This window comes from Dermacentor variabilis, chromosome 6, assembly GCF_050947875.1.
Source record: "Dermacentor variabilis isolate Ectoservices chromosome 6, ASM5094787v1, whole genome shotgun sequence".
NCBI lineage: Eukaryota > Metazoa > Arthropoda > Arachnida > Ixodida > Ixodidae > Dermacentor > Dermacentor variabilis.
The window spans coordinates 193104045-194141318 of NC_134573.1; the positions used below are offsets into that span (position 1 = coordinate 193104045).

General features: G+C 46.2%; 9 protein-coding genes, 5 long non-coding RNA genes and 2 pseudogenes across 30 annotated transcripts; 8 read left to right on the forward strand and 8 right to left on the reverse strand.

The window, feature by feature from the left end:
• The first annotated feature begins 1205 nt into the window (after positions 1–1205).
• Positions 1206–196273, forward strand: jar (Myosin heavy chain 95F jaguar). Of its 5 annotated transcripts, none has more exons than XM_075697233.1 (27): positions 1206–1352; positions 5426–5563; positions 13402–13471; positions 19258–19331; positions 19714–19843; positions 53414–53578; positions 60655–60752; positions 69204–69368; positions 72800–72965; positions 73382–73625; positions 79776–79933; positions 83470–83561; positions 90728–90800; positions 90863–91086; positions 93316–93613; positions 113932–114062; positions 117675–117882; positions 121743–121833; positions 129490–129640; positions 140006–140223; positions 141566–141635; positions 151064–151113; positions 151222–151329; positions 151399–151487; positions 151986–152123; positions 179458–179646; positions 195118–196273. In XM_075697233.1, exons 1-27 carry the CDS (start codon positions 1236–1238, stop codon positions 195267–195269), a joined length of 3807 nt encoding a protein of 1268 aa, XP_075553348.1. In that variant the 5' UTR covers positions 1206–1235; the 3' UTR covers positions 195270–196273. The 5 variants fall into 5 exon arrangements, with proteins under 5 accessions (XP_075553348.1, XP_075553351.1, XP_075553347.1 ...); XM_075697232.1 differs by having other exon boundaries at positions 1227–1352; positions 5405–5563; XM_075697234.1 differs by lacking the exon at positions 1206–1352 and adding an exon at positions 1719–1781.
• On the forward strand, positions 187629–189855 carry LOC142586018 (uncharacterized; annotated as a pseudogene).
• A 23519-nt stretch (positions 196274–219792) lies between the features above and the next one.
• LOC142586019 (translation machinery-associated protein 7 homolog) lies at positions 219793–235013 on the reverse strand. 2 transcript variants are annotated; one of them, XM_075697238.1, is made up of 4 exons: positions 234793–235000; positions 234655–234710; positions 232807–232894; positions 219793–219897 (listed from the first exon to the last, which is right to left on the reverse strand). In XM_075697238.1, exons 1-4 carry the CDS (start codon positions 234806–234808, stop codon positions 219863–219865), a joined length of 195 nt encoding a protein of 64 aa, XP_075553353.1. In that variant the 5' UTR covers positions 234809–235000; the 3' UTR covers positions 219793–219862. The 2 variants fall into 2 exon arrangements, with proteins under 2 accessions (XP_075553353.1, XP_075553352.1); XM_075697237.1 differs by lacking the exon at positions 219793–219897 and adding an exon at positions 220663–220727 and having other exon boundaries at positions 234793–235013.
• A 2471-nt stretch (positions 235014–237484) lies between these two features.
• On the forward strand, positions 237485–241550 carry LOC142586020 (uncharacterized). Its single transcript, XR_012829176.1, has 4 exons — positions 237485–238018; positions 238145–238393; positions 239161–240072; positions 240139–241550. It is a non-coding gene; the product is annotated as an uncharacterized LOC142586020 (long non-coding RNA).
• Positions 241551–261605: 20055 nt separating this feature from the next.
• On the forward strand, positions 261606–726987 carry obe (activating signal cointegrator 1 complex subunit obelus). Of its 6 annotated transcripts, none has more exons than XM_075697239.1 (38): positions 261606–261779; positions 262223–262361; positions 262436–262551; positions 292361–292917; positions 296291–296473; positions 297255–297388; positions 299945–300092; positions 315221–315346; positions 345585–345782; positions 378404–378544; positions 380305–380469; positions 412060–412308; positions 422001–422135; positions 423005–423196; positions 435762–435986; positions 450707–450826; positions 456922–457176; positions 484262–484438; positions 498111–498336; positions 502838–503088; positions 522496–522664; positions 524428–524648; positions 525009–525261; positions 551868–552013; positions 558470–558590; positions 561011–561153; positions 565219–565356; positions 585089–585209; positions 599524–599656; positions 613075–613200; positions 635612–635723; positions 645246–645436; positions 662561–662729; positions 665145–665296; positions 673123–673231; positions 693858–693966; positions 703271–703524; positions 726739–726987. In XM_075697239.1, exons 2-38 carry the CDS (start codon positions 262225–262227, stop codon positions 726868–726870), a joined length of 6534 nt encoding a protein of 2177 aa, XP_075553354.1. In that variant the 5' UTR covers positions 261606–261779; positions 262223–262224; the 3' UTR covers positions 726871–726987. The 6 variants fall into 6 exon arrangements, with proteins under 6 accessions (XP_075553354.1, XP_075553357.1, XP_075553356.1 ...); XM_075697240.1 differs by lacking the exon at positions 261606–261779 and adding an exon at positions 261831–261849; XM_075697242.1 differs by lacking the exons at positions 665145–665296; positions 726739–726987 and having other exon boundaries at positions 703271–703435.
• On the reverse strand, positions 444978–448871 carry LOC142584532 (uncharacterized; annotated as a pseudogene).
• Positions 726988–764057: 37070 nt separating the features above from the next.
• Positions 764058–766918, reverse strand: LOC142586030 (uncharacterized). Its single transcript, XR_012829178.1, has 3 exons — positions 766183–766918; positions 764498–764572; positions 764058–764439 (listed from the first exon to the last, which is right to left on the reverse strand). It is a non-coding gene; the product is annotated as an uncharacterized LOC142586030 (long non-coding RNA).
• A 9858-nt stretch (positions 766919–776776) lies between these two features.
• LOC142586023 (uncharacterized) lies at positions 776777–780884 on the forward strand. Its single transcript, XR_012829177.1, has 4 exons — positions 776777–777006; positions 778540–778789; positions 779561–780473; positions 780532–780884. It is a non-coding gene; the product is annotated as an uncharacterized LOC142586023 (long non-coding RNA).
• Positions 780885–785458: 4574 nt separating this feature from the next.
• bonsai (28S ribosomal protein S15, mitochondrial) lies at positions 785459–790430 on the forward strand. The gene is made up of 6 exons (XM_075697247.1): positions 785459–785855; positions 785921–785999; positions 786349–786397; positions 786479–786563; positions 786623–786681; positions 789981–790430. The coding sequence occupies exons 1-6, from the start codon at positions 785570–785572 to the stop codon at positions 790371–790373; spliced, it is 951 nt and encodes a 316-aa protein (XP_075553362.1). The 5' UTR covers positions 785459–785569; the 3' UTR covers positions 790374–790430.
• Positions 790431–794926: 4496 nt separating this feature from the next.
• Positions 794927–809715, reverse strand: Dlish (Dachs ligand with SH3s). The gene is made up of 3 exons (XM_075697246.1): positions 809312–809715; positions 800299–801030; positions 794927–795454 (listed from the first exon to the last, which is right to left on the reverse strand). The coding sequence occupies exons 1-3, from the start codon at positions 809358–809360 to the stop codon at positions 795141–795143; spliced, it is 1095 nt and encodes a 364-aa protein (XP_075553361.1). The 5' UTR covers positions 809361–809715; the 3' UTR covers positions 794927–795140.
• A 143-nt stretch (positions 809716–809858) lies between these two features.
• On the forward strand, positions 809859–837120 carry Fdx2 (Adrenodoxin-like protein 2, mitochondrial Ferredoxin 2). Its single transcript, XM_075697248.1, has 4 exons — positions 809859–810199; positions 810518–810630; positions 833188–833320; positions 836940–837120. The coding sequence occupies exons 1-4, from the start codon at positions 810003–810005 to the stop codon at positions 837037–837039; spliced, it is 543 nt and encodes a 180-aa protein (XP_075553363.1). The 5' UTR covers positions 809859–810002; the 3' UTR covers positions 837040–837120.
• Positions 837121–837357: 237 nt separating this feature from the next.
• On the reverse strand, positions 837358–896275 carry akirin. 4 transcript variants are annotated; one of them, XM_075697250.1, is made up of 6 exons: positions 896126–896275; positions 895503–895605; positions 895138–895379; positions 894138–894374; positions 851580–851651; positions 837358–838566 (listed from the first exon to the last, which is right to left on the reverse strand). In XM_075697250.1, exons 3-6 carry the CDS (start codon positions 895313–895315, stop codon positions 838556–838558), a joined length of 498 nt encoding a protein of 165 aa, XP_075553365.1. In that variant the 5' UTR covers positions 895316–895379; positions 895503–895605; positions 896126–896275; the 3' UTR covers positions 837358–838555. The 4 variants fall into 4 exon arrangements, with proteins under 4 accessions (XP_075553365.1, XP_075553368.1, XP_075553364.1 ...); XM_075697253.1 differs by lacking the exon at positions 895503–895605 and having other exon boundaries at positions 896126–896271; XM_075697249.1 differs by lacking the exon at positions 896126–896275 and having other exon boundaries at positions 895503–895876.
• Positions 896276–920149: 23874 nt separating this feature from the next.
• LOC142586028 (sequestosome-1-like) lies at positions 920150–965100 on the reverse strand. Its single transcript, XM_075697255.1, has 7 exons — positions 964938–965100; positions 945237–945393; positions 942171–942517; positions 935385–935586; positions 928796–929079; positions 925522–925669; positions 920150–921476 (listed from the first exon to the last, which is right to left on the reverse strand). The coding sequence occupies exons 1-7, from the start codon at positions 964992–964994 to the stop codon at positions 921346–921348; spliced, it is 1326 nt and encodes a 441-aa protein (XP_075553370.1). The 5' UTR covers positions 964995–965100; the 3' UTR covers positions 920150–921345.
• Positions 965101–980327: 15227 nt separating this feature from the next.
• On the reverse strand, positions 980328–983179 carry LOC142586031 (uncharacterized). The gene is made up of 3 exons (XR_012829179.1): positions 982810–983179; positions 980749–981659; positions 980328–980680 (listed from the first exon to the last, which is right to left on the reverse strand). It is a non-coding gene; the product is annotated as an uncharacterized LOC142586031 (long non-coding RNA).
• Positions 983180–1006692: 23513 nt separating this feature from the next.
• Positions 1006693–1010062, reverse strand: LOC142586029 (uncharacterized). Of its 3 annotated transcripts, none has more exons than XM_075697258.1 (2): positions 1009972–1010062; positions 1006693–1008967 (listed from the first exon to the last, which is right to left on the reverse strand). In XM_075697258.1, exon 2 carries the CDS (start codon positions 1008941–1008943, stop codon positions 1008263–1008265), a length of 681 nt encoding a protein of 226 aa, XP_075553373.1. In that variant the 5' UTR covers positions 1008944–1008967; positions 1009972–1010062; the 3' UTR covers positions 1006693–1008262. The 3 variants fall into 3 exon arrangements, with proteins under 3 accessions (XP_075553373.1, XP_075553371.1, XP_075553372.1); XM_075697256.1 differs by lacking the exon at positions 1009972–1010062 and adding an exon at positions 1009662–1009884; XM_075697257.1 differs by lacking the exon at positions 1009972–1010062 and adding an exon at positions 1009682–1009883.
• Positions 1010063–1010329: 267 nt separating this feature from the next.
• On the forward strand, positions 1010330–1020657 carry LOC142584474 (uncharacterized). Of its 2 annotated transcripts, none has more exons than XR_012828800.1 (3): positions 1010330–1010468; positions 1011390–1011525; positions 1020401–1020657. It is a non-coding gene; the product is annotated as an uncharacterized LOC142584474 (long non-coding RNA). The 2 variants fall into 2 exon arrangements; XR_012828801.1 differs by lacking the exon at positions 1020401–1020657 and adding an exon at positions 1017905–1017968.
• Positions 1020658–1037274: the final 16617 nt, after the last annotated feature.

Here is a 1037274-nt window from a genome sequence, read left to right on the forward strand (position 1 = left end):
GCAAAACATTGTGCGCGGACATGCATCCAGACGCGCAGTCGGTCGCTGCAAACCCCTGCGATCGCTGCATTGAGGCTTCATTCTGTTATGCCCCATTTGGTTATACAGACAGCTCACTATAAGAACATATTTCGCATAGTTTACTTACAGAGTTTGCCTACCTTTCACGCAACAAGCCGGTTCGGGAGACTCCATTGCGGCGACCGCGCGTAGTGGCGTTCACTTGCGTATTCGCTAAAGAGATAGCGTCTGTAAACGATTATGTGCTTTCAGTTTACCCAAGACTATTATATCGACAGTCAAAAACTTCCCTCGTTTTGAGAGTACCTACATAAATGTCCAGGAGGGCTGCCGTGTTGTGTTATTATTGAGCGCCGTAAGCGAAACTTATGAGGAGCGCGCCGCGTGATCCCTCATACTACGCAAGGGAGGCGCTTCCGACGGATGGCGACTAGAGTAACTCCTCGCCCCCAATACGTCGTATCCTTAGATTTACCTAGAAGTACACTCGTCATAAACATCTCTTCGCGCCGCGCAGTTAATGAACCTAGTTTATTTCACTATAATATTGTTTTCTTTGATCATTGTCCCTGATCAATATTCCACCAACAAGAAAAGGACGTCAGATGATACGATATCAATAACGTTCTCTTACGTAGCTTCATGTTGCAGATAGGCGGCCTCTGTGGCAAAAGTTAGGTTTTACATTTAGAAAACAATGTTAAAAACAGCAATTCACCTGGCTAAAACTACAATTGGTACCAGATGACAACAGTCGCGGGCGCACCAATTCAAGTGAAGCCATAAAAAAATTTACTGCACATACTTTTTGCAAGAAAAGCTGGTCGTCCATCAGCGTCCTCGCAACGAACGCGCGCTCGCTAGCAGACGACGCAGTAGCGAACGACAGCAAAATTGTGGACGTCGTGCTGTATAATATATATATACGTGGCAAAAATTTGTTAATCAAAATTTGCAGCGGAAATAAAGCACTATTGTAAGAGCTCACGCGCGCAATCGGTCTCAGGGCCCGCTGCGAAATTACGTCGAATATGCCACGAAGCGCGTCTCCACACCTATCCAGTTAATAGAGGGACCTTATATTTAATTCGCTCGCAGCGCCCTCGCAAACTTTTTCCACACGCGGCGCCTCAGCGAGAGAGCGGCGTTTTCCACTGGACCATACTTTAGCTAGTAAACTCTAGCCCACAGCAAGCAAGTTGGTTTTTCATTCTATGCGTCAAGCCCAATCCACGCGAGCGCTTGTCCGTACGTCCATTTGTTGTTCGTCTGCCTTCGGCAGCAATCGTTCATCAGTTGTGGCCGCTGTGGCTTCTGCGACTAGCGCTGTGGTGAGTAAATATATATGAAACTTTCATTCTTGAGCTTCTTTCGTGCTTAATGTTTGCGGATATGGCATTGCCTTTTTCCTTTTTTTTTTTGTATCCGGTTACGGTTTGCACCGTTGGCCTTCCTACGTGCGGTCGCCTAAATAACGAGAAAAAAAGAATAGCAAGAAGTTAACTGTTGCCATTTAACAAACCATTTTCGCATTAGTATTTGTGATTCACTCGTAGAACTCTGTGCAGAGTGTATCAGTTGGTAGCGTAGGTGAAGGAACAACTAAATCGAGCAGCGTGCTACACGCTACTGCACGATGCCATGTCTCCAATGGTGCGGGCATATTTTTGTCGCTGCTAAAACAAGAAATGCTGAACGGCGTTTAGCAAGAGATGTCCCGGGCATTTGAAAAGGGAGTGATGGGAACGGATCGCCCCGGGGTTGGTATATTGCACACTTGCGTAAAAGCGAGGCTGACATACTCCCGCACGCTACAGGTGGAAGCGTGTTTGGGCTGGGGTGGCTTGACGGAGCGCTCCGTTGACGCGTTCTGCAGGTGCTAATGCTCTGTGGCGCAGTGCCGTGGCCTTCTGTTATTGTAGCTAGCACATTCGTGCATGTGTTTATTTCGCCGAAGAAGCCTAGACTAGCGGCGTTACAGACGCCCCGCGGATTTTCGTTTCCTTCGTGTCTATGATGTAGCGTCACGCATGGAAGGCACGCGCATTCTGCGAACGGCGACGGGTAGCAGACAAAGCTGCGTGGCTGAGTAGTGAACGGCACGATTCATTCGAGTCCGTTTACTGTCGTCGCGGCGAAGGGGCTGCTCTTTATGTGGTAATACCCATGGTCTGTGATCCGGGCGACGTGCCATTCGCCGCCAGCTATATCACTTCCGACTTGCGATCATTATTAAAGATCGGGAGCAAGGTTGCGCGTGTCGGGAAAGAAGTTCGCGGCGGGGCTTTTCTGCAGCGGGGATCTTCTACTTAATCCACACCGCCGCGCAGTTGAGCGCGCGTTTACGTTGCGAGACGCTTGTTTAGACCACAGGGGGTCAACAACGTTTGTGCGACTAGCACCCATATGTTAGCGCGTCTCGAAACACTCGAACGGCCATGTAATGCTGTCTTTGCGTCACTGCTACTGATAGTAACTGCGTAAGCAAAGATAGCCGCCTGAAAACTTGTCGAGCGGTACCGCCTGCTCGGTAGTCGCCCAAAACAAGCGGAGTAAGTGTATTTGTTCCAAATTTGTCGTTTCAGTCAAAACAACAATTGTACATTGCTGTTTCATACGTTTTTTTGGAAGACAACGGCAGTTGATTAAAAAAGAAGGAAAATGTAGAAAACCAGTTTTGAGATGTTGCCTTTAGTTGAAGCAGTGACGTTGCACTTGGAGTTCAGTATTATGTCCTGAATTACTTTAACGGAGCATGTGTAACTCTTTCTGTGCCATTTTTCTTTTTTTTTTTTTAGGGAGGGGGTAGAATAGCACCAAAATTTCTAAGATTTCTTTATTACTGATTCATTGTGAATGGCTTTCATTATTTCATTTCTTATTTTCTGCATGTTACTCAATTCTTTGATGTTAGTGAGTTGCATATAACTATGGCCACACAAACAGGGAATATAATGAAGCTCGATATTTTTCAATTGTCAATCACATGCTATTGTGGTCCTCCATGCATTCCATTATTCTTGCCACTGTGAGGAAGGGAAATTACTGGGGTGCTGACAGCAAAGCGTTTTTGCCAAGCTGTGTCAACTGGATAGAGACCGCCAGAGGCCCAAACTCTTCCCTGCAATCATCAGCACTAAGTTGCAGCTCCAAACACAACTCCTTGCAGCTTTCCAGGACTTAATTGTTTACTTGCAAGGTGAAGAAACGTCCAAATAGACCACGATTCTGGCATTGAAAAAGGCGGCCATCATTGCTACAGCCACCTAACTTTACTCTGTCATTTAAAACCGAGGGGACCCAGATATTCGCTGTGTTTCCACCAACTGCAACTGCAAAAAGATAACTTTCCTAGAAAGCTGGCTCCATATAGAAGCACAGAATTTGTATCAAAACGATAAAACGACTTCCACTCACCTGTGGCACTTGGTAAAGGAAAGGAAATCTCTATAGACCATGAGAAATGTGACATCACTAGCATGTATTGAAGAAAACGTCTCGACGTCCTTGGCACGGAAAGGGTTAATGTTCTGGGCTATGCTTGTGTGTTTTGACATCAACATAATTTTCTCAATTCATTCATGTTGTATGTGAATGTAACCCACATTTTTCATGCACATGCGGGCCTGTTGCTGCTAGTGACCTTTCTTATGACTGAAAGTCATCAGCTAAAGTTCTGTGCAGTGGTCCATGTGCATTGGGGGTTTCCTTTGTTGCACAGAACTCATAGTATATTGGGTCACAGATGAATGTTGAGAAGCATTTCGCACCTGAATTCAGATATAATCTTAATGCATTAAATTTGATGTTGGATCTCCATTCTCCACACTTGTTCCTGGAGGCACACTCTTTTTGATCACTATACCGATGTCACCCCAAACATGTTTGAAGTTCCCAGTGTAGAGTCGCCTTGTAAGTTCCTTGTTCAATGCTGCATTCCAGTGGGAGTGGAATGCACTTGCGTACCGGGCATTTGGTGCACCAGTTCAAAGAGCTACAGGTGGTCATAGTTCATGGGGATGCTACAGCACCCGCTTGTGTTTGGCTTCACGTCAAGCTCCATGGATAGAATAATCACATTTTAGTGGTAATTATTAATGGAGAGCGCCTTTTGGAACTTGGTATTGCTGCAGCAAAAGCATCCGCAATAGCTCACCATCATTTGGCACAGTGTTTCTTTAACAGCTTGCAGAGGGTATAAAATTATTATGTAAGGTTTGGAACCGCTTGATACTTCAGATAAACTGTCCACAGCTGCAGACAGGCTGCACCCATTTGGGCGTGTCTGTTTCCTATGGGCCAAGAAATGTTTTTTATTGCTGAAGTGAAAACACTTTCACAGCTGCTATTTCAGCATGTCGTCTTTGTTGGGCAGGGCTTCCTGTGGGAGTGTTTTGAATGCAATAATGTCCTGGAAAAGAAAGTTTTGAATCATCCCTCAGCATGAAAAGATGAAGTTACCCTGTTCTCAGAAACTGGAATTGAAACTGAAGTGAACCGGTAGTTAAGGCAGTCCTTATTCCTAGAAAGTGGCAGTGGAACATCAACAAAACAATCGCACAAGTTTTTTTCTGGTCCTTTATATTTAAGTGATAGCACATTGGCTTGTTGACAGGAAATGAAAGAAAGACTGAAGTTGTAAGGTATCCCGCATTGGCACTGCCCAAGTTCCACCAACGGAGCAAGTGATGCAAGCCACAATCTTGTAGCACCAAACGGAGAAAATAAAACCAACTGTGGCATCAGGGTGTGACCTCTGCACAATAGTAAGACACATCGGAAAGCATGCGATATTAGCTGGGCATGTCCAGTCTACATTTTTAATTTAGTACATGGAAATTACATGTGTCGGTCTTCAGCCTGCGGGAACATTGTACCGCTGCTTAGCTTTCAAGGTTAAAGGGTTCGTTTCCTGTGAATAAGAAGAATTGTAGTTTGTTGTCGTCAAGCATCAGTCTCGCCTCCATTACAGATCTTGCTAAAGAAAAAATTGTCATCCACCCACCAAAGCGTTGCACAGAGCGACAAAGGAAACCTCTACAGATTTCTAAGAAACAAATCTTTGCCATTAAAAGAAAAATTTGTCTGTCTGGGGAATCAAACTGTTCTATGGTTTGATTATAAGTAAAACTTTGAAAATTCTAATTTATAAAATTGGAGGCCTTTTTTATCTTTCTCTCTCTCTCTCTCTTTCTGTCTTTTTTTTTTCTAAGAAAGCACATGTAAAATCTGTTGTATGAAAATATGCAAAAATATGTTGCAACATTTTGTTATCTTTTAATCTGTACAGCAACCATTTCTCTCATTTCTTGAGTGCATGTAGTTTGTCCAGCGGCTTGCATCTCATCACTTACAAATCGTCGTGGTTTCAAAGTTTGCGAAGCTGCTTTCTTTTGGCATACAGCTGCCACCTGTGGGCACCATGCTGGCTGTGGATTCTGGCCTGGTGTGGGCCCCTGATGAGCAGGAGGGCTTCAAGCTGGGACGGATCGTCGACATTGGCGGCGAAACAGTCACAGTCCTTCTTAATGGTGGCACTCAGGTGAGCATGCACTTTCAGCGACTTCTGTGGCTTACCACAATGGGAATGTAGTACTCAATATGAAGAGATTCAGCAAAGCTAGGCAAGCAGTTTGACAAAATGTAATTCAAAAGTGCACTTTTTTGTGTGTGTGTGGCTGAGCATTTTTTCCTGGGAGACCAAACAACTTGGATTTGGCATATTAGCAATCCTAAAGCTCATCCTGGTAAAGGTATGCCTGCGAGACCAGCTTTTCTGTCTTTCGCCAGTAGTCTGTGTTTATATCGGTTTCATTCTGTGTGCTGTCATGATATTTCTCATTTAATCATTGCTGCTGGTAATGTTTCGGTCTCTGCACACCAGCCCAGCATTCCTTTGAGTGTTGCAGGGCACACTTGAGCAGAAGCTTTAGCTCCCAAGGCAACTCAGATGCTGCCTATTAAAATGCATGTAGAATGCAGAAATGCTTTTATGAGGCAACCTCTGGACAGATTTGAATAAAATTTGTTGCACTTAAGAAAGAATGTTAAGTTCTAGTGACTGTAGAAAACAGAATTGTGATTTAGACCTTGGATAGTTTTAAAAATATTTGTATAAAAAAGTATAGAAGCATAAGGTTTACAAATCCGTAACCTTGTACCAAAAAGCAGGTGTCACAGTTCCGTCAGCTGTATCCGTTAGAGCATCTGAAGCAGACTAATTTGACGTACAGTTAAACCTTGATATAACAAAGTAGGAAAATTAGCACTTTGCTTTGTTATATCGAAATTTCGTTGCATTGAAATTAGACCTTTTTTGCAAATAAGTACAGTCGCCAATCGATTTTTCTTACACTCAAAGGGGCTGCAGAATTTTCCGAATAATCGGGCAATGTAAAAAAGCTAATTTAAATGTGGAAACAATTAATTTTGATAAATTTGAGAGTCCGCAACAAATAGTACGGTTTCATGCCACGTTGGCGATATGTTCATATCAGCAGTACGAATTAAGCGAAGCCAACCATGCTTTCGCATGCACTTTCACCCCCACGGTTGATAGCATCGCCCGCACTGGGTTGATGCTATCATGGAAAGTGCCGGTAGCGGGGAGTGAATGCTTCGTCTGCCTCTTGCTCAACAGGTCACCGAAACACCAGACTACGCAACCTTTCACACTAAATGCGTGGGAGGACAGCTTACATGATGCCACGCCGTCTCAGTACACCCACTATTTGGACATGTGGCATATTAGCTCTAAAGCAAGGTGCGCGGCTGTGTATGTGCTCAGCCGCGCTTACAGCCATATGCAGTCACGGCCGAAAAGTGCGCTGGAAATCGCGATATGCACCAACTTTCCCTGCCCCCACCCCTCGGCCCGCACCCCACTCCTCGTGTGCGCTTGATCACATTAGAGAGTTTTCGAATAAGGGCCCCAAACGTTTTGGGCCCCATCAAAATAGTGTCGGAAGCCGCTGCGCATGCGCAAGACCCAAACTGTGTTTTGGTTTTGCATCGGGCACGCTATTTCACTGATTTAGCAGAAGCCCCAAACGCTGCCCCAAAAGCTTTGCGTCAACATGCAGGGTGGCACCCATCAAAGCGAAGGCTCTAACCAAGCGCCAAACTGGGCTCGATTCGTGCTAATGCGTGAAGTTCGCAAGCTAGGCGAAGTGACTGCGATCCTCGCTTTCTTTCCACTAGCGTGCGTTATGAAGATTGATTCATTAGATGCCGCTGATTCCAAATTCGATTGTTGATTTCATGGCTTGTAGGCTCAACATGGCTTAACTTGGCTGGTGAAGGCACGTAAATTTGGTTACTCAAAACTAACCGCAAGTAATTGCTTTCTCCCAATAGAATAACTTCTAAGTTGTGATTAAATGCAGAAACACGTATGTCAAAATTACTCTTCTTATTATAAAATGGTATATCTTATTTTCACATATATACGGTAATAGCTTTTTTTTGACACTGTAATGGCGCTGCAAGTGCAAGGCGCTATCCGCAAACGCAGAGCCCTATTCTAAAACTCATCACTCATTCGTGCCACACGCTAACACCCGCAAAGCTCCTTAGGGCCCCAAACTTTTGGTGCCCCTATTCTGAAACTCTCTATTACCGCAATCTCCATCCTCTCTTTCCCTTTGCTCACGCGGGGATGTGGCACTCGTGCACGAAGCCATCATCTTTCTTTCTCGCATTGCACACTTTCACTCTCACCTAAAGCATAAAGTGCGCGGGGCATGATGGGATCTTGCCACACTTGCACATTACATGGAACATGATGCAGCTTCACTTCAGGAGTTCCTCCTGGCGCGCCGTGCAATTTGATAGGTGCATTTGCATGCAGCTGATTGTAATTCAACCATTTGATCATCTGCATCTGCAGAAGTTTCTATTTCTTGTCTTGGCATTCCTTTGCTGCGGAAGCAAAATTTCGTTATATTGAAATTGCATACATTGACACTTCATTATATTGAGGTTCTAATTACATGGTGTTCTGTAGAGAAGAGGTTATGAAAAGTTAATATAGAGAATTTCGTTATATTGCACTTCTTTATATCGAGGTTTAAGTGTATCAATTTATGCTTACATTAATTTGCTACAATGTTGCAAGAGCAGTTGACCAGAAGGCCTATGGCAGTCTGGTGGAAAAGATTCATTCTGAACCTGGAACACCTGTGCTGCCCTTGTGCTTGGTATGGTGGCTGTGTCACTCTGCTGCTGAACATGGTGTCATAGATTCAGTTCGTGACTGCAAAGATAGCATTTTAGAGGGGGGAAGAATACAAAAAAATGCTTTTGTACCGAGCTTTAATTGCATGCTAAAAGAATCCCAGGTGGTTGAAATTGATCGAGAGTCTCAGCCTGCAAGTTGATTTGCACCAAAGAACATAAAATTAAGCATATTAGTAAATCATACTTCCGCAGTAGCAAACTGGCCACTCCTACCATGAGTGGAGGCTCGGTAAGACACAACAATGATACAGGTGGTGACACCATCCTTGTAGGTTCCCTGAAACAAACTTCATCGTACTGCTGTCCAGACATAGAGAGCATCTTTCACAATGCTGTTCTCACGTGAGTCTTACGTCAGCATGCCTTACTAAAAGACCTACAAGTGGTTAAATGGGCACTGCAAAAGATTCGCAGTCCTTAGTAAATGCTGCCATGAACATACAAACTTATTCCGCCGCTTGCAGCAGGAAGCTCACCACCTCATGAGTTGCTTTATCTTTCTACTATGGCTTTCCAATCCCCTCTATTATGCCTCGCCTATGACATTGTAGACCTGCCGAACAACCCATAGACATCACTCATTGCATGATTGTTCATAATCATAAGTCTAGAGCAAAAGCTTGAGCACAGGCACACCCCTCCATCTTCTAGCAAATGGTCTTTCACTGTTCCTTTGTCGTTCTTGGGCACTTTTGTCAGATGCCATTCCCTTAGGGTTACCATAAGTGTGCCACAAAGGAAAGATGTAATAGGTGGGCCATTGCTATCATAGGAGGAATGAGGAACATAAACATTTTTATAGCTATATTATTACTTAGTTTTTTTCAAAAATTTCTGTGAGCATATCAATTGGAAGGCATTGCACTCACTCCAACCTGTTCTCAGTTTTGCTCACTAAAAGATGTCATGGAGCACTATGTTGCAAGGCTCCTTTAAAGAGCAACTTCCAGCTATTTTTTGTACCATATCAATGTAATGACAAATTTATGTTCCTGGGACACCTGCTGTCACGTGTCTGACAATTTCTCCACAAATTCAAAAACACTTTTAAGTAAGCAAGAAAGGGCTAAAACTAAATCTTGCCATGCAGTTGAGCGAACCCGTTCATATGATATAAACAGGGGCACGCCAGCATGGCGAACGAAAGCACCAAAGCGCAGACGCTCCGCTGATGCGTGACTGCACTAGACCATAGTCTTCGAGTGACAAATGTCAGCTGCACCAGCTTTTCAGAGCTGTAAAACAGTGACAGCTGTGATTCCAACGAATTTAATAGCCATGGATTGCCATCATTTGCATTTGGCCCACCACCACAAGAACCAATCCCTAGTACAACACTCATCACGCTGGAACATGAAGACCGAGGGTAACCTTAACAATAATTTGATATGTGCTGCTTGCTATTTTAGACGTTTTGCCCTTTCTCAAGGATGTTTCGCATGCTGACTATAAGAGGTCATGGAGCACTGCTTTCTTCACTTTTATGTCGATTTATAAATCGTACGATTCTCCCAGAAGAACGCTGCTGATATTCCAAAGTACCGACCAGTGCATTTGCTTACATCGGCATGGTACAGTGGCCGCTGATCATTCGCTTGATGTATAGTGCATGCTGTGTATCAGTGGCATCAAATAATCTCAGAGCATAGCCAAACACATAAATTTTGTGCGTGTAAACATTGTCACATCCTCTGAGCCAAATGACAGTGTTTTTTTTTTTTTCTTCTACTCCTCGTCGGCACAGGCATAGAGGGTGGAGTTGGCGCAGTTTCAACAAGTAAATCGTCACCTGAACTGTGTCGATATTCAACACATAAATGAACACATGCTGGATGTGCAAAGCCAACACTGTAGGGCTCACACGGGAATGCTTAGAGTGGCTTGCCAAAGTTCACTTGTCTTACGTTTTGGACATGGTTGGTGCTGGGTTAACTACTTCAGCTTCGTTTTCAAGGAGGTGTTGGCAAAATGGCTGATGACCATGTCATGTCGATGCCAACAAGTATTGCTATTTCCTCTAAACTCTGCAGTCAGATTAGCATGCAGTTGTGGAAGCAGAGTCCAAATTATTGAATGGTGTGCCTTAATCTGTCCGAAATTTCAGTCATCCTTACACATTAAAGGAACACTAAAGGTAAATAATAAGTCAAGTTAAAGTGATAGATTAGGGCTTGAGAACCTCTAAGCCGTCAATGTTATTGCGAACGCAGCCTTTGTAATCAAGAAATTGAGCTAAATGCAGGACACGATTAGAGACTCCCCCGGGACATTCAAGTATTTGCCCAATGACGAAAGCACTCTTCATTTATATTTTGTCACTGGTGCTTAACCACTCGTTATAAAAACATCATTGGATTGCATTATAAGACGAAAGAAAATGCTACTTGTCCAGTTCTATTTAATTTTTAGAAAAAACTCTTTGGCCTTACCCTTGACGACGACGCAGGCAATCGGACGGTTTAGTTATCGCTCTACTCTGCACTGCCCGTGCTTTTGCGTTTCATTAGTTTCGTTATTGCGTAGTGCTGCACTGGTTTTTCTAGCTCGTGAAACTCGCATTAACTGCCAGTAGCGGAGAATCCCACTTCCATGTGGTGTCATAGGATGCTCGAACGGTCCATGCCACTTGACCAAAAGCAGCTGCAGTGGCTAATCCACCATGCTTTGTCTTGGCTCAGTTTCCCCGTGGCAGCACATTTGCATTTTGTGCAAAGAACTAGCGCCATCTGTCGGGTGCCATTTTACTAGTGTGCTAGAATGGAGGAATGGGTCCAGGGGACACCTTGGCAAGCGCTGAGGGTGATGCAAAAGATGCTGAAATTGCGGCGACACTGCCGTCACTTTGTCCTGAAGCTTCGGCTGTTTTGGCAGCACCCATTGGCTGAGGCGAGTATGCGGGTTGAGTAGCTGTTGCTGCTCAGTGCACTGTGGTTCTTGCGTTGTTTGCATAATTTTTGTCTCTTTTTCCATTTTGTTGACTACAGGTTGGTGGGGAATACAATCATGGTTTCTGGCACCAAGTATCAAAACTATATGCAGCAGATTGAAGTGGCTTTCAAAGCTCCATGCAGCTGCGATAGGGTCTCCGATGCGACAATGGTCTGGCTGGCACGGGGCCGCTCATTTGGGCGAAGGAGACGGTGGCGCCACCAACTTTTCCATAGAAAAGCCTCAGTGGGGAGCCTGTGCTGGACTCGCTCCCCCCATGTAGTACACTAGTTTTACTCACCAACGGCAGCAGTGGGTGGTGATGGCGTATGCAACATTGCCACTCCCTGGTTGGGTGGCGGGAGATTTGAATTGCGATAAAGGTATTCGGAATCTTCATATGCAATTTTCTCATAAACTAAGTCGTAAACTAATACATGGTATTTGCCTTAAATGTCCCTTTAACTTCATGGGCCAGTAATGGTGCTGTGAAGTAGTCTGATCGAGCTTGTCTGAATTATTGGTGTCCGAATGATCAGTTGGGGTCAGTTGTTAAAGGGACACTAAAGGCAAGTATAAAGTCAAGCTAAAGTGACAGATTAGTGCTTGGGAATCTGTAAGGTGTCAATATTATTGTGAACAAGGCCTTGGTAATAGAGAAACTGAGGTACATGCAGGACATGATTAGAGACTTCCCCGGGACGTTCAAGCACTTGCCCGATGACAAAAGCACTCCTCAGTTAAATTCTGTCGCTAGTACTCAACCCCTCGTTGCAAAAACATCATTGTATTGTATTAGAAGACAAAATAAAATGCTACTTATCCAGTTCTATTTCATTTTTAGAAAAAAGAACTAATTGAAATTACTTTTGACAACGACACGGGAGGTCAAAAGGTTTCATTTTCGCTCGACTCTGCGCCGCGTACGCATTCGCGTTTCAGCAGTTTTGTTATCGCATAGTGCTGCGCTGGTTTTGCTGGCTCGCGAAACTCGCACGAACTGCAAGTAGCAGAGAATTCAACTTCTGTGTGATGCCACGGGATGCCCGAACGGTCTACGCTACTTGACCAAAAAGCAGCTGCAGCGGCAAATCCACCGATCTGTCTTGGCTCGGTGCCACTGTCTGTCGGGCGCTGTTTTACTCACTGATGGTAGCAAAGGGCGGTGATGGCTTATGCAATGTCGCCACTTCCCCAGTTGTGTGGCGGGAGATCTGAATTTCGAAAAAGGTATTCGGATCCTTCAGATGCAATTTTCTCATAAACTAAGCCTTTTCTTGGCACAAAACAAGCATTGCGAGGTTTCTGGAATGGTATTTAGACAGTCCATGTCGACTTCTTATTTGTCTTTAGTGTCCCTTTAATCAGCCAGTCGGTGAGCAGAGGCTTCAGCATTACGAGAAAAAGCAGACCCTTGAATAGCTCCTGTTGTCTAAAACAATGCTTGAGCATTACCAGGGGTTGATTAAAGCTTGCCTTACTTGGGATAACTTTCACAACATTGAGTCTGGACAGGCATTTCTGGCTAATGCTAACTCTAGCCTTACTGAAAACATGGCTAAGCTGGCAGCTGTCAATTATAAAAAAATTTTAAGATGTAAAAGGCAACCTCTGAGAAGATTCATTGAATTTGGAATAAACATGTTGCGGCATGCTTCGTGAACAGGCTTGTTTTCTTCAACTAAGTTAAAGGGATATTCTTATTTAGGTTTCCCTTTGTTGTATTTAGAGGCAGAGCAACATTGTTTTACGGCAAGCAAATACTTTCTGGAATGAAACTTGTCATTGTGAAGTGTTCTAAAGTGCCTTGGAAATGTCCTGCAGTTGGCATTTATTTGCTCCATAGTACTCCGAAATCTGTCTTTAATGTGTTCTAATCTGCTCCAAAATTTGTTCCAAATCTAAGTTCGTCAGTGGTACCACTGATATACTAGGTATTATTTAAAGAAAGAGTATTGCACCATGGCAGTTGGTTTAATACTTCCTTTAGTCCCCTTGATCCACCTGGTGGACCTTGCTCTGTCAGGGCCTTGGTGAATGGTTGGTGCTGAATTTCATGTAGCCCAGCCTTAACATTCATCAAATTGAAAGGAATATTGAAAAAAGTGAATGACAAATATTTGGTTCACAAATCTAGCCATTGAGGAATTGTTGTGATCCTTAAGGCAGTATGACTATGCAGGAGATATATGTTTGCTATTTCTTCATTTTCAGCTTATTACAGCACCATATAGAAGTGTCCATGCTGCTGAAGAGGACCCAAATAAGGATGTTGATGACAACTGTATGTTGGCCACTGTTATTTTTTTTTTCCTTTCCTCACCTCTCCTTTTTCTATTTTTATATAAGACGAATAAATAAACACTTGGTGCAACAACCCTCAGGTGTCCCAGCTATGAAGGATTAGCCATTCTTGTGACATGAAATTTGTGAATTGCATTGCCATGACCGGCCTTCATTATAGTACATACTAGTAGGTTGCTGAAAATGCTGAAATCGCCATAAATGTCTACAAGGTGTCTCTACGGCAGCTGAGATGTGAGGGTCATAAGGCAAGCGTCTGTGCAAGCTTTACTTTTGAATTTGAACTTTCTCCCACTCCAGTCTGTTACCTTTGGCCGCAAACAAGCACTGGGCCCATGCAGGCACCACAAAAAAATTTCAAATACAGTAATCGCTCGTTATAACGAAGTCAGGGGGACAGTGAAAAAATTTTTTATAAGTAGTAATTCGATATAAGCGGCCATTTGAGAAAAGCTAAAGCAGTCGAGCTTTAATTGCACGACAACTGTGATGAAGTCAAAATAGAATGTATTCAGTGAAGAAAAACTTTATTCAGGTGCAAGAAAGGCAGTGAGCTTTGGCTGTTCTTACCAGATGCGAGCAACCCCTGCTCTAACTTGACCAAGCATTGCACGAAGCTGTGGTCGCCGCTCATGCATTCAACATTATTTTGCAGCAGGCGTAGGTACTCCAGCGTCTGCACTATAGTCGGCACTTCACATTGCTCTTCGTCTGCCGGCTCTTCGTCCTCCTCGGGAGCCACCAACAGTGTCAAATCAGTATCTCCACATCCATCGCTGGGGCGACCACGGGAGCAGCAGCTTCAGCCAACGCGAATGTCTCAAAGTCGCCTTCTACCTCTTGGCCAGCAATTTTATCAACAGCCTCATACAGATCGCTGCAAAACCAGTCATCATCAGGCTGGTCATTGTCTGGGCCACTGACAATGGCATGGGAAAAGCTGGCGTGCACAAAGCAGTTGGTGACCTTCGAAGGTGCTAGTTCTTTCCATGAAAAGTTCAGCAAATGGATTGCACCAAGCAAATAAATGTTGTACTTCCTGCTGGCGGCATACGCTGTGAGCATGCACTGCAAAAAGGCCTTGTGGTACAACTTCCGGGTAGTCTCAATGACGCCCTGATCCATCGTTTGCAGTACTGCGGTTATGTTTGCAGGCAAAGATTTCCCGGTGGTCGCCTTGAGGTTGTCTATGTTCTCATGGCTCAGACAATTGTCAATTATAAAAAGCACTTCCGATTCTTTGCGTCGAACCGTCTATCCAGAAGACACACGTAGTCTTCAAAATATAGCAGCAGTCATCCATGCTCGTTTGTTATTTCTGTAGATGCATTCCTTGGGAATAGTTACATTTCGGAAGCACCGCGGCTTCTCTGCCTTCCCCAGTATCAACAAGGAAAGCTTGTCCTCGCCTGTTGCATTGGTACCAAACAGTACCATGACACACTCCTTGCTCTGTTTTCCTCTGGATGAGGATCCACCAGCGGTAGTGAATGTTCGGTAGCATCTTGTAGAAAAATGCAGCCTCATCTAGGTTGTAGATGTCTTTATCTTCATACTTTTCAAGTAGAGCTTGGAGCCAATGTTGGTGCCAAATGTCTATAGTGTCACGGTTCGCGGCTGCGCTTTCACCAACAATAGACTTCGAAGTCACGCCATGTCGTTGCTTGAACCACTCAAGCCAGCCATTGCTGCACTTGAAATCTTTGTGGCCCATTTGGAGGGTGAGAACTTCAGCCTTTGCAGTAAGTGCAGGCCCGTGTATGGGGAGATTTGCACTCCGGCCATGCTTCAGCCACTGTAGAAGTGCGCCTTCCACTTCAGGGTGTTTCGAATTGCGATTCCTCTTTCTCTTCACCGAGAAGTTCTTTTCGAAGCCATCCAGCACAGCTTCCTTGTTTTTCAATACAGTTGATAAAGTAGACGGCGGTATGCTGAATTCTTTCACGATGTTAATTTTCTGCCAACCTCCTTTTTCCACCTCTTTTATCATCAGAACTTTCCGCTCGAAAGTCTGACACTTTCGCTTGAAGTCTGACGGAGCCATTTATCACTGTAGACCACAAAAGCACACGCAATGCACGCCTAACAAAGCACCCTGAATAACACACGATCACATGGCCTGCAGCACGGATCCAAATGCACGCACAATTGGCACCAAAGTGACTGAATGCGGTGCACGATGCAGAAGGCAGAAGCTTCAAAATGTCATTGGGGCATCTCGCTTTCCTCGTCAGTGCATGCTGGTGATGGTGATGGTGACGGTTGCAATGGCGGGCCTGGCATCTGCTTCACGTATAGCGGAAGGAAAGCGATCGGAGTTGTGGAGACCAACAAGCAGGAACCGCAGAAGGGCATCCTTTGGTGGAAGATTATGCTCGGGAGGACAGGCCGGAAGAAGGCAGCTTTGGAGGAGCAGCGACATCAAAATTGGCAGCGAGGAGGCGAGAAGTTGACGTGAAGACGAATGAGGAGTGACTGACATCCAAGCGGCTTATAGACTGGCGAGCGAATGGGGAGGGGAAGGCAGTGGCCACCTTATAGGGGAAGTGCTGATCTCACAAAAGACTACAAGAGTATCGCACTGGAAAGTGCCGCAAATGCTGTGGCTCGAGTCTGAGGTTGCGTTTGTTGTCCTCAAAAAACTATTAGCCGCTCATTGTGGGTACACAGTGCGATCATGACAACTGAACGATTTTGCAGTAAGGGCTTTGCATAATCACTGGGCAATTTTTTCCCGAGGCATGCAGCCGTGAAGTTTGAAAAACTAGAGTTTTTCATTGCACCGTTGTCAATGACACTGCACTAATTCTGCGGTTGAAGTGTCAGTGTTTTCGCACTGTCGCGTCCGCACCATTGACAAACGTCTCGGAACAAAATTCAGTGACCCTACCACACATGTAGACCGTTTGTCTAAAGTCAGATGGCGCAAATCGAGCATGACCAGCTCAAGAAAATCGCCAGGGAAACACCAGCTTGTGTTGATGCGCCATGTCGACAACCTTATTCGCCGCTGGCGATGCTTGGATTTTTTGTTTTTGGCAAGTTGTCGGTTGATTTGCACCATCAAAAGTGCAGTGAAGTTAGGAGCGTTGTTTTATTGTGATGCAGGCCGATTATGGCATGCGGCGAGCAAATTTCTAGACCGGCTTCCCCAAAGTCGTCTTCCCGATTTGGTAACGTAGCTCCTCGCATCGAACATGACGCTTATAATCGGAGGGACACTTCTTTTGTGCTTTTCGGCACGTTTCAGCGCCAGAAGTGCTCTTTAGAGCAGTAAAACTTTGCTCTTCGATCGCACCCCATGGAATGCTACGGTGCAAGTCTGCCCATGGTCTTTTGGCCACTCGACATCCAAAAGACCGTAATTTTCTGGCATAGCAAAGCGTCAGGAAAACTTTATTTTTGTGTAGATTCTGTCCCGGGGGACACCAGCAATGTAATTGCGACAGAGATTAACGGTTTGGGCGCGCTGCACCATGGAATTTGACAGCTTCAGTTCACTCCGCAGTAAACAGCTGGGAGTGCGCGGATTCGCTTGGTACCCATTACTAGGCGGTCATGGGTCAAGGGTTTGGTCATTTTGTGGCCTGTTCTGTACCTGCATGAGCCTTATTCATTGGCGGTATTAATTTGGCACTGCATGTGAGAAGGGTCACCGCCGCCAAGTGGAGGCATCGCCACTGCTCGCCACTTCACTCTAAGCAGGTCAAGCTATTCGTGCGCTTCAAATAATGCAGCTTAAAATGCATGCATTTGAGTCAGGACTCGAATAAATTTCGAATAAAGCAATATTTCGAGTAAAGCGATTTCGTTATAACGAGAGATTACTTTTATTTTAGAGGCAGACTTAGTGAAAGAGTGCAAGACTTTGGCTCCACTGATTTTCCAAGATGTTGCCTGTTGAGTTGTAAAGCTACCCTGCCTGGTGACTTGATGGTGCCAGTGCATGAAACAGAAGTTTCAGGTATGGCTGAGTGTTCATGACTAAGTTTATGCAACAGTGGATATTTTAAGTGGTCAGTGTACAGCTATGCAACTTGCGTTTGGTGTTTCTCACTGAAGCCTGGCTTCTAAGGTGGTTAGTACAGTCAACTTCTATTAATTGCACCTTAATGGGACCAATATAGTTAATTGAAATATGTGCACTTTGAAATAAAAGAATGTTCAGGAAAAAATAACCAAGCACACTACCGCTTCAATTTGCAGTGTTTATCTGATTCCATTACACTCCTGTAGCTAACACACACCCAGCCTTTAATTCATAGCAGAAGAAAATGTGCACCGAAATCTGGGCACACCTGATTAGATTTTATTAAAAATAGCATGGGGGGGGGCCTGTGATTTTGGCAATCATAAATAAGATGAAGCTTGCAGAGTTTACTTTCACAGAATCAAATTTTATGTGGGACATAATGGTCAATCTGTAGAGCATGTGTCATTCCCCCCCCCCCCCCCCCCCCCCGTGCGGTTCATTGTATTTGATACTCCACATTTCTCAAACCCGCTGGTACAATTGCAAGTGAGACGGTGGCACATGCCTAGACTTGCTTCATCATCAATTCCTCCTGCAACTCACGCAGGACTCTGAAGCGCAGAAAGCTGAGTATTTGTTAGTTGCCACTGGCTTAGCAAAATAATAATTTAAAATTTTCTGCTTAATTAGGCCACGAAAGCAACATATATTGTTGCCATCCTTGCAAAAGCTTGTTCTACAGCCATTGTGTGGTGACAAGGGCAATAACACAGGCTCTGAGGGTAAGCTGTTGATAGCACTGTGAATGCAGTTTGTTTCATATCCTATTGTAACACACAGGCAATCCTTGGATCAGTTTTCTTGGAAAGAATGTGCACATTTGATGAGCTGCCGTTTTTGCTTAAGCTCAGCCAACAGTCAGAAAAAAAAAGATTGCCATTTTTGGTGGCAGACGGCATGTTTTCGATGCACTCGCTTTCCCCCTAAAGCAGAGACTGCACGTATGCTTGCGGATGCGTGCAAGCTCGCATCTACGTGTCTTGCGCCTGCTGCAACCTTGTGAGAAGCGTTTGCATCCACAGGAGACGTGCGCTCACAGGGCTCACTAATAGATGCCTTGGCAGATGCCATTTCTTACTTTGTTATTGACAGTGTTTCAGTATGCTTCAATATCTATAATCATAATTGTTACACATTTAGAGCCGGTAGATCACCGCAAAAAGGAAAGAAAAAGCACTTCCTTTCATGATATAAATCTGGCTCACTGAGAGTTGGTTGTACCACGTCGTAGCTACGCAGCCAGGAACGCCGGCACGCGGCAGCCCAAGCGCGCAATAACCGAGAGGAGCTGTTTACTGTGATGGTGTTGCATTTCACTGTGTGCGCGAGCTGTGCTGTGCCGTCTGTGTATGCGTGGGTGCGCCGAGGCAAGCTTGCGCGCATCCGCAAATGTATGTGTGTGCTTAATGACGCCAAGAAAAGAATGTATGACCATTGTTGGTCAGGATCAAATTAAATGAAAAAATTTAATCAAGCTGGAGTCAAATTAACAAGAGTCTACTGTATTTATATAGAGCTCCTCAGTTGCCTAATTTCTTCTCACATGCCATTATTCTGGTGCAACAAATATTCTGTAGTTAATCATTGAAATCTTTAATTGAACAATGTTTGATCAAAAGTTGGTAATCAAATGGCATGCTTCAGTTATGAAGTAGCAAGGCCTATGGCTTGAAATTCAGCATTGTGAGTCTTCGCACTAATTTTAGAATATCTGCACATTTTCTTTCATCCAGGTGCTCTGATCTACTTGAATGAGGCCACCCTGTTCAACAACATCAAAGTTCGTTACAACAAAGATAAAATTTATGCAAGTATCTGCATCTTCTTCTATTTAAATACCATGTTCACTCTTAACGAGCTGTCATTAGCAAGGTACACCCAGCTTGCATAGTAGAAAAGAGATAAAGGCAGAATTGTTGTGTGCACACTTTGTTTCTGTTTGCATGAGTTTTTTACAGCATGGTGCATTTGTGCATGAGAATAGTGCATGTCTGCGTTGGTTTAGTACAAGTGGGGTAAATTAACACTAAGGAACATGAGTACCTAAGAATCTTGTCTGGTATGTCTTTGTCTTGTTATGCAGCCGCACCCTCCTCAAACTTGCTGCTTTCTCATTAACATTCCTGCTGTATGTGTGATGGCTGGCAAATGTAGGTGGCAGTTTTCTCATAGGGTGCCTTGCTCCACAGACGTATGTGGCCAACATCCTGATTGCCGTGAACCCATACTTTGAGATGCCCCGGTTGTACTCGTCAGAGACAATTGGGAAGTATCAAGGAAAGTCCCTCGGTGTGCTGCCTCCCCATGTGTTTGCTATTGGTGAGTTAGACTTCTGTTGTGTACTACTTGCCTGTCAATCATGCTGGAGGATTAGTTGTTTTACATGTGAATTGCATCTTGTGTGCAATCAAATTTGAAGCCTATTTATTTAGTAAAATGGGCTGCTGGGCTAGTTGGCACATGTTCATAGCTGAAAATCAAGCACGGGACAAAGGAGACCACTAGACAGCTGCTCAACTCGCAGCTAGTTTAGTTTTCTGGAAAACATCCATATACAGTCTGTTAATTTGACCCTGACGAGACCAATGAAAACCATCTAATTATCTGGCAGGTCGAATTAAACAAGATGTAGGAAGAAAGTTGGTTTTGCCCGAAAGGTGAAGCATCGATTGCTATAGAAGATTATTGTACAGCTATATGAAGTAAGGATAGTAGTTTTATCGGCCGTATAAACTTATAAACATAGGCATACTAACTAAATTAACAAGCATGGTGTCACATAAACGTAAACATAAACAAATCTTACTCGATCACTTCAGAAACTGGCTGTCAAAATGCTGGCATGAGGAAACGCGGGAGCAGCAGCAAGCAAAGTGATATTCGTGCTGTCTATCGCTTCAACGCGAAGTGAGTGCCGAGAACACACAGCAGGCACAAAGGTACGAGCCGCAGATGCACCTAGACTGTACCCCCAATGCAGACCACTCTCAAGATGTGGCTGCGCGGCCGTGCGCAGCCACCACATGTGCACTTGCAGTCGGAGTATAGTGCCGCTCCCCTCCCTCTCGTCCCCCCAGTGCCTCGCAATTTTGGGGGCCTCGCGTGCGATGGAAGAGTGTGTGCTTCCTGCTCGCTTTATTCTCTTTAGCGCGGGTGAGATTGAGCAGCGATCATCAGCTCCCCTCACATGCTTTCACTTGCACATACAGCGTAGGGCTTTAGGCGACGGTTGTCACCCTTGGACTTTGTAGGGAACCTTATGCTAATGGCATCACCATTGGCAAAAATGCGCTTGGGAGTGTCCATATAATTGCTATCACAATAAAACACCAAAACACACCGCTGATTCATTTGGCTGTATTTGCCTGATACTAACGTGCCCTCGAATCAAATGCACGCCCACTTTCTGTGTGACCAAAGTAGAAAACTAATGTAGAAATGTCATTAAAGCTCCTAAACAAAGTAGGCATCTAACGCACACCCGATCTTTTAGCAAGAAAAATGGACAAGTGCCTAATATGTTGCACAATAGCAGCTGGTTTCTTTAATGTTAGCTTTGCCACAGTACAATAAAGTTATGCGGTAGAGCATACGAACATCGCAAAGGCAGTTTTGTGCGATCCTGCCGTCATCAGGAAGCCAGGGCAGAAAAGCCATGGCAGAAATACAGCACACAAATTACGTCATCTTCACCTAAGTAGGAAAAGAAATGGCCACGGTGAGAATTCGATTCTCTGCCCTATTGCCACTGTTACCGCTCCATAGCTGAACGCGCTAACAACTGCGCCACCATTGCTTTGTGCCACCATTGCAACAGGCTACAGTGATGAGTATCCTCGAGGCTGTGCATGGTTGGGCTTTGCCTGGCGGGCAAGTCACTAAATTGCGCATGATTAGAGTGGCACCACTGTCGGAGCTATGGAGTCTTCATCATCCGAAGTTGAAATGCTCATGTCTACATCATCAGGCAAGATAGCAAAGTGTGGCCGGAGGCGCTCATTCACTGCCAATGAAGTGTGAGACCGCAGATGCCGGAGCCCATGGACCACGCCAACGAATAAGATGCAATGCGCTTCAGGTACCCATTGGACAACGACAACGCCATCCCCTAGAGTGTGAAGTGCAGTTCACTTACAAACCCGATGAAGAAATGCAGTGTCAACACGATGGTGCCACTCGGCAAAGTGGTGTCATCGTGCTGAAAAGAGGTGTCATCAAGAAAGAACACTTATTGAAATGTGTGTGAAACACTACCTTGATGAGAACTCCACAAATAAAACTCGGCTGAGAGATTGCAATATGGCCGCTTTGTTGTCTTGCATTGTTGTGACGTTACAAGCAGCAACATTACTCTTGGACACATAACGCAGCAGTACTAAATTCAGTGACTAACTTAGTGACACACTCCGTGACAAGTAACGCTCGTGCATTTGCACATCATAAAAATTGTTTAGGTGTCCCCGTATTTTTGTTTGGTGTCGTATCAGATTTCACTGTGCAAGTAAAATTAGGCGCAATTTTCCTGGGGGAAAAAAATAAGAGGCACGCATTAGAATCTGGTAAGTACTGTATTCGGACATTGTGAGCTACAGTTATCATGTGAAAATCTTCCTAGGGCAGGATGAAAATAGGCATTTTTGACGGGGCAGATTACGTGTGTGCAATGCATTCACTGTTGCCTAAGCTCTGCCAAGACAGATGCTGCCACCAAAGGGGTCGCTATTTAGGTCACCACAGGGGTCACCATAGGGGTCAGGCGCGTGCATGCTGACTGATCAACTAAATCCAAAGGTGGTCTTGAGATGGGTTGCTCGAAACTATAGCTAGACACCGATGTGTGTCTACAAATGGCGTCGGGAACGAGAGGCTGCCGTACGGTGTATTGCAAAGATGGCTGGTTGCAAACTATTTCCATACACTTGCTTTCATTTGCGAGGCGGTTTGTCGGCTTTGTAAGTGTTGCATGGCTCCTGCGAATACATCCGAGTCGATTCAGCACCAAACCGTAACTTTAGTTGCAGACGCCCAATGGAACAGTGCTGATAAGGCCTAATGGCCTAGGCAGTGTTCACCACAAGTTTGCTGCTGGCCAATCTAGTAACGGGTGACAAGCCATTGTGGAATGCTTGCAGCTAATACATTCGAATCTCGTTAATTTGAACACGCTTAATTCAAACTTCTGGTTTATTCGAACTGACGCCATGGTCCCGTCAAAGTTATGTGTATTCCAATGGGCAAAAATGGCCAGTAATTCGAATGTGCATGCATTTGTGACGGTTGATTCGGACACACCGCGCTCTGACAATGCTTTCAGTAGCACACCAAATCACATGGCAGCGCCTCTGACCAGCATTGCTCTGACCCCGCCATAGAGGAAAGGCTTAGGAGAAACCCCTCAACGTGACATATGCGCGGGGAACTGGTATCATGCGGACCCGCCCAATAGCTCTATTCGTACTGGCATCTGGTTCAGCCGGACTGCTTGTTTCGCACTATTGTCTGCTTGTGACAGCTCTCACTTGCGCTCGTTTTTTTAGTGACGCGTCTAAACTGAGACGTCCCGATGGAAATGTTGTTGGAGACAGTGCACCACATCCGATTCTGTACTACAAGACAGACCCTGAATACAAGGACGTGAAAGCGACACTGAGTACTTCATTCTCTTTGTCTTTTGAACGTGGCGACGCCACAACAGGGGGCACACACCAACATGATTATGATCAGCAGCAACAACTTCGTCATCATGGTCAGACATGACTCGCATTAACCCTTTCAGAGTCAGTGATGTAAATATACAGCGCTGTGAACAAGTCCAAAATGGTCGATGCCGTATATTTACAGTGCCGTCTGTACATTTAAAACGCGCCGATTTCATAACTTTTTCTTTCTTGGCATGTGCTGCCACCATGTGGGAATACATGGAATTTTTTTCTCGCGCCTCCCTCTTTTGGTTTTCGTTGCATGGTTTGTTTTAGAGCTAGTTTGCTCCAGCGCATCTACACTTTTAGAAAAATGTACACCCTTTGGGGTTTATCTTGTCCCACAACAATAATCGTCATCCGTCTTGCCCGCGTTTCCTTTCTCTAACGCGGCGAGCCCGGTACTTCCCAGTCACGAACGGCGCCTCGTTATCAGTGTGACGCAGCATTCTCGACAGGAAAGTAGCGAGCGCCGAGTTTTCAGGAAAAGAAACGCAGGCAAGGCAGATGACGATTATTGTTGTGGGACAAATTTACACCCCAAAGGGTGCAACCGTTTTAAGAGTGTATATACTACTGCTCGCGCATTTTCGCACGGGCGGTGGTTTGGGTTTAGTTCCGCGGGGGGTTTTGGGGGCTTCTTGCACTCGCAAAACTGATGGCTATCTCATTACTAATCGCTCAAAGGGCGGCCGCCTGTTTCTCGCTCATTTAGTGGTGCTCACAGGGGTGAGCATAGGAAGGATGCTGCCGTACGTGCGTTTGCTTTTCCTTTCTTTTTTTCTTGGAGACTTGGAAAACTAATCGCCTCTGGTTGGCGATAAGATGAAGATTAGTGGAAGTTTGTCGCACGTTTTGCTTTTTTGACGGACACACAACCAGACAGTTTTCTTGAGTGCGCCCACCTACGCAGTTTGATTACGCTATGGACGTAAATATTAGTGTAAGAGCAAGAACATTTGACACTTGCGAAGTATTCTTGTTTGCGCATTTTCTAAGCTTTGAACTATGTGTATTAGAATGCATCAAATTTTTAATTCTTATAAGTTTATTTCCTCTTTTTTATTGTTGTTTATGAGTAAGCAGTGCATATATACCAACGCAAAATATTTTTTTCTCACTTTACGGTCACCCTAGAAAAATTGCGGTACATTTTTTTTCGAGATAGGTCCCTCCGAAAAATTGGGATCTGCAATAAAAAAAATCGACCCTGGGTGGTTGCATGTGGCGAGAAAAATCTACCCTGAAAGGGTTAAGAGCGCAGGCCGAAGAAGGTAAACACAGCACCAATCTGTCAGCAGACGAAGGAAAAAACATGTGAGCATGCAGCGGGAAGCAGCAGCGGAGGCCCAGTCCTGGCCTAGGCAACTCCGCTAATTCGGTGGCAGAGCTAATTAGTACCATCGAAGAAGCTGGCAGGAAAGCAAATGCGCTTCCTCTCAATTCTCTTGTAACTCCCTCCTCTTCGATGGTCGCCGTGTGCGCCTGGCGCCAACTTAGCCTGCTCCTTGAAGTTTCGTTTTCTGCCGTTATCGGGAAGCGAGCATTGGCTGGCATGGGCAGTTTCGTGGTCCTTGCTCACTGTGGTGCTTGTGCACCGTGATAGTTCACGCCTTGCCCCGCTCGTGCATCATGCTATAGTGTACGAATATTTCGAAAACAAGTCCTTGTTTTAATTCGAACGTCTTTTAATCCGAACAAATTTTCGGGCCCCTTTGAGTTCAAATTATCGAGATTCAACTGTATGTTTGTGCTGGTGGCTCATCAGCTGTGTTCAGTCCCGAGGTCACACGTGCAGGTTAGATTGACGGCTGCTGAAGCAGCGTGAAGTTCGTTGCTGCATATTTAACACGATCCGCATGCCTATCGGCAGCTAGTCGGGCCTATCTTCATACATGCCTTCTTACATTTACGTAAAACCTGCTCCTATTGTTGCCATTCCCGCTGTCTGCGTCGCATCATTATTTAAGTCGCTCCTGCTGACCCGGATGAAACTTGCACTGACAAAGGCGGTCGACGCGCCGTTGTGCAAACTGCTACATTCGGGCTCTGTGTGTGCGTTCCCCACATCGGGCTGATGTCAGGGAGCGCTCACAGTAACAGTGCACTACCGCATCAGCTGGGCGGCCCGTCCGCAGCGTGCATGGTGCTTCATTTCCACTGAAAATGAAGAGGAACGCTCGCTTGGGTAGCATTGAGCACGAGGGGCTCCGCGGCGCACTCGACATGTGACACTGTGCAGGTCTCCATATTGAATATTTGAAAAATGAAATTGTAGATACAGTCGACTCTCGTTACAATGGGCCCTAATAATCCGACAAAAAAATGCCCGTTTTATCCAAAGTCCGTAATATCCGAAACGCCTCACTTCCGAAACTTTGGTCGCGATGTGCGTGTCACGAATTTCGGCGCTCCAGAAATGGACAGAGACACAATTCAAATATGTTAAAGTAACATTTATCTCAAAGAAAAAGATTACAAAAGAAAAATAAAACAGCAAACTTCCCTGACACACTATAAACACTATACACACACGAGACTCCAAAAATTAGCTACACACATAAAAAAGAAAACAAGCCCTCAACTACTTGTTGTTCCTCCGCTTGACTAACCAACCCGACGTCACGAGCAAACGAACGTTCTGACCGTTGCCAGTCGTGTTGGACTTTGGCCCAGCACGGCAAAGGACATTGGCCTGTGTGGTTCCAATGCAGCGTGGGCATTGACCTCCAACAAGAGCGATGAGATTGTAGTCTTCCGCAGAGACCCGCATGGCACTGGACGTGGTCTGGGCCAGTGTGGCCAGGTGATTGCCTTCGTGGCACGGGACAGCAACCGGTTACGGCAGCCTGGAGTTGGACCGGGACCACAGAACACAGCTATGGCGACGCAGTCAAGGCTCAGGAGCTGGAGCTATCGCCGGCCAAATCACGAACGTCCCCTCTCCGGTCCGTGGTCCCCGAAGCTGCTGCCTCCTGTCTCCAGAACACAGCTGGAGATGCCACTGTCTTGCTTCTCAACCGCATCAGCCATGCCAGCTCATCTCCACCTGCGCCTCATTTTTCTTAATTTCTTCTTCTTACGCGCTTCACGTGCTCTTTGCCTGTGGGTCCCTTCTCCGTTTCGTCAACCGCCATCTTTTTCACATTGCCATGCAGGTCTTGCCAGTGACTCATGACATAGGCCCCCATTTCAAAAGTTTTTTGCACAAAAAAACTGCTCATCGCACGCTTGTCACACCAGGTTCAAAATGTCCCTAGTCCACTGTCCTTACATCACCTCATGACACCAAATGATTAATCTCGTTACTACACTTAAACATACCTCTCTGCACAGCAAAATACAATTTACGCTGCTTTTTATCTTGTTAATTAACATCCGAACCTAACTAGCTCTACTCAAAAAATCTGCACTCATGTTTTCTCTCCCTTTAATATATTCGACATGAAAACAGTACTTTTGCTAAGCGAGGCTCCACCTCGTTACTCTTCCATTTGTTAACTTAGCCTTACTCAAGAATTACGGTGGCTGGTGGTCTGTTTGTATTCTGAAACACTTGCCAAACAGGTAAATATGGAACCTTTTGACAGCCCATACCAGTGCCAGGCATTCTTTTCCCACTGTAGAATGATTTCTCTCCGCATCATTGAGCCTCTTGCTGGCATAAAATAGTCTATGTAAAACCCTGTACTTTTGTTGAAGAGCACCGCTCCCAATGCCTTGTCGGACGCATCAGTGTGCAACACGAACTTATCCTCCATATTTGGGGCTAACAAGATTGGTTGTTCCGCCATTTTTTCCTATAATGCTTCGAAGGCATTACTGTGTGATGAGCTCCATTTCACCGCATTACTAGGGCCTTTCTTCGTAAGTTCTACTAATGGCGCAGCTATATTAGCGTAATGAGGTATAATGTCTCTTTAGAATCCCGTCAGCCTTAAGAATGATTGAACCTCCTTGGTTTTTGGTTGCCCCTCCACTTGAATTTTTTCTAAAATGTCTTTAGCAGCAATTCTGCCCATGCTTAACTTATGTCCTAGGAAAGAAACTCAGGGTGTCTACCAACCAGGAAAACCAGGAATTCTCAGGGATTTTGAGCAGTCTGGAAAAACTCAGGGAATTTGTGCCTCTATCAGGGAAAATTAGCTGTAATTTTATTGAAAGGGTTGGAAGTCGCGGTAATGCTGGCTCGAGTAACCGACAGGAATCCTTATGAATCGTCTTTGACGCCCTGTCGTCGGCTGGAGGTGTTGCCAGTGTACATTCAACGACCGACTTTCCAGATTCCCGATAATTTGGACGGCTTCGCGGCGCCCCCACGTACACCATAGAGTCAATGTATCAGAATGTCTGAAATTCCTGACGCAAGAACTCTTCGCCGTCTGATTTTCCTGACGTTTTGCCGTGACCGCAGGTGCGAAACGGCATTAATCAAAGCCACCACCACTGCCATTTTGATTACCTCGCCGCCTCGAACCGGCGCTCTCGCATGCAGATCCGCTGGCAGCCGTAGCCACCACTGCGGCAACGCTTGGCCTAGCTGCTTCGACGTAAGCAATGAAGCTTCTTGCCGTTGGGTGCCGTGATTTTTATTGAAAGAAATCGCTGCTGTCAGCAATGGCAGGGACTCCGCCTTTGTGATCCTCGCGATTGGCTTAGAAGCTTGGAAAGCATGGTGCATTGTATAATGCTGGTTCTCAAAAGTCAGCTTCGCTTCTGTACAGAAATGTTACTTGGTGAAGCATACCCAAAAGTATTGCAGTGAAGCATAACAAGCCTGGGAAAGGGCAATTGCCACTGGGCACACTATGTATTCCTTAATTATAAACGCGTGCACCCGGTATTCCCTGTCACAGTACGAGCACCGATATGCCTAATACGTGTAGCGACAGGCCTTCAGAGTGTTTTCGAATGTGCCTGTGGTGGTTTGAGCCCTTAAGGGCAGTAAATGACACGCATTTATTTTTTCCAACTGCCCGATTTTACGGACGTTCTCGCGCCCCCTAGGGAGTTCGAAAAATCGGACGTGGACTGTGCAACTGACCAAGAAGATGCTTCAAATGGTCCGTGGGACGAACGAGTAGCGGAAGGAGGACAAGAACAGAAAGGACCTACGCATTGAGGAATGAATGGGAAAGGAAGCGAGCTGCTGCCGTTTTGAAGGAGCTTGAATTCAAAAAACAAAGTGTTGACTGATGCCGAGATGCAGGTCCAAACCAAAATAAGCTCTTTAAAGCAATGAAACACAACACTGAGGTGTCGTGCGCGGGCTGAGAGTGTGTCAGGACAGTTGGGGTTGACTTACGAGCTGTTGAGAGAGAATCTCAATTGTGACAAAGTTCGGGCCTCATACCACTGAGCTTGCTATCTGTTGATAGAAATAGCTCATATCCGAAAATATTTGCTTCTGTATGCATCTCCTTTTTGTTTGTATTTGAGAATGTCTGACTCAATTTACAATTTTTTTTGGAAACATGTTATTTGCTTTGCATTTTACTAACCCCTCCGTTCTGGTCTTTTTTTGAATAACATAAACACTACTCCTCAGTATTCAAGTTAGATTAAGGTTTTTTTTTTTATTTTTTCATATGCTTACTAAGAGTGACAGCATCGGGCGAAATGTTTTCAGCCAGTCTTGACATAAAACATAGTTCTGCATCACTCAGGGAATCTTGCAAAGGCACTCAGGGAAAACCTGGAGAAGTCAGGGAATTTGGAAATGTCAACTTGGTAGACACCCTGAAACTGCTTGGAAGGCAAATTCACATTTCGTTGGCTTAACAGCTAACTTCACTTCTTGGATCCTTCGAAATAGCTCTTCTAATGTTTTTAAGTGCTCCTCCCACGGGTCAGTTGCAACGAGACTATCATCAATGTAGTGCTCTACATTTTGTATTCCATGCTAGACTCGTCTCATCAGTTTTGTGAATACTGCTGCAGCTGTTTTTAACCCAAAAGGCATGTACTTTGTGGGGTCTTTCACACCCGTGCTCTTGGGACAAAGGAACGACAACACAGTAGTGCAAACAATCACAAGGGCATTTATTGCACCTTTCATAGATCAATGCCTGCTAGCCGAGTTGCTATCCACAAAACATGCCGATGGGCGCGCGACAAATCTAGAAGTCCGACTTACCGCGACCGCATAGCGAGTGAATATGTTCGCCCCATGCTGGATCCCAACGCCTGGTCGTCACTGTCACGCGAATGGTGGCGCATTCCAAGGCGGCCACGCGAGGCGGTCTCGCAGAAGCATGGGTCGGCGGCGCGCGGGATGTCCACGTTGTTCGCCGACCCGCCGGGGAAGAGAGCCTGTTCTCCCCTGCGCCCCCAAGTAACCCTGCCATGAGGCGGCGTCAGCAGCGCAACACTCGCGCCATCTCTCGCACTGCGCCCAACCACATCGACCGCCGCAGGCATCACGCAGGCCACGCGGCGAAGCCGAATTACAGGAGACGCGCCATGCGGGAAAAACATATCAGGGGACGCGCGAGAGTCGCGCATCCCCACAACTTAAAGTGGAAAAGTCTGCTAGAACACGAAAATGCTGTTTTCTTCTTGGATGATGCTTCCATGGGGATGTGCCAGTAGCCTTTCGCCAAGTCCAGCTTTGAATAAAACTTCTTGTCTGCGACAATCGCGAAGACAACATCAATCCTCAGTATAGGCTCGGCATCCGCCTTCAGGACGTTGTTCAAAAGTCTGAAATCCATACAGACTCTGTTTGAACCATCGGCCTTCTTGACCACGACTAAGGGTGTGCTGTATGATGAGTTACTCCGAGTTACTCCTTTCTATTATTCCCTGATGCAGCATTTCGTCCACTCCTTTCTCTATCGGTTCTTGCTCCGCCAGCAGTAGAGGGTACTGCTTCACGTGTACTGGTGCCTCAGTCATGCACTGCAGTTTGCATTGCACTAATTCTGTACTTCCTGGAAGGCCTGAAAACAAATTGCTGCACTTGTACAGTAGAATCAAAGTTCTGCATCCTGTTTTTCCAAAAGGGATAGGTTAATTACTACATTTTCTACACTCATACTCTCTTTAGAGCTGTACGTGGGCATTTCTGCTGCACCAGTTTCATCGGTCACGACCATGCAAGCTATTGTGGAATCTTCTTTTGTCTCTTTCTCCTCGTACTTTCACATATTCATGTGAGATACCTTCTTATGAGACTCTGTATGAGGAGTTCATAATCAACATCATTCTCCTTTTGAGTCGCCAGAAAAGGTCCCTTCCACTGCATCAGTAGCTTGTTGCTATCACTGGGAAGGAGGACCAGAGCCTTGTCTCCTGGCGTCAGGCCTTGGTTCACTGTCCTCCGGAAGTAGTACTTCTTGTGTCGGTGTTTTGCCTGCTTCAAGTTCTGGTGCGCCACTCTACATGTTCCTTCTAATCTTTCCTTCAACTCCAATACGTATGTACATGTGGTCTTTAGCTCCCTCCTGATTTCTTCATTTGCCCATAATTCCTTGAGAATCACCAGTGGTCCTCTCACTGTTTTTTTTATGCATTTCAAATGGCAAGAATCCGATGCTTGCCTGTGGTACCTCCCGGTAGGCGAAAAGGAGAGCCGGCAGGTACCTGTCCCAGTCTTTGGGCCTCTCTTGGCACATTCTCCTGATCATAGTTTTAATCGTACCATTGAATCTTTCGACCAGCCCATTAGACATTGGGTGATATGGCCTCAATCTCTGCTCAATGGACATTAACCTGTTGACTTCCTCAATCAATTCTGACATAAAGTTTGATCCTCAGTCACTCAACGCTTCCTTTGGGATCCCGTACAGAGCAAACATCTCAAGGAGAGCTTCTGCCACTTGTATAGCTTCAAGTAGACTTCAAGTAGAGTTAGATGAATGCGCGATTTTGTACAGGCATAAGAATGAAGATATGCGTCTTATGGTAGAGGCATGGCATATCTACAATGGTGGAAGTGCATGCGTGAGTCAGCCTTCGATTACTTTACATAAGGAAGAGAGTAAGTGCCTTAACAGTTATCTCTCACGTAGACCAGCACGTGTACCCGACTGACACGTGGTGTTACCATTCCTGAGCATGCGCACATGAGTTTTGTGGCTTCTTTCTTTTTCCGCCTCAGTGCTCCCTTCAGTTGATAGTCGGCGTTCCTGTTGTCCACTTCTCTACTCTTGTGTCCTGTCTGCACGCCTCACTTCTTTTTTGCGTAGTGATTCCCAACCACTGAATTGCAGGTACCTTCAGGGCTGCCATGGATGCCTTGCTGTGGGTTTGGGCTCTGGTCCGTACAGCCGACGATATAACTGGATGGCATACCCCAGTTGCCGCTTCTCGTGAATTATTGGTGTACAGCTGTTGCTTGCTCACTTTTTGACGTGGTTGTTCACAGTCATTACTCTTACTGCGATAGCTGTACTTCTCTTCCATCTCCAATCGGGATCATCCACTCTCCGTACTCTAGATACATTTCCTAGAATTAGATCGTATAATGGCTCTTCGGGGCATTTTGCCTTAAGCCACCCTCTATAATACGGCGTGGAAACTTAGATACAGGCTTCAGCTAGGTACCTCACTGTGTTGTCAGCCAAGGTAACTTGCGTTAGCGCTCCTGTCAGATCTTCATCATGTACCAGGCTCCTCTCTACTAAAACTGTATGTGTGCCACTATCTCTTAGCGCCGTTACCCGTTGTCCATGAACCTCTCCTTCTATGACAGGTAGAGCTTGTTCAATTCCATTCAATTTATTTTCAACACCACAATGTTGAGGACCGCGAACAAAAAGCCTTTTATGGCTTGACAATGTCCGCAGCCCCTTTTAACAAGCAGTGACTGAGCATAGGGTTACGTGTTATACATTAAGCTAGAATTACCTAAGTCCCAATAACACGAGTGACAGACATTTGACATGTGTAAAATGAATTCAAGTGAAACAGAATGTATATGCAGTACATATAGCACTCACGTACAATCGAAACCGAAATAATTAACGCTAATTACTAATGCACATTATACATATATGAAATCAACAAATGTATCACACAAAACATACTGCAATGCACAATTCGGCAAATACACTGTTACATTTTGCGGAAACAATGAAAAGACAAGGAAAAAAAAGCACAATAATGAAACTTACAGAGTGTTGATTTTATTTAGACAAGATGGTAATGTAAAGCGCAACATTTGGTATGTGTAATTAGTCCTTGCCCGTGGCATCTCCCAGAGTTCGCAACTACGCGTATTTAGCTTCCCATCTCTACGTTTTAAGTTCGATATAGTATTTAACGTGTTATTATTTCTTTTAATACCTGTCTTATATCGGTGAATTAGTGTTTGTTCATAAATATCAGGCATAGGAAGTAAATTCAGTTTTTTGAAAAGTGGGCGCGTATGTGTGTCGTGGGGAACATCCAGAATACTACGGACGGCCTTTTTTTGTATTCTGTGCAATGTGGTGATATTAGAAAGTGTCGTAGTACCCCAAACAAGATGGCAATAGTGAATTTGGCTGAGAAGCAAGGATTTGTATAGAAGTTTGATGCTTTTAGGGAGAGAATATCTTAACCTGCATAAAATTCCACTAACACGGGATATTTTCGCAGCGACTAAATCCACATGCAAATTCCACGACATATGTTGTCCAAATACAACCCCAAGACATTTAACAGTAGGCACAATTGGAATAATAGAATTATTAAGTTGTAATATTAGGTCTGTAGCGACATTACGATTTCTCGGTCTGAACAGAACAGCTGTTGTTTTCTTAATATTTATACTAAGTGAATTTGCAGTAGACCACGAGGACAGTTTTGCTAGTGCTTCATTTGCGATACTGATAGCCTCTGTGGAATTCGGTGCGGTAACCAGAATAGTTGTGTCGTCCGCGTACATAATAAATTTGTAATAACATTATTATCTATAGTAAACAAGTCATTGATATAAATACAAAAAAGCAGGGGCCCCAGAATACTTCCTCGGGGCACTCCCGCGTGAACTGGCTTTAAATTCGACACATATCGTTCTATGATCACTTGTTGCATACGGTGTTGCAGATACGACTGTATTAATTCAAGAAATACGCCACGAAATCCATAATGTTCAAGTTTGTTGAGTAGTGTGGGATGATTTATACAATCAAACCCCTTCGAATAATCAACAAGGATGCCCAGAGTACATAATTGCTGTTCAAACGACTGCAATATAATTTCCTTTTGAGTAAGTAAGGCAGTTTCTGTCGACTGCCCTTTTACAAAGCCATACTGCATACCAGTTATAAGGTCGTGTTTGATCAGAAACGATGTCATGCGGGCATGTACTAGTTTTTCTATACCTTTAGAAAAAATGGGCAACACAGATATTGGACGGTAGTTTGTCAGCTCGTTTTTATCACCACCTTTGTACAAAACTACTACCTTCGCAACCTGAAGTCTTTTCGGGAACGAGCCCCTGGAAAATATCAAGTTGAATGTGTGTACTAATGCAGGTAGAATCAAGTCCAGGACATGCTTAATTGGCATGATCTTGAATCCTTCGACGTCACAACATCTGCTGTTTTTGATAGACATAAAGTAGTAAATACCTCATTTTCCGTAGTAGGCGCTAAAAATGCAGATTGTTTAGTCCTGCAGTGAAGATAACTCAAAGAATTAGGATCATGAGTACTGTTTACTAAGGTTGTGAAATAGTTATTTAATGTCTTTGCAAGCGTCTCATTTGATAAAACTTTATCACCTAGTGTAATTTCTGTTATAGTCGTGTTCTTGTCTCCTTGCCCATGAAAGCCATTAATACGCTTCCAGATAACATCAGATTTCTTTAGTACGTCATTATTGAACAAATTATTCAAATACTGTCTCTTCTCTCTACGCAAAAGACTATTTGCTTTGTACCTTTGTACCTTAAAATCATGCAAAGCTTTTTCAGTGCTGGTGTCAATAAAAGTTTTGTAGAGGCGGTTTTTGGCACGAATTTCACGGATACAGTTTTTATTTATCCATGGTTTTTTGGCTTTACGTGCTGGTTTAACTACTTTGTATTTGAAGCATTTATCATAGCTATCCTTAAACCTAGCGCAAAAGTATTCATAAGCAGTTTCTGAATCACTGGCACGCATCAGTTCTGACCAACCTATTAGCGATGTTGCCTCACGAAAATACTTCAGGCTTTGCATATTGACATCACGAACCATTTGTGGTAAACAGTGTTTGGATGTTGAAGGTGAACACTGCGTCATCAAAAGAAATATTGGAAGGTGATCACTTATATGGGCATTCACAACACCAGATAAAATGTTAGAATGGTGGATGTTGGTTATGAAGACGTCAAATAATGTCGATGTATCTGTTTAAATATGAGTCAGACTATTTATAACATTTTCAAAACCATTTGATTCGATTGTCTTCCTAAGTTCTTCTCGAGAAGTAGAAGCCTTTAAAAAATCAATGTTTAGGTCACCTGCCAGAATTAACTTGTAACCATTATCAGTCACCCAGCACAAGCATTTTTCCATAAAAGACGGAAAGTTCTGCGTGCTCGATCCTGGTGGTCGATATAGGACGCAGAAAACATTATCATTGCACTGAACAGTAAACACTTCATAATCCAATGTAACAAGAGAAAAAGATGCAACAATGTTGCAACGGAGTGTGCTTTTTGCCATTAACAGAATGCCACCTCCTCTTCGACATGATTGATTCATAAAAAATGTTGTGTAGCCGGGCAGCTTAAGAACTTCTGATTCACATTGATACTATGTTTCTGTTACCATTAATATGTCAGGAGCAAAGCCAAACGTAGCGATAAGTGCAAAAATCTGTTCCTCTTTATTTCAGGCAGACTGCGCATTAAGATGGATAAAAGATAGGCAGTCCTTATTTTCGGCATACAAACTGCCAACTTCATGCGGCGCAAAATATGATGCGTGCGTAGCGCTTCCAGACATGATGTCATCATTATAGCCATGAAACCTTGGTTAGTCAATTTTTTCTAGATCAGAGACATGCATTATTTGCAGTGACCGGGAGGATTCACTTTTCCTAGCGAAAATCCTGCCATCCTGCGTCCAAGCGAAATGCCAATTCTTTTCCCTTTTTCGTGCGATCGTCATGCCCAAAAGCTTTTTCAATTCAGAGCACAGATGTTCATTGACAAACACAGCACAAGACTGTGTGCAGCCAAGATCAGTGGCTGATAGTCGCTTCTTTCGAGTTTTGTTGAGGACTGCGTCGCGTTTTGAACGGCTGCAGAACTGTACCACAATGTTAGACTGCCCAGAATCCCTCATTGGAACTCTGTGACAGATCTCAACGTCATTTTCACTAATAGGCTCACCTACAACTTCTCCGACTTTTTTCAGAATGGCAGAAAGGTTCTCGCCCTGTGAAGTTGGAACACCTTTGATTTCCAGATTCTTATTTCTTGAATATTGGTCTAGTTGTACAATTCTAAGCTCAGCTTCCAGTACACGCTTCTTCAGTAGTGTGCACTCTGAAGTGAGGCAAGCGTTCTCAGCCCTGATTTCAGCGTTTTTTTTTCTGAATATCTTTCATGGTGGTATACATTTCCTCAAAACATTTGTTCATATGATCCAGGCTATTCTTAATCTCTCTATTTTCCTTCCTAAATTCTCTCTCCAGAGATGTGCGCATATCACGAATTTCTTGTTTCAAATCCTTCAGCATTTTTTGTTCTTCAGGGGACATTGCAGCAAAAACAGACACAGAAAAAAATGACTTTGGCAGTAGCAACAGCAGCAAAAAAGCAACGTGAATAATTCAGTCGCACATAGTGCCTAACCTGCGAGGCATAGAAGAAGAGACACAGCGTAAGCCGTGCTGTCCCACTGCTGCCGCCACTGCCAAGTGAAGCGTCCCAGTGCTTGCGTCGGGTTTATGTAGAGCTGGCACTGTGGTATGGTGATGATGTAGACCGTGACGTAAAAGTGGGCTCGTGGCTTGTCACGGGATGATCATGGGCGGCCGATACATTGATGGGGCCGGCGGACGATAGGCAATCTGCGAGGCATAGAGGAAGAGACACAGCGTAAGCCGTGCTGTCCTGCTGCTGCCGCCGCTGCCAAGTCTTTGGGTCTCCTTCCTTCCGCATTTCCTTCGGTATGTGATGGCTCTCTTGAGCCTGCTTCACCTCTGCACAGTTCGGTTGCGAGTCGGCTTCTCCACGCTTCCCTATTAAGCAGGCTGTTTTTTGTGATGTGCCAGACCTACTCATTCACACGGTGTCCCTTTCTATTGCGTAATTGACGCACTATTTGTTGGTGGGAGCGGCTGTTCCCTACGTGACAGTTAATGGTGCGGTGCCCAGTGCGATTACAGAGGAAACATCTTAACTGGCGTGGGTGCATGGTCTCCTGAGGCTCGTATTTTGCCTTGTCTATTTTCTCTCTGGCTAGGTCCTTCTTCACTCTTCTTAGGTTTCTCAGCCCCTGTGCCTCCAAAAATTGATCAGCATGTTCGGCTAGATCGTTGAGCGAATCCAACTTTCTCTCCTTTAGGAAGACATCCACATTATGGCTGCAGCAAGCTAAGAATTGCTAACTGACCATGCAATCATGAACCCCTGCATAAGTCTTCGCGACATCGGCCATTTCTACCCACAGGTCAAAATAATTTGACAGGTGGCATGCAAATTGCTTTCCCGTTTCTGCGCCTTCCAGTTAGCAGTTTCGGAATCGCTCGCGAAAACCTTACGCTGTTAGTTGGAATCTTTGTAGTAGTGCCTTCTTAACCTTGTCATAGTCCATGGAGTCGGAGGCAGTCATCTTCCCAAAGACGCTCAGTGCCTCGCCTACCAGGCAAAGACAGCGCTGTGGCCCATTCGCTCCAGTCCCAGCCTTGTCCGAGGGCTATCCTGTCAAAGTGGTGCAAATATGCATCCAAGTCATCACGCTTTTCATCGAATGGTGCCTTTAGCTTACGGGGGCAGATTTTGTTGGCTTTTGGAGACTGCAAGCCGGAGGACACTGAACCCAAACTCTTCGTCATCACAGTGACCCTCTGTTGCTTGTGCCAATCTCAGTTTGAGTTCTAAAATTTCCTTCTCCCTAGCATGCACTTCCCGTACTTCTGGACGTTTGGTCTCGCATTATTTTTGGAGGATCTCTCACTGTTTCTCAATAAATCTCGGGGCTTCATCCTTTGAAATATCCAGCTCTTTCACTAAGGTTAGAGTTGTCCCAATTCATTTCCGGATCACAAAATATTCATGACAGGGCAAGAAAAATCAATCCTGGCAGGCTTGCCAATTGTCATGAATTTCAGCGCTCCAGTAATGGAAAGAGACACAATTCAAATATGTTAAAGACCATTTATCTCAAAGAAAAAAATAATGAAAGAAAAAAAATAAACAGCAAACTAGCCCGACACACTGTACACTGTACATACACAAGACACTCCAAAAACTAGCTATACACATAAACAAACAAACCCTCAACTTCATATTGTTCCTCCGCTTGACTAACCAACGCGACGTAACGAGCAAATGATCGTTCTGACCGTTGCCAGTTGTGTCGGACTCCGGCCCAGCGTATTTTTGAGCCCCTCGTATTGCAAAAATAACCTAAATAAAAATGAGGGAAACCCGCACCACCAAGGTATAGCAGGTTTAAGCCAATCAAAATTAAATGAAGAGGAGTAGAGACCCAAAATGTAATTTGAGGTAAAGCCAATTGTTTAAAAAAAAAAAAAAGAGGTAAACCAATACAAGATGTATATGTTTACAAGTAGGGGACAGGAATGAACGGCAGAATACTTGTCTGCATTGGCTTGTGGCATGTGACGTCTCGTTTCGTCCAATTCTTTATTAGGTCACTGTGTAGGAAGAAAAAGAAGGGAAAAGAAAGAAGAATTAGGACGGCAGAAGAGGGTAGGGTTAGAGTAGGCCTGCAGGTCCAGCAGGATTCCGGACGAGTGGAGCAGAGCTTCCGGTAGACCGGACTGCACAGGCCTGGAGACTTATTGGCATGTAGTAGGTTCGTCTAGACTTTCTGTACATGTGACCGGAGGGTTCCGGCAGGGGTGACTTTACGTCAGGTATCAGAAGGATAGTGCACTCCACTGGACTGCAGCTCGACTGAAGATCTGCAAGAGAGCTGAAAATGTTGGCAAGCATGTTCAGTAGGTGTAGCTAGGGCACAGATAGGGAATGGAGGAAAAGCTAAAGGGCCAAATCGGGAAAGCAGCCATTCCGTCTATAGTGTCCCCGGAGACAAGCTCCACCTTAGTTGGCATAACTAAGGACACTATAAGGCGAAGGACAAGGTGTGAGGAATATAGAATGGGAACAGGGAAAGAGGAGAGGGAAAGGAAACCGATGAAGAAAAAAGGTATGATTGTAGAAAAAAATTAGGAGGAGTCCGGGAAAGTGAACGATGAGATGATTCGATAAAGACGAATGAGAAGTGCCCGCTTTCTTTGATCGGTGAGAAGGGAGAGGTAAAGATCAGGTGTTAAGGTAGTGGGGTTATTCTCTTTAAGGAGATTAGCAATGTGAGATGTAAGAGGACAATCATTGAAATAATGGAGCAGGTCTTTACAAGGATTGCCACAGGCACAGTTACTGTGAGATAAAAGATGAAATGGGAAATAATAGAAAGGGAAGCAGCCATGAGCGGTGATGAGGTGAACAATGGGTCTTTTCGGTGGGAAGAAAGGGGGAATGCGAGTGACGTTTTTTATCCACTGAAAAGTCCAGTGTCGCTGTTCTCTCGCGTCCAGTGAGCATTCCACTGGGCGAAGGAACAAGCACGCATCTTTGATTTTATGGATGAGGGAGCGACAAGGAGAAATCGAGAAACGCCATGGGAGGCGGCGGAGTTAGCGAGGAAGTCCGCCATCTCGTTTCCTTCGATGCCCTGATGTGCCGGTACATGGAAAAGAGAGACCCGTCGCCGGGTAGAGATGAACTGAAGGAGCTGCTTTATTTCCCTGACAGAGGTATTGGTTGTCGTGAAAGTGTTCAATGCAGTGAGCATGGACAAGCAATCAGTATAAATGTGTAGAGGGATGAAATGGGGCAAAGTCCGTATATAGGCTAGTGCCTCCAGTAAAGCAACTGTTTCGGTAGCATAAGATGAAGTGGCACCAAAAAGTTTAAATTTTCCAACTTTAGTGATGTGGCCTGTTGGACTATAAGGTATGAAAGCGGCTCCTGCAGACTGGGAAGTGTAGGAGCCGTCGGTATACAGGTGGTAGGCCGGCATAGTGGTAACAGAGGGTACTTCTTGAAGTCAAAGGCGGTAATGGGAAAAACGAGATTTAAGGCTTGGATGACAGTCCCAAGGATTTATAGGGTAGTGAACAAGCGACGGATGGTAGGAGTCAGGACCATAAAAGGTAAGGGCTTTGAGTACAAATAAAGAGAAGTATGCGTTTAGGCGGTCTAGTTCAATGTGGAGCGGTGGTGTGTCAGCCAGAACCTGAAGCGACGAGGTACGCGTCGTACGAAAAGCACCGGTGATTGGAAGAAGGGTACGTTGGATAGAGGAAATTTTAATTTTAGACTGTGAAGTAGGAAAGGTTGGCCACCAGACAGGAGAAGCATATGTGATGGACGGAAGTAAGACCTGATTATAGAGGAGACGGAGAGCGGATAGGGGCATCGAATAATGCATGCGAAGGAACAGGAGAAGACAGGAAGAGAGAAGGTCTGCTTTTGTACGGAGATATGTTAAATGAGCGTTAAAGGTGGGATGGGTGTCAAAGATGATGCCAAGAATTTTAATATTCGACTGAAATTTGAGGGGAAAGCCGTTAAACCGAACTATGGGGAGACGGGTGCGTGAAGAGGAAGCAGAGTGGCTATTGGGGAAGTATAGAAAGGAGGATTTGTCGGTACTAACTGCGAGTTTGGTGCGCTGTGCCCAGGTCGAGATAAGGTTAAGAGTGAGAGCTACCTTGGATTCTAAAGCACGACGATTGTCTGCAGAGAGCACTATGACAGTGTCATCTGCATAAGCCTGCGCAACCACGTCCGGGGGAAAAGGGAGGTCGAGCAATCCGTAGATGACAATGTTCCACAGCAGCGGACTGAGTGGGGACCCTTGAGGGCTGCCCAGAGTAGGCGTAGCAGACACCTGACCTGCCTGCGATCGGAAGGTGATCTGTCGGTGTTCTAAGAAAGATTTTAGAAGGTGGTAGAGGTTGGAAGGGCAATTGTGTGAGCGTAAAAAGTGGAGGACGACAGGGTGCCAAACGCTATCGAAAGCGCCTTTAAAGTCTAAGCAGATGAGAATTGCGTGTTGTTTCCGGTCTTTGTAGGTGTTTAGAGTTTGTCTGAGACGGTACAAAGCGGTGGATGCACTCTTCCCATGTGTAAAACCGAATTGACGCGGATGAAGTAAGTTATTGGAGTGGAGAAAAAAGTAGAGCCGGGAATTTTACTAAACAAAGAATTCATAACAATAGGGCGGTAGGATGAAGGAGAGTCGGGAGGGCGATTGGGTTTAGCAATAAAAATAACATGCCCTTTACGTCAATGATCTGGGAAGTAGGATAGATTGAGACAATGGTTAAAAATAAAGAGGAAAAAGGACGGGTGATAGGAAAAAAGCGTCTTGAGCATGGGAAAAGTGAGTCCGTCTAGACCTGGGGCGGCGTTGGTGTTGCCTGAATTGAGGGCATGTTCAATCTCTGCAATAGTGAAAGGGAGGTCAATAGTTTTGGAGGAATAAGGCGTGGCAGTTATTTGACGCAGGCGCACGTGGTTGTCATTATCTGTTGAGGGAGAGTCTCGAGTCACGTGAACATTAAGGAGGACATCGGGCCGACTCAAGCACGCTGCATGTGGAACGACCATCGGGTAAAAGAAGGGAGGGGAGCTGGTTGGTATGGGAGAGTTTGTCAAAGCAGATGCGGAAAGGAAGGCCGAAAAGATTGCGTTTGCAAAGGTCGGAGCAAATAGATTTGGAGGCGGCAGATTTGGCCTGGTCAATGTGCATTTTATATTCGGCATGGGCATCATAGTACTGAGCCTTAAACGACTGTCGAAGGAACGGGTCAGTGGTGCGTTGGAAGCGCCGACGGAGAGCACGGATGCGTTTGCGTTCAATAGTAAGGTCGGGAGTCCACCATGAATTAGTCGGAGAGGGGCGCGGCTTTATCCAACGAGAATGGAGATGACGAAGCTTGTCGAAGAGAATGTAGAACTTCGTCAAAACCAAATCAACTGCGTTCGGTGATAGTAAAGTTGTCTGTTGGACCAACGAAAACCATGGAGAGGTGACGAGCGACTGTAAAGGTTGAGAGGTAGTCGATTTTGTTAATCGTTTATGGCGGGGTCTGATATGGCTAAAAAAAGGAAAATAAGATATATTTGTGGTAGGATAACGTTTCGGATTCGTCGACGAACCAGCTGTAGCCGCATGCGGCGAGAGGAACCGATGCAAAGGAAACATCAATTGAAAGGTGGGATTGAAAGGTAGGCGGCGAACGAGGGTCATTTAATGATTTTAAGTTGTTGGCAGCTGCAAATTGTGTGAGCTGCGCACCCCTGATGTCGCCTTCCACTGGGCCCCACAGTAAGTGTTTCGCATTGAAATTACCCGCCATCACCAGAAATGGTTGAGTAAGAGGACAGGTGAGCTTGTAGGGCGTCAAAAAGAGGTTCCAGTGGTTCGTGAGGGGGAGCGTAAACGGCGAGGATGACGAAAGAGACTGAAGGGGCAACACAAGAGACTATGACATAGAGAGGATGGGCATGGATTAGGAAGAGATCATAGGTATGGTTAGGTGCTAAAAGAGCCAGACGGGGAATTACTGGTGAAGCGAAGGTGATGTGCATGTGAGGTAGGTGCGGAAGAGAGTTACCTCGTGTATAAGGTTCAGAAATAATGATGAAATCAATGTGGTGCTGCTGGATAAAGTCCGACAACAGCAGTGTCAGTTGTCGGGAGTGCGCCAGATTAGCCTGTAAAAATTTAATGGGTGTGGAATGGGCCATGGTTGAGAGTAGAAGAGAAAGGGGAAAAGAACGTTAAGATGAGTGTAGGAGCGCAGGTGTCAGAAATAAAGGAAGGCAAAAAGCGCTTAGTAAAGAGGAGGCAGGAGGTAACAGGTAAAAGGAGAAAATGAAGGAAAGAGAGATAGAAGATAGGAAGGAAGCAAATAGAGAGAATGAGACCACTAGAAGGAAGCGAGGGACATGGTGAGCAACCAAATGGGAACAAGGATTGAGGAGGATAGAGGGGCGTATGCACCCGCCCTGTGGGGAAAGGGGCTGCATAGTGGCAAACCGACACTAGTGGCAAGTCCAAAAGCCGAGGGATAGTGAGGATACAAGTGTATCTGATAGCAGGAAATATAGATGGGAAGAGCCACCGCGCAGCCCCCAAGGGACAAGAGTAGGTGGTGCGTGATATCTTAGCCATAGTCCGTGCGCATGCGCATACGTGCTATGCGTTAAAGCAAAACTGGGCAAGTCGCATCGCCCGTGGGATGCGACGACACCCTAGCTACCCGCCGGCACTCGGCGCACGACACCGCAGCGTCCCCGATACGGACCGAGCACGTTTCTGCTAAATGCGACTCTGCACATTTCGTGCACACCATGCGCGAGGGGTCCGACTTATGCGGGCAGGCGCGTTTGGAGTGCCCGTATGTCGAGCAGTAGGTGCAGGTGGGGACATGCAAATCTTCCCGCACCGTCGCCGAAGTCCATCCTATGATCAAACGCCCGAGGGCTGTAAGGGAACGGAAGGACGCTGCATCGACGGCAAGGACATGGGGGACGTTTCCGGAGCGTTCGCGGTAAGAGACTCTTACTTTACAGGAATCAGGATCTAATTGTATTGATGGGTTGCATGTATTGATAGCGGCAAGGAGGCCATGAGCTGGTACGTCGGGATCAATGCCTGATATCCGAATATGGGGTTGTCGTTTTTGGGCCACCTTGATGGAAATCGCTGTACGCGTTATCGGGTTCCTTTCAATTGCAGCCTTGAGATGTTCGAAAGAGTGACGCTCATTAGTAAAGATTGTGATGCCGTGTCGTGTACGGCGCATCGAGACGTCGCTGATTCCCTCCGTTATCGGGTCTATGTTTGCCTTCAGAAGGGCTACGACATCGCGTGCCGGCGAGGCGGAAGGAGCGATAGGGGTGAGGAACAGGATAAATTCGTGCTCTCGCCTGATTGCATCGGGCCGTGGAGGAAGTACCAGCGGGTCCGGGTCCGTTTGTAGAACCTCTGCAGGGGTCCTGATTGGGGGCAGCCGGGCCGTGGGCGGAGCAGCCTGCATACCAAGATGCGCCGCAGCCGCGTATGTCCTGGGCTGACAAGGAGGAGGCGGTGGAGCCGCCAGCGTATCGCCAGCAAGGCGCCTCGCCTGCTGCAGCTGGTCCCGCAACACTTCAACGCCCTGCCTGATGGCCCGCCTGATGACCAGCCTGATGGGCAGCAATCGCACGAACGTCAAACACTCCTGTAATATCTCGTTAAGCCAGGATACAATTTGCGAGCGTTGAGCATTCGGTACTTTTGAGGAGGCATGGAAGATCAAGTCTGTTATTTGTTTTTGCTTCTCTACTATGCGGTGAATGGAGGCGGTAATCCGTTGCTCGGAATCCAGTGGAACAGTGGAAACCGAGTTGCCGTAAACGGAAGCAGGGGAACTGAGTGCAGCAACAACAGGAGGTAAAATCCCGGTAGCGGGGCTGCCCCTTGCGGGCGGATCGCGTTCCCCTCCAGGTAACTCGGCTTCGCGAAGCACCGCGTCCCCTTCATCATAAAAGACTGACACATTTGAGCCGTCCGAGCGAGGAGTTTTGACACCACTAGGGGAGTCTCGCCCGGACGTCTGCTCGTCCTGAGGTACCTCAGGCTTAGGCATGGCCGCGTACATAGGCGGCCATGGCCATCGGCCGGCCGGCTCACGGTATTAGATGGTCGAAAAAAGCAAAAGGAGCGTACAAAAGCCCCAATCGCACGACGGAGCGAGTCCTGACAGATATAAAAGGATCTTCAAAGCAAGATTGGGTTGGTAAGGTCGAAAAAACCGTACCTTTTCCGAGAAAACGCGGGAGCCGAGAGAGCCACAGACCCGTACCCACTGCACGGCGTGTTTGGCCCAGCGTGCCAAAGGATGTTGGCCTCCAATGAGAGCGATGATGTTGTAGTCTTCCGCAGAGACCCACCTGCGTGGCACTGGACGCAGTCTGGGCCAGTCAGCTGTTGTGCCGCTGACATGGCCAGGCGATTGCCTTCGTGGCACAGGACAGCAACCGATTATGTCAGCGTGGAGTTAGACCGGGGCCACAGAACACAGCTACGGCGATGCAGTCAAGGCTCAGGAGCTGGAGTTGCGCTGGCCAAATCACGAACGTCCTCTCTCCGGTCCGTGGTCCCCGAAGCTGCTGCCTCCTGTCTCCAGAGCACAGCTGGAGATGCCACTGTCTTGCTTCTTGACCACGTCAGCAATGCCAGCTCACATCTGCCTGCGTCTCCTTTTTCTTAATTTCTTCTTCTTTCATGCTTCACATGCTTCTCGCCTGTGTGTCCCTGCTCTGTTTCGTTGACCGGCGCCTTCGTCTTCTTCACATTGTCATACAGGTCTTGCCGGTGACTCATGACAGTGCAACAAAGTTATTGCAAAGATTGAATGAGTAACGTCTAAAGTAAAAAACAAAAAAAAAGTCCCAATTTCACCCGAGAGGCGAAGCATCAGTTGCTATAGCAAATTAGTAGACAGCTATGCAACGTAAGGATAGTAGTTTTATCGGCCGTATAAAGTTGTAAACAATCGCTTACTAACTAAATTAACAAGCCCGGTGTCACACATGCGCAGGTAAACGTGAACACATCTTTTCTGGGACTGCATCCTTCCATTCATCACGTTCGCGTACAACACTGCGATCCAGGCCACTACGAGATTTTCACCTTTCTTCCTCCTGTATGGCTGTGAGCCAACGCATACCATCGACATGCTCCTTCCATACCATCCTGACGCCTCCGAGTGTTTACCTGTGTCTGACGTCGCCCGACAAGCCGAAGGATGCCGCCAGCTAGCACGCTCCTTTACGGCAGAGCAACAGCAGCGCCATAAAGAAAACCGCACCGACTCACTTCCAAACACCACCTACACTCCAGGCGCTCTTGTGTGGCTGTCTGTGCCTTTCCAAATGGCGGTGCTTTCCTCGAAACTCATCCCAAAATTCGAAGGGCCTTACCGAGTCTTGGAGCGAACATTCCCTAATCAATTTTCTTATTGAGCCGCTGTCACCACCTGATGACTTGCGGAGGTGTGGACGTGACATTGTCCACGTCTCGCGTCTCAAGCCCTACCACAACCCTCTGCCTCCCGATTCTTAAGATGCCAGGATGGCTCTTTTTGTCCGGGGAGAGATTGTGAAGAAGATGCGTCTCGCGGCACAGCCACATCGCCAACGCGTAGCTCGGCTCGGCTTGCACTGTTGATTGCTGGCGTCTTTTTGGACAGTGCTTCGGGCTGTCTCGCCGCTCCCGGTCGCAGTGCCCTTGCATAAGGAGCCGCAAATAAACCTCTTCTCAGAAGATAGTGTTACCACTTGCACGCCCTCTTAAAAGAGGTTCTTGCAGCTCCTGGAAGTCGGATTCCAATCAAAGAGGGCATGCACCGCGCTGTAGCAACAAAACTACAACCAAGTATGAAGGAAGTGCTTGACGACTTCAGTCCTTCGTTCGCAACAGTTCCTGAGTGTACCACCCTTCCTCAGCACTGCATACCATATTTACACGATTGTAAGTCGACTCGAATGTAAGTCGACCCCCCCATATCGCTTGACCGAAAAAAAATAAAAACCGAGGGCGCGTTCGATAACGAAAATTTATTAGTATGTCATTGGACTACTCGTCTTCACTAGTGCTGCCATCGTCATCGTTGCTGCGGTCCCACAGCGCGTCGTGGTTCAGCGAAATTTCAAATTTGGCAAACGACCGCACCAGGACATTTTGCAGAACAGCAGCCCACGCCAAATGCACCCAACCACACGCAGCCGTCAGGGAGGCTCTTTTGACAGGTCCGGTTGGCGTAATTTCGCAGTCTTCTGCCGCCAGCCACTCGTACTCACGGCGGAGCAGAACCTTAAAATTAAGGCGGAGGTCCGGGCTTATTTCATGACCACGTCGCACTTCACTGGCAAGGACCGATCATGCATTTCAGCGACGTACGCCGCAAGCTTAGCCTACAGCTCCGGAAAGCGTCCATACTTCGGCACGTGGGAAATTTCTCACTTGCCGTCACATAGGTGAAAATTTTGCTTCGCTGCAGTCGCCACTCTCGCACCACCCGTTTAGAAACATCGAAATTGCGGCCCTCTGCGCAGTGATTTGTTTCTTCGGCGTAAAGGATGGCAGCCCTCTTGAACGCTGCTGTGAACGAGTGCCGAAAGATTAGTGGGCCTGCAGCACTCATGACGACTGGGGAAGCGTAGAAGTAGCACGTAGCCGAAGTGGAGCGCGTCAAGAAGTTAGTCAAACCAATACCAATGCCTTTAAACAGAGAAAGAAACCCGCGAGCGGTGTCTGCTCTTCCATGAACTACCGATACTCCCCGCAAGCGCCGCCGTTCTGAGGGTGCCGCCGCAAATGGGAACAGCGGCGCTTTTATCAACTATCGACACCCCCCCATGAGTATTGCATGCACTGTAAGACTCTCAAAAATGTTGAAAAACCCTTCCGAAAAGCGAACAAACACGCGGGATAGCGAAAAGATACGGGTAGGGCCATAGAGCAAACATAATAAAATTGTAACTACGTTGTAGCTCTCGTTGGTATGGCTTTTTTTTTTTGGCGGGGCCATGTTTTGGTTTCGATTGTAAGTCGACCCCCCCAACTTCAGACTTTCAAATTTTAAAAAAGGGGTCGACTTACAATCGTGTAAATACGGTAGACACAGGGTATAGTGTGCCTGTGGGATGCAAGCTCCATCCAGTGAATGCTAAGAAGCAGAAAATTAGTGAAGGTGTGCTACAAGACCTCCTAGAGCAGGGTCTTATAAGGGGAAGCAGCAGCCCTTGGGCTGGCGTCCCATTGCTCGTCGCAAGGACGTTGGCAGGCTACCGGCTAGAGGTAGGCTACCAACCATTGATTGCAGTTACCAAGGTACCTGCCTACCCTATGCCTCTGAACAGACTGGCTGCTAGCACAACTTGGCCGAGCTCAGTGGTTCTCTAGGTTCGATCTCTCCCATTGGTTTTCCCAGATTCCTGTTTGCGATGCCAACATTAGGGAAACAGCCTTCATCTGCCATCGGTGTAGGTTTGAATTCGTCAGGGTACCCTATGGGGCGGCAGGTGGCCCGGCAACTTTTCAAACCTTGATAGATTGTGTGCTACAGGGAACCAATCACCATTTCGCTATGACATTTTTAGATGTTCTAGTCTACTCGGCGATGCTTGAGAGTCTCATTGAGCAGGTGAGGGAAGTACTGCAATGTATTGAATGTGCTGGCCTTCCGATTAACCTGGACAAAATACAGGTGTGTCGTCAGTCGCTTAAGTTCTTGGGCCACATTATGTCACCTGGGCAGTGCAGACCAGATGTATAAAAGGTGCACTCAGTGCTAGATCACCCAAGACTCGGCACAATTAAGCAGTTGCATGCCTTCCTGGGGCATGCTCGTAATTATGGAAACTTCATCCCGCACTTCTCATTGACAGTGCATCCACTCACAGACCTTTTGAAGAATGAGCTATGGCAGTGGGTAGAAAGTGAAGAGCAGGCTTTCACTGCACTCAAGCGCTCCTTAACACAATTAGCAAGCCCGGTGTCACACGTGTGCAGGTAAACGTAAACACATCTTTTCATTTCATTACCTTAAAGACCTGCGAAGGTGTGGGAGCAAACATTCAGATGACTGATAGTGTTCAATACAATGAAAAGTATTAAAAAAATTATCTCGCTCAATGGCCACGGAAAGTTGCGGTCAAAACGTTAGAGTGTAGAAGCGCGGTTGCAGCAGCGAGCGAATTGGCCTTTGAGCTGTCTCTCACTTTAGCACGAATTAAATGCCAAAAGCAAAGTGCATATATGAAGGTACCACCGGCACTGGGCACACTTTGTCCACATCGCAGATTGCTTTCAAAATATGGCGCCCACGCGGCCAGGCCGTAAGCAGCAACCGCCGGACTAGAACTGCCTAAAGCCCCTTAAACTTCATAAAGTATTGACACTCTCCTCCTCTGCCTTCGCTCCTCCTCATTTCTCCCCCACTTTCATGCCCCCTCCTCAACCATGGCACCACCTACACTGTTCGAGCGTAGCAGATGACCTTTCGCAGAACGAATGCACTTATGTCAAGGCAGTGCGCTTTAAGCGATCGTGTTAGCTTTGTAGCTCTGAGTAACTTCGTGTACAGCATAGAATTTCTGTATGGACGGTTATACAAATTCGGTGATGGCAGCTGTTTTTTTCTTGTTTTGACAACTATTCTTTAAAAAGGTGTCTGAACGAGTGCTAACACTGTGCCATGACGACTCCGAATGTATCTTGTGCGCTACAGTCAGGTCTGCAACATTTGTGAAGTGCATGTCGCAAGATCTCGTTGTGAATGGTTGTAAATAACGCATGTACGATCGAATGCCAACATCCTGGCCTCCTGTAAGCCCTCAGTAGCCTAAATAAACCGCGCCGTCCTTACCATGCGAGTTCGCAGTGCATATCAGCTATGACGTACAACAGCCGACAGAGGGAACAGATGAATGCTGCTCTAAATGTTCGAAAGAGTATTACAAGCTACACTGCCACCAACGTGCATGCATGCCAACCTTCTATGCACGCGCAAATGCTGGTGCTATTATGCTTCTCGTGCCTCAAAGTCGACAGAAATGCGTACGGCCTATCATCAAGCCGGGATTCAGCGTATATAGAAAATTAAATCAGTTTTATAGTATTCGTTCACGAAGTGGGAATGCGATAACAGTACTTCATTCAGGCTGAAACTGCATTATTTTTTCAGGTTAGTGACTTGTCACGAATAACATATCGTCGTGCATTAATTCGTCTGTTGACGAAGTGACGTACTTGTTGCAAACCGAATTGCACTAAGGCGCATGCATTGAGGATGGTTGCGCTCGCTCCGAAATGACATTTGCGAGATATGAATTTAGTGAAGTGATGACCATACAAGGAATTGCCACGCTATGGTGTGGCTGAAATCGCGGTAAGTGAAATGATGCAGTCGTTCATATTGAGGCACCATTTGCTCTCTCATTACGTGTGTTTCAGAGACATATCGGTTGAATGCGCTAATAGTTGAATGAACGAGTAAGCGAACGACTAAACGAACAAGCGAACGACGACTAAACCAACCAGTGAACGAGCAGGCTACCGCACATTTTCTTTGCGAGTGCTCCACCACAGCATCTTAACTTAAACACACTTTAAAGCTGACATTAATTAACACGTACGTCTCAAGGACTTGTGATGCTGTCGTCCAGCGACGAATGCGGTTTCAAGAGAGCACGCACACTTTTCCTTTGTATCGCAAATCCACGGGGCAACCGCCAATGACGAGCACGAACAAAAGAAGCAATCAAAGCTATTCGCTCTAAAGAAGGCTAGTTATTAACCACAAAATGCAGACAATTGCTTTCTCTAAGATGAGTTTTCACACTCGATTCTGAAATTTTGTCAAGAAGAATGCGCTGAATACTAAAGGTTTCATAATTGTGTTTTCGCATGCACCTTCGTGTGCCCGCGAATTCAAGCCTGTTGGCGTACAGTACAATTAAGCGCACCCAATACGACTACGTACTGTTTGAATAAATAAAGTACAAGTTGCATAGGGATCATGTTAAAGCGTGCAGAGAAATGGCAACATCCTCAGTGAGCTGTGCAATATCTACTATATTATGGCCCGCTACAAATTACGCAACCCTGACTCATACTATACTATGGCAGACTTGCAACTACCTCGTATAGTCGTGTGGAGAATGTTGGTATGAAGTTCTCCCTCTCGATTCGATTAATCCACGTCTTTCTTCTTAACCCGCAAGCAGTTATCGGATGGTATCAAGAAGAACTTCTTGCCTTTGCTGAAACTATTTTAGCATGCGAAGGCACAGCATGTTATGGTAATGGAAACTGCCGTAAAGTGACGTCGCACTTGCCACAAACTTAGTTCAAGGCGTTCGCAAAACAAAACAGCACAGAAAAGCAACAGTGCCAACATGCGCTCCTCACCAGTCTGTAGATGCTTCTCAAGCGAAAATGGCGCCAAAACGTGGCTATAAACAAACGAAGCCGGCGCGAAAAGGAGGCGGCATTCTTCAATGCGTGGCGCTACTTTATGAAGTTTAAGGGGCTTTACAACTGCCCTCCCTCCCCCCCTTCCGTGCCTCACGTGCGAAAGAAGACTGTGCGCTGCCGCCCCGCCTTCCTCCCTCGTGTGTGCAATATTGAGCCGCGATCGTCAGCTGACCCACACAAGTCAGTTGCCAGCCTGTGTAGACACGGCAAAAGTCTGTTTTATATGCCCAATTTTGACTAAAATTGCCGCTAATTTTGTCTGCTGTAGCCGATAGTCCGTTGTAGTGTGGTGGGTTAAAAGCAAACTTTGTTGCATTAATAAGATAGGTAGAGCAAACTAAGGTTGAAATATGGTCTGTTATATCCGAAAGTCTGTTGTACGCGGGTCCGTTGTAACGAGCGTAGACTGTATTTGATTCGCAAATTGAATTATTCGAGCTTTCACTAGTCGACTCGATTAGGTGATATTCGAGTATTCAGATACCCCTACGTATTACATAGCAAATCATTATTGAAATGTGGTATGCCTCCAACAGTTAACTTGCTGTTGTGTCCCTGCTTTCTCCTTGTACAGTGGAATGTTGTTAATTTGAACCTGCTTAATTCAAACTTGCGGTTTATTGGAACTGACGCTGGGGTCCTGTAAAAGTTACGTCTATTTTGGTGGGTGAAAACACCCAGTAATTCAAAAGCATGAATGTTTGCAAAGGTCAATGCAGATATACCGTGCCACCAACCATGCTCTCTGCAGCACACCCAATCGGGAGGCGGCGCCTCTGACCCTGCGGTGCAGCCGCGCATCTGCTGCTGCTCCCATCTCCCATTGCAAGTGCCGTATTTTGGCTCGTACATGTATAACCCACTCCACAATATTCTAAAGAAAATGAAACGGAAGTGGGTTATACACTAATTTCGCCATGAGGTGTGGCTTCACAGCAGAGAAATTTTTGCCTTAAGGTGTGGCTGAACGGCAGCACACGCCGCACTGCCATGAAGCTTTGGAGCTCGTGTGTTAGCTCACTGCACATGCGCCACCTAACGAGTCCCCCATTCAATGAGCTTCCTTTAATTCGAACTCTCTTTGATTCAGATGAATTTTTGAGCCCCTTTTAGTCCAAATTATCTAGATTTGGCTGTATTTTGATTTTGTAGAAGAGTGCCATGCATGAGCATTTATTTACCTTTTAGCTACTGCAGCTTTATTTGTGGGAAGAATTAGCCTTCTAAGGAGCAACATTCAATTTAAGCCCAGGATAGTAAAATCATCAAAAGGGCTTTCTTTGTGTGTGTGTGTGTGTGTGTGTGTGTGTGTGTGTGTGTGTGTGTGTGTGTGTGTGTGTGTGTGTGTGTGTGTGTGTGTGTGCGCGTGCGTGCGTGCGTGCGTGCAAATATTCAGTTTAAAGGGACACTAAAATGAAACAATAAATCAGTTTAGACTAATGAAGCATTGTTTGAGAACCCTGCATGCAGTCATTTAAAAAAATAGTTTGATTATTAGATGAGAAAATGAAGGTCTAAGTATCGGTATTTGAATTTCGCGCTGAAACCCCAGCGCCGGTACGTCAGCGTGACGTCAGGGATCCCAAAGAATGTTTTTGCATTTGGGCTGCGTTGGCTGAACAAAGGTTCCTGACACTTGCCATGTTTAATATTTTGTTCCTTTAGAACACAGTGTAATCAATCTGTACCGCTATATATAATTAGTAGGCCCTAGAACATGCCATCAAAACCCAAGATGTCACAGCCCCCAGGCACCACCCATATTTCGTTCTTGCGTTTTTTCTGGCTTACCAAACGTCTTATCGTTGTAAGAGTGATGTTTTTGGTGTTGTAGAATGGTAATTTACTGATTCAGAACAAATCATTTTTCACTTTAGTGTCCCTTTAATAATTGAATTATAGATTTAGGTGCACGTTAAAGAACCTCATGTGGTCGAAATTTCCAGAGTCCTCCACTACTGCGTGCCTCATAATCAGGAAGTGGTTTTGGCACGTAAAACCCCATAAATTTTTTCAAATAATTGAATTACATATTATATGCTAACTATTCACATATGGAAGGGAACAATTTGGTATATTTGAATCATCAAACTAACCAAACATCCTGCAACAACCTACTGTGAAAGTCTTGCTACTGTTCTCTGTCTGCTAAACAAAGTATCACAAATTATCAGAAGTGAAACAACAAAAGTTTTCGAAGCAGTGCAGATACAAAATGGGTAACACAAGCTTTGTTTTCGGCTTGTGGTGGAAGCACACATGACAACCGTGGTTTTTGCTTGTAGTCTGTCACTTAGTGTTTTTGGAAGTCTAGCCACGTAGCAGTATTATGTTCTCCTTTACAAACAGTGACGTTTTAGTTTCATTGGGCCCGTTTACGTGTGTTTAGGGTACACTAGTCCTTCAGCAGCCTTTTCTTTTTCCACAGACAACCATTTATTTAAAATTTTTGGAAAGGTAGTCATGTAGCGACCATTAATTCTTCCATATCGTTTGTAACCAGACTCTAATATGTTGACAGGCTACTTGTGCAGTTTTTAATGACAATTAATGATCTTGTCTATAAAACTGATACTTTGTTCCTTATAATAGCTGTCTTTTTGCACTAGCCAGTACGGATGTGGTACCCAATTACACCAATATAAATATTTATGCTATAAATACATGCGTCTTCGTTTGGTTATTCCATATTCGATTCAATATTTGATACTTACTAGTATTCATATTCAATTTATATTTGAAAAAGTTTATATTTGTCCATACTTCTAATTTGTGTTGGTAACTGCGTGCATCATTTAATAAGTCTCCTTTATGACAGGCACACTTGTAACTGTCTTTAAGCGAACAAGTGTTGTGCTCCCATTGTTCCTTGTTTCACCTTTCCATACAGTTGTTGCCAGTGAAATGAACAACCAGAACATTGCTTGTGCAGAGTTATCTCATCATTGATACTGCCACGGCATTATTGCTTGCAGCGGACAAAGCCTTCCGAGACATGAAGGTGCTCAAGCAAAGCCAGTCCATCATTGTGAGCGGAGAGTCCGGAGCCGGGAAGACAGAGTCAACCAAGTACATTTTGCGCTACCTCTGTGAATCGTGGGGGAGTCACGCAGGACCTATTGAGCAGCGAATCCTCGAAGGTCAGCCAACCACATTAAGATTACTTAATTACGACATTACTTAACTAGAAAGTGAGTGGCACAAGAACTCCGATGTAACAGCTAATGTGGGGAAAGAGGTCACAGTAAGCAGGCGAATGCATCTCGCTTGCTTGGTGCTGCAGCCGACATTTGATTAGACCCATGATCAGGTTTATGTTAACTGCTCCCCAAGAATGAAGTTCTTCAGCTTTGTGACACAACCATGCGTATGAGACCAGGGCCACTATTTTGTAGCGATGCCTTATGCCTTATTCTATGTTATTCTTATCATCCACCACACACGGCCGCCTGATCCCATTGATAATGTGGGCAGACCGTCACTCTGACCACTGGCCAAGCGCAAAAAGCCTGAAAAGGCATAGAATCGGAAAAGGTATCGCTACAAAATAACGGCCCAGTGGGAACACTGGATTCACTGTGTATGTCTTGTGAAGTAAGTCATTGTGAGCATATTTATGAGTTGCATACAGAAGTTCTAGTTCACGCACTACTTTTGCACTCCATGCACTTTTATGTATCTCTTTTACAGTGCTGATGGAATTAAATGGCAGCTAGCATAGTAGATGAGTCTCCAGGTACATTTCGTTCAGAGTAAATTGAGCGACTCTGCTTCTCCCTCGTACATGCTGGCTGTTTTTTTGCCAGCGTACTGCGAAACTTCAGTGATAGCTGAGGTCAAGAACTCTTGCTGTCAGGGGTCAGCCCTTCAATTAACAATTAGTGCTGGGTAAAAAAAAAGACAGCAGACTTGTGCAACTCTGCAGAATCACAGCCCAATTTCTAGCAAAGCTGTTTATTTTGAGCAGTCACATTAAGGAATTAAGGTACCTGTATTTAAGCCACACACCTTAAAAGATTGCCAGCGTGTAGTATTTTTGGGCACTTGCTTCAGAAATTTTAGCAAAAACTGTACTTCACCTACTTTAACGTTGCATGCATATCAGCCGTAATGTTTCCTTAATTTTCATGAAATTTGATCTTGGTTGCTCTTATAGTTCTTCTAGCACAGCTATCTAAATTCTACATGACTTAGAATGCTCTTATAATACCCTGGAACGCTTGCATAAGTAATTTACTGCTAAGGTCGTAATTGACCCATACACTTTGAAGTTTGCCTATACATGGTGAGGGGAGGGGCAGCATAAGCATGCCGAGAGCTTCAAGTGAGGCGAGGCAAGGTAAGGCACAGTTCTCAAAGGGCGCGTGCGCAGTTGACTGTAGTTGCCAGAGGAAGGACCAGGTGGCATGAGGGCAGCATCGAGAGAGGAAGGAAGATGCAGGTGGCGCGCAGTGTGCATGGTGTGGTGTGTACAGATGGACAGCATGTAGACAGCGTGGGGAAAGAGTCGCAGAGTGCAGTAATAAAGTGAATGTTTGCAACAAACGGGTTGGCCTGTTGTCATTTGTAACAAGTTGGAGCTCATCCAGGATCGACATGGATATGGAGGCTATGAACGTGCCTGAAGAGTTGCTGCAGCATATGCAGGTGCAGACCAACGGCTACGCCATGCACCATGCAATGTGAGCAAATCACGGCAGCAGTTTTGAAAAAGGCTAATGGCAGTCGAAGCAGTGCCGGCAGGTTCTGTAACACCAGTGGTGGCAGTTCAACAGCAGCAGTGGCGATTCAACCATCAAGTGACGCCGCTCTGCATCCCACTGGAAGTCAGCTCCCTAAATACAGCAGATTTGACAACATCCAGTCTCCCGAGGAGTTTTTGGACCAGCTAGAAATGTTTTGTTTGGTCAACAATGTCGCTGCTGACAAATGATTTACCCACTGCCCGCTGCTTTGGAGTACAGGGCAAAGTTGTGGTGGCGCTTCGTGACCATGTTTGGGTTGTGGAAGGAACTTACGGCGGCTTTCATTGTGGAATTCTCTTCTATTGATGTGGAGTGCCCCTTGAAACAAGAACTCAAGCTTCGCACACAGAGCCCAAAAGAAAATTTAGAAGAATTTATTCACACAATTGCGGCCTGTTGGGCCGGATCGGCGGCGAAGTGTCGGAATCGGAAAAGGTTGACTGCATGTTGCGGCAAACGCAACTGCAACTCCAAGACTTGGTAAAGGGCAAACACTTTGCCAACCTCACGGAGTTGGTTAAGGCAGCTGATGGCCTCATAGAGCGTACTTGGAGGCAGTTGCAGTACAAGCTGCCACCACCTCCGACAGACCAAGTGGTGAGGGGCCTTGCCTTGCAGTCAGCTGTGAACACAACTGGCCTGTCCGGAACACAGCCCAGAGTGTTGATGGCTGCGGCTGTCATGCCGTTTCAGTCTCTGCGGGTGGCATCCTACTGGCCGTTGCATCCCACGGTGATACAGCCATCCTACCCTCTAGACCAGCTGCATCAACTGACCTCTCGTGCTATAAGGCCACCTCTCACAGCACCATCATAGGGATGTGAAAAGTGTGACTCTATGGGATTTACCTGCTGTGTTGGCATACTGGTCCGCCCCGTTACTACGAATGCAACAGAATCGGACAGTGTCCTGGAAACAGGAGGCGGTAGGTGCCACCCCGGCGAGCGTCTACGTGACTGCGCTGCAGGTAGCAGTTTCAGCTGGCAGGAAGGAGCCCCTCCTTGAGGTGCAGATTGGGAACACTACGTTCCAAGCCCTGCTATTTATTTCGCGCGCCGGATTTACGAGAAACTTCAATGTAAATTACTAACATACTCTGCAGGGCTTGGAAACCCAAATTAACAAAAAAGTAAATGCTATGAGAATTAATGCTGCAGTACAGGTACCAATCATGCTTTATTCAAATGAACCTTTACGGCATTCCACTGCCCACTGCCGTGATTCCTACCAGCCAGCGCGAACTTGAAAAAAGTCTAAGTTTCTTTTGGACTTAGTTTGATCCGTGAACCAAGAGCTTTCACTCGAGTTGGGCAACGTCCAAAAGGAGGCCCTCTGCAGCTTCACGGGAACAGATGAAGTTCCGGATGTCGTCTATGTGCTGTAGCACCTCGGCGAACATGGTAGGCACAGGCACGGCATCTGTGGCGTCGTCGTTGTCCTCGTCTGATGTCGCAGCGGTGTCGGCACTAGGCAAAGCCTCCTCGATGGCGTCATCCAGCGACACCTCGCCGCAGATCACAACGTTGTCGTCGGCCTCCACGTACTTGGCAAAGGTCGTAGTGAGGTTTAAACCCTCAAAATTGTCATCGGCGAAGCCTGCATCAGCCTTGAGTGGCATCGAGGTTGCTGCGTCTCCAGCAGAGGAGGCAGTCTCTTGCTTAAAGCCACAGTGCTTGAACGAGTTAGTGATTGTGCTTCGCAACACTGCGTTCCACGAACTGGCAATAAAATGCATGGCGTTGAGCACAGTGATCTTTTTTTCCGACTCGTTGCGCTCCATAGCCGCCAGCCGACGCTGCACTAACCGCTTCCGGTACCCTTGCTTGACACACTCAATGATGCCGGTATAGAGCGGCTGCAGCCAGCTTGTGCAGTTGGGCAGAAAAAAAAAAAACCTTTATGTTCCTCAGGCATGACGTTTTGGGTGGGTGGCATGGTGCGTTGTCCACAAAAAGCAATATTTTCCTCGCCTTAGCACCCATTTTGTTATCCAGCTGCTGCAAAAAATTGCTGAAGAGCGAAGACGTCATCCACGGCTTTTCGTTGAAGTTGTAGCTGCACGGCAGCGTCTTCAAGTTCTTAAAGCACCGTGGCTTTGCAAACTTTCCAACGACGAGCACGGGCAGCCTCTCAGAACCGTCCTCGTTAGCACAGAATAGTGCTGTCACACGCTCTTTACTATGCTTGCCACCATGACAGCTGTCACCCTTAAACGCAAGGGTTTGCTCGGGCTGCATATGGTAAAAAAATATTGCACTCATTGGTATTGAAAACGTCGCAGGGCTTGTATGCAGCAATCATCTCCGGCAGCGACTCCATCCACTCGTTCACCGTCGAAACGTCCACGGAAGTGCTTTCTCTGCAGGAGCGGCTGTACACAATACTGTTTCGTTTTTTAAAGTGATCCAGCCACCCGTTCGATGCCTGAAAGTCGTCGATTCCCAAGTGCAATGCCACAAGGTCCGCCTTTTCTTTTAGAATGGCGCCGTCAACGTTGATCGCAGAGCTCCGTGCTTTATGCAGCCACTTGACGAGAATGTTTTCTAACTTCTGATGCTGTCCTTCTTTTGCCACTATCCGCTAGAGCCCGAACTTGTTGGCATTCTGCAATATCACCACTTTGTTTGCCAGGATCGTCTTAAGCGAAGATTCGGGTATCTTAAGGTCCCGGGCAATGCTGGCTTTCGTGGCTCCATGCCACTTTTCCGCTTCCTCGATAATATTCCGCTTATCGCCGAGTGACAGAACTGTCCGCTTTCGGGACATCGTGCAACGTGTTGCTCCACACAACTCAAAACCTCTGCTGAACGCTGGTTGCTAGGATTACGATGAAGAACACGTGCGATAAACCTAGGCCTCTCCGCACTACCTTGTTGGAGGTCTGCTGCTGGGAAACTGGAAGGGCAGTAACACTTCCCCAATGCGTCGTGAGGCAACGCCACCGAGAAAAGTGGGAGAAAGTGATTGTGGAGAAGAAAAGGCGCTACTATTTCAGCACAGCGGATGAACATCGCAGGCGGCTGCTGGTGGGGGAAAGAGAAACGAACGATGAGATGAGGCAGGGAAGAAAGCTGCGTCGGAGCGAACCGGTCGTGCGGTGTCAAGCGCTCCACATGCGGAAAGACGGAGGGAGGAAGGATACCTGCGGCACTTTTCTTTCGTCTGCCGTTCCGTCCCGCGCTTCGTGAGGGTCGTCGTATAACGCGGGTCAGGCGTAAAATTTTGTCGGATAACCGGGGTTTTTAATGCATTGCTTCTGTGGGGACTTCGCCGGGACTGTACTAATCTGTCTTAAAACCCGGGTCGTCGCAAAACCGGGGGACGTATAACCAGGGTTCCACTGTATACCCAACAGGTAATGCAGCCTTTCACACCATATTGAGCCAAGCCCCCCTTTATCACTTCTGCTGAAGTGGTGCATGCGGCAGTGCCACCTGCAGTCCATTTCTCGTCTGATGCGATAGACGACACCGTGGTTTCTGAGCAGCACTACTCCACACACGGCTATATACAGTGACCCTCTGCAGAACATGAGCAAGACAAATGTGTGGCACAGCAATCGTCCATTCTGCTACCACTGTGGTGAAGCTGGTTTTCTTTACCGTGACTGTACATTTCGCCAAATTGGTCTCTGCTGCTTTCATTCGAACGTGCATTGCCCATGCTATGGCAAGCGCACTCTGTAAGTCAAACGTGTCTGGCAGGACACCATCACTCTGCAGTTCCACAGCAACGGCAGTCACGATTACCATCTCCTAGGCGCTTTGTGTCCCCTAGCCTCAAGAGTACCTCCTTTAATTCTATTGCCTGTAACGGCACCAGCTTGTCTCGGGGAAACTGAGAAAAGCAACCATTTCAGGTGAGGCCGCTGTCCTTCAAACTGCAAATTTTCTTCCTCGATGCAACATGTAACCGACGAGTAACCTTCATTTGATATTTTATTTTATTGATTACTTCTAACTATATGTAATTTAATTAACTGTAGTATATATTTTATATGGTTAACTTATCTTTCCTCGTCTTTCATTTCTTTCCTTTAGAAATTTTAGTTCTTGTTTGTGCAGTATACTTTATTTGCGACTTTCACACTTTATATTGTAGACACGTGTTGTTCCTAATTACTTGCTATGTTAATCTCACTTACTTTGTTGTCTTTGTTATGGTGCCAGTAGTGCGTTAGTTACTATATTGTTTATTACACATAGGAAATTCCCCTGGCAGTTTTGTAACTGTGGGTCCTCCTCCTGAACTGATGCTGAACAAATTTTAAAAGAATTTAGAAAAATGTGGTATAAATTAACTGTAGAAGCTGGTTGTGGTTAAAACTGTTTCCTAAAGTGCACACTTTTACTGTACAGTTTCAGCTACTTGTTGGAAAATGCCTTCCATTTGTTTGTGATGGCTTTGTCAGTGAATTCTGATTACAAAAGCTAAAATTGCTGTGATATGTGTACAGTTATCTTATGTACTGCCCCCGTAGTTTAGCAGAAGCATAGCTCATACTAACTGTTGCAATGGCATTGATTGCAGCACCACTTAGCAATTGAATTACTTGCGCTCATTGCATCTGCTTGCCACAAACTTTGCTGCTCATACATACAACACATGTTGGATGCAAGCACTATCGTTTGCTCTGTAATCGGCAAAAAACTTAAAATGCACACAGATTTTAATTGTAACATTGTACACCTCCAAGTTTACATTTGCCTGTCAGGCGCATTTCCCCTTAAAGACACTCTTTGCCTTTCTAAAAACCGGTCTGTTTTATTCACAGCCATTGCACACGAGCCCTTTCCATATGATACCAGCAAAGCTAAGTGCATTTGTAGCGCCTGGTGTAAAGCTGAAGCGACTGTTTGTGGCATTTGTGCTCAGGGTCACCACATCCCCTGTGGGCATTGCATGTTACCTATACTGGTGTTATCAGTGCAAAATGTAGACGAGACACGAGACGAGAAGACGACACCACAAGTGCTGTGGTGTAGTCTTCTCGTCTCATGTCTCGTCTACGTTTTGCGCTGTTAACACTAGGATGGAAAACCAACAAGCTCAAGCTGCTATTCTAGCGAAATGTTACCTATAGCCGTGCAGATTGTGTTGCTTCTATTGTATATGCTTCTGTTTTTTATTATTTTTTTAGTCTAGCCTAGTATATTGTCAAATTCTTTCACATCTGCCTTTTGTTGCTGCAGTGACCTGATGCAAGACCAGCTGCAACAAGCAGTTGACATTCTTTTTATGTAGTTCTCATCAAAGCTGTTGTCCTTATCAGCAAAGCTGTTGCTGTTATGCAAGCAAACAATGTCTGTGGCATCGCTTTGTGATCGAGTAGCTCTTACTGATAAATGCTTTCATCCCATAAAACTTGCATGTAATTGTCAAAAATTGATCTGTGTGACTGTGCTTTACATGCTAGAGCAAATCGATTTTGAATCCATCAAAAAATGTTTATTAAGATTTTTTTTTTTCAGCGAACCCTGTGCTTGAAGCATTTGGAAATGCTAAGACAATGAGGAACAACAACAGCAGTCGCTTTGGGAAATTTATTGAGATCCATTTCAACAACAAAGTAGGTTCATGCACCTTGTTTTTCTACAGCTATTCAGGCTTCAGTCTTAACTATTGTGGCATGGTTGCAGTGTTGATGACATAAAGTTCCATTTTTAAAATTGCAAGAAACCAGTGGCGAACTATGAGCAAATAGAATAAGAGAGGAACCAACAGGCTGTATTTTTTGTTGGTTATAACGATAAGAAGCCAGAGAAGGCACAGGAGAAGTGAACTGTTATACTTGACTGAAATGTAGAAACCATAAGGAAAAGTGGAATAAAAGTGGACAGAGACATCTTGTCTCATGCACGAGCTGAACCCAGATCTTCCCCATTGTGCGTGTGGTGTTTTGCCGTTTAAGGAGCCGTCCTCCTGTCAACTCTTTTGTGGATTTGGGCACATGTACAAGATAGTCCTGCAAGTGCCAGCCAGCATCCCTCACACCCATGGCGGCAGAAGTGCCGCTAAGCGAGGGTCTCGACATTAGCAACCGTGAGTCCACGAGGTAGCATACGAGGGTTTATTGGTCAGTTGCCTGCTCCCACACAATGTGAAACCTGTGCTTGAATAGACATCCCACATCCACCACCATGGCCATGAGTGGTGTTCTACCTGCCATGGTTGCTTGGTGGCTATGGTGTTGCGCTGCTGAGCACGAGGCTTGGCTGGGATCTAGTCCCAGCCACGTCGGCCGCATTTCGATGGGGTCGAAATGTGAGAACAACTGTTTACTTAGATTTAGATGCACATTAAATAACCCCTAGTGGTCCAAATTATTCTGGAGTTCTCCACTACAGTGTGCCTCATAATCAAATTGTGCTTTTGGCACATAAAACACCATATTTTTTTTTTTTAAGTGAGTGGTGTTGGCTAACACTCCCGGAGCCAGGTGAAGTACACGTAAATACCAAAAAATATAAATGAAGGGTTAGCCAAGCCTAATTGGTAATGCACTGCAGGCATAGTGCAGATGTGGCTTTGGCTCCCAGGTGTAACAAGATGTCTCTGTCAATTTTTATTTTTCTTAATATTGTTACAGGGATGTTGGGAGTATATAAAGAGTGTATTTACAATATGTATACAGAATGAGTCACAGTAGCTAATATGGCTGACCACCAACAACACGCATCAGCCAGCGACCTGCGATCTTCTTCTTCCTCTCTCTTCTTTCATCCTTCCGTAACAGGACCCCTAGGTGGTGAAGCGCCATCTCGGCGCATAATAGGCGAAGAATTGCGAGCGAAGTATGGCTTCAGTTGTGAAACGCGCACAACGTCAACAGGCATTGGACTTGAGGATGCATCAAATTGTAGCAGCGAAATCTCGTAATTTATGCCGTTAACTTGACGTAGGGCTTCATAAGGCCCTGTGTAGCAAGAGAGAAGCTTCTGGGAGAGGCCAACCCGACGACATGGTGACCAAAGGAGCACCCAAGCACCAGGCGTGGACTTAACATTGCGATGAGACCGGTCATAACGCTCTTTTTGATTATGCTGCGAGGCTAATAAACGAGATCGGGCAACTTGACGTGCCAGGTGAGCGCAACCGATGACTTCATGAGCTTGCTCAGTTGCAACACGTGGCACAGAAGGGAGGATGGTGTCAAACCACCATGTGGGGTCGCGACCATACAAAAGATAAAAGGGTGAATATCCTGCGGTGTCATGTCGGGAGGAGTTATACGTGAATGTCACGTAGGCCAGCGTGGCGTTCCAGTCATGGTGATCGTTGGAAACGTACACCGACAGCATCTCTGTGAGTGTTCGATTGAGACATTCCGTTAGATTGTTCATTTGTGGGTGGTAGGTGGTAAACAGCTTGTGCTCACTGGCACAAGAGCAAAGGAGTTCGTCCACAACGGGAGAGGCAGTCAGCGTCCTTGTGAAGGCATCCAGTCATGTAATTGATAACAAACGAAAACTTCTGGAGCCACAAAGCCCAGCGACTGAGCCGTCCTGTCAGGCCCCGGAAGGAAGACAGCCAGCAGAGTGCATGGTAGTCTGTAACGACCGAAAACGAGCGGCTGTACAAATATGGCCGGAACTTGGCAACAGCCCAAACTAAAGCCACGCACTCCCGCTTGGTGATGGAGTAATTTCTCTCAACAGGTGACAGCAGGCTGCTGGCGTAAGCTATCACACACTTGGTACCATTCTGCTGTTGGGCGAGAACAGCGCTGATGCCATGGCCACTTGCGCCAGTGTGGACTTCGGTGGGTGCAGATGAATCAAAGTGGGCAAGTATGGGAGGGGTGGTCAGAAATCCGATGAGAGCGGCGAAAGCGTTTGCCCATGAGAACGGCTTGTTCTTCTTTAGAAGATCTCTCAAACGCCGAGCAACGTCGGTGAAGTTTTTGATGAAACGGCGAAACCTCTCCGTTCGAAGTGGTTAAGTGCCGTACCTCTGCCACAGCGCGTTTGCAAAGAGCCAAAAAATCGCATCGTGTGCTCGCTGCACTTTCGTCCAGAGGATTACGAGTACAACGCCGACTTACTGAAGTTGTGTGGAGTGCCTTTCAGAGAAATGCTTCCCTGTAGCGCTGTTCCGTCGGTCTTGCTTGCTTTCTCCAAAGCGCAAGAACTGCAGGTTGAAGCCGGGGCGGTGAGTACGCATTTGGTTTTCACGAAAGAAAAACTACAAATGTACCAATATGCACAGCCATGACATACAGTTGAACAACGCCGGCAGAGCGAGCCCTCAGCAGCAAGTCACGTTCATCAGTGCTTAAATAGCTAAAGTCAAGCCCAGCATCGCGAGCCAATGTGTCGTTGTCAGGGTCGTCCATTGCAATGAGCGTCAAAGTTGGCGTCATAAAATAAAGAACCAGCTTATCGTCGCGCACTTTCCTTTCTGCTAGCCACCATAGTTCCGCGTTCACGCTGCTGTTGGCTCTGTCTTGGCTCTGCTTCAGGCTGCGCGTTTGCGTTTTGCGCAGAAAAGCCGTAGTGCCGTCTGCGGGCACCGGTTTACTTACCGACGGCGCAACGTCACTATGAGACCGTGACGTCACCACCCCTCGATCTGAGGGCCGGCGATTTGAACTGTGCTAGAGGTGCGCAGATGCTTCAGAATGCATTTTCTCTTAAAATAAGTCTTTTTCACATGAAACAAGCGTTTCAAGGTTTCTGGGATGGTACTTCAGCAGTCCACGTTGACTTAATATTAACCTTTAGAGTCCCTTTAAACGTCCACGTAAGCTAGCACTCAACACAGAAACGTGGGCTCCAGTGTCGACTAGTGCTTGGACAAGTACGCTGTCTATTTTAACGTTAATTACACTTCTTTTTGTGGGCACAGACAGAGAATTTGCTGCCGTAGTAGGCAATGCAGCAATATTTTCCTACTTCAATGACGCTCGCCAGGCACACATTCACATCTGTCCTCTGCTTAGGACTGTTTAAGCACATTGACAAGCAAATGGGCCACGCAGGAGTGTCTGTGTCAGCAGGCGCTTAGGTTGTTGTGACACCACGTACTTGAGCACATGGGGGCTGGACCCTCGTGTGTGTAGCTATGTGTGGCTGAGCCGTGTCCAGGGGAAAGGGGATCCAAGGGTTGAACTGATGCTGAGTGTTTGGACATTGGTAGTTGCCTTTTCCTGTCCTTGTCTTCAATCTTCGTCTTTCTCTCTCACTTTGAATCTTTCCTCTCTTCTTCTCACTTCCTGTTTCCGATTATCCGGGAAGCAAGGGCTAAATTTGTGTGACATAGGCTACCCTTGGTTATTCATATTTGGTTATGCAGTAAAAGATCGTTAATTCACAACTTGTTAATTCGAAATTTTGGATAACTTGAAGTAGCTGCCGAGGTCCGTCCAACAACGTATAGAAAGCAATATGCAACGCATCCCGCTAATTCACACTAAAATCCGCACCACCACAAACTCCGCGCCATTGTGGATAGGGAGAGTGCTAATGCGCGGGAGCACGTTGGCGACGCTGGCTTCGCCGCGCAGCTTTGCTCTTTCCATTTGCGGCCCTTTGTTTAGGCCTGAGTGGAGAGAGACTCATTTGTGCCTGACCAGGCATGGCCAATGCCTCTGTTGCAGGTCGGTTCTCTCCCTCTCTAAAGACCATCAAGATAAAAACGCAGACATGGTGCTGCGTGGTATTTCTTTTTTTTCTTTTGTTGTTGTTGTTGTTGTTGTTGTCATGTTGCATCTTGGAGGCTATGCTCTTTCTGTACAAGATGTTCTGCTGAAAAGCAGCACCAGAGGTAATGTCTAAAACATGGCGGGCGTGACATCAGCGCTCACAGTACCAAAAAGTAACCTTTGAGATTTGTGGCTATTACTCAAAGGAAAACATCATTGGGATACGTGTTTGGACGCATCTGTGTCGCAGAGGCGTGTTTATACTGCGACGTTTTCGGCGCACCTCGCTTGTGGCCAGTCACGCTACGCCGCTTACACTATGTCTTCCTGTATAGGTTGATGAGGCCTTGGTTGACAGTTTTTTTTTTTTTTACATAGAGAAAAGCTCGAAATGGAAAGATCAACTTTCCAAAAAATTGCTTCTTTTGATTCGCCACTCTGCTGGGGTAGGATAGCAGGGAAAAATGCATGACGTTGAGGTCAGAAAGATATTGAAGCATTCATTGACACGTTGGCTGTCGTTGGAAAAGCGTTTGAAGAAGCTGCTCGACCAGTGGAAACCGCTACTCAGCTTTTCTTTATCTGAAACAAAGCAGTGCAACAAGCAGAGCTTCTTTTTGAAGTCATACCAAATTGCGAAGACTTGCACTGCACTGACCCCAAAGTCTGCTACACATCTTCACAAGACTGCTGCAGGCCTAGGGAAAGAAAGCACCAACGGCGATGAACTCTCGCTAAAGAGGAAAGGAGCTCATTCTGGACCTCAAGCAAAAAAACTGAAACTTCACACCAAGGATTCTGGGGAAGCCAGCCATGTGACCTGTGAGGAGTGCCTGTTTTATTTTTTGTCGTCGGAGCTAAACAGGGCATGCTGTCTTTTCTTCAAAATGTTATGCCACTTTTTGAGAAAGCAAACTGCCTTCTTCAGGCACAGGCTCCTCAGATTCATGTACTGAGGGGCCTCTTGAACCGCCTTTTCAAGCATCTCTTGACTACATTTGTGCACCCAGCTGTTGTCAAGGCATGTCATTCATTGTTGGAAGTTGACTAGAGAGCTGCAGAGAACCAGAAAGGTGATCAAGGCATGTCATCCATTGTTGGAAGTTGACGAGGGGGCTGCAGAGAACCAGAAAGGTGATGAAGACATAGTCATTGGCAGCACAACCTACTCTGTGGTTGAGACACTGAGCTGCATTGAGAGAGAGCAGTTCTCAGCTGTACATCTGTACTTAATGGCAGCATGCGATTACATTAGCCATAAATTCCTTCTAGAAGATGTCAATCTCAAGATGGCTGAAGTTACTCAAGTACAAGCTCTGGAAACTGCTTCGTTCAACAGCGTACGTCATTTTATTATGGTGTTCCCTGCTATCCTACCCCAGGAGAGTGGCGAATCAAAAGAAGCTATCGATGCACTTGAAGTCGAGTTTGCCAACTTGCAAGCATGTCAGGTTCCAGCCAACATATTGAAAGAGCCAAGGTGCGACGTGCAGTGGTCGCAATTAGGAAGCATTCGAAGTGTCAACGGATCGCTCAGGTTCCATAGAATTTCAATGGTTATGCTGGGTGTTCTCTCCAGTCCTTGCAGCAACGCTGAATGTGAGAGAATATTCAGCACTGAGAACAAAACTCGTATGGAGATTCGCTCATCTGTGTGTGAGAAAACACTCGAAAGTCTGCTTATGGTCAAGGGGCACCAGAGTGGTACTTGCTTTGAGCAAATCTACACGTTGAAGTTTCTGAAGCGGACAAAGTTGGCAACAGCAAATTCATTGCAAAAATAAATTGTGCCCCAATGGAGTTTTCGGTCTTTGCTCTCCAAGACACGGATTTCACTTGTGGTTGTGAAAATGTGAGTGAGCTTGTTGCAAAAGGTAAATCCCTTTAAAAAAAAAAAGTGCTGCCACGCACCTCCCCTGCCGCGATAGTTTTACGAATTCCCAAATCTTCAGGTTGGCAGGCATGTGCTAAGATAGTGACAAATTGTGCAGTAGAATTCGACTATATCGAACTAGTTTACATCTAATAGTATATATAAGTAATAGTACAGTGAAAGCTCATTAATTCGAACTTCAATAATACGAATTTATGGATAATTCGAACTGTACGATTTGATCCAGCCAAGCTCCACAGAACTCTATGTATAAAAAAGCATGTTAATTCGAACGCGAGAAGGTTCTGCCAAGGATAATTCGAACTACGCACCACCGTGCCGGCGGCTTGGCGCCTGGCACACGGCCAGAGAAACGCGCCTACTGCCTACACACAAGGCTGCATCGCCTCCGGAACGGAAAGAACGGCGAGAGAAGGCAAAATCGGGAAAATCTAATCGGCGCGGAATCAGCCAGAAGGCAGCGGCAGCTGCCTCCTCTCCATTCTACATGACCTCCAAAACTTCTTGCCCGTCGCAAATCTTGGAGGGTTTGCAAATCTTGTGTAGCAGCTAATGTTGCACGGCAGATAGTGTGGCAAGCACCAAAACACCGCGAATCAAAGAACGTCGCAGCTGCGCTTACAATCAAGAAACGACGAATCGGGGCCTGCGCCACCTTCACATGTTCAGCGTCTTTGTCTCTGCAGTCTTCATCGGTTGTGCACGTCTGTTTTCAGCTTAGGATGTACCGGCCGTCGTGATTCTTTATGATGGTGTTAAGCCTTGGCTAACATTCGTTTCGGTGGACATCGGGTGTGTGGCACAGTCGGACCCAGAGCTGTGAATTGAAGATGGCGTGTGCCCGCAGCACACACCATCACTTTCTGACATGCCCTACTGCTTCCAAATCGCAGTGTACTGTTGTTCTCCTTCACTTTCGTTAGTTCGAACTTTCATTAATTCGAACTGAAACGGCTTCCCCTTGCGGTTCGAATTAACGAGCTTTTACTGTATATAAGTATATATAGCAAAAGTTACGCTTACATCGAACAAAAATAGCAACGGCTCCCAATATATTGAACATCAAGCTGCGCAAAATTGCCCACAGTTGGCTTTCCCTCGCGGTGGCAGAGAAACCTGCCGACCATGGAGTGCTGCCGAAACATCCCAAAAGTAGTTTAGCCCAGCAGCATGGCTATATCCACCCGCTCTCCCTACCGTGACTGCGCCGTGTCGGGCGAGTCAGCAATATCCCCCCCTGCAAAAAATGATCCTGGCCAACCCGCAGCGCTTGCTTGCTCAGATAGCCAATCAGGGGCTCTTGTGCCCTCCTCGTGCAAGATTGTGCAATTCCAAGTTACCTCGCTGCTTTTCTTGTTCATTGTGTTTGCGCCTTGTGGGCCTTCTTCCACAGTGTTGCCGGGTTGGCCAGCGCAAAGTGGCAGAATGCCTTTCGCCGTGTAGTACGAAGTCTGATGTCGCTGCAACATACAAGTAAGGTGCACTATCAGCACAATCTTGAAGAATAAGGGGGAGATGAGGGCTAAAGCAGACAAACGGCCTGGTGCCCGTGGCGCCCGACACGTAAGCACAGCCAAAGACATCGAGGTGGCCATGTACAAGTGGTTCATCTGAAACTGCTTCAGATGTGCCAGCTTCCGCATGCCCGTTGATGATTCTGAAAATGCTTCTGAGTGTGACGAAGCCATTGACGAATCAGCAGTTGACAAGTTTGCGAGTGCGGATGATGGTGTTATGATGATTGGAGAGCCTGAAAACAAAGGCTACATTGCTGACATCATACCGAGCACAAGTGGAAGCGGGCACAATGAGGAAAGTACAATGATCCTTTGCCCACATCCTCAGAGGTGATTGGTGCACTCGCGCTAGTCTGGTGCTTCTGCTCGAATGTGGAAGGTTGCAGCCTCAGCTGATCTGACTCTTTAGACAATGTGGAAAAGTGCGTGCTGTTGCAGGTAGCGAAGTTGTCCAAGCCAAAGAAGATACAGGACTATGTCATGCGACACTAAGCTAGTTTCATCAATAAAGTGCTTTTATAAATGGTATGTGCTTTTATGGCATCTGATTCTTTAGTGGGCTTATATCAAATTATGCCCTATACCGTATTGATAGGCGTTTTTGTGAGTTCAATATAACCGGGTTCGGCTGTATGTGTAAATTTAAAGCCCCCGATTACTTAGTAGAAGGTGATGTGATACTAGTCGCATTCCAGTAAGGATTCAACTTCCTTTAAAATTAGCCTGATAAGACACATGATTCCAGCTGCATGACATCGGGTTTTCAACTAATAGTTGCTCCTAGATTTAATAAGGAAAGGAACTGCAAATGTAATTGGCAGAAAATCGGTAGGCAAGTGTCAATGGCCTCAGCTATTGTTCCACATTTCCCACATAGCAGCGTGGCAGACCATGACAGTTGTTGAAAGAAAGCATGTCACTGCGTATTGCGGTCTCAGGTGTTGTCTCGTACCATTCTTATTGCAGTGCAGTGTAGTGGGTGGCTTCATCTCGCACTACCTGCTGGAGAAGTCTCGCATCTGTGGCCAGAATAAAGGTGAACGAAACTACCACATCTTCTACCAACTCTGCGCTGGTGCACCCAACGAGCTCAGGCAGCAACTCCGAATCACCAGCCCGGATGACTTCCATGTGAGCACTTGCCAAAGAACCATTGTCGCTCACTCCAACTTCCTCAGCTCAGGCTAGACCATTCCTGCGGAACTTCTTAATTTGTGCAAGGCACATTGCACATGTGGCCGGCCTTGATTTAGGGTTCAAAACATATGCCTCATTCAGATGTCCCAGTTCCTGCTACACAGGTGTATCTGCACAAGCACTGCCAATGGGTCTCTCCTTCCTCCTCTGCCCTATTGTTTCTCTCTGTGCGTTCACCATGTGGAGACACACAGCATAGGCACTGAAACTCTGCTAGTTGCTCTGTTGCTGATAACCAGCGCAAGCAACGTTCTTACTCCAGCTGGCGCAAGGCTCACCTAGCAGTCTAAGATCGCTGCAGTTGTTGCCATGCTGCATGTACAGTGTGTGGTGGTGCCAAGAGCTTAACCCTTCTTTGTCCTTTCTTCCCTAATATAGTTGCATAACAAAAGCAAGTGGTGAGGTGCGTTCAATCTTGAAGCAAGTTTCAGAATTGACGACCCAAAACTTCGGGTTCGCAAGGTGCATTGGGTGCGCTGGACTCCTGCCCTCTCCCCTAATGCACTCGTGTCCTCTTTAAGCCGACCTGTGGCTGCGCATGACTGTCTGCACGGTTGGGCGCGTATGCGAGTGCATATGTGGGTGCCTAGTATCTCCGGCGGGGGCAAAGACTAAGGATTAGCCGAGATGGTTGGTGCATTGATGCTTGCTGTGTTCCCGTGCACCTAATGTTGGAGGTCGTGTGATCTCAAATTCAAGAAATGCAGGCAAGTTGAATGGACCTGCTGTAGCTTGCAGTGCTCATGGCGTAACGCGGAGTGAGCGAAGTGCCGGTAGAAGCGTACTGCAGGCAGTTAGTTATAGGCGACAACCCAAACAGGTCACTGTTCCCTGCAGAATTGAAAGCAGCCCACAGTGTTGCCACATTGGCTCAACAGGCTATGTGCCTAATTTGTGCGTCGCTTGCATGGGTGTGGGCACAAAGACAGCATGCTACACAGATGCTCTCACGAAATGCACACGTTGGTACCAACAGACAGCTGGTAGCAGTGGTGGTCCAACTGCGCCATTTGTGCCATTTTGCTACTATTCGAATTTCCTGCTTCTGGCTGCGCCCACTCAAGTGGTATTTGCGCCAACTGCGCAAAAGTGCATTATTTTCGCGTTTTTACGGCAATGCAATGTTTTCAGTAGAGTTATGCACCTACAGTCAACGACCGATTTTCCGGGCACCCGATAATTTGGACGCCTCCGCAGCACTGCCATGCTACCCCATAGAGTTAATATAGGAACATCTGAAATTTCGGACGCAAAAACCCTTCGCCTTCCGATCTTGTGGACCTTTTTTCACGACCGCAGGTCTGAAATGGCATTGATCAAAGCCACCACCGCTGCTGGCAGCTGTAGCCACCACCACAGAAATGCTAGGCCTAGCTACTTCGATGTTCGTTACCAAGCTTCTTGCCGTTAGGCGCCGTGTTTTTCATTGAAAGAATTCACTGCTGTCAGCAATGACGCCTACTCCGCTGCCTTCGTAATCCTCGCCAATGACTTTGAAGCTCGGAAAGCACGACATGCTGCATAATGCCGGTTTCTGAAACTCAGCTTCACCTCAATATAGCAGTGTTACACAGTGAAGCATAAGTGAAGTATTGCGGTGAAGCATACCAAAAGTTAGAAGAGGCAATTGTGGCAGGACACAGTATGTCCATGATAGATTGTATAAGCGCGACTGAACGAGGGCGTAGAAAGAAACAGATACACAGAGACTTTCTACATCCTCGTTCAGTCACGCTTATACACTCTATCATGGATTCTAACCAACTAGCTCGCCAACATGTTTTAACACAGTATGTATTCCTTAATTATACACGCATGCACCTGCTGTCTCCTGTCGCAGCACGAGAACTGATACGCCTAATAATTGTATTGGCAGGCCTTCAGAGCTATTTCAGACGTGCCTGTGGCATTTTGAGCTCTTGGGGGCAGGAAATAGTAGTGCTTTGAAAGCTCGATCAGTTATTGGCGACAAAAGTTACGGTTTTACACTGAATCAACTTAGTATCTATTTGCAGAGGCCACGCAACACACGAAAGCCGACAAACTGCCTTTAAACGAAAGTGAGTGTACAGGATGGTAGAAACGTTGTTCTCGACCGCCATCACAATCTTTGCAATGCACCATATGGAAGCATCTCATCTTGGCACCATTCATAGATGCATAGTCTCTTGTTGAGCTTCTAGCACTGTTATTGGGTGTAATACACATTTTATCTTGGGTGACCCATCTGTCATTTGGAATGCACATAAGACATGTGCCATCACTTTTTGTCTTGTGCCTCATGGCGTGAATTGTTCTAGCACATTTGTAATTTTATGCCTTTCTTGCACCCAGGTGCATATCTTTGTTCTCGTTAAGCTACAAAATTCTTTACATAATTAAGTTCCTTGCCTACCCAAATAAAAACGTTGGCAACATACCTCCATGCATGGTATACCATCCGTGGGAAGGCAAGCTTAATTGGTTGCTGTTGGCTTTGTGTCTTGTGTCACTCTTGAACAGCACTTATTGATTGCACAGTAATAACAAGCTTCGCCAAATGGCTGCTGTACTACTCCAAGTGTTCCAAAAGACCAATTTTTCTGCCCCGAAACTGCTTCAAACTGCTCCTACACTCTCGTTCTGTAGTGAAGCTGCTCCTAAACTGCTCCAGAACGACATTTTTCCTGCTCCAAAAATTGCTCCAAATCCTAAACTGGCTGGACCACCACTGCTGGTAGGCTCAGTGGGCTGCACACAAATTGCACAGGATGATCGGAGCCATGCAGCAGCGGCCACCACGTTTCAAAGAAGCGGTGCCACTTCTCATTCACTCGCATACACGTATTGAGGGAAGTTCGATGTGTCAGTACATTGTCTGCTCTTCCACTGGGCTTCTTACCAAACTTTGAAGTGCTCCCTGGTATCACCTGTGCTCTATCACATGGTCATCTGAAAGAGCCGAAATTGCCTTTCATTGCTTTGGAAAAAATAAACTTCCTAGTGCATGCCTTTCATGGCTTTGGAAAAATAAACTTCTTAGTGCATATTTTAGGTGACGGTTACAGTCACTTTGCTTTTTTTTTTTCATTCGTAGCAATGCATGTAAAGAGATGCAAATTAATACTTGCCACTTATTGCTTACTGCCATTTAGTGCATAGCTTTACCACGTTCCTGCCAGGTACATATTAATTAGGTTCCACTGTAAATGGTTTATTGGCCACTCAGAAAGGCATATTGCCTCATAGCATGCAACCCGGGATGAGCTGGGGAACCATCTTGTAAATAGCAAAAAGAAAAAAAAACGAGAAGGAAGAGGTATTTGAACAGCAGTCAATTTTTAGAAAAATGTTGTTGAGCACTATTTTTTTTTGCGCTGTTTCAGTACTTACGCCATGGATGCACCCAATACTTTTGCTCTTCGGAGTCTGAGAGACTGCTGAAAAACAACTCCCGTTCCAAGGAGCACCAAAGCAAAGGACCACTGCGCGACCCAGTTATTGATGATGCCAAGGACTTCTCAAACCTTGATCGGGCCCTCCAGCTTATGGGTATGTGTACCATCTTGTAAGCGCAGTGCAGCACGAAACATTGGAGAATGAAAGGAATGCAGCACTGGCTATCAGCTCAACTTCATTTGGAGAAACGCGCTTCTCTGGCTGTGCATGCTCTTAAAAATAATTACGATCAACGTGATAATATATGCACAAGCAAGAAAACCTTAATCTGAGTCTATCGCAAGGCAAGAAGAGGTGGCAGAACAGAGATTAGTGGACAACACGTGACCCCCAAATAGCACAGGGGTAAAAGCTACGAACTCTCTCATCTTCCTCTTCTATTGAGAGTTGTGTTCCATTCTGCATTTTGTGTGCCACTTGTTCAGTAAGCCAATAACTCATTGCTGTGGCACTCCAATTCTAGCTGCAGCAGCTACATTTCGAACCCCACCTGGTTGCCTGACACGCAGGTCTGACTGACGAAGAGAGACTCAGCATCTATGTGGCAGTGGCAGCCGTGCTGCACCTGGGCAATGTGACCTTTGAGGAGAGCCCCGACGACAGCCGGGGGGGTAGCCAGGTGACAGCAGAGTCAGAGCAGTCGCTGCGGGTTGCTGCAGCACTGATGGGCGTCGACCCGGATGAGCTGCGCCAGAGTTTGCTGAGTCGTGTCATGCAGACCAGCAAAGGCGGCCTCAAAGGCACCGTCTACATGTGAGTGGCTTAGACTTCACTGTTCTGATGAGTATACACTATTGAAGCAATCTTGGCAACGCTGCAGGGCTGGTAGTTGGCACAGTTTTTTATTAACAGCATTTAAGGCTCGTTCCTGCACTAGCAATATTTGTGTCGCAAATTTGTAGCAGCAAAGTGCAGCTTCATTAAGCAGACAACGCATAGACCTGGTGGCTTGCAGTTAAGACACAAATCCAGGACGATGGCCTTGATCTGCCATGGATGCGCCCTAATCTTGGAGGTCATGCCAAGAAGCCGCACAGGTTCTCAACATTCTGGCTACAGCCACCCTATTATAGCTTCTGCATCATTTTCATAGAGGCAGTGTTTTCCCACTTTAAATGTGACATTTGTTTAATATTTTTGTGACGCGTGCACCAGTATTTCAGACGTAAAATTTTTTGCTGAGGTTATATTATGTCTATGCTATCTGGCACTAGGTCATGGCGGCCGCATTTTGATGGGGAAAAAATGCAAAAACACCTGTGTACTTAGATTTAGGTGCACGTTAAAGGACCCCTCACCAGGCCCCATATCAAATTTTGGTTAAACACTGAAAGTTGTATGTGTCCTGTAGGGAGCATTCTGCCGCCAAAATGTTTCAAATCGGCTCATTAATAGCCGAGATAAATATTTCAGTGCTGCAAACCTGTGAGTTCAGGAGGCGAGCTCCACTGCGTAGCGAGACACTCTCTCCACCTGCCCTATCTATCTCCTCAAGCGAAATTCCTTCCCTGCGTTCTCCCATACCGAATCTCGAGGATCGCATGATGTATACATCAAAGGCCCCACCTGCATATTTTTTTCGCCTCTTTTTTTTTTTTTCTTTTTTTTCAGCGCTGTGCACGAGCTGTTGTGGTTGTGTGGTTTCGTGCAGTGCATGATTTTGCGCACTGTGCGCAAGGACACATGACTAGCGGTATAATTCAGTGCTACACGAATACTGAGGCAGAACAAGCGGATCGCAGAGCATGATCATGTGCTGGAACACGATAGAACATGACATAGTTTCGGTACCTGCGCACGTGACTGCATGACCGTGCGAACAAGCAGACAAAGCAGAAGTACTTTCTTTTTTTTTTTTTTTTTTTCAGTGCAAAGTAAAACAAAAAACACGTGGACATTCAGTTTGTGTGTTTTATTATTTCTCTAAACTCCAATTCATCAATTCAAGCAACATATCACACAAATAACAGATGGTGCCTTAAATAATTCTCGAACTCGTACGTCACCGTCTGTCTTGGAGCGCAATGGCTGCGAGGAGAAGGAAAACGGCGTTCGGATTGAAATTCCAGACCTTTCCACGGCGCGCATTGTATGCTCTGCGCTTGTCAGCTCAAAATGGCCAGACCTGGTGAAGGGCCCTTTAAAGAACCACAGGGGGCCCAAATTTCCAGAGTCCCCTACTACGGTGCGCCTTGTAATCAGAAAGTGGTTTTGGCGTGTAAAACACAATAATTTAATTTTTTTTTAATCTGGCACTAGGCTTTTTATGAGTACAAAACTTTGTTGTGCTTGACCTTTAAAGAGGTCTCTTATTGTGTATGAATGAATTGCGCATTCGAAGATGAGGACGAAGGTAAACAGGACAACTCATTTTTACCTCGGCCCTTGTCCTAAAATCTGTGCTCATAGCTTTCATTGCACTATGAACCAGCTAGCCGAGTGATTCTCAAATGGGTCAGCGAAACCATTTTTGGGGGCCCTCGATACCCACTGCAAGCCTTGAGGCATTCTGGTTGGGGACTGCAGAAATGAGATGGCTGTAAAGTCTTTGTTGCAGTTTTCTACAACACATGCATGTGAGCATGCTTTTCCCAGGCTTGCACACTTGAAAACCAAATACAAAAACAGGTTGAATGTTCTGCACATATTCAACTCTTCTTAAAGGGACACTAAAGGCAAGTACTAACTTGACATGGACTGTTTAAATGCCACTCCAGAAATCTCGCAATACTTGTTTTGTTCCAAGAAGAGACTTAGTTTACAAGCAAATTGCATCTGGAGGGTCCACATACCTGTATCACACTTCAAATCTCCCGTCACCCAACCGGGGGAGCGGTGACGTGTGTGCCATCATTGCCCCTTGCGGCCGGCGGTGAGTAAGACGACGCCTGAAATACAGTGCTACACCTCTTTTACGCAAAGTGCGAGCGCCCGGCCACGGAGAAACCGAGCCACAACAGACTGGTAGATTCGCCGCTGCAGCTGCTTTTGATCAATTGGTGTGAACTGCTTGGGCATCCCGCGACATCACATGGAAGTGGAATTTTCTGCTACTTGCAGTTTGCACGATTTGAGCGAGCCAGCAAAACCAGTGCAGCACTACGCGATAACGAAACCACTGAAACGTGAAAGCATGGGCTGCGCAGAATCGAGTGAAAATGAAACCTGTCAAGCGCCCGCGTCGTTGTCAAGGGTAATGTCAATGAGTACTTTTTTCTAAAAATGAGATTGAACTGGGCAGGCAACATTTTCTTCGTGCTATATAATGCAATACAAGTATGTTTATGTAAAGAGTGGTTTAGTACTAGTGACAGAATCTAAATGAGCAGTGCCTTCATCATTGGGCAAATACTTTAATGTACCGGTGGAGTCTCTAATCGTATCTGGAATTTACCTCAATTTCTCTATTCGCGATAATATTGACGCTTTAGAGATTCTCGAGAACTAATGTCACTTTAGCTTGACTTAATATTTGCCTTTAGTGTCCCTTTAAGCATGATGTTGCACCACGTGTTGACAAGCTGTCCAGGTTGAATTGACGTGGCACTTTTGTTTGACCATTCTTTGCCAGGTAGCAATAAAAGACACCTGTTTCATGCCGCATGTTGTGTTAATTTATACCTGTCACTGCAAGGGGTCCCCCATCACTTCCACCGGTCCACAAGGGATCTCAGACAGATCCATGGCTGAGAACCACTGAGCTTACCCAACGATGAGTAATCCTGCATTGCTTGCAAGAATGCTAGCTCCTAAAATTCTACGAAGCCCAGACTTGTGTACAATTCGTCTCTGCGAAGTGCGACATTTTTAGATTATGCTGTGAAAATTTAAATGTCTGTGTCTGTAAATTTTCGCAGTACATCCGAAAAATGCAATTTCTCCAGAGTGCTTGGAAATGGCACATTATTCAGTATGTCAACCATTTTATCATACAGTAAAATCTCATTAATTCAACATGCGTTAATTCAGAAAATCAGATCATTCAGACTCGTCCTCTGGTCCCGGAAGGCGTATGGGTTTATAACGCAATGAAACTCTAACTCGGACTTATTTTGCCGCACATCGGTTAGTTCAGACAACACTTACGTTCGGCAAGGACGGAGTGCTGGAAATGTGCGATGCAAAGGAGCAAAAGTGGCGTTAGCGTCCAACTGAGGTGAAGCGGCGGAGTTCGCGTCGCCACAGTCATCAGTGGAAATCTTATGTGAATGACAGCAATGCCATAACGCTTCGTGCCTATTTGCGCCTCTAAAGCCTTTGTGGAAATCTTATGTGAATGACAACAATGCCATAACGCTTCGTGCCTACTTGCGCCTCTAAAGCCTTTGTTGTTGCGTTTATTGCCATACATAGCACCGCATTGGCCGCGTGCCTTCATGACTGCATAATCGCTATCCATGATTGCACCGATAGTGGCCATGGTTTCATCTGCAGCGGTTACAACGGCAGTTGTTTCACTTTGACTCTGTGTGCGCGTCGGCCGCGGGTCTTCATGACTACGCATTCGCCGACCATGATTGCGGCAAACAGTATTGTTTTCTTTGGTGCAAAGCTGTCGAATATGAAGAGCACTGTCTACATTGCAATGTGTGGCGACCTGGCGACAAAATAATCGGGGTGTGTATGCAGTAGTGAAAAAGCATGTCTCAGATGAGGGCTCGTGCTGCAGCCACGCTGTGAAGGAAGTTGCGAGGCCTTCGCCGCTGCGAGTGCTAATCAGCCACAAACTTAAGAGAGTTGCAGCTTCCACATTACTCTTGTGCAATATTTAGACAGGATTTGCTGATTCATTCAGTAAATATAGATGTGTTGACGTAGTAAGCATTTGTTTACTGTTTTCTTGATACCCTCGATGATTCAACATTTGGTTATTTTGAAAATTTCTTTTGGTCCCGTGAAATCTGAATTAAATAGGTTTCACTGCATTGAATTTACAATTGAAGACCAGTTCCTTGGCTCAGTGGGGGATGGCTTAGCTTAAAGCATAGCATAGCCTTTGGCACATGCCAAAGAAAACTCGAATTCAAGTTTGATAGCCCAATGCATCTTATCACTCCTTGCATTTTTATGGAGGCACTGGCAGCATGTCTAAAAAAAGTAAACATATCTGTTCTTTTACTCATAACAGTATGCTGTAAGGCCTCAGAAATTTCCATTGTCGTCCATCATTGGCACCAATAATGGTGCCATGAAAATGTCCAAGAACTTGCAGCTCAACTTACGACTTACAACCTCAATGGTATAGTCTGACAAGTTAAAATGCGTTACTGTTCTTTTGGATGGAATGTTGAAGACACTGCTTCTGCTGTTTATTGCAGACATCAGTTTGAAATAGCCAAGTTTGATGTGAGCATGTTCAGCACCATTATTGGCTGGTCCTTGTTTGTTTCTGAATGTAGTTTGCATGCATTTGTGTGGCTGCACTGTAGTCATCAACCGATTACTTATTCAGACACTGATTATTCGGACATGCTTGATTATTCGGACAGCCCCGCGGCACCGCCACCAGCCCCATAGACATTTAATGTATAAGGACGACCGAAATTTCGCACATCTTACAATGTGTTGTGTAATAATTTGGACTCTGACTGCACGACCGTGCACTATTGTGGCCACTGAGTCGAGCAGAAATAGTGATATTTTTGTTTTGAGACATTGCCGGCATGGTCGTTGGTATGTTGCTGATGATTCGTGAAACCTAAGCTAGCAAAGCCTAGTCGATCTAGTAGTCTGATGAGAATTTAGTGCATGCATTGACTGGTACATTAGTCTATCTGTAGACAGCATGACAACGGCACACAATTTTGTAGAGACTCCTTCCGCTCAATTCTTACCATCCACTGTTCATGGCCAGCTGACCCCATTGACAATGCGTGAGGAGCGCCACTCTGACTGCTGATGAAAAGCGAAAAGCGCGATAAGAAATAGCTTAAAAGACATTGCTAGAAAATCACAGCCACAAAATCTCTAGGCAAGCATATGTTTGGGCAGCAACACGCATCAACAAACTTGCGCTGTATTCATGGATGATCACTTTCAAAAGGTACTTTTATTTTCACGACATTTCGCATAACTAGCACGGGATGCATCGAAGGGCGGCTGCGCACAGTGATAAGATAGCATGCTTGGCACCGTGCCAGGAATGCCGTCACTCCTAGACGCCGATGCGTCTTGCGGCATAATCATACGAAATTGAAGGTGCATATCTCCAAAAATGACAATCTGAGAATACAGCACACCTTTTTTGGCCACTGTTGGAATGAAGTCACTTATATCTGGGCGAATTTGTTATTTCAGACTCTTGGTTATTCGGATGTTTTGGCGGTCCTCGTCGAGTCCAAATTATCGGTTGGCGACTACTGTAAAAGTGCAACATTGTCTTGTTTGCATTTTTGTAATGGTAAAATTCCTTGTTGATTGCTGCCTTGAGAGTGGTTTCAGTAACCCCAGTGTTAGTATCTGTGCTGGACAACCAAATCATATTTTGTACCTTTATGTCATGGCAAACATTGTTGAGCCCTTGCCTTCCTGGCATGATAATTGCTATGTGCATGTGTGATATACAGCATGTTTGACGAAAGGACAAGCACAGCACTGAACAAACACATCTAGTCCTTTGTCCATAGCTGCTGTATAACATACGTAATCATTTCAAATGACCTAGCCTGCGAGCACTTGCATATGCTATGTGCAATTTTGTTCCTCCAGATATACATAGCCTCTTCGATATTTTAGAGTGTTTGCTTGCTAATGGACAGTTTTTGACTTGTCTGCACCACAAGGCTGCATGCTTCACTCTGTGTGGTGTGCATGCATGCAAAGGGTCTTGTTGCTGTGTGCAAATGCCATGATTGTGACTGATGCAAGTTGTCGCATGTCTGCTGGTGTGATTCCCCACCCCAGGGTGCCCCTGAAGGCCTACGAAGCAAACAATGCACGTGATGCCTTGGCCAAGGCTGTCTACTCTAAGCTGTTTGACTTCATTGTACAGCGCATAAACCAGAGCATTCCATTCAGTTCATCGTCCCACTACATTGGTGTGCTTGACATTGCTGGATTCGGTAGGCATTTTTTGTTTTCCTAATGTTTGATTTTGTTTTGCTTTTTTCGTTTATTTACCATGTGCAGCAAAAATAGCTTTAACTAAAACTCCAGGAGGAGGGTAAAAAATGTATGTATTTTTTTCTCTTCCCCCCCCCCCCCGCCCTTCCCCCACCTTCCTTTTCAGTACACTAAGCCGTAAAAGTAGGAAAAAAAGTGTCTTTCTTTCTTCTTATCTCATAATGGCACCCTGTAACATGAAGAGGTCTGAAGGACTGAGGCTACAAAGCAAAAGGTCGGAACAAATTTAGAAAAATAAGGGCCCATACTTTACCATTTTCTGTTAGCATAAAGCAATAGTCAAGGTGTCCCAAAATTATTGAATTTATTTTTTGGATTGTGCAATTGATGATTTGCTTGCACACATTGGGCTTATGTTCTGAAAGTAGCAGGCCTCAACAATCTCTTGCGTGCGCATGACCACGCGCCACCTAGAAAATGCACTGCGGTTAAAAGCAAAGGAGCATCTGCAAGAGGTTTTGCCCTAAGATGTTTACTCTGTAGCAGTGCTTCCAAGCCTAGATAAGTTTCCCTAGATGTAGGAATCTTATGCTTTGTATAGGTTCGGAAAGGAAGAAATTTGTCCAAATATGTTTGTGCAAATGGTTGTGTTGGGGTTTTTGCTTCTGTGTGAAATGTTTTTAGTATACTATTACTCCAGCATCTGTTTGCCATATGTATTAACATGTGTGAACTTATATTATGCCTGCTCCCTTCTGTAATGCCATATTGACCTTGAAGGTATGGAAATAAGTCAGTTTGGTTTACAACTTGCAGGCATTTATATAATGTGTGTTGATGAGCTAGTTGGTACATTACTTGGAAAATTGAACCGCACTAATTACAGGACTTAACAGAAACAACATGGGGTGTTATTTTGTGCCTTCTTCTTAGTCCCATGTTTAGTGCAGCTTGTTTTTCTTATAAAAGCAGCAACATTTATGAACCCATAGTGAATCACGTGACCCATTATGAACCACCAAGTATGCATGTGTGAGAGATGTATTTTCCAACCACAATGCTCTCGTTCACAGACTAGTAGAACAATGTATTGTTCCCATTCAACAGCTTCACCTTTACCACTGTAAACCCCTCTGCCCTTTTAGAGTTCCACGGTAGCAAAGGCTCTTGAATGGCGACAGCGCATTCCATTTCGATGGCTAAGTGTGGAGTAGGGAACCATGATGATAATAAATTTTTCCACCTTTTGTTTGACACCACTGTGTGGATGCTGCAGATCGTCTGCATTCGCGTAGTACTTCCCCACCCAGCTGTGTTTGTTGTGGCTGTGTCACATCTTCCTTGCCCCCCATCTTGCATCCTGTTGTGCGCAACTCAGCTTTGCCGGTGCATGTGCTTCCTTGCTGGCTATCTTCTTTAGCTGGTGCGTTAGGCCATGTACACGAGGCACAACGGCGACCTTCTTCCTTTTCTGTAGAATGTTTGCTTCTTGTTGAACCTTGCTGTTCAAGAGTCTCATATTCTTTAGCAACCCTTCAACGACCGCTGTAAGCAGGTCTCTGGGATAGCGAGCATTGTTGAGCTTGTTACCTGGTGCATGAAGCTCTCTTCCATTACGTGATGACACAACTTCTTTAGTGCGGCCTATAGCACTGTGGTCACGATAGCTCGTTTTACATTCTTGGAATGGTCAGAAATGTATGGCAGGAACCAGGTGCAAGGGTGGGTTTTCTACTTCCAGCATGTGCACTGCTTTTCGAAGGTGATGACCAAATCAGGAAACCTAATTCCTTTTCTTTCTGGCATTTCAAAGGTGAACTTTAAATCTAGACGTGCTTCATGAAAAGGGGTCAGAACACCTTCCCTACATTTGTTCAGCTCTAGCTTGTCGGCTGTACTGCAAAACGCAAGAAAATCATCCATTGCTAGAACGTGGTTGTCTTTTAAGGCATCCTTAATGAGCCCGCTGCTGTGAGGAAAAGATCACACAAGTACTGTGCGACTTGCGCTACTGTGCGATTAGGGGCGGGCGAGAGGGGCAGGTGAGCATGTGTCTCCTCCTCTAGTTCGGCTGTGGTTGCACATGGCCTGTGCGCACGACTGAGTACATACACGGCCTGTCTTAGAGGTACATAGGTTGGAAGAGCCAAGATGGCCGTGACTTCGTGTACGCCGTCTTCCCACGCATTTAGTTCTGAAGGTTATGTCCTCGAGTTTCAGAGGATGGACAGAAGTAGACACAAACAGCACCGTGTGTGTCTACTTCTGTTCTTCCTGTTTACTCCGCACTGTACCCAAATATGTGTGTGTGTGTGTGTGCGTGCGTGCGTGCGTGCGTGCGTGCGTGCGTGCGTGTGTGTGTGTGTGTGTGTGTGTGTGTGTGTGTGTGTGTGTGTGTGTGTGTGTGTGTGTGTGTGTGTGTGTGTGTGTCAGTGACTGTACTTGTATACATAAAATGTCGCTTTTTTTTATATGATGTGAAGTGCCAATATTAGCAACTTCACTATATCGAGGTTTAACTGTGAAACTTCACGCAGGAGGCTATGTTAGCAAAATAACTTGCACTGCAACATCATTTCAACTTGAGTGCATTATATTAAATATTCTAAAGTGAGCTTAGAAGTAAATTTAAGATATAAATTAGGAGTCTATTTGCATAACAAAAAACAAATTATTTTTACAGAAGCCATTTGACAAGCTGAACAGTCGTACCTTACAAAGGTGTAGGGAAATTATTTATTTAAGTGAGGGGAAAGCTAAAGTTGGCTTTGGATGTTTGCAGCACTGCAAAGTAGTCGGGGTGCATAACATTAAACCTTATTTGCATGGAAACAGCACCCCTCGTGTCTGTACGAATTGGTATGAATGACCAGGACATGCAGCAGAAGTTCTTTCTGACATGCATAAGCCTTGATAGACAAACCCCTGGAGTGGCCTGATAGCTAGCTACGGTAATTTCAATGTCCTTTATGTGCATTTTGTGGCTTGGACAGTAATTTAGCAACAATGGTTAACCGTGCATTACCAGGATAAAATATGCACTGCATATCAAGTGGCGAATTGCAGAATGTGCAAGAAAATTGGTGTGAGACCAATTTGCTGACCTGCTGTAGTAATTCTGCATTCCACCAGAGCTGAACTGCACTAGTGTTCAACACTTGCAAACTTCCCTACATGAATTATTTACTAAAATAGTTCACCGAAAGTGATTTGCAAAGTGCAGGTGGATGCACGAGAAAAAATTGCTTCGTGAACCTGACAGTAGCGTAAAGGCACATGGAAAACCTAAATGTTCACAGTTGAGAAAAAAAAAAGGCAGCAAATAGCCTTCCTTTGTGGCACTGTGCTATAGTCAGCTGGTTTGTTACATGTCCTTTCAGAACATGACTGTGGTGACAATTTAATTTGTTGTAATAATACATGTGCAGGTTGGATAGCCATTCACTAAACGATACCTATAAGGCTTTCATAATTTTCACCTTTCTTTGTTGCATTCGAGCAGCTTTAATATCATGTGGCCCGTTTCTGTTTACAGAGTACTTCCAGGTGAACAGCTTTGAACAATTTTGTATCAACTACTGTAATGAGAAGCTGCAGCAGTTCTTCAATGAAAGGATTCTCAAAGAGGTGACTGGCCCTTCTCTGCTGACTGTATGTTGGAATGCAGTGGCTTGTGTGATATTTACGTGGGCACTTCTATTAGTTATTGCCCTGTAATTAAGTTCTTAACTCTTCAGAAATTATATTGCTTGTATTTATTAATGCTGCCATTCCCCCTTTGGGCATTTCATCAGGGTTGTGCACAAAATGTGTGAAATAGACAGACAAAAAGTTGTAACAAGCCTGCAATGCATAGCATCATAGATGCAATATTAAAGTAGAATGAGACTATTTACTGACCAGCAGCTTATGTACGAACCATTAGGTATGCTTATACATTACCGTATTTTTCCACATTTAACCTGCCACCGTGTATAACCTGCATCCTCAAATACAACAGCCCAGAAAGAAAGAAAAAAGGAATCCACATGTATAACCCATGGAACTAACTGCATACAACAACGCTCAAATCTTTGCATAAACAGTCTCCATTCGCAGATGCACAGCTCATCCACATCATATCTTCAGCCAGCTGCTCTGTTACCCCCTCCCCATTTGGCAATGCTGACAAAGCTGTATCCACATGATGGATGGGATTGCGGACGAATCGGTCATGTGACATGTGATATGAGTCTGATCATTTCGGAGCTAGCATTGACACTACGGAGGACACTGTAGACAGAGCAGCCCTCGCTAAGTCAACAGCAATGGAACAAATGCGACTGATTAAAAAAAAAAAAACTTCCATGGTGTCTCTGGCTCTCCCTCCCACATATGAAGTGCTTCATGCAGACCAAGGGAGCGCCACTGGCACGTGCGAGTTAGGATCACGTCGTGCAATCCGCAAGCTCTAATCGCGATTTGCTCCATCATGTGAATACAGCTTTGTCTTTAGCTTCTGCTGTGTTAAGGTGCGTCCTCAGTTGCAGAAATAAGCGCAAGCAAGGCGGCAGGCTTAAAAACGCGTGCCGTGTTTCGAAGGTCACACCACTGCACGCATTCGTGGTTGTGGAGAGCAGCGGGCAGGCGAGAGTTCTCGCCCTCTCTCGAGATGCCTCGGGAATGACAGCACGGGAATGAAGCTTGCTGAGAAAACACGGCGCGCGCGCCAGTCGGGTTCGCCGGTGAGAGCATTGGCCCCATCGACCACGTGACGACTCGGGTGACGTGCTCACTCGAGTTTGCGGAAACGCAGCACTGCAAAAAAATGGGTTCAGGACCCATCCTCGCGCGGCAGAGAATTCTTGCCGCGAAAGTGCCTTTCGTGGTGCGCCTTCGTAAGCATGTTGCTTAGCGCGTGCTTATTTCTGCAAGAGATTATGTACCTTTAGGACGGCCATATAGCATAGTTCTTCGTGATCCAAGTTCTGATTTGCCGGCGTTGCGTGCACTGTTTACTATTAAATGCCAAGTGGCTGCCCGTAAAGAAGAGGAGAATGGGCGACCAAGGAGAGCAGAAGGAAGCTTCAATGCACAGGGGTGGGGCTCCCTAGGAGATAATGAAACTAGGAATAGCAGGAAAACCTTGTCTTGAGATGTGACTTCATGGCAGCATAACTTCACCTTGAGGTGAAGCCACGCTGCCGAAGAAGCTACACCTTGAGGCAAAATTTGCATATAGCTCTCACCCCGACTTTGCTGGATCACTTCGATATACCACTTCTGGCTACCATCGGGCTGCCAGAGCCAGCCAGAGCACCTTCATTTTTCTCGGGTTGCTCTGCCCACTGTGCGACGCACTTCCGCCGCACGTTCGTTTTGCTCGGGCCGGACGGTTCTATCTACCCGCCGGCTGCCAGAACTAGCCGGAACAATTTTGGTATGGCTGCTCTCTGGAAGTTTTTCTGGCTAGCAGATGACAAAAAGAACCAATGAGCGCTCGCCGCCATCTTTGTGGGGACTTGACGGATTGCAACTCAGGCGCTTGAGAATTTTTACCTCGCTCATGTTGAATTCCAATGGCGGAGTCGGAGCAAGTTTTTCTGCTCGTTGCGGAGCAAGCTTGTTCCTATGACAGAGTGAGGGCGGGAGTAAGGTGTTCCAATGAGAGAGTCGGAGGGGATTGAGAGCGGGAGTCACTCCGTGGAGCAGAAAAAGGTGCTCCGCCAAAATCGGCGGAGTGGACCGGAAATTTGCGTGACGTATTTCCTTTACTACGTTTGTCTGCTGGGAGGCGCCACTGGTCACGACTCGCGAGGAAGCAAAAGCTGCTGCACGCTTGACGAGATATCCATTCCGCACTTAAAAAAAAAAAAAACAGGTGAACGGCGCTGAAGAGACAAGTGACCGGTGCGGCGGTGTGGGAGCAAACAGCGGAAGGAAATGACAACACGCAAGGCATCCTAGGTAACTCAGAGATAGAAGTTCCGCTTCCGCCTTGCTCCGGCGGCGCAGGTTGTGTTCCACTCGTGGATTTGGAGGCGTTGCTCTACGCCAGAGTCGAGTGCTCGCTCGTGGAGTCTGTCGGCTGCTCCGACTCCACCATTGGAATTCAACATCAGTCAACTGGCTACAGTCATCATCGGATTCCATTACTTCTGGCGTTATCTTCTAAGCTTCTAAAGCACCTTGCGAGGCATTATCTTCTAAGCTTCTAAAGGCCTTGCGAGGCGGTGCGATACGAGCACGAGGACTGGAAATAGTGATACAAGGACCGGAACTAGCTGGCAGCTGTCCTCCAGAACTACGAAAATCGAAGAGGCCCACTGTTAAATTTTACTATTCTTGGTACGAGTTATACATGCAAAATATGCAGTATTAGCTACAGCGGGTGACAAAAAGACAAAGGACAAGAACAAAGTGAACACCCAGAGCACTGTGTGTGTTCACTTTGTTTGTCTTTCTGTTGCGCTGTAGTTCTTGCATATATACAGACCAGCTACTCTGGGTTTGTGTCGTTGCAATGGAATGATGCTGGCGTCTGTCATTGTTAGGTTAAAGTGTGGCACGGGCCTTGTTTTGCCATTATAGCAAGAGATAGTGCAACCATTTCAACTCCACAAATTCCAATTTCCAATTCCAACCAGCTCTCTCATATTATTGTGCACAGGGAATGTGCACAGCGAGCTCTCTGGCTCCTCCTGTACCGCCACCGCCAGCATGTGCATTGAGCAAGGCCATTGGAGCTCAGCAGAGAGAGTGCGCAGCATGGAGACGCGGCGATGTTTCCAAGGCACGCTTCCTGGGGAAAGGAAGAGAGAGTGAGGTTCGGCACGCTTGCTGCCAGAGAGGGCTCAAAAAAACGAAGCATAGCTAAGCGGCAATAGCGCCCACAGCACCTTAGACGGCATATTCCGCCGATCTTTTTCCCCGCTCTCTTCTTTCTTTTCCCTTTGTCGTTGCTTCGCAGCCCCGTTGACTGCTGCTCGGACTGCTCCATCTGCGCATCGCGCATTTTCTTCTGTGTACCTGTTTCAACGTGCCGTGTGTAGCATGTATGATTGCGGTCACCTGGCGACCTATGGCATCCGCAGACATAAAAAAGAGGAAGAATCTGGACTTTGCAAGAAAGTTTGAGGTAATTCGGCATGTCGAGAACAGAGAAAAGTCCTCCGTGGTAGACGCATTCGGCATTCAGCGGTGTACTTTAAGTACGTTGTTAAAAAACAAGCAGGACATTGAGCTTAAAGCAGGTAAGGAAAGTCGCTCGGGAGTGTGTCGTGTGCGCCCTGCTGCTTTTGACAAAGTGGAGAAGGCACTCTATACGTGGTTTCTTGAAATCCGAGTGAAAAATATTCCCGTGGATGGCCCGATGTTAATCGAAAAGGCCAAATGGTTTGCTACGGCTCTTGGCGAAGAGAACTTTTGCGGTAGCACTGGGTGGCTGCAACGGTGTAAAAACCGCCACAGCATTGTAGGAAAGGCCATTTCAGGCGAAAGTGGGGCTGTCAGCAGCCAGGAGATGCAGCAGTGGCTTTGTGAGGAGTGGCCAAAGATCACTGCGAAGTTTTCGCCTGCAGAAATCTTCAATGCAGACGAAACTGGTCTCTTTTGGAAAATGTTGCCAAATAGGACGCTCGCTCTTCGTGGAACCTCATGTCACGGCGGTAAAATGAGCAAAGTGCGTGTGTCAGTGCTGCTAGCAGCCAACCTGGATGGCTCGAGCAAGCTACGGCCATTCGTGATCGGGAAGAGCAAGTCACCGCGCTGCTTCAAGAACTGTAAACAGCTTTTCGTCCGCTACGGCTGTAATAGGAAGGCCTGGTTGACACGACAACTTTTTGTTGAATGGCTGCAGGCTTGGGACGCTGAGTTGGGCAAGTCAGGCGGCCGAGTTTGCCTTCTGGTAGACAACTGTTCGGCCCATCAAACGACTTGCAAGCTGCAGCGCATCGAACTGGAGCCCCTCGACCAGGGTATCATAAAGGCATTCAAGGTAGGCTATCGGAAACGACTTATTCAACGACTCCTCGTAAACCTCCGCATGGGAACCGATCTCAAGATTGACCTGCTCGGCACGATCCAAATGATTACCGGCGCTTGGGGCGACGTGAAGCAGGCCACAGTAGCCAACTGTTTCGGCAAGGCAGGCCTTGAAGTGGCCGGAGATGAATTTCCAGAAGCTTTAGATGACGATGAGTGCTTGGAGGTCGCGTTTCGCGACTTGTCCAATTTTCCCGGCGCCGTCCCATCCGAAGTGACTGTTGATGACTTCATTAACGCTGACAGCGAAGTTCAAGCGGTAGCCGATCTCGCTGATGATGACATTGTGACCGGAATAGCTGGTGTTCAAGACGGCGATTCCAGTGATGACGAGGGCAACTGTGTTTTCGAAGAAATGCGTCCATGCACAGCCACTGAACTGGCGTCAGCATTCAGCCTGATTCGGCGCTGTTGCGGCGAAATGGAAGGCACTGGGCTCTCGCACTTGGACAGTCTCGAGAAGATTGAGTCTAGTGTTTTCAACTTCATTTCCCAGCAGCCCAAAATTAGTGATTTTTGTTCAGTGAAATAAGGCGCCTTCATATTATGTGCACATGCTATGCGATTCGCGGCTGTTCCAGTCGGTAAGTCACAATTTGTTATGATCGCGAGTGCTTTTTTTGGCCTATATCTGTATATAGAATTTTTGCTATATCGAACTATTTCCCGATCCCCGTCGAATTCTATATATCCAGGTTCAACTGTATATAATGCAATAGGAGCTATGGTATTCACACTAAAAATCTCTGGGTATTAACACCACTGCTGACGTAAGGTCAAGTTAACAAACGTGTAAAAAAGATTACCATTTGCTTACTTTGTGCTCCTATTTATCAATGTGTAGTATACTTGTGGTGCTTGTCCACCTGAACTTGTCACAGTAATAAAATTCCTAAGGAATTGTGTTTGCAGAACCTAAATTTGAAACTCTGCATTATTGACTTGCATGTCAAGATTCAGCATATTGGGTTGCTTGTTTGGACCACTGTGCTCATGAAAGAAAGAGCGCAGCTTGGTCTTCACCTGCAATTAGCACACTTGATTCAAAACACAAAGCTGCCATACTTGGTTGTAAATAGGACATAAAATTTATCAGATAATGAGCTTTCTTATTCGCAGTGGTGATTTCTTCATTGCTTTCAAGTCGGCAACTTGCACCTCTTGCGTGGAAGTGCATTTCTGTTGCTCTGGCAAAATTCAGCCCTTGTAGTTATTAAGTACCAGCCCGTTTAGCACCTCTAAAAAAGATCTCTGAAATGTGGCCTCCTTTCAGAGCAGTTGGAACGTAGGAAGATATTTACAAATACGCCACACTTGGCCAAGAGGCAACAGCCCGTGCTTGGCTCTAATCGTTGTCGTCTTCGTATTCACACTACTGGCCTCTTTGTCATTGTAAATACTTGTGTGTAACACTACCCCAGCGGCTAAAGCGCCGTCCTGGAGCAACTTAAGGCAGGGCTCATAGCACCCTAGCACAAAAACGTCACGTTTTTGTGCTTTTTGTTTTTGTCACTTTTTGTGACCACGTGAAAGAGCTTTTAATTACTTTTTGGAGCTGAATTAGAATTATTTTAAAATGTTTGCAGCTTCCAATACCTCGTTGTGGGTGCCCTTCGCATACAGAAGCAGCATATAGCGGGCTTTTTATAGCCTCACAATTTGGTGTCTCAACCCCTTTAACATTGAAATGAAAGACAGCATGAAGGTCAATTCATTTCGATGCTGCTGCGGCACTTATCTTGCTTAATTTGCTATCGCAATCGATGCTTCACCTTTCGAGCGAAACAGCTACTTTTCTTCTTCTTACTTTTGAGGTTCATCACTCACTCTTTGCAATAGAGTTGTTAGACATTGCGACAAAAGTTTCGAAAGTGAGGCGTTTCAGATATTATGGACTTTGGATAAAACTGACTTTTCCTCGGATTATCAGAGTCCGTTGTAATGAGAGTCGGCTGTATCACTTTGGATTATATATGACCATTCTTCTCGCTTAGTTTGGTCTACCCATATTATTTATTCAGTGAATTCCACTTCTAACGAACCCAGTTGTTGGCTACAGTGCACGAAAGCTTGGGGAAATCTTGCACAAAAGCTTGAGCAAATCTCGTCTAGGTGATACATATTTAATATACTGTGCTTCGATGATGCGTGCGCTAGTGCAGTGCATACAACTGCTTCCAGGGACTTGCGGAATCTGCAAAAATGCACTTTTTCTTACGGAATGAACACAACAGTGGCAAACTTTCCAACTGCATGCCAACTATATATCGTGAGAAATGCTGTAATGGTGGATTGCAGATTAATTTTGACCACCTGGGGTTCTTTAATGTGTACCTAAATCTTAATACCTGAACGTTTATGCATTCCCCCTATGAAATGCAGCTGGTGCAGCCTCCTGCTTAGCAGCGCAATGCCATAGCCCCTGGTCGACTGCGGCAGGTCATTACATGAGCTTGTCATTGATTATCAAATATTCTCTTTAGTAGGTTGGCACAAATAACATGTTACAGGAAAAATAGATTCCTTATCTCTACTTTGCTGTCTTGAAAAATGTGACATCTTTGTAGAAAGACTGGGTATTTGCGCACATGCTCGTAGAGGAACCTGTTCTGGGGAACACAAGTCAGTGTGAACTATGTATGGAGCTGCTGCATTGTGCTGTGGATATCTCAAGTACTATCGTGGCCCATTATCTTCATAATGAAGTGAATTTCACTCTTTTGGTTCATTTTTCACTACTTGTTACATTGTGCGCCACCAAACCATTTCAGGAGCAAGCGTTGTATGAAAGAGAAGGCCTCGCTGTGAAAAAGATAGAGTATGTGGACAACCAAGACTGCATTGGTGAGTGCTCCTTCTTGTGGTGGCGTCAGCTGTGGGCAATGTGTGAGGGCACCACATTGCAGACCTGCTGGAGGGAAAGGGCACGGGGATCTTTGACCTGCTCGATGAGGAGAGCAAGCTTCCTCGTTCGAGCCACACCCACTTCACCTCTGTGCTGCACAGCACACACCCCAGGCACTTCCGCCTGGCTGTGCCCCGAAAGTCCAAGCTCAGGGACCACCGAGAGATCACCGACGACGAAGGATTCCTCGTCAGGCACTTTGCTGGAGCTGTCTGTTACGAAACGGTACGTAGACTCCTGCCTTCTTCATCAGTTGCATAGCACCTTGTCCGGTGTTCAGTGTTGCATGAGAAGAACCAGGGGAATGGGCAGGCTTCAAGTACAGTCGAACCCACTTATAACGGTACCCCATCATGTACACCGATGCACCATCAACTTTTGTATCTATTCTATGGTGGAATAAAGCGCTTGCTTTACCGGTTATAACATTTAAATATGTCTACCAGGGTGGCCATGCTGAAAGGAAAAAGGCAGCAAAATTCTTTAAAAAAAGAATGCGAGCTGCCGCACCTGCCTGCATGCTGCACACCTTCATTGCATCGCCGGCTTCCCGCACCTCCCTTCTAGCCCTCGGACGTCAGCGCAGTTGACACGTGTATCGAATGGGTGGAAGAGAGACGAGCGTGTCGCCCACCGTGGTGTTGGACTGCTAAGCACAAGGCCGCATTTTGATGGGGGCAAAATCTGAAAACACCCTTGTGCTTAAATTTAGGTGCACGTTAATGAACCCCACATGGTCCAAATTAGCGGAGTCTCCCACTACGGCGTGCCTCATAATCAGATCGGGGTTTTGGCACATAAAACCCCACAATCTAATTTTTAGAGATGGGCGCATGAGGCCGGTGATCCATGGGGCGATTTGGTGAAGCCATGCTGTGTGAGATCTGTGCCAGATGCACGGCACAACAGCATGTGTGGCGAAGGTTCAGAGTATGAGGGTAGCCTCTCGCTTTCTTCCTTTCTTTTTCAAGGATATTGCCTTTTCTTTTTCTCTCTCTCTCTTTTGGCGTTAGCACCCAGTAGCCAGGTTGCTATAGCTAATAATGCAGCACAGGATGTAGCAAGCAGTTTATTTCACCATAGAACATGCACAAACATCTGGGTATTGTTAGACCTGCCAACACTATAAGTGGATTTGACTGTATTTCTTGCTGTCCAACAGATAACCCAGTTATAACCAGTTAGTACAACTCAGTTATAACAATTATCAGTTATAACTACGGTTCCTTCTTGGCACTTGAGTATTGTTATGAGGGGATCTGACTGTATGCCCTACTCTATAGTGCTAAGTTCACACTGAAGCCATAGGCAAAATGGAATTGAAAGTGCCTTTTAAGGCATTCTTTGTGAAAATAATGTGTTGCAAAGCAAGCGAAGACATGTTGTGTTGATGTTCTTGTTCTTCATTAGCATTCTGTTGTTTTCCCATTATATCGGTTGCATTAATGATTAGAACAAGATAGGTGGTAAAATTGAAAAAAAAAATAATTGGCAGATTTCAGCAGTAGGATGCCACAGTAGAAGCCTCATCTTCTCAAGAACAACTTTCTTGTGTGCATGACACATCATTTTCGTCTGCTGCAGCAGTACTGCTTGTTGCGGCCTCCGAGGTACATGCGCAAATGCCACCACTCTGATAGTCTGTGTAGGGTGCAAAATACTAAGTGCAATGCTACATAGTACATAGCTTAGTGGTTAGGGCATTCAACTTCCAACTGCACATTGCCACAGGAGCACAAGTTTGAATCCCACTGCCAACTTCACTTTACGGCCTGGGTGAACCTAAGGTGGTTGTCCAGCACTGACAGCTGTTAGTGGTAGCCTAACACAAAGGCAGGATGGAAGACCTCTGCTACAGTAAAACATCTGTGCACTGCAATTTTATGATAAACAATTGCCTGTGTGACATCAGTTTGCGATTTGGCATCAGATCACTCGTTCCATAGGAAAACTGGCTTTTATTTTTTTTATTCATTTTTTTATGCTTATGATGCACATCCTGAAATTGAAGGGTATTTTCATGACTGAGTTCTGACTGCACAGCCTACCACTTCAGACTAAAAATGCACACTGGACTGACTGTATGCATGCTCGAAGCAAATGGTATAGTTCGGCAGGAGTGCTGTGCTATTTGTCACAAGCACATGTTGGCGCTGTGAGCACAATGCATTTGTGACCTATAATTTGCATGACACTATCATAAGCAGACACTTTCCGCGGAACTTGCATTATAAATTGCACATTTTCACTTTTTTTCATGCTATATGCAACAGCACTGCAAGGCAGTGCAAAATTTGAGTCTCTTCCACAGACCACACGATTATCTTGAAACATATGGCATGAATTTGTATGCCATAGTTTTGTGCACACAAGCACGTGTCTTGTGCAGCAAGGCAGCTTGTTGATCACACCTGCTGTAGTGAGTGTAGTGCTTAACTCTTGTCGCTTGTGCAGGCCAAGTTCGTGGAGAAAAACAACGACGCACTGCATGCATCCCTGGAAGGGCTGGTGCAGGAGACCAAGAACGGCTTCCTGCGGGGCCTGTTTGACGTTGGCGACAGCAGGCAGTCACTGTCCAAGGGCAAGCTGAGCTTCATCAGCGTGGGCAGCAAGTTCCGCAGCCAGCTGCAAGCGCTCATGCACAAGCTGCAGCAGACGGGCACCCATTTTGTGCGCTGCATCAAGCCCAACCTGCGCATGGTGGACCACTGTTTTGAGGGTGGCCAGATTCTCTCGCAGATCAAGTGTTCAGGTACGTTGCCTTGTTGCTATTAGCGCAGTTGCTGGCCACGCACACTATTGAGCCACATTTTGACGCTGCTGTGTTTGTGGGTAATAAGCCATCGTCCTAATTTAGAGAAACATTTTTCTGCACAGCATATTTGTCTACGTAATGAGCGCAACAGTGCTTATTAAAATGAGTCCTTAGCGCATATAGCACACTGGAGCCTGTCTGTACAGTAAAACCTCGTTAAACCGTAGTTTCGTTTTAAAAGTATTGATGCAACAGCGTTAAGGAGCTCGTGTCGCAAGAAAGTCGGTGTCGGCGGCGTTGGCCGTGAGCGAAAAAACCCCGAAGGCAATTCATAAATAAAAACAACTTGCAAGATGGGCTGGTTGGGAATCGAACCAGGGTCTACGGAGTGTGAGGCGGAGACGCTACCACTCAGCCATGAGTTCGATCGTTCAAAGTGGGACAAAAACGCTTCTAGCGAATGCGGTGTTGACTTGCAAACGTGCCGTAGAAAGTTACACTGCTGTGTATATCGGTAATTACGAGCATGTAAATTACAGAAGTCGCAGTTAAACGCGTAGCAAAGTACGTTTCCGCTACATTTCTTCTGCGCTTTCCACACACGCAGAGCCATCTTACGGCAAACACAGAAGACCCCCTCCTCGCAATGTATGGCGCTGCCCCAACAGGTGGCGCGCCACGCGCGCATTGGGGCTGTGCGGAGACCGGTGCGAGGCGCGTCGCCGCCTGGTTGTCCGTGCCGATCACGACGTTCCGAGACACCGAGTTCGTTCTTTGGTTCGTTCCGCTTGCTCAGGCGCACGTTTCGTTGTCGCGCCAAACGCTGCGTTGCTCGACGCTCACCACGTGATTGGTGGGTGAGAAATCCGATGCGGGGCACCTCGTAAGTGATCGCTGCGCCGTAGCGCATTGTCTTACACCCCTTGACGGGCCGACGGGAACGCTGTCGCACTCCACTCTTGAAGGCGAAGCTTAAGTGTCCTCCAATTTTTAAAGTCATATCCCCAACTCGGTGCCCATTGAACATAATGTGTTTTGTATCTGCATAAACCATACCAGCTTATTGCTTATGCATCGGTTAAAACGTAGCATTTCCACTTTCCATCGCGCAAACACAGTGGTGCGTCGTCTCCACCGGGTGGCCCGGCAGAAAAACAAGACTCAGAGATCGGAACAATGGCCTGTAAGTGTCCTGTGCATTTGCTCGTGAAGCCACATCAACATCATTTCGACGTCGCGCCAGAGAGCGTTGTGGCGTCGTGCTAGCAAGGACTCGCGTCATGCCGAAGCTCGGATAAAAAAGACTCCGGGTACTCAGCATAGCAGAAAAATTAGGCATCGTCCATACTATCGAATGTGACACGAAGAAGTAGGCGCTGGCACACGACAGGGATCTGCTGTTGACTACAGTGTGTGGCATTTGGAATGTGAAGAAGTTGCTAGGCAGCGGTGCTGTGGCCGCGAGGAGATGTCGGCTACGAGGTTTGACTTTTCGTCGTCGTTGCCTCTGTTGTTGCTGAAGTGTCGATAGCAGCAGTGATGAGGATGACACGGAAAGAGACAGCATGGGCGATTCAGGCCCGACATGGCAGAAGCTGCGCGTTACGTCAGCCTCATGAATGCAATCGTCGCGACGAGAACAGGGGTGCGATAACATAACTCTATTCCAAACTAAAGGTATTCCAAACTCCGACACCGGGCAATGAAAAAGGCGCCCCAGGACTTCTGCAGCAGTACTGTGTGCGTGCACAGAGAATATGTAACGCCAACGAGGAATCTGCCTTGCGAGTGTTTGTCGAGAAGAAGGGGGCTGGCTGAAAAGCTGGCACGCAGCTTCAGTAAGTTCGAGGCCGCTGTCGTCGTGCTAGGCTGCTGTGGCATCAAACGAAAATAGCACTTTTGTCGCGCGAAGTGAATAAATATTGCATGTTTCTTTCCCCTTTCATCGCACTCTCTCTGAGTTCTGTTTTCGACCGGTAAGTGGGCAATCTCATGCTATTTTGGTTAAACAGTACTACCGTTTAGTACATACTTTTTCTGAGGTCCGGCCAACTACAGTTTAACGAGGTTTCACTGTAGCACATGATTTCATCACAAGAGCCATGTGTACATTTTTCATCATGTAAACACAAATTGTACAGTACACTAACAGGGTGTATACCAACCAGGAAAGCCAGGAAAACCGGGAATTATCAGGGATTTTGAGTAGTCTGTAATAACTCAGGGAAAACTCAGGGAACTTGTGCCTCTATCAGGGAAAATTAGCTGTATTATAATTGAAAGGGTCCGAAGTCGCGGTAATGTTGGCTCGAGTAACAGACAGGAATCTTAATGAATCATCTTTGACGCCCTGTCGTCGGCTGGAGGAGTTGCCAGTGTGCAGTCAACGACCTACTTTGTGGATTCCCGATAATTTGGACGGCTTCGCGGCGCCCCCACGTACACCATAGAGTCAATGTATCAGAATGTCTGAAATTCCTGACGCAAGAACTCTTCGCCGTCTGATTTTCCTGACGTTTTGCCGTGACCGCAGGTGCGAAACGGCATTAATCAAAGCCACCACCACTGCCATTTTGATTACCTCGCCGCCTCGAACCGGCGCTCTCACATGCAGATCCGCTGGCAGCCGTAGCCACCACTGCGGCAACGCTTGGCCTAGCTGCTTCGACGTAAGCAATGAAGCTTCTTGCCGTTGGGTGCCGTGATTTTTATTGAAAGAAATCGCTGCTGTCAGCAATGGCAGGGACTCCGCCTTTGTGATCCTCGCGATTGGCTTAGAAGCTTGGAAAGCATGGTGCATTGTATAATGCTGGTTCTCAAAAGTCAGCTTCGCTTCTGTACAGAAATGTTACTTGGTGAAGCATACCCAAAAGTATTGCAGTGAAGCATAACAAGCCTGGGAAAGGGCAATTGCCACTGGGCACACTATGTATTCCTTAATTATAAACGCGTGCACCCGGTATTCCCTGTCACAGTACGAGCACCGATATGCCTAATACGTGTAGCGACAGGCCTTCAGAGTGTTTTCGAATGTGCCTGTGGTGGTTTGAGCCCTTAAGGGCAGTAAATGACACGCATTTATTTTTTCCAACTGCCCGATTTTACGGACGTTCTCGCGCCCCCTAGGGAGTTCGAAAAATCGGACGTGGACTGTGCAACTGACCAAGAAGATGCTTCAAATGGTCCGTGGGACGAACGAGTAGCGGAAGGAGGACAAGAACAGAAAGGACCTACGCATTGAGGAATGAATGGGAAAGGAAGCGAGCTGCTGCCGTTTTGAAGGAGCTTGAATTCAAAAAACAAAGTGTTGACTGATGCCGAGATGCAGGTCCAAACCAAAATAAGCTCTTTAAAGCAATGAAACACAACACTGAGGTGTCGTGCGCGGGCTGAGAGTGTGTCAGGACAGTTGGGGTTGACTTACGAGCTGTTGAAAGAGAATCTTAATTGTGACAAAGTTCGGGCCTCATACACTGAGCTTGCTATCAGTTGATAGAAATAGCTCATATTCAAAAATACTTGCTTCTGTATGCATCTCCTTTTTATTCGTATTTGAGAATAATGCCAGACTCCATTCGCAATTTTTTTCGGAGACATTTTATTTGCTGTGCATTTTACTAACCTCTCCAATCTATTCACTTTTCGAATAACATAAACACTACTCCTTAGTAATCAAATTGGAGTAAGTTGTTTTTTTTTTAAATTTTTTTATATGATTACTAGAGAGGGACAGCATCGGGCGATATGGCTTCAGCCCGTCATCACATAAAACATAGTTCTGCATCACTCGGGGAATATTGCAAAGGCACTCAGGGAAAGCCTGGAAAACTCAGGGAATTTGGAAATGTCAACTTGGTAGACACCCTGAAACTGCTTGGAAGGCAAATTCACATTTCGTTGGCTTTACGGTTAACTTCGCTCCTTGGATCCTTCAAAATAGCTCTCCTAATGTATTTAAGTGCTCCTCCCACGGGGTCAGTTGCAAGCAGACTATCATCAATGTAGTGCTCTACATTTTGCATTCCATGCAAGACTGGTCTCATCAGTTTTGTGAATACTGCTGCAGCTGTTTTTAACCCAAAAGGCATGTACTTAAAGTGGAAAAGTCTGCTAGAACACGAAAATGCTGTTTTCTCCTTGGATTATGCTTCCATGGGGATGTGCCAGTAGCCTTTCGCCAAGTCTAGCTTTGAATAAAACTTCTTGCCTGCGACAATCGCGAAGACATCAATCCTCGGTATAGGCTCGGCATCTGCCTTCAGGACGTTGTTCAAAAGTGTGAAATCCACACAGACTCTGTTTGAACCATCGGCCTTCTTGACCATGACTAAGGGTGTGCTGTATGCTGAGTTACTTTGAGTTACTCCTTTCTATTATTCCCTGACTCAGCATTTCGTCCACTCCTTTCTCTATCAGTTCTTGCTCCGCCAGCAGTAGAGGGTACTGCTTCACATGTACTGGTGCCTCAGTCATGCACTGCAGTTTGCATTGCACTAATTCTGTGAGCTTGCCACCCTGCCTAGCAAAATAGTTGGCAAGAGCTATAGTTATACTCTAGCTCTCTCAACACTGCCTGAAAGGGGTTCTAGACAGGCAAGTTGCTTTCATAGGGATAAAGGGGGGGGGGGGGTGCCAGCGATGCTATGCGTTGGCCTAACGTGCACCACGGTTAATACAAGCCTGCCTGTCAGGTACAACCTCAAGGAAACAATTGACGACAACCTCATCTACATTCGGAAAGCATATACAGTCAACTCTTGTTACAGTTAAAACAGACCCTGATAATCCGACAGAATATGTCCATTTTATCCGAAGTCTGTAATATCCGAAATGCCTCACTTCCGAAACTTTGGTCGCGATGTGTAACAAAGTTAATGGAAAGAGTGAGTGACAAACGTCCAAAGTAAAAAAACAAGCAAAAGAATGTCGCAGTTTCACCCGAAAGGCGAAGCAACGATTGCGATAGCAAATTAGTAGATAGCTATGCAAAGTAGGAATAGTAGCTTTATCGGCCGTATATAGTTGTAAATATTCACTTACTAACTAAATTAACAAACATGGTGTCGTGCACGCACAGGTAAATATGAACACATCTTGCTTGATGACTGTGGAAAGTAGCTATCAAAACTTAAGAGTGAGGAAGCGCAGCAGCAGCAGCGAGCGAATTGACCATTGCATTGTTTCTTGCTTCAACGCAAACTAAACGTCGAAAGCACAGCGCATATGAAGCTACCGGCACTTGGCACATGTGCTTTGGCCACATCGCAGTTTTCTTTGAAGATGAGGCTTGTACTAAGGGGGGGGGAGGGGGGGCACGCACTTTGTCCACATTGCAGATTGCTTTCAAGATACGGCACCCGCGCGAGCGAACACTTTGTCCACATCGTAGATCGCTTTCAAGATATGGCGGCCGCGCCGTAAGCAGCAGCCTCCGGAGTAGAACCTCCTCTCCCTGTGTGCCTTGCATGCGAAAGAAGACGGTGCGCTTGCCCCGGCTTCCTTTCTCGTGCGCAATATTGAGTTGCGATCGTCGGCTTACCCTCGCAAGTCCGTTGTCAGCCTGTGTCAGCATGACAAAAGTCCATTTTATACACCAGGTTTTGACAAACGTTGCCGCTATTTTCGTCCGCTGTGGCTGATAGTCCGTTCTAGCGTGGTTTGTTAAAAACAACCTCCGTTGCATTAATAAAATAGGTAGAACAAACTACGCATAAAATATGGTCCGTTATATCCAAAAGTCTGTTGTAACGAGCGTAGACTGTGTGGCCAGTCCTTGAGCGTAGTATAGCCAGTACTTGAGAAAGCCAGCTAGCTACATATCGCTGAGGGTTTCCTTGAAGAGACTAATGCGCTACATAAAGAGGGGCTTGTAGCAAGCATGTGATGACCCCTCGGGCATAATCTTCATTGGCCCGCCAGGCTTGGTAGGCAACATTGGTCACCGCACCGCAGTAAACACCGACGAGCACAGCTTTTTGGCGGTCAGTCATCGTTCATCACCACCACGCTGCGGAGCATCCGTCTAACGGAGGATGCCTCGAGCCCTTCCTTGTTCACGAACCCGGGCGGATCGTGACACTGGCGACAAGTAGCCACGGACTGTCCCACGCCACCGCTAGTGGCACAACACCGCCCCCCGTTGCTGCCGCCATGCCGCTGTACGGAAGGCTTGAGCCGTTCGAGGGAGATGGGTCCGCCTGGCCAGTTTACGAGGAACAAGTCCACTTGTTCTTCCGGGCAAACGACACACCCGAGGCCAAACAGCGAAACATTTTCCTGGCCAGCTGCAGGACCCGCGTCTTCAGTCTTCTGCTCGACCTTCTCAAACCAGCCACGGCGCATGTTAAGACGCTGGGCGAGCTGCTCGCCATATGGCGCTCGCATTTCAACCCAGCACCGTCCACACTAATGGAGTGTTTCCACTTCAACAATCGGAGCCGCCGGGAAGGAGAGACTCTCAGGCAGTTCGCTGCTGCGCTAAGAGGGTTAGCGAGTGCCTGCGTTTTCGGGGACCAATTGGACTCGCTGCTCTGGGACCGTTTTGTGTGTGGCATGAACAACCCTGCCATGCAGATGCAACTCCTGGAGCTTCCCTACCCCTCGCTGGATGACGCCGTGAATGCAGCGCTGGCTATGGAAGCTGCCGCCAAAGACACCGGAGAGATTGCCGGTGCGACTGGCTCACCGTCGGCGGAAGCGGCGGTCAAGAAGTTTGGCGACAAAGGGCAGTACCTGCGGTCGCTGTGGTGGTGCCCATTCCCCCTCACAGTGCCAGTTCTCTCAAGCACAATGCTTCACGTGCGGGAAATCTGGGCACCTGGCACGGGTATGCCGAAGGGGGAGGACGAAAAACGGACAGCAGCAGCAGCCTGGTTCAAGCCCAGGTACCACACAAGCCCGCGGCCAGGGTAGCCGTCGCAAGGGTACGCGGCGGGGGCTTGCAGCAACAGGCTCAAGTTCTTCCACAGCCAGGCTCCATGTCGTGGCCGAGGACCCGCCGATTTTCGACATGTGGCACATGGGCCTTGTACCATCGTCTGTGCCACCGTACATGCTGACCGTCAAAATCTGCGGGCACCCCGTTTCCATGGAGCTGGACACGGGCCAGCGTGTCGGTCATGGCCGGGAAACTATTCAGGTGTACTTTCCCTGGTGTGTCCGTCTAGGCTTCGGGCGTGATGCTACGCAACTACTCTGGGCAGCTTTCCAAGGTCTGGGGTCAGACACAGGTCTGCGTTCGCTGTGGTGACAGGGAGGCAACCCTTCCCCTTTACTTAACCAAGTTGTCATCGCTTTGCTGGGCCAAAACTGGATTCATGCACTGGGCGTTCGTCTGCCAGAGTACCAAAAAGCCAGCCTGCATGTGGTGAAAGACGTTCCCAGCCTACTGACCGAGTTCAAGTCCATGTTCCAACCAGGGGTGGGCACATTCGCAGGCACAACGGCTGGCATCTATGTATCTGAGGGAGCCCGGCCTCCTTTTTTCAAGCCTCGACCACTGCCGTTCGCCCTGAAGGACAGGGTAACCCAGGAGCTGCAATGGTTACAGCGAGAGGGCATCTTGGTGCCCGTCAAGACTTCTGAATGGGCCGCTCCCATCGTACCAGTCCTCAAGCGAGATGGCAGTGTCAGGATCTGCAGGGATTTCAAGGTTACCACCAACCCCATCGCTACCGTCGAGAAGTACCCGCTGCCCCGGATTGAAGATCTCTGGTCAGCGTTGTCTGGTGGACAGAAGTTTACCTAGCTCGACCACAGAGACGCTTACCAGCAGCTGGTGCTCCAGGATGCCTCCCAGAACTATGTGACAATATCGACAATTTTGGGGCTCTTCCAGTACACGCGCTTACCGTTTGGCGTGGCCTCAGCCCCAGCCATATTTCAGAGGGAAATGGACAACCTCTTCAGGGGCATGAGGCACGTGGCGGTGTATTTGGAGGACATCCTGGTTACTGGCAGCGATGACGGGGACCACCTGCAGAACCTACACGACGTCCTGGCACGGCTGCAGAACGCCGGCCTTAAGCTCAAGCTGGAAAAGTGCATTTTCCTGGCCCCCAGTGTTGAGTACTTGGGACATGTCATTTCCCAGGCTGGCCTTGCACCGGCTCCCCACAAAGTTGATGCTGTGCTTAAGGTGCCTAAGCCCCAGAACAAGGAGCTTCACAGCTACCTCGGCCTCATCAACTTCTACAGGAGTTTCCTGCCGAACCTGTCGGAGCATCTACAGCCACTCTATCTTCTGCTTCGAGATGGTCAGCAATGGGTCTGGAAGAACGACCAGGACCAGGCCTTTTTTTTTTATTATTATGGGGTTTTACGTGCCAAAACCACTTTCTGATTACAGTAAAAGCTCGTTAATTCGAACTCGTGGGGGACTGAAAAATTGTTCGAATTAAGCGGAGTTTGAATTAACGAGCGGGCGGCAAAAAAAAAAAAAGATGGCCATTGCATTTGGCTGCTAGGGCCGAAGCCAAAATAGCCATATCTGGGATCGTCACCGAGGAATACGCACTACTACTCTTTGAGGTCGGCGATTGCGGGTATTAAAATCATGCGAGTCCAAACACCAAAGGAAATAAAGATATCCAATCAATTTATGCGCCTGGAACTAATGATAAATGTACCCACGTGAGCGTCAGGCTTAATGATGAAATATGACACTATTTATGCTTCAAAAACATGTTTATTAACAAAAGAATAATGATCGAAGCATATCAACATGAAAAATAATCGGTGATTTGCATTTGTTTGCGCTTTCTTCGCCGCAACTCGAGAAGCATTGTCTGCAACTTGCCCAACATCTCCAGCGCAGCATCCGAATTCTTATCGGTTGAGAAATAGCGCGCAGCCAGATCTCATAGTCTCATCAGCACAGTCGATGAGACGTCAGCGGCGAGATACCACACAAACGAGCAAGCTCATGCAAAATGCGACAAGGAAAGACTACTCGTGCATTCCACTGATCGCAGCCGCCGCAGCGCAACGAAAACCTCAAACGGCTTGCTCCGGAGCATCGGTGGCGGCGGCGCCCGCGCGTCAGAGAAAACCTGCTACGGCATGCGCCGGAGAGTGGTGTGCAGCGAGCGATGAGCAAGCGCGGCTTCAGCCGCTTATCTGCTTTTTCTGCCAGTGTCCGCTGCGGCGTACGCGGTTGTTGCGACGTGCGTCTTTTCTTTTCTTTCTTTCCTCTTATCTTTGAACTCTCCTCTATCTGCACGCGGCAGCGGTGATGGCTCGGCCTGAGCCAATCGGCAGGCCCGTGCACTTTCCTTTTCATCCTTCCCTCAGTCGCAACAACAACAACGCCGGAGGCTCCAGGAAGGAAATTGGCGGCTCGCCTCGTGCGTGCAAAAATGCGCGCTGGCTTATTTATTCTCGTCGCTGTGCATATTAAAAAAAAAAAATTTCAATGCATTGTACTCGTTACGAGGCGACTTCTATTTACGAGAAGCAATGCCGGCTGCCGGCTCCTAGTTCGAATTAACCGACGTGAGTACCGGTACGTTCGAATTATCGGGCGTTCCGGCCCATTGATATACATAGGGCTTTGCAGGGACCCGGGCATCAGTTCGAATTAACCGGCGGTTCGAATTAAGCGATTTCGAATGAACGAGCTTTTACTGTATGAGGCACGCCGTAGTGGAAGACTCCGGAAATTTTGACCACCTAGGGTTCTTTAACGTGCACCTAAATATAAGTACACGGGTGTTTTCGCATTTCGCCCCCATCGAAATGTGGCCGCCGTGGTCGGGATTCGATCCCGCGACCTCGTACTCAGAAGTCCAACACCATAGCTACTGAGCAACCACGGCGGGTCAGGACCAGGCCTTCCAGCGCAGCAAGGAGCTAATCACCAAGGCTCCAGTGCTGGTACACTTGGATCCTGCCAAGCCTGTCGTCCTGACCGTAGATACGTCGCCGTATAGCGTGGGAGCCGTCCTGGCGCACCGGGACAGAGATGGCCAGCAACGCCCTGTGTCGTTTGCTTCTCATCGGCTTCATGCTGCAGAGCAATGTTACAGCCAGCTGGACAAGGGAAGTTTGGCCCGTATGTTTGGTGTCAAACACTTCTACCAGTATCTGTGGGGCCGGAAGTTCGAGGCGGTCACGAACTACAAGCTGCTGTTGGGGCGTTCTAGGGCCTGACAAGGCAGTTCCCGTGCAGGCATCACCTAGAGTGGTACGCTGGGCCTTGAGGCTGGCAGCTTACAGTTACGAGCTGGTTTACTGTCCGGGAAAGGACCTGGGACCTGCTGATGCCCTGAGCTGCCTGCCCCTGCCAGAGGTGCCGGATGCTCTTCCGGAACCTGCTGAAGTGTTCATGCTGGAGCACACATACCCGTAGGTTCTCTCCAGATCTGCGGTATCTCAAGCGACCAGCCGGGACCCAGTCCTGTCTCAGGTGGTCAAGGCGGTGTCCTGTGGGGAGCAATTGGTTCAGCAAGCCTATAGCCTGTGGGGTTTCCACTCTGCATGCGGCTAGGGCTGAAGGCAAGCTCCGGATCTAGCCCACGCAGTCACTTCGTGGTACTCCCGACCCGTAGCGCGGGAATCGCGGCTACGCCAGGTTCGAACGAATAAGGCAACCAGCGGCGTCAACGGTAATAACGTTTATTGCTATTAGCAATAATGAACACTCGCAGAGGGACGTCCTCTCAGTAATACTAGTAGATAGGCTTGCCTCGTTGTCTGGGTGGGTCAGACAAACGAGGTCACTCACAGGATGCGGCAGGTGCTTTTGTCCAGGCGGTCCAGGTGTCAGCGTCCCAAGAGAGAGCGTCTCCCCCGGTGGCGCGCTTTTATGCCTTTTTACATTTTTGCGAGGGGAAGTCCTCGCTCGCCGGATAAGCAGAGTATTGACGACGAGCCGTTGTTCCAGTCTTCAAGCAACCACACAGACTACGACGGGAATGTGGCGTGAACGATTCAACGTGTTTGCATGCGGTGTGTGCATTGACCAAAGACTTGCGAGGGCCAGTGCGGTGTGCTGTGAGTCGTTGATGATGCGGACGACCATTCCCTTCATAACGGGCGTTGACGGGGTTCCCGGATCCGGCCAGTCATGCTGCTTATCGCAATTTCGTTCCGTGCAGTGGACTAATCCAATTTTCTGAAGCAGGAAACAAGACACGGCTGTGCGAACTGCCTGCAGTTCTCGCGGGTACAACTGACGCACCGGCAGCGCTACGCTGGCCTTGCAGCCACATGAACCACTACCCGGCGCCCAGCAAGCGACCGCCCGGCTTGTGCAGCCGACACCTGGGGCGCGGCACGGAGAGTCGCCTTCGAGCCGGGACTACGATCTGCCTCGCAAGCCCGAGCAGTGCCACTGACTGGGCACCTTCGAGTCGGCATCAAGTATCTACCACCTGAGGGCTACAGCAACGAAAGCCCGACGCTCAAAGCCGGCGTGTGCAACGCTGCCTTGATTGCCAACCTTGGCAGGAACTTTAGCAAACGGGCGCCCGAACCCTTCGGGCATACCTAGGTGCCAGCATCAACGTATGGGGGGCTTCTTAAGGGGAGGAGGATGTGGGGAGCACCCGCCTCCATTTCCTCCCGCGTACCCGCGTCGTCCCGTTCGCACGTGGCCGACGGGTCGGGCCGGCGTAGACAAGGGAGAGAGGCACTACGCGCCCTCCCTTTCACCGTCGCTCTTGTGACGCGCGTACCCCTCTCCCCCCCACGCGGTTCACACTAAAGGGAAACGTATCCGGCGGGCGAGGAGGACTTCCCCTCGCAAAAAGGTAAAAAGGCATAAAAGCGCGCCACCGGGGGAGACGCTCCCTCTTGGGACGCCGACACCTGGACCGCCTGGACGAAAGCACCTGCCGCATCCCGTGAGTGACCTCGTTTGTCCGACCCACCCAGACAACAAGGCAAGCCTATTTACTACTATTACTGAGAGGACGTCCCTCTGCAAGTGTTCATTATTGCTAATAGCAATAAACGTTATTACCGTTGACGCCGCTGGTTGCCTTATTCGTTCGAACCCGGCGTAGCCGCGATTCCCACGCTACGGGTGGGGAGTACCACGAAGCGACTGCGTGGGGCTAGATTTGGAGCTTGCCTTCTGCCCTAGCCGCATGCAGAGTGGAAACCCCACAAGCCACAAGGCCGCTGAGCTGAGCTTGCATCAGGGCTGCCTACTATGCGGTTCTAGGGTGGCGATCCCACAAAGTCTCCGGTCCAAGGTCCTGCAGTAGCTGCACGCGGGTCATCCTGGCATGGAAAAAACCAAGATGGTGACCCACTCTCCTGTTTGGTGGCCTGGCCTGGACCAGGAGAATCAGCGGACCTCACGTCATGTGGAAATCACCCCCTGGCCATTCCCACAGAGACCCTGGTCCCACCTACATGTGGATTTTGGGGGACCGTTCAAGGGCCATTACTTCCTGGTAGTGGTGGACACCTTTTTAAAGTGGGTGGAGGTTCTACCTGTCACCACTCCATCAGCAGGCGCAACTATTGTGGCGCTATGACAGGTCTTTGCGGCCCAGGGGTTGCCAGACGTCATCGTGTCTGACAATGGTCCTGCTTTCGCCAGCACAGAGCAAATGCAATCCGCTGGATGATGGTTCTGCCGTACCACCCTGCTTTAAACGGTGCAACTGAGCGGGTGGTGCAAACCATCAAGGACAAGCTCAAGAAGAGCCAGACTGGGGTTTTCCGCACGCAGATTGCCCGTATACTGTTCCAGTACCTGACCACGCCCCACGATGTCACTGGCTGTGCCCCCTGTGAGCTCCTGCTGGGTCGGATGGTCAAGACACCCTTGGACGTCTTGCATCCGGACTTCCGATCCACAGTGCTCCTGAAGCAGCAGCAGCTGGCTGCTGACCAATGGTGCCGTCCCGGGCCTTTGCCAGAGTCCGGAGCTCCAGTTTTTGCCAGGAACTTTCGTCCTGGCCCACTCTGGTCTGCTGGACAGGTGGTGTCTCCTGCCAGCGCCTCATCGCTGCTCGTCCGCATGCCAGACAGGACCGTGTGGCACAGACACGCCGACCATGTTAGGCCTCGCCTTGGGACCTGGCCGGCACCCTCGACTGCCATTTGAGAGTTGCAGCCCGCAGGAAGACTTGCGGCAGCACCAGTCGCTTTCATCGGAACACCGCCCACCTTGGAGGCGGCAAGCATTGCCAGTGGTGCGGCGCCCGTTGGGCCGGTGTCGAGCCCGTCACCACTCACAAGGCCGACCACTGCGGACCCTCCGGATAGAGCGAGGCTGTCTCAGGCAGCAACCGGCCCGTCAGCACCGGTGCCCAGGCGGAGTACTCGACGGCAGAGGCCACCGGATCATTACTCGCCTGGGTAGCAGGCACCGTCGACCCGGCTAGGACGGAGGCAGAGCCTCGTACATTCAACTTAGAAGTATTTTTGTTGGCGACAAACAAACTGGGGGTAAGGGAGTGTAGCAAGCATGTGACGCCCCCTTGGGCATAATCTTCATTGGCCCGCCAGGCTCGGTGGCCTGCCAGGCTGGGTAGGCAACATTAGTCACCGCACCGCAATAAACGCCAACGAGCACAGCTGCTCGGCAGTCAGTCATCGTTCATCACTACCGCGCTGCGAAGCGTCCGTCCAACGGAGGGTGCCTTGAGCCCTCCCTTGTTCATGAACCCGGGCGGATCGTGACAGGGCTTCTGACTTACCAGCTGCCACAGCAGAAGCATGGTTGACCAACCATCTATGGGAAAATGGGAACGGTGGCGGTGGAGTCTTCTGCACTCGCTGCTTACTGGCAACCAAAGAGACTTGGGCGACCTTGGCAAGGACTCACATGAGTCGGCCAGTGGCGCTGATTGCGCTTGCGCTCCTATGCAAACCCTGCGTGAAGGACGTTTTCCCCCTCTCCCCAAACCTGCTTGACGTGCCCGCCTGACGTTTGCCACATGGGAGACCTCCTTGGTACAGAGATTCCCCCGCTCTTCAAAAACTCTCTGAATTCGTTATGCAAAGAAACGATTTCTCATTGAGAGAAAGCAGGCCAAATGCTCCCCAACCATGGCACTGATTTACTGACATTTTCATACATTTGCTTCCTTTCTATGCAAGAACCTACGACAAACTTATCTGGGGGCACTTTTTGTTAACTTTGTAATGCCATTGAATCCTCTTGCTCTTTCCCAGGACACCCATAGCTCTGTTAACCTGAGACTCTACTGGTGAGAAGTTCTTCGCAAAGACACCATTTCATGAGGAAAACAAAGACAATTCACGCTTAAATATCCTTGAGACAAAGTTAGTCTTGCCTTCCAAGTACAGTCGAACCTTGATATATCGAACGGTGCGGTGATCGCGAAATAGTTTGATATAGCGAGAATTCAATGTATAATATCCCATAAAAGAGGGATCAAAAGCTTCTGCAAATCATTCAGTGAACCAAGGGCGTGATCGGGGATTGTTGTTCAGAGCATGCAGTCGATTGCGCCGTATGCAATTAGCGTAGGCTGCGCCAACTTCGTCAGCCGCGCAAAGTCAGCGCGGTCTTGGCCAATCACACGCGGCACAACCGAACGCGCGCTCTGAACAATCCCCGATCACACCCCAATCGTGGTGCAGTAAATACTCGCTCGAAGCTTCACAGAAAGTATTTATTTGGCTGAAAGTACTGCAGCAGTTTAGCCTGCTTCTTATTGCAGCCACGTGCTTAAACACAGAGTCCTCAACATAGTCTAAACGATCCACAAGCGATAGGCCGGTGCACTCTATTGCGCGACAGTAGCTGCGTAAAAGGGCCGAGGCAGGTACAGCCTCAGTTGAAGTCTGGAGCGGGGCAACATCAGCAGTTGCGGGATCAACCTCAGCAGCGTCTTCGTTTGGCCGCTACTTTTGCTGTAATCTCCATGTCCGTAAATTGAAGTATCGAAGGCGTCTGAGTGAGCCCAGTGAGCCCGCGCTGTCGTGCGTCTTTGTGGATGCAAACCATCAGTTTTCGCGAGGCGTGGTGGGCGCAAAGTGCGGCACAGAGGAGGAGTCAGTGTGGCAAATGCAGTGCGTCGTTTATGTTGTCGAACTTGGTCGAACTAGCCATGCCACCATGTGTGTATGCCACTACGTTCAAATGGCGCCTGCAGCACGATCGATGTGTGCAGCTATAGTGCGCAGCAGTTGGGAAGGCCCATCGCACCACCACTATCATCGAGGGTGTTGCGGGAAAGCTCACAGCTTGTCAACAGAGCACATGTGGTCTGGGTTGGCAGAGTTCGATATACTCATTTTACGTCCGACTCCGTTCAAAATAAAAAATTAAAAATGCATGCAATTTTCCAGGTGATATAGAAAGTCTTCGATATACACAATAATTCAATATAGCCATGTCCGATATGTCGAGGTTTGACTGTGCTCGTGTCATGCCATGCACATTAAGGAGTTTTCGAATAGGGGCTGCAAAGGTTCTGTGGCAGCAAAAAAAAAATATATATATATATATAGCGTCAGCGCCACTGCACATGCGCGAGACGCAAATATGGTTTTGCGTTTGCATCGGTGAGGCCATTTCACAGACAAAACTTTCCGGAGAGGTTGCGCTGAAGTGAACACGTTGCATTCCGACGACCAGTCCCCACAGTGATGGCGGCAAGTGACCATTGTTTCTTTTTTTCACCTGCTAGCCATAAAACATCCAAAACTCTGTGAGGCAAACATTCACTCGGCCAGAGAAAACCAAACGCGCAGCGAAGTGCGTCACGTGGTGGCCAGAACAGCACGAGAAAAACGGATGCGCTCTGGCTGGCTCTGGCAGCCCCCGAGTAGGGTAGCAAGAACAAAAAAATTGAAGAGGCTTAATGTGTCCTCGTGAATAGAAGTCAAAGTAGAAAAAATAAATACGAATGTAGTTACCTTTGCTGCCTTTAGTGCCTTGACATAGATGCTTTGGCATAGGTAAAAAAAAAAAATTTTTTTTTTTCTGTGACATGACGATACAAATGAACCACCACAATGCTTCGTCTCATCGGACCTCACTACTTGCTTTGTGAACTTGTCTGATAGTGTGTTGATTTGGCTTGTTTCGTTGTATGTTCCAATGTATGACTTTAGAGAAGTCATGCACCTTTGGCTACAAATGCTTATAACAACATTAAACCCACAAAGCTCTGGAATTTAAAATCTAGAGCACAACTTTAGATATGTCAATGCACTTTTCACATCACAATTTTATGGGAACTTTATACCGATAAACTTTCGGAATTGATATCCATGTGCACTGAAGATTTCGCGGCCTCTGCAAGATGCCGCAGCATGCCCGTTCGACATCAAAACGCCCTTGAAACTCTCTGCTTTGATGGGGTTCCTCGCGTTATGCGACTCCCGGTGCATGGGCGTTACTGCGAAATCCAGCCCAAATTGGCAAAGTTCGCCATGAAATGTCTTTTCAAGTGTAAAAAAGACATTGTAGACAAAATCCAGAATGATTTGCTTGGGTTAAAGATTATCTCTCTTCCAGGTATCAGTTCACCACTGTTAATAGCCATAATTCATCCTTCAGCATCCCATGGGAGTATGCTTGGCCTTTTGCTTTTTCTAATATTTATTAATGATTTACCTAACTCCATTTCTTCCCAAATCAGACTTTTCGCTGACAATTGCGTAATTTACCGCAAAATTCATTCTAACAATGATCACTTAGCCCTACAATATGACCTCGATCCAGTAACAGCATGGTGCTCTGCCTGGCTCAACTGCAACTTAAACCTTTCGAAAACAAAATTTACCGTATTTATACAATTGTAAGTCAACTCCCCCATATCCCATGAAATGAAAAAAAAGAAAGAAGAGCATACCCGGGGCACATTTGATAACCCAAATTTATTAGTAACTGACATGGTCACTGGACTACTCGTCTTAACTAGTGCTGCCATCGTCATTGCTGCTACGGTCCCACAGTGCGTCGTCGTCCAGTGAAATTCCACATTTGGCAAGCGACCGCACCACGACATCTTGTGGAATAGCAGCCCACGCCGAATGCACCCAACCACACGCAGCCGTCAGGGAGGCTCTTTTGACAGGTCCGGTTGGCGTAAGTTCACAGTCTTCTGCCGCTAGCCACTCGTACTCACAGCGGAGCATGTCCTTAAAAGGCGAAGAACCGGGCTTGTTTCATGACCATGTCATACTTTACTGGCAGGGACCGATCACGCATTTTAGTGACGTACGCCGCAAGCTTAGTCTACAGCTCCGTAAAGCGTCCAGACTTCGGCACGTGGGAAATTCCTCACTTGCCATCACAAGTGAAAGTTTCACTTTGCTGCAGTCGCCACTCTCACACCACCTGTTCAGAAACATCGAACTTACGGCCCGCTGCGCAGTGATTTGTTTCTTCGGCGTAAAGGATGGCAGCCCTCTTGAACGCTGCTGTGAATGATTGCCGAATGATTAATGGGCCTGGAGCACTCATGATGACTGAAGAAGCATGAAAGTAGCACGTAGCCAGCAGTCAAGTCGAACACGTCAAACCAATGCCTTTGGTCAAACCAAACTTTTGAGAAAAACCCATGGAAAAACCCGTGAGCAGTGTCTGCTCTTCCATGAACTACCGATACTCCCTGCAAGCACCGCCGTTCTGAGGGTGCCGCCGCGAAGGGAACAGCGGCGCTTCCATCAACTATCGACACCCCTTCCCCCCATGAGTGTTGTGTGCACTGTAAAACTCAAAAATGTTGAAAAACCCTTCCGAAAAGTGAACAAACGCACTTGGACGGCGAAAAGCTATGGGTAGGGCCATAGAGCAAGCATAATATTGTAACTCTGTTGTAGCTCCCGTTGGTCTCGCTTTTTTGGTGGTGCCATGTTTTGGTTTCGATTGTAAGTCGACCCCCCCCCCCCCCCACTTCAGATTTTCAAATTTAGAAAAGTGGGTCGATTTACAATCGTGTAAATACGGTATGTCTTTTACTAACCGTCAGTCTCAAACCAAAACCGCGCATACCTTAAATAATGCTACAGTCGAATTGGTAACTACATATAAGTACCCGGGTCTTCACGTTCATTCAGACCTAACATGGAACCACCATATTAACCTAAGCATTATCTGTTATTAGGTCTCCTAAAACATAACTTTGAAGCAGGCTCCCTCTCACATCTGATTATGGGCCTTCTTTACACTAATTAGACTTTGGCTATTTGGGACCCTCATCAAGCATATTTAATAAATAACATTGAATCATTACAGAACCGCACAGATCTGCAAGAACTATGTCAACACCGAAAAGCTGCACATTTATCACTTTTTCATAAGCTGTATCATCGTTCAACACTTCATAATGAGTTTTTTCATTTGCCGTCTTCCATCTTTGACCTGCGCGACCATCTGTTTAAAGTTCAGCACTTGTCATGTCGCACATTCTTTCATACCACGCACCATAGCTGACTGGAATGCTCTGCCTCCATGTGTTGCTCTTGCCACTGATCCTGATAAGTTTTGCAGTCTGTTGTCTGCCGTAACTACTGCTTAACAGGATGCGTATGTACACATGTCATTATTGTTCCTCTATAGTGAGGTCAATGCATTCTCATCAGAACTCAAATGCATTCAGAGTGGGCAGTTTTTGTCCAGTGGTATGGCCAGTTGTCTAAGCATGACAATGTTTTCATTCAGTATTCATCTGGTGCCCAACTTGTGGAGCATTATTAGATGGCTTGTAGGTTGTTCATTGTTACAGGGGAACAGCACAGAAATTCTACAGGTATAAAGAGAAGCACAAGATTGTGCAGATCCCATGCACTGTGGGAATCGAAGCTGTACGAAGCAGTTTGCAGATACCTGGCTATCCATCATTGTTTGAGGTTCCACAAACCGTTGCCAGGTGAACCAACGGGTTTGTATGAATTGAGTAGCTGTGTGTGGGGCCTTCTAGCGTACGTGCATGTGACAACAGCAGCATGACTACCATGTAGAAGACAATCGTATGGCAGCAAAGGCACACCTACGCCGGCTGTTCGACATGAGCTTATGACATGACAATTGTTGAGTTCTACATGGGTAGAATGCCTGGGGTGCATTTGGCAGGCATTCTCAGATCATGAACAGCGGGTTGCCATTATCCCTCAAGAGAAAAGTGTATAACAGCTGTGTCTTACCAGTACTCACCTACGGGGAAGAAACCTGGAGGCTTACGAAAGGGGTTCTACTTAAATTGAGGGCGATGCAACAAGCTATGGAAAGAAGAATGATGGGTGTAATGTTAAGAGAATAAGAAGAGAGCAGATTGGGTGAGGGAACAAACGCGAGTTAATGGCATCTTAGTTGAAATTAAGAAAAAGAAATGGGGGCATGGGCAGGGCGTGTAATCAGGAGGGAAGATAACCGATGGTCATTAAGGGTTACAGACTGTATTGCAAGAGAAGGGAAGCGTAGCAGGCGGCGGCAGAAAGTTAGGTAGGTCGATGAGGTTAAGAAGTTTGCAGGGACAACATGGCCACAATTACGACATGATCGGGGTAGTTGTAGAAGTATGGGAGAGGCCTTTGCCTTGTAGTGGGCGTAGCCAGGCTGATGATGATGATGGCATGGGAAGTGGACAAGCATACTCAAGAGAAACAGATTGTGATGTCATTAGCAACTATGTGTTATACAACCTTACATACCTATGGCTATGTCATGTGGTGTATGTTAAAACTATGATGGCATTTGAACTCCAGCAAAGAAATGCTAAAACAGAAACTTGGGCAATCATGAACTTGCCTAAACTGCTACAAGGAAAGTGGGCCAGTCCCAGAGATAGTGCAGTCTAACACGGCGCCTCAAAATGCAAGCTGTCACAAAAAAGAAAAAAAAAAGGCAGGAAAGCAGTCCATGCACTGAGTGTTGCAAAGAGCTGGCTACCTTTGGAGTGAGAGGAGTATGCATGCGATTGTGACCTAGTGGATAGAGCACCGGGCTGCTGTGCTCTACGGCAGAAGTACAATTCCACCACCAGTCGCACTTTTTTTATTATTATTAAAGGAAGGCGAGACTGGAACCTACCTACCACAAAGTGCCAGGAATGAGGCAAAGAGTGCATCGCATTAAAAAAAAAAAGGCAGACATGGCACTACTTTCAACAAAATGTTTATTTTGCCGACAATCACGTTTTTATACTGATCACTGCAGGTAAACAAGAATGCCATGCTTAGATAATGCTTATTGTGTTTTTCAAAATAAACATTTTGTTGAAAGTACAGGGCTGTGTTTGTCTTTTTTTGTGCCTCTCTTTGTCAGATTTTTGCTCTGTTCCCCTGTGACCCAACTTGTGCATTGAAATCCTTAGCTTGTGTGACTGTGTAGTGTAGGTGTGAGACCTTCTCGGGGGGTATTTGCTGTCAACTCGCAGGCATGACTTCTGTCCTTGAGCTGATGCAGCAGGGCTACCCATCCAGGGCACCTTTTTCTGACCTCTACAACATGTACAAGCAGTACCTGCCTCCTGAGCTTGCTCGACTTGACCCCCGGCTTTTTTGCAAGGTATGCACTGGCACATCTCCAGAGCAACATTATTTAGATTATGTTTGGTGATCTGAGCAAAAAAACATTACAGGTGATATCTCGCAAATGAGAAGACATTTGACCCCTCCTTAAACAAAATGCTGCCACTTTTTTGCCATATTAGAGTGATAGTTCTTATAGATGCCTCTGTACTTTGTCACATGTACAAACCAGTTCAACTGGTGTAAATCTGCAGACATAATTACAAATAAGCATAATTTGCCACATCGTGGGCTGCCTTTTGTGACATCAGCGGTGGGAACAGCAGCCCTAATTACAGTGTTTTGGAACAGTGTATTAAACTGCAGTAAATCATAAATGTTGTGTCACATGACTCTCCGTGTAATCTGCGGATCCCACGTGCCATGGGAACAGGTTTAGGCAAAGCGTTAATTGGTGTTTGTGAGGAACAGTGTTCCTGCTTAATGACCATTTGCAAGTAGAGACATTTCACTGGGAACCGCCTCGTTCACCACAAACTCGCAGCGCTCGACCATGCACATGCCACACATGACTACGATGGAATGACCGCAATGGCGTGAAGATGAATATACGATGAACAGGCAACCATGACTATGAAATGACAACACTAGAATCTGCGACAAAATGAGAATGTGGTGCCAATGCTGTATTGATGCTGATGGTACGTCGACATTGGTGTGACAACGCGAATGACAGAGCTGGAATGACGACGGCGTGGTGATAGTGGGATGATGCTAAAATGACATGAGTTGCATGACAATGGCGTGATGGCAGTGGAATGATAAATGTGGAATGATGAGGCATGACAGCATTCGGATTATGACAGTGGTGTCTCTGTAACAAAATGATGATGTAACAGTCATGACGGTGTGACGGCCACAGTTGTGGCCACAGCAATAGTCGCAGCAGTTGCAGCAACAGAGTGAAAAAGGTGGAAGGATGACGATGAGATGACAACAAAGGAATGACCACACTGGCATGAAGGCGATGAAATTGTGGGAGGCGGCACAAAGAGGTAACCGCTGTAGCCATGATTTATTCGGGCCGGCCAGCCATGGTGCAGCGGGACCTCAAAAGCGACCGACGCCACGACCACTCAAGTCGAGTGTGCTAGCATGTTCTATTTCTCGCGCTACCCGCCTTTTTCCTCTTTGCCGGGTTTGGAGGCAATAGTGGTGCTGCTACAGGGCCCCCTCCTATTGCAATGTGCGATTGAAATAAGATCCAGTGGTCCAGGTAAAGGAGTCCAGCTAAAGTGTGCAGATGGTGTCATTGTTGGTAGTGTTGGGTTCACACAATCTGGGAGAGATGCATCGGGCAGCACCGGCAGCATAGGTTGTGAGCGAGGTGCAGCCACAGTGATGCTGTAGTGCGAAATCGCGACCTTCCGCAGGTTTTCATAGATGCCTGGGCCTCTAGAATTTGCAGCTCCAAAAGTAGACCATTTGGCAGCTCTGCACATGCATGGAGATAGCGCGTGTGGATCACTCGTGTGGATGTAGGAGTGATCCTCGAGCAGAAGAAACCAGATGGCAGAGCTGCTCCTGCAAAACTTTGATGGGCTATGCATATGCGGAAGGTGTGAGCACAGAACATCAGGAGGCTCGCCTGCTGCTGCTTGCGGTGAAATCTCAAATGCCGATAGCATCAGGGTTGCGGTGGTCAGTCAAGGCACCGCAAAGGTTCTGCTTGTGGCATCGCCGTGCCTGCAAGAGCAAAATTTGCACTTGGTGGAGCCGGTGGCAGAGCCTCTGAATCAGTGATGAGTGAGGTGCCCTTGAAGGGAAAGTGAATAGCTTGCAGGAATGTCCAAGGAAGGAGAGCGACGGGCCATAGGGTAGCAGAAAGCGCTTGCGTTGGGCCCAGTGAATTCCTTGGAAAGAGTCGTCGCGCAGCATCCTTTGAGCTGAGGAGGAGGCTCACGAACTGAGTAGAGGTCTGATGCTGAAGCTGGCGCATGGTGACGATTGGCACGGGTGGACACAAGCGATGTGGGACGTCAAGACGTGTCAAGATGCGGAGAAGGAAGTGGCTGTCCACCTGGACAAACCAGACGCCCGGCATGTCGATGTAGAATTCCCGGACACCCTACAACTCCGGGTCGTCCGCCAGACTGAGTGAGGCCATTTCACTCGCCTTGGTCACTTTGGTAGGGTCGGTGCACTGATGCTGCCATGGCTGGGCTCGGCCATCTGGGTCTTAGTGGTAGGCAACGTGAAGAGGTAGCCGCCATGGCCACAGTTTATTTAGGCCAGCCAGCCATGGTGCAGTGGGATCTCGGGAACAGCTGACACCACGGCCACTCAGTGCGAGCGCACTAGTGTGTTCTATTTCTCGCGCTACTCGCACATGAGCCGTCTTCTTCTACGCCGCCTTTGGAGGCAATAGTCGCACCGCTACAAAATGACATGTTGGTTTTAAAGCTCGTGTCCGCACTTACATGCACTATCCGCTGCTGCAGGCTGCCTCGATTCCCGCTGTATTTGGTGTTTGTTTGCACTATGTCCAGTACTGGCCAACTGTGCATGACTGTAGCCAGCAGGAAACACAGTGGTACTACAACAACAGCATGGAGACAACATTGCATTCAGTATTTCCCGCACATTTAGCATGACAGCAGCCACCAGCAGTGGTAAAGTTGGAGGAAGAGACAAAGCAAAGCTTCGCGTTAAAATTGATAAAAGATTATGCAAGCCAAATTAGAGAAAGAGCCATTTGTACTAGTAGAATAAACTTGGGAGCATCGAGTTCGTAAAGGCTGCTTACTTGCTACACACAGCACAAAAAAAATGAAAATTCAAGGCAAGGTAAAGACAGAACAAGCACTTACTTCAAGCTGAATTGAAGGTTTTTATCACCCTGATGCCTTTGTCTGCACATGTGCATGTTAGGTCCCTCTTCTGTTTTTTTTTTTTCATTATTTTCTATAATAGATTTCAGTTTGAAATTCACACTCATGCTGTCTTTATCTTGCCTTGTGTCTTCGAGTTACCGATATATGCATGTATGATCATAATGTATATTTGATTTAACAAGTATATTTTCATGTGTGGTGCAACTTCGTTATGGCGAGGTTCGACCGTACCAAGAACCTTTGCTTTTGGATCGAGAAATCGTCCACAACAAGCTGGGTTCACCATTTATATAATTCAGCGACTAGATTTATGATAGTGGAAATTTGGGCGTATTGGTTCATGATCTTCCATTTGTATGGCACACACGGAATTGCCACAAGAAAGGACAAGACCACACACAAAGCACATTTTGTGCTGTCTTGTCCTTCTCTTTGTGTGTCGTTCCATCTGCACTATACAAATCATAGATCTATGAGCTCACTCAGTCATTTCCATGGGATCAAGTATACGTAATCAAGGTACGGTCACATTCGATAAGCGCTGCAACACGATGTCCATAGTCGACGGGCCCCCAATTCGGCACACAGCACTGACATACGAAAATTTAGTATAATAAATACCAGTAATTAGAACGGTGTATAGTAACTTTAAATTTTTCGTGTGTCAGGACAGTCATACAGTCTAGGAGCCCGTTCGTATTGAACACATACTCATGCTTTCGGTCTTGTCTGTTCCTTCTCTTCTTTCCCACTAGGCCTTGTTCAAAGCCTTGGGTCTAAATGAGAAGGACTTCAAGTTTGGCCTGACGAAAGTGTTCTTCCGGCCTGGGAAATTTGCCGAATTTGACCAAATTATGAAGTCTGACCCAGAGAACCTCGCCCAGCTCGTCCGCAAAGTGCAGAAATGGCTGCTTGCTTCACGGTGGAAGAAGGCCCAGTGGTGTGCGCTGGCTGCCATCAAACGTGAGCAGGCAATTTCAATTTCTAGCCCATGCTTCTCACAAGCTCATATAACAATATGCAAGCAGGCATCATTCTACCACTGCCTGAGGAAATTGGACAAACCTTGGTAACAAGGAAACCATCCTAGTTTTCACATGATCGAACCTTGTATTGGTACGTCAGTGTAGTGTCAGGATATCAAACTATTTTGACTTGTTTGTGCTGTGTTATGCAAAAAAACTTCTCAGACCTGGCTCGGTTGAGTCCGATTCCTGTAGAATACACTGTATTAATTCTCATGCATCAATGAGCAGTTACCTTGTACCGAGCAGATGCTGTCAAAATTAATGATGCCACAGGGTTAGTCACTAGTCTGGGAACTTTAGGTTTTTGTTTTAACATTTCTGGCTTACCAAGCCTCTTTTCCTTCTGGTAAAACTGGGCTTTTATTCTTTTCTTTTTTCTTTTTTTTATCATTTTGAGGATCCAGCTTTTAGCAAACTTTTGTAACCAGTTTGCTAGATATGTCAGTCTGCTTAGCTTCAAAAGATTTCAGAGGGACATGTGAGAGAAGGCCGCATTCTCCGATCAAACGCTTGTAACGCCAAGGTACGTTAGGCGTTGTGCCACCTGCCTCACACTTAAAGAACAAAGCCCTACACATTGTTTCCAACAAGTTTGAATACTAAAAAAAAGTAATAATAAAATTGTGCATGCTGTATCAATTCCAATTCCCAAATTTGTGATTTCTGCAATACAAGCTGTTTCAGTGTGAGAACAAAAGAGGAAGCTTTAGCATTCCAAGAGGCTTCCATTTATAAATACATGAGAACAGAGAAATTCTTTTGCTTGGCATCCACTGCACCGATTTAGGTGAGAGAGGTGTGTTGCATTATTAGAAAAAAATTACCATCGGGGAGGGCAAGCAACTGAACAGGAAATAACGCAAGACAACCAAAGACATGAGTGAGCAGTGGCAGCGCCCCAACAGAGACCGCCTGTTCCAACTTACGGGATTGCTTTTGTGCCTCTCGACGTCTCTTAAGAATTTTAAGGCTGCCAACTATATAAAGCAGATATTTCATTTACAACAGCAAAATTTTTGCAAAAATGTTTTACAACATAGTAACGCTTCTTCCCTCGAATATGGGAGGTGGTGGGTTCGAACACCTTGCGGTGTATATTGTGAACCCACTACCGGTGAAACCGTGATTACGTGCAGCTGTACTTGGCGTCTCTGCGTCGCACGGCGAACTAGCCCAGGAGGTAGTTGAGATGATACAACGGAGTGGTTCAGTTTTGAGTGTAACTCAGCAATGAAAGGTAATATCACAAGCTGCACCTATTATGAGCTGAGAAAATACCTTTTAAAATTGAATACCTTTTACTTATAACACAATACCTTTTACTTCCCTGAAAAGCTCAAATCGCCACAGGCACATCCGAAATGGCTCTGAAGGCCTGCCAGTATGCTTATTATGCATATCAGGTATGTGTTGCGCAAGAGTGGCCCCTTCCACTTTTGGTATGCTTCACCGAAAAACATTGCATATGTTTGACTGTGTAATGCTACTGTGTTGCGGCAAAGCTGACATTTTGGAAGTGGCATTATGCTACGTCATTTAGATACGTTGTACTCTCTGCTCTTAGAAGCCATCTGTGTAGGTGACAGGCGAGCGTAGTGGTTCTCGTTTCTGACATTCAGTGAATTCTTTCAGTGAAGAGCATGACATTGAAGCAGCTAGGCCTAGTGTTGCCACAGTGGTGGCTATGGCTGCCAGTAGATCGGCATGTGAGAACACTGGTTCAAGGCCGTGAGATAAACAAAATGACAGCAGTGGTAGCTTCTATTAATGCTATTCCAGATCTGCGATCATGACAAGAAGTTTAGAAATTTGGATGACAAAGGGTCAAAAATTTCAAACGGTCCTAAGCATCGGCTCTGTGGAGCACACGGCGGTGCTGTGAAGGCATCCGAATTATACGGCATGTCCGAATATCGGGTGTCCAAAAAATCTGGCGTTAACCGTATTTGAATGGGAAAATCAGTCAGGTCTGAGGTAAAGCTTCGTATTAAAGTCGGCAAAGGACACTCAGTGAGTATATGAGCAGATACAAAGATCTTTTCTCATAGTGGACGCTCGTACCCCTTGTGGGGTCCTCTCTCACCCGTACTCTTGGGACAAAGAAACGACAGTACAGTAGTGCAAACAATCACAAGGGCATTTATTGCACCTTTCATAGATCAGTGCCTGCTAGCCGAGCTGCTATCCACAAAACATGCCGATGGGCGCGCGACAAATCTAGAAGTCTGACTCACCGCGACCGGAAGCGAGCGAATATGTTCGCCCCATGCTGGATCCCAAGGCCTGGTCGTTCGCGTGTATGGTCACGCGAATCGTGGCGCGTTCGAGGGCGGCCACGCGAGGCGGTCTTGCAGAAGCATGGGTCGGCGCGCACGCGGGACACGTCCCCGCCGCGCGCCGACCCGCCGGGCAAGAGGGTCGCCGCACGTGCGGCACTGCCGTCCCGCTTCCTGTCTCGAACCCAACAGCCCGAGCGCCTTGTCTCCCGACGCCCGAGTAACCCCGCAGCGGTGCGACGCTCGCGCCATCTCTCGCACCGCGCTTGTACCACCCGACCGCCGCGGGCGCCAGGCCACGCGGCGGGCGAAGCCGCCCTGCAGGAGACGAGCCATGCGGGAAAACTAGATCTCAGGGGAGGCGTGAGAGTCACGCATCCCCACACCCTTTGCACCTAAATTTATTCCTGTGGTGGTGCAAAACTAATGCTGGAGGTTGTAACCTCATATGCACATGAATGCATTTTAAAGTTTCTTTTCCAGGCAATGCGCGCGCTTGTGCGCATGCATTGGCAATAAGAGGTGAATTTCACATCCTTATTTAGCATCGGTTACACTCGTGGAGGAAGGAAAGCGTAGGAGACGCCCTGGCCAGCACGGACGTGTTGGAGAAAGTGTGGCGGAAGTCACATGCTGTTTTTCGCAGAGGAGCACTGAGACTGGTGCCCCAAACATCAGCGTTGCCATATCAATCGTGCTCCTAAAGCTCTCGCTGCTGCTCTAGGCCTCCGGAAAGTGATAAGTTTTTCCGGTCCATGTCTTTCTCACAGCATATTCTCTTCGCGAGACAACCTGACTTTGGAGCGTGGTGTGTAAGCTTAAAAGATGTGTTTTGGGTCTGTGAGTGTGAGTGTCAGTAAGCAACGGACACACTCAACTAATCACGGCACGGGTCTTCGTTGTGTTCTTCGACGTGCCACGGAAAAGCACAGGAGCGCACTTGCTTCACTAAAACTGTTAAAGAAGTCTTGGAGGCTTTGTCCTAGCACGCCTCGGCAGCCCACACTTCCGGCGGCTTGTAGCAATGCAATTTCAAAGGTCATGCTTATCTGCTCGAGTGAGCTGATTGGAGGCGCTAAGAGAGATGGCACACCAACATGGCTGCATTTCTGGCTTCAAAAACATGACGTCAGGGCCTCTCCTATTTTGGTTATTTCCTTCATGGTTTAACTTTCTACTTTAATAATTAGCAAAATAACCTTTGTTAATCATTTGATTGCACATATTGAAAAAAAAATGTTAATTCTATTTCATTGCTTACGAACCAAGGAGGATACTCGTAGTCATCAATGAAATAACATGTGCATTGCCCATGAGCAGTACAGACTACTACGTGTATTGAGGTTCTAAATACTTGGTGTTCTATGGACAAGAGGTTATGAAAAGTTAAATGCTATGTTATACTGAGAATTTCGATATATTGAATTTCGTTATATCGAGGTTTAACTGTAACATATGGGCATTTCACAGGCCTGAAGGAATTCTTAAAGCAATCAAGACCTTTGTTTTCATATTCCAGTGAAGAATAAGATCATCTTTCGACGTGAGAACCTTCTGGTGATTCAGAAGACGGTGAAGATGCATTTGGTTAAACGAAAGTACCGGCCAAGGCAAGTTTACTCATCTGTGTTCTCTCGTTTCTACCATTTAATGTTTTGTTGTTCTATACATGCTTTTTCTAAAGCTCTGCAAAAGATTCCTTTTATAGTAAAGGCCACTTATATGTATAGATATTACAACGCACTTGTTTTTTTATCCATAATTAGTAAGCAGACCACTCAAGCAAAGCCAATGTTGCCAATCAAAACCTCACTTGTACGAGAGGTTAGCAAAAAGTTCAATGTTCTTATCATTGCCAAAAAATAAATACATGAAAAAAATTATTTTTACTTTGTAACTAAGACTTCTCTTCGTAGACACCATTCATATTCACACATTTCTCTCACCATTTTTTTAAATCCTCTGCAGGCCATTGCTGTAATTCTCAGATTGTATGGAATATCGCTGCTCGACCTCTTTAGTTTTGTCTGTATCATGCAATTGCCGGCGTTGCATTGGATTTTTTTTTCTTTCCTGAAATGGGAAAAGTCACTCGGTGTGAGATAAGGAGATAAAGGCAATATTTCGCAACCTCATTGTTTTGCTTCCACAGCAACTGCTTACACAGCCGCGGTGGCCGCATTTCAGTGGAGGCGAAATGCACAAACGCCCATGTCTCGTGCATTGGGGGCACGTTGAAGATCCCCAGGTGGTCAAAATTAATTCAGGGTCCCCCAATGCGGCATGCCTTATAATCAAATCGAGGTTTTGGCTCATAAAACCCCAGAATTCATTAATTCAGCTTGCAGTGAGCATGTGGGTGCATTGTCATTGAGGAACCGGGCAGCTTTGAAGAGCTTACCGCAGTGTTATTGCTTCAGAGCATGTAGTACATAATTTGTTCAGTAATAAGCAGTAATTGCTGTTGCGAGTAAAAGTTTTATTAAAGGGGCCCTGAAACACATTTTAAATATTGTGGGGTCTCAACCACACTTGTGGGACAAAGGAACGACAACACAGTAATTCAAACAATCAAAAGGGAATTTATTGCACCTTCTATGCACCAGTGCCTGCCAGCTGAATGACTACCAATAGAACATGCCGACCAGCGCTGATAAATCAAGGAAGTTGGGCTCACTCTGACAGCATATCAAGCAAATATGTTCGCCCCATGCAGGACACAGACGAACAGTCATGCAAACAGTGACATGTTCGAATAATCGGTCCATCCCGGTGCCCCGTTGCAGAGCCTTTCTCGATACGGTCCCACGAAGCATGCTGACCGGCGTTGTGGGGGCGATCGACCCTCTCACGTCCCCTGATATTGTTTTCCCTGCATGGCTCTAGCCTTTCCTGCAATCCGCCTTGTTTGCATACCTAAGCACCAGTGGCGGTCAGCGTGCTTGCAGACTAGTATGAGAAACGGTGCGAGTGTTGCGCTGCTAACGCCACCTAACGGCAGGGTCGGCGATCAGCATGGACATTTCACGTGCTCACCCACTGTTCACGGGACCGTCCTATGAAAGGCTTAGGAGCAAGACACCAGAATGGAGAAACACGATCATTCGAACGCGCCACTGTACACATGACCGTACACACAAATGATTAGGCGTTGGTGCCCAGCATATGGGCAAACATATTCGCTCGCTATCCAGTTACGGTGAGCTGGACTTCCTCAATTTGTCATGTGCCTATTGGCATGTTCTACGGGTATTAATTCGGCTAGCAGACATTAGTCTATGAAAGGTGCAATAAAAGCCCTTGTAATTGTTTGCGCCACTCTGTTGTCATTCTTTTGTCCTAAAAACACATGTGAGACCCCGCAGCGTGCCAGGCACATGCACATGCTGCTGACCCCAAGCAAAAAATCAGGCTTGTTCCCATTGCGCCCAAGTATCCAAGCCATCAAGTGGAACTAGCATCGGAACACTAGCAGCATCTCTCGCACTACACTGAAATTACACTGACTGCTGGTGGCGCACAGCTACGTGGGGAAGCCAGATTACAGGAGATACGAGAGCCATTCAGGGAAAACAATGGGAGGCTCAAGAGAGTTGAGCATCCCCACCAGACTTTCGAACTGAAACTCTTTCGGATTTGGTTCAGCTTCTGGTTCATGCTTTCTGGTTTGATTCAGGTTTAGCTCTGGAGTGAAAATTATAATGGTTTGAACTGGTTCAGAACTTCCCAAACTGGGAAATCCAAGTTCAGACAGTTTCAAAGAAAAAAAAAGCATTTGCATGCCTGCGGTTTTTGAGAGAATGCACAGTATTGTGGAGAGAAAAGTTTGTTTCAGGTAATGTAGAACTGCTGTGAACCGTTTTGTTTTGCACAGGCATTATTTATGAGAAAATAATAATAATCATAATAGACTTCATGGCACCCTGTGTGGCATCCAGTATGTTAGCCTTCCTACCTCCCCCAAATTTCATCCTTCTTTGGTTTCTTAAAGGGGCACTAACAAGAAACAGTAAATCAGTTCAAACAAACAAAGTACCCCTCCAAAACTCTTTATTTTTGTAACTTTCGTGGTAAAAGGCCAAATAATTAGTGAAAATGAAGGTAAACTTCCACTGATCGAATTTCACATGGTGACTCCAGCATAGGTACATCAGTGTGACGTCGCAGATTTCAACAGCCTTTTGTGGATTTGGGCCGCCCATTGTGCCTCAGTGCTTGTGCAGGAACATTCAAGATAGTGTCAACAACAGCCTTTTGCTTTTCCGTGTTTTTTGGCTTACCAAGTCTCTTCCCATGGTAAGAGTGGGTCATTTTTGGTAGATGTAGAAGGGGATTTTACTAATACAACCTAAAAGCTTTTTTACTTTGATGTTCCTTTAAAGGAGGACTGAGAGAATGCTAGTGTGTCACTTTCTTCTTGCTTTGTTATGTTGAATTCCAATGGCGGAGTCGGAGCAAGTTTTTCTGCTCGTTTCGGAGCAAGTTCGTTCCAATGACGGAGTGAGAGCGGGATTAAGGTGTTCCAATGAGAGAGTCGGAGTGGATTCAGAGCGGGAGTCATTCCGTGGAGCAGAAAAAGATGCTCCGCCAAAATCGGCGGAGCGGACCAGAACTCTGCGTGACATATTTCCTTTACCAAGTTTGTCTGCTGGGAGGCGCCACCGGTCACGACTCACGAGGAAGCAAAAGCTGCTGCACGCTTGGCGAGATATCTATTCTGCACGTAAAAAAAAACGACAGGTGAACGGCGCTGAAGAGACAAGTGACCGGTGTGGCGGTGGTGGGAGCAAACAGCGGAAGGAAGTGACAACACGCAAGGTATCCTGGGTAACTCGGTGATACAAGTTCCGTTTCCGCCTTGCTCCGGCGGCGCAGGTTGTGTTCCACTTGCGGATTTGGAGGTGTTGCTCTGCGCCAGAGTCGCGTGCTCGCTCGTGGAGTCCGTTGGCTGCTCCGACTCCGCCATTGGAATTCAACATTAGTTGCTGGTTCTATAATCACGATATGAGATATTCCTCGAATTTTCAACCAGTCACATAAATCCAAAACACATGCCAAATAGAGCACAGTATTTTTGCCTCTGGTTTGCTTGCTAGGGTTCCTCTAGACCCCATGAAAATTGGGGTGGGGTGGTCTCGTATCACTAATGCACAAGTCAGTGCAGTGGTCATAGCCACATTGAAAGCTTTGAAAAGAGAGAGGAGGTCAGAACACTGCACGTTTTCAGAGAAGCAATTGCAGAAGACCAAGCCTATTATCCCACTTTGAATAGAAGCGCACAGTGAAATAGAAAGGAATGGCCCGTGCAGCATGTGTCCGGCTTTCAGTTATATGTTCATTATGTGACTTGCAGCTGCTACACCAGAATTACTGATGCAGGCTTCAGCGGATTATACCACCTGACCACTATCTGCAATTTTTGTGACTTGTAGAGAAGCCCTTGTAAGCAATCCCTGAGCCAAGAAGCCATGCTCCATTTGGCGTGTGTTTTGAATAGGTCACATTAAAATAGGATATAATTAGTGATTTCTGATTTCTTGCACATTCGAGGATTTCTGGCGCCCTACTGTAGTTGCGGGGTCATCAGCTATCTAATGACGCTAAATAACCTAGACAAAAAAAAAATTTGTCAGTACTCGGCTACATAGACCTGCAGAAAATGAAGTAATATACCTCATCTAATGCTTAACTTCTCATGGATTTTGTTTAATTTTTGTAAATATACAAGAAGACACCCAGTTATAAGAGAACATGTAAGATCATTTCTCAGTAGTGAGAAGTCTTAACACAATTTTACAACTACTTCCTGCACCATCATAACAGTGTTACATGGAAGCACAGTAGGGAAACTACTTACAGGGTGTATCTACAAGTATAGTAAGCACTGGCCAACATGGAAGCCAGCCAACATCAAGCAAGGCACGTCTTCGTCATTTGATTGGGCAGTGGCAACTTATGGGTACGTCTCACGAAATCCAGCGGTCGACATCATCTTTGAGCAGCACGTAGCATGGCCCCCGGTGGCAAAAGCACTGGCTTGGCAGCACTGAGGACCCATAGCAGAGGAAGAGTATTAATGCTTGAGTCTCGAAACATGGACAATGTAACTATACAACAGAACAGAAGATCTAGTGTGACTGGCAGCCACAATCTCATATGTGAGATCAGTCACTTGTCGAAGGAAGCGATATGGGCCTGTGTAGTGAGGAAGGAGCTTTTCAGAAAGCCCCACATGTCTGGAGGGGGACCAAAGTAGCACGGGGGCACCCGGAGCAAAGCATTCGTCGTGTTGTCGCTGGTCTCTCCGGCTACAACTGCGCATGTGGAGGCTGCGCGTGGTCGCGTGGCCATATCTTGACAGTGATCTGCGTCGGGGGCAGAGTCTAGTTGCATCGGCGGCTTGTAGCTTTGTGTGTGCTGTGTATTCTCGGCACTCACTCTGCACTGAAGCAATAGACAGCATGAAATGTCACGAATGTCAATTTGCTCGCTGCTGTGGCCGCGTTTCCTCACGCCACCATTTTGACAGTGCTGTCCGTAGTCATCAGGTGTGATGTGTTCATGTTTGCTGTGTGCACTGACACCGTGCTTAGTATTTTAGTTAGCAAGCAAATGTTTACGAGTTTATATGGCTGATAAAAGTACTGTCCTTACTTCATACGGCTGTCTGCTAATTTGCTATCGCAATCAATGCTTCGCCATTCGGGCAAAACTGCATCTTTCTTTCTTTCTTCTTCTTTTTCTTTCGTGTTACATCTTAGAGGCTATGCTCTTTATCTACAAGGTGTTCTGCCGAGAAGCACCACCAGGTAATGTCTAACACGGCAGCCGGGACATTTATCGGTGCTCGGAGTACCAAAAAGCACAGCCTTTGCATTTGTGGCTATTACTCTAAGGAAAGCATCGCTGGGATACGTGTTTGAATGCCACCTATGCGTATAGTGGAATTCAGCAGAGTGCAGGCGGTGCATTTACGAAAGTACAACGGAGACCAACGTCGCAGCAGGTTGTGATGCGTTTCGAGAGTGCATTTTAGAGCGCAGCTCTAGTTCCTGCGGCGAGCGTCGGCACGCATCGCATGCGGCCAGTCACGCTACGGCACTTGCACTGCGCCAGCCAAAATGCCGTCCTCTCTAGACTTCGACGTGCGTGCCTTCGGCTATTCTCTTGAGAGCATGTGCAGAACAATCCCCAACCCGCGCGCCACTTTACTTTGAATGGCTGCCTGCGACCGTTGCAAAGTGGCGTGGGCACCTTTCTTTTTCCGTGTCATGCAGTGGGTCGGCGCTGTCGGCGCAACAAACGCATGGATTGAGCAGGGGCCATATCAATATCGGGCACATTGGGCCACATGAGCCACGTCCAGTTACGTTGGCTGTGCCAATGCTTCGAACTATAGACGTTCTCGCCAACGTGACGTAGCATGTGCGCGCTCACGCTCCGTCGGACTATATATGTGCCTTAACCGATTTTTTTATCTGACTTTCATTAGTTCTAATTTTGTGTAATCTGAATTTTCTTAGCATCCCAGTAGAATTCGAATCAACGAGCTTTTACTGTAGTAATTGTCAGAAGGCGTATTGAACAGAAGGCAGGGGAAGCATCATTATATATCTGTTAATGGTGTACATTATTTTGGCATCCTTTCTCGGCTCTCTCCTTCCTGAAGAACAAAAAGCTGCAAAATAGAGCACTCGGTTTCTTTTTTCCAATGCAAATAAAAACATGTAAGCAAAAATGAACATGTAGGAACACAGCAGCCAACAAAACATCTGAAGACCTGTCCGGGTATGTCACAGAAATCAGGGATGTCAGAGTTTAAATTATCGCAAGTCAGCTATTTGAAAATTGTTTAACTAGACTTCAAACATCACTTACAGCGCATACAAGGACAACGGACCAAAAGAATTACGAAGACCTTGGTCCCTTGTCCTTGTGTGCGCTGTAAGGGATGTTTGAAACAATGGAATACCAACCAGCTCGTACCCAAACCTTGCTTGAGTTTAACTAGAATTTTGTGTGCTGTGTGTTACACGCCCAGGCTATGTATAGTGAAGACTTGTTCTTGGCATTTCTTAGGTAGACTTGAGAATGTTCTATTGGGAGTAGTTCGTGGAAGTAAACGGCTGAACCACAGGCTTTTCACTCGGCAAAGCATGGCTCTTTTCAGTGCTTTTCTCACTGTGTGCAGCCTCAACAAGAACACCTAGAATCCACAGGTCATTGGGAAAGCATTTGCATGCATCATTAGCATCACTGTTTGCTGACTGTGATAGTTTCAAACCATTTGGGTTGCCATAACGCTTCCTTTGTCACCACCTGCCACAGCGGCTCAGATACTGTGGTGTTTCCTGCTATGGCAAGGTCACGGGCTCTATTCTTTGCCGTGGTGGTTTCCATTTCACTGGGGACGGAATGCACAAGCACATTCATGTATACTGAGGAGGCTTTCGACACTCTCGTGCCCTTTTTGGCATTTCCTGACATTCGGTTTCCCTGCATGGCACACACGCAGTGGTGTGAGTTGGTGCCATAGTCGTGCTGCACTGCGAGATGGCACGAGTGTTTCAAGCCGAGCACCACCTGAAGGCATGAGTAATATGTGCATGAAAGGAACCTGCTTTTTTCTGTTAGGCTGAGGGACAGTGGCACGCACAAACTAACAGCACATTTCCCAGGGGGCTCTGTGGAACTAACACCTAGAAGGCTTGCCATTCGGCTGTGGAGTGCAGTACTGGCAGTCATTTGCAGCGCTGCACCCGTGAATTAGGCATCATTGTCAGGCATGTGCAACTATTCCCTCGATAACCTTGCATGGCAAGTCGAACATCGAAATACTTGAGAGTGTCTCATTGAGGAACCATTTCTTGTATGTATTTTGGCTAGCTGATATTTTTGTACAGAAGCAATAAATGCCCTCTTTGTGTTTGCGCTACAGTGTTGTTGCTGCCTTTTTTACCGAGAACACTTCAGACCCCACAGTACATAAATATAAGTGTGAGTCAAAGAGCCCCAGCTGGTTGAATTGATCCAGAGCCCCACACTATGTCTCCCATAGCCCGGGTATTGCTTTGGTACATTAAAACCCACAAATCTGATTTGATTTCTGCATCCTGGAGCTTCCAGGCTTTCTTGGCTCTTCTGGCCAATGTGATTGGTGACTCATTGTACAAATCTATTTAGCGGCCCTGGTAACTCATTTCTAGTGCTGCTACAGGTGTTTTGTTGGTCTGGAATGGACACCACCATGTTCATACTGTCTGCAGGTACCGGTGCATGATGAAGCTTAGAGCCCTCTTCCAGCAGGTGCTGCAGATGTCAAGCCTTGCAGCTCAGCTCAAGAAAGATGGTCAGCAAAGCAGAGCAGAGATCCAAGCCTTGGAAGCCAAGATCAGTGGCACCATGAAACGGATCAAGGTATGCTGGCTGTGTGTTTTCTGATGAGAACACCATACTACCATAAAATCCCGAGCAAGCGCACCCCGTGTTGTTTGCAGGGGGGCCCTTACTTGGTCGCAGACTGAAATTCAAGGGCTGTCGGCCCTGGATCCAGCAGCCAGTGTACTAAACCTATACCATCTCCCAGCGATCGCAGGCTCGCCTGGTTTGCTCGTTCGCTTCTGTCAGCCTCGATAAAATCAAATGTATTGCCATTTAAGCTCAACACAATAGTGTACACATTGGGCTGACCAACATAGGCACTTTATTATGAGCTGGATGTGGTCGGGTCGCAGGCACCACTGGTCTCCAATTCGACGACCCAGTGAGCTAATTTTGCCAGCACCTAGTCATCGGCTGTTGTCAATGGAGCTGACACTACAAACGTGACCTTGCTGAAACACGCCAATGCTGCTCGCATAGTCGTGTTTATATTGGCATCTTTTGTTTAAAATGAGAGATCTGTGCAAACACGTTTGTTTTCACTTTATTTGCGACGTCATTCCAAGCGCCCATGCAGGGGCTCCAGTTCTGGGCAGAGCAACATGTCGCTCGCTCATTCGTATCATGTGTCACAAATTGTATGTGGCAAGTCGGACTCTGTTTGACCAAAATGGCAACTGGCGAAGGCTATGGCGTGGCTATGGCTATGCAGATACCTGGCTACAGTGAACTGTTGGGCCGCGGCAGAAGTGCGGCTAAACACTAAATTTCATTCTCAATAAATTGTCATTTTATGTCATTTAATACGCAATTTTGTAATAAGTTGACAAGAAAAACTAGCCAAGGGGTCCAGTGAAAAGGCACGAAGCGGTGAACAGGGTGAAGATGGGGAACTGCAGTAGGTGGGAAACGATCCCACGTGAAGGTTGTGAGATCGTTCCCCACCTGCAGCAAGTTGTTTTTCATCCACTTTCATTTCCATTAATTTATCATTTCTTTATTTCGTTTATTAAACACAAGTAATTTCCCCTATGTTGTCCTTGGTGTCGGTGTTTGTTGGCTTTTTATGATATTCGTTATGCATAGAATTTTGTTATATTGAAGTTTGTTATATTGAGGTTTAACTGTATATGTATGTCTGGTTCACAGTTGCCATTGTTTAAGTGGTTCGGCCACTTGTATTGGCACGTTAGAAAGTGGAACAACACGGCTCACATGTGCAGATATACCGTATTTACTCGATTCTAACGCGCCCTCGATTGTAATGTGCACTGTTGTCGTGACCTTAAAGAAAGAAAAAGTCCTTTGCAGTACCGCACAACTCATTCTTTGACACAGAAATACAACTTTCGCTCATTTGAAAAAACAAAGATTGCTCCAATTGCACTAAAGTTTCGCTCGAAAGGTGAAGCATCGATTTCAATAGCAAATTAGTAGACAGCTATACGAAAAGTAAGGTTAGTAGTTTTATCGGCCGTATGAACTTTTAAACATTCGCTTACAAACTAAATTAACAAGCATGGTGCCATGCACACACAAACAAGCATGAACACGTCTCACTCGGGGACCATGGAAACTTTTTATCAAAACGCTGGAGTGATGAAGGAGCAGCAGGAGCAGCAGGAGCGAGCAAATTGACCTTTGTGCAGCCTCTCGCTTCAACACGAACTAAGCAACGAGAACACAGCACAGTATGCCTAGATGTGTAGGCTTATTGCCATTGCAAATCGCTTTCAAGATAGGGGCTGCACAGCCATCGGAGTAGAACACCTCTCGTGTTTGCACCAGTCGCAGACGCTTTAGGGAACTCCGAACGCCCGTAATGCACCCGATTTACGTCCATCTTCACACACGTGATCACTTTCCTTTTAATTGTGGCATCGTGATCAACTCGGCACTTCCATGCTGATAGAGCAAACGCAGAAAACAGGAAGACGGACGGTGGACTAACCTAAGCCATGGCCTACAGCAGCTAGGCTCGATGCGCGTACGAGGTGGCCATTTTGAAATGCTGATGGCAATATGGTAATGCGATTTAGAGTCGTACTCGATTCTAATGCGCATGCAATTTTGGGCCCGTTTTATCGAAAGAAAAATGCGCGCTAGATTCGAGTAAATATGGTATATATGTTGCTACATTCTAAGGTCGTGTCACATCAGCAATGTCCTGTTTTCCCAGTATTTGAAACTAACAATGATCTGTGGCTGCAGATGTCTTTGTAAACAAATGCCCCGCTTTGGTAAATCCGACGCGGAAGGCTGCGCTCAGAGGCTTCTTGAATGTTCAAAATCACTAAAGAATGTGTAAAACAGATACAAAAAGCGAGCTGCAAGTGCAGATATCAGCAGCCGCGTCACACACAGAACTGGACATGCCTTTATCGGCCGCAGTGTTAGCACAAAAACGTGCTCAGACCTTCTCCCCAAGTAGTCTGTGAGTGCTACATGGCTTTTAGGAATGACATGCGGCCCCTTCATTAGCAATAAATTGTGATCCATGAAACACACAGCCGATCCACATTCAACATGGGTTTAAATACACAAATGAACAGGCAAAAGGCCCAGCACCCTTTCAAAACGTTTCCAGCAGAGTGCGCCAGAAGGCAGCACAGGAAAATTAAAAAGGCGGATTGCTAGGAAACTGAGGTGTGAAGTAGCTTAGGATAATAGCGCACTGTGGGTCTTATTTTTATTACCTTTCTGTAAATCGGGGCGCATCAACTTGGTGTATGATTCAGCAGAAAGCAGTGAAAAATGCAGCAGTTTTCTGCAGGTATACAGTTAAACCACAATATAACAAAGTAACTAAAGTTGGCAATTTGCTTCGCTCTATTGAAATTTTGTTACGATGGAAATTCAAAATTTCAAGCAAGTAAGTACATTTGCATATAGATCTTTCTTACATTGAGGGGGCCACAAGATTTTCTTAATTATCAGGCAATCGGAAAAGGCAAATTTTCATAAGAAAAAAAATGCATTTTGTTGAATACAAGTCGGCGATGAAAGATACGGTCTCATGCTGTGTCGACGATATGTTCACATTGGCAGTACAAAGTGAAGCCAGCCGTACTTTCGTGTTCTCCTTTCCCCCATTTCTCGCCCACAGTGATATGACGCCTTCATGAAAAGTAATGGCAGCGGGGAGCGAATGCCTCGTCTGCCTCTCGCTTCAATGCATCTCCGAAACTCGAATTTACATAACCTCCAGTACTGAAGACAATTACTCTTTGCACACGCGGCAGATGATATCAGGACGCGCACGCTCAGTCGTGGTACCACCAGCTCGATTCCCTTCTGCCCTTTATTTCCTCTTGCCCTGTGGAAAAGCAGCGCTTGTCAAGTCATCGCCCTTCTTGGCTCGCCTTTGCAAACTTTCAGCATACTGACACGTGTACTTGTTTGTCTTTATCAGGCGACACATTTCACCGCCTAACAAATGTTATCGCACAGTGCAGGACGCGCCTGCATGTATTGGAAGTTTCTGGAATGTTATGAATGCTTCCATCCGCTGTCTGTGACTGAACCTTGTGTAATCTGATCACATGTGTACGCGACGCGAATAATGTAGAACTTTGTGGAAGGCGCGCGGATCCCAGCGATTACTCTGGAACATTCGACGAGTGATGTATAAAAGCCGACACGCTTGACCCGCTGATGAGATTTTCGACGATCGCCGCTGTCGCCGTTCTTTGAGTGTAGCCTGTTTTATTGGGCAAACTTGTGCCCTCAAAATCAGGCTACACATGTACACATGTCAATACTGTGTGTGCGTGGGGCACGATGGGATATTATCACACTTGTACTTTTTACAGAACATGACACTGCTCCTTGGCAGTAGCTCCTGGTGCCGCTGCATGTGATTTGAGAGGTGCATTCACAAGCAGCCGTTTGTAGTTCAATGATTTGACCATCTGCATCTGCTAACTTTCCACTTATTGCCTTGGTGTTCCTTTGTTGCGCCAGTGAAATTTCGATATATTGAAATCCTTCATTATATTGAGGTCCTAAATACATAATGTTCTATGGACAAAAAGTTATAAATGCAGTAGACTCCCTCGAAGGGACCATGAAAATTTGTTATCAGTAGTTCGTCTTATCAGAAGGATAATTGGCAACATGACCAGATGCATTGAAATATCTTCCTTCAAAATAGTAAACGAAGTAGACTTGAAATGGTGGAAAATAACATAGAAAGCATTTATTTAGCTCTGCTTAATAAAAAACTGTTTTCAAGTGGTACTCTTGCTTGGTTTCACGCAATCCGTGATGGATGTTTGACACTTCTTTGTAAATCGCAAACCGCCAGAAACAATGCCATCTCACCTAATGACCTTAAATGATTGTTCTTTTGTGCCTTGGTGTTGCCGAAAAAAGTCCCCTAGTTAAAGAAGGCATCTGAAACCTCGCAGGTCATCGGTGCAGGCTCCAAGCTAATGAAATTACAAAGGAGCGTGTTGAGTGCGCGGCAAAGCAATGCCACTTAGGGGAAAGTCTAGGCAACGTTGAGCATAGTGGGGAATGAGAAATGAGGCAAAGCGTCGCGAAGGAGGAAGGTAGGCAGAGGTGCGCTGGATTTGGCCTCCTCTGGCGGTTGCTAGAGGTTTTGTTTGCGATATGGACTTACCGGGTTCGTCTCGTGATAACATCGTCCTTGCGTGCCGCACACCGTGTGTGTGAAGCAATAAAACTACAGACACCGACCAAAAGAAGTACTAAAAATTTATTAAATCTAGACGTTTCGGCTTCCCTACGGAAGCCTTGTTCACAGTGGGATGAAGGAAAGTTCACAGAAGCTTATGTTGTGGGGATGCGCGACCCTCGCGCCTCCCCTGATGTTTTTCCCACATAGCTCGTCTCCTGTATTCCGGCTTCACCGCGTGGCCTGCGTGATGCCTGCAGCGGTCGGTGTGGTTGGGGCGCAGTGCAAGAGATGACGCGAGTGTTGCGCTGCTAACGCCGCCGACAGGCGAGGTTACTTGGGCGCCGGGAGACAAGGCGCTTCCTCTTTCCCGGCGGATCGGCTAACAGCGAGGACGTCCCGCGCGCGCACGCCGACCCATGCTTCTGCGAGACCGCCTCGCGTGGCCTGCCTTCGAACGCGCCACCGTTGGCGTGACAGTACACACGAACGACCAGGCGTTGGGATCCAGCATGGCGCGAACATATTCGCTCGTTTTCCAGTCGCGGTGAGTCGGACTTCTAGATTTGTCACGCGCCCATCGGCATGTTTTGTGGATAGCAACTCGGCTAGCTATCTATGAAAGGTGCAATAAATGCCCTTGTGATTGTTTGCACTACTGTGTTGTCGTTCCTTTGTCCCAAGAGCACGGGTGAGAGACCCCACATCTGGCTGCCCAACGTGGGGCTCTTGGGACATCGGATGATAGATTTAACAGTTTGCTTCGTTCGAGATCTTTGTTTGAACCGAAGCGTAGGCCTAGCGTGAATTTTGATCGCTAGCGTCGGCGGCGTGCTTTCTTGAGCGAGGTGATGGTGGCTGTAGTGTGTTTGAACATGTCAACATGCTAAGCCTTTTCGCAAGTGTTTTTTTTTAATGACATTCGTCAGTACGAGAGCCACGTGGTCTGCATTCTGGGAGAGCGAGGCTGAGCGCCCGCGGAGCAGTGGCAAGCCTGAAGCGAGTGAGTACGGAAGCCTCGTGGGTGGTCCGAATTTCTTATGTAAATAGCTTCTTCTATCTCTTTGACTCGGATGAAGTCGCGGCTCTGGGAGCCGGGTGGCCGCGGGCCACGGGTGCCACTACGGGCTGACTGGTATTGCGGCCTGGCACCGGGCGCTCCGACACCGTCTGGGACGGTGGGCGCCGTCAACTCGGATGCTGCGTGCACCGAGCGGAGTAGGACCACCTCACAGATCTAACGTCTCCTAGCGGCTGCCTGTTTTGCGCCCATTTTGGGTGCCGGTTGTTGTCAGGGTAGCGACGCTTTAGGCCTAAGGCTTTACGAAGCTGCCTGTCGCACGTGGAGGGACACAACCTGGTGGAACGTGGCGTTGAGGTGTTGCAATTTGCTTCCCTCATTCTATTTAGCCTCGCACGAATTGAAATTACTCGTTCGACTCAAGGAAGCGAGCTTCGTTCACGTGAACTTCGCATCTGAGTAGCTGCCCGATCTTTTGCTAGCCGAGTTGAACATCGTACCACGTGGGCGATGCGCATGCAGAATTCCTCTCCCTTGCACTACTTTAGTGTTTGCCGAGTGTGTTGAGTGTACGCAGCGTGATTGGAGTCACCCCTGGCTTGCTGTCACCTGCACATCATCTGCGCTGCTGCCCCGGACTACGATCGAGCCACCCTGGGCGATGGTGATGCTGTGGCCAGTTCGGCGCGGCGACTTCGGCGGCCTCCTGTATCCAGCTCGCAACCCTCGGCGGCGGACAAAAGAGCCGGCGGTCACCGACAGCTACGGCGGCTCTTGCCAGCAGGGCGCGTCAGCGCGAGCGACGCTTGCTCGTACTGACTACTGCGTCGTCATCTCTGGAGTCCTGGCCTGGGATCGTTCCGTCGAGTCGCAAAGCTGCTGCTGTGACCGGCGGACGCCAGCGGTGTACCCAAGGACAGTCGACTCGCATGTTATGGACAGCGTGTAGACATTTCTTCTGCGCGACCACTGTTGCATGTACTATCTTGTTCGCGAAGCATGGGTTAATGTTAGACCATGTCACATGTTTCGCCGGAATAAGAAGTGATTTAAGGTTGGGGGGATGTGGGGATGCGCGACCCTCGCGCCTCCCCTGATGTTTTTCCCGCATAGCGCGTCTCCTGTATTCCGGCTTTGCCGCGTGGCCTGCGTGATGCCCGCAGCGGTCGATGTGGTTGGGGCGCAGTGCGAGAGATGGCGCGAGTGTTGCGCTGCTAACGCCGCCGACAGGCGAGGTTACTTGGGCGCCGGGAGACAAGGCGCTTCCTCTTTCCCGGCGGATCGGCTAACAGCGAGGACGTCCCGCGCGCGCACGCCGACCCATGCTTCTGCGAGACCGCCTCGCGTGGCCTGCCTTCGAACGCGCCACCGTTGGCGTGACCGTACACGTGACCGTACACGCGAGTAACCCCGCAGCGTCGCGCCGCTGCGGGGTTACTCGGGCGTTGGGAGACAAGGCGCTCGGGCTGTTGGGTTCGAGACAGGAAGCGGGACGGCCGTGCCGCACGTGCAGCGACCCTCTTGCCCGGCGGGTCGGCGCGCGGCGGGGACGTGTCCCACGTGCGCGCCGACCCATGCTTCTGCGAGACCGCCTCGCGTGGCCGCCCTCGAACGCGCCACGATTCACGTGACCATACACGCGAACGACCAGGCCTTGGGATCCAGCATGGGGCGAACATATTCGCTTGTTTTCCGGTCGCGGTGAGTCGGACTTCTAGATTTGTCACGCGCCCATCGGCATGTTTTGTGGATAGCAACTCGGCTAGCAGGCATTGATCTATGAAAGGTGCCATAAATGCCCTTGTGATTGTTTGCACTACTGTGTTGTCATTCCTTTGTCCCAAGAGTACAGGTGTGAAGAGAACCCCACAATGTATACTTCAGAACTTGATGTAAGCAACACATGTATGACGGGGGGAGGGTTTCCTCATTTCGATTGAGCGTGTGACATGTTTTTTGTATCTCCAGCGATTCCAGATACAGCTGCGATTTTAGGTTTCTTTTTTTACCAATAACTCTCGAGCGATCCCAGTCAATCTTGTGGCCCATTGCATCCGTGTGCTTGGCAAAGGCATTCGAAACTGTACGTTTCTTTTCGACGTCTTTCTTATGCTGCCTCAGACTCTGTTTGAAGTTGCCCGATTCACCGATGTATGCGAAGTCGCAATCTGCGCAGGGTATCTTATAGACTACGCCAGGAAACGACTCTCTCAGAAGCCTGTCCTTACCGCCCACGAGTGCTTGCCTCAGCTTACACACAGGCACGTCCGCCACCTCAACGTCATAACTGCGCAGAATGCGAGAGAAGGTTTCGCTTGTCCCTGGAACGTAGGACATGGCAGCACGCTTTCTTGGTCAGGGATTAGCCGTGTGTGTGAGGGATAGCGTACAACGGTGAGCTAATGATGGCGGCACAATCCCGCAAATGCAAAGGGAGAATGGGGGGAAGGAAGAAGCGCGCAGTCTTCTGTCGTTTGCATGGCACTGGGGAGGGAGGGGGTGTTGTCATTTGGCCATGTGCGGTCACGCAGGCTTTATATCTTGAATGCGATCTGCTTTGGGGGTACAGTCTAGGTGGGCCGATGGCTTGTAGTTTTGCGTGCAGTGTGTTCTCGCCACTCAGTTTGCGTAGAAGCAATAGACAACGCAAAGGTCACTTCACTCACTGCTGCTGCCATGATGCCTCACGCCAGCATTTTGACAGCGAGCGTCCGCAGTCATCGAGTGTGATGTGTTCATGTTTGCCTATGCGCGCTGACGCCATGCTTGTTAATTTAGTTAGTAGCCTAAGTGAATGGTCACAAGTGGGCGTTCTACTCCAGCGGCTTCTGTGTATGGCGCAGCCATGCAAACACTGTCTCGAATATGATCTGCGATGCGGACAGTCTAGGCACACTGAGGGTCGATAGCTTCGTGTGCGCTGTAGCACCCATACGCTTGCGTGTCACCTGCATTCACGAAGTGAAACATCACTGCCTAATTTTTTTCATGCTCTTGTTTTCGCCTCTTTCCATGGGCGATGTTCACTGAAGGCCTCCAGTAGGGTGCCTTGATGTGCGCACCCCCAGGCGCGCTGCATCGAGGCACCCTAGCCTCCATGATCGGTAGTGGTCACTTCAAATGTTCGTCTTAATCGAAGAGCACGTCTGAGGCAGTTTATCTTAAGCAGATTTTTTTTACATTGGGTCTATGGAAAACCAAAGAAACTTTCCCATGTTGTTCGTTATATGCGAGAATTCAGCTTAACAGAGTTTGTCTTAACGAGAGTTCACTGTAGTTAAGTACTTTGTTATATCGACAACAGTGCTACAGTGAAATCTCGATATAACGGACTTCAGGGGACCGCAGTAAATTGGTTGTTATTCTGAAAGATCATTATAGTGAAAGCCCCAAAATTAACCATTCCACCCATCAACCCACCAGTTCATAAGTTGTCACTATATGAGCTATCCATGAAAACATCGCTGCTGGCTCTCGGCACATGCTGTTACTGTTTTCCATAGATTCTGTCACCACGCACCACCAAGCACCGTATAATACTAGTGATGTTTGCAATACCGACGCTGATGCCGAGAAAACTGCCAACAAAAAGGTAGCTTCATGTTCACCTTCAAAGTGCAATGTTTGCTTTTTGTTTGTTTTTCACATTTCTTGCCGTGGACACTGCAACTGTCTCACTCGAGGCAGACACCTGAACTTTGTCAAAGTGCAAGCGCATGCAAACGACACCATCTGGAAAGTGCAAATTATGACTGTGTGGCATCACCATGTGTACAGAGGTTACGTTTCACTGCAGGTGTAGCTAGTACGGCCGCAGAAAGAAGGGTGAAAGGAGGAAGAGACGCACTGCCACTGCTAGGCGACACTTTTCTGGATGGAGCATGCACTCACGTAACCTGATGTGTCGTCTCCTCCGCTCGCCCGCAGTATTTTTTTTCCTGGGGACAGTCTAAGGTTTTCTGAACCCATAGGGAACCCATGTGCCGTGACGTCCGCTCTCTGCGCCTTGTGGTCTGCTAGCCTACTGTTTCGGATGCCATAAAGGATACATGGAAATCTAAGAATCCCGACATTTCGAAATATTCGTTCGTAGTGCTGAGGCGTTAACATCATAGGGAAACTGAATAATGAGCGTTATTCTGAAAAGTACGGTTTTATGAAGTTCGTAGTACTGAAATATTTTTACATTTGAAACTATAATAAGCCAGCAGGGGATTTCTGAAAAGTTCATTAACCTGAAAAGTTTGTTAATGTGGTGTCCATGGTAACGAGGTTTCACTCTATTGAAGTTCGTTATAGTGAAGTTTAACTATATCGAGAATCATGCATATTAGTTATATTGTCACTCTGCTCTCTATTCTTTCTTTATGATTTGAGATTTGTATAGAGTAATCGCATAGGTATTTCTTATTTGAACGATGCTCTGCTGCCAGATTGGGCTACTACTGTAGGGGTTTCTGCGTCGCTATATTTTTGTAAATAGCTCTGTTAACTTACAGCATCGTGGCCTTCCCCCCCATTCCCTCAGCCATGACATGTGTGCATGCAAGTCTGAAATTGACAAAGATAAAACAAATCTGCATCTTTTGGTTAAAGGAGGTGTGCATTCATTATGCAACGTGAAAACTGCCTTCTTTCCCCTTAAATTTGACAGCACTTGATAAAACTGACTGAAGTCAGTGGCTGTCTTGGACACGACGCTGTACCAACGAAAAGTAGTAAATGGGTTTGCTGATTGCAGGATGGCTACCTATACACGGAGGACATGGAGAAGGAGCAGAATGCCTTGATCACTGCAGCTACGCAGCTGATGAATGCACTGAACCAGCGCATCCAGCTGCAGAAGGTGGCCGAAGAGCAAGAGCACATGCGCCGTGTGCAGGAGGAAATGGAGCATGCACGCAAACGCAGGGAGGAAGAGGAACGACTGAAAAGGGAGGAAGAGGAGAACAGGCAGAGGTGGGGGCATACACTGATTAAGCGTTGAAAAGGCGTTTGGAGGTGGAGGCTCTGTGGAGGTCTCAAGAGGGGGCTAAATGTGCTGATGCCTTCCATGTTTCGTTGAGCTTGAACTGCATCGTTTCGACACCCAGCTCTCGTACCATGACAGAAAAGTGCATCCTTTCTGCCTTTCTCATCGTTTTGTTTTTCTGCCCTTTCATTATTATCCAGTTATCCTCGAACTTGAGGTGGGCAATTGATTTTGACCTACAATTTATACATTTTCACTTTCATTTCATCGCCAGCCTGACAGAGCCAGCAAATGAATAACCATGGCACTGATTGTGCAGATTGCTCTTTTACCTTTTCGCTGTGCATGCATGGTTATGAGTAAACCATTATTTGGGAAAGAATACGGTCAATGTCCGATTTTACGGGTACCTGAGGGACCACAAGAACATGTGAAAAATTGGGCAGTCCGAAAACCAAGTGTATGCTTTTTACTGCTCTGAAGGGCACAAATTTCTATGTCCACTTCCAAAACAGCTCTCAAAGTCTCCTAGTGCACTTCATAGGTGTCTTGTGCTAGTACTGTGACAGGAGGTGGTGGGTACGTGCGTGTTTAAGAAAGACATACTATATCCGGCGACAGTGGCCCCCTCCCATTCTCAGTTTGCTTTATCGCAGTACATTGCATATGCTTGATCGCGTAACACTGCTGTATTGCGACGAATCTGATTTTTGGGAACCAGCATTAGGCATAATTTTTTAGTCTTGTTGTGCTTTTCGTGCTTCGCAGCTGTCGGCAAGGATGACGAAGGTGGTGTCAGCATCACCTCATTGCTGACTGTGGCGAATCCTTTCAATGAAACACACGGCACCGAACAAAGGAAGCTTCGTAGCGAATGTTGAAGCAGCTAGGCCTAATGTTGCAGAGCATGTGACAGTACAAAATGATCATGTACCAGACACCATGTGACCAAACATGAATGGCTACAGTGGAAGCCGTGGTTATGGCTGGCTACAGCTGCCAACAGATCGGCATAAGAAAATGCTGGTTTGAGGCTGCGAGGTTATGAAAATGGCAGCAGTGGTGGCTTTGATTAATGCCGTTTTGAACCTATGGCCACAGCAAATAATAAGAAAGGTCGAACGGCAAAGGGTTTGTGTCTGAAATTTCAGACGTCCTTATACATTGGCTCTATGGGGTACGTGGCAGTGCCACGAAGGCATCCAAATTATTAGGCATGTCCAAAAATATTGGTTGTTGAGTGTACTATGAAAAGTTTACTAGGCGGCTGGTGCTTGCAGCATTATCATTGACACTTCACTGCAATTAATTTTGTTTTTGTCTGTATAGAAAAATTCAGATGGAAGCTGCCCGCAAGGCTGAGGAGAAGTCAAAGCAGCTAGAAGATGCCAAAGTAGCGGTAAGCACTTTGTAAGCACTCTCAATGCTTGGATGCTGGACACCATGGTCACCATAGCAAACATGGCCACTATGTTTTGGACACCACCTAAGCTGAATGGCATTATCGTCAATCAAATGAAACATTGAATATTCACATTAACTTATGGAATAAAGATATGACAGCAGTGCCCTATAGTACAGTTTCTCACTTGCAAAAAGAAGCAATGTTGTCATTGCCTTTTACCACGCAAATGTCTCTAGGACACATTGTGGGCAACCTTGAAAATGAGAAAAGGATTCAGTGCTTAATCAAAAATTAGGAAATTATGAATGCCAGTTGTTTCATTCACTGTGGTGCACAGAACTGCACCCCACTTAAGCTGTTGCAGTTTAATGACTGCTTGCTCAGACTTCACATATTCAGGGGCAAATATGCAAAGCTACTTCTTCACAGAGACGGTTCTACCAAGGTGACTGGTCATTGTTGTGTGTTGCCTAGTCTTGTATCATGAAGCAAGGTTTGAAACACTTACCCAAATATATTGAGAAACATCTGGAATGTGTCATTCTGTTTTTCTGTCATTACAGATGTTGTGTGTCCAGACCTGCTTTTACAGTCTGCGAGTAGGCTTTGTTGAAAAGTGGTGCTGCCTTCATGCAACCAAACAAAATGCCATGGTCACATGTTTCCTAATGACATGCTCATGCATGAGTGGTGCATGCAAGTCACTGCATCTGTGCTGTGCGAATATTTCTAAATGACATGGGTGTGCCATACTGTGAACATGTGCCAGCGTCGCCTCTTCTACATTTCATAAAACCTTGCTCATTTGCCACCAAATATGTATGATTTTTTTCAATTTTTGTGACGTGGTTACCATCATTGTCACTGTAGCTAGCATCAGTACATTGCTAATCAAAGCATTCACATATTAGGAAACTAAATATTTTCAGACACCCTAATTGAGCACCTGAAGTCTAGTTGCCCCTTGACAATAGCCTTCCCATGACACTGCAAGAAACAGTGTGTGCTGCTAACCCAAAGTGGTGCTGGGTCCCTGCCTCGGTTTCCTTTTAAACCTTGTTTTTGATTCAGCTCTGGTCATTCAGTCTCATCTTGCCCCCACTATTTCTTCCTTCTCTTCTTTACCCTGTCGGGTATTTAGTTGCACCTATCCTATTCATTCTCTTTTACTCATGAGTTAGCTTTTCTAAACATGGTGTTTGACCATACACACATACCGTACTTACCCTATTCTTATGTGCCCCCTAATCCAACTTGAATCCAGTTCTTACGGGCCTTGATTGAAGTAATAAAACGAAAGTGTGTCTGAATGTAAGATGCACCTGAATGTAAGACGCGGCCGACTTTTAAAATAAAGATACTATAGCATGTCCCCACATTCGTAACCAGAAGAAAGGAGATGTGCTGAATATACCCTTACAGAAGAGAAACATTTTCTTTAATGAACTTTTATAATGAAGACGACACGTAATTCTTACCATTTGCTCTTCGTTGGCCACAGATACCATGCTACAGGGATCTGCGTTTTCAAGTGATCATTTTTAGAGATGCTACTACAGTCAAACCCGGCTATATCGAACTAGCAAAAATACGCCTATCATTTCGATATAGAGCATAATTTGATGTAAGCCTGCTAAATAATTGGATGTCATAAAAGCACATACCATTTATAAAATCACTTTATTGATGAAACTCGCTCTTAGTTTCGCATGAAATAGTCCTGCATTTTCTTCTGCTTGGGCAATTTCGCTGCCTGCAGCGCACGCACTTCCCCACATTGTCTAAGGAGTCGGAGCCGCTGAGGCCGCAACCTTCCGCATTTGCGCAGAAGCACTGGACTAGTGCGAGTGCACCAATCACTTCGGAGGATGTGGGCAAAGAACCACATCCAACAGGATTCCTGGCACTGTGAGCTTGGCACAGCACCAGTTACGCCAGCCCATCTGGTGCCAAGTCACACGAAATCTCTCAATAGTTGTGGTATCTCCGAAAGTTACTGGCAAGAAATACCACTCGAGATTTCAGTCGAGCACAGAGTCAACTGACACGCACAAACTTTCACGAAATCATACTCTGTCTGCATTTTATAATGGCAGTCACGCTACATCTGACGTCTCTGACCGTAGGCTGTGGTCAATACCACGAATGCGGTTTTGGTTTTGTATCTGATAGTAACGCGCAGGCAATTTTCGAACCCATTTTTCTCAGAAAAAAAGCTTTAGATTCGGGTGAATGCGGTGTGCAGTAAAGCACCTCTACAACAAAAGGACCTGTATAAGGAAAGAATAATTTTGTCCCGGGTCTATTGAGAGCGGTGCTGTGCATGACCTTTGCAACGACGTGACTTGTATAATGAATTATTTTGGAGGCCCCAAGCACTTCGTTATGAAGGTGTTCAACCGTAGGTGATTAAGAAGTGTGAAGATCCAACATGTTTGAATAATGTTATCCAGTATGTTCGGATGGATGATGTGTTAGGTTTGCATGCAGCAGTCAGAAAGAAACTTGCATGACGTAAATTCTTAGATCCGTTGTTTTCCTAGGTGCTCACTATTCATAAGTAAAGGCATCTCTTTTCACGAATCACTTAGTGCACTAAAGCACACCACACACATTGTTGCTTCTGAATTCTCTTTTATTTATTTTATATATATATATATATATATATATATTTTGCATGCAGACAAAATGTCTTGTGCAGACAGAGCAGCCTACAAGCTGTCAAATTTCATGCCGTCATTATGGTGTCCGACAGTGCTGCACAATGTTTCTCTCACTCGCTATTCAGCTGCACAAGCATCTCTATAACTTCGGTGCAACTGGTATTCAAACTGTATCAGTAATCTTCTGGCTCTTTCACAGATCCATAACATGTACAATGAAAATACTGGGTGGTAAGAGGTTACTTCCCTAGCAAAAAAGTCAATAGAAATTAAGGCAGAAAAAAAAAAACGAAGCATTTCTGTAAAGTAGAGATGACACGAATGTGTGGGGAAACCTTTTATTTATTAAGTGCTGTTCTTAACTCTTTCCGTACTGTGTCCATTGTGCATTGTTAGCCCGCTAACAAGGGTTTGAGAGGCCACTTTAGAGACCTTCCACCCCACTCATGGACACACTGCGCTATAGGACGTGAAGGAGGAGAACTATGTCTTTTATTTTCTAAGCAGTTTGCCCTTTTCCAGCAAGGCGGTGATTTTTGAAAGGGCTCTGGAGTTTTGTGATCATGAAAGTAGGAAGCAAGAATGGCTTGCCGCTATCGAATGTTTGAAACACCGCTTTCGAGACCTACCGCGCTGCTCATGCATGCTCCGCCATCAGACGTGAAGTAGAACTATATTTTTGTTTTCGAAGCAGTTCAATTTTTTTCCTAGAGGCGGTGATTTTTGAACACGCTCCAAAATTTCTCGTTCGTCAAAGCAAGAAGCACAAATGGCTGCCTCTGGGAGCGTCGTGCGCGCTTCAAGGGATCGCAGATCTCGTGACTCTGCTGCGTCTGCGCCTTAGACGCTGAGAGTGACGCTGATACAAACCAGCCCGGCATGTTCAGCTGTAGTGCTTGCAGTTAAATTTTTGTAGTGGAATACCTGTTCAATGAAAAATTAAGGTTTTTTTTTTTTTTCGGAGATAGTGCCTATTAGACAGCGTTACATTTGGATATCTCATATTTTTTTTTTTTACATTTCTTAGTAGATACAAGCGGGACTTTACAAACTTTGTTCAATGTTATACCACAATCTTTATGACATATATCTGGTTAATAAAACATTCATGCGTGAAAAATGCATTGATTCTGCTTTTTGGTTATGTGTTGCATAAAATATTCGGCGTAGTAGTTCCGCCAGAAAAAAAGTTCTGTTGCAACATACCGAAAACGCCTATTTCCCTCATGGTAGGGAAAGAGTTAAGTACTTTCTTTGATGCTTCTTCAGCCGCAGGGATGCTATTCATTATATATACATTTACACGATTGTAAGTCGACCCATATCGCTTGACCGAAAGAAAAAAGAAAAAAAAACCCGAGGGCGCATTCGATAACGAAAATTTATTTGTAGCTGACATGGTCACTGTACGACTCGTCTTCACTAGTGCTGCCATCGTCATCGTTGCTGCAGTCCCACAGCGCGTCGTGGTCCAGTGAAATTTCAAATTTGGCAAACGACCGCACCAGGACATCTTGCAGAACAGCAGCCCATGCCAAATGCACCCAACCACACGCAGCCGTCAGGGAGGCTCTTTTGACAGGTCCGGTTGGCGTAATTTCGCAGTCTTCTGCCGCCAGCCACTCGTTGTACTCACAGCGGAGCAGAACCTTAAAATTTAGGCGAAGGTCCGGGCTTGTTTCAAGACCACATCGCACTTCAATGGCAGGGACCGATCACGCATTTCAGCGACGTACGCCGCAAGCTTAGCCTACAGCTCCGGAAAGCGTCCAGACTTCGGCACGTGGGAAATTTCTCACTTGCCGCCACAGGGTGAAAATTTCGCTTCGCTGCAGTCGCCACTCTCGCACCACCCGTTTAGAAACATCGAAATTGCGGCCCGCTGCGCAGTGATTTGTTTCTTCGGCGTAAAGGATGGCAGCCCTCTTGAACGCTGCTGTGAACAAGTGCCGAACGATTAGTGGGCCTTCAGCACTCATGACGACTGGGGAAGCATAGAAGTAGTACGTAGCCGGCAGTCAAGTGGAGCGCGTCAAAAAGTTGGTCAAACCGGTACCAATGCCTTTAAACAGAGAAAGAGAGAACCCGCGAGCGTTGTCTGCTCTTCCATGAACTACCGATCACGACCTACTGGAACTCCAGACCTGCACAGATATCGGGCTTCTATGGGAGCAGCTTGCACCCACTTTCGTTCAACCGACGGCCGTAGGTGGCGCTCTTATAACCTGTTCGTCTGCTACGCGGTGGGCGGCTGTGCGGCGTTGTAATTAGTACGGCAGCTGTTGTGTTGTGACGAACTGCTTGTCTAGTTGATGATTTTTGCTAACACAGTGACAGTGATGCCACAAGGCTTTGATCGGTCACTTGGCTCGAAAAGTTGACTGCCTGAACCTAAAAAATGTCGGAGTGTGTAGTCCGCAGCTCTCTAAAATAGCGTTAAGTAGCCGCTTCTTTTGCCTTTTTCAAGCAGATTATTATAAATCACATTGTGTATAGAGTTCGCAACGTACACAACAGTTTCATTGTACACGTTGTAAAATTCGCTTCTGCGTTCTTCAGAAATTTGAAACCACCGTGATGTTCGACGACAGAATGATTACCACTCATTTTAACTCTTAAAAGTTGTCTGTGTATGCATCGTGAGTTCAAAAAGTGAATTACGCACACAGCTTCACTGCGTACGTATCTTAAGCACCACCGTTATGCTGCCGCCATACCACGCAGAAAAGATAGCTTTACAGTTTGAAAAGAGTTCCGTGACACGATTTAAGGCCTGCAGTGCAGCACGTTTTAAAGCACTGGGATCGCTTAATTTTTTGCAATCTTTCTACTGAGCTAGACATCCAATGATATTAAAAACAAGATGTGCTCACCTTCCTTTAAAACAAAATCGATCAGCCTATTGCACATATCGGGCGGAGGACTTACTCGTGAATACTTTTACTATACTTTTACCAGATCATCTGCCTTTCACTACGGCACACAGCAGTAAATCCTAATGTCATCTACGACATTAGGCTATCTGTAATCAACTAAAAAAAGCTATATTATCCTATGAATGTTTTTAAACAATTTTTCCAGTCTCTTACGGAGGCTAGGAAAGGGAAATTTATGCCGTCGATCTAGCATTGCAGCTGCCACCTATGCTCGTTGTTTACATTTCTTGCACCGCTTCTCCTCTTCTAGTTTCACTATTCAAACGCAAAGCATTCGCTAATATGTTTTCTTTTGTATATTTGTGAATTTATTCATTTACCGTCAATACAAGCGCTTTGTGCCTGCCGAAGTGGCAAGACAAACGCTGAACAGATCGCAGAAGCAGACAACAGGGAACAGGTTATAACTAGCGCCACTGTGCTCGTACATTCTTTCCCTAGCGGCAAAAGGGGCGAACTAGACCAGGCGTGCTGGAGGAGGGAGATCTGTGCAGGTCTGGAGTTCAGTAGGTCGTGCTACCGATACTCCCCGCAAGCGCCGCCGTTCTGAGGGTGCCGCCGCAAATGGGAACAGCGGCGCTTCCATCAACTATCGACACCCCCCCATGAGTGTTGCATGCACTGTAAGACTCTCAAAAATGTTGAAAAACCCTTCCGAAAAGCGAACAAACACGCGGGATAGCGAAAAGATACGGGTAGGGCCATAGAGCAAACATAAAATTGTAACTACGTTGTAGCTCTCGTTGGTATCGCTTTTTTTGGCGAGGCCATGTTTTGGTTTCGATTGTAAGTCAACCCCCCAACTTCAGACTTTCAAATTTTAAAGAAGGGGTCGACTTACAATCATGTAAATACGGTAGGTCTATCCATACTGAAGTGCAATATGTACTTGCAAGTGGCTAGATCGACCCCTCTGGTGAACACGTTGTTCATGACACTGCCACATTGCATTGTGGGCACTCAGTATGTGATGTTTAGGGTGACACCAAACACTTCCTCCGTGTAATGGGGCAAGCACTGGTTTGCTGGGTTCGATCTCTTACTACTTCGTTCGAAAGAGCTTAGGCAAGTGCAATTTCGTCACGCGTGGCTGCACAGAACACCCAAGAACAATGGAGCTGTCTCATGATGAACTAACATGATGACCATCATATGGCTGCACTGGAGTGACTGCACTGAAGGGCGATTCCACGAGAGATCAAACATTCATGTTTGCTTGATATTTTTGTCTTGTCTGTTTCTTTATGTTATGTAGGTATATTCATACTGCGTGAAACCGAAAAGTTTTTTTCCTGAAAGCGTTCCCAGCAAGACAAAAAAATATATTCTCGAAGGTGACGGCACGAGCGTCCTCCTATTGCTTACCACAATATTTTCCGATTTCATGGCTAAATTACATGCAAACTATAAACGTTGTGTCAAAAGGCTTTTTTGCTCATTTTGATATGGTTAACAGTAAATTAGTTCCACGTGTTTTATTATGCTGTCCACAAACGAAAAGAAATGTAAAAAAATTCCAAACATGACCCAAATCATAAAATTTTTTTTACTTTGATGCGTCTTGGCATGTTTTCTGTTTCACACAGAAACTTGAAAGAAGTGGCAAACATAGAAAATTTACTTTACAACATTTATGCAAAGTATTGTCTTCCTTCATGAAACACATGTAGAGTATTGTCTTCCTACATGAAAGTGAAAGAAAATAGTTTATTTAAATAAACAATTTTTTTTCGAAAGCTGATTTTGAAAAAATAAAATAAACACCGGTTCCAATTTATGAAAAAAATTTTGGATGGAAGTCCACTTATCTCAGGGAAAACATGGGCGTGGTGACATGTTTCTTCATTTGTTTTATTCGTAAAATATAACAGGCCCATGTTGAGCATGCTGGCTTCAGTACCTTTGCCGGTTGTCCATCAGTTTGCACTGTATGAAAATCTAGTTTTAATTTCTTTGCTGCTTCAGAACTTTACTCTGACAGCTTGTTTTCAAAAATGAAGCCAGCCACGCTTTCGCATGCACTTCACCCCCGCAGCTGATAGCGTCACCTGCACTGGGACAACGCTATCACGAAAAGTGCCAATAGCAGGGAGCGAATATTTTGTCTGCCTCTTGCTCCGAGTTGCCAAAACCTGAGATTACGCAACCTCCAATACTAAACGTGCAGTAAGACAGCTTACATTATGCCACGAAGTCTTGGCACATGCCCACTCTTTGTATACGCAGCAGATTACTTCTAAAGAAAGGTGCGCGACTGCATGTGCGCTCAGCCACACCCATGCGCGACCACAGCCGAGACGCGCAACAGAAATGCAGACCGAGAGGTCGCTTCCCTCCCCCTCTTTCTTTTCGCTTGTGTGGGAAGGTAGCACTCGTAAAGCCACCATCTTTCTTGTCTCGCCCTCACACACTTCAACTCTCACCTAAAGCACAGGGTGTGCGGGGTGCGATAGGACCTCGTCGCACTGGAGCTTCATGCGGAGCACGATGCGGGGCCACTTTGGCCGTCGCTCTTGTTGAGCCGCAGTTTAGAGGTGCGTTTGCAAGAAGTCGCTTGTAGTTCCATCGTCTAACCATCTGCGTCAGTGGAAGTTTCCATTTATTGCCTTGGCATTCCTTTGCGGCAGCAGTGAAATTTCGTTGTATTGAAATCACATGCGAGCTCACTTCGTTACATTGGGATTCTAAGTACATGGTGTTCTATGGACAAGAGGTTATGAAAAGTTAAGTACTTCGTTTATCAAGAATTTTGGTATATTGAAGTTAGTTATATTGAGGTTTAACTGTATTTGTAGTACTCAGGCATTTTTAACATGACTCAGAAACTAAATAATGATCGTTATTCTGAAATTTTTGGTATTCTGAAGTTCATAGTACTGATATTTTTACATTAAGACCATAAGAAGTCAACTGGGAATTTCTTAAAATTTTTTTAATCTTAATTTTTTTTATGTAGTGTTCTTAGTAACAAGATTTCAGTGTACATTGGTATGATGACAGCATGATGACAATGGTATGGCAACAAAAGGATGACTGACGAAGGTGGAATCGTGATGACAGTACTGTCGCTACAACAAAGTGACAACGATGGAATGACCATGTACGGTCATGCGATGTCGATAATGGTGTGACAACAATGGAATAATGCGATGGTGTGATGATGATATGACAACACGGTGACAGTAATAGAGCAAAAGCAGCGGAAAGTTGACGATAACATGGCAAGGAAAGAATGAACACACAATGTCATGAAGGCAATGAAATGATGACAGCATGACGACGACGGCGTGCTGGTATCGGCGCTTACATGCATCACCTGCCGCCACAGGTCTCCTTAATTCATCCTTTATCAGGTGTTTGTTTGCACTTTGTCTGGTACCGGCTAAACAAACATGGCTTAGTGTTCCTACAGGGCCCAGATGTTTGAGGGGGATGTGCTCTGCCTCTGTCTGAGGCTTCTTAGCGATACTGAGCAGCTTTGCAAGTGACGTAATTCAAACTCGGTAGTAGGTGTAGGCCCAGTATATGGCACAGGGCATAGGGGCATGAGCACAGCAATGGCCAGCATCTTCTTGCAAGGCCACGCCCTGGTACCTGATGCGGTTTTGAATGTATAATTGTAAATGTTGCCTGAAAAACAGGTATTTGTATCCAACTACCATCTTGCTGGTCATGCACAGTGGGAACAGTACACGATGGGGGCATAACCACTAGTGTTCTTGCCCCTCCTTTAACAAGAATTGTGTTGGCGTCCATATATTGTCAATGCAGGCTTGCTTGTTGGTACATGCCTAAGTTTTTTGCTTTGTGATCTTCTTTCCAGCAAGCATTGCAAGAGAAGCTCTTTCTCGAACAGAAGGAAGACCACATTAGGTGTGTGCAGCCGTTCAGTATTTACCTCTTGGCTGCTTTTCTGTGGCCCAAAGAGCTTTCGGCTGTGAGCTTGGTTGCACAAATATGTGCTCCTTCCTCTACGTGCAGGAATCAACAAATTGAGCAAGAGTCACGTGACCATGAGCTTGCCCTTCGGCTTGCGCAGGAGAACAACAGTGTAGTTGAAGATATGGGAACTCCAGTGTTGCCAGTCAGGTACGCATCACTAGCAAGCTTTCTCTTTGCACACGTTTCTTGTCTTATACCTGTCACTTTGGTTGGCAGGTCACAGGTGAGGGCCAAATCAGAGGGCAAGTTTGACTTATCAAAGTGGAAGTATTCTGAGCTGAGGGATGTTATCAACACATCCTGTGGTGAGTACAAGATAGTATATCTTCGTGTTCACGAATCACCGTTGCTTGTAGTGTATTGAATTTTACATATTTATATGAGGAAATCACTTTTCAGACGTTAACTAGTGCAAAAAAGCACATCAAAATTGGGCAGCGTCATTTCTGAAATTTGTGACATGGCCACATATGTGGGCCTTGGGAAGCTGTGCCAGTAGATATTACTTTTGAGCTGCTCATATTATTCGCTACTCTGAGGTTGAGCATTTGAAATAATAATCAAATCATTTTGCCAGTTAATATCTATGCACATTCAATAATCAAATATATGTGCTCTCCTAGTATTGACTATTTAGAGTCTGCAATCTCCAGCAGACTGCACAATGCCATGTTACTATGCTATGTCAGGGAATAATAACTATTACTTGTGCCTTATTTTTAATCCTCATCTTTATTTGATAATTACCCAAAATGTGCAGATGTATTGTAGTCAATAATAAACAAACAGGGTAACCTTTTTAGATCTGGAGCTCCTGGCAGCATGTCGTGAAGAGTTCCACAGGAGGCTTAAAGTGTACCATGCCTGGAAGAGCAAAAATACAAAGAAGGGTGGTGGCGAGACCTTACAGAGTCGAGTTCCCGTTTCACTACAGAATGGAGGTATGTATGTTCTCCAAACCAGTTTCCAGGTTTTCTCACATGGAGACCACAGAACTCAAGGTACATGCTTGCGATCTCACGCACACACAAAAGCACTTAGGTATGTGTGCCACCATGCAATAATGGATGCCATGGTGCTGCCATTATACTCCTTGCCACAAAGGCAGCACATTTGTAGGCATGAATTTTCCCTACACCATAATATGCATAGAAAAAAGTGCAAATGCCTACAAGATACAACGAATGTGATTTTAACCAATAAGGGTGGTGCACTTAATAACAGCCTGCTTATGTATCTCAATCTGTGGTCACTGTGAGATAAAACCCAAACTTCCTGTGAAGCAAAGGTCCTAAATCTAAAGGTTTCCTATTTTGATCATGTCATGCGGGCTGCCAATTCAATGGAATGTATATTAATGTGAGCTAAAGTGGAAGGTAAGAGAAAGCTGGGTCACCAGTGCATGAGATGGTTAGATGGGATTCTTGCATCCTTAGCGAAGTGCCCCAGTGGGCTTAAAGAACTTGTGTTTAGCAGATCTCACTGGCATTCATATATTTGTAGTGTTACCAAGAGTCGACAGCGACTCGACTGCAAACGACAACTGGTCACATGGGACTACAAAGCTGGTACCAAAGTTTCACCATAGAGTGTCACAAGATGCACTTCTCGCAACTGCCCCGCAGGGGCACCTGCGTCAGCAGGCGTTTGGTGTGTTGTGACACCACGCACCCGAGCACACGAGGGTTGGACCCTCCCGCGCGTAGTCGTGCGTGGCTTTTTCCGTGTCTGAGGAAAGGGGGATCCTGGGGGATGAGCCGATGCTGGGTGTTTGGACCTTTAAGGCCTCCCAGCGGAGGCAACACTCCTCTTCGGCCTCGGCTTCACATAGACGGCACCCCCAGACTGACCTACCTGGAGGAAATCGGCAGTCGCCTTTTCCTGTCCTCCTCTCCAAGCTTCGTCTTTCTCTCCCACTTTTCCATCTTTCCTGTCTTCTCTTCACTTCTTATTACTTCCGTATTTCCTGGCGGCAAGGGTTAACCGTGTGTAATATATCCTGTCTTGGGTATATATATATTAGGTTATAGCGGCGATGCATGGCTGGTGTCTGCAGGTATTATTCCCAACCTAGTAGCGTCCCCTAGTTGGGCTCGGTGGTGGGTGGCTACCATCGCCGCCGAATTTTCGAGTGTTTACATGGCAAACGCTTTTCCCCCCCTCCAAGATCGCCCTCAAAAACGAGGGCGCACCGAAGCAACATTTCAGTTCCTATTAAAACCAAACCATGACACCTTCCCAAAGTTCCATGTCCTTCACAGTGAAGGCAACACAACTATTAGAAAACTATCACCTTTCATAGTATCCAAATGCCTATCAAAGACGATCGGATCAGGCTACAAAGCATCAAAGATGGCAAGTGGAGACCTCCTCTTTGAACTGACAAAGAAAGAACAAGTCGAAAAAATCAGTGAACTCAAAAGCATCGGTGACATTAATGTCGCAATTTCCCCACATCGCTCGCTCAACACCAGCAGAGGAGTAATATCAGAAGATTTCTTGAACCTCAGTGACGAAGAGCTCCTTGAGGGATTCCAGGAGCAACATGTAATCAAGGTACAAAGGATAACACTTCGACGAAACGACCAACAGATCCCCCCAAAACACGTAATACTTACATTTGGCTCCAGTACTGTGTCAAGTTCACTCGACGCAGGGTACCTGAAAATCAACGTCCGACCATACACACCGAACCCGAGGCGGTGCTTCAAGTGCCAGAGGTTCGGACATGCATCACAATCATGCAGAGGAAAGGAAACATGCGCAAAGTGTAGTGCCAACAACCATCCATCTGACAACTGCAATGCTCCCTTGCCCTTGCAATGTGTCAATTGCAAGGGCGATCATCCAGCTTACTCACGGGGCTGCCCTTGCTGGAAAAGAGAAAAAGAAATAATTGCAATAACTGTAAAAGAAAAGATTTCATTCCATGAAGCGAGGAAAAGGCTAGCGCACTTACCTCAAGTAAGCCATGCCCGTGTGACGCGGCAGGGGGCAGCGCCACACCGGTCTCAGGAATCCACAGGGTCCACATCTGGTACTCCTGAAGAAACCCCAACCACCCCCTTGGTGGCTGCAGCCAGTGCTGCTCCATCAGCAACAAATACGGGCCCGCAGACAACAGTGCCGCAGTGCCCGAAGTTGAAGCGTACCCCACGGCCTGAGACGCGCGTCTCGGCGCCTGGCTCTCGATCGTCCAGTGCCTCGGAAAAGGTGATGGAGTTCGATTCAAAAACCCCGGCGTCATTGACGCCAAAAGACCCGCGCTCCTTGGAGCGCTCACAGAAGGAGAAACATATTATAACTCCTGTGAGAAAGGGAAAGGTAACTTGAACGGTTACCGCCCTTCATAAGAGTAATCAGCTTTTAAATACAGGTCACCTACAATTTGTAAGCTCACACACATAAGTAATTTTTTTCCCAATTCCAATAATATGGCTTTTATCATTCATTGGAACTGCAGAGGCCTAAGTCACAATCTAGGTGACATCAAAGACATCATAAATAAGTTATCACCAGTAGCATTCTGCCTTCACGACACGAACCTGGGACCCAAACATACACATTTTCTTAAAGGTTCTACTGTCGTAAGAAAGGACCGCGAGCACTCCAGCCGTCTGTCAGGAGGTGTCGCTATTATCGCCCAAGGCGGCATCTCCGCACGGAACGTTTCATTAAATGCTCCATACGAGGCAGTAGCTGTCACCATTCTATCCTTTAAGACTGTCACCATTTGTTCGTTGTACATCCCTCCCCATAGCCATTTCAAAACTCGAGACCAGGAAAATTTAATTGGCCAGCTGCCGGAGCCTTTTGTTTTAGTTGGAGATTTTAATGCTCGTTGCACTCTTTGGGGCAGCGATAAGAAGGACCAAAGAGGACAGACAACTTATAGAAGATTTTATTTTGACAAATAACATTTGTCTTTTGAATTCAGGTGCGCCAACTCATTTTTCACCGAGTTCACGTAATTTTAGCTGCCTCGATTTAGCATTTTGCTCTCCGGACATTTTTACTGATATTAAATGGGATGTACTCGAGACTTCATATGGCAGTGATCATCTACCTGCCATAATCAACCTCACCTCAACGCTACCCATTATATCCTACAAACCACGTCAATGGAAGTTACAAATGGCAGACTGGGCTGTTTTTACAGAAAGTGCCAGGCTGGAGGAGCTTACTTTAACAGTCTTAAGCATTGATGAAATTAATGAAAAATTTACTAACTGTATTATTTCTGCAGCTGAAAAGGCCATTCCACAACCTTCTGGCGTTGTTCGGAAAAAGCTAAATCCTTGGTGGACACATGAGTGCACCATAGCAAGAAAGCTGCAAAATAAGGCCTGGGGAATCTTACGCAGGTACCCAACACATAACAACTTTCTAAATTTTAAACAAGCCAAATCGAAAGCTCGATACATTCGGAGACAGGCGGAAAAGTTGTCTTGGCAGAAATATACATCTACAATTAATAGCACCGTCACATCCAAAAGGATGTGGGAACAGGTCAGGAAGTTTAAGGGGGACTACTCATCATACACGATACTCATACTTACACCTTCAGGCACTCAGACAACACTACAAGAATAAGTGAATATACTTGGGGAACATTTCTATAACATCTCTAGCTCGGCTAATTATTCAAACACGTTCTTAAAATGCAAACTGTCAGCAGAAAAGGAGAAGCTACCAACTGCTTGTATGTCAAGGGATGAATACAACTCCCCATTCACGGTACAAGAACTTGACAGGGTTCTCTGTGCTGGCAAGAAAACTGCAGTAGGTCCTGACCAGATTCATTATTCCATGCTTGCACACCTGTCCCAAGCATCCGTGGATGCTCTCCTTAAATTTTTTAACAAAGTATTTGATTCCGGAAGCATGCCAAAAAGTTGGAAAAACGCAATAGTTGTGCCTTTCTTAAAAACAGGTAAATCCCCCACATCCCCAAGCAGCTTTCAACCCATTGCCCTGACAAGCTGTTTGGCGAAAACATATGAAAGTATCGTAAATGCCAGATTAACTTTCACGCTTCATATACGGAACTCCATTGATTCTCATCAGTGCGGCTATAAAAAAGGGTGTTCAACGACAGACCACCTTGTCCGACTTGAACACGATATACGTGAGGCATTCGTACACAAACAGCACTGCCTGGCAGTGTTCTTCGATTTAGAAAAAGCGTATGACACCACGTGGAGATTTGGGATCTTACGTGACCTCGCTGCGTTAGGAATCCACGGCAAAATGCTAAACTGTCTCGTTGATTTTATGTCCAACAGAGCATTCCAAATCCATCTAGGCAATGTTCTCTCGCGCACATTTATCCAGGAAAACGGCATGCCACAAGGTTGCGTACTAAGCACAACACTCTTTATAGTAAAAATGAACTCTGTTAGCAAAGTCATTCCCCCCTCTGTTATGCACTCCATATACGTTGATGATCTGCAAATAGCGTGCCGCGCCTCAAATTTACAAACATGTGAAAGGCAGCTCCAGATAAAAATTAATAAACTAATGGAGTGGGCTGAGAAAAATGGCTTTCGCTTCTCTACTCAAAAAACTGTTACAGTGCTATTCTCGCAAAAACGAGGGTTGTACTTAGACCCGAATTTAAAATTGAATGATGTCGCGCTGCCGGTAAAACAAGAATATAAATTCTTGGGAGTAATCTTTGACAAAAAACTAAACTTTCTATCCCACATTAAAACACTAAAGATTAAGGCAAATAAAGCATTGAATATCCTCAAAGTTTTATCTCATAAGCACTGGGGTTCCGACCGAACCTGTCTTTTACGTATTTACCGGTCTCTTGTGCGTAGCCTTTTAGACTACGGCTCCGTGGTTTACAGCTCAGCCAGACAGTCCTATATCCAATGACTTGATCCAGTACATAACCTTAGATTGCGACTGGCAAGTGGTGCCTACAGAACGTCACCTACTCAAAGTTTATACGTTGAATGTAATGAACCCTCATTACAGCAGCGCAGAGCATTACTCACATTCTCTTACATACTCAGAATTCAGTCATCACCACAACACATATGCTACAACATCGTCACACAGTGCAACTCACGCTTACACTACACAAATAAACCGAACGTGATTAGGCCGCTTGTCCTGCGGTATGAGCAATACTGTCGGGATTATGACATTCCCCACGAAGTCCTCCAGGTTGCCAAGAAACCACAACGGTTGGCCCCATGGTACGATTTGACACAGTTGTGCGACTGGACATTAACACATTTAAAGAAAAGAGACACTCCACACGAACACATTATACAAGAATTCCGTGCTCTTCAGGACAAATATCAAAATCACGTGGAATTATACACTGATGGCTCCAAAACGAAAGAACACGTGGGTGTGGGGGTCGTAACGGAAAATTGGGAGAAAAGTATTCGATTGCCACAACATGCCTCTGTTTTCGCTATATGGGTCGTTGTTAAAAGGTTATCGCTGATAAACAAAAAAATGCAGTCATATACACAGATTCTTTAAGCACACTGAAGGCTCTACATCTGAAATATGAGTGTGAACCCCTGATTGGAGACATTTTAAACATAGTGGCTTTTAACGAATACGGGAGGTCAATTCGTTTCTGCTGGGTCCCAAGCCATGTTGGGATACCGGGTAACGAACCAGCTGATAGATATGCATTGATGGCAGCGCACAAAGACATTACAAACACAACACTCCCGTATAAAGATAGCATCTGTGCAATTATAAAAGCCTTAACGGTAAAATGGCAATGCAAATGGGACCGTTGTGCCGACAAGCTACATCTCACGAAACCCATAGTTGGCGAGTGGAAGTCATGCTATCATCAGGAGCGGTTCATCGAAGTAGTTTTATGCCGACTACGCATTGGGCACACACACCTCACACACAATTACTTACTTACGAAAGAAGACACACCGACATGCGAGAAATGTCAACAGCCACTAACAGTTATGGACATATTACTCACATGTACGCAGATTGAAACACACAGACGAACACTTTTGCACAAATTATATCAACTACACATACCTTTACACCCTTCTCTAATTTTAGGTGATGATCCGCTAGTCCCATTATGTGACGTCCGTAAATTTCTAGACAACACTGGATTTTTACCTAAAATATAGATTATTAACACAGCCTTTTCCTTCATAAACTGGATTTTAAAACACCTCGTGTTTGGCGCAGCATAGCCTTAGCCGCTTTTGCACCATTAAACGCCCATTTAACTATTAATTAACTTCTCGCAACTGTGTCAATTTATGATTATAATTAATATTTAAACCATCACCAGTATGTTACATTTTTTCGCTATAAATTATGGTCTCCTTATATCCACCAAAATCTTGACATGTTGTGGGTGGGCTATCAGTCCCTTTAGTTGACAAGCTCTAGGATATCTTCATCCACTCATCTTTATGCCTTACGATACCATAATCTTTTTTCTTCCGCTTAATTTTATTTCTCCTCCTTGCACAGAGTAGCATGTGCATAATTCATCAGTTATGTCTTTCTCCAATTAGACTCGGCATTCATGTGCCATGAAAGGTAATTAGTGATCAGAGTACCAAGGTGGTGCCAAAGTCTCGAGGCCAACTCTGCTTTCAAGAAAAGTTTATCTACATTTAAGCACTATCCCCTGCATTCACAGTAGCACAGCATTCTTGCTACTTCTGGAATGTGTTCTGGAGGTCTCCTTTCCAAAGTGTGTTGAGCCCATGTGCATTTCGCACTGTACTTTAGAATGGAAGTGGGAAGAGAGTGAAGTCAGCAGGAGCCAGATCTCATGAGTATGGTGGGTATGAAAGAGAGACCATCTTGTTTCCAGTGAGAAACTTGTGCGTAAGGAAAGCTCTGTGACAGGATGCACTGTCATTGCACAACATTCAATCTCTTATGCACAAGTCGGGCCTGTAGGTTTATGCCTCAGGAGCAAAGGAGAGAGACAGCTGGCCCAACGTTGAGTGGGTGGGGACATTTCATTTATAATACCCCTCAGGGCCAAGGGCATTACAGAGGGAGAGTGGTAAATACAAAAAGAAGACAGACAGTTGGTTACATGAGTGTTTAAATGGCACCTGTATATACAATATTAGCTAAGGCTTCACGGAACTGTTCATAATTAATAAGGCCTACAACTTTGGTGGGAAGATGGTTCCAGTCACGCGAGGTTCGCGGTAGGAGTGGTTGTGAAAAACTTTTAGTGTTGCATGACAAAATACCGACTTTGTACTGATGATCAATGCGACAGGATACATAAATTGGATGGGGGATGAGGTGATCTCGTAGAGTATGGTGATGGTACAACTTGTGGAAGAGGGCAATACGAGACACTTTTCTGCGAGATGCCAGCGACGGGAGCCAAAGATTAGATTTCATGTTAGTTATACTCGCTGTGCGGTTGTAGTCGGCAAGAGTAAAATGTACAGAGTTATTTTGAACCATCTCGAGGTCAATGATTAGGTTTTCATGAGCAGGGTCCCATACCGGAGTCGCATATTCAAGTTTGGGTCGTATTAATGTTTTATATAACAAAAGTTTCAAATTAGTAGGTACGTTGAAAAAGTTGCGACGTAGGTAGCCAAGCATGCGATTAGCATTTTTGATTATGTTCTCAGTATGAAGAGACCAGTTTAGGTTAGAAGTGATGTAAACACCAAGATATTTATATGAAGAAACTGATTCCAACGACATGTTGTTAATGTAGTACAACAGTATTGTAGATGTTTTCCTAGAAACATGCATGACTTCGCATTTGTTAACATTGAGCTCCATTAACCATTCATTGCACCAGTTCCCTATAATGGTAAGGTCTGACTGAAGTAATTCAATATTGTTAGCATTGGTAACTTCTCTGAAAATGACTCAATCATCAGCGAATAGATGGATATGGGAGTTGATAAGCGAGGGAAGATTATTAATGTAAATTAGGAACAGTAGGTGTCCAAGGACGGAACCCTGTGGAACACCTGAACGGACCTCTGTAAAACCGGAGTTAATGCTGTTAGCACAAACAAATTGCGAGCAGTTGAGAAGAAAACACTCAATCCATTCCAAAAGGCTACCGTCTATGTTAAGTTGTTTTAGTTTACAAAGTAATAGTTTGTGACGCACCTTGTCGAATGCTTTTGAAAAATCTAAGAATATACAATCAGCTAGTGATGATTTGTATATAGTGTGAAGAATATGGTTTAGTGCATGTGTAAATGATATTAATTGGGTTTCACAGGAGTAAGATTTCTGAAAACAGTGCTGTGCTGACGTAAAAAATGAGTTCAATTCAAGGAAATGAACCAGGTTAGTCAAAATATGTTCAAGCATTTTACAGCATGTACTGGTGAGAGAGATGGGACAATAATTATGAGGGGATCCTTTGCTGCCGGATTTATACACTGGAATCACTTTGCCTATTTTCCACTCATTAGGTAGCGTACAATGGTCAAGGGATTGCTGGAAAAGTTTGGATAGTATAATGGAAGAATAATATGAAGTGTCTTTTTTTTTAATTTCGAGTTACTAATACAATCGTATCTGGGAGCAGAAGGAATGCATAGTCCATCAATAAGCTTAACGACACCGGATGGAGCAACAATTATGGAGGGCATGGTAACATAGTTACGGTGCTGTGTACTTGGCATATGTGTGCTGGATGTGGCTGTGAAATTTTCTGAAAATGTATGGTTTAGTATGGTGGCAGAAAGGTCGGAAGGAATTGGAACACCGGAAGAGTCGGGTTAAGGCAAGGCTGTTGTCAGTCGAAGGAATAATTGCATGCCAAAATTTTTTAGCATTAGTGGTTAGCATTGAAGGGAAAACCTGTGATTCGAAGTGCTTTTTGGCGTCTTTGAGAATTTGAACATATGCATTCGACGCCGCAGTATACGATGCCCAGCGTTCAATTGTAGGTGAAAGCTTTGCAATGCAGTAGAGACACTTCTTTTTATTTGATGAACGCTTAATGTAATTATTGTACCAGGGAGAGTTTGTGCGAGTTGTAATGGTGCATTGAGGAATGTACTGTTCAGCTAGATGGTTGACCATAGCTGTGAACACGTTCCAATTAGTTTGTGCACTACGGTGTTCAAAGCCATTAAGGAAAGCGCCAATAAACGAAAATAGTCCATTATTTATGGCCTGATAATTTGCTCTGTAATTGCATATTGCACTCCCCAAGAAGCTGTCGCATTCGGCGTAGCAGTTGGGAGGGGCGCCGGTCACCAAGGTCCTCCTCAGTAAGGAGCTTCTAGAGGCAGATGCGTTCCGATGGCATGAATCTCTCCAGCACCTTGGTCTTGAGGTGCTGATATGGTGTAGCACCTGTGGAGGCGGCGAGAATGTCCGAGAGCTTGCTGAGAATATCGGATGAAGAACTGAGGCGACATGGTAGTAGCACGTCGTTTCAGAGGTGATGCAGTAAAGGCAGAATTGCGCCTCGATCTGGTAAAACCAAACTTGCGGGTCCTGGGGCCAGAAGGGTGGGAGGCAAAGCTGCAGCAGTGAGACATCCTGTGGGCGAGCCCTGTTCTGTGGAGGGTTGGTCAGATCAGTCATTGTGTTCGTCCTGGGTCACCACTTGTAGGCTCGTGCCTCATGAGCAAAGGAAACAGACGGCTGACCCGAACCAACGGCAGACTAAAACCGCGAGCCGTGGCTTCACTGTCTTTATTTTCTTTCTCATTTGGGCACGTGCTATCCGGGTTCTAAGCGCCGCTCAAGGGAGGGCACGACAGGCCAATTTGGCGGAATTTGCTCCCCCAGACACACTCAAATGCAGTAAAACTACCTCTTGATGGTCTGGTCATTTGGCACAAATTCCTGATGCACAATGCTGCTATTGTAGAAAAAGACAAGTAATGCAAAAGGATAGAAAGTTGGGCGAGTTGGTACGGTAACATGATCTTGGATTGTAGTGCGAAGTGGCATGGACACAGACCAGAAGCAGTTGTTAGTTGAGAGTTGGTGCTCGTCCTGTCTGTTTCTAGTCTGTGTCCGTGTCACTTTGCGCTACAATCCAAGATCATAGAGAAAGACCATAAGCACACACTTTGTTGAGCTGTGGACTTTCCTCACCTGTTTCACTCTGAGAAATGATGGGTTCATCCACTGCAAAGACTGTTGCTTTGTTTCGTACCCGTGCGCTCAAGTTATGTCGTTAGTAATGATCCTCAACATGAGCAAAGCTGACAGTATTCTAGGCAGACTTTGGCGTGGTGTTCCTCTTGCTCATGAATCAGCAGCTCACTCTTGGCAGCAACACGCTACATGTTCAAATTCCATGTTAGGATTGACCACACGAATCCATACACGATACCGAAAATGGCAACAATGTACTGGGTTGTTCTTTGGCTGTCCACATGCACAAAGTGCCACATTGTTTCAACATTTTTGGGGCTTGAGCTTGTTGGTCTTCCTAATCGCTACGCCGGTTTCCAGTACATTCTTCTATCCTTGACTTGCGTGTCACGCAAAGCCCCCCACTTGAGTCATAGCTGCGTAACAAACATCTGTGATAGATTTGCTAAGTTTCATGCGGAACTTGACATTTGTTCTGTGTTCGAGCTTGCAATCTCTGATAAGGTCACAGACAGAGATTGTCGGACTGGCAGCAGTTACTGAACTCCTAATTCAAACTGGACGATTTCCTGCACTGCTCCGGCGTATCGGGGTTGGTGCTACCTGCAACTGTGTACGTTGTAAAATTAGTCACAGAACTTTTTGACACCACCTCATACTTGCAAGAGTTTATTGGGCACCAGGTAGCAGCACTGTAAAAAAAAATGTACAGTAAAACCTTGTTAATTCGAAGTCATCGGGACTGCAAGAAATTTTCGAATTAAGCTGCTTTTCAAATTAACCGAAAACACAAAGAAATGCAACCCAGGCAAAAAATTTTGTTGCAGGAATGCGCTACCTTTATTCGGCGATCTTTGGATTACCTAAAGTAATCAGACATGCTGGTTTGCCGCATCCTGTAGTTCAAGGCTCCAAGGCTCATGTTTTCTAGTTGGCCAACTACATGCAGCATTTGAGAATTTCCACCGTGGCACTCAACAAAACTGCAGATAATGTTCAGCGATCTGATAAGTTCCCAGAGAATGGGTGCTTGGGAGGGCTCGTTAGCATCATCGTCGTTGCTGTCATCGCACATAGTCGCATCAGCGGTAGCATCACTCTCCAAGTCTGAGTAGCACGTTTGTTGATCATTTTCAAAGTTCCAATACTCGGCAAAGCCGATTGCACCGGATTCCCTATCCTCTGCGCAGAGTGCATTGATGCGGTCGCAATACTCGGCTCCTTCTTCATCAAGTGCACATGAATAGTCAGCATCAGCATAGACGGTGCTTTCATTCGACAAGGCAGCGTGTTCAAAACACCGCATGATCAAAGTGGGTTCCACTTGTTTCCATGCACACACAGTATGACATATGGCCCCGAGGAGGTCGATGGAGTGGGTACTCCTTGCCGTTGTCGTAGCAAAGGAGCATGCGCTTCAGCAGGATGTGGCGGTAAATCTTCCTCGTGTGGAGAATGACGCCTTGGTCCATTGGTTGCGAGATCGATGTGGTGTTCGGATGAAGAAATACCATCCTGATAGCTTTCAGGTGCGAGATGTTACCATGCGCCGGGCAATTATCAACAATGAAGAGTACATTCCTGCCTGTGGCCGCAAACTTGCGGTCAAGCTGCCAAACGTAATCTTCAGATATTGCACCTGTGACCCAGGCTTTCTTATTATGCCGGTAGGTAAGCTCATCCTTTGGCGGCAGCCATGCATTTTTAACCCTTTCGCTGTCACGGACATACCGGTATGTCATCGCGCTTCCCCCCCACAGTGTCACTGACGTGCCGGTACGTTCTCTATCGTGCATTCAAAATTGCGCACCTGAGCACAAAGCTGGCACACCTGGATTGGCCACGCCATCTGTTGACTCTTTCTACAAGATCGTATATTCGCCTCGACCTGTGTTAATCTGTGTATTGAAGAATACGGTGCGACTGCCACTCCCCACTTTCTCTTTGCTGAGTGGCGCAGTGGCTCCGCGTTCGCTGGATCATGCGTCGCGCGTGTGTGGTTATGGGTTCAAGGGTTGTTCTGCCATCTCCGCTGGTTTGAAGGTTTTTATTTTTCTTCTGTTGGTGTGCCTGTTACGGCGCGTCAAGTTCAGGCGCACGTGCCGTTGCCTCTCCGAAAAGAGTGACTCGATTGCTGCTTTCGCTCTCTTGCCGCACCCTCGCTTCCGGCTTGCAGCAGTAAATGTAAAGCCCTTCGAACTTTGTTTAGCCTTTTTCCATCTCCTTCTGTATTCTTGATCATGCAACGTCCCATTTATCTCCGTTGTGCGGGCAACTGAAAGCGCATCCTCCCTGCGCGCGGTTACTTTCGGATGGCTCAGCGTGCGGGACCTTCGTCTGCTCATTGGAGCGGTGGCTCAATTCCGATTCAGAATACGAGCCGAGCTCGGATTCGGACTCGGACAGAGTCGCATGCGAGGAAGAGGGTTCCGCATCGTCAGATTCGGATGTTGAACAGATTTTATAGTCAGGCTGATGATGATGATGATGATGTTTACTAACAACAGCTGCAGAACACTGAAATGTGCATATTGCATTGACTATGTTATTTGTATACCAATCATAATCAAAAATAAATTGCTATGTTCATTCCCTGTTATGCTCGTTCCCTGAAACCAAGCCGACACTGGGGGTGCGTCACGGCCAGAAAGGTCCGACAGCGAAAGGGTTAAAGCAGTGAGGCTTCCCACTCTTTCAAACTACAAGTGGCGGCAGCTTATGTTTACTGCACATGTTCGCGCCAAACAGAACGGTAATTCTTTCCTTGCCCTGCTTTTGACCCTTGACTGTGGTCTCCTTCGCTGCGAACATTTTTGTGGGCAGCACTTTGTAAAACAGGGCTGCTTCTTCAAGGTTGTACACGTGTGTTTCTTCCAGTCGTCGGCGACACTCGCATTTGCGCTGCCGCTCTCACAACAAACGGCTACAAAGGTCAAATTATTGCACTCTTTAAAATGGCTGAACCATCCATTGCTACACTTGAACTCTTTGTGCCCAAGTTGTAGAGACAAGTCATTGGCCTTGTCCAGCAGTATTGTTCCATTGACGGGAAGGTAGACTGCGTTTGCTTTCTGCTGCCAGCGATGTAAAGCTGATTCCACATCTTGGTACGTGGGAGCCCGTACTCGCGACCGCTTCGAAGATTGTCTTGCTATAGGCCTCCAGTACCTTCGACTTGTTCTTCAATATTGTGGACAACGTCAAGAGGGGCACGCTGTGCCTTTCAGCCAACTCAGTCTTGGAACACGTGTTCTTACCCGCTTCTTGGATCAAGCAGAACTTCTGCTGCAGCGTTAAAGTCTTATACTTTGGCATCTTCACTCACTGGCACTTCTACACAGTTCAGAAAAAAAAAAACACGCTAGCTGCAACACCCCTAACCACTGCACACAAAGAAACGATGCAGACCGCCGTTGCGCGCACACACGTCGCCACAGGCGCGGAGAGAGGATGGGCGAACGGCAGCCAGTGACAGCGGCACGGAACAGGCGCTGATGCTGCGACCGCTGTGACTGCAAGGAGCATGCGGAGTGGGGGATGAGAGCACATGACAAAAACCGGTTTGCCCGCTGCGTTGCAGTAAAGCATGTCTTCTCCTCTGCAGGCGCGCGTTTCAGCGGTGCGCGGGGCGTACCATGGACTGATGCTAGCAGTATTACGGGTCAGGTACTTCGTCTATAAATAATCGCAATTGCTATGTGGCGTCGCCTCGTGGCTCTGAACGGACGTCATTTCGTGTGGTTCGTGGTGAAATGGGGATCGGGGATTGCTGCATAGCACCCCAAATCTTTGAATTAACTGGGTTGGCCTAGGCCGCCGGTTCGAATTATTCAGTCAAATTTACATTGGAATATATGGGACTGCAGAAAACCTTCGAATTAACCTAGTTCGAATAAACAAGGTTTTACTGTATGTCCACACACTAGTAATGCAAATGTGATGTGATATGTGCAATAATTTACTTATTTTGATGTATGATGCACATAATAAATGGGGGCAGGGAAGATGAGTGGGACAGATATTACGCTGTGTGTGTCCCATCATTCTATTCTTCTGTCCACATCTATTTTAAGTGCATCATATGCCTTATCATGCTCAGCTAACTTACTCATCCAGCCATCTGTGTTACTGTATTTACTCGCATAATAAATGTATTCGCGCAGTGAACACACCCCCTACTTTTCCAGTTAAAAAGTGTGTTTGTTCTTTTCCTTGTGTAATGGTCGCAGGAGGCACAATACAATTTGGTGTCCGTTACAGCGTCCAACGCGCGGGAACAGCAGCCAGATCCAAGGCATTTCGCCGTGCCATAGCGCCAGATCGGATGCCCAGTGCACGTCAAAAGTAGGAGACACGGTATGATACGGCAGCTAGATCTGAGGTGTTTTGCTGTGCCTTAGCGCCCGATTGGACAGCCTTACATGCGACAAAAGTATGAGGGAGACACAAAATACAATTCTGCATTCCAATACGGCAATCTCACATGCCGAAACAGCAGCTGGATCCGAGGCGTACTGCCATGCTGTAGTGTCAGCTCAGACGCCCGGCATGCAGCAGAAGTTGGAGACACGGCATGCATGGCAATGTGCCTCGGATGCTGCTGCCAGTCTGGTACGTCGAAATCTTGCACACCGAATCTTGCTCTCAGTCAGTCTCTTACATTTTAGAGGTGGCTACAGGAAAGAAAAAAAAATCTGCGGCACCATGGACTCGAGCACATGGGGATGGACCCTCCCGCGTATAGCTGTGTCTGGGGAAAGGGGGATCCTGGGGATTGAGCTGATGCGAGGTGTTCAAACCTTTAAGTTCGGACCCTGTGGAGGCAACACAACTCTTTGGCCTCTGCTTCACATAGACGGCCCATCTGGAGGAAATCGCCAGTCACCTTTTCCTGTCCCCCTCTCCACACTTTTTCTTTCTCTTTCACTGTATATTCTTTCCTGTCTATTCTCTTTCCTCACTTCCAAATTCCTTGGCAGCAAGGGTTAACCTTGTGTGCCTAACCAGTCTTGGTTGTACTACATTTGGTTATGGCAGCGATGTACAGCTGGCGTTGGCAGGGCTTCCCTTGCAGTTTCTCCTGTAATGTCCCCACATTGGGTTCCTTGGTGGGTGGGTGGCATCGCTGCCGAAAACCCCATCTGTAAAAACGAGTATGCACCGAAGATGTCTTCCAGTTTGTTGCACGCCGAATACAGAACTTTCCTCAATTTTATGTAATTCATTCTGAAAAACCAGACGAACCGAGACATTCAAAGTCTCTAACAAAAGTTTTCAGTCCAGGTTATAAGGTGATGAGGATGGCAAGCGGTGATCTCCTCTTGGAGCTCCACAATCAGAAACAATATGACAAACTGCCCAAATACAGTCGACTCCCGTTAATACGAAGTTCATGGGGACTGCAAAAAACTTCGAATTAAACGGACTTCCATTTAAGCACAAAACACAAGAACAGCACTTTATTTGTAGCAAAAGCCAGTATTTTCTCTAAGAAAAATAGTTGGTCATCTTGCTCTGCTTCTTGCCGAATCGCGCTGCTGAAAGCAAGTTCTGCAGGCTGTAGATGTGGCGGAACGCTTCTTCCACGTTACCTCCAACGGCAAAGAAGCGCTCTGCGAGAGCAAGGCCCGCTGCTACATCGGCAGCCTTAGGTTGCGGCTTGCCTTCAACATCATCGTCGCTTCCTGGGGCCGAATAATCTCCACAATTTCGTTACCCGTCAGCGCACTGCACGTTTCAACCGCCTTGTCTACAGCGACATAATCTTCAAAATTGACGTCCCCGAGAGCATAACCAAAATCAGTGCCGTCAAGCTCGCTTGTTGACGCTTCCTCCGCTGAAATTGCAGAGGCATCCTCCGAAGAAGCTGCCACAAAACCGCAAGCCCTGAAGCAGTTTGCGATTGTTTCTTGCTTCAAACGATCCCATGCTCGCGCTAACATGTGGATGGCACTGAGCAGGCTCACCTCGTATTTTGCGGAGTTATCCATACTTAAAATCATGCACTTGAGGAGGTGCCGCCTGTACAGGACCTTAACATTCTTGATGATGCCTTGGTCCATTGGCTGCAAAACAGCCGTTGTGTTTGCAGACAAAAATGCGAGGCGTATTGCACTCAAGGCTGGCACATTCGCGTGAGCACTGCAGTGATCGTCAAGGAATAACACCTTGCGGTTTGAAGAAGCAAACTTGTGGTCCAATTTGCTTATCCAGCTCTTGAAGATTTTGACCGTCATCCACACTTTTTTGTTCGCCTCATAGTCCACAGGCAGTGTCTTTACACCTTTAAAACATCTTGGCTTGGCGGCTTTCCCGATCACAAGTAAGCAACATCGTTCCGTGCCAGTCATGTTTGCCGCGATCAGCATCGACACTCTCTCCTTGCTGCGTTTGCCCCCAGCACAATCGTCGTCCTTGAATGTCAGGGTCTTCTCTGGTAGAAGCCGATAGAAGAGTGCAGTCTCATCTCCATTGAAGATGTCTTCCGGTCTGTATTCGCCGAGATATTCACGCAGCTTTCCGTCCTTCCACGTGGCGCATGTTTCCTGGTTAACGGACGCTTTTTCACCACACACGCTCTTAAAGACCAGGTCATGGCTATCTTTAAAGCACGTCAGCCATCCATCTGACGAAACGAAGTCATCGATCCCCAACATTAGAGTGTTTTAGTTTAGGGGACGCAAGGCGTTGGGGCCCCTAGCGCTTGGGTGCGTTTGCATACACAAGCGGAAACACGTTATAGGTTAGCGGCCCCAAACACAAGCCGCAGTGAGGTCGCATGCGCTCGCAGCGCCATCAACGTCTGATCCTTGCTGCGTTATCATTTTTTAAAACATGAAATCAAGTATATGAAGTAAAGCACATAAAACTATTCTTATTAAAAGCAGTTAATAGAGAGGTTTGGAGTGTCCGGTATTCGGGTGAACGCAGGCTGGGGCGTTGGGGCGGAGCCATAAACGGGAGCAGTCTGCATGGTGCAGTCACCTGGTGGCGCAAAGCTCAAACAGACAAAAACAGCGAATATTGCAGTAACCAAGTGTATTTTACTTTGCTGTGGGTATAAATTTTTGGCAGCAACACAATTACACCGGTGCCGAAAATTTACACCAGCAGCAAAGTAGAATAGACTTGGTTACAGCAATATTAGCTGCTTTTGTCCGTTTGAGCTTTGCGCCGCCTGGTGGATACACCATGCAGGCCGCTCCTGTTTATGGCTCCTCCCCAACGCTCCAACTGCGTTTATCCGATTACCGGACATGCTAAACCTCTCTAATATATATAAAAACGACGTCTGTCGACACTTGGCGAAAGATTTATTAGATTATCTACCCACTAGCTACTCGTAAGTTCTCCTACACCGTGAGAGTCACGTGGGTAATGTGACCACTTACAGGCCGCAATGTTTTCGGCCGGCCAAGCAACCCAGGGATGCAAGGAGACGTAGCAGTCTGCGCGTGCGCAGTACCATCACCCCTAGTTCTTGCGCACGCAAGCCGCTTGCGTCCCCTAAACTAAAACTCTCTATTGCTGCAAGCGTTCGGGCTTTCATCGCAACGATGTCTCCGCCTGGAGGAAGTGCGTTGCTCCTGGCCTCACTAATCCAAACCAGCAGAGCCTTCTCCAACTCTGGGTAAGCGCCGGTGCGCATTCGCTTCCAAGACGTCTTGAACTTGTCATTCTCAAATGCATCCATTAATGTGCGCTTGTTCTTGATGTAGTTTGAGAGCGTGTTCGGCTTGATCCCGTACTTCTGCGCTATGCCTTGTTTGGCGGCACCTCCCTTCTCAACTTCCTTCAAAACCTCGACTTTCGTTGCCAGGTCGAGCGTGCGATAAAAGCCACAGTTTGCCATGGATATCAACTGTGTGACTAGGTAAAGTCTGAAGTGTAGGATCACCCGTGGAACAACCTAGCCAACGAGCTACCCGCACAAAGGCGCTCGGCAAACACACGCCTCGACAGGATGCATTGCCTCGACATACACTGTGCACGCTGCAAGCCTAATCTCGCACAATCTCGCCACTGCCAGTATGCAGCGCTGCGTGCACCTATGGCACCTGCATGGCCTCCGCAATCAGCTCCGGTCACGCGCGGCAGCCACGCGTGGCGTTCGGCGGGAGCCACTTCGTCTCCCGCCGGAGTTGATCGCGGAGGCCACGGCAACCGTAGCAATGAATAATGGCGCCGCTTCAAGAAGGACGGCATTGCGGGCGGCTGCAGTGGGGATGACACTAACGCGGAGCACGGAGCTGTTGCAGCACTTGAAAAATTTCACATTCTACCAAAGAATGACGGTCACCTCGAGGATCCCAGCTGAAAATTAACTTTTAATTAAACAATATTACTGGATGAGGACTTCGAATTATCGAGCGATTTCTTCCATAGAATTACATGCAAAACTGACGGGACCAGCACTTCACTTCTAATTAACCGAAACTTCCAATTAAGCGGCTTTGAATTATCGAGAGTCGACTGTAGTGTCGTTTGGGGACGCCTGGGTAACAATGGCCCCACACCATACTATGAACACCACATGTGGCATTATCTCATATGATCTGCTGGAGCTGACTGAGGCTGAGCTCTTGGAGGGCTTCAGTGAGCAGAATGTCTTCAATGTGAAACGAATTAAAGTATGACGGCAAAGAAATCCAGACCAAGCACCTTATACTTACTTTCAGCTCAAGCGTTCTGCCCGAGTCTATTGAGGCCGGGTATATCAAACTTCCTTTTAGGCCCTACGTGCAAAATCCTCTGAGATGCTTTAAGTGCCAAAGGTTTGGCCACAGTTCACAAAACTGTCGAGGCCAACAATGAGTATACCTCCGAAGCATGCAACAACCCTCCACGCTGTATCAACCATGACGGGGAGCACATCGCTTACTCACGGTTGTGTCTATCCTGGAAAAATGAAATTGAAATAGTTACAATGAAAGTGAAGAAAAACATAGTTCAAGGAGGCATGCAGGTAGGTAGCATACATGCCAAAGAACAGCATTGCTGAAGTGGTGCGTCGGGGAGCGCTGCCACAACGGCTTCTGGCGGCTGTCCATTCCACACACAGCGAGCCAGCAACGACACCATCCGCTCCCTAGGCGGCTGCAGCCAGCGCTGCTCCACCGTCCCTGAAGGAGCCATCCACCACTGGGCTGGTGGCTTTCAGAGTCTCATCTCTTGAGGCAAAGCCTGCAAGGTGAACAAACAGATCAAAAGAGTGGATGTCCAGCGCCCTTGAAGAGGCGATGGACACATCTTCTTGCCAGACGGTGCAGCAAGCACCAAAGGAGCGGCGGGAATCTCTCAACCACTCTAAAAAAAGAGAGAAATCTCGTATCACAGGGCCCAAAGAGGGTGTAAGTTGGAGGTAGTTCCCACCGCTGTCAACCAGATGTAAGATTTGGAGTCGGGCTTGTAGGACGATCGTAGGAACTTGGGGCGACAGGACTAGGCGAGCAGGGTTTATTTGCAGTATTTACATTTGAACATGGGATACATTTACACAGTCTATGCGTGACTCCCAAATAGAGCCCGCAAGATGAACATACAGCACACAGCTTACGAGCACACAGCTCACGAGTACATTTCAAGCACAGAGCACGATGACGAGCACGACACTACCAGCCGACAACAGCCGCTTATAAGTACTCCGCTCGACGTCATAGTTCGACGCCATTGTAGATGACCCGCCCTTTTGGAGGAGGCGGGCTCTCGACTTGGAAGAGGGGGGCTCACACACACGTGCCGCACAGGTTTCAGTGCTCTCTCCGAGGGCCGGCGACCTTTGCAGCGCAGTCGTTGTGGTATCCATTGTCTTGCGTCCCCGTTGTCAGCTGGTCACGCCCAACCCCAGCCGGCGCCTCTAAATTCCAGAGCGGACGTAGTCTGCAGTTTTTCAAAGGGAGTTCACGGTTGGTTAGCGCTGTCCTCATTGGTTCTCTGAAGGGCGCCCCCACCCCTGATCAATCGACGCACCTGCAGCGGGCTGAAATAGCTGCAGGCCGATCCTAACAAGGGCTCTGTAGTTTCACTCAGCTTTCATATATAGGACACACAGCACGATCCTCTTAGGCAATATGGACACAGATATTGCAGTGGAATGTCAGGGGACTTTCTATGCAATCTAGATAATGTAAAGAACTTCTTTATAAACTAAGTCTAAAGGGCTGTGTCTCCAGGAAACACACTTAAAACCTATACAGACAAACTTGCTTACACAATATGCCATTTTTTAGGAAGACCGCGGCGACGCTTACGCCTCATCGGGCGGTGTGGCGATAATAGTAGATAAAAGTGTTGCCTACATGCAATTACAACTCTGAACATCCCTTGAAGCAGTTGCCGTCCGAGCACTGCTGTTCAATAAGCTGGTGACTATTACTTCCGTTTACGTCCCTCCCTGCTACCAACTCCACAGAACAGAATTTCAGTACCTTATCAGTGAACTTCCTGAACTTTGCCTACTAGTAGGAGATCTAAATGCCCATAGCACCCTGTGGGGAGACTCACGTTGTCATACGATGGGTCACCTAATAGAAAATTTCCTTTTTTTCCACAAGTGCATGCCTCCTTAATAAGAAAGAGTCAACATTCTATACAGGGTGACCGGGAAAACAGGGAATTCTCAGGGATTTTTAGTAGTCTGGAAAAACTCAGAGAATTTGTCTCTCTATCAGGGAAAATTACCTGTAATTTTATTGAAAGGGCCGAAAGTCGCGGTAATGCTGGCTCGAGTAACAGACAGGGATCGTAACGAATCGACTTTGACGCCCTGTCGTCGACTGGAGGAGTTGCCAGTGTAGAGCCAACGACTGACTTTCCGGATTCCCGATAATTTGGACGGCTTCGCGGCACCACCACGTACCCCATAGAGTCAATGTATCAGAACGTTTGAAATTCCGGACGCAGAACTTTTTCGTCCGATTTTCCGGACGTTCTGCATGACCGCAGGTCCGAAACGGCATTAATCAAAGCCACCACCGCTGCCATTTTGATTACCTCGCCGCCTCGAACCGGCGCTATCGCACGCAGATCCGTTGGCAGCTGTAGCCACCACTGCGGCAACGCTACGCCTAGCTGCTTCGATGTTCGCTATTAAGCTTCTTGCCGTTCGGTGCCGTGTTTCTTCATTTCTCCGCTGTCGGCAATAATTTTGGCTTCGAAGCTTGGAAAGCACGGCGCATTCCATAATGCGGGTTCCTGAAAGTTAGTTTCGCCTCAGTACAGTTGTGTGACGCGGTGAAGCATTAGCAAAAGTATTGCGGTGAAGCTTAACAAGCGTAGGAAGGGGAAATTGTCACGGGACACATTCCTTATTAGTATTCCTTAATTTCACACGCGTGCACCCGCCCTCTCCTGTCACAGTAGGAGCACCGCTATGGCTAATAAGTGTACTGACAGGCATTCAGAGCTTTTTCAGACGTGCCTGTGTCGATTTTAGCCCTTAAGAGCAGTAAAAGACATGCATTTATTTTTTGGGACTGCGTGATTTTTCTGAAGTTTTCGTGGCCACTAGGGGGTCCGAAAAATTGGACGTTGACTGTAAACTGACCAAGAGTATGCTTCAAATGTTCCGTAGTAGGAGCACGAGAACAGAAAGGACCAACGCATTGAGGAATGAACAGGGAATGAAGTATGCGAGCGCTTCTTTGAAGGACCCTGAGTTCAAAAAACACTCTTGGCTGACACCGAGATGCAGGTGTCGCGCATACAAACCAAAATAAAATATTTAAGCAGTGAAGCACAACACTGAGGCGTCGTGCGCGGGCTGAGAGTATGTTAGGACAGTTGAGGTTGACTTACGAGCTGTTGAGAGAGGCTCTCAATTGACACAATTCGGGCCTCATACCACTGAGCTTGCTATCAGTTGGTATAAATAGCTCATATTCGAAAATATTTGCTTCTGTATGCATCTCCTTTTTATTTGTATTTGAAAATGTCTGACTCGATTTGCAATTTCTTTCGAAGACATTTTATCTGCTGTGCATTTTACTAACTCCCTCCCTTCTATTCTTTTTTTTTTTTTGAATAACAAACACTACTCCTTAGTATTCAAATTGGATTAAGTCGCTTTTTTTAAGTTTTCATATGCTTACTAAACAGTGACAGCATCGGGCGATATGGTTCCAGCCCGTCTTGACATAAAACATAGTTCCGCATCACTCAGGGAACTTGGAAAGTCAACTTGGTAGACACCCTGCCAGGGTGTCTACCAACCGGGAAAACCGGGAATTCTCAGGGGTTTTGGATAGTCTAGAAATACTAAGGGAAAACTCTGGGAATTTATGCTTCTGTCAGGGAAAATTACCGGTAATTTTATTAAAGGGAACGAAAGTCGCAGTTATGCTTGCTCGAGTAACAGAGAGGGATCGTAACGCATCGTCTTTGACGCCATGTCGTCTGATGGAGGAGTCAATTGCCAGTGTACATACAGTCAACGACCGACTTTCCGGGCGCCCGATCATTCACACTGCTTCGCGGCACCACCGCGTACCCCATAGAGTCGGCGTATAAGAACGTCTTAAATTTCGGAGGCAAGAATCCTTCGCCGTCCGATTTGCCGTACTTTTTGCCGTGACCGCAGGTCCGAAAGGCATTAAGCAAAGCCACCACCGCCGCCGTTTTGATTACTTCGCCATCTTGAAACGGCGCTCTCGCACGCAGATCCGCTGGCAGCCGTAGCCACCACCGTGGCAAACGCTAGGCCTAGTTGCTTCGAGGTTCGCTATTAAGCTTCTTGCCGTTCATCCCCGTGTTTTTCATTGAAAGAATTCGCCACTGTCAGCAATGGCACCGACTCCGCCTTTGTGGTCCTCGCGATTGGCTTCGAACCTCGGATAGCACGGTGCGTTGCATAATACCGGCCACAGGACGCAGTATGTATTCTTCAATTATACATGCGTGTACCCACCATCTCGTGGCATAGTACGAGCACCGATATGCCTAATGAGTGTACTGGCAGGCCTCTTCGGATGTGCCTGTGGCGATTTGAGCCCTGAATGGCAGTAAAATACATGCATTCATTTTTTCGAACTGCCCGATCTTTCAGACATTTTCGCGGGCCCTGGGGAGTCCAAAAAATCGGACGTTGACTGTACAACTGACCAAGAAGATGATTTAAATGGTCTGTGGGACGAATATGCGGTGGAACGAGGGCGAGAACAAAGTACAATCGCATTGAGGAATGATAGGGAAAGCAACTGTGAAGAAGCTTGAGCTCAAAAAGCAAAGTATTGGCTGACGCCGAGATGCAGGTGACCCTTATCTAACCAAAATAAACTTTTTAAAGCAGTGAAATGCAACACTGAGGCGTTATGCATGGGCTGAATGTCAGGACAGTTGAGGTTGACTTACCAGCTGCTGAGAGAGAATCTCCCTTGTGACAAAGTTCAGGCCTCATACCAATGAGCTTGATATCAGTTGACAGAAATAGCTCATGTGCCCTTCAGTCACAGCATCCACATTTGTGGACGAGACTTATTTTTGCCATTTCTGTGCTGTGATAGCAAGGAATAGAACACAAATATTAAGCATAGGGTAAACTAAACATTCTGATAACCTAAATTACTTTCATTTTACTTCTGAGGAATATGTATCGTTACAGAGTACCGCTTTGGTGAAGGCATTACTGGATTTTACGTGACGTTTGACATGGGGCATGTCGGTAGCAACCTCGGAATACTTGTTTTCTTTCTTGAAATGCTTGAGGCCAATGAATAACTTTTGCATGTAATTCGAGCGGGGGATTTAATGATTTTTATGAAGAAACATGACACGACTGACTTTACAATATTTAAATATTTAGTTACTCTGTAATTATGATGTCTCATCATAAAATGCTGAAAGAGTCATTATACCATCCTGATTTACTTTCAGCGGAGTTTCAAGCACCAGCTATGTTTCACACACGTATAGACAGTCGATCATAATTCGTGACTGAAAGGGATGTTCGAAAATATTTTTTTCTGTATGCATCTCCTCTTTATTCGTATTTGAAAATGTTCGACTCAATTTGCAATGAGTTTTACCATTTTTTTTCGAAGGTATTTTATTCAATGTGAATTTTGCTAATCCCTCCCTTCTGATTTCTTTTTGAATAAAATAAACACTACTCCTTACTATTCAAACTGGATTAAGTTGTTTTCTTTGTTTTTTAGCTGCTTACTAGAAAGTGACAGCATCGAGCGACATGCTGTCAGGTGGTTGTACCATAAAACAAAGTTCTGTGTCAATCAGCGAATTTCAGGGAATCAAGGAAGACACAAATGGAACTTCATTTGGATGGAGTCGGCTGACAGGAGGCCGGGGACATTTCTTCCGGCTCCGACACAATTCGCAAGTTGTGACATAACAACGCACAGAGTTGTAGAGACCTGGCCAGAAGAACCGGCATCATACGCGGTTGTATGTATGCAAAACTCCAAGGAGTCCTGCCATCGGTGCATCGTGAAGTTGTTCGAGAACGATGGATCGCAGATGACGAGGAAGGACTAGGAGCAACTCGGGGCCGTCAGGGTTTATATTGCGGCGATAGAGAATGCCATCTTGCAGCACGAACATGCGGCACGTGCCGTCGATGCTGCCAGATTGCGTCGCATTGTTGTTCAGCGCGCATGTCGGTCATGTCAGTCAAAGCTGTCACGCAGGTCACCGGATCATACGCAACAGGATCAGGAGGATCCACAGGATGATGCAAGAGGCAGTCAGTGTCCTTGTGCAGACATCCAGACTTACAGTTGACAACGAATGAAAATTCCTGGAGCCGCAAAGCCCAGCAACCAAGCCGTCCTGTGGGGTCCCGGAGGGAAGACAGCCAACTGAGGGCGTGGTGGTTTGTAATGACCGAAAACGTGGGGCCGTACAAATATGGCCGGAACTTGGCGACAGCCCAAACTAAAGCCAAGCACTCCCACTCGGTGATGGAGTAATTTCTTTCAGCAGGTGACAGCAGGCGGCTGGCGTAAGTTATCACGCACTCGTTACCATTCTGCTGTTGGGCAATAAGAGCGCCGATGCCGTGGTTGCTTGCGTCAGTGTGGACTTCGGTCGGTGCAGATGGATCAAAGTGGGCAAGTATGGGAGGGGTGGTCAGAAACCCGATGAGAGTGGCGAGCGTATGTGCTTGCTCAGGGCCCCACGAGAACGGTGTGTTCTTCTCTAGAAGATCTGTCAAAAGCCGAGCAACGTCTGCGTAGTTTTTGACGAAACTGCGAAAGTAAGAACACAGGCCGAGAAAGCAGCACACATCAGAAGCAGAACGTGGCACAGGGAAACTGCGTACAGCGCGAACTTTTCCGAATATGGTTGGACACCGGATGCGTCAACGAGGTGTCCCAACGCGGTAATCGGTCGATGCCCGAATTGACACTTCAAGGAGTTCAGTTGGAGGCCGCATTTTCAGATGACCACAAGAATGGCAGCAAGTCGAGTAAGGTGGCTGCAGAATGTGGGAGAAACAACGTCATCAAGGTAGCAGAGACAGGTGGTCCGTTTGTAGCCTCACTGAAGAGAGTCCATCATATGTTCAAATGTCACATGAGCATTTGCATATGCGAAACAGCATGACTTTGAACTGATATAAGCCATTCAGCATGATGAAGGCTATCTTCTCGCAGTCCATTTCATCAACTGAAATCTGCCAGTAGCCGGATCGAAGATCGATGGACGAGAAGTATTTAGCTCCGTGCAGGCAATCCAAGGCTTCATCAATGCATGGTAGTGGGTAGACGTCTTTTCGGGTGATCTTGTTTAAATGGCGATAATCGATGCAAAAACAGCAGGTACCATCTTTTTTTTTTTTTTTTTCACAAGGACTACAGGCGAAGCCCAAGGGTTGGCTGATGGTTCTATGACTCTTTGCGGAGCATTTTGTCCACTTCTGATTGGATGACTCTACATTCAGCATGCGATACACAATAGGGACACCGACGAATAGGATTCGTGTCTCCAGTGTTGATACGGTGGTGAACAACAGATGTTTGTCCTAAAGGCTTGACGCCGAAATCAAAGGTGTCAAGGTACGATTCGAGGAGGAGACGTATGTCCGTGGCCTGTGCAGAAGTGAGGTCAGGTGCAATCATCTTCGCCAAGTCATCCGTTAGGGAACCAGAGCTGTGAGCTGCAATTGGTGCTAAGAAACTGTTCTCGGCATTCAGACTTTCAGTGTCAAATTGGGAAGTATTAGAAATGCTTGCCAAGACCATGCCGGCTAGAAGCACTTGAAGGCACAGGCTGAAATTCAGAAGCGGAAGAATGACGTTGTTATTAGTGATCGTCACCAGCGTAGGCGGAAGAGCAATGTTCTGGTTCAAAAGCACGTCGATGATGGGGCGAAGGACATACTCACCGTCGGGAATCTGTGGCTATGCGGTCAAAGCGACGTAAGTGATTGCCTCGGGTGACGGACGCACATCTTGAAGCGAACACAAGTGCGGCGTAGCGGTGCTCTGAGCATCGGCGACTTCAGGCAGTTCCAACTGAAGAACGCCGGTTGCGCAGTCGATGAGAGCGGAATGATGGGGCAAAAAGTCTAATCCAAGGGTAATGTCGTGAGGGCAGTTGTCTATGACAGCAAAGAGAACAGAAGTAGAGCGGCTGGCTATACTTATTCGCGCAGTACGCATTCCAAGTACAACCAGCACGCCGCCGTCGGCCACACAAAGCACTCGGGCAGCTGCAGGAGTGAGGACCTTCTTTACACGTCTACGTAGGCTAGCACTCATCACAGATACGTGGGCTCCAGTGTCAACGAGTTCTTGGACAGGTACGCATCTATTTTAACGTCATGGCAGCAGTTATCATAGATTTGATGTCTTGTGCTTAATGACAGTATGTTGCAATCTTAACCCGGAATAGTAGTTGTCGAAATTGGCCTAATTTGTGTCCCATGAGTGACTGGTCTCGCACTTTGTTTATCAAAAAAGAGGGGAAGAAATGTTGGTGCAGCAGTTGTCAGACACCCTTGTATCCTGACAATACCAAGGGGCAACAGGAAGGTTTCAAAGTGGTGAGTAGAGCCCTTTATTGAAACATTGTTCCCTCATTTGCCCATTGTTGATCCTTGTATCGTTCAGTGGCTGCTCAGGACATGTCTTCAATTCGACATTGTTGCAAAACTGCTGGCAACTTGTGCTCGACGTTTTAAAGCTGCTTGCGTTTGAAAATCATCTCTGGGTAACTTGACTGCCATTCTTTTGGTTGCAGGTGCACACTCCATCTCTCCAGGACCCCGTGGGGATGTTTCCAGTGAGGAGAATCGTCAGCGCTACTTCCGCATTCCGTTCCGTAAAGATGGAAGCAGCAGTGGCCTCTGGTTTGCTCACTTTGATGGGCAATACATTGCTCGGCAGATGGAGCTGCACCCTGGCAGGCCCCCCGTTCTGCTGATAGCAGGTAAGATACTTTTTTTTTATTTTTTCACCACACACTTTCTTGTCATGTGTCCTTATTTTGCTGAGGGAAAAAAACTTTGAAAACCACAAAATCACAGTGCGTTCATTAATTCTGGTCCATAGAAGAAAGAAAATACAGAGGATTCTCGGCCTAGTCACTTTCATTTGGAAATCGAACTTGCAGCACTCCTTTTCCATGCTGGTCTTTCCTGACAACCGCATTCATGCCATCATATAAGAGCAACAGACGCTGAAACCAAGAAAAGCAAAAGAAAAATTGACTTCTTTTATGCATTACAGGAGAAGAGATCTCAAAATGAAATTAAACAGCATGCAATAATAAATGGCTGTGCACTTATAAACTTGAAAGCATATCTAACATCAGCAAAAGTATAATAATAATAGTAATAATAGTAATCAGCTTATTTAGTTCAGATTATATTACATGTGGCGCACTTTTTTTGCAGAAACTTATCGTTATATTAATGACTTCCCATATGGCTCGGTACTTGTAGATTACCTACATATTTACAGTGAAACCTCGTTATACCATAGTTGGCCGCAGCTCGGAAAAAGTACATACTAAACGGTAGTATGTTTAACCGAAATAGCATGAAATCGCCCACTTACCTGTCGAAAACAGAACTCAGAGAGAGTGCGATGAACGGGGGAAAAAACATGCAATATTTATTCACTTCGCGCGACAAAAATGTTATTTTTGCTTGATGCCGCGGCGGCCTCAAACTTACGGAAGCTGTGTGCCAGCTTTTCAGCCAGCCCCCTCTTCTCGGCAAACATTTGCATGGCAGATTCCTCGTTGGTGTTACGTATTCTCTGTGCACGTGCGGAGTAGTGCTGCAGAAGTCCCGGGGCGCCTTTTCCATTGCTGGGTGCCGGAGTTTGGAATACTTTTCGTTTGGAATAGAGCTGCGTTATCGTGCCCCTGTTCTCGGCGCGACGATTGCATTCATGAGGCTGACGTAACGCGCAGCTTCTGCCACTGTCAGGCCTGAATCGCCTGTGCTGTCGCTTTCCATGTCGTCTTCATCACTGTCACTATCCGACACTTCGGCAACAACAGAGGCAACGATGGCGAAAAGTCAAACCTTGTAGCCAACATCTCTTCGCGATTGCAGCAGTGCTGCCGAGCAACTTCCTCGCATTCCAAATGCCACACACCGTAGTCAACAACAGATCCCTGTCGCGTGCCAGGGCAGACTTCTTCGTGTCACGTTCGATAGCACGGACAATGTCTAATTTTTCTTGTATGCTGAGCAGCACCTAGCGTCTTTTTTATCCGAGCTTCGGCATGACGTAAGTCCTTGCTTGCCCGACGCCACAACGCTCTCTGGGCACACGATCTGGCACGGCGGTGGAATGATGTTGATGTGGCTTCAGGTGCAAACACACAGTGCACTTGGAGGCCGTTGTTTCGATCTCTGAAGCTTGTTGTTCTGCCGGGCCGCTCTATGGAGACTACGCACCAGCATGTTTGTGCGACGAAAAGTGTAAACGCTACGTTTTAACACGCAATAAGCCGGTACGATTTATGCGGATACAAAACACATTATGTTCAATGGCCGCTGAGTCGGGGATTTGACTTTAATACTTTTAAAACGAAACTGCTGTTTAAGCGGGTACAGTTTAACAAGGTTTTACTGTATTTGAGATTCTCATTGAGCTTTAAGTGTCAGCATGTAGATTGTTCATTAGAAGACAAATAGGGGCGTGCAAATACTCTAAACTTTTGAATACTAAATCGAATTCAGTAGAGCCTTGTTGATACAATCCCGTCTCATACGATTTCCTGGCGCCAACGTTTGTGATTGAGAATGTGAAAAATTACCCAATACAGTTCGGCTTCTTTTTCAATGGTAGATATGTTCCCGCAAAGCACAATCTTTTGGCATCAGTGTTCAGTGCATCACCAAACTGTAATTGTATCATATGTTTTGTGGCCTTTAAATCCCATGGGAACAAGAAAAAGCACGATGCATGCACGATTGAGAGCTGTAGGTGCCTACCATTGCAGCTTCCCTGCATTATTCGCCCGCCTCTGTCACATGAAAATGCCAGCACGCATGCACTTTCCTCATTCAGCATGAGCAAATCTCGCACGTCACATTCACAGCTATCGCCAACATCCCCATTGCGATAAGAATCTTCAACTGTTTCACAATGTGTGTTGCATAGTGTCATGTGAAGTCATACGATCACACCTGATATGAATTTTGGAATGATATGAATTTTTAAAAGGCCTAGCCCAATTCCATTAGCTTACAACGTGCTAAATTTGTAATGTTGCAAACTGCTTTTCGCAGCAGATTATACGAACCGTTAAGTCGAGAAATTCCAGATAGCCAGGCAGATATAGAAATGTCAGCCTTGGAACACACGAAGTGGTGGTGCCAAAGTGTGCACAAAACAAGTGTGCCTGTAATTCAAATTCATGTCAGCCAGGAGCACTCCCTGCGTGCCACATGGCTGCAGTAACAAATTGCGACAATAGTTATTTCCGCCCTTGTAGCTTGTATTTCAGCGTGAAGAAATACAGCGCTGCGGCCATCTTAATTTCCAATCTTTCATATTTACGACGATACCAAGATAGCGGCATTGCATCAACGGAAAACCATGCTCGCGCCATCAGCAATGCGATAACGCCTTCCAAAGCCCGATTTTCTTCCCCATTTTCAAGCCACATTTCACCATGAGATGCTTCCCCGTTTTCAAGCCACATTTCACCATGAGATGAAGTAAGGCCTTAGAATTGTGAAGAAGAAAATGGATTACAAGATGTGAAATTTTCATGATGTTGGCCATTTCATTGCTGCATCGCACCTTAATTTCCTGATTTTGCTATTTTGGGTCACACAAATTTCAGTTGATATGAATTTTTGCGTCATTCCAACAGATTCGTATCATCTAGATTCTTCCAGCGTAATAGGAGACAACCCAAACATGCCGCCATTCCTTGCTGTAGGCGGCGCTAATCATTGTCATGTTTCATTCTGGCAGCATCATATTGCCACATCCTATATGGTCGCCGCGGGTATGTGCCAGGCGATGAAAACGACGCTGAAGAAGCGCGTGAGTAGAAAAACAGAGACGACGACGTCGCGTTGACTGCTCGGATAAAGTGCTTTTACAAGTCCTCGACACCGGCTTTCCCATCTCCTACTAGGCTGTGACACTGGTGGAGGTGCGGGGTAGGATTGCCTCATGCTCGGCACCCCTTCGCGGAGCCATACATCGAACGCGGAATCACCTGCGTTCGGCGAAACTCCTGTTCACCGGTACAGTTGCCACCTGCTAGGCCTGATGCCCGAGTTCAACCCTTTGCAGGACCCTACAGGATAGCGTCTACCTACTTCCGCCATGGCTACTGCAACTTCATCGCAGGTGACGCTACAGAATCCTAAGATCACAAAGAAAGACGTTTATCCGCTGCCGCGTATTGGCAATTCACTGGACAGGCTATGAAACGCACATTACTTTTCGTCGATGGACTTGAAAAGCGGCTACTGGCAAATAGAAGTTGATGAGAGGGACCGTGAGAAGACCACTTTTGTGACGCCCAACGGACTTTACGCATTTCAAGTGCTCCCCTTCGGTTTGTGTTCTGCGCCAGCAACAGTTCAACGATTAATGGACACCATACTCTCAGGCCTCAAATGGCAAACCTGTCTGGTGTACCTCGACGACGTGATTGTTTTCTCCGTCACGTTTGAGGAACACTTACGGAGACTAAAGACGGTCTTTGAAGCAATACGCTCAGTTGGTCTAACTTTAAAACCTGAAAAGTGCCATTTTGGTTTTGAAGAACTTCAATTTCTCGGTCACGTTGTCAGTCGTGAAAGTGTCCGACCTGACCCTGATAAAATCTCTGCCGTTGCTAATTTTCCAACGCCATCAGATAAAAAGGCCGTGCGATGTTTTCTGGGCCTTTGCGCCTACTACCGATGTTTTATTGTGGAATTTTCGCGCATCGCATGGCCATTAACGCATCTAACCAGAGAAGATGTCCCCTTCGTGTGGGGGGAAGACCAGCAACGGGCATTTCACGACCTACGGCAATGGCTGCAGACGCCTCCCGTGCTCGCACACTTTGATGACGACGCTCCTACGATTCTTCATACCGACGCTAGTAACCTCGGCCTCAGCACAGTGCTTGTACAGGGGCAGGACGGCACCGAAAGAGTGATTGCTTACGCCAGCAGGACGCTATCGAGGACAGTAGCAAACTACTCCACTACAGAAAAAGAATGTGTCGCACTGGTGTGGGCCATCCTGAAATTTCTGCCATATTTGTATGGTCGGTGTTTCACCGTTGTCAGTGATCATCATGCACTTTGCTGGCTGACTAATTTAAAAGATCCAGCTGGTCAGCTTGCGCACTGGAGTCTTCGGCTCCAAGTGTTCGACTTCACGGTTGTCTACAAATCAGGGAAACGACACACCGAAGCCGACTGCCTTTCTCGGTCTCCTGTTGAGACTGCAGTGCACAATGATGATGACGCGGCTTTTCTAGGCGTGCTAGATACTGTCGTCATTTCATGCCACCAACGCGAGGACGCAGAACTGGTTCCTCTTTTCGATTACTTAGAGCGAAAGACAAGCAGTGTGCCGAGGTTATTCGCGAGAGAGCTGCGTTCGTTTTGCTGGCACCAGGACGTTCTCTATAAAAAGCACTTTTCACCTAGTGGCAGCAGCTACCTACTCGTCATTTCCGCATCTCCTCGCGACATGCCTGTCATAACGAGCCGACCACTGGTCACTTGGGCTACACCCGCACATTGGCGAGAATTAGGCTAAAGTACTATTGGCCGACACTTGCGTCGATCGTGAAACGTTACATACAGACATGCCTGGATTGGCAGCGCCACAGAGCCCTACCCGGCAAGCCAGCTGGACTGCTGCATCCTGTTCAAATGCCGCAAGCGCCGTTCGAACAAATTGGCATAGACCTTTTAGGCCCGTTTCCACTGTCTACAGCCGGAAATAACTGGATAATCGTCGTCACAAATTATCTTACTCGATACGCCGAAACAGGTGCTATCCAACGTGGAACAGCAGCCGAAGCAGCGCGATTTTTCATCGAAGCCGTCGTCCTAAAGCATGGCGCTCCCGCAGTGATCATAACAGACAGGATCTGCATTCACGGCTGCGCTTCTGGACACTGTTTTGCGACGACCGTATTTACACGATTGTAAGTCGACTCGAATGTAAGTCGAACCCCCACATATCGCTTGACCGGAAAAAAAAAAAAAGATAAGAGAGCATATTCGAGGGCGCATTCGATAGCGAAAATTTATTAATAGCTGACATGGTCACTGGACTACTCGTCTTCACTAGTGCTGCCATCGTCATCGTTGCTGCGGTCCCACAGCGCGTCGTGGTCCAGCGAAATTTCAAATTTGGCAAACGACCGCACCAGGACATCTTGCAGAACAGCAGCCCACGCCAAATGCACCCAACCACACGCAGCCATCAGGGAGGCTCTTTTGACAGGTCCGGTTGGCGTAAGTTGGCAGTCTTCTGCCGCCAGCCACTCGTACTCACGGCGGAGCAGCACCTTAAAATTAAGGCGGAGGTCCGGGCTTATTTCATGACCACGTCGCACTTCACTGGCAGGGACCGATCACGCATTTCAGCGACGTACGCCGCAAGCTTAGCCTACAGCTCCGGAAAGCGTCCAGACTTCGGCACGTGGGAAATTTCTCACTTGCCGCCACAGGGTGAAAATTTCGCTTCGCTGCAGTCGCCACTCTCGCACCACCCGTTTAGAAACATCGAAATTGCGGCCCGCTGCGCAGTCACTTGTTTCTTCGGCGTAAAGGATGGCAGCCCTCTTGAACGCTGCTGTGAACGAGTGCCGAACGATTAGTGGGCCTGGAGCACTCATGACTGGAGAAGCATAGAAGTAGCACGTAGCCGGCAGTCAAGTGGAACACGTCAAACCAATACCAATGCCTTTAAACAGAGAAAGAGAAACTCGCGAGCGGTGTCTGCTCTTCCATGAACTACCGATACTCCCCGCAAGCACCGCCGTTCTGAGGGTGCCGCCGTAAATGAGAACAGCGGCGCTTCCATCAACTATCGACACTCCCCCATGAGTGTTGCATGCACTGTAAGACTCTCAAAAATGTTGAAAAACCCTTCCGAAAAGCGAACAAACACGCGGGATAGCGAAAAGATATGGGTAGGGCCATAGAGCAAACATAAAATTGTAACTACATTGTAGCTCCAGTTGGTATCGCTTTTTTTGGTGGGGCCATGTTTTGGTTTCGATTGTAAGTTGACCCCCCAATTTCAGACTTTCAAATTTAAAAAAAGGGCTCGACTTACAATCGTGTAAATACGGTAAGTGGTACCACTCACAGAAAGGCCACGGCTTATCATCCCCAAACCAATGGGCTGACAGAACGCTTGAATAAGACTCTGGCAGACATGATAACTATGTACATCGACGTCGACCACAAGAACTGGGACGAGATTTTACCATATGTTATATTTGCGTATAACACGGCTCGTCAAGAGACAACACGCATGACGCCTTTCAACCTCGTTTACGGCTGGGAAGTGACAACCATGTTGGACACAATGCTGCCACATGAGTGTGGTGACGACGAGACCGGTGCCGAGGAGTTCACGCAACGCGCAGAGGAAGCCAGGCAGCTTGCGCATTTCCGAATCCAAGAACAACAGGGATACGATGCCCAACACTACAATCTTCGGCACAGACCTGTCACATACAACATTGGTGACCAGGTGTGGGTCTGGACTCCGATTCGTCGGCGGGGGCTGTCTGAGAAGCTCCTGCGAAGATACTTCGGCCCGTATACAGTTCTGCGCCACATCAGCAATGTGAATTATGAAGTTGTCCCCGACAGCTATAACTGCTCCAAACGCTGGCGGCATCTGCCCGAGGTTGCGCACGTGCTTCGTATGAAGCCTCATGACCTCAACTTTCCACTGTCCATGCACAGCCTTCAGAGGTTAGTGCATCGGGACGATGCCTTTTATTCAAAGGAGGGGCAAATGCCACATCCTATATGGTCGCCGTGGGTATGTGCCAGGCGATGAAAACGACGCTGAAGAAGCGCGTGAGTAGAAAAACAGAGACGACAACGACGTCGCGTTGACTGCTCGGATAAAGTGCTTTTACACGTCCTCGACACCGGCTTCCCCGTCTCCTACTAGGCTGTGACAATATTTCAATGTTGCCCACCAGCTCGATTTCATTTTAGTTTCCCATCGCCATCTTAAATTCTAGGAGCACAAACGTAAATTCAATAAAGCCACAAAAACAATAATACAAACATCGAAGGAATGGTCATGTACAAAGCAACAACTGAAAAGACACTAAAAAAACAGGTTTTTGCATAATTAGTTGCAAATATGGGTGGTTAGTAACTCTCGAAATTTCGAAGGGTTTCGCTCTACAACAACGGATTCCGGGAGCGAGTTCCATTATTCTGTTGCAACAGGAAGGAAGGATTAAGGGGGGACGCAACCTTTGAAAACCGAAAAATTGTGAAAAAGTAGATTTTTGGAAAAGTAGATACTCCGGTTGCATGTGTTATAAACTACCTTTTCTGTAATTATCAATGTCTAATTCGTCGTAAAGATATTGGAAAATTAAGTATATAACAAGCCGTGAGCTGGAGCAAGCGCGGAAAGTGCCCCAACTACGCGCGCCCGCCATTCCTCTCCCGCTAAACCGAGCACCGCCATTTTGGTCTTGTTTTGTTTGTGAATTCTTATGTTTCTCTTTGCTGCTGGCGGTGGCGGCGGCGGCAGCGTGCTCGAGGCGTGGCTAGCTTTTGATTGGGGACCTCGCGGCAGCTTTCGAGTTACCCGCATCTGAAATCCGAGGCTACAATTGGACCAAGCGCGCGCTCCTCGAGAACGCGGGGGAATGGGCGGCTGCTATTGGCTGCTGCATGCACTGATGCAATGGTCTTCGCCGGCTGCCCCCTGAGCGTTGTCTGCTGTGACTTCTTTCTCTCCTTTATGCGGCGTGTTCGCCTTTCGCCATTTTTTCTATCGCCGTCTTTACAGTCTGGCGCCGTGCCCCTTGAACAGTTTCGTGCAGCCGATGCCTGCGTGGTCGGTCACGATGCCTACGACGAAATTCAAGACGCGACACGCATCCGGTGCATGGAAGCATTCTGTGAGGTCCATCCGCATGGCGAAGTGCACTGCCGACGACTGCACCGACGCTTCCAGCGTCCTAGGACCTGCTACAACGGTACAAGACGAATGCGTCGCTGCATCCAGCAACATATTACCTTCTGTTTCATCGGCGCAAGAATGTGCGGTTTCAAGTGCGCCTGGTGACCCGAGCCCATCAACATCAGCGAAGGCGGCCTTCAGCTCCAATCCCACATCTCCTCCTAAGGGCAAGAACGCGTCGTCCACCGTTCGCGTGGAAACACATTTCTTGACACCCGAGGAGATAAGAGGCAGCGGAGGCACAACGTGCTGCCGTTCAGGATCAACTTGGCGCCATGCCAGCCACACACAGAAAGTTTCAAGCCATGACGCCCGATCCCAGACCCGCCAGCACTAAAACTGAAGGCAGGAAATTTTGCCTTGTGCAAATGGACGTGCTGGGCGACCTGCTCTCCAGTACCTTGTGCCAGCATTGCCTTGCAAGTGGGCTGAAAATTCAAGAAGGCACCAAACTTGGACTGGCAACAAAACTTGAGTTGATGTACCCACATTGTGGGATTGTTGCTAGTGCGTGGAATTCTGCGCGTCAGAACGAAGGACAGGCTTTTGAAGTCAATATTCAAGCAATTATGGTGATGAAACAAATAGGGAAGGGCCAGACAGCACTCAATGACTTCTGGGCAGCAATGAACTTGTTGCACAGAGGTCTTTACCATCGGACATTTCAAAAGCACTTGAAGAATACCTTCAGGGACCCGGAGGCTAAGTGCGTGAAAAATTTCTACGCCGAATCTGCAAATGTGGTAAAAGAAGCCTACAAGCAGATGGACCCAGGCTTTTCCAGGGACATTACTGTCATGTATGATTGGACCTGGCACAACCATGGTCACACGTCCCACATTGGAGTTGGGGCGATCATTGAATACCACACGGGCCTCATCTTGGATGCTGTAGTCCTATCAAACCAGTGCCTTGGTTGTCAGATAGGGCCGAAACCTGGGGACTTGGACTACTTAAGCTGGCATGAGAGTCATGTATGCCAAAAAAACACTGAAGCAAAATCCGGGAGGATGGAGGTGGAGGCAGCCCTGATTCTCTTTGCACGTTCTGTCAGCAAACACAACCTCCGTTATGTAACACTTGTGTCTGACGGTGACAGTGCCACTTTCTCTGCCCTTGTAAAAGAGAATGTTTATAGCCTTGTTCCCGTCGTAAAAGAAGACTGCCTGAACCACGTCCAAAAATGGATGGGGACTGCTCTGCGCAATCTTGTGCAGAAAAGTGAGAAGCCATTAGGAGGTAAGGGCAGGCTTACAAAGGCTCTCATTGACAAATTAACAGGCTACTTTGGCTGGGCCCTCAGGAACAATTCTAATGATGTGGCTGCCATGCAGCGTGCAGTGATGGCATCATACCACCACGTCACTTCAACTGAAGCAGCGCCTCATCATGAACTTTGTCCTAAGGGTGCCAACTCATGGTGCTGGCATAAGGCTGCTGCGGCAAAAGGAGCAGCCCAGCCGAAACATACGTACAATCTTCCAGGCTACGTTGCTGAGGCTATGCTGCGTATATACGAGCGCCTCTCGCAGGATTCTCTGCTCCGACGCTGCCTGGGAGCGAAGACCCAAAACGCATCTGAGTCTTTTCCCTCAGTCCTGTGGTCTCTGATGCCCAAGGAGCAACAAGCATATTTAATTGCTGTGGAGACAGCACTGCATGAAGCAGTGCTAAGGTATAATGCTGGATGCTGCTGGACCACAAAAGAAGTCTCTGTGTCGGTGGGGCTCACACCTGGCTACCTAGCCATCCAGCGAGCAGCTGAGAGAGATGCCCTGCGCATGGCCAAGGCTGAGAAACTGAATGAAGCGAAAACTCAGAGGCGGCAAAATAAGAAAGGGGACAGAGACAGCTCCAACTATTCAGCAGGATCGTTTTAGACCCTGAAATGTCGCCAAATTTCGAGGGCCATTTTCTTGGAATTATTTTTTTTCTTGTATGGCTGCTCATCCCAGCATATCTCAGAAACCACTCATCGGATCCTGTACATAAATAAATTTTTGAGGGCAAGAAAAGCCTATTTACTGAAGATATTGTGTTTGGAATTGTTGATAAATAAAATTTGGTTAATTAGTGCATGTCTAATTAGTAATTAAATTCAGTGCTGTGCTAAAATTTTTTACCAAAGAAATGTAGAAGAAGGACCTTGTTGCCTGAGGTGCCCATCCAGGAATTATCATAATTAATTTCACAGTGCCAGCACATCTTGCAAATTCTCCTGGCCTGTCCCGAAGAAGCCATGTAGGCTACCTTGATATACTCCTGTAACATGAGAACCAGTGGGGACAACTCAATGAAACTTGGTAATTCTTCAGATGTTCATGCTGTGAGACTACCCGGAAAATTTCATCATGATATCTAAAGAAAAAAAAATGTTGGTGTTCTCTCAATCTTTTAAGGCAGTTTTCTAAGAATCGATTTTTTGCCTGGTGTGGCTGCTAGGGAAAGCCGTATCTTGGTAACCACTTATCAGAATTTCATGGGGTTTCTTTTATGCCATACCTGAATAAATTTCTGAGGGCAAGACAAGCCCGTTTTTTTTTTTAAGATATTGTCTCTGGAATTTGTAATAAACAATTAAAATTTAGTTGATGCAGGCCTAATTAGTAACACTAAATTCAGGGCTGTGCTAAAATTTTTTAGCAAGGAAATTTCGAAAAAGGGCCTTGTCTTGCCCTGGGGTACCTATCCAGGAATGACTATGCTGAATTTCACAGTGTCAGCACATTTTGCAAATTCTCCAGGCATGTCCCAAGGAACCCATGTAAACCACCTTGATATACTCCTGTAACTTGAGAACCAGTGAGCAGAGCTCCATGAAACCTTGTAGTTCTTCAAGTGTTTGTACTACAAGCTTACCCTGAAAATTTCATCGAGATATCTCAAGAAATAAAAAAGTTGAAGCTCAAGGGTAGCCTCCCCCCTTAAAGAATTGAATAGACGATGTGATGAGCGCACGGGTGGAAATAAAAGCGAGGAACAAAAGTCAAAAACATTATAGTACAATTTATGGAATAGGCAGAGTTGCAAAATTATACGCCTTGATGCTAAAAGGGGTAGACCAATAGATAACTTCAAATTAGTAACGCTGATAGTGTTGTCATAATTCGACAAGATAAAACGGGAGGCACGATTTTGAGTAGCTTCTAAAGTGTCAATCAAGTACTTTTGATGCGGATTCCAAATTGTAGATGCACATTCTAATTTGGTATGGATGAAAATTTCATATGCTAGTTTACGAGTCGACGGAGGAGACAAGGGTAGGGATCTTTTAATATAGTTAAGGGATCTTGAGGCATCGGCTGTTAATTGTAGAACGTGGTTCGGCCAATTTAGTTTATTAGCGATGATAATGCCAAGGTAGCGATAACTGTCGACCTCAGATAAATTCACAGAGCCTAAAGAGTATGGAAATTTGCATATAGAGCATTTACATGATACATGCATTAACTTGCACTTGGAGACATTTAGTTTCATCATCCAGCGTGAGCACCACTTGTCAATAGAATTTAGGTCATTTTGCAGAATTGATTAATCAGCGTTAGTAGTGACACGACGGTAAATAACACAGTCATCGGCGAATAGACGTATTGTAGATGATATGTCTGTTGGGAGATCATTAACGTATATTAGAAAAAGGAGTGGGCCGAGGACGGATCCCTGCGGTACACCCGATATTACTTTGGTCGTATCTGAACAGCGACCACCAACACAGGTGAACTGGAAGCGATCTGTCAGGAAGCAGATCCATGATAGGACTAGTGGGTCGAGGTGAAGGCATGAAAGTTTGGACACTAGTCGATGAGGGATGCGATCGAAAGCCTTTGAAAAATCTTAAGAAATTACGTCATTTTGGAATGAAGAATCTATGTTTAGGTGGAGATCTGTGGTGAATTCAAAAAGTTGTGTTTCGCATGATAAGCCCGGACGAAAGCCATGTTGTTTGCTAAAGAAAAAAGAATTTCTGTCGAGCTGGGATGCTATATGGGAATATATGATATGTTCTAAAAGTTTACAGGCAATACATGTAAGTGAGATCGGGCGATAATTGGACGGGTCGGAGCGCTTACCAGATTTAAAGACGGGGGTTACTTTGCTTAGTTTCCAGTCTTTAGGCATAGTACCCTCACTTATAGACTGGGTAAAAATGATTTGTAATATCTGGCTAGTAATGACGTTAGTGGCTTTTAGTATCTTCACCGGTATGTTGTCAGGTCCGGGGGAGCTAGACATTTGAAGTTTATTGATTAGGCTCACGATACCTTCAGCAGTTACATCAATAGGAGGCATTTCAGTGCCACAAAATCTTCGTAAAACAGGAATGTTGGTGGACGATTCACAAGTGAAGACGGAAGAGAAGTATGAATTTAAGACGTCAGAACGCTTTTTAACTGGAACATGAGACCCATCAGGATTAGTTGTGGTAATGTTATGCGACTGATTTCTACTTGGTGCAAGTATTTTCCAAAATTTTTTTGGGGGGTACACGAATGATATTGAGAAGATCCTGGCGATAACATTTTTTCTTAGAAAGCTTTAGAAAGCTGTTGTACTCGTGCAAGCAGGTGAAATATTTCTTCCATTCCAGGGCAGAACCACATTTTTTTGCCACTCTGAAAAGGCGCTTTTTCTTTTGTGCTAGTTTTTGTAGTTGGTTTGTGTACCAAGGCTTTCCCATGACACCACGAATGCAAACAAAGAGTACGTAAAATTAAACTGAGTAGCTTTTGCTTATACAGCAGCCACTTTCCGTCAACAGGCCTTTCGAAGGCAGTTTCTTTGAGGTATTCAAAAAAGTATTTAGTTCATTGTTAATTTTGGAAAAGTCAGCTTTATTGTAGTCCCATGTTAAATTTATTAAATGCTGTTTGATTGGAACATAGATATTCAAATTGGAAAGGACAATACTGTGATCGCTCAGCCCATTGACACATGCTAACGACTGAATGTATTCGGGTTGAGAAGTGAGGACCAGGTCAAGGGTGTTTGAGCCACGTGTAGGAAAGTTTACTGTTTGTGTAAGGTTCAAGGAAATCTTTTGACTGGCGGGATGATGCTGTTAGATTGTCCCATTTGATGTCAGGAAAGGTAAAATCACCACAAATAATATAGTTAGCTCATGGGAATTGAGAGGTTGCATCTAAAATGACAGTGTTAAGTTCGTCGATAAAGGAACAAGATATGAGCATGCATGTGCATGTAGGCATGGATATGTGCACACAAATAATTTCATGAGTACAATTGTTCGGGAGCTGGTAACAAGGAATGCTGTTTTTCGTGAAGACAAGAACACCACCACCCCTTCGTTCCTTCCTATCACTTCTGAAAACAGTGTAGGGGGAATCTGCATGCAGTAGCTCAGTGCTATCTATGTCAGGGGTTAACCAAGACTCAGTGAAAGTGGCCATGTCTGTGTTATTGTCGTCGAGAAGGGTTTCAACGGTATCTTTTTTTGCAACGATGCTGCAACGATTTGCGCAACACTCCGCATTATGCAGATGTCAACTACAGTTGTCTCCTAAATTTTTGAGTGACTTTTGGTCGCAGTTTTTTCCAGTTACTTTTTTTTTTCCCTGCCGTATTTGATTAAGTCCTTAAAGGGACTGACAACTGGCCAGAATGTGTTGGGAGACGTCAATGGAAATGAAATTACCAAGATTTATAGTCATAGAATTCAGTGTGCTGTTCACGCTTTAAGTAGAAATTATAATTTTAAATCGGCAAAGAAAGCCTCAAAAACCTGTAAGTGGTGAGACCTGGCGGTGAAATCTTGATACTTCAGATGTATTCTATGTGATTACTGTACGTAAGTCTACTGTTACTAAGTACAGCAGAATTATTGCTTAAAATTGCAGTTGGTATATTATTAGACACTTGTGCTTTATTCTGTGCTGCAGAAAGCAAAAGCACACACATGGCTACAAACAACGCAATGAACTGTATATCACTTGTACAAGCACCGTTTCGTTTTCAATTCGATTGCTTTTGTTTTGACTGGTTAAATACCAAAGCAGTTGGACAGCAAACCACGAAAACGCGTAGCTATTATCGCAGAAATACTTTAACACTTCCGAAAACAAGAATCACAGTAAGATTGACTTGATAAACAAAATAATACTTTCTCTCAGCTACAACTGCACTTGTCATCTGCCTACAACTAATGCCGGCATATAATTGCTATCACGCTCCCCTATTGCCGTTTTCAGCATGCTTCCAGTGAATGACTACATCCTCACTGCAGATCGAAAAACTCTGATAAAAATTGTTCCATGGCGTTTTCTGCATTAGCACTTCATGGTTAGACACTCAGACCGGTAAGCTTTCCATCGCATTAAATAAGATAAGTACCATGAAACTTGGTTGTCAGTTCTTTTAAATTGGTACCACACACACTCGAATATAACACAAGGGTCGACTTTCCAGTCACGTAAAATAAAGATGAAACTGCAAATGTAATGCGAGATGGACAGGAAAAATAGTACCTTTATTCAAGAAATCACAATTGGGAAACTTATTATTCAGTTATTATCATCTTCTAAGGTGGAGCTGAATTTCCATGGGCAGTATTCTTGGGTGATCCCTTTCAGAGATAGTTTCACCTCTGCGAAATTTCGCATGACTCAGCATTGAAAGCGTCCCTGACAAGTGTTTTTAGCACTGTGCAAAGCTCGCTATCAGTGCAAGATATTTTAGATTGTTCTGTGAATCTGACGTTTGTAGGCCTGACAAGGCATTTAGATATTGGCACCCATCCTGCCATTTTGAACGACAAGATGGGTGCCAGTGGATTGTTTTGTCTTAGACTGGTTTGACCAGAGTAATCGGAGTGCATCGCATCAGCTAACATTTTCTTTGCATTTGTGTTCCCATTCAATAAACTAGAGGCCCTCAAAGGATGCATGCAGTAGCATTGCACGGAGTGTATGCATTTAATGTTTGTAAGGCACAAAGTGCTCTTCTAAATCTGTCTATTGTAGGTACGGAAGTTCTGGCACAATTGCCTGAAACAATTATCCACGAGCCCGACATGACCACAACATGGTTAAGGGAACAGCTTCGACCCATGCTTCTTTGTCTGTTTTTCTTTTCATTGCAACCCATGCTTCTGCCTACTTTTTTGCACAGTGACTGGCAAATATGACAGGTGTGCACTCGTGAATGGCGAGAAGGCACCGCAAGTAGCCACCGAATTCAGTCCTCCACAGGTGGAGCCCTCACCCCAATTCTCTCTATCCAGGGCGTGACGACATGCAAATGTGCGAGCTCAAGCTTGAAGAGACTGGCCTGGCTCGTAAGCGAGGGGCCGAGATTCTGGAGCACGAGTTTGATGCTGAGTGGGCAAAGTATGGCGGGCCAGTGTACATTCCACTGTCCACACGGCAGAAGTAGAGGCCACAAGGACAAGCTTGGTGGCAGCTTTGTTGGTGGGGGGCTGTAGTTTGAGAGAACATGTATTTGTATGTAGCAGTAGATCAAAGATGTTATTTATATTCCTGAAGGTTTTTTTTTTTTGTGTGTGTGTGTGATCTCATGCCCTCTGTGCTGACTTTCCCTGGTAGAACAGCATTTCTTGGCTAGTTTGGGAGCAGCTAGTAGGAGATTTTTGCAGGACTACAGAAAGAATAACCACACCATGGAGAGTGTTGAGCCATAATGTTTAGTACAGCCTTCCAACATTGTGGGCAGTTTTGTTTTTATTATTGGAAAAAGAAAAGCAGTGCTTTACTACCTGTAAACGTGTATTTTCATACCTCTATGATAAGTGTTCTTTCTTTTCTTCTTCTGAGCCTATATGAGTGCATAACCTTTCTTTTCTTGTGTGGGTTGTTTTTATTCACTAGATAAACAATAATTGTTGACTAGACACAATTTACAGGGTAGCCTTACCTTTCTAGAGCTGCGGAGGCTTTTAACACTGCCTTTTCTTGGTTTTGCCAGTAGCTTACTTTACACCTAACACCATGAATGTGCTCCGTTAACCTCAGTGCTTTAAAAAGTTGTTAATTCGTATGCTCAAGTTTAAGCTTGGCAGTTAGTTGCAACAAGTTTGCGAGATTCTGAATCTCTGCGCTGTGCCCTCTCATTTCCCAGTGCAATTTATTTTTGTAGGTCGTCTTTTGTAGGGAAATGTATGCACTTTTGTGCACATGCTCTTGTTATACTCAGTTGTGGTGGTGGTCCCCTTTGTTTCCCCACATTTATTGTCCTGAGTGATTACTTAATGCTTCAATACTGTCTGCCATTGCTGTTGCCTGTATACCTTGTGTACTGATGAATATCTTGTCCCATAAGACCTGCCATCACCGAGTGGAAGAGATGTACAAAGTATGTGCTTCCTCAGTCAACATGAATGCGCTTCGAGCATGGCCAAAATAAAGAACTGTGAGATGGCATGTTCTGTTTGGGTGGACTTTCTTTCAGAGCTAGCTTGGCAAGGCAGCACAGCTGAACTTTGGTGTAACCTCTCTTGTTTTCTTTCCCTCAATTTTAGCATTATGTGTATACTTCACTGCAATTAAGTGAAGTAATTTGTGTTGCAAATTTCTTGAATTGAAAAAGTTTCCTCTTGTGCGCATGTACCAGCATCTTCACAACAAGCAAAGAATTAGACTTGATCACGTGCTTGTGCCTTTTCACAAACAAATATTTCTGGCAAGCGGCTGTTGTTCAAAATGCGCCACCCAGCAGGAAACCTCTGCACATTGCATCGCCTTTGTTCCCCATGTTCGTGATGCTTGGCAACCTTAATACTGGAAAAAGGTTTGTTTTGTGACAAAACCTTAAAACCTGGTTATAAAATTGAAGAGGAGCCAATGAGGCAAAATTTATGGCATTCAACTTGCAGCGAGCAAACTTTTCAGCCTTGCTGCAGGTACCTTCTTTCATTACCTCTTAAAGGGACACTAAAGGTTACTATTAAGTCAACGTGGACTGTTGAAATACCATCACAGAAACCTCGAAACGCTTGTTTCGTGCCAAGGAGAGACTTATTTTAAGAGAAAATGCGTTCTGAAGCGTCCGCGTATTTGTAGCGCAGTTCAAATCGCCCGCCCTCCGATCGAGGAGTACTGACATCATGGTCTCATAGTGACGTTGCGCCATCGGTGAGTAGAACGGCGTCCGCAGACGGCGCTACGGCTTTTCTGCGCAAAACGCGAACGCGCGGCCAGAAACAGAGCCAAGACAGAGCCGACAGCAGAGCGGAAGCGGGAGTATGGTGGCTAGCGGAAGGAGAAACGAATTACGTCCCACATTACGTCCCACGGCACACGGAGAGTCCGTTTTCGTTAAACTATAGGCTGCGGCGAGCTCGCAGCGTGGTCGGCGTGGTCTATGAGAAGCGACGAGCCTTTTCGCACTCGCAACAGGGCATAAAAATGTGCGAATCAACGCAAAACTCTGCCTAGAAACGTGCTTCGCCACAGCCAGGGCTCAATACGACCCAAGCTGGCACGACCCAGATGTCGTCTCCCGCACCGCCACCAGGCGCCGCTACTATACCTCAAACTCCAGCGCAAGACGCCCATAAGCTGGTAATTCATTCTATGACGCAAACTTCGACGCTCGTCGCAATGGACCCTGACACCGACAGATTGGCTCGCGATGGTGGGCTCAACTTCAGCGATTTGAGCACCGACGAGCGCGACCTGCTGCTGAGGGCTCGCACTGCCGGCGTCGTTGCGTACTACGACGGCGGCCTCGACACCGGCTCTCCGGAGCGGGAAAGCAACGAGGGCTTCCCACGACATCACATGGACGTGGCATTCTCGCTGCTTGTTCCAAATGAAAGTTTCGCGAGCCAGCAGAACCCTCACAGCAAGACGCGATAACGAAACTACTGAAACTCCAAAGCGTGCGCGGTGCAGAGTCGAGCGCGCAGAGTCGAGCGAAAACGAAACCTTTCGAACACCCATATTACTGAAGGGTAACGTCAAAATGTTATTTTTTCTTAGAATCGAATAGACGTAGACAAGTAGCATTTTTTTCCGTCTTATAATCGAATGAAATGATATTTTTAATACGAGTAGTTGAGTATTAGTAACACAAGTTATGAGGAGTCCTTTCGTCATCGGGTTAGTACCGGAATGTCGCTGGGGGGTCTCAAATCGTGTCATACATTTACCTCAATTTCTCGGTTACTAAAGCTCTGTTCGCGATTATATTGACGCCTTAGACGTTCTAGAACATTGCTCTACCACTTTAACTTGAGTTTCTGGTAACCTTTAGTGTCCCTTTAACACCACCATACAGAGGCCTTTTCGTTTTGTTACCACCAACAGCCACTGCATTATCACTGCAGGTGTACTATCAGGTAAAATATGAGCTGCAATGCGGTAGTTGTGGTTGAGCAACACACTCAAGAAAAAAGTCGAAATGGTTTCGCCATTTCAGCGATGTGCATACCCACATTCCATCATCTGCTTTCTTCGCAGAGCAATAATACATTAGCCCATCGTGCAGCTATTACTTCATCGTGAAAAAAAAAAAGCAGTTACGCAGTTTGTGGAATGTCAAATGTGCCCTTGGGACAAAGGAATGACAATGCAGTAGTGCAAACAATCAAACGGGCATTTATTGCGCCTTACATACGCCAAAGCCATTTAGCCAAATTGCTGCCAATAGAACACGCCGATGGGCGCTGACGAATCGAGGCAGTCTGGCTCACCGCGACAGGATATATCAAGCAAATATGTTCACCCCCACACTGGACGCCAACGCTAATCGTTCACATGTACAGTCACACGAAGGGTGGCATGTTCGAACGATTGTGTTCATCCCTCCCGTTGCCCCGCTCCAAAACCTCTCGTGAGATGGTCCTACAGAGCATGCCGGCAGGCGTACAGCAAGTCCGCGCGCTCAGCCCACACCAAACCAGACTAAGAGGCTAATCCTTTTGCACCCCAGTAACCCCACTCTCGTTCTTTTAGAATGTGAATCATTATGTCTGTGTGTTGGTCTTCCAAAATTTGTAGCAAATATTTTTTATCATGAAACTAGCCTGCCTTCTCTTCAAACTCGATTTCGGATATTGACAGTCCAAACATCACTGAATCTGCTTCTCTCCAGATACGATCCTCCTCTGTGTTCATTCGAGAGCTGACTGCATTCTTTGCAAATCAATGGTCTCGACTGCATCGTCCCCAAGTCATTTTTCTGCAGAAGCTATTAGAACCATTACAAGTATCAATCCGTGATGTGGTTTTCTCAAATTTACCTACTGTAACAGTAAGTGTTGAATTGATAAAGTATTTCCTAATAACGCTAAGCTTCTGCCTATCAAATACCTAAAAGGTTTATTAGATGACCACCTTGAGAACCTCCCTATAAATAAAGTAGTAGCCACAGATTTATCTGTCGGTGAAGAGAAGGCAGGAGTGGGCATTTTTTTCACCATCGTTAAATTAGTCTTTCTCTCTTCGACTGCCCAATTTTAGACCATTATTTCAGGCAGAGTTATTGGCTATCATTCTAGCTCTACAAAAACATCCCTCATCTTATTCCATTGTAATCATAACCGACTCCTTATCCATTTGTTCTGCTCTATCAATGCCAGATTCAACACACCCCTTTGGCCTCGGCTTCACGTAGACGGCGTCGCCGGACTGACCCACCCGGGGGAAATCGGTAGTTGCCTTTTCCTGTCTCTTTCTCCCTCCAACCTTCGTCTTTCTCTCACTTTCCATCTTTCCTGTCTTCTTCTCATTTCTTTATTACTTCTGAGCTTCCTGGCAGCAAGGGTTAACCTTGTGTGAGTTGCCAACCTTGGTTATGTCATATTTGGTTATAGTATCAACGTACAGCTGGCGTTTACAGGCCCTGTTTTTGCAGGCCCTGCAGCGTCCCCTTGTTGGACTCCATGGTGGGTGGCTAGCGTTGCTGCCGAAAACTACACGACTACACATAGCTACTTCATTCCCTCCACTACCTGATTGACCTCAGAAAAGATGGAGCACCAAAGATGTTTTCCAATTTTTCGGACGCCAAGTCCACACCTTCCTTCGTTTTCATGTAGTACACTCCGAAAAACCAGTCAAACAAGTGCCAACCGTCTCACCATTCCTTGTTTCAAAGTCATTAACTGAAATTTTTGGTCCAGGATATAAGGCATCGAGGATGGCAAGCGGTGATCTCTTCTTGGAGCTCCGCGATCAGAACCAGTATGAGAAACTTCCAAAACTAGTGTCATTTGGGGAAACCGAAGTAATCGTAACCCCGCACCGTACTATGAATACCACCCGTGGCGTAGTTTCAGATGATTACCTTTTGGAGTTATCTGAAGCGGAACTCTTGGAGGGCTTCAGTGAACAGAATGTGATCAATGTTAAAAGAATTAAGATGAGGCGAGATGGCAAAGAAATCCATACCAAGCACTTGATAATTACCTTCGGTTCAAGTATCCTGCCTGAGTCAGTCAAGGCAGGGTATATTAAGCTCCACGTTTGGCCATACATGACAAATCCCCTGAGATGTTTCAAATGCCAACGTTTCAGCCACAGTTCGCAGAGCTGCTGAGGCCGCCAAACCTGTGCGAAATGCAGTGCCCATGAACACACCTCTGAAGACGAGCAATAAAAACAGCGCTAAACGACAGAACGAGTGAAGGGACACAGACAACAGCGCTGACTAACAACCAAAGTGTCTTTATTCTTTCAGTCAGCATATATATGCTCTGCCGCTATCTGAAGCCACAGAATCAACAGAATTTGGGCATGCGCAGGGGGATTGCAATTGATGCGATAGGAAGGCAATCTCCTTCGGAAGGAGAGAAATGGAGGGAAGGCTTACACATGCTTCGCCACTAACGTGAATGTGGAAAGCTTCGGAAATAAGGCGTGCGCGGTCATCGCGGTATTTTGACAGGTAGGTCACACCTTCGAAAGATGGCTTGCAGCCGCATTCATTGCAATGCAGTGACAACTGACTATCTTTTGCCCGTTTTTGAAATTTGTTTGAGTGCTCGCGCATGCGGTCATTGATGCACCGCCCCGTTTTGGCCGATATAAAAACGCTTGCACGAAAGGGGGATCTTATACACCACACAGTCACAACAGTTACCAACAAACCTCTGTCTGTGCTGCTTTTTACAACTTACAGAGCAAGAACAGATGAAGCTGACAGATGCATCAGAGAAGATGTTGACTGCCTGCCCCAGCAGGTTAAGAAAGGCAACACAGTTTGGCTCCGCACAGCAGTGACCGTCCTTCGGAATGCGGGGCTCAAGCTGCTCCTATCCGACAAAGTTTTGTCGTGATGCCTGGTGGCCTGTGCAAGAGCAAAGCAGATTCGGCCATTCTAGGCAACTTCAAGGAAGTGCATGGAGTGGCTCCTGCGAAGGTCAAAACAAAGGCTGTTCAGCTCTGCGAAAAAGCCGGACTCTCCAAGCTGGCCTCCTCCATAAAGGCCTGCAATGGAACCAGTCTTTCTGTGTTTTTCAACGCCAAGACGCACAAGGAACTGTGCCCTTTTCGGGCCATTGTTTCTGAGCGCGGAACCTGGCAAGAACAATTGGGAGTGTTCCTGCAAAGGTTTTTGTGCCTCCTCGACATCGATGACCCCTTTCTCATAAAGACGCCAGGTACTGTCTCCACCTTCCTCCGTGAGGAATGTCCAAAGGCTGTCCGAGCCTTTTCCGTGGACATCAAGGACTTGTATTACTCCTTGCCTCAAGAAGATGTATGCATTGAAGTCGGCCATTGCATTGACAAATATGGTGTTCTTAGATATCAGAATGCATGTGGTATCAACGTCAACAAGTTTTTAGAGCTTTTAAGGTTTTATATGCTTTCCACTTTCGTTTCAATGGACGATAAGCTTTTTATACAGAAGAAAGGTGTGTGCATCGGTTCATGTATAGCCCCTGTTCTTAGTGACATTTTATTAGCCAGCTATGACTGCAATCTTGTAACTAAGCTCAGCCAGACAAGCACTGTAAAAGTCATGCGATACGTCGATGACTTTCTAATTTTTTAGAATACTAACACCACTGACGCGCAGCCTGCTGCTGCTATAATATTTGATTTGTTCCGCACAGTTCTAGATTCATTTGGATTGACCACGGAGCATCCGTCAGACAACAAGCTTCGTTTCTTAGACTTGGAGCTAACATGCTTAAGCAATCATGTATGTTGGGGTTACGCTCCTCGGTCTCATAAGAGCCTTCTCCCATTTTCATCCACGCACTCAAAGATAGTCAAGCGCGGTATAGCAAGATCCTGCATGAAGGCGGCCCTCATCCGGTCTTGTGACCACCAAGTGGATGTAAGCTTCGAAAAGCAAGTAGCCAGGCTGAAGCTCGCAGGTTTCCCAGTACCGCTTTTGACCAGCATCACTGAAAGCCTCACAACGAACCTTAAAGGAAAGCAGTCGGCAGCTGCTCTAGGTATCTGAGAATCGCTCACGGCAAATGGTTGCGGTTATACCATATGTGCACCAAGTTGCGCACAATCTCAAAAAGGTTGTCAGCAGGGCAGGCGTCAGGTTGCTGTTCACTGCCAAAAATAAGTTAGGTAGCCTGTGCCACCAAGTCAATCGGGTAAGCAAGAACAACAAAAAAAAGTTGTAAAAAAAAAGTTGTAAAAAAAAGTTGTAAAAAGCAGCACAGACAGAGGTTTGTTGGTGACTGTTGTGACTGTGTGGTGTTAAGATCCCCCTTTCGTGCAAGCATTTTTATATCAGCCTAACGGGGCGGTGCATCAATGACCGCATGCGCGAGCACTCAAACAAATTTCAAAAACGAGCAAAAGATAGTCAGTTGTCACTGCATTGCAATGAATGTAGCTGCAAGCCATCTTTCGAAGGTGTGACCTACCTGTCAAAATACCGCAATGACCGCGCACGCCTTATTTCAGAAGCTTTCCACATTCACGTTAGCGGCGAAGCATGTGTAAGCCTTCCCTCCACTTCTCTCCTTCCGAAGGAAATTGCCTACCTATCGCATTAATTGCAATCCCCCTGCGCATGCCCAAATTCTGTTGATTCTGTGGCTTCAGATAGCGGCGGAGCATATATATGCTGACTGAAAGAATAAAGACACTTTGGTTGTTAGTCAGCGCTGTTGTCTGTGTCCCTTCACTCATCCTGTCGTTTAGCGCTGTTTTTATTGCTCGTAATCATGAACCAACCAGCCCAAATGTGTACTCTTCTTCCACCTCTGAAGCTTGTGAGAACTCTCTCCATTGTGTAAACTGTGATGGGGAGCGTGCCGCGTACTCGCGGTCGTGCCCATCCTGGAAAAAAGAAAAGGAAATTGTCACAGTCAAAGTAAAAGAAAACATGTCTTTCAAGGAGGCACGTAGGCGGGTGTCATACCTGCCTAAGAGCAGCTCTGCCGGTGTGGCGCGTCAGGAGGTAGCACCAAAACGGCTTCCGACGGCTGTCCGACCCACAAGCAGTGAGTCGGCAATTAGGCCACCTACCCCCGCGGCGGTTGCAGCTAGCGCTGCTCCGTCACCCCAGAAGAAGGGGCCATCCACCTCCGAGCAGGTGGCCTCAAAGGCCTTGTCCAATGTGCTGAGGCCTTCACGTCAAACAAAGCGCTTGGAACAGCTTGTGTGAAGCACCTCGCAAGAGGCGATGGACACAACCACTAGCAAGACGGCCCCACAAGCGCCTAAGGAGTGGCGAGGCTCTCTCGATAGCTCCAAAAAAGACAAAACTCTCGTCAGGACGCCTGCAAAGGGCCCGTAAGCTAATCCTCATCACTTAATCACACAGCAATAAACACAAGTAGCATAATGAATACACAAATACTACAATGGAATGTTAGAGGACTTCTGCATAACCTCGACGACATTAGAGAACTCACACCATCTTCCGCAAGGACCGTAATGAGGCTAACACGTTGGGCGGCGGTGTAGCAATCCTTGCAGACAAGTCTGTAGCTTGTCGCCACGTAGCCTTACAGACACCCCTTGAGGCAGTGGCAATTAGAGGGGTTCTTTTCAATAAGTTGGTAATTGTCTGTACCATATATATATCCCCAATCTACCACCTGCAAAAAGACGATCTCTATAACCTGATAAATCAGCTCCGGGAACCCTACATACTTGTGGGCAATTTTAACGCCCACAACACGTGGGGAGACGCACATTGCGACGCAAGAGGCCGGCTTACTGAAAATTTTATTCTGACCTCTAGTCCCTGCCTATTTAATAAAAAGGAACCAACATATTACAGCCTTCAACACGATTTATATTCATCCATAGACCTAGCAATAGGCTCTGCTTCCCTTCTGCCTCATCTGGAATGGAATGTAATCAATAATCCTTTTGGAAGTGACCACTTTCCTATAACTATATACTTAATAACGCAGCATGACAACCCTCCCCGTCTTCCCATTTGGAAATTGGCTTTGGCTAACTGGGAGCATTTTAAGGAATCAACTCATTTATCACCCGATTTTATAAACAATTTTAGCATAGATGATGCTGTCGAATAACTTACCACTTTTATTATTGATGCTGCTGAAAAGTTTATCCTGCAAACAAATGGTGCTTCACATAAAAGACGTGTTCCCTGGTGGAATGAAAACTAGAGATGCACGAAAGAGGCAGAATAAGGCATGGGGCATATTGCGCAGATCGCCCAATACAGAAAATCTCATTGAATTTAAACACATAAAATCGCAGGGAAGGTGAATACGACATCAGGCTAAGAGAGAAAGCTGGGCGAGGTTCCTTCCAGGTATAACTTCATACACACAGGAGGCAAAAGTTTGCAATGGCGTAAGGAAGGTAAAAGGGCAGCAAATAAATCCGTTGCCTCTGGTGAACGAACAAGGGAATACCTTATAACAGGCAGACACCCTAGGGGAGCAACTTTGAGCGTGTGTCAAGCTCAATCCACTACTCAAAATCCTTCATGAAGTACAGACAAATAGAAGAACATAAGGTATTTGAGCGGAAATCCACACAAAACGCACCATATAACCATCCTTTCTGCATTGCCGAGCTGAGAGCTGCCTTGATCGTATGCAACAGCTCTGCACCGGGACCTGATAGAATAATGTACGACATGATTAAGAACGCACACACTGACACTCATCTGTCAATACTTGCACTTTTCAACACTATTTGGGCTGCTGGATATCTTCCACCTGCATGGAAAGAAGCGATCGTGGTCCCCGTTTTGAAGCAAGGTAACGATCCTTCGTCAGCGGCAAGCTACCGCCCGATAGCTCTCACGAGTTGCCTTTGTAAGCTGTTTGAGAAAATGATTAACCAGCAACTCATGCATATCCTTGAAATGAACAAAATACTTGATCCCTACCAGTGTGGCTTCAGAGACGGTCGGGCCACAACCGACCATCTCGTGTGCATTGAGGGGAATATTCGTGACACGTTTGTACACTAACAGAGCAGGCGACTCATGGACTGTACAGTTCTAAAAAACATTTCAGTTGGATGTTTTCACTGGGAAGGGTGGAAGAAGCGATTATACGAAGCTTAATTGTGAAGAGATGTCAAAATATGCAATTTTTGTAGCTATTGTCGATTCATCTAAGAATAATTAAGGCTGCATGCCAATCAATGTAAATCATAAAATGGAGCATTTCTGCTGTCGACGTGGATTTGACTGGGAAGAACTAGAGTTAGATCAAATTCTTTCAATTTTTGCTCAATGAACTAATGACATTCAATAATCAAGCAGTTAAGAATCAATAAATTCATGGTATATCATGAGTGTTTTTTCAAGCGCCTTCTCCTGTGAAGCATATCTACGATTTTTGTGCAAAGCTCCCTGGAAAACGTATTGACTGTGTATGTACACATGCACATATCGAACTCCGTGCACATATAGACGTGATGCTTTGACGATAAATATTTATTAAAATTCAAATTATTTATTTCTGCCTTGTAAATGTACAGATAGCGAAGGCACAGAAAAAGCTGTCAGATACAGATTGACAAAGCCGCAGCCCCCTTTCGCTTGGCAGAGACTTTACAGCGAGACTTTTAAAACAAAGATAATTGCACACGGTAATAACAGTTATACAATAATGAGCAAGTACAAAAGGAAGCAAACCAAGATTATACAATATTTAGACAATACTCCCAAAAAAGAAAACAGCACATACATGCTAACGTACATAGCACCCAAAGTACTGTTCGACACATTGAAGAGGTCCAAATTATTGTATGCATAAGCTATACACATATTCGTATAGAGCTACCAATTCCTGCAAAATATAGAACGCATATTTTCATTACACACATGCACGTGTACAACACACACACCAAAAGGAAATGGCGACGCGCTCACAGGAGGCGCCTGAAAAAAAAAAAGTGTGGGGAACTGGGGTTGTCTTGTGCGGTAGTATCTCCCTCTTCCAGATGGAATGAAGAGGTTCTTGGAAAGCAGGGATGGGCGATTCTCTCCGTCAACCTCAGCTCCCACCAGCGAGGACGGGGCGAGGAAGCGAAGCGGGACTTTCTTTGCTATCTATTTTTTCTTCGTCAGGCGCAACGCCGCCTCTGCTCGCAAGGGCACAGGCGAGTTCCCGCCAAATGGCGTGGAGGCGCAAGCAGGGGCGCAAGTTGCCGCCAAATGGTAGCTCTGGATGCCAGCTTATTCCGCATCTCTTGGTAGACTAGTTGGTGCATTTATGTTATCATGGACTGCGCATATAAACGCAAACTACACAAAAGTGACATGGACAAGAACAGCGCAAGCCCTTTCCATGCAGTGGAGCCGCCATGTCTCGCCATTCAAGATATGCGTACTCGTAAGTGGCATTTTAATTTCATGGTGCGTAATGCGTGACAGTCTTTTTCAAGTGAACAAAACTAGCTTTGTATTGCATAAATGGTTTTGCAACGTATGATGAGCTCCTTGTTTTTTTTTTCTGACAGGAAGGAAAAAAAAGAGGCTTTATATGAGAACGGATCAAGCGTTCGAGAGTTGGGACAGGGAAATGTGAGACGTACTTTCATGTATATACTTCTAATATTATTTTTTCGTCTTGTAAGAGTGACGTATTTTCCTTAATTTTTCTCTAGGAAACACTGGGACAACACTGCTTAAATTGAAGCACAGTGTGCGAATGACCTGCTACGCTCGGAACGGTTATCACCATTCGGGAAGAAATCAGGTAAGATTCTTGTCTGGTTGTCATTGCGGAAAAGTCATAATTAATTGGAAGTTGCTTTCGTTCCTTCCCACAGATGAAAAAAGCAAAACTGTAAATGCCCAGTACTGTACAACATACGTCTGGTGCATTGCAGGTAAGAATGGATTGTGTGTGGCACTTCTCCGCATGTGGACTAGAGCAGATCTAGGAACATCAGACAAAAAGATACGTACGTGAAACCCTGTGGACAGCCCATATGTAAGTTGTTCCTCAATTTTTCTGTTGTCGTATTTTCGTAGTTTACGTGTAATACTTTGTCAATTTGTCTCGTGGCAGTCTGCGTGCTATTTTGTTTGTGCAACAATGTGTTGTATTCATTTATTGCGCTGCCTGGATGTTTTTGTTTTTCTGCAACGATATTCTGAGCCAAGTCAGTAAATCTATCCTTCCTGTCCTCATGTTTCCTTGGGCGGCTCTAAAGCGTGGATCACATCGCAGAAGTTGAACGCACTAATTTTCACGGAAAGTGCACAGTATATGTTCATTACACGCATGTGCAACAACAAAATAATTATTTTGTCTGTGGTTGTGTCAGGATCGGGATTTCTTGCACACGACTGTGAAAAAAGTCCACTATAAATCATCTGCATGGTTCACAGAGTTATTCATTACTACGTTTGTTCGTTTGTTTGTTTTTATGAGCGCTGTAACTATCCAAGCTTCACTCTCGACGGTGACAGAGAAATGTCGGATACTGTACCATTCAGAGCCAAGACCATGGGAACGGCTGAAGAAGAGCCTCCCAGGCAGTATGCAAAACTCTCACAGCAGACTAGCAGTGTCCTTAAGCTGTATCATACTATTTCAGGGAACAAAGACTACCTGCAAATTGTTAACACTGCTGCACGAAAAAATGAATGTATTTTATGATGGCAAAATAAATACCTAAAAAGAGAAAACATTGCGTTCACGTGTTTCTTTTGTTGCGTGTTGTGTATTTACACTAACGAGTACAGAGAATTAGGGGCATTTAATTATGTTTCACCTGTGAATTACGCACATATCGCGTATATTAATTATCAGCGCAAGTTAAATGCCTCTAATAAACTGTATATTGTTGACCTGAAAACGCAACACGCAGCAAAAAAAAAAAGGAAGCTGATGTGTTTTTTAATATTAAAAAATAATTTTAAAAAGCAATCTGCGCCCAACCGATAGCCAATGGCAAACCGGTGCTTATGAAATGTTGGGTCGTAGACGGCCCACGTGCAGTGTGCACTCAGCCACGTCGGCTGCAGTGCTCGGGCCTAAGTCACTTGCCGATGGTTAGACGTGAGGCCAGTGTCGATCCCCTATACCAGCCCTCCATCGGGCGCCGAGGTCAATCCAACCGTTTTGCAGTCGGCCAGAGACGTCGGGCCGATTTTGTAACGAGGATTTTCTGTTGCTTGGGTAAATGTCCAGGAGGGCTGCCGCGTGGTGTTTTTATTGAGCCCGTAAGCGAAACCTATGAGGAGCGCACCACGTGATCCCTCATACTACGCAAGGAAGGCGCTTCTGACAGATGGCAACTTCATAACTCCTCGTCGCCAATATCGGGCCGACCCGCTGCGGAGGTGAAGCAGGCTTTAAGCGCTCTGCCAACTTGCAAGAATAAGTTTAATATCTTAAGTCCAAATACAACTCGTATCAGATACTGAGCGGATAAGAACAGATCCACACTTTGACCCATGCCGGCCATGTCTACGTTCGCACCGCCCTCTCTTTGTTGGTGTTCCAAGCGTCTGCAAAACCCGCTGCAGTTACTTAGTGGCTATGGTGTTGGGCTGCTAAGCACGAGGTAGCGGGATTGAATCCCGGCCACGGCAGCCGCACTTCGATGGAGGCGAAATGCGAAAACACCCTTGTACTTGTATTTAGGTGCACGTTAAAGAGGTGGTCCAAATTTCCGGAGTCCCCCACTACGGCGTGCCTTATAACCAGATCGTGATTTTGGCAGGTAAAACCCCATAATTAATTTTAAACGCTTGCGTATCTCCTTTCCTTTCCATCTGCTCTCTCCCTTGGTGACGGTCCCGTAAGGGTACTGCCTGCCAGGACCGCGAGGCAGAAAGAAGTGCAGACCGTCCAAGTGGCCCCGATCCCGCAAACTTGGAACGTTTCACTGCGGAGCGACGGCCAGGTTTCATAAGGAGCTTGTGGGGAACCAATTTTGTGTGGCCTGTGTTGTGTGTGACTGCTTGTGGTTTTCGAGTGACCTCACAACTATTACTGCATTGTGGGACGTACGTCGACCAACACACGATCGCCTTCGCTACGGTGAAGTGCGTGTCTGTTCTACTTGCAGGGATACGTTAGTAAAAGGTGTCGTGTTGCATTTTGCAACAATACATGGGTATGTATACCCCCGGTACCTCATCATCTTCCGAGACTCAACATCGTGGAGGAGCGACTAGTCACGCCTCGCCCACCATTTATGTGCATACGGCGTTTGACGCACAGCAATGGACAGTTTGTCATTAAGGGGCCCACATACACAGTTTCGCTAGTCATCAACCTTCACAGAGTGGAATAGCACTGAATCTTATTTCGTTGTTTCCATTGCGATGGCTGTCGACAGCAGGACGGACACACACTAAAAGGCCTGCTTTGAGCGTTTATCTGCTGCTGTGGTGCAACGCTTTTGTGTGCTCTCCAGGGATTACTGAACAGTACGTACAGCAATTTGTGCAAGCCACGGGCCACCAGCAGCTTTGCTGAATATTCCAACATTTCTTTAAAAAAGTTAATTTCAAGATTTATGCATGCTAAATGTGTTAATTTCAACCAAATGTGGTAAACATGTTCAGATGAGTGCAAAAAGCAACTTCTTCGGATTTATACAATGTCTAGTAGTTCTTAAGCAATGTTAAGAATTGTTAATTTCTGGCTCAATAAAGGAAATGTTAATTGGGACTGATTTTTCTTGCTATTGTACAGCTGCTAAGTGCAAATTTTGCATTGTGGCCAATATGTCATACGACCCTCTATAAGAGCATATTGTTTCAAAGTTAGACACTTGTAGGCAAACAGCAAGAGCATTGGGTAGTTTAGATACAAATTTGTAAACCGAAAATGGAACGTTATAGTTAAATTCTGGCTCCCCAATCCGTTATATGACAGTTCTGGCTCCCCAATCCCCGAAACCGAAGTCGCTGAAGCTTTAAACACTACATTCTGTTCTGGTTTTACTAATGGCTACCCTGAAATTCTTCCCATATTACCACCTTCAACTTATCCTTCTATGGCAAACATTACTTTTAATGTGAACGGAATTATTAAAATCGATTCCTTAAAAAATTTGTCCTTGTGTGGTACTGATGGTATTAACTCTAAGGTTTTAAAAAGCACTAAGCACATTAGCAGTCTTTTTCTAATGCTAATATTTCAACAGTCTCTCACAACGGGATCAGTCCCCACTGACTGGAAAAGTGGTAAAATAATTCCCATCTTTGAAAAAGGCGACCGTACAAATCCTAGCAACTACCGTCCAATTTCTATCACCAGTGTTTGCTCGAAACTGATGGAGCACGTTATACATTCCCACATTGCCACTTTCCTGTCATCTCAATTTCTTTTATCTTGATCAGCACGGATTTCGCAAAGCTCATTCTTGCGACAGACAACTTGCTCTGTTCCTACACGATTTGCATTCTCATCTTGATCGCAACATCCCCACTGACGCTCTCTTTCTGGACTTCGAAAAAGCCTTCAATAAAGTGTCACATATTCTCCTGCATAAATTCTTTAATTGGATCCATTAATTTCTAACCGAGCGCCTTCAGTTTGTTTCCGCTAACTCGATCTCCTCAATCCTATCTCCTGTACTATTTGGTGTGCCCCAAGGCTCTGTCCTTGGGCCTCTCGTCTTTCTAATATATTGTCACGGTCGGTAATGTGGGAAGAAGACGATGATGGTGGCCTTGGAGACGACGAAGAAGAGTTAAGTTTTTATTGCTTCTCTACGCTTGTTGGCTCAGCCATTAAAAGCCATCTGTAAATAGACGCACGCTTCTTCCTTCCCGTAACATCATACAGTATTGACCTTCCACTTGACTTATCATCCAACATACGCCTTTTTGCGGACAATTGCGCTTTATACCGACAAATAACAAATGATTTAGACTGCTTTGCTCTTCAGGAAGACGTCCTCCAAATCCAGGCATGTTGTAGCAAATGGTGCATGTCCCTCAATGTCAGTAAGTGTTCACAGTAAGTCAAACATTTAAATACCTAGGAGCACAGCCACTAGACGTTGTGCTAAATAAGCCGTTTAAAGATAGAGTGTGCGAACTCTATAATGAATGGATGCTGGGCGATAACCCGACTACCCCCACCGGCCGCCTGCGACGTCCACCGCTTGCGACTGTTTGTTGCTGGGTGTCGTCGGCGTGGAAATCTCTCCCCGAAGAGATGGTGCGCAAGTCTTTCAGAAAATGCTGCATAAGCAACGCGCTGGACGGCACAGAGGACGATGCTCTATGGGACGTGGGCAGCGAGAAGCACTCGACATCGGACTCTAGTAGTAGCGCTTGCGCACTTTGTGTCCTTCTGTGTACTGCACACCCGGCCAATTTTTAACAGCATCGCGCGACCATCGACCCGCGTGTTTGTCAGCACCTTATCACGGCACGGAGCGACGAAATAGCGAAAGTAAGCGCATGTATGTGTACACATGCGCGTATCTCGTTTGTTTCGCCGCTCAGCGCCGTTAAATAAGGTGCTGACAAGCACGCGGGTCGATGGTCGCGCGATGCTGTTAAAAACTTAGCCAGGTGCACATGCGAGCAGCATTTAAATAAATACTGTCATCATTGTGCAACCGGCTGAGTTGCATTTGTTTCAAGGTAAGGGTGTCTTTCAGTACTTTTGCCATTGAAAATATTTTTTTCATTTTTAGGATTGGGGTTAGTTGGGGGGTCGACCTATAGTCCGGTTTTTACGGTAGAATATGCTTCTGCTATTTACGACAACCATCAGGTTAACATGATTCACACTACTGAATCGGTTCAGAACCGAGCTGCCAGATTTGTTCAATCTGACTACTCCTATAATACAAGTGTTTCAGCCTTAAAATCCAGGTTGTGTCTTCTCTCACTCACCTCCCACTGCAAAACTGCTCGTCTCCATTTATTTTTTAGGTTCTTTCATTTACAAGCCACAGGTAACCAAATCCATTCCAGCCCATAGTTCTACCAACCACATGCATCCTAATGCTGTCTCCACCACGCGCCCGTTCCACTACGTATCGCCATTCTTTTTTTCTACACACAGCCCGTGAATGGAATACCCTTCCTTCTGATATCGCCTTCATCACTGACATTTCTCGTTTTAAAGCTGCCATCTAAGACCATCTTTCAAGTCACATTACTTAACCTGACCCACTGTTTTTTTTCACTATGTGCCCACCCCTCATGTGATGTCCTGTTCAGGGACTTTTGAGGTATAATAAATAAAATAGACGTCATTTGTTGTTTGTCATTCTATCATTAGTATGCTGTTGTCATTCAACTGTGATTATGCAATCTTTGACGTGGAATCGTCATCTCATTTTCACGTTGTCTTTATACCATTGGCATAAATTAAGAATCAACATCTCATTGTCGTCGCCGCCGCCGTTATAAGCCTTTGTCCATCGATATCATTCTTTCTTCCTCATTCCATTGTCACTGTGTCAGCGTCATACAGTCATCGTCACCTCCATGCTCATGGGCGACCTTGGAAAGCGAGTGCCATAGCAAAACGGGATGATATCAGAGTACGTGACGTATAGCCAAATCAACGAACGTCTCGGAATTACCACTACGCATTAAATAAACAGGGCTTCAGGAATATGGTTTGTCGCTACATTGCTCGACTGCTATTCGCATTACCATCAACAGTCGTCATAAGATGAGTTCTGCCGTATTTTTCTTTCTTCACCCAGCCAGAGGAGTGGTTCGACCGCTTAGAATAGAACAAACCTCATCAAAATCAGCACAGTGGTTGCTGAGCAAAATTATTTCACTGTTTACATTTAAGAGGTTGTCTCCTTTTGCTCGTGGAGGGTGTATGCATGAATGAATGAATGAATGTGTGTGGTTTAGTGGCGCAAGGGCCAGATATGGCCAAAGAGCGCCAAGACAGTGTTAGTGACTTCGCGGTGGAATGATGAGTTCTGTGACGAAGATGTGACTTGGCTGTAAAGTGCCCTAAAATAGTCGCTGTAAAGTGCGTAAAGTCTACGTGGTATAAAATTATGGCGATGACTTGTGACGAATACTATGAAGATTAAAATCCATAGTAGAAGAATGATGCAAAATATAATATATATAAGATCGTAAAATTACATGGAGCACTGCTGCCTCGCCAGAGCCCTTGAAACACAAGGGCCTAGAGGCATGTGCTATACTAAACAGCTATCGCAGCGGCATCCTCTGAAGAGAGGACCCGCTACGAACATGTGGGGCTAAAAACATGCAAGACAACATCTTTCAGAAAACTTAGGACTGCGTTGGTGTCAAATAAAGGTTCTGGGCCGAGTAGCATTACGGGATGTAGGGGGATATGTGCTGCCGGTATGCTAGGGAAAAATGTTTCCTTCTTTCAGATTCGGCTGCCCGACACTCCACGAGGACGTGGAGGACGGTCAGCCTCTCCCCGCATCTACCACAGGTTGGAGGATCATTTCCAGTGAGCAGAAAGTTATGCGTGCCAAACGTGTGTCCTATTCTGAGGCGACAGAATAGGACATCTGTTCGCCGTGATTTTGTTACGGAGGGCCAAGAAACTAACTGTGGCTTTATTACGTGCAGTTTATTATTTACTTCTGCGTCCCACATACGTTGCCAGTGGTTTCGCAGTTTTCTTCTTAAGAAAGGCTTCAGGTCTGTGACAGGGACCAAAGCAGTAGGACTAACTGCATGCAATGAAATGGATGTGGCCATCTGGTCCGCTAGTACGTTTCCCTCAATGCCCCTATGCCCAGGCACCCAGCATACAATCACATGTTGGTTGGATATATATGCTTTACACAGTACGGAGTAGAGTTCGTTAATTACCGGATTTTTGTGGTTACAGAATGACATCAAGGCCTTCACAACACTAAGGGAGTCCGTATATATAATTGATTTCTGGAGGTTTGATTTCTTTATATGCTTTACAGCCGACAAGAGTGCGTAGGCCTCAGCCGTAAAGATACTGGTTTCCGGATGTAGTACGTCGGATTCCGAGAAGGATGGACCGACGGCTGCATAGGACACCCCGTCGCGTGACTTCGATGCATCTGTGTAGAACTCCGTGCAGGAATATTTGTACTGGAGTTCCCGGAAATGCATTTGGATTTCTATCTCAGGAGCATGCTTTGTCACTTGCACAAAAGATATATCGCATTGTATGAGCTACCACTCCCAAGGAGGTAGCAGCTTCGCTGGATGCATTAGGCGGAGCTCGAGGAGTGGGACATGCATTTGATCACTAAGCTCCCTCACACGCAGCGAGAAAGGCTGTCTTACGGAGGGACGATTATGAAAGAGTGTAGCGTATGTCATATCGTTAACGGTATTGAAACATGGATGTTGAGGGTTTGAGTGGACTTTCAGGAAATATGTTTGGCTGATGTATGTTCTCTGCAGATGTAGTGACCACTCATTTGATTCTGCATATAAACTTTCGATGGGACTTGTTCTGAAAGCTCCAGTGGCCAGTCGGATTCCTAGATGGTGGACCGGATCTAGCATCTTTAGCGCGCTCGGGGCTGCAGAATGATAGATCACGGCACCATAGTCCAACCGTGATCGAATGAGGCTCTTGTAAAGGTTCATTAAACATTTCCTGTCGCTGCCCCATGTTGTGTGGGATAGCACTTTAAGTAAGTTCATTGTTTTTAAGCATTTGACCTTGAGGTACTTTATGTGTGGTTTTCATTGTTTTTAAGCATTTGACCTTGAGGTACTTTATGTGTGGAATAAAGGTTAATTTCGAATCAAGTATGATGCCTAAGAACTTGTGTTCTTTGTTCACAGGAATTTGCTGGCCATACATTACGATACTGGGTTCTGCAGTAAGCCCTCTCTTTCTTGTGAAAAGCACACAAGAACTTTCGTTGGGGTTAACTTTAAATCCGTTTTCTTCTGCCCATTTGGACACTTTGTTCAAGTCCTGTTGAACTTGCCTCTCACATACAGTAAGGTTGCAGGATTTGAAACCTATCTGTATGTCGTCTACGTAAACAGAATAAAAAATGGCTGGCGGTAATGAAGCACGAAGGGTGTTCATTTTCACGATGAAGAGAGTGCAGCTGAGTACACCTCCTTGAGGTACACCAGTTTCCTGTATAAAAGGTCGCGACAATACATTGCCGACTTTCACGCAGAATGTACGGTCGGACAAATAGCTTTCTATTAGCACGAGCATATTGCCACGGTGCCAATTCCCGACAAGTTTCTCAAGATTCCATAGCGCCACGTAGTGTCGTACGCCTTCTCCATATCGAGGAATACGGATAGGAAATATTGTTTATGTAGAAAGGCGTCGCGAATGTTTCCCTCAATGCGCACAAGGTGATCGGTTGTGGACCGCCCTTCTCTGAAGCCACACTGAAAGGGATCGAGGATATTGTTGAGTTCAAGGAAATGTACTAGTCTGCGGTTAACCATTTTTTCAAAAAGCTTACAAAGACAATTTGTAAGAGCTATCGGACGGTAGCTTGCCGCCAAGGAAGGGTCTTTACCGTGCTTAAGAACAGGGACCACAATCGCTTCTTTCCATGTGGATGGGAGGTATCCCGTAGCCCAAATAACGTTGAAGAGCGTGAGTAGTGTAAGTTTGGTGTCAGTGTGTAAGTTTCTGATCATTTCGTACATGACTCTATCAGGTCCCGGTGCAGAGCTTTTGCATGTGGTCAAAGCAGCTCTCAACTCTGCAATACTGAACGGCCGGTTATAAGGTTCATCTTGTCTGGATTGTTGTATTATTGGCTTACATTCTTCTATTTGTTTATATTTCAAAAATGATTGCGAATAGTGGTTTGAACTCGACACGCTCTCAAAGTGTTCTCCAAGTGTGTCCGCCTGATCTTTCAGTGTTTCACCTTGTGTGTTCACCAAAGGGAGTGAATATGTTTGTCGCCCTTTTATCCTATTGACCCTGTTCCAACCCGCCGTGGTTGCTCAGTGGCTATGGTGTTGGGCTGCTGAGCACGAGGTCGCGGGATCGAATCCCGGCCACGGCGGCCGCATTTCGATGGGGGCGAAATGCGAAAACACCCGTGTGCTTAGATTTAGGTGCACGTTAAAGAACCCCAGGTGGTCGAAATTTCCGGAGTCCTCCACTACGGCGTGCCTCATAATCAGAAAGTGGTTTTGGCACAAAAAACCCCAAATATTATATTATTATATACCCTGTTCCAGACTTTGGTCTCATCTGTATAGGAGTTGATACCAGATAAAAACTTCTGCCAACTCTCTCTTCTGGCTTGTCGGCGGGTTCGCCTGCCTTGGGATTTTACTTTTTTAAAATTGATAAGACTCTCCGCAGTGGGGGAGGCGCGTAGCATCCCCCACGCTTTGTTCTGTTTCCTACGAGCAATCCTACAATCGTCGTTCCACCACGGGACACGCCGTTTGCATGCCAATCCATTTACTTGTGATATACATTTAGTTGCGGCATCTATTATGAAGGCTGTAAAATATTCCACGGCAGCATCAATTCCTAACGAGGACATGTCATCCCATGATATACTGGTTAAGTTTTGGAATTTCTCCCAGTCTGCTGTCTCAGTCTTCCACCTAGGAGCCTGTGGTGGATATTCGTCTTCTTTAAGTGTTCTTAATAGTACGGGGAAGTGGTCGCTTCCGTAGGGATCGCTGGTAACTTCCCATTCTAGTTCAGGCAGTATGGACGGAGAAACTATGCTCAGATCAATTGAAGAAAAAGTATTGTTTGCAAGACAGTAATATGTGGGTTTCTTCTTATTGAGAAGGCACGCACCAGAAGAGAAAAGGAACTGTTCAATAAGACGACCTCGCGAATCTATACGAGAGTCGCCGCACAGAGAGCTGTGCGCATTGAAATCGCCAAGAACAACGTAAGGTTCTGGCAATTGATCAATAAAGGATTGGAATTCGTGCTTCGTTAATTTGTAATGTGGGGGTATGTAAAGAGAGCTAATGGTGATGAGTTTGTTTAGGAGTACAGCTCGAACCGCCACTGCTTCGAGAGGCGTTTGTAGCTGTAAAAGTTGACATGCAATGCTCTTATGGATAGCAATGGCAACACCGCCCGATGATGCGACAGCACCATCGCGATCTTTGCGAAATGTTATATACTGTCGGAGAAAGTTTGTGTGTTTGGGTTTTAAGTTTGTTTCTTGTAAACACAGCACTTTGGGATTGTGTTTGTGGATTAGTTCTTGAACATCATCAAGGTTTCTAAGGAGACCTCTGACGTTCCACTGAATTATCTGTGTATCCATATTGGAGGTCAATAGGTGCTGTGTTTACGGAAACGGAAGAGATGCCTTAGATTACAGAGCCCTTTCGAGGCCCTGTAACAGGGGTTTTGCTCTTTCTGAAGCGTTCGAGCGAGTGTCGACGCTCCTTCGGCGCTAGGTGCGCCTTGCGGATAGGTGTTGTGTCCATTGCCTCTAGTGAGGCGCCGGACACGTGCTCTTGCGAGCGAGAAGTTACCAGGGAAGATCCCGCCTTGGAGGGCAAGACCCCTGTGCCCACCAGCCCGGAGGTCGATGGGGCTCCCTGAGGGATTTGGCTGCGCCGACTGTTGCCAGCGCTGGAAAGGGCCGGGGAGGTTGGGGCAGCCTCGGCTGCGCCCACCTTCGGGGTCGATGGCCCCGTTTGCTGAGTAGGCGGAGCAGCGCTAGCTGCAACCGCCGCGGGGGCAGATGGCGTAACTGCCGACTCACTGCCTGTGGGTCGGACAGCCACCGGAGGCCGCTGTGACGCTGCCCCCTGACGCGCCACTTCGGCAAAGCTTTTCTTTGGCAGGTACACTACCCGCCTGCGTGCCTCTTTGAAGGATATATTCTCTTTTACTTTGATCGTTACTATTTCTTTTTCCTTCTTCCATGAGGGGCACGACCGCGAGTACGCGGCGTGATCCCCGTCACAGTTTACACAGTGGAAAGCGTTCTCACAAGCTTCAGAGGTGTGTTCTTGCGCACTACATTTAGCACAAGTCTGGCGGCCTCGGCAGCTCTGCGAGCTGTGACCGAAGCGCTGGCATTTGAAACAACGGAGTGGGTTTGGCACGTACGGCCTAACACGGAGCTTGATGTACCCGGCCTCGATTGACTCGGGCAAGATACTTGATCCAAAAGTAATTATTAGGTGCTTCGTCTGGATCTCTTTACCATCCCGCCTCATCTTAATTCTTCTGACGTTGATCACATTTTGTTCGCTGAAGCCCTCCAGGAGCTCCGCCTCAGTCAGGTCAATCAAATCATCATCTGACACAACACCACGGGTGGTGTTCATTGTACGGTGTGAGGTTACTGTTATGGGGGTCTCCCCAAATGACACTAGTTTCTGTATATTCTCATATTGTTTCAGATCGCGGAGCTCCAAGAGGAGGTCACCGCTTCCCATTCTCGACACCTTGTAACCTGGACCAAAAACATCAGTCAAGGACTTTGAGACAAGGAATGGGGAAATGTTTCGAACTGCTTTGTTTGGCTTTTCAGAGTGGATAACGTGGAAGCGCGGGAAATTCTGGATTTGGTGTCCAAAAAACTTGAAGACATCTTCGGTGCGCCCTCGTTTCTGAGGGCGATCAACAAGGGAGGGGAAAGAAGTTTCCATGAAAATATGTGTACATTCGGCAACAGCGCCGACCGCCCACCACGGAGCCCAACGAGGGGACGCGGCAGAGCTTGCATACAAGTCTGCACGACGCCAGTCGTACGCCGTCACTATAACCGAATATGGTTTACCCAAGGTTGGATAGCCACACAGGGTTAACCCTTGCCGCCAAGGAGAAAGGAAGTAAATAGAAGAGAGAAGAAGACAGGAAAGATGTAAAGTGAGAGACAAAGACGAAGGTTTGAGAAGAGAGAGACAGGAAAAGGCGACTACCGGTTTCCCCCGGGTGGGTCAGTCCGGGGGTGCCGTCTACGTGAAGCAGAGGCCAAAGAGGTGTGTTGCCGCCGCCGAGGGGCCGTAAAGGTCCAAACACCCGGCATTGGCTCAACCTCCAGGATACCCTTTTCCCCGGACACGGCTAAGCCACGCACGGCTACACGCGGGAGGGTCCAACCCCCATGTGCTCGGGTACGTGGTGTCGCAACACACCAAACGCCTGCTGACGCAGACGCCCCTGCGGGGAGGGTGTATGCAGTTCACTGCATACATGGGCTGCTATATGTATGATGAGTGCATTGCAGCTTTTGCAGAAAACATTCAACGAGTTTTAAAACTCTTCCGATGCCCTTTAAAGTATTACAGCAACATTTCATTTGACTGGTTGAAAATGAAAGTGCCCTACAGGAAGAGAAAACTTTTTTTATTGCATGGGGTGGAACGAGAAAGTGATGCTAAACATTTTTCTTTGCACAGACTGTCGGGCGACACCACTACACATTGGCTCCCTACCACAAAGATGCTAACTGAACTGGATTGACTTGACTCTTGGCATAAGCCTCCATGGTTGGGCATACACATAAAATTCACTAGGCTGAGCCAAAAGCAAAATTCAGTTTTTCTTTCTTTAGCTCTACAGGAAACTTTAGGGCTTTGAAGGCCTTGAAAATGGCTTACATGACCACACTCCAATGGCAATTATATTTCCCAACAAAAATAAAGTACCAATGGACACATGTCAGAAATTTTATTAAGTGTTGCACAATAATAAGTTGCCAGAATCCAGCAGGACTGATTGTGTGTCATTTCTTTCCAGACTTCTTGATGCCTCCAGACACTGAAAAGACAATCAGGGTTTCAGTTCGTGTTCGACCCACCTATATAGACAATGAAGCTTTGTGTAGGCTACTCCCAAGTTCCATTAGCTGGTTTTATGGTCAACAGATTTTCTAAAATTCTTGTTTTTCAGGTAGTGTTGAGCTGAAAAACTAAACTGGTTTGGTTTGGGTTCAAAATGGTCAGGTTTCGTTGTTCCAGTAACAGCATGGAGCAATAAGCCTTTCCTTAGAACAGTAACACACTTCAGTCAAATTCCACACCAAACACTTATGGTACTCCTAAAAAAAAAATTGTTTGATTTGAATTGGAAGCCCCATGTTTATAATGTTGCTCAGAAAACTATGTGTGGAAAATTGTGGAGCAATTCCATCATTTGAAAGAACTAGTGCGGTAGTGCTTATCAAGCCAGAAGCCAATCACCTGTAAAGGTCATGCCGGCGCAAAATTTACGGTATCACGTAGCAAAATGGCTTAATAAAGCAAGTGCCAAGCTGAGGGCCCCATGACAACATTGATATCAAGGAGCATATCCACTTGTGAACAATCAACTTACTGACTGAGACAGCTTATAATTAAGGCTCTGGAAAGGGCCACATCCGTACTACATTAAACATAATTTTAGCATTTCCTTCACAAAAAATGTGGCCAATATGACTCACTAAAAAATCTGTACCTATAATAGATTTGTGTGCAGGCTTTTACACCAAATTAAGCTGCTAAATACCTGTTCGAAAATTGCAAACAGGAGCGCTGGTGGTGCCAAATGGTGATTCTGTGCTCAAACATTTCCTGGCCCTCTTATTGCACTCTGTAGCGGTGTACTCTCATCTGCCGAAGTAAAAACTTTCTACTTACTATACTTCTCTTGCAAGAACCATTGCAAAACAGATAACATTCCAGCACTTTTGGTTTATATACAGTGTCACCAACAGCACTGCCTGTTCATGTTTCTATTCCAATATGGCAAGCCAAAATGCACCTGACTGGCTAAATCTTTATAAATGTGTTTCTCTTAGGAGTGGATTACCCTGTACAGACTCATGCTGAACAACGCTGGATCACTGAGCGATGGGGTTTTATTAGGACCACCAGGTTCTTCATACACAGTACATAGAAAATAAATTTTCATCGCAGTAATGCAATCAAACCCACTTAAAACAATACCAACTATACCATTGGAGATACATCAATGGGCAGCTGCAGCATCACCACTGCTTTGTTAGTTCTACAGTAAAGTGGCACATTACAATGCTGCCTCAGTTATAACAATGAGATATGATGAGTGCTAGTCAACACTAAGCAGAAGTGGAAGAAAGTCCAAGTGACACTTGAAACCCAATGGCTCTGCGCTGCAACTATGAGCGGCACACGTCATGCCGTTAATTATCTTGTACTATGACCTTCAACATCTGCCCCATTAGAACAAGTAATCAACTGCTCCTAACGCAGCAGACAGGTCAAAGATTAAGCGGGAACTCCAATACAGACTATTCGTCTCAACCCGTTTCCAGCATATTTGGTCAAACGAACCATGTTGCTTTTTTTATGCTGTAGGTGCACATGCAATCCAGTAGCCACTGTGACATTTTAGTTGCTGTGTCTTTTGCCTGTCTGCGATGGCGGACCCTCCAGTGTCACTTCCACCAGGAGTCAACAAAAACAATACGCACAGTAATATCTCTGAAGTGCAGCATCGTGAAGGATCACAAGAATGGCAAGAACATGCACGAGTTAGTGGAGAACTGTGGCTGAGCGCCTAAAGAAGTCAGTTTCAAGAGGGACGGACATGGTTACAGAAAGCAGTAATAGCAAAAAAAAGAGTAGTGGCTATTACATACATTCATTCAGTGTTGCACAGGCTTAAAAAAGTTGCAAGTAGATATGATGTTAATGTTGCTTTCACTGCTCCCAAAAAGCTAGGTAAGATATGCGCTGCCGTACAGAGGAAAAAGGAGCAGGTAAAAGGCAAAAAAAGAACAGATATTTGTCCAGAGAAGCACAATAAGAACAACAGTTTTACTGATCACTGTCATATGGGTGTGGTTTATAAAATTCCCCTTAGCTGTGGCCAGTTCTACGTAGGGCAAATGAGACGGTGTATCAATCAGAGGCTAATGGAACATAAAAGGTCATTAACCAGTGGATCGCCTTCTAATCTTTCCTTACATTGCCAAGATTGTAACTGCATGCCAGAGTTAGGTTAATGCACAATATTGTACAGGAATAAGAATGAAGATACACGTATCATGGTAGACGCATGGCTTATCTATAATGGCGGAAGTGCGTGCGTGAGTCAGCCTTCGATTACTTTACATAAGGAAGAGATTAAGTGCCTGAACAGTTATCTCTCACGTAGACCGCACATGTACCCGACTGACACGTGGCATTCCTGAGCTTGCACAGATTAATTTTGTGTTTCTTTTTTCGCCTCAGTGCTCCCTTCAGTTGACAGTCGGCGTTCGTGTTGTCCACTTCTCTACTCTTGTGTCTTGTCTACACGCCTCACCTCTTTTTTGCATAATGACTCCTGCGGTTCTTGAACCCCTGTGCTGAACTTGCCAGCCAATTTTGGCAGAAAGGCAAAACATTTTCCATTCCTGCTTCACGGCACTGATTTACAGATAAGCAATGGCTGGATTAAGAGGTTTACAGAGTGGTACATGACTGGGCTATTGCTGAAACGTGGAGCTTTGATCCTCAGTCAACAGTGACGTGTCAGCAATGGCCTTCAGTATGCCGATGATGCTATAAAGACTTTCAAGTCTATGACACATGAGGGAATTGTGGCCAGAGTGGCCAACAGGGCGAATGGTGAAAGTAATCTTATCTGAAGAAGCCTCACTCACAAAAGTTTCTCCTGGGGCGGTATCATGCAAGCACCTGTTTCAAGATGTTCGCTTTGCCTCCCGCATCACCGAGTAGGCAATGTTCAATTTGAGCTCCTGTCTTTTTATGCTCATGGCCGCTTAAAAATGTGCAGCACTGGCAAATCACGAGTGCAGGAGAACATTTGGAAAGTGAGATGCTTCCGATATCCTGCCCCAGGACTTAGTTCTTGCTCAAGACCTTCCTCTTCACTATGCGGAACATTTAGATCTGTTTCAGAAACATCTGCGTAAATTGTGTGCATGAAGCATGCAAGGTTGAGCAGTAACGGATTTTGTTTTGTGAGGCACTAAAAACTTGGTGGTGGAACAGCCATTTGATCTTTTAGCACAGGCAGAGATCTGACTTGTGCAGTGACAAGCACTTTTGGTGCAGTGTGTATCATAAATCTATATACCTGATGGTATGGTCTGAATTTTAACTGAAATAATAAATACAGTGGGGGTTACTTAATGTGCATCAATCTAAAAATTGTCAGAAGTTTCATTAATACTTCATAAAATGACTTTCCCTGAGTGTACATAGTGTAACAAAGCCGCTTTGACGATTTAGATTTGCAACAGGCATTGTGCATACAGTTTGCTTCGAGCAAGCAAGATCAAAAATGTTCACCAACTAGAGCATGCCAGCAAGACCATGTCCTGGGATGTGTGCGACTAAACCGAGTTACAGTGAAGACATCCACAGGTTTCTTCCAACGTGTGCAATCTGTCTTGTATAACTGTGCCATAAAACACGTGAAAGCTGTTTAATTTACAACCACAAAATTTTCGCTAATCTGACATACTGAGGCATGAAGTAAAAAAAAAAAAAAAACAAAGGAGAAAGGAGACGGAGCGCCAAGCTTGCAACTAACTTTATTTGAGGAGGACAAGAAGGGGGTTAACCGAGGGGCCTGATTTTTTTTTATTAATCATACCATAAAAAGCCAACAAACAATGACACCAAGGACAACACGGGAAATTACTTGCACTTACAAATTGAAATAAAGAAATTATAAATTAATGGAATTGAAAGTGGATGAAAAAACAACTTGCCGCAGGTGGGGAACGATCCCACATCCTTCACATTTCGCGTGTGATGCTCTACGAATTGAGCTGTTGCGGCGCCGTCTTCCCATCCACTTTCTGGGGTACTTATGTTTCCTACTAGAGCCCTGGGAGTGTCAGCCAGCGCCACCACTCACAAACCTTGGCAGCGGATGTGGAACATCTTTCCTGCCGCAGGCGTCACGAGTCACACGTCCCAGGGTTCTAGTAGGAAACAAATACCCAAGAAAGTGGATGGGGAAATGTTGCCGCAGTAGCTCAATTGGTAGAGCATTGCACGCATAATGCTACGGACTTGGCGGACGTCATTTTCATGAATGAAGTTCAGTTGTTAGTCCAGCCACGTTCCTGTCGCTTTGTCTATGTCTTTTCATCAATTTTTTTCTATAATGCGAAGACATGGGATCGTTCCCCACCTGCAGCAAGTTGTTTTTTCATCCATTTTCATTTCCATTCATTTCTAATTTCTTTACTTCATTTAATAAGTACAAGTAATTTCCCCTGTGTTGTCCTTGGTGTCTTTGTTTGTTGGCTTCTTATGATACAATTTATTTGAGGAGGCAAGACCCAATATGTAACAACATTGCAAGCCGTTGCCCACTAGGAAGGACACCTTGCTCGTCTGTGGATGTTGCGTGGTTCAGTCCCCACTGCCATACACCCACTGGTTCACAAGACAGGTACTAGTGACCCCCCAGGCAGGTGTCTGGCTTTCCATGGGTGCATTACTTGGCAGAGGATCATTCAGACCGCAGTGCTTGCTGTACAAGAACCAAGACAAACGAAACACCAAAGTACTTCAAAAAAAAGGAGTCTGGCACTCCGATGCCACCAAAATCCCAATAGGTGGGTTTCCTTCCAATCGTGTGAAACTCCCGTAGTTGCTGAGCACCAGGTCAGGAATACGCTTGTACCTATTTTACCAGTGGGTACTTGGCAGCAGTGCTGGTCTGCCTCCCACAGCAGTTGCGGATGATCGACTATTTCCTCAAAGCTGTGGTGAGGACAAGCAATGCCCAGAGACCCTAGCAAATCTCTATAGGGCGCCCTTTCAAGATGAAAACCCATATAAACAATAGAATGCCAGGTCGTGGCAAATCTCTACCCAATAGAAAAAAAAAAACGGTGGGTTTCTGGTGACACTGGCATTCGAATCCAGCGCCTTGAGCATACACGGTGAACGCTCTACCATTTAACCACCGCTGAGGTTATGAAATGGTAGAGCATCTACTAGCCCTCCTGACATGCTGTCTTCATTCACTGGCCCCTCTTTGTCCAGAGCGCAATTGCAAGCGCCCAACATGCGACATCAGAGCCAGACCACTTTAGATGCCAGCATTAATATGCTTGCTGGCCTCCCTTTGTGCTGAGCACCATTCACTGTGCCATGTGCAGTGTTGGAGCCCCTGCTCTGCTGGATCATTCGCGGGCCTTTCCCTGCACCAAGCACAACACAGTGGCCAATATACTGTAGAGCAGTGACCCCATACCAGTGCTAGAGTAAACACGCTCAGTGGCCTCTCCTTGTCTTGAGCACCTTTCTCAGATGAATGTACTGTGTCTTAGCCTCCCCGCTCTGGCATGGCCGCGAGCTTGCTCGCTGGCCTCTCCGTCCTGAGCGCAGTTCAATGTCCGGTGTGCTAAAGCTGCGCCTCGGTATAGGTGCAAAACCACTCGCTGGCCTCTCCTTGTTCCGAGCAGCACTGGTAGAGAATGTAGAGCACAAGCCACTCTGCTCAGCCGGTAATGTTGTTGTGCTTTCCCAACTACCGCTTGCCTCATGCGCAGCTGAGCAACAATTTTGCTACAAATTAACCACCATGCTCCACTGTCAATTCACTTGCCACTCGTGTGAGGCCTCATGTGCCTGTTGGAGCAGTAACGCCATTCTAAATGGCAGCAGTCTGCCATTTACTGGCTCTTTGGGATTGGGTGTGCACTGGGAGAATCAACTGCCAGTTGGTCCTTCTTTTTGCTATTTGGAAGTTTGCTCCGGCAAAGGAGTGCCCTTTGTTGAGGAGACATACAATCCAGCTTAAGCACTTGTGCGAGCCATCAGGCCACCTCGCGTGCTGGCCGTTGACACCTCTCTACGAGAAAGGGAGTTCAAACGTGGTGCCTGATACACTGTCGCCTGCCCCTGTTTCGGCATCTGACCCTTTTGTCCGCTACTACTGTGAGCGTTCGCATCCAAGTAGAGACTGAAGCCTCAGTCTCCAATGGCTTGAAAAGCACGAACCCCATGCACTCAGTGGAGACTGAATCCTCTGTGTCCAACGGCTCAAAAGGCACGAACTTCATGCGTTCACAGAGACTGGAGCCTTTGTTTCCAATGACTAAAATAGTGCCAATTTCCACTAAACAGAGGACAGAGGCTGTGACTTTGATGGCTCAAACAGTGCGATCCCCAATACTGAAGTGATCCCCGGATCGCCAGCCTTGGGCGAGGACATGTACCTAGTGAACTCCATTACCTCCGCTGGCACAGTTTTCAGCAGGCAGGAGCTTAAGGCACAGCAGAGAGATCCATTTTATCGAGAAATCATTGGCAGGCTCAAGGAGGCGAGCTCCCAAGAAGAGCAGAGCGACAATGTCGTCGGGTGCATACGGACAGCTGATATTGCTGTTGGCGCCAAGTGTGACGCAGCTAGTACTGTTGCGGGCACACTGGATATGTATCTGCTTGACACTGACATAGTCCTTCTGTGCTATATTTCATCTGAGGATGCTCACCGGGGGGAGTCTATCAAGGTGGTGATACCCCACAGACTAAGGAAAGCCACCCTGAGCCATTTCCAAGAATCACGGTTGGCTGGACATGCAAGTGGCCTTAAGGCTTTCCAAAAGTTGTGCCATCCTGCTACCTGGCCAGGCATGAAGTGGAACGCCCATCAATACACCCGCTTGTGCCAACGCATGAAGCCTCGTGCAGGCAAACGCTTAGGATCATGTATCCAAGCGACAGCCAGCTACCCTGGCAAGTCGTGGCCTGCGACATTATGGGACCCTTTCCCAGAAGCTGACAAAGCTATGTTTTTCTCCTGGCTATCACAATTCACTTTACGAAATTGGTTAACTTCTTTCCCTTCGGAAGTTAATGGCATGCACGATCTGGGACAAGCTGACTCAGGTCTTTACCTGCTTCGGCTTTTCGGTAGAGCTGACTGCGGACGTGTCATATTTCACAGCCAAGGTGTTTGTGGATGCATATGCTGCCTTTGGCATTAAGCACTGCAAAACAACCATGTGTCACCCAGCCAATTAACAGGAACCTCAAGCCTTTACTCGCAACCTCTGCTCGGCAACACAGCGATTGGGATGTCTTTTTTAATAAGATAAGCTTCTCCTTGTGGCCCACAGTGACCGAGCACACATCCTCTTTCCTCAACTTTGGAAGAGAGCTGCGAAACACAATGGCCTGCACTCTACGGACTAGCAGCAGGGCATGTGCCATGAAAGCCAGCCTTTCCAGCTATGCAGCGGAACTGTGCTCACAGATGGAGGTGGCCCTTCACTTGGCCCGTTTCAATCTGGCAAAAGCACGAGCCGGACAGAATGCTCAGTATGACCGGTCACATCAGGATGTGCACTACATTGTTGGCGATGTTGTCAGAAATAACCATGTCTTGAGTGATGCTGCCAAAGGCACCTTTGCCTCCCCACTGGCCAAATGGTTGGGTCCGTAACCAGTGGAGACCAAAATGTCCCCTGTGGTATACAAGCTGGCTGACTCCTGAGAGAAACTAGTCCTAGCCAGGAGCAGTGAATGGGGAGAGCGGAAAGCAATCAACAAATGGCAGGCAAACTGTCACACAACTAGACCCAGGCCAAGTCACTGGTACAGTTCGTGGAAGCGCACCTAGGCAGCCTTTCTCCCATTAGCTGGTAGCTAGACTTCGTGCCCTACCACGCCTGTGAATGGAGAAATGCTACTACGGTGCAAGGGCACAGACTGAAGCAGTGACAGGTGTTTTTGGCCTAATATACCCTCTCGTGCAGACCTCTCTTAAGATGCACCAAGTCAGCTTTCTCCTACTAGCAAGTAGCTGAATTTTATTCCCTACCATGCCGGTGAACAGACAAATGCAGCTACGGCATGAGGGCATACATTGAGACAGTGACAGGCCCTTGTGGCCTAGTATACACTCTTGTGTGTTAACCAAGCTCTATAGCCTGGCAAATGCCCTTTCTTGGGCAATGTAATACCCCTTATGTAATACCCCATCACAGGGTCTTTAAGGAATAAAAATGAAACGAAATTAAATGGGCTGAGCGGGCATCTTTCTTGGCAAGCTAGCTATGCCAAGGGCCTTCTAGTCCTTACCCCTGCAACGTCCAGTCTTCTCCCTGCATCTGGTTCTACCGTGCTGCCAGTCTGTCGCTGACCACAAGGCCTGCTGTCCCTGGTCCTGCTGCAGCGACTGACTCCTGCCTTGGGGCCCACGAACTCATGCCAGCCTTGCCTCCTGCTTCCTAGGCTGTTGCTAAAAGCGGCAGATCCTCCCAATGAGGCTCTGGCCACTGGCTGGGGGTGGTCACTCGGTCCACCACTGCTAACTGGCTACCCATCATCCTGCCCAGCCATTCCAGTCAGCACACAAACCTGAGAGCCCTGTGACTTTTGTAGTGGCTGCTGTGCCAAAATGGCAGCCATGCCTTGTACATTCCTGGCATCTCTGCCTTGTCCATCTCAAGTTGCCGACTCTTCCTCTTGGCAGTGGGCCATTCCTGGTGGATGGGGCTTTTGTGATCAAGGCAGGCCCCTGGCTTCGCATCAAGAGAAGCAACATGTTCGCCTCCTCAACTTTTTTTCTGACCTGGCCCCGATGACTCCCTCTTTGACTTTCCCTTTGGCTTAGCCCTTTTTGATGAGTCAACCTTGCCATTTGGCCTAGGTCAGCCTCCTTTGCAGGCTGGTCTCGGTATTTAGGAGGGGGGAATGTGGGAATCAAGGAGCCTTCCTGCACTTCATCACCCAGCTTGCACATCATGCATAGCTCCATTAAGGTCCTTAGAAATAAAGATGAAGCAGAACCCATCTCACGGTGACTGTCAACAGCAATGTGTGCGCATAGAATCAAGATAGCGACAACGTATTGCCATCACTGAAGTGAGTTGTGCATGAGGCATGTACTGCAGCAAGCCTCCTCTTTTGCACTTCCCTAAGAGCACTCGGCTCAATCGGGCGCTGCCCCCGTAAAGCCTATGCGTGGCTTCCGAAATGCACGGTGCACCGACGCGTGTCAACGCTGAGAAACACATCATGAGGCATCCAGGTTCTTCTCTTTCGCTTCTTTCTGGACATACTGCGCCAGAAAGGCAATAAGATTTATTTTTGATAGATACAGAGAGCACGATTCGCCATCCTTATTGATGCAGAAGTACAATGTACCGACTCTCGAGGTTCGCCGGAAAATTAGTCGTCTTGGCTTTCTTCACAATTGTCTTGCAGCGAAAACTAAATTAATACTTCCCAATTGCATAAGACCTTTAACTACAAGGACAAGTAGACAGCCATGAATACTCTTTATCGCCAATTTTCGCTAGAACCAACGCACACAAGTACACTTTTTTCCCGCGAACAGTGTACGAATGGAATTCCTTGCCCCGACAGATTTTTGAATCCGCCAACTTTATGAAGGCACTCAAGTCACATATTGCAAACTCCGATGGATGAACATTGCTACGGTCTTCGTGTTCTGTTGATTTTTGTTGTTGTTGATCTTCGTTACATTGTATGTATCCTTTGTAGCCCCTCCTGCTAGGGCCAAATTACTGGCCTGCAGTATTGTGTAAATAAATAAATAAAAATAAAAATATAATGGCAAGTCTGTGCGTGACCTCCAACATGAGAAGGGCGGTGCACAGACACCTGCAAATGCTGAGAATTGTTCCTTAGCTTGCCGCGCACTCAGTGGCACATACTCAGTGACCCAAATCGGCTTCATTGAAGAGCAGCAAATAGGCAGCTGGATTAATGACGCAGCTCGCAGAAGCACTGGAATTAAGGGCATTCATTGAAAAGTGGTACCTACTCAGTGCATTTCTGGCATAGCCTTATGCGTCAGGTCGCTGTCCTTGAGGAATTCTTGTGACGTGCATTCAACTCCGCTCCACATCAGAGAAATTAAAGGGATCTTTTTCATTATTATAGAGTGGCACATTTCCAAGGGCACATACTTAGTTACCCATGTTGGTATAAAATATGTTCATTAAGAGTGGCACAAGCATATACTGGCATATACAGTCAAATCTCGTTACTACAAACCCTACATTATCGAATTTCTCAAATTTACGAATATTTTAAAGATCCCCACCAGATTGACTATATTTTCAATGTAAAAATATTTCGTAACCATGAATTTCAATACAGCACTTATTTCAGAATAACGCACATAGTTTATTTTCACCTTTATAACCGAGGAACATCAGTATTATGAATTCGGTTAAAAGTAACAGCGCCGCAACCGCAAGTGCAGTAGCTATCATCATCACCACGTCGAGTGCCAACTGCCTCACCACAAACTTCACCAAGAACTTCACGACAAAGGTTTGGCGATGTTCGCGCAAGATTTAACGATGAATGCAGCTAGCGACGGCGCCAAGAAGCGAAAGCAGTTTTCACTACAAGACAAATTGGGCGTCTTGCAGGAAAATCCAGGGAAAAAGCACATTGACGTGTGCAGACCGCGTGGCATTGCTCCATCGACCATCGCGACCATTTTGAAAGACTGAGACAAGATTGTCAAGCTTCACCAGGAATCACAACTTGCTCCTACAAGGAAACGGCTGCGAGTGGGAAACTTTCAAAATGTGGACCATGCTGTTCTCACGTGGTTCAAAGATGCCAGACTGCAAAATGTTCCCGTGTCTGGCCCAATGCTCCAAGAAAAAGCTAGCGAATTTGCAGATGCATTTGAAATAACTGGGTTCGATGCCAGTGCAGGTTGGCTTCCTCATATCCGCCAAAGGAACGGAATAATTGGGCAGGTTGTCTCACGAGAGGAAAGGGCTGCTGAGAAAGAAGGCGCAGATTCCTGTTGCAATGATTGTTTCTAGACATGGCTGAATCGTACTCTGAAGACAATATTTTCAATGCTGACGAGACCACATGTTCTTATCAGCTCGTGCCAGACCGGACGATGCACTTCAAAGGGCAGCAGTGCAAAGGAGGGAAGAAGTCGCATCTTTGCGTGACAGTCTTGCTCTGCTGCAATGCAACAGGCCCGAAGAAAATTAAGCCGCTCGTCATCGGCAAGTACGTGAAGCCTCGCTGCAGGAAAAACGTGTTTTTCTAAGACTACAAACGACTACCATGCCAACAAATGAGCCTGGATGACCACAGAACTCTTTTCTGAGTGGCTCATTGAACTCGACGACCAAATGAGGAGGGATGACCGAAGAATTCTACTGGTTCTGCTTAGGTTCTGCTTGATGCAAACATATATCACCAGATAGAAGGCAATGGGCAGTCCTGTTTCTGTAATCGTGGCTGATCTGTTAATGAAACACATGGAAATGGCTGTGATGACGTCCTTGCCCTTCCCTGTCAAAATGTACTGTCACTATGCAGATGACACTTTTGTCATTGTCAAAAAGAAAAACCTGCATGCCATGTATGAGGTGTTTAATGCCATCCATCATGCCATTCAATTTACATGCAAGATGGAGAATAGTGGCAGCTTAGCCTTTCTAGATGTGCTCGTACATCGGACCAAAGGAGGCTCAGTGGAGACAGCCATATATCGCAAATCTTGCGATAGCGGGAGTGTGCCGAGTTTTGACTCTCACCAGCCTACTGAGCACAAACACGCTGCGGTACGTATGCTCCTGTCTTGTACTGATGCACTGTCGTCAACACAGGCATTGAGGGAGCAAGAATTAACTAATGTTGCCGCTCTTTTGTATAAACGGAGTTACCCGCAGTGCTTTGTCAATGATACGCGACGCCGCATGCAGAGACCCCGTGAGAGCAAGGCCGAAAGGCCGGCTTCCTTTGTGTGACTTCGAATTTGCAAGACTCCCGCAGCACCAGCTTGCTTCTTGCACCCTGTACCCATCACTCAGAGCGATACTCTAATCTGCCAGTTGCCCCGCTCTCTACAGCTACTACAGTCCCACTCACCCACAGATTGACGCTTGGTCAAGGCCTTGCACATTGGTTATTCTACTAAAACCTCGGTATATAGTACTACAGCCCATGAGACAGGTGCAAGCATAACTCGGGGCTAACTTCCACGCAGAAAAATTTTGACCTGGCCTCCTCTCTTTTCCTCCTTCCTGCCCTGATGGATCACTTCCTAGGGGTGCAAGCTTTTTATCATTATTTGATTTAAATAAATATTTTAACAACACTTTGGGGACATCACAAACAAACATCAAATGTCTTCTCTGGCATGCTTGAAACACTGAATGACAATAAAAATTAATTTCTAGGGCCAATGGAGGGAGCAATGATTACATGCAGCATGCATGACATAGGTATTCACTGATCTCACTGCAATTAAAGGCTAGCACTCCACATGACCTTCAGACCTTATTGCTTGACACAACTGCTCTCAGATCCTAGGCATAGTGCACCTGGCTTCTTCCACAAGTGCGAATTAATTTCAGTGATGACAGACATTGGGCTGGCTCCACTTTCTACTACTAAACAATAATACTTCGCATTACGTAGCGCTCAAGTGTAGTTGTGGCTGCCAAACTTTTGTCACAATCTACTGATACTATAATTAGCCAGTTCACTTAGCTAAGGTTTGCCTTCTGGAAGATGACTGCAATGCCTCCAACATCGCACATGTCACTATTCATGGTTTATTCTATGTTTTAAAGATGACTTTCAAGACGCACCGCAACTTATGGAGAAAGTGACAGGCGTGGGCATGAACTTGAGAGGCTAAGAAAAGCCGCAAAATTGCGAGCCATAAAGTACATAAGCAAAAACTGCAGCTGGTTGAAAGAAGAAAACGTACCAAGGGGCCCCTTTCCAGCAGCCTTTGCCGCTGCCTCCTTCAGCGCCTTCTGTTGCTCTTTTTGCTTTTGCTTGAACTCCAGGTCATTCTATGGGAAAAAGAAAACAGCATGCAGCGCATTCTGTGAAGCATAGTGTACAAACAGAAAGGCGTCAAAGAGCACATTGCGTGTCATGTGCATCGTCGATCACATTTGAAGCCCTGCATCCATTACAATATTTTTGCATGGAGGTACAATGTGCGCACAGTGTGTAAATGAAGCATCGGTTAAAGGTTGCAAGGTATCCCACACACTTAATCACATCAGCTTGTGAAAAGCTCACGTGAATTGTAAAGAAAGAGCTGTACAGGCACCGCTGTTCAGTGAAGACAGAGGGGTACAGGAAATGGGCAGTTGTTCCCTATGTACATAAAATGTTGCATTGCTTTCAAAAATGTGCGTTTGGTATTCTGGTTATATTTTCTGCAGCCTACAGACTCAGCTGTGTCTGTTCCACTGTGGAGAGAAGGGCACTAGGCACATCAGCAGCTACACTCTAAAAACAGTTACACCCTTTGGGGTGTACATTTGCCTAACAGCATCTGTCTTGCCCGCATTTTCTTTCTTTAACGCTCTGAGCCTGGTACTTCCAAGTCACGTACCGCATGCGCGTTATCAGCACGACAGAGCATTCTCGACAGAAAAGTAACGAGCACAGTGTTTTCAAGAAAGGAAATGCAGGCAAGACTGATGACGATTATTGCACTCTAAAGAAAGTTTACACCCTCTGGGTCGTATCTTTCCACACAACGATAATCATCATCTGTCTTGCCCACATTTCCTTTCTTTAGCGCTGTGAGCCCGGTACTTCCTAGTCACAAACGGCTTGCGCATTATCAGCTTGGCACAGCATTCTTGACAGGAAAGTAGCAAGCGCCAAGTTTTCAAGAGAGGAAACGCAAGCAAGGCAGATGACGATTATTGTTGAGTGGCAAATATACACCCCAAAGGGTGTAAACTTTTTTTTTTAGAGTGTGGAGGAAAATGCCACCAGAAGCATGTAAATTGTTTTGTTGAGTATTTCAGGCGTGGTTTCCCCTTGCTGTGGGTATGTTAATATTCGCCGCAGAGAACATCGAAATTTCTTAAAGTGCCGTTCTCTCATCTTGCGTCACACTGCCAATCATCCTGCCAGTGTAGACACCTGTTCAACTGCATAACCATATTGTTCCCGCACCCTGACAAGGCCACTAGAGAAATCTGAGGCGCATCATATCACCAAGAATGCCACACTATGCAAAAGTCAGTCATCGCTGTTACTACATGATAGTGATTTTTAACTTCACTGATCATCGATATCACGTGCATTTTGTGCTTAGTTTATTTCTTGGAAGCTATTTCTTGACATGCGCGATGTATGTGTATATATATATTTATGTGCGTGTCTCTCGCCCTTACTACGCTAAATTTCTTACGCGACTGAAGTCAAAATATAAATATTGATGTAGAAATGATACAAATGGCAAATTTCCGAAGATACCTATTAGTGAATAAAATGAATGGTTTATAAAATAAAATAAAATTGGAAGTATTAAAATGAGTTTGAACACTTTCAGCAATGCCGAGGTTTCAATTTCTGAAAATTACCAGGTTAAACCCTTTGTGCCAAGGAACTCGTCGCACATGGCAATGCAAACGTTTCTGTGGCTCAAGACCAATGCAAAGGCCTTGAATGAAAGAACAGCCGAATGTCACTGAATACACAAAACGCATAAACTTTTTTTTTTTTTTGTTCTTCCCGAGTCATAAACAGACAGCAGGTGAGACAGAAATGCTCAATGGATTCAGGCTCATTGCAGATACCATACCTCGTCCAATTCTTTCTGTTCCTTTTTTGCTGTTTTCAAGGGTTTTTTCTTGCCGCCTGAAATTTCGAATTTTTGATGAGTTTACACAGCAATCACTTTAATCAATCACAGGAAACATTTTGCAACGAAAGCGCTCACCTTCCCGGCCAGACATGATCGGCAACGTGTGGCAACGAAAAGAAGCTGTGTATACGCCGATGAAGCGTTCTTTCAGTCAGACCGTGTCGCACTACAGTCAGGCACTACAGGCCACGACTTGATGCAACCAGCGCAAATTTCAGCGATCGCCACAGAGGGCGAAAAATCAATATGAATTACATGGATATAGTGACATGAATCATGAAACATGAAAGAAAAGTAGGGAAACAAAAAAAGCGGAGATGTACACAAGCACAGTTCGAAATAGGGGATCAGAAAATTTGAGTGTGATAGTTTATAGAGTTTTTTTTTTTATTGTTTAACTTAAGACAGTGTATAATACATCGAGTTTCTCACTACATTACCTAGAGGGAAATCTGGCGCTGCTGCGCTGTGGTATGCATGGGAATGCCGGTATATTGTGACTTCGGATTGGCATCGTTATCGTAGAGACAGGACACCTTGAAGAGGCGCTTGGCAAATACTATAGAGGCTAGAAGGCTAGCCTCTATACAAATACCGTTCCGTCTGTCACGATGATTCATTTTCTACTAGAACAGCACGTGAAAAGCTGTTTTAGCTTTATTATTACGCGAAAACATGTTTTGTTTAACTATGAGAACTTGTTTTTGCGTGTACGCTTATATGTTACGTAAGAAGTATCAGCGGGCCGCTAAAGTTGGAGGACAGACGACAAGGTTCCCGCTCGCTTTGAAACAGTTTGTCGTCTGTTCTTGCTTTTCTTCGCTTGGTCATGCATCGTGGGTGAGTAAAGATGTAATATGCGTGAATGGAAACATTTTATGAAGATTTTACTTTGAGAACGCGTTATTTGTGTAGCCATATCCACGTTTTAGACGAAGCCTCTTACAACACTAGCCAACGCGAGCCTTGCAGACACATATACTATAGAGGCTAGAAGGTTATCCTAGTGTCATGAAGGCGCGTGCCGACGTGAAATACTTTGCTATGCTCCGGCAGATGGCGCCAGCGCTCGCTGGCGGGTTGCTCTTGCGGGCTCCCGCGCGCTTTGCAGCGGGCGCTCGCAAGTGACCGGCGCCTTCCGCCGATTTGCAAGTTCAGAAAACAGGCACGCAATAATCTATGAGGGCTAGTCAACCTTACCATATTGGCCAGTACGCTTATCGTGACGAGCGGTGAAATAAAACTTCGTTTTGGGCTAGTTCGCCCATAGCTGGTTATGATGGCAGCGTAAGAGATGAAGACACACAGAAACTAGACGGTGCACTCGTCATGTGTTTCTATGTGCCTTGTCTACGTCCCTGTTGTGCTGCCATTTTAACCAGAGTGACGAAAGCTACGCAAGCGGCCGTAATAAAATGGGGTTGGTATATTTTTTTTTCTACGGGATATGCGACACTAATCAGCCCACAAGCGTGGAGAGAAAATGGAATGCATTCCGTTTTTCTCGTGCATATAGTTTATTGCAGCTTTACAAGATTGCACACTATGGTCCGCAAAAACGCTGTATGGGGAGCGCTCTCAAAACCTATGTTACAAGTTCTTTTTTTTTTATTGCACAACGAAGGTATGTACAAAAGCAGGGAGCATTTTCGCGACTGTCATTCTACTGGCATCGCCTCATTTTCAGGAGCTTCTGTTTTTCTCTTTGAGTGCTCCGTTCCATGCTCTTTGCTTTTGCAAAGAAGTGCAGCCTCGTCAGTGCATAGAACTTTATTATGTTTGTTGTCAAACACCGCCCATGCTCACTGCAACCCACTTCTTTAAGCTTCGCTCCCTGAAGGAAATGCAAAAAGCAGACCATGCTTTCAGCATGAAGCTTATTCCTGCTGAAATACACAGTAAATGTGTCCTCAACTTTACAAACAAGCTCCTCAACAGCTTTGGAAGGGAAGATCAAGCCCCCATGATCAAACTGCCTGGTTAGTATAGAATTTACATCAGAATCTGCTTGTAGGGGCAAAATACAAAGGCAAGAGGCACACTCTGGGCATGGAAATTTTTTAAAGACTTTCTGACAACATAGCCGGCTATATAATATACTAATCTACTGTCACTGTGCTTTTCGACACAGTTGTCATGATCAAACTGCTTGCCTTGTGTTTTCAACACAGATTCTGCACACTCCAAATTGCCATCAGCTCATCAATAATTTCTGTTAGGTGGTCAGCCTTTCGTTTTCCAACATCACTCTTTCGTTTTCCAACATCACTCTTTCGTTTTCCAACGTCTCTCTTGATGTTCCTTGCCCATGCCTTCAAGCGAACAGGGTCGGATGGAGCGCGGAACAACGACACCTTTTCTATAGACGACTTGTAACCGCCCTTACAAAGGGGAACAAAACATGTCCTCTCTTTTTTTGAGGGCATTATCACAGAAGTTCAACGTCGCATCGCACCGAGCCGTGGCACTACGTACGGTCTCAACGAAAATAAAGGCTGCAACAAAGTGAACTACGTCGGTACACGTGCTACCCAAAACTGACGACGACTTGTGTCTGCATTCCTTCGGCTGGCGTCGGTAACCCGCCACAGGAGCGCAGCGCCCTCTTCGAACTACCCCACCAACCATCCAAACTGGTTTCTCCGGCGCTTCGGGAAAGGGCGCCCGCTCCCGACACTAGGATAACCTTCTAGCCTCTATACATATACCGTCATTCCCATGGCGGCACGGTGCCCCCTTAAGAAACTCCCATAGACGGTGGCGCCAGATTACCCTCTAGGTGTTATAGTGAGAAACTCCATGCTATGGGCCATAGAGTTTCTCACGCCAATTGCTCACGCGTTGGGCCGCATAGAGTTGGTAAAACAACTCTAGAGGAAAAGCTGGGCCGGAAAAGCGGGAACCTCTAGGGCGCCGCCCTGTTGCTACTGGTCAATGTGGCCAGCGCAATTACTATTGAAAGGGCTGAAAACAAGTACAGGTCACCTTACGCTTTGTCATCTAAAAACGCATACCTGATGGCTTTACGAAGGTGGTGCGTTAATATTAAGTTTACAGAAAGCGATCGCTAAGTCCGTGACTCATGTAAATCACGATGTACGCATTCATGCAATAATGGATGACGCGAATTTCGGTTTCGAATCTGTTTTTTGGATGCGTAGTAGTTTTTTGGACGCGTCGTAAAGTTTAGGGGTTTAGGTTTGACATGCGATCGCGCGTCGACATCGGACGCTATGCTATAGCACGCTCGTGCCTTATGTGCCACCGAAGCCCCGAAGTGCTCTGGCATATACCTTCACATGTAAGTAAACGAATGTATCTCCTTGTTGAGAATATCACGCGAGTAGGCAGCTCTTATGGTGCATCACAATCGTTTGAGAAGCGTCACAGTATTTTTCTACATGCGGAGCGGTGTTTTTATTTGCAGGTTTCCCTTCAGTAGGAAATTGCTGGACAGGCCGACCAGCGCACCGGAATTGTACTGGCGAAGCCACAAGCAACTTAAGAATCCGTTTAATTGTTGCACTTTGAACAATCATGCTTCTACAAAGGCCGCAGCAGAAAAACAGCCTGATGCCGAGTATTTCTGTGCCACGAAGTAATCAAGAGGCGAGTGCCTAAGGCGGACGAAATCGAGTGCATCGAGACTTAGAACGACAGAAAGCTGAGCTATTTGGTAAGGATTCATTATGCAAAACAGAGGTGAGGCGTGCAGACAGGACGCAAGAGTAGAGAAGTGGGCAGCGCTCCTGTTGTTTGCTTGTAAATACTCCACTATTGTGTCGTGTCTGCACGCCTCACCTCAGTTTTACATAACGAATGCATCAACCTACATTGTAATAGCGTAGGCGTTTTATTAACTGTGCAATATTTTCAACACTTCCTTGCATGCCATTTCATGTGGAATATCTTTTCTGGTCACAAATTTGTGCTGCGAATCTATTTGCATGATCGCCTGTGGGACCGTTCACTTGCACTTGATGCTGAATCTTTTACATGCATCCATAAACTGCAGATATGCACATCAGATCCCTGCGAGCATTTTCAAAATTCAATTATTTTAGACAACAGGCACATATGCAATACTGACATAATCCCGAATACCACTAAGCGGCTGGGACACATTTTTGTTGACCATACTTGCAGGTAAAATAAGTAGATCATGTGGACAGCTCCAGCTCATTTTCCTTAAATCAGTGTGTGCAAGGGGTATGCAAAAATATTTTTTTTTCTCGCGCACCGATTATTTTGCTGTATAAGCAAGAGAACCCACCTAGTTAGTGTAACATATCTTGTACATCACACTAATATGTGCTTTAATTTACCAAGTGAGATGCGTTACTTCTTATGGCTCATTCTGTCGTATCACACTGCAAGCTGCATTGATCAATCTTCAATTGGATTTTGCAAATGTTTAATGAAACTTGTTTCCCTTTTATGCAGATATGCAATGGCAAGCCCTTCCGTGTGTTCCAAAGGTAAAACTTAAGCTCTAAATTAAAGAAGACATTTCTAGTCAGAAACAAGCAATAATGGTGAATGTAGAGTATCAGAAGCTCAAGGTACAGAAATTATGAGATGTGTCGAATGATATTAAGAAAAGAGTCGTATTTGAAAATGCAAGACTCTTTAGTGGAGGTCAAGCAAGTCAATATAGGTAGAATACTCTGCAAAATATGCGAGTGAGGGGATGTCAAACAAAGGGTCAGGAAATATGTTGTTTTTCTGCAAAACAAAAGCTGATTGCCATTACATAAGTCACTTTAGCATCATGAGACTGCCGCGTGACAAATTCAGAAATAAACCAAAAAACAAGACATGCAAAAATAAAAAACAATTTAATGATGCTCTCTCCACACTGGGATAAATAAAAACAAACACATCACATCTAATGTGGACATATCAGACGCCTTGTGAAATACTAAAGGAAAAATTCAGTTTCGAGCTATGGCACTTGCCGCATAGATGTGGGGGGCCTTGCACTAATAGTGATAGTTGCCACTGCATTTAGAAATTGAAAGCATGTATGCAGACAAGAATGATTCTTTATATCTTTGGCTACCACTTCAAATGCCTGCACCAAGTGTTACAATGCTGCACGCAGCCATACTAAGGATCTCGCAGCAACACCTGCAGGTAAAAAGCAGAAGCAGTCAAAGTGCTGGTGTGTACTGGACACTATGTTTGAAAACTTTAGGCAAGAAGAGTGCAAGAAGGAGACATAACAACTGCATTTATTTCCATAATTCCCCATTTGAATTACCTTTTCTTTTTGCTTAGACAATGCCTACACCTAGCCACAGCAGCTCCCTCATGCAGACTCCGCAAGCCAAGAGGATGTGGAGGCAAATGCAGGTGAGGCAAGAATCAATAGCACCGGTATCGACATTCATCTAATTTCTTTCTTTTTCTTTCGCTTAGGCAGCCAGCACACCTCGAACAGCCACCTTGACTGCGGGTGTGTCACCCTAGTCGCCAAGGAAACATTTGAGGGAAAGCGACAGGCAATTTGAACAGCCACTTCTCCATGTAAATGATACTCTTTCGGATGACTCCTACGCCTTGCCACGCCAGCACACTTGTGCACAAAGATGCCGCAGAGGCACGTGCAGGTCAGAGGCAAGAAGCAGTGGCACTGGTGTCGACACTCACCAAATTTCCTTTTCTTACACTGAGGCAGCCAGCACACCTCGAACAGCCACCTTGACTGCGGGTGTTTCAGTATATTCCTGTTGTACATATGCTCATAATAAACTTCAGTAAACTTGAACTTGATAATAAACTTGAAGGCAAATGGGACATTGATGCATTGTTTTTTTGATCATTTATTGTACACATACAATATATGTTATACTTTGCAGTGCTACAGAGCGTATTTTGAAGCTTCCCCCTATATTTTGCACCTTTAATTACGTGTGTGTTGTGTGGGCCTCAATGCATTTCATGTTGTAGCAGCTGCTTTGTCTGTGTATCGCACATTGGCTTAAGCTCATGATATCCACATACTTTTCTCACATATACAAAAAGTTATATGTAGTCCTCAGTGTTACAACAAAAAATGCAAGTAAACAATCTGATCGTGGAATTGTGTTTATTACAGTGATTCCTATGAAAGTTACTGTCAAGTTGACAACTTGAACTGGTCAATCCGTCCATAGCCTCCTCTATTTTTCAAGAACTGGTCAATCCTTCCATAGCCTCCTCTATTTTCAAAAATAAAGGAGGCTATGATCCGTCATGGCAAGGAATTGTATGTATACATAAAGAAAGGGGGTTATGTGTGTGTGTGTGTGTGTGTAGTGGGGGGTATAGGATTAGGGCGGTACGAAAAGATTTACCAACACCGTCCTCTTGACCCATTCCGTTAAGGTACCGTAACAAAGCGTATTATGCATAAAGTTCATACAACCAACTCTGATATTACAACACACGCCAGGCGACGCGAGCTACATTTGCCATGACGCATTCGCGACTGCACCGGATGCCCTCCATATTATTCTCGTTAATCTTGCTCACTGCACCGAGGCAAAAGAAAGATCATGGGCGCAGATGCCTTTAAAGTATCTCGACCTTGCGAAGAGAATTACGGAACGCCAACCAGGAATCTGACCACAGCTTCGAGCTCGTAACCTCGTCGAGTGACACTCCTGCAACAGACGTGACCGCTAAAAACCGCATACCGCCGGAAACTTCAACAGGATCATCCCTCGGTTGCATAACCGCCCCCTGTACGGCAAACATGGACTACACCCACACCGTCCCGCAACATAGAATAAAGAACCAACTTATAAAGCCCAAACACACGGCTGCACGCAGATATCCCGACACTACAAGCGAGACGCCATGCTGCTACGCTGCTACGGTTGCCGGATTAAAACTGACTACTGTCACCAAGTCTAGCAAGCGTCTCAGGAGCTGGCAACCTCGGCGCGTAGCACCATGGCGGCGCTCATGCGGTTCCCGATATCCATAGAGTTTCTCACTACATTACCTAGAGGGAAATCTGGCGCTGCTGCGCTGTGGTAAGCATGGGAATGCTGGTATGTTGTGGATTCGGATTGGCATCGTTCTCGTAGAGACAGGACACCTTGAAGACGCGCTTGGCAAGTACCGTTCCGTCTGTCACCATGATTCATTTTCTACTAGAACAGCACGTGAAAAGCTGTTTTAGCTTTATTATTACGCGAAAACATGTTTTGTTTAACTATGAGAAGTTGTTATTGTGTGTACGACTACATGTTACGTAAAAAGTATCAGCGGGCCGCTAAAGTTGGAGGACAGACGACAAGGTTCGCGCTCGCTTTCAAACAGTTGGTCGTCTATTCTTGCTTTTCTTCGCTTCGTCATGCGCTGTGGGTGAGTAAAGATGTAATATGCGTGAATGGAAACATTTTATGAAGATTTTACTTTGAGAACGCGTTATTTGCGTAGCCATATCCACGTTTTAGACGAAGCCTCTTACAACACCAGCCAACACGAGCCTCGCAGACACATATTGGCCTCGAGCTCCACCACTGGAAAAGCTGGCGCCACCGTCGGCGTGACGTGCTAGGAGGGATCACGTGGACATAGCGGCCGCGTCGGCTGCTTCGGGAGCGCCGAAGCGAGTTGAAAACGAGAGTTTAAATTCCCTCGTACGCAGCAGTCCTCATTTAGTGGCGAGATTTCCCCGCTTCGAGTGTCTCCTTTACAACTCTTGAAAGCACTGCAGTAGGTAGTGGCTGTCTTTGAAGGCGCGCAACATGGTAGGCTACTGCTCGGTGCCGCAGTGCCGGACGTACGTAACGGAGGCCGATGATAGCCTTCTTCACACGTAGGCGCAGGACAAGAAGCCGTGTGAAGCTTGGCTCGCGAACCATAAAACCGGCAAACATTCATCGGCTACAACTCGAGTATCCAGCAAGCACAGACGCGAGGAAGATTTCTGCTACGGCGCCCGGTCTGCGATGTTCTGAAAACGCGCACTGAGACGCTCGCCCGAGTCCGCTGCCCGACTAATGTCATGACGGTTTGGTCTATGAACTTGTCGATGCTATAGAAACTGGCAAGTTCAGTGGAGTGGAAAGGCAGCGCTAAGAAGCACATTTAAAAAAAGCATGGCATATGGTCATGTTTGTGTTATGAATTAGTGCACTGGATTACAAAAAAGGAGCAGCGGGAAATCGCACGCTGAGAACACCGACAAGCATACAGTGTGACGCAACTCTAGAAATAATATTGCAAGGTAAAAGAATTTAGAAGAAAAAGAAGATTGAATCGTCACGACGGCACATCACAGTCCCCGTAGGCGTCGAAGTCTCTACAATGAAATTATTTTTTGAACAGCTCTGATAGCGCCCACGCAACAATGGTTGCTTGTATACTGTCAAATGCTCATATTCTGCGGCCTAAAGCTCATGGCACACTGCGAAAACGGGCACGCGGCGAAAGCGAAACAGTGCGCGGACAAGCTTGCAGACGCGCAGTCGGTCGCTGCGAATCTGTGCGATCGCTGCATTGAGGCTTCATTCTATTACGCTCCATTTAGTTATACAAACACTATAAGAACATATTTCACGTAGTTTGCTCTCAGCGTTTACCTACCTTTCACGCAAGAAGCCGGTTCAGGAGACTCCATCGCGGCGACCGCGCGCAGTGGCGTTCACTGTACGTATTCGGTAAAGAGATAGCGTCTGTAAACGATTGTGCTCTTTCAGTTTGCCCAAGATTATTATTTAGACAGTAAAAAGCTTCTCTCGTTTCGAAAGTACTTACAGAAATGTCCGGAAGAGCTCGCGCGTGGTGTTTTCAGTGAGCGCTGACAGCAAAACATATGAGGAGCGCGCCACGTGATCCCTCATAATACGCCAGCGAGCCGCTTCCGATAGATGGCGACTCCGTAACTCCTCGCCGCCAATACCGTCATTCCCATGACGGCACGGTGCCCCCTTAAGAAACTCCCATAGACGGTGGCGCCAGATTACCCTCTAAGTGTTATAGTGAGAAACTCTATGGGAAACTCTATGGGCCCATGCATTGATATCGGCATAGAGTTTCTCACTATAACACCTAGAGTAGGGTGGCTAGAAGGGGAGGTGTGAATACCGGCGGCGCAAACATGACCCCACAGCGCACCGATGCCGCGGGGCGGCGCTGTAGACCAAGGCGGGGTAAGCACGCAGCCGAAATTAAAGCCGAAATTAGCGCCTCGCCAGCCTCGCGTCGGCTGCGTGTCTATCACCCAAATGAAAGTGAGCCCGTTTCGGGTATCGCGCGCTTTCTGCGAGCGTCAAAGAATGAAGCTTTATCATGAAAACAATGTTATGTCAGCCCACATCATTACTCCTGTGAATTTTACGGGCCCGATGCACACTGTATCGAGATTCAAACGCGTTTTGTCTGTGCGCATTTCGTGAGACGGCTTTGGGTGTTAGGGGCTAGTGGAGGGCTTCGAAAAAATTTCGACCACTTCGGTTTCTTTGACGCGGAGTGATATCATACGTACGGCACACGGGCGCCTTGCATATCGCCTCCCTGAAAATGCGACCGGCGTCCTCGAGATCAGCAGTCAATCGCCCTATGCGTGCCGTAGGACCTGTAAACTGCAGACATTACCTGATAACGTCTGGACGTATTTACAAACAACTTTTTGTCTGCGCTTGCAGACCTGTAGCATGTCATTTTGACGCTCATATAAGCAATTTACTATGATTGCAGAGAGTGAAGCAACAGATCTGGTCATGAAATCGTTTATTTACCAGTGAGGAAAAAATGTACAACACACAAGGTTTCAGTGTTTTCCGTTTCTTCTCACTGCTCTGCTCATCGACACCTTTAAGCAAAAAGTGAATCATTGTGAGGCAATAAAAACGTATAGCTGAGGCTGTCAGGGTAGCAGAATGGTCTAGTCAGCCAACGTTTGGTATTTCACCAATTGACTGCAAAATCTCGGCCACAGCACGCAAGCGTGTTACACTGAATAAACAAGTAAGTTTGTTTTCAAGGGCGTAGTCCAGCTTATGGCCACGTTGCAAGTGCTAGGCGGCGCCCTGTCTTCCCGACCCCTAGCGCCATCTGACGAATAGTTGCGCGAATGTGGTAGGATTACTCACGGCGTCAGCAGCCCGCGCTGCGTGTTTGTCGTCCTGTCAAACGGTAGCGATGGCGCGAAACAGCGTGCCGATATTGATTTTAACCGGGTTTCGGGAATTACAAGATCTTCATAGCTTTTTTCGTGAAAAGAATTTAGAGAAAGGAAGTCGTCCATTTGAAGTGAGGCACGTCTACGACGTGAGGGAAGTGTTGAACTCGCGCTGATCGGAAGTGACTGCTAGGTTTATTCCGCAAACGAAAAATAATGCACCAGCGAGATGCGTGAAGCTCAGCGTAAGTTACTTCGTTATCTACGGTGTGGACGCGTGAAATTATAGGCGACATTGATTCTTGTAGATCGGCGACAGCAGACAAATCCTAGCGGGGAGCTGCGATAGCCGTGCTGGCATCTCAGGGAAGTGCAAGGACGCCGCGGTAGTTTCCCTGTACATCATCATCATCATCATCAGCCTGGTTACGCCCACTGCAGGGCAAAGGCCTCTCCCATACTTCTCCAACAACCCCGGTCATGTACTAATTGTGGCCATGCCGTCCCTGCAAACTTCTTAATCTCATCCGCCCACCTATCTTTCTGCCGCCCCCTGCTACGCTTCCCTTCCCTTGGGATCCAGTCCGTAACCCTTAATGACCATCGGTTATCTTCCCTCCTCATTACATGTCCTGCCCATGCCCATTTCTTTTTCTTGATTTCAACTAAGATGTCATTAACTCGCGTTTGTTCCCTCACCCAATCTGCTCTTTTCTTATCCCTTAACGTTACACCTATCATTCTTCTTTCCATAGCTCGTTGTGTCGTCCTCAATTTGAGTAGAACCCTTTTCGTAAGCCTCCAGGTTTCTGCCCCGTAGGTGAGTACTGGTAAGACACAGCTATTATATACTTTTCTCTTGAGGGATAACGGCAACCTGCTGTTCATGATTTGGGAATGCCTGCCAAACGCACTCCAGCCCATTTTTATTCTTCTGATTATTTCCGTCTCATGATCCGGGTCCGCCGTCACTACCTGCCCTAAGTAGATGTATTCCCTTACGACTTCCAGTGCCTCGCTGCCTATTGTAAATTGCTGTTCTCTCCCGAGACTGTTAAGCATTACTTTAGTTTTCTGCATATTAATTTTTAGACCCACTCTTCTGCTTTGCCTCTCCAGGTCAGTGAGCATGCATTGCAATCGGTCCCCTGAGTTACTAAGCAAGGCAATATCATCAGCGAATCGCAAGTTACTAAGGTATTCTCCATTAACTTTTATCCCCAATTCTTCCCAATCCAAGTCTCTGAATACCTCCTGTAAACACGCTGTGAATAGCATTGGAGATATCGTATCTCCCTGCCTGACGCCTTTCTTTATTGAGATTTTGTTGCTTGCTTTATGGAGGACTACGGTGGCTGTGGAGCCGCTATAGATATCTTCCAGTATTTTTACATATGGCTCATCTACACCCTGATTCCGTAATGCCTCCATGACTGCTGAGGTTTCGACTGAATCAAACGCTTTCTCGTAATCAATGAAAGCTATATATAAGGGTTGGTTATATTCTGCACATTTCTCTATCACTATCTCTATCTCTATCACTATCATTTCTCTATCCCTGTACATACAGGACGGCAAATACGAATCCAAAACAACTCATCCAAGAACGTGGGGCGTACGAACGACTCGTAAGACCTACCAGAGGTATTCTAACGTTGCTCTCCCCAAACACAAAAAAGGGGATGAACTTACCAGGTGCGTTAGACTACGCTGGGAAAATATTTTCGCCCAAGTTACTGGAAGTGCGATTCTGTTATGTTGCGATTTTTCAGTGCGTGCAAAGGAGGTTCCAATAAACCACGTTGTCAAAAATTTTGGTGATCTCAACTGCCCCTTCGTTGATATGCTGGGCGCAGAAGGGTGTATGCCAGCTCCTCCCCTCCTCAAATCTCCCCAACCCCTCCTCAAATCTCTCAGCAAGCCCTAGCGCTGTTTGAATGGGATAGGATTGGGAAAGAGTTCCACAGCTTTACTGCGGTACAGTGTGGGAACAAACTACTTTGTTTGCTGCATATCCTGGTACGCACTGCAGGCAGTGGCGTAGCAACGGGGGGGGGCAGGGAGGGGGGTCATATACGTCTGGAGACACACGTAAGTTGTTGATATCCTCGCCTTCCTCGAATAAACCCGGGGGAGGAGGGGGGGGGACAGAAGACCTATGGGCCCCGGGTGCCAGATGACCTACCTAGCTACGCCACTGGCTGCAGGTGTCCCGTTGCTGCCATCATTGCTGTAAAAGCAAAGAATTCAGCGTTATAACGCACTTGGCATAACGCCGGAACATAAAACAGCTTATGCCGTCGGACGAGCGCTATCCAGTGTTGACGCCGTTCTGCTTCATACGGTCGGCTTGGAAACCTGTAAAACTTTGTTCCTCGTGAGTTGGTGTACGTGCTGTTGCAGCCCACTACTCAACAGCTCGGGTTGCACTTCGGCATTGCTCAGAAAAGGCAACAGCTACGCGCGAAACAGTGCACATACAGGCTTTCCGAACGCAAGCGGGCCGGTCGTATCCTGCCGGTTCCGCGCTCGCCGCCGCGAGGGGCGCCCTAGTAGGCGCGGGAACTACGTTCGCAACCTGCCTATAGAACGATTCTGAGGGATATAAAAGGCCCCCAAGGTCCCCTTCTTTGGATGCCTCTGATGGAAGCTCTCTGCAGGGGGATATTGCCTTTATCACTAAGACATATGCTGCTTCGCAGTCTTCACAATGAGTGGGCAAAACACGCCTTCTCGCCACATAACCTGCAAAGTAATAAGCTAGCCGTGCGTCGCTGCGGTGCTCAACATAACTTTGGTGGTCCACAGCATCTCGCCTTCGAATGATGGAATGTGGCGAGGAACACTCCAAAATAGGCGACGAGACCAACTGCACAGCGGAGGCGCAGGCCAGCGCGGGAGTACCACGCCGTAATACCACGCCGCGAGCAGCAGCGCCACGTTCCCCCTGGTGGCATCGGTGCGCAAGGGGGTCACGCGCGCCCGAAGGAAAGAGCCGCCGGTATTCACACCTCCCCTTCTAGCCACCCTACCTAGAGGGTAATCTGGCGCCACCGTCTATGGGAGTTTCTTAAGGGGGCACCATGCCGCCATGGGAATGACGGTATATGTGTCTGCGAGCATAGAGTTTCTCACTACATTGCCTAGAGGGAAATCTGGCGCTGCTGCGCTGTGGTATGCATGGGAATGCCGGTATATTGCGACTTCGGATTAGCATCGTTCTCGTAGAGACAGGACAGCTTGAAGACGCGCTTGGCAAATATCGTTCCGTCTGTCACAATGATTCACTTTCTACTAAAACAGCACGTGAAAAGCTGTTTTAGCTTTATTATTACGCAAAAACATGTTTTGTTTAACTATGAGAACTTGTTATTGTGTGTACGACTACATGTTACGTAAAAAGTATCAGCGTGCCGCTAAAGTTGGAGGACAGGCGACAAGGTTCGCGCTCGCTTTGAAACAGTTGGCCGTCTGTTCTTGCTTTTCTTCGCTTCGTCATGCATTGTGGGTGAGTAAAGATGTAATATGTGTGAATGGAAGCCTTTTATGAAGATTTTACTTTGAGAGCGCGTTATTTGCGTAGCCATAGCCACGTTTTAGACGAAGCCTTTTACAACACCAGCCAACACGAGCCTCGCAGACACATATACCGTCATTCCCATGACGGCACGGTGCCCCCTTAAGAAATTCCCATAGACGGTGGCGCCAGATTACCCTCTAGGTGTTATAGTGAGAAACTCTATTAGGGTGGCCCTAACTCTATGTCTGCGAGGCTCGTGTTGGCTGGTGTTGTAAGAGGCTTCGTCTAAAACGTGGATATGGCTGTGCAAATAACGCATTCTCAAAATAAAATCTTCATAAAATGTTTCCATTCACGCATATTACATCTTTACTCACCCACAATGCATGACCAAGCGAAGATAAGCAAGAACAGACGACAAACTGTTTCAAAGCGAGCGGGAACCTTGTCGTCTGTCCTCCAACTTTAGCGGCCCGCTGATACTTCTTACGTAACATATAAGCGTACACGCAAAAACAAGTTCTCATAGTTAAATAAAACATGTTTTCGCGTAATAATAAAGCTAAAACAGCTTTTCACGTGCTGTTCTAGTAGAAAATGAATCATTGTGACAGACGGAACGGTACTTGCCAAGCGCGTCTTCAAGGTGTCCTGTCTATCCGAGAACGATGCCAATCCGAAGTCACAATATACCGGCATTCCCATGCATGGATGGATGGATGTTATGAGCGTCCCCTTTGGAACGGGGCGGTGGCTTGCGCCACCAAGCTCTTGCTACTATGCTGCCTAATATCCTACCTAGATTCACCAATGAAAAAAAAACCACTATGAACTACCACGTCCAAATTTTCTGATACCCTATTGCGAACTGTGCTTTTGTACGTCTCCGTCTTTTGTAGTTTCCCTACTTTTCTTCCACCAATCCTCCAATCGCCTCTTACTGATGTCTATTGCGGACCTGTTTGCTTTACCATTGCTCCCGCTGAACCCAAGGGCTTCAAGGAGGCCAGTGGTGCCTAAATCGACCGCTGGATAGATGTCTTTACATTCTAATAAAATATGCTCCGTCGTTTCCCTAGCTTTACCGCAGCAAGCACATGCTTCTTCTTCCTTCTTATATCTCGCTTTATAGGTGCGTGTTCTAAGGCATCCCGATCTCGCTTCGAAAAGCAATGAGCTTCCCTTTGAGTTATCATAAATGGTTTCTTTCCTAATTTCGTTTTTTCCCCTTAAGTAGTTACTCATGGCAGGTTTCTTTTCCATTGCCGCCACCCATGAGATTAATTCAGCCTCTCTGACTTTCCGCTTGACCTTCTTTGTTGCTGTGTTGCCCACCCCACAGGCCGCATACTTGCTGGTAAGCTTCCTAGTTCTCTTCCTCCACTGTGAATCAATGTTTTGCCTGTACAGATACCTGAACACTCTCCCAGCCCATTTACTTTCCTCCATATTCCTCAGCCGTTCTTCATACTCAATTTTACTGCGAGCCTCCCTCACTTCAAAACCAGTCCAGCCCATATCCCCTTGCACAGCTTCATTTGTAGTCTTCCCGTGAGCGCCCAATGCGAGGCGACCCACTGACCTTTGGTTCCCGTCGAGGCCTGATTGTACCCCTGATTTAAAGCAAACAACCGCATTTCCAAAAGTAAGTCCTGGAACCATCACCCCCTTCCACATACCTCGGAGGACCTCGCACCTATTGTATCCCCACAGCGCTCTGTGCTTCATTATGGCTGCACTTCTCTTCCCCTTGACTGTTATGGTTTTTTCCTGTGTTTCCATATATCCGTTGCCTTCGTTTATCCATATACCAAGGTATTTATATTCTGTTACCCGAGGTATTTCTTGGCCCTGTATCTCCACTGTCTGTTCACTGTTTTCATTGAATACAATAACACCTGATTTTCTAACACTAAACTTCAAACCTAAATTGTTGCCTTCCTGTCCACAGATATTAGCCAGACGTTGCAAATCACTTTGCTTGTTTGCGAGCAACACAACGTCGTCCGCATAAAATAAACCTGGGAGTTGCTGCTCTATTACTGTACCTGCCTGTTTGTATGAGAGATTAAACCCGATATTACTTCCTTCTAGCGCCCTCTCCATCCTCACCATGTACATCATAAACAGCAGCGGGGATAAAGGGCACCCCTGCCTCAGTCCCTTGTTGATATGAACTTTCTCCGCGCTCCTCATCCCCTCCCATTCAACGCAAACAGTATTTTCTAGGTAAATCTCTCTCAAAAGCTGTATAAAATCGTTACCTAAGCCTTCCCCTTCCAGAATATCCCACAAAATGCTGCGGTCTACGTTGTCGTATGCTCCTGTAATGTCCAAAAAGGCCACATACAACGGTCTGCTTTCTGCTTTTGATATTTCAATACACTGAGTAAGAACAAACAAGTTATCATCCAAACGCCTACCTATTCTAAAGCCATTCTGAAGCTCTCCCAAAATGCCATTATTTTCTGCCCATGCTTGAAGCTTTAATTTGATTGCCTGCATTGCTAGCCTGTATATTACCGATGTAATGGTCAACGGTCTATACGAGTGAATTCTGTCTTTCTCCCCCTTACCTTTATAAATTAAATTCATTCTACTTTGTCGCCAACTGTCTGGTATTCGTCTATCTTTTAAAGTTTTTTCAACTGCTTTCACGAGAGCTTCCTTACTTTTTGGTCCCAGTTCATTTATCAGCCTAACGGGAACCTCGTCTAGCCCTGTGGCTGTGCGCTTAGGAATTTTCTCTTCCGCTTTCTTCCAGTTTAAATTTGTAAGCACTAGCTCCTTTCCCCCTTGGGTCTCTTTCATGCTCTTTTTTTCTTCAAATACAACCTTGTCCTTGCCTTGGAAAGATTCGGCTGTTACTTTTTGGATGTAATTTATTGCTGCTTCTCCTTCCAGTCTGTTTTCATCTTCGTCTAGGATATGTTGTTGTATTGTTGTTGCCTTCCTGCCTAATAATTTTATGTGATTCCAAAATATTCTAGGTGCGGCCTTCTTTTTCTCACGTATTTCTGACAACCAACGTTCACTTTCACCTTTTAATTTTGCTTGCACCAGTATTTGAACCATAGACTTTTTCTCCCGGTATATTTCCCATTTACTGGTTACTTCATCCTGTGGCAACTGCGCCTTCTTTGCCTGCCTGTGCTCTCGAGATGCTTTCTGTCGTTCGGCGATGGCTTCTCGTATCTCCTTGTTCCACCAGCTTTTCGGTTTCTTTTTTCCTTTCCAACGAACATGTTGTTTCTCTTTCCGTGTTTCTGTCGTTATTACACTTAGAAGCTCACCATATTCCCACCCCTTACTTGGCGACTTGCCAATTTCTTCCTCCACTCTAGTGACTATATTTGCTATTTGTTCAGCGTTCAAATTTGGACTGGCCATTTTGCTTTCGTTGCTCTCTTTCCCAACTACATATCCCATTTTCAAAATGATGCGTTTATGGTCACTCCCTATGCTGCTAAACCCTTCCTCATCGATGACCATTTCTCTCAACTTATCATGAATTCCTTCTGTCATCAGACAGTAATCAATGGTCGATTGCCGGTTTCCCACTTCCCACGTGATCTGTCCTTCACACTTAGGCCCTGTATTCCCGATCACGAGGTTATGTTGCTCGCAAAGGTCTAGCATTGACTTCCCGTTATTGTCGGTATAGCCATCTAAATCCTGTATGTGGGCATTCATGTCACCTAATAGGACTATTTCAGCACCATTCCCGAAACCCCTAATATCAGCGCTTATGCATTCCACTAACTCTTTATTCTTCTCTGTGCAATTTATTCCGGTCCACAAATACGCAACTCCAAGCCAAGTTTCTTTCCCACTCATTGTACCTGATAACCAAAGATGCTCTTGACATTGTGAATTTACTCTTTTCCATTTGGCTCCCTGATGGATGAGCATTCCGACTCCCCCTCCCTTTCTTTCCGACTTAGTTCTGTTGCACCCTTCCCATACATAATTCTCAATAACTGGCGGCTCTTCTGAGTCTCTAAGGTGCGTTTCTGTAACCGCATACACCCCTATTTGTTCTCTATGTAACTGCTCCTCAATCTCTGCCCACTTTTCCTTTCTTCTGCCGCCCTGCATGTTTATGTAGCCTATTGCATGGCGAGCTCTTGTTCTTGCTTTCCTCCTTTTCCTGTTATCGACGGCGATGCTCTTCTGATGTTCCCCTAGGGGACCTTCTTTATTACTACCTACTCTGACCTCCTGAGCGCCCGCGGGCCCCCTAAAAAAGCAACAGCGCGACCCCCAAGTCGCCAGCCCACTTCTCGTGCTAGCCTGTAATTGAAGTGGATCCCATCTCGTTTAAAACCACCACAACTTCTCACTTCCCTGTTTACTTCGACAACCTCGAAGCCTTTCTCTCGGCTCATTTCCCATATTGCCTCATTGGCAGCCATTACGGCTCTTTGTACGTGACTGTCACGCACAGGCACCTCCGGCACCGTGCAAACCACGATCTGCACCTGAGGGGATAGCTCGCGCAAGTCGTCCACCCCCTTCGCCAAGCGCTGGGCTAGTCCTGGCCCTTTCCTGTTCAGGACGTCATTTAGCCCACCTGCTACTACGACAAGGTTGCGCACGTGGGCATTTTCCGTGAGCTTTTCTTTTGCTCGCTCCATGACAGAACCCAGTGTCTGCCCTGGAAATGTCCCTACCGCCACTCTTTTGTCGCCTTTCACCCTCTCCACAATTGCTTTTGAGCACCCAGCCATGTTTGAGTCGCCAGCGATAATCACCCTTTCACTCTCTCCTACCTCTCCCTGCTTCCCGGCTTCCTGTGGCTGCAGCGTCGCCTCACTCGGGGCGTGTTGCGCTGCTTCGCTATAGCTACGCCGATTCACCGGCGGCGAGCTGGCGACCGCTTGCTTTGGCTCCCTGCCTCCCACTTCGCCCTCGCTTTGGTGTCCTGACCCGACATTATCCACTGCCCGAGTCTCAAGAGCGTCGAGCCGCCTTTGCAGTTCGGCGCTCCTTTCTTTCGCCTCCCCAAGCTCGGCCACAGTCCTCACCAACTGCGCGGCCTGCACCGCTTCCACCTTGACCAACTCGGTGACTTTCTCCTGCAAAGCTACCCGCTTCTCCCGCTCCTCCCTCAGGTCTGCTTTCAGCTCTTCGAACTTGGCTGTCCAATTTCCTTCCAGTTTTTGGACTGCTTCCCTGACCCCTTCGCACAGCCTGCACGTAAAGCTAGATTCCTCCGCGTCTGCTAAGCTCTGGAAACTGGTCTCGTCGAGGGAGCACCAGCGCAGGCACTCGTCGCACTGCACTTGCTCCGCGTCCCCCGCGGCCTTCCCTTTCTTCGGTTTCATCGCTAGGCCTACGTCCTTAGGCTCAGCGAGCACGTCCGCCAAATCACTCACGCAAACCCGACCTCGACCGCTATCCCAAACAAAAACAAAGAATTATCACTCCCTACTCCATGTAAGAATCCGAACAGCTAGCTGAAAGAAATACCCCCTAGGCCTAACGGGGGAGCCGCCAGACCTAGACAAAGCCTGTACGTTTCCTACTCCTACCAAAAATTCAAAATTTGCGCCCCTACTCCATGCAAAATAAAACACTTCAAAACACTAGCTAATAAAGATAAAAGAGCACTTAGCTACGAACGAAGTCGTTGAAGCCTCGTCCACAGGAGCGTCCGCGTCTTGCTTCCGCGTCCGTCTTCTGGCGCTGCATACCACAGCGCAGCAGCGCCAGATTTCCCTCTAGGTAATGTAGTGAGAAACTCTATGGAGAGTTTCCTACAAGAATTACTAGAGGGAACTCTGGCGCTAGTGTCTACGGGAGCTGCAATGGAAGCGGTTGTCCCAGCATGGGAATTATGGGAAGTACATGGATTTGCCTAAACTTCGTCCTTTTGGCTTAAAACGCGGCTTTGTGACTTCGTAAGCTCGTCATTTTCAACAGTGTATTGCGTAATAAATAATTAAATAAACATCATTAAAATTGCCCGACGGCAGGATTGGAACATAGGGACTATAGCACAGAAGACTGACATTGAAACCATTAAGCCACGGACGCATGTATCAACAAGCGAATGAAACGCCCTTATGAATTTAGCACAGGCATGCCAGTGCCTTGAGACGCTTGGCGCGTTTCCATTTGGCCACCTGGACAAGCTCAATCGTTGCACAATTAATAGCAATTGTACGCGTTCCCGGCGTCTTCTGCACTTCGAAGAATATAGATTGCGCTGAAACATACGACAATAAGATTTATACAGCGTAATATACAAAGCCACAAGAACGTCAGAATCCACAAGCACGAAGATCAGACAAATCCATGTACTTGCCCTCATTCCCATGGTAGGACAACGACTGCAGCGCCAGAGTTCTCTCTAGTAATTTTTTGTAGGAAACTCTATGCATGGGCCCATAGAGTTTCTCACTATAACACCTAGAGGGTAATCTGGCGCCACCGTCTATGGGAGTTTCTTAAGGGGGCATCGTGCCGTCATGGGAATGATGGTATATGTGTCTGCGAGGCTCGTGTTGGCTGGTATTGTAAGAGGCTTCGTCTAAAACGTGGATATGGCTGCGCAAATAACGCGTTCTCAAAGTAAAATCTTCATAAAATGTTTCCATTCACGCATATTACATCTTTACTCACCCACGATGCATGACCAAGCGAAGAAAAGCAACAACAGACGACCAACTGTTGCAAAGCGAGCGCGAACCTTGTCGTCTGTTCTCCAACTTTAGCGGCCCGCTGATCCTTTTTACGTAACATGTAGTCGTACACACAATAACAAGTTCTCATAGTTAAACAAAACATGTTTTCGCATAATAATAAAGCTAAAACAGCTTTTCACGTGCTGTTCTAGCAGAAAATGAATCATTGTGACAGACGGAACGGTACTTGCCATAGAGTTTCTCACTATAACACCTAGAGGGTAATCTGGCGCCACCGTCTATGGGAGTTTCTTAAGGGGGCACCGTGCCGTCATGGGAATGACGGTATATGTATTGGCCTCGAGCTCCACCACTGGAAAAGCTGGCGCCACCGTCGGCGTGACGTGATAGGAGGGATCACGTGGACATAGCGGCCGCGTCGGCTGCTTCGGGCGCGCCGAAGCGAGCTGAAAACGAGAGGTTAAATTCCCTCGTGCGCTGCGGTCCTCATTTAGTGGCGAGATTTTCCCGCTTCGAGGGTCTCCTTAACAACGCTTGGAAGCACTACAATAGGTAGTGGCTGCCTTTGAAGGCGTACAACATGGTAGGCTACCGCTCGGTGCCGCAATGCCGGACGCACGCAACGGAGCACGGTGTCAGCCATAGTCAGTATAGTAACTCTATGGTGTCAGCCTTATTCACACGTAGCCGCAGGACAAGAAGCTGTGTGAAGCTCGGCTCGCGAAACATAAAACCGGCAGTCATCGGCTACAACTCGGTATGCAGCAAGCACAGACGCGAGGAAGATTTCTGCTACGGCGCCCGGTCTGCGATGTTCTGAAAACGCGCACTGAGACGCTCGCCCGAGTCCGCTGCCCGACTAATGTCATGACGGTTTGGTCTATGAACTTGTCGATGCTATAGAAACTGGCAAGTTCAGTGGAGTGGAAAGGCAGCGCTAAGAAGCACATTTAAAAAAAGCATGGTATATGGTCATGTTTGTGAATTACGAATTAATGCACTGGATTACAAAAAAGGAGCAGCGGGGAATTGCACGCTGAGAACACGGATAAACATACAGTGCGCAACTCGAGAAATAGTATTGAAAGGTCAAAGAATTTAGAAGAAAAAAAAGATTGAATCGTCACGACGGCACATCACAGTCCCCGTATAGGCGTCGAAGTCTCTACAATGAAGTTATTTTTGAACAGCTCTGATAGCACCCACGCAACAATGGTTGCTTGTATACTGTCAGATGCTCATACTCTGCGGCCTAATGCTCATGGCACGGTGCGAAAACGCGCGCGCGGAGAAAGCGAAACAGTGCGCGGACAATTAAGCATGCAGACGCGCAGTCGGTCGCTGCGAATCTGCGCGGTCGCTGCATTGATGCTTCATTCTATTACGCTCCATTTAGTTATACAAACACTATAAGAACATATTTCAGATAGTTTGCTCTGAGCGTTTACCTACCTTTCACGCAAGAAGCCGGTTCGGGAGACTCCATCGCGGCGACCGCGCGCAGTGGCGTTCACTGTACGTATTCGGTAAAGAGATAGCGTCTGTAAACGATTGTGTGCTTTCAGTTTGCCCAAGATTATTATTTAGACAGTAAGAAGCTTCTCTCGTTTCGAAAGTACTTACAGAAATGTCCGGGAGAGCTCGCGCGTGGTGTTTTCAGTGAGCGCTGACAGCAAAACCTATGAGGAGCGCGCCACGTGATCCCTCATACTACGCCAGCGAGGCGCTTCCGATAGATGGCGACTCCGTAACTCCTCGCCGCCAGCTAGAAGGTTTTCCTAGTGTCGTGAACGGCCGCCATTTCAAGGGGCCCCTGTGAAACCAGTTTGGATGCACTGCGTAGGTGGCGCTGCAGCTACCAGGCGAGCGGCTTTGGCCGCGCTGTTCTAGGCGCGCCGTTCGCCCAGCCAGTTGGCAAGTGCGCGCGGACTGGGATTTGTTCGTGATTTGTTTGTGCCTCTCGATGCACGTGTGATAATGCCGACAAAAAAGGTCGCACGTGTTTCGTGCCGCTCTGCAAAGGTGGCTACAAGTCGTCGAAAGAAAAAGTGTCGTTCCACACCCTGTCCGACCCTCATCGTTTGCAAGAATGGGCTCGAAACATAAAGCGAGATGACAAGGCTATCGACGAAACCTGTGTCGTGTGCTCAAGGCATTTCGACGAACGCTACGTTCAAAGGACGAGATAAACTGCTACTTTGTCCCGGCTGTTAGATTGAGCCTCTCTCACCTGGCTAGCATACACAGTATATGGAAAAGCGTACTTCTCGAAACCCTGCACGGTGACGACGTCCGATATGAAATACTTGCCTGATGCAAATACTCCAGAAAGCTTATCTTGAACCAGTTCAGCAGGCAGCATAAGAAACGACTAGCGACTTTAAAACAAATAAATGCAAGGAAGCGAAAATCCCTCGACTTATTCCGGCCAAAAAAAAAAAAAAAAAAGAACTTTCAACAAGACCGTCAAAGACCTCCGGGCACTCACGCAGTCCATCCCAACTATTGTGCCGGGGGAGAAAATCGGAGGCCTTCCTCCAAAGCAGCGCCTTGTTGTGAAGGCATGTTTCGAGGCAGCTTCCAGAAAGTCAACCCGGGGCATGCGGTTCGATCAGCTGTGGGTGTTGGAATGTATCCTCATGCGGATGAGGAGCCCGCAGCTCCTCATCCGCATTTGCAAAGGGCAGCGTCAGAAACATCGAAACGACAGAACGGTTTGTAAAACTAATGGAAAGACTAATTTTTATAATGTCGTCTAGAATCCCATCAAAAGGCCTTCGTGCTGATTCAAGAAGTGCACAGTTTTTGAATGAGTTTATTGTTTTTCTCAATGAATGGGAGGAATATGCTGCACAGCATGGTGGCGGCTTTTTAAGTGCAGGAACGGCTCTCAATTGGGCTGCGTGTAACGCTGCAAAGCACACTGCCGCTTGTAAAATACCTGACCACGTCCCTGCAATACAAGTACTTGTTGACCGCAAACCTAAGTCAAGACAGGATGGAGAATGTATTTGGTATTGCGTGCCAGCTGCTTCGGTTGCAATGATCATCCAATAGTGGGGCAGTTTTTGATAATTATCAACAACCTGGCTTTCGGCAGCCTCGCAAAGCCTCCAAAAGGGTCAAAAGTGCCTGCAGAAGTAGTGACTGCCCTCTTGCAACTATCTTATCTCCCCAAAGAAAAAAATGCGCGAGTAACTGAACTTGTCGATAATTTACGTACTGGATGGCGGAAACTTGGCTTCTGCTGCATGCAGAAGCCAAGGCTGCATGCTCGAGGAGCGCAGCAGCCTGAGCGATCCTCAGGGCTGTGTAGACAAAAAAAAAAAAAAGTGACAGCAGACTAATTTTTTTTTATGTAGCTGGGTATGTTGTCAGAAAAATCCTTAAAAGATTTCCTTGCCCTGAATGTGCAACTTGTTTCAGCACTTTGTCTTTGCAAGCCGAGTCAAACAACAATGCCTCGCTTACTCGAAATTTTGACCATGGAGGCTTAGTTTATCCATCAAGGCCAATTGAACAACTCATAGCAAAGCTTGAGGACGCATTTACGGTGTTTTTCAGTCGCAATAAGCTACACGCAGATAGCATGGTCAGCTTTCTGCATTTTCTTCAGGGACGTGAGCTTCGAAGAGCATGGACTTCGAATTACGGCAGAAGTGATGAAGTTTTACGCCTTGACTAGGATGCATTTTGTTGTAAAGTCAGTAAACAAAGAGCGCAGCGATAAAAAAGAAGCTGCTGAAAATGAGGCGCTGTCGGTAGCCTCGCACAGGGCACTTCGCACAAGGCATTAGTATATTGTTGACATGGAACCTTGTGTAATAAAGACATTCCACCCTGCAATTTGTCCCTCTTCATTTTGTCGTTTCGGTATCATGTACAAGATGTGTTTTTACGCTTCTTTACGGCGCAGTAGGTCGGGCCCGACGAGACGCTTGCATTTGCTCCTGCCGCGGCACGCTGTCGGTGTTACAGCTAGTCCGTGTCGAATCTAAATGACAAGAGAACCTGTGCCAGAGTTTGCACTGTCTTTAGCACTTTAATGCCTTGTCAAGGCATTGACAGCAGCACACACACGATCAACCGACTGAACCAGAGAGCACTACCCCCATGAAGGCCTCTTGCGCCCGCGGGTAGCGCCATCTGCCCTGCGCATAGCAAGTTATTTCAGCTGCGCCGGCTCGGTCGTGGCACTAGGAAAAACTTCTGGCCTCTATAGACCGTTTTTTCGTAGGCGCCGCCATATTGCGAACGCAGTGGCGCCGCCTATGAGCAGCGCCATACTGGCTTGGGTGAAAGCGGTCTTTTGCATGGCAGGTATACGCTTGGCGGCAGTTTCTGGCGTCTTTTTTCGCGGTCGTGCAGTCTGTTTAGTATGACGTGCGTCTTCTACGTAGTAAACGGTTCTGTGAGACGTGCTGAAGTGGTTTAAGGCATCATGGCCGGAATTTTCTCTGGCGTTGAGGTGGACAGAACACGCAACGCGATGTGTGCGCGCATATTCGAGTCTGCAATCAGCCTCGGAGATGAATTGTGTATTTATGAATGTTCCAGTCACTAATGTGACCTTATTGCAGTATTATCCTCTATTTCTAAGCTGCGGAAACATACGCGACGATCATAACAGCGTGATCGTGGGTACCGTTCTGCCACGATAGGAGCTGTGATGTTATACTTTGGCAAGCGTTCAAACTCTTCGCTGCAGGTTACATTGCGTGACTACTTGGTTCGATGGGTGAGGTTTCCGCACCTGAATAAAATAGTTTTGGCAAGTGATAGGAGCATACCTTACAGTCTGAATTACGCTTGTCCAGCAAAGGGACTGTTTACGAACTGCGCGAGCGTCCTAAGCAGTGGTAAGTGCTGGATTACATATATCTTTGTTCTATATACCGCATGGTCCAAGCATACCGCATCAGCGGTTATATATTTATAAACGTTGTGCGGCGTGACCATGCGAGGCCCTATTGCGGCGTTAGCCCGTTTTCTCTTGCTTTTTCGAGAAAGAGGATTATAACCGAATTTCTTTTTCGGTTGTGTTTGTTCCGTTCACTACGACGCACTCACACGCATTACGGAAATTTTGTCCTCAAAAATAGGCATCGCATTCTTTTAATGCAATCCTTCATATATTATGGCTGTATGCCGGCAAAAAAGGCAATGCCGAAGCGCACAGCTTACATATGTACCGTGCTGGTTCACAAACCGCAGTGATCGCTGTGTCGAGCAGCGCCATCGACCTCATGCAGGAAGGCTAGCGTAGACATATGGTAATTTGAAGCCTACTAGACTTGAAATGCGCGAGAACGATGCCGGTGCATCACAAATATTTGATTGCGCCTGCCGCTTAGATGTTTCGTGGTTGCCTTAGGTTGGCCGTGCACGAGCACGCGCTCTTATGTTTATGCTTTGCTCCCTATGCCAAGCGATCAGATATTGAGCAGATTTACCATTTCATGCTGCTAATACAGAGACACCGGGTTTCTTTGTTGAATTAAAACCGATATAAGTAAAATAGTTCACAACACATACACACACCGCGACTGATAATGTGCGTACACCGCGGCTTATAAGACGCGTCACATTTCTGCGCTCCCAAAAGATATTTCCGCCTACTGTAGTTACCGATGCACCGAAAGGCTTCCCTGACGACCTTATATGAACGGACACGGCGTAAATTTCACAAAATACCATCTAAAACATCTAAAAATCGTTCCGCAGCACGCGACGGCAATACTTTCAAGCAGCGCCGCGCCGGATCGCCCAAGCCAGAGAGGAGGAAAGGCTCTCCGCGCGCCCTATCCTCCTCGCCCGATGAAACGGTCTATAGATGTGTCTGCGAGGCTCGTGTTGGCTGGTGTTGTAAGAGGCTTCGTCTAAAACGTGGATATGGCTATGCAAATAATGCGTTCTCAAAATAAAATCTTCATAAAATGTTTCTATTCACCCATATTACATCTTTACTCACCCACAATGCATGACCAAGCGAAGAAAAGCAAGAACAGACGACCAACTGTTTCAAAGCGAGCGCAAACCTTGTCGTCTGTCCTCCATCTTTAGCGGCCCGCTAAAGTTGGAGTTGAAGTTACTTTTTACGTAACATGTAGTCGTACACACAATAACAAGTTCTCATAGTTAAACAAAACATGTTTTCGCGTAATAATAAAGCTAAAACAGCTTTTTACGTGCTGTTTTAGTAGAAAATAAATTATTGTGACAGACGGAACGGTACTTGCCAAGCGCGTCTTCAAGGTGTCCTGCCTCTACGAGAACGATGCCAATCCGAAGTCACAACATACCGGCATTCCTATGCATACCACAGTGCAGGAGCGCCAGATTTCCCTCTAGGTAATGTAGTGAGAAACTCTATGGTACTTGCCAAGCGCGTCTTCAAGGTGTCCTGTCTCTACGGGAACGATGCCAATCCGAATCCACAATATACCGGCATTCCCATGCATACCACAGCGCAGCAGCGCCAGATTTCCCTCTAGGTAATGTAGTGAGAAACTCTATGCATGGGCCCTATGTGTAGCTTGTCCTCTAGAGTCAGTACAGTGACTCTATGTTGGGCCGCTTAGATCATCATCATCATCACGATCGTGGCGCGACGTGACTGTAGAGTTGATTTGTCGTGGTACACGAAGTTCTGTGGTTCATAGCATAGAGTATAGCATAGAGTTTCATAGTTACACGAAGGAGTGCATCACTTTCTTTTGTGGCGGTGTTGCCTTCAATGGTCATGAAGCACGATCGCCTGTTTTACTTTGCGGTAAGTGATGCTGAGAGCACTTCCGCATCTGTTGCAGAGCGTTTACGGCGTTTACAAGTGTGTTACCGAGGTAGATGCCATGTGGTGAACTGTTTTTCTGCTAATGCTACTCATTACACCAAATGTGATTGGATTTCTCAATATTTAGAACATAGCAGGGCAAGCGCTTTAGTGTTCAAGTTCGGTGAAAAAGTCGTTGATGAGAACCGCATGCGTTTGGTGTTTTAAACAGTGTAAAATTTAGGGATGTTTTCCTATCTGCGCGTGGACCTCGGATCTGTGGGCAGAACTAAAAAAATGAACTAAGTACTCCAATTTGCGTAACATTTCATTTTAGCTTGACACACCAGGCTTGTCTGTAATGGCACTCGGAAGTAAACTTAACGAATTCACTTGTCGCCATGAAACGAAACTACTGATCACTGAATTTTAATCTCCCGCAGGAATGAATCACTTGGTGCAACCACACTTTACTGAGACACTTCGAACGTTCTCTGGTGTCGCGGCAAACGAAGAATGTTTTGAGGAAGCATGTGATGCAATCGCCCAGAAGAAACGTTCACAGTGCGAAAAGCGTCTCAAGTAAGGTTTCTTAAGTCGCATGAGCGCTCGTCGTTTCGTGCAAGATGTTTGATTTTAATGTTTCTTGTTTACAGGAAAAGTACCGCAGTGTGGAATTATGTTCGGCATACGGTGCTGTCTGTGAAGGAACCGTCGGACATCGATGTTGTTGTTGCCTTGCGCGAGCTACTTCGGTATGCGCAGGAATTCTGTGAGTACATAGTCTTGAGGCTTGCTCGCTACTAGTGCGCCATTGTCCTCTTTAGGTGGGAATGACCTGTACGCTTTGAACAGTGTTGATCATTAGAACACAAAAACTGAATTATATATATATATATATATATATATATATATATATATATATATATATATATATATATATATATATATATATTCGCACCATTGAGCAGCTTTGTTGAGAAGTCATTTATCGTTTAATTATTTGTTTTCGTTCACACCAGAAACACTGCTCTGACATGTATTGTAGGAGAGTTGCACAGGAAATTCAGATAACCTTACCATTAGAAGCACTTTGCCATGTGCAAGTGAGTACATTTGAGGACTTCTCCAATATTGGAAGCTTTTTGTTCCTTAATGCTCTTTAACCGTTCATTGAATTGTAGCGCCCTCCCTTGGGTGGCACCTAGAACACGGATAGTGCGTACCCGCATGAGAAGACAATAAAGATGGCACCTGGCTGTGGCACATGAAACCGCGACTCTCGGTTCTATTCTGGCATCGATTTGGGTCAGCTGTTTTTCCTTCGTTCCTGAGGCATAAGCCTACAAGTGATGACCTACAACGAACACAATGATGACTGATCTGCCTGAACCCTCCATGGAACAGGACTCATGCCCGCAGGACGTCTCATCGCTGCAGCTTCGCCTCCCACCCTTCTGGCGCCTGAACTCGCAAGTTGAGGCACAATTCTGCCTCTACCGCATCACCTCGGAAACGACACGCTACTACCACGTCGCCTCAGTCCTTCCCCCTGATGTTGCCAGCGAGCTCTTGGATGTTCCGTCTGCCCTCACTGGCGCTGCACCATATCAGCACTTCAAGACTAAGGCACTGGAGAGATTCATACCATCAGAACGCACCCGCCTCCAGCAGCTCCTTACCAAGGAGGACTTTGGCGACCGGCGCCCCTCCCAACTGCTGCGCCGAATGTGACAGCTTCTCGGGGAGCTCGTCTATCAGGTTCATGAGGCGACCTCCCCGTCCGTCACTGCGGTGTTACTGCCTACAGACTCGCCGATTTCACGCATTGAGACCTGCATCGATGAGCTCGCTGCCTCAATTGCCACACTCCAGAGGACCCATTCGCCTCGTCTTGGTCATCACGCTCTTTCGCACACATGTCAAGCTCAGAGTTCCAGCCCTCTGCGTTTCCGACACCGAGCCACAGAGTGCACACTTCCCTGTTTGTGGCCGGGAAATGCCCGCCGGGATCACTGACGACGGCGTGGAGTCTTGCTTGTCATCCCAGCTGCCTTTTTATGGTAACCGACAAGTTCTCCAGGGCAGTTGCTTCGTGCTGCCAACGCCTCGTCTGTAGCGATACACAGACTCCGATCTCTCACCTTCGACTTTGGCCTTCGCTGCACTTTTTGATGGGTCTTTGTCATCGCAGACGTGGTTTACCCGATCATTGGCACGGACTTTGTCTCATACTTCGACTTAAACGTCAGTGTGCGACATCTTCGCACGCTGGAGTCCTGTCCGGCCTTGCTCCCATGGGCATCCTCACGCTGATACCTTCCTCTCCGCTCGAAAAGAACATGGCGGATTTTCCGGAGTTAACAAAGTCATGCAACCTCACTCAGCCGCTTAAACATACGATGACACACTAGATCGTCACCCGTGGTCTACCAGCAGCCGCTCCACCATGCCGCTTGTTTGGGGACCGTCTAGCTATCACCAAATGGAAGTTTGACCACATGCACAGCTCACCATCATATGCCAGTAGTCCAGTGCGTGGGCTTCTCCACTGCAACTGGTGCCCAAGCGTGATCCCGATGACTGGTGTCCCTGTGGAGACTATCGAGGGTTGAACGCCAAGACTGTCCATGAAAGCCATCCACTGTCTCACATTGAAGACTTTACATCACGCCTTGACGGTGGCACCATTTTCAGCAAAGTGGACCTGGTTAAGGCATACCACCAAATTCCCATCGAACCCGTTGACATACCTAAGAAGGCCATCATGATGCCTTTTGGACTCCGCAGTTCGACTCAAACCTTCTAGTGGTTTGTTGCTGAGGTTACGTGGGCCTCCCTACTGTGTTCTTATACCTTGATGATGTCCTTATGGCCAGCCCAATGCCCGAAGACCATAAGCACCATCTACGTGCTTTGTTCCAACATCTACAGCAGTATGGCCTGGTTGTGAATGCCTCCAAGTGTATTTTTGGTGCATCTGAGCTCGAGTTTTTGGGCCACGACATATCATACGAGAGTATACGCCCTTCCCATCCGACATCAAGACCATCCAGGATTATCCCCAGCTTACAACATTGCGCCAGTTGCGCTAATTCCTGGGGCTTGCGAATTTTTCCAGGCACTTTATACCTCACTGTGCAGAGCTGCTTCTCCCGCTCACTGAACTCCTTTGATCAACTGCCGGCCTGTTTTCTGCCATTTCGCGACTGCTGCCAAGCAAGCAGTCGCGAACGCAATGCTTCTTATCCATCTGTGCAGCAACGCCCCTACTTGGTTGATGGTGGATGCCTCCAGTGTGGCCGTCGAAGCCGTGTTACAGCAGCACGTTAACTCTGAGTGGAGACCTTCATCTTTTTACTTTTGGAAGCTACTACCTGCTGAGATCCGCTACAGTGTCTTCAGCCGAGAGCTACTAGCCATCTACACTGCGGTGCAGCACTTTCTGTGTTTTCTGGAAGGGTGCCAGTTTTACGTGCTGATTGATCGTAAGCCACTGGTATATGTTTTCCGCACCAACTCATTGAAGTACGTGTCACGAGAACTCCGCCAACTCGCTTATATTGTGGAATTTACAACCAACATCAGGTGTAGCGCCCTCCCTTGGACGGCGCCTAGAACCTGGATAGTGTGTGCCCGCATTAGAAGAAAATAAAAACGGCACCTGGCCGTGGCACACGAAACCACGGCTCACGGTTCTATTTTGGCATTGATTTGGGCCAGCTGTCTCCTTCCTTCACTCCTGAGGCATAAGCCTACAATACAATTTTGATGAGCCCATTTACATGCCTATAAATGCTTTGCAGCTTGTAGTTCCCAAACTGTAAAAAAAAGAAGGTGCCACTAGTTCAGATACCATTGCTTGTCTTTTGAGTGCATGTGAACACCTGAGTAATTGCATAATGCAATGAAATTCTTTCGATAACAATATAAAGAATAGGTGAATATAGTGCATGAGTATCTCGCAGTATGGCATGGTACACCAAAGCATCATCTGTGGCAAAACATTCTATTGGATGGAGCACCAACAATTGAAAAAGCAAGTTCATTTGCTGCATAGCCACAGCACTTCAATTGGTGCAGTTTTTAATGAGTCTGAAAGCCAAATTAAGTGGTTATCCACTATAGGTAGATTGGTCTTACTAAAGTTAACTACTTAGCTTCTGAAAACATTTGGCTCCATTGTAAATGTGTTGCAAGCATGTGCAAGTTGAATGATGTGATGGGCTTCCATTTATTTTTATGTTACGGCACTGCTATGTTGCTTCCTAACGAAAATTTAGGCTCTGACATGCTCATTGTAATTATATTCCATCTCACAAGTCGTTGCAGTATTGCCAAAGATACGAGGTGTACGCAAGTAATATTTTTAACAAAACAAAAGTTATGGTCACTGAGCAATTAAAAATATTACACGTTTCGAAACCCGTATGGGTTCCTTGTTCACAGTGTCGCAGACAAGGCATCGTGGTCAGTTTATATGAGTATCATGTGACTTAGAGTGTGAAAGGAAACTTGGGGCAAGGTACCATCGGTTCTGTTTATAGTGTTTTCTGTCACTTGTATATACAAAGGTTGGAGCAGCACCCTTGTGGTCACATTCTTTCCAGATGATTGAGGCATTGTGCCATTTTGTCTTGTGATTGTACTTGTGCACGTGTTCCTCCAGTTCGTTCGACAAGTGACAATTTTTCCTCAACATCATGTTTATGTTCTTTCAATCGCCATGGGAAATTTCCAGTTTTGCCAATGTCATCTCAAGCTATTCTGTATACCACTCCTGGGAATTTGTCATCTGCTTCGCTGTCTTTCATGTTAACGACTTGGTTCCGTAGCTTGGTTGCTGGCACATGTGCAGCATGCAAGTCATATTTTGAAAAGATGCCGGACAACACTTCGCTTATGCAAGGCACATATGGGATGCGTGTGTATTTCCGCAAAACTCTCTTTTTTTGGGGACTTGAGGTTCAGCGCAAGCTTTTGAACCTTGGTGATCAAAGCAGCAGGTTAATTGTTTGCAGATAGTTCCCAGTGTATAATTTGTAGCCCCTGTTGCCTTGCTTCTTGACTGTTTTAAGAGTAAGAAACCGCCACAACAAACAGGTGGGAGGGTAGGTAGGTGAATGGCTTCACAGTCCACGCAGAAACAGAAATATAGGAATGTTAGGGGCTGTCGCACCATTCAACAACTCGGTGAATGTTGAAGAGTGTGACAGTGACTAACGAAAAATAATTTTAAGAGGGAGAAGAGGGTAATAGATATAAGGAGGCGAGGGGAGGGGGTGCATAAAATGCGCCAAAAACCAAGTTAGCGGATAATTATGAACATAGGTTGGGGGGGTTCCACTCAGCGTGCGGCTAAGGCGAGCTCCAGATCTAGTCCCACACAGTCGCTCTGTGGTACTCCCCAACCCATAGTGTGGGAATTGCGGCTATGTCGGGTTCGAACGAATGAGGCAACCAGCGGCGTCAGCTGTAATGACTTTTATTGCTACCAGCAAAGAACACTGGCAGAGGGAAGCCCTCTCTGTAATAAGTAATAATAGGCTGGCCTTGTTGCCCTGGATAGTCAGGCAAACGAGGTCACTCGCGCGTTTCGACAGGTACTCCAGTCCGGCAGGTTAGGGCTCCGGTGTCCCGAGAGAGAGGGCCTCCCCGGTGGCGCTGTTTAGTATCTTTTTACCTTTGTGAGGGGAATGTTTTCCTCGCCCATCAGATATCTTCCCGTGAGTCGGGGACAAAGGGTGCGCGTGTCGCGAGAGTGAGGGAGAAGCGGAAGAGGGTGTAGCGCGCCTCTCCCTTATCTACATCGGCTCTCGACGTGACCGTGACGATGCGGGGGAAGATGGGCGCGTGTGCACCCCACAAGGAAAAGCATCTCGTCAGTGCCCGATCGCTCAACACCAGACGGCCGTCACCACTTGCATACCTGAGACTCATCTACCCCGTCGTAACACATGTTGCTTGCTGCGGAGAGCCCTTCTTAAGTAAATGTCCTGGCAATATTCAGAATAAAACGGTGTCAGGAGACACGACGCTTTCAAATTGCTCTGAGCTACTGGCCCTTATTTTACTGCGAGCTATGGATACCATAATTTTCACAAAGGCTTCTAAACAGAGGAAGCTGCCCTGCTTCGGACTGTCTGCCTCATCAATTCCCGAGTGTGATCAAATAACATTATGCGTCGCGTGGTGACTACAATACCATGATCACATCATCATCAGCCTGGTTACGCCCACTGCAGGGCAAAGGCCTCTCCTTCTCCAACAAGCCCGGTCATGTACTAATTGTGGCCATGTCGTCCCTGCAAACTTCCTAATCTCATCCGCCCACCTAACTTTCTTCCGCCCCCCTGCTACGCTTCCCTTCCCTTGGAATCCAGTCCGTAACCCTTAATGACCATCGGTTATCTTCCCTCCTCATTACATGTCCTGCCCATGCCCATTTCTTTTTCTTGACTTCAACTAAGATGTCATTAACTCGCGTTTGTTCCCTCACCCAATCTGCTCTTTTCTTATCTCTTAACGTTACACCCATCATTCTTCTTTCCATAGCTCGTAGCGTCATCCTAAATTTAAGTAGAACCCTTTTCGTAAGCCTCAAGGTTTCTGCCCCGTAGGTGAATACTGGTAAGACACAGCTATTATACACTTTTCTCTTGAGGGATAATGGCAACCTGCTGTTCATGATCTGAGAATGCCTGCCAAACGCACCCCAGCCCATTCTTATTCTTCTGATTATTTCCGTCTCATGATCCGGATCCGCCGTCACTACCTGCCCTAAGTAGATGTATTCCCTTACCACTTCCAGTGCCTCGCTACCTATTGTAAATTGCTGTTCTCTTCCGAGACTGTTAAACATTAATATAGATTTCTGCAGATTAATTTTTAGACCCACTCTCCTGCTTTGCCTCGCCAGGTCAGTGAGCATGCATTGCAATTGGTCCCCTGAGTTACTAAGCAAGGCAATACCATCAGCGAATTGCAAGTTACTAAGGTATTCTCCATTAACTTTTATCCCCTAGTCTTCCCAATCCAGGTCCCTGAATACCTCCTGTAAACACGCTGTGAATAGCATTGGAGAGATCGTATCTCCCTGCCTGACGCCTTTCTTTATTGGGATTTTGTTGCTTTCTTTGTGGAGGACTACGGTGGCTGTGGAGCCGCTATAGATATCTTCCAGTATTTTTACATATGGCTCATCTACACCCTGATTCCGTAATGCCTCCATGACTGCTGAGGTTTCGACTGAATCAAACACTTTCTCGTAATCAATGAAAGCTATATATAAGGGTTGGTTATATTCCGCGCATTTCTCTATCACCTGATTGACAGTGTGAATATGGTCTATTGTTGAGTAGCCTTTACGGAATCTTGCCTGGTCCTTTGCTTGACAGAAGTCTAAGGTGTTCCTGATTCTATTTGTGATTACCTTAGTAAATAGTTTGTAGGCAACTGACAGCAAACTGATTGGTCTATAATTTTTTAAGTCTTTGGCGTCCCCTTTCTTATGGATTAGGATTATGTTAGCGTTCTTCCAAGATTCGGGTACGCTCGAGGTCATGAGGCATTGAAAATGTATACAGGGTGGCCAGTTTCTCTAGAACAATCTGCCCACCATCCTTCAACAAATCTGTTACCTGATCCTACCAGCTGCCTTCCCCCATTTGCATAGCTCGCAAGGCTTTCTTTACTTCTTCCGGCGTTACCATGATCACAAGTTACTTCGAAACATCTCTTCAAACAAGCCGTACAGCACATCACCGAAAGTGAGTGAAACTTGCATCATGTGATAGTATTGAAGTTCTAGTGCAAAGCTTTGCTCCTGTATTCAGAAAGTGCAGTTGAGTGACTTGCAAAATAGTGCCCGCCCTCTTCCGTACGTAGCCGTGGGCCTAGCATTCACTAGAAGATCTGACTGGAAAACAACGGTGAACTCCACTGTTACCTGGACTGCAACAAGTTTGGCCTGCAAGCAAGAAGGCACATGATAGTGCGCTGTTTTGTGTTTGTTTGACCCCGCTTTTAGCACTGTTCATTTTTCCAAATCATGTACGTACCAGCTAGGTCATCGACACACATTAATAAATGCATCAATTCGTAAAAAAAAAAATTTAGTTTTGTTTAGTATAATTATTTTGAAAAATAGCATAAGGATGATGGCATAATTTGATGCGAAGTGGCTGCATGCCTTAGCTATGAAATGCTTTTTTCCAAAGTTACGGATAGTGTTGTTTCGGCAATGCAAAAAACGTGCATCCTCATTGTTAAAGCATTCTTGTCTGGAGAGTGCTAAAAGTTTGTCTCGCAAAGGCACTTTTAGCAGTCCCCAGACAAGAATATATATATATATATATATAAATTGTAGTGGGTATTATGCATGTGACGCTTTGTGCACTGCCACCGCTGCGGTGCGAGACCCGAGCTCAGGCTGCTGATGCGAAGGGCTAGGACTTGTGATCAAGAGCTACTTGCGATCCCTTGAACGAGCTGCAATAATCCCCCTTTCAATATATATATATATATATATATATATATATATATAGAGAGAGAGAGAGAGAGAGAGAGAGAGAGAGAGAGAGGTGAAGGGGGGGAGTGGTGGTAGTTGTCCACAGAGAACCCTGCCCTCCCCGAAATAAATTTCTGGCTACACCACTGCAGTAGGCGCACCTTCAGTACATGGGGCTTTGACTTTATGCTTGCTTTGGTGGACTATCTGTCTCCCTATACATTCAGCACTTAGAGAGGCACTGAAAGCACAACCAACAGGATTGCATGCATGTGAGCTCTGTCATTACAGGCTACACAGTTCTGAAGTGATAAAAACTATCAGCTTCTATGGAAAAAACAAGGAGGAAGGGGGGTCGTGTGATATCCTGTTTCGGCTTACAGTTTCGCTTTCGAATCGTTACGTCGGGGCGGTACTCAGTGCGAAACTCTGTAAGTACACCTGCTGCGTTTCCCCTGGCTGGAATAAAGTCAGTCTGGCCGCCCTGTCGAAGAGCACTACAGGGGGGTTGCAAGTGATCAGGTATTACCTCCAGGATGTACCTCTGACAGCAGGATGGATACGAACCGACAAGAAGTATTATTGACATGTTATGAAGCCTGGAAGCCGGCAACACCCATGTGACAGCACTGATAGGTGTCCATACAGTTCTTGCCAACAACCTTCCTTCCTTCCTTGTTACCTGCCTTTTTTTCTTGAAGGCGACAGCTAGCACTTTTTGCTCTAACGAGCGAATGTGGCGGAAGGCCTCCTCTTTGCCTTCTTCAAAACTGAAGAAGAGACGGGCAGCATTCAATCCAGCCATGACCTCCGCAGCGGAGGGGCGCACTGGCGCTTCGTCTTCCTCCTCCTTGTCGTCACTGGCAGCGACAGGTTCACTGCTTCTGAACTGAGAAATTATGTCCTCATCTGCCAGCGCCCCACACCCCACTGCACTCTCGTCCACGTCGACATAGTCAGCAAATGAGATTTGCAAAGCCCCCGAGATTTGCGACGGGCAAGAAGTCTCGGGGGCCAACGTAGAACAGAGAGGAGGCAGCCGCCGCTGCCTTCTGTCCGACCCCACGCTGGTTAGATTTTTCCAGATTTTGCCTTCTCTCGCCGTTCTCTCCGTTCCGGAGGCGACGCAGCCTTGTGTGTAGGCAGTAGGCACGTTTCTCTGGCCGTGTGCCAGGCGCCAAGCCGCCGGCACGGTGGCGCCTAGTTCGAATTATCCGTGGCAGAACCTTCTCACGTTCGAATTAACGGGCTTTTTTATGCATAGACTTCTGTGGAGCTTGGCCGGACCAAATCGTACAGTTCTAATTATCCATAAATTCAAATTATTGAAGTTTGAATTAACGAGCTTTCACTGTACATGTTTACAGATGAAAATAAGCACTGTTAACTGATTGTGGACATTTCATGTCCACAATTGTATATACAGATCCTCCTGTATACAGACAATATACTGATCCTTGTCTGTATATTGTCTTTTACCTATTCATTGTATTTAAAGAAAAATAAACTGAAAAGGCCCTAAATGTGTGAAAATCACACAAGTTCTTTTACATTGATTTAATTACATCGTTGCTAGACATAAAGACATTTGTGGAGCCATGAATAATGATAAATGTTTGTTGCTGCCTCATGTGATGACAAAAAAGCAGCATTGACGAAACCTTTCCAGTAGGAGCATAAAAGCCAATGGCTCTGATTCTGCCTTCCTGAGTTCTATGCACCAGAGCCAAGGCTACGCGACCAATGAGCGCAGATTCCTGTGGAGCGAGTTGTACTGCCACAGTTTGGAACCTACTGGATGACTAAATGGCCTTGACAAGTGGTCTTGTCGGCACGTGTTTGCTTGGAAGCTCCTCTGCAGATCGCACGGCAGTTGATTGTGCGATTTCACTTCATTCTTCAAACGGACCTTGAACCACTCTTTGTCAAAGTCATTTGAACTTATTATAGACTATTTCAGAAATAATTATGTAAAAAGTACATCTATGCGTTCAGAAGAAGCGGGGATATTGGCAATCAAAGGCCCCCGCATATTACCATTTGCTGTGCTCTTGTTCCTTCTTCAATGCCTTGGACTGCAAAGGCTACGGTGGAGTGGGACATGCCTACGACGCTCCGCCTACAGAATGTCACCATGGTGCACAGCTCAAACTTGAGTGGGGATGTTCATGTAGACCCCACTACTTCCAATTTCAGTGCCTACGATGCGCCAAACGCAGCTGTCCTCAGCGAGCCGTAGTGCGCTCAACCAGCTGACTTGTTACGGCACCCTGTGGCGACCGCAGTATCTACGCTACGTAGCTAACAGATTGCAGCTACATGCAACTGTAATGCATATGTGCAGTGTTTCTTTTTGTGCACAACAGTGCCTGAGTGTGCGCTTGTGCTCATACAGGGTTCATTATCAGGGTGTCTATCAACTGGGAAAACCGGGAAAACTGGGAATTCTCAGGGATTTTCAATAGTCTAAAAAAACTCAGGGAAAACTCGGGGAATTTGTGCTTCTATCAGGGAAAATAAGCTGTAATTTCATTGAAAGGGAAAGAAAGTCCCGGTAAAGCTGGCTTGAGTAGGAGGAGTTGCCAGTGTTTAGTCAACGACCGACTTTCCGGACTCCAGATAATTCGGACGGCTTCGCGGCACCACCACGTACCCCATAGAGCCTATGTATAATGTCTGAAATTTCGGAAGCAAGAACCCTTCGCCATCCGATTTTCCAGACTTTCAGCCGTCATGGCAGGTCCGAAACGGCATTAATAAAACCACCACCACCGCCACCGTTTTGATTACCTCGTCGCTCCTCGAACGCTCTCGCACGCAAATCCGCTGGCAGCCGTAGCCACCACCGCAGCAACGCTAGGCCTAGCTGCTTCTGCGTTCGCTATTAAGCTTCTTGGCATTCTGTGCCGTGTTTTTCACTGAAAGAATTCGTCGCTATCAGTAATGGCACTGACTCCGCCTTTGTGGTCCTCGATATTGGCTTCGAAGCTCGGAAAGCACGAAGAGTTGCATAATGCCGGTTGCCAAAAGTCAGCTTCGCCTCACTACATCAGTATTACGCGGTGAAGCTCAACAAGCGTGGGAAAGGACAATCTTCGCGGGACACGCGGGCACCCGCTGCCTTTGTCACAGGATGAGCACCGATGTGCCTAATAAGTGTACTGGCAGGCCCTCAGGGCTTTGTCTGATGTTCTGCGGCAGTAAAAGACATGCTGTGGCATACCAACTATTTCTAGAGTGTGTGCGTGTTTGTGTGTGTGTGTGTGGGGGGGAACCGCAGACGGTCTGACCTTTCATTATCTCTCTCTCTCTATGTGTGTGCATATATATATATATATATATATATATATATATATATATATATATATATATATATATATATATATATATATATATATATATACAATAAGTGAAATAGCCTGGAAATGCTTCTCTCATAAGTATATTTAACCGACAGGGACTTATTTATCAATCACACATGGTGAACCATGGGGGCCCGAAAAATGAGCTGAATTTGCATTTATCTCTTGCAACTATACAACATCTCAAGATGATACAGGGGTAAAAGGCAATGAGTGCACCCACAGTGGCCTCGGATCGCGCCCAGTAGCAGCAGTACAGCATACATAAAAAGGCACATTTGCTACAAATAATTTAAATAATTCAACAAAGAATTGTACTTGCTGTCTAAGTCTACAAGATAAATGTATCGCTAGTTTAGGTAAAAGTACTATCGAGATTATAGGTGACGACATACAATCAACATAAATTACTTGCAGTATTCACACATTAAAGAAGTGGACTCTCCATCTCGGCCGTGCGACAGTGGATGCGACCGGACCTGTTAAGAACCACCACTACAACTGCTGAGGAGGGTGCGCAATGCTTTAGTGCTTTATAATGCCTCCCCTACCCTTCCCACACACTCAATTTCTACTAGATTTGATATCTATTGAGTTCACAGTTATTTCAGGGCAATGCGATAGATTCTTTGTTCGCAAAACACATTCATAAAGCTCCGAATAGCTTACATGCATAATATACTAAAAATATCACAATTCGTTCTCTATCTTCGAAGTTTGCTTTCATATTGGTGATAATGCGCCCTTTATTTTCACCAAATATAAACAAAATGTATTGTTTAGTTCATGGAGGACATCGCTGAAACAAGGACGGAAGGTGTTATGACACAGGAAAATAAGGAAAGAAAAACGACGGCTTATTATTACTTACGCTTTTAACCGGACCAGGAACGTAAAAATTTTGTCACACATTGCAGTTACAATGGCCCCCCTCCACTTTCCACAAAATATGAGCCTGTTGTAAACTACAGCTATGTCAGGACACCGAGAAGCATTGTTGATAGCGGCCATATCACACAGTCTAATGCATGAATAAGAAAATCTTTACAAAAGCTGTATTTGATCCAACCACTTCACGCAGGAAGTTTCCATTGGGCACCACCAATTTTCGCTAAATTTGGTCTTGGCGGCTTTTATGGTGCTGCCAGAACAGCGGGCTCAATTCTTCCGCTCTCGCTATAGAAGTGCTCAGACACGCTGGAGTGCTTGCATACGTAATTTATTACGAAAGCCATCTATTTTGAACTTCACCTCCACATCACCCATTAATTTGTCCTTACAGTCACCAAACCTAACGAAGCTGCCTTCTTTAGTTCAGTGAGGATACCAGCCGAAACTAATATATCACGCATGACAAAGTAAGTACAAAAAAATTAGAGTTCAATGATTATTCGTAATGCTTCTCAATAACCCAGAAATAATAAAACTATGCAACACATTCCACTTGAAATGCTGCCTATTCCTTCAAAGTATAAAGTATCTTAAACTCTCTTGAGACAACAGCAGTAGCGTGATAATTTCGAACACTTGTTCTCAATTTTTTTATGCTGTATTTGATGAACATGCATTTACTATCGCACATAAACTTGGCGTATTGCTCCTCTTATGTTCGTACAATTTCATCTTAGTTGTTATTGTAATTATGCAAGCGTAGCAGTCTAAGTCTTACACTGCTCGTAAAACAGACTAATAAGGCTATGGACCGCTTGCATACCTATTCTATTTGAAAATGTACATTTAACACACCCATTTGGAGCATTGCCTGCACCTTATCCGTACCATGCCCCTAATTTCCCCTAGAAATAAACAAGATGCCTTGTTTAGCTCACCAAGAACACCGGAGAAACAAACTGCGAATCTCGTAATATCCCCTTCGGTCATGGCATAAGATTTGTGAATGTAACTTATTTTTGCCATTACAGTGTAGTGGTTACAAGGAATAGCTAGTGAACATTAGGCTTTGAGTAAATTGCACATTCTGCTTTCTTAAGGTACACCCATTCCATTTCTCAGTGAAATGTATCCCTTCAAACGACAGCTTTCACGAAGGCATTGCCCTCTTTGACATCCCTTCAAAGAGGGTAATGCCTTCGTGAAAGCAAAGTGGGGGTTTCGGTAGTAATCGCAAAAAATTATTTCTTCCCTTATTGTAATGCTTGGGCCCAATAATTAACCTTTGCAAGTAATTTGAGTGGATGGTTCAATATATTTATTGAAGAAACGTAGCACGACTCACGTGACAATTAATGAATATTCATCATCATCATCATCATCATCATCATCATCATCAGCCTAGTTACGCCCACTGCAGGGCAAAGGCCTCTCCCATACTTCTCCAACTACCCCGGTCATGTACTAATTGTGGCCATGTTGTCCCTGCAAACGTCAATGTCATCCGCCCACCCAACTTTCTGCCGCCCCCTGCTACGCTTCTCTTCCCTTGGAATCCAGTCCGTAACCCTTAATGACCATCGGTTATGTTCCCTCCTCATTATATGTCCGGCCCATGCCCATTTCTTTTTCTTGATTTCAACTAAGATGTCATTTACCCGCGTTTGTTCCCTCACCCAATCTGCTCTTTTCTTATCCCTTAATGTTACACTCATCATTCTTCTTTCCATAGCTCGTTGCATCGTCCTCAATTTCAGCAGAACCCTTTTTGTAAGCCTCCAGGTTTCTGCCCCATATGTGAGTACTGGTAACACACAGCTGTTATACACTTTCCTTTTGAGGGATAGTGGCAACCTGCTGTTCATGATTTGAGAATGCTTGCCAAACGCACCCCAGCCCATTCTTATTCTTCTGGTTATTTCAGTCTCATGATCCGGATCCGTGGTCACTACCTGCCCTAAGTAGATGTATTCCCTTACCACTTCCAGTGCTTCGCTACCTATCGTAAACTGCTGTTCTCTTCCGAGACTGTTAAACATTACTTTAGTTTTCTGCAGGTTAATTTTCAGACCCACTCTCCTGCTTTGCCTCGCCAGGTCAGTGAGCATGCATTGCAATTGGTCCCCTGAGTTACTAAGAAAGGCAATACCATCAGCGAATCGCAAGTTACTAAGGTATTCTCCATTAACTTTTATCCCCTAGTCTTCCCAATCCAGGTCCCTGAATACCTCCTGTAAACACGCTGTGAATAGCATTGGAGAGATCGTATCTCCCTGCCTGACGCCTTTCTTTACTGGGATTTTGTTGCTTTCTTTGTGGAGGACTACGGTGGCTGTGGAGCCGCTATAGATATCTTCCAGTATATTTACATATGGCTCATCTACACCCTGATTCCGTAATGCCTCCATGACTGCTGAGGTTTCGACTGAATCAAACGCTTTCTCGTAATCAATGAAAGCTATATATAAGGGTTGGTTATATTCTGCACATTTCTCTATCACTTGATTGATAGTGTGAATGTGGTCTATTGTTGAGTAGCCTTTACGGAATCCTGCCTGGTCCTTTGGTTGACAGAAGTCTAAGGTGTTCCTGATTCTATTTGCGATTACCTTAGTAAATACTTTGTAGGCAAAGGACAGTAAGCTGATCGGTCTATAATTTTTCAAGTCTTTGGCGTCCCCTTTCTTATGGATTAGGATTATGTTAGCGTTCTTCCAAGATTCCGGTATGTTCGAGGTCATGAGGCATTGTGTATATAGGGCGGCCAATCTTTCTAAGACAGTGTTCCCACCATCCTTCAATAAATCTGCTGTTACCTGATCCTCCCCAGCTGCCTTCCCCCTTTGCATAGCTCCTAAGGCTTTCTTTACTTCTTCTGGCGTTACCTGTGGGATTTCGAATTCCTCTAGGCTATTCTCTCTTCCGCTATCGTCGTGGGTGCCACTGGTACTGTATAAATCTCTATAGAACTCCTCAGCCACTTGAACTATCTCATCCATATTAGTAACGATATTGCTGGCTTTGTCTCTTAACGCACACATCTGATTCTTACCTATTCCTAGTTTCTTCTTCACTGCTTTTAGGCTTCCTCCGTTCCTGAGAGCATGTTCAATTCTATCCATATTATAGTTCCTTGTGTCCGCTGTCTTACGCTTGTTGATTAACTTAGAAAGTTCTGCCAGTTCTATTCTAGCTGTAGGGTTAGAGGCTTTCATACATTGGCGTTTCTTGATCAGATCTTTCGTCTCCTGCGATAGCTTACTGGTTTCCTGTCTAACGGCGTTACCACTGACTTCTATTGCGCACTCCTTAATGATGCCCATAAGATTGTCGTTCATTGCTTCAACACTAAGGTCCTCTTCCTGATTTAAAGCCGAATACCTGTTCTGTAGCTTGATCCGGAATTCCTCTAGTTTCCCTCTTACCGCTAACTCATTGATTGGCTTCTTGTGTACCAGTTTCTTCCGTTCCCTCCTACAGTCAAGGCTAATTCGAGTTCTTACCATCCTATGGTCACTGCAGCGTACCTTGTCGTGCATGTCTACATCTTGTATGATGCCAGGGTTCGCGCAGAGTATGAAGTCGATTTCATTTCTAGTCTCACCATTCGGGCTCCTCCACGTCCACTTTTGGCTAACCCGCTTGCGGAAAAAGGTATTCATTATCCGCATATTATTCTGTTCTGCAAACTCTACTAATAACTCTCCTCTGCTATTCCTAGAGCCTATGCCATATTCCCCCACTGACTTGTCTCCAGCCTGCTTCTTGCCTGCCCTGGCATTGGAAGTCGCCCATCAGTATAGTGTATTTTGTTTTGACTTTACCCATCGCCGATTCCACGTCTTCATAAAAGCTTTCGACTTCCTGGTCATCATGACTGCATGTAGGGGCATAGACTTGTACCACCTTCAATTTGTACCTCTTAGTAAGTTTCACAACAAGACCTGCCACCCTCTCATTAATGCTATAGAATTCCTGTATGTTACCAGCTATTTCCTTATTAATCAGGAATCTGACTCCTACTTCTCGTCTCTCCGCTAAGCCCCGGTAGCACAGTACGTGCCCGCTTTTTAGCACTGTATATGCTTCTAACCTCACTGAGCCCTACTATATCCCATTTACTACCCTCTAATTCCTCCAATAACACTGCTAGACTCGCCTCACTAGATAACATTCTAACGTTAAACGTTGCCAGGTTCAGACTCCAATGGCGGCCTGTCCGGAGCCAGGTATTCTTAGCACCCTCTGCTGCGTCACAGATCTGACCACCGCCGTGGTCAGTTGCTTCGCGGCTGCTGGGGACTGAGGGCCGGGGTTTGATTGTTGTATTCATATAGGAGGTTGTGGCCAAGTACTGCACCAGGGTGGCTAATCCTGCTCTGGTGAGAGAGTGCGTTACCGGTTCTGGTCACCGGGATCAGGCCGCACTCCAGGCCTGTTTGTGCAATTTTCTCAACACACGTTTTTTTTTTGTATTTTCCGGCGGAGAATTGCGCGGCACCGGGATTTGAACCACGGTCATCTTGCACGGGAGGCGGATACTCTACCGTCCCCGCAGGAGTTAAGTTAAAAAATTAAATTATGGGGTTTTACGTGACAAAACCACTTTCTGATTATGAGGCATGCCGTAGTGGAGGACTCCGGAAATTTCGACCACCTGGGGTTCTTTAACGTGCACCTAATTCTAAGTACATGGGTGTTTTCGCATTTCGCCCCCATCGAAATGCGGCCGCCGTTGCCGGGATCCGATCCCGCGACCTCGTGCTCAGCAGTCTAACACCATAGCCGCTGAGCAACCACGGCGGGTCCCGCAGGAGTTGTACGCCTCATTTAACCTGCAGGGGTGCCTTATTTGATCAGTCAAGGTAGACCAATCTGAGCTCGGTTATACCGCATGGATGGCATTCGGCCAGAGAACCTGCACATCTGTGGCCATACATAATTGAGGATATATATAATTTTTTTTAGGAGGGTTCCCATACAGTGATAAAATAAAGGAAAATACATTTAAAGAAAAGAAGAAAGAAAAGGGGAAAAAAGGAAGAGAACAGGTGATTTGAACTCGTGACCCTTCGATGTTGCCCGGAAAGATAGCTTAGTCGGTTGGTTCGTCAGGCCCCATGTTACTTTGAAGCGCCATACCTCCTGCTCTGAGCCTCATACTTACGTAGAAAGGGACTGATGTTGTCCGCGATAGTCGATTTTTGCTGATTCCGAGTGGTTGGAAGGCATACTGTCTTGGAAAAGTGGCCGCCCGTGGATAAGAGCGAACTCGAGCGGCTTTAGAGACTAGGAAAAGCTTGATCACGTGCTCGGCAAGCGCGTGATCGAATGTGCGCGTTGTTGCTTTGTCTCTGCGTGTAGTAGTTAAGAGAGCTAGCTTAAGGGAGGAGAAGGAAGAAAAGGAAAGTCTGAAGCAAAAATTGCAGCGCCGTGGTTTTAAAGCGCACCCGTGGTAGAGAAACGGAAGGCGATGATACGAACACGACAAACTGCCTTAAAATATTTAGACTTGAGGAAAAGCTTCGTTAACAAACGCTAACATGGCAATCTGCACTCGAATGAATATTAGTTACTATATATTTATGATGGGTCACTATAAAATTCAGAGGCATTCTCCCGCCTTGACTTGCCTTCTATATGGAGCCTCCAGCAAATAGCTAATCTTCGAAAATATTTGCTTCTGTATGCATCTCATTTTTATTTGTATTTCAGAATGTCTCACTATGAGTTTTACGCATTTTTTCCAATATATATATATTTTTTTTGCTGTGCATTTTACTAACTCCTCCTTTCTGTTTTCTTTTTGAATAAAATAAACACTACCCCTTATACTATTCAAGCTGGATTAAGTCGTTTTCTTTTAAAATTTTTTAGCATGCTTACTAGAGAGTGACACCATCGGGCGACATGGTGTCAGCCTGTCTCTTGACATAAAACAAAGTTCTGTGTCACTCAGGGAATTTGGCAAAGGCTCTCAGGGAAAACCTGGACAACTCAGGGAATTTGGAAATGTCAACTTGGTAGACACCCTGATTATGAAAGTAGCGTACATTTTTTGGGAAAAATAGATTTATTGACCGGACCTGTTCAAATGGTTAAAATTCATAAAAATACTCTCCCTCTGCATCAATACACTTGTGGAGACATGTCTGCCACACTTGAAAGGCACCCTGAAAGATCTTGACAGGAATGTCTCGGGAACGCTGTAACATGCTTTTGGACGTTTTCCACTGGCTGCCAATGCTTTCCTTTCAGCGCTCTCATCAGTCGGGGAAACAAAAGAAAGTCGCACTGAGCCAAGTCGGGACTGTAAGGGGGATGGGAGACCACGGGGGTGTTGATCCGGGCCAAGAAGTTGGTAATGATGGGCGTGCGGGGTCATTGTCATGGTGGAGCTTGACCGTGTCTTTGATGTCTGCCCTCACGCGCACGACCTGGCGTTTCAATGTCTTGAGCACCTCCAGGTAAAAGGCTGAGTTTATAGTTTCTCCATGAACTCAAAAGGGACGATTCCTTGGGCGTCAAAGAAGACAGTGAGCATCGTTTTGATGCGACATTTGCTCATTTGTGCTTTCTTGGGGCGGGGGGATGATTTTGTGTGCCACTTGCTGCTCTGCCTTTACAATTCTGGGTCGTACTCAAACATCCAGGATTCGTCTCCGGTTACGACAGAGTTAAGAAAGTCCGGCTCATTTTGAATCAAATCCATCAATTCTTGACAGCGCAAAACTTGAAGTTGTTTCTGATCTTCTGTTATCACTTTCAGCACAAGCTTCCTGCAGATCTTGTGCATTTGTAGATCCTTGGTCACTATACCATGTACTGCAAATGTGGACATGTGTAGGGTGTCAGCAATTTGTTGGATGCTGAATCGACGGTCGGAACGTAAAACTTCGCACACATGATTCACGTTTTCGTCAGTTCTGGTTGTTGTTAAGTGTCCAGAACGAGGTTTGTCGGCGACCTCCTCCCGGTCCTCCTTAAACAACTTGTGCCACCTCCCTGACTGTGACCTTGAAATGCCTCTTGAGGCATCTGGAATGTTTCGGTTGCATTCTTTCCAAGCTTCACACAAAACTTGATAGCGTATCGCTGTTCAAGCAAATGCTCCATCGCGCCATGTTATCCGCTCACACTGCTCGGAGTAAACTGGTGACCAGCTGCATTGGCAGAGCAAAACCCTTGCCACATTTCCTGACCGGTTTTACCGCACTGCTATGGGTAGTCGCATCATAATAAAATCATGCACATTACTTTCATAATGGACCCTGTATGCTCCAATCTGGCTGTGTTACTGTTATGTTTTGCGCCAGGCATGCCGAAAAGGATCAGACAAGTTCTGGGTGAACGACGTTTATTAACTCATGCTTGTGGGTTGAGGCTCGGCAAGAAAGAGAGGGCCGCTAGCAAGGGGCACCCTGCTTTTAACACTTAGTGGCGCATGCGCACTTCGCAGAGTGCTCTTATCAAGATGAGCACCAGCCGACACAACAGTTACGTGGTGCAGATTGACTTTGTCCTGCAACAGCTTGACTGATGGATAGTAGCCATATCCAACTTGTGCATATTGAAGTGTTATCAATAAGTCTGCCAAGGTGTCTAACCAGGGGCAGCCAGGAGTCAGATTCTGGAAGTGTGCGTGTGGTCTGCCCTTAAGTTTTGCGTGGTTTGAGGCTAGTTGAGTGTTCAAAACTAGTCAAAATTAGCAACACCCGGCAGCTACAACACCGATAAGCAGGGTGGATGGATGGATAGAAAAACTTTATTGAGGTTCATTAGGTCGCCCTAGTTTCCTAGCCCGAAGCAGGCCACTCCCATGTCAGGACCAAAAGGCCAAGCCTTTCGGCCGCTTCGCGGATCCGTTGGACTGCCCATAGCTGTTTGTTGAATGTGAGACTGTGTAGAGCTGTGTCCCACCGCACCTCAGTGTTGTCCTTGTTGCTGCGTAGTGTGGAGCAATGCCAGAGCATATGACTAAGATCTATGGTGTTGTTACATTTAACGCATGTTGCAGGCGAAGTGAACTCCGAATAGAGCTTGTTTATTAAAAGCGAGTTTGGATAGGTTCTTGTTTGCAAGAGCCTTAGCGTAACGGCCTGATCTCTATTTAGTTTACTGTGCGGAGAGCGGAAGACCCTGCGTCCTAGGTAGAAGTGCTTGGTTAGCTCGTTGTACGTGAGGAGATGGTCCCTGCAATCTGGAAGCTCGGCATCTTCTGGCCTTGTGGCTGCACGGTTGGCAAGTCCTCGTGCAGCATTGTGGGCAAATTTGTTGAGGTTGACAGGAGCACCGATAATTTCTCCCATATGAGCAGGAAACCAAATGATCGTGTGAGGTTTGACAATCTTTCCATCGAGAATTGCCAGGGCTTGTCTAGAGATGACTCCTTTGGCAAATGCTCAGACGGCTGCACTAGAATCGCTGAGGATCCTGGATCTCTTTGGGTTTAAAAGTGCCAATGTGATGGCTACCTGTTCTGTGAATTCTGGTTGTGTGGGGTACGTGGAAGCCGAGTTGACTATTTCACCTTTGCCGTTTAGAAGGACCACTGTGAAGGCTCGTCTATTTGACATGAAAGCCGTGTCAATGAATAAGCATTCTTCAGCCTGATTTTTAGCTTTCTCTAATTGGGCTCTGGCTCTGGCTTGCCTACTGCCCTGATTATGAATGTGGTGAACATTGCTTGCAACAGGCATGACTATGATATTGTTCCGCAGATATTTGGGAATTTCTCTATGGTTATTATGTATTGCTGTAATTGGTGTACCAATCCGTTTGAGGATGTGTCTTCCTGATCGCGTTATGGAGAGTCGAATGAACTGGGCTCTTTCTTGTGCCATGGTTATTTCCACCAGTGTATTTGTTGTGCAGCTCTAGTTGCATGAGTCTTTCAGTTTCCATGTACATAGGTAGCCCAGGAGCTACCTTGATTACTTTCCTTAACAATGCATTAAGTTTGTCTCTTTTGGATTTCTGCCACTCGTGCATGGCTGCTATGTAGGCGAAGTGACATAGCACAAAGGTGTGAACTAGTCTGGCGATGTCTTCTCCAAGTTCAGTTACTCTTTTGATGAGCCTGATTGCATTGTCCACTTTCTTAGCGATGCATAGAATTGTTTGATTATTGGACCCATTGGATGCTATCATTAAGCCCAGGTCCACCCTTCGGATGACGCTTTCACTCCTGGTATGGTGCGTCATGTCGTTCTCCCCAGGAGGAAGCCATCCTCTGGGTTTGCGGCCTTGTCTCTTAGGTCGGTATAGTAGGAGCTCCGATTTCTTGGGTGAGCATCGGAGTCCCATTAGGATTAGGTACTCTTCGATGATGTTTATGGCGTCTTGTAATCTTTGTTCTAGTTCTCCATCGCTGCCTCCAGTACACCATATCGTGATGTCGTCCGCATAAGTGGTGTATTGTATGCCTTCGAGTCCTCTGGCGAGACCTATCATGGAGATATTGAAAAGGGTGGGCGAGATGAACGCTCGTTGGGTTGCGCCTCGTTTACCTAGCTTCATCGCATGTGATATTAGGTCCTCAGCCTTGAATGTGGCCATCCTTCCACTGAGAAAGGCTTCGACATATTGATGAAAGTGACTATCCAGACCGAGGTTTGGAATGGATTTCAGTATAAACGTATGGAGGATATTATCAAAGGCTTTCTTCATGTCTAGTCCCAGTATTGCTCTCGTGTCCCTAGTCTTGTGGCTGATTATTTGATTGTTGAGTAGCAGCATGGCATCTTGCGTAGATAGACCAGGCCTGAAGCCAATGATTGTGTGAGAGTAAACATCGTGCTCTTCCAGGTACCGAGATAATAGATTCAGTATTGCATGTTCAGCAACCTTTCCCACGCACGGTAGGAGTGCGGTCGGTCGTAGATTCTCGAGGCCAGGGGGCTTGCCCGGTTTTGGGGTTAAAATGGTGTGGGCAGTCTTCCATTCACCAGGAACGTCACCGCTCCTCATTAATTAGTTGTGTCAAGTTCTCTATGGAGTCATCATCCAAATTGCGGAGCATCTTGTTTGTTATCCTGTCGGAACCAGGGGCATATCTTCCATTGAGGTCGTGTAAAGCTGCCCTGACCTCTCCTACTGTGAACTCAGCATCTAAAGTTGAGTTGCTTGATCCCGTCTATTCCAGTCGAGGAGGGGGTGGCTGCTGTGTGTCCTCGACGGATAGGTACCTATTCACTAGCTGTGCAGTAACTTCTGACTTGGATGAGTCATTCTGTGCCACCTGCAGGATTTTACTTCACATGTTGTGTTGACTTGATTTTGTGTTCGTTTCGTCTACTAGGTGGTTCAGTAGATTTCAGGTTTTTTTTTTCTCATTCGGCCATTTATAGAGTTGCGAACCTCATCCCACTGTTGCTTAGAGAGGGTTTTGCGGTGCTCTTCTATAGCTCAGTTGGTTTCAGCAATTTTCTTTCTCAGCCTACGGTTTAGTCTCTGAGCCTTCCATAGGTTAAGTAGGGATTGTTTAGCTACTATGAGGTGCACCAATCGGCTGTCCATCTTGTTGATAGGGAGATCCGTTAGCACCTCTTTGGTTGTGGTGCCGATGTCCCTCTTCAGTTGTACGGTACATTGTTCCAAGCTTAGGTTGACTTCTTCAATCACCTTTCTCTTTCTGATTTTACGGCGTTTGTCCCAGTCTACTATGTGAAATTTCTCTTCTACCTAATCCGTAAGTTTATTGTTAATTCATTATGGTCACTGCCCAAGTTTTGGTGCAAGGTAGCCTAGGTGGATTCCGAAGCGTTGCGAACAAAAGTGAACTCTGGAGTCGTGTCTCAACATGTTGATGTGCTGCATCTAGTTGGGAATGCTGGGTCCGTGATGAACGTTAACTCTAGATCTATTGCTTCGCGCCATGGACTCTTCCATTTGTTCATATTGTAGAGGTAACGCCATGCGGGGTAGCGGGTGTTAAAGTCTCCGTCAGCGATTAGCGGTGAGTCTCGAGCTAGTTTGATTGTTTTGGTAAGTGGGGACTTGACTGTTTTCTTTAGATCCTTAGGGCTGCTGTAGACATTAGGAATAAGGATGCTGTCCTGATTGCCAATTGAAGAGTTTGGAATGATTTCTGTCATGATGTATTCCATCTTTTTACCGCTTATCCTTAGATTGTGGCTATGTGCATAGCCCTGTTACTAACTAGGGTTGCAATTCCCCTCCCCCTGTCATTGATCTTCATCTCTGAGCGATACCCGGGCAAAGTGACATTGGGGGTGGGCGTTTCTTGGAGTAGGACAACATGCGGTTTCTCAGGGTTGGATAGAATAAATTGCTGCAGGGGCACCTTTTTATGTTGGTAGCCCCTGCAGTTCCATTGCTACATTTTGAATTGACTAGTTTCTGTAGCCATCTTGCTTTGGCTTGGGTGTATTGTTTAGTGTAGTGAAACTGTCAAACTTTGTGCATTGTACGAGAGGTTTAGGGGCCTTGGGATCTAGAGCTGGGACCACCGTATTGTTAAGATATGCTTTGATCTTGAATATCTTATTAGTGCCTGACTGGAATTGCATCAGCCTTTCAGGTGCTCAGTGATTGACTTTTTGCTCAGTGACTTGACATTGTCACTGAGCATTGTGAGCATTTCTGTGATTTCAGATTTCGCCCTGGTAGATGCTTGTTCACATGTTGTTATGGCCCGCTTCTTCGGCATGGGTGTCTCCTTATCCCTCTCCCTTTTTGGTAACGTCCATGGGTCAAGAGACTTCCGATTGCTTGCTAGCACTGCTAGTAGAGGGTGGTTGATTTCTCGCAGCCATCTGAGAGCTTCTTCTAATTTCTGTCATTTCCTTAATGAGCTTATCTATCATGGTTCTTAGCTTATCATTTTCTTCTTCTAGTTGCGCTATCCTATCATTTCCTACTTTGTTATGCTCATACTCTGGCGTTCGCTCGTGCATTACCTGTGTTCCCTGAGCTCCTCCTCGGACTCGATTGGCCCAGGTTGATTGCCGTTGACGAATGAATGAAACCATGTTTATTCCACATGAAATGTGTCGAAGACGCTGCGGTGGAAAGAGGAGGGGTGTTGTTGGAAAAGGGGAAGGGTAAGGCTGCCTCCGTTTTATTGATGAACGTCCTGGAGGCAGCTAAGTGGGGGCGGCATGACGCTTGTGGCTGTCGCGGAGCCGATCGCCGACGGGTGCTGCTGCAGGGTCCTGAAGGAACAGCAACAGTGCTCGCCAGAGCTCGATGGCATGGTCCGGAGACGTGGTATCCGGGCAAGCCCAAGTCCGGAGAGAAGAAGGCCAGGGTCCCCGCTGTATGGTGGCCAGGGCACGAAGCCTTGGTGGGATGTAGAGGGGGCACTCCCAACAAAGGTGGTTTAGATCAGCACGACATGTGCACATGGAGCAGAACCCACTTACGGGTGGTGGTGTGCCACCCTTGTGGAAACGGTTCAACAAGTGAGGAGTAAGGAGGGTGCTTGTCTGGATTCTCCGAAGCAAGACTGACTCTCGCCGTGTGAATACCTTCGGTGGAAGTGACATAGAGAGTGGATTGCCCACTGCTGCGAGGTAGGCGGCACGTCGTTGTTTGGTCGCATGCTTGTCTGCCATTGGGTCTGCTACCTCAGGTGTGGTAGCTAAGAGAGGATAAGGATTATCGGAGGCTCTGGCTAGCGCGGTAGAGAGATGAGCGCGTGCCAGTCTATGAGCCTTCTCGTTTCCGGGGATACCGCAGTGCGCGCAGGGACCCAGTGAATGGTGACATCATGACCGCATTCGCGGAGCAGGCGTGCCTGGTGCCGGATGTTCTGCAGTACGGGATCTGTGTAAATAATATTAGCACATGCCCGATGGGCAGCCTGGGAATCTGTGTACACATGATGGTGAACAGGGTCAGTTTGAGATGAAGTTGCGAGGGCCCACTCCAAATAATCTAGGATGGTCATTAGCTCAGCGCGGGTGCTGGACATTGCTTCTGCTGATATATGATGGTGACGGTTCTGATTTTCATTTGTCTGGGCGTACCACGCAGTCGCATAACAGGTGTTACTAACGTCGTCTGCAGGCAGTGCAGCGTCCGTGTATACGATGTGTTCAGTCAAGGAGAGTGAACTCGTAGCCTTAGCATGCCTCTTGGCATATGCAAGGCGCCGCATTCGCTGAGTAGGGCCCATATTGAGAGGAAGTGGGGTCTGAAGGTCCTCCAGATGAATTGAAGCACACCTACGCCTCGTTGGAGAAGGGGCGTCCCCTAGCTTTGGATCGGCTCCTGGATCTTGAGCGGCTTCTGATTCTGGAATGACTCCTGGAATGGGAGCGACACTTGGATCGAGGGTGTCTATCCGCCGCTGTTTTCAAGTTGATGGGTGGGCTGCCAATTTGTTGTACTCTTGTTTCCTCATTGGCTCATTCCCTTCTTAGCCTTCTGACCACGTATGGTATCTGGAAACGTTGCTTGCAGGCTTCATCAGCCGTCAGGTTTGGTGCTCTGCATGGTCCACATTTCGGTGAGCATTGGTGTGACTCCTCTCGGTTGGTTGTACCACATCCTCTGCATGTTGATTCTTTGTGGGTCGGACACACATCCGCTCGATGGCCCAGCTTGCCACATGCGTAGCAAACGTCTACTTGCTTGCGTTAGAAAAAGGATCTCACCAGGGTCGGGACGTACCTTACGATGTTTGTTACTTTACATTTGGTACTTTAGTTTGGTGCGCTGTTGCTTTGCATATGGTGCCGAGTTACGCAAAATCTTGCAAAAGTGATCATATCTTGGAAAGCAATTGACCGAAAGTACTGCTCCACGGCAGTGCTGCCACTGCTGATCGATCAGGGTGTCTACCAACTGGGAAAACCGAGAATTCTCAGTGATTTTGAGTAGTCTTGAAAAGCTCAGGGAAAACTTGGGGAATTTGTGCCTCTATCAGGGAAAATTGGGCTGTAATTTTATTGAAAGGATCGAAAGTCGCGGTATTGCTGGCTCGAGTAACAGACAAGAATTGTAATGAATCGTCTTTGACGTCCTGTCCTCGGCTGGAGAGTTGCCAGTGTACAGTCAATGACCGACTTTCCATATTCCCGATAATTTGGATGGCTTCGCGGCACCACCACGTACCCCATAGAGTCAATGTATCAGAACGTCTGAAATTTCAGACGCAAGAACTTTACGCTGTCCGATTTTCCGGACGTTTTGCCGTGACTGCAGGTCCGAAACGGCATTAATCAAAGCCACCACTGCTGCCATTTTGATTACCTCGCCGCCTTGAACCGGTAGTCTCGCTTGCAGATCCGCTGGCAGCCATGGGCATCTTGCGCTGGAGTTTGAGGTATAGTAGCGGCGCCTGGTGGCAGCGCGCAAAGCGTTATCTGGGTAGTATCAGCTTGAGTAGTATTGAACCCTGGCTGTGGCGAAGCACGTTTCTAGCCCGACTTTTGCATCGATTCGCACTTTTTTCTGCGCTGTTGCAAGTGCGAAAAGGCTCATCACTTCTCACAGACCACGCCGACCACAGTGCGAGCTAGCCGCAGCCTATAGTTTAACGAAAACAGACTCTCCGTGAGACGTAATTCTGGAAGCAGAAGGAATCTCCTACGCCGATCCAGAGAGACCTAGCTCAGCTTTGAAAAAGCGTCTCCGTCGTTACTGCTGCATCATGGACTGCCATGAACAAGAAGGCCTGAATCCCAGCATCAGATTCTTATCCTTTGCACGTATGGTCACGCAAACGATGGCGTGTTCGAACGATCGTGTTCGTCCATTCCGGGGTAGGCCTCGCTAGACGATCTCGCAGAAGCGTGGATCGGCGCACGCCAGAATGTCTGCGCCGCTTGTCGACCCCGAGCCAAACAGAAAGAGCCTACTCCCTGTCGCGCCCGACCAATCCCACTGACTCTCTCGTGCCATCGCTCTCTCGCACTACACTTGCGCCATCTCTCGCAATGCGCTTCAACCAGACCGACTGCTGTCGCCACCAAGCCATGCGGAGAAGCCGGATTACAGAAGACGGGAGCTATGCGAGAAAACAGCATATCAGGGGACGCGTGAGTTGCGCATCCCCATACACTTTAGATCTAGTCTGTCTTCTCTTTACTTCATTTTACTTTCAATCTTCCAGACAGCAAGGGCTAACCTGGTGTAATTCATCCAACCTTAGGTCTACTATATTAGGTTATAGCAGTGATTTATAGCTGGCGTCAGCGAGCGTTACTCAAACCTTGCATTACAAACCTTGCAAGGTCGAAGTACTCCCCAAGATCTTCAAAGCCGTTGCTAAACTTTCAATCCAGGCATTCCAAAGTAGTAAAAAACGGAATTGCCATGTCGTGCCTTAAGTCTTCCCTCACCAAATCCTGCATGCACAAAATGAGCACCAGTTTTAATGCGCAGGTCCAGCGCCTATTAGAAGCAGGTTATCCTAGTGTAGCAGTGGCCACTGTGGCTGAGCGCCTAAAGAAGTCGGTTTCGAGAGGGACGGACGTGATTACAGAAAGTAGTAATAGCAAAAAAAGAGTAGTGGTTATTCCGTATATTCATTCAGTGTCGCACAGGCTTAAAAAAGTTGCAAGTAGATATGATGTTAATGTTGCTTCCACTGTTCCCAATAAGCTAGGTAAGATAAGCGCTGCCGTATACAGAATAAAAAGGAGTGGGTAAAAGGAAAAAAACGAAGATATTTGTCCAGTGAAGCACAATAAGAACAACAGTTTTACTGACTGTCGTATGGGTGTGGTTTATAAAATTCCCCTTAGCTGTGGCCAGTTCTACGTAGGGCAAACGGAGCGGTGTATCAATCAGAGGCTAATGGAACATAAAAGGTCGTTAACCGGTGGATCGCCTTCTAATCATTCGCTACATTGCCGAGATTGTAACTGCACGCCTGAGTTAGACGAATGCGTGATATTGTACAGGCATAAGAATGAAGATATGCGTCTTATGGTAGAGTCATGGCATATCTATAATGGTGGAAGTGCGTGCGTGAGTCAGCCTTCGATTACTTAACATAAGGAAGAGATTAAGTGCCTTAACAGTTATCTCTCACGTAGACCGGCACATGTACCCGACTGACACGTGGTGTTACCATTCCTGAGCATGCGCAGATGAGTTTTGTGTCTTCTTTCTTTTTTTGCCTCAGTGCTCCCTTCAGTTGATAGTCGGCGTTCGTGTTGTCCACTTCTCTACTCTTGTGTCCTGTCTGCACGTCTCACTTCTTTTTTGCATAATGAATCCTTACCAACTAGCTCAGCTTTCTGTCGTTCTTAGTGAACGCATTGCAGCTAGCCCGTGTTCGCTCCGTCTCTCCGTCATATGCTTGGGTGGCAGCTCAAAACCGATATGTGTCCGAACTGCAGGCCGTTGATGTAAGAATGCATTGGTTGAGTAATAGGCACACGTACATTATACACACATACAATGGCTTATTTCTCTCATGATCGCGACCAATGTTGTTTTTCGTGTGAAACTTTTCGCTGGTAACAGGTGGCATGCATTTTCATATGCCAGCCGTGTCCCCAGCTCCTTAGGGTCAAAATGAGAAGCACCATCAGCCATGACAAACTTTCTGAAATCGAAGCCCAAGCAGGTCGGTACGAAATTTTATGCGCATGAGACGTACCCAATATCCTGCTTTTTCATGTCTTGTGAAGTGGTGACACAACGCCAACTCAGTGTCGCCGGTGGGGGCATGATTGCTGCGAGCAGGGATTCTGGAGCTATCACTTTCGAGGATACAATCAGTTACGCACAATTTCGCGTCTTGTCATCTGCCGTGTCGGAGGCCATCTGTTGCACTGCGCAAGGCGAGGTTGGCCCAGTGCGCGTCCTGCGCCGAGTCGCGCGAAATTGCGTGAAAGTGATCGTATCCCTGAATGCAACTATATATTTTCAAGCTGGCAACGCATAAATGGGCAGACTACGCCGAGCGCGCGCCGGACTCACTGAGCACTGCCATGCTGGTAGCATGTTTACATTCGGCCAGCTGTCCCGGCGTTCGATTTTGCAAACTTCAGGCAGGTTCAGGTTGTCTTGGGATACCAGCCCACGTGACTTCCTATCAGGACTGTAACTAGCTGGCTGTCAGCGTGCTGCCACAACTCCGAAAATCGAAGAGGCCCAGTGTCAGTGCTCTGCTGACAAACGAGACTGCCTGTCTGTCTTGAAGGACAGCCATTCCGAGTCTAAGTTCACTTGAACCCCATTGGATTTCCAACTGCTTTCGTGAGTTGCGGTAGGCCAGAACTGAAACTCTTATCGCAACATTTTTTGCCTTCTTGCGGCTTTTTCCAATGGCATAGTGTATCCTTCACAGTGAGGTTCCTCACTTTGTGTGTCCTTGATTTTATTTGCAGTTCCATCGTTTAAAAAAATATGCTTTATACATACTGTATGTTGTAAATTGCGCTTTCTTTTGTTGGCTTAATATATTTCGCTTTCTTTGGCTCAAAACTTTGTGACCTTTTGTGGTCACGAGCATTTGTTGCAGTAGCACTGAAGCTTGTGCTAGTTGGTGCATGCTTAATCTAGATACTGTGATGCAAAAAAGATGACATGAAGATGCATGGTGCTTGTGGTGTACATTTCGTGTGTTTTCGTGTCCACATCTTTTGCACCATAGCTTCTAGATTAGCCACAAGCATTTATCTATTTTGTGGTTGTTTCCAATTGGGTACTATTTCCCATGTTTTGAATGCCATGTAGAAAGATCAGTTGTGTGAACAAATTCATGTTGACTGATTTATGCACTGAAAAACACACTATTTCTGGACGGGGGGGGGGGGGGGGATTCGCGAAAGCATTAAAATTAGAATGTTGAAACAGTTTTTAACTATTTACACTGCTAATGACTGTTCCTGCAGCTGGTGGTGACTGCCTTGAAGAAGTTCTGCACGCTGCAGCACTGCAACTGCTGGAAATATTTGAAGGTGACCATTGCCAGAGCCATGTTACCGAGCATCAACGTCAGCAGCTCAAAAGGGCCTTTGGCAGCTTCTCTGCTGAACTGGCAAACAAGGCCTGCCTCTTAGTCCACAAAATCTTCTCTTGGCTGCCGCCAGAAACGAGGCAGCTGCTGCTTGAACAGAAATACAGCCTGGAAGACTCATTCCCCGAGGCTGCTGAGTTTGCCCGTCGCATCAAAGTAGGCAGCTTTCAGCCATTTGTGGACGATGAGGTTGATGCGTGCTCCGAGGACGAACTGTTTGTCAAAGACCAGGCCTGCCTGGACATAAGTTATAAGGACCCCGTTGTGACGGAGAGCAAGCCAAAGAGCCGCTATGATGGCCACTGGCTGAGGGCTCAAGTGCAGGCAGCACTGTTGAAAGGCAATAATTTGGGTCTCTCTGTGGAGGAATTGGTCAACATAGTAGCCCCAATGCTCGACTCGCACCGTACCGACAAGGAACTCGAAGGAGAGGTAAGTCATTTGTCAGACTGTTGCATTCGTATATTTCTTGTCCACTTTTGGCAAGTTTCTCACCCTTTTTTCTTCACTGTTTTTGCACCAGGTTGTGTGCATACCTAGAGAAGACAGTTGGGCTAGTTAGTGCGAAGAACACAAGAAGCACACAGGACAGAACATACAGCACAACTAGCATTCTGTCCTGTGTGCTTCTTACTGTCGTTCATTGTCTTTTTCGTGCTAGTTAATGATGTCTGAAGCTGTGTGCATAGATTTGCCTTGGCACTATTTGGTGGGCTGCTGCCTCGAATTCCACCTAACGTTCTATCGTGGTGTCGAACCCATTTCAAGCTGGAAGCATTTTCTTACCTGTACAATGCTGTAGCAACATAAAGCAGTTTTTCCTGTAGTATTAGTGTGCACATTTCCAGTACAATCGACTGCCATTAATTCAACCCTGACAGTACCAGACGCTGATTCATTTGGCAATATTTGCCCGATTCTGACATGCTCCCTCATCAGACACCGGCCCATTTTCTGTGTGTTTAAAGCAGAAAAGTAATTTCGAAATTACATTAAAGCTCCTAAATAAAGTGGTAACCTTTTGCACACCTGATTTTTTAGCAAGAAAAATATAGCAGGCCTAATATCTGATTGGACTGTGCAGACAATTTTCAGACCAGTTGGGTGAATATCATAATTATTCATTGTGTGCTGCCGTTCTCTCTTGAGAATCTTCTTAGAGCAAGCTGAAAATAGCTGTTTTCGACTGGAGATGACGTATTTTCAGTGCACTCCTGGGGTGCTATACTGGACCTTGGTGAATTCTGCCATCTTTTGAGCTCTGATTGGCTCAAAATGCTGTCACTGCAAAATCGGACAATATGATGGAATTTGCCGATGTCAAGTATAGCACCTTTTCTCTCCTAAGCTCTGCCGAGACAGACGTTGCCACTAAAAGATTTGCTACTGAGGTCACCATAGAGGTCAGGCGTGTGTGCTGACCAGTCAAGTTCGAATTGCCCAGCTAAGGCCGATTTTAGGACTAAAATAACTAAAGTTTGGGCTCCTGGAAATGTATGGGCACAGGCCGGGACCTTCGGTCAGGATTGAATTAACCAAAAGCTCGAATTAACCATAATTGAATAAACAGATGTCTACTGTGTTAGTTGCCAATAAAATTTAAGAAATTTGGTGCCATCTCAATTTGTAGATGGCACCTTGGACAGCTACATTTTGACAGTATAAAGCAAACATGTTCTAAATGTACCCAAGTATGCAGCCACAAGCAAGTAGTACAAACTGTAGGCTAATGGCTGGCAATGCCACTGTCACTCTATATGGAGCTGAATGGTAAGTAGGAGGAAGGGCAAATGAGCTGAAAGAACTGATGGTTCATGTTCACATAGTGCTGTAGAATATCAGCTCTCCATGGTCAACATAGTAGCCCCCATGCTGGACTTGCACCATAGGAACTGAAAGGAGAGCTTGCACCTTGACCTGGCCCAGCGTTATACTTTGGCCATGCCACCAATTTACATAGCATGAGATCTGTTCGAAAATCATGCAGTGCATTATTTAAAATGTCATTTCATGAATTTACATGTACATCAGTGTGATCACCTTAAATGTAATCACTGTTGAATACACTGGTTTCACCTCTCCTTCCATTGCAGGAAGCACCCTTAACAGTAATCTCTTATTAAGTGCTTCAGCAGAGAGGTCACTTCTTTTTAAAATTTTTGTGACACCTCCGAAATGCTGGCTCCACAGCAGCAGTTTGCATTTGAGGGGGGGGGGGGGGAGGGCATTGCATGGGAAGAGTGTTCGAGCAAAGTTATGGGATTGTGTGCACCATGCACTATCAATGCAGAGTGTGCAAGGGCATTGTCTTGGCGCCAAATCCAGTGCCCTTTTTCGAGAAATGTGGTCACCTGGGACAAGCCTAATTTTTCAAACACTTCAAAGCATTGGTGTAAGAAGATGCATAATAATTTATCACTTTCATTTGAGGTTTTCTAATCAACAAAAGATGGTTTTCATTGAAACATTTGCTCAGAAGTGAGCAGTCCTGTTACCAACTTTACATAAACCTTTTCTTATTTCCAAATTTTGCCTTCACAATTGTATGAATAAATTACCTTCCTAAACCAAATGCCTTTAATATAAACCAAGTGCTTCTGATAAGTCTTTCGGTGGTCAGTGAATGTGAGAGAATGCACATGATCAATGATCAATGCTTGCACCTTCACGCGAAGAAGAAGAACATCCTGATTTTGCATCGTTGTGGGGTATTCTCGGCCGTCCCGAACATGCCGAACCAACTTGAAGACAGTTCTTTTCATTCAGCGTGCCCTTTCCATTGGCCTATCGTGACATCTGAAATTTCTGCCCCATTCTTACTCAGTTTTACAAGAAATGGGGCACTGATCCTTTAACCTATCTTTTGAAATGGCCAAATGGGCTGCACAAATACGCATGAATTCAGGCTTCTCATACAGCAGTCTAGCTCCTACTGGAAGTCAACAGGGTACTCTCAAGAGGGGCAAGTGTGAGAGCAGTACTCCCACACCCTATCCCATTTCTTTCCTGACTCTGTGTGCACTTTTGGGACAGACCTTGTGTATGTTAGCTGATGTTTGAGTGAACAAATATTGAGGTAAGATGAGGATATCTCTTTTGTGTGTGAAGCTTATTGTGGGAGTAGGCACTTGTGTCAGAAGTAGGAGTGGTGCTTGCTACATGCATGTTTGAAAGCTTTGTATACATCTGCACAATCACTTGCAGCCAAGGAAGTCTGTGAGGTGATGCATGCCTTTATGATTGAAATGCATCAGGGTACACTGAATTCAAGGACGTGCTTCACAACATTGCTGCTGACCGGCAAGCACACAGCCAACCCAATGCATATCCTCCCTACACATGAAAAAGTCTTTCTGGCAAGACTTGTGTGCTCATGTCTCTCCTGATCCCTCCCCCATCACTTTACTGTAGTGGCGGCAGCTGTGCTTAGAAGTTGCAGGTGGCCCTTACACCGGCTGTCAGCTGTACTTGGAACTGGCTGTACTTTCCGCTGGACTCAACATTGTCCCCCTTCCAGTGATGAAAGTAGATGCTGGCCACCTAGTATGGACTTGTCTAGCATTACAAGTGGCACATTTTTGTCTCCTCCAGCCAGCTGTCCTACTCTAACATGGCACGTCTAGCCATGATTGTGGGGTACACGACATCACATACTACAAAACAGTCCTTGAATTTATACAAAACGCCTATGACACCTACCAAACATTGTTCCTTATGCAAAGCCATCACCAAAAGATTGGGCATGTGACAGTGGTCAATTTCTATTTAGAATTTGTTCCTGTTGGTGGCTGTTTTCATTTTTCAGATGTATGAAATTTTCGGTGCCGAGTTTCTTGGTGTGATTCATAATATCCTCGACCATCGTAAAGAGCTTGTGAAGGCCATGAATGCTGATGCATTAAACATGGCAGAACCTTTCCCTGATGTTGTGCCTGTCTTCAAGAACCAGCCTGCAAAGCCCACATACGGTTGCCAAGTCACTATTCAGGTAAAAAACACAAAAGTGCACTGCTTACATTTTTCTGCATTATCCAATGCATCACTCTATTACTCTTGGAGCTGAGACAACATATTTTTTTGCTTGCGAGTGTCACAAACCATGCTTTCTTTTGTAGGTCAGAAAGAACACTGCTGTTTAACCCTTTCAGGTGCTAACTGATTCTGTTGATTTAAAACTTACTTCAACCGCATTTCCTACATGTTAAGAATCATAAAAAGTACAGCTGCAAAATAGATTAAGAATTTTCAATACTTTAGTCTGTTTTGTCATGCTTAGACACTGTAGACTCCACGTGAAAACTCATACAGGAACATCAAGTATGAGAACATCAATTATTTCATGTCTAGCAGGCTTGAAAAGCGCCTAACCAGTCACGTGAAAATTGTGCCTGGTGCAACGAATTGTGAAAAACAATGATGGAAGTAAACCCGCTGCATACGACATACTCACATTGAGTAAAAATACCCAACCGTCTACATTCCCACTCATTTTACTAAAGCTTCTTGCACATGTTATTCATACTTGCATCACAGTTCCAATCAGAAGTGTTTTCAGATCTATGTGACACATTTTAAATGCCATTGCTTTCATCAGTGCCATTGCTGTTGATGCATAACCTTGGCGTACTCAATTGTGTACACAGTGCCTGAAAGGGTTAAAGTGTTTATTGCTCTGTAAGTAATGTCAGCAGCAGATCTTCATTAAGAGTACACTTCTGAAATTTTCTTGCCCTGACTGTTTTGCAACATAGTTTTGTTGTCCATTTCAGTCGGAACAAGAGAAGAGTCTCATGAAAAAAATTCAGAAAGAGGAAAAAAGGATTGGACGTGATCGTACGAAGAACAACACCAAGGAGCAAGATGATGACATGCAGTTGAATGTTGAATTTCTTCGTAGGCAAAAGCAAGTACAGTTATACTTCAATTTAATGAACTTTAATGTAACGAAATTCTCGATATAACGAAGTATTTACCTTTTCACATCCTCTTGTCCATAGAACACCATGTATTTAGAACCTCAATAGAACAAAGTGTGTTTGTATATTAAATTTCGCTTCTGCTGCAAAGGAATGCCGAGACAATAAATAGAAACGTCCAAGTACGCCGATTGAGTTACAAGCAGCTGCTTGCAAACACACCTCTCAAACTGCACGCAGCGCGACAAGAGCGACTGCCACAGTGGAGCTGCATCATGTTCCGTACACAGTTCAAGTGCGATAAGATCCTATCGTGGCCTATGCACTTTGTGCTTTAGGTGGGAGTGAAAGTTTTCTTTCAGCTGTGTCTTTTTTCACAATTTCATTAACTCGTCTCATTCAAAGCACGAAGTCCTGTGAAAAGCAGGGCTGGCCTCTTTGATTTCATTAAAGCCTTTCTCTCTCATCTACCTTGCCTTCTGCCTTTCTGCTGTGTTTTCTATCCTTGCTTCTAGTGTCGTTTCCACAATGTGGTTAACTAACTTGCACAAAAGAAAGTTCTATCAGCTGAATAGCAACCAATTCATTTTAAGTTCTGAGAAGGAGTAGTAAATGTTATGTGTACATGTAAGCCAGTGCAAAAACCATGTGAAGCTGCTGTTTCTACTTTTGTCCTTTGCAAACAAGCTAAAAAGCAAATGATGCATAGCATTGTAATAGGCACAGGGTTCTCTCTTGTGATCCGGCATGTGCTGTAGCATTCCAATCACGAGAGCTCTACCAAACCAGTCATCAAGATACAATAGTCTTATCTATACCGAAAATGGTGTTTTAGAAGCACAATTTTTTGAGTGGGACTATTTCTTTAGTCGTGGAGGCAATTGGCTGTTGCACTTCGGTCATCTGGGTGGGGCCTCTCCTGTCTTCTAAAGTTGTATAATGACTATAGGTGTTGCTTTGGTATGTAATACTCTACTAGTACAAAAAAAAAAAAAAATGTTTCTCTGTAGAACAACAGTTATGCACCACTAGCATCTGTACCAAGAATTGCTTCCACAATCATTCACCCTTGTCATTTACATGTGGCAGTATTCTAAATGCAAAGGAATATTAGCCATGTCTAACATCTTCGCAGCAACAATAACAGCACACCTGTCCCAGCACAGTTGTTGCAAGATTGCACACGCAGCCAAGTCCGTGCTGATATTGTTCGTTGTAGCACAGTCATACGGGCTGGGGCCATTTTGGTAGTTCCCACCATGTACCAGTTTTCTTCCACACATGTAATCCAACAATTCAGCTGCTATGATGGCACAGCAGAGTTTGAAGACATTGCTCACAGCAGTATGGCACCATCTGGACCAAAGTGACCTTGTCTTTCATTCATGTGTGTGGAGCGTCATGAAAAAGCACACATAATAGCAAGGTAGCCATTGTTGCATCATTTCTATCAATAAGACAAAAATATAGTGAATTCAAGCACTGGAATGCTCTAGGCAATTGTACAAAGCCACATGTGACAAAGAGAGTCCCGCCTGTTGGCACCCCCCGGTGATGGAAAAAATAAAAATAAATGTGGAGACAGGGAGTTGGAGGAGGTAGTGAGGGCATCATGAGGCATCCTCCTGTTGAGTGGTAGCACTAGTATATTATGTCTGCCATGGAAGCACCGGAGCAACTGGAGCCAGGTGTTATTGTGCAATACATGAACACGCTAAGTCATGTTCAAATAAATGTACAACCTGATATGCAGGTATGGAGTCCCTGGTCATGTTCATGGTATCCACCTTGGTGATGCCATTTTGTGGTGGTACTTCTTAGCATACGCAGTAGCCTGAACATCGAACATGATCACGTTTAGACCATTCATTTCGTGCGAATCCCGTTTCACCAGAAGTTCTTTTCTGGACATTATCAAAGTCCACTGTTTATTGTGAAGTTTGGTAGTGGCGGCATTTTTAGCCAATCAGAGAGGCCGTTGCAGCCTTCTGGGCCTTTCTGATTGGTTCAAAATGCCGTCGTTAAAAATGTGATAATATGTCAAAAGTCAGCAATGTCCAGACTAGTACCACAGATGTTTCTGGCCATATTCTTGTGTTACTTATGAAGCCAGAAAGTTTTGATTCAACAAAATTATTTGTTTGGCTTTAACAGCATTAAGATTTGCTGAAAGCCTTGACCAACAATTTTACATTAGTTAATGATGCTGCTTGGTGTGTGCTTACACTGCATTAACAGTGGCTGTGGCACCAGTGCTGTAAGTTGTGCATCAACCAAGGAAGGCTTTGAGACAGTAATTATGTGCACATAGCTGATGATAACCACTGTGACATGTAAGAAAATTGATTGCATAAAGAAAGGCAAATTCTATGAGATTGTACACAAGGACGTTGCATGGGAATGTTAGACACCTTTTCCCCTTTCAGAGCACAGGGTAAATAAGATTGGTTTTAATTACGTCTTTTTTTATTTTTAACGCACTGGTAGTGTGATTAGGGCCTGGTCTGAACTGTGAGCGTTTTCTTTCACTGACTATTTTGCAGGCATGCTGAACTGAATGCCGAACTTATGACTGCCAAGGCTACACCATTGCTTGCTAGGAGACCACAAGCACATATAGAGAGATATCCCAATGTTTACGACTCCTTTGCTGAGGCCAAAAAGTCAGCTGCCTTCATAGCAGGAGCCAAGGTTGGATTTTCTTTTTACCATTGATGGTGAAGACCTTCAACTAGTGATTGTATCTTAGTGTTTTGCAGTAAAAGCTCATTAATTCATACCTTGCGGGACAAACAACAAATCGTCAGATTATAGAACTATAAAAAAAAGACTGAAAAGTGTTTGCCATACCAAATTTATTTGGTGAAAAACAAGCAATGCTTGTTTGCTTTCTTGATTAAAAGGACACTAAAGCGAAACAACAAATCAGTTTAGACTAATAAAGCATTGTTTGAGAGCACTGCAGGCAGTCATATCAAAATAATAGTTTGATTACTAGATGAGAAAATAAAGGTCGAAGTATCAGTATTTGAATTTCGCGCTGAAACCCCAACGCTGGTACATCAGTGTGACGTCAGGGATTCCAAAGTATGTTTTCGCATTTGGGCTGCGTTGGCTGAGTAAAGATTCCTGAAACTTGCCATTAATATTTGGTTATTTCGATAAGGGCGAAATGCGAAAACACCTGTGTACTTAGATTTAGGTGCACGTTAAAGAACCTCAGGTGGTCGAAATTTCCGGAGTCCTCCACTACAGCGTGCCTCATAATCAGAAAGTGGTTTTGGCACGTAAAACCCCATATTTAAATTAATTAATTGGTTCTCTTAGAACACAATGTAGTCTGTCTGTACCGCTATATAATTAAGTAGGCCCTAGAAGATGCCATCAAAATCTATGACGTCACAGCGACCAGGTGCGGGAGCTTCAAGGAGGCGTCGCCACCCATCTTTCGTTCTTGTGCTTTTTCTGGCTTACCAAGTGTCTTATTGTAGTAAGAGAGGTGTTTTTGGTGTCCTAGAGAGGGAATTTACTGATGCAGAAGAAATAATTTTCCTCTTTAGTGTCCCTTTAACCTCGCATTGCGGAAGCAGTATTTATATTATGTGCTTTCACTCTTCTTTCTGATGCATGCATTGCCGGGAATACTATACAGTCGACTTCTGTTAACTTGATCTTGATGGGTGAAAAAAAAATGATATTATCCAGTGTGCCGAATGAAAGGAACACGCATAATGCAGTCAACTTCTGCTTTTTTGGACTCCCTAGGGGCCGCGAGAATGTCCGAAAAATCGATGAGTCTGAAAAAATGAAGGCATGCGCTTTACTGCCCCCAAGGGCTGAAATCAGCAGGCATGACTGAATTAATAATGTGGAAGCTTGGGCGAGTTGGTGATTCAATATCGACATGTTTGTACAGCGCAAAAGACGAGGACTGAAGGAAGAACACAACACAGGCGCTGACTTCAACTGATCTTTATTTGCGAAATTGCCAGAACTATATACATGAGCAAAGTAATTGAAAAACAACTTTTGCATTGAGTCGCATGTGAAACCCTTATTTCATCACAGCCAGATACAGTGAAACCTCGTTAAACCGTAGTCGGCCGGAGCTCGGAAAAAGTACGTACTAAACGGTAGTACTGTTTAAGCGAAATAGCATGAGATCGCCCACTTACCTGTCGAAAACCGAACTCAGAGAGAGTGCAATGAAAGGAGAAAAAACATGCAGTATTTATTCACTTCGCGAGACGTAAGTGTTATTTTCGTTTGATGTCGCGGCGGCCTAGCACGACGACAGCGGCCTCAAACTTACTGAAGCTGCGTGCCAGCTTCTGAGCCGGCCCCCCTCCTCTCGGCAAACACTCGCACGGCAGATTCCTCGTTGGCGTTATGATTCTCCGTGCACGCGCGCAGTAGTGCTGCATAAGTCCCGGGGCGCCTTTTTCATTGCCGGGTGCCGGAGTTCGGAAAACTTTTTGTTTGGAATAGTTACGTTATCGCGCCCCTGTTTTCCTTGCGACGATCGCATTCATGAGGCTGACGTAACGCGCAGCTTCTGCCACTGTTGGGCCTGAATAGCCCGTGCTGTCGCTTTCCGTGTCGTCCTCATCACTGTCGCTAGTTGACACTTAGGCAACAACAGCGGCAACGATGGTGAAAAGTCGAACCTCGTAGCCGACATCTCTTCGCGGTCGCAGCAGCGCTGCCGAGCAACTTCGCATTCCAAATGCCACACACTGTAGTCAACAGCAGATCCATGTCGCGGGCCAGCGCCGACTTCTTCGTGTCACGTTCGGTAGCACGGACGATGTCTAACTTTTCTTCTATGCTGAGCACCCGGCGTCTTTTTTATCCTAGCTTCGGCATGACACGAGTCCTCGCTTGCACGACGCTACAACGCTCTCTGGCACGGCGTCCATGCGGCGTCGAAATGATGTTGATGTTGATGCGGCTTCACGTGCAAACGCACTGGGCGCTTGGAGGCCGTTGTACCGATTTCTGAGGCTTGTTGTTCTGCCGGGCCGCCCAATGGAGACGACGCACTGCCGTGTTTGCGCGACGAAAAGTGGAAACACTACGTTTTAACCGATGCGTACGCAATAAGCTGGTACGGTTTATGCGGATACAAAATACATTATGTTCAATGGCCGCTGAGTCGGGGAATTGACTTTACTACTTTTAAACCGAAACTACTGTTTAAGCGGGTACGGTTTAACGAGGTTTTACTGTACTTGATTTTGTTTTTTGTGAGGCCCATAGACGGCATGCTGATGCAAAGGTCGCTCAGCCACTGTATCTTGTCAGCCTCTATGATATCACGTGTAAGCTGTTCTCGGTGTTTGGAAATTATGACGCAGTTTTCAAATTCAGGGTCACAATGGCAGTCTTTACAGCGCAAGGTCATCTAGGCATTGTAGAAATGAGTATTATTCAATGCTTGACCCTTGCTGTACTTCCCACGCTTCGAAGCCATCCGCAAGGATGACGTAGGTGGAGTTGGCACCATATCTGGCAGTGGCGAATTTGTTCAAGTAAAACACAGCACCGAGCAGCAGCATGCCTGGCAGCGAACGCCGAAGCAGCTAGGCTTAGCGTCATCGTGGCGGCTATGGCTGCCAGTGGATCAGAGTGTGACGGGGCGAGAGTGCTGGTTTAACGCTGCGGGATAATCAAAATGGTGGTGGTGGTGGCAGGTTTGATTAATGCAGTTTCGAAACTGCAGTCATGGTAAAAAGTCCTGGAAAATCGGAAGGCAAAAGGTTTCAGCATCCCAAATTTTAGACGTCCTTATGCATAACCTCTATGGTGTTTGTGGCAGTGCTGCGAAGGCATCAGAATTATTGGGCCTGTTTGAAAAATTGTTCATTGACTCTAAATGTGTGAGCACACCCCGGCTTCCTTTAATAGTACAGTGAAGCTTTGACATAACGAAACTCGATTTAACGGAATTTGCAATGCAACAAGCAATTTTCATTTCCCGATCTTAGTTCCCTCGAAAACATGTATTTTTTTCTCTCCATATAATGAAGTAATTTGATAACACTGTTTCTACTTAACAAAGTTTCTGGTCATTTCAAACATGTACTTGGAGTTTGTATGGCTGGTAAATCCATCAGAAAACTAAAAATGTCAGCCAAGGCAAAAGTTATTTGCTTTATTTGCAAGCATCCTACTACATGCAAAGCTTGAATGGAAAAAATGCCATCAAAGTGCATGCGCTGGGATGCTGTATGCACGAAACACTGGTGCATGCAATTCGGCCGTGTCAGCGGGCACCCCTTTGTGAGGCTGCGCAGGGCCCCTTCCTGCTTTTGGCCCCAAGTCCAACGCTCCTCTTTCCTCAAGAGCTTTGTCAAAGACGGTTGCACTGCCATGCAGTCTGAAATGAATTGGCGATAAAAATTCACCAATCCCAAAAAGCTTCTCAGTTTGCCGATATCTTTCGGTGATGGGTACTGCAGCGTAGCCTCGATCTTATTGTCACTCAACAGAATTCAGCCGTTTTCCAGCATGTATCCCAATAAGATTATTCTGGTCGCAGCTATATGAGCTTTGTTTGGGCTCAACGTGATACCCGCAGACCTCAGCCTATCAAGGACGTCTCTCTTGCGATGCAAGTACTTCTAAAATGTTTTCGAATAAGACACTATGTCGTACACATATGCTCTCGCATATCTGTACGACATAGTGGACATGGTAGTAGTAGTACATAGTTCATACAATAGTAGTAGTACATAGTAGATATGTTGTCACTTCGCATCTTCTAGAACTTAGTCCGTCAATCTCTGATAAGTAGCAGGAGCTCCGACCAAGCCAAAAGACAATCTCTTGAATTGAAAGAGCACCCTGGTGACAAGTGAACGCTGCTTTCTCTTTATTGCGCCCATCCATATTTCGACCTGAAAGTATCTGCGACTAGCATAGTGTGTCATAAAGTGCTTTGCCCCACCTAGGCTAGACACTAAAGAGGAAATGGAGGGTCCTTCTTTGTAACCCCATTTAGCCTGTGGTAGTGTACACAAAGGCGATAAGTACCATCTTTCCTCGGGACTAGAACTATTGGGAAGCCTCATGCGTTGTTCGAACTTTCCACAATGCCTGTGTCGATGAGTTCGTCTAAGGCGCTGTCCAGTGCCCTCCGCATATCTAAGCTTATTGGCTGAGGGTTACATTTCCATGGTGAAGCCTTGAGTTTTCTTTCTGTTTTTCTCTCTGGTTCTTTCTTTCTTCTTTTTTTTCAAGCTGAAGGTAGTACTCTCGAATTCACCTCCTCCAGTACTCTACATCTCCAAGCTTGGAGCGGCGCCTGGCACTGGCAAAAACGCCGAGAACCAGTGGGGCTAAACTGATCCAATCAGGAAGGCTCACTAAACTTCATCAAAGACACTCCCTTACCAGAACAGGCATTGGCCTCCCTGATGCAGTATTTGGCCACTACCTCCCTCATGACTCCTACAATTAACCCATGAGCCTCAGTCTCCAGCAGCTGCGGAGCACCTGAACAAGGCGGCAGTCTGTGTAAAGCGTATACAGTGAAACCTCGTTAAACTGTAGTTGGCCGGAGCTCGAAAAAAGTACGTACTAAATGGTCGTACGGTTTAACCGAATTAGCATGAGATCGCCTGCTTACCTGTTGAAAGCGGAACTCAGAGAGAGTGCGATGAAGGGGCAAAAAACGTGCAGTATTTATTCACTTCGCACAACAAAAGTGTTATTTTTGTTTGATGCCGTGGCGGCCTAGCACGACGACAGCGGCCTAAGACTTGCTGAAGCTGCGTGCCAGCTTTTCAGCCAGCCCTCTCTTCTTGGCAAACACTGGCATAGCAGATTACTCATTGGTGTTACGTATTCTCCGTGCACGCGCACAGTAGTGCTGCAGAAGTCCTGGGGCACCTTTTTCATTGCTGGGTGCTGTTCTTGTCGCGACGATTGCATAAATGAGGCTGACATAACGCGCAGCTTCTGCCACTGCCAGGCCTAAATCGCCCATGCTGTCGCTTTCCGTGCCGTCCTCATCACTGTCGCTAGTCGACTCTTCGGCAACAACAGAGGCAACGATGGCAAAAAGTTGAACCTCGTAGCCAACATCTCTTCGCAGTCGCAGCACCGCTGCCGGGCAACTTCTTCGCATTCCAAGTGTCACACACCGTAGTCAACAGCAGATCCCTGTCGCGTGCCAGCGCCGACTTCTCCGTGTCATGTTTGATAGCACAGACGATGTCTAATTTTTCTTCTATGCTGAGCACTCGACGTCTTTTTTTTTTTTATCCGAGCTTCGGCATGACGCGAGTCCTCGCTTGCACGACGCCACAACGCTCTCTGGCATCTCTCTGGCATGGTGCCGAAATGATGTTGATGTTGATGTGGCTTCATGTGCAAACGCGCAGGGCGCTTGGAGGCCGTTGTTCCGATCTCTGAGGCTTGTTCTGCCGGGCCGCGCGATGGGCGTCTTGCGCTGGAGTTTGAGGTATAGTAGCGGCGCCTGGTGGCAGCGTGGGAAACGACATCTGGGTCGTACCAGCTTGGGTCGTATCGAGCCCTGGCTGTGGCGAAGCGCGTTTCTAGGCCTAGTTTTGCGTTGATTCACACTTTTTTCTGCCCTGTTGCGTGTACGAAAAGGCTCGTCACTTCTCACAGACCATGCCGACCACGCTGCGACCTCGCCGCAGCCTATAGTTTAACGAAAGCGGACTCTCCGTGTGCCGTGGGACGTACTGCTGGGAGCAGAAGGAATCGGTGACGCCGATCCGGAGATACCTAGCCCAGCCTCGAAAAGGCGTCACCGTCATTACTTCTGCGTCTTGGGCTGCCGTGAACAAGAAGGCCTGAATCCCAACATCAGATTCTACCATTTTTCTTCAAGGCCTCACGAAGTGGAGCGTCAGGCGCGCTGCTTAGCTGCAGTTCGTCGCGCTGAGTAAGCGAAACTTCGCGCCATGCTGACTGATTCGCCTGTCTTGAAGCTTGCTTGATTATCTGCATTCAAAATTTCGGTCTTTTGCACCTACAGTCTCGACAGCAGACCGACATAGCAGCAGGCATGGCTGGCAATTCACGACTTGAGACTTGGCCACAGCGACAATTAACAATTCGACCGATGCGAAGTGGTGAAGTGACCAGGTGTGTGCAAATGACCACAAATGGCTGGCCGATTCGGTGACAATTCACTACCCCACTAAGAGTAGCACCGGTTAGATAGTTAAATGTGCTCATACTTGACCTCAAGCCAGCATGTTGAGGCAGCGCAGCAAGGTAGTATTGATTACAGCAGATCGATGTTCGAGCGCTGTCAGTAAAAGCTACATGAAGCGAGCAGCGCACCAGCTCGCGCTGCAGCGCAATTCGCACGTACGTGCAAGCTCATATGCATTGCATTGGCTATTACCAGTTACTAAAAGGGACAGATGGCCGCTACTACAACGCAGGCATAACTACTTGTTTAGCGGCATGCAGTCAACAAAGATTGCAGGAGGCCCGCCTTTTCGCGGCATGTCGACAGACCGCTGCCGTCGCGGCGCGTACTGTCGTGTGCTCGAGCAGTTCCGTACACATGATGTCTCCTTATCGCTGCTGTGGATTCATTTATAGCAAGCATTTCATCGCGTTTGTACGCCTTAATCTAGCAGCGTGCAAACCTTACCTGAAGTTTCACTTCGTACGCAACTCGCTTCACTTGCGATTGACACCGCGCTAAAACTTTGCCGCTTAATTCTTGAACGGAGTACATGTATTTGGCATTGCATAATTTCTTGCCTTTACGCAGCGTGCCACCCTTGAAAAAATCTTCGGCGCCCGATATTCACTGCAGGCCATGATACAACACAACCGAAAGTGGCGGGTCCATATTGTGAACGTGCTTTCCGAAGCAGACGACCGAGCTTGGTACGACCCATTTTAGGACAGAGGGCGCTTTTTAGCACTTTTTTGGCAGCGCCCCCTGGGCAATGCAAGAGCTCCATGGAGGCTACGCGCCGCCGTGTTTGCGCGACAAAAAGTGGAAACGCTAAGTTTTAACCGATGCGTGCGCAATAAGCTGGTATGGTTTATGCGGGTACAAAACACATTATGTTCAATGGCCACTGAGTCGGGGATTTGACTTTACTACTTTTAAAACGAAACTACTGTTTAAGCGGGTACGGTTTAACGAGGTTTTACTGTATATCTAACCAGCATGTCATCATGTGCTGGGTGCCTTGGCCATAGGGCCATTGAGGGCAATTTCTGGCGGACGAGATGGCCACATCAATTGTTTCACAAGCTATTAATCCTACTGCTGCTGTCCCTGCAACAGATCTGAGGGCTTTTTTATGAAGAAAACTGTGAAACCACTGGCGACGCTTGTGGTACATGGAAACAAACAATAAGCTGCACATAATAAAGTCACAAATAGGTTTCTGGCTCTCTGCAATGAAATCATGCCGAACAGATTTCCTATTCTGTCATCTCAGAATAGGACACTATTCTACTCACTGTACTCTACTCTATTCAATTTTCTACTTAATGGAAATGAACTTCCTACCTGCGGAGAGGCTGACCGTCCTCCACGTCCTCCTGGAGTGTCGGGAAGCTGAATCTGATAAAGACATTTTCCCCAAACATACCGGCAGCATATTATTTCATTTCATTTCATTTTACTACCTTCAAAGCCCCATAGGGGCATTACATAAGGGGTGGGAATACATATATTTATTATACATCATTTTAAGAATAACAGAGCATAAGTTAGAATAACAGAGCATAAGTTACAACACACGTGAAAATTAAGTACATAATTCCATCTGGTACACACATAGATAGCATATCCCGTACATTTTTTTATTCCAAAAAATGGTCTGTCAGTCTTTGCATGAATGTAGGTGCACAGGTTATGGTGCGATTTGGTGCGATTTGATCCTAAGAACTGGAGGAAGGCCAACGTTATACTAATCCACAAAAAGAGAGACGTTAAAAAATTGAGAAATTATAGGCCCATTAGCTTATTTTCAGTATTGTATAAAGTATTCCCCAAGATAACTTCCAATAGAGTAAGGGTAACACTTGACTTCAGTCAGCCAAGGGAACAGGCTGGCTTCAGGAAGAGTGCTGTACTGTGAATTGCATCCATGTAATCAATCAGGTAATCGAGAAATTTGCAGAGTACAATCAGCCTCTCTATATGGTTTTCACAGATTACGAAAAGGCATTTGATTCAGTAGAGATGCCAGTAATCATAGAGGCATTAAGTAATCAAGTAGTGGAGGAGGCTTACGTAAACATCTTGGAAAATATCTAAAGATTCCACAGCTACCTTAATCCTCTACAAGAAAAGTAGAAAGATACCAGAAAGAAAGGGGTCAGACAAGGAGACACAGTCTCTCCAATGCTGTTCACTGCATGCTTGGAAGAAGTATTCAAGCTGCGTATTAAATTGGGACGGTTTACATGTAAGGATCAACGGCGAATATCTCGGCAACCTTTGGTTTGCAGATGATATTGTCGTGTTCAGCAACACTAGGGACAAGCTGCAACAAATAATTGAGGGCTTTAACAGGGAGAGTGTAAGTGGGGTTGAAGATTAATATGCTGAAAACAAAGATAATGATCAATAACCTGACAAGAGAACAAGAGTACAGGATTGCCAATCAGCCTCTAGTGTTTGCGAAGGAATATGTTTACCTAGTTCAATTACTCGCAGGCGACCCTGATTATGAGAAGGAAATTTACAGAAGAGTAAAAATGGGTTGGTGCACATACGGCAGACATTGTCAGATCCTGACTGGAAGCTTACCATTGTCATTAAAAAGGAAGGTGTACAATCAGTGCATTTTACTGGGGCTAGCATATGGGGCAGAAATTTGTAGTCTGACAAGGAAGCTCGCAAACAAGTTAAGGACCGCGCAAAGAGCTGTGGAACGAAGAATAGTAGGCCTATTGTTAAGAGACGGCAAGAGAGCGGTGAGGACCAGAGAGCAAACGGGGATAGCTGATACAGTTGAACCCACTTATAACGATATTGGTTTTAACAGTTTATTGGTTATAACAGTGAGAAGCTGTTGCATCATTGACGTTTGTGTTTTCCATGGTGAAAGAACCCGCTTACTACAATGCCCCTGTGCCGCATTATCGGTTATAACGATGAAATCTGCCTGCTGGGTGTCCGAGCCGAAATGTAGTGAAATGCGAAACCCTTGAAAAGAAAAAAAGGCAAAAAAACAAGAAATTCGAGCTGCTGCACAATGGGCTACTGTTCCAACAGCCGCCGCGCACTTGTTTTCCAGCCGCCTCCATGCGGCTCTCTCCCGTTGCCCTTCCACCCCTCCGAACGCGAATGGGCTACTCCCACAGCTCTACTACGCCCTGCCCTCCGAAACACGAATGGACTGTGCCAACTGCGCCACAGAAAGATTGCTCGCATGTTGCTCGCTGGCTCCTCATTTAGCGCAGTTCTGCGAACAGCTTGATCGCTTGCATTCATCTTTGTTCGTTGCGTCGAAGTCGTTCCTGCCAATGCAGTTTGTCAGCTTCGCTTGACTCGCTGTCGAAATGGAAGATGGCTAATCCGCCCGCTGATCATCGGCAATGCATGACATTGCCAGTGAAAAAAATGTGCACGGCTATAGATTTAGAAACTGAGTGCTTCGAACCGATGAGAGGATTGTTGCAAACGTGCTTGCATCAGGTAGCAACGATGACGACAGCAGCGATGATGCGGTAGGGCAGGATGCTTCAATGTTGCCCTCACAGGAGGCCCGGCAGATGATTCAGTCCCTCTGGGGCTTCGTTTTCGCAAGAAACCTTCCGCTGCACTACGCGGAGCACTTGGATGCCTTGGAGAAGGATGTCGGCAAGCTTCGCGTAAAGCATGCATGGCTGACGGATGTGCGGTTTTCTTGTGCAAGCCAGTGAGAGGTACATGGCGAGATGCTTCATCATCATCATCAGCCTGGTTATGCCCACTGGAGGGCAAAGGCCTCTCCCGTACTTCTCCAACAAGCCCGGTCATGTACTAATTGTGGCCATGTCGTCCCCGCAAACTTCCTAATCTCATCCGCCCACCTAACTTTCTGCCACCCCCTGCTACGCTTCCCTTCCCTTGGAATCCAGTCTGTAACCCTTAATGACCATCGGTTATCTTCCCTCCTCATTACATGTCCTGCCCATGCCCGTTTCTTTTTCTTGATTTCAACTAAGATGTCATTAACAAGCGTTTGTTCTTTCACCCAATCTGCTCTTTTCTTATCTCTTAACGTTACACCCATCATTCTTCTTTCCATAGCTCATTGCGTCGTCCTAAATTTAAGTAGAACCCTTTTCGTAAGCCTCCAGGTTTCTGCCCTGTAGGTGCATACTGGTAAGACACAGCTATTATACACTTTTCTCTTGAGGGATAATGGCAACCTGCTGTTCATGATGTGAGAATGCCTGCCAAATGCACCCCAGCCCATTCTTATTCTTCTGATTATTTCCGTCTCATGATCCGGATCTGCCATCACTACCTGCCCTAAGTAGATGTATTCCCTTACCACTTCCAGTGCCTCGCTACCTATGGAGCGAGGCACTGGAATGAGATGCAAGATGCTTGTGATGATCTTTCCTCAGCGTTTCTTCTGGATTTCTCAAGCTGACAGGCTGCCGTGGTAGCCTTCTCGCAATTTTTAAAAGGCCCCTTTTGGGGCCACCAAAGCGATGCCTCGGCGGTGCTCGCATGTCGCTTGCCACCTGTGACACCTCTTTGCAGTTGTTATAGCAGTGCCATTCTTTAACGCCGACAGCCAGGGCTTGTTACACATGATCAGAGTGCCCAGGAAGCAGTTAAACAAGTGTACACCATTGGGCAGCTGGGTGGTGGGAGGTAGTGGGGAGGGGCACTGGCCTCCCTGCCTGCATAGTTTTCTCACATCAGCTCTGCCATCCCCCTATTTTGATTTTTTCGTGCAACCCGGTTATAACAATTATCGGTTATAACAATGGAATTTTCGTGGCATTTGAATATTGTTATAAGTGGTTTCAGCTGTATTCTAATTGACACTAAGAGAAAGAAACGGGGCTGGGCAGGTCATGTAATGCATAGGTTAGATAACCGGTTGACCATTAGGGTTATACAATGGGTGCCAAGAGAAGGGAAATGCAGTCGAGAATGTCACAAGCCTAGGTGGGGTGATGAAATTAAGAAATTCGCAGACACAAGTTGGAATTGTAGGTGCAGGACGGAGGTAATTGGAGATTGCAGGAAGAGGCCTTTGTCCTTTGCAGTGGACTTAAAATAGGCTGCTGCTGCTGCCGCCGCCGCTGTTGCCTATTCTGTGCTTGACTAGCATAGTGCGGCCTTAGGCAGTCAGTGAAAATTGCGTCATAATTCATACAACATTGATGACAGTTGGGCTCTTTATTTCTGGCATGCTGTTGGCCTCTGACAAAGGCAGGTGTGGTGCCTGTCCCAGAGCTGCGACACGCTGTTCCGTTACTGTCGCTCTGTTTCTCTCTTCGCCTTCAGCGGTTACTGTTTGCTCACTGGGCTGTGGCTCTGTGTGGCTCACTTGCACTGCATGTGGAGACTGCCGTGTCTCCGCTGCCGCAGGTGATTTTGCGAAAAGCTTCAAAGCACCTGTTCCATTCTCTCGGTAACCTCCATTGCCAATGTATGTTGCAATACTTGACTTGGCAAGAAAGTCTCGACAGAAAATAGCAGGCACCGATAGACTATAGACGAGGCACTGTCGCCTGCTGCATCTCTCTTAACGGATCACTAGCCTAGCTGCACTGCTCGATTGTGCTGTGCCGAAAGCAAGGCAGAAAGTGGTGTCATCTTTCAAACGGATATTGTTCTCGCAGAGATGATGCAACACCTTGTCACCAAATAGGAGCACTTGCCCCAGTACCCAGTAATGCAGCAAACTTCTTTTGGGATATGGTTAGCTCAATGAATGGCGATGAATGGCGGGACAAGCCATAGGTGCAAGTAACCTGATAGTACTCGTGTTTGAGATCGTTGCACAGGGTCTAAATTGGATCCCGGGCAGCCTCATTCGTTTCCCAAACTACGCGTTCGCCCTTGGCTTGGCGAGTGGCCGCAGTCACGTATGATGTACTCCAGTCCACCGCACCAGTAGTAACGGCCACCGAAGCCTCAATGGCCTGGGTGCCCGTTGCTGCAATTAGCAGGCTGTAGCTTCCTGACTCTTTGGTTAGTGTGTGCTGCTCATCTGGTCTCGCATCGGCCTCGCATTCCTGCCATGGCACACTGCGTGCAGCGTTAGCTTGTACTGTTCTCAGAGCGTAGGTGTACGGGTTCAAGGCCCGGTTTGATAAATTCCCAATCACGTTTGACCTGCTTGTCAGCGAACATTGCCGACACGTCGACTCTAGACGAATGTGAAGCAACCAAATCACTGTTCTATGCACAGTAAGGCTCGAGTGAGCACCGAATGTGGAGGCGGTTGGTACGCTTGCGCCACAAGGATGTCTACCTTGATGCACTTTGTCTTAGCATTGGGTTCACCTAGGTCTCTGAGCCTACATCCCCTGAAGTAGGCCACGAAAGTTGGGTGCACTTGAAGTGTGACGTGCTTGACTTTCTCTGCGTCAGCTAGAGGGTTCGTGAGATGATATAGTTCGTCCATCACTCAAACCTACACCAGCAAGGACTCGTCCAGATGCTGGCTACGCTTCCCCAACTCTCCTGAAATGCCACTCAAAGTTGATCAGATGAAATTCACCGCTGAAGTTTGTACGAAGCTCCCCTACTATGCAGGCTCAGTGTCTGGCCAGCCAGAGCCATCAAGCCGTTTGCTTTTTTAGTGAAACAGGGACAATACGTGCAAGATGTTCGGCATCTGAAAGCCCAGCCGCTTACTGGTATTGTAGCCGACGATTGAGGTACTTGTTTGCCCTATAGTGATATCGTGATACCCACTGTAGGTAGGAATGTCAATCTTAACTTGCAGCCACTCACTGTGTGATGGGGCCTGCATTGTGTTCTGCAGAATGGCAGCTAAGCTCTGCATGATTTGCACAACGTTCTGCAACATTGTCTCGCTTGACGACAGACGGCACTTGACGGCAGCGACGAGGTGACCAATGTGGTTTGCCCCATCTCGGGCCTAACCCCTACCAATGTGGCATTTCTGTAATCCCCACAGTTCCATGTGAAACATCCCAAATCAAAGCTGCTGGCTTGTCCGGAAGTTGCTGTCACGTTGGCAATAGGTCTCTCGATTTTGTGCCGCTATATTTGACAACATGAACAAATTTGGGAAGTCTGGGAAGCCGAATTTGATCCACGTTGCTAGCACCAAATGTGGGCGCATGCACTGAGCATGGCTAGGGCCAAAGTCAAGCTCGTGATCTAGGCACACACTGTCTATCCGTGGTACTCCCCAACCCATAGTGCATGTAATCACAGCTACGTTGGGTTTGGGCAAATAAGGCGACCAGCTATATCAACTCTAACAATGTTTATTGCTGCGAGCAATAAGTGGCACTTGCATAAGGAAAGTCCACTCTGTAATAGGTAATAAATTGGCTTGCCTCGTTGCGTGTGATAGTCAGGCAATGAGTTCACTCACGAGTTGCAGGAGGTATCCCTGAGGTCATCGATCAGGTTTCAGGTTGGGAGCGTCAGAGAGAGTGTCTTCCCCGGTGACGCTTTTATACCTTTTTACCTTTGAAAGAGGAATGTCCTCGCACGTCGGATACCTTTTTCTTTTCCAGCTAGTCAGGGGAGAGGGAGAGGGGGGGGCTGCTCCGTCTGCGCTGTCATTCTCTGTCATGTGAATGCTAGCTGTGAAGGGATTCGATTCACGTCACATGCCACCCGACTGATTTGTCTGTGATCATGTCTGTTGCGTGAATCCAGCTTTATTAGCATTGCCGAAGAGGGCGGGTCGGGGATGGAGTTGCTGGCCAAGGATATGACATGGATGAGTCATGCATTCACGAATAGCGACTGCTTTTGATAAGATTTGAGCATTGTTGTATTCAGTTATTTCTTCAAGTCATACGCGCGGATTTAAAATTTTGGGGGGTGGGGGGTGCTATTATAACTTGAGGTGCGACTTATACGTGAAAAAATGCGGTATTTGCCTTTAGTGTGTTGAAATTAATTAAAGGTAGGAATTAACTGGAATGGCGGCCGCATTTCGATGGGGGGGAAATGCGAAAACACCCGTGTACTTAGATTTAGGTGCCCGTTAAAGAACCCCAGGTGGTCCAAATTATTCTGGAATCCCTCATTATGGCGTGCCTTATAATAAGATTGTGGTTTTGGCATGTAAAACCCCATAATATTTATTTAACTGGATTTGAATTAACGGAAATCTGCTGTGACTTAACGGTTCTAGAACTTCAAGGGCAGCTGCAGTATCTCTTAAAATGTGATTTGCTACTGCTTGAGGTCATGACTGATTTATTATTGACGGTATTTGTGTGTCAGGATTTTTGTTTTAGATTGCACTGCATTGGCAGTTTTCATTCTTGCAGTGTCAAAACATTGTTGATCACATTATCAACACATGTTAGCACACCTCCCGTCATCATTGAAACACGGCATATGATGTGCTGTGTGCAATTACATTGAGTGAATTGATGTGTACATAATTGGTATTGAAATAATTCAGTACGTCATGCATCTCTGTATGTTAAAGGACCATTTCAAATGCAGGATTGTCATGTATTTTTAAATAATTCAGTGCCAGGTTAATGAGGTTACACATTGTTAGTAGTAGTAGTTTACATCTTTTTTATTTGCATGACACATTGTGCCATTCTGCCCTGCCCAGCAGTGGTTTCAGACACTTCAGAGGACCTGACAGAATGCCTTTTTGACTTCTTCCTTGCAACAGATGACCCTGCCCACTGACTGTAAGATTACGTCTACTGGAAAATATGAAGAAGTATCCATACCACTTAGCAAGCCCCCGCCTCCAAACGTTGGCAACAACTTGGTTGAAATAGCGAACTTGGATGAGGTATGCTTGTGACGGGAGGCCTGACATGGAGCTTTTAAGCCCAAGTTTTCCTTGTGGTTCAAATTTTTTTAGCATGATGATATTATATGCCACATATCAGAACCGCAGACTTCCTTAAAGGGGCCCTAAAACACTTTTTGAACATAGTAAGAAAACATTGCCAGTCTGTAAAAGGCACTCCTGTGAACATGTGAGTCGAATAAATATTATTTCATTGCATGCAGCAGGGAATTTAAAACCGTGAGTCAAAACCAGGGTAGAATTACTTGCTGTTGTCGTCATGCAGCGTCATCACAAGCAGCGAAGCCCAACAACAGCTATTGGTTAATTTAGTGTTTGTGAGAACATTCGTATTAGTACTGTTATTGCAATTTTTGAGTTAAATTAATGAAACGTATATATGTCTGCAATCTCAAAAAGACAAAAAAATTATCTTTGCACTGCTGGTCTACACATGACGGTTCCACATAGCTGCATCTGCTGCGTGTGGCCTCCAAGATAACAGCGGTGTGCTGCATAGCGTAGTCTACTGTGGCCGCCACTGGGTGCCGTGACAAGCCCTCTCGCCGCCAAGACACACAACTTTTGTGCGAGGCTTTGTTCCCTTGGTTTCTCCTCTGTTTACCAGCACAATACTACGTCTAACTCCGCTTATTTTTGAAACATTCATAAAATTTTCGCAGTAGGAGATTCGCAGGGTGACATATTTTAATAGTGAGGTTTTCCCATGAATAATTATGAAACTGTTTTAGGGGCCCTTTGAGGGATCAGATCAGCGAAAGAAGTCAATTTCAGTGTCCGTGCTGCCTAATCTGCAGTACATGCAAACAATTTATCTGAAAATACTCCCAAAGTGCCTGAAAAATTATTTTGTCAGTCTGGATGGTGAGAAAGGAGCTCAAAATCATATACAGTAAAACTTGTTCATTCGACCGTAATGAATTCGAAAAATCTGATAATTCTGCCTCGTCAAGCAAATGCATTAATTGCATCAAAATCTTGTTAATTTGTATGTATTTGACATCACAATGGTTAATTCGGGCAACTCTCGGAGCTTTACAAGCACGGAGCGTGGAACGCCGTAAATGTATGACGCAAGGAAGCAAAAGTGAAAGTGATGCTAGTATTCAGCTGAAACAAAGTGGCAGAGTTCGGATTGCCATCATCATCAGCAGAAATGGTATGGGAATGGCAGGAACGCCGGAATGCTTAGTGCCTGTTTCTGCTTTTATAGCCTTTATCATTCCATTTGCCACCGCCCATGACACCGCACTGTCCCCCTGTGCCTTTGATTTCGTCCATAGTGACCATGGTTTTGTCCGCAGCAGTTGTGACAAACTATAATTTCATTTTGACTCGGCACACACATTGGCCGCGTACCTTCAGAACTGTATGGTTGTCGTCTATGTTGCCCCATTAGCAACCACGGTTTCGTCCGCAGCGGGTGTGGTAAGCAGTAGTTTTCTTTTGACACAATGCAATGTTCACGTAATGTCACAGACAGCCTATAGCGCGTCGCTGTGAGAGCACATATTCAAGCTGGGACACGCTGCTAGGAAAAGTCCCGGCAGCTATGCTACCTGCTCTCACGATAACCAATGCACCAACTCGTGAGAGCTGAGGCAGTCTGCTTCGGTTTGGGCCTCCGATAAGTGTGGCTTGGCGTGGTACGACGTTGCGGGAGCTCTAGGCACCCGTATTTCGGCTTTGCATCCTGAAAGGATCAACACAACGTACGTGCTTCCCACATGGGCAAAGGCACTGTGCGCGAGCGCAAGTCCTAGACACAAAGGTGTCGGCGGACGAGAGGAAGCATGTACACACTGTGGGTATGCGCAACTCTCGCGGATCCCCAGATATCTTGTTTTCCCCCATCTCCTGCAATCTCGCTTCACTGCGTGGCCTGCGTGACGCCCGCGGTGGTCGATGTGGTTGAAGCGCAGCGCAAGAGATGGGGCAAGTGTTGCGCTGCTACCGGGGGGAACCCCTCTTGGGGTTCGGGACAGCAAGCAGTTCGGACGTGCCGTGCCGCGCGTGCACCGACCCATGCTTTTGCGAGACCGTCTCGCGTGGCCGCCTTGGAACGCGCCACCGTTCGCGTGACTGTACGCGCGAACGACCAGGTGTTGAGATCCAGCATTGGGCGAACATATTCGCTCGCTATCCGGTCGTGGTGAGTCAGACTTATAGATTTGTCGCGCGCCCATCGGCATGTTTTGTGGATAGCAACTCGGCTAGCAGGCATTGATCTACGAAAGGTGCAATAAATGCCCTTGTGATTGTTTGCGTTACTGTGTTGTCGTTCCTTTGTCCCAAGAGTACGGGGGAGGAGAACCCACAACACATACCCAGCGATGTCCCAGAGGTAAGGGAAATGCTCCCGCTGAGAGCCGCTGACAGCCGGCTACGTCATGATGTCAGCGCCACCGCCGACAACTGGTCGCAATTGGGAAGGGGTGAGCCGTAGGAATGGCAGAATAGGCGAATGCCCGCGCAGTGGTGCTGGCGCATTCCTCAGTCCCCACAGTGTTTTGCCCCTTTAATGCATTAGCATTCTTTGGGCACTGCACGCTTTTCCCGGGGGCTATCCATATATCTATATATTTTTTGTATATTTGTATCAAACTGTTTTCCTTCCTACCTGGGTATGTGCTGCTTTTCAATGAATGTCTTTCATGCCAATGCTTTAGTGAGCTATGCCATGAATGCACTAGGTATGTGCTGCTCTTCAATGAACCTCTTGCCAACTTGGATTACTGAGTATGGGTCAAGCGAGGGAACAGTCTTCAGCGTTCACAGGCACCGACCACGCTTCTTGTCTTGGAGGCCAAATGTGGATTTCATGGCAGTGCTGCTAGATGGTGCAGTATTTACAGAAAGAAGTGCAATAGAGTAGCCCGGTTGCTACATGATGCGTTTCTCAGGCGCCATGCATTTCGCAGGCCACGTGCAGGCTTCGTGGTTGCGGCACCAGCTGGCGCGGAGTGTTCTTAGGGAAGCGCGAAAGAGGAGTCCCACTGCAGTACACGCCTCGTACATACCTCGTTTCAATGTTGGCAATACATTGTGTTGCTATATTGTTACATTGAAGAAGTCCTAATAAAGATGTATTTGCTATATTTACAAGAGAGACAACGATGCATAACCAAAATGGCTGTCGAGACCGATTCCACCTCTACACGTCAAATTGTCTTCTTCTTACTGACACCACTCTTAGTTGCACCGTAACATAACCCCCATCTGTAAAGGCGACGTCTTGATGCTGACTATAAGGGAGGTGAACTTGCGACAAAGGCTTCAGCCGAGACACGTGCACAACATCCGTGGGGACACGCGAGTTTAGCGGAGCGATCTCGTGGTTCACATTGCCAAGCTGACGCAATATTGTGTATGGCCCTATGCAACGCGGCAGCAGCTTCTCAGACAAGCCGACGCGGCGACATGGTGTCCATAGGAGGACAATGGAACCAGGAGGAAATAGAATGTCCCGATGTCAGCTGTCATACTGGATCTTCTATGCGGCCTGAGACTCGGTGAACAGGGAGCCAGCAATCTGGCGTTCCATGCGAGCTGCCAATCTGTCGTGCCGTGTAAGCCAAGGCGAAGAAGTTCTGAGCATATTCAGTGGGAGTGTTCGTTGAGGAAGGAAGCAGTGTGTCAAAGGGCAAAGAAGGGTGGCATCCAAACAGAAGGTAAAAGGGCGAAAATCCAGCGGTCTCATGACGGGATGTATTATAGGCAAAGATCATGAAGGGTAACATGCTTTCCCAATCACTGTGGTTGTCATAAATGTATATAGACAGCATTTCTGACAGTGTACGATTGAGCCGTTCCGTCAGTCCGTTTGTCTGTGGGTGGTAGGTGGTGGAAAGCTTGTGCTCGCCAGAATAGGAGCCAAGTAGGTCTTCAAGTTCTCTCGACAAGAAAGTGCGGCCATGATCAGTGAGGAGCTGGCGGGCTGTGCCGTGATAGAGGGTGACGTCATGTAAAAGGAAATAGGCCACCTGAGTTGCACAGCTTGCGTGCCAGTGAAGCTCGCATCATCACGTACTGGGTCGCATAATTAGTTGCGGCAATGACCCACTTATTGCCAGATTTGGACTTCAGAAAAGAGCTGAGAAGATCAAGACTGACACGAAAGAATGGTTTTGAGGGCACATCGATGGTGTGAAGGCGTACAGCGAACTGCACAGCAGGTTTTTTGAGGCATTGACACAGCGCACAGGCTGCAACGTAGCAGTGCACAGAGCGGTACAGGCCTTGCCAGTAGAAGCGGCACTATACGCGGTCATAAGTACGTGAAATGCTGAGGTGGCCTGCAGTAAGAGCGTCGTGTAACTGCTCAAGAACTGATGTCTGCAGATGGCATGTTACGAGTAAAAATTCTGCTACTTCAGGGCGTAAGCTGCGACGGTAGAGAACGTTGTCGCAGAGCAGGAGCATGCGCAGCATGGGCTCAATGTACAGAATTGAGATAATCGATCAGAACACGTAAGCAGTCATCATGCCATTGTTCAATGCGGATGTGGTGCAGATCGGAAATGGCCAGGACGCAAGAGTCAGTGTCATGCGCATCATATTCAGGGCGGTCGACAGGATGATGAGAGAGGCAGTCAGCATCCTTGTGCAAATGGCCTGACTTGTATAAAACAGCAAATGAGTATTCTTGGAGCCGTAGTGCCCATCTACCCAATCGTCCAGTGGGGTCTTTGAGTGAGGAGAGCCAGCACAAGGCATAGTGATTGGTAACCACAGAAAATGTGCAGCTGTGCAAGTAAGGGTGGAATTTGGCAGTTGCCCAAACTACGGTAACACCGGGCACTACTGTTTGGTAATTGAAAAATTCCGCTCGCCGGGTGACAGGAGGCGAATGGCGTATGCAATTACACGCTCCGAGTTATGCTGCCATTGAATGGGTACAGCCCCATTTCCATGGCCGCTGGCATCCATGTGAAGTTCTGTGGTGGCAGATGGATGATAATGAGCCAGCAGTGGGTAGCCGTGAGCAAGCATACGAGGGAGGAGTAGGCTTTGTTTTGAGCAAGGCCCCATGTGAAAACAACCTTCTTAAGTAAGTCAGTGAGTGGGTGAGCGGTTTCGGTGAGCTTGAGATAAAATGAGGGAAATACAAGCATCGTCCAACAAATCTTCTTAGGTCTGCGGTGGAAGACTGAACAGGAAAGTTCTGGACAGTGCATATCTTGTCAAGGTCAGGTTGAGCGCCAGCGGCTCTTGATTGAGATGGCCAAGAATGGTAATTTGACGGCATCCAAAATGGCACTCGGGTGAGTTCAATTGCAGGCCGGCACTTCGGAACACAGGAAGAATAGCCAATAGATGCGTTAGTTGACTCATGAAAGTTGGTGAAAAGACTATGGCATTGTCTAAATAACAGACATGTGGACCATTTATAGCCATAAAGTAAGGAGTCCATCATTCTTTCGAAGGTTGCCGGGGGCATTGCAAAGGCCGAACGGCATAACCTTGAATTAGTAGAGGCCATCGGGTGTTACGAAGGCAGTTTTCTCACAGCCCATGTCATCTACTGAGATTTGCCAATAGCTTAATCGGAGGTCTATCGAGAAAAAGTACTTGGCTCCATGCAAGCAGTCCACGGTGTCATCAATATGCGGCAAGCAGTGGCGTAGCCAGATATTTTGTTTCCAAAGGGGGGGGGGGGGGGGGCTACGTTGCAGCTTGCCCTCCTCCTTATAGAAATTTATGATGGATCGAATACATGAACAATAACTGCATTGCCATTGATAAAGATGCTGCAAATGAATTATTGAATGCTACACACTGTCAAGACAAGTAAAATATGTATTTTTTCATAAAAGAATATACTAGTATGTCCCAAAAATTGTGCCCGAAATAACTGATATCATTGCTTCCATGTTCTTTGTCTATTTAATAAGTAAAGACATCACATAAACTTTAGAACTATATCAGTTCGAAACCAGCAAAGCAGTGCATGCTGCCTATTTGAAAAATGTAAAGGCCGTGAAATGAACAAGTTGAAGATAAATATGTTAATGAAACTTTGTCAGTCACTAACCTTGTTTACGTTTTTGTACATATGCAACAGCCAGAGAAAAAGCTCAATGACGCTGTCATTTGTTCCAATGTATTGTGCAGGAGCAGCTGTCACCTGTCGTGTATTGTAATTACACTGAAATTATAGTTGCAACAGAGAGCACATATAGAAAGCAGGAGTTCTGCAAAATATACGAGGGTGAGTCAGATGAAAGTGGGCCAATCCGAATATATGACAAACTGGGTACTTTATTTAAAGGTAGTCTCCACGAGCATTTAGAAATTTGTCCGACTGACTAACGAGTTGCGTGATTCCTGTCTTATAAAATTTCTTGGGTTGCTACTTCAAAAAGTCTGTAACTGAATCTTTCACGTCGTTGTCCAACACGAATCTGGTTCCCTTGAGCTGTTTTTTCAATTGCCGCAAAAGGAGGAAGTCGCAAGGTAACAGGTCTGGGCTGTATGGCGGATGTTGCAGCGTTTCCCACATGAACTTTGCCAGTTTTGTGTAACGACATCGGTGACGTTGGGACGGGCATTGTCAAGAAGCAAGATGACCCCATTCGTCAATTTTCCATCTCATTTGTTCTTGATTACGACACGCAGCTGATCTGGCATTTCACAATATCGGAAATGATTGATACAATCGAACCTGGCTATATCGAACTTGAAAAAAAAACGCCTATCAGTTCGATATAGAGCATAATTCAATATAAGCCTGCTAAATAATTGGATGTCATAAAAGCACATACCATATATGAAATCACTTTATTGATGAAACTAGCTTAGTTTCGCATGAAATAGTCCTGCATTTTCTTCTGCTTGGGCAATTTGGCTACTTGCGATGCACACACTTCTCCACATTGTCTAAGGAGTCTGTGCAGCTGAGGGCGCAATCTTCTGCATTTGCGTAGAAGCACCAGACTAGTGCGAGTGCACCTATCACTTTGGAAAATGTGGGCAAAGGACCGTCGTTGCGTCCCTCATTGTGTCCACTTTCACTTGTGCTCGGTACGATGTCGGCAATGTAGTCTTCGTTTTCGAGCACTCCCGTGGTCGCGGCACCATCATTTGCACTCACAATCTCATCCACCGTTGATTCGTGAACAGCTTGCAGAAATTCTGGCAGCTCGCTCCAAACTTCGCCAACACCGGTAACAGCTTCGTCGCCTTCATCAAAATTTAGTCATCACCAAGCACGCGGAAGCCGGCATGGCTGAAGCAATTTCAGATGAACCACTCGTAAACGGCCGTGCGTACACGTCGGGTGCCACGTGCACTGGGTCGTGAGTTTGCCCACTTTAGCCCTAATCTCCCCCTTATTCTTCAACATCGCGCTGAGAGTGCTCCTCAGAATCCGCGTTCCACCTGATTTATGATTTCGAACTTCACAACAAAAGGCGAATTCTGCCGCTCCATCATGGCAACACAGCGGGAGAAGGCCCACGAGGCGCACACACAATGAACCAGAAAAGCAGCAAGACAAGTCACACTTTCGCCATCTTGCACGATGAGGGCACAAGAGTTTCTGATTGGCTGTCTGAGCAAGCGCTGCGGGCGGGCCAGAATGATTTTTTGCAGGGGGGTGTCGACATCTCGTCTGAGGCAGCGCGGTCACGGTAGGGAAAGCGGTTTGACGGAGCCGCGCCGCCGGGCTTCCCCGCCACTGCGAGGGAAAGCCAACTTCTTGGCGCACTTTTCCGCCGCTTGACGTTCGATATATCGGCAGTTGCTGCTATTTTCGTTCGATGTAAGCGTAATTTTTGCTATATATACTCATTGTAAAGGCCCATCCACGTTACCGGCACTGCAACTCGCCGCACGCCGTTTGCCGTTTGCGGACTGCCGTTCGACGGTGGTTTTGCTAGTGAACGGCAAGATTTCTTTGCCATATAGAGGATTGCTTCGAGACCCATTTGTGCGGCAGCCGTACAGCGAAGTGGCCAATCAGCGACCGACTCTGACACCGACGGCAGCCTCACCGCAGCTTATCGGTTGGAGGCGCTGGTATCGTCGCTAGGCCTTCTCCTCTTCACTTCAAAGCTAAAGCTGACGGTGCTTCGGAATTAATCACCGATGCTTACAAGCCGCAATATTTTCTTACCGATGTAGTCGCTCTTCGCAAGAATAATACATAAAGAAGAAAATGCGCTAATATTAGCGGCACCGCCGCCGGCTGCGATGCGAGCACAGCTGAGCCGGTCGTCTGCCGCCGGTAGCCGCACACTGCAGCCGAGCTCGACAAGTATCTGAGCTCTCGTTCGTCATTAACGTTTGACAGTGGATATTGTGTTTCATAAAATGTAGAATTTGTGCGTCACTTTATCTGGCGGAAATTATTTTGCTTGGAGCAGAAGCAAAATATGTTTGCGACGTCGGAGGCACACATCTTCGCGGTCGTCGATTGGCCTGTCGTTCATGCAGCGGGCGGTGCTCCAGTTGAACTGCTGTCTATTTTGGACACCTCTCGCGCGGCAGACGTTCTACGACACCGGAGACTGGTTCGCCATTACGGCATGTTTGCCGCTAGGTTGGACGTGCCTTAACTATACCGTGTCCAGAAATTGTTCGATATATAGAATAATTCGATGTAAACGAGTTCGATATAGTCGAGTTCGATTGTAGTCTCTCCAGGTTTAGCAAATTCTATCAGTAATGAATCCTGACGATCGAAAAAAAAAGCCAGCAGCTTTCCGGCGGAAATGACAGCCTTTGCTTTCTTTGTGGGTGGTGAATTCGAATGTTTCCACTGTAAGCCTTGCCATCGTGTTTCAGGCTCATAATAGTGGCACCATGATTCGTCCCCGGTTACAATTGCAGACAAGAAATCGTCACCCTTAATGTGATACCGGATCACATGAGTCAAGGCAGTGCTGAACACCTCAGCCTTCTGGCGGTGGTTCAAAATCTTGGACATCCATTGCGCACACAAGAGCCGATAACTGAGATGCTCATGAATTATGGTGTGACCCGAACCATGAGTGATGTTCACACACTCTGGCAGTTCATCGATGCTTATCCTCCATTCTTGTCTAATCAGCTCATCAACCTTTGCATTGCATTGGCGGTGATTGCACATTGGCTTTGGCCCGGTCTTGGATCGTCCTTGCAACTTTCATGCCCTTTAAACTGTTTCCTACAATGCTTCACAGTGGCCAATGAAATGCAGTGTTCAAAGTACACGGCAGCCACACGGTGACAAATTTCTTTTTGAGAAACACCTTCAACTGTCAAAAACCTCACGACACCACGCTGTTCAACTTATGGAGCGCAGTCATGTCCAATGCAGTGTATGAGAGCATTAAAGAACAGTTATCTTCACACCTGCGTGTAACTTTTGTAAATGAAAGATGCATGTGTGCTACTTGCATGCCTCGCAGATGATCAACAGAACCATTATTGCGCTGGGTTGGTTAGCTCACTTTCATTTGACTCGCCCTCGTACATTAGAAATGCGAAGATACAGTGGAATATACAAATGCGAAGATGCAGCTACATTGTACTAGAAGGGGGCAGTGGGCTTACTCAGCGGCTCTTCTGATGCAGTTAGCATTGCATCCTAGAGGTGGCGCCAGAGACAACTTCAATGGAAGCTTTGCTTTCAGAAGTAGAGTGACCCCAGCAGAAACTTTCATTTTCCTTGTGCTGCTGTTGATTTCAGTTCGAAGCAGTTCACACACTTATTTGCTTTTGATATCGGTACACTTTACATTCCTTACATGTCTTTAGCAAGCACTATATTTGTTTAGGCCACATGATATTTGCTAGAACAGTACCTTGCGGAAAAGGACAACGCCAATTTTTCGCCGATTTGCTGCCTATCCTAACTGCTAGACTTTATGCAAATAAGTCGTCGCCGACGGATTTTGCTTGTGAGGAAGGGGCCTTAAAAAAATAATTCGAAAAACAATCTTGTTAAATTCGACCGAATTCGGCCGAAAATATAGTTTCATGTGGTGTCGACCTAACCTAAAATGATTTTGTATCAAGATTATGATCGGTAGTCCACCAATGAATTAGTCAGAAAACAGTGCGCACATACTTCCTAGCCAAGGTAAGAAATTGCAGGTAGACTAGCCAGATTAGTGCCTCTGCTTAGTCAAAATAAAGTTGTATGGTTTAAATATTTCCATGTTTCACTTTAGTTGTTTCACGTGTGACAGTAGCCTTCTGCATTCATTATTAGCCATCATTATGCAGTTTCACTTTTGTTTTGCTTATGTATAGCAATATAAGGGTTTTGTCGATGTCCCGAGATGGCTCGATCACTGCAAAGCATACTCATCCCTTGCATGCACTGTGCTACAAAAAGGAAAAAAAATTCATGTAGAGATGCCCCTGGTGGGCGTGTCCAAGTACGTGCACAAGCATTGTGCCACATGCTCACCTCCACGCAGCCTGGTGTCATTGTTGATGTTATGGAACTTGATCCGACCAGTATAAACCCTTATCAACCCTCATCGATCGTCCGCTTATCATGTTCTATAGCGAACGTAATAAGGTAAGCTTAATTAAGGAGAGCTCATTACCGCAGTGTAAATTAAGGTTAAGGTAAATAGTCATATTTAATTAAGTTGTAGTTTATTAAGGCACTCGAACCCTCGATTTTGGTGAGAGAACAGCACAGCACATTCAGCTTAACACCTTTGGTGTTAAGCTGAATTAGGGTTCGTTTAGCGAAGCTGATGCAAAACCACCACTACATTTGCTGAGCGTGGCATGCAGTGTTTTATTGATCGTTCGGGTGCTTGTTTTGAGCTTGTTCTTTATTGAAACACATGCAGTTGTGTGTGCTGTATGACTGATTTCAATGAATGTACCGTACTTACAGGCTTAATGATCGCACTTTTTTTATAAAAAAATTGATGCACATTCAGGGGTGCGATCATTACGCAGGTTAAATTTCCCTCTAAAAGAAACATTTTCTTTTTTAATCCCGCATTTGTTGCGGGTAACAAGCAGGCGGCTGCCGGTGACAGTGTGGAACACCGAAACGAAAATTGCGGCTGGCAGAGCAAGCCGAACGCTCCGAATGCGATTGTTTTTCTTTTCGTGAGTACATTACGCGCATTGAAACAGTTTCTTCCATGTCAGTAATTAATAATATTGTTAATATCGGCAAGTTTGCGACAATAACGTAGCCATGTCCACTTTGAGTGTACAGATGGGCGCGCTTAGGTGCCAGGGACATAGAAACAGATGGCAGGTGTGCTGCGGAAACTGTGGCATTTGTCTTCACTGCAATCCTAATGTGGCACGTTTCTGCTAAGGGTGGGCGAATATCTTAGCTGCATTACAAGCGTCAACGTACGAATGGGGTAGACTTCTAGCGTATCAGTGTAAACGTGGCCACTATCATTGCCGCTCACAATTTGTTGTGTGCCCACGAGTGCAGACGAGAAGAATAGAAGGCCACCCTTTATGTTTTTGTTGTTGACCAAAAAGCCTTACGAAGCCTTCAAATAATATTGCTGAGGCAAGTTTACTTGTAGTTTTCTTTTTCATTGAAGTGTGGAAAGTGATCAAAGGAATAAAAAGGGGCATCTGCTTAATAATGCTTGGTGCGTGCAGACCATTTCGTAGGTCTTCAATAGTCGTTCGCGTAGCATTCGACAGCTGCTTAGTGCGACCATCATTAGCTAGACTTGGCACATGACATATCACGGCGACAAGTTGAGGGTGCGATCACTACACGGGAAAAAAAAAAAAATCGAATTTTGACGACAAAATTCAGGGGTACGATCATTATGCGAGTGCCATCAGTATGCGAGTAAATACGGTATATGCATTGTTCGCTTCACTTTGCTGAGTGTTTGTAGTCTCTGCCTTGCGTGGATATGAGCCATTGCATTTTTTGCTTGCTTACGGGGATATGAGCCATTAATGGGGTATGAGCCATTTATTGTCTTAGGTGATGGACAAGTTTCTTGTTGGGTAGGCATAGAAATGCTTACGCGTTTAAAACACATGCAACAACGTCCACAGCAAACCGACGCAGCTCAGCAACTTGGGTTATTACGCTTGGATGTAACTCGGGCCGCTGTGCCGTTCCTCCCATGTTCCATTGAATCCAGCGGCAGCACAGCCACTCGGGCTATCAGAGAAGCACATATTGTCGACGTTCGTGGAGCCGCCGTGTTGCATTGCATCCGCCGGCGAGTAAGCCCCCTGCCCCCTTCCAGTACACTGTAATACAGCTTCATAAAGTGCAAAAAAGTGTCACTGGAAACAAAGTTCCCTGCAGATATACACAAAACCTCGCAGTAATAGTCTCCAATAAATCTACATATCTAAGAAAAAGTCGCTGTATATAATGCGTCAAACAAGGCAAATAATCATGTTGCGCAATCACAGATTCACGGAATCATAAGGCCCGCCGCCACTCCGTCCAATCCCCCTGATGTATTATGCACGACAGAAGACGGTGCACATCCTCCCAGCTTTTCTCGGTTGTGCACACAAGACTGAGCCACCATCGTTGGCTCATCCATGCCACTCCCCACCCCCCCTACACTTTCACTCGCACACACAGCATGCGGTGCGTGGTCATGATATTATCGCCCTTGGACTTCATACAGAACATAACGGCGACGGCAGGAATGCGCCTGGAGTGTCCATATAATTGCTATCGCAATAATAAAATAAGAGTATCTGGCAACTGAAACTTCCCGTGGCCCATTACTTTCCACAAAGAAAGAAGTAACGAAATTGAACTTTCACCATGCGACAATTCACTGCGCCGCCACAATGTCTTTCTTTTTCTTTTGCGGGGCAGGGGTGCCGAAATGAAAAAAAAAAATGCAATGGAAAACGTGTTGGGCCACAATCAAATGCCTACTTTCGGCACCTAATGTGGCTACCGAAGGAACATCGAAGAAAACGCGAGACGCTTGGTCCACAGAGAATGATACGCATACTGCTTGGTATCCTACACCGGTAAGACAAGACTTACCGGAGAGGTTGCGCTCAAGCAAACGCATTGCAATCCGTCGAGTCCCCGCAGCAATGGCAGCGAATGACCATTGTTTAGAAAGTGTCCAAAACTCTGCCGGGCGGAAATCCACTAGGCCAGAGAAAAATGAATGCGCACCAAAGTGTGGCCGCGCAGTGGTCGGGGCAACACGAAAAAAGCACATGCGCTCTGGCTGGCTCTGGCCGCCCACGGGTAGCGAAAACAAGAAAATTGATGAAGCTCAATGTGTTCTTGCGAATAAGTCAAAGTAGAAAAATAAATAAGAACATAGTTACTTTTCCTGGCTTTAGTGTTTTGACATAGATGCTTTGACGCAGGGGAAAAATATTTTATCTTTTTCTGTGACATGACGGCACAAATGAACCACCACAGCACTTCGTCTCATTGGACCTCGCTGCGTTTTTTGTCAACTTGTCCGATAGTGTGTTGATTTGGCTTGTCTCGTATGTTTGGATGTACAACTTTAGAAAAAGTCAATACACCTTTGGAATCAAATGTTTATAACAACATTAAACCCACAAAGTTCTGGAATTCAAAATCTAAAGCACGACTTTGGAAGTGTCAAGGCACCTTTCGCATCAATAGTTTATGTGATGTTTATACTCATAAAATTTTGGAATTGAAATCCATGCGCTCCACAGATTCTGCGGCCTCCGCGAGATGCTGTGACGAACCCGCTCGCCATCAAATTTCCCTTGAAACTTTGTGCTCAGATGGGGCTCCATGCGTTATGTGACTTGCGGTGCATAGGCGTTGCCGTGAAATCCAGCCCAAGTTCGCGCCAAAATGTCTTTTCGAGCGTGAAAAAGACTATGTAGAGAAAAATGGAGAATGATTTCAGATGCCAGGGGTTGTTTTGGATGGTAATGTGTGGACAGTACAAGAAAAGTTTTGGGGGGGGGGGGTAGGGGTGCTGAAGCCCCATTGACCCCCCCCCTCCCCCCGGCTACGACCCTTGCGGGAAGGAATAGAAATCCTTGCATGTGATTTTGTTGAGGTGTCTGTAACCCACACAAAAGCACCGACTGCCATCCTTCTTCTTGACTCCCCACGGACACTTGTCGTTCAGCATATTGGATACCGGCGGCGTATCGGATTGGCGTCTCCGGTGTAAATACAGTGGGTGACCACCAATGTCTGGGCTAAAGGGTGGCCTTCAAGTTCAAAAATGTTGCGATAAGTTTCTAAGAGGGGGCAGAGGTCAGCAGCTTGCGCCGGAAGAAGATCAGGTGCAATCATCTTGCTAAGTTCGTCTGTGAGAGTCAGTGAATCAGAGATTCCTCCTGCAGAGGGTGATGGAATTTCGGCATCAAGAGCAGATATCTTGTAATCGTTCACAGGCGAAATGTCGGCCAAAGACATGCCTTGAGGAAGAATTTTAATCAAGCAGTTAAATTTAAGGAGAGGGAGCGAAGTCTGATTGCCTGTGACAGTGATCATGGTATGGGGAATGGCCAAATTTCTTTCATGCAGTATGTCAGCGGTGGGACATAGTACATAGATGTCAGAAACAGATGGGTACGATAGCAGAGTGACATACATAGTGGCTTGAGGTGACATGTGGATGTCTTCGGGAGAGCATAACTGTGGTTGTGTGACTGGTGGACTAAAGCAGCCGTAGGGCAGTTCAGGCTGAATGACACTAGACACGCAATCAAAGAGGGCTGAGTGGCACGATTAAATGTCTAAGCCGAGTATGATGTCTTAAGGGCATTGTTCCAAAACACCAAACAGAACAGTCATTAGGCGCCCCGCGATGGCAATGCAAGCGGTGCACATACCGAGCATGGTAGGCATTCCTCTGTCAGCGAAGTGGAAGGTGCGTGATGCAGCGGGTGTGGGAACTTTGTTCAGGTATCGGCGCAATCGGGCACCCATCACGGATACGTGTGTGCCAGTGTCAATGAGTGCGGAGACATTGACACTATCGACTAAAACGTCCATCAAGTTCTGTTTGGTCAGCAAAGTGATCAGAGTGTTTTGTGGTCGAGTTGTCAATGCAGCGTCACCTCCAGGAGCGGTATGCATCACTTAGTTTTCCAGAGATGGGTTTCAGGTTGCATCGGGGATGGTGGGCGACGATCCTGCGGCGATAGGAACGATGGTCGACGAGCTGGAGGCGAATGGGACTGGCAACATCGGAATGATGATGAGGGCCTGTTACAAGAAGCATGAGCGTCATTGTTTGGCTATTGCAGTGTGAATGGAGGCTGGTAATGACGCTCGCTCTGTTCAGGGTGATAATAACTGGTGAAAGGCGGTTGCAGAGGGGAGGAGACAGTACAGTTGTTACAATGCCGAGCAGCGTGACCGAAATGCCGGCAGGAAAAACAGATTGTCTGATCGTCTGCTATTCACCATTTGGCTGTATTTCAGCAGCGTGCAGGATACCGCGGACCACTCGATAAACCTGGAGCATGAGACCATGGTGAAGCGGCTATGGCATATGCAGAATGAACTCCAAGATTAGCAAGTCTTTCTCTGGCTATTGCCTGTACAAGTAGTCCTGCAGGCAAGTTGTTTGGCTCACTGGAGTGGGAAAGAAGGGCTGCAGGAGCCATGGCTTCAAGTTCCTGCTGCACTACAGTCGCAGACCAATAAATTGGATGCTTCCGATAATCTGGACATGCTCGCTAATTCGGACATCCTCACGGTACCGCCAAGGGCCCTGTAGACCTAATGGGTAAATACGACCGCAAGCTCTACATTCCATTATCGGGACTCTATACGTGGCTGTAGCGTATGCTAACTCTGCCTCCATTATCTCCTCTGGCAACCTCGACGAGATACCAACTATGGCCTGAGATTACAAGCTAGATGGTAGCCTCTGAAGCTTAGGGTTGGTCGCTGCTCTACGCCTCAGAGATTTAAGTGCTAATGCCAATCTTGGAGGCTTTGCTTGAATTGTGAGCTTGCATCAGCATCGCAATCATCGTAGTCTATTCCGGCACCCCTGTGCATGGCCCACTATCGCAATTCTGTTTGTTGAGTTTGCCTTCCGGACAGCGCTCTGCTGGCTCCAAAAAGTCTTTCTCGTGAAGTTATTGACAGGCCAGGTCAATTGGCACCAACGGTGCACTCGCAGTCCGAATTAGCCTGACTCCGCAACTGAAGAGGCTGAACTGCTGCCTACCACAATGAGCTCAAATGTGGGCATCATTGATAACCTGTTAGGTTGTGGTGTGCCGATTCCTGCCGCCATTACATTTGAAGACTTTGCAGACTTCGACAGGCGGTTTCGTCATGTGTTGAACAGAACGATGACGAAATAATTGAACAGGTTCTCCCACCGTCAAACAGTGACTCTGACTCTGATGATGATGTGCTGTGTACTCCGGAGCCTTCACATGCAGATTTGACTCAAGCCTTTGCAGTCATTGCGTCGGCGTACAGCGCAACTCAAAACTGGCAGAAATACAGGCCCATTTTGTTACGCGTAAGTGGAAGGGCATGCAGCAACACATCAACCAGTTGTTCCTTGCACAGGTGCCTTAGAATGTAAATAAAGCGATCTTTTTTGGATACATTGGTGTTTTTGGACATTAGATAGTTTGGACTTAATTACGTTCCCCGTAGAGTCTAAATTGTTGGTCGTCGACTGTATCTGTGTCAGGTCACCTGATGGTGATGGCCACTGTACTCCTAGCCTTTCGTCACAAGAAGATGTCGCATTTGTGTTTGGCAGACGCAGGAACGGCATTGCAATGCGGCGGCTCTTGGCCTGCTTAAAGCGTTGACACTCTTTTATGATGTCCTGTACTCTCACAATTTTTGCACATGAGCAGGTTAAAAGCATCATCAGTGATGCCCTTCAGTACATGCCCAACCTTGTCTGACTCAGCCATATCGCTGTCGGCCTTACGGCACAAAGCGAGCACGTCCTGGATGTAAGAGACATATGATTCTGTGGACGTTTGGGTGTGGGTCGCTAGTTCTCTCTTAGCGGTGCTGTTCCGCCTGAGGGGGTGGCTGAAAAGTCCCTCAGCTTCTGTTTGCATGTGCCCCAGTCGTTAAGCTTTTCCTCGTGGCTGTCATACCACACCTTTGCCGTGCCTTGTAGGTGGAAGACCAAGTTAGCCAACATAGTCGTCAGATACCATATGTTGTGGGCACTTATATGCTCATATGTGGTGATCCAGTCTTCCACGTCGAGGTGGTTTTTTCATTTATTTATTTATTCATACTGCAGGCCAACATACTGGCCCATGCAGGAGGGGTAATACAGTTGACAAGGTAATAACAATGTAACAAAGATAATAAAAAAAATGTATATATAAACAGTGCATGAAAATGATGCATCCCATAGCCACGTTACAAAAATCACAATGCTTCCCTTAGCACAGTAACTACAACAAAATAATCGCACATTTGAATTTATATGTGGATCAAAACGCTGTGCCAAACAACAATCGGACACTAAACATAACTAAATACAGGAAATTTCACATATGAAAACGAGAAAAATAGTGAAAAAAATTGTGTTTATGTTTGTGTTATCTTATGTGAAAAATAGTTTTCGAACGCATTTGTGAAGTTCCCCGATTGAAGTACTTCAACAGGGAGAGAATTCCATTCGTTTATAGTACGCGGATAAAAACTATTCATGTGAGATTTTGTTTTAGCAAATAATGGCGTAAGGGAAAAGTTGTGTCTATGTCTTGTTTTTCGTGCATTAAGAGGCGTTACATATTGAGGTATTTGAAGCCCGATTTTTTCATTTATGATGTTATGTAAAAACTGGAGACGACTAACTTTACGCCTGTGTTCTAGTGAAGAGATTTTATTCCTAAGCATTAGCAAGGACGGGAAATCCTCTCTTTTATATTTTCCAAAGATAAATCTAACGGGCTTCCTTTGTACACGTTCCAAATTCATGATCTCCTTTTTGGTATGAGGATCCCATACAACCGCTGCGTATTCAAGTTTCGATCGCACGAATGTGTTGTATGCTAAAATTCTTGTGTTTACCGGTGCCTTTTTAAGTTTCCTTTTCAAGAACCATAATTTCCGTAACGCTGCTGAACATGTAAGGGAAATATGGTCTGACCAGGAGAATCTGTTAGTGAATGTGACGCCTAGGTATTTGTATTGTTCAACTTCAGCTATTTTTGTGTCATTTAGATATAGGCAAATATACTAGGTTCCTTTTTCCTTGTTACTCGCAGCAAGACTGTTTTATGTACATTTAATGCCATTCCCCAAAGTTTGCACCAATGGAAATTGCCATGACCGATTTCTGCAAGCATGCGTGATCGTTTCGTGAAGCGATTTTTTTAAATATGACACAGTCATCCGCAAATAGATTGACATGCACATCATCGGGGATTGCATCTATTATATCATTAATATAGATAAAAAATAAAAGGGGTCCTAATACGCTGCCTTGCGGTACGCCTGAAGTTACCTGACGGACACTTGAGGAACATTTATTAATTTCTACGAACTGCTGCCTGTGTCGGAGATAGGCTTGGATCCATGATATAATATTTAATGGAAGACCAATGCACTCAAGCTTGTAGATTAATTTTCCGTGGGGTACCTTATCGAACGCTTTGCTAAAATCTAAAAAGAGCATGTCAACTTGTCCAGATGAGTCAAGTACTTCAGAGATTTCATGAACGACTGACACAAGCTGAGTTGAAGTCGATAATCCCTTTCTGAACCCATGCTGTAGTAGGGATAGGACATTGTGATCTGTCAAATACTGACGAATAAAGCCTGCAACAATGTGCTCTAATAATTTGCTGCATGTGCTTGTAATGGAAACAGGACGATAATTTGACACTGTGAGGTGATCGCCCTTTTTATGAATTGGGACAACTCTTGCCTTATGCCAATCTGATGGTATCCTTGCTAAATGTAAGGATAATTTCAAAAAATCTGTTAAGAATACACATATCTGTTCCGCATACCTTCATAAAAATGCATTCGGAAGCTTGTCAGGGCCTACAGATTTCCTAACGTTGATATTAAGGAGCATTTCCAAGACACCTTCTCGGGAAATCGTTATATCATGCAAGACAGACCTATTTGTATTGGACCGTTCGAAATCATCTAGGTCCGAGAATACACTGCCGAAGTAAGCATTAAAATGCTCAGCAATTATGTGGGCGTCTTCAATAATTTTATCATTAATGTTCATGTTATATTCTGCCTCTTTTGACTGACTTAAATAGCGCCAAAACTTTTGTGGAGCATTTGAAATGAAATCAGCAAGACTATGACTGAAGAATCTTTCTCGCGCAGCTTCCACTTTTCCCAATAATTCATTTTTTAATTGTGTGACTTGCGAACTCCTTGTTTTTTTATGTTTTCGTTTCATTCTTTTCAGCTTCCACCTAGTTTGGATGATATCTCTGTTGATCCAAGGGTTTGATGGATGTTTCTTGACCTCCTTCAATAGAACAAATCTTTCAATACAATAAGTAACAGTCTCCCTGAACCTTTGCCATGAAAGCTCGACATCATCCTGGACAATGTTAAGGTGCAAGTCCAAGTAATCAATAATCGATTCTTCATCTGCTTTAGCATAATCCCTAATCTGCATGTCTTTTCGGGGTAGTCTGACATTATTCATGGTCATCGATGACGAAAAAGAAATCAGTTTGTGGTCGGAAATGCCAGTTTCAATTTCGACGGTTCCTTCACCAAAAACTTCGCTCAGGAATAAGAGGTCAAGAATATTCCCTCCCCGAGTACATACACTGACAACCTGCTGAAGACTGAAAGTTAGCATGATATCAATGAGTAAGTCAGAGGAAAGACTGCGTCCATAGCTCCAATTTTGCCATTCTGTTTGTGGGAGATTAAAATCACCAGTAATTATTAAGTTTTTTCCTCTATATTTCAAAAGGTGATTGTATAACTGCTGCATAAAGTGATCATCAGCATTTGGTGTCCGATACACAGAACATAATATGAATGGCACACCCCAAACGGAGACACTCAAAAACAAACTTTCATGATTATCTATCTGATCTAATTCCCTTACAACAACACTCTTCTTTGCAATAACTGCGACACCACCACCTCGGGAGGACCTATCTTTTCTAAACAGCTGGTGGTTTGGCGAAACGAGTTCATCATCATGTACCCCGTCGTGCAAGCAAGTTTCTGATATAACACGCACATGAGGATCGTATACTAGTAAAATATCTTGCAGTTTCTCTATTTTGTTGACTATACTTTGGGCATTTAGTGAAAGCAGCCGAAACTGCTTCGACTGTGACTGCTAGTTGGTGTGGTTTGGTCGCAATTCTGCGCTCTCTTTTTTTCTTTGCAATGAGCTTCCGTGTGGGCTGTACGTCATCCCAAAAGAACAAGTCGTCATCAATGCGAATCTTATCATGAATAAGCCTAACTTTTCTTCCGTTGTCTGTTTCTTCTTTTGCACTGCTCCAAAGCAGATGGCGCTTGCGCAGCGTGTCTGCACAATAATCGTTTTGCAACGATATGCCTGTTCCCTTCAGTTTGCGTGCGTTTTTCAAGAGCGCTTGTTTTTCAGAATAATCCTGTAAGAATGCAATGACTGGCCTTCGTGTCGGTGCGTTCCCAAGTCTGTGAATTCGCGCCACAGATGTACAGTTTATTCCTAACTTATCTTGAAAGACATCCCGGACAACCTTATTCCGCAGTACCGCTTCTGTTTCATTCGGATCCTCAGAAATTCCAAAAACTACCAAATTTGAACGGCGGCTGCGGTTTTCCAAATCAATAAGTTTTTCTTGTTGTGTTTTAAGTATTTCCTGTACTGCAGTCACAGTCGCATTTGCTTCTTCGTTCTCGTGGTTTTTTGCTTTTAATTCAATCATACTGCCTTCCAAGTTGTTTAAACGCTTTTCAAAACCATGTATCGCTTTCTCCGTTGACTCAAGGCATTCTTTCAAGGAAGCAATGTCTTCTCTAATTGCCTGTTGGCCACTTATTAATGACTGGAACATTTCCTCGACGGTTGGACCCGGGTTCTCTTCTATATCGCCACTTACTAAGAGCTTGCAAGAATTCAAACATTCATATGCAATACTCATACATACAAGTGGGCATGGCAGTACAATCAGAAATCTGTCATCACTGCATATTGTATTATTGTAAATAACCTGTACAAGAAGAATGAGACGCATAGTCAGCGATGTGCGCCTTGTGCTTTCGCCGTGCCCACTGGCAAGTCCATCGTTTGGTGCTGCCTTTATAGGAGTTGAATCCGCTGACGTCAGGAACCCGTGACCTGTAATCGCTGCATCATCCGTGTATGAAGGGACGCATGCAGCTTCACCGTCGATGTCGCATGTTGTCTCTGTTGTACACGGCTTGACTGAAGGCGCAGTAAAGGAGCTGGCGGATGACAGGAACAAAGCCTGTACAAGAAGAACGAGACGCATAGTCAGCGATGTGCGCCTTGCGTTTTCGCGGTGCCCACTCTCGGTGCTGCAGAACGTTCCTGGATTCCTCGGCTGAGCCAGCACAACCGTCGGGGTTGTAGGCGATTATGTGGGCCGTGCCATAACGGGTCCTGTTCCATCTGTCATGTTGTCCAGTCCGAGGTGACGACCACTGCGGAGCTCCATTGTTGTTTCTTGTGGGTACTCAGTACCCCTGCCAATTTGTTACATTGCAGAAGTCGCATATGAAGATATATTTAAAATATTTACGAGAGAGACAACGATGGATAAGCAAGAGGGCTGTCGAAACCGATTCTACCTGTACATGTCAAATCGTCTTCTGACTGGCGCCACTCTTGGTTGCGCTGTAACAATATTGATACAATGCTAACGCATAACCGTCTCAGCAGTCATTGTGAGATATGTTCTGCCACAATTTTTTTTATTACTGCCTTCGATGGCAACGTAGGAAAAGCCAAAACATCAAAATCTCAGGGACCAGTTTGATGAAGGTAGCAGTGCATACACCTGTCCTATTGTGTTGTGTGCTAGCATGTGGAGTGATGCTCTCTTATGGGCTCTTGATATAGCCGCTGGTGCACTCGCGCTCCTGGTGGACTGCTCGCCTGTTTCGGAAGCTGCATTGAGCCATCATCACTTGCTTTTGTTGACCACACTGTGGTTGTAAGCAACAGCTCTATGCTCATTAAAAAAAAAAAAAAGGTTGAAGTCGCATGCATACAGAAAGCAAAGCACAAGGCTTCTACCACGCGAACTGACTTTCACAATTTTACAACCATCCCCATTTGCAATCCCCATTTGCTCTCTGATCCACACCGCTCTCTTCCTGTCTCTTAGCGTTATGCTTAACATTTTTCATTCCATCGCTCTTCGGCAGTCCTTAACTTGTTATCGAGCTTCTTTGTTAATCTACAAGTTTCTGCTCCATATGTTAGTACTGGTAGAAGGCAGTGATTGTACTTTTTTCTTTTCAACGGCAGTGGTAAGCTCCCAGTCAGGATTTGGTAATGCTTGCTATAAGCACTGAAACCCATTTTTATTCTTCTGTAAATTTCCATCTCATGATCAGAGTCCCCTGTGAGTAATTGACCTAGGTAAGCATACCCCTGTACACAGTATACCTTGTTGTAATCACTGCACCCTAGTTGAAGCTCCAGAGCAACCTCCACTATGCCTGTTATCCCGGCTCCAACTTCATTGCAATGGCTATCCATCAAATGGCCACACCCGTAGTGAAGAAATCTGTGTGAGCAGGGCGTTATTGCTTTAATATTGTTATGAGCCAATTGTGCTCCGGATGTATAAGAGGATGCTGGAGTGTAGAGCGGACAAGAGGAGGATGAAGTATGGTCTATCGTCCGCCATCTTTGTTGTTGCTGCCCCATTTTTAGTCTCTTTGTACATAGCGTAAACAAACCCCCTTTTCTGTAGATCTCCTCATAACATTTTGGTGGAGTTGCGGGGTACATCACGATCCCATCATGGAACTTTGCAGCGCACATCTTGTGGGCCACTCGACCATGTTGACTGAGAGGCCCACTGATTCAGCTTCAGCTACCACAACACCGATTATCTTGACCCAACTCCGAGATCTTGGCTCCTTCTCCGGCACTGACACCATGGACGTTGAAGACTGGTTAATGGAATACAAATGAGCCAGCAAGAACAGCCAGTGACATGCATCGCGATGCAGTGCACGCCTGCTATGGCCTAGCTAGAATGCACAAAGTGTTACATGAAAAAGCAACCATCTATTGTCAGGTAACATACATCAGCGATGGTGCAGCGAGCTATATTAAAGGTGCCAATACACTTCGACGTGACCCGGTGTGCGCGCGCGCGGTGGTTGCGCTACGTCATGCCAGGTCGGCTACACCGCGTCAGGCGTAAATCCGTCCCCCTACAGTACAACGCCGCGCACCCGCCGCAGCTGGAGTAGCGCATGCGCAGAACACCGTGCCGCTTCGTGCCGCCTGTCGTGGAACATCAAAACAAATCTTTTCGCATGCTTTCTCTGTCGGTAGCGATTGCCACCGCGGACTGGACTGTTGCTCAGCGATGGCACGGACGCAGACACATTCCGCAAAACGAAACATTATTCTCGCTTTGTTGGTACGTCGTCTGCGTCGCACCAACAAACACAGACATAACATACATAACACATAACATAACACAGACATAACACAGACACGTAGCCATTGCCACTCATTTTCATAGCTTCAGTAGCTTTCAGTTCACGAGTGTAATGGTCCCTCAGCCGCTTCCATAGTTTCAGGCAGTCTTCGACTGAAACAGGGAAAACAAGACAAACAGGCACTGCGTGCATAGCATGTCCGGAGACGTATACACACACGTGCGTAGCATTGATGCTCCTGTTGAGAGGCCGGAGTGCATGCATATCTGCTCCCACGTGTTCTTTTCCCGCTCCGCATCCCACTAGTCCATTCTTTTGGTGTCGTAGACACAAGGGTGTTGCTGGACGGCGTCCAGAAACCTTTTGATTTCGGAGTCGCACATGTCAGGCACGCTTTCATGCGAAGAGGTCATCTCGTTCTGGCTCAGCCCGCCGTGTAGCGAGTCTCTACCTTGACGAGAGAGCGTGCTAGGTGCTAACTTGCTCGGCGGGGTCGGCGCGAAATGCAGTCGGTTGCATTCGGCGCTGGACGACGTCCGAGCGCGCTGAATGCCTCCGTTCGCGTCGGCGCCAGATGCCGCCGGACTGTAGAGGGTCGTGTTTTCGCCAACATAACGTCGCCATGACGAGCACGCACGCGCGCGCGCTTTCCTTCGGAGTGTATTGCCCCCTTAAGAATAGGATGCTAACAGTATGAGTTGTGCCACTCCAAGTATAAGTCCGCGAGGTGGATATTTTCTGCTGCCAGGCTTGGGAAGAATCCCTGTGACGATGTGGGTGGACTCTTTAAGTACCAAGCTTCCCTGCACAACCTGAGGTCTGAAAGCACTGCCTCCATTCAGTCGGCACATGAGATGGTCTCCCAAGTTAGCTGCAACCTCAAGAATGTGGCCCTGATCATGCGTCTGCTACAGCCACCGAGGAGCATTGTCAACAGAAGTTGTTGGAATGGAAGTTGATGCCGTGTGTGCCGGGAATTCACTCATGGCATATGTGGATATGTGCCTGCGATCAGTCAAGCAGACGTGCGCTGTCCATTGTGAAAACTGCCACTAGCCAACAGACGGTGATTAAACCCTTTTAAGTACTAACTGCAGAGGACACGCAATTAATTTGTTTAAGCACCACAAGTTGTGTCAAGTTTGTTCTCCCGCATCCCAGAAAACACATTCTCTGTTGTTGCCACAATAAAAAACCCAGGTAAACCTTCCTTCATTTGTGGCAACCGTTGCCTTTTCTTTTTTTAAAAGAGAGTAAATGTTAACAAACTGGAACGAGTCATTGCGGCACTAAAGCCAGCAAACACTGCCTATTTTAGCCCATTTTGTGAATAAAGCAAATGAGGAAACATATTATCGCACGCACGTTGCCCGACATAAGCAGACTTCCTTGTTAAATTTTTTTCAAAAATTGGAAACGGAGTTTTCTTTATTTTACCTTTCTTAAATCAGTTCTTTTTTTGGAAAAGCTTGTTTATTAAACTATATTTTTCTTCTCTTGTGTTTCATGTAGGAAGATAATATATTGCATAAATGTTGCAAAGAGAACATTGTATGTTTGACAGTTTTTTTCAAGTTTCTGTGTGAAATAGATAATGCACCAATATGCATCAAAGTTACAAAATTTTGATGATTTGTGTCATATTTAGGATTTTTTTACATTGTTTTTGTTTGTATACAGCATGAGAAATGCTTGGAACTAATTTACTGTGAAACTTTGAAGCATATTAAAATGGGCAGAAAGGTTTCTCAACATGTCTTTAATTTGCATTTGTGGGGATGCGCGACTCTCGTGCTTTCCCTGATATGTTTTTCCCGCATAGCACGTCTCCTGTAATCCCGCTTCACAGCGTGGCCTGGCGCTCACGGCGGTCGGAGTGGTTGAAGCGCAGTGCGAGAGATGGCGCGAGTGTTGCGCTGCGGCGGGGTTACCTGGGCGCAAGGGAGAACACGCTCTCTCTTTGGCGGGGGTACCGCAAGCAGCTCGGATGTGCCGAGCGTGCGCCGATCCATGCTTCTGTGAGACCGTCTCGCATGGCCACCTTTGAACGTGCCACCGTTCGTGTGACCATACACGCGAATGACGAGGCGTTGGGATCCAGCATGGGGCGAACATATTCGCTCGCTATCCGGTCGCAGTGAGTCGGACTTCTAGATTTGTCGCGCGGCCATCGACATGTTTTGTGGATAGCAACTCGGCTAGCAGTCATTGATCTATGAAAGGTGCAATAAATGCCCTTGTGATTGTTTGCACTACTGTGTTGTCGTTTCTTTGTCCCAAGACATGGGTGAGAGAAACCCACACATTTAGTTCGGCCATGATATCGGAAAATATTGCGGTTAGCAATAGGAGGAAGGTCGTGCTGCCACCTTCAAATATTTCTTTTGGCTTCTTGGCAACGATTTTCGAGAATAGGATTTTCGGTTCAGTGCAGTTTGAATGTTCCTACATGACATAAAATAAACAGACAAAACAAAAATATCAAGTGAACATGCATGTTTGACTTCTTGTGGAATCACCTCCTATATGACCAATGTAAAATGGTGACCGAAGTTTTGGACGCTGCAGGTATATGGTGTCTCGCTCTATTTTATGGCAGTAGCAATTATATGGACACAATAAGTGAATTTCTGCCTTTGCCATGATGTTCCATTAAAGTCCAAGTGGGATAACATTGTTGCTGTGCACTGTATGCTCTAGGTGCAAGTGAAAGCTTGTGGGGTTGAGCCGAGAGAGATGGTGGCTTGATGTGGCAGTGTCTTCTCGCGCTCGCAAAAAAGAAAGGTGGGGAGGGTGCATGGGATTTCTCATGCACGATGGGGGGGAGGGGAGGGGGAGGAGCGGTGGAAGATGTGCACTTGCTAGGAGGCCGGGGGAAGGGAACAAGTTAGTGCGCATCTCTTCTTCTACTCCAGCTGTAGTGGCCGCGCGCATTCTATCATGAAGGTAATTTTCGCTGGTTTTAAAGGCTAGCCAACCTGAGATAGCTGATGGCTTCATGTGCGCTGTGTTCTCGCACGCCTAGTTCACATTGAAGTGAGAGGCAGCACGAAGGGAAATTTGCTCGCCCCTGCTGCCTCTCTTGATCACGCCAGCGCTCTGACAGCAACTGATCTTCCAGCCGGCCCTGAGCTGGTGGCAGTCCTTGTGACGATGGCCGGTCCGCAGGTTGGCCTTCATCGAAAGACAGTTTTTCCCGCAAAACCTGGGCTTCACTTCTATGTGAGAGCGAGGCTTCTCCACAAAGCCATCGCTGAGGAGTGCGTGAAGCTACGGTTGGCCTGTCCCGGCCATCACATCAGAAGATATGCTGAAACTTTCTTGACTTCACCAAGTCACACTGGGCCTGGAGAGCTTTTGGCAGCTTTTCATGCACAAAACTACAGCATGTAAATAGCTGCATAATATAAGTCTTAAGTTTTTCTGTCCACAACGTGCATGGTACGGTAAAAGAGGAGGAGATCTTTAAAGAACTTAATAAGACTGTGTTCGCATACAGCTTGTAGTGGGGCTAGCTAAATTCTGTCACAATTGATAAGAAAAGCATATCAAGATGTAAAGATAAAACCTTATTTCAAATCACAACAGTTGCTGAAGTTGGCATGAAAGTGAATGTTCTTGCATTGCATGATTTACGAGCCTGCCTTCTGTGGAAAAGACGTGGGCATGTATTGTTGTCTGAAACGTGTTGTTTCAGCTGCTAATGTTATGAAGTCACATGCTAATGTTATCGATTGACAGGTAATCCCTTGAATTTTTGAAGGCGATGGAATCTTGAAATTTGTAAATGTGGCGTATTGCATAGCAGTTCAATGGCTTAGCTGCAGCAAAGTTTATATGGTATTTTGAACCTTAGGGCAGAAATAAAGAGTTCTTTAGGCAGAAGGAGCACCCTGAGCCACTACTGTCCAGTTACGAGTGGCTCTAGAGATTCCTCTTTTGTGTCAACTTAAAGGACAATATCAATAAGCTTAGCAGGAAGCTGGAAGAAGCAGCACACCTTGTTCATTACCTGTACATAGAGATAAAAGACTTAGGGCAGAGCTTCAGTTTATTGAGAAGTAAGTGCAAAATTGAAAGTGGGAGCATTTCTGCTGCTGCTCAACGATTAGTGGAGAGGCTAAATATGGACATTTACTTCCCTATTTGTGGCAAGAATCCTAGATAATCTGCACACAATTTTGTGAGCAATTTTCTGTCTTTAATGCTAGGACCACAAATGTTCCAAATTCAAATTAGCTCTGATGTCGATGCATTGCCAGGTTTCTTTCAATTACAAGTAATTAAAAGGTTAAAGTGCAGTGATATGACATCTTCAAGGATGAGTGCAAAGAAGAAAATCTGATCCATATCTTCAATTTACTAGGCTATGAACCGTTCCCAAACTTAAAGCGATTTGCCAATGAGTACATGCCAGTTTTTGGCCCCATGTGTACCTTTGTGAGCAAACTGTCTCCAAAATTAAAAATGAGGAGTAGAAAAACTGGGCTAGTATATCTGACAAACACCTAAGTTCTGTGTTCATTATTGGCCCATCAGGCCTGCTGCCACAGTAGCCTGAAATAATAAAGTCCAAGCGTCGGAGCCACCATTCACGTTTGCCCCTGTATTACGTCTTCTTGGCGGCGGGACGCAATACCCATGCATTCTAAATAGTACATTCTATTTAGTTCTCTGTGTGGCATTTTGCTGTCATGCCATGCTTCCCCATTTGTAAATATGTCAATATTGCAAATAAGTTAATATGCTAATTTGAATGTGAATATTTTCTTCTCTTATGAATTATTTATGCAAGAATGTTACTCCACAATATCTTAAAAGCATTATTAACACATCTTACATTTTTCTTAATCAGCTTCTTCTTTACTATTTTGCAATTTGTATCTGCTCTAATTTGTGCTATTCTGAGTACAGTGTCACATATTGTTATGTTGTAGTGACGGTGAAGAACATGGCAGTGAAAACTGTAAATCACGAAAATAACTCTTTATTGGGTGAACCTGTGCCCAGGAAAGCAAGCAACAGTCAAGCACAACAGTAGCAGCCAGCACAGTTGGCAATCGGCGACATCTGATCAGCAGGTCAAGCGCGTCGGCCCCCACACATAATTTGCCTCCAGTGCACTTGTCGGTACCTGCATTCCATCCAGATAGTTCTACACAATTCGCATAGTGCATACAATCGTATTGCGCAAGGTTCGGTGACAACGGACAATGGATAGAACCATCGATAACATTTGAGAAACTTCCTATACATAGCCTGCATTGAGCGATAACGTTTAGCATTTGTTAGCTGGGGAAAAGTGGTCACCGGACAGTGATAAACAAGTACATGTGTCAGTGGGCCCTCCTTAAAAAGCATCGTCCAACTTCTGCAAACAAACACAAGTGAAAAACAAAAGTACCTATAGTAAAGAAAAACAGCAACAAAAAAAAAACAAAGTCCCGAAGTTCATCAGCAGGCGTAGAGAGGCTTAAGATGCACTACATGGACAACTTCACATCTTGCACGACATCCTGCACGAAATGTCGTCTGGCACGACCTCATAGTCCAGTGCGCCAATATGTCAGATGATCTTTAAGGTCCGAAATAGCGTCGTAAAAGTTTCTTACTAAGTCCTCGTCGGCGTATTGGGGTCCTAACATTGTAGCCAGGCTGGTGCTGCACGTAGTGTTGTTGAAGATTGTAATGCTGGCTGTCTGTCCTTTGCTGGTTCTTGATGCGGACGCGGGTGTTGGTGATTGTGCTGGAGCCTTCGGGAGGTTGTGTGGGGGCTGATGTGCTTGACCCACTGATCAAATTTTTGACGATCACCGACTGCTCACTGCTGTCCTTGTGCTTGGCTGTTGCTTGTATTTCCTGGGCACAGGTTCGCCCAATATGGAGTTAATTTCGTGACTCACAGTTTTTGCTATTGTGTTCTTTATTATCACTACCCCACACCTTCATTGGATATCATGTAGTGTCACACGGTAGCAGCTGTAGTGCACATTATGTTACACTGTAGTTAATGCGTTCGCCCCATGCAGGACACCAACGCGTAATCATGTCTGTGTAGAGTCATGTGAACGGTGATGCATTCAAGCAATTGTGTCCAGCCCAGTGCCTCACTTCTAAGTCTTTTGCGAAATGTTGCTGCGAAGCGTGCTGATGGGTGTGCAACACATTTGCACGTGCTGCCAACCCCAAGCCAAGGAGAAGGTAGCTCGTTCCCATTGCACCCGAGTATCCACGCCGTCAGATGGCAATAGCACTGAAACACTAGTGCCATCTCTATACTATTCGGCGATTACACCGACTACCAGCGGGGTGCATGGCTATATGGCAAAGCCGGATTACAGGAGACATGAAAATCATACGAGAAAAACAACATCAGGGGGTGTGAGAGAGTTGAGCGTCCCCACAATGTGTGATGCACCTGTCTTATCAAAAAACTAGCCCGCAGAATTATGGGGTTTTACAGTATTTTGCAACATATTTATATACAGCTAAGAATGGAAGAGGTGTGTTCCACACACCTCTCACTGCCAGGATGTGCCTCAGATTGACATTGTTGGGATTGTGCTGGGCTGCTGTTTTTAACTCTGTTCGTCTTGCTGTTCGCAAGTAACATCAGAAAAAGCTATTGGTTTATTCACAGCCAGACAGTGGACACCTACAAAATGCATGCAGGAAGTGTAATTAGTCATTTCTTTGCAGGTCTGCCAGGCAGGTTTCAGAGGTGTCAAAAAGTTGAACAGGATACAGTCCATTGTGTTTGACACTGTCTACAACACCAACGAGAACTTGCTCATCTGTGCACCTACTGGTGCTGGCAAGACCAACGTGGCCATGCTTGCCATTCTCCATGAGGTGAAGCAGCACATCAATGGGAGAACACTTAGTGCAAATTTCAAGGTACACACTACTTCTGCCTGATCCAATTGTGCCTCTTGCTATTTGCTTTATTCATTTTTTTTGTTCACCGAGATTGTTAAAAGACCCAAATTACCCAACGTGGTTGCTGAGTGGCTATGGTGTTGGGCTGCTAAGCATGAGGTCGCGGGATCGAATCCCGGCCACGGCGGTCGCATTTCGATGGGGCGAAATGCGAAAACACCCGTGTCTTAGATTTAGGTGCATGTTAAAGAACCCCAGGTGGTCGAAATTCCCAGAGTCTCCCACTACGGCGTGCCTTATAATCAGAATGTGGTTTTGGCACGTAAAACCCCATAATGTTTTAATACACCCAAATTATCCGGCGCTTAATGTTATGCACATTCTTGCTTTTATGCCGATATTCTTGGGGGCCTAAATTTCAGTAAAATAACTATATTGTTGCGTAAGACAGACGACCACAAAAGCAATAACCCAGTGGCTCTCAAACCCCCCCGGCTTTCCAAAGGTGCCGTGGAACCCTTCCTCTCTTGCATTTTACCACTATGCACAGACTCATTATAAGGGCTCTTTAAAGCAACAGAGAAAAAATAAGTGTGTGGAGGGGGGGTGGGTAGGTTCTTGCTGCACGCTCAATACTGTGATACTGTAGCACTGAAATGCAATATGTCTTGAGGGAAGGGAGGCAACGGACCTTCTGGATTTGCCTAACAGAAATAGCATGCTGAAGGGGTTAAACTGCCAATATTGTTATCCGTAGCAACTAGAGTTGACCAGGCAGATGCTTCTGAATTTGGTAGCAACTTTCGGCTTGCGTAACTTTAGAGTTGATTTTCACTCACCTGCTAGAAACTGCGCCCATGAGCGAGCATTGAATGCTCTCAGGGTGGCCGTCGTAGGCCCGCATGTTGCTCCTTGATAAGTCTTGCACACCACTGCTGAGTGGGTCTCTTGCCTATTGCAGACTACTTAAGTGCAGATGTGGCAAATAATGGCTTCGTTTAATCCAAAATGCAATGCAATGTTTCTTCTCTGAATTGATATATTGTGTAAGGGAATGGGGAAAAGCGGGATGCGGTCGGATCCATTTGGCCACTTGCGGAACTCACTGGTGCTGTTCGCGGAGTGAAACCCAGTTTGAGAATTCCTGCAGCAAGGGAATACACATAGATGGCACAGCACTGGTCCTGTCCACTGGAATATCCCGAGAGATAGCCTGCCTAAAACGTAACTCAAATTGAATAACAAGGGGGAGTGGGTTAACTTTCCTTGTGCAATCAAGAAAAGCTGAAAAAAGAAAATTGAAACCTAAAGTTGTGAAGATCTGTTTATATGCCCTTGTTCAGTGTTCCTCAAAACCTTCGCTAGAACAGTTACTATCACTGTCGTATAAAATGTTGACTTTGTCATGTGCATGGTCAGACGAGGCCGGCAGGGAAGCGGAAGAGGGAACCACTGATGGCAGTCTCTCTTAGAGCTCATCGTCTTTGGTCCATTAAGGGTGGTAGATACTTCACAGCACTTGAACAATCGGGCTGCAATTTCAGCAGAGTTTCGCAGGTTGAGTTCCATTAGCTCACTTGCTTGCGGTCCACGCCTAATTGATCGGCGTCTTGCTCACATTGGTGCCAGTTTTCCAGTGTCATTGGAGCACCTCCACTTTCTTTTCAGTTGTGAAGCTTTGTTGCAACCTGATGTCCTTGCTGCCCCATGACAAAAAACAAATTGACCAAGTTTTACATGTTTGGGGATTGCTGAATGTTGTTCACTTATTTCCCGAGGTACCTAGCTTCTGCCAGTGTCACTATTGCAGCAAATGGGAATGAGCCAAAGATGAGTGACCTTCCCAGTCAGCCTTGTTCCTTAATTCCAGTAGTAGCTAACTGACCCCATTGTTTCTGTGGTCACCATTGGTGGTGGAGGTAGTGGTGGTGCCACTACCTTAAGGAATACATGCTGTGTCCAGAGAAAAGAGAAAAAAAAAACTTTATTGCTCAGTTAATCGGAGTTATGGCAGTTCTGGGTGGGGCCGTCAGTCCAGGGCTCCACTGGCTCTTGCGGCTCACTGAGCTTGGTCCAGGAGGGCCAACTGGCTCCCCTGATCCTCGCTTGCGAGTAGTGCCTCCCACTGCCGTAAGAAGTCTGTGATGCTTAGAAAAGGTGAATTGACGTCGCTTGGCCGAGCCGTACATTCCCACATTATGTGGGCCAGCGTGGGTTTTGCGTCGCACCACGGGCAGGTGATGGTGTAATATGTCGGGTGCTTCTTGTGTAAGAGGTTTAGGTGAGGGTATGAATTGGTTTGTATGCGACGCCAGTCTTGGGCTTGTCTTCTATTTAGTTTGCAGTGCAGAGGGCCATAGGTCCATCTCTCCCTCCTCTGATTCTCCAATATGTCGCGCACTGCAGACAGTGGTTCCTCTAGGGTTCTGGCCGCTGCTCGGTCGTCCAGAGACGTATCCCCCTTCCAGACTTAGTATGCTTCACCGCAATATAGCGCTTATTCTTCACCACGTAACACTGCTGTATTGCTGCGAAACTGACTGATGGGAACCGGCATAATACAATGCGCAACCCCTTGGTGTGCTCACCGTGCTTCAAAGCCATTAGCGAGGATGACAAAGACGGAGTTGGGGATATTGCTTACAGTGGCGATTCTCTCCATAAAAAAATTCGCTAACGAATACGATAGTCTCTAATGCAAAACTTGAATGCAGCTTATATGTGTTTTCAGTTCGCATGTCAATATTCTGTATTATGATTATATAGGCACACGGTTTATATTAGGAAGAGAATGCTGTGAGTAGCATGCTTTCTTTCCATACAGACGACGTGCGCTACTCATGCTTTCACTGTACCCTCCTCCTTCACTTTCCTCCTCGCATGCTCTTTCATTTCACACTGCACTCTGTGTTCACTTTCTTCTTTTGCTCTCCATGTTAGCTCAGAATGGAATGCAGGAACGGGCACCTAGGAGCTGCACTCTAAAACATGATACCAAACAGCAGGAAACTTGGTAGCAAATGTCGAAGCAGCTAGGCCTAGCATCGCCATGGTGGCGGCTAGGCTGCGAGCGAATTGGCTCGCGAGGGCACTGGTTCTAATTCTTTGCTTGATGGGCTGTTCCAGCATGCTTGCCTGCATTGCTGCCGATAGTGTTGCAGCTTCTTCTTGCCATATAATGTTAACTGTTAGGGTTAAGTGATGTCAAAATTGTGCCCTTTGTAAAAGGTGCCATGTGAAATCTCTTGTCATGGTAAACGTGGCTACAGGGTTGCTATCCTGGGTGGGCCTATGATTTATGCCTGTGCCGATTTAGGCTCATACCCAGAATGTTGGCCTTGTGCATTGGCATATTGATGTCTATGTTTCTGCTTTGCAGCAGCTAGTCAAGGTGCGAAGGGCTTCTGTTCGAAGACACCTTCTCTGCATTCATAGTAGCTCTGCTAACTTCACCCACCGATTTATTTGTCATAGCATTCTTTTCTATTCTGTCCATCTTCACTCCATTGCAGACTGGTCTCTCGTTGTCACCTCATTGTTTCATTCCTTTGAGGGTTACACTTTTTTATTGCAGATTTAAACTCTTCAGAGTAACTTATTTCGATCAAACACAATTGAAACTTTTTTTTTAAGTGACACTAAAGCGAGAAAACCTATTTAATGCCTGCAGTTTTATTCACAGTTTGTTGTTGAATACATGGGTAAACTAGCATAATTAATTGTTTTACATGTAATAAAATTCACGCTACTTATTATTGTTTTAAATAGGCTTGACATAACTTGGTATCGTATTTTTTAACATTTCATTCTACAGTCAAACTTCTATATATAGAACACGAATATATCTAATTATTGCGTATCTTGAACACTTTCTATATCACCTAAAAAACTCATGCATATTTTATTTTTTATTTCGAACGGGGTCAGACGTAAAATGTATATATAAATCTGCCACCCCGGACCATGTGCATTCTTTGACAGGCGGTAAGGTTTCCCACAACACCCTCGAAAATCATTATTACTTACAGCGTGCACTAAAGACATGGACGAAAAAAAGAGATGAAACATAAGCGCTGTTTCTCTTCTTCGTCCGTGTTTTTAGTGCGCACTGTAATAATAATGCTTAAACGAATGTACACCCTTTGCCACACAACAATATTCATAATCTGTGTTGTTTGTGTTTCCTTTTCTGAAAACTCTGCGCGTGCTACTTTCCTGTTGAGGATGCACTGTCATGCTGATAACATGCATGCTGTTTGTGACTTGGAAGTACCGGGCTTGCAGGGTAAAAAAAAAGGAAATACGGACAAGACAGATGACAATTATTGTTGTGTGGTGAGATACGACCTGAAGCATGTAATTGTGCTTAATATTGTAGCTGCACAAATTGATCGCGCCGAGGGCGCCATTTGAATGTAGCGGCATATGCACGCGGCGGCTTTGACAATGTCAATTCGACAACGTCACGGTGCATTGCGTGCCGCGCTCTGCGAGGACTGGCGGTTTGCATCCACAAACACTCAAGACAGCTCGCGCTCACTAGGCTCACTTAAAGATGCCTTGGCAGACGCCACTCAATACTTTGTTATTGACAGTGTTTCAAAGTGCTTTGATTCATGGACGTGGAGATCGCAGCAGAAGTAGCGGCCAAACGAAGACGCTGCCGAAGTTGATCTTCCAAGCACTGATGTTGCCCCGCTTATGACTTCAAGTGGGGCTGTAATTGCTTTGGCCCCTTTGATAGAGGGCACTGGCCTATTGCTTGTGGATAGTTTAGACTATGTTGAGGACACCATGTTTAAGCATGCGGCTTCCAATAATCAGTAGGCTACACTGCTGCTGCACTTTCAGCGAAATAAATAAATAATTTGTGTGAAGCTTTAACTCTTTCCTTACCACGGCACAAGGCATCGTTCACTGGTAAATGAAGTTTTTGAGTGCGCATTAAAAAAAAACCACTATGCCCCTAGACCTGTGGTGCCATCTCGGTGATTGTATACAAAGTAGAGTTTCCGTTTCTGCATGGTTCACATTTTTGCCGCACGGCGGCGATTTTTAAAGGGCGCGCGAGCTCAAAGGTTGATGAGCTTGAGCGGCACGATGGCATCAACATCCGGAACCCTGCGCGCTTGAAAGATCGCAGTTTCGCGTGATCCCAACAATCCGGTAAGGGTCTTTTGGACTCATCAAGCACAGATGACTCGGACATCAATGTCACGTCGTTGGAGTTCAGCTCAGATGTGGAAGATGCTGCCGATCAGCCGGGAACATCAGCTGCTACCCGCAGGTAAGTTTTGGATTCGCCGTCCGCTTTGCTTATGGATATCTAGAGCTGGTTCAATTGCCGTGTTGGTGTCCAAACTATTATTTTCTTTATTTATAGAGTGTCCACTTCATTTGGGCAAGAAGTGCTTCCACCAGCTCAAAGAAGTGTGGAGTTTCGACCCCAGAGAGATCCAGGCATTGACTTCGGGATGATGCTCCGTAGCAGTCCGAAGCAGCTGTCGCGAGCGCTCGATGTTTTTCGCCTTTTCTTTACGGCTGAGGTCATTCACGCTATTTGTGCAAATACCAACAAGTATGCATGGATGCACATAATCGAGAAACCGACCTACAGCAAGAAGGATGGTTCTTGGAAAGAGGTAACCCCAGCGGAAATGGTGAAGTTCATTGCCCTACTGTTATGCATAGGAGTACTGGAACTGCCGCGGCTGCATTTGTATTGGAGTACATCAAAATTGTTCTCCGGGCTTCTCCTTCCAAACATTATGTCAAGGCGACAATTCACCGGGCTCCTGGCCATGCTGCATATTTCTGACCCAGATACCAACAACGGCGCTGCCGCACAGAAGCTAGACAAGGTGTCCTGGCTTCTTCAGCACACGAACGACTGCTCCGCGTCATTGTTCCAGCCTTATCGTGAAATTTCAGTGGATGAAAGAATGGTAAAATCCAAAGCACGGTCTGGAATTCGGCAATACATTAGAGACAAAGTTGTGAAACGGGGCTAGAAATTAAGGGTTCTTGCGGACCAGAAAGCCGGCTACACCATCCAGTTCATAGTATATACAGGGAAGCGTGAAAAACCTTGTGCCAATGGGCTGGCCTTTGATGTGGTCACTAAGCTTTGCGACAAGTACCTTGATCGTGGGTACATTATCTATATGGACAACTTCCACACTTCGACCTCTCTTCCTGTGAACCTCTTGGAACGCAAGACACTAGCGTGTGGCACAACACGAAAAGATCGCCGAGGATTCCCCACAGAACTGTAAGGCGTCACTTGGGAGAGGAGAGCTAAAAGAGGAGACATCCGCTCGCTGAGAGACAAGGGAGTATTGTATCTTCAATGGAAAGATCGACGTGTTGTGCATATGGTTAGCACTGCACACACAGCTAACTCGCACGTGCTTGCCAAACGGTGAGAAAAGAAGGACGGAAAGTGGCAACAAATCACCATAAAAAAGCCACAGCTCGTTGACAAATATAACGCCGGAATGCTTGGAGTCGATAAATCGAACCAGCTGATTGCCACATGCTTGAGGAAATGCGTCCGCTGGTGGAAAACGTTATTGTTCTACTGCATCGACATCGCAGCTGTGAACAGCTATATTATTTTTCAAGCATATCGCACGCAGCATCCCCAAGCATCTAAGCTTTCTAGGCCTTCTCGATTTGACCAGCTGGCCTTCAGGACAGCGCTGATTGGACAGCTCCTAGAACTAGAGGACACAGCACCAGTTCCTGTCCCTCCCTCGCCAGCTGCACCACGCACAGCTGTACAGCACAAGCCTGAAAGAAAGGACGTCCGCCGAAACTGTAGGAAGTGCTATGAAGAAAAGAAAGTTCAACACAAGACCAATGTGTTCTGTCGCACATGCAATGTGCATTTGTGCTTCACAACGAGAAACTGTTTCAGCGACTGGCACACCAATCTGGCTAAATGAAACATTTGTGGCTCCAAAAGTTATCGAGCTACAACTTTCAATTTTGCTGTGATATTCTGCTAAGGAGTGTTAACTATTTTGTATCTGTTATAAGCTTTATAGAATTTCTTGCTCTGAAAATATAAGCTAATCATTAAACATGTTTGCGGTGAATTTCATTAATTATTTGTGTTTGCAAATTTTTATTACGCATTTTGTTATAACTGCTTTTTTTTCTAAATGTGCTTTTGCAATGTGCATTTAGTACACGCATTTTGGTATATAATATTGTGCTATAAGTTAACCTTTTCCTTGAAAAAAAAAAATCGTAAGTAGGACCAATCAGGAACTTGAATATTTCACTATGCGTCTTGTAATTTTTCGTAACACAAAGATTACTTAATGTATGGGTATAATTTTTTAAAGAAATGTTGCCTAGTGATATACCCACAATTTGTATATTTTTAAGTTTCGCTAAAAATTCTTTTGCCAGAGATATTACACCTTACTCAAAAATTTTTTGAAATTTTCTTGTTTTTTTGTTGAATTTTTTATGTAAGTAAATTTTTTTATAATTTTAAAAATAAGTACTATTTGAAAGCATGATCATTTACCTTCACTTTTATGTACTGCATGACACTGTAAACTTACAAAAATTCCTAACTAAACCATTCAAAAACAGCCAATTTCCCTGTGGTAAGGAAAGAGTTAAGTGAGTATTTACAGCGCCACTATTGAGGCATGATTGGTGATCATTGTTTGGAGCACGCGTTTGGTTGTGCCGCATGCAATTGGCCTAGGCCGCGCCGACTTTGTGCGGCGGACAAAGTCGGCGCAGCCTAGGCTAATTGTGTGTGGAGCAATCGACCGCACACTCATAGCTGACGAAGACAATGCGGCCTCCACCATTTGTGCACGGCGCAACCGAACACTCGTTCCAAACAACGATCCCAGATTGTGCCCTTGATTCATTAGTTAATTTGCAGAAATTTTACAGTGGAGCTGTTAGAACCTCGCTGGGTCTCTCTTGACGTCCGCAGCTTTGCCGAGTTGGAGGAGAAGGAGCTAAGAATGAAAGCAGAGTATAAAAATGACATCGCACAGCATAGCGACACGATGAGGGTGGGTAGAGCCTAGCGGGGGAGAAGGCGCGGCGCGACGGGGACACAGGTTTTGTGGCGTCATTGCTTTCAGATGAAAACCCGCATGCTCGCTTTGGCGGTCCTCTTTTTCTCAGTGGAAAAAAAAATATTATGCGTGGCTGTGCTATCGCAAACACCAGAGACCGGTGGAGCTGGGGGAAGCCCAGCAAAAGTTAGACTAAGTGTGTGGTTTGGCACTGCATTACTGGCCTTCCCCCAGCTCCAGTGGTCACTGGTGTTTGCGATAGCAGAGCCACGCATAGCTTCTTCCATGTTTTTTACGTTATATTATATATCGAATTCTGGTAACTATTTCACGATCACTGTGCTGTTCAATATATCGAGGTTCGACTGTATTTCCTATTTTCGTCATCATCTGTTGCATTCTCGGTGCAGTCCCGGCAGGGACAGTAATGTGGTGGCGTTTGAGCCACGTCTGACCAAGTACCAGAAGAATGAAAAATGAAGTACATCATTAGAGAATATGGCCCAGGGACACGAGGTCTGAGAAAAAGCGAGGCATACTATGTGTATGCCTGCAGGTATCCATCAGAAAAATGAAGCGAGTATGAAGCTTGCAGTAATCATTTGCTTTATCCCTAAACTAGATTTTAGCAGTCCTTACATGCCTGTCTAAAAGAGACACAGCAGTGTTGTCGGCTTGCTAGTGCCCACCTGTAAAGAAAGTAATATTGAAGGTATTTTAATGAATAAATGAATAATTGCGCACCTATGGGAGAGCCATGGGGGCGAGCTTCTCGCTGCAGCCTCTTGAGTGATAAGAAACGAGCTAGAAATCAGTTCTCTGATTCACGTACAGTAAAACCTTATTATAATAATGTTAAAGGGGGTTGTAATTGCTTCATTATAACCATTAGTTCGTTATAGCCACTATCCATTTCTACCCATAATCGGCAAGCAAGAGAGGGTGTACAACCACCGAATCTCACAGCAGCCCGCCATGTGAAAAAAAAAAAAGAAGAGAAAAAACAGCCTTCACACGGAAAAAAACCAAGCGAAAAAAGAAAGAACTGCAAGGAGTTGCTACTCTATTCACGCCAAACGGCTCATCACTGATTGATCAACAGCACACCAGCTGGCGGCTCACTTTGCAGAAAGGAAGTCCTTGATAAATTTTTGCCGTGAATGATAACTTTTTCAGCCGAAGCTGCTATTTCGAGTCCATCCTCGCCACCGTCGTAAGCACCAAAGAAGCGGCATAGCAAGTCTGCGGCATCTAGCGCTTGTGCGGACGTCAGTACATTCGCCAACATTAGGCTCTGGGCTGTCGTCGACACATTCGTCACTGTTGTCCTTAGACGCCCCCGTCACCGTGCGCACAAATTCCACCTCCGTTAGTGCTCCGGTCGTCACCGCAATAGCATCGACACTGACGTACGTGCCGAAGGTGTTGCAGTCGGGCACAACGGTGGTGTCAAAGAGAGCGTCCCACGACACTAGGGTTTGGTCGCCCGCGGCACCCTCGTTGGTGGCAGTGCCGAGCTCTTCGCTGTAACTGCCGCTGCAGATGCCAGATGAGGCATGGAGGAAGCAATTGACAATCATGGTTGCCGGTACAGCCATCCAAGCAGCCTGTAACATTTCGATCACCATGTATAAGTCGATTGAGGTCTTGCGCTTCGTGCTCACATTGAGCAGAATTCGGTCAATCGCATGCTTGCGGTACCCCGACTTAACGTTCATGATAACCCCTTGGTCGAAGGGTTGCACAACTGTAGTCAAGTTTGGTGCCAAGATGCATAGCTCGATGTTCTTGAGCAGAGTGTGGTGGGCCGCGCAGTTGTCCAGTACGACGCATATCTTCCGGTTCAGCTTGCCCAGTCCCACTCCCGCAGCCATTGTGCGAAAATTTATCTCATCATCCAAGCATTGCGGTTCGACACCTGACTCGCTTGAAGCTTTTGTTTGCCTTTAAAGCATCGTGGTCATATGGTTTTGCCGACCACAAGGGCTGGTACCTTTTCTGACCCATTCATGTTGACACAAAGCAACATGGTCACGTGAACCTTGCTCTGCTTACTGCCTTGGCAGCATTAACCTTTGAGGGCCAAGGTTTCGTGTGGCAGCATCTGGTAGAACAGGGCGGTCTCATCCGCGTTGAACAAATCCTTGGCACTGTTTTCTTGCAGCTGTCCAACGTTTGTCTCCACCCACGCCACTGTAGCTTCGCGGTTGACAGACTGCACTTTCCCACTGACGGCCCTGCCGACGATGTCGTGGCGCTCCTTGAATAGATGCAGCCAGCCAACACTTGCCACAAAATCGTTGTGCCCCATGATACATGTGAAGTCTCTCGCTTTCTGCTGCAACAGTGCCCCACTCACAGGAGTGCCGCATGCTCTTGCGTCCAAAAACCACTTGAAAACCGCCTTCTCTACAGCTTCAATGGTGGGGACTCGCAGCTTCCTTCTATCGCCTTTTACGCTTTGTGTGACAGCACCGGTGACAGCTTCTTTGCTGCTCAAAATTGTAGACAGCGTGCTCAACGCTAAGCGGAAATCTTCAGCCACTTTTTTCTTCTTCACGCCAGACTCGGCTGCTTTCAGCATAGCCGCCTTCTGCTCGACTGATATCGTTTTGTGCTTCCATTTGCCGTTGCCGTTGTCCATCTCCTTTCTGGTGGCGGGAACTCACACGAATGAACTGATAGAAATGCTGATATCCGTTATGCGCACACAGGCAATGACAAGCAACAGCAAAACAGCAGTCAGTGCTGCCCCATGCGCATAGCGGAAGAGTGGGCGAGTCCACGGGAATGGGGGAGGCCAGGAGACGCGCACGTCGCGCGCTATAAGACATTGACATGATTGGTACCAAAATGGTCATTAAATGCTTGTGGAAAAAAAAAAAAAAGATTTGTTAGACCCATTGTGAGGAAATTTTAGTTTCGTTAGAACGAGGTTTTCAGTACATGGGCATCTACTAAAATTTCGAGGGGAATTACGATTGCTTCTTTATTTCCATTAGTTCGTTATATCCTATTTTGTTATAATTACGTTTTACTGTAACTCGAAACGACATGTACAAGAGTGCCAAATGTGAAGTGGCCAAGTGGAGGGCATGGGCAAACTTGGGCGAGAGCATGTGGCAGTAAAATATGCAAAGAGAGAGTCTGCCGTCGGGGCAACCAACATGGAATGACGATGAAGATTAGTTTTGGCGGAAGCTGAGGGGCAGCAGCACAGTAAGAATTTTCTCTAAATGTTACGGAACGTTGCGGCACCTCCGGAGCGACGCTGGCCGGCATTTTGTTCAGAAAAGGTGTGTTTTTTCAAACATTCGGTCGCCACCATGCATGTACTGCCAGGAACACATGAGACTTGTTTCCACTACTGTACATGTACAGCAGTGACTCTCAAAGAGTTCAAGGTGGTCCAAAAGGCTTGTTCTGGATGAGGAGATAGCACACAGGAGCTTCGAACAAGCCAGAGCAGCAGATGGAAATTACCCTAATGATTTGGTCGAATATACGATGTTGGTCGTATTGCATAAAAGATAGAGTAGAGGAAGCACACGTCATTATCTTGGCAAACATCTTGGCATTATATTGGCAAAGACTCTGCAGCTACCGCAATCCTCTACAATAAAAACAGTACAATACAGACCAAGAAAAGGGAGAGGTCATGCAAGAAGACAATCTGTCCAGTGCTATCCACTGCATGCTTAGAAGTATTTAAGCTATTAGAATGGGAAAGAGAGAACCAATGGCGACTATCTCAGCAACCTACTGGTTGCAGATTATCTTGTTTTGTTCATCAACGGTGTGGATGAATTGCAATAAATGAGTGAAGACCTTAGCCGAAAAAGATTGAAGACAAAGGTAATATACAATACCCTGACAAGAGAACAAGAATTCATTATTAGTAGTCAGACTCTAGAATATGTGCAAGAGTATGCTTACCTAGGTCAGTTATTCACAGGTGACTCTGATCCTGAGAATGGAATGGGCAGTATAGAAATGGGTTGGAGTGCATACACTTGGCATTAACCAAATCCTAACTGGGAGCTTACTGCTGTTGTTGAAAAGAAAAGTGTACAACCACAGCACTCTACCAGTGTTAACATATGGGGCAGAAACTTGGAGGCTTACAAAGAAGCTCGAGAAAAAGTGAACGAATGCACATTTAGCGATGGAATGAAAAATGTTAGGCTTAACATTTAAGAGACAGGAGGATGGCAGTGTGAGCTAAAGAGGAAATGGGACTCACCAATATTCTAATTAACATTAAGAGGAAAACTGGAGCTGGGCAGGCTACGTAATGTATAGGACGATAACTGGTGGTCTATAAGAGTTAAAGAATGGGTGCCAAGAGAAGGGAAGTGCAGTCGAGGCCAGCAGAGAATTAGGTGTTGTGATGAAATCAAGGAATGTTCAAGCATAAAGGCATAACTTGGAATTATCTTGCGCTAGACAGTGTTAGCTGGAGGTCGCCAGAAGATACCCTCATCCTGCAATGGAGATAAAAATAGACTGATAATGATGACAAATTTCTCTTGCTCAAGCCAGCAATTTCAGACTCTTTCATGATGGCCATGTCACGTAGCAACATTTTGCTTTTAGGGTTATGGTGTTGGTCACATGACAGGTGTAGCTTTATGATCCCATTGTTCATTGTCCACATGATGTGGGCGTATGGCATGAGAGGATCTGCCCCGCAGATACGTCTGCGTCAGCAGGCGTTTGGTGTGTTGCGACATGACGCACCTGAGCACACGAGGGTTAGACTCTCTCGCGTCTAACCATGCATGGATTAGCCTTGTCCGGGGAAAAGGGGATTCTGATGGTTGAACCGATGCTAAGTGTTTGGACCTTGAATGCCTCTCAGCAGAGGGAACACACCCTTTTGGCCTCGGCATCACATAGATGGCACTCCCGGACTGACCCACCCGGGGAAAATTGGCAGTTGCCTTTTTCAACCTTCTCCAACCTCTCTCTCCAACTTTTCGCTTACTTACAGGATTGTAAGTGAGCCTTTCGCTCTCACTTACAATCTTTCCTGTCTTCTCTTCACTTCTTTTTACTTCCAATCTTACCGGCAGCAAGGGTTAACCTTGTGTGGAACAATCAACCATGGCTGTACATATTAGGTTAAAGCGGAAACGTACAGTTGGTGCCTGCAGGACTTGTTTTTTATAAGACCTGCAGCGTCCCCTTGTTGAGCTCCACGGTTGACGGCTAGCGTTACTGCCGAAAACTGCAAATTTTTTATGGGTATTTATTTCCTTTCCCCAAAAAATTATGGGGTTTTACGTGCCAAAACGACTTTCTGATTATGAGGCACGCCGTAGTGGAGGACTCCGGAAATTTCGACCACCTGGGGTTCTTTAATGTGCACCTAAATCTAAGTACACGGGTGTTTTCACATTTCACCCCCATCGAAATGCGGCCGCCATGGCCAGGATTCGATCCCACAACCTTGTGCTCAGCAGCCTAACACCATAGCCACTGAGCAACCACGACAGGTATTTCCTTTCCCAAGCTCCCTGATCACCCTCAGAAATGAAGGTGCATTAAATAAGTATTTAAATTTTTTGGCCGTAACACAGAAAAATTCCTCTGCTACCAAATAATTCACTCTGAGAAACCAGGAAAGAGAATGAGAATGATCTCTCCTTTCCTTATTCCCAAATGTCTAACTTAAACCATTAGCCCAGGCTATAACGTATCGAGACTGGCAAGTGGCGACCTCTTCTTGAAATTGCATGACAAAAAGCAGTATGAAAGACTACGTAAACTAGTGTCTTTCAAAGACATGCCAGTTTCAGTGAACCCTACACTGCTGCATGAACACCATCCGCGGTGTGATTTCCGATGATGACTTGATGGAGCTAAATGAGACAACTTCTGGAATAATGAAAAGAACAAAATGTTATCAATGCAAAACAAATCAAAATAAGGTGTGACGGGAAAGGAATTGACACTAAGCACCTAATTCTCACATTCGGTTCCAGTGTGCTACCAGAAACCATCGAAACAGGTTGCGTTAAAATTCGAGTAAGGCTATACATACATCCCCAACCCTCTTTGTTGCTTCAAATGCCAAAGATTTGGCCACAGTTCCCAGAACTGCCGAAGCCGACTGACATGTGCAATATGCAGTGCACACGAACACCTAGCTGAATCCTGCAAAAACGCTCTGCACTGTGTAAACTGTGATGGGGAGCATGCTGCATACTCGCGGTCCTGCCAACCTGGCAAAGGGAGAAAGAAATTGTGGCAATTAAGATAAAAGACTCTCTCATTCACAGAGACAGGTGTCGTATCTGTCAAAGAACAGCTTTGCCTAAGTGGTGTGTCGCTGGACAGCGTCACGACGGCTTCCGGAGGCTGTCCAGCCCACACACAGTGAGCCGGCGGCATCGCAGTCGACCCCTTTGGCGGCTGCAGCTAGTTCTGTTCCGCCGCCCAGCAGAAGGAACCATCCACCTCCGGGCTGGTGGCCTCAAAGCTCTCGTCTGACATGTCGAGGCCTTCATGTCAAACACAGCGCTCACAAGATCACGTGTCTGTCGGTCATATCTTAAAATATGTCCGTTGTAATGATTGTAGACTATTACGAGACCTGTCGCAGATGGGCATTCAAGGAAATATGCTTAACACTGTAGAAAGCTGTCTGTCCAACTGCATTTTACAAGTCAGAATCAGAAATGTATTGTCCCGTGCATTAACACAGGAAACTGCAGTACTTCAAGGAGGCGTGCTCAGCTGCACGCTCTTCGTTATTAAGATGACCTCACTTCGTGCAATGACCTATTCTGTCTGTGTAGACAATGTACAATTAGGCTTCAAATCTTGTAACCTCGCATTTTGTGAATAACAAGTACAGCAAGGCCTTAACAAAGTGTCTAAATTAGCAGGAGAAAACAGATTTCAACTTTCCTGTGTTCTTTTCACAAGAAAGTGAAGAATAGTTTCAGATCCCAGTATCAAATACCTGTGAACAAGGGGCACACGTTTTTAGGCATCGTGCTTGATGCGAAATTGACCTTCGTTCCACATATCAAATACCTCAAGGCGAAATGCCTAGAAACAATGAACTTACTGAAAATTCTGTTTCATATAACATGGGGAGGGGATTACAACGAAGGCGCCAAATAAAACAATGGATGAAGGAAGGCGACACGGGACAACCACGTAGGCACACTAAAAACTGAGCGTTTTATTTCTTGACACAGGAAAAAATAGCTGCTTCCAAGGATCAAAACAACAAGAAGCAGTGCCATCATCTGCATCACACAACGAAAACACGATACAGAACAGCTTCTAAGTGCCGCTCCCAAGATACGCCAGTTCCTTTGTCGATAAACTGAGGCTTCACTGATACAATCATCACCACGCTTCTTGATCTCAAGTGCTTCCAATATCTCGCTTCTCAGTTGATCATCAGCTCTGTTCAAAACGCAGGTTCTATTAAAATCTGGAATGCACTTATGAGCCTTACAATGAGCAATAATATGACCGGAGAGCTGGTTTTCCATCTTATGTTGATGCTCATACCATCTGTCATTCAGACATCTGCTCGTTTGGCCTACATATGATGAACCACATGACAAGGGAACCGAATAAATTACTTTCTTTACACATCCGACATGCTTCTGCGAATGTTTTTTTGTGCACACCTGTTTATTTTCCCGATGTCCTGCATTCACCTTGGCACATATCAAACCAAGACGTTTCGGAATGTAAAATAAAACCCGAACACCAGCTTGTTTGCCTACTCTTTTCAGATTGTGAAATATGCCATGAACATATGGAATGATAGCACACCTAGTTCCAGAAGGGCCCGCTTGACCGTGGTCTACAATGTTAGGCTCCTTGAGCTGCCTGAGCATTTTTTCTGCAACAGATATGATCACATGGTGAGGATAACGGGCCCCTTTGAGGCGGCTGATCTGACAATGAAAGCTGCTTTGCAGCCGATGCACACAAGACTTGTTAAGTGCGTTGGTTAGCCATGATCGAATGATGCCTCTTTTTATTACTTTTGAGTGAGCTGGATTGTAGGAGAGCATGGGCTTGGTGGCCCTTTGCTTGAACCACCAGCACACAAGACACGAGGAGAAAGGGATTTCCAAATCTAAAAATCTTAAACAGTTATCCGCCAGAAGCTTGTGAGTCAGGGTTAGAGGATGCAAGGCTGTTTTAAACTCTGACAGTACTAATGATGACTGGGTCTCCAATTCTGGACTGTCACACTCTAAGAACACTAAAAGATCATCCACAAATCTAAGGATCTGCATCATATTTGTCCCTGATAAGCACTGCTTTAACAGGTTGTGTTTTGAAGCTAAAAAGATGTCACTTAAAACAGGGACTATACTTAAACCTATACACACACCATCTTTCTGTAGAAAGATGTCGTCATTCTATTTTATGTGCGTGGACTTCAGGTACAAGGACAGCAGTTCCAAAAAAGGAACCTACTACTATGCCAGAGGCATTATGGAAAGCAACTGCTCCAAATTTATCAATACAGTGAGTGATGCATTCCATCAGTTGCTTTTGTGGTATCTTGTAACACAAGTCTTTTATGTCAACAGAGAAGGCGGATAGCATTTTGTTTTCATTCTGTGCGATATATTTTACGACGCATTCAGAATTCTTCACGTGAAATCGGTGATAAGAAGTCCTTATTAAACCTCTACAAGAGCCTTGTTCGATCACGTTTAGTTTACACTTTTTTAGTATATCGCTCTTATCATGTGGCTGCGTGGGCCCTATCTTGAAAGGGATCTGCGATGAGGACAGAGCGCGCCAAATGCTGATAGCTTCATGTGTGCCGTGCTCACGCCGCTTAGTTCGTGCTGAAATGAGAGGCAGCACGAAGGTAAATTCACGTGATGCTACTGTCCCACTTTGTCACGCCAGCGTTTTGAAAGCGTGCGCACGTGGTCATATAGTGACATGTGTTCATGTTTGCTTTTGTGCGCGTGACACCATGCTTGTTAATTTACTTTGTAAGCGAATGTTATAAGTTTATATGGCCAATAAAACTACTATCCTTACTTCGTTTAGCTGTCTAATAAATAGCTGTTGCACTCGATGCTTAACTGCGGCTTTTTTGTGTGGGTTCTATTGCATTGTCATAAACATGAAGGCGGTTTCGTTTTTGTTGTGATTCTAGTTGTGTTGTAGGCCCTAATCATTCAGCACCTCTACTATATTGTTACGCAAGGATGAAAGAAGAGAGGACGAAGAAGGGGATTGGAGACTCTGGCTGCTGCGTGTTGTTGTTGGTCAGCCATCTTAACTACTCTGACTCAGCCTGTATATAATTGTAAATATAGTCTTTCTATACTCGCAATATCCCCACGACATATTGGTGGGAGGTGCAGGGTACCACGGCTGGAAACGGGAGCTCGGCAGTGGACATCACATCACCATCCGCACCATGAATGACGGTGCACATGCGGGATAAATGTCGTTGCCGCCTCCAACGTCACCGTCGCCAGCTACGTTGCTGTCACCTTCGCTTGTGGTTGTGCAACCCAAGGATCCTGGAACTTTCTGCAGGACCGATGGTGCCAACTTTGAAGAGTGGGTGGCTATGCACGAACGCGTGAGTGGAATCAACAGATGGGACCCAACGCTAATGCTAGCTAATCTGTTGTTCTACCTAAGAGGCACAGCAAGGGTGTGGTACGAAAACCACGAAGAGGAGCTAACCAGCTAAGACCAATGCAAAGAGAACTTGGCAGAGTTGTTTGGCAAACCAGCCGGCCGTAAAATTGCTGCAAAGCAGGAAGTGGCCTCCCATGCCCAATCTCCCACGGAGTCCTATGTCTTGTACATCCAGGACGTACTGGCACTTTGTCATAAAGCCGATCACGACATGACAGAAGCTGAGAAGGTCGGGCATGTGCTTAAGGTCATTGCTGACGTTGCCTTTAATCTGCTCATGTGCAAAAGCTGCTCTACAGTTGATGCTATCATTAAAGAGTGCCGACAATTTGAGCAGGCTAAAAGCTGATGTGTCTTGCACCCATTCACCAGACTTCCCAATACTGCCACAACGTCAACCTGTGAATATCAACCCGCACAGCAGCATGCACCGCCATCAGAGGACGTGGTGCGAAATCGACGTGAACTGGATGGGATGGCGCCCGCAGCTTTCTGTTCGCGTAACCCTGATGCTACCACTTTTTCAGTTCCACTCATTCAAGCCATTGTTCGCCAGGAACTTGAGAACATTGGTTTACACTCTGTCTGTGCTGTTGCCAATCTCAGAGCTAACGAACGCCCTTCTACGATTTTCAGTCCACCCCGATGCTTCCCTCCATGTTATCGCAACCCGACTGAGTGGAGAACTGCGGACGACCAGCCGATATGTTTCACCTGTCGCTGCATTGGTCATGTCGCCCGATACTGTCGCAACTCGTAGCCCTCAACACCTTGCAGGCCAACCAACCTCGGCCGTTTTGATGGAAATGCCCGCAATGTTTCGCCCACAGCTGAGTCCAACAGCGCCGACAACTCTGCTATGAACAGGTGGTAAAGTCGCTCACCATCGTCGCATGGACTCCAGTCTCGTGTCACCCATCTTCCGTCCACTGTGGCTTTTGACCGCACCCTTATGGAAAACTAAAAAATGCAGCTCTTGGAGGTGGTGCTGCATTCCCTACTATACGGCAGCAAATCCTCTGTCTGTGCCCACAAGGAGAAGTGTAATTGACGTTAAAATAGACGGCGTACCTGTCCAAGCACTCGTCAACACTGGAGCCCACGTATCTGTGATGAGTGCTAGCCTACATAGACGTTTAAACAAGGTCCTCAACCCAGCATCTGCCCGAGTGCTTCGTGTGGCCGACGGCGGCGTGCTGGTTCTTGGAATGTGTACTGCGGGTTTAAGTATAGCTGGCCGCCCTAATTCTGTTCCCTTTGCTGTGATCAACAACTGCCCTCACGACGTTATCCTTGGATTGGACTTTTTATCCACTCATTCTGCTCTCATCGACTGCGTGACCGGCGTTCTTCAGTTGAAAGTGCCTCAACTCGTCGATGCTCCTAGCACCTCCCCACTGCACTTGTGCTCCCTTCACGATGTGCATCTGTCACCCGAGGCAGTTACTTACGTCACTTTGACCACCCAGCCACAGGTTCCTGACGGTGAATATGTGCTTCAACCCATCATTGACGTGCTTTTGAACCGGAACGTTGCTGTTCCGCATACGCTGGTCACGGTTACTAATGACGACATCGTTCTACCGCTTCTGAATTTCAGCCTGTGCCCTCAAGTGATTCCGGCCGGCATGTTCTTGGCCAGTGTTTCTAGTGGTTCTGAATTTGACATTGAGAGTCTGAATGCCGAGAGTGGTATGTTGGCACCAATGGCAGCCTCACAGCTCTGGTTCCTTAATGGATGCCTTCGCGAAAATGATTGCACCAGACCTCACCTCTGCACAGGCCTCGGACATACGTCACCTGCTTGAATCGTACAGTGACATCTTTGATTTCCGCGACAGGCCTTTAAGCCAAACATCTGTTGTTCTTCACCGTATAAACACTAGAGACACGAATCCTGTTCGTCGGCGTCCCTATCGGGTATCGCATGCTGAACGTGGAGTCATCCGATCAAAAGTGGACAAAACGCTCCACAAAGGGGTCATCGAGCCATCAGCCAGCCCTTGGGCTTCGCTTGACGTCCTCGTGAAAAAGAAAGATGGTACCTGGCGTTTTTGCGTCGATGATCGCCACTTAAACAAGATCACGCGAGAAGACGTCTACCCACTACCACGCATCGATGACACCTTGGATTCCTTGCATGGAGCTAAATACTTCTCGTCCATCAATCTTCGATCCGGCTGCTGGCAGATTTCATTTGATAAAATGGACTGCGAGAAGACAGCCTTCATCACGCCAATTGGCTTATATCAGTTCAAACTCATGGCCTTTGGCCTATGCAATGCTCCTGCGACATTTCAATGTATGATGGACTGTCTTCTGCGAGGCTACAAATGGGCCATCTGTCTTTGTTACCTTGATGACTTTATTGTTTTTTCTCCCACGTTCGGCACCCACCTTACCCGACTGACTGCAATTCTTGTGGTCTTCCGAAAAGCCGGCCTTCAACTGAACTCCACAAAGTCTCGATTCGGGTGCCGTCAGATTACCGTGTTGGGACACCTCGTTGACGCATCTAGTGTCCAACCAAATCCGGAAAAAGTTCGCGCTATACGCAGTTTCCCTGTGCCACACTTCTGACGTGCGCTGCTTCATCGGCCTGTGTTCTTACTTTTGCCGTTTCGTCAAAAACTTCCCCGACATTGCTCAGCCTTTGACATATCTTCTAAAGAAGAACACGCCATTCTCATGGGGCCCGGAGCAGGCTCACGTGTTCGCCACTCTCATCAGATTTCTGACCACCCCTCCCATACTTGCCCACTTTGATCCATCTGCACCGACCGAAGTCCACACTGATGCAACTGGCCATGGCATCGGTGCTGTTCTCACCCAACAACATAATGGTACCGAGTGCGTGATAGCTTACGCCAGCTGCCTGCTGTCACCTGCTGAAAGAAATTGAATTTCGAGAGACTTGAATTTCGAAAGAGGTATTCGTACCCTTTAGATACAATTTCCTTGTAAGCTTAGTTGTTTCTTGGCACAAAACAAGCGTTGGGAGGTTTCTGAAATGGTATATAAACAGTCCACGCCGACTTAGTGTTTGCCTTTAGTGTCCCTTTAATAGCTTGAACACGTCTTCCAAGCACGCAGTGAATAGCATTAGAGAGATTGTGTCTTGTCCAACCCCTTTCGTTATAGGTATCTTCCTGCTTTTCTTGTGTAGAATTAAGGTAACTGTGGAACCTCTGTAGATATTTTCCAAGATATTTACGTAAGCGGTCTGTATTCCTTGATTACGTAATGCCTGTATGACTGCTGGTATCTCTACTGAATCAAATGCCTTTTCGTAATCTATGAAAGCCATATAGAGAGGCTTATTGTACTCTGTGGATTTCTCGATAACCTGATTAATGACATGGATGTGATCCATTGTAGAGTATCCCTTCCTGAAGCCAGCCTGTTCCCTTGGTTGACTAAAGTCCATTGTTGCCCTTATTCTATTGGAGATTAATTTGGTAAATATATTATATAATACTGGGAGTAAGCTAATCAGCCTTTAATTTTTCAATTCTTTAACATCTCCCTATTTGTGGATTAGTATAATGTTTGCATTCTTCCAGTTTTCTGGGCCCTGGCAGTCGATAGACACTTCATTAAACAGCCGCAACTTTTCCAAGCATTATGTCTCCTCTTTCTTTGATTTAATCGACTGTTATTCCATCTTCTCCTGCAGCTCTTCCTCATTTCATGTCTTGCAAGACCCTTCTGACCTCATTGCTGGTTATAGGAGGATTTTCTGTATTCTAAGCTGCACAGTCTTCTCAGATAATGGGGCACAGTTCATGTCCCTCGAATTCCAGGGTTTTCTGAGTGCAAATTTGATCCGTCTGCTTACATAGGCACCCTTCCACCCTACCATGAATGGAAAAGCTGAGAGAGAATGGTGCAAATGACCAAAGAAACCCTGTCTTGAATCATCTCATCCACGGGAACTGGGAAAAGCAACTGGTTGGTTTCATGCTACAGCAGCACATTACCCCGCCCACAGTCACAGGTCGTTTGCCTGCCAAACTTTTAATGGGCCGTCGGTTGTGAACTATGCTGGACCAGCTGCATCTGGACAGGGCTCCGGACAGGTCATCCCAGCTGACAGCACCTGTGCCCACCGCACAGACGTTCCAGCCAGAAGATCTTGTCTTCACACACAAATATAGTTGGGGCCCCTTATGGATTGCAGCAATTATCTCGAAAGCCACGGGGCCGGTGTCATTTGAGGTTGTGTTACCAGTCGGCCGAGTACTTTGCCGCTATATGGACCAGCTCCAGCTTCAGATTGGCGCGGCAACCACGACACCGGAACCGGTGATTTCAGAACGGCAACTAGAGAGTGAGCCTGCTGTGTTCCCTGCAGTCAATGGATAGAGCAGCAGAACTTACGAAAACAGTGAAGTTGTAAAGCAGCAACCTGCAAAAGTTAAACTTCCATCTGCACATCAACCAGTGTTGACCGAAGACATCGGAGAACCGGGGACGGAATCGTGGGAGCAGTCGTCCACTATCGATCAGCTGTGCTTGCGTTGTTCAAAGCAAGTTTGTAATGTTCTGTGAAATTTGATAGACTATGTTTTAGCACTAGCGGATCATTAATAATGTTCTGTCTAAGGTGGAGGGGTGCTATGTTTGCATGCTACAGCCGCTTGCATGCTGTTACTGCAGTTTTATGATGTTGCCAACTTTGCTTGGTTCTGACGATGGATGTCACAGAAGTGAATAAAGAGCTGCCACAGAAAGCGGCTGCTCCTTCATCAGTTAAGTCAAACTACATGTCAGTGTGTCGTTGCTTCCGTGATACAGCTGTAGGACTAAAAAAATTTTTGTCAACCTTATTGCACGTACAGACTGGTGGCTCCTGGTACCGATAGTGTTGGTTGTCGTCAGCCCCCCCTTTCCCCACTCAACACTCTTGCCATCCCTACTTTGCCCAGTACAGAGTTGGCAACGCTACTGCCACCCACTATGAAACCAATGTACAACAGCAGTCGAAACTTCTGCCTTCATTATATGAAGATTTCCTGAATAAACTCCATATATATTTCCATTTGTCTCCGTTACAGTTCATTCTATTTGCAAATCTAGGGTGCATGTTCACAGTGACCACAAAGGCTAATTTTAACGACTTTTTTCAATGAACAGTCCACATCTTGAGAAAGAAAATGTAGAGTATTTTTCACAACATTCGTGTATTTTTTAGTTTCGACTTAAGGATTTATTAAATATTAAGGTTAGTAGCATTTGATATGTTGTACTGATGGTGTTAGTTATCAAGGTAATTGTTATACTGACTTTATAGCACTAAAAGGGTAAATCATGAGTGACGCGTCATTATATGTTTTTTTTGTAAGTGCATTGCATTGTGTCAGTGTTTTCATCATCATCAGCAGCATATTTTATCTCCACTGCAGGATGAAGGCTTCTGCCCGCGATCTCCAAATACCCCTGTCCCGGGCCAGCTAATTCCAACTAGCACATGCAAATTTCCTAATTTCGTCGCACCACCTAGTCTTCTGTCGTCGTCTACTGCGCTTCCCTTTCTTTGATACCCATTCTGTCATCCTAGTGGTCCAACGGTTATTGACTCTACGCATTACATGACCAGCCCAGCACCATTTTTTTCTCTTCATGTCAATTAGAATGTTGTCTATACCCGTTCGCTGTCTGATCCATACCGCTCTCTTTCTGTCTCTTAAAGTTATGCCTAGCATTCTTCGTTCCATCGCTCTTTTGCACAGTCCTTAACTTGTTCTCAAGCTTCTTTGTCAGTCTTCAAGTCTCTGCCCAATATGTCATCACTGGTAAAATGCACTGATTGTAGACCTTCCTTTTCAATGATAACGGTAAGCTTCCAGTCAGGAATTCACGATGTCTGCCGTATGTGATCCAACCCCTTTTTATTCTTCTGTGAATTTCTTTCTCATGGTCAGGGTTTCATGTGATTAGTTGACCTAGGTAAATGTACTCCTTCACAGACTCTAGAGGCTGGCTTGCGATCTTAAACTCTTGCTCCCTTGCCCGATGATTTAGCATTATCTTTATCTTCTGCATATTAATCTTCAACCCCACTTTTACATTCTCCCAGTTAAGGTCCTCAATCATTTGTTGTAACTCGTCCGCAGTGCTGCTAAATAGAATGTCATCGGCAAACCGAAGGTTGCTGAGGTATTCGCCGTCGATTCTTACTCCTAAGCCTTCCCAGTTTAATAGCTTGAATACTTCTTCCAAGCACGCAGTGAATAGGATTGGAGAGATTGTGTCTCCTTGTCTGACCCCTTTCTTTATATGTATCTTCCTACTTGTGTAGAATTAAGGTGGCTGTGGAATCTCTGTAGATATTTTCCAGGGTATTTACGTAAGCAGTCTGTACTTCTTGATTACGCAATACGTCTATGACTGCTGGTATCTCTACTGAATCAAATGCTTTTTCGTAATCTATGAAAGCCATATAGAGAGGCTTATTGTACTCTGCGGATTTCTCGGTAGCCTGATTAATGACATGGATGTGATCCATTGTCGAGAATCCCTTCCTAAAGCCAGCCTGTTCCCTTGGTTGACTGAAGTGCATTGTTGCTCATATTCTATTGAAGATTATTTTGGTAAATATTTTATATTATACTGGAAGTAAACTAATAGGCTTAACATTTTTCAGTTCTTTAATGTCTCCCTTTCTGTGGATTATTATAATTTTGCATTCTTCCAGTTTTCTGGGACCCTTGCAGTTGATAGACATTTTGTATAAAGAGCCGCCAGTTTTTCAAGCATTATGTCTCCTCCATCTTTGATTAAATTGACTGTTATTCCATCTTCTCCTGCTGCTTTTCCCCGTTTCATGTCTTGCAAGGTCCTTCTGACCTCATCTCTAGCTATAGGAGGAGTTTCTGTATCCTGTTCATTATTGTTCCGAATGGAGTTCTCCAGAGTCCTCTGGGTACTGTGCAGGTCAGTATAGAATTATTCCGCTGCATTTATTATACCTTCAAGACTGCTGACGATATTACCCTGCTTATCTTTCAGTGCATACATCTTGGTTTGTCCTATGCCAAGTTCCTTCTCACTGATTTCAGGCTGCGTCCATATTTTTTTGGCTTCCTTATTCTTTCTCACGTTATAATTTCGTATATCACATATTTTCACCATTTTGATCAGTTTTGACAGTTCCGCAAATTCTATCTTATCTCTTGAGTTGGACACTTTCATTCTTTGTTGTTTTTTTAGGCCTTTTGTTATTTGGGAGAGTTTGCCTAGTGGTGTCCTTGGTGCCTTGCCTCCCACTTCAGTGGCTGCCTCTGAAGTCAGCCTCGTTACGGTTTCATTCATTAGCTCTATGTCAGCATCATCATCTCTCGGTTCTAAGGTTGCAAATTTGTTTGCAAGTACCAGCCTTAATTTGTCTGCTTTTACCCTTACTGCCTCTAAGTTGACCTGTTTCTTCTTGACCAATTTTACTCTTTCTCTTTTCCAATTGAGGTGAATCCTAGCCCTCGCTAACCGATGATCACTGCACTTTATCCTACCTATCACTTCTACATCCTGCACTATGCTGGGATGGGCAGAAAGTATGAAATCAATTTCATTCCTTCTTTCACCATTAGGGCTTTTCCCGGTCCACTTTCTATTGCTACGCTTCCTGTAAAAAGTGTTCATTATTCTCAGCTTATTCCTTTCTGCGAATTCTACCAGCATCTCTCCCCTAGCATTCCTAGAATCGACACCGTAGTTGCCAATTGCTTTTTCACCAGCCTGTTTTTTCCCCACTGTTGTATTGAAGTCACCCATTACTATTGTATACCGAGTTTGCACACTTCTCATCGCAAATTCAACATCTTCATAAAACTGGTGTACTTCCTCATTGTCGTGGCTGGATGTTGGAGTGTACGCTTGTACTACCTTTAATCTATACTTATTAAGCTTGATTACGACTATGCCTACCCTCTCATTAATGCTGTAGAATTCATCAATGTTGCCCGCTATGTCCTTATGGATTAAGAATCCTACTCCGTATTGCTTCTGATCAGGGAGACCTCTATAGTAGAGGACATGGCTGTTATTCAGCAACATATACGCCTCGCCAGTTCTAATTTCACTAAGGCCGATGATATCCCAAACAATGTCTGATAGTTCCTTGAGCAGTACTGCTAAGCTAGCCTCACTGGACAGAGTTCGGCAATTAAAGATTGACAGGTTCAGTTTCCATTGGCAGGTTCACTTTCCATTGGCAGGTTTAGTTTCCATGTACGATTGTTCTGATGTGCTGGAAATCTGTGTGTTAACATTACAGCTAGGTGTTGTTGCTACATGCTTTTCCTTCTTCTTTGAGTGAATATTGTAAATAACAACCTTCCCCTCATTTCACTCTGTTCCATTTGTGCGGAAATTTCGCATCCTGAAAGAAAGCCCGATCAGTGTTTTAAGAGGTGCCATACAAGAGTCGTTTAAAGCGTGTGGGAACTGCTCAACTCACTCGCATTTCCTGATGTTCTTCTCCCCTGCACGACGTATGTGTATCCTGAGGTTCAGCTTGCCTGCTTGACAGGTGACGGCAGGAGCTAGTGTTGTAGTCGCATGGTTATGTGACAGATGGTGTGAGTGCTGCACTGTTTACACTATCTGATGGTATGGATAGCTTGGTTGCAACACTATGTTGCGTTTTCCTCTAGGGCTATGAGGCCTGTACCATGTACCAGAAGTAATCAGTGATTGCTGCTAATCAAAGCCTCAATAATAGCCAGTTGTTGCATTTGCATGGGACACATATTAATATTATCTATTTAGGGGATGCGTGACTCTCATGCGTCCCTTGGTATGTTGTTTTCCTGCATAGCTCCCGTCTCCTGTAATCCGGCTTTGCCGCGTGGCTTGGTACCAGCGGCAGTTGGTCTGCTTGAAGCGCAGTACGAGAGATGGCGCGAGCGTTGCTCTGCTAATGCCACCTAACGGCGAGGTTACAAGGGCGCAAAAAAGAGAAGGCTCTTCCTCTTTGGCTCGGGGTCAGCAAGCGGCGTGGACGTTCTGCGCGTGTGCCGATCCATGCTTCTGCGAGACCGTCTTGCAGAGCCTACCCTGGAATGGACAACACGATAGTTCGAATGCGCCGCCGTTTGCATGACCGTATACGCGAACGACCAGGCATTGGTGTCCAGCATGGGGCGGACATATTTGCTCGTTATCCGGTCGCGGTGAGTCAAACTTCCGTGATTTGTAGCGCGCCCATCGGCATGTTTTGTGGATAGCAACTCGGCTAGCCGGCATTAGCCTTTGAAAGGTGCAGTAAATGCCCTTGTGATTGTTTGCGCTACTGTGTTGTCGTTCCTTTGTCCCAAGAGAATGGGTGAAGACCCCACATCTGGCTGCCCAACGTGGACCTCTTGGGGCATCGGATGATAGTTTTAACAGTTTTGCTTTGTTCAAGACCTTTGTTTGAACTGAAGCATAGACCTTGTGTGGATTTTGATCGCTAACGTCAGCGGCGTACTTTCTTGAGCGAGGTGATGGTGGCTGTAGTGTTTTTGAACTTTTCAACATGCTAAGCCTTTTTGCAAGTTTTTTTAATCACATTCGTCGGTACGAGAGCCAAATGGTCTACATCCTGGGAGAGTGAGGCTTAGTGCCCGCTGAGCATTGGCAAGTGAGTACGGAAGCGAGTGAGTACGGAAGCCTCATGGGTGGTCCGAATTTCTTCTGTAAATAGCTTTTTCTATCTCTTTGACTTTGATAAAGTCACGGATCTGGGAGCCGGGTGGTCGCGGGCCACGAGTGCCGCTACGGGCTTAGTATTGCTGCCTGGCACCGCACGGTTCGACACCGTCAGTAATGGTGAGCGCTGTCAAATCGGATGCTGTGTGCGCCGAGCGGGGTAGGACCACCTAACAGAGCTGCCGTCTCCTCGCGGCTGCCTGTTTTCACCCATTTTGGGTGTTGTTTTTTGGATGCCGGTTGTTGTCAGGGTAGCGACGCTTTCGGCCTAAGGCTTTACGAAGCTGCCGGTCGCACGTGGAGGGACACAGCCTGGTAGACCGTGGCGTTGCGGTGTTGCACTTTGCTTCCCTCATTCTAGTTAGCCTCACACAAATTGAGATTACTCTTCCGACTCAAGGAAGCGAGCTTCGTTCACATGAACTTAGCGCCTGAGTAGCCACCTGATCTTTTACTAGCTGAGTTGAACATCGTACCACTTGGGCGATGCGCATGCAGAATTCCTCTCCCTTGCGCTGCTTTAGTGTTTGCAGAGTGCGTTGAGTGTATGCAGCGTGAGTGGAGTCACCCCTGGTTTGCTGTCACCTATGCATCATCTGTGCTGCTGCCCCAGACTACAATCGAGCCACCCCGGGCAATGGTGATGCTGTGGCCAGTTCGGCACGGCGACTTCGGCCGCCACCTGTATCCAGCTCGCAACCCTCGGCGGCGGAGAAAAGAGCCGGCGGTCACGAACAGCTACTGCGGCTCTCGCCAGCAGGACGCATCGGCGTGAGCAACGCTTGCGTGTAGCGACTACTGCGTCGCCGTTTCCGGAGTCCTGGGCTAGAATCGTGCTGTCGAGTCTGCAGAGCTGCAACTGTGACCAGTGGACGCCAGCGGTGTACTCCAAGGACAATGTCGGCTCGCATGTTAAGGACAGCATGTGGACATTTCCTCGGCGCGGCCACATTTGCATGTACTACCTTGTTCGTGAAGCACGTATTGATGTCAGTCCATGTGACATGTTTCGCTGGAATATGTAGTGACTTAAGGTTAGGGGATGTGGGGGTGTGCCTCTCACGCGTCCCCTGATATGTTGTTTTTTTGCATAGCTCCCGTTTTCTGTAATCTGGCTTCACCGCGTGTCTTGGCACCAGCGGCAGTCGGTCTGGTTAAAGTGCAGTACGAGAGATGGCGCGAGTTTTTTTCTGCTAATGCCACCTAACGGTGGGGTTACTTGGGCGCAAAAAGAGGGGGTTCTTCCTCTTTGGCTCGGGCTCAACACACGTCGCGGACGTTCTACATGTGTGCCGATCCATGCTTCTGCGAGACCGTCTCGCGGAGCCTACCCTGGAATGGACGAACACGATTGTTCGAACCTGCCACCGTTCGCGTGACCGTACGCACGAACGACCAGGTGTTGGTGTCCAGCATGGGGTGAACATATTTGCTCATTATCCGGTCACAGTGAGTCGGACTTAAGCGATTTGTCACGCGCCCATCGGCATGTTTTGTGGATCGCAACTCGGCTAGCAGGCATTAGTCTATGAAAGCAATAAATTTTCTTGTGATTAGTTGCAGTACTGTGTTGTTGTTCCTTTGTCCCAAGAGCATGCATGAGAACCCCACAGTATTTATGTTGATGCCATGTACTATTATTCTATACTGATTAGTTATGTCAACTTTTACGATTTTAGCATAAAATGACAAACTTTCAAACTTGTTTGCAATTGTTGTATTAACACCAATGATTTCAAAATTTCTAGTTTGCTTTAGCTTAAAGGCAAAACTGGATTTTAAAAGAATACAAATACCGTATTTACTCGCATAATGATCGCACTCGCGTAATGATCGCACCCCTGAGTTTTGTCGTCAAAATTCGATTTTTTTATTTCCTGTGTAATGATCGCACCCCGACCTTGCCGCAGCGATATGTCGTGTGCCAAGTCTAGCTAATACTGATCGCGCTTACCATCTGTCGAATGCTACGCGAACGACTCTTATAGACAAGCCAAGCGGTCTGCGCGCACCAAACATTCTTGAGTAGATGCCTCATTTCATTACTTTCATCACTTTTCGCACTTCCATGACAAAAAGAGGTACAACCAAATTTGCCTTTATTATTTGTAGGCTTCATAATGGTTTTGGTCAACAACAACATAAAGGGTGCCTTTCGACTCTTCTCGTCTGCACTCGTGGGCACGCAACAAATTGTGAGAGGCAACGATAGTAGCCAAGCTAACACTGATATGTTAGAAGTGTACCCTATTCATACGCCGACACTTGTAACACAGCTAAGATATTCGCCCACCCTTAGCGGAAACGTGCCGTATTAGGATAGTAGCGATGCCGCAGTTTCCACAGCATGCCGGCCATGCGTTTCTATCTCACTGGCAGCTAAGCGCGCCCATCTGTTTCTGTCCCCTCAAAGTGGACATGGCTACGTTATTGCCGCAAACTTGCCGATATTAATGATATTATTCATCACTGATACGGAAGAAACTGTTTCAATGCACGTAATGTACTCACGACAAGAAAAAAAAAAAACGCGTTCGGCTTGCTCCATAGAGTTTCTCACTATAACACCTAGAGGGTAATCTGGCGCCACCGTCTATGGGAGTTTCTCAAGGGGGCACCGTGCCGTCATGGGAATGACGGTATATGTGTCTGCGAGGCTCGTGTTGGCTGGTATTGTAAGAGGCTTCGTCTAAAACGCGGATGTGGCTATGTAAATAACGCATTCTCAAAGTAAAATCTTCATAAAATGTTTCCATTCACGCATATTACATCTTTACTCACCCACAATGCATGACCAAGTGAAGAAAAGCAAGAACAGATGACCAACTATTTCAAAGCGAGCGCGAACCTTGACGTCTGTCTTCCAACTTTAGTGGCCCGCTGACACTTTTTACGTGACATGTAGTTGTACACGCAATAACAAGTTCTAATAGTTAAAGGGACACTAAAGGTTACCAGAAAGTCAAGTTAAAGTGATAAAGCAATGCTCTAGAACATCTAAGGCGTCAATATAATCGTGAACAGAGCTTTAGTAACCGAGAAATTGAGGTAAATGCACGACGCGATTTGAGACCCCCCAGCGACATTCTGGTACTAGCCCGATGACGAAAGCACTCCTCATCATAATTTATGTCACTAGTACTCAACTACTCGTATTAAAAAGATCATTTCATTAGATTATAAGACTGAAGAAAATGCTACTTGTCTACTTCTATTCGATTCTAAGAAAAAAATAACATTTTGACGTTACCCTTGAGTAGTATGGGTGATCGAAAGGTTTCGTTTTCGCTCGACTCTGCGCGCTCGACTTCGCGCGGCGTGCGCTTTGGTGTTTCAGTTCTTTCTTTATCGCGTCGTGCTGCGGCGGTCCTGCTGGCTCGCGAAATTTGCATTCGGAACAAGCAGCGAGAATTCCACGTCCATGTGATGTCGTGGGATGCACGAACGGTCCGCGGAACTTGGCCAGGGCCAGTTGCAGCGGCGAATCCAACGTTACTTATCACTGTGTGCCAACGAGTGAACCTCTCCGTTCGAAGTGGTTAAGAGCCGTACCTCTGCCACAGTGCGCTGGCAAAGAGCCGAAAAATCACGTAGTGTGCTCGCTGCACTTTCGTCCAGAGGATTACGAGTTCAACGCCGACTTACTGAAGTCGCGTGAAGTGTCTTTCAAAGCAGGCCGTCGTCATAGTAGTACGCAACGACGCCGGCAGCGCAAGCCCTCAGCAGCAGGTCCCGTTCATCAGTGCTTAAATCGCTGAACTCGAGCCCAGCATCGCGAGCCAATGTGTCGTTGTCAGGGTCATCCATTGCAACGAGCGTCGAAGTTGGCGTCATAAAATAAAAAACCAGCTTATCGTCGTGCGCTTTGCCTTCCGCTAGCCACCACAGTTCCGCTTTCGCGCTGCTGTCGGCTTTGTCTTGGCTATGTTTCTGGCCGTGCGTTTGCGTTTTGTGCAGAAAAGCCGTAGCGCCGTCTGCGGGCTCGCCGTTTTACTCACCGACGGCGCAACGTCACTATGAGACCATGACCTCGATACTCCTCGATCGGAGGGTGGGTGATTTGAACTGTGCTAGAAGTACGCGGACGCTTCAGAACGCATTTTCTCTTAAAATAAGTCCCTTCTTCACACGAAACAAGCGTTTTGAGGTTCCTGGGATGGTATTTTAACAGTCCACGTTGACTTAATAATAACCTTTTGTGTCCCTTTAAACAAAACATGTTATCGCTTAATAATAAAGCTAAAACAGCTTTTCATGTGCTGTTTTAGTAGAAAATGGATCATTGTGACAGATGGAACGGTACTTGCCAAGTGCGTCTTCAAGGTGTCCTGTCTCTATGAGAACGATGCCAATCCGAAGTCACAATATACCGGCATTCCCATGCATACCACAGCGCAGCAGTGCCAGATTTCCCTCTAGGTAATGTGTGAGAAACTGTATGGCGTGCTCCGCCGGCCACCATCTTTGTTTTGGTGTCCCACACCTGCGTCCCGCAGCAAACGTGGGACGAAAAAAATTTTTTTTTCGCGGGAAATCTCACTCTCCTAATGATCACACCCCTGAAATTGCATCAATTTTTCTGACAAAAAAGTGCGATCATTATGTGAGTAAAAACGGTACATTTGATGACCGATTTTCCAGACTGTGATTTTTTTCTCACCTTTTCGATTGCTCTTGCCCATCTGCAACACCCCCACCGCCCTCTCTGTAGAGTCAATGTATAAGATACGCTGACTTATTGACCTATGGACGTATATTGACATATATTGTAATCGCTGTTGTGTGAATATGTTATTTATAGTATTTCTTTTTATTTGTGTTACAAATCTTTCTTGTTGTGACTATAGCGCAGGGTGTATGTTTTCAGAGTCCCTACAAAAAATGCAGTCATTATCTGAAGTAATTTTTATTATTTTTCCAATGTTAAGGTTGGCAGGACTGGCTTTGGATTTATTTTAATATGTGCGTAAACTAAAGTGAACAAGTGCTTTGCACTGGCTGGTAGTTATAGACATGCGACCTCATGCTAAGTGACTGAATGCCATAGCCACTGTGGCTTCGCGACCACCCAGACTGCTTCAGCTTTAGTTGCCACACACAATGCCCTGGTGGCTTAAATGGTGGCTTAAATGTGAAGAATGGCCATTTTTGAAGCAGTGGTGGACAAAGATGTCTTTGCAAGCTGGTTGAGGAATTCATTGGCTTGGTTTCAGGTACAGTATTAGTATTTTTTTCCAGGTTGTCTACGTGGCTCCTATGAAGGCCCTTGCCGCTGAGATGGTTCGCAACTTTGGCAAGCGACTTGAGTCTCTAGGTGTCGTTGTTCGAGAATTGACTGGTGACATGCAGCTAAGCAAGGCTGAAATAATGAAGACACACGTACGTATGTTTTTGTGAAGTTCATTTTGCTTTTTAGGCCTTTCTTGGAATTTGTGGTGGCCATAAATTGGACAAAAATGTCACCTGAACAAAGTTCTAGTTTTATAGAGAAGGAAGTTTGGCTGGTTTCTTGCATATGTCCTGATAGAGACCCTTGTGGCCGTTAAATGCAAGATTTTCTGTTGGTAGTCTGACAAGCGCAAGAGCAGACAACAGCAAAGCAGATTTTTTAGTGTCATTTACCATTGCCATTTACCATTACCGCTGCTAGTATTGGTTAGACCTTATTCACAGCGGGTACTCGTTGCACAAATCACCAGGCTAACTGGCTCAAGCATAATCACTACAGTTCCTCTGGGAGGTTGCGTGTCTTAGTCACTGCAAATTTCACTGCAAGAGCTAGGCTTGTCTGCTTCATGGTAGCGCTGCTGCATAGTCTGGCTCACAGAGTAAGATTTTATAGAGTGCCGACTCTGCCGATAAAAGTCTGTCCTTGCTGCTTACTGAAAACCCATCGCTGAGAGTGTGAGAAGCAGTTATTTGTGCAAGTGCCGTTGGCCTAGTGCCAATCTCGTCATCTGCTTCATCCAAGTGTTTGTGCTCTGCTGTTCCATTCTAAGACAGTGCTCCTGCTGTAGAGGTGCCCAACATTTATGTGCTGTGCAGCAGAGTTTCCTTGGGATGTTTATTGTAGGACACAACAGCTTGCTAGGCTCTTGGAAATGTGCAACATGTTGGATGGTTTGGTCAAATGTATTATGTTGTTTAGTATTCTCTTCACTTGGAAGTCTCTGTATTTGGAATGAACAAATGCACACTTGAAAACATGTACAATCGATAGTTCTGGTGAGCGAGTCTCATTACGTTTCATATGGCTATAGCCAATACAAGCTACAGAAATTGTGTACAGCCACCAACCGGTTTTTCAAACCTGCATTGCTCGTATGATCCATAATATGTACCGTTATTCCGAACACTCTCACATTCCACTCTGTTGTTGTCTGGTCTCACTGGCCAATAGGGCTGCAGCTACGGCTGTTCTGATGGACTCCAGTGCCAACATCTCCAGAATTGCGCAACATGCCTAATTATTTCAACATATCTGCAGTTTCTCTGCCTTGTAAGTTATACTACTACTGAAATTTGAGGCACTACACGCTATCTCACTCAATTTCTTTGACATGATCCACATTCATGATGTCGGAGAAGCACCAGCCATGAAGAAAGTTGGTACCATTAGGTTGTTCCCCGTACTCTAGCGTTCGTTGGGAAGGTGCTTTCTCAGATTTCCTAGAGCTGCATATGTGCTGCGAATAGATCTCTGTTGACGCAACACCAAATTCTAAATTTGGTCGCAGTCGCCTGTTGAAGCAGCAGTGGTTAGGTGTGCAAAAATATTTTTGCAAGTTAGTTTGCCCTTAGACATAAAAACTTTTGCTACTCGGGATTGTGAAGTCTCTTCTGCTGCATAAAGTAAAAGAAAAGTGTTGCAGAAACCATTGATGATAATTTAAAAGTATTCAAATACCTTATGCAGACTGCATAAATCAAATCAATCCTTACTCTTGTGTTCTAGTGCATTGTGAGCATTCTTTCTTTTTCACATTTATGTTTTATAAGTTGCATGTTACTCCCATGAGGCCTACTCTCATTTCAAAAATATGCAAAGTACCTTGCGTGACTCTGCAGTCAGCTTGCAAGCTGGCCTTAGTTTCTATTGAAGCACACCATTTAGTAGCAGGGGATGTTTATTGCTCCAGATGCTGGTGACAACACCTGAGAAGTGGGATGTGGTCACACGAAAGTCCACTGGAGACATTGCGCTCAACCAGATTGTCAAGCTGCTAATTTTGGATGAAGTCCATCTGCTTCATGGAGACCGAGGCCCTGTCCTTGAAGCACTTGTTGCACGGACATTGAGACAGGTGGGCACTGCTGAAGTGGTGTAAGCATGCATTGAGGGCACTCACTTGGCAGTGTAACAACTTCATACTCTTGGACCAGTTGGTGAAGCATACTTTTAAAGGTGAAGGGGCCAAAAAAACGATATCGTCTCTCTAGCCCTCGTTTTGGTTTGCTGCACTTCACCTTTCTAATTATGATAACTTTGACTTTGCGTGCTACTGTGTTCAAGGACTGTCACAAAAAGAATCCTCTTTTGCCTAAATGCTTTTCACTCACCAAAAGGTGTCGCGTAGCTTGTGAAGTGATGCATGCGGAATACATTAACAGTGTGTGTGCTATTACAGTTTTGGGACAGCTCAGTGGAAGTCTATGTAAACTTGAGTTTATGTAAAGTGTGTGTAAACTTGAGGCTGTGCAAATGGAAAAATGCAGCAATGCCACCGTTGTCATTGCTTGGTTCTTCTATTGCCTTTTCAGTCATTCGCTTGATATTACATTAAACTGCCTGTATGTGGCATGCACACATCTCCATTTTCTTTTTACACTTTCTCTTAATGTAAATGAGTGAGAAGAATAAGGGCAATAGAGCGGCTCCATTCTTAACCTTTTAGAGGATGATTTTTTTGAATAAATGCGGCCTCTCATGGCTGACCTTTTTTATTGCAGGTTTAAAAAGTGCAGAGAAATATAAAATGAAATATTTGAAGTTTTAACATTTAAGTATAAAAACTTTTTTGTGTGTGTACAGTATACAGTAAAAACTCCATGTAAAGTAAATATGAAATTTGGTTGGTCATGCCTTATTTGAATGAAGTATTCTGGTACAGTCACTGACCAAATCATTCAGACTTGACGGGGACCGCCAAACATCCGAATTATTGGAAGTCTGAAATACTGATCTACCCGAAAAGTGACTTTATTTCACAAGTGGACAAAAAAGGTGTGCCATATTCTCGAATCGTCACTTTCAGAGATACAGTAAACCCTCGTTAACTCGAAGTAGTAAAATCCTGGAAAGATTTCTAGATAAGCGGAGTTTGGAGTTAAGCAAAATGCCGAAAATTTCAGTCACCGGGTCACTGAAAGAGCCAGCAACAACCAGCACTGCTAACAAAACGCTCCACAGCGCGAGGGGAGCTTCTGCAATAAATGCAGAATTCCCAGGAAAAACTGAATTTTATTATTTTGGAAAGAAGAACTGGGTGATGCTTGCCTGCTTTGCATTGGCATTCGGCGCGAGAAAAGCATCCTCGAGCTGCTGAACACACCGCATGAGCCGTTGTTCGTCGCCGCTGCATTCAACTTTGTTGCGGAGCAGGCATAGCAAGTTTCTTGTTTTTGCAGTTGTCGGCACTTCTCTAGGTTGTTCTTCATCAGCATAGTCGCCATCGTTCTCTGCCATTTCAACAATGTCGACACCAGACAACATTGCGGTAACGGGCACGTCCAACTCGTAAAGCGCGTACTCTTCAAAAGTGATTTCGTCGTCTTTGGCATCGCTGGCTCAGCCGGTAGCTTTGCGAACTTCATTGCAAAGTTCATCAAAATCACTTTACTCGTCAGTGTCTGGCTCCAGCGATTTCTCGGCGTGCAAAAATCCTGCGTGCGCGAAACAATTAGCAATCATCAATGGAAGTACTTGTCGCCAGGCTTCGGCGATCAGGTGGACTGCACCCAGCAAATCTATTTCATACTTCTTGCCATTGTCGCAAGAACACAAAATTCGGTGCAGGAGGCTCTTCCTGTAGAACTTGCAAGCAACTTCAATGACTCCTTGGTCCATCGGCTGGAGCACGGACGTCATATTAGCAGGCAGGAACTCCAGCGTGACTGCCTCCAAGTTGTTGATTTTTCTGTGGCCGGGGCAGTTGTCCACAACAAACAACACTTTCCGGGCGTTCCTAGCCATTTTGCGGTCAAGAGCACGTACAGGGTCGTCCACTCTGCGGGCAAACACGACTCACCGTGGCTGTGCTCCGTGGGGCACCAGTGTGTCCGGCTCGGCGGCGCATCGAAGCAAAGCGGTGCAGGCACACACGGACCTAGAGGAGGTGCTTCACGTCGTCTGCTACAGCGCTGGAGCACACCGCTCTGGCTTTGCTGTAAGGTATACTTCGCTAGACCCAGGTGACCGAGCGCCCAAGGCGGCATTGCGGGGCGCCTTCCCGCAATGCCTTGTGCGCTTAGAGAGTGATTATTCAATCATGCATCATCATGTTTGCCATCAATTTTACCATTAAGGAGGGCAATAATATTACTTCGACAGCAACTCAGAAGTGACATCCGCTGCTTCAAGACTCTCTTATTGATGCGTTAATGTCGCTGGTAGGGGTGCATGGAGCTCTTTACGTGTCGTAGGAAAGTGCTCTCCCCGGCATAGGAACGGATTTGGCGGCAATTTTACTTCCCTTTTTCATCTTTCAAGATCCTATAAAAAAATAAAATGCATTTTTGTTGTCACAATTTGGGTAAAATCACCGAAACGGTGCCTGTCCTTTGACGGCTACCTGGCGCGAGAAGTTTGATTAGGTGGAGTAAAACATTTGGCGCCAATGTTTTTTTGTGTGTGTGTGTGTATCCTTAGAGTCAATCCACGCAACATGCGAATGCTGTTTCTGTAAATTTTTAATAGATGCTATGAGTAAAAAAATCTATAATTGATGTGTCAGTTTTCGAACATACATTAAGTTGTGTTCAGTGACATATTGTTACATTGCAGAAGTCACATATAAATGTGTGTTCACAATATTTACGAGAGAGACAACGATTCATAAACAAGATGTCTGTCGAGAACGATTTCAACTCTACAAGTCAAATCGTCTGACTGGCGTCACTCTTGGTTACGCCGTAACAGCTTATTAACAAAAACATTTCTGCCAAGTTGGACATGGAAGAAAACGTTGACGAAAACATGTGGCGAAGTTCTCCGTAGACGGGTGAAATATTTCAGCCCTAAAACTAACTGAGTGAAGTCACCATCTCTCTTGACTCGAAGAGGATACGTGTAAGGGTGTCGTGCACCTCAAGAAAAGCATGGAGGATTGAAAAGAAATGTCGAAACCAAAGGTAAAATAAGGAGAGGAGCAGTGGAGCTAGTGCAAGTCCTTCGTACAGATTTGTGAGCGTTCTGGTCTATAAGTGCGTCTTCTTTTATTGCTGTCTTGTGCACCCAGACAGCTACTTTGCAGAGCAGTTTCTTCTTCAGACTCTAGTCTGTTCAGTACTGAGTCGCTTCTCCACCAGCATCGGTTATGGCTCACATTCGGCTTGGCATGGAGCTGTATTGGGAACGGAAAAAACTTGTGTTCGACCTAAGCTTCCCCCACTTCTCTTCCACAACCGTCCAAAGCGCGTCCGCTGAGAATGCGTGGAGTTGTCAGTTTGCCATAGAAAACATCATTCGGCCCCAAACATTCTCGATGACGTTGATGTCGGGTGATTGTGGTGGCCACTCGAGCACTGCCGCGTCACGGTCGTCCAGGTAGGCACGGACCTTTCTTGCTTTGTGAATTGGCAAGTTGTGCTGAGAAATAAATTCATTGTCCGGGAATGGTCGACCGACAAGGTACGGCAGCAGCACATCATCCAGTATGGAGCAGTACAAGTCCGCATTGAAGCAGCCTTGGATTCGAACAAGGGGCCCAAGGCCTTCGGCTGTTATGACGCCCCAGACACTCACAGCAGAGCGGCCGCCGGCTGCGACCCGCTGGATGAACTCTGGCATATATCTAAGAAAAATTATTACCTTCTTTGAATGAGCATATCCAAACTCAAGGCTATGAAGAACGAACACACACTTCTGACCTTTCATAGTGCTTTGGTGGGCCCTAACAAGCTATGCATTACCTCATCCGCACAATCAAATGAACGGCGGCCGCTGCATTTCCTGTGTAATATTCCACTTATCACGTAATGCGATATGAGATGAATAAACAAAGACCGTACATGTGATTTCATTTATGATCACAGATTACAATGTGGCTTACTAGTTCGCGGGATTTACTGCTAGCCGTGCGGGCCACGTTAGGATAGAGGCGAAATGTAAAGGCGCCCTTGATTTGTGCGATATCAGTACACGTTAATGATTGCCCAGACGGCCTAGATTCTTACTGAGGCCTCTGTGCTGGCGTTCCTCGTAGTCGATGTCACATAAAGACGTTAAACCTAGAATGGCAGTACCAACACAGATAATGATGTGTGCCCAGCTTCAGCCAAATATTTATGGTTTGTGGGGTTTAACATCCCAAAGCGACTCGTGCTATGAGAGATGCCGTAGTGGAGAGTTCCGGAAAATTTCGACCACCTGGGGTTCTTTAACGTGCACTGACACCGCATACGGGCCTCTAGCATTTTGCCTCCAATGAAGTGCGACCGCCGCAATCGAACCCACGTCTTTCAGGGCAGCAGCCGAGCACCGTAACTACTGATACACCGCGGCGGCCTTTTAGGCAAACATTTGTTCATGTGTGCCTCCTGGTGTGTCCAGTACGGCGCTAGTAAATCAGATACTTTCTTTGGTTTACCACTTCGAAAAAAAGATTGGAAGAAAGCAAATACGAAATACACAAACGCATCATCTCGGCTGAAACCCCAAAACTCTTATGGTACCAGCACGGTTCAACAGATCCCATTTATCCGTCTGTGAAGACGACTTTTTTCCATTTGTCTTCAGTCCACTGTTCATGCTGCAGGGCAAAATCTAATCGCTTCTTTTTGTTGGCCGCACTCACTATTGGCTTTTGCGCCGCTGTTCTGCTCTTGAGGCCTGCCACGTAGAGGCAACACTTCATTGTCGTGTCAGAGACGTCACCCAGCCTGAGACTGTTCCTAATTTCTCGAACGGTGGAAGTCGGGTTTGCAACGGCCGCCGGAACAATGGTCATGTCTTCAGCTTCAGTGGTCACTCTTTGTCGGGCTTTACGGGGAACATCCTCAATTATTCCATCCTTCTTGTAAGCCTGGACAATTCTATTCAGTTTTCAGTGGTCTTTTTGTCATCTCTGATGTAACGTGTTGCGAATAGTTTTGTAGGCACAGATCTACAATGTGTCGTCTTTCTTTTTCTGGTACCCGCAACATGGCTAGTTTCCGAAAGTGCACCGGAGAAATGAAATTATCCTGCACTGTTACAGCATTTTTATCGCCGAAGTGCCATGGCAACCAGCAACCGAACAAAATACAATTCATTGTGCAAGTCGACAGAAATATGTTTAATGACTCGTCAAATTGAAAAACGCCTCTGGTGTCTTTTGATTTGATGAGTCATCCCAGAATCTTTAACTCGTGAGCAGCCAGTCACTCACTTGAGTAGCCGCTGGCTGCACCGCATCAGCATATTAAGCTAAAATGGGGTAGCATGACCTAAGCAAAAAAAAAGGACTCGGCGGTAGATGGGGCTGACGCCCATGATCAGTTAAAGAGTAGACTGGCCTGACCACAGCAATATGGCTTGGGCCGGGCTTGGCTTTTGCAAATGGCCAGCCTGTTTGCCGACCACCGGCATGCTGTCAGCAGACGACACTGGCCCGGCCTCATGGCCGCTGGTTTAATTATCGTGACCACGTTCGTCCAACACATGGACCGGCCACTTCCCCACTACGGCAACAGCATCGCTTGTTCACGGCAAGTGTTCCTGTGCCGTATTCATATTTGGGTTTTAGTCACTCAGCCTAGCCCCCCCCCCCCCCCTTACCCCATAAAAAAATAAGGGAGAAATCAATTCCTCCTACTCTCCAAATTTATCCGATGCCAACCTCTACGGCGTAACGCAGAGGCCATGTGTCGCTTAAGCACATATACTGCACAATTAACAAATTATTATATGCTAGTGAGAATATGCATATGACCCATACCGAGGAAGTACTGAACTGAAATAGAAGCGAATTACTACTTCATTACCCAGCAAGATGTAAAGATGTAATTTAAGCTAGAAAACAAACATGTAGGTTATAGATTTTCCATTCCAATTCAATATGGACAGAAACAGCATTCATATGTGGCGTGCATTGACTCCAAGGAGAAAAAAAAAACAACCAAAAAAGCGTTGGCACCACATGCTTTACTCCACCTAATCAATGTAATCAAATAATTGACCGACAGTTCCTCTAAATGAGAATGCGACTTCTCGCGCCAGGTAGCCGTCAGAGGACCAGCACCGCTTCGGTGATTTTACCCGAACTATGGTAACAAAAATGAATTTTATTTTTCTATAGGATCTCGAAAGATGAAAAGGGGGAGTAAAATTGCTGCCAAATTAGTTCCTATGTGGGGGAGAGCATTTTCCTACATTGCTTAAAGCGCTCTATGCACCCCTAACAGCGACATTAACGCATCAATAAGAGAGTCGCGAAGCAGCGGATGTCACTTCTGAGTTGCTGTCGAAGTAATATTATTGCCCTCCTTAATGGTAAAATTGATGGCAAACATGATGACGCATGATTGAACAATCGCTCTCTAACTTTCTGTGAAATTTATTGCGGGTATCGGTCGTTTTCTTAGGTCGATTAAGCCAATTCGTTCTAGTGTCAAGACATGCACGAAACGGCGCGCTAGGCTCATCACGTGATGACTCCAACCAAGAAGAGCGCGCCTAATAGGTTTCTCGATATGCACTACACCAAATGCTGTGAGAGTAAAATAAATTGGCCCCAACTTAATAAAGAGCGTGAAAAATGACTCTATTTTTACCCTCATCACTTATGAAAAGAATGCAAAGTGATTTATGTGGTGAGAAGCTTTTTTCTGTTCGTGCACATTGCCTAAGCGGGCTGTTCACAAGCAGTAGACAAAACCAGCTGGAAAATGCTCCAGCGAGTGAGGCGCGCCTTCCAACAACGCCGCCTCGGGCCCTCGGTCACCTAGGTCTAGAGAAGTGTACCTTACAGCAAAACCAGAGTGGTGCGCTTCAGTGCTGTAGCAGACTATGTGAAGCGCCTCCCCTGAGTCTGTGTGCGCCTGCACTGTTTCGCTTCGATGTGCCGCCACGCCGTATGTGCTGGCGCCCCACTGAGCGCGGCCAAGGTGAGCCGTGTTCACCCTAAGAGTTGATGACCCTGTTCATACTCTTCAAAGAGCGCTGCAATCATCCAGGCCGTTTTATTGGTGCGGTAAGTCGCATCTCTCGGGAGCCGTGCATTTCGGAAGCACCTTGGATTGTGCGACTTACTGATAACAAGCAGCGGCAGTTTTTCATCGCCGGTGGAGTTGGCTCCGAAAAGTATTGTCACTCGGTCTTTGCACTGCTTAGCGCCAGAGCACGCTTCTCCCTTTGGTGTGTATGTGCGGCTAGGCAGCATCTTATAGAACAGTGCTGCTTCGTCGAGTCTGAAAAATGTCCTTGCCTGCGTAAGCCTTTTGCAACTCAGTGAAGGCGGTGGTTGCGCCAGATGTCTGCAGCCCCTTCATCAACAGTGCCGCTTTCGCCGTGGATAGGCTTCGAGGCCATATTATTTCTCTTTTTATATCGTTCAAACCAGCAATTCCTGCAATTGAAGTCTGTGTGGCTCATCTGCAGCGCCAGAGCGTCTGCCTTCTCCATCATCATTTAGGTTGTCGGGAAGATTGGCTGCCCTGACATTCTGGCGCCACAGCATGAGTGCTGCTTCGACGACCAGGAATTTCGAGGCCCGAATCCGCTTCCGCTTGCTGGAAATGCTTTGCTCGAAGCCATCCAAGACCTTTTGCCGGTTTTTTAGAACTGTCGAAAGCGTCGACAAGGGGATGCCGAATTCTTTGGCTATGCTGATTTTGGACCTTCCTGCTTTCTCCACTTCTTTATTATTGCACGACTTCTTTTCTCCAATGTCAGAGATTTACACTGCTTGGGGCGGGACATCGTCGTTGTCCATTGACCACACCACACACTCAAACAACAAAAAAATTGCAGTCAGCACGTCGGGCGCATAGCGCCACAAAACAGGGAACAGTTCGAGTTAATGAGGGTTTACTGTACCTTCAATTTCTTGTTACTGTAGCACAAGATGCATCGGTGTCCAAGAGTGACAGCATTCTTGGCAAGGTGACTAGCGCAAGATGCACTGGTGTCTGCAAGTGGCATCCTTTTTTAGCACAGTGCCAAGCATGTTATCACAATCTGAAATGCTGTCATCCGTTGACATCTACGGTGCGAGTAACACTTAAATAAAAGTATCCTTCGAAAGGGATCGTTCAAGGGCACGGCCCAAGTTTGTCCATGTGTATTGCTGTGCGCACACCCGCTTCCCCTTGGCCTGGACCTCCCGTGGCCGCGATTTTCTAGCAATGCCATTTATGCTTATCTTTTTCATGCCTTGCCAGTCGTCAGAGTGATGGCTTCAATGGGATCGGCCGTACATGAACAGCGGATTATGTGAGTGGCTTAGAATCGAGCGGAAGGCATCACTGCAAAATCTGAAGCAGCAGAAGCTTGATGTGGGCAAGTTGGTTCTGCATACTTGAGGAAAAGAGTGCTACGAAGACGCGGACTAAAAGAGGACGACGGACAAGGCGGTTGTATGACAAACAAGTGCCTTGTCCATCGTACATGTTCCTCTTTTAGTCCGCATCTTCGTAGCGCTCTTTTCTTAAAGTATGCTGCAAAATCATGGCCCGTTTCTCAACCGTTATGCTGTCGCTACAGGTAGACAAAAGTACAGTCAATGCATGCTTTGAAATGTCATCGGCAACTGCTAGATCGACTAGGCTTCGCTAGTTTAGGTTCTGCGGAGTGCCGGCAACATGGACGACAACTGTGCTGTCCCGTGTCCATTTCAAGTTTCCCGCCCGGGCGCCGCCTTCGTCTGCGAACATTGGACTCCTCTCCCCTCCCTTCTTCTTCCTTCTCCCCGTGCGCCGTCACTCTCGTTTCCTCCCTCTCGGATTGCATTGTTTACGCGACCGGCGCCTCTTTTGTTCTTTCGCGCTGCACGACTGTGGCAGCACCGCGTTTTTACGAGTATGTAAATGCACAGGATAAAGTTTTAATTTCTTGGTGTTTGCGACTCGTTAACTATCTGAGGAGTGGCCGCAGCCCCAACGCGTGCCACGGATTCAGAACAGTAAAAACGCGATGAACGCCGAGTCGGCATCCCACGCGCGTCTCCAAAGCGCCTAGGCTTAGGCGGCTCGGCTCGCTGGCTCCGCGCTGCGAAGCTCCGTTTTCGCCTCGCAGCCACACACGGCATGGCGTCGCAAGACCGCAAGTCGCCCGCTGCTCAAGTGAGTCCGGACCAATCTCGTCTCGCATGCTCTGAGAAAATGGCAAGCTCTGTGCAGTCACGGCATTCGTCGCGCTCAGCCCGTTCGGAGCGTTCGACCGCCTCGACAACGCCAAGCATGCTCGCCGCCAGAGCAAGAGCGGAGGCCGCCGCGGCGCGAGTGCAGGCTTCTCTTATGAAGAAAGAAGCCGCGGTGAAACTGGAAAAGGCCAAACTCGAAGAACAAGAGAAAAATGCGGCCGCGGAGATCGAACGCAAGAAAGTCGAGCTAGACACCGAGTTACATGTGTTGCAGTTGGATAGAGAAGCGGCCGCCGCGGAAGCACAAGCAGAGATCCTGGAGGCTGCCGTAGATCAGCACGGCGGGGAGCATCACATCTGTCGGACTGTGGAGGAGGCATCCGAAGACCGCGCTCAACGTACCTTTGACTACGTGCTTGACCAGGCTCACGTGCGCATTGGCCCGCGCCAGCAATCGCAGCGGCATGACGGCGGAGAGCATTACGTCTTTCAGAACGTTGATGAAGCAGCTGAAGACCACGCTCCATGCACTCCTAGCGCTCACAACCAAGGAATCGCCCAGAACGTTGCTCGTCAGCAGGGAGATGAAGCTAACGCCCCAGAACTGACCGCCATGGCAAAGTATCTGATTCGACGCGACCTTGTGAGTACTTCACTTACGAAGTTTGACGACTGCCCTGAGAACTACCGGGCGTGGAAATCTACATTCAAGGGAATGACACGGACTCTCGAGGTTACGGCAAGCGAAGAACTTGATCTTCTCGTGAAATGGCTTGGTGCCGAGTCGTCGAGCTATGCAAAGCGGCTGCGTTCCGTGCACGTCGACTGCCCCGAAGCCGGGTTAGATGTAGTTTGGGAAAGACTTGAGGAATGCTATGGTCGTCCGGAAATTATAGAAGAGGCCATCTTCAGGAGAATCGCAAGTTTCCCCAGACTGTCCGACAAGGACACCGAGAAACTGAGAGAGCTGGGAGACCTGCTTCTTGAAGTTGAGGCTGCAAAATGTGACCCTCAGCTGACTGGGCTTTCCTATCTGGACACGGCAAGAGGGGTAAACCCCATCGTAGAAAAACTGCCGCAGCGCTTGCAAGACATGTGGATAGCGAAAGGATCGAAGTACAAACGAGATCATCGGGTCGCCTTTCCCCCTTTTTCGTTCTTTGCCAGCTTTATCAGGGACCAAGCGAAAACGAGAAATGATCCTAGCTTCAAACTCAACACTGCAAGTGGCACCCCTTCAAGGCTCCCAAGAGCAGACAGATGGGCTGCGAATGACGGCACGAGAAGAACGCCCATCTCAGTGCAACTGACGGACGTGGAAGCAAGCACCGACCATCCGCCCTCAAACGCACCAAAGTGGCATGATACAACCAAGTATTGTCCTCTGCACAGGAAGCCTCACCCCCTCCGGAAGTGTCGTACTTTCCGAGAAAAACCGCTGGATGAACGAAAATCTCTGCTGAAAAGTTATGGAATATGCTTCAGGTGCTGCGCTTCAACAGACCACTTTGCAAGAGACTGTAAAACAGTTCTCAAATGTGACGATTGTGGTAGCGAGAGGCATGCCACAGCACTTCATGCCGGAAATGTCAACCATAAGTCTCCTGCAGCTCATCACGACTCTGTGAGCAACCTCAAAACAAACGTCCTTGAAAATGGACGTCCCTCCATTTTCGAGCCATGCCAGAATCATTTTCTTGCCAAGGAGAAGCTCGCTGACACGCAAGGGTCGACAAACTGCTTCCAACCAGCTCAGAACGCTGCTAGGAAAGACCGCTGTGGCGATGGGGTCGCTGAAACGCTGTTCCACACAACGAAGGATGACAACAGACCTTCCCTTTCCGTCGAGGACAGGAAGTTCTTGAAGCTGATGGATGACGAGTTCTCAAGGGACGAATCCAACAGTTGGGTAGCACCTCTTCCATTTCGTTGTCCAAGACCTTGGCTTCCGAATAACAAGTGCTTGGCCGAGTCACGCCTCACTGCTGTCCAACGGACCTTGAAGAGAAAGCCGGAACTGAGGGAACAATTCGCGAGCTTCATGGAGAAGATGTTCAAGAACGGCCACGCCGAGGAAGCTCCACCGGTTCGAGAGGGAGAAGAGTGTTGGTACCTCCCCATCTTTGGTGTTTGCCACCCACGAAAGCCTGGGGAAACACGAGTCGTGTTCGACTCCAGTGCACAGTTTAAGGGCCTGTCTCTAAACAGTGTGCTGCTTACCGGTCCAGACATGATCAACAGCCTGCTTGGGGTGCTCATCCGATTCCGGAAAGAGCCAGTGGCCATTACTGTGGACATTAAGCACATGTTCTACTGCTTCCTGGTACGAGACGACCACCGAAATTATCTGAGATTTCTGTGGTTCCGCAACAACAACATCTACAGTGACGTGGTAGAGTACCGAATGAAGGTACATGTGTTTGGAAACAGCCCTTCACCAGCAGTTGCAACGTACGGGCTGCGGAGAACAGCACGAGAAGGAGAGGAAAAATTTGGCAGCGACGTCAGGCAGTTCATTGAGAGGGATTTCTATGTCGACGATGGGTTGAAGTCTCTCTACAACGACGAGGACGCCATCAGCCTAATACGCCGCACGCAACAGATGTTGGCCGCATCGAACCTTAAGCTCCATAAGATAGCCTCTAACTGCCCTACAGTGTTGGAAGCATTTCCAGAAGAAGACCGTGCCAACGATTTGAAGGATCTTGACTTGAGCAATGGCTCACAGCCGATCCAACGCAGTCTGGGAGTTTCTTGGAATCTGAAGAAGGATGTCTTCACATTTACGACTCCATTCCAAGAAAAGCCATTCACTCGGCGCGGTGTCTTGTCAGTGGTAAATAGCCTGTACGACCCACTTGGGTTTGTTGCTCCAGTCATCGTTCAAGGAAAGTCCCTCCTCCGAGAGCTAGTCGCTCTGACATGCGACTGGGACTGCCCACTTCCTGACGAAAAGAGAGCCGCCTGGGAGGTGTGGAAAGACTCCTTGCAAGTACTCGAGCAGCTGGACATACCTCGCACCTATGCCCCTGCCTCACTCACTACCGCACAGTGGAAGGAACTGCACATATTCTCCGACGCATCAACGAAAGCTGTGGCTGCAGTGGCGTACCTCAGAGTGACATATCCAGATGGTGCGTGTCATGTCGGGTTCGTCATAGGAAAGGCTAAGCTAGCACCGCATCCGGAACACACCATCCCAAGGCTTGAACTGTGCGGCGCAGTCTTGGCAGTGGAGCTAGCAGAACTCATCAGTCGTGAAATAGATATGGAACTTGATGCTGTAAACTTCTATACTGACAGCAAGGTCGTCCTAGGCTACATACATAATGAGACGCGAAGGTTTTTTGTGTATGTCAGTAACAGGGTGGAACGCATAAGGAGCTCTACACGGCCAGACCAATGGCACTACGTTCCTTCTGACATGAACCCTGCGGATCTAGGAACCAGGTCTGTGCCAGCGGCCCAGATGGCAGGATCGACCTGGCTGACAGGCCCGGACTTTTTGTATCGTCAAGAACACTGCTCGCAGGTATTGAAGGGCAAGTTCGACTTGGTCGATGCGGACTCCGACACGGAGGTGCGGCCCCAGGCAAATGTTCTCGCAACCAGTGTGGACGTGAAACAACTCGGCAGCAAGCGGTTCGAGCGCTTCTCAAGTTGGATTACGCTGACTCGCGCAGTTGGAACGCTCGTACGGCTAGTGGACAAAATTCGGGGCACTTCTGAAAACGTGTCAAACTGCCCGCGTAACAGCTCATCTCACCAAGTGCGACCTTCTGCAGAACACCTAGCCCGAGCAAAGGCAGCCATTATTCTATCTGTCCAGAAGGAAGCCTTTTCAGAGGAGTTCAAAAGCTTGCAACGAGGAAAGCGACTACCGAAGTCAAGCCCTCTGTGGAGACTGGATCCATGGGTTGATTCCGACGGTCTTTTGAGAATCGGTGGCCGACTGGGCAGGGCCAACCATTTCGACCAGCAAGAGCAGAAGCCCATCATCATGCCAGGGCGACACCATGTCACCACCCTGGTTGTGCGGCATTATCACGAACAGGTCAAACATCAAGGACGCCACTTCACTGAGGGAGCAGTCAGGGCAGCTGGGTTCTGGATCGTCGGAGCTAAGCGTAGCATCGCCTCATATATACACATTTGTGTTACATGTCGCAAGCTCAGAGGAAGGCAGCTACAGCAGATGATGGCAGACCTGCCCGCAGAAAGACTAAACACCGAGCCACCTTTCACTTATGTCGGACTAGATGTATTTGGCCCGTGGCAAGTCACGTCTCGTCGCACCAGAGGCGGTGAGGCCAACAGTAAATGGTGGGCCGTACTCTTCACTTGCATGAGTATCCGTGCTGTTCATATTGAAGTAATCGAGAGCATGGATACCTCAAGTTTTATTAATGCGCTCCGCAGATTCTTTGCCATAAGGGGTCCGGCAAAGCAACTGAGGTCTGATTGCGGGACAAATTTTGTTGGAGCATGCACCGAACTAAAGGTGAGCACCACTGGCCCAGACCACGAGAAGCTAGGAACATTCCTGTCAGACCATGGATGCACTTGGGTGTTCAATCCCCCTCATGCTTCTCACATGGGAGGAGTGTGGGAAAGGATGATAGGAGTCACACGGCGAATTTTGGACTCCATGCTTCTTGAGAATACCTCTCGTCGCCTTACTCACGAAGTCTTGGTAACCCTCTTGGCAGAAGTCTCAGGGATCATAAATTCACGACCCCTCGTTCCTGTCTCAACGGACCCCGAGTGCTGGGAAGTGCTGACTCCGGCAACGCTTCTGACCCAGAAGGTCGGCGGCAACACAGTGCCACCAGTCTTTAATGACAAAGATATATATCGGCGACAGTGGCGGCAGGTTCAGTGGCTGGCCGACGTCTTTTGGTGCCGCTGGCGACGCGAGTTCCTTACCACCCTGCAGAGTCGTCGCAAGTGGCAGACCCCAACGCGGAGTCTCAAGGCAGGTGACCTCGTCCTCCTGAGAGACAGCCAGGTTCACCGCAACGAGTGGCCCATGGGACTCATTGTGAACGTTATCGCGAGTGCGGACGGCAAGGTGCGAAAGGTGGAAATCAAGACGGCAACACGGGGAGTGATCAAGACGTTTCTCCGTCCTGTGACCGAGACAGTCCTGCTTATTCCGTGTGAGGACTGAAAACATCATATAGTGGTTATATGTATAACCAGACGGGGAGTGTGCTGTCCCGTGTCCATTTCAAGTTTCCCGCCCGGGCGCCGCCTTCGTCTGCGAACATTGGACTCCTCTCCCCTCCCTTCTTCTTCCTTCTCCCCGTGCGCCGTCACTCTCGTTTCCTCCCTCTCGGATTGCATTGTTTACGCGACCGGCGCCTCTTTTGTTCTTTCGCGCTGCACGACTGTGGCAGCACCGCGTTTTTACGAGTATGTAAATGCACAGGATAAAGTTTTAATTTCTTGGTGTTTGCGACTCGTTAACTATCTGAGGAGTGGCCGCAGCCCCAACGCGTGCCACGGATTCAGAACAACAACCATGCGGGCGAAGTCTCAAGATGCAAATATTGTTATTCTGCTTTACTTGGTGGCCATATTAGCACATAGTCGTGCAGTTGGGGCCCAAATTATCGCACAACTTGCTGTAACGTGTCTGTAATCTTGGTTGTCCTTATACATCAAGTTTATGGGCTAGTGGTGGTGCCGCAGGATACGAAATCTGATACGGTATCAGTTACAGTGAAGCAAATTTTTGTTTGCACTTGCCTTAAAACATATTCTCTGGTAGCGAAAATCTCCAATACAATCACCAAGCAATTTTTCTGGCGTCTGATTTTTTTGGACCTGCATGATTCCTGTGGCACCGGCACCTACCCCTAGCAACAATGTGTAACGGCAATAACCAAAATTTCGGATGCCACACAGTGTGTTGGGAATGAAGGGCGTGTGTGATTCCACAAACATGGCGACCTTGTACAACGTAGCCTCAATATTGACTAGGCACAAAACCGTGACTTTGTTTGCCTGCACCCGACGAAGTGGTGCTGGTTAGGCCTAGCAGCATCAGCATTTTGGCCAGTGGAGGGACTGGTGATAAGCCATCACGAAAAGCTTGCTGCTAGTACTTTCAGGTTTGTAGACCTTGTCAGCAATCGAGTGTGAAATCAGACACGTGGGCTATAGACTAATGGTTCTAGTAGCAACGCTTGGGTTGGTTGGACTGCAGTCGACAAGCCAACTGGTTGATGTATTCATAGCGTCCCCTTGTGCGCGCACGATGGATGGTCTCTGGGGCGCTTGCTTATTTGCAGAGCAGGCTTGTTTTGTGGCCTTTGTCTCTGCCTGGTGGTTCCGTTGCCAATTTTGCTTCTAAACTGGTGGTGCAGAGGGCACCATCACTAGCCAGTCTGCCTAAAAGGGGACCTTTGGCGACACAGGGCCATTAAATAGTGCATCAACTATTACTGCTTGACTTTTAGCGAGGGAAGACAGGCATCATCTGAAAACTGAAAGCTGCACCCACAATATCAAACCCGCATATTTGCTGAATTAGCCGGCCCTAGCAGCACTGTTCCCGAGCAGTCTGTGCAATTACCGTATTTACTCTAATCTAGGCCGACCCCGATTCTAAGCCGACCCCCGAATGTCCGAAGCCAGAAAAATTAAAAAACTTACCTCGAATGTAGGCCGAACAAAAAGTGAGGGCAGTGTTCACAAAATGAAAACAGCATTTATTTAATGTGAACATGCCATGCTCGACGTCATCATCGCTGCCAGCCTCGTACGCTTGCAGACACGTGCAAGCTCACACCTGCGCCCCCACGCATGCATAGAGAGTGCTGCACGGCTCGTACGTTTCGAAACGCAGCGCAATCTCGGTGAATAACTCCTCTCTGTTATCGCCCGCTTATCTTCCTTATCGCTGTTGTGGCAAACGGAAAAAGCATCTCCCGTTGACCGCTCCAACGATGAATGTTTTTCTCGTCGATGCTGAAGTCCCATCCGGCTTGAACGTTTGACGGTGCCTCTGGAGTTAGCACAACATTTCGACTGAAAGCGGCACTACAGTGGCATCGCCTGTTTGGTGCAATTACTATAATAGAGAGCTTTAGCTTGTCCGGTATTCTGGTAAAACGCAGGCGGATGGGGTGCATTGGGTCTTTGGGGTGTTGGGGCGGAGGTGTAAATGTGAGCGGTCTGCATGGTGCAGCCACCTGGTGGCACAGTGCTCAAACAGACAGAACCATCTAATATGCAGTAACCAAGTGTATTTTACTTTGTTGCATTGCGGGTGTAAATTATTGACAGCAACACGATTATGCCAGTGCCGAAAATTTACACCAGCAGCAAAGAAGAATACGCTCGGTTAATGCAATATTAGCTGCTTCTGTCTGTTTGAGCATTGCGCCACCAGGTGGCTGCACCATGCAGACCGCTCACGTTTATGCCTCCGCCCCAAAGCCCCGTCCACCTGTGTTTTACCGGAATACCGGACAAGCTACACCTCTCTAATGCCGTGCCGCATGTTGATACGACGCAGGTCGAAACGGCAACATCAATCGTGTACTTCAGTTGGCTACTGGCATGGCTAGTAGCGGCTGCGATACTGACTTTTCTAAATGGCGCTAGCTATGCACCACATTTATTATTTTCAATGACAAACTGGCGCATTTTGTAAAATTCTCGAATCTATGCCGACCCTAGAGTTTGGCATATGATTATTTCAAGAAAAAAAAACTATCTGCCTAGATTCGAATAAATACGGTAACAGCCACCAGAATGGTAATGATGCTAGAGGCTCAAGGAGATCCGTCAGACTTACCGAATCGTTGAACATATAGGAGAACGGAATGGTCAGCCTTCCCGGTACGAATTGGCAAGACCTCCAGCGTTCACATGATCTCTGCAGCCAAGGACGACCGCAGCATTTCTGCGGCTGCTTGACGCCTTTCCTCGTCAGTGCTTTGCAGCACAGAACTTTGAAGTGGGTGTCCGATATGCCTATAATGCTGCTTTTACTGAGGCAATGGATGACAGAAAGAGTGAGAAAAAAAAACAGATGAATTTGGCACTCAGGGAGAGAGGCATGGCTCGGTTAACACAGAGTGTCTGCAGCAACCCCCATCTCAGCGACGCAGCAGCTCGTATCTTGGGCAATGAGAGGCTGATTAAGCCCCTGGCCCCACGTTGGGCGCTAATTTGCGGTCTGACGCTACACTAAAGGTGCGCAAGCTCTGATATCGTGCTTGCCGGACAACCACTGCAGGTTCGAGCACTCCGACCCGCCATGCATACAGGGCGCTGTGTCCGCACCTGCTCCGGCTCACTCCATGTGCACTAGTGTGCGCCCTGCCAGCCCCAGCTAGGGGAAGGCAAGACCACACACGCAGCAAAGGAGACCCTAGGCAAAACTCTCCGGAAAAAACAATGAACATTTATTTGGCTGGTCTTCGATACAAGCATAAGTTTAAACAAGATATCCCAATCTAAATCTAATTGCTACACAATAAATGGCCAAATGGTTGCCGGTGGCTGCTAGCGGTGCACTATGACAGAGACAACCAAGAAAAAAGAACCCAGCAGAGAGAGGCCGTCTATCCTTAAGCCAGCACCCGCCATCGTGCATCCCCACAGTAGAAAAAATGGAAAAAGAAAGAAAGAGAAGAACAGACGGGGGCATGATCAGAAGGCGCTGCCTCGGGACATTGAGACGACGGAAGAGTGCGTGTGCCCCCTGAGGCCGGGACCCCGACAAGCTGCAGTAGCCATCGGTTGGTGGCAGACAAAGGGGAGTGCCGCCGACAGAGAGAAACACGTTTGCACCTTCCAACGCCTCAATGTGGTCTTCTCAGACCCCACCTTGCGTGCACATACCCAGAGTGCATGAAAGCAGGGCCCGAATCGCGCCAAAAAGTTGGCCAGTGGGCGGCGGGATGACAGCCGAGTGACAGCATTTTATCACCTGCTTCCATCTTCTCCAGACAGGGAGGAAATAGACATAGAGCTCTCTGAAAGACAACACAATGAAACAGTGTCGCACTACCATTGTGAGCACTCGAAACTCCACAGTGGCTACTTAAAATTTGGTTTTCTGACTTTATATAGTTTCTTCATGTTAGAGCTTTTTGTGTGTGCATGTGATTGCGAACCAAGATTTTGTTGGAACTGTGGAGATGGGTTGCGATGACACTTGCTCGCACGGTGATTCGAGCCAGGGAGAGAGAAGCATGGTTTGCACAGGAAATTAGCTCCGGTGCGCTAGCCATGTCCACCGTGTTGCCGTTACAGCGGCTGTTCCTGGAGATTGAGCAAAGCACAACGCGCAAGCTTGGGGGTGAGGCACGGGAAGGCACCTCGATCCCCGCATTCCCCCCTCCTAAAGACCGAGGCCAGCCTGCAAAGCCAGCTGACTGAAGCCAAGTGGCAAGGTTAACTCAGCCGAGGTAGGCTAAGCCCCTAGGGCAATGTCCAAGAGGGTGCCGCAGTCGTCATCAGAACCAGGTCAGGGAAAGGTGCCACAGTACAAAGAGGCGAAGATGTCTGTGGTGTTTCGGCCCTAACCGGACGCGAGTGCAGCCGGCCAGCGGACAGGAAGGAACTGAGCCTGACTCCGATCCCGGCACGATAACAACAACAACAACCTTTATTTCGTGCAAGCAGCATATCTATATAGCAAGCACTCATGTGATAAGTGACGTCACGGACAGACAACATTTCAGACATCAGGGCGAGAGCGCCCGATAAAGCAGACACATGACACGTGGCACGGGCAATATCACGCCATCAGCACAATGTCGCTTCTGTTGATGCGAAGCCGGTGGGGGGGAGGGGGGGAGGCAGCCTTGGTCACAGAAGTTCCACACCCCTGGAAGGACCCACAGCCAGGAGGAAGGGTTGCCAGCCGAGGAAGGATGGGGTGGGGCAGCACCGTGGGTCAGTCATTTACGCTTGAGGTCTGCCGGACTGGAGCTGCCAGGGATGCGTGAGGTGTGGCTGCCATTTTGGTGCAGCACTCACCACAAAAGTCACTGGGCTCCCCGGGTTGCATGCTGACAGGAACGGCAGACTGGGATGACTGGCAGCCAGGCTATAGCAGCAGCAGCTGGAGTAACCGCCCTCGGCCAGAGGCTAGCGCTTGACTGGGTGCACCAGCCGCAGTGAGCGGTGTCCTAGGTAACAGGAGGCAAGGCTGGCACAAGTTCGTGGCCCTCCAAGGTAGGAGTCTGTAACAGTGCCAGGACCAGGGACAGCGGCCTTGTGGTCTGCAAGACTGGCGGCACAGTGAGACAAGGCGCAGGCAGAAGACTCGACGACGCTGGGGAAAGGATAGGAAAGCCTTCTGGCATAGCCGGCTTGCCAAAAAAGTGCCCGTCCAGTTGATTGCCCAAGAAGGGGTGTTCGTCAGGCTGAGGCTTGGGCAACACATAAGAGGAAATACCGTATTTGCTCGAATCTAACGCGCACCTTTTTTCTGATAAAACGGGTCCAAAAATTGCAGGCACGTTAGAATCGAGTACGACCCTAAAGCTGCGTTACCATATTGCCATTGGCATTATAAAAATTGCCGCCTTGTACGCACTTCTAGCCTAGCTGCCGTAGCTTCCTCCATGTGCATACCTCCATGTTGTACGTGTAACCAGGCGCTAGTGTAACCTAGTCCACCGCCTGTCTTCCCGTTTTCTGCGTTTATTCAATCAGCATGGAAGTGCGAACATCAAAGACACGCCGAGTCCACCATGATGCCGCATTTAAAAGGAAAGTTATTGTGTGCGCAGAGACAGACGGAAATCGGGCTGCATCACGGGCGTTTGGAGTTCCCGAAACTTGCATGCGGGACTGATGCAAATAGAAGGAGAATATTTTCGCCAGCAAAGCAACAAGGAAGGGCTTCAGTGGACCGAAGCAGGGCCGCTTTGCCAAAATAGAAGAGCTGCTCGCGGAATATGTGCAAGAGCAGCGAGTGGCACAGTTGCCTGTGACGACCGATCTGCTCAGCCCTACAGAAAGGGCTAATGCGGAGTGACTTCAAAGTGAGCAGGTGCTGGCTATCAAATTTTATGAAAAGAAAAGGCTTTTTTCTTCGAAGACAAACAGGGATATGCCAAAAATTGCCCAAAGAATGTGAAGAGAAATTGCACAGTTTTCAGTGGTACGTGTTGAACTTGTGCCATAGAAATGCCTACCACTACGAACAGATTGGACATGCCGATCAGACGCCGCTCTACTTTGACATGCCTGCCACCACAACCATTAAAAAGAAGGGGGCGAAGCAAGTGCATGTTTTGTCTTCCAGTGACGAAAAAACTAGACACCACAATGCTTTGTTGAACTGCGGATGGGCACAAGCTGCCCTTGTATCTTATCTTCAGGCAGAAGATGCTCCCGAAAGGAATTGTGTTTCCGAGTGGTGTGATTGTGTGCACAAGTGACAAAGCTTGGATGACCACGGAGTTGGTCGCTGACTGTATTGATAATGTTTGGCAGAAGAGACCCGGCGGCAGTTTGGGTCTGCGTGGGACACTTGTGCTTGACACGTTCAGGTGCTACCTTGACCAGCACATCAAGGACAAGCTGGCTGCATGCAACACTGACCTTGTCCTGATACCCGGCGGCATGGCACCGCAGCTCCAGCCGCTCGATGTTTGTTTAAACCCAGTCAAAGATAGAATTCGGGCGCTCTACACCGAATGGCTTGTCAGTGGCTGCCATGAATTCACACCCACCAATAAAACGAAGCGTGCCTCGCTGCAGGACTTTGCTGGATGGGTGAAAGATGCATGGTGCACGATCCCGTCTGCCACGGTCAACAAGGCCTTTAAAAAGTGCAGGATTTCGAATGCCATGGATGGCACCGAGGATGAAATGCTTTGGTCTGTTGATAGCGATAAGGAGTTGTCTGATAGCGACAACGAGTGATATCTATTGCCCCACGCGACTCGTACCGGCACAGTGAAAATCTTGGAGAGAAAGTACGCCGCTTCCATTTGTGTTTTTATTCATAGCAACTTTAGTGTATTGGGAGTAAGTCTGATTCTTTCCAAATGAGAGAAAATTGTATTTCTGTATGAAAGCACAAGGTGCGCAGTACTGTGCTCTTTTTTTTTTTTTTTTGGCTACCTTTCAGCAGAGCTTTACTTTCAGCGAAGTGGGTCAGGTAATTCGTCGCCACGACGATCCACTTATTTCTGGATGTTGACGTCGGAAACGGTCCCAACAAATCCATCCCGATCTGCTGAAAAGGTCGGCAAGAAGGCTTGATCGGCTGTAGTACTCCCGCTGGCCTTGTCGGTGGTGTCTTGCGTCGCTTACAGTCTCGGCATGTTTTGATGTAAAGGGCGACATTGGTGGTCAGGCGCAGCCAGTAATACCTTTCCTGTATCCTCAATAGCGTCCGGGAGAATCCGAGGTGCCCAGCAGTCGGATTGTCATGTAGGGCGTGCAGTACTTCTGGCCACAGTGCTGACGGAACAATCAGAAGCTAGTCGGCACAGACTGATGAGAACTTCTTCTTCATGAGTACATTGTTTCGAAGCGTGAACGAAAACAATCCGCACCTAAATGGCCTAGGGATAACGATGGTCATCATCATCATTATCGGCCTGGCTACGCCCACTGCAGGGCAAAGGCCTCTCCCATACTTCTCCAACTACCCCAGTCATGTGCTAATTGTGGCCATGTTGTCCCTGTAAATTTCTTAATCTCATCCGCCCACCTGACTTTTTGCTGCCATCTGCTACACTTCCCTGCTCTTGGAATCCAGTCCGTAACCCTTACTGACCATCGGTTATCTTCCCTTCTCATTACATGCCCTGCTGATGCCCATTTATTTTTCTTGATTTCAACTAAGATGTCATTAACTCGCGTTCGTTCCCTCACCCAATCTCCTCTCTTCTTATCCCTTAACGTTACACCCATCATTCTTCTTTCCATAGCTTGTTGTGTCGTCCTCAATTTAAGTAGAACCCTTTTCGTAAGCCTTCAGGTTTCTGCCCCCTAGGTGAGTACTGGTAAGACACAGCTGTTATACACTTTCTCTTGAGGGATAATGGCAACCGGCTGTTTATGATCTCAGAATGCCTGCCAAGTGCACCCCAGCCTATTTTTATTCTTCAGATTATTTCAGTCTCATGATCCGGACCCGCGGTCACTACCTTCCCTAAGTAGATATATTCCCTTATCACTTCCAGTGCCTCGGTACCTATCGTAAACTGCGGTTCTCTTTCGAGACTGTTAAACATTACTTTAGTTTTCTGCAGATTAATTTTTAGACCCATCCTTCTACTTTGCCTGTCCAAGTCATTGAGCATGCATTGCAATCGGTCCCCTGAGTTACTAAATAAGGCAATATCATCAGCGAATCACAAGTTACTAAGGTATTCTCCATTAACTCTTAACCCCAATTCTTCCCAATCCAGGTTTCTGAATACCTCCTGGTAAAACGCTGTGAATAGCATTGGAGAGATCGTATCTCCCTGCCTGACGTCTTTCTTTATTATGATTTTGTTGCTTTCTTTATGGAAAACTACGGTGGCTGTGGAGCCGCAATAGATATCTTTCAGTATCTTTACATACGGCTCGTCTACACCCTGATTCCGTAATGCCTCCATGACTGCAGAGGTTTTGACTGACTGAAACGCTTTCTCGTAATCAATGAAAGCTATATATAAGGGTTGGTTATATTTCGCACATTTCTCTGTCACCTGATTGATAGTGTGAATATGGTATATTGTTGAGTAGCCTTTACGGAATCCTGCCTGGTCCTTTGGTTGACAGAAGCCTAAGGTGTTCTTGATTCTATTTGCGATTACCATAGTAAATATATGTAGACAACGGACAGTAAGCTGATCGGTCTATAATTTTTCAAGTCTTTGGCGTCCCCTTTCTTATGGATTAGGATTATTTTGGCATTCTTCCAAGATTCTGGTACGCTTGAGGTCATGAGGCATTGCGTATACAGGGTGGCCAATTTTTCTAGAACAATCTGCCCACCATCCTTCAACAAATCTGCTGTTACCTGATCCTCCCCAGCTTCCTTTCGATTTTACATAGCTGTGGTTGTATAGTTGACTACGGTCTTCCTGGTAGTATCAGGCTAAAGTCCGTGCTCTGAGGGCAGTCCTTGTAGTCTGCAGCTAGCACGCTGCTCTTGGGCGATGTTGGTCTTGTCCTCAGGCTTCGGGCTTGGATTGTGGCTTTGCGGGGGTGTTCGGTACATCAACGCACTAGCACCTCCACCAGATGTGATGTGGTAGTGACGGTGAAGAAAGCAGCTAAACTGGGAATGACCAAACTAGCGTTTTATTGGGCAAACTTGTGCCCTCAGAAGCAGGCTACACTCAAAGAACGGCGACAGCGGCGAACGCAGTCGGCGATCGGCGAAAATTTGATCAGTGGTTAAAGCGCATCACCTTTTATACATCAGTCATCGGAAGTTCCAGAGTAATCGCAGGTGCACATGTGTCTTACGGAAAGTTCTACACCATTCGTGTCGCGCATACATGAAATCAAATTACACAAGGTTCGGTGACAACAGACAGCGGATAGAACCATTGACAACATTTGAGAAACTTCTGATACATGCAGGTGCGTCCTGCGCCGTGCGATAACTTTGTTAGGCGGTGAAACATAGTCACTTGATAAAGATAAACACATGTCAATATTGTCAGTAGCTTTCACTATTTGTTTTCTATATTAAGGGGTCACTAAAGTTGTGTTCTGGCCAGTACCAGTTCACTGTTGTGTTTTCAGTCTTGACCAGTGATTTATTGTAATTCTTGAAATGTGCAAGAAACATGGTAGGGCATTGCTGTCACATGCAATATGAAAGCAGGCTATACACAAACCATTAAAATACTAAGCCTATGTAACTAGACATTCAGAGACTGGTAGTCTCAAGCAACAACGAGCTAATCACAGTAGTGGGTACTAACGCTTGATGCTAGGCATGCAAAGATGTTCTACTTTTTAGTAAAAGGATTGGCCCTATGCTAGCCTTGAAAGTTAAATAACTCATAATTTCACTCCATTTTGCCCCCAGCATGAACACTTTGTGACAATAACAAGCACAGGTGTAATGCTCATGCTTCATTCGCCCACTCTGTGCTATTTTAAATACACATTGCTCGCATGAGATAAGCTTAAGGTTGCACAACTTGGAGCTTTGTTTAGCTGCTGTGCGCTTTGCGGCACACAAAATCTGACCGTTTTCAGCTAAATCGGAATTTCAGAAAATGTTAGGCAAACCTTCCCAGTCATGTTGAACTGAATATTCCGAACACTATGTAGAAACGGGTACTTATAGTTTTATTTAGCAACACCTGACAGGCACGAAAGGTAATGCACCCTCAATGTGTATGTCGAAAATCTTTAAGGTCAAATGTTTTAGCCTTGGAGTCGCAGCTGGAATATAGATGGGGTGACCCTGTGGTGGCAGCCAAGATACTTTTTCATGCTTGCGGTCTGTAGCTTCACATTGATCATGCCCTCCGTAAGCTTGTGCCAGAAATAGAAGCAGAGTATGTATCAGAAATGTTGAGAACATAGTTAAAGGCAAATAACGCTAACATAAAGCACAATAAGCAAAGTGATTAGAATATTGACAGCCAAGTGTGAAATGCATGATAAAGTACCTTGGTTGGTTCGTGCACTTGCTGCAGCACCTTTACTGGAGAATTCTTTCTTGCTGCTGTTGACAAAGTTTAAGCTTTGCATACACGTGATGTGCGTTGCCAGCTTGCGGATTGCTAGGATGCAAAGGTACTCATTGATTACTGAAAGAAAATAGCGGAGACCTCAGTCAGACAGGATCACTGCAGGCATCACAGCAATAGAGTAGTCTGATGCTGCAAATATTCTAATCTACTCCAAGAATAAGTGCCCACAGTTGCCCTTTTGAGGATAAATAATCGAAAGTAAGAAGCAAGCTGACGATAGGAAACATAGTTATGTCAGCATGCACACAAGAAATTTTGTAGTTAAATGTTTGCCGAGCACTTGTCTGGTGAGGAAACATACTGCGGCAAAAAACGTACACTTGCCAAAGATAACACAAACATTTTTTCTTTTACGCGCTGTTGCAATGAGTATTAGGAACCCAGTGTCAATTTTCTAAGCTGTTTTGTACGTTAGATTCCGCCTGACTGCTGAAGCAAAGACTCGCCGGTATGCCTTTCTGCAAAGTTGACGAATTACAGTTCAGATCCACATGCGTTGCAGACTGTGTCCCGCACCGCTGAAAATCTCTACTTCTCCACTCCCGAACGCATCACTTAGAGCAAGCAAAATAATGTGTGAAATCATTGTGCAAAAGACTGGTTTTAGCTCATGAACCGAGAAGTCGTTAACCAAGAAGCCGCGTGGCGAACCATTCAAATTTTTAACCGCGAGGACATAGGTCATGTGGGAGGTTGATAATGCTGCATGGTATTTTTTATTTATGATCGGTAAACAACAGACTTGGTACTCAGTAGTACCGTATGGAAATAAGAATAATTTCACACCCTTTGTCACGCAAGGAAAACACCATGATAAGCGTTTGAGAAAGTTTGTTGGTTAAAATTGCACTTATTAAGGTGCCTCTAGATGAAGATAGTGTGGTTACAAGGGAATAATTTGAAGTGGAAGCACTATGTTTGTTTTCTTAGCAACGCCACGGTCGATATTTTCGCCCTCTGCAGCCATTTGTCGAACTTCAGAGTGTGCAGTGCCTGGGCCTGTGAGCATCTGTCGCATCGATGAAGCACTCAGCAGAAGAGGACTCTGGTGAAGAGGGTACTCAGGGATCGCCACTAGGGAGGCTAATCAGGGAATGTCCCGCTGATGTATTCTCGCTCGGTGACTTAACCAGAGGTAGCAGCATGACTTATGCGAAAAATTACCTCCAACGCTGTCCGCCGTGTTGCCACTTGGGCATTGGTTTCTGGATATTGAGCTAAGCACAACACGCGAGCTGGGGGATGAGGCACGGGGAGGCACCTCGATCCCCACAGGTCACATTTAGGAAATTTTAGAGCAAAAAAATTTTCTCAGCAGTGAACGTCATTCGAAAGAGTTAAAAAGGCAGCTCCTGTTTACCATCTGCGCTGATCATGGTCAACCAATGCTGCACCTACGATAACTAAGCCCAAGATGTTGAGTCACGTGATCGCACTGATTGGCCTTCATGAGCTTACAATAACACACAAAACAACTTGCCATAAAGATGAGAGAACCCTTTTGCTTACTGGACGAAATGCGGAAAAAAAAGAAAACTTTCTAAGCAATAGAAGATTGGCATGAAGCCCAGTATGGTGCACTATTAAACTGAATACCTCATTGGTATTCAAGACAACATAACTGCAACATTTCATCAGCTTCAAGAGGGAACAATCACTTTATTTTATGCAATAGACATTCTATTAGAAAAGAAAAGCCTTTTGCCAGACATATGCGAATCTTAACAACTGATACATTAAAGCCAGCAAAGCTGTATAAGCAATGTGTAAAGAGCAAGGCGTAATAGTAAACCAAGACAGAAGAAGAACACAAAGGACAGGACCGGCGCCACTCGAGACTGGCAAGCTGAGACGGCGATCAAGTTGACGTGCAAAATGGCAGGATTGGTGCGAAAGCTTCATTGAAAGAATGGCCTAATGTAGAAGATATATGCTCAAGTAAAACTCTTGCTTGGGCTAGTTGGTTCATGCTTGAATGTGTAAAGAGTAAGGCGCAATAGACCATCACAGAAGAAGAACACAAACGACAGGACCGGCGCCACTCGAGACTGGCAGGCTGAGACGGCGATCAATTTGACGCACAAAATGACAGGATTGGTGCGAAAGCTTCGTTGAAAGAAAGGGCCCAATGTAGAAGAAATATGCTCAAGTAAAACTCTTGCTTGGGCCAGTTGATTCGCAAAATAGCAGGATCTTGCCATTTTATCCTGCCATTTGTGCGTCAACTTGATCGCCGTCTCAGCTTGCCAGCCTCGAGTGGCGCTGGTCCTGTCGTTTGTGTTCTCCTTCTGTCCTGGTCTATTGCACCTTACTCTTTACACATTCAAGCATGAACCAACTAGCCCAAGCAAGACTTTTACCTGTATAAGGAAGTTCTCACATTCTTCGTAAGTAAAGTGGAATCTCGATAGTGTGTTCCCCGATGTTGCGATGTCCCATGTTTTACAACAAATTAGTTCAGTCACGGAGAACTACCCATAGAGACAGTGCATTGAAAACCTCAATTATGCGACCCAAGATTGCGCACGTCCCATCTTATACCATGACCTGCGCGAAATAGTGAGCCCAATGGTGGACGCGTGAGAAGTGGTGCAAGCTTCCAGCAGCTCCCTTGCATCCCCGTTTTCGGGAAGGGGAGAACACCCCTTCGCACGTGGAAAAGTCCGACTTGTTTCCGGGCTTCCTACTGGCCACCTTTTTCATTTCCTCACATTTGCTGCCCTCAGACTGTTCATTTGTCTTCTTCCACTTCACATCGCTCAACTGCAGCCCGCCTACATTGCTATCTCATGGTGCCTTCTCTCTCGGTGTATGAATACATGTGTTCATGTGCACAGTTTAGAGCTTTGTATATGTGCAGACACATGACTGCTCATGCCTCTGTCGTTAGGTTTCCGTTTTCGCGCGGTTTATTATGTATACGCCTCGTGCACCGCCTATAGAGGCGCCACTGAAAGCCACCTGGCGGATGCTTTCAACAGTACACGCGGGAGCAGTAGCAGACGACAACCCTTTGCAGCAAGGATGGCTGAAGTTCGCGGCTGCGATTTCTCCTTTGTTCGGGTGCCAGGCTGCTGCTTCCGCTGTGACAGCTGTACTGAAGATGCCCTCTGTGCGAGCGGGTATGAACACGATGTCACCGGTGTTTGGACAACATGGTCCTCATACGTGCAAGGTGTGTCCCGCAGACAAACGCCATGAACCCCATTTACATGACGTGGAGCTCATGTTCACTAGCCGATAAATTTTGTTGAGTGATCCGATTTCTCAATGGTTTTTTTTATTCTACCCTTACCGCAATGCTGCTTCTGTGCCTGAATAATAAGCACCCGTTGTTAGTGCAGACTTATATCAAACAAATCTGCACGGTGCAATCTCTGCATATGCCGTTGTGATTTTTCTGCCGATGAATACATGTGACATCGCCGAATAAGTGCAGTCGAAGTCGCCTCAAGAAGAGTAATTGCCAATTTATTGATGGAAACGCGTACACTAGCCAACGAAGTCGCCAAACACAGGGGTTAATAAAAGCGTGTGTTAGTGCTGTACCGCCGATGCAATTCTGCTGCATACGCCGATGAACTACCGTTCCCGCTGCAGTTTGTGCAATTTTAAATTCCCCAAGGGAGCTGCTTGGAAACGTACAAAGCTAAAGACTGACTAACTTTTCAGTACTTTTTTATATTACTAGAGAGAGGTGCCACATGATATATTTAAAGGCAGAGCAGCGCCAGTCAAAGTAGATGAGCGCTGGCGGCAAGGCCCGGTTTAGTCGTCTGCAGCGTAAGTATAAGAAAGAATTCAGTTGTGTACAAAACTCACATGCAAGAAGGGACTACATTGTGAAACAAACAAATCACTCGGCGTTTTAAGTTTGCTCAGGCAGCATCGAGGTGTGATGACTTCCCAAACGGGACGCAAACTTTTCAGCGAGAAATGGAACAAAAATACCATATGCAGCAGCTATTAGCAATTCTCGCTCTGAACTACCTATTTTCTAAACACATTTCCAAAAACGCAAATAATATCTAAGATGCCGTCGGGCGAAAAGAATAAAGCTGTTAAAGAAGCACTTCCTTGGTATCATTCCGACAAGACACAGTGTGATTTATACCTTTTACAAGCAAGGCAGGGTGAAAACTTCGCAGCTCAAAAGAATCGACAAGAGTTATGCATGGAGCAACTAGCAACAATTAAACATGTGCAAAGCCACGCATAAAATAGATGTAAAAACATGAAGTGCGCGACAGCTGGTGCTAGGATTTACCGCGCCGCATGAAACCAACCATTTCAGTTCTTGCAAACTTCAGTAGCTTTAACATACAACGCAATGCGCTCGTGCAGTCGTGCTGCCTAGCTAGCGCAACGCGGTAAAGGAGCAGAAAACAATATAAGCGGCAAACAGCATTCCGAACTTTAGTGAAATGCCTTTAAACCTCATGCTGCACTGCAGACGAACTTCGTTGCTCACGCGTCTAACTATGATCGAGGGGAAAAAAACACCGAGGAGACAAAGGAAAGGATGAGAACAAGAAATTTGCCTTCGAAGCGACGATCCATTGTTGCTACCGTTGCTCCCGCTGATGAGGCTTTGCCGGGAATGATTAGAACCGTATCCCCGGCACGTTTTCACCGGTATTTGAGCCCCCCACCCTGCAACAATTCTTCTTCGACATTCCCTGAAGCTTTGGCCACCCCACACGTGCGAATAGTGTTGCCTATCTTGCTCTGAAAACGTGAATAAGACAGAGAAGCATGATAAACGACACAACAAACTACGGCGTGCGCCAGGCTCCTCTCCCGCGTGTTTTGCGCAAGGCCGCCACCAGTGGCGCGTCCGTCGGCGTGCACGGCGCCTATACCGAGACTGCTGGCTGCCACCTGGGATGAGGACAAGACCACAGATGCTTTTGTGCTTGTGCCTATGTTTGTGCATGTGCTGCAAAGCATCAACAACATCCATTCATTTTTCTGTGCTGGCGACGCCAGCACAAAGGAGGTCACGTAGGAGGTGAGGTCACCAAGGAGGTGACCTCCTTGCGGACATTGCTGTGCTTGGAAGACAGCTCTTGCTGTGTAGCGCAAAGGAATTCTTCAAGAAATTAACAGATTTTTTAAAAGTCTGTAAATGAGAAAAGATTCTAGAATGCTGGTGGGCATGTGTCACCTTACATGGTATGTCAAATCTCTCAATAAAATGTGATTGAGAGATACAATGCAGTATTTTTTTTTGCACTAACTCTTTTGACAGTGTTAGTTTGCAAATCCTGCAAAGTATTAGCCTATAGCTTAAATTGTAGCTCCTCGCAACCATTTCACGCGACGCCATTTATTATAGACAGATTTTGTTGGTTGGATTATGTGATGTTATTAGACAGTTTTAGTATAGCGTAAGATGCTTGCGTTAGCGTTAGCGTGCGACGCAACGCTAACGCAAAGAAAGACTGCACTGCGTGGCACAAGGTAGTGTTTTAGAATAGCGGAACAGAGAAAAGCGTTAACGTTAACGCAAACAAATACACCGCCATCTAGATGTAAAAACACAAAGTACTGGAAAGCCAAATCCATACAAAATGCCGAGCTTATCCAGTGCCGAATCCGCAAGTGTGTCCCTAAGTCAAGCTTATCGAAAGCCACAGTCGATGCGTTAATTACGCATGTAGGTGTTTGGTTTGAGTGTTGTTTTGTCGAGAGTCGCGAAACGCACCGATTATTCTTAGCATGCCGCGATCGTGTGTTCTGTGGGACCCATATTACGTGTCCTTTTTAAGTTGGGACGACATCGACGCCCTCGTGCTTCGGGAACGAGAGCGCCCGCGCAGGTTCTACGTGTCCTCAAGATCCACTCAACATCGAAGCTATGCCGGAGGGGACGTTTCGCCGGCAATTTCGCTTCCAGAAATCCGATTTCCCACTTCTTTCCACTTTTTTGCAACGGACGCCCATCTTGACGTCCGTCCGAATGAGTTCAAGGCGAAAACCTCCTTCAGGGGGTTCATATCGTCGTCGTCGGTAAAACGCACACGCATTGTGACCACAGCACCGACCACACTACTGTGTTTTGCCGCGGAAAACGTGACAGGCATCGGCTTGACATGCGGCTTTACACCAAGCGAACGAGCGAAATACACTTGGGCGCCATCTCGAGGCGGATACAGCAAACATGAGCAAACATTAGCAACCCCTCTCGTTAAGCCTACTGCGCCACTAATCGAGAACGTATATCGTAAACAACGCCCATTTGTCACCTGTGCGCCACTGTCGAAGCATCATCACACAAATCTAAAGCAAACACGAGCATTAGGGGGGAACGAATGAGCCGAACAGTGCAGGCCGACGACTCGATAGATCCGAAGCGGGCCGCTCTCACTTCGACTGGCGCCACCATCTTGCCGTACGTAAGGCTCCCCTTGCGTGCGTTAGCGTTCAACGCTAAATCCTGAAAATAGCGTACGTACGTAAGAGCTTCAGCAGCATTTACGTACAGCGCATGCGCAGTGTGGTGCACGCAACGCTAACGCTAACTCTTTGCGTTTGCTGCTTTATGCTATACTAAAACTCTCTATTGTGTGGTCCCAAGAAAGTCATGCGAACTGAGTTCCTTGGTAGTCATTTTGCGTTCGGTATGAGGCATCACTGTTTTAGTTGGTTGTGTGCATATCAACTTTCTTGCTTATGCACTTTTTCTTTCCTTTAGGTGGAATCGTCCCAGACCATGATACGCATTGTCGGGCTATCAGCAACACTGCCCAACTATGAAGACGTGGCCCACTTTTTGCGTGTGAACCCCCGGCAAGGGCTGTTCTACTTTGACAACAGATTTCGGCCTGTTCCACTGGGTCAGACTTTTGTTGGTGTGAAAGCAACATCACCTTTACAGCAACTCACTGACATGGATGAAGTCTGCTTTGAGAAGGTCTACTCTGTTGTCCAGAGGGGCTACCAGGCAAGTACAATCTAGGGTGAGCGCAGACAGAGCATTAAACAAAGGTGACTACCCTAGCTCTTTTGAGGTACAGTTAAACCTAGATATAACGAACTTCAATATAGTGATATCCTCTATATAATGAAGTATTTAACTTTTCATAACCTCTTGTCCATAAAACACCATGTATTTAGAACCTCAATATAATGAAGTGTGTTTGTATGTGATTTCAATATAACAAGAGTTCACTTCTGCCGAAAAGGAATGCCGAGACAATAAATGGAAATATCTGCTTACGCAGATGGTCAAATGATTGAATTACAAGCTGCTGCTTGCAAACGCACCTCTTAAATCGCGCGCCGCGCGACAGGAGCAACCGTAGAAGTGGAGCCACATCATGTTCCATATAAAGTCCGAATTTGATAAGATCCTATCGTGCACTGTGTGCTTTAGGTGTGTGTGAAAGTGTGCGAGGGTGAGAGAAGAAAGATGGTGGCTTCATGAGTGCCGCCTTCCCGTGCAAGCAGAGGGAAAGAGGGGAGGGAGCGAGCTCGGTGTTGCGATCGAGCACGCGTGAGAGGGCAGGGATGCGGAGGGGGGGGGGGGGGTAAGTTTGTGCGCGTCTCGGCTGTGGCTGCACATGGCTGTAAGCGCGGCTGAGCGCATACGCAGCCACGTGCCCTGCTTTAGAGGTAATCTGCTGCATGTGCAAAGAGTGGGCGACTTCAGACAGTATGGCTCAATGTAAGCTGTTGTAGTACACTACTACGTGCCAGAATGGTCCGGTCACAAAAGACGACGACAACATGCCCAACGTGCTGACCGTGTGCGAGCAGTGGAATCGGCAGAATCAGGCTTCCGCCTCATTGAGCAGGCTCGGCTAAAATATAATTTGTGGACACCAGTCACCAGCATCTGTCTGGTTTCTTTTCACCCACAAATTGGTGACTCCGGCCTTAGCGTCATCGCTCTCAGCTCTGGGTGCCTCAGCTGCTTCGCTGGGCCTACCACCATAACGAACTTGAGCCCCCCTGTCCTTGCAGTCGGCCTTCTATCCAGTCAGCCATGGCCTTGTATTCTCCTGATCAAGTACTGCCGTCAGCATCACTACCCCGTGATCCCAAGGTCTGTACTCTCAAGCTCCCAGAGTTCTGGTCGTCGGACTCGGAACTTTTCTTCATTACCATCGAATACTTGTTTCGTCATCACCGCTTCAATTTGCAGTTGACCATGTTCAACCATGTCATTGGAGCGCATCCACCTAGTACTGCTGCGATTGTTTGCGATGTTCTATGCTCCCCGCCTGACGACTGCCCCCTATGAACACCTTAAGGCGATCCTCATCCAGCGCACCATTGAAACGGAGCAGCATCGATTACAGCAACTTCTTACATTGGAGGAGCTTGGCGACCGCGAGCCTACCGACCTATTGCGTTGCATGTAAGCCTTGGCTGGAGACCTGGCTTCTTCAACTGACAGCACACTTCTCCGGGAACTTTTCTTGCAGCTCCTTCCACTGCAGGGGCGCTTGATCCTGACCATGTCCTCATTCTCAACGTTGGAATCTCTGGCTGTTGTATTTCGGCGGAAGCCGCAGAGGAACCACGAAGACAATCATGGCCACAACGGAACTAGCCCCTCTTTATTCAGAGGCATGTATATATACAGGTGACAACACTGGCGCCACTGGTGGCGTGTAAGGGCAATCAGAAACTGAAACTGATATACTACATATTCCCCTCCTTACAAGAACAAGGTTAGTATTGTTATACAGGTATACAGTATTTACAATTACAAATATGTTCAACCATACATGGCATGTTCTCATCACTATGATACTGTATGGGATAACTATACAGCATGGCCTAAAACAAGCAACGAAAAAAAAAAAAAAGAACAACAGATAATTGCTTGCAGAGACACGCAACCATTTGCACACAGTTCATGCAGCACTCAAGTTCTCTGACACTGCACCCGTCTGCACCTAGCACACAAGCTACATGTGGTCCCGGTATCGATCTGGAGGCCTTCTGTTCCTCGGTGGTAGGACCCGACGTTGAAGCACACGGTCATCCGACACAGCTGGTGCTGGAGCTCGTAGCGTGGGTGTAACTGGTGAGGCTTCGGGTCGAGCTGTTGAGGCGTAATCGTTGGGTTGCTGAGATGCCAATGATGGAGTCACAGGCTCAAAAACGGCATTATGCTGCAGATTCCATGTGGCTGAAGTTGCAGGTACCCTGGATAGCTTCCAGGTTCCAGGTTCGTCCATCATCAAGCCGAAACGTTGATGGACCTTGCTGATGGATTACCTTCCTTGGGTGGCTAAACGTGAGGTCTCCCTTAACCGATAATCCAGGTTTTCTAACGTAAGCACCAACAGATACTGTTGTCTTCTTCGCGGCCCTGCGATGGTCTGTGTACTCTTTGCTGTAGTCTTGCTTACTCTTAATTCGTTGGCGCAGACTATGATGTTCAGAAACAGGATCGCTGAAGAAAGATGGTGACAGGTGAGCCACAACGTCAAGGCGTGTTCTCGGTCGCCTTCCGTGTAGGAGAACAGACGGTGCAACTCCCGTAGGGGCATGTGGCGTGCAGCGATATATGCCCAAATACTCGGTTACTGCTTGGCAAAGCCGACACTGTTCCAGCATAGCAACCTGCACAAAATTCTTGAAGACCCGGTTAAACCGCTCAACAAGTCCGTTCGCTTGAGGGTAGTAAACAGAAGAGTGCACAAGGCGGATGGCGCGATCTTTGAGGAACTCAATGAACTCCCTAGATGAAAACTGGGGCCCGTTGTCTGAGACCACCACGTCCGGTTAGCTTTCACGGGAGAACATGTGAAGCAAGAAGTTTATGACAGTGCGGGGCGATAGTTCACTGCAGAATTGAACATCTGGTCATTTGGAAAAATAGTCGATGAACGTAGTGGCGTATATACAGTCATGGTGGGGCTCTCTCTATAGGGCCGACGATGTCAACAGCAAGCTTCTGCCATGGACGCTCTGGCAGGGGTACTGCCTGCAAGGGGGTAGCAGCAGTCTTGGTACTTTTGTCAGCCATCTGGCATATGCTGCAGTTCTGGATGGAAAGCTCCACTTGCCTGTCCATGCCTGGCCACCAGAACCGTTCTCGCATCCGAGCTTTTGTTCGAACTATACCAGGGTGAGCTTCATGGGCAGCACCGATTACCTGCGGTGTGAGGGACAAGGGAACGACGATTCATTCACCCTGCAGGATCAGGTTGTCAACAACAGACAATTCTTCACGTACCAAGAACAAAGGCTGAAGTTCGGCCGAGAGCGTCTTATGTGCTGGCCAAGATGTGGCGACATAGATCTTGACTTGTTCTAACATGCAGTCTTCACGAAGGGCCTGTTGAAACTGCTCTGGTGAGGCACGGTAACTCAATAAAGGACACAACTTCATCAAATGAGACATTTTCCTGCGGAGACGGAACTGGAAGGCGGGAAAGGGCATCCGTCACCTGGTTTTCAGACCCCTTTCGATACTCGACTGTATAATTGTAGCGAAGCAGCCGTTCTGACCAGCGTGCAATGTGAAGGGGGTGGTGCCCAGTGCCTTGAGGAGAGAGCAGCGAGACCAAAGCTTGGTGGTCTGTGCGCAACGTGATATGCCATCCCCACAAGTATGTATGCCAATGCTCACAAGCCCAAAAACACGCCAGCGCTTCACGCTCTCCAACTCCATATTTCTTCTCTGCAGGTGACAGTGTGCGTGAAGCGAAGGCAACAGTTCGCAACATGTGGCCATCAACCTGCTGCAGAACAGCGCCCAGTTCGCAGTCGGACGCATCAGTGAACACTACATCCGGAAGGGAGGCATGAAACATGTACAGAACTTTGCTAGAAGAGAGCAGAAACTTCACCTGGGCGAAACTGGCGTCTACAGCATCATTCCATATGAATGGCTGGTTCTTCAGGAGAAGAGCTCGCATTGGCTCTACTGCGTCAGCAAGCCTGGGAATGAACTTGGCATAATACTCTATCAGTCCGAGGAAAGAGTGCAGACTAGTACTATCAGTGGGCACCGGGGTATTTATAATGGAAACAATTTTCTCTGGCAAAGCAGAGATGCATTGCGGTGTGATCCTGTGTCCCAAGAAGGAAAGTTCCTGTACGCCAAATACGCACTTGTCATTCAACTTGAGCCCTGCTTCCTTAGTTCCGCCCAGTGAAAGATATCGCCGCCGCACGCGCATGTGGTAACAATCTTTATGCGAGTCCATAAACAAGAACGGCACCGCGAGTGACGCTGCTGCGCCGCCGTGAGAGCGCCACATGCAGGGCAAAATTCAACTAGCGGGTGGACGCGATTTGTGGACGCGACCTACTTTTGCCATTTCTGTACAATGGTAGCAAGGAATAGGCCACAAACATTAAGCTTAGGGCAAATTGAACATTCGATAACGTTAATTACTTCCGTTTTGCTTCTGAGTGATATGTATCGTTACAGAAGTATCGCTTTGTGGGAGGCATTATACCATATTTTACGTGATGCTTTTTTCATGGGGCATGTCATTAGCAACCTTAAAACATATATACTGTGACACACTGATGAAGAAGATGTTTCCATCTTGGTCGGAAGAAAACGACGCTCTGGACTGCGCGCATGGTCTACCATCTTGTCAGCTGCTACAATTACTGTAAATATCCCGTAAATATATGTCTGACTGCTTTACAATATTTTTCCATTCTTGAAATGCTTGCGGCCAATGGATAACTTGTGCATGTAATTTGAGGGGGATTTAATGTTTTTTTTTATGAAGAAACACAGCATGACTGACTTTACAATATAAAAATTTTTACTTACTCTAATTATGGTGACTCATAATAAAATGCTCAGAGTCATTCTACCACCTTGATTTGCTTTCAGTGGAGTCTCAAGCACCACCTATGTTTCATACATGTATCGACACACTCGACAGTTTGTCATAATTTCTGACTAAAGGAAATATTCGAAAACTTTTGTTTTTGCATGCATCTTCTTTTTATTCGTATTTGAGAATGTTCGACTCGATTTGCAATGAGTTTTACATTTTTTTCAAAGATATTTTATTCGCTGTGCATTTTACTAACACCTCCCTTCTGATTTCTTCTTGAATAAAATAAATGCTACTCCTTACTATTCAAACTCAATATAAGTCATTTTTTTTGTTTTTTTAGCATGCTTACTAGAGAGTGACAGCATCAGGTGACATGGTGTCAGCCTGTCTTGATGCAAAACGAAATTCTGTATCACTCAGTTAATTTTGCAAAGGCACTCAGGGAAAAGCTGAAAAACTCAGGGAATTTGGAAATGTCAACTTGTTAGACACCCTGTTAACCCTTTAAGGGTCAGAGGCGTAAATATACAGCATGCGAACAAGTGTCAGATGGTCGATGCCTTATATTTACAATGCTGTCTGTATGTTTGAAGAATGCACCAATTTTTCAGCTCTCTGCTTCCCAGCAAGTACTGCCACTGTGTGTGGATACAAGCATTTTTTTTTTTTTTTTCACTCCATAGTTGCTTTGTTTGAATTCCATGGCTTGTTTATGCCTCCACTTCAGCAACCGTGGATGCAAGGCGCTTTTCATTTGTCGCACTTGAAAACGCTGTTGTCTGTTTGGTTTCTAACCTCTCTGAGTGTCACCGCTAGATGCATACTTGTTTATTGCTCACAGGGGTGCAATTACATCTGCTCCCAGGTGTGTTCTGGTATATACAAACGATGCTGCCATGCCTGCGTTCCTTTTTTCGAGATTCGCAAGAAGTGATTGCGCCTTGTTGGCGATAGGACAAAGGATTGCTGCAAGTTTCTGACTCCTTTGGTTTTTCTGACGAATGCACAACCATCAAGTTTTATTGCGGGTGCTCACATACACTGTTGGATTAGGCTATGGACGGGCGCACCGGTCGCTCTTCTGCAAGTGAGTCGAGTGGCGATTCCTCTGATGCGAACTACTATCAAAGTGCCGAATCAGAATATCTCCATTCCAGTCTATCTACTTCCTTATTCATATTCTAAGTATATATGCGAGCCCATCTGTATTCATAAACAATGCATGTTTACCTAAGGAAAACATTTCTGTCACTTTATGGTCACTGAAAAAAATTCTGATAAATTTTTTTTTCAATATAGATCACTCTTAAGATTTTAAATCTGTAAAAAAAAAAGAAAAAAAAAACAATCGACCATAGGAGGGTCGCATTTTGTGTCAGAGATTTATCCTCAAAGAATGAGAAGTTGTGGGGTCTCAAGTGTGCTCTTGGAAGGATTGATAACAGAGCAAAGGAAACAAATCAAAGGTGCTGTAAGGAAGAAGAAGTGCGCCGTGCAGAGCTCTGCATCCAGATTACCAGCGCTACTGAAGTGGGGCTTGGGCTAGATGCTGTTCCTGGTGCGATTGGCTATGCCTACACTGTTGCGTCTTCCTGTCGGCATCCTTCGTGTTGTTCACAGCCATGTCGGACTTTGCCATAATTGGTGGAGGCTTGCTGGGTCTCCTGTAATCCTGGAATTGCACAGCTGGACTCTCCCTGCCATCATGACCACCGAAAGCACCACGAGCTTACCACCACCTGCTCCCCAGTCCTCCGTATCCCCCGGCACACTCCGTCAGCGGAACCCTCTCATCTTCAGCGGCACTGACGACCATGACGTTAATGACTTGCTCTCATCATACAAACGCGTCAGTCTGAACAACAAATGGGATGACATTGCGAAATTGACCACCGTCCCTTTTTACCTCACTGGAATTGCCCACTTGTGGTTTCGGAACCACGAAAGCGAAGTCCCAAGCTGGACGGTGTTCAAGACAAAGTTCAGTGAAGTCTTTGGCTGCCCTGCTGTTCAAAAGCTTCGTACTGAACAGTGTCTGCAGTCACACTCTCAGCAGCCTGGTGAAACCTTTACCAGCTACGTCGAAGATGTCATCGATCTCTGTAAACGCGTCGATGCATCCATGACTGAGGGCAATAAAATCAAGCATATAATGAAGGGTATCGTCGAGGACGCATTTCAGATGCTCATTTCAAAGAGCCCCTCTACTGTTGCCCAAGTTATTGAACTGTGCCAAAGCTATGACAACCTCCGTCGTCAATGCCTCCGCACCCGCCATCTTGTTCCCCATCAGGAATTGTTGTCCAGCTTGACCTTTCCTTTTCGAGATTCCACCCTCTTCTCGAAGATCAAGGCTTTCGTCTGAGAAGAAGTTGCTCGCCAGCTCTCCCTCATCTCCAACCCGCCGGAGTCAGGTTCATCCCTTAGTCCGACCCTACAACACGTTATAGAAGAACAAGTATCCGAGGTCCTTTTTCTGGAACGGGCGCCTCAACTCACCGCCCTATTGACTTATGCCGACGCCGTCGCATGACCACAACCACCGCCCTTCCAGGCTCCGCCTCCGATGCCCAGCCCTGTTTTTATCTCCACGCCGCCACGACCTCCAGTTCATCGAGTATTAATCCCTGGCGCACAGCAGACAATCGGCCCATCTGCTATTCGTGCGGTATTCTTGGACACGTTGCACGCCTACGCCACCGCCGTCCACTTCATCCACGTGATGACCTGCGCACAGCCGCATACGACCATCTTACGCTCAAGACCACGACTTACCCCTTCCGCCCAAGCCTTCACCCAGTTTCTGACCGCCGTTCTCCTCTCCTCGTCGTCACTCGCTCTCCCCAATGCGTCGACGTCCCTCTATCACTGACACAAGAAACTAAGTGGCGCAGTTCCTGAGGCAAGAACTGTGTCATCGCTGCAATGCTCAAGCCCTCTTCTTTCGCCGCCCAACGTTATTGATGTCGCTGTTGAAGGTGTCTCTGCGCTTGCCCTTATTGACACAGGTGCCGTCATATCTGTGATTGCCGAAAAACTATGCCGCTCAATACGAAAAGTCACGACGCCTTTCCTCGATCCTTTACTCCGCCCAGCCACAACACAGAACATCCAGCCGGTGGCTGCATGCACCGCCAGACTTGAAATTCAAGGAGTGCTCTACACAGTTGAGTTCGACGTCCTTTCTTACTGTTCCCATGATATTATTTTAGGTTGGGATTTTCTCTCCCATCAGCAAGCTGTCATTGATTGCTCCCGTGCTGAAGTCGCCTTCTCTTTGCTTGGCAATGCCAACCTAATGACGTTTCACTTTCCTGCACTAAGTTGTCCCTCACTGACGACATCCAAATACCTCCGCACGCATCCGTTCTGGCACCTGTATCCTGTTCCGTTGCCTCCGACTCTACCGTACTCTTCACACCTTCCACTGCTTTCGTTCATCGCCATCTCTCACCACTCCCAACTGCGCTGCTTGGCCTTCAAGCTGGTGCGACTCACCTTTCTGTATACAACCACTTCCCATTCCCGATTACACTGCTTCGTGGTGAATATCTTGGCACTGTGGAGCCTTACGACATCATTACCACGTTGGAACTTCCTATTGGATCGTCAGAGGTCAACACCCTCTACTGTAGTCCCGTAACTGCTACATCGCCTGAAGACGTTTTCAGCCACGTCATCGACAACACCCTAAACCCCCAAGCAATGCCATGACCTTCTCCATCTCCTTGAGTAATTTATTGCGCATTCTATACAATAAGTAAGTTAGGCAAATTACAGCAAATGGAACATGCTGATCAGCGCAGATGAATTGAGAAAGTCCGGCTCACATCGCAAGGATATTGAGCATGTGTTTTCTCCGGTCAAAACACCAGCACCTAAGTAATTTATGTGTGCAGTTAAGGGCACAGAGGCACATTCGAACAGTGACGTTCGTCCATCCCGGTGTCACGCTCTGAAGCCTTGTGCAGGATGATCCCGCAAAGCATGCTGGCGCAGACAGCCATCCGTGTGCAGTGCCAACTTCAAGCCAAAGAGAAGGTGGCTAGTTCCTTTTGTGCCCGAGTATCCTCTCCGTCAGGTGCTGTGATCAATGCAACACCCTTTCCATGTTTCATACAACTGTGCAACTATCAATTTTTCTCGCAGCACATGCTATGTGTGGAAGTCGGATTCGAGAAGATGCGAGAGTCATGCAAGGAAAACAACATCGGGGGGGCGAGAGAGAGAGTCGAGCGGTCACGAAATCAGCTGTATCAGCTGTACACACACACACACACACACACACACACACACACACACGCACGCACGCACGCACGCACGCACGCACGCACGCACGCACGCACGCACGCACGCACGCACGCACGCACGCACGCACGCACGCACGCACGCACGCACGCACGCACGCACGCACGCACGCACGCACGCACGCACGCACGCACGCACGCACACACACACACACACACACACACACACACACACCACTGCTTCCTGTGGTGCTAACATCAGCAAAGCCAGGTAAAGCTAGGTAAAGCCACACATAAAGCTAATTAATAGTTTGAATAAGCAGAAAACCTTGTTCAAATGAAGTGGCTTCAAAATTCTTTGAAAACATTGTAGGCCAATGTGTTTTAATTAGCTGAAATGATTAAAAATTCACTGTGCTATATGGTAGATGCACAACAAATGGAGCTCTCCTTTCATTCAAGGTATGCCTTGTTGCCTAGCAGTGGCACCTGTTTTTGTCCTTTAGTTATGTGTATTCAATGTGCTTCGTGCTCAAATTCAGGAGCCCATTTCTGCAAATTCTGTTAGGTTAAAAGTTGTGCAAGGCAAGCAAGTAATGTGTTCGTGTTGTCCCTTTCAGGTCATGGTGTTTGTTCACTCTCGAAACTCTACTGTGAAGACTGCCCGGACCCTCAGAGACATGGCCCAGCAGCAAGGAAAGCTTCCTAAGTTCCAAGTCCAGCAAAGTTCTCAGTATGTGGGGGCAGAGAAGCAAGTGAGTGGATCACGTGACACACTAGTGCAGCTTAACAGAGGGCTTTTGCTTTGCCACAACAAAAAAAAACCAATATTATGTTACACTTCTATTAGATAAGCAAATGTTGTAGTCTCATTTTCCCACATAGTTTCATAGGGCATCTAAGCTGTATACGAAACCCATAATGGCTTTGTGCTGCCTTAAGGCAAATTCTGGCTTTCGAGAACTTCCTTGTTCTTTTAGATTTCAGCAGAACTCATTTGCTTATTCTTAGCTTCAGCATCTTGCATGACTGCATACACAAGTGGCTGTAACTTGCTTTTTTGAGAGAATTTGTCATGTCAGAAAGGTGTCATGTACTGCTGCTGCTAAGTGTGCCATTCGTTAAAAAGAAACACCCATGTGATATCAGTGCTGCGTACCATATTAACAGCACTAAAAAGATGGAATGAAGGGTGCTAGTACTGTGTACATCCTGTATTATGTACCGTCTCTGTGGAACTGAGAATGTGTTCTACAATTGTATTTAGATATATTTAATTGGAGAACCATGGGTGGTCTAAATTATTTATCTTTCTCACCCTCCATGGTGGCTTAGCAGCTATGGTGTTGCACTGCTAAGCACGAGTTCGCGGGATCAAATCCTGGCCACCACGGCCGCGTTTTGATGGGGGCGAAATGGAAAAATGCCCGTGTTCCGTGCATTAGGACACTTTAAAGATCCCCCGGTGGTCAAAATTAATCTGGAGTCTCCCACTACGGCTTGCCTCATAATCAAATCTCAGTTTTGTCACGTAAAACCCCAGAATTTAGTTCAATTCAAATTATTTATCTGGAGCACTTGAGGCTTCTGCATGCTTAAATGCTTTCTACTGTCTCTGTTTCAGATGGGCAACTCTCGGAATAGCGCCTTGAGGGACCTATTTCCCTATGGCTTTTCTGTACACCATGCAGGCATGCTGCGTAGTGATCGAAACCTTGTTGAAAAGCTATTCAGTGAAGGCCTCATTAATGTCCTTGTGTGCACCTCTACACTTGCTTGGGGTGTAAACTTGCCTGCTCACGCTGTTGTCATCAAGGCAAGTTCATTTTGATGGCTTTTTGTGCAGTTTTGGAATCTGACCAGCATTTCTTCGGCTACACTGTCAGATTCTTCCTCTCGCATATAGTTAAGGCCAATCTACGCGTACGCATGCCGGCGCTCGAAAGCTCGCACCGGCGTGCATATGCGTGCGTGCCTAAGCGTGCACAGCTGGTGCAGGGCAAATTGTATGCGTTGAAGCACAGCATGAGCACGGATATCTGCTCCACACAGATCAGATATCGAGCTCTGGGTGCCTCTCATTTCTACATGCCTGGCTATGCAGCTACGGCAAGGTACAATCAACACTCGGTGAGGCAGATTTATGTCATGTGAGAATGTGCTTTTTCTTTACTTTTTGCACTTATCTGATGGCTTTAAATGTTTTCTTAAATTGCATTTATTGATATTTCGGCATATTAAAGCGCTGTCAATAACAAAGTACGAGACGGTGTCAGTCAAAGTGCCTACCAATTAGCCAAGTGCTTTTGTAGATGCAAATTGCCATTCCTTGCGAGGTGCAGCATACGCTAGGCGCACTGGCGAGAGCTTTCATATGCCGGCCCGAGTACACGCAGTTTGGCCTTTACTGGCCTGCACGTTGTGCAGCACAATCTATTATGTGCACAAGGTATTTGAGAACGCAGCTCCTGTGGGACATAAACACAAGTGCTCACATTCTTCTCGTATACACGCACAACATCATCTTCATCAGTCTTGCTCACATACTTAACAAGGCTACATTCAGCTGAGCATAGAGTTCCCCATTCCTATCTCCTTAGCCAGTGACCACAGCGGTGTACAGATTGTCACTTCCATGGTGCACGTGATGCACTGTCCGTGCTTTCCTCTGTTGTGCCGATTAGCCTTACAATAACCCACCTGCTGTAAAGATAGGAAAGCCCTGGAAAGCAAGACTTTCTGTGCAATAAAAGATTACCATAAAATGCAGGTCCTCAATAAACTGAGAACCGTATTCATATTGTTACGGTGCAACCAGGAGTGGCGCCAGTCAGAATTACGAAGGAACAGCGCCAACGAAGACGATCACAAGTGGGGAGAACGACACAGGACAAGCGCCGTTCTCCCCACTTGTGATCGTCTTCGTTGGCGCTGTTCCTTCGTAATTCAAGTATGCACCATCTAGCCCAAATGAATGTTGTCCTGAGTGCCAGTCAGAAGAAGACGATTTGACATGTAGAGGTGGAATCGGTCTCAACAACCATCTTGTTTATGCATCGTTTTCTCTCTCATAAATATTGTAAATACAGTTAAACCTGGATATAACGAAATTGACGAATGATCGAAAATTTTCGTTACGAAGAGGTTTTCGTTATACAGTAGAACCCCGCTGTTACGTTCCTCACTGCTGCGTTTTTCCCGGCTGCTACGTCGTTTTCATCCGGTCCCGGCATAGCTTCCATAGGATCCAATGTATAAGGAACCCCGCTGTTAAATAGTAGCTTTGAAAACGTTCCCACATGATACGTCGCAACTTAGCACCCCGAACCCACCTGGGCTAAAGTAGGCAACGCGCTCCAACCGCCATTTTGGCTTTTGACGAGTTTTGGCCAGGCTTGGCCGGGCTTGGCTATAGAACTGGCAACAAGAAGCCGCACGCCAGTTCGAGAGGCCACGACTAAGTGGCCATTCGTGAAAAATGCTCTCACTATCATCACTGTGATTACGGTCACCGCGTGGTTTTTGGACGAGTCGACTCACGGAGGAAGGAAACTCGGGAGAGGCGGAGAGGCCCACACGTCACTCTTTGTGAAGCTAAAGTGAAGCCGGAAGTTGGCGTTGCTCCGCCTATCGGGCCAGCTCTCCTTTCTTGTTTACGTTTCTCACGAAACCACGCCGCGCCGCGCGCAACTGGACTGCTCGGACGCGCGCGCTCCGCAGCAATACTAAACAATCGTTAGCACGTTAGCATGACTACGCCAAATAGGGCACAATTTCCTGCGGATGTTCCTTTGTCCGTTGCCATTGCCGTGGCGCGGTGACGACGAGGAGCACGAGCCGCATGATGCCGGGGAGTTGCCAAATCCTAGCTTTGGAGAAGCCGTCGTGGCTCTGGACCTCCTCCGCAGGTACGTCGCACCTCACAGCGACGCTGACAGCAATGCGGCCTTCAAGGCTATTGAGAAACGTGTGGTGGTTTCTAGCGAGCGAAAGAAACGGCAAGCCACCATTCTGGAATTTTTGAACTCCTAAGCGCACTCTGTGGAAATAAATTGTCTATAGTTGAAGCTGCACTTTTTTCATTCATTTTCGGAGCTTTCCTCACTGTTGCGTTTGCCCGGCTGTCACGTTTTTTTTCCCCGGTCCGGTGAAAAACGTATGAACGGGGTTCCACTGTATGCAGTTGCAGCATTGAAATCCAAAACAGAAAAGCACTAATAAACAAAGGGGGAACTGGAGGTACTCGCCCGAAACGCATTTATTTAGCACCAAAAGATAGTTATTTTACTCTGTTGCTTGTTTATGAGGGACGGCAACACTGAACGCTCGTAAGACATCAAGGTATACAATTCTCTTCCATCATTGTCTAGCAAGCCTGCGGCACGGAAGGCAAAGCACATGATGAATTGACCTCCAAAGATCCGTCATCGTCACTTTGATATCTGATACTTTCCACCAGCACCTCATTAGAGATCTCTTCCGTAGTGACAGTGTAGGATTTGGAGGACGTTCCCACCGCTGGCATACAGTTGTAAGATTTGTCGGACGATCTCGCCGCTGCCACCATTTGTAAGGGTTGAAGGTCGTAGAGAGGAATTTGGGAGGAGCTAGGCGTACAGGGTTTATTTAAAGTATTTACATTTTAAACAGGAGATACATCGACAGTGTAGAGTGACTCCCAAATGGAGCACGCAAAACGAGGCATACAACATACGAGCACGAGGCTCCAAACACACCCAGCACACTGCTGGTCGAGCACGATGACGAGCACGCAGCTCACAAGAATGATGACGAGCACACACTAGCAGCCGACAACAGCTGCTTATAAACACTCCATTGGTCCCTAGTTCCCTAGGTGAGGGAAACGGCAGTTCACCGCCAATTCGCAGCGTCAAACATCAACGTAGTCGACCCGCCGGTTGCCCATTATCTTGAGTCTTAAAAGGCACGTTGGTTCCCCGAGCTGACCCCCGCAGCGTGGCCGCCGGTTGTCCATTGTCCTGCACCTCTAAATTCCAGAGCTGCCTTTCTCCTGTAGTTGCCACGAGTGTCAGCAGACTGCGACCAATCCTGGGGCCCGTGGCAAACTTACTGCAAAGCACCCTTTTGTTAGGGAAGCTCTTCTTGCTGCAGAGAGAGACCATGAAGACCCGGCAAATCAACCAACAATACGTTGGGCGCCAAACGTGGCCCGCCCTGCTGCCGTCGCCGATTCCCCGCACGAGGCGCGTGGTGGATTAACGCTGCTGTAGTCTCCAGTTCTCCGAAGGATGTTCATGGTCGGTTAGCGCTGTCGTCCTCGTCTCTGAAGGGCGCCCCCACCGCGGGTCGATCGAAGCACGTGCAGCGGGCTGAAATAGCTTTGCAGAGCAGTACCCCTGCAGGCCGATCCTAACAACAGCGCAATCGTCCGCATACAAAAAAAAATCACAAAGCTGCACGTCGTCCGGGGCTGCTCCATTCATGTACACTGAAACCCAAGCTTTGGGGAGATCTGGAGGGCCTGAAAGCTCTTTCTATCCACTGTCAGTTTCTGCATTATCATCATCAGCAGCATCAACCTGTTTTATGTCCACTGCAGGACGAAAGCCTCTCCCGCAATCTCCAATTACCCCTGTCCCGTGCCAACCGACTCCAACTAGCACCCGCAAATTTCCTAATTTCGTCGCACCACGTAGTCTTCTATTGTCCTCTACTGAGCTTCCTTTCTCTTGGTACCCATTCTGTCACCCTAATGGTCCAACGGTTATCTACTCTACTCATTACATGACCTGCCCAGTGCCATTTTTTTCTCTTCATGCCAAGTAGAATGTCGTCTATACCCATTTGCTCTATGATCCAAACCACTCTCTTTCTGTTTCTTAAAGTTATGCCTAGCATTCTTCGTTCCATCGCTCTTTGCGCAGTCCTTAACTTGTTCTCAAGTTTATTTGTCAGTCTCCAAGTCTTTGCCCCATATGTCATCACCGGTAAAGTGCACTGATTATACACCTTCCTTTTAAATGATTATGGTAAGCTTACAGTCAGGAGCTCACGATGTCTGCCGTATGCGATCCAACCCATTTTTATTCTTCTGTGAATTTCCTTCTCATAGTCAGGGTTCCATGTGATTAGTTGACCTAGGTAAACATACTCCTTCACAGACTCCAGAGGCTCACTGGTGATCCTGAATTCTTGTTCCCTTGCCCAGTTATTCATCATTATCTTTGTCTTCTGTATCTTAATCTTCAGCCCCACTCTTACACTCTCTCTGTCAAGGTCCTCAATCACTTGTTGTAACTCGTCCGCAATGTTGCTGAATAGAAGAATGTCATCGGCAAATGGAAGGTTGCTGAGATATTCGCCGTTGATCCTAACTCCTAAACCTTCCCAGTTTCATTGCTTGAATACTTCTTCCAAGCACGCAGTGAATAGCATTAGAGAAATTGTGTCTCCTTGTGTCTGACTCCTTTCTTTATAACTATCTGCCTACTTTTCTTGTGTACAATTAAGGTGGCTGCGGAATCTCTGTAGATATTTTCCAAGGTATTTACGTATGCAGTATGTACTCCTTGTTTACGCAGTGCCTCTATGACTGCTGGTATCTCTACTGAATCAAATGCTTTTTCGTAATATATGAAAGCCATATAGAGAGGTTTATTGTACCCTGCAGATTTCTCAATAAGCTGATTAATGACATGGATGTGATCCATCGTAGAGAATTCCTTCCTGAAGCCCGCCTGTTCCCTTGGTTGACTAAAGTGCTGTGTTGCCCTTATCCTACTGGAGATTATTTCGGTAAATATTTTGTATAATACTGGGAGTAAGCTAATAGGCCTATATTTTTTCAGTCCTTTAATATCTCCCTTTTTGTGGATTAGTATAATGTTTGCATCCTTCCAGTTTTCTGGGACCATTGCAGTCGATAGACACTTCGTATAGACAGCCAGCAGTTTTCCAAACATTATGTCTCCTCCATCTTTGATTAAATTGACTGTTATTCCACCTTCTCCTGCCGCTTTTCCTTGTTTCATGTCTTGCAAGGCTCTTCTCACCTCATCTCTGGTTATAGGAGGAGCTTCTGTATCCTCTTCATTAACATTTCAAATAGAGTTCTCTTTAGTCCTCTGGGCACTGTACAGGCCAGCATAGAATTCTTCCACTGCATTTATTATACCTCTGAGATTGCTGATGATGTTACCCTGCTTATCTTTCAGTGCATTCATCTTGGTTTGTCCTATGCCAAGTTCCTTCTCACTGATTTCAGGCTGCGTCCATTTCTTATGGCTTCCTCAGTCTTTCTCACTATAATTTCCGAACATCACTTATTTTCGCATTGCTGATCAGTTTTGACAGTTCCGCAAATTCTATCATATCTCTTGAGTTGGGCACTTTCATTCTTTGTCGTTTCTTTATTAGGTCCTTTGTTATTTAGGAGAGCTTGCCTACTGGTGTCCTTGATGCCTTGCCTCCCACTACAGTTACTGCCTCTGAAGCCAGCCTCGTTACGATTTCATTCATTACCTCTATGTGATCGTCATCATCTCTGTGTTCTAATACTGCAAATTTGTTTGCAAGTACCAGCCTAAATTTGTCTGCTTTTACCCTCACTGCCTCTAAGTTGACCTGTTTCTTCTTGACCAATTTTACTCTTTTTTTTCAAATTGAGGTGAATCCTAGCCCTCGCTAACTGATGATCACTGCACTTTACCCTACCTATCACTTCTACATCCTGCACTATGCTGGGATCGGCAGAAAGTATGAAATCAATTTCATTCCTTCTTTCACCATCAGGGCTTTTCCCGGTCCACTTTCTATTGCTACGCTTCCTGTAAAAGGTGTTCATTATTCTCAGCTTGTTCCTTTCTGCGAATTCTACCAGCACCTCTCCTCTAGCGTTTCTAGAATCGACGCCGTAGTTGCCAATTGCCTGTTCACCCGCCTGCTTTTTCCCCACTTTTGCATTGAAGTCACCCATTTTGCAGTCCGCAGCCTGAACATCTTTTGTGATTCGGGCCTTGATGAAGCAGTTCACAATAGTGAATACTTTGTTTAGCGCAAAACAACAGACACAAGAAAGACGACCAGTACAAGGCGCTACTCTCAACTGACATCATTTTATTGCGTCACTCCTTTATAGACAGCTCAGACCAGAAGAACATGCACAGTGAGCACCGTGTGGTGGAGCCACCAACATCCGATCCCTAGAGCGCACTCATGCGACAGAATCCAAAAAACCAAATTCAGCGCTGTACAATGTTAAGAAGGCACACTAATGCACTGTGACCCCAATGACTGAATGAAAAATGCTTCCGATAGCTCTCGGGCGGTGGTGTCACGGCTCTTTTTCAAAGTCATGGTGTCACGAAACATGGGTTTGCACTTGCATATTTTACAATGCTGAGCCAAATGTGAACCTGTGCCTGTTGGTATGGAGCTATCTAGGGATGGTAAACTCCAGTTTTTAGATTTGCAGCTATCCTTACAAACAGGCCACGCCTGTTGGATGTACTCGCCACGTGCACGTAAGGAACCTTTACCTTACGCGTCTGCGCACTCAAAGACTGTGAAACGCGCCATTGCTTTGATGTGTTTAGAATCTTCATTAATGAAATCTTTTCATCACTCTGCGAACCCGAGTTTCATTGCACAGTTAAATAGGCTGCAGGCTGCTGGTTACCCAAGTGTGGTGGTGACATCAGTCTCGGAGGTATTGCTTCATAAACTGAAAGGGAAGCGGCACAAAAGTAACTGCATCACACAAAAGAAGAGGCCTGAAGCTGTGCCGTATTGCCACAGAGTGACTCACAATCTAAAGAATGTCGCCACTAGATACCAAATTCCGGTAGTGTTTTCCGCTCCTCAGAAACTGTCAGTGTTGTGCAGCGGTACTTCTAAAACAAGTAAAAAACCAGATTGTGAAAAGAACCATGCGAAGTTTGTAGATTGCAGCGTCAGTGTGGTTTATAAGATTCCCTTGTCATGTGGCAAAGTGTATGTAGGGCAGTCAGGCCGCTGTGTTAACGAGCGCCTTAGAGAACATGAGCGATCCATACCAACAGGCACAGGTTCACATTTGGCTCAGCATTGTAAAATATGCAAGTGCAAACCCATGTTTCGTGACACCACGATTTTGAAAAAAAGCCGTGACACTACCACCCGAGAGCTATCGGAAGCATTTTTCATTCAGTCATAGGGGTCACAGTGCATTAGTGGGCCTTCCTTAACATTGTACAGTGCTGAATTTGGTTTTTTGGATTCTGTCGCATGAGTGCGCTCTAGGGATCAGATGTTGGTGGCTCCACCACACGGTGCCCACTGTGCATGTTCCTCTGGTTTGAGCTGTCTATAAAGGAGTGACGCAATAAAATGATGTCAGTTGAGAGTAGCGCCTTGTACTGGGTCGTCTTTCTTGTGTCCGTTGTTTTGCACTAAACAAAGTATTCATGGATTCGCACCAACTAGCCCGCCAATGCATTGTGCTGAACTATTTTTCACAATAGTGTCTGCACTTGTTTGCCTCCAGGATGCTTCAAGCATCTCGACTGCTTGAAAAATGTCCGCCTTTGTATCCCGCTGAAGACTAATGTTCAGAAGCAGCCTTTCGATTAATCTACGGCAGTAGGAACGCTTGACAATCTTAATAATTCCTCTGTCAAGGTGCTCAATGAGTGACATACAGTTCGCGGGTAAAAACTGCAGTTCAACGTTACACAGCTTGAGGCTTTCAACATAGTGCACTGTACAGTTGTATACGAATAGACAAATTATGCAGCCTTGTTTCTTGATATCTTTGTCGAACTCTCTCAACCAGTCACTAAATAAGCCCCGTGTCAACCATACTTTTGCATTTGTTATGTATTGCACGGGCATTCTGTGTGTCCCTTTAAAGCATCTGGGTCGGGTGCTTTTGCCGATAACCAGTGGGACTTGCTTGTCGCTTCTGTCTAAATTTACGCAGAGCAAAACAGTAAAGCAACGTTTACTCTGCTTGCCACCGTGGCACGTCTTCTTTTAGCATTAGGCTGCGGTTTGGGAGCAACTCAAAAAAAGGGGCTGTGTTGTCAGCGTTATATGTATCACACACGTCATAATGCTTCAAAATGCCTGGTAGCTTGTGCTCAATCCAAGAAGTGGCATCATCGCTGTCCACAGAGGAGGACTCACCGCTAATTATTTTGCCGACGATTCCATACCTGCTTTTGAAGCTTTGAAGCCACCCGTTACTGGCTTTTAAATCATTGCAGGCCAAATACAAGCGTGATCCCTTGCTTTTTGCTTCAAAACAGCGCTGCTGATGGGAAAATTTCGTGCTCTCATGTCCTTGAACCAAGTAAACACCGCTTTGTCGACCTTGACGTATGTTGATGGCTTCAGCTTCTTTTTCTTGAAGTCGGTACCTGACTCTACTGCACTCTACTGACTCTTCGCCGTGCTCTCTCATGGGTTGCAGAAACAAGCGTCTTTCCCTTCTTTATTTAGATCACTATCATCAAGAATCACGTTGCCGGCTGGCTCAAGGGACGCAGGGGGTGCCTCAATGTGCATGTAGACACACGCAGACAAGCGTCCTCCTTCCCTACTCTCTGCACCAACGGTACTCTGCAAAAGCCCCGCTGTTGCTGGGACTACTATGTGCACACCAAGTACAATGACACCTCTTGACACTCCGTCATTGGCGAGCCAACTGCAGGAGATGCATGTGGCTGCTGCTCCCACTAAAATAACAAGATTTGGGGCAAGATCCACTAGATGGTTGGTGAAGGGAATTCGTTACTTCCAGGGTGTCTCCTGCCGCCACTTCATTACATAGAGGTCACAAATACATGTGCTTCTATAGAGCGACAGGGGGGAATAGAGAAACTTCGGAATATCGAGGAATTCGTCATATGGAGGTTCATTATAGGCAGGTTTAACTGTACATTCTTATGTGACTTCTGCAATGTAACAATATTCAGTGCAACATAACATCAATAATTCTTTATCTTCAAAGGGAAAATAGAGCTTCATTCTCTCGTCGCGTGAGAGTTACGCAGACCCTTGCGTCTACACGAGGCACGAGCGCTGGTACGCTCTGGCACGGGCTAGCGTTCTGAAAGGAGATTAAAAAGAATGCTACGCTAAGAGATCGAGTCTCGGTTTTTCCTCTCTTGCGAGAGCCCAAGACTTTACCGGTCTACGTGGCCGCTCGTTGCCACAGTTTGGTGACCGCCATCTTCCCTCGACGCGACGACGCGAGGGAAGATGGGCACGTGTGCTCCCCACAAATTGGAGGATGTCGTTGTGACCCCATATGGTACGTCCATCGTCTGCGACACTTCTACTGACACACCTAGACCATACATTCCGGCATCCCTTTGCTGACATCTATTCGAAACCGTGTACAACCTGTCGCATCCTGGCATACTCGCGACACAGAAGCTTCTGTCTAGTCGTTTCGTTTGGCCTTGGCTAAACGCGCAAGTTTGCGATTGGATTCGCTGCTGTTTGTCATGTCAATGCTCTAAGATCCAGTGTCACCCATTCCGCCTGCCAAGTCTTCCACCGGATGCTCCTTTTGACACCCTACACCTAGTCCTCGTCGGCCCTCTCCCACCTTCGAAAGGTTACTGCTACATACTGACATGCATCAACCGCTATACACGGTGGCCAGAAGCTACACCTATATCTGACATTTCAGTGCCCATTGTTGCAGCAGCTTTCGTGTCTACATGGATGGCACGGTTCGGCGACCCATCCACAATAGTTGCCGATCGCGGTCGGCAGTTTGACTCAGTACTCTTCAACGAACTAATCAAACAACTCGGAACGACACATTTTCGCATGACTACTTACCACCTGTAGTCCAATGGACCAGTTGAACGTTTTCACCGGCATCTCAAGGCCTCCATTATGGCACATGAATCACCGGAGCAGTGGGTTCTACATTTGCCTCTCCTCTTGGCATCAGAGCTGCACTCAAGAGCGACCTACGTTGCTCCTGTGCTGAGCTAGTCTACGGCACTCACCTACGCCTTCTGTGCGATTTTTTCGTCGTCACCACCAAAATACCTATGCCATCAGCTGCCGACTACGTTGCCGAACTGCAAGCTTTCTTCAGCCAGATACGCCCCTTGCCTACACGTTCACAAGAAGCAAGGTCTCCGTACGTTTCTCCCGCACTCACCTGTGCTACCCACGTTTTCGTGCGTAACTATGTCGTGTGGAAGCCTTTGCAGCCACAGTACTCCGGCCATATGGTATTCTCAAGCGTCGTCCGACAACTTTTGTCGTGATTGTCAACTGCCGATCAGACACAGTTGCTCTGGGACATCTCAAACCCACCTATATCAAAGCACCCGCGCCATCGTCTCCACCAATATGTGACGCAACCTTGCTGCATCCTTTCACGCCGCCTCCGTACGTGACACCCAAGACCAACGCCAAGACACGCCGTGTCACATGGACTTTCCATCGTTCTTTGAATTTTCCTCCTCTCTAGGGGGTGGGCCCTCTGTAGCGGCAGCAGCATCGGCATCAGATGAGAGTCATGCATATGCTCGTGTCTACACGAGGCATGGGCGGCTGGCATGCTCCGGCATGGGCTAGCGTTCCGAAAGGAGATTTTAAAAAATGCTACGCTAAGAGATTGAGTGTCGGTTTTTCCTCTCCTGCGAGAGCCCGAGACTTTACCGGTCTACGTGGTCGCTCGCCGCCGCCATTCTATTTGACATACTATTGATAAAGGATGTTATCCAAACCTCCATATGCTAGAACTTAGCTGCAATCGGTGTTGGCATACTGATTTGGAGTTCCTTTTAATAAAAATTGAGCATACTGTACATCTTCATTCCTAGGTACTCAAGTTACAGATTCTAGCTTTGCAACATTCTTGTTATGCAATGCTAGCAAACTCCCGAGTATGTACAGTGCAGTATTTTCTTGCCTTTGGTTTTGAAGCATTAAAGGGGCACTGAACAAAAATGTGAAAAAAAAATGAGGAAAACATCAAAATTTGGCTCGGGAGATGTGACTGTTCTGATATATGGTGTTTATTTCACATATTTCTTAACGGATGGCTGTACTTATGGAGGATTGTGAGTGCCCGGCGGCTCCACGCTGGCATGCGTGGGGCTGCGCACCGACCACCGTGATGTCATGGGTGCCGGCTCTAAGCAGCAGCAGCATGCATTGTTGCAACAAGGCGTTGAATTTGTTTCAAAATTGTTCGCATGTAAGTTTCGGAACACTGTACAGAAACAGGGCGACAATTTGAAATTGTTGACAATATTCTCTCGCCGATACAGGCAGTCGACCATTGTACAATAGTGAGTGTACGCACAGAACACCTGTGGCATTTGTTTGACGTCTGCTCCAGTTCACCTTCTACTTGTACCAGCACTATGGTGCATCCGTTGTGGGTGCAATATGAAGCTTTTACGTAACGTTACGCAGAATTTTCATAACCAGATGGAAATTATTGAAGGACCCTACTACTACGATGCCATAGTGCTCTCTCGCTGACATACTGCAGCTCTTCAGCAAAGTAAGCCTCATCTGGTAGTCACTGCCCTCGAAGCGTTTGGAGCACAGAAAGTCCTGCTTTGACGGTACCCACGTTGGCTGCGATGGGTGCGCAGTGCTAATCCATATCCTTCGAAGATTTGGCTCTGCCGTAAAGGTATGACATGACTTGTCTCGCCCAACGATACTTTTCTCACACCCTTGCGTGCAGCAGCATAGAGACATTCTCCTGCGTTTTGCCACGTGCTTCACTGATCACATTACAAACTAGCAAACAACACAGACGACAATTTTCAAGACTTGGACACAATTTCCGCTTGTGGAAAAAGTATGCGGCTGCGAGCGATTGCGCAGTTGAGAGGTCGTTTGCTGCCGTTTGGCTCTGTCCATGTGGGTGGACAGACGCGGGCAATGGCTGGCACGCCGGTAATTGGAACAGATATCACAGACATGTCACTTCCTCTAGTTAATGGTACGGCCGCTAGATGCGTTATTTTGCGAAAAATGCATTAAATTCCTTCTTTTCCGCTAGTTTCTGCCTGAAAACGAGGTTGTGTCAGCCATTTTCACCACCCAATCTTTCATTTGGGCTAAAAATCTCAGCAGCAAAGGATTTCTTTAGTATCCCTTTAATGTTTGATAAATTTTCTGAAATGTCATATTTGATTTGATATTCGTTTATGTTTTTGATTTAATGTAATATTCGATTCTAAATCTGCTATTGAGCATTCTTACAGCCCTGGTTTCAGCCACTGCAACCCTGTGGTTGTGTTGAAGGGTTAAAAAAACTAAAACCTGTTGTACACTCTATCTGTGGCCATTAAGGCTTCACAATTTGCTGCTGTTGCCTGTGCTGCAGGGCAGTGATAGCAATGCCAAGTACTTGCTTCTGCTGACAGGGGACAGACATCTATGACTCCAAGCACGGCACCTTTGTGGACCTGGACATCCTGGATGTGATGCAGATATTCGGCCGTGCAGGCCGACCCCAATTTGACAAGGAGGGCCACGGAACCATCATTACGACACATGCAAAACTCAACAAGTACCTGTCACTACTCACCTGCCAGTTCCCGATAGAAAGCAACTTCCACCAAAACCTGGTGGATAATCTCAATGCAGAGGTAATCAGTATTTGTGCATGTCGGGTTACATAAAAAAAAACAGATTCTTCTGCTAAAGCATGCTGTGCGCTAGGAAAATTTTTTTCTGTCTTTGTTTCTTTTTTTCTCTTAACTTTCACATTTTCAGCATATTTCAGAATGATTTTTTCTTCCTCTCTTCACATATGTACGTTTTCTTGGCACAGCATTGTCAGGCATCCAGGACTCAAAAGTTTGGGAACCCTTTTTCGGGACTTTAAAGCAGTGAAGTGATCTTGCAGAAGCAGTGCTCATATAATGACTTTCGCCAGAAGGTATGCAAGGTCTACTTGCAAAATTTCACCTCGACAAGTCTTGTCATTTACCTGTGATGATTGCTTGAAAATTGCATGTAAATGGCAGTACTGTGACCAGCTCGGGGTTCGAGAATTTGCAGGGTGGCTGTACTAGTATGTTGGACGTTGTTCTTCTTAGTTATTCTTAGTTATTCGAGAGCTAGACTTATTTTTCATTCAACCTTAAAACAAAAACTAAAATTTCAAACAAGAGCAGATCAGTTTTCTTTTGTGAATTAGAATTTCAAAGAAAGTGTACTTGGTTATTGTAAATTTCTGCAGTATTCCTATTATGATAAGGACTATGGCCTCTCCGCGCCCTTTCTTTACAAATGTGCAATTGTTCTAATCATTAACATAATATATATCTAGTGGTGTTGAGGTGATGTAATCATGGAGCATCTCTGTTAAATGTACCAGCTATGATTCTCAGTGAATGTTCCCAAAGTGTGTCAACATACATTGCCAAGAAGCAGGGTGCCAGGTAATATTGATTATCACTTTATGGTTATATTGCGCTCAGTTTTACACAGACGATATTGACATGTGTACTTATCTTTATCAGGCAGCCACGTTTCGCCGCCTAACAAATGTAATCGCACAGCGTGGGACGCGCCTGCATGTATCCGAAGTTTCTGGAAAGTTATCGATGCTTCTATCCGCTGTCTGTTGTCGCCGAACCTTATGTTATCTGATTTCATCACCTGACGCGAATAGCGTAGAACTTTGTGGAAGGCACGCGCAGTGGCGTAGCTAGGTCGTCTGGCAACCGGGGCCCATAGGTCTTCTGTCACCCCCCCCCCTCCTCCCCCGATGTAGTAGAAGAAGGCGAGGATATCGACAGTTTCTGGGTTTCAGCACCAGTACAGCCGCCTTGGATACCGCGCACGCTCCCCGGGTCCCCCTCTCCTCCACTTTCTTTCCCAGAGATCACGAATGCAGCAAATATACACGCTGTTTTTCCTGCGCCAAATAACAAAGGGTGCTGCACTGATAACGTGTGATAAGCCCGTGTGCACATCTTCTGTCAGACTGTAAGGCTTGGCAGCCAATACAAATGCGGCATCGTGGAAAACATGACTCACGTCACAAGTAACAAAAAATATCTTTATAATAAAGCTTTAATTCCCAATTTTAGCGGCAATATTACATTTGCAAAGTTGAAGCCCGACATTCATATCTTGCCCAACAACAACTTCACAAAAATCGTCGTAGGTACTATGGCACGCAGTATTTTGTCTGTGGGCAGCCCTGAACGAAAACGAAAATTAAATTATTTGTCAGCGACGCTGATCTCCCCACCCTATTAGAAAAGGCTACCTGCCTCCCCGCTGCGCGGGCGCCAATGCTATGACAATTACGAGTTCTCTTCATTCTGATCAATAAAGCCTTGTTTTCATTTACAAACGTGATTATCTGAGCTGCGGTACCACCGCAAGATTGGGAACAGAATAGAGCACGCTTCGCGTCGATTCTTGGCGTCACCATAAAAAAAGAAAGAAAAGGCCGCAATCAAGCTCGTGCCAGCGAAAGCTTGCACTACTGTTGGTCTGCACTCACAATGGAGAGGATTAAGGGATCAACGTCACTTGTCCTCTATTTCATATTTCTTTCGCTGCTGCCATATACTGGGCGCCGCTCGCAGTGCCAAAGTACTGTAGGTTGTAGCACCCAAAGCAATTTTGTTTAAAGAGTTTTTGTTGGGTTAATAATTTGACTTTGAGTCCTCAATTCTCGAATTGAAGTGCTTCCTCTATAAGTACTAATTACGGGATTATTAAGGATATGGTTATTACTTATCTGCTATATTTTTCGCGCTACCGAGTTCCTAGTAATCACAAAAAGACACAACTTCATAAAATCTCGATCGGGAAATAGCCTTACAAAATTCACTTTTCTTTTTTTATAAAATTCTGTGCAGCTGATACAGACACTGTACTTGTGACATGAAGTCGCACAACAACAACAGTTTTCTGAAACTTTCGAGGGTAAGAAGGAAAGCATGAAACGTAACGGCAGGTTTTGCAGCGGCTTCTCGGAGCGAGGGGGAGAGGGGAAGTAAAAGCGAGCCGGACATCGCGGTGGGCCCGCGAATACAGCCTGTCGAGTCATACGCCGCCAAACTCTTCGGCCGAACCGAGTCTGAAGGCGATCCAGAGAATCCCATTCACGACTTTTGACGGCCCCACTTATGCAACGTCGCTCTCAATGAACGCTTCACCGTAAACGCGAGCGCTGGGCGCGCTGGTTGAACGCCCTCTTGCTGCTGTCTTTGTTCGTCTTCGCTGCGCGTTCTGAACGGAAGAGGGACCCAAGAGCCCCAACGCCTTACAACGCCTCACTGTATGTTTAGCGACTCCTGCTCCCAGCATGAACGCACAGCACGAGTGCACCCCACGTGAAACGTTCCGCTAAGGCGAGTAGTTTAGCGACCATTTCGCGAATTAAATTTTTTAGCCCGCACATTCGTGCAATTATTTCGTGGGATGTCGATAGAGCTGCAGTCGACAATTCTGCGGCGCAACGCATCGGGTGCATGAGCTCGGGCTACTGGATACCAGAGCATTCTTTGCAATTTACCCCAGTCAAGTCGGCGGAAAGAGGAGTCTTCAGGCGTCAATGACACCCCCCCTCCCCCCCACTGGCCCCTTGCACCCGGGGCCCACGGACCCCCGGCCCCCCCTGTTGCTACGCCACTGGGCACGCGGGTCCGAACGATTAGTCTGGAACATTCGACGACTGCTGTATAAAAGCCGACGCGCTTGACCCGCTGATAAGATTTCCGACGATCGCCGACCGTGTTCGCCGCTATCGTTGTGCTATAAGTGTAGCCTGTTTTTGTGGGCACAGGTTCGCCCAATAAAAGCTAGTTTTGTATTCCACCGTATTGCTGCTTGTGTAGGAGCTTGTGCGTTCATGTACCGAACGCCCCCGCAAAGCCGCGATCGAAGCCCAAGGACAGAACCAACATCGCCCAAGACCAGCGTGCTAGCTGCAGACTGCAAGGACTGCCCCCAGAGCACGGACTACTACCTGAGACGACAAAGAAGATCGTGGTCAAGACAACCCCAATGGCTGCCCCAGCGTCCCCCGTTATCCTACAACAACCTCGGGACCCACCAACCTTCCATGGAGCAGCGACTGAAGACCCGGAATCATGGCTGGAGACCTACGAACGAATCGCGACATTCAACAACTGGGACTCCGACAACAAGCTGCGGCTTGTCTACTTCGCCTTAGAAGACGCCGCCAGAACTTGGTTTGAGAACAGGGAATCGACCTTGACAACGTGGGACCTGTTCCGTAGCGGCTTCCTGCGCACCTTTACAAGCGTCATGCGCAAGAAAAGGGCTGAAGCTATGCTGGACGCCCTAGTGCAGCTACCAAACGAGAACGTTGCCATCTTTACAAAAGAAATGAGCCGTTTGTTCCACCACGCCGACCGGGATATGGCCGAGGAGAAAAAAAGTCCGCCTACTGATGCGTGGTGTAAAGGAGGAACTTTTCGCCGGAATGGTAAGAAGCCCACCGAAGACCGTCGAAGAGTTTCTTCGTGAGGCGACGAACATTGAGAAGACACTCGAGATATGAAACCGGCAATTCGATCGCTGTACGAACTCTACAAACTACGCCGGGGTTCAATCACTGGCCTCCGACGACCTGCGCGAAGCTTTCAGGGCAGTCGTACAAGAGGAGCTTCAGAAGATCTTCCCGTTGTCGCAGCCTCAAGTGGCCTCGATCGCTGACATCGTCAAAGACGAGGTTCAGCGGTCGCTTGGAGTTCCGGAGGTGCAACCACGATCACCGCAACCTCAGCCGGAACCGAAGACCTACGCCGCCGTCGCCCGCCGTCAAGGTCCCCCTCCGCGACAACGCCAGGGCCCTCTAACGCCGCAATTCCATCGTCCGCCGCCGCCAGCACGCCCACCTGTCGCCCAGCGCAGCTACGCGAGGAAGACGGACATTTGGCGAGCCCCCGACCACCGCCCACTCTGCTACCACTGCGGCGAAGCCGGCCATGTGTACCGCCGATGCCCATACCGCGACCTGGGATTGCGAGGGTTCGCCGTCGATGCACCGCGCCCTCGGGAAGGTGAACGCCCTCGTGACATCACCGACTACCTCGCCGCTACTCAGTGGGGCCCTTGACAGCCGTCCCGTTCGCTGTCACCAGGCCGCTACCTGTCGCCGCAGCGCCGACCATACACTGGCCCAGCCTGGGGCCGGTCAGCGAGCCCATATCCGGAAAACTAAAAGCAGCAACTGATGGAGGTGCGGTTGCTGTTCGTCGAACATATGAAGATCCTCCGCCGCAGACGAAGATGACGAAGAGACCACCTCGACGACATAACAACACGTCGCCGTCCCGACGAAGTCAGGAAGCTAAGACTGCACCCACGAAAGACAACTTCACCACGCGACGTTCCAGCTTCAGTTCAGCACGACGTAGCCGTGATCCGACGCCAAGACCTAACTGCAACGGCAGACAAAGAACCACTGACCTCGACGTGCTTCTCGACGGCCATGCAGTTACCGCCTTAGTAGACACAGGGGCTGATTACTCCGTCATGAGCGGACACATCGCCGCCCAGTTGAAGAAAGTTAAGACTACGTGGGAAGGCCCTCAAATTCGGACCGCTGGAGGACACCTCATAACGCCGACTGGAATGTGCACGGCAAGAATTACCATTCATGACTGGACTTACCCTGCCACCTTCGTTATCCTCCAACAGTGTTCACGAGACGTCATTCTCGGTATGGACTTCCTGGATCAGCACGGCGCAATCATCAACCGGAAGTCGAAGTCAATAACGCTGTCGGAAGATAAAGCGATGCCGCCGGAGAGCCCTCGTAGTCACTACGCCTTTAGTGTGCTCGAAGATCAAGTGAGCATCCCGCCTCGCTCCAGCATTGTTATTTCGGTCGGCACCGAAACACCCGCTGACGTAGAAGGTGTCATCGAAGGCGATCAACGTCTACTGCTAGACCGTGAAATTTGCGTCGCAAGAGGGATCGCTCGACTGCATGGAGGGAAAACCGAAGTGTTGCTGACAAACTTCAGCCGGGAGTTCAATCACATCAACAAGGGCACGATGATCGCGTACATCGAGGAAATTCTGGAAACCAGTAACGCGTTTGCCCTCTAGGATTCCGCCGCATCTATCCCGACGACCATGGTTCCCGAACCAGACTACGACATTAATCCAAGTCTCCCCGTGATTAAGCAACAGCAGCTGAGAAGTCTGCTCCGATGATACAAAGGCTGCTTTTCGACGTCATCGAGGATTCGACGAACACCAGTCGCCAAGCATCGCATAATCACCGAGGAGTGCGCTCGACCGCTCCGCCAAAGCCCTTACCGAGTTTCGCCGCGAGGATGTAAAGCTATAAGAGAACAAGTCGACGAAATGCTGCGCGACGACATCATCCAGCCGTCGAAGAGCCCGTGGGCATCCCCTGTTGTCCTGGTGAAGAAAAAGGACGGAACCCTACATTTCTGCGTCGATTATCGTCGTCTGAACAAGATCACGAAGAAGGACGTATACCCCCTCCCACGGATAGACGACTTATTAGATCAGCTCTGCAACGCTAAATACTTCTCGTCGATGGACCTGAAGTCTGGCTATTGGCAAATAGAAGTCGACGAAAGAGATAGCGAAAAGACTGCCTTCATCACCCCAGACGGCCTCTACGAGTTCATGGTTATGCCATTTGGACTGTGCTCGGCACCTGCAACGTTCCAACATATGATGGACACGGTTTTAGCAGGATTGAAGTGGCAGACCTGTCTCGTTTACTTGGATGACGTCGTTGTCTTCGCCGGAAATTTTGACGATCACCTTAAGTGGCTTGCAACAGTACTAGAGGCCATCAAGTCATCAGGGCTTACTCTGAAGCCAGAAAAGTGCCGCTTCGCTTACGATGAGCTTCTGTTCCTAGGCCACGTCATCAGCAAGTCTGGAGTTCGCCTCGACCCGCAGAAAACAGCTGCCATTGCGAAGTTCCCGCAGCCCATCGACAAGAAGGCAGTGCGTAGATTTCTTGGCATGTGTGCCTACTACAGGCGATTTGTCAACGACTTTTCACGCATCGCCGAGCCGCTGACAAAGCTAACTAAATGTGACGTCGAGTTCAAATGGGAAACGCCGCAGGCCGACGCATTTCAAGAACTCAAACGACGCATGCAGTCGCCGCCCGTACTTGCGCACTTCGACGAGCACGGCGATACCGAAATACACACTGACGCCAGTAGCCTAGGCCTCGGTGCCGTCCTAGTCCAGAGAAAAGATGGACATGAACACGTGATAGCTTACGCTAGCCGGTCGTTGTCAAAAGCGGAAGGCAATTATTCTGCAACTGAAAAGGTATGCCTCGCCATCGTTTGGGCTATAGCGAAATTTCGCCCTTACCTCTATGGCAGGTTATTCAAAGTGGTCAGCGACCATCACGCGTTGTGTTGGCTAGCTAACTTAAAGGACCCTTCAGGACGGCTGGCACGGTGGAGCCTCAGACTACAAGAATACGACATCACTGTAACATACAAGTCCGGACGAAAACACTCAGATGCCGATTGCCTATCACGCGCCCCCATTGACCCGCCACCGCTAGATGACGAGGATGACGACGCCTTCCTTGGCATAATAAGCGCGGAAGACTTCGCCGAACAACAACGAGGGGACCCGGAGCTAAAAGCCCTAGTCGAGTATTTGGAAGGGCACACCGACGTTGTCCCTAGGCCATTTAAGCATGGATTATCTTCGTTCACGCTTCAAAACAACCTACTCGTGAAGAAGAACTTCTCACCAGTCCGCGCCAACTACCTTCTTGTTGTTCCGTCGGCGCTGCGTCCAGAAGTACTGCACGCCCTACATGACGATCCGACCGCTGGGCACCTCGGTTTCTCCCGGACGCTATCGAGGATACAAGAAAGGTATTATTGGCCGCACCTAACCGCCGATGTCGCCCGTTACGTCAAGACATGCTGAGACTGTCAGTGACGCAAGACACCACCGACAAGGCCAGCGGGATTACTACAGCCCATCAACCCTCCTTACCGACCGTTTCAGCAGATCGGGATGGACTTGTTGGGACCGTTTCTGACATCAACTTCCGGAAATAAGTGGATCGTCTTGGCGACGGACTATCCCACCCGCTTCGCTGAAACTAAAGCTCTACCGAAAGGCAGCGCAGCCGAAGAGGCGAAATTTTTCGTCGAGAACATCCTGCTGCGACATGGTGCTCCAGAAGTCGTCATCACCGACAGAGGAACGGCTTTTACAGCACAGCTCACGCAAGCCATTCTGCAATACAGCCAGACAAGTCACAGGAGGACAACTGCCTACCATCCGCAGACGAATGCTCTCATGGAGCGCCTGAACAAGACCCTCGCTGACATGCTAGCAATGTACGTCGACGTCGAGCACAAGACGTGGGATGCGGTCCTACCGTACGTAACATTCGCTTACAACACGGCGGTGCAAGAAACAACACAGATCACGCCATTTAAGCTGGTTTACGGCAGGAAACCGACGACGACGCTCCACGCCATTCTGCTGCATGTCACTGACGAGGAAAATCTTGACGTCGCTACTTATCTCCAGCGCGCCGAAGAAGCCCGACAGCTCGCCCGCCTGCGAATCAAGAACCAGCAGAGGAACGACAGCCGACACTACAACCTTCGACGACGTTTCGTCGAGTACCAGCCCGGTGGCCATGTTTGGGTTTGGACCCCTATACGCCGACGAGGACTGACCAAGAAGCTTTTTCGTCGCTGTTTCGGACCGTACAAGATCGTCGGACGTATTGGCGCACTGGACTATGAGGTCGTGCCAGACGGCATTTCGCTATCACAGCGGCGCCGCTCACGACCTAAAATAGTCCACGTTGTGCGACTCAAGCCGTACTACCAGCGTTAATGAACTTTGGGGGGCTTCGCGTAACTGACCTTTGCACTTTGTTTCTTTTCGTTGTTTTGTTAAGATAAGTGTCCTTTTGTGTTTCGTTCTCTTATATTTGTAGCATCGGGACAATCCTTATTAAGAGGGGGGTTTGACACGTGTACTTATCTTTATCGGGCAACCACTTTTGCCGCCTAACAAATGTAATCGCACAGCGTGGGACGCGCCTGCATGTATCCATGCATGTAGTTTCAGGAAAGTTATCGATGCTTCTATCCGCTGCCTGTTGTCGCCGAACCTTATGTTATCTGATTTCATCACCTGACGAGACTGGTGTAGAACTTTGTGGAAGGCACGCGGGTCCGAACGATTAGTCTGGAACATTCGATGACTGCTCTATAAAAGCCAACGCGCTTGACCCGCTGATCAGATTTCCGACAATCGCCGACCATGTTCGCCACTATCGTTGTGCTATAAGTGTAGCCTGTTTTTGTGGGCACAGGTTCGCCCAATAAAAGCTAGTTTTGTATTCCACCGTATTGCTGCTTTCTTCACCGTCACTACCACGTGACAATATTAACTGTGAAGTGACCACGTACTCCCAAGAAGATCAACCGAGCAAAGACCGTTTCTTACGGGTATCACATGCAATGTATAGCACACAGCAAGAAAGAGGGGAAGGGACAAATAGAGAGTAAGGGAGGAAAGTGATTACAGCAGGTGCGCCCAGCTTCATAAGCACGTGCGGTGCCATGACAATACAACAGTCTCCCCTTCTCTTAGGGAGAGAACCTGTTAGGGGGACGTCTCGAACGGGTTGACCTTCGTAGTTCCAGGGTTGTGGTCTCATCCGTCGTATTCGCACTAGCGGTCTTGTCGACGGCTCTGTCGCCTCTGGCTGAGAGACGCGACTGCACTTGCTCAGAGTCCTGCACCGCCACCCGCGGTTGCACTTGGTCCAAGTGTCGTCGCATTAGTTCACCCTCCGGTCCCTCGGCAGTCACCATACGAGACCCCTCTGTTGTTTGGACACGTGCTTGAGTCCATGGGTCTCCAAGGCAACCGTAGTTTCGCAACCAAACTGGTTTATCCTTCTGCAAGAAATAATTGGCAAAAGGGTAACTGTAATGCTCTGTTTCTGACGGCAACAAGGTATCTAATCGGGAGCGTAGCTCACGCCCCATCAGCAGCATAGCCGGCGTTTTTCCGCCCGACAGCGGCGTTCGTCGGTAATTGTGCAAGATCCTGGCCAGCCGTGTTTGCATTGATCCTTGCCTGTTTTTCTGCAGGCTTTGTTTTATGGTACTCACCGCTCGTTCCGCCAACCCATTCGATTGAGGGTGGTATGGTGCAGTGCGCATGTGCTTTATTTATTCCATTCACCGTAGTGAAAATCTGGAATTGCCGGCTTGCAAACTGCGGCCCATTATCTGTGACGATTGTGCACGGCAACCCAAAAGTGCTAAAGAGGGTGCGCAGGGCATCTATGGTCGTCCCAGTTGTGGAAGTTCGCAAAGGCACAGCTTCCATCCACTTACTGTGGGAATCGACCACAATTAATAGCATGTAGCCATCCACCGGACCCGTAAAATCAAGGTGCAGATGAGACCACGGCTGCCTGGTTTCCGGCCATGGGACTGGTACCTGGCGTGGAGGCATCGGTGCAGCCTGAACACATAAGTGGCACGTCTTACCGAGCTGCTCAATCTGTTTATCAATGCCGGGATACCAAAGCAGCAAGCGAGCTAGTCTCTTCATCGCGGTGATTCCTTGATGTGTCTCATGAATCAGCTGCAACACTGCGTTCCTGGCTGCTTTAGGCACGACGACTCGGTGGCCCCAGAACACCAGGCCTTCTCTCATAGTTAGCTCGTCCCTCCGGACTAGGTACGGCTTCAGAGTGACTTGTTTCACGTCTAAATGCCGAGGCCAGCCTTCCTGCACCCACTTGCGCACCACAAGTAACTCCTCATCTTTGGCCAAATAGCAGGCCAGTTGCTTTGCTGACAGCACTCTACTGTCCAAACAGGCAGTGAAAAGTACGTACTCACAGTCATCAGTGCCGTCCTCGTCTCCGCACACATCCTTGGAAGGCGCTGCCCGTGGCAGGCGGCTGAGTTCACCCAGCCGGAACATTCGCCTTGCCGTCCTTGAACTTTACGATGTAGGAGTAGGTGCTCAACTGGAGGGCCCACCGTTGTATGCGGGCGGCCACCATGGCTGGAACCGGCTTATCTGAATTGAAAATACTGACTAATGGCTTGTGATCAGTCAGAAGTGTGAATTTCCTACCCAACAAATATGCCCGGAATTTCGCCACTCCAAGCACTAATGCCAGGGCTTCCTTTTCAAGCTGCGAATACTTCCGCTCTGCGTCTGTGAGTATGCGGGAGCGGAAGCCAATGGGTTGCCTCATCCCCTCAGCTGTGCCGGGAGAAAGGACGGCTCCAATGCCGACTGATGAAGCGTCACATTCTAGTACCAACGGTTTGTCCGGGTCGTAATTGGCAAGAAATTCTGCTTTACTTATCAGTGCTTTGACCTTTTGGAACGCCTGCTGCTGAGCAATGCCCCACTTCCACTCCGTCCTGGCGCACAATAGTTCGTACAGAGGTGCAAGGATCGTGGCTGTCTGTGGTAGAAACTTTTGGTAATAGGTGACCAGACCCAAAAATGACCTTAACTCGGGCGCTCCCTAGGGTGTGCCGACGTCCAGAATAGCCTCAAGATTTTCTCTTTTGGCATGCAAGCCCTTATCGTTAATTTTGTAACCCAAAAAATCAACCTCATTCTCACGAAATCTTGACTTCTCCCGATTCAGCCGCACCCCGAACTCGTGGAACCTTCCCAGAACTCGGCGTAAGGTGGCGGCATTATTCCACTTTTCCGCAATGATTACGTCGTCCAAGTAGACCTCCGGGCAGTCCTTGCAAAATTGTTTCCATGCATTGCTGAAATAGCGCTGGCGCAGAGGCTACTCCAAACAGAAGGCGTGTGAAACAAAAAAGGCCCTTCTGTGTATTCATCGTCGTGAGCAGTTGCGATTCTTCGTCTAACGCAATTTGATTGTTGGCGTCCCGGAAATCGATAGTTGTAAAAACTTCACCGCCGTTTAACGTCGCCATGATGTCGTCTATGCGCGGGAGAGTATACTGGATCGTATGCCAGGCTTGGTTGACAGTAGTTTTGAAATCGCCGCATAGGCGAATGTTTTCGTTACGCTTTACCACCGCCACCACAGGTGCCGCCCACTCCGAGTGTGCGACCGGGGCAAGAATTCCATTTTCAACTAACCGATCAATTTTGGCCTCCACTTTCCAGCGCAACGCGTACTGCACCGGCCACGCCTTACAGAACCGAGGAACAGCGTCATCCCGCAATGGCAAACGGGCGGGCGGTCCCTTTATGAGCCCTAATTCGGGTCGAAACACGTCGGAAAATTCTTCTAACAAGACTTGAACGCCACTGCCAACTTCACGAACGGCTGCACTCTCACTTTCCTGCGTTGCGCTGAGCACCGGCTCCCCAAGAAGGCCCAGCGCTGTCATGACATCCCGGCCACACAGGTTCGGCCCGGAACAACTCAGCACCGCTAATGTGGCTTTCGTAGTCTTCAAACCCAAAGAAACGTCGACCTGTAACTGGCCACGCACCGGCAGTGGTCCAAAGAAGCATGACAACTTGAGTGACGATTCTTGCAGTTTCGGCCAGGCATCTTGATGCTGTACGTAGGTGGGCCAAGTGATGATAGAAACTGGGGACCCTGTGTCCAGCTGCATCTTGATTGCTATTCCATTCCAAAGTAGAGTGCACATTATTGCCTTTACGGTGTGAATGTTTCCAACGAAATTATCTGCCGTTTCAATGAGGAACAGAGCTGATCCCGGATCGTTGCAGTTTCCTGCTGACGGATGCATGGCATTAATTTGCTGGTGTGGCCACGTAAACGGTTCCTTCGTTCTGCTGTCTGCTTGTCCAGGACACATCTTGCGAACATGACCGCACTGCTGGCACCGGTAGCACTTTGCCGAGCGGAACCGGCAGCTTCTGGGGTCATGCCCTGTTTTTCCACACCTGAAGCATGGTGGCCGACTTTCACATCGTGCATACATGTTTCTTCACATGTGTACGCCTTCGTCTTCAGGCGCAGTCTTCAACGTCTTCATGTTTTCTTCCGCCATTTCCACTGCTAAGACGATTTCCTCTGCTTCGCTTTTTGTTAAGGATGCCTTCGAAAGCAGTTGACGACATACCGAGTTGTCTCGCAAGCCACAAACTATACGGTCTCGGAGCATCCTGTCAAGTGAAGTGCCGAAGTTGCAGATATCCACCAATTGCCGAATGGCTGCAAGAAAATCTCTGACTGGCTCTCCTGGCATCTGGCTGCGTGAGAAAAATTTGTAGGATTGGGCTATTTCATTCGGGCTGGGCAAAAAATGCTTCTGCAGTATGTCGAGTGCTTCATTGTACGACAGCTTGTTCACCTTTGTTGGCGCGCAGCATCCACTAACGACGGCCACCGTGTGAGTGCTCAGCCCTGCTACGAGCAATGCTCGCTTCTTCTTTTCTTTTGTGATGCCGTTGCCTTCGAAGAAAGCTTTTAGCCGCACTAGATATGCCGGCCAGTGGTCCGTAGCTTCCTCGAACTGCGGTGAGCTTGCGTATCCGGCCATGGCTACCGGGGTGTTGCTGGTGGGGTGGCATGCTCATCCCATCCTCGTCGCCACTGAAGTGACCACGTACTCCCAAGAAGATCAACCGAGCAAAGAACGTTTATTACGGGTATCGCGTGCAATATATAACACACAGCAAGAAAGAGGGAAAGGGACAAATAGAGAGTAAGGGAAGAAAGTGATTACAGCAGGTGTGCCCAGCTTCATAGGCACGTGCGGTGCCATGACAATACAACAAAATGAAGGACAGGACGTGGACGGACGTAGCGCAAATTTGTTGCGCTACGTCCGTCCACGTCCTGTCCTTCACTTAATATCGTCTGTGTAAAACTGAGCGCAATATAACCATGAACGTTCACCAACTAGCCCCCTTCATTGCTTTACTAAAATAAGTATCACTTAACTGATTTTCGTGGATTAATGCCAATGAGATTATGGAATTCACAAATACTTTGTTCAACATTCAGTTGAAGCTGATGCAAAAACGTGTGAGCACACGCATGCACACCCTGCGAAGGGAATAATACATAAATACAATTAAACCTTAATTAATGAACTTCAATATAACGAAATTCTCAATATAATGAAATATTTAACTTTTTATAACTTCTTGTCTGTAGAACAGTATGTATTTTGAACCCCAGCAAAGTGGAGTGTGTTTATACATGATTTCAATATAATGAAATTTCAGTGCTGCTGCGAAGGAATACCGAGGCAATAAATGGAAACTGCTGTGGGCGCAGATGGTCAGATTGTTGAATTAAATGCGGTTGCTTGTGAAAGCACCTCTGAAATAGTGCGTGTGCAACAGAGAATGGCCGGTGGGTGAAATAGCGAGCGGGCGGGCGGGCAGGCGGGCAGGCGGGCAGGCAGGCGGGCAGGCTGGCAGGCAGGTAGGCAGGCAGGCAGTAAGAATTATACTATCTGCTACAGGCGATTTTTAAAAATTCTGTAAAACTTAAATATGATCATCCTGTACAGTATACTGTAGTGCAGCAAAGGGATGAGGCACTGTGAACTCAATCATAAGCTGAGGGCTAGCTTCTGAGTTTAGTGAGTTGTAGGTGCCATAATCGTAAATAGTGTAGTCTGTGTGAACGTCCAAAATTAAATTTGAACTGTGCGCCACGATGACGTTCAGTAGGCAGAGCATTGTGGGCACCACTCGCTCCGTCGTAGCCTTTACACTTTAAGGCATTAAAAAAGGACCGCACCGTAAAGGGGATCAAAGCCTATCTTTCATAGCCAATAACTCCGTTTCTGCTGAATGCATTGAAGTACTTTTTGCTGCATAGTATTTCTGAAATAGTCTATCTTAACTTGAAATGCATTTTTTGGCTTCAATAAAAAAGTGGTTCATAGACCTTATCCAGGATTAGCTCTAGCATCTAGCAATTAGTGTATGCAGACCTCAGTCCTACATTTATTTAAGGCCTTGCTTAATTCTAGCACCTTTCATGTCATTCTCGAGGCAAAATTGTGCTGGAAGAGCGGTACAGTAGACTTCCCCTAATTTGGTACCGGGTAATTCAATTTTTCAGTTAATTCAATCCTGAAAGAAGGTCTCGTCCGGTGCCCATGCATTTCGATGGGCCCAAACTTTTGTCATTTCGATCATAAAATTATTAATTCAAACATGACCGGTTAGCATGCACATGTCTGACTCCTATGACAAAATTCTATCAAATTTGTCAGTCTTGTTAGGGCCGAATGTGCGGTAATGGACTGTATACCATAATTGTACAGAAAAAGCTGTGGTCCCACGGAAATGACTTGCAGACACAGATAGTAAAAAAAGTAAGTCAGTGATAAAATAAAATGCTGTTTCATTGCAGGTCTCACTGGGCACAGTTTCAAGTGTCAGTGAAGCTGTCGAGTGGCTCAGCTATACTTACCTCTTCGTGCGCATGCGAAGAAATCCTTTGGTCTATGGACTCAAGTGCACTGCATTGATGGTATGTTGTCGAGCTGTTTCTAGCCTACCCGCCTTCTGTGTTCGCAACTTGTGTCTTGGGAAAGTTAGCTCGATAAGGAGGATAGAGGTAGTGAGCTTTTCACAACTAAAGAAAGCGAAAGAGTTGGGGGGAGACAATGTAATTTTCTCTGATAGATTACTGCTTTAGGCCTCTGTCTGGAATTTTCATATTTGATTTACTATTTGTGGAACAAATTAAGGTTAAAGTTGCGTTATGAATCTCATTTCAAAGCAGCGGTACTGATACAGGGTGTCTAGTGACCTGAAAAACGTTAGAAAAGGAAATTTTGAGCTCCTGGAAAAGTTGTGGCATTGCCAAAGAATTTCTCACTTTAATGAGTAACGTCAGGAAAAATGAATGATTAAACTGCCCATGTCGGCAATTCTTGTAGGTTGGTTACCCTGCAAAGCTATTAAGCTTTTCGTAATGCTGCAAGTCAGCCTTTCTGAACAATAATTCGGTTTTCAATCGCCATAATAAAGGAATTGATTCATAAATTACATGCAGGACTTGATGAGTGCACCCTTCACTCCTGCATGTGCTTGGCAAGATCTTGTGCCGCAGTTCTGTTGTTTGTGCCAGGGCTTGCTGTACGGGATGCATCTTGTATGTTCAGTGAAGCAATCTGACAGCTGCAATGGTGAACATGGTGTAGGCCGTAGGGCCCACGGCGATGAGTCAAACGTTACAGTTCACAACGAAGCAGTTTTCTTTTTTTTCATTTTTTTTTTTCAGGTGGAGTTGATGCCACGTAGCAGCTGCACTGTAGACAATAAAACTACACTGTTATTATGTACAGTTCTTATCAATGTAACAAATTCAGTGGGTTGTCCTGTCGCACCACTTGGGGGCAACAACTTGCAGAGACCGAAGATCAAGGAAGGAGCTGGATGTACCTAAAGTGCAGGGCTGCTGTGACTGTTGTACCAATGCACTTTGTTAAAGTGTTAAACCCAATTGTAATAATGTGTCTTCATTGACAGAATGAGCGTGATTTATTTGGATGAAATTGGAAATGTTGGCAACTACTGTGTTGCCAGTTTCGATGATCAGAGGATGATAACTTGAGGTCATCATGCGGCATAAACCGAATCTCCCACGATGAAGGGAGCTTCTCCTGCGTAGCTGAAGGACGTCTATTGAATAAACGCCCACATACAGCATAAATTTCTTATATAAGTGTGCATTGCACACGTAATGAGAAGGCTGGGATCGTTCCCCACCTGTGGCAAGTTGTTTTTTCAACCACCTTCATTGCCATTAATTTATCATTTCTTTAATTCAGTTAGTAAGTACAAGTAATCTCCCCTATGTTGCCCTTGGTGTCTTTGTTTGTTGGCTTCTCATGATGTTGTTATGGTGGATATGTTACGGCCAGTAATAAAAATTGGGCCTCTCGGTTAACGTCCTTTCTTCTCGTTCATTATATAAGTGTTGGAGAATGTGATAGGAAGTATGTGACATTACACTACAGTGGAAGCTGTCTGTCTAACGTACCAATTGCCTCTATATGCAGGCGTGCATTGCTCTGAAGATGTACTGCTTATCAAAGACAGGCGGTATCAGGGAATCAATTTTGCAACTCTTTTTCTTGTTTAAAAAGTGACAACCCGCTTTTATCTAACTATTGCCAATATTAATTAATAAATTCTGTAACTCTGCTTCAAAAAGAGATATTGCAATTCTATAAACTGTATCTGTTACAGCATCTCAAGCAGACAAATTTGATGTATGAGATTACAGCTTCCATTGCATTGTTAAAATGCTTACGAGAATTATGCAAAAGCCCTACTCACACAGAGGTACATGTGAGAGCGGTGTTTAATGCATGAATTTTGTCGACTTTAGATGTCTTATAGGTGCAGGTTACAGAGCTGAAAACATCGTACTAGAAGTTTTATAATTTGCGATTTTCAATAATTCTCTCAAATTTAATACCTTAAAGGAAGAGTTGCTTTTCTTGTCAGTGGAAGAGTTGGTCAGTAAATTACTGTATTTACTCACATAATGATTGCACTTTATTGTCAGCAAAATTGACACAAATTCAGGGGATTATGCAGGTTAAATTTCCCACGAAAAGAAAAAAATTTTTCATCCTGCGTTTGCTGCGGAATGCAGGTGTACCATATGGGTGTCCCGCGTTGGTGCGGGACACCAAAACAAAAATGACGGCCGGTGGAGCAAGCCGAATGCGCCGAATGCAATCTTTTTCTTCTTGTGAGTAGGTTACATGCATTGAAACAGTTTCTTCCGTATCAGTAATGAATAATATTGTTACGGTGAAGAGAAGGAAGAAGTTGAATTGGACTAGAGGAAGACGGAGTGTGGCAGTTGCCTGAACGCCATATACACCAGTTGTAAATATACATGATTTTACACTCATGGGCCTGCTTTCTTCCTGCAACAATATCGTTAATATCGGCAAGTTTGCGGCAATAACGTAGCCATGTCCACTTTGAAGGGACAGAAACGGAGATGGGCGCGCTTAGCTGCCAGTGAGATGGAAACGCATGGCCGGCATGCTGCGGAAACTGCGGCATCGCTACTATCCTAATACGGCACGTTTCCGCTAAGGGTGGGCGAATATCTTAGCTGTGTTACAAGTGTCGGCGTATGAATAGGGTACACTTCTAACATATCAGTGTTAGCTTGGCTACTATCGTTGCCTCTCACAATTTGTTGCGTGCCCACGAGTGCAGATGAGAAGAGTCGAAAGGCACCCTTTATGTTGTTGTTGACCAAAACCATTATGAAGCCTACAAATAATAAAGGCAAGTTTGGTTGTACCTCTATTTGTCATGGAAGTGCGGAAAGTGATGAAAGTAATGAAGTGAGGCATCTACTTAAGAATGTTTGGTGCGTACAGACCGCTTGGTTTGTCTTGAAGAGTCGTTCACGTAGCATTCGACAGATGGTAAGCACGATCATTATTAGCTAGTCTTGGCACACGACATATCACTGCGGCAAGTTCGGGGTACGATCGTTACATGGGAGATGAAAAATATTGAATTTTGACGACAAAATTCAGGCATGCGATCATTACACAAGTGTGATCATTATGCGAGTAAATACGGTATAACTTTTTCTCCGAAATGCAACAAACCTAGTCAAGCTGTTCTTAATGCAGCTTTTTTTTTTTTTTCTCGTTCCAACCACTTATGTGAAACTCCACGTATGTGGATAAATAAATGAACTTGAATCTAATTTAATTCAGTGCATTTGATGGTGAGCCAAACGATTTCTCTGTTCCCATGTATTTAAGTAGGGGCCCCACAAGGTAAAGCTTCCTCTTAAGAATAATATAGCTTACGTAATTATCTTGGAAAGTATTTTGGAAAATATCTACAAAGATTCCACAGCTGCCCTAATTCTTAACAAGAAAAGTAGGAAGATACCTATAATGAAAGGGGCCAGACAAGGAGACACAATCTTTCCAGTGCTATTCACTGCGTGCTTGGAAGAAGTATTCAAGCTATTAAATTGGACCGCTTAGGAGTAATGATCGACGGCGACTATCTCAGCAACCTTCGGTTTACAGATGACATTGTCTTGTTCAGCAATGCTGGGGATGAGTTATAACGAATGATTGAGGACTTTAACAGATTGAGTGCAAGAGTGGGGTTGAAGGTTAATATGCAGAAAACAAAGATAATGATCAATAGACTGGCAAGGGAACAAGATTTCATTATTGCCAGTGAGCCTCTAGAGTTTGCAAAGGAATACGTTTACCTAGGTCAATTGCTCACAAGGGACCCTGATCATAAAAAGGAAATTTGCAGAATGATAAAATTGGGTTGGAGTGCATACGGCCGGCATACTCGGACCCTTACTGGAAGCTTACCATCATCACTAAAAAGAAAGGTGTACAATCAGTGCATTCTACTGGTGCTAACATATGGGACAAAAACTTGGAGACTGACTACGAAGCTCAAAAAGATGAGGACCACACAAAGAGCGATGGGACGAAGAATGATAGGTGTAACTTTAAGAGACAGGAAGAGAGTGGTGTGGTTCAGAGAGCAAATGGGCATAGCCGATATTATAATTGACATTATGAGAAAGAAATGGAGCTGGGGCAGGTAATGTAATGCGTAGGTTAGATAACCGGTGTACCATTAGGGTTACAGAATGGGTGCCAAGAGAAGGGAAACACAGTCAAGGAGAGCAAAAGACTTGGTGGGGTGATGAAATTAAGAAATTCGCAGGTGCAAGTTGTAATCGGTTGGTGCAGGACGGGGTAAGTGGAGATTGGAGGAAGAGGTCTTCGTACTGCAGTGGACTTAAAGTAGGTTGATGATGAGTAGGTGCCTGTGTCCAGCGACATTGTAGACTGAATTGATTAGGATCTTCACTGCGCTATGATGTTTCGTGTAGATCCACGCCTATTCTGCACAGTCTGTTGACTTGCGTCTGTTAACTTGTTTAGTGTTTTTTATTGTGTCTGTAAATGTAGAACCTCTGCCTTGAAGAATACATCAGGTATAGGAATAAAACAAATAAATAAAAATGCAGTGTACTGGAACACACTGAGTGAGTTGACATGCAGTGTAATTAATTACTGATGATTTACATTCTGGAAACAATATGCTATTTCTTTTTTATGAGAGTCTCTATAAAACCTTGTTTAAAATCTGCTAAAGCCCTCTTGTAGATTACATGAATGGCCATTTCTTTGAAACTCATATGCAGTCCATGGCCGTTACAATGGACTTTCGTATGTAACGGATGATTCTTCTCGCATAGTTTTATCTGCCTATATTATCAATGCAATAAATTCTGCTTTTAATGGACCTAGCTACGATAAACTGTTGGGTACAAGGGACAAATTTTTGGCAAATTTTGTCGAGATGTGTAAATACAATGTACTTTGCTGCAGTGAAGCATCTGTGCAGGAATGCACTGCACACAACTATTTCCAGCCACTCGCGGAATGTGTGAAAGAGGACGTTTTCTTAAGGAATGAACACACTTGTGGCAAGCTACCCACAGTGACATGCAGTGCAACATCCAACAGACAGTTTTTGGGTCAATGAAGCAAGTGGCTTACCGTTTCCCACTGCTGTTGGCTCAGTGATGACCAGGTGTCGAAGGTTCCTCCAGGCCTAATCAGTTTAGCTTCAAAGCTGTATCATACGAAACTTCAAAAACACCCACCTACAGTCACAAAATGCATCATTTTGATAACACTTTATTTATTGATTCACACAAAAAAAGATGATAGGCTGCTATTCACAGCGTCTAAGAGTGGAAAGCATGTGATGTGGTGGTCGAACTATCTCACAGGTGGTGCAGCGGCGGCTGCCAAACATGGGTTCCGAGTTGAACTTGCCTCGTACCGCAGCTCTCGTTCGTGCTATAAGTTGTACAGTGGTCATTGCTGGTAGTGAAAGATAAAATTAAAACAATTTATTGTACCGACCACTGTTTTGTGTCAAAAACTGTAGCTGATGTTTGTATGACTGGCGACAGCGATGGATTCAGGCCAAGCGGTTTGCACGGTGGGGAGCTTGTCAGCTGACTCCCCGCCGTTGTGCTTTCTGTTAATGTTGCAGTTGTGCTAGTGTAAATGGGCTCTAATGTGGGGAAACTACCATTTCTCCATGATGAGCATCTGGAAAACTGCAAACAGCGAGGTGGCGTGCCGTGTTGTACGATTACTGTGTAAGCCCATTTATCTGTTGTTTATTTTAATTTTGGTGTTTCATCGCTTTTGCAATTTCCTTTAGGATAAACAGTGGTATATGTGAAGTTCTGCCATTTTACTACATATCGTGGTCCCAATTTCGGATAGAAACGGACTTTGGATATAACGTACCTTTTTCACTGTAATATTATGGTCCTTTATGATTCCTTCCTAAATACACAATTCTATTGAACAACATTCAGAAGTAATAAAAAACGATGTACTATTTCATGAATCTGCTAAGATAATGTTCATGTGAAGGCTGGGTATCTGCTAAAAGCACATTTTTGCTGCAAAACAAGCCAAATATTAGGTGGATGTTTACAGTAAGTACACTTGCCTGAGATGAACAAGTGAAACTGCAGCGCATTTGTGCTACACTGTTGTGCAGGATGATCCAACGCTGTCCAACTATCGGCGGGAGCTGGTTATCCATGCTGCCAAGGAGCTGGACAAGGCACGCATGATCCGCTTTGAGCCACGCTCAGAGAGTCTGGACTCGACCAACCTGGGTCGCACAGCCAGCCACTTCTATATCAAGCATGCTACCATGGAGCGCTTCAATGAGCTGATGGAGCGCCGCACGCTCACTGAGGCCGACGTCCTGGCTGCTGTATCCAAGGCGCAGGAGTTCGACCAGCTGCAGGTGTGAGATTCCTGCCAAATGTTATTGCACTTCATACCTCTCTCGACACTCTTGTTTTGTCTGCTCCAGAGAACAAAGACAACGGCAAAAGCATTGGGCAACACAGAACGCAGTGGCTACAGAATTCTGAGTTCTAGGTTCAGTTAATGGCTGTAGCAGGTTGGATTTGTTAAAGCCATATAACCATATCTAACCCAAAGCCCCCCACTGTAATGTATCTCACATGCAGATTTTGCATGTAATACCAATCATCTGCTGCATATGCTTATACAGTCGAGTTCACTTTTAATGACCCCATCGATAACAAGTGTTGGTTATAACAACCAGGTTTCAGTAATTAATAATTATCCCAATTGAGGGCTCCATCCAATGAAATCGGTGCATATATAACTACGGCTTTTTGATGAATTGTAAAATGCCACATCCCATATGGTCACTGCGGGTATGTGCCAGGCGATGAGAACAACGCTGAAGTAGCGCGCGAGTGGAAAAACAGAGACGACAACGACGTCGCGTTGACTGCTCTGATAAAGTGCTTCCATACGTCCTCTACGCCGGCTTTCCCGTCTTCTACTAGGCTGCGACAATATAACAGCGAATGCTCCAATACCGCTAGCAAGGGAAAAAACAAACACATGAAAAAGAAAAAAAAAAAGATTGCGAAATAGACTTCTCGGGTGCCTCTGCAGAGCACATGTAAAAAATCTGGTACTCTGTACCTGAGATGCAGCTGCAGTGAGGTAGTATGTGAAACGTCTTGTGCGTGCTGCGGAGTGTGTATAGGTACTAGGATACAGAAATGACATGACCAAATACACAATTTGTTATCGATTAAGACCGTTTGGAACCGTGCTGCAGCCAACTCCCAGCGCGTGCACGCATAACCTGCCCTGGCTGGGGTCCCTCACTATGGCATTTTGGTGTTCACCAGTGCTCCTGGTGGATGCTGGTGGGCTGGCCTTGTCGTCTACCTCCATTGCAGCTGCAGACCCCTCTACTCGTGTCATTCTTGACGTGCCCTACGCTGCTAAGCCCGCTGCACTCTTAGATGGGTTGGGCCTCATTCTCCTGTCCTTGTGCTCCCTATGGAGGTGAACACATTCCACTGTGATCAAAGAGGTTGGGTGTCCCTCTTGTCTTGTGCCCAAATCGCTTCATGCCATTTCTGGACCCTATTTGTTGAATACGAGGGCATCGTAACCATGCAACCATCAAATTTCTGCAAGAAGTTGCACTCTTGTAAGCCTTATAACTCCTGATGAGCACAGGTTTGAGTTTCGTGGATTGTACCTACTATGGCTCTCAAATGCGACCAGTCCAGCATAGATTGACGAATGTACTGCCAAGCTACACCTCTGTGAATGGTGCGTTTGATGCTAAACTTATCTCTGATTGCGTCAGGCATGGTGCAATGATATCATCTTTAAAAGCAGCTGCGTCCGTGTCTGGTCGTTCCTTCTGTGTCTGTGCTCCATAAAAGCAGTTGCGTTCACGTCTAGTCGTTCCTTCTGTGTCTGTGTTCCATAAAAAGCAGTTGCGTCCATGTCTAGTTGTTCCTTTTGTGTTCGCGTTCCATAAGCAGTTGCGTCCACATCTAGTCGTTCCTTTTGTGTCCATGTTCCATAGGCAGTTGCGTCCACGTGTGGTCGTTCTTTTTGTGTCCGTGTTCCATAAAAAGCAGTTGCATCCACTTCTAGTTGTTCCTTCTGTGTTCCATAAGCAGTTGTGTCCACGTCTAGTTGTTCCTTCTGTGTCCATGTTCCATAAAAAGCAGTTGTGTCCACGTCCAGTTCCTTCTGTGTCCGTGTTCTGTAAAAAGCAGTTGCCTCTACGTCTAGTTGTTTCTTCTGTGTCCAACCCGCCGTGGTTGCTCAGTGGCTATGGTGTTGGGCTGCTGAGCACGAGGTCGCGGGATCGAATCCCGGCCACGGCGGCCGCATTTCGATGGGGGCGAAATGCGAAAACACCCGTGTGCTTAGATTTAGGTGCACGTTAAAGAACCCCAGGTGGTCAAAATTTCCGGAGTCCTCCACTACGGCATGCCTCATAATCAGAAAGTGGTTTTGGCACGTAAAACCCCAAATATTATTATTATTATTCTTCTGTGTCCGTGTTCCATGACCAGTTGTGTCCACATCTAGTCATTCCTTCTGTGTTCATGTTCCATAAGCAGTTCTGTCCACGTGTAGTCGTTCCTCCTGTGTCTGTGTTCCATAAGCAGTTGCATCCACTTCTAGTTGTTCCTTCTGTGTCCGTGTTCCATAAAAGGCAGTTGCGTCCATGTCCAGTTGTTCCTTCTGTGTTCCATAAGCAGTTGCGTCTACGTCCAGGCGTTCCTTCTGTGTCCGTGTTCCATAAGCAGTTGCGTCCACATGTAGTTGTTCCTTCTGTGTCCGTGTTCCATAAGTTCTGCTGCTACAATCCTCGAAGATATAATCTGTGCATGCAACTGATGCGTGATCAAGTAATGACTTCTTTCCTCTACAGAACGATGCCACAGTAAGGCGTGTGGTTGGTACAGTTGCAAAGATCTATCATATAAGCGATAATGCTATAATATGTTTAATTGTGATAGCAATTACAGTTAAACCTCAGTGTAATGAACTAGGTAAAATTGGCAATTTGCTTCGTTATATCGAAATTTCGTTGTATTGAAGTTCAACCTTTTGTGCAAATAAGTACAGTCGCCGATCGATTTTTCTGCATGAATAGGTGCCGCAGAATTTTTTCACTTATCAGGCAGTCGGAGAAAACAACTCATTTTGATGAATTCGAGAGTTGACGATAAATGACACGGTTTCATGCCATGTTGACGATACCTTCACATAGGTGGTACGAATTAAGCGAAGCCAGCCACGCTTCCGCGGGCACTCTGCCCCCGCGGCTGATAGTGTCACGCGCACTTGAATGATGCTATCATGAAAAGCGCAGGCAGTGGGCAGCGAATGCTTTGTCTGCCTCTCGCTCCAGTGGGTCACTGAATTACGCAGCCTTCAATACTAAACGCACGGGAAGACAGCTTACACGATGCCACATGTCTCGGCAAGGCCACGCTTTGCACATGCGGCAGATTACCTCTAAAGCAGCGTGTGTGGCTGTGTGTGCTGAGCCACGCTTACAGCCATGCGCAGCCACGGCCGAGACGCGTGCCAGAGACTGCAACGTGCACCAACTTGCCACCCCTGCACTGCCCTCGTGCACTTTTGATTGTGTTACCACGAGCTTGCTCCCCTCCTTCTCTTTCTCTTTGCTCCTCGCACACTTTCACACGCACATAAAGCACAGAGTGTGCGAGGCATGGTAGGATCTTATCGCATTTGGACTTTAAATGGATACGATGCAGCTTCACTTCGGCCGTTGCTCTTGTCACACCGCACATGATTCGAGAGGTGGGTTTGCAAGCAGCCACACCTAATTCAATCATTTGACACCTCTTTTCTATTATCTTTTACTCCCATTATCCCCTTTCCCCAGCACAGGGTAGCCAGCCGGTCTGAGAACTGGCTAACCTCCCTGTCTTTCCCGCTCTTCCTGCTTCCTTCCTTCCTTCTGACCATCTACATCCGCGGAAGTTTCCATTTTTGTCTTGGCATTCCTTTGCTGCGAAAGTAAAATTTCTTTATATTGAAATCATATACAAACACACTTTGTTATATTGAGGTTCTAATTGTGTGGTGTTCTATGGATAAGAGGTTATGAAAAGTTAAATACTTCATTATATCGAAAATGTTATTATATTGAAGTTTGTTATATTGAGGCTTAGCTGTATATGGACACTTGAGGCGCATTTCTGCCATCGCTGAGATGTTCCGTATAAAATCGTCGCCGCGCACCACTTGCTGTATGTGCGAGTGAAAGTGTGCGAGGGTTAACCGCTGAATGCGGCTCAATCTCACGCGCGCTAGTGAGGAAGGCGGGCCGGTAGCGCGCGCTGTCCTATGGTGCGTAAGGCATGGGGATCAGGCAAGGGATGGGGGGGAGGGTGGGCTTTCTTCTGTGGCTTATGGCGCAGTCATGTGGGTGCCGTATCTTGAAAGTGATCTGCGACGTAGCCGAATTGCGTGCCCGTGCAGGCCTCATCTTCAAAGTATCTGTGATGTTTGCAGTGTGTGCATAGGGCCAGTTGCTTCGTGTGCGTTGTGCTTTTGATGTTTCGTTTGCATTGAAGCGAGAGAAGCACAAAGGTCAATTTGATCGTTGCAGCTGCTGCGATTCCTCATTCCAGCATTCTGACAGTGAGTTTCTGCGCTCATCAAGCTAGATGTGTTCATGTTTACCTGTGCATGCACAACACAGTGCTTGTTAATTAAGTTAAAAACATGTTGGTGGGTTAGTTGGTTTGAATCCGTGATAGAATATGTAAGCGCGACTAAATGAGGACGTAGAAAGAAACAAACACCCAGGGACAACGCTGTCTCTGTGTGCCTGTTTCTTTCTATGTCCTCATTCAGTCATGCTTACACATTATATCACTGTTCATTTAATTTGTAAGCGAACGTTTAAAAGTTTACACGGCCAATAAAACTACTATCCTTACTTCATATAGCTAGCTATCTACTAATGCTATCGCAATTGGTGCTTCGCCTTTCGGGCATCACTGTGACCCTTTTTTTTTTTAACGTTGGCTTCAGCAAGTGACCCCCTATGCTGACCGAACTGAAACATGTTTCATGTCCAAATGGGAGTGGATCTGAAAAAGCACAAAGAAAGAAATACATTCAGCATTGGATTGGAAAAAGCAAAGAGAAAGAAAAATGGTCAGCATTGCATGTGAGTTGCACCTTTACCCACTCATGAGGGAAAATGAGGAGAGTCAATCCACACGGGGTTGATGACACCTGTGCTGAAAAAAGTTCAGGTGGTGCTGGTGCAAGCTGAGCTCCATCCTAACCACTAAGTAAGGCAGCAAAAAAAAAAAAAGGAAATGAAATGGGCAACCATTATAGTAATAAAGGTGTGGTTTTTCAACTGCTGTGCCCAGCTATGCACATTGTCATTGCTTTACACAGGGTTGAAAGGCAAGTCCAGATATGGCAAACTACTGATATAACGGGCACTTTTTATGTAATTATTGCATTCATTATATCTATACATAGAAGTGGATGTTTACAATACGGTCTATTGTAAATAAAGGGAACACCAAATTAGTATGCCGGCACTGATTACAGCTAAGTTCACATACGAAGGCCTGGAAAATTTGTTTAAATATTTGTTGAATGTTGTGGGGATGCGCGACTCTCAAGTGTCCCCTGATATGTTGTTTTCCTGCATAGCTTCCGTCCCCTGTAATCCGGCTTCGCCACGTGGCTTGGTGCCAGCGACAGTCGGTCTGGTTGATGCGCATTGCGAGAGATGGCACGAGTGTGGCTCTGCTAACACCACCTAACAGCGGGGTTACTCAATTGGGCGCAGAAAGGAGAAGGCTCTTCCTCTTTGGCTCTGGGTCGGCAAGCGGCGTGGACGTTTCGCGCGTGCGCCGATCCATGTTTCTGTGAGACCGTCTCGCGAAGCCTACCCTGGAATGGACGAACACGATCGTTCGAACGCGCCACCGTTCGCGTGACCGTACATGCGAATGACCAGGTGTTGATGTCCAGCATGGGGCGAACATGCTCGCTATGTGGTCGCGGTGAGTCGGACTTCCGTGATTTGTCACGCACCCATCGTCATGTTTTTTGGATAGCAACTCGGCTAGCAGGCATTAATCTTATGAAATGTGCAATAAATTTTCTTCTGATTGTTTGCACTACTGTTTTTTTGTTCCTTTGTCCCAAAAACACAGGTGAGAACTCCACAATGTCTAACACTTCAAGTCAAGCACTTCTTTTCTCTCTGAAGGTAAAGAAATCTTGAAAATTATCCTGTATACTGATTACGGTTTCTATTTAAGAGTGAAGTACGCTGCATTCATAGCAATCTTCCATTGCCTAGGAAGTACCGTATTTACTCGCAAATGATCATACTCACGTAATGATTGCACCTCTGAATTTTGGCATCAAAATTTGTTTTTTTTTCTTTCCCAAGTAATGATCGCACCCCGAACTTTTTGCAGCGATATGTTGTGTGCCAAGTCTAGCTAATGATGATCGCACTTACCATCTGTCCAATGCTGTCAAATGCTACGCGAACGACTCTTGAAGACATACCAAGCGGTCTGCACGCACCAAACATTCTTAAGCAGATGCCCCATTTCATTCCTTTCATCACTTTCCACACTTCCATGAAAAAAGAAAAGCTACAACCAAACTTGCCTCGGCTTTATTACTTGTAGGCTTCATAATGGTTTTCGCAAGCAACAAAAAAGGCGCCTTTCGATTCTTCTCGTAGGCACTCGTGGGCACGCAACAAATCGCGAGCGGCAACTATAGTGGCCACGTTTACACTAATACGTTTGAAGTGTGCCCTGTTCATATGCCGATGCTTGTAATACAGCTAAGATATTCGCCCACCCTTAGCGAAAACGTGCCGTATTAGGATAGCAGTGAAGAGAAATGCCGCAGTTTCCGCAGCATGCCCGCCATATGTTTCTATGTCACTGGCAGCTACGCGCGCCCATCTCTGTTTCTGTCCCCTGAAAGTGGACATGGCTATAGTATTGTCACAAACTTGCTGATATTAACGATATTATTCATTACTGATACTATTCATTACTGATACGGAAGAAACTGTCAATGCGCATAATGTATTATGAGAAGAACAAAAATCGCATTCGGAGCATTCGGAAGAAACTTTCAATGTGCATAATGTATCACGAGAAGAAAAAAAATTGCATTCGGCGCATCCGGCTTGCTCCGCCGGCCGCCATATTTGTTTTTGCAGCCACCTGCTAGTAGCCCTGTTCTCATCCCGCAGCAAACGCGGCATGAAAAAAACAATTATTCATGGGAAATTTAACCCATGTTATGATTGCACCCCTGAATTTGCATCAGTTTTTTTACAAAAAAGTGAGATCATTTTACAAGTAAATATGGTATTGCTTTCCGTTGTTCCATTAGTAAACCAGAGGTCTTCCTGTCTATATGACAGATGTGTTCTGTGGATTATTCTTAGCTTATTAAGACCATTCAACGCAAGAGACGAAAGTGCAGATGGCGCATCATGTCAGTTGAGATCACCAAGTGTAGTGCATCTTTTCACTCTCAAGTTCTGCATTGTGTTTGCTACGTGTCAAGTCTTCTAAAATCATATACAGTCGACTCCCTTTAAATGGAACCTCAAGGGACCACGGAGATTGGTTTCGTATATAAGGAGTTCAATCAGGAGTTTATCAGGAGATGAAGCTGAATGCAATTGCATAAATACAAAACCAACCAACCATGAGGATGGTGTGCTGTTTAAGAGGCAGTTCTGTTTAAGGGATTTCCATTTATCGAGATTCTTTTGTAGGTTATGGCTAGTTCGTTCTCCATCCTGCATATGCCCACACTCTCTGTGTGAATGTGTGTGCAGCAGAATGGTCTGCCCCCTTGACATGTGACGTTTTTGCGCCTGTTGTATAAATCTGAAGTTAGCTTTGCAACGGGTTGCTGGAATCTGCATGGAGAGACTGATGCGCATCCGTGAACGGCATCAGAAGTGGGAGGCTGTGGCAACACAGCAACAACAGAAAGCAGGAGACATGCTGCATCAGATACATTTGTTAGTTCTGTACCTAGCTGTACCCACGATCTTGCATATGGCAGCTTGCCAGTTTTGCATGCGTGATTTTTCTGGCTTGCTTTTCAGACATCCATGCAGAACTGCCACTCTCCATGAAGCTAGCGTAGTAACAGATTTTTCAGACTTCAGCAGGAAGCTTTATGTTCCAAAGTTGGTGGTATTCAGGTTGCCTCCCATACCCTTGCTTTTGTTGGCAACAGATTTTCACAGCATTTAAAATGCTATTCGGCTGCTGCAAGTAGGTGTGCATAGACTTAGCACCATACTGTATTTTCGGTTGCAGACACCCAGTTAGTTAGGCCTAACAGCCTACGGGGTCTCACACGTGCTCTGGGGACAAAGGTGTGACAACGCAGAGGTGCAGACAATGACAAGGATATTTATTGTGCCTTTTATACACCAATCTACAGCCAGCCGAATTATTACCCACAGAAAATGCCGACGGGTGCGTGACAAATTGAGGATGTCCGACTCAACGCGACCGGATAGCCAGCGAATATGTTCACGCCATGCTAGACACCAATGCCTAATCGTTCGTGTGTACGGTCACGTGAACGGTGGCATGTACGAACGATCATGTTCGTCCATTCTGGCGTTGTGCTCCTAAGCCTTTTCTGGGACAGTGCCATGAAGCATGGATCGGCACATACGCAGAGCGTCTGCGCACCGACCACCGCTCCGACCACACCGACCACCGCCGATGCTGAGCTACTGGGAGAAGCCTTATTACAGAAGATGCGAGAGCCATGAGATGAAAACAGCAGGGGGGGACGCGTGAGAGTCGCACATTCTCACGTCCCCCCAACTTGAATCACTACATACTCTGCCGAAACATGCCACACAGTCTAACATATATGCGTGCTTCGCAAACAAGAGGTAGTACAGTGGACTCTCTTAAAACGGAACTTCAGGGGACTAGGGAAATTGCTTCCATTTATCAGGAGTTCCATTTACTGAGAGACAAAGCTGAATACAATTCCATAAATACAAAACCAACCAACCATGAGGATGGTGTTCTGTTTAAAAAGAAGTTCTGCCGTTTAAGCCATTTCCGTTTATTGAGATTCCACTGTACATGCGGCAGTGGCCGCACCGAGGAAATGTCCATGCACTGTCCATGACATGCACGTCAACAATGTCTCTGGAGTAACCCCTGGTGTCCGTTGGTCACAGCAGCAGCTCTGCAGATTCGATGGCATGACTCCAGGCCAGGATCCTGGAAACGGTGACATACTAGTTGGCACGAGCAAGTGTTGTTCTCGCTGACGAGCCCTGCTGGCAAGGGCCGCAGTAGCGATTAGTGACTACTGGCTCTTGTCCCGGCCGCAGAAATGATGTGAACGGTGGCGCATTTGAAGAATTGTGTTTGTCTATACCGGTGTCCGGCTCCTAAGCATTTCCTGGGATGGTCCTGTGAAGCGGGTCGGCGCACAAGCGGGTCCGCACTGCTCGCTGACCCCAAGAGGAAGAGCCTACTCCCAGTCGTGTCCAAATAAACCCGCCATTAGGTGGCATTCGCAGCGCAACATTCACGCCATCTCTCGTAATATGCTGCAACCACACTGACCACTGCCAGTGCTTAGCTATGGGGAGAAGCCGGATACACGAGACATGAGAGCCATACGGGGAAAACATCAAGGGACGTGTGAGAGTCTCACATCCCCACATCCCCACCAGTTTAAAGTCACTGCATACTCTGCCGGAACATATCACACAGTCTAAAATCAATGCGGACTTCGCAAATGAGAGGTAGTACATGTGGCATTGGCCGCACCAAGGAAATGTCCACGTGTTGACCATAACATGCGCTCTGAAAATGTGTCTTGGGTACACCGCTGGCGTTCATAGGTCAAAGCAGCAGCTCTGCAGACTCGACAGCACGACTCCAGGCCAGGATCCCAAAAACGGCGACATTGTAGGTGGCAAGAGCAAGCGTCGCTCACACCAACACACCTTGCTGGCGAGAGCCGCAGTAGCCATTGGTGACTGCCGGCTCTGTTCGCAGCTGATTAGGGTTTTGAGCAAGACACAGGCATCTCCATTGCCTGGGCTGGCTCGATCGTAGTCCGGGGCAGCAGCGCAAATGATGTGCATGTGACAGCAAACCAGGGATGACTCCGCTCAGGCTGTGTGCTAAACGCACCTGACAAACACTGAAGTAGTGCTAGGGAGAGCCATCGTGCATGCACATTGCCCACGTGGTATGATATGTTCAATTCGGCTAGCAAAAGATCAGGCAGCTACTCGGATGCTAAGTTCACATGAACAAAGCTCGCTCTCTTGAGTCGAATGAGTCATTTCAATTCTACGAGGCCAACTAGATTTAGGGAAAAAAAGTGCGACACCTCAATGCCGCAGTCTAATAGGCTGTTTCTCTCCATGCGCAACAGGCAGCTTCGTAAAGTCTTCGGCCTAATGAGTTGCTACCCTGACAACAACTGGCATCCAAAAGCACCGAAAATGGGTGCAAAACAGGCAGCCATGAAGAGATGTCAGCTTTATGAGATGGTCCTACCCCACTCAATGCACACAACACCCGAGTTGGCGGCGCCCACTGTCCCAGATGGTGTTGGAGTGCCCGGTGCGAGGCTGCAATACCAGAGAGCCTGTGCACCAATGACCCGTGGCCACCCGGCTCCTAGAGCTGCGGCTTCCAGAGCCAGAGATAGAAGAAGCTACAGTAACACCCCATTAATTCGAAGAAGTAAAACCCTGAAAAAATTTCGAGATAAGCAAAGTTGCAAAAATTACAGTGAAAAGATGAGTTCTTTATAAAAAATTTACCCCTGCTGACAAGCTTTTCAACAAGAGCTTCTAAACTGGCTCTTCGTATAGGTTTCATAAAAAAATAAAAACATACTAGAGATATCAACCAGCTCCATTTCTCGGCACTGCCATTTTATTCGGTACATAAAGCTGCACAAGGCTGAAGCATGTTTCTTGCCTTGGCTGATGTCGGCGCCTCTTGAGGTCTTTTGTCGTCGTCACCTTCACCGTCCCCTCCGCTTGTAGCCCCCTCCGCTTCTAGCCATCCGAGCGATTTTGGCTACAGTAAATTCACCCGGTACATCCTGCCAGAATAGCGCATACTCGTGAATGCTCACGTCGCTTTCTGTGGCACCGTTCACAATAAGTCCATGCTGCGTGTGTTGCGTACAAAAGCGATGTGAGCATTCACGAGTGCGGGCTATGCGGGCAGGATTCATCGGAACACACATGGCACATACCTTCTTATTCTACGTTGCATATAACAAAAAAATATCTTCCACATGTGTTGTGTAGAAAATATTATAATGGAAATCAAACCTCTGATGGTAAATCACGTGCGTTGCATAAAGCGAACAAAGCTAACTGCATCAGGCGTGCTATATTGTTGGGCCTGCTTCTGTGCACGTCTCCCATCACATGGCATGCTAAATGGTTGCTTGACAAAGTTGTAATGCCGCTAGGCTCCGACTTGACATTCGAGGAAAACGTCCACTTTGTGGTAGACGTGGCAGCTTCGCACGAAATTTGTTGAATGTTTTGGCGGCAGAGTGCTTGTTCCACTCTCTGAGAAAATTTCGAGATATCCGCAATTTGGGGAAAAGTACTTTGAGATAAAGGGCAATAAATACTGTGGGGGTTCCACTCTGCGTGCGGCTAGGGCTGAAGGCGAGCTCCGAATCTAGCTCCACGCAGTCGCGTTGTGGTACTCCCAACCCGTAGCGCGGGAATCGCGGCTACGCCGGATTCGAACGAATAAGGCAACCAGGGGCGTCAACGGTAATAACGTTTATTGCTATTAGCAATAACGAACACTCGCAGAGGGACGTCCTCTCAGTAATAGTAATAAATAGGCTTGCCTCATTGGCTGGGTGGGTCAGGCAAACGAGATCACTCACGGGTTGCGGCAGGTGCTTTCGTCAAGGCGGTCCAGGTGTCCGGCGTCCCAAGAGAGAGAGTCTCTTCCGGTGGCGCGCTTTTATGCCTTTTTACCTTTTTGCGAGGGAAAGTCCTCCTCACCCGCCGGATACGTTTCCCTTTCCCGTGAGCCGCTTGGGGGGGGGGAGAGGGGTACGCGTGTCACAAGAGCGACGGAGAAAGAGAGGGCGCATAGTGCCTCTCTCCTTTGTCTACGCCGGCTCAACCCGTCCGCCACGTGCGAACGGGACGACGTGAGTACACGGGAGGAAATGGGGGCAGGTGCTCCCCACAATACATGGCACATATGGGAAGTAGTTCGGAGTCGTGGAAAATTTCAGCTTAGCCAATTTTTCAAGATATGCGAGTTCGAGTTGACGAGGTATTACTGTGCTTACATAAGAAACTCGGACTACCCACGAGGCTTCCGTACTCACTCGCTTCAGGCTTGTCAGGGCTCCATGGGCACTAAGCCTCGCTCTCCCAGGATGCAAACCATGTGGCTCTTGTACCTACAAATCCTCTTCAAAAACACTTGCGAAAAGGCTTAGCCTGTTGAAAAGTTCAAGCGTTCTACAGCAACCATTGCATGTTGCTGACGCTAGCAATCAAAATCCGTGATAGGCCTTTGCTTTGGTTTAAACAAAGGTTGTCTTGAACTGACCAAAACTGTCAAAACGTATCGTCCGGTGTTCCAAGAGCTCCACATTGGGCAGCCATATATGAGGGGCCTCACACGTGCTCTTGGGAAAAAGGAGCTACAACACAGTAGTGCAGACAAGGGCATTTATTGCATCCTTTGTACAACAATCAACAGCCAGCCGAATTATTACCCACAGAACATGCCAATGAGTGCACGACAAATCGAGGATCTCTGGCTCACCGCGACTGGATAGCGAGTGAATGTGCTCGCCCCCATGCTGGACACCAGTGCCTAATCGTTCGCCTGTACGGTCACGCCAATAGGGGCATGTTCGAATGATTGGGTTCATCCATCCTGGTGTGGTGCTCCTAAGCCTTTTCTGGGACGGTCCCATGAAGAATGGATCGGCACATATGCGGAGGGTCCGCGCCGCTCGCCAACCCCAGGCCAAAGGGGAAGAGCCTACTCCCTGTCCCGCTTGAGTAACCCCACCGTTAGGTTGCGTTAGCAGTGAAACATGTGTGCCATCTAATTAATTAATTAATTATGACTTCGTTACAGGCCTCGTATGAGGCATTTGGTAAAGGTGGTGTCACAGGAGGACTAAAAGAGTGTATATAAGGGGTATAAATCAAAGCATAATATACATTCATTAAATTATTTTTTTGTTTCCGCAAGCAAGGAGGTACATGGTTCCTGGTGTAAAAACAAGGGGGAAAAAGCTGCAGAGAAAGGAGCTTGACTGGCACCTGGTTCCGTTTACAACGGCAGCAGCAGGGCAGGTGGGAAACGTGTAGTCGTACATGACTAATACACAGTAAGCTCACATAATATGCTGCAACCACAGCGACTGCCGCTGGTGCTTAGCTACGGGGAGAAGCCGGATTACAAGAGACGTGAGCCATGCGGGGAGAACATCAGGGGATACGTGGGAGTCGCGCATCCCCAGAATCTTAGGCAGTAAGGGTGTAGAAAAAGTTCACCGTCAGCCTGCATGGTAGTGGGCCATGTGCTGTTACAGAAAGTTTGTCACTGATACGGTCACATCAGAGAATTATCGATAATCAGTAGAGGTGGGTGAATACTGAGCTCAGTAAAATCTTGTTACTTCGACCGTTGTTAATTAGGAAACTCGGACTCGTACTCTGGTCGCAGCATGTGCATGCATTGTGTGATGCAATCAAACTCTCCTTAATTCAGACGTATTTGGTTGCACATCGGTAAATTCGGACAACTCTCGGAGTTCGACGAGTGTGAAGCGCCGCAAATGTGCAAAGCAAAAGAGTAAAATTGCTGTTGGTGTCCTGTTGAAACGAAGCGGTGCAGTCTGTATCACCATAGTCATCAGTGGAATCGTACGTGAGTGACAGTGACACCGGCACACTTCGTGCCTATTTATGCCTTTAAAGCCTTTATTTTTGCATTTACCGCCATGCATATCACTGCATTGACCACATGCCTTCATAACTGCATAGTCACCAACCATGATCGTGTCGATAGTGATCGCAATGTCATCCGCAGCGGTTGCAGCGAAGTATCGTTTTGTTTTGACTGGGCGCACACATTGGTGTACTGGAATAGGACGGTGTGTCATCTTGCAGCGGAAACATGGCTCTTCTTGTGAAGACAGCCTAGGGTGCTGGAGCACTCTGGTTTACTGCAGCTTCATCTGTCGCTGCAGCAGGGAGTCATTGCTGGAAAGCAGAGCTGTGAGGTCCAACACAGGGCCTCTGGGATCAATGGTTATGGTTGTCGCAGATGTCATGCATGTCGCTGTGGAATTCGCCGATTGCTTGCTGCAGTTATTCCTGCCACATTCGCACATTCTTTATGTGCATGTAAGCGCTGGATGTGTAAATGTTTTTGTGCATCGTGGTTCCTGCACAACGATTAGAACAACTCGAGGCTTTTTCGAATTGGGCACATTGTGAACATTGCCTGTATCCTTTTCCTTTGGCACCCTTTTGCGGCGTGAAATGTCAAAACGATAGTGGCAGCATTCCTAACAGCGCAGTATATTTTTTTATTCAGTCAAACCTGGAGACTGCTTTTTTGGCTGATGCAGCATGAAAAGTACCGTGCAACCTACCTGGCACAGTGCAGGTGCTCCTTTCGGGCTTTCCCATCCTTGTGTTTGTCGAAACACTTTCATAACAAAAACGCGGGCATGCTTACCGAACGGAACGAGCGAACGCGTGTACTGAGCAAATGATCAGGAACACTGCATGATCTGTGATTGGAAACGTGCAAGCTTAAACGGTGTAATTGATGCGTTCTAGCAGTTTGTCTTACTTACTTTGGCAAATAATATTAATTTCAATTGTATTTTGAGAGTGTTTAGTTTATAATTGCAGAAAGTTTCATACAACCTATTTAAAGGGACACTGAAGCGACACAATAAAGCATTGTTTGAGAGCCTTGCAGGCAGTCATTTCAAAATAGTAGTTTGATTATTAGATGAGAAAATGAAGCTCGAAGTATCAGTATTTGAATTTTGCGCCGAAACCCCGATGCCTGTACGTCATTGTGATGTCAAGGATCTCAAAGTATGTTTCCACATCTGGCTGCATTGGCTGAGTAAAGGTTTCCGAAACTTGCCATGTTTAATATTTGGTTCCTTTAGAACACAGTGTAGTCAATCTGCACTGCTATATAATTAAGTAGGCCCTAGAAGATGCCATCAAAATCCATGATGTCATAGAGACCAGGTACGGGAACTTTAAGGAGGCTTCGCCACCCGTCTTTTGTTCTTGCGCTTTTTCTGGCTTACCAAGCGTCTTATCGTGGTAAGAGTGGTATTTTTGATGTTGTAGAAAGGTAATTTACTGATGCAGAAGAAATTATTTTTTTTCTTTAGTGTGCCTTTGAGAGGGGGGTTGAGGGTCATGAAAACTTTTTTTTATTTTTCAACATATCTTGGGGGGGGGGGGCTTAAATTTTGTGTGCAGATTTATTGTAGAATGCTGATTTCAAATATCTCACTGTGAAGAAAAGATATGACAGAATACAATAGTCCTGATTAGGTCATTTCTTAAGGGTATTTGTAGTAATTTCTCATTAAAATAAAGTGTTTTTAAGAATTTGCAGACATTTCCAAAGACCCACTGCACATCCTAAAGCTAAGCAAATACTAATAAAGTAATTGTGCTTACCACAAATAAATACCAAAGTTGGGAAGAAAGAACAATTTGGCAGCAATTAGCCTACATTTGATCTAATTAATGATCTACTATCACATTTAAGAAAAAACGGAAACCTTTAGGATGTAGCTGTGATATTACAAAAAAAATGATACCTGGTTCTCTGAGATCAGTTGATGCAAACATTATCAAAACTTCCGTAAGGCAAAAGCACTTGACGAAAAAATGAAAGTTGAGAAAATTGCACTTCAAGTTTTGCTGCCACTACCTCTTTTGTCTATTAAACATATGGAAAACCTATAGACTCTAGCATGTTGCCCAGGTGTTGCTGAGCACAAGAACACCAAATTTACTGAAATCGATTCGTGAAAACGTTATCAAACCTTTCATAAGGCAAAGGCACTTAAAGAAAAAGCACATCCAGAAAGCCACTTTCAAGCACTTTCAAGCGTTGTCTCTTAAACATAATTGCTGCTTAAACAGAACACCAGCCTCATGATTGGTAGGTTTTGTGTTCATGCAATGCTCTTGAAACATGAAACTTTCAGGACACATCTAAGCTTGTGTGCTGCTTACAAATATGCAATTAAGTTTTTTTTTAAAGTCAATTTAAAAAGTTGTTACAACTTTTTTTTTAATTTGGCATGAGACTTGCAAAAGATGTACTGCACAGCATAGCTAAAAGTATGCAGGTATGTTCCTGGATGTTCAAATACTGCATGTTAGTACTTAATTGTTTGTATCTGTACTTTAGCCAAAGTTATAAAATTCCAAAGTTGCATGCAGCTTTACAAATGTGAATTCTTGTTGGCGATTTCTACAGGATTTCAATATATTTCAGTATCCTAAGACACAATATCATAGTTTCTGTGCACTCTCTGACTCACCTGCATTCAGGGAAAAGAAAGAATGACGATAACTGATTGAATAGAAGGGACATAGTTCTGATCCCAAAATTTGAGACATTAAAGAAGCTACACTTAAGAAAAAAAAAACTAGGAAAAATATAAATTTCAAGCTTCAAACTGGGAAATAATAATTACAATATAATTAAAAACGCAAAATTCTTCCGCTGATGTACACATTAGGTGCGCTTATGGCTCCTAACAGAATCTGGAATGCACCAGCACGAACCCGCGTACATGTGAGAGGCACGTGAATAGGCATTGGCACATTGTCTGTGGTCTCGAAAGTAGACATACATGCAGGGATAGAGTGCAATGGTTAGCTTCGCAGGCTGTGTTATTGCCGATGCAGTATGAGATTGCGTGACACAGTGACTTATCTTCGGCGCGATCTTGTTGGCTCGTCTGAACCTTGAGATAACTGCTTCCTCTTTCTTGCTGTAGGAAGGAGAGATGGCTTGCTCCTCGCTTTTTGGGGACGCGTGTTCGGTTTACAAGTTTTTTTTAGAGAGGGTTGATTTGTCGCTTACGTTCACGTTACGATGCACAAAGAAACGGCATATCATCGGTTTTCGAAGCGACCCACTGCCATGCCTAGTAGACGAACTTCAAACAACAGCCAATCAGAAGCCGCCTCTCAGCATATGGACGCACTGAGCCAGTAGGAGGGCTGTATGCATCCCAAGCTTCGTCAGACTGGCCCCTGATTGTTTTACATTCACGCTTTTTCTATGCGGCCACTGTTGGCGAGGATGCGAGGAACTGAAAGGCAGAACTTTACGCTTTCGAACGATACCAAGATGGCTGCGTTCAGCGGCGGGAAAGACAAGAAATACCTCCATGAACTCCGGTGTTTCGGCGCGATTTTGGGGTCGTTTTTCGCTGTCCGCACTGACAAAATAACTTCTGGGGGGCACTTAGGGTGCATTTCAGGGCAAATCGTTTTGATACGATGTAGATTAGGCATTACAGATGCCGAAACAAGTACTAGTTTTGAAAAATATATATTTTTTTTTTCGCGATTTTTGGTTTTTAAGACCTGCGTCCTCCCTTAAATTTCGTGCGCTAGGCACACTGGTCTATCGCGGTGTAGTCTGATGGTGTCATTGCAAAAGTGACCATGGTTCCCCCATTGTATTGTGATACGGACAACACATTGCCCCATTCCAGCACATTATGTGCACGCATCGGCTGCATACCTTAAAAACAATGCAGTTGCCATCCATCATTGCGTCAGTAGTGACCATATGGTGACCATGGTTTCATCCGCAGTTGTTGCAGCGAACAGTAGTTTCGTTTTGACTTGCTGGGTGTGATGGCCACGTGTCTTCAGAACTGCTAGATTGCCGTTCATGGTTCCGTTGACAGCGGCTGTGGTTTCGTCTGCAGCTATTGTGGCAAGCAGTAGTTTAGTTTTGATTCAGTACAAATCTGTCGAGGATGAAGAGCATTGGCTACATTGCGATAGAAGGACGATCTGTTCGTGAACAGTTCACTGGCAAAAAAAATAATCAGGATAGATGTGCAACAGCTGCAGTGTGCATTAGTGCACCGAAAAAAAAAAAAACATATATATGCAGGTAACCCTCGTTATAACGATCTTCAATACCGTTAAAGCTCAATATAACGAATTTCAATACAGTCTACGCTCGTCACAACGAACCTACGTACAAGACTTTCGGATGTAACAGACCATATTTCAGCCTTAGTTTGTCCTGCCTATTTTATTAAGGCAATGAAGTTCGCTTTTAATGGACCGCGCTACAACAAGCTGTTGGCTACAGCGGACGAAATTAGGGACAATTTTTGTCAAACTTGGGCGTATAAAACAAACTTTCGCCGTGCCGACACGGTCTGACAGCTTGACTTCTGAGAGTCAGCTGACAGTCGCAGCTCAATATCATGCGCGCGAGAAAGGAAGGCAGCGCGGAAATGCACCATCTTTCATCGCGCGCGAGGCAAGGGAGGGGGAGAAGGCGAGAGGGGGTTTCTATGTGGCTGCTGCTGATTACAGCGCGGTCTTGAAAGTGATCTGTGATGCAGACAAAGTACTCGCCGCATGGTTGCCATATCTTGAAAGTGATCTGCAATGTGGAGTGCGCCCACTGCCGGTAGCTTCGTATGCGCTGTGCTTTCAACGTTTAGTTTGTGTTGACGAGAAACAGCACGAAGGTCAATTCGATTGCTGGTGCTGCACGCTTATCTTGCTTAATTTGTTATCACAACCGATGCTTTGCCTTTCGGGCAAAACTGCTACTTTTATTTGCTTTTTTACTTTGAATCTTTGTCACTCACTCTTTGCAATAATGTTAGACATCACAACAAAAGTTTTGAAAGTGGGCCGTTTTGGATATTATGGACTTGGGATAAAACTGACTTTTTTTGTTGGATTATCAGGGTGCGTTGTAATGAGAGTCGACTGTATAACGAAATTTTTCATATAATGAACTATTGACGTTTTCATGACCTCTTGTCCATAGAACACTGTATTTCGAACCTCAATATAGCAAAGTCTGTTTGTATGCGATTTCAATATAATGAAATTTCACTGCCGCCACAAACGAATGCTGAGACAATAAATGGAAACTTGCACTGGTGCAAATGGTCAAAAGATTGAATTACAAGCAGCTGCTTTTCAAACGCACCTCTCAAATTGCACGCAGCGTGACAAGAGCGACTGCCGAAGTGGAGCCGCATTATGTTCCTTTGTGGGGATGCGGAGAGGGGGTTAACCGAGGGTCCCGATTTTTATTAGTCATATCATAAGAAGCCAAAAAACACCGACACCAAGGACAACATAGGGGAAATTACTCGTGCTTAATAAATGAAATAAAGGAATGACAAATTAATGGAAATTAAAGTGGATGAAAGAACAACTTACCGCAGGTGGGAACCGAACCCACAACCTTCGCATTTCGCGTGCAATGCTCTACCAATTGAGCTACTGCGGTGCTGTTTCCCCATCCACTTTTTTGGGTATTTATGTGTCCTACTAGAACCCTGGGAGTGTTAGCCAGCGCCACCACTCACATACGTTGGTGGCGGACGTGGAACATCCTTTTTGCCGCAGGCGTCACGAGAACGTGATCTTTTGGGGGGGGGGGGGGGAGAGAAGGCAACTGGTCAATAACCCCACACATGCTACCTGAAGGCATCAATTTTGCCGGATTCGAGACCCTTGTTATGTAATAAACGAGGAGAGGGGGTTAACCGAGGGTCCCGATTTTTATTAGTCATATCATAAGAAACCAACAAACACTGACACCAAGGACAACATAGGGGAAATTACTTGTGCTTAATAAATGAAATAAAGAAATGATAAATTAATGGAAATTAATGTGGATGAAAGAACAACTTGCCTCAGGTGGAAACTGAACCCACAACCTTCGCATTTCACCACCTTTTTGGGTGAAGGCAACGACCAGTTTCCTTCATCCCCCGCTCCCCCCAAAAAAATATCACATTCTCGTAACGCCTGCGGCAAAAAGGACCTTCCACGTCCGCCGCCAAGGTATGTGAGTGGTGGCGCTGGCTAACACTCCCATTGTTCTACTAGGACACATAAGTACCCAAAAAAGTGCATGGGGAAACAGCACCGCGGTAGCTCAATTGGTAGAGCATCGCACGCGAAATGCGAAGGTTGTGGGTTCGGTTACCACCTGAGGCAAGTTGTTTTTTCATCCACTTTAATTTCTATTAATTTATCGTTTCCTTATTTGATTTATTAAACACAAGTAATTTCCCCTATGTTTTCCTTGGTGTCAGTGTTTGTTGGCTTCTTATGATATGACTAATAAAAATCGGGACCCTCGGTTAACCCCTCTCCTCGTTTATTACATAACAAGGGTCTCGAATCCGCCAAAATTGATGCCTTCAGGTAGCATGTGTGGGGTTATTGACCAGTTGCCTTCACTCCCCCCCCCGAAAAAACGATCACGTTCTCGTGATGCCTGCTGCAAAAAGGACGTTCCACGTCTGCCGCCAAGCTATGTGAGTGGTGGCGCTGGCTAACACTCCCAGGGTTCTACTAGGACACCTAAATACCCAAAAAAGTGGATGGGGAAACAGCGCCGTGGTAGCTCAATTTTTAGAGCATCACACGCTAAATGCCAAGGTTGCGGGTTCGGTTCCCACCTGCGGCAAGTTGTTTTTTCATCTACTTTAATTTCCATTAATTTATCATTTATTCATTTCATTTATTAAGCACAAGTAATTTCCCCTGTGTTGTCCTTGGTGTCATTGTTTGTTGGCTTCTTATGATTTGTGGGGATGCGCGATTCTCTTGCGGCCCCTGATAGGTTGTTTTCCCTGCGTGTCTCGCATCTCCTGTAATCCGACTTCTCTGTGTAGCTTAGTGCCGACAGCGGTCGGTCTGGTTGCAGCGTTTTACAAGAGATGGCGCGAGTGTGCTGCTGCTAGCGCTGCCTTATGGCGGGGTTGTTTGAGCGTGACAGAGAGTAGGCTCTTCCTCTATGGCTCAGTATCAGCAAGTGATGCGGACGTTCAACGCGTGCACCGATCCAGGCTTCTGCAAGACCGTCTCGCGAGGCCTACACTGGGATGGACGAACGTGATCGTTCGAATGTGCCACCGTTCGTGTGACCGTATGCACGAACGACCAGGTGTTCGTGTCCAGCATGGGGTGAACATATTCGTTTGCTATCCGGTCGTGTTGAATCGGACGTCCTAGATTTGTTGCGCGCCCATTGGCATGTTCTATTGATAATAATTTGGCTGGCCATAGAATGGAGTATAAAAGGTACAGTAAATGCCCTTGTGATTGTCTGCACTACTGTGTTGTCGTTCCTTTGTCCCAAGAGCGCGGGTGAGACCCCACACCGTTTAAAGTCCAAGTGCGATAAGATCCTTTTGTGCCCCACACACTGTGTGCTTTAGGTGCAAGTGTAACTGTGTGAGGGTGAGACAAGAAAGATGGGGCCTTCACAAGTGCCACCTTCCTGCACGAGCAAAGGCAAAGAGGGGGAGGGGAGCGAAATGTGGTAACGTGACCAAGCGCCCGCCAGGGGGGGTGGGTAAGGTGGCGTGCGTCTCAGCTGGGGCTACCCATAGCTATAGCTATAGGGGCTTGTTGGTACGGCATATCTTGCCGATATGCATGTCTGTATATCTATAACACTGTGTGTGTCAGATGGGCCTTTCTGTTGTCCTTGTTCAGCTTGTGCTACAACAAAATAAGATATGTACATGACTGTAAGAATGGCTGAGTGCATATGCGCACCCCGCTTTAGAGGTAATCTGCCGCGTGTATTAAAAGTGGGCGTGCTCAAACGGCATGGCATCATGCAAGCGGCCTTCCTGCACATTTAGTATTGGAGGTTGTGTAATCTCAAGTTTTGGTTACCTGTTGGAGGGAGAAGCAGATGAAGCATTCGCTCCCCAGTGCAGGTGACGCTATCGGCGATGTCAGGGCGACAAAATTGGCCCTGATGAAATCTTGCGAGTATTTGGTGAAACAAAGCATTTCTACCCAGATGGACTGCTTGAGAGGAGCTGGTTTTCCAGATTAGTGCATCCCGTTGGTTTGTGAAAAGAATCGCCGAGAAATAAAAATGGCACAGAGCAAAACACGAGGGTGTGGGTGATGAGGTCGAGTGTAGGGCAAAAAAGTTAGTGGTTGTTCCCTACCTGCATAACACTTAACATCGCTTGAAGAAAGTAGTATCCAGGTATGGTGTGCGTGTAGTCTTTTCAGCCCAAAACAAATTGGGAAAGATATGCCCAGCAGTGCAAAGGTTAACAAAAGAAAAAAGTGCAACCAAGGATGGCTGAGGCTTCAAACATAGGAAGAAGTTTGTTCAATGCAAAAAAGATGTTGTACAGTCGAACCCGGCTATATCGAACTTCCAAAAGAACGCCTATCAATTCGATATAAGCTTCCTAAAAAAATTGGACATCATAAAAGCACATGCCATTTATAAAACCACATTATTGATGAAACTAGCTTAGTTTCGCATCAAGTAGTCCTGTATTTTCTTCTGCTTGGGCAATTTCGCTGCCTGCGACGCACGCACTTCTCCACATTGTCTAAAATGTCAGAGCGACTGAGGCCGCAACCTTCCGTATTCGCACAGAAGCACCGGACTAGTGCGAGTGCACCAGTCACCTCGGAGGATGTGGGCAATGGACGATCGTTGCTTTCCACATTGTGCCCACTTTCACTTGTACTCGGTACGATGTCAGCAATGTAGTCTACGTTTTCAGGCTCTCCCATGGCCGCGACACCATCATTTGCACTCACAAACTCGTCGACCGTTGACTCGTCAACAGCTTCTGGAAATTCTGACAGCTCACTCCAAACATCGGCAACACCGTCATGGGCTTCGTCGCACTCATCAGAATTTAGTCATCACCGGGCACGCGGAAGCCAGCATGTCTGAAGCAATCTCGGATTAATCACTTGTACACGGCTGTGCGTACGTGTCAGGCGCCACGGGCACCGGGTCGCGAGTTTGTCCGCTTTAGCCCTAATCTCCCCCTTATTCAAGATCATGCTGAGAGTGCTCCTCGGAACCTTGCACGCTGTGGGGACATCCAACTTCTCTCCGCGTTCGACCAGGTTTATGATTTCAAGCTTCACGGCGAAGAGCAAATTGTGCCGCTTCATCACAGCAACACTGTGGAAGAAGGCCCTCAAGGCGCAAGAACAATGAACCAGAAAAGCAGCGAGACAGCCTGCACTTGCGTCATCTTGCATGACGAGGGCGCAAGAGCCTCTGATTGGCTGTCTGAGCAAGCGCTGCGAGCGGGCCAGAATCGTCTTTTTTTTCACGGGGGTGTCGGCGGCTCACCCGACGTAGCGTGGTCATGGTAGGGAGAGTGGTTGGATAGAGCCGCACCGCTGAATTTCTCCGTCGCGAGGGAAAGCCAACTTCTGGGAGCACTTTTGCACTGCTTGTCGTTCAATATATCGGCAGTCGCTGCTATATTTGTTCGATTTAATAGAAATTTTTGCTATATATACTCATTGTAAAGGCCCATCCACGTTACCAGCATGGCAACTTGCCCCATGCCATTTGCCGTTCGCGGACCGCCATTCGACAGTGGTTTTGCTAGCGAATGGCAAGATTTCTTTGCCATAGAGAGGATGGCTTCGAGACCCATTTGTGCAGCAGCCGTACAGCAAAGTGGCCAATCAGCGACTGACTCTGACACCGACGGCAGCCTCACCGCGGCTTATCGGTCGGCAGCGCCGATATCGTCGCTAGGCCTCCTCCTCTTCACTTCAAATCTAAAGCTGACGGCGCTTCGGAATCGATCACCGTCTTCAAGCCGCAATATTTTCTTACCGATGTTGTTGCTCTTCGCAATAATAATCCATAAAGAAGAAAATGCGCTAATATTAGCGGCACCGCCGCCGGCTGCAATGCGAGCACAGCCGAGCCAGTCGTCTGCCGTCGGCAGCCGCACACTGCAGCTGAGCTTGACAAGTATCTGAGCTCTCATTTTCCTATATATAGTTTTTCCTGTATATACTCATTGTAACTATACCGTGTTCAGAAATTCTTCGATATACAGAGTAATTCTATATAAACGGGTTCGATATAACTAATATGTAACTTTGTCAAAGGTGTATCTGTTCATTTCGTTTATTATTTTGGGGGGGGAAGTTTTGTAAGGTGCATAAAATCCAAACCGATTCGCGTCCCTGCTGAAATGTCTGCTGCTGTTCATTTACTTGCTTTTGTTGTCATACTGTATCCTTGTATGTGTTTGTATTTTCCACTCCTGTAAAGGCCCTTCATGGGCTGACAGTATTATTAAATAAATAATAAATAAATAAATAGATATAGTCGGGTTCAACTGTATACAGTATTCCTTTCAAATGTGGAAAGGAATACGTCGGCCAGAAGGGCCAGTGCCTGAATGTTCGCCTTCGCGAACATCAAAGTTCTCTGAAAGGGGCACTGTATTTGCATCTAGCGATGCATGTAGCGAATTCACTTGCGAACCAAAATTTGATGACACGATTATCATTGACACACACGCAAAGCGATCCATAAGAGGGATCATTGAAGCCTATCGCATTAAGAAGGGTGGGGATGGCTGTGTTAGCCAGTCATCTATTCTGCTTTCGAACTCCGAAGTCGCCTTTTTGGATAAAAAATGACAAGGGCCTTCGTGTCTTATGTTTAAAAGGGGGTTATACATGTACGTGCTTTGGTTGTGATTGAAGGCACTCGTGTTTGGTCTTGATATCTCACGTTACATTCTGGTTTTCAACTATAGTGGCTTCATGGTGATGCACATTCATTCTGTATATAAGAACTCCTTTCCTAAATAAAATTTCCATTGTTTGCAGCACTTTCTCCTGTGTTCTTCCTAAGTCTCCTTTTTAGCAGCGCTTTTCCATCGTGAAACCGTATCATTCAACACTGACTCCCACATTCATAAAAATGAATTGCTTTCTAATTCAAATTTGCTTTTTTTAAATTGCCAGATAATTTGAAAAAGTACTCACCTACTGGGCAGAAACCTGGAGGCTTACGAAAAGGGTTCTACTTAAATTGAGGACGACGCAACGAGCTATGGAAAGAAGAATGGTGGGTGTAACGTTAAGGGATAAGAATAGAGCAGATTGGGTGAGGGAACAACACGAGTTAATGACATCTTAGTTGAAATCAAGAAAAAGAAATGGGCATGGGCAGGACATGTAATGAGAAGGGAAGATAACCGATGGTCATTAAGGGTTACGGACTGGATTCCAAGGGAAGGGAAGCATAGCAGGGGCCGGCAGAAAGTTAGGTGGACGGATGAGATTAAGAAGTTTGCAGGGACGACATGGCCACAATTAGTACATGACCGGGGTTGTTGGAGAAGTATGGGAGAGGCCTTTGCCCTGCAGTGGGCGTAACCAGGCTGATGATGATGATGATGAATTTGGAATATTCTGCAGCCTGTTTCATTGTGAGAAAAATTGATCAACACCTGTACTTATTTGTATAAAAGGTCAAATTTCAATACAACAAAGAAATTGACAAGTTTACCCACTTCGTTCATATGGAGGTTTTATATATATATATATATATATATATATATATATATATATATATATATTCTGGGGTTTTATGTGGCAGGACCACAATATGACTATGGGCACGCTGTGGTGAGGACCTTTGGCATAATTTTGACCATCTCGGGTTCTTTGACACACACCGAAATCTAAGTACATGGGCATTTGCACATTTCGCCCCCATCAGGATGTGGTCACCGCAGCTGGGATAGAACCTATGACATAGAAATCACGAGCACAAGGTCATAGTGACTGGGTAGTGCTGGGTGACTAGTGCATTTGTAGGTGAAAACAAAAGATAGAAAACAGTTGCTTTTTTTTTTTTTTGCTCTCGCAATCATGAAAATATTGATGCGCATTGAATTTCAAAACTGGTGAGCATTGAAAGTTTGAAAGTTTAGTTAACATAAATAAGGTATACAATTAGAAAGTACGCACTTTTGGGACCCAACACATTTGTAAAAGGAATAGTGAATACTATATACCGTAAGGCCCATAAGGGCGGCTTCTTTTTCTTTCTTCAGATTTGAGGGCCCATTTCTTGGGTGTGGCTCATAGAGGCACTGTGCAAAAAGGCATTTTTTCAGAATAAAAATGACATACCAGTTAGCAAATGAAGTGCGTATTTTGCAGATTGTGTCTCAATCGTCGTCACTTGCCAAGTCTTCTGAGTCTGCGCTGGTCCTGTGCTCCACTGCTCGCTCATCGCATAAGTAGTCATCTTCAATGCTGTCCAAGCTGTTTGAGATCTGGTCACATTGAAACTGTGGGATACGATGACCGCAGATGAAGAGTTCGACAAAGACAGCATTCAGCCAAGCTGAGTCGTGAGTGATGCCCTCTTGAGCCACCCAGTCAGCATCTGCTCATGGCTACCATACACCATCCATTCTGCATACAGCCTTCGGAGTTCAACCTCAAAACTGACTTATGCTTTCCCCAGTGGTTGCAGCATGCCGGTGAATCCATCTGGAATAAAGGCTGTGTCTGTGCGGATAGGCACGGCTGTTCCTTAACTTTATCCCTCAAGTGAGTACGAAAGCTGTCCAAGACGAGTCCATGTGGTGACAGGCAGCCATAAAAGCCAAAGATGGTGATGCTTGTGCCCTATAGCCAATTCGAATAGCACGGGATTGTGGAGAAAGGAAAAAAGCTGAAGCCGTGTTCTCATGCGCCATCTCAGGTGCATTGGCAATGCCTGGAAGTGCACACATGCGTTTTGGAAATTATTTGTTGTGTGGATTGTTAGAGGGTGGGTGCGGCCATTACGTGGAGGCTTTTTTTATTTTCTTTGAATATCTTCTTTGACAAAACCATACACGGGTGTGGCCCTTCCATGCGAGTATTTGGGAAATACAGTATCTAGCACTTTCATGCCACCAACAGTGTACCACTTGGCAAGAGTTCTTCTGAATAAAGGACTCATAATAAAGATGTGAGATTGTGTGCATTGGGACTGACTGAAAGCAAGTAATACTTGCTCCACTCAACGACATGGTGGCCAGGCAAGTGAGGCACAGCCATGCAGAATACGAGTTGAGAATGAACGTTGAAGGCTTGATAAGAGCTTGACTCCTAATTTCACATAGCTGTTGTGATGTAGCACATCATGATACAATTTTTGTGTGAGAGCTCTACTAAAAAGTAGGTTTCGTATCCAGTTCATTACATAAATTGCTTTCCCTCTAAATTGAACCTCGTCGACATTGTCTGTCCAATGGATTGAAACAACTGCGAAAAGGATGTTTTCCAGACTAGTCTATTGTAGCACTTCTCCAGGTTACTTACTTTGTGTCTCTTTCAGGTGCGAGAGGATGAGCTTCACGAGCTTGACTTCCTCATGGATGGTGGCTGCAGAGTGAATGTCGCAGGGGGCAGTGAAAACGCTTACGGGAAAGTGAACATCCTGTTGCAGAACTACATCTCTCGCTGCCCAGTCGAGACCTTCTCCCTGGTTTCTGACCAGGCCTACATTGTGCAGGTGGGCTCCTCTGGCTTTCTTTCATTCTAGTTTGAGTTGTGTTGGTCTGTAGGCCTGTGATAACTTGCACCAGCAAATGATGATATATAGAGCAGTTCTAAGGCTAGAACTGATATGTCTAGCTGGGGCAAGATTCTGGTGCATCCTAAGTGACTTGGTACAGAGCACTGAACTTGCAATTGAATTTTTTTGCAACTAAATTTTGTATGTAGATGAGGCAAGCTCAAGTTTCTGCCTGATTCACGAGGGCCAGTCGCTCACATGGCAGATGGATACGAATCTAAATAAAGCAGAACCTTGTTCTTCAGTTTCGGGAAAAGAGAAAAAAAATATACTAACTGGGAAAATGTACGATCTGAAGTTACTCAAAAATATCGCAAACTCGATTGTAGCAAAAATCAATGTAATGTGAATCGTTACAGCATGTGACGCCGATGCACACTGCGCGGTGGGGCCCAAATGCCTCAAACTGGTGGGGGACACTGGGATACAATGCCACGGGAACGAGACCTGATGCTCACTTGTTGTGCCGCCTGTAGAAGGGAAAGCTAGAACGGCGGCATGTTTGGGTTATCACCTATTACGGGGAGACGTGGGTTCCAAAACCGATTTTGTTAATTTTGGTGTGAATTTGATGATATTTAACAGTATTGTTCAGTTTTTCTGCGGATTACAAATATCTAATTAGATTTTGTATATCTGCATTAGAACAAATGACACAAAGTTTTTAGTACAGAAATTCAGTCGGTTTCTTACGGGACTTTTCAAAAACCTCACTTCGTCGAAAGCGAAAACAAAGTATATATCGAGAATGCCAGAGAGTAGATCTTGCTGGTGGTGGTATTTTTATTTTTCTCAGTGCACTGAAAATGCGAAAAAACGCAATGTAAGCTCGACTTTAATATTTTTGCTCATTCGTATTTGTAATCAGTGGCAATTATAATTTAACAGTCAACTTTAGAAATAAATACATAGCATCACCAGCTAGATCAATTCGATACGAATATATTGTTACCAAATATTTTGCTCATACTTAGAAAGAACATACAAAGATTCTCCATAAGGCAGTGTGCAATGTCGAAAAAAATGAAACTGAGAAAAAAGAATCTGAACTTTCAGTTCACTGTAACTTTTATTGGTTTTAGCAATATGGCAATATGAATTGCATTACCATCTAGCCCTGTCCTTCAGCAAGAAGTTCATGACATATATGTGGCCACTGTGGAAAAATAACACTGAAATATTTGTTGCGACATCATGCATAGTCGAAAGCAATGTAAGAAAGCTGGCACTACCCACTTCACATTTCTCTTTTAGATCCTTGTTGAACAGGAGGCACACAAATCTCATCATTTATTAATAAAGTCTAGCAGAGTTCATGGCCACAACAAAAATGTACTTTGCAGAAAGTTTATGGCTGCAACAAAATATCTGGATCAAATCCCAGCGGTGGCAGCCACATTTCGATGGAGGCAAAATGCAAAAAGTTAATGTACTTGTTTTGTGCACACCAGGTGGTCAAAATTCATCCAGAATCATATTGTGGTTCTGGCACATAAAATCCTAGAATTCAAATTAACAAAAATATATATATTGCGCATTCATGCAATTGTGCATTCAGCACAAGTCACACCTAGACCTATAGTAGCCCAGGACTGTAGGCAGAGTCTGTTGCTGGCTTGTGCCTTTTGGCAAGCTTGATTATCACTGCATTTCCATTCGTCTGATCCATATTGGGCATGTGAAGCGTCCGATGAGCCTTTTCAAGGCTCCATTTACGCATGCCACAGGGGTTGCACAAGCTTCACTGATTTTCCCAGAATAGCAGAGGCCGAGCCTGCTCTCCTGGAGCAGCATCTTCGCTCATGCCAGGCTTTTCATATGCTTTGAGCTAAATAAACATCCTTCTGCAAAAACATGCAAAAATCTGTAGATGGGAGTCGCGGAGCTAGCGAAACGGAAGCAAAGCAGGTGTGTTTGACGTACCTTTCGACACAGCGGTATTATAATTATAATCTCAGGTGCCCTCCTGAAGCAGTACTTGTTTTAAAAAAAAAGTTAGCGTTGCAACGACAGAAGCAGTCAGCAACGAAAAAGATCACCCTGCACCTTTTACAACACCAGTCAGAACCTTCCGAGAGCCCGTACCGCTCGGCGGGGTCCTTTGAAAACATCACCGCTTTCTAGCCGCACCTGGGACAGAGCACGATTCCAAGGAACTACGACGGATAAACCATGTTTACAAATTCAGTGCCACTGTAGTTGACCTCCTCTTTCGTGTCGACAACCAGCAGCTCGAACTTTTGCTCCGTTGCAGACTGCGACGCCAGGCACATTTTCGCGCGATTGTTGCATGCTCGCTACTTTCTTCAGTCGTGAAAGAAACAGTGTCTACACGATCTGTGCTAACACGCGAGGTGTGGACGGATGAAGTGTTGATGCTAGACGTGCCGGGTTGGAGCTCAGAACTCGATCTGGCAGAATCTATGGGAAGACTAGCAACCAGCAACTCCGGGAGTATGACAGGCCTAACCGCCTTCCGTCGCGCATTCCACAGCCTCTTGACACATAGTAGCCTTGAGACGACGATCTCCTCCAGCCATTTGGGCAGCGAAATGGACACCTTATCAAACGTTGTCATGAAGCGAGCCGCTGAACAAACGTAGACAGCGTAGAGAGCATAGACAGCGGCGCAATGAAACCAGAGATAAATAAACGAAGCAAAACGCGAGAGTGGTCGAGTGCGCGCCAAACAGTGTCTGACCAATAAGAGCAAGACATGCAGGGTGTGCGTACTTTGGCCAATCAGTGGCATGAACGCATCCTTCAGAAATGACGCAATAGCGTCGGTTTCCCTCCACCGACGCCGTCTTGAACTGGCACAGAATGTGCAGAAAGAAAACACCTGCGAAACAAATGCAAGATGGCGGCCGCTGGCCACTGCATTCGCTCACAGGGGAGACGTTGGCCATAGCACTCGCTTTCAACCACATCGTCGGTCACATGAAAAGATCACCAAAACACGACCACGTCATCATTACAGACTCACAAGACGCATGTCGAGCCTACCTCAGGGGTCATATACCTCAGGAAGCCAATTGCGCTATCACCAGCACACGTAAGCTCCCCGCCATACCAGATCCCACAGTACCACGCATCAGGCTAATTTGGACACCTGCTCATGCCTCACTGTCGGGCAATGACCGCGCTCATGCGGCTGCCCGAGAGCTAACCTGCCGGGCACCTGGCAGTGAGGCGAGCAACCCATATCAAACCTCCCAGAATTTGCCCAACACATACCGGGACACTCTAGACTTTTACAGGCTAGGGCGCTTGCAATATCACCCTCCTCCCAAATCCTTCTCCCGGGATGAAGCCGTATCCCTGAGACGGCTTCAAACCAACTCATATCCGAACCTCCTCTTTCTCAACAAGCTCTCCCCAACCTTATACACCACCACCTGCCCAGGGTACGGTGCACCACCGACGACGTTCCACGTCACAACTGAGTGCCAAAAACCACCTAAGGATATCCCTCTTCTACAATCCCCCCAGCCAACATATGCGTAGTGGGAGGCGATCCTCCGTCGCTCCGAGCCTCAGGTCTGGCTGGCCCTGATACGACGAGCACGAGCGGTAGCGACAGCCATTGGGGCCCTGGACTGAGGGCCCCAGCCACATAAATCCTTTCACTTTATAATAAAGTTTCTTCTCTCTCTCTCTTTGCATCAGGAGTCTGTTGCGGTGGTCGGCCATATTGGATGTGTTGATCGAAGTGCTTTTAGTTGTGAATAATTGGTGTCAAAATATTTTCGGCAGTTTTAAAAGTACTCGCAAAAGTTCTTAAATGTGTTTAATAGGCGCAATATTTTTTTGAACTTCACAAATTTTGTTCCAGGTTGTCATTGCTATCATTCACGAGTGTCAATATATTTTACTGTTTAGCACTACAAGAGACCGAATGGCATTCGATTCGAATGACATTAAATCTTCCCGTGCGACAAGGGCATAAGTGCATGCCGGTAATTTCGTGTGACTTGGACAGGTGAAGGCCGAGGAAAAGCTGCAGGTGTCTATTCCTCTTGATTGCGCACGCCTCATACGTTTTCTTGTTCACACATGGCCTAGTGGCCCGAAAGCATATCATATGATCACAGTTTCATATTGTATCCTATTCTCAATATAACAAAGTATATAATTTTTCATGATATTTTGTGCATAGAGTACCATGTATTTAGAACCTCAGCATAACAAAGACACCTCAACATTTCAATACAGTCGAACCCGACTATATCGAACCCGTTTACATCGAATTATTCTATATATCGAACAATTTCTGGACACGAAATAGTTACAATGAGTATATGTTGCAAAAATTACGCTTACATCGAACAAAAATAGCAGCGACACCCGATATATCGAAGTTAAGCGGCGGAAAGTGCCCCCGGAAGTTGGCTTTCCCTCGCGGTGGTGGAGAAAACCGGCTGCGCGGCTCCATCCAACCGCTCTCCCTACCGTGACCGCGCCCGACCGCGCTGCTTCGGACGAGCCGTCGGCACCCCCCCCCCCCCCCCCTGCAAAAAATGATCCTGGCCCGCCCACAGCGCTTGCTCAGACAGCCAATCAGATTTTCTTGTGCCCTCTACATGCAAGATGGCGAAAGTGCGACCTGTCTCGCTGTTTTTGTGTGCGCCTTGTAGGCCTTCTCTCGCAGTGTTGCCGTGATGAAGCGGAAGAATTTGCCTTTCGTCGTGAAGATCGGAATCATAAATCGTGTCGAACGCGGTGAGAAGTCGGATGACCCCGCAGAGCACAAGATTCCGAGGAGCACTCTCGGCACGATCTTGAAGAATAAGGGGGAGATTAGGGCTAAAGCGTCCAAACTCGCGACCCGGTGCCCATGGCGCCCGACCCGTACGCACGGCCGTGTACGAGTGGTTAATCTGAAATTGCTTCAGCCGGGCCGACTTCCGCGTGCTCAGTGATGACCGTAAATTCTGATGAATGCGACGAAGCCGTTGCCAGTGTTGCCGAAGTTTGGAGCGAACTGTCAGAATTTCCGGAAGCTGTTGACGAATCAACGGTGGATGAGTTTGTGAGCGCAAATGATGTGTCGCGACCACGGGAGAGCCCGAAAACGAAGACTACATTGCCAACATCGTACCGAGCACAAGTGAAAGTGGGCACAAGGAGGAAAGCAACGACGGTCCTTGGCCCACATCCTCCGAAGTGATTGGTGCGCTCGCACTAGTCCGGTGCTTCTGCGCGAATACGGAAAGTTGCGGCCTCAGCTGCTCCGACTCCTTAATGTGGAAAAGTGCGTGCGTCGCAGGCAGCGAAATTGCCAAAGCAGAAGAAAATGCAGGACTATTTCGTGCGAAACTAAGCTAGTTTAATCAATAAAGTGATTTTATAAATGGTATGTGCTTTTATGACATCCAATTATTTAGCAGGCTTATATCGAATTATGCTCTATATCGAACTGATAGACGTTTTTTTGCGAGTTCGATATAGCCGGGTTCGACTGTATAAAAGAATTTCACTGCCACCACAAAGGTATGTCGAGACCATAAATGGAAACTTCCACGGTCAGATGGTAAATGATTGTATTACAAGTGGCTGCTTGCAAACGCACCTCTCAAATGACATGCCACGCAACAAGAGCTACTGCTGAAGTGAAGCCGCATCATTTTCTGTGTAAAGTCCAAGTGCGATAAGATCCTATCGGGACCCACGCACTGTGTGCTTTAGGTGCGAGTGAAAGTGTGCGAGGGTGAGAGAAGAAAGATGGTGGCTTCTCGAGTGTCGCCTTCCTACATGAGCAAAGGGAAAGAAGGGGAGGGGAGTGAGCTCCTGGTAATGCGACCAAGTGTGCAAGAGGGGGCGGGGGGGGGGGGGGGGGGGGGAGGGAGATGGAGTGGGGTGTGCGTCTCTCGATATCTGGCACCCGCCGTGGCTGTGCATGGCAGTAAGTGCGACTGAGCGCATATGCAGCCACGCACCCTGCTTTAGGGGTAATCTGCCACGTGTTAAAAGAGTGAGCGTGGTGCCGAGGCGAGGCGGCGTCTCACCATGTAAGCTGTGTTACCCTACATTTGGTATTGGAGGTTGTGTAATCTCAAGTTTCGGTGTCCCGATAGAGCAAGACGCGAACGAAATACAGTCGAACCCACCTTTAGCAATATTCAAATGCCACGAAGATTCCATTGTTATAACTGATAATTGTTAAAACCGGGTTGCATGAAAAAATCAAAATAGGGGATCGCAGAGCTGATCTTGGCAGACTATAATGGCAGGGAGGCCAGTGCCCCTCCCCACTATATCCCAACCACCTTCCTCCATCCGGCTGCTGATTGTGCTCACTCATTTAACTGCTTCCTGGGAGCTCCGATCACGTGTAACAAGCTGTGACTGTCGGCATTAAAGAATGGCACTGCTATAGCTGCAAAGAAGGGTCACGGGTGGCAAGCGATATGCGAGCACAGCCGAGGCTGCGCTTTGGTGGGCACAAAAGGGTCCTTTTAAAAAATGCGAGGAGGTACCGCAGCAGCCTGTCAGTTTGAGAAATCCAGACGAAATGCTGAGGTGAGATCGCCACCCTATGTCCGTCAGCCTTGCCGACATTCTTCTCCAAGGTATCCAAGCACTCCATATAGTGCCCCGGAAAGTTCCTCGCGAAAACGAAGCCCGAGGGACAGAATCATCTGCTGGGCCTCCTGTGAAGACAATGTTGAGGCAGCCTGCCCTACCGCATCATCGCTGCCGTCATTTCTGTCGCTATCCGATGCAAGCACGTTCGCGACGATTGCCTCATCAGTTAGAAGCACTTAGTACTTAGTTTCCAAATCTATAGCCTAGCGCTTTCTTTTCACCGGCAACGTCGTGCATTGCCAGTTATCAGTGGGAGGGTCAGTCATCTTCCATCTTGGTGGCGAGTCAAAAGAGGCTGAGAAACCACGTGGCCAGGAACGATATTGATGCAAAAGAACGAACATGGGACTGTTTGCAGAACTGTGCTAAATGAGGAGCCAGTAAGCAACATGCGAGCAGCGCAGTTGGCGTGGTCCAGTCGTGTTTCGGAGGGTGCCGTGGCATAGAGATATAGGCGCAGCCCATTTTTGTTCGGAGGGGTGAAAGGGTGACGGGAGAGAGGCGCGCAAAGAAGGCTGGAAAATGAGCGCGCGGCAGCCGTTCGAGCAGCGGGCCATCGTGCAGCGGCTCGAATTTCTCGTTTCCTTTTCTTTTTTTCAGGATTTCGCATTTCACTACCTTTCAGCTCGGACACCGAGCAGCCACACTTCATTCTTATAACCGATGATGTGGCATCGGGGCATTGTAGTAAACGAGTTATTTCACCATGCAAAACATACAAAAGTTGACGCTGCAGCAGCTTCTCATGGTTATAACCGATATATTGCTAAAACCGATATCGTTATAAGTGGGTTCAACTGTATTTGCTCACCGCTGCCAGTGCTTTTTCTGATAGCGTTATCCGAGTGCGGGTGACGCTATCAGCAATGGGGCTGGAGTGCATGTGAAAGTGTGGCTGGCTTCCCTTAATTTGTACCGCTGATGTGAAGATATTGTTCAGGGTGTCTACCAACTGGGAAAACCGGAAAAACTGTGAATTCTCAGGGATTTTGAATAGTCTGGAAATACTCGGGGAAAACTCGGGGAATTTGTGCTTCTATCAGAGAAAATTAGCTGTATTTTTATTGAAAGCGAATGAAAGTCGGGGTAGTGCTGACATTAGTAACAGAGGCATCGTAACAAAACATATTTTGATGCCGTGTAGTTGGCTAGAGGAGTTTCCAGTGCGCAATCAACGACCGACTTTTCGGACGCCCGATAATTGAGACAGCTTTGCAGTGTCACTATGTACCCCATAGAGTCAATGTATAAGAACATCTGAAATTTCGGACGCAAGAATGCTTCGCTATCCAACTTTCCGGACTTTTTGCCGTGACCGCAGGTCTGAAACAGCATTAATCAAAGCCTCCATTGCCGCCATTTTGATTACCTCGCCGCCTTGAACCGGCGCTCTCGGACAAGATCTGCTGGCAGCCGTAGCCACTAACCCGGCAAGGGCTAGGTCGGTGCTTCGACGTTCGCTGTTAAGCTTCTTGCTGTTCAGTGCCATGTTTTTCATTAAAAGAATTTGTTGCTGTCAGCAACAGCACCGACTCCGCCTTTGTGGTTCTCGCGATTGGCTTCAAAGCTCGGAAAGCACAGCACATTGCAGAATGCCATGTCTCGAAAGTCAGCTTTGCCTCAGTGCAGCAATGTCACGTACTGAAACATATGCGAAAGTATTGCATTGAAGCATAATAAGCGTGGGAAGGCGCAATTGTCACGGGACACAGCATGTATACCTTGATTGTAGACGCGTCTACTCGCCATCTCCTGTCACAGTACGAGCACCGATATGCCTAATAAGTGTACTGGCAGGTCTTTTCGGATGTGCCTGTGGCGCTTTGAGCCCTTAAGGGCAGTAAAAGTCACGCGTGCATTTTTTCGAACTGCTTGATTTTTCTGACGTATTCGCGGCCCCTAGGGAGTCTGAAAAATCGGACTTTGACTGTAAAACTGATCAAGAGGATCCTTCAAATGGCCTGTTGGATGAACGCGCGGTGGAAGGAGGACGTGAACAGAAAGGACTTATGCATTGAGGAATGAATGGGAAAGGAAGCGTGCCGCTGCTGCTTTCAAGGAATTTGAGTGTTGACTGACGCCGAAATGCAGGTGTCCCTCATTCAAAGCAAAATAAACTCTTTAAAGCAGTGAAACGCAACACTGAGGCATTGTGCGTTGGATGAGAGTATCTCAGGACAGTTGAGGTTGACCCACCAGTTGTTGAGAGAGAATATCACTTGCGACAAAGTTCGAGCCTCATACCAATGATCTTGCTATCAGTTGATAGAAATAGCTCACATCCCCTTAGGTCACGCTGTCCAAATTTGTGGATGTGGCTTATTTTTGCCATTTCTGTGCAGTGATAGCAAGGAATAGAGCACAAACATTAGGCTTATTGAACATTCTGATTCTAATAACCCAAATTAATTCCATTTTACTTTAAAGCGATATGTATCATTACAGAGTACTGCTTTGATGAAGGCACTACAGTGTTTTACATGACGTTTGACGTGGAGCATGTTGGTATCAACCTCGAAATATTTTTTTTTTCTTTCTTGACATGCTTGAACCCAATGAATAACTTGTGCATGTAATTCGAGCAGGGTATTTAATCATTGTTATGAAGAAATGTAGTATGGCTGACTTTAAATTATTCAAATATTTAGTTACTCTGTAATTACAATGACTCATAATAAAATGCTATAAAAGTCATTTTGCTCCTTTCAGTAGAGTCTCAAGCAACATCTATGTTTCATGCATGTATCAACAGCCATTCATAATTCGTTACTGAAGGGGATATTCGAAAATATTTATTTCTACATGGATCTCCTTTTTATTCATATTTGATAATGTTGAATTTGATCAGAAGTGAGTCTTACTAACTTTTTTAAAGGTATATTTTTCGCTGTGCACTTTACTAACCCCTCCCTTGTGATTTCTTTCTGAATAAAATAAATGCTACTCCTTACCATTCAAACTGGATTAAGTCATTTTGTCTATCTTTTAGCATGATTACTAGAGAGTGACAGCATCAGGCAACAAGGTGTCAGCCTGACTTGACATAAAACAAGGTTCTGTGTCAGTCAAGGAATCTTGCAAAGCCACTCAGAGAAAACCTGGAAGACTCAGGGAATTTGGAAATGTAAACTTGGCAGACACCCTGATTGTTGACATGGCATGAAACCGTATAGAATAGCTGTCAGTTGGGTGTGTTGGTAAACATTCATGATGGAAAAGCGCTGCTAAAATGGAGACCTAGGAAGAACACAAGACAAAGCACTACTAGCAACTGGAAATTTTATTTAGAAAAGGAGTTCTTGTATACAGAATGAATATACAGTCGCTGATTGTTTACTTGGGCCTCACGGGGACTGCAGAAATGTCCGAATAAACAGGTGTCCGAAAAGCAGATCAAGAAAAAAAAAGAAAGAAATCCTTTATTTCCACGTACTTATTCAGGCTTGGCAGTAGGCTTGAAGAAATCATGAATGCGCCATTGCATGCTGTTCCGTTTACTGTGCGACCTTGCAAAGGGTCGCACAGTCACTGCTTGTGCACGCTGCGCATGTGGCGGCTGAGTATCACATGGTGCGCCATCCTCCGACTCAGAGTCATTGTCCAGCGGTGCAGCAGAAGCCTGACGAATGATCTCACCGTCGTCGAGTTCTGTGCATGTCAGTACAGCAGTTTCAGCACCTGTGACACTGTCAAATGAGATGGTGTCCAGAATCGCAATGCAGCCATTGCGCAGGTCTCGGCAGAACATTTTTGGTGTCAGTAGGGAGCACATCGGGAGGCGACAAATCCTAGGCCTCCTGGAACTCTCTTGCTGGCATTCCCTAGCGCAGTCTGCGCGGGCACTGTTGGCGCCATTAGACGCTTGACACGATGTTTCCGTATGCCGCATTGGATAACCGCAAAGAACCTGCAACCGTTTTCTTTGCAACCGCAAAGAAAACAGTTGCAAAACTGTGAACGTCGAAACTAACTTTTTATTGGGCCCACAAAAGCAAGTTACACTCAAAGCACAACGATAGTGGCTGATGGAGTCGGCGATTGTCAAAATCTGATTTGGGGGGCAAGTGTGTCAGCTTTTACAGCGAAGTTGTATATGGCTAGCCAATTTGTCTGTCCGTCTGCCTCTCACCTGTATGCCAAAAGTTGCACTGGTGCAACCCTGTGTGCATGCACGAAAAAAAGAGAAAGAGAAGCGTGCGACTGGCTGCGCCAGTAGTGACGTCGTTGCTCACCGTTGCAGCCGAGCACGTGCGCAGCAGTTTCTCTGCGGCTCCGAAATGGGTAGGCCACGCATCATACGTATTCCTGAAGAGCAGGCAGCTTTCGATCGGCAATGCTTCGAGCAGAACTGGGAATGGACTCGTCTATGCAGTGGCGGTACTGCGGCCCGGGCACAAAAACAGGCTCGTGCAGCCGAGCACGAGCAGCAACTGTGTACCGAGGACCCGACAGCCTACCAAGCTATCGTTTAATGAACCATCGGGATTAACCCAGTGATAAACACCGGGGCTACACTTTTCAGCTTCGCTGGTTAACCATCTGTACAAAGTGCTTGGGCGGTCATTTATTTTTGAATTAGCTCTGGAAGAATTATAGAGAAATATATTTGCGGCACAATCACAGGTTATTTTTGCGTTTCCTCCTTTTCTGTTTTACCAAGTTAAAAATTATGACGTTTTACATGCCAAAACCACTATCTGAGTGTGAGGCACGCATAGTGGGGGACACCGGAAATTTGGACCACCTGGAGTTCTTTAATGTGCACCTAAATCTAAGTACATGGGTGTTCTCGCATTTCGCCCCCATCGATATGTGGCCACAATGGCCGGGACTCGTTCCCGTGACCTCGTGCTTAGCTGTCCAACACCATAGCCTCTATGCAACCACGGTGGGTTCTACCAAGTTAAGTGCCAAAATGGACTTGCGTTGTTATTTGGGAAGTTGCCTAACGATGTGTGGCCACCAGTCCCGTATAACCACGTAGCGCATAGGATGCTGCGGTTCCAGATGTACTGTGGCTACCGCGGAAAGTTAAAAAAACACCCACATAGGCATGGCAGAGAAATGGCTACGTCAGGCGGCTCTAGCCATAACTTTAGAAGCGTCATTCAGAACACACGGAATCATTCTCCACTACCGGAGGCATTTTCTCTACTTCCCTTTTAAATAAAAAGATGTTGATCCATAAACATTTTCATAAAAAATGGCTAAATTGTTAATTTTTGCTTTTCATTCCTGTTTGGCTGTTTCCTCAGCTCTTTCCCTTAGTAGATGGCTTGGTTTCTCAACTCCTTGCGGCTCTTGTTTCCAGTTGCCAATTTTTCACAAAAAGGGCTGTACAATTATGGAAAAACCAGACGAGGTAACGGTTGACATATTGCTTATGGGTTTAACATTTATTGCAGGGTTTAATGATGGACGCTCTTTCACATTATTTTATTTTCCACCTTATCTAACCCATATCACAGGTATATGGTTCTGAGGATCTGCCAGCATCGTGGCAAGCCGTCACTAGAGGAAATAATAAAGCAGAAGGCAAAGTTAAATGTAACTGGCATTTTCTCTGGCTCCACGAGCACACAGACCAGCTCACTGCGAAATGAATGCCTTTCCTGGACCCTGGATCAGATTAAACAAAGAAGGTTGAACTAAAGAAGCAGCGGTGATGCGCGGGACCATTGCAATAGATGGTGACAACTGAATGCATCTCGAGCTAATCACGCGGGCACCACATCAATGAGAAAACTGGCTTTCACACTGCAGGAGATGCCGATAAGTACAGTCATCCACAAGGAGAGAAAAAGGTTGCAAAATGTAAATTGCCAAACAGCTGTCGAGTCTTAAAATTGATTTGGCGGTGCTTTAGAAATGTGTGTGAGGGGTGGTGGCATTGGGGGCGGGGGGGAGGCCCTTAGGCCCTCCCCCCTCCCTGGGTACGTGCCTGCTATACGACCTCCTGTTATCGCCATTTTCTAAGTGCTGAGATGGACATATTGGCTCATCTCAGTGTGATATAACGCTTCTCATATGCATAAACCTGCATGTTTTGCAGCGTTTCGCCATCTCGGGTGAGTGCTGAGCAGTTTCCACTGTAGCCTAAGCAAACAGCGAGCGATGGCTGTGTGTGTGCTGATGTAAACAAATGCACTGTTCTGGTACGTACTATAGTTTTGTAGAAACACTCTCGTTGCATTGTTGCCCCTAGAGCTATGGCCACTACTGTCGAAACTGCACTATAAGAGCAGTTTTTACTGTCCTATTGGATACGTTCAGTGCAGGTCTAACAGTGGCAGATGCATGACCTAGAGGCTATGCTAGGGTTAACATCTGCTGAGCGAAATGAACACCTGGTCAAACATGATTTAGGCCAGCTGAGTGCTCAAATTCGCGCATTTCAACTTCCGAAGCACATTGGGATTCATATTGAGCCTGACCAAATATAAATGCAAGCTCAGTCATTGTGGCTATGGCATTACAGTGTGCTAACGTTCATTCATTTGTTCAGCGGCCATCATATGGTGATTGGCTTTGTTGCCAAAGCACCATGAAAAGCCATAGCTGCACTGCAGTGACTCGTGTTTTTTGGTCACCATGCACTCATCAGCATCGTGTCCTGCCCAAAAAGCGCCCATTGACACAAAAGGAAAATTTAAAGAATTGCTGATAACTGCACCAAGATATTTCAGGTCGCTTCATGTAGTGTGCCTCTCTGCATCCCTGTGCCTCAAAGTCATACATATTGATTCTTGAGGTGCTAGCTACGGTGGCGCAACAGTGCAATGCAAAAAGTGGATTGTGCCATTTGTGCACTTGCCTGTAAAATCTATTTGCTAGAGCTAAAGTGCAGACAATGTGGAGACCTGTAAGCCTCCACAGTGTACCTTTGAAAGGACAAATGGGACCAACATGTGCGGCTGCTGTAAGGGATGGTGCCTGAAATCACTCATTGGCCCCTACGCATCGTGTTTGTGACTGGCGTTTTTGAATGACACCTTCTTCTCTGGTGCCATTTCCTTTGCAGAATGCCACACGGATTCTTCGTGCCCTCTTTGACATGGTGCTAAGGGCTGGTGGGGCCATTATGGCAGGCCGCATGCTGACCCTGTGCAAGGTTGTTGAGCGACAGACCTGGCACTTTGAGACCCCGCTGAAACAGTTCTCGGAGCTCAGCTGCAGTGTGCTGAGAAACCTTGAGGAGAAAGACATGAGCCTGGAGCAAATAAAGGACCTCAGCGGCAAGGACATTGGTGAGGGTTCAAGGCTGCACTTGTGTGTTGTGTGTCTGACGGAAAGTTGGAAACTTGCTAGTATAAATGGGGAATGAACTGCTAAAACAAAGCTGTTTCTTGAGCACCTTTGCCTATTGCTTCCATGAGTCTGATACTCCCAAGCTAGGTGATGAAGACGTTATTTATTAAAGCAGAATTTTCGTTGCCTCTTTTCCTGAGTTTTGCTTGTTGTCGAGCTTTGCTTGTTGTTTGTTGGTATGTCATCCCAAGTAGGTTGTGTACATAGTCCAGAATTATTTGCTGACAAACTAGTGCCCATGAGCACACTTTTGTTCTGCCAAATAACACACGCACACATGCACACACACACATGCACACACACACATGCACGCACGCACGCACACGCACGCACACAGGCACAGTAATCCCTCGTTCTACCGAAATCACTTTATTCAAAATTTCTTTCGGTCCCAACCCAAATGCATACATTTTATGCCACATTACTCTAAGCACATAAAGAGCTTGACCCGCTTAAAGTGAGGTGGCGAGCGAAGGCATCGCCGTCGATGGCAACCCTTTTGTGCATGCATAGTCACATTAATACCGTCGACGAATTAGTCTCATGCAGCCACAGAACAGGCCATAAAAGTACCAAACCCACAACTGATGACCACCTAGTAATGGGTACCAAGCAAGTGCCGAGTGCTCTCAGCTGTTTACTGTGGAGCGAACGGAAGCTGTCGAATTTCATGGTGCAGTGCACCCAAACCATTAATCTCGGTCGTAATCGCATCGCTGGTGTCCCCCATGATAGAATCCACATGAGAATAAAGTTTTCCTGACACTTTGTGATTCCAGAAAACCGCGGTCTCTTGGGTGCCGAAAAGTGGCCAAAACACCGCGGGCAGCACCGTAGCAGTCCATGGGGTGTGCTCGATTAGCAAAGTTTTGCTGCTTTAAAGAGCACTTCTGGCGCTGAAACGTAACAAAAAGCACAAAAGAAGTGTCCCTCCGATTATAAGTGCCATGTTCAATGCGAGGAGCTACATGAACAAACTGGGAAGATGACTTCAGGGAAGCTGGTCTAGAAATTTGCTCGCCACTCGCCGCTCGCCATAATCTGCCTACATCACAATAAAACACTGTCCGTAGCTTCGTTGCACTTTTGATGGTGTAAATCGACCGATGACTTGCCGAAAATACGAAAAATCCAAGCGTCACCAGCGGCAAGTCAGGTTGTCAACAAGGCGGGTCAACGCAAGCATCTGTTTCTCCAGCAATTTTCTCGAGCCGGTCATGCTCGATTCGTGCTATCTGACTTTAGACAAACGGTCAAAATGCGTCAGAGCAACAGGACGATTCCCTTCGTATGTTTGTTCTCCAGGATGGGACCTTATACCGACACAATATGAATCCACATGGTGCTGAACTGCTTCTCGTCGTTCCCCAGCATCTGCGCTCTTCAGTTCTCTCTCAGTTACATGATGTGCTCACCACTGGTCATTTGGGTGTCTCCCGTATGTACGACCATGTGTGCTGGCGATTTCTCTGACCTGGGCTAATCGCTCTCTTAGAAGTTACATCGCTGCCTGCAAACTGTGCCAACGTCGCAAGAAGCCTTCATTGTCTCCCGCTGGGCACATTCAGCCTATAGATATCCCCAGTGAGCCATTTTACCGCGTTGGGCTGGAGCTCCTTGGCCCATTTCCAACTTCATCCTCGGGTAACAAGTGGGTGGCCGTTGTGGTGGACCACACCACGCCTTACGCCATAATGCGGGCCCTCCCTACGAGCTGCGCAACTGATGTGGCTGATTTTCTCCTTCATGAGGTGATCCTGCCTCATGGTGCCCCACGTCAGCTATTCATTGATAGGGGCCACTGTTTTCTTTCTAAGGTTGTCAACGACCTTCCTCGCTCTTGCTCCATGTCCCACAAGTTCACGACGGTCCACCACCCACAAACGGACTTACCGAGCGTCTCAACCGTACAATCATGGACATGCTTTCCATGTACGTGTCCGATTATCACCAGGATTGGGACTGCACCTTACCCTTCGTAATGTCTGCGTACAATTGCTCGCGTCACGATAATACTGGTTATTCTCCATTCTATCTACTATATGGCCGTGACCCACTCCTGCTTCTTGACTCGCTGCTCTCTTCCGATGCCACCACTACCACGTTCTGTGCTCACGACGCCATTGTTCGCGCGGCCACAGCATGTCGCATTGCCCGTGACCGTCTTCTGGCGTTTCAGACTAGCCAAAAGCACCGTTACGACAGTCGTTGTCTGGACGTTCATTTCAGCCCTGGATCACTTGTCCTGCTTTAGTTACCGTATTTACACGATTGTAAGTCGACTCGAATGTAAGTCGACCCCCCCATATCGTGTGACAGGAAAAAAAAAAAAGGAGCATACCCGAGGGCTCATTCGATAACGAAAATTTATTAGTAGCTGACATGGTCAAAGTTCTGTCATAACATACCGAAAACGCCTATTTCCCTCATGGTAGGGAAAGAGCTAAGTACTTTCTTTGATGCTTCTTCAGCCGCAGGGATGCTATTCATTATATATACCGTATTTACACGATTGTAAGTCGACCCCCCCATATCGCTTGACCGGAAAAAAAAAAGAAAAAAAAACTCGAGGGCGCATTCGATAACGAAAATTTATTTGTAGCTGACATGGTCACTGTACGACTTGTCTTCACTAGTGCTGCCATTGTCATCGTTGCTGTGGTCCCACAGCGCGTCGTCGTCCAGCGAAATTTCACATTTGGCAAACGACCGCACCACGACATCTTGTCGAACAGCAGCCCACGCCGAATGCACCCAACCACGTGCAGCCGTCAGGGAGACTCTTTTGACAGGTCCGGTTGGCGTAATTTCGCGGTCTTCTGCCGCCAGCCACTCGGTGTACTCACGGCGGAGCAGGGCCTTAAAAGGCGAAGGTCCGGGCTTGCTTCATGAACATGTCGCACTTCACTGGCAGCGACCGATCACGCACTTCAGCGACATACGCTGCAAGTTAGCCTACAGCTCCAGAAAGCGTCCAGACTTCGGCACGTGGGAAGCTTCTCACTTGCTGTCACAGGTGAAAATTTCGCTTCGCTGCAGTCGCCACTCTCGCACCACCCGTTCAGAAACATTGAAATTGCAGCCCGCTGCGCAGTGATTTGTTTCTTCGGCGTAAAGGATGGCAGCCCTCTTGAACGCTGCTTTGAATGAGTGCCGAACGATTAGTGGGCCTGGAGCACTCATGACAACTGGGGAAGCATGGAAGTAGCCGGCAGTCAAGTGGAATGCGTCAAACCAATGTCAATGACTTTCAACAGAGAAAGAGAAACCCGCGAGCGGTGTCTGCTCTTCCATGAACTACCGATACTCCCCGCAAGCGCCGCTGTTCTGAGGGTGCCGCCGGAAATGGGAACAGCGGCGCTTCCATCAACTATCGACACCCTCCCCATGAGTGCTGTGTGCACTGTAAAACTCTCAAAAATGTTGAAAAACCCTTTCGAAAAGTGAACAAACACACGGGATAGCGAAAAAATACGGGTAGGGCCATAGAGGAAACATAAAATTGTAACTACGTTGTAGCTCCAGTTGGTCTCGCTTTTTTGGCGGGGCCATGTTTTGGTTTCGATTGTAAGTCGACCCCCCAACTTCAGACTTTCAAATTTTAAAAAAGTGGTCGACTTACAATAGTGTAAATATGGTACCCTCCTGTCACATTGGCCTGTGCAAAAAACTGCTGCCGCGATAAATCGGGCCATACCGAGTTCTTCGCCAAGTCACCAGCCTCACACAAGAGATATCACCTGTGACTTGACGTCTTCTACCCAACCAAGAACTGATATTCTGCACGTTTCGCGACTAAAGCCCTATAACTCGCACACTGAGTCGACATCCTAGGAAGCATCGAGACGATGCTTCTGCCGCTGAGGGTTAATGTCACGTACAATTTTGTGCCATTGTGGACAAGAGGATGTTGGAAGGTGAAGAGGAGGTTGAAGTGTCTTGAGGATCGGTAGATGGTGTTGCCCTGCCTACTGAGCTACAACCTTGTAACTGTATATATTGTAAATACATATATTTTCACCCCGTAACAATATTTTGAAGCACATGCAAAGAAAAATTTGCTTTACTATAACTGATACTGTGTTGGATCCCACATTTTCATTTCAGTATAGCAGGAGAATACTCCATGACCAACCAAATTTTATATTTGCTTCTTTATATCTGATAATTCATTGTACCCATTTTTGTTATATGAACTTTATCTACCTAATGGCAACCATGGCAGTTGCATCTGACAAGTTCACAAGTGTGTGTGTGTATGTTCCTTCATTTTGTTTTAGTTATGTAATTGCTGTTAAGAGCATCAGCAGTGCCGTCAAGGGGTAAACAGGTGCAGCTCGAAAAGAGCTGTGAGCAATTTGTTTTGTCTATTACTATGACCACTTGTGAGTGCCTTCTAGCTTTCTACAGCTAAGACAGTTTTTATTTCTCCTGGGACAGGCATGATGGTGCACAATATACGGGCTGGGGCAACAGTGGAGCTGTTGGCCAGGCAGATACCGCAGATTGTAGTGGTGCCCAGGATCCAGCCAATCACACGCACAGTGCTGAAGGTCCAGCTGGACATCACTCCTGACTTTCGATGGTGCGACCGATACCACAAAGGGGCAGAGGCCTTCTGGATCTGGGTGGAGGACCCAAACTCTGACGAGATCTACCACTATGAATATTTCATTCTCACGAAACACCAGGTATGCTGCAAACAGTAAATCTTGGGGCACGTATGGGATCATTTTGGGAATGTGAAAGCTGCATGAGCAGTCAAACTTCAATTTAACAAAGCAGTACCTGTAGCCAAAATATTGTGCGGTTGAAAATTATGTACTTTAGGTTTGCATATTTTAGCACTTTAAATAATTATCACATACACCCAACATATTGTAAATGACCTCATTGAAATAAGGGGAAGCACGGGGAAGGAAAGAGATGTAAATTCAAGACGGTGAGCAATGCAAGAACAAGGTAAAAGCGGGAGCCAACATTTCAACAAGTGGACTTGTCTTTTTCCGCCTTGAAAAAGACGAGTCCACTTGTAGAAACGTTCACTCCTGCTTTTACCTTGTTCTCGTTGTGCTCATCCTTATTGAAATAAGTAGTTTTCCAACCCCATCATAAGTTGCCACGTGGTGTAATTGTCAAATGCATTGGTCATTCATGATTACTCATAGTCATCAGGTTGGCCAGTTCTTAACAGCTTGAAGGCAAGTTATGTAGTTAAACCTCGATATAACTAAACTTCAATATGAAGTATTTACCTTTTAATAACTTCATGATCATAGAATACCATATATTTAAGACTTCAATATGATGTGTGTTTATACACTATTTCAGTATGACGGAATTTCACTGCCGCTGTGCAGGAATATCAAAATAATATGGAAACTTCTTCGCACACAAATGGTTGAAGTACGAGTGGCTGCTTGCGAATGCAACTCTCAGATCACATGCCGCACGACCAAGATCAACCGACCCCCGAAGCAGAGCAGTGTCATGTTCCGTAATCAAGCACGTGTGAGGTGGGGGTTGGCATGCATCTCCTTTTCTACCACAGCCATCATGGCTGCACATGGTCACCAGTGTGCGGCTGGGCTTGCACACGCAGCCCGTGCGCCCAAGGGGGGATCCGACGCACGTGCGAAGAATGCCAAGATTGCTTGGAGTCGTGTACTGCCCCTGTGTCTAGTACCGGGCAGTTGCGTAATCTCAAGTTTTGCGGAAGCACTGACGCAAGAGGCAGATGACCTTCTGTGCTGCCGGCGCTTGGCACCGCTGTCCCACTGCTGGTGACGCTATGAGCCATTGGGGCAGAGTGAATGCGAAAGTGTGGCTGGATGTGCTTTGTACCACCGATGTGAAGATATCATTGACATGGCATACGTATCTTTCGTTGCCAACTCTCAAATTGAACAAAGTTATTTTTTCTCATTCATGTTTACTTTTTTTGATTGCCCAATAATTAGGAAAATTTTTCATCCGAAAGAAAAAGAAACATTGGCAATTGTACTTATTTGCATAAAAGGTTGTATTTCAATATAAAAAAATTTGATGCAATAACACCTTGTTTTTACAAACACCACATTAACGAACTTTTCAGATTAACAAAGTTTTCAGAAATCCCCAGCCGACTTATGGTTCCAGTGCAAAAATATTTCAGTTCTATGAACTTCAGAATACCGAACATTTCAGAATAATGATCATTATTCAATTTCCGTGTCATGTTAACAACGCCTCAGTACTACGAACTGCTATTCAGAAATCTGGAGGTTCCTCGATTTCCGCGTATCTTCCATGGCAGCCAGAACAGTAGGCTAGCAGACAACGAGGCACAGAAAGTGGACGTCGTGGTGCCCAAGTTAGAAAAACCTGAATGGCAGAGGAGCAGGAGAGAATGTCTTTTTTAATCCAATTCGGAGGCAATGACGCATCAGGTTTTGCGAATGCATGCGCCGCCCAACAATGTCTCTTCCTTCTTTTGCCCTTCTTCCTGCGCATGCCTCTTTCTTTCTCACTTCTTTCTGCGGGCATACTAGCTACGCGTGCAGAGAAATGTAACCTCTGTACTCGCATGCCACACGGGCGCATTTTGCACTTTCCAGATGGTGTCGTTTAGAGCGCTTGCACTTTGGAATAGTTCAGGTGTCTGCCTCGAATGAGGCAGTTGCGGTGTCCATGGCAAGGAATTTGAAAACAAACGAACAAGAAACATTGCACTTTGGAGGCGACATGGAGCTTCCTTCTTGTCAGTTTTCTCAGCGTCTGCATTCTGCACGTCACTCACGGTGCTTCGGCGGTGCGTGGTGGTGGAATCTATGGCAACAACCATCTATGGCAAGTAACACCACGGGCCGAAAGCCTACAGCAACGTTTTTGTGGATAGCTAAAATGGTGACAACTTATGAACCGATAGGTCGATGGGTGGAGTGGTTACTTTTGGGCTTTCCACTATAATGATCTTTCAGAATAACAAACAATTTTCGGTGGTCCCGCGTGATTCATTATATTGAGATTTGACTGCATAATGAAAGAAATTACCACTTTTACTGACTTCATTACGCCGTCGTTTAACTGTACTTTAGAGGTTGGCCGGATAACAAAAGCTCCAGCTCTACTTCGACAGAAACCAACGGTAAAAACCTGAGCGCTCGGCCTACTTTACTCTTAATCGCCATTTGCAGTTCTAGGGGCGCACACCTACTAATTCGCCTTTTTCATTTTCCTGTGCTGCCCTCTGCCGCACGCCGCTGAAAATGTTTTGGAAAGGTCCCAGGGCTTTTGCCGGTTGATTTGTGTACCTGTCCCCACATTGAGTGCACGTTGGTTGTGCATTTCGCGGATCACGAATTCCACAAAATGGAGTATGACGTATATTTCATATACTCCAACTAGCCTCGTCAACAATTGTCGAGCTAGCAGCGATTAATGTTACAGACTTGACTGCTAGAGGTGCTGGCTGCAACCAAAGAATGGCTCTCCAAGTATACCACTCATCTGTACTCATCAGCTGATTCGTCGCCACCTACTCAAGCAGCATCCATACCAGCACGACGCAAATGGAACGTTCCCGTCCCGTGTTCGCGGTCGAGGCGTGCCTCGTGCTAGAGCACAATTACTCAAGCTGAGGGTTGGCTGCGTGAAGGTGTACGAACCTTTATACAGACAAGGACATTTGTATTCGCAGATGCCTCCACCTCCGAAAGGTATCAACACACGTGTATTCCCCATTTACCTCACAATCCCTGACTTACACAAAATATGCCTGCTCCGGCAATATTCCAGCAATATTCCAACTGGCTCAGTGGGACATGTTCGGAAGTTTTCTAGATTATCTTCAAGTATTCACAGATGCATCTGTACACAGCGACGGTCAAGGCGCCTCTGCGGCTTTTTTCTGTCCTTTGATTTAAGTACGACGTATATTTCATATACTCCATCTAGCCTCGTCAACAATTGCCGAGCTAGCAGCGATTAATGTTGCACTTAAATACATTCAAGAGGAGTCAACTACACCGAAGATTGCCATCTTTACGGACTCCCATGTGCCCTTAGCAGGTTACAAAGCAGTGAGAGTGATTGTCCACTTGTGCGCAGCATTACTGACTCTGCGAGCTAAATTTCATCACATGAGGTATCTCTCGTTGCTCAATGGATACCTTCACACGTAGGAATCGCCGGAAATGAAGAGGCTGATCGAATCGCTTCAACTTGCGCTCATAACAACTGTGGCTGCCCAGAAATTTTGTGCAAGCTTGAGGACGCTCGTCTGCTGAGTCGTCGCCACCTACTCAAGCAACATCCATACCAGCGCTACGCAAATGGAACATTCCCGCCTCGTGTCCGCGGTCGAGGCTTGCCTCGTCGTGCTAGAGCACAACTACTCAAGCTGAGGGTTGGCTGCGTGAACGTGCACGAACGTTTGTACAGACAAGGACGTGTGGCAATTTCATCGTGTACGTCTTGTGGCTGCTGCAAGACACTTCAGCACCTTATATTTGAGTGTCCCGCTTTCAGTGCGCAGCGCATGTCGCTAGTGAGAGACTATCATCTCCTTAGCCTGCGGTGTACGACACTCTATGAATGTTTGTACCCCAGGTGTTGTGTGTCTAAACGTGACCAGGCTCATCACGCTCTACTTACTTTTCTAGAGTTAACTAAGGCTCACGTTTGTAGCGTCAAAACTATTCTTTTCAACATCCTGTAGTAGTGTGACCTTCAGTGACCGGCCCTACTGTGTGTGATCTGTACTGTATTCTACTTTATTCTTTAGATTTGTCCTGTTGCTCTTCCTTTCCTCTTTTCTCCCCTCCTTCCTATCTTCCATTCCTGTGTTGCTGTTACCTCCCCTTCTGAAGAGTAGGCAGGCATTGTGCCCCTTCCAGTAGAAGTTGCCAGCCTGCTCCTCACTTTCCCTTTCCTGTTAATTGTCTGTACGTGTTCAAAACAGCATGTCATTCCTGGAAGTCATGTGGCACTCGGTGACTACGGAGCGACCAGGCCTGAGCACGCTGTTCTGCAAACGGTGTGGCCGATAAAGGCACGCTGAGTTCCGCCAGGCGACACGGCTGCGTTGGAATTTGTCACTGATTTCTGCACTTGGACATAGCTTTTTGTATTATTCTTGCACATTATTTAGACATTTTGCATATTCAAAAAGTCTTCGAGCGCAGCCTTGCGTCGGATTTATCAGAATGGTGCACTTGTTTACATTGACATCTACAGCCGCAGATCATTGTTACCATCAAATATTGTGAAGAAGGCGCATCGCTGATATGAAATAGTGTCAAAACGTAGCAAAACATGCATATCTGCGCATATGTGCCATGTTGTTACACCCTGAGACGAGTCGATATGAGCGGCCGAACCACTTAAACCACGGCAAATGTGATCCAGGTACATATATTACGGGCTGTTAATTAACTCATTCTCACTTTTCTTTAACTCCATCATACTTACAATTTTAGCCTGCCGTAGAGCATTATTAGAGAAAACTGTGCTCGCATAAGTGCTCATTTGTAGGCCGTGCTGTTCTCTCACTAAAACGCGCGGACGCCATTGCTCACACAGTGTGTGTATAACTGAGCTAGGCAGTTGTTTATGCTGCTGTATACACAGTCTCTTCTTTGCCGCTTGACGCAGAGCCAAACAGTGCATCTCTGAAATTGACAAATGTGTCGGCAAAGCAACACCCATATGCCCATATACGTAGTGAATGCGGCTAACAGCGTACAGGTACGGTGACGTACACATGTTGGGACAGCGCTGTGTCGCCGCTTACCGCTTATTGTGTACGCGCCTTGCGAAGTGAAGTGTAGTTGATTTCAAATCGCTAAGGCCAGAACTGAACTATAAAAGCAGCTTCGTTCGACCTAACTGCTTACTTACATTTCTGTTCAGGTCCGCCGGTAGCGGGTGCACGAACTCGACGGTGCCAGGTTAACCTTCGCTGAACAAAATCGACATTGGCTCAAACTTCATGGGCACGGCTTGAAAGGGTTAAAGCTTGTGCATTTCAACTTGGCAGGCGTGTTTGAATCATTTTGAGCACGATTTTGAGATTTTGAGACGCTGTCGCTATTGTGTTGTCGGTTCGATGGCCAATCGCGCGGGGTTCGGTTGAACGATGGTTGGCACGCTGATTTTGCTGGTGCCGTCGACAAGAAAGCCCGTCGCAGTACAACTCGCGCTTGTCGGTTGCGTAGTTGTGGACCTGGTATGATAAAAAGGTTTCAATGACGCACAATAGTCGGTCAGTCATTGGAGTGAGCGTCTTCTCGGTCTCGTATCAACCCAGTGTTGCCGCGCCTTACAGTTACATACAGTCAGGCACGCTGCCACCACTAGCAAGTATGGACCAACGCTGCAAGAAGGCTTCGTTAGCAACATGATGTACTTAAGTGTCGTCCAAGTGTAAAGCATGGGTTTTTCGCTGAATTTGCTAGCTATCAACAAAAGGCGGCAACTACCTGGCTCACGGTGCAGTCCAGACAACTCGGATGATGTCCCGGCCGCTTTCTCTTTTAAAGTGGCGTTGCAGTCCACGCTATGCACGTTTCCGGCACCCCATCGACATGGAGCTACCAGTAGAATTTCAACGCGGTACACGGCACGACTGTTTGCAGCAGCGCCCGTGCGAGTGATGTTTTTTTTTTTTTTTTTTTTTTCGGGGACTTCCCAGCGCGGTGCTACCTTTCAAAACGTTTCACGACTAATACGCTAGTGCAGGGCCTATGCGCTGTCGCGCCATGAAAGAGGCGGATTGTCAGGTTTCCTTGCGACTTTTTTTTAGACGGACTGTCCAACTTTTCTGCAACAAAATCTAAGATCTTAATTGCGCCACTATGTTAAGCCCTGCCTTTACAACCTCGCAGTCAAGCTCAGTACAATTCCATGCTTATCAACAGTTCTCCAAGTCGCACAAGTGTGTCTGCCCATGTAAAGCACATATATTGCTTAGAGGGGCAGATTGAAGAAGTCTGTAAGTAACCCAAAATGACAGAGCTTTTGTTTCTCACATGGGCTCAGCGTACGCAACGTTGTGGTACTTGATATCCACCTCCATCGATAGCCTTTGAAGCACATCACACCCTTGTATCGTAGAACCCAAGCAGCACACATTAGAGTATACACAAGACACAAAGTATTTCATGCCAAGAAGTGGTATTCGAATAGATTTATGGCAAACGACTAATGTTTCTTACGTGAGTGCCTGGAAGGAAAATGAAGACTATGTTAAATAATGTACAGTCAGTGAACAACCAGCCATGGCTTCAACTCACAGCACTCATTAGGCAGAGAGATCCAATAGTTATGGTTCCACAAGAGGCAGCACGGTACACCGCCATCTGTAACTTGAGTGTGCGCCTCGACCATCCTCTTAGTGCCTTTTTATATGTTTGTGGGAGTTTGAACAGTAAACGGGACCTCGTGAAGGTGTGCTGGAGGGAACAGAACCAGAGACGCTACAGAAATGGCAAAGAGAGCATATGTGTTTTCCCTTTCGTGGTCCACCTTGCAGCTATTGAGTTGTATTTCTCTTAATAAACCTAGTTAACAAAAGTCTTGTAGTGACTATTGATTGGTTGATCAGCGAGCTACATTATCAACACTAGGGGCCTGTGAATACTGAATAGTAGATTTCGACTTCAATATCTAATCAAATAAAAAAAAGCAGAATATTGAATTGAATATTGAATATCAGAAAATTGAACACAAACTTTTGTGCTTCCAAATTTCGTGCAAGAAATACAGTTCTGCACATGCTCTGGAAGCTGATCACATTAGTTAACAAGAATCTTGCAAACTCTCAGTACCTTAGGTACGTATGAATTGAGATGCATAGTATGCTGTACTCTTACTAAAGAGAACACCAAATTATCTAGTATGCTAGCATTGAAAATTCAGTTCATATACGAAGGTCTGGAAAATATTTTTTGTTCATAGAATGTCTGCCTATAGTGTTATGCTGCGGAGCACGTGGTCGCAGGATCGAATTCTTGCCACGGCGGCCGCATTCCGATGGGGGCAAAATGCAAAAACACTCGTGTACTTTAGATTTAGATGCACGTTACAGAACCCCAGGTGGTCGAAATTACTGGAGTCCTCCACTACGGCGTGCCTCGTAATCAGAAAGGGGTTTTAGCACGTAAAACCCCATAATTTAATTTAATAGAATGTCTGTCAAATAGAATTAAGTGATGAGGGGTTCATATGGTGGTGCTTCATAGCAATCTTCTACTGCTTAGAAAGTATTGCTTGTAATAAAACTGCACTTATAACGGCTAATCATGACATTGCATCCACATCCTTCATAGAAGCTCCCGGGCAATGAGCTACTTTAAAATCAGATTGCTGAAGTTCACCCACCCAACTGTCCTTTCAGTTTGTCCATCATCAATATGCAAGTTAGTGCAGTTCTTCGTGATCTGTGTATAGCTTGAACTTTGCACCTTCCAACTATGAATGGAAGTGGCGGGCGGCTTTTAAAACAGTGAGAGCTTCTTTTTCTGTAGTCGTACAATTCAGTTTTGTTGTATGTGTAGCTATAGTATCCAACCACACGGGGATGTTGGTTTGGTAGTTGTGATACAAGACTCCTCCCGTTCCATAGTGAGATGCATCGGCATTCAATTCCAAGGGCAGCGCAAAGTCTGGTAAGCAAAAGGCACGATCAGAAGAAATTATTCAGACCAATTCTTGGCAGGCATCATCACATTCTTCTATCCAACAAAAGGGAACATCCTTCTGAGTCAATCTTGTCAGACAGCGACATTTCAGAGCATAATCTTGATTGAAAGCTCTGAAATTGCTTGCCAATTCGTACGGCTTTGCTAGTTTTGCTGTGCGAGCTACTGATTCTGCTTTCGTATTCTTCATTTGTTCTGTCCAAGACTCTGCCAAGAAATGTCACATTAGTTTTGAAGAACTCACTCTTCTTGAAATTAACATTTAGCTTAGCAGGTAATGCTCCCAGGATATGCGGCAGATGTTCTTCATACAACTTATCACTTTTAGAGTATATTACAATGTCATCTAGGTAGACATTGCAGAACCGTGCAATATAGGGATTCAAAACTTTGTTCATCATGTTTTGGAACCAACTAGGTGAGTTTTTCCATCTAAGGGGAAGGCAATGGTATTCGTATATGTCAAATGAAGTCATAAATGCCATGTATTGCTTGGTGTCTTCTTGTAGTGGCACCTGCCAGAAGCCCTTGCACAGGTGTATGCGAGAAAAGCAGGTGGCCTCTGGTTTCATCAATGATGGTGTCAATCCTCGGCATTGGAAAAGGAATCAAGAGGGTTTGGTTATTTACTGCTCTGTAATCCATACATAGCTGCCAGCTGCCGTCTTCCTTTGGAGCAATGGTGATAGGTGAAGCAAAGGGACACACCGATGGGTGAATTACATTGGCATCTAACATCTTTTGAAGCTCTTCTTTTAGCCACGTCTTCTTTTCTCTCATCAAGTTGTTTGATTTTTTTCTCACAACTGTTTTGTCGGACAAGTGAAACAGAGTTTCGAACTTTGTTGTTGCCGGTGGATAACCTCCCAAGCATACCAGTTCGAGTTAGAGTTGAGAAATTACACTTTCTTCAGCTTCCTTAGGCAGTCTTTTTGTTCCAACTCTGTTTGGTCATATTCTTGATAAAGAGACACCTTATCGTCCCAATAAATATTCAGTCTCAACAAGTTCATGTCCAGAAGAGATAGGGTAAAGTTGTACTCCACAGTATCTAAAACTGTCGACTGCGTCAAATAGTAATAAAACTGCACTTAGTAGCTGCACAACGCAGACTCAATTTTGTTCAGTCGCACTTCCGTATTGTCTTTTCTCCCCCTGCCCTTTATCTTGTTTCAACTTCTGTCTGCAGGCCCTCATAGGATTTCTTCATTGCTTTCCCAGCGTGTCTACCAACCGGGAAAACCGAGGAAACCGGGAATTCTCAGGGATTTTGAGTAGTCTGGAAAAAGTCAGGGAATACTCAGGGAATTTGGGCCTCTATCAGGGAAAATTAGCGGCACTTTTATTGAAAGGGTCGAAAGTCGCGGTAATGCTGGCTCGAGTAACAGACAGGAATCGTAATGAATCGTCTTTGACGCCCTGTCGTCGGCTGAAGAAGTTGCCAGTGTACAGTCAATGACCGACTTTCCGGATTCCCGATAATTTGGACGGCTTCGCGACACCGCCACGTATCCCATAGGGTCAACGTATCAGAACGTGTGACATTTCCGACGCAAGAACTCTTCGCCGTCCGATTTTCCGGACGTTTTGCCGTGACCGCAGGTCCGAAATGGCAATAATCAAAGGCACCACCGCTGCCATTTTGATTACTTCGCCACCTCGAACCGGCACTCTCGCACGCAGATCCGCTGGCAGCCGTTGCCGCCACTGCGGCAACGCTAGACCTAGCTGCTTCGACGTTCGCCATGAAGCTTCTTGCCGTTGGATGCCGAGTTTTTTAGTGAAAGAATTAGCTGCTGTCAGCAATGGCATGGACTCCGCCTTTGTGGTCCTCGCGATTGGCTTAGAAACTTGGAAAACATTATGCGTTGCATAATGCCGGTTCCTGGAAGTCAGCTTCACCTCCTTACAGAAATGTTACTTGGTGAAGCATACGTAAAAGTATTGCAGTGAAGCATAACAAGCGTGGGAAGGGGCTATTGCCACGGAACACAGTATGTATTCCTTAATTATACACGCCTGCACCCGGTATTTCCTGTCACAGTACGTGCACCGATATGCCTAATATGTGTACTGACAGGCCTTCAGAGCGTTTTCGAACGTGCCTGTGGCGGTTTGAGCCCCTAAAGGCACTAAATGACATGCATTTATTTTTTTTCCAACTGGCCGATTTTTCGGTTGTTTTCGCGGCCCTTAGGGAGTTCGAAAAATTGGCCGTAGACTGTCTTTGGGACGAACGAGTGGCGGAAGGAAAACAAGAATAGACATGACCTACGCATTGAGGAATAAACAGGAAAGGAAGCTTGCTGCCGCCGTTTTGAAGGAGCTTGAACTCAAAAAACAAAGTTTTGGCTGATCCCGAGATGCAGGTGTCCCTCATCCAAACCAAAATAAACTCTTTAAAGCAGTGAAACACAACACTCAGGAGTCGTGCGCGGGCTGAGAGTATGTCAGGACAGTTGAGGTTGACTTACGAGCTGTTGAGAGAGAATCTCAATTGTGACAGAGTTCGGGCCTCATACCACTGAGCTTGCTATCACTTGATAGAAATAGCTCATATTCGAAAATATTTGCTTCTATATCCATCTCCTTTTTATTCGTATTTGAGAATGTCCGACTCCATTTGCAATTTTTTTCGAAGACACTTTATTTGCTGTGCATTTTACTAACCCCTGCCTTCTATTCTCTTTTTGAATAACACAAACACTACTCCTTAGTATTCAAATTGGATTAAGGCGCTTCTTTATTTTTTTCATGTGCTTGCTAGAGAGTGACAGCATCAGGCGATATGGTTTCAGCTAGTCTTGCCATAAAACATAGTTCTGCATCACTCAGGGAAATTCGCAATGGCACCCAGGGAAAACCTGGAAAACTCAAGTAATTTGGAAATGTCAACTTGGTAGACACCCTGTTTCCAGTGTTTTTCCACAAAACAGGCGGAGGAGTTTTTCTATCTTTATGACTGGTGGTCAAGGTTAAGCACATCGGATGTACAAGCTGCGCTCGACTACTTCACCAAGGACAAACATGGGTGCTCTCGGCAAAGACCGAACAAGAAGCACGTTATGTCAGTCATCACGAATGGCCGGAGAGTACGTCTCAAAGGACTTTATGACACATTCCATCCACGAGACGTTCCAGATGTTTAAAGCAGCTCAACCCGAAGGGCCATTGCCCGGTCAAAGTTTTATAGCCTGCATCCAAAATGGGGGCTGCTCGCACCACAAGAGGTTTGCGTTTGCATTTGTTGCGCAAATGCCAACCTTTGTGTCTCCGCACTTGAAAATGTAACCTGCATAAAAATTTCCTTGGAAGGCATGAAAGCACTGTGCTTTTGCAGCTCCCCAACCACAGATTGTATGTTAGGCGAGTGCGAGCGCTGCCCATGGAGTGAAAGCCTCACTTTGGCGAGTGTCGAAATTGTCGACGAGGACGAGGTCACATTTGCTGTTTGGGAAAGGGGTGACTTGATCGAAAAGACGTCGTCTCCAACCCTTTTTGTGAAAGAGCTCGGCAACTGGGGGACCAAATAGTATCCTCACAAATACATACACTGCACTCCAGGCAAAGAAGTGCGAGCAGCGCGGAAGGATTGTTCTGCATTTTGATCTTGTGGAAAACTGGACTGTGCTTCTCTCAAATGAAACAGTCGTACCATTCACACACGAAACACACAATTTGGCTGCCACAAGCGATGACATATGTCACGATGCAGCGCACGCCTGCTACGGCCTAGCTAGACCACATGAAGTGTTACATTAAAAAGCACCCATCTATTGTCAGGTAACTCACGTCAGCAATGGTGCAGCAAGCCATGTTAAATATAGGTTCTGACGGTATGAGTTGTGCCACTCCAAGTATACGTCCGCGAGGTGGATATTTTCTGCTATCGGGCAGGGGAAGAATCCCTGTGACGATGTGTGTGGACTGCTTAAGCACCAAGCTTCCCGGCACAACCTGAGGTCTCTAAGTGCTGCCTTTGGCACATGAGATGGTCTCTCAACTTAGCGGCCACATCGAGAATGTGGCCCTGCTTCATGCGCCTGCTGCAGCCATCAAGGAGTATCGTCAGCAGAAGTCATAGAATGGAAGTCAATGCCTTGTGTGCTGGGAATTCACTCATGGCATGTGTGGATGTGTGCTCGCGATCAGTTGACCATATGTGCACTGTCTATTGTGAGAACTACCACTAGCCAGCTGACTTTGATTAAACCCTTTTAAATACTAACTGCAAAGCACACGCAATAAATTAGTTCAAGCACCACAAGTAGTGTCGTGTTTTTTCTCTCTTTCATCCCAGAAAACAAAGCATAAAACATGTTCTCTGCTTTTGCCGCAATAAAAAAACCAAGTAAACCTTCCTTTGATTGTGGCAACCGTTGCCTTTTCTTTTTTTTAAAGCAAGTAAATATTAACAAACTGGAACAAGTCATCGTGGCACTAAAGCCAGCATGCTCAACATGGGTCGCTTTTGCCTGTTATGTTTTGTGAATGAAGCAAATGAGGAAACATATTAAAGCACCTATTTTTTCCCCACCATAAACGGGCTTCTACCAAAATTTTTTCAAAAATTGGATCGGAGTTCTTTTATTCTATTTTTTAAAATTAGATTTTCTTTAAAAACTTCTTTATTTAACTTTTTTTCTTGTCTAGTGTTTCATGTAGGAAGATAATATTTTGCATAAATGTTGCAAAGGGGATATTCTATGTTACACTTTTTCAAATTTCTGTGTGTAATAGAAAACAAGCCAAGATGCGTCAAAGTTAAAAAAAAATTTCTGATTGGGGCCATGTTTGGAATTTTTTACATTTTTTGCTTTTGTGGACAACATAAGAAAATGCATGGAACTAATTTACTGTTAAGCATATTAACATGAGCAAAAAAGTTTTATAACACGTTTTTATTTTGAATTTAATTCGGCCGTGGAATCTGAAAATGTTGTGGTAAGCAATAGGATGCTCGCGCCGCCACCTTCAAATGTTTTTTTGGCTTGGTGGGTACGTCTTTCAGGAATAAAATTTTTGGTTCCATGTAGTTTGAATATTTCTACATGACATAAAAAAAACAGACAAAACAAAAATATCAAGTTTAGGCATTGTTAAGTCGCCTGCTAGCAAAAAATACCAGGTGGATTGTCGTGTGCCACTGATCTTGGGGGCATGCAGATCAGCACAATGCGTTGACGGGTTAGTTGGTGTGCCTTGTCTTGTCTTCTTTCTTGTGTACATTGTTTTGCGCTAAACAAAGTAATTAGGGCATGCAGATGTTACGAGAGATGGGGTTGGGAGACGCAGAGCAGCACCGCAAACAGATTTTAATTACACTCTACCCCAGGCTCAAAATAAAACTTACTCAAACTAAGACACAATGAAGAAATACTAACACTTATGCAACCTACTTAATAATCACTAAACATGTCCTTATTACCAGCTACATTGGTCCTTGACGTTTGCTACGCGAAAGTCAAGCCATTCTAGCCTATGGTTGCGACACTACTAGAAAAGACCGTTCTTACCGAGTTTTGTCGTCGCACATATCTTCCGAGTCCAAAGTGTGTCGGATTCTCATCATAGTCGGTGCTCTGACCGACTCCGTAAATGCTTTCCAGTCACTCCAGGAAGAGGATTCTTCCTGGAGTGCCCGGCACTGCCGTGAGAAGTTGCAGCAGGTCCAAGAAGCCTCGCTCGAATGTCGCCGAGGTCAACGGCCACATCCTGGACCGCTAGCATCACGGACTTGTCCGAACATCCATGGCGCCTGTCGCCAGTGTGATGCTGACGCTACAACCTTCTTGTCCCAGAGCCACGTCAATCATCCCAGCTTGGCACCGCTTCTCCCTCTATCATAGCTCGGGTCACGCGCGTCGAGGGCTCGTGCCGATCGGACCGATATGTGCACATTGTCCTCTTCTTCCTTTCTGCGCTGCATGCCTCTTACATATAACAGCTCGCACCATCACCTTCAAATATTTTTTTTGGCTTGCTGGGAACGCCTTTCAGGAATAAAATTTTCGGTTCCGTGCAGTTTGAATATTCCTACATATAAAAAAAACAGACAGAACCATAATATCAAGTGGACATGCATGTTTGATCTCTCGTGGAATCACCCTACTCGGTTAGCCCTAGCACAGTGGGCGTACATACTCGATCGGTGTTCCCATGAGCCTTTGCCCGTAAGAGCTGCGACTGTTGCTCTGTGGTGCATCTTCTACATAACTGGCACCCAACTTGAGGCTGCCACTCAGGCAGATCAGGTCGCATCCCAGTGACGTATGCTTGTGCGATTACTCGTTGCCAGGAGGGCAAAGCAAGGCTTGCGCTAGAAATGAGTTCCAGCTTGCTAGTCCTCTCCACCATGTTGCCGACATTTCTCAGAGATTGAGCAAAGCACAGTGTGCGAGCTTGGGGACGAGGCGTGGGAAGGCACCTCAATCACCACGCCTTTCATGAACCACTGGGGCAGGCACCGCATTAGACATGATGCGCACATAGTAAGTGGGGTACTTCCGCAGTTATTGCAATTTTGAAGGAATGAAAGACAATTTCCAGAATGTAATTCAGATGCTGTGAGGCAGAGGAAAGTACTAGTACTCTCTGCCAAGTCTAAAATATTACCTGCATTGGAATGGCAAAGTGAGTACAGGCATGTCTCGTAACCATTTAGACTAACAAGGAGGTCAGCTCGTCAAACGCAAACTTGCAAAAAAGACACGACGAGACCAGTTTGTCCCGAACTTTTTTGCTTTTCATGCCGGCCTGAAGACAGTTAGAGCTGCAGCAGAACTGATAGTTGGACGAGTTGGTACGAATTCTTAGCAAAATATTTAGCGCGCACAATAGACAAGGACACCGGCTTCCGTTGACCTGTGGCAACATGTACATAGTACAAACCGGTCGGTGCATAAACGCCCGTCTAAAAGAACATGAACGTTCTCTCGGTAAAGAAAACCATTCGCACTTGTCAAACCACTGTAATATATGTCATTGTGATCCGGTATTTTTTAACACTGACATTTTGTTTTCAGATAAAAACAAACACAGGAAATCACAGAAGCATTTCATATCAAAAAGTGCGCTGAAAAATGCATAAGCCAACCATCAGTCACAATCACTGAAAATGAATTTGCTTTTTTAAATACTGGATGAACCTTCTTAATCTGTTTTTAATCTGTTTCTGTTTTACTGACCACTCTTGTTGCACATGCTCAGCGCTGATAGCTGGGGTATATATGTGTTCTGTATCTTTCCGAAAATAATATAGTTGTGAGTAAGCGCTCGTGTGACCCCTTCACTGTGTCCTTGTGTATTGTGCGCGCTAAATATTTTACTATGAACAATTAGAGCTCCTTAGTCGCTCTGCACTTCTTCCAGATGACATGCTTCATTTTGTGCTTGTTGTAAATAACATTAGATGGTGCAAGAAACTGTTAAAGAGTGAAGATGGGAGCATAGACTCACACCTGGAGATTTTTCTAAACCATGAAAAGTCCTGGAAATATTAACTGTAGTAATGCTCAGCTTGCACTTCGTCTGTCGAAAAAATCTGCTTAACGGTAACCCACAAAACACACCTGCCATAAAGATAAGGAAACACTTCTGTGCTTTTGAGAAAAGCTGGAAAGCAAGAACTTGCTATGCCATAAGAGATTGCCATTAAACACAGGCCCACTATTAAACTGAATATCTTATTGGTACTCATTACAACATAACATCACTACTTCATCTACAGAGGGAAAGATGCACTTGATTCTATTCAACAAACAGTCTGCTAATAAAAAGAAAGTACTTTCCAGACCTTCAATAAGACCACTTATAACATAACTACTTATAGTGCGGGACCGAATGTAGTGCAGTCTTTCTTGGCTCCTGTTTACCCTCTCATAAAACTCCATATATATGCATACCTCTTATAGTGCAGATACAAAATACAGGTTATAATGTGACTACCGGAAAATCCTGCAGACGAGCGAGATAGCAAGAGCGCTTCTCAACCAGGTGTGCCGGCCAAGAGGAGAGCGGCCATGGGGAGTGCAGAGAGGGATAGGCACAGCAAGCAAACAAGGAATGGAAAAGGCAGTAGCGAGTTGCACGAGCGGGTTGCCTAGGCCGCCTAGGCGATGGGAGAAGCCTTTGCTCCGGCGTCTTGTCAACAGTGCGCACTCCACACCGAATGAGAGTAAAGCCCAAGATCAAGGGGCTCTAAATGCATGTGCTTTGTCACTCTTTGGCTCCTCGGTTTGTGTGTGGAAAGTAAATACAGTGTTGTAATACTCCAGTAGGGCAGAAAAAACATTTTCTGAATTTTGCTGTATGTTGTGCTTTTTTTAATATAATACCTATTCGAAATATGAATTCATCATGAAGTGCAGATATCATGCTACTGTCAGTGACTTTGCGATGCTGTCAGTTCATGTTGTGCATCGCAAATTCTGTTTGGAGCTTTTACGCCATGTCTACACCTGAGCTTTCACTGTTCATGCCAGTACACGCACATACAAACTTGGTAGGTGTTCGCAGTAGTTGCTGCAGCTGATTGCCCACAAACCTCTTCAAACACACTGTCCCTTAGTTCAATCCGTGAGCTTGATCACTATTTAAAGCTTATGCTTAACGAAAGTCTGGAGGCACAAATTTCTGCACTTTAAGCAGTACCACACTATAACCAAAACAACATTTTTCAAAGGCTGTGCACGTACAAGACATATAGACCAAGCAGCTGCATGTGTCCGGGAATCGAAGCATACGACCGAGATGTGCCCTCACTTTTGTTGGCGAGGTGGTTCCTTCATTTCCAACACCCATACAGCCACTGTGAAGCAGTTTGTTGAGTCCACACCGAACTGCAACTTTGGTCGCTGACTTCCGGCGAGATCACGCTGGTTTGCCCTAGTAGGCCGGGGTGTGTTGGCATGCTGTAGCGGAAAGCTTGCCCTTTATATAAGTTCGTACCCATAGACAAATAGATGGTGATCTGGCAAGAGACACGTGCACATGTTGCTTTTTTCCGTGTGATGGCAGCGCGCGTGGAGCAGAGGGTTTCCAGGCAATCAGCCGGCAACTATCCCAAACGCAAAGAGCAATAGTTTTTAAAGGTACATACTGGTAGGAACGTCGTAAGCTCATGTGTGGGCAACATTCTGAACTGATGAATTTGCAAAACACAGTTTAGTTTTTAAAGGTACATACTGGTAGGAACGTCGTAAGCTCATGTGTGGGCAACATTCTGAACTGATGAATTTGCAAAACACAGTTTAAACTGACAGCACCACGAATGTCTCACATGCGATATCTGCGCTTCGTGACAATGCGCATGGCGATAGGTGAACGCGAACAGGTGAACGGGTGTGAAACACACTCACGGCCTCGACCAATTTTTCTGCAGTGATGGAGTTGTGAAAAACAATGAATTGATTTTGCCATCAAAATTCGTTTTTCAAATTGCCCGTTAGTAAAGAGATTTTTTTCAAGTGCATCCGTGTCTGAAAAATAAGTTGGCAGCTGAATTTACTTTCCACATACAAACTGAAGAGCCAAAGAGTGACAATGTACCGAGGGTGACGGCCACATCCTGGACCTCCAGTTCACGGTGGACTGCTCACTGCTGACAAGCTGCGGGAGCAAAAGGCCTCCACTGCCTAGGCAACTCCCGCGTGTCCGCTGACCCAGCATGCTGCTGTCGCATTGTCTTTTTCCCTCTCCGTTCCTTGTACGTACGCTCCCTCCTCTTCCGCATCGCCTTTATCGCTCTCCTCTCGGCTGGCGCACCTCATTGAGAAGTGCGCTTGTGGCCTCACTTGTCCGCGGTATTTCCTGGCAACCGAATTATAACTGGTATTTCGTCTTGTGCAACTGCACTATAAGCAATATGCATGTACATTTAGTTCTACTATGGGAAGATAAACAGGAGTCTGAATTATATCCGGTCCTGCTCCGTAAACTATTACGAGTTGCGGTAACTGTAATCATCTACGGGTATGCACACAGCAAGGGCGAGCTTTCTGATACGACATGCCACCTGACACCCCCGCAAGGTAGGCCTAACAGCACTGCCTCATCGGTAACCAGCGACCACAGTTGCAGTTTGGTGCATAGCCAACGAAACGTGTTTTAGTGGCTGTGCGGCATTTGGAAAGCAGAGGAAGCACCTTAACAACGAAAATAAGTGTTTGGGTGGCACATGCAACACACGAAAGGCAGCAACTTGGATCGCTTTCGCCATGTTTTTGACATCGGGCATACGGATCAGTCTGAGAAATTGAACGAGGCTGCGTACGGTGTGCAAAATTTCAGTTGCTGTTCTACATTAGTGTTCTGCATTAGTTCTGTGGAGTTGGTGGTGGTGCTGTAGCGTATTCCAAACAATCGAGCAGGTCTGAAAAATTGGTCGCCGTCTTGCTTTCATTTAAGTACGTTTCTCTCTCTCTTTTTTTTTCTGTGTTGCTTTGTTTGCTGTATGCGAAAACTGCGGGTCTTGAGATGTTAACCTTTCAATGTTTGTAAATTTAAACAGACGTAAACATCCTAGTCGCATGCTTCACTTCTCTTATAAGCATGGATGCTTGATCTACATGTTTTGCATATTTGCTGCCTTTGAAAAATCTTATTTTGGTTATAGTGCACTGCTGTTCATAATACGGATATTCGTGACTTCAGCAACTTACAAGCGGTGTGTGCTGTACTAGAATTGAACTGTAATCAGTGCTGGCATACTAATTTGTCATTTCCTTTAATAAGAGCGGATTATACCGTATATCATGAATTCTAGATGCCAGAGTTACTGATAGCTTTATGCATACTTGCCATACAATGCTAGGGGACTCTCGAGTATGGGCAGCACCATGTTTTCTTACGCAAAATTTGTCAGCATTAAATTTTGTGATAAATTTTCTGATATTCGATATTCAGCTTTTTTTGCTTAATTTGAATAAATCTTTTATTCGAAATCTACTATTCAGTATTCGCTCACCCCTGCCAATTAACACTACATGCAAATGCCTACATAGGATAAGCGCAGGCAGTGTGCGCACGAGACATCCCAAGTCAGTCTGCTCTGCATCGACTGCATCATCTGAGCAGCTAGGAGCTGTCCTTTTGCAGCAGTCATGAAAGCCGGCTACCTCTTATTGCTCCTCAGGCAAGGATATCATAGGGGGGCTGGGCAGCTTTTCAAGTAGACACCACATTCAACAAATGGAAAAGTCAGGATAAGCAGCAGGGTGAATTTCTCTCACTGTAGGATGTTATCTGTTTGTGGCTGCAATAATCTTTGTGTGTATGGTTCAGGACCAGTGTGTTGTGAGGGCAGTAGCCAAAGAAAGCATGGCTGCCATCCATGAAATGTGCTTTGCAAAATGTGCTGCCCTTTTTTCCAAATTCCACTAACACTTCTTATCCCTGCTGTGATCGTGTCGTGGGCAGGTGATCAAGCGGGAGAGCCAAAATGTGGTGTTCACCATTCCCATCTCGGAGCCGCTGCCACCACAGTACCTGGTGCGTGTGGACTCAGACTACTGGCTTGGCTCCAACCAGACCATCCCACTCACTTTCCAGCACCTCATCCTGCCCGAACGACACCCACCACACACTGGTGCGTATCCCTTTCCGGTCGTTAGCCATTACCTGTGACAAAATAAGGGAGGGGGGGGGGGTGTACAGTGTTCTCATTGTTGCTAAACCTTGCTTCATTTGTGACTGGGTTGCAGCGACAGAGGGAGCCATATGCATTCACTAAATATGCTACTTATGAATCTTAGCCCTTCTATTCTTTAACTCTTTGGTTACGCAAGAAAATGGACTTTCCTTTATAGGTCTCAGAAAAAAAATTGTTTACCTCTACAAATAATATTCGAGCACACATTGCAGCATAGCATATTGTACACAATGAAATACTCTTTCCGAAAAGATATGTTGCAGAACAGAAAAATTTATTAGGTAACATAAAAGCTCCAGAAAGCGCCAGTTTTGCTGCTAGTTGATAAAAACAACAAGATAATATGAAATCTACAAAAACATAAATATCAAAAGAAATTCAGAATGTACATTTTAAATATAAATAACCGAGGAACAGTGTCTGAAAAATGCTCAGTACATCATTATTCTTCGGATACAAAAAAAGAAACCAAGACCAGGAGCTGCTTTATCGCTCATGCCATGCAGTGAAGCTGTTCCTGGTTTTTTGTGAAGCATAGGTGTGCTCTGCATTTTTCCTACAAGACGTCTGGTTTTTGTTCAACTTTGCGGTCCTCGTAACACATTTCGCAGTTTCGCCTTTTTGGCATTTTCTGAGGACGGTCTGATGAGAGGTCCAAGGAATATACTTCACCATTTTGTCTGGAGTCATGCACCTCTTTCCAGGACTGATAGCTCTCCTCATAGCTGGGCAACTACAGGATTGTGCATCCAAGCATATCTGTTTCCATTTTCGCAGATTGTCTTTATGACCTCCGCAGTGAAGAAGAAGACTAGAAAAAAATCCCATGTTGTTGTAAACTCTCTTGCGCTGCTCTGTAGCACTGGACCGAGATGTCCTATGGGCAGCCTTCTTGGCGTGAATGGAAGTTTCTTTTCTGCTTATGGCAGCACTTCATCACCAAGCGAAGTATAAACCCTGAAGATAATCAGTAGAGCTCTCAGGTCGTGCAAAAAAGATCGGCATATAAGTGTGCACACGAGGCAAAAGACCGCTGAACACCGTAAATGAAACTCGCCAGCTCCGGATGTCCCAGGCTTACTCAAAACATCGCCTCGGAGCTTGAATCTGCGCACGTTAGGAGTTGCAAACTTCCATTTGGCAGTTAGTGCATAGTTACGCCGCGTTTCCGCCAGGTACAAACTACACAAACAGCAAATGTTTGTGTTGGCTTGCCACTTGGTTAATAACAACAACACCCGTACCTGGTGGCCATTGTCGGTAATGAGGGGGGACCACTCTCATAACCAAGTAATAGATGTAACAAGGTAAGCGTGGCTCCCCCTTCGTCTTCATTATAGCAAGAATTTAGTGAACCAGCTACAGTTGTCACATGGTACCGCATACATTTTATTTCATTGTTCCTGCTTGGAGAAGGGCTATGCTTTATTTGCCACACTGTTTTGCTATTGTCAAGGGACACCAAGCTTTCTTTGGCGTCGTAGTGTCATGGCTGTGGGATTAATAATTGAGGTAATTGCTGAATGTCTCAAGCATTTCGTTGAAAAGAATGCCTTAGTTTTATTTTCGTTTTATTTGTGATGCATCTGTTAAGAAGGAAATCCTCACATTTGTCTTTTTTTGCCTGCTTGGGGAGCAAAATGTTCTCAGAGAGCAAGTGTGCTGCTTTTCCGCATTGCTGTCACTATGGCCTCGTGCAGAGCTGCTTGACCTGCAGCCACTGCCTGTTTCCGCCCTGTGCAACACAACGTACGAGCTACTGTACCGGTTCAGCCACTTCAACCCGATCCAGACCCAGATATTCCATACGCTATACCATGCGGACCACAACGTGCTCCTGGGCGCTCCTACAGGCTCGGGGAAGACCATTGCAGCCGAGATTGCCATGTTTCGTGTCTTCAACATCAGTCCAGAATCCAAGGTCCTTCTTTTCTTGTCTCTTTCTGCGTAGAATGCATGTGAGCCCAGCTAAAGAAAAGCCTATGAATGCCACCTCTGAAGCTTGCATGTAGTTCCGTAACGAGCGTTGCCACTTTTTTTTCCACATTTTTGTATGACAATTCTGTGTGGGGTCTTATGTGCTCGTATTCTTGCTCTTCAATTGAAACGTCTACAGGAATATGCATAGAGAATCCAGACACAACGCTGTCTGACTGTGCCTTTCTTTCGACTGTCCTGTCATACTGTAGGCTCGCTTCTTCCTTGAGTGACTAGCTGCTGTAAGTAGGGCAAAGACAAAGCAGGGTCAGTGTGAAAAGGGTCAGTTGTGTCTGTCTTGCAGATTGTGTATATCGCTCCTCTGAAGGCATTGGTCAGGGAGAGGATTGAAGACTGGAAGGTTCGGTTCGAAGAGAAGATGGGGAAGCATGTGGCAGAGCTGACTGGCGATGTGACCCCAGATTTCCGTGTCATCACCAGTGCCGACGTCATTGTTACTACACCGGAAAAGTGGGATGGAATCAGCAGGAGCTGGCACACGAGGGGCTACGTCAAGCAGGTGTCCCTCATAATCATCGATGAGATCCATTTGCTGGGTAGGTGGCACACATTTTTCATTGGAATGGAGCAGCTGAGGCTGAAAAGTTTCTGTGCCTGCATGAAGCAAATGATGTGTGATGTAAAAAGCAGCATTGCGATACTTTACACAGCTAAGACCATCTTAGTACTAAACATCACTTATTTATAAAAATGTGACCCACACTGCTCTTAACCATGTTACATAGAGTCGAGGAGTAGCGACTGTGAAGAAGCAGGAATACTAGGAAAGATTAAATAGAACAATCAAATTTTAAGAGGCGGGAAGGCGGGGGGGGTATCGTGCCCTAAAAATAAAAAAATAAAAATTGTGCCTTCAAAGCAAAGCATCGCTTAAAGATGACTACGACTGCAAGAAGCAGTGTCGTCATTTGTACAGTCAAGTGGCACAGCCCGTGCCCATTGGCTCACCGTCATACCTTCTAGAGCAGTCGATGGCACACAAGTCAGATTTATATGTACTGCAGGGTTTGCAACATGATTACAATCAGAATCGGACTATGGTAGGACTGTCTTGCTATCGAAGTGACAGCATTCCATATGCTTTAGAGCAGCTAGTGTGCTTTTCAAGATAATGATAACAGTGATATATATACACTGGTGACTGTTAAAAGCGGCCTAAAGTTGGGGGGTCTCAAAGGTGCTCCTGGGATAAAGTAATGACAATGCAGTAGTGCAAACAATCACAAGGGCACTTATTGCGGCTTTTATACACCAAACTAGCCAGCTGAATTCCTAATCAAGAAAGTTTGACTCACTGCAACAGGATATCGAGTGAATATGTTCGCCCCATGCCAGGCACCAATGCCTAATTGTTTGTGTGTACAATCACGCAAACAGTGGCACATTCCGAAGGCTTTCTAGGGACAGTTCCGCAGAATTGTGCCGGCCAGCATACGAGACGTCCACACACTGTATACCCCAAGCCAATAAGAAAGAGGCTACTCTTACAAGGTTCGTGAAAAAATTGTTGATTAAGTGGGTGAACTGAAATTCCAGAACTTAGTATGCATGAACTGCGACAATTTTTTAACCTTTTTAGAATTTTACTTGGATTCGACTGCCATTAGTCACAACAGCTGTTATTACATTCAATGCACAGGAATCTGTATTGGTTCGTCGATAGCCCCAATATTATGTGATAATTTTTTTTAACATCCTTTGACAGCCGCGTTAATGGGGAACTAACTAGAAAATCAATTACTCATGTATTTAGGTATGTTGATGACTATCTAATAGTGCTTAACAATTCATCAGTCCGGTGTCTTGACGATGCTGTAGCAGATTGTTTAAAAATGTTCACCAAATTTTCACAGGGGCTCAAGTTTATTTTTGAACTGCCCATTGACAACTGTATTCAGTTTCTAGATCTTAAAATTTTATTTTCCTCAGATGACCACGTATGCTGGAGATACAATCCAAGATCAAAGAAAAGTGTTTTGCTTTCTGATAGCGCACATTCAAAATTGATAGAGGGGCATAGCCACCACATGCATTCAGTCTGCTTTCCAAAAGTCATGTGTTCACCAAATTGAGCATAGTATGTCTAGTCAAGTAGACAGATTGAAACTTGCTGGATTTCCAGTGTCTGTCAATTCACCAGTCTGTGAAACATTGCTTCAAAAATTAAAACAGGGAAGAAAGTGCACAACTAAAGATCACGACAAAAAATCTGTACATGTAATCCCATACCTCCATAAAGCTTCACATAATTTGAAAAATATGGCAAACCGACACAATGTCAATCTAGTTTTTTCAGCGCCTTGTAAATTGTCAGCAGCGTGTAACCTTCAAAATAAGAAGCACCAGAAACGCATGCAATGTCGCACTAATCACCGGACCTATTACACCGAACGCACTTCAGATGTTGTGTATCAAATACCCTTAGATTGTGGACGCATTTATATTGGACAAACCAGCTGGTGCTTCAATGACGGGGCTAGACAGCACAACAATGATGTCAGAAAAGGATACGGTAGTCACTTGGCTGAGCACTGCAAAAAGTGCACATGCACACCCATGTTTGGCGACACAACCTTCCTGAGTAAAAAAAAACAAAAACACAAGAACAGAAAAAGAAATAGGTGAGGCATATTTTATAAGGAAAGAAGGCGACAAGTGCGTCAGCTGTACGTCTTTGATTTTGCAAGAAAAAAGAAGTGACGTTTCTGTCGAGATATCTAGACACTTGAACTTATTGACCATACAATCATGTGTATGATAGGATTCATTTCAATCTTTGTGTATATGATAATGGAGTGCATGATGTACGTGATCCGCAGAGCATAAACAGATGACCGTTTGTAATAAATGCCATTTGGAAGTAGCACCAGAGCTGTCGTATGTGTTCCTTCGACTTCAACTTTAGCGCTTTTTTATGAAAACTGTCAGGCCTTTTGTGCCTGAGTAACCTTGCATTAGGTAGCTTTAGCAGCGCAAAACTCGCGCCATCTCTTACGCTTTTCTGCTATTACACCGACAGCCGGCGGCGTTTGGCTATGCGAGGGGAAGCCGGATTACAGGAGAAGCAAGAGCTTTGAGGGGAACACAACATAAGGGGGCGTGAGGGAGTCGAGCTTCCCCACAAGTAAAGCAACATGTCCATGGCAGTGAGATTGTTTTCGCTGTGCATTTGCTTGACCATTAAGCATCAAAACTTCCTTATTACATGCAAATTGACGTGTGTGAATATTCAATATTTCCGAATATTGATTGATTATCATGCAATTTGATATATTTGCTTTGACTCACATTTCAGTATTTGAAGTTTTCTAAGTATTCAAAATGAACAAATACAGTAAAATCTCGTTGATATGATCCCGTTTCATAAAATATCCCAGTGCCAACGTTTGCACTGGAGCGCACAAAAATTGACCCAATACAGTTCTTTTTTTTTTTTTGCTGGTTGATACGTTCCCTCAAAACATGATTTTATGCCATTCAGTACATCATCAAACTTCAATCATATGATACATTTTCTGGCCACTAGATACCATTGAATCAGTGAAGGCATGAGGCATGGACAGTCGAGAACATGAATTGTTGGTATCATTCACTCAAATGGTGGAAGTCATTCACCGGAGTGCGAAAAACAATTCGCAACATTGAAATTTAGCATGTTGTGAGCTAATAGACTTAGGCGTGGACTTTTAGAAAATTCATATTATCCTGCAGTTCGTATCAGGCGTGATCGTATCACCGATATTCTACTGTACTCCACAAATGTTAAAAATGTAGAGCTGAAGTAGTACAAAGCTGCAGAAGTCTAATACGGGTGTTACGTGGTGTAATTTTGATCGTGATTCAGCCAGATCGATGTCGAATTTCTTGATTGCGGTTGGCTGCTTTGCGCAATATGTGGGAGAAAGCCAATATTGGGTGGCATTAGGACATGCTGAGCATGCGGCAGGTGACACAGATTTCGTTTGTCTGTACCACTTTGCACTACTTCCACAGTGTCGCGGCGCCGTGGTGGCACCACTGTTCGCTACTGATAGCGTGTGGGAGCAACATGAACGAAAAGGGTATGCCAACTGAGAGGGTCGCTCACTCGGCGCAGTAAGCCCCCTAAATAAAACTAAAGGCAGCAACATTGTTTTATTTTGCCAAACGAGCCAGCGAGCGAGGGCAGGTGAAGAGGTCTGAGGCTTATTTGTGTCTCCCTGTCCGCTGGTCAGCTGGTTTCGCTGTGGAAACAAACTCGTGAGCGTCCACGTGCTGCCAGCCATGCCTTTTGTTTCCACCGTTTTTTGTTTTGACTTGTGCCAGCGCCATGACAGTTGCTCTTCATGGTGATCGTGGATCCGGTGAACGTGACAGCCAGCATGCTGCGCAGTGCAATCGCCTTGATAAAAAAAAAAAAAAGTGAGAGGGCAAGCGGTGGAGCGTGAAGGAGAGGCCGTGAGCACCACTGTGAGAGTGCACCTGCTCACCGCTAATAACACACAGGGGCAAAGGATGCGCAGGTGGCATGATATCATAGCTGGCGACAGAAGGGGTCGCTCAATCGCCCGGTGCACAGCTCCATCATGAGTGCTAGTGCGCCCCTTGACAGTTCACTTTAAGTGGAGCAGCTTATCGATATGCTTCGAGTAGTCTGGTTTAAAATACATGTGTTTTGGTCAGGACTGGAAGAAATTTCTAATAAGCTGACAATTCGAGCGATGTGGCTTCGCTATTAAGAGGGCTTACTGCACTTACGTTTGCCGAAGACCTGAAGCAGTATGCTCAAGCGATTGCATTTGGAAATAAGATCAGTTTAGTGAGAGTTCGCGCAACTAGGTACAGGATACACAATGGGCCAAACTCACTCTTTGCACAGCTCAACAAATGACCTCCAACGCATCCAATGCCATGATGCCATATCATGCGTACATGAACATATTCCGAAAACGATTGCTTGAGGATACCTACTCGCTGCGGTCACGTTGCCCACTGGCGTGATGGGTTCACTTTCAGTCATCATATTCGACAGGGTAAAATCATATTCAACAGGACATATCATATTCGACAGCATATAAAATCAAGATATTGGGTACGTCTTACATGAGCAAAATTTTGTGCCAGCCTGCTTCGGCTTTGATTTCAGAAAATTGTTTCTGCTGATAGCACTTCTCTTCTGCCCCTTTGCTGAAGTAGCTGGGGCTGCAGCTGGTGGACGAAAATGCACCCCGCCTTTGACCAGAGAAAAGCTTTGCACGAAAAACAGTATTGGTCCATCATGAGAGCAATAAGTGAATGTGCATTAGTTTATATAGACCGGCTGGCCATTACTCAACCCGTGCATTTCGTTAACATCGACAGCCTTCTTAGAACACATTGGTTTCGAGCTCGCCACCCAAACATACGACAGAGAGATGGAGCGAACGCTGCCTAGCAGCAATGCCTTCACCAACTGCAGAAAAAGGACCTATCACCCCATAAACCTGAGCCATGTGAAAAGGCACCACAAGTAAGAATGAGCATCTATAACCTGTGGGAACACGATGCAGGTAGTATGCACACCTGTGAGCGTGGCATGCTGTTCACGGAAAGAAGCTTCATGGGACAAAAAAAAAATCAAATGTTCACCACCTCTCGTATCTAGGGGTGTGCAAAAGCAATATTTGAGTCCGAATCAAATACGAATTGTATGATGCCAAAGTAAGTCAAATTGAATATCAAATAGCTTTTGAATAAGGAACAGCCATCATCACAATTAATAGAAGACTATGTTCACATTGTAGTATTGTTAACATTAGCAAGTTTATGTTATTACATAGTACATTATGAACCATTGTTAACTGAGAGCACAATTGGACCATTAGAAGCAAGCAAGTAGTTTCTTCACATGCGCAGGACTCTTCAGTGAGAGCAAATGATCGTTGTATAACTATCAAGGGCATCGCTGTTGCTTCGTTAGTTCAACCTTCTTTTGTTTAGACTGATCCAGGCACCAGGAAAGTGATTCGGTTCGTAGTCAGCTGGTCTCTATACTTGTGGAACAAGCTGCAGCTGGAGAAAACGCCAGTTGCATTTAACTTTTCCTTTTGCTTCATTATTTCCTCGAGTGACAGCTTGCCACAACGCTGGCAGATCCTCAGAACATACCTGTGATGTGGGTTAGATAAGGTGGAAAATAAAATAATGCAAAAGAGCGTCCATAATCAAACCCTGCAATAAATGTTAAACCGGTTAGCAATATGTCACCCATTTCCTCATCTGACTTTTCCCTAGTTGTACAGCACTTCTCATGCATAATTGGCAACTGGAAACAACAGGGTGTCTACCAAGTTGACATTTCCAAATTCCCTGAGTTTTCCAGGTTTTCCCTGAGTGCCTTTGCCCATTTCCCTGAGTGATGCAGAACTATGTTTTATGTCAAGACGTGCTGAAACCATATCGCCTGATGCTGTCACTCTCTAGCAAGCACATGAAAAAAATAAAGAAGCGCCTTAATCCAATTTGAATACTAAGGAGTAGTGTTTGTGTTATTCAAAAAGAGAATAGAAGGCAGGGGTTAGTAAAATGCACAGCAAATAAAGTGTCTTCGAAAAAAATTGCAAATGGAGTCGGACATTCTCAAATACGAATAAAAAGGAGATGGATATAGAAGCAAATATTTTCGAATATGAGCTATTTCTATCAAGTGATAGCAAGCTCAGTGGTATGAGGCCCGAACTCTGTCACAATTGAAATTCTCTCCCAACCGCTCGTAAGTCAACCTCAACTGTCCTGACATACTTTCAGCCCGCACACGACGCCTGAGTGTTGTGTTTCACTGCTTTAAAGAGTTTATTTTGGTTTCGATGCGGGACACCTGCATCTCGGGATCAGCCAAAACTTTGTTTTTTGAGCTCAAGCTCCTTCAAAACGGCGGCAGCAAGCTTCCTTTCCTGTTTATTCCTCAATGCGTACATCATTTCTGTTCTTGCCCTCCTTCTGCCACTCGTTCGCCCCAAGGACCATTTGAAGCATCTTGGTCAGTTGCACAGTCCACAGCCAATTTTTAGAACTCCCTAGGGGTCGCGAAAACGTTCGAAAAATCGGCCAGTTGGAAAAAAATAAATGCGCGTCATTTGCTGCCCTTAGGGGCTCAAACCGCCACAGGCACGTTCGAAAATGCTCTGAAGGACTGTCGGTACACATATTAGGCATATCGGCGCTCGTACTGTGACAGGAAATACCGGGTGCACGTGTGTATAATTAAGGAATACATGCTGTTTTCCGTGGCAATAGCCCCATCCCACGCTTGTTATGCTTCACTACAATACTTTTGCATATGTTTCACCATGTAACATTTCTGTACAGAGGCGAAGCTGACTTTCGGGACCTGGCATTATGCAACGCACCATGTTTTCTAAGTTTCTAAGCCAATCGCAAGTACCACAAAAGCGGAGTCCGTGCCATTGCTGACAGCAGCTAATTCTTTCAATAAAAAACTCGGCACCTTAACGGCAAAAAGCTTCATAGCGAACGTCGAAGCAGCTAGGCCTAGCGTTGCCGCAGTGGAGGCAACAGCTGCCAGCGGATCTGCGTGCGAGAGTGCCAGTTCGAGGTGGCGAAGTAATCAAAACGGCAGCGGTGGTGCCTTTGATTATTGTCGTTTCGGACATGCGGTTACGGAAAACATCTGGAAAATCGGACGGCGAAGGGTTCTTGCGTCCGAAATTTCACACGTTCTGATACGTTGACTCTATGGGGTACGTGGCGGTGCCACGAAGCCGTCCAAATTATCGGGAATCCGGAAAGTCGGTCGTTGACTGCACACTGGCAACTCATCCAGCCGACGACAGGGCTTCAAAGACGATTCATTGCGATTCCTCTCTGTTACTCGAGCCAGCATTACCGCGACTTTCGACCCTTCCAATAAAATTGCCGCTAATTTTCCCTGATAGAGGCCCAAATTCCCTGAGTTTTCCCTGACTTTTTCCAGACTACTCAAAATCCCTGAGAATTCCCGGTTTTCCTGATTTTCCCGGTTGGTAGACACCCTGAAACAAGATTCACAAGGAGTTGAGAAATTATGTGAGCTACTAAGGGACAGAGCAGAGGCAACAGCCAAGCAAGAATGAAAAGTGAAAATTAACAATTTAACCGTTCATCGTGAAAATATTGACATGTAAACTCGTTTATCTTTTACGGGTGAGCGCTTTTAACGTCTAAGAAAAGTTATCAATGCTTCTATCTGCTGTCTGTTGTCGCCGAACCTTGTATAATCTGATTGCATGTATGCGCAACGCGAATGATGTAGAACTTTATGCTTGTCGAGCTGTGTTCGTTGGTGTTTATTTGGTGCGGTGACCAATGTTGGCCATCGAGCCTGGTGGGCAATAGCCTGGTGGGCCAATAAAAATTATGCCTGAGGGGGCGCCACATGCTCGTCACACCCCTTATCCCCCTGTTTCTTTGTTCAATACAAACAAAATACATCCAGGCTCAGCGTATAAAAAACTTAACTTCATGCCTGGTCGAGGCTCTGCTGCTGTCCCAGCCGGGTTGACGGCGCCTGTTATCCAGGCGAGTAATGGTCCAGTGGCCTCCGTGGTCGAGTGCTCCGCCTGGGCACCTGTGTTGACGGGTCGGGTGTGGCAATGCCAGGTGCTGCCTAAGCCAGCCTTCCTCCGACCGGAGGGTCCGCAGTGGCCGGCCTTGAGAGTGGCGCCGAACGTTACAATGGCCCAACGGGCGCCACACACCTGGGAACACTTGATGCCTCCGAGGTGGGTGGTGCTTCGCTGGCAGTGACTGGTATTGCCATTGGTCCCCCTGCGGGCTGGACTTCTGAAGTGGCAGTCGAGGGTGCAAGCCAGCTCCCGAGGTGAGGCTTAACATGGTCGGCATACCGGTGCCACGTGGTTCCCTCTGGCATGCCGACGAGCAGCAATGAGGCACTGGCAGGAGATACAACTTCTCCGACAAACTAGGGTGGGCCAGGACAGAAGTTCCTGTTGAAGGCGGGAGCCCCCGACTCCGGCAAAGGCCTGGAACAACACCTCCAGTCAGCAGCCAGCTTCTGTTTCAGCTGCTTCAGGAGAGCTGTGGATTGGAGGTCCGGATGCAAGACGGACAAGGGTGTCTTGACCATATAGCCCAGCAGGAGCTAACAGCGGGCACGGCCAACGACATCGTGGGGCATCGTCATGGTCACATGCTCGTCAGAGTCGTGCTTCGCACCAGCATCCTGATCTATGACATCAAAGACATTTACGGAGCCAACAAAATGTCAAAAGAGTGCCCGAGAAGCCCCTAAACGTGCTATATTGATGACAACGTAGCAAGGTGCTGCCAGCTCAGATCAACTGCTCCTGCTGACTTTAAAACTATATTAAAATATGATCAAGGTAACATTCGCCATTAATACTCTCTCAGACGTACCTATATATGCACTAGAATTGAACAACACAAACATTTCAAGTTTGAAATTTCACGTCAGAATGAAAGTGTCCAACTCGAGATAAGATAGAATACGCGGAACTGGCAAAACTGATCAACAAAGGAAAAATAAGTGATATTAAAAATTATAACGTGAGAAAGACTGAAGAAGCCACAGAAAATGGATACAGCCTGAAATCAGTTAGAAGGAAACTTGCCATAAGACAAACCAAGATGTATGCACTGAAAGATAACCAGGGTAATATCATCAGCAATCTTGAAGGTATAATAAAAGCAGCGGAAGAATTCTGTGCTGACTTGTACAGTACCCAGAGGATTCAGGAGTACTCTATTCGAAACAATAATGAACAGTATACAGAAACTCCTCCTATAACTAGAGATGAGGTCAGAAGGGCCTTGCAAGGCATGAAACGAGGAAAAGCGGCAGGAGAGGATAGAATAATAGTTGAGTTAATCAAAGATGGAGGAGACATAATGCTTGGAAAACTGGCAGCTCTTCATACGAAGTGTCTATCAACTGCAAGGGTCCCAGAAAACTGGAAGAATGGAAACATTATACTAATCCACAAAAAGGGAGACATTAAAGAATTGAAAAGATTATAGGCCCATTAGCTGAATCCCAGTATTATATAAAATATTTACCCAAATAATCTCCAATGGAATAAGGGCAACACTTGACTTTAGTCAACCAAGGGAACAGGCTGGCTTCAGGAAAGCATACCTTACAATAGATCACATCCATTTCATTAATCAGGTAATCGAGAAATGGACAGAGTACAATAAGCCTCTCTATATGGCTTTCATAGATTACGAAAAAGCATTTAATTCAGTAGAGGTACGAGCAGTCATAGAGGCATTGCATAATCAAGAAGCACAGACCACTTACCTAAATACCCTGGAAAATATCTACAAAGATTGCACAGCCACCTTAATTCTACACAAGAAAAGTAGCAAGGTACCTATAAAGAAAGGGGTCAGACAAGGAGGCACAATCTCTCCAATTCTATTCACTGCGTGCTTGGAAGAAGTATTCAAGCTATTAAACTGGGAAGGTTTAGGAGTAAAGATCGATGGCGAATACCTCAGCAACCTTCAGTTTGCCGATGACATTGTTCTATTAAGCAAATACTGCGGACGACTAACAACAAATGATTGAGGACCTTAACAGGGAGAGTGTAAAAACGGGGCTGAAGATTAATATGCAGAAGACAAAGACAAAGATAATGATAAATAACCGGGCAAGGGAACAAGAGCTCAAGATCGCAAGTCAGCCTCTAGAGTCTGTGAAGGAGTATGTTTACCTAGGTCAACTAATCACAGGGAACCCTGACCATGAGAAGGAAATTCACAGAAGAATAAAAAATGAGTTGGATCGCATATGGCAGACATCGTGAGCTCCTTACTGGGAGCTTACCGTTATCATTGAAAAGGAAAGTATAGAACCAGTGCATTTTACCGGTGCTGACATATGGGGCAGAGACTTGGAGACTGACAAAGAAACTTGAGAACAAGTTAAATACTGCGCAAAGAGCGATGAAACAAATAATGCTAGGCATAACTTTTAAGAGACAGAAGGAGAGTGGTTTGGGTAAGAGAGCAAACAGGTATAGACAATATTCTAATAGACATTAAGAGAAAAAAATGGCGCTGGGCAGGTCATGTAATGCGCAGGTTAGATAACCGTCGGACCATTAGGGTTACAGAATGGGTACCAAGAGAAGGGAAGCGCAGTAGAGGATGGCAGAAGACTAGTTGGTGCGACGAAATTAGGAAATTTGCGGGTGGTAGTTGGAATCGGTTGGCCAGGGTGTCTACAAACCGGGAAAACCGGGATTTCTTAGGGATAATAAGTTGTCTGAAAAGCTCAGGGAAAACTCAGGGAATTTGTGCCTCTATCAGGGAAAATTCGCGGTAAATTTGTTGAAAGGGTCGAAAGTCATGTTCAATGCTAGCTCGAGTAACAGACAGAAATCATAATGAATCGTCTTTGATGCCCTGGTCGTCAGCTGGAAGAGTTTCCCATGTACAGTCAACGACCGACTTTCCGGATGCCCGACAATTTGGACGCCTTCGCGGCACCACCACTTACCCCGTAGAGTCAATGTATCAGAACATCAGAAATTTAGGACGCAAGAACCCTTTGCCGTCTGATTTTCCGGACGTCTTGCTGTGACTGCAGGTCCAAAATTGCTTTAATAAAAGCCACAACCGCCACCATTTTCATTACCTCGCTGCCTCGAACCGGCGCTCTCACACGCAGATCCGCTGACAGCCTTAGCCACCACTGCGGCAGTGCTAGGCATAGCTGCTTTGATGTTCGCTATGAAGCTTCTTGCCACTAGGTGCCGTGTTTTTTATTGAAAGAATTCGCTGCTGTCAGCAAAGGCATGGACTCTGCCTTTGTGGTCCTCGCGATTGGCTTCGAAGCTCGGAGAGCACGGGGCGTTGCATAATGCCAGTTCCCGAAAGTCAGCTTCGCATCTTTACAGTAATGTTACTTGGTGAAGCATACACAAAAGTATTGCATTGAAGCATAAGAGTGTGAAGGGGCTATTGCCACGGGACACAGTATGTATTCCTTAATTATACACACGTGCATCTTGTACCTCCGTTTACAGTACGAGCACCGATATGCCTAATATGTGTACCGACAGTCCTTCAGAGCGTTTTCGAACGTGCCTGTGGCGGTTTGAGCCCCTAAGGGCTGCAAATGACGTGCATTTATTTTTTTCCAACTGGCCGATTTTTCGAATGCTTTCACGACCCCTAGGGAGTTCTAAAAATCGGCTGTGGACTGTGCAACCGACCAAGATGCTTGAAATGGTCATTGGGGCGAACGAGTGGTGGAAGGAGGACAACAACAGAAAGGACCTACGCACTGAGGAATGAACGGGAAAGGAAGCATGCTGCCACTGTATTGAAGGAGCTTGAGCTCAAAAAACCAAGTGTCCGCTGATGCCAAGATGCAGGTGTCCCTCATCCAAACCAAAATAAACTCTAAAGCAGTGAAACACGACATTGAGGCGTCATGCACAAGCTGAGAGTATGTCAAGACAGTTGAGGTTGACTTACAACTTGTTGAGAGAGAATCTCAATTGTGACAAAGTTCGGGCCTCATACCACGGAGTTTGCTCTCAATTGATAGAGCTATAGAAATAGCTCATATTCAAAAATATTTGCTTATGTGTGCATCTCCTTTTTATTCGTTTTGAGGATGTCCGACTCGATTTGCAATTTTTTTAATACATTTTATTTGCTATGCATTTTACTAACCCCTCCTTTCTATTCTCTTTTTGAATAATGTAAACACTACTATTTAGTATTCAAACTGAATTCTGTCGTGTTTTTTTATTATCTTTTTCATATGCTTACTAGACAGTCACAGCACCGGCGACGTGGTTTCAGCCCGTCTTGACATAAAACATAGTTCTGCGTCACTCAGAGAATTTTGCAAAGGCACTCGGGGAAAACCTGAGAAACTCGGGGGAATTTAGAAATGTCATCTTGGCAGACAGCCTGTTGACGCAGGACAGGAATAATTGGAGATAGCAGGGAGAGGCCTTTGTCCTGCAGTGGGCGTAAATAGGTTGATGGTGGTGGTGGTGGTGGTCTTTTCGGCTCATAAAAGCCGACTGCAATCAAAGTTTTGACAGTGTAAAAAGCACAGTTTCAGGTCAATTAGACATGCAGTAGCCCTTGTGCAAAATTTTACATTTGAAATACGGGTAAATGCATCACGAAACATGAAAACGCTCTCAATTATAGATGTCTTTCATACCAAAACTGCAAGAAACTCCATCATTACCACTTACTGGAAGTGACGTACGACTTAGACCGTAGAGAACCAGTACTCGTGTCATCTCCTTCTTTTGCTTGTACTGTTCCCATATATCAGCGAACAAGTACTGCACGTGTATTAGCCGTAGAGTTACTATACTGCAAACTGCCTTGTGTGCTTTGCTGGAGCTGTTGTGCACCTGCAATGTTTTTTAATGCGAAGCATCTTTCCCCAAGTCACGGCACTTTTCTGTATTTAGCTGTCTACGTGCAACAAGCAGAGTCTCGATGCATTTTGTCCCCACTCGGAGCCTAGAGCACATTTAGGTGACCAAGCGAAGGGAACTTAGCTGAACATAGCTTAGACTGAGCAGGCAACTACGGCTATCTGTTGTAAAGAGCGGGAAGTAGCTGAGGCTCAGCGAAAAGTGCGCATAAAGTTCTATTGCAAAGTTCAGCACGTTTCGCTCTAGTGGCATCACATTCAGGTATCTTTTGCCGCTGCATCTACAGCATGGCAGAGGCATGACATTCTCTTTTGTGACAAACACAGCATGTTGTCCCTGCTGATAGCGTTTCTTATGCTGGGTCAGAAAGAGTTTCATTCGTCATGGCCAGTCTAAAGCACTTGTGATAGCTTTTTCATTTTTTTCACCAGCAGCACAAATAAAGGCGGCCTTGACTACTACATAATACCAACATAAGATCGAATTATGTAAATTTTGCTGTAAAAAAGAAACATATATATATATATATATATATATATATATATATATATTCTACAGAAAAGCCGCCACAGTGAGCCCGCACTGAGGATGAAGAAGACGACGTGGGCCCGCTTGATATAGCGTCGCCATTTTGGCCTTCCGTTAGCTTCCCTTCCCTGTAAATAATTTGTATATAGTATTGGGCTCCAGCTACACATAACATTAATTTGGTGGAAGTGGATGTTCCCCATACCCGTCATGGAGCTTCGCAGCGGTCGCAACGGCGTCAGTACAACTTCAGCTCCTGCTGGCGGCACTTCATCTACGCAACCGTCTCCGCCTGCAGCACCGACCTACGTCGCCGTTTCTCCCTTCGAGATCCTGGTGTTTTCAATGGAGTCAGCAGTCCTGATGTTGATGACTGGCTCCGCTTATACGAACGTGTCAGCACCAGTCACAGGTGGGATCCGACTATTATGCTTGCGAACATTCTTTTCTACCTCGACGGAGCTCCACTTGCATGGTTCCAGACTCACGAAGAGGAGATCTCGAGCTGGGATCTCTTCAAAGAGAAGCTCCACAACCTTTTTGGCTATCCGTTTGGTCCTAAGTCAATGCCAAGAAAGCCCTTGCCACACGTGCACAGACGTTGACCGAGTCCTACGTGTCGTACATTCTCGAGGTCTTGGCCCTTTGTGCCAAGGCTGACCCGACCATGTCTGAGGATGATAAGGTTAATCACGTCCTCAAAGGCATTGCTGACGACGCCTTCAATTTACTGGCGTCTACGAACGTCACCAGCATCGATGCGATCCTCAAGGAGTGCCGCCGTCTCGAGCATGCTGAAAGCCGCCGGGTATCCCAGCACATCACGCGACTTCCAAACACAGCTGCTACGTCATCCTGTGACAACCTCTTCCACCAGCCGTCGCGATGTGACAACTTGACCCGCATCATTCGTCGTGAGGTCGAAGTGGCACAACCGGCGGCCCCTTCATTCCCGTCACCTGATCATTCTCCGGTGACAATCTCCTTGATCGAGGCCGTCGTCCGTCAAGAGTTGTCCAACGTCGGCCTGCAATCCATTCGTTCCATATGCTCGGAACCTCTTTCTCCACGCACGTCCCCGCCGCGCTCTTCTTACTCCTCTTACGGACAGCGCAACCCCTCCGAATGGCGAACAGTGAACGACAGGCCGATCTGTTTTAATTGCCAACGCATTGGACATGTCGCTCGCCACTGCCGCAGCCGCTGGACTTCTCCAATGCGTTATTCTCCTGATTACCACCCTCGCCCCTCTAGCGCGTCCTTTTCCTTCGCCCCTTCTATGCCCGCTGCATCATCTGACCCTGCGACACCTCTGACACAACCCCGCTACTCCTGCTCGCCTTCTGCCTCCCCTCGTCAATCTCGTTCGCCCCCGTCACGCCGTGCTCCTTCTCCGACCTACTCGCCGCACCCCCGACAGGAAAACTAGACAGTGCAGCTTCTGGAGGTGAAGCTGCAATGACGACATTGGCACGAAATCCTCGATTCACATTATCCACGAACATGAATCTTTTGGACGTTCTCATCGACAATGTTCCTGTGTGCGCGTTGATTGACACTGGGGCGCATGTGTCCATTATGAGTGCTGCTCTTCGCTGTCGGCTCAAGAAAGTTCTGACGCCCGCCCCGAACCAATTTGTACAAGTCGCCGACGGAGGGACTGTCGCTACTGCTGGCATGTGCTCTGCCCGACTCGCCATTGCTGAGAGACAAACCGTCGTTCTCTTCACCATCATCGAGCATTGCCCTCACGACCCCATTCTCGGTCTGGATTTCCTTGCCAATCATTCGGCCCTCATTGACTGTTCGACCAGCTCACTTCGCCTTGACTTGCCTCTTCTTGCCGACCCTGTGGACCCGCCTCCAAGCCGTTTGAGCTGCATGGATTTTATTCGCCTACCGCCTCAATCTGTGACACACGTCGACTTTTTGTCCTCACCAGCTGTACCTGATAGTAATTACGTGGTCGCACCAATTCCGGCAGTTGTACTTACACATGGTGTTACCGTGCCGCACACTGTGCTGACAATTACTGGCAACCGCACCTGCCTTCCCCTTGTCAATTTCGCGCTAACCGCGCAAGTTCTGCCTCAGGGGATTTCATTGGCTATAATTAGCGCTTTGCAGGATGATGAGATCGAGCCATTGACAGTGGAAGATCGTCACAGCTCAGCCCATACCGTGACGTCATCGCACGGTACTGACGTCGACATTGAGAAGATGGTTTCCTCTGACCTTACACCTGTTCAAGCTGAAGCTCTTTGCTGCGTTCTTGACGGCTATCGCGACTTTTTTTTTTAGTTTGACAACTGACCTTTAATTAAGACGGCAAGCTGGGCGAGTTGGTGATTGAACATGTTCCTATGGGTGGGCAGCGCAACCCGGACGAAGGACAGGAGGAAGTACACAACACGAGCGCAGACTAACAACTGGTTTATTATTTCAAGCAACGGACTATTATATACAAAAAATGTAAACATGTGTAAAATGACGTTTACAAGGGTGTTAGCCTATCTTGCCATTCAAAAAATCAGCTTCTTTATCCTGTAGAGTGATAGAAGGTTGGCTGACGCATGCGCCTGAGTTCACATGCATGAAGTAGGCCTCTACAATCTCACGGTTAGTTTGATGCATATTTTTATACAGTATTTCTGTTTGTTCAAACATGGGTTCGCATGAGCAAACTCTACAATGCGCGGCCAGATTCGAACCTGTTTCATTCCTGATCGCACCTTGGTGCTCCCTAAGGCGGATGTTAAGGCAGCGTCCCGTCTGCCCAAAGTACATTTTGCCGCACGAAAGTGGGATGACGTAGACCACTCCCGCCAAGCATGCCACAAGCTGCCCTGAGTGTTTGACGCGGCATGTAGCTTTGGACGCCTGTTTAGGTCTATTGACAAGATTGCAAATCTTGTATAAGGAGTTCTTTGCTGAAAAGATTACTTGAACACTATATTTCATGGCTGTCTTTTTTAACCCATGCCCCCTCTGATGTACATAAGGGATGACTGCGTACTTTTTAACTTTTTCGATCTGTCTTTGGGGTGCATCCCCTTTCTTTATTTTCTTCACTAGCCCTTCGCATATTGACACAATAATGGATTTAGGAAAACCGGCCTTCTCTAGACGATTGAGTTGTTGCGAAAAGCTCCGATTGGCGAGGTGGTGGCATGACTTTCTAAGTGCGGAACCCAAACACGTCATAGCAATTCCTCTTTTCACAAGTTTTGAGTGTGCCGAGGCGTAGTTTAGAATTGGTTTGCTAGTCCTGGGGTTATAATGCCAACAAATATGTTGTGCTGTTAATCTTAACTGCAAATCCAAAAATTGAATTTCATTATTACTGGGTAGTTCATGAGTAAATCTGAGACCCATTCCTTCTTTATCAAAAGCGGCGAGAATACCTCCAATAATTTTGGAACTGTTTTGGGAGCGGATAACTACCAGGTAGTCGTCAACGAACCTGAAGCACTTGATCAAAGTTCCTGCCAAGACGCTCTCGAGTGCCCGGTCAACAGTGCCGAGAAAGATCTCGCTAAGAATATGTGCGACCTGAGAGCCGATGCAGACCCCCCGCTTCTGAATCATTATTTGATCATCCCAGATAACGAACGGGGAATTTAAATAGAAAACCAAGAGTTCGAGAAAAGACTCAACCGGGACACCACTATCATTTCTAAACTTTAACTCGTCGTTTTCCATAATGCAATCTTTGATTGTCTTGATCAGCTGATTTCTAGGAAGGGAATAGTATAAATCTGTGACGTCGATGCTGAACGCTGTGCATGCTGGATACACCTCTTCTGGTAAAAACCTAATGACATCTTCCGAGTTTTTTACTTTGAATGGGTCTTCTACCTGGAGCCCTGTTAGGTTCTTCTGAAGATAACCAGAAACTACGTGTTGCCATGTGTTTCTTTCAGACACAATGGTTCATACAGGTTGGTCGGGTTTATGCGTTTTTATCGTAAAGAACACCTCAAGGTTCAACCCCTTTCTTTTGTTCACTGCACCAGATAGACGCTCAAGGTTCAATTCTAGCAACAATTTCTTTGCTTGATCTTTGACTTTCTTAGGTTGAACGTGCACCTTCTTGAAGTTCTTTGTTAAAGCGGCTGAGGCTTTCTCAGAAAACTGCCCCTCCGTTAGGAGGACGAAGTACCCTTCTTTATCAGCGGTCAGTACTTTCACTTCGTTTTCCCTTAAAAATTGCACGAGGGGATGAATTTTCCGCGCTCTGCCATTCTGGTTTCCTTGATGTCTGACTAACACATCAACGCACTCAGAAATGCACCTGAATTTTTCATCTTCTTCTACGTGTTTAGACACTGTTCTAATGGTGGCTATCTTATTGACAGAGTCTAGGCACGGCTCTAGGCAGAACTTTGGGCCTAATTCAAGAATGTTCATGTGCTTATCTGGAACGGCGATATCGGTTAGGTTCAGCACTTTGGTCGTGGGCTTCGGTTTCTTCTCCCTGGGGGGTAGGTTGCGCCGGACGTTGTTCCAGAGGAATTCCAGCGAAGACTGGCTTGACCTAGACCACTCGTAGTATCGACGGCACTCTCGTTGTCTTCCTTTCATAAAACCGCACACGGGCTTGAGACAGTCTCTCAGCAACCTGTCCTGGCTCATCCATTCGGACCGCAAGATGTTGCAAATCCTTCTGGTGTGATTACAAAGACGGCGCCGGATAAAACAACACACGAAGAAGGGGGACACGAGACAGCACGTAGGCGCCGTCTTTGTAATCATGCTTAACCAACTAGCCCGCCAACACGTGCTCAGTTACTTCTGGTGTGGCCAACCGAGGGGCGGAAAATTCCGCATACAGCCATAACTTCTTCTGGACACATACCATGGCGAAGATGCCAAGATGCCAGCCTTGCACGGCACTCACACACAGCTATTGTTGCGGCCAAGTAGGCCGGGTCATGAAGGACTTGGTTAAAGATAGGAAAAGTAGCCCTTGAAGAAGAAATAAACTGAATTAAGATGGCAAACTGGGCGAGTTGGTGGTTGAACATGTTCCTATGGGTGGGCAGCGCAACCCGGACGAAGGACAGAAGGAAGTACACAACATGAGCGCAGACTAACAACTGGTTTATTATTTCAAGCAACGGACTATAATATACAAAAAATGTAAACACGTGTAAAATGACGTATACAAGGGTGTTAGCCTATCTTGCCATTCAAAAAATCAGCTTCTTTATCCTGTAGAGTGATAGAACCGATATCGCCGTTCCAGATAAGCACATGAACATTCTTGAATTAGGCCCAAAGTTCTGCCTAGAGCCGTGCCTAGACTCTGTCAATAAGATAGCCACCGTTAGATCAGTGTCTAAACATGTAGAAGAAGATGAAAAATTCAGGTGCATTTCTGAGTGCGTCGATGTGTTAGTCAGACATCAAGGAAACCAGAATGGCAGAGCGCGGAAAATTCATCCCCTCGTGCAATTTTTAAGGGAAAACGAAATGAAAGTACTGACCGCTGATAAAGAAGGGTACTTCGTCCTCCTAACGGAGGGGCAGTTTTCTGAGAAAGCCTCAGCCGCTTTAACAAAGAACTTCAAGAAGGTGCACGTTCAACCTAAGAAAGTCAAAGATCAAGCAAAGAAATTGTTGCTAGAATTGAACCTTGAGCGTCTATCTGGTGCAGTGAACAAAAGAAAGGGGTTGAACCTTGAGGTGTTCTTTACGATAAAAACGCATAAACCCGACCAACCTGTATGAACCATTGTGTCTGAAAGAAACACATGGCAACACGTAGTTTCTGGTTATCTTCAGAAGAACCTAACAGGGCTCCAGGTAGAAGACCCATTCAAAGTAAAAAACTCGGAAGATGTCATTAGGTTTTTACCAGAAGAGGTGTATCCAGCATGCACAGCGTTCAGCATCGACGTCACAGATTTATACTATTCCCTTCCTAGAAATCAGCTGATCAAGACAATCAAAGATTGCATTATGGAAAACGACGAGTTAAAGTTTAGAAATGATAGTGGTGTCCCGGTTGAGTCTTTTCTCGAACTCTTGGTTTTCTATTTAAATTCCACGTTCGTTATCTGGGATGATCAAATAATGATTCAGAAGCGGGGGGTCTGCATCAGCTCTCAGGTCGCACCCATTCTTAGCGAGATCTTTCTCGGCACTGTTGACCGGGCACTCGAGAGCGTGTTGGCAGGAACTTTGATCAAGTGCTTCAGGTTCGTTGACGACTACCTGGTAGTTATCCGCTCCCAAAACAGTTCCAAAATTATTGGAGGTATTCTCGCCGCTTTTGATAAAGAAGGAATGGGTCTCAGATTTACTCATGAACTACCCAGTAATAATGAAATTCAATTTTTGGATTTGCAGTTAAGATTAACAGCGCAACATATTTGTTGGCATTATAACCCCAGGACTAGCAAACCAATTCTAAACTACGCCTCGGCACACTCAAAACTTGTGAAAAGAGGAATTGCTATGACGTGTTTGGGTTCCGCACTTAGAAAGTCATGCCACCACCTCGCCAATCGGAGCTTTTCGCAACAACACAATCGTCTAGAGAAGGCCGGTTTTCCTAAATCCATTATTGTGTCAATATGCGAAGGGCTAGTGAAGAAAATAAAGAAAGGGGATGCACCCCAAAGACAGATCGAAAAAGTTAAAAAGTACGCAGTCATCCCTTATGTACATCAGAGGGGGCATGGGTTAAAAAAGACAGCCATGAAATATAGTGTTCAAGTAATCTTTTCAGCAAAGAACTCCTTATACAAGATTTGCAATCTTGTCAATAGACCTAAACAGGCGTCCAAAGCTACATGCCGCGTCAAACACTCAGGGCAGCTTGTGGCATGGTTGGTGGGAGTGGTCTACGTCATCCCACTTTCGTGCGGCAAAATGTACTTTGGGCAGACAGGACGCTGCCTTAACATCTGCCTTAGGGAGCACCAAGGTGCGATCAGGAATGAAACAGGTTCGAATCTGGCCGCGCATTGTAGAGTTTGCTCATGCAAACCCATGTTTGAACAAACAGAAATACTGTATAAAAATATGCATCAAACTAACCGCGAGATTGTAGAGGCCTACTTCATGCATGTGAACTCAGGCGCATGCGTCAGCCAACTTTCTATCACTCTACAGGATAAAGAAGCTGATTTTTTGAATGGCAAGATAGGCTAACACCCTTGTAAACGTCATTTTACACATGTTTACATTTATTGTATATAATAGTCCGTTGCTTGAAATAATAAACCAGTTGTTAGTCTGCGCTCGTGTTGTGTACTTCCTCCTGTCCTTCGTCCGGGTTGCGCTGCCCACCCATAGGAACATGAACTGACCCTTGGTCAAACGTCCGTCGTGACCCATCGCATAAACACTGGCAATGCGAACCCTATTCACCGACGTCCATATTGTGTTTCTGCGTCCGAACGAGCTGTTATCCAACAGGAAGTCAAAAAGATGCTTGCAAAGGACATTATCGAGCCTTGCTGTAGTCCCTGGGCTTCTCCCGTCGTACTTGTCAAAAAGAAGGATGGAACGTGGCGTTTTTGTGTAGATTATTGCCACCTGAACAAAATCACAAAAAAGGACGTGTACCCTTTGCCACGTATTGATGACGCTCTAGACTGCTTGTACGGTGCCACCTATTTTTCTTCTATCGACTTATGGTCCGGCTACTGGCAGATATCCATCAACGACATGGACCGAGAGAAGACTGCATTTATTACCCCTGACGGCCTTTATCAGTTCAAGGTGATGCCTTTCGGTCTCTGTAACGCGCCCGCCACCTTTGAACGAATGATGGACTCTTTGCTTCAGGGGTTCAAGTGGTCCACCTGTTTGTGCTATCTGGACGACGTCATCGTTTATTCGCCCACATTTGACACGCATCTAGACCATCTTTCAGCGATTCTTGACGTGTTTCGCCGCGCAGGTCTGCAGTTGAACTCGTCAAAATGTCACTTCGCTCGCTGCCAAATCACCGTCCTTGGACACCTCGTGGACGCCAGAGGCGTGCCACCTGATCTGGACAAAATTCGCGCCGTTACGAACTTTCCTGTTCCGAAGTCTACCAAGGACGTTCGTAGTTTCATAGGGCTGTGCTCATATATCCGACGCTTTGTGAAGGATTTTGCAACTATTGCACGTCCCCTTACCGACCTCTTGAAGAAAGACGTCCCATTTTCTTGGGGACCTGACCATGCCGCATCTTTTTCGCAGCTCACTACTCTCCTTACCACGCCTCCAATTCTGGCCCACTTTGACCTGTCTGCCTCAACGAAAGTTCGAACTGATGCCAGTGGTCACGGCATAGGAGCAGTGCTAGCACAACGCCAGCGTGGACATGACCGCGTTATAGCCTATGCCAGCCGACTTCTATCACCCGCCGAGCGCAATTATTCAATCACAGAGCCCGAGTGCCTCGCTCTTGTGAGGGCTGTTTTCGAAGTTTCGTCCATACTTGTACGGACGCCCCTTCTGTGTCATCACTGATCACCACGCGCTCTGCTGGCTATCCTCACTCAAGGACCCCACGGGACGACTCGCTCGCTGGGCATTACGCCTGCAAGAATATACCTTCTCCGTGGTATATAAGACGGGACGCTTGCACCAGGATGCCGATTGTTTGTCCCGCTACCCCGTCGGTGAACCGGCTGATGCAGACGCCATCGCTTGCGTTTTCTCTGTCTCCCAGTTGCTTGAAATCGGCAACGAGCAACGCCGTGATCCTTCATTAGGAGCCCTCATCGACCATCTGGAGTCAACGCCTGGCGACGCCTCTCTCCGGATGTTTCTCCTTAAGGAGGGGACATTATACCGCCGCAATCTCGATCCACACGGCCTTGACCTTCTGCTCGTAATTCCATCACACCTGCGTTCGACTGTCCTCCAACAACTTCACGATGCTCCCTTGGCTGGACACTTGGGCATCTCGCGCACATACGACCGTGTACGCCATCGATTCTTTTGGCCGGGTCTCGCCCGCTCCGTGCGGCGCTACGTTGCCGCATGTGAGCCCTGTCAGTGCCGGAAGAAGCCCTCCACACCTCCAGCTGGATGTCTCCAGCCGATTGACATCTCACCGGAACCCTTTTTCCGTGTTGGTCTAGACCTTCTTGGACTGTTTCCTCTCTCGGGCTCCGGAAATAAATGGGTCGCCGTCGCTACTGATGATGCGATGCGGTACGCAATCACCAGAGCCCGTCCGACAAGTTGTGCTACTGACGTTGCTGACTTTCTGCTCTATGACATCATTTTAATGCATGGTGCTCCGCGCCAATTACTCACTGACCGTGGCCGCAGCTTTCTGTCGGCAGTTGTCGAGGACATCCTCCGCTCCTGCTCGACAAAGCACAAGTTCAGCACGTCCTGCCACCCACATACTAACGGCCTCACGGAGCACCTCAACCGGACCGTCACCGACATGCTTTCAAAGTACGTTGCGACCGACCACCACGACTGGGATCTTCACTTACGATATGTGACGTTCGCGTATAATTCATCGTGTCACAACACCGCCGGCTATTCACCATTCTATCTCCTATATGGCTGAGAACCCGCGTTGCCCTTGGACACTTTGTTGCCCTCAGCCACACATTCAACCACTGAATATGCCCGCGACGCGATCGCACACGCCGACTACGCGCGCCAGCTCGCCCGCACCCGTCTCGAGGCCTCACAGGAGCATCAGAGACGCCTCTGTGATTGCCACCATCGCAACGTGCACTTTACTCCGGGTTCTCTGGTGCTTCTCTGGTCACCCATTCGATGTGTGGGCCTTTCAGAAAAGATGCTGTCGCGCTACAGTGGCCCATACCGTGTAGTGCGACAAGTGACCGATGTCACGTATGAAGTCATCCCCGCCGACCTGTCCGCGTCATCGTCGGCTGCAAGTGACATCGTTCACGTGGCGAGACTAAAGCGATACCAGACACCTTTCACCGTGGATGTGTAGATTAAGCACCGGGACGGTGCTTCTACCGCCTGGGGTGATGCTATGGAACAGCCGCCACAGTGAGACTGCACTGAGGATGAAGAAGACGACGTGCGCCCGCTTGATATAGCGTCGCCATTTTGGCCTTCCGTTAGCTTTTCTTCCCTGGCATAACTCAGGCATAATGTATAACAACTGCCGAAAGTTCGGACACCTTGCAACCTCTCATCTGATTTTTCAGACACTCCTTGAGCCAACTCTATCGAAAGCACCATGCAACAACTCTGACCGGTGCATGGTTTGACTTGCTGAACGCCATTTTTGTTTTGAACGGAGCTTCCTTTCTGCCCCGCGAAGTGGCGCTACTGGAAATCCCCGCTCATCATCATCGTTTCTGCCTGGTTCGTGGCTACAGCAGTTCTGGTCTCAGCTTAGTAAGCCATGTCAAGACAATCCAGCAGCTGATTTGTTTGTTTCTTCATGCACGACGCTGCGAGTAGGCCACGTTTTTCGTTTGTGCGACTGGTATCGGCGTGACGGCGTGGTGATGTTTGCTTTGTGTGCTGGGTCGAGGTTGCGGTGATGCAATGTGGCATATGGAAACATAGAGTCAAGTGTCTAATGGCACCGACAGTGCCCGCGCAGACTGCGCTAGGGAATGCCAGCAAGCAGGTGCCGGGAGCCTAGGATTTGTCACCTTCCGATGTGCACCCTACTGACGCCGAAAGTGTTCTGCCAAGACCTGTGCAGTTGTTCCGGACAGCATCTCATTTGACAGTTTCATAGGTGCTCACGCTGCTGTACTGACATGCGCAGAACTTGATGATGACGAGATCATTCGTCAAGTTTCTGCTGCACCGCCGGACGATGACTCCGAGTCGGAAGATGACGCACCATGTGCTACACTGCCGTCGCATGCGGAGTGTGCACAAGCAGTGACTGTGCTTTCAGCCACCTATAGTGACCGTATGACCCTCTCCGAGATTCAGGCTTATCTGACTGTGCATAAACGGAACAGCGTGCAACGGCGCATTCACGATTTCTTCAAGCCTACTGCCAAGCCCGAATAAGTGCGTGGAAATAAAGGATTTCTTTTTTTTTTTCCTAATCGGTCGGCGACTGTATATATATATATATATATAACAGTTGATCCGAAACCTCACGTCTTAATCTCATGAGTTTCTTCCTTTTCTTTCTGTTCTGGGGCACCTGCTAAGCTAAAAACAAAATTACAGCAAGAAATTTTCTGTGTTATCATGTTCTGTGACACATGTGAAAAAGACAAGGCTACGCAGCCTAATACGCTTCTTATGCAGGCTATAATAAAGCCGTATGCTGATCCTGAATCCTCTGCATTACACGTGTGATAAAACTTGAGAAAGCCAGTACAGACATTTATTTACAAACAATATTGCTGGTGAATTAAGTGAGGGAGGTAGTTTAGTACGCGTAGATAATGAAGCCACATTTTATGGAGATAGAAGGCCAAAGGTAACGATCTTGACTTATCCAAGTGATGTGATACAGGCATGTATGCACATTGTTCATGAGAAAAATAATGAAATAAAATAAAGCATACCAATACATTCATAACTTATATGACACGATCCCTTCACATGTTCAAACCAACTGAAGGTTGTGAATTTATGAGATTTGTTGCTGTGAACGCGCATGACTCACTGCATCATTTGTGCATATCTCTTTTCATGTATTTGACAGCATCACCCTTGTGTGTGGAACTGGTTCTTTCGTACATGTATATGTGTGCATTAAAATTTGCTGCCGGAATTGAATGACCATTGAGTTTTTGTAGAAGCAACAGTCTTTTTTACTTTGTCAAATGTATGTACAGCCAAACCTGGCCCAAATCGGCATTGAGAAACACTATATATTCTCATAGACCATATGAAAGCTTAATATCGAGACAAAGAACAAGGGCTGTTGCGTAATATCCCTACAACCAAAGGAAATTTAGTGACAGTTCAATAGAAAGCGAAGCATGCAACGGCACTGAAGGAGACGCTCTGGCACGTGCTCCAACTTTGGACTTCATTCAGGCACTGGTGGCGGGTGGTTCCACAGTATGCCCTCGCACCCAATGCTTAGGGAAAACTTTGGCTGTTATTAGGTAGCCTGAGCGTGCAATATTGTTTCGATTGTTAAAAATGGAGGCCTCACTTTGACAAAACTTTCTTTTTAATTAAGAGTACAGGTTTGACTATCATAATTCAAAAACAAATATGGATGTTGGTAATTGTTGGGAGTTTCTCAGTATCGTCACCTTGTTTGTGGTGCTTATGTTTCATCTTGACAAGTCTGATGTGTGTTGTTTTTTCTTTCCCTCCATTCCTGTGTAAGAAGGGTCACCCCTGAAGGGTCACCCAGGGGCGTAAGTATGGCTGCTGCCAAAAGGGAACCTGTCTCTACAAAAAATTGAGAATGTGCCTTTGGGTGTGTGAGTAACCTAAAGCAGGGCTCCCACGTGCATCTGCAACACATTGACTGGAGCAGTGCACTTCATCACTTCAGTGCTTAGCCATGCAGCCATAGCAGCCTAAGTCATGTTTTAAGGGGTGGATATGTTAACAAGTCGTAAAGGTCACATCGCACAGTTTGGGCATCGCAAATAGACAAACATGGGGCGTAGATCACGCAGTGGTCATGTCTGCAAAGCTTTACACCACTGCACATTGCCGAAACTGCTGAAAATTCTCAGGGGAACCCCTCTTCCCGCCAGCACAGATGACGTCAGATCTGTTGCTTGGTGGCACCCATATGGCCTGCGGCACACAAAGAGCCAGCATAAATGCAAAAGCCCATGTTTCCCAAAAAATGCAGAGTGCACAGGACTGCTGCTGGAAGTGTGTTGCACAGCAATAAGAGAACGGAGAAAAGAGGCACCCATTGTGATGTAACCACAGAGTGCGCCCCTTGGCATTGGTATTAGAGGCGCCAAGAATGTTTCTTGTGGGTGCTGTTTGAGGTGGTTGAAGAGCAAGCAAATCAAAGTCTTCACTGCAGGAGAGTGCCACTGTCTGAGAAAATGAGTTCGGAACCAAAGAAGTTGCTGAAGCGTTTCTCTCTCTCTCTCTCTCTCTCTCTCTCTCTCTGGGGCCTTGTAAGAATCTCTTAAACAAGACGAGCTTTTAATACATCGGGCTCAAATTTTGTCAAGGCTTTCAGAATAGCTAATTTAGTTTTTAATTTCACTTTACAATTTTTTCATGCTCGCACTAATATTGCATATTTCAATGCCTTACTAACATGTGGGTCCTTGTGACAGGTGAGGGCAGAGGACCAGTGCTGGAAGTGATTGTGTCCAGAGCCAACTACATCAGTTCCTACACGAGCCGCAAGGTTCGCATAATTGGACTGTCGACTGCTTTGGCAAATGCACGAGATCTTGCTGACTGGCTTGGCATTGGAGAAGTAAGTGCCACTGTCAAGTCTTCAAATCATTTTGTGCTGAGGTATCCACCTACGGAGCAATCCTCGCTCCATATGCAAAAGGCTTTTCACAGCATGTTACCTCAATGTGTGTGCCACATTTGGAGTAGCAACAGCCCCCTTTTACAGTACATGTTCCACCACTTCACTGATATGTCAGGATGAAGCAGTACTCAGCTCATAAAATCAAACTCAGAAGGGTGATAAATGAAATTTTCAATTATTGCAGTAAGGCAACCTCACACTGTACATGTGCGAACAACTGTGGGAGCAGCAAATGGTTTCACCACTCAAACCCTTAGCCATCATCTAAATGGTGAGCCATATGCAGCCACAGTGTAACTCTCATTATAGAGCCTTAAACTTGGTCATGTATCCTAGTGAATATTTAACCACTGAGCTTGCTCAAAGTACCGAAACTGAAATAAAACACCCTTAGAATCACGTGACATGAGTGTGTCGTATGTAGTAGCTCTAGCCTTCTGCAAAATAGCTTAATTACAGGCACACTGATGTAAAATGGTGATTGTTAAGTCTGTGCAGTCGACTTACATTAATTTGACTTTGATGGCCTAATGGAATTGATTAAGTTATCCAGTGAGTGCAATTCAAAGAGGCGGAAAAAAAGTTCAGGCACAGCGCTGCTTCATTTGACAGTGTTTACTTAATTCTAACATGCCCCATACATTGTCCCTAGAGTACCGGTGAGAGTCCCACAACATGCACCCTTTTTTTTTTTTGTAACAAGAAAAATGTAGCATGCCACTGATTCTGGCTATCAGAAAAAGGTGAAACATGCAAAGTATAACTTCACAGAATGGAAATTTGTTTTTGCTTAACTTCCATTGTAGTCACTCTTGGGTAGCTCTTTGTCACTGTCTGTGGACAACAACACGTGTCTTCCATTACATTCGGCATTTCTTCAGTCACTCGACCGCAAATGGGTGGCTCTTGAGGCCTAGACTGACCACTTGCCTTCATTGTGCAACACAAGAGCCCGGGACGCTGAACGCTCTTGATGAGGATTCACTGCTGCTGGTTCAGTATGTAAAACAACTTGTTTTGAATGCGCTTTAATAGTGAAAAGAAAGTGAACCCTACTGCACGTCCTCATTTACAGCCTGCGCACGAACTTGTTTTTTCGAAATCTTGTAATGGCGATGACACTAGTCCTAATGGCGGGCCCTTACGAATACCGTAAAAACAATTTTGGTTTTATTCTAATGCATGGACAACATTTAAACCCATTTCTCTTGAAAAACAAGATGTCGCAGTTTCATGTGAAAGGCGAAGCATCGATTGCTATAGCAAATTATTAGGCAACTATATAAATAACGATAATAGTTTTTTCGGTCATATAAACTTGTAAACATTCGCTTACTAACTAAATCAACAACATGGTATCACGCACACATGCAAACATAAACGCATCTCACTCTGTGACTACCATGGACACTCGCTGTCAAAATGCTGGCATGACAAGGAACAGCAGCAGCAGCAAGTGAATTGCCCTTCGTGCTGCCTTTCGCTTCAACATAAACCAAGTGGTGAGAACACGGTGCACGTGAAGCCCTCTTCACACCTAAAATTTCTACCCATTGCAGGTTACTATGCTCAACCACGCTATACCAGGGTGTCCACCAACCGGGAAAACTGGGAATTCTCAGGGACTTCAGGTAGTCTGGAAAAACTCTGGGAAAACTCAAGGAATTTGTGCTTCTATCAGGGAAAGTTAGCTGTAATTTTATTGAAAGGGAACCCAAAGTCACGGTAATGCTGTAATGAGTAACAGAGAGGAATCGTGACGAATTGTCTTTGACGCCGCGTCCTCGGCTGGAGGAATTGCCAGAGTACAGTCAACGAGCGACTTTCCGGACGCCAGATAATTCAGGCGGCTTCGCGGCACCACTACGTACCTCGTAGGGTCACTGTATAAGAACGTCTGAACTTTCGGACGCAAGAACCCTTTGCTGTCGAATTTCCCAGACATTTTTCCGTGACTGCAGGTCCGAAACGGCATTAATAAAAGCCACAACCGCCTCTATTTTGATAACCTTGCTGCCTCGAACCGGCAGACTTGCACGCAGATCCGCTGGCAGCCGTAGCCACCACCGTAGCAATGCTAGGCCTAGCTGCTTCGAGGTTCTGTATGAATCTTCTTGCCGTTCTGTACTGCCTTTTTCACTGAAACAGTTCGCCGCTGTCAGCAATTGCACCAACACCACCTTTGTGGTCATCGCGATTGGCTTTGAACTTCGGAAAGCACGGCGCGTTGCGTAATGCTGAGTCCCGAAAGTCAGCTTCACTTCATTACAGTAATGTTACGCTGTGAAGCATAACAAGTGTAGGAAGGGGCAACTTTCTCGGGACACAGTATGTATTCCTTAATTATACACGCGTGCACCCGCCATCTTCTGTCACAGTGCGAGCACCGATATGCCTAATAAGTGTACTGGCAGGCCCTCAGAGCTTTTTCGGGTGTGCCTGTGGCGATTTGAGCCCTTAACCCTTTGAGGGTCAATGACGTAAATATATGGCGCCGCGAACAAGTCCAAAAATGGTCAGTGCCGTATATTTATGGCGTCCTCTGTACATTTAAAAAGCGAGCCAATTTCCTAACTTTTTTCTTTTCTATCATGTGCTGCCACTATGTGGGAATACAGGGAATTTTGTTCGCTCGCCTCCCTCTCTCGGTTTTCGTTGCATGCTTTTTTTTTGTTTTTGTTTTTTTAAGAGCTAGTTTGCTCCCATGCGTCGATATACTACCGCTCACGCATTGGCTTGCGTGCGGGCGGGCAGTGGTTTGGATTGCATTCCACGGGTGGTTTCGGCTTCTTTCGCTTGCAGAACTGATTGCTCTCTCGTTACTAATCGCCCAAAGAGCTACCGCTTGTTACTCGCTCGTTTAGTGCTCACAAGAGTGCGCATAGGAAAGATGCCGCCGTGCATGCATTTCCGTTGCATTTGGGGGGGGGGGGCACTCGTAACAACTAATTGCCTCTGGTTGACGATAACATGAATATTAGCGGAAGTTTGTCACACGTTTTGCTTTTTTGACTGGCACACAACCGCATGTAGTTTTTTTGAGTGCGCGCATCTACGCAGTTCGATTACGCTATGGACGTAAATATTAGTGTAAGAGCAGGAACAGGTGAGAGTTGCAAAATATTCTCGTGTGCGCATTTTTAAAGCCTTGAACTATGTGTATAACAATGCATCAAATTTTTCATTCTTATAAATTTATTTCCTTTTTTATTGTGGTTATTCATGAATGGAGAGTACATATTGACACGTGTACTTGTTTGTCTTTATCGGGTGGCACGTTTCACTGCCTAACAAATGTTATCGCACAGCGTATAATGCACCTGCATGTATCGGAAGTTTCTGGAATGTTATTGATGATTCCATCCGCTGTCTGTGACCGAACCTTGTGTAATCTGATTGCATGTGTGTGCGACGCGAATAATGTAGAACTTTGTGGAAGGCACGCGGGTCCCAGCGTATACTTTGGAACATTCGACGACTGATGATATAAAAGCCGACGCGCTTGACTCGCTGATCAGATTTTCGATGATTGCCGGGTGTATTCGCCGCTATCGTTCTTTGACTGTAGCCTGCTTTTGAGGGCACAAGTTCGCCCAATAAAACGCTAGTTTCGTTAATCAAATTTTTGCTGCCTTCTTGACCGTCACTACTACGGGACACATACCAATGTAAAATATTTTTTTCTCACTTTACAGTCACGCTAGAAAAATTACTGTTATATTTTTTCGAAATAAGTCCCTAAGAAGAGTTGGAATCTGCAATAAAAAAAATCGACCCTCAGAGGCTTAAGGGCTGTAAAAGACATGCATTCATTTTTTGGGTCGTTTTTGTGGCCCCTATGAAGTCCGAAAAATCGGACGCTGACTGCACACTGTCCAAGAGGATGCTTCAAATAGTCCGTGTGGTGAACGCGCAGCCAATGGAGAACAAGAAGACAAAGGACTTACGCATTGAGAAATGAACGGGAAAGGGAACATACCGCCGCTTTTTTGAAGGAGCTTGCACTTTAAAAGCAAAGTGTTGGGTGACATCAACATGCAAATGTCCCTCATGCAACAAAAAAAACTCTTTAGAACAGTGAAACACAACACTGAGGCATTGCAATGGGTTTGCAAGGGCTTTTACTATTTCTTTCGAAGATATTTTATTTGCTGTGCATTTTACTAGCCCCTCTCTTCTGTTTTCTTTTTGAATAAAATAAACACTACCCCTTACTATTCAAATTGGATTAAGTTTTTATTTTCTAACGTGCTTACTAGAGAGTGACACCTTTGGGCGACCTGATGTAGGGACACCATCTTGACATAAAACAAAGTTCTGTGTCACTCAGGGAATATTGCGAAGACACTCAGGGAAAACCTGGAGAACTCGGGAAATTTGGGAATGTCAACTTGGTAGGCACCCTGTGTACGGACGGAGCTGCGGCAAGAGTAGAATGGCCCCCATTTCCTCTGCCCCCCTTCTTCCTTGCGCATGATGGATAATTGCACGCTTCTTCCCGCCTTCGTTCTTTGAGCACGCAATATCAAGCCGCCATCCTTTTTGGCTAACCCTCACAGTCTTTCACTCACACCTACAGCATATGCCGCACAGCCACGATCTTATCACACTTGGACTTTATGCAGAACATCACAGTGATGGTGGTAGAAATCTGCCTGAAAGTTCATATAATTGCTGTTGCAATAAAAAAAGAATGCACAATAGAATCTGGTAAAGACGTAACAAGTTATCTTGAGCTGTCATTTCCACTTGAACCTTTGGCGAGGGCAGGCCAGACATCACGAACACCTACCACCGCCAAGGCTGACGGCATTGTAATTGGGTGCATGCATGCTAATGAGCCAATATTTTATGATCATGATGAGGACCACTTTCATGACCAAAATATGAGTATTGGCCTGTAGAACTGTATGAGTGCCTGCCAGGGCCTTCATTCTGGATTAAAATAATCAAAACTCAAATTAACCAGTGTCCAGTTAATGGATGTCTACTCTAATAGAATGTACTGCTAGGCCATTTGGAACATCATGCTTGTAAGGAAACAGTTTGTATAAGTGAAATGAGATGCAAGAAGAGCAACAAAGTGCCTCAACGTAGCTGAACATTCAGCTACAGTGGTTTTTCATCTTTCCTTTAGTAGAGAGCTTTATATTATGGCACCCAAGTGTTGGGGGCCCCTGGGGCTTGGATATGTCTGCATTTGCATACCTAAGCAGGAAAGTGTTAAAAGGTCTGCATCCCTAAACGGCAAGGCGCGCATGCTTGCAGTCCTGCCAGCGTATAGTCACACGGTAGCATTTGCACTTCATAAAGTATACAGCCAATAATGAAAAGCCAAATAAAAGAAATACTGCTTCATAAAAGATACGTAACCTACTTGCCAAAGGTCTGTGTCTAGACGAAGCACACAGTATATGCACATGTGGATTGCAATCGTAACCAGGCCTGAGCAATCTAAAAAGCCCTCCGGTATGAAATGTTCGCCGCCAAGCCATTGTGACCCATTTCTGTTGTAATCAGCAGTTGGGCCTCACTGTATCCCTCACAGTTTGCCCTCACTGTATCCTCACTTTTCAGAGGAGAAGTGTACTGTAAAATGACGGTGCCACCATGTTTGACATATAACCTCTATTGTAGCTTCTTTGGAGGCTTGTCTTGGCTATCATATAAGCTCGCTTTTCTGAAGTTTCCGTTCAATGCAAGAGTTTCAAGACATTTAAAACCACATGCAGCATGAAGGATGAGGACTAAAAGAGATGACACACACTGTGCTGACTTCCAAGACAATTTATTGCCATAGCTAAGTCACACACACAGGAGGGGGCATGTGCAGAAAATGAAGAGAGAACAGAAGTGCCTTAACAGCAAGTAATTTGTACTCATCCTTAGTGCTATTTCTGGTTTTAATTATGAATAACCAACTAGCCCCAGCTTCCATCCACCCATGTTAACAAGATGTGTTTGAGGCGGCAATGTTTGTTCCATGCTGGCTATCCCGAAGACCCAAGCGCAAGTTGGGGTCGGCACTTATGCAGTTTTGCCACCTTTACTTTCATGTGCTTTTGGTAAATGTTTGTTGCCTGGCACGGTGACAAGTGAGGGCAGAGGTAGATGTATTGCTGAAGGACAGTTGTGTGCAGGCCAACTACGTTGATTTCTACGCGAACTGCAGCGTCTGTATGTGGCTTGCGAGTTACCTTGGCAAATGCACTAGCAGCGCTATGTTCATTGACTAATATGTTGTCCTTAGGAGAAACTGCAACAAAACTTGCAGGCAGCAAAAGCACCTGTTGCTTCTCATACGTGGGGCGGCAGAGGGCATAGGAAGGTCTCCTGGCAGGCTTACACAGTGTGGTTGTTTCTTGCCAAGTTGAAACACCTGACTGCTTTCAGGTTGGCCTGTACAATTTCAAGCCTGCTGTGCGGCCAGTGCCCCTTGAAGTCCATGTGTCAGGCTTCCCTGGGAAGCACTACTGTCCTCGCATGGCCCTCATGAACAAGCCTACATACAGGGGTGAGCTGAATTACACACTTTGTTAGCTAAAGGGCAGTGAATAGTCATTTAAGGCCAAGAATGGGTTGTGTATTGTCCCACGGAATCGTCTCTTTCCTCACAAGACCTTTCTGGGTTTTTTTTTTTTCCACTCCTCAATGGCACAACTCCTCGAATGGAGCTCTTGGCGTCTCATGCAATGCAAGAAAAGAAAAAGAAAAAAGAAACCAGGGGCGAGGCGGCGAGCGTGGGGAGTGACTGATGTTTCTAGTCCTATAATTGCACATCGGCACCAGCAACTTCCTTACAGGAAAATGTGGGGATCAAATCATGAAAACAGCTTTAAAAAGAATGGTTTTGGGAAACCATTCACTTTGGCATCTGCAGTGCCCAATCTACATAGTATCAAAACAATTTGACTGAAAATGCATTCTGAGCACCGGAAAGAAATATCTTTCTCAGTGCGGACGGCGACAAAGGAGCTGAAAATTTTGTAATAACACTGGAGATTACAGGGCCGTCTCTTGTCTTTCCCGTCGCCGAGTGCCTCCATCTTGGTATCATTTGAAAGCTTAAAGGTTTGCATTTCGGTTCTCGCCCTCCTTGCCTACAATGACTGCATAGGAAAATCACAAGCACACACAAAAAAATCTCAGGCTGGTCACATGAAGTTCGTGATGCACATGGCGCTCCTATTGGCTCAGCGCGCCAATAGTACTCCAGCGCTTTAAAAGGCGTCGCCTGATCTGCTGTTGCTACGAAAACTGCTACCCCGACGCTGCCGGCGGCGAGCAGTCCTGTCAATAGGCCTCCTTTAAAAACTTCATTGAGCCACTGTTTCTTTGTCTATCACACCATGAACTGTAAGGTGCCTAGCAAAAAGAAGGAAAGAGTTCCGAAACCAGAATGCAAAGTGCAAGCCTCCCCTGCTTTCTATGGTGAGAAAGACATGATACCTATTCCAAAGTTCACATGAGTCGGTGTTAAGGTTGTGCCATTGGCAATAAAGCGACAGCGAAGCAAACCATTGGCCTTTGTTGTCGAGTCAACACACAGATGTCGGTTTACATGGGATACCACAGACTATGTGCTGATGCTTGTTCCTGCGCCTCTCCGCACATACTTGAGTTCGTGTTCATGTATTCTACATCCTATTTCAACCCTAGTGTCTCTGATGTCAACATCAGTGGTGACAGCACACTTATCGCTCATAGGAAGGTGCATGATGTGAAACAGTGTCTGCACCATAGTTCACATCAAGCCAACGTTGGTCCCGAAACCCCAAGTGTGGCATTAGGTATGTGGCGCAGGCGAAGTTCTAAAAATTTTTTGCACACAAAAATCAATGCTTTGATGTAACCAATTGCCAGAGATGATCAAGAAACTTTGGGAAACTAACACCACGCTATTTAGGCTGCCTCGCAACATCTTTTGAGTCTGCAAAAATGGCGCAATTTCCTACGTGCCCTATGTTGTCATTAAACCTGGTGCCCTGGCACTCTGTAAGGCTGCATAAAAGCATCTGCGATGAATGAGAAAGACTTCTAAACTTCCGAAACTCTGCAAAATTGAAAAGCAGAGTCCTAAGCGTTCCCTGCTGTTAAGGATATCAAGTATTATAGTCTTGACAAAATTTTGTACTGGTAAACTGCTTCCAAAAGTTTTGAGGCCCATTTTCGTAAAAGTGTTTTTTTGTATCTGCCACCTAACTTGTAGGAGGCATACTACAACCATCGCGGGACCAGTTTTAATACCATTTGTTTTGTTATAATCCATAAACTGTGCTGCAGTGAAGACAATCACGGAATTTTTTGTTTTTACCTACATTCTTTTGTTAAATAATAAAATAATGTGCGTCTAAACAAAAATTCTTGATTATTGTCTTGGCAATGTCTTGATCTGCAGCGCAGTGTATAGACCGTGCTGTTTTATTATTTAACGATTACTATTAAGTATTGGGCAGTGCAATATGGTCGCAAGCATAGAATGCTTAGCACAAAATTATTCAAGCACTATTGAAAAAATTTAACACTGTCTTGATGTAAACATGACATTAGTAAACATAGAAAGTGATTTCAGCTTTCTAGCATGTTTCATCACTGTGCCAGGCAAGTAATCAGCAGTATGTATGCCAAATTTCAGCACTCTTTGTTGAGAAACAGAAAGTTAGTTCCAGTCTCCTTAGTGCAGGCAGCAAGTTTTGCCACAGCATTGGGCTGCATCGGTCCCTGGAGGGCCATTATCACTGTGTGATATAAGTGCACTGCACTTGGTGAAGGCAGACAGAATGCACAGAGGTTGATGTGCGCTGTCTACTGGGACCACATCGCTCATTAGTGTTGCCAGCTCCCTCTGGAGCACTCCACTCGCTGCTCGGCGCGTTGCAGCTGTGCGATAAGGCATGTGCAAGTGTGCAGCACTGTGTTGTGAATCTGTTGCAGCCATCCAGCAGCACTCCCCGGACAAACCTGTGCTCATCTTTGTCTCCTCACGACGACAGACACGACTCACTGCTCTCGACCTGATCGCTTTCCTTGCTGCCGAGGACAACCCTCGACAGTGGCTCCACATGCCTGATCACAAGGTGTGTGGTTTAAACGTAATATTGTGCAAATGCCTTTTAGGTGTTTCGTTTATTATGCCTATTGAAGGCATTACATAAATTATACTTCAGCTGTGGCAATAGCTTTCTTACAAGAGGTACAAAAATTACAAAAACATGGCAAGTCATGGACACCGTCAACTAGTGTGATTACACATACTAAAGGGCAGCGCCGTGGCATTACAAGAAAAATAAATGTAGGCCTACTGAAAGTAGAGTGCATAATACTCGGTGCTGATCTTCAGTCATAATGTTGTATCTCATTATCCATGATGACTTGGTTGTGTTTTGTGAGATGTTTTGATTTTCAGGTTTGGTCGAGCATACGTCTATTATACAGTTAAACTTCGAAATAACGAACTTCAATATAATGAAATTCTCGATATAATGAAGTATTTAACTTTTCATAACTTCTTGCTCATATAACACCATATATTTAGCACCTCAATATAACGAAGTATGTTTGTATGCACTTTCAATATAATGAAATTTCACTGCTGCCGTAAAGAAATCCCGAGACAATAAATGAAAACTTCCGCGGACGCAGATGGTCAAATGATTGAATTACAAGTGGCTGTTTGCAAACGCACCTCTCGCGCGACAAGAGCGAATGCCGAAGTGGAGCCGCATGATATTTCGCATAAAGTCCAAGTGCGATAAGATCCTGTTGTGCACCGCTCACTTTAAGTGCGAGTGCAAGTGTGTGACGGTGAGACAAGAAAGATGGTGGCTTCAGGAGTGCTACCTTCGCTTGCGAGCAAAGGGAAAGAAGGGGAGGGGAGTGACCTCGCAGTAACATCGAGTGCGGGGTAAGTTGGCGCGCATCTCTATATCTGGCGCGTGTCCCGGCGGTTGCTGCGCATGGCTGTAAGCGTGACTGAGTGCATACGCAATGGCCCAGCCTGCTTTAGAGGTAATCTGCCGCATGTGCAAAGAGTGGGCGTTCCAAGACAGTGTGGCACCATGTAAGCTGCCTTACCACACGTTTAGTATTGGAGGTTGCGCAATCTCAAATTTTGGTGACCCATTTGAGCGAGAGGCAGACAGAGTGTTTTCTCTCCACTGCCGGCACTTTTCCTGATAGCGTCGTCCTAGTGCAGGTGGCATTTGTGGTTGCGGAGTGCACGGGAAAGCACGGCTGGCTTCGCTTAATTCGTACCACTGATGTGAAGAGCTAACCGTATCATTCGTCGCCGACTTCCAAATTCATCAAAATGAATTGCTTTCTCATTAATATTTGCTTTTTTCGATTGCCCAATAATTCAAAACATTGTGCGGCCCCTTTACATGTAAAAAAAGATCTATCAGCGACCCTACTTACTTCCATAAATGTCGAATTTCAATAGAACGAAATTTTGATATAACAAAACAAATTTCACATTTTAACAACTTCATTATATTGAGGTTTAACTGTATAAATATGAGTGCATTCCAGAGTGTCACATATATACAATAGAACCTCGTTGATACATTTAGGAAAAACACACAAGAAAAACCTACTAACTGGCAAAACATATGACCCACACAGTCACCAATAAATTTGGTGGACGCTACTGTAGTCAACATCTACATAATGCGAAGCATTGTGTGTATCATGCCGACATGCACTGAGCTGGTGGAGTGCAAGGGGCCTGAGATGCGCATTTTCGTTTTTGCGACTTCGGTTACCACATTTGCACGCCTCAGTTTCGTGCTAGGTCAGCAGCTTCTTCGAGCAGGCCATTTTGGCAGGAAATTTTGATGTAGCTACATGGTGAATCATTGTGGCAAGAGACGTCGATGCGCGTTGAGCTGGTGGAACCCGAGTGCATTGTGACGCACATTGTCGTTTTCCTATTGTGCAATGTTTTAAGATGGCTGTGGGAAACTGAAACGAAATTGAGCTGGTGGGTGACGCCAGAATGCAATGCCTACTATGCCACCAGAGTGAAACGGGACACTCATATTGCAGTGCTTGCAGCAGGGAGCAATGGCACATTTCGGTTATCGTCTGTCAAAAGTGTGCAGTACGCTTCCACTATCAATGCGCCCCACACACTGGGAAACAGGTGCTTATCGCAATAGGGTAAGCGGCAATAGCTGTGAATGTGGTGGGCAACAAACCGGGAAGAAGTTTGCTGCTACTGTAGTACGAGAATTGGAAGCTGTGTGCACCAACGTTTTCACATGAAGCACGTGGGCGAGTATTACTGGGAAGTTGCTGCGGCGAGCGACTACTGTTCTGGATTGCACACGCTTTGCGCCTTTTCTTGTTTACGTGAGACCTAGGGGCTGGAAAACATATTATAAGATTGCAGTTTGGTGACGTACAGAACATTTGTGCCAAAAGATCGTGTTTTGCAGAAACATATGAGGCAGTAAAGAAGCGTAACTGCATCGGGTCATGTTTTGTGTTCTCGATCATGAACATTGGAGCTGGGAAGTTGTATCTAACAGGATTGTATCAACGAAGTTCTGCTGTACAGTCAAAACCGGCTATATCGAACTTGCAAAGAAACGCCTATCAGTTCTATATAGAGCATAATATAGCGCTCCACTAATCTTGGCCTTCCACTCAGTGCACTAGCAAATCGGCATTGTAACGAAATGCAGGGCTTGCGCATTGAAGAGCTTACTGTTTCGTTTTCTAAGGGTACAATGTTTTGTTACTGAAGTTTTATTGTTCACTTATGTTCGTATAAATTTGTTTTATCGGAACAGCAGTCTTGCCTTTCGGCGAGTACACTCGATGGCATTCTGCTTTTGAGATCATGCTCGATGCCTTGATTGAAGGCACTGAGCATGATCTCAGGATTTATAATTAACTTATAGCGAAAAATGAATGCTATATTTTATTCGTTACCTTGGTTAGAAAATTTTTTTCAATCGAAACAATACCATTATGAACCGTTACGGATCCTTCTGTTTTTTTTTTTCGTTCCGGAGCAGAACTGGAATGAAAAATTTTTCAGTGGAACGAAACCAAAACCAGAACGAAAAACATTTCGTTCCGACACCCTGATTTAAACTGCCACGCTGGGCACTAAACCCCACGGAAAGCGATCTGCTCAGTTCACAACAGATGGGCATTTTTGGTTTCAAAGACAAATCAAGTTTGCTCAATCACTCATGCTTCAATCTCAGAGTCAGACAAAGTTTATGTCATGTATTGTGCATTATATAAGATACTGCAGAAATAAAATTAGATTTTACGCAAAAATATTTAAGTATAGCTTCATTTACTGTGCTGCAAACAAACACCATTAGTCTAAAGATCGAAGTCAATCCGAAGCCTCTACTTCCCCTCATTCCCATGTAGGGTGAGGCAATGCTCAGAAGATCCCCCGTAGACACTAGCGCCACATTTCCCTCTAGGGTACTTATTTAGAAAGTCTATGGTGTGGTGTTTTAAGAGCGCAACGGGAAACTGAAACGAAATCAAACTGGTGGCCAATGCCCGATGCCGCCAAAGTGAAACGTGATGCCCACATCAGCGGGCATCACGCACATCAGCAGGGAACAGCGGCGCATTCGGATTATCGCCTAAAAGCGTTGAGTGTGCTACCAATGGCACTACGTACCATGTGCTACGAAACAGGTAGGTGAAGATGCTTATGGCAATAGGATTGGCAGTGATAGCTGTGAATGCCATGTGCGACGACCCCGGAGAAGATTTGCTGGTACTGAAATGAGAAATTGAGCACACGCAGGTGCTTTCACGTGAGACAGGCGGTCGAGTACGGTGGTGAAGCTGCCGCAGCGGGCAGCTTTATACTGTTCTCGATCGCCCCTACCCTGTGCATTTTCTTGTTTATATGGGATCTTGCAGCCGGAAAACGTATCATACGTCCAGTTTGGCGGCGCACTGTATGTTGGTGCCAAAAAATTTTGTATTCCAGGAACGTATGAACCAATAAAAAATGAGCGAAACTCTATTTGGTCATTTTTTGTGTTCTCAATTGCGAACGTTGGCGCCAGGAAAACACATAACGAGAATGTATCAACGATGTTCTACTGTATTTCGTATATGTTTATATGTTGTTTGCTTTGCATGTTGACCACACGCAGATGGACTCTGTAATCCAGGGCGTGAATGACCAAAACCTCAAACTAGCCCTGGCCTTTGGCATCGGCCTCCACCATGCAGGTCTACAGGAGAAGGACAGGAGAATTGCGGAGGAGTTGTTTGTGAACCAAAAGATTCAGGTACTCATCTTTAATAAGTGATTTAATTTTACCTTTTCTCTTTGAACAGGCACAGAGATTTGAAAGAGGAGATGTGAGGCTTACTTGCTGAAATTCAGAACAAATCATTTTTTATAACTGCCCATTTAGCTGTGTCCACAAGGTATAGTGCGTAGGTGTATTAAAAGTAGTTAGTAGTCATAGTAGTAGTCATATTACTATGACTACTAACTAGTAATCGCAGCATATATAGTTCACACAACGTATACCGAGTAGTGGTGTGTGAATATTTGAACATGTCGAATAACAAATTCAATAGTCAGTGCAGGTGCATTCAACTACAGTCGCCTACAGTTAATTCGACCTTCACAGGATCAACGAAATTGATCGAATTATCCAGCGGGTTGAATTAAACAAGACGTAGAAAAAATGTCAAAACACTGCTGATTCATTTGACAGCATTTGCCCTATCGTAACATGCCAGTGAATTAAACGTGTGCCCACTTTTTATCTGTGCAAAGCCAAAAACGAACATAGAAATAAAAATAAAGCTTCTAAACAAAGTAGTAGTCTAACGCACAGCTAATGTTTTTTAGCAAGAAAAATGGGTAAGGGTTTATGTGTTGCCCAAAGGCGGCCAATGTCCTAAAGTTAGCTAGTCAAGTTTGAATTATGCGGTGAGGGGTAATTTTAGTATCGAAATAACGAAAGTTCGGGCACATAGAAATACATCAGCACCAGAGCGGGGCCTTGAGTCGGTATCGAATTAACCGAATGACTAAATTAAATGGAGTCAAATTAATGAAAGTCTGCTGTATATTGAACCTATAAACCTTAAATTATCTCTTATATTGAATAATTTCTGAACACTGTAAAGTTACAATGAGAATATTTATCAAGAAGTATGGCTACACTGAAGAAAAATAATAGGCACTTCCCATATATGAAACTTGAAAAAATATGAAACTGCCTCACAAGTTGTCATTTTTGCACGGTGGCTATGCAAGCTACCAACACCCCCTTAAAAAGTAGTTTAACCTGGCTGCACCTGCACAGGTCTGCCACGCCATGGATGTGCACCACTCTATACGAGACACGACCCTGTGGGAGTGTACTGTAAGTGCACACCTGATGCACAGTTTGTCTGCTGTTGAAGTGCTGATTAGCTGGGGGAGGCATGTCTCCTTATTACGCATACTCCAGCCAAGCTAATTAGAACTTCAGCAGCAGTCAAAATGGACATGTGCACTAGATGGACATTCGCAAAATAAGCCCCCTGGTCTGTACCACAGTGCTTGCTCACACAGCTAATCTGAGTTTCTCGTCGTTGTTGCTTTTCAGCTTTTTGCGTGATGGCTAGCGCGAAGTGGCAGAATTTGCCATTCACCATGAAGTTAATTAACAGATGCTTTCGTATTAATACGCGAGAAGAAACTTCGAACCACAGAAAGCTGAGCTAGTTGGTAAGGATTCATTATGCAAAATAGAAGTGAGGCGTGCAGACAGGACACACGAGTAGAGAAATGGACAACACGAACGCCGACTATCAACTGAAGGGAGCACTGAGGCGAAAAAAGAAAGAAGGCACAAAACTCATCTGCGCATGCTCAGGAATGGTAACACCACGTGTCAATCTGGTACGTGTGCCAGTCTACGTGAGAGGTAACTGTTAAGGCATTTGATCTCTTCTTTATGTAAGGTAATCGAAGGCTGACTCACGCACGCACTTCCACCATTATTGATTGCCATGCCTCGACCATAAGATGCATATCTTCATTCGTATGCCTGTACCCATTGCAAAACCCTTGCTTTAGGTCCTAAGCACTGTTTTAAGCCTGTTTGTTTTTTTTTGTTTTTTTCTTCAACTATGAGGCTTTTCTTTCGAGGAACCCGTATGGGTTTCCTTTGTAGCAATTGCTACGAATGGGTGGATGTTTGATTTTCTCTTTATTCATTACTTCTCTCCACCTTGCGGGTTTCCACAGAACTACTATGTCAAACTCTTGCCTTTGCTTCGTGTTGTCAACATATTCGACTTCGCCCTGCCATCGGCTAGCCGCCTGGTTAGCTCAGATGGTAGAGCGGCTGCCCCGGAAAGGCGGTGGTCCCGGGTTCGAGTCCCGGACCAGGACGAATTTTTCTTCAACTATGAGGCTTTTCTTTCGAGGAACCCGTATGGGTTTCCTTTGTAGCAATTGCTACGAATGGGTGGATGTTTGATTTTCTCTTTATTCATTACTTCTCTCCACCTTGCGGGTTTCCGCAGAACTACTATGTCAAACTCTTGCCTTTGCTTCGTGTTGTCGACATATTCGACTTCGCCCTGCCATCGGCTAGCCGCCTGGTTAGCTCAGATGGTAGAGCGGCTGCCCCGGAAAGGCGGTGGTCCCGGGTTCGAGTCCCGGACCAGGATGAATTTTTCTTCAACTATGAGGCTTTTCTTTCGAGGAACCCGTATGGGTTTCCTTTGTAGCAATTGCTACGAATGGGTGGATGTTTGATTTTCTCTTTATTCATTACTTCTCTCCACCTTGCGGGTTTCCGCAGAACTACTATGTCAAACTTCTTTCTTTTTTCGCCTCAGTGCCCCCTTCAGTTGATAGTCGGCGTTCGTGTTGTCCACTTCTCTACTCTTGTGTCCTGTCTGCACGCCTCACTTCTATTTTGAGAAGAAACTGCAGGTCATACCATAGCATGGTTCCTGGCCCACATGGACAATGCAACTAACCAAGCGGGTTGCAACCCTAACGAGTGGGCCAACTGCCTGGTGCGTGAATTCACGAACCGCGCCCGAGCTAGCGGTCCGGCTCTCCTGCAGGATTGCCCCTTCAAAGATAAACTTATGACCTTTCACGAAATTACGTCACATTACAGACGCAGCAGGAGAAAATTCCCTCCCCCCAGCCCGAAACTGAACAGGGCTCAGGCTGTTACTTTCAGGCTTTTACAGACGAGATCCTACCTCACCCCGAGAGCGCTTAGTTGGATAGACCCGAACTTTCCGCAATCGTGCTCCAAATGCGGTAACGCGTGCTGCTCCTTCGACCATATGCTCTGGCTGTGCCCGTACAACGCGGGCTCCGACTTTCATTACAAGTCCAAGTGGAACGCCTTGCTGAAGAGCTCGGATTTCCCAAACCAACTACAGGCCATCCAGAGGGCCCGCGACGTCGCAAAGAGTCACCATCTCCCTGTCCCGTCGTGGGCGGAGCCACCAACTTGATCGGGGAGCCTTCGGTTCCCCCCAATCAAGTTCCTCAGGACACTCTAATAAAGTTCTTGTCAATGTCACCATGAAGTTAAGAATGATAGAGACGAACGAGCATAGTGGGATGAGAAATCTGATGTTCCTGCAACATCATGGGCTGACATTCCATAGTGCCAGTTTCCGCATTCCCAGTGACAATAGTGAAAAGTCTTCCTACGATTGCCGCAAAGCCACTGCCGCTTTGGTAGAAGTTTGGAGCGAGTTGTCAGCAAGAAGCCATTGACAGATCAACCGTCGGCAAGCTTGTGTGTGTGGCTAAAGGTGCTGCTACCGTGGGAGAGCTTGAGAACAAGTACTTCATCGCTGACATCGTGAATCAGGCAATGATTGAAGGGAACAGTGAGGACAACTTGGATTCTATGGACAGCTGCTCCAATGGGATGTCTGCACTTGTCTTGTTAAGGCATTCCTGTGCAAACATAAAAGGCTACAGTACAGAAAAATACGTGCTTGCCCAGGCAACGAAGGCATTGAAGCAGAATAAATTTTGGCACTATATTTTGCTACAGTAAGCTGAAAGTGAAAAGAAAGGATACAGAAGGACTCAATTTTTTTTTAATCGCTACCATATAAAGCCAACAGGCAATGAAGCCAAGGAAAACATGGGGTAATTAGCTGTCGTTGATATTGAAATGTAGAAAACAATGAAGAAAAGGGAAATGAAAGCATACAAAAAGAAAATTTGTCGCTGGTGGGGGCCGAACCCACAACCTTTGCATTATGCGTGCATTGCACTACCTATAAATCGACCTACAGCGACGGCCACCAATCCGTCCACCAACTTAGTCATTGTGGGAATCGAGGTGCCTTCCCACACCTTGTCCCCCAGCTGGCGTGTTGTGCTTAGCTCGATCTCTCGAAGTCGCCGCCACCACAGTGGCAACATGGTAGACACGGCTAGCACACTGGAAGTAATTTCCTGCACAAACCATGCTTTTCCCTCCTGGGGTTCAGTCACTGTGCAAACAAACGTCACTGGGACACACCCTGATTGGCCTGCCAAATGGCAGCCACCGGGTGCCCTCTCCATCCAAGCTCTCTTCCGCTGAGCGCTTCAGTGCCACTACAGATGCTCACAGGCCACGCAACAAGTTGGTTACATGCGATGTTTGCCTCTGCAACTTCTTGTTCTCGTACTTGGTGGGCCACTATCCAGTTAGCCCTAGCGCAGCAGGTGCGCATTCTCGATCAGTCTTACAGCTTTGCCCGCAAGCACCATGACTGTTGCACTGGGGTGCATCTCCACAGTATATATATATACATATATACTAGGTCTATTCTTGGGATTTTTAGCCGGCACCACTCAGAACCATGGTGGGCAAATGTGGAACACCACCTTTAATTTTTTTTCGCGTTGCGTAACGTGTTAACTTATGATAGCAGGCATGTGACTAATAAACCCTCTTATGCCACCTAATGGCATCAATGCTGCCAGGTTTGAGACCTTCGCTGTAAATGAACAAGGAAAAGGGAAACAGAAGGGCTCGATTATTGTTGTGCACAAACATATTAAAGCCAACAGGCAATGAAGTCAAGGAATGCATAAGGGTAATTAGCTGCAGTTTAAATGTAGAAAATAATGAAGAAAAGGGAAATGAATGTGGGCAAAAAGATAATTTGTTGCTGGCATAGACAGAACTCACAACCTTCGCATTACGTTGCACGCATATACTACAATTGGTTGTAGTGGATTTGTTTTTGGTTGTGAGCTTGCATCGCACACAACCTCGTGCAACCCGCAATCCTACAACAGTGCAACCTGCAAAGCAACCTGGCGATCCTACTAATCTGTTGTCACTCACAGCGGCCAGCTTGTTTAATTCTACTTGATAACTGTTTGAATTTCATAACGAATTAAGCGAAGACATGACTTTCTGCTCCTTGTACCTCGTATGCTGTTTGCAGCTTGCGAGCTCTCGACATCTCAGCCACCATAATCTCAACGAGTATCCAAACGGGCGCTACTTGGACATCGCAGAAGCATTGCTGATCTCTCTGTGGAAGTCACAGACCCACGGCTAACCATTTCGAGCATTGGCGACACAGACTTTGTGACCAAGTTTTGCATGCAGAATCCTCGAACACGACTAAGCCTTTCAGCATCGGTGCTTAGAAACTCACGACCAAGCTCATGCAATCCTCGGACCGGTGGCTAAGCATTTCGCACATCGGCACCACAGACTGCACGACTAAGCACATCGAGCATTGACTACTCAGGCCTGCAGCTAGGCGTTTCACACATTGGCACCTTGGACTGCAGAACTAAGCGCATTGAGCATCAACTCTTCGGACCTGCGTCTAGACAGTTTGCACATTGGCTACACAGACTGCACGACTAAGCACACCGAGCGTTGACTACTCGGACCCGTGGCTAGGCATTTCATGCATTAGTGCCTTGGACTGCACAACTAAGCACACCGAGTGTCGACTCGATGTCACAATGTACACTATCTGTAAGGAAGCTAGTCCACTGAGGCTATGTACTCAACTGAGGGCCTTTGGTCGTGACACCTTCTTCAGGTTGTGCCAGTGCGTAGTCTGATTGCGGTCCAACATCCCAGGTGTGCCCTGTTGCTTGCGCGTAATGGCACTGGGCATGTGCACAAGCTCGCGGGCAGCCATGGAAGCTCACTTTCAATCAGTTTCATCACATCAGGCGGCTTGTCACCCCGTGATTTTCTAATTTGGTAGACATGGCAAGAAGGGCAAGGACGCCATATGTACAAAGTAACCGTAGGCGAGCTCAAATTTGAAACCCTAAAGGAGGGCGCCGGTGGATGAGAAGAAAATGTGTATCTGCACAGATATGCTGTCCATGCTGTCCCGGAGAGAACTCCTTCGCACCCACTCTCCTCTTCACTTCCTTTTACTTGCGATTCTTCAGGCAGCAAGAGTTAACCTGGTGTGTTATTACCAACCTTGGTTATAGCAATAATGTACAGTTGGCATGTTAGGGCTTGCTTACACGCATGCCCTTCTATGTACCGTAGTTGGGCTCAGTGGTGTCGACATTGTCGTCAAATAAACTGCACACTTCATGGGAACCTTAAACAATTTTTCAACTTATCATCCCTCAAAAAGGGGGTGTACCGATGCAACAGTCCAGTTTATCCTAAAGAACAAAGGAATTTTCGAAAATTTCACAACATCCAAAGGGAAAAAGGTGACAAGGCAGCCGGGACGATGTCGCCATTTCTTGTCTCCAAGTGCCTCACAGAGACCATTTGTTGTGGCTCTAAAGCTACTAAGATAGCCAGTGGGGATCTACTACAGTAATCTCCTGTTACAACAAAATTGCTTGACTCGAAATATTGTTTTATTCGAAATTTCTTCCAGTCCCGACCCAAACACCATGCATTTTAAGCCGCATTACTCGAAGCACACGAAGAGTTTGACCCGTTTAGAGTGAAGTGGCGAGCAGAGGCATTGCTGCCGCTCAGCAGCGGCGACTTTCTTTACACATGCAGTGCCAAAATAATACTGCTGACGAATAAGTCTCATGCAGGCACAGGACAGGCCACAAGAGTACCAAACCTATGACCAATGATCACGCCTAGTAACAGGTACCAATTGAGTGCCGAGTGCTCCCAGCTGTTTATTGCAGAGCGAACGGAAGCTGTCGAATTCCATGGAGCAGTGCGCCCGAGCTGTTAATCTCGCTCGCAGTCGCATCGCTGGTGTCCCCCGTGATAGAATCCACACGAAAATAAAGTTTTCCTGACGCTTTGCAATGCCAGAAGACCGCAGTTTCTTGGATGCTGAAAAGTGGCCAAAAGGCCGTGGGCAGACTTGCACCTAAGCATTCCATGTGGTGCACTCGGTAAGCAAAGCTTCACTGCTCTCAAGAGAACTTCTGGCACTGAAGCTTCCCAAAAAGCACAATAGAAGTGTCCCTCTGACTACAAGTGCCATGTTCGGTGCAAGGAGCTGCGTTAACAAATCGGGAAGACAACTTCGGGGGAGCCGATCTAGAAATTTGCTCGCTGCTCGCCATAATTGGCTTGCATCGCAATAAAACACCGCCCCTAGCTTTGTTGCACTTTTGACAGCTCAAATCGACCAATGACTTGCCAAAAATACGAAAAATCCTAGCATCGCCAGCGGAGAGTCAACCTGTCAATATGGTGGGTCAACGAGCTGGCGTTTCCCTGGCGATTTTCTCAAGCTGCTCATGCTCAATTCGTGCTATCCGACTTTAGACAAACAGTCTAAATGCATGGTAGGGTCATTTAATTTTGTTCTTAAACATTTGTCAATGGCGTGGAATGGCGCGGTGTCAACCGTAGAATTAGCACAGTGTCGTTGACAACGGTGCTCCTGCAAACCTAGGGAAAAAATTTCTCAGTTATCATGCAAAGTCTCTACTGCAAAACTGTTCAGTTTTTACGATCGCTCTCCGTACTCACAATGAGCGGCTAATCGTTTTTTGAGCACAACAAACACAGCCTCAGATTCGAGCCATGGCATTTTCGGCACTTTCTTGTGTGATTCTCTCGTAATCTTCCATGACCTCCACACCATGACATCCCCCCCCCCCCCCCCTATAAAAGAACTCGCACCTTCGAAAGTCGCCAGCTGCTTTGTGCATGCCGGCTCTTCCCGTGCCGTCCTCAGCGACCATGACAATGGCCAGCCTGACGATGACTGGACTTGCAGCGATCTGTGCGAGGCTCTCCATAAAATTGCTGGCCAAGAGGTAGAAGGCGACTTCGAGACATTCACGTTGGCTGACACTGCTTCCCTTGTGGTTGCCCTATCAACAGATGCGGAGGTAATTGACACTGTTGGTGGCCCCGACGAGGATGAAGAGCTGGCGGACAAAGAGCCACGTGAAGTGCCACCTATGGTGCAGATGCGGGGGTACCTATGCCTGCTGCAAAATAAGGATGGGCGGCGACCTGTGCAATACTTGGTCAAATTAGAGCAGGGGTTGCTCTCGCCTGCTCAGAACTTGAAACAGCCAAAGCTCACTGCCTTTCTTGCACCTGAATAAAGATTTGCTTCACTGAATACATTGTATCTTGACTTGCTCACAGTTGTGGTGCAATTAAAGCTCGACTGCTTTAGCTTTTTTCGAGTGGTCGCTTAATCGAATTACTGCATTTAACGAATTTTTTTCACCGTCCCACTGACTTCGTTACAACGAGAGATAACTGTACTTTAACTCTGGGACAAACTGCAGCATGACAAGTTGAACAACCTTGTGGCATTTGGAGAGATACCTATCACAGTAAGTGCGCACCGAACTATGAACACTGTTTGAGCAGTAATTTCAGAAGATGACTTGATGGACTTGAGCGATGAGAAACTTTTGAATGGATGGAAGGAAGAAAACATAATGAACGTCCACGGTGTCAAAACCAGATGCAACAACAAAGAACTACCAACAAAACATATAATAAACACATTAGGCTAAAGCACACTACCGGAGACAATAGAAACAGGATACATTTAGATCCGTGTGAAGCCTTACATATGAAATCTGCGACGCTGTTTCAAGTGTCAGAAGTTTGGTCATGCTTCCCGGAGCTGTTAAGGGCGACTTGTATGCACAAAGTGCGGAACCAAAGATCACTTTGCTGATATCTGTGAGGCAGAGGCCCATTGCATGAATTGCGATGGTGGCCGCCCTGCTCCAGATCTGGTGAAACTTGGAAAAAGAATAATTGCTCTAAAGGTCAAAGAAAGCATTCAGAGAACCACGTCAGCATCTTTCTGCATCATTTGCACAAAGCACAACCTTCGCAGAAGTGGTGCTTGTTGGCTGCTCGTGTCACGCCCAGCGAGCATGCGGCGTCACCACCCACCCCACGGTAGGGGCAGTCAAGGCTGCCCTACCTCCTCTGAACTCCACCACACAAGATGCCTCTGCAAGTACTGGTAGCACCAACGCAGCTCAGAAGCTAAGGCAAGCCCTTCAACCCCTGAGTTGATGGGCTCAAAGGTCTCGTCTTTCGGGGTGAGGCTCTCACAGCAAACACCACTCAAAAGTGCACGTTTCCAACACCCTACAAGAGGCGATAGACATAACATCCAGCCAGACGGTGCAGCCAGTGACCAAGGAGCTGCGCAAATCACCCGACCAATCCAAAAAAGATAAGCCCCCCATTACAGGGCCCCAAAAGGGCTCTTCATGCGAAATCAACATACTTTTATTGTTTGATGCACACAGCGCAACATTATTTTCAATATGGGCACACTGATGTTACAATAGAATGTCAGAGGTCTCTTCCTCAACCTCAATGATGTTCAAGAACTCCTCCGTGAATTCAGTCCAAAGGGTCTTGTGGGGGCACATGCATCCAGCATCACCGGGGGAGACTCGGTCTCTTGGTGCCCCAACCTCGAACCTGACGTATAGGATTGCCTGCTGTAACTCGTGAGTGACCTCGCTTCCCTGACTATCCCTGTAATGAAGCAAGCCTATTTATTATTTATTACAGAATGGACTTTCCTCTGCAAGTGTTACTCAATGCTTGTAGCAGTAAACATTGTTAGAGTTGGCACCTCTGGTTGCCTTATTTGCTCGGACCAAACATGTCGACGATTACACGTGTTACAGGTTGAGGAGTACCACGGAATGACTGTGTGTGGCTAGATCCAGAGCTTGCCTTCAGTCCTAGCCTGCCGCAAAGCGTACCTCCACATTGTACAAGAAACCCACTTAAATGCTAAGCATACAAACTTTCTCTGTCAATATGTTAGTTTTCTTAAAGACTACGACAAGGCTACTGTGTCATCTGGCGATGTTGCAATTCACCATCATCATCATCATCAGCCTGTTTTATGTTCACTGCAGGACGAAGGCATCTCCCTGCAATCTCCAATTACCCCTTTCCTGCCCCAACTGATTCCAACTAGTGCCCGGGAATTTCCTAATTTCATTGCTCCACCTAGTCTTCTGCCGTCCTCGACTGCTTTTCCCTTCTCTTGGTACCCATTCTGTAACCCTAATGGTCCAACGGTTATCTAACCGGTGAATTACATGACCTACCCAACTCCATTTTTTTTCTTTTGATGTCAATTAGACTATCGTCTACACCCGTTTGCTCTTTGATCCAAACCACTTTCTTTCTGTCTCTTAACGTTATGCCTAGCAATCATCGTTCCATCGCTCTTTGCGTGGTCCGTGACTTGTCCTCAAGCTTCTTTGTCCTTCTCAAAGTCTCTGCCCCATATGTCAGCACTGGTAAAATGCACTGATTGTACACCTTCCTACAACTATGAAGTTGTCGACTACGAACCTGGGACACTGAAACGTCAAATAAGCTGCATTTAATTAAGCCATATTTAGGGAAATTCGCCTCCAATAAGGAAAATATGGTGACCTGAGGTTATTTTCTGCACACTTAGAATAGGCCACACATACGACACACACTCGTACCTGTTGAACGGGGATGAACTTCCTACCTGTGGCAAAATGTGGCGAGATGCTCACCATCCTCTACATCTTGTTGGAGTATGGGGAAGCAGACATCCAAAGAAAAAAAGCACTTTCCTTTAGCCTGCTGACAGCAACTCCTAACATTCGACAACCATCATCATCATCAGCCTAGTTACGCCCACTGCAGGGCAAAGGCCTCTCCCATACTTCTCCAACTACCCCGGTCATGGACTAATTGTGGCCATGTTGTCCCTGCAAACATCTTAATTTCATCCGCCCACCTAACTTTCTGCCGCCCCCTGCTACGCTTCCCTTCCCTTGGAATCCAGTCCGTAACCCTTAATGACCATCGGTTATCTTCCCTCCTCATTACATGTCCTGCCCATGCCCATTTCTTTTTCTTGATTTCAACTAAGATGTCGTTTACCCGCGTTTGTTGCCTCACCCAATCTGCTCTTTTCTTATCCCTTAACGTTACACCCATCATTCTTCTTTCCATAGCTCGTTGCGTCGTCCTCAATTTTAGCAGAACCCTTTTCGTAAGCCTCCAGGTTTCTGCCCCATATGTGAGTACTGGTAACACACAGCTGTTATACACTTTCCTTTTGAGGGATAGTGGCAACCTGCTGTTCATGATTTGAGAATGCCTGCCAAACGCACCCCAGCCCATTCTTATTCTTCTGGTTATTTCAGTCTCATGATCCGGATCCGTGGTCACTACCTGCCCTAAGTAGATGTATTCCCTTACCACTTCCAGTGCTTCGCTACCTATCGTAAACTGCTGTTCTCTTCCGAGACTGTTAAACAATACTTTAGTTTTCTGCAAATTAATTTTCAGACCCACCCTTCTGCTTTGCCTCTCCAGGTCAGTGAGCATGCATTGCAATTGGTCTCCTGAGTTACTAAGCAAGGCAATATCATCAGCGAATCGCAAGTTGCTAAGGTATTCTCCATCAACTTTTATCCCCAATTCTTCCCACTCCAGGCCTCTGAATACCTCCTGCAAACATGCTGTGAATAGCATTGGAGATATCGTATCTCCCTGTCTGACGCCTTTCTTTATAGGGATTTTGTTACTTTCTTTGTGGAGGACTACGGTGGCTGTGGAGCCGCTATAGATATCTTCCAGTATTTTTACATATGGCTCATCTACATCCTGATTCCGTAATGCCTCCATGACTGCTGAGGTTTCGACTGAATCAAACGCTTTCTCGTAATCAATGAAAGCTATATATAAGGGTTGGTTATATTCTGCACATTTCTCTATCACTTGATTGACAGTGTGAATATGGTCTATTGTTGAGTAGCCTTTACGGAATCCTGCCTGGTCCTTTGGTTGACAGAAGTCTAAGGTGTTCCTGATTCTATTTGCGATTACCTTAGTAAATACTTTCTAGGCAACAGACAGTAAGCTGATCGGTCTATAATTTTTCAAGTCTTTGGCGTCCCCTTTCTTATGGATTAGGATTATGTTAGCGTTCTTCCAAGATTCCGGTACGCTCGAGGTTATGAGGCATTGCGTATACAGGGTGGCCAGTTTCTCTAGAACAATCTGACCACCATCCTTCAACAAATCTGCTGTTACCTGATCCTCCCCAGCTGCCTTCCCCCTTTGCATAGCTCCTAAGGCTTTCTTTACTTCTTCTGGCGTTACCTGTGGGATTTCGAATTCCTCTAGGCTATTCTCTCTTCCACTATCGTCGTGGGTACCACTGGTACTGTATAAATCTCTATAGAACTCCTCAGCCACTTGAACTATCTCATCCATATTGGTAACAATATTGCCGGCTTTGTCTCTTAACGCACACGTCTGATTCTTGCCTATTCCTAGTTTCTTCTTCACTGTTTTTAGGCTTCCTCCGTTCCTGAGACCCTGTTCAATTCTATCCATATTATAGTTTCTGATGTCCGCTGTCTTACGCTTGTTGATTAACTTAGAAAGTTCTGCCAGTTCTATTCTAGCTGTAGGGTTAGAGGCTTTCATACATTGGCGTTTCTTGATCAGATCTTTCGTCTCCTGCGATAGCTTACTGGTTTCCTGTATAACGGCGTTACCACCGACTTCTATTGCGCACTCCTTAATGATGCCCATGAGATTGTCGTGCATTGCTGCAACACTAAGGTCCTCTTCCCGAGTTAAAGCCGAGTACCTGTTCTGTAGCTTGATCCGGAATTCCTCTAGTTTCCCTCTTACCGCTAACTCATTGATTGGCTTCTTGTGTACCAGTTTCTTCCGTTCCCTCCTCAAGTCTAGGCTAATTCGAGTTCTTACCATTCTATGGTCACTGCAGCGTACCTTGCCGAGCACGTCTACATCTTGTATGATGCCAGGGTTCGCGCAGAGTATGAAGTCGATTTCATTTCTAGTCTCACCATTCGGGCTCCGCCACGTCCACTTTCGACTAAGCCGCTTGCGGAAAAAGGTGTTCATTATCCGCATATTATTCTGTTCTGCAAACTCTACTAATAATTCTGCTCTGCTATTCCTAGAGCCTATGCCATATTCCCCCACTGACTTGTCTCCAGCCTGCTTCTTGCCTACCCTGGCATTGAAGTCGCCCATCAGTATAGTGTATTTTGTTTTGCCTTTACCCATCGCCGATTCCACGTCTTCATAAAAGCTTTCGACTTCCTGGTCATCATGACTGCATGTAGGGGCATAGACTTGTACCACCTTCAATTTGTACCTCTTATTAAGCTTCACAACAAGACCTGCCACCCTCTCGTTAATGCTATAGAATTCCTGTATGTTACCAGCTATTTCCTTATTAATCAGGAATCCGACTCCTAGTTCTCGTCTCTCTGCTAAGCCCCGGTAACACAGTACATGCCCGCTTTTTAGCACTGTATATGTTTCTTTTGTCCTCCTAACCTCACTGAGCCCTATTATATCCCATTTCATCATCATCATCATCATCAGCCTAGTTACGCCCACTGCAGGGCAAAGGCCTCTCCCATACTTCTCCAACTACCCCGGTCATGTACTAATTGTGGCCATGTTGTCCCTGCAAACGTCTTAATGTCATCCGCCCACCTAACTTTCTGCCGCCCCCTGCTACGCATCCCTTCCCTTGGAATCCAGTCCGTAACCCTTAGTGACCATCGGTTATCTTCCCTCCTCATTACATGTCCGGCCCATGCCCATTTCTTTTTCTTGATTTCAACTAAGATGTCGTTTACCCGCGTTTGTTGCCTCACCCAATCTGCTCTTTTCTTATCCCTTAATGTCACACCCATCATTCTTCTTTCCTTAGCTCGTTGCGTCGTCCTCAATTTCAGCAGAACCCTTTTCGTAAGTCTCCAGGTTTCTGCCCCATATGTGAGTACTGGTAACACACAGCTGTTATACACTTTCCTTTTGAGGGATAGTGGCATCCTGCTGTTCATGATTTGAGAATGCCTGCCAAACGCACCCCAGCCCATTCTTATTCTTCTGGTTATTTCAGTCTCATGATCCGGATCCGTGGTCACTACCTGCCCTAAGTAGATGTAGTCCCTTACCCCTTCCAGTGCTTCGCTACCTATCGTAAACTGCTGTTCTCTTCCGAGCCTGTTAAACATTACTTTAGTTTTCTGCAGATTAATTTTCAGACCCACCCTTCTGCTTTGCCTCTCCAGGTCAGTGAGCATGCATTGCAATTGGTCTCCTGAGTTACTAAGCAAGGCAATATCATCAGCGAATCGCAAGTTGCTAAGGTATTCTCCATCAACTTTTATCCCCAATTCTTCCCACTCCAGGCCTCTGAATACCTCCTGTAAACATGCTGTGAATAGCATTGGAGATATCGTATCTCCCTGTCTGACGCCTTTCTTTATAGGGATTTTGTTGCTTTCTTTGTGGAGGACTACGGTGGCTGTGGAGCCGCTATAGATATCTTCCAGTATCTTTACATATGGCTCATCTACACCCTGATTCCGTAATGCCTCCATGACTGCTGAGGTTTCGACTGAATCAAACGCTTTCTCGTAATCAATGAAAGCTATATATAACGGTTGGTTATATTCTGCACATTTCTCTATCACTTGATTGATAGTGTGAATATGGTCTATTGTTGAGTAGCCTTTACGGAATCCTGCCTGGTCCTTTGGTTGACAGAAGTCTAAGGTGTTCCTGATTCTATTTGCGATTACCTTAGTAAATACTTTGTAGGCAACGGACAGTAAGCTGATCGGTCCATAATTTTTCAAGTCTTTGGCGTCCCCTTTCTTATGGATTAGGATTATGTTAGCGTTCTTCCAAGATTCCGGTACGCTCGAGGTTATGAGGCATTGCGTATACAGGGTGGCCAGTTTCTCTAGAACAATCTGACCACCATCCTTCAACAAATCTGCTGTTACCTGATCCTCCCCAGCTGCCTTCCCCCTTTGCATAGCTCCTAAGGCTTTCTTTACTTCTTCTGGTGTTACCTGTGGGATTTCGAATTCCTCTAGGCTATTCTCTCTTCCACTATCATCGTGGGTGCCACTGGTACTGTATAAATCTCTATAGAACTCCTCAGCCACTTGAACTATCTCATCCATATTAGTAACGATATTGCCGGCTTTGTCTCTTAACGCACACATCTGATTCTTGCCTATTCCTAGTTTCTTCTTCACTGTTTTTAGGCTTCCTCCGTTCCTGAGAGCCTGTTCAATTCTATCCATATTATAGTTCCTGATGTCCGCTGTCTTACGCTTGTTGATTAACTTAGAAAGTTCTGCCAGTTCTATTCTAGCTGTAGGGTTAGAGGCTTTCATACATTGGCGTTTCTTGATCAGATCTTTCGTCTCCTGCGATAGCTTACTGGTTTCCTGTCTAACGGAGTTACCACCGACTTCTATTGCGCACTCCTTAATGGTTCCCATGAGATAGTCGTTCATTGCTTCAACACTAAGGTCTTCTTCCTGAGTTAAAGCCGAATACCTGTTCTGTAGCTTGATCCGGAATTCCTCTAGTTTCCCTCTTACCGCTAACTCATTGATTGGCTTCTTGTGTACCAGTTTCTTCCGTTCCCTCCTCAAGTCTAGGCTAATTCGAGTTCTTACCATCCTATGGTCACTGCAGCGTACCTTGCCGAGTACGTCTACATCTTGTATGATGCCAGGGTTCGCGCAGAGTATGAAGTCGATTTCATTTCTAGTCTCACCATTCGGGCTCCTCCACGTCCACTTTCGACTAACCCGCTTGCGGAAAAAGGTGTTCATTATCGGCATATTATTCTGTTCTGCAAACTCTACTAATAATTCTCCTCTGCTATTCCTAGAGCCTATGCCATATTCCCCCACTGACTTGTCTCCAGCCTGCTTCTTGCCTACCCTGGCATTGAAGTCGCCCATCAGTATAGTGTATTTTGTTTTGACTTTACCCATCGCCGATTCCACGTCTTCATAAAAGCTTTCGACTTCCTGGTCATCATGACTGCATGTAGGGGCATAGACTTGTACCACCTTCAATTTGTACCTCTTATTAAGTTTCACAACAAGACCTGCCACCCTCTCGTTAATGCTATTACTACGTTATCCCATTTACTACCCTCTAATTCCTCCAATAACACTGCTAGACTCACCTCGCTAGAGAGCGTTCTAACGTTAAACGTTGCCAGGTTCAGATTCCAATGGCGGCCTGTCCGGACATTCATTCGACAACGCTTCTTCTCAAAGAACCGTTTTTTGACAGTAAACCCGTATTGAACTTTTCAAGTGACGCTTACACTTTGCAAGTCATGAAGGCAAGAGATTCATAGCACATCTTCTCACTGGAGGCTGCTGCTATGATAATACACTTTTGTAGAGCACATGCTTCCAGGCCCTTGCATTCAAGGGTCCTGCTGAGGCATGCATTAGTGCTACTAATACCCGTATCTTCTGTATATCATCCCGGCGTTGCATATCATTTTTGACCTTAGCACATCTCATACCTCACGTGTCATTTTCATAGTTTTAATACATATATATTTTATGTACTTTACATTGTTTTTAGGCCTCAATACAATTGTGGTACTGTGGGAGGTGGCAAAGGGCGCAAATAGCTCTCTGGTGGTCATTGCTAAAAGTGTCTTGTGGTTATTTTCTGGGCGGCGGCACGAAGAGGTAGCCGCTGTGCCGACGGTTTAGTTAGGCCGACCAGTCTTGGTGCCATGGGATCCCGGGAGCGGCAGCTACCACGGCCGCTCAGGTCGAGCGTCATAGTGTGCTCTATTCTCATGCGACATGCATGTGAGCTGTCTTTTTCACCGGCTCCGGAGGCGATAGCCGTGCCACTACAGAGCCCCCCTCCTTGTTAACGAAATCCGTTAACAAGTCCAGGTAAAGTCTAGGTAAAGCAGTTCAAGTAAAGGGTGCAGATGGTGCTGTAGGAACACCTAGTGTGGACACAGGGCGCATTGTCTTCTGCGTTGAGTATGTCCTTAGTAGTGTCAGGTGCATGCAATTCGAGATAGATATACTAGGCAGCACCGACAGCGTAGGTTGTGAGCGAGGCGCAGCCACAGTGATGCCATAGTGCGAAATCACAACCTGCCGCAGGTTCTCATAGATGCCCGAGCCTGATAGAAGTCAGAGCTCCGAAAGAAGGCCATCTGGTAGCTCACGACATACATGGAGATAGGGCAAGTGTTGGTCACTCACATTGTTGACGTAGAAGTGATTTGCGAGCTGAAAAAACCAGACGGCAGAGCTGCTCATGCAAAATTTCGGTTGGCCATGCATCCGCGGAAGTTGTGAGAAGAGAACATCGGAAGGCTCACCTGCTGCTACTTTCGGTAAAATCTCTAATGTCGATAGCATCAAGGTTGCGGTGTTCACTGATGGCATCACAAAGGTTCTGCTTGCGCCTAGTGAAGCCGTTGCAGTAGGAGAGCCTCTGAATTGGTGATGAGTGAGATGCCCCCGAATGGTAAGCGTATAGCTTGCAGGAACATCCAAGGAAGGAGAGCAGTGAGCCTTAGAGTAGCAGAAAGCTCTTGCGTTTGGTCCAGTGAATTCCTTGGAAAGAGTCATTGCACAGCTGCCTTTGAGATGGCGAGGAGGGTCATGGACCAAGTAGAGATTTGATGCCGGGCCGGCGTGTGCTGACTCAGCATGGGTGGACACAGGCAATGTGGGACCACAAGACGTGGCATGACGCAATGGTACAAATGGTGAGAGCTGATGTAACTGAATGCTCGAGGTGACGTAGCCTGTAAGGATGGGTGCCCACAAGTCCTTGTAGAAGTCGGAGCCGGGGGGGGGGGGGGGGGGGTGACAATCGCAGAGCCTGAAACCTTGTTAATACGGAAGTGGCTGTCTTGCTGGATAAACCAGATATCTGGCACATTGATGTAGAATTCCTGGACACCCTACAACCGCGGGACGTCTGCTGGACTGCGTAAAGCCACGTCACTCTCACCTTGGTAGAGTCGCTGCATTGATGCTGGCATGGCTGGGCTCGGTCGTCCGGATCCCCAGTTTGTAGGAGGCGGCGAAGGTCACAAATAGCTCTCTGGTGGTCATGGCTAAGAGTGTCTTGTGGCTAATTTGTGGGCGGCGGCACGAAGAGGTAGCCACCATGCCCATGGTTTAGTTAGGCCGACCAGCCTTGGTGCCACAGAATCCCGGGAGTGGCAGCTACCGTGACTGCTAAGGTCGAGCACCTTAGCATGTTCTATTCTCACGCTACATTCACGTGAGCCATCTTTTTCGCTGGCTCTGGTGGTGATAGTTGTGCCGCTACAGTACATTTACCCTTCGAAATTCACATTTCAAGCACCATTGACAGCTAATCACCATTGCCTTGACACTCTTTGGCGACACCTGGTCCTTGTGCCAATAACTTCCAATAATCAAACTATCACCTATCACTGTCATCCCTTCGTTTCTCCCTTTCCACTTGCAACAGCCGGAGTGGCCTTTGCTACGGACCGGTTTGCACTGATGGCGCTTGCGCAGCCGGTCACGGCTGTTGCAGTCGGCAGAGTAAGCACGAGAGAGATCTCTCCAGAACAGCACTGGGTACGTACACGTTTTCCTCTCGTCCGCTGGCCCCTTTGTTAGGGTCTCTGACTTGAGCTCGTCTACGGGGCCTTTGCAGCTGCGGCACACACATATCTGGTGTTGCTCCTTTTCCGAACGCTAAGCCGAAAAGTGGTGCCTAGTGCTGGCTGGATGGATGGATGGACGGAGAGACGGACGAATGGGCATCCCCTTTGGAATGGAACAGTGGCTTGCGCCACCAAGCTCTTGCTATTATACTGCCTAAAGTCCTAATGCTCACAAGTGGTCATACTGCCCCGAGCAGCACTTATCAGAGGCTCCAAACCGATGGAGATCGCCTAAGATCCCATGAACAGGCCCATTGGTTATCGTGACAGCAATCAGCATAGCTGTGGGGACTTTTCCTAGCGTTGTGTCGCAGGCAGTCATCCTACTGCAGCGATGTGCTAGGGGTGCCCCTTTCTCTTTTTTGTCCTTGGTGTGGGAGCTCATTGTTTCCCATGCCGGCCCTGGACCGGACATTTGTGCAGTGTTGGGTGTCACCGGAGACAAATAAACAGTTTCTGCTAAATGAGGGCAATACTGTGTTTTCTTGCATGCATAGCACTCAGTGCCCCCCCTTTTGTGCCCTGAGCACTTGTGAAACGGCACGCTAGACTATGCAAAGCCACAGCCCTGTGGCTTGTCAAGCCTAAACCTGCGATATTCGATACTCCTGTAAGATACGAGACCCCTACAACGTCTTTACTATAACATTGATTTAGTCTTGCACATCCTACGACATGGTCTTGTTCACACTTCCTAGTTCCGTAAACTTTCTTTTTTTCCCTCACTTGAAGTGCATCAAACACACAACACTTGTTGCTAGTCAAAATAGTAAAAGTTACGCTGCAACATGTGCACAAAGAAAACAACTTTATTTTTTAAAATTAATCTTGTTTGGTCAATTTTGTCTCGAATGCCTCATTAATGGACACAAAATTGCAACCATATCTCATATATCAATGTATGTTGTACACGGCACCAAAAGTGCTTGTTGCTGCACCCGATCAGCTTTTTGCTGTCCCAAGACCTGTGCCAAAATGTCAAGTGGCTGTTCTGTCACTGAGTATGGTGTGATGAATTCGTTTGTTTTTTCTCTCCCTCTGCAGGTTCTGATAGCCACAGCGACCTTGGCTTGGGGGGTTAATTTCCCAGCTCATCTTGTTGTTGTAAAAGGCACCGAGTATTATGATGCCAAGGTTTCACGTTATGTGGACTTTCCCATCACCGGTACGTTGGCTGCGTACAGCCCTTCTTTATTCAAGGCATGTTTTGACTAGTCATTTCAGAGCTGCCTGGCGGCACTACTGAGGCTGTATTATGTGGATAAGCTAACGAAATGGCCCTGATCAATCTCCATTGTTGCCACATAAGCCTACTTATGCTTAAAGCAAAGCGTAGTTGCTGTCTTACCTGAATGGCCTTTGAAGGGCAGTTTGAGCGCACTGTGCAGCAACCAGTCATATATGCCATTACTTGCAACATGTATGCAGGCCTAGATGCCAGGACTTTGTCTTAAGCAACTGTTTTACTGTGACAGCAGTTCAAAGCTGTATTTGTCTGTCTTCCTTCCTTCCTTCCTTCCTTCCTTCCTTCCTTCCTTTCTTCCTCCCTCCCTTCCTTCCTTCCTTCCTCCCTCCCTTCCTTCCTTCCTTCCTTCCTTCCTTCCTTCCTTCCTCCCTCCCTCCCTCCCTCCCTCCCTCTCTCTCTCTCTCTCTCTCTCTCTCTCTCTCTCTCTCTCTCTCTCTCTCTCTCTCTCTCTCTCTCATTACGTCAGTCACAAAAGCCATTGGTGTCATCATGAGGTTGGCAATTAGTCACAGCTTAGGGGAAGTTTCAAGAAAGGAAGAAATAATCATCCAGCTGAGTGTGGCACGAAGCTATGAATAAAACCCAGATTGATTTTCTTTGAAGCTTCTCAACACATGACTGTTTTGATGACCTAGGACACCGGGCTCTGCTGCTGGAGACTATGGTGCGCTGCCATGGCACTGTACTGGTGGGCCAGTAAGGCATGCCCTGTCAGTGGAGCTCCTATTCTGTACACGTCCGCAATGCCATGTCGTGTGCCTCCAAGCACAACTGAAGGAATGTTTTCACTGTTCAAAGCTCAGCAGTTATTTTGTCTCCCGGTGCCACACATACTTCTATCACAGATCTTGCTGCTTTGCCTTCGTTGTCTGTCTCCATAAGATGCTGGCCCCCTCTGATCTACATCAGGGGAGCTGTTGTTGGACATCATTTTCTGAATAAGGGTACTATCAGTGCTGTAAGGGAGTGTTTTGCGCTTGCAACTTGTGGTGTTTTTTTTACAAATGGAATAAAGCCAGTTCAACTCTTATGACACAGGTCTCCTGCATTGGAGAGGAATCGTTTCGACAAATAAGTCCTTCAAGAAATCTGTCTTATTTGGTCTCATAGGGGCTTGAAACTTTCTCCAACCATTCCTTAGATGAGCATGTTATGTGAAATTGTGATGCTAGACAGGAGCAGGAATAAGAAAGCACAAGTTCACCTGAAAGCATTTCACATTCAGAAATTGAACCATAAGCTCCATCATAACTTTTTTGTCTCCTTTAATGCAAAGCATTCTTTGCCTGATTCTTGGCACTTTGCAGCTGGTAGGTGGGTAGGTATGTTCCTGTATTGCCTCGTTTTAATGATAAGAAAATAATGTGTGACAGACGGTAGAATCGAACCTCAGTTAGCACGTCAGGCTGGCACTCTAACCACTAAGCCACAATAACATGCCTGCTTCTCTCATTCCAAAGGCAGCCAGCTCTTTGAAACGCTCAGCGTATGCCACTTTCTTGTCTTCTTTCATTGGGACAGATTGTGCTTTAAGTTACCGCATTATAGACTGCACCACCTCTCGGACCGGCCCACTCACCCCAGCACTTTCCTCGTAGCAGTTTGTCACATAGAAACGGTGCGGCATTGTACCAACTTCATGATTGCCCAAGTTAATCATGTTTTAACATTTCTTTGCCTGAGCTCAAATGCCATCCTCTACTAAATTTCCGCAAACACGTTGGTTCAACTGGCAACGGTTTATAGAACCCTAAGCAATGCTGGATAACGTAACATCGATAGCATAACATCGATTCCCACTGTGCGTGGTATCTGCACAAATGTTTCTTGGAGCGGGGAGGAGGCGAGGGGAGCAGAATTGTCTAGGGTTTATTTCCTTTTTATTTGTTTTTGTGTTTGGCAACTCTTGGCTGTATTATATCTTACCAACTGGCATGCACATATTTGCCATACGTGCATATATCTCATTTTTACTCGCATTTACTGAGAGGTAGCATACGAGGGTCTATCGGCCAGTTGCCCCATCCCAAATTCACATAGGACATCTGTGGTTGAAAATATGTCCCACATTTCCTCACATTCTCAGGGCTAATCCTGTACTCGTACACAAATACTCAAGAAAGTAGGCAGGAGGATGTCGCTCCGGTAGCTCAATTGGTAAAGCGCCATACATGTAATGTGAATGACGTGGGATCAGCTCACACCAGCTGCAAGTTATTTTTTTGCACTTTCATTTCCTTTTTCTTATTATTTCTACATTTAAATTAAAACAAAACAGTTAATTTCCATTACACTTTCTTTGGCTCCATTGTCTGTTTTCTTTATATGGTTGTAAAACACAAAATTGAGCTCCTCGGATCCCCTTATTTTTCTCATTGCTTGTCTCATGTGTGCTTTAAAAAGTAATGAAGTAGTTGTGAAATTTCTAATTGAGTGGAAAACGAAGGCTTCATTAGCCACACGCTGTTGTTGTTGGCATTAGGCCTGCCTTGTATGGAACATTTTCTGCACATAATAAAAAGGTGCTGTGTTCATTGGTTCATTGCTTATGCAGCCCTTGCACACATTGAATGTAAGTGCGCTGTTGTTCGTGCTGTTTGACATGAATGTCTGGCATGCACCCGCTGATCACTGCTGGTCCCAGGAGGTGTATTACGATAAGTGCGATGTCTGATTGACAGAAAAGTTATTTTCCCTCTGAAAGCACTATCAACAATTGTAATTGTGGCAGCAGTCAAGTGGGGTTCATTTCTTCACCACCAATTACGATAACCTTGCCATGCCCGGCCATGCATCGTATCAGTTGATTTACATGACCTGTTGCATAGTTTGGGAAACTGATTTGTGAACACTTCTGACACATATTTTTACGTATCTTTTTCTTTCTCTCTCTGGGTCAGCCAGCTTATTAAAGGGAATATTTGTTTGCCTCTTCCTTCGACATTTCCACTGCTGCTGCTGCAGTTGCTATCTTGTACACCACTGGCTGTGGTTGCTTAGTGGCTATGGTGCTGGGCTGCTAAGCACGAGGTCACGGGATCGAATCCCGGCCACGGTGGCTGCATTTCGATGGGGGCAAAATGCCAAAACACCCATATACTTAAATTTAGGTGCATGTTAAAGAAGCCCAGGTGGTTCAAATTTCCAGAGTCCCACACTTTGGCGTGCCTCATAATCAGATCGTGGTTCTGGCACGTAAAACCCCGTAATTTAATTTGGCATAGGGAAATCGTTCAGGGTATGTATATACATGGAAGGAGCACAGCAGAGAGGAAAGGCAGCACGAGAAACTTGTTTGGTATTTTCCATTGCGCCACCACAATGCTCTCTGGAGCTGCCTGGGCATCGCTAGAATACGCTCTGGAAGGCTAATAAAGGGAAATCAGACATCCACCCGTTCGTAGCAATTGCTACAAAGGAAACCCATACGGGTTCCTCGAAAGAAAAGCCTCAGAGTTGAGGCTTTTCTTCCGCAATCTTCTTACTTCTCTTACTTACTTCTTCTCTTACTTACTTCTTACTTCTCTCCACCTTGCGGGTTTCCGCAGAACTACTACATCAAACACTTGCTTTGCTTCGTGTGTTGTCGACAAATTCGACTTCGCCCTGCCATCTGCTAGCCGCCTGGTTAGCTCAGATGGTAGAGCGGCTGCCCCGGAAAGGCGGTGGTCTCGGGTTCGAGTCCCGGACCAGGACGAATTTTTCCTCAACTCTGAGGCTTTTCTTTCGAGGAACCCGTATGGGTTTCCTTTGTAGCAATTGCTACGAACGGGTGGATGTCTGATTTCCCTTTATTAATTACTTCTCTCCACCTTGCGGGTTTCCGCAGAACTACTACGCTCTGGAAGGCTGTAATTATCTGTGACACCCCACATGATCATTGCGGAAACTGAAGCGTTTACCTTTGTACTAACCTAACTAACATTTGTGCTAAGTCCAGATGGGAATAATAAAAAGCAGTTGGTAAGGATTCATAATGCAAAGAAGGAGTAAAGCGTGCCGACACGGACACAAGAGAAGAGAAGTGGACAACATGAACGCCGACTATAAACTGAAGGAAGCACTGTGGCAAAAAAAGAAAGAAGACACAAAACTCATCTGCGCATGCTCTAGAATGGTAGTACCACGTGTCAATCTGGTACGTGTGCCAGTCTACGTGAGAGGTAACTGTTAAGGCATTTGATCTCTTCCTTATGTAAGGTAATCGAAGGCTGACTCACGCACGCACTTCCACCATTATTGATTGCCATGCCTCGACCATAAGATGCATATCTTCATTCCTATGCCTGTACCCATTGCAAAACCCTTGCTTTAGGTCCTAAGCACTGTTTTAAGCCTAACATAAAACCCGTTGACATTTTAAGCCTACTGCGCTACATAGCCAGGTTTGTCCCGGAAGAAGAATGCTCACGCTGCATTTCAGAGTGCATTGCAAACATTAAACAATTCAATAATCAGATTAACATGTCTGATCCTGTCCGACCATTCGTTTATTGCTTTGTGAGCATAAACTTAGACCAGTAATATCAGACAAGGAAGGTTATTTCATAATTATGCCAGATGATGTGTTTTCAAAAAAAGCTATATCAGCTATAGAAAATAATTTTCAGCCAGCAAAACTCAAGCCTTTGACAGTTTAGCAATGTGCAGTTGACCTCCTATCAAGACATAATCTAGGTAGCATTGTCCTTTTCATGCTATAGTGTCAGAGAAAGGGACATGGCAAGTCTGTGTGGCTAGTTACCTGCAGAACTGCTTAGCTTCACTAGTTTTTTCAGACCCCTTTTGCTTGCGTAATTTTCAGGCATTAGTTCAGTTTCTGACAGAGAAAAATCCTGGTGATTGTGCAGCTTTTAGTATGGATATTGAAGACTTGTATTATTCCTTGCTGCATGTTGGGCTGTTAAACTCCGTAAATGAGTGCATCAAAGAACAAGTGCAAGAGTTGGCTTTTATAGACAGATGCGATGTTTCCACAGATGCTTTTCTAGAAATTCTTTCAATGTACTTAAAGTTTACGCTGGTTGGGTGGAGAGATAGCGTGTTTCTGCAGAAATCAGGAATTTGTATTGGTTCAAAGGCTGCCCCTATTCTTCTTAGTGATATTTACCTGAGTAAGATTGACAGCTGCTTAGAGAAGGCCTTGGGTGATTGTGTTAAGGTATTTCATTACGTTGATGATTACCTGATTTTCTACAATAGGGACGAATTTGATTCCGCTGCTACCTCAGTAAGTGAGCAATTTAAACTTAATGGAGGAGGATTAAAGTTTACCAAGGAATTTCCTCAGAAACGCGTAATACAGTTTCTACACATTTCCTTGGTCTTCGAACAAAACCGTGTGTGTTGGCAATACTCCCCTAGATCTTCGTAGCCATTGTGAAACTTCCAATCCAAGCATTCCAAAGTAGTAAAAACCAGAATTGCCATGTCGTGCCTTTAGTCTTACCAGATTGTGCATGCACAAAATGAGTGCCAGTTTTAATGCACAGGTCCGGCACCTATTAGAAGCAGGTTATCCTAGCGTAGCAGTGGCCACTGCGGCTGAACGCCTAAGAAAGTCAATTTCAAGGGGGGTGGACGTGATTAGAGAAGGAAGTAATAGCAAGAAAAAAGTAGTGGCTATTCCTTACATTCATTCAGTATCGCACAGGCTCAAAAAAAGTTGCAAGTAGATATGGTGTTAATGTTGTTTTCACTGCTCCCAATAAGGTACATAAGATATGCGCTGCCATGCAGAGGAAAAAGGAGCAGGTGAAAGGCAAAAAAAGAACAGATATTTGTCCAGTGAAGCACATCAAGAACAACAATTTTACTGACTGTCGTATGGGTGTCGTATATAAAGTTCCTTTTAGCGGTGGCCATTTCTACGTAGGGCAAACGGGGTGGTGTATCAATCAAAGGGTAATGGAAATTAAAAGGTTGTTAACCGGTGGATCGCGTTCTAATCTTTCCTTACATTGCCAAGACTGCCAAGATTGTAATTGCTTGCCTGAGTTGGACGAATGCACGATACTGTACAGGCATAGGACTGAAGATACACGTCTGATGGTCTGGGCATGGCATATAATTAATGGTGGAAGTGCGTGCATGAGTCAGCCTTCAATTATCTTACATAAAGAAGAGATCAAATGCCTCAACAGTTGCCTCTCACATAGACCAGCACGTGTACCTGATTGACACGTGGCTCTACCATTCCAGAGCATGCGCCGATGAGTTTTGTGTCTTCTTTCTTTTTTTTGCCTCAGTGCTTCCTTCAGTTGATAGTCGGCGTTCGTGTTGTCCATTTCTCTTGTGTTCGTGTCTCCATGGGGGAGCTAGATATAATGGCAGAGAGGAGCTGGGGAGAGAAGGTAGAAAATGGGTAGAACCGACGCAGTCATAAAATGTGCGACCAACAGCCTTGCCACTCTTCCCTCACAGCTCGCCATACACGGCTGGAGGGCAAGAGAGTGAAAAGGCAACATAAGAAGGCAAGGAAATGCTACTAATAGAGCTTCTTCTTCTCGCAGTGCCCGCCTGCTCCGTTTATTTGTCTTTTTCTACATACTCCCGCCCCCCCAGTAGCGTTGTCCAATTCAAGCTTGTACAATTTCTGCACCGACCTTTTTATATGCTTGCCATCTTCAGCTTTCACACGGCAGGCTCAGATTATTCCATCTTGACCAGGGAAGACGTCCACGACTCCTCCCAGTGGCCAAATACCTCTAGAGATGTTACGTTCCTCAATGAGTACTACATCGTCTACTTGTAGACTGCTACTAGGATGCTATGGGTAGAGGTGAAGTGCCCGCAGCTCGAGGAGGTATTCTTTCTTCCATCGGATCCACAGGTAATCCACGAGCTTCTTGCTGAGGTTACGTCGCGTAGCCTGTGTACTTCGAGCTTCGTCGTCACTGTTGGTTCGCTCTGGAGAGGCAAGAAGTGAGCTCCTGATCAGAAAATGAGCAGGACATAGTGGAGAGGGCTCTCTAGCGTCCGTATACGTATCGGTTAGGGGTCTTGAATTAATAACTGCCTCTACCTCCAACAGTGCAGTCTCAGTTTGTTTGCTGTTGAGCTTGCTCTTTCCCAGCACTTTGCGCAAAGATGACTTGACTAATCGGATAAGTCTCTCCCACCATCCGCCCCACCAAGGCACACCTGGCATAATAAATTTCCATTCTATGCGATGCGTCAAGAGCAAAGATGCAAATAGAGAGCTTTTCATGGTGTTCCAAACAACCCGTAGGTCTCGCGATGCTCTCTTTAATGCGAGAGCATTATCGGGGTACAGTGTTGCGGGCACTCCTTTACGAGCCAAAAACCTACGAAACGCTAGTAAGAAGGAGGTTGTAGAGATTCCACTCATCAATTCAAGGTTTACAGCTCTCGTGGTTGCACATGTGAACAACAGAATATAAGCTTTGTATGTAACTCCATCAGTCTCATGTTGCTTTACATATAGTGGGCCTGCAAAGTCTGATCCCACAATTTCAAACAGCCGTGATGTGAGAAGCCTGTCTTCAGTCATTGGCGCAAATTGCACCTTTACAGGTTTGCCGTTGTATTTTTTGCAGAGAAAGCAAGCATTGATGATCCATTTAACTTCTTGTCGAGCACGTATAACCCAGTAACGCTGTCGAATCTGCATCATAGTGCTTGCCACAACGCCATGTAAAACTCTACAGTGAGCCTCAGTAATAACTAAGGCTGTGAAGGGATGCCTTTGCAGTAGAATAACCGGGTGCTTTTCGTCATACGTAGCGTTCATCCTTTCAAGTCGGCCGCCAAGTTGAAGCTGCCCGCTGTGATCAAGGTAAGAGTGAAGATTGCGCAGTATGGAGTGTTTCTGGACAGTGTCTCTAAGCTGAAGGTGTTCAATGTCATTCATGAATACTTCTAGCTGGACAAGACAGATCCAGAACATTTCAGCCTCGTTTAGCTCCTCTGTCGAAATAGTTCCACCGAGCGAAGTTTGAATACGACGACATCAATCCACAAATCGAAATACCCAGGCATTGATGCGCAGGAGCTTCTGTAGGTTGCCAAACTTCCTTAAGTCAATCACGGTGTCCACTATTCTCGGCGCTTGAAGAAGTACATGTCACAATCTGACTGTTCGTAGATCGGTGTGCTCATGTCCGAGTCTGTAGGCCAGGTCGATCTTGGCTGGGATAACCATCCAGGTCCCCTCCACCAGCTGCGACATGTACGTAGAATCTTTAAACATATGCCCCTAGTCAATAAATCTGACAGGTTATCTTCTCCTGGGCAGTAACGCCATAGCAGTGGGTCAGCAAATGCTGCGATTTCAGTCACTCTGTGCTTTACAAACTGACCCAACTTGTTACGGTCACCCCGGGTCCAGCTCAGTGTGATCGTTGAGTCTGTCCACATGACACAGGGAAAATGCGTTGAATCCCACGATGAGCGGATGTATTTTAATAATCTGGCTCCTACTACCGCAGCCATAAGCTCGAGCTTCGGCAGTGTTAAAATCTTGGTAGGTGCTACTCGAGACTTCACTACTATTAGTGATGTAGCTGTATTTACGCCGTCATAAACTGTTCTCAATCAGGCACGTGTTCCGTAAGCCTTCAGGTTGGCATCGACGAATATATGCAGCTCTGCCTTCTCGACCGCTCCATATAGCCCATCTCTCACACAGCGCGGAATCTTGATGAAGCCAAGCTGGATTACATGTGTGCACAATGCTGTCCTTGTCGTCTTGATCTCCTCTGGTAACTGGTCATCCCAAGACTGGCCTAAAACCCACAGGCATTGAAACAAAAGCTGTGCAGTGACGGTGAAAGGCGAGAGAATACCAAGAGGGTCGAAAATTCGAGAAGCAGCCTTGAGAAGTGTACGTTTTGTGTCCGGCTGAGCTTAGGCTAAGTATTGGGCTATAGATTTGGAAGAAAATTCGAAGTAATCAGTTTTGGTATCCCGTTGCATTCCCAAAACTGCAGTTGATTCCCTTGATGCACCTTCCACTTGCTCCTCCTGGTTGTAGAAAATGTTGCTGGTTACTGGTCTTCCGTTTTCTGAGATTCATGCCTGCATCTTGCATAGTTGCCTTCGATCGCTCATAGATGGCTCAGACCATCTTCGCATGTCTCTGCACCCACCAGTAAATCGTCTACATAAAAGGACTTCTTCAAAATAGAAGCAAGCGCTTTGTCCTCACAAGCGTTGTCCAAGCGGTGATGAATAGTCGCCATGAGCAAGAAAGGGCTTAATGTTAATCCAAATGGTACCCTGGTCATGCGTCATTCGACAATGTTACTGTTTTGGGTGACGGGAATGGCATCAAACCAGAGAAACCGGAACACATCTTGGTCGGTCTCCTGTATCTCAATTTGTAAGAATGCCTTCTCGATATCCGAGTTGATGGCGACCGGAAACCACCGAAAGCAAAGCAGTACTTGTAGTAACTCTGGGTTGAGGTTCACCCCTTTATCCAGGCAGTCATTGAGTGATGGAAAGCCTTGAGCGTGTGATGAGGCATCGAACACGACCCGGAGCTTGGTGGTCAGAGATTCCCCTCGTATAACTTCCCGATGTGGCATATAATAGGTGGCCCGATCAATAGGAACACTCTTAGGTACCACTTCAGCGTGTCCTAGCTACAAGTATTGTTGGATGACTGCGTTGTATCGCTCCAATAATCCTTCATTCATTGATAGCTTCTTTGCCAGTTTTTGTAGACGTGCGAGTGCCGTATCACGGTTGCTTCCAAGTAGCTGTTTCTGATCTTTCCAAGGCAGCGACACGGTGTATCTGCCATTTTTCTGGCGAATTGTTCCTTGGAACCGTGCAGTGGACTCGGGAGAGGGAGGTTCGCCAGAATCTGTGATGCCCATTGCTTCAAGCTGCCAGAACGACTGTAGAATCTGCGAGGCTGTGTCATCGTCAGTAATCATTTCCACTCGCAGAACGCAGATCGTAACGTTAGCGTCACAGTCAGGAAATGCTTTTTGGCGATTCGGTCCTTGCAGTGTCCATCCGAATGCCATGTTAATTGCGACCAGTCCTGGAATTTCTATGCTCCTTGCAAGTTCTCCTGTCATGATTTCCCAAAGATGGTCAGCTACAATCAACAAGTTGAGGCCATTCTCAGTATTCACTTCAAGAAAATTCTTCTCGTCAGCAAGAAATTTGCCCTCACATCGCAGCTTCCGAATGAAGTTGTCATCAGCTGTCGGCGCAGCATTGTCGTGACAGATAACTGGAACTATAATTTGCTTGAACAATATGGATGTCAGAACAGTACTGACTACACAGTGGTACTTCAACAACCTTTCGTATTTCAGAAGAACTTGGGGATGCGTTGCTAAACGTGTTGAATGAAATTCTGGTTTCTCCCAGTACCTGCAGTTCTAGTTTTATAGCCACATCTCCTGTGACAAATGATCTCTGACTGCCTCCATCCATAATCCCTGTGATGTATCTGGACCTGTTATTTTTAACGACAAAAGCGCGAAAAGTCTGCAGGTACACTTCTCTGTCCATCTTTGCACAAGCATTTGTGGAATCTCTGTCGCAAAGCATTACTGATTGCGACGAGACTATCCCTGCTGTGCTACCTAAGGCCACCGTTGGTCTCGAAGCTTCTGCTGTAGTATCTTTCTTTCTGTAGTTCGGGTCACACATACTCGAGGCGTGTCTCCTGTGACAAGCTGAGCATGTGAGTTTGACCTGGCAAGACCGTGCCTGGTGACCTCGTGATGTACATCTATAACAGTGATTATCCTTAGCCAGCTTCTCTTTTTTGGAAACAAGAGATAGGTTGGCGTCGCAGGCGCATGTACCGTGCTTCTTAGATCGACAGAAGAAACACTCGCTCCAGCTGTATGATGCACTGTGCAGTATGGAAGCAGTGCTGCTCCCTCGAGTTCTCTCAGCACGGTCATCGACAGATCCTTGTGACGATGCGTTGCACTGCTCTCGACTTTCTAACTCAACACGTGTGAACGTGAGCAGCTTTTTTAACTCCGCTTCCAATGTTGCAGTTGCCAGTGCTGGCTCTGAGAGGTTCGTATTTGGCCCAGGTTGATGTAAAGTCTGACTCCGCTTTCCTCACGTATATGCAAGAACGATCTCTTGTGGCAATGCCTTCTGTAGAATATCAACAGCATTGCAGAGGAACTGTGAGTGGGTACGTTTAGTGCAGTCAGACAGCGGATATTTAGTTGCGCGGCATCATACAGCTGCATGAGGCCGCGTACGTCGCTTCCGGACTTTACACGAGGTAGATGGCGAAGCGCTGTCAGGTGGTGCTGCACTATTCTTTGATGATCGCCAAAACGTTCTTTGAGAAGTTCTACTTCATCTGAGTAGCAAGCTTCAGAAGTCGGTAAACCGGCAATGGCCGCTGCTGCTTCCCCGACAAGATAATGCCATAAATAGAAAAACTTCATCGTTGTCAATATAGCGTTGTTGAGATGAACAGTCTGCTCGAACTGCTCCCAGGCAGGTGCCCATTTGTGAATGTCGCCTTTAAATGTCGGCATATCAAGATTCGGTAGCCTTGGGCCAATTCTGGGCATAGTGTCAGGAACTGTGGGGGTTGCATTCCGAGGAGCTAACTCCGCTGTACTGTCCACATGTCGCAAAGCATCTATCTTGCACCGAATCTCAGCAAGCATGCTGGTAGCTTGATTGTTATTGTGCAGCAGTTACATATTCTGTGTTGAGCTCATCATCGGCAATGTGCTCTTCGAGTGCATCGTTAAGTTTCGAGAGCTCGTTGTTGCTAACAGATAGACAGTCAAAAATACCTGAAAGCTTGGGCTTGTCCACGGTAGGATCTGTAAGTAGCAACTGTGCTTCCTGCAGAATCTTCGTATTCTGTGCTCGTCGAGCCGACCGCTTGATCTTGAGGCAATCCATCCGATTAGCTCTTGATAAATGTCTGGTCTCCGTGCCGATCATGAAAGATGCATTATCCAGTCATTCCTCGCCGCTCGCAGCGCGAAGCGGTGGAGTAGAAGGGCCTTGCAGATGTGCAATGAAGGTAACGAGTCCGCACGGAGGTTTTCGGCACCAAAATATATAAAACTAACGAGACGCAAAGAAACGTGACAAAGAACTACTCATTGTTCCAACTTCTTCTCCTCGTAGCCCCCACCTGCTCTGTTTATTCATCTTTTTCTATAGCGCTGTTGCAAACTGTATTATTATTATTATTATTATTATTATTATTATTATTATTATTATTATTATTATTATTATTTGCACATATAAAAACAACTGTGGATGGTGCATGAGGTTGTGCAGAAAGGGGAAAACATGTGACCAAGTCCACCTGCCAGCCCATCGTCCGCAGTAATACATAGCAATAGATTAAAAGCAAAGGAGGGGGATATTAAGTTAAAATATTATTAATGTTTGCGCTAAGTTAAATATGAATAAAATTACGTTCAAGGGTATGGTACACTTCTGCCATTGCTAAAAAATAAACACCATGCAAATTTGTCAAACCGGCAACTGGCGCAGGGCCCACAGATGCAAAGCCGCATTAAAGCAGTGTAGTGTCTAAGCAGCACTACGGAAGTGGCTGCATATCAAATCAACACTTCTGTGCCTACTGCAGTAGTTTTGGGGCTACGGCATTGCTCAAGGTTGCGAGTTCAATCCTGACTATGGCAGCCACATTTCAACTGGGGTGAAATACAAGAAACGCTTGAGTACTTAGATTTAGGTGCACATTAAATAACCCCAAGGGGGTTAAAATCAATCCTGGGCCCACCACTACAGAGTGCCTCATATCCGATTGTGGTTTTGGTGCGTACAGCCACATAATTCCATTAAAGTTTAACACTTCTACCACAACGCAATGTGCCATGTGAGGCAATGACAATGCTAAACCTCTCGGAGGTTATGAACAATGGCGCACCACAATACCTCAAGCCAACATGTCTCACTGCGTGTTCTGTGTACTACGCAGACAAGCAGCAGTGGTGAACACACGGTAACATTTAGCATCAATTCGTCACTCTCATATTGCACTTAATGCTGAAGAAATTAAACATTCAGCGTCAGCATCAACATTAAATATCGTCAATTAAAGCAAACAGCACAGAAAGCCTCGCTTACATCAGATCGCAGAGTGCGTGGGATCCACATGATTTATATGTTTATGGAAAAACATTCATGTCTGCATGATAAAATACCAATGTGTGTTGTTCAAATTACTTCTGGCTAAGAAAATTGGTCAGATGGTACTTATTTGCATAAAAGGACAAAAGTCAGTGCAACAAAATTTCGATATGGAGAAGTAAGTACCGATTTTACCAATTTGTTGCATTGAAGTTTAACTGTATTTAGAAATACTATTTCTGCTGTCTTGTTACTTTCAAGCTTGAGCTTGGCCTTCCGTAAGGGCTTGACAAAAGGATTCAGGTTTAAAAGGGACACTAAATACAAATAATAAGTCAACACGGGCTATTTAATTACCATTCCAGAAACCTTGCAATGCTTGTTTTATGCCATGAAAAGACTTAGTTTACGAGAAAATTGCATCTGTAGGGTCTGAATACCTTTTTCAAGATTCAAATCTCCTGCCACCCAACCGGTGCAGTGGTGACGTTGCATACACATTAGCACCAGCCTTTGCTGCTGTCGGTGAGTAAAACAGCACCCGACAAACAGTGGTACCAAGCCAAGACAGAGTGGTGGATTCGCCGCTGCAGCTGCTTGTTGGTTAACAGGGGTAGACCGGGCATCCCGTGACAACACACGGAAGTTGAATTCTCTGCTAGTTGCAGTTTGTGCAAGTTTCGCAAGCCAGCAAAACTAGCACAGCACCACACGATAACAGAACTACTGAAATGCAAAAGCATGGGCGGCGCAGGGTCGAGCAAAAACGAAACCTTTTAACCGTCCGCGTTGTTGTCAAGGCTAAAGCCAATGAGTTATTTTTCTAAAAGTGAAATAGAACTGGACAAGTAGCATTCTATTTTGTCTTATAATACAATACAAGGGTGCTTTTTGCAACAATTGGTTGAGTACTAGTGATAAAATTTAACTGAGGAGTGCTTTCGTCATTGGGCAAGTACTTGAATGTCCCGGAGGAGTCTCCAATCATGCCCTGCATTTACCTCAATCTCTCGATCATTAAGGCTCTGTTCGCAATAATATTGATGCCTTAGAGATTCTTGAGCACTAATCTATCAGTTCAGCTTGACTTAATATTTGCGTGTCCCTTTAATAAAAATCTCATGTAGTAGATGTTGTCACGCTCCTGCAGATGTCCTACAAATGATTGGTCGAGCTGGCAGACCGCAGTTTGATGATCAAGGTGTGGCTGTGGTTTTGGTCCATGATCTCAAGAAGAAGTTCTACAACAAGTTTCTTTATGAGCCATTCCCCGTGGAGTCAAGGTAAAGTCAAGCATTGCACTAACCCTGAGATCCAAGTCATTAGTACCACCACCACATTGAGATTAGCCACCCCACTGACATTAAACATTGCCTGTACTTGCTTATAAATGTCTCTTGAGCATTGCCTTCTTACATCCAATACTGGCAATACTTTTGAAAGATTACTACTGCATGATGCAGCATTGCTGCAGAACCATGATCTATAGCACATAAGTTATACACAATTTTGGATTCGACAAGTTCTGGTGCTTTCTTTTTTTTTTTTTTTTTACTCTGTCTTAGTTCCATTGAAGGCTTACTACTTCCGTTTCCTTAATTTAGAAAAGTAGCAGTTGTGCCAAATTGCATCAAGAGCAGTCCTCTGCGATATCCTGTTCCAAAATTTAGCATAAAATTGTACCGAACCTGCGTCAAAGCAAGCGTAAGAACCAAAGCCTCATTTCGTTGATGCTGCCTCGCTAGTACAACTGAAGCCAAACCTGAAGTGCAATATCATCATCATTCTGGTAGTCAAGGGAGCAGCCATAGCCAATGAATATAGCCGATGTCATTGTTCTTTCATTTGCTGTTTTCGTCACTTTTTGCTCTTCTGTTGCATTTTGCTTCAGTGTCGTAGGTTGCAATGTACTGCTGTTTTGCAGTTGTTATTCGTGCCGTTGGTGCTGCAGTTGGATATTGCTTATAGTAGCGTGGCACGGAGCTCATTTAACCCTTTGAGGGTCGAATTATTTTGAAAAAAACTTTCCCAGGTGGTCAAATTACTTTATTGTGGATCTTGAATGTACAAAATGTATAAATTCGGGAATAAATAGTAAAAAATAATTAGGAACACTATTTTGGTGTCGGCATCACTCAGAACTGCTAAATGTTCAATAGTATTTCCGAGCGTGGTACTCTTCAAAACACGGGTCTACGCACAGCGCCTTATCGCAGTCTGCACACCTAAAATGCGTGTCTGTTCTCTTGGAGCGAGGAGTTGTGTTGGCGCACACGACATCTCTGCGTGCGGCTGCCTTGGGCAGAGGTCTGAGGCACCCTCTCGCGTAAGCGCGTTGCCGCAGAGAGCGAGAATACCTCGCGAACGGTGCTGATAAACAAGCTAAGAGCAGCGACAATCAAGATAGAAATCAACTTCACTGCCCTGCAAGAGAGTGCCGACAAAGAAAAAATTGACGTTTTGCGTGCCTCCATTGCGATCACGCGGCGAAACCGAAACCGCCAAAGGGGCGTTGCCACAGTCTGAGCGACACGCTGAAGCTAGTAATCAGTTCTGTTTATCTCCCCAAGAAGGTAGCACCAATTTCAAACACATCTTGTAAGTGCTAAGAGGTGGCAGCACCTCCCGGTGAGCACGCATCGTCATTATGGCGCTAAATTTCAAACGGAGGGTCGGAACCGTACCCATACGGCAAAGACCTTGCGGGACAGAAAACCGCCACCGTACATGTACGGCAAAAACCTTCAAAGGGTTAAGCAGGCCACCGAATCAAAAAGAAGCCTTGGGAAATACCCAGTTGTGCATCATTTAGCATAGTTGTTGATTCAGTCATCATCATCATCGTCATCATCAGCCTGGTTACGCCCACTGCAGGGCAAAGGCCTCTCCCATACTTCTCCAACAACCCCGGTCATGTACTAATTGTGGCCATGCCGTCCCTGCAAACTTCTTAATCTCATCCGCCCACCTAACTTTCTGACGCCCCCTGCTACGCTTCCCTTCCCTTGGGATCCAGTCCATAACCCTTAATGACCATCGGTTATCTTTCCTCCTCATTACATGTCCTGCCCATGCCCATTTCTTTTTCTTGATTTCAACTAAGATGTCGTTAACTCGCGTTTGTTCCCTCACCCAATCTGCTCTTTTCTTATCCCTTAACGTTACACCTATCATTCTTCTTTCCATAGCTCGTTGTGTCGTCCTCAATTTGAGTAGAACCCTTTTAGTAAGCCTCCAGGTTTCTGCCCCGTAAGTGAGTACTGGTAAGACACAGCCATTATATACTTTTCTCTTGAGGGATAATGGCAACCTGCTGTTCATAATTTGGGAATGCCTGCCAAATGCACCCCAGCCCATTCTTATTCTTCTGATTATTTCCGTCTCATGATCCGGATCCGCCGTCACTACCTGCCCTAAGTAGATGTATTCCCTTACGACTTCCAGTGCCTCGCTGCCTATTGTAAATTGCTGTTCTCTCCCGAGACTGTTAAGCATTACTTTAGTTTTCTGCAGATTAATTTTTAGACCCACTCTTCTGCTTTGCCCCTCCAGGTCAGTGAGCATGCATTGCAATTGGTCCCCTGAGTTACTAAGCAAGACAATATCATCAGCGAATCGCAAGTTACTAAGGTATTCTCCATTAACTTTTATCCCCAATTCTTCCCAATCCAGTGCCACTTTATAACTACCTAGTAAGACATGTAGTTAACTACTGACACATAATTTGAATTAGGGGGAACCTTTCTTGCTACCCTGCACAATCGGAAGAGCAGATTCTGTGGTTGTAATGTAAATAGTTTTCATGTGATTCAAGGCACAGTTATACAGGAGAGATTTTAGCTGAATAAACGTACACTCACCAACTGAAAAAATTCAAAACGGAGATTGACGTTTCGGCGCCCAATACGGTTGCCTTGTTCACAATGAATGAATGCATGGTGGTCTTTATTATATACGCGTTGGAAGACGTAATGCGCTTGCGTACAACTCAGGGAGGGGTCCCCATGTCCGGTTTATCGTGTTAGTAGTAGATTGTATGCAGAATGAGTCAAGGAGCAATCAGGATGATAATTTTTTCTCTCTTTCAATGATAGAAGCCGAATGCCAGTTAATACTATGTCCAGTCTTTTCGTGATGCTCTGCCAGGGCGCTGGAGACCGTGTGTCCTATCTGCACTTTGATTCGGCCTCCACATCTGTTGCCTCCACATTGTTCACCCGTGCATTCCGATTATGCTCGACTACTGACGCTCGCAGAGCTGAGTTGAAGAGAGTGGCGCAGGATTTGGTCAGCAATGGCTATCCAGGCCAGTTTATAAAGACTGAAAAAAGAACGTGCAGCTGAACCCCCTGTAAGGCCGATAAGAACAAGAAAACTGGCGTCTCTCCCCTATGCACGAGGCGTGAGCGAGTCAATGTCAAGAATTTTCAAAGATTATGATGTCCAAATCTGCCACGTCCCTTCAAGCAAGCCAAAACAACAACTCGTCCGAGTGAAAGACTGCCTCGAAAAAGAAAAATTTCCGGGCGTCATCTACAAAATTCCTTGCCAGGACTGCCATGCACGCTACGTAGGCGAGATGGGAAACGTTAAAAGAAGGCTACAGCAGCATCGCAATGATGTAGCCAAAGGACACACGGTCTCCAGCGCCCTAGCAGAGCATCACGAAAAGACTGGACATAGTATTAACTGGCATTCGGCTTCTATCATTGAAAGAGAGAAAAAATTATCATCCCGATTGCTCCTTGACTCATTCTGCATACAATCTACTACTAACACGATAAACCGGACACGGGGACCCCTCCCTGAGTTGTACGCAAGCGCATTACGTCTTCCAGCGCATATATAATAAAGACTACCATGCATTCGTTCAACAAGGCACCCGTATTGGGCGCCGTAACATCAATCTCTGTTCTGAATTTTTTCAGTTGGCGAGTGTACGTTTATTCAGCCATGTTCTTTCCTCGCCAAAGGAGTTTTCGTCAAACCCTAGACTTCACAGGGGAGATTTTGCATGTTAGCTGTAAAGAAAAGCATCTTAGTTGTAACTTCGATTTAGTAGCACATGTCTGAGGGTGTCATCTTCCTTACATGCCCTTATTCCATAATATTGTTCCATTTTTTATTTGTCTTGCTCACTTGTAGCGCCAAATACGCGCTAATGCCTGTTACAGGTCAAAATGGTAGAAGCAGCTTTATACCGTGATATACACACGTGGAAAGTAATTCAATTACGTAATACAGTCGAACCAACTTATAACGATACAGGTTTTAACAATATATCAGTTATAACAATGAGAAGCTGCTGCACTGTCGACTTTTGTATGTTTTCCATAATGAAATAACCCGCTTTCTACAATGCCCCGATGCCACATTATCGGTTATAATGGTGAAGTCTGGCTGCTGGGTGTCTGAGCTGAAAGGTAGTGAAATGCGAAATCCTTGAAAAGAAAAAAAGAAAACGAAACATTCGAGCCGTTACACAATGAGCCACTGCTCCAACAGCTGCCGCATGCTTATTTTCCAGCCATCTCCGCATGGCTCTCTCCTGTCGCCCTGCCAGCCCTCCGAACACGAATGGGCTGTGCCCTGTGGGATTCTCACTCATCCTCTTGGGACAAAGGAAAGACAACACAGAAGTGCAAACAATCACAAGGGCATTTATTGCACCTTTCATGGACCAATGCCTGCTAGCCGATTGCTACCCACAAAATATGCCGATGAGCGCGCAACAAATCGTGGAAGTTCGACTCACCGCGACCGGATAACGAGTGAATATGTTCGCCCCATGCTGGAAACCAACGCCTGGTCGTTGGTGCATACGCTCACGCAAATGGTGGCACGTTCGAACGATCGTGTTCGTCCATGGGTAGGCTGCGCAAGATGGTCTCGCAGAAGCATAGATCAGCCCACGCGCAGAACGTCCACGCCGCTTGCCGACACCGAGCAAAAAAGGAAGTGCCTTCTCCCTTCTGTGCCCAAGTAACCCTGCTGCTAGGCGGCATTAGCAGAGCCACACTCGTGCCATCTCTCGTACTGCGCTTCAACCATACCGACTGCTGCGGGCACCAGGCCATGCGGCGAAACCGGATTGCAGGAGACAGAGCTATGGGGGAAAACAACATATCAGGGGACGTGTGAGAGTTGCACATTTCCACAGCCCACAGGTCTACGCCGCCCCACCCTCCAAAACACGAAGGGACCGTGCCAATAGCGCCGCAAGCAAATTGCTCACATGTTGCTAGCTAGCTCCTCATTCAGTGCAGTTCTGCAAACAGCTTAATCGCTCGCATTTCTTTTTGTTTATTGTGTCGAAGTCGTTCCTGGCCACGTGGTTTCTCAACTTCGTTTGACTTGCCGCCGAAATGGAAGATAGCTTATCCGCCTGCTGATCATCCCTTCACTGAACGACGTTGCCGGTAAAAAGAAAGCACACGACTATAGATTTGGAAACTAAGTGTTTCTAACTGATGAGATGATCGTCGCGAACGTGCTTGGATCGGGTAGGGCAGGCTGCCTCACAGGAAGCCCAGCATGATTCAGTCCCTCCGGGGCTTCGTTTTTGCGAGCAACCTTCGGCTGCATTATGTGGAGCGCTTAAATGCCTTGGAGAAGGATGTCAGCAAGCTTTGCGTAAAGCATGCATGGCTGATGGACATAGGCTTTTCTCATGCAAGCCAGTGACAAGCAGGTGGTAAGATGCTCGTGGCAATCTCTCCTCAGCGTTTCTTCTGGATTTCTCAATCTGACAGGATGTCACGGCAGCCTTCTCGCAATTCTTAAAAGGCCCCTTTTGGGGCCACCAAAGTGATGCCTTGGCAGTGCTTGCATATCACTTGCCATGTATGACACTTCTTTGCATGTTGTTATAGCAGTGTCATTCTTTAACGTGCCATTCTTCAACACCGACATCCGCGGCTTGTTATACGTGATCGGATCGCCCAGGAAGCTGTTAAATGAATGAACGCAATCAGCAGCCGGGCGAAGTAAGGTGATGGGGAGGGGCACTGGCCTCCCTGCCTATATAGATTTCTCATATCAGCTCTGCCACCCCCTATTTTGATTTTTTCATGCAACCCAGTTATAAGAGTGGCAGTGGCATAAAGTGACAACTTCCTACCTACCTACCCTACCCCCTACCCCACCCCCTACCCCTATCTACCCTACCCGGCCACTTCATCAGTTTCTGTTTATACAATTACCAAGGCGCCACACACGACCTTTACCCACCCTGGCCACTGCAACTCAAGCGGCCATATCCGGTAACCAAACCTAAGTAGAGCCGCAGGTAGCGACTCAGAACAAGCAAGCCAGAACACCTGTAACCGCCAAGCTGTATGCATCATAACATAAATAAATAGTTCTAAAATATATAACATAGGCAACGAGGCAAAGAAGTCCCACGCATTCCAGGTACTCTATGCCTACAACTGCAGCCTCTACGGTGGCGCATGCCTCTATTGCATAATTTTCTGGGACTGACTGGGTGTCGTAGTCAGAGTGCCTCAGCTTTTACTTCGAGGCCAACAGCATCAAGGAGGATGCTTGGAAGCTTGCTGTTTTACTGACACTCTGTGGACGTTTCACCTATGAGACAGTGAAGGCATTGGTGGCACCAAATACGCCACGCACCATCCCGTTCACAGATATTATCTCCCTCTTCCGCCACCATATTGACCCACAGCTGATATGACTCTACAGCAGATGCTGCTTTCCTCGCAAACACTAGATGCAGCCAAGAGGAACTATTGCATATCATATTGACCGCAAATAAAGACGGGAACATAGGGAGAGAACACATAAACAGCACGGGCGGTAACTTTCTCTCCCTCTGTCCCCGTCTTTATTTGCGGTCAATATGATATGCAGTAAATACCAACTAGGCCAAAGTGAAGGGCTTCTGAAGAGGAACTATTCACAGTTAGATTGTGAAAGACTAGCTGTGGTCTCTTTTGCCACCCACTGTCATGGGTACTTGGCAGGGGGACATGTAACTATACTGACTGACCACCAACCTTTACTTGGCATCCTATGCCCTGGATAGCCGATTCCTCCAATCCTGTCACATTAAGCGGGAGACACATGGTGCGATTTTGGGTGCGATCGCATCGGCAATCGCACTGAACAGGTTCTCAACCAAATCCGCGCATGCGACCAACTTGCTGAATATTGTCGTGCAACTGCCACATCGGTCGGGCGACCACAGCCAATGACAGCGCCGGTAGCGCGAACGTCACGGCCACGTCGTATAGCCGACAGGGCGGAGCCGGCGAGCGAGCGCCTCACCGCTCCGATCATGTCTGTTTTTTTTCTCCCTGGTCCAAACGAAGGCATGCGAAGGCCTCTTTCGCCACTGACAGCAGCACATAAATAAGCTACAATTTGTTTCTGACACGAAATAACTTATCGAATAAAGTGGCCTCGAAAGAGTGCATGTTATAAAATGTCGTGCGATATAGTAAATCGTTGGCGCGATTTCTAATCGGACGCGGTCAGCGCAGACGTGCCAGCAATCGTCTATACGAAGCGGCCTGACTGGCGTGTTTACTCATTGCTACTGACGGCACCGAGAAAACTAACCTTCACTTAAGAGAAACATAAATGTTCAGACATTGATTGTGCTGATGAATTTAGGCACTTTATTACGAGCTGCGGACGCATCGCATGGGCCCTCGGCCTCGGATAGACGGCCGGCGAGCTAGGCCTACACAGTCTCCCAGCGATCGCAAGCTCGCCTGGCATGCTCGTTCGCTTCTGTCGGCGCCAATGAAATGAAATGTGCTGCAATTTAAGCGTGAGATAACTGTGTACATGTTGCGCCGACTAACGTAGGCGCTTCGTTACACGAGCTGCAAGCGATCGTGTCACAAGCGCCACCGGTGTCGGATTCGATGGCCGAGCGAGCTATGCCTGCCGGCTCGTATAGCCATCAGCGGCTGTCAAATTAGCCGTTACTGCTAACGCGGCCTTGCGGAAACACGTCTACAGTGCTTCAATAGACGTGTTTATATTTTCATCGTTTGTTTCAAGCAGGAGAGCTGTGAAAATATGTTTGCTTTCACTTTCTGTTCGAAGTTATGCAGCATTCCGAACTTCCACGCAGGGGTGCCGGTTCTGGGCGAAGCTACCCGCCGCTCGGTCGTTCGTATCATGTGTCCCGAATCGCCGCATGCGGCAAGGCGCACACGACGCGCCGTACGACAGATCGCACGGAAAATCGCACCATGTGTCTCCCGCTTTAAGCAATACTGCATGAAGCTGACAGCTACAAGCTGGTGTACTGACTAGACAAGGCTCACCAAAATGTTGATGTGTTGAGCTGCCTTCCCTTAATATGGTCGGCAGATAAACAATGCTCTCCCGCAGATGTTCTTATGGTAGAAGCACCATCAGGTTCACCCCATTCAGTGGAGAACATTGCCTCCCTGACAAGAGAAACAACACTTCTAACAGTTTTTATGGCCGTACAGATCAGCAAACTGCAGGAACTCGGGAGTATTCCAACCTTATCGAAGAAAATAAAATGAACTCTCAACATATTGTGATTGTCTCCTTTGGGGGTCATAAGTAGTGATGCCTGAAGCAGTACATCCTGACATGATGAAATTCATTCATGTCGTTGTTGCAATGAACGCATTGTTGCAAGGAAGTCCGTGACCAAAAGCTACATATAGTGTCCAGTCATCGACCATGAAATGAAGCGAATTGCAGCACAATGCATGGCATGCCAGGAGTCGCGGAAGGAAAAGCCAAAAGTGCCCCTAATGAATTGGGGAACACCTGATGTAGCCCTGGGAAACACTCCACTGTCTTAAACGTTGCGAGACCAACTGAAGGCAACATGGTTTTAGCAACAGTAGATGCCTTTACCAAGTAGCTTGAGGTCAGATGCATGACAAGCACAGCTTGCGCTGCCGTCATCTGAGAGCTTCGCACAATTTTTGCTATATTTGAGATTCAGAAGAAAGTTGTTACGGACAGCTGTATTGCATTTGTCTGCACCGATGTAAATAGATCTTACCAAAAAAAAAATGGCATAGATCCAGTGACCAGCGCATCCTACCACTCAGCTACAAATGGGCAAGTGGAATGCATGGTCTATGAGCTGAAACGACCCTGTCATGTGAATGAAGTTTTAAAGTTAGACTACGGTTGGCCAGATTTCATTTTGAGCAATGTCTGATTGTGTGCTCAGCAATGAAGAACCCACCAGCACAGTTGATGTTTGAAAGAGAACTGCGGTCAAAGCTTCACAGTCTGCTCCCAACTGATTCAACACATAGTTAAAATTTGTCCATCGCAAACAAATAATTTCATCCCAACTAAGAAGTTCCTGTGCTTAACTTCAGAGTGGGACCACATTGAATTCCAGTTATTGTGAGGGCGAACGGACGCCAGTCTTGGCTCATCCCAACAAGACTCAGGGAGCGATGACGCCACATGGGTCACCTCCGGCGTAGGTCTGCCAGAAAACACGAGCGACCATCATTGCCCCCAGCGTCCTGGATGATGGACTTGCTGACGTTCATGGAGCCGATGTTTTGGCATTAACATGGAAGTGTTTTATACCAGGTGTAATATGATGATTTGTTATAAGGCACTAGGCGCAGTCTAGTTGCACAGACAGTACATGAACACTGATCGCGCGCACAGCTGACACAAGAGCGTCTTCTTCGTCCTCCTCTTCATTACAGTGGACCCCGGGAGAGAAGAGGAGCCATCCTGACGACTTGTGGCATAGCTAAGATGAGGGGGTCATAGTACGGCTTAAGTCGGTTTACATGAACCGTGTCACGCCCACGATGCCTAAAGTCGGGTGAAGGTCTATGACGCGGTAGGGGCCATCATAGCGTGCAAGGAATTTAGTTGAAAGGCCAGGGCTGAGGCGGGACCCACAACCAAACAAGGGAACCAGTCTGAAAAAGTGGTGTAAGTGCGCCACTGTCACGCCGCGGCTTTTGACTACCTTGAACAGCGGTCGTAAGGGTTCACGCGAGCCGCCTACAGTCCTCGGTGTATTTGGCAGCTTCAGACACAGGCGTGCATTCAGAAGCATCGGGTCGATATGGGAGCAGTGTGTCCATAGTACACGAGGGCTCTCGTTCATACAGCAGAAAAAAGGGCGAAAAGCCAGTGGTAACTTGTGTGGCTGTATTATAGGCATACGTGACGAACGGCAAAACAGTGTCCCAGTTACTGTGGTCCGAGGCAACCTACATAGTCAACATGCCACCAAGTGTGCGGTTGAACCTCTCTGTCAAGCCGTTCGTTTGCGGGTGGTAGCCTCTAGACTTGCAGTGAACGATGCTGCATGCAGCGAGAAGGGCTTGGATTACTTCGGACAAGAAGACACGTCCCCTGTCGCTGAGCAGTTCACGTGGTGCGCCATGTCGAAGAACGAAGTTCCGGAAGATTAAAAACGCAACTTCACGTGCAGAGGCTCCTGGGAGTGCGGCAGTCTCGGCGTAGCACGTCAAGTGGTCGACACCTACAATTATCCATCGGTTACCCGAGGAGCTGCAGGGAAGGGGACCGTATAGGTCTATGCCAATGCGATTGAAGGGCCGAGCCAGGCAAGGCAGCGGCTGTAGCTCACCAGGAGGGCGCTGGGGAAGTTTATGCCGTTGGCACGCCGTGCAAGCACATATGTACTGGCGCACGAAGTGATACATGCCATGCCAGTAGAAACGCTGTCTTAGCCGAGTATACTTTTTCAGAACACCACAATGACCATTATGACGAGCAGCATGAAAATAAGCGCATATGTCAGAACGCACATCGCAAAGGACAGGCCAACATCCCAGCGGATACACTGAGCAGGTGCCCCATCCCTGCTGCCGAATCTGCTCAGCCTTGTTTGGCAGAGGACTGGTTTCCAATCGAAGTGCAATAGCCACAACAAACCATTTGTTTTGAACTAGAAGCCCCTGTTGACGTGACTGATGTGTCCCCACTCGCGGACACTGCAAAGTTCCAGTTGGAACAACGCAAGGATCCACTGCTGCTCCAGCAGCTGCAATACTTAGTCTGGCCTGCTACCTGGTGATGCTAAAGAGTCCAAGAGGGTACAGGACCTAGCTGATGACAGCGAAATCTTGAACAATGGTATCCTTATGTACACGGACGGTGAACCTATGGTCGCCTGGCTTCCCCAACACTTACGAGACATGGCATTGAAAATGGAGCATGACCACCGCCTAAGTGGGCATTTACGCTTTAAAACTTTGAAACATGTGAAGGGCGGGTTCACATGGCTCGGTATCTGCTCCGATATTTCTCGTTACATCCGCAGCTTCCAGCAGTGCCAGGCTTTCAAACCTCACTGGCAAAAACCAAAAAGACCAAAAAACCAAAAGATGGACAGTTCATGGGCCACCCACCCAATGCAGCAGCTAAGCGTGGACCTTATTGGGCCACACCGCCTACAACCCCTCGGCGCCACAAGTACATCCTGGTGGTGCTGGACAAGTTCACGAAGTTTGTGAAGCTTTTCGCATTATGTGCGCCTACATCCAAATCGATCATCAATAAAATGATCTATGTTTTTTGCCGGCATGCTGTGCCTGGCTCCGTTTCTAGTGACAATATCAAATCATTCATAAAATAAACTGTGGGAAGGCATTCTCCAGAACTGGGGAATAAAGGAGAGCCACACAGTCCCATACAGACCAGCAGGACAGACTGTGGAACACCATAATGCAACGGTTAAACAATGCCTGGTGGGCTACTGCACTTCCCACAGGGACTGGGACAAAAGGCTGCCCGAAGTGGCGTTTGCAATGCGCACGTGTGAAAGTGTAGCTACTGGCTTTATGCCTGCCTTCTTGTGCCATGGGCGGGAACTACGGAACCCATGGAGTCATCACAATCAGGCAGCTGGCACCGAGTTGCCCCCTTCTGCGCCTCATGCCCTAGCTGCTGAACTGGATGTGTATCTTTGAGATACCTGGGCCTTTGCAAAGGACCACCAAACTTTGGCAAAAGCCAGTCGGGCAAAGTATTAAAACAAAAAGTGCACTCCAGCGACCTTCCAGGTTGGAGACTTGGTGCTCTGGGACGCGCACTCGCTAAGTAAGGCAGCAATTGGATTCACAGCCAAGTTTGCCCCTCGATGTACAGGGCCATTTAGAGCGACTGCACAGATTGGACGCAATACCTGCAGACTCAGAGACCCGGCTACAGGGAAACAGAAAGGCATCGCTAATGCAGACCAGCTGAGCCCTTATAATGTGCCTTGGAAGCCCTCTTCACAGGATAAAGGGGGGGGGGGGATCTGCGAGAGTACCGGGCCGACGCCAGGTGGTGTAGAGTCGCAGGCACGAGACGGTAGGCAACTGTGTAGAGTTGCAGGCACGGGACGGTAGGCAACAGTGTTAACACCACCTATGTTCACACCACCTGCCAGTGCCACAGCCATTGGCCCTTGTCACCTAGCCTCTACAATTGATGGCACCTGGAATGTGCACTATCTGCTCTCTCATTCCGTCCCAACACACTAGGGAAACCGCACTAGCTGCTGTCCATTGCCCCAGCGCCGTCAGCCCAGCTCAGCCCAACTTTGCCGCTCTAGGTCTCTCCGTTCAACCATCTATCGGGAATGTAGCCAGTGCTGTGGCCGGAGCCCATGCTGCATTTACGACGCGGCCTGAAAATCCTCTGATTATCCCTGATGCAAGATGCACCTTTCTTGAAGTTCTGGTTGACGTGGCAGTTACTGCTCTTGTTGATACTGGCACACAAATCTCTGTAATATGCTCTAACCTCCACCTCCCCATGACGATATCACATCGAACATTTGAAAAATTTAGAATCAAATCCAAATATTATAAATACAATAATTTTTTTATATATTCACACACTCGTACTTTATTGTCTTCAAGTCTAACGTGTTGCCAAATTTTGGGAAACTTAAGTAAGGTATTGCAGTAGAAGCCGTGATGGCTGTCTCTTCCTTTCTCTCTTTTCTTTTTCTTTTTTTTTTCTTTGGTTACATGCTTGTAGGGGGTGAAGTACGAGGGCGAATTGGAAAGTCTTTGCCCCCCCCCCCCTTTTTTTTTCTAGCCAAGTTAGGACTGTAAATGTGAAGTCAACATATCCATTCCCAGTGCTGGACCTTTCTTGGACCGGCCAGCCTTATCTGCCAGTAGCTGCGCAGCACAATGCTGCTCTCAGTTGTTGAAGATGGTGATTGTGCTTCACAAGTCCATGGCGTACGAACAACGAAGTGTGATTCGTTTTCTATGGAGCAAGAGACGAACGCTCATTGAAATCCACAGGGAAATCACATTTGAGAAAGGTGTGGTGGGGCTGTTGGGAGTTTGCAAAAGGCCGTGAAGGCTTGCATGACAATGAGCATTCAGGGAGGCAGCGTGCATCGCTCACTGACGACAGGGGCATCTCAAATTTAGTGCTTGATGGGACAAATGTCTGAACCGGTGTGGGGGACTGTGGAAAAATAGTGTAAGGTACGTGTAATAGTACATATATTTGTAATTACCTGTATGTACCTTGTTTTGGCTAGCAAAGATATAGGGGGCAAAGACTTTCTCATTTGCCCTCGTATTTTCTGCACTATTGTTTTTATGTTCTTCTATCATTTTCCTCGTGCGGATGTCAGGTTGGTGCTCATTGGAATGCTGTGCCACTTGGACACATGAGTTTTACTTGCTCAAATCATGGTGACAGTTTCTTTCATTTACAGCTTGCTCCATGTTTTGCCTGACCACGTCAATGCTGAAGTGGTAGCCGGAACCATCAGATCAACACAAGACTGCTTGGACTACATGACATGGACATACTTCTATCGAAGGCTTCTTCAAAATCCAACGTATGGATTTTTTTTCTCACTTGTAGCTATTCTGTGCAGTTAAACCTCGGTATAGCAAACTTCAATACAAGAAAGTTTTCTACAAAGCGATGTATTTAACTTTTTATGACCTCTTGTCCGCAGCACACCATTGTTACAATGTTAGCTCATATGCAGTGCCCCCATGCGGTGCCTATGTTTCTTGGTTCAGCTGCACCACACCTGGTAGTAGTGGCACTCTACTGCGTGAGTTTGCTTTAAGATTCTATAAGCACAGTTCATTCTCGGTCTGTGTTTGCGGGCTGATGGCCTAGTCCTTTCCTAGAGTGGTCTGAGTTCTATAATCACTGCTAGGCCATCCCTACATCGTCTCAACCTCAATATAATAAGGTGTGTTTATATATAACAAAATTTCACATACACCATGAAACAATACCAAGGGAATAAATGGAAACTGCTGCAGGCGCAGATGATTAAATGGTTGAACTATGTGCGGTTGCTTGCCTTGCACTGCTCAAATTGCGTGCCGCGCGACAGAGAGTGGCTGCCAAAGTGCATCTGTCTGAATTTGGCTGCTAAAGGCCAATGAAGGTTCGCGGCGCGCTGCGCCCGATTTTGAAGGTCATAACTGACGAGTGCAGTGCCAGCGCAGAACACCATATCAACACATTATGTGCCACATATGGTATTTCAATATCAGCTTCCCATTTAGTATTTCTTTTTGTTGTTATAAAGTCAATTATCCCTGCCTAATATGGCTATAACAATGATAATCACAAGTAACCATATGCAGTTATACTTCAGTATAACGAAGTCTGTAAACTCAGCAATTTGCTTCATTATATCAAAATTTAGATACATTGAAATTTGATCTTTTATGCATTATGCAATTGGATCTTCAAGCAGCAGTGACATCAGCAACGGACAGCGGGCATATAAAGCCAACACTGCACTCGGCTACCTTCAGTGGGGGCGGCAGCATGGCAGCGGCAATGGCGCATAACCATGCATGGCTTGTCTTGCAGGTTGGTTATTACTCTCATGTATCAAGACTACGGTCAAATTGCCTGTGTCTATTGGTGCTGCCGCTCCCTGTGAAGTGTTTTGAAGTTTTGAGCACGTGGTGGTTAGGTCTAAAGGTCTTGCTTTCCGGGGACATTGAAACAAACCCTGGCCCAACTGTGGAAGAAATGCTGAAACAAATTTTGGATAAGCAAATTCAAGTGGACAACAGGCTCGCCAATTTGGAAGAGAGCCTAGTAAAAATTACGAGTCAATGTGCTCGGGTGGTAATTCTAGAAAGAACGATTGAAGACATTAAGCGAACAGTTCAGTATCAGCAACAGCAACTAACTGAATTAGAAGACCGGGCACGACGGAATAATGTTATTGTATTTGGTGTTCCCGAGACTGAGAACGAAACCCGTGAAGATATCGAGCAGCAAGTTGTAAAAAAAAACTTTTCCAACAAACTTGGCGTCACGATTTCATCAGTTGAAAGAATACATAGGCTTGGTCAAAAGAAACAATCACTCAATAGACCTGTTATCCTAATATTGTACGATTACAATGAAAAGGTGGCAATCTTTAAAAATTGCAAAAAACTCAAAGGAACGAAAATTAGTGTTTCTGACGACTGTTCGCCAGAAACAGTCGCAAGAAGAAGACTAGTTTGGAAATTTGCTCAGACTGATAAACGCGATGGCACAAATGTCAGTCTTGTTTACGATAAGCTTTTCATCAATAGCATTGCTTACACATGGGACTTTGAGCAGAATGTGCACATGAGACTGCACAATGAACGACCCCCTGCCACCGAAAAAGTTGACTGACGCACAAGGCACCCCGAAAAAAAGTTACTGAGCATTAATGCACGTAGCATAGTGAATAAGGTAGAACAGCTTGAATACTTGTCATTGCTTCACGACGCAGAGCTCATTGCCATAACAGAAACGTGGTTGAACACTGACGTCAAGGACGATTAGGTATTTCCAAGCACTTACAATGTAATCCGCAAAGATAGAGCAACACGAGACGGTGGCGTGGCGCTTCTAGTGAAGAAACCACTCAGATATGAATCCGTGCCATCCTTAAATGGGCATGAAAGTGTGTGGTGCAAACTATTTTTTGGCAATACCATTTTGCTAGTTGGCGTTATCTATAGAGCCCCCGGAAGCCCTGTTGAATTTTTGTAGGCGCTTGACCAGTATTTAAATAACGTAAGGAATGCCGGAAGTAGAATTATTTTAACAGGGGATTTTAATTTACTAGGTGTCGATTGGGATGCGAGATTTACGGGGCCAGTGGAAAAGCCTAGCGCTGATATAATGTTCGAGATTAAGCTTAAGCATAACTTTGTTCAGGTAGTTCATGAGCCGACCAGGACACAGGGGCAAAATCAATCTACGCTGGATTCGTTATGTTTGACTAACGGAACATTTAATTATAATGTCGACATTGAGGGAGGCATATCAGATCATAAAACAGTAGTAGCAACTTTAAGTATAGGAAACACGCAATTAGAAAAGAATCCTTGTGTATATGTGTATAATTTTAATCGGGCTGACGACATGTCGGTTATCGACTACTTAGAACGAGCTCTTGATAATATGCCGGTTGATAATGACATAAATAGGGTTTGGAGGTACTTTGTATCAGTTGTTCGCGCCTGTTTAGAAAAATATGTGCCCAAGAAAATCAAGCGCATAGGAAAACCCAGTCCATGGGTAACTAGAAACATTATTCATTTGAAGCAGCGACTGAATCGTGCACGTAGAAGGATGCCAAGGTGATGTGCAGAAATAGCCAGTCTCAGTGCACAAGTTAGAAAGGAATTAAAAGACGCAAAGGCGGAACACATAATATAGAAACATCTGGTTGAATATATAGAAAATAACTTATTCTACAGTAAGCAGCATGGCTTTCGCCAACGTCTGTCAATGGTGACGCAGCTTTTTGAGGTGTCTCATGCTTTCGGCGTCGCAGTTAACAACAAAGAACAAATTGATGTTATAGCAATTGATTTTTCGAAGGCTTTTGACCGAGTGTGTCACATAAAACTTATTGAGAAATTGTATAAACTTGAAGTCAGTACACAAGTTGTGAAATGGATCCATGCGTACCTTACAAATAGAAAGCAATATGTTCAAATAGCAGGTGAAAGATCATCCTCATTACCTGTTTTATCCGGTGTACCGCAGGGTTCGGTTTTAGGACCAATTCTGTTTCTATTATATGTAAATGACATTGCTAATGACTTGTATCCTAACATTGAACTGCGTCTATTTGCGGATGATTGCCTTATTTACTGTCGCATTAAGAATGTCCAGGATCAAGTGTTGTTGAACGAAAGCTTGCAAAGAATTTATGACTGGTGTGTTACGTGGGACATGAAAATTAATTTCGATAAATCAGCTTACATGACTGTATCTAACAAGAAAACCCTGTTGCTTTTTCTTACAGAATAAATAATAGCCCACTTCAACATGTTAGTAAGCTTAAGTATCTCGGGGTTACAATCACGCACAATTTGAATTGGAATGCACATATCGAAAAGATTTGTGGTTCTCCTCAAAGCAAACTCGGTCTGTTAAGGCGAAAGTTGAAAGATGCCACACCCAAGGTAAAGCTCAAGGCGTACAAAACAGTAGTATGACCTACACTGGAATACGCATGTATGGTCTGGGATCCACACCAAGTGGGCTTAATAAATAAACTGGAACGAATTCAAAGACTAGCCGCAAGGTTTTTCTCTAATGCTTATCAAAGGACGTAATCTGTAACTGCGTTATCATCTCGTGCAGGTTTTCCCGAACTGGCAACGTGCAGGAAAATAGCCAGGTTGAAATTCTTGTACCAAATGTATAACAATAAATTCAATTTGGACTCCAGACTATGCTTGCGTCCCCCCGGATGAGTGTCCCCACGTACAGGTCACCCTCATGCTGTAATGCCCTATGTGCCGCGTGTTGATGCCTTCAAATTTTCCTTTCTTGTGCAAACTATAGTTGATTGGAACAAACTTGATGCAGATGTATTTATTGAAACGCCCACAACTGAATCATTTGAACGTAAACTGTCATGTGTTTGCTGAATGCATTGTTTGTTTATTGCGGAACTGGTGTTACGTGTTTGTGGAAAATTTTTTTTCACCCACCCCTGTAACAGCCCGCAAGAGCTAACACTATTGGAAATAAAAAATAAAAATAAATGAGTATTGTCAGCGATAGATTACATGGAAGGGGCCACAAAACTTGCTGTATTTAAAAGCAAATTTAAATAAGAAAAAAAAAAGAGGTATTTTGTTGAATTTGAGAGTCGGTTTCATGCCGTGTCGTGATATCTTCACATCGGCGATACAAAGTGAAGCCAGCCACACTTTTGCGTCCACTCTGCCCCTGCAGTGGGACTACGCTGTCGTGAAAGGTGCCGGCAGCGGGGAGTGTACGCTTCGTCTGCCTCTAGCTTCAACCCATCTCTGAAACTCGAGATTACGCACCCTCAAGTACTAAATGTGTGGGAAGACAGCATACGATGCCAAGCCATCTCAGCTAACCCAGTCTTTGAACACACTGGAGGTTACTTCTAAAACAGGGTGCATGGGCTGAATATGCGCTCAGCCTGCGTAGCCATGACCGCGCTGCAGAGATGCACCAACCTGACCCCACCCCCTTCCCCGCCATCGCGCTACCACGAGTTCGCTCCCCTTTTCCTCCTCATAGGAAGGCAGTGCTCATCAAGCCATCACCTCATGGCAGCCGTGAAATTTCGTTATATTAGAACTGTTATAAATACACTTAACTATAATGAGGTAAAAATATAGGGTGTTCAACAGACAAGAAGCTATAAAATGTTAAATACTTCGTTATATTGAGAATTTCATTATACAGTGAAACCTCTGAAAAAGTATGTACTACTAAACCGTAGTACTCCTTAACCAAAATAGAGCGAGATCACCCACTTACCTGTCAAAAATGGAACTCGGAGAGAGTGTGATGAAAGGACAAAACATGTAGTGTTTATTCACTTTGCGCGACAAAAGTCTGTTGTTTTCGTTTGATGCCGTGGTGGCCTTGCAGGGACGACAGCGGCCTCAAACTTACTGAAGCTGCGAGCCAGCTTTTCAGCCAGCCCCCTCTTCTCGGCAAACACTCGCATGGCAGATTTCTCATTGGCGTTGCGTATTCTTTGCGCATCGGTGCGGTAGCGCTGCAGAAGTTATGGGGCGCCTTTTTTATTGCGGGGTGCTGTCCTCGTAGTGACGATTGCATTCATGAGGCTGACGTAACACGCAGCTTCCGCCACTGTCGGGCCTGAATCGCCTGTGCTGTCGCTTTTCGTGTCATTGTCATCACTGTCGTTAGGCGACACTTCGGCAACAGAGGCAACGAACCTCGTTGGCGGCATCTTTTCGCAGTCGCAGCAGCGTTGCTGAGCAACTTCTTTGCATTCCAAATGCCACACACCGTAGTGAATGGTAGATCCCTGGTAATGGTAGAGCCATATTCGATAGGACGAACGATGTCCAATTTTTCTTCTATGCAGAGCACCCGGAGTTTTTTATCCAAGCTTCGGCAGGATGCGAGTCCTTGCTTGCACGACGCCAAAATGATGTTGATGTTGATGTGGCTTCACAAGCAAACACACAGGGCGCTTGGAGGCCGTTGTTCTAATCTCCGAGGCTTGTTGTTCTGATGGGCTGCCCAATTGAGATGACGCACCCCTGTGATTGTGCGGCAAAAAGTAGAAACACTACGTTTTACTCTATACTTACACAATAAGCTGGTAAGGTTTATGCGGATACAAAACGCATTATGTTCAATGGCCGCTGAGTTGGGGATTTCACTTTACTACTTGTAAAACAAAACTGCTGTTTAGGTAGGTACGGTTTAACGAGGTTTTACTGTATTGATGTTCGTTATATAAAAGTTTAACTGTAGCACTAAATGCGAAGCTCTCTCACCGTCGCATTTCGTATAAATGCAAAAATATCCTATAGCACCCCGTGTGCCGTATGCTGTGGGGTGCAAAGGGCTTGATGCACGTTGTCTGCTCTTGCACGCACGCGGTGGAGGGCTGCGTGATAACACACCCAAGCATGCACTGTACAGAGGGCAAAGGTGGGCGAGTTGAGATGGAGGTTGCTTCATGTGCACTGCATTCTCGTGCGTTTAATGCTGGAGGTCGCATAACCTCAAGTTTTGGAGATGCATTGAAGCAGTGCACAGACAAAGCTTTCGCTCCCCTCTGCCTGCACTCTTCATCATGCCAGTTTTGTGGCAGTGAGTATTGGTGGTTTTCGAGTGAGATTTGTTGATGTTTGCCCGTGTGTGCAGTCACCATGCTTGTTAATATAATTAGTAAGCGAATGTTTACTGCAAGTTATACAGCTGATAAAACTACGCTCATGTAGTTGTTAATGCACTGCTTTCACTATCGATGCTTCTCTCTTTTAGCAAAACTTACTTTCTTTATTTTATTTATTTATTTACACATTGCTTCATTGCCCTGTTATCGGTTGTTCACGAAACTTTCTCTCAAGTCTCTAAATATTTTAAGGCAGTTTGTCGTGTGCGTATCATGAACACGCACGCTTATATCTCATTCCGTTTCTCTACCGCGGGTGCGCTTGAAAACCACGGCGCTGCAATTATGCTTCAGAAACTTTCCTTTCTTCTCCTCCCTTAAATTCGTTCTCTTAACTACTACACGCAGAGACAAAGCAACAGCGCTCGCATTCGATCCCATATATGAGATGAAATGTATATATATATATATATATATATATATATATATATATATAGAAAATTATCAGTCATAGCACTCGTAGTACAGCCCTCTCGGCCGCTCTCTTTTTCGAAGGTAGTCTTTTTAGGGTTATTATAATTACACGAAGGTATTTCGCCCTCGTGAGCAGCACTCCTTGAGATAGTTACTCGGGCTAGCTTCCCACGCTAAGAAAGCCGCGCTCATGATCAAGCTTTTCCTAGTCTCTAAAGCCGCTCGAGTTCGCTCTTATCCACGGGCGGCCACTTTTCCAAGACAGTATGCCTTCCAACCACTCGGAATCAGCAAAAATCGACCATCGTGGACAACATCAGTCCCTTTCCATGCAAGTATGAGGCTCTGGACAGGAGCTATGGCGCTTCAAAGTAACCTGGAGCCTGACGAACCAACCGACTGAGCTATCTTTTCGGGCAACATCCAAGGGTCACGAGTTCAAATCACCTGTTCTCTTCCTTTTTTTTTTTTTTGCTTTCCTTTTTCCCCCCTTTTTAATATGTCTTTTCTTTTAGTTTATCACTGTACAGGGACCCTCCTAAAAAAAAAAAATCTTCTCTATTATGTATGGCCACATATGTGCAGGTCATAAATACCAGGTTCTCTAGTTGAGTGCCATCCGTGCGGTATAACCGAGCTCAGATTGGTACACCTTGACTGATCAAACAAGGCCCCACTGTAAGTTAAATGAGGCGTACAACTCCTGCGTGTGCGGTAGAGTATCCGCCTCGCGTGCAAGAGGACCGTGGTTTGAATCCCGGTGCCGCGCGATTCTCCACCGAAAAAAAAAAAAGTGTGTTGAGAAAATTGCACAAACAGGCCTGGAGTGCGGCCTGATCCCGGTGACCAGAACCGGTAACGCACTCTCTCACCAGAGCAGGATTGGCCACCCTGGTGCAGTACTTGGCCACGACCTCCTATATGAATACAATCAAACCCCGGCCCTCAGTCCCCAGCAGCCGCGAAGCAACTGACCACGGCGGCGGTCAGATCTGGGACGCAGCAGAGGGTGCTAAGAATACCTGGCTCCGCACAGGCCGCCATTGAAATCTGAACCTGGCAACGTTTAACGTTAGAACATTATCTAGTGAGGCGAGTCTAGCAGTGTTATTGGAGGAATTAGAGGGTAGTAAATGGGATATAATAGGGCTCATTGAGGTTAGGAGGACAAAAGAAGCATATACCGTGCTAAAAAGCGGGCACGTACTGTGCTACCGGGGCTTAGCGGAGAGACGAGAACTAGGAGTCGGATTCCTGATTAATAAGGATATAGCTGGTAACATACAAGAATTCTATAGCATTAACGAGAGGGTGGCAGGTCTTGTTGTAAAATTTAATAAGAGGTACAAATTGAAGGTAGTACAGGTCTATGCCCCTACATCCAGTCATGATGACCAGGAAGTTGAAAGCTTTTATGAAGACGTGGAATCGGCGATGGGTAAAGTCAAAACAAAATACACTATACTGATGGGCGACTTCAATGCCAGGGTAGGCAAGAAGCAGGCTGTAGACAAGTCAGTGGGGGAATATGGCATAGGTTCTAGGAATAGCAGGGGAGAGTTATTAGTAGAGTTTGCAGAACAGAATAATATGCGGATAATGAATACCTTTTTCCGCAAGCGGGTTAGGCGAATGTGGACAGGGAGGAGCCCGAATGGTGAGACTAGAAATGAAATCGACTTCATACTCTGTGCGAACCCTGGCATCATACAAGATGTAGACGTGCTCGGCAAGGTGCGCTGCAGTGACCATAAGATGGTAAGAACTTGAATTAGCCTAGACTTGAGGAGGGAACGGAAGAAACTGGTACATAAGAAGCCAATAAATGTGTTAGCGTTAAGAGGGAAAGCAGAGGAATTCCGGATCAAGCTACAGAACAGGTATTCGGCTTTAACTCAGGAAGAGGACCTTAGTGTTGAAGCAATGAACGACAATCTTATGGGCATCATTAAGGAGTACGCAATAGAAGTCGGTGGTATCTCCGTTAGACAGGAGACCAGTAAGCTATCGCAGGAGACAAAAGATCTGATCAAGAAACGCCAATGTATGAAAGCCTCTAACCCTACAGCTAGAATAGAACTGGCAGAACTTTCGAAGTTAATCAACACGCATAAAACAGCGGACATAAGGAACTATAATATGGATAGAATTGAACATGCTCTCAGGAACGGAGGAAGCCTAAAAGCAGTGAAGAAGAAACTAGGAATAGGCAAGAATCAGATGTATGCGTTAAGAGACAAAGCCGACAATATCGTTACTAAAATGGATGAGATAGTTCAAGTGGCTGAGGAGTTCTATAGAGATTTATACAGTACCAGTAACACCCACGACGATAATGTGAGAGAGAATAGTCTAGAGGAACTTGAAATCCCACAAGTAACGCCGGGAGAAGTAAAGAACGCCTTGGGAGCTATGGAAAGGGGGAAGGCAGCTGGGGAGGATCAGGTAACAGCATATTTGTTGAAGGATGGTGGGAACATTGTCCTAGAAAGACTGGCCACCCTATAGACCGTTTCGACGGGTGAGGAGGATAGGGCGCGTGGAGAGCCTTTCCTCCTCTCTGGCTTGGGCAATCCGGTGCAGCGCTGCTTGAAAGTATTGCTGTCGCATGCTGCGGAACGATTTTGAGATGTTTTAGATGGTACTTTGTGAAATTTACGCCGTGTCCATTCATATAAGATCGTCAGGGAAGCCTTTCGGTGCATCGGTAGCTACGGTAGGCGGAAATATCTTTTGGGGGCGCAAAAATGTGACGCGTTTTATCAGCCGCGGTGTACGCACATTATCAGTTGCGGTGTGTGTATGTGTTGTGAACTATTTTGCTTATATCGGTTTTAATTCAACAAAGAAAACCGGTGTCTCTGTATTAGCAGCACCAGATGGTAAATCTGCTCAATATCTGATCGCTTGGCGTAGGGAGTAAAACATAAAGCATAAGAGCGCATGCTCGTGCACGGCCAACCTAAGGCAACCACGAAACATCTAAGCGGCAGGCGCAATCAAATATTTGTGATGCACCGGCATCGTTCTCACGCATTTCAAGTCTAGTAGGCTTCAAATTACCATATGTCTATGCTAGCCTTCCTGCATGAGGCCGATGGCGCTGCTCAGCAGAGCGATCACTGCGTTTGGTGAACAAGCACGGTACATATGTAAGCTGTGCGCTTCGGCATTGCCTTTTTGGCCTGCATACAGCCATAATATATGAGGGATCGCATAAAAAGAATGCGATGCCTATTTTTGAGGACAAAATTTCCGTAATGCGTGTGAGGGCGTCGTAGAGTACGGAGCGAACACAACCGAAAAAAATTCGGTTATCATCCTCTTTCTCGAAAAAGCAAGAGACAATGGCCTAATGCCGCAATAGGGCCTCGCATAGTCACGCCGCACAATGTTTATAAATATATAACCGCTGATGCGGTATGCTTGGACTATGCGGTATATAGAACAAATATGTAATCCAGCACCTACCCCTGCTTAGGATGCTCGCGCATTTCGTAAACAGTCCCTTTGCTGGACAAGTGTAATTCAGACTTTAATGTATGCTGCTATCACTTGCCAAAACTATTTTATTCAGGGGCGGAAACCTCATCCAACGAACCAAGTAGTCACGCAATGTAACCTGCCTCGAACAGTTTGAACGCTTGTCAGAGTATAATCACAGCTCCTATCGTAGCAGAACGGTACCCACGCTCACGCTGTTACGATCGTCGCATGTGTTTGATGGCTCCTAAACCGCATCTTAGAAATACAGGATAATACTGCAATAAGGTCACATTAGTGACTGGAACATTCAGAAATACACAATTCATCTCCGAGGATGATTGTAGACTCGAATATGCGCGCACACATCGCGCTGCGTGTTCCGTCCACCTCAACGCCTACAGAAATTCCGGCCATGACGCCTTAAACCACTTCAGCACGTCTCACAGAATCGTTTACCACGTAGAAGACGCACGTCATACTAAACAGACCACACAACCGCGAAAACAAATGCCAGAACCTGCCGCCGAGCGTATACCTGCCATGCAAAAGACCTCTTTCACCCAAGCCAGTATGGCGCTGCTCATAGGCGGCGCCACTGCGTTCACAATATGGCGGCGCCTACGAAAAAACGGTCTATATACAGAATTCCTCATGACCTCGAACGTACCGGAATCTTGGAAGAACGCTAACATAATCCTAATCCATAAGAAAGGGGATGCCAAAGACTTGAAAAATTATAGACCGATCAGCTTACTGTCCGTGGCCTACAAAGTATTTACTAAGGTAATCGCAAATAGAATCAGGAACACCTTGGGCCTCTTTCAACCAAAGGACCAGGCAGGATTCCGTAAAGGCTACTCAACAATAGACCATATTCACACTATCAATCAGGTGATAGAGAAATGTGCAGAATATAACCAACCCTTATATATAGCGTTCATTGATTACGAAAAAGCGTGATTCAGTCGAAACCTCAGCAGTCATGGAGGCATTACGGAATCAGGGTGTAGATGAGCCATATGTAAACATACTGGAAAATATCTATAGCGGCTCTACAGCCACCGTAGCCCTCCATAAAGAAAGCAACAAAATCCCAATAAAGAAAGGCGTCAGACAGGGAGATACGATCTCTCCAATGCTATTCACAGCATGTTTACAGGAGGTATTCAGAGACCTGGAGTGGGAAGAATTGGGGATAAAAGTTGATGGAGAATACCTTAGCAACGTGAGATTCGCTGATGATATTGCCTTGCTCAGTAAGTCAGGAGACCAATTGTAATGCATGCTCACTGACCTGGAGAGGCAAAGCAGAAGGGTGGGTCTGAAAATTAATCTGCAGAAAACTAAAATAATGTTTAACAGTCTCGGAAGAGAACAGCAGTTTACGATAGGTAGTGAGGCACTGGAAGTGGTAAGGGAATACGTCTACTTAGGGCAGCTAGTGACCACGGATCCAGATCATGAGACTGAAATAACCAGAAGAATAAGAATGGGCTGGGGGGGCGTTTGGCAGGCATTCTCAAATCATGAACAGCAGGTTGCCACTATCCCTCAAAAGGAAAGTGTATAACAGCTGTGTGTTACCAGTACTCACGTATGGGGCAGAAACCTGGAGACTTACGAAAAGGGTTCTGCTGAAATTGAGGACGACGCAACGAGCTATGGAGAGAAGAATGATGGGTGTAACTTTAAGGGATAAGAAAAGAGCAGATTGGGTGAGGGAACAAACGAAATGGGCATGGGCCGGACATGTGATGAGGAGGGAAGATAACCGATGGTCATTAAGGGTTACGGACTGGATTCCAAGGGAAGGGAAGCGTAGCAGGGGGCGGCAGAAAGTTAGGTGGGCGGATGAGATTAAGAAGTTTGCAGGGACAACATGGCCACAATTAGTACATGACCGGGGTAGTTGGAGAAGTATGGGAGAAGCTGCCCTGCAGTGGGCGTAACCAGGCTGATGATGATGATGACTGCAGCTTCGGTGAGGCTATTGCAGGAGTGGGCAGTGAAGAAAAAAAGAAAGCGAGAAAAGAAAATACAGGCACAAAAAAAATATGAATATCAAGTAAATGCAATGGTTTTCAAGAATTCTTGCATAGGTAAAGAGCGTACGCTTCAAGGTAGTGAATTCCAGAGCTTAATGGCCTGTGGAAAGAAGCTGCTGCGCTTGGACATCTCCGTTCGGCAAAAGAAAGGGGTGAGGTTGAGATTATGAGAACTCCTAATGATAGAAGGTGGACTAAAGTTCAAATAATTATTTAGTGTAACAGGGCGCTTAGAATGAACCAGCGCGTGTAAAAATTTTGTGCATTCTAAGCGGTGGCGAGATAAAAGAACTGTAAGAGCTGTAGCTGTGTAATGGGAAGAAGGGGAAAAATCTCGGCTATAGTTGCGAAAAATGAAGCGCACTGATTTCTTTTCGACTGATTCTAACCTTTTAATATAGGATTTGTTCGGAGGATTCCACATGATGCAGCCATAATCAAGAATGAGGCGGATAAGTGTTTCATACGTCATCAGTTTGGTGTCCTGTGGAGCCTTACGCAATGAACGATGGTGGTAACCGAGGCGCCTAAAAGCTTTGTTACATGTGATGTCAATGTGTTTCGACCATGACATGTCATGAGGGAAATTAAGACCAAGGTATTTAAATTCGGTTACTTTTTTAACATCTTGACCATGGAAAGTGTATGTGAAAAGTGATGGAGATGGCCATGTGGAAAGGGACATGGACACAGTTTTAGAGAAATTAAAGTTCATTTGCCATTCCTTGCACCACCTACAAAATTTTGCAAAGGAGTCATTAAGTCATGATCCATTGGTGTGTTAATATTATGATAGAGAGGACGCAATCATCAGCGCAAAGACGAATATTAATGGACACACAGTGCGGCCCATGTCATTAATATATAATAATAAAAGAAGCGGGCCTAAAACGGAACCTTGTTGGGCGCCGGATGAAACACTGACAGGATAGGAAATAGAGCCGTTAAAGTGCACAGACTGAGAACGCTGGGTTAGGAAGCTATGTGTCCAACCAACCAGAGAAGGGTTATTTAAAATGGAGTTAAGCTTGTAGAGGAGTTTTGGGTGTGGGACAGTGTCAAAAGCTTTGGATAAGTCAACAAAAATTCTGTCAATCTGTCCACCTAAATCTAATGACTGACAAATATTGTGCGTGAATTTGATTAGTTGGGTAGTAGTGCTATATCTGCGACAGAAACCATGCTGTTAATTGGATAGGATATTGTGGCTTTCAAGAAATTCCGTGATGTGTTTAAAAATTAGTTGTTTGAGTAACTTGCACGAATGGGCAGTTAAGGAAATTGGTCTGTAGTTCTGCAGAAGTTGAGCGTTACCGGATTTGTATATTGGGGTGACCTTAGCAAGCTTCCAGGATTGGGGAACTGTGGCGGGGGATAATGATTTATGGAAGATAACGGAGAGGTATCTGCTTGTCCAAAGTGAGTAGTGAACGAGGAAGGAATTGGGTATGTCATCTGGGCCGCAGCTTTTTTTAGCATCTAAATGGAGGATCATGTGCAGAACACCTGAACCAGAGACTTCAGTAGGAGGGTATGTGTCACAGCTAAAAGGTGGAAGTGAAGAGTTATCCTATGTGAACACGGAATGAAAATAGGTGTTAAAAGCGGAAGCAATCATAAGTGAATCTGAAACTGCAACGTCATTAACAACTGAACTGTTAGTTGTACTGTTACTTGGCACTATCGATTTCCAGAACACACGAGGGTTTATTTTTATTAATTTTGGCAAAGTAACAGCATGGTAGAAATCCTTGGCAGATGCCAGTTTCTGGCGAAGTTCCTCCTTGGCATCATTGAACTCTGCAATTTTTACAAGATTGCCATTTCTTTTAGTCTTGTGGAATCTTGAAACACGACGCGATAAATGCAGTAGTTCTCTTGACATCCGCGGTGAATTGATATTTTTCTTTTTGTTTTCAAGGGTACAAACTTGTTAATACATGTTTCAACAATATGCTCAAAAAACCCTATGGCAACATCAACATCACTGTTCAAAGATAATTCATGAAACTTCTCAAACGATTAGCTAAGTGTGTCGGTAATTGCAGCATCATTGACGCGGCTAAAATCACGAGAAGTGCAGTACTCGATCCGCAGTTTGGGAACAATACAGCAAACTGAGAACAGTATAGCTTTGTGGTCAGAAATCCCGTCAGTAACGCAGCACGGGAAGCCACTTTCGAAAAGACTTGAGCTAAGAAAAACTAAATCTAGGACATCCATTTCCCTGGTGTTCTTGTGGACAATCTGTTTAAGACTGAGTCATAGGGAAAGGTGCAATAATTTTCTTGAGAGAGACACGTCGTAGCCGGTAATGGTGAGAGAGGGCCAGTGAATGCCTAGTGCATTAAAATCTCCCATAAGTATTATATTTGATGATTTCAAATCTTGCAAGGTGTTGCTAAGAAAACTGAACTGATCATCACAAGAGCCGGGAGGCCGGTAAAACACTCCAATTAGTGCACATGACCTTTCCAAATAAATCTTGCACAAAAGCAATTCAATTTCACATGGGGTTTCCTGAACTGAAAACTTCAGGTGGCATTGTATGTAGAGGGTGACACCGCCGCCTCTACCATTTGGTCTGTCAACTCTTACCAACGTGTGTCCATTTAACGCAACTTCGGAGTCATATATGCCGTCATGTAGCCATGTTTCCCTAATGCCTATAATATGGGGGGAATGAGCAGTTACTAGAGAGATGAAGTTGGAAAATTTATTGAGGAGACTTCTTGCGTTAATATTTAATACACGGAGGTCATTGGTTTTGCGACGAAGTAGTCAAAATGGAGAGGCAGGTGTGACACTATTTAGTGGCGTGTTACGAGGTACTTTCTCTAATGTATTAGAAGCGCTGTTCCAGTTGTAGTGAAGTTTATCGATAACTATATGCTCAAACCGTATGCGTACCGTGCACTCGTTGTTCCTAAAACTCTCAGACGCTTCCCAAAGTTTTTTGTGGATATTCCAGACAGATAGTCAAAAACCTTCTGAGATATGGTAATCGGTTTTCTTAAGCTTGTGACCACTTTTTAACACCGAAACGTTCTCCCGGTAGTCCAGAAGTTTCATAATTACGGGTCGCGGACGGTCACGTGAAGGCCATCGAAGATGATGGCATCTTTCTATTTGAGGACAGCTCATTTAAATTTATCTTCAAACCATCTTGCAATGTTTGAGGACAGGCGTTCATTATCTTCATCGGAGGATTCTGGCAGACCGTGTAAGATTAAATTGTTCCTACGAGCACGGTTTTCTAATTCATCATTTTTAGTTGAAAGGCTGTGAATTTCGTTTGTTAGATGTGCGAGTTCACTGTTAAGGCTGCCGCTTTCGACGGCAGGCTTATGTGACGAGTGCTCCAGAGTGGCCAGACGTGATTCAATAGTCTCAAAACGTGTATTAACAGATTGTTGAAAGTTTTTAATTTCACTGATATCCTCAACTAATCTTTTCTGTCCGTTCAAGAGCTCAGCGAGCGTTTCAGACAACGATGGTGGATCAGCAAAACCTTGCGAAAGGCTCAGATTTTTTAGGGAGCGAGGACCAGGATTGCTTTCAACATCACCACTCTGTAACAATCTACGAACATAAACAGCAAGCTCTGAGTACAAAGAAATATAAGCGAAGCATCTGCGAGAATGGTGTGGGCAAGGGAGCAGCAGTAAAAATCGATCATCAGGGTGAATGCAGGGGGCATTCTGAAAGTAACGTACTCCTGTAAGAAATAGACAGCGGGTAAGTATAGTGCTCGTACTGCTGCCACCTTGCCCACTCATTGAGCCAATACTAAAAATTATGCATAACAGCTACCTAACTCTCGGACTCACTACCAGATTTTGTTCTATTTCTCGAACATGACACACACGTTGTGGGGTCTCTTCCCCGTACTCTTGGGACAAAGGAACGACAGTACAGTAGTGCAAACAATCACAAGGGCATTTATTGCACCTTTCATAGATCAATGCCTGCTAGCCGAGTTGCTATCCACAAAACATGCCGATGGGCGCGCGACAAATCTAGAAGTCCGACTTACCGCGACCTGATAGCGAGCGAATATGTTCGCCCTATGCTGGATCCCAACGCCTGGTCATTCGCATGTACGGTCACGCGGACGGTGGCGCGTTCCAAGGCGGCCACGCGAGGCAGTCTCGCCGAAGCATGGGTCGGCGGCGCGCGGGACGTCCACGCTGTTTGCCGACCCGCCGGGAAAGATCCAGCCCGTTCTCCCCTGCGCCCCCAAGTAACCCTGCCGTGAGGCGGCGTTAGCAACGCAACACTCGCGCCATCTCTCGCACTGCGCCCCAACCACATCGACCGCCGCGGGCATCACGCAGCCCACGCAGCGAAGCCGGATTACAGGAGACGCGCCATGCGGGAAAAACATATCAGGGGACGCGCGAGAGTCGCGCATCCCCACAACGTGCATAGTCGAAAAATTCACCACAAACATGACAGCCGTAACCTCTGCTTGGCCCGTAGACATGGTTGTTGCCCATCACCTCAGTTTCATGTGAATCTTTCTTTGTGGTGGCTGACGGGTTTTGACAGTGCATTGGTTGGACTTTGTGGAGAGCAGTTCACCAACAGCACCGTCCCACTGCAGGTGACACTATCAGCCGCGGCAGCAGAGTGGATGCAAAAGTTTTGCGGGCTTTGCTTAGTACTGCCAATGTGAAGATATCGTCGACATGGCATGAAACCCTATCTTTAAGTCATCATCATCATCAGCCTGGTTACGCCCACTGCAGGGCAAAGGCCTCTCCCATATTTCTCCAACAACCCCGGTCATGTACTAATTGTGGCCATGCCGTCCCTGCAAACTTCTTAATCTCATCCGCCCACCTCACTTTCTGCCGCCCCCTGCCACACTTCCCTTCCCTTGGGATCCAGTCCGTAACCCTTAATGACAATCGATTATTTTCCCTCCTCATTACGTGTCCTGCCCATGCCCATTTCTTTTTCTTGATTTCAACTAAGATGTCATTAACTCGCGTTAGTTACCTCACCCAATCTGCTTTTTTCTTATCCCTTAACGTTACACCTATCATTCTTTCCATAGCTCGTTGCGTCGTCCTCAATTTGAGTAGAACCCTTTTCGTAAGCCTCCAGGTTTCTGCCCCGTAGGTGAGTACTGGTAAGACACAGCTATTATACACTTTTCTCTTGAGGGATAATGGCAACCTGCTGTTCATGATCTGAGAATGCCTGCCAAACGCACCCCAGCCCATTCTTATTCTTCTGATTATTTCCGTCTCATGATCCGGATCCGCCGTCACTACCTGCCCTAAGTAGATGTATTCCCTTAAGACTTCCAGTGCCTCGCTGCCTATTGTAAATTGCTGTTCTCTTCCGAGACTGTTAAACATTACTTTAGTTTTCTGCAGATTAATTTTTAGACCCACTCTTCTGCTTTGCCTCTCCAGGTCAGTGAGCATGCATTGCAATTGGTCCCCTGAGTTACTAAGCAAGGCAATATCATCAGCGAATTGCAAATTACTAAGGTATTTTCCATTAACTTTTATCCCCAATTCTTCCCAATCCAGGTCTCTGAATACCTCCTGTAAACACGCTGTGAATAGCATTGGAGAGATTGTATCTCCCTGCCTGACGCCTTTCTTTATTGGAATTTTGTTGCTTTCTTTATGGAGGACTACGGTGGCTGTGGAGCCGCTATAGATATCTTTCAGTATCTTTACCTACGGCTCGTCTACACCCTGATTCCGTAATGCCTCCATGACTGCTTAGGTTTCGAATGAATCACGCTTTTTCATAATCAATGAACGCTATATATAAGGGTTGGTTATATTCTGCACATTTCTCTATCACCTGATTGATAGTGTGAATATGGTCTATTGTTGAGTAGCCTTTACGGAATCCTGCCTGGTCCTTTGGTTGAAAGAGGTCCAAGGTGTTCCTGATTCTATTTGCGATTACCTTAGTAAATACTTTGTAGGCCACGGACAGTAAGCTGATTGGTCTATAATTTTTCAAGTCCTTGGCGTCCCCTTTCTTATGGATTAGGATTATGTTGGCGTTCTTCCAAGATTCCAATACGCTCGAGGTCATGAGGCATTGCGTAACAGGGTGGACAGGTTTTCTAGAACAATCCGCCCACCATCCTTCGCAACAAATCTGCTGTTACCTGATCCTCCCCAGCTACCTTTCCCCTTTGCATATCTCCCAAGGCTTTCTTTACTTCTTCCGGCGTTACCTTTGGGATTTCGAATTCCTCTAGATTATTTTCTCTTCCATTATCGTCGTGGGTGCCACTGGTACTGTATAAATCTCTATAGAATTCCTCAGCCACTTGAACTATCTCATCCATATTAGTAATGATATTGCCGGCTTTGTTCTTAACGCATACATCTGATTCTTGCCAATTCCTAGTTTCTTCTTCACTGTTTTTAGGCTTCCTCCGTTCCTGAGAGCATGTTCAATTCTATCCATGTTATACTTCCTTATGTCAGCTGTCTTACGCTTGTTGATTAACTTCGAAAGTTCTGCCAGTTCTATTCTAGCTGTAGGGTTAGAGGCTTTCATACATTGGCGTTTCTTGATCAGATTTTTCGTCTCCTGCGATAGTTTACTGGTATCCTGCCTAACGGAGTTACCACCGACTTCCATTGCACACTCCTTAATGATGCCCACAAGATTGTCGTTCATTGCTTCAACACTAAGGTCCTCTTCCTGAGTTAAAGCCGAATACCTGTTCTGTAGCTTGATCTGGAATTCCTCTATTTTCCCTCTTACCGCTAACTCATTGATCGGCTTCTTATGTACCATTTTAAGTATCTAAGGCTGACTCTCAAATTCAGCAACACGTTTTTCTTTGATAGAATTATTTTTTTCCTTTTTCTTCGATTGCCCGATAATTCGTAAATTTTTACGACCTGCAAGAGTTGGGCACCGTAGTCTTGGAGTCAAGCGTCACACTGAGTGTTTGTGCATGTACTTAAAGCATAATTATTTTTTTTTCCAAAATAAGAAAAAAGTTTGCATAAGACTAAGGTATGGGCTGTGCACTGAAAAATTTTTGTTTAGTGTATAAATGCACAATGTATCATGTCATTGTGGGGCATCACGCTTGTCAGCTGTAAATGCTTCCTGGCCTTAAGAGACACATAACTTTCAATGTTGTTGAAACACTATCACACAGAAAAGGATGACACTTAGCAAGTGTGATGGTTGGGAAAGAGTTATAAGATATTTTAATTTTGTACCAAAGCTGGTCTCGGAATGCCAGACTTGTCATCCGAGACACTTTTGCCACGTCAAGGCTCAAAGCAAAATTTGCTGGCATAATCATGTAGCAAGAAGGCTAGGTATGAGAATATTATGAAAGACTGCAAAGTGTGCATATGTGCCATCAGGTCCATGCAGGGAACGGAGGTTGGCTCCACGCCAAAGATTCTTACCAGTACTGCTGCGCTCATAGCCCTTGAAGGGCCTGTGCCCTGTATATAGGCTCAATGGTGCCATGTAGGTTCCTTGACCTCTACATCAATGAGTAGGTGAATGAGTCAGCCTTGTCTTCATACGTTTAGACCACTTTTACTTTTCAGTTATTTGAGGGAATATTTCTAGTCCAAAAAAAAAAAAAGTTCATAAGCAGCCCTCAGTTCAATTTGGTGCATGCATTGTTCACCATTCGTGTCAACTCAAATCCTCGAACACCCACATTTTTTTGTTGCTTTTACATTTACTGTTCACAATTTCAAGCTTGCTTCTACATACAGACAGTGGTAAGTTCTGAGATCAGTATATATGACTCTTCAAAATTTTCACATTTTCACCAAAATTACTATTTACATGTGGGTCATATCGCACTTTTCATTGGCTGGTTTGCAACCTCTTCATTTATTTACTTAAGGTGCAACTCTAGCAATTGTTACTGTGATAGCAACTACAAGGACACTGTAGACACATTCAAGGCATTGTTGCTGCTGTGATGTTCTAGTATCAATGGCGAAAGCGTGGCTGTGCCCTGAATAACACGAATTTCTGTGGTCGTGAGGGTGAGAGGAGTGCTGGTGTTTTGTTTTATAGGAGTGTTAGAAGGTATCCAGAGGCACAAGCAGCGCGTACTCGGTTTGGCTGTCGGGATGAAGTGAAGTGGATGCACTGTCGCGGTCCTCTCGATCAGCTCTGTGGCGGTAGAGCCAGCGCAGTGTTCTGCCTTCTGCTGCTGGCGTGAGCGTTGTGCTAATGCACAGCAATGTCGCTACCGAGCAGCTGTGTCGTTTGTATAAACCGGTCTGAGCAGAATGCACAACAAACGTCAAGCTGAAACTACACTTTCATTTGGTGCTGACAAATGCCGACAGTTTTATATGATGTCGTGCACTATCAATGGATGTTGCCTGCAAAGCTGCTGGTGGCACCCCTCTACAGGGCAGCATTGTGAGACACCCGAAAGCTGCCAGGGGACAGTTTCTACTGCTCAGCAGCAGCAGTTTTCTGTGCTGCGTTGCACTGTGTCGCCTGGTGTCTCGTTAGAACACTGTATAAGAAGCTTAGGCATTGCAAAACCTTTCTACCGATGTCATTGCTCTGCCCTTTAACCCTTTTAGAAACGAATTTTTTTGCAAGAACCGTGCCCCAGTGGTGAATTTTTTTCTTTCTTTTTTTATACAGTTTCCATTGTAGGAAATGATTAAAAACTCATGAATATAGCAAAAGCTTATTGCAACCAATATCTTGTCTCAAAAATGCTTTACTGACAGCAACAGCGTACGCATAATATTGTTATACGAGACCGAGAAAAAATGTCTAGCAAAATTTATGGCTATCGATTTGTTGTTCCAAAAACATGTTTCATTGGTGGAAGAACCACTTGAGCAGCCGTCGCGACAAGAGACGCCGCATGCAGTGCCGTACATGTACATCGAAAACCCTCATAGGGTTAAACAAAACTGCCTTTTGTTTTTCCAATCATGTTAGCAAAGTGGCTTTGGATTTCTTTGTGCCTATTGTCATGCACTGGGCAGGCAAGTTTGCATAAAAAATTTAGAAATAATTTTAGGTAAGCAAGTAAGCACTGCAGCAAAACTGTAGCCATAGCCAACGAGGCTGTTTCCCGTGATGTTGGCTTCAGATGCATCAAGAACGGGAGCACTGGTGGCAGCATCTTGAGACAGAATGTTAAATTACTACAAATTTTCAACTATCTTGCTCCACATGGTTTTTCTCTATAGAATCAATAAAGCAGAAATCGGAAGACTTTTGATGTTTCTGCAGCTCTGAACTCGCTGACTCTGACAGTAGTTAGCCCGAAGATTACTTTCAACGTCCTCAACTTTTAAAAGATTTTTCGCTATCCTGTACATGTTCCCTGAACTGTATGATTGATGATGTTTTTGGCAGCAGCAGGGGCATGACAGTGACGACAGAAATGTAACAATGACAAGGGTGGCAACATGACGGCACACCACGGCTAAGCAGCAGGGATAGCACTGTTTTGCGCTCTCGTCTGCTGTCACACTAAAATGTTGCATGTGGTTTCTGCATCCTCAATTACAGTGGCATAGCACAGCGGGGCAGTCGGACAGAGCCACCAGCACCCTTGAGCATTGCGGCTCTCTGTGCTCACAAATTAATAGGCTTACGGAGGAAGTAATACGGCAGACAAGCGTCCTACCTGTCCATGTGTTTCTGTGCTACAATTCGTCAATTCTTTAATTAAGCACTGCGCTGCTCTCACAGTAGATGATTATGCTGAAAATTGTTTGTGCCAGAACACTAGCAGGTAAGTTGAGCACACTCACTCGCGGCAATACTTGCCAACATGCTTGAAAGAAGTCAGTACCAGCGCTTACTATGAACAAGCACACGGCAGCCAGAAATACCCAATCCATTCGAGAGTACCGATCGGGAGTGCACATGCGTTCTTTTCAGATTACATTGCAGGAAAATTACAATTCTTAGTTATGCTGTTTCGCTCAAATCACCAAAAGGGCTCAGGTGAATATACATGGCAAATTTTATTGAGATTTGTTCACCCAAAGAAATGGCTGGGATCGCCCTGTAAACCAACAGGCTGTCTGCTTGGATAAAGCCTCGTCACCGCTACGGTGCAATAAATCTACCGGTGTGTTTAGAGCCTTCAATCTTACTTGCAGGTACTATGGCCTTGAGAAAGTGGAACCCAAGCCAATGAACATCTTCCTCTCAAATCTTGTCAGTAAGGCTTTGCGCACACTGCAAGACTCCTACTGCCTAGAGGTAGACTCGGTGGGTAATTTTTGTTTGTTTGTTTGTTTTTGTTGTTGTTGTTGAACGCTGTTGCTCGCAGGATAAGTAGTTTTGAGTCCCTATTGACAGCTTCTTAGACTGGCCTTCTTGTGCACAAGGAAGAATGTGGGCTGCCATGTAATATTGGTGATGCCTCACATACCAAACCTGAACCTGACCTATGAGGACATCGTAGCTGTAGCCTCGTTTTGACTACCTCACATCTTTTAGTGTCCGCTTACATGAATGCAGCAGCATTCATGTAAAAATTTTTTTTGTGTGATTTTGCACCATGCCTCATTTAGCTCCATGCTGTAGCACACAACCAGGTGGCTAGAATTTGGTTACATATAATGTAGTTTATCAGATTTATGCTGAATAACTTCATTTCAGACTCCCACTATGGTATATCTCTATTTAACTAATAGTATATCCTGGACATTGTTAGAGAGTTTCAGAATTGGGAGCCCAAAGCTTTGGGTCAGGTCCCCAAGTCACATTGGGTTGGCTGCTCTTGGGTACAGAGAACAAAGATAGAGTTAAAATTTGGGGTGAATGAAGTAGCATCGAGCTGGGTGCTCAGTGCACCACTGTGGTAAAAACAAAAAAGGCAAATCTTTAATTTTATATAGAAAATTGACACTTGCAGAATGCACATGTGTGGTACTTGGCATTCCTTGCAGTTCGCAGCTATAGGCTTGACAAAACTTTGTCTGGCTACACCATGTGAGAGACTGCCAAACTGCTTGGCACAGCTCTCACAAGCTTGTCAACACGGCCACAGATTTAAATAGGCAGACGAAAGCCACTTATATGCAGAGGGAGGTGGTGGATACACCTGTTTGTGTGGTACTTACCTTTTTCAGTTAGTGAGGTGGCTGTGTATGAACTGGGTGATCAGCATCAGTCAGTGCATCTTGTTGTAGCAGATATGTTTTCCGCATGCCTTGCACAAGGTTTTTCATGACAAGGGCCATTTTGCATCATTCTCAATTGAGCTTATGGCATGCACTTCATACATAATAGCTATGTCGTCATCAGTCGTGAAGCGTGACTGCACATATGCATGCCAATATGCTATGGTTGTCAGTTCCATGCATACAAAAAGAATATTTGGTTCTGACTGGCTTCAGCTTGTTCGTCCAATTTGTTCGTCCAAGCCAGTTTTCATTCTTGTGTCAACACAAAACCAAAACCCAAAAGTTGTCTTGGTTTCTGTACGTGTACATTCATAGCCTGCTATTTTCTTGGCTCCCCATCTTTGAAACTCTCTAGTAATAATAGTAACAGGCAATAACAACTGTTATGTACATTGAAGAGTGAAGCCTGAATTTTCACTGCCCTTCGGCCTTGTTGGTGGGACAGAGTAACGATGTAAAGCACTGGGACAGACGAGGACATGAGAGCTCATGTTGTGTTCTCTTCCATTGTCCTTGTCTGCTCTAGCACTATACATCGTTATTGAATTTTTCTAGTGCAGCAGAACATTGTTCGTATGTTTACAAAAAAAATTCAACAAGAAAACATGCTAACCAAAAAATGTTACAACTGTCATAAAAAAGTCATAAAAAATTTGGTAGACTGAACTGTAGTTGACATCTATGTAATGTCAAGCATTGCGCTAATCATTGCAGCACAAGGTGCCATTGCATGCCAAGCTGGTGAAGCCCGAGCAGCCAGAGGCGCGCATTGTCATTTTTGCAGCTTTAGCAAGTTTACCAAGCTTATGTTTGCACTCCATGAAGTCGGCAGCTTCTTTAGATGGGGCATTTTGGCGGAAAGTTTTGGCGTGCCTACTCGGCAAGAATAGTTGCAGCTGCATGATGCTGACGTATGTCGAGTTAGTGGGGCCCGAGCAGCCTATTGAAAGCCTGCTGCACTCTTCCAGCAGCAATACTCTACGCGCACTGTGGGACAGATGGGTGAAGATCCTTACTGCGATAGGGCTGGTGGTGATAGCTGTGAATGCAACTTGCAGTGACCCGCGAGGACATTTTCTGGTACTGGAAGAGGAAACTAAATGTGCGCTGGCATTGTTATGTGATACTGGCAGGCAAGTACTGCAGGGAAGCTGCCATGGTGGGTGCCTACTACTCTCGATCATGCGTGCGTGATCGCCTTTGTTCACATGGGACCTTGTCGTGTGTCACCGATCTCGGGGGCGTGTGGATGTTATGAGAGATGGAGTCGGGAGACGCAGAGCAGCACAGCAAACAGATTTTAATTACCCCAAACTCAACATAAAACTCCTGTAAACCAAAACACAATGAAGAAATGCTAGCCTTTATGCTACCTACTTAATAGTCACTAAGCATGTCCCGATTGCCGGCTACGTTAGTCCTTGACGCCTTCTACGCAAAAGTTGGGCAGCCCTAGCCCTTAGCTGTGACGCTATCAGAAGGGACCGTTCTTACAGATTTTGTCCTCGAACGTATCTTTCGAGACCATTGCTGTAGTGTATCAACCGGACACCAGGATGGTGTCCGGTTGATACATTACAGACATCGTTTATTGATGCAGTGTCCTTTTATAGGGTGATGAATATGTGATCCGCCGACTGCTGCTTGCGTGGCTGATAAGCGATACTCATGAAAATGCAGTGTCAGCGTGACACGCGATATCAGTATACAACATTCCTTTCTCCTAAGATTCGTTACACAATTCCAAAATGTCTGGTTAGTCATCAATGCCATAACATGCGACAGGCCGTCTAATGTGTGTTGATCTTCGTGGCTCGACCAGGTCTTGGGTAGCTTGGCCAGGGCTTGCCCATGTGGCTGCTTCCATGCTGGCCAGCAGCTGTTGTGGCCGTCTGGCTGCTGGAGGAAGCCTGATGTGGTAGTCTGCACTTGGGACTGGATCGGCTTCGAGCCTCGTCCAGGCGCTCCTCAACTGGTTCCGGTGCCTGTGATGGCACTCGCCGTTGTCCAGCTGGAAACTTCTGTAAACAAAAACACAATGATGAAATACTAGCCCTTATGCTACTTACTTAATAGTCACTAAACATGTCCCAATTGCCGGCTGCATTAGTCCTTGGCGCCTTCTAAGCGAAAGTCAGGCAACCCTAGCCTATAGCTGCAACACCATCAGAAGGGACTGTTCTTACAGACTTTTGTCATCGCATGTATCTTCCGAGACCAATGCGTGTCGGATCTTCGTCATAGTCTGTGTTCTCGCCAACTCCATAAATGTTGCTGCCTTGGTGTCAGCTCGTCCGCCTCTTATGCCGGTGTCCTGAACTCCGTCGGTGATGGGGCACTCCGGCCTCACCACACAGGCCTAACTCCGGGTTCCGCCGCTACTTCTTCGAGCGCCGACGAGACGCCTCGGGGCTATCGTACATGGTGGTCTGCCTCTGAAGGGCGATCCTTCCTGAAGTGCCCGGCACTGCCCTGAGAGGATGCAGCAGGTCCAAGGAGCCTCGCTCGAACACCGCCAAGGTCGACAGCCACACCCTGGCCTGCCAGCGTCATGGACTTGGCTGAACCTCCATGGCTCTGCATGTATGTTCGCATGTTGGAGCCATGGACACATGTAGATTCCATGACTCCCATCACCACTGCGATGCTCACGCTACAACCTTCTTCGCCCAGAGCCACAACTATAAAGCCAGCTCGGCGCCGCTTCTCCCTCGATCACAGCTCAGGTCATGTGCCTTGAGGGCTCGTGCCATTTGGACCAATACGTGCACATTGTCCTCTTCTTCCTTTGTGCACCGTATGCCTCTTACATATGACAGATCTAGTGGCTGGAAAACGTATCATGCAATCGCAGTTAGGCAATGTACTGAATGTTGCTGCTGAAAGATTGTGTTGTCTAGGATGTAGGATATCAGCCATTTAAAAGGTTGTCTAGGATGTAGGATATCAGCCATTTAAAAAGAAAGCATCCCTGTATTAGGTCGTTTTTTTTCTTCTGTTCTTTATTGCTAATTTTGGCACCGAGAAGTTGTACGAAATGGGATCATATCAATGAGGTTCTACTGTGTATGAGAATTTTGTATATGCAGAAGACTATGCATAGAATGGGATAAGCTGTTCATATTGTCACGTAGTAGTGACTGTGAATAATACAGCTGTAAAACTGTGAATGGCAAAACTGGCACTTTGTTGGGCGAACTTGTGCCCACAAGAGCAAGTTACACTCGAAGCACAACATTAGAGGCGAACACAGTCGCCAATTGGCAAAATCTGATCAGCGGGTCAAGCGCATCAGCTTTTATACATGAACCATCGAACGTTCCAGAGTAATCGTTGGTGCCCATGTGTTTTCCAAAAAGGTCTACACCATTCACGTCGCGCATACATGAAATCGGATTACACAAGCTTCGGTGACAACAGAACCGTCAATAACATTAGAGAAACTTCCGATTGTACACCTTCCTTTTCAATGATAATGGTAAGCGTCCAGTCAGGAGCTGACAATGTCTGCCGTGTGATGGAGCGAGTGTCTTTGTTGAAACTTAGTGGGCCTTCCTAATTGGTTGTACCAGGATTAATATAGCCCCACTCGCTCTCGGCATCTTTTGCCTTATTCGTCAATGTATCCCTATGCCATATCTCAATTTTGTAAGAGAGTCAGGATTTTATATTCCTTAAGAAAAGTGCTTTTTTAGTACTTCTCATAGACATATATTTGCGTGTTCTCAAATGCCTTTACTCAATTTCATCAAGGAACCGTAATGAAACTTCTGTTTCCCCCGTATAATTTTTTTAGCAATCAACTATAAAAGGAAACATTCCATGAAAGGAATCAGAAGGTGTTTCTGTTGAATGGATTTCATCAGTTGCAAGGTGGAGGTTGCATGCTCCTTTCCATATACACATGCATGTGATTATCTTCGTTGCACCTTGTGTGGCATAATAGGTATAGTACAGCGAATTACGTCATTTTATGATAATACCTTGTCTGGTTTGTCCATAGTACCTATAGGATAATGTTGCTTTTAAATGTAACCGGAAAGTAGCCAAATATTGAACCCGAAAATTTTTCCACCACAAGCCTTCAAAAGTAGCCAATTTGGCACAAAGTAGTCAAACTTGGCAACTCTGGCATTGGTCCAAAAAATATAAGTACATGTTTTGACTTCGGTAGGCTTGTCTATGGATTGGATCTAAACATAAAGGTACAGGTTGCCAATGTAATGCTAGAAACGGCAGGAATTAAGATATTTGTTTTAAAAGGGTCAATTTTGCCATTATAGGTGGCGTCCAGGTTGTACCAGGTAGAGGCGGCATCCAATCAAGAAGGTAGCACCTTCTTGATTTAAAATGCGAGTTTTAAAGGCTATACTTTTGCTGGTTGAATCCGCCAGTCTCTGGGAGCCAGAAACATGTAATGAACAAAGGGTTTTGGACAGCACCTATTTGAATCAATGGTGGAACAGCTGCGCCAATTGCGCCAAACTGTGCCAAGAGCTAGCCTTTGCGCCATCCTGCGCCAAAGCATGCATAAAAGTGAAACACTCCTTCCGTCGATGCTTTGAGGCTAGCAAAGCTGAAATCAAAACCAATAGCGTGCTATCATAATCATCACAAAAAGAAAGGAAGCAGGGGCCCGTCCATAGCGTTTCTCACTCCATAGCGAGGAACACTATGGGCCCGTCGAATTCGTCTGGTTCATCATTCGTGCATTTTCCCTGACAGACGTACAATTTGGTGCCACCGTATTGTCTTGCGGGCGCTTTATTTCGGTGTTCATCGAACCCGCATGGTACCGCTGAGTATGCCGATGACGGAAGTAGCATTGTAGGGTTAAAGGTAAACTTTTTCTATGTTTATGGGTGATAGCGAACGTTTGCAAAAAAGCGGCTGCGATCAGAATCACTGGTGGTGCATAGTTAAGAATGGTATTAGCGAATGTGGTACAAGGCGAGAGCCGCCACTTCAGTTGGTACGTTGCTGGAAAACGTGTCAAGTTTTTTTGTCAAGCGCTATTTCAGTGAAATAGCATTGCCGACGCAAACACAAAACTGTATTTGCATCTCCCGCATGTACAGTGGTACTGAAGCTATTTGTGGCCGCAAAACCTTTGCGGCCCCTATTCAAGATTTCCTAATGTGCTTGCATGACACGAGTATATTGCATGATCTGTTCAGTACAGGCGCGCATACTTGATCGGTCTTGCGGTGAGCCTTTGCTCACAAGCCGTGACTGTCGCACTGTGTTGCATTCTGGGTTAGCCCTTTCAGGGTCAATCTTTTTCACCATATGCAACCTCCCAGGGTCGATTTATTTATTGCAGATTTAAATTCTTCAGAGGGACCTATTCCGAAAAAAATTTACCGTAATTTTTCTAAGTTGACCGTAAAGTGAGAAAAAATATTTTGCATTGGTATATATGTACTGTTTGTTCATGAATAACAACAATAAATAAAGGAAATAAACTTACAAGAATTAAAAATTTGATGCATTGTTATACAGATGAATAAAGGGAAAATCAGACATCCACCCGTTCGTAGCAATTGCTACTAAGGAAACCCATGCGGGTTCCTCAAAAGAAAAGCCTCATAGTTGAAGAAAAGTTCGTCCTGGTCCGGGACTCGAACCCGGGACCACTGCCTTGTTATACACATAGTTCAAGGCTTAAAAATGCACACCCGAGAATATTTCGCAAGTCTCAAATGTTCCTGCTCTTACATTAATATTTACGTCCATAGCATAATCGAACTGCGTAGGTGAGTGCACGCATGAAAACTGTGTGGTTGTGTGCCCGTCAGAAAAGCAAAACATGTGAAAAACTTCAGCTAATCCTTCATCTTATCGCCAACCAGAGGCGATTACTTTTCGCAAGTCTCCAAAAAAGAAATGCATGCACAGCGACATCCTTCATATGCGCACCCCTATGAGTAATAAGCATACGAGTAACAAGCGGTCGCCCTTTGAGTGATTAGAAATGAGTTAGCCATCAGTTTTACAAGTGCAAGGCGCCGAAAACACCCACGGAACAAAACCAAAACTAACCACCGCCCACCCGTGCCTCTGCCAATGCACACGCGGTAGTATATAGATGCGTCGGAACAAACAAACCATGCAACCAAAACCAAGAGAGAAAAGCGTGAGAAAAAAAATTCCCTGTATTCCCGCATAATGGCAGCACATGCCAGAAAAGATAAAGTTGGGAAATTGGCGCGCTTTTGAAACATACAGACGGTGTCGTGAATATACGGCATCAACCATTGTGAACTTGTTCGCGGCGCTGTATATTACGTCATTGACCCTGAAAGTGTTAATAAGCACGCTTTTGTTGACATTCTGTCTGTGGTGCCTTGCCGTATCGACGAACGCGGTCATAGTGGCATTTGTGCGTCCTTTCCTGACCTTATTACCAGGGCCAGCTTTGCGCAAACCCGCCTCCATAACATTGTCAAGTACATTCTTTATTTTGGGAAATCCTCGGCAGACGCACACACACGCAGTCTGCATTGCGTCCCACCTCACCGTATGCGGCTTGCTCCGCCGATTACAGCACTCACTCAGTTCGTTGTCGCGCGCTCCCCGCATGCCGACCGCGCACACATGCCTTCCATGTTCTCTCTCCCCACCAGACACTGTTGCGTACTGTCCCGTGTCTGCAACTCTACACAGTTGCCTACCGTCTCGTGCCTGCGACTCTACACCACCTGGCGTCGGCCCGGTACCCTCACAGATCCCCCCCCCCCTCCCCTTTATCCTGTGAAGAAGGCTTCCAAGGCACATTATAAGGGCTCAGCTGGTCTGCATTAGCGAGGCCTTTCTGTTTCCCTCTGCCGGGTCTCCGAGTCTGTAGGTATTGCGTCCAATTTGTGCAGTCACTCTAAATGGCCCTGGGCGTCGAGGGGCAAACTTGGCTGTGAATCCAATGGCTGCCTTACTTAGCGGGTGCGTGTCCCAGAGAACCAATCTCCAACCTGGAAGGTTGCTGGAGCGCACTTTTTGTTCTAATACTTCGCCTGACTGGCTTTTGCCAAGGGAGAGAGAGAGAAAGCAGTTTATTTGCACCCATCAGGGAGTATGGGTGATCAGGGTGAGACGCAGCTCCCCCTTTCACCGTCTACCTCCCCCCTAGACGTCGGCTGGAATTAGTTGGCTTCCGGTGGAGGCCTGGGCTTGACCGATGACTTGTTTTTGGGCTTGTTCTTCCTGGCTACGAAGGGAGGATTCCCATGACTCTTTATTTCCATATAGACCATTTAGTGCTGGGCAAGCCCAGAGCATGTGATTTAGGGTCGCTATTTCTTCACAGTTTTTGCCTTTGGAAGAGTGCACCTCAGGATGCCATTTGTGTAGGATATATGGGTATGGGAAGGTACCCGTCTGCAGTTTCCGCCAGATTACTTCTTCCTTCTTTGTACGGGGGGGGGGGGGGGGGGGGGAGGTTCTCCTGCCCTTTCTGTAGTGTTCTGCAAACGTTACTGCAAACGGCGATCTTGGGGGATCCCCGCAATATCGCAGTACTTCGAGTACTTCTCCAGAAAGTCTTTCGGCGAGTGTCGGTCCTGGTAGCCACTGAATTTCGGCAGTGGGACGGATGCACCTTTGACGTTAAACGCTGGCCCCGCGCCGGTTGTCTCGTCGGGCCTTGCCATGCCGGTTGTCTCGTCAGGCCTAACCGTGTCGTTGAGCCGCGTGGTGCGCAGAATTTGAGCTATATCAGCCGCGAGTCTCTCCCTTTCCATAGCGGTCCCGGAGGTCGAAGCCAGCAGTCCTTGGACTATCAAAAAAGGCAGGAGAGGCTGCACAACTGGCTGGGTGGTTCTAGATGATTCTTGGTCCTCCACGTTAGGTCCGGTCGGACGAGCCCTCACTTGTGAAGTACGTTCCTAATGTTGGGAAACACTCGGCACACGCACACACGCGCAGCCCGTGTTCCTCCCCGCAGCACCACACGCGGCTTGCTCCGCCGACTGCGTCACTCACTCAGTTTGTTGGGGCGCGTTCTCCACATGCCGACCGCTCACAGACGCCTTCCATATTCTCCCTCCCTGTCACACACCGTTGCCTACCGTCTCGTGACTCGACTCTACCTGGTGTAGGCTCGATACCCTCACAACATATTGACTATATCAGTTAAAATTTGCATTGGTATATCGTAAGCACATGTGTGTTGGACCCTGCACGATAGGTGCCTGCTGCTACATTGCCAAACCGGCTTGTTGTCTGCGCCATGACCTGTGCCGAAAGGTGAAGTGGCTGTTCCACCACTGTTGAATGTAATGCGAGGGTCGAGTTCAAACAAAGAAAATTCTGAAATAAAGTTGTGTTACAATCTATTAAATACAAATACTTATTATTAATAAATAATAAATACTTCCCTTCGAAATGCAAAATGCAAGAACGCTTATGTCCCATGCATTGGGGGCACGTTGAGTGTCTCCAGGTAGTCAAATTTAATCCCCACTGCAGCGTGCCTCATTATAAAATCGGGGTTTTGGCACATAAAACACAAAAATTTAATTTACAAAATGTACAGCTTTGATTATGGCCAGCTGTGGGTGTCTTGGTTGCGGCAGTTACTTTGAAATCATTGCTCCCTTTCTGACAGGATGAACGCACCTTGATCTCAACAGCCCTGGGCAAGATTTCATCCTTCTACTACTTGAGCCATGAGACCATGCGGCTTCTCTATGACCAGCTCAGTGTTGACGCATCTGTTGAGAAGATACTCTACCTTCTCACCCAAGTTAAAGAGTATTCTGAACTTCCAGTCCGGCACAATGAGGACCTCATCAATGGGTAAGTGGCGACTACACATGTGTGATGTCATGGGCTTCTTACATTCTGAGTTAAAAAACTGAGATAATACTACTTCAGTCATGCTGCACTTTTAGATGTCACAAACTTACTGTTTGTTGATCACATTCGACAGTTGAGTCAATTCTGCATGACTCGAAGGGAATGAGACATTTCTTTAAGTGAGAGCTCGCCTCCTATTTATTAGCTTCAGTTGCAGCCTACGCAGGTTCGCATTCATTGCTGCCACATTGCACTCTAATGTAGCATGCTTGTTTAAAACTTCTCAGCCTTCCATTTCTGCTCTTCTTCACTCTCTGCCGAGAGTTTAATCAATTTTAATGAAAATTGAGTGACTTGTTTATTACAATGATTTAAGGACCTGAGCTATTTATCATTGCTCTAGCTCATATTTTCAAATGGTTACGATTCCTACCCTGTGTTGGCAGTTATGGCTACTAACAAAAATTATTGCAAAATTAAGTAAATTTCCCCTCCCTGTGTGTTATGTTGTCTTAGGAGGGCCCAGGCTGTGCAACTGTAGAACTGTATTCTAGATTTTATTACTTTTTATTGAAAGAAAGTTGGTGTATAAATGACACTGGTACCTTCCATTTTCACCCTGCCTCTAAAATTTCAATTCGTCTATAGTAAGAAAGGCAAAGCATTTAATAATCATGACCCCACAGTTGCGTTACAAATGAAATATCACTTCAGAGAACACCGAGAGAGAAAAGGGTGTTCCATGTTTAAAAGTGATAAATTGTGATTTTGGTGAAAGAAATGCAAACTTAGAAAAATAGCTTTAAAGATTGAAACCTTGTCACTTTATTCTCATTGCATTTATGGCCACTAGAATGTGCCTGGAGTATACTGTACTTACACAAATCTAACGTGCACCTTTTTTCCGTGAAAATGACTGAAAATTGCCTGCATGTTATAATGAGATATGAAATCAAAGCCGAATTTCCGGTGTTGGCAACAACCTACTGTCAGACCCACCAGACGCACCATCATTGTGATGGTGACAGAGCCTATTTTTGGGATGCTAGGGTGGTTAAAATGGGTTGGTGCAACGAAGAGTGGAGCATTTCCTTGCCAGGCACTGTTGCCTTTCCCGCCGATGCAACCAGGGACCCTGTGGGTGCTGCTTGGGGCGCCACCTTAGTGCTGCCGCCTGTTACCCTTGGCGCTGTCCAGGAAAGCTGCTGCATAGTTTTCTTCTAGAGCTATTATGGTATCTTATTGTACGCAAATTATCGTCCTACACCTGACAGTGGACAGTTCATGGGTCACCCACCTAATCCAGCAGCTAAGTGTGGACCTTATTGGGCCACTGCCCACAACCCGTCGGTGCCACAAGTACATCCTGGTGGTGCTGGACAAGTTCACGAAGTTTGTGGAGCTTTTCCCATTACATGCGCCTACCTCCAAATCAATCATTGATAAAATGATCTATGTTTTTTGCCGGCATGCTGTGCCTAGCTCCGTCTCTAGTGACAATGGCAAACCATGGATTCATAAGCAAACTGTGGAAAGGCATTCTCGAGCACTGGGGAATAAAGGAGAGCCACACAGTCCCATACAGATCAGCAGGACAGACTGCATAACGCCAAAGTACAACAGTTAAGCAATGCCTGGTGGGTTACTGCACTTCCCACAGGGACTGGGACAAAAGGATGCCCGAATGGCGCTTGCAATGCGCATGTCTGGAAATGTGCTTACTGGCTTTCCGCATGCCTTCTTGTGCTATGGGGGGGAACTACGGAACCCATGGGTCCATCACAATCAGGCAGCTGGCACTGAGGTGCCCCCTTTATTGCCTCATGCCCTAGCTGTTGAACTGGATGTGTACCTTCGAGATGCTTGGGCCTTTGCACAGGACCACCAAACTTTGGCAAAAGCCTGCCAGGCAAAGTATTACAACTGTACTGAAGGCATTGGGCAGTGGGCATGGTGCTGGCGAAAAAGAAGAAGACAAAGATAAATGCTTCCTTCCCGTTTCGATATAGCACTGACCTGTCTCAGCCTACCGCTACAAACCTAGAACTAACGCTGCTAGGCAAACACCCTCATTGTATTTGGTGGAGCTGCTCGGTTTCTCTTCGACATCCTGGAACTCCGCAGTCAGACAATACCACCAGCTATTGCAATGTATGATCCAGTACCGTCCCAGGCTGCTGCTCCAGTGCCCCCAGCCATCGTCTGCTCTGGCGTCATCCAGCAGCGCCATCCGGCTACAGTGAAATCTCGGTATAACGAACTTCAGGGACCGCAGGAAAATGTTAGTTATTCTGAAAGGTCGTATAGGGAAAGCCCAAAAGTTAGCCATAACAATAGCATTTCAGTAACGCAAACGTCCTACCTTTGAAACGGTACCTCCTTGAACTCGTTTCAAGGGCACATTCTGTGCTCTCACGTCTTCAAACCAAGTCAGCACTGCTGCGTCAATATTCTGGAAATCGCCGAGCCACAGTCGCTTCCTTGATGGGGTAAGCTGAGATTCTTGCTGGTGCTTAAAGATTTTCTCTTTATCTTTGAGAATCATGGCGATCGTCGACTGCGCCACTCCACATTCTTTAGCCACGACGGATTGTTTCTTCCCATCTTCTATCTCGCGAAGAATGTCTACTTTCTCGCTCAAAGAAAGCTGCTTTCGCTTCTTCGCCATGGTTAGAGTTGTTGAGCTCATGGCAACGCGAATGCCGGCACGTACTTCTAACACAATAATATAACCAGAAGAAAAACAAGATGGACAGGCCTGATACGGGTGACAGCATGCGAACAACTGAGAAAACAAGCAAGAAAAACATGATGCGTCGTCGCCTCCGCAACAGGAAAAAAAAGAAAAGGCCCACTTCAGCATTAATTACTACTTTTTTTTTTCCTTCTGCCGCACCGTCTCAGGTTTTACGAGCCCATGCTCCCCGCCTCTCCACTCACAAAACCTGGTGCGTTGTTGCCTCCGCAACGGAGAAGGCAAAAAAAAAAAAAGTCCCCGCTCGCATCTTTCTCCTCCCGCGCTATCTCAGGTTTTTGCGGGAAGCAAGTTGCAAGGCGCCCGCTCTTCGCGCTGCGTCGTCTGCTAGCTTAGAGCTCCGACTGCCATGACGGATACACTGAAATCTGAGAATCCTCGCATTTCGGGATATGAGTTCGTAGTACTGAGGTGTTGTTAAGATGACACGGAAATTAAATAACGATCGTTATTCTGTAATGTTCATTATACTGAAGTTCGTAGTAGTGAAATATTTTTACATTGAAACTATAAGCAGTCGGCATGGGATTTCTTAAAAGTTCGTTAATCTGAAATGTTTGTTAATGTGGTGTTCATTGTAACAGGGTTTGACTGTATATTTAGCGGCACAGACAACCACGACGCGGAAGACTGGCTCACCGAATATGACCGTTTAAGTGCCTATAATAAGTGGGACGACCGCGCCAAGCTCACAAATGTGATCTTTTACTTGACTGATGTGGCAAACCTATGGTTCAGCAATCATGAATCCGATCTTACCACCTGGTCGGCTTTCACAACAACTTTGGCATATGTCTTTGGCTGTCCTGCCGTTCGCTGGCTTCAGGCTGAGCATCGCTTGGGTGGTCGAGCTCAACGCCAAGATGAGACCTTCACCAGTTACATTGAAGATGTGCTCTCTCTCTGCAAGCGCGTCATCTATGAACAAAGCTGACAAGATCAAGCACGGCATGAAAGGCATCGATGACCATGCCTTCCAGGTGTTCGTCGCAAAGAGTCCCCGGACGATTGCCGAGGTCATACAGCTTTGTCAGCAGTACAATGAGCTGCACAAGCAGCATGCTGCAGCATACGCTGCTCTGTAGGACACCGCGGATCTATTTCCCTTGGATTTTTGCCGCGACGCTGCCGACATATCTGCTTTAATGCCGGAGATAAAGCAGTCCACCCGCCAGGAAGTTGCACGCCAACTCTCTCTGGCGAATAGCACACCCAAGCCGTTGACAACTTTGGCTACTTCGCTTCGTCACGTAATTCAGACGCAAGTTGCCACAGAGCTGCCACCTGCCCCTCCTCTGCAGCCTGCTGCGGGACCGCTAACTTACGCTGACGTTGTCGCTCGACCGCTGGAGCCCCTGTCATCAAACCGTGACAAACACCTGATAACAGGCCAATATGCTATTCCTGCCATTTTCCGGACCACTTAGCACAATTCTGTCACCGTTGCAGCCACCATTTACCTGACAGTGGAGGCCCCTCAAACTACAGGCCTGCTCGACTTCTGTGTCAGGACCCATCTAACCTTCCTCCGAACTCGTCTTACAGTTGCCACCCATTCGATTCACGCCGGTCGCCTTCCCCACGTCGCCAATCCATTTCCCCAATGGTTCGCCGACCGAGCCCAGCCCGAGAGGAAAACTGAGTCGCAGTTTCAGAGGCAAGAGCTGTGTTTACGTCTAACATTTCAAGGCCTCATTTTTCCCCAGCAAACGAAATTTAACTGTTCGTAGCCGGCATCACCCTACACATACTTATTGACACCGGGGCCGCCGTTTCTATTATTAGTGAGAAGCTTTGCCGCAATTTGAACAAAGTGACCATGCCCCTTACCTCTCTGTCTCTGCGTACAGCAACCTCGCATCGCATTCAGCCTTCAGCGTTGTGCACAGCCCAGGCCGTCATTCAAAGCGTTATATATGTTATCGAATTTGTCATCCTATCTTGTTCCTCGCACGACTTTATTCTTGGATGGAATTTCCTATCAGTCACTCAAGCTCTTGTCGACTGCACTCATGCCAAACTTACATTATCAGTGCCATGCTTTGACCCTGACCACCACTATTCTCCTAAATTTGTTGCCGCCTCTGACATCCATATCGCACCTTTCTCCACTGCTCTGGTCCCTGTGTCATGTAACTTTGCTGCGAACTCATCTGTTCTGTTAGGATCGGTGAGGGTACCGGGCTGACGCCAGGTGGCGTAGAGTCCCAGGCACGAGACAGTAGGCAGCAGTGTGTGGCGGGAAGAGAGAACATGGAAGGCGTGTGTGCGCGGTCGGCATGCAGGGAGTGCGCGACAATGAACTGAGTGAGTGAAGTAATCGGCGGAGCAAGCTGCGTGCAGTGAGGCGGGACGGAGTGCAGACTGCGTGTGTGTGCGTCTGCTGAGGATTTCCCGAAATAAAGAACCTACTTGACACGCTTACACTTCATTAAGGGCTGGAGTTTTTTAATTCACAGGAAGACCTGCAAGAAAGCCGTTTTTTTTTTTTTTTTTTCCATAAGAGCTTCGGTAGGGCTGCATGATTAAGTCGCTTGAGAACAAACTATTTTTTTTTTCCAGCTCACCTCCACGTTAAATCTGTTCAAGACCAGTTTGGTGAAAAGTTAGGCAGCCATCGTTTATTGGCTGCTCTCAGCGCTACTGGCACACTCAGCTATGCATTTTCATTGTTTCAGGTTATTTTTTTCTTCTTTAGGAAGTCTTGGAAAGTTAACCAAAATAAAAAGGATGGAAAGGGCAAGAAGTGGGTCATGTCTTCTGCTTAGCAGTTATGCTGCAATTCACACACAACTCGTTTATTCTAATGTGCAAGCTTCAGATGAACTTACCTTCTGAAATAAATGTGCTTTCACTGCTTCAGGTTATTTTTTTCTTCTTTAGCAAGTCTTGGAGAGTTAACCAAAATAAAAAGAATGGAAAGGGCAAGAAGTGGGTCAAGTCTTCTAATTAGTAGTTATGCTGCAGTGTACACACAGCTCGCTTATTTCAATGGGCAAACTTCAGGTGAACTTACCTTCTGAGATAAATATGTGTTGCTTTTTTATTGAGTACAATGGTACGTTGTAATTTACAGCATGTTTAACCAATATTTCCTGCTTACTATATTAAAGGAGTACTGACACAAAAGAAATCCACGTGGTTTTTTCTGCTTTAATGAGTAGTTAATGACCCAGTAATCACAGCACGAGACCTCATTTACTTCAGAGCGCGACAGGTAATTATTTGCAGTCTTTTTTGTAGCGACCAGTCCAAGTTTCGGTTTCAGAGAGCAACGAGACGGCCAAACGGGAGTGTAAACAAAGTGGTCACGTGTTCGCAAAAAGCCATGACGTATGCTCTGACGCGCAGCCAGCGTGCGGCGCGCCGGCACGCGAGCTTCGTTTTGCTAGTCGTCTGCTACGCCTGCACGTGGTTTGCCATGTCCTCGCCATCATCGTCGTCGTCCTCCTCGTTTTCGTCGTCCAGCGGCGACGATTTCCTGCATGTGGGAGTCGCGAACTCGGTCCACTTCTGCCAGTGAATGGTATCGTGGGGAAAACAATGCATAGTTATACCCAACCCTGAATATGTTCCGCAGAAGTCAACGCAGCAGTATGTACGCGGCATGGTGCTGTACTCGCAATTGGTGCGTGGTCAGTGCAGCGCAGTCAACTGATAGTGTGGGAAATATCCCGACTGACACGACAAAAACTGCAGTTGCAGCGACACGGAGAGCGTCCCACTACAACAGCTAGAACAAGCAACAACAGAGGAGAAGAGCACGCGTAAGCAGCATGGAAACCAACGAAAATTCGTGACGTAGCCACATGACGTAGCGTTTTCTTGGCTATTTACAATCCCGGGTGATGTCAATGTCGCGAGGTACTCTGTTTTGCGGTTGGCTGCGCGCACGTACCTTAAAATTGATTTTAAATATGTTCTAAGCGATATTTGCCGCTGATATTTTATAGACGATGTGTGTGTGACGAACTAAATCGATCTCACAAGTTATCTCGACTTCAAATTTTTGTGTCAGTGCTCCTTTAAGAAAGTTATGAAATGCAGGAACATTTACCAGTGAAGAAAAGCCCTGTAACAGCAGCATAAATTTAAGGTTGTTCATCTTGCATCAGCTTTAACAAATTTATATTTCTAAACAGATACCGTATTTACTCGCATAATTTGCTCACTTTTTTTCGCGATTTTAGAGCTCCAAGAAGGGGGTGTGCAAATTACGCTGAGATTTCGCAAACACATCCGAAATAAAGTGCAATTGTAGTAACGCATGCGGTATATAGATTAAAAAGAAAATAACTTATAGCCTAAACTAAAGGTTCATGTTTGTTTAACAGAATTAGCACATACTTTAACCAGCCAGATCCGTTCATGCTCGGTCTAGTCAGAATCACTGGTCGAGAGGTCCGACAGAATCATCATCGTGGCCGCTGTCACCACCCTCCCAAAGCGTATCGTCCTCAATTCCGTTGAGCCCGTTCGTATTCTTGAAGCTGTTCTCAACAATACTGGGAGAAACCAGGTCCCATGCTGCGAGTATCCACTCAGACCGTCTCTAGTGGCGGGTACTTTATTCTGCCAGTGGGAGTGAGCCCATGCTCTCCGAGAAGGGGACATAGAGGGGGTCAAACGCTCGAGTAGTTTCGACAACCCGTGAACAGTTTCGCGGGTTTGGGTCTTCCTAGACTATAATATTCTAGGGACCATAGTTCAGGGGCTTCCGGAGAGGGGACTTCGCACTCACAGCCCGTCTTGTGTATGAATGCGCTCGCCTGCGCGGCAAGGGGCGCGGCCGTCCAAAGTCTCCGTGCCCGTGCACCGGCGAGCTGGCTTGGGTGGGACGGGGGGTGCAAAACATGCAAGTAAATTTTTTTTTGTGTAAGGCTGGCTAAATATTAGGGGTGCGCAAACTTTGTGAGGGTGTAAATTACACGGGTAAATACGGTATATCAGCTTGAGCTGATACTTCTTTAGGTATAAGCAGATGCAATATAAAAAGCAGAAGCAGTATGGAAAGCTTGAACCCTGACAGTGTTATTGATTGTTTCATGTCAATGGAAGGCAAAAGAAGTTTTTGCTGAAATCTCTGCGCAAAAGACAGCACGAGTGCGTTGAAGGCGTACGTGAGAACGCTCCAACAAATTTTTCACTGCGATGGCTAGGGTGACCAATAAAAAACTGGTAAATTCCCATAGCATTACAGGACAATGTGCCAGTGAAGAGAGATGTCAGATGCACTTTGGTATGAGTTTTCGATGGCACGAATGCTGCAGTAGCTGTGCCCAAGACTGTGGTGCCTAGTGAATAGGGAGGTGTGTTTTCACACCTCCCTATTCTAGGCACCCTAGTGAAGGTTTCTGCACGGTTTGTGGGAATTCGTTTCATGCTTGTCTACGATCTGGAGCAGTATTCTTGATCAATCACTTTCGGAGATACTGTCATAGAGTTCCATACAAAAAGTTTAGTAGGAAACTATGGATACTATCACCTTTGCAAGATTTTCCATGGAATGCTGTCAGCCACATACTTTGGCAAGTCCAATGCAGAGTCACATAAAATGTTACGAAAGTGATAGTACCATCTCTAAGAGAGATCACTAGAGAATACCGCCCCTGCATGCTTGATATCTGTGGCCAATGAAGTACAAATGGCAACAACGACGGTTTCATTATGAAATGATAAGATGGAAGCTTGGGCGAGTTGGTGATTCAATGTTGACATGTTTGCGCAGCGTAAAAGACGAGGACTGAAAGAAGAACACAACACAGGAGCTGACTTCAACTGATCTTTCTTTTCGAAATCGCCAGAACTACATACATGAGCAAAAGTAATGAAAAAGCAACTTTTGCATTATGTCCCACATGAACCCCTATTGCATCACAGCCAGATACTTTATTTAGTTTTTGGTGAAGGCAATAGACGGCATGCTGATACAAAGGTCACCCAACCACGGCATCTTGTCAGCCTCTATGGTTTCACGTGTAAGGTGTTCTCGGTGTTTGGAAATTACGACGCAGTTTTCAAATTCAGGGTCACAAATGCAGTCTCTGCAATGAATGCCAAGATGACCTTGCAAGGCAGTATAAGCATTGTAAAAAGGCTCTCTCAATTGCTCATTTAAACATCTGCCTGCTTGGCCAACATATTGCTTTCTGCAAGTCAAGGAAATCGTGTAAACCACACCCAGGGGGCATGCTCCAAACCGATTCCTATGGTTAGTAGTGCAAATATTTCGTTTTGTGGCATGAACATTCACACGCCTACAGAGCACTGATAATTTTTCCGGAGCAGAAAAGACAACTTTAACATCTGCTTTGCTGCCTATCTTCTTCAAGCTGTGCGATATCTTGTGCAAGTAAGGGAGCACTGTGACTGGCTTATTGTCTCTGGCAGCACTGTGAGCTGGTGCTTTGTCTCCCAGCTTGATTTTCTTCAATATCTTTTCTGCGACTGAAACTAACAAAGGCTTGGGGTACCCAGCATATGTTAGGTGGGAGGCTTGCGCTTGGAGACTGCGCCCTAAAGGGTGGAATCAAGACTTGTTTAGGGCATTTGGAAAGCAAAGATTTACAATGCCCCATTTAACCTGCTTAGAATGGGTTGACAGATAAGACAAAAGTGGCTTGTTCCCTCTGGGCTCGTACATCCAGCACAAGTGATCTCTAGAGATACTAAGTTGCCATTCCCTCTTTGCACACGCGAGATTGAGCCGCCATCATCAGCTCACCGTCGCACGCTGTCACTTGCACACACAGTGTACGGCACGCAAGGATGATGTTATCACGAGACAAACCCGGTACGTCTGTATCGCGACAAAACCTGTAGCAACTGCCAGATGAGGTCAAGACGCTGTGCTTCCGCCTACCTTACCCCTCCGACACGCTTTACCTCGTTTCTCCTTCCCCACTTCGCTCAACGTCACCTAGACTTTCCTCTAGATTGCATTGCTTTGCTGTGCACTCAGCACGTTCCTTCGTACTTTTGCTAGCTCGGGGCCTGCACCGATCAGCTGTGAGGTGGCAGATGGCTGCTTTAACCCATTAAAGACCAGCGTGACCATATGGTCACGTTAGTATGCACAGTGGATTTTACTTAATTAAGATTAGCAAAACGGCACCAAAATCGCCTTTGACATGTCGTTAGACAGATGAGAGTTCCCTTTGTGGATATCAAATGGCAGCAGGTGTCAGTCGTTTTGTGGGAGCCCCTCGCAAGGGCGAGAATAAGTGTTGCTGTGCGAGTAGTGTCGTCATGCATCATTTCGAGGGGTAATGTTTTTTTTTTTTTTTTTCACTACTTGTTTGAGCAATAGTCTGATATCCTTACCTCCATATTGCTCTTTGAATATGTGGCCTTCGATGAGCATTTGTGAAAGATTACTGTTTCAGTTATCTTACACGTTGCCATATGGTCACGCTGGGCCTTTAGGATACCTAACTTTTTATTTTTTTAAAAACTGCATTTTCATCTCTTGCACGGCTGCTGGCACGTTCCCGCAGTAATTATTTCTTATGTTATTGTCTGAATAGGTTGATGTTGGAATAAATAGCGAAGATACTCGAAGACGATGATGACGCGTCTGTGATTTATATCGACCCGCGAGAGGCTAGCACCTATTCGCATGAAGAGTCGGCCGATGAAGACTCAGGCGTGCTCATTTACAATCTAATCGGGCGGCAGCTATGAGCCGGCGCTGAAACTTTTTTCTCTGGCGGACGCCGCATTGGTGAATTCGACTCCGACGATTACGATCCCGGCAGGCAAGGTGACGGAATATGAGAGGTTTCTTCTGCTGTAGTTGATGCGGCCATTCCTGCGAAATTATCCACTGCTTCTAAGTGGACAAACGGTGATCTCCAGACAGCTTTGGCATATTTCCCTACCCAAACGTTGCTGCTTACAGGGACTTTTCACCTGTTGAGTTTTTCGAAATCTTTTTTGACTAAGCCGTCGTGGAGCTGCTAGTCGAACAAACAAGAAAGTATGCGTTATTTTTCAATATGCCCGATCCGGAGGTTACCAAAGAAGAATTAGGTTTTCTTGGAGTGCTCATTTTGTGCGGCTAAAACCGCTTGCCAGAGAAAAAGTGCCATTGGGACAGCGGCTTGGATATGCGCAACACGATGGCCTACAATGCTATGCGAATAAACCGCTTCGTACAGATAATGCAATTCCTGCACTGTGAGAAATGCAAGCCTAACGCTTAGTGACAAATTAGCAAAGTTGCGTCCATTGATGGCACTATTGAAAGCAAGGTTTCTGGAGCACTTTCAACCGGTGCGTCACCTGAGCTATGACGAATGTATGATTGAGTATTATGGTCGTCATGGCTGTAACCAGTTTACACGCGGAAAGCCTATCCGCTTCGGGTATAAATTATAGTGCCTAAATGCCAGGAACGGATACCTTGTAAACTTCAAAGTGTATCAAAGCAAGCAGGGGATCCCGGAACATCGGAAATATATGAAAAGGACTTTGGAAAAGCAGCGGTGCCACTTCTTCAAATGGTGGATAAACTCGCAGCAGAGACGAACAACCTTCGTTACTTTTTCTATTTTGATAATTTATTCATAGGCATGCCGCTACTCAGGCATCTCAAGGCGCAGGGCTACGAAGGCACGGCCGCAGTGAAGCGGAACCGTGTTCCCAAAGAGTGCCCTATCGCTCGACCACAATTCGTCAAGCGCCAACCTCGTGGGCACGAAGAGCACGTGCTGAGCGACAATGGGATAATTGTTGTGCGCTGGATGGACAATTCTGTAGTAACGATCGTAAGCACCATTCACGGCGTAGAGCCAATGTCATCTGCAGACAGGTACTCTCGTGTTCAGAAGAAGCGAATCAAGGTGGCCAGTCCAAACACTGTTGCTCACTACAAGTTTTATGGGAGGTACGAACCAGATGGATGCAAATGTAGGTGCCTACAGGATTGCAATCCGCGGCAAAAAGTGGTGGTGGCCGATTTTCACTTGACTTTGTGATGTATCTATCAGCAACACTTGGACGCTAATTCGTAGCACAGGGTTCAACGTCACGCAGGTGGAATTCCGCAGGCAAATTGCACAAAGCTACCTCATGCGATGGGACAATAAGCCTAGACGACCTGGTAAACGCAGAATCCCAAAGACTGGTGATGTCCTGGCTGGTACGCGGTATGATCAAGTGGCCCACTTTGTTGCACCAATACCTAATGGCAAGAGGTGGAAGTGTGCATGAGATAATTGCAACAGCGCGGTGAACACAAAACGCACAAAGTATGACGTCGGCATGTGTATTCCATGATTTAAATCATATCAGACTAAATAAGTGCTCGACTATTCACTATGGATGTTTTTTGTGACGTTTCATGGCTTGAAATAAATGTTTTTCACTTTGCGTATTTTTCTGTAGCGTAAGGGCCCAGTGTAACCATATGGTCACGGGCTATATTTCAGAAACTAATTAGGCAAGAGTAATAAGCTTTTGCATGTTGATTATTAGTTCAAATGTAAGTTAATATATTATATTTATTTCAAGATAGCAAGAACAAAAAGAAACCGGTCCCTAATGGGTTAACTCCCCAGTGAACTTTTTTCAGCAGCACGAAGGCACAGAAGGATTTTTAAAGTCATTAGGTGAGTTGACATCGTTTGTGGCTGCTTGCTGATTTGCAAAGAAGCGCCAAACATCCATGACGAACTGGATGAAGCCAAGCGAGAGTACCACTTGAAACCAGTTTTCTATTAAGTTCAGCTAAAGGAATACTTTTTATATCATTTTTCGCCTGTTTTAAGCCTACTTCGTTTGCCATCTTGAAGTAAGATATTTCGATGCACCTGGTCATGTTGCCAATTCTTCTGATAAGACGAAAAAATTTTCATGGTCCCTTTGAGTTCGTCTTAAAGGAAGTCTACTGTAGGTTAAATGATAGTGCAGATAGAAGACATTGAAATATCTCAAACCGGTTTTGCCTGGAGGTAAGCGACTCTCTGCAACTGAGACTCCTACCCTACATTATCCCATAATACCAGAATCATGAGACTGCATCATGCTTACGTCATGGACCTCGCGTCCTTATGTTCTTCTCTTTCTTCCTCACTGCACAGCGCACAGCACTTCCGATGCTCAATGGCTACAGGTCAGCACCTATCTGAGTACCAATATACCGATGCCCAAGGAACAGGGCCCAGTGTGCTAGACATACACAGTTAAAGGGACACTAAAGGTTACTATTAAGTCAACGTGGACTGTTGAAATACCATCCTAGAAACCTCGAAATGCTTGTTTCGTGCCACGGAGAGACTTATTTTAAGAGAAAATGCGTTCTGAAGCGTCCGCGTACCTCTAGCGCAGTTCAAATCGCCCGCCCTCCGATCGAGCAGTACTGACATCATGGTCTCATAGTGACGTTGCATCCGCAGACGGCGCTACGGCTTTTCTGCGCAAAATGCAAATGCGCGGCCAGAAACAGAGCCAAGACAGAGCCGACAGCAGAGCGAAAGCGGGAGTATGGTGGCTATCGGAAGGAGAAACACGCAACCATAAGCTGGTACTTCATTCTATGACGCAAACTTCGACGCTCATCGCAATGGACCCTGACGACAGATTGGCTCGCGATGGTGGGCTCAACTTCAGCGATTTGAGCACTGACGAGCGCGACCTGCTGCTGAGGGCTCACGCTGCCGGCGTCGTTGTGTACTACGACGGCAGCGGCCTCGACACCGGCTCTCCGGAGCGGGAAAGCAACGAGGGCTTCCCACGACATCACATGGACGTGGCATTCTCGCTTCTTGTTCCGAATGAAAGTTTCGCGAGCAGAACCCTCACAGCACGACGCGATAACGAAACTACTGAAACTCCAAAGCGTGCGCGGCGCAGAGTCGAGCGAAAACGAAACCTTTCGAACACCCATATTACTGAAGGGTAACGTCAAAATGTTATTTTTTCCTAGAATCAAATAGACGTAGACAAGTAGCATTTTTTCCGGCTTATAATCGAATGAAATGATATTTTTAATACGAGTAGTTGAGTATTAGTAACACAAATTATGAGGAGTGCTTTCGTCATCAGGCTAGTACCGGAATGTCGCTGGGGGGTCTCAAATCGTGTCATGCATTTACCTCAATTTCTCGGTTACTAAAGCTCTCTTCGCGATTATATTGACGCCTTAGACGTTCTAGAACATTGCTCTACCACTTTAACTTGTGTTTCTGGTAACCTTTAGTGTCCCTTTAAACCTCAACATAAAAACTTTAATTTGACGAAATTCTCAATGCAGCAAAGTATTTAACATTTTATAACTTCTTGTCCGTAGAACACCATGTACTTTGCACCTCAATATGATGAAGTGTGTTCATATATGATTTCCATATAACGAAATTTCACGGCCACCGCGAAGGAATGCCGAGACAATAAATGAAAACTTCCACGGGGGCAGATGGTCAAATCGTTGACTTACATCGGCTGCCTGCAAACGCACTTCTCAAGTCGTGTTACGCGTGACCCAGAGTGACCGCTGTGGAGCAGCATTATGTCCATAACAAGATCCTGTCGTGCCCCATGAGCTGTATGCTCGATGAGTGACGTCTTCCCGCACGTGCAAGAGAGAAGGGGGCAGGGAGTGAGTGGGGGCCGTCTCCTTTCTTTGTGCAGCCATGGATGCTCGTGGCTGTCGGTGTGCAGCCCATGTGGCTTGCCTTAGACATAATCTGCCACTTGTGCCGCTACTAAAGACTGGGCAAGCAGACATGGCGCGACATCACACGCTGTCTTCCTGCATGTTTGGTGTGGAAACTGCGTACTGCCGATGTTAAGATATCGTTGACACAACATGAAACTGTCTTTTCATCACCGACTCTTAAATTCAACAATATGATTTGTTTTTCTGATTCAAATTTGCTTTTTTTCCGTTTGCCCAATAATTTATAAAACGTTGTGGCCCCTTTCTTGTAATAAATGTTCATCGGTGGCTGTGCTTATTTGATTAAAAAGTCAAATTTCAACATAACGAAGCAAATGCCCGATTTTGGTGACTTCGTTATATCGAGGTTTAACTGTACTGCAATAGAATGGAAAGTTGGGCAAGTAGGTATAATTGCACTTTGTGACAACAGTGCAGAAAGGACAAGATGGAAGAGAAGTGCTGCGCGAAGAACTCACAGTTGTAATAACTCACCCAACTGTCCATTCTATTGCAAGCTTTTGCCAGTAGGAGGGCATCAGTGCCAGCTGCATTCTGGCCACCTCTCCATCACAATAGTGCGTGAAATGATTTAGGCTGTATTATCAAGTGTAGATTATTTTACTTTGCATTTTGACGGTGACCATTTTTCACCAGATTATTACTGTTATCAATTATCGTTCATTTGAAGACATGCCTACTACATCCAAAATTTTTGATGTTGTGAGAGATACTACAGCGAAAGGTCTTGCCTGGTTATGCTGCCTCAGCTTGCTATGTGCCATTAAACTTGAGTTGTCATTGATAATACTTGAGACATTTAGGGTTGAGCGTGCTCTGACAATGTCGTTAACTTCAGCACTTTTCTATAGCTAAAAGTTTGTTTGTGGCTGCTTCTGCAAAAGAGTATGGGAACAACAGCAGATGACAACAAAGTACAGTTAAACCTTGATATAACGAAGGTGGTAAAATCTACAGTTTGTAGTGCCCAACGATGTTGCTGGGATGCTATGGTCAGCACTCTCAGCCAGCGCCTTGGCGCCGGCTGCAAAAGAAGAGGAAAATAAAGTTAAGCGGCGCATGCTCAATGCGTAAGCAGGGCACGCCCAGAAGCCTGCTGCATTGGTCCTCTGGTCGGGCGCTCCAGTGTGACACCTCGGTTCCCGACGTGTTTATTTCGTTATATGGAAATTCGTCCTTTTATGCAAGTAAGTACAATTGCCGATGGAATTTTCTGGCATGGAAAGAGCCCAAAAAGCTTCTGAATCATTGGGCAATCGAAAAAAATAAAGAATTTCAATGAGAAAGGAAGTTTATTTGGTCAAGTTTGAGAGTGTGCAACGAAAGATACGGTTTCATGCAATGTCAACAATATCTTCACATTGGTGGTACAAAGCGAAGACTGCAATACTTTCACATCCACTCTGCCTTCACGGCTGATAGTGTCTCTCACAGTGGGAAGACACTATCATGAAAAGCGTAGGCAGAGGGGAGGGAATGGTTCGTCTGCCTCTCGCTTCAACACATCTCTGAAACTCAAGATTTCACCAAGTGTGCGAGAAGACTATGCACATGTAGCCGTGGCCATCTTGACTCGGGCGGTCTTTGCAGTCACTGGAGATTACCTCCAAGATGGAGTGTGCAAGCTGCATGTGCAAAACTCAGCCACACTGACAGCCACACACAGTCGTGTCCCAGATGCTTCACACCTGTCTGTCTGCACTGCCGAAGGCCTAGTAAGAGACCCTTTAATAAAGTGCTGACCATATTGGCCTCGAGCTCCACCACTGGAAAAGCTGGCGCCACCATCGGCGTGACGTGCTAGGAGGGATCACGTGGACATAGCGGCCGCGTCGGCTGCTTCGGGCGCGCCGAAGCGAGCTGAAAACGAGTTTAAATTCCCTCGTACGCTACGGTCCTCATTTAGTGGCGAAATTTTCCCGCTTCGAGTGTTTCCTTTACAACGCTTGAAAGCACTACAATAGGTAGTGGCTGCCTTTGAAAGCGCGCAACATGGTAGGCTACTGCTCTACAATGAAATTATTTTTGAACAGCTCTGATAGCGCCTACGCAACAATGGTTGCTTGTATACTGTCAAATGCTCATATTCTGCGGCCTAAAGCTCATGGCACGGTGCGAAAACGCGCGCGCGCGGAGAAAGCGAAACAGTGCGCGGACAGGCACGCAGACGCGCAGTCGGTCGCTGCATTGAGGCTTCGTTCTATTACGCTCCATTTAGTTATACAAGCGCTATAAGAACATATTTCACATAGTTTGCTCTCAGCGTTTACCTACCTTTCACGCAAGAAGCCGGTTCGGGAGACTCCACCGCGCGCAGTGGCGTTCACTGTACGAATTCAGTAAAGAGATAGCGTCTGTAAACGATTGTGTGCTTTCAGTTTGCCCAAGATTATTATTTAGACAGTAAGAAACTTCTCTTATTTCGAAAGTACTTACAGAAATGTCCGGGAGAGCTCGCGCGTGGTGTTTTCAGTGAGCGCTGACAGCAAAACCTATGAGGAGCGCGCCACGTGATCCCTCATACTATGCCAACGAGACGCTTCCGATAGATGGCGACTCCGTAACTCCTCGCCGCCAATATTTTGCCTCTGCTTAAACTTAGTAATGGGAACCTTTTGATTGACTGACTTATTCATAATAATTGAGTGCATGACAGTGAGAGAGCCTTGTGTGCCACCCTTCTAATTTTCAGGGATCTGGCCAAGGCGTGCCCCATAGCCGTCGACTCTAGTTCCCTGGACAGCCCACATACCAAGGCACATCTGCTGTTCCAGGCGCATTTCTCACGGTTGCAGCTTCCATGCTCGGACTATCTCACTGACCTCAAGTCAGTCCTTGACCAAGCTATCCGCATCCTGCAGGTGGGTGTCAACCAGCTGCAAATTCTGCCATGCACCTTGCATTTTTGCAGTAACTGCATAGAAACCTTTATATGTTTTTTTCGCAGTTCTCTCATTCTGTTAGCTTTTATACTAGTTGGTTGTGTGCATCAAGCACTGCAGCATGGAAAGCATTGTGCAAGTTGCTGAAACTTTTCAAGGACTGACTGTTGGGCTACCTGGTTTTGCATTTCAACTATGGTAGCTTCACACCAAGTGGCACACAGATGCAAAAAAAAAAAAAAAAAACACATAAGCATGAGCTTTACTGCAGTCAGTCCCGAATACTATATCACACTTGAAGGGGATTGCGAAATAGTTCGATATATCAATGACTCGAAATATAAAATATGCACGGTTCTCCCCAGAAATTTTCATGGGGTGGACATCTTGCAACGAAGGGGGTTTGGTGTTGAGAGGATAATGAAAAAAATTTAATTTAGGAAAGAAGTTACCAGGGGGCCAAGTGGAGTGGATGCACTTCTCATGGGCTGCTGCTTTTATTGCGAGTTATTGTGATTAACCTTATTGAAATTTCAAGATTTTTCGGTCATCGAACTCAACAAGGCAAGCTGCGTCGAATGATACCAGAATTGTAGCAGTGAGTGGATTTTTTCACCTTAACATACCGAGCGCCGTTCATTCTCCGAATGCCGCATGCGCCCTAGGAACGGGCCTGCATGGCCTCGCAAGCATCAAGAATGGCAGGGGAAGCGAGCGGGAAATGCAATGAAATGGAAATAAATAACAATTGCAAAGACCCGGGAGTGGTACAGAGCAACATTGAATTTGACAAGAACAGCAGCAAGATGCTGAGTCAAGCTACCCCATGGTTCCAAGTAATTATGGCAAGGAAAAACAAGAAGATGCCTAAAGAGGACTGCATGGAAGAGGGAGGAAAGCCAAGAAACCCCCAGAACCAGCAAGGAAGACTGAATGCAAAGAACAACTCGAGAGTGCAAACAAGCATACATGCCAACAGCAACCAGCAACGGCAGCAAGATCAGGGAAGCCGAACCAATGGCAAGCCACCACCACGATGTGCGTCGCCGCCGCCGCCAAAGATTGATTACAAGGTGGTTTACCAACCAAGAACCGGCATGAAGCTGTCCAGCTGGATGGACGAAAAGATCACCAAAGAAATCGCAAGAACAAGTGGTTCCCCTTTCAAAGAATTCTGCACCAAAGTAATCATCCAAATGCAGTGGAACCAGAACCTGACAATTGCCAGCACTGCAGACAAGGATTTTGCACTCATGCTCGGCCCCATCAACAGCATCTATCAACAACAGCATCCTTGACAATATGCTCGGCGCATGCGGGGAAGCTGTACCTGGTTTCTATATGTTGCCTGGTTGCAAAAAAAGAAGACCTTGTCAGTCAGAGCTTGTTTCGTTATTCTTTCACTTGTCCTCATTTTACACGCTGTTTAGCCCATCCAAATATGCAACACCAACTAGCCCAACGTCGACCCCTCATGCAGTTCATTTGGTACCATGGCTGCTTCTGCAGTCTTGCCAAATAGGCACGTGCTTCGTGTTGGATAGCATGTGCGCGAGAGCAGTTCCATATGGCAGTTTCCATTAGGTCATAGATGCATGAATGAAAAGGTCAATGTAACAGCCTACCTTACCCCTGTCCTTCCAATTGTACTTCTGTCAGCATGCATCTGTCCTCACCATTCTTCCTCCGAGAAACATCACCTTCGTGCTCGTAATGTCACTGCATCAATGTCTCACAATGGGCATTTGCTTGAACTGCAGTTTTCATTTCAGCTTAGATCGTGAATGGTTTAGTGCATAAACATTTACCAATATGGTGCATACCAAAAGATGCCAATATGGTGCATAAACATGAACATTGCATCAGATTATACATTGCACAAATAATAATTAAGACAATTGTGTGCATGACATTTAGTTTTAGCATTTAGGTAACTGCTTCACATAGATTCCAAAATCTGCGATGGATTGGCATAATTATTTTTTTGATGACTAAGTATATTTCATTCATTTGGAAACATAAACATCTCAGTGACAGAAAAGTTGTCACAAAGACATTTTTGCATCTTTTTTAAAGCATTGCGCATAACAGCACTTCTAGTGTTTGGTCGTTTACAGCATTACATAATGTCACTACCAGGGCTCTAGGATGCCCAGCACTTCAGTGTACATCTGCACTAGTGTGTCACTGTTATGCTAAGTGTCTCCCTTTCATGCTGCAATTGGTATGACTGCTGAAGTAACCACCAGCTGGGCAATGGAGCTGTGGAACTCATCAGGTTACAGCATGGCTTGCAATGCGCAACTATAATTAAAGCGCATTTTAGAAGCATAAAATGGGAAAACTAATCTGCTACAATTTCCCAGCCCAGTGTGCCAATTTTGCTCATTTCAGGCCATCATTGACATTGTGGCCAACCAGGGATGGCTGAGTCCAGCTCTGTCTGGCATTGTGGTCCTCCAGATGATCATCCAGGCTCGGTGGCACACTGACAACACGCTGCTCACCCTGCCACTTGTTGACAACTCTGTCCTTGAAGACTTTGCGTGAGTCCCTGCTGCACCATGTCACGAGGGTCCCTGCTGTCACTGATCTGCTGCGCAGACATGTTTCTTGTGGAAGTTTTATGTTGTAAGATGCAAGGCTTAGCCAAGTGGTCATTCACAGTATTCAAGTGATGACAAGAATGGTTCTTGATATTATTCCTCTTGTACTTGAGATCATTTAGGCATGACCAGTACCTCTCAAGGTCAGGTATCCCAAGATCAAGATCTCCAGGTATCTCTGCCTGTGTCCCCAAGTCACACCTTCTTGGGCAGTGCACTCTCGTATGACACAATGGTTATCTTGGTCTGGTCTGTTCAAACAAGCACATTCCTGCATTTCTTACTATGCACACTTGGTTACATCACCTTGTTTGTGGTTAATGTGGTGACATTGTTCTCAAGTTCTGTGCAGCACTCGTGTAATGGGGGAGGTTCTCAAACTTCCTGGCTTTGGGGAACACAACTAGCCTTCACTGAGTATTGCAGAGCCCCTCCCCTCTCCTTCTTTCCACCTATATGCTTAAACACACTCATTATAAGTGTTCCAATGAATTAACCAAATGGCTACACACAGTATATTATATGTAGAAATGAGAACAAAAAGGTGCACAAATTACTGGATCATTTAAGCAGAATAATCAGTGCATGGCTTTGTGCCAGTTAATAAGGCAAAAGCCTTGAGTGGCTCATACCTCCAATGGCCGTAAAAAAAAAAAATGCATCATCTGGTTCAATGGTACAAAAACTATCATCATCAGCATGGCTTCTCGCCCCTAAGCAAGCAAAAAATACAATGGCTCATCCCTCTTGTAATGCAAAGGCTGCAAGCACTCAGCAAAGTGAAGTGTACAGTGCATACATTCATTGAAATCACGCATACAACGTACAGAAACGTGGCGTTAGCTGAGTGGTACAAAAAAAATACACGTGGCCGTCTCAATGACTCATACCTCCGTAAGGCTGAGGCTACAAGTGCTCACCAAAGTGAAGCGAACAGTGCATACATTCATTGAAATCGCCCATACAACACACAGAGCAGTATCTGTTTCAATCCCCTGCTGAGAGGGTGCAACGTAATGCCGAAGAGAAATGTCGTTGGTGCGAGTCTGACCCCGATCTACGAGCACACGAAGCCGCAGCTAAGCGTCAAAAACAAGCCGAAGAAACCGAACTGCGAAAGCAGCAACACAATGATGCGAGATGGTGCATTACCAAGTCTGAAGGAGGCTTTCGCCTTCACGTGTTACAGAAGTGTAACATGCTGCCGAGCTTTTTAGTCAGCCTCAGGGAGAAATATTTGAAAGAAGGCAGAGAGGTCGGCCTGAGCTAGCACACTCTAGCCTACTACTCTGCACAGGGAGAGTCATAAAGGTGTGATATGAGGGATGATGATGATAACACAGAAAGAGGGATGCACCATGGTGGAAGCAAGTTCAACATCATTCCTGAAGCCACCACCGGGTTCCAGATCTTGCCCATGGTTACTAGTTCAATTGAACCTCCTAATAAAGGTGCTAAGACAAAGCTGGTGTGTGGGCTTCTCCTGTGTGAGCAGCACAAGTGCCAAGCAAAAGCTTTACAAGATGTAAAAAGCAGAGATAAGGAGTTCCAGTACAATGAGCTGCAGGGCTCTTTTAGTGGAGACCACAGAGAATCGCACGCATCGATTCTACCAGGTGCTTCAACATTTTTTTTAACGCTTTCCTTCTCATTATATCCATCTCCTTGCTTGCCTATTGTGTTGCCAGCTTTATTGGCCCTATTACAGTAGGACCTCGTTCATATGTTTTGGAAAAAACCATGAGAAAAAACGTGCTAAACAGGAAAACGGATCCAAAGTAAGAAGAAATTTGACAGACTCAACTATTGTTGACATCTATGTAATGTGAAGCGTCGCCTGGATCGTTTCGGCATGAGACATTGACGCGTGTTGACCTGGGGCGCGAACGGAGATTGTTGCTCGAAATGCAAAGTGAGCATGCATTTCGAACAACAATCTCTGATCATGCCCCTGGGGGTTCTCCGGCGGTCCAAGACACTTTTTTTTTTTCCTTTTGCGTAGTGTTTTGAAAGGGCGACGGGAAACCGAAACGAAATCGAGCTGGTAGGCGATGCCGGATGCCGCCAAAGCGAAACGGAATGTCCACATTGTGGTGCCTGCAGCAGGGAATGACAGTGCATTTGGATTATCGCCTACTAAAAGAATACAGTACACTACCAATGGCACTACACACCACACACTGTGAAACAGATAGGTGAAGTTGCTAATCGAAATAGTATTGACGGCAATAGATGTGAATGCAGTGTGTGATGACCTGGGCAGAGATTAGCTGGTACCAGAATAAGAAACTGTGTGCGCCATCATTTTCACATGAGACGAGCTGTTATATACTGTTCTCATTTGGGCACACCTCGCACCTTTTCCTATTCACATGGGATCTAGCAGCTGGAAAATGTATACGATCGCAGTCTGCAGCAGGGAGCGGTGGTGCATTTTGGTTATCGCATATCAAAAGCGGGCACTACGCATGTGACGGCACCATGCGCTGTGAAACAGATAGGCGAAGATGTTTATTGCTATAGGATTGGCAGTGATATCTGTGAATGCTGCATACAACGAGCCCAAAGATTTGCTGGTACTGAAATGCCACTTGCCATTTTTCAAAAAATATAAGCTTCTTGTTGCATCTTTGGGCATTTGTTCAATGTTGCCTCGTGAGAGCCAGGGCACAGATGGGACATTTAAACGAAGACACATCACATCGGCAGTGTTACGTTGTCCGCAGCAATGCGGGCAGGTGACTTCACTTGTTCACACAGCACTCACGTGGCCTATCTTAAAGGGGTCCTGAACCACCCTTTGTGCTTGGTGAAATAACATAGTCCGCAGGTAGCATACGCTGCTATGAACATCTCAGCCAAGTTTTACTGTCGTACACGGTGCGTGGAGCTCGCAAGTGGATTTGCGAAGTCACCTTTGTTTCAAACATTCTCTTTTCAACAGAAGGCGCTGTCCTCACTCTCTTCTAGATGCACTATTTCGTCATTTCCTTAGACGGCTACCATTGGCCAATAGCTGACATCAAGCTGTGGTCGGCTACATGGTGTAGATACCGCGGCGGCCACAGGATGCCGCCATGAGTCTGATGGCTAAGCGCACTGCAACTCGCTTAGGACAACTGCGCTTGGCTTATGTTTAGCTCTTCGTAGGCGCCAAAGGCAGAAGTCGTGGCATCTACGGTAACATCCAAGATTAAATTTGAACTGCGCACCACAGTGACATTTAGAAGGCAGAGCATTGTGGGCATACCCCACTGCTGTGTAACCTTCGCAGTGCAAGGCATTGAAGAAGGAACGGGAACACAACGGAGGCTGTGTCTGATTGCGAATAACTCCACTTTTGCCGAATGCATTGAAGTACTTTTTGCGGCAAAGTATTTCTGAAATAGCCTATTTTCACTTCAAATGCCTTTCTCCACTACGATAAAAGGTGGTTTAGGGCCCCTTTAAAACGCTTTTGGCACTGAAGAGGCCTCAAAATGAAATGTCGTATGCGGTGTATCACGTAGCCCACTTTGACAGACACAGGTAATGTCGAAGGAGCAAATATTAACTTGATGCACCAGGAGTTCCCCAATCGGTGAATCTCAAGAATGCACATCGATGACCTCAGAATACTCTTGAGGTTCGGACACTTGATTTCGAGGTCCACGTCAGAAATTGCACCGGACGTTGTGTCCTTCCCATAAGTATTAAAGGAGCGGATGGCGATTGCACTTAACATCGGAACGGTCTTTAACTTCTCCAGTATTGCTGAATTTTTCGCATCTACCATCAGGATGTTCTTTCGAGCGTTGATCCTGATTTCGTTGATTTGTCTAAGGTCCACACTTTCAAAATATTCTGCTAGAAATTACCTCCTGAGGAAGTTCATGCTATGTGACATCCAGAGTGTCACGTAAGAAACCATCAAAGATTCATGCTCACTCTGATTTGATGAAGTCTGCTCACTCAACATATGGCGCATTTACTTCCTTCATATGGCGGCCCATGGCTATGGTGTAATCACTGTCAGAGTTCATGACTTCCGGCATTGAGCTCTCCCAGGAATTGAGCTGGTCTGAGCTTCTAAAGGCACATTGTCCAAAAATGAACTCTGAAGCAGACGACTGACCTTGTTCTAGTGGTCATGGGAGCGAGCATCTTCTTGCTCATCCTTGATGAAATCACTTTCACCAAAATGGCAAAAACGTAAAAAACTGCATAAAAGCAAGAGGCCCAGAGAACGGGTGGGCCCTGGGCACTTTCTCTTCCTATTGTGCATTTTGAGTCTGCATTATGTCGCACTTGCTGTTGAATACTGCAGTAATTGAACTTCTCGTGAAATTAAGGTTTGTGTGCTTTAGAAGAGAAATAATTCCACATGCCCTCATAACCATCTTTTTTGCTGTCATGTTGTACCACAAACATGTTTAATTAGTATTTCAACTAAGACAGGAACATGGTAGCCATGGGAGCTAGGCAGTAACCAAAATAGCACTGCTGATGTGTGAGCATGTGTGCTTTTACGTCTTAAATTTCGCCATGTTACCATATTTTTGCACGTATAACCCACACCAAAAAGATTAAAAACTTAGCAGTAAAGTCAGGGTACGGTTTATATGCAGATTTCGCCTTAGGGTGTGCCTTTACGGTAGCACGGTCTGTGCTACCCTGAAGCTACACCTCAAGGCAAGGTTCTCCACCATTTAATGTTTCGTTATATCCTATATAAACATATATATATAGAGAGAGAATGCCACCCCTCCGTGTTGAAGCTCCCTTCACCTCTCCTTCATCGTAGCCCAATCTCATCCTCTTTATGGGTCACCATTTTGCGTTTAATAGTCAGCAAATAGTGCATAAGGCGCCAGCAAGCTAGATCTCAGATCACGATAAGTTGCGCTCGACGGTGGTCGTAGCATAGCAGAATCTGAAAATAGAGCTTGTGGGAGTCTCACACAGGAAAACCGACCACCACGGGCTCAAGCTTAACGAGCCACCGGGCCACATCAGCAGTTGCTTTGCATACTCTGGCACACCACTCCGTACGTGCTCAGGCCGCAAGCGAGGGCAAGTGAACACCACCCGCTATGCATGCAAAAGAACACAGTGTTGCCCTGAGTTAGTGGAAACTGCTTATCCGTCTCCAGTGACACCCAACACTGCACAAACACCCGGTCCCGGACAGGTGCAGGGTCAAAGGGCTCCCATGCCAAGGGCAAAAGTACAAAAAGAGGTTCTGCTAGCACGTCGCTAGGAAAAGTCCCCGCAGCTATGCTGCTTGCTCTCACTATAACCAATGGGCCCACTTCCAAGAGCTCGGGCAATCTTCGTCGGCTGGGCCTCCAATAAGTGCAGCTCAGTGCAGTACGACCATGCGGGAGCACCAGGCACCGCTTTTTAGCTTAGCGCAATACAAGGTGCGCACTCACCGTAGGTGCAGAGGCACCATAGACGATCTCAAGTTCAAGACGCTAACAAAGGGGCTGGCAGACGAGAGGAAAATGTGTACGTACCCAATGCCGTCCCGGAGTGATCTCCCTCGCACTAGCTCTGCAAATAGCGGCAACCACCGCAAACCGGTTCGTGCATGGCCAAGGCCACCGCCCACAACCGTTGCGAGTGAAAAGGGAGAGGCGTAGCGACGAAAGAACAGGTGAATGCCTGCATAAAGGTGCTTGGGGTCACCTCAGTCCCCACAAGCTACATTCACATGGTGGAGAAAATTCGATTCAAGCTTCTCTATACGGAGGAGAGCAAAATCACTGTTAGTATTTTTGGCTCTGTCAAGATCTCATGGTGGTAACATAATGCAAGAAAATTTTTAGTTATGAAAAGCCTTTATGGGGCATGAGCATAAAAGAAAAGTACATCTATTATCAATGGGACACGCACTACAATCCCAATAGAAAACCTAATAAACAACAAACTATACACAGCACAAGTTAATTCAACGTTATGGGGTCACATGAGGTCTCACAGAAGTACCAACCATTGCAGGTTCGAGCTTTGCAAGCCACAGGGCCGCATCAGCCGTCATTACTAGCGCACCGCTGCGCGCACACGCAGGCCGCAAGGGGCTACAAAGTGACGCACACAAGAACACAGTATTGCCCTTAGTTGACGGAAACCCTTTATTGTCTCCGGCGGCACCCAACACTGCACAAATGCCCAGTCCCGGAGTGGCACTGGAACCAAAGAGGTCTTGGCACTGGCCCAAGTCACCGCTGCTCGAAGTGGTCAGCCGTTATAGGTTATGTAGCAGGGTCAAGTGGCTGAGCCTGCTGCACAGGAGGAACTGTCGGCCTGCATGCACACCAGCTGGGGCGAGGGTGTTCTCTTGTGTCGTTGTGCGGGCGGGAATGTGCCCTCATGTGGCCATACGGCCACTCTGCGGTAGTTGTCGGTTACGCATACCGACAGTTCCCAAAATGCACATGGTGCTGACGGCCAAAGGAATACCTTGGAAGACAACGCAGGCTCTCTTGGGGAGCTCCGAAACATCGGGCTAATAAAATTCAGTTATTTGGTTTTAGTCAGTCTGAAAGTCCTCTAATTGTGGTTTTAGCACATAAAATCTCAGAATTTAATATTTTTTTAGGGGAGGGGGGGGTCTCACAGTGAAAGCAGACCGTCAATAAATCGGCTGGTGACTGCATTACAGCTGTTATTACAGCGTATACTATATTTACTCATGTTAGACTCGCCCTAGTGTAACTCCCACACCTGCACTTTAGCGTACAAAAATTTAGAAAAATGTTGCACTAAGCATCACACACATACCTGTATATGTGGCTCTTGCGATTGCACCGGTGCACCGTTGCAATCTGGGAGACCACGCCTAAGTGCTGGTTAATTTTCGCAAGTTGCGGCTAGATGACACTAGTTGCTATTCTGCCAATACAGGCGTCATCATTGTCACCATATTCTGCCTGATCGCGATCACACGACATTGATTCATTGTGCTTCAACGGTATCAGCTTTGCTGAGGCGCATTGTTCAGCAGGTTTAGCTGCATTATGCTTTTGTGCAAATTAACATCTAGGGCATTGTTACGAGAAGCGTTCATGTCAATTGGGAAAGTGTGGTGTGTGTGTTTTCATTCTAGATTGTCATCAAAAGCTTTAGTGGGTCACGAATCTCAAACACTTAAGTGGGCAGAGGATGAGGAACTTTGAAAAGAGCGCCAATGAGGTGAGCTCATCAAATGACCAGCATAGGAGAAGTGATGAGGATAACTGAATAAAAGTGATCATAGTCAGTCATTATTGGTTGTGTTATTCTGCATAGCAGTCTGACTGCAGTTCCCACATACTGTAAAAAATATCAGAAAGAAAAATAATTATGGGCATGTAAATGCAGTAGGTTCTGTAGAATCCAATGATAAACATGAGTTTATAGCCAGTGCTCTGTCTTGTCTATTTGGTTGTTCCATTTAGCGCTGGAGAATATCAAAACATAGCAGCCGTCCAACAATGACAAAATAAAAAAATGAGAATGACAGCAAGGTTGCTGTCTATGCAGAGATTTGGAGCACAGTCTATGTCACTTAAAGTACCATGTGCTTATAGTGTCTGTCAGTGGTTCAACTTTCCATGGGTTCTGGCTTAGGACTTTGACAGGGGAAAGCTGCTGCAGCTGTAAAAAATATATTGAGCTAGGGATGTACTGATTTCATTGTGGAAGCATGACTCTCAGTGAAAGTGACCATGTACTTTGTTGCTTCATCTAGCAATCCACTGTGTCAGTGTTGTTCACAAGAAGGCTTGATTTCCCCTTGCCAGGTCCGTCTCGGTCAACTCTTTGCCAGAAGCCGTGCATCTGGTGGCCAGGTCACCAGGAGTCCTGGAGAAAGCCCTGCAGGGAAGGCTCAAAGAGCGAGGACTACAACAGGTGGGTTACTCATCCTTCGGACGGCAGCCATGTGTGCTTACTTCTATGCATGCTTCTATAGTGCTCCATTGAAGTCCACAATGTGTGGCAATAGATAGCATTAAGTGCATAATAACAATTTCCAGTGAACTAGCCCGACTTTAAGCTCTAAATAGGTAGCAGTTAGGGACGGTGATATTGTTAAATGAGCTGCAGTATCTGCACGGATGCCATTCGCCTGGAGTCTTCTTGGGCACCATGTGCAATGGCGACACGCATGGGCTGGAAGATGGACACACGATGCCAAGTTCAAGCATCTGCTCAAGTTTCTGTCGTCCAATTTTGAGCTGGTCAGCAGCCAGGCAGCACAGGCGAGCATGCATAGGACACTCAGTAGTGACGATGATGGTGCAAGACGTCATCCTTCACAGGAAGGAGGAAGTTGGATGGGTGTGATAGGGCAGGAAAATTGGCCAGAAGCTCGCTGTAGATCATATATGAAAATGGAGGTGACCAGCAAGTAAAGATGGCGAAAGTATGCCTTGCATGACGAGGTGAATCGTGGCATCAATTAGGCACTTGCGCAGCATGTTAGGACTTTCCTGTCCGCTGGGGGAAAATTGGCAGTTTATGAGTAGTCTAGTGAACTATTTTTTTTTTACTGCTGCAGCAAATGCTTAATCTTAGAATGTATGGTATCAGTTTTTAGAAGGAATGTGCTTTTAATCGTATTATTTTCAAGCAAACACTTATTAACAATTCTTTGATATAATTATTCCATAAAAAAAAAATTTATGAAAACGAGACAACTTCGTAAAAACATTGATGCTGCTTTGCGCCAAGAGAACATAAAAGAATTTCGAAATGTATATTTTTAAGCAAAAGGCTATCTGCAACCTTCCTGCAAATATAAGCTTTCTATCTGTAGAAGTTCTTTATATACAAAGGAAAATGTTAGCCCTAGTGGCTATTGGGCTCGTGTGGTGGCTCTTATGAACTGCCGCGCGGCACTAAAAAGTGCAATAATTGCACAATTCCGAGGTCCACTCTTGGCCGCCTTCATGCGCAAAACTACACTCATTGCGCCGCCACCAGCGAGTGGTCCTGCTCAAACGGCATTGACACCCTGCAGATAAGAACTGTGACCTTTAGAACACACCGGATATGTTTAGATCAATACAGTTCAGAGCAAAAAACGAAACCTGCCGGCGAATACCTGTTTACGTTTCGGGGCTGTTTGACGCACTTTCACCATCCGTGACTTTGACACCATGTCGGAAGCTACGAGCGCTTGTCACGCCCAACTAGAAGGCACTTTAAAAATTTCCCCGCGGTGAAAAAAAAGTAAACGCGAAAGCGAAACTAGAAAAATAGTTTCTCTTTTATGCACTGGATAATGCTAATTGTCCAAAAGCGCACCAGAATTGGGAGTTGAAACCATCGATAATAGACTATCGATGGGTATAGACACGGGCAGGAAAGTGTTAACGATAAGACGATAATGTTGCTGGAAGTCAGCACCCAAGATGGGGTAGGAGACTTTGGCAATTGGGTGATTCTACGAGAGGTCAAACATGCATGTCAGTCGGATATTTTGGTTTTGTCTGGTTTTTTCATATGTCATGTGGGAATATTCAAACTGCATGGAACTGAAAATATTATTTCTGAAATGTGTTCCCAGCAAGCCAAAAAGATATTCGAAGGTGGCAGTGCAAGCATCCTCCTATTGCTTACCACAATATTTTACGATTTCATGGCCAAATTAAATTCAAGCTAAATATGTTGTGTTGAAAAACATTTCTGCTCATATTAATAAAAACACTTTACAGTAAATTAGTTCCACATGTGTTTTTATGCTGTCCACAAACGAAGAAAATGTAAAGAAATCCAAACGTAGCCCAAATCAGAAAGATTTTGTTTCTATTTCGTACAAAAACTTGAACATAAAACATTCTCTTTGCAACATTTATGCGAAATATTATCTACCAACATAATATACAAGAGAAGAAAATTTTTTTAAATAAACAAGCTTTTTTACAAAAAAGCTATTTAAAAAAAAAATATTGGATGGAAGTCCACTTATGTCGGGCAAAAAGTGGGTGCAATAACACGTTTCCTCATTTGCTTTATTCACAATATATAACAGGCCAAAGTGGCCCACGTTGAGCGTGCTGGCTTCAGTACCTTTGCTGGTTGTGTATCAGTTTGCATTGTGCGCAAATCTAGTTGTAATTTCTTTATTGCTTAGAACTTCGCTCTAGCAGCTTGTTTTCAACAAAAATATATTGTCAAATTTTATTTGCGTCTAGAGTGTGGGGGTTGGGAGTTGGGGGCGGCTGCCAGGCCATCGAGCCGGAATTTTTTCGGGTTCGGTTCGGATCTGGGTTAGGTTCCCGAGCATCATTCCATTCCGGTTCAAACCGGTTGAAACTGGTTCGGAGAAAGAAAAAAACGGTAGTTTTTTTTTTTTTTAATTCTTTTAGTGCTGTGTTCTCATTTCCCCGTCTTGTCGGTATAAAAACAAATATATAATGTAGGTTTCTTCTCGTAAATGTTGTGACTTGGCCAACTTAACTATACAATCCACTACAAATGTTTTACATGGGAGGCCAACGATTGCAACACTAACTGAAACGAAATAAAAGGTTCGCAGAAACACTTAAGGCTGCTTATGTGTGTGAATGTAAAACAATTACTCTTTATGGGTTCAAGTTTATTTTTAATAATTTATTCTAGTTCTATAATATAATGAAATTTAATTTATTATTGGCTCATAAACCCATAGTTTCTTACCCTGCAGTTATTTTCTGGAGGAAAACAACAACAATGGCTCTACGTAGCCGCCGCGGTGCTGCCTTGTGCTTCATTCCCCTCGCTGACCAGTGATTGGCCGCACCTCGTCTCCAGATAATTCATCCTCGCCGAAATCTTCTGGCAGGCAGGCATGTAGCTCCTTGGCCGGTAGGCAGCGCCATGGTGCCGCCAACTCCCCCCCCCCCCCCCCCCTTCTGGCTGGCCAGTGGCAGGCCATTCTCCAAATCATTTATAGTCACCTCAATCTCCTGGCGGGCGGGTGGGCGGCAGGCAGCCTCTTTGGCGGGCAGGCAACTTCTCTGTGCATCAAAGGACTTCGGCACGGGCTGGTCGACAGTGCTGATTGTTCTTCTTTATATGGCATGCCACATCGGTTCATCACTTAACGTGAAAGCAGTGGCGCACATACACTATACAACAGCGTTCTCACTCTCCCGATGGGACGCGCATTGCTATTGGTCAGGCATGTAAACAAGATACAGAAGATTCAAGTCGGTTCCCTCCGATGTGGTGCCGCCGCCCGCAAGGAAAAGTGGAGATGGATCCACTTAACACCTTTTAAAAGGTTACACGCTCTCTGCAGGCCATGAGTCGATTTCTCTCCAACCTTCTGGAGGCTCCTACGGCGCACGCCAGCATGTTTATTCGAGCTGCATAGGCTTTTGCATAATGCCGCGCCAGTACTCCAATGAAGAAGAGGACATCGCGAGTGTACATGAGCGTTTTTGTGAGGGCACAGTGAAGAAGTTACAGTTGCGCTCAGTATTAAAAAGGCGACCTGCCGCTGCGCCTCCTGAATAGCACTTTACGACCCCTGTTTTTGACGTTGCGACACTGGTGGACGTGCTGGAGCCTGCAACTCCATGCGGGCAACCCGTATTCGGAGCCGTATACCCAGTCCCGAAGCTCCACCTATCGTAACGACTCCAGTCCCTGTTTCAGTCGGCACCTGCTCTGCCTCAGCCCAGAGTTCCCTCCTGTTGCGACTCCCACCAACATGGCTACATCATCGGCGCTTCTCCCTCCTTCACAGAGAGCGCCTAGTCTTTCTCAGGTGACTCTTGAACACCCTCGCATCCCTGAAATCTTCCACGGTGATGCTTTTGAAGATGTTGAGAACTGGCTTGACCAGTACGAATGCGTCGCTCTGGTAAATCGCTGGAACGAACAACAAAAACTCGGCCATGCTTATTTCGTGCTAGAAAACAGCGCTTGTAATGGTACACGAACAGGGAAGTGAGCTTCCAAACGTGGGGCAATGATTTCGTAGCAATCGCTCGACCACTCACTGAACTTGTGAAGAAAGACGTGCCTTTTACCTGGGGTCCCTCTCAGGCTGCCGCATTTTCACGCCTTATCACGATTCTCACCAATCCACCGGTCTTGGGCCACTTTGACCCGTCCACACCTACAGAGGTCCAAGCCGATGCCAGTGGTTATGGGATCGGCACCGTCTTATCGCAACGCCAACACGGACACGACCACATTGTAGCCTACGCTAGCCGGCTCCTGACAACTGCAGAGCGCAACCATTCTATTACCGAGCGTGAATGTCTAGCTCTCGCCTGGGCTGTTTCAAAGTTCCGCCCATGTTTGTATGGCAAGCCCTTCTCAGTAATCACAGACCATCATGCGCTCTGTTGGCTTTCGTCACTCAAGGATCCTACTCAAGGAGCCAACAGCCGGCTCGGTCGTTGGGCCCTCCGACTACAAGAATATCCTTACACAGTGACTTACAAGTCGGGACACCAACACCTGGACGCAGATTGCCTCTCTCGCTACCCAGTCAAAGACGCAACCTCTACGTGCGATACTGATACCAACGCCTGTGTTCTCTCTGTTCTTCCGCTACTCCATGTCGCTGATGAGCAGCGCCATGACCCCTCCTTGCGTATCATCATTGACCGCCTGGAATCGTCACTTGCCGACAGTTCCCTTCGCTTATTCACGCTTCAAGATGTCGTACTCTACTGCCACAACGTTCACCCCGACGGCCCTGCATTACTCCTTGTGATCCCTAAACATCTTCGATCGGCTGTTCTCCACGAACTTCACGACCTCCCCACTGCTGGTCACCTGGGTGTGTCACGGACCTATGACCGGATCCGCCGACGCTTCTTTTGGCCAGGGCTGGCTCACTCCGGTCGAAGATACATAGCTGCATGTGAGAAATGCCTGCGACACAAGACACCATCGACGCTCCCTGCTGGCTACCTTCAACTACTCGACATTCCCGAAGAACCATTATTTTGGCTTGGTTTGGATTTACTTGGCCCTTATCCTCACACGATTACACCGCACTCTATGCCATAACCTGAGCGCTTCCTATAAGCTGCGCCGCAGATGTCGCCGATTTTCTTCTACGCGACGTGATTTTATTACATGGAGCTCCGCGACAGCTTCTCACAGACTGTGGCCGGACATTCCTATCAAAAGTTATCGTGGACATCCTGCAGTCCTGTGCCACGAGGCACAAGCTATCCACATCATACCATCCGCAAACAAATGGCCTAACGGAGTGTCTCAATCGCACTTTCACAGACATGCTCGCGAAATTTGTCTCTTCAGACCACACTGACTGGGACCTTGCTCTACCCTCTGTCACATTTGCTTATAATTCCTCGCGCCACGACGCAGCCGGTTATCCCCCATTTTTCCTTCTGTTCGGCCAAGAACTAGCACTGGCCCTCGACACAACCCTCCCTGTTCACACGGCACCGACCAGTGAATATCCACTTGACATCATCACCCGCTGTGCCCACGCAAGGGAAATTGCCCGTAACCGCCTTCTGAAATCCCAAGAGAGTCAAAGGCGTTTGTACGACCGGTGACACCAAGTCGTGCACTTCCTGCCTGGTTCTTTGGTGCTTCTATTGTCTCCGTTGCGTCAGGTCGGCCTGTCAGAAAAACTGCTGTCTCGTTACACATGCCCATACCGAGTGTTTCGTGCTGTGACTCCGGTCACTTACAAGATTGCCCCTGACGCTCCATCTGCTTCCCAGTCCAGTGATATGGTGCACGTTACACGACTGAAGCAGTATCACCCTCCCAGTGATGACATTTAGACGCTCTGGGACTTCGCTTCTGCCGCCAGGGGAGATTGCTACACGCATGTGGTATTTGATTGTTTGGACGAGGCGCATGGGCACCATCACTCAAGAAAGGAGGAGGAAGAACGAATCACGCTGTGAATCTAGCCAGTCAGCGCTGCAACCGCTGTAACCTGTAACTGTAACCTGTAAATAGTTGCTCGTCATACTGACTCGTCCTTCACGTAACAATATGTCTTCACTCTTGGAAGCTATGGAATCCTACCTGGCATTCGTAACTAAGGATAACTACAATGGGATTGTAGGTGGTGATTTTAATGTTTATATTTCATTTCATTGATTGAAGCTTTAAAGGCCCAGTGGCATTACATAAGGTTGGGGCAAACAAAGTATGTGGAACTCATCATGTGAAGGAGAGAAAAGAGGAGGATATACGAGGAATAGAAAAGGAAACGACGCTCAGGGAAGAACTGAGCAAGCAGCACTATCATACAAATCACTGTGTAAGAAAAAAAAATACATACTGTGCATGAGAATGAATCACTAACAATTAATTACTTAACAGGGGTCAAGTAGTAAGTGCATTTTTAACAAAACATTCTAGGTGAAGTGGATTGTTAGTTTCTCACGGTAAGTCGTGTGGTCAGCGAAAGAAACATTAAATCGGAAAGGGTGTTCCACAGCGGTACTGCATTTGGAAAAAAATAATCCTTCATCAAAGATGTGCGGCACTTAATGTATGCGATTGGACGGCTGTGGTTGAGGCTGGGTGAGATTCTAGGGGGGGTTGTAGTCGAGGGTGTCTGGCTATTGGGTGATAGTAGAAAGAGTAAAGCATGCAGAGACGTGAGATGATACAACGTGATTGGAGACTGGGAAGATTGAGTGTGCATTTTAGTTCAGTTATGCTGGTTTTACTTGAGTAGTTTGACATGATAAGGCGTGCAGCATGATTCTGAATGGCTTCTAATTCATAGGTGAGATATGCTTGTGAGGGGTGCCAGATAGATGAAGCGTACTCCAGTTTCGGCTGAACGTATTTCTGATATGCAAGTTGTTTAATAGCGGGGGATGCAGATTTCAGATTGCGACGCAAGAAACCAAGTGTGTGCGAGGCGTTAGCCCACATTGTTTCAATGTGAGTAACCCATGATAACGACGATGTCAAGTGAACACCTAGATACTTATAACAGTCTGTTCGTGGTATTTTAGTTGAGGTTATATGGTACACATAATTTGTGATGCTGCACTTACGGGAAAAGGACATACATTGGCATTTATTAAGGTTGTGGCATGAACCATTTTTCACAATATGAAATGTAGTGTCTGTCTTTTTGTAGGTCGATAGAATCACCAGGGTTATGGATGGCGTAGTACCGTAGATGACACAGTCATCAGCAAAAAGTCGAAGTCTGGTTTTTGTGTTAGATGGCAGGTCATTGATACAGATTAAAAATAACAGGGAGGATAAGCCTGCTCCCTGCTGGACACCGGATATAACATCAGACAGGTGTGAGTCATGAGAGTTAGCGGATGTGTATTGTACACGTCCTTTTAAAAAATGTTCAATACAAGTAATAAGTCATGGGGCGATTCCAAGAGTAGATAATTTGGCAAGTAGGTGATTGTGGGGGACATGGTCGAAGGCCTTCGAAAAGTCTAAGAAGATGGCGTCAATTTGTAGGTGATCATCTATGTGTTGGAAAATTTCATCGGTGAATTTGTTCATTCGGGGGGCCTTGTTCATTGTGAACAAGGCGCCCATGTGGGAGTTGAAACGTCTTGGTTTATTTTCTTTTAATGTTATTGGTCGGCATCCGTTTTACCCTCGACTATAAGCAATCCCGACCTGACGAGTTTTCGTCGAACTCTTGATTTCAAAGACCTCTCTATTGAGACTTTGTGCCGATATCCTTGATGTCAACTGGGAAGAGATATGTGAAAAAAACTGGTGCTGAAAAAGCATCTGACTCTTCTCTTGCAAAGTTCACTTTGCATGTATATAAGCCCTTTTTCCTTAAATTGAACAGAATATTAAAAAATATTTTAAAAATTAGATATCATGTGAGCGACATTCGTGGATTAAAGAAAAGGGTAAATCATATAAGTTTTTGATTCTAGAGATTTTCTAATTCTAGAACAGTTTAGAAAGCACAGGAATAAATTAAACACTGACATAAGAAATGCGAAAAGGCAGTATTATGAGACGGACTTCAGTAGACTGAGGGTGTCTACCAATGGAAAAACCGGGAATTCTCAGGGATTTTGAATAATCTGGGGGGAAATACTCAGGGAAAACTCGGGGAATTTGTGCTTCTATCAGGGAAGATTAGCTGTAATTTTATTGAAAGGGAATGAAAGTCGCGATAATTCTGGCTTGCGTAAGAGAGAGGGATCGTAACAAATAATTTTTTGATGCCGTGTCGTTGGATGAGTTGCCATTGTACAGTCATTGGCCGACTTTCCAGATGCCCGATAAGTCAGATGGCTTTGCGGCACCATAGCGGCACCACCACGTACCTCATAGAGTCAGTGTATAAGAACGTCTGAAATTTCAGACACAAGAGCCCTTCGCCGTCTGATATTCCAGACTATTTGCTGTGACTGCAGGTCCGAAACGGCATTAATCAATGCCACCACTACCGCCGTGGTAAACGCAAGGTCTAGCTACTTAAACATTCGCTATTAAGCTTCTTTGGCACCGTGTTTCTCATTGAAAAAATTCGCCGCTGTCAGCAATGGCACCGATTCCGCCTTTGTGGTCCTCGCGATTGGCTTCGAAGCTCGGAAAGCACTGCACGTTGCATAATGCCGGGTCCCAAAGTCAGCTTCGCCTCAATGCAGCAATGTTATGCGCTGAAGCATAATCGTGGCCAGGGGCAATTGTCACGGGATACAGTATGTATTCCTTAATTATACGCACCATCTCATGTCACAGTATGAGCGCTGATATGCCTAATAAGTGCACTGGCAGGCCTTTTTGGATGTGCTTGTGGCGAATGGAGCCCTTAATGGCAGTAAAAGAGATGCATTCATTTTTTTTCAACTGCCCAATTTTATACGGATGTCTTCGCAGCCCCTAGGGAGTCCGAAAAATTGGACGTTGACTGTGCAACTGACAAAGAGCATGCTTCAAATAGTCCATGGGGTGAACCCGCGATGGAAGGAGGACGAGAACAGAAAGGACCTACACATTGAGGAATGAACGGGAAAGGAAGCCTGCCGCCACTTCTTTGAAGGAGCTTGAGCTCAAAAGGGAAAGTTTTGGCTGATGCCGAAATGCAGGTGTCCCTCATCCAAACCAAAATAAACTCTGTAAGGCAGTGAAACGCAGCACTGAGGCGTCGTGCACGGGCTGAGAGTATGTCAGGACAGTTGAGGCTGACACACCAGCTGTTGAGAGAGAATCTCACTTGTGACAAAGTTCAGGCCTCATACCAATGAGCTTGCTATCAGCTGATAAAAATAGCTGATATGCCCTTCAGTCACGGCGTCCACATTTGTGGACGCGACCTATTTTTGCCATTTCTGTGCAGTGGTACGTAGCAAAAAATAGAGCACAAATGTTAAGCTTAGGGGAAATTGAATATTCTGATAACCTAAATTGCTTCCATTTTGCTTCTGAGGGATATGTATCGTTACAGAGTATCACTTTAGGGAAGGTACTACCATGTTTTACGTGACGCTTGATGCGGGGCATGTCGGTATCAACCTTAAAATATGGTTTTATTTTTCTTTGTTGAAGTGCTTCAGGCCAATGAATAACTTGTGCATGTAATTCGAACAGGAGATTTAATTGTTCATTTTATAAAGAAACGTAGCATGACTGACTTTGTAATATTCAAATATTTAGTTAGTAACTTTAATGACTCATCTTAAAATGCTCAGAGTCATTCTACCACTTTTATTTGCTTTCAGTAGAGTCTCAAGCACCACCTATGTTTCACACATGTATCGACAGTCAATCATGACTGAAGGGGATATTCGAAAACATTTGTTTCTGTATGCATCTCCTTTTTATTCATATTTGAGAATGTTCGACTCGATTTGCAATGAGTTTTACCATTTTTTTTCTAATATATTTTATTCGCTGCATATTTTACTTACCCCTCCCTTGTGATTTCTTTTTGAATAAAGTAAATGATACTCCTTACTATTCAAACTGGATTAAATCATTTTTTAGCATTAGGCAACATGGTGTCATCCTGTCTTAACGTAAAATAAAGTTCTGTGTCACTCAGGGAATTTCGTAAAGGCACTCAGCGAAAACCTGGAAAACTTGGGGAATTTGTAAATGTCAATTTAGTAGACACCCTGGTAATGCCTCAGACCATCCTGATAAAATATGGAACATGATTTGGTTTCTCAATGGCCCTTCAAGGGGCAGAAGTCTGGAATAAATTACTACTAATGTTGTAGACTACAGTGGTAAGCATCTTGCCGAGAAATTTAACATATTTGTTATGGCTGAATTGACTTCCCAAGTTAATGCAACAGATATGGTAATCAGCAGATGTCCCGCTGCTCTGTTTTTAGAGCCTGCTTTGTTTCAAGGTCCACCAAAATGTTTCGAGGTCCACGGTGACAAACTTTGCCTTCATTACAGCATTTCGGCGAAGCTGCATCAGCTCATTTTCAGCATCAACACTTTCATGAGTTAAGCCTCATGTGTTGCAAAGTTACTTGGCAATTTAAATGAAAAATAATCATCCCTTCCCACCTGACCCGGCCAACCTTGAAGTTTGCTACAGAAGCCCTTCACGTGTCACCAGACGGTACAACATTACTCCCAACCACTTGCATGCTGTAATTTAGATGATTGAGCTTCTCGAACGTGTCACAGAGATAGGCAAGCTCGGTGAGAATAAAAGGACTTTGAAGGCTTTTGACGCCCCTTGTCTTCTGCTAGAAAAAATCCTGCAGAACCAATGTCACAGTGAATGTCAGTGTTACTGTGATTAACATTGAAGCGATGTATTGACACGCAATAATGCAACTGCTGAAACGCATTATGTATGAGGCGTCTGTGTAGCCAGGATGCTCCCTCACACTTCTCTCTGAACACGCTGTGCCATCTAGTGCTGCCACAGTAAGTCCCTGCATGGCGCATATGTGAATATATGTTCAGACAAGGTTGTCGTAATACTTTGATGCTGGTTCAACTCCGCCCACCACCTAAAAAATTTTGACAATTTTTTTTTGTCATTGAAGAACGGCACATGCCGAAAGGCACATACCCAGAGACCCAAGTTAGCCTCAAGGAGATTCTTTGAAGAGCGACACACACGCAGTTACACGCAGCAGGGCACCCAAGTCAGTGGAAAAGACATTCATTGAAGACTGGCACGTACCCAGGGACCCAAGTTGGCATGAAACAGGTTTATTTGGGGACTTGCACACGCCCAGTGGCATTACCCAGCGGCCAACCAGGTGGGCGTTAAACAGGTTCATTGTAGAGCAGCACATAAGCAGTAGCACATACCTGGTGTAGTGCCCACTGACGCCGCATCGCGGGGGTGCTAAGGTTGGCGTTCTCAGCCAGCGCCTTGGTGAAAGAGGAGGAAAATAAAGATGGGATGGCAGCGCATGCTCGATGCACAAGCTCGGCACGCGCAGTGCTGTTCTAGAAATCTGCTGCACTGTTGGTCGGCTGCTCTGCACCTCGGTTCCCTACAGTGGTGACCCTTCGGTTCACTACACTAGTAACACAAGTTGGCGTGAAACGGGTTAACTGACACCCATGACCCAAGTGTGCCCGAGGATCGGTTTTAAGCCCAGTTCCCTCAGCCCGATGCTCTGACCATTACACTACGGACTACCCAGGGACCCAAGAAAACAGGAAACGCAGACAGACAAACAGAGAAACAGACAGACTGCAAATAATTTGTGATGTACCCTAATAATGCTGATTGCATTAACCCTTTAAACTACAATCCTGAGCTGTACTCATCATGGGAGACTGTACCAATATGGGTAATCAAGAGTCACACTTCTCAGTCCCATGTTGTGCTACTCTCAGTACCAAAAACAAGTGACAGGCGGCATCGAGAAAAGCAGCCCTCGAGAACAGCTTTTATTATTTTATTTTTGTGTTAATTGTAACCAGTAACCAATCAAGTAATATAGTTTCAGAATCAGAATGACATAGAAAAACAATTATGACTACATAAAAAGAATTTGCAAATTTTTTTTCTGGAATTAATTTGAGGGTTAAAGGGTTAAAACACTCACTTTTTTCCCAAAGCTAAAACAGCCCGGCCTGTGCTTTTCTCAGCACAACAGCCAACACACCTCCGTGTGTAAAAGCACATGCTGGTGTTCTGAAACCATCTCTTCGCAAACCATGTTGAAAAGGCAACTGGGCTTAGGCCTTCCTTTGATGCTGTTCACAACTTTGACAACATGCTGCATCATGCTCGCTAGCTCTTGGCTCAGTTACTTTAATGCCAAACCTTCCTGTGAAGCGTGCAATGCATAAATAAGACTGTACTTGCTTCACAAGGCTCAGCAAACCTGCCAATGTGCCAACCAATGCAGTGGCACCGTCACTGCACACTCCCACACACTCATCCCAAGTAAGGCCTTAACTTTTTTAATGCCATTATATTTCGGTCGCTGCTATACGTGCATACTTAATGGCATTAAGCGTCGCAATGACGATAGCTGCAGTGAAACGCTTAGGTTTGCTTGTCAATCGTAATACAATAAAAAAGAGTTATTTAGGGAGCGAATGTTTAATAAATGGCATAAGAATCATTAATAGGCGTATTTTATGTATTTTACTTCAGGAATGTCATTCTTGCACCCAGCCGTAAGCTGTTTCAAGCCGAACCTAGCTGAACGGCCAATCCATAGTGTAGCCAAAGCATTAAAATTGGAAAAATGGCGCTCACAGCATCAAAGCTTTCAAGCAACGATCCTGAAGACTTTGACCATGTGCTCCAGCTTGTTACGGCGTATGTGCTTCTTCGGGCCAAACATCGTCGAGAAATTCGAAGGCTACAGTATGAGGCCAACAAGGCAAGGAGTCGCCGCCATGCAATTGAACAGCTTCTCCTGGCTAACGCGCTCACGATTAATGCTGTAGTCGTGCGTTCATTTGTCGCTGTGCCCAGGCAGCAGTGGCGGTTTCCGAGGAACTCGCGTTGGTTCGAGGACACATTGCCTCAGTTGGGTGAAGCCAACTTTAAAAGGTTTTTCTGTGTCTCCCAGGCCACATACAGGTACATTATGGATGCCTGCCGCGCCTATTTGCAGAGACAAGACACCGTCATGACAGACGGAATTTCTGTCAAGAAAAGAGTTGGGATTGCACTGTTCCGGCTTTGCTCGACAGCAGAAGATCGGTCAGTGGGCGAGCTCTTTGGTGTGGGACGCTCCACAGTGAACATGATATACAGGGACTTTTGTGCTGCTGTCCTTCGTAACCTTGCACAGGAGTGGCTAACTATAGTGCCGCCCACCAAAATGGGCAAGCACGTTCGCGAATTCTTCACGATGACTGGATTTCCACAAGGATTTGGTGCTTTGGATGGCTGCCACTTCCCAGTGTCTTCTCCGAAGGACCAAGCCAGCAATTATCACAACTACAAAGGCTGGTGGGTAATAAAAGTGCCGTATCCATGTTATCGCTTTTGTAAATTTTTTATATATACATTAATGGCAAGCAGTTGCCAGCTATATTACAAATAGGTGTAATCGCAGTGTTTTTTCAGTATTTATGCTCAACACAGCCCAATTCCATGTTGTCACTTTTGTATATTCTTGTAAATACATTAATGGCAAGCAGTTGCCAACTATATTTCAAATGGGTGTGATCTCGGTGTTTTTCAGTATTTATGCTCAACACAGCCCAATTCCATGTCCTCTGGACAACATTAACATTTGTCTCGTTTCTCTTGCAGGTATAGCATCATACTACTGGCACTGGTTGACCACCACTATCGCTTCCGCTATGTGAACATTGGGTCACCAGGGCAGTGCCATGACTCATACGTGTACAACCGCTCAAGCTTGTGCGCACTCATTGAAAGCAAACTTTTCAATGGGCCAGCAGCTCTGATTGAAGGAGTGCAGGTGCCGCCTATCATTCTCTGCGACCAGGCATTTGCCCTCAGTGCAAATCTGCAGAAACCGTACACAAATGCTTCACCTGGCACACCCGAGGGTGCGTTAAATTACAACCTTTCTAAAGCAAGACGGATTGTTGAAAACGCTTTTGGCCGTTTGAAGGCTAGGTTTCGCTTCACCTTAACCCTTTCGCTGTCACGGACGTACCGGTACGTCATCGCGCTTCCCCCCCCCCCCAAGTGTCACTGACGTACTGGTACGTTCTCTATCGTGCGTTCAAAATTTCGCGCCTCAGCGCAAAGCTGGCGCTCCTGGACTGGCCGCGCCATCTGTTGACTCTTTCTACAAGTTCGTATTTTCGCCCCGACCCGTGTTAGTCCATGTATTGAAGAGTACGGTGCGACTGCCACTCCCCACTTTCTCTTTGCTGAGTGGCGCGGTGGCTCCGCATTCGCTGGATCATGCGTCACGCGCGTGTGGTTATGGGTTCAAGGGTTGTTCTGCCATCTCTACTGGTTTGAAGGTTTTTATTTTTCTTCTGTTGGTGTGTCTGCTACGGCGCGTCAAGTTCAGGGCGCACGTGCCATTGCCTCTCCGAAAAGGGTGACTGGATTGCTGCTTTCGCTCTCTTGCCGCACCCTCACTTACGACTTGCAGCAGTAAACGGAAAGCCCTTCGAACTTTGTTTTAGCCTTTTTTTCATCTCCCTCTGTCTTCTTGATCACACAACGTCCCATTTCTCTCCGTTGTGCGGGCGACTGAAAGCGCATCCTCCCTGCGCACGGTTACTTTCGCATGGCTGAGCGCGCGGGACCTTCGTCTGTTCTTTGGAGCGGTGGCTCTTCCGATTCAGAATACGAGCTGAGATCGGATTTGGACTCGGACAGCGTCTCATGCGAGGAAAAGATGAGTCCCCCATCGTCAGATTCTGATGTTGAATGGATGTTATAGTCAGGCTGATGATGATGATGATGTTTACTAACAACAGCTGCAGAACACTGAAATGTGCATATTGCATTGACTGTGTTATTTGTATACCAATCATAATCAAAAATAAATTGTTATGTTTATTCCCTGTTATGCTCGTTCCCTGAAACCAAGCCGACACTGGGGGTGCATCGCGGCCAGAAAGGTCCGACAGCGAAAGGGTTAAAGCGCATGGAATGCACCATTCCTACAGCGACAATGGTGATCAATGCATGCTGTGTGCTCCACAATGTTTGTGAAGGGTTAAGAGACCACATAGAATTGCAGTGGGAGAATGAACGAGCGGCCACAGATGTGCTGTATGAGCAGCCGCAGCACACTACACAAGCTCAAGCCAGCAATGGATGTGCTGTTCGGGCTGCTCTAGCAAAACATTTCTTTAAAGAAAATCGGTGAACATTCGCATAATGCTGCGTTTGTAGAAGACTACTGTCTATCGTGAATCCTTGTTCTCCTGCCAAGCTAGAATGAATTTCTCTAAATGCCTTTCTATGCCATCTTGTGTTCTGCAATAAACAATGTTCTAACTGTATTTCTATTGTCTTGTTTTTATGCACTTATTCATCCACAGAACATGAAGTCAATGATTCATTACTGTGATGAATGTTGCACCATGTTTGTTTTGTAGGTGCAAATGAAATCACTAACAAACATCACATCAATAAAAAATATCACAACTTTATTTCACAAACAGTATAAACATTAGAATTATAACACTTTAAGGGGGGATGCAGGGCTAAAATACCGATTTTGGTGAAAAAAAAACGTGTTTTTATTCTGAGTTCTGGATTGTTTAATAAAGAATCCCGTCACCAAGTTTGGTAGTTATCTGAGCAGTAGAAAGGAAGAAAATGATTTTTTTTTTTTTTCACAAGTTGGTGGCGCCTATTTCCTGTCGAACGCTACTCTGAATGCTGTTTTTCCAGACCGGCCGCATAGCAGGCAAGAAACAAAACGCAAAGTGAATGCCCAAGTTAGGAAGTTTGTTTTTCGCGCAATAGAAGAAACTAAAGAAACACTATAGAAACTAAATAAAACGACGAAAGGTCTAGGAGGCAAGGGGAAGCTGACACAAACTGTAAAAAAACTCGCTGCTTACTATGCATCTACCCTGAAAGACAATGCTCCAGATGTAAAAAAAAAAAATGCAACAAGGAGTATTTGTGACGCTTTTTCACTCCTACTCAACAGATGAAGTCCCACGACACGACGCTTGCCCAGTTGGTGAGGACTCTTGGTGTCACTACAATCGGCACAGAGCCCTTGTTGCAGCGGTCAAGCCATCAGTGCCAAGATCCATCGTCCAGCTTTCAGCAGAGACGTTGCCAAAGAGCTGGTGCCTGTCTACAACAGGCTTAGTAAGCCAGAGCTTCTTGCGCGATGTTCAAGGATGCAGACACAGAATGCAAACGAGTCCGTCAATGCTCTTGTATGGAAAAGGTGCCCAAAGACAGAATTTGCGTCACTGCGAACAGTGGAGACTGCAGCAGCACTGGCTGTGCCAGAATTCACTGAAGGAGCACGTGGCATCAAGAAAGTTCTCGACAAGCTGGAACTTGAACATGGAGTCCAGACGAATAAGCACATTCAGGAAGCAACGAAGCAAGCCATTTCACGAGCGCAGGCAAGAGCGATGGATAGCTCTAAAGCTGAAAAAAAAAGATGATGCCTTGAAGCGATCGCCGCAGAGCACTGTCATGTTAAAGAGGAGGACCCGACATATGCAGCAGGGCACTTTGATTAATTTTTTCTGATCATCAGAATAAATGCCATGCTCTGAAATCTTTGAACTGATTTTTCTCAGATTGAACTTTTTGCAAAAAAAAAAGAGCTTTAGAAAAAGTATCATTTCCAAACTGCATCATTAAATGCTGCTTCGAACGCTTTTTCTAGAGTAAAATTTCGTGAGGAACAAGATAAAGTATTTTTCAGATGCCTAAGTTTTCTCCAACATATAATATTTAGCATATCTTTGACATGTAATGACAGCGAAAAAAATAAACTTCATTTTCAGAGTGATGACATTTTTACAGAAATGACATAAAAAATGTGCAACAGGCCTTATACTGCACTATAAACCATCTAGAAGGTATCTAACCACAAATAATTTGTATATTTTCATTATTTTGTAAACGATAGTTTTCCTAAGTTGACACACAAGGTTGCTCAATTTCACAGTTATAACTTTTTTCCTCCTTTTGCTAGGGTGTTGATATTTAGAAGATATTCTAATGACAACAAGATCACCTACCCCTGAAAATTTCATGAAGATTGGTTGAGCGCTTCAAAAGTTGACCCTTCAGCCTACATCCCCCCTTAATAAAAAAATATCACATTTCACTGCACTGCAGTATAAAAAAAATTACTCGAAAATATCACATTATAAAACAATACATCTCTTTAAAACCTGTTATCTTTTAAATGACTTTTGTATGTTGATGAGCTCCTGCTCTCTTTTTGCGCCTTCTTCCTGCAATCGAAGCTCCCGCTCGTGGCACTCCTTTTCATCTTTAATCGATTGCTCCAACATGGCTCTTAGAGCCCGCTGCTCAGATATCAGCTCCCTTATTTCACTGGAAGCGCTGCTGGCAGCACAGCGCTTGCGCTTGGCTGCCGTCCTGGTGTGCTGAGCACTTCACTGCTCTGTAGTGCTGTCATTGGTGATGAGGGGCAGCTTGTTCGTGGCTCCAATAGCGTGGGTGGCTCCAATGGCATGGGTGGCTCATCATCTGTTGGAACCCAGTCGATGTCATATAAGGTAGCGACATTGTCAGCAGGCACGGAATTGCCTGTTTCCATGCCTTGAATTATCTGCATAGTGTCGTGAAAGCAGAAATCACTGACATCAGAGAACACAACTTTGTTAGCACGAAAGTAAAAATAACACAAATTTTCATAAGTTGAAACATTCTGGAGAAGTTTCCCTGTGCATGTATGCAAAAAATTTACATAGTCACCGATGCACTCACTTCGCTAACAGTTGGTGCCTGGCAGCTACTCTCCACCACCAACTCCAAGTTGTTTGATGGAAGGGATCCCAGGAAACTATGGATTTTCCAATAGGACTTCCATGGGACCCTCCCTGGCCAGTGGTTTTCTTCTGGGTATGGTTCCTGAAACCGCAAGATGTCATTAATCCCACACCAACATTCAATATACACAAAAACAGCACTATATTCTAGTGGTTTTGAATCAACTGGTGGCTTAACGTCTAAATTCTCTAATAGTACTTGCTGTTGGGGCAGTTGGCGCATGTCATACAATGGATTCGTCAATAACACGATCGCCGACAGGGGAGAACATAAAGACGGGGCGAGTGCTTTAGTAGAAATTATCACGCGGTTGCTGATGAGAGTACTGATGAAATGTCAAAACACCCGTGTACTTATATTTAGGTGTACGTTAAAGAACCCCAGGTTTGTTAATTAATCCCATTCGTGACCACCCAGGTGGTCAAAATTTCGGGAGTCCCCCACTCACTACGGCGTGCCTCATACAGAGTGCCTCATAAGTGGTTTTAGCACGTAAACCTCATAATTTAATAATAATAACCATCCAAGCAGGGCGTGCGGTCATGCATGGTTAATGCATGCGCTGCTACTTGCTTTTGCGATTATAACACTCTAGCAAAACGATTCAAGGCTAGCGAAACACCAGCGCACGCACACAAAAAGCTAAATACACGTTGTACTGGCATTGACAGGCACATTACAATGCGTCGTTAGTGCAAACACATGAAGCAAAAGTTTGCAAAGAAATAACTTAGCTGTATTTCCACCTCAGATTTTCTATCTTGGAAAGCACCTGCATTTTAGTTTTAATTATACCTAGCTCTGCTAGGGCTACTCTAATGGACTCACACTTGTCCATTTCGTTTATGGCTACGTAACTGGCCAAGGTTTTCCTCGCATAAGTTTATCAGTGCTTCTGTCTCACTGTCGGTCCAGTTGGCGCGGTCCTTGGTTTTATCCATTTTCACACACACACACACACACACACACACAAAAAGGAATGCCTGTGAACGACTACACAAAACGTGTTGCGACAGAGGACAATGTGACAATGTGTTCAAACGTTGTGCTCTTGCTTTGCTTTTTCCCAGATTTGGCTGGATTTTTTACTGGATTTAGAACAAGTCTATAAAAAACAACCTTTCTCGTAGTGGCAAAATTGCCTGCTGATCTCTGTAAAAATAAAGAGCTCCTCTTCACAAAAGTGAAGAATATATTTGTTGTTTTCATCTACAAGTTTGTTTAAATGTTTAAATGTTTGCAAAGTGAGTTATGAGAACGCACTACGTCGCGAATGGCATTAAGCTTTAATGCCATTAAGCATGTCCGTGTGGCACCCGCGAATGACATTAAAGTTTAAGGCATTAGCCAGTTAATGTCATTTTCTGTGCCCGTGTGGCAGGGGTATTACACTTTTAATGGCATTAACCTTGCCCGTGTGGCACAGGTATAAGTCCACGCAGAACAAAAAAAACTATCGGTAGCATTGAATAAGTCTTTACCTTTCACTGTCATTTCAAGCTCTTTGCACAAAGCAACTCTTAGGCGATGGCTTATCGACGAAACATGCAAACATGATGAGCTGTGGGCTGCCAGACACGTCATAGCTCTCATCCATGACAAAAGGAAACTAGCGGGAAACTAGCAGACATGCCGCTACCGATCAACGACTAAAGCAAGGTTAATTGGCAATCTCTTATAAAACTGTCTAACAACATCATCTTACATTTCTTGGGTTTCATTTCATTTCATTTTTATTCCTTAAAGACCCCGTAACGGGGTATTACATAAGGGGTGGGTTACACAGAAATAAGCAGAACCCATGTGTTAATCTATGGTGAAAGGTGATTGCTGACACTTTCTATGAAAATGGATGGACAAGGGATGGCAGCGGTGTCGCCCGGAAGGCCATTCCAGTCAGCAGCTGTACGAGGAAAAAAATGATGTAGAAAAGGCAACGGTGCATGCACGTGGGCACGCGACTTGAAGAGGATGACCAGTGCGATTAGATATGCGTGTTGGTGGAACAATGTGTGGCGGGATACCCATCGACCTATGAAAAAGTTTATAGAATAAAGGAAGACTGGCGATACGGCGGCGACATGAGAGAAGGGGTAAATTAGATGCTAATTTTAGTGATGACACACTCACATCATAAGAATACAAACTATGAATGAATCTAGTGGCACGGTTTTGAAGTGACTCAAGGGCGTCTTGAGTATAAGCTTGTCATGGGTTCCAAATTGGTGAAACATATTCTAGTTTTGTTCGCGCGAGAGTTCTATAAGCTAACAATTTTACGTTCTTAGATGCGTTATGTAGATGGCGTCGCAAAAATCTGAGTGTTTTATTTGCAGATGATATAACGTTAGTGACGTGTACAGCCCAAGTAGATCAAGTTTCTGGGACTACGGCTTCCATTTCTTCACTTAAGTCAAGGTCCTTGCCTTGATAAGCTGGTTGCTTTGTCCAAAGGTAGTGAGCTAGCTTGGTTGGTGCAAGGAAGCTTTGTGCAAGCACTTCATTGCACAAAACACATTGAGACTTACCGCCGATTTCTGTAAACCTGAACTTCAGGAAACTATCTTTGTACCCTCATAACTTCAACATTGCAATGGCATGCAGGGTACTTCGCGCCAGATGCTAGCGTGACAGATGCTTAGAAGCTGTTCACCATAACAGGGCATTTACCCATCTGTGTTTTTCTGTTCACAGGTGATGGACACCCTCAGGCAACTTCCCAATCAGAGTGTCAGGATCTGCATTCAAGGATTATCCACTCCGACTACAAAGGAGTGGACGCAGGTCAAGCTGGAACCTCACCGTACGTAATTGGCAAATGACATTGTGAAACCTACTTTAATGCACCACTCACACTGTCACAGAGCTGCACACTCGGTTAGTTTGCACTGGCGTAGTCTCGGTTCTGTACAATTGATCGATTGATTGAAAAACTTTATTTAATAAATAGGAAAGACAAGGGAATGGGAAGGATGGCTGTTGCTGTATGCCCAGCCTGGTCTAAGAGACCCTTCTGAGTCTCCAAGTCAGCTCGAGCGAAGACGGCCTCCCAAGGCTCCCTGAGTGACATCACTATAAGGGGCAAGTTTATGTTCGGTGGCCTATATGCACATTCCCACATAATGAGGGGGAAGAGACCAGGGGCGTAGCCGGGGGGGGGAGGGGGAGGGGCTTATGAGGCTTCAACCCCTCACCACCACCACCACCACCACCATTACCGAAATTTTTTCTTGCTGTCATGCACTGCCAACCAAAACAACCCCCGGCGGCAGAAATCATTCTGGATTTTCTCTAGAATGTATTTTTCACGCTCGAAAAGACATTTTGGCGCGAAGATTATGAACTCAGGCTGGATTTCGTGGCCATGCCCATGCACCTGGAGTCACATAACGTAAAGAGCCCCATCCGAGCACAAAGTTTCAAGGGCATTTTGATGGCGAGCAGGCTCATCGCGCATCTCGCGGAGGCCACGAAATCTATGGAGAGCATGGATTTCAATTCCGAAACTTTATGGGTATAAAGATCAGATAAACTTTTCATGCGAAAAGCGCATTGGCATTTCCAAAGTCGTGCTTTAAATTTTCGATTCCGGATCTTTGTGGGTTAACGTTCTCATAAATATTTGACACCAAAGGTGCATTGACTTTTCTAAAGTCATACATCGAACCATACAACGAGGCAAGCCAAATCAACACACTATCAGACATTTGCCTTGTTTGACGCACTATACAGGGTGTTTCAGCCAACTTTAGCCAGAGTTTAAGAATACGCTGATGTACTTTAAGATGATGCGACCAAATGCATGTTGCTCGCTTTTGTATGCAGTGTGTCACGCTATCTTTGTTGTTTGTTTAATTTGATAATTAGTCAAGACAACGAAGCTAAAAAAATTCCAATTAGAAGGTTGCAGAGTGGTTTGCAAAATGTTCGAATAAACAGTTTCTGTCTTTCTATCTATTAGGTATTGTTGTCTTTCAGTTTGCCGTGGATGCCCACGAAATAAAAAAAAATGAAACACAATGTAACATGCCCGCTTACGCGTCGTGATTGCACTGCTCCCAAGCATTCTGCGCACAAACAGCTATAAGTGCACTGCCGCAAGCATTGTGTGTTCGATTTAAGCTAGCAACCGTTATCGCTTGTGCTCCGCAAAGCGCCTGATGGACGTAGTGGTGGTGGTAGATGGTAGTTCTAGACAGTGACAAACAGACTATCATGCATCGGCTGTTAGAACGCGAGCAGTTTCGTGATGCCTTTTTACAACGAGGGAAAAGAAGACATCATTCTTGTCCTAGGAGCTGCAAGCGGACAGAGAGAGCAGGCTCCAAGAATATTTCGAAGCTGGCACCCGGGTATGTGACTGAGCGGGATGACAATATTCAACACCTATGAGTCAATGAAGCAAACCAGAAGCTTCACAAGAAAGAGGCAGATAGCTTCAGTCATAAATAATAAAGTTCACTCCAACGTTTTGTCTTTCATGGCGGCTAATCCACATGCTAGCACGCGCAGTGTGGTGCACAGCTCGTTGTGTCCAACTGAACTACCTGGAGGATTTTGAAAACAGCTGGACTGCACCCCTATCATCTGCAATTGTATCAATGCCTGGAGTCAAGGGATCTCCAAAAGAGACTTGACTTAGCGAATCGGACTTTGATTTAGGAGGAGCAGGATTCTGACTTTCTCACCAAGGTATCTGGACTGATGAGGCGAACTTTCCCCGAAATTGCCACGTAAATATCCACAACGCACACTATTGGAGTGAGCAAAATCCCCACTAGCTAGGAAGGTCCCCCCACCAATATCAGTAGTCTTTTAACATTTGGTGTGGAATATATGACAGCACAGTCATTGGCCCAGTGTTTTTAACAACACTCTGACCGGCAATAGGTATGTATGTGAGTTCCTCAAAGGGCCAGTTGATGATTTCTGCTGCAACATGCCACTAGCCCGGCTTGACGCAATGTGGTATTATCGCGACAAGGCTCCAGCCCACACATGTAGTCAAGCACAAGCATAGCTTCATGTTACCTTCCCAGAGCAATGGATAGGGAGAAACGGGCCTATCCTGTGGCCGGCAAGGTCACCCGACCTCAACCCTCATTACTTTTTCTTGTGGGGCTATATTAAGAACCATGTATACACAATGGCAACGACAACTCCAGAAGCCTTGCAGGAGAAGTTTTCATGATGCATGCGCATCAAGGAGTTCTTTTTCGATAGACCAGATGTAGGAAAAGACAATAGAGACTCTCTTAGACCACCTAGCACGTGGACACCAGAAACCGAACAGCACCCAGACCTAGATTTATACATAAAACTGATATCAAAGGGAATTCTAGAGTCAGTGCGGCATTGCCGGAAACGCAAAAATTTGATACCTGCTCAACACCAAATCCTTAAAGAACTTGCGAAAAGGAATGATATTGTAATAAAACCAGCAGACAAAGGTGGCAGTACCGTAATCCGGCCTATAGAAAAGTACAAGAATGAGGCCTCTAAACAACTGAGCAACCACACCCATTACAGAAAACTCGACTCTAACCCAACTTCAGATTACAGCAATATTGTGATAAACACAACAGCGGAGCTCCTGTCCAGGGAACTAATCACGCAATCTGAATATCGCTTCATGATGCCCAAGAACAATAAAGCAGGCCACTTTTATCTTCTTCCTAAAATACATAAAGTTCCGGTCGAAGAAATATTTACAGCAGAAATCCCAGGTCGGCCTATTGTGTCGAATAACAACACACCTACTGTGTCACTATCTAAATTCTTAAATCACCACCCGTCAAACATCCCCACCACTCTCCCATCTTTCGTTCAAGACACGCTGCACTTCCTTCGAATTATCGACGGCATCAACGGCATCCAAATCCTTTCCGACCGCGCTATTCTAGTCACTTTGGATGTGTCTGCCCTTTACACCAACATTCCCATGAGTGAAGGAATTGAAGCCGTTTCTAGATCCCTCGCAATCAATCACCAAGCACATGCTCCTGAAGTTTACTTATCACTCCTTAGGTTAGTTCTCGCGCTCAACTATTTCGAATTCGATTCTATTCACAACCTGCAAACTTTCAGCACTAGCATGTGTACGACATTCACTCCCACGTATGCGAACATCTTCATGGGGCAGCTTGAAGCAGACCTGTTGAAATCCTGCCCTTTAAAACCTCACGCCTATCTTCGTTACATTGACGGCATATATAATATGAGAACACGGCACAAGCACCTTAGCCGACTTAATTAGCCATTTCAGTCGCTTTCATCTGAGTATTAAATTTACTGCTCACCCCTCTCCTAGTCAGATCAACTTCCTGGACACGACAGTCTACATAGAAAATGGAAAACTGAGAACGACACTTTACCGGAAGCCTACAGATAGCCAGCAATAGTTAGACTACAACAGTCATCACCCGCGACATTGCAAACAAGAAATTTTTGTCGGACAAGCGAAATGAATAAGAAGAATCTGCAGCGAAGACCACGATTATATCCACCACCTAAATGACCTTAAAACAACACTAGCAGAAAGGAACTATCCCCAAGTTGCTTTTGAAAGAGCTTATGATACCGTGTCAAAATTGCAGAGACAGTCGGAACTGGCAAAGAAACAGCCCACTCTAGAATCTGACAGACCGCCGGCCTTTATAACAAAATTTTCTAGTGCACTCCCAAACATAAACAACATCCTAAGAAAATACCACCCAATATTATCAAGTAACGAGCGTCTGAGAAAAGCGTTCCGGGATGTACCTAGGGTTACCTATCGCCGTAACAGGAAATATAAAGACATGGAAATTAAAGACAGCCAACAGCATTCCCCCATAATAAAAGCATGTTGTCGCCCCAGGTGCGAAACCTGCAGGCACCTTCAAAGGGACATTAAAATTAAAAGCACCACAAATAGTTATACACATGAAGTTAAATCTAGCTTCACTTGTACAAGTTCGGATGTGATTTATATGCTTGAATGTTCCTTCTGTAAAAAAAAACAATATATCGGTGAAACAGGACAAGCAATGAACATCAGATTAAACGGACAGCGCGCGGACACAGCTAAAAAGCTTCCCAAAGTCGTCGCCGAGCATTTCAACCAACCAGGTCATAACTTTGATTAACTTAAACTCTACATCTTACAGTCAAATTTCCGTTCTGAACGAGAAAGAAAATACAAAGAATCATACCTTATCCATAAGTTCAAGACATTGCAACCAATAGGCATAAACGTTTCAAAGGGAGCTTTAGAATCCATTTGCTATGCTAAATTTCAAGCTATAGGCAACAACACTTAGTTTGATTTCTTGACGTATCCCCCCCTCTTTTTCCCCTTTCCTTTCCTCCTTTATTTCTTTTTCTTCTTTTTTTTCATCCGGCGTGTCAGACGCTGTTGACACGCTGGCTAACACGCGTGCGTTGACAGACCGTGTGTGTGTGTGTGTGTCTGTGTGTGTGTGTGGCCCTGGCCTTGTGCACAGCATTCCTTTACTCTCAATTCGACACACTAACACGCCTTTCCCCGTTGCCTCACCCTCTCACCTGACACCCTCTCCCCTTTAGAAGAACTTCACCTATATATACTGTGGCGAGGAAAGCATACGTCGCATTGAAGAAGACAAGTCCACTTGTCAAAACGTTGGCTCCTGCTTTCACCTTGTTCTCGTTTTGCTCATCGTCAGGAAGGTTAAAGTCACCTAAGAAGAGTAGCTGTGCATGACTGAATGATGTCATAGCAGATTGCAGTGCTTCGTGGAAGTAAATAGTGAAGGAAGCATCTGCAATGGGGGGTCAATGGCATACGCTGATAATAATTTGTAGGTATGAAGAATTGCACAGAGCAGATAAAATTTCCAGAGATGAAGTGATATCGACAATGAAGCAACAAAGGCTGTGATGGGCAGCTATCAGGACACTTCCTCCGCATTTGCCTACACGATCCCGCCTAAAAATGTCCAAATCAGGGAGGAATGAATTCAGCTCTGTGTTATCGACGGTTGAATTCAGCCACGTTTCAAGGCTACAGAGTGCTTCGCGTTTGGGCAGCAAGCTTCCTTTGCTAGTATAAATAAATGATACAGGGATGCTATTTAGTTTTGTGGTAGTGTGTGATGGTAGCTATGAAGTTGATATAACTCTATTTGTTGCATTATCGTACTTGTAAGTTCTGTTCTCCATGATTAGATTATCGTACCAAAGTTTAAAAGGTTTCTGTTGGGACTTGCCGAACTCTGTTAGTCGTTTATGTGCATGCCGAGTGTTAGATTAGCAGTCTTCTGATATGCTGTGGTTGGACCTTCTTAGTTGTTTAGCATTTGAAAGAATATGTTGTGTAGCGAAGCAGAGGAACTCTATAGTGGGCCATCCTCTGCAGCGCTTTCTAGTGAGTCAAGCTCTCCAGCACTGTTCTTGGGGTCCATGCCCTGCGCTGACTGTCGGCCCAACCACAGGTGGCTAATAAACACTTTTACAAGTGGTGGAGGTTGTTTCGGCCTACGACGTCAACCCTGGAACTTTGATCCTGTGGACTACGCTCAACCATGCCTGAAGACGCATGCCAGCAAATCCCTCCTACTCCATTGTCTCCTCAGTCGGTCCTGTGCTGTGGTGTGCCTCGCCACAGGGACCATGCTATTTTCAGCTGCGCTGACGCCACCGACATCGAGGGCTGGCTGACAACATATTGTTAAAAACTGCTTAACGACTATGTTGGACTGTTCATTGTGCTTGAGCGTCTCAGCCAGGTGAATTATAGAATTGCGTGCCTCACTTCCAGTGGAAGACAGTCATCCAAGACCGACATCACGCAAGTAGCCTGCCTGAAGCCGTTTACTCAACGAAAGCCCCACTGACTTCTCACCCGGAGGGCTTCGTCTGCAAGAGGAGCCATGTTACAGTGCATCAAAGGTAGTGGAGCAGCAGCATCAGCAGCAACAACAACATTAAGAGGGCAGCGAAGAAAAGGACAACAGGCAGTACCAGCACCCACTTGCCCTATGGCTCTCTGAAATAAATGCCTTCTACACACCCAGTAACAATGTGAAAGGGTAAGCGCCCACAACAAATGGGACAATCCTGCCAAACTGAGCAACATGCTCCTTTATCCCAGTGGTGTCACCAATCTTTGGTACAACAGCCATGAGACTGACTTTCCCTTCTTGGGCCTCGTTCAAAACCTTTAATGGCTGTGTTTGGATGCCCTGCTGTGCGCAAGCTGCGAGTGGAATCGCATTTGTGAGAATGTGCACAGCAGCCATGTGCATCATTTACCAGGTACATCGAAGATTTACTGGACTTGGTGCAACAATGCAACGATGTCATTACCAGCTGCAGGCCTTTTGAAGCGAAAAGCTTCACTACGCTAGTCAACACCGCGCTTCGCGGCAGCCGGCGTATGTCAGAATTGGCTCCGTAAGCGTGTTCGGAGTCGGACTTGGCTCCGTAAGCGTGTTCGGAGTCGGCGCAGGTGGCCACTGCCGCTCCCTATACATCATCATTTGACGTTCGTCGCAAGCGCGTGTTCATCGCGGAGGCCGACTATATAACCACTTGCCAGAGAATAGGCGTCCACATTCAACATGGGAGGAGAAGAGAGTGATACTACCGATACAGAGAGCTGTGTTTATGGCTGTACAGAAATCGCAAAACAATGTGCCCAACAATGATGAATAAAGAAGTTTAATAATCCTGCATAACTTATGGTATATATCATTGATAAGCAATTTGCATAACTACACAAGGCGCACGTATAGCATAACCATAAGCTAGCCAAAGCATATCCATAAGTGAAGTCGTAAGCATAACCATAGGCTTAACCATAGCCATAACCATAGCTAGACCATAAGCATATCCATAACTTAAACCATAAGCATATCCATATGTTAAACCGTAAACATAACCATAGGCTAAATCATAAAGCATAACCATAAGCCAAACCATAAGCATCACCGAACCTTTTCGCTTCGAGATATCCAGGCTTAGCCTTAGCTAAGCCCCAGCCAATTTTTTGTATGGCCCTCCATTTGATGTAGTCACGGACCACCATGCACTATGTTGGCTGTCATCCTTGAAAGATCCCTCAGGCTGTCTTGCCCGATGGACACTTCATCTACAGGACTACAATATCCACGTGCTGTACCGCAGCGGACGCCAGCATTCTGACGCCGATGCCCTCTCGTGCTCTCCCTAGCCTGACGGCAATGCCTGCTGCTCACTATACCAGTTTACGATTTCCTCACTTGACCTTACCTGACCGTCTGAGCAGCGCAAGGACCATTGGATTACCTCTCTTATAGACTTGCTTTCTGGTTCATCAGCACGACCAACCACTTGCACGCTGCGTCGTCAAGCTCACCATTTCGGCATTCGCGACAACCTGCTTCACCGACGCAGTTATAACTCCGACGGGTGTCAGTGGTTATTAGTAGCACCTCGCAGTCTCCGTTCCAACATACACGCAGCTTTCCACGCTGTTCCACAGTGTGCACACTCAGAAGTTTTCAAAACTTATCAGCACCTTCGATGGCGGTACTACTGGTAAGGGATGTACAGCTACGTTCAGAAGTTCGTTTGCTTTTGCTCCGATTGTCAGCGCCGGAAATCACCACCCCTCCTCTCGCCAGCCAGTCTGCAACCTTTACCTTGCCCCTACCTGGCAGCTTGGGCGTATCGGCATCGATCTGTATCGGCCCCTTCCCCTGACATCGGTTGTAAACCACTGGGCCATTGTGGCGGTTTGCCACCACACACAATACGCCAAAACTGCCGTCCTCCTGGCAGCTACAGCATGCGATGTTGCCTTCTTCCTGTGTCATCGACCACATGAGGAACTGCTCAGTGATGGCAGACGTGCCTTCCTATCCAAAGTAGTTGAAGCCATTCTTAAAGAGTGCCACATTGTTCATCACACAACTACAGCGTTCCATCCTCAAACCAATGGCCTTACAGAATGCTTCAACTGTACGCTCGGCAACATGCTTGCAGTGTATGTCGCCTCCGACCACACGAATTGGGACGTCATATTGCCCTTTGTAACCTATGCTACAATGTCGCAATATCCTTTCATATGGGTTCATAACTGTATAGTAGGCACCTGTCGCGCACCGTCGACACAATTCTACCATACCAGCCTGGTGCATATAAATGTGCGCCCATTTCTGCCATGGCAAGACATGCTGAAGAGTGCCACGATGTCACACGGGCCTTTACCTCCAGTGACCAAGAGCGCCAGAAGAGCACTCGCGGTGACACCACCTCTGCACCCACATTCCTTCCAGAAGTGTTTGTGCTTCTTTCTGTTCCTTCCACTGCACCTGGGCTCTCTTCAAAACTACTGCCGAAGTATGTAGGGCCATACCGTATCATCGAATGCGCATCCCCCATTAACTACATGATCGAACCCATTGAACCATGTTTTGACATGCGCTGTCGTGGACGAGACATTGTCAACATCGAACGCCTGAACCCATACTATGGTCCATTCATAGTGAGGAGCAGTTCGGTTGCCGGACGGCTCCCTTTTCTTTCCTGCGGGTAATCGTAGCTCTCCAGCGCTGTTCTCAGGGGAACGCCACTCGTGCTGAGAGTCCGTGCCCTGCGCTTACGGTCAGCCCAACCGCTGGTGGCTAATAAACACCTTTATAGTTGTTTTAATTTGAAATGTGCTAAGTTGACAGTTATAGGTCTGTTTCTATTACTGCTGTATTTGCCAATTCTACGAGTGCGCTCAATATCTAAGAGGTCTAGCTTGATGTTAAGCTTAGAAGTGCAAAGTTCCGCAATCTTGTTTTCCGATTCTTGCCATATTTTCCGCTCAAGGTCAGCTACGCCAAAAGAACCCAAAGTTAGAACGACGAGCCCTATCTTCTGAATCATTTAGCTGTGTCCTTAATGGCATTTGTGTTTTTATCGACAGCTGTCTTGACACAACTAACTTCGGTTTTCAGTGCATTTATGGAGGAAATATCTGTCTCTTCATGTACAGAATCAGAGTAACACTCTCCTTGAAGTGTGTTGATGTAATGGGAACCATGGCACACTCTGTAATGGCTGCACTTAGTGCCTTTAGGGCACGTATGGAGATATAAAGGGACTTGCTACTGCAGGGGGTCCTGTGCCAGATGACCGATGGCTGGCGGTGACTGGAGGCAGCGAGTACATGCTGCAGGTGCAGATTAGCCACCGAGACCAACGCCACTCAGGGAAAGGCAGAGGAGGAGGCACTGCTGGGCAGGCCTTGGCCCCCCACTACCCAAAGCCAAAAGACGAATCCTGGTTCCTGGTGCTGGGTGACCGGGAGCGCAAGGAGCTCGTTGCCCTCAAGCGGACAGGCAGCCTGCGGGCCACCTGCAGACATCACGTACGCTCTGCATTGGCCCTCCTTTCTACTCAGTGATTTTGGGGCTAAGCAGCACTGCTTGGTTGGGCACTCATTTTTTACACTAAGATGGCATTTTTATTGCTCCGCAATAACAATGCTGTCATGATGCGCAGAGTGAATTCTCTATGGTTCATGCCGTATATGGGGGGGTGTTTTACAGCACAATGCACAATTTAAAATTTTGGGGGGAGCATCAGATTTCTCTGATAAGTGGCAACTGAGAATAGAAAATTTTGCTTGAAGTACCGTATTTATTCGCGTATAACCCGCACCAAAATGTGAAAAAACGCGTTTAAAAAGTGGGGGTGCGGGTTATCTGCGAATTTTTTCCTTGGGAGGGGGGGGGGGGGGGCGGTCGGCTTCACCGCAATGTGCGGCGGCCTCCCCGTGTAGTCCGCCATCCCCATCGTCATCGACGCTTGTCAAGCCGATGAAGGGCCAACGAAAGGCCAGCATTGTTGAGCCTCGCGTTAGGCGCTGTTTAGTGTACTTACCCCAGTTTGCACTGTTTGCCTGCTTTGTTTTGGCATCATGAGTGCGACTCGACGGCAGTGTTTCACAGCGAAAGAGAAGCTAAAGATTATAGCCGCTGCCGAAGAAATCGGCAACAGAGCTGCTGCAAGACAGCATGACGTCGACGAGTCGTGCATTCGCGACTGGAGGAAGAAAAGAGAGAGTCTCGAAGCAACGAACCGGAACAGGCGAGCGTTTCGGGGTCCGAAGACTGGCGCGTACCCCCACCTCGAGACGCAGCTTGCGAAGTTCATTGAGGAGCAGAGAAGTCGTGGCCACGCTGTTTCGACTGAGATGGCGCAAATGGAAGCCCTGAAGTTGGCCCGGGAATTGAACATTCCACGTGAGTTTCGTGCAAGCCGTGGATGGCTTCAGCGCTTCATGCGAAGACATGGATTTTCTATGCGGCGGCGAACAACCATGTGCCAGCGGCTTCCTGAAGCCTACGAGGAAAAGTTGTTGAACTTTCAACGATATGTGATCGCACTTCGGAAGGAGCACAGCTATTTGCTGTCTCAGGTGGGAAATGCTGATCAAACACCTGTGTACTTTGAGATGCCGATGGACACGACCATGGAAAAAAAGGGCTCCAAATCAGTCAGCGTGCTGACCGGCGGAAATGCCAAGCTGCGCTGCACAGTCATGCTATGCGCTTTGGCTGACGGCACGAAACTGCGCCCGTATGTGATTTTCAAACGCAAGACGCTACCTAGCATTCCACTGCCCCCAGGAATCGTTGTGCGTGCGGAAGAAAATTCGTGGATGAACAGTGGCCTAGTCGGTGACTGGCTTCGAGTAATCTGGGAGCGAAGACCAGGTGCCTTGCTGGCACGCCGGTCGATGCTCGTACTAGATTCCTTCAGAGGCCACTGCACTGATGCGGTGAAGGCTCGCCTTGCCGAGACCAGCACCGACCTCGTCATAATACCTGGCGGCATGACGTCCATGCTACAGCCACTCGACGTGTGCCTGAACAAGCCGTTCAAGGCACACGTGAAGCGGCTGTATGCCCAGTGGATGGCCGACGGTATGTACGCCCTCACACCGACGGGACGCGTGCGAAGGCCTGATATTCCATTGCTGTGCCAGTGGATCGTGGATGCGTGGAAAGCGATACCGGCCGATTTGGTGCGCAAAAGCTTTAAAAAATGTGCGATCAGTAATAGTCTGGATGGTTCCGAGGACGACTACGTCTTTGAGAGTGGCGATGAAGCCTCGGATGGCAGTAGTGAGAGCGGCGACGATTAAGAATCGGATAACCAGTGACGTGGTGGCGGTCGTTTGAATAAATGTTCTGAAAACGAAATGATCACTGAGTGTGAGTTGCATCTTTCTAGCGCTCATTTTTTTTTTTTTTCAGGTAAACGTGCGGGTTATACGCGAGTTTTTTTTTTTTTTTTTCCGCCGAGTTCAAAGTTAGGGGTGCGGGTTATACGCAGGGGCGGGTTATACGCGGGTAAATACCTGTCTCACAATCATCTGTGTTTGAATTACCATTACTTTTATCCCCAAGAATTTTTCCCGATTCCAATGCATGTGGCTATGACAGGGCCCAAATGTCATTTCAAGTTATATATCAATTCAAATTACACAAGTTGGAATTTTCAGGACTTTACTGTATCCAGTAAGACCTAGAAAGTGTAAAGCAATAGTTTCTTGCATTGACTTCAGCCTACGTGTCTCAGTCTATTCCTATGTTAATAAACTAATCATTTCTGTCAGCCTGGGTACGACCACTGCACTACATTTCACATTACAGAAATTGCAATAATTTGTTTCATCATGTTGCTATTGCTCCAGATCTGTTGTTTACTGCTCTAAACTAGATTTTTTTTCCACTCTTCTTAACCATTTGGGGGCCAGACGTTTTTACAAAGTTCTCCAAATTCAAGTTATGTCCAAGTAAAATTCCAGTAGTGTTTAAACTTAAATATTGTTTACTGGCAATATGCTTCTGAACATTTTACACTTTCTTTCTATCTGAAAATTTAAAAAAGAAGGCTAGGATTTATGCTAATTATATTCATTTAGATCACTGAAATAATTTCATGTTCAGTTCAGGTTCAGCTCCATAGCAAAAATATCCTTTCATATGGATTCACAATGGTTCAAAATTCAATAATTCGGTTCAATAATTCTTATGAAACTATGGTTTTCAGCCTCACCCACGAATAGTTTATTTTCACCCTTACATGACATGGATGTATGTATCTCTAGTGTTTTTATAAAGTATAACACACAAAATTGGATACATTGTCCCAAGGTGTGCAGGTTTACTGTGATCTGTTTCCGAAGGCTACAGTGCCCACTGCATGGAAAACAGATTTAATTGCATTTAGTTGCACATGTAAGCTGCCTATCTGCGTGCACTTTACCTGTTGAGGTTGAACATCTATTGAGGGACTGACATATTATGATTTGGTGATGACACAGGGCTATGTGAGGGATGTTGCCTATATGAAGAATGTACTGATCTGCATAGCCTGCAGTTGAGTTGTAACGACACATTCATTCAAGTTCTGTTATTTCAGAGGGCTGAAACTTATGTGCTGTCACATGTCCTTTGTGTAAGTGAATTAACAGTTTCCTGTCTGTGCCTAGTCCCATCGATTGCCCGCTGTCAATAGTTGTGAACTTATATTTTTCCACTTTCCAAGCACTGTCGGATAGTTAGCGCCATTTATTGGCTTATTTAGGAACCATATTTAGTCAGTTCTAGCTTTCAGTTTTCTTTTTCCGCCACATCCGGGTTTTTAAAAGGGCCTCCCGAGGAGGGACATGGTCGGCACAATGATTGCTTGTAGTTTCCATGATGGCTTTGGCGTTTTGCACCGCTCATGCACAAAAACTTTGCATTTCTACCCATTCTAATATATTTGCATGCAGCGTTTGTGGACTTTGGAAGCATCACTGATGCAGAAGACAATTTCAGTTTGTCAGGTTTCCAAATGAAGTTTCGCTTTCTTCGCCGAACTGGTTCAAAACTGTCATGCGCTGGGATTGAGATCTCCTGCATGTTCTAAAGGTCGCAGTTCTTAACCACAGAGCGTTAACATCCTTCGGTCTGGATAATTTGCCGGCGGTCGCGCAGGAAGTCAAGTTTCACGTGGAAAGACAGCCAGGAGTCAATCGACCTCATTTTCACTAGGGCTAGTCACTAGAGTTAACATTTTATTTTATATCTGAAGAAATTTTTTACATAGAAAGATGGCATTTGCTAGAACATTGCACAGGTCCTTTTTGTTGAAAATTACCAGGTGGACGAGGTAATTGAGAACACAGCTTTGAATCATTATCAACATTAACACACTCATTCTATCTGTCTAGGCACTTAACATCGTACACACTAACCCCTCTGTCAGCTATGTAGCACATTAGTCAGTGGTATTAGCTTTCAGTTTGTAGACTCAGATTCTCTCAAGTCGCCTTTGTTCGTAAGGCTTAGGCTTGACAGTCAACGCCATTCTGCTCGCCTTGTATGGCCTGGCTGTTGCGGTACCAAGACGAGCGCAAAATACGGCAACACACTATAATATCAACTACAGCTAAGTTTATGGCTCCAGGGGATTCATGTGGCAGCAGTCTAGTTACGACCGCAAAATTTGCCGGGGTCGATTGTGAGGCGAACAATGACAAGGCGTGACAAAGGATCGGAACAAGATGGTTACCTGAGGTCCCTCCTTTGTCGTGGCTCACAGTCTGCTCCCTTCCCGGATGTTCGACGCCCCCTGCTGTGTTCTTTGCGCAGTCCAGTGGGCGCACAGCTCCGCAGCCACGTGACCATTACGTTTGCAACTGATTTGCAAGAGGGTTGTTCTACCGTGACAAAATCCATCTGGCTCGTCGCACAGGAAGAGAAGAATGCATCTGCTCTCCTTGCTTCCTTAGCGCATGTAGAAGCGCCAGAAAATATGAACTTTCATAATTCCCACAAGTTTCTGTATCAGCTATTCGACCACAGCGACTAGGAGATCACTACCTTCCTGAATGTTGCAAAATGTGGCCCTATACCGTAAAACTAATCCAAATATATATATATATATCCTTTTATGCGAATCTCATGACGTTAATTTACGTAACCGCTGATGCAAGGATCGGGGGATGACCCGCAGTTTGTTTGAACCACCCAATTAAGCTCTCTCCTCATTTATAGGTCGTCACGTTTTTTTGCTTTCAAAGCAAATACAGTCAAACCTCGATATAACGAACACGCATATAACGAATTATTGAATATATCGAACTCTTCCGAAATATTTTTGTCAAACACATGTATTTTTAACTTCCTATAGCGAACGCGGTTTGGCATAAAACGGATATAACGAACTTCGCGACGCCAAGCCCTACCTCACTTTAATAGCAGGCGGTAGGCTTCGTTGCACTACAAGTGTGTTGTGCGGCGCGTCAAACGTTCAGGACTACCTCGCAGGCGCTGACAGCGCCACAGATGCCACGTCGTCATCGAGAGTTGACAGCCAAAGAAATGGTCCGCATCTCACAACCGCTGACAGCACCGCTTCAGCAGCGGCAGCAGCGGCGTGATCGAATGTTGCTTTTGCGTTTTAGTGTTAGCAGTGGCGTGGCCGTCGTAGCGTTGTGTGGAGGCTTTTCGGTGGTCATGTCGAGTGCGGTGCGCAGGTGTGCGTAGTGCTGTGATGGCGATAAATGTGAAAAAAAGAGTGGCACTGACATTAAAGACCAAGCTCGAGATTATTCAACGTGTCGAGAACGGCGAAAAGAAGTGCATTCTTGCGGACTTATTTGGCATCCCAAGGAGCACTTTGAGTACCATTGTAAAGAACAAAGCTGTCATCAAGGCACAAGCACACGAGACCATGCGGACAAGTCCACAGCGTCTTCGGCCCCCTGCGTTCAGCGACTTGGAGCGTAAATAAATGAACGTGACCCAAGTAAGCATCGTTCGAGTTGCTGTGCCTTCTCTGATTGAATTTTGCTCCTCTTGCATGTATTTTTTACGAAATTTTATATTATGAATTATGGATATAGCGAACTAATTTCCGAGTTTTTAACTGTTCGTTATAACGAGGTTTCACTGTAACACTGCCTACCTTTACAGGTTTTTCATATCTACTTGGCTGACCAGAGGCGAAGAGCACGCAAATGGAGAGGGTTTTGGTGATGAGTCTAAGCTAGCACAGTAAAAGCCCGATGAGAAGGGTGGTGCTAGCGCCTGCGATTGCCCATCTTCCCTTCTTCAGCTTGTTGAGCTGGTCAAAAATGGCAGCGGAAATGCAACGAAAGCTTGAAAATGCCGCTAAAATGCATCTTCAGTGAACAAGAGTTGGCAGAGTAATGTCACGTATGTGCTGAAAGGGCTCGACAACGTTTCATTACCGTGCAAAAATTATTATTATACTCAAATAAATCCATTCTCCAAGAAATCTTTGGGTAGCCAGTGCCAGATTGATCAGTGGGTAGACATCCTTTATTCCTTTCGGAATGGGAGCAGCCTCCGACTACCTTGAAAAAAAAATCAGTTTTGTTTGGCATATTAATGCTGCTTTAATGTGTATGCGTCACTTTCACGTGGTAAGTTCTCGCAGTTTTGTAACGTCGCATGGCGACAGGCAATGCGGGTGCTGCCCAAAAACATCTTAACCAATCGCGAAAAGCTAATGGTGAAAAGGGCGTAGAATCGAAATGTTTTTCTTTTTGTGATCTAATCATGCATAATCAGTGCGTACACATATCAGATGAGAAGTTTTCATGATTTTTGCTACATCACGTGACAGACAGGCGAAGTAAGCATAGCGCGAAAAATTTTTTGACTAATCATGGAGGACTGATTGGGGAAATGAAATAGAAACAGTTTGGAATAGCTCTACATTATAGTGCCCATAGTTTGTTTTCTGGGTGAGACCAGAGTTCGTGGCCAATTATTATTCACACGGTTGAATTTCTCCAGCACATGGAGGTCATGATGAGGAAAAGCCCTTAAAGGCCGATTATGGCTGCTGACAATCAGCTTCATTTGGCAGAATCAAAAATCAAGCTTCTTGTGCAAGATTTTATTACCATATTTACTCGAATCTAGGCCAGCCTTGATTCTAAGCCAACCCCCGAATGTCCAAAGCCCGAAAAAATAAAAAACTTACCTTGAATGTAAGACGAACAAAAACATGAGGACAGTGTTCACAAAATGAAAACAGCATTTATTTAATATTGCTACATGCGTGTGGAATTTGATTGTTTGAACGAGGCATGTGGGCGCCATCACTCGAGAAAAGAAAAGGAAGAACGAACTGGGCTCGCACGGTGAATATAACCGGTAAGCACTGCAACCACTTTTGTAAATATAACCTGTAAATAGTTGCTCGTCTTACTGACTCGTCCTTCGCATAACATTGTGGTTAAAGTGGGACTTCCCCGTCCTAGCCACGGAGCTCCAAAGCGGCCGCATCGTCATCTTCTCAGCCACGGCTTCCGATGGAACCAACCCGTCGCCATCTACACCTGCGGCGCCAACCACGACGTACATTACGGTTCCTAGTCTCCGTGATCCTGGGACATTCTCCGCCCAAGATAGTGTTGACGTCGACGACTGGCTCAGCATGTATGAGTGTGTTAGCTAAAGCCACCACTGGGAGAGAACCTACCATCATGCTTGCCAATGTGATTTTTTATCTGGACAGGACTCCGCGTGTGTGGTTTCACGCCCATGAGGTCGAACTCTCCAGCTGGGACATTTTCAAAGAGCAGCTTTGCGACCTATTTGGCAACCCATCAGCTCGCCAACAGGCTGCGCAAAAAGAGCTTCCCATCTGTGTCCAGCCGTCGACCGAATCGTATGTCTCCTACATACAGGAAGGGCTCGTGCTTTGCCGGAAAATCGACGAGCACATGACCAAGGTTGACAAGATGGGCCATATCCTAAAAGGCATCGCGGACAACGGTTTCAATTTGCTGGTCTGTAACGACATTTCTACCGTCGATGCCATCATCAAAGAATGCCGCCGTTTCAAGGTAGCCAAAAGCCGCCGCGTCGTACCGCAGTTTTCCCGACTCCCGAACACCCCTGCCACATCCTCTTGTTCCACTCTTACTGCCACAAGACAGTTTCAAGAAAACGTCACACGTATCGTTCGCTGTGAGAGTGAAGTGGTGAGTTCGGCCCCCCTTCATCCACGACCCCCTGACGGTACCTTTGACGAAGTGGCCCCCACTATTTCCGCAATTCAAGCAGTTGTGTGGCAAGAAATTGCAAACCTTGGCATCCCTACCGCCTGCTCTGTCTCCCGACCTGATTCAGCACCCATTCCCATGTCCACAACCTGTAATGACCAGTATTTCGCTCCCAGACCATGCAATCCTGCCGAATGGCGAAACCCAGACGACAAACCAATCTGCTTCCGCTGCCACCGTGTTGTTCATGTATCCTGCCACTGCCACACCACCTGGATACCGCCGTACTGGAGCTCGACTAACGGTGAGCGTCGGCGCTCGCCGTTAGTTGCCTCGCCGTCTGTACCCTACTTCTGATGCCCCTGGCAGCCGCTCCTCCGTGCGATCGCCATCACCTCAACGCCGTCGCTCCCCGTGACACCAGCCTCGCCGCCTTTCCTCACCAAACCAACGGACGGAAAGCTAGGCCATGCAGCTCTTGCAGGTAGTGCCGCATCATGTTCCTCCTGTCCAAATCCTCCGTTGACGCTCCTCACCAACACAAACCTAATTGAAGTAGACGTAGATGGTGTTCCGTTGACGGCATTAATTGATACCGGAGCCCAAGTGTCCATAATGAGCGCGAACCTACGTCATCGCCTCAAAAAAAGTTCTTATGCCTGCCATCACTGAAGCCATACCACGTCGCCAATGGCACCACTGTTGCCGTCAGTGGTATGTGCACTGCTCGTATAGGAATTGCTGGCCGCCAAGTTTCAGTTCTGTTCACCGTGCTGACCAGTTGCCCCTCATGACCTAATCATTGGGCTCGACTTTCTGACGACACATTCTGCCCTCATCGACTGTTCCACCGGTACGCTGTGCCTCGAGCTTCCTCTTCTTTCAGACGTTCGCCCCATACAACCGAACACCCTCTGCACTACAGCGTTTGTTCGCTTACCTCCAAAAGCCCTAACCTTCGTCGAATTGGCCTCAACAGCAACCGTGTCTGATGGCGACTATGTTGTCGCAGCTATTCGTGATGTCCTCCTGGCGCGCGACATCTCTGTGCCACACTCCGTCGTAACCCTTACCGCTAATCGGATGTGTCTCCCCGTTATCAACTTTGGCTTGACGAAGCAAGTGTTACTTGAAGGCATAGCGGTGGCCACGCTCTGGTCAGTGACAGATGACCACGTCACTGCTTTTGCAGCCGACGCATCTCCAGATCCTCCTGATTACCCGCAGGATGCCCTGAACCTCGACAGTTCTTTACGTCCCATGGTCGCTCCAGACCTCACACCTGACCAAGCAGCCGCCCTATATTGCCTTTTGCTTTCCTATCGTGACATATTTGACACTGACAACCGACCGCTTGGTCAGATGTCCCTTGTTAAGCATCGGACAAACACTGGTGATGCTGGCCCATTCACCGCCGACTGTGTCGCGTGTCCACAGCAGAGCAGCAAGTTATTCAGCAGGTAGTAAACAAGATGCTCGCCAGAGGCATTGTTGAGCCCTCGTCGAGTCCTTGGGTGTCGCCAGTCGTACTCGTCAAAAAGAAAGATGGCACGTGGCGTTTCAGTGTTGATTACCGCCACCTCAACCGAATCACTAAAAAGGACATTTACCCTTTACCACAAATCGATGATGCTCTTGACTGTTTTCACGGTGCCAAATACTTTTCGTCCACCAACCTTCGATCTGGTTATTGGCAGATTTTTGTCGATGAGCAAGACCAAGAAAAGACCGCTTTCGTCACTCCAGATGGCGTGTACCAATTCAAGGTTATGCTGTTCGGTTATGCAATGCCTCCGCCACGTTCGAACGGATGATGGACTCTCTGCTTCAAGGTTTCAAATGGTCAACTTGCCTTTGTTACTTCGACGACGTCCTTGTGTTTCCTCCTACTTTGAGACGCACCTTGAGCGCATCGCAGCTATCCTTGACGTCGTCGGCAAGGCTGGGCTCCAATTAAACTCACTGAAGTGCCACTCAGGCGCCATCTAGGCCATCTCGTCGATGCTTCTGGCGTAGAACCCGACCCAGAGAATGTTTGAGCACTAACGGCTTTTCCTGTACGTCTGTCTGTTAAGATGTCCAGAGATTTTTGAGGCTCTGTTCTTATTTCAGACGGTTTGTGAAAGATTTCGCAGCAATCGCTCAACCAATCACTGAACTTCTGAAGAAAGGCGTGCCTTTTACCTGGGATCCCCCTCAGGCTGCCGCATTTTCACGCCTTATCACGATTCTCACCAATCCAACGGTCTTGGGCCACTTTGACCCGTCCGCACCTACAGAGGTCCGAACCGATGCCAGTGGTTATGGGATCGGCACTGTCTTATCGCAACGCCAACACGGACACGACCGCATTGTAGCCTACGCTAGCCGGCTCCTGACAACTGCAGAGCGCAACCATTCTATTACCAAGCGCGACTGTCGTGCTCTCGTCTGGGCTGTTTCAAAGTTCCGCCCATATTTATATGGCAAGCCCTTCTCAGTAATCACGGACCATCATGCGCTCTGTTGGCTTTCGTCGCTCAAGGATCCTACTCAAGGAGCCAACGGCCGGCTCGGTCGTTGGGCTCTCCGACTAAGGAATATCCCTACACAGTGACTTACAGGTCAGTACGCCAATACCAAGACACAGATTGCCTCTCTCCCTACCCAGTTGAAGACGTGACCTCTACGTCTGATACTGACACCGACGCCTGTGTTCTCTCTGTTCTTCCACTGCTCCAGGTCACCGACGAGCAGCGCCATGACCCCTCCTTGCGTATCATCATTGACCGCCTGGAATCGTCACTTGCCGACAGTTCCTTTCGCTTATTCACACTTCAAGATGGCGTACTCTACCACCACAACGTTCACCCCCCGACGGCCCTGCATTACTCCTTGTGATCCCTAAACAACTTCGATCGGCGGTTCTCCACGAACTTTACTACCTTCCCACTGCTGGTCACCTGGGTGTGTCACGTACCTATGACCGGATCCGCCGACGCTTCTTTTGGCGAGGGCTGGCTCGCTCCATTGGTTAAGATACGTAGCTGCATGTAAGAAATGCCAGTGACGAAAGACACCATCGACACTCCCTGCTGGGTACCTTCAACCACTCGACATTCCCGAAGAACCGTTCTTTTGGGTTGGTTTGGATTTACTTGGCCCTTATCTTCTTTCTCCCTCTGGGAACAGGTGGATCGCTGTGGCCATGGATTACACCACACTCTATGCCATCACCCGAGCGCTTCCCACAAGCTGTGCCGCAGATGTCGCCGATTTTCTTCTACGCGACGTGATTTTATTACATGGAGCTCCGCGACAGCTTCTCACAGACTGTGGGCTGGACATTCCTATCAAAAGTTATCACGGACATCCTGCAGTCCTGTGCCACAAGTCACAAGCTATCCACATCATACCATTCGCAAAGAAATGGCCTCACGGAGCGTCTCAATCTCACTTTCACAGACATGCTCGCGAAATATGTCTCTTCTGACCACACTGACTGGGATCTTGCTCTACCCTTTGTCACATTTGCTTATAATTCCTCGTGCCATGACACAGCGAGTTATTCCGCATTTTTCTTTCTGTTCAGCTGGGAACCAGCACTGCCCCTCGACACAAGCCTCCCTGTTTATGTGGCACCGACCAGGTAATATGCACTTGACGCCATTGCCCGCTGTGCCCACGCAAGGGAAATCGCCCGTGACCGCCTTCTGAAATCCCAAGAGAGTCAAAGGCATTTGTACGACCGGCGAGAATCGCCTAGTTCTTTGGTGCTTCTATGGTCTTCGTCGTGTCAGGTCGGCTTGTCAGAAAAAGTGCTGTCTCGTTACACAGGCCCATACCGAGTGCTTCGTGCCGTGACTCCTGTTACTTACGGGATCACCCCTGAAGCAGTATCACCCTCCCAGTGATGATATTTAGACGCTCCGAGACGTCGCTTCTGCCGCTGAGGGATTATGCTACACACGTGTGGCATTTGATCGTTTGAACGAGCGCTTGGGCGCCATCACTCGAGCACAGAGGAGGAAGAGCGAACTGTGCTTGTGCGGTGAATCTAACCGGTCAGCGCTACAACCGCTTTTGTAAATATAACCTGTAAATAGTTGCTCGTCTTACTGACTTGTCCTTATGCTCGTACGCTTGCGGTTGCACGCAAGCTCACGCCCATGCGCGCACGCATGCGCAGACAGTGCGGCACGGCTCGTACACGTTAAGACATGGCACAATCTCAGTGAGCAACTGCTCTCTGTAATCGCACGCTTATCTACCTTATCGCTGTCATCTCCGCATTGCGGCACATGCAAAGAGCGTTGCCCACTGCCCCCTCTAACAACAGACATTTTTCTCATCAATGCCTAAGCCCCGCCCAGCTTGAACGTTTGAGGATGCCTCTGCAGCTAGCACAACTTTTCATTTGAAAGCAATACTATAGTGGTATCGCCTGTCTTGGTGCCATTACGTATGCCATGCCGCATGCCAATATGACACAACTGAAAATGCTTCAGCTTCAGCTAGCTACTGGCGCGGCTAGTAGCAGCTGCGAAACTGACTTTTCCAGATGGCACTAGCTATGCACCATATTTATCATTTTCAATTACAAACTGGTTCGTTTTTTAAAATCCTCGAATCTAAGCTTAACCTAGAGTTTGGCATATGGTTATTTAAAAAAAGCTATCAACCTAGATTCGAATAGGTATGGTAGGTGCCAATCGTAAGTTATGGATTTACTTGAGCCCACAGTGCCTGTGCCACCCAAGAAAGTCTGATTGCGAACTTCAGTGACCACGTCATGCACCCTCAATATGGCGTGCTTGTTTTCAATATCTGAACCTGTACACCACCATGTACGGTGGCCTCACTAAGAGAAAGACTAAAAAACAGCCACACAATGATGAAAGTTTGCTAAAGCCTGCTGTTGTAGGAGCGCTGCCTAACATCAACATGCACTATCTGATCCAAGTGTATGGATATTGTAATAAGACTGCAAGCAAACGATGACAAAGAAGATGTTGACCACTGTGTGGAAGAGAATGGCGATTATAGAGGTTTCTGTTACGCCATCTTGGCTGTGTTGTAGCTCGGTGAAGAGTGCTTGTAAATAAATTTTTTTTTTGTATCTCTACCCACTCTCCCACTGAGAGTGGAACCGGGGCTTACCCTGGGATACTGTTTAGAAAATAAAAGTTTATTCCTCCTCCTCTACCCATGGCATTTTCGTGGAGGCACGGGGTACTATGCAAGACGGGGTTGCTGCTTCATCCGCAACACCGGCACCCCAGCCAGTGATCTTGGTCTAACCCCACGACCCTGGCTCCTTTTGCGGCACTGACATCATCAACGTCGATGACTGGCTTGGAAATTACGAGTGTGTTGCAATGAACAATTGGTGGGACCCGACAGTGGTGCTCGCCAATGTCGCTTTCTACCTCAGCGAGACAGCACACGTCTGGTTCGACACTCATGAAGCAGAGCTGCCCAGCTAGGATGTATGCAAGGAGGAGCGTTGTGACCTATTTGGCAAACCAATTGGTCACCAGCATTCCATTTCGAAAGACCTCTCCTGTCACGCTCGAACTCCGTGGAGTTTTATGCGTGTTGTACATACTTAAAGTTATTACCCTTTGCCACCAAGTTGATACTGTTGTGATCAGCTGTTTACCCCACAAAAGCAGTCGCTCAAGGAGGACGCAATAATGGTGAACAGGCCAGTGACCTCGTCAGAGCCATCCCCAACTGCGATGATTTATGGCAAACAGTTGGGTTCTGCCAAGAGGTTCTGCCGGGAAGGGTGCAAGGGGACATTCCTTCACATCACCTTTCATCCACCCAAACTGCCACATCCGTGCCGGATATGGGGTCATTGTGCTTCCCCCTTGCCCTGTGCTATCTGGATGATGTCATTGTGTTCTCCCCAACCTTTGGTCACCTTACCTTACCCTGTCTTTCGTCCATCCTATCAGTCTTTCATGCTTTCATGCTTCTGGGCTACAACTTAATTTTTCGAAATGCCATTTTGGTCAACGCCAGATTACCATTCTCGAGCATTTCATAGACTCATCTGGCGTCCGCCCCAATAACGCCAAGGTTCATGCTGTCCTGGAGTTTGCTGTACCAACTTGTGACGAGGACGTTCAGACCTTTATGAGATTCCGCTCATATTCCACCAATTTGCTAAAAATTTTGCAGACATAGTGCGCCCATTAACTGATCTTCTCAGGGAAGACATTCTGTTTTCTTGGGGTCTCAGTCAAGCCACAGACTTTTCACACCTAATCTTGCTGTTCACTATCCCGCCGATTCTCACCCACTTTGATGCCCATGTTACAACTAAAGTACTCACAGACGCGAGTGCCTATGGAATTGGCACTGTTTTAGCCCAATACCAGCATGGTCATGATCAAGTTATTGCATACACCAGCCGGCTTCTTCCCCCTGCTGAGCGCAATTATTCACTTGCTGAGCACTAGTTCCTCGCACTTGTTTTGAGCAGTTAGCAAATTCCACCTCTACTTATACAGGTAGCCTTTCACTGTTACCACTGACCACCACGCTCTGTGCTGACTTTCAAGCCTCAAAGGCCCCACTGGGTGCCTGGGTCTCTGGGCTCTACAACTCCAGGAATTCACCTACACTCTAATGTACATGTCTGGCCGACTATGCCAGGATGCCAAATGCTTGTCTCGGCAACCTGTTGATGGCCCAGACGCTCCCACAAAGGACACACCAACCAACAATTTCTCGCTCTCTGCCTTTAGGTGATGAGCAACGGCGGGACACGTCCCTAAGAGATCCTATCAGCCACCTGCATTCTGACTGATCAGCCTGCTCACTTCGTATGTTCGTCATCGTAAATGGCCAGAACATGCACCTCAAGGGGCAGGAACTACAGTAGAACCTCGTTCATACATTTTGGAAAAAAACCACTAGCAAAAATGTACTAACCAGAAAAACGTACCATCCAAATTAACTAAAAAAAATTTGACAGACTCAACTATTGTTGACATCTATGTAATGCGAAGTGTCAAGCGGATAGTTGCGGCACAAGACGCCGACACGCATTGAGCGGGTGGTGCTCTGACGGCCGGAGATGCATTTTTTTGTTTTCCTATTGCGTGATGTTTTAGAAGAGCAACAGGAGACCGAAATGAAATCGAGCTGGTGGACGACGACGCAGGGAACGGCTGCGCATTTGGTTTATTGCCTACTAAAAGCATGCAATGTGCTACCAATGGCACAGTGCACTACGCATCATGCGCTGTAAAACAGATAGGTGAAAATGCTTATCTCAATAGGCTTGGAGGCGATAGCTGTGAATTCAGCATGCGACAACCCGGCCGGAGATTTGCTGGTACCAAAATAAGAAACTGTGCACGCCGTCATTTTCACGTGAGACAGGTGGCTATATACTGTTCTCGATCGCGCGCCGCACTCCTTCTCTTCTTCACGTGGGATCTAGCAGCTGGAAAATGCATGCAATCTCAGTTTGCAGCAGGGAGCGGCGTCGCGTTTCGGCTATTGCCCATTAAGAGTGTGCACTGCGCTTTTGACGGCACCACACGCTGTGAAACAAATAGGCGAAGATGCTCATCGCAATTGGATTGCCGGTGGTAGCTGTGAATGCCGTGTGTGACGACCCTGAAGAAGATTTGTTAGTACTGAAATGAGAAACTGAGTGCGTGCCTTGAGACAGGCAGGTGAGTATTGCAGTGAAGCTGCCGCAGCAGGCAGCTATATACTGCTATCAATCGCGCATGCCCCACGCATTTTCTTGTTTACATGGGATCTAGCAGTTGGAAAACATATCATATGATCGCAGTTTGATGACGTACTGAACGTTGGTGACGAGAAATTGTGTGTTCCGGGGACGTATGAACCGGTAAGAAATGAGCACAGGTCTAGTGGGTCATTTATTGCATGCTCGATTGCGAACGTTGGCGCAGGTAAAACAAACGTAACGGGAACATATCAATCAGGTTCTTCTACACTTCTTGTTCCCTCTCACCTCCAAGCAACCGTACCGTACTTGAGTAACTGCATGATGTCCATACAGCTCGCCACCTCGGTGTTTCCAGGATATACGACCATGTACGGTGACGCTTTTCCTTGCCTGGTCCCAACCGTTCTGTTGTTATGTCACTGCCTGTGAGTCACACCAATGATGGAAAAAGCCAGTGCTTCATCCTGCTGGGCCTATTGATATACCAGCTGAGCCATTTTTTTCATGCTAGCCTCGATCTTCTCGGCCCTTTCTCTCTCTCTACCACTGGCAATAAATGGATTGCCATTGCTACGGATTATGTGACCCATTACACGTGTCATCACAAGACCTCTCCCAACCACTTGCACTACCGACATCGCCGACTTCTTAATGCAAGATGTCATTTTACATCACAGCGCTCTTCGTCAGCTTCTCACCAACCGCGCTTTCTACTTCTTTTCCAAATTCATCGAAGACTTCTTGTGCCACCAAAGGCAAGCTTACGAATGTGCACCACCCTCAAACAAATAGTCTTGCTAAACGCCTAATCACACAATCAATCACTGATATGCTTTTAATGTAAGTTTCATCAGATCATCACAACTGGGACACTACGCTAACTTTTGTCACCGTTGCATATAACTCCTCATGCCATGGCACCGTCTGCTAAACTCTCTCCCTTCTGTCTTCTGTTTGGACGAGAAGCAATGCTTCCTTTTGACATGCTTCCGACCCCCTGCCCAACTGTCAACTGAATATGCTCGCAACGCCACTGCTGCTGCTGAAGAGGCATGTCAGATTGCCCGTCTTCACCTCTCTGCATCACAGACACGCCAGAAGTTGTACAACACCAACCACTGTGACACCCACTTCAGTACGGGTGACCTTGGTCTTCTTTTGTCCCCTTCTTGGTGTGTTGACCTCTCAGAAAAACTACTTTCGAGGTACTCTGGCCCTTACCATATCTTGTGACAAGTGACAAACGTTACTTACGAAATAGCCCCGCTCGATCCTACGACGTTTTCTACTTCCTCAGACATCGTACGTGTTTCCCGTCTCAAACCATGCCTTTCACCCACTACCACCTTACCTTGTCATAGGTGCCGATTCGGTGCTTTCCCGTGCAGAGGTTAATGTCACGAGACTGCGAGCAATGGACAAGGACCACATTAGTCACTGTGTGGAAGAGTATGACAATTATAGAGATTGTCTGTTCCACCACCTTGGCTTTGTTGTTGCTCAGTGAAGAGAGCTTGTAAATACATTTCTATTTATATCTCTACCCATGGCAATATTGTTGAAGTCAAATTCAGTCAGTAATTGAGGCTGAAGAGGTTTTTATTTAAGAGTGTTATGAAAAGCAGAAAAAAAAACACTGATAAATATTTGGGACGAGTATACCGAATGTTGTCTGAAATATTGATGCTCTGCCAGAAGTCGTCATTATGTCCTCAAATACCTTATGCATCCTGTATATTCTTAAAATTTATAAAGTCTTTCTGTACAAAGCAACATGACGTTTTTTATACTCTTGAACCTTGTTATAACGAAGTTGAAGGAAGAGCCAAAATTATTTTGTTATATCTCCTTTACTGCCATTTACTGCAATGTACGCCCAACGAGGTGCACAATTGTAAGCACGGAAATAATAAGATGGCTTTGCAGCCCACAGAACCGCTACACGGCTACGCATGCAATGAAATTTGAATAAAATAACAAAAGAATATTCTATGCGTGCTACGCGCAGCTTAACACCTGATACGACAGCCTTTAGAAAGCTGGTTCTGTTCTATAGTGCTGGTCCTTCGCGTCCGCTTTCCACTTGGCTCGTCACAGCTGAGCAGCACGTGGCACACAACACAGCTCTCCGCTGTGTGACCAGGAAAGCAAGAGAACTTCACCACACCGGTTTGGCTCGGCCGGCTTGTGCTGTCTGAAATTGCACCGATGCCAAGGCGATCTGAGGCCACGCCCAGCTGCCAGCCCGCGCGGCGCGCCACAGGGAGAGGGAGAAGTGAATGCACAATCTGAAACATGACCCCTGAGATTGCGCCGGGGAGGACTCTGAGGCCAGGCCCAGCTGCGGCTGCCTGCACGATGCACTGTAGAGAAAGAGAGTAGTGAAGGCTGTAATCTTTCGTACACCTGTGCGTAGCCATGCCACATGGCGCGACTCGTGCAAGCTTGTGTGTGAACCCCGAGATTGCACCCGGAAGATCTTGAAGGCCACACGAAGCTGCAGCTGCATCGCCGTCAGGCACACACGAGAGAGAGAGGTCAGTGGAGAAGTGCAACAGTGAGCTGCTGTTAATGCGCAGGTGCGCAACTACACACAGCGGTGAGAAAGGCCAGTGTCACTCAATGATGTATTCGATGCAAGAATTTTGAACTGCCACGATGAACGAGTGCCCAACATCGCAGAAAGCAGTGTACTCGGCACGCAACAGTCAGCTATTTCTTCGTTTCGTTGATGAACCTAGTTTATTATATCCATTGGCAGGACCATTTCACTTCGGTAAAACAAGGTTTTAAGTACACGAATCTCTATGGAAAATTCAAGGGGAATTTCATTTTATTCGTTATATCTAATATTGCATTATATTCCATTTTCTTACAACAGGGTTTGAGTGTATAACTTTTTCTTTGTTTCTACAAAATTCTTGTTTCCAGTTTTCTTTAATTTTTTTTTAGTAAACATGTTTGAGACTAGTACCATTGGAAAGATAATTTCTTCCTCTTCAATTTGATACTGTACTTTAATATGAGGCATGCTCTGTCATAGGAAAAAAGTTTTTTCAAGACTACCCAAAGACTGCTGCTTTTCTCGTGGGCAGAAAAGTGTTAATGCACCTATCACATTACAGTCTATTGCTCAACAATTTAGCTTAGTGTATTGTTGATGCAGGTTAAATATTTTATGGCCACATGATGCTGCATCCAAGAAGCAGCTACCGAGATTCGGTCTCTCCTAGTTTAGTTGTCTAATTTCGCAAAGTTAAATCAACATACACTTATTGAATTAGTGTAACTTGTTATTATGCCTGCACTGTTGGCCTGGTATCACCCCGAGTACCACAGTGCATGTCTGAATCTTGCTCTTGCTGATGTGGCCAAGAAGAAGAGCATGTTTCTTTGTGTTGAACGAGTGACGTCCTAGGGTATCATTTTACGTCACTGTAAGATGCTGATTCAGTTGTGAGGCTCCAGCTTGGGAACACCTTGTGATGTCACATGTGCTGCCAAGCAGAACCAGAAAGAATGTCAGGAGTTTCAGCGGTATAGATTTCTCGTGAATATAGAGTTGTATCACAACTGCAGCTCAGCCAAGCACATACAGCATTGAAACAGAACAGGAACTGGAATAGAATTGTTCTGCTCCTTTTGCTTAAGCGCGCATAAAGAGCTTGCCTATTTGCACCTGTATATTGTTGGTTGCATGAAAATGAGCAACATGATGAGTGTGCGAATTCAGTTTACTTATTTATTTATTCCAATTACTCTACAGGCCCCAGAGGAGTGTTTATAGGAAGGGGGGGGGAGGGTATAGTAAAATAAAAACTATGAAGGCCATAAAAAGGAACAAGCAAAAAATGAGAATACAAGATGTGCAACATTGCTCGCACGAGGCAAAGAAACAAATTATACATTAGAAGGAAAAAGAACAGTGTAGGCAAGTACACAAAAAAAAAAGAGTACAACTATACTGCAAGACACATGGCAATGTAGAATTTTTGAATGATCTGCGGCCAAAAGTGTGCCTGAAACGAAAATGATTATGAAGTCAGCCAGACTTGCAAGTTATAAAAGTACTTATGAAAAAGGCATAAAGAGCAACAGAATGGAGGGAATCTAAGTTCACAACTGTAATGGCACATTTAATTTGACTAAAACTGGATTAGCGACTTTAATTGCTTGTTACAGGATGGGCAGCACAATTTTGGATGGATTCTAACTTGTCTATTAAGTACTTTTGATGAGGAGACCAAATTGATGAAGCATATTCAAGTGGTGGGCAAAGAAAAGTTTGTTAGGCCAGTTGTTGAATGGTAGATGGGAAACTGTGCAAATGTTGATGTAAACATTTTAGAGTTGTATTAGCTTTAGCACATATCTTTTAAACATGATTGCGCCAGGAAAGATTGGAAGAAAGGTAAATACCAAAGTATTTATAAGTAGACACCCTGGGATTTTCAGCCTTCGAGGTTATTTGAGGTTATTTTTGTCTGTAGCATGAGAATCGTTTCCCAGCTACGGGAGGCTTTGAACCTTTGTCCCCCTGCAGTTCCCCTTTGACATGCCCTATAGCAGAGGGTCCCAAGTTGTTCCTGTAATAAGTTTGAGTTTGGGTTCAGTTCCAAGATTGCAGAAAAGTAATTGTTTGATTATGTTCTGGTTCAGCTTTGGTTTTCGGTTCAGTTCTGGTTCACCTTTCTCGAGTAACGTTGGCCTCTTTGTCCCTGTCATTGTCCCTTGAAGACAGCTTGTAATCTACATAAAAGTCCTCTGACTCAGTCTTCATAAGGCTTGTGCAAATGTGTATGTTTTGTTCGAAGTAGAGTTGAAGTGAGTACAGCTGACCCCAAATATATCAAATCCGGACATATCTTTATTGTTCTCGAGGTTTTGACGGAAGCCCATCTGGTCGGGAGGCATCATGAAGAAGGGTAAAAAGAAGGACACCGACCACTGAATGAATACAAGAAAAGATGTTTCGGCTCCCCTGACAAGAGCCTTGTTCACAATAAGATCAAGGACATGCGATACAATGTTTATATGGCTTTAAAATATGATGTAAGCAGCGCGTGTAGATCGGGGGGAGGGTTCCGTCATTCCGGTTGAGGGTGCTATCTGTCATTTGGATTAGGAGGGATTCCAAGTGGTGTCCTGACGTCAAATTTCTTTCTTTTTCTAATATCTTGGCGTTATCCCAATCGATCCTGTGTCCCAAGTCATCTGCATGCTCTGCCGAGGCGTTTGAGGCGACTTTTTTCTTTTTGACATCGTTGATATGCTGCTTCAACCGTTGTTCGAAATTTCCTGTCTCGCCGATATATACGCAGTCGCAGTCTTCACATGGAATCCCGTAGATGATGCCAGGAAACTTAGTCTTTGGAAGCTTGTCTTTCACGTTTACCAGCCGGTGGCGTAATTTTTGGGACGGTACGTGAGCTACCTGGACGTCATAGCCGCGTAGAACGCGGGCTAAGCCCTCGCTCACACCGGGCACATACGGTATGGAGGCGCGTTTTCTTGGGAGCACACAGTCAGGCCTTGGGGGCTGAGACAGATGGCGTTCCACCGCGTTCACAAACGACCTCGGGTAGCCACACACCAAGAGATTACGGTGAACCTCTTGTAGGTCGACAGCCTGGCTTTGTGGCGTTGTGCAGATACGCTTGGTTCTGCCGACAAGAGAGGCTACTACCGATCTCTTCTGGTTCATCGGGTGCACTGAATTAAAATGCAGATACCTGCCTGTGTGTGTGCTCTTTCTGTACACGGTAAATGCCAGACTGCGCCTGTCACGTTTTACGAGGACGTCCAGAAAAGGAAGCTCGCCATCTTTTTCTTCCTCGACTGTGAATTGGATAGACGCTTCAATACTATTCAAATGTGACAAAAATGAAGGAATTTCTTCTCGCTGAATTATGCAGAACACATCGTCTACGTAACGTAGGAAGACTCTGGGCGGCGAGTTGAAAGAGGCGAGTGCTCAACGCTCAAGCCATTCCATAGTTAAATTTGCAGTAGTTACCGAAATGGATACGCCCATCGGTGTCCCGTGCACTTGCCTGTAGAAGGTGCCTTCAAAAGTGAAGTAGGTGTTCTCCAGGCAGAACAGGAGGAGCCTCTTCAAGTCAGGAACGTCGATGGGCGTCCTTTCTGGTAGGGTAGGGTCATCGTCCAGAGCGGCGGTGCAAGTTTCGGCGGAGAGTCGAATAGGAACGCTTGTACAAAGCGACACGACGTCGAACGAGACAAGCGCTTCTTGATCGTCGGGAGTAAAATGACGAATCTTGTTTATGAAGTCTTCAGAATGGTGAACGTGCATGATGCTGCCTCTACCAACGAGAGGGGAAAGAACCTTATGAAGGTATTTGGACAGTTTATGAAGCGGAGAGTGAGTAAAATCAACAATTGGTCGCACCCTACTGCAGAGACCTAGGATGAACAGCACAGGAAAGCGAATCTACTCCCACGCACAGCATTCAGTACCTTGCGAGTGGGTGATGATATGCACAGCCACCTATTAATAATAGCCATGGCTTCCAGATTGAAACTAACACATGTGCAACAAAAAAAGTTGACACGTCATCCTGGCCCTGCAAAAGTGGATGTCCAGCGAAGCTGTTGAGAACTGCTTCTGCAACTGAGGGGATATGCAGTGCTTCATAGCTTTAGAGTACTGGTAGTAATGGTAGTTTAGAGTAATGTGAGTGATCGTAATTTTGACAGTTTGCCGCCACTGGTCATGTTGCTGTTTCTTTTTACCTTTTCCGCTCCTCGTATTCACTCTACTTCTCCGGAGTCCTAAGTATGCATTGCCTATCTATAGCAGTATTGCAACAACAATGAAATCAGTTGCTAGGCTGCTTCTTTTATATACAAAATGCTAGTGATGTCACTCCCCCACGTCGCAAGCTGCGATGGTGACGGCGGCTTGCACAACAGTAATCTTTACTGGGAAACATATGCGGGGAACACTACATGCTTCGCATTGTTATCAGGAGTGCCTCATGATCAATTATATGGTTCGGATGCTTGTTCTTTATTGAACCGAATGCTGTTCTGTGTGTTGTATGCATGATCCCAAGGAATGTATGCACTTTTTGCTTCACTTTGCCGATTGCTTGAAGCCTGCTTCACCTCCACCACAAGTCAGCCCAGTATTGAACTACCTTCATGTTTGGCCCACATTATTGCCCATGCATAATGCCACGAAGAATGCCGACCAACGAGAGGCTAACAGCTTCGCTGTACAAAAAAAAAAAAAAAAGGAATGCTATAGTAGTGTGCCAATGTTCTACAGGCATCCGATGTCATTCTGCTTTGATGTCAAATGTGCTTCTGGTAGTGAGGAGGCTCTCTTCGATGTAGGCTCCAAAGAAATTGCAGGCTTTTACATTGTTATTTGCTTATATCCTCAAATATATTTTGCTGCTTTGTCTATTTTAATGGAAGCAGGCTTATTAAATGATAAGTATTGCAACTAGGTATGGCTCAGTGGAAAATTAAGTGCGTGTAAAGATAAGTGCTAACCCGAAGTGTAAAACCCGAAGTGGGCTTCACCCCAAGCTGCACAACACTTTGTTTGGAACTTTTACAGACAGCTCTGATCATATATAATGATGGGTGCACATTGCCTTTGCTTTTCATTACATGTATGATACTACTGTAGCCGGAAATCTTGCACTGGTCTGCCTCCAAAGCAAGGAGTGTCGCATTTTTTAGAGATATTTATCCATAATGTTCGTACTCAATACTGAAACTCATCTAGAAAAAAAAATAGTTTAGTACCTGTAAGCAACACTTGTCCATGAAGGGTTAATCGCTTATGATCATTTGCCTTTCCTTTTCAGCTCACCTTTCGAGCGCCCCAAGAGGTTGGTCGAGTTGTGTACACCCTGTACCTGCTAAGTGATTCGTACCTGGGGCTGGACCAGCAGTACTCTGTTTGCCTGAATGTGCAGCTGGCGGGCAACAAGGCATAGTGCCTCAAGTCACGTTCTTGTCAATACATTTGTCAGCACCGTTTCATTTTGTAGACAAGCATTAATGTTTTGTCTCGTGCTGTACAGTTGGCTTCAAATATATTCATTCGTTGAACATTCGTTGCAGCTTTCTGCTAGTCTAGGTGGACTACACTAATTAACTACACTGCAATGCAATATTGTGATGAACTTTCATCAGTAAGTGCCAAACAATTAATGGGTCAAAATGCATGTGAGAAGCAAACATCTCAGCCTCAAGAATGGCTATTGACGAAGTGATTGACATATGCTGACTGGTGTGGCGTGAGGCATGGCACTCTTCCTACTATATGCAATAGGGAAGCTTCAAAATTAAATAAACGCACTTAATTGGCACAGACGGTCCACTGTATCTTAGGTGCAGCGTCTTTTTTTCTCCTTTGAAAAAAGAGGTCTCACTTGAAAACAGCTCAAAAGGCGTGGACACGTACGCAGGTAGCACAAGCACTGTATCATCCTGTTATCTCATCCATGAAACTAACCAACTGGCCCAAGCCAACGTGCTTTATTCCATGATTCCATGATTATGCATAGAAAATTGTGTGCAGTAGTCGAAATTATCAAATGTGACTGAATTATGCAAAAGTTGATTAAGCAATGTCAAATTAGCAGATATTGACTGTACTTAAAATTTATTTTTTCAATGCTAAGCAACTGCAGGATACCGCTGGGGGAAATTTTGCATAGCACATCGGATGCACAACTAAATAGCAGCATTTACTAGATTGATCTCATCACAGGCAGTGATTACAGTTTAACACTTTTTACCAGAAAAACGTACATAACGAAAAAGAGCACAAACACACAACACCACTCCGAAGCTCAGCAAATGTGTTTTGTTTTTTTTTCTCACACACCCTTCACTAACATGTTACCACAGGATCTACCCTGACATCTACCCTAGTGACACTTGCAAGATCTGTAAGACTCAGGCAGCATCACTTCCCCACATGCTATGGGAATGTAAACACCAATATCTGACAATTAATACTGTGACCCTCTCGTCGAGATGGCACGCCGCCCTGCACAGCTCCCACCTCGACAACCAACTCTGGGCTACCCAACAAGCCTGCGAGGCAGCAAAGAGGCAAGACCTCGACATCCCCACACGGGAGGCCTAGACCCAGCCAACTAAACTGCTGGTTTCAATAAAAGTTTGTTCCTCCTCCTCCTTGTCACACTGCTAAGCACCTCTGCAGCTAACCACACATTTCAGCCTAGTAGCAGAGCCTGGCCAGACGCTACATGGCACCTCTTTCCCAAGGTGGTGGCACCCAATTAAAAAAACGTCCAGTAGTCTGTTGCATGTCAACCACCAATAGGCTAGTCAAATAAAAAATTTGTATTTTCAATTGGAACTATTCGCCCTAATTAGTACAACAAACATTTGACACTTGATTTGAGAACACCAAATTTAGGCATATGCACGAATACACAATGGCAATTTGGTTCAATAACTCCTCTTTTGTTTCACTTTGCACGATCTCTTTCACATGCTATACATGTATTTATGCAAGCAGAACTTTGTACACCAAGTAGTGCATTAGTTCAAGGTAACTAGATGAAGTTTCTGGGGGCCCAATATTTCACAGGAGTACTGACCACCAAGCCCTTCAGCTTAGCGAGCCACAGGGCCGCGCCATTCGTTGCTTCATGCAACATAGCTCGCCAGTGCACGCTCAGCCTGCCTAAGGGGGACAAGTCCTGCACACGCAAGAAACGCACTACTGCCCAAAGTTAATGGGGACAGGTTTGTTTACCTCTGGTGACACCCAACACTGTACAAGCACACAATCCCGGGGCAGTGCAGGAAGCAGAGGCTGCTGAGCCAAGGGCAAAAGCATGCTGCTAAGAGTAAAGTGTCGCCGTTGCCATGCTGCATACTCTTATGATGACCAGTGGGCTTTCTCACAAAAGCTAGGGCAATTGCCTTTGGCTTGGGTTTCCAATAAGTGTGGCTGGGTGTGGGATGACCACACGAGCACTGGGAACTGCTCTTTGGCTTTGTGTTTGGAAAAGGAGGAACACCAGGTACGTGCTTGCTTAGGTGCAAGGCACCATAGATGTACTAGAGTCCAAGCAATGCCCAAAACAAAGGATCGGGAATCTAGTGCTATGGCTTATGTGCATTATTTTAGCCTCCTACTACTACTTACAAGGCCAGAAAGTTTTGTCTGTAATAAGTGGTGTCGAAAGAATGACAAACATGACGTGTTTACAGCTCTTGCAATCACTTTCACCCGCAATAGCCTGCAGCACACAAAAGCATGGCCTTGAAGGTTGACCTCTGTTACTCCGAAGGAGCCATCATGGTTGATAACTGACCGTTTGCAAAAATGCTACTGCGAAGCATGAGAAAAATATTTTCTAACCAAATAGTCTCGACCACAGAGAAGCAGAATGAAGTATTGTTCCCATTCAACAGCTTTGCCTTTACCCACTGCCAGGCCTTTACTCTGCTAGTGTTTGGCAGTAATAAAGCCTATTGAATGGCCACGCATGCATTAAAGGGACACTAAAGGCAAATAATAGGTCAAGCTAAAGTGATAGATTAGTGCTCGAGAATCTTTAAGGCGTCAGTATTATCACGAAAAGAGCCTTAGTAATTGTGAAATTGAGGTAAATGCAGGACACAATTATAGACTCCCACAGGATATTCAAGTTTTATCCTGATGACAAAGGCACTCCTTATTTAAATTATTTCACTATTTCTCAACCACTCAACCAAAAGTAGGCAAACGACAAAAAACGGAGACGAACAAAAGCAAAGTTCGAAATAGGGGGTCAGAAAATTTGGTTGTGGGAGTTCATCGTGGTTTTTTTTTTTTCCTAACCTAGGTAGGACATTAGGCAGTATAATAGCAAGAGCTTGGTGGCGCAACCCACCGCCCCGTTCCAAAGGGAACGCTCATAACATCCATCCTACATCCATCCATCCATCCATCCATCCATCCATCCATGACGCTTAAAGGCACTGACAACCAAATTTCATGGTACCTATTTTTTTTATAATATGAAAAGCTTACCGTTCAGAGTGTCTAATCATGAAGAGGTAACACGGAAAATGCTGTGGAACATTTTTTATCAGAATTTTTCGATCTCCAGTGAGAATGTAGTCATTAACTGGAAACATGCTGAAAACGGTGATAGGTGAGCGCTATAGCAATTATGGGAGGCACACGCCAAGTGCGGCCGCAACTGTGAGAAAGTATATTTTGTTTATCAAGTCGATGTTCCTACTATTCATGTTTTACGCTGTGCTAAAGTATTTCTGCACTAATAGCTACATGTTTTCGTGGTTTCCTGTCCAACTGCTTTGGTATTTAATGAGTCAAAACGAAATCAATTGAATCGAAAACGAAATGACTCTTTTACACGTGATACAAAGTTCAGAGTTGCCATAGCCATGCGTGCGCTTTTAATTTCCTAAGCATAGAATAAAGCGGAAGTGTCTAATAATGTAGCAACTGCAATTTTAAGCAATAATTATGTCATACTTAATAACAGCCGACTTACATACAGTAATCTCATAGACTACATCCAAACTACCAAGATTTCACCGCCAGGCCTCGCATTACTAGTTTTTCGGACTTTCTTTGCCAAATTAATATTATAATTCCTATATAAATTGCACAGTGTGCTGGATTCTATAACTATTAATCATGGTCATTTCATTTCCATCAGTGTCTCAAAACACATTTTGGCCAGTTGTCAGTCCCTTTAATCATGTTAAGGGCATAGGAAGGCGACTCGAAAAACAGTGAAATAGGGTTTGATTTATCATTCATGCATAATGGACAAATGGTGCAAGAGAATGTCACCGGACTATATATGCGGATGACATATTGCCACTAGTGGGCAGTGCAAGAGATTTACAGACATTCGCGAATACGTGGGGCGCAGGATTGACCAAGCAAACTTTGAAAATGCGCAGGACCCGTGCCTTTGTGAGAAAAATTGCCATTCATCAGAAGTCATTCGTATTTTTTCGGACGATTTGGTGAGAAGCGCGAGTGTCTGCAGCCTTTGTTCGCATTAATTAATGTTCGGCACGGTTGTAGTTGTAAATGTTCATTTGCTGCTACGAAAGCCATACTTCAGGTTGTCTGAGCCTCGCCGTTCACGCTTCTAGTTCGGCAGGCTTTATTATGATGTTGCACACATTGCTTGATGCACTTATTTCGTTGTAGTTGAAAGCGTTACTAGGCTCAGACACGGAAGTTGCACTTCATGTGTTAGTTCAACCCGCCGTTCAGTGAAGCCGGCTCCGCTGACAAACTCGAGACTAAAATGGCTGGTCTCATCATTTGAGCCCCTGCTGTTCATGCTACTCGCGGTACATGTCTAGCTTTTATGTAGCGTGCATTGGTGCGTGTATTTGTATTTGCAGGGTTTTTATCAAAATCTGCTGTTACTGTGCCTAGGCACCGTAACGGCAGCTATATCTTTTGTGCGCCATATCTGCGTGCATAATAAATCAGAACACAGACATCCGCTAAACACAGCCGAAATTATATTTGGTTTAAAAATGTCGTGCAAATCTAAGCTGGTTGAAACATTTTTGACACGAGTAGGTCAGGCAAAAGAAATATCTAACGAAAGGGCGCGCAATGACCCAGACCATTTTCAACATTCGATGTTGATAAAATTGTTATGGCCATGCAAACGGCGGGCTGACATATCAACAGTTCTCATTTTCGAAATTATTTGTGAAATGTCATGGCATAAATTTTCTTCTGTACCTTGTATCAATTCTCAAAAAGTTGTGCCATATACCAAATCTTAGCTTATTCATCTTAGGATCACTTCACCGAAGACCACTTTGAAAGCCAAATCCTTCAGAATTACGGCATCAAGAAATTAAGGCCCAATGCATTACCAAGCCTTTTTGTAGTACGAGCAAACGCGTCTTTGACAGAATATACTATGGAAGTAGTACGCCACCACCAGTTCATATAAAGCCTAGATCCCCCGTCTGTGTCTTAAAAAAGTTAAAGGTAAATGTCCACATACAAAGCGTATGTTGTTCCAATTTCTCTTGGCGGCGTTGAAGTTCAAATGAAGCTGATCAAAAGGCGCTGTTCGAGAAAACACTCTGTTAGCTCACTTGCGCACACCACCTCCACTGTTGACACCGCAATCCAAGTGATAACAGCTGAAGGAGCTTCAATAAAGCAGCGCAGCGTGGATACCAGCAGTTATTGGAGTAACTCATTTATGAACCTCTCCTGTCATAAATGCAACAACCAAATCCTTCAGGCACGCAGTGTGCTGCGTGATCATTGCTGTCGGCATCTGGGAGGAGCAGAGAGAAAGAACGCCGACATAGGAGGAGGAGAGAGGAAATGTCAGGCAGCAGCTTTCCAGACAAGCCGACACAGCGACATGGTGTCCATAGGAGGACATGGAGCCAGGAGAAAATCGAACATTCCGATGTCCGCTGTCGTACCAGTTCTTCTGCGTGGCCTGAAACTCAGTGAGCCGGGAGCTGGCAATGTGGCGTGTTGTGTGAGCTGCCAATCTGGTGTGCCGTGCGAGCCTGGGAGAAGAAGTCTTGAGCATATTCAGTAGGAGTGTTTGTCGAGGAAGGAAGCAGTGTGTCAAAGGGCAAAGAAGGGTGGCGGCCGAACAGAAGGTAAAAGGGTGAAAAGCCAGCGGTCTCGTGACGGGACGAATTATAGGCGAAGGTCACAAAGGGTAACGTGCTGTCCCAATCACTGTGGTCGTCAGAAACAAATGTAGACAGCATTTCTGTCAACGTGCGATTGAGCTGCTCTGTCAGTCCTTTTGTCCACGGGTGGTGGGTGGTGGAAAGCTTGTGCTCGGCAAAACAGGAGCGAAGTAGGTCTTAACTACCCTAGACAAGAAGGTGCGGCCACGATCAGTGAGGAGCTGCCGGAGTGCGCCGTAATGGAGGATGACATCATGTAAAATGAAATATGCCACCTCAGTTGCATAGCTTGTGCGCAAAGCTCGCATGATCACGTATTGAGTTGCGCAATCAGTCGTGACAATGACCCACTTATTGCCAGATTTCGACATCGGAAAAGGGCTGAGAAGATTGAGACTGACGCGAAAGAATGGTTTAGAGGGCACGTCGATGGAGTGAAGGTGTTGAGTGGGCCGCACAGCAGGTTTTTTCCGGCTCTGACAGAGTGCAGTAGTGGTGCACAGATTGGCAAAGGTCTGGGCAGTAGAAGCAGCACCGTATGCGGTCCTAAGCATGTGAAACGCCGAGGTGGCCTGCAGTAGGGACGTCATGCAACTGCTCAAGAATTGATGTCCGAAGATGGTGTGGTACAACGAGTAAAAGTTTGGTCCTCCAGGGCGTAAGCTGTGACGGTGGAGAGCTTCATCGCGGAGCACAAACAGGCGCAGTGTGGGCTCCGAATGTACAAACGATTGATGAGAACACCGTAAGCAGTCATCACACCGTTGTTCAGTGCGAATATCGTGCAGATAAGAAATGGCCAGGACGCAAGAGTCGGTGTCATGTGCATCATATTCAGGGTAGTCGACAGGATGATGGGAGAGGCAGTCGGTGTCCTTGTGCAAACGGCCCGACTCCTATAAAACGTCAAATTAATATTCTTCAAGCCATAGCACCCATCTACCCAATCGTCTAGTGGGGTTAAGTGAGGAAAGCCAGCGCAAGGCGTGGTGATCGATAACCATGGAAAATGTGCGGCCATACAAGTAGGGGCGGAATTTAGCAACTGCCCAAACTTACGCCAGGCACTCCCGTTTGGTAATTGAGAAATTCCTCTCGGCGGGTGACAGGAGGCGGCTGACGTATGCAATTACGTGCTCTGCATTACACTTCCATTGAACAAGTACAGCCCCATTGCATGGCCACTGGCATCCATGTGAAGCTCAATGGTGGCAGATGGATCATAATAAGCCAGCAATTGGGAGCCCAAGTGTCCGAGGGCAGTGAAGGCTTTGGTTTGAGTAAGGCCCCATGTGAAAGCATGCAACGTCCTTCTTAAGTAAGTCAGTCAGTGGGCAAGTGGTTTCAGCGAAATTCTCAATCAAACGACGGAGCATAGCCCAACAAAGCTTCTTACGTCTGCGGCAGAAGACAGAACAGGAAAGTTGTGGACAGCGCGGATCTTGTTAGTGTTGGGTGGAACGCCAACGGCACTGACTAGATGGTCAAGAACAGTAATTTGACATCGCCCAAGTGGTACTTGGATGAGTTCAATTACAGGCCACGTCGGAAAAGATCAAATAGCCGATAGATGTGTTAGATGACTCGTGAAAGTTGGTGAAAAGACTATGACATCGTCTAGATAACACAGACATGTGGACCATTTATAGCCATAAAGTAAGGAGTCCATCATTCTTTCGAAGGTTGCCAGGGCATTGCAAAAGCCGAATGGCATAACCTTGAATTGGTAGAGGCTGTCAGGTGTTACGAAGGCAGTTTTATCACAGCCTGTGTCATCTACTGAGATTTTCCAATAGCCTGATCAGAAGTCTATAGATGAAAAGTACTTGGCTCTGTGAAAGCAGTCCAAGGCGTCATCAATACGCGGCAAGGGGGTACACATCCTTGCATGTGATTTTGTTGAGGTCTCTGTCATCATCATCATCATCAGCCTAGTTACGCCCACTGCAGGGCAAAGGCCTCTCCCATACTTCTCCAACTACCCCGGTCATGTACTAATTGTGGCCATGTTGTCCCTGCAAACGTCTTAATGTCATCCGCCCATCTAACTTTCTGCCGCCCCCTGCTACGCATCCCTTCCCTTGGAATCCAGTCCGTAACCCTTAGTGACCATCGGTTATCTTCCCTCCTCATTACATGTCCGGCCCATGCCCATTTCTTTTTCTTGATTTCAACTAAGATGTCGTTTACCCGCGTTTGTTGCCTCACCCAATCTGCTCTTTTCTTATCCCTTAATGTCACACCCATCATTCTTCTTTCCATAGCTCGTTGCGTCGTCCTCAATTTCAGCAGAACCCTTTTCGTAAGTCTCCAGGTTTCTGCCCCATATGTGAGTACTGGTAACACACAGATGTTATACACTTTCCTTTTGAGGGATAGTGGCATCCTGCTGTTCATGATTTGAGAATGCCTGCCAAACGCACCCCAGCCCATTCTTATTCTTCTGGTTATTTCAGTCTCATGATCCGGATCCGTGGTCACTACCTGCCCTAAGTAGATGTAGTCCCTTACCCCTTCCAGTGCTTCGCTACCTATCGTAAACTGCTGTTCTCTTCCGAGCCTGTTAAACATTACTTTAGTTTTCTGCAGATTAATTTTCAGACCCACCCTTCTGCTTTGCCTCTCCAGGTCAGTGAGCATGCATTGCAATTGGTCTCCTGAGTTACTAAGCAAGGCAATATCATCAGCGAATCGCAAGTTGCTAAGGTATTCTCCATCAACTTTTATCCCCAATTCTTCCCACTCCAGGCCTCTGAATACCTCCTGTAAACATGCTGTGAATAGCATTGGAGATATCGTATCTCCCTGTCTGACGCCTTTCTTTATAGGGATTTTGTTGCTTTCTTTGTGGAGGACTACGGTGGCTGTGGAGCCGCTATAGATATCTTCCAGTATCTTTACATATGGCTCATCTACACCCTGATTCCGTAATGCCTCCATGACTGCTGAGGTTTCGACTGAATCAAACGCTTTCTCGTAATCAATGAAAGCTATATATAACGGTTGGTTATATTCTGCACATTTCTCTATCACTTGATTGATAGTGTGAATATGGTCTATTGTTGAGTAGCCTTTACGGAATCCTGCCTGGTCCTTTGGTTGACAGACGTCTAAGGTGTTCCTGATTCTATTTGCGATTACCTTAGTAAATACTTTGTAGGCAACGGACAGTAAGCTGATCGGTCTATAATTTTTCAAGTCTTTGGCGTCCCCTTTCTTATGGATTAGGATTATGTTAGCGTTCTTCCAAGATTCCGGTACGCTCGAGGTTATGAGGCATTGCGTATACAGGGTGGCCAGTTTCTCTAGAACAATCTGACCACCATCCTTCAACAAATCTGCTGTTACCTGATCCTCCCCAGCTGCCTTCCCCCTTTGCATAGCTCCTAAGGCTTTCTTTACTTCTTCTGGCGTTACCTGTGGGATTTCGAATTCCTCTAGGCTATTCTCTCTTCCACTATCGTCGTGGGTGCCACTGGTACTATATAAATCTCTATAGAACTCCTCAGCCACTTGAACTATCTCATCCATATTAGTAACGATATTGCCGGCTTTGTCTCTTAACGCACACATCTGATTCTTGCCTATTCCTATTCCTAGTTTCTTCTTCACTGTTTTTAGGCTTCCTCCGTTCCTGAGAGCCTGTTCAATTCTATCCATATTATAGTTCCTGATGTCCGCTGTCTTACGCTTGTTGATTAACTTAGAAAGTTCTGCCAGTTCTATTCTAGCTGTAGGGTTAGAGGCTTTCATACATTGGCGTTTCTTGATCAGATCTTTCGTCTCCTGCGATAGCTTACTGGTTTCCTGTCTAACGGAGTTACCACCGACTTCTATTGCGCACTCCTTAATGGTTCCCATGAGATAGTCGTTCCTTGCTTCAACACTAAGGTCCTCTTCCTGAGTTAAAGCCGAATACCTGTTCTGTAGCTTGATCCGGAATTCCTCTAGTTTCCCTCTTACCGCTAACTCATTGATTGGCTTCTTGTGTACCAGTTTCTTCCGTTCCCTCCTCAAGTCTAGGCTAATTCGAGTTCTTACCATCCTATGGTCACTGCAGCGTACCTTGCCGAGTACGTCTACATCTTGTATGATGCCAGGGTTCGCGCAGAGTATGAAGTCGATTTCATTTCTAGTCTCACCATTCGGGCTCCTCCACGTCCACTTTCGACTAACCCGCTTGCGGAAAAAGGTGTTCATTATCCGCATATTATTCTGTTCTGCAAACTCTACTAATAATTCTCCTCTGCTATTCCTAGAGCCTATGCCATATTCCCCCACTGACTTGTCTCCAGCCTGCTTCTTGCCTACCCTGGCATTGAAGTCGCCCATCAGTATAGTGTATTTTGTTTTCACTTTACCCATCGCCGATTCCACGTCTTCATAAAAGCTTTCGACTTCCTGGTCATCATGACTGCATGTAGGGGCATAGACTTGTACCACCTTCAATTTGTACCTCTTATTAAGTTTCACAACAAGACCTGCCACCCTCTCGTTAATGCTATAGAATTCCTGTATGTTCCCAGCTATTTCCTTATTAATCAGGAATCCGACTCCTAGTTCTCGTCTCTCCGCTAAGCCCCTGTAACACAGTACATGCCCGCTTTTTAGCACTGTATATGCTTCTTTTGTCCTCCTAACCTCACTGAGCCCTATTATATCCCATTTACTACCCTCTAATTCCTCCAATAACACTGCTAGACTCGCCTCACTAGATAGCGTTCTAACGTTAAACGTTGCCAGGTTCACATTCCAATGGCGGCCTGTCCGGTCTCTGTAATCCACATAAAAGCACCAACGGCCGTTCTCTTCTTGACAAGGACAACAGGGAACGCCCACAGACTGCAAGATGGCTTGATAACGCCTTTAGTCAACATCTCAACAAATCGTGGTACAAGTCAATTATGATTTTCTTAAATTAGACAACAAGAGCTTCATCTTTAGATGCATTTATCGTTCCCCATCCTTGTTGGTCATTAATTTCTGCGAAGCTCTTCACAAGGTATTACATTCATTAGCTCTTGAACACATAAATGTAGTGATTATGGGTGATTTCAACATTAATTTACTTGACCTTTCTTCCCCTAATTCTTTGAAATATTCCAGTGTCTTTCAGAGTTTCGGATACGAATGTTTAATCTCCCTTCCCATTCGCTGCAGTAATGGAGGAAGCACCCTAATTGATCATGCACTTTCTAATCTATCACCAGCACCGGATGTAGGGGTTCTTAATGTCGACATCACTGATCATCACCCAATTCTTTTGCGCTTGAACTACTACAACCTGCAAATACTTCACCAGACATGTTTTAGACAAGGAATCGTTCATAGATGCCATTATGCGCACTAACTGGTCCTCAGCAATACCCTTAGATGATCCACAAATTGCTTATTCAGTGTTTTCATCCATTTTTTCGTCCCTCATTCAAAGTCATACGCAGGTTTGTAAATGTAAAAAAGTATACGCTAGTCCTCAGAACCCTTGGATTACTGAAAAATCATTGAAAGTGCTGAGAGCCAAAGAGAACCTATATAGAAAAACAAAATGGAAGCCTTTTAATTTAAAACTACTTGCGCCTTACAAAAAATTTTGCAACACTCTTAAAAATGCAAAAAGGATCTATCATGAGTAAAAAATTGAAGATGCTGGCTCAAATGTTAAGAAAAAATTGGGAATGGCTAACACATTCTTGAACAGGAATGAAAGGCAGTCTAGCATAACTACTATTCAGTACAACAACGATACGTATGACAGCCCATTAGAGATTGCTGAGGCCTTCGTTAACTACTTTTTTCACACTAATGTCATCCCCAATGCTGACTATCATCTTCCCCTTTCTCGTTTGCCACAATCCTTCTTATTTCCGACAACATCTCATGAAGTTCATGACATCGTTCACAAGCTGAAAACTCCAAGTGCTGTATTGCAACTTTTATTCTTATAAAATATGTAGTGATAATGATGATCATCAATGGGGTTTTATTGTGCAAGGGCCACAGAAGGTCAAAGAGCGGTAGACAATGATATGATGTACTCAATGTAGTGGTCAATGTCAACTGGTATATGTAACGCAGCTGTAAAGCGGCCTAAATACATTCGCTGTAAGATGCGTAAAATATACGTTTAAATGAAATTACGACTGATTTATGGGGCATACACTGATATTTTGGACAAAAATAAAAGATATGCTATGAAGAGGTGATATACTAAAATATGTGAGCTATCAGAAGCACTAGCCTCATCAGGGCTGTTACGTTTCGCCTACGACGCACGGTATAGCCGGCGCGGATGCAACGGACGCCGGGGCTTCGTTCAAAGCGGCGGACATTTTGGCCCGTTCAGCGCTGCCGCAACGCCTCCCCGCCAAGCGCGTCCAGACATGTTTCAATGCCACGTGTCTTCGTGTGTGCGTGTGTGTGTGTGTGCATGTTGGTGCCCACGCTTGTCAAAGCGCGGCAGCCGGGGAGAGGAGCTCCCCAAGTGTGAAGCGAGGAGGTCTGAACGGCGCCGGCCCGGCGGATGCGTCACCTACTCGTCTCAACGTGTCCGAGCGGCGCCGTCACGTGCGCCCCATCAAGAGCCGTTCCTTCTTGCCCTCAACTCCGAGAGTATAAAAGCAGCTGCCCCCGGACGCCAAGAGAGAGGCTCCGATTTCTTCCGTCGAGTAACGTGCTCTCCCGTCTCTCCACTTCGGTCGACCTGACCGGCCACTCTTTTGCGATGCTAGAATAAACAAGTTGTTCTGTTAGCAGTCGACTCATGCTTTGCCGAGACCTTCGGATGCTTCCAGTTGTGCCCCAGGCCGCCAGGCCAACGCTACCCTTAGGGCTTGCAACCCAGATGCAACAACTGGTGCCAGCGGTGAGATTGCAACAACTGTTTGCCAGCGGTGAGATCGCGACAACGGAGGCCAGCAGCGAAGATATGCGGTCGACTGTATGCTGAGCAGCACAACAACCACCCGGGAGCAGTGCAACGAGCCCTGTGTGATGACTGGTTGCCTGCAGCGGAACGACTGCGCTGAATTCTTGGCTGCGAGGTTTGGTGAGTGCGGGACTTCCTTCTGAGTTTTGCCAGGCTTTTGTTAGTGTCAGAAACAGAGCTGGTAATTGTGGTTGTCGTTGCTGCCGGGTTCGTTTGCGGCAAGACAATAGTAGGCAGTAGAGAAAGCAGCATTCAGAGCAGCCATGAATTTGAAATCGTTGCGCAAACCGAAATTGCTGGAGCTTGCAAGAGAGTTGGGTCTGGATGTCTCAGACAAACTCAGAAAACCAGAACTGCTAATAGAGCTATTCTTGAGTTAGAAGCTGAGGATGACGAGCTGTCGGAATGCCTTGAGACCATTGAGGAGAGAAAGACGCAAAAAGAGCTAAAAGAGAAAGAAAAAGAGGAGCGCGACCGTCAACACGCTTTGGAAATGAAGCGTCTCGAGATAGAGATGGAACGCGCTCGTAATGGAAGTCAGGCACACGGTGCAGGAGAACGAGTATCGTTCAAAATGACTGACCTGATGCGGCCGTTTAAGCTTGGAGAGGACATTGGTTTGTTCCTGGTTAACTTTGAGCGAACGTGCGAGAAGCAGGGGTTCTCTCGGGAAACGTGGCCACAGCGCTTGCTCACTTTGTTACCCGGCGAGGCGGCCGACGTAGTAGCTCGCTTGAATAGAGAGGAGGCAGAGGATTTCGACAAAGTGAAATCGAGTCTGCTAAAGAAGTACAGGCTGTCAGCGGAGGCGTTCCGTCGGAAGTTTCGGGAAAATGAGAAAGGCAGAAGTGAGTCATATACAGAGTTTGCCTACAGGCTTATGTCAAACATGCAGGAGTGGCTCAAAGAAGAGAAAGCGTTTGGTGACCACGAGAAAGTTCTGCAGTGTTTCGGGCTGGAACAGTTTTATAGTCGGTTACCTGAGAACGTGCGGTACTGGGTCTTGTATAGGCCAGACGTTAGTACGGTGGCTAAAAACGCCGAGCTAGCCGAGGAGTTTGTGACGCGTCGGGCTCGCGGAGCTAAGGACGGTCAAAAGGGTGAATTTGGCTCCAAGTTTGAGAGGCCGAAGTTCACGCCCATGAGAGCAAGGGGGGACACACGTAGTGCGGATGCGAGTGAAAGCAGTCCGACCGAACGTAAGGAGACGGCGGCAGCCGAAGCCGAACGCAGAAAGCGGTTCGAGACGAGGCAAGCGCGCGTTTGTTATACGTGTCAGAAGCCGGGTCACTTTTCGGCGCAGTGTCCAGAAACAAAAACAAAAGTCGTGTTTTTGTCATTATGCAGCACTGACGAGAACATGAAGCTTCTCGAGCCTTACATGCGAGACCTCCTCGTGAACGGGAAAGAGTGCCGAGTGCTTCGTGATTCCGCAGCTACAATGGATGTAGTTCACCCCTCTTACGTAGAACCCGATATGTTCACGGGCGAGTGCGCATGGATCAAGCAAGCCGTGGAAGCTCATAGCGTCTGTCTGCCCGTAGCAAAAGTGCTTATTGAAGGACCTTTCGGAGCACTTGAGACGGAGGCCGCAGTGTCATCTATGCTGCCCCCCCCCCCCCAGTACCCGTACCTATTTTCGAACAGGTCCGATCACCTCCTGCGCGAGAAGGGGCTTTTGTTTGGTGAGGCTAGCGTTCAGGCCTTAACCAGATCGGGAGCTCGGGAGCTCGCTGCAAAGGCGGTAGTTGCGGGGCCGACGTTGTCGAACAATGAGAAAGGGTCGGAGGCGCAGCAAGCTGATATTCAGAGCACATCCGAACTGAATAAAATTGAGCCTGTAGCGTTGAAGGCACCAGATACTGAAGAGGACATGCCCGACACGGGAAAGTTAGAAGAGCTATCTGCAGATTTGCTCATCGCGCCTACGTCAGATGGACTTAATAGGTTGCTAAAAGTCAGCCGGTCGGCTTTGATAGCCGAGCAGAAAAAGGATGGCAGCCTAGAAAACATGCGCTGCAATGTCAAGGAAGGTATCGCCAAGAAAAATGCTCGTTTTGTGTAAAGAGGTGGGGTCCTGTACTGGAAGTATCTGGACCGCAGGGGAGTGGAGTTCGATCAGCTGATTGTGCCTCAGTGCTATCGTCAGGATCTGTTGCGCTTGTCGCATGGAAGTTCGTGGTCCGGACACCTAGGAGTTAAGAAAACTAAGGACCGTCTCTTAATGCAAGAGTACTATTGGTCAGGGTGTTTTCGGGACGCAGACCACTTTGTGAGGACATGTGACACCTGTCAGCGGGTGGGCAAACCAGGGGATCGACTAATCGAGGGCGCCGTTGAAGTTGGTACCTATCATTACGGAGCCTTTTAGACGGCTCGTTATTGATACAGTGGGACCTCTGCCGGTAACAACCACGGGGTACAGACACATTTTGACTGGGATCTGCCCAGCGACAAAGTTTCCTGAAGCAGTGCCGCTTAAAGAACTCAGCTCAGTTGAGATAGTCAATGCACTACTGTCCATATTTGCGCGAGTTGGTTTTCCTGCGGAAATCCAGTCAGATCAGGGCACAGTGTTCACTAGCGCTTTGACGACAGCCTTTCTCGAAAGGTGCGGGATAAACTTCTGTTACACAGCTCAGTGTACCACCCACAGTCGAATTCCGTTGAGAAGCTCCACTCCGTCATGAAGCGCGTGTTGAGAGCATTGTGGTTTCAACAACAAACTGACTGGGAGCTGTGTCTGCCTGGGGTGATGTTTGCATTAAGGACCGCGCCGCATGCGGCTACGGGGTTTTCGCCAGCTGAGCTGGTGTACGGTCGCTCGCTGCGGTCTCGCATGCTTCGAGACGGATCACTGCCCTCTCCAATGGCTGCAGACCATCTCTTCCACAAATGGCCGCCTCCTGCGCTGGAGCCTCGCTTTGCAACAATATTCCTTTAAGGTGCGTTACAAAAAGGGGAGTCTCAACGGTAACGCCGATGGCTTGAGTCGAGGCCCCTAACGTAGGAATCAGCCTCAAAGTTATTTGTTACTGATGTTTTTCTTCCTGAGGCAGGATTTTTAACATATTGCTTTTGTTTAGTGTTTCAAAGTCATGACGTGCTTTCTAGTGCAATTTTCCAATTTGTGGACGCGTTCTGAGTGCTGCTAGACTACTGTAAGGAACTAGGCAGTAGTATAAAAGGGGAAAGAGCCTGGCATGGCTTAGTGAGGGTTGTGTCGTGCTTGCTGACTGAGCGGTTGAGTTTCGGCGTAGTTCTAACGCTTGCTGGAAACGAGAACAAAAATTGCAACTCTCCCGAAGTCACTTTGCAGTGTCCTGTGTGAACCTGAACGTGAGAACGAGGCCTTCTCTGTGCGCTGCACTCAAGAAACGCCGAGGGACGACCGACTTCGGTTACGAGCATCATCGAGCGACATCCCTCCGGACAGCGGATGCAGTCCCCTGACCATCGGGATCTCCTTCTCCCGGCGGGGCGGTCTGTTACGTTTCGCCTACGACGCGCGGTGTAGCCGGCGCGGATGCAACGGACGCCGGAGCTTCGTTCAAAGCGGCGGACATTTTGGCCCGTTCAGCGCTGCCGCAACGCCTCCCCGCCAAGCGCGTCCAGGCATGTTTCAATGCCACGTGTCTTCGCGCGCACGCGCACACACGAAGACACGTGGCGGATGCGTCACCTACTCGTCTCAACGTGCCCGAGCGGCGCCGTCACGTGCGCCCCATCAAGAGCCGTTCCTTCTTGCCCTCAACTCCGAGAGTATAAAAGCAGCTGCCCCCGGACGCCAAGAGAGAGGCTCCGATTTCTTCCGTCGAGTAACGTGCTCTCCCGTCTCTCCACTTCGGTCGACCTGACCGGCCGCTCTTTTGCGATGCTAGAATAAACAAATTGTTCTGTTAGCAGTCGACTCATGCTTTGCCAAGACCTTCGGATGCTTCCAGTTGTGCCCCAGGCCGCCAGGCCAACGCTGCCCTTGGGGCTTGCAACCCGATTGCAACAGGGCGCTTCGAGAGTAAGGGCTGTAAGGCTTCGAGAGTAAGGTGCGCTGCACCAGATGCTACCATCACAACAGTGGCTTCTTAAGAGAGACCGTGCTACAAATTGTTGGGGCTGATAAAGTGTAGCAAGTGGACTTCATTGAAAAAATTTTATACTGTTTTCGTGTGGAACAGTGGTTCCTTACCAAGAAACATTGCTGGATGTTGAGGGAAACGTCTGCAAGCCAGAGGGAAGTGTTTTTTTTCCTTTCAGCATCTGTTTCTTGGCACTCCAGTAAGACGTGGATGACGGTCAACCTCTCACTACATTTACCACAGATGGGAGTTTCATTGCCGATCAACAAGTGGTTGCGTGCGCCGTATGTGTTTCCTTTTCTCAGCCGAGTTGAGAGGACATCAGCTTTCCATGATTTTGCTGTTGATGGCCAGATGCGTAACTTTGATTTAATTAGGTGAAGCTCATTAGGCATTTCAGCATCCCAGAGGTGCTGCCAATAACTAGTTAGTTTTCTCTGCAGGAAAGGTTTCAAATATATTGCCATCAAGTTACGGGAGCGTTGCGAATTCTCGTTGCTGTGGATGTAGCTAGTTCATCAGCAAGCATATTGTTACACGAGCATCTTGTTTACTTCCTGCTGAATAACTTGCCGCTCTGCCGTGGACACGCGATACGGTCGGCGGTGAATGTGAACAGCATCACCAGTGTTTTATCTGATGCTTAACAAGGGACGTTTGACCAAGTGGTCGATTGTCAGTGTCAAATATGTCGCGATAGGAAAGCAAAAGGCGATATAGGGCGGCTGCTTGGTCAGGTGTGAGGTCCGGAGCGACCGTGGGACGTAATGAACTGTCGAGGTTCAGGGCATCCTGCGGGTAATCAGGAGGATCTGGAGATGCGTCGGCTGCAAAAGCAGTGACGTGGTCGTCTGTCACTGACCAGAGCGTGGCCACCGCTATGCCTTCAGGTAACACTTGCTTTGTCAAACCAAAATTGATAACGGCGAGACACATCCGATTAGCAGCAAGGGTTACAATGGAGTGTTGCACAGAGATGTCGCGCGCCAGGAGGACATCACGGATAGCTGCGACGACCTAGTCGCCATCAGGCACGGTTGTCATTGAGGCCAATTCGACGAAGGGAAGTGCTTTTGGAGGTAAGCGAACAAACGTTGTAGTGCAGAGGGTGTTCGGTTGTTTGGGGCGAACGTCTGAAAGCCGAGGAAGCTTGAGGGACAGCGTACCGTGGAACAGTCAATAAGGGCAGAATGCGTCGTCAGAAAGTCGAGCCCAATGATTAGGTCATGAGGGGCAACTGGTCAGCACGGTGAACAGAACTGAAACTTGGCGGCCAGCAATTCCTATGCGAGCAGTGCACATACCCCTGACGGCAACAGTGGTGCCATTGACGACACGGTACGGCTCGAGGGATGGCAGGCGTAAGAACTTTTTTGAGGTGACGACATAGGTTAGCGCTCATTGTGGGCACTTGGGCTCCGGTATCAATTAATGCCGTCAACGGAACACCATCTACGTCTACTTCAATTAGGTTTGTGTTGGTGAGGAGCGTCAACGGAGGATTTGGACAGGACGAACGTGATGCAGCACTACCTCCAAGAGCTGCATGGCCTAGTTTTTCGTCCGTTGGTTTGGCGAGGAAAAGTGGCGAGGTTGGGGTGAGTGACGAGGAGCGACGGTGTTGAGGCGACAGCGATCGCACAGAGGAGCGGCTGTCAGGAGCATCAGAAGTAGGGTACAGACGGCGAGGTGAATAATGGCGAGCGTCGGCATATGGGCGAGGAGCAGGGAATGAGCTCCAGTACGGCAGCATCCAGGCGGTGCGGCATCATGAGGCAGGATACATGAGCAATGCGGTGGCAGCGGAAGCAGATCGGTTTGTCGTCTGGGGTTTGCCATTCAGTAGGATTGCGTGGTCTGGGAGCGAAATACTGGGCATTACAGGTTGTGGACATGGGAATGGGTGCCGAATCAGGTCGGGAGACAGAGTAGGCGGTAGGGATGCCAAGGTTTGCAATTTCTTGCCGCACAAGTGCTTGAATAACGGAAATAGTGGGGGCCGCTTCGTACCGTCAGGGGGTCGTGGATGAAGGAGGGCCGAACTCACCGCTTCAAGCTCACGGCGAACGATACATGTGACATTCTCTTGAAATGGTCGTGTGGCGGTAAGATTGGAGCAAGAGTACGTGGCAGGGGTGTTTGGGAGCCAGGAAAATTGTGGGACGACGCAGCAGCATTCTTTGACGATGGCATCGACGGTAGAAACGTCGTTATAGACGAGCAAATTGAAGGCGTCGTCCGCGATGCCTTTTAGGATATGGCCCATCTTGTCAACCTCAGTCATGTGCTCGTCGACTTTATTGCAAAGTGCGAGCACTCCCTGTATGTAGGAGACATACGATTTGGTCGACGACTGGACACGGGTAGCAAGCTTTTTTCACGCAGCCTGTTGATGACCTGACGAGTTGCCAAATAGGTCGCGAAGCCACTCTTTAAAAATGTCCCAGCTGGAGAGATCGATCGCATGGGTGCGAAACCAGACATGTGGTGTCCCGTCCAGATAAAAGATCACATTGGCAGGCATGATGGTAGGGTCCCAGTGGTGGCTTTGAGTAACCCGCTCATACATGCCAAGCCAGTCATCGACGTCAGCGTCATTTTAGACGGAGGATGTCCCAGGATCACAGAGATTAGGAACCGTAACGTATGTTGTGGTTGACACCGCAGGTATAGGTGGCGACGGCGTGGTTCCATCGGAAGCCGTGGCTGAGAAGATGACGATGCGGCCGCTTTGGAGCTCCGTGGCTAGGACGGGGGACATTGCACCTCCACCACAATGTTATGCGAAAGACAAGTCAGTAAGACGAGCAACTATTTACAGGTTATATTTACAATAGCGGTTGCAGCACTGACTGGTTAGATTCACAGCACGAGCCCAGTTTGTTCTTCCTCCTCTTTTCTCGAGTGATGGCACCCACATGCCTCGTTCAAAAAATCAAATACCACACGTGTAGCAATGTTACCCTGAATGCCTCCGTGGCCAGAAACCCAGAATATCATGATATGTTGCTCAGCTGCATAGCTTGTGCACAGAAGCAAATGAAGTTCAATTATTACAGCATTTGTGTGCTTTTGTAGAGACGTTAAAGCCTTAGCTATGCTTAATGAGTCTGTAAATATTGTTGCAGGAAGAAAGCAGGCCCAGAGTGTAAAATAACGTATATTTACAACTGGCGTATATGGCGTTCAGGCAACTGCCAGACTTCGTCTTCGTCTAGTCCAATCCAACTTCGTTCCCTTCACCGTAACATCACCCTCCTGGTGGAGTAGCTCCGTCCCGGTGCAAATTATAGAGCCTCACTGAATGGGGGGGGGGGGGGCATAGGGCTTAAGCCTGGCGATGTGAACAACATCGCTGGTGACGTTGCGATGCACTGAAGGCTGACCGACTGGGGCGATCTCGTGTGTCACGTCGGACAGTTGGCGTAAGATCTGGTACGGACCACAATACCGGGAAAGTAGTTTCGACAAGCCGACGCGACGTGAAGGCGTCCAGAGAAGGACAAGGGAACCCGGTGAAAAATGGTAGTCTCAGTGCCGAAGGTCGTAGCATCGCTTTTGAGAAGCTTGCGAGACTGTGAGGCGATGACGGGCGACATCTCGGGCATGGGCGGCTAAGTCAATAGCATCGCGAGCATAACCAGTGCTGGGTGATTGTACTGCGGAAGGTCAAGGTGGGGTCGCGGCCATACAAAAGGTAAAATGGTGAAAATCCGGCAGTGTCGTGACGGGAAGAGTTGTGTGCGAAAGTGATGTATGGTAAAGCGACGTCCCAGTCACGGTGATCGTCGGAAACGTACATGGCCAGCATTTCAGTTAGCGTGCGGTTGAGTCGCTCGAGCGGTGAGGCCGTTCGTTTGAGGATGGTACGCGGTAGCAGTCTGGTGTTCTGTTGCGCAGGAGCGGAGCAGGTCATTGACGACCTTCGATAAAAAGTAGCGGCCGCGATCCGTCAGCAACTGGCGAGGGGCGCCATGGTGCAGGACGACGTCGTATAGTAAGAAGTCTGCGACATCTGTAGCGCAGCTGGTTGGTAGCGCCCGCGCGATGGCATATCTCGTGGCATAATCGGTTGCTACAGCAATCCATTTGTTGCCTTTGATAGAAATCGGAAAGGGGCCCAGGAGGTCTAGCCCCACACGAAAGAAAGGCTCTGTGGGGATATTGATTGGTTGAAGCAAACCAGCTGGAGGCGTAGCAGGCGTTTTCCGGGGCTGACACAGGTCGCAAGAAGTGACATAACGGTGCACAGAGCGATAAATGCCGGGCCATAAGAAGCGGCGCCGCAGGCGGTAGTATGTACTAGTGATGCCCAGATGTCCAGCAGTAGGAGCGTCGTGAAGTTGCTGGAGCACGGCTAGTCGAAGGTGCTTGGGAACAACTAGAAGGAGCTCCGGGCCGCCAGGACGAACGCTACGACGGTATAAAGTTCCATCGCGCAAGGTGAACATACGGAGCGACGGGTCATTGGGCAAGGAGCTTAGGCGTTCCATAAGTGTTTGAATAACAGGATCTTTGCGCTGCTCGTCAGCAATATGGAGGAAGTCGGAGATGGATAGAACACTGATGTCCGAGTCTGCATCGGTACCTCCGGTTGATCCACGGGATTGCGGGACAGGCAGTCAGCGTTTTTATGCAGGCGCCCTGACCACGACCGGCTTTATTACTTCGTAAAGCCGGTCGTGCCCTGACTTATACATAATAGAAAATGTATATTCCTGTAAACGCAATGCCCAACGTGCAAGTCGTCCAGTTGGGTCCTTCAAAGAGGAGAGCCAGCAGAGGGCGTGATGATCGGTTACGACGCAGAAGCTCCGACCGAAAAGGTACGGCCGGAATTTCGCGACGGCCCGTACGAGCGCGAGACATTCTCTCTCGGTAATGGAGTAATTTCGCTCGGGCGTGGAAAGAAGGCGGCTAGCGTAAGCGATGACACGGTCGTGGCCCTGTTGACGCTGAGCGAGGACAGCGCCGATGCCATGACCACTTGCGTCAGTTCGTACTTCAGTGGGCGCAGAAGGGTCAAAGTGTGACAGAATTGGGGAAGTTGTAAGCCGCTCAATCAGGGTAGAAAAGGCTTTCTCCTGCAGAGGTCCCCAAGAGAAAGAGACGTCTTTCTTAAGAAGGTCAGTGAGAGGGTGAGCGATGTCGGCAAAATTTTTCACAAATCGCCGGAAATAAGAGCATAAGCCCAGAAAACTACGGACATCGTTTGTTGAACAAGGTACAGGAAAATTTCGCACGGCATGAACTTTCTGTGGATCAGGTTGGATTCCGGCGGCGTTTACGAGATGGGACCGAGCATGTTAATTTCACGGCGACCGAAATGGCACTTGGAGGAGTTTAACTGAAGGCCAGCCCTGCGAAACACGAAGAGCATGGTTGTGAGGCGCCGCAGGTGGCTCTCAAAGTTCGGCGAAAACACTATCGCATCAGGTACGGGAGGACAGGACATCAGGAGGACATTTGTAGCCGCTTGTGGAGACAGCCTTGCAAACTCAGCAGAACATAAGCGTTGTGAAACTCAAGTTGTTGCGTCGGCAGGAAGCGGCAGATCCAACTGTGCAACACCTGCGGAGCAGTCAATTTGGGCAGAGTGTTTCGAAAGGAAGTCGAGGCCGAGAATTATATATAGGTCGTGTGGACAGTGTTTCAAGGACGATAAATAGAACAACGGCATAATGGCCCCCAATGGTCACACGTGCTGTGCACATTCCAAGGACAGGTGAAGTACTCCCATCGGCGACTCGCGCAGTGCACGGTACGGCGGGTGTCAGAACCTTTTTGAGCCTTCGGCGGAGAGCAGCGCTCATAACTGAAAGCTGCGCTCCTGTGTCAACGAGAGATCTAACAGGAACGCCATCAACTTCAATGTCCAGTAGGTTTCCACATGTTGGCAGGGGCAACAGAGGATTTGTGGGCTGGGTCGGAGTTGCAGCTTCACCTCCGGGAGCTGCACCACCTAGTTTCCCGAAGCGAAGCGACGGGTTGCAGAAGGGGACGAAGAGCGTTGAACGAGAGGCGAACGGGACCTGCGGCATTGCGGAGACGGGGAGCGGCTGGATCTTGGTGGAGCACTGTTGGCGTTGATGTTCCGTTGATGTTCCGCGAATAGGGCGAGAAAGTACGATTGCCGGGTACTTGGCGGTAGTGACTCGGAGACGACCACTGAGGAGGCGACGACCAATGGTTGCGGCAATGACGGGCGATGTGTCCAATACCGGAACAATTAAAACAGATAGGTTTATCATCCGCTGTGCGTCAGTCAGCTGGGTTGCGACGAGGGGGCGGAAAGCTTTGCGTCTGGGAGCGAGTGGCCGGAGAAATCTGGTAGGTGTTTGTATGGCGGACCGAGCAGAGAGATGGTCGAATGCCCAAACTTGCTATTTCCTCCCGAACGACCGCTTGTATAAGGGAGATAGCGGGCACGCTTTCCCGACAGTCAGAACGGACTGGAGCCGGAGCCATGGCCTCGAGCTCACGGCGAACGATGCGCGTGATTTCTTCCGGACCTGTGGGCTGAACGAAGCGCGGCGGGTCTTCGCAAGAAGATGTCGCGGCGGTATTGGGCAATCGGTCGAAGGTCTGAGTGACGCGGCGGCCCTTCGCTTGTTCGAAGCGCCGGCACTCCTTTGTAATTGCATCCACAGTGGCACAATCCTTGCACATCAGGAGATTGAAGGCACCGTCTGCAATACCTTTCAATATGTGACCAATCTTGTCTGCCTCGGTCATGTTGTTATCAGCCTTGCGACAGAGGGCCAGCACATCCTGTATGTAGACGACATAGGATTCTGTGGACGTTTGAGCGCGACACGCAAGTTCTTTTTTTGCTGCCAGCTGACGACCGACAGGTCTGCCAAACAGGTCTCGCATTTTTTCTTTGCAGACATCCCAGCTCGTTAGGTCAGCTTCGTGTGTGTCGTACCATTGCCTCGCAGTTCCTCTTAGGTAAAATATGACGTTTGCTAGCATCATTGTTGGATCCCACCTGTTGTTGTCGCACACTCATTCGTACATCGTAAGCCAGTCCTCGACGTCGGCGTTGTCCGTGCCACAACATGTCCCTGGTTCCCGCGGATGAGTGAGGATCACCGTTGGCACGGGCTGCTGAGGCGTTGTCGCTTGATTTGCCATTGTGGCGGCAGGTAGATGACGTCCGCTGCGAAGTTCCGTGATTGTACCCCGCACCTTCCACCAAAATGTTGCAGGAAGAAAGCAGGCCCACGAGTGTAAAATAACGTATATTTACAACTGGCGTATATGGCGTTCAGGCAACTGCCAGACTTCGTCTTCGTCTAGTCCAATCCAACTTCTTCGTTCCCTTCACCGTAACAATATAATTGCGTTCTCTAAATTTATTTGCATAATAACATAACAGCCGACAATAATTCTTAGGCCTCAGCCATAAAGATGCTGGTTAGTGGGTGCAGCGATTCCAAAAATGATGATCCAACTGTGACATAGGGGACGCCCGCATGTGAATTTGATGCATCTGTACAAAGTTCTGTACAAGAGTAATTCGCTTGCAGTTCTAGAAAGTGCATTCGAATGGGTTCATGTGGAGCGTGCTTTGAGACTTCTACAAATGATGTGTCACATTCTACTATCTCCCACTGCCACAGCGGTAACATACGAAATAGGTATGTAGCAGTGCTGACCTCTAGAAGAGTACACAGTACCGAAATTACTGAAGCAGAATGCAAAAGATGATAGATTTAGGTGGACTGACAAACTGGACTGTGCAACGCAGATAATATAGGGTATTTGCAAAAGACTTGAGCCTTGATGGCCTAGTTCCTACAAGGTATTCTAGAACAAGAACAATGCAAACTGATTGGCAAAGGAAAGCACACAGGCACAGCACTGACTTCTGACTTAATATTTATTTTGTGTGTGGCAAAATATGTGTACGGAAAGGATTGGGTTCAAGGCAGGGGCAACAGGAACACAATGTGACGTCAAGTATGCGGCAGGAGTGAAATGTCTAAACCAAGGCAGCAAGCTAACCTTCAGGGGCGTAGCCAGGGGGGGGGGGAGGCTTATGGGGCTTCAGCACCCCCCCCCCCGAAATTTTTTGGTGCTGTCATGCGCCGCCGACTAAAACAACTCCCGGCGCCGGAAATCATGCTCGATTTTGTCTAGAATGTCCTTAACTCACGCTCGAAAAGACATTTTAGCACGAACATTGCGAAATCAGGCTGGATTTCGCGGAAACGCCCATGCATCGGGAGTCACATATCGTAACGCAAGAAGCCCCACCGAGCACAAAATTTCAAGGGCGTTTTGATGGCGAGCGGGCTCGTCTCGCCATCTCGCGGAGGCCGCGGAATCTACGAAGCGCTTGGATTTCAATTCTGAAACTTTGTGGGTATAAAGTTCTCATAACAGTTTGATGCGAAAGAAGCATTGATATTTCCAAAGTCGTGCTTTAGATTTTCAATTCCGGAACTTTGTGGGTTTAATGCTGTTGTAAACATTTGACGCCAAAGGTGCATCGACTTTTCTAAATTCGTACATCGGGCCATACAACGAGACAAGCCGAATCAACATACTATCAGACAAGTTGACAAAGCACGCAGCGAGGTCCGATGAGACAAAGCGTTGTGGTGGCTCATTTGTGCCGTCAGGTCACAGAAAAGAATATGAACATTTTTTTTTCACCTGCGCCAAAGCATCCATGTCAAAACCCAAAGCCGCCATTGTAACTAAGTTATTATTTATTTTTCTACCTAGACTTTTATTTGCGAGAATACATTGAGCCTCTTTTTTTTTTGTTGTTGTTGTTGTTCTCGCAACCCGCGGGCTGCCGATCCAGCCAGAGCGCATACGTTTTTCTCGTGCTGCATCGACAACCGCGCGGCGCACTTGAATGCGCGTTCGTTTTTCTCTGTCCGACTGCATTTTCGCCTGGCAGAGTTTTCGACGCTTTCTGGCTAGCAGACGAGAAAAAGAAACAATGCATAGTCGCTCGCCGCCAGCACTGCGGGGACTCAACAGATTCGCTTGAGCGCAACTTCTCCGGAAAATTTTGTCTCGCCGGTGTAGGATACCGAGCAGTATGCGTATGGTTTTCTGTGGACCAAGCGTCACACGTTTTCTTCGATATTCCTTCGGCAGCCGCACTAGGTGCCCAAAGTAGGCATTCGATCGTAGCCAACATGCTTTCCTTTGCGTTATTCTATTTCGCCGCCCCCCGCCCCACAAAAGAAAAAAAAGAAGACATTGTTGCGGCGCAGCGAATTGTCGCATGGTGAAAGTTCGATTTTGATACTTCTTTTGCGGAAAATAATGGGCCACGGGACGCTTCAATTGCCGGATACTATTATATTATTGCGATAGCAGCTATATGAAGACTCCAGGCGCATTCCTGCCGTTGCCCTCATGTTCCGTATAAATAAAGGCCAAGGGCGATAACATCGTGACCGCGCGCCGCATGCTCTATGTGCGAGTGAAAGCGTGGGGGGGGAAGGGGGAGGGGTGAGCCGACGTTGTGGCTCAGTCTTGTGTGCGCAAGGGAAAAAAGCGGGGAGGCAGCACGCCGCCTTCCGTCGCACGCGATACATTTTGGGAGTGAAGGGAGGGGGGGGAAGGGTGCTGTGATCTGTGAATCTGTGGTTGCGCAACCTGTTTATTTGCCTTGTTTGACGCATTATATAGTGACTTTTTCTTAGGTACGCAGATTTATTGGAGACTTATACGTATATTTAAACATCTTGTTGCGAGGTTTTGTGTGTATGCGCAGTGAACTTTGTTTCCAGTGACAACTTTTTGCCCTGTCACAAGCTGTATCCTCACATTTATATATTCCATTGTATCTTCGCATTTCTAATGTACGAAGGCGATTCAAATGAAAGTGAGACAACCCGCCCCGCGCAATAATGGTTCGGTTCATTATTTTCTAGGCATGCGCGTAGCACATACGCATCTCATTTACAAGTGACATGCAGAGGTGAGGTTAAATGTTCTTTAATGCTCTCATACACTGGGTTGAACATGGTTGCGTGACATAATGGACACTCGAAAAGTTGAACAGCATGGGGTCGTGAGGTTTTTGACAAATGAAGATGTTTCCCAAAAAGAAATTATTCGCCGTATGGCTGCAGTATGCGTTGAACATTGCGTTTCATTGGCCACTGTGAAGCGTTGTAGCAAACTGTTCAAAGAAGGACATGAAAGTTGCAAAGACGATCCATGGCCGGGCCCAAGCCACCGTGCAATCACCCCCAACACAATTGAAAAGGCTGTGATTGCTCAGTGGCTATGGTGTTGGGCTGCTGCACGAGGTCGCGGGATCAAATCCCGGTCACGGCGGCTGCATTTCGATGGAGGCGGAATGCGAAAACACCCGTGTACTTAGATTTAAGTGCACGTCAAAGAACCCCAGATGAAGGTGACGACTTTTTGTCTGCAATTGTGACCGGGGAAGACTCATGGTGCCGCTACTACTAGACTGAAACACTACGGCAAAGCTTACAGTAGAAACATTTGAATTCACCACTCCCAAGGAAAACAAAGGCCGTCATTTCTGCCGGAAAAGTGTCGACTTCTTTTTAGATCGTTAGAGGCCATTATTGATCGAATTTTCTAAACCTGGAGAGGCTCTAAATCGTTTCAGATATTGTCAAAGGTCGGATCGGCTGCGTGTCGCAATCAAGAACAAACGACGTGGAAAATTGAGCATTGAGAACATCTTGCTTGACGACATTGCCCGTTCCCACCTCGCTGATGTGGTTGGCACAAAACTGGCAAAGTTCAAGTGGGAAACGCTGCAACATCCCTCATGCAGCCCAGACCTGTTGCCTTGCGTCTTCCACATTTGATAAAATTTGAAAAAAAAAACTGCTCAAGGGAACCAGATTCGTGTAATCATTTACAGATTTTTGAGGCAGCAACCCAATGAGTTTTATGAGACGGGAATTACGAGACTCGTTAGTAGGACACGTGTCTAAATACTCATTGTGACTATTTTTAAATAAAGTACCCCGTTTGTCATATATTCGCATTGGCTCACTTTCATTTGACTCGCCCTCGTATATTTTGCAGAACTCCTGCTTTCTATATGCGCTCGCTGTTGCGACTATAATTTCGGAGCAATTACTCGCAATACACAACCGGTGACAGCTGCTCCTGCGCAATACATTATAACAAAGGAAAGCGTCATTGAGATTTTCCCCTGGTCGTTGCATATGTACGAAAATGTAAACAAGGTTGTTGAATGACAGATATATATATATATATATATATATATATATATATATATATATATATATATATATTTGTATGTGTATCTAAACGAGAAGAGAGGGGATTAACCGAGGGGCCCGATTTTTATTAGTCATATCATAAGAAGCCAACAAACACTGATACTAAGGACAACATAGGGGAAATTACTTGTGCTTAATAAATGAAATAAAGAAACGACAAATTGATGGAAATTAAAGGGCATGAAAAAACAACTTGCCGCAGGTGGGAACCGAACCCACAACCTTCGCATTTCGCGTGCAACGCTCTACCAATTGAGCTACCGCGGCGCCGTTTTCCCATCCACTTTCTTAAATATTTATGTGTCCTAGTAGAAGCCTGGTAGCCAGTGCCACCACTCACACACCTTGGCGGCGGACGTGGAACGTCCTTTATGCCGCAGGCGTCATTTCGTAATTCGGCCCACGTGATTTCGTGATTATAAGATTCGGCCCACGCATTCCTCTCGGCTGCCATTGCATATGGCTGTCCATTAGCCATAGAGTTTCTCACTACATTACCTAGAGGGAAATCTGGCGCTGCTGCGCTGTGGTATGCATGGGAATGCCGGTATGTTGTGACTTCGGATTGGCATCGTTCTTGTAGAGACATGACACCTTGAAGACGCGCTTGGCAAATACCGTTCCGTCTGTCACAATGATTCACTTTCTACTAAAACAGCACGTGAAAAGCTGCTTTAGCTTTATTATTACGCGAAAACATGTTTTGTTTAACTATGAGAACTTGTTATTGTGTGTACGACTACATGTTACGTAAAAAGTATCAGCGGGCCGCTAAAGTTGGACAACAGACGACAAGGTTCGCGCTCGCTTTGAAACAGTTAGTCGTCTGTTCTTGCTTTTCTTCGCTTGTTCATGCATTGTGGGTGAGTAAAGATGTAATATGTGTGAATGGAAGCATTTTATGAAGATTTTACTTTGAGAGCGCGTTATTTGCGTAGCCGTAGCCACGTTTTAGACGAAGCCTTTTACAACACCAGCCAACACGAACCTCGCAGACACATATACTATGGTGGCTAGAGGGGGGTAGTGTGACGGGCGGGAGCGGAGGGGTGCACAAATTTGTGATGAAAGATGGCGGCCCCAGTAGGTGGCGCTGGCTGCGCGACAGGTGCCAGCGGCGCTGGCCGGTCTCGCGTGGGGCCGCATGTTTTTACTTTCACCTTGTTTCCAGTAATTACACGCCGCGTCCGTGTTAACAGCACATGAACTAGTCATTTTGTTAGTTCGTTGAAATAGCATGCGTTTGAAATTTTAAATGGTGCTACTTAACATAAACGAAAACCACAATGTTTCTGATAGACGCAACTGGCAAGCGTCGTTTAGCTTATAATTAAATGTTTCTCATCATTGACCAGATTTGACATATGTGGCCAACTTCATCTGAATCAATCCATTTACGTGAGCGCACAGTCAAGCTGTGTCTTGAGTGTTTGTTTCTTTATTGGCTTTGTTTGGAGTGTAAACTGCTTAGTGCGAAAACACCCGTGTACTTAGATTTAGGTGCACGTTAAAGAACCCCAGGTGGTAGAAATTTCCGGAGTCCTCCTCTACAGCGTGCCTCATAATCATGAAGTGGTTTTGGCACGAAAAACATCATAATTTAATTAAACTGCTTAGTACTTTCTCTTATAAGAAGGAATGGTTCGCGTGTAGCGTGTTTATTTTTCGCTCTCAAAGGTATTGTTGAGTGTTGAAAAAAATTAAATTTAATTTTCTCTTCCTTTTTCTTGGAGAGCTTTTATTTTTAGAGCAGAAATGGCAATGCTATAGTCAGGGCTCTGTTGCACCGAACATCTTCATTCATTATTTAACTGTTTCTCTCCTGTTCCGTCGCTTTCGTGAAAATTGAGTCTGCTGCAGTTTTTAAGTATTTGCAATGAATGCAGGGGCCGTTACTTTCACATACGTAAGTGCACTTGATGGAAAAGTAACACCCAGCAAAAGATATATATCTTCTTTGCTTCTCTAGTTTCACGTCACTGCCTCCTCACAATACAAGTGCATGCGTTCTGTCGAGCACTGACTGCGCTTCCTCCGGCGATGAAACAGTGCACTGTGAGGGCAATTGGATCCTGAGGAATACGGAGCAACAAACGATTCCGGTTGGTTGCTTTCTGACTTGAATTTCACTAAATTCGGCAGCAAGATGTGGTCAACTTGTTCGCCCTCGAGCTCGCAGACTCCGAAAAACACACTGTAACGTTCACTTGGAAACGTTACCTTATTCCATGTTCCATCAGGTAGGCAGACATTATGACAAGCACGCTCAAGTTCCACGGCGTGTTGTATATCTGAGGGAATGATATCTGGTATATCTGGCTCCTGGCGTAGCTGCGTGTTCGCTGCGGCGAATTCTTGCTGGGCGTTTTGCCTGTTGATTACGTTCAGCTTTTGTCGTTTTTCAGCAGGTCTACGCTGCTCGCATATATTTCTCTCTTTCCTTTTCATGGGAGCTTTCTTCGTGAAATACTTAGGTGCCTCAGGGAACACAGTAGGCACGGCGTCTTCTGTAAGATGCGGAATATCGCGCGGCAATTCCACAACCTCACCGTTGACTGTGTGCCGGTAGGTCCTTTCGACGAATGTTTCGTCGAATTGCCGTTCACAAACCACGCTGTCGTTGGTAAGCTCTTTGCCAGTCAGTTTAATACTCGAGCACATTGCTCCTTTCACAAGATATCAATTGGTGCTTTAAACACAGAAATCCTTTGCGAGCAAGATCGGTACCCGTCTTTGCATCTAGGTACAAAGCACGTACTTGAGCGCCTTAATGGTTCATTACATCCAACAGTCTGCATCTGAAGAGTCCATTCCTCGTGTGGCAACGCGACGACACAACACTGCAGACAAATTTCACAGACGAATACAGAGGAGACAGCGAAGCGTCAACGCAGCCGGCGAAGCCTAGTCAGTGCCCGGCCATGGTGCTGTTGCGATGTGATGGTGGATGGATGGATGGATGTTATGAGCGTCCCCTTTGGAACGGGGCGGTGGCTTGCGCCACCAAGCTCTTGCTACTATGCTGCCTAATATCCTACCTAGGTTAACCAATGAGAAACAAAAAAAGACACTATGAACTACCACGTCCAAATTTTCTGATACCCTATTGCGAACTGTGCTTTTGTACGTCTCCGTCTTTTGTCGTTTCCCTACTTTTCTTCCACCAATCTTCCAATCGCCTCTTACTAATCTCTATTGCGGACCTGTTTGCTTTACCATTGCTCCCGCTGAACCCAAGGGCTTCAAGGAGGCCAGTGGTGCCTAAATCGACCGCTGGATAGACGTCTTCACATTCTAATAAAATATGCTCCGTCGTTTCCCTAGCTTTACCGCAGCAAGCACATGCTTCTTCTTCCTTCTTATATCTCGCTTTATAGGTGCGTGTTCTAAGGCATCCCGATCTCGCTTCGAAAAGTAATGAGCTTCCCTTTGAGTTATCATAAATGGTTTCTTTCCTAATTTCGTTTTTTCCCCTTAAGTAGTTACTCATGGCAGGTTTCTTTTCCATTGCCGCCACCCATGAGATTAATTCAGCCTCTCTGACTTTCCGCTTGACCTTCTTTGTTGCTGTGTTGCCCACCCCACAGGCCGCATACTTGCTGGTAAGCTTCCTAGTTCTTTTCCTCCACTGTGAATCAATGTTTTGCCTGTACAGATACCTGAACACTCTCCCAGCCCATTTACTTTCCTCCATATTCCTCAGCCGTTCTTCATACTCAATTTTACTGCGAGCTTCCCTCACTTCAAAACTAGTCCAGCCCATATCCCCTTGCACAGCTTCATTTGTAGTCTTCCCGTGAGCGCCCAATGCGAGGCGACCCACTGACCTTTGGTTCCCGTCGAGTCCTGATTGTACCCCTGATTTAAAGCAAACAACCGCATTTCCAAAAGTAAGTCCTGGAACCATTACCCCTTTCCACATACCTCGGAGGACCTCGTACCTATTGTATCCCCATAGCGCTCTGTGCTTCATTATGGCTGCATCTCTCTTCCCCTTGGCTGTTATGGTTTTTTCCTGTGTTTCCATATATCCGTTGCCTTCGTTTATCCATATACCAAGGTATTTATATTCTGTTACCCGAGGTATTTCTTGGCCCTGTATCTCCACTGCCTGTTCACTGTTTTCATTGAATACAATAACACCTGATTTTCTAACAATAAATTTCAAACCTAAATTGTTGCCTTCCTGTCCACAGATATTAGCCAGACGTTGCAAATCACTTTGCTTGTTTGCGAGCAACACAATGTCGTCCGCATAAAATAAACCTGGGAGTTGCTGCTCTATTACTGTACCTGCCTGTTTGTATGAGAGATTAAACCCGATATTACTTCCTTCTAGCGCCCTCTCCATCCTCACCATGTACATCATAAACAGCAGCGGGGATAAAGGGCACCTCTGCCTCAGTCCCTTGTTGATATGAACTTTCTCCGCGCTCCTCATCCCTTCCCATTCAACGCAAACAGTATTTTCTAGGTAAATCTCTCTCAAAAGCTGTATACAATCGTTACCTAAGCCTTCCCCTTCCAGAATATCCCACAAAATGCTGCGGTCTACGTTGTCGTATGCTCCTGTAATGCCCAATAAGGCCACATACAACGGTCTGCTTTCTGCTTTTGATATTTCAATACACTGAGTAAGAACAAACAAGTTATCATCCAAACGCCTACCTATTCTAAAGCCATTCTGAAGCTCTCGCAAAATGCCATTATTTTCTGCCCATGCTTGAAGCTTTAATTTGATTGCCTGCATTGCTAGCCTGTATATTACCGATGTAATGGTCAACGGTCTATACGAGTGAATTCTGTCTTTCTCCCCCTTACCTTTATAAATTAAATTCATTCTACTTTGTCGCCAACTGTCTGGTATTCGTCTATTTTTTAAAGTTTTTTCAACTGCTTTCACGAGAGCTTCCTTACTTTTTGGTCCCAGTTCATTTATCAGCCTAACGGGAACCTCGTCTAGCCCTGTGGCTGTGCGCTTAGGAATTTTCTCTTCCGCTTTCTTCCAGTTTAAATTTGTAAGCACTAGCTCCTTGCCCCCTTGGGTCTCTTTCATGCTCTTTTTTTCTTCAAATACAACCTCGTCCTTGCCTTTGAAAGATTCGGCTGTTACTTTTTGGATGTAATTTATTGCTGCTTCTCCTTCCAGTCTGTTTTCATCTTCGTCTAGGATATGTTGTTGTATTGTTGTTGACTTCCTGCCTAATAATTTTATGTGATTCCAAAATATTCTAGGTGCGGCCTTCTTTTTCTCACGTATTTCTGACAACCAACTTTCACTTTAACCTTTTAATTTTGCTTGCACCAGTATTTGAACCATAGACTTTTTCTCCCGGTATATTTCCCATTTACTGGTTACTTCATCCTGTGGCAACTGCGCCTTCTTTGCCTGCCTGTGCTCTCGAGATGCTTTCTGTCGTTCGGCGATCGCTTCTCGTATCTCCTTGTTCCACCAGCTTTTCGGTTTCTTTTTTCCTTTCCAATGAACATGTTGTTTCTCTTTCCGTATTTCTGTCGTTACTACACTTAGAAGCTCACCATATTCCCACCCCTTACTTGGCAACTTGCCAATTTCTTCCTCCACTCTAGTGACTATATTTGCTATTTGTTCAGCGTTCAAATTTGGACTGGCCATTTTGCTTTCGTTGCTCTCTTTCCCAACTACATATCCCATTTTCAAAATGATGCGTTTATGGTCACTCCCTATGCTGCTAAACCCTTCCTCATCGATGACCATTTCTCTCAACTTATCATGAATTCCTTCTGTCATCAGACAGTAATCAATGGTCGATTGCCGGTTTCCCACTTCCCACGTGATCTGTCCTTCACACTTAGGCCCTGTATTCACGATCACGAGGTTATGTTGCTCGCAAAGGTCTAGCATTGACTTCCCGTTATTGTCGGTATAGCCATCTAAATCCTGTATGTGGGCATTCATGTCACCTAATAGGACTATCTCAGCACCATTCCCGAAACCCCTAATATCAGCGCTTATGCATTCCACTAACTCTTTATTCTTCTCTGTGCAATTTATTCCGGTCCACAAATACGTAACTCCAAGCCAAGTTTCTTTCCCACTCATTGTACCTGATAACCAAAGATGCTCTTGACATTGTGAATTTACTCTTTTCCATTTGGCTCCCTGATGGATGAGCATTCCGACTCCTTCTCCCTTTCTTTCCGACTTAGTTCTGTTGCACCCTTCCCATACATAATTCTCAATAACTGGCGGCTCTTCTGAGTCTCTAAGGTGCGTTTCTGTAACCGCATACACCCCTATTTGTTCTCTATGTAACTGCTCCTCAATCTCTGCCCACTTTTCCTTTCTTCTACCGCCCTGCATGTTTATGTAGCCTATTGCATGGCGAGCTCTTGTTCTTGCTTTCCTCCTTTTTCTGTTATCGACGGCGATGCTCTTCTGATGTTCCCCTAGGGGACCTTCTTTATTACTACCTACTCTGACCTCCTGAGCGCACGCGGGCCCCCTAAAAAAGCAACAGCGCGACCCCCAAGTCGCCAGCCCACTTCTCGTGCTAGCCTGTAATTGAAGTGGATCCCATCTCGTTTAAAACCACCACAACTTCTCACTTCCCTGTTTACTTCGACAACCTCGAAGCCTTTCTCTCGGCTCATTTTCCATATAAACATCACTATGGTGATGTTGCGAAGTGCCCCTAGCGGTGGCTAAATTTTCACCGCGTTTCGCGCGCTCCTCCTCGATGGCGTGGATAAGGCGCCTGCCACACTACCCCCTTCTAGCCACCATACATATACCGTCATCCCATGACGGCACGGTGCCCCATAGAGTTTCTCACTATAACAATGTAGTGAGAAACTCTATGCGGTGCCCCCTTAAGAAACTCCCATAGACGGTGGCGCCAGCGTAGCAGCATGGCGAACTAGGAAGCTGAGGAATAGATACCTACAGCCGAGGGAGGGGGTCCAACGTGGTTCTAGTGTGGGAAAGGAGGTGAAGGAGACGGAAAGAAAAATGTGGGAAGAAAGAATGCTCGGAAAGCCAGCGCTATCAATGTATAGGTCACAAAAACAGGAGATTAAGAGAGAGCTCTTATTTGATAACTCGCGGGGCAGCTCACTATTATTCGAAGCTAGGACAGGGGTTTTGAGAACGAAAACATACAGGGCTAAATTTGAAGACGTGGACCTTCGGTGCACAGCATGCGGAACCGAAATGGAGACCACTGAGCATATAGTGCTGAGATGCACAGACTTTCGCCCAACCCTGGCAGAGGGAACAGTGGCAGATATGGAACACTCTAAGAACAGTTTACACCCTTTGGCTTGCCCCTTCTGCCACACAAAAATAATCGTCATCTGCATTGATGCGTTTCCTTTCTTTATCGCTGCAAGCCCGGAACTTTCCAGTGACGAACGGCACGCGCGTTATCAGAAGGGGCGCTCCAAAGGGTGTAAACTGTTCTATGCTGATAACGCGCGTGCCATTCGTTACTGGAAAGTTCTGGGCTCGCAGCGATAAAGAAAGGAAACGCATCAAGGCAGATGACGATTATTTTTGTGTGGCAGAAGGGGCAAGCCAAAGGGTGTAAACTATTCTTAGAGTGAAGGGGCATTAGGTTTTCCCGGGGAACGAGGGCAAATAGACGTGAAAAGAGTGGCAGTAACGAAGGGGAGGCTAGAGGATTGGTGGAGGAAGTCAAGCGATAGATAATACTATAAATCGGGGAGATAATGTTTCCTCTACTGTGTTAGATAGTTATTTTGGGGGGAGGAGGGGAGTGAAAACTAGGTTAAGGAAAAGAGGATATAAACAAAGGGGAAAAGAAGAATAATAATAAAATAGGAAGGGGAGCAAAAGGCTAGGTGGCGCCAGCCGCCGCCCGTTACAAAGGGTATAGCCGCCATCCATCCATCCATCCGGCGTCTCGCTTGTGGTGTCGTGATGTGTGCGTGCAGCCGTGTGTTTGGGCTTTATAAGTTGGTTCTTTATTCTATGTTGCGGGACTGTGTGGGTGTGGTCCATGTTGGCCGTACAGGTGGCAGTTATGCAACCGAGGGATCATCCTGTGGAAGTTTCCGGCGGTATGCGGTTTTCAGCGGTCACGCCTGTTGCAGAAGTGTCACTCGACGAGGTTACGAGTTTGAAGCTGTGGTCAGATTCCTCGTTGGCGTTCCGTAATTCTCTTCGCACGGACGCGGTATGTTGCAAAAGCCGCTTTCGCGATCTATCGTCGCGACGATAGATCGGGTTTTTTTATTATTATAAGTACTGATCCAGCTGTAGGGCACATGTAACCGACAAACGGAAGTCTCAGGAGAGCATCTGAGATTATAATAAAGCAGGCGGCGCAGGAACTCCAGGGCACCCAAGGGACAGTGGGAGGATCAAAGCTCGAAGCAGAACGGTACATAGGTTGGGGCCGCCGAGGCAAATGTGTGCCAGGGAGTGTTCGCACGGACAGCTCCCCTGGCACGCGCAGCAGTGCCTCGCAAGGTCGAGATACATTAAAGGCACCTGCGCCCATGATCTTTCTTTTGCCTCGGTGCAGTGAGCACGATTAACGAGAATAATATGGAGAGCATCCGGTGCAGTCGCGAATGCGTCATGGCAAATGTAGCTCGCGTCGCCTGGCGTGTGTAGTAACATCAGAGTTGGTTGTATGAACTTTATGCATGATACGCTTTGTTACGGTACCTTAACGGAATAGGTCTAGAGGACGGTGTTGGTACATTTTTTCGTACCGCCCTAATCCTATACCCCCCACTACAAACACACACACACATACCCCCCCCCCTTTTTTTTTATGTATACATACAATTCCTTGCCATGACGGATCGTAGCCTCCTTTACTTTTGAACAATAGAGGAGGCTATGGACGGATTGAACAGTTCAAGTTGTCAACTTGTCAATAACTGTCATAGGAATTGCTGTAATAAACACAATTCCACGATCGGATTGTTTACTCTCATTTTTTGTTGTAACACTGAGGACTACATAGAACTTTATTTTGTATATGTGAGAGAAGCATGTGGATATCACGAGCTTAAGCCAATGTGTGATACACAGACAAAGCAGCTGCTACAACATGAACTGCATTGAGGGCCACACAACACATACGTAATTAAAGGTGCAAAATATAGGAGGAAGCTTCAAAATACGTTCTGTAGCACTGCAAAGTATAACATATTGTATGTGTACAATAAATGTTCAAAAAAACAATGCATCAATGTCCTATTTGCCTTCAAGTTTATTATCAAGTTCAAGTTTACTGAAGTTTATTATGAGCATATGTACAACAGGAATCTACTGACACACCCGCAGTCAAGGTGGCTGTTCGAGGTGTGCTGGCTGCCTCGGTGTAAGAAAAAGAAATTGGGTGAATGTCGACACCAGTGCCACTGCTTCTTGCCTCTGACCTGCACGTGCCTCCACGGCATCTTTGTGCACAAGTGTGCTGGCGTGGCGAGGCGTAGGAGTCATCCGAGAGAAAGAGTATCGTTTACATGGAAAAGTGGCTGTTCACATTGCCTGTCGCTTTCCCTCAAATGTTCCCTTGGCGACTGGGGTGACACACCCGCAGTCGAAGTGGCTGTTCGAGGTGTGCTGGCCGCCTAAAAGAAAAAAAATAGATGAATGTCGATACCAGTGCTATTGCTTCTTGCCTCTTACCTGCATTTGCCTCCACGGCCTATTGGCTTGCGGAGTAAGTATGAGGGAGCTGCAGTGGCTAGGCGTAGTCATTGTCTAAGCAAAAAGAAAAGGCCATTCAAATGGGGAATTATGGAAATAAATGCAGTTGTTATGTCTGCTTCTTGCACTCTTCTTGCCTAAAAGTTTTCAAACATAGTGTCCAGTACACACCAGCACTCTGACTGCTTCTGCTTTTTACCTGCAGGTGTTGCTGCGAGATCTTAGTATGGCTGCGTGCAGCATTGTAGCACTTGGTGGAGGCATTTGAAGTGGTAGCCAAAAATATAAAGAATCCTCCTTGTCTGCATGAATGCTTTCAATTTCTAAATGCAGTGGTAACTATCACTATTAGTTCAAGGCCACCCACATCTATGCGGAAAGTGCCATAGCTCGAAACTGAATTTTTTCTTTAGTGTTTCACAAGGCGTCTGATATGTCCACATTAGATGTGATGTGTTTGTTTTTATTTATCCCAGTGTGGAGAGAGCATCATTAAATTGTTTTTTATTTTTGCGTGTCTTGTTTTTTGGTTTATTTCTGAATTTATCAACCAGCAGTCTCATGATGCTAAAGTGACTTATGTAATGGCAATCAGCTTTTGTTTTGCAGAAAAACAACGCATTTCCTGACCCATTGTTTGACATCCTCTCACTCGCATAATTTTGCAGAGTACTCTACCTATATTGACTTGCTTGACCTCCACTAAAGAGTCTTGCATTTTCAAATACGACTCTTTCCTTAAAATCATTTGACACTTCTCGTAATTTCTGTACCTTGGGCTTCTGATACTCTGCATTCACCATTTTTGCTTGTTTCTGACTAGAAATGTCTTCATTAATTTAGAGCTTAAACTTTACCTTTGGAACACACGGAAGGGCTTGCCATTGCATATATGCATAAAAGGGAAATATGTTTCATTAAACATTTGCAAAATCCAACTGAAGATTGATGAATGCAGCTTGAAGTGAGATATGACTGAATGAGCCATAAAAGTAACTCATTTCACTTGGTAAATTAAAACACATATTAGTGTGATGTACAAGATACGTTACACTAACGTGGTGGGTTCTCTTGCTTATACAGCAAAATAATCGGTTCGCGAGAAAAAACATTATCTTTGCATACCCCTTGTACACACTGATTTAAGGAAAATCAGCTGGAGCTGTCCACATGATCACTTATTTTACTTGCGAGTATACTCAACAAAAGTGTGTCCCAGCTGCTTAGTGGTATTTGAGATTATGTCAGTATTGCATATGGTGCCTGTTGTCTCAAATAATTAATTTTGAAAATGCTCGCAGGGATCTGATGTGCATATCTGCAGTTTATGGATACATGTAAAAGACTCAGCATCAAGTGCAAGTGAACGGTCCCACAAACCCGGAGTCGACCATGCAAATAGATTCGCTGCACAAATTTGTGACCAGAAAAATATTCCACATGAAATGGCATGCAAGGAAGTGTTGAAAATATTGCACAGTTAATAAAACGCCTACGCTATTAAGATGTGGTTTGATGCACTCGCTATGCAAAACGGAGGTGAGGCGTGCAGACAGGACACAAGAGAAGAGTATTTACAAGCAAACAACACGAGCGCTGCCCAATTCTCTACTCTTGTGTCCTGTCTGCACGCCTCACCTCTGTTTTGCATAATGAATCCTTACCAACTAGCTCAGCTTTCTGTCGTTCTAAGTCTCGATGCACTCGATTTCGTCCGCATTAGGCACTCGCCTCTTGATTACTTCGTGGCACAGAAATACTCGGCATCAGGCTGTTTTTCTGCTGTGGCCTTTGTAGAAGCATGATTGTTCAAAGTGCAACAATTAAACAGATTCTTTGAGTTGCTTGCGGCTTCGCCAGTACAATTCCGGTGCGCCGGTCCGCCTGTCCAGCAATTTCCTACTGAAGGGAAACCTGCAAATAAAAACACCGCTCCGCATGTGGAAAAATGCTCTACTGTGACGCTTCTCAAACGATTGTGATGCACCACAAGAGCTGCCTACTCGCGTGATATTCTCAACAAGGAGATACATTCGTTTACTTACATGTGAAGTTATATGCCAGAGCACTTCGGGGCTTCGGTGGCACATAAGGCACGAGTTTGCCATTGCGTCCGATGTCGACGCGCGATCGCATGTCAAACCTAAACTGTACGAAACTACTGCGCATCCAAAAAACAGATTCGAAACCGAAATTCGCGTCATTCTTTATTGCATGAATGCGTACATCGTGATTTACATAAGTCACGGACTTAGCGATCGCTTTCTGTAAACCGAATATTAACGTACCACCTTCATAAAGCCATCAGGTATGCGTTTTTGGATGACAAAGCATAAGGTGACCTGTACTTGCTTTCAGCTCTTTCAATAGTAATTGCGCTGGCCACATTGACCAGTAGCAACAGGGCGGCGCCCTAGAGGTAGGGTGGCTAGAATGGGGAGGTGTGAAGACCGGCCTCCGGAAGCTGGCCCCAAAACGCGTTCCTGCCACGTGACGGCGCTGCCGGCCGGGGCGCCGTTTAGGGCGCCGTAGTTTCTCGGGGCGTCTGCATACCTCCGAGCGGGAAAATCATTTGGTAGCGCTTAGCTTTTGCGTTTGAATGCGTTAAAATGTGACCAGACTTTTTTCTCTACATTGTAGATGCTGAGAGAACTTAATGATATTTCGCTGCTCTCATTCCACATGGGAACAGCGAGCACCGACCACGCAGCCGACACAGCAACGGTTTTTGCGACCACCTCCTGCCGAGATTAGCGCGCTTATGCCTTACTGAAAATATAGTTCATAGGAATTGCCGCGCAAGGCGAGTGCATTGGAATAACCTTGAATGTGTCGCCCGCACATAAGTCACATATTTGGGATTGCAACATTACTTTAAATGGAGGAAGTTCATGCAATATATCAGCATTGTGGTGAAGAAATACAAAGCGCTTGCGACTTAATACATGTTTATTGGAAATAACACAGTTATTGCATAACATCACATTCTTACAAAACGCAGGGCTTAACCTTCTTGGCTTTGTTGTGGATGACACACTGATTTAAGCTTTTGAGGAAAAAGTGAATACGTGTTATACAATAAAACCTAGACATCGATCCAGTTAGATCAGCGGAATGCCTCCTGCAGCCAATCTGTGGCACATTGGCTGCTAAAAACAAAAATTCTTCCCAACTTTTGCGCGCAGTCGCGTAGTGCTAAATGCACGAGTGAACCTGTCCTCGAGTGTCTGAATGACGATGTATAGACATGCTGAGGGATACAGAAGCCCCCGAGACGCGGTCCCGTATGACAACAGCAGAAGTCGGTCGAGAATACAAAGCTTGGACCCCATCTGCCGAAAACCCACACTAAAACCAGCCCCTTGCAGAACACGGAAAAGGTACCTATGGCTAATGATGCCGAAAGCCTTCTCCTGATCGAAGGAGCAAAGAATACCGGAAGTTTCCTGGTATTTCCCTCCAGGAGAAGGTCCCTCACCGCTAAACCGTGAAGCTGAGTAGAGCGCCCCTGGACACTATACATGCCCGGTATGGACCCAAAACAGTGCTGAGCACTGCTGTGAGTCGCGTACACAGGCACTTTGCTATGAGCTTATAATCGCAGCTCAGAAGCGTGATTGGATGCCATGCTCTCAGATAGGAGCTCCTCGACTCGTCCTTACAAAGTAGAGTGATTAGCCCCTCTCGTTGAGACGCTAAGTCCCTTCACCGAGTAGCCTGTTCACCAGTGATATGAACGGCTTCGCTAACAGTGTCCAAAATTTAACATAAAATTCGACTGTCAGACCATCGGATCCTGGCCTGCGATTACGCTTCATAGACTTCAAGGCCGAAAATAGCTCGTGCTCATCTATGGCTGAGTCGCACGCTTGTGGTGGCTCAGCTGGTGAAGCAAACGGAAATACAGCTGGAGAGGCAACTAGAGAGGCACACAAGGTCATGTAAAACTGCCTCACCAGTGCAAGAACTCCATCTGGTGAGTCGACTATGCTACCATCACTTGGATCTATTAGGGAAAGAGAGTTGTGTTCTTCCTTGAAATATGCTTACGTAGGACATTTCTGCTGCACCACGCTTCCATTTCCCACAGCTCTGCTCAGGCTGTGGCCCTCAAGCCGTCCCAGCGTCGCTGCAGGAGAATCCGAAGTTCCTTTCGGAGTGAGGCCAGAGCCGAAGCAACACCAGGCCCGCCGGACAGTGGCCTCGAGAGCAGGAGGATCGCGTCGGAGACGGTTTTATTCGCCCCACGCTCCTCGTGCGCTCGAAGCTTGCCCCAAGACCTGAAGCACTCACGCACTCTGACCTTCACGCCATCCCATTCTGTGCCACTTAGATTCGCTGTGTTGTGAAGCGATCGAAATTAAGGAAACGCGAAAAAAATACAGCTGCACTATACCGACCACGAGAATTACTTTGCACTGCACCGTGGCCTGCGAGACTGATAAGCACACGGCGCTCCCGCGCTAGCCACCCTACCCGCGCCCCCGACGAAAGCGCCAAATTTTTCCCCAGTGGGAGGAACGCGTAGCGGGGCCTCCCTAGGCAATGGCGGCGGCGCCGCGGTCTTCACACCTCCCAATTCTAGCCACCCTACTAGAGGTTCCCACTTTTCCGGCCCAGCTTTTCCTCTAGAGTTGTTCTACTAACTCTATGGGTACAGCGGTCTTGAATGGTTATGCATAGGCAGTTGGCGGCACGTCCAGAGCCGGCCCTAAAACGATTTGTACTGTTCCTGCAGGTGCGCAACTACGTCACAAGAGTTTCAAGTGGTTCATCGGACGTCGGATGCTCTTTTGCACGGATGGCTTCGATGGTGTGGCAGCTCTGCTGAAAAACGTGGAACTTTTCCAGTTCTTCTTGACTTGGGTTCGCGTCACAAGATGGTGCTCTGATCAACAAGCGCCTAAAGCCCCTCAATTTCCCAAAGTAGCGCCATTCACTTCCCTCCTCCTCCGCTCGGCGCGGCCTCGTCGGTGGCGCCGCCGGTGGTGGGCCTGCCGTAGCAGACGACGGCTAACACGCTACGGGAGGAAATCCGCAGAAAAGTTCGTTCGAGCCCTGCGGAGCAGTTTTTTCAATCGAGATCTTTCTTCGCCAGTCGGTAACTGGCCTTTAGAATTTCGTCTTGGAATTGCGGAAGAAATAGAGAAAATTACCATTATTCAAGGAGTATTTAAGGCGTAAAGCGCGCGACGTTGAGAGTTCGTGTTGCTGAAACACGACGCAAGCACGCGGTGTACTCAAACGCGCGTAATTACCAAAGTTTCAGGTGTTGACAGCGTGAAGGTATGTGTACGTGGTTTCGTAGGTTCATTCACGTACCTGCAGGACACTTTTGTTCGGTCGGCGCGTGAGAGATTCCGGTTGTGTGTGGTCAGCAATGCCTGGCAACAGGGCCGTTTTTTTCATTGCGGGTTGCTTTGGTAATCGTGACGACATATTATTTTTTTTTACAAGTACTGCTCCAGGAGGGCACATGTAATGGCTAACGGAGGCCTCTGAAGAGCACGTAACATTACACTAATGCAGGCGTCGCAGGGAGTGTTCACATACAAAATTGGCTGTCCGCGATCTTATACCCCCTTGGCATGCACAGGCTTCGGCAAGCCCCATCCAGCCCTGGTTCTAGCTTTGGTGTTCCCGTTGCCGCTTTGGTGCCCTGGAGGCGCCGTCAATAATACGAAATAATGACAAGTTGTTACAACTAGTAAATAAAATTTATTGAAGAAATACAATCGCGCCGAGGCGCCAACTTCTAAAGCAGCGCTAGCGCGCGAGTATTATGAAACGCCAACGAGGAATTTACCGGCCCACGTACGACTCTACGATCAAAGTGCACGTTAAACATCCCCAGGCGAGCTAGATAAAGTTATCCTGAGCCATCCACTACGACCTCTTAGCTTTAGTCGCTTCGGAACGTTAAAAACGTTAATCACCACAAACCAAATCAATGCATGCGGGCGTACATTCGAAGCTAAGACTGCGTCGTAAGTCATAGTGAGCCTTGCAAAAGCGTCGATAATGTGCTAACTTCTGGTGGAGCTCAAAACACACCCTGAATAAAGTCGCTTTTATGTCACAGGCCAGCTGCAGATGCGTGCATCTCACCGCAAGACAAAACTACATGAAACAAAGAGAGCACATTCGAAAAAAGAAGTCAAACAACGCGCTAAAAACCACGCAGAGCATGAACACACACTTTTTCGAAGCGGAAGGCGTGAACTAGGCTCAAAATAAGAGGTTGTGAGTAGCCGTGGCCCTTACTTCACTAAGCCGTGCGTTCTTTGTCACTTCCTCGAAGTCAGCCCGCCCGATCCTGCGTATCCACACTTCTTTTTGTGTAGCGCCCGCCGGACGGCAAAGCAAAAAACTTTTTGCCCTCGCTGTGTCTGTTGCGGCAACCGAAGGCGCAGCAGCATGGCATCGCAATTATGTTCTCGGCCCTGCACATTCTATTACGCTAACGCACTCTGTCAGTCCGCCTGCCGTAGTTTCGTCGCGCAGGCCCAATAATGGAGGTCGGCGCGCGCTGGAAAGAAAAAATATACAAAAGCGCGGCGCCTGCTCCGCGCTGGAAAGAAAAAAATACACAAAAGCGCGGCGCCTGCTTCCACGTGACACAGATTGGCCAATGGGGGAGCGGAGGAGGCTGGGGAGACAGGAGGCGTCGAGGAGGACCCGCCAGGGTGAGCGGGGTGTCGGAAAGATCTAAGAATGGCGCTACTTTTGAAAAATTGAGGGGCTTTACAAGCGCCGTCATCGTCCCCATAAAAGCGCATCGCTTGCAAGCCGCAAGCGCAGTTGGCGGCACGTCCAGAGCCGGCCCTAAAACGATTTGTACTGTTCCTGCAGGTGCGCAACTACGTCACAAGAGTTTCAAGTGGTTCATCGGACGTCGGATGCTCTTTTGCACGGATGGCTTCGACGGTGTGGCAGCTCTGCTGAAAAACGTGAAACTTTTCCAGTTCTTCTTGACTTGGGTTCGCGTCACAAGATGGTGCTCTGATCAACAAGCGCCGTCATCGTCCCCATAAAAGCGCATCGCTTGCAAGCCGCAAGCGCAGTTGGCGGCACGTCCAGAGCCGGCCCTAAAACGATTTGTACTGTTCCTGCAGGTGAGCCGGTTTCGCTGTAGCAACGTTTCTGTACATTCCATGCCGCCAACTGCAAAACTGTCATTTGCTTGATCTACCGCGTGTGTTCTCTTGTGCGCATGTGTGATGGAGGGAAAAGATTGTGCTCAATGTGGGGTTGATTTTGCCGGCGAAGACCGGTGCATGGAATGCTCTAACTGTGCATTGTTGTATCACCTCGGTCAATAGTTCTCAGGTGTGGCTGAAGGCACATTCTTGTCGATGGGCCCGAAAAAGAGAGAAAAGTGGCGGTGTAAAACATGTAGATCAGCGGATTCTTCCCAAGGCAGTTCTAGCCAGTTAACAGCTATTGCTGAAAAGCTATCGTTGCTGGATTCTATTCGTGCGAAAGTTGAATCTCTTTCCCTGGTTCCGTCGAAAATAGACAAACTGTTGTGCCTCAAGTCCGAGATCGAAGCAGTGAAAACAAAAATGCAGGAAATACACGACTCGGTTGACTTTGTTTCAAATAAATATGATTCCTTACTGAAAGGATCAGCAACACGAGAGAAACAGCTCACTGAATTGTCTTCTAGGGTGATGGTACTTGAGGATCAGGTCGCTTCTCAGGCAGCTGTCATTCAAGACCTTAGAGGAGAAATAAATGCCTCTGAACAGTATAGTAGGTCCTCAAACCTCGAAATTCATAACCTACCCCAACTTCCTAGTGAAAACTTGACTACTACTGTTGCTGAACTGGCCGATCAATTGGGCATTGATTCATTCCTGCCAGGTCACGTAGTAGCTGTGCACCGGTTGCCCAGGAAGAGCAAAACAGCTCCAGTTTTAGTGCGCTTCCTTTCGGCGGGCATACGTGACAGCTGGCTGGCAAAGCGAAAGAAACTGGAATCTCTGGCGAAGGAAAATGAGCCCTCGGTTTTCTTTGTCGAAAACTTGACGAAATACAACAGAGAACTGTTCTGGGAGACAAAGACTAAGGCCAAAGAGGCCGATTTCAAGTTCGTATGGGTGAAACATGGCAAAATTTATGCCCGTAAGAAGGAGGGTGACCCAGTTGTGCGCATAATGAGCCCTTGTGACTTGTCTCGGCTAGTCTGACCTCTTCTATCCTCTGCTTTGTCTGTTGTAATCTTTTTCCTGATTCATGGCTTCGTGCGAACAATTTCGAGACTTTCCTTCTTTTTCTGTTCTTTTAAAACCAGGTGAAGGCACATTCACTGTTTTTCATGCAAACGTGCGTAGTATTCGCAAGCACTGGAATGAATTTTGTGTCCACGCTGGTGCAGTACGTGATATAGCTGATGTTTTTGTCTTAACTGAAATTAATATTGGGCAGGAACATACTGGTCTCTTTCAACTCCAAGGTTATCACAATCATTTTTTGACGCGCAAGGACGGCCGTGGCGGTGGAATTGCCATTTTCATTAAAAATTGTTGGATTTCAAGTCCTCTGAACATAATTTTCACAAGTGCTGAATCGCTAGCCCTTCGTATTCACACACGATCTTTTGCCATCACATTGCTCGCTATTTATAGGCCGCCAAATCAAAGTGTTAGAAAGTTTGTGGACGAATTGCATCTACTTGCTTTTCCATCTGGTCACGTGTGCATGATAGGTGATGTTAACATTGACGTGCTGAAGAAAGAACGACACATTGTAGCTGATTACTTGAACACGCTTGCTGACGTTGGAATAGATTCTATTATCAACCTTCCCACACGTGTCGAAATTTTGGGCACATCGCTTGTGTCTTCATGCATAGATCACGTCAATGTTCGCACTGAGAACGACCAGGTACTTCCGTTTATTATTGAGCAAAAGCTATCCGATCACTTCTATGTTGGGTGTAGCTTTCTATCGTCTCAGCATGCGGCGGCTAACAACCCAGTATCACAGATAGAGGTTATTGATAAAAGAAAGCTGGACTCGTTGTTGCAAGGCTACGACTGGAAATCTTTCCTAGCAGAAGTTCCTGCCAGTCACCTGTATAAATCTTTTATTGCCGTTTATACGCAGGCAGTGCACTCTTGCAAAAACGTAGTCGTCTTAAAGCAACGAAAACCGAAATGCCCGTGGATAAATGGAAATGCTCTAACCGCGTTAGCTGAAAAAGAACTAGCCTGGGCGCGTTGTCGGCGCTCACCTAATAATCAGTATCTTCGTGAAGCTTATAAGATGGCTCGCAATAAAGTCACTGCTGTGCTTAGAGGTGCCAGGCGACAGCACTTCCAAGGTAAATTTTCTGAATTTAGAAATAACCCTTCCAAGACTTGGTCCGTGGTTAACGAATTAAGGGGTCGTCCCCGGAAAGGCGCATACCAAACTATTGCGAAGAATTTCGGTCCACCATCTATAACGTTAGCAGACCAATTTAATTCCTTTTTCTCGTCTACTGCAGCAAGCTTGTCCGGTAATACGGCTAGTTATTGTATGCCACAATCGGTAGTTGACTCTGCATTCCTGCCTGAGTGTACCGAGGATGATATTCGCTATATTTTATTTAACTTAAAACAGCACAAGTCGGTTGGATTAGATGGTGTATCTGTGGACGTCCTTCGCAGAAATTTCGAGGCCCTGAAGAATGTTCTTTTAGCAATTATAAATAACATTATAACCACAAAAGAAATACCGCCTGGCCTTAAGGAAGCGCTTGTAGTTCCTCTCTTCAAAAGCGGACAGGTCAATGTTGTCACAAACTACAGGCCAATTTCGTTACTTTCGTGCATTGCTCTTATACTTGAAAAGCATATTTTTCACGTAATGCAGAGCTTCATTGATGCGCACAACATAATGTCGCCTAATCAGTACGGATTTACTTGTGGGCGTGGCACTAGATTAGCATTAGATGAATTAACCGATTTCCTGAGTAGTACTCTTGAAGTTAGTGCATTCGCTTGTGCATTATTTCTAGACGTATCAAAAGCTTTTGACTCCGTTAACCATGAAATTTTACTTTGTAAACTTCATAGCTATGGCTTCCGAGGGCCTTTTCTAACTTTCCTTGAGAATTATTTGCACGGTCGAATTCAAGTAGTAGTTCTCGGAAATATTAAAAGCAAACCTAGACAGTTGAGCGCTGGAGTTCCCCAAGGGTCGATTTTAGCTCCCCTTTTATTCAACTTGTACGTTAATGATCTCAGTCAAGCAATTTTTCGCTGTCGGGTGTTTCAATACGCAGATGACACGCTTTTAGTATCTCGTCATACTAATTACCATCAAGCCGTGGCTGAATTACAAACTGACACTACAAATGTTATCAGTTGGTACCGTAAAAACTTAATTTCTATTAACCAGAATAAAACTAAATTAGTATGTTTTCACGATCCGCTGAAATCTATTCCTGTCATCACTCCACTGTTTCTTCATTCTCCTCTGTGTAACAATTGCTCTTGCTCTCCTATTCCATACCTCTCAAGTGTCAATTATCTCGGTGTTCATTTCGATTCTAACATGTCCTGGAACACTCACTTGGCTAACGTTTGTGAAAGGCTGCGCAAAATAGCCTGCCTACTGCTAAAGCACTATGCCCAATTTACGTAAGGAAAACAATAGCACATGCATTAGCGTACAGTGTGCTGAGATATGGAATCTGTTCTTTTTATTTCTGTTCAGTGTTTTGGCGCAATAAAGTTGATTCTTTACTAAAATCCATAATTCGGGCGGTGATGTATGGTGTGCACATTACTAACAATTCCAGTCTTTTTTCATGCTCGCACATGCCCTCGTTCAGGCTGTTATTCAAAGAAACGGTAATCCTTTTGTATATATGGAACAATGAGTTCTGCCTTCCGTATGTTCCCGCCAGAGCATTACGTACACGCGACCGCTTTACCTTACCAAGAGTACGGACAAGATATGGCAAACGTGTCCGTGCCTTCTATGTACCTGATGTGTTAAATGACCTGCCAGATAAAGTTTTATCTTCCAGCACACGGAAAGAAGTTAAATCTTATATTTTTGATTTGTATGTGTAATTTCGTTTCTTTCCTTTCTTTCTTTCTTTCTTTCTTTTTTTCTTTAGTTTTATTTTGAGTCTTGTACATAATTGATTTACTGTGCCGCTCCCTGGCTTGCTCCATTCTGCCGAGCGCTGCCCCACAAGCCCATTGTTGGCTTGGGCAGGCTCGTATTTGTATGTCATTTTCGAAATAAATAAATAATTTATATATATTAATAGAACAGTAATATAACCTCAGCATTCTTGTATTTTATTAAAATAAAAATGTAACCTAACACTTACCTTTAACAAAAATCTTAGCAGTCTTTAAATTCGGTTGCTGTGGTACTCCGCAGGGATCCGTACTCTCGCCTATGTTATTCAATCTGGCATAGAGTTAGTAGAACAACTCTAGAGGAAAAGCTGGGCCGGAAAAGCATAGAGTTTCCTACAAAATTACTAGAGGGAACTCTGGCGCTGCAGTCGTTGTCCTACCATGGGAATGATGGGAAGTACATGGATTTGTCTGATCTTCGTGCTTATGGATTCAGACGTTCTTGTGGCTTTGTATATTACGCTATATAAATCTTATTGTCGTATATTTCAGCGCAATCTATATTCTTCGAAGTGTAGAAGACGCCGGGGAACGCGTACAATTGCTATTAATTGCAATGATTGAGCTTGTTTATGTGCCCAAATCGAAACGCACCAAGCGTCTCAAAGCACTGGCATGCCCGCGATAAATTCATAAGTGCGTTTCATTCGCTTGTCGATACATGCATCCGTGGCTTAATGGTTTCAATATCAGGCTTCTGTACTAGAGTCCCTGTGTTCGAATCCTGCAGTCGGGCAATTTTAATGATGTTTATTTAATTTTTTATTACGCAATAAACTGTTGAAAATGACGAGTTTACTAAGTCACAAAGCCGTTTGAAGCCAAAAAAGACGAAGTTTAGGCAAATCCATGTACTTCCCATAATTCCCATGCTGGGACAACCGCTCCCATTGTAGCTCACGTAGACACTAGCGCCAGAGTTCCCTCTAGTAATATTGTAGGAAACTCTATGCGGAAAAGTGGGAACCTCTAGGGCGCCGCCCTGTTGCTACTGGTCAATGTGGCCAGCGCAATTACTATTGAAAGCGCTGAAAACAAGTACAGGTCACCTTACGCTTTGTCATCTAAAAACGCATACCTGATGGCTATATGAAGGTGGTGCGTTAATATTAAGTTCACAGAAAGCGATCGCTAAGTCCGTGACTTATGTAAATCACGATGTACGCATTCATGCAATAAAGGATGACGCGAATTTCGGTTTCGAATCTGTTTTTTGGATGCGTAGTAGTTTCGTACAGTTTAGGTTTGACATGCGATCGCGTGTCGACATCGGACGCAATGGCACACTCGTGCCTTATGTGCCACCGAAGTCCCGGAGTGCTCTGGCATATACCTTCACATGTAAGTAAACGAATGTATCTCCTTGTTGAGAATATCACGCGAGTAGGCAGCTCTTGTGGTGCATCACAATTACAGTGAACTAGAATACATTCTAGTGGCACGAACGGCTCCGCGCAGGCGGCCCGTTTTCGCATTGATGCCATGAGATGGCGCCACTGCAACTTTTCCTACTGCTTTGGCGCGGCGGCCTACGGTTTCAGGGGCTTTTCCGCACGCAATAATTGCAGATTTCGAAATGATCGGTGCTGTTACCTAAACACACTCATCTTACACGTGCGATTACTTATTATTTGCACATTTGAGGTAGTGAAATGCCGATAAATAATTTAAGCCCGAACATCGCGTTTCGCATTTTCAACCGAGTACAAGGCAATCGCCGGCTGCGGGTAGAAAAATTTTCATTCGATCGCCTTTCCACATCAGTGCGAATTGGACGCAATTACACTGTGCTGAACTAATACAAGCTGTCCACAGACATGATCGGGCAATGAATGATCGATTTTGCGAAACTTACATCTTCGTCCTTGTAACGACGTCGTAGCAAAAAGCAGCAAACATTCTTGATGGGCAGTTTCTCAACACTCTTAATGGCACGCGAATTCATTCAGTGTTGAGCTGCTCCAAGGGTGGTCCGGAGACCCTAGCTAGGGGGTTGCCCACCCTCGACTCACTTACGCCCACCTTCACCCTCCAGATAAATTCTTGATCGTCCAGTAAATTTTTCGCATGCAGTTCAGTATAAACGCAACGCTCTACACGTGGTAGGCAGCTGCATGCTGAAGAAATCAAAGCGATAAAGGCAGGGCTGAAGTATGATTTATTCAAAGAGCACTGAGTAATGTTTAGCACCTGCTCAATTTAAGGTGCATCGCACCTTCACGCCTTTTGATGCTAGCCTGGTTTAGGCTCTTTGTGAAAAAATGTAGGCGTGTTGTGATATAAAATGCTGTAACCTCAGCTGCAACTTGCTCACAATGATCTTGGCATCCAAGCTGAATCTTCTGCTTTCGCTTGATGGGGTCCAGAACATCAAGTACACTGTCAGAATGTAATTCCAAAAGACAGAAGCATTCAGTAAGGGCATTCTCCAGATTTACAACAAACGTGTAAAGCACACTTGACGGGTAGAGCAGGCCGCCATTATCTCTCATTCGTGTGAATGAAGCCAAGTTCAAGGATTCTGCAGCCTCTTTAGTTATCAAGACGCACAGGGCACACGGTCCGCACGAGAAGGCCCTTCGCACGAAACACAAGGCCAACCGTATGCACACCACTCCAACAGTCTTGCGAAACGCAGGAGAGGCAGGCTGACGAATGCCTATCCGTGCCTCACGCAAGCCCAGCCGTCCGCGCCGCAATATGAAAGAGAGCGGCAGCGCCTCTAGCGGCTTTCCGGAGCGTAACGGGCCGCCGGAAAAGCAGGCGCGCCATTCCGGTCGTGTCACTATAATGTATTCTAGTTCACTTTAATCACAATCGTTTGAGAAGCGGCACAGTATTTTTCTACATGCGGAGCGGCGTTTTTATTTGCAGGTTTCCCTTCAGTAGGAAATTGCTGGACAGGCGGACCAGCGCACCGGAATTGTACTGGCGAATCCACAAGCAACTCAAAGAATCTGTTTAATTGTTGCACTTTGAACAATCATGGTTCTACAAAGGCCACAGCAGAAAAACAGCCTGATGCCGAGTATCTCTGTGCCACGAAGTAATCAAGAGGCGACTGCCTAATGCGGACGAAATCGAGTGCATCGAGACTTAGAACGACAGAGAGCTGAGCTAGTTGGTAAGAATTCATTATGCAAAACAGAGGTGAGGCGTGTAGACAGGACACAAGAGTAGAGAAGTAGGCGGCGCTCGTGTTGTTTGCTTCTAAATATGCTACTCTTGTGACCTGTCTGCACGCCTCACCTCCGTTTTGCATAACGAGTGCATGAACCCACATATTAATAGTGTAGGCGTTTTATTAACTATGCAATATTTTCAACACTTCCTTGCATGCCATTTCATGTGGAATATCTTTTCTGGTCACAAATTTGTGCAGCGAATCTATTTGCATGATCGACTCCGGGTCTGTGGGACCGTTCACTTGCACTTGATGCTGAGTCTTTTACATGTATCCATAAACTGCAGATATGCACATCAGATCCCTGCGAGCATTTTCAAAATTCAATTATTTTAGACAACAGGCACATATGCAATACTGACATAATCCCGAGTACCACTAAGCAGCTGGGACACATTTTTGTTTACCATACTCGCATGTAAAATAAGTACATCATGTGGACAGCTCCAGCTTTTTCCTTAAATCAGTGTGTACAAGGGGTATGCAAAAATAATTTTTTTCTCGCGCACCGATTATTTTGCTGTATAAGCAAGAGAACCCACCATGTTAGTGTAACGTATCTTGTACATCACACTAATATGTGCTTTAATTTACCAAGTGAGATGAGTTACTTTTATAGCTCATTCATTCACATCACACTGCAAGCTGCATTCATCAACCTTCAATTGGATTTTGCAAATGTTTCATGAAACATGTTTCCCTTTTATTCAGATATGCAATGGCGAGCCCTTCCCTGTGTTCCAAAGGTAAAATTTAAGCTCTAAATTAATGAAGACATTTCTAGTCAGAAACAAGCAAAAATGGTGAATGCAGAGTATCAGAAACCCAAGGTACAGAAATTACGAGAAGTGTCGAATGATTTTAAGGAAAGAGTCGTATTTGAATATGCAAGACCATTTAATGGAGGTCAAGCAAGTCAATATAGGTAGAATACTCTGCAAAATTATGCGAGCGAGGGGATGTCAAACAATGGGTCAGGAAATACATTGTTTTTCTGCAAAACAAAAGCTGATTGCTATTACATAAGTCACTTTAGCATCATGAGACGGCTGCTTGACAAATTCAGAAATAAACCAAAAAATAAGACACGCAAAAATAAAGAACAATTTAATGATGCTCTCTCCACACTGGGATAAATAAAAATAAACACATCACATCTAATGTGGACATATCAGACGCCTTGTGAAACACTAATGGAAAAATTCAGTTTCGAGCTATGGCACTTGCCGCATAGATGTGGGGGGCCTTGCACTAATAGTGATAGTTACCCCTGCATTTAGAAATTGAAAGCATTCGTGCAGAAAAGAATGATTCTTTATATTTTTGGCTACCACTTCAAATGCCTCCACCAAGTGCTACAATGCTGCACGCAGCCATACTAAGATCTCGCAGCAACACCTGCAGGTAAAAAGCAGAAGCAGTCAGAGTGCTGGTGTGTACTGGACACTATGTTTGAAAACTTTTAGGCAAGAAGAGTGCAAGAAGCAGACATAACAACTGCATTTATTTCCATAATTCCCCATTTGAATGGCCTTTTCTTTTTGCTTAGACAATGACTACGCCTAGCCACTGCAGCTCCCTCATACTTACTCCGCAAGCCAATAGGCCGTGGAGGCAAATGCAGGTAAGAGGCAAGAAGCAATAGCACTGGTATCGACATTCATCTAATTTTTTTCTTTTAGGCGGCCAGCACACCTCGAACAGCCACTTCGACTGCGGGTGTGTCACCCCAGTCGCCAAGGAAACATTTGAGGGAAAGCGACAGGCAATGTGAACAGCCACTTCTCCATGTAAACGATACTCTTTCTCTCGGATGACTCCTACGCCTCGCCACGCCAGCACACTTGTGCACAAAGATGCCGCGGAGGCACGTGCAGGTCAGAGGCAAGAAGCAGTGGCACTGGTGTCGACATTCACCCAATTTCTTTTTCTTACACTGACGCAGCCAGCACACCTCAAACAGCCACCTTGACTGCGGTTGTGTCAGTAGATTCCTGTTGTACATATGCTCATAATAAACTTCAGCAAACTTGAACTTGATAATAAACTTGAATGCAAATGGGACATTGATGCATTGTATTTTTTAACATTTATTGTACACATACAATATATGTTATACTTTGCAGTGCTACAGAGCGTATTTTGAGGCTTCCCCCTATACTTTGCACCTTTAATTACGTATGTGTTGTGTGGCCCTCAATGCAGTTCATGTTGTAGCAGCTGCTTTGTCTGTGTATCGCACATTGGCTTAAGCTCGTGATATCCACATACTTCTCTCACATATAGAAAATAAAGTTCTATGTAGTCCTCAGTGTTACAACAAAAAATGAAAGTAAACATTCCGATCGTGGAATTGTGTTTATTACAGCGATTCCTATAACAGTTCCTGAGAAGTTCACAACTTGAACTGGTCAATCGGTCCATAGCCTCCTCTATTCTTCAAAAATAAAGGAGGCTATGATCCGTCATGGCAAGGAATTGTATGTATACATAAAAAAAGGGGGTATGTGTGTGTGTTTGTAGTGGGGGGTATAGGATTAGGGCGGTACGAAAAAATGTACCAACACCGTCCTTTAGACCCATTCCGTTAAGGTACCGTAAGAAAGCGTATTATGCATAAAGTTCATACAACGAACTCTGATATTACTACACAAGCCAGGCGACGCGAGCTACATTTGCCATGACGCATTCGCGACTGCACCGGATGCTCTCCATATTATTCTCGTTAATCGTGCTCACTGCACCGAGGCAAAAGAAAGATCATGGGCGCAGGTTCCTTTAAAGTATCTCGACCTTGCGAGGCACTGCTGCGCGTGCCAGGGTAGCTGTCCGTGCGAACACACCCTGGCACAGACACCTGCCTCGACGACCCCAACCTACGTAACGTTCTGCTTCGAGCTTTGATCCCCCCACTGTCACTTGGGTGCCCTGGAGTTCTTGCGCCGCCTGCTTTATTATAATCTCAGATGCTCTCCTGAGACTTCCGTTTGTCGGTTACATGTGCCCTACAGCTGGATCAGTACTTATAATAATAAAAAAACCCGATCTATCGTCGCGACGATAGATCGCGAAAGCGGCTTTTGCAACGTACCGCGCCCGTGCCCGAATTACGCAACGTACCGCGCCCGAATTACGGAACGCCAACGAGGAATCTGACCACAGCTTCGAGCTCGTAACCTCGTCGAGTGAAACTCCTGCAACAGGCGTGACCGCTGAAAACCGCATACCGCCGGAAACTTCAACAGGATCATCCCTCGGTTGCATAACTGCCACCTGTACGGCCAACATGGACCACACCCACACCGTCCCGCAACATAGAATAAAGAACTAACTTATAAAGCCCAAACACACGGCTGCACGCACACATCACGACACTACAAGCGAGACGCCATGCTGCTACGCTGCTACTCTTGCCGGATTAAAACTGACTACTGTCACCAAGTCTAGCAAGCGTCTCAGGAGCTGGCAACCTCGGCGCGTAGCAACATGGCGGCGCTCATGCGGTTCCCGATTTCAATGCATGGGCCATAGAGTTTCTCACTACATTACCTAGAGGGAAATTTGGCGCTGCTGCGCTGTGGTATGCATGGGAATGCCGGTATATTGTGGATTCGGATTGGCATCGTTCTCGTAGAGACAGGACACCTTGAAGACGCGCTTGGCAAACACTGTTCCGTCTGTCAGAATGATTCGTTTTCTACTAGAACAGCATGTGAAAAGCTGTTTTAGCTTTATTATTACCCGAAAACATGTTTTGTTTAACTATGAGAACTTGTTATTGTGTGTACGACTTCATGTTACGTAAAAAGTATCAACGGGCCGCTAAAGTTGGAGGACAGACGACAAGGTTCGCGCTCGCTTTGAAACAGTTGGTCGTCTGTTCTTGCTTTTCTTCGCTTGGTCATGCATCGTGAGTGAGTAAAGATGTAATATGCGTGAATGGAAACATTTTATGAACAATTTACTTTAAGAACGCGTTATTTGCGTAGCCATATCCACGTTTTAGACGAAGCCTCTTACAACATCAGCCAACACGAGCCTCGCAGACACATATACCGTCATTCCCATGACGGCACGGTGCCCCCTTAAGAAACTCCCATAGACGGTGGCGCCAGATTACCCTCTAGGTGTTATAGTGAGAAACTCTATGGCATGGGCCCTATGGGTAGCTGGTCCTCTAGAGTCAGTATAGTAACTCTATGCAATCTGGCGATGACGAAGTCGGCTAATACCCGTGGCTAATACACTGGACACTGTCCAGGATATTGGCTATTCTATCTACGCGGATGACATTACTATATGGAGTGTCGGTGGTAGTGATGGAGAGCTTGAGGCTAGGCTGCAGAAGGTGGTAACGCTTGCAGATGAGTATCTGGGTCTCATGGGGCTCAAGTGTTCCACTAAAAAGTCGGAGTTGTTGATCTTAAAATCTAAGAAGCTAGGTCGTAGGCCGAAGGGTTGGGTACCGGAAGTTGAGCCTTGCATTAGAATTCATACTAGGGGAGGGTCGGTGATACCCAAAGTTGAAGCAATCAGGGTCATGGGTTTTGTACTTGAAGCGAACGGATCGAACATTAGAACCATTCAGCGTATCACCAAGAAGGCGGAGGAGGCCATAAGAAGGATCTCTAATATAGGCATAGGGGTTTAGGAGAAGAAGGTGCGATGCGCTTAGTTCACGCATTTATTATGTGTAATTTCTCGTATGTGGCAGCTATGCTAAATTGGAATAAGGGGGAGAAAAAGAAATTGGAAGCACTAATAAGAAAAGCCGTCAAAGCTGCGCTTGGTCTGCCTATGACTACGTCAAACGATATGTTGTTACGACTCGGTTTGCATAATACTTTAGATGAAATTGCCGAGGCTCAGCGTACTGCACAGAGGGAGCAGTTGCTATGGTGCACCAGCGGGTAGGTATATTTTACAGTCAATTGAAGAATCGGTGGCTGTGTCGCACGATAAGGCGCCCCTACACGAGTTGAACGTGAACCTTAGGGCAAATATCATGGTTCGTCCGTTTCCGCGGAATGTGCACCCCGTGCACCATGTAGGGAGGCGGGTCGCGAGAGCTAGGGCTTTGTTGCTCGAGGCAAAGGATCAGGAGGAGGAGTCTGCTTTTGTTGACGCCGCATGGATTAATGGTAAAAATGCTTATTCGGTGGTGGTGGTAGATGGCAAAGGGAGCGTTAGAAATGCTGCTTCCATTTATACCAAAGATCCGGGGGTTGCCGAACAGGTGGCTATTGCTCTAGCACTAATTGATTCAAGAAGAGTTTTGGTGTGTAGTGACTCGCGATCTGCGATTAAAGCCTTCTCGAGAGGACTTGTTGCGGAACCGGCTAAGACTGCTGCAGGGTAGGGATATCACTTCGCATACAGTTACTTGGTTCCCGGCGCACATGGGGACAGTGGAGGGAGCCCCGCGTAACCTCAACGAGGTGGCGCACAGGGAGGCACGAGGATTAGTGTGCCGTGTACTCCCTGAAGGGGCTGGATCTCCCGCTCCTGAGTACAGGGACCAGCTGTTAACCTACAACGAAATCACCAAGCACTATTACCTAGGGCGCCAAGCACTATTACCTAGGGCGCAGAGCATTCCCCCTGCCATATTCTAAATTAAATAGGCCACAGGCGGTTACATTAAGGCTTCTGCAGACACGTACGTACCCTAACCCGGTCATCATGAATAAAATTAATCCGGACTGCGGGGTTTCACTCTATCAATTGTAGTAAGTGTGGCGGTTTGCTCGATTTAGAACACATGCTTTGGCGCTGCTTGGCGTCGGCCGGTGATGGTTCTCGAGGTGAACAGTGGTGGCAGCGGATGCTGCACAGTGAAGTGCTGGCGGACCAACTCAGGGCTGTCCAGAGGGCCCGTGTGACGGCAGAGGGGCTCGGCCTCTCTGTACCGACGTGGGAGCGGCCCGCATCAGTCCTAGACTGATCCCTCAGGACCTAAATAAAGTTATTCATACCATACCATCCTTAGCTATATAGCGCCTAAGAGATCTCGACGCGAAGGTGAACGCCTTGTAAAGCTTACTGAAATTCACCTTAATCCACCCTAATCCTCCGTCATCCACCCTAATGCTCCTTAATAAACCGTGATCTCCCCTAATTCAACCTAATCCACCTTAATCCAATCACTAATCAATCAAAAATTAAATTTCCTAATCATTAATCATCTCTTATTATACACGGCTGGACATGCTTTGGTTCGCTTCTGACCTTTCTTTGGTCGCGTGATACTTTCTGAACCTCACAACACAACCATTAAACATGGAGATCTAAGGCTTTTGCCTTAAAAATTAAGTTTTCCCTTCGATAGAAACACTGGAGATTCCACGATCGAAGCCGAGCTGGCACAAGCTTTTCACGCAAGCGACAAGCGCTAAAGAAGCCTGTTGTAATCAGAACAAACTCTAATCAGTAATCAGCTGCCCACATTTGAACTGTGCTGCTGCTACGGCTTAATAAAACAAAAAGCGCAGCACCCACTAGCCGATGCGGTGGAAACAAGGCGGGTTACGAGGACCGGATGGTGCCGCGGCACCCACCCGCACTGCAGCGCCCCTAGCGGCAGCCGCCGGCATTCATTGCATCCGGTGCCACCCGGGAGGCCGCGGACGGCACACTAGCCAGTATATTCTAGGCACCAACCATACCATACTATACTAAAAAGGCGTTGTTGTGCGCGTGACGTCCAGGTTGACGGTAAGCATGAACAGCTTCGCGAGACTTTCGTGTTCTGTGAGTACTGTAAGAGTGCTGTTCATTAAGTTGTCTGTTACCGAAACTATTACAAAAACCACGACTGCCGGGTTTCACTCAGCGGCAACCAAGGATGTGAACAAGCCCCGTGCACTTCTCGGCAACCGTGCGCATCTCGGTTCAGCAAATCATGTGTCTAGGCGTTTCAGGAATAGAAAGATACTGTCGTGGCCCACTGATTACCTCCCGTTTGAGTGGTCTTACCCAGCGCCCACTGACGTTATCGCAAGATCTGGTAAGTGCAATCTGGCACGTTCAGTCTTGTGGCAGTACTAATACATATCGCGAACTGTGGTGCAGGGGACTTGGTCAGTGACACAGGACCAACTGACCCGACCATGCCGTTGTCCGGATTCGAGCTGTCTGACGAACTTAAGACGTAAGGGATGACTTTGGCAAGCTGCAGGAGCTGTCTTTATATATATATATATTCAAATGTTTAGCTCACTGTTGTCGCATTGGATTGCTGGCAAGGCATTGACTTAGCTCGTAGCAGCGAGTGCTGACACGCAACAGCAGCTCTAGCTAATGTTGTGGCTGGCCAAAAGTTCCCGTGACCTAAGGTTACGAGACTCGTAGCATGCGTGGTGTAGACTAATCGGTGTCGTCAACCAGTGCCTTTGAAAGCCACAAGAAACGCGCTTTTAGGTGCTTGATTTGTGTGTGTTCTTTTGCGCTTCACAGATTGTTTTTGAACAGCGCTTATTTGCGCTCTTTTGTGCTTGTAGGGCTTCGCTGGAAGTGAAAAGGGTATTTAGCTTGCAGCTCGCAAACATGGTGAGTCTCAGGTTACTTCTATGTATGCTGCACACGGGTACGGCCAATTATTATTTGCAATTACCACCTGCTTATAAACAGAGGCAGATCCACGAGGCGAAAAAGCACGGATTTGTGAAGCTTTGCCAAAGGCATCCATACGACTTTGATTCATTTGAGTACAAAGGCAAGTGCTTCCAGTTGTTACGCATGCAATATCTGTAACCTGCCAACTTTCTTTTGCAGTTGCTCACAAGACCTTTCTCGTAAGGAAGCTTAAAGAGCTTTATCACATGAACCCAAAGGTTTGTTTCCCATGACTGTAAAGTTCCATTTGTTGGCGCACATTTTGTGTAGCAGTCACCTTTCAGGCAGCAATTTTTGCATAGCCTCAGGCAACACTGATGTTGCTTTTGTATTAACTGCAGTGCTGTAATTGCTGCTGAAACACGTGCACGCCTTCCAAGGTACAATCATACGGAACACCCTTAATTGATCTTACCTATGTAGACATTTGCATGGCAGGAAATGGGCTTGGCGTTTTTGTACTGAAAATATGTCCAAAATATGCTAGGTATAATTGCCAGGTCACTGAATGCTTCGCCAAAGGCTGCCAATTTCAGTCTCCTGGTGGCCACTGTGATATCCATGTGCTCTCATATGCATATAGATATGTGTGTAGGCAGCAATTTCAACGATGCAATGCAGTGCTTGCAGCATGCCTCAATAGGAGACTGGCCATTCTGCGCTGCTAGTGCAATGTGGCGTGCTTCTGTTCACGTTCAGCTGACTTCGTAGCTTCTGTTCGATCAAGGAATCAATATTGTAATAGTGCTTTGCTCAAGAGCCTGCATTTGAGCACTGCATGATCGAGTTTTCAAGCCGAGGATTGTTCTGCAGATTGTTCTGGCCCAGGCTCGGCCTGGGCCCTCGCCTGCATGACTGTGGCCCGTGGAAGAAACAGTGTACATTACTTAAAAATGCCATTGCTTAGGTGATGTATTCAAGGACATTACCATAAAACTGAAGTGAAACTAAAACACTAAAAATAAGTTTTCCTTGCAGAGCAAGTGTGCAGCTAAGGCCGGCAGAAGCAAAAGCTGGGTCAAAAATTTTGGGCTAGGCATTTTAGTTAAAACTCTTGTGTTATAAACACAAAGAATTATGAAGTCAGATGCATTTATAACTTTGTACTCGGGACCTCCAAAATACTTAGTTGAACAGGTGACTTCATTCTAAAAGTCGTGCTCCATACCGCTCGCAGTAGAGGAGACAAAACTGTCTCCATGACAATTATGAAGAAAAAGGTGCCACTAATTTTGAATGTCGTATTAATAACATACCACTACGTAAAGTGCACGAGTATCGGTACTCGGGCCTATCAATAACTTCAGCTCTTAGCTGGTCAACACACATTCGAAATGTTGCCAAAAGAGCAGCAAACAAACCGTTTTTTCTTATATGGGCCCGCCGTCATTCTACCCCCAGCACAAGGCAACCCGCATGTAGCCTAGTTTCCACACATGAAAAATGAAGCGGCTATGTTAGGAAACGTGCAGCGCAAGACTGTCTGGTTTATCAGATAGCGTCAAACCGATTCCCCAATGGAACTACTGCGACGCGCATGCCTCCTGATGCTGAACAATCAAGCAGAGGTACATCGCTTGAAATTTTTATTCTTGCTGCTCCACAATCGCTTTAAGATTGATTCCTCAGCCTTTATTATTATAAGCCGCTCCAGACATACACGTCGTAAACATGCTGTCACACTTGAGGAATTTTCGTGCAACAACACATTTTTCTATTCCTTCTTTCCACTCACAGTGTGCAAGTGGAACAAACTGGATCCAGTAATTGCTCAACAGAGCTCGCCATAGTAGTGAACAGCTAGTAGAAGCACTGCTCTGGCCAAAATGCACAATGAATGTTTTTCCTGATACGTCATTTTTGTATTGATGTTACATTTTGTTCTGCATGTATATTAAGTGCCTAATTCTACTACTTGTGTTATGTACGTATGTTGACACACAATAATTCTACTGCTTGCCTATGTTTGTGTACCTTTATTATTTTGAGCAGTCGATTGTGCCGCTCTGTCTTCTGGTATATTTGTTTGATCCCAACTCTGTACCAACTTGTATCCACCCCTGTTAATATCCCACCAGGGATTGACAGTATCTTGAAATAAATGAAATAAACTCTAAGTATGTTCAACAAAAGAAAGCCTTTATTTACATGAATACAAGAGACAGTAAAATAGGCTAATAATTTTTCTGCAAACGAGTGGTCTGAGAGAATGTGCAATTACAGCCAATCTTGTACTGCACAGTGTTCACAGCATGGTCTGCGGCGAAATGCAGGAGCTAGGCAAAGTAAAGCTGCAGACCCTCGAAGCTGCTATCGCGTCCCCTGTCGTCAGAATTATTGGTTCATTTACAGGATCTTCATCACTATTTCCTTCACTGATATGTGTGTCCTTTCCACCTTAGATGGCTTTGAAGATTTTGTCGGACATCAGTTGTGATTACGTCATCATGAACTATGACGTATTGATCAACCATTGCACCCATTGATGGGTTACAAGTAACATGCGAGTTGAGCCATTCCTGGAGCAGTGCAGCAGGACTACCAAGTGTTTTGGCTAGCATTCGAGCAGAGTGCACCTTGGTGACGTCTGCGGAGGGCAGCACCGCTTTATGGCATTCATTCATTCAGAGGCAAAGTTCTTGTACCGGTCATCGTTGTAGGGTCATTCACAATACAAATAAATGGTAGGAACTAGGCCAGGACATAGCCAATCCTTCCTTGTACAGGTCACTCTGCTGTAGAGGCATTCAACTTTTTAAAAGGGCATTGAAATGAAAACTGAAAAAGGCAGAGACAAGGCGCGACCAAAGATCATGTAGGTTAAGGGTTAGGTTTATAGATCTAACACTAGCATTGTGAGGATACCATGTGACAAAATGAAGCTCTAGAATACACAGTATAGAATGACGCTACACATCTTTCAGAATCTGCTTTGGTAAACAGAAGTGGCTTTCCAAAATGAAAGCACTTGTAACCGCAAGGCCTTTGAAGTCTACGCCAGCATGAAAGGCCAGAATGCAGCCACTGAGCAATGTGAAACACGAAGATAAGTCTCTGAATTGAGCATTGGCTACTAAAAGGGAAGGTTGTCATCCACCTAAAGGTAGTATAAGAGAGATTTATTTGCAGAAAGGTAGAGAGGTCTGCCTGAACTATAACTTGCTCTGGCTTGCTACTCTACACTGGGGAAGAGGGACGAGGAGGAAAAGGGCTAATGAATGATGCTGGTGCGAAGTTAGTACAGAGCTGCTGTTTGGTGGATGGCAACTTTCCCTTTCTTTCTTTCTTTTTTGAAAAACCATGTGGGCTTCAACAGAACTGATCTGTATATTAATTGGATGTGTTGCTGGGCTAGTTGGTTCATATTTGGTTTAACAAAACCACACACCTTAGATGGCGTAGACAGACACATGACAACAGCACTGTGTATGTGCACTTTTGTTAAAACAAGTACGATTTGTATAGTATTCAGCTTTGGTACCAACTGCTTGCGTTCACACTTGTGTTGCTTTTTTAGCGCAGGGAGCTGAAGGATGCACTCGCCAAGGCCATTGAGAAACGGAACAAGGCACTCAAGTATTTGTACCGGTATGACCGCAAGCGTTTTCACTTTGTCACCCACACACTGCACATCACTTATACTCCTGCTCAGCTGCACCACATCACACTACCTGTCACCAAGAAAGGTGACCTCCGGAGGCTTACAGCAGAGTACTGCGAGAGAATAAAGCAAGACAAGATTAATGCATTCCACGAGAAACTCGTGGCTGAGCAGGTTGCCTTCCTTGAAGAGAAATGCCGTGCTGAGGAGTGGATCCATGCAGAAGGAGAAAGGCTGGGACTCTCCGAGGACGAGCATGAGAGCACCAAATACGTGGGCATCCTTGACAAAGTAAAACGCACAGAATGATATTGCTTACCTTTCGCAGATGTTAGAATAAATCTGTACTGCCGTGTTTCTTTTCAAGCCAAATAGTCTTCATGATTCATATTATGACATGCTGATGCCGCCACAAACTTTCAAGATGCACATTTTTATGTGATGACACGCTGCTGGAGTGCTGAATTGCTAGACGAATATGCTGTCACATGCACAGGTGCTCCATGGCACAGCACTGTCAGCTGAAGTGCATCAATGCAAACATTTGCAGTGCTCCGGTTTTGGAAGTTCGGTGGCATTTATTTTTGCGATGGTATACTGACACCTCTGTACAGAAACAAACAAATTTGCATTGCAAAATTTGCTTGAACATGTTAGTTCTTATTAGTGCAAGAAATATATATATGGCTGGCATCTAGTTAGAGGAAAAGCATCCAGTTAATTTTCGGAAGGTTCTTGGATTGAATCTCCAAGAGACATTTTGAGACTTTCGATGCTACCGAGTCCTAGCATAAGCCCTGCGAAGAGCCAGCAGACAGCTTTAGAAGTGCAAGTACAATGCACCTGCAAGGCACTCCCTTGCCAGAAGGGCATTAGCCACCTGACAATTAATAGGTCACAGCTTCCCATACAAGTGCTCTGCTGCCCCTAGTGGCAGCAGAGCTCTTGGCCAACGTTGGACCAGTCGCATATCAAAGCGCATTATACATGTCATTCATGAATGTCTTAGTCCCCTTGAAGTAACCTACTAGATGCCATTACATGGAACCATCAAATTCCTAGAAGTAGAATTTGTTGTCAAACGACCACACATTGGTATTACTATTCTCAGGCTAATAAGCTACTCCTGCCATATCGTTCAACTCGTTTGAAACGTGTTACGAGGGGCATAGCGAAACTGTCTTGGCAGTGCACTAAAGTCTTGCCCTCATTTAATGTTTTGTGGTTTTAAGCAACAGATAGCACAAGTGAGACAGGATTTCTGGGCAATGTGATGGTGTTGCTTGCTGAAGGGCTGCTCAGAGAAGCACCTAGAGGTTGCCAAGCAGAGTAACAAGAAGGAAAATTTTGCAGTTCTCGCACATCGACCACCTGTCGCATAACCTCTAAAAACTGCATAAACACCAAATGCTGCTGAAACAAGTGAGTATGCTGGCCAATAGTGACCCGCAACATTCTTAACAGCAATACAGAATGAGAAGCCAGATCTAAAAGAGTATGTTGCTCAATTCTACTCCTTATCCACTGGTGCTGGTGATGTGGGCCTCGGAGCACTGTTCGGACCACCACTGAGGAAGCACCGAGTCGTTACATTGGCGATAAGGATTAGATTCGACCATGTAGAGGTATTTATAATAATGCCATATAAAGGCAAAGGGATAAAATATTGGAGAAGGATTTGTGACCTATAACAAAAAGCTCAATCTTAAAAAAAATTAAGCAGGTTATTGTGTTAGCACATCTCGTGCATGTGTGTGCATTTTGCATTATACTCTGTATCTATATCTATATCTATACTCTGTATAACACACAGAAATCATGCAGTAACTAACTAAACAAAGCTTGTACAAATAGCAAAAGAAAAAATATAGTAAATGCAAAATCCAATGCAAATACAACCTCGCACTGATCACTTTTCCCCACTTATAAAGCCCCTCACCAGCCCCCATTGAATATCTTTGCTTCACTACACTGGAAAAAGCGAAGCACCATTGCAAATCTATTGGGATTTTACCACAATAATCTTTATTTGGCTCACTGTTTGAGCAGATGGTAAAAATGGAGATGTTCTGGCACCATGCTGCCGGTAGGTCAGCTTCTGTCAAAAGACCCTCTCTCCCCTCTGCCTGGACAAGAGTCCGCAAGCAACACTCCTTCCACTACTTCTACCATACCAGAGCTGTGGAACCATGTCACATTTACGTCGTGAGCCTCCCTTTATTTCTTTTTTTCTAGCTGTGCAGATCACCTCCAGCGGCAGCTGATGCATTCTACATTTCAGTGATCTACCTAAATCCTGTGCCATAATTGGTGATGTTGCAGGCAGTGTGTGTGATGCAGAGATATCTATTTGTGTGTGCTTGATCTGGTAGAAAGTGAGGGCGCACAGGCTTTTCTTTGAAATTTCAGCTGTTAGCAGACAATGCAGTGGTTTGATACTTTGCAGACACAATCGTCAGCACATGGTATATGCGCTGTGCTTGTCTGTGTACTATGCCCAAACCTGGTGAAGGGGCCCCTTTAAGCATGTGGTGACAATCTGATGGCTCTGATTGCTTAGACACGTCCTCAATCTCCAGCCTGCGCTGAATGCGGTCATGGCAGCACTGCAGCATGGTGCATTACATAGGTGTACCTTTGGAACTTGAAAACTATTAAGGCGAAAGCCTTAGAGAGTTCATGAGACAAAAATTTGACCGTCTGCCATGATGGCACCAAAATCGGGCGCTAGCCCTTGACCTTTGGTGCTATGGCAAAGTGAATTAAGGCACAGTTCATTAAGATAGAGTTGATTAAGGCACTCAAATCCATGACCTTTGGTGTTGAGGCAAAGTTGATTAAGGTAGAATTAAGGCACTCAAACTCACAACCTATGGTGTTAAGGTACTGTTAATCAAGATAAATGCACTCGTACCCACAACCTTTGGCGGAAGTCGAGCCCACTTGGAGATATGGGCAAACTGGCCATATCAAAAATAATGTACAGCACGAAAGACAAGGACTGCGAAGACGACATGCACAGCGCTGTATCCCATATCTTGGCCATATCTCCAAGTTGAATTCCAATTGACATCGTGAAGGTCGAGAGTCGAACCCATTAACTTTGGCGTTAAAGCAAAGGCACTCGTGCCCGCAACCTTTGGCGGGAGTCGAACCCACTGGAGGTATAGGCGAACTGGCCATATCTCCAATTTAGATTCCAATTGACATTTTGAAGGTCAAGAGTCTAACCCACTACATTTGATAATAATTTAGGCATTGTAAATTGAGGCACAGTTTATTAAGATAAAGTTAAGGCCCTGACCTACGTCCCTTGGTGAGAATCAACTTACTTGGAGATATGTGCAAACCAGTGATATCTCCAAGTTGGATTCCAATTGACATCGTGAAGGTCGAGAGTCGAACCCTTAGCCTTTGGTGTTAAGGCAAAGTTAAGGTAAAGTTAACCAAGTCATTTGAACCCACCTTTGTTTGGAGAAGACAAATAATAGGAAGTAACAATGCCTTAGAATGAAAATGTCAATTAATGTAATCAATGTCTTGTGAGTGGGCAGGCTTTTGCCTTCATCCTTTTTAGCGTATGCTAAAGTGACTCAACATCACAGATTTGTGTGTTCAACAATATATGCACCGTGTATGCCTGCCTATTTGGTATTGCCACCTTGTCCGTTAACCCAACCACGGCCTCAGAGATTGGGCGGTGCACAAAAGCACAAGCTGTCCGATCTCTGAGGCCATGGCCCAACTTTCTTGATTCCCAATTGGAAAGCCATGGGGTGCCACATGTACGTGCCAGAAAGAAAAAGAATGTTTCAAGTGTACTTATATTCAAAAAAAAAAAAGCCTGTTGATTAGTAATGAGGATGACAAAAATTGTCTTGGACAGAGAGATTCGCATTTTAAAGAAAAGAACACACACAAACTAGGTACCCGCCGTGGTTGCTCAGTGGCTATGGTGCTAGGCTGCTGAGCACAAGCTCGCAGGATCGAATCCCAGCCACGGCGGCCGCATTTTGATGGGGGCGAAATGTGAAAACACTCGTGTACTTAGATTTAGGTGCACATTAAAGAACCCCGGGTGGTCAAAATTTCCGCAGTCCTCCACTATGGCCTGCCTCATAATTAATCGGAAAGTGGTTTTGGCACGTAAAGCCCCATAATTTAATTTTTTTTGTTAATCTAGGTTCCTCGAACTGTCAAAAAGCAGGTGGCTCTCTTTAGCATGGTGTACTCAGGCTTCACAGCCTTTGCCGTTTGCCAAGTAATGGTAAAACAGAGTATAGGTGAAAACCTCAGTGGCGTCTCGACAAGTGCAGCATAAGTTTGCCACTTCGCAATAAGGCACACATACTTGTTTGTTTCATTTCTAGGCAAAAAGGAAGGCAGCAAAAGTTTAGATATTCTAAGTTACACAAAATGAGTATTGTTTAAATGGCTTTGGCTTACTACTAAACAGGAGTAATACAAGATCACTTTGTCTACATAGCTAGAGTCTTCATACCATGAGGCATTTTCATAGAGAGCTGTACAATTGTCATAAATGGCTCGTTAGAATTGTGACATTGAAAGTTTATGGTACCAGTTTTTCTAATACTGCATTCATGCAGTGCACTGAATCAATGTGGCATCCTAATTGGATAAGGCCCACTGGCAATAAATTCTGCTGCAAGCAGATGCAGATTCCTGCAAGATGCAGTTCAGTGTGAATCCAGCTCTGTTAGCATGGCAATGTTTTACCACAGAATAAAAATTATAAATTTACAATATATGGTGCCTTCAATGTGCTAGCTAAATGTGTTTTCTTTCCAAAACATTAAATGCATTCAACACACAGCTGAAAGTGATACAAAGTGATACATCGATGAAGTGTAAACAGTGCATGGGGTTTATTCAGAAAGCACGAAAAAAAAAAAAAAAACCAGGAGGGCACAAGCATTGTCCCTCACTGTAACCAGTCCCAACTAGAGACATAATTTTTTGAGCCCTTACCTTCTGTGCATTCATTCTTCTTGCTTCCTTTCTGAAGACTTTACTGCTTATGTTCTGGACTTTATGAACTGTCCCTGAGTACAAGGATCACAATGAGGTCATGGCAGGAGGTCGAGCATAAGCCTTCGGGATGAACCCATATTTGTGCACCTTTGGTGCATAGGCCCATAGCCACCCTTCCACTGTTTGATTAGAGAGGTCAGCATAGACCCAGTCACCGCGGCGCACAGTCAAGTCATCAGGTGCTTGAGCCTTGTAGTCATAAAGCATCACCAGCTCACTGCCGTGGAAGCGCAGCTCTTCAGTGGCAGCTGCAGTGCTCGACACATTGCCGTGATGACCACTGGTAGAGACGGCATTGCTGCCTGGCTGCATGGCACCATGGACAGTTCCTTGGCTCTCTATAAAGCCATCAAAAAGATCAGTTTTAGATAAACAAACAGTCTTCTTATCTGCGGAGGTAGTAGAACAACAAGCATTGCTTGTTTACTACGTTGTTTGCACAAGGCTAGAAAGTTGTCTGGAGGGATCTTAAAGTAGCACTGACACAGAAATATTGCACCATAGTTTTTGCCTTGTTAGCTGACAACCCAGTAAATTAAGCTATAAGGCCAGAAATTTATTCTAATGCACCGAATTTCGAAACACATGCTCGGTGCAGTGTGGCTTTGACATGATGCAAGAAGCAGGTTAGATCCCATATTGGAGGTGGTGATCGCATGGCAGCATGCACCACTGAGCCCCATGCTCTGATATATCATTCGGTAGACAAATGAATAAATAAAACAATAAGTGAGTAAGTAAAGATGTCAGTAAAATGTAGTTTAATTACTCAGGCCACACTGTTCTGTGAAAGCCAAGCGCATAGAGCACCCAAGGGGATAAAAAGGGAGGCAAGGTGCAAGCAATAGTAGCTGGGTGGCGTGCTTGTCTCGTGTCAAATGCAAAGGAGGAGTTGAAATGGACGGAAAGGCCAATTTAGTGGCCTAGGCTCAGATTTCAGTGACGCCATCATGTGGGGTGGCCTTTGCCCACTGTGCCGGGCTGGCTGGCACATGCGTGAATTGTCAGTGATACCATGTAGTAACCACTTGCAATTTCTGAGATGTGTAACCTGCTTTCTAATTCGGGTCATAATTGTGTAGCGCTTGGTACATGTTTTAAACCAGTCCTAGTAAATGCTGATATAATTAATGATTTGATGCATGCTAGGCAATTGATGCTTCATACTACAATTTAAAGTTATTAAATAATAAAAACAACAGGTTTTTGTATTGACACTACTTTAACAAAAAACACACTTACATGCCCTGTCTGCCTTTCTAGGTGCTGTCATGTGACAGCAAACCCTAGTGGCCAGCCCAATGTTTCATAATGCACCACTCGCTGCCTGTCACGACTTAATGCACCTCAAAGTAAATGCAGAAATGCTCTTGTCGAAAAAGAGCAAGTAGAGAAGCAAAACGCAGTCGCCACCTATGGAAAGTGCATGAAGATAATAAATAAATAGTAATAAAAAGAAAGAGCTGATAAGGCTTGCACAAGACCTGAGCTCAACCAACAGCTACGCACTGTTAGCCCCAGGTAGCCATCCCCCACCCCATGCATAAATGGCAAGCAGACCACGACATGTTTTCAAGAAGTGTGACCAGGTAACCTTTACACCTAGCTTCGTTGGAAGACATTTTCTCTAGACATATGTCATTCAGTGATTTCTATGCCTTTGTGACTGAGAAACCTGCAATCTCTGCATATTATTCCATATAGCTTGCACACCAATGTTCACTGTCATGTGGCGAAAAACGTGTGCACAACAATGCACTTCTGCAGTGGGAATTGATGGCTTGTGGATACCCTGAGTACTTCATCGACTCAGTAGGGTGTCGGTTGGCTTGCACAATACCCACCTACTCTGGACCCTCCCAAAAAACGGGCTTCCATACCATACATCCTAGGCATAAGCGAGACATTTGCATGCATTGTGCAGCCATATGGTGTGCAGGCTGCGCACATTCCCTACCGGACACTCGGACACAAGCTCATGCATCTGAAAGACCCTTTGGAAAAGGGCAAGTTCCCAGGTGTGGTGTACGTCACTTCGTGTGCGGACTGTCACAATGTCGTCTGAAAAACTGGCAAATCCAAAACAAGACTTCAACAGCACAGGATTGATGTAACGGCATGCTGCATCAAATGCCCTGGCCGAACATTGCGCGACTACGTCACATACGATTAACTGGGGAAAATCTTGTGTGATTGCCAAGGAACGAAATCATTATAAGCCTTAATCATCCAAACCACCGCGCACACTCTTAATTGCAATGAAGGGAATCTGCCATTCATGTATGCCAAGTGTCTTAATCATGTCTCGAGCTACACATAGAAAGGGCACAAGCTCTGCCGCTTGTTTCATTGTGAATAAGGCTCCCGTGGGGGAGCCAAAACGTAAATATATTTTTAAACCATTTTCGTCGGTGTCTGGATGTCTTCCTTTTAAGTATCGTTATGATCTGGCAGCGGGGGCAGTGACCTTCTAGCCTCTCCTGCACCGCTAGGACGAATCGCTTCATGAAACCAGCAATGTGTCCCCTCCAACAGACCTGCAGCAACAACGAGGCGAGACATGTTTACCAGATCGAGTGTTGTTTGATGGTTTACTGTCGCCATCCAGGACGATGGGAGCAAGAAGCCCCTGGAAAAGGGTGTTCTACACCGTTTGCTCACGGGCTCCGGTAACCGCCAGGGTCAACGAACACGTGACAATTTGAGTCGAGCACGACAATCCCTGTCTACGAAGCTCGCCTCCTTTCTTTGTGCTTGGGAAAGAAAGGTGCCAGACTGCTTATGCGCACCCTCAGTCTCAAGGCAGAGTCTTCAGTAACTTTGGACACTCTGGTTGGAGGAAGGTGTGACCACAGATTTCCCTGACCTAGAGATCTAAGGAGGACCAAAGGGATTTAAGCGGACTGCTCAAGTGTGTGTGAGAGTGCTCTGATGTGTGCTCACCAGAAAGATATAGTCTGCTGATCTGTAGATCCTGCTACGAAAATGATGTGCTGTGCTCCGTGCTCCGACCAGTGTGATACTTCTTGTTCTATGTAAATAAGTTTGCAATGCCAATGTAAATAAACCCCCTGTTCCATTCCTCATCCTCTCGACCTCGTAATCTTCATGAAAGAAACAACCATCGTCAACAAAACTAGGACGATGGCGTGGGTCTGCTTAGCCTCCATGTGATGCCCCCGTAGCGTAGGCCAGCTACCCGTTACGAGTTGCACCGGTGGCGTAGGCTAGAGGGCGACCCTCTGTTTGATTTCCCAGATGGAAACCAGCTCGTGCCAACCCCAAGTGCTCATTTGTGGCATGTCTCTTGAGCGTCTGTCGTATCACAACAATATTAACCCTTGAAGTGCCAGCAAAAATAAGAAATGCATGCAGAAAATGACAGTTTTATTTATTGCACATCTGGATAGCAAATTCTTTGCAGACTCGAAATATATCAGTTTTATTTATTGCACATCTGGATAGCAAATTCTTTGCAGACTCGAAATATATCTGGCATGAGGGTAATAAATTCACAACTTCTGTCTCAAAATATGCAAATTTAGGTGCTGGTGGTAGGTTCTGTCCATCTAAATTCATTCACTGCTGTGCCCTATCAGAACTATTGTTGTAGTCGGAGACATCAGAGTCAACAGATGTGTCTAAAGCACAGAAAACACTGCCATCACTGTCAATGCTTTCACACAGAAGCAGCACATCTCCGGAGCTTGATGACTCAATTAAATGAAAGGCACGTTTTCGTGAGGGGTGTGGCAACAGATGAGTGGCAGCCACTATTTCGAGAATCACTACCGGACAGACCTAGGGGGAACAAATTTTGTAGGCCAAAAAGGAATCTCAGCAAAACATCAAAATAGACTGAACCAGACTGGCCCATTATTGTCACTTGGAAAGGATGCCCAAGGGCACGAATGTCAAAAATTTAATTGTAAACGAGTAAAACTTGTCCACAGCACTTAAAGAGTTAAACACTATCAAGAGAGAGAATTGAAATTAGTCCATGGAACAGCATTCCTATGAAACAATGTCTGACAATGGAGGTAAATATTTGTATATAGTGAACACACACACTACAGAAACGTTGTCCATAAACAAAGAGTTCACATACAAGTTTGATGAAGAAAGGATCATTAATACAAGAACATTTGAGAGAAAGCATACATAAAGATTGAGTGAACACTTCCAATCTGAAAATCAAGAATGTGAACATATTCATTAGAAAGTTTGAAATAAGTTGTGAAGAAACATACTTTGAACAATTGAGGGCGCCAGCATGGTGCAGTATGGTGAGGCAGTTCAGTAAAGCAGGAACCGGATAAGCTACTGACTTAAAAATATGTAGTGCAATCAGGAATTCTGAAATCCATCCAGTACCATGCCACTCAGTTCACTCTTTTTAAACGCTCCAGTAATGGCACATGCATTTCTTCCATGAAACTACTCCTTAGCCTAACTGGCCTTGCATTCTAACAACAGATCATTTGTTTGTGCTTCCATTTTACACTAACTCTGATATTAAAGAGCAACTCATTGCTTGTTTATCCTACAATCATTACTATACATCTATTATGACTGTGTGTCAACATATCGTGCTCAGATATATTTTGACTCAACTTGTACCACACAATTGAAAAGGAAAAGGGGGAGGGGAGCCTATTTTGCTGCAATCGTTGACAGCAAACCCTTTAATTTAGCTATGCATGATAGCAAATGGCTTATGCCACAGGTGATGACGCATTGAAAAAATGTGCACCATGGCTACATCATGTCCCACTACTCATCCCTGCAAAGGTCCCTAGACCTTAAAAGTATTAAAAATAAGCGACATCATGAAGATTTAAAATATCAGCAGGAAAGGGCAGGCAGTCTTCAAGCAAAAGTGTAGGTTCTCTGATATTTGTACAGAAACAATATTTGCATTTGGTGTTCACTACTGCATTGTCTAACATTGGAGCAGGTTATCCCAAAACAGTCAAAAATGCTTAAATGCACACTCAATCAAAGTGCTTCCTCTTTCATGTGAATTATATCTGCCAACTGCAATTCTGCAGGCAACGAAATATAAGAGGGAGTCGCTACACTAGACGCACTCTCAGCAACATCATCTGGGAGCCCTATACTAAACTAAAAAGCGTGGCCAAATGCCATGGCTGAAAGGCATGCAAAGCAAGGAGGTGCTCACCCTGCACAGAATCGGCGACTGCTGGACACACAAATGCACTGGGCACAAATCCTTCCTGGCCGTCAGAGCGGAGCACCCAGAACCAGTCGGGGTCCTCGTGGTTCAGCACGGTCACCAGTTCACCGCGCTCTACGCTCACATCGTTCTCGTCACGTGCCACAAATGTGTACAACACCACATAGCGGCCAGCTGGGTCTTTGAAGAATGGATGCACATCGGGCAGAGCTGCTGTGCTTGAGCGGCCTGGTGCCGAGTGAACCCTAGCGCACTGCTCCTGACCACTGTTGGCGGCGACAGCAGCACCACCAAAACTTTCAGCGTCTGACTGCTGCCCGCTGTCAACAGAGTGCGTGCCTCGTGATGACGTCTGGTCTAGAAGTTCATCATCCACACCACGTGGCAGCTTTTTGTGACGCACTGTCAAGGCCAGGTCACCAAGCTGGCTGCCATAGGGAGCACAGTATGAGTGAGGGATGAAGCCTTCATGACCAGTCTCAGAAGCAATGACATACACCCAATCGTTCTCCTGGTAGAGCACATTGACGATTTGACCACGCCGCACCTCGAGCTCGTCATCTACACACGGTGTGAAATCATGCAGCACTACCACTTTGGAATCCGGTGACAAGCCATGTTCTTTCTCAATGCCCACACGCACCAGCGTTTCGATGCTGGCACTGCCTGTGATGCGGCCAATGCTCGGTGTACGTGCAGATAGTTTTTCATTGCTTTCTGTATGCAAGAGAAAAAAAGGCAGGTCTTACGATGACACAGCATATTTGGTATGTATGGCAGCACATGCTTTTTCGTTCAAGGAAAATTTGAAGCATAACTTTGTCAGAAACAAACCAACACAAAAACCCACAAACTCTTTAGTCGATAGCATGTTGACTTTGTCAGGCTCTGGACTTGGCAAAGCAGCCCAGTGCCAGCGACGCTTTTGCTCCATGCTTGTGCTGACAGGCGACTGGACTGTGTGCAGCTGCTTAACCAAAACATTGGCTGCTATAGTATTGGAGTTAGACCAAGGAATGGACCTGTTGCTAAAGAAATTTCACAATTCAGCACAGAAATTACAGGCCACATCTGTCTTTAGTCTGATCCTTTTTCAGTGTTCATTTCTGCACTAAACACTAGTAGTCCAGGCTAGTACATCAAGTGGTTTGCTGCAATTTGTGAGCCTTTAGGTGTTGGCTGACTGCAACCAACAGCTATAGATAAGCTCCTGGCTGCAATATTGTGCCTAGGACCCATGTGTATGCACACATTTCTATTTCGAAGCGGATGTCACTGTTGGCTTACTTTCTGGAACAACATAAATACAGCTACTAAGAAGTGAGGATTAGCTACCATATACAGACAAACTAATGCTACAATTCTCAAAAAGAAAGATGTTATGCTTAGGTGAAACACTACCTCTCTAAGCGAAATTCATTTATTTATTTAGTGCACAGCATTCACTATGCTCACAACATACATGTCTTCTCCAAACACCTTTTTATTTAGCAAGGTAAACATACTAAGCAATCAAATAAAGACAAAGTTGGCTGTGGTAGCCAAGGAAGAAAAGGTGTTAAGGTAAAAAAAAAAAAATGCTATGCTTAAATTCAGCTCCAGGCTGCGCCCTCCAATACTAGTGAAAAGACAGGAAATGTGTCAGTGGTTTGGTCTGCTGAGATTCGCGGCTAATGATATGCAGGCTTAAATTATTCCACTAGATCCCAGATATGAGAAGCCTACTGTGCTGCCTTTTCTAAAGCTCTACTCCCTCCCGTCAGCAACCTGTTTTCATGACTTCTCCAGATTCTTTCTTCCCAGCACATTGGCGATAGCTGCAGGCTATTTCGTCGCTATCTCAAAATTTCGAGGTAGCCATTTCTGACAGTGAAAATATGGCTCAGGTTGGCTTCACATTTATAATGTACTGTATTTCCAAACCATGCAAAATATCTGCCTGTGAATTTGACGTATATTTGAGGGTGCTGTATAATATACATCAATTTTGTCTGCTTTAAATGTCTTAATAGGTACAGTATACAGAATTGTGATATTGTTATCGATTACTGGATTACAAAGTTGTAAACTTTATACTATTTCACAGTTTTACACAATTTCTGTTAAAAAAAAAAAATTTCCTACAGTCACTGTTTCTCTTAAATGCAACGCACCTTATCAGATTCGGTGCAGTGGATGTTGAAAAAAAATTTCTACATTCCCATTTCTGGTACCTCTGCCCCTCGGAAGCTCCCATTCTTATGTCACAAGCTTCTGCAAGTGCCATCCTTATGAATATTACATCAGGCTAAAACTTGCACACTTCCATTATATGGTATCTGTATACAAATGAATATTTGATTCACTTTAAGTTCAGTACTCAACTGTTCTTTCCTTATCTTCTGCCATGCTTATGATGCTTGCTTACTCTCTCCGAACATTTTATTTTGCAAAAAGAAAGAATAAAGAGAAATTTCATTCTCATTCATTCTGAAGCAACTAAGTAACTGGAATAATCTGCCAGATGACTGTCTTTCACACTGCGGATCACCTGGATGTATGAATGTACTAAGTCATTAGGGTAGGTTTTTCTGTCCATTAAGTGACACATTTAAGCAGCCTGCTGCAACTTATTATAAGGTGTTAAAAACGTGCGTCGATACCGATTGCAGTGGCACCACTCCCCTGAATTTGTGTCACCCCGTTAAACTCTACGTAGCTAGCGCACGTGACATCGCTTGGGCGAGCTATTTGATTGGCTACTCAGGTTGCGTCATCGACAATTTTTCCAACTTTATGGTGAACAAATGTTCGTAATACTTGGAATGTTGGTTAATTTGTCCCTATAAAGGGAAAGTAACAAAGAGAATACACAATGACAATTTACCACTACACTCAAGCACTTCCGGCACACAGCAAGTGTTGTCTGCTTATGTTACAATTAGGGCTCTGTGTTTTCAGAGTATATTTTTCTTGAAATTCGGAGGGTGTTTTCCGGAGTTTATTTCTTGGCAGAAATTCTGTGTTTATCGGAGTTTATTTCTCGTAAATACCCAAGCCTCCAAAGTTCGGAGTTTAATATTGCATTATTCTGAATGCTCCAAAACTTTAGATGAAATGATATCTGAACACGAAAAACATTAGAACACACGAAACATATTTTAATTGTCTGGAAGGTTCGAATGCATAAACACATATACAAACAGAACACTACATTTGTGCATGTTACAACCTTAAAGCTTGTTGTAATAAATGCAAACATACTTTACGAGGTTGCTGCCACTGATGGAAGCGTGCTTCTTTCGATTAATGATTCTCAGCTTTGAAAATGCCCTTTCAATGTTTGCACTAGAAACAGGGAGAGCCAGAAGACTAAGCGCGCAGCGAGAAAGCACTGGCCACTCGACAGTGTGAAGTCTCCAAAACGACAGGGGTTCAACAATGTTGCTGATTAACTGTCAATGTGATTACTGTTGATGTTACTGCGAACTCACTCCCCTCCCCCTCTTTCTCTTTGTTTGCGCGGGAAGGCGGCACTCGTGAAGCCGTCATATTTCGTGTTTGACCCTCGCACCTAAAGCAGACAGTGTGCAGGGCGCGATAAGATCTTATCGCACTTGGACTTTATATGGAACATGATGCGACTCCACTTGGCCGGTCGCTCTTGTCGCGCGATTTGGGAGGTGCATTTGCAAGCAGCCGCTTGTAATTCAAGAATTTGACCGTCTGCGTCGGCGAGTTTCCATTTATTGTCTCGGCATTCCTTTGCGGCAGCAGTGGAATTTCGTTATATTGAAATCGCATACAGACACACGTCATTATATTGAGGTTCTAAATGGATGGTGTTCTATGGACAAGGGGTTATGAAAGGTTAAATAGCTTGTTATATCAAGAATTTCATTATACTAAGGTTTTAGCAGATTTCCATATGTGGCTGCTTTGCACAATAGCTGACATAAATCAAGAAGGGTGTTTGGATCCGTGTGCTTCTTCCTAGTGTTACTGTGTATGTTTATTGACAAAGTTTAATATTATTAAACAGGTTGAAGCAAGCGAAAATTTGCTTTCGAATTTCGATCATAATTGCATACTTCTGTAAGAAGCCAACTATCGTCTACTCATGTTCGGCCACGGCTACACGCGTAGGAATCAAACTTTGGCCACCCTGCTTATTGGTCTCTTAGCTGCCGGGCCTCGCTAATTTCAGCTAGTTTTGAATGCTCAACTAGCCTCTAACCATGGAAAACTTAAGGTCAGACCACACACGTTTGCCAGCACGTGCTCAATCCTGGCTGCTCCTAGTTAGTCTTGGCAGACTTCTCTTTGTACTGAGTGCTTTAATATGTGCAAGTTGGACGTGGCTACTACCCATCGGCCAAGTTGAAGAACAAAGCCGGTCCACACCATGTAGCCCGCTCAGACTGGAGTATGCTGGACCGTTCATTGGAGCATATGAGTGCGAGCATGTATTCAAGCCCTGTCGTGCACAAAGCAAACACTGCACATACCTACATACTACAGTTGCATGTAGCTGCAGTCTGCTACATAGCACATACCACGGCAGCCACGGGTTGCCACGACGAGTCCACTGGCTGAGCTGACTGCAGCTCGCTGAGGACAACTGCATTTGCCTTACATCTGGCATGTCGTATGTGCCTAAATCTGAAGTAGTAGCACCTAGGCTAACGTCCAAAATCAAATTTGAACTTTGCAGTGCAAGTCATGAAGAAGGAGCAGACGCACCGCGAAGGGCATGTTTGATTGCCAATAACTCATTGAAGTACTTCTTGTGGTAAGTATTTCTGAAATAGCTTATCATAACTTCAAATGCATTTTTATACTTCGATAAAAAGTGGTGCAGGGTCGCTTTAAGCTCTGTGCCACCAAGTGACTGCACCGTGCGACCGCCCATGTTTATGCTCAAGCTCCTTCATTGCAGTGGTAGTAGTATGGAAGGTATGGAGGGTTAACGCCTCTGCCCATCCGTCAAAACACTCAGCTTGCCTCCGTTTACCAGAATACCGGACAAGCCTGGCACTCTAACAGAATGCTAAAAAATTAAATAATGGGGTTTTACATGCCAAAACCATGATCTGATTATGAGGCATGCTGTAGTGGCGCTGTAATGTGGCCGCCGTGGCCGGTATTCAATCTCCCGCAACCTCGTAATGAGCAGCCCAACACCATAGCCACTAAGCAGCCACGGTGGGTCAGAACGCTTGCAACACACATTGCTTGGATAACTCTCTCAGGAGATCGACCGCCAGGCGGCTAGAGGGGTGGTTGGAGAGACTTTGTGTGCTGGCTCCAAGACGCAGAAAATAGATTACACGACATCACGTCATCATGCCGAGCCAGTGAAGGTGGAGCTTAGCCCCGACCTCTCGCCAAACGAGCTGAGGAGAAAAAGCATGGTTAGGGAGAAGGATAACTTTTAATCATCCACAGCTCTCTTAATACGAGACGATTCACTTAAATTGTGGCACAAATGTTTCACTGTAGCTGTACCCTCCACGTCTACATAATTTGTTCAAACCGTGTCAGCCGTCCTTTAACCATTTTTATCCCAGAAGTTCTTGTATAAAGTGCCTTTATTTAAGATTTTAGTGCTTACATTGTCCATGTATTTTCACTGGTATGGGTATATTCACTGATATGTATTATTTTTTGCAGTTTCCTTGATTTTTGGCTATTGTAGCAGTCTGTCATGTTATTATCAATGTATCATGCTTTGTATTACCCCTCCTGCTTAGGCCCTATGTACTGCAGTATTTTTATGAATAATAATAATTTAGAAAGTTATTATCTGTGCCTTGCTTTGCATCAGGTTTTCTGATTGCGTGCATATAGAGCTTTTTTTAGAGCGCAGTTCTCAGACGCACGTTCCTGCAGCGAGCGTCAGCATTGTCTTTCATTACCGCGGTAATGAACACAGCGAAGGATGAAAGCGAACGTGGAGCGCAGTGGAAGATGAAAGACGACAATAGCAAAGAGAGCGCGAGGAGGAAAGCGGAGGAGGAGTGTATGGCAAAAGTATGAGAAGCGTAGTGCCATGCAAGACGGGCTTTGTGGCGATGATTGCTATGAGATGGCACCAGAGTAGTGCAAGTCGTCTGTGTAAAAACAGCTGCATGAGCAGAGGTCTGTCTGCGGCGGCTGCTACAAATCGTGCCCACACATCACCCATGCGCCGTCTCGCAATCTCCCAATTAGCCAGGCAGTCGTGCCACATTTCACTCCGTTTGCAACATGCCCAACGAGACAAAATAAATTATATTATGGGTGCCAAAACGGTCTGGTTATGAGGCATGCTGTAATGTTAGACCATCTGAGGTTCTTTAACCTGCACCTAAATCTAAGTACATGGGTGTTTTCGCATTTCGCCGCCATCAAAATGTGGCTGCTCAAGTTTTGTATTAGCGATTCTCGTAATCGCCAGTGAATCCTTCTTTTTTTCCCTTCTTTTTCCAGATCTGGCTGAATTTATTTTTCTAATTTCATTTGTTGGGTGCCATAGGTTGTATGGATAAGTTATGCTCTGCCATGTAAGTTCGTGTAATTTCTCAAGCAGAACTGTGTGGAAGTTAATGCAACTGCCCTTGTCGTTCTTACAAAATTTAGCATTTGCTAATGTCCAATGCCGAATAATGCAAGATATTGACAAGCCGCAGATGGCAGGCAATGGAGTTCAAGAGCAGATGACAAGGCCTTCACAGCAAGGACCTCGATGACAGCAACACTGCAAGTGTGGTTAATTAAAGTTTTAAATCTAATACTCATTCCATATAGTGTGGCACTTCAGTCACTTGCGCCAGAAATAACAATGGGGCATAAGAGACCAAATTACTCTGCAAGCAATAAATATGAATTATAACTTCAGGCTGCATATCAATTTCACCAAATTTTGAGCACACCAGCATCCATGCTAACAACAAGGTTTGTCATCACACAAATTAAGCATGTTGTACCCGTCACACAGGCACTCGAAAGTCTTTTGCGCAAAAAGACTTCTCAATTAAATTAATTAAGCAAAAATGAGACATCCACCCAATCGGAGCAATTGCTACAAAGGAAACCCATATGAGTTCCTCGAAAGAAAAGCCTCGCAGTTGAAGATAACTTCGTCCTGGTCCGGGACTCGAACCCGGGAGCACCGCCTTTCCGAGGCAGCCACTATCTGAGCTAACCAGGCGGATAGCAGATGGCAGGGCGAAGTTGAATTTGTCAACAACTCAAAGCAAAGGCAAGAGTTTGACGTAATAGTTCTGCGGAAACCCGCAAGGTGGAGAGAAGTAATTAATGGCCGCCAAGCAATTAATTGGAAACCCCGCAAAGTTTACTTCTCTCTACCTAGCGGGTTTTCGCAGAACTATCTACCAATATCTGCTGTTCCCCAACACAGGGAACTAGGGAAAGGAGAAGCTATTTAAATGCATGTTTTAGGTCAAGCTAGGCAGTCTAGAAGCTGAGCCTCCAATCTGCTGAAAAGCGTCAAGGAGCTAGTGCCGAGCAGTATCGCCTGGGCCGCCTAGCCGCGTCTGGACTGCGACTTAGTAGTTAGCTTCAAAGACAAAAAGCCAAGGTCTGCAATGGAGCTTACAGCAGTTCCCCTCAAGTTAGCTCAACCTGCTTGAGGGTAGACGCCCGACCTAGACTGCCAGGAAACCCAGCCCAGCAATCGCATACACCGCAACGAAATTGGCTTGCCAGCATTCTTTGGGAAAGCTCTGCCTTCGACTCCACGCTTTATGGACTTACTACAGCTCTCCAGCCATGTGTATGCCATCATTTGCTTTCTTTTGAACTCTGCTGACGACTGTTAAGCGTGTTTTGTGTAGTGTTAATTTCTATATTTACTGTCAACTGTTCGTTGTATTTCTTTTGTAGTCACCATTGATCTAGATTAAGTGCATTTGTGTTAGTGTTCTTGCGTTTTTTGTTTCTTTTATCTTTGTCATTGTCAGCCTATACATTATATATATATATATATATATATATATATATATATATATATATATATATATATATATATATATATATATATACTTTCTTTTTCTGTCGTTGACTCTTTCGCTGTGTTCGCTTGAATACACAGAACGACCAACCGGCTTGTATACCCCGTCGACGACTTCGCGCCGACGGGGAACGGGTGACAAGCCGTGACAGTCGCACTGTACTGACGCCGAGCTCTCCGCCGACCATCGGCACATTGTCGGCGTCGGTACAACAGAGGCGCCGACACGACGGCAAAAAACGCTGTCGCCGACAGCGGTGTCCGGTCGGCCTAGCGTGAGTGAAGCATACAGGCCGATTCACAAGGCGCGATGTGGAACTGCGGCAACCTTCGGTCGCGCCCGACCCGGATCGAAATCCTCGACCGCGATTGGCTCCCTCCTGCAGCTTGCGCAAGGGAGCCAACCGCGACAGAAAAATTCGATCCCGATCGAAAGTGCGCCGTGCGACAGTGTTCCCCGACAGGGTAATGAACCATTACTAACTTCGTACCTACAGTAAAACGTATACACATGCCGGAAAAACACGTCTGTGCACCGGCCTTCACTTCTGGTCGCAAACTTTTTCCCCATACATGACATAGATATCCGACCGGTTCGGTGCAGTAAATAAACGACAATAAATGTCGTATAAATGGACTTGGATCGCTAAACTATACTATTGTGCACAACGTAATGTTTTCGATATTAGAGACCGGCTTCTGAAACATTTCTATAGAACTGTCAGCCTGTCAGGTTTACGTCAAGTTAATTAATCATATTATGCAGAACGGTGCCGATTTTTTTTGGACAGTTATTAGAAGTAAAGCACGACGCTCACTGACTGCACTCCAAAGTGCTCACTAATACATTAACTTAGACGTGAAGGAAATAAATAAATAAATAAATAGGGGTTAGAAATCAGTTACGATGCGCGAGACCTGCCAGACCGTGCGATGTGTGCCGTACCTGAAAGTCCTCTGCTATACACATTACACAGAAGAGCAAGTTTCAAGCCAGCTTCTCACCTTTCTTTCGTTTCCCTCGTCGTATTCTCACGGGGCATAGAAACGCCATGGAAAAGCAACAGGTGCGCAAACTTAGCGCACGCTCTGAAGGATAGTACCAACTCAACGATTTTCATGTAGCTCTCTCCCACCAGAAGATCTCGCCTAGCCGTGTCATTTCTGTCGACGTAACGAGAGCTTCGCTGCACGAAATGGGTTCGAGTGGGCCGCTCCGAGGAACTCTTCTTTCCGCGGTGCTTGGCCCCTATTCACGGCCCTGTTGGCCTGTTACGCTCAGCCAAATTCCTTGCCTAGTTCTACGGCTGAACGACAGGTTACGCAAAGTGCGTTCCACGCTATCTCTGTGCAGAAAATGAGAATAATAAGATAATAAATGAAATACCGATGCTTCTCTTTCTTTTGCTGTGGCACCTTCCCTCTCTCAAAATTACAGTCGATTTAGTATCGCATGCACAAGATGTGAATAACTAAGCTGTTTATTAAAAAAAAACAAATTAACATTTTGTAAAAAAGAAGGGCCCGGGGTATGATAATACTACAGCTAATGTCATTAAGCCATTATGTGCAAATAATTATTCTGTTTCGGCTAGTATTATTTTTTTGGTTATTTTCATCCTATATACGATACTGATGCTGCTTTCTAATCTCACACGCACCTCGCACCGTCCTTCAATCACCCGTATCCTTCTGCATGTGTCTGGAAAACCTGCCGATTACTGTGGAAAGAGTCATGTCGCACTTCCTTCGGTTAGGACTTGCAAAGTTCACCGTCACATGGGGCACGAAGCACCATAGCAAAATCTCATGCTTAATGAGTCTGCATGGCACAACGGCGCTCGCATCAAACCGGTGCATTACTACCACGTTTCCCGTCAGGAGAAAAGAAACGTAAGCCACTATTTCTACTCATTACCATGTCATTTCTCTACGCAGGTTCCGTTTGCTTCACGCTCTCTATTACTACAACTCTGTGGCCGTACTTCATTAGCGTAGCGGATGATTTGTCTTGTCCAAGGAAGATCGTTTGAAGGGGCTGATAAAGCCAAGGCAAGGTTCAGTAACATCAAAGGGCGATAATTGAGTAAACAAGCTCAATACGCTTCTCTATCTTGGCTCTACCTGTTTAGAGCAGGGACATTTCGAAAAGTTTGATCGGTTGAATGTAGCAGGCTCTGTTGTTTTTCTTCTTTCTTCTCTGCATTACAGTTTTGACGTAACCTTTGTCCGGGAAAGCGGCGAAAAAGTCAGCGCAGTAGGGAAAGTAGGCGACAGTCTCTTGGATGTCATTATCAACAACCACCTTGATTTCGATGGTTTCGGTGAGTCAAGCTTCCACCGCCGTTTTGGCGGCCGGTACGCAGTCGTGTGAAGCATCGATTTGATGATTTGCACACTCGCAGGCGTAGCAATTTTTTGGGGGGGCACGCTTAAGTAAAATTTTGCCGTTTCCAGAATGATCACACACCAGAATACTAAGGATCGCGGTGCTAACGAATGACCAGCACGGCGAAGCAGCGCGCCAATCCGATGCGCCAGCTTATGATGCGTAAATATTCTAGAGCTACCGCGTAATATATATATATATATATATATATATATATATATATATATATATATATATATATATATATATGACAAACAAGAGAATTTCGAGATAAGAAAGGTCTGGTTTATCAAGTTTGTACATGGCTTGGCCAACTAAACGCTTTATTTGAATGTTTCAAAATAGTCGTGCAGCTCTAGCACAAACTATTGTGACAGAGGGAATACTGGCCGCCAGATGTATTCATGGCTGCTTGAAAAAGATGCTAATCCAAAGTGATGCATGCATCACTCATGCATACATCAGTGCCACTTCTCACCCTGTGTGGCGGAGACTTGCCTAACTAGTGACGTCTCAGAATTCATGTGCAAGCTACTTACTGTTCAGGGCTCTTACATGCTATGCGAAAGGGACATTGTAGTGGGAACCCTGAATCAGTTAAGACTGATAACATGTATTTAGAAACTAAATTTTTGTTAATTTCACGGCTATGATGGAGCTTGACTACTAAAACAGAAAGTGAAGCAAGATTTCCACTTTCTTAATTTCATACTGAAACAGCACCGGTACTTCATTCATGATTTCAAAGTATTTTTTTCATTATCAAAACATTATCAAAACTTGCCAAGTTCAAAAGACTCTGGTACCGCCTTCTGGACCGGCAGTGGTTGTAAAGAAACGCTTTTTTTCTCTCGATTATAGTATTGCATGTACCTTAACACACAAAATACTCCTTTTGCAAAATCCACATCCGCCGTGGTGGCTTGGCTATATCTATGGTGTTGCGGTGCTAAGCATGAGGTCGCGGGATCAAATCTCGGCCACTGCGATGGAGTTGCCGCACTGATGTCACACCCTCTCATAAGAATGCAAAGGAGCACCATAGTAAGGCAAGTGAAGTCGCCAAATAAAGTGATCAGTGATCTCTTCTAGATAATTGACAAAAATTTCGACAGGACAGCTGAGTATAGTTAATGACAGCCGGCATAAATTTCTTTGCCTGGCAAGGACCACATGAAAGCAAAAAGTGTTCTACAATACCATCACTGGCAGTGTGCACAGCTAGTTGACCTTTAAGCTTCGTTTAAGGGCCCCTCACTAGGTACGGCCACTTTAAACTGGCAAGAGCAGTGCATACTTTAGGCACTGACCATTGTGTCTGAAAAGTACATTACAGTGCTGTGCGCCACCAAGCCAGCTGACATTTGAAACTAAACACTGTGTGCCCTCCCTCTCGAGGCAGCGCAGCTCCCAGCCAGAGAATCAAGCTAACAAGCACATACGCCATGACGTGACACACCGTCCTAGCAACATCAAGTGTGGAATGCGCAATGCCACCACTGCAAATGCCCCACACAGCAAAAAATGAAGTGGAGAGGAGGAGGTGGGGCTTGTGTCACTTAAGCCCATGCACCAAACAGCAACACCAACATTGCCATGAAGGAAGGGGTTGAAGTGAAGCTAGAGTGTATCAGTCAAGTGCAGGACAGGCTAGGGCTAGCTAGCCGGGGTCCGGACTTGAGACTCCTTCACAATGCACGTGTCCCTGGTCACACATGACACTTTCAATCGTGATTGAGTGCAGCTGGGATCGAGTTTCTTGACCATGATTGCCTCCCTTACTCAGCTTGCATATAAGAGCCAATAACAGTCCGAGTAATTTGATCCCATTTGGGATCGATCATGATCGAAAGTGCTTCGTCTAATTGTAGATAAACCTATTCACTGTGCACTATGAACGCAGATTACAAAGGTACATAAACGAACTTGGGAAAACGCCACTGCATTCGACCTAGACACACAAAAAATGTGTATTTGTTTTAAATGTGGTTCTTGCATCATTCTTCTCTCATATCTACCGAAGGCCTGTTTTAACAGCTATTTTTATGAGGTGTCCTGAACACAACACCTTTTGAAATTTTCCCAACTGTTTGCTCTCTTGTTTCTTTTTCCCAACTTTGTGCTAAAATAAGCTTTGTGCTTCATTGTGATTGCTTGGAGAACTGCCTTCATCATTCATTTAGGCATACACCTGCTTCTCGTGATTCGCTGTTCTGGTAACCTGATGTGGACAGTCGACAAATTCTGTGTGCATAATGGTGTTTTTGTTAAATGCTGCTTACTTCATCTTAAGATGGGAAACTGCAATCCACTGCATTATAATAGTGCACATGAAAAAGTTGAGCTTTGAAAGATTTGAAGTAACATTTAATGTGCCAGACACTGCATGTCGATCACACAGGTTACGAGCTGGCTCCAGCTGCTATTAGCTACTACTAAATGGATTTTTAGTTAAAATTTTTTTTTTGCAGGCACTGAATTTTGCTATGCCAAAGATTACTAGGCATGCGGAAAACATTTCGTTGTAAAAATGTCAATGCCATTATTGGTGCAGCCTGTCTTTTGTACCACCCATATTTAGTCTGCGATTGTCACCCCCTCACAACACGTTCCAATGCAGAATAGCTAGCAGGTATGCTTGAGAGCAGTCTCTCCTACCAACTATAAACACCTTTATAATAAAGTGCATGGGACCTCCAAAACTCTTCATTATGCAGGTCACTTTGTTGTGAAGGTTGTGCACTGTACCGCTCCCACAAAGCTCCCATAGGCTAAGCACGTTAAACAACAAAAGAAAACTTTCAGTAACATGAATGCAAGAGAGACTTGGTGAGTAAGTCGAAATTTTTTGTGTGCACATTGTCTGGCAGATTGTGCAACTGCAGCTAACCTTATTGCACCTAGGTTTACAATGTGCTCTGTGGAAAAATGCAGGAACTATGCCAAGTAAAGCTGCATGTCATTGAACGCCTCTATTGTCTCTCTTGCCTTCAGAATTCTGGGTTTGTTTACAAGATTTTTACTACTGTTGCTTTCCTTGACAATCGTGTCCTTTTCGCGTTGGGTAGCATTGTAGACATCATCGGTCATTAGTTACAATTATGCTATCACGTCGTCATCAATGACAATGTATTCGTCAGCCATCACATCCTATGCTACATTACAACATTGTACGCTGCTTATGTAATGTACCGTACGAGTCTAGCGATTCTTACAGCAGTGCAGCATGACTAGTTCCAATATTCGCACGCTGGTCAAGTGCATCGCTAATGCTGTAGTTAGCACTTGTGCAGAGCGCACTTTAGTGATGTCTGTGGAGGGCAGTGGCGACACGACTATGTAGAGTTCATTGTAAAGCAGCAAATCAGCCGTCAGGGCTGATTGTAGTAGTAGTTGGTGTAGAGGTGTCCACAATAAATATGAAAGATGCAGTGGTGTAGCCAGAAATTTCGTTCGGGGGGGGCTCAATTTGCAGCTCGGCCTACTCCTTATAGAAATTGTCCAGCGATCAAATACAGTAAACATTAATAATAAGTGCGTTGCCATTGCCAAAGCTGCTGCAAACAAATTCTTGAATGCTACACACTGTCAAGACAAGTTAAATATGTATTTTTTCATAAGAGAATATACACGTATGTATCAAAAATTGCGCCCGAAATAATTTATATCAATGCTTTCATGTTTTCTGTATATTTAATAAGTAAAGCTAATATCACACGAACTTTAGAACTATATCAGTTTGAAACCAGCAAAGCAGCGCATGCCGCTGATATGAAAAATGTAAAGACCATGAAATGAACAAGTTAAGGACAAATATTTTAATAAAACTTTGTTAGCCTCTTTGCCTTTCTCAAATGTAAACAAGGTTCTTGAATGACAGAGAGAGAGAAAGAGAGAGAGAGCTCTCTCTGTCATTCAAGAACCTTGTTTACATTTTTGTGCGTATGCAACGATCAGGGAAAAATCTCAATGGCGCTGTCCTTTGTCAGAATGTATTGCGCAGGAGCAGCTGTCACCGGTCGTGTATTGTAATGGCTCCGAAATTATAGTCGCAACGGAGAGCACTATAAAAAGCAGGAGTTCTGCAAAATATACGAGGGCGAGTCAAATGAAAGTGAGTCAATGCGAATATATGACGAACGAGTACCTTTTGTTTAAATAGTCTCCATGAGCATATAGACATATGTCCCACTGACTAACGAGTCGCGTAATTTCCTGTCTCATAAAGTCCCTTGGGTTGCTGCTTCAGAAAGTCTGCGACTGACTCTTTCACGTCATTGTCCGACACGAATATGGTTCCCTTGAGCCGTTTTTTCGAATGCTCCAAAATGTGGAAGTTGCAAGGCAGCAGGTCTGGGCGGCATGGCAGATGTTGCTGCGTTTCCCACTTGAACTTTGCCAGTTTTGTATTCACCACACCAGCGGCGTGGGGATGGCCATTGTCGTGGAACAAAATGACCCCATTCCTCAATTTTCCACGTTGGTTGTTCTTGATTGCGACACGCAGCCGATGCGACGTTTCACAATATCGGAAACGATTGATAGTCTCTTCAGGTTTAGCAAATTCGATCAATAATGGCCCCTGACGATGAAAAAAAAAAAAGTCAACAACACCTTTCCGGCAGCAATGACGGCTTTTCCTTTCCTTGGGGGTGGTGAATTCAAATGTTTGCACTGTAAGCTTTGCCGTCGTGCTTCAGGCTCGTAGTAGTGGCAACATGATTCGTGCCTGGTGACAATAGCAGACAAAAAGTCGTCACGCTCATCGTGATACCGGATTAGATGAGTCAAGGCCTCGCCGAACCTCTCCGTCTTCTGGCGGTGGTTCGAAATCTCTGCCATCCATTGCGCACACAAGAGCCGATAGCCGAGATATTCATGAATTACACTCTTAGACAAAGGTGCACCCTTTGGGGTGTATATCTACCACAGAACAATAATTGTCATCTGCCTTTCTTGCGTTTCCTTTCTTGAAAACGCCGCGCCCGCTACTTTCCCATCGGGAATGCTATGTCATGGTTTAGCGTGTCCGCTATTCCGGCAAACCGGGGTGGTTTGGGCGGATTACCGGATGGTCGGGGGGCGTAAACGTGAGCGGCCGGAGCGGTGCAGCCGCCTGGTGTTGTAGAGCTCAATCAGACAAACACAGAGCTAGAATTGCAGTAACCCACTTTATTCTGCTTCGCTGCTGGTGCAAATTTTCGGCATAATTGTGTTCACAATTAAGCCGCTGTCGAAAACTTACACCCCAGCTAAGAAGAATATAGTAATTGGCTCTGTGTTCGGGTGGTTGAGCTTTGCGCCACCAGCTGGAACCACCAATCTGGCCGCTCACGTTTACGCCCCCGACCATCCGCTAATCCGCCCAAACCGCCTCGGTTTGCAGGAATAGCAGACACGCTAAAGGTCTCTAATAATGCGCCTGCCGTTCGTTACTGTGAAGTACCGGGCTCGCAGCGTTAAAGAAAGGAAATGCGGACAAGACAGATGGCGTTTATTGTTTTGTGGCAAGATACCACCCAAAGGGTGTAATTTTGTTTTAGAGTGTATGGTGAGACCCGAATCGTGATTCATATTCACATGCCCTGCCAATTCATCTATGCTTATCCTCTGTTCTTGTCTAATCAGCCTTTGCAACTGTGTTGGGGGTGATTGAACGGTGGCTTTGTCCCAGTCTTGGATTGTCTTTGCAACTTTCACGTCCTTTTTTGATCGTTATGCTCTAATGCTTTACAGTGGCCAATGAAATGCAATGTTCAGCATACGCGACAGGCATACGACGACGAATTTCTTTTTTGGGAAACATCTTCATTTGTCAGAAACCTCACAACACCCCGCTGTTCAACTTTTGGAGTGTCCATTATGTCATGCAACCATGTTAAACCCAGTGTATGAGAGCATTAAAGAACCTTGATCCTCACACCTGCGTGTCAATTTTGTAAATCGGATATGCCTCTGTGCCACGCGCATGCCTCGTAGATAATGAACCGAGCCATTATTGCGCGGGGGGGGGGGGGGGGGTTCACTTTCATTTGACACGCCTTCGCATTAGAAATACCAAGATACAATGCAATACAAAAATGCGAAGATACAGCTAGGACAAAGAAGTGTCACGGCAAACAAAGTTCACTGCGCATATATATATATATATGCGCAGTGAACTTTGTTTGCAGTGACACTTCGAGGTTCGGAGTATACACAGAACCTTGAAACAAGATATTAAAATATATGTATAAGTCTCCAAAAAATCTCCATATCTAAGAAAAAGTCACTATATATGATGCGTCAGACAAGGCCAATAAACATGTTGCGCAACCACAGATTCACAGATCACAGCCCCCTATCACTCCACACCCCCTGGTGTAGCTTGCGCGACGGAAGGCGGCACGCTTCATCCCCGATTTTCTCTCTTGCACACACAATACTGAGCCACCATCGTTGGCTCACCCATGCCGCCTTTGGGCCCCTTTTCGCTCGCACATACAGCATGCGGAGCGCGGTCGCGATCTTATCGCCCTTGGACTTCATACGGAACATGAAGGAGACGGCAGGAATGCACCTGGAGTGTCTATATAACTGCTATCACAGTAATATAGTAAGAGCATCCAGCTACTGAAGCGTCCCGTGGCCCTTTACCCTCCGCAAAAGAAATAACGAAATCGAACTTTCACCATGCGGCAATTCACTGCACCGCAACAATGTTTTTTTTTTTTTCTGTTATGGGGCGGGAGCACCGAAATGAAGAAACGCAAAGGAAAGTAGATTGGCCGCAATTGACTGTCTACTTTGGGCACCTCATGTGGCTACCAAAGGAATATCGAAGAAAGCGTAGAACGCTTGGCCCACAGAGAATTACCATACGCATACTCCTGGGCATCCTACACTGGTGAGACAAGACTTTCCGGATAGATTGCGCTCAAGCGAACGTGTCGCAATCCATCGAGTCCCCACAGTGATGGCGGCGAGTGACCAGTAATTGTTTTTTTTACTTGTCTGCGAGCAAGAAAGCGTCCAAAACTCTGCTAGGCAAAAATCCGCTCGGTCGGACAAACGAACGCACCCCAAAGTGCACCACACGGCGGTCGTAGCAACACGGAGAAAAACGCCTGCGCTCTGGCTGGCTCTGGGAGCCCGCGGCTAGCGAGAACAAGAGGCTCAATGTGTACTCGCGAATAAAAGTCAAAGTCGAAAAATGAATAACAATGTAGTTACCTTTGCTGTCTTTAGTGTCTTGACATCGATGCTTTGGCGCATTTGAAAAGAATATTGATATTCTTTTCTTTGACATGACGGCACAGATGAACCACCACAACGCTTGGACTCATAGGACCTTGCTGCGTACTTTGCAAACTTGTCTGACAGTGTGTTGACTTGCTTTGTCTCATTGTAAGGTCTGACGTATGACTTTTTTAGAAAACTCAATTCATCTTTGGTGTGAAATGTTTATAACAACATGAAATCCCCAAAGTTCCGGAATTTAGAACCTAAAGCACAACTTTGGAAATGCCAATGCACCTTTCGCATCAAAAGCTTACAAGAACTTTATGCCCATAAAGTTTCAGAATTGTAATCGAAGCGCTCCCTAGATTCCGCGGCCTGCGCGAGATGCCGCGACAAGCCCGCTCGCCATTAAAACGCCTTTGAAACTTTGTGCTCGGATGGAGCTCCTTGGGCGTTACGATATGTGACTTCTGGTGCATTGGCGTTGCCGCGAAATCCAGCCCAATTGCACAATGTTTTGCGCTAAAATCTCTTTTCGAGCGTGAAAATGACATTCTAGGCGAAATCGAGCATGATTTCCTGCGCCGAGGGGGGGTGGTGGTAGTTGGCGGTGCATGACAGCTCAAAAAAATTTCAAGGGGGGGGGTGCTGAAGCCCCATAAGCCCTCCCCCCCCCCGCCCCCCCGGCTATGCCCCTGGAAAGATGGGAATTCAACAGGACGTAATCAATCGTTTGTTATACACGTTGTGGCAAACTTTTCTTCTTATTCTGACGCGTCATTGGTTTTAAACATGAGCGAGTAGTGGGGTACGACTTAAGAGATGAGGAAGAGGAGTTAGAAACAATTGAGTAGATCAAGTGAAGGGTCGTGAAAATAAGGCCCCTGTGCTCTTAACTGTGCTTGGTGGTTCCATGGTTACTGGTGACCCAGACTACGAACCCAACCTTCAGTGGATCAAACCCGGACTCCAGAAGACCTCAACTCCGCTCCTACTACCTCTGCCATTGGTCAGGTACCTTCTACAGGTTTTACAGGAGGTACAGCTGCGATTACACTAATACAGCTATGGCTCGCCGATCCCACATTATGGTTCATACAAGTTGAGAACAAGTTCTGCAGTCATTATGTCATGTCGGAGTTTTGGAAATATGAACTTCTACTTGAAGCTTGAAGACCATCGCCAAAATACATGACGTCTTCATCCAGCCACATCAGGAAACGCCATATACGACAATCAAAAAGGCTCTTCTTCGCCATCTCATCCCGCCCGCGCATCGGCATATTCAGCAGCTCCTGAACAACGAAGAGTTCAGCGACCGACGTCCAACTCAATTTCTATGTACATCACCTGCAGTACCTCATTTGTGACCAACTGGACTCGTTAGACATGGCCATATTACGCTAGTTGTTCAACTTACACATGGCTCTCGTCCCAGCTAAGCATAAGCCCTTGTTGGAACTCGCCGAACTGGCTAACAATATGATAGACGTCACTCCAGCAGTCATAAATGCTGTTCGTAGCTCTCCACTTTCTGAAGCAGATTCCCTTTGGGAAACAGTTAAAGAGCTCGCATCTCAAGTTGCCGACTTGCGCTAGGAATTGTGCAACACTTGCAACTTCAATGACTGACCCTATTTAACTCATCAGCCTCTTCTGCCACCTTTTATGCAACAGCCGTTTCAACAACCTGAGCGCAGTTTTTTCTCACAGGGCCTGTGCTACTACCACTGCCATTGTTGCGCCGCAGCTCGTCAATGTGTGTCCCCTGTTTGTGGCACACGGGGAACGCTCAGGCTGGTCATCAACAACAGTGGCGGGCGATCATGACCATACATCAAGCCAGCTTTTCCATATAACCGACTGAACCACGGACTGCATTTGTTGGGAGACACTGGTGCGGAGGTCAGCACAATTCCTGCGTCCAAAGCTGACCAACATCTCCGTGCAAAGTCAACTCCCCCACAAGCTATCAACTCTTGTCATTGCAACTTACGAACAGAAGTCTTTTACCCTCGATTTCGGTCATAAGAGAAGGTTGCCATGGCTATTTTGGATAGCAGACGTCCACCATGCCATCTTAGGGGCTGATTTCTTGAGCCATTTCATCTGCTCGTGGACATGAGCTGCTGTCGCCTGGTGGATAACATCACGGGTCTGTCAGTCAATGGTTTTCTGTCACATGCTACTGCTCTCAACCCTACTTTCATCAAACTGCCTACCTCGCCACATGCAGCTCTACTCAACGAGTTTCCAGAGATTACTGCACAGTCTCCGATGGATAAAACCCCTAACGACACTGTAACCCATTGTATTGTTACTTCAGGCCTGCCCGTTCACTGCCGCCCTCGCCTATTCGGTCCTGATAAACTTTGAGTTGCCCGCAATGAATTCGAGCCCCCCCATATGTTGCAACTAAATATCATTCGTCTGTCGTCAAGCTCGTGGTCATCAGCACTACACATGGTGCCTAAGAAGAACAATTACTGGGCGGCTCTGTGGTGATTATTGTGCTTTGAATGCGGTCACTGTTCTCGACCGATACCTGCTACCCAATATACAGGATTGGACTGCCTTTTTAACCGGCACAACAATATATATTTGAAAATCTATCTAGTGAAAGCTTATCACCAGATCCCCGTTGAGCCAGCCAACATTCCAAAAACTGCTATAACCACCCCATTTGGCCTTTCTGAGTATTTATGCATGCCTTTCGGTTTGCGCAACACAGCTCAAACATTTCAGCATTTTGCAGATGAAGTCATCAGAGGCTTGCCATTTTGTTTTGCCTGCATAGATGATCTCGTTGCCAGCAGCAATGCTGAAATCCATAAAGCACATCTACGTCAACTTTTCACTCGACTTTGTGATTACGATCTCATCACCAATGTTGGCAAATGTCAGTTTGGGGTTCCGGAGATTCATTCTCTCAGACATCACATCACCAATCATGGCATCACTCCGCTGCCTGACAAGGTTCAGGCCATCATCGTCTACCCGCCACCAAGGTCCACACGTAGCTTGCAACGTTTTCTCGGACTCGCCAATTTTCATTGCCATTTCATCCCTGCATGTTGTAAGTTGGTGCAGCCTCTTGAAGCACTCTTTTTCATTTCGAAAACTTAGTCTACTGCACTTCCTTGTGACACAGTCGTTGATCAAGCTTTCGCCGCCGTTAAGACCGAACTTGCACAAGCCGCCCTCTTGCATCACCATTCACAGACCACTCTTTCTAGCTATGGTGGATGCTTCTTCAGAAGCCATGGGAGCTGCTCTTCGTCAGTCGATTAATAGTGCATGGGTGCCCATCTCCTTCTTTTCCCGCAAGTTACGTGACACTGAGCGTCAATACAGTACTTTCGGACTGGAGCTCCTTGCGGCCTACCTCACAGTGAGGCATTTCAGGTACTTCCTTGAAGGGCAACAATATATAATTCTTACCAACCAGGGCTGGGCCAAGATACTTTGTAATCGTATCATGCTACGATGCAAGAAACTTGAGCAAGTATTTCAGGTACAGATACAATATACTACCACAGTTATAGTACGTGATACGATACTTTCCATTTGTATGTTGAAATACTTCGATACATTCGCGGATTTCTTATCATAGATCTATATAATGTAGCAGAGCACATATACACAAAAATGTTTCTTGGAAATTTCTTAACTCCGACCAACCTTGTTTCGTTTGAATGAAATGTCTGTTAGTATCACAGATTTTTTTGTCTTTCTTGACTAAAGTATAATATATTCATTCCGAAACAATTTGTTGGGGTTGCTTTAGCTGTTTGACATGAAAGCTGTTTATGTGCTGTGCACTCAGCAGATTTTGTTTCTGGTATTTGTAATTGATGGGAGAGACTGCTCTGCTTGTTGACCAGTTAGCGGGTCACCATATAATTACAAGAACGTCAATAAGAAGCCTCTGCACAATGGCACAAATACCACTGTGCAAACTTGTTCGTGAAATACAAAAATAAAGAAAACGAAAGGCTGTGCGCAAACGTTCGCGCACTTGCTTTTGTCAAGACAGCACAAGCGGCACCATGTGACTCTGCTCCACCAATAGGGATGCGCAGGCCTCATAGCCTGCCATCGCTGGAGTGCTCCTCAGAAAGATAAAAGACTGTCGCTGCCTTTAGTTTTATTCTAGTGGCGTAGTGGCAGCATATCAGCCTGAAAAGTTAAGCACAGCCAACGTTAATATTTTTGCACGGTGATGTTGCGATAGCAGTGTCTTGTATATTAAGATACATGATACATTATCTTGTGTATCGGAAATACACATACTGATACACTTCTTGCCAGGCGTATCATGATACAGATTCAAGATATGCAAAAGGTATTTAAGCTACATGTATCTTCGATACTGCTCAGCACTGTTACCGACCAAAAACCACTTGTTTCGGTTTTTACATTCCTGTAGTACACTGCACTCCATCTGCCATCCAGGCATACGTGCAATAGCTTATCACCGAACATTATGTTTGGCTGCGCATATGCGCTGATATATGCGACTGGGTTTGCACTTGTTTAACGTGTCAACATATCAACGTGCCTGTCATATCGGCGCCGCTGCTGTCAGTGCGTGATCGACGAAAGACAGGAGACGACTGTAGTCCAAAACGCCAGCAAGAAGGAAAGAAGTGAAAGAAGTGAAACGCCAGCCATGGTGTCAGAAGTGATGCGATCCACCCACTTTTAACAGCAATTGAAAAGGGCCTCGAGACGTCGTCAGAAAGGGAGGCTGCAATGGCCACTGCATCGCCGCCGGGTCTTCAGCAGCCGCCACCGCTGGAGTGCTCCTCAGAAAGATAAAAGACTGTCGCTGCCTTTAGTTTTATTCTAGTGGCGTAGTGGCAGCATATCAGCCTGAAAAGTTAAGCACAGCCAACGTTAATATTTTTGCACGGTGATGTTGCGATAGCAGTGTCTTGTATATTAAGATACATGATACATTATCTTGTGTATCGGAAATACACATACTGATACACTTCTTGCCAGGCGTATCATGATACAGATTCAAGATATGCAAAAGGTATTTAAGCTACATGTATCTTCGATACTGCTCAGCACTGTTACCGACCAAAAACCACTTGTTTCGGTTTTTACATTCCTGTAGTACACTGCACTCCATCTGCCATCCAGGCATACGTGCAATAGCTTATCACCGAACATTATGTTTGGCTGCGCATATGCGCTGATATATGCGACTGGGTTTGCACTTGTTTAACGTGTCAACATATCAACGTGCCTGTCATATCGGCGCCGCTGCTGTCAGTGCGTGATCGACGAAAGACAGGAGACGACTGTAGTCCAAAACGCCAGCAAGAAGGAAAGAAGTGAAAGAAGTGAAACGCCAGCCATGGTGTCAGAAGTGATGCGATCCACCCACTTTTAACAGCAATTGAAAAGGGCCTTGAGACGTCGTCAGAAAGGGAGGCTGCAATGGCCACTGCATCGCCGCCGGGTCTTCAGCAGCCGCCACCGCTGGACTTCGACACTACCTCAGAGTGGCTGGCATGGATACTGCACTTCGACAACTATCGCTATGCGTCGGGCCTGAATGAGCGCCCGGAAGAGGCACAAGTACGCACTCTGCTTTATACCATGGGTCGACAAGCAAGGGACATCTTCGCCACCTTGAATCTTTCTGCAGAAGATTCGAAGAAATTAGAGCTGGTCAAAAAGAAGTTCGACAATTACTTCATCAAGGAGAGCAACATTGTCTATGAGAGCGCTTGCTTTCACAAGCGGCACCAGATGCCTGGCGAGTCAATTGACCAGTTTATGACTGCTCTACACGTCTTCGCGGACAAATGCGACTTCGGAGAATTCAAGCAGCGCCTCATCAGGGACCGGTTCGTCGTGGGCCTGCGGGATGAAAAACTTTCCAAGTCGCTCCAAATGGATCCCAAGCTGTCTCTCGCAACAGCTCTTGCGAGGGCCCGCCTAAAAGAGACCGTTCAGCAGCAGCAAGAAGAACTTCGAAACTGCAACGAAGCCCACGAATACACACCGTGCAAGCCATGTGAGGACGTCAATGTCGACGCAGTGGGCTACCGCAGGGAACCGCAACGCAGCAAGAAAACCGTCCGACATCAGCTCGTTCCGAGGGACCATGCATCTTCTGCGGAGGTAACTCGCACCCAAGGACAGCCTGCCCAGCGAGAGGCCAGAGGTGCTTCAACTGCGGCTTAAAGGGACACTTTGGCAAGGCGTGCCTCAAAGGGACTTCTCCAGGTTACCAGCGAAAGGTACAAGTGTCGTCTGTACAAAAGGACAGTGGGGAGGTTTTTTTGGGCGCGGTCGAGGCGCCTCGCGCCAAAGCGCGTTAGGTTCAGGTATTACTTAACTCCGTGCCTGTTTTTGCAAAGGTCAACTCAGGCGCAGAAGTGTCCGTAATTGCAGCATCATTTCTGGGACTTCCCACGAGCTTGGAAAAGGCCGACAAGGTCTTGACGGGCACTAGCAGTGACCGCTTAAATGTTCTGGGCAAGTTTCAGGCGGATATATTTTGGAGGGGAGAAACTTCGCGCCAAACGTGTTATGTGGTCAGTCCTTTGCGCCATGTACTGCTGGGTTTGCCGGCTCTCGAAGCGTTGGGAGTCATAAAGTTCGTTGACTCTGCGGCTCACAAGGAACCCAACTACGAAGTTTTGTGCCCTCAGGTTTTCAACAAATTGGGTACTATGCCCGGGGAGTATACAATAAGGCTTAAACCAAATGCTGTTCCATTTGCAATAAGCGCACCACGCAGGATTCCTATACCGCTTCAGGAGCCTGTAAAACGAGAACTCGAGAAGATGGAACAAATGGGCGTCATTCGTAAAGTCGAAGAGCCAACAGAGTGGTGTGCCGGCATTGTACCTGTACAAAAGCACTCGGTAGATGTAAGGATCTGCGTAGACCTTATGCAATTGAACAAGTTTGTCTTAAGAGAAAGATACACATTGCATACTGTCTACCAAGCACTGGGCTCTCTTGCCGGTGCAAAATGGTTTTCCAAATTAGACGCGAATTCCGGCTTCCATCAGGTGCGACTCAGCAAGGCCTCAGAAGTGCTGACCACGTTCATTACACCGTTTGGGCGGTACTGTTTCACTAGGTTGCCATTCGGGATTACATCAGCTCCAGAGTATTTTCAAAGAAGAATGTCTGAAATCCTGGCAGGCTTTCCTGGCGTCGTAAACCTGATGGACGATATTCTCATTTTTGGCGACAGCAAAGTGCAACGTGCCTCTAGACTATCGAACGTCTTAGCAAAACTGGCCCAGTCTAACGTAACCTTAAACAAAGCAAAGTGTGTGTTCGGTGTTCGAAGCATAAGCTTTCTGGGCCATTTACTCAGCGAGGAAGGCATACAACCGGATCCGGCCGAACTCGGAGCCATTAAAGAGCTGAAAGCACCCTCTGATATATCGCAATTACGCAGTGTTCTGGGCATGGCCAACCACCTAGGCCGTTTTTTGCCGAACTTGGCGCAAACCACTGCCCCGCTACAGGAGCTTTTGCAGAAAGAGACCGACTGGGCTTGGGGCCCTGCTCAGAACACGGCTTTTTAAAGCTTGAAATCTTTTATCTGCTCAGCAAAGTGCATGGCTTTGTACGATCCACGCCTTCACACGATTCTTTCGGCGGACGCCTCGTCTTACGGTCTCGGTGCCGTCCTTTTCCAGAAACAACGCAATGGCGAGCGCCGGCCGATAGCGTTTGCTTCAAGGTCACTGACGAAAACTGAGCAGCGCTATGCGCAAGTGGAAAAGGAGGCACTAGCGTTAACATGGGCTGCCGATAGATTCGACGAATACATAAGAGGTATTGAGGTGATGCTTGAAACAGACCACAAACCTCTTGTTTCGTTGCTTGGTAAAATGCCTATTGATGTGTTGCCGCCAAGGGTTCTCGTTTCAGAATGCGGCTGATGCGGTATCACTTTAATATTGTGTACGTTCCCGGTAAAAGCTTGATAACGGCGGACGCTCTTTCAAGAGCACCGACGAAAGAAGATAAACTAGCCGGTGAACTGACTGTCTCAGAAGTGTCGTCTTTCGTCAAAGCATGTGCGCAAGGGCTTCAAATGGGTGACAATTTTGTTAACAGAATATGCGATGTGCAAAAGACTAACGAAGTTTGTCAAGCCTTGTCGCCAAGGCTGGCCAAAAAAACCAAAGCTTCCTTGCTACTTAGTTCTGTACTGGCGAGAAATAGCACTAATTGCCGAATGCAATGGCATGCTGCTAAAAGGGACCAGACTGGTGGTACCTCAGTGCCTAAGAAAGGAAGTACTAAAAAAGCTACATGATGGACATCAGGGAATCGCGAGAACTAGAGCTTTGGCAAAGGAATTGGCCTGGTGGCCAGGCATCGGCGAACAACTTGCGCGGCAAGTGAAAGAATGTGTTACTTGTGCGCGCTTTGTCAACCAGAACTCGGAGCCATTGATTTCAACCCCAACGCCAAGTTTCGCGTGGGATCGAGTTGGGGTCAACTTGTGCTTTATTAACAACTGTCATTATCTTGTCGTGGTCGACTACCTGTCACGGTATCCGGAAGTAGCCCTCCTTCCCTCAACAAAAACTAGGGCAGTGATAGAAAGGCTAAAAAGCATTTTTGCACACCATGGCATCCCGGAGACCGTAGTGACAGACAATGGACCACAATTTTCTTGTACAGAGTTTGATAAGTTTGCACACGATTATGGCTTTGGTCACGTCACTACTAGCCCTAGGTACCCTCAGGCTAATGGGGAAATTGAACGTATGGTGCAAACAATTAAGCGCCTGATCCTTAAATCTAAGGACCTGTACCTGGCTCTGCTTGCCTACAGGGCAACCCCAGGCATTCTTGGCCCTAGTCCGGCTGAAATCCTCATGGGCCGGCGTCTTAGGACAAGAGTTCCAATGGCGCCGCAGCTGCGTGGTCCAGTGCAGCCACCGCTATGTAATCTTGCGGCCAAAGACAGTGCCAACAAGAACCTACAAGCACGGTACTACAACAGGCGCCACAGAACCCGAGAATTGAACAAACTAAAAGCTGGTGATTCCGTTTGGGTAACGGACATGAAGACCAGAGCAACGGTGCTAGCCACAGCCGCTACACCGCGGTCCTACATAATACGCACCCAGGATGGGAGTACGCTGCGGCGTAACCGACGAATGCTCAACCACTTGCCAGAACAGAGGAAGGCAGGAGGCAGCTACGAGTTTCCAAACGAAAGTGATTCATCCGAATTGGTTTTTACGAACAGGGAGTCACCCGCTACCTTAACAGATTCGTTACCTTTAGCATCGGGGGCTATGACTTCAACTTTCGTACCTTCTGCTTCAGTGACTGACCAAGTCTGGTAGAGTGGTTAAGCGACCAGTTCGATACGGAATTGATGAATAAGATTTTGTTCGTTGTAGATTACCACTGAGGGTTCTTGCTTTTTGTTCATGTGCGGGTGTGCTAAATGTCATGCGCGAAAACCACTTTCATTTTGCAAAAGGGGGGATGTGCTGGAATGTATTCTCTGCGGCTGAAAGTACGCTCCCGCAGGGCGCGCGCCGAGTCATTGCACCTGACGCATGTATGGAACCACGTGTCACTGACGTCACGCTGGTTCTAGTTAAACGGCTGTAGAAATAAAGACGAGGCTTTTTCCCCTTGCTGGCGTTTTGGACTACAGTCGTCTCCTGTCTTTCGTCGATCACGCACTGATAGCGGCGGCGCCGATACGGCAGTGCCAAGCCTCCATTGGGAAAATTCCCTGTCCCCGATGCACGTTTCAACACCATTCATTTGGACATTATTGGCCCTTTGCCACCATGTTGTGGTTATAAGTATTTGCTTACATGTATTGATAGGTACACATGGTGGTCTGAAGCAGCTCCAATGCCTGACATAACAGCGGAGACAGTTGCTCACACATTTCTGTCTACCTGGATTAGCGTCTTAGTGTGCCATCAACAGTAACCACTGCTTGAAGCAGACAGTTTGAGTTGGCACTTTTAATGTCTGCAACATCCCTTCTGTGTTGTGCATGCATTCACACGACTGCTTACCATCCTGCATCTAATGGCATCGTCGAGAGGCTACATCAACACTTGAAAGCTGCACTTGCCACCCAGCCTCATGCAGAGGATTGGGTATTGCACCTTCCCATCGTGCTGCTCGGCCTTCGGTAAACACTCTGACCAGAACTCGCCTGCTCTGTAGCTGAGACGGTTTACGGCTGCACCCTCCATTTGCCCGGTGGCCTTGTCAACCCCGTATCTACACCAAATGTTTTGGATTCATCTTCTTCTGTCCAGCGTCTACGCATTTTAATGCACTACTTGCTTCTATTGCCAACCTCTGCTCATACGAACAACCACAACACTTTCCTGCCCTCAAACCTGCAAGCATCCTCACATGTAAACCTGCAAGCATCCTCACACGTTTTTGTCCATGTTGACATGCCTCATCGTTCTCTTCAGCCCTGCTACGACGGTCCTTTTCCTGTCATGAAATGTTCTGAACACCATTTTGCAATCCTGCACAATGGGTGTGAAGAAACAGATGCTATCACAAGGTTCAAACCGGCTCCCATTATCAACATTTCCATCTGACCACCTCTTAAGTGACCATGCGCACTTCTCCGCAGGGGAATCCCACCTGTGGCAAACTTTTCTTCTGGCACGTCACTGGTTTTAGACATGAGTGAGTAGTGGGGTACAGCTTAAGAGATGAAGTGGAGGAGTTAGAAGCGATGGAGTAGATCAAGTGAAGGGACGTACAAATAAAACACCTGTGCTCTTAAGTGAGCTTGCTGGTTCCGCAAGGCCATTTCACTCTAGAAGCATTCGACTGTATAAGGGTACCACCTTGCTGCACAGTGTATCTCTATTAACCTCGTGCGAGTACTGCAAGCCCCATAGACTATTGCGGAATAATGACATAGAATGTGAAAAAAAAATAGTTACGGCAACATTCTACCATGCAATAATGTACCAATTTGCCCAACAAGCTGCTCCTATAAGCCACTGTTATTAGCATGATGAGAAAAATGAGAATAAGGTCAAAGCGGGAGCCAACGTTTCGAAAAGTGGACTTGTCTTTTTCAAGTCGCTGTGAGAAAGACAAGTCCACTTGTTGAAACGTTGGCTGCCCTGTTTACTTTGTTCTCATTTTGCTCATCTTGAATTTCCATCTCCCGCCTTCCCTGTGTTTCCCCTGTTATTAGCATGGAAAGTTAAAAAGAAACAGTGTCACTTGGCAAGAGTTCAGAAATTAGCAAGCCAGCTCTCATAATTTTACAGTGGCCCCAACAAATATGCTGTAATAAGATACAGATTCTATACAAATTAATACAAATAGTGAGTGCTGTATCAGCTACAATTAACATGCTGGTATCTTGTATCTCAAAACTTCTTACAGCGAAGCTGACTCTGAACAACAGAAGGCCATTCCACAAATTGAAGTGAAAAGTGCCTATTGCCATTGGAATTATGTATGCAAGACCCATCCCAGTATTTGTTTCTAGTGTCAAAACCACATGCGAGATGATAGGGCATGTTCGAACAATGCGAAGCATGTGGCATTCGCCGCATCCATTTTCCAGTAAAGATTACGGTTGCATAAGCTGCAGTTTCCAGGAGGTGGAAACTGTAGCATATGATGCAAGGAGTGACGCCACTACACTTTCACACGTAAAAGAAGAACTCGCCTAGCAAATGATTTCATTTGCGTTGTGATAGCGCTATGGGAAGGCCACAAAGAGCAGCGCGAATATGATGAGCAGCAACGGGAACAGCAACGTCAATATGAACAACAGCGTCGTGCTCAGGCTAGATAATTGTTTTGCTGTCAATCATTTCATGTAGTGCATTGCTCAGTCAGATCAGGTGATATTGCAGCTTCGCTGGCCAACCATTTTCACAGCATGGATTGCAGCCGAATTTTTTCCCTACCTTGCGTCTATTTTTGTCCAAACTTCCCTCGTTGCTCTTGCATTCCTTGTATTGTTAATCAAATTTCGCGTTTTTGTGCATGTTAAATTTAGCAAAATGTGTTATTCATTTTAAAATTTTATTTCTCTATGACCATTTTATGTTGAGTCTGTATTAAAGGGGCCCTGAAACATTTTTCTAACTAATTGTAGAATGGCCTCACTATTAAAGGACGTCATTTCAAAAGTCTCATGCCACAAAAATTTTTCGAATACTTCAAGTATATGTGGAGCTATCGCACTGACACGCGTCTCCACTTGCGCGCAGGAAGCTGCACTAAGGAGAAGACGAGGGGCAAACCCCCACTCAAAAGTTAGAGTGCCCCAATAGCAAGAAGGTTCGTTGTGGCACCCTGTAGTGGTCACGGTAAACTATGCTCCACAGCATGCCGCTGCTACCTCAGAGGCCCTGCACAGCAGAGGCAGCTATGCAGAAGTGCCTAGAACTAGAAGAACTATGCAGAAGAACTAGAAGTGCCAAGATGAAATGAATTTTCTCTTTGAGATCACAGGCATATATATGTTTCATTTATTAAACTCAAAATCAGTGATTATTATATTACTGAGAATGTTCTCGTGGTCACGAAATGAGCCAATAGCTATTGGCAGGTCTACCAGCTTGCTATTGGCGGCGAGGAGTTACGGAGTCGCCATCTATCGGAAGCGCCTCGCTGGCGTAGTATGAGGGATCACGTGGCGCGCTCCTCATAGGTTTTGCTGTCAGCGCTCACTGAAAACACCACGCGCGAGCTCTCCCGGATATTTCTGTAAGTACTTTCGAAACGAGAGAAGTTTCTTACTGTCTCAATAATAATCTTGGGCAAACTGAAAGCACACAATCGTTTACAGACGCTATCTCTTTACCGAATACGTACAGTGAACGCCACTGCGCGCGGTCACCGCGATGGAGTCTCCCGAACCGGCTTCTTGCGTGAAAGGTAGGTAAACGCTGAGAGAAAACTATGCGAAATATGTTCTTATAGTGTTTGTATAACTAAATGGAGTGTAATAGAACGGAGCCTCAATGCAGCGATCGCGCAGATTCGCAGCGACCGAGTGCGCGTCTGCATGCTTGTCCGCGCACTGTTTCGCTTTCTCCGCGCGTGCGTTTTCGCACCGTGCCATGAGCTTTAGGCCCCAGAATAGGAGCATTTGACAGTATACAAGCAACCATTGTTGCGTGGGCGCTATCAGAGGTGTTCAAAAATAATTTCATTGTACAGACTTCGACGCCTACGGGGACTGTGATGTGCCGTCGCGACAATTCAATCTTTTTTTTCTTCTAAATTCTTTGACCTTTCAATACTATTTCTCGAGTTGCGTCGCACTGCATGTTTATCGGTGCTCTCAGCGTGCAATTTCCCTCTGCTCCTTTTTTGTAATCCAGTGCATTAATTCATAACACAAACATGACCATATGCCATGCTTTCTTTTTTAAATGTGCTTCTTACCGCTGCCTTTCGACTCCACTGAACTTGCCAGTATCTATAGCATCGCCAAGTTCATACACCAAACCGTCATGACATTAGTCGGGCAGCGGACTCGGGCGAGCGTCTCAGTGCGCGTTTTCAGAACATAGCAGACCGGGCGCCGTAGCAGAAATCTTCCTCGCGTCTGTGCTTGCTGCATACCCGAGTTGCAGCCGATGACTGTTTGCCGGTTTTATGTTTCCCGAGCCAAGCTTCACGCAGCTTCTTGTCCTGCGGCTACGTGTGAATAAGGCTGACACCGGCCTCCGTTACGTGCGTCCGGCCCTGCGGCACCGAGCAGTAGCCTACCATGTTGCGCGCCTTCAAAGGCAGCCACTACCTATTGTAATGCTTTCAAGCGTTGTAAAGGAGACACTCGAAGCGGGAAAATTTCGCCACTAAATGAGGACCGCAGCGTTCGAGGGAATTTAAACTTGTTTTCAGCTCCCTTTAGCGCGCCCGATGCAGCTGACGAGGCCGCTATGTCCACGTGATCCCTCCTAGCACGTCACGCCGACGGTGGCGCCAGCTTTTCCAGTGGTGGAGCTCGAGGCCAATAGTGCTGCGTGATAACATTGTGGAAGCGAGAACAAGCGATTTCTCACTGTTTTTAATGCGAGAGTGCAAGTTCCCTGCTGCATGCAATGCAATAATATTTGGCCCACAAGTTCAGCAGCATTTTCCATATTCAGAAATTGTTTTGGTGCCCCTTTAATGACATTTTGGTACACTCAAGCCAACTTATCACAGCCTGCCCAGTTACAACAAACGGAATGAACCACAGTGTGGTCATGCTCTCGGTGAGCCTAGGCAAGGCAGACAACTGCACAGCACATCCAACATGACGAAGCCAATCAGCACAGTACTTCACTTTTATCTCTAGCCTTTCTTTTTAGTTTAAGGCTTGTGGATGCACTGCCATCATAGTTATGCCACACAAACACTTAGCTTTGTTATAGCTATACAGCTCGTAGCAAAGTTAAGGATCTCAGCCATTTTGAACGAGAAAGGGAAGGGCTACAATAAGCAAGAACTGCCACTGCAAACTTAGGAGGTGGTTAACGTCAGGCCACATGACGCCCTCTTCTAACGTTTTGCGAGTGCCGTGACATTGAATGTTCACATCAATGGCAAGGTAATGCTTACTAAAGCCAATTACATTTGTTTCGCTTATGGGAAGCCTGCAAAAATAATAATCTGTTTTGCTACGCTAGCATTTTCGTCTGCTCAACATCTACAAAGACCTAGTGTGGGACAAAGCACAGGTAGTCAATGCAGGCCTTGTCAACTGCAGGTAACTATAGCGTAGACATCTCCAAGAACATCTCTTGGAGAAGTTTTGAACAGGTTAAACAACTTCCGCATAGAGTATGACTTCCGCATATGGAAAGCTTCAGTATAGAGTAGGAAACTACTGATCCCTCAAATGAATCTCCAGTGGTCTTAATATTGATTGCCTTAATATTCATAGCCTTGCACAAGCATCTTGTGTATGCAAGAGGCTTGACCTAGGAAGCCATCAAGAGCTTGACAAACTTGCAGAGTGGCATTATTGGGTCGTCAGAACCTAAGTGAAGCTCGACAAATTCGACAAATAAGCGTGGTGTGCACCATTTTTGGGTGTAAAGCGTCCCCTTCTGCACCTTGTTCAGTTCTTTGTTACCTTGTAGGCCAAGCCCAATTATCACGAACTGCTAATGTAGCAAAGATATGCTCAACAAATGCGTTAGTTTTATCTGGGGTCAACTATGAGCACCTCAAGAAAATCCAAGCCAGCATGCGGTTTCTCAACTGTACACGACCACTGCATTTAAATGTCCATTTACAGGTGCTTGTGAAGGAACACTGGCCTGCTCCACGTGCCACTTGATATTCAAACGTGAGGACTTCGAGAGGCTCAAGGAGAACCCTTCAGATGAGGAGCTGGACATGCTGGACCTTGCCTATGGATTGTGTGAAACGTAATGCTGTTGACACCTTTCTCGGCAGATGCTGTTCCTGTGTTCATAGCAGGAAGTACATTTTCTCTGATTTAAGTGCCCTTTCTCTTTTGTGTGACAGCGAAACTGGAGTAGGGAAAACCAAAATCTACCACAAAGCTTGAGCAATGAATATGGATTTCTTTTTAATGATTTTGGGAAGTTGCCACAAGAAACCGTAAGACCTTTAAGAATAAGAAAGGGACAACACCGCTTGTGTTGTCCCTTTATTCGTCTTGTCGTCTCTTGCGGTAACTTCCCAAAATCATGAATAACCAACTGGCCTATGCCCATGCTCTGCTATGTTCTTTTTAATCTCAACTACACTATACTAGAAGGAAATTCTGGTCTGTTGGGTAATTACACTTGCAGCCGTCATTTGATCCCCCTCTCAAGCACCAACTGCTACTGGAATCCCATAGCAAATTGTGCTTGTATACCATGAAGCCTGCTTGCAATTCGCTACATCTTGTGAAAACAAACGGGACTGAAGCTGTGTAGAACATTCTGGGGGCTCCTACTTGTGAATGAGAGTTGCTTATGTTCTAGGAGGTGCAATACTTTTTCGACAATGCTACACACATTGCGTGATGAATTCATCGCTGCATAACTTATGGCCTTGAGATGACAATTTAATGGTACACTGACGCGGTCATTTTCCAAAGCTCTGGCAGCGTGCGTTACATTTGGCTGATAAAAATATAGCGTTCTAACGTGCTCTCACCTTCGCCTTGGAAGCGCGACCAAGAGAGCTAATGAAGTTCTGGTCACGCGACTGCTGCAGCTTCTACTGTTGGGGTGGTATCATGTGCGCACCTTGCCTGTCCGCCATGTTTGTTTACAACCGAAGTTCTGATGTGTTCCCTCTTCTGTCCTCCGACTGCTCTGGTGAGCCGTTGAACATTCAGCTCAGGCATACTTTTTCTGGCACCAATCTAGAGTGAGCTTTGCATCATTGCAGTCCCAAGTTGGAGTATGATAGGGACCAGCTGAATGTACAAGTCCTCATTCTGCACCGGAGGAGTGAATTTGCCCAAGTTACCAGTAGTGCAGTCAACTGCCGTTACTGCGACCCTTGAGGGACTGCAACATTTTGTTGAATACTCCGAGAGTTCTAATTAACAAATGGCGGCAAAATAAATGCATTCAAATCTCTCTCTCTCTCTCTCTCCTTTTTTTTTATTGCTTGAAGTAGTCTGATGTCATTGACAGACTACTTCAATGCAGTATATAACAATAATTCTACAAGTTAGGGGACCACAGACCTCCAACACTTGTCAGCACTGACAAAATACTCAAAAGCGACATCACCCAGGGCACAGCGCAAGACGTCATCACTGCAGGACAGGTTGCTATTGTCACCATAGACGCCTAGGGAATCGCTACCGGTGTCTGCAGAATCTCTTCTTTATAAGCTTTTACTGACTGCTATGCGCATAATGTAGGGCTGGCAGAGATCAAATTAACTGAAGTGGCATGCATGCTTTGGTGTTCGAAGTAAACAAGTTTTCCTTCTATAGCAATGTATGGTTTCTCACCAGGGCTTTCCCATGCGCTCAAATGAAGTGAAAAGGTGTATTAACTGGAGAGGACAGCATCATGTTTAGGGGAGTAGCTTCCACGAGATTTAATGAATCTACTGGATGACATATATGTTAAATATAGAAGTTAATCTCTTATTTTCGTATATGTTTTTAGTTTCTCAATAGGTTATAATTATTTTTCTGTGCCCCCTGGGAGATAAAATAAAAACAGTGTGGTCTCCTGTGCAAAGTTTGGGCTTTGTACCAGATCTAGGAGATCATTGTAAAATAGCCTGTATTGCCCCTTATAGAAACAAATTGCAAATGAGACAAAAGTTAAATTTTAGAGCACAGCTCTTAGGCGCCCATTACTGCTGCGAGCGGCAGTAATGGGCGCCTAAGAGCTGTGCATAGCCGAGCAAACCAGCATAGCGAAAGATGAAAACGAGCGCAGAGGGCAGTGGGAGATTAAAGACGCAAGGAGGGCTCAGCGGAACCACGATGCGGAAAGCGGAGGGGGGTATGGTAAACGCTTGGTGCGGCGACGATGGCTACAAGATGGCTCCACAGTAGCACGTGTCGTCTGGGAGGTCTGCTGGCGGCGGCTGCTGTGGATAGTGCCCACATGTCACCCATGCGCTGGCTCTCGCAATCTTCAGATTAGTAAGGCAGTCGCGCCGCGCTTCTCTCCATTTACGTGCCCCACAAGACAGTCTGCACCAGCCAACATCTCAAAATGAGAACATGCATAGAGCTGCGCTCAAAATCGCATTGGGGAATATCGTAATTATTGAATTCTTTTATTTCAAGAAAATGTTTTAAATCTCAACCACCATTATTGAGAACATCGACAAGCGGCTTCCTAAATTTTACCTGAACAAAAGTGCCGTAAATTCTACTATCTGCATTCTACAAAGCTTTGTGCATGTGATGTAAGGTTACATTAAGTAAAAGAATGCTTGTGCATTCTAAACATGATTGTTACTATTCCACATGATCAATTTGCATGAAATTTGGCCAGAATGCTTTTCTGGAGTGTAAAACTAAAATTGAGCTGCGTAGGTGGTTACTCCGACAACCCTTATGTGCTTGCTCCTCTAGGTTTGCTTTCTGTGCAGAGTTTCAAAAAGGAGATTTAGTTCCATCTATGTTCCCAACTTTCTGTTGTGCTCAGAGCAGTCAACTACGGAATCGGAAGGACGCCCAACTCCTCTAAGTCTTTGTGGAACCACACCTCCACAACAGTGTGCAAAGCAAGATTTTAGGGCACAGCAAACAAACCTTGCTGCCGAGAGACTCTGCCCCGAACACAGAGAACAGCTTTTCATCTGTCAGCCTCTAATATGCAGGAGGCGTGGCCTGAGCACTGATAAAAATGGAGATTGAGCTGGTGCCAGCTCAGTCAGAGCTAGTGCTTTTACCAGGGAAGCTTGCCGTCTGGGCAAAACCTGTGCTTTTGAGTCTTGTCAGTCAAGCATGAATGAAAAATTAAGCTCCCATAGTTCCAATGCCTTGATTATAATTTTTTTGCAATCTTCTAGTTGGAGAAGCTTCCTAATCTTTTGCACCTGAAAATAGATTGTTGAAGCATGTAACCGAAATCTAAAAATTTTTCAAAAAGAAAAATGCCAGTTTACCCACATCTTTCTAATCTTGTGCCCATAACCTGGCGTTATCCTGAAACCTTATAAAGTGGTGACCTGTTCACGTAAATCGCTTGTCAGGCAAGAAGCAAGGTTGCTGAACTAGTAACAAAGGTTTGCTGCATGCTTGTGTTTAGACAGCCTTGCATTGCGAGACTGGTGTAGGTGCTATTGTGCATCACCTTTTCTTTTATGTACAGTTTTCCTCAAAGCTTATGGACAGTTGGGTATAAATTTGTAGCTGGTGTGAAGGCTTTGAAAGTAAAGGGGTGGCTTTAATAATGTACTTGAAAACCAGGCAGCCAATTATAATGCAACTCTTACAGCATTGCATGAAAATGTGAGACTGGAATTTGCATAATCACAGAACCAATCCAGTCGTCATGTGCACTTCTGTATACTGGCCCTTATCAGAGAACCTGCTTCTTCCTCCAGGTCTAGACTTGGCTGCCAAGTGTACCTGACCAAAGAACTGAGTGGTATGGAAATCAAAGTGCCTGCTGGTGTCAACGATGCAAGGGGAACAGACACATGATAGTGCACCGCTACTAGAGACTACTGTTAGTTGGTGACTTGTTAGTCACAGGTAGAAATACACTATTTTTGCAGCACTGCGCTTCAAGCTTTTTATGCACTTTAGTAACCTGTGTGCTGCCACGAGACAGCTCGGCACCATTTGGTAACCAAGATGCATGCAACGAACAGGCTTTGCTTCAGCGACTGTGAAGTGGGGGTTTCTTTTGAGCACAAAATGCATCTACACGGGGCTTGCTTGTTGACCAACTTGACAGGATCCAGTACACCTACCTTGCAGTTAATGCAGACATTCTTGCAGCCATTAAAGGACACAGACTTGTATCTCAAATGTTTTATTCTAATAACCATCAAGTTACACATCTGCAGAGCAAATGAAAGCCAAAGACTACTCCAGCATTAAAGCAAACAACTGAATTGCACAAACTCTCAAGGTTTTGAGTGCTTCAGTGATTATTTCATGTTGACCTCATTACAGCAAGTGCACAACTTAAGTGTAAAGAACCAATGCATGCAACAGACCTCGTGTTTACAAAGCCAAATGAACTGCTTGTCCAAAACTGTCCAAACAGCTACATGTTACAGGCATTTACTGTTCAGGAGCTTTCACGCAACATTGCTGCCGACTGCATTCAAAATGCAACCAGGGAGGCACTGCTCGGGCATTCTGCATATCCCATCCATGACCTCTGTAAATCGCCACACAAGAGAACAGCAATGTGGCAAAACCCGTGCAAATCTATGTACATGAGCCAGTCAAATATTTTGAAAGCAAAGGCAAGAAAACGCACGCAGTGGTACAAAACTAATGCATCAGCTTGGCATGCACACCCTGTAGTGCATTATATATTATACATCTGTACACTAAGTTAATTTTGAGGCCGCCTCTTGGTGACTGTGAGCTGCAGTTTCAATACTTTTCCTCCTAGCCATATAAAGCTCTCTGCAATCGCACACCTAAGTGCACCCCTCAATATCCAGCAAGCTGTTCATGCTGAAGCTTCACGTCACACATACACTGCAACAATGTAAGCACAAAATGGACATTCATTCAGGGCAAAGTAAACTGAAGCCATATAATTACACGTCGCAATGCACCACACTTGTACTTTTTTTAACTCTTTACATAGAAAATGTGACTAAACTTCACTCCTTGGCATACAAAAGCAGTCTTTTGCATCCACCAACCACATGCAATGTCACATTCAGCACTCTTAATGTCATCACAGGTCTCCTATGGCGAGGTGGCAACAGCAGAAAGCACACACTTATTCGCATCGCCAACACAGAAGGGCTTGTAGATGAGGCGTCTCCTTTGCTTCTTTCTGTCAGGGAATGAACGCACCAGCAGTCTGTGTGCAAGTCACAAGAGAATGGAAGAACTGACAAATGAGGGGCGACACTGTGGCATGCCGGCTGGACATTGGTGCCTGCAGAGTCCAGGCTCAAACTGCCTTGCCCTCGGTTAGCTACAGCACAGAACCCCCACTTGAGTTCTTTCACAGTGCAGCATCGTGTTACGACAAATCTGAAACAATGCAAAAAAAAGCAGGCATCAGGAAAGCTCAGCTTCATATGCTGTGTCCAATTAGTGACTTGATCGGAACACTTGCCCTCCTCCAAACTTGCATGGGAAGGATGGATAGGACATGGATTTGCCTGAACTTTGTCCTTCTCACTTTAAATGGCTTCATGACTTTGCAAAGTGATCATTTTTAAGGGAGTACCACCATTATAGGTAATGAAATAAACATTATTAAAATTGCCTGACAGTAGGAATCAAACACAGGACTCCAGCACAGAAGCCAAACATTGAAACCATGCACGTATGGGCAAGCACAATCACTGTAATTATGCATTTGCCGCTGCACAATTACGTGATTACATAACTACATAAGCATGCATAATTGCTGCTCTGCAAGCAGCAATTATGCATGCTTGCAGAGTCATTACCTTCTGCATTAAAAAAAAAAGTATAAATGAAGCCACAAGAGCATCTGAAGCACCAGTTACGAAGGTCAGACTAATCCGTGTACATACTTCCCATGGTGGCTGAACGATCGCAGCACCAGAGTTTCCTCTAGTAATTATTGTAGGAAACTCTGCGACACACACACCGGTTGTTTCAGCGAACACTTTCAAAATTTCTTGAATGTTGCAGATAGCGCAATTCTAGTTCATGAGCTGGTCTACTCGAAGAGGCAGACATTACGTGCTCAAAATTGAAATGCCAAATTGACTAACAAACATTAACGAATTACCTTGACCCATTATTTACATATTCCAGCCGTGGAAATTGAAAGGTGGATCCACTTGGAACAAATTCTTAGGATGACAACCTTATGAGATATTAATTCCCAAACATAGCAGAGAATTACATCGGTGTTCCAGTTATGTTTGTGCTTGAATGCCAAAACACCTTTTGTTAAGGAAGTTACGGGGCTTTGAGAATCAACTTTCTTTTTCCCCTAAACCCTAAAAGGGCCCCTAAACAACCTTCAACATCCTTTAACATATTTCTGAAATAGTCTATTTTAACTTCAAATGCCTTTCTCTACTTATATAAAAAGTGGTTCAGGGCACCTCTCTTGGATGTTGATAAAAATTGGCACAAATATTCATGTCTCCCTCATGCTTGCATAAATGTTTCAGAGTAGTATCATGAGAACGTTCTATTCAGCAGAATTTTGCTCCTTTGCACTTTCTGAAGGGTCTGAGGGAGCTTAAACACTACAACGGCAGGATCGTTGAACAATTACTGCATAGGTAAATTTGTTTTGATGGACGTGACATTTTTTTTCTTTCACTACACAAGATCCTTGTATTGTCATTTCTTTATGTTACCTTTGCAGTCAAGCTAAGAAAGCGAGAATATAATGACCTGGATTGTAGCCCAAGGAACGTGACAAAAGAAGCAGTCAATATAGGCCACACAGTAAAACAAAGAAATCGGCTCTAAAAAAAAAAAAAAACTTTTGAGAACACTACTCTCACGCCTTCGCTTCTCTAAAAGGCCCCAAGCCAGTAGTCAGGTGTGTTTTCTGATGCAGGACTTCTTGGATATAGGGTCTGGTGTGCCTTCAGTTTTTGACCGGGTAGTGTCGTCACAGATGAAACCATGAAGTGTGTTTCAAACACTGCCGAATGACATGAAAATCCAGAATGCAGTTCCACTTGCAACTCACTTCTTCATTTTTGTGTTTACGTAGCAAAAAAAAGTTTTTGCCACATCAAACATGAAATGTTTACGTTGTCCACGGGCTAGAAGTTCTGCTCCTGGCATCAGTAAAACAAAAAAATTTTTGTTTACTTTCATAACATGCGAGTCAGTAGTAATAACAGACTTCAAAGTGCTTATGCCCCTGAGCTGTCTTCAGATCTTGGGAAGGATATAGCTAGCTCTTACTTCACAGGACATTTTAAGTGTTAGCTTTGGTGGAGGCTATATGCACGAACAAGTTTTCTTGGCGATGAAGCGAAAGTTATGGAGGCGAAGCTTTTGCACATCTATTTGTTCGCAATGTAGTCCAGGCGAGTTCGGCAGTGGTTTCGATTTCTCTGACCTTGCATACTTCCTTTACTTCACTGAAGGCAGAGACAATTAACTTGACTTTATTTCTAAGGCTAAGTCATGTTCACACACATCGGATACGTATCCAGTTCTGGACAGCGAGCAATGCAAACTGCGTGGGAGTCCCGAAGCAGCCATATGACCTCAGCACCGGTTGGGACTAGGATGCACAACTGACGCCAGCACGTACGTGCCGACGATTTCCACGTGTTCGCTTGGTCTTGCAAACACTTGTTTTGTGTGCTTCATCAGCTTTTTGTTGCTGAAGTTAGTCATCAGCCTCTCAAGGAAGGTTGCGAAAGGGACAGCAAACGACAAACACTCACCAAAAGACGTGGGTACCATTATGCCTGCGCTGAATGTTTAAAACGTACAACGGTCTCGCAATTGGCAAAACTCAAAAGGGCAAACTAAAAATACAACAAGATATCAGTAGATGACGGATGAATCATGCATCGTTTAAAATATGTGCTGTAAGAAACCGAAGTACTGCTCTCCATTTTCCAAGTAAAAGAAAATTGAACAAAGCTGTGGAACTATTTCCAGCAGCAATGCAAGAGGTGTGCTTTGGTGCGACTTCGCTTCATGGCCAAGAAAAGTTGTCTGCCAATATAAGCATTTTCACTCCCATTCTTGCCGAATCGCTTGGGAGTGTGAAGGTCCTGCTTCCTCCATGACAATTCAGTGTAAAGCATGTTTTATAGCACTCTAGTCTAAAATACTACGCTATTCCCCGATGTTCAACTGGTCGTCGGCTTTCCAAACATACACTAGCCCAGCCAGGCACGGAGCCGGGCATACCAAGCGAGCCACTGGTGCCAGAGCTCCCATGAACAGTATCTGGTTAATGCACCATGGCAGAAAACAGCCGTGCTGCCACAGATACTTCTAGACACTGTGGGCACAAGTGGATTCTGCTGTCTGTGATGCACAGATGGCAACACAATCCTGGTGACGCTGGAGGGAAGAGTGTTTTGAGTCGCATCATTGAACTCTTCTCTCATTTGTGGAAGCACCTTCTGATGCCCTGCTCTCCTCTTTCATTGGTCGAAGTACCTTCTGGCGCACTGCGAAGGTCTGCACCTATGTCAATGCCAACAACTGAGGAATCACATGAGAGATGAGTGTCGTGCATTGCTCCTCCTCAGGCCTTCATGCTTCACTTGAGCAATTACAATGTGATAGCATTATGAGACTATTATTTGATGATTACATGGATCTGCACTACTTCTACATCATGGTCGTCAGCAAGTTATGATCCATTGCTGCTGGAACAGTCAGACAGCCAGGAAAGCCCAGCTATGGTGGTCTCCATATCAGGTTAGTGAACTTATACAAAGCCAGTGTGATTGGTGGGTCAGTTTCACTATGCGCACATCACGTTTCTTTTTCCCAGTTTGATCAAAGGCAAACACAGAAACGATATGGCACTTGTAGTCCGACATGCATGATTATATGGCAATTAAACAATTTAAATGTCAGTCATTAATAGTAACCGGCTTCAAAAGCAATTATGTCCCAGATTTACGCAAGCTTGTCAACAGGAATGCAGTTTTACAGTTGATCCCTGATATAGCATCGAATCCAAAGGGGATCATATTGATAATTCGAAATATAAAATACCCCTATCTGAAATTTATCCAACATGTCTGCACGTCTCTGACAGAAAGCGAGAATTTACCAATTTGTCTCTCACAGGCAGTGTCAAACACACGAAAGCTGAGTTACTTTTTGCAAATTAATGTAGCAAGTTGTTTGCACTGCGTAATGTTCTTTGATATGCTGATCAGAACACTAACCCTAAACTCCCATGTCACCTGGAAAGTGCTTATTGTGCATTATTCAAGGTAAGGTGGAAATAGACACACCTCGGTATAAACCAGCCTGTATGTGTACTTGCGGTACTGCCATCAGCACACTTGTACTGTGAATCACGCATGAACGTGCCCGCCCATGTGTCCGTCACAATTGTGCCCGCCCATGTGTCCGTCACAATTCCAACAGTACAGTTTTACAATGGCCGATTGTCATATGTGGGTTTTGGAAGAGACTTCCAGTTGGAACCGGTCGTCCTCACTTTTCAACTGCCTTAAAAAGTCCACACGTCTTTTTGCATGCCGCTCAATGCTCCGATGCCTGCCTCGCCTCGTCTTCTTGTCCTTGGCCCTTCTCTGGCCGCTCCGTCTGCGACTACACGCATGCTTTCAGCTTGCAGAACATCCGAGTCCATTTTCAATGACATGTAACTGTGCGAGCATGAAGGAAACAAGTTCTGCGCGGAGCTGCGAATTGCACAGAGATGAGCCTTGTGTGCCACAATTTGGTCTTTCCGCAAAGTGCGGTAGTTTTGTTAAATTCAAACTGTAATGCAAAGATCTGTCCAAGTGGGGTTCGGGCTCGGATTTGGTTTGGCTATTCACAGGAAGCCTTTGCCTACAAGACAAACCTTGCAGCACAGACATCTCCAGTTCGGCAACCCATGCCTGAGCACCACTCAGTGAAAAGATGGTGTCATAAACACTGTGGAATGCGTATTGGACAGGGAGGTCTTTTGTGTTCTTGGAGCAGAGTGGTGGTCTACTTATCTTGCTTATTCTTCCTCTGTAGCATAAATGCCCTTCAGATTCAACCTCTTGTATAACAGCATCTGCCAAAACAATACAGTTGCAATTTCGTGGACAATAAAGGGCCCCCCACCAGGTCTGCCCATTTTGAGTTGATAAACGTGTGCATACAATGCACGCTAATGATTGTGTCTGCTAAGTATTACACTGCTACTTGCTGTGGAAAGAGCTGAAATTCCAAACCAGGCGCATTTCCCAGATTAATTTGTCCTTCTCCTCGTAGGTGCTGCGCTCCCAGGTGTCGTATATGCGCTAGTGTGCCTATACATGCCTTTGCTGTGACGTTGCTCAAAGTGACATGCAAGAATTCATCAAGGCAACATCCGGAAGGGGTTAACCGAGGGGCCCATTTTTATTAGTCATATCATAAGAAGCCAACAAACACTGACACTAAGGACAGCATAGGGGAAATTGTGTTTAATAAATGAAATGCGAAGGTTGTGGGATTGTTCCCCACCTGCGGCAAGTTTTTTCATCCACTTTCATTTCCATTAACTTATCGTTTCTTTATTTCATTTATTAAGTGCAAGTAATTTCCCCTATGTTGTCCTTGGTGTCAGTGTTAGTTGGCTTCTTATGACAAGGCAACATCTGTTAGTTGTGTAGTCTGTTGTTTCAATAGACTAAATAAAGTTTAGAGAAATCATAAAACACACAAACCGAACGTCTGTATATATTTGCTTTACTTCGTACCATAGCAAGAGAGATGTACAGTAAAAACCTCGTTAATTTGAAGTCATCAGGACAGTAAAATATCTTCGAATGAAGCGGGTTTTCGAATTAACCGAACACACACACATACACACAAAAAAAAAAGAAAATGCAACCCAGGCCAAAAATTTTGCTGCAGGAATGTGCTCCTTTATTTGGCGATCTTTGCATTAAAGTAATCAGAGATGCTGGTTTACCGTGTCCTATAGTTTGAGGCTCCAAGAGTCATGCTTTCTAGTTGGCCAACTACGTGCAGCACTTGAAAATTTCCACCGTAGCACTCAATAAAACTGCGGATAACGTTCAGCGATCCGATAACTTCCCTAAGAGCGGGTGCTCAGAAAGGCTCGTTAGCGTCATCGTCGTCGCTGTCATCGCACATGGTCACATCAGTGGTAGCTTCACTCTCCAAGTCTGAGTAGCACATTTGTTGATCATTTTCGAAGTTCCGATACCCGGCGAAGCCGACTGCACCGGATTCGCTATCCTCTGCGCAGAGTGCATTGATGCAGTCACAATACTCGGCTCCTTCTTCACCAAGTGCACATGAATAGTCAGCATCAGCATTGACGGTGCTTTCCTCCGAGAAGCCAGCATGTTCAAAACACCGCATGATCAAAGTGGCTTCCACTTGCTTCAATGCATACACAAAAAGACATATGGCCCCGAGGAGGTCAATGAAGTAGGTATTCCTTGCCGTAGTCGTAGCAGAGGAGCATGCGGTTCAGCAGGATGTGGTGGTAAATCTTCCTCGTGTGGGGAATGATGCTTTGGTACATTGGCTGCGAGATCAACGTGGTGTTCGGAGGAAGAAATACCATTCTTGATAGCTTTCAGGTGTGGGATGTCACCATGCACTGGGCAATTATCAACAACGAAGAGTACATTCCTGCCTGTAGCTGCAAACTTGCGGTCAAGCTGCCGAACGTAATCTTCAAATATTGCGCCTGTGACCCAGGCTTTCTTGTTGTGCCAGTAGATAAGCTCATCCCTTGGTGGCAGCAGTGCATTTTTAAAGCAGCGAGGCTTCCCACTCTTTCCAACTACGAGTAGCGGCAGCATATGTTTACCGCACATGCTCATGCCGAACAGAACGGTAATGCTTTCCTTGCCCTGCTTTTGACCGTTGACCGCTGTGTCCTTCGCTGCGAACGTTTTTGTCGGCAGCATATCGTAAAAAAGGGCTGCCTCATCATGGTTGTTCGCATCGTCTGCACTGTACTCGCTAAGCAACGGAGCCAACGTGTGTTTCTTCCAGTCATCGACGACGCTCTCGTTTGCGCTGCCGCTCTTGCCACAGATGGCTACGAAAGTAAAATTATTGTGCTCTTTAAAATGGCTGAACCATCCATTGCTACACTTGAACTCTTCGTACCCAAGTTGTAGAGCCAAGTCATTGGCCTTCTCCCGCAGCATCGTTCCATTGACGGGAAGGTGAGCTGCGTTTGCTTTCTGCAGCCAGCAAAGTAAAGCTGATTCCACATCGTGGTACATAAGAGCCCGTACTTGCGACCGCTTCAAAGAATATGTGTTGCTGTAAGCCTCCAGTACATTCGACTTGTTCTTCAAGAGGGGCACGCTGTGCCTTTCAGCCAACTCTGTCTCAGAACACATGTTCTCACCCGCTTCTTGAATCAAGCAGAACTTCTGCTGCAGCGTTGAAGTCATACTTTGACATATTCACTCACTGACACTTCTGCACAGTTAGGAAAAAAAAAAAAATAATAACACCAAGCTAGCTGCAACACCACTAACCAGCGCACACAAAGAAACGGCGCAGACTGTCATTGCATGCGCACGTCACCGCAGGTGCAGAGAGGAAATGGGCGAACGGCAGCCAGTGGCAGCGGCATGGAAAACGTGCTGACGTTGCGACTTAGAGGAGCATGCAGAGTGGGGGACGAGAGCATGTGACAAAAACCGGTATGCTCGCTGCATCGCAGTGAAGCACGTGTTCTCCTCTGCAGGCGCGCGTTTTCGGCGGTGTACAGGGCGTACCATGGACTGATTTTTGTGCTAGCAGTACGACGGGTCGGGCGCTTCATCTATAAATAATTGCGATTGCTACGTGGTGTCACCTCGCGGCTCCAAATGGCCGTCGTTTCGTCGGGTTTGCAGTGAAATGGGGATCGGGAATTGCCTCATAGCACCCCAAATCTTCGAATTAACCAGGTTCGTCTAGGCTGCCGGTTCGAATTAACTAAGTTCAAATTAACGAGGTTTTACTGTACTTCCGTTTCATCCGCTTGTTCCCATGTTGTTCAGTCGCACGCGCAGACAACGAAACTGTCATTTTATACTGTGTTCCAGTGCACATTCATGCTGTATGATCCACTTGGCTCAGTATTTGTAAAAAAAAAAAGAAGAAGAAGAAGAAGGCGGGCCCTGTGACGTATGCGTAAAGTGATCCTCAAGCTCCGGTATGGGAGAACGCAGGGAAGGAATTTCGCTTGAGCTTGCCTCCTGAAATCATGGGTTTGCGGCCCTGAAATATTTATATCGTAGCTATTAATGAACTAATTTGAAAAACACTTGTGGTAGAACGCTTCCACAACTTCCAGCATATAGCCAAAATGTTTCATGGAGCCTGGCGAGGTACCCTTTAAAGATTTCCAATGACGCAAGAAGTGTTTCATGTGTCTGTTAGGAGAAGCATAACAGCAGAGGCTCAGTGCAGCGTTCAATATATTGCGGCAGTGAACAGGAGTTCAATATACGCGTAATACATTGTTATATTTTTGTATAAGATTTTTAAGGGAATTTTCCAACAGACAATATGGATAATAATTATCTATATCAGTTTGATATATGTGGGATTGCCTGTACGCACACGCTCACTGCAAAGAAAATTGGCTCCTCCTTAAAAGAGCTAATGTTGCAGTATGTCACTTGCACATTACTATGAATAAAGAATTATACTTCTGAGCCCTTATTTGCAGAATGCATAATCTGTTAAGCCTATCTTCATCTGTAACAGCTTTTCCAAGTCAAATGCTTCTGCTCTTACAAGCACAGTCACTGCAAATGCAACAAAATGCACTTTTTAGCCTGAGCACCAAATGACCAGGGGCATAGCCGGGGGGGGGGGGGGGGGGCTTATGGGGCTTCAGCCTCCCCCCCCCCCCCCCCCCCGAAATTTTTTTGTGCTGTCCATGCACTGCCAACCAAAGCAACCCCCGGCGCCAGAAATCATTCTGGATTTTGTCTAGAACGTCTTTTTCACGGTCGAAAAGCCATTTCACGGCAAAAATTTCAAACTAGGGCTGGATTTCGCGGCCATGCCCATGTACTGGGAGTCACATAACGCAAGCAGCTCCATCCGAGCACAAAGTTTTAAGGACGTTTTGATGGCGAGCGGGCTCGCCGAGGCATCTCACGGAGGCCGCGGAATACACTCTATCATGGAATCTACGGAGCGCGTGGATGTCAATTCCGAAACTTTATGGGTATAAAGTTCTCATAAACCTTTCGTGAAAGGTGCATCGACATTTCCAAGCGTGTGCTTTAGATTTTCAATTGCCGAACTTTGTAAGTTTAATGTTGCCGTACATATTTGACGCCAAAGGTTCATTAACTTTTCCAAAGTCGTACATCGGGCTATACAACGAGACAAGCCAAATCAACACACTATCAGACAAGTTGACAAAGTCGGCAGTGAGGCCCGATGAGACGAAGCATTCTGGTGGTTTATTCGGGCCGTCATGTCACATAAAAAAATATCAACGCTTTTTTTCACCTGCGCCAAAGCATCCAGTGAAGACACTAAAGCCAGCCAAGGTAACTACGTTCTTATTTATTTTTCTACTTTGACTTTTAATCGCGAAGACACATTGAGCCTCTTCAATTTTTTTGTTCTTGCTCCCCTACCCGCGGGCTGCCAGAGCCAGCCAAAGCGCATGCGTTTTTCTCGTGTCGCACCGACCACCGCGCAGTGCACTTCGGTGCGCGTTCGGTTTTCTCTGGCCGAGAGCATTTTCGCCTGGCAGAGTTTTGGACGCTTTCTAGCTAGCAGAAGAGAAAAAGAAACAATGGTTGCTCGCCGCCATCACCGTGGGGACTCGATGAATTGCACCGCGTTCGCTTGAGCGCAACCTCTCCAGAAAGACTTGTCTCGCTGGTGTAGGATGCCGAGCAGTATGCGCATCGTTCTTGGTGGACCAAGCATCTCGTGTTTTCTTCGATATTCTTTTAATAGCCACATTAGTTGCGCAAAGTAGGCATTCGACTGTGACCAACATACTTTCCTTTGCGTTTTTTCCCCCTTTTTTTCATCACGGTGCCCCCGCCCCAGAAGAGGAAAAAAAAAAAAAAAAAAAACGTAGCGGCGCAGCGAATTGTCGCATGGTGAAAGTTCTATTTGTTACTTCTTTTGCAGAAAGTAATGGGCCATGGGATGCTTCAGCTTCCGGATACTCTTATATTATTGAGATAGCAATTATATGGACACTCTAGGCGCATTCCCTGCCGTCACCATCGCCCTCATGTTTCGCATAAAGTCCAAGGGCGATAACATCGTGACCACGCGCCGCATGCTGTATGTGCGAGTGAAAGCGTGTGGGGGGTGGGGGGGGGGGTAATGGGTGAGCCGACGATGGTGGCTCACTCTTGTGTGCACAAGGGAGAAAAGTGTGGAGCAAACGCACAGTCTTCCGTCGCGCGCGATACATCGGGGGGAGTGGATGGAATGGGGGCAGGATCTAGGATACTGTGAATCTGTAATTGCGCAACATGTTTATTTGCCTTGTTTGACGCATTATAAACAGTGACTTTTTCTTAGATATGTAGATTTATTGGAGATTACTTATACGTATGTTTAAATATCTTGTTGCGAGGTTTTGTGTATACGTGCAGTGAACCTCGTTTCCAGTGGCACTTTTTTGGCCTTTATCATGCTGTATCTTCGCATTTGTATATTCCATTGCATCTTTGCATTTCGAATGTACGAGGGCGAGTCAAATGAAAGTGAGCCTACCCACCCCGCGCAATTATCATTCTGTTTATTATCTGCAAGGCCAGCGCGTAGCACACAGGCATCTCTCATTTACAAAAGTGACACGCAGGTGTGAGGATAAATGTTCTTTAATGCGCTCATACACTGGGTTGAACATGGTTGCGTGACGTAATGGACACTCCAGAAGTTGAGCAGCGTGGTGCCGTGAGGTTTTTGACAGCTGAAGATGTTTCCCAAAAAGAGATTAGTGACCGTATGGCTGCCGTGTACATTGAACATTGCATTTCATTGGCAACTGTGAAGTGTTAGAACAAACGGTTCAAAGAAGGACTTGGCAATCACATTGGCAACTGTGATCCCAGACCGGACCAAAGCCATCGTGCAATCACCCCTAACAAAATTGCAAAGGTTGATGAGTTGATGACACAAGAACGGAGGATAAGCATCGATGAACTTGCGAAGCGTGTGAACATCAGTCACGGTTCGGTTCACCGTCACCGTTCATGCCATAATTCATGAACATCTCGGTTATCGGCTCTTGTGTGCGCAATGGCATGATGCCAAAGATTTTGAACCAACACCAGAATACGGAGAAGTTCGGCGCTGCCTTTACTCATCTGATCCGGTATCACAATAAGGGTGACGATTTCTTGTCTGCAATTGTGATCAGAGACGAACCATCACGCCACTACTACGAGCCTGAAGCACGACGGCAAAGCTTACAATGGAAACATTCAAATTCACCGCCCCCAAGGAAAGCAAAGGCCGTCATTTCCGCCAGAAAGGTGTTGTTGACTTTTATTTTTCGATCATCAGGGGCCATTACTGATAGAATTTGCTAAACCTTGAGAGACTATCAATTGTTTCCGATATTGTGAAACGCCGGATCCCCTGCGTGTCGCAATCAAGAACTACGTGAAAAATTGACGAATGGTGTCATCTTGTTCCACGACAATGCCCTTCCCCACGTCGCTGAAGTGGTTAATACAAAACTGGCAAAGTTCAAGCGGGAAAGCTGCAACATCCGCCATACAGCTCAGACCTGTCACCTTCAGACTTCCACATTTTGGGGCAACCGAAAAAACAGCTCAAGGGAACCAGATTTGTCTCAGACGATGACGTGAAAGTCAGCTGCAGACGTTTTGAAGCAACAACCCAAGGAACTTTACGAGACGGGAATTACGCGACTCGTTAGTCAGTGGGACAAATGTCTAAATGCTCATGGAGGCCACTTTTACCCCATTTGTCACATATTCGCATTGGCTCACTTTCATTTCACTCGCCCTCGTATATTCTGCAGAACTGCTTCCTATGCGTGCTCTCTGTTGCATCTATAATTTCGGTGCAATTACTCACGATACACGACCGATGACAGCTGCTCCTGTGTAATACATTGGAACAAATGACAGCGTCATTGCGATTTTTCACTGGTCGTTGCATACGTACATGAATGTAAACACTGTTCTTGAATGACAAAGTTTCATTAACATATTTGTCCTCAACTTGTTCATTTCACGGCCTTTACATTTTTCATATCAGCGGCATGCACTGCTTTGCTGATTTCAAACTGATGTAGTTCTAAAGTTCATGTGATATTTTCTTTACTTACTAAATAGACAAAAAACATGGAAGCATTGACATGAGTTATCTTGGGCACATACGAGCATAATATTTTATGAAAGAATACATATTATACTTGTATTGACAGAGCGTAGTGTTCAAGAATTCTTTTGCAGCATCTTTGGCAATGGCAATGCAGTTATTATTCATGTATTCGATCCCTAGGCAAATTATTTAAGAGGAAGCTTTAGCTCGGGCCCATCTCCGACGCGGCCCATTCAGATACATTTAAAACGCAGAAACCCTTTTCTTAGATAACTCCCGAGTCGCTTTTAATGAAGTTTGTTGCATTTGAGAGAGCAAGTTAAATTCTAGTGTCTATTGGAAGCGGAATTTCGATTTAGGGCCCGAACATTGTTTAAAATATTTTGAAAAATTCGAAACTTCGAAAAAAATAGAAGCAGGAGCTTTACAAATTAATGGCTCTGCATCAAGAAAAGATATCGCGGTTCTGTAAACGGCATCCATTACACCATTCAAAGCGGACAAAGTCGATATGTCTATTTGTATCTTATGTGAATTGGTTATGTTATGTACAAGGGTTCTGCAAAAGCCGTATTTCCATAATACTTAATTTTTTGAGACTCATGTGTAACCTCAATTTTGTCCACTGTAGATGTACTATTATGTGCAATTCACAGAATTGTGATATCAGTTTTCATTGCTGATTTACAGAGTTGTAAACTTTTGTGTTTCGTTTTCTGAAAATTTTCGTTTTCTGCCACTCTTCAATAAAATATTGACGACCTAAATCGAAGCATACAATCACTAGAATTAAAATTTTTCTTTTAAATGCAACAAACCTCATCAAATTTGGTGAAGTAGTTGCCGAGAAAAACGAATTCTCCTTCTACATATATTTAGATAGGAGCATCCGACCTAATGCTTCCTCTTGGGAGGAGGCCGAGCTGCATTGTGAGCCCCCCCCCCCCCCCACCTCCCCCCGAATGAAGTTTCTGGCTACGCCACTGCAAATGAACCAAGAATTTTAAAGACTCAAAACATTCGGAAGAGCAAAAAAAGAAAAACAAATGAAGACAGAGAGAGAAAGATGGATCACTTACAGCTGGGTGTAGCACCCTCATACCGCTTCTGAATTTGGTCATAGGTAAATTTAACAAATGTGTCGTATTGTTCTGTAAGGAGAAGGAAAGAAATTGCAAATAAGTTCAGTACAATGGTGCTTAAAGGCAAATATTGGCCTTTCAACTTTCAAAAGCACCATTTTAAACAACACGCCAATACAGTAACTTTATTCAGCCGAGCTCTGACACAATTTTTCAATTGCAGTCGTGTCAGTGACTGCCAAACAAAAATGTGCGGCATTATATTTGAACAAGAGTAATCACACTAACAATGAAGCACTCAGCAAACATAACCAACACCCTATTGTACATTACTGAATGTAAAAAAATGAGGCACCCCTCTGGAAAAAAAAATCTTAACCTCGAGTTAATATAGTAATACAATATAGTAATCGATGGTTTTTTTCATGCTACAATGACACTCTAAAAGCACAATGAAATGTGTTTGTCTAGATATTTCTGGAACATAGTATTCACTAAATTTCACAACACATAAGGATGCCAATCTCTAATAAATTGAAGAAGAGAGGAAAGCCTCATCAGGTCCAGTCTATCTTACCAGAAATGCCACCAGCAACAAGAAGTGCGGTGAGGAATGTGTTCCTTCCATGATATGATTTCTACCCATATCATCACGTATCTGTTCTTCAGTCACTGAAGGCCAGGGATACCAATCTTTTATGAGAATATGATGACTGATGGGCCTACTACTGTGGACACTGGAGACTACATATGATAGAAACACTTGGGAACCACCTCTATCTGCATGTTTAGTGGCACGTTACAGGCATATGCCGCGCCCACACAACATCACTAAATGCCACCAATGGCTGCTCAAGTGCCACTGGATGTCTGAGTTCACTTGCCCCTATCCCCACCACTGAGAGCAAAAGCTTTATTCCCGAGAACAAACTTTGCTTTTGCAATGCAGTTCAGTCTGTGAACAAGATCTTTTCAGAGTGCCAAAGGTTATGACTGCGGTGTGACACACATGCCAGCACATTGCCATCACAAAGGCCGTGCAAAACAGTTCCACTTGCTCCTAAAAGCTCCATGCTTGCTGCTACTGCATTTCTTTTCCACAGTTCTCACTCCACCAGTTTGCATTGAGTGATGGAGCTAAATGCAGTTTGGATGAACAATAGTAAAAGGAAGTTTTACTATATAAACAACTTTTTAAAAAGCTATTGAACAGAAAAGCTGCAAGCTTGTGAGTGTAGAGTGTCTTTTAAGGACATTTGTATTAGGTGTGGGAGTAAGGTGAAATACTAAGCAAATTAACATTTTGGAGATCTAATTCGCAATAATGTAATGAGGAGGGAAGATAACCGACGGTCATTAAGGGTTATGGACTGCAGTCCAAGGGAAGGGAAGCGTAGCAGGGGGCAGCAGAAAGTTAGGTGGGCGGATGAGATTAAGAAGTTTGCAGGGACCACATGGCCACAATTAGTATATGACCGGGGTAGTTGGAGAAGTATGGGAGAGGCCTTTGCCCTGCAGTGGGCGTAACCAGGCTGATGATGATGATGAATTCGCAATAAGACCACTTTGTACACACAAGCAGGCAGGAACTGGCTGCAAGTGAATAAACTTGCTTGAAGCATGTACACTTCTGCGTATATGGTGCCTTGCACTGCCATAAGAGCTTGGTACAGAGTCCATCACATTTTCTTTTTTAGAGCTTGAAAATATTTTTGTGCAGAGAACTTTCTTTTTTTTTGTAAAACTTAACGAAATATTTTTCAAATCGTAGAACCAAGCCTAAACCCTTACCTTACAGAAAATTTGGGAGAGCTGGGAGGCATGTAAGCAGTGCAAATTGAGATGTAACAGAGGGCCCACTTTATCTACCAGATTCTAACATGCACCCCACGGCCTAGTGCACACAAATTTCTTGCGAGTTAAAGGTAAGACAAATAGAAGTGCAGCTGAATGTAATGAGCATCCAGCTTATAAAAGAAAAATATAGCATGCCCTTAAGTTTGCGTTAATAAAAACGAGATTTACCAGGGTGTCTACCTAACTGACATTTCCAAAGTCCCTGGTTTTCCAGGTTTTCCCTGAGTGTCCTTGCAAAATTTCCCAAGTGAAACAGAACCTCGTTTTATGTCCCAATGCTGTCACTCTCTAGTAAGCATGTTAAAAATTTAAAAAGGAAGCAACTTAATTCAGTTTGAATAGCAAGGCGAAGTGTCGATTTTATTAAAAAAGAGAAGAGAGGAGTGTTGAGCCCGATGGTCCTTCGGGAGAAGGATGCTTCACCGCTAAACTGGCAGCATTGAAATGCTGTTGTGACCTCGCCTCTGCAGGCAATTACAGTCGAACCTCGATATCACAAACCTCAATTTTAACGAAATTCTCGAACTAACGCACTTTTTTATTTTTCCCAATCTCTGCCCCATTGAAAACCATGTATTTTTTTTTCGCGATTTAACGAGGTCACTTTATACTGTACTTGCGATTTAACGAAGTCCTCGCGCATCGCACGCACGTACCAGGAGCCTCCTTGACAGGCAGACGAAAACTTTGGCCGGGCATACAGCGATTTGCATGCGCCCTTTAATGCTCAAATTTTCCCGGCGCGCTTCAATACGTGGATCAGAATGTGTCGCTGCGCCATCTGTCGTGTACGTATAAAACCTGCAGCGGACGCGCTCCTGTAGAGCTAGCCGGAGTGCTTCAGAAGTTCTGGAACGCGTCACGCTATGACGTCACCGGCCTGTTGGAAAGGGAAAGCGCCAACCGGAAGTAGGTTTACGAACAGCGGTCGTTGGGCACATTTTCGCAGTTGGTTACTGTATTTACACGATTGCAAGTCGGCCACTTCTTTTTAAATTTGGAAGTCTGAAGTTGGGGGGGTCGACATACAATCGAAACCAAAACATGGCCCCGCCAAAAAAGAGAAACCAACGGGAGCTACAACGTAGTTACAATTTTATGTTTGCTCTATGGCCCTACCCATATCTTTTCGCTATCCCGCGTGTTCGCTTTTCGGAAGGGTTTTTCAAAATTTTTGAGGGTTTTACAGTGCATGCAACACTAATGGGGGGTGTCGATAGTTGATGGAAGCGCCGCTGTTCCAATTTTCGGCGGCACCCTCAGAACGGCGGCGCTTGTGGGGAGTATCGGTAGTTCACGGAAGAGCAGACACCGCTCGCGGGTGCGTGATCGGTCCCGGCCAGTGAAGTGCGACATGGTCATGAAACAAGCCCGGACCTTCGCCTTAATTTTAAGGCCCTGCTCCGCCGTGAGTACAATGACGGTGACGAAAGTATGGCGTACACAACAGATGTCGTTGACTCGTGGCAGCTGCTCTGCGATCAGGGAGGTGCTCCAAGCGACGTGACACTCGAGGACTTTGTCTTCAGCGATGCTCGCGCTGTGACAACTGAAGAGCTGGACGATGACGCAATAATCCAGAGCGCCACAGATACAGAAATGCAGGAGGACGACTCGGACGATGAACTCCAGGCGGCAAGCAACATAGCTGCACCGAAGCAAGTCATGGATGCGCCGGATCTCTTACGCACGTATGCGGGCGCGCACTCGCAAGAAGCCTGTCAACCTACGAGCACCTTACAATCGCGACGCTTATTAAAAAGCGGCAGATGAAGCTGACGGAGTTCTTCGTTTCCACCTGAGTTGCATAGAATTGCTCTATTCCAGCGTTCATGAATCGACGTCGTCATTGCTTTACTGAGCGCGGTATCATCAGATGGCTGCGAGCGTTAAGCCATTTCTCAATGGTTAAGCGCTCTAATGGTAAGTGGTGGCCTCGTGGATCCACCAAGTTAATACTACTTCCAATTTTCTTCGAAAGAATATTCAAGTTGATAGCTGTGGTATGTGCACAATTTTTTTTTCTTTACGCCACGGCTTGCCATGGTGATGACAAATCATGATGATGGCACTGATGGCCACATCTAGTGGCAGCTATGAGCACTAGGCGCGGCGTTTGCTGCAGGCCTGCACTTCGCCGTACGCGTAATGGAGAAAAATGCGTTCGTACCCACTGTCTATCGGGCATCACGCTATCGGTTGTGTTATTAGTTCCGGGGTTTATTGGTTATCTTTGTAATTTTGCTATCTACAATCTGCCATACACCAGGAGTGTTCCAAGAACCTGCATCTTTATTTGGACTGCTGAAACATGCGAACCTCGACTTAACGAAACTCGCGATTTAACGAAAATTTTGGCTGCAAATTGGACTTTGTTATATAGAGGTTCGACTGTACACCCTGACCACCGGTGCCCGTCGCCATACCCCCCCCCCCCCCCATTCAGCGACCGAAAACGACCCTGGGAAGCACTCAATTGCGCACCGGCGGTCTCCACTCTTCGACACTGATCAGGTTCGGAGAACGGGATTTCAACTGCCAAATTACTAGAAGGGTTGCTAGAGCTGTCGCCGGATGTCAGCGCTCAACCCCGACATTCCTGCGTCGTCAACAGCACACTGACCTTTGAGAGGGAGAAAGGTACCCTCTCGGTCCAAGTGCATGTTCGTGAATTATGATGAACCTACCAAGGTTCCCAGATTGGTGCGATCCTGGCCATCACATGGAGAAAGGGAAAAAGGGGGATGGACCAGCCTGGCTAGTTAAGCCGGCGCACAGAGGAGTGCCGGAGTCAGTTCACCAAGTTCCTTCAAAGATGTAAATACGTGAATAAGGTTTTTCGTCCATCCCTGAACTTGTCCTGATGACTGCCTCGTCACGACACCAACTTGACATCACATCGGCCACGAAACCCCAGTCTCAACAGGTGTTAGTAAAATGCACAGCGAATAAATTACTTTGAAGAAAAATCAAACTGGAAAAACCCGTTGCAAATTGAGTCGAACATGTTCAAATAGAAATAAAAAGATGCATTGTGGGGTCTATCAGTGCTCTTCGGACAAAGGAACAACACAGTAGTGCAGACTATCACAAGGGCATTTATTGCACCTTTTATATACCAATCTATAGCCAGCCGAATTATTGATAGAATATGCCGATGGGCGCACAACAAATCTACGAAGTCCGACTCACCGGACCAGGTAACGAGCGAATATGTTTGCCCCATGCTGGACACTTACGCCTGGTCGTTCGTGTGTATATTCACACGAACGATTGTGTTCGTCCATTCCAGTGTAGGCCTCGCGAGACAGTCTCGCAGAAGCTTTGATCGGCGCACACGAGGAACGTCCGTGCCGCTTGCCATACATGAGCCACCGATCAAGAGCCTACACCCTGTCGCGCCTGACTAACCCTGCCATTAGGTGGCACTAGCAGCACAACACTCGCGCCATCCCTCGTAATGCACTACAACCAGACTGCGCTGTCACTAAGCTATGAGGAGAAGCCAGATTACAGAAGACACAAAACATGCGGGCAAAACAGCATAGCAGGGGACGCGTGTAAGTCCCCATAGCATACAGAAGCAAATATTTTCAATTATGAGCTATTTCTATCAACTGATGGCAAGCTCATTGGTATGAGACCCAATGATGATGTGTGGTGTTTTATGGCATAAGGGCCAGGTTTGGCCAAAGAGCGCCATGACAAGTGGGTATGAGACCCAAACTTTGTCACAAGTGAGATTCTCTCTCAGCAGCTGGAATGTTAACTTCAACTGTCCTCAGGGTGTCATTTCCAAATTCCCTGAGTTTTCCAGGTTTTCCTTGAGTGCCTTTGCAATATTGCCCGAGTGACACAGAACTTTATGTTAAGATAGGCTGACATCGTGTTGGCCGATGCTGTCACTCTTTAGTAAGCACGTTAGAACTTTTTTTAAAAAACCAACTTCATCCAGTTTGAATAGTAAGCAGTATTGTTTATTTTATTCAAAAAGAAAACAGAAGAAAAAATGCACAGCAAATAAAATATTGTGACGCAGCAGTTGTCACTACGTTTATTCTGAGTCGAAGATGCGCCAAACCGATCACGCCCACAGCACGGATCACACTCGAGAGACAGCCCCACAAGCGATGTTAAGGAACCCCATATGAACCCCACATGATGATGATCATGTACAGATGACAAAGAATAGCTTATAAATGGCCACACTAATGTCTCCTCGTGCGAGAGCGGCCATCCTGGCCGCAATTCAAAGGGGCGGCGAACGCCTCGTGAAAGGCTTCATACGGGAAACGTGGACAACTTCCGCGGCACGGCAGCTGCGGTCATTTGGAACAATAACTGGTACCACGCGATAGTTCACCGGAGAAGTCTGCTCCAAGACTTTGTAGGGGCCGATGAACCGAAGCTGAAATTTGTCACACAAGCCAGGAGTACGAACTGGTGTACGGAGTAGCACTTCATCGCCAGGGCAGAAGCACACAACGCGATGAGAGGCGTCGTAATGCTGCTTGCGGTCCTGTTGCCTTGCTTCGGTGTTGATGCGGGCGAGCTGGCGACAACGCAGAATGTGGGGCACATATTCTTCACAGGTGGATGGACATTGATTGACAGTTGGCGCGAAGAAAGGCGTCAAAACAGGAACAGGGCGAACGACCATAGACAAGGTAGAATGGCGAGTAACCGGTCGTGTGTTGAACGGCGGTATTATACGCAAAAGTCACGAATGGCAAAATTGCGTCCCAGTTTCGGTGATCCGGTTCGATGTACATGGCTAGCATGTCTGACAGCGTGCGATGAAATCGCTCTGTGAGGCCGTTAGTTTGCGGATGGTAACTGGAGGTAGTCTTGTGGGTGGTTCCGGAGGCTCCGAGTACTTTGTCTACTAGTTGCGAGAGGAATGCTTTTCCACGGTCGCTCAGGAGGACGCGAGGAGCACCGTGGCACAGTATTAAGGATTGAAGTATGAATGCAGCAACTTCAGAGGCTGAGGCAGAACTCACACAAGTTGTTTCGGCGTAGCGTGTCAAATGATCAACGGCTGTCACAATTTATCGTTTACCGGTGAGAGTCACGGGAAGAGGACCGTACAGGTCAATGCCAATGACTTCAAATGGATGCGACGGACAAGGAACCGGTTGCAGTTGTCTGCTTGGAGCTGATGTAGGGAGCTTTAGACGCTGACAAAGGGTGCAGGAAGCGACATACCTCGCTACACTGGTGGACAATCTAGGCCAGTAGAAGCGACCTTTCATACGGTCATAAATTTTCTGGAAACCAAGGTGACCAGCAGTCATGTCGTCGTGAGAAGCCTGTAGGACATGAGCACGTAGAGAGCGTGGCAGGACAGGAACCCAGCGTTGACGATCAGGGTGATAGACATGACGGTACAGGACGCAGTTGTCAATCTTAAATTGCGTCAGCTGTCGACGAAGGCGGGCGTTAGGCGGGCACGAAGGTCCTTGAAGGTGGTCTATGATGCGCCGACAGTAAGAGTCCGCAAGTTGATGAGATTGGAAGAATCTGTTGTCGTGTGTAGGCATCTCGTCTACAGTGGCCAACAAGAAAGCATGTGAAGAGGGGTCATGCGAAAGCTTGTCACGGATGGTAGTTCGAGGTCCATTGCATGGTGTTGTAAGAAGCGGACAGCGGGAAAGCTCGTCTGCATCCTTCTTTAGCATTATGAAACATCGTTCCAGCGCACAATTGAACAAGGACAAAAAGAGAAAGACAACACGAACGCCGGACTTCAGCTTCCACAGTTGAAGTCCGGCGTTCGTGTTGTCTTTCTCTTCTCGTCCTTGTTCAATTGTGCGCTGGAACGATGTTTCATAATGCTAATCATAACCAACTAGCCCAGCTGTCCATACTTGCATCCTTGTGTTTTTTTCCGCACTTGTAGGTAATAGTAAAGTCGTATTCTTGTAGACGAAGGATCCACCGACCAAGCCGTCCAGACAAGTTCTTCAGTGTCGAAAGCCAGCATAATGCATGATGGTCTGTAACGATGGTGAAATGGCGGCCGTGAAGATAAGGTCGAAACTTCTGTACAGACCAAACGATAGCTAGGCATTCCTGCTCCGTGATGGTGTAATTCTTTTCGGCGTTTGTCAGACGCGACGACCCTTTCCCCTAAAGTGTCGTCTCGCTGTAGAACAATGCCACCAATGCCGGCACCACTAGCATCCGTACGCAGGAGGGAAGGAGCAGCTTCATCAAAATGGCGTAGTACTGGTTCAGATGTGAGAGCACGCTTCAGATGGGCGAACGCAGATTCACATTCAGGAGACCACACAAAGGGAACATCAGAACCCAGTAATTTGTGCAGAGGTGACGCTACTGAGGCGAAGCCTCGTATGAATCAGCGAAAATAGGAAGCGAGGCCTAGGAAACTATGCAAATCTTCGGTCTTTTTGGGACGAAGGAAGTGCCGAACTGCCGAAAACTTGTCAGGATAAGGACGAATGCCATCTTTACTCACAATGTGACCTAGTACCTTCTTCGTCTTGCTCGCAAAATGGCATTTCTTGGTGTTTAGCTGAAGTCCAGTGTTGGCAAGGCATGTGAGAACTTCATCCAGACATTGCAGGTGCTGAGAGAAGGTTGACGAGAAAACAACAATATCGTCCAGATAGCACAGGCAAGCCTTCCACTTCAGGCCACGAAGAACGGTGTCAATCATGCGCTCGAACGTTGCGGGCGCACTGCAGGGGCCGAATGGCATGACGTTAAATTCGTAGAGCCCATCTGGTGTTGAAAACGCTGTTTTCTCCTTATCGTCCTCATGCATAGGTATCTGCCAGTAGCCGGAACGCAGATCGATGCTGGAGAAGTACTCGGCACCTTGCAGAAAATCCAAGGCATCCTCTATTCGCGGCATAGGGTATACATCCTTGCGTGTGATCTTGTTAAGTGCTCGGTAGTCGACACAAAATCGAACAGAGCCGTCTTTTTTCCAAACCAAAGCAACGGGGGAAGACCAAGGGCTAGCAGAGGGGCGTATTATGTTCCGTTGGAGCATGTCGGTGACGTTCTTGTCAATGACTTTCCTCTCGGCTAGCGATACGCGATATGGTCTACAGCGCACGATGGATGTACCATCTGTCTCTATCCGATGCGTCGTAATCGAAGTCTTTTCTAACGAAGCTGAATGCGCGTCAAACGAACCTTCATGTTTTTGGAGGAAAGCAAGCAATTGTTGTGACTGCGAAGGTGTCAGGTCGGAACTGATGGCAGCTGCAAGAGCTGAAGGAGGTGCGACCCGTCCGGTACAAGGAACTTCAGAGAAAGCTGGTTTAAAGGAAACAACAGGTATAGAATCCGATTCAGTGGCGCAAGTCAATGTACCATATTTACACGATTGTAAGTCGACCCCTTTTTTAAAATTTGAAAGTCTGAAGTTGGGAGGTCGACTTACAATCGAAACCAAAACATGGCCCCGCCAAAAAAAAGCGATACCAACGAGAGCTACAACGTAGCTACAATTTTATGTTTGCTCTATGGTCCTACCCGTATCTTTTCGCTATCCCGCGTGTTTGTTCGCTTTTCGGAAGGGTTTTTCAACAATACAGTGCATGCAACACTCATGGGGGGTGTCGATAGTTCATGGAAGCGCCGCTGTTCCCATTTGCGGCGGCACCCTTACAACGGCGGCGCTTGCGGGGAGTATCGGTAGTTCATGGAAAAGCAGACACCGTTCGCGGGTTTCTCTTTCTCTGTTTAAAGGCATTGGCATTGGTTTGACCAACTTTTTGACGCGCTCCACTTGACTGCCGGCTACGTGCTACTTCTATGCTTCCCCGGTCGTCATGAGTGCTGCAGGCCCACTAATCTTTCGGCACTCGTTCACAGCAGCGTTCAAGAGGGCTGCCATCCTTTACGCCAAAGAAACAAATCACTGCGCAGCGAGCCGCAATTTCGATGTTTCTAAACGGGTGGTGCGAGAGTGGCGACTACAGCAAAGCGAAATTTTCACCCTGTGGCGGCAAGTGAGAAATTTCCCACGTGCCGAAGTCTGGACGCTTTCCGGAGCTGTAGGCTAAGCTTGCGGCAGCGTCGCTGAAATGCGTGATCGGTCCCTGCCAGTGAAGTGTGACGTGGTCATGAAACAAGCCCGGACCTTCGCCTTAAGTTTAAGGTTCTGCTCCGCCGTGAGTATGAGTGGCTGGCGGCAGAAGACTGCGAAATTACGCCAACCGGACCTGTCAAAAGAGCCTCCCTGACGGCTGCTTGTGGTTGGGTGCATTTGGCGTGGGCTGCTGTTCTGCAAGATGTCCTGGTGCGGTCGTTTGCCAAATTTGAAATTTCGCTGGACCACGACGCGCTGTGGGACCGCAGCAACGATGATGATGGCAGCACTAGTGAAGACGAGTAGTCCAGTGACCATGTCAGCTACTAATAAATTTTCGTTATCGAATGCGCCCTCGGGGTTTTTTTTTTTTTTCGGTCAAGCGATATGGGGGGGTCGACTTACATTCGAGTCGACTTACAATCGTGTAAATACGGTAATCAAATATCAGGATTTTGGCTCACCATAATTACCATAACACCATAATTAAAATTCTTTAATGCCCCTGTCACACATACACCTTTAGTGGCCAATGACTATCGTATTTGGAGGATCAGCTGGTACACCAAATTCACTTTGTCTCATTTGAGATAAGGAGATCTTGCGATTGGTCTTTGAAATATTGAGGGTCACTGACAGCTGTTATGCATTTAGCACACAGCATCAAAAGATGCACTATGTATTATAATGTGTAAGGCAAGCATTCTGTCAAAGTTCTTGATACATAAGGTGCCAGTTCTGTAATATGTCAGATCTGAACAAACCACCTCCCTTTTTGTGTACTTCAGGTATCACTGTTAGTGTACTTTGAATCTGTATTTTCTGTTCTTGTTTTCTTTGAGTGTCTGTTGCTGAAGAAATATATGTTGAGCCAACTGAAGAGCAGTGCAGCACTGTATTGTAAAAGTTTAAGTGTGATGGTGAAAGACTGTAGACTGACATATTGTAGGATTTGTGTGTGATGCAGGGGTGGAAGTGATGTGCCAAACTATGGCATGAAAGAAATGCTGCGCCAACACGTACCTGTTTGAAAAAAATGTGCCTTACTTTTCTGCACAACAGGCTAACACATAATTTTGTTGAAACCGAAACATTAGGTGCACTGTTTTCTAAGTGGTCAAACTTACCCAATCATGAATTTTGGCCTTTTCCTTCGTCCTGCAATGAGATTTAATTCCATAGGTGACAGTAAGCCTAGCAGTAGCGAATTGCACGATCTCTTTCACAATCACCGCATGGGTCATCGCATTATCGAGCCGCCACAAAAAACACGAGGCTCATCTACTTCATTATGTTGGCCCCTGGTGTGAAACGGAGCCAGGCTGGCAATTCAAGGAGCGGACAAGATGAGGGGGCCATAATATGGCTTTAGATGGCTAATGTGCGCTGTCTTGCAACTCCGACAATTAAAGTCCGGTGATGGTGTGACAGGCTCAATGATATAGTTCACAGGTGAGGTGGCAACGATGATAAGGTATAGATAGTGGTACCGTGTGAGTAGTTTGGAAGAAAGGTCAGGGGTGTGAGACGGTATCCAAAGCCAAACAAGGGAACCGGCAGGGACAGTGGTTGAGGCCTGATGACTGTCACATCGTGTCTTCTGATGCCCCTTGCTGGTCTGTGAACGAGCCAGCTGGCAGCAATCTTCACTGTATTGTTCGACTTCTGAAATTGCAGTGCACTCGGATGTGTCGGGTTGGTAGGGTAGGATACTATCCAGTGGACCCGAAGGCTCGTGTCTATACAAGAGAAAAAGAAAGGCGGAAAACCGGTGGTCACTTGTCGTGGTGTTAGGTGCAAATGTAAGAAACGGGAGTTTGACGTCCGAATTGGTATGGTCGGACGAGATGTACATCCTCAACATGTCGCCGAGTGTTCGGTTGAACTGCTCCATGACACCTTTTATTTGTGGGTGGTATGCAGTTGATTTTCAGTGAATGATGTTGCACTCGTGCAGGAGGGATTGTATTGCTTCTGACAAGAAGACACGACCCCTATTTTCGAGGAGCACCATGGTGAAGGATGAAGTTACGAAGAAAGAACATTGATACATCGCGCACGGTCACTGTGTGAAGGGCTGTGGTCTCGGCATAGCGCGTCAGGTGGTCGATGTGAACAATAATCCAGCGATTTCCACATGCGCCTAATGGAAGCATGCCATAGAAGTAGATGCTGACGCGGTCGAACGGTCGAGTAGGACACGGCAGCGGCTGTAGTGCACCAGGAGGGCGCTGTAGAGAGGTCCTGCTTTGTTGACAAGCGGTGCAAGATCAAATGTACTGCTGGACATACCAGTACATTCCACGGCAGTAATATCACTGAAGCAGCCTTGCGAAGGTTTTTAGGATGCTGGCGTGGTCACTTTGAGGGTCTGCATGGAAGCATGCGCAGATGTCGGAGCGCATGTGGCGAGGGACAGCCAGAAGTCACTTCCGACTGTCGGCCACATATTTGCGGTGGTAGGGGGGGTTGTTGTACGGCAAAGTGGGCTGCTTGGTGGTGTAGCATCCGCGTTGAAGGAACAACTCATGAAGCGGCAAGGTAGTAGAGCAGCAGGGCAAACGATGGGTCATTGCGTTGCTCGGTGGGCATATCAGTGGCAGTAAGTAGTGACGGGGCTGAGGTTGTAGAGAGAGAAGCCACGTGAGGTGTCATCGGTGAGTGGGAGAGCATGTTAGCGTTGGAATGCTTTCGACGGGAGCAATATACAACACGAATGTCATATTCCTGCAGGTGAAGCGCCCAACGGCTGAGGTGGCCTGGCGGGACTTACAAACGGACACTAAAGACAAATATTAAGTAAAGCTAAAGTGATCGATTAGTGCTTGAGAAAATTTAAGGTGCCAATATTATCTCACACAAAGGTTTAGTAATCAACGAAATTGAGGTAAATGCCCGACACGATTAGAGACTGCCCTGGGACATCCAAGAATTAGCCCAATGATGAAGGCACTCCTCATTATAATTTGGTCACTAGTGCTCAACCACTCATAATAAAAAGATCATTGTATTGCATTATAAGACGAAAGAAAATGCTACTTCTTCAGTTCTATTTGATTTTTAGCAAAAAGAACTCATTGACATTTCTCTTGACAATGACGTGGCCAGTCGAAACGTTTCATTTTCATCACTCCATACCACCCGCTCTTTCACATTTCAGTAGTTTTGTTGTAGCATAGTTCTGTGCTGGTTTTCCTGGCTTGCGAAACTCGCTCAAACTGCAGGTAGCAGAGAATGCCACGTCCATGTGATGTCGCGGAATTCCCGAGCAGTCCAGGTCACTGGACCAAAAGAGCTCCAGTGGCGAACACAACGCTCAGTCTTAGCTCGGTTTCTGCACAGCCGTGTGTTTTCATTTTGTGCAGGAAACCGTAGCACCATCTGTGGGGCGGCGATGGTGTATGCAACATCACCACTCCCCCCGCTTGGGGCCAGGTGATTTGAGTTGCGCTAAAGGTGTGCGGACCCTTCAGATGCAATTTTCTCAGAAACTAAGTCTTTTTTGACACGAAGTACCATATTTAATCTAGGCCGGCCCCGATTCTAAGCCGATCCCCGAATGTCCAAAGCCAGAAAAATTTTTAAAAACTTACCTCGAATGTAGGTCAAACAAAAAAAGTGAGGACAGCGTTCACAAAATAAGAGCATTTATTTAATGTCAGCATGCTGAGCTCATTCAACCTTGTCATCACCGTTAGCCTTGTCCCTATAGCCCAGACCATGCATATGCTTGCGGACGTGCGCAAGCTCGCATCCGCACGCCCATGCATGCGTAGCCCATGCATGCGCAGACAGTGTGGCATCGCTTGCGTCGAAACATGGTGCGATCCTGGTGAACAGCTCCTCTCTGTTGCGTGCTTGTCTTCTTTATCGCTGTCATCTCCTCATTGCAGAACAAACAAAAGCATCTCCCGTTGCCCCTTCCAACAACAGATGTTTTTCTCATCGATGCTGAAGCCCTGTCTGGCTTACTGTGCCTCTGGAGCTAGCACAACTTTTCGTTTGAAAGCCGCACTATAGTGTGCCATTACGATAATGCCACGCCTCACGCCGATACCATAAAACCAGCTCCGATGCGACACAGGTCAAAGTGACGACATTGCTCATGCACTTCAGTTGGCTACTGGCCCGGCTAGTAGCAGCTGCGATACTGACTTTTCTGGATGGCACTAGCTATGGACCATATTTGTCGTTTTCAGTTACAAACAGGCACGTTCTTTAAAATCCTCGATTTGGAAAAGACTATCACCCTGGATTCAAAGAAAAACGGTATTTTGATTGTACCAGCTTTTACTTAACTAAGAGCTGTGGCGTATGGGAATATCCAGCGGAAATTGAAAAATATTTTCACTATCTGATCGCTTGGCGTGAGAACTAGCTGTGCTGTTTATTTCCATCGCATATAAAACATAAGAGCACAACCCAATGCGACCCCTCATGTGCAAATCGGTGCTAAATATTACCGTCATTTACTGGTATAGTTTGATTACAAAGACGGCGCCGAATAAAACAACACACAAAGAAGGGGGACACAAGACAGCACGTAGGGGCACTAACAACTGAGTGTTTTATTTCTTGACATAGTAATATATAGCTGCTGTCAAGGAACAAAACAACAAGAAAAAACAGGGCAGTCATCTGCATCGCACAAGGAAGCCAAGATACAGAATAACTTCTCAAGATACGCCAGTTCCTTTGTCTAAAGAGAAACTCAGGCTTCGCTGATACAATCAACACCACGCTTTTTTATCTCAAGCGCTTCCAATATCTCCCTTGTCAGTTGATGAAGAGCTCTGTATAGAACACTGGTTCTATCAAAATCTGGGATGCACTTGTGAGCCTTACAATGCGCACTTATATGACCGGAGAGCTAGTTTTCCATCTTATATCTATGCTCATGTAATCTGTCATTCAGACATCTGCCCGTTTGGCCTACATATGATGAACCGCATGACAAGGGAACAGAATACACTACTTTCTGTACACATCCGACATGTTTCTGCCCATGTTTTTTTGCGCGCACCTGTTTGTTTTCCCGATTTCCTGCGTTCACTTTGGCACACATCAAACCAAGACGTTTCGGAGCGGAAAATATAACACGAACACCAGCTCGTTTACCTACTTTCTTGAGATTGTGAGATATGCCGTGAACATATGGAATAATGGCACACCTGGTTTCAGAAGGGCCTGCTCGACCCTGGTTTACAACGCTAGGTTGTTTGAGCTGTTCGAGCATTTTTTCCGCAACAGATACGATCACATGGTTAGGATAACTTGCCCAATTGAGGCGGCTGACCTGACAATGAAAACTGCTTTGCAGCTGATGCACGCATGACTTGTTAAGTGCGTTGGTTAAACATGATTGAATTATGTCTTGTTTTATTACTTTTGAATGAACTGAATGGTAGGAGAGGATAGGTTTGCTAGCCCTTGGCTTGAACTGCCAGCACACATGACACAATGAAAAAGTGAACTCTAAATCTAAAAATCTTGAACAGTTATCAGCCGGAAGCTCATGGGTCAGGGTTAGAGGATGCAAGGCTGTTTTAAACTCTGTCAATACTAATGATGACTGAGTCTCCAATTCTGGACTGTCACAATCTAAGAACACTAAAAAATCATCAACAAATCTAAAGATCTGCATAAAATTTGACCCCGATATGCACTGCTTTAACAGGTTGTCTTTTGAAGCTAAAAAGATGTCGCTTAAAACAGGGGCTATACATGAACCTATACAGACACCCTCATTCTGTAGAAAGACGTTCCATTTTATGTGCGTGGACTTCAGGTAAACGGACAGCAGTTCCAAAAAGGAACCTACTGCTATGCCAGAGGCATTCTGGAAAGCAATTGCTCCAAATTTATCGATGCAGTCATTGACGCTTTCCATCAAATCATTTTGTAGTATCGAGTAATACGTCTTTTATGTCAACAGAGAAGGCGGATAGCATTTTGTTCTCATTCTGTGCAATGTATTTTACGACGCTTTTCGAATTCTTTGCGCGAAATGGGTCGTCAATGGGCAGTCTACTCAAATTTTGCTGGAGAAACAAGGAGACCTGTTTTTGCCATGACCCATTTTCTGAGACTATGACGCGGAAGGGGCAGTTATATTTATGAGTTTTTGCCGTGAAGAATACATCAAGGCTCAACTTTTTCTCCGACTCTATTGCAGTCACCAGTTTCGTTAAATTCAGGTTCTTACACAGCTTTTTGGCGTTGCTTTTTACTTTTGCAAGAGACACTTTCTCGCACTTCTTAAAGGGACACTAAAGGTTACCAGAAAGTCAAGTTAAAGTGATAGAGCAATGTTCTAGAACGTCTAAGGCGTCAATCTAATTGCGAACAGAGCTTTAGTAACCGAGAAATTGAGGTAAATGCATGACACGATTTGAGACCTCCCAGCGACATTCCGGTACTAGCCCGATGACGAAAGCACTCCTCATAATTTGTGTTACTAATACTCAGCTACCCCTATTAAAAATATCATTTCATTCGATTATAAGACGGAAGAAAATGCTGCTTGTCTACGTCTATTCGACTCTAAGAAAAAATAACATTTTGATGTTACCCTTCAGTAGTATGGGGGGTCGAAAGGTTTCGTTTTTGCTCGACTCTGCGCCGCGCACGCTTTGGAGTTTCAGTAGTTTTGTTATCGTGTCGTGCTGTGCGGGTTCTGCTGGCTCGCGAAACTTTAATTTCGAACAAGCAGTGAGAATGCCACGTCCTTGTGATGTCGTGGGAAGCCCTCGTTGCTTTCCCGCTCCGGAGAGCCGGTGTTGAGGCCGCCATCGTAGTACGCAGCGACGCCGGCAGCGCGAGCCCTCAGCAGCAGGTCGCGCTCGTCAGTGCTCAAATCACTGAAGTTAAGCCCAGCATCGCGAGCCAATCTGTCGTCAGGGTCCATTGCGACGAGCGTCGAAGTTTGCGTCATAGAATAAGTACCAGCTTATGGTCGCGTGTTTCTCCTTCCGCTAGCCACCATACTCCCGCTTTCGCTCTGCTGTCGGCTCTGTCTTGGCTCTGTTTCTGGCCGCGCGTTTGCGTTTTGCACAGAATAGCCGTAGCGCCGTCTGCGGACGCCGTTCTACTCACCGATGGAGCAACGTCACTATGAGACCATGATGTCAGTACTCCTCGATCGGAGGGCGGGTGATTTCAACTGCGCTAGAGGTACGCGGACGCTTCAGAATGCATTTTCTCTTAAAATAAGTCTCTCCTTGGCACGAAACAAGCGTTTCGAGGTCTCTGGGATGGTATTTCAACAGACCACATTTACTTAATAGTAACCTTTAGTGTCCCTTTAAAAACCCCTGAGAGAGCTTCTGAGGCTTTTGATTCAAACAAGCGTTTCGGCATTACAACAAAGCCACCTTCCTTATCGGAGGTTAAAAGAGACAGGGATTGTCCTTTCAAATAACTAACTGTTCTAGCTACAGCAATCTTTCGAACAGATGTCTTACAACGTGCGAGCACATCCACGCCTTCCGAAGTGCACCTTTGCTGTTCTTCCGTTGAGGCTCGCCTGGAAACCTGCTTGACCATTGCAAGTAGCTCCGCAGGAACCTTCTCTGGTTGTACGGCGAACTTGGGCCCGTAGCCAAGCACACGGCGTACTGAATATGGGACTGCAGCGTCTCCCAGGGTGATCACAGGACTTTCTGCAGCTGGTGGTTTCTTCGGTACCTGTGCTCGAAGTCTCAGGAGCATCAGCTGACACATGTACTCAGTGGAGGCGTTGATGATCCGGTTCCATTCCCACCACAGTCGTTGACCACTGTGCGGATTGGCGGCAAGCAGAAGAGTTGCCCGAAGGTGTTCCCTGTTCAACCGTGCTTGTCTTTGCCACTCGGAGCGAAGAATCTTACACACTCGATTCGCATGTCCAGGCGATGGTAGACCGAAGCCAAACATTGCTGCGACGTCCTTTGGGAGAACCTTGTGTCTGATACAGAAGCCCAGCATTCGTCCTCGGCAAGAAGCGGCAACAATGAGAGCAGCAACGAACGAAGGGTCTCGAGTGAAACAAGGGAAAGGGCCCACTGAACTAGAAATGAAGTAACTGAGCACTGCAAGAAAGTAGGTAAACGAGCTGGTGTTCTTGTTATATTTTCCGCTCCGAAACGTCGTGGTTTGATCTGTGCCAAAGTGAACGCAGGAAATCGGGAAAACAAACAGGTGCGCGCAAAAAAACATGGGCAGAAACATGTCGGATGTGTACAGAAAGTAGTGTATTTTGTTCCCTTGTCATGCGGTTCATCATATGTAGGCCAAACGGGCAGATGTCTGAATGACAGATGACATGAGCATAGCTATAAGATGGAAAACTAGCTCTCCGGTCATATAAGTGCGCATTGTAAGGCTCACAAGTGCATCCCAGATTTTGATAGAACCAGTGTTCTATACAGAGCTCTTCATCAACTGACAAGGGAGATATTGGAAGCGCTTGAGATAAAAAGCGTGGTGTTGATTGTATCAGCGAAGCCTCAGTTTCTCTTTAGACAAAGGAACTGGCGTATCTTGAGAGCGACACTTAGATGTTATTCTGTATCTTGGCTTCCTTGTGCGATGCAGATGACTGCCGTTTTTTCTTGTTGTTTTGTTCCTTGACAGCAGCTATATAGTACTATGTCAAGAAATAAAACACTCAGTTGTTAGTGCACCTACGTGCTGTCTCGTGTCCCCCTTCTTCGTGTGTTGTTTTATTCGGCGCCGTCTTTGTAATCATGCTTAACCAACTAGCCCACCAACACATGCTCAGCTACTGGTGTAGCTCTCACACATTTCAACTCTAATAAGCTTAACATCACTATGCCGTATATCTACGTTTGCCTCCTGTGTGAGGCCGATGGCATTGCTCAACATGGCGATCACTATGGTTGGTAATCCAGCATGATACGTATAAGCTTTGTGCATCTGCATTGCCTTTCTTACCTGTAAAGCAGTAATATCCAAAGGGGATCATGTAAAAACGACCCAACAGCTATTTCTGAGGATGAAATTTCTGTAAGACGAGTGAGTGGGTCATAGAGGATGGGACAAAAGAAAATGTTTTCATCCTCTCCTTTCAAGAAGAAAGAAACACTGCTCAATCCTGAAGTAAGATCTCACATGGTCATTCCACATCCTTGAACCATGTGCTACAGTCGAACCTTGATATAACGAAGTACAATTTGCAGCCGAAAATTTCGTTAAATCGTGAGTTTCGTTAAGTCGAGGTTCGCATGTTTCAGCAGTCCAAATAAAGATGCAGGTTCTTGGAACACTCCGGGCGTATGGCATCTTGTAGATAGCAAAATTACAAAGATAACCAATAAACCCCGGAACTAATAACACTACCAAGAGCGTGATGCCCGATAGCCAGCGGGTACGAACGTATTTTTCTCCATTACGCGTACGGTGAAGAGCAGGTCTGCAGCAAGCGCCGCGCCTATTCGTCATCACTAAAAAAAAATTCCTTTCACGAAGACATGGCAACCCGTAGCGCAAAGAAAAAAAATTATGCACATACCAGACCTATCAACTTGAATATTCTTTCGAGGAAAATTCGTAGTAGTACAGTCGACTCCCGATAATTCGAAGCCGCTTAATTGGAATTTTCGGTTAACTAGAAGTGAAGTGCAGGTCCCGTCAGTTTTGCATGTAATCCTATAGAAGAGACCGCCCGATAATTCGAAGTCCTCATCCAGTAATATTGTTTATTTGGAAGTTAATTTCATCCGGGATCCTCGAGGTGACCGTCATTCTTTGGTAGAATGTGCAATTTTTCAAGTGTTGCAACAGTTCCGTGCTCCGCGTTGGTGTCATCGACACCGCAGCCACCCGCAACGCCATCCTTCTTGGAGCGGCGCGATTATTCATTGCTACGGCTGCCGTGGCCTCCGCGATCAACTCCGGCGGGAGGCGAAGCGGCACCCGCCTGAGGCCACGCGCGGCTGCCGCGCGTGGCCGGAGCTGATCGCGGATGCCACGCGGGTGCCATAGGTGCACGCAGCGCTGCATACTGGCAGTGGCGAGATTGTGCGAGATTACTCTTGCAGCGTGCACAGCGTATGTCGAGGCGTGTGTTGTCGAGCGCCTTTGTGCGGGTAGCTCGTAGGCTAGGTTGTTCCACGGGTGATTCGGAATTGACTGTACCTAGTCTCACAGTTTATAGCCATGGCAAACCGTGGCTCTTATCGCACGCTCGACCTGGCAACGAAAGTCGAGGTTTCAAAGGAAGTTGAGAAGGGAGGTGCCGCCAAACAAGACATTGCGCGGAAGTACGGGATCAAGCCGAACACGCTCTCAAACTACATCAAGAACAAGCGCACAATAATGGATGCATTTGAGAACGACAAGTTCAAGACTTCTCGGAAGCGAATGCGCACCGGCGCTTACCCAGAGTTGGAGAAGGCTCTGCTGGTTTGGATTAGGGAGGCCAGGAGCAACAAACTTCCTCTCAGCGGAGACATTGTTGCGATGAAAGCCTGAACACTTGCAGCTATGTTGGGGATCAATGACTTCGTTTCGTCAGATGGATGGCTGACGCGCTTTAAAGATCGCCATGACCTGGTTTTCAAGAGCGTGTGTGGTGAAAAGGTGTCTGTTAACCAGGAAACATGCGCCACGTGGAAGGACGGAAAGCTGCGTGAATATCTCGCCGAATACAGACCGGAAGACATCTTCAATGCAGATGAGACTTCACTTTTCTATCGGCTTCTACCAGAGAAGACCCTGACATCAAAGGACGACGACTGTGCTGGGGGCAAACGCAGCAAGGAGAGAGTGTCGGTGCTGATCGCGGCAAACATGACTGGCACGAAACAATGTCGCTTACTTTTGATCGGGAAAGCCGCGAAGCCGAGATGTTTTAAAGGCGTGAAGACGCTGCCTGTGGACTATGAGGCGAACAAAAAAGCGTGGATGACGGCCGAAATCTTCAAGAGCTGGATAAGGAAATTGGACCGCAAGTTTGCTGCTTCAAACCACAAGGTGTTGTTCCTTGTCAATCACTGCAGTGCTCACGTGAATGTGCCAGCCTTGAGTGCAATACGCCTCGCATTTTTGCCTGCAAACATAACGGCTGTTTTGCAGCCAATGGACCAAGGCATCATCAAGAATGTTAAAGTCCTGTACAGGCGGCACCTCCTCGAGCGCATGATTTTGTGTATGGATAGCTCCACAAAGTACGAGGTGAGCCTGCTTAGTGCCATCCACATGTTAGCGCAAGCATGGGATCGTGTGAAGCAAAAAACAATCGCAAACTGTTTCAGGGCTTGTGGTTTTGTGGCAGCTTCTTCGGAGGATGCCTCTGAAATTTCAGTGGATGAAGCGTCAACAAGCGAGCTTGACGGCGCTGATTTTGGTGATGCTCTCGGGGACGTCAATGTTGAAGATTACGTCGCCGTAGACAAGGCGGTCGAAACGTGCGGTGTGCAGATGGATAGCGAAATTGTGGAGATTATTCGGCCCCAGGAAGCGACCCAGGAAAGCGACGATGACGTTGAAGGCGAGCCGCAACCTAAGGCTGCCGATGTAGCTGCGGGCCTTGCTCTCGCGGAGCGCTTCTTTGCCGTTGAAGGTAACACGGAAGAAGCGTTCGGCCACATCTACAGCCTGCAGAACTTACTTTCAGCAGCACGATTCGGCAAGAAGAAGCAAAGCAAGATGACCGATTATTTTTCTTAGAGAAAATACTCGATTTCGCCACAAATAAAGCGCTGTTTTTTTGTGTTTTGTGCTTAATTGGAAGTTCGTTTAATTCGAAGTTTTTTGCAGTCCCTGTGAACTTCGCATTAACGGGAGTCGACTGTATTAACTTGGTGGATCCATGAGGCCACCACCTACCATTAGAGCGCTTAACGCTCGCAGCCATCGGATGATACCGTGCTCAGTAAGTCAATGACGACGTTGATTCATGAACTCTGGAATATTTTATTTACTTCCAGCAGAGCAATTCTATGCAACTCAGGTGGAAGCGAAGAACTCCGTCAGCTTCATCTGCCGCTTTTTAATATCGCAGAGCGCAGAGCAGCTGCTACGCTGCCACGAGTCAACGACATCTGTTGTGTACGCCATACTTTCGTCACCGTCATTGTACTCACGGCGGAGCAGGGCCTTAAAATTAAGGCGAAGGTCCGGGCTTGTTTCATGACCGTGTCGCACTTCACTGGCAACGACCGATCACGCATTTCAGCGACGTACGCCACAAGCTTAGCCTACAGCTCTGGAAAGCGTCCTGACTTCGGGACGCGTCACACGTGAAAATTTTGCTTCGCTGCAGTCGCCACTCTCGCACCACCTGTTTGTGATTTGTTTCTTCAGCGTAAAGGATGGCAGGCCTCTTGAATGCTGCTCTGAACGAGTGCCGAACGATTAGTGGGCCTGGAGCACTCATGACAACTGGGGAAGCATAGAAGTAGCACGTAGCCGGCAGTCGAGTGGAACGCGTCAAATCAATGCCAATGCCTTTCAACTGAGATAGAAACCCGCGAGCGGTGTCTGCTCTTCCATAAACTGCCGATACTCCGCACAAGCGCCGCCGTTCTGACAGTGCTGCCACAAATGGGTACAGCGGCGCTTCCATCAACTATCGACAACCCCCCATGAGTGTTGCATGCACTGTAAAACTATTAAAATGTTGAAAAACCCTTCCTAAAAGCGAACACGCGGGATAGCGAAAAGATACCGGTAGGGCCATAGAGCAAACATAAAATTGTAACTACGCTGTAGCTTCTGTTGGTCTCGCTTTTTTGGCGGGGCCATGTTTTGGTTTCGATTGTAAGTCGACCCCCCCAACTTCAGACTTTCAAATTTTAAAAAAGTGGTAGACTTACAATCGTGTAAATAAGGTAACCAACTGAGAAAACATGCCCAACGACCGCTGTTCGTAAACTTATTTCCGGTTGGCGCTTTCCCGTTCCAGCAGGCCGATGACGTCATAGCGTGACGCGTTCCGGAACTTCTGAAGCACCCCGGCTAGCACTACATGAGCGCGTCCACTGCGGGTTTCATACATACACGATAGATGGCGCAGTGGCACGTTCTGCTCCATGAATTTGAGCATTAAAGGGCGCATGCAAATAGCTGTATGCCCGGCCAAAGTTTTCGTCTGCCTGTCAAGGAGGCTCCTGGTACGTGCGTGCGCTGCGTGAGGACTTCGTTAAATCCAAGGTACAGTATAAAGTGACCTCGTTAAAACGCGAAAAAAAAATACATGGATTTCGATGGGGCAAAGATTGGGAAAAATAAAAAGTGCGTTATTTCGAGAATTTCGTTAAATTGAGGTTCGTTATATCGAGGTTCGGCTGTATATAAAACAAGCAGACATATAAACTAGCATCTACCACTGCTTAACACGTTGCGCAGTCTGCAGCTTGTTGCTTGATTGACCACTTGGCAAGTGTGATTCACACTGTACGATATGCTGTTACTATTAACCAAAAATGTATCTACAGATAACAATTGGAACACTTATCAAAGTAAATGGAACAACTTATTCCGCAGAAGAACGGTAGCTGCGCTGTTAAGATTACCATATCTTTTGTAACTACTTATGCTACAGTAAGGTCACATTTGGAAAACGAACTTCCAGTAATACACAACTGATATTCAAGGCTGGCTGTAGGCTCAAGTGTGCGCACACATCGCGCTGGGTGCTTTGTCCACCCCAACGGCAGCAGAAACTCAGACTTGAATCACCAGTACGTCTCACAGACTCGTTTCCCATATAGAAGATGCCCTGTCATACTGAATTGACTGTGTGAGCGTGAAAACGACCACCAGAAATTTCCGTCGAGCACATACTTGGCATACAACAGGGAGCACTCGCCAAAGCCTACATGTTGACTGCCTGTAGATGGCGTCACGGCCTATGCAAAATGGTGGCACCCACAAACCTCACTTCATGTGTGCTGTTTTCAATGCAGCCTGTGCGCATCAGATTGTATCAGATCTTCGTGTATTTGCCTATGGGCATGACCATATACCAAGGGCGAGCTTCCAGCAACGGCATGCAACCCAACAATGTCGTCAACTAGGCCTAACGAGCGCAGTCTTGTCGGGTGTTGGAGGCCAAAGTTGCAGTTTGGAGCAGAGTCAAGCAAGTGCTTCGCAGCCGCCTTACGGCACTTGGAAAGTGAAGAAGCCACCTTGCCAACAAAGTTGTGGGTGTGGATGTACAGTTATATGCTTCGATTCCTGGACATACTTGCAGCTCCTTGGTCTATATGTTTTGCACGTGCACAGCCTTTGAAAAAATGTTTTGGTTATGGTGCAGTAACGCTTCAAGTGTGCAAAGCCACGTATTCAGTGACTTGCATTATAAGCGGTCTATGCTGCTGCTGCAAGAAATGGTCAGAAACTGACATACTGGTTTTTCTGCACATTGCGGACTGCGCATATATTTGCTATTCCATTTTGAAAAGCATTTTCCACAGAAAGAAAATGATTGACACAAAATGTAAAGAGCAATAGTACAGAATTATTGACTACGAAACATGTTAGCCTCGCCGAGCACTTCGTTTTCAACACAGTCGGACCACGTTATAGGAAGAACATGTATGATGGAAGCAGGTACCAGCAGAAAATTCAACGGTGACAAATAGGATGCGTTGGCAGCACTTAAAAAGTTCAGCTATATATTTTTTTTAGAAAAAGCATATACAGGAATTTTATGCACCTATGGTTTCGCATTTTCACGTACACAGCTAGCCGATGGCATCACATTACGGCAGGATGTTTTCCACGCTTGTTGACTACGCTTGTCATGATCAAATGTTAGAAGACAGTACTCTGGGCCTTGTGCTAATGTTCAGACATGTTTTCAGCAGAGTGAATACCACCTGGTTTTCTCTACGACCCAATTTTCCTGGGTGGTGCGCTCAGGCATGGGGCAGCTTTTGGTTGGTGTCACCTATTTATTCCCTCCATGCATCGACAACACTTCTGCTTGTTGCTGGTCTATATTTGCAGCTGTAGGAAAGATGTACACATTTTTTTTCTTCAAGGGGTGGCTTCCTGCATCTGTAAGCTGTCTTGATTTTCTCAGAGCCAATTTTTTCACTCTGAAAGGTGACTTTAGATGCTCTAAAATCCAGTTTTTTGCTCCTAAACACACTTCTGGCTGCTCCAAAATGGTCTCAGCGAATTGCATCACTGAAATTGGATACAAAACCAAAACCATGTCATTGGCAACATCTTGCCAGCGGAGGCAATGTTGTAGTCATTGCAAGATAGCGACAGAGTGCGTTTTTCTAAACGTTGCTGTGGGGGGTTCATATTGTGGTTGACAGGGATGTGTATGCCTGCTTCCTGTGGCCAGGGAAGCACAAATGGCAACATGCCACTTTCGTTACAAAAGCGCGATTTAGAAAAATGTTCCCTTCTCTGAAGATAAATTCTGTACACCAGGTGTCTACCAACCGGGAATACTCAGGGAAAACTCAGGGGATTTGTGCCTCTATCAGGGAAAATTAGCTTTAATTTTATTAAAGAACAACGAAAGTCGCGCTAATGCTGGCTTGAGTAACAAATCGTAACAAATCTTCTTTAACGCCATGTTGTCAGCTGGAGGAGTTGCCAGCGTACAGTCAACGAATGATCTTCTGGACATGACCGATAATTCGGACGGCTTCGTGGCACCACCACGTACCATATTTGCACTATTGTAAGTTGACTCGAATGTAAGTCGACTCCCCCCCCATATCGCGTGACAGGAAGAAAAAAAGAGCATACCCGAGGGCGAATTCGATAATGCAAATTTATTAGTAGCTGACATGGTCACTGGACTACTCGTCTTAACTAGTGTTGCCATCGTCAGTGCTGCTACGGTCCCACAGCGCGTCGTCGTCCAGCGAAATTCCACATTTGGCAAACGACCGCACCACATCTCGTGGAACAGCAGCCCACGCTGAATGCACCCAACCACAAGCAGCCGTTGGGGAGGCTCATTTGACAGGTCCGGTTGGTGTAAGTCCGCTGTCTTCTGCCGCCAGCCACTTGTTGTACTCACGGCGGAGCAGGTCCTTAAAAGGTGAAGATCCGGGCTTGTTTCATGACCATATAGCACTTCACTGGCAGGGATCAATCACGCATTTCAGCGACGTGCGCCGCAAGCTTGGCCTACAGTTCCGGAAAGCATCCAGACTTCGGCACGTGGGAAATTCCTCACTTGCCGTCACAAATGAAAATTTCACTTCGCAGCAATCGCCACTCTCGTACCACCCGTTCAGAAACATCGAACTTGCGGCCTGCTGTGCAGTGATTTGTTTCTTCGGCGTAAAGGGTGACAGCCCTCTTGAACGCTGCTGTGAACGAGTGCCGAATGATTAGTGGGCCTGTAGCACTCGTGATGACTGAAGAAGCATGGAAGTAGCGTGTAGCCGGCAGTCAAGTCGAACGTGTCAAACCAATGCCTTTAGTCAAACTATAGAGAAAAACCTGTGAGCGGTGTCTGCTCTTTCATGAATTACCGATACTCATCACAAGCGCCGCCATTCTGAGGGTGCCGCCGCGAATGGAATAGCGGCGCTTCCATCAGCTATCGACCCCCTTCCCCCCATGAGTGTTGTGTGCACTGTAAAACTCTCAAAAATGTTGAAAAACCTATCCGAAAAGTGAACAAACACATGGGATAGCGACAAGTTATTGGTAGGGCCATAGAGCAAGCATAAAATTGTAGCTACGTTGTAGCTGCCGTTGGTCTCGCTTTTTTGGCGGTGCCATGTTTCGGTTTCGATTGTAAGTCAGACCCCCTCCCCCCACTTCAGATTTTCAAATTTAGAAAAATGGGTCAACTTGCAATCGTGTGAATACGGTACCCCATAGAGCAGATTTATAGGAATGTCTGAAATTTCAGACCCCAAAATCCTTCGCAGTCTTACTTTTTGCCTTGATCACAGCTCCGGAACGGTATTAATCAAAGCCACCGCCGCCGCCATTTTGATTATCTCGCCGCCTCGAATTGGTGCTCTCGCACGCACATCCGCTGGCAGCCCTAGCCACAACTGCGGTGACTCTAGGCTTAGCTGCTTCGACATTCGCTGTTAAGAAGCTTGTTGTCATTCGGTGCCGTGTTTTTCATTGAGATAATTTGCCGCTGTCAGCAATGGCAGTGACTCCGCCTTTGTAATCCTAGCCAATGGATTCGAAGCTCGAAAAGGACGGCGTGCGTTGTATAATACCGGTTCCCAAACGTCAGCTTCACCTCAGTACAGCGATGTTACGCGATGAAGCATACATAAAGTATTCCGGTAAAGTTTAAGCGTAGGAAGGGGCAACTGTCACGGGACACAGTATATATTCCTGAATTATACACGCGGATACCCGCTGTCTCCTGTCACAGTACGAGCACCGATATACCCAATAAGTGTACTGGCAGGCCTTCAGAGCTTTTTCGGACGTGCCTGTGGCGATTTGAGTCCCCTAAGGGCACTAAAACACTTGTATTCACTTTTTCAGACGCTTTTGCGGCCACTAGGGAGCCTGAAAAATGGGATGTTGACAGTACAACTGACCAAGAGGATGTTTCAAATGGTCCGTAGGGCGAATGCGCGGCAGGAGGACGAGAACAGAAAGGACTGACGCATTGAGAAATTAACAAGAAAGGAAGTGTGCCGCCGCTTCTTTGATGATGATGATGTGTGGTGTTTTATGGCGCAAGGGCCAGGTTTGGCCAAAGAGCGCCATGACAAATGGTAGTGTTAACGATGTATTATGGAAGATGTGACTTGGCTGTAAAGTGGCCTAAAAATAGTCGCTGTAAAGTGCGTAAAATCTACGTGCTATAAAATGATGGCGATGATTAATGACGAAGACTGTGAAGATTAAAATCCATCGTAAAAGAATGATGCATTGTTTAAATATGCGAGACGTTAAATTGCTTACAGCACTACAGCCTCGCCAGAGCCCTTGAACCACAAGGGCCTAGAGGCATGTGCTTATTCAAAATGATTATCGCAGCGGCATCCTCTGAAGAGAGGAAGCGCTACGAACGTGTGGGGCTAATAACATGCAACACAACATCTTTCAAAAAACCTAAGACGGCGTTGGTGTGAAAGAGTGGTTCTGGACCAAGTAACATAACAGGATGAAGGGGGATGTGGTGCCTGTATGCTAAGAGAAAATGTTTTTTTCTTTCGGGTTCGGCTTCCCGACACTCCAGTAGGACGTGGAGGACGGTCAGCCTCTCCCCGCATCTACCACAGGTTGGAGGCTCGTTTCCCGTGAGTAAGAAGTTATGTGTGCCAAAAGTGTGTCCTATTCTTAGACGGCAGAATAGGACATCTGTCCGGCGGGATTTTGTTACAGGAGGCCAGAAACCTAATTGTGGCTTTATTACATGCAGTTTATTATTTATCTCTTCGTCCCACATGCGTTGCCAGTGGTTTCGTAGTTTCCTTCTTAACAGAGGCTTCAGGTCTGTGACAGGGACCAAAGCAGTAGAGTTAACTGCATGCGATGAGATTGATGTGGCCATCTGGTCGGCTAGAACGTTGCCCTCGATGCCCCTATGTCCAGGCACCCAGCATATGATCACATGTTGGTTAGATATATATGCTTTGCACAGTGCGGAGTAGAGTTCAATAAATACTGGATTTTTGTGATTACAGAAAGACATCAAGGCCTTCACAACACTGAGGGAGTCCGTATATATAACTGATTTCGGGAGTTGTGATTTGTTTATATGCTTTACGGCCGAGAGCAGTGCGTAGGCCTCAGCCGTAAAGATACTAGTTTCCGGGTGCAGTACGTCGGATTCCGAGAAGGATGGACCGATGGCTGCATAGGATACCCCGTCGTGTGACTTTGATGCGTCTGTGTAGAACTCCGTGCAGGAGTATTTGTGCTGGAGTTCCCGGAAATGCATCTTGACTTCAATCTGTGGAGCATGCTTTGTGACTTCCACGAAAGATATATCACATTGTATGAGCTGCCACTCCCAAGGAGGTAGCAGTTTGGCTAGATGCATTAGTCGAAACTCGAAGAGTGAAACGTGCATTTCTTCACTAAGCTCCCTCACTCGAAGCGAGAAAGGCTTTCTTACAGAGGGGCGATTATGGAAAAGTGTAGTGCAGGTCATATCGTTAACAGTGTTAAAACATGGATGTTGATGATTGGATTGTATTTTAAGGAAATATGTAAGGCTGATATAAGTTCTCTGTAGATGGAGGGACCATTCATTTGATTCCGCGTATAAGCTTTGAATCGGGCTCGTTCTGAAAGCGCCAGTGGCTAACCGGATACCTAGATGGTGAACAGGATCTAGCATCTTTAGCGCGCTCGGGGCGGCAGAGTGATAAATAACGGCGCCATAGTCTAGTCGCGATCGAATCAGGCTTTTATAGAGATTCATTAAGCACTTCCTGTCACTACCCCATGTAGTCTGGGATAGAAGTTTGATTATGTTCATTGTTTTTAGACATTTTTCTTTAAGATTTTTAATGTGGGGGACAAAAGTGAGTCTATAGTCAAGTATGACACCTAGAAATTTGTGTTCTTTGTTAACAGGTATCTGTTGTCCATGCAGTTCTATGCAAGGATCTGGGATAAGTCCTCTCTTTCTTGTAAAAAGAACACAAGAGCTTTTGTTAGGATTGATCTTAAATCCATTCCTGTCTGCCCACATTGACACTTTGTTCAGGCCATGCTGTACCGGTCTCTCGCAGACTGCGAGGTTACAAGACTTGAAAGCTATTTGAATGTCGTCCACGTAAACAGAGTAAAAGATTGCGGGTGGTAGTGAAGCACGAAGCGTGTTCATCTTCACGATAAAGAGCGTGCAGCTAAGCACGCCTCCCTGGGGTACACCAGTTTCTTGTATGAAAGGACGTGACAGTACATTGCCGACTTTTACCCGGAATGTACGATTGGACAAGTAGTTTTTTATTATGTTTAGCATATTGCCATGAATGCCCATTTCTGACAAGTCTCTTAAGATGCCGTATCGCCACGTTGTGTCATAGGCCTTCTCCATGTCGAGGAATATGGATAAGAAAAACTGCTTGTGTACAAATGCGTCCCGGATATTTGCTTCTACATGTACAAGATGGTCAGTTGTTGAGCGCCCTTCTCGGAAGCCGCACTGATAAGGATCAAGCATTTTGCTCTGTTCAAGGAAAAAGATGAGTCGCCGATTTATCATTTTTTCAAACACCTTACAAATGCAACTTGTGAGGGCTATTGGGCGGTAACTTGCACTGAGGAAGGGTCTTTTCCTTGTTTCAAAACAGGGACCACAATGGCTTCCTTCCACGCGATTGGAAGGTACCCTGCATCCCAGATGGTGTTGAAAAGTGTGAGTAGTGTAACTTGCGTATCCGTGTGTAAATTTTTGAGCATTTCATACATGATTCGATCCGATCCTGGTGCGGAGCTCTTGCATGCGCTCAAGGCAGCTCTCAATTCAGCAATACTAAAAGGATGGTTGTAAGGCTCATTCTCTCGACCTTTTCTTGTTAATGGCTTACGTTCTTCTGTTTGTTTGTATTTGAGAAAGGATTGTGTATAATTTGTTGCACTTGACACGCTCTGAAAATATTCCCCAAGTGAGTCTGCCTGATCTTGTAGGGTATCGCCTTCTGTGTTTACCAAAGGGAGTGCATGTGCTTGTCGCCCTCTTATCCTGTTGACCCTATTCCAGGCTTTCGCCTCATCTCTGAACGAGTTAATACTCGATAGAAATTTCTGCCAACTTTCTCGTCTGGCCTGTCGGCGGGTTCGCCTGCCTTCGGATTTTACTTTTTTAAAGTTGACTAGATTCTCTGCAGTGGGAGAAGCGCGTAGCAACCCCCACGCCCTGTTCTGTTTTTTACGAGCGATCCTACAATCGTCGTTCCACCATGGGACACGCCGTTTGCAGGCCAAGCCTTTTACTTCTGATATGCATTTAAATGCGACATCTATTATGAATGCTGTAAAAAACTCGACTGCAGCGCCAATTCCTAACGAAGACAGGTCAGCCCATGAGATACTAGTTAGAGATCGAAATTTCTCCCAATCAGCTGTCTCAATCTTCCACCTAGGAGCGTATGGTGGATATTCGTTTTCTTTATATGATCTTAGCAGTATAGGGAAGTGGTCGCTACCGTAAGGGTTGTCGGTAACTTTCCATTCAAGTTCAGGCAGTACAGACGGGGAGACTATACTAAGATCTATTGACGAAAAGGATCGGTTTGCAAGAGAGTAATATGTGGGTTCTTTCTTATTGAGAAGGCACGCTCCAGAAGAAAAAAGGAACTGTTCAACAAGGCGACCTCGCGCATCTATACGAGAGTCGCCCCACAGGGAGCTGTGCGCATTGAAATCGCCAAGAACAGCATAAGGTTCTGGCAATTGATCGATCAAGGAGTGAAATTCATGTTTGTTCAGTTGGTAATGCGGGGGTATGTAAAGGGAGCAAATGGTGATGAGTTTGTTTAGTAGGACAACTCGAACCGCCACTCCTTCAAGGGGCGTTTGTAGCTGTAAAGGTTGACATGCAATACTTCTATGAGTAAGAATCGCAACACCACCCGATGATGCGACGGCATCATCGCGATCTTTGCGAAACGTAACATAAGTACGGAGAAAGTTTGTGTGTTTAGATTTTAAGTGTGTTTCCTGTAAACACAGCACTTTTGGATTATGTTTGTGGATGAGTTCTTGCAAATCATCAAGGTTTCTAAGGAGACCTCTGATGTTCCACTGAATTATTTGTGTATCCATGTTTAAGGTAAATTGGTGCTGTGTTTACGGAAACGGAGTGGATGCCTTATATTACAGAGCCCTTTCGAGGCCCTGTAATAGGTGTTTTGTTCTTTCTGAAGCGTTCGAGCGATTCTCGACGCTCCTTAGGCGTTTGGTGCGCCTTGGGGACAGGTGTAGTGTCCATTGCCTCGTGTGAGGCGCCGGACAAGCGCTCTTGCGAGCGAGAGGTTTTCAGAGGGAGTCCCGCCTTGGAGGGCAAGACCCGTGCGCCCACCAGCCCGGAGGTCGATGGGGCTCCCTGAGGGATTTGGCTGCGCTGGCCGTTTCCAGCGCTGGAAGGGGCCTCGGAGGTTGGGGCAGCCTCGGCTGCACCCACCTTCGGGGTGGATGGTCCCTTCTCCTCGGTTGACGGAGCAGCGCTAGCTGCAACCGCCGCGGGGGCAGATGGCGTAACTGCCGACTCACTGCCTGTGGGTCGGACAGCCGCCGGAGGCCGTTGCGACGCTGCCCCCTTACGCGCCACATCGGCAAAGCTGCTCTTAGACAGGTATGACACCCGCCTACGTGCCTCCTTGAAAGATATATTTTCTTTGACTTTGATTGTGACAATCTCTTTTTCTCTTTTCCAGGACGGGCAGGACCGCGAGTATGCGGCATGCTCGCCCTCACAGTTGACACAATGTGGAGTGTTCTGGCACGTTTCGGAGGAATGTTCTTTGTCACTGCACTTGGCACATGTCAGCCGGCCTCGACAGTTCTGTGAACTGTGGCCGAACCTTTGGCACCTAAAGCATCTAAGAGGGTTGGGCACGAATGGCCTAACACGAAGTTTGATATAACCGGCCTCGATGGACTCGGGGAGGACACTTGAACCGAAAGTGAGTATCAGGTGTTTTGTTTGGATTTCTTTTCCATCTCGCCTCATCTTAATTCTTTTGACATTTATAAAATTCTGTCTGCTGAAGCCCTCTAAGAGCTCAGCCTCAGTGAGCTCCAGCAAATCATCGTCCGAGACAATGCCGCGTGAGGTATTCATCGTGCGGTGCGGGGTTACTACTACTTGGGTGTCCCCAAATGATACTAGCTGAGGCAGTTTCTCAAATTGCTTTTGATCGCGGAGCTCCAGGAGGAGGTCACCGCTAGCCATCCTCGACACCTTATATCCTGGACCAAAAAGTTCGGTAAGAGACTTAGATACAAGGAACGGGGAGATTGTTCGCACTTGTTTAGCTGGTTTTTCTGCGTGTATTACATGAAAACGAGGAAAATTCTGGACTTGGCGTCTGAAAAACTGGAAGATCTCTTCGGTGCGCCCTCGTTTCTGAGGGCGATCAGGGAGTTTAGGAAGAGCGTTTTCCATGAGTACAGTTGGGTTTTCGGCCGCGATGCCGACCACCCACCATGGAGCCCAACAGGGGGACGTGACAGGACTTTCTGCTAGAGAAACCCTGCCAACGCCAGCTGTACATCGCTGCTATAACCAAATACAGCATAACGAAGGCTGGCTAGCTACACAAGGTTAACCCTTGCCGCCGGGAAACTAGGAAGTGAGGAGAAGTGATGAGAAGACAGGAAAGATGAAAAAGGCGAGAGAGAAAGACGAAGATTGGAGAGGAGGACAGGAAAAGGCGACTGCCGATTTCCCCCGGGTGGGTCAGTCCGGGGGTGCCGTCTATGTGAAGCCGAGGCCGAAGAGGTGTGTTGCCTCCGCCGGGGGGCCTTAAAGGTCCAAACACCCAGCTTCGGCTCAACCCCCAGGATCCCCTTTTCCCCAGACACGGCTAAGCCGCGCCCGGCTACACGCGGGAGGGTCCAACCCTCGTGTGCTCGGGTACGTGGTGTCGCAACACACCAAACGCCTGCTGACGCAGACGCCCCTGCGGGGGCCGCTTCTTTGGAAAAGCTTGAGCTCAAAAAAAGTATTGGCTGATGCTGAGATGCAGGTGTCCCTAATACAAACCAAAATAAATTCTAAAGCAGTGAAACACAACACTGAGGCGTTGTGCGCAGGACACAAGGTGTCCAATAACCGGGAATACTCAGGGAATTTGTGCTTCTATGAGGGAAAATTAGCTGCAATTTTCTTGAAAGAGAACGAAAGTCGCGCTAATGCTGGCTCAAGTGACGCCGTGTCGTCGGCTGGAGCAGTTGCCAGTGTACAGTCAAGACCGATTTTCCGGATGCCCCATTTCTGGGGATATGCCTGATAATTCGGAGGGCTTCGTGGCACCACCACGTACCCCAAAGAGTCAATTTATGAGAACTAAAATTTTGGACGCAAGAACACATTGCCATCCGATTTTCCAGACGTCTTGGTGTGACCGCAGGTCTGAAACTACATTAATCAAAGCCACCACCGCTGTCATTTTGGTTATCTTGTCGTCTCGAGCCGGCACTCTCGCACGCAGATCCACTGGCAGCCGTAGCCACCACCGCGGCAACGCTAGGCCAAGCTGCTTCGATGTTCCCTATCAAGTTTCTTGCTGTTTGCTGCCGTGTACTGCCACTTTTTTGAAGGAGCTTGAGCTCAAAAAGCAAAGTGTTGGCTGACATGCAGATATGCAGGTGACCCTCGTCCAAACCAAAATAAACTTCGAAGCAGTGAAGCGCAACACTGCAGTGTTGTGCGCATGCTGAGAGTATGTCAGGACAGTTGAGGTTGACTTTCCAGCTCCTCAGAGGGAAGTTCGGGCCTCATACCGATGGGCTTGCTATCAGTTGATATACAGTCGCCGACCGTTTATTCAGACCCCACGGGGACTGCGAAAATGTCCGAACAAACAGATTAAGGGGAAAAAAATGAAATCCTTTATTTCCACGCACTTATTCCGGCTCGCCAGTAGGCTTGAAGAAATCGTGAATGCGCCGTTGCACGCTGTTCCGTTTACGCGCAATCAGGTAAGCCTGAATCTCGGAGAGGGTCGTGCGGTCACTATAGGCGGCTGAAAGCACAGTCACTGCTTGTACACGCTCCGCATGCGACGGCAGCGTAGCACATGGTGCGTCATCTTCCGACTCGGTCATCGTCCGGTGGTGCAGCAGAAACCTGACAAATGATCTCGCCGTCGTCGAGTTCTGCGCATGTCAGTACAGCAGTGTCAGCACCAACTGTCAAATGAGACGGTGTCCGGAATCACAACGCAACCACTGCGCAAGTCTCAGCAGAACATTTTCCTTGTCGGTAGGGAGCACATTTGAAGGCGACAAATCTTAGGCCTCCCGACACCTGCTTGCCGGCATTCCCCAGCGCAGTCTGCCGCAGGCACTGTCATCGCCATTAGACACTTGACGCAATGTTTCCGTATGCCGCGTTGTATCACCGGAACATCGACACAGCACACAAAGCAAACACCACCATGCCGACACCAGTCGCACAAACGAAAAACGTGCCCTACTCGCAGTGTCGTGCGCGAAGAAACAACTCTGCTGCTGAATTGTCTTGACATGGCTTACTAACTGAAACCGGAACTGCTGTAGAGCCACCTTATAGAACCAGGCAGAAACGATGATGATGAGTGGGGATTTGCAGTAGCGCCACTTCGTGAGGCAGCAAGTAGGCTCCGTTCAAAACAAAAATGGCGTTCAGCAAGTCAAACCATGCACCGGTCAGAGTCAGTGCATGGTGCTCTCGATCGAGTTGGCTCAAGGAGTGTCCGAAAAATCAGACGAGAGGTTGCAAGGTGTCCGAACTTTCGGCAGTTGTTATACATTATGGTCTATGGGGAGAATGGCGGTGCCGCAAAGCAGACCTAATAGTTGAGCGTGTCCGAATTTTTGGAGTCCGGATAATCAGTCGGCGACTGTAAAAAGCTCATATTCGAAAATATTTGCTTCTGTAAGCATCTGTTTTTATTTGTATTTGAAAATGTTCGACTCTATTTGCAATGAGCTTTACCATATTTTTTAAGATATTGTGGCCATTTATCAGCTATTCTTTGTCATCTGTACATGATCATCATCATGTGGGGTTCGTATGGGGTTCTTCATCATCGCTTGTGGGGCTGTCTCTCGAGTGTGATCCGTGCTGTGGGCGTGATCGGTTCGCCGCATCTTCGACTTAGAATAAACGTAGTGGCAACTGCTGCGTCATGAGTGGTGGAGTGTGCTTTTCGGTCCTTCGTCCTCTGACTCCCCGCTCAACCTCCGGGAGCTTCGATCGGGTCGCCGATTGTGCCAGCTGTCCGCCAGCATATCGCAGGACGAGCCAACAGGCACTTCTACTTCCACCATCTTGGCCTCGGCTACCCCAGCGTGATCCCCATCTGTTTGCTGGACTTCGCAGTGAAGACGTCGAGGATTGGCTGGACGACTACGACTGAGTGAGTTCGGCTAACCGTTGGGACGATGCGTCCAAGCTACATCACGTCGCCTTTTATCTGACAGGAGTAGCGAAGACTTTGTTTTTCAACCATGAGGTTGATTTCACGAACTGGGGCGCTTTCAAACAGCAGTTCCGCCAAATCTTCAGCACACCGGCTGTTCGTTCCACCCTCGCAAATAAGACGCTCGACAGTGGCAAGCAACAACCCGATGAATCATACGTAGTACATCGAGGATGTGCTTGCTCTTTATCGACGCGTGAACACGGCCATGACCGAATCAGACAGGGTTCGCCACATCCTCAAAGGCATCGGAGCTATTGCTTTCAATGCTTAGCCATTCAGAACCCCGCTACCGTCGCTGATATCGTCGCTACTTGCCAGCGCCTTGACGAACTCGAATCAGTACGGTTGCAGCCAGACACCACTGCAAACACTACCGCCGACGACCCTACGTTACGAGCAATGATACGCGCAATAATTCGAGAACAGTTCCAGTATCTTGGCTTAGCCGCAGGGCCTATGCCTTCTCATGCCTCCGATACCAATCTGCGAGACGTTATTAAGGAGGAATTGGCATCCATGGCTGGTGCAGCGTACTCGGACCCTCTAACCCCTAGGGCCCCATCAACGTACACACAAGTAGCTGCAACTACTCCAGTCAACGTTCCACCGATGCCTCGAAAACCAACACCGGCCAACATCGCTTCCATGATTACCAGCGCACCTACCTAAACCAGCTATCCGCAGTGGCATCCTCCTCGTTCCATCTGCTACTACTGCGGCTATCGTGGCCACATAGCACGTTTTTGCCACAAGCGCCAGCAAGACGAGCGTCGCGGATACAACGTATACAAATGGGATGACTTTTTGCCCGGAGCTACTTTCCAATGTCTAGGGAGCTTCCATGACCAACACCGTCCTTATGCTCCACTGCGCGGACGCTCTTCATTGCCTACCGTAGTATCCGAGACGGCTCAGACGTACCGTCCTGCGAGACGCCGCTCGCCGTCACCCCTTCGCCGTTCTACGTCCCCACTGAGACCTGCTTCTTAATTCGCTGAGCGTCGTCCGGAAAACTGAATTATGCAGCTTTTGGAGGAAAAGCTGCATCGAACGACGGGACAGAAATTCCTTCATTGCGTCCGTGCAATGTGATATTGGTTGTAGTAGAAGGTGTACAAGTAGAAGCTTTAATAGACACTGGTGCTAGCGTTTCATGTTGAATTCCAATGGCGGAGTCGGAGCAAGTTTTTCTGCTCGTTTCGGAGCAAGTTTGTTCCAATGACAGAGTGAGGGCTGGAGTAAGGTGTTCCAATGAGAGAGTCGGAGGGGATTCAGAGCGGGAGTCACTCCGTGGAGCAAAAAAAGATGCTCCACCAAAATCGGCGGAGTGGACCGGAACTCTGCGTGACGTATTTCCTTTACTACGTTTGTCTGCTGGGAGGCGCCACCGGTCAGGACTGGCGAGGAAGCAAAAGCTGGTACACGCTTGGCGAGATATCCATTCCGCACTTTTAAAAATGCAACAGGTGCGCGGCACTGAAGAGACAAATGACCGGTGCGGCGGTGCTGGGAGCAAACAGCGGAGGGAAATGACAACACGCAAGGTGTCCTGGGTAACTCTGCGATAGAAGTTCCGCTTCCGCCTTGCTCCGGCGGCGCAGGTTGTGTTCCATCGCGGATTTGGAGGCGTTGCTCTATGCCAGAGTCGAGTGCTTGCTCGCGGAGTACGTCGGCTGCTCCGACTCCGCCATTGGAATTCAACATCAGTCATTCACTGTGAATTGTGTTCGCGACTTCGGAAAGTTACGACCCCCTATGATGGACCTACGCTACTCGCTGCTCAAGAGGCCACCATTCGACCTAACGCCATGTGCACTTCTCTTATTTCCATCGATGGACTTCTGCATTACGTACAATTTGCAGTGCTAAGTTCGTGTGCCCAGCAGCTCATATTGGGATGGGATTTTCTTTCTACGGCCTCCGCCTCCATCTGCTGTGGGCAACGCGTTCTCCGCATGACCGACACGACCTATTCACGTCATGTAGATGACGCACCACTTCACTTCCTTGCTGCAGAAGATACCGCGCTACCTGCTCGCCATCAAAGCATTGTTACTATCACTATCACGTCTGATGTGATTGACTGCGGCGACGTGCTCGTATTACCATCTGCATGCTGTCTTGCAAGAGGGATAGCCTTTGCATCAGGGCTCGTTAGGTTTGATCATGGCGCTGCACTTCTCTACGCGACAAACCCGACATCCGAAAAGATTCTCATCCCTAAAGGCACTACCGTATTTACACGATTGTAAGTCGACTCAAATGTAAGTCGACCCCCCCATATCGCTTGACCGAAAAAAAAAAAAAACCCCGAGGGCGCATTCGATAACGAAAATTTATTAGTAGCTGACATGGTCACTGGACTACTCGTCTTCCCTAGTGCCGCCATCGTCATCGTTGCTGCGGTCCCACAGCGCGTCGTGGTCCAGCGAAATTTCAAATTTGGCAAACGACCGCACCAGGACATCTTGCAGAACAGCAGCCCACGCCAAATGCACCCAACCACACGCAGCCGTCAGGGAGGCTCTTTTGACAAGTCCGGTTGGCGTAATTTCGCAGTCTTCTGCCACCAGCCACTCGTACTCACGGCGGAGCAGAACCTTAAACTTAAGGCGAAGGTCCGGGCTTGTTTCATGACCACGTCACACTTCACTGGCAGGGACCGATCACGCATTTCAGCGACGCTGCCGCAAGCTTAGCCTACAGCTCCGGAAAGCGTCCAGACTTCGGCACGTGGGAAATTTCTCACTTGCCGCCACAGGGTGAAAATTTCGCTTCGCTGTAGTCGCCACTCTCGCACCACCCGTTTAGAAACATCGAAATTGCGGCCCGCTGCGCAGTGATTTGTTTCTTCGGCGTAAAGGATGGCAGCCCTCTTGAACGCTGCTGTGAACGAGTGCCGAAAAATTAGTGGGCCTGCAGCACTCATGACGACCAGGGAAGCATAGAAGTAGCACGTAGCCGGCAGTCAAGTGGAGCGCGTCAAAAAGTTGGTAAAACCAATGCCAATGCCTTTAAACAGAGAAAGAGAAACCCGCGAACGGTGTCTGCTTTTCCATGAACTACCGATACTCCCCGCAAGCGCCGCCGTTGTAAGGGTGCCGCCGCAAATGGGAACAGCGGTGCTTCCATGAACTATCGACACCCCCCATGAGTGTTGCATGCACTGTATTGTTGAAAAACCCTTCCGAAAAGCGAACAAACACACGGGATAATGAAAAGATACGGGTAGGACCATAGAGCAAACATAAAATTGTAGCTACGTTGTAGCTCTCGTTGGTATCGCTTTTTTTTGGCGGGGCCATGTTTTGGTTTCGATTGTAAGTCGACCCCCCCAACTTCAGACTTTCAAATTTTAAAAAAGGGGTCGACTTACAATCGTGTAAATACGGTATGAGGCACGCTGTAGTGGGGGGCTCCGGCATAATCTGGACCACCTGGGGTGCTTTAACATTCACCTAAATCTAGCTACCCGGGTGTTTTCATATATTGCCCCCATAAAATGTGGCCGCTGTGACCGGGATACTAGTACAGGTATTAAAGAGAGAGGAATACTACACTGTGCTACTAAGTTGGATTCGAGCAATATCAAGAAGGCCACTCTTGCTGCAAGAGGATGCTAGGCAAGTCAAAAGATATGCACGACGGAAAGATGTGTGACAATGCTATCTAATAGTGCCTGTACTAGCCTTTTTTTAACACTTTCTTGTCCTCACCTATACCCATTGATAGCCCATTATCGATGGTTTCAACTTCAAATTTTGCAGCACTAGGGACCCTTTTGGGCAGCTTGCATCATCCAACACATAAAAGAGGAACTACTTGTGTACTACTTTCGCTTTCGTGTTTCTTTCACTACGAAGGTATTTTCAAAGCACCTTTTAGTCAGGTGTGACGAGTGTTCGTAGCTTCCGATATGGCGTCGATATTGCACGCATATGCTCCTCAAAAACGGCGAATTTTGATGGATTCCAATGAGTCTATGTCAGAATTATTGGATGGTGGTAGCAGCAAAGACTAGCAAGACGATTTTGATTATTGAACTTAAAGGGACACTAAAGGCAAATACTATGTCGACATGGACTATTTAAATACCACTCCAGAAACCTCGCAACGCTTGTTTTGTGCCAAGAAAAGGCAAAGCTTATGAGAAAATTGTATCTGAAGGGTCCGAATACATTTTTCGAAATTTGAATGTCCCGCCATCAAACCGAGGGAGTGGCGACGTTGCATACACCATCACCGCCCTTTGCTGCCGTCGGTGAGTAAAACGGCGCCCGACAGACGGCAGCACCGAGCCAAGAAAGAATGGCGGATTCACCGCTGCAGCTTCTTTTTGGTCAAGTGCCGCAGACTGTTCGGGCATCCTGTGACCATGGAAGTTGAATTCTCTGCTACTAGCAGTTTGTACGAGTTTCGCGAGCCAGCAAAACAAGCGCAGCACTACGCGATCAGGAAAGTACTGACATGCGAAAGCGTGGGCGGCACAGAGTCTAGCAAAAACGAAACCTTTCGGCCGCCTGCGTCGTTGTCAAAGGTAATTTCAATGAGTTCTTTTTTCTAAACATGAAATGGAACTGAACAAGTAGCATTTTATTTTATCTTATAATACAATACGAGGTTGTTTTTTGCAATGAGTAGTTGAGTGTTAGTGACAGAATTTAACTGAGGAGTACTTTCGTCATCGGACAAGTGCTTGAATGTCCCAGGGGAGTCTCAAATCATGTCCTGCATTTACCTCAATTTCTTGATTATTAAGGCCCTGTTTGCAATGATATTGACACCTTAGAGATTCTCAAGCACTAATCTATCACTTTAGTTTGACTTAGTATTTCCCTTTAATGTCCCTTTAAGCACGAATGGCAAAAGTGCATCAAATAGGCCCAGAACATCAACAGGCATCTGCCGGCAGGTTTCGTTTTCTACTCTGAACCAATTCGTCGCTGCCACACTCAGACCTAAAGATATCCGGTGCGTTCTGAAGGCCACAGTTCTTATCTGCTGGGTGTCAACGCTGTTTGAGCAGGACCACAGGCCAGTGGCAGCGCAGTTTTGCAAAAGAAGGTGGCCAGGAATGGACCTCTGCATTAAGCAATTATTGAGCTCTACATTGCTGCACGGGCATGATAGCCACTAGGGCTAACATTTTTCTTTGTTTATAAAGAACTTCTACAGATAGAAAGCCTATATTTGCAATAATACTGTATATAGCCTTTTTGTTAAAAATGCACATTTCGAAATTTTTCATGTTGTCTTGGTGCAAAGCAGCATCGATGTTCTTATGGCGTTTTCTCATTTTCGTAAGAAATTATTTTTATTAAATAATATTTTTTCAAAGAATTGTTACTCAATGGCTGCTTGTAAATAGTGCCTTTATAGAGCACATTCCTTCTCCTACAAATTGATACCATACATTCCAATATCAAGCATTTGTTGTAGCAGCAAAGGAATCGTTTACTAGAATCCCGAAATCCCCTCACGAGGTCAAGTCATTCTTAACTGACAAATACAGAGCATATAAATAACGCACCCTAATGGTGGTGCCTGCAATGTATTTCACCACTACACACCGCAGAAAGGGCTTAAATTTCAAAAGTAACGCTGTCTGCCCTCCTCACGGGTGTCGGGCTCCCAGCCGTATCGCACAAGTGCGCCTTCGTACATGGCAGCGCTACGACGTCACTCATAGTGACACGTCACTTGGAGAATTATTCAAGGCAACATCCGTTATTTAATCTGTTGCTTCAACAGATGAAACAAAGTTTAGAGTAACAATAAAACCTACAAACTGAATGTCTGCGTGCCTTTGTTTTACTTCGTAGCATAGCATGAGAGATGTATTTTTGTTTTGTCTGCTTGTTCTTATGTTGTGCAGTCGCGCACACACAGAATGAAACTATGTCATTTTCTAATGTGTTCCAGTGTGCTATCATGGTCTGTGATCCATTTGTGTCTGCTTCAGGGTTAGTGTAGCACCGACTTATACTGCTAGTCAAGGGTTCTTGAGCACAGCGCACAGCAAAATCATGCACTGCATGAAACAAGACAAACGCAACAGCTCGTGTGCGACGCCGTCGGCAGAAGTGCGCCACGCAGCAAGAAAGGGAAAGAAAAAAGTCGGTGCCCATGATGCATGCATCACGCAATCCTCCAGCTCTGGTGTGGGAGAATGCAGGGAAGGAATTTCTCTTGCAAAAGCTAGACAGAGGCAAGTGGAGATTGTATATGTTGGCGGTGACGCTCGCCTCCTGAAATATTTCTATCCCGGTTATTAATGAACCCATTAAAATTCTTGCAGTAGAACGTTCCCTAGAGGGCACGTAACAACTTCCAGCGTATAACCAAAATTTGCTATGTGGCCTGGTGAGGGTCCCTTTAATGTCAGACTGTCTGCTCGTGTGACTGGCTTTTAAGCCAAGGATTACACCGCATACTAAAAGAACGAAAGACCAAGACGGGCAAACTTCGTGGACTGCCCGCAATAAAAGAAAAACACATGTACCAGTGCCAAGATTTCATCACGCGGTACCAAGTCTGAAGGTACACGTTTATGTGGATCCTTTGGCAAGGACTTACCTGCGAGCTTGGTGGAAAGGACGTGGTCGTACTCCTCCCGTATCTGGCTCTCTCGCTCCTTCATCATCCGCTCACAAATGAGCCCTACCTGGCGAAAGGTGAACAGAGGCTGGTCTCGACGGACGGGAGACAAGAGGCCGCTTGTGGGCTGGGATTCAGGGTCAGACCCCTGGAAGCAGAGCTGCTTGCGCCGTTGCAGCCGTCGCATCTCCTCGCGAATGTTGGCTGCTATCTCCTCTGCAGCGGGCAGAAAAATAGGGAAGGCAGTGAAGCTGGGCAGGAAGCGACAACCAGCGTCTACTACGAACACTTTCTGTGATGTCTACCCTCAGTTGCTCGAGTGAGGAAAGTTACAAATGAGCAATTAAGCGAGTCATTTCACATCATTCACTGCCACGGTTAACGTGTACAGTATGCTGCGAATGCAGTACAATCTTCACAGAGTAACCGCGCAGCGGAAAACAACCGCTGGCTACCGAGACTGCGAACATCAAGGCGCAATGAATACAGCCAACGGCAGATTGTTCTAAACCCTAAGGGTTTCTCAGGTAGTAAATGGCGGCACGTTGTAGCTGAAAGTCGCAGCGCACCGTTTTGAACCAGCAAACTGTGCGACATATTTCCTGCTAGGACTCGTTTCAATGAACTTTTCTGCAACGTTCTAGAATGCTCTTCAGCGTTGCGTTCTAAATCCTCTTCTAAGGTCGACCGGCAACTTCATCTAGTTACAAGCAGATGCTCGACGCTTTTGTTATTGCTGCTGCTCATCCTAGGAACAAATGCACACAGAACAGCCCATATTGTATGTATCAGTTTACTGCCAAAGTTCAAACAATGCCGCTTGTTTGTTCATGTGCGACGAACACTATTAACACACATAAAAATTTCCATATTTGATGAATCAGAAATCGATGAAAATGTGCGGCAGATGAGCGCACAATAACTGAAAGCACGCACATGATTTCTCGAACTGCATATCGCTAAATTAAAGGGACTGTACCTGAAGTCAACTTCGGTGGCACCTCTCCAAACGGCGAGGGATTGATTTGGTGCGCCCTTGTTGGAGGCGCTGGTGGGGAGACTGACAGAGGCATACATCTCCGTCTTTTCGGCGATCTGCCGTTCGGACTGTGCAGGGGATCCCAGTCGTGTGTTCGCTTTAAAGTCGCACAAGCCATCCCTAGTACGTAAGCCTAACTTCAGCGGACTCCTTTCTATCCCTGCGTGCTTGTGATGGGACTTCTGGATTGAAAAGAAGAAATCACTGTGGCAGACGCTTTTGATGATAGCGACGATTATTCCACAACATTCAATAAAACGCGCTAGGACAACGGCAAGATAGCAATCTAAACACACGCTACTTACCCGTTCAAGCCGCCTCTAACTCCCAAGATGGCCACCTTGCAACAGCCGTTGCTTTTTAGTTTTTTGTCTGCTGCGATTGGCTACGTTTTACGGAATCTCAGACCTACCAAAGCAAAGAACAGTGTGCGTTTTGTGTGTGTTTGCTTAGTTTAATGAAACACAGTCAATCACAACAAACAAAAAAAGAAAAAAAGATTATGCTTAAAAAAAGAAACTGAAAGAAAGGGTGCGGTGCCTATGGCCTATGCGTGTGTGTGAAGTCAACAGGAACGTGTTCGTTAAAACAGTGCTTCCTTCGTGTGAAATCAATGGAAAAAGTTTCCGCACGGAACAAAACCGCAGAAAGGTGGTTTTAAAACATTCCCTATTAAAGCGAAGATTCCCAGCCTCGATATCAACAACAAGCAGACGTCGATATCAACAGCAAGCGTGCGCGATCATGTGAACAGCCCCTGCACATTGCCTGTATCCGTGAGGAAACCAAATAATAATCGTCGCCCACTCATATAGAGGAGGCGCTAATTTTTAAAATAAGTAAATAAAAGTGCGTGTTGTGCTATGCATATATATTTATAGAGTGCTATAATGGGTCCTGCTTCTTCGGAAAAATATTTTGCGCTCACCGCTGTACTATTCTTGCTGAACTTCTGCAGAAAAATCGCGTTTTGGAGTCTTTGTAGTTTAGGATAACTCGATCTTAGAACAGTTAATTGCCTGGTTTTTAAGAAAAAGTGCAAATTTTCCGACGCTTATGGGGATGTGACCTGCTGCCGCGACGGCGCAAGCATAAACTGCTCTCGCCGCCTGCCGTCAGCTGCAAGAAGCAGCGTTTCAGGGTGATGATGATGATGAAGCAACATTTGCTGGGCCCGAAATAAATCGGTGGTGCACGCAGGCACCAGACGGGGTGGTCACAGAACACCTATGGGGTGGTTCCCTAGTTACGGGACCCATATGTTCCCAGCAGCTCCTGGCCCCTGTCCGTCAGTGCGAGCTGAATTGGTAGGGCGGGACTGGATAACAAGGTCACCCATCGCTCAAGGGGTTGGGGATTGGGGGTGTTGGTGGGGAGGGGAGGTGGGGTCTTGAGTTCTGTGCACTCTGCCAAGACGTGCTGCAGGGTGCCCTTTTCTCTTCTGCAAAAAGGACAGATCATATCGTATTCCGCAGGGCACATGCGGTTCATGAGTACGGGATGCGCAAGCGATCCCGCCTGCGCTCGACGCAGGATCGTCTTTGTTGCCTGGTGAGTTTGGGGTGCGGTTCTGGCAGTCTGCACCTTTCCTTTCGGTACATCCGGGTAATCCCGTAAGCTGGTAACCGGGGTAGCCACCCTAACCGGGGTGGCGTATTTACATTCGCTCGACTGTGCATGGATGGATGGATGTTATGAGCGCAGCCGTGCAGCCGGTCGACTGTGCAGACGGTCGACTGCAGCGCCGCCCCCGCGGCACCAACGGGAACTATATATCTAGGTAACTTTTCGCCCTATGGAGCCTAGGCACAGAACACCTATGGCCTAGGTCCCTAGGTGTCGTGTAAAAAACGCGCCTAGCTCCTGAAACCATAGAGTTTCCTACAAGAATTACTAGAGGGAACTCTGGCGCTAGTGTCTACTAAAGCCCCTGCATCCACGCGCCACCGCCGCTTTCTTAAGTAGCGACAACCTTTGTTGCGCGCCGCCTTTTCTCCTCACACCAAATCCGGTTCCGGTATTTCCGGTTCCGGCATTTCCTGTTTAAAAAATTTCCGGTTCCGGCGTTTCCGCTTCCTGGAGTTGCGCTGCGGGAATTTCCGCTTTGACTGTTGTTAGACGATGGTGAGACGCCCGCGCGTGCTTAGTAGAGCTGCGGCAGTCACCATGAGAAGAATGCAAAGGAGACAAGCTGTTGTATTCCGCTGAAGTAGTAGTTCGCGGTCACTGTTTTCCAAATGCACGAAAAACGGCAGTGTTCTCCAAGCGCCCAGGCACTACATTCCACTCTACGTTGTCGCTCGTGCCACAACCGGTCGCAGGTTGACGCGAAGCAGCGAACACGAGCAGATTGCTGGTTACAATAGGCGGTTGTTCTTGAATGGAATCACATTCACAGTTTCAACCGCAGCTGATACAATTAAAGCCTCTCCGGCGACGCGCAAGTAAACAACGCTAAAAAACAAAATGTCACTTCCACTCGGAACAGGAAGCTGCAGCTACGTAAGTTCCGCTTGGCGCCGGAAGCTAAGGGGGTGAGTGGGAGAGGAGCGTGGAGGAGGAGGGCAAGTTGGCGGTACTTAACCTGGTCGGCGGAAACGTGTATGGAGGGGCTTTAGTGTCTACGGGAGCTGCAATGGGAGCGGTTGTCCCAGCATGGTAATTATGGGAAGTACATGGATTTGCCTAAACTTCGTCCTTTTTGGCTTCAAACGGCTTTGTGACTTAGTAAACTCGTCATTTTCAACAGTTTATTGCGTAATAAATAATTAAATAAACATCATTAAAATTGCCCGACTGCAGTATTCGAACACAGGGACTCTAGTACAGAAGCCTGATATTGAAACCATTAAGCCACGGATGCATGTATCGACAAGCGAATGAAACGCACTTATGAATTTATCGCGGGCATGCCAGTGCTTTGAGACGCTTGGTGCGTTTCGATTTGGGCACATAAACAAGCTCAATCATTGCAATTAATAGCAATTGTACGCGTTCCCCGGCGTCTTCTACACTTCGAAGAATATAGATTGCGCTGAAATATACGACAATAAGATTTATATAGCCTAATATACAAAGCTACAAGAACGTCTGAATCCACAAGCACGAAGATCAGACAAATCCATGTACTTCCCATCATTCCCATGGTAGGACAACGACTGCAGCGCCAGAGTTCCCTCTAGTAATTTTTGTAGGAAACTCTATGGGTAAAGCGACCATACTGTGCAAAACCCCGGATGGATGGATGGAAGGTAGGAGCGTCCCCTTTGAAACGGGGCGATGGCAGTTGCCACCATGCTCAGATTTTTATTTTGCCTTTTATTTTTATCTGTGTTGCGTGTTATTGAATTTCTCGATTTTCTTTAAATACCTCTTCCTACCCTTTTAACCTTATGTCACCTCTCTGCTTTTGAGCCACCAATCCTCCAATCGCCTTTTGCTAATTTCCACCGCATATTTATTTACATGACTATCATCTCTGAACCCTAGGGCATAGAGTTTCTCACTATAACACCTAGAGGGTAATCTGGCGCCACCGTCTATGGGAATTTCTTAAGGGGGCACCGTGCCGTCATGGGAATGACGGTATATATGTGTCTGCGAGGCTCGTGTTGGCTGGTGTTGTAAAAGGCTTCGTCTAGAACGTGGCTATGGCTACGCAAATAACGCGCTCTCAAAGTAAAATCTTCATAAAAGGCTTCCATTCACACATATTACATCTTTACTCTAAACAATTTCCTTCGGCATCGTGAATCTGTTCCTCATTTCTGTGATTAGCTTTACCCAGCCAGCTTATATGGTTCCAGAATTTTCTTGACCCCCCTTTAGTTGCATCGCGAACTTCAGCCAGCCAGCGATCAGAGGACTGCTTTATTTTAGCCTGGACGAGGACCTGCACTTGTTGTTTCTTTTGTCGATAATATTCCCATTTTTGGCCTATTTCCTCTTCAGATAACTGCGCCCTCTTTGCGTCTCTGTGTTCCCGAGATGCCCACCGTCGTTGTTCGATGGCCTCTCTAATTTCCTTATTCCACCAACTTCGTGGCTTCCCCTTTCCTCTCCAGCGGTTTACTCCTTTTACCTCTTTTATTTTTGTACTAATGAGTTGTTCTAACTGATTATAATCCCACCTTTCCATGGGATGTTTCTTTATTGCTTCCTCTATGCCAGCCGCTATTTGCGCTATTTGCGCGTCATTTAATTTTGCGTACTCTTTTTGGCTTCCCTGCATTTCTCTTTTGAGTAGGGCTCCCAACTGTAGACTAATACGCTTATGATCACTTCCGAGGCTGTACTTCCCCTCTTCGTCTATTTCCATTATTGCTAGCTTGCTATACAATCCCTGCGACATTAAGCAGTAGTCAATGGTCTTTTGTCTGTTACGGGACTCCCACGTACGTGATTTGTCCCTCACACTTAGTTTCTCTATTTACTATAACTAGGTTGTGTCGTTCACAGAAGTCTAGCATCAACTTCCCATTACAATCTGTGTATCCATCCAGATCCTCGATGTGGCCATTCATGTCACCCAGCAGACAAATATCGGCACCTTCTCCAAACTGCTTTATATCGTCATCGAGACACTTCACTAGATCTTTGTTCTCTTGCCTGTATTTGTCCCCTGTCCCTAAATAAACTACTCCTAGCCATGCCTTTTTACCGGCAATTGTACCTGATACCCAGACATGTTCTTTGCAAGTTAACTTTATTCTTTGCCAATTTGTTCCTTGATGTATGAGCATACCTACTCCTCCTCCCTTCCTCTCCGTTGTTCTATTACTCCCTTCCCAGACGTAGCCTTCAATAAGCGGTGGGTCTTCTAGATCCCTGAGGTGTGTTTCGCATAGCGCGTATACACCTACTTCTTCGTCCTTTAACTGCTGTTCTATTTCTAACCACCTCGCTCTCTTTCTACCGCCTTGCATGTTTATGTACCTGATCCTGGTGTTAAACTTATTTGTAGTTTTCTTCCTGGACCTCCTAGTGGCCATTTTATTGGCGTCAGCCTCTATTGTTGCACTTTCTACACTGTTTCTACCTACCCCTACGCCCTGAGGCGCAGTGGACCCCCTAAAGAAGCTACCGCCCGACCTGCCAGGCGCCAGCCGATCTCGGCTCCTAGCCTTCCATTAAAGTGGATGCCATCTCGTGTAAAGCCTCCGCCAAAGCCTGCTCTATGCACTTCTCTGTTTATGTCTGCCACTTCAAATCCTTTCTCCTGGCTTAGCTTTCTTATTTCACAATTTACAGCCACAACGTCCTTGGCAATTGCTCCGTTCCTTCCTTGCACCTCGGGCACTGTGCATACCACGATCTGGACTTGCTCTGCTATCGCCCTTAAATCGTCAACTCCCTCCGCTAATCTTTCCACTACTTTTGCAGCTTCACCATTCAACACATCATTTAGCCCCGCCGCTACCACTACCAAATTGCGCTCTGCAACATTCTCAGAAAGCTCGCTTTTTGTTTCTCTCAGTACTGCGTCCATTGTCCTGCCTGGGAACGTCCCGACTGCTACCCGCTTATCACCCTTTGCACGCTCCATTATAGCTCTTTTGCACCTCCTCATATTTGAATCACCACCGATAAGTACTAAGGCATTCTTTCCCTCCCTCCTAACTTCCAGGTTGTGCTTATCATTGACTATGAGCTCATTCCTTGGGGTTAGCTTGTTCCCCTCCAGGCCTCGCGCTCGCTGGCGCCCCTGTGGCTGCAGCGTCGCCTCCCGCGGGGCGTGTTGCGCTGCTTCGATATAACTACGCCGATTCACCGGCGGCGAGCTGACTACCGCTTGCTCTGCCACCCTGCCCCCGACTTCGCATGTAGGGTCTACCCTACTTTCTGTGCTTTTGCCACCGGCTTGGTGTCCCGATCCATCATTGTCCGCTGCGCTCGTCTCAAGCGCATACTGTAACTTTAGTTCACGACGCCACCGCTACGCTTATTTCCGTAGCACTGTGGAAGGTACAGTTTCCCTAAGTTTGTATAGGTGTTCTGTGGCCATACTAGCTGTGCACGGACTCGGCCCGGCCCGCGTGCCGGGCTCAGGCCATTTGGAGATTCCTTTACTCGGGCTTGGGCCGGGCCAGGCTTTCTATGTCTCGGACGGACCTGTCGGGTTCCCCAATCTCGACTCCGTACCTTATGCGAAAGTATGCTTGTCGTCTCGCATGTAGGTCCAGCAGGAAGTGTAATGTATTTATTCATCAAAAATGGAATCTACAGGGACGGGAGAAAAGTTTGTTTCTATTCTTGTCGGCGTCGCCTTATTGCAGGTCGGGCCGGACCCGGGCCGGGCCTTAACCCGGCCTAAGGCCGATCCGGGCCGGGAAAACTCGGGCTTCTTTAGCGTCGGGCTGGACCGGGCCGCATGTGGTAGTGTGAGGCCCGGGGCGGGCGCGGGCTCAGAATTGCGGCCCGTGCGAAGGCTACGAAAACTAAGCGCGCCTCTTTCACCGCTGCTGGAAGTAGTCCCGCAGTTTTGCTCACGTTCTCTTACGCGAAAAATAGGAAACAATACTTGTTTTCTACAGCACCTAATATGAAACAATATTGTTACGTGTAGAAAGACACAGACGGAAGAGGCTATTTACAAGCTATTTACACTGGACTGGAGCCAGAGCGCCAGGCCGACATTTTTTCGCGCCAAGGGCACAGACCCACTTAATTTCGTCGTCGTTCTCGCGGCGGCTCGTCTCTCGGGTATCTACCGATAATATCGTAATACTACCCCCCGGCGGCAAAAGCGCCGTCACGGTGCTGTTAAATATCCAAGGCACGTGGAGAGCTGTAGGGCTTGAGTCGGGTGACGTGGACAATGTCACTGGTTGTCACACCGGAGGACGTAGTGGGCATGGCTAGAACAGTTTCATAGGTGACATCGGTCACTTGGCGGAGCACGCGATATGGGCCTGTATAGCAGGAAAGCAGTTTCTCACAAAGGCCAACATTACGTGATGGTGACCGAAGGAACACGAGCGTGCCGGGCACAAAATAGACATCATGGTGACGGAGGTCGTAGCATTGCTTCTGTTTGTCTTGAGACACTTGTAGAGGAACGCGCGCAAGTTGGCGAGCATGGTCAGCACGGGCGATTGCATCACGGGCGTAAGTGCTAGTTGAAGGTGTGGTGGATGGAAGCTAGTGTCTAGTAGTAGCGTCGGTTCTCGGCCATACAAGAGGTAAAACGGGGAAAAGCCAGCAGTTTCGAGACAGGAAGAGTTGTATGCAAAGGTAATGTAAGGTAGAGCCAGGTCCCAGTCACAGTGGTCATATGAAACGTATTTCGATAGCATGTCTGTAAGGGTGCAGTTCAAACACTCAGTGAGGCCTTTCGTTTGAGCGTGGTAGGAGGTGGTAAATTTATGCTGTATTAAGCAGGCACGCATGATGTCGTCAATGACTCTGGCCAGAAACGTACGGCCACGGTCTCTTAACAGTTGACGCGGAGCACCATGCATCAAAATGATATCATGTAGAAGGAAGTCCGCAACATCAGTTGCATAACTGGTCGGAAGAGTGCGGGTTACGGCGTAACGGGTCGCGTAGTCAGCCGCGACTGCAACCCACTTGTTTCCTGATGTAGATTCTGGAAATGGGCCGAGAAGGTCTAAGCCAACACGATGGAAGGGCTCGGCAGGGATGTCGAGCGGCTGCAGGTAACCAGAGGGGAGCTAGGAAGGCTTCTTGCGTCGTTGGCAAAGTTCACAAGCGGCGACGTAACGTCGTACGGAACGGGCAAGGCCCGGCCAGAAAAAACGGCGACTTACATGGTCATAGGTTCGAGATACGCCGAGGTGTCCTGCCGTTGGGGCGTCGTGAAGCTCTTCTAGAACGGTTGAGCGGAGGTGTTTCGGTATGACAAGTAGGAACTCAGAGCCGTCTGGATTAAGGTTGCGACGGTACAGAGCACCGTCGTGGAGGACGAAGAGGCGTAGAGTGGCATCGGCCGGAGAGTGTTCAAAACGGTCGATGAGTGCTCTGATATACGCGTCACGACGTTGCTCGTCGGCGAAATGAAGCAGCTGTGATAGAGAGAATACGCAAGCAGCACTGGTAATATCGGAGGAGTCAGGATCGTCAACAAGGTAACGCGACAAGTTGTCAGCGTCTTCGTGCAGGCGGCCAGACTTGTAGACCACGGAATATGAAAATTCTTGTAGCCTCAAAGCCCATCGACCAAGCCGGCCTGTAGGATCTTTTAGTGATGAGAGCCAGCAGAGAGCGTGATGGTCAGTGACTACGGAAAAAGGGCGACCGTAAAGGTAAGGACGGAACTTCGCAACCGCCCAGACAACACAAGGCACTCTCGTTCCGTAATGGAATAGTTGCGCTCCGATGGAGCTAGGAGGCGGCTCGCATAAGCAATAACGCGATCCTGGCCCCAAGACGCTGGGCTAAGACGGCACCTACGCCATGACCGCTGGCATCTGTACGCAATTCTGTAGGGGCATCAGAGTCGAAGTGGGCGAGAATGGGTGGTGAGGCTAGAAGGGTGACGAGACGAGAGAAGGCGGCGGCTTCTGAAGTGCCCCACGAGAATTGTACGCCTTTCTTCAAAAGATTAGTGAGGGGTCTATTAATTGTCGCAAAATCTGGAACAAAACGTGAAAGTACGAGCATAGTCCTACAAAACTTCGGACGTCTGCGGCTGTCTTCGGAACCAGAAAATCTCGGACAGCGCTCGAGTTTTGTCGGGATTAGGCTGTACTCCGGAAGCGTCAACGAGATGGCCAGATCGAGTAAGTTGACGGTGGCCAAAACGACATTTGGATGAGTTAAGTTGCAGCTTCGCCTTGCGAAATACATCAAGTATGGTTGTTAGACGCTCAAGGTGAGTGTCGAACGTTGGCCTGGGATCACTGGACTGGAGCCAGAGCACCAGGCCGACATTTTTTCGCGCCAAGGGCACGTCGTGCTCTAAATGTCGTACAAAAATCCCTCACGTGACCTGATCCTAGGTGCCTAGGGACAGGATTGTTTAGGGACTTTTGAGAAGGCGCGATGATATGGCGCCAAGTGATGCCGTGGCGCCAAAGTTGGTTTGTGGCGCGCTGAATCTTCGGCCGACACTGACCGCTGGTCGTATGATGTCTCCGCAGTGGGTTTAGTATTTGTTGGCGAAAAGTCGAGCAGTAGTAGTGGTGTGGTATGTCGGATTTTGGTCTCGGTGAAATCTGGTGGTGTGAGACCCATATTTCTGAAGAATTCAGTGGTGCTGACGATTGAAATATTGAAGTGGCGTAGCGCCTCGGCAATGAAATTTGCGAACCGGCGCTGTGCAGCAGCGTCATCACATCGCACGTGCACCTTTACTTGACGGGCGTCGTAGGCGGAGGTATTGTCAGTGGCGTAGCAACAGGGGGGGCCGTGGGCCCCGGGTGCACGGGGCCAGTAGGGGGGAGTGGGGTGTCATATACGTCGCACGACACCCGAAAATTGTCGATATCCTCGCCTTCCTCGTCTACACTAAGGGGGGGGGGGAGGGGTTGACAGAAGCGCTAAGGGCCCCGGGTGCCAGATGACCTAGCTACGCCACTGGGTATTGTACGTGTTCTTCGCCACGACTTACGTTACGTAAGTAATATGATGCTTAAGGTGGTGTTTGCTCACAACTGTTCATGCGTCCTTGAAATCGGGCAGCGCATGTTTTAATTCGTGTTCAGCGTTAGTGCGCCATCCGCGACTTCATGTGATTTACTTTTATTGTGGGCTGTACGACAGTTATCGCGTAGTGCTGTAAACTTAACGGAGCTTTAGTGACATCACATGGTCTGCCGGAATTCCACGAAGTAAAATGCAGAGTAGATGTTTAATATTATTCCTACCAAGGGCGCGATAAACACGGTGAGGTGGAGCTTAATACTGTCGCGCTTTTAGTTTTAGCAATGGGATGCAAGGTTCTGTGTAAAGTTGGGACGAATGAATGTGTATATGTGCCTCTTCAATAACTTCACCGCAACACTTTTGTGTAATGCGATGAAGCAAACAGTGTATTGCGGTGACGGGATGTATGGCAGCCCTAGTTCCAGCTTTGATGTCCCCATTACCCTGAAGCTACTGCCCCGCCCGCTTTACTATAATCTCGGGTGCTCTTGAACTCTCTATTTGCCAGTATCTTTATTTTCACATGCTGAATGGTCCCACCGCTATACATATAAGTAGTGAGGCGAAGCTTATTAAAGTTCCCAAATGCTTTGACAGTGTCGGACCTAACAGTTTTAGAATGACATGGCCAATACAACAGCCCAGAACTTCACTTTAACAATTTTATTAGGACTGTCAGACTAATCTTACAGCACAGAAAAACAATGTAAACACCTCAAGAGTTGATTAGCAAGTAATACTGGAAAGCACAAGTCTAGTGGTCAGAGTGTGGTGATAGATAGAACCTTTATTGCACTGGAAAAGATTTGAAGGAGGGATGGTCAAAGTCTCAGTCCAGGGCCCCCACTGGCCTCTGCCGCCTGCCTGACCTGGCTAATCAAGGACTTTTGTCCTGCCAGGTCGGAGTGGGCCATGCCAGGTCACGTGGCCTATGAGCGTGCTTAGTGCACTCCCAGGTTATATGTATTAGGGTAGGTATGCCAGCGCACTAAGGACAGTCAATCGACACTCAACCGACACACCTTAAGTGCTTAAAAATTTCGAACATATTGATGCAAGTTGATCAGACTTACTGTGATATTGATTGCTTTACAATGAAAATAATAGTATTGGACAGTGGCGTAGCTAGGTCGTCTGGCACCCGGGGCCCATAGGTCTTCTGTAAGAAGACCTAGGTAAGAAGGCGACTTACAGTTTACCAAATAAGTTACTATACCAAATGCAAGTATGTGCAGTATGTATATAAACTGTTAGACCGAAACAGGTGAATTTTCTCCAAAGCAATATCAAAAGCTTTTTTTTTTTTTTTCAGGATGCCACTCTTGTGCTTTAGGTAAGTAAGGACAGGGTTATATAAAGCTGCATAGGCAGAATGATACAACTAGATACAGCTGTTCAGCGTAATATTTTTTCTGGGCTAAATTCTTGCTCCTTGAAGTCGTTTGAGATTATGAAATGTAGCACCAAAGTAGTGGACCACTACCAGAACAAAGGCATGTAGTGTGCCCACCTGAATTCTTGTGCTTATGCTAGTCTTCTTTTTTACAGCAATAGCTGCTATGGGCTAACTCCCCTGGTTGTTCTGATATCTACTGGTGTTGTCACTGGAATTCCCAAATTTCTTGCTAGAATATTGCAAACATATAATCAAAAGATTGGCAGTCCACAATTCTACATTTCAGCCACTCTGCTGAAGGTACAGTCGTGGTGAATACTGATCCCGGAGAGCGCGATCTAGCCAACAGGTGCCATGATTGGCTAACACCTGCTCAATGTCTGCGTACTGTATATAGAACTGGCGTCCACGCCTTCAAGTTCACCTTCCCACTTGTGAAGTGTATCTTCTTGCACGTATAGACAGTGATTGGGTGCATCTGCTTCATTAATCTTCTTCAAGTGCTTGGCTTCTCAGATTTACTGGATGGGGCTGTTGGCGTCTTGTTTTCCTCAAGCACAGCACGAGATTGAGCAATGGGTTGCCCAAATATAGATTGAGAAAACCAAAACGAATTCAGCAGTAAGAAGCTAAAGGGTTGTTTTGGTGGAGACCAGTGGCCAAGTCCAGATATGAAAGAGGAGGGAGAAAAGTCTAGTCTTTCCACTTCAACACTGGGAGGCACAACTCCCACAAATAAATACGACTCATACTTATTTGACATTCTAAAGGAGATTACTGACTTGTATTAGCAAGTGTTGACCTCAACAAACACCGCATGAAGCAAGCTTGCTGCACATATTTCACCAGCTACTGCATCATTGCTTCGCATTATGAGTGAAACTAATTTTCTTTACACCACAACTTCCCCACTTAAATACTCGTGAATAGTAGTCGAGAAAAAAAAAACAGAAGTAAGAAAGCAGTAGCTTTTTGTGCGTAGACTATGAATACACATGGTGCTCTTATGGTCATTTTTTTCCCTATCTGCTAAACCATTTTAAACAAGAAGAGCTTATACACAATTATTGTGAACAATCAGACAAGTAAACCAGAGGTATCCTTGGTAAGCAAAGTGTATTAATTTGGTGACATTTTCTATGGCGCTGCTATTGGGCTTTCTTTCCTTCCTTTTCAGCTGTGCAGGTTCATTAAGTGACGAGACAGTTTGACAATTTTGATCATTGAGACACTTTGCAAAACCTTTTCTGGGTTGTTCTTTCTTTGTTTCAGACTCTGCACATTGCATTTTAACCCTGGAAAGCCCGCACAGAGAAAAAAAAAAAAAATGAGATAACTTGTTTATTGACTTCTGCGATGCACATGAGTCGATTAATTCAAAAATACTACAAAAATATGCAAGCATTACGCTACTGCAGTCCATATCATATTTGATACAATGGGCTTCTTGGTTAGTTCAGGAACGTTGTGCAAGCCAGATCTTCATTGCTTGTGGTAGTCATAAAAACAATTTCTGTCTTTGTTCAGGCAAAGTGTCACCTCACATTTGGAACAAATAACAGAACTGAACTTGTTCATACTTGGTGAACAGTTCCTGCATCGCAATCTCTTGTTGGTGACTAGAGGAAAGTGGTCAACACCATCTTTCCGTACTTCACTTTGAGGTCGCTTTGTCGACACTTTTCTTTTCTTTGGGACTGGTGAAGGGAGACTAGACGGTCGTCCTTTTCTTGTCTTTCCACAGAACATCAAAGAATCTGACAGCTCTGCAATGAATACTCGTAACTTCATCGCTTTTGTTTTTAGCTGGACACATTGGCGCCTATGGATGTTCCAAGCGTTCACCACACAGATAAATAAGCTGTGGTACAAAATATACATGTACCACCGCCTGGATCTGATATTGAATTTGTATGGAGCCACCTGATAATTGTGCTGGTCTATACCGCCCATGAAACTGTTGTACACCGCAACAATAGCTGGGCGCGGTACATCTATGTGGACTTTGGCCTTGCGGTCATATCTCTTTACCTTCTCAACAGGCTCCACGGACACAAAGTTTGAAACTAATGTTACGGCTTTCCTGTCGAACCAGCTTACAACCGCAAGGCCTGCCCCGTTGTCGACACGATGATCGTGGGAACCTTGTCCATGTGGCTTTAGGGCTTTCTCAGACTTGAGCGAACAATCCTTTAGCCGATTTTGGCGCAAAGTACCGACGTACTGGATACCACGGCCAGTAAGTTCTTCAACGAGGTCCAAAGAGCTGAAAAAATTATCTGCAGCCACCTTGAAACCCTCGTCGGAACGTAGTTTGCTGCACATATCCAGGACGGTGTCGCCACCTAGTCCAAATGTGTAGTTGGCATTGGTCTTGCCTTGGTACATGTCAAACTGATACAGAATACCAGTTGCTCCAGCACGACCCCAAAGCTTGAAGCCCCATGGTACTGGTTTGTTGGGCATATATTGTTTTAGGCTACTTCTACCCGTAAAAGGCACCATCATTTCATCAACTGCATTGTATTCCTCTTGTTCAATGCTTTCAAGGTTCCGTTGCAGGGCGACAATCCAAGGCCGCAGCTTCCAAACCTTGTCTTTTTTTTTCTTCTTCGGGAACTGCGAGATTGTCAACATGTGCAGGCATGCCATCAATTTCAAGAAGCGATTTCTTGACATTGTGTCAGCAACTGGTGAGTGCCTTGTGCCTTGTTCTCAGTAGCATCTTACATTTGGCATTTGGACGAGACCCATTTGCAAGTACATGCCAATGTACTGTTCGACTTCATGGATACTTGTGTTCGCCGATTTTCCGTATTTCTGCGTACTATACAAGTTCGTTTGTTCAACTAGCATTGCTAGCATATCATCTGTGAGAAGCCTTCTAAAAAGCTTCACTGGAGATTCAAGATCGTCCGGTTCATTAAATGTTCCCGAAAATTCTGGATGGGCAATCTCGAGCAAGGCCTTCTCCCACTTTCTTCCAGGATGGGATGATGACGCGACAGCTGAACCACCGCATAGGTCCTCTGTCTCTTCGTCATCACTTGACACAGAATGGGCATCGCTATTTGCTGCAGTACATTCCTCTTCGTCGCTGTCCGAAAGTTCACTGAAGTCACTAACATCGTCTCCGACAGCTAAACGCTCCAGGATATCTTTCACAGCGCCATCTAAAACAAAAAGAGTAAATCAGTCAGTAGAATACGCGGTACACGGCAGGCCGCGCATTTGCAAACATCAATGCAATCCGAACAAAACTGAAACAGCATGACTAAGTTTCTGCTTCACGCCTTTTAGAACAGACAGCGAGAATTCTTTCGCGTAGAACGGGCAGCACTACAAGGTATGCTCACCCAAGATACAAGAATCACTACGGAGAGAAACACACGAGAAGAAAGGGAGCTCCACTAAAGCCCACTGTATCAAATATGATACGCGCAAATTCCGGACGTTGTCACGCAGCATAGAACTGCTGTGTATCGAAGAAAATTACTTGTGGTGATTCGCAAACGTACTGGGAACAATTATGAACCTGCAAATGCAATATATAACAAACAGCTTACCTTTTTTGGAGTAGAACGTGCGACATGGTATAGCGACGCGAGTGTCGCTCGTGGACGCCATTTTTCAAAGACAACTTGCGACCTCCTGGTGGTAAGGTTTGGAAGCAGCCGGAAGAGAAAACAATTTTCAACGTGTCAAGAGAGACCCACAGCGGTTTCCGAAGTTCCCGTTTCGATTTGCTCCAAGAGCGGGAGATTTGAATTTGTCGTATCATTTATGATACGTTGGGCGTTTTCAGTGTTTTTTGCTTTTGTTTTTTATGGGTAGGGCGAGTTAACATTTTTTTGCACCATGTCAAGTATGTGGTGCCATAGTGTTCTTGGATGGAGTCTTGCCCTTTCATTCTGTACAATATGATGTTGGTTTTTTTTGTGTCCAAGGCCATTTTATATTTGAGTGCGATTGTAGCAGTTTGCCAAGTTATGCCTCTGTCACCCAAGCTTGAAAGATTGCCACCAGTTTGAAAGATTGCTACCCACTGTTGGTGGCATAACACACGTGACAATTCTTTTTCCAATAAAAAGGAAGTCTGTCACTTATCCTGTGCACTGGTTCTCTTTGAATTGCAATTTTTTGCCTATATTTGCGCTGTTGCATTTCAGATTAGGAATGGCTATCACAGTTGACATCATTTAACCATATTGCACACAATGTGGATGATATGTACTTTCAATATATGGCCGCCATAAATATAATAAATAGAAGTTAATAATTCAAGAATAGTACCTTTGCATGGTGGTGCAGCCATGAATTGTGGCCATAAGGTACCAGCACTGCAGGAAGCGCTGCTTGTACAGAATATACTTCAACTCTACTACTTTCAAACATCGTTGTTTTTATCTGCATTTGTATTGCTCCATTTCCTGTGAACAACACACATCTGGTGGAAGAGTGGCTTGCACCTGCAGTTGGGGCCAATGAATAGCCAAATTTCTGCCCGTTTTCACGTTATTAGCACATTAGTAAAGGCAATCGTTTTTATAGTAGCCTGTTTTCCCAGTGTAGAAGCCGCTGCGGGGTGTCAGGATCTCCTAGACATCTTCAGCTTTGCAGGGGTCACGGCACCTGGCACATAGGTTGTCACAGGCCACATCTTCGGGGCAAGTTGTTTACTCACTTGTAGAGGGAGAACAAAGCTTGTTGGATATGATGTAAACTGCCTGTACACTCTGTGGCTTTCTTCATTTTGTGTGACATATGTGGTTATAGCTACCCTTGCTTTATGCACTTCTTGTCCGGCAGCAGTCTTTTGCTTTTGAAACACTCGGGATAGCTTTCAGGACGCTCGACAGGAATAGCACTGAAAAACCAGCAGATGTTAATTGTCGCACTAGTCATGCGAAGCTTCATACAGTATGATGAGGGTGGAAATTAATGAGGGTGTTCCTCAAGGCCTTGTAGCACATGTCACGAGTTTGGAGCAACGCGATGTATAGCACTTTTCCGATCGCATACTATAGGTTCAGCAGGTGTGGCCATGGTTGAAGTGCAGCGCAAGGTTAAGAAAACTGATATCTATGAGCTGGTAAAGGAGACGCTGGGAAAACTAGTGGGAAGCCTGTTGAACATCTGGTTGACTCAGTTGCTGGCTTCATCAGGCAAAGTGTGAAACAAGAGAAGGAAGTCATCAACACATCAGATGGTTTTTACATATAGACACTGTGCTAAGGTTCTCAGGCAGGTCTCTGTCATAACACGCCAACAAGTCTTAGTGCGCAGGCTATGTACGACCAACTACATATGCCTTCTGTTCGGACAAAGAACTGCTCATTGTAACTAATGAGGATCGAGTGGATAAAAAAACAGCAGCTCCCTTCATCTGGTCTCACTGGTATCAACAGTGTTTTGTAAGTGTGCATCGCCATACTCCCCAATGCCTTCTTGGGTGTCACCAGCAAAGACCAGCTTGAGGCAAGAGGTAATAGAAGTTTTTACAAGCTAAACATGCATGCATGAAGAGCACATTGCATCCAAAAAGTAGGCACTTCACAGGGGCACTGAATAAGGAACAGATTATTGACAGTGGGCAAAGAGAAGCTTCTCTGCTACTAAACACCCAGCGCTGTTGCCATGTAACGACCTCTGAAACAATCCCTCTCAAACAGGAAATCATCTTTGTGTATCCATAAAGAGGGCAGACAAGCAAAGCCCCTTCAGCAATGCTGCCAGCTTCATAAGGCCCACTTTGCACATCCTGAATGCTTCTTTCTTTGACTTTACTGGGTGCAAGCATTTTACTGTCTAAAAGTTGTTATTGAGAGCACTGTTGGTTTGGTGGTGATACAGTACAGAAGTGATTGCAACAAATCTCCCTTCCTAGTTGTCTGGAGGCTCACGGTGCTCATGAAGCGACACCATGAGACAAGCAAGGAGAGTGGATGCCTCCAAGCCCTTGTTCGTTTATCACACTGTTTGTTCTGTTAGTAACCAAGAGACCTGAAACCAATAAGCTCAAGTTCAGCACTCGTGTGGTTACTGTGGAGGATCCACAATGAAAAGCTTTATATATATAAAACAGAAAAGTCAAGGGAAAGGATAAAGCACCATTTAACACTTAGCATTGCTGCAGCTCACCCCCCTTTTATTTTGTCTGGTCCCCCCATGCTACATCCTACTATATATAGGCATGAACTTCTCCTGTGCACAGCTTACTGCGGAGAGCATAAGTGAGGTTCCAAATCAGTGTTCGATTTTTATGTACACTATGTGGTGGCTCAAAGAGGCTCAAAACACTGCAATGGAAGCTTCTAGTAGAAAAGGTGCCTGAAAGAAAAAAAAAAAGAAACTGTGCTGCAACTATCTTGGCAACATCTTGTCCCTTTAATAATATCAACTTCAGCCCTCCAGTTTAGAGTAAAGTACCAGTGCACTTACGAATAACGAATCAATTTTCAAAGAGCATGTGCAGTCCGCATTGAATCCGCATTGTGCTCCTGCATTGAAGGTGAAAAACGCATTCCACAATGGTGAATGTGCTTTAGTAAGCTTTTAGATGCTTTTTAGTAAGCTAAAGGGGCCACTGTCACTGCACATAATAGGAATTCTTTAATTATACACTCGCACACCTGCCTCCTCTCAGGTTGCCTAAGTGGATATACTATACAGGGTGATAGCGGCCCCCTCCCACAGTTAGTATGCTTCACCGCATAACTAAAATGTACTGCGGCGAAGAAGTAGTACATTTGTATTAAGTGTATAAACAAATGGTATTTACAACAGTACATAAATAAACTCGCACCATGCACCAGTGCACCACACGGAAGAGCGTCGCAACAAAAGGTAGCCGATTCACACAGGCCGTGTAACCCACTTATCAGTCGTAAAGGGTATTATGGGTAATTCAAAATTTCAGACACAGAAATATGTTTATATGTTTACGTTCATATCCTTGCTTAATAAGACTACCAGAACTTCCACAATAGAAAGTAATTTACAACACACAAACGCAAAGAACACAGACATATTCCTCGTTTTCAACAATGTCGTCAAGCAAATGACATATAGCACGGAAAAACATGAACATGCTATGTGTTAGCATCGTAAACTTCATACTAGGCAAGGAGCACACCACAATCCCTAGACAGCCACTAATGAGACCAAAACGGGAGCACGTCTGTGAACGCACAAATGGAGCCCCTAAGCCACTCTGCTCCACCACCACCTTCACTGCACGGCTGCACCACTCGTTACAAGCACAGCACACCAACCACACATTCAAAGCTGAACAGTGGGCAGTTGACGCAGTCGCATTTACATGACTTGTAGCGAGCAGCACATCCCTCAATGTCCGTTAAGCAAAGTCGGACATGGCGACGCCACATCGCAATCCACAAAACCTTGCTGCCGAGGCGCTTGGCCACTAGGACATTTCGACATTTCAACTGTCACCATCGCCGAGTTCTCAAGTATGGGTCACACAACGCAGATTCTGTACTGCCAGAGCTCACCAAGGCCAAAGCCGCATTACCACTACTCACGGCTTTCCGCCAAGTAACACAGAACCTACAACCAACACATAAGCAACATTGAACAATGCGTGGTCCGTGCGGGCCAGAGAATGATCACATTGAGGACAAACACGCCATGGCATCACTCGGCGCCGAGTGATCGGGGCTAAGCTCCGCCATCACTGGCTCTGCGTCATCATGGCACGTCGTGTGGACTTCAGGTTCTCTGGAGAGAGCACGCGACGCCTCTCCAAACTCTCCACCAGCTGCTTGGCAGTCGACCCCAAGCGAAAGCTATCGAAGCAGCATGCGTTGCGAGCATTCTGTCGCAGTGCAGAACGTGTCTGGTTTTCCGGTAACTGCAGACTAGCTGGGTGTTTCGACGGATGGCGAAAGGCGTAAACTCAAGCTGATGAAGGAACTTTAGCGTAGACGTACGTGAGCGGCCTGATCGGTCTGCACGGTCCAGCCACCAGTTGGCACAGAGTTTAACCAGCCAAACAAAGCGCTAATATTGCTCTAACCAAATGTCAAACATTTTAAACATTTACAAAAACAATGTGTTAACAATTACTCTCCTGCGAAAACTTTACACCAGCAGCAAAGAAGAATACAATTCGTTACTGCTACTGTGTGTGGTAGGGCTCTATGCCACCAGGTGGCTGCACCATGCAGACCATTCACATTTGCGCTTCTGCTCATCCAGTGAAACGGCACGGTCAAATGGCCAGGCCCTATTCCCTTGTGCTTGCATTTACCCGAATGCCGGACTCGCGAAACGCTAATGCAGTAGTAATTCTCCGGTGTGAAGTGATGGCCGCAAACGCGCAAATTCTGGCGCCGATCAGATAGCGGCAGTCCATTGCACTGCAGCCAGTCCGCTCGTTTGCTGCCTTGCAGAGGGACACAATGTCGCAGCTTCACATATTGCCAATAGCTATGTTTGCAGCTCAAAACGCAACAAAGTCGAATCATGGTGCTCGCGAAGACTGAGACCAACTCTGACCGCAGAGCTCTCGTCAAAATGGAGCGCGTTGTAACACAAAGGACGCTTGCTGTGTGCCGGAAGTAAGTTTAGTGAGAAAAAGTTCTTGTGCCTTCTCTTTCTGTTACTTTCTTTTTATAGAAACAAACTAACTAACATTCCAACTATTACAAACATTTGTTCACCATAAAGTTGGAAAAATTATTGATGACGTGCCCTGACCAGCTAATCGGATAGTTCGCCCTACTAACATCATTGGGGCAAATGACGTCAAATGGGTGGGTGGGGGGGCTTAACATTCAGCCGAGCGATGTGCTGCGATCAGCAGCGATGTACATTTTTAAAACCTTATAATAAATTACACGCTTTACACGTAGCACTTAGATGCACCAAATAATGAGCAGAAGGACCTACTCTAACGACTCTGTACGATTGTACAAAATAGTCAAAATCGTTTCAGGGTCCCTTTAACATGTGCCTGAATATTATTGGCGCTTTTGTATTTTGCCAACAGTGAAATGTGCCGAAATCCTTTGGAAATAAAGTCTAGTTTAGTAGAGGGGTTTACTATAGTTCTTTGCAGTGAAACATCGCATGGCATGTCATTGCGCTGCATTGCAACAGTGTGTGTGTGGATACATACATACATACATACATACATACATACATACATACATACATACATACATACATACATACATACATGCACACACAGTCGATCCCGGATATATCGAATTATTGCCTATATCAAACAGTTGAAAAATCCCCATGGGAATCCCATGCAAAAGTGTATGGGATTCCCACGTATACAGAACTCCCGTGCACCAGCATATTGATTTATTGAACTCCGTGCTGAGTTGCGCCCCGGCACGTGCGCTTCTCCTCACGAAGCTCTCGCAATGTTCCCGTGATCTCACACGCGCTGCCCCGCACTCTGAGAAAGGGGTGTGTGGGTAAAAGGCATGTGATGAGGAGCACTTGGAGTGCGATTGGGTGTAAAAAGGAAGCGGGAGGGAGAAACCACGGTGACCGCAGGTGCCCGTTTCCTGTTTTGGTTGGCTGACACCACTGGCACAGCGAGATGAACGAGGTCAGTGCAGCTTGGGCTTGTAGTGCGGAGACATGGAGCGGTGCGTCTTTTGATTCACTTTCTTCCTTTTATTCACGAGGGCAACGCGAAGGCTTGAGACTCGTGTGGTGCAGTGAGTTTTTCTTTCCACTTTTGGCACGCGTTCCGAAGGCATGGCTGCGAAAAAACACAAGAATTTGGATTTTTCAACAAAGGCAGACATCATTCAACTGGTGGAAGCTGGCGAGAAAAGTCGTTGGTCGCCGTGGCGTTCAGTATTCCTTGCAACACCCCGAGTACGATCCTCAAGAACAAAGCGAGCTCGCGAGCTCTCGGCAATCCCAGGTGCCATCCCAGGCGGCGTTACAGCATGCGATTTCGTCAGAGCTGACAACCGCGTGCAAGCTGTAGTGGATCGCGCTAATGCAGAGATTGTGCCCGACATCGTGGGTAACGAGGACGCAGACTCGAGCAGCGGCGAAGGTTCCGATGAAGAGGACCAACCACCATGCACTGCAACTGAACTTGCATCAGCTTTCAGTGTCATTCGCTGCTGTTGTGGCACAATGGAAGGAGCTGGCCTTTCTCATTTGGATACTGTCAACAAGCTTGAGGACTGCTTAATGAACTTGATGGTGCAGAAGAAAAAGCAAGCAAAGGTCACAGATTTTTTGTTCCGAAATAAGTTCTCTTGTCATCGCGCTGTCTTCTTGTTTCTTTATGCGCCTTGGAGGCACAGATCGGCAAGTTCCCGTTAGTCATGACATCGGGAAACTGCCTTGAGATGTGTGGAGTTGTTATAGAAGCTTTTGACATGCATATTTTATATTTCGGATTACCGATATATTGAACCCTTTCGCGATGCCCTTCGAGTTCGATATATCTGGGATAGACTGTATATATATTATAAAGGAGATTTATTGAAGTTCGTAGCGACCGCCGGTTCTAGGGTGCACCGAGCACAGTCCCTTAGCTCGAGCCTCTGCGCTCATGTTCATTATCTTCCTTACAATACATATATAGTGAAGATGAAGTGAACTTGGCTTCGGGCACTTGAACTGCAGGTGCGGGGAAAGGGAAGACAACAGAACAGATGGCCCAGTGAACGGGTGTCGTCTTTGTTCTCTCCTTTATAATGGCGCAGTCTACAACGAACCTGCCTTAGGAGGAAGCTTTAGCTCGGGTGCTCCTATCTAAATACATATGTAAAAGAAGAATTCGTTTTTCTCGGCAACCACTGCAAATTTGATGAGCTTTGTTGCATTTAAAAGAAAAACTTATAATCTAGTGACTGTTGGTCTCGAATTTTTTATTTAGGTCATGAAATTATTAAAAATTGCCAAAAATTAAAATTCTCATAAAACAAAACTATGAAGTTTACAACTCTAAGTCAGCAACAGAAAATTATGTGAATTGCATCTAATAGCACATCTAAAGCAGACAAAATTGATATGTTACACATGAAGTTCAAAAAATTTAGTAATATTGTAACCTGTAATGACCCCAAGAACGGGGTTGACAGTATCAAGTAAATAAAATAAATAAATATGGAAATACAGCTTTTGCAGAACCCTTGTAAACGACGAAACGAACTCGCGTAAGATATAACATGACATAGAATTTGTCCACTTTCAATGATCTATTGGACGACGTTTACAGAGCCGCGATACCTGTTCTTGATGCAGAGCTATGACTTTGTAAACTTCATGCTTCTATTTTTTTTTTTAACTTTAGAATTTTTGAAAATTCTTGCAAGAAATTTCAGAAGCTAAATCTAATTATGCTTCCAACAGTCACTAGAATTTAACTTTGTCTCTCAAATGCAATAAATTTCACTAAAATCGGTCCAGAGGTTATCTCGGAAAATGTTTTTGCATTTTACATGCATTTCAATAGGCCGCGTGGGAGTTGGGCCCGAGCTAAAGCTTCAGGGGTTCCTGCCTTCAATGTGTCCTCACAGTTCTTCGGCGTGCCAGGTCTCTCCTGCCCACTAATGCCGTACATGCTTCCTTGGTTATGGAGCCGGCCACCCTACCACCGTCGCAAGCACCCACTGCACCCTGCGGGGATGGCGTCCAAGCCTCCTCGGCGGCTCTAGGCCAGAACTTTACCGATGATCTCGTCCAAGCCATCGCCAAGTTGAGACAACAGCCCGAGGTTATGACGACTACCTTCACATCCGTAAGCGGTTGTGCCGCCCTGCTTGGGAATGCCGTCCATGCTTCCCTTGGCAAGAATATCATCTCAAGCACTACATTGACCTCCAAACCACCAAGCCACAAGAATGCTTCTTTACCAGCAGCCATGACTATCACAATGACCACACTGTCCGTGGACATCGGCCTTGGTTCCTCAGGCATCTGGACAGGCGGCCTGGCGGAGATGAGGCGCTGCAACTTCCAGCAGCCGGCTTTCGTAAAAATACCCGACGTTTCACTGGCCAAGGCATGGGACAGCTACAAAGGTGTCAAGCAGCAGTCCTGGCCTGAATGGAGCGCAGCTCTGATAGCTGCTTTCGACCGGCTTCCTTACGCCTGCAGTGAGCCCGCACTGCTCAGCGACAGAAGCTTGTGATACACCATCTTCACAAAACAGTCGTGCCCAGAGAGGCCTGCAGGCTGCTCCGCCACAGATACCAGCTCACCGGCCATCGCCGTTGGCTCCACTCCAGATGGTGGCAAGCACATGGCAACCACCAGCGGGCGGCGCATCACAAACCGGCACAGTCGGCTCCATTCGGGCTTGTTGAAAATGCCCGACAAAGCACCGCTCCACTGTGACCTCCCTCCAGGCGGCCTCCAGGCTCAGGATTTCTGAAAGCTTTGTTCAACCCAGAATGACGACCGCCGGAAACGATGTTCGAGATCACGAGCCCGAGCTGGCTTTACCCGTGGATATTGTGGGCCTGTCAACATTTTTTGAGGTCGCTGCTTCTGACTGCACATTACCTAGTATCCCACCCTCAACCTTGGACAGCTGAACTGCAGGCAAACGGTCGTCGAACTTCGATGATGGAGCACTAACACTCCTGGACCACACCGATAAGCCCACAGATACTAAGAAAGAGATACTTTGGGTCCCGTCGAACCCACACCTCCGGAATTTACAGCAGTCATTGGCCGAATAGGAGACATTCATGCCTCGCCTAGCGCAGTCTCGCTGAAGAGAGCCAGGGAGACCAACACGGCTGAGGCCATCATCATCGAAGACCGGGCCGTCTGCAAAAAATGTGCAAGAGGCCTCAAGATGTCCAAGAAACCATCACAAGAGACAGCAAGAGGCATGCAAGCAACCATCGGTTTCCAAGCGGACAACCCTTGTTCCACCTTCACATAAGGACGAATCAGCAGCAGCCGGTATTTTGTAGAGCTCAGTGTATTTGAGCACATCTGTGAGACTTGATCAGTCAGCAGCAACGCTGAGAAGACTCACGCGACAGCTGAGCAGAGCAGCTGTTTATTGTACAGAATCCCCTACCATACATGCACATCTGCAACAGGATATTTGTTGGTGAGGCATGCGACCAGCACACAACAGTTGGTGCTGCCCGCCAGAGAAGCTGATTACTGGATGGCTCACCAACAACGACCACACTCCCTAGACAAGTTGCATCGATATTAATTTGCACGATTGCAAGCGCCCTGGAAATTTGCAGCATGGCCGAGTGTGAAGAAGTGAACTTGGCTTCGGTTGCTCGAACTGTGGGCACAGGGAAACGGAAGACAACAAGGCAGACAATAGAACAGCTGGCCCAATGAACGGGTGTTGTCTCTGTTCTCTCCTTTACAACAAACACGCACACGTATGCACGTACACATGCACCTGCAAAGCGCATAATCGAAGGCATTAGTGAAAAAAGATGACATACATAGCACCTTTTGCAGACAAGGTCATAGCCGAATCCTTAAATTTTATGATTACTCACAAATTATACCACTGTTACAAATCACACAAACACACACACAAACACATATTCACCTCATGCTAACATGGCAACGTTATGAACAACATGCTTTCGTGGAATGTGCTGGTGAAATCGAAACCAATACCCCAGGTGAAACAGTCGCACTACTTGGCGTAGTAACATATGTGCGTAGGCTCCACCCACATAGCCTTGGCCGTGCTGCCACACAAAGTTGTCGCCAGGTGTAGACTGATGTAATCACTGCACTTCAACTGTTTCTGTGACAAAATGCGAGTCAAATGCACCTCCACATTCAGACATTAAATACGCCAAATAAGGAAATTGCAGTTTGTGACGTGTTGCGGAGCGTGTTGTGACTGTTGCGGAGGTCTGTCTAGGCATGGTGATGTCCCTCACATCGCGCCGAGCGAGAGCTTTGAGTAAATAGGTTTTCTGAATATCACATGCATGCCCACCATTTGAATGGAAAACACTTTTATTTGCACTTAATCATTACATGTGCAGTTCAGAGCAGTCCCTACATAATGACATACTATGCTGCAAGCACTGCTGTAGCAACCTTGCTGATAAAGGCTTGGGAAAGTACTGGCCAAAGTTTCACTACGACTTGAGAGAATCACAGCGAAGTTATAAAAGACGAAACAGCTGTACAGCGCCAAAGAACGAGGACAGGCAAACAAATTAACTGATGATTACGATACTCCCTAACGCAAAATTTAAGCACAGCTCTACATGAGTTTTCATTTTTCAATATATTGGCTGGTGCGGACAGCCTGTCTTGTGTGGCACATTGAGAACGGAACGAAGTGTGGTGCCACTGCCTTGCTTATCTGGAGATCATCTCCTCTGCCTCCCCCTTGACGTCTTTCATTCCCCGCTGTATTCCGCATTCGCTTTCATCTTTTGCTGTGCTCGTTTGCTCAGTTACAAGGGACAATGCAGCGCTTGCCTAAGAGCTACGCTATAAAAGAACAGACAGGAACAGCACTTGTCCCGTCTGTTCTTTTTATCTGCCCTAATCCTTCTGCGCTGTGCAGTTATTCATCATGTCTTACAAGCTTCCGTGTTTTTAGGAATGTAAAAGATGCTCTGCAAAAAATAGTTGAAACCAGCACTTAATACTTGGTCACGTTGTTGCAAATTACTGCTGCCGACGTAAATAAGCTGTCCAAGGAAAATAAGGATCTGGTCCTCTGATACTACATGAAGCCAACGCTGGTACAGTGCTCACGGAATGAAACGTGACACAGAGCATTTAGTAAAACCCTGCATACGTGCAAAGTACACGAGAGCGCCATGTCATATCGCAAGGAATCTGGCCACCAAAGGTGATGAGGACTCCGATGTAAGTGTACGCACCGAAATTACGTCGATGTGACACGAACTACAGCCGGTGGAAACGAAAGTATGCGCATTACTTAGCCCTAAATTGATGCTTTTCATTCCGTGAGCACTGTACATGTGCTCAAGGTTATCATCGGGCGTGACATAAGCTACTTTGTTGAACAAACAACGCACACATGAATGGTGTAAGAACTTGGGCATAACTGCTGCTCTGCACCAATAATGATCATAATTGTAATAAAATATGCTCGGACATCACACTCCAACCACTCATTGATTCTCTGCAATTTTAGTGAACCAGAGAATGCTTCATTTGGGGGAAGGGTGGAGCGACTCGAGGACTGCTCCAATGTCTCCATGCTTGACTTCGAGCAGCTGACGCAGCCAGCCGCCCTCGTTGTTGAATCCCATGGCCAGCATCTGGCCCAAGGCAATGTCCACTGCGGAGGAATGGATACCATTACAGTTAAATTCCGCAATAACAAAATCGGGGAGTAAAGCAGAAAAATACACTTTCGCAGAACCAAAATTTTATTGGCAAAATTCCGTTAGCAATGCAGTCAAGCAAGGCTCACCAAAGTAGGCTGACACCATGAAGTGTGCTGCATGAGTCGACAATAACTTTCTGGCACACAATCAAATTTGCCAGATTTCGCCTAACTGAGCATAGGACATGTCAGTTGCCTACGAACAACAGCACTCCAGACAACAATTTGCCCTACGGTGCTGTACTTTCAGTCGACTGCTTTCACGGATACAATCACTTCCGCTGACTGGACACATTGGCGTCCATGAGCGACAGTGATAATGCGATCACTTTCGCGAGACTTCCCGTTACTCAACATATGCGTAAGGGTCTGCAGACAGAAGTGTTGATATGACAGTTCAGGCGTTCCCCAAGGGTCGGTTCTAGGTCCTCTTGTTTTTGATATTTATAAATGATCTTCCAAATAATCTCTCCTCTACTATACGACTTGTTGCAGATGACTGCATCCTTTATCGAAGAATAGCTTCCAGCTGTGATCAGTCTAAACTTCAGGATGACTTGCATAAAATTGAGAATTGGTGCACATTATGGCACATGTCTAAATTTCAACGTTTCTAAATGTAAATTCATGCAGGTTTCTCAGAAAAGGGTTAAGGACAAGCAATGCATGTGCACTGCTTGCCATGATAGCCTTCCCGATGTAGGGATGCATATCACTTGCTGCGAGTGCAATTTTAGTCAACACTTGGGCACCTGCGTAGGAGTAAATGAATCTATACACAAAAAGAAGTCAGATGCCACCAAAAAAAAAAAAAAAAAAAAAAACGTGGAGATGCCCTATTGTTGAACTACCAAGGCTCGAAGCAATTCTGATGCCTCAAATGAATCTGAGAAAACAGAGTTCAACTTGGCGGATGAAATTGCAGACATTATATTAATCTAAAACTAGGTTTGCCGATGACAATGAAATCAAGAATAGACACCACTGACAGAATCAAACGTACTGTGGATTGTACTGAAAATTCAATGCAGGTGTTGTCAGAATGGTACGATGAAGTTATTGTTCAAATTAAATAAAACAAGATGCCCATATGTCCGATCTGAACAAGCGTGTGGAAAGGCTCAAGGCACAAGCTAAAGCCTGTTTCACATGCAATCGATTTTGGGCTAGAAACGGCGCGGTGCCCGTCGCATGAGCAGGCCTCCTTTCCCAATACCAGTTTTTCGAGCGGTATGCGCTGCTGCGATCACAATTGCAACATTTGGGAAAATTTGTGAGCAGCGAGAGCAGCAACCAGTGGCCGAGTGCCTTGAGCAGCAACATTAAGATCACGTGGCAGGGGTGTGGCCGAAGCGTGGGCGGTGTGGGGAATCGGGGAACTCGCCTGCTCGAGCAGACGACGTCCGCTGGCAGTTCGCAATGTCTCACACGGTTTTCAATGAGCTGTTCATCACTCAAGTTGTGCAGTGTCCACTTGTTTGGGATGCTAAAATGAAGGATTTTCATGACAAAGAGAAGAAACTTTGCGAAGAAACTATGGACTGAAGCCGAAGGTATTCATCGTCGCAAGTGACGCGTACTTCCATGAAAAAAAAGGTCTGCATCGCTCGAATCAGCCATGTCCGTTGGTCCCTCAGAATTGCCATTTGTTTCCATCTGTCGTTTTCAAGTTCCATTCTTTGGAGCCAATTTGTCCCCACGTGCTGTTTTCTTGTTGCCTCTTTTTTTGCCCCGATGGTGACCACATATGGTTCAGACAGACGTGATGAAACGACAGTCCATACTTTTTGTTCACAGTGCATGTAGGCACTTCTTTTCCTCCTTTCTTTATAACTCTGAGCTAGCATGTACGTAGTTTTGTTTGGTCATGTTTCTTCAATTAAAAGGTAAGTACCCCGAGCTCTACAAGGGCTGCCGCCTTTCTGCTTGAATGCCTAGAGGCGAAAAGGGACGCGAGCTTCTTTAAAAGCCGTCTATGGGCCTCTTGCAGTGCCTTTTGCATTGCAGAGTGCTATGGTAGTTAGATAATATAAAATGTGCTGTGTCATTTTGTACCATTTCAAGACGGGAAGTGCGATTGATTATTAAAGTCCATGGGGCCAGTGGCGGTGCCGCGAAGCTGTCAAAACTAATGGACGGCGACTCTATGTACAGATGAACGTTATTATAATAAAGTCACATCCAACACAAAAACAGCTTCATCACATCCTGCATTCATTATTAACATATACCCATTACGCTCTAAAAGTCGTGAGACTATTTCTTTTATTTACCGATTTACATCTGTGTTCGATTTACCGTGGTTTGACCATACTAGAGAAAATTCCATAGGGTGAACAGCACCGCCTAGCATGCTCACACCAGCATCAGCAGTGCATCAGTGGCCAAGTGACGATGTCGCTTGCCAAATTCCAAATTTGGAGCAGTTTAACAAGGAACAAATAATGCAGCGACCACTGACGATGATTGTCAATGGAAGTGAATTGCCCAAACAAACACTTTGACCAGCATTGGTGGAAACATCCTACCGTGGATCCAAATGGCTTCACAGGAAACAACTGACCAGGCGGTGTAATCAACACTGCCAATATCATCAGTTTCCAGGCCCCAGGTGCATGCTGTTATTTTTCTCTCCACAACAACAGACCTCTAGCCACATGCTTTGGTTGAACTGGTCATGAGAAAAGTGTAGCCACACCAACGGTGCTTTCTTTCTTCGTTGTACTAATTTCACTCTGCCAAGGCTTCTGCTGAAAGGACACTAAAAGGCAAAGCTAAGTTAGTTTAATCTGGTGAAATGTTTTTTCAAGAACTGATTTTATATTATTTGGTGGAATTATTAGGGGCGTGTGACTATCAAAGTTTTCTAATATGAATCAAATATCGAATAATGACATGCACATGCATTTATTAGCAAGTTGGTTTATTCTAACATGTTGGGACATTGCAATTACATTGCGATTAGTAAAAAGAGCTTTGGAAAATTGAGTAATTTCCGCTAGTTTTCTGTTCTTGCCAATTTGTGCCTTATTATACCACATCATTTTCCCAAAAGCTCGGAGCCATTTTACCCTGTACCAGCCATCACTTTTCACATTTGCTGTCAAGCAACAAGCTCAGGACTCGGGGTGTAACTAGCAAAAGAGTGCATCCTCGCTGTTCACAAACCCTTGCACCCTGCTATTGAGAGGCTGGCTTTCCTGCGAAGCTTGGCTGTGTAGGGGCTAAGCTTGTTTTACAGGCGAAATTTCGCAAGCAGCATGAAATTATCACAAAATTCAGCACAATATCAGACACCTTTTCTTAGATTAGATAGAAATAAACGCTAAGAACCATGTTTGCTCCTGCACAGCCAGCAATATATTTGATTTGTTTCGAATATTCTATTGGATATCTAATTTTCGAATCGAATGCGAATATTGAAAATATACTATTCGATAATATTCGAAATTTTTTAAATATTTGCACACCCCTAAAAATTATGTATTAGTCATTTATGGAGAAAGGGAAGCGCAAATTTTTCACTGTTGAATTTTGCACCTAACCACAACACTGGTCCATTAGTATGATGTAATGGACCTAAAAAAATTTTTTTGCATATTTGGGCCTTTTCCCCAGAAACGTCTCAAAATACACTGGGTTGAGTCTCCAGATCTTTTAGAAAAGCAATGTAGTCCTTATTTATTGATGAAACTATAAACCAGTCATACACTACACAAATATCATGACATCATGAAGAGCTATCGCGAGAACTTCAAGCCTGTGTTAGACCGCTACTTCAGGTCACTAGCCGAGAAACAGTGCATTCACATTTTTTTCTCATGAATTAACTGGCCCAGCCACTGCTTCAACTAATCAAAGCACGAGACCAAAGATGCAAGAACTGAAATGTTGGCTCAGAAACACTTGTTCATGGGTCAATGGGTTCCCTTGGAAAATCAATGATTGCACCATCTATGAAAGAAAAGATATCACTTGGCTTTGGGCAGGGTCTCACCAGGGTTGTCTCCAGCCTGAGCAGCTGGCAGAATCGGCACAGCTGGTACCACTTCTGGGCTCATGGGATGGGGTAGGCCATTGTCATCACCCACTAGAGAGTCCCGTAGCGCGTTCAACAAAGTCCAGCCAGGGGGCACTTCAACTTCCTGCAACACAGCAGGAACATACCTGGCTCAGTGCAAGTGTTTTACAAAGTTTCGTGAAACAAAATTTTTAAAATTCAAGGCCCTGCCAAAATATTTTGAAAATATTTTGGAGGATGTCACAAGGTTCTGCATGTGCTATTCTAAATCATAACGAAATTGTCGTCTTTTACATGCCACCTTTAATGATCTTACAGAATCTACCTTGCAAACGGACGAACATTATGCCGACGGGTAATTTTTTGTTTATTCGCTTGGATGATGCCAAGGAGCTTTTGCATGCAGGCGGAAGTGAGTCACTGGTTGTCCGCTTTCAGGCATCAACCGAGGCAATCATATCAACACTTTCCTCTTTCTATGCTTTCCGGCTTGTTCTCAATATAACATCTCATTTATGTAGGTAGCACGTTTTGAACAGCCGCAAATTGCGATATTTCTACTTCTGGGATTCTTTATAACCAGTATGTGTAGAGAATAGTAATGGGTTTAGCCGATATTCTAGCTGACATCAAGAGAAAAATTACGTGGATCCCACACACTGTAGGAATCGATGTAAGCGAAGCTTTCTGTGCTGTCTGCTTTGACTGATGATAATTAGCGGTAATGTTGACGGCAAATGTTCAGTTTCTTCAATATTTAGTCCAACACAAGAGTGGAGAGTTGATTTTAAATGTTACCTTGCATGCACCACTGCTGTTTGTCTGCATAGGACACAGAACACACATGGGGAGGCACTTGCTTGAAGCATTGTTGTGCACTGTACTTCAGAACTTCCAAGAGGTTTGAGCATATTCATTGCCTCACATGGCACATCGCATCATGGCAGGAGTATTAAACTTGAATCGGATTATGGGGCTGTACGTGCCAAAACCACAATCAGATTATGAGGCACGCCGTAGTGGCAGACTACGGATTAATTTTGACATCGTGATGTTCTGTAACATGTCCCAAAATCTAAGTGCACGTGCGTCTTCTATTTCACCCCCTTCGAAATGTGGCTACCACGGTCGAGATCAAACCCGTGGCCACATGCAAATTCCATAGCCGCAAAGCTACTGCAGCAGGCACAGGAGTGTTTATTTGATGCGTGACCGCTTCCATAGTGTCGCCTAGACCCTACAGTGTGCTTTAATGCGGCTCTGCTTCTGCACACCCAATGTATGTTGTCTGCTTGACAAATCTGCATGGTGTATTTCAGACAAATAGTCTGAAATAGTCCTACCGTATCGTGCCTTGAACTTAAATTTATCCCATTTGCCCATAACCACTGCCGTGTAATTAGATAAGAATGAGTAACTTTTTAATTACCGAATTGAGGACATAAATTTTGATAGAAAAGTAATAATTGTGTTTTAAAACACACAATTCAGTTGCTGTCCGTGCAAATTTCAGTGTGCTACGACTTGCGTAAATATTTTTTCCGCATCATAATGGTTACGCCACACGATTACGTGCCCTCGTGCAGTGACACCAGGCTGGTTAGGCCTAGTGGCACAGATTACACCTTTGCCACTTGATCGGCATCGAGCCAACAGCGGTGGCCCGCTTATGTGGTCCACACGTGTGGCCGGCAAGACGCTGCGTGCACACCGTTGCGGGAAGCTTGCCGCCAGTGTATTCAATCTTTAAACAGTGCACTTTTGCAAATTCTGCCAACTGCTGGAAATGGTTAATTCAAATTTCCCGGGACCAAAAAAAAAAAAAAGAAAAAAATAGAAGGGCCGGATTCTCGAGGATATCAAGAAAACAATAAACAAATGCTTACTGCACCAACACGCTTTTGTTTACTGAATGGATTGGCAAATCCTGTTTCTATTTTGCACAAAAGCAGTGCAGAAGCTGCAGTTCTCGTCATCTCGTGACTGATTAGTGTGGCCACGCCAGGCATCTTCATCTGACACGCTTTTCCCTACTGCCAAGCTCATTCCAATTATATTTTCACCAATGAACTGGTTGCCAACAGATTGTCCGTCCATCACGATATAGCCAGTGCTGATCGTCCTCGGCAGCTTTCCGCTGTGTCAAAATGAAACTACTGTTTGCCATAGCCACTGCGGACGAAACCGCGGCTGCTGCAGTTCTGAAGGCACATGGCCAACGCATGCAAAACTACCATTTGCTGCAACAACTGCGGACAAAACCACAATCGCTATTAACGCGATTATGGATGGCAACTACGCAGCTTTAAAGGCACGCAGTCAACATGCACACCGAGTTAAAACGAAACTACTGTTTGCTACAACCACTGCAAATGAAACTGCAGTTGCCATCGAGGCAATCGTGGATGATGACTCCACAGTTATGAAGGCACGTGAGGGCAGTAAACGCAAGAATGCACTCTTCAAAGGCACCAATAGAGACAATGCATTCTGGCATTGCTGTCATTCACGTATGATTTCCGCCAATGGCAAAGGCACCGGGCCCGGGAGCATGAATTGTCTGTAATCAACAAAGGTAATGCGCATTTGCCTGCGCATTGCACGGTTTGCCTGGAAGGCAGATGCCAGACACTACTGCGCGAGATAAAGATACTTGGCAGGAGTGGTGATACGTTAGCAAGAGAACTTTTGGAGGCGTATCACATAAAAGAGAGGCACGAGTTGTATCAGTGATACGTCTGTTTTTCTGTTCGAAAACGAGTTGCAACTGTTAAAAACGTCACTGTAATCGCTGTAGGCAACACTGATGTACGCATGCACATTTGTTCATTCTCCCTGCCCTGCTGTAAGAATAAAATCAGTTGAAGTTCAGCGCTCAATCTGTCGTTTCGTACTCTCCCTCCGAAGTCCTTATTTTCCTTTTTTGGCACAATAATGTATTCATTAGATCCCAACCAACTCGCCCAGCAACAAGTCATACTCTACTTGCAGCCAGTGAACAATGAAGTGCCTTTAAGAAAGCCATTTTCGAAGCAACTTTCTTAAAGTCGCTAATAGTGCTAATTGCTTTGTCATGTCACTAAAGAAAAAGGCCAATTTCTATATAGAAAAATTTGTCACTAAACACACAGCAATATTGCTAAATCTAGCAACAAAATTGCTAAAATGGTAATTTTATTTTTCAGCAAGTGAGCAATTCTTTTTCCACAGAGCCAGCTCCTACAGCACGGTTTCGCTGGGGACCACTCACCACTGCAGGCTCAGAGGCCCTGGGTGTCCCCAGGGTCACAGCTCCCTCGCTGCTGGTCTCGAATGCCTTGAATGGCCCTCCCAGCACAGCAGACGTTGCACTGCTGTTGCCGGCTGCGGCTGCTGTGGCTGCCGCTTGAACAGGCTTTGGCGGCTCTGCAACAGTTGACTCTCCAGCACTAGGTCCCGCCGAGGTGTCCATGGGTTCTGTGGCACTGTCCTTCTTTGGCTGCTCTGGTGGAGAAGTGTTGCTGGCCATGTCGTTCAGCACATCGACTGTGATCCCTGCAGCAGTTCCGGCACTAGTCAGGTGACTCGCCCATTATATGAGGAGCAAATACAAGTTCAGGGCCTACCAGCAATACAACTTGCACTTCATAACGCACAAGAGCAGGCACTGTGAGGACACATTATGGAAAACCACAAAAGGCAAAAACAAAAGAAGTTAATAAATTTGTGTGAAATTTCAATGTTCAAAAATTGCGGCAGAACACACCTCGTAATCACTGTCGACAGTAGTGCATTAGCATTGAATCACTATAGCGACACAACATATTGCCACCGTCGAAACGAGTTATGTATTGCGCAGCAGTGGGACTCCCTTTTCGCGCTTCCGTGTGGCGCACTGATGCGCATAAACTCCGAGATGTGCGTCACATGGTGACCTGCTACCTCTCTAGCAGTTCCTTCAGACACACTGCGCCATCTAGTAGCACTGCCGAGAAGTCCGCAAGTGCCCTTCAAGACAAAGGTGTGGCTCACCGGTGCCTGCGAACGCTGAGAATTGTTCCCTCAATTGCCACACATTCAGTGACACATTCCCAGTGGCTCAAGTTGGCAAGAGGTTCACTGAAGAGTGGAACATACCCAGTGCATTCATGGTGCAGCTCTCCAAAATGTTAGCGCGAAAGGAATTCCTTAAGAAGCAGCAGGTACCCAGTACATTTGTGGCACAACCAGCTAATGCATCGGGTTGCTGTGCTTGAGGAACCCTCATGACGTGGGTTCGATTCCGCTCGGCATCGTAATATAAGGGATCATTTCTGTGACCCAAGTTGAGCATCAAAGGGGTTCACTGGAGAGGCAACACAGACCAAGTGGCCCATACCCAGTGCTCTAAGTCAGTGTCAAAGAGTTTCTCCGAACAGCGGCACCTACCCAGTTCCGCACCTTACAGTGACCCATGTAGACATGAAAGAGGTTTGTTGACGAGCTGCACGTATGTAGACACTGCCACACACTAAGTGACCCAAGTTGGTCCGATGGTTGGCCTCAAACTCTGCTACCTCAGTACAGCAGCCTGATGCACTGCCCATTCAACCACAAACTACATAGTGAGCCATGTAGGTGGATAGATAGATACAAACAAAGAAACAGATAAATACAGTCGGGTAGAACCTAAGAAGGCACGAGAGGCTCCTTCCAGATGACAAGTACGGCAGCCGATTGCCTTCACGACTAAATAAATAGTGCCACTGACATGAAATAGCCCAGTTCGAAGCGTAAGCTGCCATGTTCTCTGGCCTCGAGGCCACCGGCCATCCAGCTCATGACATCAGTCTAGAGTGCGCGCCCATTGGTGGAGGCTCGTGTGCATCCGCCTTTGAGGGGTAAATGCCACTGCCTTCTAAAGTTGTATCCCACTATGGATAGGTAGGTACACAGCCTCTGGAAAGTGCATGAGGTACCCCAAGAATACTAAGGCATTAAACAAAAATACAGGAACTTGTTGCTGGAACTGACAGGTATACTGCACACACGAAGGGACCGGGCTGAATTTGCAAATGAGACCAGAATTTCTTCATTATACTTTGGCACTAGTAACATCTTGGTGAGGGTTAGTTGGATTATCTTTAGAACTATGCTCAAACAGCACGACTGTGTGTCCTCTTCTTTCAGTTGCGATATTTCAGCATAGTTCCATACTTTTGCATGCTTTTTCTTCACTTTTTTTTTACACACGAGCAACTCTGGTTGAAGAAAAGAATAACAAAATTTCTGGCACTTGATCAGTCCTTTGGCACTAGGGCATCCAAGGCCATTTATTAAGAGGAAGCTTTAGCTGGAGCCCAACTTCAACGCTGCCTATTCAAATACATGTAAAACACGGAAATGCTTTTCTGAGATAACCCATGGACCAACCTTAATGAAGTTTGTTGCATCGTTGAGAGACTGTTAAATTCCAGTGACTGCTGGAAGTTAAATTTTGATTTAGGGCCTCTGTGCTGGTTGGACCTGAGAGGCGTGTTGTCGTTTTTGCTGCTTAGGCAAACTTACGTTTGCATTACTTGAATTTGGCCTGTGCCAGAAGCTTCTTCAAGGGGGACGAAGGGGAATTTTGTCTGGAAGTTTTGAAGTGCACAGTGGCACAAATCGCTGCAGCATGGGACACCTATGTCGGGCCCAAGTGACCCAAGACTCTCATTGTTATTTTCCTATTGCCTAGTGCTTTAAGACAGTGGCAGAGCTGGTAGGTAATGCCAGAATGATAACCACCGAACCTACGATGACACCAGAGCAAAACATGAAGCTCACTTCGTGCCACCTGCAGCAGGGAATGGCGGCGCATTTTGGTTATCGCCTATTAATTAAAAGCGTGCAGTACACTTCCAACACTACGCTCTATGTGCTGTGAAACATATAGGTGAACATGCCTATCGCAATAGGGTTGGTGGCAATAGCCATGAATGTGGCATGCAACAGCCCAGGAGTTTTGCTGGTACCCAAATAAGAAATCAAGTGCTCGTCTGCGTTTTCAGGTGAGACGGGCAGGCCAGTATTGCGGGGAAGTTGCTGTGGCAGGCGGCTACGGTTCTCACGGCACCTTCAGTTTTCGATGCACATGCCTCGCGCCTTTCCTTGTTTACGTGGGATCTAGCGGCCGGAAAACCTATCATACGATTGCAGTTCGGCAATGTACCGAACATTATTGCCAAAAGATCATGTTGTAAAAAAAGAAATGTAACTGTGTCGGGTAATTTTTTTGTGTTCTCCACAGTGAACACTGGTGCCAGGAAATCATGCATAACAGGATATTGTTACGGGGATGTTGGGAGTATAGGAGATTGTATTTACAATATATATACAAAACGAGTCAGAGTAGTTAACATAGCTGACCACCAACAACACGCAGTAGCCAGCGTGCCGCGATCTTCTTCCACTCTTCTTTCATCCCTCCCTAACAGGACCCCCGGGTGGTGAAGCGCCGTCTCGACACATTGTAGGCGGAGCACCCAAGCACCTAGCGCAAACTTAACATTGCAATGGCAACGGTCATAACGCTCTTTTTGTATATGCTGCGAGGCTAACAAACGAGATCGGGCGACTTGACGTGCCATGTGAGCGCGATCGATAACTTTACGTGCGTACTCAGTTTGTAACATGTGGCACAGAAAGGAAGATGGTGTCAAACGGCAATGTGGGGTCGCGACCATACAAAAAGTAGAAGGGTGAATATCCTGCGATGTCATGTCGGGACAAGTTATACGCGAACGTCACGTAGGCCAGCATGGTGTCCCAGTCGCGGTGATCGTTGGAGATTTACTTCGACAGTATCTCTGCGATTGTTCGGTAGGAACGTCCCGCAGTTCTCCACTCGGTTGGGTTGCTATAACGCGGAGAGAAGCAACATGTAACCTCCACCAATACGTTGTGGGGATATTGGGGTATAGAAGATTGTATTTACAATATATATACAAAACGAGTCAGAGTAGTTAAGATGGCTGACCACCAACAACATGCAGCAGCCAGCGTCCTGCGATCTTCTTCTTTCTCTCTTTTTTCATCCCTCCGTAACAGTATCAACAAGGTTTTACAGTCGAACCCACTTATAACAATACCAGTTTTAACAATATATCAGTTATAACAATGTGAAGCTGCTGTACCATAAACTTTCGTATGTTTTCCATGGTGAAATAACCCGTATGCTACAATGCCCCCATGCCGCATTATTGATTAGAATGATGAAGTCTGCCTGCTGGGTGTCCCATGCCAAATGGTAACGCTAAATCCTTCAAAACAGAAAAAAGAAAGAAAAATTCGAGCGGCTGCACAATTGCCCACTACCCCAACAGCTGTTGCGCGCTCATTTTCCAGCCTTCTTCGGATCACCAGCCTCATGCACCTCTCACATTGCCCTTCCACCCTTCCGCACAAGAATAGGCTGCGCCTATAGCTCTACACCGCTTCCCCCTTCGAGACACGACTGGACCATGGCGACTGCACTGCGCAGCCCATGCAGCTCCAAGATTGCTCGCTGGCCCCTCCAGGGGTGGCACATTCTCAAGTTCAACAAATGGACACAGAGGGCGAAAAAATCGACTGCACGGCACTGCTAATAAAACAAGCATAGTATAGCCACCTGAAGGCTGCACTCCCACTAGAGGCGCCGTAATATGTGCAATTTTAACTTGCAGACTTTCTCCCACACTTATCGAAGCATTTTTATTACAGTAAAAGCTCGTTACTTCAACACCCATTCATTCAGAAATTCAGACGGCTCTATTGGTCCCGGCCAAAGTGCATGTTAGTCTATGGGACCAAACCTTTGTTAGTTAGTCAGAATTCGGCCCCGCACCGCTTAATTCAGACAAATGCTAATGCTACACGAAAGTGTTTTAAGAAATGTTATTGCTCAGCGCAGGGCGCGCCTGCATGTATAGGAAATTTCCAGAATGTTATTGAGGGTTCAATCCACTGTCTGTTGTCACTGAAGTTTATGCAATCTGATTGTATGAGCGACGTTAATTGTGTAGAACTTTCTGGAGTCATTGATGACTCATGTATAGAAGCCGATGCACTTGCCCCACAGATGAGATTTTGCCGGTTGCTGTACTTTTGAGTGTAACTTGCTTCTGTGGGCACAAGTTCGCACAAGATACATCTTCCTCAGCCACCCGATTTCAACTTCTTTCTTTTGAATGTACAGACTGTCCAAAGTCATTTTGGAGCAATTTTTGGAGCAAGTAAAATTGAATTATGGAGCAGTTTGGAGCAGATGCAATTGCATTTCGAAGCAGAATAAATTTTATTTTCAAGCAATTTGGAGCAGGAGAATCTGAATTTTGGTGGAAAATTGAATATGGCAGAGCATTTTGAAACTATGACAAAACACAGAATAAACCAAAAGCAGTGCTGTACTGCAACTGTCTTAAGCTACTTCTTAAGCTGAATTTTAAAGCAGACTACCCCGATACAGAAACCATCCAGTGCATGCAAATTTTGGCAATAGCATGGCAATAGCACAGCGCTGTGTATGTCGTCTATCGCTGTCCTTGTCCTTTGCGCTGTACGTTATTTTTGATCATGAATTACCAACTAGCCCAAGCAACCACCCTAGCATGTGTAGATTTTTAATTAGTGGAAACAGTCACACACACACACACACACACACACACACACACACACACACATGCACACAAAAGCATGCATTCTGCAATAGTACGCCCAAAATTTCAAAAAGTAGCCAAAGACATTTTTTATAAATACATTTCTCTTTACTGTCTCGACAGTGTGGGTGAGGGGCCCAGAGATGCGCTTTGCCAATACACCATACAGAGTTATTATGAACTACTGTTGTTTATTGAAAGCCATATCTACACAATAGACCAGGGAGATTCCAAAGACCTACTGCTTAACTTTCTGGTATAATGTAAAACTATTCCAATCTGTTTTTATTCCAAGTCCTCCAGTGGCCCTTCATGATAGGTCAGAATGGCTCTGGGCTTGCCCATATGGGCATAAGAAAAGACTGGAATAGTTTTACGCTACACCATCCCTAGGAACAGGGACACCCGCCCGAAGAACCCGCTGCAGCGCGCACCTCCATAATATCTATTTTATAACCCTACCTTTCATTGTTTTGCACCTCAGCTGGGAAGCCCCGCGCCACTGGACCCACTCAACCGTATTCCATTACACTCTAAATACAGGTGCACTGCTCGCTGCGACAGCAGGGACAACAGCCGGGAGTGGCCACGCACATGTCAGCTACTTGCAGGAAGCACCGAAAGGTCCAGTGCGAAAATTGTGAGAAACTGTGCGGGAGGCACTATTGCGCGAAATGTGAATGGCTGCACTCTTTTTCGGAGAACAAATCCGCTCGCTGTTCACGGCAGCACACATACCCAAGCCGTCCTGGCGCCACGTGGCACAATTTACAACAATTTCCTGTGCTTGGCGCAGGAATTTGCATTTGTATCAAAATGGCACAATTGGCACAGGAGTCCAACCCCGAATGTAACAAATCTTATCAAATTTATTGCAGTGCTTGTCAAGTAAAAACAATTTCTTCTTTCCCATGTATTTAGACAGGAGCTAAGGCTTTCTCCAATTAAAGTGTGCACCATAGTCTGCACTTACTGGTGACCCGATTTTCACTGTGGCAATTTATTTATTTGTCTACACTGCAGCACAATGAGCGCCATAGCAGGAGTGGATTAACAGAGGAAAATTATACACAGAAAAGTATGATACAACGATGAAGGTGATGTGCTAGGACAATTCATTCATCGGGATGAGCACAAGCGAATAGACCCAGGTAAGTAATTCCAGTCTTCTATGGAACGAGGGAAATTGATAAAGGGACTCACCAAACGGTTCAAGAAAGTTGGCCACGGTGTCTCCGATGCCACGCAAGATCTCCTGGTACTGCTGCTTCTGGTCTGGCCTGTGGTGAGGTGCCAAGCGACGGGCACTTTGGGCAGGGCAGCCCCTGGCGCCTCCTCCCCCCCTTCGGGGGTAGCCACAGTGGTGCCACAGGCGTTTCCAGCCAGGGAATGCCCACAAGGGACGCTGAAAGATGCATCAATTTGCACTCTACAGAGGTCACCCAGAAGTGTCTTTATTCCACGCATTGCTGCAGACACGTGCAACGACATGAAAATACAGTCAATGAATGGGACAAATCTGCATCCTCCTGCAACAATCTGCAACCTAAACAGAGGTCAAATGTGCTCTGCCAGTTACATGACTGCAAGTTGATCGAGAGCTGTCTTTGTAGGCATTTTCCTTGCTTCGTCATTCCCCTAGTCGGCACAGACAGCGAGGGAGTGGGTGGGCAGGAGGATGTGCCATTCAAAGATGCCTTACGACTGAGCACCAGACATTTATAAAGGAAGAAAAAACAGTTGCCCCTACACAGTGAACATAAGCTTGAAAGCTTTAGCTTGGCTTGTCCTATGTGTTTGGTGTGGTCGGTTATAAATGGATTGACAAATAGTAGCATCCTTTCATTTAAGTTTCGAAATAGTGCCGAATAAAACGATTGCTCTTTCTGCTTGTCTCACAGGCATGCCTAATATTAAAGAGCGCATTGTAACGTACAGTGCAGACCACTTATAACGTAACCACTTTTAGTGCGGGACTGGTTATAGTGTAGGTTTTTTGACCACCGATATATCTCCCATAGAACTCAATGTATAGGCGAAACATTTATTGCATAGGCGCGTGAAGCAGAATACTGGTTATAACGCGGTTCCATTAAGCGCACGACCATGAAATCGGCGCACGGCGCACGGCCTTTTCTCGGAGGCATTGAGCACGGCCCGCACGGCCACTCGGTTGCCAGGCACGCAAATGCAGAGAAGGGGGAGCGTGGGCGTAGTGACCAGCGGTGAAAAGCGAGACAAAAAGGAGGAGAAGGGCGAGAGACTTTAGAGGAAGGAGGGCGAGTATTTTCGTCACTATTGGCCTCGAGCTCCACCACTGGAAGAGCTGGCGCCACCGTCTGCATGACGTGGCATGAGGGACCACGTGGACACAGCGGCTGTGTCGGCTGCTTCGGAGGCGCCGAAGCGAGCTGAAAACTGACGTGGTTAGGTTTTACCGCCTTGGGTGTCTGCTTGACATTTGAAAGCACTATAATAGGTAGTGGCTGCCTTTGGAGGCGTGCAGCATGGTAGGCTACTGCTCAGTGCCGCAGTGCCCGACGTACGCAACAGAGCCCGGTGTCAGCCTTATTCACATGTAGCCGCAGGACAAGGAGCTGCGTGAAGCTTGGCTCGTGAAACTTAGAACCGGCAGACAGCCATTGGCTGCAACTCAGGTATGCAGCAAGTACAGACGCGAGGAAGATTTCTACTACGGCGCCGGGACTGCCATGTTCGGCGAGTAGCAGAAAACGCGCACTGAGACACTTGCCCGCGCCCACTGCCCAGTTAATACCATGACGGTTTGGTCCTTGAACTTGATGCTAGACACTGGCAAGTTCACTAGAACGGGAAAGGAGAGGTAAGACGCACATAAAGAGAAAGGCATGGCATATATGGTCATGTTTCTGTTATGAATTAATGCACTGGATTACAAAAAAGAAGCAGAGGGAAATTCCATGCTGAGAAGACCGATAAACATACAGTGCAACGCAACTTGAGAAATAATATTGACATGTCCAAGAACTTAGAAGACAAAATAGATTGAATCGTCGTGACGGCAAATCACAGTCGCCGTAGGCGTCCAAGTCTCTATAACGAAATTATTTTTGAACAGTTCTGATGGTGTCCACGCAACAATGGTTGCTAGTGAACTGTCAAATGCTGATAGGCTGCGCCCTAAAGCTCGCGGCACGGTGTGAAAATGCGCTCACAGTGAAAGCAAAACATTGTGTGCAGACATGCATGCAGACGCGCAGTCGGTCGCTGCAGACCTGTGCGATCACTGCAGTGAGGCTTCATTCTGTTATCCTCCATTTGGTCATACAGACAACCCCATATAAGAATATATTTAATATGGTTTACTCTCAAAGTTTGCCTACCTTTCATGCATTCGGTAAATAGATAGCGTCTGTGAACGATTCTGTGCTTTCAGTTTACCCAAGATTATTATATCGACAGTCAAAAGCTTCCCTCGTTTTGAGAGTACTTACATAAATGTCCTAAAGGGCTGCCGCGTGATCCCTCATACTACGCAAGGGAGGCGCTTCCGACAGACGGCGACTGTAACTCCTCACCGCCAATAGCAGTGTCCAATCAGGGTGCAAGCTGCGCGGAGTGCGGGGTAGAAGCGAGAGCGGCAACAGCGCACTCTTTTCTTTTTTTTCAGTCTCTTTGCTGCATTTGGTGTGCACACGTCGTGATCTCGTGCCGTCGTAGTTGTCCTCTGTGCGCGTGTGTTGTCTGGCTTTTGTCACCATGGTGCCGGCGGCGTCTTCAAGCGGTGCGAGAAAGAGGCACGCCTTATCACTGGAGACGAAGGAATGCGTTATAAGGACCATAGAAAGTGGGCTGAAGAAGGTGTCGGTGGCGGCCAAATACGGCGTTTCCGACATAACCGTGTCAACTATATACAAGAACAAGGACGAACTGCAGCAACAACTGCAGCAAGATTCGTCTTCCCTGTCACGAAAGAGAATACGTACATCGAAGTACGAAGACGTGGACGCAGCGCTCTTCAGATGGTTCTGTGAAGTTAGGGCTCAGAGCATCCCACTGAGTGGCCCCATGCTCCAACAGAAAGTCAAGTCCCTTGGTGCTCTTTTAGGCCACGACGACTTCAACCCACTTAATGGATGGATCCAGTGATTCAAGGATCACCGTGGCATCAGCTGCAAAGTGGTGTGCGGTGAAAGCGGTGATGTCAACGACGAGTCCATCGAAGTCTGGCTTCACTTAAATTTGGAAACCATGCCGTCCACGTATATGGACAGAGACGTATACAATGCTGACAAAGCTGGCATATTTTATAACCTTCTACCCAACCGCACTCTTGCGCTGAGAGGCGAAGCCTGCTCTGGCTGCAAGGCCTCAACAAAGCATAACTTTGTTGTTCTGCGCTAACATAGATGGAAGGGACAAGCGCCGCCTGTTTGTTATTGGAAAATTAGCAAGGCCGCGTTGCTTTAAAAAGTGAGAGTGCCTGCCAGTGACATACAAATCCAACAAAAAGGTGTGGGTAATGCAAGACATGTTCACAAGCTGGCTTTGCAAGTTCTATGAAGACATGGTGGCAGAGAAGCTACAGACGCATTCTCGACAATAGCACAGCCCACAACATCAAGCCAAAGTTGACTGAAGTCAAGTTAAAGTGTCTGCCGGCCAACACGACTGCAAAATGTCAACTGCTAAACTAGGGTGTCATCGCAACTATAAAGGCAGTTTACAAAAAATGCATCTGCGAAAGAGTTTTGCTGAGCATGCAGCAGCAGCATCAAAGTCAATTTAAGGGGTGCGATTGATATGGTTGCCACTTCGTGGTGGCAGGTAAAAGCCCCTACAATAAGCAAGTGCTTCAACAAAGCAGGCTTCGTGCGCAATGCAGAGGCTCTTGACGCCGATGAGCCGAGCGACAACGTTGCTGATGAGACTGTCAACAACCACGATGTGTGGTCTGGCCTCGTTGAAAGCAAGTTTGTTTCCGGCACAGACACCTTTCAAGAATATGTCGATGCCGGTGAGTCGGAGCTTCCTGTCTGCAAGGAAGCGAGCACGGATAATGCAATCGTCGCACCGGTGTGCGGAGCTTGCAACCGAAGACGAGTCGGACGACGATGTTGACCCGATGCCAGACCCAGATGTCCCGTGCAATGACACTTTGGAATACCTCAGCAAAGTGAAGATGTACTGTGCGGAGAACAGTTTGAGTGAGAAAGCGCTTCAGTGCTCAAGCCTTGTAGAAGACGAAAATGTTTGAAGCGCTGTTAAAAAAAATCTCCAGGCAAAAATAACAGCATTCTTACACTGATGCCGCACTTCTCAGGAGAACTTGGTTTCTGTGCTGTGTTGCGATTGTGTTGCATGTGTGTGTGAGTGAAATATGTAATAAATTGTGTTTCAAAGGTGAGTGGTCCGTCTGGCATAGGCAAAAGCCGAAAAGCATGCTTTGGTTATAACGCGGTACCGCTTAGAGTGCAGATTTTTTACAACTCCCGCAACTTACGCTATAAGCGGTCTACACTGTATTTCAGGCATCCTTATGAAGCGAGTGAAGCGAGTGATGAAAGATGAGACGTGGATCTGAACACACCTTGCGCCTACCCAGCAAGTATTATGTCAGAGCTCTGTGAACCATATACTATTTGAACAGAGATGCACTATTGAACTGGCCAAACCAGCGCTCTTTTAAGTATTTGAAAAGTGCTTCTATTTGGCAAGTGACTAAACATGCCTGGTATCATGTGCCTTGAGACGCACATAAACAGAGTCCACCATACTTGCAGACAGCGGGTAGCATGCATGCTTGTCTCAAAGCAAACATTCGTGCTGCTACTCCCTTCAGCATTTCAGCTGTGCCACACCTACAGAAACATAGGAGGAAGGAAAAACACTAGGATCGAATTATGTGTTGTCGCAACATTGGGCAGAAATACTGCCAGTTCTGTGCAGTACAGAGAAATCCGTCACATCAGCCACTGAGAGCGTGAACTGACTGCACGCTACCTAGGATTTTGGGTGCATGGGGAGGAATTACAAAAATGCATGGCACGTTGCTGGTCAGGCTGTGCACATATATGCCTGGGCAGTAGTGCAATTGGCAGTGGTACATACCACCAAATTCCGAGATTCATTTTGGTGCAGTTTGGTGCAATTTTGCTCGGTTTTCCTCAGCCTGGTGCAGCATATTCTATCTACAGTCGCCGACCGATTTTTCCGGACTCCAAAAGTTCGGACATGCCCGATTATTCGGTCAGCTTCGCGGCACCGCCATTCTCCCCATAGACCATAATGTATAACGATTGCCGAAAATTCGGACACCTTGCAACCTCTCGTCTGATTTTTTGGACACTCCTTGAGCCAACTCGGTCGAGAGCACTATGCACAGACTCTGACCTGGTGCATGGTTCGACTTGCTGAATGCCATTTTTGTTTTGAACGGAGCTTCCTTGCTGCCCCACGAAGTGGCGCTACTGGAAATCCCCGCTCAGCATCATCGTTTCTGCCTGGTTCGATAGAGTGGCTCTGCAGCAGTTCTGGTTTCAGCTTAGTAAGCCATGTCAAGACAATCCAGCAGCTGATTTCGCGCACGACGCTGCGAGCAGGCCACGTTTTTTCGTTTGTGTGACTGGTGTGGGCATGGTGGTGTTTGCTTTGTGTGCTGTGTCGAGGTTTCGGTGATTCAACGCGGCCTACGGAAACATCGCGTCAAGTCTCTAATGGCGCCGACAGTGTTCGCGCAGACTGCGCTGGGGAATGCCGGCAAGCGGGTGCCGGGAGGCCAGGATTTGTCGCCTTCCGATGTGCACGCTACTGACACCAAAAATGTTCTGCCGAGACCTGTGCAGTGCTTCCGGACACAGTCTCATTTGACAGTTTCACAGGTGCTCATGCTGCTGTACTGACATGCGCAGAACTCGATGACGGCGAGATCATTCGTCAGGTTTCTGCTGCACCGCCGGACGATGACTCTTTGAGTCTGAAGATGACGCACCATGTGCTACGCTGCCGTCGCATGCGGAGCGTGTACAAGCAGTGACTGTGCTTTCAGCCGCCTATAGTGACCGCACGACCCTCTCCGAGATTCAGGCTTACCTGATTGCGCATAAACGGAACAGCGTGCAACAACGCATTCACGATTTCTTCAAGCCTACTGGCGAGCCGGAATAAGTGCGTGGAAATAAAGGATTTCATTTTTTTCCCCTTAATCTGCTTTTTTCGGACACCTGTTTATTCGGACATTTTCGCAGTCCCCGTGAGGTCCGAATAAACAATCGGCGACTGTCGCAAGGAAAAAAAGGGGGAGAGAGCTCGCGGTGCGGCCATGGCTGCGCAGGCCAAGCACATACACAATCCGCGCACATACGCAGCTTGCACGCCCCGTTTTTTAGAGGTAATTTGCTGTGTGTGCAAATACTAGGCAAGCCAACATGGCATGGCATCACGCGCTGTATTCCTGCCCATTTAGTGCTGGAGGTTGCATAATCTCAAGTTCCAGAGATGCGTTAAAGTAGGAGGCAGACTAAGCATTTGGTCCCTTCTGCCGGTGCTTTTCATGATGGCATCGTCCCATTGCGGGCGATGCTATCAGCCACAGAGGCGCAGAGGACACAAAAGCACGGCCGGCTTCGCTTCGTACCACCAATGTGAAGATAATGTTGACAAGGCATGAAACTGTATCATTCGTCAGGGCGACTCTCAAATTCAACAAAATTATTATTTTTTTCTCATTCCAATCTGCTTTTTCCAAATGACCGATAATTCAGAGCACTTCGTGGCCCCTTCTGTGTAAGAAAAATTTATCAGTGACTGTACTTATGTGCATAAAAGATCAAATTTCAATGCAACAAAATTTCCATATAACAAAGCAACTTGCCACTAATACTTCGTTAAACTGAGCCTTAACTGTATAAAAACAAGGCTTGATATAATGGTGCCGATAGAACAAGATACTATAGCTGAAGCTATTTCTATTCCCATCACAAGACCAGCAGCACTAAAAGGCGAACTCACAGTCCCAGGGTTGACAAGCTTCAGCATGTCATGCTCCTCGTGCATTTTCCTTCCATGGCATGACCCACAGAGATCATAGTCTTCACACTGCAAGCACTTGTAACGCACTCCACGAATCTCCTGGTCACAAGCATCGCAGAGAACTCCAGCATGAACACCCTGCGCTGGAGCTCGGTGTGATGTGCCAAGGCCAGCCACGGCTGGATTTGGTGTACTGGGACCAGCTACAGCTGGCTTTCTCAGGGCGAGGATGTTCACATAAATTCTCAACAGGCCATCAGTCATGTTCTGCAGAGCTTGTGCCAGTTCTGCATCACTGGACATCACAATGTAGTCTCCCTCAGGATCTGCACACCAATGCAACAAAAGCAGTCATTATGCCTTACAGTAAAAGAACCAATCAGTGTACTGCTAACTAGCATGGCATGCTTCATGCGAAAACATATAGTCAAGCGCCTTTATAAAGAAGCACTTGAGACTTGAAAAATCCTTCGTTATACAGGTCACTTCATTGTAAAGAGCGAACCATACAGCTCGCTATTGAGCGGGCTAAGCGTGTCCAGCAGAAAAGCCTCTCATTTAACACGAGTCCAAGTGATGAAGAGTGAGAGAAGCCACTAGTTTTATTCTGCGCCCTTAGTCCGATGGAATGTGTGACTGCAGCCGACTTTATGGCATTCATGTTCACGGAATGCTAGTGCTGCTTGTCAAAGTCTTCGGTTGTATGACTGAGTGGGCTTCTTTTTTTTTCCCATCGCGGGTGCGGCTGCCACAGTCGCTGTGAAATCCAGACCTTCCGATGTGATCTTTGTTGTTGCATCAGTCAGAGCTCCATGTGCACACTGCAGCTAAAAGGCAGCTGCAGAGGGCCACTGACAGTGCCACTACATCCTTTCATTGTCAAGTAACAAATCGGCCGGCGGTGTCACCCGAATTCTTTCACTATAACTTTTGTGAAGATTGCATTCGGACGATTTAGTGGCATACCCTCTGAAACAGGGCGGTTACAAATAGTCACCTAGCTTGCTTGAGTTACTCAGGTATGCTATAGATGCTTTTCATTCTAGCATTTTTGTATACATCTCCCTAACCTTTTTTTTCTTCCTCAAAGCTTTTCTATCTAGAGGGTTGCAATGTGGGCTTGTTGGTAATGCATCTTCAAGGGAAGTATGGTAGCGCGATTCAAAGACGGGACAAGAGAATACACAAAAGGACACACACAATGATGGAAAGCGCTGTGTGTGTCCCTTTGTGTCTTCTCTTGTCCCGTCTTTGAATCGCGCTACCATACTCCCCTTCTCTATCTACCTTGTACCACTACCTATGCCTGTAATGGATCCGATCGTATCAATCTCTTCCCTACTTCTTTTATTTATTTTTTTTCATTGCAGTACCATAGCACAGTACCTCTTGGGCAAAAAGGCTTTTCCTCTCTATGCCCTTCAAGGGTGCCGTACAGCAAAGGAACCGTATAACACTTGCTGGAACATTGCCCTGGTAGCACAGTCATTGGGAGTCATCCTGCCATATAGTGGCATGTTACAGCATTTTCTAATATGGTTGTGTCGCCCTTGAATTGTGCGAGCCCTTGATCAGGTGCACTGTGAGAATAGGGTGCAACAGCTAATGCCAGGATAGACAAACACCTTCCTGCTACTCTGGGCCTTTCCCTTGCGGCCCTGTCTTGCTCCCATTAGAGACCGAACGAGCATCCGCTTCAGATGCACGAAATGCACACAGGAGAGATAATCGTCCCCTTGAGTGCTTGGACCCCCACTGTGTTCTAGGTGAACCCCAGTGGAACATCGTGCGATAGAGAGCACACTTTGTTGTTGAATTTACTATGGACACGAAAGATAGTTCAGCAGGCACACGTGGAAACCTTTGTTACATAGGTTGCTTCACTGTAGAGGCACATCACGGGAATGTCATTGCTTTCATTAGCATTTCTGAAAAAGTAACTCTGCAATATCATTTTGAGTGTGGCCCCTGATTGAACTGCTGGATGAACGAAACATGGTTCTTGACTCCATTTAGTCTCCCACAGGCTCAATGATTAGAAAGGCTGGTTTGGTGCCGAAACTACTACAGCCCTCAACGCCTGTTGTTTCACAACATACAAAACAGCAGACTGGCAACTGTGTGTGTGAAATAATGATAAAGAGTGAAAAATAATTTATTCAGTGAGCAGCTCCTCTCTTGCATTCAGTTTGCCCTTATCATTAGTGCATACCTTATCCTGTACACTGTGATAGCAGCAATGAAAGAGCAAGTGCACAGCTTGCCACAAACATATCAAAAGTAGTCAATTGCATTCAGTGTGCACTATTGTGCCATAAAAGCATGGAGTTGAAACTACGCCTTTTACCTCGGACATGGGGGAAACAGAAATCTTGGGCAGCTTTTTTTTTGTAGACCTAGCCTTCAGAAGTTGAGCCAACAAATTTAACCCTTTGATGAGGTTTGAAAGAATTTGCCTTTTCAAACAAAAACTGCTACCTAGCACTACTGAAGAGGTGTTGCTATTTCCCAAAAGCTTTTTTAATGCACTGTCGCCCATCGGCGACTCCAGCAATGATTTCTCACTTCAGGCAACAGCAAATACCACAATGGTGGCCTATTCATATTTACCAAACTTCAGTGGCACTTTGCTCGTGCCTACACTTTCACTGTAGCCTTGCATGCTGGTTATTTCAAATATAAAAATAAGTTTTGTAAATTTTATTATATTTGCAAAGAAATTCTCATTACAGAAAACCTATATTGACTGATCAATTTACAACTTTACTGCCCCACCATGGTAGTCCAGTGGCTATGTCACTGCACTGCTGAGCTCAAGGTTGCAGGTTCGATCCTGCTTGCAGTGGCCACCTTTCGATGAAGGAAATCTTGTGCAATTGGGTGCATGTTAAAAAATCCTAGCAAGTCAAAATTAATCTGGAATCTCCCCCCCCCCCAACCACAGTGTGCCTCATAATATGATTGTGGTTTTAGTATGTAATACCCCAGAATTTAGTTATTCTTTTACAAACATACTGCACTTGTGAAGAGAGTTTGTCCACACACCCTTCCATCTAAGGATGAAATCCATGTTAGCCAATGCTGGAAAGGCTGCCCGGATTCTATCGTGGAGGGTTTTAAAGTTCCGTAGGTCCTCAGTGACAAATCGACGGATCTCTTCATCTCCCAGGTAAGCCTTGACCGTCACCTTCACGGGGTCCATCTGCAGAACATGCATGCATGCGATTACTGGGTGCTTGGCTGAAGTGCCAATCAGCTTTTACCTTACAGCAAGTACACAACGAATTGCCCTTACAATAAAAAAGCAGAGATCAAACCTTCGTGTGCAAACCCAGCTTTTCAGAATCACTTTTTTCAACACCTATTCTTAGCCATAAAAACTAGCTTTACACAAGTGGATAACAAGGAAGCTGAACACCTGCCCATAAAGGTAATCGAATTGTGGTAATTAAAGCTGTGTTTCATCCCCACCCCACGGAGACACTTCATCTATGGAACATCCAAATCACATCCCAAAAGCCATGTCTGGCTTCAGAGATACCTTGTTAATGATGTTCCATGGTTACCGTAGAGCTATTTCTAGTTGATGTCAATCAACAACAGCCTTCCTGGGTGAGTTGTAGGTGATGATGGGGAATATGAACCACATAAATTATTGCGGAGTTGAGCTTTACACTCTGGGGGCATCTCAGCAGTTCTTTGCACCCATTGAGCGTCCCTAACTTCCAGAAATTGAGCTTCCTGTTCTTTAAGAGCTTCAACAGCTTCCTTCACCGCATAAGGCGTCTGCCAGCCTCTGCAAGTTTCTTCCGCTCTTCAAAATTCTCCTTTGGATAGTCATTTCTCCATATGCTGAAGGCAGAGTCAATGTACAAGGCACTCTATTGCATCACGCTCCGCATGAAGAGAGTAGAAGGAGCATCAGGTTTTAGACTATACTACCTTTTGGATTGACCCAAATTTTTAGACTGCACTATCTCCGGTATTAGCCCACACAAAAAGGCCAGAAACCCACAAACCTGAGATGGAAAAATGGGGATAACTCACTGAAGAAACAGATAATGTACTGCCCAGAAACTTGGGCTTTCATTTTCCACATTGGCAATCAAAAGACATCTTTACACATTGGTGATGAACGCAACTCGTCTTGGAAGATTTGTCTGCAATGTCACCTATACAATATTGCAATGCTTATCTCACTTTTGATCACCCTGCACAAAAGGCCCTAACTGTCATAGGACTGATTATACATTAAGTGAACCATACCCTCCTATGCAACCAATGCAGGCCTAATTGATGCTTTCACACCATTTTCAATGGAGTGTATATCTATCTATAGGTAGTCATATGCAGCTGTCTGGATTACTTGCCTGCTACACATTTTTGTACCATACTATGGTTTCTGTAAACAGTATCATCCCAAGAAAGGCTGTACCAAACTTCTGTTACCAGTTTGTTGCATCCTCTTTAGCACTGGAGGGCCTAAGTCCACCAAGCTTACTTAAGGGCACAGCAACCAATTGCTGCATGAAATAGCCTTCAGCTGCCTTTAACACTCACTGATGCTGCTCAGAATCCTGTACGAAAAATTGCCGTCACCATTCCTCACAAGTCAAACTTGCACACATGCAGCAAGTGGGCATCATGCTAACCACACTGATGCGCAAAATAAGGGTCATGTACAGAGCAGAAAAACATGTACGTACAGTCGTGTGCAATATGAGCTGCAACACAGTGCTTGTTGTAGGGGCCTGAAGACTGCATGCTGGCGCAGACATACTAAAAATGGGAGAACTAAACACCATTCCGATTGCTGATATTTATGAAACCAATTTTTTGTATGTTCGTGCCCCTGTGTAGTCTTGGGGCACCTTCAACCTCAGTCACCGTATTGCAGCTCATATTGCATGCGACTGTACACTGTCACAGTTTATAGTGCAACTAAGTTATCACTATCCTGGTAGAACAGCAAGTATACTATTGCTAGCAACACACAGAAGAGAAAAAATTGATCATCACAACATAAGAGACAGTGAAGAGCGCACTGACTTGGAGCACACAGATGTCTGCATTCATGCATTTGCCCTGATGAAACTTCTATCAGCGCACGCAAGCTGTATGCGACTGCACCTTTATTACTGTTGGGTACTGGGCTGGCATTAAGACAAACAGGATTCAAGACCTGGCCTCCCTCTAAAAGGTCATGCTGCCTTGAAGGGAACTGCATGCAACCCAAGTGCATTTTCTTTCTGCAAGTATATTTTGTGCAGAACCTTGCTTTGAGCTAGTTGGTGGATCAGACTCAAAGAAATTTATTCTCCCTTCTTGATAAGGAACTGCTTTTTCTGGGTAACGCTCTGAACATATCATTTTATTAGTATGTGCAGCTGATCGCAGAGCATTCATTCTTAGTTCTGTTTGTAACATGTTCAATGTGATCACGAGACTTGGCGGTGCTTAAAAGGAGATTCCTCATTCCAAATAAAAACAGCTGGAAGTTGGCACCTGTCTGGTCATAAGTCCTCATCTAGTTTGTGCCGTAAATTTCTTTGAATATATTCTGTGGCACTTCTGTAGTTTACTTCCAACCTCTTTTTATGTCCCAGTCAGACGAGCAAATCTACCAATCTACCTTGCCAAAGTGACAGAGACTTCGTCTGTGTCACTTCATGCTACAAACCAAGAATATGTTACGTTACCAACCCCCCCCCCCCTCCCATATTGTCCATCCTTTTGCATAAACCTTGCGCTTGCACAGACACAGCAAACGCGCATAAGCAGGGTTTGAACGGCACTTGCACCTGTGCGCTGTGTCATTTGCTACGCTGCTACTTCACACCTGTACAACTGCACCAAGACAGCGCCGACAGTAGAGAGGGTGCAGCAATATCACGAACCAACCTTCTACCTTTTGAAACGAACAGCATAGTCAAGAGGGCACCACTGCTGCACTGCTCAAAACAATTGGCAGGCTACAGCACCTGATGAACTGGTTCAGGTGGTGCAGGCATCGAACAGGTACAAACCTTACAAGCTCATTCGCAAAACGAACACGGCAAGGCCATAGACCACGACGTCGACGGCAGGCTCGTCGAGCATTGCGAAACACGTGACTGGCTTACACAGCTGCGCAGCACCTTGACTGCGTGGGATTTAGAGCCGGCACGCTTGCCGACATGCAGCTTACGCCACTGTTGTTTCTGCAGGTTAGTACTGTTCACCTAATTGAAACTTCTAAAGCAGTCATGGCGTTGCCGGCTCTTCCCACGCGGGCGAGTGTTGCATGTACAGCGCGAGTACAGTGCACTGGACGTGATAGACGTTTTCGTTTAGTTGTGAACAGAGTTTTATGGCTCGTTTTGCTCTTGCTTCTTTCCGGCGACATTGAACTCAACCCTGGGCCTTTTGATAAAGGCGAAATGGATTTCTTGAAGAAACTACAGGATACTATTATGAATAAGTTAGAAAACATTGATGCCAGGATAACTAGTCATGATGCCAAAATGGCTGAAATGGACAGCAAGCTTGACAAAACCCAAGACCAGATAGGAAACGTTATGAAGCTAGTACAACAACAAGCAACTGTAATTATGGATCTAAGTCATCAAGTAAGAATTCTGCAAAAGAAAAATGTAGACCTCGAAAACAGAAGCCGTAGATCGAACCTCGTGTTTTACGGGATAGATGACAATGATTGGTCCGAAACGTGGGAACAATCTGAAGCCTTGGTTAAGGGTATCTGCGCTACAAATTTGGGAATCGAACTGCAGTCGGTTCAAAGGGTACATCAGGTTGGTCGCTTTTATGAACACAAGAAAAGACCCATAATTGTAAATTTTTCACCCAATAAAGAAAAAATAGCAGTTTTGAAGAATGCAAGCAAGTTCAAGGGCTCCTCTTACAGTGTAGAACAGGACTTTTCATTTGAAACTCGAGCAGTGCGAAAGAAACTATGGGAATATGGCAAAGTAAAGAAGGCGGATAAGAAAAACCAGGTTAAGTTAAGGACGATAAACTGATCATAAATGACAGAGCATTTACATGGAACGATGAGAAGGAAGAAGTTATTGCCCTGTCAAAACGGTGACGTACAAATGATATTTGCTCTATTTATCGTGATTTAGTTATTGAGGTGGTAAATTGCCGTAGCATAGTCAACAAGATAGATGAGTTTGCCGGATTGGTTGAGTCATTAAAGGCAGATATAGTGTTTGGTACTGAATCCTGGCTAAACCCATCCATTACTGATAGCGAGGTGTTCCCCTGCAACTATACTGCTTATCGCAACGACAGACCGGGTCATGGCGGTGGTGTTTTTATATTAGTTCATTCATCCCTTTCGTCTTTGATGTTGAACATCGGTCATTACTCGGTCGAGTCGGTTTGGTGCACAGTTACACTGGCTAATAATCTTTCTTTTGTCACTGGAGCGTTTTATCGATCACCAAGCACGGATTTCAGTGTTTTGAAAATGCTGTACGATATCGTTTCAGAGGTATCTGGCCAAATAACACTGCTTGCGGGTGATTTTAACTTGCCCGACTTAAAGTGGGAAAACGGTACATGAGAGTTAATGAATGCAAACCGTACTAATCTAGAAATGAGGAACCTGGTTGATAGCTTTGGCTTTTTTCAGTATGTCCTCGAACCCACACGAATTAATAGTACCCTAGATCTTCTCCTTTGTAATTCGCCAAATTTAGTTGGTGCTGTTGATATCATTCCAGGTATCAGTGATCATCGGGTTGTGGCTGCAGAGATCAAAACGAAAGTATAGCACATAAAAAAGTGCATCAGCAGAAGAGTTTTCTTCTTTGAAAAGGGCGATTATTCATCAATTTCTGATAAACTTCTTGATTTTCTTCCTGTTTTTGAATGCTTTGCGGAGGAACATGAAGTAGAATGTTTATGGAGCACATTTAAACAAAAGCTGTTTGACCTTACAGAGAAGTTCGTACCAAGTATTGAATCGGCTAGACTCCAAAAGCGTAAAAAACCATGGATCACCTTTTGTGTATTGAGGTTAATTAAAATACGAAGGCATGTGTTTCAAAGATATAAAAGAACAGAAACACGCGCATTTTAAAAGGTTACAAGAATTAACACGCAAATACAAAGACCTGTCGAAAAAAGCAAAAGAACAGTATCTTAAACAATTAAATGACAAAATGAAAACAAATCCTAAAGCGTTCTGGCAATATTTGAAGGGATGTGGGTCTAATCCTGTTGAAATAAATGAAATTATTTACAATGATCGCATTCTTTCTGACGATGCAGAAAAAGCGAAATGCCTAAACAGATATTTCCAATCAGTCTTTCTTTCTCAATTTGCATGCAGCCCAAAATCATCCAATAGCAACGTTCCTCTCATGAAACCAATCGAACTCAGTGTTAGCGGCATTGAATCTCTGCTAAAAAACCTTGATGAAAGTAAGGCTATCGGTCCTCACAGTATCTCTCCGAGAATTTCGAAACAGTGTTCTCACGCCATCTTGCTTTACCTTTATTTAATATTTCACAAGTCATTAACGACTGGTCAGATCCCACAGGACTGGAAAATTGCAAATGTAGTCCCTATTCACAAAGCGGGCTCTAAAAAAGAAGTTACTCATTATAGGCCTATCTCACTTCGATTTCGTGCAAGATCATGGAACACATAATATATAAGGCTATCATGGAACATCTAACGGACAACACATTGCTTACAAACAGACAACACGGATTTTCGCAAGGGGTTGTCATGTGCGACACAACTGACTGAATTTTATGATGACCTGGCGTCTGTAGTTGATATGGGTGGACAAATAGACTGCATATTTCTGGACTTCCGCAAAGCATTTGATACTGTTTGCCATTCTTTACTACTTCATAAACTTCGAATGTTAAGTATAGATTCTACTGTTTTTAGCTGGATAAAGAAATATTTGTCAAATCGCTGTCAACGTGTGGTCCTAAATGGTACTAATTCAGATTATCTTGAAGTCACATCAGGCGTCCCGCAAGGATCTGTTCTGGGGCCTCTTCTTTTTCTTATATATATTAATGATATTAACTTAGGTATTGACTCTAACATGCGGCTCTTCGCAGATTGTGTATAGAAAAATCGATAATGAAGATGATGTTCTCAAACTGCAGGCCGACCTAGATCGTATTTGCGAATGGTGCTCAAAGTGGAAAATGAATATGAATACCGGAAAGTGCGTCCATGTGCGGTTTACTAAGAAGAAAAAAGTAATTGATGCCAGCTACAGTCTAATGAATAATATATTAAGTAATAAGTCCAAGACTAAATATTTGGGTGTGATGCTGTCGGGCGACTGCTCTTGGCGGGCACACGTGGACTATGTAGTTGGCAAAGCGGCAGTTGCTTTGAATTACATTCAAAGAAATTTAAAATGCGCAAATTCTAACCTTAGAAGCACGGCGTACCTAACTTGTATACGACCTATTTTGGAATATGCTTGTACCCTATGGGACCCGTCACAGATATGTCTTATAAACAAACTAGAAAAAATACAAAATAGAGCAGCCAGGTTCGTCTCGGGTAGGTACGGGAGGAAGTACAGTTGCACAGCAATGAAAACAGAGCTCAACTGGGAGTCCCTGTCGTCCCGCCGAAAGAAGCTGCGGCTAAAGCTTCTGTATGAAATCTATCACAACAAAACTGGAATTGATAGGGAAATGTACATAAAACCACCAAACTATATATCAGCATGCACTGACCACCAGTGCAAAATTAGAGAATACCGGGCTAGGACGGGCCTGTATGCCAATTCTTTTTTTGTAAAAACTATCGCGCAGTGGAATAGACTGTCATGTGAACAGGTGTGCAGCGAGAATCAAGATGTATTCTTTTCATGCTTGTAACCCCCCTGCTGTAACGCTTTCGGGCTAAGCGGGGATATGTCTGAATAAAGAATGAATAAAGAATAAAACAGGTTCTAGCAGGCACCCCCCCCCCCCCCCCCAGAGTAAACATGTCCCTCAAATACAAAGCAGAGATTTGTTGATAGCATCAAGATATTAATAGTGCCATTAACAGTGTGCCAGAGCATGACCGTTACAAAATAAGAAAACATGTGTCATAAGCGCACACGCCAGGGGCTGCATTGTAATAAAATTTATTTTCTCTCTCCATTTGCATGTCTAGCTGTTTCCGTGGGTTGTATGAGCAGTTAACACACTACCAAAACTTTTTCGTTTAGGTGTCCCAGGAAGTGCTGATGTGGTTCCATATGGTTGTGCAAGCTGTGGTGTTTTGGCTGCGATGTACTTTCGTAGGCAATATGAGTGGGAACACAGGGGCTGTGGGACTGTGTGTAATCCTGTGGGACTCCTACGTTAATTAGCTTGGATGATGAGAGATGGCCGTTAACCTGCACCATTTGAGACCGGTTACACAAGTAGTCTCCAAGATTAGTGGAGGATCAGATATACCAAATGATTCGAGTTTAACAAGTAGTATGCAATACTTTATCATGTCGAATGCCTTTGTCAGATCATTGAATACAGAACCCACAATTAGAGCTCTGTCAATAGTCGTGCACGTTTGTTTTCTCCAGTGAAACCTGGCGACCGCCTTTCTGGCTGATGCAACATGAAAGGAATACCATGCAACCCACCAGGCACAGTGCTGGTGCTTTTCTGGACTTCTTATCATCGTGTGTTTCGAAATACTAAAAACATATGCGTGCTTACTGAACGGAACGAGTAGAAAGTGTGTGTTTTATGCAACCAAAAGGCTGAGCAGATGATCAGGAAAACTGCATGATCTGTGGTTGGAAAAGTGCAAGCTTAGACGCTGTTATTGATGTATCCTAACAGTTTGTGGTGTTTATTTTTTGTGAATTATATTAATTTCAATTGTTTTGAGAGCATCTTAGTTTATGAATGCAGAAATTTTTGCACATGTTTAAAGGGACACTAAAGCAAAACAATAAATCAGTTTAAACTGATAAAGCATTGTTTGAGAACTCTGCAGGCAGTCATTTCAAAATAATAGTTTGAATATTAGATGAGAAAAATGAAGGTGAAAGTATCAGTATTTGAATTTCACGCCGAAACCCGGACACCGTTACGTCAGTGTGACATCAGGGTTTCCAAGGTATGTTTTCGTATTTGGGCCACATTGGCTCAGTAAAGTTGCCCCAAACTTGCTATGTTTAATATTTGTTTTCTTTAGAACACAACGCAGTCAATCTGTACCGCTAAATAAGTAAGTGGGTCCTAGAAGACGCTATCAAAATCCATGACGTCACAGCGACCTAGCGTGGGAACTTCAAAGAGGCATCGCCACATGTATTTCACTTTTGCACTTTTTCTTGCTTACTAAGTGTAATGAATGAATGTGTGGTTTTCATTGGCGCAAGGGCCAAGTATGGCCAAAGAGCGCCATGCAAGTGTTAGTGATTTTGCACTGGAGTGATGGGCTCTACGAAGATGTGATGTGGCTGTAAAGGGGCCTAAAATATAGTCACTGTAAAGTGCGTAAAATGTATGTGTAATAAAATTATGGTGATGACAAATGACGTGTACTATGAGCATTAAGGTGCATTGCAAAATAATGATACGATATAAAAAATGCATAAATTTCTAAAGTTCACTAGAGCACCATGGCCTCGTTAGAGCTCTTGCGACACAAGGGCCTGGAGGCATGTGCTATATAAAACAACTATCACAGCGGCATCCTCTGGAAAGAGGATGTGCTACGAATTTATTGGGCTCATAACATGTAGGACAACCTCATTTAAAAAATTGAGGACTACTTTGGTGTTGAAAAATGGTTCCATACCAAGGAACATAGCTGGGTGAAGAGGTATGCAATAACGATATGCAAGGGAAAAATGTTTCTTTCAGATTCGGCTTTGCGACACTCCAAGAGGACGTGGAGGACGGTCAGCCTCTCACCACATCAACCACAGGTTGGCGGTTCATTTCCAGTATGCAGAAAATTGTGTGTACCAAATGTGTGCCCTATTCCGAGGCGGCAGAATAGGACATCTGTTCGCCACGAGTTTGTTGGGGAGGGCCAAAAACCTAACTGCGGTTTTATAACGTGCAGTTTATTGTTTATTTCTGCGTTCCACATGCGTTGCCAGTGTTGTCGTAGTTTCTTATGCAAGAAAGGCTTCAGATCTGCGACAGGGACAGCAGCTGTAGGAAAAGGGTTTAGTGGTGCGAGTGATGTGGTCATTTTATCAGCCAGTACATTACCCTCGATACCTCTATGGCCAGGTACCCAGCATATTACTACGTGTATATGTGACATGTAAATACTGCATAAGAGGGAGTAAAGTTCAATAAAAACAGGATTTTTAAGCTTTTGTAATGAAATTAACGCTTTTACGAGACTTAGCAAGTCTGTGTACACAATTGCTCTGTCGAGTTTTAATTTCTGTATATGTCTTACTGCAGACAGTACTGCATAGGCTTCTGCAGTGAAGATACTTGTTTGCGGGTTCAATAAGTCAGATTTAGAAAGAGAGGGACCAACAGCAGCATAAGATACACCAGCATGTGATTTTGACGCGTCTGCGTAGAATTCGGAGCAGCTGTACTTCGATTGAAGTTCACGGAAATGCATAGTGATTTCGATGTCAGGTGCATGTTTTGCCACTCCCAGAGCGGTAATAGCTTAGTTGGAGCCCTTAGTCGATGTTGGAGAACAGGGACATCCATTTCTGTGCTAAATTCTCTTGCACGCAGTGAGAAAGGAAGCCTCATGGAGGGTTTATTATGAAAAAGTGTTTGACACGTCAAGTTTAACAGTCTTGAAACACGGATGTTCTTTATTGGAGCGCACATTGAGAAAATAGGTAAAGCTGATGTACGTTCTCTGAAAATGTAGTGACCACTCGTCTGACTCTGCATATAGACTTTCCACCGGGCTTGTTCTAAATGCGCCAGTGGCCAGGCGGATACCCAGATGATGAACGGGGTCTAACATTTTTAGCGCACTCTGTGCAGCAGAGTGATATACTACGGCACCATAATCTAACCGGGATCTAACTAGGCTCCTGTAAAGATTCAACAGGCACCTCCTGTCGCTACCCCATGTAGTGTGGGATAGAACGTTGAGTAAGTTCATGGTTTTTAGACATTTCGCTTTAAGACATTTTATGTGTGAAATGAATGTAAGCTTGGAGTCAAGGATAACACCTAGAAATTTGTGCTCTTTGTTAACAGGAATTTGTTGTCCACCCAGTTCTACACAGAGATCAGGTACCAGGCCTCTCTTTCTTGTGAAGAGAACACAAGAACTTTTGTGCGGGTTGATTTTAAATCCATTTTGGTCTGCCCACTTGGACACCTTGTTTAAGCCCTGCTGTACCTGTCTTTCACACACTGCAAGGTTGCAGGATTTGAAACCTATCTGTATATCGTCTACATAGACGGAATAAAAAATGGCTGGGGGCAGTGAAGAACGAAAAGTATTCATCTTAACGAGAGTGCAGCTCAGCACGCCTCCCTGGGGTACACCAGTTTCTTGCGTAAAAGGACGTGACAGTGCATTACCGACTTTTACTCGGAAGGTACGATTTGACAAATAGCTTTCAATTGTGTTCAGCATATTTCCACGGATGCCAATTTCCGACAGGTCTCGCAAGATCCCGTAACGCCATGCCGTGTCATACGCTTTCTCCATGTCGAGGAATATCGATAGGAAAAACTGTTTATGAACAAATGCATCGCGGATATTTCCTTCAATGCGCACAAGATGATCGGTTGTCGACCGCCCTTCTCTGAAGCCACACTGGTAAGGATCGAGCCTATTGTTGAGCTCAAGGAAATGTATAAGTCTGCGATTTATCATTTTTTCAAAAAGCTTACACAGACAATTTGTTAGAGATATCGGACGGTAACTTGCCGCCAAGGAAGGGTCTTTTCCCAGCTTCAGAACGGGAACTAAGATCGCTTTCTTCCATGTGGATGGGAGGTATCCCGCAGCCCAAATTGTGTTAAAAAGTGCGAGTAGTGTGATTTGTGTGTCAGTGTGTAAGTTTCTGATCATGTCAGACATGACCCTGTCAGGTCCCGGCGCAGAGCTTTTGCATGTGTTCAAGCCAGCTCTCAACTCGGCAATACTAAAAGGCCGGTTATATGGTTCATTCTGTCTGCATTTTCTTGTGGTTGGCTTACGTTCCTCTATTTCTCTATGTTTAAGGAAGGATTGGGAATAATGATGAGCTCGACACACGCTCAAAGTGCTCCCCTTGGGTGTCTGCCTGCTCTTCTAAGGTATTTACTTGATCGTTCACCAAAGGCAACGGATTTATTTGCTGCCCTTTTAGCTTCCTTATGCCATTCCAAACTTTCGCCTCCTGCGTGTAAGAACTGACACCTGAGAGGAACCTCACATAGCTTTCGCTCTTCGCCTGACGCTTTATGTGCCTTCCCTGTGACCTTATGTTTAAATTCAATAAGATTTTCTGCATTCGGCGACCTACGCAATATTCCCCATGCCTTATTCTGCCTCTTTCTGGCACTTCTACATTCATCATTCCACCAGGGAACACGTCTTTTAGGTGAACCACCATTTGTTTGTGGAATAAACTTTTCTGCAGCATCAATAATAAAAGCGGTAAAATATGCAAAAGCTTCATCTATACTAAAATTGTTTATAAAATCGAGTGGTAGATGAGTAGATTCTTTGAAATGCTCCCAGTCAGCCGATGCTGATTTCTAAATGGGAAACAGGAGAGTGTTGTCATGCTGCGTTAGTGATTTTAAAGTTATAGGGAAGTGGTCACTTCCAAAAGGATTCTTGATCACATTCCATTCAAGATGAGGCAGAAGGGAAGCAGAGCCTATTGCTAGGTCTATGGATGAATATGAATTGTGTTGAAGGCTGTAATATGTTGGTTCCTTCTTATTAAATAGGCAGGCACTAGAGGTCAGAATAAAATTTTCAATAAGTTGGCCTCTTGCGTCGCAATGCGCGTCTCCCCACAACGTGTTGTGGGCGTTAAAATCACCCACAAGTACGTAGGGTTCCGGGAGCTGATTTATCAAGTTAGAGAGATCGGTTTTTTTGGAGGCAATAGCTTAGAGGTATATAAATGGAACAGACGGTTACCAATTTATTGAAAATAATCCCTCTAATTGACACTGCCTCGAGGGGCGTCTGTAAGGCTACCTGGCGACAAGCTACGGACTTGCCTGCAAGGATTGCTACACCGCCGGACGAGGTGTTAGCCTCATCATGGTCCTTGCAGAAAATGGTGTACTGTCGGAGGAAGTTTGTGTGTTTTGATTTTAAGTGTGTTTCCTGTAAACAGCACTTTTGGATTGTGTTTGCGGATGAGTTCTTGTGCGTCATCAAGGTTTTTAAGAAGACCTCTGACGTTCCATTGAATAATTTGTGGGTCCATATTTAGAGTAAATTGGTGCTGTGTGTACGGAAACAGAAGTGATGCCTTAGTTTACAGAGCTCTTTCCAGGCCCTGTAACGGGGATGTGGCCCTTTTTGGAGCGTTCGAGAGAACCTCACCGCCCCTTTGGCGCTTGGTGCGCATTGAGGATAGGTGTAGTGTCCATTGCCTCTTGTGAGGCGCCGGACACGTGCTCTTGCGAGCAAGAAGTTACCAGGGAGGATCCTGCCTCGGAGGGCAAGACCCCTGCACCCACCAGCCCGGAGGTCGATGGGGCTCCCCGAGGGATTTAGCTGCTCCAGCCATTGCCAGCGCTGGAAGGGGCCGGGGAGGTTGGGGCAGCCTCGGCTGCACCCACCTTCGGGGTCGAAGGTCCCTTCTGCTTGGTTGGCGGAGCAGCGCTAGCTGCAACCACCGTGGGGGCAGACGGCGTAACTGCCGACTCACTGCTTGTGGGTCGGACAGCAGCCGGAGGTCGTTGTGACACTGCCCCCTGACGCGTCACATCGCCAAAGGTTTTCTTGGGCAGGTATGAAACCCGCCTGCGTGCCTTCTTGAAACTTATGTTTTCCTTGACTTTGATTGTAACAATTTCCTTTTCTTTTTTCCAGGATGGGCACGACCTAGAGTACGCGGCGTGCTCCCCATCACAATTTACACAGTGGAGAGCGTTTGCACAAGCTTCTGTGGTGTGTTCGTGGGCACTGCATTTCGCACATGTTTGGCGGCCCCGGCAGCTCTGCGAACTGTGACCGAAGCGCTGGCATTTGAAACATTTGAGTGGATTGGGCACATAAGGCCTGACATGGAGCTTTATGTAGCCGGCCTAGATTGATTCGGGCACGACACTTGAATTGAAGGTGAGAATTAGGTGTTTGGTCGCAATTTCTTTACCATCGCGCCTTATCTTTATTCTTTTCACATTAACAACATTTTGCTCATTGAAGCCCTCTAGGAGCTCTGCCTCTGTCAGCTGAAGCAGGTCATCATCCGAGACAATGCCGCGTGTAGTGTTAATAGTGCAGTGCGGAGTCACTGTCATTTGAAAGTCCCCAAAAGACACTAGATTGTGTAACTTTTCGTATTGTTTCGGATCACGGAGCTCGAAAAGGAGATCTCCACTTGCCATCCTTGATGCCTTATAACCTGGACCAAGAGCCTCAGTTAAAGACTTCGAAACTAGAAATGGGGAGATTGTGTGTACTTGAATGAATGACGTGAAATCGTGGGAAGTTGGGTCTTTGTCGTCCAAAAAACTGAAATACATCTTCGGTGCGCCCTCTTTTCTGAGGGCGATCTGGGAGGGGAGGGAAGGAACTAGCCATAGAATAATGTAATTTTCGGCAATAATGCCAGCCACCCACCGTGGAGCCCTACAAAGGGACGTTACAGGGACTAAAAACAGGTCCTGTAAAAACAGGTCCTGTAAAAACAGGTCCTGCAAATGTCAGCTGTACGTTATGACTATAACCAAATATGAGATAACCTAGGTTGGTTATTCACACAAGGTTAACCCTTGCTGCCTGGAAAAATTGGAAGTAAACGAAATCTAGGAGAAGACAGGATAGATGAAAAGTAAGGGAAAGACGAAGATTGGATGGAGAGAGAGAGAGAAGCAGGAAAAGGCAACTACCGATTTCCCCCGGGTGGGTCAGTCCGGGGGTGCCGTCTATGTGAAGCAGAGGCCAAAGAGGTGTGTTGCCTCCGCCGAGGGGCCTTAAAGGTTCGAACACACGGCATAGGCTCAACCCCCAGGATCCCCCTTTCCCCGGACACGGCTAAGCCGCGCACGGCTACACGCGGGAGGGGTTAACCCCCATGTGCTCGGGTACGTGGTGTCGCAACACACCAAACGCCTGCTGACGCAGACGCCCCTGCGGGGAACGCTTACTAAGTGTCTTATTGTGGTAAGATTGAAGTTTTTGGTGCTGTAGAAGGGTAATTTAATGATGCAGAAGAAATCATTTTTCTTTTTAGAGTCCCTTTAAATTTCACGCACAAGGCACACTGGTCGATCGCAGCGCCCCACTGGTGGCGTCATCACAGAAGCGTCCCCGGTTCTCCCATTGTTTTGCTGTATGAACGACACACTGCCCCATTCCGGTACACCATAATGAAATGTAAAAAATTGGAGGACGCTTAAGCTTCGCCTTCAAGAGTGGAACGCGACAGCGTTCCCGTCGACCCGCCAAGGGGTATTGGGCTACGGCGCAGCGACAACGCGCCCCGCATCGGACGCGGTGAGCGTCAAGAAACGCAGTGTTCGGCGCGACAACGAAATGTGCGCCTCAGCAAGCGACGCACGCCTGAGCCTTCTAAGGTAACACCGCGTTCACTAGAGGCGCTTTTGTACCGCTTTGAAGCATCGAACTCGTGGCTCAGTGGTAACGTCTCCGTCTCACACTCCGGAGACCCTGGTTCGATTCCCACCCAGCCCATCTTGGAAGTTGCTTTTTATTTATGAAGTGCCTGCCGTGATTTATCGCTCACGGCCAACGCCGCGGACGCCGACACCGACGCCGACGACACCGGCTTTTCTGCGACACGAGTTCCTTAACGCTATCGCGTTAAAAGCATCAGCAGGCCGCTAAAGTTGGATGACACACGACAAGATTTGCACATACTTTGGAACAGTTTGTCATCTGTTTTTGCTTGTCTTCGCATGGTTATGTACTGTAGATGAGTAAGCGTCATTGGAAGACGTATTATGAGTGCGTGAAAATCTTTTATGAAGTTTTTACTCCACGAATGCTTTGTGTAGCCATATCCACGTTTTAGACGAAGCCTCTTACAACACCAGCCAACACAATGGGTGAATTGATGGTTGTTATAGAGCATCCCTTTTTGAACATAACGGTCGGTGCCACCAAGCTCTTGCTATTATACTGCCTAATGTCCTAACCATGTAAAAAAAGAAAAAAAAAGGATAAAATGCATGAATTCCCATAACCAGATTTTCTGACCCCTTATTGTCAACTTTGTTTTTGTACATGTCAGTACTTTTGTCATTTCCACACTTTTCTTCCCCCTCTCTTCCCCCTCGACAGCACAGCGCCCCTTAGTAAACTCCCATAGATGGTGGCACCAGACTTCTCTCTAGGTGTTATAGTGAAGAACTATGCCTCAAGCTGCGCTGTCAAAAAAAAAGAAAAAAAGCATGACTGAAAAAGAGAAATGACTTCCAGTAAGTTACTGTGCATGTAACTATGGTAGCTAGAATTCATAACGTAACGGCCTTATCGGCTATAGGTGGCCAGTGAAATGTCGTAAGCTTATTGCCATTATGTAAGCAGTTTTCGACTAACGCAGGCGCATTGGGAGCGTCAACAGTTAGCAAAAGAGCGGCCTCCTCTCCCCTCTGTTTTCGACAGCGCCGTCCGCGTATCTCGGTTTCCAGGCTATTTGCTACACGTTCACGTGTTCCCGCTGATACACGATAGTACAGCCGCTTGATCCCCAAAACAGCTATGCCCGAAATCGTGCCATTTGAGCAAGCGACGCACAGTGATGGTGATTACGACTACACCCTTCGAAATGGGTAAGTCGTGAAGTGCATGCGTGGCCAAGCCAAATAAAGAAGGAAAAGAAGGCAGAAAAAAAGAACTTTGTCCACTGTAACCAATATCGATCTAAATGATCACTGCCGGCGCAACGCCACCAATGTTCTAGGCGGTGTTTCGTCATCTCGATTGACGGTAGTCTGAGCAGTGCAATATGTTTGAGGGGCGGGCAGACATCAGCGCGGGCGGGAGCGCTGCACATGCTTGTGTATCACCATTGCTTCGACAGCTCTCCGGCCACTCAATCAGCCCGATGCAGAGGAAAATACGTAGCACCTTGTGCTGGACTGCCCGAAGTTGCTACCTCACCCAAGAGAGGCTCCTACAGGCTCTCGTATTTGTGCCCATTGAAGCAGGGCGCGGAGATGCGGTCACTTCTGTCACCAAGGCTCAGCTTCAGATGTGGTGGAAATTGGTCAGCCAGTGACAGTTGCCCTCTTTCTTCCCACCTCGTTCTCTATGGATTCCTATCTATTTCTATGTCCAAACTTTTCGGCCAGAGCACAGTGAGTGTGACCACCCGTTCCAAAGGGGAGGGCCACTACAATCACGAGACTTCCGCCTGTCACAGTTCCGTTCGATGCCGAGCGCATCCAATAGGGAGTCCGTGATGGCGTCAGGTAGGAGACCGGTACATGCTGCATCGTCTCCTCTACCGTCCCACATTGCGAACACACCGTTTGTAAATTGTCCGTGAATCTTGCGCACACAGTTGAGTCCAGAGTCCACCACAGCGCGCCGCTGCCAGTAGCCTGCTTCTTAATTATCTTCTTTTTCGATGGACTGTTTCTTCGCAATATATAGCTCCAAGCGTCGTCTTTTTCTTGGCCGCTGGCATCCACTCCGCAGTCTCGGTGAACCGGACTATGTCACAAACCTTAAGAGCCGAGTGTCCACTGTGCGATCCCTGTGCCGTAGGGTTAACAGTCAGGAGGCCATATCACCCAGGCTCCGTTTTCTTTTCTTCAGGCGGTTGGAGCAGCTGGCATAGATGGCATGCGTCCACACCTGGTGGGCAAGATGGGCTTCCGGTAACCGAGAGAGCCTCAGTTCAAATATATATTTGGTCGCAGCCTCCCTCGTGACGAAAGTAGAACATACCAGTTCACCCTGGATGGGCCTCCACCGCTATGTGCTTCTGCACATCGAGGACAAGCCTGCCAGCATCACGTTGGCACCTCTCAAGGAACTCCCTCGTTCCGGAGAACAAGCACATCATCGTGTTGCCACGAGTCCCAGCACAGTCACCATCTTCCAAAGGCCCCTCACCCCTTCGTACCCACTGAACGACCAAAGAGCCTGTTTACCCAAGACTCTTCTGCAACGCACTGACTTCACCTTTATCTGCTTCTCATGCTGGAGGAGGTAATTTGGGCCAGCAGTAAGGTAGACGCCCAGGTATTTCGCCGTATCTGTCAGAGGCACACTGCTGCTTTGCAGAAACCACTTTGCATGACGGGTTGCTCCAGACACGATGCCATCACTCCACACTTTGCCTGGCTAAATTTTAGGCAAGATCACTCACCGCGTCGCCGCACATATCCAGTAATCTCTGCAGGTCTTCGGCACTGCCCACTAGAAGAGCAATGTCATCAGCGTACATCAAACACAGGTATCTGCTGAGCTACCTGCTGTCACTGTACCCTGCGTTGCAATGTGAAACCACACTGCAATGCCTCGAGCCTTTGGGCAACACCCACCAGGTAAACCATAAACAGGAGTCGGGACAGTGGACACCCCAGGTGAAGTCCACGTCTGATGGAGATGGGGATTCGTTGCGCACTGCCCCATTCCACCTTTGCCGTCAAACCAGTAAACATGGCTTCAAGCAGCTGTGTATCTGCTAAGCTGAGGCCCATTTTCCGCAGTATCCTCCACAAGATGGGCGTGTGCACGCTATCATATGCCTTTTTGAGGTCCAGAAATGCCACATACAACGGGCTTCAGGTCAGCTCAGCGATTTCTGTGCACTAGGTTATTACAAACAGATTGTCTTCTATACGCCGCCCAGTGCGAAAACCCATCTGGAGCTCTTCCAGGACTCCTTTCCGCTCAGCCCAGCTCTGTAGTCTGTCGTACTACTTGGGCACACATCCTATAAAGGACCTGTGTGACTGCCATTGGTCTATAATTCATCAAGTCTGTTCTGACTTCTAGCCCTTTGTACAGTGGTATCACTCGGGTCATTTTCTATGCCATTGTAGCGCTCGCCCGTGATGCCGCCCATTCCCATTCCCAGGCTGTTGGTGCTCTCCGAAGGTCTGCCTCAATGTCTTGCTCTCCAGCACTAAGTATGAATTGGTACACACCTTCCAATGGGATCCTGCTGGCTTCAATCTCCTGTGGTTTATATAACCTGATGGCTGCTTGAGGTTCATTGGGCTCTGGAGAGCCTTGCCGAGCCCGTAACCACTGGTCCAAAAGAGGTGCACAGTCTTTCCCAGTAACTGCATCCGCCTCAGCGGCCGCTCTGAGTGACCGCTGCGGTCGCTGCCTGTTCCCAGCCTTGATTCACCTCCAGAACTTCTGTGGTGCCTGTCTACCAGCTGTCTTAAGCTCTGCCATAAATGCTCATTGAGATGTCGGATCTTGGACTGCACGAGCACTGCTGCCTCTTGCTTGCATGCGGTATACCTAGTCCATGCCTGCGCTGTATACTCTTAAAACGGTTGCACCCTTTGGGATGCATATTTGTCCCACAACAATAATCATCATCTGCCTCGCTTGCGTTTCCTTTCTTGAAAAGAAAACTCGGCGCTCGCTACTTTCCTGTCGAGAATGCTGCGTCACACTGATAACGCGCATGCCGTTCGTGACTGGGAAGTACCGGGCTCGCAGCGTTAAAGAGGGGAAACGCGGGCAAGACAGATGACGATTATTGTTGTGGGACAAGATAAGCCCCAAAGGGTGTAAATTTTTTTATGAGTGCTATGGCATCCAAGTCCCCACTCCGACATGTGTGGCAATGTGGCACAACTGTCGGCAGCAGTTGCCAAGCGCGAGCTCCAACTGGTAAACAAAGGAGCACACGGCCAAGCGTATCGCGCTGCCCGGTGCCGATTCCTCGGTCGGCCGCTGTATCCCGAGACGAAATACGAAAACGATTGCTGTTACCGTGGGTTGCATACACGGTCAAAATGTAACCAAAGTGTTTTCGATTCAGTTCTCCAGGTCAAGCCTCCGTGTGGTTAGCTGTGCAAGGCGCGGTATTCTGGCGGCGCTCAATACCCGAAACCACGTCGTTTGAGCCGTTGGGCAACGCAATGAGGCCGTGACACAACTGTTGGCAGAAGAGCGAGTCCTCCTGCTGCGTTTACGCTGAAAAGATGGCAAGTGACAACACGTTCAAATATGCGATACGTTGACAAATCGTCGCGCAGGAACAAACAAGTAGACCGAAAAAGTCGTCTCTTTTTACTGTCCATCTGTGTTTCCGTGCAACGATTTGTCATAACGTGGAACCAACAAGCCGAAACAGCCAGGAGACATGGACCTGCAGCTGCTGATAAGCAAAGCGCGGACAAATGGTCCGACGGCAGAGTTCCGACTGGTGTGACAGAAATTTGTTGCCAGGACACCGCTGCATAAATACCCTTGCAGTGGATGTTCAAAGAACATTTAATGGCTATCACAATGGTGAATGGGCGATGCGGAAAGATACGACCTGAACGATTTGTCGCCTGCCCAACACTACAGACATGGCAGCGAAGCACTAGGGGAGATGATCGCCGAGGTACTGGCCGAGGACTAGACGGAGGACGTAAAATGATACAGCTGAGGCGGTGCTTAAAGAAAGTGTTTCGAGGATAGCTTACCTGAGGTTGCGACGAGGTCGAAGACATATTCCAAAACTGCGGCCGATGGTTATCCATCGTATTTATATGCTCGAGCTTGTATGACTTGCAGCAGTTCAAATGTTCTCGACGATTCTTCCGACCACTTCTATTTCCCTATGTCACCGCTGCAAGGAGACACAATTTTGTTGGTAAACATTGGTCCGTTCTTGTCATGTGACAAACTTCCCTTTTATGATTGGTCAAGAGCAGCCTCTAAGGGCATGAAGAAAGTATGCGGAGAGAAAGGGACGCGATGATCTCACCTTTTCGACGTAGGCGCGGAGAAGGAAAAAGTTCCATGGATGTACGCATAGCGAACAGCATTACGATCTGAACTCCAGACTAGCACAGATGTCCCTTTCCCAGCACGCCTAGTTTGTTTGCCGCTAGGGAAAGAACGTACGGGCAGAATGGCGCCAGTTATAACCTGTTCACTGTCGTCTGCTTTTATAACCTTTTTCAACGCTCGTGCTGCCATTTCAATAGGCACAATTCGCTTCAATTGGTGGTGAACTAATAAATTCACAAATATATAAAGAAAACAAAATTCGCGAATGTTTTGCGTTTGAACAGTGAAATTAGAAGTGGAGGAGCGGTGCAAGAAAGTTAAACAACGTGCCTAGGTGGCAGTTACAATGCTATATATATATATAGACGGCATAACTTTTCCTTTCCTAGCCTCTATAAGAGACTGAAAAAAAATATTTTAAAAAGATTCATGGGATAAACTGCCTGTTTTGAGTTGATTACAGATAGCTTAATGTCAGAGATGACATTAGAATTTATTGCTGTGCGGTAATGAAAGGCAGATGATCTGATAAAAGTATTCACAAGGAATTCCTGTGCCCAATAAATGCAAGAAATTGATCGAGTCTTGTTTCAAGGAAAGGTGAGCATAGCTTCTTTTTAATATTGTTTGAAGACTAGGTGAGTTGAAAGCTTGCAAAAGCAACCCCAATGCTTTAAAACGTGCTGCACTGCAGGCCAATTGTGTCACGGAATTCTTTTTCAAACTGCATATAGCTAGCTTTTCTGCGTCCTACGGGGGCAGCATGCAACGGTGATGCGAAAGATACATACGCAGTGAAGCTGTATGCGTAATTCTCTTATGAGTGGTAACCGAGTGGTAAAATGAGTGGTAACCGTTCTGTCGTCGAACGTTACGGTGGTTTCCAGTTTCTAAAAAGCGCATAAGCGAACTTCACTATGTATACAATGAAACTTTTGTAGACTTTACGAACTCTACAAGCAATGTGACTTCATGTGAAGGATATGTACGGTTTGCTACTGCGTGAAAAAGGGCAATAGGAGCGGCTGCTTAACGCTATTTTAGAGAGCGGGCTCTATATACACCGACATTTTTTTTTACTTTCAGGCAGTCAATTTTTGGAGCCAGGTGACCGATCAAAGCCTTCTGATATCACTGTCACTGTGTTCGCAAAAATCGTCAACTATGCAAGCAGTTCGTCACGACAAAACGCCGTCCCAGTCAACCGTAGAGTAGCAGACGAACAGGTTATAAAAGCGACATCAACGGCCGACGGTTGAACGAGAGTGGGCGCAGGCGACTCCCACAGAAGTCGGTTATTTGTGAAGCTCTGGAGTTCTAGTAGGTCGTGGGTTGCACTAGCCATAGAGTTTCTACTAGGAAACTAGTGTGTTACCGCGCTATTGCATCATAAAAATAAGTACGCATGCAGTGAGAGACTAATGTTGTGATTCACTCGCATTGCTCATGCTCACCGTGAGCTCATTATTTGTTCTTCATTCTATGTTATGACGATGTACAGTTCATGCGCAAATCTTGGTAGTCGCTGCCTGTGCGTCGGAACGTACAGGCCCAGTACCGCACGTTGCGCAATTTTTTTGTTGTAGAATGGGTATGACCCCTAGCTTAACTTTATATGATATTCGCCGCGTTGGCTTTAGATTTCACTGTACTTCCGGGCCCTTAAGGATAGATGAATGAAAGCACAGCGTATGTACATCTCATATATTAGCATGTTCAAACTAAACCTAAAAGTTAAAATTGAAATATTTTAAGAATATATATATATATATATATATATATATATATATATATATATATATATATATATATACCTTTTTCCTGTCAAGACATTTAAAAAAAAAGTGTTTTACTTAGCTCGACTGCTGACCAGTTAATTTCATTAATACTTCCATATTCTTCGAATCCCAATGCTTCCAAGCTTGCTCGTTTCCAATTCCGCCGATCATGCCGCGTTCCTGATCGTCTGCTCAGCGTTTTGATTGCAGAAGACAAATACTCGTCTGCTCGTTCCGTTCGGTAAGCATGCATATATTTTTGCAATCATTATTTCGAGACGCACGAGGATGAGGAGGTCCAGAATAAGCAGCTGTGAGGTGTCTGGTGGGTTTCACGGGATTCCTTGCATGTTGCATCAGCCAGAGAAGCGGGCGCCCGGCTTCACTGAAGGAAAAAAAAAAAAAAACAATGCTCTGTGACGAATGTAGCCACCATCGTTTGGCCATTTCGCTCTGCAAAAGTGCGCCGAAGGGCGATATACAGCCAATGCTATCAATGTGCCCGATCTGAAGGAGCCCGCAGTTGTTCTAATTGTTGTTCTGGAAACTCGATGCACAAAAAAAGAAAAATCACCGCCCCTTCTAGTAAGTGATGGTGGTGGAACAGCGAAGCTACCGAGCGTTCGCGTCATGGAAATCAAACCTTGCAAGCAGTCTATATTGTAAATCTTTTGCTTCACTTTCACCTCATTTCGCTTTCGCTTGCTTCGCATAGTGAGCATAATGATGATGATCTCCTTGATGAGTTTGGCGCATGCTTTAGTGCATTTTTCTTATTCTTTTTTTTTTCGGTTCTTCCAACGTGAGGTTTCTGTATTGCCGTGCCTTTCTTTAGCGTGCAAGTTGCTTCGCCCCTTTGTTTCGTGCCACTAATATGAGAGAAAGGTTTGGCGTGAAATGAAAACCATCTGATTGTTTTTTATTCATTTTGTGTGTAATGTATTTGCTTGGTCTTGTGTTGTCTCTTGTGTCTGCACTGCGTTGTGCTGCTTCCACTGCTTGCAGTGCTTTGTCTGAAGATGATCGTGTATTGCTTGCACTTGATGGCAGATGACGGCATTTACATTTCACGATCACAGCCTTGTGCTTCAAAATTACATCTCTCTGTCACGTAAGACATTGAATGGCTCATAGCCCTTTAAGCAATGGCTCATACCCCCGTAAACGTGAGCTCCCCATTACAACAACAGAAGATAAGTGAAATTCTACGCTAGAATGACAAGCGGCAACGGAGCCAGCTGTGGAAGACGACGGCGACGACGCTCGAGCCATTGCTGATGATGATAGCTTTAGCGAACTCCGACGACGGCACAAGGACCGCATAAGCAGCTTTGCTGTAGAAAGAGAGATAAACAGACTTTTATTGTCTTGCTTTAGCGGAACTCAGTTCGAGTATGAAGGAAAAGGACAGTTGAAAGGATGAGTATTATAGTATTAGTATTGAAAGGATGAGCACTCATCCTCCATTTAGCGCTTATCCTGTCACCTGTCCTTTTCCTTCATATTCCAACCGAGTTGCTCTAAAGCAAGACAAGAATATGATGTATGAACTCACCCGTTTAGCAATATTTGGGACTTTTACAAACCCAGCGCTTGCCGTGCACATAATGTGCAAATGCGGCTGGAAAATCTGCAGCAGGAAATTGGCAAGCTTTGCATGGACATGCATGACCTCCACGACAACCCTGTGTAGCACCATTTTTTTCCCGCTTGCCAGCAATGACTTCAGGCTGCAGTGACAGGTGGCACTGCAGTAGTCGACCAGAGTGCTCTAGCACTCCAGATAGTCATTGCAAAAAAGGTCGGGTTTTCGCCCCCGGATGACACACTGCTCTATTCCAGTACACCATACCTACACCAACTTGCCCCGACCGCGGTGGCCACAACCTTCGTGGCAAGACCGATATTAAGCATGAAACGCTTCTAGCTCACGCCGGCGACCTTCAAATGACCTTGAGCCAAAAGACAAAGCTAATACCCAGGCACTCTAACGAGACCGTCCGGGCAAACAGTTTAGAAAATGCAGTCTCTGGCCCTCAACCTTTTGTACAGGACCACATTACATATGCCAGTTACTGCCCGAACAAGTTGCAAACAATATTGTGTCAGAGTTTTCCTAATGTTTGTTTACAATATCACTCAAGCTGTAACTTCTAGTATGCTGAAGTTCTATTTGTCATTTCCAATAGCGATGTTCAAAAGGCAAATACGGGGCACCATACACTTCAATTCTGGGAAATGGAATTTGCTGCAGATCACCATGCCACGCTCAGCGAGCTATGGCGTGGCGTGGTGCCAGAAGCGTTTTATGCGCTGCTTTGCCTTCATGGGGGAAGGAAAATGTTAGGAGAGAGCATTACGCCATGCAGCCAGCCTTGGCAAGCGAACACTCCGCGAAGCCAGCCCTTTGCTCAGTGGCGGCCCAACATGTGACCTCTTGCGTATAGATCACAGAGCAAGAATTTAGATTTGCCAAGACATTTGTTCGTGCCTTTCTTTTTCTAGCTGGGCAATGTGCTTGGTCTCCCTGGCGTCTTTCGCTGCCTGTCATGCCGCCTTCAGCCGGTTTTCTTCTTCTAGCTGGGCAGCGTCCATATGGACCAGCGCAAAGTATGGCGTGGTGTGGTGGGGTGTGCCGTTGCGAGCATGCACTACACCCATTTTAAGATTGTGGCTAGTATCATCTCCAACCAATCTGCTTTGCTGATTGCCATTTCATGCTTACATCTACTCACAATTGCGGGAGAGCCAGCAATTTTTTCTTCTCGGCCCTCAACACTCAAAAGCTCTCTCTCAATGCTAGAAAACTGAACTGCACATTTTAATTTTCACATTTGCCTGCTTTATGAGCTGCTATGAATGTGTATTTTTGATTTTTCACATTGCATAAAACACCAGGTATGAGAAACAAATGTGTATTTTACTAGATTGCTCAAATTTGTAGGTAGATGTACCAGCAGAGATGCAAAATCACAAGAAAGGATAGTTCCCGTATGTGTAAATTAGTTACAAAGAGGTGGGTCTGTTTAGCAGTCTACTAAACGTAGGTTCCTTCTAACCTTGCAAAATACAATATTAAAAAAAAAACTTGCACAATGCTTTCACATACAGCTTTTATGATGGAAGAGTCAGAAGTCATGAATTCAATTTCAAATTAATGAGGCTATACATTGTGCTTACATAGTAGCTATGGATTGCCTTGAACTGGGCACATGCTTTGCTGGTTGTATAATACCAGTGAGTGGCAGCATATGGTGCAGCACTGTTCGGGGCAGCAAGCTTGCCTTGCTTCGCAGATCATAACTACAGTATAGTTCCTTTATATCAGTGGCTAGTGTATAAGGCAGTGGGGCATCCAGCTCGACAGTAATCCCTTGTTTTGGACGTTTCAACAGCAAAGCCTAAATTTCATGGACAAGTTCAAAATTGAAGGTTATGTCAGTCGATAACCATATCTCTCCCATACAACTGTACTGTGAATTGCAAGAGATGAGTAAGGGGCCCAGCGGCAGAAGGTATAAGGAATCTTTTTTAGCCCAAAAGACATATTCTATTTTGGATCACACATTATCATTTCCATATAAGCAGGCTTTTACAGAACAAACTACATGTAATTCATTCTTGTAATCTATTAAATTTATTGGTAATATTGTAAATCACCAATTACATTTTTTGCTCTGTAACAGTCACTGTAATTCAATAACTTTTTTCAGTAACCTTGTACATGTAATTTGTTACTTTATTGGTGAGGCAAGCTGCGGCAGTTGACACAGCTTTGGGGACCTGAATTTCTCGGGTACTATATTAGAACATTCAAGATCATGTCACGCAGCAGCCAGTTCAGACAGGCAAACCTGGAGTGCAATATTTTTTTCTTGTTAACGCACCATCAGATGTTTGCCGGTGAATTAAACTGGTGCTGGTATATCTCGACAGTGATGGCCACTTAGGACGTTAATGCCAGCATGTCGCCTGCAGACAATTTTTACAGGTTGTCATATGGTCTCCAATGGCCTACAACACCCTGTAGCGCTCCGTGAGGTATTTCTGACATGGTGAAACACTCAGCACGTTGGAGCAGGACCATTTGGCGTGCGCGAGTCATAGGTGGCGGAGGAGTATTCAAACTTGATGCTTGAATTTTGGTGCATTTTCACTGCCGCTGCCATGGACGGTTGTCAGCTTCTGCTGCATACTGCTTGGAAGTGTGGCGTGATTGTTGGGGCAGAATTGCTGTTGCTTATGGCTGTTTTCTGGGGTTGTGTACATCGAATGGGTTGGGAGAACAAAATCGACTGACCACTGTGCCGTGCATGTCCATTGACTTGAAGGCAGTTAGTTTTAGCAATGATTGGGCCCTTGTTAGTGGAGAGGCCGTGATGTCCACCATTGCCTGCGCCGCCGTGAGTTCGGGGTCGTTTGTCTGCGTAGTAACCATTCTCACTTGGGTTGGCATTATGAATGCACCCTTCCTGCCTTTTAAGTCTACAATTCTGTCAAAGTCATAGCCTGTTATTTTTCTGTGCTGTTTGCTTTATTTGAATATCAAGTGTACTATATTTAGTGGTGTTCTCAAAAGCCCCCCCTCCCCTGCTGTAATGCCTATTGAAGGCACTGTGGGTACTTTGGTAAATAAATTTTTAAAAATAAACTATTTACAGGCATGGTGCTCGAACATTGAAAATGGTTGAACACAATGAGCTGACTGCAACGCATTGTGCACACTCAGTGTGTGCTTAGGCTGAACTGCTGCACTTGTTTAAGCTGTACCTTAAATTCTTAAATATAAGAGGGCATAATGTAAAGTCACCTGTTCTACTGCACATGCGCAGCGGCAGATGTCATACTTTGTATAAAGAGCTCCAATAATGTTTCATCAGCCACTTCGGTACAGATTATAGTTGGTTAGTGCTGACGACATTTGATCACTAGAAATGAATATACAGTCAAATGTCATTACTACAATCCCCACATTAACGAATTTCTCAAATTTACGAATATTTTAAAAATTCCTGCCATATTGTCTATAATTTCAATGTAAAAATATTTCAGAACTGCGAATTTCAATACGGCGAATATTTCAGAATAACACACATAGTTTATTTTCCCCCTTGTAACCGAGGAACATCAGTATTACAGAGAGAGAGAGAGAGAAAAAACTTTTATTCGGACCGTCGAGGTGGTTGCTCTTGAGGTCGAGTGGGTGGTGTCCTCATTCCAGGACTCCACTGGCCATGGCTGCTCGACGTAATTGCTGGACGAGAGCTTCTTGTCCCGCCAGGGTATCGCCGGTCAGCTGTACCTCCCACCGCTCAAATGACGTGCTAGGAGTCTTTAAGTGTTGAGGTTTGCCCTCGCATCCCCACGAGATGTGAAAGAGTGTAGGGCGTGTGTCGCCGCACCAGGGGCAGATGCCGCGATATGTATGTGGGAACATTTTACTGTATCTGTGTAGGTTTGGAAATGTGTTGGTCTGTATAAGTCGGAGAGCTACGGCATCTTCAGTGCTGAGCTTTTTGTGAGGCGGAGGAGAAATCCTGCGGTTGAGTCGCTGGATCTCGAGTCGGTCGCAGTAATTGGATGGCAGGGGCATGAAGGTAAAGGGTGGGGATTGATGAGACGATTGGTCTTGCCCCGCTCGGTTGATTAGCGCTCGAGCTAGGGCGTTCGCCCTTTCGTTCCCCTCCAGACCCGCGTGACCCAGCGTCCACGTGATTTGATGGTATTCTTGCAGCCTCGGGCCTAGAATCTGAGCCGCCAGCAGCGGTGTTCGTCCGTTCGTAAAGTTACGGCAGGCCTGTTGTGAGTCGGTAACGACATGGACTTCCCTGCCTACCCTGTCTTCTTGCTTTATTACCAGGGCCGCGGCTATGGTCTCAGCCGCAGCTGGGGTCTCTGCCCTTACGGAGGCCGCGAGGGTCAAGGAGTTGTCTCTCCCGTTCACGGCGGCTACCGCGAAGAGGCCCCTACTGGGTACGCCGCCACGTCCACGTACCTTACGTACGGGTCACCCTTGAATTGTCGGCGCTGTCTGTCGACGCGAGCCTTGCGTCGTCCTTCATGGAGTTCATGACTCATGTGCTTCGGTATCGGGTTCGCCTTGATCTTGCCTCTGACCTCAGGCGGGAGTGATCCTTGCCCATCGAGGGCACGGAGCTCCGTTGCCGTTCCGGTCCGGTGGAGGATGGCTCTGCCCGCCGCCGTGTTCTGTAGTCTGGCCTTTTGCGAAGCCATAACCGCATCCGACAGCTCAGCGAAGGTGTTGTGGATCCCGAGGGCCGCTAACTTCTCGTTTGAGGTGGTGACAGGGAGACCCAGGGCCGTTTTGTACGCGCCTCTGATGATGGCATCGACTTGGCCTTGGTCGCGTTTGTTTAGCGAGTGATAGTGATACGGCATGCTATACGTTATTCTGCTGATCACCAGAGCCTGGATGAGGCGAATCGTGTCCTCTTCTCGCATGCCCTTGCGGCTTCTTGTAATTCGTTTTATAATCCGCGAGATCTGGTTGGTGGCAGACCTTAGGGTTTGGATGGTGTGGGAGGCTTTCAGGTTGCTCTGGATCCAAAAACCCAGAATCCTAGTCTTATTGCCTTCCGTTATCTTCTGGCCCTCAAGATAGAGGTCGATAGGGCCGGGGGACATGTAGATTCCTCCTCCGTGCACCCGGATCACTTCGGACTTTTCGGGCGCACAACGCATCCCGTTCGCTGCCGGAAATCTCTCCACGGCCGTCGCGGCCTCTTGAAGGGTCGCCTCCTTTCGCGCTATGGAGCCCTTGGTGGCCCAGAGCGTGATGTCGTCTGCGTACAGGGCGTAACCTAGGTCAGGGATCTTCCGCAGCTCTTTGGTCAGCGCTAGCATCGCGACATTGAATAGAATCGGGGAGATTATCGCCCCTTGCGGTGTTCCTTTGTTCGGCACGTCGATCGTATCCGATCGAGTCTTGCCTATTCCGATGGTTGCCGTCCGGCCCGTCAGGAACGATTTAACGTAATTAAAGATGCGCTCCCCGCAGCTGATGTCGTTCAGGATCCCTTGAGAATGGCCTCGTGGGAGATGTTATCGAAGGCCCCTTTTAGGTCGAGTGCGAGCAGGAGGTGTTCTCCTCCCTTCGGGATGCCCTTGAGAACTTCTTCCCTTAGGATTAGGAACGCATCTTGAGCAGAAAGTCCCGGCCTGAAGCCAAGCATGGTGTGCGGGAAGCGGTCACCGTCCTCTATGTAATGTTGGAGGCGGGTTTCGATGACCCTCTCGTACAGGTTGCCGAGGCACGAAGTCAGCGAGATGGGACGCAGGGCGTCGATCGCAGGCTTCTTGCCGGGTTTGGGAATGGTCACGATTTCCGCGTGTTTCCACTCGTTCGGTACGTGGCCCTTGCTCCAGAGTTCCTCGTTTAGGTATTCGGTCAAGTCCTGGATGTGCATCGGGCTCAGGTTTCTAATCAGGGCATTGGTGATTTTGTCAACTCCGGGAGCAGTGTTGCGCTGTGAGGCTCGTGCCGCGGCATACACCTCTTCCTCGAGATGGGAGCGTCCAGTTCTGGTCTTGGTTCTCCTTCATATTTTAGGAGGCAGGGTTGTATGGGGTCGCTACCCCGGTATCTGGTTTTTAGGATGTCAATCAGATCCTGGTCGTTTCCGGGGAACTTGTGGGCGATTTTTAGAAGCGTCCGACTGGTTGTCGATTTCGCCTTGTCGGGCTCGATCAGACAACGTAGGATGGCCCACGTCTGCGCCGCAACTCTCGCATGAAACCGCAAGTGCAGTATCTATCATCATCATCATGTCGAGTACCATGTCATGTGAAGGCAGAGCAGGATGCTCTCGTACAGTGCTAGCGGCTGAAGATGCGAATGCCTTCCAACTCAAGCCCACGGTATGCCAGGTAACGGAGGAGGACAACTGTGTCGGCTTTTATACCAAGAAGAGGGCGACGTTCACAGAGGCAGCCAAGAAGCTGCGACAGGAGACACACATGCAGCAGGAAAAACAAAGTTTGGTAGTTCTTCACGCAGGACTTGTAGAGCTTCTGGATGGGGCGGAACTGAAGGATGAGGTTCAGTACATCAGAGAGAAGCTGCGGCAGTGAGTCGAGGAATTCCCATGGCACTTTTACCTGGTGTTTGGCATACCGGAAGTTCCACAATCATACCAAATCGTACAGGGGAAGTGCAAACGGTGGAATGAGCTCGTGCGCAGAGTATGTCAAGACCTGGGGCCTAAAGTGGAATTCATAACAACGACAGGGTTCGCCACTCGACATGGCCAGAGAGGCAACACATATTCGGCTGCGGTGGCTCGAGCAATTGGTTCCCAGTTGGGAAGGCGAGCACGGGTTTTTTAAGGCATGCCCCCACACGGCCCTTATCCCGGCACCATGTCAGGAAGAGTGGAAAGCATGGAAGGCATGCAGAGGGGAACAACCCCGGCACACATCTACGGACGTTCCATGCACTCGGCCAGATCTTCGTACAACTGGGGAAAAAACACTGAGCCAGGTGAGGGATGTCGTGGTACTCGACCGGAATGGGCACAGTGCGGATGTCTGCTTCTCTGCCCCCCAACCACCTACAGCATAGAACATCGGGAGGAAACACCGACGACATAAGAGACACCGTCATGGGTTGACATAGCCAGGTGTGACGATCGATTTCCACAACCTCCGAGGTGCAAGGAGGGAGCAGAAGTGGGGTGAACTAGTGAAGGAGATCCAGGATAGCCAGGTCACCATATTTTCAATAGCAAGAGACCGCGCTCTGAGATGATGAGGCTCCACCAAATGCACCAGGGCTGTCGTGGGAGGGCTCCAATCGGCAACAAGGGGAATGAAGAGGTGGGGGCTTGGGATGCTTGTGGACAGAGGCGCAGCAGTGGCTCCGCATCCGCCATGAGTGCTGGGAGCATATGTGGCTGACTGGAAGCCTAGCAGGGAAACTGGTCACCCTTGCAGGGGTGTATTTGTGGCCGGGCACTCGGGCCACTCAGAATGACACTATATGCACCTGCCTGGGCAATGAAATCGCAGATCTCAAGGCAGGCTATGAAATCGTAGTATTGGGTGATTTTAATGCCCGTGTTGAGGAGTTGGATGGTCGAACAGACCAATGGCAAGCGAATGTTAGGTTCGGCTGAACAACACCAGTTGATTGTGGTCATTCAGACAGAAAAGTGTCAAGGGGCAGGCAAGGGTCTGTGCGAGATAGCAGTCAACCATCGACTACTGTTTGATGTAAGAGGGGCTATACAGTGAGCTCACAGCCATGACTATTGATGAGGATGGCAGTGGGAATCTTGGAAGTGACCACAACCATTTTCTATGCATGTCTGGCAGAGGTACCAAGCAAGGGGCGCAACAGCAGGTAACGGCTGTACGATGCCTGAGCGAGATGCTGGAGGAGTTGGCTGCTCAGCTGGAATTACAGACCACTGCAATTGACTCTTGTGAATCTTTTATCACAACATTCATGGTGGTCCTGAAAATGCAGGCAACCAGGACACAAGGTCGTTACCGGTTGAAGGCATGGTGGTGCTCCGAGGTCGCCACAGTAATTCGTCACAGGCGAGAGGCCAGTCATGTACATTGCCACACATGTCGAACTAGGGACTTGGATGCTACAGCGCAGGCATGGACTAAATATACCGCATGCAAGCAAGAGGCAGCAGTGCTCGTGCAGTCCAAGATCTGACATCTCAATGAGCATTTATGGCAGAGCTTAAGACAGCTGGTAGACAGGCACCACAGAAGTTCTGGAGGTGAATCAAGGCTGGGAACAGGCAGCCACTGCAGCGGTCACCCAGAGTGCACCCGAGACTGATGCAGTTACTGGGAAAGACTGTGCGCCTCTTATGGACCAGTGGTTACAGGCTCTGCAAGGCCCTCCAGAGCCCAATGAACTTCAAGCAGCCATCAGGTTATATAAACCACAGGAGATTGAAGCCAGCAGGATCCCATTGGAAGGTGCGTACCAATTCATACTTAGTGCTGGAGAGCAAGACATTGAGGCGGACCTTCGGAGAGCACCAACAGCCCGGGAATGGGAACGGGCGGCATCACAGGTGAGCGCTACAATGGCATAGATAATGACCCGAGTGATACCACTGTACAAAGGGGCAGAAGACAGAAGAGACTTGATTAATTATAGACCAATTGCAGTCACACGGGTCATTTATAGGATGTGTGCCCAAGTAGTACGACAAAGACTACAGAACTGGGCTGAGAGGAAAGGTGTCCTAGGAGAGCTCCAGATGGGTTTTCGCACTAGACGGCGTATAGAAGACAATCTGTTTGCAATAACCCAGTGCATAGAAATTGCTGAGCTGTCCCGAAGCCCGTTGTATCTGGCATTTCTGGACCTTAAAAAGGCATATGATAGCTTGCACACGCCCATCCTGTGGAGGATATTGCGGGAAATGGGCCTGAGTGTAGCAGATACACAGTTGCTTGAAGTCATGTATACTGGTTTGACGGCAAAGGTGGAATGGCGCAGTATCACAATGAATGCCATCTCCATCAAACGTGCAATTCACCAGGGGTGTCCACTGTCCGCACTCCTGTTTATGGTTTACCTGGAGGGTGCCGCCCAAAGGCTCGAGGTATCGCAGTGTGGTTTCACATTGCAACGCAGGATACAGTGACAGGTAGTTCAGCAGATACCTGTGTTTGATGTATGCTGATGACATATCGCTCTACTAGCAGGCAGTGCCGAAGACGTGCAGAGATTACTGGACATATACAGCGACGCGATGAATGATCCTGCCTAAAATTTAACCAGGGAAAGTGTGGTGTGATGGCATGGTGTCTGGAGCAACCAGTCATGCAGAGTGGTTTCTGCAAGGCAGCAGTGTGTCTCTGACGGATGCAACAAGATACCTGGGCATCTACCTTAGTGCGGGCCCAAACTACCTCCTCCAGCAAAAGAAGCAGATAAGGGTGAAGGCAGTGCGCTGCAGAAGGGTCTTGGGTAAACAGGCTCTTTGGTCGTTCGGTGGGTACCAAGGGGTGAGGGGCCTTTGGAAGATGGTGGCTGTGTTGGGACTCATGGCAACGCGGTGCTGTGCTTGTTCTCCAGGACGAGGGAGTTTCTCAAGAGGCGCCAACGTGATGCTGGCAGGCTTGCCCTCGATGTGCAGAAGCATGCAGCGGTGGAGGCCATCCAGGGTGAACTGGTATGTTCCACTTTCGTAGCGAGGGAGGCTGCGACCAAACGTATATTTGAACTGAGGCTCTCTCGGTTACCGGAAACCCATCTTGCCCGCCAGGTGTGGACGCATGCCATCTATGCCAGCTGCTTCAACCGCCTGAAGAAAAGAAAACGGAGCCTGGGTGATATGGCCTCCTGACTGTTAACCCGACGGCACAGGGATCACACAGCGGACACTCGGCTCTTAAGGTTCGCGACATGGTTCGGCTCGCCGAGACTGCGGAGTGGATGCCAGTGGCCAAGAAAAAGACGACGCTTGGAGCTATATATTGCGAAGAAACAGTCCATCGAAAACGAAGACTGCTATGATAACTCCCTAGGAAGCAGGCTACTGGCAGAGGCGCGTTACGGTGGACTCGGGACGCAAGTGTGGTGCGCGAGATTCGCGGTCAATTTACAGACGTTGTGTTCGTGATGTGGGACGCTAGAGGAGATGATCCAGCATGTAGTGGTGGGATGTAACTGTGGTTATATATGGTACGCGGAAGTTGGAAGCATAAACATATGAAGACAGTGCGTCGTGCGGTGACGAAGAGGACCATCATCATCATCATCATCATCGACACCTATTTGAGAGCATAGAGTGACTATACTGACTCTAGAGGACAAGCTACCCATAGGGCCCATGCATTGAAATCGGGAACCGCAAGAGCGCCGCCATGTTGCTACGCGCCGAGGTTGCCAGCTCCTGAGACGCTTGCTAGACTTGGTGACAGTAGTCAGTTTTAATCCGGCAACCGTAGCAGCGTAGCAGCATGGCGTCTCGCTTGTAGTGTCGTGACGTGTGGGTGCAGCCGTGTGTTTGGGCTTTATAAGTTGGTTCTTTATTCTATGTTGCGGGGCGGTGTGGGTGTGGTCCATGTTGACCGTACAGGTGGCAGTTATGCAACCTAGGGATGATCTTGTTGAAGTTTCCGGCGGTATGCGGTTTTCAGCGGTCACGCCTGTTGCAGGAGTGTCACTCGACGAGGTTACGAGCTCGGAGCTGTGGTCAGATTCCTCGTTGGCGTTCCGTAATTCTCTTCGCACGGGCGCGGTACGTTGCAAAAGCCGCTTTCGCGATCTATCGTCGCGACGATAGATCGGGCTTTTTTATTATTATAAGCACTGATCCAGTTGGGGTAGGGCACATGTAACCTACAAACGGAAGTCTCAGGAGAGCACCTGAGATTATAATAAAGCAGGCGGCGCAGGAACTCCAGGGCACCCAAGGGACAGTGGGGGGATCAAAGCTCGAAGCAGAACGGTACGTAGGTTGGAGCCGCCGAGGCAGGTGTGTGCCAGGGAGTGTTCGCACGGACAGCTCCCCTGGCACGCGCAGCAGAGCCTCGCAAGGTCGAGATACCTTAAAGGCACCTGCGCCCACGATCTTTCTTTTGCCTCGGTGCAGTGTGCACGATTAAAGAGAATAATATGGAGGGCATCCGGTGCAGTCGCGAATGCGTCATGACAAATTTAGCTCGCGTCGCCTGGCGTGTGCAGTAATATCAGAGTTGGTTGTGTGAACATTATGCATAATACGCTTTGTTACGGTACCTTAACGCAATGGGTCTAGAGGACGGTGTTGGTACATTTTTTCGTACCGCCCTAATCCTATACCCCCTACTACAAACACACACACACACATACCCCCCTCTTTGTATGTATACATACAATTCCTTGCCATGACGGATCCATAGCCTCCTTTATTTTTGAAAAATAGAGGAGGCTATGGACCGATTGACCAGTTCAAGTTGTGAACTTCTCAGGAACTGTTATAGGAATCGCTGTAATAAACACAATTCCACGATCGGAATGTTTACTTTCATTTTTTGTTGTAACACTGAGGACTACATAGAACTTTATTTTGTATATGTGAGAGAAGTATGTGGATATCACGAGCTTAAGCCAATGTGCGATACACAGACAAAGCAGCTGCTACATCATGAACTGCATTGAGGGCCACACAACACATACGTAATTAAAGGTGCAAAATATAGGGGGAAGCTTCAAAATACGCTCTGTAGCACTGCAAAGTGTAACATGTATTGTATGTGTACAATAAATGTTCAAAAATACAATGCATCAATGTCCCATTTGCATTCAAGTTTATTATCAAGTTCAAGTTTGCTGAAGTTTATTATGAGCATATGTACAACAGGAATCTACTGACACAACCGCAGTCAAGGTGGCTGTTTGAGGTGTGCTGGCTGCGTCAGTGTAAGAAAAAGAAATTGGGTGAATGCCGACACCAGTGCCACTGCTTCATGCCTCTGACCTGCACGTGCCTCCGCGGCATCTTTGTGCACAAGTGTGCTGGCGTGGCGAGGCGTAGGAGTCATCCGAGAGAAAGAGCATCGTTTACATGGAGAAGTGGCTATTCACATTGCCTGCCGCTTTCCCTCAAATGTTTCCTTTACGACTAGGGTGGCACACCCACAGTCAAGGTGGCTGTTCGAGGTGTGCTGGCTGCCTAAACGAAAGAAAAAGAAAGAAAGTAGATGAATGTCGACACCAGTGCTATTCCTTCTTGCCTCTTACCTGCATTTGGCTCCACGGCCTCTTGGCTTGCGGAGTCTGTATGAGGGAGCTGCTGTGGCTAGGCGTAGGCATTGTCTAAACAAAAACAAAAGGCCATTCAAATGGGAAATTATTGAAATCAATGCAGTTATGTCTGCTTCTTGCATTCTTCTTGCCCAAAAATTTTCAAACATGGTGTCCAGTACACACCAGGACTTTGACTGCTTCTGCTTTTTACCTGCAGGTGTTGCTGCGAGATCCTTAGTATGGCTGCGTGCAGCATTGTAACACTTGGTGGAGGCATTTGAAGTGGTAGCCAAAAATATAAAGAATCATCCTTGTCTGCACAAATGCTTTCAATTTCTAAATGAAGTGGTAACTATCACTATTAGTGCAAGGCCCCCCACATCTATGCGGCAAGTTCCATAACTCGAAACTGAATTTTTCCTTTCGTGTTTCACAAGGCGTCTGATATGTCCACATTAGATGTGATGTGTTTATTTTTATTTATCCCAGTGTGGAGAGAGCATCATTAAACTGTTTTTTTATTTTTGCTTGTCTTGTTTTTTGGTTTATTTCTGAATTTATCCAGCACCAGTCTCATGATGCTAAAATGACTTATGTAATGACAATCATAGCTTTTGTTTTGCAGAAAAACAACGCATTTCCTGACCCATTGTTTGACATCCCCTCACTCGCATAATCTTGCAGAGTATTCTACCTATATTGACTTGCTTGACCTCCACTAAAGAGTTGCATTTGCAAATACGACTCTTTCCTTAAAACCATTCGACACTTCTCATAATTTCTGTACCTTGGGCTTCGATACTCTGCATTAATCATTTTTGCTTGTTTCTGACTAAAAATGTCTTTTTTAATTTAGAGCTTAAATTTTACCTTTGGAACACACGGAAGGGCTTGCCATTGCATATCTGCATAAAAGGGAAACATGTTTCATTAAACATTTGTAAAATCCAATTGAATATTGATGAATGCAGCTTGCAGTGTGATATGACTGAATGAGACATAAAAGTAACTCATCTCACTTGGTAAATTAAAGCACATATTAGTGTGATGTGCAAGATACGTTACACTAACGTGGTGGGTTCTCTTGCTTATACAGCAAAATAATCGGTGCGCGAGAAAAAAATTATCTTTGCATACCCCTTGTACACACTGATTTAAGGAGAATGAGCTGGAGCTGTCCACATGGTCTACTTATTTTACCTGCGAGTATGGTCAACAAAAATGTGTCCCAGCTGCTTAGTGGTACTCGGGATTATATCAGTATTGCATATGTGCCTGTTGTCTAAAATAATTGAATTTTGAAAATGCTCGCAGGGATCTGATGTGCATATCTGCAGTTTATGGATACATGTAAAAGACTCAGCATCAAGTGCAAGTGAACGTTCCCGCAGGCCCGGAGTCAATCATGCAAATAGATTCGCTGCACAAATTTGTGACCAGAAAAGATATTCCACATGAAATGGCATGCAAGGAAGTGTTGAAAATATTGCACAGTTAATAAAACGCCTACGCTATTAATATGTGGGTTGCTGCACTCGTTATGCAAAACGGAGGTGAGGCGTGCAGACAGGACACAAGAGTAGAATCTAAGTCGACAACACGAGCGCCGTCCACTTCTCTACTCTTGTGTCCTGTCTGCACGCCTCACCTCTGTTTTGCATAATGAATCCTTACCAACTAGCCCAGCTTTCTGTCGTTCTAAGTCTCGATGCACTCGATTTCGTCCGGATTAGGCACTCGCCTCTTGATTACTTCGTGGCACAGAAATACTCGGCATCACACTGTTTTTCTGCTGTGGCCTTTGTAGAAGCATGATTGTTCAAAGTGCAACAATTAAACAGATTCTATGAGTTGCTTGTGGCTTCGCCAGCACAATTCCACTGCGCTGGTCCGCCTGTCCAGCAATTTCCTACTGAAGGGAAACCTGCAAATAAAAACACCGCTCTGCATGCAGAAAAATGCTCTACTGTGACGCTTCTCAAACGATTGTGATGCACCACAAGAGCTGCCTACTCGCGTGATATTCTCAACAAGGAGATACATTCGTTTACTTACATGTCAAGGTATATGCCAGAGCACTTCGGTGGCACACAAGGCACGAGTGTGTGTGCCATAGCGTCCGATGTCGACGCGCGATCGCATGTCAAACCTAAACTGTACGAAACTACTACGCATCCAAAAAACAGATTCGAAACCGAAATTCGTGTCATCCTTTATTGCAAGAATGCGTACATCGTGATTTACATAAGTCGCGGACTTAGCGATCGCTTTCTGTAAACTTAATATTAACGTACCACCTTCATAAAGCCATCAGGTATGCGTTTTTAGATGAGAAAGCATAAGGTGACCTGTACTTGCTTTCAGCTCTTTCAATAGTAATTGCGCTGGCCACATTGACCAGTAGCAACAGGGCGGCGCCCTAGAGGTTCCCCACGGAGGAAGGAAACTAAGGAGAGGCCCTGACGTCACTCTTTGTGAAGCAAAAGTGAAGCCGGAAGTTGGCGTTGCTCATGGCGATGCTCCGCCTTTTGGGCCACCCTCCTCTCTTGTTTACATCTTTCGCGAAACCACGCCGCGCTGCGCGTGGTTTCGCGCGCGGAGCGCGCGCGCTCGCTCCGCAGCAATACTAAACAATCGCGATGTCTCATTGCGTTGCCGTTGCCAAACCCATGTTCATAATGAACTTCGCACATTGGGCCGTGAGGTCGAATCGGCTGCTTTTACCGGCTTTTATGAAAATAAATATGCCTTAAATATAAGGCCAACCGACTGAACTGTTCTCATTAACCGCAGGTACTGGCCGCTACCCAGCTCTTGCGTGTTTTGTAAAAAAAAGGTCCCCTTTATCGCTGCCTTCTACTTGCTTTTCTCTGCTTGTGCTTCCTGGGGCTCTCATACGGTCTTGCGAGCTAGACGTCTGGCGATGCGAAAAAAGATGTACGCATTCTTACTGCACTGCAAGAACGCACTGGGGACACGTACGACACAACAACCCATTTGCGATCCATTTGGAATTTATGAGCACAAACACATTCTCGCTTGAGGAATCGTCGTGCTTTATTGAACAAACTTCGGGTGGCCGCGCATCACTTCGACGGCGCGCCGGCGAGGAGGCAGAATGTCATTTCTGACTCCGCGTTTAGGTTCATTGACTGCGGCTTGAGGTGCCTTCTTCGCACGGTAAGTGAAGCGTCACGGAACCAAAGTTTTGCGATAGCCGGCGCACGGTGCAGAACAGTATGCGCGTGGAACCGGCCTACCTGCGACCATGGAACAGCCGTTTGCTGTGTTCGCAGGTACGCTCTGTGGAGCCTTCCTCACTCTTGCGGCGCATCCGCTGACCTTCCCTGCGCTTCGCGCGCGCACAGATAAGGTACGCCTGCGGTAGGGAGGATTATTTCCTTAATAAGTCAAAGCAGCCGCTTCTTTCCCATCTTCCCGGATGAAGAGTCGACTGGCCGGCGCACGGTGCCGAACAATACGCGCGTGGACCCGGCCTACGTGGGAACATGGAATAGCTAGCCGTTCGACGTGTTCGCTGGTGTACGTTCTGTGGAGCCTTGCATACCCTTGCAGCGCATCCGCTAACCTTCACTTCCCTGCACTTCTCGCACGCACAGATGAGATAAGCTTGTGGTAGGGAGGATTCGTTCCTTAATAAGTCAAAGCAGCCGTCCCGGATGAAGAGTCGACTGGCCATGACTGCTTTTTCTGCGTTTCTTTCCCAGCGAACGATGCGCGAAAGGCACGGTTTTTTTCAGTTTTCGTTCCGCGCACGAGTTGTGCGGACGCTTGCCTAGGTATCCGCTCATCCAATGCCTAGTTGTTGTGTGCCAGGATGCAAGTCGCGCACGCCGAAAAGTGGACCGCCCATATCTTTTCACGTGTAAGTAAATTTCCTTATGTGGTTGGTGTTTTATCGGAGGAAAAACTAGAATTTATGATACACGCATTCACATAGCGATAATAATTCTATAGTTATAGTATAACAGTAAAATATTTTACTCACACAGTATAAGTTATCATCTAATACCTATGCACGTGATTCTTCATTATCAGGTTTCCCGGTGACACCGTTCGTCGGAAAAAGTGGATAGAGGCAATTTGGCCATCCTCCAGTGTTGATCGAGAGCCTAAGAAGCAAGCCCGTATTTGTTCAGCTCACTTTCGGGATGAACATATAGATCGCACGTCGCTAAGTAGAGTCCGTCTGCGGGAACATGCAGTGCCGACGCTCTTGGTGAGAACTGATGCTTCTTATGTGGCATGGCTCTTGCAATACATACACACATGCATATAAGGGGGGGGGGGGGGCTTTCTTTAAACTGGTAAACAATGCTGATACCTGTATGTGACCAGAATTTTAGTAGAGGATGAAATTTTAGAAAGCAAATTTCCACACAATCAACCGACTTACCGAAACAAATAAATAAATTTTGAGCAGTATACAGTACTCACTATACAAGTTTTCCAACTTTAACACGAGTTAAGAAACTATATGTTTCTCATAAATTTTAATTATGTATATCATACCTGCTTCTCTGGTTATTCGTGGCACCCAGTACATGAGTTGGAGTGATGGAAAAAATTAACTGCATGCATTTTAAACTTTCTACTGCAAGCACAATTTCAGAAGTAATTTTGGCAAACCATGCCAAATAATTTTGTGAGAGCGAACAAAGGATATGTTGTTAGCAGTCCCAAAGTGGCCGAGCACATATTCAGTTACTGCTATTTGACATCCCTTCCTTATCATGTGTAATATTAATAATATGAAGTTTGCAACCTCCCAGCTGCCTCATCCAGTTTACCAAGGTGACAGTGCATCTGATGCAACAAGCCATGTTGCACACTCGCACTCTGCATCCTCTCAACTCACGCAAGGATGTGATGAAGGCTTGATGGTGCTTGCACAGGTGAACATTTCAATTCACTAATAATAGTCAGCAGTTGCTATTGAACACAAAATTGTATCAGGCCATTTGGTGCATATCAGTTTCAAGTAAGACTGCACAACGCATAATAGGGATGAATGCGGCTATCGCACGCTCATCCCTGTAAATTCCACGTCTCGCTTAGTCAACGTCATGCTGCACAGTTTTACTTGATGCGGTTATTTACTCATTGATGTCTTGCTCTCAGGTTGCCACAAGTTTTGATGAACGCACAGCTCAGGCCAGCCTACCTACCCTTGGTTTGTCTGGCTTAGGTGCTGGTCTCTACAGTCAGACTACATTTGAACAGGTGCACATTATTTCCTTCTGTGTTGCACTTTTCCTACACCTTTGTAGTACTTCAAGTAGGCAGTTTACGACATACAGCTGATTACAATAAGCACTCTTGTTTTCAGGCTGCCATGAATTTGGAGTATGAAAGTGCAGTCCAGACCAGCCTGTCTGAGCCCGGTCCATCCGGCCTAAGTACCAGTCTTCCTATTGAGCCACAACTTGCACATGTGAGCATCTATCCTATGTGCAACTCACCCAACACTATTATTGTGTTATAAGCATACAGTGGTTGCAATTGAAGTTTAAACGGAAATGGCTGACATGTGCTCTTGCTACCAGGCTGCAATGGATACTGGAGACAACAGCAGAGTACAGGAGAGCCTCTATGTCACTGACCCATCCAGCCTAGCTGCTGTTCTTCAATTGGAGGTGACACCAGCACAGGTAAACACGTCTTTTCTGTAAAAAAAAAGGCTATGCTAACATAGTTAGCACTTGCCATTTAGTTCTGTGCTTGCATTATTCTTATGTTAAGGGATGCATGAAATAGCCTAGCTTAATGTATTCTAGTCACAAGACACTGGTTTAGTGACTGTGAAGTTCTGTCCTCCTCCCGTTTGATCACAATGAATACAGAAATGAAAGTAGCAGAAATATGTAACAGGTTTGTGGGCCCAACTAATCTTTGATAACGCTAATACCTAATAAAATCTATATGACCGCTGAAGAAACTGATTCAAGCTAGCATTCTTGCATGAGTTCAACATTGAGTGAGTGCGGTCACTGTTCTGTCAATACACACAAACCTATACATGAACTATTTTAAATACATCGCTGCTTTCTTTCCTACATGTTTGCTGAGTACTTCAAGAAGGCAGTAGACACTGTGTTGTAGGGCAAACAGCTGATATACATAAGCACTCTTGTTTTCAGGCTGCAATGGATTTGGAATATGAAAGTGCCGTCCAGACCAGCCTGTCTGAGCCCAGTCCATCTGGCCTAAGTACCAGTCTTCCTATTGAGCCACAACTTGCGCAGGTGAGGATCTATTTTATGTGCAATTCACCCAACACTTTTATTGTGTTATAAGCATACAGTGGTTGCAATTGAAGTTTAAACGGAAATGGCTAACATGTGCTCTTGCTACCAGGCTGCAATGGATACTGGAGACAACAGTCAAGTACAGGAGAGCCTCTATGTCACCGACCCATCCAGCCTAGCTGCTGTTCTTCAATTGGAGGTGACACCAGCGCAGGTAAACACGTCTTTTCTGTAAAAAGAGGCTATGTTAACATAGTTACCACTTTCCATTTAGTTCTGTGCTTGCACTATTCTGATGTTAAGGGGTGCATGAACTAGCCTAGCTTAAAGTATTCTAGTCACAAGACACTGGTTTAGTGACTGTGAAGTTCTGTCCTCCTTTCGTTTGATCACAATGAATACAGAAATGAAAGTAGCAGAAATATGTAACAGGTTTGTGGGCCCAACTAATTTTTGATAACGCTAATACCTAATAAAATCTATATGACTGCTGAAGAAACTGATTCAAGCTAGCATTCTTGCATGAGTTCAACATTGAGTGAGTGCAGTCACTGTTCTGTCAATACACACAAACCTATATATGAACTATTTTAAATACATCGCTGCTTTCCTTCCTACATGTTTGCTGAGCACTTCAAGAAGGCAGTAGACACTGTGTTGTAGGGCAAACAGCTGATATACATAAGCACTCTTGTTTTCAGGCTGCCATGGATTTGGAATATGAAAGTGCAGTCCAGACCAGCCTGTCTGAGCCCAGTCCATCTGGCCTAAGTACCAGTCTTCCTACTGAGCCACAACTTGCGCAGGTGAGGATCTATTTTATGTGCAATTCACCCAACACTTTTATTGTGTTATAAGCATAAAGTGTTGCAATTGAAGTTTAAACGGAAATGGCTAACATGTGCTCTTGCTACCAGGCTGCAATGGATACTGGAGACAACAGTCAAGTACAGGAGAGCCTCTATGTCACCGACCCATCCAGCCTAGCTGCTGTTCTTCAATTGGAGGTGACACCAGCGCAGGTAAACACGTCTTTTCTGTAAAAAAAGGATATGTTAACATAGCTAGCACTTTCCATTTAGTTCTGTGCTTGCATTATTCTGATGTTAAGGGGTGCATGAACTAGCCTAGCTTAAAGTATTCTAGTCACAAGACGCTGGTTTAGTGACTGTGAAGTTCCGTCCTCCTCCCGTTTGATCACAATGAATACAGAAATGAAAGTAGCAGAAATATGTAACAGGTTTGTGGGCCCAACTAATTTTTGATAAAGCTATTACCTAATAAAACCTATATGATTGCTATTACTCTCGAGAAACTGATTCAAGCTAGCAAGGGCATACATGCAAGCTTACAGATCTGCTTTGAAAACATGGCTGATTAGCGCTGACTGGTACTCATGTTTGGAGGGCGTTAGCCTGTTACATGCAGTCACACACTCGTGATAGTGTGGTATGGGCTAATATGGAGCACCTACAATATACACCTCATGATTTGCTGACACTTCCCTTTTTTCCATAGGATAAACTTAGCAGGCAGCTTTCATATTGGTTGCAGTATGCTTCTACAGGTTAACAATAGTAAAAAATTCTGTAGTTTAATGTTGTTTTTAAGAAACTTCAGTCCACATCTCATGATCAATCACGTTGCTACCTTGAGGTGCATTGCTCATGTAACAACTAGTGCTGTGCATTCATTGTAACAGGGTCAGTAGTGTTATCAGTCATCATCTCACGTGTTAGTCAAATTGCATTAAGGGTACAGTAGTGTCTGCCATAACTGGCTATGAAAGTCCCAGAAAATATAAATACTTGTGCTCATTGCAAATCATTTAACCATTAATTAATGAGGTGCTATCAACTGCTTCTGCAGAAATTGCAAAGGTCATCGAATGTGGAAGCTGCTCTAACAACGCCAAAAAAAAGGAAGCTGGCAAAGGTAAGGGAGATCTACGGATGGAAACCATCTTACCAAAGCAATGTATGTGCATCCAAGTAAATGAATGTGAGCAGTTCTAGTAACCGGGCGTCCTTATTTTGACATTTTTTTTAAATCACCTGTGACGAAACAGCACAATTATACTCATCGATCTGGATGGCTTGGAAGAGGTGACAATTAATTACATAAGATATTAAAAACCATAATTGAATAATTAACAAAATTCCACTAATAACCTTTCGAGATAATAAGTTTAGTCTACATATTGCAATATACAAACTGAAGCCGGTGATTTCACAAGCCACATCCACTTGGAATGAATTTTTAAACTTGCACACCTTTTGAAATAAGCACCGTCAAACTTGCGATGAAAATGCACTGTTCGTCTGCTTACTTTTCTTAACAATGTCTCTTTACACACTGAGGCACAAAAAAACTGCTGGAACACCAAAGCAGTTCGTCATGAAACTTGAGAATTCATATCCCAAAACTGGCGTCTTCATAATTCACTTGGAGCAGATGACTTCCGAAGGGATTGGCTACAAGTGATAAATTGCAACGTGTGCTGCACAGTAATTAGATAAAAAACTTAATTAGTTAAATATTAATTTTAATTCCTTGTACAATTATAGTCTGTCTGTGAGTAATCTAGCCCAAGATGAAGAAATGTGCTCCGTGTCATGGGTGATATAAAAAAATTATGTTCATAAAAAATAAGCATTTATTGAGTTCAGTGTAATGCAACAACAGCAGACAGGGATATGTAAGGGCATAATTTGATTCCAGACAATGCATACTAACTACACATGCCGTATTTATCTGCATGATGTATAAATCAATAAATGCATGTAATATTAAGTGTTTTAATATCTGTGCTTTGAGCTCACGAAACTTATTGGCTAGTCATGGTAAGATGTTCCTTGAGGAGACCATGATATGATGGCAGAAGGTTGTCATGCATGTGTAAGTTTGACGTATTTTTTAGCATGAATGTGGATAGAAAGAACAGGAGGGTTGCAATGTGGGCTTGTTGGTAATGCATACTCAAGGGGTGTACGGTAGCGCGATTAAAAGACGGGACAAAAGAAGACACACAGCGACACACACAGCGCTGTGTGTCTTCGTTTGTCCAGTCTTTTAATCGCGCTACAGTACACCACTTGAATAAAGAACAGGAATGCAGGAAAATTATAGCCTGAAATCTGTCCTTGGGCTTAGTTATATCATTGTTAACAGCACTTTAAGTTTGGACAGGTGTTACAGCTTACTAGTTGATAAATTGGTTATAATATAATAAATTAGGCTTTCCTTGTAACACTTAGTTTTTCATTGTAGGTCGACACCCCTGAGAAAGCTTTCTTGCGAGCTCGTGCAGCAAGACTTGCTTCACAGCAGCAACAGTCAAGAAAAGCGATCAAAAGACTGCAGCAATCAAGGCGGCGTCTTCAAAAACGGAATGCCGAACTAAAATCAGTTCTGAAGACACTAACCACACAGAACATTTTGCTCAGAGAACAGGTTTCTGTGCTCGACAGTCTTGGTGCTGCAAATCAACAGCTTTTGCAACGACAGGTAGCAAAGCAGACAGGACAACAGAAACCAAAGGAGTACTCGCCTGAGTTGAGAACATTTGCTCTCACTCTCAACTTTTATTCACCACGGGCATACAGTTATGTGAGGAAGGTATTCGACACATGCTTACCACATCCTCGTACTTTAAGGAAATGGTACGAAAGCATTGATGGGAAGGCAGGGTTTTCTAAAGAGGCTGCGACTGCTCTAAAGCTGAAGTGTTCAGAGAACAGCACCCGAGGCCATCAAACGGTGTGCAGCCTCATAGTTGATGAGATGTCAATCAGACAGCAAGTCCAATGGCAAGGGGGCCACTTTGAAGGCTACGTGGACATGGGCACAGGAGCCGAAGGTGACTGCTTGCCACAGGCAAAAGCTGCCTTTGTTGTAATGGTTGTCTGTATTAATGGGCACTGGAAGGTTCCTCTGGGTTACTTCCTTGTAGATGGACTTGTAGGTGAACAGCGAGCAAACCTAGTTAAGCAAAGCTTGCTGTCTGCACATGAGGCAGGGGCCATGGTTGTCTCAATAACTTGTGATGGTGCACCAGCAAACATAGCAATGCTTCAAGAGCTTGGCTGCAATTTTACAGATATTGACAATCTGCAAACAACCTTCCAGCACCCAGCAACCAAAGAACCAGTTGCAGCCTTTTTAGATCCCTGCCATATGCTGAAGTTGGTGAGGAATGCTCTTGCTCATCACAAATACTTTATCAACCAAGATGGAAGGGTCGTATCCTGGGCATATGTGGAGAAGCTGCACAATTTGCAAGAAAAAGAGGGTGTCCATTTGGCAAACAAGTTGCGAAAGGCTCATATTGAGTGGCAAAGGCAACCGATGAAGGTTCGCCTGGCAGCCCAAGTGATGAGCCTGTCCGTGGCGACGGCACTTGCTGAATGCAGGATCATGCACGTGGAAGGGTTTGCCAATACAGAACCAACCGAGGAATTTTTAGTCATTGTCAACAACCTCTTTGATGTGTTGAATTCCCGCAGTATGAATCAAAGAGAGTGGAAGAAGCCACTATGCAAAGAAAATATAAATAATGTAAAAGATATGTTTAATACTGCAGTACAGTACCTTGCCGATTTGAAAGAGCCTGTAAATAGAAGAAACTTGATAGAAACAGCGCGGAAGACTGGGTTCTTAGGATTTATTATATGCATGAAGAGTGTGATAGCCATGTATAATTTCCTTGTTGTTGAAAAGAAAGTACTACAGTACATTCCAGTGCACAAGATTTGCCAGGACCATTTGGAATTACTTTTTGGTTTAATTAGAGCACATGGCGGTCACAACGACAACCCCACATCACAGCAGTTTCAGGCAGCATTCAAGAAAGTGATAGTCCAAAATGAACTTTCTGATGTCTCGGGAAATTGTCAAGTCCTGGACAGTATTACAATATTGTCATGCAGTTCAGCCATAAGACGTTCACCAACCGATGTGCTGAATGCAAGCACACAGAGGAAGCAGCTTTTGACCGAGGAGTCGGTGGTTGAGCAGAGACAAATAGCCAGTGAACATGATTACTCTGCATCACTAGAAAAAATCAGTGATTTTGGGAGTCGTGTTGTGGCCTACGTCGCTGGCTACGTGGCATACAAGCTGGGCCAAAAGCTGATGTGTGAGCAGTGCACAGCGGCATTGTTTAGTACACCTGGAACAGCAGACACTGCATTTATACAGAGAAAGAGCAGAGGAAGGCTTCACTACCCATCAAAGAGTGTCATTTCAATTTGCCAAAAATCAGAATCTCTTCTTCGATGGGCTGTGCATATGAAAAAATTGTCATCAAAAACACTATTGCAGGACTTAGTACACCAAGTGCTTGAATCACTGCAGCAAAGAGAGCTGTTTGCAGAGCTACACTCGCACATGTTTGATAATTCTCCACTGGAGAATCATTATGTCCATCTTTTAAGAAGTGTAGCAGAATGTTATTTGAATGTACGCCTCTATCATGTCGGAAAAGAGACAACTCAGAGTTTCCACAGCAGTCGAGTGCGCCAAATATTCACAAAACTGACTCAATTTAAAGGGCAATAAAATTTTGTTGCAACATTTCATTTACTAAGGAAAGTAATGATGTCATTTCAATTTTTCCAGTCAAGGCAATGCCAAATATGTGTGTGTTCAATGTGTACTGAAACCTTCCATGTGTTTTTTTTTTTCTCATTTTCCTGCTTTTCTTTTCATCAAGTTTTGACTTTGCTGATGTTCCAATGTGTATGCACCGGTGGCGTTATTTAGTGCTTCATTAGCCCTGCATTCACTGTTCTTCATACATGCATGTTGAAGTGTTCTTTTTGATTGCAAGATTGTTCCTATATCACACTTCCATCTATTGTTTTTGTTCACAAGTGTCTAAAAACATTCCCCTATGCAATGTGAAAGCACTGAGGGTATAAAAAATGAAATAATCGATTAGCTACTGAAGTTGAAACTAATACTGAGAAATAACTTCAGCGTTTTGATGAAGCATACTGTTTTTGTAAACAACAATGTGTGTTTAATTTGTGTTGCCACAAATTCATGCGCTACTATACAGTTGAGTATTCTGACATGTTCTGTGCGTGCCTCTCTTTTCGATCTGCTATTTGTTAATAACACTGTCCATAACATGGCCATGGATATATGGCAGTTTGCTGATGTTTCAATCCTGCACCAGGAAATAATTTTGCCTTAAAATGGGCTCCATTAAACACATTTTTATCCCATGCTAAAAATAAAGAACTCTGACTGACCAATACCTAGAAGAACCTTTTACTCATTGCATCAGCCATCATCTACTATCCATGGTATCTAGTTATAAGTGCCTGTGAGATATTTCTGATAGCCTTAGGAAGAATAATTCACACTTGAAAAACCATAGTGGAAAAAAGCAAGGAAGAAACTGGCGCACTTAAGAAGAGCTTCCGCAAGTCTGCAAAAAATAATATATCCGGCTACCCGATATTGCTAGAATATGCTGCTGTTGTATGAGACGTATACAATTTCATACGCATTTATCTTGTGGTGCGAGTTGCTTCTTTGAACGTTTACTTTCTCCACCACAATATAAGAAATAAACAAAACACACATTAGTTCCATTAGGCATTGTCCAACACGGTCACATAATTTTAGGTGATTTTGTCACGTGACAGCAACATATTAAAACATTTTTTATCCAAGGGCTCAATGTCTGCTAGTTGAAACGGTAGGAAACCAAAAGAAATTGGAGCATAGGAGAAATCAACACTTCTTAATTGATGTACATGAATAAGAAAGGAAAATAAAAATGGATGAAAAGAACGGATTGTGTTGCCAATCTAAGTTGTTTTAATGCACAACATTTTTACTGCGTGGTTTAAATGTTCTATTGAACTGATTATATGAATACAATTGCCACGCCTTTCTCTTTGATTCATACCAATACACAGCAGTATCTTATGCGTATATTCCTTATTAGATTAGTCCTATTTATATGGCGCAGAACTCCTTACATTCAACTTGTTGATTCAGTGGTTTGCATTTGCTATGTTGTATTTAAATGATAATCTTTAACCCCTCCCATGAAAGGCTTGAAGATGAACAAACCTTTTCTGGACTTAAGACACAGAGTGTGCAAACATCTACAGTTGCCAGTCACAAGTGCCTATAGAAAAGGTGACCGAATTAAACTAGTGTTTTTTCCCTACGCTCAAATAGTATCAGACAAAGACGCAATTTGGAGAACTTGCTTAATAAACTCATTATGCAAACTGGCTCGCGAGGATTGTGCATTTCTTGCTCTTTGTGCACTTTGAAATTTCACTTCCACTTGTACATGTCATGAATGCCTTCCAAATAGTTTTGTACAGTACTGGATTTATTTAGTTTTTTTTTTAATTAGTAGACCCGTGTGCTTCTCTGTATGGTGCCCCGTTACATGAATGCAGCGCTTTAACGGCTACGTCTGTACACATCGACGTGCCAATCTAGGTCATGAAACTCTACACGTTGGTATAAAGCAGGCGTGCAGCTTGTGAAAATGTCGATGTCGAGGGCAGCAAAATGCACATATTCTGGGTAAATCCCTATCAGCACGTGTGTATTAATTGTGGTACACCTGTACAGGTGTACATGACCCTCGAACGTGCTCTGCCTAAGAGAGTCGGCGCTGTCGCGAGTAATGCGAGAAACAAGCAACTGTTGAGCAACACGTGTTTTAATATGCACAAAAGCAAGTTGTTACTGGACACGAAGTTCTGAAACTAGGATTATGCATTCTTGAATAACGCACGTTCTACGTGCCGCAAATGCAACATGCGCTGTCAATAGCAGGAATCACTGACCTGCAAGGCGTTCACTGTACAGATTCTGAAACGCATCGGTTTCGGTCTGCGATGGCACGTTAGCATGATTCCGCTGAAGTGGAGGCAAAATTTCCCGCGGATATTCCTTCGTCCGTTGTCAGTGCCGTGGCGCGGTACATTGCGTACAGCGTTACATATCCGCGTTCATTTCACGAGCTTTAGTTCCTCCTGTCCCACATGGCCACAGCAACATCCGGCAGAGCACGGTGCAGGTAACACAGCGCAACAAGACACTGTGACTAACGCAAACCCGCCCACACAGCGCTTTTGCCACGGCACGAAACCTACCAGAGCAACACGTGTGAGCGCTCAACACCATAACAACGCCGCCATTGTGGCCCAAAAGGCGTGGCCATACAGCCAAAAAAAATAAAAAAGCAGCAAAAAAATGAGAACCTACTACGTCATTTCCGCCACACTTTTCTCCTAGCGCGCGGCGGGGGTAGGGCCTCTCCTTAGTTTCCTTCCTCCGTGAGGTTCCCACTTTTCCGGCCCAGCTTTTCCTCTAGAGTTGTTCTACTAACTCCATAGAGTTTCTCACTACATTACCTAGAGGGAAATCTGGCGCTGCTGCGCTGTGGTATGCGTGGGAATGCCGGTATATTGTGACTTCGTATTGGCATCGTTCTTGGAGAGACAGGACACCTTGAAGACGCGCTTGGCTAGCACCGTTCCGTCTGTCACAATGATTCATTTTCTACTAAAACAGCACATGAAAAGCTGTTTTGGTTTTATTATTACGCAAAAACATGTTTTGTTTAACTATAAGAACTTGTTATTGCTCGTACGATTATATGTTACGTAAAAAGTATCAGCGGGCCGCTAAAGATGGAGGACAGACGACAAGGTTCGCGCTCGCTTTGAAACAGTTTGTCGTCTGTTCTTGCTTTTCTTCCCGTCGTCATGCATTGTAGGTGAGTAAAGATGGAATATGCGTGAATGGAAACATTTCATGAAAATTTTACTTTGAGAACGCGTTATTTGTGTAGCCATATCCACGTTTTAGACGAAGCCTCTTACAACACTAGCCAACGCGAGCCTTGCAGACACATATACCGTCATTCCCATGGCGGCACGGTGCCCCCTTAAGAAACTCCCATAGACGGTGGCGCCAGATTACCCTCTAGGTGTTATAGTGAGAAACTCTATGACTAACTCTATGGGAACCCCAAGAGCGCCGCCATGTTGCTACGCGCCGAGGTTGCCAGCTCCTGAGACGCTTGCTAGACTTGGTGACAGTAGCCAGTTTTAATCCGGCAACAGTAGCAGCGCCCCGAAGGATTGTGCAAATTGATGAATGCCTCCTTCGCGGCAAGCGAAAACACAATCGAGGCCGCCTAATGACGGGCGACAAGGTTCCGCCGAGCCGGCAAAATCACGGCGGTATTGCAGACCTTGGACCATAGTTATTCGGCATGACCTGCGTGACCACCGGGAAGTTCCGACTATTCAAGGTCGACAGACGAGACGCGGCGACGCTAGGCCCCATTATTGCAGCCAACGTTGAACCGCCGCGGACCACCATCCACACTGCAGTGATGAATGGGCCGCATACAACTGCATCCCGAACTTAGTGGATGCTAACGGAGTGAGCCTCAATCTGCAATGGGAAACTAAACCAGACAGCATGAAATTTGTGGACCCGATCACGGGCGTTCACACGCAAAAAAATGGAAAGTTATTGGCATGCAGAAAGTGAAGCGCCACCTCCTCTCCGCCTGGAGTCGCACCTCACATGGCTGTGTTGGGTAGTCAATTAATGGCCACACGCGCTGCAAAGACTCATTTCTGCGTTTGTTAGAAGCGATCGCTCGGCGCTACCCAGTGTGAAGGTACACGACAAAGTAATGAAAAACAAAGCGCAGTGTTCTGACCCTTTGCTTTTGTATGAATGTTTCCCGGCATTGCTGCGCGCTTACGTACACGGTACGCCAGCGGCGCAGCGTTTTCTTATATATAAGCGCGAGCAGCGAGCGATGTGTTCAAAGACCAGCGCAAGAAAGCAGGCGCACACCAAATATGCGCGCCTGCACCCAGCCGCGCCGAATCAAACCAGAGAAAAGGAAAGCAGCGACAAGCGATCGTATAAAAGCCTAGTGCAAAAACCAGACGCACACCAATCTGCGCTCGGAAAAGTGATGGTGTCAATACCTAGTGCAGAAACCAGGCGCGCATCAATCTGCGCTCGGAAAAGCGCGCGCAAGCACGTAGCGAGCAGCGCCAATCCAATCCAGAAACCAAAGGAGAGGGGGGAAGTAATGTGTGACGTTCAGTGTTACCCCCCAGGGCACCCAAGGGACAGTGGGGGGATCAAAGCTCGAAGCAGAACGGTACGTAGGTTGGGGCCGCCGAGGCAGGTGTGTGCCAGGGAGTGTTCGAACGGACAGCTCCCCTGGCACGCGCAGGGGAGCTGTCCTCGCAAGGTCGAGATACATTAAAGGCACCTGCGCCCATGATCTTTCTTTTGCCTCGGTGCACTGAGCACGATTAACGAGAATAATATGGAGGGCATCCGGTGCAGTCGCGAATGCGTCATGACAAATGTAGCTCGCGTCACCTGGCGTGTGTAGTAATATCAGAGTTGGTTGTATGAACTTTATGCATAATACGCTTTGTTACGGTACCTTAACGGAATGGGTCTAGAGGACGGTGTTGGTACATTTTTTCGTACCGCCCTAATCCTATACCCCCCACTACAAACACACACACATATCCCCTTTTTTTATGTATGCATACAATTCCTTGCCATGACGGATCATAGCCTCCTTTATTTTTGAGAAATAGAGGAGGCTATGGACCGATTGACCAGTTCAAGTTGTCAACTTGTCAGTAACCGTCATAGGAATCACTGTAATAAACACTATTCCACGATCGGATTGTTTACTTTCATTTTTTTGTTGTAACACTGAGGACTACACAGAACTTTATTTTGTATATGTGAGAGAAGTATGTGGATATCACGAGCTTAAGCCAATGTGCGATACATAGACAAAGCAGCTGCTACAACATGAACTGCATTGAGGGCCACACAACACGTACGTAATTAAAGGTGCAAAATATAGGGGGAAGCTTCAAAATACGCTCTGTAGCACTGCAAAGTATAACATATATTGTATGTGTACAATAAATGTTCAAAAGAACAATGCATCAATGTCCCATTTGCCTTCAAGTTTATTATCAAGTTCAAGTTTACTGAAGTTTATTATGAGCATATGTACAACAGGAATCTACTGACACACCCGCAGTCAAGGTGGCTGTTTGAGGTGTGCTGGCTGCGTCAGTGTAAGAAAAAGAAATTGGGTGAATGTCGACACCAGTGCCACTGCTTCTTGCCTCTGACCTGCACGTACCTCCGTGGCACCTTTGTGCACAAGTGTGCTGGCTTGGCGAGGCGCAGGAGTCATCCGAGAGAAAGAGTATCGTTTACATGGAGAAGTGGCTGTTCACGTTGCCTGTCGCTTTCCCTCAAATGTTTCCTTGGCGACTAGGGTGACACACTCGCAGTCAAGGTGGCTGTTCGAGGTGTGCTGGCTGCCTAAACGAAAGAAAAAGCAAGAAATTAGATGAATGTCGATACCAGTGCTATTGCTTCTTGCCTCTTACCTGCATTTGCCTCCATGGCCTCTTGGCTTGCGGAGTCTGTATGAGGGAGATGCTGTTGCTAGGCGTAGGCATTGTCTAAGCAAAAAGAAAAGGCCATTCAAATGGGGAATTATGGAAATAAATGCAGTTATGTCTGCTTCTTGCACTCTTCTTGTCTAAAAGTTTTCAAACATAGTGTCCAGTATGCACCAGCACTTTGACTGCTCCTGCTTTTTACCTGCAAGTGTTGCTGCGAGATCCTTAGTATGGCTGCGTGCAGCATTGTAACACTTGGTGGAGGCATTTGAAGTGGTAGCCAAAAATATAAAGAATCATCCTTGTCTGCACGAATGCTTTCAATTTCTAAATGCAGTGGTAACTATCATTATTAGTGCAAGGCCCCCCATATCTATGCAGCAAGTGCCATAGCTCGAAACTGAATTTTTCCTTTAGTGTTTCACAAGGCATCTGATATGTCCACATTAGATGTGATGTGTTTGTTTTTATTTACCCCAGTCTGGAGAGAGCATCACTAAATTGTTTTTTTTATTTTTGCTTGTCTTGTTTTTTGGTTTATTTCTGAATTTATCCAGCACCAGTCTCATGATGCTAAAGTGACTTATGTAATGACAATCATAGCTTTTGTTTTGCAGAAAAACAACGCATTTCCTGACCCATTGTTTGACATCCCCTCACTCGCATAATCTTGCAGAGTATTCTACCTATATTGACTTGCTTGACCTCCACTAAAGAGTTGCATTTGCAAATACGACTCTTTCCTTAAAACCATTCGACACTTCTCATAATTTCTGTACCTTGGGCTTCTGATACTCTGCATTCACCATTTTTGCTTGTTTCTGACTAGAAATGTCTTCTTTAATTTAGAGCTTAAATTTTACCTTTGGAACACAAGGAAGGGCTTGCATTGCATATCTGCATAAAAGGGAAACATGTTTCATTAAACGTTTGCAAAATCCAATTGAAGATTGATGAATGCAGCTTGCAGTGTGATTTGACTGAATGAGTCATAAAAAGTAACTCATCTCACTTGGTAAATTAAAGCACATATTAGTGTGACGTACAAGATATGTTACACTAACGTGGTCGGTTCTCTTGCTTATACAGCAAAACAATCGGTGCGCGAGAAAAAAATTATTTTTGCATGCCCCTTGTACACACTGATTTAAGGAAAATGAGAAGGAGCTGTCCACATGATGTACTTATTTTACCTGCGAGTATGGTCAACAAAAATGTGTCCCAGCCGCTTAGTGGTATTCGGGATTATGTCAGTATTGTGCCTGTTGTCTAAAATAATTGAATTTTGAAAATGCTCGCAGGGATCTGATGTGCATATCTGCAGTTTATGGATACATGTAAAATACTCAGCATCAAGTGCGAGTGAACGGTCCCACAGGCCCGGCTCAATCATGCAAATAGATTCGCTGCACAAATTTGTGACCAGAAAAGATATTCCACATGAAATGGCATGCAAGGAAGTGTTGAAAATATTGCACAGTTAATAAAACGCCTACGCTATTAATATGTGGGTTGATGCACTCGTTATGCTAAACGTAGGTGAGGCGTGCAGACAGGACACAAAAGTAGAGTATTTACTAGCAAACAACACGACCGCCGGCCACTTCTCTACTCTTGTGTCCTGTCTTTTCTTTCCCAACACTACATGCCTCTCATTTGCCAACATGTTATGAAAAGAATGAGACATAGCAGCCCAGGCTTATCTTGCTGACATTACATCTTTGCAGAGCACTTTTATGTTTCTTTTTTTAATATTGTGGGCGAGCTCCACCACTGGAAAAGCTGGCGCCGCTGTCGGCATGATGTGGCATGAGGGATCATGTGTATACAGCGGCCGCATCGGCTGCTTCGCAAGTATTATGGCCTGCACACGCATGTGCCAAAAGCTTCCAGAGGACTTTAAGAAGGTGGAAGGATTCCAAACTTTTGTGATGGAAGAAATTAAAAATCGTAGAATCGCTGACAGCCATATTATAAATATGGATGAAGTGCCACTCACGTTTGACATTCTTATTGAAAATAATGTGGCACAGAAGAGTGATAAGGCTGTCACAGGTAAATCTACAGACCATGAAAAGGTGCATGTCACAGCTGTTCTGGCATGCTGCGCCAACAGGAAAAAACTTCCGCTGATGATAACTTTTAATTAAAAAAAACTATGCCAAAGGAAGTCTTTCCACCCGGCGTTGTCATCTGTGCAAATGTGAAGTGCTGGATAGATGAAGAAATGATGGGCAGCTCACGGTGCACATAAGGAACCCTCTGCACTTGTCCCTCACTGCGATTAGTCACTTGGAACAGTTTTTGAAGCTGCGTCTCGCAAGCTTGGGTGCAAAAAGCACAAGAACAAATTCGTCAAATCTGCGGAGTGAGTCATGTACAGCATACTGATTTCTTGTGGCAGGACATATTGACACGTGTCCTTATCTTTATCAGGTTACCACATTTCACCGGCTAACAAATCTTATTGCACAGCGCAGGACGCACCTGCATGTATCTAAAGTTTCTCAAAAGTTATCGATGGTTCTATCCACTGTATGTTGTCGCCGAACCTTGTGTAATATCTGATTTCATGTATGCGCGACACGAATGGTGTAAAACTTTCTGGAAGACGCGCGGGCACCAGTGATTACTCTGGAATTTACCTTCATGACTGATGTATAAAAGCCAATGCGCTTGACCCGTTAATCAGATTTTCGCCGACTGTGTTCGCCGCTGTCGCCATTGTTTGAGTGCAGCCTGTATTTTAGGGCACAAGTTAACCAAATAAAACGCTAGTTTCGTCATTTACAGTTCTGCAGGTTTCTTCACCGTCACTATCACGTGACAATATATAGGCCGAAGTGGGAGGCGAGTAAATGATCACCTCCTGGAACACCATATAAATGTGAGGGACAAGTGCAGAGGGTTCCTTGATGTGCACTGCAGGAAGTGTGAATTTAGTGAAAATCATAGTGCTGTTCCCAGTCCCAGCCAAAGTGCAGACCCCTGTGTGAAATCGAGCTGCATGGCAATCTATCAAATATGCACCATTTTCAAAGAAGCAGCTGTCAACTGACACGTGAAATCATCGAGGCAAAAATGATAAGACAGTTTAGGGGAAAACTGCGTGTCCAAGCCATCGATTACTGTGTCTCCGAAGGAATTATACTACTTGTGTCATCGCCGATTGTTTTGCTGGCTGAGCTTGCGTGATGTACGGTCACAACATGCCTTTATATTCTGCTTTGCGGTTCTCAATAAATACTCACAATTTAGCGCTTGTGCGTCTCCTGCCCTCGTCTGGTTGTGTGCTTTAAGTCTTTAGTCGCGTCTTACCAACACGCCCAAACAGCCACAATACCTGCAATGACTACTGTAGAGTCATCGTTAATATCATGTGCGAGCTCCCCTATGTTCATCATCCAGTGGCAGCCTATGACAGCAACCAATACACCTGGTAGACACTAAAATGCAAGAACTTCAAATTCACGCTCATAGGTGCCCATATTCAGGGTGTCTGCCAAGTTGACATTTCCAAATTCCCTGAGTTTTCCTGGTTTTCCCCGAGTGTCCTTGCAAAATTCCCCGAGTGATGCAGAACTATGTTTTATGTCAAGATGGGCTGAAACCATATCGCCCGATCCTGTCGCTCTCTGGTAAGCATAGGAAAAAAAGTTAAAAAGAACAACTTAGTCCAATTTGAATACTAAGGAGTAGTGTTTATGTTATTTAAAGAGAGAATAGAACGGAGGGGTTTGTAAAATGCACAGAAAAGAATGTCTTAAAAAAAATTGCAAATCGATCGAGTCGGACATTCTCAAGTACGAATTAAAAGGAGATGCTTACAGAAGCAAATATTTTAGAATATGAGCTATCTTTATCAACTGATAGCAAGCTCAGTGGTATGAGGCCCGAACTTTGTCACAATCAGATTCTCTCTCAACAGCTCGTAAGTGATCAGCTGTCCTGACATACTCTCAGCCCGCGCACGACGCCTCAGTGTTGTTTCACTGCTTTAAGAGGAAGCTTTAGCTCGGGCCCAACTCCGACGCGGCCTATTCAAATACATGTAAAAACGCAAAAACGTTTTTCTGAGATAACCCCTGGACCGATTTTAATGAAATTTGTTGCATTCGAGAGATAAAGTTAAATTCTAGTGACTGTTGGAAGCGGAATTTTGATTTAGGGCTTGAATTTTGTTAAAAAGATTTTCAAAAATTCAGGAGTTCGAAAAAAATAGAAGCACGAAGTTTACAAGCTAATAGCTCAGCATCAAGAAAAGATATCACGGTTCTGTAAACGGCATACATTAGGTCATTCAAAGCGGACAAATTTCATATGTCATTTTACATCTTACGTGAATTGGTTACGTTGTTTACAAGGGTTCTGCAAAAGTTGTAATTACATATTAATAAACATTTTTTAGATTCATGTGTAAGATGTCAAATTTGTCCGCTTTAGATGTGCTATTAGGCACACTTCACAGAATTGCGATATAAGTTTTCCTTGCGGAGCTACGGAGTTGTAAACTTGATAGTTTCGTTTTCTGAAAATTTGCGATTTTTGCCAATTTTTAATAAAAAATTGAAGCCGTAAATCGAAAATTCGGAACCAACAGTCACTAGATTTTAAGGTTTTCTTTTAAATGCAACAAACCTCGTCAAATTTGAGCCAGTAGTTGCCGAGAAAAACGAATTCTCCTTTTACATGTATTTAGATAGGAGCACCGGAGCTAAAGCTTCCTCTTAAAGAGTTTATTTTGGTTTGGATGAGGGACACCCGCATCTCGGCATCAGCCAACATGGTTTTTTGAGCTCAAGCTCTTTCAAAACGGCAGCAGCACGCTTCCTTTCCCGTTCGTTCCTCAATGCGTAGGTCCTTTCTGTTCTTGTCCTCTTTCCTCTACTCGTTCACCCCACAGAACATTTCAAGCATCTTGGTCAGTTGCACAATCCACGTCCGATTTTTCGTACTCCCTAGGGGCCGCGAAAACGTCCGATAAATCGGCCAGTTGGAAAAAATAAATGCATGTCATTTATTTGACTGCCCTTAAGGGTTCAAACCGCCACAGGCACATTCGAAAACGCTCTGAAGGCCTGTCGGTACACGTATTAGGCATATCGGTGCTTGTACTGTGACAGGAAATACCGGATGCACGCGTGTATAATTAAGGAATACATACTGTGTCTCGTGGCAATATCCCCTTCTTACGCGTTATGCTTCACCAAGTAACATTTCTGTACAAAGGCGAAGCTGACTTTCGGGAACCGGAATTGTGCAACGCACAGTGCTTTCCAAGCTTCTAAACCAATCGCAAGGACCACAAAGGCGGAGTCCATGCCATTGCTGACAGCAGCGAATTCTTTCAATAAAAAACACGGCACCCAGCGACAAGAAGCTTCATAGCGCTAAGCGGATCTGCGTGCGAGAGTGCCTGTTCGAGGTGGCGGCTTTTATTAGTGCCGTTTCGGACCTGCGGTCACGGCAGAACGTCCAGAAAATCGGACGGCGAAGAGTTCTTGCGTCCGAAATTTCAGACGTTCTGATAGATTGACTCCATGGGTGCCGCGAAGAGGCCCAATTTATCGGGAATCCGGAAAGTCGGTCGTTGACTGTACACTGGCAACTCCTCCAGCCGACGACAGGGCGTCAAATACGATTTATTACAATTCCTATCTGTTACTTGGGCCAGCATTACCATGACTTTCGACCCTTTCGATAAGATTACAGCTAATTTTCCCTGATAGAGGCACAAATTCCCCGAGTTTCCCCGAGTTTTTTCGGACTACTCAAAATCCCTGAGAATTCCCGGTTTTCCCGTTTGGTAGACACCCAAAATGCACAGAAAATAAAATGTCTTAAAAAAATTGCAAATCGAGTCGGACATTCTCAATTACGAATTAAAAGGAGGTGCTTACAGAAGGAAATATTTTAGAATATGAGCTATCTTTATCAACTGATAGCAAGCTCAGTGGTATGAGGCCCGAACTTATGAACTTAAATGTAACATTTCAAATTCACAGGTCTGTTTGACGCTGCACGACGATGTGCACCTTTAGCAGCGACACCTAGGCCTTAGATTATTACTTAATTCTGGGGCGAGTTTATGGAGTAATGTTGTAGCCTTGTTTGAAGCATCAGCGCTAGGTTACAGTCATGGGAACGTTTGTTGAGCTGTCTATAAACAAAAATGTTACCTTGTTGATGTTTCTATATTAAAGGGTCCTTAAACCACCTCCAACATACTTTTGTCTAAACAAACATGTGCATTGTGTACAGTGACCACCACTTTTTGCACACGTGGCAGTGCTACGTGCTGCAAGGAAGCTAACAATAAAAAAAAATTGTTTCGTGCTCCTCTCCGGGCTTTTTTGGCCCCTTCTTCACATGTAATATCACCAGGATAAAACCTGTTGATTGGTAGGTTACCAGTTTAGAATGGGCTGAATGACATGACAACGGTTTATTTGTCCTGGGACTGTAGCACCAGCATGTTAGATCACCGAAGGTAAATTTAACATAAAGAAACTTAATGTTTTGTTCTATGGGCACTTTGAACCTAACTTACAGTGGACAAAGGCACACGCGTATAATGTTACTAACAGCTGAACACTTTTGTGTCAAAGTTGTCTAGCTTAACATTGACAAACACTAAAAAAATCAACAAATCTATATATTGTATTTTTTGTACCATTGATGCATGAATACAGGTCTCTGTCTAGCTTAGCTAAGTACAGGTTGCTTAAAACAGATGGGACAGCTTGTGCAGGAAAACAAGACTAGAAAAGAAAGAAAGTGCTCCTAGCTGCCAAGTTAAACACAGGAAGAAGTTTAGATTGTAAGACATCAATTATATATCGCATACCCTTATCGTGTGGAAAGTATTACGTCGGACAGATGCATTAATGATAGACTGCGTGAACACAAAAATAAAGTCAACAAAGTTGCACCAGATGGGTTTCTCTCCCTTAATAAGTGCTCCCCTCTCTTTTAATCAACAGCCATTACTGGTAGAAATAAGTGCGAACTGACTAGACCTATAACAGAAGCCGAGCAGATTAATGCCCTAGGGGATTCCTGTATCAGCAAACCGTCATTGGCTCTCTCTGAAAAAGAACTAAAATAATTGCGCATGGCTTAACATATCACTTATAAAAATGTTTCGCTCTGAATGTTTATCTGTTCACGTGGCTGTGACTCATGTTGGCTAAGTGTATATGTACGACCTGGTTTTCGATAATAAACATTGTTGAAAGTTAGTGCTGTGTGTGTCCCTGTGCGTCTTCTTTTGTACAGTCTTTTAATCGTGCTACAGCGCACCCCTCTCATAAAGTTTCTATTCAGTTTGGACAGCAATTTCTTCTGTTGACACAACCCATAGGTTTTGCAGTGCTGCATAAAACTAAATAGAGTTACATGGAGCTTATACAATTGTATGCATCGCCGTTAGTTGCATAGTATTATTTAACCACCTCAGTAAAGCTTTGCTACATATAAGATTCCAACATGCGTGTTTGATCTGAATCTTTAAAATCATTCTTTACCACATTTCTATAATTTATTCCTCCTTCAGAAAATTATAAAATTCAAATGCCAAATGAAATTTGCAAAACAATTACCTAGGCTCAAAATCTACCTCTTAACACACTCCCTTGCTTTTCAACTTATTTTTGCAGGGCAGGCTTCTGTATTACAAATTACCTTATTTTATTTATGACTGGTTTCTTTTGCATGTTCATTTGTCTTTTTTTTTTTTTTCAGCACCCAGTTTTCGGCCCATGACTCTCAGGGCAAGGGATGTCGATTGACAGCTGTATTGGTGAACTGTGCGAAGGCTTAGCAGGCCCAGGGCATTACTTGATCCCGATCCCTCAGCCACGTCCACCCCTTCCTCTCCCCCATTTCAATAAAGCTTATCACCACCACCACTATCCACCAAAGTGGTTTGTGCTATTTTGAAGAAAATCACCATTAGCATGTAGTTCAGTTGCGTGTGGTTGAAAGTAAAAATAGATTTTTCATTTTTAACAATTTTAAATGTGCAAAGATAGCAAAATATGCAATATGCAACCTCATACGTGATTCGATCGGCTCTCTTGGTTGTTTACCACTACCCACTAAGTCATCTAAAATTAAGGAAGCTTTTATGGGCAGCTGTGCGACAAGCATGCTAGATTTGAGACCCCTGGAATATACATCTACTTGTTTTGTGTGCACAAAAATAAATGAAGGACGAGATTTTATTTTCGCTGGCACAACAAACTGACACTGTGCTTCCACTGCAAGCCAGCTACTTTGTAAACCGGCCTTCAACATTTTGCAAGTGACCCCAGCATGCTAGCACAACCTCGTGGTCATGCTGGTTGGTCAGTATGAGTACAATGCAAAGATTTGAACAATAAGAAAATGTACAATGGTACAGGGGATTTTGCCTTTACAGTGGCTTTCATTGGATCACTTCACAGAAAGCTTTACCAAGTAAGAGCTTCATCTACAGCAAAGCAACTATTTAACCCTTTCAGGCGCCATGTTGACAATTTTGTATGCCAAGATGGTGCATCAACAGCAAATATATTGATGAAAGTAATGATATTTAAAATGTGTCACATACATCTTGAAACAATTTTGATTGGAATTGAGCTGCAAGTGTCAATAATGTGTACAAAACAAGTGGCAAGGTAGACGGTTGTGTTATTGCTTGGTGTGAGTATGTCCTTGTATGTAGTGGGTTCACTTCTTTCATTGTTATTCAGTGTGCTACACCAGACATCATCTTCAAGTACCCGGATAGGCAGTTTTCAAGCATGCTATACATGAAATAGTTGACTTTCTCATATCTGATGTTCCTGTAGCTAGTTTTCGCATGAAGTCCCCATTCTGCAAGCTTGACAAAACTCACTAAAAATTATAAATTGTTAACCTATTCTGCATCTGTACACTTTACGATTCTGAAGATGCAAGAAATGCAGTGAAAATAAGTTTTCAATCAGAATTCATTGGCGCCTGAAAAAGTTAAGGGTCACGAACCCTGCAAGTTGCCATGAATGGCGCCAAATGACCAAACATGTACGAACCATGGGTGCCAGAAAAAAGGTGCATTTTTTTCGCAGCTTCGTCATGCTGCCTGAAATTGACAGTTAAAATTTTACAACACAGACCTGTTGTCTGTACACTTTTGCTTTTCAACAAGCAGGCATTACTGAGCAGAAAATCAGCTCTGGCTACAAAAGGTGTTTTGACAATAATTTGATTATACTGATGCATCTTTACTACTTTTACTTCGACTTCAGTGAATTTGCAAGACATATTGCAACTTTGAAACTGCAATAGGCTGAAAATAAAAAACATGCAGCTGAGACCTCAACATCAACTGGGCACTTTCCACAGTTATGAGCATCTGCTAACATATGTTTGTGTGTTCCAGCATGAGCGCAGCAATCTCTCATCTGCTAATCAGGTACAGAAAGCCCCTTAGAGACTAGTGCACTTGACCCAAATAACAAAAGATCCATCACAAGTGTTTTGCTCAGAGCACGTTGCCAGTAGATATTTCTACCACCAACTTAGCACTGCAAAGATAGATTTAATGCTAATATATATCAGAAAAAAGAAGGTAATATGTCAATAAGTGTTTCAGAGGTTACAAACTTTGCAGCCAAGAAAAGCAAGCTAGACAGGAGGGCACCTCTCTAAAAAAAAAAAAAAAATCATTTTCTGCTGAAGGCAACCAATTGAATAAATTTTAAGACACCAACACTGCCACTGTGTGATGTATGCCTATAGAAAGCAAAGCTAGTTGACATGAAGGTTGCTTATTTTACGTGATACTGTTTCAATATCTTCTTTGGTCCCACATTCCTTGGCACACACTTCAAGGTCATCTAGTGACTTGGACCGGACAATACCAGCCACAGTAGTGGCACTTGCGTTTGAACTGGTCCCAGTCAACTTGGACGGGCTGCCCGGGTTCGACTTGTTGACACCATCAGTGCCATTCTCAAACTCAGCTGCAGATTCGTCTTCTTTTGTCCTCAGCATGTCCACTAGTCTTTGCCGCCAAGGGTAGTCATATGGCTGATAAAAGTAGTGTCGCCTACGAAGGGCCCGAATACGAGGACGTCGTAAAGTCAGGAGTGGCACAGTCTCAGATGGACTTGGGGGGCTCTCTGGAACAACACTTGAGGTCATGAATGAGAAGTCTGCAATGTAGGCAGAATTCATGGCTAACACACAGAGCCCAGAATGGTGTGGGCTAGAGTCCATGTTTCTAGCTCTGTGGGAAAGCTTCTCAAGTACATAGTCCTGGCGAGAGTTTGTGACAGCACTCAGCATGCCCAGCTCATGTAAAGAAGCATCCAAATCGTTTGTGCTTGACGAGGTGCTTGCGGATGCTGGCTGAGGTGGCCGCTTGGGCGCTGTGTGGCAGCAGTAGCAGTTAGGGCTATTTGTTTCATGATGCAGAATGCTCGCCATTGTACTGGAACAAACTCGAGCATTCTGAAACAAACGGAATGAAGCAACACAATTTCAGGCTAAGGTACAATACTATGCAACTACACCGAACAATAACCAACAACCCTGTTTTGCGACGAACCCTGTTGATGATATCTGCACACTTCGGGAGACAACTTTCTATTTTGAACAACACATGGCGCGACGATGCAGCACTTCACGATCACGACAGGAACTGATATGCACTCGCCTTTCGCAGCAATGAGGAATACCCCAGCTGCGTTATCAGCAAAATACCAGCCACTATGATATAATCGCAATCGGACGTTCCACGGAAACGTCCTCGAGGCTAGGAAGCTGAAGCGAGCATGTTCCATCAGTTCCATGTCAAACTTCGTGGACGCTCTCGCATACGGTGCCATAATGCCCGTCAGTAAAAAGGAAAAAAAAAAAAGAACGAGTGTTGCAGGCAGGCGTGTGAACTCGGCAACATGAACTTGTATCATTTAAAATGAATCACCGAGACAATTTAAAAAAAATGAAGCATCACAGTCGCCTGTGTGCACGGTGCCACAATAGGCATAATCATGCCGGTAGCTTTGCGCACTTCAAAGCGTCTAAAAACCGAACACTTTCGCGGTGGCCATCACTTCGATTATACATGCACCCAGCAATCACAAAGTGCATTTGCACGCAACAGATCGAGCATGCAGGATGGGCTATTTAAGCGAAGGCTCACGATGTCAGTCTGTAGCGTACCAGTGATCGCAGCGTTTAACACAACGTCAAACATGCGCAGATGCTTGTAGACCCCACTTTCAAACCTAAAGTTAATTATATTGCATATCGTCAAAAGTACAAAAGCGTATAAATATACAAAAGGAAACGCTCTGTTACAGCAGCTACTGCAGCCAGCTACTAGACAGGACCAGGCCCAACAAGCAACCATAAAATAAAGAGGAGGAAAGACATAAAACACAAGACGCCCTGACTACCCTGACGTCAGGTTTTTGAAGCCGGAAGTGCAACCATGTTGGTGTGCCATCTACCTTTTCGCCTCCAGTCAGCTTGCCGGAGCCATAGTTTCTCACTACATTACCTATTCTGCCACACCAGGCATTGGCCACACTGTCCAACTGCCAGAGGAGTAGGTGTCATAGAGTTTCTCACTACATTACCTAGAGGGAAATCTGGCGCTGCTGCGCTGTGGTATGCATGGGAATGCCACCTCTACCTGAACATCGCCCCCGAGGGCTCCGTGGTCGCTGCGCATGCGTTAGCTGAGAGAAGGTGAGAAAGGAGGACAAGTTGGCTTTACCGGATGTGACGTCACATTGTTGTTTGTTTTTGCTTTTATGAAATAACTACTCTCGAACTCAGACGGCATGGCTCGCGTCTCGTTCTTCGCGCGTACGTATAGATGTGGTCCGCTTTTAGTTTTTGGCGAATGCTTAGAAGCTTCAAGTTGCGGACACTGCGGTGGGCCAGGGCTTGATGACATTTGTTGCCCAGCTGCTGGTGCTACCGCGACGTACTTGGAGCAACGGTAAGTGTTATGCGATTACCCGTTCTCTTGCTGACACGTAAAAAAACCGGTTGCGCATTCGAGCTGTGGTCGATGTGATCTCGAAATTCGAAGGAACACGAAACGGTTGTCGCAGGTCCCGCAGTGATCGCAGTATGATTTATTCGTTCGTGCCTTCAACACTGCAGTTCCTACACGTTGCACTGATGTGAAAAAATGAACAAAAAGACAGGGACATCTTCCACGCGCCAGAAATGCATGCACTCAACTAGCGTGGATGTCGTCCCATGATGTTTATCGCGTTCTTAAGTCTATTTTTCTCCATCTCTATAGGATGACTACGCTATGCCCTTCTTATTTACCCATGCAGCGTATTGCTGCATTTAATTACCTTTCTCACTGCTGACCGCGGTATGGGCGTTAGAGGCCTTCATTCGTTGCAGTGAGATAACGAAAGCGTATTTCCTTCACTTAAAGCTTCTTAGTAGCTCCTTTGCGAGCGGAGGAGTTAAATCATACAATGCGTACGTTGTGAGCGAGCTGGTAAACGAAACCACTTCACTGCTGCTGCTACTATCACTTTTACGGGAACTTTCAAAATTAAACATATATATATTAGTATGAATCGGCTCACCAAGCTTTATATGCACGTCCGTTGCTTTCGTTCATAGATCATGTGCGTAGCTTTGCAACCGTGACCGATATTGTAAGAAGACAGATGACACAAGTAATGTGTCTACTTTAATTGTTGCCTGTGCTGTTTTTAGAATATCAACCAACTCCGCGCAGTCGTGCTGTTTACAGCTAAAACGTGTTTTTTCTTGTTGCATGAGGAACATTTGCTTCTAATTGTGGCAGTAACGTTGTAAATTTTCTTCGGCCCAGATCGCTGACTGTGTGCAAACTTGTCTAATTTGTTTCACTTTGCTGCTGTCTTTACAGCTTCTGCTTATTTACTCTGCCTGCACCTTATATTTGTTGTGTTTATCGAGACCTGGCCTGTCTCTGCCTCGTTGAAGACAAATGGACACAAGTACTGGTTGCTGTTGGTTTGTTTGGTTTGCTCAGTCTGAGCGTGGTATGTATATCCATTTGCTAAAAGTGTATGCAGCTGCGTCTAATGCAGGTACTGCTGCATCTAAAGGTAGATTTAATAAGTAGTGGTTTGAGCGAGAATTAGTTGGTTTGAGTGATGTATAACACCAGAGAGTTATTGTTCTAGAAAGGTGACAAAGCTGGTCCACAAATTTAAGGTATGGAGATGCTTAACCATTTAAGTGTTCTAAGTTGCCATGAAGTATTACGCACATTTAAAATTTCAGTTGCAAAAGACATAGTAGAAGAAGAATCCAGAGGATTTGCTGCCAGATGTCTTGAGACAATAAATTGTAGAGAAAGCATTATAGTGTGAGCTGCCAATGATTGTCGTCAGGTCTAACCCATTTTTCCATATAGTCACTGTTGCTTCATTGTCTGTTGCCATCACATGCTTGTTATAAACAAAAAATTGAGCTGCATGATTCCCCTGATTTTTCTCGCTCATAAGATACAAATGTTTTGATTTCGGCTGCCTTGGGGCCTCATGGTAGAAAACGAGTTTTTATTAGCCAGTTGTCAGCTTCTAAGATCATGTGCTTTGTAATGTGGGTGTTTTAAAGGATGCTACACGTCTGCCATCATAACTGTGAGTGCTGCTGCCTAGCACTCCCACGGCTATGCTCAGTACATATGCGCAGCTATCCAAGAAAATTGACATTGGGACAACTGCCGTTGAAGCTCACTTGGTAGAGCATTGCAAGCACAAGGCAGAAAACGTGGGTTCAGCTTCGTTGTCTCTTATGCAAAGCATTATCATGAGCTGTCTCCTGGCTTCTTCGTACATCCAGTCAGATAGGCTCAATAATAGTAATGTGCCTGATGGTGGGTCGTTAATCAGGGCCCTTAGTGCAGCAGCCCAATTCTTTACCCATTAGGCTAAAGATGCATGCATAGCGCGCCAGATTATTCTCATTGGTTCTCTCGTAGCAGCTAATTTTTTCAGATGTTATGTGACACAGAGTTTGGGATTCACCCGTTTCAGCTCAGATGCAACAAAGCAGGTGTTGTGTCTATTTCAGTGAGAAGTGTGTGCAGTTGTTTTGGTTTCTCTGTGTTGACGTAGTGTGCTTTGTATTTCATGTGGTGTTAGGCATTACCTCAATTGCAGCTTCAATGCTGTGCCCATAAAAGCAGTTGTAGGTAGGTGCTCAGGAGTAACGGGAAGCTCATTCTTCCTCATTCTCTCTTGCATACAGCAGGTAGTGCATCCAGTTTAGTGCCATGCACCTGTGTGGGGCATTTCCTTGTTCTTATTCTGCTGATGTGTTGTACATAGGGGGAAAGTCAATCCTCTACATCATGGTTGTCAATGCCGCTGAATACAGTGCAGTCTCAGTCTCGTTGCCTTGAAATGTCATAAGAGGTGACATCTGGGGGTAAACATCTTGCTGTACCTTGTAATCGGGCATAGCCAAGGTTGTGGTTGTGCAACCCAAGGATCCTGGAACTTTCTGTGGGACCAATGGCACCGATGTTGAAAAGTGGGTGGCTATGTACGAACGTGTGAGTGGAATCAGCAGATGGGACCCCACGTGTGTGCTAGTTAACCTGTTGTTCTACCTAAGAGGCACGGCAAAGGTGTGGTATGAAAACCACGAAGAGGAGCTAACCAGCTGGGACCAATGCAAAGAGAAGTTGACAGAGTTGTTTGGCAAACCAGCCGGCCGTAAAATTGACGCAAAACAGGAACAGGCCTCCTGTGCCCAATCCCCCACGGAGTCCTATCTCTTGTACATCCAAGACATGCTGGCACTTTGTCGTAAAGCAAACCCGATCACGACATGACAGAAGCTGAGAAGGTCGGGCATGTGCTTAAGGGTTGCTGACGACGCCTTTAATCTGCTCATGTGCAAAAGCTACTCTACAGTTAATGTTATCTTTAAAGAGTGCCGACAATTCCAGCACGCCAAAAGCCGATGCGTCTTGCAACCATTCGCCACACTTCCCACTACTGCTGCAATGCCAACATGTGAAGATCAACCCACACAGCAGCACGCGTCGCCATCGGAAGATGTGGTGGGAATCGACGTGAATTGGATGCGATGGCGCCTGCATTTCTGTTCGCCTATCCCTGATGCTACAACATTTTCAGTCCCCTTCTTACAAGCCATCATTCACCAGGAACTTGAAAACATTGGCTTACGTTCTGTCTGTGCTGTTGCCAATCCCAGAGCTAACAAACGCCCTTCTGCTATTTTTGCTCCACCCCAATGCTTCTCTCCGCGTTATCGCAACCTGACTGAGTATAGAACTGCGGACGACCAGCCGACATGTTTCACCTGCTGCCGCATTGGTCATGTCGCCTGATACTGTCACAACTCATGGCCCTTAACACTTCTCATGCCAACCAACCTGAGCCGTTTTGATGAAAATGCCCCCAATGTTTCGCCAATCGCCGAATCTAACAGAGCCAACTCTGCTAGGAACATGTGGTACAGTCGCTCACCATCGCCGCACGGACACCAGTCTCGTTCACCGCAAACACGTCGCCCATCTTCGCGTTCGCCATAGCCACGTCGCCTTTCGTCCCCTGTGGTGTTTGGCCGCATCCGTTCGTAAAACTAAGAAATGCAGCCCTCGGAGGAGGTGCATTGCCTAATGCTGCAGCAAATCCTCTGTCTATGCACACAAGGAGAAGTGTAATTGGCGTTCAAATAGACAGCATAGCTGTCCAAGCACTCATCGACAGTGGAGCCCGCATACCTGTGATGAGTGCTAGCCTGCTTAGTCGTTTAAAGAAGGTCCTCACCCCAGCAGCTGCCCGAGTGCTTCATATGGCTGACGGTGGAACGCTGGTTCTTGAAATGTGTACTGCAAGTATAGCTGGCCGCCCTACTTCTGTTCTCTTTGCTGTGAGCAACATCTTCCCTCACAACGTTATCCTAGGATTTGACTTTTTATCCACTCATTCTGCTCTCCTCGACTGCACGGCCGGCGTTCTTGCCTCAACTCGCCGATGCTCCGAGCACCGCCCCACCGCACTTGTGCTCGCTTCGTGATGTGCGTCTGTCACCCGAAGCAGTTACTTACGTCACTTTGACCGCCCAGCCACAAGTTCCTGATGGTGAATATGTGCTTCGCCCCATCATCGATGTGCTTTGAACCGGTCACGGTTACTAATAATGACATTGTTTTACCTCTTCTGAATTTCAGCCTGTGCCCTCAAGTGATTCCGGCCAGCATGTTCATGGACAGCGTTTCTAGTGGTCCTGAATTTGATATTGAGAGTCTGAATTGTGAGAGTTGTTTATTAGTGCCAATCGCAACGGCCAGCTCTGGTTCCTTAACGGACGACTTTGCGAAAATGACTGCACTTAACCTCACCTCTGCACAGGCCAGGGACATACGTCTCCTGCTTGAATTGTACAGTGGAATCTTTGATTTGGGCAACAGGCGTTTAGGCTGAACACCTGTTGTTCACTACCATATAAACACTGGAGACACAAATCCTATTTGTCAGCGTCCCTATCGTGCATCGCATGCTGAACGTTGAGTCATCCAATCAGAGGTGGAAAGAAAGATGGTGCCTGGCATATTTTCGCCGATTATTGCCACTTAAATGAGATCACGCGAAAAGACGTCTACCCACTACCATGCATCGATGACGCCTTGGACCGCTTGCACAGAGCTAAATACTTATCGTCCATCGATCTTCGATCCAGCTACTGGCAGATTTCGGTTGATGAAATGGTTGGAGAAGACAGCCTTCATCACACCGGATGGCTTATATCAATTCAAAGTCATGCCCTTTTGCCTATGCAATGCTCCTGCGACATTAGAACTTGTGATGGACTCTCTTCTACGATGCTACAAATGGACCACCTGTCTTTGTTACCTTGACGAAGCTGTTTTTTCTCCCATGTTGGACAGCCGCCTTACCCGACTAACTGCCATTATTGCAGTCTTCTGAAAAGCTGGCCTCCAACTCCACGAAGTGTCAATTTGGGCGCCGTCAGATTACCGTGTTGGGGCACCTCATTGACGCATCCGGTGTCCAACCAGATTCGGAAAAAGTTCGTGCCATACGCAGTTTCCCTGTGCCACATTCTGCTTCTGATGTGCGCTGCTTCTTTGGCCTGTGTTCTTACTTTCATCGTTTCATCAAAAACCTTGCCAACATTGCGGCTTGGCGCTGCTTTCACCCGTCGCTACGCACACCTCATCGGCCAATCGAACAGCCCTGATTGTGTACACTGCCAGGTGCCCGAAACACTGCAACACGTACTGTGCGACTGCCCAGCATATATGCTGGAGCGAAGTTGTCTGCCAATGCTGACAGCGTTGGCAGACAACTACTGTCAGAGGAAGCTATCCTCGGCCCATGGCCTGACACTGCAATTTCAATGCGTGCAACAAAAGTATTGAAGTTCCTGCAGGACACCAAGCTAGATGAGCGGCTCTAGCGAGGCAACTGTCTCATGTACATAAGCACTCACCACTTCTCTTATCATCATCATCCATCCAATACTTTCACTCCCCTTCCCTCTTCCCCAGTGCAGAGTAGCAGACTAGAGCGCACTGGCTCAGGTCGACCTCTCTGTCTTTCCTATCAATAAATTCTATTCATTCATTGCCAACATTGCTCAGCCTTTGACAGATCAAAAAGAAGAACACGCCATGCTCATGGGGCCCGGAGCAGGCTCATGCGTTTGCCGCTCTCATCAGGTTTCTGACCACCCTTCCCATACTTGCCCACTTTGATCCATCTGCACCGACCGAAGTCCACACTGGCGCAAGTGGCCATGGCATCGGCGCTGTCCTCGATCAACAACAGAATGGTACGGAGTGCGTGATAGCTTACGCCAGCCGCCTGCTGTCACCTGCCGAGAGAAATTACCCCATCACCGAGTGGGAGTGCTTCGCTTTAGTTTGGGCTGTCGTCAAGTCCCGGCCATATTTGTACGGCCATACATTTTTGGTCGTTACAGACCACCATGCACTCTGCCGGCTGTCTTCCCTCCGGGACCCGACAGGACGGCTTGGTGGCTGGGCTTTGTGGCTCCAGGAATTTTCATTTATTGTCAATTACAAGACTGGATGCCTCCACAAGGACACTAACTGCCTCTCGTCACCCCGTGGATCCACTTGATCCTTCTGTGCATGATCCGGTGACCTGCGTGAGGGCTTTCACTGACATGACTGACATGCGCACCGAACAACAATGCGACGAGTCCTTACAGTCCATCATTGCCGGAGTGCTATCACTCCGACAGCACTGACGGCACATGTCGCATGTTCTTGCCGCGCAACGGCATCCTCTACCAGCGCAATATGAACGCTGATGGCCCTGAGTTGCTCCTTGGCCGTCCTCATCATCTCCAGTCTGTTGCTCTTGAACAACTTCACGATGCACCGACGGTGGGACACCTTGAAGTTTTGCACACATACAATCATGTACAACGCCGGTTCTTCTGGCCAGGTCTCTACTGCTTTGTGCACTGTTATGTCGCAACTTGCGAATTGTGTCAGTGCCGGAAGAAACCTCCCCTACCACCTGTCGGATGACTCCATCCAGTTGAAGTTCCCTGTGAACCGTTCTCTCGCTTAGGCCTTGACTTACCTGGCACTTTTCCGACGACTACTAGAGCCAACAAGTCGATTGCCATCGCTACTGATTGCATGACACGCTATGCGATAACAAAGGCGTTGCCGACTAGTTGTGCAACAGACGTTGTCAATATTCTCCTCCACGACGTCATTCTCCACCATGGTGCACCTCGACAGTTATTACAGACCGCAGCTGCTCATTCTGGTCTTTAGTTGTCGACGACCTCGTCCGCTCTTGTGCCACTGAGCACAAGCTGTCCACCGCCTACCACCCACAAACAAACGATCTTATGGAATGTCTTAAACGAACAATCACAGAGATGCTGTCGATGTAGGTCTCCAACGATCACCGCGACTGGGACACCACGCTGGCCTACGTGCCGTTTGTGTATACTTGTCCCGACGTGACACTGCAGGATATTCACCCTTTTATCATTTGTATGGTTGCAACCCCACTTTGCCCTTTGACATCATAATCCCTTCTGTGCCACGTGTTGCAACTGACCATGCTCATGAAGTCATTGATCGCGCTCACAGGGCATGTCAAGTAGCCCGATCTCGTTTATTAGCCCCGCAGCATATACCAAAAGAGTTATGACTGATGCCATCGCGATGTTAAGTTCGTACCAGGTGCTTGGATGCTCCTTTGGTCACCATGTCGTCGGGTTGGCCTCTGCCAGAAGCTTCTCTCTCACTACACAGGGCCTTATGAAGTCCTGAGTCAAGTTAACGATGTAAATTACGAGATTTCGCCACTTCAGTTTGATGCATCCTCAAGTCTGACGCCTGTTGACGTCTTGCATGTTTCGCAGCTGAAGCCATACTTCACTCGCAATTCTTTGCCTACCATGAGCCGAGACGGCGCTTCACCACCCGGGGGTCCTGTTACGGAAGAATGAAAAAAAGAGAGGAAGAAGACCGCAGCACGCTGGCTGCTGCGTGCTGTTGGTGGTCAGCCATCTTAACTACTCTGCCTCATCTTGTATATTGACACGTGTACTTCTTTACCTTTATCGGGCGACCACTTCTCGGCGCCTAACAAATGTTATCGCATAGGACGCGCCTGCATGTAAAAGAAGTTTCTGGAATGTTATCGATGGTCCCGTCCACTGTCTTTCACCGCAACTTGTGTTATCTGATTGCGTGTGCGCGCGACGCGGATAATGTGCAACTTTGTGGAAGGCACACGGGTTCCAGCGATTGCTTTGGAACATTCGACGACAGATGTATAAAAGCCGACGCGCTTGACCCGCTCATTAGATTTTCGATGACCGCCGATCATGTTCGCCGCTACCATCCTTCTTTGAGTGTAGCCTCTTTTGAGGGCACAAGTTCGCCCAATAAAACGCTCGTTTCGTTAATCATAGTTTTGCTGCCTTCTCAACCGTTACTACCACGAGACAATATATATTGTAAATACAGTCTTTCTATACTCCCAACATCCCCGTAACAGTATGCTTTGCCTCTGGCATGTTCATGATCTCCGATGGTATATAAAACTGTGATGCAGACTAAGCTTCACAAAGAATTATGTTCCGTGTCTTCCTTACAGGCTGCTGTGTTTCAGCTAAATCTGCTTTTCCTGTGTTCAGTGGTCTTGTCGCTCAATTAGTGCTTGCCTATTTCTGTTACACTACAACCTCTCTTCTCCTCTCTCCTCTTGTCCTCCTGTCCTTTTACACTGCTGCAAACTTTTAGATTTCCATACTCGAATGATTAATACATAGATTGATGCTACCATATTATATGTGACGGCAATAATTTAGGTGGACCTGAAACTAAAGGGGAAAACAACAAAGAACAAAACAGGCATGTGTGAGTAGGAATAACTTCCTTGTGACAAAACTGGCTCCATGCTAAACTTTGCCTCAAGGAAATTGGTCTTAAAAGTCTCAAACCCATTTGCGCATACTGCATAAGCCAAGTTTTCCACTCGTCAAAACAGCAGCCGCCACAAAGTGTTAGGAAAGAGGCAAAGAAACCATGCCTTTGCAATCGTACTCTCCTCACAAAGCTTGTGTCATATATGCAATCACTCACCATACACAAACACATTGGTCAACACTGCAATGTTTGGAAGAACCCGAACTAACACTATGTAGCCATTTACCTGCAGTATGCCTCCTGTAACATGAATCCCCACTGTGCTTGTAATCTAGATAACTTTTTTTAATTTCTCAGGCATTTGGTGGTAAAGGCCAATGCATTAGACAGAAATCCTGCTACACTGCAGCAATGTTCAGAATGTAGTATGAGGTACTCTGTCTGGCTGGAAGTTGAAGATAGAAATTATATTAGTCGTTAAAATATAGTAGCCAGTATTGAAACTACACATGCACTCAAGGCTGAGCCACATCATGAGAACACAGAAGAGCAGACACACACTTGAGCTGCATTGTGTAGCTTTACCAACAAGCCCTGCTGTACACTGAAGTAAGGCATGTTTCGGGCTAGTCAGCTCGTAGCTTCAGCAAAATTTTAAACTCTGCGAGGAAGACAGGACATGAACAAAAACATAGATGCATGCACAAAGTGTAGACTTCCGACTGGCTTTGTTTGGTGAAGGCAAAGAGTTTATAAGGTTCTTCAAAATGGCAAAACAAAGAACATTCGCAAAGAAATTGTGCACGAGGCAGTGACAAAAAATAGCAAGGCCACCTGTGCATTAAGAGCGCAGTAGAGTCCCAATGTGCCCATCTAAGAATTCTATTTCTTTCCTTGATAGGGATCAAGAAGGTGAGCTAACTTAGTTGTCACACCTTTTAGTGATGTGGAATGCCTTGATGACTTCTCTTTCTGTTCTTGAGTTTGCCTTCGAAAGGAATTTATTCTGTTCCTCATAAGGCAGGCAGCTTTTGCTGTCGCAGCTCCTGCACTGCAAGAGGAGATTCTCAAGGAAAGAATTAAAGTCTTAGATGGGCACATTAAGACTCTCCTGCACTCTTAAGGCATACATGGTCTTGATATTTTTCATCAATACCTTGTGCACAAATTATTTGCAATTGCTCCTTGTTTTGCTATATTGAAGTACCTTATATATTCTTTGCTTTCACAAAATAAAACCAGTTGGAAGCCTGTGCTTTGTGTGCGTCTATGTTTCAGTTCACGTTCTGTGTCTTCCTCGCGCAGTTTAAAATTTTGCCTAAACAGTTGTATAGCTTGTGTTTACGAATTAATATTATGATGACTGGAGCACAGCAATGGTCTAGTGGCATATAGTGTCGACATAGTATAGAGATGGTACTAAGTTAAAAATTTGGAAATGCCATAAATTGTGCAATCAACCCTTATCCCTCGGTTTCCTACAGCTGCAGAGCACTTGACCACTGCAGCAGTCAGGCATGCTGTATATTGAGCAGTGCCAGGAATTGCGAGATCGAGAGAGGCTGCCACTAGAAGTTCCTTGAGCCAGGTGATAACTCAAATACATTCAAATATTTGTATATTTCACTATATAAACCTTTGTAGAATGAGGAACTTTTCAAGGGTGAAGTTGTTCCACACAAAGAAAAACTATCACTAAATAGTGACCGGTTCCTTTTGTTTTGTACGCCAGATTGCATGTACTATTTGACATTGCTTACTGACTCTTAATTATTCTCGCTGTCCAGTACAAGCATATGCACTCACATATGTTTTCAAACAAAACTATTGTGTGGAGCCATGTTTGTAGTGGAATAAAATTGGTCCCAATACAGAGCTTTGTGGCACACCAGATCTTACTAGCGAACGCGGAGAAGAAAGTTAATTAGTAGTTACAAATTGGTACCGGTTAGCTAAGAATTTACTAATACAATTCGTAGTCCTGTCAATTCGAAGTTTACTGTCGTTTGTGTATCGGACCAAGCTGATGTCCCCTGGCCTGGGCGGTCCCTGGCGCTTCACCTAGTGGTGGCCTTAAAAAATAGCAGCGTGGCACCAGTGGTTGCATCAGGATCTAGGCTCATGAAAATAGACAGCAACGTGCACAGGGCAAGGAGTTCGGTGGCCTGGTACTCGTCACATTTGTGGAGAACACTATAGTTTGTGAGAGTCCTAGCCCCTACCTAGGGTACCAGTCTGTGCACTGCGTGTGTGTGTGTACATATATATATGTATATATAATATGTTGTGCAGGATTGCTCATTGGCAGCACGTGCTCATGCAGCAGCTGACGGGCCTTCGATGTGTTTCGCCCTGGTAGTGCAGTCGTCCTTGTGGTTCTAGAGCTGTGCTGGCATTGCCCAAGAACAGGATGTATCGGCATGGTGCAGAATTGCAGAGTGGGGGCGCTCCATTTTATTCCCACTTTATTCCTTCAGAGTTGTGGTTTATGTGATTCCAGTCCTTTTGTCGGAGTTCTGACAGTTGAACCATTCCCACTCCTTGAGTGGTCGAACTAATCTACTCCAATCCTCCAATTACAGTAAATAAAACGCTTTCTGTATAATTACTTACTACTTGTGCCCCGATGCGATAGCGTAGAGGTAGAGCATCTGCCTCATGTGCAAGAGGACTGTGGTTCAAATCCCGGTGCCACGCAATTTTCCACTGGATAAAAAAATCCACATGTTGATACAGCTGTATAAACAGGCCTGGTGGCCTGACCCCGGTGACCAGAACCGGTAATGCACTCCTTCACCAGAGCAGGATTGGCCACCTTGGTGCAGTACTTGACCACAACCTTCTATATGAATAGAACAATCAAACCCCGCCCTCAGTCCCCAGCAGCTACAAAGCAACTGACCATTGCGGCGGTCAGACCTGTGATGCAGCAGAGCGTGCTAAGAATCTCTGAATCTGGACAGGCCGCCATTGGACTCTGAACCTGGCAATGTTTAACGCTAGAACGTTTTCTGGTGAGGAGAGTCTAACAGTGCTATTGGAGGAATTAGTGGGCATTAAATGGGATATAATAGAGCTCAGTGAGGTTGGGAGGACAAATGAAGCATATACAGTGCTAAAAAGCGGGCACATGCTGTGCCACCAGGGCTTAGCGGAGAGACGAGAACTAGGAGTCGGATTCCTGTTTAATAAGGATATAGCTGGTAACATACAGGAATTGTGTAGCATTGACGAGATGGTGGCAGGTCTTGCTGTGAAACTTAATAAGAGGTACAAATTGAAGGTCATGCAGGTCTACGCCCCTACATCTAGTCATGATAACCAGGAAGTCGAAAGCTTCTATGAAGACGTTGAATTGGCAATAGGTAAAGTAAAAACAAAATACACTATACTGATGGGCGACTTCAATGCCAGGGTAGGCAAGAAGCAGGCTGGAGAAAAGTCAGTGGGGGAATATGGCAAAGGTTCTAGGAATAGTAGGGGAGAGTGATTAGTAGAGTTTGCAGAACGGAATAATTTGCGGACAATGAATACCTTCTTCAGCAAGCGGGATAACCGAAAGTGTACGTGGAGGAGCCCTAATGGCGAGACTAAAAATGAAATAGACCTCATACCCTGTGCTAACCCTGGCATCATACAAGATGTGTACGTGCTCGGCAAGGTGCGCTGCAGTGACCGTAGGATGGTAAGATCTCGAATTAGCCTAGACTTGAGGAGGGAAAGGGAAAAACTGGTACATAAGAAGCCGATCAATGAGTTAGCGGTAAGAGGGAAAATAGAGGAATTTCGGATCAAGCTACAGAAGAGGTATAGGGCTTTAACTCGGGAAGAGAACCTTAGTGTTGAAGCAATGAACGAAAATCTTATGGGCATCATTAAGGAGTGTGCAATAGAAGTCGGTTGTAACTTCGTTAGACAGGATACCAGTAAGGTATCGCAGGAGATGCAAGATCTAATTTTAATACCACCCCTTATACATAGCTTTCATTGATTACAAGAAAGTGTTTGATTCAGTTAAAACCTCAGCAGTCATACAGGCATTATGGAATTGCGGTGTAAACGAGCCATATGTAATGATACTGAAATTTATTTACAGCGGCTCCACAGCCACCGTAGTCCTTCATAAAGAAGGCAACAAAATCCCAATAAAGAAGGGTATCAGGCAGGAAGATACGAACTCTCCTATGCTATTCACAGCATGTTTACAGGAGGTAATTCAGATACCTGGATTGGGAGGAATTGGGGATAAGAGTTAATGTAGAATACCTTAGTTACTTGCGATTCGCTGATGATATTGCCTTGCTTAGTAACTCAGGGGACCAATTGCAATGCATGCTCACTTACCCAGAGAGGCAAAGCAGAATGGTAGGTCTGAAAATTAATCTGCAGAAAACTAAAGTAATTTTTAACAGTCTCGGAAGAGAACAGCAGTTTACGATAGGTAGCGAGGCACTGGAAGTGGTAAGGGAATACACCTACTTAGGGCAGGCAGTGACCGCGAGTCCGGATCATGAGACCGAAATAATCAGAAGGATAAGAATGGGCTGGGGGTGCGTTTGGCAGGCATTCTCAGATCATGAACAGCAGGTTGCTATTATCCCTGAAGAGAAAAGTGTATAACTTGTGTGTCTTACCAGTACTCACCTACGCGGCAGAAACCTGGAGGCTTACAAAAAGGGTTCTACTTAAACTGAGGACGACACATCAAGCTATGGAAAGAAGAATGATGGGTGTAACGTTAAGGGGATAAGATGAGAGCAGATTGGGTGAGGGAACAAACACGAGTTAATGATATCTTACTTGAAATAAAAAGAAATGGGCATGGGCAGGGCATGTAATGAGGAGGGAAGATAACCGATGGTCATTAAGGGTTATGGACTGGATTCCAAGAGAGGGGAAGCGTAGCAGGGGGCGGCAGAAAGTTAGGTGGGCAGATGAGATTAAGAAGTTTGCAGGGACAGCATGGCCACAATTAGCGCATGACTGGGGTAGTTGCTGTTTATTCAAGCATTTTGTAAATGTGGCTCGCTTTTAAGCACGCTTTCTTATGTCTAAAAAAAACAGAAATGAACATCCAGTATTCTTTTTTAACTTTCACTAAGCTTATCGTATAGCTCAGTGTTAACATACAGGTTAAAATACAGTATTTACAGGTGAGGTTACAGAAAGCAGTAATAATTGGCAGTAAACACTGCTTGGATGGTGAAAAACGTGGGAATCAGGTCATTTTATTTTCGACAATTTTTTTTGGCATAGGAGGCTAAGCAAATGGTGATGTAGCAACACTGTAAAGACTGAATAAGATGGATGTGGAATGCCTTGATGACTTCTCTTTCTGTTTTTTATTTTGCCTTCGAAAGGAATTTATTCTGTTCCAGACAAGGGAGGTAGCTTTTGCATCTGCTACAGAACATCGGTGGATGTTGTGTGAAGCACTTTTTCCATGCTTTTTCACTACCTGAGCAAGGTAACTTTCTTGGTGCTTCATCACGCAATTTATACAATCAACTTCCATTAATTCTACCCTCACGAGACTGACGGGTCGAATTAAGATGCAAAAACCTGCTGAAGCACCGTTGATTCATTTGGCAACATGTGCTTGAGTAAAACGCCTCTGAAACGAACATGTATCAAATTTCTATTTGTCCATAGTATAAAACTAAAGTAGAAATGACTTAACTCCGAACCAAAGTAGATACCTATGCGTACCTGATTTTTTAGAATGGCAGCTGATTTTCTAAAGCCAGCTTTGCCGTATTACAGCCATGATATGTGGTAAAGCATATGAATGCTACAACCACGGTTTTAGTTTCGCAATCGATTGCACAGCTAGGCAATTTTCGTCTCAATGTCCTTCGAAAACAAAACGTGTTCGTTAGAATCAGATAAGTACCACAATCAGACATTGTCAGCTACTGTTACTGCTTGAAAATCTTTCTTGGGTGGGTCAAAAATAGGCATTTCAGAGAGGAGATGGCATTTGTTTAACGCATTCACTGTCCCCTAAGCTCTACTGAGACATACGCTGCCACTAAAAGGGGTCGTTATTGGGGTCTGGTCAAGTTCGCATTATCCGGCGAATGCCAGTTTTAGGATCGAAATGATGAATGTTTAATCCCATAGAAATGCATGGGCGTCGGCCAGGTTCGAATTAACTAAAAAAATTAAATTAACCGGAGTCAGATTATTGGAAGTTTACTATACACGCTTTTCTGTTCTCCAAGAAGTTGCCATTTTAATATGTAGTTTTCTTCTATCAGTGTGGCAATGGTGCTAAATTTAGCATTTGTTTGAATCATCCATTGTTCCAAGGACAAGCTACAAAGTAGGGGCACACTTTGAGACTTGAAACATTTCCACATATAAAGGCAGGGCATGTTAACATCTGTACAATTAACATAAGTTGGCTGTATTGTCTGCATAGCATGTGGTTGCTTTTTTGGAATGTGGTCTTTCTGTAAAACAAAGTTGCATTTGTTTCAAATAAATTGCTGAACCATTGCTTGTGTGTTTTCCTGTGCTCTCTGTGCTTTTGAAAGTGCAGTGAGCAAATGCAGACTGAAATGCACAAGGCTTCACTTTATCATGCCAGGAAGCATTTTGGCTTGACAAAGGAGCCTTAACCCCTTCCATGCCCACACTTTCTGTATAAACACATCAAATGAAAGACAGTGACCTCTTTTCATGTATTTTAAAGCCTGGCAGTGTTAAAGACGGGGTGAAGTTGTACAAATACAATTTACTGTTAAGTATTGCTGCTAAAACCTCGTGCTTGTGTATAGTATATGCATGCAGTGCTGGCTATGCCGTGGTAGAGCCCTGAAACAGCTTTCACCACACTGCTTGCTATAGCATTGCTGTGTTCTGCAACCTGAGGTCAAAACTATAAATCTCTAGAAGTTCAGCAGCACAATTGACAGCTATTTCCGTATGTTCGATGCACTCCTGGCCAGGGACTTTTCATCCTGTAGGCAAAATAGATGGCCGCCTCGGACGCTGTTTTGGAAAGAGCGCAGCGTACCTCGAAAGCTTGCTCACAATGCTTCACCAGCAGGTTTTGCCAGCGAGAGTGGAGGGGGGCACAATAATTTGACTTTACATGGTATGGCACAATACCTTAAAATGCTGCTGCTTCTGGCTTCTATTTACTATGACATGCTGGTGCACCTCAACATGGAGCAACCCCATCTTACTAAAATTCTGAATTCTTCTACCAACATGGTGTGGTGTGGCTATCTATGATCACTGTATAAAACCGGAGCAAACAGCATGTCTAAAAGTACAAAAGCTGGTATAGCTGTAATGAATGACCTGCAGTCATCCGAAATGTGCAAAATCAGAAGAATTGGTCAAACTCAAACACTGCAGAGTTTAAGTAGTCCTGGCACAATTTTTTTCTTATGTGTGTGTAGCTGTCATTCAGTTAACTACACTACAAAACTTCAAATTCCTTCTATGCGCAACAAATATATCCTTAACGCCAACATTTAAACATGTGCCAAAGGCAGTGTGGCCCCATAATCTGGTAACAACATTGCATGGTAGGTCACAAACAAATGATGCATGCTGCAGTTGTTCATGAGTAAGCCATGCCATTATTAGGTCATTGAAAACTGAGCATGTTAGGACCACTATGCAGCACAACATTGGTCTTTCTGTCTTGGTGCACACTGTGGAGTGGGTGCATGTTAAAAACCTCAGGCGATTAAAGTTGAGCCGGAGTCTGCAACTATGGCATGCCTCGTAATCGTATCGTGGTTGTGACTTATAGAACACTAGAATTAAATTAATTTTAATTTAGATGTTTGAGAAGAGTCATAAGAAAATTTATTTAGTGAAGCAAGTCTTAGCACACATTAAGAATCGCTCAAAGCACACGCAGCTTTCAGTGGCATGGTGTGGTCATAAAAGCTGCCATTTGGAACCAGATTAATATAAAAAAATTCAGTCCAAGAGTTTAATGTCAGTGCACCTTACATGTAAGCATGAGGGACACATCTTTAAAGGCATAATCTAAATCCTGTGGAAGTATTTATTGGTGAATATCAAATGGGCCCTACATCTAAGGAAGTTATAGGGTGCTATGATAACAGGAAGCCACAAGATTTTTGTTGTGCACTCTTCCTATAGAGACAATATAGGGTAGCAACAAAATAGTTGGGCCTAGTGAAGAATTCATTCAAGATCCTTGCCAATTTGGCAGGTTCACCATGATTAGAGATAATGAAGGCCAAGCACCTTGAAATGCATGCCCAAACCTCATCAGCATTGCATCACTTATTTCAAATAACTTTCATTTTGTCATTTTGCCAGATCAAAAGTTCTCAAAAACCTGCTTGACTGGTTTCAAGAACTTTTCGAGAACAGTTTGGTTCCATTCAAATGCAGCATTGTCAGTCTTTAGTGAACTAGACCCATCTTTACTGATATGCAATTAGGTAGATCAAAGCAGATGCTGTCAGAGTGCATGTGACAGAGTGTTTGGAGTGGGCATTCCTGGGTGATGTTGCCAAGAAGGGAGTTGTGAGCTTAATGCACACAGCAGCCATAGCATATGAAAACCAGCACTTTACTCATTTTTTAGATACCGCAGGGCTTGTGCTAATGCTGGTCATAGTCTACTATAATTTCTAACATATATTGCCCTTGTCATGACAAGGTATTTTTATTGTCCAACAATATATTCCTTCTGTGTACAATCAACATCTCTGCCAAGGACAACAGAAACAGTATGTTCGGAAACTGCAGAATTCTCCATCTGCGGAAGTGGCTGGCTGACTGCCGTATAAGGTGCTTTGTGAGCTGGCATTGATGTGTAAATCTCAACTCATCTGCAAGCATACAAAATAGGCTTTGGGATACTTTTACCACAAGAAGAGAGACTAGAATGACTGTTGCCTGTGATATATGGCACATACCCATGACAAGGGATCGGCTAGGATTCCCCATGAATACAACATCAAATAGCTTTATATTCCCACTAACTTGATAGTACATAATACTGATATGTAACAAAAATAAACAACAAAGTAACTGAAAAACGAACAGGTCTACTACGATTGAGCCACAAGGGGAAAGATGGAAACATATATGTTAACTGTATGGAAAAAATGTGCCTAAGATGTCATCTTCCCAGCAGCAACAATATGATCATGCACAAACTAGCATTGCTCTTCAGGCACACCCCAGGCTGCTCACACCATGTTCTACAAGATTTGAAGCCCAACAGGCAAAAGGGGTGAATACCTTCAGCATAAAAGAAGAAAGTTATTCTATTCCATATCCTCACATGAAACACAGCAATATTGTTACAAGCCATTTTCACACATTGAAGGCATCAGCAATGTGATGAAGACAATTGAAGCACTCATGTTCTTATTTCCATTCCAATACAAACCTACACTTGATCATAATAAGGTGCATGTGCCAAATTCAACCGTGTACTGTTATGAGGCACATGGAACAGACATTCCAAGGAAGTGAAATATTTGTAATGCAGTTACTTAATTTGTCCAGTCAGAAGGGCAATGCGCTAAATACAAAAAAAAAAAAAAACCCTACAGGCCCACTCTGCAATGCTTTTGCCAAACTATCCAAAACTTCAATGTGTGCAAGTCCACAATGACTGCAGGAAAAGAAGTAAACAAATTTCGTGAACATGGAATGAAAAAGAAATGTTGCGACAATTGAGAAATGAGTTCTTTGCTTTCTAGTGGCACATGGATAGACAGTCGGTGGGCAGAATTTGAACTTGAACTCATGGCAGTGTTGCAGGGGCAAATACCTTTCATACTTCCGAGAAGCGTCGGTTACAATGCTGAGTTGGAAGGGAAACTTTACAAATACTTCTTCGGAAGTTCAAGCATCTGACCAGTAAGTAGTTGAACATGACTAGGGGAAATATGATCAATTTCACAAATAGCACCATTCCAAAAGAACTGGCACACTGCATTGATTTCTCAGGTGAAAACTATTTTTCTAAAAGCCTCTGCGCGCGTTAATACAACCTGAGGCAGCTTAAATCTAGGTCACATGGAATCGAAAAATACAGCAGCGGCCGTGTAACACTTAAATTTGCTATCTCGCGAACATGAGCGAAAACATCGATCAATTTCAAAAGGTTTGCTCGAAAGGAAAACTCACGGCCGTAACGCTGCTGCCCATCGCCAGTTGTGTGAATAAAAAAAAAAAAAAAAAAACATCTGCACGGTCAATAGACACTTCGTCGGTATTTGAAGCAGATCGCTAGTGGATATCAAGAAATGTGCACTGGATAAGAGCGAAACATCTAACCGACTGTCTGACGGAAGTAAGGTTCACAGGATAAGTTTTCTCTATGTGCACCGATAATGCAGCACGTATTGTGCAATTATATCGCCCGTAATGCGCAGCAATTGCCGCACTCGATTGAAGTCACCATCGCAGCGACGCGCTATTTATTTCAGGACCACGAAAAACAAGGTATTCACCTAAGTGCAGCGGCGGTTTACCTGTCGGCGAGCCCCTAACTCGCATATGACGAAAGCAAATGTCACGGAGTCCAAGCCCACGATTGCTCAAGTCGAACTGTGCTCGCGCGAATATCGCGCACATTATACGCTTTCGACACGCACAAAAGCGCGCCAAGCGCGCGCAGAACGTCTTGCAGCCGACACGACGGCAATGGCTAATCTACGTTCGAGAGTAGCTCTTTCAAAAAAGTAAAAACAAGTAACAATGTGACGTCACATCCTGCGAAAATGAGTTGTTCTCCTTTCTCACCTTCTCTCAGCTCACGCATGCGCAGCGATCACGGAGCACTCGGGGGCGATGTTCAGGTTGGGAATGCCGGTATATTGTGACTTCGGATTGGCATCATTCTCGGAGAGACAGCAAACCTTGAAGACGCGCTTGACAAGTACCGTTCCGTCTGTCACAATGATTCATTTTCTACAAAAACAGCACGTGAAAAGCTGTTTTAGCTTTATTATTACGCAAAAACATGTTTTGTTTAACTATGAGAACTTGTTATTGCGTGTACGCTTATATGTTACGTAAAAAGTATCAGCGGGCCGCTAAAGTTGGAGGACAGACGACAAGGTTCCCGCTCGCTTTGAAACAGTTTGTCGTCTGTTCTTGCTTTTCTTCGCTTGGTCATGCATTGTGGGTGAGTAAAGATGTAATATGCGTGAATGGAAACATTTTATGAAGATTTTACTTTGAGAACGCGTTATTTGCACAGCCATATCCACGTTTTAGACGAAGCCTCTTACAACACCAGCCAACACGAGCCTCGCAGACACATATACCGTCATTCCCATGGCGGCACGGTGCCCCCCCCATAGAGTTTCGTACTACATTACCTAGAGGGAAATCTGGCGCTGCTGCGCTGTGGTATGCATGGGAATGCCGGTATATTGTGACTTCGGATTGGCATCGTTCTCGGAGAGACAGCAAACCTTGAAGACGCGCTTGGCAAGTACCGTTCCGTCTGTCAGAATGAGTCATTTTTTACTAGAACAGCACGTTAAAAGCTGTTTTAGCTTTATTATTACGCGAAAACATGTTTTGTTTAACTATGAGAACTTGTTATTGCGTGTACGCTTATATGTTACGTAAGAAGTATCAGCGGGCCGCTAAAGTTGGAAGACAGACGACAAGGTTCCCACTCGCTTTGAAACAGTTGGTCGTCTGTTCTTGCTTTTCTTCGCTTGGTCATGCATTGTGGGTGAGTAAAGATGTAATATGCGTGAATGGAAACATTTATGAAGATTTTACTTTGAGAACGCCTTATTTGCACAGCCATATCCACGTTTTAGACGAAGCCTCTTACAACACCAGCCAACACGAGCCTCGCAGACACATATACCGTCATTCCCATGGCGGCACGGTGCCCCCTTAAGAAACTCCCATAGACGGTGGCGCCAGATTACCCTCTAGGTGTTATAGTGAGAAACTCTATGGTGCCCCCTTAAGAAACTCCCATAGACGGTGGCGCCAGATTACCCTCTAGGTGTTATAGTGAGAAACTCTATGGTAGGTGTATCCACCTATGGTTTCGAGCATAGAGTTTCCTACAAAAATTGGTTTCGACCCATAGAGTTTCCCACTACATTACAGTGAGAAACTCTATGGTTTCGACCACTATAACACCTAGAGCGAAATCTGGCACCACCATCTATGGGAGTGCCGTCATGGGAATGACCATATGGGAATGACGGTATATGTATAGTGCCTGGAATATACTAGTATAGAGGCTAGAAGGCACAGAGTTAGTAGAACAACTCTAGAGGAAAAGCTGGGCCGGAAAAGTGGGAACCTCTAGGGCGCCGCCCTGTTGCTACTGGTCAATGTGGCCAGCGCAATTACTATTGAAAGAGCTGAAAACAAGTACAGGTCACCTTATGGTTTGTCATCTAAAAACGCATACCTGATGGCTTTATGAAGGTGGTTCGTCAATATTAAGTTTACAGAAAGTGATCGCTAAGTCCGTGACTTATGTAAATCACGATGTACGCATTCATGCAATAAAAGATGACGCGAATTTCGGTTTCGAATCTGTTTTTTGGATGCGTAGTAGTTTCGCACAGTTTAGGTTTGACATGCGATCGCGCGTCGACAGCGGACGCTAATAAGGCACACTCGTGCCTTATGTGCCACCGAAGCCCTGAAGTGCTCTGGCATATACCTTGACATGTAAGTAAACGAATGTATCTCCTTGTTGAGAATATCACGCGAGTAGGCAGCTCTTGTGGTGCATCACAATCGTTTGAGAAGCGTCACAGTAGAGCATTTTTCTGCATGCAGAGCGGTGTTTTTATTTGCAGGTTTCCCTTCAGTAGGAAATTGCTGGACAGGCGGACCAGCGCAGTGGAATTGTGCTGGCGAAGCCACAAGCAACTCATAGAATCTGTTTAATTGTTGCACTTTGAACAATCATGCTTCTACAAAGGCCACAGCAGAAAAACAGTGTGATGCCAAGTATTTCTGTGCCACGAAGTAATCAAGAGGCGAGTGCCTAATCCGGACGAAATCGAGTGCATCGAGACTTAGAACGACAGAAAGCTGGGCTAGTTGGTAAGGATTCATTATGCAAAACAGAGGTGAGGCGTGCAGACAGGACACAAGAGTAGAGAAGTGGACGGCGCTCGTGTTGTCCACTTAGATTCTACTCTTGTGTCCTGTCTGCACGCCTCACCTCCGTTTTGCATAACGAGTGCAGCAACCCACATATTAATAGCGTAGGCGTTTTATTAACTGTGCAATATTTTCAACACTTCCTTGCATGCCATTTCATGTGGCATATCTTTTCTGGTCACAAATATTTGTGCAGCGAATCTATTTGCATGATCGACTCCGCGCCTGTGGGACCGTTCACTTGCACTTGATGCTGAGTCTTTTACATGTATCCATAAACTGCAGATATTCACATCAGATCCCTGCGAGCATTTTCAAAATTCAATTATTTTAGACAACAGGCACATATGCAATACTGACATAATCTCAAATACCACTAAGCAGCTGGGACACATTTTTGTTGACCATACTCGCAGGTAAAATAAGTAGATCATGTGGACAGCTCCAGCTCATTTTCCTTAAATCAGTGTGTACAAGGGGTATGCAAAAATAATTTTTTTCTCGCGCACTGATTATGTTGCTGTATGAGCAAGAGAACCCACCACGCTAGTGTAACATATCTTGTACATCACACTAATATGTGCTTTAATTTACCAAGTGAGATGAGTTACTTTTATGGCTCATTCAGTCAAATCACGCTGCAAGCTGCATTCATCAATCTTCAATTGGATTTTGCAAATGTTTAATGAAACATGTTTCCCTTTTATGCAGATATGCAATGGCAATCCCTTCCGTGTGTTCCAAAGGCAAAATTTAAGCTCTAAATTAAAGAAGACATTTCTAGTCAGAAACAAGCAAAAATGGTGAATGCAGAGTATCAGAAGCCCAAGGTACAGAAATTATGAGAAGTCTTAAATGATTTTAAGGAAAGAATGCTATTTCAAAATGCAAAATTCTTTAGTGGAGGTGAAGCAAGTCACTATAGGTAGAATACTCTGCAAAATTATGCGAGTGAGTCAAACAATGGGTCAAACAATGGGTCAGTGAGTCAAACAATGGGTCAGGAAATGCATTGTTTTTCTGCAAAACAAAAGCTGATTGCCATTACATGAGTCACTTTCGCATCATGACACTGCTGCTTGATAAATTCAGAAATAAACCAAAAACAAGACACGCAAAAATAAAAAATAATTTAATGATGCTCTATCCACACTGGGATAAATAAAAACAAACACATCAAATCTAATGTGGACATATTATACGCTTGTGAAACACTAAAGGAAAAATTCAGTTTCAAGCTATGGTACTTGCCGCATAGATGTGGGGGGCCTTGCACTAATAGTGATGGTTACCACTGCATTTAGAAATTGAAAGCATTCATGCAGACAAGGATGATCCTTTATATTTTTGGCTACCACTTCAAATGCCTCCACCAAGTGTTACAATGCTGCACGCAGCCATACTAAGTAGTTACAAAGGGTATAGCCGCCATCCATCCATCCGGCGAGTGTCGGCGGTGCGTCTGTCTTTCTGCAACTTCTCTGGCGAAGTCATCGCAGGCTTGGTCCCGTGCCGAGTGTTTCTTCGTTACCTTCAACTGTGTTGTGTTGTGATCACTATCCCTGTCGACGCAGCTCGTACGGCGTGTGCTCCCGCTGCAAGTTGTCACATTCGCGACCACGTGCGGCGTCCTTGAGCCCGAGCTGTGCGTCTTGCGGATCGTGCGACGTAGTTTGACTTGCTTACTTCAAATCAAGGCAAGAACAGCTTCTCAACGTAATGTGCGACTACGGTTGATCACCGTTGATTATCGCAAGTGCATATATGTCGTGTCTGGCTGTGACGTGTCCTGAATCTGAGAAAACATGCCTCGTAGCTTTGCGACTAGTTGCCGAAGTGGCTACGATTCGACGAAATCCACGGCTGAAAAAAGACATTTTTTTAAGCCACCCGCTGACAAGGTCCGCCTACAACAGTGGCGACGGGCTATACCCAGATCGGATAAGGAGCTATCCAGCTCATGCGCCGTTTGCGACCTCCACTTTCACGAGGAAGATATTGCGAAGGACTTCATTCACAAAGTTTATGGTGACGTAGTTGTCATACCGCGTGACAAGTGGGCTCTTAAGGAAGATGCCGTGCCGCGCATTTTCCCCAATTGCCCTAAATACTTGTCGAAGCCAGCGCGAAAACGCAAGGCTCCAACCGTGCGTGCACCGCCTCGGCCTAAGCGTCAGAAAGGGCAAAAAAAGAACGACAAAGAGGCTGCTACGTCGAACTTCTGCGTTTCAAGAGAAAGCAGTGGTGACATTGACAGCAATGTTGTGCAGGAGAACAACATGCAGTTTTCATTGAGTTGTGTGGCATGGCAACAGCAGGCCAACGGTTGCAGGGTTGGTTACTTGAGGTGGTTGGCACTACAATCGTGGTGTACAAGCTGGTAATGAGAGAAGACCTTCCAGCAACCGACAGGGCTGTGTTAGTGTCGTAGAGACATGACCGCCTCTGTCAGTGCCAAGGGGCAACGTGTGCAATCGGCTGTGTATGCTTCTGATGCGAGCATTGAACTGAAATCATGTGACGACCTAAAGTTGCTACTTTAGGTCGAAAGGCTGAATTTTTGTGAAGGTTGCCCTGCTGATAATTACCCCTGTGTCTGGTCATCAGCTGTGGCCATTAAAAATGGTGAAACATGGCATCGCAAATCATGCACAATTCTGTCTCTAACTGCAACATGCCACGAATGCCGGAGTTTGCACAAGCTCTTTTCACGGCGTCGCAAGACAAGCAACAGGTTGAAATATAGGAGCACTAAAGTGAAGTCCCTGCGTCGAAAGGCATTAAGAGCAACTATGCAGAGAGAAAAGATGAAGAAAGAAGTAACCACCATGAAAAAAAAACTTCAGAATGTTACAGAAGAGAGTGGAACGTGCACTTGACATTCTTCCAGATAAACAGCAGCTCGCTCTCAGGACTGCTTTTCAGGCAGCAAAGGCAAAATCTAAAAATGGGAGGCGGTACACAGAAGAGTGGTTAATGACATGCCTTCTGCTGCAGATTTCAAGCCCAAAAGCTTACAAACTGTTATCTGATATGCAGATTCTGCCACTTCCTACAAGAGCACGCCTTCGTCAGATTATTAGTGGCATTCCCTGCAGGTACGGTTTCAATGAGGTATCGCTAAAGAGTATCCGAGAGCATTTTCATGAGAAGAGCCACCTCAGAAGGTGCGGTGTTCTATTGCTTGATGAGGTAAAGCTCAAGCAATCTGTTGCTTTCAGCAAAACCTCATACAAGATGGATGGCTTTGTTGATTATGGCGATGTGACAAATGCCACCACCGACCAACTTGCTGACCACGCACTGGTGTTGATGTTTGTTCCGCTTTTTGAGAACTGGGTTCAACCCATAGCATCTTTTGCCACAAGAGGTGCGGCACCTGGACGGATCCTTGCACAGCTCCTGTTAAGTGCTGTGCTGCAGCTTCACAAGCATAATGCTTCAGTGCTTGTTGCAAGTGATGGAGCAGGTAATAACCGCTCAATGTGGACGAACCTGGGAATATCGGGAAACATGATATCGCCATGCAACAGCATTGAGCACCCCTGGGAGCCTTCACAGAAGATCTTCTTTATCTGTGACGTTCCACACATAGTCAAATGCATCAGAAATCATTTGAAAAAGCACACCTATGGAATAGTAAGAAGAAATATGTACACTTAGTTGCAATGGAGCTCAGAAAACTGTTTGGTTCTTTCAGGCTGGAGATCATCAGATCAACTTTGCATGAATCCAAAAAGAGCAAACATACACGAGAGTTGTGCCAAAACTGACTAGAACACGTTGCCCCGGACAACCTCCAGAAGATGAGCGTTCGACTTGCTACACAGGTACCGTGAAATACAACGCTTAGTATTTTTGGTTATTTTTAAACTAATTTATAAATGCACTTTTTTTCAGCTATTCAGCCGTGTAACAGCTATTGGCATCCGCATATACAGAGAAGCCAGTGCTGAAGGCATGATGGGTTCTGGGGGAACAGAAGCATTCACCAAATTGCTTAATGACCTGTTTGATGCTTTGAACATTAAGCTACCTGAAAGAGGCATTAAAAGGTACTCAAAGGAAATACAGGCAAGCCAAAGTACCTTTTCATGCATGTTGATGCTTAATTACTGACATTTTACCTCATTCTTTCAGGTCATCAAAGACTTCTTGGAAATGTTGAATGTCACAGAAAAGAACGCCGTGGAGAAAGGTCTCAAGCTCTTTGCGTCTCAACTGACCACGGAGTCCTTGCGTGTTACTTTGTTGTCAACGCTTGACATCATCGAGTTCTTACTGGATCAGGGTGCACACTATGTTTTGACGGCAAAGTTGAACCAGGACCCCCTTGAGGTGATAATGTGATCGGTGCTGCTTTATGAGTGTTGAAGTGATGAAGTTGCTTGTGGCCTAACAAACCATGTATCTTTTCCAGCGCTACTTCGGACTTGTCCGTTCATTCGGAGGGGATGAATCTCGCCCTACTGTGGTCAATTTCACCCAAATATTCCGCCTTCTGAGTTTGTGCACACCGATAAAAACTGCTTTGCGTGGGAGTGTGCAAGGTGTGCCAGGGAATGTGCTTGTCAGCATACAGGACACACTGAGGAGGACGAGAGAGTTTTACTGCGCCAAAAATGCGTCCTTGCATGAATGCATAAAAGAAAAGCTACTGGAGATGACGTCAGAAACAGCCAGGAACCCTGGAGAGCAGGACGACGATCACTCCTACTTCAAAGGGGAAGTGGACGATGCTATTGTCTACTACTAGAGTGGATATGTTGTGCACAAATTTGAAAAGCACACACCATGCCTTCTGTGCTTAGAAGACATAAGCAGTCCAGTGCCCGTTGTTTGCCGTGATGCATATCTGACGGCTTATAGAAGTTTCAAGGAAGGCTGCATGAAACATCCTACAGCTAAGTTGTTGAGTGTGATGAAACTTGTCAATGATGTAGTTTCTGTCACATTAGATGAGGCTGGTGCCTGCGAAAACATCTTCTGGAAGGTGCTAGAACAGCTCGATAAGTGCAGCCTTGCTCGCTTGGGCTGTCCAGATCACATGCCAGATATTGAACTTTGTCATTGTGACAAGGATGCACTTTTTCTCCAGAGATTTTAACCGTCGGTTACAAAGCAAGGAAAAGCTGGCTATAGCAAACAAAAAAGCGCGTCTCTTGTAACTCTGGCTCTTGGAAAATGGTTCCCAGTTGATTTTTATTGCATTGATTCAATAAATTGTTTTCAATTTGGCTTT

Coding starts and splice junctions, on each gene's coding strand:
- akirin (XM_075697250.1), bottom strand. CDS start 895,315: ATGGCTTGTGCGACTTTAAAGCGAACACACGACTGGGATCCCCTGCAC. Junction 894,375..895,137: donor GCCACCGAAGTTGACTTCAG/GTACAGTCCCTT, acceptor TGCCCGCTGCAG/AGGAGATAGCAGCCAACATT. Junction 851,652..894,137: donor CCTTTCCACCAAGCTCGCAG/GTAAGTCCTTGC, acceptor TTCTCCTTACAG/AACAATACGACACATTTGTT.
- Dlish (XM_075697246.1), bottom strand. CDS start 809,360: ATGGCGTTTCTATGCCCCGTGAGAATACGACGAGGGAAACGAAAGAAA. Junction 801,031..809,311: donor ACGAGGGAAACGAAAGAAAG/GTGAGAAGCTGG, acceptor TCTTGCATACAG/AAAGCAATGAAAAACTATCT. Junction 795,455..800,298: donor AGTCGCCGATTCTGTGCAGG/GTGAGCACCTCC, acceptor ATGGCTTTATAG/AGAGCCAAGGAACTGTCCAT.
- obe (XM_075697239.1), top strand. CDS start 262,225: ATGAATCACTTGGTGCAACCACACTTTACTGAGACACTTCGAACGTTC. Junction 262,552..292,360: donor TCGGTATGCGCAGGAATTCT/GTGAGTACATAG, acceptor CTGTTCCTGCAG/CTGGTGGTGACTGCCTTGAA. Junction 435,987..450,706: donor TGGATAATCTCAATGCAGAG/GTAATCAGTATT, acceptor GTTTCATTGCAG/GTCTCACTGGGCACAGTTTC.
- bonsai (XM_075697247.1), top strand. CDS start 785,570: ATGAACAGCTTCGCGAGACTTTCGTGTTCTGTGAGTACTGTAAGAGTG. Junction 786,000..786,348: donor CTGTCTGACGAACTTAAGAC/GTAAGGGATGAC, acceptor TTGTGCTTGTAG/GGCTTCGCTGGAAGTGAAAA. Junction 786,564..786,622: donor TGATTCATTTGAGTACAAAG/GCAAGTGCTTCC, acceptor TTTCTTTTGCAG/TTGCTCACAAGACCTTTCTC.
- LOC142586029 (XM_075697256.1), bottom strand. CDS start 1,009,871: ATGGTTGCTTGTTGGGCCTGGTCCTGTCTAGTAGCTGGCTGCAGTAGC. Junction 1,008,968..1,009,661: donor GTACGCTACAGACTGACATC/GTGAGCCTTCGC, acceptor CGTTTGTTTCAG/AATGCTCGAGTTTGTTCCAG.
- jar (XM_075697232.1), top strand. CDS start 1,236: ATGCGTCAAGCCCAATCCACGCGAGCGCTTGTCCGTACGTCCATTTGT. Junction 141,636..151,063: donor TAGAAGATGCCAAAGTAGCG/GTAAGCACTTTG, acceptor TCTTCTTTCCAG/CAAGCATTGCAAGAGAAGCT. Junction 151,114..151,221: donor CAGAAGGAAGACCACATTAG/GTGTGTGCAGCC, acceptor CTCTACGTGCAG/GAATCAACAAATTGAGCAAG.
- LOC142586028 (XM_075697255.1), bottom strand. CDS start 964,994: ATGGATAACCATCGGCCGCAGTTTTGGAATATGTCTTCGACCTCGTCG. Junction 945,394..964,937: donor CGACCTCGTCGCAACCTCAG/GTAAGCTATCCT, acceptor CATGTTCTGCAG/ATGGACCCCGTGAAGGTGAC. Junction 929,080..935,384: donor CAACTTTCTTGAACCGTTTG/GTGAGTCCCTTT, acceptor GAACTGCTGCAG/GGATCACAGTCGATGTGCTG.
- LOC142586019 (XM_075697237.1), bottom strand. Junction 232,895..234,654: donor AACAGAAAGAATTGGACGAG/GTATGGTATCTG, acceptor TTTTTCCCATAG/AATGACCTGGAGTTCAAGCA. Junction 220,728..232,806: donor TGCTGGAAAGGGGCCCCTTG/GTACGTTTTCTT, acceptor TTACTTCGGCAG/ATGAGAGTACACCGCTACAG.
- Fdx2 (XM_075697248.1), top strand. CDS start 810,003: ATGTGTCTGGAAAACCTGCCGATTACTGTGGAAAGAGTCATGTCGCAC. Junction 810,200..810,517: donor CCCGTCAGGAGAAAAGAAAC/GTAAGCCACTAT, acceptor TCTGCATTACAG/TTTTGACGTAACCTTTGTCC. Junction 833,321..836,939: donor GCCTATGGATTGTGTGAAAC/GTAATGCTGTTG, acceptor TTCTTCCTCCAG/GTCTAGACTTGGCTGCCAAG.